The 1,153,433-nt window shown below is 38.8% G+C and overlaps 11 protein-coding genes, 9 long non-coding RNA genes and 2 pseudogenes across 43 annotated transcripts in view; 11 read left to right on the top strand and 11 right to left on the bottom strand.

Annotated features, from left to right (window-relative positions):
- The first annotated feature begins 2,825 nt into the window (after positions 1-2,825).
- On the top strand, positions 2,826-182,953 carry RB1 (RB transcriptional corepressor 1). The gene is made up of 27 exons (XM_043578450.1): positions 2,826-3,460; positions 6,189-6,315; positions 44,857-44,972; positions 48,842-48,961; positions 55,466-55,504; positions 56,851-56,918; positions 60,218-60,328; positions 62,731-62,873; positions 65,024-65,101; positions 67,933-68,042; positions 68,897-68,974; positions 71,837-71,924; positions 84,498-84,614; positions 85,821-85,877; positions 85,963-85,994; positions 86,077-86,153; positions 87,277-87,473; positions 156,337-156,455; positions 159,923-160,065; positions 163,133-163,278; positions 167,883-167,987; positions 168,701-168,814; positions 168,914-169,077; positions 175,685-175,715; positions 177,510-177,652; positions 178,402-178,451; positions 181,055-182,953. Exons 1-27 carry the CDS (start codon positions 3,321-3,323, stop codon positions 181,126-181,128), a joined length of 2,787 nt encoding a protein of 928 aa, XP_043434385.1. The 5' UTR covers positions 2,826-3,320; the 3' UTR covers positions 181,129-182,953.
- Positions 122,999-125,043, bottom strand: LPAR6 (lysophosphatidic acid receptor 6). Its single transcript, XM_043578657.1, has 2 exons — positions 124,808-125,043; positions 122,999-124,568 (listed from the first exon to the last, which is right to left on the bottom strand). Exon 2 carries the CDS (start codon positions 124,290-124,292, stop codon positions 123,258-123,260), a length of 1,035 nt encoding a protein of 344 aa, XP_043434592.1. The 5' UTR covers positions 124,293-124,568; positions 124,808-125,043; the 3' UTR covers positions 122,999-123,257.
- A 4,143-nt stretch (positions 182,954-187,096) lies between the features above and the next one.
- Positions 187,097-246,185, bottom strand: RCBTB2 (RCC1 and BTB domain containing protein 2). 11 transcript variants are annotated; one of them, XM_043578477.1, is made up of 17 exons: positions 246,112-246,185; positions 241,200-241,336; positions 215,272-215,370; positions 212,488-212,552; positions 207,614-207,769; positions 207,271-207,421; positions 204,911-205,077; positions 204,197-204,355; positions 203,962-204,069; positions 202,744-202,886; positions 199,836-199,901; positions 196,834-197,024; positions 196,201-196,327; positions 194,440-194,579; positions 190,887-191,017; positions 188,420-188,586; positions 187,097-187,427 (listed from the first exon to the last, which is right to left on the bottom strand). In XM_043578477.1, the coding sequence occupies exons 4-16, from the start codon at positions 212,527-212,529 to the stop codon at positions 188,446-188,448; spliced, it is 1,722 nt and encodes a 573-aa protein (XP_043434412.1). In that variant the 5' UTR covers positions 212,530-212,552; positions 215,272-215,370; positions 241,200-241,336; positions 246,112-246,185; the 3' UTR covers positions 187,097-187,427; positions 188,420-188,445. The 11 variants fall into 11 exon arrangements, with proteins under 11 accessions (XP_043434412.1, XP_043434466.1, XP_043434455.1 ...); XM_043578531.1 differs by lacking the exons at positions 241,200-241,336; positions 246,112-246,185 and adding exons at positions 212,895-212,990; positions 236,641-236,805; XM_043578520.1 differs by lacking the exon at positions 241,200-241,336 and having other exon boundaries at positions 246,112-246,134.
- Positions 187,423-188,354, top strand: LOC122482163. Its single transcript, XR_006296996.1, has 2 exons — positions 187,423-187,700; positions 187,938-188,354. It is a non-coding gene; the product is annotated as an uncharacterized LOC122482163 (long non-coding RNA).
- A 40,166-nt stretch (positions 246,186-286,351) lies between the features above and the next one.
- Positions 286,352-288,687, top strand: LOC122482171. The gene is made up of 3 exons (XR_006297001.1): positions 286,352-286,685; positions 287,074-287,228; positions 288,186-288,687. It is a non-coding gene; the product is annotated as an uncharacterized LOC122482171 (long non-coding RNA).
- Positions 288,688-337,780: 49,093 nt separating this feature from the next.
- LOC122477398 lies at positions 337,781-338,530 on the bottom strand (annotated as a pseudogene).
- Positions 338,531-341,265: 2,735 nt separating this feature from the next.
- On the top strand, positions 341,266-368,593 carry CYSLTR2 (cysteinyl leukotriene receptor 2). The gene is made up of 2 exons (XM_043578736.1): positions 341,266-341,587; positions 365,027-368,593. Exon 2 carries the CDS (start codon positions 365,076-365,078, stop codon positions 366,063-366,065), a length of 990 nt encoding a protein of 329 aa, XP_043434671.1. The 5' UTR covers positions 341,266-341,587; positions 365,027-365,075; the 3' UTR covers positions 366,066-368,593.
- A 222,729-nt stretch (positions 368,594-591,322) lies between these two features.
- FNDC3A (fibronectin type III domain containing 3A) lies at positions 591,323-735,849 on the top strand. The gene is given in 27 exon segments (XM_043578439.1): positions 591,323-591,605; positions 614,157-614,294; positions 633,771-633,846; positions 669,291-669,367; positions 685,020-685,157; positions 685,159-685,261; positions 689,460-689,729; positions 690,853-690,911; positions 696,575-696,732; positions 698,631-698,690; positions 700,481-700,619; positions 704,239-704,292; positions 708,258-708,382; positions 708,752-708,926; positions 710,491-710,577; positions 712,571-712,709; positions 713,370-713,438; positions 714,508-714,626; positions 716,220-716,325; positions 716,413-716,588; positions 718,053-718,166; positions 719,046-719,195; positions 719,297-719,580; positions 719,680-719,892; positions 722,662-722,828; positions 724,909-725,036; positions 733,325-735,849. Coding segments are annotated over 26 exon segments (3,600 nt in total). The 5' UTR covers positions 591,323-591,605; positions 614,157-614,195; the 3' UTR covers positions 733,640-735,849.
- On the bottom strand, positions 663,900-681,957 carry LOC122482215. The gene is made up of 2 exons (XR_006297026.1): positions 678,155-681,957; positions 663,900-664,584 (listed from the first exon to the last, which is right to left on the bottom strand). It is a non-coding gene; the product is annotated as an uncharacterized LOC122482215 (long non-coding RNA).
- A 6,414-nt stretch (positions 735,850-742,263) lies between the features above and the next one.
- Positions 742,264-746,808, top strand: MLNR (motilin receptor). The gene is made up of 2 exons (XM_043578645.1): positions 742,264-743,167; positions 743,907-746,808. Exons 1-2 carry the CDS (start codon positions 742,264-742,266, stop codon positions 744,293-744,295), a joined length of 1,293 nt encoding a protein of 430 aa, XP_043434580.1. The 3' UTR covers positions 744,296-746,808.
- A 9,044-nt stretch (positions 746,809-755,852) lies between these two features.
- LOC122482165 lies at positions 755,853-763,478 on the bottom strand. The gene is made up of 3 exons (XR_006296997.1): positions 763,367-763,478; positions 758,752-758,909; positions 755,853-756,214 (listed from the first exon to the last, which is right to left on the bottom strand). It is a non-coding gene; the product is annotated as an uncharacterized LOC122482165 (long non-coding RNA).
- A 144-nt stretch (positions 763,479-763,622) lies between these two features.
- CDADC1 (cytidine and dCMP deaminase domain containing 1) lies at positions 763,623-811,148 on the top strand. 2 transcript variants are annotated; one of them, XM_043578621.1, is made up of 10 exons: positions 763,672-763,829; positions 764,614-764,714; positions 771,717-771,791; positions 784,911-785,088; positions 791,752-792,321; positions 797,859-797,908; positions 801,478-801,647; positions 804,210-804,399; positions 809,051-809,111; positions 810,838-811,148. In XM_043578621.1, exons 1-10 carry the CDS (start codon positions 763,748-763,750, stop codon positions 810,909-810,911), a joined length of 1,551 nt encoding a protein of 516 aa, XP_043434556.1. In that variant the 5' UTR covers positions 763,672-763,747; the 3' UTR covers positions 810,912-811,148. The 2 variants fall into 2 exon arrangements, with proteins under 2 accessions (XP_043434566.1, XP_043434556.1); XM_043578631.1 differs by lacking the exons at positions 809,051-809,111; positions 810,838-811,148 and adding an exon at positions 805,231-805,345 and having other exon boundaries at positions 763,623-763,829.
- A 2,816-nt stretch (positions 811,149-813,964) lies between these two features.
- Positions 813,965-814,488, bottom strand: LOC122482182. Its single transcript, XR_006297004.1, has 2 exons — positions 814,376-814,488; positions 813,965-814,159 (listed from the first exon to the last, which is right to left on the bottom strand). It is a non-coding gene; the product is annotated as an uncharacterized LOC122482182 (long non-coding RNA).
- Positions 814,448-819,882, top strand: LOC122482193. Its single transcript, XR_006297008.1, has 2 exons — positions 814,448-814,945; positions 818,856-819,882. It is a non-coding gene; the product is annotated as an uncharacterized LOC122482193 (long non-coding RNA).
- Positions 819,883-833,408: 13,526 nt separating this feature from the next.
- CAB39L (calcium binding protein 39 like) lies at positions 833,409-961,977 on the bottom strand. 7 transcript variants are annotated; one of them, XM_043578689.1, is made up of 12 exons: positions 961,875-961,977; positions 951,612-951,760; positions 950,683-950,756; positions 926,927-927,129; positions 913,597-913,738; positions 909,843-910,007; positions 893,859-893,977; positions 873,788-873,956; positions 867,854-867,913; positions 863,861-863,926; positions 850,433-850,576; positions 833,409-835,481 (listed from the first exon to the last, which is right to left on the bottom strand). In XM_043578689.1, exons 5-12 carry the CDS (start codon positions 913,705-913,707, stop codon positions 835,302-835,304), a joined length of 1,014 nt encoding a protein of 337 aa, XP_043434624.1. In that variant the 5' UTR covers positions 913,708-913,738; positions 926,927-927,129; positions 950,683-950,756; positions 951,612-951,760; positions 961,875-961,977; the 3' UTR covers positions 833,409-835,301. The 7 variants fall into 7 exon arrangements, with proteins under 7 accessions (XP_043434624.1, XP_043434606.1, XP_043434632.1 ...); XM_043578671.1 differs by lacking the exon at positions 926,927-927,129; XM_043578697.1 differs by lacking the exon at positions 926,927-927,129 and having other exon boundaries at positions 950,683-950,753.
- A 59-nt stretch (positions 961,978-962,036) lies between these two features.
- LOC122482025 (histone-lysine N-methyltransferase SETDB2-like) lies at positions 962,037-1,052,151 on the top strand. Of its 3 annotated transcripts, XM_043578464.1 has the most exons (22): positions 962,037-962,713; positions 963,886-963,981; positions 969,894-970,249; positions 976,714-976,839; positions 977,804-977,869; positions 981,402-981,498; positions 989,501-990,064; positions 1,004,808-1,004,924; positions 1,005,655-1,005,824; positions 1,008,297-1,008,513; positions 1,009,252-1,009,351; positions 1,010,825-1,010,918; positions 1,029,876-1,029,997; positions 1,034,715-1,034,822; positions 1,040,468-1,040,601; positions 1,043,891-1,043,934; positions 1,044,131-1,044,190; positions 1,046,771-1,046,826; positions 1,047,481-1,047,547; positions 1,048,195-1,048,335; positions 1,049,338-1,049,409; positions 1,051,341-1,052,151. In XM_043578464.1, exons 3-22 carry the CDS (start codon positions 970,234-970,236, stop codon positions 1,051,520-1,051,522), a joined length of 2,553 nt encoding a protein of 850 aa, XP_043434399.1. In that variant the 5' UTR covers positions 962,037-962,713; positions 963,886-963,981; positions 969,894-970,233; the 3' UTR covers positions 1,051,523-1,052,151. The 3 variants fall into 3 exon arrangements, with proteins under 3 accessions (XP_043434399.1, XP_043434395.1, XP_043434397.1); XM_043578460.1 differs by lacking the exons at positions 1,029,876-1,029,997; positions 1,034,715-1,034,822; positions 1,040,468-1,040,601; ... (5 more) ...; positions 1,049,338-1,049,409; positions 1,051,341-1,052,151 and adding exons at positions 1,013,870-1,014,210; positions 1,016,736-1,016,824; positions 1,017,630-1,018,890; XM_043578462.1 differs by lacking the exons at positions 962,037-962,713; positions 963,886-963,981; positions 969,894-970,249; ... (7 more) ...; positions 1,009,252-1,009,351; positions 1,010,825-1,010,918 and adding an exon at positions 1,021,571-1,022,009.
- On the top strand, positions 1,015,543-1,016,713 carry LOC122482157 (annotated as a pseudogene).
- Positions 1,040,442-1,042,886, bottom strand: LOC122482204. Its single transcript, XR_006297015.1, has 3 exons — positions 1,042,775-1,042,886; positions 1,042,228-1,042,230; positions 1,040,442-1,040,453 (listed from the first exon to the last, which is right to left on the bottom strand). It is a non-coding gene; the product is annotated as an uncharacterized LOC122482204 (long non-coding RNA).
- Positions 1,052,152-1,058,761: 6,610 nt separating the features above from the next.
- On the bottom strand, positions 1,058,762-1,113,720 carry RCBTB1 (RCC1 and BTB domain containing protein 1). 5 transcript variants are annotated; one of them, XM_043578580.1, is made up of 13 exons: positions 1,113,578-1,113,720; positions 1,095,697-1,095,772; positions 1,095,412-1,095,581; positions 1,094,669-1,094,819; positions 1,084,285-1,084,451; positions 1,080,662-1,080,820; positions 1,077,911-1,078,018; positions 1,076,678-1,076,820; positions 1,075,484-1,075,674; positions 1,070,575-1,070,701; positions 1,068,233-1,068,384; positions 1,067,557-1,067,687; positions 1,058,762-1,061,126 (listed from the first exon to the last, which is right to left on the bottom strand). In XM_043578580.1, the coding sequence occupies exons 3-13, from the start codon at positions 1,095,535-1,095,537 to the stop codon at positions 1,060,986-1,060,988; spliced, it is 1,596 nt and encodes a 531-aa protein (XP_043434515.1). In that variant the 5' UTR covers positions 1,095,538-1,095,581; positions 1,095,697-1,095,772; positions 1,113,578-1,113,720; the 3' UTR covers positions 1,058,762-1,060,985. The 5 variants fall into 5 exon arrangements, with proteins under 5 accessions (XP_043434515.1, XP_043434506.1, XP_043434533.1 ...); XM_043578571.1 differs by having other exon boundaries at positions 1,095,412-1,095,578; positions 1,113,578-1,113,714; XM_043578598.1 differs by lacking the exon at positions 1,113,578-1,113,720 and adding an exon at positions 1,099,100-1,099,280.
- Positions 1,113,721-1,114,368: 648 nt separating this feature from the next.
- LOC122482007 lies at positions 1,114,369-1,130,768 on the bottom strand. Its single transcript, XR_006296977.1, has 3 exons — positions 1,130,586-1,130,768; positions 1,124,328-1,124,449; positions 1,114,369-1,114,569 (listed from the first exon to the last, which is right to left on the bottom strand). It is a non-coding gene; the product is annotated as an uncharacterized LOC122482007 (long non-coding RNA).
- Positions 1,130,769-1,135,781: 5,013 nt separating this feature from the next.
- Positions 1,135,782-1,137,674, top strand: ARL11 (ADP ribosylation factor like GTPase 11). Its single transcript, XM_043578416.1, has 2 exons — positions 1,135,782-1,135,999; positions 1,136,811-1,137,674. Exon 2 carries the CDS (start codon positions 1,136,829-1,136,831, stop codon positions 1,137,375-1,137,377), a length of 549 nt encoding a protein of 182 aa, XP_043434351.1. The 5' UTR covers positions 1,135,782-1,135,999; positions 1,136,811-1,136,828; the 3' UTR covers positions 1,137,378-1,137,674.
- A 9,574-nt stretch (positions 1,137,675-1,147,248) lies between these two features.
- Positions 1,147,249-1,153,433, bottom strand: part of LOC122481996 — an 11,224-nt gene continuing 5,039 nt past the window's right edge. The window contains exon 3 of the long non-coding RNA XR_006296975.1: positions 1,147,249-1,149,388. This is a non-coding gene — a long non-coding RNA (uncharacterized LOC122481996). The remainder of the gene's footprint in view (positions 1,149,389-1,153,433) is intronic.

Here is a 1,153,433-nt window from a genome sequence, read left to right as displayed (position 1 = left end):
GGAGGGGAGGTGAGTGGGGAAGACTGGCTAAATGGGTGATGGGCTTTAAGGAAGGCACTTGTTGGGAGGAGCACTGGGTGTTGTATGTAAGTGATGAATCACTAAATTCTACTCCTGAAACCAATACTACACTATATGTTAATTAACTTGAATTTAAATAAAAATGTGGGGAAGAAATTTACTCCTTATTATGTGGTCCTACTACAGATGGTAAGGACAATCAAAAAAGTTGCAGAACACCTGAACCCACATTTTGTTCAATGAGAAGTGTCCAATGATCATGTGCTTGGATATAGCTGAAATATTAAGTGCTATAAATTCTGCTAAGCACTTTTAATTTCTGTGCTTATCTCCTGTGGACTAGATATAAGCAAACTGGCAGTGGTCCAAGGAACACTCTTTGAGTCCTGCTGCTCTAGGGAAACTTCACTGAAGACAAGGAGAAGAAGGATTGGGAGTTAATAAAGGAACAGAAGGGAGGAGGAGAAAAAGGAGACCATGGATTTGTGGAAGACTAGGGAAGTTTTAAGAAAAAGAGGTTAATTGTGTTAACTGCAAGATAGTCAATTAGAATGAAGACCAGAAAGAAGCCATTGAATTGACAAGTAAGACACGTGTAACCTTTGAAAGAGTGATTTCAGTGGAGTGCTGGTGGTGAAGGAAGATCAAGAAAAGCTTCTTTGAAGAATCTGCAGAATTTCTAATATTTCTTTGCTTGTGCAACAGAAAGCTGTGGGGGATATAAAACTTTTGATCAATCCAATTGCTCCTGAGTTGTGTGTAAGGATATTTTATTTTATTTTATTATTTATTTTATTTTATTTTATTTTATTTAAGTTTACTTACTTTGAGAGAGAGAAAGTGGGAGTAGGGGAGGGGCAGAGAGAGAGAGGAAAGAGAGAGAATCCCAAGCAGGTTTCACCCTGTCAGTGCAGGACTTGACACAGGACTCAAACCCAAGAACCACGAGATCATGACCTGAGCTGAAGTTGGATGCTTAACTGACTGAGCCCCCAGGTGCCTGGTGTGTAAGGATTTTAAATGTAGTGGGGAACACAGTTAAATTAATCCATGATAAAGATACACATCGTTTTGCAAATTGAAAAATCTCTGATTTATCACAATTGTGGTAAATCCAGAGGTTGATAAACTGGGTTTAAATAAAGCAAGTCAATTCTACATGTAGAGAGTTTACTTCAGTTCCCAGAACTTTTCCTCTGCTCTCTTGGCCCGTCTACTTTTAGCAAACAAGCACTTACTGTGTGCCTAACACTGTGTTGGCTACTATAAAGCTACAATGATGCCTAAGATTTGGTCTCTACTTGGAAGGGGCTCAGAGGGCAAATGTTATCAGTCACAATGCTTTCTGGTAGAAACAACTGAAAACCCCAGCTCAGTTGAGGTCAGCCCCAGAGTTGGTCAAGTCAGACTCAGTCGTCACCGAGGAGGCAGATTTTTTTGCTATTATTACTGTTAACATCATTAACATTTCTGCCTTATCCTCAGGTCAGCTTGCCTGAAGCCACAATGGCTGCAGCAACTGTTTAAGTGTCACATTCTCATGGAAATAGTTAAGGGCAGAAGAACTGTGTCATCTCTGTATCTCATTTTATCAGGCTGCCAGCAGACAGCCTTTGATCCTGCAAAGACCAAAACTGCATCCTGAGCAGTTAGTTAGTTAGCCTACACTAACCCAGGCAGGTGAGTAAAATTACCACTTTGATGGTACTCATTCTCTGTAGCTGAGGCTGGGTGTGAGCCCTACTTCTGACAAGCTTTTGGCCCCAGAGAGATTTTTCCTGAACTTGGGCCAGACTGGCTGTTGAGTAGGCAAATGACTGCCAACCCTTTTCACATCCTGACATATATCATGGTATATACAGAAGATGCAAATTGTGCAAATCGCTAAAATAAACCCAAGAGGCTTGCAGCCATGACTTGCTTGAAGGCTCCCCCTGCCTCAGCTCTGTTCAGCTGTTCCAAGGATGAGGGGATTCACATCAGAACACGGCTATATTGTATTCACAGTGCCTCACTTGGGAAGTTCTGATTGGGCAATCCACTGGGTCTGCCAAAGAGAGAAAACCATGTATTCATATTAGACGGTCTATTATTACAGTAAATATTAAGACACAGAAGAGACACAGCTTTTAAACCAGTTTGATGGTGTAAGCTCTTTTAGCAAGCTCTTCTCTGATGTCTTTGTGCCTCTGCACATGCTCCTCTCTTGTGGGCGCATTCCTTGTCAACACAACGTAATGGTTAAGCAGAATCAAATCCTCGGCAACCCATCAGCTCTGTAATGCTGGGCAAATTAATTAACTCCTCTGAGCGTGTTTCCCCATCTGGAAACAGAAATGATACTACTACTCATTTCAAAGGGTTGTTTCTGAGGATTAAGATAATTAGTTAAAATGGCCAGCACAACCCCTGGTACATAGTAAGCCCTCCTTACATGTTAGGTCTGCCTGGCAAACTTCCATTCAGCTGCCACCGCTTCTCTGAAGATGTCCCATAGACATTTCGATGGTGCCTCGTTCTTTACACCGCTATTAAAACATTTATCACACTACAATCTGTTCTTTGCGCACTCCTCCTCTCTCCTTCCGTAAACAGCGATCCTAAAAGGCCAGTAATTGTTCTACACTTTCCATCTCCCAGTGATCCTCAGAGTTCTGTTTGCATCAAGCATTCCACAAAGGTTTGTTTTTGTTTTGGCCGATTCTGAGTAACGGATTGGGCGGGAGGAGCGTGGTACAGAGGGACGGCACCGCCCACGGAGGGAGAGGGGCGTGCCCGCCCTGGGTGCACAGGCTTGATATTCCCGGCGGGGCCTGAGCTGCGTGCAGCCCCAGATCAACCCACAGATAAAAACGGGGCCCAATCTCACGCCCCAGACTGTGCAGTGCCCCGTTACCGGCACCCAGGCCTGGAGGGGAGAATTTCGAGTAGAGACACGTCCGGGCGGCGGCGGCTGCCTCAGAGAGAGTGCCTCGGCCCAGGCCGGGGGGGCCCACGCCCGGGCCGCCCGACCTCACGCCCCCGCCCAGCACACCGCTGGGCGCCCCGGTTCCCTCCCGACGCCGGCGGGCTCGGGAGCCTCGCGGACGTGACGCCGCGGGCGGAAGTGACGTTTTCCCGCGGTTGGACGCGGCGCTCGGTTGCCGGGCGGGGGAGGGCTTGTCCGGTTTCTCTCAGGGGACGTTCAAATTATTTTTGTAACGGGAGTCGGGAGAGGACGGGGCGTGCCCCGAAGTGCGCGCGTCCTCCTTCCCCGGCTCTTCGCCACCACTCACTGGCTCCCGCCCTGGGGGGGAGTCATGCCGCCCAAAACCCCCCGGAGAGCAGCAGCCGCAGCCGCCGCTGCCGCCGCCGCCGCCGAACCCCCGGCGCCGCCGCCGCCCCCTCCTGAAGAGGACCCCGAGCAGGACAGCGGCCCCGAGGACTTGCCTCTGCCCAGGTGAGCGAGCGGAGCCGCGGCGGCCGTCTCGAGAGAAGGGCGCCTCGAGAGTGCGTCGGGGCGGGCACCCCAGCGTCTAGGCGGGGGCGCGTCTCCGCCGGCTGCCGCGTCCCGGCGGGAGGAGGGTTCTCCCTTGTCCCCCAGCACCGCGGAGCGCCTGGACGGGGGTGACAGGGGTCTGGCTTCGGGAGCGAGGGGAGGGAATCCGGGAAGGGTCTCGGCTCCAGCTTGACAGGTGTCGGGCGGGTGGGGCTCGGGTCCCTGAGCAAAGTGACAGGTGCCGCCTTTCCTCCTCCAGGCGGAAAGGCTCGCCGGCGGAGGGTGTTTTTGAGGCGCCATCGAACGCAAAAAAGAAAAATGACGGGCTGGTGTCTGGTGGAGAGTTTGTCTCCTGTTGAGATTTGTTACATTTCGGTGGTGGTGTTTGACTTTCTGTTTTGGTCTCCTGAGATGCAACAGCTGAAAGTGTTTTCCTCTGGGCGTGCACTGCATCCGAAGCCCAGTCCTGGAAATGCCAACCAGGAAAGCTATGGGACGTGAAGTGCAGGGTTCTTCTGCGTGTCAGTTGCCCGCAGTGTACTCGGCTGAGGTGCTTTGTGGCGTTTCCTTGTAACAGTGCTTTGAGGTCTTGGGGATTCAGAGCCATCAGTAGTGACTGGAGGGTCATAACACTTGAGAGGAACTGGCGTATGGGCAAAAGTTTTGTGAGACGTTTAGTCTAAGTGCTTGAAAGTTTCTGAACTTTTATTCCTGTCGCATAAAACTCTTCTATGTTAAGCTTCAGCATTTTTCATTCTTTTTTACATTTTGCCTTTGAGCCAGACAACAAACATCCTTGTGTTTCTCTCTCTCTCTCTCTTTCTTTTTTGTTTGGGTACGAAATTAGTGATGTTCATGTGCTCACATTAAACTTTTTTTTCTTCCCCAAGTGGAATCTAAATTTAAGCGAGTAGAACATGACAGGGAGATATTTATTGTACTGAGACATCCTATTTTTCTTGATGGTGATACTTTATGGTTAAAAAGCTAAGGTTGAAAGAGTATGATTGCCATTATTATTGTCAGTACTGGTCCTGCTTTGAGACTACACGTAGATTGCTGGGAAATGGAACTCCTTTCTTTCCCTCACCACTTCCTCTCCATTTTTGTCCTTTACCAAGTCCTTTTCTTTCAACTTTCCAGATACAGAGTTCAAGCATATTGCAAAAGATAGGAATGGGCTTTTGGGATGGTTTGTGAAAGGCTATTGAAAATACATCTGTTTAAGTGGATTGTGTTATGGGTCAGTTAAAAATCATACTATTTAAAAAAAAATCTGAAACGTTCTGGGAGAAGACAGAAGTTTAATTTCTGATTAAGCTCTGATGTATCCAATACTTGAAAGTTGGCATTTGGAAAAAGCAGTAAATATACCTTAAAGAATCCCCTGTTACCCATAGAGCTTTGGAAGCATTCTCAATTATCGTAGGGTAGCCAGAAATACTGAAATTATGGCCATCACTTGGGAAAAGAAGGCCTTTCTTCCCCGACCCAACATTGTTATTCATCTTTAAGTGGTGGAACTACCAAAAATTCTCCTGTTAAGTCCAAACCATACAAAATACACTGTACTCTTGATTATCCTTACCCACAAAAGTTTTCATTAGTATGGGCAGTTCAGCTCTGCAGATTAGCTGCTAAGCAAGAGTAAAACTACTGGCTGGCAGTCTGAAGCCTAGCAATTTGCTTAGGGGTGGATTCAGGGCCCACTCCACCTGCACTTTTCAGTGAGATTTTTTCCACCTTGACAGCTGAGATCTTTTTTTCTGTTGCATTTTATCTGGCTTAAGTGGTGAAGTCAGAAGGGAAACCTTCACTAGGAATAGCACTTCACCCCCCTTGGTGGTGTAACCAAAAGTTAATTATGTTTTGAAGGAGGGTTGGCAGTCTAGAATAGTGGTCAAGGACATGGGTTATGGAATTAAACTGTTGTGTTTCCCACTTACTGGCCATTGCCTAGTTGAGTACTTTAACTTCTCTGATGTGGTACTTGTCTGTAAAAGAAGAATAATAAGAGTGCTTATCTAATAGGCTGATGTGCATTTAAGGTACTTGGTACAGGGTTAGTGTAAATACTCAAAAATTAGTAGCTATTCCTCACACTAGTTATTATTGTTAGGTGTGAGACATTAAATGAATGAACAGGAACTAGCCAACAGAAATTATTGACTACCTATAATGGGTAAGGAAGATTGAGGAGAAAAGGATAAAATAAGCATAGCAATAGTTTATGTTAATCGTTACGTAAGAAATGCTAGTAGGTAGATTATATGAGACATTGGTTAAGTGTAGACTGTATTTTAGCAAAGTCGCTGATACTAAATTGATTCTGAAATTTATTTATGGGCTTTCCTCTTTTTGCTGTTATTGTCATCCCAGTTTTCCCATACAGCTTTAGCTATCATGCTTACTTACTTTTACAAAGCTATTTTTTGTGCTGAAGTGTATGTGATTCACCAGGCCAGCAAACCTTTTTCATTGTGTGGTATTTTTGTTGGAAAGACTATGAAAAAAGATAAATATGTTTAAAATTCTACCTGTAGTTTTCTTCAAAGATAAATAAGATTTTAAAGTAGTTAGTGATGCTTTTTTTCAGAACAGTGCTGTTATATGCAAACCATTGAAACAAATATTTAATTAGTTTGATTTGTAAGTATATGCCTATTATATATCTATTTTTATCTGGCAGGCTTGTATTTGAAGAAACTGAAGAACCTGATTTTATTGCATTATGTCAGAAATTAAAGATACCAGATCATGTCAGAGAAAGAGCTTGGTTTACTTGGGAAAAAGTTTCATCTGTGGATGGAGTGTTGGTAAGGATTTCCTTAACATTTTTTGAAAAAAATTTTCTCGTTTAAAAAATTATTTTGGAAAATAGAAAAATATAAAGAAAAGAAAAGCTAGTAATAATTATGTTATCCAGTAATAATTATGTTATTCTGATTAGCATTAAAAATTTTTTTTAGCATTAAAAGTTTTTTTTTTAAATCTCCTGATATAAACCCCTCCAAAGTATTTTTTTTTTTAATTTTTTTTTTTAACATTTATTTATTTTTGGGACAGAGAGAGACAGAGCATGAACGGGGGAGGGGCAGAGAGAGAGGGAGACACAGAATCGGAAGCAGGCTCCAGGCTCTGAGCCATCAGCCCAGAGCCTGACGCGGGGCTCGAACTCACGGACTGTGAGATGGTGACCTGAGCCGAAGTCGGACGCTCAACCGACTGAGCCACCCAGGCGCCCCCCCTCCAAAGTATTTTAAAGCAAATCTTAGATGATATATTTTATTCATATACTTTACTCTGGTACAAAGAGTTATTGAAAAGCAAAGCCATACCTTATAAAATAATCTTTAATATTCTATAAATTTAAATTTAATTGAATTAAATTTAAATAAATTTAAATAAATCAAAATTTAAATTTTAAATTTAAGTAAGTATTTAAATTTCCTGATTGTTTCAGAATTGGTTTTGTTAGAATTTAGAATCTTTGATAGCATTTGATATATTTTTTCCATTTTTTTCTTTTCAGAGGTGTGTGTGTGTATATGTGTGATACTACTAACACTACTAACACCAGCAAATAATTCCTAGTGCTTTATATGTACTGGAGGAATATTATAAGCATTTTGCAAACAACCCATTCAACAATCCATTGAGATATGAAATAAAAAAATCTTTGTTTTACATGTAAAATTTTTAGAAGGTGATACTGAAGTAGAGTGAGGTTAAGTAACTTGACCAAGGTCTCTGGCTAAGAACATTTAGAACACAGATTTGGGATCATACATGTAGTTATACATAGTTACATATAATAGTTTTGTATCTTGTTATACAATTTTTTTCTCAACATGAGCATTTTATTGTTAAATATTTTCTGATATTTAATAATATAGTTTCCGATGGTACTATAATATTTAATACATTAGATAGATTTTGATGTTTTAACTCTTACTGTTATTGGACATTTTTTCCCCCAACTTTTTGGCACATAAAATGATGTGATAAACATCCTTATTCAGAAGAATAATGCCTGGCACAAGGTAAGCCCTTGATAATTTAATGAGTGAAACTCTGATTGTTAGAATACATTTTGAATTACTGTGTCAAAAGCTATGAATATTTATAAAACTTTTGATAGTTAAATTACACTCTAGACAGACACTTTTAATGAATTTACTTTTTAACAGCATCATATTAGTGTACATATCTGTCTGGTTTTACTGATCAGATTAACACAACAAAATATGTTTTTGTATATCATAAAAATATTTAAGACCATTACAAAATCTGGTATCTTAGTCCATTTGGGCTACTGTAACAAGATACCACAGACTGGGTGGCTCATAAACAACAGAAATTTATTTCTCACAGTTCTGGAGGCTGGGAAGTCCAAGATCATAGTGCTGGCCGATTCTCTGTGTGAGGGCCTATTTCCTGTTTCATAGACAGTGCCATGTCACTGGCCTCACATGGTGGAAGGGGTGGCAGCTTTCTTGAGCCTCTTTTTAAGGATACTGGTCCCATTCATTAGGACAGAGCCCTTGTGACCTGATCACTTCCTAAAGGCCACAACTCCCAATACCATCACATTGGGCATTAGGTTTTAAGGATATGAATTGTGGGGGATTGTGCACAAGCATTCAGTGCAATAGCATCTGGTAATAAAAAAGAGAAAATGAATCCAATTTCAAAGACCTGAATATAATCTGGAACTCCTTACTAAAAAAGGAGGAATATTGAAGTATCTTGGATGAATGACTTTGGTATTATCGTCCCAAAGGATCTAATGTATATTTTCACTGATTTGGGTACTTCATGTAACAAAGTTTTTTTGTGCATGTGCAGTTAAAGATAGTCATAGCTCTGTCACCTCTCACTCATAAATGCTAGGCTTTTAGTTTTCAGAAAGTTGGAAAGGAGTAGTAGATTATAGAGAGAATTGGTGAATATAGTTTCCAGTTTATGAGTGGGTTATATTCCCGGTCTTTGTAAGTACAATATAGTAATTAGGTTTCCAGGCTAGTTCACACAAAACTTTTTTTGTACTGAACTATAACAGTAATAGTTTTCATCATTGAGGCACTTTTAGGCTTCAGACTTGACTACAAGTACAAGTAAATATTACTACTTTCTTACCCTATGTTTTTTCTCCTAATGGAGCTGATGAGGGGACTAGGGGATGTGAAATCATTCTTGGTGGTATGCTGGAGGAAGACAAGGAATTTCATGTTATCTTTGGGATATTGGGTACTTTTTTTTTTTTTTTTTGCAGGGTGTATGACAGAGGAGGGTATGGTATTATCCTGTTATAAATACCAGACATTTATGTAGAAATATTATTTTAAGGGATATTTAACTTTTTGAGGGTTGGCCTGAGAATTTAACCTCTGTTTATACAATATCTAAGGGAGAATGTAACAGTGTGTGCAGACAAGTGAATGTAATGACAAAATTAACCAGTTTCTGATGCAGCTGTTCTGTTCTAGCTATTCTAGATAGCAGTTGGTTATCTTCTTTGAAACAAGAGAAGGAATTTAATAACTCAGGGAACTCTGGAAACTGAAAGTAGGTGATATTTATTGGAATAAAGGATGGGTTAAGAGCAAGGATTTGTCATCAGACTAGACTGACTCAAGTCTCAGTTCTACCTTTTACTACCTCCATGATCTTGAACAAGTTACCTAAAATCTCCCAGTCTCAGTTTTGTTATTTGTATAAAGGATTAACAATAATTTCTGGATCTTGGAGTTAAAATGTGGGTTAAATAACTTTATGCATACAAAACACTTGTTAGTGTAAATGAAGGCCTATATTAAATCATGCAGCCAGAATAATTTGACTTAAGAATTACCCTCGAAAATTTTATATTAATATAATTTTTAAGAGAACTTAAGAATCAGTTAAAATACTTTAATTTTTTAAAGTTTTTATATAAATTCCAGTTCGTTAACATGATTAGTGTAATATTAGTTTCAGGTGTACAATATAATGCTTCATCACTTACATTTAGCATGTGGTGCTCATCACAAGTGCACTCCTCAATCCCCATTACCTATTTAACCTATCCTCCCACTCACCCAGACCAATTCTGTTTCTTGGTTTGCCTCTCCCTTTCCCTTTGCTTATTTGTTTTTAAGTTCCACATATGAGTGAAGTCATATTGTATTTTTCTTTCTCTGACTTCACTTAGCATAACACTCTCTAGCTCCATCCATGTAATTGTAATTTTTATGTCTGAGTAATATACTATTGTGTATATATGCCACATATTTATCCATTCATCAGTCGATGGACGCTTGGGCTGTTTCCATAATTTGGCTATTGTAAATAATGCTGCTGTAAACATCTGGTATCCCTTTGAATTAGTATTTTTGTATTCTTTGGGTAAATACCTAGTAGTGCAGTTGCTGGATTATAGATAGTTTTGTTTTGAACTTTTTGAGGAACCTCCATACTGTTTTCCAGAGTGGCTGTACCAGTTTGCATTCCCACTAACAGTGCATGAGGGTACTCCTTTCTCCACATCCTTCCAACACCTGCTGTTTCTTGTGTTGTTGATTTTAGCCCTTTTGATAGGCATGGGGTGGTATCTCATTGTAGTTTTGATTTGTGTTTCCCTGATGATGAATGATGTTGAGCATCTTTTCATGTGTCTGTTGGCCATCTGTATGTCTTCCTTAGAAAAATGTCTATTCATGTCTTGTGCCCATTTTTAAATTGGATTATTTGTTTTTTGGGTGTTGAGTTTTATTTGTTCTTCATATATTTTGGATACTAACCCTTTATCAGATATGTCATTTGGAAATATCTTCTCCCATTCCATAGATTGCCTTTTAGTTTTGTTGATTGTTCACTTTGCAGGAGCTTTTTATTTTGATCAAGTCCCAGTAGTTTATTTTTGCTTTTGTTCCCTTGCCTCAGGAGACCTGTCTAGAAAGAAGTTTCTATGGCCAGTGTCAAAGAGGTTACTGCCTGTGTTCTCCTCTAGGATTTTGATGGTTTTCTGTCTCACATTTTGTCTTTCATTCATTTTTAATTTATTTTTGTGTTTGGTGTAAGAAAGTGGCCCAGTTTCATTCTTTTGCATGTTGCTCTTCAATTTTCCCAGCGCTCTCTTCACCTCTTCCATTTGGTGAAGAGACTGTCTTTTTTCTATTGGATATTATTTCCTGCTTTGTTGAAGATTAATTGAGTATATAGTTGTGGGTTCATTTATGCATTTTCTGTTCCATTGATCTATGTGTCTGTTTTTGTGCCAGTATTATACTGTTTTGATCACTACAGCTTTGTAATATAACTTGAATTCTGGAATTGTGATACCTCCAGCTTTGCTTTTCAAGAAAGGATAAGAACCATATGATCATTTCACTATTTGTAGATGACATTGTACTCTATCTATATAGAAAACTCAAAAGTCCAGCAAAAAACTGCTAGAACTGATACACGAATTCAGTAAAGTCACAGGATACAAAATCAATGTGCAGAAATATGTTCCATTTCTGAACACCAATAATGAAACAGAAAGAGAAAATAAAATTAAGGAATAGATCTCATATACAATTGCACCCAAAACAGTAAGATAGTTCCCAAGAAGTGAAAGACCTTTATTATGAAAACTATAGAACACTGAGGAAGGATATTGAAAGGACACCAAGAAATGGAAAGACATTACATTCTTATGGATTAGAATAAAAAAATTATTAAAATGTCTATACTACCCAAAGCAATCTACACATTTATGCAATTCCTATTAAAATACCAACAGCATTTTTCACAGAGCTTAGAACAAACAGTCCTTAAATGTTTATGGAACCACGAAAGACCCCAAAATAGCCAAAGAAACATTGAAAATAGTTGAATTTATAAATGTATGTGTAATGATTTTGATGTAATTTTGGTAAAACTTAAGGAAAGTTTGTGGTATTTTGTCTAGAAAAGTGTTTTTTCCTTTTTGTATAAACGTTTAATGGATGTAATATTAGTGATTGTTGTCATTACATTAGATTGTATTCATACTGCATGTAACATATAAATAAAGGACTTTTCATTAAGCAATTGGCCAGGAGTGTTGTTCATGTTGGGATTTACAGTGAATCAGTTAGAATTTTGATTTTCTTCTGCATCTTAAATCATTGCATGGTAGAGTGGAGAAGACCTTGGACCTTGAAGCAGGAAAGTTTTGATTATAGTAGTTGCAATGTAGCTGTAGGATTTTAGATAAATTAGTTGATTCTCCAAGTCTCAGTTTATTCATCTGTAGAGCAGAAATGATGCCTGAATGCTGTCCTCGTAGGGTTTCGTGTGTCTGTGTCCATTCAAGAGCTATGAATATATTGCCCTTGATAGAGTCATTTGTTTTTGTGATATGGGTCATTATATTTAGAAAGATAATTAAAATGAATAGTTTGGAATTGGAGTAACAGTAGCCATTCCATGTAAGTTATACTACAGACATATGAAGAGTCACATACTACAGACATACGAAGAGTTTTTTTTAATAAACTTAAAAAACAGAATATTTAAAAATTAAGTGTAATAGAAGGTATATACCTGTTATTTTCTAGTTATTAGTACTATATTTACCCTTTCTTTTTGAATATGGTGCTCATATTCTGATTACGTGTGAGTATTGCTGAGAAAAAAAATCATTTAAGAACATATACATTAATGTTATATTTTGTCTTACAGATAGAGGCTATTTGCAACTTCTTTTATTTCTGATTCTGCTTCTAAGGTTAATTTTTTACATCTTATTATGGAGAATTTTAGAGATTTATAAAAATAGGTTAATAGTGTGAACTCTCCTATACCTCTTAACCAATTATAAATCATGGCCAAACTATATTTCTCTCTGATTCCAGATTATTTTAAAGTAAATTCAGGTTATGTTGTTTCACCAATAAATATCTCACTATGCATGATCTTGTATTTTTTTTTAAAGTTTATTTATTTATTATGAGAGAGAGAGAGAGAGAGAGAAAATATCCCAAGTAGGCTCTGTACTATCAGCACAGAGCCCTGTGTGGGGCTAGAACTCATGAACTGCAAGATCAAGAGTGGGATGTTTAACTGACTGAGCCATCCAGGCACCCCTTCAGTATGCATTGTCTTTTTAAAAAGTGACTTCTGTTCATCACATCTAACAAAATTGGTGCAAATTTTCTATTATCGGATATCCAGTGTTCAAAATTTCTCTATTATTTATAATTTTTTTTTCATGTGCTCTAATCAGGATCAAAATAAAGTTCATATATTGTGATTGATTGACTTCTGTTTTAAATCTCTTAATCTGTAGGTTTTACCTACCCCCTTTCTTCTCTTACAATTTAGTTGAAGAAACTGGATTGTTTATCCTGTGGAATTTCCTACAGTGTGTATTTTGCAGATTGCATCTCCTCCGTTGTTTAACATAAGTCTAATTCTCTGTATTTCCTGGAAGTAGAGCAGGCCTAGAGGCCTGATCAGATCCTGGTTTGATATTTTCTGGAAGAAATACTTCAGAGATATTTTTGTGGATACCAATTGGCAGGCACATATCTTGTTAGTCTTTCTCTCTCTCTTTTTTTTTTTTTTTTTGATGTAAGCAATTATTGATCACCATTAACTGGATCTATAGGAGTTGCTAAAACTTTATCATTCCTCTCTCAACTATTGTAATTCTGTAAAGAGAAACTTTCCTCTATTAACTGTTCTTATTCTAAAGTGTAGTTTATTCAGGAAAGGAAGGCTAGATGAGAGATTTATGGTTTGCTTTTACTTACTACTTTTTAAACTAAAAATTTGTAAGATCTTCCAAAGATGGCCAGTGATTATAATCATCTTTTTAAGTATTATGTTGACCGTATCAGTAGACCAGTTGGAGTACATACATAGGTGTTTAATAAGATCTTTACTCAATAATTGACATATTTTATAATTTGATAATGTTATATAAATGGGATCATACATTATTTAACCTTTGGGATTGGCTTTTTTCAGCATAATTCCCTGGAGAATAATTGAAGTTATATATCAATATATTAGTTTGATAGGGCTGCTATAACAAAATACTACAGACTGGGTGACTTATCAGAAATTTTGTCATGTTTCTGGAGCCTGGAAGTCCAAGTTAAGGTGTCTGCAGATTTAGTTTCTTCTGGGACCTCTCTATTTGGCTTGCAGATGGCTGCCTTCTCCTTGTGCTCTAAAATGGTTTTCCTGTGCACACACTCCCTTGTGTGTTTGTGTGTCCAAATTTCCTGTTCTTATAAGGACACTATGTTGGATTAGGGCTCACCAAATGTCCTCATTTTAATTTACTGTACCCCTTTTGAAGTCCTGACTTAAAAAAACAGTCACATTCTTGGGTACTTAGGTTAGTACTTCAACATATGAGTTTTGCAGGGGTGGGGAGCACAAGTCAGCCCACTGCAATTTATTATTGTTGTTTAGTAGTATTCCATGGTATGGCTGGACCACAGTTTGTGTAACCATTCACTCATTGAAAGATACCTGCTCTCTTCATAGGTTTTAACTGTTGTGAATACAGCTGCTTTGAACATTTGTGTATAGGTTTTTGTATAGATACCAGTTTTCATTTTCCTGGGAGATAAATAACCAAGAGTGCAATTGCTGGCCATATGGTATGGTCATGTAGGTCATATGGTGTGGTCATATATGCTTAATTGTGTAAGAGCTGCCAAACTTTGTTTCAGAGTGGCTATACCATTTTGTATTACTATCATCAATATATGCGTGTTCCAGTTTCCCAGCATCTTTGCCAACATTTGGTGGTTTTACTTTTTTTTTTTTTTTAATATTAGCCATTTTTCTCAGTATGTAGTGATATCTCATTGTGGTTTTAATTTACATTTTTCTGATGGCTAATGATATGGAATATTTTTTTTAATAGACTTTTTAGAATAGTTTTAGGTTCACAACAAAATTGAGCAAAAGGTACAGAGATTTCCAATATTCCCCCTGCCCCCATAAATGCTTAACCTTTTCCACTGTCACCATTCCCACAAGAGTGCTACATTTGTTACAGTTAGTGAACTAATACTGACACATCATTATCACCCAAAGTCCATAGCTGCTGAAAGTCTTCTAAATGTGCTTATTTGCCATTTGTTTATCATCAGTGAAATGTCTCTTTACGTTTTTTGCCCATTTTGAGTTTCCATAGGTTTTTTATATTCACAGCTATGTCATGTGTGAATAATGACAGCTTTATTTCTTCCTTTCTAATCTTTTTGCTTTTTTTTTCTTGTCTGTTGCACTGGCTAAGATTTCAATACAGTGTTGAATAGAAGTGCTAAGAGTTCCTGCTCTTAGAAAGAAATCATTCTGTCTTTTATCATTAAGTATAACGTCAGGAGTAGGTTTTTCTTAGGTGTTGTTTATCACATTAAGGAATTTTCTTTCTATTCCTAGTTTGCGGAGATTTTTTTAATATCAGAAACAAATGTTGGAGTTTCTGAAATGTGTTTTCTGCATCTATCGTGATGATCATATTTTTCCTTTATTAGACTATTGATATTGCCTGTTAAAACAACTTTCCCTTCTTGGATAAATTCCACTTGATGATAATATAGTATCCCTTTCATATATTGTTGGATTTGATTTGCTAAACTTTTAAGAATTTTTGTACTGTGTGTTTACAAGGGATATTGGTCTGTATTTTCTCTTTATGGTTATGGGTTCTTTTTCTATTTTTTTTTTCTTCAATTTTTGTTGGACGTTTTGACAGAATAATTCTGGCCTTATAGAATGAATTGGGAAATTGTTCTCTTCAATTTTTTCGTAAAGTTTGTACAAAATTGATATTATTAAATGTTTGGCAAAACCATAACCATATGGGTCTCAAGGTTTTTTTTTTTTTCTTTTGTGGGAAGGTTTTTAACTACAAATTCAATTTCTTTAAATAGATATGGGCAATTCAGTTTTATTACTATTTTAGTGAGCTTGGGCAATGTATGTTTTTCAAGGAATGTGTCCATCTAAGTTGTTGAACTGGCAGAAAATTGTTTATAATCTTTTATTATTGTACTTTATTATATCTTAGTATTACTTAATAAACTTTCCTATTAATATATTTTACACGATATGTATCATATATTATTAATTTAATGCATGATGAAATTATTCTCTTTATCCCTGTCTTTTTGCTCTGAAGTCTTTTTCTGTTAAAAAAAATTTTTTTTAATATTTATTTATTGTTGAGAGAGAGAGAGATACAGAGTGTGAACGGGGGAGGGAAAGAGAGAGGAAGACACAATCTGAAGCCGGCTCCAGGCTCTGAGCTTTCAGCACAGAGCCTGATATGGGGCTTGAACTCATGAACTGAGACATCATGACCTAAGCCTACCAAAGTTGGATGCTTAGCCAACTGAGCCACCCAGGCGCCCTGAAATCTTTTTCTAATATTAATATAAACACTTAAGCTCTCTTTTGAAAAGTATTTAGCATTGTATACTTTAAAAAAAAAAAAAACTCTTAACCTCTTTGTATCTTTATTCACCTGACCCTTGCACAACATGGGTTTGAAGTAAGTGGGTCCACCATACCTGGATTTATTTTCAGTAAATATGCTACAGTACTATACGTGTATTTTCTCTTCCTTATGATTTTCTTAGTAACATTTTATTTAGTATATAATACATGTAACAAATGAATTATGTGTTAGTCGACTGTATATATTATCAGGAAGGCTTCTGGTCAACAGTAGGCTATTAGTAGTTAAGTTTTGGGGAAATGAAAATTATAGTTGGATGTTCAACTGCACAGGGGTCAGCAGCCTTAACTCCCATGTTGTTCAAGGGTCAACTGTATTTAATGTGGGTGGGTTTCTTGTAGGCTGCATATAGTTGAGTCGGTCTTTGCCTCTTAATTGGGGTTTTTAAACCATTGACATTTAAAGTGGTTTTTGAAATGGTTGGGTTTAAATCTGCCACCTTGCTATTTGTTTCCACTTGTCTCATTTTTTCTTTGTCTCTTTCCTCTCTTTTTATGACTTTGTTTGGATTGGCCATTTTTTATGATTCCTTTTTTGTCATTTGTTGGCTTGTTAGCTATAACTTTTTTGTGTTATTCATTTCAGGGTTTATAGTATATATTTGAAACTTTTCATAGTCTTTTTTTTTCCTCAAGAGAAAGAAAACAGTTTTATTTTTGAACAGGCATTAAACCAAAATGTGATGCCTATCACAAGTAATCTGCTGAGAGACTTCAAAACAGAAGGAATCTCACCCTTTTATAGACAGGCAGTGACAGCCCATTACATATATGCTTTTGAGATAAACAAGAAGTAGTCCTCACATAAGAGGACTTGACAGTACCATTTGTCACATGCAGTTCACTTTAGATTCACTTGGTAATGAGGGTGACGATCTGTTTTAGTTAATTGGCTTTGTCCAAAAGAAAAAGAAAAAGAAACTCCTCACATTTTATGACAAGAGGTAATTTTGCCACCAAGAGCATGGTGCCTGCTAAAGTTAGGGTCTTACTGTCCTACAGAGCCTGGGAGATAGTGGTGCTACCTTCCTTGATGGTTGCATTTCAAAGAGATGGATCCTAGGTCCTTGAGAAAGACATCCCTGGGTCAGAAAGCTGGCAAGAATCTTACTTAGCTTTTAAAATACATAACAGAAACAAGGAGTTTACAATTAAAAGTTTTCTTTTTTTTCTTTTTTTCTTTTTTACATGTTTATTTTTGAGAGAGAGAGAAAGAGAGAGTGTGAGCACGAGCTGGGGAGGGGCAGGGAGAGAGAGGATCTGAAGCAGGCTCTGTGCTGACGGCAGAGAGCCAATGTGGGACTGAAACTCATGAACCATGAGATCTTGATGTAAGCAGAAGTCAGATGTTTAACCAACTGAGCCACCCAGGCACCCCTATAAGTTTTCTAAAGTATATGCTCTAAGAAGAGAGGGGAAATCACCTCTCTTTTTTTAAATTTGCATTTATCCTTATACCTGTCACCCCCTTTCTCTCTTCTTTTTTCTTTTTTTTAAATTTAAATTTTAGTTAGTTAACATACAGTATAGTATTGGTTTCAGGAGTAGAATTCAGTGATTCATCACTTACATACAACACCCAGTGCTGATCATAACATGGCCTCCTTAGTAACCATCACCCGTCTAGCCCATCTCCCACTCACCTCCCTCCATCAACTCATAATTTGTTCTCTGTCACTAAGAGTCGCTTATGGTTTGTTTCCCTCTCTTCTCTTCCCCTGCTTTCCTATATGTTCATCTGTTTTGTTTCTTAAATTACACATGAGTGAAATCATATAGTATTTGTCTTTCTCTGATTGGTTTATTTTGCTTAGCATAATACTCTCTAGCTCCATCCATGTCATTGCAAATGGCAAGATTTCATTCTTTTTGATGGCTGAGTAATATTCCTCTGTGTGTGTGTGTGTGTGTGTGTGTGTGCGCGCGCGCGCATGTGCGCACCACATCTTCTTTATCCATTCATCAGTCAGTGGACATTGGGCTCCCTCCATAGTTTGGCTATTGTTGATAATGCTGCTATAAACATTGGGATCCACGTACTCCTTTGAATCTGTATTTTTGTATCATTTGGATAACTACCTAATAGTGCAATTGCTGGGTTGTAGAGTAGCTCTATTTTTAACTATTTGAGGAACCTCCATACTGTTTTCCAGAGTGGCTGCATCAGTTTGCATTCTCACCAACAGTGCAAGAGGGTTCCCCTTTCTCCACATCCACGCCAATACCTGTTGTTTCTTGTGTTGTTGGTTTTAGCCATTCTGACAGGTGTGAGGTGGTATCTAAATGTGGTTTTGATTTGTATTTTCTGATTATGAGTGATGTTGAACATTTTTTCAGGTGTCTTTAAGCCATCTGGATGTCTTCTTTGGAGAGGTGTCTATTTGTGTCTTCTGCCCTTTGTTAACTGGGTTGTTTGTTTTTTGGGTATTGAGTTTGATAAGTCCTTTATAGATTTTAGATACTAACCCTTCATCAGATATGTTGCTTTCAATTATCTCCTCCCATTCCATATGCTGCCTTTTAGTTTTGCTGATTGGTACCTTCACCATGCAGAAGCTTTTTATCTTGATGAAGTCCCAGTAGTTCAGGTTTGCTTTTGTCTCTCTTGCCTTCAGTGATGTGTCTACTAAGAAGTTGCTGCAGCTGAGGTCAAAGAGGTTGCTGCCTGAGTTTTCCTCTAGGATTTTGATGGTTTATTATCTCACATTTAGGTCTTTCATCCCGTTTGAATTTATTTTTGTGTATGGTGTAAGAGAGTGGTCCAGTTTTAATCTTCTACCTGTTGCTGTCCATTTCACTGTTGAAGAGACTTTTTTCCATTGGATATTCTTTCCTGCTTTGTTTAAGATTAGTTGACCATATAGTTGTGGCATAGTCTATTTCCAAATGATTTTTACTATTGAATGTATATTATAAAAACTATGTCACTATATTTTTCATGTCTTCCCTCATGGTCTTTGTCCTATTGTCATACATTTTACTTGTATATGTAAAACCCCATAATACGGTGCTATTATTTTTGCTTTAACCAATTTTTTTAAAGGAAATTTAAATAGTAATTTAAAAAAGAGTCTTTAAAATAGCCATGTAGCTACCGTTTCCAGTGCTCGTCCTTCTTTTATAAAGATCCATATTTCCATCTGGCATCATTTCCTTCTGCTTGAAGGATTTTCCTTAACATTTTCTATAGACATCAGACATGGTGATGATTTCTTTCAGCATTTGTACATCTGAAAAGGTCTGTATTTTGCCTTAGTTTTTAAAAGATACTTCCACTGGTTAAAAAATTGTAGTTTGACTTTTTTCCCCCAGTACTTTAAAGATGCTGTCTTGCTGTGTTCTAGCTTGCATTGTTTCCGAAGAGAAGTCTGCTGTCATCCAAATCTTTGTTTCTCTGTATGTGAAATGTTTGGTGGTTTTTTTTATGTTTATTTATTTTTGAGAGAGTATTAGAGCGGGAGGAGCAGAGAGAGAAGTAGACACAGAATTGGAAGCAGGCTCCAGGCTCTGAGCTGTCAGCACAGAGCCTGACATGCTGACGCGGGGCTTGAACTCATGAACTGCGAGATCATGACCTGAGCTGAAGTCAGACGCTCAACTGACCGAGCCACCCAGGAGCCCCTGTTTTTTGTTTTTGTTTTTTTAACTTTATTTTTGAGGGAGAGAGAGAGCAGGAGCAGGGTGAGGGGCAGAGAGAGAGGGAGAGAGAATCTCAAGCAGGCTCCACACTGTGTATGGAGCCTAAGGCAGTGCTCAAACCCATGAACATGACCTAAGTGAAAATCAAGAGTGGGATGCTTAACTGACTAAGCCACCCAGGTACCTTCTGTATGTGAAATGTTGTATTTTATGATCTTCTCTTTCTCCCTAGAGTGTTTCAGCATTTTGATCATGATATTTAATGGTGTAGTTTTTAAGATTTTCATGTTTGAGGTTCATTTTACTTCTCGAATGTGTAGGTTTATCGTTTTCATCAAATTTGGAAACAGTTTGGCCATTATGTCTTCAAATAAAGCTTTTTTTGGTCCTTTTTCTTTCTCTCCTCTCCTTCATGGTCTCTAATTATATATATTATATATATATATATATATATATATATATATATATATATATATATATATATATTTAGCTATGTGACATTTTCCCACAGTTCATTGATCCTCTATTCAGATTTTTGGTCTTCAGTTTACTTTGCTGTGCATTTCATTTTGGATGATTCCTTTTGCTTTATCCTTAAATTTACCTGCCTTTAATCCCATTCAGTGTACTTCTCACCTCACATTTAAGAATTTTCATATTTAGAAGTTGAATTTAGCGGTTTTTAAAAAATATATATTCTATGTCTGTGCTTATTACATCTTTGCTATAGCTCAAAGGTTGGCAAACTTTTTCTGTAAAGGGTCAGATAATACAAATTTTAGGTGATGCAATCTCTGTCATTGTAGCATGAAAACAGTCACAGACAAAGTGCAAATGAATAAGTGTGGCTGTATTCCAATAACTTTATAAAAATGGGCATGCTGGATTTGATTGTAGTTTGCTCACCTCTGGGATAGCTTCTTGAAAATGAGGTACTGTTATAATAACCGTTTTAATGTCCGTATCTAATAATTCTATATCTGATTTTTTAAATTCTAATGGATTTTTGTCCTTTTTGTGGTTATTTTCCTGTTTTTTGTATATCTAATAACTTTTATTTGGCTGTAGACATTGTAAATTTGTGTATTAGATATTTCATTAATTTTTGTATTCCTGATAATATTCTTAATCTTTCTTCTGGGTTCATTAAGTTTTTTGGACACAGGTTGATCCTTTCAGGTTTTACTTTTAAGATTTATTAGGTGACATTAGAGTTGGGCTTAGTCTAGGGCAGAGATTCTCAATTTTGCCACTATTGACATTTTGGGCTGGATAATTCTTTGTTACGGGGGCTGTCTTGTGTGTTTTAGAATGTTTAGGGGCATGATCCCAGGCTTCAATCTACTAGATGCCTGTAGTACACCCTGCCCAGTTGTGAAAATCGTACCCAGATTATTGCCATATGTCCACTGGGAAGTAAAAATATCACTAGGTAACAACCACCTGTCTAGCATTAAATACTCTATTGAGGTAAGCCTCTTTAATGTATACCCTTTGTATTACCATGAAGTTTTCTCCTCTGGCCATTGGGAACAGGCACTACTCCCAGCCGGTGTGAGCCATAAATGTTCCTCACCTGCATGTGCTAATTGAGGGGAATCCATTGCAGATCTCTGGAGTTTCTCTGTGTAGCTCTCTTTGGTACTCTGCACTGTGAATTCTAGGTGCTTTGACTTCCTCAGACTTCTAGTTCTGTCCAGCCAGTCCAGGGAGACCATTGGGCTGTCCTTGGTTTTTCCCTCCTTGCACTGCTATCTGGAATTATTCACCAGGAAGTAGCTTAAACATTTATAGGGCTCACCTTGTATATTCCCTGAGTCTTGGAGATTACTCTTCTTTATTGTCTAAGGTCTAGAGCCTTGAGTTATATTATGTATCTGTTTCCATTTTCTTTTCTTTTTTGTTTGTTTATTTTGGGCAGAACCATAAATCTGGCCCTAGTTACTTCATCAAAAGTTGGAGCAGAGGGGCACCCACGTGGCTCAGGTGGTTGAGAGTCTGACTTCGGCTCAGGTCATGATCTCTTGGTTCATGGGTTCGAGCCCTCCATCAGGCCTGCTGCTGTCAGTGCAGAGCCCACTTTGGATCTTATGTACCTCTGGTTCTCTGCCTCTCCCTTGCTCACATTCTCTCTCTCAAAAATAAATAAAACATTAAAAAAAAGTTGAAGCAGAAATCCTCAGTAAAATATTTTTCACGTTTTTAAAATTTTTTCTTAGTGGTTACTCTGGCTTGCAATACACATCTTAACTTACCAGATTTTACCGATTTAATTCCATTAAGATACAAAAAGTTTACTATTACACAGTTCTAATCTCTCCTTCCTTTTTTATGGTATTTTTATACATACTATGTCTGTATATCTTAGAAACACAAGAATGTAAGAGAAATAAGCAGATGATAAATTTATAGAGGTTTTTCAAAAATTCATATATTAACTGTTTTAAATTCAACATTTTTGGCTCTCTATTATTCCTTGTTCTGTTCCACCTCTTTCTCCACCTCCCCCCTTTTGTAAAATTTAATCTCCTCTTCCTTTTTAAAAAAAAATTTAAATGTTTATTTACCTTTGAGAGAGAGAGAGACAGAGTACGGGTAGGGGATGAACAGGGAGAGAGAGGGAGACACAGAATCCCAAGCAGGCTCCAGGCTCTGAGCTGTCAGCACAGAGCTCAACGCGGGGCTCGAACTCGTGAACTGCAAGGTCATGACCTGAGCTGAAGTCGGACACTTAACTGACTGAGCCACCCAGGCGCCCCTCTTCTCTTCCATCTTAACTGTGAATCCAAGTTATTATCTGGTATCATTTCCTTATTCCAATGTGGTTTCATTCCCACCATCTTTTTTTATGTTGTTATTATCAAACATACTACATATCTTTATGCTATAGGCCTGACAGTAAAATTTTAGATATTTTTTAAAAAAAATTGCTTTTTAAAATCAGGAAGGAAAGAGAAATATGCAATTATACTATATTTTGTCATTGCCTATTTACCTTTACACACATTATTCGTGTAGATTTTAATTATAGTCTATTGTCATTTCCTCTTAGCCTGAAGAAATTCTTTAGTACGACTTGTAAGGCAGGTTTGGTTTTAGTTTTTTCATTTTTTGTTAATCTGGGAATACCTTTATTTTGCATTGATTTTTGAAAGATAGATTTGCTGGATATAGGATTATTCATGGTTTTATTGTTTCAGCTCTCTGAATAGATCATTAATTCCTTCCTCAACTTCATTGTTTCTGATGAGAAGTCAGCTGTTAATCTTACTGTGATTTCATTTGTATTGATAAATCCTTTATTCTCTTGATGTTTTTAAGATTTTCTCTATTTTTGTTCTTAAACTTTTTTAGTATGATGTGTCTGGGTGTAGATATCTTTGCATTTTTCCCATTTGGAGTTTGTTGATCTTCTTGGATGTATAGATGTATTCTCTCAAATATTAAGGAGACTTGAGTTAATTCCTAGATTTGTTTTTAAAATACATACTGCCAGTGGTGCCTGGCTGGCTCAGTCAGTTGAGCATCCAACTCTTGATTTCAGCTCAGGTCATGGTCCCAGAGTTGTGGGATCAAGCCCCACATTGGGCTCTGTCCTGAGTGTGAAGCCTTCTTGGGATTCATTCTCTCGCAATAACTCAACTCTCAATCTCTCTCTCTCCCCCCCCCCACCCCTCTCTCCCACTGTGCTCATTCTGTCTCAAATAAAAAAAATACTTACTGCTAATGTACATAGACATACATATTACTCCAGAAAAAGATGTAGATCAAAAACCTTATATTAGATTATTTTCCAGTCCTTCAAAATTTATTGAGACTTGTTTTATGGCTCATCTTTGTGTTCTGTCCTGGTTAACATATGTTCACTTGGTAAAATTCATTAGTGAAGTTATCTTTGGAGTTTTTGGGCAAATTTTAAACTTTTTACTCAATTTCTGTAATAGATACAGTATTATTTAGGTTATCTGTTTCTTCCTGAGTATATATTAATAATTTGTGTCTTACATGGAATTTGTGCGTATCATCTAAGTTGTTAAATTTTCAGGAAGGACTTTTTTCTTTCCTTTTCAAAATCTACTTCTTAGTAGATGTTGTTTTTTTTAGAGCATTATTAGGTTCACAGTAAAATTGAGGAAAAAGCACACAAATTTCCCACATACCCCCTGTTCCCAATATTCACAGCCTTCCCCGCTATCAATATCCTGCACTAGAGTGGTATATTTATTATAGTTGAGCCTTCATTGACACATCATAATCACCCAAAGTCCATAATTTACCTTAGGCTTCACTCTTGGTATGTTATTTTCTACATTGGGACAAATTTGTGTGATAGCATGTACTGATCATTGAAATATCATACAGAGTATTTTCACTGCCCTGAAAATTCTCTGTGCTCTGCTTATTCATCCTTCTCCTCCCCCACCACAGCAACGACTGATCTTTTTACTGTCTACATAGTTTTGTCTTTTTTAGAATGTCATATAGTTGGAATCAAATAGTTTCTAGCCTTTTCAGATTGGCTTCTTTTCCCTTAGTTATGTGTATTCGAGGTGATCTGTGTCTTGAATGTTTTGATAGCTCATTTTTTTGTTTAGCTCTGAATAATATTCCATTATTTAGATGTACCATTTTTTGTTTATCAAGTCATCTACTGAAGGAAATCTTTGTTGGTTCCCAGTTTTGGCAGTTATGAATAAAGCCACTCTAAAAACCCATGTATAAGTTTTTATGGGGATAGAAGTTTTCAGCTCTTTGGGTAAATACCAAGGACAGTGATTTCTGGATCCTATGGTAAGAGTTTGTTTATAAGAAAGTGCCAAACTGTTTTCCAAAGTGGCTGCATCATTTTGAATTTCCACTGGTAATGGAAGTTCTTTTTGCTCTACATTCTCAGCAGCATTTGGTGTTGTCAGCGTTTTGGAATTTGGCCATGGTAATAGGTGCAGTATCTCATTGTTTTAATTTGCAATTCTCTAATGGCATATGATGTAGAATATTTTTTCATATGCTTACTTGCTATTGGTACACTTTTTTGAGAGATACCTATTCAGACCATGTGCCCATTTTTTAATCAGTTCATTTTCTTGTGGAATTTGAAGAGTTTGTGTATTTTGGATAACAGTTCTTTATCAAATACATCTTTTGCAAATATTTTCTCCTTCTGTGCCTTGACTTCTTGTTTTCTTGACAGTGTCTTTCATGCAGCAGAAATGATTAATGAAGTCTAGGTTATCAATTCTTCCTTTTGTGTTGTATCTTGCCTTTGGTGTTGTATCTAAAAAGTCATTGCCATCATGCTTTCTGATTTCAATCTTGCCTTTGGTGTTGTATCTAAAAAGTCATTGCCATCATGCTTTCTGATTTCAAACTATATTACAAAGCTGTAGTAATCAAAACAGCATAAAAACAGACTCCTAGATAAATGCTGTGGAATATCCCAGAAATAAATCCATGCATATATGGCCAATTAATTTATTACAAAAGGAGCCAAGAATATAAAATGGGGATAGGACAGTCTCTTCAAAAGATGGTACTGAGAAAACTGGACAGCCAAATGTGAATGAAACTGGACCACTATTTTGTACCATACATAAACATCAACTCCAAATGGATTAAGACTTGAACATAAGACCTAAAAGCCTAAAACTAGAAGAAGATGTAAATGGTAAGCTCCTTGACATTGATTTTGGTAATGATTTTTTGGGATTGATAGCAAAAGCAAAGGCACCAAAAGTAAAAACAAGCAAGTGGGAATATATCGAACTAAAAAGCTTCTGCTCAACAAAGGAAACCGTCAACAAAATGAAAAGGCAACCTACTGAATAGGACAATGTATTTGCAAATCATATATCTGATACAGGGTTCATTTCTAAGATACATAAAAAAACTCAATGGCACAGAAGCCAACAATCCAGTTAAAAGATGGGCAGAGGATTTGAATAGACATTTTCCCAAAGGAGACACGCATATGGCCAACAGGTACATAAAAAGATGCTTAGCATCACTCATCATCCGGGAAATGCAAATCAAAACCACAATGAGATATCCCTTCACATCAGTTAGAATGACTGTTATCAAAAAAGATAAGAAATAATAAGTGTTGGTGAAGATTTAGAGAAAAGGGACTCTGGTGCATCGTTGGTGAGCATACAAACTGGTGCAGCAATATGCAAAACAATATGAAGGTTTTTTTAAAAATTGAAAATAGAACTACCATATGATCCATCATTCTACTTCTGGGTGTGTGTATATGTGTGTGTGTATATATATATATATATATATATGTGTGTGTGTGTGTGTGTATGTATATGTGTGTGTATATATATGCATACACACATATACATACATACATACATATATAAATATAGTGGAATATTATTCTGCCATAATAAAGAAAGAATCTTAACATTGCAACAACATGGAGAGATCTTGAGGACCTTATGTTAAGTGAAATAAGTCAATCAGAGAAGGACAAATGCCATGTGACCTCACTTATATGTAGGATCTAAAAAAACTGAACTTACAGAGACCAGATTGGTGGTTACCACAGGTAGGTAACCTTTAGTGGATGGGCAGTATGGATGAAGGTGATCCAAAAGTATAGTCTTCCAGTTAAAAACAACCAAGTCATGAGATGACTTATTAAATAACTAATTAAATAAATAAGTAATGTAAAACATGGTGACTATAGTTAATTTTGTATTTTATATTTAAAAGTTGCTGAGAGAGTATACCTTAGAAGTTCACGAGAAAAAACATTGTAATTATGTGTGGTGAGGGATGTTACATAGACTTATTGTGATCCTTTCACAACATACACAAATATTGAATCATAATGTTGTACACCAGAAACTAATATGTTATACTCCAATCATACCTAAATTAAAGAAAAGTCTTTGCCGAACCTAAGGTCAACCAGATTTTCCTAATTTTACCTTTTAGGAATTTTATAGTTTTCCATTTTACGTTTAGGTCTGTGATCCATTTTGAGTTAATTTTTGTGAAGGGTATAAGGTCTGTGTGTCTAGATTCATTGTTTTGCAGGTGTATATCCAGTTGTTCTAATACTGTTTGTGGAAAATACATTTTTCCTTCATTATTGTCAAAGATCAGTTGACTATATTAGTGTGGGTCTGTTTCTGGACTGTCTGTTCCATTGATCTGTTTGTCGGTTTTTTCACCAGTATCACAGTGTCTTGATTATTGTAGCTTTATAAATCTTGAGATTGGATCGTGTTAGTCCTCTGACTTTGTTATTCTTTTTCAATATTATATTGGTCGTTTGAGCTCTTTTGCCTCTTCATATCAACTTTAGAATCACTGTGTCAATATTCACAAAATAACTTGCTGGCATTTTGATTGAGGTTGTGTTAGATCTATGGATCAATTTGGGAAAAACTGATGTCTTGTTTTCCTATTTATAAGTATGGAATATCTCTATTTATTTTAGTTCCTTGATTTCATTCACCAGTTTTGTAGTTTTTCTTGTGTATATCTGGTACATATTTTATATTTTGTTAGGTTTATACCTAAATATTTCATTTTTGGAGTGCTAATATGAATGGTATTTTGTTTTTTATTCCACACCCTACTTGTTCACTGTTGGTGTATAGGAAAGTTATTTAGTTATGTATACTAATCTTGCATTTTGTAACCCTGATATAATCACTTATTAGGTCCAGGAATTTTTGTCAGTTCTTCAAGATTTTCTAAATAGTCATATCATTTGCAAACAGTTTTTTTTTCTTCCCAATATGTATACCTTTTATTCATTTTCTGGTCTTAGTGCATTTTATAGGACTTACAGTATGATATTGAAAAGGAGCAGTGAGAGCCAACACCCTTGCTTTGTTCCTTATCTTTAATGGGAAAGCTTGTAGTTTCTCACCATTAAGTATGAGGTTAGTTGTAGGTTGTTTATAGATGTTGTTTATCAAATTGGGGAAGTTCTTTATTCATTTTTGTTGAGAAGTTTTATCGGGTGTTGGATTTTGTTAAATGCTGTTTTTACATCTCTTGATATGATCATGACATTTTTTTCTTCATCTTGTTGATGTGATGTATTACATTAATTGGTTTTTGAATGTCGCATACCTGGAATAAATCCCAATTTGTCAGGTATATAACTCTTATTATACATTGTTGATTCAATTTTCTAGTAATCTGTGGAGGATTTTTGTTTCTATATGCATGATAAATACTGGTCTGTATTTTTTTTTTTTCCTTGTAATGTATTTGTCTGGGTTTAGTATTGTGGTAATGCTACTTCATGCAATGACTTAGAAAGTATTTCCTTTGCTTCTGTCTTCTGGAAGAGATTATAGAGAATTGGTATAATTTTTTCCTTAAATGTTTGTTAGAATTCACCAGTGAATTCTTCTGTGTCTAGTGCTTTCTGTTTTGAATGGTTATTATTGATTCAATTTTTTTAATATATTAGAGGTATATTCAGAGTGTATATTTTTTTGTGTGAGTTTTGGCAGATTGTGTCTTTGAAGGAATTGGTTTATTTCATCTAGGTTTTTGGATTTGTGGGTATAGAATTGTTTATAATACTCTATTATCCTTTTAATTTCCATAGGATCTGTAGTTATTTTTTTTCATTTCTTATAGAAGTAATTTGTCTTCTCTTTTTTCAGTTAATATAAATATAGGCTTCTCAGTTATATTACTCTTTTCAGAGAATCAGCTTTTGGTTTCATTCTGTTTTTTTCTTTCTGTCGATTATCTGTTTTCAGTAATTCTTTTGTGTTTAGGCGGATTTTTGTTGTGAAATATCAAAATTACTTTTATTTCCTCTTGTATATATTCTTCAGCTATTTTCTTTGTAGCTACGATTGTGGTTCATTTAACATCCTAGAGTTATAACACTGTAATTTGAATTTATTTCAGACTAACTTCAGTGACGTAAAAACTGTACCCCTTCAACAGCTCTATATCCAACTCTTTTAGTTGTTGATGTCACAAAATTACATCTTCATACACTGTGAGTTCAAAACATAACTAATAGTTTAATTCATTAGTCTTATGTAGAAAACAAAAAGTGGAGTTATACACCATTATTACAATAATAGTAACTTTTCTAGTTGTCTATGTGTTTACTTTTATTGAAATTTTTATTTTTATGGTTTTGAGTTACTCTTTCTTTTCATTTCAGTCTTCAAGACTCCCATTAGCATTGTTCACAGGGCATGTTTAGTGGTAATGAACTCCCTCAACTTCTGTTTATCCTGGAATTTCTTACTTTCTCTTTGATTTTTGAAGGATAGTTTTATTGGATATAGCAGTCTTGGCTGACAGTTTTTTCCTTTGAGCATTTTTAATATATCAGCGTACTACCTCTGGCCTTCAGAATTTCTAATGAGAAATCTGTTGATAATCACTGAAGCTTCTTTGTACATGATGAGTTGCTTCTTTCTTGCTGCTTTATAAATTCTGCCTTTGACTTGAACTTTTGACATCTTGATTATAGTATGTCCTGGTAGGAGTGTCTTTCAGTTCATCATACTTGGAGTTTGTTGAGTTTCTGGGATGTTTATATTCATCTTTTAACACATTTTGGAAGTTTTTGGCCATTATTTCTTTAAATATTCTCTCTGCCCTTTTCTCTCTCTTTTCCTTGGGGAAATCATATGATGGTGTCCTGTAGGTCCCTTAGTCTTTGTTTCCTTTTCTTCAATTTGTTTTCTGTTTCCCAGACTCTATACTTTCCATTATCCTATCTTCACGTTTGTTGTTTTTTTTCTTCTACCTTTGAATCTCTCTAGGTGAATTTTTCATTTTAGTTATATACTTTCCAGCTCCAGAATTTTTTGTTTCTTTTTAGATTTTCTTTCTCTTGATATTTCCATTTTGTTTGTCATTTTCTTGACTTTGTTCATGTCTTCCTTTTGTTCTTTGAGCATCTTTAGGATCATTGTTTTAAATTCTTCATCTAGTATATCTGCCATCAGTTCTTTTTCAACAACAGTTTCTGTTGGTCTTTTTTTTTCCCTTTGAGTGAATCATACTTTCCTGTTTCTTTATATGCTTTGTGATTCTTTTTTGTGGAAAACTGGACATTAGAATCCAGTAATGTGGTAAGTCTGAAAATCAGATTCTCCTTTTTTTCCTAGGGCTTGCTGTTTTTTGGGTTTTATTTTTCATTTTGTTTTCTTTTTTGGTTGTTGTAGTGCATGTTTCTGCCAAAAATCAGTGTGGGGTATAAGATTAAGGTCTTGTCAGGTCTTTTCTGAGCCTGTGACTTCTCTGAACATGCACTGTCTTTTTTATTTTCTTTGTATATGTGATTGCTTTACAGTTACCTAGTTATCGATGTCTCACTCCCAAAAGTGGAAAAAGAAAAAGGCACAGATCCTTTAAATCCCCTGGAAGTCACTTCAACCAAAGGAGGAGGCACAACAGTAGCCCTCACTTCTTTGCATTTCTGTGATGAGTAGCAGCAGTCAGTGATTAGAACATATATCTCTGAAATTTGAAAGAGTCCTTTTTGCTCACTCTGACTCCTGTGGACTGTGTGTAAGCTATTCCAGGAACATGTGCACAGCTGCCTGCAGGGTAGCTGAGGGTTGGCAAGAGTAGCTGCTACTGTTTTAAGAGCTGAAATCAAGAGAAATTAGCCATAATTTGTGGTCTGTGCCTTTCCCTGGAAATCGAAAGCCTTTAATAGACTCCAGAGTTACAAAATAGTTACGTCAAAGACATTCCTTCAGTATAATTATTATCTAGGTAGGGAGATAGATTTCTGCTTCTTACTCTGCCATCTTCTCAGAATCCTCTCTCCATATGGATTTTACAATGAATTTGTCAATTTCTATTAGAAAGACAGTTGGTATTTCAGTAGGGATTATGGCAGATCAGTAGATCAATTTGGGGAGTATTGCCATCTTAACAATATTAAGTCTTCAGATTTGTGAGCATGAAATGTCTCTTTCCATTTATCTAGATGTTGTTGACTTTCAGTGATATTTTTGGGTTTTAGAGTACAAGTCTTACCTTAAAAATTATTCCTAAGTATTTTATTCTTGTCCATGATAATATACATAGAATTGTTTTCTTAATTTTGTTTTCAGTTTATTCATTGCTGGTGTATAGAAATACAGTTGATTTTTGTGTGTTTATTTCGTCCCCTGCAAACTTGCTAAATTTATTAGTTCAAATAGTGTCTTAGTAAATTCCTTAGGATTTTATTTATACAGGATCACATTGTCTGCAGATACAGATAGTTTGACTTCTTTCTTTTCTTGATACGTTTTTATTTGTTTTTCTTCCCTAATTGCCCTGACTAGAACATCCAGTACATTGGTGAATAGAATAGCAAGAGGGGCATTGTTGTCTTTCCTGATCTTTTTGATGCCTTTCATCAGGTTGAGGAAGTTCCCTTTTCTTCCTCTTGCATTTAGTGTTTTATCAGATGATTTTGGATTTGCCAAATGATTTTTCTGTGTCTATTGATATATGATATGTGATTTTTTCTTTTATTGGTATTACATTAATTGATTTTCAGATCGTAAGCCAGCATTGCATTTCTAGGATAAGTCTTACTTGGTCATTGTGTATAATCTTTTGTATATGTTTGTGAATTTGGTTTGCTAATATTTTCTTGAGGATTTTTGGCTTATACTCATAGATTTTCTCTCTGTTGTCTTTCCTTGTAATATCTTTGTTTGATTTTAGTATCAGGGTAATACTGGTTTCTCACAGAATAAGTTGGGGAATCTTCCCTCTTAAGAGATTTTTATGGGAATTTGATGAGTTGATATTAATTCCTTTTAAAATGTTTGGAATTCATCAGTGAAGCTATCTGGGCCTGGAATTTTCCCTATGGGAAGTTCTAAAATTACTATTCTATCTTTTACTGTAGGTCTATTCAGATTGTTTATTTTTGAGTCAGTTTTGGTAGTTTGTCCTTCTCAAGGAATTTGTCCATTTCATCTATGTTATCTAATTTGTTGGCATGTGGTTATTTATAGCATTCATGTTACAATTCTTTTTATTTCTATAAGGTTGGTCTTAATGTCCTTATTTCATTCCTAATTTTAGCTAACTTAAGCCTTTTGTCTTGGTGAGTCTAACTAAAAGTTTCTCTATTTTGGTGATCTCTTTAAAAAACCATTTTTGGTTTTTTTCCCCCAACTTTTCTATTCTCTTTCCTAAACTGTTACTTTCCTATTTTTTCCACCATTTAATGTTTTATACTTAATATGTATAGCAGATAACATTATTAAAGTTCATTATGAACTTTCATCATGAAATACTCAGATATGTCTAATATATAATTACATATAGTGAAATTATTATAATAATGTATAATTGGGCTGCCTCCTTTTAAAATTGCTTTTCCTTCATTAAAGTTTTCAGTGTTAGGCAGTATTATTTACTGCAGTGTATTTTCTTCTGGGCCTATGCAAGGAGTTTTATCCTCATCTGTGAATAAAGATCAGCTTGGCTTCTTCTGAGAACTAATTTATTTAATTTTGTGGTCACCATGAATCTTGTAACTGATTATTTACTATTTTGGATATCAACTTCCAAGGCATTATAGCATGCAGTTTTTCACTTACTAACATCTCTCCTGTTATTTTTTTATCATCATTATATTTGGCTTTCAAAATTTCAAAGAAAAAAATCATATACTCAAAGTTCAAATGTACTTGTTTTTAAGAGATCAGGTTTTATAGTAATAGAGTAAAAAGTGAATATATATATATGTATATATTGACTTCTTTCTATTCCTACCTTTGTAGAAAGAACCATTGATAGATTTTTTATTCACTTTGTACCTCCAATCCTTCCTCCTTTAACCTCACCACACACACACAAGGATTTTCATTTTACCTAATTGAGGTTTTATTATTTATTTACACTTTTTAAAAGTTCATTACTTTTTATTATTATTGGAGTAGGCATTAGACTCACATGGTTCAAGATTCAAGAGAAATAAAAATGTAAATAGTGAAAAGTTGCTCTCATTCCTAACCCTCAGCCACCTACATTTTCCCTCCAAAGGCGACTAATGAGAGTTTCTAGCTTTTGCATTGTTCTGCACCTTGCTTTTTTCATGTAGTCATGTGTCTTGAAGAGTACCTCGCCCTTTGGGGTTAGCTTGATATTTTTAGTAAATGTATTTTCTATTGTATGGACATATAATTTATTTATGTGTTCCCCTCTTGGTAAACATATAGTTTATTTTTGAATATTTGATACTATAAATGTTGTATGCAATGAATATCCTTCTATCCACATTTAATGCACAAGTAACATGATTTCTGTAGTGTAGATTGCTAGAGGTGGAATCATTGGGTCAAAATTTAATAGATATTTTAATAGATGATGTCTTTGTTCATAGAATGGCAGTCTTTGCCCAGATTTCACTCTTCCAGGGAGACCTACCACCCTGTTTAATAGTGTTTAATCTCACTTTTTTTCTCAAATTCTCTATTCACTTTACTCTGTTCTTTTTATAATATAGTGTGTAGTATACTTATTTAAACTGATTCTTGTTTATTGTCTTTCCCCTCCCTTTAAAATGTCAGCTCCAGGACACGAGAATGTTTATTTTGTTACTGATGTATTCTGAGCAGTTAAAATAGTACTTGGTGCTTAGTAGGCTTTTAATAAATAACTGTTGAATTAATTTAATGAATAAGAGAATAATGTCCCCAAATTACCCTTCCCAAAAATGCTTAAGTTCTTTATCCATATATTTTGGATTTTTTTTTCTTGATCTTATTTATAGTTTTGTTAATTTTTTAAAAAAAATTCTTTCTAGTACCTTTTGGGATACAGATTATTGAAAACCAGCCATAATGTATTTTCTTTTAATTAATTAATTAATTTTTTTTATACTTGAGAGAGAGAGAGAGAGAGAGAGAGAGAGAGCGAGCAGCAGAGGGGCAGAGAGATGGAGACCTAATCTGAAGCAGGCTCCGGGCTCTGAGCTGTCAGCACAGAACCCGACACGGGGCTCGAACTCATGAGCAGTGAGATCATGATTTGAGCCAAATTTGGATGCCCAACTGACTGAGCCACCCAGGCGCCCCAATGTATTTCCTTTTTAAAAAATCTGCCCCCTTATTCTGCACAAACATAGAGCCAAATCTGAATTTTTATCCCCCCTGTTAGAAGTAGATATCAGAAGAGTACATCAAACTCTTCCATAGGATTAAAATGACTGTAGAGATTTTCATGGGCTTCCAAGTATGCTCGATTAACAGCAGATGTTGCTTTGAAATAAATGATCTGCCAGTGAATTAATATTTTTCCTTATTTACATGCATTGTAAGGGTACCTGGGTGGCTCATTCGGTTAAGTGGCCAACTTTGGCTCAGGTCATGATCTCGCGGTAGGTGAGTTCAAGCCCCACATTGGGCTCTGTGCTGATGGTGCAGAGCCTGCTTGGGATTCTGTCTCTCCCCTGTCTTTATGCCCCCACACTGCTTGCTTGCTCGCTCGCTCTCTCTCTCTCTCTCTCTCTCAAAATAAATAAATAAACTTTAAAAAATTGTATGCATTGTAATGTTAGAAGCCTGATATACATGATTATTGATGTTATTGGTAGTTATTTCTCTGTTTTATATTCAGCTATAAACAGATAATCAAGTTTGTATGAGACCTAGATATTTAGGAGATTTTAAGTGAATTATTTTATCAAACATTCCTAATCCTGTTTGTGTCTTAATTTATCTCTTTTATATGTACCTTGATTTTCTCATGGTACAAACTATTTTTTAAGGTAAGTTGAATCAGAATCATATTGCACTCAAAACTACTAAATATTATTAATTTCCCCTCACCTTACCTCTGTTTCAGAAGGTCTCCAAACTTTGTTTATTAAGTCTATTTCTCCTAGTTTTATTCAAGACCTAAAAGCTGGCAGTCATTGTTTTTTTATCAACATAAAGGTAAATTGTATTACCATGCTGCATTGAATTCTAACAGAAGCGATAAATGCCCATTCTAACAAGTGCCCTCCTCACAAGGACATTGTGTAACTAGATGGCTGTTTAATAATTGAAGCTTTATGGGAAGTGAACATACGGGTTTTCTTAAAGTTTTTTTAAATATAGGAAAATTTGCCAAAGATTATCATTTTATGACTTGGAACCCTAGAAACTCCCAGACCACAGAATGCTTTGACAATTACTGATCTCTTTCAGTTCCTTTCCTACTTGGGATTTTTATTCTAATGCCAGCTCATTTATTCATGATTGAAGTTTTTCTTTTTTCAAGTAGTATATGCTATATTGGTAGAAGGAGTTGGCATTCAAACTTTGGAAGATACCTTTTATCCATATAATTGAATCTGAGTTGTAGGAATTGATCTGTCTCTTCAATGTTTTTCAACCTTGTTTCTAAGAGTAGTAGATAACAGTTTCATAGATCTTTTACAGAAAAGCCAATTAATTAATGGTTGTTTGAGCTTGGTGGCAGCTTTTTCTTCTATATGATTATATCTTCTGGGGTAGATCATCTTTGGGCCTTTGACTCAATAAACTAAGCAGAGAGCTGGACCAGAAACTAAGTTCCAGGTCAGTTGTGTGTCACCTATTTAGAAAATGAGGCCTGTAATATCATTTCTTTGTGTAAGTTATTTTTTTTAATGTTTATTTTATTTTTTGAGAGAGCAAGCTGGGGAGGAGCAGAGAGAGAGAGGGAGAGAGAAATCCCAAGCAGGCTCCATGCTGTCAGTTCAGAGCCCGACACAGGGCTCGAACTGACAGTGAGATCATGACCTGATCTGAAACCAAGAGTCAGATGCTTAACCAACAGAGCCACTCTTGTGTCCCTGTGAGTTACTCTTGTTCATACTCACTAGCTGTTATCAATGTGAATGTGAGTTGAAGAAACTATAGTAGAACCAATCATTGTACCTTACATTTTGTACTGGTGATTGAAGTATTGAAGTGTTGCTTGTTTTTCTGAGCATACTAAGGGAAAAAAAAGATAAAGACAAAAAAGCTATTCTATCCTATATGGGGTATGGCTATTACTACTGCTTTTTTTTTTTAATACACATTTAATACCAAGTTATTGTGAATACTGTATTAGGCTCTTGGGTGGTACAGTAATTAATTAGGTATAACTCTTTTGCCTTCCAAATGCTTATGGACTAGTTGAAATACAGACAAATAAAAACAAGTAAATCACAGTTCTATTAAGTGCTTGGGTAGTGCTACCCACTGAGTTCTGTGGAAGTTCTTAATGGAGGGAGCCCCATCTCTTGGGCAGTGGGCCAGGTAAATCTGAACTTGCTAGGTACTTACTTTTCTTGGAGTAGAGTCAATTCTCTCTCACAAGGGCATTGTGTAACTGGATGGCTGATTCAGCCGTGTGTTGTATCAAAAATGTGATTGAGTGCAAGTAAGGTTAGCTTTTATATTCATCTTCTTGGCTGTGTCACTCTTAATTTCTGCTTCTTAGCACATTGAAGAATTGTCCTTAATGCTGACTACTGTCAGCCAGTATTACACAAGTGAGGGAGGTGGGATTTTCTAGCATATTAGTCTGTTATCCCTTTGGTTCCTACATACAGTCTTGGTGAGGAAGAAATCCAAGAGTAGACGATAGAAGACAGCTCTTAACCCCTCTATTGCTCTAATATATTCCTGTAATACATTTAATTTGTAACCTTGTTGCTAGTCACTCATTTCAGTCCTGTGAATCAAGTGTAAGGATGTGTCTGTCCTTTTGACCCAGAGTTAAAAAGCATGTTTTTTATGGCTTTTTTTTTGAGTTTTTTTAAATATGAAATTTATTGTCAAATTGGTTTCTATACAACACCCAGTGCTTATCCCCAACAGGTGCCCTCCTCAGTGCCCATCACCCACCCCCCATCAACCCTCAGTTTGTTCTCAGTTTTTAAGCATCTCTTATGGTTTGGCTGTTTCCCTCTCTACCTTTTTTTTTTTTTTCCTTCCCCATGGTCTTATGTTAAGTTTTTCAGGCTTATTTTCATCTTGGTTGTGGCTAATATTTTAAAAAGTGGAAATTAGAGATAATAGTATTTTTAAGTTTTAAAATTGAATTTAAATTCATGTTAGTTAAGTTGTGACAGCATGAATAGTAATTTTCTAATGCGTCCAAGATGATTTCTTTTACCACTTGGTGGAGCTCTTTTGTAAGTTAGTGCATTTTAAAGCAGCAAGTTGAAGTCATCAATTGGGGGTTATTGTTTGGGTGGTTCAAGTGAACTAAATGCTACTAATAGGTAGCCTCTTCAAGTGTTGATTGTAGATTTTAATTTAGACTATAATGTGTAATTAAAGTTTTAATATCTTAATGGTTTCTCAGTATTCCTAATTTTTCTCTTTCCTGCTTTGTATAAATTTAGCACTTTCTTGCTGACTAAATTTTCTTACTGACTAAATAAAAAGCTCAGAAGCTTTTTATCTTGATGAGGTCCCAGTAGTTCATTTTTGCTTTTATTTCCCTTGCTTTTGGAGAACGGTTGAGTAAAAAGTTATTGCAGCTGAGGTCAGAGAGGTTGTTGTCTGTTTTCTCCTCTAGGGTTTTGATGGTTTCTTGTCTCACATTCAGGTCCTTCATCCATTTGGGTTTATTTTTGTGTATAGTGTAAGGAAGTAGTCCAGTTTCATTCTTTTACATGTTGCTGTCCAGTTCTCCCAGCACCAATTGCTAAAGAGACGGTCTTTTTTCCATTGGGTATTCTTTCTTTGTCAAAAATTAGTTGGCCATACATTTGTGGTCCAATTCTGGGTTCTCTTTTCCCTTGGTCTGTGTGTCTGTGTTTGTACCAATACCGTACTGTCTTGATGAGTACAGCTTTGTAGTAGAGGCTAAAGTCCAGGATTGTTATGCCTCCCACTTTGTTTTTCTTTTTCAACATTACTTTGGCTGTTCGGGGTCTTTTGTGGTTCCATACAGATTTTAGGATTGTTTGTTCTAGCTCTGAGAAGAATGTTGGTGCAATTTTGATTGGGATTGAGATGAATGAATAGATTGCTTTGGGTAGTATTGACATTTTAACAATATTTGTTCTTCCAATCCATGAGCCTGGAATGTTTTTCATTTCTTTGTGTCTTTTTCAGTTTTTTTCGTAAGTTTTCTATAGTTTTAAGCATGTAGATCTTTTACATCTTTAGTTAGGTTTATTCCTAGGTATTTTATGGTGCTTGGTGCAGTTGTAAATGGGATCAATTTCTTGTTTTTTTTTTTTTTTTTTATCCTGTTGCTTCATTATTGGTGCATAGAAATGCAACCAATTTCTGTACATTGATTTTTGTATCCTGCGACTTTGCTAATAGATTCATGTTTCCATTCCGCCAGTTTTTTGGTGGAGTCTTTCAGGTTTTCCATGTATAGTATCATGTCATCTGCAAATAGTGAAAGTTTTACTTCTTTGCAAATTTGGATGCCTTTTGTTTCATTTTGTTTTCTGATTGTTGAGGCTAGGACTTCCAATACTGTGTTAAACAACAGTGGTGAGAGTGGACATCCCTGTAGTGTTCCTGATCTCAGGGGGGAAAGCTCTCAATTTTTCTCCATTGAGGATGATATTAGCTGTGGGCTTTTCATATAGAGCTTTTATGATGTTATGTTCCTTCTATCCCAACTTTCTTGAGGGTTTTTATTAAGAAAGGATGCTGTATTTATTAAGATGTTTTTTCTGCATCTGTTGACAGGATCATATGGCTTTTATCCTTTTTTCTATTAATGTGATGTATCACATTGGTTGATTTGTGAATATTGAACCAGCCCTGCAGCTCAGGAATGAATCCCACTGGATCATGGAGAATAATTCTTATAATATACTGTTGAATTTGATTTGCTGGTATCTTGTTAAGAATTTTTGTATCCAGGCTCAGCCTGTAATTCTCCTTTTTAGTGGGGTCTCTGATTTGGGAATCAAGGTAATGCTGGCTTCATAGAATGAGTCTGGAAGCTTTACTTCTGTTTCTATTTTATGGAACAGCTTGAGAAGAATAGGTATTAACTGGGCTTTAAATGTCTGGTAGAAATCCCCTGGGAAGCCATCTAGTCCAGGACTCTTACTTGTTTGGAGATTTTTGATAACTGATTCAATTTCTTTGCTGGTTATGGGTCTGTTCAAATTTTCTATTTCTTTCTGTTTGACTTTTGGTAGTGTGTGGGTGTCTAGGAATTTATCCATTTCTTCCAGGTTGTCCAGTTTATTGGCATATAATTTTTCACAGTATTGTCTCCTAACTGTATTTCTGTGATGTTGGTTGTGATTTCTCCTCTTTCATTCGTGGTTTTCTCTATTTGGGTTCTCTCAGGTTTTGAGAAGTCTGGCTAGGGATTTATTAATATTGTTTATTCTTTCAAAATATCAGTTCTTAGATTCATTGATGAGTTTTTTTTAGAATTCTGTATTGTTTATTTCTGCTCTAATATTTATTATTTATCTTCTGCTCATTTTGGGGTTTCTTTGCTGCTATGTTTCTAGTTCTTTTAGGTGTGAGGTTAGGTTTTGTATTCAGCATTTTTCTTGTTTTTGAGATAGGCCTGGATTGCAATGTATTTTCCTCTTAGGACTGTTTTTGCTGCATCCCAAGGGGTTTGGACTGTTGTGTTTTCATTTTCATTTGCTTCCATTTGTTTTTTAATTTCTTCTTTAATCGCCTGGTTGACTTGTTCATTCTTTAGTAGGATGTTCTTTAACCTCCATGCATTTGGAGGCTTTCCAAATTCTTTCTTGTGGTTGATTTCAAGATTCATAGCATTGTGATCTGAAAATATGCATGGTATGATCTCAATTCTTTTACATTTATTGAGGGCTGTTTTGTGACTCAGTATGTGATCTATCTTGGAGAATGTTCCATGTGCACTTGAGAAGAATGTGTATTTTGCTGCTTTTGGATGAGAAGTTCTGAATGTATCTGTCAAGTCCATCTGGTCCAGTGTATCATTCAAGCCCATTGTTTCTTTATTGATTTTCTGCCTATATGATCTGTCCATTGTTATAAGTGGAGTTTTAAAGTCTCTTGCAAATACCGTATTCTTATCAATAAGATTGCTTATGTTTGTGATTGATTTATGTATTTGGGTTCTCTCAAGTTGGGGACATAAACATTTATAATTGTTAGCTCTTCTTGGTGGATAGTCCCTGTAATTATGATATAATGCCCTTCTTCATCTCTTGTTACAGCCTTTAGTTTAAAACCTAGTTTGTCTGATATAAGTATGGCTACTCCAGCTTTTCTTTTGACTTCCAGTAGCATGATAGATGGTTCTCCATCCCCTCACTTTCAATCTGAAGGTGTCCTCATGTCTAAAGTGAGTCTCTTGTAGATAGCATATAGATGCATCTTAGTTTTTTACCCATTCTGATACCTGTGTCTTTTGATTGGGGCATTTAGTCCATTTACAGTTAGAGTTATTATTGAAAGATGCAAATTTAATGTCATTGTGCTATCTGTAGGTTTTATGCTTGTAGTGATAGCTCTGGTCCTTTGTAGTCTTTACAGCATTCCACTCACATAGTCCCCCTTAGCATGTCTTGCACGGCTGGTTTAGTGGTCATGAACTCCTTCAGTTTTTGTTTGTCTGGGAAAGCCTTTATCTCTCCTTCTATTCTGAATGACCGCCTTGCCAGATAAATGATTCTTGGCTGAATATTTTTCCTATTTATCACATAGAATATTTCCTGCCCCTCCCATCTTGCATGTCAGGTTTCAGTGGACAGGTCTGCTACTACCCTAATATGTCTACCCTTGTAGGTTAAGGCCTGTTTGTCCCTAGCTGCTTTCAGAATTCTCTCTTTATCTTTGTATTTTGCCAGTTTCACTCTGATATGCCATGGTGAAGACCTGTTCTTGTTGAATCTGAAGGGAGTTTTCTGTGCCTCCTGGATTTGGATGTCTGCTTCCTTCCTCAGATTAGGGAAGTTCTCAGTTACAATTTGTTCAAGTAAACCTTCTGCCCCTTTCTCTTTCTCTTCTTCTGGAACTCCTATGATATGGATATTAGTACATTTCATTGAAGCACTTAGTTTTCTAATTCTCCCCTCATAGTCTGGTATTTTCTTATCTTTTTCTCGGCTTCATCACTTTCCATAATTTTATCTTCTATTTCACTTATTCTCCCCTCTGCTTCCTCTGTCCTTGCTGTCACTGCATCTACTTTATTGTGCACCTCATATATACCATTTCTTAATTTGTTGTGACTATTTCTTAGTTCCTTGATATCTGCAGCAATAGATTCTCTGCTGTCTTACTGCATAGTCATAATCTTATGACTATTATTCCAAATTCTTTATCAGATATATTGTTTATATCTGTTTTGAGAAATTCTCTGTCATTTCTTCCTGAAATTTCTTTTGAGGGAATTCTTCCATTTCATCATTTTAGCTAGTTTTCTGCCCTTTAAGTGTTTTAATAGCTTGTTAAGTGTCCTTCACCTACGAGCACTACTATATTAAAAAGGGGTCATACACTGTCCAGGGCCTGGTCATTCAGGATGTGTTTTTGGAGTGTGTTGTGTGCTCTCTGTTATTGTGACTCTGGTTGCTCTATCTCCCTACTTGTAGTGGTGGCTTGGACCTTCCACCAGGTATACTTTGATTTGTTCATTGAAATAACCCTGGAAAAAAATTTAAAAGGCATGGTGGTAGAAGAAGCCTTATACCATACAAAGAGAGAAATGACAGGGGTGGGGTAAAAAGAAAAGAAAAAAAAAATGACCAGGCAGAAAATCAGAGAAACTGTATGGCTTACTCTCTAGAGAGAAAGGGGAAAATAAGGAAAAAAGAGATACAGAAGAGATATGAAAAGACTAGATTAAAAATGTCTGTTTAAACCAATAACCAGAATAGAAAAGGGAAGAAATAAGAGGAAGAAAAGAAAGAAAAAATTGACCATGAATCCATTCAGAAAATGCAAAGCTACTGGACCAATATCTGATGGTTCCTTGAAACCAGTGGCTGTGCTGGTCTGGAGGAGGGGCTGTCTGATTCGGTCAGTGTCAGTCTTGCTCAGGTAGATAGCAGTTACCAGGTACAAAGGGGGAGGGGTGTGGTTTGGTGTAGGTGGGTCCTGCCTCCACTCTGGGCCTGCTGTTTTGTTCCCTGAAGCTCGACCTTATTGGTGATGGGGATGAAAATGGCAACACCCCAGTCTCTACTCCCTGGATGGGCTATCCCATACCACTCTCTTCAGGCTGTCCTCACAGTGCTGCCTGGGCATGAGCAGGTGGTTTGTCTTGCTCCACAGTCTTCTGTGCCTTCCAGGCACGTGGCTGGGATTCAAACCCCAATGTCCTAAAGGATCCCACTCTGCCCGCCCCCATTCCAGGGTAGTGCCACTCTACCCTGCCAACAAAGGGCCTCTGGCTGGCAGGTCTTTTGTCCTTGGAGTGGCTATATACTTCTTCCCACAACACCCAAGGGAGGAGACTGCTGTCTTTGTGCCTCTGAGCTTGCTACTGAGCCTGAGGTGGCTCCCCTTCTCCACCAGGTGCATGTACAAGACAGCAGGCCCCAGTCTGGAGACAGTCCTATAACCCTGGATTGTCACTTCTAAGGCTGTTTGCAAGTTAGACATTGGTTCTTTCTGTTTTTTCCATTCCCTGGACTATGGTCCAGAGAGGTTTTTCTCTTGTCCAAACATAATCCTATGCTTCCACAGCCTCTCTGTCTGTTCCTTTTGTCTCTCCACAGAAGGAGATCCTTCTTTTCTGTGCCTATGCCTCCTGTTTTATCTCTCCCAGTTCATAATCACCCACTTATAGCTTGCCAAGTTGTATCTGTTGGCCCCTGGAGATGTTTCTGTCACTCTGTAGCCTAGATTCCTGGAATTCCAAATCTTCTGGCCTCAATACTCCTGTGTTTGAGGGGCGGGGGACCTTCATGTCCCCCTGCTTCTCTGCCATGTTGACTCTGTCTCCTAAGTTTTTTTTTTTTAATTTTTAAATGTTTACTTATTTTGAGAGAGAGAGAGAGAGAGAGAGAGCGCGAGCACAAGTGGGGGAAAGGGCAGAGAGAGAGGGAGGGAGACACAGAATCTGAAGCAGGCTCCAGGCTCTGAGCTGACAACACAGAGCCTGACACAAGGCTTAAACCCACGGACTGTGAGATCCTGACCTGAGCCAAAGTTGGATGCTTAACTGACTGAGCCACCCAGGCGCCCCAATAAATCTTGATAAATGCACTCAACCATGTAATTACCACCATCAATTAAAGTATAGAAATTTTTGGTCCAGAAAGTTTTCTCCTTTCCTTTGTTGTCTAACAACACCTCCACTCCTGTCCCAAGGCAGCCACTGATGTACTTTTTGCCATTAAAAATTAATTTTGCCTTTTCTAGAGTTTTGTAGGAAAGGAAGAACAGTATATAGGATTTACCCTTTTTTCTCTAGCTTCTTTTTTTCATGTGATAATTTTGAGGTTTATGTTGTGTTCATTAGTACTTTTCCTTATTTATTAAAAACATTTTTTTATGTTTTATTTATTTTCGAGAGAGAGATTGAGAGACAGAGCATGCATGGAGGAGGGACAGAGAGAGAGGGAAACACAGAAACTGAAACATGCTCCAGGCTCTGAGCTGTCAGCACAGAGCCCAATGCAGGGCTCAAACCTACGAACTGTGAAATCTTGACCTGAGCCAAAGTCGGATGCTTAACTGACTGAGCCACCCGGGCGCCCCAGTACTTTTCCTTTTTACTGTTGAATAACATTCCATTGTATGGCTGTACCACAGTTTATCTGTTCACCAGTTTTTGGATATTTGGACATTTTCTAGTTTTTGGTTTTTATAATTGAAGCTGTTATTAACATTTATGTACAAAGTTTCCATTTCTCTTGGGTATAAATACCTAGGAGTGGTATTGCTAAGTGTTATGGAAAGTATATACTTAACTTTATAAGAACTTGCCAAACTTGTTTTTCAAAATGGTTGTACCATTTTACATGATCACCAGCAGTATTTGAGTATTCCTTGCTCTACATCCTTACCAACCATTTGTTGTCTCAACCATATCGTCAGTCTTTTTAATTTAACCATTCTAGTGGGTGTATATTTGTAAGTTTTAAGATATATGTATAGAAATGCAACAGATTGCTGCATATTGTGGAATTTAAGAAACAAAACAAACAGCAAAGAAAAGAAAAGACACATGAAGAAATAGACTCTTAACTATAAAGAACAAACTGATCGTTACCAGAAGGGAGGTGAGGGGGGATGGGTTAAAAAGGTGATGGGGATTAAGGAGTGTACTTGTCCTGATGAGCATTGGGTGATATATGGAATTGTTGAATCCCTGTATTGTACACCTGAAACTAATATACCACTGTATGTTAACTATACTGTAATTAAAACAAAACTTAAATAAAAAATAGTTGTTTTCCATGTAGCTGAAATTAAGGAAAAGTTGAGTTAGATAATATGTTTTTATTATTAAAATTTGATAATCCAGAACAATTCTTTTCCTAAAGTTTATATGTAACTGAGATTTAAAAACAATGTAAAATTTCATCATAAACTTTTCAGCTCTGTTGTAACCTTCGATTGAGAGTAAGCAAATTGTTCCAGTTGTGTAATAGAATATCAGCTAATTTGGTATTTCTTTTGTTTGCAATCTAATGTAATCAAGTTTTACCTACAAAACTTACATATTTAGAAAGAGATACATATTTTTAAGGGAAAAAGTATTCTAATGATAATCATAGCCATCACTCATCAGGTACTAATTATATGCCAGGCATTATTCTAAGGGCTTTAGATGTATACTCTCACTTAATTCTTACCAAGTGAGATGTGTATTATTATTTCCATTTTACAAAGGAGACAATTATGGCATTGAGAGATATGAATTTCATGAGGTTACAAAATACTTGAGTCAGTAGATTGGTAAAAAAATAAGTGTATCAAAGCAAAATGAAGATAAGAAAGTAGGCTTCTTTTTAAAAAAAAAACAACAATTGTTATGAACTCAAATCTTTTAAGTCAGCTCTGATGACATTGGATTATTGAAAAATGAAAATATTTGCTTCAGAGAACTGACCCCTCAATTTTTCACAGTAAGTTATAATTTAACTTTTTGATCTTTCTAGTATTTTTTGCTTTATAATATAAAATTAAAGATTTTTTGTTAGTGTGGAATTAAATACTCTCAACTATATGCCATCATAAGAATTTAAAAGCAAGTTAAATTGAGTAAGAAAAAAATCATCATATAATTTTAGTATAGTATCTAGTGTGTGAATAATTAATGAAATATTTGAATTTTTTTTTTTTTGTATCCAGGAAGGTTATAGTCAAAGGAAAAAGGAACTATGGGGAATCTGTATCTTTATTGCAGCAGTTGACCTAGATGAGATGCCATTCACCTTTACTGAGCTACAGAAAAACATAGAAACCAGGTAAAATTTCTTACATCAATATAGGCCTCTGCCATTAAAGAAAAGTATTTCTGAACTTTCCTCTTAATAGACTTTAGAGAACTAGTGAGAAATGTTGAAATTAAATAAAACTTTTAAAGGACTTAGGTCAACTAGTGAACTTTCTCTCATGAAGCCTTAATGAATGTATATTTATGTTGCACTTTCTCAAGAATATCGCAGTTTGTGTCCTGGGAACATTTTCATCATGTCTCTCACTCTCTAGAACTTTCCTAGTTGTAGCTCTTGATGAAGTGGACAAAAAGAACAAGGGTTTGTAATGTAGACTTATTAGATTAAAACTTATAAAAGTACTGTAAGTCTATCTTAAAGGAATTTAGCTAAGATTTATTAATGTTTAAGATTGCTTAATGTAATATATGCATAATTATATGCTTTTTGAGACTGGAAATTTAGCTGAGTGTCCATAGTTGCTCTAGGAATTAATGTTTGTTGTTGAGTTTATAAGCCTTATAAGAAGCATTTACTAATTTGTTTCTAGTAACTTCTGAACTGTATCCTGAGCAGATAAAGTTTGTGGGACTTCCAGTCATTTCATTTGCAGTGTATTTACAAAATGTAACAGTAAATAATGTTACCAGAAAGGTAGTAGTATATGTTTTTTCTTGGATAAAATCATCTAGAATTAAACATAATTGGTGTTTTATTTAAATGAGATAAATTGCTGTGTTGTTCAGTAACTCTTTTTCTTACTGCCTCCAAATAAAATGTGGAAACAAAGACCTTGTATATTTTTTATTTTTTTATGAATATAATTTATTGTCAAATTGGCTTACATATAACACCCAGTGCTCATCCCAACAAGTACCCTCCTCAATGCCCATCACCCATTTTCCCCTTGCTCTCACCCTCAGTTTGTTTTCTGTATTTGAGTCTCTTGTGGTTTGCCTCCCTCCCTCTCTGTTTTTTTCCCCTTCCCTTCCCCCATGGACTTCTGTTAAGTTTCTCAAGATCACATGAGTGAAAACCTACCATATCTGTCCTTCTCTGAATGACTTATTTCACTCAGCATAATACTGTATGTTCATATTTAACCTGGTGAATTAGAATTGGTTTACTGCTCAGATTTCAGTTTAACTTGATTAATAAAATCACTAAATCAAAATATTTTTATATAACTGAGAAATAATCTAAATATATAAGTAAATTTCTATATTAATTTGTATATTTACATGGTAGATGTTTCATCTACCTAGATGATTCATCTGTCCTAGAGGATTGAAAAGAATATGGATGCTTTGGTTGAGACAGAGCAGGTTTTAATCTGGTCTCTGTTGTTTTACAAGCTGTATGACTTGGAGCAGATTGCTTAGCTTTATTAAGTCTCAGTTTCCTCATCTGTAAAGTGAAAATTATTAGCTACTTTATATGAGAATTAAATAGCTTACAGCAAATAGAGAAGTAAGCAGTTTATAGAATCAGCATTTATGACTCGACTCGACCATAGGTACTGTTGAGGTCTTGAGCTCTTTCCTTCTACAGACCACCCCTCCATGCCCTTCCCCTACAAAAAAAAGAAAGAAAACTGGAATAACTGTTAGGCACTCTGATACTGTGCTAGGTTCTAATGATATGGAGGTGAGAAATAGTCTGTGACCTCAAGAAACTCAGTCCACTGGGAAAGATAAAATTAAACAGATGGCTGCAATTCAGTGTTATATAGCTATTTATAGACTACTAAATAAATATGAAAGAGAAAAGCGAATACATCTTTTATTTGTAACATGAAAGAATTTTCCTGGCAAATGTTTTCCTATACTTTTTTCCTGAGTATTCATAAGCAGCACTGTTTTATAATTGGGCATGTCATAACTAATCTCCCTAAAATAAATGTAGTAATGACTTGTTATGACTTTTTCTTAGGGCATCTCTCTGTTCTAATAACTACCCAGTAATGTTATCTAGACCACTGCTTCTTAAATGTGCTTTGGTAAAGGACTTTTTTCCTCAGTATATCATGGACTGACATTTAAAAATATATAATGTCAATTGATTACCAAAAAAAAAAGAAATGAAAAACTTATAGTAATATTTTTTATTTTTATATTTTATATTTTTATTTTTATTATATTTAGCAGGCATAAAATTAGTGTTAAATTGTGAAAGTTTTTATATGCTTACCCTCAATTTCTGTACTTATTTAATTGTGGACGGATAACAAACCAGTACCAATTCATGGAGCACTGCTCTAGAATATGTAGTTACTTACAGATCCGTGTGTCTTAATTATGGCTTTTTATACCTGCTTTTCCTCCCTGTAGCCTTTCCTCTTCTCTTTCCTTCACAGAAGGGCTACAGAAGGAATACTCAATTAAGTTACCCCTAGTAACAATTCAGTTTCCATGGTCCTCCATAGATATTGCCATATATCTCATAAAAACTGGAATTTTCATGGAGAATGGTTCATGAATAAATGCTGTTCTGAGGTTGATTTCTTTTTCTCTGGAGGTATCTACACATTTACTCCATTCCCTTTTCTGAGCAGCATCATGATCATTTACTCCACATTATTTCTGCTTCTTTGTTTGCTGTTCCACATAGCTTGTTGTGGTTGCCCCAGTCCCTTCTATATCCTGAGGATTTTAATAACCTTCTTTTGGGTTTTTTGCCCTCTGTTGATTAGCTGAAGCTTTTATTTTTACAGTTCTCAAGATAAGTGTCTGAGGGGTCCAGTCCATTTTTGGAATGAAACCTATAATTCATTAGTTGCCAGACAGCCTATGGGTGGGTCTGGTGACTACCCTTTAGTTCATTTAGCTGCTTTGGTATAATTCCTTAGACAATCTTGATTAGAAATGAGTGTGTGAGGTGCAGTTGATGATTGCTGTCTTTAGTGCCCTGTTTCTCATTGGTGAAAAACGTGTTAATATTTCACATAGATTAATTTTTTATAGAAAACAATAAAGAATGATTTAAAGAGATTATTTAAACAACTTAAAAATTTTATTCAGTTTTTATTTTCCCTTCCCCAACAATTCAGTCCTAAAACCACTGGGGGGGGGGGTGCAGTGAAGAAAGTAGGTATGTGCATCTGTGATAGGGTAGAGCCACGGGGTCCAAGAAGGATGTTAGAGTCCAAATGAGATAAGGAAGGCATTCACATGGCTGTGGTTGGGGGGTGGGGATTATGATCTGGACTGCTTGGTGTGCAGTGTCAGAGACCAAGCAGGGTGTGTAGTAAGCCAGTGTAGAGAGTCATGGCACATGTGAGGTGAGGGCAGTTACGGGAGGGGAGTCAGCAGTCTCCTAGGGTGAGGAAGATGTCCATGTAGAGGGGTGAGGGCAGTCTAGGATGGGGAGTCAGTATGAGCAGGAGAGGAGAGTGCCCATATGGGAGAGGGGATAGCTTTGGAGATGGAAGGTAGTTACATACAGGGGGAGTTGACTAAATGAATAAATAAAGATAAGTAGATCCTAGGTTTCTCACTGTGAATGAAGAGTTATACATATGGAAATGGAAACACTGGAATGAACCATGTGTTCAAAAAACCATGGTTTTTGTTGGAATTAGATAAATAGATGTGAACTTATGATTTTCAAAGCATATGGGTAGGTATGGAAATAAATATGTATGTATATGCCTGTCATAACCCTTGTTTTTGTATAAATAAATGTAGGCATAGGTATACAGATACAGGGGTGTAAGTTGAAGCTAGTTGATTTTTACTCTTCAAAGTCTAATAAAATGTAAAAAGTAATTCCTTCTAAAGAATATAATAGTGATTTGGTGTAGAGCTAATAAACTTTTTAATTGAAATGTCTCTGCTTTGAAAATGAAATAAGACATTTTTTCAGTTACAGATTCACTTTTTTCTGTTATTTTCTTTTAGTGTCTACAAATTCTTTGATTTACTAAAAGAAGTTGATACGAGTACCAAAGTTGATAATGCTATGTCAAGACTGTTGAAGAAGTATAAGGTATTGTGTGCACTCTACAGCAAATTGGAAAGGTAAAGTAGAAATATTATTAGGATTACCTCCATTTTTCATGTTACTGTTCATGATTAGGTTCCGTCTGGGAACTCTGTTTAGTAATATTGTTGTATATTACCCCTTAGATTTGTCCCCTTTGCTATAAGGTTTTTTTTTTTTTTTTTTTTTGGTTCTTATAGCTTTCTTTTTTATCCAGTTATACACAATTCTGAATGTTTCCTCCAAAATTGTTATATGGTCCTTTCATATTTCTCATTTGCTTTAACGAACTTTAAGCTTAGTTCCCACTTTAGCCTTCTCTGCCAGAAGAAGACTTCTAGTTCTCAATGGAAGAGTGACCTTAAAATTTAAACTTCTTCCTAATGGTGTTATTTTGTTTAGAAAGAGAAAGCATCCAGTAGGTGTACCTGACGTATACTACCAAGCTATGATTTGTATTCTCAGTGGTGGTTTAGAAGACTTTTCATTACTGTTCAATGGGGAGAAAGATAAAATTAAGATAAATGTGGGTTGAGTTTTTAATACACTCTTTATCTAGGTCCCCACTGCCACTGGATACGATGCCAAATCTGGCCTGTGCCTGTTGCTGTGTCCACTTGGGGGCTCATTTCACTTGGGTAAAAAATATGAAAGTTAATATTTTAGGTAAATAAAAAGTTGTAAAGGAAGTTGTATTCTACTTTGGGCTCCAACACGTACTGTGTGATCTTGGACAAGCTAGTTACCTAACTTTAGTGCTTAGTTTTCTAGTGTGTAAGCTGAATTGATAATGGTGCCTATCCTCTTAGGTTTTTTAATGTACTAAATGAGGTAATGCAGACAGTGATGACTCCAGTGCCTGTAATAAACATAGTAAACTTTCCACTGTTTGTTGTTTTTGGGGTTTTTTTTTTTCCTTAAGTAAGCTCTATGCCCAATATGCGGCTTGAACTCATGACCCCAAGAGCAAGAGCCACATGCTCTATTGATGGAGTCAGCCAGATGCCCCTTCACAAATGTTTAAAAAATTTTTAATTGTTTGTTTCTTTTTGAGAGAGAGAGAGAGCAAGAGAGAGCAAGCGAGTGCAAGTGGGGAAGGGGCAGAGAGAGAGAGACACAGAATCTGAAGCGGGCTCCGTACTCCGAGCTGTCAGCACAGAGCCGATGGAGGGCTCCAACTCACAGACCAAGAGATCGTTACCTGAGCTGAAGTCAGATGCTTAACCGACTGAGCCACCCAAGCACCCTTCCACATATGTTTTTAAAACAAAAAAATATTTCTCGCCCAATTTGGGAAAATTTATATACTATATCCCCTTTAAAGAGTCACACTGTACATTGGCAACTCAGGATTCTTAAAAGTCCTATATAATAAAATATGTGGAATCTGTTGAGTTCATCATTTCCTAAATTTATTAGACTACTAATATTTGTTTATATGCATTTAACATCAATTAAAACCTCCTGGAAATAGTGTTTTGTAGAATATACTTTAAGAATCTTTAGGCTAGCTATCAGCTTATTTTATTGCAAATAAATTAAGAAACTACAACAAGCATTAACTAAGTGCCTGTTAGTACTCAGTTATATGTTAGGTGCTGGGGATATAAAATCTATCACACTATGATCATCAAGAAGCTTATAGTAAATAAATTATATTCTTTAATAAAAATAAGTGCAGTAATGCATGTGATGCTCTCTTTTAGAAGATTATATATGAGAAGTAGAAATTATATAGTGGGCAAAATGTCGTGTATGTTCAAGGGTGAGAAGGGTAATTGCATGGTACTTTTGATCAAGTAAAAACTATAAAATGCAATATCTGAAAAGGCTTAAGGATAAATTCACCAAGCAAAATGTGTAGGAACTGTGACTGAACTTCCCAGGCAGAGTGATTAGCATGTGTACAAAGGCAAAGCAGTAGCATTATGTACTTTGTTTTTCTGATGGCTGAAAGGTAGGAAGGGTTCAGACTGATAGCTTGGACTTTGCCTTGCAGGGGATGGAGTCATTGAATAATTTTGATCTGGAATGACAGTCAGATCTGGCCTTAACAGATCACTTGGGCCTTTTTTGTTAACTAGTTATATAAGTGGATTGTCAGGTTTTTTTCCTATCTTATTTGTACTTTTTTCTGAAGAGCAATTAGGAAAATTAACTGTGGTATCAAAGCCTGTTCCTTTCAGAGCAGACTGTATGTGTGCATATATGTATGGCAATATATATGATGAAAAAGATCTAAGTATGAATATTAATTTAGTCACTTACTGAGTGTGTGAATTAGGAAAAGTTCCTTAACTTCTCTAAACATCAATTTCGGTCTAAAATATAGCCAGTAATATTTTCCTTACAGGGTAATTGTAAGAATTAAATAAGACAATGTTACCGGTTAGCTCACTTGCCAGCACATATTAAGTGCATAATAAATGGTAGCTTTTAAAGTTGATGTGAGCTTTGTTAATGCTATTATAGAGAAATATAATAATGTAAGCCATGAATTTTAAATACTCTAGTAGCTATGTGACAAAAATAAAAAGAAACAAGTGAAATTAATTTTAACATTTCATTTAACTTACATATTTCAAAATATCTCATTTCAACATGTATAATTCACACAACATTATTCATAATAACCAAAGGTAGATTATTTTACTGTTCAGCTATTAAAGGGAATAAAGTGCTTTTAGATACTACAACATGGATGAACCTTGAAAACATTAAGCTAAGTGAAAGAAGCCAGACACAAAAGAGCATATATTCCATTATATGAAGTGTCCAAATGGGCATATCCATAGTAACAGAATGTAAATTAGTGATTGCCAAGGAATATTGCTAATAGATAGGGGGTTTGTTTGGGGGGTTGGGGGGACGATAGAAATATTCTGGAATTAGATAGTAGTGATGGTTGTAAAACGAAGTGAATACACTAAAATTACTGAATTTATATACTTTAGAATTATAAACTTTATGCTATATGAGTTATATTTTAATAAAACATAAAACCAATATAAAAGTTATTAATGAAATATTTCACATTCTTTTTCTCATACTAAGTTTTTTTTTTAATACTTTGGTGTATAATTCACATTTACAGCACAACTTCATTTGTACTAGCCACATTGCAGGTGTTCGGTAGCTTGCTGTAAGTGCTTGTGGCTACCATATTAGCACAGACATATATTGAATGCAATTATCTTTTACTGTATGAGAGCATTTTAGTTTGAGTTACATTAAGTTACAGTTTAAAACAATGCTTTGGACATTAAACATCTTTTCTATAATTACAAAAAGTCCTTTTTGTAATTAGAAACTACTTTTTATTATAAGGTAGTAATTTTGTCTATATACATTTTTTTATTTACATATTTTTGGTGACTGGCTTCTTTCACTTAGCATGTTTTCATGGATTATCCATGTTGTAGCATGTTTCACTACTTTGTTACTATTTATTATGGAGCAATATTCCACTGTATGGTTTTATCACATTTTATTTATCAGTTTACAGACATTTGTGTTGTATGTCTTTTAAAGTAGTTGAGAGTATGGAGAAAAGCAAGTGTGTATTTATAGAGTTTGTTACATTAATTGTCTTATTAAGCCATTTCTTGTTCTCCTCATTTGTTCCTATGGATTCAGTTTACCATCTAGTGTCATTTGTTTACTCCAACACAGCTTTGATCCCACCCACCTCTTTTGTGCAAATAGATTACATTTCTATATGTTATAGCCCCCAAAATACAGTTATGTACATACCGTGTTATACAGTTGCTTTCACATCAGTTATGAGAAGAAATATGCAGTTATTACCATCTTTTATAGCACAATAATTTCACCTTTTCCAGTGCTCTTTGTTTTTTCATGTGGATATGAATTAGTGTTACTTATTTTCAGCCTGAAGAACTTCTTTTAGTATTTCTTATGAGAAATATTTAGTATTTAGTATTTCTAATGAGTCTGCTATCAACAAATTCTCTTTTATTATTTGGTAATGTCTCTTTTATTATTTTCACTCTTGACAGTTTTGCTGGATATGATTCTTGGTTAACATTTTTTTTCTTTCAGCACTTTGAATATGTAATCTTACTGCCTTCTGATCTTCATTGTTTCATGAGAAGTCAGCTGTTAATGTTATTGGGTTCCTTTCTACATGCTCTATCATCTTTTTCCTGTTTTTCTCTTTGTCTTTTAACACTTTACTGTCATATATCTGGGTATGGATTCCTTTACATTCATCCTTCTTGGAGTTTATGTGTTTTGGGTATGTAAATTAATGTTTTTACATCAGATTCAGGAAGTTTTCAGCTATTTCTTTAAATTTTTTTTTTCTGCTCCTATCTCTCCACCCACTTCTGGTACTCCCATTACACATGTATTGGTGTGTTTTTTGGTGTCCCACATTTCTGTGAACCTCTTCATTTTTCTTCTTTTTTCCCCCCCTCTTTGTTCTTCACACACCATAATCTCTTTTGGTCTGTCTTCAAGTTTAGTGTTTCTTTCTTATGCCAGGTCAGATCTGTTGAGCCTATCTAGTGAATTTTTCATTTTGGTTGTTGTACTCTTCAACTCAAATTTCCATTTGGTTCTTTTAAAATAATATCTCTTTATTGATATTCTCTATTGGATGAGACAATATCAGAATACCTTTCTTTGTTCCTTAAGCATGATTTCTTTTAGTTATCTGGATATATTTATTTACTTATTTTTTTTGGGGGGGGATATATTTATAACAGCTCCTTTGAAGTCTTTGTTAAGTCTGACATCTGGGCTCTCTTTAATGCAGTTTCTATTGCATGCTTTTTTCTCATGTAGAGTTACTTTACTATTTCTTTGCATATTTTCATTTATTCTTGAAAACTGAACATTTTGATAACACCCTAGTAAGTCTAGGTACTGATTCTCCTATGTTGTGGTGCTTTCTGTTGTCATTCTGCATTTGCTTGGTGGCCTAGCTGTGTTATTTCAGTGAAGTATGTTAGTCCCACAGTGTGCAGCCTTTGATAATGCTCTTCAGTGTAGCCATTGGACATGTGCACAGTCACTCTGAGGTGACTCATTTTCAAGAGGTTCTCTTTGACAGTCTTTTTCCCCCTGATCTCTTGTTAAGTTAATCACTTTGTTGATATACCTTCCATTAATTGGTGAATGATTATTTTGCTGTTTTTGACAATGTCTGGGCCTCAAATTGTTTCACAATCTGATCTCATTAAATTGGCTCCCTTTTCAGAAATAGTCTTTGAGGTCAGCCTTGAGGCTTGTTCTTTTTGAGCTCTTCTTAGCTCCTTCTTCCCCTGGTTCTCTGCTAAGTGGTCTAAGATTCAGCTTGTTGCTTTCATACAATTGCTAGCCTCCTCTTACATGCTCACCACCAAAATTTCCATGGTTTTCAATGGCACCTAGCCTTGAAAGTTCCCACACTGTGTTCCAAATGAAGTTAATTCCTTTGGAGAGAGCTTCAGACCTCTTTTTTCTGAAGACTTGCCTCTTTCCTGGGCATCACTTTGCCACTGCTATGAGGTCAGAATGGGAAATGTGCACCTCTTCTCTTAGAATGTCATTTCCACTTTAAGAGTAGGGCACTGAGAAAACATGGTAGCCCCTAATCTTCTCAGATTGCTTTTCATATCTGGAACCTCTGTACTGTGAACTAAGTGGGGTAAAAGAAGTCAAGGCCCCAGTATTCTTGATCAGCTGTGCCTGGAATAGAACTTTCACCCTTTGAGTGGGAGCTAAGTGGAGGAAGGGAGCCCTCGACCTCCCAGTTACTCTTGCCTGGGATAGACTTTCTGCATACAAAGCTGGGGGTGATTAGAAATTCTGGCCACCTTCCTTTCCCAGAGTGATAGTTCTGTGCTGGGAACTGCAGAGAGAGGGAGTCCTGTGTCTTGGCTGCACCTGCCCAGGGTAGAGCTTTATGATGCTGAGCTAAAGAGGAGGAGGAAGTGAGTTTTGCTATGAATTCCAGTCTATTTTTGTTCTTACCAAGAGTTAGTAGATTTTCATGAACAAATGTTTCCTTTTTTGATGTATTCCCTCAGGAGAATTTCCAGAGACTTTAAATGATTTTTAAAATAATTTCAACCAATTATAGTTACTACACTGGGAAACAGGTCTGTGGAAATTTTTACTCCACCATTGTCCTAAAAAAACATGGTTTATAGTACTGTTGAGTTATTTTAGTGAGACTAATATTTAAATAAACTTTTACGACCTGATCTGAGATTCTAACTAGATCAAGATTTAATTGCAAAATACATTCTGAGTTACAAATGCCCATGAGGAATCCAGTCCTTTTGTAGTTAAATATTAACAGTGATGTGTGGAAATGTCATGTATTGGAAAAACCTACTTTAACATTTTTAATAATGCTGTAATTTTTTGTCTTTAAAATGTATACTTCTGGATAAAAATAAAAATAATAAGATGTATACTTCTGGAAATAAGATGAATAAAGCATGATAAAATTGATTTCTAAGTTATGAAAAAAATTTAAAAGTAACTTTTAAAAAAGCCATAATGGTAATATAATTATTTTTTCCTTTTAGGACATGTGAACATATATATTTGACACAACCTGGCAGTTTGTAAGTATTTCCTGGCATGTTATTTTTATCTTCTTTTATTTTTATTTATTTTTTAAAAGATTTTATTTATTTTGAGAGAGAGAGGACAGCATGAGTAGGGGAGGAGCATAGAGAGAGGGAAGGAGAAAAATCCCAAGCAGGCTCTATGCTGTCAACACAGAGCCCAATGTAGGGGTCGAACTCACAAACCATGACATCATGACGTGAGCTGAAAGCAAGAGTTGGACACCATTGAGCCACCCAGCTGCCCCTGTCTTTTTTTTTTTTTTTTAAAGATTTTTCTGGAATAATCCCAAACATGTTAATGTCAGGGTTAGTTTGATAGATTATAGCATGCTACCTCATAAATTAAGGTCATAGATTTATACTCCGTGCAGATTACTTACCTTCTCACAAAGACAGTGGTACGAAATACATGTCCTTTACTGCAAGGTGAACTAATAGGGTGGAAATTCATTCAGTGCAACATATCACCTGCTCAGGGGAAAATGCATATTCACTGGCTAAATCTTTTTTGAGGGTCCGTTATAAGCACTTTATTAACTTTAGTAAGACTAAAAGCATAGTGTTTTTGTAAGAGTAAATGTGAAGTGTATATTAAAATTTCCAAATTATCTTTTTAAATGTATATGGTACATGCTCCAACAGTATACCCATGTAAGAGCTCTAGAGATTTTCTTTGGAAATGGTATGAGTAGTATATGAGATATTCTGCCCCACTGAACTAGTGGTATTGAAGATGATTGATATAAAGGGAAATTATATGTTTATTAATTAATCTATTCCAGTTGTTAATACCAACAAGTTATCAAAGCATAGTAGTAAATTAGTAGAGTCACCCAAACCTCTCTGTCTCTGCTTAAATGTTGATTTTAATTAGAAAGCAAAGGCCAGGAAAGTATTAAGTAATTGGAAACCAAGTACATCATAGTATACCACTTGTTATGCATATTTTTCGATTAGAATTGAAATATTAAATATTTCCTTTACAAAATGTATTTTGTACATTTTGTACATGGGCTAAATATAAATATTGGTAAAACCACTCACTGAATTGAAGCAAATTGAGTTAATGTGTAAATTGTACATTTAAAATGGATTGTATTCTCTTACGCAATCAACTTAGGCCTGTAATTTAAAAAGAAGGAAGAGGTGCCTGGGTGTCTCAATTGCTCCACACTGTTGGTGAAGCCTGCTTAGTATTCTCCCTCCCTCTCTGCCTCTCTCTACCTACACCTTGTGTGTGCATGTACTCTCTCTCTCTCTCAAAATAAATAAGTAAAAGGAAAAAAATAGTTGAAGACTGTCAGTGTAAAATTTTTTTCTGCTTTCTGTTTGTTTACCAGGCTATCTACTGAAATAAACTCTCTGTTGGTGCTAAAAGCTTCTTGGATCACATTTTTACTAGCTAAAGGTAAAGTCATTGTTTTTGTTACATGTGAATGTTTCAAATGCAATAATTGATAATTCTTTTGGACTACGCTCAATTTTTTATTCAGTTTAATGTTACTCCCGCCCCCCCCACTCCCCAATTCTCTGTGTGGCTTGTGAACTCTTAGCAAGTTCTTGTAACTATGGCACTGGAAGCAGCTTTGGAAATGTCTTACTTCATTTCTGTTTCTAATATCCTTTTATCCTTCTTCCCTTTTTTTTTTAAGAATAATGTTACTGTTTTTATAAAAATGATACAGTCACAATACATAATTCAAATAATACAGAAAATGCAAAGAAAAGTGTAGAAAAATTACCCAAAACCTACCTAGAAATAATTATCATTAAAATTAGACTGTCATTCCAGTTATAATTTCTCTAACATTATAAAACATTATTAAAAAATTAAGGTTACAATCTTTTTAATTTTACCTTGTGTTTCGATTTAAAGGTATTAATCTGCTTGAAAGAAAAGAGCACTAATATTACCACTCTTCCTGTTACCTCCCCATTCCCTACTTTAAGATTTTTGCATTTTCGTATTAACATTATCAAAGATTATAACACATACATTCTCTTCTATAATTAAAATTACTTGTTTATTCTCACTTCTCTGTTTTGGTGGATTCTAAGTTTGTTGTCACTTCTCTGTTACAGCTTCTCCATTTCTGAGTTCTTTATTTTGATTCATCTTTAGCTGGTTGGATTTTACCAAGAAGGAGTTTTTCAAAAAATGCTTTTTGGAACCATATTCTCTGTGTTGTTTATGAGTCATGTCCATAGGCTTTATACTTGAAGGACCACTTGGCTGTCTATCCTATTTTTGTGTCATACTTGTTTTCCTCAGGACACTGTTTTATGGCATTAAACATTGCTATTAAAAAATTGGAGACTAGCTTAATTTCCGCCCCTTGTTTACTTTTTTTTTTTTTTTTTTTCTTGAGAGATAGTGCGAGTGGGGGAGAGGCAGAGAGAAAGGGAGACACAGAATCTGAAGCAGGCTCCAGGCTCTGAGCTGTTGACACAGGGCTGATGCGAGACTTGAATTCACGGACTGTGAGATCATGACCTGAGCTGAAGTCAGATGCTTAACTGACTGAGCCACCCAGGCGCCCCCACTTATTTACTGTCTAAATACTTGATTTTTTTTTTTAAGTTTGAGGTTCATTATCTTAACTAGAATATCTCTTTTGTTTTTTATTATTCTGTATTAGTTTTTCTTGTAACACTATATCTCTTTTTAAACTGAAGGTCTGCACTTTATTTCAAAGAAATCTTAACATACTACATTTTTTCAAGTTTATTTATTTTGAGAGAGAGAGAGAAAGCACAAGTGGGGGAGGAGCAGAGAGAGAATCCCAAGCAGGGTCAGCACTGCCAGTGCGGAGTCCAACGTGGGGCTTGAACCATGAACCAGGAGATCACCAACTGAGCCACCCAGGAACCCTTCATGCACTACATTTTTAAATATTATTCTATTCAGTTAGGTGCTATTCTATTCTGTTTCAGGAACTTAGCTGTCTTATGTTGGATTGTTTTTGTCCTCCATATTTAGTATCTTTTCTCATATTATTCTGATTTTTGGTCTTTTTCTTTTGTATTAACTGTTTTTTGTCTCGAGCCTTTCTTCTGTTTTGAGCTAAACTGTGTTTGTAATGGTGTTATTTGGTCCTCAGTTTTTCCTTAGCTTTTCTAGCTCCTTATTTTTATATAACTTGTGCTTTTTATTTCTTAGTGCAAGGAGTCATAGGGCATTTTCTTCTCGTATATTATCTTCCAGATTGGGTTCTCTGATTTTTTTCCCCTTCTTACATTGTGATTCTTTTATTTCTTTTCTTGTTTTATTTTCTGTACTGTGTTTGCATAATTGCTGTGTTTCTCATGCTCTCCCCCACCTCATGTTACTAGGACTTTTTGTAGGCAACCCTGACCTGATGTTCTAGTTTCTCTGTTGTGGTTGGTGTTTGATGTTCTGTTTTCTCTGATGTAGTGTGAATAAATCTCTTTTCACTCACTTTGCATTTTATCTTTGGCTCGTTGTATTCCCCAAAGAGCTACAATATGAGTACAGCCTTTTTATTATATTTATTTTTAGTCGGGGTGAGGGAGAAAGTGGAGAATTTATCTAGAATGGTGTGAGTCTTTGTTGTTCTGAGATTCTTGTTAGAATGAACTCTACAATAGAACATTTATAGTGATAATTACATCCTGTTTCCATAACAGGATTGTGTTGGGATTCAGATTGGCCCCCAGTTCAGCACAATATACTGGAGTCTCTGTGTTTATCAGAAAGTTAGCTACCATTTACTTGCTCTCTTTTACCCTTCTCTCATCAGCAATTTCTGTGCCCTCCACGTAAGAGGAGGAAAAGATGAGGATACCCTGAGTCAGTATCTCTTAAATTTGGTGTTGGTACTGACACTTAGCCAGTACATGTTTTCCTTTTATTTTATTGGGTATTGGAGGAGGATTTGATCTGACTTCACTTGACCATTTTATGTATTTACTTACTTATTTAATGTTTACTTATTTTTGAGAGGGAGAGAGAGCGAGCATGAGTGGGGGAGGGGCAGAGAGAGAGAGAGAGAGAGAGAGAGACACAGAATCCAAAGGAGGCTCCAGCTCTGAGCTGTCAGCTCAAAGCCTGACATGGGACTTGAATTCACGAACTGTGAGATCATGACCTGAGCCAAAGTTGGATGCTTAACCAACTGAGCCACCCAGATGCTCCAGAAACAAAATGAATTTAGACATAGGGAATGAATTATAATAATAATAGCTAAATGTCAAATTCTCATGGTAGATTTATGCTTCATTTATAATTTCATAACCTTTTATATATTTCATTTATATTTTATATATTTCAAATCTTGAGTTTTTGTGAAACAAAAAATTTTAAGCTTTAATATGCCTTTAGTGACTCTTTTTTTTTTTTTTTAATTTTTTTTTCAACGTTTTTTATTTTTGGGACAGAGAGAGACAGAGCATGAACGGGGGAGGGGCAGAGAGAGAGGGAGACACAGAATCGGAAACAGGCTCCAGGCTCCGAGCCTTCAGCCCAGAGCCTGACGCGGGGCTCGAACTCATGGACCGCGAGATCGTGACCTGGCTGAAGTCGGACGCTTAACCGACTGCGCCACCCAGGCACCCCAGTATGCCTTTAGTGACTCTTAAATAAATGAGTATATGCATATGCCCATACCTACAATTTTCCCTGATTTAAAGATCTCAATCTCCGTTTCTAGTCTGTTACTTTACAATGTGAACCTACTTTATTTTCAGGGGAAGTGTTACAAATGGAAGATGATCTCGTCATCTCATTTCAGTTAATGCTCTGTGTCCTTGATTATTTTATTAAACTCTCACCTCCTGCGTTGCTTAAAGAACCATATAGTAAGTATTTTAAATAATTTATGCACCTTCTACATCATTACTCAACAATTGTTTATTTAATATCGACTAGGTCCAAAACATAGTTCTAGAGCTGAAGGGATGATAAAGAAATCAGACCTGGACTCTGCCCTCAAGTAGTATAAGGTATAGAAGTAGAGATAAGACAAGTAAGTAAGTAATCAGTATATTATCACTTTCTAAGTGATCTGGGTCAAAATATAGTAAATGCTATGAGAGTTCAAGCGACGAGAAAGCAGGGGAAGACCAAGGAAGACCATATAAAAGAGGTGGATATGAACTGAGTGTTGAAGAGTAGATAGCATTTGAGGGTTAGGCAAAGTTGGGGTAGAACATTCCTAGTAAAGAGAAAATAAGAGGTAAGGCACAGATATGGGTGAAACTTCATGAGAAAGAGTAGCCCATTCTGCAGGAGGAGATTACCTAAATTGTATTATTGGATGCTAATTATTATGTGACTAACTTTTTTTGCATATAATTGTCATCTACTTCAGTGGGTGATGAGGTGAGAAGTGTTTTTAAATGAAAGTAACTGTTGCTAAAAAAAATAATAAAAAGAAAATAACTGTTGTTGAAATAGAGAGTATTAAGCAAAGATGAGTATATTCCTCTTAGAATGGAATTGCTTCTTTTGGTGGCATCAAGAGTAGAATTTCAAAATCACTTATTATACCACAGAAAAATGTAAACTTAACTAGGCCGAACTGCTTCCTTGCTCCTAAAATGATGAAAGTATTAATAATACTAAAAGTAATAGAGGACAGATCAAAACATGGAAGTCAAAAGTGGTGTTGAAAGTGGCTGAAAAACTGAAGCCTAATTAATCTTCCTGAATGATAATTTCATGGAAAAATGTGTTGAACGTGGTTTGACAGAAAAAGATCAGTAGCAGAAACCAAAATGGGAGAAAAAAATACAAAACAATATATTTTAAAAATTTCTGATTCTGTAATGATTATATGTCTTTTCTTCACTTTTTTCAATTTTTACAAGTTTAGGAAGTTCATGTAGGATGTTACTTTAGGTTGACAGGCTTTGTTCTTTTGGATTATTCAAACACATGTTTTAATTTTCTAAGTGCTATGTTAAGGAGAAACCAGGATGAGGTGTTAAATTGGGTATGGTAAACTTTTAATTACCTTTTTATTATGAAAATTCCAGATGAATATACAAAAGTAGACAGTAGTATAATAAGCCTCATGTACTTAATCACGTGCCTTCAACATATAACTTATGGTCAACCAGGAGCCCCATCTGCTGCCTAGTTGCATCAGCTATATTATTTTGAAGCACATCTTTGTATACCATTTCATTCTTACAAATTTTAGTATGTATCTCTAAAAGGTAGTCTTTTTAAAAAGCATAGTGACTATTAGCACACCTGAAAATCAATAGTGATTTCTAACCTAATACCACCAAATATCTAGTAAGTGTTCAGATTTTCACTTGTCTTTTAAAAGTGATTTTAAACTTTTTTTTTTTTTACAGGTTGACTAAATCAGAATCTAAATAAGATCTATACCTTATGACTGGTTGATAACGTTTTTGAGACAAAAAAACCTTCCTTTTCTGTCTCTTTTTTTTTTTTCTTATAACTGATTTATTAAGTAATTAGGTGGTTTATTCTGTGCAGCTTCACATGGTTTAATTTTTTCTGACTGCATTTTGTTGTATAGTTTAACATGTTCCTATATTCTCTCAATTTCCTGTAAGTTGGTGGTTAGGCCCGGAGGCAGTTAATACATTTTATATTTAGTCATTTGTAATCTCTTTTAATAGTTGAATCCATTTTCAGTTTAAATGGGGAATACTGAAAACAATGCAGAAGATTTTTAAAAAATCACCCTTTATCATATTACAATACATATATATTAATATAATACATATATATTAATATTTACATATTAATATATATTTTTAAAAGCATAATTTATTGTGGGTTTTGCTCAAACTTTAAAATTTTATTTATTTTTATACTATGTCTAGCAATTAAATCCATAAATACTTACTCTTTTTAAGACTCTCCAAGATAGGAAACATTTTTTTCCCTTACAGACTGAGTAGGATACATTTTAGAGTAAGTTTATAAGTTGGCTATTTCCCTTGCCTTCTCCATATTTGCCTATAGGGCTTTACATCTTGTTTATAATTGTTTCTTTTTGGGCTGGTTGGGGGCAGAAGAGAATAGGGATGGCAAAAGCTATTATCAGTAAATAAAACAAATATTCAATAGATAGATGAGACTATTAGCCTTTTAATGAAGCCTAATAAATAAAAGTAGCAGAATGTTACCAAGATTATTTCTGATCCCCCGAGTTAGAATACTTCATTATTTTATACAGTGGAATGTGCAATTGTTCTTACCTAATTTACCATTTTTACAGAAACAGCTGTAATACCTTTTAATGGTTCACCTCGAACACCAAGGCGAGGTCAGAACAGGAGTGCACGGATAGCAAAACAACTAGAAAATGATACAAGAATTATTGAAGTTCTCTGTAAAGAACATGAATGTAATATAGATGAGGTAATTTAACTTCATGATTTCTTTAAAATGAAGTAGATTTAGATATAAGTTCTTCCTAACAGTATATACTTCTTTCGTGACAAGTTGCTTTTGTAATTAGTGCTAATTCTTTTGCAGCAAAATATTTAGAAAAAAATTACTTTTCATATTAAGTTACTTTGATTTTAAAGAGAGTGCCTCCCTTATTCAGGAATCACTGAAAGGTGCATCATTAAGGCAGTAGTTTTCAAATGAATTTGCTCTTTGAATCTTCTGTGGCTACTGATAATTCCTAAGGTTTAAAATACCCTGCAAGAAAATCCTGGTGTTAAGTAATATCAACATTAAATTGCTGTTCAGCCTATACACTCTTTCCAAATATTACACCAGATACTAATGGATGGTAGAGCATATACTTGAACATCCTGGAATTGCTTATGTTGTTCACAGAATCTGGGGTGTTGGAATTGGAAGGAATGTTAGAAACAATGTACTCAACCTCCTTTTAGTAATGAGTGAATGAGCTTCTAGAGATTGATAGCTAATTACTAACAGAGTCTAGACTTTGGTAAATCTGCTACCAGTTTCTCCTTTTAGTGTACAATGCTGTTTCTCTCATAAATTGTTATATTGTCCACAGTTCACTATTGCCAGATAGCTGTATGAAATGTTGCATCTTTGAAATTTCTCTGTCAACTGGGAAGGAATGGAGTATGATCTCAAAATTTAGTTTAAGAAGTGTTGGAATGATTTACCAAGATACCTAAATTCTAGTACTGTGGCTTTTGTCAGTTTTAGCAAAGATGCAGATGTATACCTGTGGATACAGATGTATCAACTTTATACGTGTGTGTGTGTGTGTGTGTGTGTGTGTGTGTGTGTGTGTGTGTTTGACTTTCTAGAATCACAAATAATCTTTGTTAATAAGCTGACAAATGTAGTTGAAATATTTTTTAACCCAGTCTATTGCTAAGTCCCTTAAGATAATGAACAGACATAAATACAGTTTGCTAATTCCTGGTTGTTAATTCTATGGATTTCAGAACTACTTATAAAATTTTATTTCTAAAATCAGGAATAAATGATTAAAATTTTTTCATTTTAAATAACTTCTGTAACTTAGAATATGGGAATGATTTTTAAAGTGTAGCTGATTAAAAACTATGGTAGTCATTGACAGTCAATTGACAGTGGGTATTTACATATAATGTTTTTGGTTATATATTGATTAGTTACATTTATGGCTATATAATTATTGGTTAGTTAATACTAATTGGTTAGTTAAAACTACCTACCTTATAAATACTCCAGTTAAGTGGGAGTTAATTAAAAAACAAAAAGTGTTACAAAAGCCAATTTTTATAACTTATATGTGAAGTAGAAGATATGAACTGATACTATTTCTACCTTAATATATGTAGACTTCAGATTTTGAGAAGTTAAATGAAAATAAGTAAGTTGTTTAAAATTTTGTAGCACACTGCAAGTGCACAACAGCCTGGAATATGACTCCAGGTTTCCTATTACAGTCTTTATTATCTATGTTAAATAAATGTAGGATGCTTTTGTATGAAAATGCATCATTCTACAAAATATTTTTATGTGATTTTGAATTGAATTATGGGGTATCCTTTATGTGTGTGAAATTATTTTCTTGTAAAAACAGGTTATTTTCCTAAATTTCTGCAAAAATACTTGACTGTTCCCTAAGCTAGCTATCATGATAAATATGAAGTGGCCTAAAAATATGCTTCAGGGAGAAATCAGAGATAGTAGGGAGAAGTAAAGAGTCTTGGCTTTGATGATACATTGGGTTTTAATTCCAGCTCTGCCACTTCCTAGCTGTGTAATTTTGGTCAAGTTGCCTAATTTTTTTGAGCCATCTTTTCATCATTTGTTAAATGCAGAATACTGAGATTGGTTTCAATGGGTTTTCTTCTTATAAATTGCGTTTCATTAACAGTCCTCTACTCCACTTCCATTCTAGGACTTGAAATCTGCCTCACGTAAATTAAAAAGTAAATAATTGAATTAATTATAAATAAGTATCACATTAGGTTGAATGTAAGTCCTTGATTAAAATGTCATTTAGCACTTTCATTCTAGTGTTAAAAGTGACAGACATTAAGGTTTTTCTTTTAATGGCTGTGTTGTAACTTTATCTTTTTCAGGTGAAAAATGTTTATTTCAAAAATTTCATACCTTTTATGAATTCTCTTGGAATTGTAGCTTCTAATGGACTTCCAGAGGTAGGAAGGAAAAATTAACTAATAAAAAGTTAATGTGTTTTGGGACTTTTGGGAGGAAGGAATAGCTGTCTAATTTCTTAAAGTTGCTTTGCTGTATATTAAATATTTTTTGCCCAAGGAAAGAAATCTAAGTAGAATTGTGCTAAGCCAACTTTATATAAGTAACAGAAAAACCTTTTGAGTATATATTCAGATGTATAAATAAGCAGCATTTATAATTTTCACTAGAAATTGATTTATACTGAAATTTTAAAAAATCAAAGTGTGGGCTTTTGGATTTCTGAAGGCCATTATATTTAAGTACAGTATAATTAAATATGCACAATAAAATTTTGATTCTGATTTGCTCTACATCCTTGAGCATAGGATCCATGGTTTGATGCTATCAACATTATTGGCATTACTATATTATGGAGCATCTCTTTGGAATACTTTAAACTACTTAATTGAAAAGAAATTTGGTTGAAATGGCTGTGATTATATTGCAGAAATGTTTTACCTTAGTGGTGTGCCATCCATCTTTGTTTCTTTTCATATTTTGCCTCAAATATCTTGCTCTCCAATGAGAACAGAACAACCTAGAACTTTACGTGGTAAGATGTGGAGAAAAGAATGCTTAGATAAATGATGAAGAACAAGTACTCAGTGCTAAAGCAATGTTTTAGAAGCACCTGGTATTAGTTATCAAGACCAAAAGACATGGAATCAGATAGCTAGTCTGCTGATTCTACTCCCCCAATTGGTAGCTAGTCCTTGAATTAATAAACTTACTCATCCAACAATCATTTATTGAGTGCTTAATGTGTGCCAGGCATTGTGCTAGATATTATTCATTAGAGATTTAACTCACAGTCAACAAGGTCATAGTACGAAAAAGACAAAGAAATAGAACATGAGAGGAGTCTGCAAGAGTCTGATACAAGTCTGCACATGGTGCTGTGATATCCACCTAATCCAAAGTGGGGCAGATGGGTTTTGTGGAAAATTGTTTGGAGATGTGATTTCTGAAGTGAATAAGCTTTATGAGAAAAAAAGATATTTTCAGTGTTAGAAATTATAGATTCAAAGGGACAATGATTTATGATAGTTTGGTCTGTTCAGTGAACTCCAGCTAATTTGTTAAGATTGGGATGCAGTGCAAAAGACACTAGAGAAGCAAGAAATGGGGTCAAATGTTGTATTACTGAGCTTTCTTATCAACTGATGTGCCAAAAAATAACCTGTTCACAGCTCTAAAGAATTTTGGACACTCATAGTAATTTTTCTTCCTTCATTAGAAAGGATTACAGTTTTAGTAGAAATCCTAAAATAAACTTTACGCCAGCATTTTAAAAAAATGTTTGTTTGTTTATTTATTTATTTTGAGAGAGAGAGACAACGTGTGATTGGGGGAGGGGCAGAGAAAGGAGGAGCCAGAATCCCAAGCAGGCTCCACACTGCCAGCGCAGAGCCTGACATGGGGCTCGAACCCACGAACCATGAAATCATGACTCGAGTGGAAATCAAGAGTCGGATGCTTAACTGACTGAGCTACCCACACCCCCGCCCCAGCATCTTTCTTAAATGGTTTTTTAATGTTTATTTATTTTTGAGACTGAGAATGAGTGGGGGAGGGGCAGAGACAGGGAGACACAGAATCCAAAGCTGGCTCCAGGCTTTGAGATGTCAGCACAGAGCCCCACGCGGGACTTGAACTCGTAAACCACAAGATCATGACCTGAGCCGAAGTCAGATGTTCAACCCACTGATCCACCCAGGCGCCCCCCAGCATCTTTCAAATAGCAGTAATAGCTACCAGTCAATAAATGATTGATAATTAGCGCCTCACTAAGATAGGGCACAGTGATTGAACTTAATTAACATGAATAACTGTTCTACCTAAAAAACTTACATAGAAAAAAATTTACACTAGCTGGATTTCTTCCTACCACTCCTTTTAAAATGCAATTTTAGTTCTCTCAGGTTAGAAATATTTTGACTTTAAAAGTCATAGCAGAAGTCATGCCAAATAGTTATTTACTGGGCATTGGTTTTTAATTATGTTTAGAAAATAATGAATCAGAACTTACAAAAGAATTACAGATTCTAACAAATGAAATGAAAAGGTATCTGAGATTAGGAATACATTGTGATATGTTAATTGGGCGGGGAGTTGGAATGCCACCAAAGAATTTAGAAAAGATAGGCAGAATGTATAATCAGGAGTTTGTTATAATGTTTGAAAAATATTCTTTTTTTAATGTTTATTTATTTAGAGAGAGAGACAGAGAATGAATATGAGCAGGGGAGGGGCAGAGAGACAGGGAGACACAGAATTGGAAGCAGGCTCCAGACTCAGCTGTCAGCACAGAGCCTGTTGCAGGAGGACTTGAACTCGCCAAACGTGAGATCATGACCTGAGCCAAAGTCGGATGCTTAACTAACTGAGCCACCCAGGCACCCTGAAAAATATTCTTATATTCATAATCATAGTGGAAGATTAAAAGTGAGGGATGTATGGGCTATTTGGAGCATCTTGGCAATTAAGTTGATTAAAATAATACTTATTTTTGTCTTACAGATCTGTCTCAGTGCTATTTTGTGTTATTGGTGATCATTGTCTACAAAAAACTCTAATGAATGGGGTGCATGCATAAAATCCGTTTAAGATTAGAGTTAAAAAGATAGCAATTTTTTAATGTCACTTTTAGATGTGCTCTATTACTGCATGTGAACTCTGTCTATATTATAAAATTGCTGTACAAAGATTCTTTAATTAAATCTGTACTTCTGTGGACTAAGAGATTAAATGATATGAAAAGGATAATCACCAGTATTTTTTTTCTTTTGAGGTGGAAAGTCTCTCTAAACAATATGAAGAAATTTACCTTAAAAACAAAGATCTTGATGCAAGATTATTTCTGGATCATGATAAAACTCTTCAGGCTGATCCTATAGACAGGTATTGTACATGGTCTGTTTGTTGAGATGCTTTTGCTATGACATTTTAGGTTGATATTGATACACATAGGTTAAATAGGTTTTTGTTCAACTTTGTGATCTTTAAATATCATTTATAATAAGTTACTTCAAATGCCTTTCTATAAAGCTGATAAGCATATATTAACAAATAGAGATTTAATGTGAATTCTCTATAACAACTATTTTTTATTGAATATAATTTTTAAAATGTGCATGAAAAGAAAATTGTTGAAGTAATTAGTTTACTTAAGTAGTGGTCTCTCTTTCCCACCCTTTCATCTACTATTATTGCTTGGTTCTTTTTTTTAAATGTTAATACAAAAGTATATTCTCTTGAATTGTCATGTATAATCCTAAAATAGGAATGATTGAGAGTAATTACAAAAAATTTATGTTTATGTCGTTAGCATGAAGTTTTTGAATATGTAACTGAAAATCTATATAATTTATAGGTTAAATACAGAATGTTTCAAGTTTAAGTCAAAGTAAGGTCTTCGGAAGGCGTAATGGTTAAGAAACTTAAGCTTTGATATTTTTTAATACTGAACAGCTTGGTTAGTAATACCATCTAGCATTTAGAGATAGCATCTAACTTTCACTTTTAAAAAATTGTTAATGAATTGGTGCACCTGTTTTTCATAAACCTAGTGGAAGAAAAACCCAACTTAAAAACAATGGTGAAAAAAATAAAATTTGACTTAATTAAACAGCTTTTGAATCATCTGTTTCCTATCACTTGCTATTGACTTACCATTTTGTATGATGGTAATATACTGCTCTTTTGATTCATAAAGCACAAACTATATGTTAATGACTTTGTTTATCATTACTTAGTTTTGAAATGCAGAGAACACCACGAAAAAGTAACTCTGATGAAGAGGTGAATACAATGCTTCCGCAGACTCCAGTTAGGTATGAATTTTCTTTTGATTTTCACTGTTATTATTCTGTGCCTTATAGTCCTTTGGGTTTGTTCATTCTATTGTATATTTGTATATACACACAACAAACATGATTGAGTGGTCTTTGCATGCCAGGTATTTTACTAGTTGCTGAGGATATGATTATTAGACATAGTTCTGTCTGTCCTTAAAGAATATAAGCTAGAGTGGGAATGTGTTCCATCTCAGTAAATAAAGAAGAAAAAGATGTATTATCCTTTGCTCTGCATAAACTTGGATTAGAAGCATTTTTCTGTCCTTTTCCTCACTTTCTACATCTAATCTCTTACCAAGTCTTGTTGAATCTACCTTTTAAATACCTCGAGTCCATCTCCTGTTCTCCATTTGCAGTCTCACCACCCTTGTCCAAGATCTCTTTCTCTTTGTTTTGGATTTTTTTGCAGTAGCCTCCTAATTGATCTTGCTGTGTCTACTCTCCTCACTTTTCCTCTCTCCCCACCACCAAATATATTCTCCAGAGAGCCCCAGAATAGTAATCTAGAAATGTGAGTCAGATCATGTTCACCATATTAAACCTTTGATTGCTTCCTGTTGCAGTTGAAATGCACATTCCTTCACAGTGCCTATAAGATCCAGCTTCTGTTGCCTCTCTCAACTTATCTTGTTTGCCTGCTCATGATGAACTAGCCAGTTTGCTGAATGCTTAAAGCTCTTCCTTTATACTTGAAGACCTTCACACTTGCTTTTCCCTCTTCTTGAAACTTGTCCTTTTTTTAGCTTCTGAATTTCATGGTAGTAGTTTGCAAGGGGATGGACTAAGGAGGACATAGTGAGAAATTGACCTCTCAATGTGTCACAGTGGTTCTTAACCAAGGGTGCAAATTAAAATAACCTGAGGAGGTATTTTTCTAAACTACACGTGCATAGACCTGATTACCATACACATAGTCAAAATCCCTGAACTGCTCTATTGCAGTAATTCAGTTGAGAAATGCTGAATATCCAAGCCAAGAGTAGGCAGTTGAAATAAAGGAACAAGAACAGGTTTGATAAATATTTGATGAATATTTGATGAATAATATTCAGAATATTATTCATGAGGCATTTATGGGATATGAAGAAGTAGTAAGCAGAAGGATATAAGCTCTTACAGATTTGAGAATCATCAGGGAAAGTTAAAACCATAAAGAAAGATGAGGTTGCCTGAAGTAAAGGTATGTAATAGCAAGAATGGCTAAGGGCTGAACCCTAAAGAATGCTAGCATTTAAGGACTACATAGAAGTTAAAGAGAATGAGAAGGGGCCTCAGAGGATGAAGCCAAAAAAGCCAAGGGAGGGAGGGAATTTTAGGAAAGAGCAGGTGTTTGAGTGTCACATGTTTGAAGGAAATCGGGTATCAGAACAAGTGAGAAGGATCTTTTAGTTTTAGCAATTAGTTATTTGTGGCTTTGGTCAATGTGGCTTAAGTAGATTAGAGGATGTACAAGTTATAAAAGCAATAATGTTTGAAAGGTGAGAATGTACAAATATCAGTTGAGAGAGGTATAGTGGTTCGGTGTAGAGGCAACTGGGTGGCTCAGTTGGTTAAGTGTCCGACTTCGGGTGAGGTCATGATCTCACAGTTCAGGAGTCTCAACCCCATGTAGGGCTTTGTGCTGACAGAATGGAGCCTGCTTTAGATTCTCTGCCTCCTACTCTCTCTGCCCCTCCCCCACTCGTGCATGCTCATTCTCTCTCAAAAATAAACATTAAAAAATAAAAATAAAGCAAAATAAAATAAAAATGTTAAGTATTTATAAAAAAAATAGTTTGGTATAATAACAAAGATGATTCAAAGAAAAACCAGGGATGTTTGACATGTTTTTTTCCTGAAAGGAAACTTTACCAAAAGAGTTTAGAAGAGGGGCGCCTGGGTGGCGCAGTCGGTTGAGCGTCCGACTTCAGCCAGGTCACGATCTCGCGGTCTGTGAGTTCAAGCCCCGTGTCAGGCTCTGGGCTGATGGCTCAGAGCCTGGAGCCTGTTTCCGATTCTGTGTGTCCCTCTCTCTCTGCCCCTCCCCCGTTCATGCTCTGTCTCTCTCTGTCCCAAAAATAAATAAACGTTGAAAAAAAAATTAAAAAAAAAAAGAGTTTAGAAGATATAAAGACAAGTTCTTTTTCCAAACTGAGTAATTCTTACTGAGGTTACAAAAAAGAGGAAGAAAATTCTCACTGAACATGTTCACTGAACAATATTTAAGGAACCTTTCAGCCATAAACATTCTATAGTTCTTTGCACTATTAAACAGTACCTATAGTAGCAATGTGCTACCATTCCAAAATTGGAACATTAGTATTTACTGTACAACACACACACATAATTATAGCATTAAAGAAATCTTAAGGGACTGACCCAATTTTATGCTTTAACAGTGATGACTTCTAAAATGTTTGTTTCATCTTGAAAATCTTTGTAAAGTCATGTTTCTTCATTTGAGTTAGGGTATATGCTACTGTATTTGAAAAACTTTAATTGTAATGTTTTCTTAAATTACCATTTTGATAGCAGTTTATATGTGCTTTTCCTAAAATATCATTAATTTTGCCAATTAATTGTGTACTGAAATGTAGTTTTATTCGTAAATAAACCTATCAGTGTTTTTAATTATGATCTTAGTGATTATGAACATGTTCTTTCTTAAAGGTTTAAGTAAATGTAAGTCCTTGTAAATAACAGTACACTAAGGGCTTTGTAAAGTCTTATTTCAGAGAACTTCTTAAATATAAACAAGAAATAGTGAGTTTTAAGATTTAACTTGTGAAATAGATAGATACATTTTATTTATTTGCTTTCCTTCATTGCTTAATATTTCTTCCTATTTTTTTTCTCTAGGACCGTTATGAATACTATTCAACAGTTAATGATGATCTTAAATTCAGCAAGTGATCAACCATCAGAAAATCTGATTTCCTATTTTAATGTAAGCAATAAATAAAACTTTGTTATTTTGATAAAGAAATTTAAAATTAGAAAAATTATTAAAAATACTGAATATTTTTTTAAACATCTCCCAACCAACATACCCTTGTCTGTTATCTTATTTCTTGCTTTTTTGAAACCTCCAAATTAGATGTTGGTAGTACTATTTCACTTAGTGCTATTTTTGGATTTTTTCATGTTTAATCTTTGCCTTGCTTGTTGACAAATTCTTTCTTGCAACTTAGACTTCATTTCTGATTTCATTTTCTTTCTTCTTCAGATACATATTTTTTTGTTTTATTTTGTTTAAATCCAAGTTAGTTAACATATAATAATTTCAGTAGTAAAATTTAGTGATTCGTCATTTACGTATATAACATCCAGTACTCATCCCAATAAATGCCTTCTTAATAACCATCACCCATTTAGCCCATCCCCCCCTTCCCTCCAGCAACCCTCAGTTTGTTCTGTATTTAAGAGTCTCTTATGACTTGTCTCCCTCTCTGTTTTTATTTTTTCTCCCCTTCCCCTATGTTCATCTGTTGTGTTTCTTAAATTCCACATATGAGTGAAATCATGTGATATTTATCTTTCTCTGGCTTCTTTCACTTACCATAATACATTCTAGTTCTGTTGCAACTGGAAAGTGTCATTCTTCTTGATTGCCAAGTAGTGTTCCATTGTATGTATGATTTTATTTACATCTTCTTTATTCATCAGTCAATGGACATCTGGGCTCTCCTCATACTTTGGCTATTTGATAGTGCTGGTATAAACATTGGGGTTCACGTGCCCCTTTGAATCAGCATTTTTGTATCCTTTGGATAAATAGCTAGTAGTACAATTGCTGGGTTGTAGAGTAACTCTCTTTTTAATTTTTTGAGGAACCTCCATACTATTCTCTACAGTGGCTATGCCAGTTTGCATTCCCACCAACAGTGCAGAAGTGTTCCCCTTTCTCTACATCCTCACCAACATCTGTCGTTGTCTGAGTTGTTAGCCATTCTGACAGGTGTGAGGTGGTATCTCATTATGGTTTTGATTTGTATTTCCCTGATGCTGAGTCATGTCGAGCATCTTTTCATGTGTCTGTTAGCCATCTGGATGTCTTCTTTGGAGAAGTGTCTATTCATGTCTTCTGCCTCTTGGTTAACTGGATTATTTGTTTTGTGGGTGTTGAGTTTGATTTTTTTTTTTTTTTCAACATCTATTTATTTTTGGGACAGAGAGAGACAGAGCATGAATGGGCAAGGGGCAGAGAGAGAGGGAGACACAGAATTGGAAACAGGCTCCAGGCTCTGAGCCATCAGCCCAGAGCCCGACGCGGGGCTCGAACTCACGGACCGCAGGATCGTGACCTGGCTGAAGTCGGACGCTTAACCGACTGCGTCACCCAGGCGCCCCGAGTTTGATTTTTTTAATAGATTTTGGATACTAACCCTTTATCTGATATGTCATTTGCAAGTATCTTCTCTCATTTTATCAGTTGCCTTTTAGTTTTGTTGATTGTTTCCTTCACTGTGCAGAAGTTTTTTATCTTGATAAGATCCCCATAGCTCATTTTTGCTTTTGTTTCCCTTGCCTTTGGAGTCAAGTAAGAAGTTGCTATGGCCAAGGTCAAAAGGTTGTTGTCTGTTTTCTCCTGTAGGATTTTGATGATTTTCTGTCTTACACATAGGTTTTTCATCCATTTTGAGTTTATTTTTGTGTATAATGTGAGAAAATGGTTCAGGTTTATTTTTCTGCATGTCACTGTCCAGTTTTCCCAACACCATTTGCTGAAGAACTTTTTTCCATTGGATATTCTTTTCTGCTTTGCTGAAGATGAGTTGACCGTACATTTGTGGGTCCATATCTGGGTTCTTTACTCTCTTCCATTGATCTATGTGTCAAATACATATTTAAATAATTTCCTCAGTGAGTGTCAGTTTGGGATGAACTTAAAAGGTTTGTGTTTTGTTTATTAAAATTTCTTTAGTCTTTTTGTCAAGTAGTTTAGCTGAATCTTCAATTCTAGATATTTACTTTCTCTTAGAAGTTTGTAGATATTATTTTGCTATTTCCTGGCTCTCCTGATTGCTGTTTAAGAAATCTGTGAATCTGACTGTTGTTTCATTATAGTTAGTGTATATTTTCTTTCTGACTGCTTTTAAGATCTTTTCTTTGAATGTGGTATTAGGATTTAACATTTACCGTATCTCTATAGTCTTTTTAATCCTGTTTTCAGCCCATTTTTATTTACATTTCTTGTCTGAACTTGTGTGTATTGCAGTTTCCAATTCCTATAGACCTGAGTTTGACATCTGAAGGGCCCTTGCTATGCAAAAACTAGAGAAAGAATGAAATAATGAAAACTGGGTGCCTGGGTGGCTCAGTCGGTTGAGCGTCCGACTTCAGCTCAGGTCATGATCTCACGGCTCGTGAGTTCGAGCCCCGTGTCGGGCTCTGGGCTGACAGCTCAGAGCCTGGAGCCTGTTTCAGATTCTGTGTCTCCCTCTCTCTCTCTGACCCTCCCCCGTTCATGCTCTGTCTCTCTCTGTCTCAAAAGTAAATAAACGTTAAAAAAAAAAAATTAAAAAAAAAAAGAAATAATGAAAACTAATGTGTACGTTGCTTGCTTGCTTCTTCACTCCTTATTTAAATTTAAATAAAGGTTAGGATTCACAGAAATGCTCATCCATGGAAATTGGATAAGGCCAAGAGAATTATTACAATTTGCCGTATTCCAATAACTCTGTGCTCTGTATGGTTAACATTTTTTTTTTTACTTTTGTTTTTAACATTTATTTATTTTTGAGACAGAGAGAGACAGAGCATGAACGGGAGAGGGGCAGAGAGAGAGGGAGACACAGAATCGGAAGCAGGCTCCAGGCTCTGAGCCATCAGCCCAGAGCCTGATGCGGGGCTCGAACTCATGGACCGCCAGATCGTGACCCGAGCTGAAGTCGGACGCTTAACCGACTGAGCCACCCAGGCGCCCCTGTATGGTTAACATTTAATACCGTGACCTGCCTGTGGCTTTGTCATACTCTGTTGTCATCTTCTTGCTTATATGCCCCCCATGAATTAGCAAAGTATTTTGTCATCATATTCATAATTGTGTTGGCTCAGAACTGATTTTGTTTATCCAAATTGCTTGAAGTTGCTCTTATATGTGGATTATCTGTAGCACAAGAATATTTCCCAAAAATAGCTACTCAATTACTTAGAACTTTTAAAAGAAATAATGATAGAAGTTAAAAGAATGATAATCTCTTTGTTCTGTTTTTAAAAATGTTTATTTTTGAGAGGCGGATGGGAGAGATAGACAGAGGGGGACAGAGGATATGAAGTGGGCTCTGTGATGACAGTAGAGAGGCCAGTGAGGGACTCGAACCCACGAACCGGGAGATTGTGACCTGAGCTGAAGTCAGACGCTTAACCAACTGAGCCACCCAGGCGTCCCTGTTCTCTTATTTTTATTTCAAGTTTTTATTTAAATTCTAGTTAGTTAGCATATCTGGTAAAATTGGTTTCATGTGTAGAATTTAGTGATTCATCTCTGACATTAACACCCAGTTCTCATCTCAAGTGCCCTCCTTAATGCCCATCACCCATTTAGCCCATCCCGTCACCCAGCACCACTCCAGCTACCCTTTTTGTTCTCTATAGTTGAGACTCGTCTGGTTTGCTTCTCTCCCCCCCCCCCCACCCGTCTCTCGTTTTCCCCCAATAATCTATCTTCTCAAATTCATTTTGAATATTTCCTCTAACATTTGGAGTATGTAGGAGCTCTTTTTTTATTTTACAATATTTTAGTTTGGCAGAATATTCTACCTCAGGGGCATTCTCTGGAGCTCAATGTAAACTTTAACATTAAATGAAGCTTAACAGCCTAACTGCATTTTTTTCCTATCTAGATTGCAAATTGCTTACCTTAAGAGCATGTTTTGAGGATCACTAAGTTGTTCTTTGAGTTTATGTCTTTATTAGTTCAGGTTTCTCTATTTTTATAATGAATGACATCTTCTGTAAGTAAAATCTTAGAAGTTGTAGGCATTTAAGTGAATGTTTTGGCAACAGTGACTTTATTTTTTTTTTAATTAATTAATTTTTTAAATTTACATTCAAATTACTTATCATATAGTGCAGCAATGATTTCAGGAGTAGATTCCTTAATGCCCCTTACCCATTTAGCCCATCCCCTCCTTGCACAACCCCTCCAGTAACCCTCTGTTTGTACTCCATATGTAAGTCTCTTAGGTTTTGTCCCGCTCCCTGTTTTTATATTATTTTTGCTTCCATTCCCTTATGTTCATCTGTTTTGTATCTTAAACCCTCATATGAGTGAAGTCATATGGTATTTGTCTTTCTCTGACTAATTTTGCTTAGCATAATACCCTCCAGTTCCATCCACGTAGTTGCAAATGGCAAGATTTCATTCTTTTTGATTGCCAAGTAATACTCCATTGTGTATATATACCACATTTTCTTTATCCATTCATCCATTAATGGACATTTGGGCTCTTTCTTGGCTATTGATAGTGCTGCTACAAACATTGGGGTGCATGTGTCCCTTCGAAACAGCATACCTGTATCTGTTGGATAAATACCTAGTAGTGCAATGGCTGGGTCATAGGGTAGTTCTATTTTTAATTTTTTGAGGAACCTCCATACTGTTCTCCACAGTGACTGTACCAGTTTGCATTCTCATAAGCAGTGCACAAGAGATCCTTTCTCTTCATCCTCACCAGCATCTGTTGTTGCCTGAGTTGTTAATGTTAGCCATTCTGACAGGGGTGAGGTGGTATCTCGTTGCGGTTTTGATTTGTATTTCCCTGATGCTGAGTGATGTTGAGCATTTTTTCATGTGTCAGTTGGCCATCTGAATGTCTTCTTTGGAGAAGTATCTATTCATGTCTTTTGCCCATTTTTTGGGTGTTGAGTTTGATAAGTCCTTTATAGATTATGGATACTAACCCTTTATCTGATACGTCTTTTGCAAATATCTTCTTCCATTCTGTTGGTTGCCTTTTAGTTTTGCTGATTGTTTCCTTCAATGTACAGAAGCTTTTTATTTTGATGAGGTCCCAATAGTTCATTTTTGCTTTGGGTTCCCTTGCATCTGGAAACCTGTTGAGTAAGAAGTTGCTGTGGCCAAGATCATAGAGGTTTTTGCCTGCTTTCTCCTCGAGGATATTGATGGCTTCCTGTCTTACATCGAGGTCTTTCATCCATTTTGAGTTTATTTTTGTGTATGGTGTAAGAAAGTGGTCCAGGTTCATTTTTCTGCATGTCACTGTCCAGTTTTCCCAGCACCACTTGCTGAAGAGACTGTCTTTATTCCATTGTATTATTTCCTACTTTGCCAAAGATTAGTTGGCCATACGTTTGTGGGTCCATTTCTGGGTTTTCTGTTCTGTTCCACTGATCTGAGTGTTTGTTTTTGTGCCAGGCAACAATGACTTTATGACAGGAGAGGCTTCTTTGTTATTGTTTCTAACATATGTGTGCTGTTTTCTTTCCCAAAGAATTATTGATTTTATAGAATGTGAAATTTTTGAATGACAGTGTTCATATTTTATTTATTTCTTTTTTAGAGGTGAGGGTAGAAAGTGAGTGAATAGGGGAGGGGCAGAGGGAGAGAGTTTTTTTTTTAATGTTTATTTATTGTGAGAAAGAGGGAAAGACAGCATGATCAGGGAAGGGGTAGAGAACGAGAATCCCAAGCAGGCTCCACATTGTCAGTGCAGAGCCTAAGGTGGGGCTATATCTCACAAACCATGAGATCCTGATCTGAGCTGAAATTAAGAGGCAGATGCTGAACAGACTGAGCCACCCAGGCACCTCAGGAGAGAATCTTAAGAAGTCTGCATGCCCAGTGTGAGCCCAGTGCAGGACTCCATCTTGCGACCTACCATGAAATCATGATCTGAGCTGAAATCGAGAGTCAGATGCTTACCCAGGTGCTCCAGTGTTCATATTTCAAAGAAAGGTATAATTAAGCTTGGTTTTAGAAAGCTTATTTTGTTTCACTCTTTTTTAATTTAAATTTTTGTTAGTTCACATACAGTGCAGTATTGGTTTCAGAAGTAGAATTCAGTGATTTATTGCTTCCATACATCCAGTGCTAATCACAAGAAGTGACCTCCTTAGTACCCATTACCCATCTAGTTTGTCTCCTATACCTTCCTCTATCAATCCTGTTCTCTGTGATTAAGAGTCTCTGGTGGTTTGGTGCAGCCACTCTGGGAGACAGTATGAAGGTTCCTCAGAAGATTAAAAATAGAACTACCCTATGAGCCAGCAATTGCACTACTAGGTATTTATCCAAACAACACAAAAAAGCTGATCTGAACCCCAATGTTTATAGCAGCGCTATCAACAATAGCTAAATTATGGAAAGAGACCAAATGTCCATCAACTGACGAATGGATAAAGATGTGGTGTATTTATACACAGGATATTACTCGGTGATGAAAAGGAATGAAATCTTGCCATTTGCAACAGTGTGGATGGAACCAGAATGTATTAATGCTAAGCAAAATAAGTCAGTCAAAGACAAACATCACATGATTTCACTCATAGGTAGAATTTAAGAAACACATAAGGAAAGGGAAAGAAAGATAAGATGAAAACAGAGGGAGACAAACTATAAGAGACTCTTAAATGTAGAGAACAAACTGAGGGTTGCTGGAGGGTAGGTGAATGGGGGGATGAGCTAAACGGGTGATGGGCATTAAGGAGGGTGCTTATTGGGATGAGCCCTGGGTGTTTTATGTAAGTGATGAAACTCTGGGTTCTACTCCTGATACCGATACTATGCTGTAGGCTAACTAACTTGCATTTAAATTAAAAAAAATAAAGCATTGTCAATAAAAAAAAATAAGAGACTGCTGTGGTTTGTTTCACTCTCTTGTCTCCTCCCATTCCCATATGCATAATACATTCTAGCTCCATCCACACTGCTACAAATGGCAATATTTCAATCTTTTTGATGGCTGTGTAATATTCCTATGTATATGTGCGTGTGTGTGTGTGTATACCACATCTTCTGTATCCATTCATCAGTAGATGGACATTGGGTTATCTCCATAGTTGGGCTATTGTTGATAATGCTGCTGGAAACATTTGGGTGCATGTATCCCTTTGAATCTATTTTGTATCCTTTGGGTAAATACCTAACAGTGCAATTGCTGGGTTGTGGAGTATTTCTGTTTTTAACTTTTTGAGGAACTACATACTGTTTTTCAGAGTGGCTGCACCAGTTTGCATTCCCACCAACAGTGCAAGAGGGTTCCCCTTTGTCCACATCCTCGCCAACATCTGTCGTTTCCTGAGTTGTTAATTTTAGTCACTCTCACTGGTGTGAAGTGGTATCTTAATGTGTTTTTTTTTTTTATTTTTTTTATTTATTTATTTTTTCAACGTTTATTTATTTTTTGGGGGACAGAGAGAGACAGAGCATGAACGGGGGAGGGGCAGAGAGAGAGGGAGACACAGAATCGGAAACAGGCTCCAGGCTCTGAGCCATCAGCCCAGAGCCCAACGCGGGGCTCAAACTCACGGACCGCAAGATCGTGACCTGGCTGAAGTCGGACGCCTAACCGACTGCGCCACCCAGGCGCCCCTTAATGTGGTTTTGATTTGCATTTCCATGATGATGAATGATGTTGAGCATCTTTTCATGTGTCTGTTAGCCATCTGGATGTCTTCTTTGGAGAAGTGCCTATTCATGTTTTCTGCCCATTTCTTAACTAGGTGGTTTTTTGGGTGCTGAGTTTGATAAGTTCTTTGTAAATGTTGGTTACTAACCCTTTATCAGATAATGTCATTGCAGATATCTTGTCCCATTCTGTAGGCTGCCTTTTAGTTTTGTTGATTGTTTCCTTTGCTGTGCAGAAGCTTTTTTTCGGTCCCAATAGTTCCCAAGAGGTTCTCTAGGATTTTGGTAGTTTCCTGTCTCACATTTAGGTCTTTCATCCGTTTTGAATTTTTGTGTAAGAAAGTGGTCCAGTTTCATTCTTCTGCATGTTCCCATCCAGTTTTCTGAACACCATTTGTTGAAGAGACTGTGTTTTTCCCCATTGGATAGTCTTTCCTGCTTTGTTGAAGATTAGTTGACTGTATAGTTGTGGATCCATTTCTGGGTTCTCTATTCTGTTCCATTAATCCATTAATTGTGCCAGTGCCATACTGTCTTGATGATTACAGCTTTGTAATACAGCTTGAAGTCTGGGATTGTGACGCCTCCTGCTTTGATTTTCTTTTTCAACATTGCTTTGGCTATTTGGGGTCTTTTGTGGCTCCATAAAAATTTTAGCGTTGTTTGTTCTAGCTTTGTGAAAAATTCTGGTGGTATTTTTTTAAAAATTTTTTTTAAATGTTTTTAGTTTTACTTTTGAGACAGAGACAGAGCATGAACAGGGGAGGGGCAGAGAGAGAGGGGGAGACACAGAACCTGAAGCAGGCTCCAGGCTCTGAGCTGTCAGCACAGAGCCCGACGTGGGGCTTGAACTCATGGAGTGTGAGATCATGACCTGAGCTGAAGTTGGACACTTAACTGACTGAGCCACCCAGGCGCCCCTCTGGTGGTATTTTTATAGGGATTGCATTAAATGTGTAGGTTGGTTTCTGTAGTATAGACATTTTAACAATGTTCTTTCTAATCCATGAACATGGAATGCTTTTCCACTTCTTTGTGTCATCTTCTGTTTCTTTCATAAGTGTTCTATAGTTTTCAGAGTATAGATCTTTCACCTCTTTAGTTAGGTTTATTCCTAGGAATCTTACTGTTTTTGGTGCAGTTGCAAATGGGATTGATTCCTTGATTTCTTTTTCTGCTGCTTCGTTATTGCTGTATAAAAATGCAACAGATTTCTACATATTGATTTTATATCCTGCTACTTTGCTGAATTTGTGTATTCTGGTAATTTTTTGGCAGAATCTTTCAGGTTTTCTACATAGAGTATCATGTCATCTGCAAATAGTGAAAGTTTGACTTCTTCCTTGCCCCTTTGGATGCCTTTTATTTCTTTTTGTTGTGTGATTGCTGAGGCCAAAAGTTTATTTTCTAATTTATAGTATTTTGAATGTATTTGACCCATAAAGATTGTAAGAATATAGTCACTCTCTGGTTATAGCTGAAGGGAATCAAGTTTTTGATATGTTCTAATAGATTACAATATGAATTACAGAATATTTTAATGTATCATCATATGCATTTTAGTAATCATCTTGTGATAAATTTTAATTACTAAATAGAGCCCCACCCCATATGATGCATGTATTGAAACTTCTTTTGTAACCATTTCTCTATTATGTGTTTTGAAAAGGTAGTGAAATGATTTAATAATACTTAACTCTTAGCACAGTTTTTAATTAGGATATGATACCAAACTCAAATCATAGTTTTAATTTTATTATTTGTATTTTTAGGGTAATATCCACCCCAATTTAACTCTTAATTGAAGATAATTTATGAGAGTACATGAGATTCTTTTTATTTTAGTAGTCATAATTGTTTCATTTTTAGTTTATTTTTGTTGGAGTATGATTGATATATATATAACATTTTGTTTCAAATATGTAACATAATGATTAAATATTTGTATATATTGCAAAATGATCACAGTAAGTGTGGTTCCCATGTCATCATACATTAGAAATTAGAAAGAAATTAGAAATTTTTGTTTTCTTGTGATAAGGACTTTTAAGATTTATTCTCTTAGCAACTTTCCAATTATACATTACAGTATTATTGTCTATAGTCACCATGCTGTATATTACATCCTCATGACTTATTTTATTTATTTTATAACTGAAGGTTTGTAACTTCTTATAGCTTTCACCCATTTTGCCCACCTCCAACCCCTACTCGGGCAATACCAATTTGTTTTTTGTATCTAGCTTGATTTTTTGTGTTTGTCTTTTTTTTTTTTTTTCAGAGTCCACATATAAATGAGTTCTTACAGTATTTGTCTTTCTCAGTCTGACTTATTTCATTTGGCATAATGCCCTCAAGTTCCATACATGTCACAGATGGAAGATTTCATTTTTTGTGGATGGATAACATTCCATTTTATACACGTGCATACGTACATACATATATATGTTATCCATTATTCAATCATGGACAATTAGGTTGTTTCCATGTCTTTTCTACTGTAAATAATGCTGCAGTGAAGATGGGATACAGATCTTTTTGAGTTAGCGTTTTTGTTTCCTTCAGATAAATACCAGAAGTGGAATTGCTAGATCATATAGTGGTTCTATTTTTAATTTTCTGAGGAACTTCCATACTCTTTTCCATGGTAGCTGTAGCAATTTACATTCCCACAGTACATGGGGCTCCCTTTTCTCCACATCCTTGTCAATGTTTGTTATTTCTGGTCTTTATAATTGTAGCCATTCTGACCGGTATAAGGTGATATCTCATTGTGGTTTTGATTTGCCTTTCCATGATGATTAGTGATGTTGAACTTCTTTTCATGTGTTGATTGGCTATCTGTATGTCTTCTTTGGAAGAGTGTCTATTCAGGTCTGCCTTTTTTTAAAAATCAGACTATTTGTTGACTTGTATGAGTTATTTATATATTTTGAATATTAACCCCTTGCTAAATATATGATTTGCCAATATTTCTCTCATTCAGTAGATTGGTTTCCTTTTTGTTTTGTGGACTAATGTCAAGGAGTTTATCTCCTATGTTTTCTTCTAGGAGTTTTATGGTATCGTGTCTTATATTTAGGTCTTTAATCCACTTCGAGTTAATTTTTTGTATTGTTGGCAAGTTTTATTCTTTTTCCTGTGGCTGTCTAGTTTCCCCAGCACTGTTTATTGAAGAGACCATCTTTCCCCCATTGTATGTTTTTGCTTCCTTTGTCACAGATTAATTGTATGCATGAGTTTATTTCTGGGCTCTATTCTGTTCCACTGCTCTGCATGTCTGTTTTGTGCTAATAACGTACTGTTTTGATTACTATAGCTTTGTAATACAGTTTGAAATCAGGTAGTGTGATTTGTTCTTTGTTCTTTCTCAAGATTACTTTAATCTTTTGTTGATGGGTACAAACTTTTGGATCACTTATTTCTGTGGAAAAGCCATTAGAATTTTGATAGGGATTGCATTGAATCTGTAGATTGCTTTGGGTAGTATGGACATTTTAACAATATTAATCCTTCCAGCCCATGAACATGGGATATCTTTGCATTTATTTTTGTCTTCTTCAGTTTCTTTTCTAGGTAATTTATTCTTTTTGATGCAATTGTAAATAGGATTTTTTATTAATTTCTCTTTCTGTTAGTACATTATTAGTGCATAGAAACACACCTGATTTCTGTCCATTGATTTTGTATCCTGCAACTTTACTAAATTTGTTTATTCTAACAATGATTTGATGGAGTCTTTAGGGTTTTTTATACATAATGTGTCATGTATCAATAGACACAGTTTTACTTCTTTTCCAGTTTGGATGCCTGTTATTTCTTTTTCTTGCCAATTTGCTCTGGCTAAGACTTTCAATACTATGTTGAATAAAAGTGGGAGGAGAGTGAGCATCTTTGTTTCTGATCTTACAGGAAAATCTGTCAGCTTTTCACCACTGAATATGATGTTAGCTGTGGGCTTGTCATAAATGGCTTTTATTATTTTGAAGTATGTTCTCTCTCTACTTGCTTTGTTGAGAGTTTTTATTGTAAATGGATGTTGAATTTTGTCAAGAATTTTCTGCATCTATTGAGATTATATGATTTTTATCCTTCATTGTGTTAATGTATCATATCAATTGATTTGTGAATGTGGAGTCATCCTAGCATCTCTGGAATAAATATCACTTGATTGTGGTATATGATCCTTTAACATATTGTTTAATTTGGCTTCCTAATCATTTGTTCTGTGTGGATTTTTGCATTTACATTCATCAGGGATATTGGCCTATAATTTTGTTTTCATGTGGTATCCTTGTCTGGTTTTGGTGTCAGGGTAATGCTGGCCTTGTAAAATGTGTTTGGAAGTGTTATTTCTTCTATTTTTTGGAAGGGTGTGAGAAGTTTTGGTATTAATTCCTTTTTGGATGTCTGATAAAATTCACCTGTGAAGCTGTCTGGATCTTGACTTTTGTTTCTTGATTATTTGGTTTCTTGATTGATCAGGTTTTATGTTTTTTCATGGTTCAGATTTGGTAGTTTGTATGTTTCTAAGAAGTTTTCTTTTTCTTTTAGGTTTTCCAGTTGTTGGTGTATAATTGTTCTTAGTAGTCACTTATGATCCTTTGTATTTTCATGGTATCAGTTTGTAATGTCTTTGAGACTCTTTTTTGATGGATGGAGGGGCTACCAAATCTCTTCTTTAACATAGCAGAAAATTTAGATAGTAGGGTTTTTTATTTGTGCTTTAGTGTTTTTTGGTTACTAACATCCTAAAATGAAATTCTTTATGCTCCTTTTATTTTCAGTAGTTGTGTTTACCTAGTTTTTATGGAAGTATTTCCATAGTGTAAATAATCAAAAAGTGAAAAGTTGTATATCATAGGACAGACATGTTAATTATGATTGAATAGTATCCTCAACATTGACTTAAGTTTTTCCTCTTTAAAGAACTGCACAGTGAATCCAAAGGAAAGTATCCTGAAAAGAGTGAAGGATATTGGATGCATCTTTAAAGAGAAATTTGCTAAAGCTGTGGGACAGGGATGTATGGAAATTGGATCACAGGTAACTTGAGTTCATTTCGATTGGTGTCACTATAATAGAAATAATTTCAAATATAATGTCTTTCCAAATTGTGAAAATATTACAATAATATTTGTCTTATATTGGTAGATTCTGTATCTTACCTGCCTGTGTATGCTGCTGCTTATGAAAAATTTTATAAGAAAATGCCCCTTACACTATTACAGAAACTAAAAGTAAACATGTAGAAGTTTTTAGACAAATTGTAAAAATTTTTAGAAAAATCAGTAGAAAAAATTAAAATCTTTGATACTATTAAATTTTTGGTGTATAGTCTTTGGCTTATACATATATGAATATTCGTGAATGCATATACTTCTCTGAATGGGATCATATTATACCTGCTATTTATCGGTGGTAGTGATATCATTTTACTACTATTATTATTTCAGAATATCTAAAACCAGTACATTGGGTAAAGATATGGGCTCTGAATCAGAACCCTGGGTTTATATCTGGTTCTGCCATTTATGAACTGCCATTAAACTTCTTTGAGATTTGGGTTTCTGTATTTGCTCTGCTTCATTGTGTGGAAATAGTGAGGTAACATAAAAATATGTTTGAAAACTATAATCTGTATACATTTATTTCAGCGTAGTGAGGTTATATTTGGATGCTAATAGTGTTTTAAATAATTGTATTTATAAGTCTTTTTGGTTATATATGAAATTTATGCTTATAATTTGAATGAAGGAATATGGTTTGTGTGTGTATATCTAAAATTTTGTTATTCTTTGAACTAATAGGAACTATTTATTTGGTTAAAACTTTTTGCGGGTAACATCAATTGGGTCAGATGATTGCCTTTTCCAGTTTTATGGACAGACTATTCTCAGTCCTGGAGAGCTAATGTGAAAATACGTAACCGAGGCCACAAGAAGCATTACATTAGTATATAAAAGAGTTAACCCTAGCACCATGTATATAGTGTGTGTGTGTGTGTGTATCGATTGATATGGACTGAAGTGGAAATGAAGGAAAACCAAGTACTGGACCTTCCCTCTTGATAATTTATTGGGAATTTAAACATTTTATACTGAAGTCTTAAGTTTTAGACAAGCTAGTTTTTGTGGTCTCTTGGTATTCAGTTTCCTAAGAAGTATCAGAAATATGTTTCAAGAGAAAACTTCTTTAAAATTAATAATTATGATTTTTAAAGTAGTGGAATCTAATTTTTTTTCTTTCTAGAGATACAAACTTGGAGTCCGATTATATTACCGAGTAATGGAATCTATGCTTAAATCAGTAAGTTAAAAAGAACATAATGGAAAGAAAATTTAATGCTGACATAAAAAAGACATTAACTAAACATTTTTTGTATCTGTTTTAGGAAGAAGAACGATTATCCATTCAAAATTTTAGGTAAATTCTTTAGTTTTAATAAAACAATTTCTTCTTTTTATAAAAGTAAATGTTTCAAAATCATTCTTTTTCTTTTCTTTAGTAAACTCCTGAATGACAACATCTTTCATATGTCTTTGTTGGCATGCGCTCTTGAGGTTGTAATGGCTACATATAGCAGTAAGTTAAATTTTAGTCAATAAACATTTTAGTTCAGTTTAAAGTTTAAAAAACTTACCTAAGGTGTGGTGTGTTTTTTTGGGGGGAGTGGAGTTAAGGGGATGATATGCATATGTTAGATCAGTATATACTGAAGAATATAAGTAGTCACCATAAATCATTTAAATGTGTTATTATCTTAATTATTTCAGGTCATCTTGGGAATAGTATTTCATTAGGCTCTTACTCTGGGCTATCCTGTATCTAGGAAATGAACCTTTGAAATCTCTTTCAAGACAGGAGATTGTGAATTTCCAAGGAGTACAAAAGTAGCATTTCCCTATACGGAAACACTGCTATAGGCTTTATGGCAATGAGGCCAAAGATTGGAGCTATGGTTCACCAGATAAATAGAACAGAAGCCACTGATGGTGTTTTTTAAACGATACAATTTTAGACATGTATTGTTTTGCAAATAATATTGTAGATATTAAGAAGTCTTGTTTGTGAAAACAAAAGAAAATTTACCTAGGATACAAATACACAATAAAAGAGAAACTTAAAACTGCTAAACATATGTGGAAAACTGAATCCTCATTAATAACCAGAAAATGCACATTTAAAAGAGTTGCTGTTTTCTAACCAAATTAGCAAAATTTTAAAGAATCCCAACATCAGGGATTATTGAGGTTGTTAAAATGGATATGCTAATGCATTGCTGGTTAGATATTATACTTGTTCCTGATATAAGGGTAGGGTATTTAAATCTTTGAAAATCTGATAGAAGCATAAGCCCTCTATTTAGGAAAAACGTGTGGACATACACTCAAAATTTAGAAGCCTATTTCTTTTGGGTCCTTGGACTCCACAATAAAAGTTTTGCTCTCGGAGCACCTGACTGGCTCAATCTGTACAGCACACAGCTCTCAATTTCATGGTTGTGAAATCAAGCCCCATGTTGGGCATGGAGGCTACTTAAAATAAATTAAACAAAATGAAAAACAAATCTGTTCTAAATAGAAATTTTTGTGTAGCTTTTCTGCTGTGTTTTAAGTTTTTGTTTGATAAAACCTTCCAAGCTAAAAATACATAATTCAAGGCTTAACATTTCATACCTAAGTTACACTTTTTCTTTCATTTTTAGGAAGTACATCTCAGAATCTTGATACTGGAACAGATTTGTCCTTCCCATGGATTCTGAATGTACTTAATTTAAAAGCCTTTGATTTTTACAAAGTGATTGAAAGTTTTATCAAAGCAGAAGCCAACTTGACCAGAGAAATGATAAAACATTTAGAGCGATGTGAACATCGAATCATGGAATCCCTTGCATGGCTCTCTGTAAGTAACTAGCTAAAACAATTAAAAATATTAATATGCAAATTGATAACAGTTATCTGTTAGAACTATTTGTTAAAATTTACCTCAAGAGCAAATGCAGTTTAATGAACACTGTAATTCAGTGTATATCCCAAGAATCAAGTGGAATATTAGCATGGAGTTTTCTCTTTTACTTGGGCTCCCTAGACCATCCGCTACATTGATTTATTTAGGAATAGCTTTAATTAAAACATGGTACTTTAAAGCAAAGCAGAATAAAGTATTTGAGCAGTATATTTAAGATGGCATATTTGAAAATTTAAATGCTCTTAAATTATAAAAAAAGGTAAAAATTAAGATTATGCTATTTAAATGATTTAAAAGTATAGTTTTCTGGTTGAATTTATTTGGATTTTTTTTTTTGTTCTATCATTAAAGATAGTCCAAAGCCCTATAATATTGTTTGATTACAGTTATTGTTTATAGCATTGTAGGAGCACAAATCATATTCTCTAGGTATTTTATTTATAGCATATAAGCTATTGATAAGGCTTTTGTTTCATAAAGATGGCAATAGTAAGATACTTATTTGAATTTCTTCTGTGTTATGCTTTTTAAATCTCCATAGCTAGGTAATACTTTGTGACTCACCAGATTTGTAGATTAATATGGGGTTTGTTTCTTTTGAAAGTTTGTTCCATGCTAAGCATGTAACTTTTTATTTATGCTAGTATGTAGAAATGGCAATGAAGACTTTGACTTTAGTTACACTAGAATTCTAATCTATACATGTAAGCCTTAGTTTAAATTTTTTGATATTTTAAAAGTTTAATGGCTAAGAGATAACTTATGTCTTAGTGTTTTCTTGCATTGCTGTAGGGACAGAGTAGATAGAACAGGAGAGAAGTAAGCCAAGTAGATAGAAAGCTGTTGCATTGCTATAGTTGAATTTAGTAACCCCATTATACAGGAGCTTCCACTTTATAAGATCCGGCGTAGTTAGGAGAAATCTAGGGGATTTCTGGGGGATTAAATGAGAATGGCAAAAATGAATAAATAGGTAAAGAAATTAATAAAGAGTACTTTTCAGAGATTGATATGCCCTCTTCTTCTAGACATTGAAATCAAAACATTACTGTATCATATGAAAGTGACTGTTGTCATTTCTTTTAAAGAATTAGTTTTTTTTTTTTTTCCATCCGTACACGTCTGCAACATGCCTTGCATTGGGGTAGACATTGTGAAGATACAGAAAAGACATGGGCTCTGAAACTTATGGAGGAAGTAGTAGACATTTACTGCTTATAAATTGCTTGTGTTCAAGCCTGTTTAGTTCAGTTACTGGTGGTCTAGGGTTCTAAACAATGTTCCTTTATTTTTGAGAAATTTTGGAGAAAAAGTGACATGCCCAAAGCCTAGAAAAGGGTATCATATATTAATACAATGATATGGAGGTCATAAGCCTCTAAATTTAAATTCTAAATGCAGTTGGTATTGCTAGGGGATGAAGTTATAGATGATTTTTATTGTCATATATTTTTAATATGTCAAATATTTAATATTTAATATGTCACATATTTTACTTCTAAAATGTTTACCTTTTTGATAAGGGAATAGGGTAACTGTGAAGATAAGTCACACTACACAAATAGAATACTGTGAATTTTTCCCATGAGAATAATTGACATTTTAGAGAAGGTACATACCATAGATATATCTCAGCTTTTGCAGATTGTTTTTTTTTTAAATTGAAGTATAATATATATGCAGAAAAGTATATATAACAAGTTTATAGTTTGATGAATTTTTCACAAATTGAACACACCCATGTTGCCAACACCCAGATCAAGAGAGAAAACTTTAATAATTTTTTTTTTTCAATGTTTATTTATTTTTGGGACAGAGAGAGACAGAGCATGAACAGGGGAGGGGCAGAGAGAGAGGGAGACACAGAATCGGAAACAGGCTCCAGGCTCTGAGTCATCAGCCCAGAGCCTGACGCGGGGCTCGAACTCACGGACCGCGAGATCGTGACCTGGCTGAAGTCGGACGCTTAACCGACTGCGCCACCCAGGCGCCCCAATAATTTTTTGATTCTGTATCACAATACAATTTTTTCATTAAACCGTAGATTCAAACAATGTTGTTTACCCAGGGAAACATCATGTGAGGTACTACTTACTTTTCCTTCCAATAATTTAATGAAGGAAAGAACATCATTGGATTTTTAATGGTTGCATGGGGAAAAGTCTTAGCATCTTTGCTACACAATCTTGAGATTTAATAAATCAAGAATAGAATAAGGGAAAAGCACACCTTTCTTTGTTTCGATACCAGAGAGTTTAACAGGTAATATATAAGTATAAAATGCTAAAAAGTCTATTGGAAAACTTAGTGAACTTTTGTTCTATGCAAATTTAAAGAAATTAGAGGCAATTTAGAACAAACCATACCTAAGAGTTAGATTAAATGACTTCCAGATGTTTAAGCCTTTTAAATCACTTAAGCAGTTTATAATGCCAGTAGATGATGAGGTGAGATTTGGATATCTTTCTTTTAGTGTATTCAAAATTCATCAGATTTCTCTCAATAAAATCTTTATAAACCAAAGTACATTGGGTATTTTATTTTCTAAGTGGTCTTTCTTTCTGGGGATATTGTGGACTCTTTCTGTTGATCTCCTTGCATCTCTAACTTCCTTAAGACTATTTCTCTGACAGCAACTAGAGAAATCATTTTAAGATGCAAATTTCAGGGTGCCTGGGTGACTCAGTCTGTTAAGTTCTGACTTTTGATTTCAGCTCAGGTCATGATCTCATGGTCATGCAATCGAGCCCTATGTTGGGCTCCATGCTGAGTGTGGAGCCTGGTTGGGATATTCATTCTCTCTCTCTCTCTCTCTCTCTCTCTCTCTCTCCCTCCCTCCCTCCCTCCCCTTCCCTTTTTTTCTCTCTCTCAGAAGAAATAAATAAACATAAAAAACCAAATCTCATAATGCTAACTAAACAAAAACCTTCTGTGAGGGATCTGTATATCTGGTAATGATGGAGGAAGAGACTACCATATGACTCCCCTCAAAAAAGCTATAAAACCTCTATGTAATCCAAAAGCAACTGCCTGAAACCCCTGGACAGGAAGAGTAGACAGACTCTTTAGCGTGAAGGGGACCCCTGAGCTGGGAAGGAAGCTTTTTAGGTGAGAAGTTATAATAGGATGGGGTGGGGCGGGGGGGTACCAGTGGGAAAACTGCAGGCTTTCAGGCCAGGGAAACTAGAAAACTGAAGCTGGGGAAACCTTGGCTACTGAATGGAATGCACAGATTTTGCAAAGGAAAGAGCCAGAGAAAGAGTGCCCAGATTCTGTCTACTCACATCTCTGTCTGAGACCTAAGTTATTGCAGTGTAATAGATTCAAAGCAGCTTAATGAAAGACAAAGGATCTGAAGTGAGACAGGTGCTAATGCCCAAATAAACAGTTTATAGTTCAAGTTCAGCAAAAATAATTGTCTGCTTAAAAACAAAAGAAAATAGTACTCATTTGAGGGAAAAACAACGGAATCCAGAATCTTTACAACTTAACATTTATGACATCCAGGATACAACTTGAAAATTACCCAGCATGTGAAGAGGGTCAAAGGAATCAGGTGGAGGTTTTTAAATTTTTTTTTAATGTTTATGCATTTTTGAAAGACAGAGACAGAGCACAAGCAGGGGTGGGGCAGAGAGAAAGGGGGACACAGAATCTGAAGCAGGCTCCAGGCTCTGAGCTGTCAGCACCAGAGACTGACGCGGGGCTTGAACTCATGAACCGCGAGATCATGACCTGAGCTGAAGTCAGATGCTCAACTGAGTCACCCAGGCACCCCGGATGCAAGTTTTTAAAATGGGAACTTTATTTAGGTCAACTCTTTGATCCCTCAAGGTTCTCTTTTGGAAGCTTTGTCTCCTTTTTTCTTGTATCAGCAGTTCAGAGTATGGTCTTACACTCCCTGGTGTCCCTCAAACCATTTTAGGGAATCTGCAAGATAAGAAGTATTTTTATGTTGCTATTCAGATGTTACTTCTGTTTTTTACTCTGTTGACATTTATATCAGTGACGTAAGAGTGTTGGCACCTTTGTAGGTATTAGATCAGCATCCAACTGGCGAGTAGTCATTGTATTCTTCACCACCACAAACTCTCAATTAAAATACAGAACAGAACAGTTTTATTTAAGAATGTCATTGATGAACCAGTAAGAAGTATTAATATTATTGAATCTCCATTTTCACGCACACATGGTTCAAAACAACTGACAATAAATATTGCCAATGGTGAATTTTGAGTTTTCAAGTGAAAATGAGAATTTTGTTAAGCTTGTATCCACTCTAAGCATTCAAAGACTTCTGATGAAATCAGTGGTACATTAATAAATGTGACTTGATATCGTATAAGGAGATTTGTCAACATTTCTAAGATCTCCATAATTCAGTGAAGGGCAGAGAGAGAGGTAGAAAATCCCAAGCAGGTTCCATGCTGTGAGCATGGAGCCTGACTTGGGGCTCGATCTCACCAACTGTTAGATCATGACCTTAGCCAAAACCAAGAGTCGGACACTTAACTAACTGAACCACCTAGGTGCCCCAGACCAACAGATTTTAAGGTCTCAGAATATGAAAAGTTTATTTTTGTTTATTGATGTTGTTCCCAATTCCATATTGCAATTAACCTTTAAGGAACTATAGCTTGCCAAGTTTTAGGGTAGTATCAAAGAAATATATCCATTATTATCTGAAAACTCTATTAAAACACTCCTTTTTCCAACTACCTATTGTGTGAGGCCAGGTTTTCTTTTGCAAGCAACCAGTACCTTGTTGTTAGTGCAACAAAGTAGATATAGAGACAGTTATGAGAATTCAGGTCTCTTCTAGGAAACCAGAGATTTACAAGATTATAAAACAGTGTCAGTGTGCTCACTAATTTTTTTTGAAAAATATGGCTATTTATGCTTAACATATAATGAGTTTATAAAATATTAACATTATTTAACATATATTAACATACAGTGGTTAATTTTGGTTCTTTAAATCACATTCTTAGAAATTTTCTGTTTTAAATTAAACTTAATTATACTTAAAAATTACTAATACAGTAAATATTGAGAGATAAAGTCCACATGAACAAAGTTTTTTGGGTCTTGAATAATCCTGAGTAATTTTAAGAATGTAAAAGTGTTATGAGTCCAAAGTGTTTGAGAATGTCTCCCTTGTATTCTCTTCTCCATTCAGACTTTTCTTTTACTATAACTCACACAACCATGTTTGTTTCTGCCTATCCCTGAGTCTTTATTCACTTCATAGGCCCAATTTAAAATACTTTCCTCTGCCTTTTTATTTACCGGAGTTTTAGTTCTACTTCCACTTTGTTTTTCATGATCATCCTAGTCTGTAGTCATTCTTCCTCCTTTACAGCCTTACAGTGTCTATTTATACTACTTATTAGTCACTTATAAACTTTATATCTTATTACCTGCGCATGTCTCATGTTAATTGTGTTACTGTATATAAAGCACTCAAAACAGTATCTGACATCATATTATGCATGTGCAATTTAATAAGTGGGAGTGAAGGATAGAGAGGGGTCAACTAATGATGAAATGTAGGTAGTGTCTTTCACTAAGATACCTGGGATTGGATGAAATTTCCTTAGAAAGATGAATTTCATTTGATTATGTTGAGTTTGAAGTGATTGTAGGTCATTCAAGTAGATGTGTCCAGTAGCAGTTGGTTATGTATGTCTGGAGCTTAGGAAAGAAATCTAAGCTAGGAATATGAACCTGAGAGCTGCTGACACATATATAATAACAACAGTTTCTACCCTTTATTGACAGTTCATCTTGTGCTAGGCACTGTGATGAGTAGTTCTTTTATTTTTTTAATGTTTATGTTTTGAGAGAGAGCACGTGCGCACAGGCATGTGAGGGGGAGGGGCAAAGAGAGAGAATCCCAAGCAGGCTCCACACTGATGGTGCAGAGCCAGACACGGGCTCAAACCCACGAACTGTGTGATCATGACTTGAGCCTAAACCAAGAATTCGACACTCAACCAACTGAGCCACCCAGATGCCCTGTGAGTAGTTTTTAATATTTAATTTTTGTGATGATTTTTGATGTAGTATTCTAAATGAATAAATTAATGCTTAGAGAACTTCAATAACTTGTCCTAGACCACACAAGTTAAATGCAGAGCTGTGGTTTGAACGCAAGTCTCTCTGGCTCTGAAGCTGTTAATCTGTATGTTTTTACCGAGTAACTAAAGTTTGGAGAATGGATAAGATCACCTAAAGAGAGAATGTAGTACAATAGTTCCTTCTTATCCACAGAGGATGTGTTCCAAGACCCCCAGTGGATGTCTGAAACCATGAATAGTATTATGTACTGTTTTTCCTATACATATATACCTGTGATAAAGTTAATTTATTATTAGTAGGCATAGTAAGAGATTAACAACAAGAAAAATAAAATAGAACAGTTGTAACAATATACTCTAAAATTTGTGTGGTCTGTCTCAAAGTATTTTATTGTATTATAGTCACCCTTATTCTTGTGATGATGTGAGATGATAAAATGCCTATGTGATGAAATGAAGTGAGGTGAATTTAGGCTCCTACTGACTGTCCGATCGTACCCTACAAGGAGAATCTTCTGCTTCTATGCTGCAGTTGACTGGGTAATTGAAACCATAGAACGCAAAACTGCTGTCTAAGAAGAGAAGGTGGCTAAAGATAGAATCCTGAGGCTCTCTGACATTTAAGAGCTAGACAGAAAAGAGAAGCCTACAGAAGAGATTGAAATAGAACAGCTAGAGAGATAAGAGGAAAATCAGAAGTGGTGTCATAAAGAGAAAGACATTACAGGGTCTGAGTCAGTGGTTGCTGTTTCAGATACTATAGGAGCAGCCAGTAAGAACTGAAAAGTATTCATTCGTTTGGGCAACAAGGCCACTGGTGATGGTAGCAAGGACTGTTAATAGAAGTGGTAGAGGCAGGAGTAGGTTGCAGTGGAATTTTGAAGAGATGTGAATGAGAGATTAAGTGGAGACAGTGATTGTAGATAACTTTTATGAGAGTCTTGTCTGTGAAGGGAAATAAAGATACAGCTGCCAAGTGTGTGAGGTGGAGGGAAGATTATTTTTCAAGATGGGAAAGGTAGGATTAAATGTTGATGGAATAGAGTCACTAGGAGTGTTCTGAAGTTGCTGGATGACACATTAGTGGGTTAAAACACCCGTTTTATTTTGCTCATGATTCTGTGGGTCAGGGATTTAAAGAGTTTGACTGGGCAGTTTGTTCCTGACGGTGTGGTATTAGGGGCAAGATCCACTTCCACGGTGCTTCTTAACTCACAAGTCTGGCGCCTGGCTGCCCCTCATACATGGTCACCTTTCCTTTCCTCCCTTCTATTTTCCCTACTCCAGGTGGCATCTCACAGCATTTTGGTTTTAGGGTAGTCATTTGTCTTACATAGCAGCTGGCTTCCAAGAAGCTTCTGAAAGAACTATAGCTGAAAGCTGTATTCTGTTGGTGAGAGGAATCACAGGTCCTGTCCAGATTCAAGGGGCTCCCTTGAATAGGTGTCATGTCTTGTTTGAAGAGAGGCAGGGTGGACATCTGGGTGGCTCAGTCAGTTAAGCATCTGACTTCAGCTCAGGTCATGATCTCATGGTTCATGGGTTCAAGCCCCATGTCAGGCTCTGTGCCGGAAGCTCAGAGCCTGAAACCTGCTTCAGATTCTGTGTCTCCCTCTCTCTCTCTGCCTCTCCCCCACTCATGCTCGCTCGCGCTCTCTCTCTCTCTCTCTCTCTGTCTCCCTCTCTCTCAAAAATAAATACTAAAAAAAAATTAAAAGGGAAGCAAGGTGGGATGGCACATATCGTGTGGCAAAATGTAAAGAACGGAAGCAGTTACCAGTAAGGTTGGTATGTGGGTGCCATGGCAGAAAATGAAGAAGTTTCCATTTGATGGCTTTATTTTTATATATAAAATAGAGCTGAGTAGTTTGCTGAGGATGAGTTGATAGAGGGTAGTAGGGAGTGCAAAGTAGTATAGTCAGAAGTTTGAGGAGAGTGCATACAATTTGAAATTGTTGCTGAGGAGAATAATAGAACTGAGTGATGAAAGATAAGAGGATTACCTAGCAGCACTGAAGGAAATTTTGAAGGTAGAAATTTTATTTTTTATTTTATTTTTTTAGGTGAATTTTATTTTATTATTTTATTTTATTTTTTAATGTTTACTTATTTATTTTTTTATATGAAATTTATTGACAAATTGGTTTCCATACAACACCCAGTGCTCATCCCAAAAGGTGCCCTCCTCAATCCCCATCACCCACCCCCCGCTCCCTCCCACCCCCCATCAACCCTCAGTTCTCAGTTTTTAACAGTCTGTTATGCTTTGGCTGTCTCCCACTCTAACCTCTTTTTTTTTTTTTTTTTCCTTCCCCTCCTCCATGGGTTTCTGTTGAGTTTCTCAGGATCCACCTAAGAGTGAAACCATATGGTATCTGTCTTTCTCTGTATGGCTTATTTCACTTAGCATCACACTCTCCAGTTCCATCCATGTTGCTACAAAAGGCCATATTTCATTTTTTCTCATTGCCACGTAGTACTCCATTGTGTATATAAACCACAATTTCTTTATCCATTCATCAGTTGATGGACATTTAGGCTCTTTCTATAATTTGGCTATTGTTGAGAGTGCTGCTATGAACATTGGGGTACAAGTGGCCCTATGCATCAGTACTCCTGTATCCCTTGGATAAATTCCTACCAGTGCTATTGCTGGGTCATAGGGTAGGTCTATTTTTAATTTTCTGAGGAACCTCCACACTGCTTTCCAGAGCGGCTGCACCAATTTGCATTCCCACCAACAGTGCAAGAGGGTTCCCGTTTCTCCACATCCTCTCCAGCATCTATAGGCTCCTGATTTGTTCATTTTGGCCACTCTGACTGGCGTGAGGTGATACCTGAGTGTGGTTTTGATTTGTATTTCCCTGATAAGGAGCGACGCTGAACATCTTTTCATGTGCCTGTTGGCCATCCGGATGTCTTCTTTAGAGAAGTGTCTATTCATGTTTTCTGCCCATTTCTTCACTGGGTTATTTGTTTTTCGGGTGTGGAGTTTGGTGAGCTCTTTATAGATTTTGGATACTAGCCCTTTGTCCGATATGTCATTTGCAAATATCTTTTCCCATTCCGTTGGTTGCCTTTTAGTTTTGTTGGTTGTTTCCTTTGCTGTGCAGAAGCTTTTTATCTTCATAAGGTCCCAGTAATTCACTTTTGCTTTTAATTCCCTTGCCTTTGGGGATGTGTCGAGTAAGAGATTGCTACGGCTGAGGTCAGAGAGGTCTTTTCCTGCTTTCTCCTCTAAGGTTTTGATGGTTTCCTGTCTCACATTCAGGTCCTTTATCCATTTTGAGTTTATTTTTGTGAATGGTGTGAGAAAGTGGTCTAGTTTCAACCTTCTGCATGTTGCTGTCCAGTTCTCCCAGCACCATTTGTTAAAGAGACTGTCTTTTTTCCATTGGATGTTCTTTCCTGCTTTGTCAAAGATGAGCTGGCCATACGTTTGTGGGTCTAGTTCTGGGGTTTCTATTCTATTCCATTGGTCTATGTGTCTGTTTTTGTGCCAATACCATGCTGTCTTGATGATGACAGCTTTGTAGTAGAGGCTAAAGTCTGGGATTGTGATGCCTCCTGCTTTGGTGGTCTTCTTCAAAATTCCTTTGGCTATTCGGGGCCTTTTGTGGTTCCATATGAATTTTAGGATTGCTTGTTCTAGTTTCGAGAAGAATGCTGGTGCAATTTTGATTGGGATTGCATTGAATGTGTAGATAGCTTTGGGTAGTATTGACATTTTGACAATATTTATTTTTCCAATCCATGAGCAGGGAATGTCTTTCCACTTCTTTAAATCTTCTTCAGTTACCTTCATAAGCTTTCTATAGTTTTCAGCATACAGATCCTTTACATCTTTGGTTAGATTTATTCCTAGGTATTTTATGCTTCTTGGTGCAATTGTGAATGGGATCAGTTTTTTCATTTATCTTTCTGTTGCTTCATTGTTAGTGTATAAGAATGCAACTGATTTCTGTACATTGATTTTGTATCCTGCAACTTTGCTGAATTCATGGATCAGTTCTAGCAGACTTTTGGTGGAGTCTATCGGATTTTCCATGTATAATATCATGTCATCTGCAAAAAGCGAAAGCTTGACTTCATCTTTGCCAATTTTGATGCCTTTGATTTCCTTTTGTTGTCTGATTGCTGATGCTAGAACTTCCAGCACTATGTTAAACAACAGCGGTGAGAGTGGGCATCCCTGTCGTGTTCCTGATCTCAGGGAAAAAGCTCTCAGTTTTTCCCCGTTGAGGATGATGTTAGCTGTGGGCTTTTCATAAATGGCTTTTATGATCTTTAAGTATGTTCCTTCTATCCCGACTTTCTCAAGGGTTTTTATTAAGAAAGGGTGCTGGATTTTGTCGAAGGCCTTTTCTGCATCGATTGACAGGATCATATGGTTCTTCTCTTTTTTTTTTGTTAATGTGATGTATCACGTTGATTGATTTGCGAATGTTGAACCAGCCCTGCATCCCAGGAATGAATCCCACTTGATCATGGTGAATAATTCTTTTTATATGCCGTTGAATTCGATTTGCTAGTATCTTATTGAGAACTTTTGCATCCATATTCATCAGGGATATTGGCCTGTAGTTCTCTTTTTTTACTGGGTCTCTGTCTGGTTTAGGAATCAAAGTAATACTGGCTTCATAGAATGAGTCTGGAAGTTTTCCTTCCCTTTCTATTTCTTGGAATAGCTTGAGAAGGATAGGTATTATCTCTGCTTTAAATGTCTGGTAGAACTCCCCTGGGAAGCCATCTGGTCCTGGACTCTTATTTGTTGGGAGATTTTTGATAACCGATTCAATTTCTTCGCTGGTTATGGGTCTGTTCAAGCTTTCTATTTCCTCCTGATTGAGTTTTGGAAGCGTGTGGGTGTTCAGGAATTTGTCCATTTCTTCCAGGTTGTCCAATTTGTTGGCATATAATTTTTCATAGTATTCCCTGATAATTGTTTGTATCTCTGAGGGATTGGTTGTAATAATTCCATTTTCATTCATGATTTTATCTATTTGGGTCACCTCCCTTTTCTTTTTGAGAAGCCTGGCTAGAGGTTTGTCAATTTTGTTTATTTTTTCAAAAAACCAACTCTTGGTTTCGTTGATCTGCTCTACAGTTTTTTTTAGATTCTATATTGTTTATTTCTGCTCTGATCTTTATTATTTCTCTTCTTCTGCTGGGCTTAGGCTGCCTTTGCTGTTCTGCTTCTAGTTCCTTTAGGTGTGCTGTTAGATTTTGTATTTGGGATTTTTCTTGTTTCTTGAGATAGGCCTGGATTGCAATGTATTTTCCTGTCAGGACTGCCTTTGCTGCGTCCCAAAGCGTTTGGATTGTTGTATTTTCATTTTCGTTTGTTTCCATATATTTTTTAATTTCTTCTCTAATTGCCTGGTTGACCCACTCATTCGTTAGTAGGGTGTTCTTTAACCTCCATGCTTTTGGAGGTTTTCCAGACTTTCTCCTGTGGTTGATTTCAAGCTTCATAGCATTGTGGTCTGAAAGTATGCATGGTATAATTTCAATTCTTGTAAACTTATGAAGGGCTGTTTTGTGACCCAGTATATGACCTATCTTGGAGAATGTTCCATGTGCACTCGAGAAGAAAGTATATTCTGTTGCTTTGGGATGCAGAGTTCTAAATATATCTGTCAAGTCCATCTGATCCAGTGTCTCATTCAGGGCCCTTGTTTCTTTATTGACCGTGTGTCTAGATGATCTATCCATTTCTGTAAGTGGGGTGTTAAAGTCCCCTGCAATTACCCCATTCTTCTCAATAAGGTTGCTTATGTTTATGAGTAATTGTTTTATATATTTGGGGGCTCCGGTATTCGGTGCATAGACATTTATAATTGTTAGCTCTTCCTGATGGATAGACCCTGTAACTATTATATAATGTCCTTCTTCATCTCTTGTTACAGCCTTTAATTTAAAGTCTAGTTTGTCTGATATAAATATGGCTACTCCAGCTTTCTTTTGGCTTCCAGTCGCATGATAAATAGTTCTCCATCCCCTCACTCTCAATCTAAAGGTGTCCTCAGGTCTAAAATGAGTCTCTTGTAGACAGCAAATAGATGGGTCTTGTTTTTTTATCCATTCTGATACCCTATATCTTTTGGTTGGCGCATTTAAACCATTTACATTCAGTGTTATTATAGAAAGATACGGGTTTAGAGTCATTGTGATGTCTGTATGTTTTATGCTTGTAGTGATGCCTCTGGGACTTTGTCTCACAGGGTCCCCCTTAGGATCTCTTGTAGGGCTGGTTTAGTGGTGACAAATTCCTTCAGTTTTTGTTTGTTTGGGAAGACCTTTATCTCTCCTTCTATTCTAAATGACAGACTTGCTGGATAAAGGATTCTTGGCTGCATATTTTTTCTGTCTAGCACCCTGAAAATCTCGTGCCAATTCTTTCTGGCCTGCCAAGTTTCAAAAGAGAGATCAGTCACGAGTCTTATAGGTCTCCCTTTATATGTGAGGGCACGTTTACCCCTTGCTGCTTTCAGAATTTTCTCTTTATCCTTGTATTTTGCCAGTTTCACTATGATATGTCGTGCAGAAGATCGATTCAAGTTACGTCTGAAGGGAGTTCTCTGTGCCTCTTGGATTTCAATGCCTTTTTCCTTCCCCAGTTCAGGGAAGTTCTCAGCTATAATTTCTTCAAGTACCCCTTCAGCACCTTTCCCTCTCTCTTCCTCCTCTGGGATACCAATTATGCGTATATTATTTCTTTTTAGTGTATCACTTAGTTCTCTAATTTTCCCCTCATACTCCTGGATTTTTTTATCTCTCTTTTTCTCAGCTTCCTCTTTTTCCATAACTTTATCTTCTAGTTCACCTATTCTCTCCTCTGCCTCTTCAATCTGAGCCGTGGTGGTTTCCATTTTGTTTTGCATTTCATTTAAAGCGTTTTTCAGCTCCTCGTGACTGTTCCTTAGGCCCTTGATCTCTGTAGCAAGAGATTCTCTGCTGTCCTGTATACTGTTTTCAAGCCCAGCGATTAATTTTATGACTATTATTCTAAATTCACTTTCTGTTATATTATTTAAATCCTTTTTGATCAGCTCATTAGCTGTTGTTATTTCCTGGAGATTCTTCTGAGGGGAATTCTTCCGCTTGGTCATTTTGGATAGTCCCTGGCGTGGTGAGGACCTGCAGGGCACTTCCCCTGTGCTGTGGCGTATAACTGGAGTTGGTGGGCGGGGCTGCAGTCAGACCTGATGTCTCCCCCAACCCACCGCTGGGGCCACAGTCAGACTGGTGTGTGCCTTCTCTTCCCCTCTCCTAGGGGCGGGATTCACTGTGGGGTGGCGTGGCCCGTCTGGGCTACTTGCACACTGCCAGGCTTGTGATGCTGGGGATCTGGCGTATTAGTTGGGGTGGGTAGGCAAGGTGCATAGGGGCAGGAGGGGCAGGCTTAGATCGCTTCTCCTTAGGTGATCCACTTCAGGAGGGGCCCTGTGGCAGCGGGAGGGAGTCAGATCTGCTGCCGGAAGTTTGGCTCCGCAGAAGCACAGAGTTGGGTGTTTGCGCGGAGCGAGCAAGTTCCCTGGCTGGAACTGGTTCCCTTTGGGATTTTGGCTGGGGGATGGGCGGGGGAAATGGCGCTGGCGAGCGCCTTTGTTCCCTGCCAAATTGAGCTCTGTTCTCCGGGGGCTCAGCAGCTCTCCCTCCCTTTGTCCTCCAGCCTTCCCGCTTTCCGAGCAGAGCTGCTAACTTATGTCCTCCCAGACCCTAAGTTGCGCTTGCTGTCGGAACACAGTCCGCCTGGCCCCTCCGCTTTTGCAAGCCAGACTCGGGGGCTCTGCTTGGCCGGTGCGCCGCCCCTCCGCCCCGGCTCCCTCCCGCCGGTCTGTGGAGCGCGCACCGCCTCGCCGCCCTTCCTACCCTCTTCCGTGGGCCTCTCGTCTGCGCTTGGCTCTGGCGACCCCATTCTGCTAATCCTCTGGCGTTTTTCTGGGTTATTTAGGCAGGTGTAGGTGGAATCTAAGTGATCAGCAGGACGCGCGGTGAGCCCAGCATCCTCCTACGCCCCCATCTTCTGAAGGTAGAAATTTTAAATTTGTAGTGCCACCCCAACTCTTTGTGGTGGCATGATTTTTTCCAGCACCACCTAGCAACTAGATGTAGGATTAGAAAAGACCAACAGCTAGATTGACCCAGGATATTAGGGTTTGCCAACACAGATGTGGTAGACTGATAATGGGACAAATAAAGTGAGGAAGTTGGTCAGAGTGATTAAAGTGGTAAGTTTAGTAGTTTCAGTTGCATAGAAGAGATAGGAGGCTGATGGAGAAAGTGGAGGTTTTAAGAAACCTCTTTTAATGAAATTTAATAGAAAGAGATTTCAACTTCATATTCCAGAGCTAGAACATTTCTGCATAGTTTACTGTATTCTAAGAAATAACCTTAGGAATCCATAAATGAGTTGGAATGCACATGAACACCATTGGAAATGAGGTGGTCAAGGAACCAAGAGGCTGAGTGAACAGTGAAGTCACCCAGGACATGTGTTAGGACGAGTGTGGACTGGGGACCAAAGTCTTCAATACTTGAAGGAAGTGACCTTGAGATAAGAGGTTCTAGGAGAGGCAGAGGGTTAGAGAGTTCCTAAAAATTAAAAGCCCCTGTCTTAATTTTTAAATAATCTCTTTAACAAAACCTAGTTTATTGTCTTACATATAGAATTTAGGTGCATAAACAATTAGAATTATAATGTCTTCTTGATGAATCTACACCTTAATTATTATGAAATGACCCCTTTTATCGCTGGTAATATTCTTTGCTCTGAAAACTGCTTTGTCTGATATTAGTAAAACCACTCCAGCTTTCTTTTCATTAATACAAGCTTGGCCTATTTATCCCATCCTTTTACTTTTAACCTATTTGTGTCTTTATACTTAAAGTAGATGTCTTATAGGCAATGTGTACAGTTGAATTGACTCTTGAACAGAAGACTTTGAAATGAATGGGTCCACTTATACCCAGATGTTTTTCTGTAAATACAGTACACTATTATAGATACTGTATTTTCCTTTCTGTATAATTTTCCTAATAACATTTTTTCTAGCTTGCTTTATTGTAAGAATATGGTATATAATGTATATAGCATATAAGATATGAGTTGATTGACTGTTTATCTTATCCATAAGGCCACTGGTCAACTATTGTCTTTTCAAATCGTCATTCTGACAGGTGTAAGGTGATAGCTCATTGTAGTTTTGATTTGCATTTCCCTGATGAATACTGGTTGAGCATGTTTTCATGTATCTGTTGGCTCTATGTCTTCTTTGGAAAAATGTCTATTCAAATCATCTACCCATTTTTGATTCATATTTTTTTTTAGTGTTGAGTTGTATGTATTTTGAATATTAATGTATTTTGAATATTTATGTATTTTGAATATTAACTCCTTGAGTATGTCATTTGCACATATCTTCTCCCGTTTACCAGCCTGCCCTTTTGTATTGATGATGATTTTCTTCCCTATGCAGAAACTTTTTATTTTCATGTAGTCATAACAGTTTATTTTGGCTTTTGTTTTCCTTGCCTTAGGAAACATAGCCACAAAAATGTTGCAATGGCCAGTATCAGAGAAATTACTGCCTTTATTTTCTTCTCAGAGTTTTATGGTTTCAAGTCTTATATTTAGGTCTTTAATTAATTTTGAGTTTATTTTTGTGTATGGTATGGGAAAGTGGTCCAATTTCATTCTTTTGCTTGTAACTGTCCAGTTTTCATAGCACCATTTATTGAAGAGACTATCTTTTTCCTATTCTGTATTCTTGCCTTGTCCTAAATTAATTGACCATATAAATGTGGTTTTATTTCTGGGTTCTCTGTTCTGTTCCATTGATCCATGTGTCTGTTTTTGTGCTAGTACCATACTCTTGTTATTACAGCTTTGTAGTATATCTTGAAATCTGGGGTTGTGGTACTCCCAATTTTGTTCTTTCTCGAGATTGCTTTGGCCATTCAAATTTAGGTATTATTCTAGTTTCATGAAGAATGCTGTTGATATTTTTGATAGGAATTGCAGTGAATCTAGATTGCTTTGGGTAACACAGACATTTTACCAGTATTCGTTGTTCTAGTCCATGAGCATGGAATATCTTTCCATTCATTTGTGCAATCTTCAGTTTCTTTCATCAGTGTTTATAATTTTCAGATACAGATCTTTCACCTCCTTGGTTAACTTTATTCTGAGGTATTCTTTTTGGTATAATTTTAAATGGAATTGTTTTCTTAAGTTTCTCTCTCTGCTACGTTGTTATCAGTGTTAACAGAAGTGCTTCCAATTTCTTGGAATTAATTTTGTATTTTGCAACTTCACTGAATTCATTTATTCTGATAGTTTTTTAGTGGAGCTTTTTAGGATTTTGTATATTTATCATCTGCAGATAGTGACAGTTTAACTTCTTTACCAATATGGATGCCTCTTATTTCTTTTTTGTATCTGATTTTATGGGTAGGACTTCCAGGTCTAAGTTGAGTAGAAGTGGTGAGAGTAGACATTCCTGTCTTGTTCCTGATATTAGAGGAAAAACTCTGTTTTTCAGCATTGAGTTATGCTATCTGTGGGTTTTTCATATATGTCCTTTATTGTGTTGAGATGTGTTAGCTCTAAACCCATTTTGTTGAGAGTTTTTATCATGAATGAATGTTGAATTTTGTCAGATGCTTTTATGCATGTACTGAGATGATCACATGGTTTTTATCCTTGTTTTATTAATGTGGCGTATCCTGTTGATCGATTTACAAATGTTGGACTGTCCTTGCATCTGTGGATATAGCCCACTTGATTGTGGTGAATAACCTTTCGGTGTATTGTTGAATGTGGTTTGCTAACATTTTGTTGAGGATTTTTGCATATATGTTCATGAGGGATATTGGCCTGTAGTTTTCTTGTAGTCTTTGTCTGGTTTTGGTATCAGGGTATCAGCAGACTCAGAGAATGCGTTTGGAGGCTTTCCTTCCTCTTCTGTCTTTTGGAATAGCTTGAGAAGAATAGGTATTAATTCTTCTTTAAATGTTTGGTGGAATTCACCTGTGAATATTCTGGTTCCTGGACTTCTATTTTTGGCAGTTTTTTGATTGATTCAATTTAATTACTAGTAATTGATCTATTCAGATTTTTTATATCTTCCTGATTCAATTTTGGGAGATTATATGTTTCTAGGAATTTATCCATTTCTTTTAGGTTGTCTAATTTGTTGGCATACAATTTTTCATAATAGTCTCTTATAATCCATTTTATTTATATGGTATAAGTTGATACTTCTCTTTCATTTCTGATTTTATTTATTTAGGTCTTTATTTTTATTGATGAGTCTGGCTAAAGGCTTATTAATTTTGTTTATCTTTTCAAAGAACCAGCTTTTGGTTTCATTTGATTTTTTTTTTTTTTAATGTCTATGTCATTTATGTCTGTTCTTGTTATTTACTTTCTTCTACTCATCTTGGGCTTTGTTCTTCTTTTTCTAGTTCATTTAGGTATAAGTTTAGATAGTTTATTTGAGCTTTTTCTTGTTTCTTAAGGTAGGCCTGTGTGTGCTTTGGTTTCATTTTCTTCATGTTTCACTTGCTTAAAGTTGTTGGATATGTGGACTTTATAGGTTTCATCAAATTTGGAAATTTTTATCTATTATTATCTTAAAATATTTTAGTTGACTCCTCCCACCCCTCCCTTCAGGGATTCCAGTCATAAATATATTAGGTGACTTGAAGTTGTCTCACAGCTCACTGATCTTCTATTTTGTTCTTGTTTTTGTTTGTTTGTTTTTTCCCCCAGGTGTTTTGTTGTTCATGTTAGATAGTTTCTATAGCTATATCTTCAAGTTCATTAATTTTTTCTTCTGAATGTCTAATTGCTATTCCATCTATTGCACTTTTAATCTTAGACACTGTATTTATCATCTTGAGGTTTTATTTGAATCTTTTTTTACGTCTTCTAAACTCTCTTTAATGGAGAAAAACATGTTTGGGCTTTCTTTGACTTTCTTGATCATGTAGAATATAGTTATAATAACTGTTTTAAAGTCCCTGCCTACATATTCTAGCATCTCTGTATTTTAGGTCAGTTTCTATTGACTGATACTTCTCCTTTTTAATATTTCCCTGCTTTTCTTTGTCTGCTTTGTAATTTCTTATCAGGTACCAGACTTTGTGAGCTTTACCTTATGGAGTCCTAGATACTTTCATACTCCTTTCACTGTGCTTGAATTGTGTTTTGGTACACAGTTTAGTTTCTTGAAAATAATTTGACCCTTTTCAAGGCTTTTGTTATTGTTGTTTTTAGACAAAGCCAGAGCAGTCTTTATGACTAATCTGTAACACCCTTCTGAGTACTCTACCTCATGTTCCATGTATTAAATAGGGTTTTCCACTTTGGGTGGTAGAAATCAGAATTCTTCCTGGACCTGTGTCAGCTTCGGGAATGGTTCTGCTTTTCCCAATGGCTTTTTCTTTGGCTTCAGTAGTTTATACACACTGACGGGTTCTCCTCTGAAGAAGACTTGAGACTAACCTTCTGCAGATCTCTGGAGCTCTCTCTTTGCACCTCTTTCCTTTCTATGTAACTCTCCCTTCTCTGGTATTGTGCCCATCTAATTTTAGCTACTTTGGCTTCCTTGAATTCTCAGTTCTGACTCAGAACTGAATCCTTCAGTTCTGTGAGAGGGACCTTTGGGATTTATTTCAATGTCTTCTCCTTGTGTTGTAGCCTGGGAATTCTCTCCATGCAGTAAACTGAGGCAGCGGTCAGGCTTACCATTTGTTTTCTTTCTCTCTGGGATTACTGTCCTTTGCTGCCTATTGTTCAGTGTCAGAAAACAATTGTTTCATTTATGTAGTTCAATTTTGGAGTTGTTGAAGACAAGTCCTATTTGTTACTTTGTCATCATGACTGAAAGAGTTATGCATAGTATTTACTGATAACATTTTTACAAATATGCCTGCTTAAAGACTATTTAGGATACCCTAAATAGTTTATTTCTATTTTCCTATATTAAATACATCATATCTTCTGAATAGTACTGCTCTGAAGGGGTACTTATTATATAGAGATCATAGAAGTACTAGTTATTAGTTATTGTTTTACTTTTAATAAGTCCCAAGAAAGTTAAGTATCCTTTAATTGTTGTTAAATATAGCTGACTCATTAAAATGGATTCTGTGGTACTACTTTTCTTTAGTCACCAAACATTAGTGGATTTCTTCCTTCAGTTACACAACTTTTGCATAAGAAAAAACTTAAAGTATTTCTTTTTTTATTATTTTTCCAAACTTTAAATGAAAGCCTGTTTTACATAGCAATATAGTTATAATGAATGGCTTATATTTTTAGAGTTCCAATTTGATAACAAACTTACAAACAAATTTTTAAGCTTCTTTTGAAATGCCAAACTTGACAGGAAGTGAACACAAAAGGCAGAAAAGCCTGTGGCTCTGAAAAAGCCAAAAAGGATATCTGTTCTATATTTGTCTGGTAGATCATTAACCTCTCATGCACTTTACACAAAGGTTTTAGTATTTACCACAAGACAATTGTTTTTTTAAAAGAGGTACATTTTTCTGAGAGCTGTGTCTCAGGAAAGTGAGTGAACTGTAAGATAATGATTAAGTCATATATAACACTTTTCTAAAAATATGGGTAAGGATAATGAAATACTAAGATGCCATGTATTATATTTATATAACAGCCTTGCTACTATAATGGAAAATATTCTATGGGTTTTTTTTATTTTTCCATTCTAAATCTTTGAAATCTTGTGTATTTTATTAATATGAAATTTATTGTCAAAACGGTTTCACTACAACACCCAGTGCTCATCCCAACATGTGCCCTCCTCAATGCCCATCACCCACTTTCCCCTCCTCCCCACCCCCCATCAACCCTCAGTTTATTTTCAGTATTTAAGAGTCTCTTATGGTTTGCCTCCTTCCCTCTCTGTAATTTTTCCCCCCTTCTCCTCCCCCCCGTCTTCTGTTGAGTTTCTCAGGATCCACATGTGAGTGAAAACATATGGTATCTGTCTTTCTCTGCCTGACTTATTTCACTTAGCATAACACTCTCCAGTTCCATCCACATTGCTACAAAAGGCCAGATTTCATTCTTTCTCATTGCCAAGTAGTATTCCATTGTATATATAAACCACAATTTCTTTATCCATTAATCAGTTGATAGACATTTAGGCCGTTTCCATAATTTGGCTATTGTTGAAAGTGCTGCTGTAAACACTGGGGTGCAAGTGCCCCTATGCATCAGCACTCCTGTATCCCTTGGGTAAATTCCTAGCAGTGTTATTGCTGAGTCATAGGTTAGATCTATTTTTAATTTTTTGAGGAACCTCCACACTGTTTTCCAGAGTGGCTACACCAATTTGCATTCCCACCAACAGTGCAAGAGGGTTCCCATTTCTCCACATCCTCTCCAGCATCTATAGTCTCCTGATTTGTTCATTTTAGCCACTCTGACCGGCATGAGGTGATATCTCAGTGTGGTTTTGATTTGTATTTCCCTGATGATGAGTGACGTTGAGCATCTTTTCATGTGCCTGTTGGCCATCCAGATGTCTTCTTTAGAGAAGTGTCTATTTATGTCTTCTGACCATTTCTTCACTGGATTATTTGTTTTTTGGGTGTGGAGTTTGGTGAGTTCTTTATAGATTTTGGATACTAGCCCTTTGTCCGATGTCATTTGCAAATATCTTTTCCCATTCCGTCGATTGCCTTTTAGTTTTGTTGGTTGTTTCCTTTGCAGTGCAGAAGCTGTTTATCTTGATGAGGTCCCAATAGTTCATTTTTGCTTTTAATTCTCTTGCCTTTGGAGATGTGTCAAGTAAGAAATTGATGCGGCTGAGGTCAGAGAGGTTTTATCCTGCTTTCTCCTCTAGGGTTTTGATGGTTTCCTGTCTCACATTCAGGTCCTTCATCCATGTTGAGCTTACTGTTGTGAATGGTGTAAGAAAGTGGTCTAGTTTCATCCTTCTGCATGCTGTTGTCCAGTTCTCCCAGCACCATTTGTTAAAGAGACTGTCTTTTTTCCGTTGGATATTCTTTCCTGCTTTGTCAAAGATTGGTTGGCCATACTTTTGTGGGTCTAGTTCTGGGGTTTCTATTCTATTCCATTGGTCTTTGTGTCTGTTTTTGTGCCAATACCATGCTGTCTTGATGATTACAGCTTTGTAGTACAGGCTAAAGTCTGATATTGTGATGCCTCCCACTTTGGTCTTCTTCTTCAATATTACTTTGGCTGTTCGGGGTTTTTTGTGGTTCCATAGAAATTTTAGGATTGCTTGTTCTAGCTTCGGGAAGAATGCTGGTGCAATTTTTATTGGGATTGCATTGAATGTCATGTAGATAGCTTTGGGTAGGATTGACATTTTAACAATATTTATTCTTCTAATCCATGAGCACGGAATATTTTTCCATTTCTTTTTATCTTCTTCAATTTCTTTCATAAGCTTTCTGTAGTTTTCAGCATACAGATCTTTTACATCTTTGGTTAGGTTTATTCCTAGGTATTTTATGATTCTTGGTACAGTTGTGAATGGGATCAGTTTTTTTATTTATCTTTCTGTTGCTTCATTATTAGTGTATAAGAATGCAACCGATTTCTATACATTAATTTTGTATCCTGCAACTTTGCTAAATTCATCTATCAGTTCTAGCAGACTTTTGGTGGAGTATATCGGATTTTCCATGTATAGTACAATGTCATCTGCAAAAAGTGAAAGCTTGACTTCATCTTTGCCAGTTCTGATGCCTTTGATTTCCTTTTGTTGTCTGATTGCTGACGCTAGAACTTCCATATGTTGGGTTTTTAAAAGCACTTCATGAGTTACTTAAAATAACCATATATTTACTTTTTCTTTGCTGGTTAAGAGAAAACATTTTAATTTTTGAAAATCTGATTCTTTCTGAACATATAGCTAAGGCTTTAACCTTTCTCACTCTGACCCAGTGTGTTCCTAATTTCTTGCCCTTAACTCCATAACTAGTAGTCTTTTAAGATTTAAGAGACTTGACTTCATTATTCAAAACTGAAATTATTTCATTTTGTTCTAAATACAACTCTTCTTACCAATCTGTATTTTTACATTACTTTTCAAGTCATCCAGGCTTAAAGACTGAGTATTCCTTCCTTCCTTTTTCTCTATAGTTAGATACAGAATCTTGCAAATTTAAAGAAATTGTACATGTCTCTTAGATTCATCTTACTATTTTTAAAATCTTATTTTCATTTAAATTTCCTTAGATCTTTTATTTCTTACATTTAATTTATTATATGCACCTGTTTGGTCTCCCAGCTCTGCCACTAACCTCCATTTAAACTTTGGTGCCAAGTTAATATCCCTAAATACTTATTCATGCCACACCCCAGTGTAGGAACCAATAATAGCTCCCTATTGCCATTCAGAAAAATTTAACCTCTTTTCCCTGGTTGTGGTAATCTGGCCTTTCCTAGCCTTACTCCTACTATTCCTCAAACAGTTACCATAGCCAGATAACTCTCATCTGTGGAGCAAACCACACTTATCCAGTGAGAGATAGCCTGCCTAAAGTGGGACGTGGAATCAGATGACCTGGCTTTATGTTCTAACTCTTCCATGTGCAAGTTAATGTTTTTGTTTCAGTGTCGTGCTTTGTAAATTGAGATAGACCAAAATATTTCCCTCCTTCTAGCTCAGATATTTTGATTCTATAAAACCATTTAAATGTTAAGAATTATTTGCTAATACTGAGTGTATATTCATATTCCTTTAGATTGCTTCGTAATTTATTAAATATTGAAGGAAGTTTTCTTTCATAAAAAGGTTACGTAGTGATCTCATTTCCCTATACTCCTTCAGCTCGTGTTTTCCCAATTCTGTTTGGGCCATACCTGGGTATTCTGTACATCAGATATTTTAAAGGAATTGTACTTGTCCCTGTGAAATATATAATGACATGGGAAATGGTCCCTGGTCTTTTTTTTTTTTTTTTTGCTTTTGAGACAGAGATTGTACATGCGCGCTTGAGCGCATGTGAGTTGGGGAGGGGTAGAGGGAGAGGGAGAGAGAGAGAGAATCTTAAGCAGTCTCCATGCCCAGCCTGGAGCTGATGCGGGGCTGGATCTCATGACTGTGAGATCATAACCTGAGCTGAAATCAAGAGTCAGATGCTTAACAGACTGAGCCACCCAGGTGCCCTGTGGTTTTAATATAACATGTTACTAGAATCCATAATAATTTAGGGTTGATAACATTAGGGATTTGGATCAACCTTCAAGGAGATTGAAGAGAGGGATAAAAATGAGGTAAAATGGAAAGCTAAATCTGTTTTTAATAGACCAAAATATTAGAACTGAGTTTTCTCTCAGTTTTTAATAAAAGATTCCAGGTATGCTTATTGTCTTCTATAAGAATGAACAAATGTAGAGCCTGAAAAGGGAAAGTAAAGAAATGCAGTATCTTAAAAATAAAATTTCTGATAGCGGCCTTGTTTTCTATTAGTTCTCTAGAGAGAAATAAAAAATATAGATTTCCAGAAAAAGCACAAAGATAAGGATACTTAGTGCATCTGAATTATTATCCACTGAAATGTGAATAGATGATTGCTTAAAAATATCTATGAATATAAATTCAATTTAGTAAAATAATTCTATTTCTTCATAGTTAAGAATCAGTGAAGCATGAAATGGTTTTTTATATTGTTCCTTATATGTTAAAAAACAGTAAATGGAAAATCCAATGTAACTTAGATGACTGTTACCAATCAATGCAAGTATTCTCCTGTACTAAATGCTGATGTTAGCTTGAGTTCTTGTTCTTGATCCAGATCTATTTATGGTTTTAAACATAAAATCTTTCCTTGCCTAAACCTTCACTTAAGTGCCTTCTAGTCTTGCATCCCATGTTTGCCCATGTAGTTTATTCTTTTCTCTCTGCATTTGCCTCCTTCTTTAATCTTTAGAACACTCTGACACACATGAGTAATGGCTAGAGTTCACTTTGGAAGAGACTTGCCCATTCATGTCTCTCTTTCTTCTCCCCTATTGTCAATATTGTACATTTTACTTGTTCATGAATTGGCACAAGGGACTAAAGAAATCTGGGGACGTTAAAAAAAAATCAACAACTCGGAAATGTCTCTTAAGTGTAACTCATAGAAACTTGCTTTAGGAAGCAATGCTTTTAAAAAGCTCATCACTGGCTTAATTCTTTAGAATTTTTCCTGATCACATACAGACCTGCATCAAAATGATCCTCACTTATGCATTTAACATTTCAGTGTAGAAATCATAATAGATACTACTTGCATGTGTGCTCTTACTGGCACTATTAAAAGTGCTGAAATGTGTTAACTCATTTACTTTGTAAACTCTGTGAAATAGATGCTATCATTATCACTATTTCACAGGTGAAGAAAATAAGGCACAGAAAAATTGAGAACCTTTTCCTTATAAGGTGTCACTGAACTCCAGCATTTTTAAATGTGGGCAGTGTTTGCTGTTATACCGCAGTTGGAATTCATTATATTGCAGGTCCACAAAACTAAGTTGATGGCAGAGACAGAATTTTACTTGGGCTCTCTGGTTCTGGAGACTGTGCTCTTAACCTCTGTGCTGTCTTATGGTGTGTATTAGTTTATTGTTGGATATATTCAGTGTTGTGATTAGTTTCTTTATTCATGTTTTATTTGTGTTTGTATCTTTCTTTCTGTGTCACTCTGCTGTAGTGGGAGGAACCTGGGCTTTGGAGTTACCAGCTCTCAATTAATTTTCACAGAAGGTAAATGAAACTATCCCTAGTTTACAGATAAGGAAAGCGAAGGTTCAGAGGTACTATGTAACTCACTTTGGTGTGATTCTGAACAAGTTATGTCGCTGCATCTCAGGTTTCCTTGTCTATAAAACAGGGATAATAATATTTATCTTTCAGAGTTAATGTGCAGAATAAATGAACATTTATGAGAGTGGTATATTTTAGAAACAGCACAGTTGTTAGTTTCCTTCATTCCCTTTCTTCTATACAGTGATTTTTTTAAGAACAGAGAACTGAGAATACAGTTAAACAGTATTAGATCTGTTTATCCTCACTTACGAAATGTATGTAGAGCTTTTCTCCTGAGGCGCTGCCTTCCCCCATTGCCTTTTCAAAGTGGAAAAAGTTCAGAGGGAAAAAGGTGTAACTGAACTCCAGCATTGTTAAATGTGGGCAGTGTTCACTATTATACTGCAGTTGGAATTTGTCATATTGCTTTAGTTATGAATCATGTCAGTAATTACCCGAGGGCAGTGTTAGTTCATTATTCAAGTACAAACAAGAAGGGAGATAGCAATTGTAGAAGAATAGCTCAGAAAGATCCTCTGTACTTATTAACCTGTGGACATGGAAGCAATTGTACTGTTGTTCAGAGCGTTTTCTGCAAGGTCATGAGGCTAGAAAATTGCTTGAATATAATCTTAGAATTTTCAGTTTCTAAGCTTATAGTCATATCCTGACTATAATACTGAGGAACGGTTCTGGAATCTGGATATGAAAACAACAAAAACCAGAAATACCTTATGAGATATGTATTTCAATTAATACAGTTTCTAAATTCCTCCAGAAAAATAAGAGGCTATTAATAATAGTAAGTTTAGTAAAATTTTGGAAACACTCTAGGACGTTTACTCCTAAATCATCTAAGCTCAGTTACTTTTCATAATAAAATAGAACCAACTTTTTGACATTTATCTTTTCCAAATATTTATGGCATGTTTTCAGAACTCAGAACTGTCACAATCTAGTCTGTTTCAAAATGCATGTCAGAAAAAAAAAAAAAAAAACAAAAAAAACCCAAAATGCATGTCAGTAGCCCTTGTGTCTGTGGTTTTACTAATTTACTTATTGTCAGCAATAGCCAAATATCAGAAGTATCTATGGTGTCTTTCTATAAGTGTGGATTTAGAACATAAGGGAATGTAGAGTAGGAAACAGCTGGATTTGTTTCTCTTTCAAAAAAAAATTTTTTTCTTTTTGCTGAGTTTCAGTGTTTCTTGCCTCTGTTAAAGTATAAAAGATAATTTCTCTTTAAGATTTGATAATACTCTAAGAATTTTTCAAAGTCTAACATAAATCTGTCTTGCTATCTTTTATTTAAGTTTATTTCCTTTTTGGAGTTTAATATCTGGTAATTTATATCCTTACTAATAAATTAATAAAAACTTGTTATTTTTGTTAATATCTGATCCTTATCTTGCCCTTTCTATGTTTTAAGATAATTATCTAAAAGTTTTCATTTACATACTAAGTAACACTAGTTTCTATAACTTAAGTTCTGTCATTTTGGTTTTTTTCTTTTAAACAGTAAAAATGAGAAAGGTGGAAAAGTAAAATGACTCATCTTTTACTAATACATGAGTCCTAAACAAAAATTAACATTGGATTCTCTAATCCAATACTGAGATCTTGAAAATACCAACTTTTTCTTAAAAATATACACTCCTGCAGAACACCTTGGTTGCTCCGTCAGTTGAGCATCTGACTCTTGATTTCAGCTTAGTTTGTGATCCCAGAGTCGTGGGATTGAGCCCCGCTTCGGGCTCGGTGCTGAATGTGTGGCCTGCTTGGGATTCATTCATTCATTCATTCTCTCTCTCTCTCTCTCTCTCTCTCTCCCCCCCCTTCCTCTCCCCCTCTCCCCAGCTTGCACATTCATGCTCTCTCCAATAATAATAGTGCAAAAGTTTACATTTTTTTTATTATCTTTGTAACAGGCATACTGCACACTTTCAGTACCATGTACTTTTAGGATCTAACTCACATATTTAAAGTCTTCTGAAAATAAACTTTCCCACAGTCCAGTTTCAAATGAAGAATAAATGGCCTGGGTGGATGGAGATTGCCATGATAATGCAAAAATGATATATCTGACCTTCGTAATTATTTCTGTAGGAACAACTTTTTCTCCAATCTCTTACAGACCATTTATCATTGTCCCTATTTTTGAATACATGCCCATATTTTTCCTTCTCTTAAGTAGCTAAGATTATATCAAAATTATGTGTGTGTCAGTCTAAAGAAGTCTTATGAGATCACAACACAAAATGTAGCATTTTTTGCCCAACAGTTTTGAAACCAGTTATGTTGGCCATCAGCAAAAATCACATATGTAACATACATTCCAAAAGGTATAATTTTTAGCACTCTGTTTCAATATTCATTTTTATTTAAATAAACTTCTTTTGACAAGTACTATACATAAAATCCTTTCCCTGGGAAGCCTAAATTTTAGTCCAATGTGAATATTTTGTACTCCTGTAATTACATAAAAGTTCTTTATTTTAAAATAAAGAATTATAATAAAGTGATTCATAGGTTTTTATGACCTATTAAAATATGATCTAACAATTAATAATTGGTTTAAAATATTATTTTTTAAAGAAAATAAATTGAAAGTTATATTGTTCATGATACAAGGATTTGCTACATTTTGATGAAAAAGCCCTTTGCATGTTATTTTTTAGCAGCAGTAAAACAGTAAGTTGTAAAACTTTTTCTTGTGTAACTTACATTGTGCAGTAGTTTTAAAAATGATAATATTTCTGGTTCAAAATAGCAAACTGGCCATACACCTTTACCCCTTTCTCCCCCAAAACCCCCCCAGAAGTTACAGAAAAGAAACAAAAAACAAACATTGGGGTGAAATCCTGTAGTATTGAGACTATAAAGTAGAAAATCTATGGAGAGAAATTGGGTTGATTCAGTTTTGAGGATAAAAAGTAAATGAGGAGTGTACTGACGGATACAACAAAGTAGAGAAAACTACAGCTCTGAATACATACAGAAGAGGGTCTGGTAGAAGTGGGAGTCTGAGCCTCCAAGCTCAAAGTAGCAGATACAGAGAGTAAGGCAGTAATCAGGAGAGTTTTTTAAAGTACTGTCTGCCAGTGGCCCTCAAAGTTGAGCATGCATCAGAATCATCTGGAGGGCTTTTTAAAACACAGGGTACTGGGGCGCCTGGGTGGCGCAGTCGGTTAAGCGTCCGACTTCAGCCAGGTCACGATCTCGCGGTCCGTGAGTTCGAGCCCCGCGTCGGGCTCTTGGGCTGATGGCTCGGAGCCTGGAGCCTGTTTCTGATTCTGTGTCTGCCTCTCTCTCTGCCCCTCCCCCGTTCATGCTCTGTCTCTCTCTGTCGCAAAAATAAATAAACGTTGAAAAAAAAAATTAAAAAAAAAAACACAGGGTACAGATTGCTGGGCACACCACCAAAGTTTCTAGGGTCAGGTTCAAGAATTTATATTTCAAACATGTTTCCAGGCAATGCTGATGTTGCTGGTCTGGCTGCTACATTTTGAGAACACTGGTCCGTGAACATTTGGACTGGCCCCCCTACCTCAGGCCATGCGAGCCTATAAAAATCAGGAAAATGCACCTTCCTCTGTGCCAATGAATTGGAAAAAGATGCCCGTCTGGATACAGATACCCCTGGTTTGGTATGAAACTTTATGCTGAAGCCCTGTGCTTTTGTGCAGTACACAGTCTGTACAAGTACATGTCTGGCTCCACACTCACTTCTGTGTACACACACACACACACACACACACACACACACACACCCTACAGCTACCTGATGGTGCCTACAAAAGAAACAGAGCAGAAGATTAGGTAACTCTAGACTTCTATAACAGATTTGAAGGGGAAAAAAAAGAATAGGAAAGGTATTTCTGCTTAAAAATGCATCAAATTATTGTGTTGCAAGGTTATATTGCCCTTATTTTGGTATTTTTTGGGTAGCCTCAGTTCAATATCCATTCCCAAAAGAAAGACCAGATTAAAATAGAAGAAAAATTTCCAAAGCTAATAAAAGCCTGAAGGCTTTCAATGGAAAATATTCATAGATCCAAGCAGGGTAAATGAGTGTGGATATATCTTGGTGAATAATTCAGAATTCCAAAGGTAATGAGAAAATTATAAAAGCCTCCAGCAAGAAAAAAGTCAGTTATTTACAGTGGAATGAGATCCAGATCAGCATCAAAGTTCTTAGCAGGAGTACTGGATGTCTGATGACCTAGAATTCTGTATCTGACCTACATGTCAAACAAGAGGGTAAAATCAAACAATTTTTAGACATGTAATGACTCAGAAAATTTACGTCTTGACTATCCTTTTTGAAATAAAATTACTAGAGAATATACTTCAGCAAAGTAAAAAAGAAATCCAAGAAAGGTGAATTATCAGAGCTAAAAGTTAAACAGGAATGCAGAGAGAAAAAAAAATGGGGAAAAACTCCAGGATACAACAGGCCTAGATAGTTGTTCCAAAAGAGAAATCTATAGATACATAAAGAATGTCAAGAACAGAGTGGTTTCTTTTAACAACTCTATAACCTCACTCAAGGTGGAGATTCAACAGTAACAGTTTAAGATTGATAAATCAAGTTTATGGTGATAGCTGCAAGAGTTGAATTTTTGTATTATAGTATTGACAAAGGATAATTTGCCTCTTTACCTTGAGCTTTTGATGGATTAAGTGAACCAAACATAGGTTTGATGATACAAGAGGCAGTCTTTACTTTCTTTACATGTTTGTGTGTAGGTATAGGACATTTATTAGAACTACATTAATAATACCCAGCGTAGGTACTATATAAGTAAATATATTCATTATTAAAAATGAATCTTCAAATCACTACATTGTACACCTGACACTGGTTTAACACTGTATGTTAACTATACTGGAATTAAAAAAATAAAAATAGAAACATGAAAGGAAAAAATTTATCTTTGGCACGGGCAAATAATATTAATTTGTTCTTAATGCTAAGCCCTCTCCTTCCAATCTCTACCCCCTCTATTTCAACCTACATTAGATGCTACAGAGAATACAAAGAAGTACAGAACATAATCCCTTTCCTCAAGGAGTTTGAGGTATCAGGAAGATCATACCATGTAAAGAGATAACTAAGAAAGGCAGTTAACAAAAATACCAAATAAGCGATAGAGACAATAAGCATTATCAAAGATTTTGTTTAGCAGTTGAACTGGGCCTTGTAGAATGAAAAGGATTTTATCAGGGCCAGAGTGAATTTTATTGACTGGCGGGGGGTGGGGCAAGTAGTGTATCTTGTGCCTACAAGATGAGAGTTATGAACACAGGGCATGCAGTAGACCAATGAGGAGGAGTCTTAATTGGGAGACAGAAAAGAAGCTCCAAAATTGAGTACGTCAGGATTATATTTTGGGGAATATTGCGTTATAGTTCCAATATAACACGGTAACAGTGGCGACAATGGTTATTAAAAGTAAAGAGTGGATGAAATCGTAACTGACACAAATGAGAAACAGGACATGAGGTGTGGCATGGACCTTATATTCTCTAGTCCAAAACCCTTAGTTAAGATAAAGAGGTCAACATAGGCTAAATGATTAAAATTATACTAGTTTGTAGGAAAACCCTGACTAGAACTCATGTCCATCTTTTAATAGAACTTTAAGTTTCATTCATTTAACAGATGATGGAGACGGATTATGTGCCATGCACTAATACAGATGTAGCTCTAGGATGATTAGGTTTTTTTTTTTTTTTTCCTTCTTTCCCTTTCTTGTTGGCTTTAGTTTTTTGACTACGTGGAACAAGAAGTGGCACATACAGCCCACAGGCAACCACTTCATTTTGTAAAGTTTTATTGGAACACAGCCACACTCATTCACTTACATATTGTCTGTGGTTGCTTTTGTGCAGTAATGCAGAGTTGAGAAGTTGCAGCAGGACTGTACAGCCTGCAGGCCTAAGATCTTTACTATCTGACCCATGAAGAAAACGGTTTCTGATTCCTAATGTATGTTAACATGCATCCCAAAGTCTTACACTCCGTTAAGTGTCATAGCTTTCAATATCCTGTCTGTGCTGTTCCTCACCCCTACTCCTTGCTCTTTGCTTTATCTTTCTTGTGTTTCTTTTTGTAAAAATAAGCAAATATATGTATGCCCTCTTATTTTGCTTTTTTGTTATACCACAGGTAGCATACCATGTGTATTCTTTTACAACTTTTTTCATGTAATGCTTTCTGGAAATCTCTCCATATCAGTTCATAGAGCTCTTTATCATTCTTCATTACAGCTGCATGGTACTACATTGTATATGTGCTACAGTTTTATTCAACTAGTCTTCTATGCTTGGACTTGTAGTAGTTACCAATATTTATAATTTCAAATAGTGCTGTACTTTGTACATATATATTTTTACATTATTGAAATTATGTCTTCAGGGTAAATACCTAGAAGTGAGAATGCTGGCTCAAAGGGTAAGAGTGTGTGTGTGTGTGTGTGTGTGTGTGTGTGTGTGTGTGTGAGAGAGAGAGAGAGAGAGAGAGAGAGAGAGAGAGAGAGAGAGACACAGATGTGTGAGATATTACCACATTCCCATCCATAAAGATCAAACCATTTTGTATTCCCGTGAACAGTGTATGAATATGTATCAGTTTCTCCACAAGGGCTGCTCATTTAATTTTGCAAAATGATGGCATTAAAATATTCTTCCCATCTTTCATCACTATCATCTCAAATGATTTTAATATTTCTTACCATATTAATAAGGTAAAAAACATAATTAAAATAAAGGGTAACAACTCTTTAAGTTTAAACCGAATAAATTTATCTCTTATTGTGATTGTTTTTCTTTTTGTTGAAGACAAATGCATCTCTACCCTCTAATCAGAGGAATCTTTTTGAAATGCATATCTGATCCTGTTTCTCCTAAATGGGAAATCCTTCAGGGCTTTTTCCACATTTCCTCAGATTTTATTATGGCCTATAAGTACATGCAAGGTTTCAGCCCTATATCTACAGCCACTTTGATTTTTAGTTCTTTCAGTATACAAGACCACAGGGCCTTTCCATGTGCTACTTCCCTTGCCACCATTAAAGAAATAGATGAGTCAAAAACAAACAGGAAATCCAACTTCTTATCCTTAGTGTACCTTTATGTGACCTTATGCAAGTTACTTAACCTTTTAATTCTTCAGTTCCCTTAACCTAAAGTGAAGTAGTTGAATCAAATGACCTACAGGTTCTCTCAGTTTTAAGTTGCAAATTTACCAGGAATCATTCTGATGGGAAAGTAACAGAACTAGCACCATCGCCCTATGGCTTTTAACTGTAACTTGGCTTTAAGTATATAACACATGTTTTTCCACTTTCTAACTCTTAAATTTTAATCATTTTCAAAAATTATTAGTTGACTCTATATGAGTAAGGCAAGGTTTAAGTTGGAAAATGATTATTAAAATCATGAATTATCTCTACTTTTGGGGTCCTGTGTCATAGATTCTGACTTTGTGACCACTTTCAGCACTTTAAATCACTGTGATGAGAGTTTATTTTATACCCTTTTAAAGATTTATTGGAATAAATCTTTTTTGAGAGCAGGAGGAAAGAGGAAGGCTTAATGGTGAAGTTGACCTGAACTTAATTTCATACTCTTATTATCCTGATCTATTGCCATGTTTAACTGATGATTCTTTGTACTCTTACAAATTGACTGTCAGAAAATCTGTAGTAGATATCAGGCACAAAGGCTAAAGAGAAAGATTAAATAGGTATTTGAGAATTAGTGATTGTAGGAGGATGTATATGTTGATCTGTAGAAAATGTTGCTAATTAAGTAATATTGTCAACCATTAAGTACTCTAGTCTTTTCAAGTACACTTTGGGTCCTTAAGTTTGTCCATTAGTCCCTTTTACTTGGAAATCATGTTATAAGTGGATAATTTGATTTCCAGCCCAAAAGGGCTTTTTAAAAAACATTGTATCTTAGGATTGCCTTAAGATTCATCTACTAGTAAGCATTGTTTATAAAGTTTTCTATATACTTATTCACAACTAAGAACACCAAGTTACATCTTCCCTTACTTGCATCTGGGGTTGGATTGACATGCAAGTACTAAAAAAGTTAGGGTGTTGCGAGGTAGTAAAGATTCTGTTAGGCAGTAGTAACTTAATATATTGACAGAAGTCTCAAGTATCTGGTTCATTCATTGGGGATCCAAAATTATAGAAACAAAAAACAATTGCTTCAGACTTTGCCAGCTAGATATGAGTCATGAATTAAATGTTTCTCAGTTGGTGATGTGAAGTTAGCTGATGTTCCATTTTATATTCCTCAACTGAGTGATTAATCTTTAAATACCAGTGTCTGTAATTTAGATTTACACCTTAAATTTACTTTCAGTATCTTAAGTGTAGATATAAGATACTTTCAGTGTCTTGAGTGTAGAATACAAAGTCAAAACTCCTTGATAAAGTAATGTTTTCTGTTTCTTTAAATATTTTGAACACATGTTATGTATACTGTGTATATATTTTTGTACATTCTTTTGGTAAACTAGTTATTGAGTTGTTATTTTCTCTGGAAAGGTCATTTCTGAGTTTAGAACCAATCATTAGGATCCTGGGGAGCGGTTTTCTACACCTTAAAAATGTTCTCATTTTCTGTTCCTTTGAAGGGCATTAATGTAGAACAGAAGATTAAATCATCTACTCTTTTATAGAGATGTTGAAAACAGTGGGTACAGTTCTTTGGGAGAGAGGGCTTGGCACTGTTACCTTAGAGTAACAAAAAGTAAAATTCTCAGAGCTGTAGTAATACAGGTTTTTTGGAGAAAGGGAAAAGAGAAAACTCTCGGAATATGTAATTTACCAGAAAGTGTAGTGCTAACAAAAGGAAAATAACTTTAGTACGCTTTCTGTCCATGTAGTTGAGATTTACCCAGGATTTGAAGTTGTTGATAAGAAAACTAGTATTTTTATCTGCTAGGTATTACTTTGTGAAAAATCCTACAAAACTTTGATTCATCTTTCCCTTGACAAGAGGGTTACAAAAATTTCTCCAGTAATCACAGAAACAACAAATATCTAATCACTCTTTTGCTTGTATTTTAAACTAATAGCCATGCTTTGAGGTCTTGCCCACAAGACCTTTCAGCCAAGAAAATTTCTGAGAAATCTGTTACAACCTCCCTGCCCTTTCTTCCACATCTTTAAGTCACTAGTTGTTTTTCAAGAGTACTAGGTCTATTTATTTTCTGAAGAGTGATATCAAATAGAGGTACTACAGGGCCAATTGAAGACATTAAGGATTTGTTTTGCTTTTGGTTTATCTAAAGGAAACCATGGCTACCTAAAGAAAATCTCTCACTGTTATTTTATTGAAAATGGATTACTTATTTAGCAAGTGACAATGATTTGTCTGAAATCATTGTAGCCCAAACCCAGAGAAGAGCAAAAATCAAATTTAAATTTTAAGGGTATTTTTCCAAAGTTGTATTCAGGATGTGAACGATTAGGTGTAAAAAGTAGGCTGAATGCTGAATTTAAGTATGTGCATTCTTCTCAAATAAAAAGTATTCTTTTTTAGTTAACTTTGGAGAACTGCTTGAATTTGAAAGAAAAAAATATGTTGGAAAATGAAAAAGTTTTAGTGTAGTTGGTGCTTAATATCTAAATTATAGCTCAAATCGATACCTTTTCTTTAAGAAAATGGAATGTAGTTGTACTGAGTAATTTGGCCCTGTAGTTTTCCTGCTTTTTACATAAGGAACTATATTTTTACTTTATAAATTATATTGACATACAATAACATTTTGCCTATGGATCTATGTTTTTACTTTATAAATTATATTGACATACAATAACACTTTGCCTACTGGAAATAATATTTTCATCTGTTCAATATTTGGCTTTAAATGGTCAAGAGGGAAGGGAAGTAATATATTTATTTATCGCTTTCTAAGTGCCGAGTCTTGTATTTCACTATCTTACTATCTGTGGTGTTTCTGACTTAAAATACTTAATATACAAGTTACTTAGTATGACATAAATATGCCTTTAAAATGTACCTCCAAGTAGTATTTTCTTAATGGGCTTAGCAAAACAACAATTTTGTTAGTTTCTTCCCTCTCAATTTTGGTGGTGTATATTATTTTGAAATTGAGTGCTATTATATCCAGTGAATGGATCAAAATAACAATTTGAAAGCATACTATACTATATAGTGAGATAGCATATGCTTCTTATGAATTTCCTACAAAGACAAAATCCTAAATTATCTGAAAGTGTAACTGTTAGAGATCCCCAAATAGCGTTAGTGTGTTGTTAGTCTACAGAAGACATTTTTAGCTGTTTTTTCAAAAACACTCCCCACTCTTTCAAATTACTCTCCTTTCTCATTTATGTTACAGTTCAAGAAACATGATTAGTTATTTCACTTCAAATTGAAATAGAAATTAGATATATGTTGAATAAAAATATTAAATACTTTAAAACATTTAATGTTATACTTCGTTTAGTTTAAAATTGCTAAGAAATTCAGACAGTGCACATGGTCACCACATGATTGAAATCATAGTCACTTTTAGACTTTGAACAACTTTTTTAGGGATTTTTTTAATGAAGAGGAAGGAACAGATCAAACTGGCTCAGAAAAATAAAGTGGTATGTATACAGAATAGAATACATTTTAATGGTTAACACATTGAATACAATTTTTTATACTAATAACTTTAAAATGTCCACATGTTTATTTTCTTTCAAAGGCGGAGAAATAGTTGTCCAAGAAAACACTTTTCACAGTGGAAGGAACTTAGAGGTGCCCAGTGAAGTCCCAGCGGTTTTATTTCAGGCAGCTTATATTGTAGATTCATGGTCAAATATCTTACTTTTTAAGGTCTGTAGGTTATGTTGAATAAAGTTCTCTGTGCTGTGAACTTCAGAGAATCTAAAGTCACTTCTCCTAGTAGACCAGTTTTTCATTTTTATTGAATTCTGAATCGTGTCCGATGTGAAGTAGTAAACTATAGGGTCAAAGCAACAGTTTGAAACAGCAATGCAGAGAGTGATTGGGTACATCGTCCTTACTGCTGTCACTGCTGAGCAATTAACAAATGTTTGTGTTCTCATAAGAGAATATAAAATAAGATTGATGTTGTAAGGCACGAAACAGAAGCAGAATATGACCAAATGTACAAAAATCATTTTTAAAACTTTAGTTTTGTTTATTTTGCTTCTACTTAATGTAACAGGTTTATTTAAAGTTCTTAGCACCATACTAGAACAAGTTACATTTAAAATTAGAGGAATAAAAAATCCTACTATTTCGATGAAAATTACAATCCTTGAAAGATACGTTTTCCATGTGGCTTCTGGAAATTTTTCAAAGCAGGCTTCTGAGGCATTGTTACCCTGAGAGTGGGTAGACTGAAAAAAAACTGCTGGTGCACTTCCTCCTATCACAGTTAGCCACACAGCAATACACACGATTTTTGCATTTCGTTTGGTTCTTAGAGTCTTTGACTTAAATGGGTAGACGATTGCCAGAAACCGATCGACACTAATACAGGTTAAGAACAGAATGCTTCCATACATGTTGGTATAGAATAGCATCACTGAAATTTTACAGAGTTGATCGCCAAACGGCCAATTCTGGGTTGCAAAGTAAAAAATCCTGAAGGGTAAAGTAAAAACGAAAAGCAAGTCTGACATTGCCAAGTTAATCATGTATGTTGTAGTTTCATTTCGCACTTTGAGGGTGCAGATGAAAATGTATATGGCAACACAGTTAGATATTAACCCAAGCACAAATACCATACTAAACATGCAGCCATACAAAGTGTACTTAAAGGAGTCATCATAGTAGCATTGGGAGCTGTTATTGCTTACCATTATAAAGGCACGTCCAGTTTACAGTGTTAAATCCTTTGGTCTGCTGCAGTTTTCTTTGGTATTCAGATTGTGACCACTTTATAACCTCTGGAGTATTTGCAAATTCCTTGTATCTTTGGGTGATTTTATAAATATTTCCTTTTTCTTCGAAATCTCGACAGGAAACATGAAATTCGTTGTTGTAAATTGTCCACTTGGTTCTTCAACAGGAAAATACTCTCATTTTCTGATTTCCAGAAAATCCGTGAATCCAGGGTTTAGGTAGCCCACGAACAACTTTAAAAAGAAATGTAGTCAGTGAAGCCAGCCTGTTAGATTATAAATTTAAAGAAAAGCGGTGTTTTGAAACAGGAATGAAACTACTCTTCTGGTAAACTTGCATTTCAGTAGGCAAAGTGAATATTTCAGAACTGTTTCTTTATGCTCCAGAATATTTAAGCTAAAGTTAGCAATCTTTTTTGCTTTTCAGTGCAGAGTTTCAGAGACTTAAACATTCCCAGTTTTGTCTCACTTACTTCTTGCTCCTTTTAAATAAGGTTTTCCTTTTTGGTATTCCTGAAGTGGATTCCAGATGGTAGTAAGCAGAAGAGTCTTTAAAGTTTCCGAAATAAATTCCTAAGCGTGTTAGCTCTTGCTGAATTGAAGCCTTTCCTCCGTTGCCAGATGTATTGTGAGATGGGCTTTCTCTGAAGTGGAAAAGAAAGGCTCGCTAGATTTGTAATATGACATCACAGGAAGAAGAGGTTGGGCTTGGACAAAGAAAGGTTTCAGCCGTTTGTTTGCAGTTCCTTTAATCTGATAATGTGTCTGCTGGGAATATACCTAGGAGGTTTGCAAATGGTCACTGGCTGTTTAGCTGAGCCTTTGCCCTTTAACTCTTTTTATGCAGAAATGCCTTCTGGGATGCTAGCCACCTCACAAAGAGTTTTCTTTCTTTCCTTTCTCTTATTTCTTTGTATTTGGTAGTAAAAATTAAGAAAGAAGTCAGTATTAAACCCGTTTTTCTCTTATTTGATTGCTTTTGTGTTTGGAATGGGACTTTGTTTTCAAGAAATGTATAGAAGTATATATTTATAAATTTAAATTGTTTGTGGTGTCTTAATATAGCATTAAAAAAACTGTTTAGGAGAAATTTAATCTTTAGGGATAAAAAGGACTTGACTGCCCAGTGGTGGTTTTGCCAGTCTTGGCTTCTCTTTGGCATAATTGTTCCTCAAGATTTAATTGGTGTGATTGTGAGTGGCTCCAATCCTGAATCTCTTTTATTTTTGATGAAGGAATCTTCTAACATTCTTTCCTCTTTCCCATAAAATTGAGTTAATATTTTAGAACACTTTCAATTTTTAAATTACCACTTTCCTCAAGAATACATTCAAGGATGTTCACATTTGGTGTGGTATTAATCTTTTTTACACACAGAGCTAAATTACATCTTTTTAAATGAACTTTTTTTCTTCCTTAAATTGATTGAAGTAAGTTTTGGAGAATAAAAGTTATACTACTTGGCTAAATTTTAGGTTCATAATTTTATTTTCCTTACCCTTAGCCCACACCTTACCCCTCTTAATATGACTTTGACTATATTGGAATATGGTTCAGATTTTGTCTTCATTTAAAAGCTCCTATGAGTTGTTTCTGAATATATTTGTATTTGAAGGATACTCATTTTTTAAAGTCCAAATAAATTGGAGGAATAAAGTATGTGCAGGATGGGGGTCATTGAATATAGATGGTATTTCCTTCAGGATCGAAGATACCACACAACCTTTGGACACATACTTGGTTTTTTTGTTCTAAATTACCATTTTTCAGAAAAGGCTAAGATCCAGTTATGTTTTCCTGTTGCTATTTTCTTTCTTTCTTTCTTTTTTTTTTTTTTTTTTTATTATTTACGTTAGCACGGGCTGGGGAGGGGAGAGAGAGAGGAGGACAGAAAATCTGAATCAGGCTTTTCACTGACAGCAGTGAGCTATGCTGGGCTCGAACTTACTGTTAGGGCTCAAACTCATGGGACTGCGAGATCAAGACCTGAGCCAAAGTAGGACGCTTAACTGACTGAGCTACCCAGGTACCCTGACTGTTGATATTTTCTAGTTTGGTTCAGTTTGGGCCAAAACTCTTTCCAAGTATCAATTTTGAAAATTTAGGGAATTTATGAGTGATTTGTTTTTCCTTCCTGAATTACTTAACTAATTTGAGAGTAATATGTTGCAATAATATGTTTTAATACCCTTTTAATTATAAAATTAAGTTTAGCAACTTTTGTTAGTTGATGAATCCTGCCTGAATTGTATTATTTTTTTAATTGTTTTGACTGGGAAATTTATAATAAAGTGACACCAAAAAATGAGTATTATTTATAATTGATAAATTTAAATGTTAAAGGGTTAAATTCTTTGTGTATTGCATTGATGTGGAAAAGAGTTAGCCTGTGTGTGTTCATATAAGAAGCAGGTGAATAGTAACAAGATACGTAGTTGATAAGCTGTCTTCTTTTTTTTTTTTTTAACGTTTATTTATTTATTTTGAGAGAGAGAGAGAGAGAGGGAGCAAGCAAGGGAGGGACAGAGAGAGAGAGAGAGGGAGAGACAGAATCCCAAGCAGGCTCCACACTGTCAGCACAGAGCCCAACGCAGGGCTCCATCTCACTATGTAAGATCATGACCTCAGCTGAAACCAAGATGATGCTTAACCGACTGAACCACCCAGGCGCCCAATAAGCTTGTAGTCTTACTGGAGAAAATTTTACTGTTATAGTGTCTTAGTAATCTATTATTTTGATTATCTCTTTAGTCATCATTAAATAATGAAATAATAAGCAGTCATGTGCCCTGACCTTGTTTACTTCTGCTTTCATTTTGAATGTGGCATTTACTCAAAGAGTTAAAAATTGTGTTAATTCTATATTGGAATATTCTTCTACGTATTGATGTTATTTACAAGACTTATTCACGTAACTGTTCATTTCTTGTTTGAGTTACTTTGCTTATAGATCACTTTGTGAATTAAGCTTTTTGTTATCAGTATATTAGTATATGTTTGCATTTCTAATTTTTATATAGTGTTTGACCCTTAGTAGATACTCACATGTTTGTTGATGAATGAATCATATCAGTAAACTTTAATTTTGTTGAAAGGTGTTTCTGTTCAGAAAAAAGAACAGCAGAGGGGCTGTCTGCTTCAGGGAAGATCATCAAATGCTAGATTTTTTGAGATATTTATGTTGACTTCTAAGGAACCAAAGTGAAATTAGATACCTTGAAAATTCTTTAGATTAAGATTTGATAAATACATAGTAACTCCTTGCAAAGGGAATTAAATAAATATAGAGAATTGAGTGTATTTAATAGGTACTTTGTATTTGATAGCTTCAGGCCAAACTGTTATTTTAATACGAGATTTGTATACTTCTGAAGGTTAAGTCTGTGAATCAACTCGTTTTTTGTGTGAGGTTTTCTCCGGGGAAGAAATAACATGTGCCACCTATTTGAGATGTAGTGAATCTCATTATGCAAGTCATCACTTTCAAACTTTAATTTTATCAAGAAGCCAATTAAATAACCACCCAGCCTATAAACTAGATGTTTGATTCACTACAATAGTGGTATAAATCAGTTAGTTTTGTAACTAATTTTTCTTCAGGGTGAGAGAGAGTATTCTGGTAGTTAACTATTAGAAGCATAAGGATTTGGGTAACTTCTGAGTTCTTGACTAAATTTCTGCCGCAACTGTGACTTTGAGGAGGCAACAAATCTGACTTGTTTCAAAATAGGCTCATAATAATGTTTGTTGAAAGAATAAACAAAGCTTTATTAGACACCCACTATAAACAAATAGTGTGTCAAGTGTGCTCCTCAGCCATTCTTACTTTCTCTTTGTTTTCATCAAGCCTATTTTCTGGGCTTTATTGCAAGATCACTCACTTCCACCTTTCTGGGCTAACCTTATTACTCTTACCTGTATGATTGTTATAATGTCTTATCTTGTCTTCTGATTTTTAGTCCTACCCTTTTCTGTTTTCCCCCTGCCAGCCTGTCACAGATCAGCTCATGAGTGAATCAACTATTTATTCATATATTACCCTTCTTGCTTCCAAAAAGAATTTAAAGCTGCTGCTGATTTTAAAACGGATGAAAATAAACGTTAAGATTTTAGTGTTTTATTATATGTAAATTATACCTAAACTTTAAAAGTTTAAAAAGAGCGTATAGAACAGTTACAAAGTTTGAATATGAGATATGTGAAATTATTGCATACATTCGTCATTTTCATTCTAAAAATTATTCATTTTGAACACTACAGTGTTTGCAAAAGGTAAAAAAAATCTTTAACACACAAATTCATAACATGTTAGTAAAAGAATAAAAGGCAAGTATTAGCAGGAAGAGAGAAGGGTAGGAAGGGCAGAATATGAAATGATGTTAGAAAAATCTAGGCTAAGGGAAGTTGCTGCATTTGATACAAGGGAGAAAAGGAAATCATAGTGGATTATGTCACTTCTATTTAATGAAGGAAAACATTCCCGTGTGTCGAGGGAGAAACTTTTCTTTTGCTTTGTCTCAGAAATACATTGTGAATCTTTACCATGAACAATTAAATGACCACTGCTGATTGTTTTCTAGTGGCAGAACATACACCAATTCTCGTTGGCCTTCATTTCAATCCAAGAAAAGCACCTGATGTCAAATTGTGGTTCTGAGAAACATACTGTATGTTGGTTTAGTAGATTAATATAGTCAAAATATATGTGGTAATTTGGTTTAATGCTGAGGCTATTTTGGTAGTCTAGTGTAAGGGATCTCTACCTGAAGACCTTGACATATCTAAAACTACTGTTTAATTCATTCCCCCAAGGACTAGGTCCGTGGCTTTGATGATATTCTCAAATAAAACTGTGACTAAAAACACATAAGAGACCACGGATCTTAAGAATTGAAGGAGTAGCAAGTCCTGCAGGCCATTTCTCTGAAATATCTGGAAATCTCAGAAATATTTTGAAAATTTTTCTCTATGGATAGACTAGAAGGAAAAAGACTATTAGATGCTAGTGCAGGTTCCTTATGACCGAAGTACAGAAGTGTGTATGTAGGCAATAGAATGTAAATCTGTAATTTTTTAAAATTTTGAATAGGGAAATGTGAAAGTGTTATATAAAGAGGACAGGCAAAGAACAGAGAAGCTTGTTACGCAGTCATTTGACCTTCCTAAGATTTTGGCTACTTGGCTCTAAATTGAGGGAGCTGGACTGCTCAGAGGTCTCTTCCTGCTTCTATACCTGATTCTGATTCTTTAAATACTATGAATACTTAAGCTGCTAGATTGGTTTTTTCATTCTCAGGCATAACAAATCAAGGAGTCACTTTTCATTCTTTATGTTTAAGGATATGTAATTTTGAAACAGGTTATACAAGAAATATGTACAAGAAATATTCTTTGCTTACACCAAGAGTCTCATAATACAAGAATTTTGTTAACATGTTGTTATACTGTAAAGATTTAACATTGAACAAAGACTTTCCTTTGTATTTCTGTAGCATTCATCTTTAAAAGGTTTTTCTTTCCAAAGCACGAATAAGATGCCATGTTCTTACTATAAAATTGATCACAACTTTAAAGTAGTTTCTTATTAAAAGTTTTGATGGTCATAATTGGAGTTATTCCTAAAATAACATTGAATATGAGGTGTATGAAAACAATTAGACAGGAGAGTATGTGAAACTTAAACTGAAATAAAGTTCAAGTTCAAAATAAAGTGTGGAACAGTGAAATTTTTAAATGTAAGAAAAATACTCTAAACTTGTTTTGAATGCATCAAATGTTTATTGTGATGATATGTGACTCTTCAATGTTCTCTTCCATGTCAAATTTACACCTATTTTTAAAAATGTTTTTTTTATTTTGAGAGACAGAGTATGTATGTACGTGCTACCAGAGGAGAGAGAGACAGGGAGAGAGCAAATCCCAAGCAGACTCTGTGCTGTCAGCTCAGAGCCCAGAGCCTGATGGGCAAGGCTCCATCCTAGGAACCTTCAGATCATGACCTGAGTTGAAATCAAGAGTTGGACGCTTAACAGACTGAGCCACCCAGGCACCCCTCAAATATACACTTATTTAAAAAGCTAAAGTTTTTCTCATTTTGGAGCCTTCTGAAGCCTATTATGATAAAATTTTTATTTAAGTTCAGACATGAGCAAAACTTGTAATTTGAGTAATAGTGAACATTTATAATTTATGACAAGTATATTCATTTTATATAAAAAGATCTCTTAACCTAACAAGAAAACTTATTAAATTCTATACCAATTTAGTATTACTGTAAGTGTGTTGATATCATTTGAAAGTGGTTTACTTTTCTATCATTATTGCAGACACTTAGTACTTTTTGTTACTCTTTACTGGAGCATGAGTCATCTACCCAAGTTCAGAGGGTTGAACCTGCTTATAGTGTTGGGTGGAAGAAAGATGTAAAGGGTGATGAATAATGATTTATAGCAAAGTAACAGTAGATGGAAATGGTGGTTGAAGTAGGTTCAAGCAAACAGGGAAAGGAAATTAAGAGGAGCAGGAATGTTGTTTGTGGTGTAAGACTTAAAACTTGAGTAAACATGTAAATATGTATCATGCAGTAAATATGTATCATGCATACATGGCAGTAAATATGTATCACTGCCAACTTTTGAGTTGTCCCTTCTTTCTTTTTTCCTGTCTCAGCCTGATCCCCACTCCTTCATTGCTGCCTCTTAAAATCCTATCACATATTTTTTGGAGACCTCTCAATTTCATAAATTGGTTTTCTATACTTCCATTGTACTTAGTTTGTCTTCCTTTTAAGACCTATTCATGCAAGTCGATTAAGATTAAAAACAAAGAAATAACTGCAATACAGAGTATAATAGTAGATATTTATACAGAGTAGAGATGAGAGTCGACCAAGTCTTTTAGTTAAACGGCCCTCAGAGGAGATGATATCTAAAGAAGGCTAGCCTTTAAGCTGAATAAAAGTTTTAAATTTTAAGTCCTGAAGGCTAGAGTCATGCCTGGTAGTAATGTTGTCTTTTGCAGCCAAAAACACATAAAATTATTTGAGTGATGATTTTCCCAGTTTTTTCAAGGATGCTACATAATTAGTTCCACTCTAAATTTCTAGAAGAGAAGTTAATTCATCACATACAGTGTATGCTTTGGGGCATAAGGGTTTAATTTGGTCATAAAATGCACTCAGAGAAGGTCATAGGTTGGTTGGTGTTTTCAAAAGTCTTTTACCTACTTTAGAAGCAGGTAGATATAGTGTAAAAAAAAATCTAGATGTTAAGGGGCCTAGATTTGTAATCCCAGCTGTGCTACTGAAAATTAATGTGACATTGCGCAAATAGTTTAACTTCTCTATTATACATTTATAAAAAAATATTGAACTAGATCTTTAAAATCCTTTCCAGACCTTACATTTCTAATTTAATCTTAATTTAATCTCCATACAAATTTTGAACAGTAGAAAGAACATATATTATTGTCTCCAAGAAACTGAAAATCAGAGAAATTGTGATTTGTCTAAAATTATGAAAGTGATTAAATAATGGAGAATGATGAAGCCAGAACTAGAAACCAGATCCTCACCATTAAATACCCAGCCCAGTTCCTTGTACTTCTTTGTCAAATTAGAGATGTCTAATCATGGTTTTTTTTCTTATTGACATAAAATAGGAACCTTGGTTCATAGCTTAGGTGAATGTTAAGCAGAGAAAATCCTTCTTTGCTATATAGCCTTTTTGGGGAAACACTATAGTCTAAAATTATGATAGATTTAATCTCTTAGAGTAGATTAAAATCATACTGCAACCATCTTTCACTTTAGCTTCACCTATATTGATTTTATTCATTCATTCAGAGAGAGGGCAAGCAGGGGAGAGGGGCAGAGGGGGAGAGAAAGAGAATTAAACACACTTCATGCTCAGTGCAGAGCCTGACATAGGGCTTGATCCACAACCCTGAGATCATGACCTGAGCCAAAATCAAGAGTTGGACGCTCAACTGACTGGGCCACCCAGGCACCCCATGTTGATTTTTTGTAAAAAATGTTGGAAATGGAAAAAGTGCCAGATTTTATATAGGGGAAGGAAATATTTCTCTTTCTTCCAAATAATTAGAACAAACGTTTTCTGTAAACAATAATTGAACATTTTCTAGCACTGTTTATTATCAGAAATCCAAGTAGTTGAGTTATATTTCAGTAAGCATTTGTTGACTTTATCCATTACCGAAATGGAGAAAGGGAAGGATTGCTCTTTTAGGATGCTCCTGAAAAGCTAAATAAATACTTGTGGCCAGAAAGCTGCTCTTTGATACACCTGAGGTTTTTTGTTCCCACTAATGAAATTGTGTTTTAGGAAAACCAAGGTCAGTGCTTTGGAGTGACTCCGAGGCAAGTTGCTGAAAATACATCGTTGAGTTAGATGTATACATCTGTAAAAGGTTCATAAGGATGCCGTAAGAAACTAGAAGGATTGATTCTGTAGTTCTCAGATTGCCTTGCAAGAGTGTTTATGTCCTTACTCTATACATAGTGAAAATCATAGACAAGCATTGCTTATGTGATTCATAGGAGAGAAACAACTTGAAACTCTACCTAAAAAAAGAAATTTGACCCTACATAAGGAGAATTTTTTTTTAAATATTTTTTTTAAACGTTTTTATTTTGGGGATAGAGAGAGACAGAGCATGAACGGGGGAGGGGCAGAGAGAGAGGGAGACACAGAATTGGAAACAGGCTCCAGGCTCCCAGCCATCAGCCCAGAGCCTGATGCAGGGCTCGAACTCACAGACCGCAAGATCATGACCTGGCTGAAGTCGGACGCCCAACCGACTGCGCCACCCAGGCGCCCCATAAGGAGAATTTTTTAATGAATATATGTTATATATTTTTGAAAATTCAAGTAAAATGTTTTAAAATACATATGTATCCTTTAAAAATGATTCCTTAGCTTTTTTGATTAACTGGTGTCACTCTCATTAAATAAGATAATTCTGTATCAGCACTAATCAACTGGAAAATGTAATGGAAAAAAGATTCTGGTTAAAACAGTAAATAGTATAAAATACCTTAGGAATAAATGTAATAGGGAAAGAACAAGATCTAGATGAAAACAAAGGACCCAAAACTGTAATGAAGGCCATAAAAGAATACCTAAATATGTGACATGCAGTTTTACTGGGACAAATCTAAAAGTTTAATGTTATTCCACTAAAAATCCCAATAGATTTTCAGTGAATGTCTTGAATAAAATGGTATATATATGTATAGTGTATGTGGATTATATTTAATGTGTGTAATATATATACACATGCTAAATAAATATATATTATATACTATAATATATTATGTATATACTATGTATACATATAGTATAACCTAGCAGTTTTACTTCTAAAAAAAATTTGTCCTTGTTTCCCATTCATATTCCTATCAGTAGTACTTTATTTCCCCACATCGTCCTCTAAGCCAGATTATTATGAGACTTTTAAACCCTTCATAAATTAATAGGTTAAAAGTGGTATCTTGTTTAATTTGCATTTCTTTAGTTACGAGTGAATTTGAGCCCAGAAATAGGCATGCACGTGGGGAAATGTAATATTAGTACTTTAAATCAGTAAGAAAAATACAAATATTTTAGAAATGCTTAATGGGTCATCAGGGAAGCAATTAAAAAAAAAAGGTGGGGGCGCCTGGGTGGCGCAGTCGGTTAAGCGTCCGACTTCAGCCAGGTCACGATCTCGCGGTCCGTGAGTTCGAGCCCCGCATCAGGCTCTGGGCTGATGGCTCGGAGCCTGGAGCCTGTTTCCGATTCTGTGTCTCCCTCTCTCTCTGCCCCTCCCCCGTTCATGCTCTGTCTCTCTCTGTCCCAAAAATAAATAAAAAACATTGAAAAAAAATTTAAAAAAAAAAAAAAAAAAAAAAAAAAAAAAAAAAGGTGGACTTTAACTTATTCTTTATACCAAACAAAACAAATTCCAACTAGATCAAGAATTTAAATGAAAAAATGACTCCATTAAAAATAAAAGCCTCCATAAATTTCTGGGAAAAAATTGGGTGCACTTAAAAGAGTAGTAAAGTATTATATGAAGTCTACAGTTTTAAAGGAAAAGGTACATTTGACTAAATAGTTTGGCTCTAAGAACACATAGGGTAGGAAGAAAATGTCAGTTTATCATATTGCACTTTATATAAGATTAAAACTAATGGGGGCACCTGGCTGGTTCAGTCAGTGGAGCATGCTACTCTTAATCTCTGGGTTGTGAGTTCAACTCCATGTTGGGTATACAGTTTACTTAGTAGAAAAAAAAAACCCAAAATTAATCCATTCAGAAAAATGGGAAAAGGATCTGAACAAGAATATCATTTTTTTCTCTTAACTTAAAAGTGGTTTGCAATTTCGTTTGTTTTAAAGTAGGGCTCCACGGGGCACCTGGGTGGCTCAGTCGGTTGACTTCGGCTCAGGTCATGATCTCGCAGTCCGTGAGTTTGAGCCCCTCGTCGGGCTCTGGGCTGACAGCTCAGAGCCAGGAGCCTGTTTCAGATTCTGTGTCTCCTTCTCTCTGACCCTCCCCAGTTCATGCTCTGTCTCTCCCTGTCTCAAAAATAAATAAACGTTAAAAAATAAAAATAAAAAATAAATAAAGTAGGGCTCCACATCCATTGTAGGGCTTAAACCCACAACCCTGAGATCAACAGTCACATAGGCTCTACTGGCTGAGGCAGCTAGGTGCCCCTGGTTCACAGTTTTTGATACCCAAATTAATACTTTCATTTTTTTTAAGTTTTGGCCTTTAAAATAAAAATGAGTGCACCTAATTTAGATTTTTTTTCCTTTTTTTTTTTTTTGCTTTCAAATGACAGATTTTTAAGATCTAGCTCTGTGAACACGATTGCAAATACACTTAATAGTGGAAACATATTTAAGCATTTATGCAGATGTTTTACTCTTAACTAGAATTCAGAGAGACTGGCTCTTTTAACAGATACTGATACTCAAGGTATATGGAAGAATTAATAAGATTCTAAACCACTACTAATCCTTTTGCAGAACAAAATTTCCATGGTCACTTCTTTTATTGGTTTGTTGGTGTGATTATTTTAATCAACTGATTTCACATTCTTGGAAAACTTGAGAGTTTCCTATCCATACCCAGATGTCACCAGTGCTGCCTAGGAAAGGTTAGAAACAAAAGACCGGAAGGACTGACTCTATAATAGGGCCCCTTTCAAAGCCCAGCTTTTTGTTGTTGTTTTTTAGTTAAAAGTGGACTGCTCCAGCCAGACCAAAAAACAGTTACTAGATTGTTGTCCTGGTTATATAGGTAGGGAAATAGGATAGGGACATTTAAATTATTTTAAATTATTTTTCCTTTTTATGTTGTGTTTGATCTTGGGTCTGCTGATATTTGTTTATTCAGTAGCAAATATTTACGGAATGCCAGTTGTGTACTCTTCCAGGTACTAGGATTACAGCAGAGGAAAAAAAAGTTCCTGACCTTATATTTATTTGGGGGAGATGGGCAATCAACAAATAATTATATAATTGGTCAAATGGTGGTAAGGTCTCTAAAAGAAAAATACATTTAGGAGGAAAAGCAAGGTGTTCCATAGAGAGAGTCCTAGGAAGGGCTTGTTGATAAAGGGACATTTGAACAAAGACTTGAAAGAAGTGAAGGAATGAACCAGTCTTTAAAAATGCCCTCCCCAGTTTGTATTTCCAGCCTCATCTTAAATAATTCACTCACCAGGTTCACGTAACCAAAATTTTCATGGCAACTGGAAATTTCTAAATAGCGTTTCAATTTGATAAAATTCCACATACCTACTTCTGATTTTTGTTTTGTGTGATACCTTATAAACTGGGATTGGCTTGGTTTAGTTTGGTTTTGGCTACTCATCAGGTTCTTGAAACTGAATCCTTTTAGGAGAGTCCTGTCTTTCATTAACAGGAGCTCCAGGTCTATAGTTAATTTCAAGTCAGACCCCACCCTGATTTCTGCCTCTCTTTGCAGTTATCAGGTTTGTCTTTTACTCTTTGATGCTTTGACTAGCACCTTAACTACTTCAGGACTGAATTTTCTCCTGGGTTCAGTTTCCCTGGTAACAGCAACATCTGACAGCCTATGTCAGTTGACTTCCTTGACCTCTGTTAATTATCTGTCCTACATATGCTCAAGTCTGGGATCTACTTACATTACCGTTGTCTTTTCTTCATCATCACATGGTATCCTAATTGTGGATTCACCTTTAGATTCTTGGCATTGTGTCAGTCCTTCAAGGAGCCAACTCTTTTCCTTACTCTTGTGCTCTGACACGTAACCGTTACCAAGCCCTACTCTCGTTCATGGAACCATGACTTCACTTTTCTCTGACACAACTCCATTTGCTAGACACATATGACATCATTCCATGAGACTGGTTTTTCAATAATTTTTCCTAGGAATAAATTTATTATTTATAATGTAGGAGAGATATTATTAAGGCTCTTAAAGAGCAATAATAAGAGAAATAGAAAAAATTAGAGAAAAGGGAGCATAACTCTACTATTCTAATAAATCAGCTGTCTGTAATTTTTCTAGTTTTTATAAAATATATATATTAAATTTAAATTCCAGTTAACATACAGTGTAGTAATAGTTTAGGTGTACAATATAGTGATTCAGCACTTCCATACATTACTCAGTGCTCATCACAGCAAGTGTACTCCTTAATCCCCATCACCTATTTAACCCATCCCCTCATCCCCCTCCCTTCTGGTAACTATCAGTTTGTTCTCTGTAGTTAAAAGAGTCTATTTGTTGGTTTGTCTCTCTCTTTGTATTTCCCCCTTTGCTCGTTTGTTTTGTTTCTTAAATTCTGCATATGAGTAAAATCATACAGTGTTTGTCCTTCTCTGACCGACTTACTTGATTTAGCCTTATACTCTCTGGCTCCATCCATGTTGTTGCAAATAGCAAGATGTTAATTCTCCCCCCCCCCTTTTTTTTTTAAAGTTTAGTTATTTATTTTGAGAGAGAGAGAGAGAGAAAAAGAGTGGGACAAAGGCAGAAAGAGAGGGAGAGAGAGAATCCCAAGCAGGCTCCACACTGTTAGTGCAGAGCCCAATGTGGGGCTTGAACTCACAAACTGCAAGATCATGACCTGAGCTAAAGTCAGACGCTCAACTGAGCCACCCAGATACCCCAAGATTTCGTTCTTTTTGATGGTTGAGTAATATTCCACTATATATGTGTGTGCGCGCACGTGTATGTGTGTGTGTGTGTGCATGCCACCTCTTTATCCATTCATCAGTTGATGGACACTTGGGCTACTTCAATATCTTGGCTATTGTAGATAATGCTGCTGTAAACATTGGGGTGCATATATCCCTATGAATTAGTATTTTTGTATCCTTTGCTGGATCACAGGGTAGTTCTGCTTTTACCTTTTTGAGGAACCTCCATACTGTTTTCTAGAGTGGTGCACCAGTTTGCATTCCTATCAGCAGTGCAAGAGAGGTCCTCTTTTCTCCGCCTCCTTGCCAACATGTGTTGTTTCTTGTGTTGTTGATTTTAGCGATTCTGACAGGTGTGAAGTGATATCTCATTATAGTTTTGATTTACATTTCCCTGTCTGTTGGCCATCTGTATGATGTCCTTGGAAGAATGTCTATTCATGTCTTCTCCCCATTTCTTCACTGGATTATTTATTTTTTGGGTGTTGAGTTTGAAAAGTTTTTTATAAATTTTGGATACTAATTCTTTATATGTTATTTGCAAATATCTCCTCCCATTCTGTTGGTTGCCTTTTAGTATTGTTGATTGTCTCCTTTGCTGTGCGAAAGCTTTTTTATTGAGATATAAACGACATATAACATTATATTTTTAGGTGTACACTATAATGATTCAGTATTTGTGTATATTGTGAAATGATTACCACAAAAAGTATAGTTAACATTTATTGCCATACATAGTGGCAAAATTTTTCTTGTGAGGAGGACTTTTAAGATTTACTATCTTAGCAACTTTCAAACTATACAGTACGGTATAATTAACTGTGGTTACCATGCTGTATTTAATAACATTACCTCCTTATAACTTACTTATTTCATAACTGGAATTTTGGATCTTTTGACCCCCTTTACCCATTTTGCCCACCCCTCTACCCCTCTGGCATTCACCTCTATTCTATGTACTCAGTGTTGGATGTTTTTTAAATTCTACATATAAGTGAGACCATACTGTATTTGTTTTTCTCTGACTTCACTTAGCATAATGCCCTCAAGGTCCCTCTGAACTGTCAACAAACAGCAAGATTTTCTTCTTTTTTATGGCTGAATCTTATATATATAGCACATTTTCTTTATCCATTCACCCATCAGTGAACACTTAGGTTCTAGGTTTGTTTGTTTGTTTGTTTGTTTGTTTCTTAAGATTTTATTTTTAAGATCTCTGCACCCAGTGTGGTGCTTGAACTCACAACCCCGAGTCCATGGACTGAGCCAGACAGGTGCCCCAAGATCTAGGTTTAATTTAAGTCTTTGCTAGTATACTTACGTAGTTGAAATCAAACAATAATTATCTTTGAGGTTTAGAAGGGAACAGTGCTTTTTTTTTTAATGTGCTATTAGATAATAACATTTCCACTGTATCTTTTAAATTATGTCTTACCATAAATTTCTCAAAATGATTTTAGTCACTGTCCATTTTAAACAATATGAAAAATAAACTAATTTCTGACATGAACATACATTTAAATGTAAACTATTGATATCTCTAAAATATAACCTCTTAGGAGTAGATTAACTTTTTAGACTTTAATCTTTTTTAAAAACTCATGTGTTTTTCTGTTTATAAAAGTACACCTAGATTAATTAGAAAATAGAAAAAGGTACTTTGATGATTTAAAGCACTTAAAGTCATTTTATAGTCACTATTTTATAAATTTAAAAAAATGATTAGTTAGAAGCAATAAAATTCTTGTCTAAGATGTATACTGTCTGAAGAAGAGAGTTGAGATTCTGCTGCCTTGCTTTCTAATACAGAGAAGGCTTTTTCAGGGACTTTCTCAAAGCAGTAAAGGTGCTGGAGATGAGTCTGATCAGGGAATTTCTGCCACCAAATGAGCCTTAATAAGTATGCTACAGAAGACAGACTTTATTTAAAATAAACCATTTAAAATTACTAGTCAGAAACACTATCAAGGCTTAATTCTTATTTTATATAGCTGTTTCCCTGTTAATTAAAATGTCTTTCAGTAGATATGCTCTCCATTATAAAACACTGATATCTTTGAGAAAATTCTCAGCTGAACTAGAGATGTGGATAGTTTATTTTATTCAGATTTGAACTAGTTTCTTCTTGAGAAGGAGCATATCTTAAAACTTTAATCTGTTACCTTCATATTTATTTAAAGGTTATGTGAAAATATGTTCTTAAAATATTGATAATTAGAAGAAATAATCTTTTCAATAATAATACTTTGTATTTGATAACACTATAAATTGAAACTTCAAAGGTTAAGAACTCAACTTTGAATGTGTTTTGGGATTCAGTATAAATAATGAAAAAGATTTTATTTATTTATTTATTTATTTATTTATTTATTTATTTATTTAGATGTTTATTCTTGAGGGAAAGGGAGTGGGGGAGGGGCCGAGAGAGAGAGGGAGACACTGAATCTGAAGCATGCTTCAGGCTCTGAGCTGTCAGTACAGAGCCCTACACGGGGCTTATACTCAGGAACCGTGAGATCATGACCCGAGCTGAAGCGAGTCGCTTAACCGACTGAGCCACCCACATGACCCACAAAGGAGATTTTTTTAATAGACAAATTATTATACCGTTGCTCTGTTAGCAGAGTCCTGAAATAGCATCAGACATTTTGCTTCAGGTACTGTTACCACAAGCCCAAGACTCCTAAGATCCCCTTGCCCCATCAGGAGACTTTGTGCAGCAAATGGAACCAGCAGAATGGACACAGCCACAACAGGCAGCCTGTCCCAAGACTTCCCTTCCTTGCCTTAGAGACAGCAGGACCGTAGAGGAACACCAGTAAAGAATATTTTACCCACCCACCCCCACCACACACCCCCAACTAAGATACATCTGGCAGCCTGACCTGGGAACGATGTGTGTAGGTTCATATATCTACCACCACAGTCAAGATACTGAACGCTTGTATCATACAGGGAACTAAACCCACATCCCTATAGCCCCTCATGCCTGTCCCTAGCCCCTGGTCACTATTAGTCTGCCTTCTATTTCTAAAATTTTTTTATTTCAGAATGTAATATAAATGGAATCAAATACAATTACCGTTTTAGGATTATGGGTTTTTTTTTTTTTCCCACTCAGCCTAATTTTCTAGAGATGCATTTAAGATACTGCATTTATCAATAGTTAATGCCTTTTAATTGCTGACTAGTATTTCATAGTATAAATGTACTACAGTTTTGTTTTTTTTTACTTTTGTTTTTAAAGTTTATTTTGAGAGACACAGAGTGCAAATGGTGGAGGGTCAGAGAGAGAGAGGGAGAGAGAGAACCCCAAGCAGGCTCCACACTGGCAGCACAGAGTCCAATGTGGGGCTTGAACTCACAAACTGTGAAATCATGACCTGAGCCAAAACCAAGAGTCATGCATTTAATGGACTGAGCCACCGAGGCACCCCTGAATGTACAACAGTTTTTTTTTTTTTTTTAACTATACTCACATTGAAGAATATCTGGCCTGATTCCAGTTTCTAGCTATCACAAGTAAAAGCTGCTTTGGACATTAGTGCATAGGTTTTATATGAACTTGAGTTTTCATTACTTTGGGATAAATACCCAGAGTATAATTGCAGAATTGTATGGTTATTGTGTGTGTTGTTTAATGAGACTGCCAAAGTATTTTCCAGAGTGGTTGTACCATTTTAAATCCCCACCAGCAATACATGAGGGTTCCAGTTTCTCTGCCTCCTTGCCATCATATGGTATTGTCACCATTTTTTTATTTGAGTCATTCCGATAGTATAGGGAGAGCTCACTGAGGTTCTAATTTACATTTCCTTTTAGGATGATGGCTAATGATATTGAATATCTTTTCCTATGATTATTTGTGATCTGTATTTCCTCTTTACTAAAAGGTCTCTTCATTATCTGCCCATTTTCTTGTTGGATTGTTTTATTATCATTGAGTTTTACAAATTCTTTATATATTAGATACTAGTCTTTTACTAGGGAGGTGGCTTACAAATAATTTCTCCTAGTCTGTAGCTTCTTTTTTCATCCTCTTCTGTGGTCTTTCTCATAGCAAAATATTTTAATTTTGATGGAGTCCTACTTATCAATTTTTCTTTCATAGATCATGATTGTGGTATCGAGTCTAAGATCCCGAAGGTTTTCCCCTATGCCTTTTTAAAAAGTTTTATAGCTTCACATTTTATATGTAAGTGTATGATTCATTTTTAGCTTTTAAAAAACTTTTTTAAAGATTATTTTTTTAAGTAATCTCTATACCCATGGCACTGGAACTCACAACCCTGAGATCAAGAGTTGCATGTTCCAGCCTAGTGCCCCATTTTTATTTTATTTTTGTACAAGGTTTAGGATTTAAGTCAAGGTTCTATTATTTTGTCTTATATCCGGATATTCATTTTTTCAGCACTATTTGTTATAAAGCCAATCCTTTTTCCATTGATTTGCTTTTGTACCTTTTCAAGAAGGGAAAAAGAAGATGATGGGACAAATAGATGTAGTATCTAACCATTAACAATAATTGCATTAAATATAAATGGTGTCAGCACCCCCAATTAAAAGTCAAAGATTCTCAAAGTGGTTAAAAAACAAAGACCCAACTCTCTGCTGTTTACAATATACTGGTTTTAAATATAAAGATATAAATACCTTAAAAGTAAAAGTATGAACCTCCAAAGATTAGGAGCCTGGATGGAAGTAAGGATAATTCTAAGATTTGTATGTACTGTCAGTGGTTAGGTGGTTGATAACACAGTTAACTATAGAGGATATTGAAGGAGTCATAGCTGATTGGTGATGAGGATAATGAGTTCATGTTAATGTTTGAACATGTGAATATTTGATGGGTTTGCCACATATCCATCTGGAGGGCTGAGGTATCTAGTTGGAAATAATGGATCTGGAACTTGAATGAGAAGCTTTAGTCAGAAAGCAGATTCAGGAGTAGAATAGCTATAATTAAAACCATGATAATGGCTCAGCCAGCATATATATTGGGAAGAGCATCCTGAGGAATATCAATATTAAAAAAGTAGTAAAGTAAAATGGGAAAGAACTGTCAGAAAGGTCAAGGCCAGCCATAGATTATCTATTTTCTATTCAAGTTCCTTTTGCAAGGCAAAATTATCTTCTAATGATTTGGCTTAGGATAGTACAAAAACATTTCCTGTAATGCAGGTCTAATAATATTCCTGAAAATATCCAGAAAACAATAGCAATTCCTGCCTTCCACTTCTATTATTAATTTATCTACTAGCACTAGAGACCTTGTGCTTACTTGGATAATTACAATCTCTTTTAGGAACACCTCAACTTGATAGCCTTTAAGTTCTTGACTCTCTGGAATTCCAAAGTTCATGCTTGCTTTTAGAAATTATTCTAATAGTTAATTTCATAATTAACATCATGAAATATGTAGAGTAGACTTATAGCTTCTGCTTTTTCTATCCATATTATTTACTCAGTGGGATTTATTCTAATCTTGCTGATAAAGTCTGGTTTATATCACAAAATTAAGTGGCAAAACAGAGTGAAGTGTTGTCCAGAAAGTGATTATGCTGGCAGTTAAGTTCAGTAGCTAAGTAATGAAATGAGACAGCTTGCCTGAGTCTGAGAGAAAAACTGCTTTCTGAGTCCTGGATACAATATAGATATAAATACATAATTTTCAAAAGTTAAGTATTCCACTAAATATTTTCTTTGTAGTCTTTGAAAAAACCATTTGCTGCATTATCTATTTGCTGTGTAAAGAATTACCCCAAGATGTAGCAACTTATAATAACTAAAGTGTGCTATTTTACAGGTTTCAGAAGGTCAGAAATATGGGAGTGGCTTTGCTGTGTGGTTTTGGCTCTTGTTCTCTCAGGAGAGACCCTCAAGTTCTTAACTGAGGTTGCAGTGAGGTTAGGGCTTTGCTGGAGCTGGAGAATCTGCCTTCAAGTTCACTCACATGGTTGTTGGTAGGCCTTACTTCTTCACTGGCTGTTAGCCAGAGGCTTCTTTTCTTTGCCACATGGACCTCTCTCCACGGGACTTCCGGGAGCCGGAGATGAAACTGCACATTTTTTATAAGCTAACTCAGAAGTGACATGCCATCGCTTCTGCCATATGCCATTGACCAGACAGACTAACCCTGGTACAGTATAGAAGGGGTCTTCACAAGGGTGTAAATAACCCAGTGTCAGGGATTATTGGTGTGGAGGCTGGCTGCCATAGTTGATATTTAATGTCAATTAGAAAGAAAATCATGTCATCACTTTTCTTCTTTGTGTTTTGCTGAATTTTAATTTAACCCATGATATGGCTATGTTGTATAACATTCTAGAAATATTTCTTGAGTATCCATTATGTGCTAAGCACTGGGATTTTATTTTAGAGCTCTCTAAAGGTCTCATCTGCACCCTGCTAGTCACCTGCTTAAAATCCTTTAATTAGTTAATCCTCTGCTGTTTCCTTGCAATAAACTCTATGTTTTAGCTCTATGGAATGAATCATCTGAGTTTTAAGGGCTTATGTCCCTGGCGCCATTTTGAATACTTAATACTTATCATCTCATTTGATTTTTATAACAGCCAACCCTATAAGGAAATATTACCTTCCTCATCTTATGGGAGCTATATGACATCTCTAGGGTCATATTTTCTCTTGTTCAGAGCCATCTATTCTGCTTTCCACTTGAAATGACTTCTGTCTTTGGGACTCAAATCAGGCATAATCTTCCAGGAAGTTTTCCACAATGTACCTAATCTGGATTCGATGTCCTTCTCTTGATTTCCAGTATATACCCTGTGCGTATCCTTTGATTATGGAACTTAACGCTCTGTATTGTTGCTTTTTAATTTATTTATCTGTTTCCTTCACTAGACTAGAGACTGTAGCATAGGGATTAAAAAACAAGGGCTTTGGAGTCAAAAAGCTGGGGGCCAAATCCTGGATCCACCATTTATTATCTGTGCCTTTGAGCAATTTAGTCTTAGCCTACCTTTCTTCACTTGTAAAATGACATAAAAAATAGTACCTTCCTCTAGAGTTTGTTGTGGGGATGAAATAATATAAATAACGTGCTGGGTGCTTTGCCTGGTATTCAGTAAGTCTGTAAACTCTTCAAGGGCAACATTATTGAATGCTTAATATGTGCCATGTACTGTTCAAAGCCTTTGTGTACTTTATTTAATTCTCACAATAACCCATCGTGGTAGGTACTGTCATTAATGTTACATTCTTCCTAGTGGTGTAGTGCCTGTCACAGAATGTGAGTATTTGTGGAATGGATGAATGAATGAATGAATGATAGATGGAATTGTGGGGAGTAGAGCTAATTGTAGGGCGAGACACCGCCATGGAAATGTGGCTAAAAGCATGACAGTCGGCAAAAGAATGAAGAGAAAATGAACAAATGAACATGGTTTACATCATTGTATAGGAGCTAATAGCACACAACCTCTAAATAGACTTGGGTTTAAATCCCTGCTCCACAATTTATTGGCCATATGACCTGGGGAGAATTTCTTCTGTACTTCAGGTTCTCTGTCTGTAAAATGAGGATAAGAATAGTATGTATTTTATAGATTTACTATGAGGATTACATGAGACCATGTTCCTAAAATATTTAGCATAGAAGTTGGCATACAGTAGATACTCAGTAAGCATTAACTAGTACTGTTCTTAAATTGAGAGAATCAAGAAGACAGAATTTTGGTAGTGAAGGAAGTAAAATATTATGAAGTATGTGGTAATGACTTTGCATCATTAATCATAGTTATCAACATTAGATATGATAGAAAGGAAGATCACAGTTGTTATTCTACCTTACAGTGTGGTACCCTCACCAGACAACACCAAGTTTTTGCTGTGGATCTCAAAATTAGTTCTCATAAAGTTAGTGAAATGTTTCTAATGTTCTGCCATCTTACCCTATCATCACTTTAGCCCAAATGTTGGGAAAATGAGAACCAAAAGTCTTCTGTCAATGATTGACTATGTTATGAGTTAGGAAATTTTTGAGTTTCACAGTAGAGACTACACTTTTATATCTGATCTCAAATTTACCTGGGTTATTAGCATTCTAGAACATATAGTTTAGGTTGAAAGGATGCCTTTGAAACCTAAGAAGGCAGTAAGTGGAGTTATTACAATAGTATTTCTATTTAAGAGTGAGTCAGTTTTTACAAGTTTATACCAGAATTAGAAAAATAAAGTTAGTTCTTGAGGGAGTGGCAGAGGAGAGAGAAATATAAGGGAGATATGGCAGGGATGGCATGGGAAGAAGCTGGAATGGTGGGATTGCATTAGACTCTAGTGAGAAACTTTTCTAAAATGTAGATATTATTAGAATTATACCTGGCATTATCAGAATTTTAGGGGTTGAGGAGAAATCTGACCTGTGTTTTTAATAAAGCTTCCTTGGGGGCCCTGACTTTCCAGCTAAGTTAGAAGCTATATCAGAAAGTAAGAGTTTACCTTATAAAATATAATTGTGGTATTCTAAGGATGACCTAGGCCATTGATAGTCTAAACTTAAAATTAATCATTAGAGATTCTGAACTTGTGTTACCCTTAAAGACATATGGCACAATATAATAACTTTCTAAGCTTTGTTTTCTTGAAAACAATTCACTGTCCAGTCATTAAATAATTTTTGACACAAAACTTTGGCACTACAAATAGGTTAAACCTGATGCAATATTTGCTGTCATGGAATAAGATATATAAGTAAAGGGTACTAGTTACATTCCCAAAGGTATAAATCTGATAGAGAGGCCTTAGCTAAGGCAAAACTTATTGAGAAAAATGACTTTAATTGTGATTATTTAATCATAGGATATATGTTTTTGTTCTTTTACTTTTTTACAGATCCTTGTCATCAGCATTATTTATAGATAATTGGGTGATTCCTCACTTCAGCATGGCAAGCATGTTTATTCCTCACCTTTGAAATCTTATCCACCCTTCTTGTGCTTTTCTTTTCAGTCAAAACCCTCTCTTCTTTCACAGTTTGACAAAAACTGATTTTCATCATATTCAGACATGCTAGTTTCTTTTCACAAACTTTCATACCCTATTTCTCTTTTAACGTCTGTTTCTCACACTCTATTAGTTCCTTTTATAGTATTCCTCCTACTATGTGAATTCTTACTCATTTTGCAAATATTCACTATAGGTTTTCTTATACTTTCAGTTAGAATAAGATTTTTTCTTTGGATTAAGGACAATAACTTTCCCACAGTATTTAGGGTAAGTTCTACAAATAATGACTCTTGAACATGATTTTATCATGACTGCTAGAATGGAGGAAGCTCTCATTGGATATGCTTGCCATGGCCATTGAAGATCGTACTGATAGGAGTGGACTTTTGACTCCTGTAATGTTTCATTTAGAAAAATGGTTATAGTAGTTTAATTGGATAAATTTTGTCATCGTGCTTGGAGCTGTCTACCCAGAGCAATTATGTCAAACATCTTTAAGTATACCCTGACCTAGTTTTAGAATTCTTGGCTAATTTTGAGTTAGGAATTCCTTTCTTAAAACAGTATTTTAAAATTAATGCAACAAATGCAAAATATAACATATTGTGTGAGCTGCATCTTTAGAAAAGACTTTAAATAATACCCAATACCACAAAATAACCTAATTTGAAATAAAATAAGATCTGAGGCACCTGGGTGGTTTAGTCAGTTAAGTGTCCAACTTCGGCTCAAGTCATGAGCTCACAGTTCATGAGTTAAACCCTGTGTGGGGCTTGCTGCTGGCAGCGCAGAGCCTGCTTCAGCTCCTCTGTCCCCCTTTTTCTCAGCCCCTTCCCCACTCATGCTGTCTCTCTAAAAAATAAATAAACGTTTAAAAAAAAAGATCTACCCAAATTGATATATTCTCATTGCTTTTGAAAGAGTCGATGAAGATATCAATTTAGAAAATATTAAAAAAAATTTTTTTAACATTTATTTATTTTTGAGAGACAGAGAGAAAGCATAATTAGGGGAGGGGCAGAGAGAGGGAGACACAGAATCAGGAACAGGCTTCAGGCTCTGAGCTGTCAGCATAGAGCCCAACTTGGGACTCGAACCCACGAACCATGAGATCATGACCTGAGCCAAAGTCGGACCTTAACTGACTGACCCACCCAGGTGCCCCTTGAAAATACTTTTAAAAATGCATTTTGGGGTACATGGTTGTTTTAAATATTTGTGTGTACCACATACAAAAATACACTCAAAATGGATGAAAGACCTCAATGTAAGACAGGAAGCCATCAAAATCCTCGAGAAAGCAGGCAGAAACCTCTTTGATCTTCGCCTCAGCAACTTCTTACTCAACACGTCTCCAGAGGCAATGGAAACAAAAGCAAAAACAAACTATTGGGACCTCATCAAAATAAAAAGCTTCTGCACAGTGAAGGAAACAATCAGCAAAACTAAAAGGCAACCCACAGAATGGGAGAAGATATTTGCAAATGATGTATCAGATAAAGGGTTAGTATCCAAAATCTATGAAGAATTTCTCAAACTCAACACCGAAAAAACAAATAATCCAGTGAAGAAATGGGCAAAAGACATGAATAGACACCTCTCCAAAGAAGACATCCAGATGGCCAACTGACACATGAAAAAATGCTCAACAGAACTCATCATCAGGGAAATATCAATAAAAACCACAATGAGATGCCACCTTACACCTGTCAGAATGGTTAACATTAACAGCTCTGGCAACAACAGATGTTGGTGAGGATGCGGAGAAAGAGGATTTCTTTTCCACTGCTGGTGGGAGTGCAAGCTGGAGCAGCCACTCTGGAAAACAGTATGGAGGTTCCTCAGAAAGTTAAAAATAGAACTACCGTATGACCCAGCAATTGTACTATTAGGTATTTATCCAAGGGATACAGGTATGTTGTTTCGAAGGGGCACATGCACCCCAATGTTTATAGCGGCACTATCAACAATAGCCAAAGTATGGAAAGAGCCCAAATGTCCATCAATAGATGAGTGGATAAAGAAGATGTGGTAAGTATATACCATGAAGTATTACTCAGTAATTAAAAGAATGAAATGTTGCCATTTGCAACTACCTGGATGGAACTAGAGGGTATTATGCTAAGCGAAATTAGAGAAAGATAAATATCATATGACTTCACTCATATGAGGACTTTAAGACACAGAACAGATGAACACAAGGGAAGGGAAGCAAAAATAATATAAAAATAAGGAGGAGACAAAACTAAGAGACTCTTAAATATGGAGAACAAACAGAGGGTTACGGGAGGGATTGTGGGAGGGGGCTAAAACAGGTAAGGGGCATTAAGGAATCTACTCCTGAAATTGTTGCACTATATGCTGACTAACTTGGGTGTAAATTTAAAAATATATATACGTGTGTGTGTAAAATTGTATATAATTGATATAACATTACTACCACTTTGAAGTTTTCAAGTCCTGGGGCGCCTGGGAGGCTCGGTTGAGTGTCTGACTCTTGATTTTGGCTCAAGTCATGACCTCAGGGTCGTGGGAATGAGCCCCTTGTTGGACTCTACGCTGAACGTGGAGCCTACTTAAGATTCTCTTTCTCGGGGTACCTGGGTGGCTCAGTCAGCTGAGTCCAACTCTTGGTTTTGGCTCACATCATGATCTCAGAGTTGGTGGGTTCAAGCCCCACATTGGGCTTTGTGCTGTCAGTGAGGAGCTTGCTTAGGATTCTCTCTCTCTCCATCCCTTTCCATCCCCACGTGTGCTCACTCTCTCTCAAAATAAATAAATTTAAAAAAATAATTGAAAAATATAAAGATTCTCTTTCCCCCCTCTGTCCCCTCCCCCACTCACACTCTCTCTAAAATAAAAACATAAATTAATTAAAGTTTTCAAGTTCTTAAAAATATCTGCTTTTATTCTGTAATGTAACAAAAGGATTGCTGTTTTGGGAGACTTTTTAAAAATTGCTTCAAATGATCACTTACAGTGAAAATCTAGTTAGAATTTTGGTTCTCTTTTGCATAATTTCTTATATTTAACGAGTGTGTTTTTCAAAAACAATGCTTCTAACTCAAACATTGCTCAAACTGGTTATAATATAAATTGTCGAGCATTGTCAAAATTTGATTCATAGTTCATCATTATATTATTCTGGTATTTACTATACCAAATAGTTACCCTTGAAAGGAAAAATAATATTTTATATAAGCTGTCACTGTTTGGTAAGTTATGTAATTATTTTAAGCAAATACTGTAGAAGTCCTCTCTGATTAAATAAATACGACTTTGTGTTGTTTTTTGCGAGAAGAATGATCATCAGGAATATTTAACTTTATTAAATAGTGTATAATACCAGAATTAGCTTTGGTAAAATTAATTCATGCACTTGTTTTATTGCTGCTGTCTTTTGTACTAAGAAATTAATGAAATATTATAGTGTAGTCATAGTGCATACGAGCTCAGACTCTGCAGCCTGGCTGCCTAAGTTCAAATGCCTTTGTTAGCTTCATTTTCTGTGTCAAGTGGGGATAGTATACCTACATCGTAGGGTTTTGTGAAAATTAAATGCATACATGCAGTAAGCATTTACTAAATGCTACTATTGTTAATGACAGATATTAATATGGATTTCTTTTCCAGGAAATCCTTTGGATAAAGATGAAAAATAATAGTGAAATTAATAAAATATTTTTAATAATTCATAATTAATACTAGTTCTAGGAAGCTACTGTATTCATTATGTAAAAATAGCTTAAAAGAGTTTTGGTTTTTATATTTATAAATGTCAAAAGTTATTATCCTGTGCTCTGAAAATAATTTTAATTTATAATACAGTATTGTTAGAATTTACTAGAATAGCAAAATTTTCTAATCTGTAAAATTAGTAGTGGTAACGCTTAATTCACAGGTTTATTTTGAGGATTACATGAGATAATACATTTGTAAACTTTGTAAAAAACTTTGTAAACTCAAAGTGCTTTAATCCTAAGGAAACCATAAAAATAATACATCATTCTGCTTTGCCAAATGTATCTTAAATTAACTTTCATTATCAATTTAGTGTTCAGTGCCCCAAAGGGCAAATTTCATATTAGGGTCATGCAAGTATAAGTTATTGCCTCCTTAAATTTTGCATCCAAGGCACCTCTCTTGCTTTACCCTAGTCCTGGCCCTGGCCCTGTTTTATACTACTTGTAGACATTTTTCTTTTGGAGAGAAGAAAAGCTGAAAGACATTTTTGTTGATAACATACTACTGCTGAAATGTAAATAACCCAGAGTATACTGGTAATTTCATATTTTCCGTTCTGCTTACAGTGAAGCTGAGGACTAAATTAAGTAAATAGTAGGCTTTTCTTTTTTTTTTAATTTCAGATCAGGGGCGCCTGGGTGGCGCAGTCGGTTAAGCGTCCGACTTCGGCCAGGTCATGATCTCGCGGTCCGTGAGTTCGAGCCCCGCGTCGGGCTCTGGGCTGATGGCTCAGAGCCTGGAGCCTGTTTCCGATTCTGTGTCTCCCTCTCTCTCTGCCCCTCCCCCGTTCATGCTCTGTCTCTCTCTGTCCCAAAAATAAATAAACGTTGAAAAAAAATTAAAAAATAAATTTCAGATCAGTAGCATTAATTCCTGAGTTACATGCACACAACTCCAAAGTTGTTTGCTCTCACTAGACTTGGTACTAAACATGCCTGGTACATTCTTCACTCATAACGGAGCTAAGAAGTTGATAGGAAATTCTGTCATTTGTAACAGAGTTAAGGCAGTATGGATTACGGTGACCTCTATCACCTGCAGTACATTCCTGAAAGCAAACAATACATCATTCAATTAATCAAATATTTTTAGAACCCCAGTTCTATGCTACAAATATATATAATAGGAAACAAGGCACAATTGAACTAGCTATCTCTATATTAGTGATTTTTGACCCAAAAAATCTGTATCTTAAAACATAGTTTCTATTGTAATAGATGTTCCATTTCTCTTAGCATGCTCAGACTTTGTAGCATGGTCTTTAGGATTTTGCATCATCAAACAGCTACCCACCTTTTTCTCTAGCAATCTCTCCACTACTATACCACCACTTTACTTTAGTACTAGTAGTGTCTTTTTTAGTTCCTAAACTAACATCAGTTTCTTATCACATTTTCTTTCATCTTAGGAAACCTCTGCCTCCTGCTTCTCTCAAAGTACAACTTCTCTTCACATCTCAGCATCCATGTTACCTTCTCAGATATATCTTCCTTGAACTAACCCCCTCTACCAGTGTTTCCATTTGTATTCTTCATGAGAAACTCTATTTCATAGATTTTTTCCGAATGTGTCATTCCTTGTTTATTGTCTGCCTCTTCCCACTGGACTCTGAGCACCATGTGGGGAGGAGGAATATCTTTCCCTGGAACTATTTCATAGACAAAACTAATAGTTTTACTCTAGGTTGCCTAAGTGCTCCAAGGTACTCTACTGTACTTCACTTTGAACAAAAGCCTTCTAAGAATAGGCATTCTGAAATAATTTTCCTGTTTTTGCTTTCTTTATGGCTAAGGTATACATAGTATGTTTGACTAATGCTTGAGGGAAAAAGATGGGGGAAAGCAGTAGGTAAATACTTTATTTTTAAAAGATCTAGGGTGTATATAACTAAGAAACTTCTATTTTTAATCTTATCCTCACTTTAAGGCAGAATTAACCTCAAAGAATTTTGAACACTTTTTACCTACTCACTTCATTTATTCAATAAATGTTGAGTCCCTACTGTGTGCCAGGCATTTTTAGACATTGGAAATGCTGTTGTGAACAAGATAACTGGAGGAGACAATAAACAAGTAAACAAATGAATGCATAATATAATTTCAAATAGTGATCAGTACTATGAAGAAAATAAGGCAGAGTTGGGAGTAGCAAACAAGTGGGAATTATGACTGCCTCGGACAGGATGTTCAGAGAAGGCTTTGCTGAGAAGGTGCTATTTGAGGAGACAATGTGAATAATAGAGTGGGTTGAGCCATGGAAAATTCTGGCAAAGAGCACTGCAGACAGAGGAAAGAGCATATATGGAAACAGAGACAGAATCATGCTGTGTTCAAGGAATATAAAGATGACTAGTATGACAGGAGTAAAAGGAGGAAAGTAGTAGAAAGTGAGGCCTGGGAGGTAACAAGGGCCAGACATTAAGTTTGGATTTATTCTAGTGTGATGAGAAGTCCTTGAGTAGGGTGGAGGGTGTGAGGAATAGCCTATTAACTCTATTGAGAAGAGCTGGGAGGCAGCAAGAGTGGAAGTGTTGAAAAACAGTTGGAGGATGCTTTTGTGGTAGTACAGACAAGAGAGAATAATGACTTAGACTACAGTAATGTTAGAGATGATGAGAAGTTAGACTTGGGATATATTTTGAAGTTAGAGTCAGCATGACTTTCCTGGATGGGATAGTGGAGTGTGAGGGAAAAAATAATTGAAGATGACTCCTTTTTTGCTTTGGACAACAGGTTATAAGGAGTGATAATGATATGGGAAAAACTAGAAAAGAGCAAGAGTATTTTGGTGGTAGAGGATTATCGAAGTTTATTTTGCACATAGACCTCAATTGAATATGTTGAGTAAGGTGGAAGAAGACAGACGTTTCTGAAATGATTCTTCCAGTCCATTGATATCTGGCAATTGGAGGGTTGTTTGTAATTTTTAATTCCTAGCATAGGGCCACTTACCAAGTAGACAAACAGCAAATATTGGGTGGATAGACAGATGGAATGTATGAGGTATACATTCATATATTTGAACAGATACATCATCCTTTGTATAAAAGCATTTATTATGTATAAATAAGAACTGAACCATAATAATTTCAAATGCTTACATAGCACTCTGTGCCAGGCTTTGTTCTAAATGCTTAACATGTGTTATTCACTTTATTCTCACAATACTATAAGTTACTATCATGATTAGTATCTCCACATAACAGTTCAGAAGAGTGAATCATATGAGGTTAAGCAACTTGTCCAAAGTTACACAACCAATAAGTGGCTGGGATTTGATTCTGTGTGGTGTGGCTCCAGAGTCTCATGCCTGACCACTGCACTGTACTTCTTTCCCACTATCATGACATGCTCATTATAAACATACCTATATATCTGTGTTACCACTTGTGTTGGGAGGAGATGGAGGAATAAAAGGGATACTTGAGTGTAACATGAAGACTATTGGTTAAAAAATGCTACCTTAACCCTTGGAGGAGGCATTCACTTTAGTATAATACTGTTATGCTAATCTTCAGCCCAGCCTGTTGTGCTAATCTGAAGAGAAAGTAGAATGCCTGATTTGTAGTATACCTAAATCCTGTGAAGGCTCAAGTTTACATGCATTTCTTATTGAGTCTTAGGGTCTCTTAAAATATCATTGAAATAAAAATGGGAATAGGCCACTCCTGCTGAATATATGGATTTATAGATGGATTTATACCCACACTATTTTAGTTAAATAAGTATATTCAATTTGTCAGTGGCTAGAATATGTAAAACATTGAATATCACTACATGTATTAACTGGTGTTGTTAGCCTTACCTTACTCCAATGAAAGCCTTTACTTAGATTGCACTTCAGAGTGCCCCTAATGAAAGGAAAGAATAGAAAAGAATTATTTATAATAAAAATCATGTTATGAAGCTGTAGGAAAAAACCCTAATATTATTTATTTTTTAAAGATTTAATTTAACTTGGTTTATTGTGGTTTTAGTCAAACAAGTTTTTAGTTTTTATGTAGTCAAATCAATTCATCTTTTTCTTTGACTTCTGGATTTTGGTTAAGCCTGCAAAGTCCTTTTTTTTTTGGATATCACAGATCATTTAGTGAAACATTTTAGAAAGTGATGAAAACAATGCTAACATAAAACACAGTAACCACACAAAACCAAGTCTGTCAGCAATTATAAATGTCTAAAATCACTGAAATTTGGTTAAGCGTCCACCTCCAGCCCAGGTCATGATCTCATGATTTGTGAGTTTGAGCCCCACGTTGGGCTCTGTGCTGACAGCTAAGAGCCTGGAGCCTGCTTTGCATTCTATGTCGTCTTCTCCCTCTGCCCCACCCCCACTTGCACTCCATCTCTCTCTGTCTCTCAAAAATGAATAAACATTTAAAAAATCACCCAAATTGGATTAAAAAAAACCCAAAACCTAAATATATGTTGTATTCAAATAATGTTACTCAGCAATGTTGAAAATAAAAGAACAGAGAAAGGCATATTGGGCTAATAGTAAGAGAAAAAGAAGTCACAATCTTAACATCGGTTTAATAGGTTCAACATACTACAATTAAGGAACAGAAGGCCATGTTGTAATGTTCAAGAATGCAATCTTTAGTGTAAAGATTTGACAGTTCTGAATATACACTCAGTAGCATAGTATTCAAATTCATTGAGAAAAAACTTCTTACATGAAATAGTAAGAAATGCATTATTAGTATAAGGAGACTTTAACTCATGCTTCCCAACCCACCATAGCTCAAGTGGACAAAAGATAAATATATAGAAGATGTAAATGCTATAATTAGTAAACATGTAATTGATATATAAAGTTCTATAGGCTGAAAGTAGTTTTCCAGTGCCCATGGAATGTTTATAAAAGTATTTATATATTAGGCCATAAAAGAAAGTAAGTTCCAAATGTAAGAAATAAGCAACTTCTCTGATTATATATTATAGTAGAAAATAAACTTGTGAGATAGAAGGAACGCCTTATCACCTAGAACCTTTTTCTTCAATGTTAAATGGTCCTCATTGTAAAAATTAGTATTAGTAATAATGTTACTCATGACTTCATTATAAAATTTTTAATTATGTTTACACATCACTTTGTGTAAATACTCTTGATCTCAGGGTCATGAGTTCAAGCCCCATGTTGGGAGTAGAGGTTACTTAAAAAAAAAAAAAAAGAAATAGAGTATATAGTTCTATAATAGAAATAAAGTGATGTTAAGAAGAGATTTTTATCTCTCTGTTCACGAGTGGGAATGGGGTATAACTTACCTTTTTGTGATGTCCTTGACGAGTTTTAGTATCATTGTTATACTAGCCTCATAAGATGAGATCAAGAATGTTTCTATTGTCAGTAAAGTTTGAGTAAAAGTGTAATTATCTGTTCTTTTTATGTTTGGTAGACTTTGCCGGTAAAACCAAAGGTGTTTGATATGCCTAATATTTTCCTTATGGGGAGATTTTTAATTACTGATTCTAGTTTTTTAATAGTTTATATAGGACTATTACTACTTTATTTTATTGTTTAGTTCATTTATATTTCTGTGGAATTTTCTACTTGGTCTAAGTTTTCCCATTTATTGGCATAAAACTATTCATAACAATCCCCTATTATCTTCCTAATTTTTGTGATAATAGTCCCACTTTTTGTTCCTATTACTGTTTATTTCTTCTCTTTTTCTCAATCTGACTGGAGATTTAATTTTTCTAGTTAATTCAAAGAACCAGTTACTAGCTTTGTGATCAAACAGTGCATGTATCTTTTAGTTTCATTAAATTATGCTCATATCTTTATTATTTGTCTTTGTGCCATATTTAGGTATTTTCTGTGTATTTCTCCCTAACTTTTCTTTTCTAACATAAGCATTTCAAGTTATGCATTTTTCTGGCCCTTTATTTTATGTATATAGAACAAAAATTGGCAATCAGTATTTTCAAAGTGAAGAAAAGGATCTCATTTGAATTCTAAATCACTGCTGTCAATTGTAACTAACTTGGTAGCACTCCCCATGTCAGGCAGTAGGATTTTGATATGCACATGGGAAAATCATACTTACCAGTGTGGTTTTAATGTCATCTGGTTTCATATAGGATTCACCTTTATTTGATCTTATTAAACAAGCAAAGGACCGAGAAGGACCAGCTGATCACCTTGAATCTGCTTGTACTCTCAGCCTTCCTCTCCAGAGTAATCACACTGCAGCAGATATGTAAGTAGAATGTATGCTGTGCTATTAACTCAACCTGCAAATAGGTTTTGAGCATGGTGTAATGCAAGATACTATATAGAAACTGTAAGGAATAGAATTTTGAATAAGACATTGTTCTTGCTTTGAGGGAGCAGGAATATAAGATACATGATCCAAGATCATATAAAAGTGGTACCAAGTGCTACTGAAATCACTCATGTTTGATGTAATGAGGATAGTTTTCATGGCAGAGATGGCAATTTAGTTAGGTCTGAAAGATGGAAAGTAGGATTTCTCTATGGAAACTGGAGAGGAGGGAGGAGACAGAAGGTGTTCCAAGAGTCAGAAATGGCATGAGTTCCAAAGTGTAATGCCAAGAAAGTGGGAAACATTTTCAGGGAGTACAGATCAATGCATTTGGGGTAAAGCATAGGATAGGCATAGGGATTAGCGTAGGATATGAAACTAAATCAGTTAATAGGTACACGATGATGATGATGGTGACGATAATGGAAGAAAAAAGCAAATAGCTAATATTTATTGAGGGTTCACTATGGGCTGGACAGTTGGCTAAATACTTGAGATTGTTTTTTTTTTTCCCATTTGGTCTTCATAACATCCCTATAAGGTGATAAATACTGATATCAGCCTCAGTTCTCTATAAAATAGGAATTAGAGGAATAAGGTAACTTGCCAAAACTCAACAGAAATCAAACCCAAGCAATCTGACCCTGAAGTGCATGCTCCTAAGCATTCTAGCTCTTCTGCCTTTCATAGAAGTGTACCTAATGTTGTTTCTATTTAGTTTTGTCTAGGAATTGACATTATAGTGCTCTGTGATTAGTTCAGGGACTACTTTCCAGAGATGTCCTTTCCATGCTAACTTGTACCCAAACTATTTCTAGCATATGACGCTTCTGCCTTTACATATAAATTTGTTGGCTAAGTTATGCATTAATGTAAATAATCAAGCATTATCTTTTTCTTTAATTCAGTAAGCAGTTGTCTAAGTGCCAGGAAGTTTTCTAGACTCTGGGAATAAAAGGTGGGTAAGGTGGACTAGGTTCTTCTCTTCATAGTGCTTATATTATGGAGGAAGTAAACTAATATATGATGTGCTTTTAGAGTATACTAGGTTTGGGGTGCCCGGCTGGCTCAGTCAGTAGAGCATGTGACCCTTGATCTCAGGGTCATGAGTTCAAGCCCCGTGTTGGGAGTAGAGATTACTTAAAAAGAAAAAAAACTAGAGTATATTAAGTTTTATAATGGAAATAAGTGATATGAAAGCGAGAAACTGAGAGTGTAGGAATGTTTAAGGAAACTTTTTCTAATAAAGTGATATTGCACCTGACACCTCAAGGACAGATGGATGCTGACCAGGCATGAATCTTCATGATATGCATTCCAGGCAGAGCAAACAGTAAGTGTGGTGGCCCTAGGGCAGATCAGACTTAGCTGGTCTGAGGAACAGAAGGAAATCCCAGTGTGCTTGGGGTAAAGTGAGCAAGAGGAGGTTGGAGGTACAATAAGACAAGTTTGGAGAGGCAAACCAGGGCTGGACCTTTTAGGTTTCCATGGGCCATAGGAAGGGGTTTGGATTTTAGAAGGGCAGTGGGAAAGCATTAAAGTTTTAAGTAAGGGTGCAGCTTGCTATAATTTGTATTTTTAAAGAGCCATTTTCTAGCTGCTCTTTGAAGTGCAGATAGGTTTGGAGGAGGGTAAAGAAGAAGTAGGAAGACCAGTTTGGAGATAATTTCCATAGTCCAAGTGAGAGAGGTAGGTGACTTGGTCTAAGATACATCAGTAGAGATAGAAAGAAATGGAAAGATCTAGGATGTATTTTAGAGGAAGATTTAATAAGATTTCATTTTGCATTGAGTTTGAGGAATTGGGAAGAGGAAGAAATTAAACATAACTCCTATATTTTAGACTTAAGAAACAGGATGTAATGTGGAGCCATTTATTGAAACGGGAAAAACAGAGGGAAGAAATCAAGAGCTCCCCTTTGGCCTTCTTAAGTTTGAGATTCAAGTAGTGATGTCCTGTAGGTAATTGAATATTTGTACCTAGAACTCAAGGGAGATTAACTTCTATCCAAGTTAAATTTGTCTACAATATTATGAATTAGTGAATTTAAGGGAAATACAAGATTGGAAGTAGACTAGACCCTGTTACTTAAAAGATTATGATGGTTGGGGCGCCTGGGTGGCGCAGTCGGTTAAGCGTCCGACTTCAGCCAGGTCACGATCTCGCGGTCCGGGAGTTCGAGCCCCGCGTCGGGCTCTGGGCTGATGGCTCAGAGCCTGGAGCCTGTTTCTGATTCTGTGTCTCCCTCTCTCTCTGCCCCTCCCCCGTTCATGCTCTGTCTCTCTCTGTCCCAAAAATAAATAAACGTTGAAAAAAAAAAATTTTTTAAAGATTATGATGGTGATTCCCTTTTCTTAGTGTATTAGTTAACATATGTAGTGTTAACTAATACTATAGTTATATATAATATAACTATGTATATTATATATAATATTATAACTATATATATTATATTATATATAATATATATTATATATATGTGTGTATATATATATATATATAATACTATAGTTATTGGATTATAGGATTGTAGCTCTGGATTATCCTATAAAAGGTAACACAAGAGTGGTAGAATGTCAGAAATTGAGATATAATATTTACTAATATCTTCCTTGATTTATGCCTGACATGTTTAGTATACAGGTACAAATCTTCCTTGATAATGTTATCTGAAGTATTAGATAGAATTCTGTACTGTGTAATTTAGGTGGTATGTGTGTGTGTATAACTTAAGTTTTATCATATATATGAACCATAGTTATCACTGAAACATTTTTTTAAGTTTATTAGCTTAGAGACAGAGAGACAGAGAGAGAGAGAGAGAGAGAGAGAGAGAGAGAGAGAGAGAATCCCAAGCAGGCTGTGTGCTGTCAGTGCAGAGTTCCACGTGGGGTTCGAACCCATGAACTGTGAGATCATGGCCTCAGCTGAAACCAAGAGTTGGATGCTCTAACTGACTGACCCAACCAGGTGCCCTATCAATGCAACATTTTTAAGAGGAGAATCAGAAACATGACAACACTATTTTGGTGTCAATAACTTATTCTTTTAAGCTAGAGTTATTTTATGATCTCAATCTCACTGTAACTATTAAAATTGAGCATATATACAAATGTAGCTGTCTTTTTTTTTTCAAGTAAAGCAGTAACTCCCAGAAAAAGCCATTTCTTAAAATAGTTAGAAATTGTAACAACCAGCTTAGTTTTCCTCTTAGGCAGTATCTTTTCTAGCTTGTATTTAAATAGCTTGCTGAATGAAGGAATTTGATGTATAATAACAAACTAAATAGATATGTTTAGATGCATGTGTACAGCTGTGTTTGTGTGTGCATGAGAGACAGAGAAAGAGAAAGAGACTCTTAGCGAACTTCAAATGAAGTCTTTTCCTTTGAATATGTCTAGGTATCTTTCTCCAATCAGATCCCCAAAGAAAAAAGGAACTACACGTGTAAATTCTACTGCAAACACAGAGGCACAAGCAACCTCAGCCTTCCAGACTCAGAAGCCATTGAAATCTACCTCCCTTTCACTTTTTTACAAAAAAGGTTAGTAGATGATTACTTTCAAGAACATGACCTCTGAAACATGGCCCTTCTGGTTACTAGGTTTGACTTTGTCACCTATTATCTCTGTGCTTCAGTTGCTTCGTCTGTAAAATGGAAATGATAATAATAATCTATTTTATAATAATAATCTACCTTATAGGGTTTTTGAGTTAATTAAATTAATTAACACATAAATGCTTCAAACAGGGCTTAGCACATAGTAAGCACTCAAAAAGTGTTGGATGTTGGTATTATTGCTGCTGCCTCGTTTGTTATGCCTTCAAATTTGTTTTTGGAAATGTTTGCCCCTGACAGTACCTCTACTGTTCAGGTGTGTATGTAAAGTTAAGACTGTTAAAGTGTGCTGTGGTCTAGTTCAGGCATATTTCCTGGTAATTAGGTTGTAGAGCATTCTCTCTGTGTGTATGAGGTGGGGCAGTTGTGTCTGTGCATGTGTGTATATAGCTGACCCTTGAACAATGTAGGGGTTAGGGGCTCTGATCCCCCATGAAGCCAGAAATCTACATACAGCTTTTGACTCCCCAGAAACTTTACTCATAGCCTACTGTTGACTAGAAGTCTCACCGACAGCGTAAACAATTGACACGTATTTTGTATATGTATTATATACTGTACTCTTACAATAAAGGAAGTTAGAGAAAAGTGTTATTAAGAAAATCAGGGATGCCTGGGTGGCTCAGTCAGTGAAGCATCCAACTCTTGACTTCGGCTTAGGTCATGATCTCACAGTTTCATGAGTTTGAGCCCCTACCTCAGGCTCTGCGCTGACCCTTCAGAGCCAGCTTGAGATTCTCTCTCTGTCTCTCTCTCTCTCTCTCTCTCTGTCTCTCTCTCTCTCTCTCCCTCTCCTTCTCCCTCTCCGTCCTCTCTCTCTCTCTCTCTCTCTCTGTGTCTCCTCTGCTCATGCTCCGTCTCTCTCAAAATAAACTTTAAAAAAATCATAAGGAAAATACATTTATAGTACTGTCCTGTATTTATAAAAAAAAATCCATGTATAAATGGACCCTCACAGTTCAAACCCATGTTGTTTAAGGGTCAGCTCTGTGTGCAAGTGAACACGCACTTGAAGCTCTCTGAAGGAACATGAAAAGCCAGATTCCTCTGCGATAAATACTTTTTCTGATTTTATTCAGGTCAGAAATATACTGAGTTTTATAGGCATATTGTAACATATCCCTTAAGTTAGAGCAGTGTTAGCGAGTGTGGTCCCCAAAAGCAGAATCCACCTCACCTGAAAATTTGTAGAAAGGAAAATTTTTGTTTAGGCTCCACTTAGAACTATACTCAATCAGAAACTCTAGAAGGACATGCAAAAAAAAACCAAACAAACAAAAAAAGAAAATCCTTATTTTAACAAGCCTTCCAAGGCAAGTCTAATGCATGCTAAAGTGTGACCCAGTAGAGTAGTTACCTTAAAAATTCTGACTACTGGGGCGCCTGGGTGGCTTGGTCGGTTAAGCGTCTGACTTCGGCTCAGGTCATGATCTCACGGTCCGTGAGTTTGAGCCCCGCGTCGGGCTCTGTGCTGACAGCTCAGAGCCTGGAGCCTGTTTCAGATTCTGTGTCTCCCTCTCTCTCTGACCCTCCCCCGTTCATGCTCTGTCTCTCTCTGTCTCAAAAATAAATAAACGTTAAAAAAAAAATTAAAAAAAAAAAATTCTGACTACTTTATGAGTCTTTGAAAGGTGTAATTAAAACAAAGGTCATTAATATATAAAGTAGATGGGAAAAAAACCCTCAATTTTGTGTATTCCTTTTCTCCAAACCTGTATCCCAGTAGTATTTTTTATAGACTCTCTAAATAAATCTTATGTTAGTATCCAAGGGCTAGTTTGCCTTCTATGTACATAGCTCTGCACTAAGACTAGGGATTATTAGCTCATAAAGAAAATAGTGATGGAGGTAGCTGAGGTTACTGTTAAAATGCTGTTTACTGTTGGTGGGAATGCAAACTGGTGCAGCCACCCTGGAAAACAGTATGGACATTCCTTAAAAAGTTAAAAATAGAATTATCCTATGATCCAGCAATTGCACTATTAGGTATTTACCCAAAGGATACAGAAATGTAATTTGGAAGGGATAACACGCACCCTGATGGTTATAGCAGTATTATCAACAATAACCAAATTATGGAAAGAGCCCAAATGTCCATGGATAAAGAAGAGGTGGTATGTGTGTATGTACGTGTATGTGTGTACACACACATATATACATACATATGTGTATATACACACACGTGCGCATATATATATACACACACACAATGGAATATTAACCATCAAAAACAATGAAATCTTGGGGTGCCTGAGTGACCCAGTTGGTTAAGTGTTCGACTCTTGATTTCAGCTCATGATCTTATGGTTCATGGATGGGTTCGAGCCCCACATTGGGCTCCATGCTGAGCATGGAGACTACTTGGGATTCTCTCCTTCACTCCCTCCTCTCTCTCTCTCTCTCTCTCTCTCTCTCTCTCTCTCTCTCTCCCTCTCTCCCTCCCTCCCTCCCTCCCTCCCTCCCCCTCTACCTCTGCCCTCCCCTGCCTGCATGCTCTCTCCCCCCTCTCTCTCTCAAAATAAAAAAGAAGGATGAAATCTTGGCATTTGCAACAATGTGGATGGAGCTAGAGAGTATTATGCTAAGTGAAATAAGTTGGTCAGAGGACAGGTACCATGATTTCACTCATTTGTAGAATTTAAAAAACAAAAAAAAAAATGCACATAGAGGAAAAAAAGAGGCAAACCAAGAAACTCTTAACTATAGACAACAAGCTGTTGGTTACCAAAGGGCAGGTAGGGAGTGGCTTAAAGAGGTGATGGGTATTAAGGAGGGCACTTGTGATGAGCGCTGGGTGTTGCATGTAAGTAATGAATCAGTGAATTCTACACCTGGAACTAATATTACATGTTAACTAACTGGAATCTAAATAAAAACTTGAAAAAAAGGTGCTGTTTAACAGTGTTATGGTTATAACAATTTAATGTTCTGAAAAATCCACTTGTAATTGAAAATGAATAATAAACATGATTAATTCCCCTTATGTCTCCAGTGTACCGACTGGCCTATCTTCGACTAAATACCCTGTGTGCACGCCTTCTGTCTGACCACCCTGAACTGGAACACATCATCTGGACCCTTTTTCAGCACACACTGCAAAATGAGTATGAACTCATGAGAGACAGGCATTTGGATCAGGTAATAATGTAGTTCACTTCTCTTCTCCTACTTATTTGTTAACTCTATACTGATTTCTTAAAAGATTAGATTCAAATGAGAAGCCAAATCAATTTTGCAGACTTAATATATGTGCACTTGTTAGCTACGTTTTGTAATTTCGCTGTACTTCTTAGAGCTTTAGAGCTTGAGAGTATTTTAGTAACTTGCATAATGACCTAAAAGATCTTGTTTACACAAATCATTGAAGAAACCATTTATTGTGGACTTTTTCTGTCTTGTGGTAAACTAGATTTCATGTTAGTATGGAAAAAGCATGAAATTTAAGAACAATTTGATCTGGGGGCACCTGGGTGGCTCTGTCGGGTAAGCGTCTAACTTTGGCTCAGGTCATGATCTCGCTGTTCATGAGTTCAAGCCCCGCATCAGGGTCTGTGCTGACAGCTCAGAGCCTGGAGCCTGCTTCAGATTCTGTGTCTCCCTCTCTCTGCCCGTCACCTGCTTGCACTCTGTCTCTCTCTCTGTCTCTCAAAAATAAATGAACATTAAAAAACTTATTAAAAAAACCCAAGTTTATCTAAAACAGTGCCTACTGTTTGAATGAATGAACAAACTAATGACTAAAAGATTTAATTTACAGAGAACCATCTCTCACATCTTCATTTTTCTTCTCTGTACCGAATAATAAGAATATATATATATTTTTTAGTAACAATTTATTGAGATGTGATTCACATACCATACAAATTAAAGTATACACCCCAGTGGTTTTTAGTATATTCATGGAGTTGTGCAAGCATCGTCAAACACTTTTAAAACAGTTTTTTTATCATGCCAGAAAGAAACACCATACCCTTAAGTACTTACCCCCTGTTCCCCCACTCCCTCCATCCCCAGGCAATACTAGTCTTTCTATCTCTGTAGATTTGCCTATTCTGGACATTTTTAATAATTGCAGTCATATAATATGTTGTCTTTTGTGTCTGGCTTCTTTTATTTAGTATAGTGTTTTCATTGCTTATCTGTGTTATAGCTTGTATAAGTACTTCATTCCTTTTTATTGCTGAATAATATTCCATTGTATGGATATACCACGTCATATATATCTGTTCATCATTTAGTGTACATTTACTTTATATTTTTGGGCTACCATGATTAATGTTACTGTGAACATGTATGTACAAGTTTTGTGTGGATATATGTTTCCAGTTTTCTGGATGTATACCTGACAGGGTGTCAGGTCATATAATAACTGTGTTTAACCTTTGAAGCCTGGCCAGATTATTTTCCAACTTACCCACACCATTTTACATTCCTACCAGCGGTGTATGAGGTTCTAGTTTCTCCACATCCTCATCAACTTCTTATTTGCTTTTTTAATTATACTCATCCTAGTGCGTATAGAGTGATATCTCTTTATGGTTTTGGTTTTCATTTCCCTAATTGCTAATGATACTGATTGAACATTAAACACACTTTTCATGTGCTTAGTGGCCATTTGTTTATCTTCTTTAGAGAAATATCCAGATCATTTACATAATTTTTGAGTGTCTATTTATTATTGATTTATAAGGGTTCTTCATGTTGTCTACATAAAAGTCCCTTATTTCATATGATTTGCAAGTGTTTTTTCCAGTTCTGAGTTGTCTTTTTCACTTTTTTGATGGTGTCCTTTGAGGCACACAAGTTTTAAATTTTGATCATATTCCACTGGGTGTTGTATGGAAACCAATTTGACAATAAATTATACTTAATATAAAAAAATTTTGATCATGTTCAGTTTATCTGTTTTTTTTCTTTTGATGCTAGTGCTTTTGGTGTCATATCTAAAAAACCATTGCCAAATCAGAGACCACCAAGGTTTATCCTTATTTTTCTCCATTTTTCTCAGAGCCTGGGAAAAATGAGTATGAACAATTTAATGTTCTGAAAAATCTACTTGTAATTGAAAATGAATAATAAACATGATTAATTCCCCTTCTAGCTCTTACTTTTTTTTTTTTTGAGTTAATTTTTCTGTATGGTGTGAGATAGGATTCTAACTTCGTTCTTTTGTGTGTGAATACTGCTTGTTCCAGCACCATTTCTTGAAAAGTCTTTTCTTTCCCTCTTGACAGTTGTCAAAAATCAACTAACTATATATATGTAAAAGTTCATTTCTGGTCTCTTAATTGTACTGCATTGATCTGTAGGGAAGCATGATACCCCAGTTTTACTCTTCTTTTTCAAGATTTGTTGTGCTGTTCTGAAGCTTCCATTTCTGTATGAATTTTAGGATCATCTTGTCAATTTGTACAAAGAAGGCAACTGGAATTTTGATAGGGATTGTACTGAGTCATAAATCAGTTTGAGCAGCTCTGTCATCTTAACAATATTAAGTATTCCAGTCCATGAACATGTGATGTCTTTCCAGTTATTTAGATGTTCTTTAATTTTTTCAGTAACGTTTTTAAGTTTTCAGAGTACAGTCTTGCATTTGTTATATTCAATTTAGACCTAAGTAGTTGATTCCTTTTAACACTATTGTAACTGAAGTTGTCTCTTTAATTTCTTATTTGGATTGTTCATTGCTAGTGTATGGAAATACAATTAATTTTCATATATTAATCATATTATCTTACAGTTTTGCTGAAGTAATTTATCAGTTGTAATAGTTTTTAGTGGATTCCTTACTATTTTCAATATATAAGCTCATATATCTTCAAATAGAGGTAGTTTTACTTCTTCCTTTGCAATCTAGATGACTGTTATTTCCTTTACTTGTCAAATTGCTTTGGCATAGAACCTCCAATACAGTACTGAATGAAAGTGGTGAAAGGGGACATCCTTGTCTTATTCCTGACCTCAGGGGAAAGCATTCAGTCTTCCACCATTAAATGTATTGTTAGCTATGGAGTTTCTGTATATGCCCTTTATCAGGTAGTGGAAGTCCCCATCTATTCTTAGTTTATTGAGTGTTTTTATCACAAAAGGGTATTGAATGCTGTTTTCAAATGCTTTTTTCTGTATCTATTGAGATGATCATTGGGTTTTTTCCTTTTTATTGTATTGTGGTGTATTGTGTTAATTAATTCTTCAGTATGTTAAACCAGCCTTGCATTTCTGGAATGATTCCTACTTGGTCACATAGCACATTAGATATGCTGCTGATTCAGCTTGTTTTTGTTAAGGATTTTTACATCTGTAATCATAAGAGATAATGGTAATTCTCCTCTGATGTCTGTTTTTGAGTACTACTGACCTCACAGAATTAATTGGAAAGTGTTCCCTCCTCTTTTAATTTCAGAAGAGTTTGTGAAGAATTGGTATTGATTTTTTTTTTTAATGTTTGGTAGAACTCACCAGTGAAGCCATCTAGGCCTGGGCTTTTGTTTGTGGATAGTTTTTTATTAATGAAAGCTCATATTTTCTATTTCTTCTTTAGTCAGTTTTGGTAGTTTGTGTCTTTTCTTAAAATTTTCCAGTCCATCTTAGATAGTTGTTTTGTTGGTATGCAATTGTTCATAATGTTCCCTTAAAATCCTTTTATTTCTGTAAGGTCAGTAGTAATGTTCCCAATAAGAATATTTTTAGCAAAAGGTACACTAGTGTATAAGGGTATAACCTACAAATATGTATATTTTACAAGAGAATAAATATTTGGATATATAAATTCTAGGATGTTGGATTTTTAAAAGTAGGCACTCATTGCCTTTTTGGTTCTGCTTTTCTACAATATAGAAAGACAGTAGTGCTAAGGGTTTCTAAAGAGATTAGGTATCTTGAATCAAGAAGATTTTTGCAGAGAGAAACCTTAGGAAAAGAACTGAAGTAGGAAAAAAATGTGAATTAGCAAAGAAGTTATTGGATGGCATTCTGAATGGGGAGACCAGAATTGGGGCTGGTAGGTTGCTGAACAAGGGATGGTGAATAGATATTCCCGGCGATAGTATATATAAGCAAGAATGTTGCAGAGATATGAATACTTAAATTTGGCAATAAAATTCATGCAAATGAATAAATTTTTATTTTTAAGTTCATAGAGAATAATTTCTAATCTAATTTTTATATTAAATTTTTTTATTGAAATATAATATGCATATAGAAACATCCATGTATCATAAGGATACATCTTAATGCAGATTCATCAGCTGAACTCACCTGCATAACCTGCCTCCAAATCAGGAACATTATCTACAATACAAAGACTCTCTCCTGCCCCTTGCTAGAAAGTCCCCTTACCACTATCACCAAATGTATTCAGTATTATTTTATCTGATAGTTTGAACCTTTTACACAACTGGCTTTTTTTCTTCTTAAGTGCTAGTTGCACAGTTAACTCATTCGAGTTTCAGCTTTTCTGGGAAAAATTTAAGTAACGGGTGAAGGTTAGAGTTATTTACAAACCAGATGATCAATTCTAATAATTGAGATTTGGCTATTTGCATTTTGTCCCTTAAACACAATTTGGGCTAAACACTTCACATCAACTTTCAAACTGGGCTCAGGATTAGAAAAAATAATCCTGTAGGAACTTAAGCTTCCGTTTTTTTTTTTTTGAAGCTAAAAGAAAGATAACAGAGTACTCTTTAGAACACAACTATGTAACAAAATTCTGATATTTTTATATTACATTGATTTACTAGATTATGATGTGTTCCATGTATGGCATTTGCAAAGTGAAGAATATAGACCTTAAATTCAAAATCATTGTAACAGCATACAAGGATCTTCCTCATGCTGTTCAGGAGGTAAGTAACCTTCCATGGTAAGATTTTAGATATATCCATATCCATAATATAGATAACTTAAGTCATTAATTAGACCATATATTCTGACCTTATTATATAAATTCACCTGTCAACTTTTTACTTTTATGTTATTAATTATTTGTAACTAAAATGGAATTAGAAAGTTAAGACATTTTAATATCCAAATTTATATTTTAAAGTTAATAAGGAATACTGTATCCCTCCAAAAAAGAGGAATATTTGTAATAAACTTTACATGTATATATACATAAAAAATACCTGTGATGTTTCAGGGCACCTGGGTGGCTCAGTCAATTAAGTGTCCAGCTCTTGGTTTCGGCTCAGGTCATGATCTCATAGTTCATGAGTTCAAGCCCCGCATTGGGCTCCATGCTGACAGGGCAGAACCTACCCAGGATTCTCTCTTTTCCTCCCTCCCTCCCCAACTCTTTTTCTTTTTCTTTCTCTTTCTCTCTTTCTCTTTCTTTCTCTCTATCTCAAAGTAAATAAACAAACTTTAAAAAAAAATGCATCACATTTCACTTCTGGTAGAGCAGCTATAATCTAAACCTAAGAAGGCTTTTTCAGGTGATTTTTTACTACATAGTATGTGATTCTTACTGTTCAAACATATTATGAATTATTTATAAAGAAAATCTAAAGAGATAAATTTCTCAATTCATTTAACAGTTGTTTTTATTCTTCCTCCTCAGACATTCAAACGAGTTTTGATCAGAGAAGAGGAGTATGATTCCATTATAGTATTCTATAACTCAGTCTTCATGCAGAGACTTAAAACAAATATTTTGCAGTATGCTTCTACCAGGGTATGTCGGAAGTATCCTTTGACTGGGAAACTCTATTTATAAAACAATGGATCTCATTAAAACATTAAAAAAATAATCTACTTTTTGTTTTTGCCTTAGCCCCCGACTTTGTCACCAATACCTCACATTCCTCGAAGCCCTTACAAGTTTTCTAGTTCACCTTTACGAATTCCTGGGGGAAACATCTATATATCACCCCTGAAGAATCCGTATAAAATTTCAGAAGGTGTGCCAACACCAACAAAAATGACTCCAAGATCGAGGTTTGTGTTTTCTCTTTAGGGAAGGGGCAAAGAATAAGAGGAGATTGTTTTGACCCAAGCACAAAAATATAAAGCTTTCTTCATTTAAAATGAATGACAATTTATATTAAGTGACATGGCAAGAATTTGGTAGAAAAGATAAATAATGTTTACTTAAATAGTTTTGCAAATTTAGTCATCAACCTTTCTGGTTGCTGGGATCTATTTTTTGTGAACAGAGAACAACTTTTGTAATAAGTTTAAAATCACTTTCATATTTTTGCAAGTAGACAATCTGCTAAGCAAAGTGGATTACTTTCAGTTAAGAATTTTTATTCTGTAGATTTATTGAATGTCCTATAAGCTCAGTGAACTTGTTCGTCTTGCTTTGTTGTTAAAATGTAGATGACTGATTAAATGTAGATGACTGTAAATTAAGTCTTTAGAAGTCCATTCTTAATTCTGCCTGCAGTTTCCTTACATTACTTGGGGCAGGTGTCAGGGCTACTATGGAAGGGTGCTGTCTATCAGGGAGATGATGAGTATGAAGCTGTTTTAAATTCCTAGATGAAAGGTTCTGTGCAACTACAAATCATTATATCATCTTCTACATCCAACCACAAGTGCTTTCTGGCTTTGAAGTGCTTCCATTGACTTATTATATGTTATCATGGGCAGTTTGAAACTGACTTAATTTGTAGAGTGGTAGGCAGATTAGGAAGTATAGTTAATGTAGTCTCATCTCCCCAAATTGTCAGCTCATATAGTTGTACTTAATGGGCAAGAAAAACAGGGAGAAGGAGATATATTAACCCTTGAGAAAACATTTGTGTGGGGTGTTTAATTATGTAAGTAATGCACACTCATGGTAAAAATCTCAAACTCTACAGGAAGAGATAAAGTAGAAAATAATTGGTAAATGATATAAATGCTCTCACGCACTTTGTACCATATTTTATTTGATGTTCTTATAGTATCTGTGTACTGATACCTACAAATTATGTTGTAAGTTCCTAACATGCTGCACCGTGCATGTTTAATTTACAGTCCCACACTGCCACATGAAAATGTATACTTAGGTAATGAGAATTGATCCATATTATACTTATGATGATGGCTATTTGCTGAGTTTAGTAAAATCATTTCTGGGTTGAAGTTCTTTAGCAAAAAATTCACATTCTTAAAGTTTTAGATAAATCATTTGTCAGGCATTAGGAGAGCATCTTTTAAAAAATTTTTTTTACATTTATTTATTTTTGAGAGACAGAGACACAGCATGAGCAGGGGAGGGGCAGAGAGAGAGGCAGACACAGAATCAAAAGTAGGCTCCAGGCTCTGAGCTGTCAGCACAGACCCCGATGCGGGGCTTGAACTCATGAACAGTGAGATCATGACCTGAGCCAAAGTCGGATGCCCAACCGACTGAGCCACCCCAGGCACCCTAAGAGAGCATCTTAATACTCTACTTATCCATCATATTTAGGTATTCTGCTTAATCAAATATATATAGAATGATGGCCACTTATCAAGGAATTGTAGGACAATAAAATCTATTAGTCCCATGTGCATATGATTAGTCTCATGTGCATATTATTATATCCTTGTTATGTCAGGCTAATGCTGTTCTTCAGCTTTATTATTAAAAACAAGTTATATGGTTCACTCATGGCAACCACAAAACCCCAAACCTATGATACATACACAAAAAATAGAAAGAAAGCCAAATATAACACTATTCAGTCACAAAGCAAGAGAAGAAGGAACAGAGAAGAACTACAAAACAACCATGAAACAAGGGACAAAATAGCAATAAATACATACCTATCAATAATAACTTTAAATGTAAATAGCCTGAATGCTTCAATCAAAAGAGAGAGGGTGGTGGAATGGATAAAAATACAAGACCCTTCTGTATGCTGGCTATAAGAGACTCACCTTAGACATAAAGACACATACAAATTGAAAGTAAAGGGATGGAAAAACATTCACCATGTAAATGGAAGCAAAAAAAAAAAAAAAGGCAAAAAATCAGCAGTACTTCTACAAGACAAAATAGACTTCAAAACAAAGACTGTAATTAGAGACAAAGAAGGGCATTACAGAATGATAAAGCAGTCCAACAAGAGGATGTAACATTTGTAAATATCTGTGTACCCAACACATGTATTAGAGCACTTAAATACATAAAGCACATACTAATGAACATAAAGGGAGAAATTGATGGTAGTACAGTAATAGTAAGGGACTTTAACCCTCCTCTTCATATCAGTGAATAGATCATTCAGGCAGAAAATCAATAAGGAGACATTGTCTTTGACACTTTGGAACAGGTGGACATAATATTCAATCCAAAAACAAAAAAAATATTACTGTCAAGTGCACATAGAACATTCTCCAGGATAGATCACATGTGAGACACAAAACAAACTTCAATAAATTTAAGAGGATTGAAATCATACCATGCATATTTTATGATCACAGCAGTATGAAACTAGAAATAAATCACAAGAAAAAACTGGAAAAAACACAAACATGTGGAGACTAAACAACATGATACTAAATAACCAATGGGCCAACAAAACAATCAAAGAAGAAACAAATTCATGGAGAGAAATGAAAATGAAAACACAATAGTCTAAGAATCTTTGGGATGCAGTGAAAGAGTTCTAAGAGGAAAATATATAGCAATACAGGCCCACTTCAAGAAGCCAGAAAAGCTCAAATAAACAATAAACCTTACACCTAAATGAACTAGAAAAAGACGAACAACAAAGCCCAAGGTGAGTAGAAGAAAGGAAATAATAAAGATCACAACAGAAATAAATGATGTAGAGACTAAAAAGAAGAAAGTTAACAAAACCAAGAGCTGGTTCTTTGAGAAGATAAAATCGATTATCCCTTAGCTAGACTCATCAAGAAAAAGAGACAAAGGACCCAAGTAAATAAAATCAGAAAGGAAAGGGAAGTAACAGCTGACACCACAGAATTATGAAGGAATCTAAGAGACTACTACAAAAAATTGTATACCAACAAATTGGATGACCTTGCAGAAATAGATAAATTCATGGAAACATACCATTTTCAAAAACTGAATCAGGAACAAATAGAAAATCTGGACATACTGATTACTAGTAATGAAATTGGATCAGTAATCAAAAAACTACCAAAAAATAAACGTCCAGTCCAGATGCGTTAATAGATGAATTCTACCAGATATTTAAAGAAGAATTAATACCTATTCTCCTCAAACTATTCCAAAAAAATGGAAATGGCAGGAAAGGTTCCAAATGCATTCTACAAGGCCAGAATTATCCTGATCTGATAACCAAAACCAGACAAAGTCCCCACAAAGAAAGAAAACTACAGGCCAGTATCCCTGATGAACATAGATACAAAAATCCTTGACAACATATTAACAAATCACATTCAACAACATATCAAAAATATCATTAACCACAAGCAAGTGGGATTTATTCCAGGGGTGCAAGGGTGGTTTGATATTTACAAATCAATCAACATTGTGCAGTGCATCAACAAAACAAAGGATAAAAATCATATGATAATCTCAGTAGACCCAGAAAAAGCATTGACAGAATTCAACATCACTCATGATAAAAAACTTTCAACAAAGTGGTGTTAGAGGGAACATACCTCCACATAATAAGGCCATGTATGAAAAACCCACAGATAACATGATACATACCACATGATAACATCATAGTGAGAAACTGAGGTTTTTCTCTAAGATCAGGAGTAAGACAAAGGATTTTCACTCTCATCACTTTTACTTAAGAGTACTAGAAGCTTCACCCATAGCAATCAGGGAAGAAAAAAAATGAAAGGCATCCATAGTGGTCAAGAAGAAGTTAAACTGTCACTGTTTGCAGATGACATGATACTGTACATAGAAAATCCTGAAGACTCCACCAAAAAACTACTAGAATAAGTGAATTCAGTAAAGTTGTAGGATATAAAATTAACATACAGAAATCTGTTGCATTTCTATACACTAATACTGAAGTAGCAGAAAGGGAAATTAAGAAAACAACACTTTACAGTTGCACCAAAAAAGAATAAAATACCTAGGAATAAACTTAACCAAAGAGGTGAAAGATGTGTATCTGAAAACTATAAAACATGAAAGAAATGGAGGATGACACAAACAAATGCAAATATATTCCATGCTCATGGCTTAGAAGAATTAATATTGTTAAAATGACCATACTACCCAAAGCAATCTACAGATTCAATGCAATCCCTATCCGTATATCAATAGCATTTTTCACAGTCTAGAACATATAATACAAAGTTTGTATGAAACCACAAAAGACCCCTGAATAACCAAAGCAACCTTGAAAAAGAACAGGGGGCACCTGGGTGGCTCAGTAGGTTGAGTGTCTGTCTTTGGCTCAGATCATGATCTTGTGGTTTGTGAGTTCGAGCCACACATCAGGCACGCTGCTGCCAGACTGTCAGCGTAGAGCCCTCTTCGGATTCTCTGTCTTCCTTTCTCTGCCCCTCCCCCACTTGCACTCTCCCAAAAAATAAATATTAAAAAAAAAAAAGAATAAAACTGGAAATGTCACAATTCCAGATTTCAAGAAAGGTTTCAGTGTCATAATTACTACAAAGTTGTAGTAATCAAAACAGCATGGTACTAGCACAAAAATAAACACATTGATCAATGGAACAAAATATCCCAGAAATAAATCAACGATTATATGGTCAATCTATGACAGAGAAGGAAAGAACATACAGTGGGGAAAAGACCAACTCTTCAATACATGGTGCTGGGAACACTGGACAGCTACGTGTAAAAGAATGAAAGTGGACCACTTTTTAATACCTTACACAAAAGTAACCTCAAAATGGATTAAGACCAAAATGTGAGACCTGAAACCATAAAACTCTTAGAAGAGATCATAGACAGTAATTTCTCTGACATCAGCTGTAGCAACATTTTTTTTCTCAATATGTCTTCAAAACCAGGGAAACAAAAGTAAAAATAAACAAGTGGAACTATATCAAAATAAAAAGCTTCTGAACAGCAAAGGAAACCATCGATAAAATGAAAAGGCAAGATAATGAATGGGAGAAAATATTTGAAACCATATATCTGACAAAGAGTTAATACTCAAAATTTATAAGGAGCTCATACAACTCAATAGCAAATAAACAATTAAATTAAAAAAGTGAGCAGAGAATCTGAATATACATTTTTCCAAAGAAGATGTATAGATGGCCAGCAGATACACAAAAAGATACTCAAAATCACTAATCATCAGGGGAATGCAAATCAACCATAGTGAGATAGCACACCTGTAAAATGACTAGAATCAAAAAGACAAGAAATAACAAGTGTTGGTGAGGATATGGAGAAAAAGGAACCTTCGTACACTGTTGCTGGGGATGTAAAACTGGTACAGCCAATGACGGAAAACAGTGTGGAGGCTTTTCAAAAACTTAAAAATAGAAATACCATATGATTCCACTATTGGGTACTTATCCAAGAAAATTAAAACACTTATTCTAAAAGATATGTTCTCCTGTATGTTTACTGCAGCATTATTTACAATATCTAAGATATGGAAGCAACCTAAGTGTCCATTCATGTATGAATGGATAAAGAGGATGTGGTATATATGTACAAGGGAATATTATGCAGCAGTTAAAAAGTACAAGATTATGCCATTTGAGACAACATGGATGGACCTAGAAGATACTCTGCTAAGTGAAATAAGTCAGAAAAAAACAAATACCACATGATTTCACTCATAAGTGAAATCTAAAAAAAAAGAAAGAAAAGAATAAGCAAAAATCAGAATCAGACCTATAAATACAGAGAACAAACTGGCGGTTGCCAGAGGGGAGGGAGTTATGGGATGGGCAAAATGAGTGAAGGGGAGTGGGAGATACAGGCTTCCTGTTACAGAATAAGTAAATCGTGGGAATAAAATGTACAGCATGTGTAGTGACACTAGTGATGATAGTCTGTGATACTGTAATAGCAATACATAGTGACAAACAGTAGCTAAGCTTGTAGTGAGTATAGCATAATGTATAAACTTGTTGAATCACTGTGTTATACACCTGAAACTAGTGTACCCATAATGTGTCAACTATACTCAGACAAAAACAAAAGAACATAAATTATATGGTTCAAACAAGGACAGACTAATAGAGATTTCTGATTCTAAGATATATGACAGACTTTACTATATATCAGTAGAAATCTTAATTCGAATACTGATTATTTAATACTATAAGTTTTTGCCAAATGTTAGGCAAATTTTTAATGAGAAAATGTGAAAGAAATTTTAATTGTTTACGCACTGATTTATGAGAATTAAATATGGATAAATTAAAATTTTCCTTTATCTTCTTTAAATGTGGACAGTGGCAGAATATAGTCTTTCAGTCATGTAGTTCTTTAAAAATCTAAGAGACCAGCTCAGTGTATGATTAGAGTAGCATTGTTAGAATAAGCCACTGATGACTATAATTTTGTTGTGGTTCTGGGGTAGAGCAAACTTTTGATTTGGTATTTCTAATAGCTTAGAATGATGTATGTTCATCTCTGCACAGTTATATATGATTTTCATTACTAACTTGTATTTTATCTTGACAGAATCTTAGTATCAATTGGTGAATCATTTGGGGTGAGTATTTTCTTTCTGTAAAATACAGGAGCATGCATTGTAACTATAAAAGAAATTACAGATTTCTGTTAACTTGAATTAACAAATGCTATTATTCAAACACCTCATCAATGCATATTGCATAGAATTTAGAAAGAAAGAAAAATAGATTTATTTTCAAATCACATTTAATTTCAAATTATACTCCTAATTGGCGAATTTCAAAGTGGTTTTTTAAACATCCTTTGAAATTATATAATACATTACATAGATTTTTCTAAGCCATCAGTTCCTTGTCACTTGAGCCTCTACATGGAGCCACTCATTACAACATGGCATCCTGCTTCCCTCGGAGCAAGAAGAAAGAGAGAGGTATAGAGCAAAATGGAAGTCACAGTCCTTTTGTGACTAATATTGAAAGTGATATTTCATCACTTTTGTCATATTTTTGTCAGAGGCAAGGTAACACTAGGTCCAATCCACACACTCAGAGAAGGGAGTATTACACAAGCGTGTAGAAACTAGGAGGTGGGGATTCATGAGTGCCATTCTAGAGTCTGCCTACCCACTGCCTCAAATGAAATAACTAGAGAAGGATGGTGGCTTGTATACTAAAAGACTGAGTGTTAAAACATATTGGTATTGAGCTCAAGTTAGGGTATAGCTATCAGGCTTCACAAAAGAGATGTGGGACCACACAGGAAGAGTTGGATCTGGATCCGAATAGAGTAGGGGTCCTCAAACTTTTCTGCTTGCTATAACCTCTAAAAGAATTGAGAAAATGTTACAGGTACTTATATACTTTAAAGCTGATAACTAAAAATCTTATCATAAATTTGATATGTACACAGGATGTGCTCTAAATATATTTTCCATCTAAACTTGTTTTTGCATTTAATTTTTAGAAAATTACCTCATTTAATTTTTGGAAAGTAAAGCTTAATTAACAGAGCTAATCCTCACTGTCAGATCAGTCAGACTTAATATTTCTATCAACAGTCTGACTTCATTTTTTAGTTCAGATGAACACTTTCATACACATCCTTGAGGTAATCACCTGCTCCAGTTCTAAATTAGACATATAAGAAATAGAATTTTTCCGTGTGTTTGTCCCTTGGATGAAATAAGTTATTGTGTCCCCTTCGGTACTTATTACCAAAGCTTTCTTTACTTTGCTGTGACAGGATTCTCCCTCAAGAGATGTATATCGCAAATCATCTCCAGTAATAATGAATGGACTCAAAGTCTTTTGATATTTGAATTTTTATTTAAAAACTTAATGAATTCACATTTCAATAAATACTGTTATCAGTAATGGTTTAAAATATATAAACTATATGACTTGTCGACTTAATACCCACAAAGCAAATCCAGAATTATTATTGAAAAGATATTTCACTTCTTATTAGACTCTTGTGATAGTCTCTTTGGTCCTGTTATGCCCTCAAACAAACAAAACCCATAAGGTTCCAGAAAGCCATTCTAACTTTACACACTTCTGAGAAGTAGCCTTGGTTTTGTGTGTGGGTGGGTTCCCAAAATGAGGAACCAGGATTTTCAGAGTAAGTCAGACTTGTTGGAGGAAGGCGAGAAGCCTCATGGGGAGAGACAGGAGGGTATTTAATTGGGGCAGGGTAAGTGTAGTTACACTGATTCTAAGATTTTTCATATCTCATTTGGTGCAATAAAGCAGAAAATGAAAATGCAGGTATTACCCCAGCTGATTTTTGACACCCCTCAGACTACAGTTAAAGGTTGCTGACTGCAAGATTCTGGCATTTAATGATTTAAAATAAAGAATTCTGTAATTTGTAGACTTCTGAGAAGTTCCAGAAAATAAATCAGATGGTGTGTAACAGCGACCGTGTGCTCAAAAGAAGTGCTGAAGGAGGCAACCCTCCTAAACCACTGAAAAAACTACGCTTTGATATTGAAGGATCAGATGAAGCAGACGGAAGGTAGGAACAGGTTTGAAATGGTCCTGTGGAGAAGCCAGAGTGCAGCTGTGCTCCTGACTTCCACCAGGCCCTTTTATGCCAATTTCATTTGGAAGTTGTGAACATTGCTCAAAATAGGTAGGAATGTATCCCAAAGTTAAAAGCACCATATAAATCATGTACTGCCTACTGAAAGTCATTGAAAATATCGGCTACTGGCAATCTGATGTTTTTTCATGTTTTTTTATAAAGCTATTAATAAAAGTTTGTTACGATTAACATTAGACTTTTTTTTTTTAATTTTTTTTTTCAACATTTTTATTTTTATTTTTGGGACAGAGAGAGACAGAGCATGAACAGGGGAGGGGCAGAGAGAGAGGGAGACACAGAATCGGAAACAGGCTCCAGGCTCCGAGCCATCAGCCCAGAGCCTGACGCGGGGCTCGAACTCACGGACCGCAAGATCGTGACCTGGCTGAAGTCGGACGCTTAACCGACTGCACCACCCAGGCGCCCCAACATTAGACTTTTTAAGTGCTTACTCTTGAAAAATATTTACTGTGTTTTGTAAGACTCACTGACAAAATACAAAAAGGTTCTAAATTTGTGATGGTTATATTTTAGATGTTTTTTGTTTATAAAGTGTTGAAATTAAAAGTCACTCACTAAGAGTGTGAAGTAAGTCGTTGAAATCACCATAGTTATTAAAAATTTGAGTTTTCCGTTTATCTGTATACATGTGAAATGTTTTGTCTTTTTTAAATCTGCAGTAAACATCTCCCAGGGGAATCCAAATTTCAACAGAAACTGGCAGAAATGAGTAAGTACTTATCATTTCACCTTATGTAAATATGAAACATTGTTTATCTTGCAAAAGGCCTTTTCTTGTTTTAAAGGAATAAATACATATAATTCCCTAACTTAGCACACTTGCTTATACACTGAAGATGCAATTCAATCAAGTATGTACTCTTTACCCACAGACATTTGTGGATTAGATGTATGATGCAAAGTGAAGGTCATCTTTACTCTTTCTAAAATCTTTAGTGTAGAAATACTAAGAAGTGAAACCACATCGTCAACATGAATGGCTAGAAATACTTCAGGAGAGAGAAACTATAATGAGGAACTCTAAGAGTGTTGGATATAAGGAAAGGTTTTTTTTTAATAAAATCAGCATATATAAACATCATCCCCCTTATTTGAAGAATAATTTTTTATCCTATTATGGAACTTCTCTAATTTGCAAGTTTTAAAAATTTGCTGTCAAACAAGTTTTCCATTGCTGGAAATCAGAATTTTGATAAAGAGCACCAAATCATTTTCCAGATTACACAGAGTGACATAAATCGGGAATGTTAAGACAAATGGGATTCTATCCTCAGCCACTCTAAGACTATAAAAGATTAACCTAAGTATAATAAATGGGAACTACGTTAAGAAAAAGACAAACATGTACTGACTGCTACTGGGTTGTCCTACAGAGATAACTGCGGTAGTTTAAGTGTGACACTTCCTGATAATCTGCCAGATCCATTGACAGGAAATATAGCTGGTATGGGGAAAGAAGACACATACTTCAGAGATAAGTATTAAAATTACTGGGGCATCTGGGTGGCTCAGTCAGTTAAGCATCCGACTCTTGATTTCTGCTCCGGTCTTAATCTTGCGGTTGGTAAGTTTGAGCCTTGTATCAGGCTCTGCACTGACGGCATGGAGCCAGCTTGGGATTCTGTGTCTCCTTTCTCTGCCCTTCCCCTGTTCACATGCACAAGTTCGTTCTCTCTCTCTCTCTCTCTCTCTCTCTCTCTCTCATTCTTTCTCTCTCCCTCCCCCTCCCTCTCTCTCTCTCAAAAATAAACAAAGATAAAAAAAAAAACCCTATTATTCCTAGGTCATAGGACATACCAATAAGAACAATACCAATTGAAATGTGACTTTTTTAAAAAAAGGCTTTCTCTAAACATGTGTCTGTCAGTACTAAGTATTTAAACTATAAAGTATTTAAAAGAATGTTTTTTGGGGCGCTAGGGTGACTCAGTTGAGCATCCATCCAACTCTTGACTTTAGCTCAGGTCGTGATCCCAGAGTCTTGGATCAAGCCCCACGTAGGTACAGAGCCTGCTTAAGATTCTCTCTCCATCTGCCCCTTTCCCCTGCTCACACGCACTCTGTCTCTCTCTAAAATTAAAAAAAATAATAATAAAACCAAAAAGAATGCTTTTGATTTTTTAAAACCTTATCTATGTGTTATTTCAAAGAGTACAATTAAAAGTAAATATACCAAGAGTTTAAATTTTTTGGTTATAAATAAATTTTTGTATTTTACATCAACTGACACACACCTATTTTAACTTTTAAGTAGTTGTGGCATTTCCCCTCATTATGTGAAAATAGACATGAAGTTTATGACCAAAATGAAGCTTTGAAAACATTTGGAGGCATTTGGAAGCTCACAAATACGCATTTTAAAAGGAGCAGAAAGCTGTAAAAACACGCATATTTTCTTAGAGAAGAGTTCAGTTGCTGTCGTCAGTACATTTTCCAGTGGCACACTCAGCTGTGATGGTGAATTCTCAGTGCCAGGCTGGAGTTCAGGACCTTTCTGAGGCTGGAAAATTGGGGAGAAGCAGCAGGAATGTTAACCCCTAAGGCTAAGGAATTCTTCAGTTTTCCTCAAAGACTTGAATTGCATTCAAAGAAGACCATCAGACAGTGCTAGATTGCCGAGAGGGGGGAAGACTGAGAATTCGTATTTTCTTTCTTTTCCAAATGCGAATTTGTTTCCTCTTTATTAAAGAAGAGCTTCTGCCCACCACAAAAATCAAGTTAAGAATTTTTAAATAACTTAAAAGAAGTTTTCTGGTTTTGGCTGTGTTGTAACTAATACCGTACTTTTAAAATGTTCATGTCCGAATTAAATGAGCTGCCAGCTGACGTCTTTGCGAGGTATCTGCAAGCACAAGGGAATTACTTGCTTTGTGACGAATACCACTCACTCCAACACCTCATTCTCTGCCAGGCCGGCATTCGGCTGGGCCACAGGGCCAAACCCAGCCTCAGCATCTCTGGAGCGGTGGTCTGCAGAGCTGGGCACGCCTGCAAGTATGCGAGACCACCCCTTGGTACATAGAGAAAATACTAGAATCTGTTTTTATCTCCTCTGTTTTTGATGTTTGGGCTGTGTGTGTTTTATAACTTATCTACAAATATAGATGGTATACATACACACCATACATATTTTGGTGGTACATACTTGGGAAAAAATGTACTGATAGAAATTATATGATAAAATTTTGGAAACCACTGCTTTGCCAGGCCCTGAACTCCATCGATTTGGCACAAGCCTAACGTTTATGGCAGCCCTTTGTCAACGCATCCAGCACCATCAGTGCTGTTAACATTTCTGCATCCTTTTTCCAGCATCTACCCGAACACGAATGCAGAAGCAAAAAATGAACGATAGCATGGATACCTCAAACAGGGAAGAAAAATGAGGATCCCATGACCTCACTGGGCACCGTATACACCTGTGGCCTCATTGTCTCTCACAGAGCAGACTATGTGACTCTCCCAGGTTCTGTTTACGGCCACATTGGATATGATCTTCAGCTCTTTTTACAGATATTGGATCTCGAGTGTGCAGATGGGCTTGCCTGTGCGTGCAGGGGATTCCTAAGCCACTTGCAACGTCGTAGTCAGTAGAATATACATTGTTATTGCACAAGATTGAAAATCTTGTGTAAATACTGCCATTTAGAAAGTTGTAGCAGATGTTTTCATTTCCAAAATATAATTGCTGTGCTCTACAAACGGCGAGGATGCCCTGGGAGGGGCATCCCAGCAACCCAGGCCTATTTGAGTACTTTGTCTTTTCTTGTGGCATATATGTGATGTTTGCTATTATTTTATTAATTTATATTTATATATTTTTTAATTTAACATGAACGCCCTTAGAATATGTGTCCTGTCTTCCAAATGCAATTTGGCTGACTACTTCCCCCTCACCCAAGTGATCCTGAACTCTTCTGCTAAAACAGATATTAGAAACTAGGGAAAAAATTACTAATTTTTACACATTAGATTTTAGTTTACTAATGGAATTTGATGTACTGTGTGCTTGTTTTATAAATTTTAGTTTTAAAATACAAGCAGAAAGCAGAGTATAAACAAATGATGTTGTCATACTACTGATACAGATTTCATACCTCAGGACTTGTAAGAATTTATTGATCCTTTTCTCCATCCAACTCCTGCTTTAAAGTGAGGGTTATTAATAGTACTCTTGGTTTTTATAAACCATTCAGAACCCCGAATTCAGGAAGTACCCATCTAGTACTTGGAAAATAAAGTGTTCAGCTAGAGCTTTGCCACAGAGGGCCCTAAGACAGGATATCCCAAGTGCACTTTCTAATGTTTCTGGGTCCGAAGAATCAAGACCTAAAATAATTTTACTCCACAGACTGTTAACTATAGGAGCCTTAATTTTTCTTTCTTAGAGGTTTGTTTAATTGCATCTCAGCAATTATTCTGCCCTCCTAAACTTGGGAAGGGGTGTGTTTTCTCGGGAATTGTACATGTCTTCCATGTATCTTTTGAGCTGGCAATTGTCTATTTATCTTTTTTTTTTTTTTTTAAGTCAGTATGGTCTAACACTGGCATATTCAAAGCCACATCATTTCTACTCCAAAATTGCAAGTAATCAAAGGTCTTTGGGTTAGGCATTCATGTTTCTATCTGATTTTGTGCAAAAGCTTCAACTTAAAACAGCTACATTAGAAAAAGAGGCGCTCCCCCCGCCCCAGCACCTAAAGGTGTATTTAAACTATCTTGTGTGATTAACTTATTTAGAGATGGTATAATTTAAATTAGGTGATATTTAAGGTAGCATCAGCTAGCTTTTAGGAAAAATCACTTTGTCTACCCAGAATTCTTTTTAAAAAGAATTCTGGTCTTATTTGTTAGAAAATGACATTTTATTTTGTGCTCAGTTAAGTTTCAAACTTGTTATCTTGATAACAAAGGCACTAGAAAGCTTTCTCCCATTTCCTCATTAGTTTCTGCATGAACATCATACAAATCAGTTAGCTTTTAGGTCAAGGGCTACCATATTTCTGGGTCTTCAGCTAATAAAGGTTTACGTTAGAGTTAGTGCCAGAATTTTAGGAACTTCAGAGATCATATATTGAGATTACTTACATAAGGCTTCAGGTATTGCTTTATTGCTTTTTTGTATTGGTTAAAATTGTACATTTAAAATTGCTTTGTTACTATTTTCTACAATTAATAGTTTATTTTAAAATAAATTAGTTGTTAAGAGTCTTCATGGTCTGATGTGTTCTTTGTATCAAGTGCACTAATGTTCTCTTCTCTATCTGGCTTCTCTCCTAGTGCCTTGTCCACTGTTAACCTTCCATTGGCTTCCTATGCTGATGATTCCCAAATTTATTTATCCAGCGTGACCTCTTTGTGGAGGTCAAAGCCCTCAGGCAGTGGGACTCTCCCACCCCCTCCCCGAATTCTTAAAACATAAACCAAAATTAAATCAAGATACCTTGTTTCTACCTCGATCTTTCCCCATTTTACTAACCACTTACTTGGTCAAGTCAAAATCTTAAGAGTCATTTATCAACTTTTGTCGAGACCATGGTTTTAAACTTCTAACTGGTCTCCTTGTTCCCTTTCTATCCTTTATAAAGAGCAAAATTGATCCCTTTAAAATAGAAATTCATTTACATTGTTATTCAAGTATTGACAGTCCTTGTCACAGCCTGTGGCATGGCCCCATTCCCTTGCTCTTCCTCCTCCTCTGCTACTTTCTCCTGCTCCTTGTGCTTCAGCCACACTGACCTTTTCTCTCCTAATACCAACCCTGGCTTTTCTATTTGCTGTTCCTTCTGCCTGGAGTGCTCTTCCCCCAGAATTTTGCACAGGTGATTCCTTCCTGTCTTTCATGGCTCAGCTCACAGGCCTTCCCTCGACCACACAAGCTAAAAATCCTTACTCTATATTGTGTTACTGTCCTCCAAGAGTGTAACAGCGTTTATCACCATTGGAAATCATCTTGTTTGACCTACCTATTGCCTGTCTACTCGTCCCTGCATCAAACTCCCTCTGCAAATGGGAAGCATCAGCCTGGCTGCTCTTATAGCTCTAGCACGTAAAAGAAACTCATACGTGGTCAAAAAAGAAAAAAAAGAGAATGTATATTTGCATATTTTTCCAAGTATATGGAAACAAATAATATTCCCTTCCTCTTTTAATAGGTCATGTACTCAGTACCCACCATATTCCAGGCACAGTTCTAAATGCAAGAGATACAGCAATGGGTAAATAAAGCTAAGATCCCCATCTCTGTGGAGTTTACCTTCTAATTGTAGTTTCAGGGAAAGAGAGGAAGTGAATAAACAAGAAATACATTGTGCAGAAAAACATAGCAGGGAGTGCTAGGGAAATAGGTGGTCAGGGAAAGACTCACTGAGGTGGTATTTGAGCAAAGCCTGCCAGGAGGTGAGGTAGTAAGTCATGCAACGATGGGAAGACACCCAGTGGAAAAACCAGTGCGCCGAGATGGGAATACGCCTGTGTGTTTGACGAACAATAAGGCGTCACAGAAAAATGGACAATCGTAAGAGGAGTAAAAGCAAGAATCTCTCATCTAATGCAAAGTGTGTGTTAAAGGCCTTTCCTCCCAAACATCCTATTTGTGTCTCACAGGTCCACAGTCTTTTTCCTGCAATTCTGAGATCCAAAAGGCTTAAAAACCCAAGCAGTCTGTGCGTTTGTTTGGTGGCAAAAGTCATGTGACGTCAAACGTGTCTAAACTGGCATAGAGCTATTTACAGCCTTTTATCCTACTTAGTAGGAATACTCTTGTTTCACTACAAAAAAATATTAATACGTTGATTTTGGGAATCTAACCTAGGCCCTACTCAGGTATTACATATTAGGTGGTATAGGTACTAAACTCCAAAAACGGGACGACATGTATCTCATACCAAGGGTTTCAGATAAGGGATTATCTTGAATTTCAGTAATATGATTTCTCAAAAACAGGGTGGAAAGTGGAATTCTCTCCTTCTAGAACAGCAACATGTTTGTTCCTGAAGGAAGAAAGGCAATCACACCTCAATGGACTGTATTTATTTTGGGATCTTACATGAAATGCATCTCTTAGGTCAAAGCAAAAAGCAGCCTTTAGGATGCTAAAAGTTTTTAGTCTGGATGGTAGAAAATTGATCACTTCCAGAGATCTAGCATTCTAATAATAAAAACTCTTTAGAATAAAAAGGACAAATTCAAATTCATTTACTGATTTGTTTCTCATTACAGTTTCTTGGTGCAAACGGTGGGGAGGAAGAACCTATATGTTGTAGTTCTAGTACCATCTGGATGATTTCATAGAAACTTGCCTCTCAAAGCATATTTTTGTTTTTCATTTTTGTGACAGTGTACATGGTATTGGTAACAATTCATTCAGAATTTTCCTTTGGACTAAATATGTATTTTATGGGACAACAGGAAACCTTACCTTTAGAAATAGCATATTTCTACTACAAGTATAGTGTCTTACATAGAAACATATCTTGGTAATGCTGATAGTGTCTGGGATTTAAAACAATCTCTTTTAGTATGAACCTGGATATTCTCATAAATCTTTTTTTGTGTCTGTTATTTTGGGAGTATGCTTATATACTAGCATTGAAATATAAAATAATGACAATTTAATATGAAAGTTACGTTTATTCCACAGACTAACATCACTTACTTCCTCAATAGAAAACATCATGATTTTAACTGCATTTAGTGAAAGAAAATCAGTATGGTTTACGTTTTTATGCTTTGACAAAGACTGAATTGAAAGTAACAGGTATGATTTATCATTTTTCTTTACAGTTTTCCCAGCCCGTCTGTTGTAATAATAGCATGGGGAAGGCTAATAAGATAGACCAAAAAACAGACAAGACTATATAGTTTTTGTTGTTTGCTTTTCATTATCATTGGTCAGGAATCCTGCCTCTAAATAAAAATCAACAAGTCTGGTCCATAATGACTGGCAATTTTTCAGGTCTCAGCTGAAAAATGACTCAGGTCAGTACATTAACCTTTACTTTTAAAAAGCTTTAAATGATATCTTCACAAACCTCTATTCGCAAATGACCATATTCTTGTAAAATCTTAACCTTTCTCTGTGTAAGGTGTATTGGAATTATGCTGGAAGCACTAACCCACTGAACTTCTTGTGGGAGCAGAGAGGAAACAGAACATAGGGAAAGAAAATCTAAGATGAACTTCTGTAAAATGAAGGATCCATTAATTTATGATGTAGTGTCATTATAAAAAATGTCCCTTTTCCCTCACATATCCCTAACTGAACAGCAAGGTTTCTGGGGCTCTACACTCATCTGTATCTGAGAGAGAAAGCTCTGTTTTTTTCAGAGATGTATCCATGGGACTCATCCGTCATCTCTCAAACTGGTCTATGAGCCCCTTCTTGTTTGGAGTTCCAGATTTTAAGGGTTAAACGGTGATTCTCATACTTGGCTCAATATCAGGATTACTTAGGAAACTTCAAATATACTGAATTAGAATCTTTGTTTGGTAAAAGTCCCATAGATTGTTCTGTTGTACAAAGAGATAAGAACTGAGAGAAATAGCAGCACAAACCTACACATAACAGAGCTTAGAAAATCTGGGTAAAAATCCATGCAGCCCTTCTTAATAACTTGTACCGTGGCAGCATGGGCTACTGACCCATTGTGGAGTTTGGTAAAAGGCAGGCCGTTTTTTCATACCTCAGTAAACTCATCTGTTCCCTTTGAGTGTTCCAGTTTTTACATGAAATGACTTCATAAAAGAAAGAAGCTTAAGACCCTGTCAGAAATAGGCAAGAAGGGAAGAGAAGGTTTCGGAAGACCTTGTGAAGATGTAAAGGCATTGGTCCGTTCCAGCTAGCATTGGAAGGTGAGGAGGAGAAGTCAGCACTGCAGGCTGCGGTTGTCTAAATGCCTAAACTGACAGCTGTGGATAATAACCAGGTGTGAATGTTTCTTTGATAGATAAAACAGCAAATCTAACAAACAATGAAAACAGATGGCATATATGGCTAACTTCAAATAACAAATAACTGAATAAGACTATATAATTCCCAAAACAGGATTCTGATTAAGAACTAGAGGTCAAGGTCACTTTGCCTCTACCAGATAAGGTCTGCAAAAACAGATAAGCCAAGAGAAACTAAGGATTGAAAAGTGACCTCACCAATAAAGAGTAGTCAGAGGCAATAATATGAACAGTAATTATGTTGTTTATATGCCATTTATGTTTTAGGGTGGGCTTTGCTATGATAGGTTATCTGAGTACTTCCAAAAATAAGCTTAATCAAATGGATTTGTATAAATGTAAGAGATATAAAGTTGATATAATTTTGCTGCTTATTAGGGATTTAAAAAAACCCAATTGTTCTATTATCTACAAATAAGCACTTTATTATCAAATAGTTCAGCATCAGAACAAGGTTTCTAATTCCAAAAGAGTTTTCTTTACATAATATCATATTGTGAAATACATACCATATTGTGAAACCCATGTTAGAGGAATCTGACACTACATCCTACATCCCGTTCCAGTTTTTCTTTTGCAGTTGGGTAACTTGTTTTGACCGAAAAAATATAAATTTATCTCATTCTTCTTAATGCTGTCCATGAAATGTAAGTATGAGTTCCTTTTCAGCTAGTACTTTATAATTATTCTGTGCCAGGTTAAGAGAACTGTTTTACAGTGACATAAAACTCCACTACAAGAAAAACACATAATCATTTTTACATACACAGGCAAATCTCTCAACACAAAAAGAAAAGACATTATGCAATTATGTAAGGCAGATGAGCCCAGAAATAACATTCATTCAAAGACAGTACTTCATATTCAGTAATCCCATATGAGAAATTAATGACTCAGAGTAAATAGAAAATTAAAATTAGCCCTTGGGACTTTGACAATTAAATTGTCAAGGCTGTTTGTGAATTCTAATTAATGCTCTAAGTTAGCCACTATTACTTAGAACCAGGTACCAGGGGCGCCTGGGTGGCGCAGTCGGTTAAGCGTCCGACTTCAGCCAGGTCACGATCTTGCGGTCTGTGAGTTCGAGCCCCGCGTCGGGCTCTGGGCTGATGGCTCAGAGCCTGGAGCCTGTTTCTGATTCTGTGTCTCCCTCTCTCTCTGCCCTTCCCCCGTTCATGCTCTGTCTCTCTCTGTCCCAAAAATAAATAAACGTTGAAAAAAAAAAAAAAAAAAAAAGAACCAGGTACCAGAAGAATATGAACCTCAATAGTGATGGGCTGTCTCAAATTTCTTTTTGTGCAATTTGTTATACCTTCATCCAGTATTCCACAAATAAACCTGTTTTCAGGGCATACGTAAGATTTGTAATAAATGAATTGAGTGCCTATGTATGCAAGGCACCGTTCTGGATGCTGACAATGTACTGTCCAGCTCTCTATGTGATATCAGCCTGTTAAGAACAGAAATTTGGCCAGGATAGCATATACTTAGACCAATGTACCAAAAATGTCCAACTTAAGGGACGTGAAAGAGGAAATGGTAAATAAGACATTTTAATTTCTTTTCCCTTGACCTTAGTCACATCTGATCAGAGCACGGAATGCCTTGTACAGTAAACTTCAGACTTCAGCACAGGGCACACTGACCACCACCTTCTTTTGACAGAAGTATTCAGCCAGTTAAGGAAAAGTCATTCTCCGGCTTTTGCAGGGAAAATGGAAATACCAAAAATTCTTTCTTGCAGATGAGGATCAATTTTTAAAGGCTCCAACTCTGCTTGCTTTGCTGATAAAGTTCTTCAGAAGATCATGGTCCATTTCTGCAAAGCCTGAAGTTTGTGTTACTACAGTCAAATGATTTATGCAAAACCTGAAGCAGAATTCTTCTAAATCCTAGGAACAAAAACAAAAAATACTTTAATAAATTTGTATATCCCAATGCAATGCAACACAGCATGAAAATTCCCAAGACACATAGGAAGGGACAAGCATTTGAAAGCCAATAGGAAGAATTGTTGGTACAGCAATACCTAAAGAATAGTTATAAAACTGTACAGCTAATGTGAATCTATGCTTGTAAACATTTAAATAACAGAGTAAAATATTCAAGTTCCTCCATACCAGCCAGTGCAAAGAATCAGATTTTTTATTCTCAGAAATAGGCACTACGTACCTTTCTCTAGTGACAGTATTTGTATTGTTCATTCCACTGTCAGTATTTGTTAAAATACTCCCCTTTTATATTCCCTTAGGAGCTGAAATGTTTCTAGATGAAAAGAGTTTCTACTATATGTTAGGTACTACCCTAAGGCATTAGGTCTATGATTGTGAGCAAAACAAAGCCCCTGCCTTTCCTCAAGGAGCTTACTTTCTAGGAAACAGAAGGCTGGAAGGTAACCATACAAATAATTGACATAAATATGGAATCTGAAAAAGTCTTGAAAATGAAGCCTAGTCCTGGCAGAAACACTGTGTGCCCACGGCCTCATCACTGGAGATTAGGCGCCAGCCTCCAGTATTATCACCATGACTTGCACAAACTAGCGAAGAGTTTGGCCTAGCCATGAAGTGTTCTGCATGTTTTAAGTGCCCAATATATTATTATGTTAATGAAAGACATTCACTATGCTTTTAATATCAATGTTTCAAGGTGGGTAAGATTTTTTTTTAAATGTTAAGGGAAAAAAAAATCTAGTGTTTAGAGAAATATACATCATGTAACAGGAAAAAAACAGAAGCAGCTGTATGAAAATGTTAATGTTCTCTGGTTTGATGAGTCATCTCCTTCCTCATACTTTTTTGTATCTTCCAAATTTTCTTTAATAAGCAGAAAAGAAGTTACAAACTTTTTTTTGCCCACCACTAAAATGTTCCTGTTTTTTGACCAGAGAGGATATCCTTATAACAAAAGGAAATCGACTCCAAGAAGAATGGGCTGCTTCCTAAAGATTTAGCTCTAAGACAGGTTTTCTTTCCTTTCTTTATTGTCAAAACAATACACAGTCACTGTAGAAAGTTCAGAAAAAAACAAGCAAAGATAGGAAATAAAAATCATCCATAATTCCACCAAAGATGACCTTTGAGTATATTTTTCAGTCTCTTTTTTTCTATGTAGATAATGAATGTCAGTCTTTTTAAAAACTGCTTTAAAAAAATGTTTTTTAAATTGATGCTTTTAAAAATGTTCATTTTTCAATTAATGTATTTTGAGTTGCTGCATAGTTTCATAGTATAAATATTCTACAGTTTAAAGAAACCTCTACTGTTCATGTTGTCTTTTTCTAATTTTTCAAAATTATAAGCAGTGTTGCAGTACAATTAGCCTTTGAAGCTAAATCTGTCTGAATCCACGAGTACTTCCTTAGGACAAATTCCTACAAGTGGATTCCTTAAAGAAGTACACCTTTAAAGCTTTCAATACATTTGGTACCAAGTGCCCCCACAATGACTGCCCCAATGCACACCCTTAGCAGCTGTTCAGGAGAACACATAATATTCTGCGCCTGCATTATCTCTAAGAATATATTCCCCAGTTTCACAAGTGAAAAATTATACCTTAGTTTCGTTTATATTTTTCATTTATTCATAAATCCATTTTGTTCCTTGGTCCATTTTACTTCCACCAAACTGCTAATATTTTCTTTTTGTTTTCTAAGAACTATATGTTAACTATGGTAAATGTGCTTCACCATATGCTGCAAATATTTTCCCCACTGTATCAACTTTTTAATTTTCTCGGTGGTAATTTCTGATGTCTAGATATGTTTTTCTTTCTGAAATCAGACCTATCAATCTTTTCCTTTTAAAAAAAATTTTTTTTTTAAATCTTTACTTACTTTTGAGAGAGAGACAGCATGTGAGCAGGGGAGGAGCAGAGAGAGGGGGACACAGAATCCGAAGCAGGCTCCAGGCTCTGAGCCGTCAGCACAGAGCTTGACACGGGGCTCGAACTCACAAACTACGAGATGATGACCTGAGCCGAAGTCAGACACTCAACTGACTGAGCCACCCAGGTGCCCCTGTCAAGCCTTTCCTTTATTTAGGGCTTCTTCCTTGGAGCTCCACCCTAACATTATACAAATGGTCACTTTTTCTGGTACTTTTAGTTGGTTTACTTGTTTATTTTAGTTTATGAACTAAACACCTACCATTCTTTCCACAAGGTCAGCTAGTTGAAAGGGTGCTTCTCTTACCTGAGCATCATACTTCACAGCAGCTGAAAGCAGGGCAATGGCATTCTCCTCACAGATTCCTTGCTTGATAGTTTGTTGGCAGAGCTTTTTCAAACGATTTTCTCTATAAAAGGTAGCCAAATCCAGCAATCCTGGCGGGAAGAGATGTTTATTAGGGGGAGTGATTACAAGCATCCCCATTAAACTCACTCAACCCTTCAAGCAATGATTGTTGATGTGCGAACTGAGCAAATACAATACACAAACAAGTAGCTGTGGAAAAGCAGACACACAGTGAAAATGGCTTTCATATTTCTCCTGTAAAGGCCGACCCCGCACTGTCACTTATTCTCCTGGGTCATTTCCATCAGCACATGGGACACGTGTCTGTCTCCCATCAGTCTCCCCCATTTCTCTGTAAACCTGGGGAACATCCTCTCTGTTAGCTGTCTCCATTTTCTCCCTTCCCCTTCTCCCGCTAAGCCATTCCAGCAGAATCCCATCCCCTCCACTCCCGGATGTCACGAATGCTTCCATGGAGCCAAATCCAAGGGGCTGTTGTCTGGTTTGTCCTACTCAACATTTACACAGAATTTGATGTGGTTGGTGATGCTTCTCTTCTTGAAACTCTGTGTTACTTATGTTTTTCTTCTCCGTAATTTTCTTCAGTCTCTTGGCTCGGCCGTTCTTCCCAACTTCCAAATGTTTTGAGTGCCCCAGGGTTCAATCCTCAGATTCTGATTTCACTTATTTCCCTAAGTGACTTCCAGCACCAACCCTGCCCCTCAGTTTAAAATACCACCTATAAATATTGATGAGTCCCGTTATATTATCTGTCACCTACTTTCACATAATTCATGACGGAGTGATTAACACAATAAGTTAAGGATATGGCTATCTAAATCTCCATCAGGGGATTTGTTAATTAGCATACAGAATGCTAGGAACACTTTGTGAAAATACTTATGAAAGGAGCTGTGTCTGGATACAAGGCTTGGCTAGAAACACTGTGCGAGGCCTCCTGCCCTGGCATGAACAGGATGAAGCATCCCGAGACCAGCACGCCCCACGCTCAGAGAGGTACACTCACTAGCTCTACATCAGGTTGTCATCTGATCAAAAGGTTAGCTGAATCCTCTGCCAGAAAATCATCACATCTACATCAAGCTAACCTGCAAAGTGCCTCCCAGGGGCCTAAGAGACAAAGAGATGGGATTTCATCAATCTTAAAACATCAACCGTTTTTGCATCCATCTGCCACTGCATCTTGCGTATGTAGGAGGGCTGGGTGCAAACTTGTTTTCATCGTAACCTGACCAATACTACCAAAATTACAGCGGCAAGGCCCATGGCCCAGTGGAGGATACTGAAATCTTGTGAAATCTTGAGACCTGTGATGGCTCATTTGTTTTTGGTCAGTTCTTCGCAACCCCAAATTCCTATCTCTATTCCACACTCCGAACTGCAGAATCACATAAATGTGTTCTCCTGAGCTGCCCTCAGAGAAGATCCTGCCCTGAGCCCCTGCTCAAAACAGCCCAGATCTGCACCTCCTCCAGGCACAGTCCTCACCACAGTGGCCAAGAGCCAGGCATCCACTCCTAGACCACACTTTGGTTACAGGGGACTCTGGAATTCCCTACCTAGTTGGCCCTGAGGCCACTTATGTGGACATTTGCTCCCTTCCCGACCATGCCACCAATGTGCAGATGCCCAGCCCCCGCGGTGGCCTAGGTGAATGGAGCTTGGCCATGCAGGCTGGGGTGCCCACACATCCCTTGTGATGCAGGGTGTAGCTGGCAGTGGGTATAGAAAGATGGCAGGCCTGCCCTTCCAGTGCAGATGTCTAGTAAGCAACTCAAAACTCCTTTGCCTTCTGAAACTCAAGGGCAAAACCTGTTGCTCTCCATCTTCCTCATCGTCTTGAATGCTACTTCCATGAACCCACCGGCTCAGCCAAACAGCTTAGAGCAGTCGTTACTTCTGTTTTCCGCACACCCCAACGTGCCATCAGCCCCATTTTTAAAATACATCCAGAATAGGATCTCTTTCAACACCTCTGCCGCTACACCACCCTAATCCAGGGTATCGTCATCACCTTATACCTGAACCGTCATAATTACTATCTTTTAAAACACATCACTCCTGTCATGGAAGCTGCTGTGCCTCAGCCCCACCAGCACACAGACCTGTTCTCCCTTTCTTCCTCTACCACTTCCCCCAGCCTCTCATGTAGCATTTCCAGGACCCTTCCTTAAGAGACACTAGGATTTTCCCTTTGCCCCTTCATCATCGTCCCTTCCTCCATCCTGCCAGTAATGCAAACGCGGTCCTGGACTATGAGCACAGGCCACACGCAGGGATGCCCTGCACTGTCTCCTTTAAACCACAGTTTTTAAAATGTTGTTGTTAAAGCAAATCCTAAATAACACAAGCCTCATGCTCAAAACCTTCCAAGGCTTTCCACCACACCAAGATTAAAACTCAAGCTCTTCACCGTGGCCCCCAAGGGTAGTCATGCTCTTGCCCACATCCCGTTGCCTGACCTAATTCTTACCGCACTGAGTCTCACTTCACTCCACCTGCCCTGGCCTTCTTCCTCTTCCTCCACAAATCTGTGCCTGTCTCAGACCTCTGCACTCACTGTTTCCCAGAAGGCTCTTCCCTCAGGTATCTGTGCGGCTGTTCCCTCTTGCTTTCCCCCGCTCTCTGCTCCCTGTACTTCCTCACGGAGGCCTTCCATATTTGCTTGTTTAGGGCTGGTCTCCCTCATCTGAACACAAGCCCCCAGGGGCAAGGCCCTGGTCTGTCTCCTGCACAGACACTGAGAGGAGCTGTGGCACATGCTGGGCATAGGCACTAAATCATTTGTGGAAGAAAGGGAGGAAAACTGTAAAACTCCAGAAATCAGATGTTTGTTTACCTGAGGAAAATTAAATGCTGATCTGGTAAAAACCGCTACTGGATTTATACATGTAAAAGGAATATTTAACTTAAAAATCTAAAGGCTGAGCTGTTTCTTCAGTTCCTTACAGAATTCCTTAATTCTCTGTGCCACCAGCTAACAATATTGCCAACAGCTGTGAACTGAAATGTAGTATGTCTGTTACTCTGTGCCCGTTTGATCTATGTGGCTTTTTTTTTTTTTTTTTACTGTCCGTACCCCTGAGGTGCAGTGAACGCCCCACACTACCTTCAGGACAGAAGGCCCCAGAAGTCCCACAGCGTTCTGTCCCAAAGCCGTCTAGAGGGCAATTCCCGGTTATGGAGACCACAGGGCTTATTACTACTACGTGCATTTCATCTTCTTTCTAACGTAGACATCTCAGGGGCGGCAGGTGTGGCTGCCGAACAGTCATGCGCATTCCTTACATACGGCAGTTACGGAAGAATAGCACCCGCTCCACAGTCTGATGGTTTGAGATCCACCAAGTCACCCTCTGTATGAAGCAGTAACCAGGGAAAAGTGTGGGTTGGACACAGAACTATGTGTGCGATCGCCCTCACGGCCACTTCCACCCTGCGCGTTACTCAGCATCGTGCCCATCTCTTGGGAGAGTGTGGTGGTGATTACCTACTGCCTCCTCGGGGGAAAGGCTGATGCTGTCTGTATACAGGTATTCCAGGAAGGCTCGGTAAACAGGATACGAAAACTCACTCATTTCTACGATATCATCCTCGTTGTCTTCCAATGAAGAACGAAAATGCTCACACCTGAATGAAGAAGAAAGGAGCATGTGAGGTCCTAGCTTCTGGGCGAGAGCAAACGACCCTCCTGAGGGACACATCCTTGTGGGGCTTCAAGGGGACTGACAAGGAGAAAGGAAACACGGCGTGGCACAGGATTCTCCTCACACTGCACACCTCTGTGTCCCCATCCTGGTCCCTCGCTTCCCCTGCTGGCTGGAAGTGTAGTGACCACCACTTACTGGACGAGGCTGCAGATACAAACCGGATGTAGCAGAGCTGACTCCGAGGTGTCATTTCCGCACCCCATGCGCAGCGTGGCATTTATGGAAATTGGGTGGGTTTCTTTTCATAAACTGAGTCATTTTGTTTCTTTACCTCCTGCTATGGGTTGAATTGTGCCCCTCCACCCAAAATTCATATGCTGGTGCCCTAACCTTAGAATATAACAATAATTGGAGAAAGGATCTTTACAGAGGTAATCAAGTTAAAATGAGGTCATCAGGGTGGACATTAATCCAAGATGACGGGTGTCCTTATAAAAATGGGGAATTTGGATGCAGACATGCACACAGGGAGAACCCCACGTAAAGACTGGAGTGGTCAATCATGCCCCAAGCTAAGGAATGCCAAAGATTGCCAGCAAGCCACCAGAAGCTGGGAGAGAGGCATGAACTCTCCCTTGGGAGGAATGCATCCCGCCAATACCTTGATCTTGGACTTCTGCCTCCAGAGCTGTTGTTGAAGCCACTCAGTGTATGGCACTTTGTTACAGCTGCCCTAGCAAACTAATGCCCCTGTCTCTTTTAGGAAGGTTTAGGGGCTATAGCAGGAGTGAAGGAATGTTGGACAGCACAACCAAAGAGGTGTGCTTGAGACTAAAATGCCATACTGAGTTTGTGATTCATTGTAGCAGGATTTAAATATCTGTTACACAACAACATGATGGTTTTTAAAATCATTATGCTAAGAAAAGGAAGCCAGGCACAAAAGAATACAGACTATATGATTCCATTAACATAAATTTCTAGAAAATGCTAACGAATCTATAGTGACTGAAAGAAAATCAGTGCTTGCCCCAGGGCTGATGCATGAGGGACCTTTGAGGGACGACAGGAATGTTCTATGTCTTGATACAGGGCCGTGGTTTCACAGCATAAATATATGTCAAAGCTCCTCAAACTGCACACTTCAAATGGATGCAGCTCGTTGCTCAAAACTGATGCCTCAATAAATCTGAATTTTAAAATCTCGGTGTTAATTTTACCCCAGACCTTGCTGCCTTGCAAAAGCCTTAACTTCTCTTTTTCCCAAGCATCTAAAAGTTCACTGTCCCACAACTGACAAGGAAAGTGACGAAGCTTGGGTCCTGGGCAGGAAGCCCAGGTGGCAGCCAGCCGTTCTGATGCCAGGCTGGACAGACCACCCGCAAAGTGTCTAAGGAAGCCCGTAGCCGTTTACTCTCTCCCCCACAGGCCCCAGTGGTTCTCGTTTCCCGTGTCCTGTGTTTTCCCGGCTGCAATGCACGCTCGCAAGGGTGAAATCAGCCTTACGTTATTTTCATAACTACTGAAGTGCCTCCTCTAGTTCTGTGAACACTTAGAAAATCATATGTTTGTTTCAAGTCTCAAAATAAATGACTCCTTACCTAATTTTGAGAAGGACTTTATGTGCATAAATGTACTTTCCGTCCACCAGGAATTTCAGGTCTGCTGTACTGGGGTTGTCAAATTCCCTCTTGAGCGACTCTGCCACTGTCAGGTGGTCGTCAGGTTCTACAGAGGAACACCAATGTTTCCAGGCTTAAGGACAGACATAGTAGAAATACAGGCCAGAATACAACATCGCTCTTGTGACACTCAGGAAAATACCCGAAATAAATGGCTGAGTGATGCTTTCTTTCCCCTAAATACAGATTTTCACGTCTCTGTAATCATTAAGGGTAAGAGCCTCACACACATCTCCTTGTAAACCTGACAGAACAACTAAAAAGTCCCAAACTGCCCCCTCAATGAAATTTTTGAATGTTTGAGTAAATAGACTAGCTAAAAATAAAAGAATAGTTTTTCAGGAACACTAAAAAGCAGTCAAATGAAATAGCTTTTAATTTAGTATGGGATCCTGGTTTCTGCTCCTTTCAAGAAAAATTAATCCATCAAATTAGTTTCCTTTCACAGGAGCCCATTAGAGAGAAAATATATGATTCTGCACCTAAAAAGTCCTTTTACTATCACCGGGGTTGTCTTCCTAGTTTTCACCCAAATGGGCAGAGACCACTCACCCACGGACAGGAGGCGCCAAGACACAGCAGGAGTGGCAAAGCAGGCGAACACGTCGTCGGTGCAGGAGAAGTGCGTGAGGTGAGGCAGGATCACGGACTGGCCCCGGCACTGGCCCCACATGTACACGTGCCCGCCCTGGGTCTTGGCAGCCGACGTGTGGGCCGAGTGGCAGGCCGCAATCTCTATAATTCTAGGTTCACAAATAAATGCCAAGTGAACGTGGCAAACAGGAGAAGAAACAAGTTGATTTCTCCTTCCCTTAACTTTAACGGATTTAAAAAACAAAACGAGACTTAATCTAGATTTTCAGGCACGAAACAGTTATTTAGGTTTAAGCTATCCTTCAATGGCACAACTAATAAAGATCTACTTGTTACCACTTCCAGCCCGTAGGCCTACAAAAATATATACTGTCCCGTTGTGAAATGCAAAAACAATCCAAGGGTAAAGGCCAAAACAAACAAAACAGTGATAAAGACTTGGGCTACTTAACCCAGGTCTTGATCCAGTATCAAGAAATATTTTCATTAAAACTTTACCGATTTTAGTGTTAGATGCAGCATGCTGTGGGCCACCCCAATCCACACTGCAAACAGTAAGGTCAGTAGCTCTAACTCATAGGACTCTATCTTTGAGAGCCCAAGAGAGCAGTTTTCTGATAAGTTCACAATTGCCAGGGAGGTAGTTCTCAGAATACTTCCTAATAGCCCTGTTTTTGTTGATTTAGAAATAATTAACTTTCTCTAAGAATAAGCCACTGTACAGATTCACAAAAGAGAGTAAACTATTTTACCCAAAGTGAGGTTGCCATCTTGATTTTGCCCACAGCAGGCAGTGGCACCAAGATCCTCAGTGACTTAGGCTCAGAGCTTAGAGTCATCTTTGACTTCTCCCTCCTCACTTTTTTCAGAATATCCAATTGACAAATAACATAGATTCTCTCTTTGATAATATCTCCCATCTGCCACCACCCTAGGTCAGGCACAGCCCATATCTGACTCCAAAGCAACAGCCTCCGTGGTCTCCATGCCTTAGACTCTCTCTCTTTTCCAATCCAGATCACACAAGGCTGGCAGGTTAACAATCCTCTGAAAACAGCATCCTCGTCAGTACTCTCAAACCTTCCGTGGCTTCCCACAAGATAAAATCCAGATGTGTGACATCAAGACCTTCCATAATTTGTCTTGCGCCTGTATCCAATCCTCTTTCAAATCACATTTACCTACATACCCTATGTTCCAACAAACAGATGTACTCACTGCCCCTCAACATTTTTCTTCACAAAGTCATTGTGCAGAAATGCTCTTTCCTTTCTCTCTGCCTTAGAAATCCTGCCCATCTTCCAAGGCTCAGCTCAAATGGCCCCAGAGGAAGAGGTCTCTTGCTCACCTGCACTCTTGCCATTCATCCCATCCACACCATTCCAGCCTGGCCCTTAACTTCTCAGGGAGGTATGTCTCACCTACTCTGCTAGATTACAAGTTCCTGGCAGGCTAAATCACTGGCTTATTTCTCTCTCCCCAAGTGTCTTTCTCTCCCCAGTAAGGTGTCTGATTAAGCACAATTTTTAGGTTATTTTATTGACTAACTGGGAAGGACAACATAGAGCGACTGAGGGATGGGAAGACCCCACTGACAGCCTAGCAATTGGAGGGTGGAGACATCCCTCCACTGCCTCTTTTAATTGGCTGTTTCCCAGACAAGGAGGGAAGATGGTCATCATGCAAGCTGAACACTGCCGTGGTGGCTTGCCTCAGAAGGCTGAGGTGTACTGTTTTCATCTGTGGTCCCAATCATTTCAGGGATTCATTCAAGGGCAGCTCTTAGCTCTTGAAGATGGGAGTACTACACAAGAAGCTATGCTGTACCAACGGTGGAGAGCCTGGATGCTGGGGTCAACCACACCGGGGGCCACATCCTAGCTCTACCACTAGGCTGTGTGATGGCGTAAATGTTCCCGAGCCTCTGTTCCATCACGTTGCAAGCTAATTGCTAATTAATTACAAATAAAGCTAATTTGTATGTATACAAATTAAATGATAAAATGTTAAACACCAAGCACAGAGTCTGGTGTACAAATAGTAGCCAGCAGTAGAGGCTTAACAGGTTTACTACTTCTTGGCATTTTAAGTGACAAAGCCTCCCTCACACAGAGACTATATTTCCAATGATCAATTCAGACAGTGAGACCTTCCCTATTTGCATGGTCAAGTCAGTGAATGGGCCCAAACCTCTCATATGTGCTTTTTACAAAAGAATCTTCCTTGCCCACACAGGGAATATTGCCAATCCTATTTGGCTTCTCAATAAGCATATCCTTCTCAATAAAGAAAAGGCAAGGAAATGGAATAAATGCATTTGTTCAAAGAAAAGGCATCTGTTCAAAGAAAAGGCCATCCACCCTCACACATTACACCAAATGTGAGGGCAGCAACACACTTCATTTTACATGGCTTGGTGCGAGGGGCAGGGCACAGGGCTGAGGGCCAGACAGCAGCCTATGGAGGCCAAGGTACTTAAAACACTTATCATCTATTTTATCATCTTAAAAAAAAAAGTGAGGAGAGCAGAATCCAGGTAGCAATCCTTTCACAGCCTTGTGAGTAAATGAAATCAGCTACAGCAGAGTGCACACTCAAAACAGTTTCTTCTGGTGACTGAAGTGTTTACCAGTGGCTGCAGGAACTCTGGGAAACCACTTAAAATCACAGATAGCCTCTCTCTTCCCTGATGATGTTCTATGAAAAATATAACTGATGGGAACATAACAGTGTCCTTCTGGGCACAACTACCCAACATCAGAAAACCAAAATAATTTAATTCCTGCATTCACTTCTGAAATATCTTTACTAGCCTCCATGGAAAGGAAGTAGCCTTTGCCTTTACAGGAGGAGGGAACACTGCTTGGTGGAGGAAGGCTGGAACAGACACAGCACAGGGGTCAAGATGCAGAAGGCTGTGGAGCAGTGGCCTTCCCTTAACATGGCCTCGTGAAGTTTACCTGGAACACCTAGCAGCACACGGGAAGTCAGGGGTGGGGCACGGGCTTGGCTGACGGCAGCAGCTGCTACAGGAACAAGAGTGGAGAAAGTTTAGAGGGAACCTTCAAGTCTAAGCTTGGGACCCAACCAACTGCCAACGCATCCAGCTGTTGCCTAAGGTCAACTGTTCTTAAATCTGATTCATACCAAGAAGCAAAATTCTGAAGCTCAGATTTTCCAGTCTAATATGCGACAGACGATGACTATAAACTGAGCTAAACTTTACTGTCAGAATGTCTGGCATATTTCACATTTTATTTTGTAGCCATGCTTAATGAAAAAAAAAAGTACTAGACATTCATAATAAATGAGTTTTGTGTCACCTCAATGGAATGATCCCCAACGACTGCAGCTTAATGGCTGTGAAGTACTAGAAATGAAAAAGCAGAGAGTGAGGAAGAATATAAAACAGAAAACAATGAGGAGAGGAAAAAAGGTAATTTGTGAGACAGAAGAAGAATGGAGAAGAAATAGTAATAATAAAAAGATCCAGAGCAGTAATTCCCAAGCCTGGTTTTGTAAGAGGCCAACATACTACCAATTATCAAGGTGTCACAAAATTCACAAAAATTCAAGGCAAAGTTAGCTTTAAATCAATTTAACTTCAACTATGCTTTTATGGAACTTTAAGAACAAAGATAAATGCTGGTAAATCAAAGTACTGAGACTTCAGAAAGATTGGGAATGACTGGGTTAGAGAGAAGAGAATTACTTTAGTCATTAAAATTACTTTTATGTGAACATAAATTGCTAACAAATGTCATTAGCATTCTTCATCATAGATCTCTGTGGGAAAAAAATTTTAAAAGGTTTTCCTTGGGTTGTCGTTTAAGCAAAGGATCCAATCTACACAGATTTTCACTTTCCACTTCTGTGAACAGGTAACCAGGACCTGAAGATCCACCCCACCCTACATTCAATCCTTTTGTTTCTAATTAGTCAAACTTCCCCGAAATGGGCCCCAAGAGTCAGAAGTGAGTTCTTGAGAGATAAGTCATAACATATCTGCAAATTTCAGTCGCTGAAAAGGGTGGGTACGTGCAAAACAAGTCCCAGCAGACTTACAAATTCCTCCCTCGCAATATTGGTGTGATGGAGAGCCTGCAAGCTCAGGGGTTACCACAGCAAATTCAGGCATGGAAAACAGAAAAGTAGGAATATTGCATTCAAAACATTCACCCATGATTTCTGTAGCCCAAATAATGACTACAAGGACAACAGCAAGTGTGCAAGTGTGGAGCTATTTCCACTTTTTTTGCATTTATAATTCAAAATTTGAAAAAAGTTAAGTTTTTTCAAAACCTTAAGTTTTTAAAATAAACAAGCAATACTCTCAAGTACCACATAAGGAGTTGGCACTCAACATAACTCCCCTGCCCTCCTTTTCTGCCTCTTTTTCCTTCTTCCCCAAGCTGTCCTACACTCTTTCTGGCCTAGCATGATGGGAGTGGGAAGACCTGGTGCTCATCCTGGGACGACCAGGGACCAGCAGAGCAATGTGGGGCAAGCTGCTGGTGGGCAGACAGTAGTGGATTTGGCAAGCCCAGGGACAGAGGAGTTCAAATTTACAGGAAGTGTGACAGCACCATAAAAATGGTAAAGTACTATACAAACATGTTGTTTTGATTTGATCCTTTATTTGATCCTTTAATACTTTACTGTTTGTCTAAATACTAAATGTCCCTACTGACCCAATTTGCTAAACTGAAGCATTTTCGTGATTGCTCAAAGCCTCAAGACTGTCCCTTCTCTTTTCACTGAGGAGCTCTGAACTACCTAAACGGGGGTGGCAATGGCACGGCTGCACACATCTAGTACATTCCCACCAGTTCCTGACCTCCATTCCCTCTCCTTCTCCCCAATCCTTATGAGGTCCAGGTTCTTATTCTAAGATTTTGGGGGAAAAAAAAACAAAAACAGGTTTTTTTAAAAACCTATTTAACATAGGTTAAACAAAATTAGCCAGGTTTATAATACTCACATGAAAATCAAGGGGGTTGAAAATGACAATTTGGTTCTTCACTTTTATTGTTAAATATTCCAACAGGAAAATATGAAAGAATTGCATACAAATGCAAGATAATCTATATATCCATATGCTTACTTTAAAATCAGATATAACAAAACTTAGTATGTACAATAAAAATGAAAATAGCAGTATTCATTCCTACAATGATTATAAACCTGGTTTAACAGACACAATAATGAATATTTTTGTCCTATACTACTGTGTCAAGAGATAAGAGTGAAAAGACAGTGCTATGGCCATGTTTGAGACATTCAAAGGGCTTTCAAAAGTAGTAGGATAACTGGAAGAAAATTTGGGGTATGTTAATTACTTGACACAACCTTGCAAACAAGTGGGCAAAACTAAGTCTTAATTTTCTAACCACTATACTCTGCCTCATAGTGATAGCTTGGGAACTAAAATCATGAGATGGTCTTATCCTTTCAACTGGCAAACTTTACACGCAGCTGAGTGAATGGCTTTATAATCTATCTGAGGTACTTTTGTTTTTCTAAGCCACAGAAAATCAACCTCAAGCATCATCAACTTCCTCTTAATGTAAAGCAGAAAACAAGGAGGAGGAAAAGGTAATTTGTGAGGGAGAGGAATAATGTAGAACAGCTGTGGGAGGCGTAGTCCTTGTTGTTTGTGTACAGTAGCTGAAATAGGGGTAAATGAAAGTAGAGTATTTAACATACAAACTCCCCAAGGGTTCAAAAGTCAGTTTTAAAGAGGAATGAATGCTCTGGTGAAAGACTATTCTAATATTAGCAGTAAGTTTCCCCACAATTCTGTATCACGTCCAAGTTCTGTTTAATCACTAAAGAACATGCAAGTTGTTTTGAAAATGCACATATTACCTGTCCTTTTCCACAACGACAGGTGCAGGATAGGACTGGTTACTTTTATTGCCAGTGCCTAACTGGCCGTAAGAATTTGCACCCCAAGCATACACTTGGCCTTCATCTGTTAACACTAATGTGTGCGCATAGCCACAGGCAACCTGGAAAGAGGAAAACCAAATCCACTTAGGCCTGCAAATATGCTTTCACGAGATAGGTTAAGAATCAAAGATGTAAAAAAAAAAAAAAAAAAAAAGAAGAAGAAGAAAAAGAGGCAGCCTACCCAGAGAGACCAACATTGAGGTAACCCATATTATTCCAGAACTAGCTCAGCCCACATGTGGCCAAAATGGCCGTTAAGATCAACATGATTTCCTTCAGTGACATGAGTCTGGTTTATTCAGCTTTCATATGGCATTCATTATGCTCACAGAGATCAAGGGGTGTGAAGTGAATATGAAATACACTTTTATTTTTTAAGAATTACTTTCCTTTTTTATAGTAAAACATGTTTAATGTGGACTACCATAAAAAAAGTATAAATATGAAAGTAATCTCAAGATCAGGATTTTTTTCTATACACACACACACACACACACAGAGTACAGAAATATGTACCATGTCTCCATGCACCATGTCTGTATCTTCATTTTTATATAACATCACATAGCACTATTTCCATATCATTAAAAATCCTTTGTAAGCATCATTTCCATTCATGTAGATTTTGTATAATTTATTTAATCACTAACATTATTTGATTAAATTATGCTATATCTATTATTTATGTTATTTATTAAAGTTGATATTTTTTTCTTTTCTTTCTTTCCCTCTTTATCCTCCCTCCCTCCCTCCCTTCCTTGCTTCCTTCCTCTTTTGCTATATCTTCTCCACTAATCCTGTGTCTTTCTTTTTTGTTCCTTAAATATCCCCGGAAGAAAATTACAGAACAAAGGGTATGAATATTTTCAAGGCTCTTGATATATGCTGCCAAAGTTTCCTTGGAAAAGACTGTAACAATTTACATTCCAACAGCTATGTATGAGAGTGGCCTAGAAACATAATTTCCTGATGAACATCTACAACTTTACTCAGGGAAACAGAGCTTTAGTTTTTAGTTCAATAAAGAAAACATCAAGCAGCTAAACTTTTCATCTGCCAAGAAAACTGTGTACATTGGCATCTTTGCCATGAAAGACTTAAAACCAGGCACACACAGACCCACTGTGGACGTACCCGCTGGACACGAATGCCTTGCAAAGCCGATATTCTACAGGGGGTTGGCTGGTTGCCACTACTGCCAAGTCCAAGCTGCCCGTTTCCATTGTAACCCCAGACATAGACCTGAGAGAAAACCAGAGACTCAGTCCCATGAAAGACACATGCAAGTAAGCTCTCTGCTGTGAGAAACACGCCACCGATCAGGCAAATGGGTTTTTTTTCTAAACAACATATGAAATAACTTTCTTACCTCGCCAGTGTTCACCACTGCCATTGAACACATCTGCCCACATGCTATGTTCACAACTACTTTATTCTGTAAGCAGCCTGTGACTCTTCGAGGGATTGGCTGATTGGCTGTTGATCCAGATCCTACCTGCCCGGAGTTATTATAACCCCAGGCAAATACCTGGGGATCAATAAATGAAACACATTAACTTACAAAGTATCTCAATTAGAAATTAACATGTACTCATAATGCCTCATCTTTGTTTTCAAAATGCTTGATATCCACAAATTCTCACAACATAGGCAGAGAAGTTTTTGTAAAATTCATTCTTACAAAATTTACAATACTTTATAAAATTAGGTTATTGGTATTATCTGTACAAATAACAATAATGGTCATCAAATATATAATATTTATCAAAATATCTACTTGGCTTCAGCCATATTTTCCAGCATTTTAGGGCTTTTCTTTTTGCAAATAAAACCCTTGAGTATATAGCAATATAGAAAGAACATTACAACCTTTTAAATTCTGCAGTTATAGAAATCCTTACTACATAAAGGTACACTTAATGATGTAACCACCATGATAATGAACTGCTAACAAGAATAAGGTTGAATTTGAGGGAGGTGGTTATTTTAATCAAATGACCATATTTCCAAGATGGCTGTAACAATCCATATAATCTTACTGAAAAAAAAAAAAATCAATGAGATTTACGCTAACTGTTCTCACCTCTCCATCAGATGTTAGCACCAAAGAATGGTAAGACCCACAGGCAACTTCAGTGACTTGTTTGTTTGACAAATTAGTAGAAATATGACAGGGCATTAAACCATGATTAGTTGTCCCATTGCCCAGCTGGCTGTAAGCATTATGACCCCAGGTAAAGACTTCTCCTTCTGAAAATAAAAATAAATAAAACCAGCTTTCAAAACATCTACTTTATTATATGAACATATATATTGCATCCTTCTACAAATGAAAACTAAAAATTCATGTGCAAATGATAACTGACTTCCCTATCTCACCAAACTCATTCTATAACAGAATACACTTGGAAAATTTGAGATACTCTATCTCAAAGCAACAAGATGAAATTTAAATGGATGAGTTAAAATAGCTGGCAGATAGGTTGTAAATAAACAGCAGAGAAATGCTACTAAGAATAATAGGAAAAAACATCAGATTGAAAGTCAAGAGACTGTAGGTCATTTAATTTCCCTGGGCCTATTTTCTTATCTATAAAATGATCAAGTTAATTTTTAAAATATTTGTTATATATTATTTCTTACGTGGTATAATATATATTCAGAAAAGTTCATAAGATATATATGCAGTTTTATAAATAATTATAAAGCACACACCCATGTACCACCACTCAGGTCAAGAAATATAACCTTATGATCACTCCAAAAGCTCCCCATATATAATCCACAATAAGAGAATTTAGTTTTTCCTGTTCTTGAACTGTAAATAAATGGAACCATACAGTATATACTCCTTGTGCTTGTATTTTCTACCATATTATCTCTGGGTGCTACATGCCAGATAATTTCTTCTGATCTTCCAGTTTACTAATTTTATCTTTTGATATGCCCAAACTGCTATTAAACTTGCCCAAGGAGTTTTCATTTTGATAATTATATTGTTTATTTCATTCTTTTTCAAATCCTCTTTGATCTCTGCAGGTCTTCAAGCTGGTTTTTTATTTTTTCAAACATAATAAATATAGTCATCTTGTACCTGGTAATAGCTGATACTTAGTATTCAGTGTTTGCTATCTTTTTTGCTGGTTCTCATTCATGGTGCCTTGTTCCCTTGTGTACCTGGTTATCTTTTACTATGTGCTGCTAATTGCCATTGAAAACTCATTTTGCAATGGCATTATATTTCTTCAGGCCTAGGATGAAGTGAAGGTGCCTTCCTCTAGAAAGAATCCACATTAACTTCTGTCATGCCACTAAGGTGCTTAAAGGTACTTCTTTAATAAATCCAAGGCTTGAGATTTCTTGGACTACCAGTCTGATGTGAATTGGAATACAAATCCATGATTACAACCCTTCAGGGAGAGGTTTTCTTTCTTTCTTTTTTCCTCCTTGCTTTTCTCACAGGCAAGGATTCTTCTGTTCAGTGCCTTAGAGATGGAAGAGCTGGCCCATTCTTGCCCCCAGAGCCTAGCCTTTGGTGTTCCTAGCCTAATGGGCTAGGTGTCTGACCCATGACCCCTTCACCTTGTGAGTACATCAAACCACAACTCATTTAGGTGGGGAAGCAGATGCCCTTAAGGCAAAACTAGATTTAAGTTCCCCTTTAACCTTAGTTCATACTTTCTCTTGAATCCGATCCAGTAATTCCTCTCTGCCTTGTTAGTGCTTTGATGCCTCTATGGAAAAAAGTTAAATATTTTATCTAGAATTTTTAGTTGTTTCCAGTGAAGAAGTGGTCCAAATAATCTAGCCTATTACTGGCAACCAAAATTCCCTAAAATTTATGTGAAATAAGTATACAACACAGTATTTATAAACTTTATTTTCAATTCAAAGAATACTAATGAAATGAACACCTAGCTTAAGAAAAGTCTAAGGTATGATTTAATTATAATGTCTTATTAGTCTGAATTCATGAAATAGCCATCAGTCTATTATTCATGGTAATTTTAGTTCAGCCATCAGTCATTATTCATGGTAAGAATCCCAGTGTGCTAGGAGTCAGAGAACATCTTGGACTTAGCTTCAGTGTCTTAGTTCATAGATCAGAGATCTCAAGTTCAAAAAGTCCAGAGTGAGTTAATTTTAATGCAAAATAATTAAACTTATGAAGTGTAAACAAAAGGGGTTTACTGGGCTTATAGCACTGTCATTCTCACATCGAAAGTGCCAATAACTGCTAGATTCCATCTGCTCCATTATCTTACTCTGATACTCAGACATGTTCATATTTCACATTGTCCAAAGCACAGTCAAGTTCACAAGACAGAGCCGGAAACTCCTACCCAATCAAGAAGTATGTTCTCGATTTAACGCGTGGTCCCAAATCTTGTTTCTCAACAAATAAGGCAATGGCTAAACCTCTACGCTGTGATCCTAGGTTACCTGTTGTGGCAAGGACAATATGGGGGCCACTCCCATAGCTGAGGCAGGCTATTTTTTTGCCACTTAAAGAATCCAGTCTCCGAGGTTCAATGGTGCTCTGGACGTCACCTAATCCCAAACAGCCACAGCAGTTTGTGCCAAGCACAAAAATCTGTGGGAAAACGACTGTTAGTTCAAGCACCTCTATTTCTGACAAACCTGTAATTACTGCTTCATTGTATAACATTATGTAACAAGTAAGAATGTACTCTCATGCTTTCTTCTTAACCTTAATTCCTCAGTTTCTGCCCCACTCCATCGAATCTATTATGGTAAGAGGCTGAATTTTTTCTTCAAAATTTACCTCATCATTTACTGTAGTATATAAAACTTCATTGCCAGCACTGCCAAAGACACAGGCCTGACGAATTAACTGCAGTTCTTCCTCAGAACAAAGGGAGAAAATTGGCCACTTTCCCACATCTAACATCTTCAAAGATGACAGAGTAGCCTGTACCGGCTGAAAAGGAAAAAAAAATACATATATATATATACATTAAGACTATTAATTAAAAAATACTTCTTTTTTTCCTTCCCCTTTTAATTCTGTAGAAGAGTCAGCACCAGTTCAGGCAGGGACGGCTCTCTTTTTGAGAGACCCTTTATAGCTACAGGAAATGCCTCTACAAACCCACTGCTTCAGTCCTGCTCTCACAGCCACCAAGAGACAGAGACTCCAGGTGGGATCAGATCTCACCTACTAATTTTCCTCAAGGCCACAGGAATCGTCCTGACTGACTTCTGGGAGGCCGAATGGCTGGCAAGTATTTTCAGCGTTGGCTAGGTCTTAAATGTAGCTCTGGAAACTAGGCTGGTTGTAAAGGCAGGAAAAACAGAGAGACAGCACTGCTATTTCATCAGATGCCTAAGTCTTAACAAAAAGTGTCCTTGGAAAAGAACAATGCTGAAGGTGACCAAGGAAACGACCCAGAGGGGCCGGTTCATGGGTCCATTCTGACCACCAGTTGAGCACTTAGCGGCTTCTCTCATCCCCCCACTCAGGTTTGGAGATAGGAAGACACACCCACAAAGTGTGCATTCATTTGCTAGGGCTGCCATAACAAAGTACCACAGACCGAGTGGCTTACACAAAAGAAATTTATTTTCTCACAGTTCTGGAGGCTAGAAGTTCAAAATCAAAGTGTCTACTAGTTTAGTTCCTCCTGAGGACTGCAAGGGAAGGATGTAGGTCTCTGTCTTGGGCTTGTAGATGGCCATCTTCTCCCTGTATCTTTACATCATCTTCCCTCTATACATGTCTGCCTCTGGGCCCAAATTTCCCCTCACCAGTCAGACTGGACTAGGGCTTACCATAATGACCTCATCGTAAGTAAACCAAATGCATCGCAATGACCCCATTTCCAAATAAGGTCACCTTCTGAGGTACTGGAGACTCTTAGTGCATGCCAGACTGGGTGGCTTATAAAAAACAAAAGTTTACTTTTCACAGTTCTGCCGGTTGGAAATCTAAGGCACCAAAGTGCTCATGTTCTGATGACGGCCCCCTTCCTGCTTCATAGCCATTGCCTTCTCCCTGTTTCTTCACAGGATGAAAGGGTTAGGGATCTCTCTGAAGCACCTTTTATAAAGCACCAATCCCATTCATGAGGGTTCCACTACCTTTTGTTCCTTCCTCTATCTTTTGTTCTCTTCAGCCCCTTCGGATTGGATGATGCTCACCCACACCAGGGAGGGCAAACCAGTTACTGAGCTCAACAATTCAAACGCTATTCTCTTCTGTGAGGTTAACACCCTCAGAGACACACGGAGGAGCAATGTTTAATCTGGGCACCAGTGGCCCACTCAAGCTATTCAGCTTCACACCATGTGAAGACACACAGTGAAGAAGCCCATGTGAACCATGGAGGCAGAGACTGAAGCAATCCAGCTACAGGTCCAGGAACACCAAAGATTGCCAGGAGCCACCAGAAGCTGGGAAGAAGTAAGGAAGGCTTCTTCCCTAGAGCCTTCAGAAAGCATGGCCCTGCTGATGCCTTAACTGCAGACTTGTAGTCTCCAGAGCTATAAAAGAATAAATTTCTATTGCTTCAAGCCACCCAGTTTGTGGTACTTTTTAAAGGCAGCCCTAACAAACTAATACAGAGGGTAAGCAGCTTATAACAGCTCACAGCACCATCCTGAGTTAATGGCAGCACCTGACCAAGATGAGCTCCCCTGATGCCAAATCCAGCCACTTTCCCTCACGATGTCATTCAAGTTCTAAGACCCTGTCTGGAGAAGGATGTCTTCTACTCCCTTTTGGGCAGCACCCAAGGCCACTACAGAGCTAAGGACAGAATCTTGTTAGGTTAGCTTTTATTCTAAGTTTCTACATAAATTATCCACCTCCATATCTCATGAAGGAATCTTATTTTCTATGGGGTCTTCATTTTATTTTTTTTTCCTATTTAAGTCTATAAATTTAAAAAAGAACAACATTTGGAATGTGACCTCAAATATTTATAGATGAACTAATGTGTGAGTTAAAAGAATTCTTATATATTATTTCCAACCTTCATAATCGTAGGGCATAGATATTGCTATCCTCATTTTAAATGCAAGGAAACTGAGGCACAGAAGCACTAAGTAACCCTCCAAGATCACTTGCTTCTAAAGATTGCTTTCCACACACCACATGTTGGAGAGAAAACAGTTCACATAAAGTTATACTACTGGTAGACCTACTGCTTGCAATCACAGGGCACTGGCTGGTCTCATAAACTCCTTGCTGAACAGGGCAGTAATCCACACTGTGGGTTACCTTCCATAAACAGGGCAGATGGCAATATACGATGAGAAAATAAGCACTGCTACCTCATTTTCTCCTTTCAAGCAGATTTTTGGATTGCAACTTGCCCTGCTACAAAAATCAAGTGGTCTCTTAGATGCCTAGAATCAGGTTATAAATCCAACAAGCTCCTAAACACTTGTCTACAAAGCATGGCCCACCTGTATAAAACCTCTAGTACCCACCCCCCACCCCCTCCCATGACTCTACTAACCACTGGGCCTCGTGTGTGTGTGTGTGTGTGTGTGTGTGTTGGGGGGGGGGGGGTGATGTCACCTGCAGTCATACATTTGTTAAAGGATGACACAGGTCAACAAAACATCAGGTCTGACAGTATCATTGAACATGTATTGAGTGCAAGGATCTAAAGATATAAAAACGAAACATCATCACTCCCTTCAAGGAGCTCAAGATAGAAAAAAATATTTACAATATAACCTGGGTACAAAGGAGGTATGAATACATTGCTTTCAAATATCTTTCAGACTAGCTCCTGGAGGTTAGTCATCAAAAATTCATTTTTCTAAGTCTTTTGGGGGAGTTATTTCATGGGGGAACTGATGACTTACTTTACGAAATGCATACATTTACACTTTTTGAGGTAAACATTTAGTATCAGTCTCAAGGAACTGTAACATCTTTGTTCACAGAAGAAAAATACATTTTTCTCTCCAACACACTCAAGAGTATATACAGCTGTATACACTGTATGTATTATAAACATGTACACGTATCATATGTATATATATACTTTGTGTATATAATAAGAGTGTAGGTAGCATAGGGTTCACATATAGCGCACCTTGTAGGACCTGCAGCCACCCTGCATGACAGCAGCCATCTCTACAAAAGGCACCCAACCACCTCTGTGCCCACCTGCTAAATAAGGGACTGGCTGAGCAAGAGCCAAGGCAGACAACAGACAAATCTGAATGGGGCAAAAACATTGCCAGGAAATGAGAGCTTAGCAGTAGACAAGATAAGTCATCTAGATTGTGTCCCTAGAATTCAGTCCTAATTTGGCCCAGGTAATCCTCCTTCCTACATATAACACTATTACAGGTAATAACCATTTCCTGGCCAGATTTCCTTTACTACTTTGCTCACATCCAGCCCCTCACCCCCCTGTCTTTCACTGGCATCTATCTGGGAGACACAAAGTAGTGAAATTTTAACATTAGCTCAAGAAAAATATAATTAAGGAAACTAAGCTCCATAAAATTAGAGACCAAGAAGCATTTTATTATCCTTTTGAGTATGTGCTACTGATATAACTCTGCTTCTCTAACAATATGAAGAACCAAACAGATTATGATACTTCACCTGACTCCAGACGATTACTAAGTTGTCACAATTAAATTTAAAATACCGCATATAGCATTAGAACCAAAATTACCCGTTGGGCATGCCTAACAAAAAAAAGTTATTTTAAAAAACCCACCAACACCTTGCCTTTTGAAGACTTCCTGGCAATGTAACACTTTATATGTAATAAAGTCATTTCATTGCTAATTCTGTGAGTCTGTTCTTCTATTTTACAAAATCTGTTGCTCCCAGGAAAAATTAGGAATTTTTCTATTAGCATTTTATAACATTCTCAAGTTCTGTACATTACTTTTGTAAGCTACTTTCGTACTTTCCTACAAGGGTTCACAACAAACATGTCCATGGTGATACTATGGTTCAGTTTTAGAAGTTCTGCCATCTTTGCACACTATGCTGGCTTTGTGTAATTATTTACATCTTTTATTGTGTTTTGACCATATTTATTTAAAAAGAGCAGAAAACAGGAAAATGAAAGTTAACAGTGGCAGTTAATATTGTTACTAACGAAGAACAGACATGTCAATTTAATAAAATTAACATAAGATGGAAAATGATGTGCATGCTGAAAGGTGTGAAACTTCTAACATCAGTTGGACACTGACTAGACTTAAGCTGGTTGACTGTAATGTTAAGCTGTGGTGGAAAATGAATAAGTTAAAGAATATCTGTGATGAATTAAGATATGTCATCTAAGATTAGGTGTTTTATAGTTTTCTGAAATCTCTGGGAATGGAGCAAACATTGCTCAACTCAGACCCTCTTGCAGGGTGGTATTATCTGTGAAAGCAGGGATGGTCTGTACTCCTCATCCTGCTCAAAAGGCACCATCTTCAGGAACCCTGCCCTACCCCTCAGACAATACCCACAGTTTTCTGCCAGCCCCTTTGGCATTCTCTGTACCCACAGTAATTATGTTTGCATCTGAGTAACTACACTGTGAGCCCCTCAAAGACAAGTACTATCTCACTGATCTTCCTATTGGATGACCAACAGATGATTGGTATAGGTTTCATGCAACAGAAAATACATGCTCCAGAGGCATGTTTTTGTTTGTTTTTTCTAACCTTGCCACTTTCTCCATAGGAAAGGGAAAGCTCTTCTTCCATATGGACTCAGTCCTGTGCAGTCCCTGAGGAAAAAGTATGTGGTAAAATCAGGATCCTGTGTGTGGAATGAAACTAGGCAGGTTAAAATTTTACTTCCAATTAACAGAGAAAATAAGCTAAGCTCAAATATGGTGAAGGGAAGATAAGGGAATTAAGGTGTAGGCATGAGAGTTAACAGCTATAAAAACCAAAAGGTGTTTTAACTGTTCTGAAACTATCTTATGGTCTCTTATGTAATCCTCCTGCTGAGGTCTGGAAAAGTAATCCCAGGATAAATGAAGATTCTTAAATCTATAAGGAAATAAGTAGAAAATTTTCATTTTACAGTTGACCTCCTCTAGATAAGGAAAAATAAAATTTTAGACCTTGGTCAAATTTTCCCTGGGATTGGAAAGTTCCAAATCTGTGAACAGCAGACTTATCAGTTCTCAGCTCCACTGAAGAGTGTATGATTTGCTAAGCTGGAAAAAAAAAAAAAAGAAAGAAAGAAAAAGGAGGAATGAATGAAAAAAATGAAAGGATGAACCAAATATGGCTTTGTTATCCTAGACTTTAACAAAAAATCTGCAACAACAGCCACTAAGTATGTAGCAACAGCACTCAATGTTCTTGCCTTAATTAACCATCTCCACAATGACTGCTTTCTACCACATAGAAGTAACAGCAGAAGCAGCTCTAACAAAAGATACGCAGTATGTCTAGACTGTGGTTCAATCATTACACAGTTAACTATCCCATCACTAAAAATAAATACAAAGAAATATTCTCCCCTACCCCAAAGCAATAGAATGAAATCGTATTTAATAATGTTGATATTTCTGATTTATTAGTTTGGGTTCTATTTACTCAAACAAATACAATCCACATTTCAAAGGGACTAACATCAGAACATTTTATCTGATATTATTTATAAGCAGTTAGAGCTTTATAATAGAGAATGCTGGTAAAATTTTGTTCTCATCAGCTATAGAAAGGTCTCTTAGAATATAAGGAATAATCATATTCAGAATAATTGTAACTCAAACTATGACAACTGATACAAATCATTGTTTCTAATGTTTGGAAAAGATATGCTTGTTTTTAAAATAATCACTTAGACTTTTCTCACTTATTTATTTATTAAACTTGGTCTAGTTGCCAATATGGGAAGATAATTTCATGTGACAGTTACTCCTACTTGATCTGTGCTTCTCTATTAATTTGCAAGCGTTGTTAAGAGAGGCAACCCTGACTCGTTCATTGCTATAACCACCGCAGGACATGGGTCACAGCAGACCACAATACCATATATTGGTAGAAAGCATCCTTTGAATACAGCTTTTTGTATACAAGAGACTGCCTGCATTGAAGATTCTTTTCGTTTTGTTTCATCCTAACTGCATCATCTACATTTTGCCCCAAGTTTACTAGAACAAAAAACAAAAAGAGGAGAGGGAAAAAAGAAAGAGGAAGAGAAAAAAACTAGAAAAGAAGCCAAAGGCAAGAAAAAAGAGGAAATGAATAAGAGGAGAAAAAGGGACCAAAGAAGAGATGCCTCTCATTGCATTGTAGGCTACCTTGTGCCTAGTAGAAGGGAAATCTTTCCAACACACTAACCAGTAATCCCGGTTTGTCTTTTCCCACCCTACCCCTCACTCTACCATTGTAAGTAACCAATTCCATCGTTTTCTGGTTTATTCTTCCTGCTTTGTTTCCTCCTTACATAAAAAATAGCAATTTTATATACTCTTGGGCAATTTGCATTTTTTTTTAAAACTCAGTTAACAATATATCCCCTGGAAATCATTCCATCAGCTAACAGAGTTTTTGTTTTGTTTTGTTGGTTTGTTTAATCAACTGAGTATCCTAGTTTTTAAAAGAAGAAAATAAATAGCTCTTTTTGGTGTCTTTGATCAATTTCAATTATAGTACCTATTTAAAAATTAGAGTGGTGGAACACAGCCCATTGTGTTTATTTGACACTCAAGTTAAGACATAATTGCATGAGTGGCATATTGAAATTACCACAATCAAAGAAATAACATTTGTAAGATTCAACTAACATTAACCATAAAATTAACATAATTTCATCTTTATTGGTCAGAACATTCTTGAAGCTTTAAAAATGATTCAAGAATAAGTACTATTGTACAGTACTGTGAAAAAAAATTGTTGAATTCTCTAGCATTGTAGAAAGTAGACTGATTTTTTTTCTCACATTATTTCAGTGTGATACAAACAAAATAGAGAAAACTAGCGTCAATTTGCACCACTTAAGGAATATAGTTTATGGAATATATGTGAGTATTATAGTTATCTTATTCTATTTTCTACATGATTTTAGCAGGCTATTATTACTATCAATGTTATAGCAGTATATCAATATATACTTCCTAAAAATCCACAATATACAGAATACCATACCTTTGAATTACAAATAACAGTAGCAACAATAATAATGGTTAAAATAAACAGTAACCCTGTGCCAAGTATTAAGTGCCTTATATTATCTCATTAAACTTTACAATAGCCAAAATTAACAGACACAATCATTGCCTCCATTTTATGGACATGTTTACAAAACTTGACCAACCATCACCAACCAGTCAGGGTTAGAGCCAGTGTTTGAACACAAGATGGATTTAAAAACTTCTCTCTTGGACCCTCTCCTGTATTTCAAGGATATTTTAAGTTTTCCTATGTACGTTCCCATTTTATTTTGTACTGACTGGTTGGGAAAGTTCCCTCCAAATATTTTTGTACCTGATTGTTTTAAGTTTCTGGAGCTCAGTATTCAGTCATCTTTAATCCTGTTCTGTCTAGATCCTTGTAAAGTTGTCTTCTAGGATAAAGTTAATGTGACTGAAAAACATAAATACATAAATTCTATTAGAGAAAAACAGAGAAGGAAAAGAATATACCATCTTGCAACTACAACAAGCTATTATTTATCTGAGAAGTATACAGTATAAAACTGTATTAGCTCTGTTATTAAAAAGTCAGTAGATATGCTCAATTATTAAAAATCAATATTGTAAAATATAACTTTTACATTTTATACTTTGTAAGTTTTGGGACAATACTTCACCAACTTGAATACTGTAACATACGAAAAAACTCTATACAGTTTAATTTGTAATATGTCAACACAGAAAATGCAAGAGAAGCCATCTAGAATGTGAAAAAAGCAAAACTTTCATACTTTTGGAAGAAGGTATAGAAAACATCTTTGTGACATTAGGGCAGGGAAAGATTTCTTAAATAAGACACAGAAGCATAAACCACAATGTCTGGTAAAACTTAAAAAAATATAGCATACTAAAAAACAAAATGAACAAAGGAAAACACATGCCACAGAATGAGAGAAGATATTTTCAACATATATAACTGGTGGCTTACAAAGAATTTGTATCCAGAATAAAGAATACCTAAAAATCAGTAACAAAAAAAACAATCCAATTTAGAAATGGGCAAAAGACAAGACAACTCACAGAAACAATAAACATATTAAGAGATGCTCAAATTCACTATGGAAATGCACTCACAGTGAGACAGAGCTCACCCATCTGCAAAATTAAAGGGGGATAATACCTAGTGTTGGTGAGGATACATATCAAAAAGCACACTCATACTGCTGTAAGAAAAGCAACTGGTATAATCACTTTAGAGAGTAACTCAACAATATTTAGGCCAGAGCAGTGTCTTTTGATCTTTTTTTTTTTTTTTGATACATGTATGTACCTGAAACAAAAGTTCGACAAAGTAATTCTTACTCTCATTATATGATGTGCTTAAGGACATCCTTTTTTCTATTTTTTCTGTCTTACTCTATTCTACTGTATCCTACTCTATTTTATCCTTTCCTATTTCACTATTTAAAAGAAAATGCTGGTCGGAGGAGCTAAGATGGCTGAACAGCATCGAAGTTTTTTTTGTGTCTCATGTCCATGAAATACAGCCAAACCAACACTAAACCATGCTGCACACCTAGAAAACTGATCTGAGGATTAACACAACAATCTACACAACTGAACCACAGAATTCAGCAGGTACGTGGCACGGAGAGGTGAATTTGGGGAGCAAGAAGCCACAAAAGGTAGGGAACCGCTTTTGGGGGCGGAGAGAGGACGGAGACTGGGGAGAGGGGGAGAATACGGGAAAAGCACCCCTCCCCAAAAGCAGCTGGAGAGAAAATGGAAAAGTGGAAACAGCTGCAGGGACTGAACTAAAAAGGGAGAAAGGAGAAAGGAGAGGGTTTAAATTCCATTAAGACTCTAAACACGGGGAGCGCAGAGTCTGCAACTCTGCAGCTCAATACCTGGGTGTGCTCTGGTGTGAAGGGTGAATCCCCAGGAGTAGAGTGGATTCTGGGGTTCTTCAGGTCACACGGGGAGAGGCGGTTCCCCTGCTGGGAGGACACCTGGTAGAGGCTGTGTGGGTCCCCCAAAGGCAAGGTCCAAGTGGACCCGGGAGAACAACCACATTTGCTGGTGCTGGAACAAGGTCGTTAAGGGTAAAGCCTGGTGCCAGATGTGTGTTGTGATTTTCCATACTCCCTGAAACGCTGCTGCTGCAATATCTTGCAAACTTTTTCTGGGGAGGGCTGGCACCCAGCCATAGTCTCTGGGCATTGGCAGCGGCATGGCCCCACAAATGTTCCTGGGTGCGGCCGGCACCCAAGCATTGCTCGATGAGACCCTCCTGCAGAGGGGCAGAAAGGGTCAAAGCCGCAGTCCCTCAGAAGTAAGGGGTCGAGAAAAACAGCTACGTCTGAGACAAAACTCAGGAGGGAGGTGCCGCCTGGGGCTTGGTCATGGACTGTGTAAAAGTGGGAGTGGATACAAGCCAAAGACAAAGGACTGGTGCACAATTGCTGATCGGGGAGAACAGAGTTCCGATACTAGAGACTGGCTAGCTGGGTGATGCCATTTTTATCACTCCTGCGCGTGCGCAAGCGCACCTACCAGCACTACAACAATCCACCCCAGTAAGGTAAGCAGCACCATCTACTGGAGAACCGAGCCGTTACAGAGTCCCGCGCAACTGGGCCAACCTTGATCTTCAGGAACACACGTCTCTCCGCCTACTTAGTTTATGGACTATAAAGTGCTTCATAGTTTGACTTCTAGGGGAAAATGAAGTGATTTCAGTCGTATTTCAGTATGTTCGCTGGTCCATCTATTCACTTTTCTTTCTTTTTTCTATTTTTTGTTTCTTTTCTTTTTCTTGAACACAGAAAGAGAAAAGCCTCATTTTTATTTTCAATTTTTATTAAAAAGATTTTAATTTTGGGTGCACCTGGGTGGCTCACTCGGTTAAGCATCGGATGTCAGCTCAGGTCATGATCTCATGATTTGTGAGTTAAAGCCCCACATCAGGCTCTGTGCTGACAGCTCAGAGCCTGGAGCCTGCTTCCTCTCTTTCTGCCCCTCCCCTGCTCATGCTCTCTCTCTCTCAAAAATAAATAAACATTAACAAAAATGTAAACAATATTTTATTTTTTTTCTACTATATTTTTTACTTCTGGGTAAATTTTTTCAAATTCTATTTAATTCCACCAATTCATTTTAGTCACTTCAATGTATTCATTTTTTCAAATTTTCAAACAATTTCCGTTTTTTTGTTCCCCTTTTTTCTCTAATCTATCAATACCCTTTCAACACCCAGACCAAAACACACCTAAGATCTAGCATCATATATTTGATTTTGTGTGTGTGTGTTTAATTTTTTTAATTTTAACACTTTTTTAATTTTAATTTTTTTACCTCATTAATTCCTTTTCTCCCTTCAAAATGATGAAATGAAGGAATTCACCCCAAAAGAAAGAGCACGAAGAAATGACAGCCAAGGATTTAACCAACAGAGATACAAACAAGATGTCTGAACCAGAATTTAGAATCACGATAATACGAACTCTAGCTGGAGTCGAAAATAGATTAGAATCCCTTTCTGCGGAGATAAAAGAAGTAAAAGCTAGTCAGGATGAAATAAAAAATGCTATAACTGAGCTGCAATCTTGGATGGACACCACAGCAGCAAGGATGGATGAGGCAAAACAGGAATGAGCGATATAGAGGACAAATTTATGGAGAATAATGAAGCAGAAAAAAAGAGGGAGATAAGGCAAAAGAGCATGATTTAAGAATTAGAGAAATCAGTAATTCATTAAAAAGGAAAAACATCAGAATCACAGGCGTTCCAGAAGAGAAAGAGAGAGAAATAGGGGTAGAAGGGTTAGGTGAGCAAATCATAGTGAAAATTTTCCTAACCTAGGGAAAGACACAGATATCAAAATTCAGGAAGCACACAGAACTCCCATTAGATTCAACAAAAACTGACCATCAATAAGGCATATCAGAGTCAAATTCACAAAATACTCAAGCAAGGAGAGAATCAGGAAAGCAGCAAGGGGAAAAAAAAAGTCCTTAACCTACAAGGGAAGACAGATCAGGTTTGTAGCAGACCTATCCACAGAAACTTTGCAGGCCAGAAAGGAGTGGCAGGATACATTCATTGTGCTTGACTCAGAAAAATATGCAGCCAAGAATTCTTTATGCAGCAAGGGTGTCATTTAAAATAGTAGGAGATTAAGTTTCCCAAACAAAACTTAAAGGAGTTCATGACCACTAAAACAACCCTGCAAGAGATTTTAAGGGGGACTCTCTGAGGGGAAAAAAGATGATATAAATAAATAAATAATAAACAAACAAATAAATGAATACCAAAAACAACAAAGACTAGAAAGGACCAGAGAACACCACCAGAAACTCCAACTCTACAAGCAACATAATGGCAATACATTCATATCTTCCAGTACTCACTCTAAACATCAATGGACTCAATGCTCCAATCAAAAGACATAGGGTAACAGGATGGATAAGAAAACAAGATCCACCTAAATGCTGTTTACAAGAGACCCACTTTAGACCTAAAGACACCTTTAGACTGAAAGTAAGCATATGGAGAACCATCTATCATGCTAATGGTCAACAAAACAAAGCCAGAGTAGCCATACTTATATCAGAAAATTTAGACTTTAAAATAAAGACTGTATCAAGAGATGAAAAAGGGCGTTTATCATAATCAAGGGGTCTATCCACCAAAAAGACCTAATAATTGTAAACATTTATGCACCAAATGTGGCAGAACCCAAATATATAAATCAATCACAAACATAAGGAAACTCATCAATAGTAATACCATAAAAGTAGGAGACTTCAACACCCCACTCACAGCAATGGACAGATCATCTAATCAAAAAATCAACAAGGAAACAATGGCTTTGAATGACACACTGGACCAGATGGACTTAACAGATATATTCAGAACATTTCATCCTAAAGCAGCAGAATATACATTCTCCTCCAGTGCACATGGAACGTTCTCCAGAACAGACCACATACTGGGACACAAATCAGCCCTCAACAAGTACAAAAGGATCGAGATCATACTGTGAATATTTTCAGACCACAATGCTATGAAACTCAAAATCAACCACAAGAAAAAATTTGGAAAGGTAACAAATACTTGGAGACTGAAGAACATCCTACTAAAGAATGAATGAGCTAACCAAGCAGTTAAAGATGAAATTAAAAAGTTCATGGAAGCCAATGAAGATGATAACACCACAACCCAAAACCTCTGGCACACAGCAAAGGCAATCATAAGAGGAAAGTATATAGCAATCCAGGCCTTCCTAAAAAAGGAAGAGAGATCTCAGATACACAACCTAACCTGAGGCCTTAAAGAGCTGGAAAAAGAACAGCAAATAAAACTCAAAACCAGCAGAAGACAGGAAATAATAAAGATTAGAGCAGAAACTAATGCTATCAAAACCAAAAAACAAAACAAAACAAAACAAAACAAAAAAACAGTAGAACAGATCAATGAAATCAGAAGCTGGTTCTTTGAAAGATTGATAAGAAAACTGACAAACCACTAGCCAGTTTGATCAAAAAGAAAAAGGACCCAAATACATAAAATCAAGAATGAAAGAGGAGAAATCACAACCAACACAGCAGAAATAAAAACAATAATAAGAGAATATTATGAGCAATTATATGCCAATAAAATGGGCAATCTGGAAGAAATGGACCAATTCCTAGAAACATATACACTACCAAAACTGGAACAGGAAGAAATAGAAAATTTGAACAGACCCATAACCAGTAAGGAAATCGAATTAGGAATCAAAAACCTCCCAAAAAACAAGAGTCCAGGGCCAGATGGCTTTCCAGGGGAATTTTACCAAACATTTAGGGAAGAGTTAACACCTACTCTCTTGAATGTCCCAAAGAATAGAAATGGAAGGAAAACTTCCAAACTCTTTCTATGAAACCAGCATGACCTTGATTCCAAAACCAGACGAGACCCCACTAAAAAGGAGAACTATAGACCAATTTCCCTGATGAACATGGAGGCAAAAATCGTCAACAAGATATTAGCCAACTGGATCCAAAAGTACATTAAAAAAATCATTCACCATGACCAAGTGGGATTTATACCTGGGATACAGGGCTGGCTCAATATCTGTAAACCAATCAGTGTGATTCATCACATCAATAAAAGAAAGGACAAGAAACATGTGATCCTCTCAACAGATGCAGAGAAAGCATTTGACAAATACAACACCTTTCTTGCTAAAAACTTTCAAGAAAGTAGAGATAGAAGGAGCATACCTCAAGACCATAAAAGCCATATATGAAAGACACAACGCTAATATCATCCTCAATGGGGAAAACCTGAGAGCTTTCCCCCCTAAGGTCAGGAACAAGACAGGGATGTCCACTCTTGCCACTGTTGTTCAACATAGTATTGGAAGTCTTAGCCTCTGCAATCAGACAACACAAAGAAATAAAAGGCATCCAAATCGGCCAGGAGGAGGTCAAACTTTCACTCTTTGCAGATGACATTATACTCTATGTGGAAAACCCAAAAGATTCCACCAAAAAACTACTAGAACTGATTTATGAGTAGAGCAAAGTTGCATGATATAAAATCAATGCACAGAAATCGGTTGCATTCCTATACACCAACAATGAAGCAACAGAAAGAGAAATCAAGAAATCGGTCCCGTTTACAATTTCACCAAAACCCATAAAATACCTAGGAATAAATCTAACCAAAGAGGTGAAAAATCTATACACTGAAAACTATAGAAAGCTTATGAAAGAAATTGAAGAAGACACAAAAACATGGAAAAAGATTCCATGCTCCTGGATGGGAAGAACAAATATTGTTAAAATGTAGATACTACCCAAAGCAATCTACATATTGAATGTAATCCCTATCAAAATAACACCAGCATTCTTCACAGAGCTAGAACAAACAATCCTAAAATTTGTATGGAACCAGAGAAGACCCTGAATAGCCAAAGCAATCTTGAAAAAGAAAACCAAAGCAGGAGGCATCACAGTCCCGGACTTCAAGCTATACTACAAAGCTGGAATCATCAAGACAGTATGGTACTGACACAAGAACAGACACTCAGATCAATGGAACAGAACAGGGAACCCAGATATGGACCCACAAACATGGCCAACTAATCTTTGACAAAGCAGGAAAGATTATCCAATGGAATAAAGACAGGCTCTTCAGCAAGTGGTGCTGGGAAAACTGGACAGCAACATGCAGAAAAATGAACCTGGACCACTTTCTTATACCATACATAAAAATAAACTCAAAATGGATGAAAGACCTCAATGTAAGACAGGAAGCCATCAAAATCCTCCAGGAGAAAGCAGGCAAAAACCTCTTTGATCTTGGCCACAGCAACTTCTTACTCAACACGTCTCCAGAGGCAAGGGAAATAAACGCAAAAATGAACTACTGGGACCTCATCAAAATAAAAAGCTTCTGCACAGCGAAGGAAACAATCAGCAAAACTAAAAGGCAACTGACAGAATGGGAGAAGATATTTTCAAATGATATATCAGATAAAGGGTTAGGATCCAAAATCTATAAAGAACTTATCAAACTCAACACCCAAAAAAACAAATAATCCAGTGAAGAAATGGGTAAAAGACATGAATAGACCCTTCTCCAAAGAAGACATCCAGATGGCCGACACATGAAAAATTGCTCAACATCACTCATCATCAGGGAAATAAAAATCAAAACCACAATGAGATACCACCTTACACCTGTCAGAATGGCTAACAGTAACAACTCAGGCAACAACAGATGTTGGCGAGGATGGGGAGAAAGAGGATCTCTTTTGCATTGCTGGTGGGAATGCAAGCTGGTGCAGCCACTCTGGAAAACAGTATGGAGGTTCCTCAAAAAATTACAAATAGAACTACCCTACAACCCATCAACTGCACTACTAGGTATTTATCAGGGATACAGGTATGCTGTTTTGAAGGGACACATGCACCCCAATTTTTACAGCAGCACTATCAACAACAGCTAAACTATGGAAAGAGCCCAAATGTCCATCAAGGGATGAATGGATAAAGAAGATGTGGTACATATATTCAATAGATTATTACTCGGCCATCAAAAAGAACAAAATCTTGCCATTTGCAACTACGTGGATGGAACTGGAGGGTATAATGCTAAGCGAAATTAGTCAGAGACAGACAAATACGACTTCACTCATATGAGGACTTTAAGACACAGAACAGATGAACACAAGGGAAGGGAAGCAAAAATAACATAAAAACAGGGAGGAAGACAAAACATATGAGACTCAAATATGGAGAACAAACAGAGGGTTACTGGAGGGGTTGTGGGACGGGGGGATGGGCTAAATGCGCAAGGACCATTACGGAATCTACTCCTGAAATTATTGTTGTACTATATGCTAACTAATTTGGATACAAATTAAAAAAATAAAATTAAAAAAAAAAAAGAAAATGCTGGTCTCAACTCACTAAAATAATTTCATGATCACTAAGAAGTCATACCTTATAGCTTGGACAGTGCTGGCCTAGATAAACTCTATAGCACATTCACAATTGTTTGCAATAGAAGAACACTAGAAATAGCAAACAGAATTGATCAACAGGATTCCTCAACAGAGTTATCAACTGTGGCATGTGGATACCATACAGCAATTAAAATTAGACAGAATCAACACAGATAAATCTCCAAAATAATTTTAGCCAAAAACCACTCAGTCACAGAATGATACAGATGGTACACTATTTGATAAATTAATTCATCAAATGTAATAAAGTTTAAAGCATGCAGAAGACAATACTATTTTAATGTGTCATGGATACTGACATATACATGGGTGGACTCTGACGGGAATTTTTTTTAATAGGAAAGTTTTGATAAGGGTAATGCGAAAGATAAAATTTTCCATGTATTTCCTTCAGTGAATTGGTATGATTGGCTTTTCTATCTGAGAAAGCAGTTTTCAAGATATTAAACTTAAATTATATTAATAATCTGAGTATAGGAGAATAGTTACCCAATGTTAAAGAAAACACCATTTTGGAATCAAAATACATCCATTCTAATATTGCCTCTACCATCAACATAAGAATTCAATAAAGTCTTGATAATCACAACTCATAAACCACAATCTCTTTTGCCATCAGAAAAAGAAAATTTTATCAATACCAAAAGAAGATAACAAATAAATAACATGGACAAACTATAGTATCTTAAATGCCATGGAAGAAATTTCAAAATAGACAAAAAGTTTACTATTAGCATATTAGAATGGCAAAAATGTATTTTCTACTTCTGGTCCAAAACTGCTTACAATGATCCAGCAATTACCCTACTATGTATTTACCCAAAGAATACAAAAAATACTGATTTGAGGGGATATAAGCACACCAATGTTTATAGCAGCATTATCAACAATAGCAAAATTATGGAAAGAGCCCAAATGTCCACTGTCTGATGAATGGATAAAGAAGACATGGTGTGTGTATGCATGTATGTATGTGTATGTGTGTATATACATATACATATATATATATACACACACACACACACACACACACACATATATATATATGGAATATTACTCAGCCATCAAAAAGAATGAAGTCTTGCCATTTACAATGACATGGTAGAGTTAGAGTATTAAACTAAGCAAAATAAGTTGGTCAGAGAAAAATACCATATGATTTCACTCATGTGGAATTTAAGAAACAAAACAGATGAATGTGGGCCAGCAGGGGAGGGGGGGGAGGCAAACCAGAAAACAAACTCTTAACTAAAGAGAACAAACTGAGGGTTGCTGGAAGAGAGGATGGCAGTTGAATAGGTAATGGATATTAAGAAGGGCACTAGTGATAAGCACTGGGTGTTGTATGTAAGTGATGAATCACTAAATTCTACACCTGAAAGTAGTATTACACTGTATATTAGCTAACTGCAATTTAGATAAAAACTTGAAAAAAAGTTTTTTTTAAAAATAAAACTGTTGAGGTACCTGGGTGGCGCAGTCAGTTAAGCGTCTGACTCTTGGTTTCAGCTCAGGACATGATCTCACAGTTTGTGGGATTGAACCCTGAGTCAGGCTCATTGACAGCATGGAGCCTGCTTGGGATTCCCTCTCCCTCTCTCTCTCTGCTCCTCCCCCAATCATGCACATACGTGTGCTCTCTTTCAAAATAAACTTAAAAAACAAAATTAAATTAAAATAATAAAATGAAATGAAGTAAAATAAAATAAATACAATACAATGCAATACAATAAAACTGTTTACCAATTTCCCCCTTTTCTGCACAGGAGGGCAATGTTTCTTATAGACCTTTTATAGACCTCTTCTTCTCTTATAGAGAAGAGGTTGGCATCTGTATTAGGAAGATCTCTTCACAGTGATAGCGTGTCACAGATTAAGATCATTCCATACATGGGGCGCCTGGGTGGCTCAGTCAGTTGAGCGTCCGACTTCAGCTCAGGCCATGATCTCACAGTTTGTGGGTTCGAGCCCCACATCAGGCTCTGTGCTGACCGCTTGCTCAGAGCCTGGAGCCTGCTTCAGATTCTGTGTTTCCCTCTCTCTCTCTGCCCCTCCCCTGCTCACACTTTGTCTCACTCTGTTTCTCAAAAATAGATAAATGTAAAAAAAAAAAAAAGATTATTCCATACAATTCTTACTACATGTTATTTACTGTTTTTTTTCCTTACATTACTTTCCTAATTACTTTCCTAATGTACTTTCCTTACATTACTTACAACTTGACTCATGTATGTTGTTAATTATTCATATTAATAAGTGCCTATGCTTCGCAAAACAGTTTCTTATGAATTTCCTTTTTTTGGAATGTAATAAGAACTATGTTATTACAGAATCATACCATACTCACATTTGCTTCGCAATATAAAAAGAAAATGAGAGAATGCCTTTTCAAAGAAGAAACTCCTACCACTGATCTCTGCCTTTAGAGGACCTAAATTGGACACTCACAGGGCCAATGTTTCAAGTTTTTGCAACAGTAATTTTCAAAAGCAAATATACATTAACAAAGGTAATTTTTTTGTATAACCTTTTTTTTTTTTTTTTTTGCTTTGTGCAAGTTTCATTCCAATGTGGGAAGCTAACAATCGTAATAGGTATATTATACTGTATATTGAAAAGTGGTGGTGCCATAAAGATGAAAATGGAGCAAGATAGGAGGGATCAGGAGTCTTGAGGTTGATTACAAGGTTTTCAATTTTGAACAGGGTGGTCAGAGAGCTTCCCTGACTATATAATATCTAAGGAAAGACTTGAAAGGAAGAAGTGAGCTCTGAGTACACCTAGAGCAAAAGTGATCCACACACAAAATCTATCCACTGCTAAAGCTCTGAGGTAAGTAGGTTTGAGCAGAAAAGTGACAAGATCTGATCTTGTTTTGAGTCACACTAGTTCTCTGCTGATATTTCTATTATTTTCTCTTTTTTATTGAGGTGTAATTGACATGCAACATTACTTTCAGGTGTATAACATAATGATTCAACATCTGTATACACTGTGAAATGGTCACCACAATAAATCTATTCACCACCATAAGTTACAAGAAAAAAAATTGTTTCTTATAATGAGAACTTTCAAGATCTACTCTTCTGGCAACACTCAAAATATGCACCTACAATATTATTGACTATAGTCACCATGCTGCACATCACACTCCATGTCGTATTCATTTCATACACTGAAGTCTGTACCTCGGAACCCCCTTCATTCATTTCATCGCTCCCCCAACCCCCTCACTCCTGGCAACCACCACCCTTTTCTCCATCTTTATAACTTTTGTTTGTTGTATTACTTAGATTCCACATATAAGTGAGATCGTACAGTATTTGCCTTTCTCTGATTTATTTCACTTAGCACAGTGGCCTCTAGGTCCATCCATGTTGTTTCAAATGGCAAGATCTCATTCTTTTCTATGGCTAAGTAGTATTCTGTTGTGTATATATACCACACGTTCTTTATCCATTCATCTATCTGTGGGCACTTAGGTTGTTTTTATATGTTGGCTCTTGTAAATAATGCTGCAATGAACACAGGGGTGAATATATCTTTTCAATTTAGTGTTTTCATTTCCTTTCAGTAAGAACCCAGAAATGGAATTTCTGGATCATATGCGACTTTTTTGAGGAACCTGTTTTCCATAGTGGCTGCACAACTGACATTCCCACCAACAAGCCACAAGGGTTGCCTTTTCTTCACAACCTTGCCAACACTTGTTATTTCCTGGCATACTGATAACAGCCATTCTAACAGGTGCGAGGTGACATGCCATTGTGGTTTTGACTTGCATTTCTCTGATGATTAGTGATGTTGAGCATCTTTTCCTGTGCCTGTTGGCCATCCATATGTCTCCTTTGGAAAAATGTCTATTCAGATCCTGTGCCCATTTTTAATTGTTTATTTGCTATTGAGTTATATGAGTTCTTCATATTTGAATATTAAATCCTTATCAAATATATGATTTGCAAATATTTTTTTCCCATTTTGTAGGTTGCCTTTTCATTTTGTTGATGGTTTCCTTTTTTGTGCAGAAGCTTTTTAGTTTGATGTAGTTCCACTTGTTTATTTTTGCTTTTGATGTCAGATCCAAAAAACACTGCCAAGACCAATACCAAGAGGCTTACTGCCCATGTTTTCCCCTAGTTGTATGGTTTCAAGTCTTACATTCTAGTCTTTAGTTCATTTTGAGCTAATTTTTGTGTATAGTTTAAGTAATCTAGTTTCATTCTTTTGCATGTAATTATCCAGTTTTCCCAACACCACTTATTAAAGAGGCTGTCCTTATCCCCATTGTATATTCTTGCATTGTGGGGCAGAAATTAATTGAACATATGCATAGGTTTATTTCTGGGCTCTCTATTCTGTTTCATTGGTCTAGGAGTCTGATTTTATGCCAATATCATCCTGTTTTGATTACTATGGCTTCATAATTTGGTTGAAATCAGGAAACATGATACCTCCAGCCTTGCCCTTCTTTTTCAAGATTGCTTTGGCTACACAGGGTCTCATACAAATTTTAGGATTATTTGTTATACTTCTGTGAAAAATGCCCTTGGGACTGATAGGAATTGCATTGAATCTATATATTGCTTTGAGTAACAGGGACATTTTAACAATATTAATTCTTCCAATCCATAAGCATGGGATATCTTTCCAATTATTTGTGTCTTTAGCAATTTCTTCCATCAATGTCTTATAATTTTCAGTGTGCAAGTCTTTCACCTCCTTGCTTAAATTTATTCTTAGGTATTTTATTATTTTTGATGTAACTGTAAATGGGATTTTTAAAATTTCTCATTCTCACAGTTTGTTAGTGTATAGAAATGCAACAGATGGGGCACCTGGGTGGCTCAGTGGGTTGAGCATCCGACTTTGGCTCAGGTCATGATCTCGTGGTTTATGAGTTCGAACCCCACATCGGGCTCACTACTGTCAGCCTGTCAGTGCAGAGTCCACTTCGGATCCTCTGTCTCCCTCTCTGCCCCTCCCCCACTTGCACTCTCCCAAAAATAAAATATATGTTTTTTAATGCAACAGATTTTTGTATGTTGGTTTTATATCCTGCAACTTTACTGAATTCATTTATTTATTTTTTACTGAATTAAAGAATCTAACAGTTTTTTGGTGGTATCTTTACGGTTTTCTATATATGAAATCATGTCACAAATAGTCAAAGGTTTCTTTCTTTCCAATTTGCATGCTATTTATTTATTGCCTAATTGCTCTAGGACTTCTAACACTATGTTGTATTAAAATGGCAAGAGTAGGCATCTTTGTCTTTTACCTAATCTTAAAGAAAAAGCTTTCAGCTTTTCATCAAGTATGATGTGAGCTCTGGGCTTGTCATATACGGCCTTTATTATGTTGAGTGGGTATGTTACCTCTTTACTCACTCTGATAAGAGTTTTGTTTTTGTTTTTGTTTTTTAAGATTTTTTTTTAACATTTCTTTTTAATATTTATATTTGAGAGAGAGAGAGAGAGAGAGAGAGACACACACACACACACAGAGCATGACCAGGGAAAGGGTAGCAAGAGAAGGAGACACAGAATCTGAAGCAGGCTCCAGGCTCCGAGCTGTCAACACAGAGCCTGACACAGGGCTCGAACTCACAAACTGGGAGATCATGACCTGAGCTGAAGTGAGAAGCTTAACCAACTAAGTGACCCAGGCGCCCTGACAGTTTTTTTCTTAAACAGATGTTGAACTCTGTCCAATGCTTTTCTGCATCTATTGAGATGATTATATATTTTTTATCCTTTATTTTGTTAATGTGGTGTATCATGTTGATTAATGTGTGAATGTTGCCATCCTTGATCCCTGGAATAAATCCCAGTTGATCATGATATGATCTTTTTAATGTATTAGTGAATTCATGTTATATTTGCTAATAATCTGTGTGCAGTACTTGCAAATATTTTGATGAGAATTTTTGCATCTATGTTCATCAGGGATAGTAAACTGTAAAATCCTTTTTTGTTGTTGTTCTGTTTTGTTTTGTTTTGTTTTGTGATATCCTTGTCTGGTTTGGGTATCAAGGTAATGCTGGCCTTGTAAAATAAGTTTGGAAGCATTCCCTTCTCCTTAATATTTTGGAAGAGGTTAAGAAGGACAGATATTAAATCTTCTTTAGGGCGCCTGGGTGGCGCAGTCGGTTAAGCGTCCGACTTCAGCCAGGTCACGATCTCGCGGTCTGTGAGTTCGAGCCCCGCGTCGGGCTCTGGGCTGATGGCTCAGAGCCTGGAGCCTGTTTCCGATTCTGTGTCTCCCTCTCTCTCTGCCCCTCCCCCGTTCATGCTCTGTCTCTCTCTGTCCCAAAAATAAATAAACGTTGAAAAAAAAATTAAAAAAAAAATAAATCTTCTTTAAATGTTTGGTAGAATTTACCAGCAAAGTCATGAACTTTTATTTGTTGGGAAGTTTTTGATGACTGATACAATTGCCTTACTGTAATACACCATAATCAGTCTATTAAGATTTTCTATTTCTTCATGATTCAGTCATGGAAAGTTTCTAGGAATGTATCCATTTCTTCTCATTGTCCAATTTGTTGAGCTATAATTCTTCATAGCAGTCTCTTATGGTCTACTGCATTTGTGGTATCAGTTGTAACTGCTCTTTCATTTCTGATTTTATTTGAACCGTCTCTTTTTTTTCTTGGTGAGTCTAGCCAAAGGTTTGGCAACCTTTTGTTTGTCTTTTCAAAGAAACAGGTTTTAGTTTCATTGATCTTTTCTATTATTTTTTGTTTCTGTTTCATTTGCACTCTGATCTTTGTTATTTCCTTCCTTCTACTATGTTTGGCTTCATTTGTTCTTTTCTAGCTTCTTTAAGTGTAAAGTTAAGTTGTTTGGGATTTTTCATGTTTATTCAGGTAGGTCTGAATCCCTATGAACTTCCCTCTTATAACTACTTTTGATGAATCCCATAGATCTTGTAAGTTATATTTCCATTTTCATTTCTCAAGGTTTTGTTTTGTTTTTTCTCCTTTGAGTCTTTTGATTGACCCATTGGTCAGCAGAATGCTGTTTAATCTCCACATGATTTTCTGATCCTTTGTCTCTCTTTTCTCCTTCTGTGACCCCCTATAATGCTAATGCTACTCTGTGTTGTCCCATAGCTTCTTTAAGCTATCTCATTTTTTATTTTTTTTTCCTTTTTGCTGTTCTGTTTAAGTAAGTTCCACTCCCCTGTATTCTTGATTGCCAATAGTTTCTTCTGCTTCATATAGCCTGCTGTTGAACCCCCTCTAGCGTATTTTTCAGTTCAGTTATTGTATTCTTCAGCTCTGTGACTTCAGTTGGTACTTTCTTATATTTTCTCTTTATTGAAGTTCTCACTGTGTTCATTCATTCTTCTCCCAATTTAGGTGAACATCTTTTTGACCACTAATTTGAATTCTTTACCAGGTAAATTACTTACATCCACTTTAAGGTTTTTGAGGGTGTCTTTTTTTTGTCCCCCTGAGGTTTTACCTTGTTCCTTCATTTGTAACATATTCCTTTTTCCTCATTTTGCTTCACCCTCTGTGTTAGTTTATATCTAATGAGAGAAACAACTACCTTTCCCAGTCTTAAAGTGGCTTTGTACAGATGAACTTTATCTTTAAACTTTGCCCTAGCTCTTGGTTGTCTCTTGAACCATTATGACTGTCTAAGGAGTCTGATTTATTCTTGATAGGTCCCAGTTTTTGAAGGTATGCCAAGAACTGTCCGTGTTCCAAAGAGGGGAATCTCAGTCAGCACCTAGTTTTAGGCTGATTGGAAGCCAGACCCTCAGGCAGCAGCTTTTAGAGTATGCAAATACATACAGTCCTATGAAACAAGTATAGACTCTCTTAATGTAAGCAATCTGACTGTCCCCTGAGTGACAGTTGCAAAAATTGGAGCTTCAGACCATTGCATAAGCTCCTTTCTGGGAGGTCCTGGCAAACAGTAATGAGGCTAAGGGAAAGCACAAAGATGGCATCCCCTTGCCTATATTCCCTGAGAGCACATTTGTAAGCCTCTACATATGTGGCAGACCTGAAGTCTGCCCCTCAGGCTGAAGTGTCAGAACAATAGGCCTTTTTCACAAACAGACTGGGGGTGTGTTTCAGTCTGCTGTCTGTGCAGTGCCCTGGGTGTGACAGCCTATCGAGAACTGTCTCTCCATTTATTACAGGCCCATGGAACCCAGGAAAAACAACCATGCCTGCCCATGGTATCTAGGTAGAGCAAGAGTGCAAAATAGTACACACCAGCACATCTGTCCCCAGACAGAGTCCCAACTGGTCCCTGCCCCTCCAGCAGATGCTTTAAGATTAGAAAATAAATTTTCACATATAGTCTAGGCGCTTTTCAAACTGCTGCTTTTGTGGTGGTTCCTGAGTGAGTCTGCATGCAAGCCCTTTCCAAGAAATATCTCAGTTCTGCTATATAGCCTTTTGGGTCTCCTGGTTGTGAGATCCATTTTCCATCTGGTTTTCAAAGCTAGATGTTTGGAGGGCTCATCTCTTCACTGCAGGTCCCAGGGATTGCGGTGCCTGATGTGGGGCATAAACCCCTCATTCATCAAGGAGAAGCTCCAGATTTGTGAGATTCCTCCCAACTGTGGGTCACCACTCTGGCAGTGGGGTTTTTGGTGAGACTGTCTCACACGTGACCCTTTTACTGCTTTGATGTGAAGATGCTATTCAGCTAGTTCTCAGGTCTTTTTCAGAGGGAATTTTTCCATACGTAGCTGTAGATATGGTATGTCCACGGGAGGAGCTGAGTGCACCCACCATCTTGGACCACCCCCCCTAACATTTCCTATTATATCTGTTTTCTTAAACTTGTATAGTTCAACAGTTTATTTCCAAATTATCCTTGTTTGGAACAGATAAGTTCTTATTCTTATAGACTGTATTTTGAGAGCTTTCCCTACACTCTGAATAACTACACAGTTGAAGACTGGTGGATAAGAAGACAGTCTTTTGATAACTGAACATGATAAACATATCAACTCCTAATCCTCTCAAAGAGCAGATCAAATAATTCAGTTCCCTGCACAAAGCACATAATAGGTAGCCTTTACATATTATTGTTGGCAATCAAACTACTAGTGTGTTTACTAGTAGGACAATGTGTCATATTACTTGGTAATACCTCTGACCCAAATAAAGAGTTAAGCTGATTATAGGACATACGTTCGTTTGCCTAATTTATTCAACAAATGTTGATTTGGTACCTGCAGAAGGCACTAAGCCAAAGTAAATACATAAAAGAAAAAACAAAATAATATGGAGCAAAAGGATAACCACCTCCCAGGTGCTTGTGTCAACATTACCCCAACACAATGGTACTTGTGGGCCTTAAGAGCTAATAACCAAGACACATTGTATCTATGAAAGCAAAGCATTTTCCATGGAAACGGATATTTTGCAATTGATCGGGAGCTTCTAAAAGCTGATAACCATTCTTTAGAAGTAATCCCTGAAGAAAAAAAGAAAAACACAGTAATTTCTGCAAATAAAGCCCAGTGTTATATATCTTTTTAATCCAATTTAATAATATGAGGTCAACTTCAAAGCTGTGCTTTAAAAATATAGTATATAAAAAAGTGTCCTTGCAATATAGAACTCAGTTCCTTTAACAAATTCCCCCATCTGGGCAACACAGTTGATGATGCTTTTATAATCAAAGAAGTAGGACATTAAAGAAAACTAATGTCTTTTAGGATGCCAACACACAGTTTACAGTGTGTTAATGAGCTCCAGGCAAAGTAAATGTCAATGGGGTACTGATGATTCCCAACTATATGCTAGCTGAATCATTAAATGGATGTCATCTGTGAGTTATGAATGATAAAAATATAAGAAATGATGATCCCAATGATCATTTGTAAAGGATGATAGCTATAATTTACCTCCACTTGAATGAGAGGTCCTAAACCTGTGACAATAGTAAAACACCTACACAGCTGCTAACTAATGTGAGGCAATTAAAAATAGGATAGACAAAACTGAAAAACTAAAATCACAACTAAAAGTAAGGTACCACCTCAAAGGAAATGGGTGTTTACGATAAGCATCAAACTGACTTTTAGAACCCACAAACATCATTGCCACTTTAATTAGGTTTATATAAAGGAAGGGTTTCAAATTTCATTAAGAGAGATGAGGCAGATCTTCAGTCCCAAGCAAATTTGTATTTAGTTTGAAGAGATTACCGAGCTCGTCAAAGTCAGCCTTTTCAACTACACATAGCAAAAGTGCCCTTTCCAAATATGAAAAATTATCAAGACATATTGATGTTTTTCTGTTGTTATACTAGCTAAAATAAGTTGATACTTGAGACATTTGTAAATCCACTTGAAATTTAGGTCCTTATAGATATAGTACAGTTAAAAAAAATCCTAACATGCCTACGAAATAGAATCCTAATTGTGAAAGATCCTTATCCCACAACATAAACATTCCTTCAGCATGGTAGGCTCTCTTAGCCTTGGCTCATTTCCATTTGGGATTCATTTTGTTCAGTATCATATACATTCATTACAATACAGAACATATAATATGATCACTATTTATGATTTACTTACTATCTGTTATCCACTGGTACTTGTTAGCTCAAAACGTCTTCCATGGAGAGATATACATAATAGATAATAGCTCAGGTTAGATTAGTAAGGCTGAAGACACATAAGACACATGCTTCATTGTCAGATAAATGCTGGAAAAAAACCCTACTATCCCTTAAGTTTCCTCTCATATTGTTAAGATGGGATCACCATGTGAACTAGGCACATATTCCTTCTGGATAATGAAAGTGAGAAGGATATCTGCCTTCCACTGAAGGACACTATAAATATCCCTTTCAGAAAGGCAAGCTATCTGCTCCTTTGAAGTAAATATCCCCATGCAGCCCCAAACGGGAATCTTTGATGTCATTCTGCAACCCTGATAATTCCACTCCTGGTCTCAAATCTCTCGTCTGGTCTATTTTGATTTATACCAATACAACTCCAGTAAACTTCAAAAGTAGTGGTATCTTAGGGGCATTGTAATTTCACTTTAACCAAGTGATAAAACCAAAATTAAACAAGACAAACTCCTAAAGACAGACAAACCCCATAAGTACCCTAAATGTATAGCTCCAGATTAATAGTTTCTGATATTTAAACACAGTGTTTGTACTCTTCTGAAGTAAAGGACCCAAAGGAAAACACACCTTACTATCTATCAGCCTCTTTGTCTAAGTCTTGCCTGGTTCATTCAGAAATCTCTAAGAGCAATAATTTAATACCTTAAAGCATGACATCATACTGGTGAATCTTCAACCCAGTTTCAAATAAAGAAAAGCATCCACCATAACCATCCTCTATAAAATTGCAACCCACACCTGTACTCTCAGGCCTCTTTCCCTGCTCTCCTTTTTCATTTTCCAGAGCACAATTTTCTAACACGATAATCAAATATGTTTATTGTCAATCATTCATCTCTAGAACATAAGCTCCAGAGGGAAGAGATCTTTGTCTATTTTGTTCACGTACATATCCCAAACACCTGGACAGGACCTGATGCAAGGTAGTCACTCAATATTTGTCGAATGAATGAGTGAATTCACATTGAGAATTCAGTACAAAATACGCTCTGAATATAAGGGAGACAGAGCATACACATACAAATACATAATATCAGAGAGTGGTAAGTGCTACAGAGCCAAAGAGAACAACAGGGTAAGAGGCTGGAGAGACAGCCAGCAGTGGCTATTTTAAATGAGGAAGCCACCTCTCTAAAGTGAAGGCAATTGAGGCTTGAATGAAAGGTGGGTGCCATACACATTGGGTGGACAAGGAAAGTGGGCTTTGAGGATGGCGTAATTAGCAAATGCCTAGGCTCTAGGCTGGAGGCCCACTTGGGCCCAAAGAGGCCTGCATGGTGGAAGTGGGGTGTGCAAGAATGTATCATTTCAATTGCCTTTACTTACTACTTAATAACATGTACAAACTGCCCAATGCCCTGGGAAATAGATTACCTTTCACCTAGAGTACTCAGATTCCCTGATAGTAAGTGCTTCTTCAATTTACTAGCCCCCAAATGTCCGTATCAGCACACCATATAAGATTACAAGGCACAGTAATGACATCGTCAAAACCCGTTCCAAGTAGCCTCAGGAGTCACGAAACTGACTTAACTCAGTACCACTGCGCAGAAAGGTGTAAAGCCAAGCAGGAACTTGGTACTAGAAGTGTGCAAAGCCAGGAGGCTCAGTAAACATTAAACAGTGCCTGTCATTCGAGTCTGGGGGGGAAAGAGCGTCAAGCCTAAGCAGTTTCATTCACCTCTAAGAAAGATAAAGTCGCCAAGCGCGGTACGAGGCAGCGCTGTGACATGCATTTTGTGACAATCCTGGACTCGAGTTGTTCTGACATTTTATGTAACTTCCCAAAGAACAAAAACAAAAAGTTCGCTCTGAACTCGCCTTCCAACTCAGACAGGAAGTTCCTCCTCGGCCAAGGCGGGGCGCTTGGAAAGTTTTCAGCGGCTAAAAACCTGTTTCCGGGGCTGAGCGGAGCAATACCTTCCGGCTTAAAATAAAGGTTTTCGGTGATTCCTCCTATGCCTCCACAGCAGCTTCGCCTAGCTTAGCCACACTTTCTGCGCTGTCCCCTCGACAACAGGACCAAATGTCGGAGGCACAACACTGAGTTAGCGAGCTGGTTCGGGGCCGGGAGCTAGGTGAATGGGTTTTCAGAACGCCAGCCGCGGGTCGAGGCGACGAAAACGAAAACCACAGCAGCCTACGCCGGGTGAAGAGGGGAGTGGGAAGGCGAAACTCTGAGGCAGGCGCCGCAGCCACAGCCCGGGGCGACGCTCCGCCTCGCCCGCCGGAGGCGGGGAAGCCTCCGGCCAGGCGTTGCCACACGCGACCCTCGCAACGCGCACCACATCCGCCCGCAGGCTCGCACATGCGCAGCGCCGCCCGGGCCCCGTGGCCTGGGTGGGGAGACAGCCCAGAGTTCCGCGCCCAGCCCCCGCCAGGGGGTGTGCGCACGCGCGGCAACGCCTAGGTCCTAGGCCCGGGCGGGGGTGTAACTCCGGGGGCTGCTCTCCAACCGTCGCCGCGTTCGGGAACTTGGACAGCGGGGGCGGGGAGAAGTGGCCCGCCGCCGGGGGATCTGAGGGCTGCCTGCTGCAAGCCTGACGTCCCCTCTTGACCTCCTACACCATCCTGTCCCCTTACCTCAGCGTAGGCCCGAGCCGCATCCGCTCCGCTTTCTGGGTCGCCGTTACTGCTCGGCCGGGGGCCCGGCGCAGCGACGAGTTGGCGCCTCCCCCTGAAGCAGCCTGGCCTCGGCGGGTTGCGCTCGGGTGCCAGGCCGGGGAGGGGAAGGGAGGAGAGCGCACTGGAGGGGAGGGGGCCGGCGACGGCGCCTTGCCTCGCCCCTCCTTTCCTCCTCCGGCTGCCCGCTACCGCCCCCGCCCCTTCCTTGCCGCCTCCCCCTCTCGGAGCGGACCCCACGACTGCATCTCGCCTCCCTCGCTGGGTCCATCTCCGCTTTGTGGGGCACCCCTCTCCTCCGCTAGGGTTCTGGTTCCCAAAGTCTTGGGAATTTGCAAGGGTGAGGCGTGTAAATTGTAGTGTGGGCAACCTTTTCTACAGTTATCCCCCCAGCCGGTCCACCATCAGGGAGCTCAAATCACGTTTTCACACGGTTTTCCCCTGTTTGCCCCTCTGGGCTGTGGAGCCAAAGTCCTGTGCTCTCCTAATAAGAATGCTGAAATAATGACTGATTTGTCTTGGGGTGACCTGGGACCAAGGTCCTCTGGAACAACCGCACTTTACCTTTATTAATTTAGTAATTTCTTGTATTACACTGCGCCTCTATTGGCCTCAGCAGACTTTAGTAAAATGCGCCACATGTAATATAATTACAATGTGCAATAATTTCTTGCACTTTACACTTAAATTGACCTGAGTGGGTTTTGGTAAAATGCTCCACAATTAATCTTATTAGCTGTTCCTGGGAGGTAAGCTGAATGCCTTTACACTGGCTTGTAAATGAGGGCACAGGTTCAACGTTTAAATGATTTGCCAAAAAGTAGCACAGCCAGATAGAAATGTCAATCCAGAGTGATTCTGTCGTCTTGTTTGATCTGGCCTTTGTCATTCACCGGAAAAACATCATTCCAGAAAGTCTAACTGTTTTTATTGCAGTTGCTGTCGTTGGCAGACATTTATGTCTATTATCACAGCATACTACATTGAACCCCAGAAGGAGACTTGCATTTATTTACTTGATTTTATAGGTTATGAGCAGGGGCAGGAGTCACATACATTTCACTGCCTAAGATTAAGCTTTTCCCCTGAAACAATCAGTTACCTTTTGTCCTTTTGTTATAAAAGGTAACATAACCATAACTGAAAGGACAGCTTGGATTTTTTTACTTGAAAAGGATAATTATATGGAACTCCTTCCAGAGTATTTATCTAAGGGAGAGGGTTTCCAGACTAAGTAGTGAGATAAGGTGGGGTTATCACTAAACAGACCTTCCTTCTCTTATTTGTGATGTTTATATCTCATTAGATTGTGGAACTCTTAAGAGCAAGATATGCCTTATTTCTGTACCATAAAGTGTGTAATAAATGTTTGTGGAATCAAATTACATTGATTACATGCCCTTTAGTTCCTCAAATATGCATCCATACTCCATTAAGAGACCTAAACATAAGCATGAATCCATGGTTTACTCTCATTTTAGATAGTTTGTGCCAATTCTCCTGGGCCTGACTGCCTGGATAAGCTGACTTCTTAAGAGAGGTTGGTATCTAATCCAAAAAGGCTTTAGGTCACCTTTTCTTATACCCTCATCAGGTCTCTCATTCCTCTCCTTGTGGCAAAGCTGTGTAACACTGAGTCTGCATAAAAAAAATCCACTGACTTGTTTTTCTGTTCAGGAAAAGGTTTTTCCTCTGGTCACCACCAAAGCTAAAATTCATCATTAAACAAGTTTAGAGTTGGTTCATTAAACAGGAATTCTTTCTAATTCAAACAGTCAAATTCTCCTTCCACCTTTTTCCTGTATCCAGACTACTTTGTATTTCAGGTATTTTAAGGAATTTGAGTGACCATTTAGAGAGCAAAATTACAGAAAACCACTTCCATTCATAATATAGTGCATAATTTACAAATCAACCTATATAGTATTTCTTTCCCTGCAGGTATGATACTCCTTTACAAATTAATATTTTAAGATTTAGGTATTTTAGAAATAAAAGTTCTTAGTTCTTAGGACTTTTTAAAAGTCCTAAGATTATTCCTAAATAATAATAATAATAAGACATTTTATTTAGACTTTCTCCAATTTCTACCACGAAACATCTTGTTAATAGGGAACTTAATGTTAAGATGTGATTGCAGCAAGAATGATCAGAGCAAAGGATTCAACAGGTTTAGTCCCACAATACAGAAGGGGAAATTTCCTGTAACAAATCTAATACCTAGAGTAGTTGGAATGTGGGAAGAAACTTTAAAAATTTTTTTCAGATGTTTATTTATTTTGAGAGAGAGACAGAGTGAGAGCAGGGGAGGGGCGTTGAGAGAGAGGGAGACACAGAATCTGAAGCAGGCTCCAGGCTCTGAGCTGTCAGCACAGAGCCCCATGCAGGGCTCAAACTCATGAACCATGAGATCATTACCTGAGCTGAAGTCAGACGCTTAACCAACTCAACCACTCAGGCACCCCCAAGAAACGTTTAGAATATCTCCATTTTTATCTAAATTAAGAAATCAAACTTTACTAATATTTAACATGTACATTGACAATAGTGCATATTTTTTGTAATCAAAATACAAGACCAAAAATGTTTAGAGACCGCTCACTTCTTTAGAGTACCACCAGGCAGGCATCTGATTTTACTACATGTTTTGACTCTGTAATATTTTAAATACAATAATTTGGATGCATACAACATTTTAAATATAATAATCATGAAATGTATATAATAGTTAAAAATTCACCTTTGTTATACTATGCAGTAAGTAAATGTTTATTCTTTAATCACTTTTAACATGAGATACTTACTTAAATCTTGGTAAATTTGCATTATCATAGAGCTGAGAGATTAAATATAAATCCTCATTTTATCGATGCCCAGATTATGAAGTAAATTATCACAAGTCTTTGGATTCCGAGTTTCATTGCTTTTTCCAATCCATCATCCCACTCATAGGATAAATAGTAGTATCTCATTATCCATCAAATGAAGGATAACAACAAAGCCATTGCACAAGGTGAAAAGGTACAGATTTTTCTCATAAAACTTTAAGTGGAAGAAATTCTTTTTAACTTCTTACTTTAAAGTAATTATAGATTCACATCAAGTTACAAAAATAGTACAAAGATGTCCCATACACCTGCCCCACTTTCCCTCCACTATGTTTAAGATAATAATATACTGCAAACACTAAGAGCAAAGACTTGAATTGAATCAGCTGACCAAACTCTGAGAAAACCAACTGGCCAGGAACTGAAGGTTGAAAAGGACTGGTTTGCAGCAAGGAGTCTGAATGATGGGAGCTGTTCCAGCGGAAAGAAGGAGGGGAAAGGGAGAAGGGAAGAAGACCATTAAACACAACACATTCCTTAGAAGAGAAGTGATAGCCTCTGTACTAGATATATGTTTTTTATGGTTTTCTTTTTGGCCTATTATTTCATAATTTATCATTTCTTTTAAATATTCCAGATAATGTCATCACTACTATAACCTATATCCCTACACATCATAGCTTAGAAATACAGCTAGGTTGCAAAAAAAAGTAACTTTCTGACTCTATCATCTAAGGGCAACCTTGTAGGAATATTAGCCCTCCTTAAAGCACGTAGGGGCTGGGAAAACGGGGTGTTCGAGTATAATTATATAGACATCATGTAGCATCCTCCTCCTTTGCCACTTCTGAGTGAGGACAGGTGACTCTCCTGGGGTCCTGGCTCCTCCTAGTTGTGTGGGAGAGAGTAAGTGCCCAGGCCACTCTAATGTGGAAGGCACAAAGACGGCCCAGCTCTCTGTATTTTAGAGAGATGTCAGTTACACTGTGCCTTTACAGACACTTCCTCTTAACCATGGTATGTGACATGGTATATCCCAGCACAGTGCTAGAATACAAAGCAACGAAGATGATAGGATACATGTACATGTTACCGTGGCAGCAATAAGAGAACAACAAACCATCAGGAGGAGGTCAATTAAGGCTTTCCAAAAGAAAAAAACTTTTGGCGTTAAGTTTTAAGGATGTTTACAAGTTAGCTGAGAGAACAAAGTTACAGATGGGGATGTTAGGGAAGGGAAACATTCTAAGAATCTGAAAGAGTATGATGTATTCGAGAATTTTAATCTGTTCTGCTCGGCAAAGCAGGAACAAAGGCTATGTGGAGAGGATAGAGTAATGGGAAAAGATTAAAGTAGCCGTAATTTTCTGAGTGCTTTCTTGGGCTGTGCTTTTTATAGTACATTACCTTAATCTTTACAATAAACTGCAACTTAATTTTGGCCTTGTTTTACAGATGAAACAGTGGAGACTTAACTAACTTGTTAGGGTCACATAACTAGTAAGAGGTGAGGCTAGCACTCAAATCCATCTCTGATTCCAATCTGAAGCTCTTCCCACTTGACCATGTGGGCTTTTTTCAAATGAACTGGAAAAGTAAATGGGCCAAATAATAAAAGCCCTTGGCAATGCAACAGCAAGACATATCACAGAATCCAACAAAAAATTTTAAGCAAAAGGATGACATACTGACCTTTGTGTTGAGGAGGCTCCCTATTTTGTAGTGGGGAAAATGGTGAGGTTGGGGCCAGGGGACCATGTTAAGACTCTATCCAGTCAGTCCAGGCAGGACATCAAGAGTGCTTGAACTCAATGCGAGAGTAGGGTATGCTTAAAGAGAAAGGAGAAGATGAATCTGAGAAAAAAATTTTCTAAATTTATTTATTTATTTGAGAGAGAGAGAGAGAGGCAAGCAGGGGAAGGGCAGAGAGGGAGGGAGAGAGAGAATCCCAAGCCCGATGTGGGGCACCATGTCACTGCAAGGTCATGACCTGAGCTGATATCAAGAGTTAGATGCTTAACTGACTGAGCCACTCAGGTGCTCTGAATCTGAGAAAATTTTGATTAGTTTTGGGGGAAATATTACTAATATACTTCTCCATAATAACAGGTCAAAGAAATAGAAACATTTTAATTGATGCTGAGAGCATGTTGGATAAAATTCAATAGTCAATATTCATTTTTGATAAAAGTTAGTTTCATGTTTAATAGTGGAATTTTAAAAGCATATCCGTTAAATATAGGAATAAACATATGCTTAATGCTCAAATGCTATTCAGAAAGTACTAGCTAATGCACTTATAAAAGAAAATAAAGTAAGGAATATAAAGACTGAAAAGGATGCAGAAAATATCATTATTTTTACAAACTATGCAATTAGATTTGTTGGCTAAGGGATCCATACAACTCCTTTTTCCTACCCTCTTGCTCCATTCCAATTTGGATTGATCAAGTTCAAAGGCATTTCATGGGCACCCTTCTGTGAAAATGGAGTTGTTACCGTGTCATGGTAGCACACTGTCCAGTGGACCCACTGGGAATGACTCTTGTGACTCTTTTTATAAGACTTGAGGAAAAAATGTCAGAGCCTCCTCTTGGAGATAGCCTACATATTAGCTCCATTTGTGGCTTTCCATTCCTTATCCCTGAAAGGCAAGACGAGCCCAGTGATACAGTCTAACTGCCCCAAGCTTTGGAGCAAATATGTTTTTGCTCTTGCACAGCCTTCTCCTGGCCAAGTGGTCTGTTCTGGATTGGCCATTCCCTGCATTGCGGGGTTAAGCACCAAGACTGAGGATGGGATTCTAGGGAAGATATAAACAGGGCAGATTTTATAGCCTGCTCTGGTTCTAAATCAGGTAAGCCTTAATAGTATAATGGTGTGGCCTAATATGCTGATTTCAACATTAGAGCTCAGGGCAAATCATCAGATGATAATAGTGATCATCTGCCTTGCTTCAGTTTTTTGTTTTGATTTGATTTGGTTTTGGTTTGTTCAGTGTGTGTGTGTGTGTGTGTGTGTGTGTGTGTGTGTGTGTACGTGTACTTTTCTTAGGGACTTCAGAGAAAAGAAAGTCAAAACAGGATTTGGGTTTTTCTGGATCTCCTTGTCAAATACCACTTGAGTTCCCGACTTTGGCCATGACCAATGTAGATCTTGAAAACCCAAGAAAATACACTGACAATCTTTTGGAAATAATAGAATTTAGTGATGCAGCCAGTTACAAAATCAATATACAAAAATCATTATGAAGAAAACTGTAAAGCTGCTGAGACAAAGGAAGGTAAAATGGAGAAACATGCTGTTTTCAGATAGGAAGACTCAATAATATAGGGATGTCCATTTCCCTAAAACTAATGTAAATGTATAATATTATCTCAATAAAAATATCAATCATTTTATTTAAATAGTCCTTAAATCCATTTGAAAGTGTAGTTTGGTAGAACTCTTTGGAAGGCAGATTGGAAGGCAGTTTGACTTTAGGTATTAAATTGTCCTTTGACTCAATAATCCCACCTGGATGAGGTTACTGGTATGAAAAGATACATGGAGGAAGATGTATAACATTTTTATAATTTGGAAAAATAGAAAGTAACCTATTTACTATAACAAACTGGTTAGATAAATTAAAGTATGGCAAATACTGTTGACTGTCCACCTAAAAGCTGTCTGCCCCCCCTTCCTCCCTCCCTTTCTTTTTTCTTTTCTTTCTTTCTTTCTTTCTTTCTTTCTTTCTTTCTTTCTTTCTTTCTTTCTTTTTCTTTCTCTGCTCTCTCTCTCTCTCTGTCCCTCCCTCCCTCCCTTCCTTTTTTACTTTTTATTAGGGGAAATTTCAAACATATACAAAAATAGAATGATTAAAAGCCCCATGCACCTATCATTCAGCTTCATCAATTAGCAATTCACAGCCAACCTTCTTTTATCAATACTTCTGTCCACTACATATTATTTTGAAGCATCTTATCATTCCATCTGTGAATATTTCAATGGATGTTTCCTAAAGATAAGAAGTCTTTTTTGAAAAACAACCAAAACACTATTATCATACTTTTAGGGAAACTAACACTAATTACTTGATCATGAAAGGTCCTTTCAGAACTCAGTTTTTTAATTACCTTGCAAGTACTATATATATATATATATATATATATATACACACACACACATATATAACATATATGCATATATGTTATACATATATATACATATATAACATATACATATATATGTTATATATGACACATATATATTTATATATTATATATACAACAAATATATATTTTATATTATTTTATTATATTTATATTATATATAATATATATGTTTTTAACAGTTTGAGTTACTTGGGATTCAAATAAAGTATACATATTGCAATTGGTTGCTGGGTCTTTTAAGTTTCTTTCAACCTGTGGGTTGCCTCTCCAGCACCTTTTGTTTCCTTGCAATTTATTTGTTGAAGAACCAGTTTATTTGTCCTCTAGATTTTCCAAAATCAGGATTTTCCTGAAGGCAGTCTCCATATTTTGCATCAATTAATAATCTAGAGCCTTAATTATATTCAAGTCTTATTTTTATTTTTTTGGCAAGATGACTTCTTAGATGGTGTTGTGTCCTTCCATTGAGAAGGATATGATGTTGGATTGTTTCTGTGACATTAACAGTTGTTGATATTCAATGCCTATAGTCATACTATATTGAATATGGTATTACGAATTAGACATAATGTAATTCAGTAGATGTTTTAAATGGTGAAATCCTAACTCTATCATTTCTTCTTCATTCATTAGCTGGAATACTTCGGTAGAGGGAGAAATACTTTCCTCAATGATTTGATTTCCCAGTGATATAGGAAGAGCATGATTCTTTCTCTTACTTTGACAGTTTTTCAAATAATGAGTTTTTTTCACTAGCATTCTCCAATTGTGACCAAATGAGTTTGTTTGTTGGTATCATTGTGAATCCATGGATTTAAACTTGCCTCTTTGTTTCATCTCCTTTTTTTTTTTTTTTCTCACAGAACCCTGTTTTTGTACAGGTAGTAATGCATTCAGTCACAGAGAAGAAATTCTGGCTTGACTGAGCCTGTCTTATCAATTCATTTTCATTTGGCAGTGTCTGGGGTGGGTATATAATTGGTCCTGACTATAGATACATATAAGGAAGTTCACTTCTAAGAAAGACCCCTCCACCCACTCAAGTGCCCTCTTCCCACCACACCACCTCAGCTTTTTTCACATTGTCGCATAGGGACTTATGTTTGGGGAGCTGCACCTTAAGCTTGGAATGTCCCAGTAGATACATGTGATACATAGGCACAATTATGAACATTAATACTGCAGATCTAGATGTACAGACAGGGAAAGATATCTATGATTTATTGCTGATACAGTACATATCATTAAAACTATTTACACAGAGTTGATGACAAGCACATATATTTACACCAAGACCTGACTGGAATTAAGTTCATTGAAATACTAAGACTGATTATCTCTGACTGTTGAGAGATTGGTGAATTTCTACTTTATTCCTTGTATTTTCCTATAAGGTATAAAGTTTAAATTTTTATGTAAATAATAAACTTTTTGAAAAGTATGACTCTGGGCAATTCTCATTTATCTCATGTTACTTATAATGAATTTCTTTCAAATAAATGTATCTCATGATAAAAAATTTTTTTATAAGACCCCATAACTGGCATCACATCACATGATTTTTCTCCATGGTATAATCACCAGGCAGGAAATGTTTTGATTCTGGAATAACATTTCCTGATAAACATTTTTTGGAAACATTTTAAGCATTTCCTGATCTGAAAATTTTTGTGATTTTTTTCCCCTTTGTGTATCTTATTGTTATAATTAACAATACTCCTAGTCCAGTGGAACATAATCATCCTGTTGAAGAAAAAACTTCCAGAAAAACATGGGTTTTATTAGAGACATTTTCCAGTCACCAAGAAAATATAATTGGCACAACTTTCACTTGGTGGTAAAAATAATAAGTAGTCTCCCTTTAGCTTACATTTAAGAAATTTCTACTTTTTTTGATACATTCTATTCTCCCAAGAAGCTCCATATTCTTAAAACCAAAGAGATATTTTTTTTAAAAAATCTAGGCCTCCAGCATAAAATTGGAAAAAGGCCTTTCTTCCTATTATTAATTACCATTTATGTGGCTGGTTCTGCCAGGCCATCAGCACAGGAAGCCAGGGCTATGCCAATCATGACAGTAATCAAAGGAAACTGAACCAACAACTCTCTACCGCTCACATGCTGTATGCCCTGTGTTACCATAGTTGCTGGGGCAACTTCAATGAAGGAGATAACCTTGCTCTCCTGGACCTCATAATCTACAGTGGGGAAATGCCCTGAAGACCACGTGGGGATGAGTCTAGAAAGGCAGTTCCTTGAGGGCATTGATGAATTTTAAACAGAGATCCAATACATTCCCCCAGAATGGCAAGTGGAGGACAGAGGGATATAGGGAAGCAAATGAAGAAGTGACTGCAAAAGTCCTGATGAGAGACAATGCAACCCTGAATTTGAGCAGTGATTTTGGGAGGGAGAGGAGAGGAGAAATGAGGGAATGATCAAATACTTACTTCATATAGCCTCTCTCTTGTTCTCTCTTAACATCACTGGAGTCTTCAGCAGGATTTAAAGTATCTTAGCAGGGTCAGAGCTCTGAAGGAGAAACAGCTTACTCCTGGCAGCCAGGATGGAAGTGTTGAAACTCTTTGCCAAGTCATCTGTAGGTTTGTTATGTGGTCTGATAGATTCAGCCCCTCCCCTGATGACTGGCAGTAGGACTTACCTCCTGCTACAGATAGGGATGCAGCCTTGACCCCATTGTAAATATAGTAGGCCTGAAATCCCAAGGCCATATTATAGCCTTAGTATCCTCTCTGTTCTGGCCTGAGTCTTCAGTGAGGTGATATTCCTCACACTCTCACCTGGGAGCGTTCTTATAACTTCTGGAGTGGACCTGGTCATTTACAGCCTTCCTGTGTAGTTAGCTGTTCACCAAAATTGCCTTTTAGGAGACAGACTGTCCTGAAGCCTAGTCAAAAGTCAGATAAGGCCTCCCTAAGACTTCCCTGCAACAATAGGAACTCAAAACTTATGCCCCCCCAAGCTTGAACCAATGTTGGTCTGGAGAAAATACTGTAGCATATCTGCAACCTGAAGGAAAGGCTGGGACTGTCTCCCTAACAAGCTATTCAAGAATCAGGATCTTGGATCTGCTTTGGGTCATGAAGTCCATCTCAATTGGTGAAAATACAAAGCATAGGTCAGTGAGAAAGTATAAGAGCCCCACCTAGAAGAAACTTTGTTGAGACTCTACTATTTAGGGCTGATGTCTATTTAATCCTGCTCCCTTCCGAGATTCCTATCTGGTGTGCTAGTTCCTAGCTAGGGTTTCATGTTTCAGACCCAAGTCACTAGAGAACACTTGGAAACCAATTCATTGTCTCATTTTGCCAGACTTGGTTTAATGTTTCTAAAGCTCAGTAGTATGGTCTGAACTGATGATCTCGTGTGTATCACAGAGAAATGAGGAACAAAATGAAATTTATTACTTTTTTTATACATTGAAATAATTGCCTGCATAATGAGTTGAGGTAAAGCCAACTTCAGGTCCCTAAAATTAAAATTAGGAGAGAATACTGTAGAAAAGTCCTGGCCCCATCACGTAGAACCACCTAACCTGGTGTATGTATGGACCATGTACTGAACATTTGTCTCAACATCACCATACAAATGGCTATGGATCCTCTTCTCAGAGGACTTCCCAAGTAACATATAGAAGGAGAAATAAAGAGTAAGACATTTGGCAAATTAGGAATCAATTATTAGTCAACAGGGTTTACAACAGGGATGCAAAATAGGCAGAACATACACCATCAAGAAGCCAGGAAGATGTGACAAAATACTGCCCAACTGTGGCCATACTCTATGTTCTCTAATACTCACCTCTTACCTTGCTTCTATTTCCAATCTCTTTCCACAGGACTTAATGGGGCTTTGTTTTGGACTACAATACGAATAGGATTTGACAATAGCTCTTCTCTGGCTCAGCTCTGGGCTTCAGTGTCCTTCTGGTCTCTCCACAAACCCTTGTTTCCAACCTTTCTACCTCTTGTGATCTCCATCTGTGACCCAGGACTTCCTCCTACTTCATGCATCAGAATGTCCAGGCCCTAGTTTAACCAGTCTTCCTGGTTTTCCTGGTCTCAACTCCTCCTTTTCCTTTTCCACATGGGGCCACTCAAACTAGCTCATGGTTCAGATGTATCTCGGTCATCCCCCTAAAAGTTCAGAGAGATCCCTACCTCAAATGGACAACCCTTAGGAAGCTCACCGGTTCTCTATTTTCTCTTTAGTGCTTGGGACTTGAAGGTAACTGATTATTTTGACTACAGGGACACTCTTTCCAGCCCTCCTTGTAAGATATTGGGCACCCCCATATTGTATAATGGAGAATTGTATTTTGGCAATTCTGGCAATAATGCCAGCAATTCAACATCTCTGAGTCATGAATTAATCTACTCTTCACACGAAGACTATGGAATCTCATGTCAAACTTTTCAAACATTGATGTTTTTTCATCACTGTCCCCCAAATTACTGTCTCAGCACATCTCATTTGCCTGAGCAGACTTGGCTTTAGAAATAAATTAGTGATAAGTCATGAACAATCGAAAATGACTTGATACATAGAACCATGGCAACAAGGAGAAAAGGAACTAACATTTACTGAGTACTTGCAATGTACCAGGTACCAGGCACAATTAATCATAATCATAAGGATAATATTTACTGTATACATATTATGTGTAAGGCATTGTGCTAAGTACATATGACCTAATTTAATCCTTTAACAATCCCATGAGATAAGCACCTTGTCACTGTCCTCATTTTATGAATGAGAAACTTAAGCTTCAAGAGGTCAGGTAACTTGCTCAAAATGAACTGGGTTTCAAGTCAAGGGGTGCCTGAATCTAACATCTAACAGGTTTTCTCTCTCTCTGTTCCTCTCTCAGCTTTCTTTTTATTAGACTTCTCATAGGTTTGTCTGTTTTATTGCTCTTTTTAAATAATCAGCTCTTGGTATTATTGATCAATTCTACTTTTCTTCCTATTTTATCATTTTCTACTTTTATTTTTATTAATCTGCTTCAACTGCCCATGAATTTATGTTGTTCTTTTTCTTTTTTTTTTTTTTTAATTTTTTTTTTCAACGTTTTTTATTTATTTTTGGGACAGAGAGAGACAGAGCATGAATGGGGGAGGGGCAGAGAGAGAGGGAGACACAGAATCGGAAACAGGCTCCAGGCTCCGAGCCATCAGCCCAGAGCCTGACGCGGGGCTCGAACTCACGGACCGCGAGATCGTGACCTGGCTGAAGTCGGACGCTTAACCGACTGCGCCACCCAGGCGCCCCTATGTTGTTCTTTTTCTAGCTTCATGGGTCAATGCTTAGATCATCTGTGTTCTAAGTACATGTATTTAAGGCTATGAGTTCTCTTCTGGGTGTTGTTTTGACTACATCCCTCAGGATGTTCTCATTTTTATCATTTCTGAAGTACAAAATTTCGATTCTAATTTCCTCTTTAGCCCAGAAGGTATTTAGAAGTAAGTTTAGATAAACAGATTTTTTTTTTTTTGAGGAAAGGTGTACTTAACCTTTGGTTAATAGTTTGTACTTGAGAACCTTAACAATTAAAGTAGCAGTCTGTTTCCAATATTATGAAAAAAAATGAGTATTTTGTTGTTACACTGAGTTTTGCCATTTTCATTTATATTGTTCTTCATTGGAAGAGAAAAGGAAAATTATTGGTGGCTCATTTCTTTATTATTATATAGTTATTTGCTTTTGGGAGAGAAGGTGAGTAGTGTCTTTCTGCTATAAGGAAAGTTCCATTGAGGCCAGGGACTTCAATTGACACAACTGAATTTTCAACATCCAAAACAGTGCCTAGCATATGGTAAGCACTCAGTCTATCAATCTATCAATCACTATGTATACAGCTTTATTGAGGCATAATATTATGTTTATATATGTATAATATATGTCTACATGTATATATACATGTGCATATATACATACAGGGCTTTATTGAGATATAGTTGACAAACATTAAACTGCACATATTTAAAGTGTACAATTTGACAAGTTTTAACATGTGTACACACCCTGGCAACTATCACCATGTTCAAGATGATGAACATGTGTTACTCTCAAATGATTCCTCGTGCCTATTTGCAATCTCATCACCTCTGTTCCTCACTGTTCCTTTATCCAAAAAACTACCCATCTACTTTGTTTATTTATATCTTCTAGATGTTTATATAAGTGATAATACACAGTATGTACTCTTTTTTTAATCTGGGTTCTTTCATTTAGCATAATGATTTTGAGATTCATCCATGTTGTTGTATGTATTGATAGTTCATTCCTTTTTTTTTTTTGCTCATTATTATTCTGTTGTATGGTTATAACTTGTTTATCTATGTACCTGTTAATGGACTTTTGTATTGTTTCTAGTTTGGGGCTCTTACAAATAAAGCTGCTGTGAACATTTGTGTTTAAGTTTTTGTATGGATATATACAGTTCCCTTTCTCTCTTTAAAAAGAAAGAGTTTATTTATTTTGAGAGAGAGAGAGAGAGAGAAAACACAGCAGGGTAGGGCCAGAGAGAGAGGGAAAGAGAGAATCCCAAGCAGGCTCCCTGCCATCAGCACAAAGCCTGATGTGGGGCTTGATCCCACAAACCACAAGATCATGACGTGAGCCAAAATTGAGTCAGACTCCCAACCAACTGAGCCACCAGGCCCCTCAGTTCTTTTTCTCTTAAGTAAATTCTTAGGAGTATAATGGCTGGATCACACAGTAGGAATAAAAGTTATTAAAATCTTTTCCAAAGTGGATAAGCCATTTTACATTCCCATGAGCAATATCTTAGAATTCCAGTTTCTCCATGTCTTCCCCAATATGGCAAGTCTTTTAAATTTTAGACATTCTAATACGTATGTGCTAGTATCTCATTGTGGTGTTAATTTGCATTTCCCTAATGGCTAATGGTGAGGTGTGGGGAACAGACACTCTTATGTACTGTTGATGGGATCATACATTGAAACATCTTTTTTGTATTGCAACTTGAATTTTGGTAGTTCATTAAATATGAACAATTGTTGACATATTAATCCTATTTTTAGAAATCTAGAAACGTATTCTGTCATGAACTGGGCATAAAAGCTATCAGACTAAACTAAGTTCTTTACATAATTTTCTTCTGACTCAGAAGTTGCATTCTTAGACCATCTTGCTGATCAATTTCTATTTCTCCACACCATGCATTCAACACTCATCTTTGAGCCCCATCATGAATTTACTCATACAAATCCTTGTTAACAATGTAAAGTTTCCTAAATATTTCACAGAAGAGAAAAAAAGAAGAGGTTGACAAGATATATCCACAGCACATAGCTAACAAACTGCCATAGGGGTTTCTTGTCTCTCCGTTCCTAATGGAGGTGGTTCCCTTTGATTCTTCCACCTTACAACCTGCAGATCCTTTGGTTCCTTCTGTTACATAAACAATTTAGCTACCATCTTATATCATTTGAGTATTTTCTTGAGATTCTGATTTCTATTTCAAGTGCTTTTTCCTTAAAACTAAAACCAATGTAGCAATTTATTTTATTTTATTTTATTTTATTTTATTTTATTTTATTTTATTTTGTTTTATTTTATTTTTAATATAAAATTTATTGTCAGATTGGTTTCCATACAACACCCAGCGCTCATCCCAACAGGTGCCCTCCTCAATACCCATCACCCACCCTCCCCTCCCTCCCACCTCGCATCAACCTTCAGTTTGTTCTCAGTTTTTAAAAGTCTCTTATGTTTTGGCTCCCTCCCTCCCTAACCTTTTTTTTTTTCCTTCCCCTCCCCCTTGGTCTTCTGTTAATTTTCTCAGGATCCACATAAGAGTGAAAACATATGGTATCTGTCTTTCTCTGTATGACTTATTTCACTTAGCATAACACTCTCCAGTTCCATCCACGTTGCTACAAAAGGCCATATTTCATTCTTTCTCATTGCCACGTAGTATTCCATTGTATATATAAACCACAATTTATTTATCCATTCATCAGTTGATGGACATTTAGGCTCTTTTCATAATTTGGCTATTGTTGAAAGTGCCGCTGTAAACATTGGGGTACAAGTGTGGTCTCAAACCATAATCCTTAAGGCATGACTTCCTGGTTAAATAGAATGTGATTCACAACCCTTGTGTGGCCAAAGCAAGCCATCAGCCAACTGCTATCATGAAAATAGTGAATGTGCTCAAACATTTGTAAATGAAGAGAAAGAGTCCAGGGATAGAAATGCTTGGGTCATCCCTTAGGCCAAGTTTTGATCAGTTTACCAGTTCAGCTGTATGCAAGAAACAATGGAGCAGATCATCCAAGAAATGGCTACATCCATGCATCCATTCATGAAACCTTAGTGCATAGTGGTCCTGCTGAAAAGTAATCTTGACCCAGGATTAGTTCTAGAATCAAATTACTATTCCCTCAGTTGGAGGAGAAGAGGAAAGGATGAAGATGGTATGGTGGAAACTACTGGTTGTCCCCACGATATTAACTGTCCTTGTCTTCAGCAATAAGCCCTCAAATTTAGATAGGTTCTGGCTACCTAGAATAAAAGCTATTTTTACCAGCTGCCCTTGAAGCTATGTGTAGGATATGGCTAAGTTCTGGACAATGAGATGTAAGCATAAGGTGATATATATCCTGAAAGTGTCCTTAGAGTTGGGGGATATGCCTTCTCCTACACTTTTCTTCCTTCTTGCTGTCCAGATTGCATATGTGGACCTCTTGGACCACAGGTAAAAGTCAAATGTTTAAGATGGCAGAGCAAAAAGTTAGAAGGAGCCTGGGTCTCTGATAATTATAGAGTTGTCGTACCAGCTTCTGTCTTAAGAGCCCTCTGCATGTGGTAGCTGAACCTATTTTAATTGATACTAATAGAGACGTCACCTACTTTATTGAGGTAATATCAAGAAGGCCTTGAATTCTATGCTAAGAAATTCAGATTTGTAAAATACATATGATAGGGAACAAATAATGAATTTTTGGATATGAAGAAAATTTCATTCACATTTGTGGTACTGTTGCATTTTCCCTTTACATCACTAAGAACTAGAACATAACTTTTAAAATTTCATGCATAGATCATTAACCACATGAGCAAAGGGAGCAACAGAGGTGAATTTACCAATCTTAATCTTTACTTAAAACAAGTTTAGTATTGATATGATATGAATAGAAATTTCTAAGAAATGAGTGGAAAATGTTGGAATAAATTTTTCAGTTAATAACATTTTTTCCCTAGCTCTGGAGATTTACTGGTCTTCTGAATAATATTATTTACTCTCTTCTTTTTGGATTAATAACAAGTAATGGATCACTAGTAAGTAAGAAATAAATTAAAATAAAAGTAAGGAACTAGGATGGTACAGTGGACATTTGAAATTTTTGGCTACCCAGTGTTCATTCTCTTATTCCAACAGCAGTTGGTTTCCTTTAGGGGAATTTCTACTTTCAATGTGAGTATAAGAGCATATGGTCCTCAACAAGTCCTTTTGTCATCTTTAAAAAGTTCTGAATTTTTTGGGGCGCCTGGGTGGCGCAGTTGGTTGGGCGTCTGACTTCAGCCAGGTCACGATCTCGCGCTCCGTGAGTTCGAGCCCCGCGTCAGGCTCTGGGCTGATGGCTCAGAGCCTGGAGCCTGTTTCCAATTCTGTGTCTCCCTCTCTCTCTGCCCCTCCCCCGTTCATGCTCTGTCTCTCTCTGTCCCAAAAATAAAAAAAATAAAAAAATAAAATTAAAAAAAAAAAAAGTTCTGAATTTTTAAAACCCTTCTAGTTATTGTTATGCGTAGATACTCTATTTTTAAAAAGTTGATTTTTGCCCAAGTGTGTTTGTGACCATACCATATATATTATAGCATGTTTTTTTCCCTCACTATTTTTGAGATTTAGCCATGTAGTTCATTCATTTCAGCTCCTATGTAATATTCAGTTTTATAAAGTTTTAGATTGAACCATGTCAGAATAGTTGAATAGCAGCAATTTCATATGATTCAACCAAATACCACAATTATCCATTTTCCAATTGATGGACATTTAAATTTTTTTTAATATTTCACTATTGCAAGCAATGATGTAATAGAAATCCAATTATATATCTCCTCAAGTACAAGTGCAAAGGTTTCCCCTAGGTTACCTACTGAAAAGTAGAAATACTAGGTCTTCGGGTATGCACAACTTCTGGTTTATCAGACGATGCCAAATTATTTCTCGAAGTGTTTGCATCAATTTCCACTTACCAGCATTGTATGAGAATTTTTCCATCTTGACCAACAAACAGTTTGCACCATCACCAATCTTGCCAATCTGATGAACCTGAACAGATGGTTCCTTGTTTTAATTTGCATTTCTTTGGTTACTGACCAATTTGTATTTATATTTTATATCATTTATATTTATTTGTATTTATATTAATTGGCCATTCAGGTCTTCATTTTTTTGAATTTACTCTTTATATAATTCCCAGTTATTTAACAATTATTTGACATTTTCTCTCTTGATTTCTAAAAGTTCTTCAAAGAGTTTGACTACTGAATCTTATTAAATACATGCATTGTGAGTATATGCTCCAAATCTCTGGGCTGTTTTCCATTATGCCTTGTTTTACAGAGGTTTTAAATTTGAAAACACTCTAGTTATATTTTTTTTGTGTGACTTGTGACTTGTGCTTTTTGAATCCTGTGTAGGAATTCATTCTACCTTGTGGTCAGAAAGACATTCTTCTCCACTGTCTCCTCCAAGTCTTGAAGTTTTGTTTTTCACATTTAAGCCTTTAATCCATCTGAAGTTGAATATATATACGGTACACAATGAAGGTCTAACCTTTTCCCTCCATATGGTAACATACTGCTCCTGCATCATTTATTGAATGGATATCTTATTACACTGGGTTGTAATGCCACTTCTGTCATGTACCAAATTTCCACACTTGCAAGCTCTTTTTCTGGACATTTTCTTCTTGGTTAATTGGTCTATTTTTCTGTCTTTTTGCCAATGCCACATTGTTTTTTTTTATTTAGTTTTATAATAAGTATTGATATCTGGAAAGATACCTTTTAATCTATTTTTTTTCACCCATCCTATATTTTTTTCTTTCAAAATCTTCTTAGCTATTCTTGGCCCTTTACTATTCACTTCAAGTTTAGGCTCAGCTTGTCAAAGCCCAAAATAAAGTCTCCTGAAAATTTGCTTGGATTTCCACTGAATTTGTAGATTAATTTGGGACAAGAACTGACATTTGTGTGATTCTGGGTCTTCCCAAACATGAGCATAGTCTATTTCCCCACTTAGTTAAGTCTTCTTTTATGTTACTATATAATACTTTATAATGTTTTCATAAATGTCTTTCATACCTTTTATGTTATTGTATTCATAGGTTGTTTTGTAAATGGAATGATTTTTAAAATTAATTTCTAATTGGTTGTTGCTAGTGTACTAGAATACCATTGAACTTTTAATATTGCTCAAGTAACATATTAGCTTGCTAAACTCTTTGTAGATTCTCTTGGATATTCTGTGTAGACCATCCAAATCTCTGGAAATGATTTTTTTCCCTTGCATTTCATTTATCTTTCTCATTTCTACCTCTGGCTAAGACCTCTAGAACTAAGTTGAATGGAAATAGTAATGGTAACATCCTTGTTATGTTCCTGACTTGAAACAAAATGCTCTAATGTTTCACCACTGAGTATGATATTTGTAGCACATTCTTGATAAATATCCTTTATCAGTTGAAAAAAGTTCCCTTCTCACCCTGATTTCTAAAGTGTTCTTTTTTGTTAACATTTGTTAACAAATGTTGAATTTGGTTAAATTTCGGGAGCATATATTGAGATTATCACATATATTTTTAAAATTTATTAACGTGGCAAATTACATTAATAGGGTTTCATGACTTAAACTACCCTTATATTCCTGGAATACCCCCAAATTAGTCATGATAAGTTTTTATTCACGTTGCTTAATTAATTCCGTTTGCTAATATCTTATTTGGGACATTTGCATCCATATTCATAACTAAGCTTGCACACAAATTTTTCTTCTTATACTTTCTTGCCTCTTTTTTAAATTTCTTTTTTAATGTTTATTTATTCTTGAGACAGAGACAGAGCGTGAACAGGGGAAGGGCAGAGAGGGAAGGAGACACAGAATCTGAAACAGGCTCCAGGCTCTGAGCTGTCAGCACAGAGCCCTACGCGGGGCTCAAACCCACGAACTGTGAGATCGTGACCCGAGCCGAAGTCGGACACTTAACCGACTGAGCCACCTAGGCGCCCCTCTTGCCTCTTTCTAATGTGGGAAATTCTTCTTCTTTTTTTATTACCTGAAATATTTTGTATCTGAAACATTTTATATTCTTCAACAGAGATGAAGGGGATTGGTAGTAATTTAGTATGCATGGTAAGCTTACCTTGGTTATTTTCAACAATTGTCTGTTTGGACTTATTAGTTGTCTTTTGGTTTTACCACTGCTTACCCTACATCAGTTGTCAAATATTTCAATTTTTTAACATATTTATTTATTTTCAAGAGAGAGAGAGAGAACATAAATAGGGCAGGGGCAGAGAGAGAGGAAGACAAGAATCCAAAGCAGGCTCCAGGCTCTGAACTGTCAGCACAGAGTCCCACGCGGGGCTTGAACCCACAAACCGGGAGATCATGACCTGAGCCGAAGTTGGATGCTTAACCAACTATCCACCCAGGCACCCCAGTTGTCAAATATTTTAAAATATTACTTCTGGGTATAGACCTGTTCCACATTTTTATTTCTTCTTGAGATAATTTGAATGGCTTACATTTAACCAAAATCTATTAAAACTAAATTTTTAAATGTATTATTATAAATTTTTTTTAATAAATTTAAAAAATTTTATAGTAGTTCTTTGACTTTTAATATGGTTTCTTTGTGTTTTCTTGATCAGTTTTGTGAGAGGTTCGCATAGACTTTATTAGCCTTTACATAGTTTTAATTTGGAGGGGTTTACTCTCTTGTTTTTTCCTAATTTTGATTGAACACTTAGCTCATTTACTTTCAATCTTTTTAAAAACCGTAGACAGGGGCGCCTGGGTGGCGCAGTCGGTTAAGCGTCCGACTTCAGCCAGGTCACGATCTCGCGGTCCGGGAGTTCGAGCCCCGCGTCAGGCTCTGGGCTGATGGCTCGGAGCCTGGAGCCTGTTTCCGATTCTGTGTCTCCCTCTCTCTCTGCCCCTCCCCCGTTCATGCTCTGTCTCTCTCTGTCCCAAAAATAAATAAATGTTTAAAAATAAATAAATAAATAAATAAATAAAATAAAAACCGTAGACAGTTAAGACTGTAAGTTTTCCTTACGTGTCACTAGTTATATCTCATAGGTTTTAAAATGCAGTATCATGTGGTGCCTGGGCGGCTCAGTTGGCTAAGTGTCTGACTTTGACTTAGGTCATGAACTCATGGTTTATGAGTTTGAGCCCTGCATCAGGCCCACTGCTGTCAGTGCAGAGCCTGCTTTGGATCTTCTGTCCCCTCTCTCTGCTCCCTCCCTTTTCTCGCATGCTCTTCCTATCTCTCTCTGAAAAATAGAGATTTTTTTTTTTAAATGCAATATCATTATTCAGGTCTAAACACATCTTAAATTTAATTATGACTCTTCTATTTTCATGCTACCTTTAAGTTTCAGTTTCTAATTTTATTGCTTTGTGGTCAACGTGATCTATATGCTATTGAACATTTGTACTTTTTAAGACTTCTTTTGTGGCCTACCTCAGTGCTTGTTTTTTGTTTTTTGTTTTTTATAAATTCTCTATGTGTATTCAGAACTTTAATTATCGGGGGCAGTGACTCATATACTCATTATATTAAGCCTTTCAATATTATTGTTCACATTTTCTATTTTTTTTCTGTCTCTTCTCTTTATCTTCTCGTTCATCTATTCTGATATTTTATCAAATTTTCCTTTCTAAAAAATATGTTTTTAAGACTATGTTGTTCATTACATACAGAGTCAAGATTGTTACCTCTTCTGACAAATTATTTCTATCATCAAGTACCAATCCATTTTATCATTAAAAGTAAAGTTTGACTTAAAGTCTCTTTTGTCCGATGTTGCTTTAACTACATCTCCTTTGTTTTGCTTAGTATTTACTTGTTGTATCTGTCTTGTTCTTTGTCTTACTTTCAACCTTTCTGTGTCCTTATGATTTGAGTGTGATTCCTAACAAAGAGCATAGAACTGGATTTTAAACATTTTATCAGTGAAGTTCTTTTTATAATAAGCTAGTTTAATCCATTTATATGTATTGTAAGTACTGACATATTTGGTTTTATTTCTGATGCCTTATTATTTTGTATTTACCTTGCTTTGCTTTTGTTCTACCCTATTACTATAGATTTTCTCTAATATTGGATTTATTGAGCTTTCTTGATCCTTCAGCATTTTATTTTAATTCTTCTATTAATTACCTTAAATTTTTAGCACACATAATTGACCTTTATTAATAAACTCCGAAGTTAACTGTGACAATCTGTTACATTGAACTATGCCACTTGGTATTCCTGTTCTTGTTTAATGACCATCCCTTGGGTCTGGCTTGTCTTTAACCAACCGAATATGGCTGAAACGATGCTATATTAGATCACAATCTAAGATTTTAAAAGGCCTGGTAGCTTCTACCTTTATACTCTCAAGAGCCCTGAGCTTACATGTAAGAAGTCTGGCTCCTGCTGGAAAGCCACATGGAGAGACCATGCAGAAAAACCACATAGAGAGTGAGAAGCCTTGAGATTATTCAGAAAAGAACTGAGGAAATGGCCTGACTATGGGAATCAAGGTTCCAGCATGTGACCTCAGTTGAGTGGTCCAGCCAGTACCAGGTGGTTGAGCCATACTAGTACAGGTACTGGACAAGTGAGTGAAAAAAAACATTTACCACAGAATTGTGAGCAAAGAAAATGATTGTTGTTTTAAGCCTCTGATACTTGAGGTATATTGCTACACAACAGATAACTGAAATGTTAATGAAATCTTGATCCTCATACTGAATTACATACTTTCTTATGCTTTATTTCCAGTTTCCTCCCTGCTTGCCAATCTTTCATGTTGTAATCTTTTTATAGGCCTATATTACCTTTAAACATCTCAAATTAGTCACTTTAAAATAATTTTATAGTTAATATTTCATGGATATACCAACACGCTATCTCTTTACTTCTTCCATCCCCATAGTCCAATTTTTTCCTGATGTAATTACATCCCTTAGTTGATCACTCAGTAAGAACTTGTGAGTGTTAAGTTCAGTTTTTATTAGTTTCAAAGGTTCTTCACTTTGCCCTTACCTTTAAATGATAGCTTACATTGATATAAAATTGTAGGTTGTCATTTTTCTCTTAGTACTTTAAATACATTATTGTCATCTGGTTTCTATTGTTGCCACTGAGTCATGTGCTATGAGTTTAAATTTCATTTCAGTTTGCTTTATTTTTTTTTCTCATTACTCTTCTTATTATGTAAATCTACTAAAACATAGAAAGTTACTTTTTCCCCCCTCAGAACTCATATTTTAATAACTTGAGGTTTCTTTCATCAACTCAGTTCTTTTAATTCCACCGTGATATTCTTTTCACCTAACCAGGATTTTAATACAGAGTACCCAAATTTTATGGGAGGCATGCAACTGTAGAGATTTTGCATTAGTCACTGTTCACATAAGTCAAGACTAATCCTTGCCACAAAATAAAATGATTTTAGACATAGTCGAAAAAAACAACACGGCTTCTTTTTTTTTTTTTAATATTTGTTTATTTTTGAAAGAGAGAGAGACTGTGTGTGCCCGCACACATGTGGGGGAGGGGCAGAGAGAGGGAGACATAGAATCCAAAGCAGGCTCCAGGCTCCAAGCTGTCAGCACAGAGCCCCATGTGGGGCTGGAACCCATGAACCCGAGATCATGACCTGAGCCAAAATTAGACGCTTAACCCACTAAGCCACCCAGGCACCCTAACATGGATTTTTTAAAAAAGTAAATTCAGATGAGGAGAAATGTTTGATTGTCAGATGTGAAACTGCTACATATTTAACAAAATATGAATAGTCTATTTCGTCTAAGATTTTATGAAAAAGTCTTTTTTTCAGGTTGAAAAATAATTTCTAGGTTTTGATGATTCCTTTCACTTTTAGATTTTCTGGAAATTGAGGGGCGCCTGGGTGGCTCAGTAGGTTAGGCGGCAGACTTTGGCTCAGTTCATGGTCTCACTGCTCATGAGTTCGAGCCCTGCATCAGGCTCTGTGCTGACAGCTTGGAGCCTGGAGCCTCCTTCAGATTCTGTCTCCATCTCTCTCTGCCCCTCCCTTCCTCTCTCTTGCTCTCTCTCCCTCAAATAAAAACATTAAAAAAAATCTAGATTTCCTAAAAATTGAAAATAAAGTGAGAACTATTTTAGTAATTGCTAATGCTTATTCTTCATAAAATACTAAATATTTTTCTCAAAGTTCTATGCTTACTGAATTCATCGACTAGTTTGTGAACAGATTAACTACTAGCTTAGATTTTCTGATTCAAAATGCTTTACTACCCCTTTTTAGGTATTGATAGAACTACTAAAGTGAAAATCATCAAGAATGTAGACAACATGAGTAACTCAATCAAACAACAGGATCAAATTGACACATATAGAATATTCCACAAAACAGCAGCAGAATATACCTTTTTTTCCCCAGGCAACATGGATAGACCATATCATAGCAATAACAATAATAATACCTCAACAAATTTAAAAGAACTGAAATTATATTGGTTATTTTCTCTTCCCATAATGAAATCAAACTAAAAATCAATAATAGAAAAACAACAGAAAAATACCTAAACACATGGAAATTAAATGATACACTTCTAAATAATTTTGGGGTCAAAGAGGAATCCTCAATAGAAAAAAATACATAGAACTGAGTGAAATAAAGATACAACATACCAATATATGTGAGACACAGCTAAAGCGGTCCTGAGCAGGAAATTTCTCACACAAAAGGCTTACGATACAAATAAGGAACGTTCTCAAATCAATAATTTAAATTTTTGCCTCAAGGAACTAGGAAAGGAAATGAGAATAAACGCAAAGTAAGCAGAAGGAAAGAGATAATTAAAATACAAACAAAAGTCAATGGAATAGGAAAACAATAAAGAAAATCAATGAAGCCAAAATTGTGTCTTTGAAAAAAAATCAGTAAAATTTACAAACTTCTAGCAAGACTGACCAAAATTAAAAAAAAAAAGACACAAATCACCAAAATCATAAATAATCTAACAGCTATCACTATATGTCTTATCACTATTAAAAAGTTAATAAAGGAATACTAAAGACAACTTTATGTTTGTAAATTTGACAACTTAAATAAATGGATCATTTTCTTGAAAACCATAAACTACCAAATCTCAACCACAATAAAATAGATAATCTGAATTGCTATAACCATTACAGAAGTTGAATTCACCTTAAAGTAAATCTCCAGGCCCATATGTTTTCACAGGAGAATTCTAGCAAAACATCTAAAGTAGAATTAATACCAATGTTGTATAATCCCTTCCAGAAAACAGAGGAAGTGGAAATACTTGCCAACTCATTTTATGAGATCAATATTACCCTAACATTAAAACCTGACAAAGACAGTAATTTTAAAAAAAAGGAAAAGAAAAAAGAAATGCATAGGCCAATATCGCTCATAAATTTAGACATAAAAATCCAGAACAAAATCTAAACAAACTGAAATCCAATAGTGTATGAAGGAATTACACACCATGCCCAATTGGACTTATTCCAGGAAAGGAAGGTTGGTTCAACATTCAGAATCAATCGATGGTGTATCAATAGTTTAAAGAAAAAAAAAAGTGATCATATCAATTCATTCAGAAAAAACACTTGACAAAATCCAACATCCATTAATTCTAAAACAAACAAACAAACAAACAAACAAACAATGGCTCTCAGCGAGTTAGGAATAAAGGGGAATAACCCAAACTTGATAAACAGCATCTATAAAAAAATACATCACATCATAGATTTCTCAAAACTCAACCCTAAAAAGCAACCAACCAACCAAACAAACAAACAAAAATGGGCAAAAGTTGTGAAGAAACATTTTACTGAAGAGGTCCTACAGTTGTCCAGTAAGTATATGAGAAGACGTTCATCATCAATTGCCATTTGGGAAATTCAAATTAAGATCATAATGAGATATCACTGGACACCAATGAGAATGACTAAAATAAAAAACAGAGACAGAACCAGGTGCCAGCAAGGATGAAGAAGATACAGGTCACTCCTACATTGTTGGTGGGAATATAAAATGGTACAGCTACTCTGAAAATAGTGGCATTTTCTTATAAGGCTAAAAGACAATTACCATATGATCTAGCAATTGCACTCTTGGAAATGAAAACCTGTACAATGTTCATAGCCATGTTCTGTAATAGTTAAATGCTGAAAACAGCCCAGATGTCCTTCATCAGGTAAATGATTAAATAAACTGTGGTTCATGTAGACCATGGAGTACTACGTAGCAATGAAAAAGGATGAACTATTGACATACATAACTTGGATGAATAGCCAGGGAATTATGCTAAGTGAAAGGTGCCAATTATGTTTTTATTATTTTTTATATGAAATTTATTGTCAAATTCGTTTCCATACAACACCCAGTGCTCATCCCAACAGCTTCCCTCCTCAATGCCCATCACCCACTTTCCCCTCCCTCCCACCCCCCATCAACCCTCAGTTTATTCTCAGTTTTTAAGAGTCTCTTATGCTTTGGCTCCCTCCCTCTCTTTTTTTTTCTTCCCCTCCCCCATGGTTTCTGTTAAGTTTCTCAGGATCCACATAAGAGTGAAGACATATGGTATCTTTCTCTGTATGACTTCTTTCACTTAGCATAACACTCTCCAGTTCCATCCATATTGCTACAAAAGGCCATATTTCATTCTTTCTCATTGCCAAGTAGTATTCCATTGTGTATATAAACCACAATTTCTTTATCCATTCATCAGTTGATGGACATTAGGCTAAAAGGAGCCAATTTTAAAAGGTTACATAATGTACAGGAGGAGTCAAGATGGCAGAACAGCATGGAAGTTTTTTGTGTGTCTTGCGTCCATGAAATGGAGCCAGACCAACACTAAACCATCCTACACACCCAGAAAACTGATTGGAGGATTAACACAACAATCTGCACAACCTGAACCACAGAATTCAGCAGGTATGTGGCATGGAGAGGTGAACTTAGGGGGCAAGAAGCCACAGTGGGCAGGGAGGTGCTTTTGCAGGCAGAGAGAGGATGGAGATGGGGGGGGGGTGCGGGGGGGGTGTATGGGAAAAGCACCCCTCCCCAAAAGCAGCTGGAGAGAAATTAGAAAATTAGAAACAGCCTTAGGGACTAAACTAAAAAGGGAGAAAGGAGAAAGGAGAGGGTTTAAATTCCATTAAGACTGTAAACAAAGGGAGCACAGTATGCAACTCCACAGCTCGATACGTGGTGGTAGTCTGGTGGAAGGGCAAATCCCCAGGAGTGGAGTGGGGTCTTGGAGGTTCTTGGGCCACACAGGGAAAAGGGGTTCCACTGCTGGAAGGACATTTGGTAGACTGTTGTGGCCACCTGGTCTGAGCAGACCCCAGAGAACGGCCACATTCGCTGGTGCTGGAACAAGGTCGTTGAGGGTGAAGTCTGGTGCCAGATGTGTGTTGTGATTTTCCATAATCCCTGAAATGCTGCTGCTACACTATCTCACGAACTTTTTCTGGGGCGGGCTGGCACCTGGCCGCAGTCTCGGGGCTCCGGCAGCAGCAGGGTCCAGCAAGTATTTCTGGGTGCAGCTGACATTTTGCCATCGTTCGGCCATTGCTCGGTGAGACCCTTCCGCAGAGGGGCGGAACGAGTGAAAGCTGCAGTCCTTCAGAAGTAAGGGGCCAGGGAAAACAGCCGCATCTGAGACAAAACTCAGGAGAGAGGTACTGCCTGGGACCTGGTCACGGACACCAAATAAGCTGGGAGTGGACAGAAGCTGAAGACAGAGGACGGGTGCAGGATTGCTGATCGGGGAGAACAGAGTGCCAATAGTAGAGACTGGGTAGCTGGGTGACGCCATTTCCACTGCTCCCGCGCATGCGCACACGCACCTACGAGCGCTACAACAATCCACCCCAGTAAGATAAGCAGCACCATCTACTGGAGAACAGAGCCGTTACACTAATCCCCACCCAACTGGGCCAACCTTGCTCTTCAAGAACACAAGTCTCACCGCCTGCTTAGTTTATGGACTATAAAGCACATCATAGTCTCACTTCTAGGGGAAAATGAAGTAATTTCAGTTGTATTTCAATCTGCTTACCAGGTCCATCTAATCAATTTTCTTTCTTATTTATTTTTTATTTTTTTCTCTTTACTTCTTTTCTTTTTCTTGAATACAGAAAAAGAAAAAATTCATTTTTATTTTCAATTTTTATTAAAAATATTTTGCATTAATTTTTTACTATATTTTTATTTTTGTGTAAATTTTTTGAAATTCTATTTTACTTCCATAATTTTATTTTAGTCTACTTCAGTGTATTCACTTTTTCAAATTTTCAAACGATTTCCTTTTTTTCTTTCTCTTTTTCTTTTTCATTTCTTTTCTTTTTCTTGAATGCAGAAAAACTTCGTTTTTACTTTCAATTTCTATTAAAAATATTTTTCTTTAATTTTTTGACTATATTTTTTGCCTTTCTGTAAATTTTTTCAAATTCTATTTTACTTCCTTCACTTTATTTTAGTCTACTACAGTGTATTCACTTTTGCAAATTTTCAAAGGATTTCCTTTTTTTCTCTTTTTCATTTCTTTTCTTTTTCTTGAATACAGAAAGATAAAAAATTCATTTTTATTTCAATTTTTATTGAAAATATTTTTCTTTTAAGTTTTTCTACTATATGCTTTACTTTTCTGTAAATGTTTTCAAATTCTATTGGACTCCCATCATCTCATTTTAGTCTACTTCAGTGTATTCATTTTTTCAAATTCTCAAACGATTTCCTCCCCCCCCCACTTTTTTTCTCTAATCTGTCAAACCACTTTCAACACCTATACCAAAACACACCTAGGATCTAGCATCATTTATTCGATTTGTATGTGTGTATATGTGTGTGTGTGTTTAATTTTTTAATTTTAATTTTTTTAATTTTAATATTTTTAATATTAATACCTCATTAATTCCTTTTCTCCCTTCAAAATGACAAAACGAAGGAATTCACTCCAACAGAAAGAGCCCAAAGAAACGACAGCCAGGGATTTAACCAACACAGATACAAGCAAGATGTTTGAACCAGAATTTAGAATCACGATAATATGAATACTAGCTGGAGTTGAAAATATATTGGAATCCCTTTCTGTAGAGATAAAACAAGTAAAAGCTAGTCAGGATGAAATAAAATATGATATAACTGAGATGTAATCACGGATGGATGCTGCAGCGGCAAGGATGGATGAAGCAGAACAGAGAATCAGTGATACAGAGGACAAACTTATAGAGAATAATAAAGAATAAAAAAATAGGGAGATTAAGGCAAAAGAGCATGGTTTAAGAATTAGAGAAACCAGTGACTCATTAAAAAGAAACAACATCAGAATCATAGGGGTCCCAGAAGAGGAAGAGAGAGAAAGAGGGGTAGAAGGGTTATGTGAGCAAATCATAGTGGAAAATTTTCCTAACCTGGGGAAAGACACAGACATCAAAATCCAGGAAGCACAGAGGACCCCCATTAGATTCAGCACAACCCAACCATCAACAAGGCATATCATAGTCAAATTCACAAAATACTCAGGCAAGGAGAGAATCATGAAAGCAGCAAGGGAAAAAAAGGACCTAACCTACAAGGGAAGACAAATCCGGTTTGCAGCAGACCTATCCACAGAAACTTGGCAGGCCCGAAAGGAGTGGCGGGACATATTAAATGTGCTGAATCAGAAAAACATGCAGCCAAACTTCTTTATCCAGCAAGGCTGTCATTCAAAACAGAAGAGAGATAAAAAGTTTCCCAGACAAACAAAAATTAAAGGAGTTTGTGACCACTAAACCAGCCCTGCAAGATATTTTAAGGGGGACTCTCTGAGGGGAGAAAAGATGATATAAATAAATAAATAAATAAATACCAAAAGCAACAAAGACTAGAAAGGACCAGAGAACACCACCAGAAACCCCAGCTCTACAAGCAACATAATGGCAATACATTCATATCTTCCAGTACTCACTCTAAACATCAATGGACTCAATGCTCCAATCAAAAGACATAGGGTAACAGAATGGATAAGAAAACAAGATCCATCTAAATGCTGTTTACAAGAGACCTACTTTAGACCTAAAGACACCTTTAGATTGAAAGTAAGCGAATGGAGAACCATCTATCATGCTAATGGTCAACAAAAGAAAGCCAGAGTAGCCATACTTATATCAGATAATTTAGACTTTAAAATAAAGACTGTATCAAGAGATGAAGAAGGGCATTATATCAAAATCAAGGGGTCTACCCACCAAGAAGACCTAATAATTATAAACATTTATGCACCAAATGTGGCAGAACCCAAATATATAAATCAATCACAAACATAAGGAAACTCATCGATAGTAATACCATAAAAGTAGGAGACTTCAACACCCCACTCACAGCAATGGACAGATCATCTAATCAAAAAATCAACAAGGAAACAATGGCTTTGAATAACACACTGGACCAGATGGACTTAACAGATATATTCAGAACATTTCATCCTAAAGCAGCAGAATATACATTCTCCTCCAGTGCACATGGAACGTTCTCCAGAACAGACCACATACTGGGACACAAATCAGCCCTCAACAAGTACAAAAAGATCGAGATCATACTGTGCATATTTTCAGACCACAACGCTATGAAACTCGAAATCAACCACAAGAAAAACTTTGGAAAGGTAACAAATACTTGAAGACTGAAGAACGTCCTACTAAAGAATGAATAGGCTAACCAAGCAGTTAAAAAGGAAATTAAAAAGTTCATGGAAGCCAATGAAGATGATAACACCACAACCCAAAACCTCTGGGACACAGCAAAGGCGGTCATAAGAGGAAAGTATGTAGCAAACCAGGCCTTCCTAAAGAAGGAAGAGAGATCTCAGATACACAACCTAACCTGAGGCCTTAAAGAGCTGGAAAAAGAATAGCACATAAAACCCAAAACCAGCAGAAGACAGGAAATAATAAAGATTAGAGCAGAAATTAATACTACTGAAACCAAAAAAAACAGTAGAAGAGATCAATGAAACCAGAAGCTGGTTCTTTGAAAGAATTAAGAAAATTGATAAACCACTAGCCAGTTTGATCAAAAAGAAAAAGGACCCAAATACATAAAATCAAGAATGAAAGAGGAGAAATCACAACCAACACAGCAGAAATAAAAACAATAATAAGAGAATATTATGAGCAATTATATGCCAATAAAATGGGCAATCTGGAAGAAATGGACCAATTCCTAGAAACATATACACTACCAAAACTGGAACAGGAAGAAATAGAAAATTTGAACAGACCCATAACCAGTAAGGAAATCGAATTAGGAATCAAAAAACCTCCCAAAAAACAAGAGTCCAGGGCCAGATGGCTTTCCAGGGGAATTCTACCAAACATTTAAGGAAGAGTTAACACCTTTTCTCTTGAAGCTGTTCCAAAAAAATAGAAATGGAAGGAAAACTTCCAAACTCTTTCTATGAAGCTAGCATGACCTCAATTCCAAAACCAGACAGAGACCCCACTAAAAAGGAGAACTATAGACCAATTTCCCTGATGAACATGGAGGCAAAAATCCTCAACAAGATAGTAGCCAACCAGATCCAACAATACATTAAAAAAATCATTCACCATGACCAAGTGGGATTTATACTGGGATGCAGGGCTGGTTCAATATCTGTAAACCAATCAGTGTGATTCATCACATCAATAAAAGAAAGGACAAGAACCTTGTGATCCTCTCAACAGATGCAGAGAAAGCATTTGACAAATGCAACACCTTTCTTGCTAAAAACTTTCAAGAAAGTAGAGATAGAAGGAGCATACCTCAAGACCATAAAAGCCATATATGAAAGACCCAACGCTAATATCATCCTCAATGGGGAAAACCTGAGAGCTTTCCCCCTAAGGTCAGGAACAAGACAGGGATGTCCACTCTTGCCACTGTTGTTCAATATAGTATTGGAAGTCTTAGCCTCTACAATGAGACAACACAAAGAAATAAAAGGCATCCAAATCAGCGAGGAGGAGGTCAAACTTTCACTCTTTGCAGATGACATTATACTCTATATGGAAAACCCAAAAGATTCCACCAAAAAACTGCTAGAACTGATTCATGAATAGAGCAAAATTGCAGGATATAAAATTAACGCACAGAAATCAGTTGCATTCCTATACACCAACAATGAAGCAACAGAAAGAGAAATCAAGGAATTGATCCCATTTACAATTTCACCAAAAACCATAAAATACCTAGGAATAATTCTAACCAAAGAGGTGAAAAATCTATACACTGAAAACTATAGAAAGCTTATGAAAGAAATTGAAGAAGACACAAAAACATGGAAAAAGATTGCATGCTCCTGGATGGGAAGAACAAATATTGTCAAAATGTAGATACTACCCAAAGCAATCTACATATTGAACGCAATCCCTATCAAAATAACACCAGCATTCTTCACAGAGCTAGAACAAACAATCCTAAAATTTGTATGGAACCAGAAAAGACCCCGAATAGCCAAAGCAATCTTGGAAAAGAAAACCAAAGCCAGAGGCATCACAATCCCAGACTTCAAGCTATACTACAAAGCTGTAATCATCAAGAAAGTATGGTACTGGCACAAGAACAGACATTTAGATCAATGGAACAGAATAGAGAACTGAGAAATGGACCCACAAACATATGGCCAACTAATCTTTGACAAAGTAGGAATGAATATCCAATGGAATAAAGACAGTCTCTTCAGCAAGTGGTGCTGGGAAAACTGGACAGTGACATGCAGAAACTGGACCACTTTCTCACACCATACACAAAAATAAACTCAAAATGGATGGAAGACCTCAATGTAAGACAGGAAGCCATCAAAATCCTCAAGGAGAAAGCAGGCAAAAACCTCTTTGATTTTGGCCACAGCAACTTCTTACTCAACACGTCTCCAGAGGCAAGGGAAACATAAGAAAAATGAATTATGGGGACCTCATCAAAATAAAAAGCTTCTGCACAGCGAAGGAAACAATCAACAAAACTAAAAGGCAACCGACAGAATGGGAGAAGATAGTTGCAAATGACATATCAGATAAAGGGTTAGGATCCAAAATCTATAAAGAACTTTTCAAAGTCAACACCCAACAAATAATTCAGTGAAGAAATGGGCAGAAGACATGAATAGACACTTCCCAAAGAAGACATCCAGATGGCCAACTGACACATGAAAAAATGCTCAACTTCACTCATCATCAGGGATATACAAATCAAAACCACAATGAGATACCACCTTACCCCTGTCAGAATGGCTCACATTAACAACTCAGGTAACAACAGATGTTGGCGAGGATGCAGAGAAAGAGGATTTCTTTTGCATTGTTGGTGGGAATGCAAGCTGGTGCAGCCACTCTGGAAAATAGTATGGAGGTTCCTCAAAAAACTAAAAATAGAACTACCATATGACCCAGCAATTGGGATGAATGGATAAAGAAGAAGTGGTACATATATACAATGGAGTATTACTCGGCAATCAAACAGAATGAAATCTTGCCATCTGCAACCACATGGATGGAACTAGAGGGTATTATGCTAAGTGAAATTAGTCAGAGAAAAACAAAAATCATATGACTTCACTCATATGAGGACTTTAAGAGACCAAACAGATAAACATAAGGGAAGGGAAACAAAAATAACATAAAAACAGGGAGGAGGACAAAACGTAAGAAACTCATAAATATGGAGAACAAACAGAGGGTTACAGGAGGGGTTGTGGGGGGGGGTTGGCTAAATGGGTAAGGGGCACTAAAGAATCTACTCCTGTAATCATTGTTGCACTATATGCTAACTAATTTGGATGTAAATTTTAAAAAATAAAAAATAAAATTAAAAAACAAAAAAAAAAGAAAAAAAAAGGTTACATACTATATGACTCCTTTATGAACTACTTTTGAAATGACAAAATTTTAGAAATGGAAAACAGATTAGCAGTTGCCAAGAGGTAAGGATGGAGGGGATAATTAGATGTTTTTATCAAAGGGTACCAGGAGACAGACACCTGGGTGGTTCAGTCAGTTGAGTGTCAGACTTTGGCTCAGGTCATGAGTGGGTTCCAGTTCTGCATTGGCTCTGTGTTGACAGCTCAAAGCCTGGAGCCTGCTTTAGATTCTGTGTCTGCCTCTCTCTCCCTTTCCCCACTCATGCTTTGTCTGTTTGTCTCCCTCAAAAATAAATAAACATTAAAAATAAAATAAAAATAAAATAAAATAAAATGGCAACAGGAGAGATCGTGTGGTAGTGGAATGTTCTATACGTTGACTGGGCTGAATGGTATATGAGCCCACATACGTGATAAAACTGTATAGATCTAAATACTCACAAATATGTACATATTAAGCTGGGGCAATATGAATAAGATAGGTGCAGAGTGTTACCCTTGGAGGAACTCGGTAGAAGATATAAAAGAAATTCAAATAAAAAATGCCTTACTAAATAATCTAAATTTCTTTTGTTTTTCTACTAAAGTTTCATTCTTATCCTTTACCTTATTTATTGGACACAATTACAAGATAAGCTCATTTTGTAGATTATTTCTTCAACATGAAAGAAAATAGTAGGATGGATAAATCCACTCCCAACTAACAAACAGTCAGCAGATCACTCCTGGTTCTAGTGTTTTTGCAACTGAGTCAGTCATATTAAGAATCATCTTCTTTAATTAAAGGAACAGAGCTAAAAAGAATACACTTGCCTTGGATGTGGTCAGGAAGTACTTTACTTGATAATGAAATGGCTCAGACCTTCTGTTCTTAGAGTTCATAACATGCACAGCATCACAGAATTGAAAAGACTTATCTCTTCAAGTCTATCAGTTCTATCTTCCTACCACTGCAGAATTGTTCTCTATGCTGCACTTGTGATAAATGATGATTACTATTATTAATACTAATAGCCCCAACAACATTATATAGTATAATGGCTCCAGCGATTATACTGGGAAGTTTGATAGGAGTGTTTTCCTGAGCTCATCCTAAAATGTCTTCTTGCTCAATATTATCTTGTGATTTCTATTTATTTATGCCTTAAGATACCCTACCCATTACTTCTCCTTTAATTACAAGATCACTGGAATGAGGCTCTTTCATTTGGTTTTTTCCTCGCTGCCTGCAGCCCTGTGGGCACTCAGTAAATGCTGCTCGGTGTTTGATGTTGACATCTTCAAATAGAGGCAGGTATCTTCGCAAGTTATGACAGTTGCATCAACCAGGATTAATTTGATAATTTGCTTCAAGCTCATTACAATTTTGGTTCTTCTCCAAGCACCTTGGTTTTTGAAAGATGACTGCTGATAACCCAGGCTGCTTCATTCCTTTAAGACTTTGACAGTCCAAGCCAAAATGCTCAGGAATTTTTATGATTCCACTGTTTACAGTGATATTTAGTTTTTAAAATACATAAAGTCGGGACAAGATTGACATCGTCAATGAAGTGTTGGCAAATATTGATATTACTATTTTCTTGTTAATTTTTACTACATAACACAGACCATGACAGATTAGCATCCGATTTGGTGAACTTACAAGCTCTTAAGCAGAAGACTCAAGTGCATAAAAAAAAAAACTTAAGCAATGATTGCACCATTTACTGCTGTGATGTTTTCAGAAAAGAAAGTGGCTGAGAGACACAAAACAACCTAAGAAACTTATAGGAAACACATGTAAATTACAATAACATGACAGGTTACTAGTACCTGAAAAGGCTATATTTTCTACAGTGTTTGTCAGGACAGTGAGCTTAATGAAGGTGTTTAGTGAGAGTTCTTTGAAATGGTTTTACCGACAAATGTATACACATACACTTGTACACACAGATCTGTTGTTGAAAGCAAATCTACAATGCTACTTCTGCTGCTGCTGATAAATCAGACAAGTCTAATGCATTAATAGAATTTATGCTGACCAGTGTCTTCCTCCCTGAATGTTATCTTATAGAAAAAGTGATGTAATCTGACTTGAGATATTTAGTACCTTATCTGCAGGAAGTACCACTGACCTCAGAGGAAGAGAAAGAGAAAATGCGCACAAGAGAGGTTCAGTAAGAGGCAGTGAGAATGGGATCTGAGCCACATAAGTAGATATTCACAAGAAGTGTGGCTTCATTGGGACAATGTGGGAGGTTCCAAGCATAGGTTTCTCTTCCACCATGTAGTTAACCTCATGACCCACGTTGCAGACCCAAACTTGGTATGATCTCTTCAAGTAAATAATTTGTACCAAACTTAAAGCCATAATAACAAATTAACATTTTACTATATGCCTAGACTTGGAAAAAATATGAGAGAACACATTTTTAAGTGGTTCTGTTATCTGGAGTAATAGGAAAAGGAACCTAATGATAATTAGGTTAATGGAAGATACAAATGAGAGCTCTTGACCACTATTTCTAAAATTTTTTTTTAACGTTTATTATTGAGAGACAGAGAGAGACAGAGCATGAGCATGGGAGAGGCAGAGAGAGAAGGAGACACAGAATCCGAAACAGGCTCCAGGCTCTGAGCTGTCAGCGCAGAACCCGACGCAGGGCTTGAACCCACAAACTGCGAGATCACGACCTGAGTCAAAGTCTGACACTTAACCGACTGAGCCACCAAGGCACTCCTCTTGACCACTATTTCTGCCCTCTAATGTAACTTAGATATTAGGAAATGCCATTTTCCATCTCTATCTAGAATGATAGATAGACCTGTTAACTACAATGGTCTCTTTGCCTTGAATTCTCCCCATTAGATCTCCTTCTCAGTGGGGTCTCAACTCAGGATTGCTAAAGCCAACTTATACAACTCAATAGCAAAAACAAACAGTCCAATTGAAAAAAGGGCAGAGGAACTGAAATGACATTCTTCCAAAGAAGACAACAGGTACATTAAAAGGTGCTCAACATCACTAATCATCATGAAAATGCAAGTCAAAACTGCAATGAAAAATCACCTCACACCTGTTAGCATGGCTATTTTCAAAAAGACAAGAAATAACAAGTATTGGCAAGGACCTAAAGAAAAGGGAACCCTTGTACACTATTGGTGGGAAGGAAAGTTGATGTAGCCACTACAGAAAAAGTATGAAGATTCCTCAAAAAATTAGAACTACCATATGATCCAGCAATGCCACTTCTGGGTATTTAACCAAAGGAAATGAAATTACTACCTTGAAGAGATACCTGCACCCCATGTTCACTGCCATGTTATTTACAGTAGCCAAGACATGGAAACAACCTTAATCCATTGACAGATGACTGGACAAAGAAAACATGGTGTGCATACACACACACACATACACACACACACACACACACACACACAAATGGACTATTATGCCGCTGTAAAGGGAGGAAATTCTGCCATTTACAACAACACAGGGTATTATGCTAAGAGAAATAAGTCAGACAAAGAAAGGCAAATACTGTATGATACGTGAAATATTTGGATTCTAATAAAACTGAATTTAAAGATACAGAGAACAGATTGATGGTTACCAGAAGTGAGGGACGTGGGATGGGCAAAATGGGTAAAGATAGTAAAATGGTACAAAGTTTCAGTTATAAGGTAAATCCTGGTAATGTCACGTACACCTTGGTGACTGTAGTTAACAATACCATACTATATATGTAAGAGTTGCTGCGTGACAGAATCTTAAAAGTTCTCATCATAAGAAAAAACATTTGTAACTATGTGAGGTGATTGATGTTAACTAAACCTATGGTGGTTATACTTTTGCCATATGTACATACATCAAATCGTGTTGTACACCTTGAACTAATGCAATATTATATGTAAATTGTATCTCAACAAAAGAAGGAAGAAAAACGTTGCTAAAACCAAAAGCAACTGACAGAAAATATTTTATTTCCAGCAATACTTGATTGCATTCTCTGTTGACCAAACTGCTACCTATTCAATGAAATCAGAAAACGATGGACTTGATTCTCTTCTTCTGAGTCCCTCACTGAACTGACACGTAACTAATAGCTAAATGTTCCCAGAAATTATTGTGTAAATCCTAGAGTTGGAGCGCCTGGGTGGCTCAGTTGTTTGAGCTTCCAACTTTGGCTTGGGTTGTGACTTCAAGGTTCCTGAGTTAGAGCCCCACATCAGGCTTGCTGCTGTCAGTGTGGAGCCTGCTTCAGATCCTCTGTCCGCCTTTCTCTCTTCCCCTCCCCCACTTGCACTCTCTTAAAAAATAAACACTAAAAAAATAATAAATAAATAAATAAATAAATAAATCCTAGAGGAGCCATATGCTCTTTGCTCCTCTCTGTTTTGCACACTTCTTTCTACAAGATGCATATGATACTTAGCACTACGACTATGATGAGGATGCAACTTAATTAAAAAATATATTTTTTATTGTCCCAATGTCCAAAGATAATTTAAATCAATGATTTAATGATTTAATGGAGTTAACACTCGGCAATGTCTGTATTGCCCTGCAGCTAACTGCTGGCCTTACATGTCACTAGGACTCCCTGGTTCCCAACTTCCTCATCCATAAAACAAAAGGATTCAGTGAGATAAATTCCCAAAGTCCCTCCCTGCCTCAACACTTCCTAGTCCCGCAGAGTATGGAGGTGGTAATCTTTTCTTTCACTATTCTATAAAGTTTCCAATTATCAATCCCATTTTCTGGCTGCTCTGTATGCAAAACCTGGTTTGCTTCAGTTGTTTAAAGGCAATATCACATTTAATTGTAAAAATTTGAACTTTAAGAAACAATGGCCAAAGGAACCTTAACATAAGGCTATGTGAGCCTTCATTTGGTTAGAAAAACTTCCTGTGTCTGTTTCATCCACTATCAACACATTCAAGCTTGCACTGGCTTTGATACACTTTTAAATACACTGAGTCACCAGGAGAAGCAATAGATCCTGTTAGTGTTTTAGACTGTTTAAAGTTTGGTAGTAAAAGAAGTGTCCAAGGGAAGACATGATACACAGTTGCCAACCAACATCTTGGAAAGAGATGGAAAATAAACTTGGGACCAGAAAGGCGGAAGGGCCCTTAATATCCTCACATTTATTTTAATGTAGAAATAAAGAGTGATAAATGCATGCTATCTCTTCTCTGGGGTAATTGGCAGTAACAGCTCACACACAAAAAATATTATTATTATTATTATTATAGCAGACAAAAAGTGATGATCATGAGAAGCCATGGCAAATAAAGGATGTTTACACCAGTTTAAAAAGAATGTCTTTCCTTGTCTGTGATTTACTTCCTCTTTGGTCTTCTGACCTATCTATTATGACAGCGATAAGAGGCACTTGGAGGGCTTTTACAAATACTGACTCTGCATAAGTTTGCAGTTATCAGTACACTTGGTCCCATGCTCCTTATTTAGGAAAAAAAAAATAAGAAGAAGAAGAAGAAAAAAAGAAAGAAAACCAAATCTTGCTGGCAATGCAGAATTTATCTTAGAATTGAGTAGGAAGGAAAGGGGGAAGTAAGTGTGTGTATATGTGAGTGTCAGTGTGAGTGTGTGCACATATACCCCACGAGGCATCAGACTTTAATTTCTGTAGACTTCAGGTGATAGTCCATCTTACTGCTATATTTTACAGGTATTCTCACAATGGGGAACATGAAGGGTGGCTTTTTTGGTGTTTTTTTCAAGTAGGCTTCATATCCAGCACAGAGCCCAACTCACAACCCTGATAATCAAGACCTGAGCCATGATAAAGAGTCAAATGCTGAATCGACTGGGCCACCCAGTCACCCATGAAGGGTGGCTTCTTAAGGTTTAATGTGGCCTATTTGACTTTGTCACATTAAATCTAAATGTCCTCCTTCTCAGAGGCACTACAGGTGGGTTCCCTGGACCTCTGAGTAGGGGCTAGCACAGTGATAGCCTCATCAATGATATTCTGGCCTTTTGTGCCTCAGGTTCTGTGACACATAGGTCCTTTAGTAAGTCATTGGTGGCTGTACGGCAGAGTGTGATGGAGACAGACACGTTACATGTTAATCCAAACAAAATTACAATATGTATTGGAACTTTATTATACTCTTTTCATCAAAGTGACTACCTATATGCACTTATAGACTTCATACATCAACACACACACTTTTCATTTCTTCTTATATTCGATAATACATATATACGTAAGTATAATGTGTGTTCTTTCCTTTTAAAAATTCCAGGACAATAAAATCTGAAGTTGAAAAACAGGTAACCCTCAAAGTGACTTTTCATATTATCAATGATTCTTTACTTTCCAGAGCAGTTTCCCCATCCTAAAAATCCCCTGAGCTTTACCTGTTCTACCCTCTCCCCAACCCCAAATGCCTGGCAACCACTGTCCTGTTTACCATCTCCATAGTCTTGCCTTCTCCAGAGTATCATAGAAATGGAATCCCACAGTACGTAGCCTTTTCAGACTGGCTTCTTTCACTTAGCAATATGCATGTCTTTGCACGATGTTTTTCCCAGAAGCCTGTAAGTCTTTGAGTGTTTCCTGCTTTTTGGTAAAGCACAGGCTCATTTTGAAGTTTCCCTCCCCCAGCTCTGAAACTGTTCCTTTTCTCAAGGAGACTTGGAATGATTTAGAAACCAGTATCTGGGCAAAGGTATGTCTTTCGCTATGAGGTATCATTGCTTCCAGGCCCCTGCAGTAGAGAGAGTTATTTGTTTACATCACGGCTGAATCACACTGCGTCCTCTGTTCCTAACCCAAAACCACACACATGCAAATCAGTGTCCTCCAGTCAGGTGTGTTTCTTGTTTTGCCTTTGAGTTTGGAATTGTTTATTTCTTCTTCTTCTGGTAGAATGACTCAGTGAGGGGAAAGCTGTCGATCTGAAGGCTGTTTAGCATTTATGGAGACCACTTTTCCCAAACAGCATACGACAGTTTCCATTCCTTTTGCCTGGCTCTGAAGGACTTGTCATTTCTTTTACTACCAATTAAACAAAACAAAACAAAAAACCCCCACTTCCCCCAAATCCTAAACACTTCACATGTCTCCAAGGTCTAATTTTTACAACTTCCTCCAGGGAGAACAGCAGAGAGAGAACAGGAAGGATGGGGCTGACTGTCTCATGATCTCTTACAACCTCTAACTTCCTTTCTTGATGTGTGGAGTCTGAGACTCAGAGAGCTTATTTCTGTTACCAGATGAATAGGATAAGGAATGGAACTATCATTCTATTCCTTTCTGGGTCAAGTGCTGCTGCAAAGAATGTTGCTGACCTTTGTATCTTCATTGGCTCTAAAAGGCTGCTCTATTTCATCAAAAGACAATTGTTTTTCATAACAAAGCTGGCTCAATTTTCAAGTGGCATTGCATAGTTCAAGTGACTGTAACAATGACAGAAATGCAGGTTTCCTGCTTCTTTCTTTCTGTGAAGTCAAAGGGGGAACCAAAATGAACTTCCAGCCACCAGCGAAGATCTCTTTGTCTTTCTCCTGCTGTGCTTTGTTTGACGGTCCAAGTTCAACATGCAGCTAACATGAGGAGGCCACAGCAAATTTTCCAGCAGCTGCAGCCAGGATTAAGTGTACTATCTTGTTCTTTTGTGAAATCCATTCCTGAAACGAAAACGAAGCAGGCCCTGAGCCTTCTTCATAGTCTCTGGAAGTGAGGCTGAACACCCGGTATAGAGAGTGCCGTGCTTGAGGAAATCTCTGTTCCTGGCTGGTTTTGCTGCTTTGGGCCGTCTGGCCTTGGGCAAGGTGCTGGCCTTCTCTGAGCCTGCTTCCTTCTCTGCACAAGGAGAATAAAAGTCACCGCCTTGCTTACCTCATAAGGGCGTTTGAGGCTCAAATTAAACGCGATAAGGTCAGAGAGCTTTGTGAACTCTAAAGAACTGTAAATATAAGGTGTTATTAGATGCCGCTGAAAGTAAATGATGAGACAGCTTAATTTAAGTAATTTTAAATGCCTTGGGGTCAAGCAGAGCTGTGTGAGAATGTTAGATATTTTTATTGCTCTACGGTAAGGGGAGAGGGGGCAGGGCTGGAGTGAGGAATATGGTGCCTTTCCTCTCCTCCACATCAATGTGGGGGAGAGTTGAAGCACTTTCTGGAGAAGGTAAGTAACATCACAGGGCTTTGAGAACTGTGATCATGAAACAGGATTTAACTGACAAGAGACAGACAGGTGGTGGGAGAGACAACTGTGGTCCTGAAAAACTACAAGTGGACTAAAAGATGTGGCCCAGAAGTGGAAGGAAAGAGAGTAAGCGGAGACTGATAAAGGGCAGAGGAATGGCGGCTGCTTGTGGCTCGAGGGGACCTGCACAACAGGGTGAGGCAAGGCATTTCCAGGCTTAGGACTAAAGAAGCCAAACATGGAGAATCAGCTGGAAAGGGCTTGATAATCCTCCTAGACCAGTGGCTCTCAGACACTTGGAGATCTATGTATTTATGAGTGTCCACTGTGTGTCAGGGACTGGAAAGTAGACCTTGGTTTTAAACGAAATCTTACACAGAACCCCAATATGTAAAACAGAAAAGCTGAAGCTGTCCTACTGAAGCAAGGCTTGGGGGACCCAGGGCCAGTCAGCCTCCCTCTGAGTGTTATTGGTGGCACCTCTGCAGGGAGATAGGGCTCTACTGAGAGACGGAGATAGGCCCACTCATCCGGCGCGTGAGAGCTGTTCAATATTTCCTAAATGAATGAATGCAACAGAGGGTAGGTGGTCTGCAGGAGAGAATTCAGATAAATGGGTTCAGTGGATTCTGTAACGACACCATGAGGCTGTAAGGCATGTCTAGTTTATATGTAAAGGTTTCTCAAGCTTTAGATATGGAAGGATGGATGTGGGTCATTGTGGTGGCTTGCCAGGGGTGAGGGAGCTTCCGAATAAGGGTGTGTGTGTGTGTGTGTGTGTGTGTGTGTGTGTGTGTGTGTCTAGCCACTGGTTGTAGAGTTTAGGTCAAACCAAAACTAAATGATACTTCTGGAGAACATGTCTTGGGCATTTCATCACAAAAATACAGCCAGCCCACTGCTCTGCTCCTACAGAGTAAGGCGGGCTGTCTTCAGAATCACAGACCACCATAAAAACGGCAAATATTTACTGGGTGCTGATTACTTGCCAGGCGCAGTAATAACCCCTTACGCCATGTAGTGGGCAGAATAACTGCCTCCCCCACCAAGACGTCTGTGTCCCAATCCCTGGAGCCTGTGACCATGTTATAGTGGATGGCAACGGAGGAATTAAGGTTGCAGACGGAGTTGAGGTCATAAGCAGCTGACTGTGAGGTGGAGGGATTACGCTGGATTATCTGGTGGGCCCAGTGTGATCACAGGGGTTGTTTATAAGCAGGAAGGCAGGAGTCAGTGTCAGAGAAGATGTGAGGACAGAAGCAGAGGTTGGAGTGATATGATAGGAGGGCTCCAATTGCTGTTGCTGTTTTGAAGAAGGAACAAGGAATGTGGGCAGCTTCTAGAAGCTGGAAAAGCAAGGGAACAGATGTCTAGATTCTTGTCTAGAGCCTCCTGGCCTTGCTGACACCTTGACTTTAGCCCAGTGAAACCTATTTCACACTTCTGACCTCCAGAACAGTAACACAGAAAGTGAATGTTGCTTTAAACCACTGAACTTAGGGTCATTTGTTGCAGCAGCAGAAGGGCACTAATACAGGTGCTCTCATTGCACCTTCACAGCAGCTGTATCTGATGAGTACTTAATACTGCCATTTTGCAGATGAGGCTTACAGAGGTTGACTCATTTGACTCAGAGGTGAGCTGATGGCCTGACTCTGGAGCCAGCTCTCTCTATCACAGTGTGATCTGGAGATGGCTTTATGTCTTCATTTCACAAACAAGAAAACTGAGGCCCAGAGAGGTGTCCTCATCTGCTCCAGGTCACATGCAAGTTGGTGACCAAGCTCAACTGTACCCCATAAGAATGTGTAGACCAATACCTTACAAATGTAAATGTGCCCACAAGTTACTAGGAATCTGGCTAGGATATGGGCTCTGATTCAGAAGGTCTGGGCTGGGATCTGGGATCCTGCATTTCTAACCAGCTCCGAGGTGCTGGGCTTCGAGTAGAAAGGCTGTAGATGGCCCTGTGCCCTGCTTTGGGGGATCTGAGTAATCCAGAGCCACCAGAGAGCCTTGGGCATCTAGTGAGATGAGGGGACACTAGGGAGGGAGAGAGGGAGATTAAAAAGATGGAGACATGGGGCACCTGGGTGGCTCAGTTGGTTGAGCGTCCGACTTTGGCTCAGGTCATGATCTCACAGTCTGTGAGTTCGAGCCCCGTGTCGGGCTCTGTGCTGACAGCTCAGAGCCTGGAGCCTGCTTCGGATTCTGTGTCTCCCTCTCTCTCTGCCCTTCTCCCACTCATGCTCTGTCTCTCCCTCTCTGTCAAAAACAAATAAACATTAAAAACAAAATTTTAAAAGATGGAGACTGGAGCAGATGCCTCACAATTCTGCAGAGAATGAGATTTAGGGTCTCGGAGGGAAAGGTCTAATGTTATAGGCTCCCCTTAGGAAAAACGTTACCCAAATGTGACCATTATTGTCATTTGAAACGTCATTCAAAACTTGCAGGTATGGGTCTAGCATTAGGATTACCTCTGCTCTTTTATGGGACAACACAGTTCAAGGACATTCTTCCAACAGACACTAAAATATGTATGCTTGGAGAAAAAGCAATAGTGTCTATTCCTTGCCATATATTTTATATGCTTTTTTCTAAGGGGAAAAAAAGGTAGTATGCTTATTATTTTAGAAACATCTCTAAAGTTTTGACAAATGAATACACACACACACACACACACACACACACACACATCAATACCCCATGTTTGTATGGGAGCTGCTGGGAGATTCTCCCTAACCTTCTTTATTGTGATTGCAGAATTTCTAGCTGTCTGTGGCTACCAGAGCTGCCTGAAGCTAGGAATGTTCTGGTTTCATTTTGAAACTAAGCACGCAACCAAGAAATATCAGCTTTCATTTCAGATACGTGAACCTAGAGGAAGCAAATGTTTGGCTGGCTGTTTCCTCGGGGTATAGTGTGAAAATATGCCTCCATATGTTTGCAAAGGCCCCAAAAATGAAAAAACAAATTTTTTTTACTCATCCGACTTAGCACTATTAACCTTCAGTGCTTCCTAATGTACAGTTTGAAAATGGAATTTTAAAGTACTTATAGAATAATTTTTTCTGCATTTTTTCTTAGCTCTAGGATTTTCCTCTAAAGGTAATGGCGAATCTGGAAAATAATAAAATATGTTGACTAGTTGTCTGGAGCACTCAGCAAGCACTGAGGAGCCCTATAAAGTACAAGGAAGATATTGTGCAAGGTTCTTTGCACTCGTAAGTGTCCAGATGCCCAAGTGTGACAATTCTAGACACCAAGGCCTTTAGTGGGGAGGACTCTGGCCATCTGGGGAGATTGATTCCATGGGTGGCTTTCAGTTATCAGTGTGGGGTGGTGAAAAAAAACATGACTTGAAAACCCTTGTTAGCATATTGTCTTGGACAGGCCCCCATTCCTCTCCTTGGATTATTTCTCCACTATGGGTTCATGTCCTTACCTGTGAATTAGGAATAATCATACCTCTTTTCAGGATTATTGTGAGAATTAAAGGAGATAATATGAAAGGCACAAGATGGGCCCCTAAAAATGTTTGCTTTTAAGTAACAGTAAACAGACTTTCTTTTTTTTTTTTTTTTTTAATTTTTTTTTCCACGTTTTTATTTATTTTTGGGACAGAAAGAGACAGAGCATGAACGGGGGGGGGGGGGCAGAGAGAGAGGGAGACACAGAATCGGAAACAGGCTCCAGGCTCCGAGCCATCAGCCCAGAGCCTGACGCGGGGCTCGAACTCAGGGACTGCGAGATCGTGACCTGGCTGAAGTCGGACGCTTAACCGACTGCGCCACCCAGGCGCCCCGTAGACTTTCAAGAATAATTTGTGTTGGCTATGGAATGTATTGTTATCTTTCTGCCTTAAATCATCTTTCTCATTATATTTTGCTTGGTCTACCAGCAATATCAATCTTTACTTCTTTTGCAAATATAACTGATGACGGGAGAGACAATTTGTGGCAGGCCATTATAGTTATAATCTACAGAATGCATAAATACAAGCAGATAAAGGAGAGATGACTGTTTTTGGAAAAAATGGTAAGAAATCAATTATCCTAGTGAGGTGATAAAAAGATTTCAATAAAGCAGAGACCTTCTCTGGTGCCTACTAGTAAGTGCTGGAGCCCAGAAGAGTTGGACTGGTTTTCCTTTCTTTCCTGCCTCCCTTCAATAAATACCAGAGTCCACACCCCTCCCTTGCCAGTTGGCAGAGAAAGCACTTCCTGGGAAATGCTCCTTCCCTTGCCCTTTGCTCACACCCCTTAAGCCACGTAGCTAACTAAGATGGCTCTGGGGAGACAGGTGCCAGCCCTCCCCCTCCACCCCTTCTCCCTCCCTTGGCTGCTTTCTCCCCTCCAGCTCTGGGCAGAGGTCGTCACATGGCATGTCAGGGCAGAAGGACTGGAGCACAATTTCCTGCCTGAGTGCCAGTCAGAAGGAATGCAGTTAAGCTGCAGGGTGCCTCACTTGCATTGGCCCTTCTGAGCTCTAGGCCTATGTTCTCATGGTCATATGGTTTTTTATAAAATTTGCAAGACGTATTTTAACCACAATCACTGAAGATCCTGTTACTTCTACTCTGATTTCCCTTCCAGCATGCTTCCCCATCTGTTAGGGGCCTTGTGGGTTTCCATGGGCATTTGGGGGGAAGTTGAATTGGAGATGCATTTAGTCTGGGCTCAGTGGGATATACTTGATGCATGCACTTAAGCTATTGTTAGGAACACTCATATTGCCTGCTCACTGGGAGTCATGACAGGAAGATGCAGGGAACAGAGGTCATTTCATGACATGGATGGCATGTGGCACTGGAAGTACGAGGTGAGTGGAAGAGAAACAAGGTTTGAAACCTTTGGAGCCAGAAGGCAGTCTGTGGAAAATTCTGCCAATCAGCACTCAATGGAAGATTCAGTTCCCAAAGAAGCAGAGTTAAAATGCAAGCTCTTTCCTTTCAGGCATACCCTTGAAAATGCAGTATAGACAATTACACCTGAGATTTCTTTTCTCGATTTTTTTTTGACAGAAATTACATGCAACAACATTTATCAAAATTCCTGAGTTTGCAGTCAACAAGTCTGAAGCAATACTACAAAAGCAAGGTGTCTGTAGCAGTTCATAATTTTTAAAAAAAGAGAGAGAAGTTTCAAAATTTAGGACGACAATCTTAAAAATGTACATGACTTACCAATAATGAGTTGGAAACCAGAGAGAATTTTTTCTAAACAATCAATTGTGGAAAATAGATTTTAATCAACCCTGCTAGAGGGAAAACTGAATCATATTTCTATTCTCTCTATAGAAAATATGACAAAAGTTTGTCATATTGAGAGGTAATCAAAGATTATACCTCCAAAACAATATAGGAAAAAAGCATAGAGATGCTTCAGGTAGTTAATTAGTAAAACATTTTGTCGCTTCTCTGGATTTTTAGATTTTTGGTACTTAACAGCTTTTAAAATTTTGTAATTTATTATGATACATTTTCTCATTCTAAATAAATATTCACTTTCATACCTAATTTTGGATGCATCCTTTTTCACTGTTTTTCTTAGAAAAGGTCCCCCAAATCATTTAAGTTTTCGGTCCCATAAAATCTGGATCTGCCCCTACTGCTAAGGTACGATTTAAAGCATTTTCCAAACCTGCAAGGATTCAAAACCAGAGATGCAGAGAGCACAGAAACGGAGACCGAAAATGATATTGCTGATGCACCAAAATGACCTTACCCAGCTACCCCAGACACAGCCTGGGCTCTGTGTCTTGTTGGGAAAGAGAGGGATTTGGGATGGGCCACCTGCCCATGGCCTCGGACGTCCCCAACACAGCAGACAGGCAGCCCCACAAGGACCTATTTGCATGCCTCCAGGGTTACTATCACCCCCCTCCTTCCTCCTTCCCCTTCTTCCCTTGTTACTCTGAGTTTGTATTTATGCAAAATTATATATGTGCTAGCTTCAAAAGGCAAGTAGCACACGAGGTTTCTAATAAGGACCAGCAGATTTCTGCTCCCAATCCCCACCCTGAGGCCTTCTCCCTATGGGAAACTCCTGATTCTTTTTTTTCCAGGCATTTACCTCCATATTCTCACCATATGCTTTATATCGCAATTTATTAATTTTTTTAATTGTAAGCATCGTCTGTTGACTTTTTATTCTAGAACAAGAGACTATAGTTCTCTTCCATCTTCCCCTCCACTCTCTACCTTCCAATATGGACATTTCTTAAATTGGGGTTAAACCAATATTTGGTGTTTACATTATTATGACAATATGTACACATTTTTTTTTTCTTTTTGAGTGGAGACCTCTCTGTCCTCTTGCTCCAATCTGGACTGGTTGCTGACTGGGTCTGCTGCTGATCTGTGATTCCACACCTCCCTTCACTACCACCCTGTACTCCCCTCTGCCCACACTCTGTGTCAGAGCCCCTGTGTCTTCCTGTTTCATGGTTTAATCTCTTACTTAGAGCATATCCTTCAGGAACTTCCTGAGAAAGAATTGGTGGAGGGAAATCTTAAAGCCTTGGGTGCCTGAAAATGACTTTATTTCACCTCCATATTTGATTGATAGTTTAGCAAGACACAGAATTCTAGGTTGGAAAAAGTTTCCCTGAGAATTCTGAAGACATTTTACCATTATCTTCTAGCTTCTGGTGTTGTTGAGAAATCCAAGGCCATTCTTTCTTAGTTCTCTCTGTAAACTTTCAAGATCTTTTCCTTATTGCTGGTATTCTGAACCTCTACAGTGTCATGTCTTGCTGAGCCATTTCTCTTTCATTTTTCTGTATCTGGAGATATTTCAGTTCTGGAAAATATTCTTGTATTATTTCCTTGATAAACTCATCCTTTCCACTTAGTCTGCCTTTTCTTTCTGAAACACCTAATATTGTTTTATAGAACTCTATTTTATGCCAAGAATAATTCTAGGCTCTTGGGACATATCAGAGGACTAAAGAGACAAAACTCGCTGCCCTCCTGAGATTTGTTTCTTTACAGTGATGCGTTCAAATCCTACCTTTGCCTCTGACTGGCCATGATACCTTGCATAAGACATTTAAACCTTTCCTGTCACAGTTTCCTTGTCTCTAAAGTGGAGGTTATAATAGAAATTGCTTCCTTAAGGTCCGTTGAGAATTAATGACTTATATCATAGAAAGGGACTGGAACAATATTTAGCACACAGGAAGAGCTGTAAACATGTTGGTTATTATCATTATTGCCCGACAAAGCATGTGAGTCACAAACTCGAAATCAAAACCTCAATCCCCTTGTGCAACTTGCCATTGTTCGCTGAAGACAAGTTGGGGCTGGGATCATAGGAGTAACTGAGTCATTCCAGCTCTTCCAACCCTGACCAGCATTCACATTTCAACACTAATGTGAAATGAAGTGGCACCTGCATCAAAAAGTGAAGAGGCTTCCACCAGCTTGGGAAACAATTCCATTTTAATGGTTTCCCACAAGTAACAAGACTTCAGTTAAACTCATCCTGGGGACTAGAAGTGCTTAGTAAAGTCCCCACTTGATTTCACCATCCTTGGTCTTAGATCCAGAACACTAAATCTACATAGCAGGGAAACTGAACGTACCTGCTTGGTTCTGCTTTTATCACTTCACAGCCCACACTACCTCTGGTCCTACCCCCACTTTCAAAAGCAGAATGTCACCGAAAGGCCTCCAATCTCCCCAGGAAAAGGTTCCAGTTTTTGAGTCAGAATTTGAACTGTTGTTGAGTTTAGAGACTGAGAAGCTCTAGAGGATATGAGATCAGCCCAGAGTACTGACTTGAAAGGAAATAACTCTCTTCTTTATAATGTAATCTAGCAAGGAGAAAAGGTCAATTTACTTAGCGAGACGTTCTGGGAGGAAAAATTACTTTTTAAGGAGTTCTCAGATTTTTAAAACAGTTTCCTTAAAAATTTTCCCTTCCTTCTGTTTCTGATGGATCTCTTATATTCTGGATTTGGAGTATAGTTGAAATGTCTAGGCTTGATTGTTGGGAGAAAGGCACTGTCACGTTAGAGTGTGTGAAACATGGGTCTCTAAGAAGGTATGATTAGCTCCCACTTTCTCAGTCCTTGGCAACAAGGCCAAGAAGAAGGGGAAAGTGGATTAATCCTTTAAAAAAGCATAGAAGAAGACATTAGAAAAGTTAGAAAGGTCAAGTGTCTTGGAAACTTTGAGTGGGAAGTCCATCATTTTATCTTTAGGACACAAGGTAATGATGGCGATGATGACAATGGTCATGATGATGATGATGATGGTGATGATGATGATGATGTACTATGATCACATAAAAGCCTTTCATCTGCAGGCTCAAAGTGCAACACAACCACTAATTAATCCTGAAGGCAAGGTAGGCAAATATCATTACCTCCAATTTGCAAACTAGGAATCCAGGCAGGAGGAAATTAAACCCTTAACCAAGGTCATCTCAGAGTGAAGACTAGAAATGAAATGAAGAGTCCCTGCCTCCTTACTTTCCACTGGCCACCTCAAAGGTGGCTACCGAAGGGCTTGCTTTTATTCCACAGGCAGAGCCAGCTCCTTGCTGCATCTGACCCTTTTCTTTACAGAGTTCAGTGAGGGCAGGGGAGAGACCTTATAGAATGATGTCTCCACTACAGACTGGTTTTGAGAACTGCCACATCTCCAACCATGGAAGCAGAAGTGTGGAAGGTGTGTGTGAAACCCTATAATCAACTTGAAGGCAAGAACTATAACTCATGCTTTGTGCCACCTCTAATACCCAGCACAGAGTCAGTCCCACCATAGATCTTCCCAGTTTGGGTTATTTCTTAATTGATAATCCTGTTCTTTGGCAAGAAGAGAGATTTCCTTTTTCTCTAAAGTCTATTGAGTTTGTTTACTTTTCTTGTTTCCAGAGGGAATTTAGAGAGTGTGGCAGAAACAGTAGCTGACCACCAAGGATTTGTGTTCCCTCCCATCTACTGTTGTTTTGGGGAAGTGGCTGCCCAATTGGGAACAATATTTCCCAGTGCTTTATGTCTGAGTGACTAATTCTGGCCAATGGAATGTCAGAGGTAATGGTGTGTGTCGTTTCCAGGCTGAAGGAGTGAAGGGCCTGACGTGCTTCCCATCTTTCTACCTCTGGCAGTCACTGTAGGGCTACATGCTAAAGATGGCAAAGCTAAAGAACGTATGTTCCTGTGTCCCCCACTTGGCAGGGAATCACCAAGTAACATCCACATTAGACTTCAGGTAAGCGGAAGTCAACCTTTTTCACTGCAGTCACTGCAGTCATTTAGAGTCTTTTTTTTTTTTTTTTACTGCAGTTATCTGCTCTAATATAGGAAACCTTTAGAATACATCTCATGTGATAAGCAACAACTTAGAGATGAAGCAGTTAGGGCAAAAGGAAAACAAGGGTAGGGAAATAAGATGAACACAAGTGCAAAGTATGTACAGAAAATGTATGCTACAAGGTGCTGTACAAGTTGTTAGGAATAGGCAAAATATGTCTTTGAGTTTCCCAGCATCCAAAGCAAAGAGGGGAATTCTACGAGCTACAAGATTCACAATGCTGAGGAGAATCACATGTTAACACTTAGGAGAAACATACACTTTTCTGGTTCTTTAAACTGAGAAACATTTCTCCTATGAGGTTGAGAAGGAGGATCAGTGCTGTCAGGTGCATTTGGCCACATCCTCAAAAGCATCTGTACAGTGGTTATCACAGAAATTGTCGTGTGGCTGATATAACATCCCTTGATACAAAAAGTGGCAGTATATGAAATAGGTTTTGAGAGAGGCCAGGATAATATGTAGTGCACAAAGGCAGCTCTTCAATGGTCTGGCTTAATCCAATGTCCAATGACCCTAAATGGGTGGCTTCCTTGGTCTCACACAGGCTCTGGGGTTATCGCTTAAGAATCAAATCCATACTTCTGGGTGAGCCATGAGATATAAGCCCAACCACACCATGCTGTGAGAACACAGCCTGATCCACTGGATGGATGACCCTGTCCTCTGACCAGATGTGACAGGAGGTAACCCAACAGCTGACTTGCTGACTGAAGTGAGGAAGTTTCCCTCCCTGATCTGCTTGTTTGAGTGGATGGTCCTGGTGTGGATGTTCATTCAATTACCACATCTCAAGGGCAGTGGTGGGAAGGAAATCAACGCCACGCCTACTGAGGTCACCCTTGGTTTCCTAAGGTCTACAGGTGTGGATGAGAAACATCTGGCCAGGAAACCAGGCTGCCAGAATCCCCGGAGTAAGGGCACTCAGCCACGCCATCAGGAAAGAGGAAGCTCCTCAGCAGTATTCTGGCCAGCACTCAAATTCTTCAAGTTTGCAAACCAGGGAACTGCTTCATGCACCTGCCCTGCCAAGGGTCTTCACAATGAGGAAGATTACATCTCTGATTTCCCAATCCTTTGTGAGACCAGGTGCTTAACCCTGCCTGCAGGGATAACTCTTCTCCCTCTGGAAGAAATAGCTGTTCTAAGGGGAAGAGATATGTCATGGGGGAATGGCTTGACTTTTCTCCCAAAAAACATGTTGTCCATTTACCTAGTGGGAAAGAAAACTGCACACACTTCCGAGAGCTCAAAGCTGTTTTAGGGCCTGTCCTTCTCCCCTGTCCCCTTTCCTGCCTCCTTCCCTTCTTCCCTCAAAGACACAGATGGAAATAATATGTTAACTATACCACAGATAGTGTATTTACCAGTAATCTTCATTTACAGAGGCTGACAGCAGCGGGATGCAACGTCCTTTTCCTCTTTTTGAAGCTCTCTACGGGATTTTATTTTGCTCAACAAACATTTAATGAGTCCAGGGAACTGGTGTAGCAGAGTCAGTTAAAGCCATGGGCTTCTGGCTCAACAGATCTAGGTTTGATCTCGCCTGATCTTATTACTTTGGGAAACTCACAACCTCTCTAAGCTTTGGTTTCCTCACATGATTTTCTGTGAGGTTTAGGTTTAGGGGAGATAATGACGCAAAATGCCCCATAGGAGTAACTGAGGGTGCTTCTCACTGCTCATTAACATCCTTTATCTTCAGATATATATATACGTATATATATATATAGATATATCTATATATACATATATATAGATATATATAGATATACATATATAGATAGATATATATATATACAGTGAGATAGTGAGGGGGAGAGAAAGAGATTCCTGGTCTTTGGTGAATTCAATCACTTTATTATTTGGGGGGTAAGAAAGAGCCTTCCCTGTGTCCTTCTGAGAATATTGTAAGACATACACTAATTTTTCTAAATATGATAGAATTAAATTGGTTTTGTTTTAAGAATTCATGTGAATTTCAGTCTCCCTTTGAGAGTCTGGTCTGAGGAAACCATAGACAACCAAAAAACAAAACAAAACAAAACAAAACAAAGCAAGAATCAAATGCTAAGCTCAAGGTCTGTGTCTTATCATCTCTGACACTTGTATTCTTTAGAGCCCCTTCTTAGGTTTTAATTCCTCTGGGGAGAGGGTATATGGGGGTGACATTTTTCTTCTTCAACTAATTTCTCATCCCTACACCTTCAAAACCAGTATCACACCCAAGGGTCACCAAACCTCCTTGAGTCTGACCCACGGAGAAAGTACCTGGAGACCCCTTGTCTCGGGGGGCAGGTGGTGCCCCTTCCTATGGACACAGGTTATTCTGGGCAGTCTCTGGCAGATGCTGAGGCATAGGATGTGGGTTTTAACCTTCAGAGTTTCCTCCTGAAACCTTAAATGCCATCTCTCTGGTATTTCTGGAACTAACCCTCTGTTTATAGGGGGTGAAGCAAAGCAAGTAAGAAACTGAACACAGATGGTGGCCCTTTCTGACTCTCCTCCCTCTCACCCTCCTGACTTACAGAACACTCAGGCAATGCCTCCATTTTAAGGTGGGCCAAGGCTGAGTTTTCCAGTTAACAGTAAACTGGAAACAACTTTTTTTGTAAACTTCCATTTCACCAGTTTTGTGGTCACTTTCTTCAGTATCCGACTGACAGCATTGGTTTCTGGGACCCTGAACACTGCCTTTATCTGTGTCTTAGACCATTCGGGTTGCTATAACAAAAATACCAGAGACTGAGTGTCTTAAACACTCAAAAATTTATTTCTCACAGTTCTGGAGGCTGGCAAGTCCAAGAGCAAGATGCTACAGGTATAATGTCTGGTGAGAGCCTGCTTCTTAGCTCATAGATGGCCCTCTTCTCACTGGCAGAGGGACAATGGGCTTTACTGGGGTCTCTTTCATAAGGGCATGAATCTGATTCATGAGGGCTTCACCATCACAACCATATAAGAAAAATGACATCTCCCAAAGGCCCCACCTTCTAATACTATCGCACCAAGGGTTAGAATTTCAACAAATGAATGGAGGAGGGGCACACAAGTATTCAGCCCACTGCACCTTGCTACCAGAGTCCTGGTGTTAGCATCTAGAAATAGGAAGCCAAGGGTTTAGTTTGGAATAAGCCAATGCCTGAATAAGCCAGCTTGCCGGTGGGTCAGGATCACAACTAGTCTATGTCCCTGAGGATGTGAAGAGAAAGGGCAGAGCTAAGTCCGTGATGTCATGCAGTGTGGACACTCGCATCCTGTAGATTCAACCACAGAGTGAGCATGTCTTCATTGATTTAGTCAGCTGCCTGGCCCTACTGTTCATTTCTGTCTGCCTTTTCCCTCTATGGAAGGGCTCACGCTGGTGTTACCACACATGGTAAACTCAGCGAGAGCTGCCAGCTGTTTTGTTTGCTCAGGGAAATGTCATGTGAATATGAGCGTTTAATCAATAACTCTTTGCCTTTGGTGGTGGTGATGATAGATCCTTTCTGGCAGGTTATACAGTTCCTGATACAGTAAGCCTTATACTTTTGCAGTTAACTGTATGCTTACATAGTATATACACATATGTACATATATACATATGCATATGTACACAGGTACTTTGATAGGCTCCTGTTTTAGAAAAAACAAGGGGACTGGTTGGTAGTAGAAAGTAATCTGTGGTTTTTATTGTATATTTTATTTGTAACTTTCAATCCCTTGAAAGCGCTAGGTCCCTTGTAATTAACACTCTGCAGATACCATGGTGGTGAAGGGCAGCTGCAAGAAGGGCTCCTTTTACACCTGCCGTGAGAGGAGGGGTGGGAGTGGGGGGTCACAGGGGAGTGAAGGGGGTGGTTTCAGCAACAGCTGCAGAGCCCGCCTTGTGGAAAAATTGCCTCAGTCTCCTGTCCCTGATACTGGAATTCCTTCTTTAGGAGCATAACCTTTTATTTCAATTGCAGTTAAACAAATATTCCAATGCCCTAGTGGAAGCAACAAACACCCACTTATTAAAACTTGCCTGAAGGCAGTTTTTACCTCCAGAGAAAGAGGAAGGGGCGGGAAGGAGAAGATCACCGCAGGGAGTGGGTGTGTTGTTGGAAAGAGGAACTGAGAACCTCAGAGTCAGAGCTCATTAAGTCATGCTTTTTCTTTCAACCTGATCTCCCTTCCCTGTCTCATCTTTGAAAGAAGCTTTCAAATGCTGACACAGCAATGTACAAGGTGAATCATGGATTATTTGTCTACGTGCTTTACCTGTGCTTTAAATTTAAAATTTCGGCCATTTATTCAAGGCCTGGCAATAATTAACCGGCAATAAGGAAATGACATGATTTTCTTAGAGGAATGCATCAGAAAATAATTTCCTGGAGTCACCGAGAGAACTATAAACAGCTGTAGTCTCATTTTGGGCCACCCGGTGCAAAGTCCTTTTAAATCATAGATGGTGCCCGCCCTGAGGAGTGTTGGACTCAAGCAGTCTGAGCAAGGTGGGTTGTAGGGACCAGGTGAGCCCTGCCACTGTCTTCTAGACCTGCAATTATCCCGTGTGTTCAACCAAAAGCTTCCCTGGAGCTGGAACTAGTGTAACTGTTCTTCCATCAGACACTTTTTGAGCACCCATTTGGTGTTGGGAACTGTTAGACGCTGGGGGAAAAAAATTAGTAAAAAATGAAAAGCAAAAAGAATACTGTCAGCCCTAGAAACAGGTATTTGATACACAGGCCTTTTATATTTCCGTTCCGGTCAAACAGCTACTCTCCTCAAGGCCACAAACACTGACGCTCATTCTTACTCTAATTAAAATTACCTGAAGGCAAAAGAGGAAAGTTTGCCTAGAAACAGCGGTTAGGAAAAAAAAAAAAATTTTTTTTTTTTTTTTTTTTTTTTTTTTTTACAGCCTCATAACATTTTACCAATGCTGCTCCCTGCAGGGCAAACCTGGAATCTCAACTCAGCAGTGTGTACAAACTTCTCAACATTAATTCCTTTGGAGAGAGCTTGAAGGTCCAGGGGCCCTGAGACTTCGCTCATAAACCCCCTAAAATAATTGGGAACAATCATGTGCCCTCTTGCATATTTTTGAAAACACTGACGTATGAATTTGTATCATCAATTTCACAGCTGTGAAGGTTGAACGTTCCCACATATGTTATGTGCTTTAAATAGTTGCAGACTGGGGCACCTGGGTGGCTCAGTCTGTCGTTAAGCATCCGACTTCAGCTCAGGTCATGATCCCATAGTTTGTGAGTTCAAGCCCTGGTTGGGCTCTGTGCTGACAGCTCAGAGCCTGGAGCCTGCTTCGGATTCTGTCTCCCTCTTTCTCTGCCCCTCCCCTACTTGTGCTCTGTCTCTGTCTCAGTCTCTCTCTCTCAAAAATAAATAAACATTAAAAAAAGTTTAAACAGATGCAGACTGAGCTCATCAAACTTATGAAAAATACCTTCTATATCACCTCCCGGTAAAAACAGCCTTCATTGCCAAATCAATCAATCAAATTAGAATTGCTTTTTGACAGGAAAAAAGGTTTGATCATTCTCCATTCAGTGTAACTGGTTTTTGGTGGCAATTTTTTGGCTGTTATCCACCAGATGGGGAACCTCTTGACTTGTCAATACAAACAGAGAGCTGCTGTAAGGTGGCATGTACCTTTTGCTCAGAGGCTACTGGGGACCAAAACTTCTCTTCAAGACCTCAAGAGAGACTGAGAAGGAAGAATTCTTTTCCAGGAGGCCTAATCTTTAGAAAACATGACAGAGGCACATGAGGGTCCTGCACTCTAGGAAACCCTGAAGGGAAGCTGTGGTCTGGTAAAGGCCAGAGCAAAAGTGGAGGGACAAAGAGAGCCTCCTTAACATAAATGGCCCCTTGGACCCTGAAGTGGCCAGAGTGGGGCGCTCAGGTTCCTGGGTTCTTCAGGTGAATCAAGTCAGCCGTCTGAGCACTGCAGGACTTAAATCGTCTACATCTTTGACTTCTGTGTTCCTAAAACCAAATGCCCGGGAAAGTGCCTGTGGTAGTTCCATCCATGGGCTGCCCACTCACCTCTTGTCAACACTCCCCTGTCACAATCCCTTTCTCCCACCTAACAAAAGAAAGACATGCACCTTCTGCCATCTTGCATTTGACTAAGTACGCCGTCCTGGTGTGAGAACATGCACCAGACAACAGCGCCATAAGAAAATTCAGATCTAAGAGCAAGAGTCACAGGAGAGCGAAGCAAAGGGAGCTGTCTTCTTTCCTCCTTGCAGGAAATCCTAATGGGATTGGGATGGAGGATGTGAAGATGATCTCCGGTCTGCCTTGGAGCCCCTTGAATGCCACACTAAGACACTCTAGTAGGTCTTGCACCGCCTTTTCAGGCTCCACGCCTGCTGCACCCTGCATCCCACTGATGGGAATACAAAGGGCTTCCCCACACGCCCTGTACCCTTCCCTCTGTCTGACTTGCTTTGACCATCATCTTGCTCTGTCAAAGTGTCTTTAAAGGCTAAAGTACTCTTTCCTAGGGGCACTTGTACCCCAATGTTTATAGCAGCACTCTCAACAATAGCCAAATTATGGAAAGAGCCTAAATGTCCATCAACTGATGAATGGATAAAGAAATTGTGGTTTATATACACAATGGAATACTTCGTGGCAATGAGAAAGAATGAAATATGGCCTTTTGTAGCAACGTGGATGGAACTGGAGAGTGTGATGCTAAGTGAAATAAGCCATACAGAGAAAGACAGATACCATATGGTTTCACTCTTATGTGGATCCTGAGAAACTTAACAGGAACCCATGGGGGAGGGGAAGGAAAAAAAAAAAAGAGGTTAGAGTGGGAGAGAGCCAAAGCATAAGAGACTCTTAAAAACTGAGAACAAACTGAGGGTTGATGGGGGTGGGAGGGAGGGGAGGGTGGGTGATGGGTATTGAGGAGGGCACCTTTTGGGATGAGCACTGGGTGTTGTATGGAAACCAATTTGACAATAAATTTCATATATTAAAAAATAAATAAATAAATAAAGTACTCTTTCCTGATTATTCCCTGGTATAAGCCTCTCTCCTTTCTCTTAATCCTGTAGCATTCTATACTATTTTTAGGGCATGTATTGTATTCTTCCTTATGCTATAATTACTTAACTTCACATCTCATGGTCCTTTGAGGTGAGAGGCAAATTAATCCTTCTATTTCCCAGTTGCCTAGTTCAAGATCTGGTATAGAGCAGGTATTCAGAAAGCATTTCAGGCCCCAGGTCCACCCCACGATGCTGTTGTGTGAGTTTATAAAATATACTTTCCAAGTAAATACAGATTCTATGTTCTCCAATCAAAGAATGCACTTTTTCTCATCACACACCTGAAGAATGATGGGATGAGTTCTAAAACTTAGTAACTTCTGGAGTTCCAGCACAAAACATCTGTGAGGGTAAGGAAATTATTAATGTGATCGGGGATTTTGTCATGGATGATGACACACTTTGGGTGGCATTTCTAAAGCACCACATGGTGCTTCGAGGTCAATAGACTGCGTCTGGTGATGACGTACGGTGCATACAGGAGCTCAGTCTGGGCTCATGCATCTCCCCCCCCCGCCTCCCTGCCTCTTGTAGGAGTTATTCTGCTCATGACCCACATTCATTTCTTAATTGAGATAGATTTGAAACATGCCAAGTATCAAAGATCTTTGGGAATGTTTCCAAATTTTATCAAAGATATATACACATCATGAGATAACATCAAACTTCACGGTAACTCACTCAGCATATTCAAACCCCCAATTAAATGTGTGGCTTAGATTTAAATGATGGTCATGTACCATCACTTCATGGAGACAGGATAAATGAAGAATAGAATGAGGGATGAAAAATTTCCACCCAAGTCATATCTAAATTGGCAGGGGCTGAGCTCATTTAGATATTCATAAATCTGCAAATAAATAGAGTAGCTGGAATGGTTCTGCAAGACAGTGGTTATCCAAATACAAATCAACTCAGACAAATCAAAGAATTCAGAAAATGGGAGCCATGTAAATTGTCTTACATACAATGCATAAAGAATTATGCCTATGTGGTTTCGTCTTACATTATAAGAATGATCTTAGCTATTGAGTGGGAGAGCAAATTCTGGAATGGATATGTGTGCCAAGCCTTATGGTACATAACAACAGTTTCTTGCCTGGAAGCTTCTTGTTAGCTCTGCTGTTAACCAGCTGAGTGACTTCGCCCAAAGATCTGTCCATTTTTATACTTAAAAAATTGAACATTGGCCAACAAGTGCATCTAGCTAGGGACCCTTTGGATTGCTAATTAGTCTTATTGAAGAGTCATCCAATCTTTAGATGCTAAAGTTTAGAGACTTCATCTGCCGAGTCTCTTACCCAACCTGCCCATCTTCACTGAGCACCTACTACAAGCTCTGTACGGCTGGCACCTGAGTATTTGGCAGGCAGGGTGTTCCCATGGAGACCAGTTCTACTCTGGGAGAGTTTTTCAGTCTGTCTGTAAATTGGGGTTAGTGAGGGCAGCCTCCATCCTGCTAAGAAACAAAGCCAGCCTTTCATAGGAGCGAGAAGCTGGTGCTTTACCACATGTTTTTCCAACATCCTCTATAAAAACCCTTTGTGGTGTTCGTTGGCTGACCTCTCATGAACCTTTCTCTTATGTTCTAAATGCCTTTCTCATGCCAAACGTGGTGAGAGTTTTTATTCTTTCTGCAATAGTAGGGATGTCAGATTTAGCAAATAAAGATATAGGACATCCGGTTAAATTTGAAGTTCAGATAAAAAGCAAAGAATTTTTGAATGTACAACACACGGGACATACTTATACTAAAAATTATTCTTTATCTATCTGAGATTGAATATAATGGGATATCTTGTTGGCAAGTTTATACAGGGATTCAAACGTCCTAATTTTTACATCCATTGTTTCTGCCGTTTATCCCTCATAGGAGGAAATGCTGCTGCACAACCTGGAACTATTTTAGTTACCTAAAAAGAACATGCACTCTCCATAAGGGGAGGGAAGCAAAAATAATATAGAAACAGGGAGGGGGACAAAACATAAGAGACTCATAAATATGGAGAATAAACAGAGGGTTACTGGAGGGCCTGTGGGAGGGGGGATGAGCTAAATGGGTAAGGGGCACTAAGGAGTCTACTCCTGAAATCATTGTTGCACTATATGCTAACTAATTTGGATGTAAATTAAAAAACTAAAATAAAAATAAATTTTAAAAAAGGAAAAAAAAAGGAACATGCACTCTTCCCCCTGAGAAAGGTTATGAATAACACACTTTTCATTAACGAGTGTCCTGAGGTTTGACTATTCTCTTTTCTGATACAATAATTATTTCTTTTCAGGCTTTACCTCTTTTTTTGCATCTCTAGCACCGCTTGTCTTACCTTCTTAAATAAAAAAAGGAAAAATCCTTTATTTCAACCCTGGAATGTGAAAGACAGCAGTTCTCAGATCCTCTAGCTCTATGGTTTACCTAGGCCCCTGAGTTCTGAACCCAGTAATAGAACGGCCACCGTGTACATATTACCCTTTCTGTTGCTAAGTGGCACTTGTATGAAGTAAAGATGACCCTCACGGTTTAGTTTAAACATTTGGAAAAGACACTTTCTTTTCCTTTTTTTAGTTTCTGGTTTTAAACTAGCGTGGTAATCTGCGGGGTGGTTTAAGAATCAGCAACAACCCACGTCTTCACCACTCAGCTTTAGATGCTTCTACATTAACTATCACCACCAGACGCTTCTTCCGAATGTTCTCCCCTTCTCACCTGTGCTGGGCAGCTCCTCCAGGCTGGTGGCCTCACAGTGGCCTAGGACACCACCTGAAGGCAAGCCTCTTGGCAAATTGTGTTTGGAGACAGAGCATTTAAACTTCCATCATTGGGCAAAGTTAGGGGGTTTAGGGATGAGGGGCTAAGCGGGGGGAAAAAAAAAACCCTGCACTTTTTTTTTTTTTTTTTTTACTCATCTCATTTAATCCTCCTGGGGTGACCACGGCAGATGAATATTATAATTTCCTCCATTTTTCACATGAAGAATGTCAGGCAAAGAAAGCTGAGTCGGGGATAAAAATCTTTTGATTCTGGCTTCTCTGCTCTCATTTTTTTTTTTTTTTCCTCCTGGAGTTTTCCCCTGGCTATCATTTAATTTCCTTTATGCAGCAGCTGAAAACAATAATGTATTGTCTATAACCTTGTGTGTCTGTGTGTGTGGTAAAACAAATACATGCTCTTTGTTTCACAAACATTAAGAACCTTCAGAAGAATACAAAGCGGAGATGTCTGCATGTGTGACTGACTCCTCTCTATTTCCCCAAGGTAACTATTTCCCTGAGGTGACTACTCATGAACAGTTGGGGGCCCAATCCCAGTATTTATTGTGGCTATTGATTCAATTTCTGCCATAGGCCTGCCTTTCCTTCACTGGGTGATTTACAGCTTTCCAGTGGGTCACGGAAGCCCAAAGGGTGTGGGCGCTGGGGTCTCGCCAGCTTGGATATTCGACCCATCCTTGCATGGGTTCTCATTTACTTCAGCAAAAGAATCTCTTTTTTTTTCTTCTTTAATCAAGTTGCGTTTGGGCTGAGGGAGGGTGTGGGTGTAGCAGTAGATAGGAGGGGAGGAAAAGTGGAAAGGAAAATCGCCTTGCTGGAATAAATGAGTGGGTCTTCCTACAGAGAATAATTACCCCAGGTGAGAGGTCGTGAGGTTTAGGAGGCCTGTTTCAAGATTTTTGCCCCAGCCCAAAGACTTTATTTCAAACAAGGTGCACCAGGGATTAGCTTTCTGGCTTTCACTGAAGGATTTGTTGGGGTAGCTTAATATTTTGGCTAGTTACCTTAAAGCCAGGATTCTGTATAAACGCAGATCGTCACGTCCCCCACCTGCTGAGTCCCCCTTAGGCCCAGAAATGAGGAAAATGAGGTGCGTTGGAATTACTGGCTGGCGGTGACTTCATCTGAATCTCCTCTCTCAGAGGGTAACCATCCGAGGTGCAGGCTCAGCCTTCACCACTCAGGCCGCCTCACAATACTAATGAAATAGGAACACGGGGCCCCAACAAGGCAAAAGTGTTACCAACATTCTGATCTGTGTAGATACACAGGAGCACGTACTTACGGAGTTCTACAGTATATCGGACTCTGACTTCACTCTCACTGGTCACGATGCTTATTCTCCAGGCAACGCCGAGTGAGATGGGGAGGGAGGACTCAGAGCTTGACAGGAGATGCAGACAGCCTGCTCCTGAAGCGGTTGATGGACAGGCGGAAAAGCCAAGCTTGGTGGTCACGTGGCCCTGCCACCGCCGGCTGGGCGAACTTGGGCACGAAACCTAACCTCTGGGGTCACCGGATGTTAGCGACCTGAGGCTCCCAGGATGTGTCTGCAACTTCCTCAGCACAGTCCACATATAATAACTGCCTGACAAAGACCGCCCAGTATGTGGCCATTACTTCGTCCCATCCGGGTTCTAGCACTTCTTTGCTTTTGACACTTTGCTCTCAGAACCTGCAGAGGGCGGCAGAGCGCTTCGGTAGGCTCTCCCTTCTTGCTGCCTCAGGTTCTCAAGGGCCCATCTCCCCGTTAGTCACAACAGACACGGTGCAAAAGGTCCATGAGACTTCTAGGGACTCACGATAATATTGTAATTTCTCTTAAAATTAGAAGGAAAAAACACATATTAATGAATACATAACAGTGAGTCTAGCCTGCATTGTAGTAATTTTTTTACTGGTGCAGTCGTCAGATAAAACGTTTGATACTTTTTTTTATGGAGGAAGGGACTTGGAGGGCAAGAGAGCCTTGAGCCTGAAAAGTCATGATGCAAACAGAAGTTTTGGAACTCACTTCTGAGAGTGAGTTAAAAGCAAAGGCCAGAAGGGCTGAGCCACCAAAATCCCTTGTCTGTGGGGAGTTAAGAGACACGCTTTACCAGCTACAGAAAAGCACAGGCACCTTTTTTCTGGAGAAAACCTTCAGTGCCTGGATAAGCAGAGTAAACAGCCTCTGTTTGCCCAGGTGACTTATGAGGTAGGAGTCTGAAGGGAGGCCTGAGGGTATCATGAACTGCGCTGAACTGAGTGTTTGGGGCGAAGGGGGCCACATGAGGGCACTTTTCAAATAGCTAAAGCTTGCATCTTAGATCCTATGTAGGTGCTTATTGACAGCAGGATTTTTAAAGGAAATCTCTCTATAATGCACCACATTCCACAGTCTTAAACATTTTTTTTATAATGTTTATTTTTGAGAGAGAGAGAGCGAGCACAAGCGGGGGAAGAGCAGAGGGAGAGGAGGACAGAAGATCCGAAGTGGGCTCTGGGAAGACAGCAGAGAGCCCGATGCAGGGGCTTAAACCCAGGAACCAGGAGATCATGACCTGAGCCAAAGTCAGACACTTAACCAACTGAGCCACCCAGGCGCCCCTCTTAGCATTTTTAACTTTTGTCAGTGGAATGTATATGCATAGACACACAGACACACATAGACATACATAGACACAGACACACACACAGCCTAATAGTGCTAAAAGATTAAAAGATAAATACCAAGGGTGACTTGTTTCACATTTCTGTCTTTCCACCTCCTTGTTCCTGCTCCTTGATGGCAATCACCTTCAACCCTTCTAAACCCCTTTCATTTTTCTGGTATTTAACTCCATATTTTTAAGGAATATAAACACAACGCTGTTTCCTGACTCACAGTTTCAGATAGTAGCTATTGTTGTCCTGTTCTGATAGATGAAGATTTAGCTGCTGTATATCCCCAACCTTATTTCTCCTCTCACCCACAGCTACCAATAAACTTATATCATATTTTTTATTCAATCTATATTTAAACTGTTCATTACAGCACTGCGGAAATGTCCACTGCTGAGCCAACAATTACATCTCCTTTCTTTTTCTTTAAAAATTTTTTTTTGGGGCGCCTGGGTGGCGCAGTCGGTTAAGCGTCCGACTTCAGCCAGGTCACGATCTCGCGGTCCGGGAGTTCGAGCCCCGCGTCAGGCTCTGGGCTGATGGCTCAGAGCCTGGAGCCTGTTTCCGATTCTGTGTCTCCCTCTCTCTCTGCCCCTCCCGCGTTCATGCTCTGTCTCTCTCTGTCCCAAAAATAAATAAACGTTGAAAAAAAAAATTTAAAAAAAAAATTTTTTTAAACATTTATTATTATTTTTTTTTTTTGAGAGGCAGAGAAGGAGTGAGAGAGGGCAGAGAAAGAGAGGGAGACAAGGAATCCAAAGCAGGCTCCAGGCTCTGAGCTGTCAGCACAGAGCCTGATTCAGGGCTTGAACTCACAAACCGTGAGATCATGACCTGAGCCAAAGACGGATGCTTAACCAACTGAGCCACCCAGGAGCCCCACAAACATGTTAATTAGAATTGACAGTGAATGGTATCGACAGCTAGTTGCTCAAGAGGATCTCATATTTGAAGACAGAGCACAGGGTTTTTTACTTCCCAGCTGCCTGCCCATTTTATGACTCCTTCTGAATGTTTGCTACAGACTATGGTTAGACTCCTAGGAGGCTTGGAAACTCAGTTGCCCTTTGTGGAGGAAACAGAGTTGAATCAACATGTGCTGAATAGGACTCCTCCCAAGAAATACAAGCATCCGGGGAGACTTCAGCTCACCCACTTCAAATAAGGTGACCAGGGTACCAAGGTCTAGTTATCAGGAGGAGTGATTAGAAGGTGAGTGTAACCAAGAAAGTTGCAACTGGAATGTACCTTGTCTGAAGAAGGAGTGTGCCAACCCAAGGGCAGATCTTCAGAGTAAAAGGGAGGTCAGGGAGCAAAATGTTATCAGTGTTTTCAATACCATCCAGTGAAGATATCAGTGGGCACAGGCCCATTACAGCTGCTTGGCACCTGCATTTTCTTAGCATAGACGGCTGTGTCAGTCCATGTAAGCTTATCAACACCAGTAGGACAATAAAACACATTTTTTCGTCCTAATTTTATGTTGATGAAAAAACTCTTCAATCATTCAACAAATATTTATTGAGTGCTTGGAATACAGTAATGAACAAGAAAGGCAATTGCCTGCCCTCCTGGAACTTATCATCTATGAAGAGATAACTTCTCGAGTGATTATTCACTCTGCTAGGGGTTGGAGTGATGGTGATAAAGGCTAAGACTGGCCCTCTAGGGACTCACAGTTAATAGAAATGGCTTCCCAATTAGATCTTTCCATAGGGCAAGACTGATTGATTAGCTAATTCAAATACCCAGTCCCTTTGGCACAATAAAAGTTAATTGCTTTCTGGTCTCAAGATTTTGGTTAGCTTGAAGTAGTCCTCAACACTCAACCATGAGTGCACCGTGAAGTTGGGTTTCCTGACTCGAACAACTAACGACTAGACCCTGAAAGTGCTGACCCCATAAAGTTAATTCTCTATAGCCACACCAGGCCTAAATCTCGTTTTATCATTTCCCCGTCACATCCCTTTCTTTCTCTAACCTCAACAGAGATATTCATATGTCATGTATAATCATACTACCTCTTGAGAGCACATGTAGGCACAGAAAGAAGTGAGTTATTCACATATTCATTGCTGAGGTATTTCTGGAGACCTATTCTATAGCAGACCCTGCCCAGGGGATGAATGCGGCAACATCTCTTCGCAGGGTGATGGCAGGGCGTGTAGTGGAAAGCTCTCTTGATGGACAGGGTTGAATTCCAGTTCTGGGTCTGCTATTGACTTGCATGAGTGATCTCTGCTTCCTGGGCTGTAATTACCCTCCTCTGCAATCATGAAGCTGGACTAGCTGATCTCCTGGCTTTCTGGTGTAACATTTCTGTGTCAGAAAGGTGTGTGGTGGGAACTTTCAGACACTGTGTGTGTGTGTGTGTGTGTATAAATATATATATATATAGATATATATATATATTTTTTTTTACCACCAGAAACGCCCATCTTAGCAGCACCGGGTAGTCACCGTGCAGGCAGTTCACCAGGGAGCTCCTGCTTCCAGCACACACAGGACTCAGAGGAGATAAACTGAGCCTGCTTTCCATCCCGGCACCCGCTGTCCACAGTTCAGTGTGGGCCCAGCCTGCGGCCCTGGCGGAGGCAAACCCGAGTGTGTGCTCACGGTGGGCTTCTAACCCGTCCTGAGGCTGGACCTGCGTTCTTAGCATCTGCACCGAGAAGAAAATCAGCTTCTCACAAACAGCAGTCACTCCTCCCACTCACTGTGCTCCTCAAGTTCCGTTTTCTTAAAGGAGGTGAAGGCAGGAGGGTTCCTTTCCTGCCCAACAATTAGCTTTCCTATGCTCTGATCCTCTCTACCCAGCCCCCCCACACACTACATACACACTACACACAAACATACACCCCATCCACACACATGCCCTACCCATACACATGCCATACACATGCATGCACACATGCCTTACACACACATGCCCTATGCACACACACCCTACACACACAATACATACATACACATACACACATGCCCCACACACAATACATACCCACACATGCCATATGCACACACATACACAATATGTATATACACATACACACATGTCCTATATACACACACGCCCCCCCACAATTCATGTATACACATACACACGTGCCCTACACACACATAATACATACCGACACATACACACATGCCCCCCACACAATATATACACACATGCCCTATACACACAATACATACACACACACACACACACACACACACAGGCATACACAACCCTTCCTTTTAACCAACATTATAGCAAAACAATATATTTTTTTCATTTGCTCATTCAATAATTATTTATTAAGACCCTAGTAAGTGCCAGGCCTGTTCCAGATTCTGGGCATTCATGGTGAACAAAAGACAATGACACCAAGAAGCTTATTTTTTGTGAGGAGAAAGACAGTGAAGGTAAAAACAAATAAATTTCTTAAAAATAATCTTTCTTTTTTTTAGAAAAAAGATTCAATTATTGGGAACACGTGGTAGTGCCCTGGGCTCAATTATAGGCCAGCAGTTCTCAAAGTGTGTCCCTGGACCAGCAGCATCAGCAGCCCCCAGAACTTGTTAGAAATGCACATTCTCAGGCCCCACCCCAGACCCACTGAATCTGGAACTCTGGAAGTGGAGTCCAGCAAATCTGCTGTATCAAGGCCTCCAGGTGACTATGACGCCCACTGGGGACTGACATGGACACCCCCCCCGGGGGCTGTGGCAGTGGGCAGCATCTGTACGCCATCCCCAAGGGGTGCTTCTCTCTCTGCAGGAGGATTGTCTGCCTCCTTCTTGTAGGTTCTGTCTCATCGAGGATTGTCAGTGTTTATTCCTCATGGCTGGCATCAGAATGTCTCTAATTTGTATTCCCTTCACATTTGCTGCTTCTAATCAGCTCTGTGCTGAGAAACCAGATCACCAGCCATAACTTCATTATGTAGAAGCTAGGAATACATTCTAGGGTTGCTGGAGCCTGTTGTTAGTAATCTGATCTTTTGCTCTCATTGACATTGGCATGGTGGAGAGAACACGGGCCTCTGGAGGCAGATAGACCTGGATTTCAGTGCAGAACCCCACCCATGTGGGGATTTTGCTAGCTGGTGTGTATGACAATTTCACTTATACATGCCGGAAATGGGAAGTGACCACGGGATGGCCCTCACTGGCCCCATGGTGAGATAAATCTGAACTAAAATGCCATTGATCACCTGACCTCCATAAGCCTCCACTCCGACTGGCTCAGTAATGTTTGGGGCCTATTAGAATTAGTGTCAGTTCAGAGTTAGTGTCCAGTGAGCCCCCAAAAGTCTGATGATTTCCTCTTTTCCAGTGCACAGTCACCCTCGTAAATGGCCGAAGCTCCCTTTGGGGGAAGGCTGGGATGAAGATTGATGCTACAAGATTGTTAGCAGTGTAGCAAGGTACTTTCTCATGGGGACATAGCCTCCCACTTTCCTGGTTGTGTGATCTTGCTGGAGTTAAAACAGGATTGCCTGGTACCAATGACATGCTCAGTAAGTGCTGGGACATATGACGGGGGGCTGACCTATGTGTGATTTTTTTGTACAGGTCAATGCCCTTCAGAAAAATTTGCTCAATTTTTATCCCTTTTTAAAAAACAGCCTTAAAAATATTTTTGTGATATAATCACATACCTACAATTCAGCCATTTAAAGTGCATCATTTAATGACTTTTAGCGTATTCACAAAATTGTACGTCCATCACCATAATCAATTTTAGCAATTTTTTATTTCCCTAAAAAGAGAAAGGATACATCCCTTAGCCATTGTCCTTCCCACCATCTTCTCATTGCCCACAGCTCTAGGCAACCACTAATCTATTTTCTGTCTCTATAGATTTCTGTATTCTGGACATTTATATAAATGGTATCATACTGTATGTGGTCCTTTGTGACTGGCTTTTTTTTCACTTAGCATAATGTTTTTGAAATCCGTCCACATTGTATAGCATATATGAGTACTTCATTTTTTATTGCCAAATAATATTCCATTGTATGGATATATCACATTTTATTTATTTATCAATTGATGAATTTGTTGTTTTTTTGATTTTTGTTTTACCTTTTGGCCATTATGAATGATGCTGCTATCAACATTTGTGTCCAAATTTTTGTGCAGATGTATGTTGTCATGGACCGAATGTTTTGTGTTCCCCTAAATTCATATGTTGAAGCCCTAACTCCCAATGTAATGGTGTTAGGAGGTGGGGCCTATGGGAGGTGATTAGGTTATGAGGGTGGAGTGGAGCCCTCATGAATGGGATTAGTACCCGTACAAGAAGAGGAAGAAACCTCCATGCTCTCTCTCTTCTATCTCGAGCTCTAGCTCTATCCCTGGCTCCTTCTCTTTCTCTGCCACATGAAGACACAAGAAGATGCTAACTGTAAACAAGGAAGGGGGCTCTCCCCATAACCCACCATGTCAGCATTCTGTTCTCACACTTCCAGGTTCCAGAACTGTAAGAAACAAACATGTCTGTTGTTTAAGCCACTCAGCATATGGTATTTTTATTATAGCAGCCTGAACTGACTATATCTTAAGTAGATACCTAGAAATGGAATTGTTGGATCATATTGATAACTCTATGTTTAAACCCATGAGGAGTTGTCAGACTGTTTTCCAAGGCAGCCACACCATTTTACATCCCTATCAGCAGTGTATGAGGTTTCCAATTTCTCCATATACTTACCAGCACTTTATTATCTATCTGACTAGTTGAATTCAGCCATCCTAGTGCATGTGGAATGCTATCTTATTGTGGTTTTGATTTGTATTTGCCTGATGGTTAATATGTAGAAAAATTTTTCATGTGTTTACTGGCCATTTGTATATCTTCTTTGGAGAAATGCCTATTCAGGTCCTTTTCCTATTTTACAACTGGCTTATATATTTTTATTATTTTTATAATATGTGTATATTTTATTATTTATTATTATATATTTTATTTTTATATTATACATACAGGTCCCTTATCAGATATATGATTTGTAGGTATTTTCTCCCATTCTGTAGGCTTTTTACTTTAAAAATTTTTTTAAAATTATGTTTATTCATTTTTTAGAGAGAGACAGAGCATGAGCAGGGGAGAGGCAGAGAGAGAGGGAGACACAGACTCTGAAGCAGGTTCCAGGCTCTGAGCTGTCAGCACAGAGCCTGACACGGGGCTCAAACCCATGAACCATGAGATCATGACCTGAGCTGAAGTTGGATGCTTAACTGACTGAGCCACCCAGGCACCCCTAGGCTGTCTTTTTACTTTTACTTGCTGTCCTTTGATGCACAAAAGTTTTAATCTTGATGATATCTTATTTTGTAATCCTTTTGTATTTTGTCACTTGTGCCTTGGTGTCATACTTAACAGATGGTTGCCTAATCTAAGATCACAAAGGTTAATCCTATGTTTTCCTCTAAGACTTACAGTTTTAAGTCTTACATTTAGGCTTTTGACCATTTGAGTCAGTTTTGTTAGTGATGGCATGAAGTGAGGGTCCTCCTCTATTCTTCTGCAGATGGTTATCCTGTTGCCCCAGCACCATTTGTTGGGAAGATTTTTCTTTTCCAATTGAACTGTCTTGGCATCCTTGTCAAAAAGTCAGTTGGTCCACCCACTTTGTTTCATTTCAAATTTTTACCCAAAAAACTTTGCTCGTGTAGATATTGATATGGGACAAAAAAAAAACAAAAACAAAAACACATGAACAGACAGGTGCATTGAACAAAAGCAAGCAGTGGAGACTCTTCAACTATTTCTGGATGGCAGTGGAGAATGGCCTCCATCCTGCGTTAAATGCTTCTACTACTGTCTGTTTTAGTGCATGCTGGTTGGTTTGTCTATTTGCTGCTTGGCATCATGTGCTGAAAAGATTTTATTCTATTTCAAAGCAAACCAAACAGAGACTCCTGAAAAGATGCTGGCTCTAGACAATTTGGTAGACCTTAACATTTGCCACAATTTAACCAGCTATATTTCTTCTTAGACTAAGATTTTGACCAACCTGGGAGCCCACTGAAATTTTAGTTGTAAACTAAACCTGTTGAGGACATTGCTGCTTTTCTTGTGGCATCATGGCATCTTTTTCAAGGCTGCAATTGAAGAAGTTGCTCAGTCCCAGGATTGCCTTCCCACTAAAGCTCTGGATTCAGGGAGACTGCCCATTTATAATAATGGCATAGCAGTGTTAAAAGCATCAGAAAATCCAGGAGCTGAAATTAAAATACTGTCCTTGCAAACAGATCTCTTGTTGAAAGGGAAGGGAAGAGAGAATGTGTACTCCCTAACAACTCAGGATCAGTTCAAATATACTAGACGTGCCCATGGTTCAAGCACTGTCTGCCAAGCCACAGAGGGAGGGAACAGAGGCTTCAAGGAGAAAGGCCACCTTAAGAGAGTTTATCATTCAAAATCCATCAAATGGAGGCTCACATCACTCAACCTTGTGTGATCTTCATTGTTTGAGTTACATTTACAACAGTGCTCGTCAAGGGCCTGCAAGTCAGCTCTGGTTATAGGAGATTCTTCAGCCTTGTCTCAGATTTCAATGTCATTCCCATTTGTTCCACTGAACAACTAGTACATGCCAAGCTCCATAGGAGTATTGTGGGACTGGGGGTCAGAGGTAAAGATGAATATAGAAAGGCACAATCCTCACTGTGATGGAGTTTATAATTCAGCAGAACTTTGCCAGAATTGAATGTTGAAGCAACCATGCATTGTTTACAAAATTATGGAGTTTTATTAGGCGATAGTTCCTGTGTTTGGTATTTCCCCAAACCACTCTCAGATTCAATGATTCAGTAGGATGAGAATCAACAAAACTGTTACAGTAATGGTTATGGCTTATTGCAGTGGAAGGATATAGATTAAAGTCAACAACAGCAAAAGGTGTATGGGACAGAGTCTAGGAGAGACTGGGCACAAACTTCCAGCTGTCCTCTCCCATTGGCATCATATAGGCAACGCTTAATTCTTCAGGCAGTGTTATAAGGCAATGCACATGAAGTGTTGCCAACAAGGGAAGCTCACTGAGCCTTGTAGTCCAGGAGTTTTATTGGGGTTCTATTAAATATGTATGGGTGACTGCCCATGTGGTTGACTTAACTCCAGACCCTCAGGGTAATAACATGTGGCCCAAGGCCCTCAATAAGTCACATTGTTAGCGTAAACTATCTGGGATAGCCCAAGAAACTTAGGTAAACAAAGATACTTTTATCAGGCAGGATATTCCAATGACCCAGAGGTTATCTCTTAAGAGTTGAGTAAGGGCTAAACTTTTCCAGGAAATGTACATGTTTGGACAACACAGACTTGCTGAAATAATCCTTCACTACACAGAACACAAATGCATTCTCATTGGTAAAAAAAAAAAAATTCAGACAGAGGCACCTGGGTGGCTCAGTCAGTTGAGCATCTGACTTCGGCTCAGGTCATGATCTCGCAGTTTGTGAGTTTGAGCCAAGTGTCAGGCTCTGTGCTGACAGCTCAGAGCCTGGAGCCTGCTTCGGATTCTGTGTGTGTGTGTCTCTCTCTGTCCCTCCCCCGCTCGTGCTCTCTCTCTCTCTCTCTCTCTCAAAAATAAACATTAATAAAAATCAGACATTACAGTAAAGTCTAAATCACCCCTCCCCATGTAGGAGCATCTTTACAAATGCAATATTTGCCTAGGCACTGTTGCTAGAAGCTCTCTGTTGTAGTGTGGGCTGGGACTCTGTCTCAGAACAGCTTCAACATCTAGTAGGAAGACAGATGGTACAAAGCATGCTTAGCATTAGAATAACTTTCTGTATACTTCCCAAGGAATTCTGACAAGGACTCAGAGATTACATTCCATCTGAATCCTAATAGATTGTGGGAAATTTAAAACTTTCTCTTAGGAAAAGAAGACAACTGAAGAGATACTTGTTCTCAAGACAGCTATTAAGTCTAGAGTGGCTTATGCTAGTTCTTTTGGGATTCCTTAGGAAGGCAGTATGGAATTAGAATGCTAACATCAGAATTGAGCTTGAGTCCTGGCTTTGTCACTTCTTGGTGACTATAGCAGGTTGACCTGTGTCATCTCCTAAAAGATACGTCCAAGTCCTAAACCCTGATCCCTGTGAATGTGCCCTTATTTGGAAATAGGGTCTTTGCAGATGTAATTAGATTCAATATCGAGAGATGACATCATCCTGTACTTAAGGTGGGCCACGAACCCATCCTTCTAAGAGATGAGAAGGAGATTTAACCACAAAGAGACACACACAGGAGAAGGCTGTGTGGATGTGAAGGCAGAGAATGGATTAACGCAGCCTCAAGCCAGACAATGCCAGCATGGATACCACCACTAGGAACCGAGAAGCAGCAAGAAGGATTCTTCCCCAGACACTCCAGAAGCAACTAAGCCTGCCGACAACTTGATTTCAGATTTCTGGTTTCAAAAACTGTAAGAGGATGCATTTTTGTTGTTTTCAACTGCCACGTTTGTAGCAATGTTTTATTGCAGGGCCAGGAAAATAATACAGGGACCTTGTGCCACTTTCTGAACTCATCTAGTCTGTATCATCTATACGACAGTGATAGCCACCTCTTGAGAGGATTAAACAAGATCATGTATAAGTAACAGCGAGAAGTCTTTCTAATTCAAAATTTTTATTTCCTAGAAATTCTCATATGCTTCACAAAGATACTGTTTTGGGGGATTCTGGGAAATGGTTTTATATTTTTTTGGCAGTATGACTATAAACTCAATGGAAGATGAACTTCAGAGAAAAATTCTATGAAATCTCATATGATTCCAGTGCAAAAGAATAAGTAAAGGGGAACATGAATTGGAATAAGTGTCAGCTACCTAGGCTCTGCTTTAAGAGTTCTCCTTCCCTTTATGACAGCAATTGCTATGTGACTTTGTTACTTGGAAAGCTAAGTCCCAAGGTCTGGGGGGTCCCAGACTGGGGGGCTGTGTTAAGCTACGCTCACTATGCCAGGGCAGGTGGTGAACACAGCCCCTGCTTCTTTCCTCTGGGTCCTCTGTGTTGATGCTGTGCTTTAGCACAAAGTGCCAGAGGGCACTGAGGGGCAAGAACTACATCCTTAACAGTAAAAATTATTCCCAAATGGACTGAAAAGGCATATTGCTATATGCCCAGAATTGCCATAATGTACATCTGTGCTTTTGCCTCTCTGGTATGTTGGCATGTTGGCATGTCATTGCTTACCCACAAGTCTGGAAGAGCGGTCTCTGATGTAGGTACCACCGTGGCCCCAGATCACTTGTCCCTGTCACTAGAAGGACTTATGTTAAAGAAGCCCCCAGCCCACTCCTTCAGGAAAAGCAAATCCTGTATTCACTGGCATGGATGGGGGGGGTGGAATGGATAGAAACTTCATTTATTAGGCACTTATTCTGTGCCAGGAAAAAGGCAGCTGCATTTACATACATTTTGTTCTCATACATTTAATCCTCATTTGATTAAGTTGGAAAGATCCTAGCTTAAATTAGATATGGGGGATGTGGCCTGCAGATAAATTGAACAAAGAACTCAGCCTTCCCAGACTGAGGGAGAAGGACTATCTGCCTTTAAAAGATACTTTTTGTTAAAGAACCACAGTTTTGTCCCAACAGAATCATTCATTCATTTTCATTCATTATTTCAACAAATATTTACTAAGTGCCTTTTATGTGTCAGTCAGAAATATCTACCCTGTGAAGCTTACATCCTAGCTTGGGGAGAAGACATAATAGATTGGCAAAATATATATGCTATTTGAAAAGATAATTTGCAGGATGGGAAAAATAAAGAAGAGTGATAAGGTTTGGGAGTGTGGGGGTAAACAGGGTGGTCAAGGTACACTTCACTGAGAAGATGACACCTGAGCCAAGACTTACAGCAGGTGAGGGAGGAGCCATGTGGGCTTCTGGGGAAGAGCCTTCCAGGCAGGAGCAGAGGTCCTACTGTGGGAGGGTGCTTGGCTTGTACGGAACAGCAGGAACTGCAGCTAGGATAGAGTAAATGAGGCGAGATCACCAGTGGGGAGGTAGAAGAGGTAAAGGTAGGGAAAGATCATAGTGGATCTCATCAGCAACTGTAAGGATGGACATAGAGGGTATTGGAGGGTTTCTGCTGGAGGACTGATCAGATTAGAACCATTCTTTAAAGGGATCACTCTTGGGTCTATGTTGATAAGACTGTAGAGAGGCGTGTCAGTTTCCTAGAACTGCTGTGACAACATACCATAAACTGAGTGGCTTAAAACAACAAACATCTATTCTCTAAACATTCTGGAGGCTAGAAGTCTGAAATCCAGGGGTTGTCATCAGGGCCATGCTCCCTCTAAAGACTCTGGGGAAAATCCTTCCTGGCTTCCTCCAGTTCCTAATGGTTCCATCAATGGCATTCCTTGATGTTCCTTGGCTTGTGGTAGCATAAATTCAATCTCTGCCTTCATCTCCACATGGCCTTCTTTTTTTTTTCTTTTTCTTTTTTTGAGAGAGAGCGTAAGTGAGTGAGGGGCAGAGAGAGAGGGAGAGAAAATCCAAGGAGTGGCAGAGAGAGAGAGAGAGAGAGAGAGAGGGAGAGAAAATCCAAGGAGTGGCAGAGAGAGAGAGAGAGAGAGAGAGAGAGAGAGAGAGAGAGAAGCAGGGCTCACCTGAGGCTGGGCTGGTGTTTCTACCCAAAGCGGGAGTAGTGGTCACCTTAAGGGGGCTCGAACTCACAAACCATGAGATCATGGCCTAAGCTGACATCAGATGCTTAGCTGATTGAGCCACCCAGGTGCCCTCCACATGGCCTTCTTTCCTGTATCTATGTATCTCTAACTCTCTCACTCATAAGGACACCAGTCATTAGATTAGGGCCTATCCTAATCCAACCTCAACTTGATTATGTTTGCAAAGACCTTATACCCAAATAAGGTCATATTCAAAGATACTGATGTTAGGACTTCAATATATCTTTACCTCAGACACAGTTCAACCCACAGAACAAATCAAGGGTGGAAGCAGGAAGCCCAGCTAAGAAGCAATGTCAGCAACCCAGGTAAGAGAGAGATTGTTAGCTTGGATCTAAGTTGTAGTAGAAGAGTAATGAGAAGTGGCCTGACTCCAGATATATTTTGAAATCTGAGCGAAAAGTATTTCCTGACACATTGAAAGTCAAAAGGGAGGCATCAAGGACGTCTCAAGGTTTTTCATGTGAGCACTTGGAAGATTAGAGATATCATTGATTGAAACGGGGAAAGCTGTGGGGAGAGCAGACTTGGGGTATGAAGATCAGGTGTTCTATTTTCAACATGTTTCATTTAAGATGTCTTTCAGACATCCAGGAAAAATGTTGAGTAGGAAATTAAATAATCAAGTCTGTAGTAGTTCAGGGAGAGGCCCGAGCTAGAGATGTAATTGGGAATTGTGGGCATATAGACAATGAGCTCCTTATCTTGCCCATTCTATAGACACCATATCAGGAAAATATTTGCTTGAAAGTTACAGCTGGATATCTGGAAGTTATTCTGATGTCAAAAAGGGCTGTGAAATTGGGGAGCCTCGGTGGTTCAGTTGATTAAGCATCTGGCTTTTGATTTCAGTTTAGGTCATGATCCCAGGGTTGTAGGATCAAGCCCTATGTCAGACTTTGTGCTGAACATAGGGCCTGCTTGGGATTCTCTCTCTCTCCCTCTCCCTCCCTCTCCCTCTCCCTCTTCCTCTCCCTCCCTCTCTCTCTCTCTCTCTCCCTCTCTGTGAAAAATAAGTAAATAAACATTAAAAAAAAAGAAAAAGGCTGTGAAAGAGTAAAGCATTTGCCAGGTTTCTTAACAAAACCCTCAAAGTCACTTATCCTTCTGTAGGAAAGGAATATGACAAAGAAACTTGTTTACTTAAGACAATAGGTAACATTTATTGAGCTCCTATTACATGCCGAATTTATTTTGTAAGCTCTTTCATTCAATGCTTACAATAACCACTTGAGATGGATTGGTATTGTCGCTAGTCTCAACTGCAAAGGAGAAAACCTAACTTTAAGGTGGTTAGGTAACTCATTCAGAGATATCCATCTTCTGAGTGGCACAGTGGAGATTCAAACACACGTTTGTCTGAGAGTGGAATTGGAGATGTTGAACACTGTGCTATTTAACCTTACAAGTGTCTGTATGCATTGTGTAGAGCTCTCTTAGGAAAGCATTTCTCAATTTCTCAAATTACCTCTAATTTCCTATTCTTAACTTTTGATAACCCTTAACGTCTCATTTCTATTTTTTTTTAAAGTAGGCTTCATGCCCAACATGAACATGGCATGAACTCATGACCCTGAGATTGAGACTTGCATGCGCTACTGACAGAATCATCATGGCACCCCTCAACCCCTCATTTTTGAGAGTGTGTCTGAAGTTCCCGTGGGCAAGGTTAAACACTTTTGTGTTCAGAAAAGAATGTTTACTAAGCTGTCGCCTCAAGACCCATCACCTTTCAGCTGATGATGACTATGGCTGCTAGGACCCAAATAGCCATTTAGTAAGTGTTCATGATGTGCCAAACACTGTGCTCAGGGCTTCACATATAATAACTTTTCTAACCTTCACAATAATTCAGTGGGGGTACAAATGATCTTTTATGATAAGGAAATTGAAGCATGGAAAGATAAAATAATTTTCCCATGGTCATAACGCTGATGGATGGGATAGCTGGCATTTGAACCCAGGCACTCTCCCTCCATACCCTGTCCCATGCAGTGTCTTCTTTGGAAGCAATAGGTATAATAGTAATTAGAATCGCAACCAGAAAATACATCAATACTTGTGTCAATACCCCACTCAAATTTAGATAAGGAAGCCTAAGGTAAAGAAAATCTTATCCTGACTGTTGCTATAGTTAGTTTACTTCTTTCTTCCTACCTTTCTTTTTTTGCCAGTAATAGATTTGGAACAAGGTGGCGGCCCCATGAAAGTGGGGTCACAGGGATCATGTCACATAGGGGACAGAAGGTCAGCTTTGGCATCAGCTCACTGACCAACTACCAATCAGGGTGACTTAGCAGTGGCAGAACCCGGAGAACACACCCTCAGAGGCTACTTGATGTGGATTTTCTGACTTCACTCCCTTGACATGTCCTAGGAAAAGTTGGATCTCCTTCTCTTGCCACAGCGCCTAGAAGTGTTTATTGCCATTTCTCTGCTGCTTGGTCAACCACAAGGACAGGGCTGATGAAAAGGAGGGGTGTGAGTTACATCGGGATGGATTATGACTCAAGGGCTGATGAAAAGGAGGGGTGTGAGTTACATCGGGATGGATTATGTTTTATCCTATTTTAGTTTCTATAAATAACCAGGTTATTTAGGAGTCTAAACTCATGTGTTTAAAACAAAAATGTCTATGGGTGCCTGGGTGGCTCGGTTGGTTGAGTGTCTGACTCTTGCTTTTGGCTCAGGCCATGATCTCACAGTTCATGACTTCCAGCCCTTGCACGGGCTCCACACTGATGATGAGGAACCTGCTTCGGATTCTTTCTCTCTCCTTCACTCTCTGCCCCTCCCCTGCTTGTGTGCTCTCTCTTTCTCAAAATAAATAAATAAACTTTAAAAAGAAAAAAAATGTTTAATGTTTTTTTCTAGTAATTTTGTCCGACCAGGCTTGCCAACATTTACCAATGGGTCTGTCATTCTTTATTAATATCTTTCCCAAATTTTATAATTCTTTAGGCATTCTTGTTTTAGAACAGTCTCACTTTGATATTTAAGACTCATTCCTGTTCATTTCCAAACTTCCACCTCAAAAGTCATTCCAAGCTATTTTTCCTTGTCTTCCTAGGACTAACTAGACCTGTCTTAGTTATCGGAGTTTATGAGGTTAAATGTGGTTTGTACAAGTGTGGTTGAGAGCAGGTTTGATTCCCTTGACAGGATCAGATTTGATCTAATAGGCAACATTCCAGACCACCTGGCTCTGTAATTGTACTGGCTTCTCTTTTCCCCCTTCTCACTGCCCCTGTCCTTCCCATACCTCTTGACCTGGGGATTATCCTTTCCTTCAGGTTAACTGTCTTTGATCTGGCATCCGCAATGTGACCTAAACCTAGTGATTTTCACTGGAGTCTCTTTGACATAGTGGAAGAATATGAATCTTTGTCTTGTCAAATGTTGAGTGTATAAGCTGTTCCATTGTGGAGACCTCTCTCCATCTTGCAATCATCCTGAAGTTTCTCTTCTTCGTGCTCAACTAACAGGGGCAGATTTGACCTCTGCTAGATAGAGTGATGTTCAACCAACGAATAAAATACAATTCTCCCCTCCTTGTAGTTTTCCCAAACATTTATAGCTGATTCTCTTGGGGTCTTACCCTGGGTTTTAGAGAATGGAAGGAAATAGCTTCTTTTCATAAACACTATATTAGTCAAAAACCTGAGGACACCTTTACCTCTTAAACTTTTTCTTATAGTCACTGAGTGGGGGTGTGGTAGGAAAGTAGGATTGGCTCTGAACCTGAGGTGCATAGATGCCCCCAACTGATAGCAACTCTCTGAATGTGGGGTGCTTAATACATCTGGTTAATTCTAGGGCTATGGGAAAAATTTCACTTGATGGTCTGTTACATATAATTGCATGTTTTAATAGTTTAGGGTAGAATTTACCCAAGTTGTTTTTCAGCAACAAAAGCCACCTTATTAAGATCTGTGTGCTTATTGTGAGATACAACATCCATTCTTCCCATCCTCCTTGCTAGCAGAATCATGATTTTGCTCATGAAGAAAGTCTCCTCTTTCTTCTCTCTCATTATTTTTCTGGATCGTTTAAGAGCAAGACACAGATATGGTGTCTCTTCATTCTTAAATATTTCAGTGTATATTGTCTTTTTTTTTTTTTTAGTCTTTTTTTTTTTTTTGAGAGAGAGTATGTGAGCAAATGGGGGAGGGGCAGAGGGAAAGGGAGAGAGAGAATTCCAAGCAGGCTCCACACACAGCACAGAGCCCTACCACGGGGCTCGATCTCACAACCTGGAGATCATGACCTGAGCTGAAATACATCTTCAATACATCTTCAAGAATCACCAACAGAGCCACCCAGGTGCATTTTTGGTCAGTTGGCTCAATAATATACTTTACAGCAAAAGAAAATCCAAGGCATTTGTCTTGTCTCTTGAGTCTGTTTTTAATCTATGACTATTCCTGAGTTTGTCTTTGTATTTCATGAGTACAGGTCAATGAGTTTGTAGACTGTCCCCAGTCTGAGTTTGGCCGATGTTTCCTAGTGATCAGTCAGGTTATGCACACCACTCAGCAATGATGCTCAGTTCTTGGTACTTCACTTCAGGAGGCACATGTTGATGAGCCCCATTGGGCGGAGAATTCTAATATGAACATTACTGACTTACTGGCCGGTTGTGTCGGCTACTTTGTTACCACACCTCAGAATTCCACATATTCCAGCTTTTGTACTGACTACACTGAAGGTCCTTTCCCTCCCATTCCCTTAATGCAACAAGCTGTTGATCATCATCAGAGGACTACTTCTAGGGACTTATCTAGTAGAACCAGATCTATTTCTACTCATTTAATTTGGGTGGAAAGTTCCTGCAAATACGCTTGGCCCTCCATGCACTATTCCTGGTACCCACAGCCCTGCTCAAAATTCAGAAGATTACCCAAAATTAGTTTGCTTGAAAAACCTCAGGCTTCCAGTGATTGTTCCCGAATAGCATTCAAAATGGGATTTTATTTTATTTATTTTTAAAGCTTATTTATTTATTTTTGAAAGAGAGAGCACACACCTGTGAGTGAGGAAGAGGCAGAAAGAGAGGGGGACAGAGACTCCCAAGCAGGCTCTGGGCTGTTAGTGCAGCGTCCGATGTGGGACTTGACCCCATGAACTCGGATCGTGACCTGAGCTGAAATCAAAAGTTGGACGCTTAATCGACTGAGCCAGCCAGATGCCCCTCAAAATGGGGTTTTAGTGCCTAACTATCATTTTTAGGGAGTGAAAAGCTACAGAACTGATCGGTTGATTTTTATTTTTTAAAGAACGTAGGTGCTTTCTGGCCAGGTGCTCTTTGTCCTAGATCTGGCAAAAACAGACTTAATGAGCATGTGCTCACAAGTCGGCTACGGTCTTTCCAGGCTATGCCTTGCTTTTCTTCAGACGAATTTTTCCTAATACTTTCTGTGTACTTGGCTTTTCCAGGGGAGGAAGGGGTGCCAATGTGCTCCACTGCACTTTCTTCTGAAATTCTCAGTGACATGAGCAGATACGTCAAGCATATGAGGCCTTCCGTGTAGGTGGGAGATGTGTTCTATCACATCTCTGCAGAGTAACCCTCTCTTCCTTCACCAGGCTCTCACCGAGATTAGACAGGTGACTGTGGGATGCGAGAGGCTGCTGGCTTCTTTTGTGAGTCGTCGCTGGCTGTGGGTCTTCTGTGGGGGAGAGTGCCTCCCACTCAGTGTATCCTCAACAACAGACAGGCTGCCATGGAGCAGGTGTCAGCAACAGGAAGTGAAACCAGAAGTAGCCAGAGCACATGGCTAAGAGGGTGGTGACAAGAAGGGGATCTGGCTTTTGTGGTTGAGCTTGGACTCGTGATGAATGACCATCCACAGTGTTCCTCCAGGAAGCTGACATGTGGGGAGTTTTATTTTTTTGTGGCAGCCAGAAGTATCATTTCATACGAGCCACATTTGACACTGCAGGCACTTGACCAGTGTTTTTGACACATGGTTTTGAAGGGGGCTATGCCTCCAGGTTCTTAAATAATGGCTAAGTGAGTTTTAAGAATGATAAATAACCTACAAGCATATTTGTATGCCACAAAAAAAAATAGAGGGGCGCCTGGGTGACTCAAGTCGGTTGGGCGTCCAACTTCGGCTCAGGTCATGATCTCACAGTCTGTGAGTTCAAGCCCCATGTCGGGCTCTGTCCTGACAACTCGGAGCCTGGAGTCTGCTTCGGATTCTATGTCTCCCTCTCTCTCTGCCCCTCACCTGCTCTCACTGTGTGTGTGTCTCTCTCTCAATAAAATAAAATAAAATAAAAACATAAAAAAGAGAACAGTATTAATATTACTATCCTCATGATTATAAATATAACCCTCATTTGGAGATGTCCTTGCTTGCATGGTGCAGGTTTTGCAGGGGAGTGGTTGAGATGCTGTGTGTTCCTCTCAGTTTGAGGCTGCATTCTGCACCACTGCTAGCCCATGACGGCTCATCTCTTAAGAGCATCTTTTTTGGCATTAAAAACAATAAATGTATACAATTTACACACCATAAAGCTCACCACTTCGAAGTGTACAATGCAGTGACCTTTAGTATGTGTGCAAGGTTGTGCCACTATCATCACTGATTCCACAACACTTTTATCACCCCCAGAGAAACTCCATACTCATTAGCAGTCACTCCCCAGTTCCCCCAGCCCCCAAGCCCCTGGCAACCACTAATCTACTTCCTGTCACTATGGATTTACCTGTTATGGGCGATTCATATACACAGAGCATACAATAAGTGGCCTCGTGTGTCTGGCTTCCTTCACTTGCACAGTATTTTCGAGGTTCGTCCACATCACAGCATATATTAGTGCTTCATTATTATACCTTTTAGTTGCCGGATAATATTCTATTGTATGGACATATGACATCTTACTTGTCCATTCATTAGCTGATGGACATTTGGGTGATTTCCGGCTTTTGACCATTAAGAACAATGATGCTATGGGGCGCCTGGGTGGCTCAGTTGGTTAAGTGTCCGACTTTGGCTCAGATCATGATCTCAGTGTTCACGGGTTCGAGCCCTGTGCCGACTTTGTGCTGACAAGCTCAGAGCCTGCTTCGGATTCTGTGTCTCCCTCTCTCTCTGTCCCCACCTCACTCAACACTCTCTCTTTCTCTCAAAAATAAACATTAAAAGATAAAAATAAAAAAGAACAATGTTGCTATGAAGATTCGTGCAGACGTTTTACTAGGGACATGTTTTCATTTCTCTTTTTTTAATTTATTTTTTATTTTTTTTTATGAAATTTATTGACAAATTGGTTTCCATACAACACCCAGTGCTCATCCTAAAAGGTGCCCTCCTCAATACCCATCACCCACCCTCTCCTCCCTCCCACCCCCCATCAACCCTCAGTTTGTTCTCAGTTTTTAACAGTCTCTTATGCTTTGGCTCTCTCCCATTCTAACCTCTTTTTTTTTTTTTTTTCCCTTCCCCTCCCCTATGGGTTCCTGTTAAGTTTCTCAGGATCCACATAAGAGTGAAACCATATGGTATCTGTCTTTCTCTGTATGGCTTATTTCACTTAGCATCACACTCTCCAGTTCCATCCACGTTGCTACAAAAGGCCATATTTCATTTTTTCTCATTGCCACGTAATAGTCCATTGTGTATATAAACCACAATTTCTTTATCCATTCATCAGTTGATGGACATTTAGGCTCTTTCCATAATTTGGCTATTGTTGAGAGTGCTGCTATGAACATTGGGGTACAAGTGGCCCTATGCATCAGTGCTCCTGTATCCCTTGGATAAATTCCTAGCAGTGCTATTGCTGGGTCATAGGGTAGGTCTATTTTTAATTTTCTGAGGACCCTCCACACTGCTTTCCAGAGCGGCTGCACCAATTTGCATTCCCACCAACAGTGCAAGAGGGTTCCCGTTTCTCCACATCCTCTCCAGCATCTATAGTCTCCTGATTTGTTCATTTTGGCCACTCTGACTGGTGTGAGGTGATACCTGAGTGTGGTTTTGATTTGTATTTCCCTGATAAGGAGCGACGCTGAACATCTTTTCATGTGCCTGTTGGCCATCCGGATGTCTTCTTTAGAGAAGTGTCTATTCATGTTTTCTGCCCATTTCTTCACTGGGTTATTTGTTTTTGGGTGTGGAGTTTGGTGAGCTCTTTATAGATTTTGGATACTAGCCCTTTGTCCGATATGTCATTTGCGAATATCTTTTCCCATTCCGTTGGTTGCCTTTTAGTTTTGTTGGTTGCTTCCTTTGCTGTGCAGAAGCTTTTTATCTTCATAAGGTCCCAATAATTCACTTTTGCTTTTAATTCCCTTGCCTTTGGGGATGTGTCGAGTAAGAGATTGCTACGGCTGAGGTCAGAGAGGTCTTTTCCTGCTTTCTCCTCTAAGGTTTTGATGGTTTCCTGTCTCACATTTAGGTCCTTTATCCATTTTGAGTTTATTTTTGTGAATGGTGTGAGAAAGTGGTCTAGTTTCAACCTTCTGCATGTTGCTGTCCAGTTCTCCCAGCACCATTTGTTAAAGAGACTGTCTTTTTTCCATTGGATGTTCTTTCCTGCTTTGTCAAAGATGAGTTGGCCATACGTTTGTGGGTCTAGTTCTGGGGTTTCTATTCTATTCCATTGGTCTATGTGTCTGTTTTTGTGCCAATACCATGCTGTCTTGATGATGACAGCTTTGTAGTAGAGGCTAAAGTCTGGGATTGTGATGCCTCCTGCTTTGGTCTTCTTCTTCAAAATTCCTTTGGCTATTCGGGGCCTTTTGTGGTTCCATATGAATTTTAGGATTGCTTGTTCTAGTTTCGAGAAGAATGCTGGTGCAATTTTGATTGGGATTGCATTGAATGTGTAGATAGCTTTGGGTAATATTGACATTTTGACTTATTTATTTTTCCAATCCATGAGCATCATTTCTCTTGATATATATCTAAAAACAGAATTCTGCAGTCCCAGGGTAATTCACATTTAATTTTCTGAGGAACTATAAAATCATTTTTCACAGTGGCTGCATCATTCCTGCTAGCAAAGTGTGAGAGTTATTTTTTCCACATGCTTGCCAAATGTTGTTACTGTCTTTTTTGTGTGTGTGTCTACCCTCCTAGTGGGTTGAAGTGAGGCTTATTGTGGTTGTGAGCATTTTCTACACAATATTCTCACACACATTAGAACTGTGGTTTGCACACAGGAGTTCCCCTAGCCCATGGTTTATTGGAAAACCTTAGCCATTCTGTCATTTAACCAAGATCTGCTAGCATCCACCGTGTGCCAAGAACTTCTCAGAAGTGCTGCGAACATGACACAGAGAGAGCAAGGTACATCCGCCTGGCTGTCATGGAATTTACATTCAGTAAATTCTGAGGAAAAGGATAAAGATGTGTACGTGCATGGTGTATTAGGGTTCTCCAGAGAGAGAGATTTATATAGAAAGACAGATTTATTTTAAGGAATGGCTCACACAGTTGTGAAGGCTTGGTGAGTCCAAAATCTGATGGGAGAGGCCAGCAGGCTGGTCACTCAAGGAAGAACCACAGTTCGAGTTCAAAAGCAGTCTTCTGTAGAATCAGAAGAGCTGATATCATAAGTGAAGTCTAAAGGCTATCTGCTGGCAGAATTCTCTCTTGCTCAAGGGAAGTCAGTTTTTTGTTCTATTTAGGCCTTTAACAGATTGGATGAGGCCCACCCACATTAGGGAGGGCAAGGTGCTTTACTCAAAGCCTACTAACTTAAACGTAAATCTCATTCAAAAACACCCTCACAAGAACATCCAGGATAGCATTTGTCCACATCTGGGGACCTTGGCCTAGCCATTAACTGTCACAGAGGGTATCCACAGTAGATAGGTGATTGGGGAAGACTATCTGGGCAGGTGACATTTAAAATGAGGTCTAAAGGAGGAGAAAAAATCAAGTGTGCAGTGAGAAGAACATTCCAGGGAGACGACACTGGCCTCAGCGTCACCTTCTGTAAAGTGTGATATGTCTTCCATCACCTGCCATCAAAGTCAGTAAATAAGAAAAAAAAAAAAAAAAAAAAGGAATAATGGCTGGAACCAAGGTTGTGGCATCATATGCCAAAGCTACTTCTAGTCCAAAGCTAGTCAGCTAGTTTCTGAAATAGGGAATTTTGTCCACTTCCCAAGTTGGACACCAAGGCAGGTTTCTAAGGAAAGCAATGGAAAAAAAAGACACACAGCAAAAGTTCCAGAGAAGAGGACTGAGACCTTGAGTATTCACTTAATCATCTCCTTGGGAGTCTATAATTACAAATTATATCAGATATGTAAGGACCCAACCTATTTTTAAAAAAACATTTTTTTTAATGTTTATTTATTTCTGAGACAGAGAGAGACAGAGCATGAGTGGGGGAGGGGCAGGTAGAGAGGGAGACACAGAATCCCAAGCAGGCTCCAGGATCCGAGCTGTCATCACACAGCGCGACGCGGGGCTCGAACTCACAAACTGTGAGATCATGACCTGAGCCGAAGTCGGTCGCTCAACCGACTGAGCCACACAGGCGCCCCCCTACCTATTTTTAAAAAGGTAGAGCCTATTCTCACAGTGAGGAGTCCCCAGATCCAGACCCTTCCTTGACAAGAGAGGACAAGCCTGCTCACCCTAGCCTTTGCTGCCACCTCCGTGATTCCCAGAGCCTCTGGCTTGGGACATCCCTGCCCATGGATTGGCCTTACTCCATTTTATTGGGGTGTCGAGTTCAGGGAAACACAAGACCAAACCAAACCCCTACCAACACACTTCTCCTGCACCATGCAGTTCGGACTTGAATGTGAACGGTTCTTTCTGCCATGTGGTGGTGACCAGGTGCCAGGGCTTGCTGGCTTCTCCTCAGCGAACTGTCTAGGCTGTAGGCAGGGTGTGACTGTCTCTCCTGGCCCGACTTTGTATTTTGTAGGCTTCAGGTTTCCTTCTTTCTCAGGGAAGGGCTGACTGGCTTCCACGCCAGCAAATGTGGGCTAATTATTTGCCTTTGGTATGTTTATGTAGCAAAATGTGTGTCTTTTTTCTTTGGTTTCCTGCTCTAGGGTCTCTCATTCTGTCTTCTTGTTAAGGAAGACACAGAACATCTCTCTGCAAGGGAAGTATAAAATGCTCTGCATTGTTTTCCCCTGGTCAGAGTAGACTCCTTTTGTGCTCTCCTCTGTGGAAGAACTAAGACTCTGTGTCTCCTTTTCCTCAGGCTAGGAGATGACTATTTGATTCCATTAACTCAACTTTTTTTTTTTTGTATGTAAATTTATTCACCAGCCAGATTGTAACAGCTTCAGAAACTGACCCTAAAGCCAGAGAAGCATGTGTAGTTTGAAAACACTTGTGTGAATAATTTAAATTCTGGCAAAAAATTTAGGTATGCAAGTGGAGAATAGGGAATACATTCTCTGGTTGAATGTTAACTCCTTCTAAGGATAACATAAAGCCAAACAGGTGGTCATAGGACTCTTTTACCTTTCCCGAAATAATAAGAATAGTAATAGCTAACTTACTTTGCGCCAGCCATTGTTCTCACACTCTGAAGACCAACCCATCCAATCTTCACACAGCCTCAGGAGACATACTATCATCCCTACCTTTAGGTGAGAAAATAGAGCCAGAAAAGCTTGAACCACCTCCCCATCCCACCCCTACCCCTCTGAGTCCACTACACAAATTTTAAATGTAAGTGTCAAAATATTATGGAGTTTACCTTCCCAAGTCAGGAAACAGACTTCAGAGAGTCCCTGCTACCTTTATGATGGTGGCCCTGAAGGAGGGCTTCCCAAGCCTGCTCCAGCCAATGGCCAGGCCCTAAGACAGGAGGCCTATTGCCACTCGGTCCCTTTTCTGTATCAGAATGCAGGTAGAGCACTGAGGCACATGGACCCACCCTCTCTCATCAGCAGCAAGCAGATCTTCTTACTTAAGGGAGTGCCTACAGGAGAGCGTCTCCAACTGTTATGGCAGAAAACAAGCAAGGCTCCTCAGAATCTTCTCTAGTGGCAGTAGTGGCTCTCTTTGTCCCAGAGCTCCACGGACGTGCTGGCAGTGGAGGAAGCCTGTGTCCAGCAGTGATGAGGCCACGGCTGGGGTGCCAGGGCAGTGCTGGCTGTGCAGGGCAGTGCGGTCCCAGAAGCAGCATCCCACCCAGGCTGTCCTGAGGCATGACACTGGCAGGGTCAGTGGCCTGATTCACTTCGTTCTTTGCCTTCTTCCAAACCTGGTTCTCTAGCCTTCCAGGCATTCACTGCACCCACACCCCCAGCTGTGCCCCCACTGGGGACAGTGGCTTTCTGACAGATTCCTTTCCTGCCCAGCTTGCTAAAGCTGGTTTTCACTCTTTGCAACCAAGATGTTTGACTAGTATAGTCACAAAGATTTTGAGTGATTGACCTGGTTTTCTGGCTTAAATACTCTTCATCTGGATTTTTTTTCTTTTTTTACTCACCTATGCTTCATCGCTTTCCCATCAGAAGCAGAGTGATGAGGTTTTCTGTTTCTCGTCCTATTATATCCAAGCAGAATGTGGGGCTGTGGGCTGCTCTGGTCCTCACAGGCCACCTGAGAGCAATACGTTCTTCATTCCAGCCAGGATATGGGGAGGTGTGCTTAGATGCCAAGTGCACATCCTAATCTTCAGCCCTAAATCAGGTATCCCATGTCATGCTTTATAGCAATGGGTTATAGCAAAATGAACAAACAGCAGTTTAGGCAAGCATCTCCAGAGCACAGCATGGCAGAGGGCTAAGGTATGGTGGTGTCTCAGACCAGGGTTAGAGCAATGGTGATGGTGAGCTATATTTCAGATGCACAGCCAACAAGATTTGCTGCTGAACTGTATGTGTATTTCAGCTTAGTTAGGATTAGGGTCTGCTGTATCCAAAATAATAGGACAGAAGTTTATTTTTCTCTGAAATCAAAGTCTGAGTAGGAAATCCAGGGCCAGTGCACCACACACTGTGCCTGTTACCAAGGAAAGGAAGCCTTCCTTCTCTCCAATCTCTCCCTTTTAGAATGGAAATGTAGGGGAGCCTGGGTGGCTTGGTCGGTTAAGCGTCCGACTTCAGCTCAGGTCATGATCTCACGGTCCGTGGGTTCGAGCCCTGCGTCGGGCTCTGTGCTGACAGCTCAGAGCCTGGAGCCTGTTTCAGATTCTGTGTCTCCCTCTCTCTGTGACCCTCCCCCGTTCATGCTCTGTCTCTCTCTGTCTCATAAATAAACGTTAAAAAAAATTTTTTTTTTAGAATGGAAATGTACATCCTGTGCCTGTCCCACCACTGTATTTTGGAAACACATAACTTCCCTGGTTTTACAGGTTTGTAATGGAGAGGAATTTTGTCTCAGAACAGATCATACCTTGGGTCTCACTTATGCCTGATTTAGATGCCGTTTAGAACAGACTGTGGATTTGGAGTCGGTGCTGAAATGCATTAAGACTTTTGGGGCTGTTAGGATGGGAATAATGTATTTTGAGTGTGAGAAAGACATAAATTTGGGGGCCCAAAGGGTGGAGTCATTTGGACTGAACTGTGTTCTTCCCAGATTCACATGTCAAAGCTCTATTTGGAGGCTGTATGACTGTATTTGGAAACAAGACTTCTAAAGAGGTAATTATGGTTAAATGGGGTCATAAGTGTGGAGCTCTAATACAATAAGACTGGTGCACTTAGAAAAGAGGAGACACCAGGGAATACATGTACACATGCAGAGAAAAAAGGCCACATGAAGACACACAGCAAGAAGGGGACCGTCTGCAAGCCACAGAGAGGCCTCAGGAGAAACCAATCTGCTAATTCCTTGATCTTGGCATTCTAGCCTTCAGTGTTGTGAGAGAATTAATGTTGTTTAAGCCTCCTGGTCTGTGTTATGGCAGCCTATCAAACTAATACAGGCTTTGCTTCTTAACTCCAAATCCATTCTTCATTGTGTTGTTTTGGCACTGGAGCTGGAATCTGTAAACATTTTTCCTTTGCTGGTTGTCATGATGTTAGCTTTGTCAGTAGATAGTACTATATGGATATGGAAGGAAGAAGGAGTTTCTCTTCTTGGTTATCTCTTTCTCTTCCACTTGCTCCCATGAGGTGACTTCCAATGGCATGCATATGGGGCATCCCATGGCCATCACTGTCCAGCTTTGGCCCATTTTCCCACCCACCATCTTTAGTCCACTGACTGTGAATTTCCTCTAAGGTAACTGGCCTAAGGGAACCCAGCAAACTTCTCCACCTCTGGTGGGCTGCAGCCATACCCTTTTCAACAAGTTTTGAGCCTTTTCCCCCTTCAAATTTGTTTCTTCTTTGCCTACTCTTTCTCAGCCCTCAGGTATCCTTTAGAGTTTTCTTTTATCCCCTTTTAGTACCCAATCCCCTATAAATAGTAATTATTTATATTAAACTTTGCCTGTTTAAGTTCTACTTCCAGACTAGACCCTGAATGATAGACATACTAACAGCTCACTATTAGGGCATCTTGGGGTGTGACCCTCATCCTCGTGGTCCAAGGCAGCCTCTGAGTTCAAGATGTCAAGATAGAGAAAGTGATAAGGGAGAGACAAAAAGTGGTCCTTTGGTACTTCCATTGACATCCAATTGGCCAGAACCAAGTCATAGGGCCACAACTAGGTACAAGGAAAGCTGAGAAATGCCATCTTTATTCTGGGGGCACATGTGCCTGGTAAAATTTCTCTTACTATGGAAGAACAGAAAACACTGGAACCAAAGAGCAGTCCCTACTACATGAATTAGAAGTAAAATCAAGAAATCAAGGATAATTGCCAGATTTCTGACTGAGCAAAATATAGATGGTAGTGCCACTTATTAGGATGGGTAAAGCTGGAAGTTGAGAAGGCTTGGGGCCAGGGGTGGATAGAGAAAGAATCAAAGATGTTGTTTTGTCACACCAACATTGATGTTCTCATTAGAAATTTAAGTTAAACCATTGACTACAGAAAATTGGAACTCAGGGGAGTCATAAACATATAGATGACATTCAAAGGTCTATGGTTGGATGAGATTGTCTAGGGAAGTGGAATAAAAAGAGAAGAGAACAGGAGACACAGCCTGAGACTCAAACATTTAGAGGTCAGGTAGAGAAGGGAAGCCAGTAAAGGAAGCTAAAAGGAAGGAGCCATTGATATTTGATGATATCAAGGATAGTTAATTTTTTTAGGTGTGACAATGATGGAGTGGTTATGTTTTTTATAAAAAGAGTCCTTATTTAGAAAAACATACAGAAATATTTACAGATGAAATAATATGTCTGGGCCTTGCAAATAATTTGGGAGCAGGAAGTACGTAGGAGATAAATGAAAACAGACTGGTCATGAATTGACACTGAGTGATAAGAGCATGGGAATTCATTATATTATCCTGTTGACTTTTGGACATATTTAAAACTTTCCATATTAGAAAAGGAAAAAAAAAAGGAATGGCCACTCAAGTAGGACGACAACCAAGATATTGTGGTGTCAAGAAACCTAGGAAAAAAACATGCTTCATGAAAATAGTGGGCAATGGCCAGTGCTTCTGAGGACAGAGAAGATGTGGACAGAGAGCTGACCCCTCGAGCTGACAAAATAGCTGTTGCTGGGAGTCTCATTAAGAAATCATTCAGTGGGTGGGGCTCCTGGGTGGCTCAGTCAGTTAAACATCCAACTCTTTTTTTTTTAATTTTTAAAAATCTTTTCATTTATTTTTGAGAGAGAGAGACAGAGTGCAATTGGGGGAGGAATAGAGAGAGAGGGAGACACAGAATCTGAAGCTGTCAGCACAGAGCCTGATGTGGGGCTCAAACCCATGAACCACAAGATCATGACCTGAGCCAAAGTTGGATTTTCCACCGACTGAGCCACCCACGTGCCCCAGACGTCCAACTCTTGATTTCAACTCAGGTCATGATCTCATGATACATGAGTTCGAGCCCCACATGGGGCCCCACCCTGGCAGCGTGAAGCCTGCTTGGGATTCTCTCTCTCTCTGCCCCTCCCTCACTCACTCTCACTCTCTAAAATAAATAAACTTAAAAACAAAGAGTCATTCAGTGGGTTGATGAAGACGAGAGCCTGGCTGGGAGGAGAAGTTGTGTAGAGAATGGAGGATGAGGGAATAGAATGAAAAAGACAATTTCTTTGCTCTAAAGGAAAACAAAGAAATGGAAAAATAGCTAGAGGGGCACGGAACTGAGGAATCTATTTAAATGGGTCATATTGAGGCAAATCAATATGTTTATTGGAATGATCCAGTGAGGAAGAAATTTATGCCATAGGAGGCAAGAGCTTGAGTAGGGACAGATGATTGGCTGGAGAGCACAAGAGGGGGTCTGGCTTTGGAGAAGAGCAGGTTGAGAAGGCAAACTATCAGCTGTGGGTTTTCACACAGGTTCTGATTCAGTGGTGGGAAGATGAGGTAGTTCTCATCTAATTGTATGTATTTTCTCAGTGAAGTATAAAATGAGGTCGCAAGCTGAAAGTAAAGAAAAAAGTTTCCTGTAGGTTTGAGGAGAGAGGAGAAGTTGCCACAAAGTCTCCTTGAGAAGAGGGGACTTGATTTACCAGGGAAATGTGACCATTTAAAAACTATCTTATACATTTTTTAAGAAAAAAAAACATGTTTGATTTTCTTCTCCCAGTTTCTGTTGCTGCAATGCAGCCATGTAGCAGGCAGACAGTTGGGTTTAATGAGGGTTGGGGTTTTGCCAGGTTAATTAAATGGCAGGAGAGATAGGAGGCCCAGGGTGTTTGTAGCAGTGAGGCTGATGTGCTGGACCATGGGCTCTGAGTCCAGGGAAGTGTATGGTGCGTGTATGCATGCATGCGTGAGTGCATGCACACGTGTCCTGGGGATTAGAGGGCCCCTTGGTTTTGAAGCGTAGCTGGAGTGGGGAAACTCAAATGAGTGAATCAGGAGGTGAAGAGGTGGTGGCCAAGAATGGGCAGGGTGTTGAAATAGAGAATTTGGAGATGGTATGCTTAACGGTGAAGACAGAGTCAAGGCTATGCCAGAGGGGGCAGATGGTGGAGGTGGGGTGGAGAAAGTGGCCACTGGAGTTAGAGGCCAAGAAACCAGAGGCTAGAGTTCTCCTCTCTTTTCCCATCAGACATCACGCACGGGCTTTGTGTCTCATTGGTCCATGGTAATTGTTGACTAAATGTTGGGCATGAGGCCAGGTACAAGTGAACAAGGAGCAGGATGGAGGGAGGTGAAGTAAGAGAGGTAAGAGTAGTCTCTACATGATCACCTATCCCCTTGGTTCTGCCTAGAATGCTGCCATTTATAGGTGTTTAATATATTCTAATGGAGTAACCTGAGGTCCATGGGAAGACATATTTGACTCAGTTCAATCTGAGCAATGTTTATTGAGAACCTTATCTCTTTAGAATGGCAGACTCTGTGCTGAGAGTACCTAGGAAAGGTTATAATCAAGTTGGAGAGAGGGCATAAACCATTCGTTAAACTGCCAGGCAGTTTCTGCTAAGTGAGAAACAGTGAATGAATACATTGCTTTGCCTCCTCTTTTCAGAGAAGGGAATTTCTTAAGAGGTCTGTTTGAAATTGTAGGGTCTCAGGAAAGCCTGCTGTAATACATTGTGGAGCTGAGACTGAAAGGGCCCCAAAACAGACAACTTGCAAATAGATACATGGTTTGTTTGGTAGTTTTCACCTTCCCTCAAATGCCATCAATCTTTATTCCTGAAGCAGAACTGTTACAAATGAAGTCTTTCCCCTTGTGTATAATCCTACTGATTCCTCATAAAATTGTCCTATTTCCCTCTATATTAGGGTTTTCCAGAGAAACAGAACCAATAGGATACACAAACGCATGCACGTACACAAATTTATTTTAAGCAATTGGCTCGTGCAAATGAACCCCATGGGACAGACTGGTAGGCTGGAAATCCTGTTACGAAGTGATGACGTCTGGAGTCCAAATTCCACAGGGCAGCAGGCCAGAAATTCAGGCAGGGTTTCTGTTTTGCAGTTTTGTCAATTTCTTCTGCTTTGGGAAACCTTAGTTTTTCTCTTAAGGCCTTCATCTGACTGGATGAGGCCAACATACATGACAGAGAACACTGTGCTTTACTGAAAGTCTACTGATTTAGGTGTAAACCTCATCTAAAAACTACTTTACAGCAATCTCTAGATTGGTGTTTGACCAAACCACCATAGCCTAGTCAAGGTGACACATAAAATTGACCATCGCACTGGCCTAGAAGATAATCAACACTAAAGGAATTTAATTCATCTGTTTTTTTCTGTGGAATGTTTATAGTCTATCAAATATATAATTTTTGTGAAAGTCTTATCTGAACTATTATTATTTTAGCTTCTTGCTAATAGGTACTATTTTCCATTCCTCTTTCCATCATTTCCCCAAACTTAGCCAGTATTGTATACTGGTGTATTACCAGGTCCTGTGCTGAGTGCTTCACATGCATTAACTTAGTTATTCTGCAGAACAATCCCCATTGGACTGCTACATCATTGTTATCATCTCACAGGGAGCAAAGAGGCTCAGAGAGGGTAAGTTACATGCACACACATACACACACACACACACACACACAGCTGGAAGTAATGAGGCAGAGTGGAGCTAAGGCTGGCTATTGTTCCCTGCAGAGTACCTGGTGTTTCTCCAAGATTCCCTCTGCCATGAAGGCCCTACTTTCCATCTGGGGCAGCCACTTCTCTCCAGAGCCAGCTCCTGCCCCACAGCCTCTGAGAGGCCTTTTCTGCTGTGCTCTTCCTTAGGAAGAAGAGCTGATGGGAGCCAGCTGATGGGAGCCAGATGAGGGGGTCTCTACTTCACCAGGACATCAGGGGGAACACCAGAGAGTTCCCACGGCAGGGAACTGATGAAGCTACACCTTATCCTAATCTTCAAAGCCAGAATGGCTGTCATTCACACAGAACTACCTATAGTAGAGGGGCACCTGGGTGGCTCAGTCGGTTAAGTGTCTGACCTTGGCTCAGGTCGTGATCTCACAGTTCGTGAGTTCAAACCCCACTTCGGGCTCTGTGCTGACAGCTCAGAGCCTGGAGCCTGGTTTGGATTTTGTGTCTCCCTCTGCAACCCCACCCCATCTTGTGCTCTCTCTTTCTCTGTTTCAAAAATAAATAAATAAACTTATTTTTTAAAAAAGAGGTACCTGTAGTGTTCGCTGAGCCCTAGGACTGGCCCCCACTGGCACAAGTACTCAGAAATGTTCGTTTTCTGGCAGTGACCCTCTTGAGGGTAGGACCCACATCTTAGGTGTTATTGTATATCTTCATCCTATGTGGACTGACACAGCTCTGCTTAATGTTTTTGTTTGTTTGTTTTTTAGCAACAATGTATTTTTTTAATTTTATTTTTTATTTTTTAAAATTTGCATCCAAATTAGTTAGCATATAGTGCAACAATGATTTCAGGAATAGATTCCTTAATGCCCCTTACCCATTCAGCCCATCCCTCCTCCCACAACCCCTCCAGTAACCCACTGTTCGTTTTCCATATTTAAGTCTCTTATGTTTTGTCCCTCTCCCTGTGTTTATATTATTTTTGCTTCCCTTCCCTTATGTTCATCTGTTTTGTCTCTTGAAGTCCTCATATGAATGAAGTCATATGATTTTTGTCTTTCTCTGACTGACAAATTTCACTTAGCATAATACCCTCCAATTCCATCCACGTAGTTGCAAAAGGCAAGATTTCATTCTTTTTGATTGCCGAGTAATACTCCATTGTATATATACCACATCTTCTTTATCCATTCATCCATTGATGGACATTTGGTCTCTTTCCATACTTTGGCTATTGCTGATAGTGCTGCTATAAACATGGGGGTGCATGTGTCTCTTCGAAACAGCACACCTGTATCCCCTGTATAAATGCCTAGTAGTGCAATTGCTGGGTCATAGAGTAGTTCTATTTTAGTTTTTTGAGGAACCTCCATACTGTTTTCCAGAGTGGCTGCACCAGCTTGCATTCCCAACTCTGCTTAATGTTTGTTGGACAAATGGATTAAAAAAAAAAAAAGAATAAATGAAGATGTATTTTTTGAAGTTGGCAAGATTATTTCATTTCTTTCTTCATCCATACACATATATTTACTAAGTATCTACTATGTGTCAGTGGCCGTATAGACAGTGGTGTTACAAAGACATGTGAGATTTTTCTAATTCTGGCCCATAGGAGAAATTCATTTATTCTTTTCTACTCTTCTATACAGAGAGGAAAAACAACAGCCATACAGCAAGCTGGTTCCTTAATGTATCCTACTAAGTTTCCTGGGGTTTCATCCTTCCAGGCTCCTAATTACCTAACATGTTCAAAACAGAAGAGTCTTTTTATGTACGCCAGGGGAAGGAATTTATAAACACTGACATTCCTGGAGTGTGGAAAATTCAGATGTCAGAATGCCTTCTTCACTGCATGTTTCCCATCTGTTTGTTTTTCTACAGCATCTACTCCTTTGCCAAACCCACCTCCCTCTACTCCACCAGAACAGAGCCCAGGTTAGACTGCCAGCCAAAGCTCCTTTCCTCCTGGGGCATCTTTCCCTCCCCACTGGAGCAGAAAGTAGTGCTAATTGGGCCCTGGGAAGTCATCAACGGGAGTCTCATGGCTCATCTGTGAAATGCAAAGTGAATTGGTTCTTCTGGACAGTTCCTAAGTGGCTTGGTGCGTGTGACCTCCCTAATGACTCAGATGTCCTGGGCTATGTGGAATTCTGAGGTCTCCAGCTATTAAAGCAATTGTAAAGTACTCTTTAGATACTTGGATGCATGATGCATTTTGTGTTACTGTTTTCTTGGGCCATCAGCTTGTGCTCATTCTACTGAGCATGCCCAATTGAAGAAGAACATTCTGCGCCCATTTTCAGGGCTGTTGAAATGGAGAGAAGCCTGAGAAACTAAGAAAACTACAGTGCCAAATAAATGGGAGTGCCGTGGAAAAGCTCAGTAATACTAAGAAGAGTCCATCATTTCTGTTGGTAAGTAGAAATCTTTAATATGGACAGATGGGTTTATCATGTCAAAGGGATCTATGGTTTGTATCCCAGACATTGCTAATGGTCGGAGGATGCATAATTACTCAGCATCTCTGAAATGTGCCCACCTCATTATTTAGGCTATGTGTCATCTGACAATATCTCAAAGGGTCATTGCAATGTACATGATATATGTGTGTTGCAGTGCCTGCATGGGCTGGGCCCACGGAGGATGCCTAGTGGCTGATTGTGGGAGCATCTGAGTGTGATCAACACATGCCCCTCATAGAGTAAAGAGCTCATCAGAGAAGCCCATCCATCAGCTCACATGGGCTGGGGTGGTGTAGTTGCCAGAGTCCAATCGGGAACACAGAGCCCACTCTGAGTATTTACAACAGGGAAGGTTTATGCTGTGATAGAGGAGCTGACTGAGAGAGGCATGAGGTAACACAGAGATGACCCACAATGGGAGGTGATTACCATGGTGGCTGCAGGGACAAAGGGAGGACATGGCCTTCCCCAAGCCCAGGGGTCTCCTTGCAGGATCTGGGGCCATGGTGGGTCAGGAAGGCAGGAACTGGAGCCACAGAGGAGACATAGCTGCCATCAGAAGGAAGGGAGAATGAGAAGAAATACCCTGCCTCCTCCCTGCCTTCTTCCACACTCCAAATCCAGCCAGAAGCTGGGCTGACCTGGGGGTCTGAGATATGCATCCTTTAGGGATGAACCTGCCACCCCACCCCAGAGAGAGCAGAGGAGAAGTGGGGTGGTGGTGAGGAGTAGAACTGAGGGTAAGCAAGCCCAAGCCCCAGGCTGCCAGGTGGGCCTCAGATCCTGCCTCACTGGTAAAGGAACCAGATGAATGGTCTTGCTCGGAGGTCTTCATCTGGGGTGACAGTCCATTTCCAACTATCTCCCCCTGTCTTGTCCTTGTCCCCAGCCTCCCCATCTCTATTTCCCAAATGTCCCTGAGGTTTTCTGCTCAAGATGGGTCATCCTTCTGTGTACAGATGTGAAAGGAGGAGGCACAGGCCTTCAGCCTGTTGCCATTGTGATTGCTGTTTAAATGCCTGGGCACAAGCAGTGCCTGGGCTGACCAAGCGCAGAGGGAAATCAGGGTAACACCACCACTTCTGCCGCTCTGCCTGGAACTAGGTGGAAATTGCTCACAGGGTCTCTTGGGGAGCCCCAGGTGCTCTGGCACAGAGCCTGGCCATGAGCTGGAAGATCAGGAGAGTCCCCTGCCCCTTACCCCCTACGTTAATTCTTAAAGCTCCAGCTTCAAACTCAGACTTGACCCAGGGAAAGCTGAGAACAGGACATTCCTTAGGGTTTTCTGGTAGCTCATTTGCTATTTTTCTCAAGAGTCCTTTTCCATCATCTGCCATGTTAAACTTCATGTTTATAAATTCTCCCCTTACTATCAAGTGATGGCTCAGCAGGAAGGAGGTCCTAGAGGGTGTAGGTGGATTTACCCCTTGCTAGCTGGCTGTGGCAGGATTCCCTCACCACACTTCCACTCCCAGTAAACCAGGCTGGCTTTGCCTTGTGTATAAACTGCTGTGTATCCACTATAAGTAAGGAATAAACATTAAAACTGCTTAACTGTGTTTATCAAGGATTATGATTTGTAAGGAATTGAGCCACAGTGAACACAATTTACTCTGATTCAGAATAAATTCATAACATCTTAAAAAATTCACAGACTCTGGGATTAGGACATGGACATACATTTGATGCTACCATTCAGCCCACTACACTGGGTAATTCTTTTATCTGTTTGTCTTATCACAGAATGAGCCCTCCCATGCATAAACTTTGCTGCTTTCTAAATTCCTTGAGGTTTCAAGTTTTGTTTCCATTCCTTCCCTTTGTTAATGACCTAAATAGAAACATGATTCATACTGACTTCTTCCTTGGTGTTTAATCTTGCATTATGAAAATAAACACTTTCCCTGATGCCCTTAACACTAGTTCTGACTTTTTAAGAATCCCAGGTTTGTGTTTACAAGAATATACCTTCTAGATTCAAGTCAATGTCTCTAAAAGTCTGAGTAAAACTTCTGTGACTGGTGTATCAATAAAATCAGCAAGAAATTGGCCCTGATTTTCCTTAATTCACTTTGTTATCCAGGACCAACTGAGATCTCTTTCAAAATCAGAGCTGATTCTCATCTTTCAAGGAATTCTGCAGGCCTTTAGGAGTTTTAGAGAAGTCCTTGGGGCACCTGGGTGGCTCAGTCGGTTGAGCATCTGAGTCTTGATTTTGGCTCAGGTCATGATCTCATGGTTCGTGATCTCATGGTTCGGGATTGAGCCTCATGTGGGGCTCTGCGCTGACAGCATGGAGCCTACTTGGGCTTCTCTCTCTCTCTCCCTCTCTCTCCCCCTCCCCCACTCACGCTCCCCCCACCTTCAAAATAAATCAATAAACTTAAAAAGAAAATCTATGAGTTCCAGAGAAGATCTCTGTGGCCTGAAACATGCTACACATAAAACAGGCTGACATTATTCCTGGTTTTTTCTCGAGGTTGTCAGGAAAAACAAATTAGAAAAATGTGTTGATTTATTTCTCTGCTCTTTTAGGTTATATTTTTGTTTAAAGTCATGGATCTTTTCTGTTTCTACACTAAACAAATGCCTTCATTTGCCATCCTGGAAAGTTGGTTTATAGTAAGATTTCATCTCTTTGTGTTATCAGGCCAAATTGTACCAAAAAAGAGACTTTTTAGTGGATCCTTCTCAGTGAATGACTGCCTGCCTCTGGAATGCTTAGAAATTCCAGACTGTTCTAAAAATAAAAGAAAGTCTTAAGAGATTTCTCCTCTCCATCCCTGAGGTTTACAGATTCAGAGGTAGAGGGGAAAAAGGGGAGTTTTCCCTCCTCACTCATCTTTCTAACCATCAAAAGGAGTCTTATTCTGCTCCTTGAAAACCTGATAGGCAAGACTTAGTTCTGGGTGTGCGGGGTGAAATTTTTTCCACTGCTTTTATTTTAATGAGTTGGACATTAGCCAGTTTGCTGAATTTTTCGGGGAGGAGAAGGAACACCTATAATGATTGCCTGTAGACTTTGTTTCTCAAGCGTTTTTTTTTTTTTTCTTTTCTGAAGGTGAGAATAGTAATGTTGTGATATTTGTCCACTGTTAATTTCCACTTGGGTCAACCCAATATTAGAAACAGAGTTCCAGGCCCAGCAAGAACCTCGTTCTCTGAGCAGCAGCTTTGGCTCCAGCCCCTTCTCCACAGCCCCATGAAGAGCCAGTACAGCTAACCACCCGCCGTACCCTGGTTCTGTGGTGTGGAGGTCACGTCACCACACTGTCCTGGCCACAGTCATTGTGGGAGAGCTGTGGGACATTTGTACAGTAATTCCAGGAGCCCCTTTCCTCGTCATCTTCATAGCGGCAGTAGCCTAGAACTTTTGAGGAAGACATACTTTTTTATTTTTCTCCAAGTTTCAAGACTTTTGTCACTTGTGGAAACTACAGATGGGATAAGGAAGGATTTGTGGTTCTGGCTCCTATCACCCGGCCAGAGTCAAGGCTGGGAAGGGCTGGGTCAGGGGCAGAATCAGTGGTTTCCAGGGTTGTAGGAGACCTAGACCTGTCCCGACCCAGCATGTCTTTCCTGTGGTATTTGGGCTGGCAGAGGAGTGGAGTGGGGTCAGGTGCACAGACCCTGGGGACTGCTAGCAGCTTTTCAGACCCCTGCCCCAGGTTCTAGGCCTGGTGTGGCACCAGCCGCGTAGCCGCCTGCTAGGACTGAGAGCCTTTGCACGTCTGAGCCTGCACTTCTTCGGAAGAATCACGATGATTTTTAGGGTCTGTTCCAGGTCCAGTGAACAAATTCTAAATAAGCAAAACAAACAAAGCCTTCCTTTTTATCTTCAAAGAAGCGACTGATGTTTTCTATCCAACACAACTTACCGTTTTGTGCTACTGTTAGCCCCTAAAATAGTGCCTTTTATTTTGGGAGATGAACAAACAGTTCAGTTTGACCGGAGCCTGGGAAGGGAGAAAGAGAGCCACCAACAGGAAACGTGACCTGAAAGGGAGGCTGAAATGGGTCCATGAAGGCAGACTGCTCGCTGATGTGGGCATGAGGAACCACTGGCCTTGACACCATGCATCGGAGGATCCCTCTCTGGTCCTCCTCCAGTACTTCCTGTCCTAAGCGCACAGGGAGGCTGTGGAACTAACCTCCTCCAACTTCACTGTCTATAGCGTGTTTAGGATACTTGAGAATTCACCACCCAGATGTCCCCGGGGACTCCTTTGTGGCCGCCTCCTCAGATGTGTCAGAGCATACAATTTGTGGAGCTGTTTGCACCTAGCGGTGGTCAAGGGCAGCTGTTCTCAGGGGCAGGCAATGGACAAGAAAGCTGGAATATCCACAGGCCTAAGTGTGGGGCTCCTGATAACGTGTGAGGGAGCCAAGGGTGGGACAAGAACACGGGCAGCTGCCGATGTCTGTGGTGACCAGAACCCCAATGAGTTAGAGACGTCTACACAACATACTACAGGAGTCCAACGATTCACAAACAAATATATGATGTTATAAGAAATAGTGATGGTGATGAACACCGTAAAGCAAAATAAAGCAGGTTAAGGGGGTAGAGTGTGTGTGTGTGGGAGGGGCCTTTTAGAAAGGGAGGTCAAGAAAGTCATGGTGGCATTTAAGCAGAGACCCAAATGAAGTGAGGAAGTAAGGGGACAGGGACATTCTGGCAGGTGCCTGGAATAGCAGTAGGAAAGTCCTCAGGGATAGAGATGAAGTTGCACAGATACATAGGACGGGCTGATAGGTCAGACCGTTGTGGACTATAAGGATTTTTTTGTTTGTTTTGTTTTGCTTTGTTTTTGACTATAAGGATGTTTATTCTGAGAATATTGGGAAACCATTGCAGAGTTCTGGGCAGGAGACGATGTGATTTGATTTACTCTTGAAAAACAAGGGTAGAATAACAAGGGTGGAAACAGGAAGACAACTAGGTAGGATGTTATACAGCATTCTTTTTTTTTTTTGGACTTTTTCTAATTTATTTTAAAAATTACTTATTTTTAAAAATTGTGGTAAAATCTATGTAACATAAAATTGACCATTTTTAAGTTACAGTTCAGTGACATCAAGTACATTCACACTGTTATGCAATCACTATCCACCTCCAAAACTTTTCTCATCTTATAAGACCAAAAATCTATATGCATTAAACAGTAACTCCTCATTTCCCCCTTCCTTCAGCCTCTGGCAACCACCCTTGTACTTTCTGTCTTTATGAATTTGACTTATTTACTTTATTTAAGAATACGGAAGTATTTTTGTTTTTTCATTTAATGATGCAAAACACAAATGCTGATTTGACATACACTCACATATAACTTTTTCTCTCATATTTACAACTCAACAGATTGGTGAATCCAAAGAAACTGGTATAATCACTATATAGAGCATACTGTGTTAGTATTTCAGAAGTTTATTCCAGCCCATTTCTTCTCTGATACTCTAAAACACCTTCATTATGTTGTTTGATGAGATAGATTCACAAGAAGATGGATGTGCCCAAGGTCAGTCCAACTTGCAGCCAGTCAGGTCTGTTAATGTGGTGGCTCCCAAATGTAGAACGTTGATTGCACTGCAGAGCTGCTTGGGAGACTTGGCTAGAGCCAGCAGCTTGGAGAAGGGGCACAAATATGTAGCTGGTGCCAACTTGCTGGGCCAGGCTCCTGAATTTGATTACTTTAGATACCTCATAAAAGTGCAATCACACAGTATTTGTCTTTTTGTGACTAGCTTAGTTCACTTAACATAGTATCCTCAAGGTTCATCCATGTTGTAGCATGTGTCAGAACTCCCCCCCCCTTTTTAGGCTGAATAATATTTCATTGTATGTACATATTATATTTTGCATATCCATTCATCCATCAATGGATACTTTAGTTGCTTCCACCTTTTGGTTATTGTGAATAATACTACTATGAACATGAGTGTACAAATGGCTCTTAAAATGTACCTCGTTGTGCAATAGCTGCTTTCAATCCTTTGGGGCATATACTCAGAAGTAGAATTGCCATATCATATGGAGGGTAATTCTATTTTTAATTTTTTGGGAGAAACCACACACATCCTACCAACAATGCACTAGAGTCTGTTTTCTTCACTTCCTTTTCACACTTGTTATTTTCTTTTTTCTTTTTTGGGTAACGGTCATCTTAATGGGTGTGAAGTAGCACCTCATTGTGGTTTTGAGTTGCATTTCTATAATGGTTAGTAATATTGAGTATCTTTTCATGTGTTCGTTGGCCATTTGTATATTTTCTATTTCTATATTCTTTTTAAAAAATTTTTTTTAACGTTTATTTATTTTTTTTTTCAACGTTTATTTATTTTTGGGACAGAGAGAGACAGAGCATGAACGGGGGAGGGACAGAGAGAGAGGGAGACACAGAATCGGAAACAGGCTCCAGGCTCTGAGCCATCAGCCCAGAGCCCGACGCGGGGCTCGAACTCACGGACCGCGAGATCAACGTTTATTTATTTTTGAGACAGAGAGAGACAGAGCATGAACGGGGGAGGGGCAGAGAGAGAGGGAGACACAGAATCGGAACCAGGCTCCAGGCTCTGAGCCATCAGCCCAGAGCCCGACGCGGGGCTCGAACTCACGGACCACCAGATCGTGACCTGAGCTGAAGTCGGACGCTTAACTGACTGAGCCACCCAGGCGCCCCTCTATATTCTTTATATTCAAGTCCTTTGCCCATTTTTAAATTGGGTTGTTAGTTTTTGTTGCTGTTGAGTTATAGTTCTATTTTTATTCTGGATATTAATCCATTATCAGATATGTGATTTGCAAATATTTTCTCCCATTTTGTGGATTGACTTATTACCCTTTGATGTGTCCTTTGATGCACAAAAGTTTTTAATTTTGATAAAGTCGAATTTGTCTATTTTTTCTTTTAAAATCTGTATTATATTCAAGAAATCATTGCAAAATCCATGAAGCTTTCCTCTATGTTTTCTTCTAAGAGTTTTACAGTTTTAGCTCCTTTGCTTAGATCTTTGAACCATTTTGAGTTAATTTTTTGTATATGGTGTTAGGTAAGGGTCCAACTTCATTCTTTCACACGTGAATATCCAATTTTCTCAGAACTACTTGTTGAAAACACTGTCTTTTCCTATAAATGGTCTTGGCACCCTTATTAAAAGTTATTAGACCCTATATGTGAGTTTGTTTCTGAGATCTCTATTCTACTTCATTAGGCTATTATCTATCTTTATGCCAAGACTATACTGTTTTTCACTACTGTAGTGCTGTAGTCAGTTTTGAAATCAGGAAGTATCGGTCCTCCAACTTTGTTCTTTTTCAAGATTGTTTTGGTTATTTGGGAGTCCTTTAGATTCCATATGAATTTTAGAATAGATTTTTCTACATCTGAGAAAAATATCATTGGGATTTTATTAGGGATTGTATTGAATCTGTAGATTGATTTGGATATTATTGATGTCTTAATAATATTAAGTCTTTTAACCCATGAACATGGAATGTCTTTCCGTTTATTTATGTCTTCTTTAATTTCTTTCAGCACTGTTTTGTAGTGTTCAGTGTATAAGTCTCCTTAATTAATACCTAAATACCTTATTTATTTATTCTCTTTTTAAAAAAGTTTATTTTTTTAAAGTTTATACACTTTCAGTGCAGAGCCTGATGTGGGGTTCGAACCCATGAGCCAAGGATGCTTAAGTCAGACTCTTAACCAACTGAGCCACCCAGGCACCCCTATTTATTCTTTTCAATGTTATTATAATTGGAATTGTTCTTTAATTTCCTTTTGGGTTATTCATTTTTAACATATAGAAATGCAGGCTGATTTTTGTGTGTTAACTTTGTATCCTGCAACTTTGCTGAATTTGTTTATTCTAACAGATTTTATTTTGTATGTAGCATCTTTAGGGCTTTTTACATATAATTTTATATTATCTGCAAACAGACATAGTTTTACTTATTTCTTTCCAATTTGGATGTCTGTTATTTCTTGTCTAATGTTACTGCAACATTCTATCCAAAAAACTATGAGAATTTTAATGGGGGCTGGGAAAGTGAGAAATGGTTGGATTGAGGACACATTTTGCTGCTAGAACAAATAGAATTTTTTGGTTTGGATACGGTTGTGGGAGAAAGAGAGGAGTTAAGAATGACTTCTAGGTTTACAGATGGAATAACTGGTTGAACCATTGTGGTGCCATTTTAGATGGGGTAGTTGGGGGAGTATATGCTTGGGAGAGGCCATATTAAATGTGGCCATGGATGTGGACAACATACATAAAAGCAAGAGAATATGGTAGGAAGAGGTCAGAAGACAGACTTTTGGGGCAAGCTCACATTTAGAAAAGGAGTAGAAGAAAAGGAATCAGAAAGGAAGGCAATGCAGAAGCAACTGAAGGGGTAGAAAAAGAACAAGGAGAGTCAGAGAAACAAAAAGGAGAAAGTTGCAAGAAAGTGGCTTTGGTTAACTGTGCAACAAATTGGGGAAGGAAGATGAGGACTGAGCAAGGACCTTTTACATGAGTGTCATTGGTGACCTCCAACACAGTATTTGCAGTAGAATGGGGAAGATCTCCACCCATGTGCAAATAAATCGGAAAAGCAAGTGGGTAATGGGAAATGCTCTAAACAACTCTAAAGTGCTATACCTCTAAGGCATATGAGGTGACATTGATGTTAGTGTTGTCATGGGAACAAAAACCATTTAGGAGAACCAATAGCTGCCTAATACTGGTGACTCTAACTCCTCACATTCCCTGGATCTGTTGGGAAAGATGCTGATAAAAACAGTGTTAGAGAGACAGGGCTAATCCCTAAAAGGTTTCTTCCTTTTAGAGGTAGTCCCTAGCTGAAATATTTCCCCCTTCTTCCTGAGAAGGAAGCCAGACCAACACCCACACCAAGTCCTATAAAGCACAGATACACCAGCTGACCAAAGTTCCTTATCTTCGTGCTGTGAGCTGAAACTGTTTATAAACTAAATTTGCTCTTTAGCTTTTCTTCTGAACAAGCTGGATTACTTGGAGGAGGAAGGTGGGAGGAATAGAGAAGACCGAAGCAAAGCCAGCTGAAACACAGAAACCTTTGGGTGAGCATTTTCATCTTTGCTTTGTTAATTCATTACTGAGAATTAGACCTTGCTTATCACTTCATAGTCGGAAGAATGACTTTTGAAAAGTATGTTAATTTTGTTCTAGTGTAAACTTTTTTCCTACCATATACATGGCAGTTTAAAAGATGTTGGGAAAGTACAGAAAAGTAGAAGGAAGTAAAAACCACTACTGAGCTAGTCTCTATTGACATTTTGGGGGGTATTTCTTTTCATTCTTTTTTTGCATTTCTGCATATAGTTTTAGTTTGATCTCCACTGTTGTCTCCATACAGTGTGGATTACTTGATGATCATTTTTTCCCCATTAGAGCATAAATTGTTTCTGCATTGCTGTAAATTCTTCATAATGGTAATTTTAAATTGCTGGATATTGTTGCATTGAGGAGATTTGCTACATCTCACTCAAGCATTCCCTTGCTTTTGGCCATAGAGCATCTTTCTTATTTTTTATATACTGGGACATTTAATGTTTATTTTTTGAGAGAGCGAGAGGCAGAGAGAGAGAGGGAGACAGAGGACCCGAAGTGGGCTCTGCGCTGACAGCAGAGAGCCCACGTGGGGCTTAAACTCACAAACCATGAAATCATGACCTGAGCTGAAGTCAGACGCTTAACCAACTGAGCCACCTAGGCACCCTGCAACTGGGTCATTTTATTATGTAAAATGTATCTTTTTCCCATTCAGGGGAGAGGCAACATATTGGGGGAGAGGAAGTTAAATTTGAGAATGTAGGTGTCAGTGGTTTTACTTGGAGGTAGAAAGAGAGAGAGTGTGTGTGTGTTTGAGAGCATATGTGTATAATCTGTTTATTACCTCTTTGGGACCTGATTCAGTGGTTTAGCTGCACATTCAGCTAAAATCACCTGATTCTGAGGAAATTAAAAAGTATCCCTAAAATAACTAAAACCTAGATTTTAGAGGTAAGCCAGTCATGTGTAGTAGTCTTTTGTTTTGTTTTGGTTTGTTTTTCAAAAATTTCCCAGATTGTTCTAATGGGTGGCCAGCAAAATAATAGCTGACATAGGTCATTTGAAACATTTTCCTGTCTCTGACCCATGCCTGAGATCAATATGTATTAAGGGAAGGAGAGGTACAATTTCAGGCAAGCCACCCAGATCTTTCTTTTAATACTATATTAATAATGCAGAAGTAATTTGTGGGAAACATAAAATGAACAAAACCTCTAGAAATTTCTATCATCCACCTCACCCACATAAACTCTTGAGATGAGAATCTATTTATGAATTTCAACTTACTAATGCTTTAAAGACATAGATTTGTTTCCAGTGCATTCGTTAAAAGTTAGGGAGGTTGGGGCTCCAGAATGTTCCAAATGAATCAAAATTAAGCCCAACATCTGTTAGCATTCTGCCTTCCTACCCACCTGGGGTTATCAGGGTACAAGACAACATAAATAACACCTGTTCTGGAAGAAAAATAACATATTTTTGCAATGTTCTCATTGCTCTGTGTCAGGATCACCTTGGGCATTTTTAGTATCTCATGTGTATTCCAGACTCAGAGACTCCCATTTTTCAAGTTTGTCTTACACACCAGACTTGGGAGGCACACTCGTCCTCCAAGGCTAAGCCTGGAAGATAAAAGCCTAACGAGAGCTTGTACAGTTACCCAGTGGGCTCTCCTTAACATAGCAGCCAAAGAGAGAAAGACAAACATTTGTCTGGGCTGCTCAGCTTTGCCATTGCACCTTATCAAATTTATGTCAGAACCTCCAGCACCATATCTGTGCTAGGGCCACTGGGGGCACTGACCACTGCCTTCTTTGTATTGGAGTTAGTGATGTGCAGGTCTCAACCCTTCTACTGACCAAGAATGCCCGAGGATGGAGTCCTTGCAGAAAACCTAGTACATGAGCTCTGTTAAGAATAGATGAGAAGGTAGGGGAGCCTGGGTGGCTCAGTCAGTTGAGCATTTGACTTCGGCTCGGGTCATGATCTCACAGTTGGTGAGTTCCAGTCCCACATCAGGCTTTGCTCTAACAGTGCCAGGCCTGCTTCTGATTCTGTCTCCCTCTCTCTATCCCTCCCCACTCAAGCTCTCTGTCTCTCTCAAAAATAAATGAAATTAAAGACTAGATAGGAAGGCATAAATATATTAATTCATTAATGAATGTGGAGTTTAGCTAATAGCTTATGTTTATCTCTGTTGAACTATTAACCTCTTTATATCATTAACTGACCCATGGAGAAAACGGTACAAGGTTTGAGAGTATTTAAAGCAAAACTTCTTCCTATCGGATAGATGACTTAGTGGCCGTGTAGGCTGATGCCCTTGACAAGGGAACTAGTAGAAGCTGGAGCAGTGAGTGGGAACCAAAGCATCTCAAAAGTTGGAAGGGTCCTTGAGAAGAGCCAGGGTCAGGAAAGTAAACTTTTTGTTTCTCTGGTGTTTTGAAGAGAGGTTTCGAGGAAAAGGGGAAGGAGATTTGAAGAGAACTAGAAGGAAAAAGAGAGGGGAAGGGAGGGAGGACAGGACAGGGGTGGGGGTGGGGGATAGACAGAAGAATTAAGTGGGGGGAAAGCGGGGAGCACAGCCTCTTTGCTCCAGGGGTTTAAAGATTAATTAAGCTGGAAGAATTTAAAAGGATCCAGTATACATACCTTTATTGTACATTATAAAAACAAGAATTTTTTTATCTTTAAAAAAAAAAAAACAATTTCCCGTCTTTGCATGTTTAGTACAGAACACATGATGGTCTACAGAGTACGTGGGGGCATTGCCGATTCTTTAAAGGATGTTGGTTTCACTGTATTTTGAGTTTTACCTTAACGATAACTTTGTTCTCTTATAAATTCTCTGAGAGGATTAAAGTCCGTTTTCCTGGCAGACACAAATCCCTACGGGGAACTTGACACAAAGTGAGAAAAACGACTGTCAGCCCTCAGAGATACAGTGTCCCTTTCTACAGTGTTTAGAACAGAGCACTATTTGGGTTCTTTCTGTCAATACCCCTCTACCCCATGCCGCTGATTCTGTATGCCTGTCCCCAGAGCCTAGATTGAATTTAAGAAGTGGAAAGTTGGTGAGGAAAAATGTGCAAACGTCATTGTGTTACAAAAGACCATCGGGATTCTTTTCCTTAGAAGCTATTTATTGTGAGACATAAAATGAGGGAGGTGAATAATACCTTCATTAGCTCATTCAGTGGTCATTTATTTGAGCATGTTTATGTGCCACAAGCCGTGCTACGGCCTGAGGATACAGTGGTAGGCAAGTGAGGCTTCCTCCTGCCGTTAGTGGTGACCACTCTGGTGGGTGGGGATAGACAGGAGCTATGGCTGGCCCATGGGGTAGGTGCTGGGACAGAAAGCCCATGGGGCAGCAGGACCAGGTGGGGCAGTAGCCAGCCAAGACCTCCAGGGGGCATAGAAGGCTTTTTCTGGAAGAAATGATGTCATAAAGAAACCCTGAGATTGGGTAAAAGATGGCCAGGTGATGAGCTGGAGCTCAGAGTGAATAGGCAACAGAAAGCCAGGTGTGTTGGGGGCATTGAAATAAGTTCCATGAGGCTGGAATGGACTTTACTGAGGGGAGTGGAATGGAGAGAATATGCCAGATGACAAGATCCATATTGTGATATGCCTGGAGTTGAACTTGATTCTGATGTGATGGTGATAAACAGAGGAGTAATATGGTCAGATATGCCTTTTGGAAAGGTCACTCTGGCCACTGTGTAGAGAATGAACTGAGAACAGCAAGAGTGGGGGCAGGGAGCCATTCAGGAGACTGTGTCCTTTGTGCAGATGAGAGATGACAACCTGTACTGGGACCGCCATCAGCTCCTCTGTAATGTCTATACCAGAGCATAGACAGGAGGGTAATGAGTCCAGGCCTGCCTTGGAGAAGACACTGTGCAGCAGGACAGGCCAGGGGAGGAGGAAAGCCCGTGGTTTGCTCTGGCTCCTCTCCTCATTAGGCTATGGATGTCCACTGCCCCCGTGCCACTGGCAGCTTTCTAGGGCACCTTCCTGGGCCATTACCTTGGTTTTCCATTTTTCCATACATATCAAAACACACCTCCTTATCTATTTGTTATCAATTATCCCACATCCGGCATACTAAAAAGTTCTCAGGCTTTTCTTCCCTTGGCAACAGGCAGAGTTGCATTAGTCATGACACTGCATTGACTGTGCCAGGCTCAGGGCAGCTTCGTGTCGGAGGCTTTCTTTCACCTGTGTTGCCTCCTGGTCTTCTGGATAACTCTGAGAGGTTGAGTACTCGCTAATGTTCACACAGTTAGCAAGGGGTAGAGCTGGGATTTGGATCCTGTTGCAATTTAAAGTTTTTCTATGACATCACAATGCCTCGATATCATTCCAGGAAACAAAGAACATTTAACAAGCTCCCTTTGTAAATGATTTCTTGGCTCTAAGGAGTAAATTTGATGGTGAAATATGAGATGCCTCGGTAGGAGGGAAGAGAAAGAGAGGGAGTTTTAATTTTGAACGAGTGGGCTTTGAGGGAGCCTCTGAGTCATGGCTCTTAGGCACTTTCATTGCAGGCAAGGAAAGTCCCTAATGCTGACACAGTCATGAGGAAATTATTGGACTGAGTTGGGCAATGGCTTCTGAGATGACACTTGCTGGCTTCTGTCTTTCTTCTGTCTTTGCAACTCGAAGACTGGAGAATCAGAGACAGATGCAAAGTGGCCCTGCGGCCTTCCTGAGGCCAGGAACTGGGCAAATCACAGAGACCACCATTCTTCCTGCATACACTGGTGAAGGGCATTTGGGGACAAAAATTTGTCAAGGTATTTTTATAAAATTAAATCCATAATCCGTGTCATAGGATTATTACATTATTAACATTATTACTAACAAAGAGCTGAGAAGAGTTATAAGAGCCAGAGAAAAGATAGCACATAGTCAAAATAATGCTTAAAAAAATGAAGTTATATGTTTAAGGAGCCCAGAGTAGTCCCTGTGTGTTCGGGGTTCTTTGTGTTCAATTTGTCTTTGTTTGTTGTACCGGCTGAGTGTTACTGGTTAGGAAGAACATGGAAGAAAAACTAGCTTTGGGAGAATAGTAGAGAATGAAACAAGGAAATTAAGTGAAGACAGAGGTGGAAGGAGGACGTCAGAGATAGTGCCACACATCTCACTCCTGGGGGCAGAGAGAGGCCCCTTCACATGCTCAGATGCCGACCTTCTGCTAGGCTTCAGCTCCTGCTATGCCTCTGGGGATAATTTGCTCTCTGGAAGCATTTGTACCCTCCAAATACACAATAAAGAATGAAATTGTGAAGAAAGTCCAATTTGAAGGGGCAATTATCCACAAAAGTGTCCAAAATTCATAGGCACCTTTTTGCACAGGAAAATTATCCAGAAAGGAACGTCACAGGAGAATGTATAAACAAGAGGAGAAAAGCAACCAAGCAAACAGAGGAGAAAAGCTTACCTGCAAGGGGTAGAAAAAAAGGCAACTGTTGCTCACCTCTAAGTCTGATGCTGACATCTGACCTCTGACATTTTGCCACACTAGCGCTTTCCAAATGGTCACTTTTCATCCATACAGATCTTTGCCCTAGTGGCAACTCTAGCAATACACATTTTCTTACGGTGCTTCTTCTGTCTGTCCCTGTGCATTTGTGGCGGTGGATGTCATTTTACCACACATTTTGTGGTCTGAGCAAAGTTCCCCTTTCAGTGGGAACACAGCCAGTGTGTGCTACATATCCAGCCCCCCTCCCAAACTGGACCTAACAGTCAACAGTTCAAGAGGGCCCAGCAGCTTTAGGAAGAGCCCGGGCCAGGAAAGCTCTGGCGGCTCCCTTAAGCTCACAGGAGTCGGGAAAGGTGCTAAAAGGAGAGGAAGGCCGATGCAGACTGAAGGGCACATGTGGATCAGCAGCTGGACAAAATCACTGAAAAGTTGGCAATCCAACTGCTAGGATTTTAGGAAAATATTCTGATTAGGAAGCTTGATATCATAAGGTGCTTAGTCTTTAGAGCTAAAATAGGAAATCAAATTAATGAAATTCAAATTTTATTTTGGGGGTTTCTGAACTTTCTCTGAACATTCTGGAATTTAGTCAGCAGGCAGGTCAGGGAGACTGACCAATTCGCAGTATCCTCCTTCAGTATCCCCGTGGGTTCCTGAAGAATCTGAGGAGAGATGGCGATGGGGGGCTGGAAATTTTGGTTATAAAAGAAGCCACTTAGGGGGCATCTGGGTGGCTCAGTCAGATGAGAGACCAACTCTTGATTTTGGTTCAGATCATAATCCCAGGGTCGTGGGATTGAGCCCTGCATCAGACTCCATGATGGCATGGAGCCTGCTTGGGATTCTTTCTCCCTTTCCCTCTGCCCCTCTCCCCTGCTCACATGCGCTCTCTCTCTCTCTCTCTCTCTCTCTCTCTCTCTCTCTCAAATAAAAAAATAAAAATAAACCACTTAGTTTAGGCAAATACAAGGGAGAAAGTGTTCCGTGCACTCGGTCACCACAGAGATCCTCTGTATGTTGTGACGATTGCTTGTGAAAGCCTCCCCGCCCTTGCTGCAAGGGCTCACTCAGGTCTTCTCTGTATGGAACACAGGCCAGATCCAAAGACCCTTCCTCAGAGGTTTCAAGCTACTCCAGAAACCCACAGCAAGCCTATGAACAACACACTGAATTTTCTGCCTGCTGAGTTCCAGGGTGAATCAGACACAGGTTGGTGAGACCTGGGAAGACTGGGCTCTGTGAGCTTTGCAACTTCCAAATGTGGAGTCCTAACTAGAGGACAAGAATTAGACAATAAAACTCTGCATAGGCCATGGGGCAGAAACTCCAATTATCCTTCAGGGTGAATTATCAGGCCCCGGGACTCTGGCTGAAAAGTCCCTCTGGCCCCAGAGCTGTTAAGGAGAATCCCTACAGTACAGAGAAAATGAATTAGAGAATTTCCTCCTCAGGGTACTTCCAGAGCCATAAATACTATTCAACATTTACTGCTTTACAGATCTGGGTCAAGGTGCTGACTTGTCAGCTATGAGGCCTGGGGAGGTAAATGGCATTTGGAAGGCAAAAGGGCATTAGCCTGGTGGTTTGCGAAGTGACTTGCACTTTGGGGCACCTTGAGGCACTTTGCGGGGAGAAAGGGAAAGGGAGGGATTGGAGCAGCAGAATGCTCCAAAGTGCTGACTCCAAGGAAAAGGGGCCTTCCTGCCCCCATTTATTCTGGAAACCTGGGGACCAGCCCAGCTCCTCAATCAAAAGATGTTGTCACCTCCATTCTTTTTGTCTGCATTTCTGTTTTGGTCTCCAAGAACTTAATTTACGTTATCCCTTTGGAAAAAATCTGAAAGTACAAAACTGTTCCCAGGAGGCCAGAAAGTATACGAAGCTTTACATGCCTTCCATGACATTTGGGGCCAGTTCCAACTATTAAGTTAGCAGTCTTGGATTTCAAGAACCAGGCACTCAATGATACTTCCCTATTTGGGAGTCAGGGAGACGTATCTGGTCAGCACTCTGGGGCCTCTGGGATTTCAAGGGACAAACATTTTGCAGACTCTTCCAATCCAGAGGGTTGCATCCTCTCTTCACAACCTCGGGGGCTCAGTCTGCGGTCCTTTGCAGTAATAACAGCTCCCACGCCGTGCTTTCTCTCATCCCAGCCCTGGCCTGGGTGCCATTTGTGCGTCACCCCACTTCATCCTCACAGCAGCCCCGTGGCGGAATGACTAGTGCTATCACTGGGTGGCTCACAAAGCCAGTGAGTGAAAGAACCAGTGCTCAGTCACTGCTTCCTCCCTGCAGAGGCACCATTTCTTTTTATCCTTAAATCATCTCTCAGCCTTGCTTTTCCAGTGTGACTCATGCCCCCAGGGCCTTTTCACCTTTTAAATCATTTCTCTGGGCCCCCAATTCGAAGTTTAATCATAATAGTCAACATCGTTGAGTGCTCACACTGTGTGAGATACTCCACCCTCCCTGTGCCATTTCCAGATGAGAAAACCGAGGCCCAGAGAAGATAAATCACTTGCACAAGATCCCCAGGCTTGTAAGTGGCAGATTTGGCTCCACGATTTTATACCAACTCCCTCCTCTGAACATTTCCATGAACTATAAAAAGAATGTCCTATTTGCTATTCCACAGTCTGCAGTAGCTCTGGGAGCTAAAATCCAAATTATACTCTAAAGTTGACAGAGGAAACAAAGGGCATTATTGTCGGGGAGTAGTGAACCACAGGGTGGCTATTAAAGTAGAAGCTGCATGCGGTGGACAACTACAAACCCACGGCGACATAGTGTGAGGACGTACATGTATGAGAGGAGGAAAGGGAGAGGTCTGATGGGGCTGTGAATTCACCTGAACCATCAAATCCCACGGTTCTGTGATGGTTTAATCTCACGATGGTATACAGGTCAGGAGATGCTAACAGTTTCTAAGCATCGGCGAACAAAATCCAAGGACCGTGATGACTTTGTACATGGAGAGTAAGACACGGAGAGAATTCAAGGCACGTCATACAAAAGTAGTAGAGCTAACTCTGTCAACTGATTGGATGTAAGATATACAAGAAAGAAAAATTAAGGAAAACATCCCCCAAATGGCCACCAGCTGTATTGGTCTGCTCAAGCTGCCATAACAAAATAGCCACAGACCAGGAGGTTTAAATCACAAGAACTTATTTCACACAGTTCTAGGGGCTGGAAGTCCAAATCAAGGTGCTGACAAGGTAGGTTTTATTCTGAGGCCTTTCCTCTTGGCTTGTAGGTGGCCGCCATCTGTCTATGTCCTCCCATGGCAGAGAGTGTTTCTTCTCCTAAGGACACTAGTCCTATTGGATCAGAACCCTACCCTGTGACCTTATTTAACATCAATTAACTCCATAAAAGCCCTGTCTCCAATACAGTCACATTTGAGGCTGGGGCTTCAACATAAAAATTTTGGGGGCACACAAACATTCAGCCCAATAACACCAGCTGAGTGGGATTGGTTTGAGAGGGAGGAGAAACCCAAGGAAGATGTGAGCAGAGACAGAGTCTCCAAATAAGTCTATCCTGTAGACAACTGGAAATGTAGGAATATGGCTTAGATTAGAAGCCAGGAAAAAACACTTAAAAATTTTCTAGTTCTCAGAGGTTTTTTTCCTTTAGTTATAAAATTGAGATAATACTAACTCAGCCTATCTCACAAGATAGGCCAAGTGAAGCAAATGACATAACTGAGAAAATTTTTTTTGCAAATTATAAGTTAAAAATATGGTATTTTCATATGAAAAAGACATCTGGGAGTCAGAGGCAGAGAGATGGAGTCAAGTCTTCATTGTGGGTGAGTTCTTGGGGGATTAGAGAGAGGTGAGCTGAGGATGGCTGGTGGGGCTCCAGTGGTTGTCCACAATTGGTAAAGAAGAACTAACAGTGGATTACCGAACAATCAGGAAATGGAAAACCACAAGTACCCAGGACCACAGAAGATAGAGAAGTGGATGTTTCATAGACAAGACATGAGGAACAAATTCTAGAGTGACTGAGAAGGAAGTCTGAGAGGCAGCAGTAGTACGTGCTGGTGAACAGGAGCAGATGACCTTATCTTAGTCATGTATGATTCAGAGGGGGCTCTCAGGAGGTGGTGGGGATGGGGCAGGGCAGCTCTTGTTGTAAATTAAAAAGAGGAAGATGAGAAAGAAATGACAACAGTGAGCTCAGTAGTACAGAGAGTTAAGGTGTAACAGGACAAGCAAAACAAAAACTTGAATAGGTCACAGAATTAGTAGGAGAAGAGAGAACTGGCATTTGGTTGACGACCTGCTAGGCATAGTGAACACATTCTTTCACTTGCAACTACAGGCAAGTCCTACAGGCTTTCTTAGCCTCGTTTTGAAGGTGAGGAGGCTGAAGCTCAAAGGGTAAGAGTTCTATGACTAGAATGTGGGAGGGTGGGGAGTCAGAGCAGGTCTGCTACACTTCAGGCACAGTGTACATTCTAGTCTAGAGGTTCAGGTGGATGAGACGAAGAGAGGAAGAGACTGAAGTCACTGGAGGGAGGTTGGCTAAGAGTAACAATCAAGATGTCTCCAAAGAAAAGAAGACATGCATCTTCCCTCCCTGACTCAAAATCTTCCTCCGGCAATGCACCCCTTCATAACTACAGAGCTCGAGAGTGTCCTCTCCCATCTTAGCAATAACTTTCTCGACTGCTGCACCTCTATCAGCTCCCTGTCCTTGGACTTCCACCCCACCCCTCTGGTCACTGATAACCTTGAGACTTTATCCCCACTGACTACCTGGTTTTTCAACCAGTGTTTCTCTTGGCCTCCTTGATGTTGCATTCTTGATTGGTCTCTTACGGTTTGGCCAGCCTTTGTCAATCATCTTTCCAGCTCCTGTTCTCTGCCTGCCCCTTAATTGTGGATGTCCCTGCAAGGTCCCATCTTTGACATTCTTTTCTTCTCTGTTCTCACACCCCTGTGAGGTCATCCACTTTTCTGGCTTCAGTTAGCATTAAGCACTGATGGCCCTGCTCTAGACTGCAAGGGGACAGTTCCATTTACATGTGTCACAAAAGCTTCAAACTCAAAATGTCCCAAATTGAACTCATTTTCCCCCAAACAACATCTTCCTCTTGTATTCTTTTTATTAGTGTAAAGCAACATTCTCCCTGCAAATACCTGAGAAGATCCCCCCTTCCCTTGATTGGTCCCCCCTTCTATAACTGGTCCATCTGCAACTCTGGCCATCTCTCATTTTTCTTTATATCTCTTGGTCCCATCCAACTATGTCCACCCCCTCTGCCCTGGACAATCACAGGAGTGTCCTTTGCAGTCTCTCTGAACTTAAGCTTGCCTCCTTCCAAACTGCCCTCCCATCTGCTGCCAGAATCACTTGTCTAAAGTACAGATCTGCTTTCCATAATTCGAGGGCTCTCATTGCCCTCAGAGTAAAACCCAAACTCCTTAGTGTGGATGTAGGTCACTCGCAAATCACCCTCTGTTCACCTCATTCTCCCTTTCATGCTTCTCCTATACTGTATCACTTGCTGTTCCCCAAACTTGCCATGTGCTCTTAGTAACCAGTCTTCATATATCCTGCTCCCCTGTCTGGAACCCCTGTCCCCTTTCCCTAGTCAACCTTTCCCCCTTAGTACCCTAAAAATTCCCTTGTTCCCCAAGGCTGTTCCTATGGCATTCATTTGGATGGCCCTTCTCACCTTGCTTTATCTATTAACTTATCTGATTTAGTCAGCACCGTGGAGGTTCCTGTAGGTCTGAGACTGTATTTTCTTCTTTGTTAGATACACAGGACCCAGTATTTGTGGCTCAAGTAGAGACAGAACAGCTTTGTAACAGAGAGTTGGGAACTGGGTTTCAGCCCCATCCCACCACTAAATCACAAGTGACCTTGGGCACACACGCTATTCTACGCCTTTGCCCTCTGGTTGTTCTCACCTGTGCAATAGCTGATGCAGAGTACCTCGGGCTGTTTGAGGACTAATTGTGTTAATATACATAAGGAGCTTTGCAGAGTGCCTACCACAGAGTAAACACAATACAGGTTGGCTGTTGCTTATTTTGAATGAACAAACATCTGTGGCTTGAGGTGGAGGTGGCTAACAGAGGAAGTGTGCTTTCCCAGAGCCCTTAGGCAGGTTTGGCCAAGGTGGGTAGCTTGAAGTGAGGGCAGTGAGGTTGCCTGATGAAATCAGACAGCCAAGGGCCTGATGTTAACTTGCCAGAAGCATTCTTAGTGTGGGAGAAGTTCCAGAGACAGTGGCCAAACAGAGGACCCAGAACGTCACCTAGTGGCAATCTGGGAGGCTGCCGGCAGGCCGGTCTAGCTCTCCTGACATTAGATTAGGTGCTGCTGAAAATCCCATCATGAGTTCCTTGTAAAGATGATGCAAGCAGACTGCACCGGCGTTTATTCTCCAGAAGATTCTCTGTTCTTTAGAAGTTTATCACAATCTCACAGCATCCTGTTGTGTAATGCACATCCCTTTGCTGCTCTGCCGGGTATACCTACAGTCAGTGTGTCTGAGTGCCTCAGGCTTCAGGTTCTGAGACAGGTCCCAGAACTGAAGGTGAGTGCAGCTGTGACACACAGTAATGCTGACTGGGGGGGGGGGGGGGACAATCTGTGACAGGTTCTAATGATCACCTGTGTATGTGTCACAAATGTATTTTTCTTTAAAAATGTGTATTTTTCTAAGTATAGATGAAAATAATTTCTGTGCTGTTTTGGACACTTGCAGCTTTGCTACAACCATGAAAACATTCTAAGCATCAATGGAAGCTATTCATCCTGGTCAGATTTATCTGGTCATGCAGCACATTTGGTTTTCTTCGTAACTAAAATATGGAATCCCCATCTGCTGCTGCTTCTCACTGTTTCTTCTTTGTTGTTGGATCACCAGTAAAGCTGCAGGAGACAAAGCCCTAATTCTTTCCTTGTTTCAAGCCCCTTCTCAGTACAGGAAGCTGTACACATGCTCTTTCTCTTCTCCTGCCAAGGCGGTGGAAATTAGGCTGTCAATTTATTTCCTAATTTTCCTTGAATTTACCTCTTCATGTATTTCTCAGCTTCCTGTCACGTACTTAATTGGTCTGGCGGATTTTACAGCCACAGATAGCAGGCAATTTTTTTTTTCGTTTTCCTTTTTTTTACATTCTAGTGAAAGGTTGAAGTGTGATGTGGTCAGGTATATTTTATGTGGGCAGAAAAGAACAATCAATGTTTTAAAGGACTCTCAAGAGAAAGTGTTGAGCTAAATGGAATTTTGGATCTGAGCTGGTCCTGCATTTAGCCTGTGGCTGTTAGGTAAATGAGGCTTCTAGGAAGGGTATTAGTGTACTCTCTTTCTTTAGCATTCCATGGATTAAGATGCTCTTGGACTCAAAGCTCCAGCTTCTGTAGGTATTCTCTCCCTGAAGCACAGGCTGTTTGCCAGCCATCGACCGCTCCCACTCCCCTCCAGGCCCCTATAGGGCCCAGAAACAATCCCAATCTCAGGCAGAGGAATGGAAGCAATTCTGGAACTCGGTGTTATCCTTAGGCTGATCTGATCCTGACTTTGTGCCATGACTCTGAAGTTGGGCGTCTTTCCTGTCCTGAAATTTTGTCTCTACCTCATTAGGGAAAATGGACCCCTGCCTTGGCATCTCTGGCCTGAGTCTCTGTGTCCAAGGCTTTGTACAGCCCTTGGGCTCTCTAAGACCCAAGATCTCCATGATGCAAGGTCTTCAGACTTAGGGCCTCCAAGACTCAAAGCCTCCAAAATCCAGGGCTTCTGGGACCCAAGGCTCTCAAGGACTCAGGGCCTCCAGGATTCAGGGCCTGGCTGCACTGGTCAGGCCTCCTCTCAGGCCCCAAACCCTCTCCTTGCACTGTGGCTTGGCTGTAAAGGGTCTTGCAGCTTACAGATGGACTTCCCCATGAATTCTGCCTTGCTTCCCAGTTGCTCAAGGAATCCCTGTTGCTAGAGTCTGGTTTTGGTCTCCCCAAACATCTCAAGTCCCTGATGGAACATTTATTACTATCTATTGAGACATCTTGTCTGTGGTTGTACCTGCTGGCTTCCATGCTCTACCTATGAGATGGGACTTTTCTCAGCATCCATAGCTGACAGTGTCCCTGAAGGCTTGCCACACCCTAGTCAGGGAAGAGTGCAGGCTGCTTCCTAACCTTCCCAGGCTGCCCTTCTCATTGCAATTCACAAGCCATGTTAGTCTTGAGATGGGAGAAGTGGTAGTCTTCATGGTCAAAAAATTTAAGGACTTGATTGCTTTCAAGTCCATTTTTCCTTTTTGAGATCCTTCCCTGGTTTGTTAGATATGAGATTTCCCGAAGATTCTTTCAGAATCTGGGCTCCGGACCAGCGGCAAGATGGCGGCTTAGGAGGACGCTGGGCTCACCGCACGTCCTGCTGATCACTTAGATTCCATCTACACCTGCCTAAATAACCCAGAAAACCGCCAGAGGATTAGCAGAACAGAGTCGCCGGAGCCAAACGCAGACGAGAGGCCCACGGAAGAGGGTAGGAAGGGCGGCGAGGCGGTGCGCGCTCCACGGACTGGCGGGAGGGAGCCGGGGCGGAGGGGCGGCTCGCCGGCCAAGCAGAGCCCCCGAGTCGGGCTTGCAAAAGCGGAGGGGCCGGGCGGACTGTGTTCCGACAGCAAGCGCGACTTAGCGTCTGGGAGGTCAGAAATTAACAGCTCTGCTCGGAAAGCGGGAAGGCTGGAGGACAAAGGGAGGGAGAGCTGCTGAGCCCCCTGACAACAGAGCTCAGTTTGGTGGGGAACAAAGGCGCTCGCCAGCGCCATTTCCCCCGCCCATCCCCCAGCCGAAATCCCAAAGGGAACCGGTTCCTGCCAGGGAACTTGCTCGCTCCGCGCAAACACCCAACTCTGCGCTTCTGCAGAGCCAAACCTCCGGCAGCGGATCTGACTCCCTCCCGCTGCCACAGGGCCCCTCCTGAAGTGGATCACCTAAGGAGAAGTGATCTAAGCCTGCCCCTCCTGCCCCCGAGCACCTTGCCTACCCACCCCAGCTAATACGCCAGATCCCCAGCATCACAAGCCTGGCAGGGTGCAAGTAGCCCAGACGAGCCACGCCACCCCACAGTGAATCCCGCCCCTAGGAGAGGGGAAGAGAAGGCACACACCAGTCTGACTGTGGCCCCAGCGGTGGGCTGGGGGCAGACATCAGGTCTGACTGCGGCCCCGCCCACCAACTCCAGGTATACACCACAGCACAGGGGAAGTGCCCTGCAGGTCCTCACCACGCCAGGGACTATCCAAAATGACCAAGCGGAAGAACTCCCCTCAGAAGAATCTCCAGGAAATAACAACAGCTAATGAGCTGATCAAAAAGGATTTAAATAATATAACAGAAAGTGAATTTAGAATAATAGTCATAAAATTAATCGCTGGGCTTGAAAACAGTATACAGGACAGCAGAGAATCTCTTGCTACAGAGATCAAGGGACTAAGGAACAGTCACGAGGAGCTGAAAAACGCTTTAAACGAAATGCATAACAAAATGGAAACCACCACAGCTCGGCTTGAAGAGGCAGAGGAGAGAATAGGTGAACTAGAAGATAAAGTTATGGAAAAAGAGGAAGCTGAGAAAAAGAGAGATAAAAAAATCCAGGAGTATGAGGGGAAAATTAGAGAACTAAGTGATACACTAAAAAGAAATAATATACGCATAATTGGTATCCCAGAGGAGGAAGAGAGAGGGAAAGGTGCTGAAGGGGTACTTGAAGAAATCATAGCTGAGAACTTCCCTGAACTGGGGAAGGAAAAAGGCATTGAAATCCAAGAGGCACAGAGAACTCCCTTCAGACGTAACTTGAATCGATCTTCTGCACGACATATCATAGTGAAACTGGCAAAATACAAGGATAAAGAGAAAATTCTGAAAGCAGCAAGGGGTAAACGTGCCCTCACATATAAAGGGAGACCTATAAGACTCGTGACTGATCTCTCTTTTGAAACTTGGCAGGCCAGAAAGAATTGGCACGAGATTTTCAGGGTGCTAGACAGAAAAAATATGCAGCCAAGAATCCTTTATCCAGCAAGTCTGTCATTTAGAATAGAAGGAGAGATTAAGGTCTTCCCAAACAAACAAAAACTGAAGGAATTTGTCACCACTAAACCAGCCCTACAAGAGATCCTAAGGGGGACCCTGTGAGACAAAGTCCCAGAGACATCACTACAAGCATAAAACATACAGACATCACAATGACTCTAAACCCGTATCTTTCTATAATAACACTGAATGTAAATGGATTAAATGCGCCAACCAAAAGACATAGGGTATCAGAATGGATAAAAAAACAAGACCCATCTATTTGCTGTCTACAAGAGACTCATTTTAGACCTGAGGACACCTTTAGATTGAGAGTGAGGGGATGGAGAACTATTTATCATGCGACTGGAAGCCAAAAGAAAGCTGGAGTAGCCATACTTATATCAGACAAACTAGACTTTAAATTAAAGGCTGTAACAAGAGATGAAGAAGGACATTATATAATAGTTACAGGGTCTATCCATCAGGAAGAGCTAACAATTATCAATGTCTATGCACCGAATACCGGAGCCCCCAAATATATAAAACAATTACTCATAAACATAAGCAACCTTATTGATAAGAATGTGGTAATTGCAGGGGACTTTAATACACCACTTACAGAAATGGATAGATCATCTAGACACACGGTCAATAAAGAAACAAGGGCCCTGAATGAGACATTGGATGAGATGGACTTGACAGATATATTTAGAACTCTGCATCCCAAAGCAACAGAATATACTTTCTTCTCGAGTGCACATGGAACATTCTCCAAGATAGATCATATACTGGGTCACAAAACAGCCCTTCATAAGTTTACAAGAATTGAAATTATACCATGCTTACTTTCAGACCACAATGCCATGAAGCTTGAAATCAACCACAGAAAAAAGTCTGGAAAACCTCCAAAAGCATGGAGGTTAAAGAACACCCTACTAACGAATGAGTGGGTCAACCAGGCAATTAGAGAAGAAATTAAAAAATATATGGAAACAAACGAAAATGAAAATACAACAATCCAAACGCTTTGGGACGCAGCGAAGGCAGTCCTGAGAGGAAAATACATTGCAATCCAGGCCTATCTCAAGAAACAAGAAAAATCCCAAATACAAAATCTAACAGCACACCTAAAGGAACTAGAAGCAGAACAGCAAAGGCAGCCTAAGCCCAGCAGAAGAAGAGAAATAATAAAGATCAGAGCAGAAATAAACAATATAGAAACTAAAAAAACTGTAGAGCAGATCAACGAAACCAAGAGTTGGTTTTTTGAAAAAATAAACAAAATTGACAAACCTCTAGCCAGGCTTCTCAAAAAGAAAAGGGAGATGACCCAAATAGATAAAATCATGAATGAAAATGGAATTATTACAACCAATCCCTCAGAGATACAAACAACTATCAGGGAATACTATGAAAACTTATATGCCAACAAATTGGACAACCTGGAAGAAATGGACGAATTCCTGAACACCCACACGCTTCCAAAACTCAATCAGGAGGAAATAGAAAGCTTGAACAGACCCATAACCAGCGAAGAAATTGAATCGGTTATCAAAAATCTCCCAACAAATAAGAGTCCAGGACCAGATGGCTTCCCAGGGGAGTTCTACCAGACGTTTAAAGCAGAGATAATACCTATCCTTCTCAAGCTATTCCAAGAAATAGAAAGGGAAGGAAAACTTCCAGACTCATTCTATGAAGCCAGTATTACTTTGATTCCTAAACCAGACAGAGACCCAGTAAAAAAAGAGAACTACAGGCCAATATCCCTGATGAATATGGATGCAAAAATTCTCAATAAGATACTAGCAAATCGAATTCAACGGCATATAAAAAGAATTATTCACCATGATCAAGTGGGATTCATTCCTGGGATGCAGGGCTGGTTCAACATTCGCAAATCAATCAACGTGATACATCACATTAACAAAAAAAGAGAGAAGAACCATATGATCCTGTCAATCGATGCAGAAAAGGCCTTCGACAAAATCCAGCACCCTTTCTTAATAAAAACCCTTGAGAAAGTCGGGATAGAAGGAACATACTTAAAGATCATAAAAGCCATTTATGAAAAGCCCACAGCTAACATCATCCTCAACGGGGAAAAACTGAAAGCTTTTTCCCTGAGATCAGGAACACGACAAGGATGCCCACTCTCACCGCTGCTGTTTAACATAGTGCTGGAAGTTCTAGCATCAGCAATCAGACAACAAAAGGAAATCAAAGGCATCAAAATTGGCAAAGATGAAGTCAAGCTTTCGCTTTTTGCAGATGACATGATATTATACATGGAAAATCCGATAGACTCCACCAAAAGTCTGCTAGAACTGATACAGGAATTCAGCAAAGTTGCAGGATACAAAATCAATGTACAGAAATCAGTTGCATTCTTATACACTAACAATGAAGCAACAGAAAGACAAATAAAGAAACTGATCCCATTCACAATTGCACCAAGAAGCATAAAATACCTAGGAATAAATCTAACCAAAGATGTAAAGGATCTGTATGCTGAAAACTATAGAAAGCTTCTGAAGGAAATTGAAGAAGATATAAAGAAATGGAAAGACATTCCCTGCTCATGGATTGGAAAAATAAATGTTGTCAAAATGTCAATACTACCCAAAGCTATCTACACATTCAATGCAATCCCAATCAAAATTGCACCAGCATTCTTCTCGAAACTAGAACAAGCAATCCTAAAATTCATATGGAACCACAAAAGGCCCCGAATAGCCAAAGGAATTTTGAAGAAGAAGACCAAAGCAGGAGGCATCACAATCCCAGACTTTAGCCTCTACTACAAAGCTGTCATCATCAAGACAGCATGGTATTGGCACCAAAACAGACACATAGACCAATGGAATAGAATAGAAACCCCAGAACTAGACCCACAAACGTATGGCCAACTCATCTTTGACAAAGCAGGAAAGAACATCCAATGGAAAAAAGACAGCCTCTTTAACAAATGGTGCTGGGAGAACTGGACAGCAACATGCAGAAGGTTGAAACTAGACCACTTTCTCACACCATTCACAAAAATAAACTCAAAATGGATAAAGGACCTGAATGTGAGACAGGAAACCATCCAAACCTTAGAGGAGAAAGCAGGAAAAGACCTCTCTGACCTCAGCCGTAGCAATCTCTTACTCGACACATCCCCAAAGGCAAGGGAATTCAAAGCAAAAGTGAATTACTGGGACCTTATGAAGATAAAAAGCTTCTGCACAGCAAAGGAAGCAACCAACAAAACTAAAAGGCAACCAACGGAATGGGAAAAGATATTCGCAAATGACATATCGGACAAAGGGCTAGTCTCCAAAATCTATAAAGAGCTCACCAAACTCCACACCCGAAAAACAAATAACCCAGTGAAGAAATGGGCAGAAAACATGAATAGACACTTCTCTAAAGAAGACATCCGGATGGCCAACAGGCACATGAAAAGATGTTCAGCGTCACTCCTTATCAGGGAAATACAAATCAAAACCACACTCAGGTATCACCTCATGCCAGTCAGAGTGGCCAAAATGAACAAATCAGGAGACTATAGATGCCGGACAGGATGTGGAGAAATGGGAACCCTCTTGCACTGTTGGTGGGAATGCAAATTGCTGCAGCCACTCTGGAAAACAGTGTGGAGGTTCCTCAGAAAATTAAAAATAGACCTACCCTATGACCCAGCAATAGCACTGCTAGGAATTTATCCAAGGGATACAGGAGTGCTGATGCATAGGGGCACTTGTACCCCAATGTTTATAGCAGCACTCTCAACAATAGCCAAATTATGGAAAGAGCCTAAATGTCCATCAACTGATGAATGGATAAAGAAATTGTGGTTTATATACACAATGGAATATTACGTGGCAATGAGAAAAAAATGAAATATGGCCTTTTGTAGCAACGTGGATGGAACTGGAGAGTGCGATGCTAAGTGAAATAAGCCATACAGAGAAAGACAGATACCATATGGTTTCACTCTTATGTGGATCCTGAGAAACTTAACAGGAACCCATGGGGGAGGGGAAGGAAAAAAAAAAAAAGAGGTTAGAATGGGAGAGAGCCAAAGCATAAGAGACTGTTAAAAACTGAGAACAAACTGAGGGTTGATGGGGGGTGGGAGGGAGGAGAGGGTGGGTGATGGGTATTGAGGAAGGCACCTTTTGGGACGAGCACTGGTTGTTGTATGGAAACCAATTTGTCAATAAATTTCATAAAAAAAAAAGGGAAAAAAAAAAGGAAAAAAAAATAAATAGTTCTCTACTAAAAAAAAAAAAAAAAAAAAGATTTCCTTTCTTGCCTTATTTCACTGGCTAGAATTTACAGCATTATGTTAAATAAGAGTAGTAAGAGTAGACACCCTTGCATTGGTCCCAATTTTAAGGAGAAGGCATGCAGTCTTTCATCCTTAACTATGTTAGCTATGAGTAGGGGTTTTTTGTTGATAATTATCAAGTTGAGGAAGTTCCCCTGTATGCGTTTGCTTCTAAGAGTTTTGATCAAGTGTGGGTATTGGATTTTGTTCATATGCTTTTTCTGCATTCATTGATATGATCACATGATTTTTCTCATTTAGCCTCTTAACATGAATTACATTGACTGTTTTCTAAATATTGAACCAGGCTTGAATGCATGAAATAAACCATACTTGGTCATGATATATAATTCTTCTTGTAATATTGCCAAAATTTACTTGCTAATATTTTGCTAAGAGATTTTTTGTCTATATTCATAAGGAATATTGGTCTGTAGTCTTTTGTTTTATACTGTGTCTGGTTTTGATATCAAGGTAATACTAGCTTTGTAAAATAAACTGGGATATGTATCCTCCTCTTCTCTTTTCTGGAAGAGATTGCATGGAATTGGTGTTAATTCTTATTTAAATATGGTAGATTTGGGTAGAAGTCTCCAGGGATACCACCTGGACTTGGAGATCCCTTTTACAGCTTTAAATTAAGAATTTAATTTTCTCAGTAGTTAAATTTATCATTTTGTATTTGGTGAGTTGGGGTAGGTTTTTTTTTTTTTTTTAATTTTTTTTTTCAACGTTTATTTATTTTTGGGAAAGAGAGAGACAGAGCATGAATGGGGGAGGGGCAGAGAGAGAGGGAGACACAGAATCTGAAACAGGCTCCAGGCTCTGAGCCATCAGCCCAGAGCCTGACGCGGGGCTCAAACTCAAGGACCGCGAGATCGTGACCTGGCTGAAGTCGGACGCTTAACCGACTGCGCCACCCAGGCGCCCCTGGGTAGGTTTTTTTTTTTAAAGAAATTAATCCATTTCCTTTAGGTTATCAAATTTATTCTTGCAGAGGTAATCATGGTATTCCTTTATTATATTTTTGATGTATCTATCATGATGTTCCCTGTTTCACATTCTTGATAATGGCAATTTGTGTCTGCTCTATTTTTACTTTTGTCTGTCTTGCTAGAGGTTTGTCAATTGTATTGATCTTTCCAAATAACCAGTTCTTTCTTTCATCGATTCTCCTTGATTTTTGTTTTGTTTTGTTTTCAATTTCCTTGATTTCTGCTTTTACCTTTATTACTTGCCCCCTTTTTCTTGATTTGGGTTTATCTCATTTAAAAAATTTTTAGTTTCTTGAGATGGGAGCTTAGATGATTGATTTAAAACTATTTTGTAATGTATGCATTTAGTGTTTCACAGTTCTCTCTTAGCAATGCTTTTGATATACCCCACAAATTTTGATATGATATATTTTCATTTTTATTGAGTTCAATATATTATTTGGTTTCCCTTGAGACTTTCTCTTTGACCCATGGAATATTTAGAAGAGTGTTGTTTAGTGCCCAAGCATTTGGAGATTTTCCTATTATCTTTCTGCTGTTGATATCTAGTTTGATTCCATTGTAGTTATAGAGCACACTCTGTACGGTTTCAATTTTTTTTTAATCTGTTGAGGTTTTCTTTTTATGGCCCAGGATGTGGTTTATTTGGGTATATGTTTTGTGGGCACTTGAAAAGAATGTGTATTCTGCTTTGGTTGAATGGATTTTTTTACAAATGTCAATTGGTTCCTGTTGGTTGATATTATATTTGAGTTTTTCTGTATTCTTGTGGATTTTTGTCTAGCTGCTCTATCACTTACTGAGAGAGGGTTTTGAAATTACCAACTATACCTATGAACTTGTCAATTTCTCCTTTCAGTTCTATCAGTTTTTGCTTCACATAGTTTGTAACTGTTGTTAGGTGTATACACATTTAGAATTGATGTGTCTTTTTGGTAGATAAACTCTTATCATTATATATTGTCCCTTGCATAATTTTCTCTGTTCTAAAGTTTACTTTATCTGGTCTTAAGAGCCACTCCTGATTTCCTTTCATTAATGTTTACATGACATATATGTTTTTCACCCTTTTACTTTCAACATGTCAATACTGTGAATTTCTTATATATAGCATATAATTTATATATACATATATAGACAGATATAGATATATCGGTCTGTCAATCTATATTTTAATTGGTATATTTACACTATTTATATTTATTGTAATTATTTATTTTTTAGGGATAAGTGTGCCATTTTATTTTATTTTTCTATTTGTATTATCTATTTTCTTTTTCCTATCTTCCTGTTGGCTACTTGAACACTTTTAAGTATTCTGGTTTGATTTATCTCTAGTGTTTTGAGCTTATCTCTTTGTATAGCTTTTTAATGGCTGCTCTAGGTGTTACATTACACATACATCACTTACCACAGTCTATTGGCATCATCATGTTACCAACTCAAGTGAAGTGTGGAAATCTTACCTCCTTTGTATCCTTTTACCTTTACCCATTTATAATATAGTTATCATTATCTTTAAAAATTCCCCTACATTAAAGCTCATCACACCAGACAATGTTTCTATCATCAAACATAACTTAGACTCAAAAAAGAGAAGAAAATCCTATTGTACTTACCCATATTTTTGCTTATCATGTTTTTACTTTCTGATGTTCCTAGGTTCCTTCTTTTATTGATTCCTTTCTGATATGAGAACTTCTTTTAGTCATTCTTTTAGCGTAGGTCTGCTGCCAACAAATTCTCTTAGTTTTCCATCATTTGAGAATGCCTTGACTTCTCCTTTATATTTGAAGGATATTTTTGCTGGCTATAGAACTCTGAATTGTAGACTTTTCTTCCTCAACATATTGGCCAACCAGATCCAATAATACATGAAAAAAATTATTCACCACGACCAAGTGGGATTTATACCTGGGATGCAGGGCTGGTTCAGTATCCATAAAACAATCAATGTGATTCATCACATCAATAAAAGAAAGGACAAGAACCACATGATCCTCTCAATAGATGCAAAGAAAGCATTTGACAAAATACAGCATCCTTTCTCGATAAAAACCCTTAAGAAAGTAGGGATAGAAGGATCATACCTCGAGATCATAAAAGCCATATATGAAAGGCCCCACGCCAATATCATCAATGGGGAAAAACTGAGAGCCTTCCTCCTAAAGTCAGGAACAAGATAGGGATGTCCACTCTTGCCACTGTTATTCAACATAGTAGAATGTTGGTAGACTTCTCTTTCAGCACTTGAAAATGTTGTGCCACTTCCTTTTGTCTTCCATACATTTTGTTGAGACATCTGCTGTCTGGTAGATTTGGACTGCAGTATGAACATAAGCACTGGACCAAAGGTCTCCCAAGTTTGAGGCTTCTGCTTCAACAAAGTAAATGAATGTTTATTTTGTATTCTAGAAATGTATCATGAAATATAATGGAGCATATGGTAAAAACTTTGCTGATATTTTTGACTCAAGTTTCAAAGAAAAGCTAGTATTTCTCCCTGTTTCATTAAAACCTGGAAAGATGTAAGTAGTGAGCAGGAAGTAACTTTTTGTGTCTGTGTTTTTTTTTTTTTTAAATCCAGCGTGGAGAGAAAACTTATGCCCTTGCCTCTATACATCTCCACATCATAAATGGAACCCGATGGCACCTTCAGCAGTAATGTCAGCAACACGGACTGTTCAATCGAAAACTTCAAAAGGCATTTTTACCCCATCGTGTACCTGATACTATTTGTCTGGGGAACCTTGGGAAATGGATTTTCCATATATGTTTTCCTGCAGCCTTATAAGAAGTCCACGTCTGTGAATGTTTTCATGCTAAACCTGGCCATTTCAGATTTTTTGTTCACAAGTACTCTGCCCTTCAGAGTTGACTATTACATCAGAGGCTCCAATTGGATATTTGGGGACCTGAGCTGCAGGATTATGTCTTATTCTATGTATGTCAACATGTACAGCAGCATTTATTTCCTGACTGTGCTGAGCATTGTGCGTTTTCTGGCAACTGTTCATCCCTTCCGGTTCCTCCATGTGGCTAGTATCAGGAGTGCCTGGATTCTGTGTGTGGTCATATGGGTCCTTATCATGGCTTCCTCAGTAGTGCTTCTGAACAATGGCTCTGAGCAGAATGGCAATATCACATTATGCTTAGAGTTGAATATGAATAAAATTGTTAAACTGAAGACGATGAACTACATTGCCTTGGTGATAGGCTTCATGCTACCATTCTGCTTGCTCAGCATCTGTTATCTGCTAATCATTCGAGTCCTGTTAAAGGTAAAGGTCCCAGAATCTGGGCTGCGGGTTTCTCACAAGAAAGCACTTATCACCATCATCATTGCCTTGATCATCTTCCTTCTGTGTTTCCTGCCTTATCATATACTGAGAACCCTCCACCTGGTCATGTGGAAAGTGGATACATGTAAAAACAATATTCATAAAGCTGTGGTCATCACACTGACCTTGGCAGCAGCCAATAGCTGCCTCAATCCTTTGCTCTATTATTTTGCTGGGGAAAATTTTAAGGACAGACTAAAGTCTGCACTCAGAAAAGATCACCCATGGAAGACAAAGTGCAGCATTCCTGTCTGCATGTGGTTGAAAGAGGAAACACAAGTTTAAGGGGTTATTAAATGAGGCCTGTTCTTGTATACTTGTGTCCACCTTCATTCACACATAGTCCCAGTCACATGACCATGTATTTACATCATTTCCAACAAAGATCAATTCCTAACATTTAATTGACCATGACTTCTGTTAATAAGTCCTACTTCAAACATTTTATTAGGTGTGTTTTCAGTGGTTGAGTCTAAATGAGAATGTAGCAGACAAAATCTCTACTAGTCTTGCAACCTAAAATGTTAGACTGGGAAAAAGTGCTGAGCACACTGGGTGCTTATTTTCTTCAGATTCTGTACCAGATCTCTGTTCTACCAGCCATTCTAAATTAACTTTAAGGCAACTTCAACTTCCCCAGCTTCTCCAGCTCCTCTCCCATCTTCAGTCCCCTAAGATATAACCAGGTTCCAGAGCAAAAGGAGGTTCCAGAGCAGATAAGAAAAGTATCCTAAGGAATCAGTGAAAAGAGTTTGTGAAGAAGGCTGCCCTTTAACAAGGCAGTCAGGGTCCCAAAAAAGAAAGGTGAGAGAAAAAGGGAGAGAAGGACTAGGGCAAGAAAGAGCTGGTTAGAAGTAGGGAGAAAGATAAATCTTATTTTGCACTGGGAGAGAGGCTCTAGCACACTGAAGGCAAGAAGGTTCTCTTTGTCTCTCCCACCAGGGGACTAGAAAGGATAAGAAGACTAAGAGGAGGAACTGGGCCATTACCCTAGGGGGTTGAGGGATTATGTGTGAAATAGCAGAATAGAGGGGGTCAATATTACTCTTAGGATTTGGGTTTGGACTGCACTGCAGTTCTCAGTCCTGCTCACTAATCCATTTGGATGGGAGCCAGAATGGAGGAGGTTGCTTTAAGGGTTTGGTTGGGCACTGAAAGAGAGAGTGGGGTAGAGGGTAAGTTGTAAAGGTGGTTGTACCCCTGAAATTCTATTAATATCTTGGCAGAACATGTGTAGGGTGGCTTTCCTTTTGAGGGAGTATAGAAAAGAACTGGATAGTGGGAAGGGGTCCTTTCTGTCCACTGAAAAAAGCTAGGGAGACTACCAACTACTACCTCCCTGAACATTGTACCACCAACAATTGAATGCCCTCTCCACGCTGGGCAGACTTGTGCCAGGCACTTGACATTCAGGAACCCCGTTTAACCCTCACACTAAAGCCATTCACTCTATGAATGAAGAAACGGAAGCTCAGAGAAATTAAGAAACTTGTTCAAGTTCTCACAGCTTGTAAGAGTTTAAAAAATCTCCATGCAGAAGGGTTGGCCAGGTGCTTACTTTACCGCTCTTCCTACAAATCTTCAGGCAAATTGGTTGAAAATCTGAATAAGAGTTCCCTCCCCCCACCAGGCACCTACCCCTCCTCACTGTCATGAGATTTTCTCTTTAGAGTTGTTGATCCCAGGCAGAGTAGAGTGTGGGAGGGAGGTAGTGATCTAAAGTCAGGGAAGAAGTGAATGTTTTCATTGTAAACAAGAGTCCCAGAACCCTTCTCTTACTCCTCTGTCTGGTTGCTGACAGAATATCCTGTCAAAACAATAGACTGGAGAATTCACCTATGGGGAAATGCAAGAAAAAGACTAACAGATACAGACTGTTGAGGATTCCCCAACATAAAAGCCAGCATCTGCCTTATTACCTACCTGACAGGGAAGCCCACACTGCAACTAATCTATTCAGAGAGCATCTAGTCAACCTGTTAGAGCCCCATTATTAATTATGAATAGTCAATGACCACTACACACGGGCAGGGGGGAAAGGTCCAAACATAAAAAATACCAACAAACAAATCAGGATAGAGACATTTTCAATATGAAATGTCTCAACACTTTTATTACCCAAGTACTTTTTATCAGAAACCTACTGTGAGGATGTGCTCCTCCAAAATAAGTGATTAAGCCAAGATAGAGGAAAACATGACATCTAAGACACAAGGAATCCAGTACAGGGGAAAGGTGAACAACACAGGATGTTGGTGGTAGCAGAAAAACAAGAAACCAGTTTATTTGAACAATCAATTTGGAGAGATTTATATTTTTCTTGAAGAAGTTGGGATGAACTAGTGAAAGTACATAGAAAAGTAAGCAAGGGAAAAGACACTGTGATCATTGAATGCTAGCAAAAAGAAACTGTTGTTTAAGAAGTGAAATATAATCATAGTACACTACATGGCTCAGCTGTGACTAATGTTTACACAATATAATGTAAATAACAAAATGCTGTGATATAACTTTTTTTGGGAAATGAGAGGAGAGGATATGTATGTGGGGGAGGGGTGTAAGAAATCTAGGTCCCCATCTTCAATCACAGAAAATGCACAATAACTAAAGCTAAAGAATGATAAAAGCTGTATAAAAATGTTATTTAGCAATAGGGGCTACAGCCCAGAAGAAACAATGAAAAGAACGGACAAGGTTGGCCTCTGGGGAGTTTGGAGTGGGAAAAAGGGTGGCGATTTCTCTTTCCCTTTTAAGAACTAATCATCTAACTTGTAAATATGTATTGCTGAAATAAAAATTAAGTTAAAATTAAATTTAAAAATTTAAATTAATTCTTCGGGTTTTGTTGGTTTGTTGGTTTGTTGGTTTTTTTTTTAAAAAAAAAGACAGGGGCACCTGGGTAATTCAGTCGAGCGATGACTTCGGCTCAGGTCGTGATCTCAAGATTCATGGGTTCGAGCCCCACATCTGGCTCTGTGCTGACAGCATGGAGCCTCCTTGGAATTCTCTCTCTCCCCCTCTGTCTCTGCCCCTTCCCTGCTTGAGCTCTCTCTCAAAAATAAACATTAAAAAAATTGAAAAATGTATATTAAAAAAGAAACAAGACAGAAAAGAAAGGCCACCAGAAATGGGCACTGAATGAACACTGACAGATGAAAGGAAAGCAGGCGGGGTGCCTGGATGGTTCAGTTGGTTAAGTGTCCATCTCTTGATCTTGGCTCAGGTCATGATCTCACATTTGGTGAGTTTGAGTCCCATGTCTGGCTCTGCACTGTCAGCAAGGAGCCTGCTTGGGATTCTGTCTGTCTGTCTCTGTCCCTACCCTGCTTGCACTCTCTCTTGCTCTCTCTAAATAAATGCATCAATAAACTTTATTTAAAAAAGAAGGAAAGAAAGGAAAGCAGGAAATGGTTAGACTTGGATTTGGGCCCCTGAGGGAGGCCTGCCCAGCCCTGCCACGGGAGGGGAGACCCCTCTTGGGATGAATGGAGTCACTTCCTGGGGTCAGAGGTACATCAGGATATTTTTTAGTCACATGTAACAGAAAACCCAACTCCAAGTGAGTTAAATAGTCACTATCTCATATAACTGTAATATCCAAAGAAAAGTTAAACTTCAGACCTATTCACCTGGGGCTTCTGTGAGCCTTATTCTCCAGTTATCGGCTTGGTCCCATGGCTGAATCCCCTCGTGGGAATAAGCTGATTGCAAACAGCCTGAGGCTACGTTTCCTCACTTATTATTTCCAGGAGAAGAAACAGGGTATCTCCTGCTCAAAGCATTTAATAAAGTTATAGGGCTTCCCTTTGATCAGACCTACTCAGATTACACACTACTGTAGTTTACTAGACCAAAGAAGGGATTGCTCTGATGGAATGAGGATGATCAGAGTCTACACCTGCAGTAGGGTTAAACCCACTGAAACCTCAGCTGGGAGAAAATTGAAATGGAATTTGCAGAGGCCACATATTCTGCATTGCAAGTGAAGTGGAAAAGAACTGCCAGCCAGACAGCCAACCAAGCTCAGCGTGGCCAGCACCTAGGCAGCAGCCCCAGCAGCTGAGGAGGGTGAGGGAATGATGTCCTGGTGGAAGAAGGATGAAAGCTAAAATAGGACTTTATGTTGTAAAGTCACAGGGATTTTCGAAGGGTGATTAGAAATCTCAACAACTCTCCAGGGTTAAGCTAGCCCAGATAGAGCTGTGATAACTGAGAGCACCCAAGGTCCTTGGGATGAACGGTCATGGAGGGGTTGTGAGTTCTTTGTGTCTTTAAATCTCTGGTGGGTGTGCATGTGTGTGCATGAGAGAGAGACAGAGAGACAGAGAGACAGAGAGAGACAGAGAGCATGCTTAATGACTTTTTCCAAGACTTTTCCTTTCTCTAGTCAGGATGAAACATCTCATCTGGTAAAGAATGTTGTCCTCCAGGAAGAAAACAAAATGGAAGTCTTTATTTACCAAAGCTAAAGCCAAGAAGGTCCTGAGGTTTTAGATATAGTTCTTTTTTTGTTTGAGAGATTAGATATCCCCTCAAGCAAGTGCATTAATTGTTCAACTGGGAGAAAGGATTTTTGTTGTGTCAACTTTAGCGGACACCATGCTATTTCAGTAAAGACCTAAGAACAAATGCCATTATATTTCATAACTATTTTAAATGACCAATTCTATGTTTTAAATTTAATTAGGATGACTTACAATTTATTCTGAAGCAGAGATTATGTCAAACTGGCCAAAAACAGGTGGGGGGGGGCTTTCTATAGAGAATTCATTTTTATTCCTGGAAAAGAGCTTGAAAATAGAGGCCCTGTCCAGGGAGAATGGGGGTGAGGTGGGGGGGGGGGGTAATTCAGGGAATATGGTGATACAGATCCTTCCTCTGAAACATTTTGTCTCCAAGTAGATAGAGGCAGCTATTTAGTGCTAATAAAAGCCACAAGGAGAATTATAATGAAATAGAACTTGTTCTAAAAAAATTAGTATTTTAAAGCTCTAGTAAATAAAGAGTATGGCACTGACATAAGAATCCAGAGTTCAAGGATACACAGCTTAGAATGGAGACTAGTTTACATGGAAGTTGGAAATGTCTTAGCAGGGTTAGCTGTATGATGTTCTGAGGAAGCTATTTTTTTTAAGGTTATTTATTTTTGAAAGAGAGTGAGAGCATGAGTGGAGGAGGGGAGGGGCAGAGAGAGAGAGAGAGAGAGAGAGAGAGGATCCCAAGCAGATAGTGCAGAGTCTGACATGGGCTCGAACCCACAAATGATGAGATCATGACCTGAGCAAAAATCAAGAGTTGGATGCATAACCAATTGAGTCACCCAGGCACCCCCTGAGGAGGCTAAATTATAAGCCCAGGGATCCCTGGCCCCTCCCTGCTCCCCTGCTCTTGTCCCCAAAGATTCCTGCATTCCGAGTGCGGAGTGGACATAGCAGGGCTCGTGTGACATAAATGGAAGCTACAGCCTGGGTCAGTGGACCAGAAGGGCCTCCCTGATGTGTTGGCTCATGTAGAACATCAGGACCTTTGCACAACCCTCAAGTTAGGGAAAAACAAACTCTTGTATAACTCTCAAAATGGATAACCCTTATAATGGCCAAGACTGAATTTCCTATTAGCCTTGTGCAATGGATGCTTAGAGTCTGATGTAAATTAATTTTCTTAAAACTAAGCATGACACTTTCTTTTTTTTTTTTTAATTTTTTTTTTCAACGTTTATTTATTTTTGGGACAGAGAGAGACAGAGCATGAACGGGGGGAGGGCAGAGAGAGAGGGAGACACAGAATCGGAAACAGGCTCCAGGCTCCGAGCCATCAGCCCATAGCCCGACGCGGGGCTCGAACTCACCGACCGCAAGATCGTGACCTGGCTGAAGTCGGACGCTTAACCGACTGCGCCACCCAGGCGCACCTAAGCATGACACTTTCTTTATTCACAAGACTTTCATACAAATAAAAATGTCTGAATTAAAGAATAAAACTGTTGCCTCTGTTCTTACTCCCTAACCAGCCTAAGAAATAGAATCTTATTAGTACCACCACACATATTTATGTACCCCTGATCTTGAAGGTAACCATTATTCTGAATTTTGTGTTAGTAACTCTTTTTACTATATAAATATATCTCCAAGCAAAATATTATAGTCGACTCTTGAACAACACAGGTTTGAATCCCGTGGGTCCACTTATATGCAGATTTTTTTTCTATCTACAGTATAGTACCGTAAATGTATTTTCTCTTCCTTACAATTTTCTTAATAAGATTTTCTTTTTTCTGCCTTACTTTATTGTGAGAATATAGTATGTAATACATGTAACATACAAAATATGTATTAATCAACTGTTTAATTTTATCAGTAAGACTTCTGGTCAACAGTAGGCTATTAGTAAAGTTCTGAGGGAGTCAAAAATTATACATAGATTTTCAGCAGTGTAAGAGGTTAGCACCCCCAATGCTCAACATTGTTTAAGGGTCAACTGTATTTAGTTTTGCATGTTTTTGTACTTTTTATAAATGGAATAATCTAGTAACTATTTTTTTTCCATTTAGCTTTATCTTTTTGAACTTCAGTCATGATACTGCTGCTCATATGAATGTAACATTTAATTATCCATACTTCTGTTAATGAAGAGTTAGATTAATGTCAGATTTTGGTTATTTGGAACAACGCTCCTACAAATATTCTCATAATGTGCCTTTCAGTACACACATGTTAAAGCTTGTCTGATAATATACTTAGGAATGTGTTCATGATCAACCATTCTACATAATACCCAACTCTCTTCCAAATTGGCTTTACCAGTTCAAACCCCTGACAGCAGTGTATGAGAACCTCCATACATCTACCTCCTTGGAAGCATTTGAGATAGTGAGACTTTTAACCTGTTGAAACCTGGTGAGTTTCAAGTGACTTCCACTGTGGTGTTCATATTTCACTGTGATTTTCATATATTATTTACACTTAAGGAGTTAACAAGCAATAAGCCCTCACAAAAGGAAACTTAAAGATTTTATTTTTGGCAAAAGAAAAATGATAACAGATGGACACTCTGAAATGCAAGAAGGAATAGTAAACAAAGACGTAGATAAATATATGGGTAAATCAGGAGTTCTCGGCTGATAGCTAGGTTGACTATCTTCTGCTTTTTGTTGTTGCTAATGAGAAGTCAGCTGTCCAATTCCTTTAATAACAGTTAGCAGGGGCACCAGGGTGGCTCAGTCATTTAAGTGTCTGACTCTTGGTTTCGGCTCAGGTCATGATCTCACAGTTCGTGAGTTTGAACCCCGAATCAGGCTCTGCACTAATAGGACAGAGCCTGCTTGAGATTCTCTCTCTCCTTCTCTCTCTCTCTGCCCCTCTCCCACTTGTGCTGTCTATAAAAATAAATAAATAAACTTAAAAAAATTTATTAATGCTAGATACTCTTCTAGGAAATATGTGTGCATTTTTTCATGAAATACAAGAAACTGAAAATGTTATTAATCATATTTTACGGATGAAAATGTTAAGTCACAGAGAGGTAAAGTCACTTGCCAAAATGTACTTACAAATGATAGAACCACCAGTCAATGTGTTTTCAGAGCTCATGCTCTTAGCTACTACACTTGCCACTTATACCTTATTTTCTTATGTACCATACACTAAACTGGAGTGTGATACTGCTTCATAAGTGAGTTGACTTTTTCCTGGTTGGTCTTGAGATCTCCTATCTTTTGTATTCTGAAATATTACTATGATTTATATCATCTTTGCTGCCTCTCATCCATGGTGATTTGGTATGTTTTGTGATTTTTGACTCCGGGCCCCTGTTCTTTGGAACTTTATCAGTGGGAATATTTTGAAGCTTATGTTGGCTCTCCTCCAGAGAGGTTTTATGTTTATTTCCGCCAGGTTCTTGGATGAATTCCAACCCTGGGACTACATTAAATTAAATTTACTACTTGATTTTTTTTTTATGCCACATAACACGAAGACATAAGTCAGAAACTGATGGATGTTACAAACAAGGAACAGACAGATGAACCACCAACAGAACACAGAGTATAAAGAATTCTAGTTCAGGGGCGCCTGGGTGGCGCAGTCGGTTAAGCGTCCGACTTCAGCCAGGTCACGATCTCGCGGTCCGTGAGTTTGAGCCCCGCGTCAGGCTCTGGGCTGATGGCTCGGAGCCTGGAGCCTGTTTCCGATTCTGTGTCTCCCTCTCTCTCTGCCCCTCCCCCCTTCATGCTCTGTCTCTCTGTGTCCCAAAAATAAATAAACGTTGAAAAAAAAATTAAAAAAAAAAAAAAAAAGAATTCTAGTTCAAATGACGGTTTTATGGAAAATGGGCCAGAGCTTAAGAAAGAGCAGAGTTTAGCAGACAGACAATGAGGAAGGAAGAAGGGAAGGGTATTGCAGTTGAGGGACTTAGATAAAGACCCAACCAAATCTAGTGCTTTTTGAAAATTGTGACACTCTGATGTGGACTGGTGGGCAGTGCATAAAGGCTGGGGAAGCAGGTTGGGTGGGATCATGGAGGATTGTGAACATGATTCAAGAGGCACTGGGAAGTCATGGGAGACTTCTGAGGAACACTACATAATGACTGGAGTCATTCGTATCTGAGGAACATTACTCTAGAAGGAACATGAAGAGTAGATCTTCAGTATAAATATAGAACAATGTCCTGCAGCCAAACGGAAGTTACTCTTGATTATCTTCAACTGTACTTGATTCATTCTATATTCTTCTCTGCTTGAGGAGATAAGTACAAATTAATTTTATTAGGTTTGCCTACAAGGAAATGGCATAAGTCTTTGAGCACAGGAGCCATTCACTTTGAAAATTGATGACCCTTTTCACCAGTCCTCAGATTGCCTCATGTGGGCCACATTTGAGTTTGTGCTTTTTAATTAGGGCTGAATCAACTCTTTAGCTTTTAAAACAAACAAGCAAACAAACAAACAAACCCAGACCTGGAAATTTTTATTGAATATGTTTGTAGTCAGACCTGATTATCTGTGTTTTTTAAAAGATTTGCTAGTGCTTCTTGATGGTATATATCTTCAGAGACTCTTTTCAGAATATTTCAGACCTCCCACTACCCTCTTTGGAAAAAGTCAGATCATTTTTTACAAACTGTTCTCCATTTCAAATTTGAATACATGTCAAAATAGCTCCTGAGTATCTGAGTTCTATTGCAAGGGAAAATATAAATCTGAAAAAGCACGCTTATAAGGGAAAGAGTGTTTTAACACTGAGTCAAATGAGTTGAGACCTAGCCTCAGCTCTTAACACTTTCCAGCTATGTAACCTTGGGCAAAGGACTTGGCTGTCTTTGCCCTGGTTTTTCTCCTCGGTAACATGAGAATTGACATACTTGCCCCATCTTGCAAAGTAGTCATGAGGACAAAATAAAATATGAAAACATATGCCAATCCTTTTGGAACCTATAAAACTCTACAGAAATGCAAACTATCATGTGCTACTAGATATTTTGTCTCAATTGAGTTTTTATTAATTATTTAGTTTTAATTAATTATGAGTTGGTCCCTAATTTGTGTTTCACGTTTGGATTTTGTTATTTTGAGTGTTCTGAAAATGGTATACTCCTATTCCTACTTACAAGAATGCAGTGGGGCACCTAGGTGGCTCAGTAGGTTGAGGGTCCCACTTCAGCTCAGGTCATGATCTCGTGGTCCATGGGTTGAAGCCCACGACGGGCTCTGTGCTGCCAGCTCAGAGCCTGGAGTCTGCTTCAGATTCTGTCTCCCTCTCTCCATGCCCCTCCCCAACTCACTCGCGCGCAAGCACTCTCTCTCTTTTTCTCTCTCCCTTTCAAAAATAAATAAACATTTAAAAAATTAAAAGAATGCAGTGATTATGCTGAGCATAATGTAGCGCTTCTGCCAGAAGTCAGAATTCACCCTTGAGATGAGGGAGAAGCAAGCATCTGGGAACTGCTCCAAGGTGACCCCCCCCAGGGGCTGTTGGAACAAAGGACTTTAATCCTTTGCTTAAGAAGTGATGTCATGGAAGGCAAATTCATCATGACTCAAAGCAACTCCGGGTCTCCTTAACCTCTCAAATGCAGACATCTATAAAAAGCTTTTTACATAAATAAATTTTGTTATATCCAGAAATGTGGGAACAAAGCCATAATCTCAAAAGTTAAATGTTAGACCATCAAAAATGTGTACTAGAAATCAAGAATATCCCAAATCTGGTTGAGCTCAGTCCTGACCACCTGTTTTTTAGGGATGGTTGAAATTCACAAGCTTAAACTAAAGGTTAGGAGTTGTATTTTGTGTTGGTTTGTTTTCATTTTGCCACAAGGCTACAGGAAAGAGAAAATCACAGATCGGTGAGGACTGGACTATGGGTAACATACAAGACTCAAGGCTAAGGTCCTGGGAAGCATTTTAGTGCAACAGGGAGGCTGTGGGTTCACAGTCTGGGAGTCCTGTGTGAACTCTGGCTCTGGAGTTCCCAGGCAAGGGAAGCAATCTCTCAAAATTTCAATTTTCTAATTGGTAAACCTGAAACTATTAAGATCTATCTCATAGTGTTGTGAAAATTACATAAGACAACATATGTAAAAGCAACTAGCGAAGTACTGGGTACAGAGTAGACCTCTCCAAGATGCTTTCACCGAAAACACACCATCCTTCATCCGTAAGCCAACTTGGACAAGTCACTTTGCAGAAAGTTTAAGCATAGGCTGTTTGGACTTCCCAGGAGGGAAGACTTTGGCTCTATTTGAATGATACTGCAGAGAAAACTGCTTCATTTTAATAATTCTGTGCATTTACCTTGCACGTTTGCTCCTGTAACCTGTGTGAAGTCAGGTAGTTGTGTGGTCCAGTTATAGCATGGAGGTACATTCAAAGAAACACAGCCTGGCAACTAACGAATAATTAAGCAATTAGAATGTTTAATACATCCCTTCAAGAAAATGCCCAAGAGGATTTGTTTTCTTAGCATACAGAAACCCATCCCACCCCATCCCCACCTTCAATCTTTCTCCTTCTCTTTGTATCTCTCAAACATCTGGCAGCAGCTCCCGAGTCTTTCTACATCACCCTGCTCTGCATTCTTAACAGCCCCTACTTCCCTCCACTTTTTTGTTACCTTGGAGGGCTGCATAATGCTGTAATCTTATGTACACATCTATTAAATAATTAGCAATTCTTTGAACATTAAATAGTCAATGACAATCCAAATATTCTTAGACTAGGTATATAATAAATCAAAATATATACATTTAATAAAGTAATTTTTTTCTAAATATTTAAATATTGCAAACCTAATTCACTACTTCTAAATGTTTAATTAAATTCACAAATACATTAATCTTATAAATATTTTAATACCTTAAGAGATAATACTTAGAAGATTATAATGATTACAAAAATCAGTGCACTTACATTAAACAAGTAACAAGATTATTAACATGATAAGAAAAAACCCCTCCTTATGTAAAAATGTGACACTGGGTGGCTCAGTTGGTTTAAGCCTTCTGATTTCACCTCAGGTGATGATGTCACGTGGGTTCGAGCCCCACATTGGGCTCTGTGCTGAAGGCTCAGTGCCTGGCACCTGCTTTGGATTCTGTGTCTCCCTTTCTCTCTGCCCCTCCCCTGCTCATGCTCTGTCTTTCTCTCTCTCTCTCAAAAATAAATAAGCGTTAAATTAAAAAAAATAATAATAAAAATGTGACACTCCCAAAATGCTTTCACAACGGATTTATACATGTACATTATTATGAAGAAAAATTTCCCATAAGGGATCATACACATATCCTTGCCAGTACAACACCTTATGCATAACGAACGTCAGCAACTATTTATTACATTGAACTTTATACCTAAGACTTCCCCCCAGAGCAATGATATGATGATCTCCATTTTACAGATGAAGAAATAGAGTCATAAACAAGTTAAGACATCTTGGATTCTGAATTATCCCTTCCTGGCCCTTCTGTAAGCAAAACTGTGCTTCCCAGAAGTCAGAGGCAATGCTCCTCTCCAATTTGATGGTGACATAGGCCCTGGTCAGGCCTGCTAGAGGCCCATTGATGAAATAAAGAACAGAAAACAGAAGGAACTCATTAGAGTGTATATTAGTCTGCTCAGACTGCCATAACACAATACCACAGACTGTGTGGCTTAAAACAAAGATATTTATTTTCTTACAGTTTTGGAGGCTACAAGTCCAAGATCAAGGTGCCATCAGGGTTGGTTACTAATGAGGTCCCTTCCAGACTTGTAGAGAGAGCTACCATCTCACTGTGCCCTCACGTGGCCTTTTCTCTGTGTGCACAAAGAGAGAGACAAAGAGACAGAAACAGAGACAGAGAACTCTCTTTGGTGCCTCTTCTTATAAGGCATCAGTCCTATCAGATTAGGACCCTACCCTTATCACCTTTATTACCTTCCTAAAGGCCCCATCTCCAAATATAGTCACATTGGGCGTTAGGGCCTCAACATAAATTTTGGGGGTGACACAGTTGGGTTCATAGAAGAATACAATGCACCTGAGACAACATGACCCTCCTCGGCCCAATGCTTCTGGCCTCCTCCTCATGGCAGATTCTTCTCTCCTCACAGGCTATATGAACTCAGAACTTAGGGTACACCTCTGGGGAAAATAAGAGAGGTGTTAGGAAGATTTGAACTTTGTATTCTTGATCTTGTACATGACTTTCCCTCTGATTGTTTGCTGGCTTGTGAGTAAACCGAAGGAAAGTAAATGGCAACAGAGTCCAAACCATCACTTTTGCTGACCTTTAAAACTAGACTATCTCTTAGGAAAACCCCTTCAAGAGGCAGTGTGGTGCAACATAAAGAGCGCTATAGCTGGAATCAGAAGCCCTGGGTTCAAATCCCAACAGCTTATCTTGGCCTATAAGCTCTGGCTCTCCCCACCTCACCCCTTATCCCCTTCTCTCTTACTCCCTCCAGCAATGCTGGCTTCCTGCTTCTGCTCAAAACCAACAAGCATGCTTCCTACCTCAGGGCCTTTGCAACAGCCGTTTCCTCAGCCTGGAAATGTCTCCCTCAGGTATTCACTTGGCCCATTCTCTTACTTCATTTATTACTTTACTTAAATGCTGCCCCTCCCAGAAAGTTCTTCTCTAATCATACTATCTGAAATGGCCCCCACTCCTCTCTTCCATCAGGTCTATCCCTAGATCCTACTTTATTCCTCTTTGTAATATTTATTACCGTCTGACATTATTATATATATTTATCTGTTTGTGGCTTGTCTTTCCCGATATATTGCAAACTCCACTGGGGTAGGTTCATTAGTTTCATTCATTGCTACAGACCATGCCAAGATCAGTTCCTGAAATAAAGAAGTGACTCAATACAGATTTTGAATGAATGACTTGAATGAGCACTGCTTCCCAACTTGGCTCTTCCTTTCTCAGGCCCGGCCCTCAGGGGTCTTTGTCCTGCCCTTGACCTCATGGGTACTGGTGTCTCAGTGGACCCCAACGTGCCATCAACCCTGCAGCTCCTATAGCCATGCCAGCTTTCAGCAGACAGTGGGGGGGGGGGGGGGGGTAGGCTGCCATGAACACATGAGAGGTTCCAGAAAAGACATCTACCCTGAAATGGTACAGAGGGCATGGGTGAAGAAGAGAAGAGTGGCTCGGGGCCAGCTAACATCTTCAAGGCTGGAAACAAAATGGGAAATTGCATGACAGTGACCTTCCAAGAAGAAAAGTTGGGAGGGGTTTGCCAAAGACAAAGCACAAAGCAAAATTTTGTGCCCAAGATAAAAGTGTTTCTGGGCTAAAGACAGAAGACAGATGAAGCAAAAAAACCTCAACAGGCCCAACTATCGGTGCAGAAAGGAAGAGAGTGAAAGCACCCTGAGATAAGGCCCGCTCACTGCCTTCTCCCTGTAGACTAGAGCAGCTCCCGGTACATCACAGGTACCCGGTGAATTTGTAGTTTATTTGAAGACGTATCCAGAGGGCACATTGTAGGGGTGTGTGTGGTGAGACGTAGCAAAAGTGGCACGTGAGAAAGACAGCCAACACAGACAGCTTCAAATGAAGAAGCTACTTTAAAAATTCATCAATGATGAGATGGAAAGCCAGGCAGCCACAGGGTCGCTCTCTGGTTTGAGCAGTAACTAGCTATGGGAACCTGGGTAAGCCACTTAATTCTTTTGTATCTTACTATTTCTCATCTGGGAAAGTGAGTACAAATGCTATTTACTTTGTAGATTGGATCTGAATTACATGCAAGAGAGCCCAGCATGGCCCCCGCACATGAAGGTGTTCTATTGCAATGCATGGAGAAGAGGGGAGGGAAGAGGAAGGGGCTAAATGGAGAGGTGGCACTGGACAGGGAGAGAGCAGTGGGTCAGGAGGGAGGATTCGGGCAGGGAGGACAGAGGAAACTTCCGCCTCAATGCTGAAGCGTTGACCCCTCTGGCTGGTGTGACACCCCCCCCCCCCCCCCTGCAGAAGGCGCCTGGGGAAGCCCCGTGCCCACCTGGGCAGAGGCAGGGCAATTAAGGCCCATGGAAGTCTCACAGGTCTCTGCAGGAAGCAGAAGTTCGTTAACAAGGATTCATCAGACTTGGATGCCTGCTGGGGAGGAGATGGAAACACAGTAAATGCATCTCATCATCAAAAGCAGGAAGGAAACGAAACATTTTGGAAGTCACTGAAAGGCAGATTTTATGTATGTTTGAAGTAAAGTGTCTAGTTAACCAGTTGCTTTCCGAGTGACTTCTTGATTTTGTATATTCAGTATAGACTTCACCTTGGCATACACTGGAAGGTTTGTGAGCTCAGTCAGGAGTTGCTACGTAGAAATTTGTAATGAACTCACTCAGCAAACAATGTAATCACCATCCCTTATTGAATGCCTGGATCAAAACTATTTTCGTAGAACACTAAGATGTCTTCAATGACAGTATAGAATAGTTTTCTAGATGCACCTCAGTGGCTCAGTTGGCTAAGTGTCTGACTTTGGCTCAGGTCATGATCTCATGGTTCATGGGTTCGAGCCCTGCACCAGGCTCTGTTTTGACAGCTCAGAGCCTGAAGCCTGCGTCGAATTCTGTCTCTCTCTCTCTCTGTCTCTCTCTCTCTGTCTCCCACTTGTGCTCTGTCTTTCAAAAATAAATAAATATTTTAAAAATAAAAAAAAAGAAGAGTTTTCTAGAGGCTACACAATGTGTGATATCATAATCTGGGAACATATATGCAAATGACACGTCTTAAAGAGATTTACAAAAATGGAGAACACTGTCATTCTTCCAGTTTTTTTTTATCTTGAAAATATAGTTATTTTTCATAAAAACTTTAAAAGAAAGTGAGCATGTGATGGGTTCACTATTATTATTTTTTCTACTGAAATAAATATTTTAATAAGAAATTTAATTGAAAAGTAAATTTCAGTTTTTAATGTGGAAAATACTGATTGGTAGAATGTGCATAAACAAAAGCTTTTGAGTCTTCAATAATTTGCAAGAGCGTAAAGGGATTGTAAGACCGAAATGACTGCAAAGTTCATAAGATCATGTACTTATCTTTTCTGTACATTATCTTTAGCCAACAGAACAGACCCCCCAGATAAAGCCTTTGATTTCCAGCATACAGAGAACAAAATGGAGAGGGAGCCTGGGTGGCTCAGTCAGTTAAGCATCCGACTCTTGGTTTCATTTCGGCTCAGGTCATGATCTCACAGTTCATGGGTTCGAGCCCCGCGTCCAGCTTTGTGCTGACAGCACCCAGCTTGTTTGAGATTCTCTCTCCCTCTCTCTATGCCCCCCTTCTGCTCATTCACTCACAGACACACATACACACACACACACACACACACACACACTCTCTCTCTCTCTCTCTCTCTCTCTCTCTCAAAATAAACATTTCTTTTTTTTTTATTTAAAAAAATTTTTTTATAATGTTTATTTATTTTGAGGGAGAGAGAGACAGAGTGTGAGCAGAGGAGGGGCAGAGAGAGAAGGAAACACAGAATCCAAAGAAGGCTCCAGGCTCTGAGCTCTCAGCAAAGAGCCCCACACGGGACTCAAACTCACAAACTGTGATATCATGACCTAAGCCGAAGTCAGATGCTTAACCAACTGAGCCACCCAGGCGCCCTAATAAACATTTTTTAAAAAGAAAACAAAAAGGAGCCTCAGAGAAAAACACCTCTAATAAGAGACAGATCTAGGTTTGCACATGCTCACTCTCTGCTATACTCACTTTTCTGCACTGCCTCCTGACATCTACTGTAGCAAAAGGACATTTTATGTCAGAGAAAGAAAACCACAATTGCTATCTGCAAGAGGCAAACTTCACTCTCCAATGCTTTCTGAAAAATATTCTCTGCATGACTTTGTCTCAAGGGAAGGAAACCGACTTAGTTTTAAAAGACATTTCTCTACCCCTGGCTTAGCCCTGGGGACGCGCTCCAGGCCAGGCCTTGGAAAGACCTGGGCCACCACATATGCACAGCGCCCTCTGCTGGCCCCTCTCTGCTCCAGCACTGCTTGCTCTGGTCTGGAGGCCTTAGCCTGGTTCCTGCTGACGGGGAGGGCCCACAGGCACTGCCAGCATCTTAAAAGTGTTGGGAATTACTCCAGTGGCAACTAGTCTTTTACATGACTGCATGAAGCTGCCTTCAACAGTGAATCCTCCCTGGGAACCTCTCCTGGTTTCAAGTCCATTTTGCTGCATCATTTCCCTGCATCTGAGCTCAAAACACTCAAACTGCTCTTCTCTACACTTGTCTCTTGAGGAGGAAGCCTGGCATGAGCTTTGGACCCACACAAAACTAGATTTTAATCCAAGCCCTTCAACCTGTAGCTCAGCAAGTTACTTAACCTGTAGGAGCCCCACTCTTTTAATTTCAAAAGTAGAAATATTAATATTTAGCTTGTAGGGTTATTTTGAGCCTGAGGTGGGACAATCAGAAGTACTTGGCCCAGGGCTGAATGATCAGTGCTGGTTTCTGGTTTCCCACTTCCACTCTGGGCTGCAGGAAGAGCCCTCACAATGCAAAACGAGTCGATGTCACTGAGGGTGTCCGTGGGCTGCATGCAACTTCACCACACCCTGGTCACCCTCTGGTCTTCTCTCATGGATTTAGCTGCCACCATGGGCAGGCATTCATGCAGCTCTCAGGATATAAAGTTGAAATGTTCGGTCTCCTGTCTCAAGGAGCTTATGGTCTAGTGCCTTAAACTCTTACAAGAACATTGTTCACATCATTCTTTCCTTAAAAGACTTAATTTTTTTTAAAGCATCTTTAGGTTCACAACAAAATTGAGCAGAAAGTACAGGGATTTCCCATGCATTCCCTTCCCTCAGATTCCTGTGGCTTCCCCCACTATCAACATCCTGCACCAGAGTGGCACAATTGTTATCATTGACGAGCCTACATGGGCACATCATAACCACCCGAAGTCCACAGTTCACCTTAAGACTCACTTTTACTGTTGTACTTTCTATAGGTTTTGACAAATGTGTGCACGCTAGATGCATGTATACTAAACTGGAAGAGGGGTCAGAGTGAGATAGAAATTTGAAGCTATTACATTGCTGGCTTTGAAGAAGGAGGAGGATGCCATGAGCCAGAAATATAGATGGCTTCTAAAGCCTGGAAAAGGCAAAGAAATGATTCCCCCCCTAGTGTCTCCAAAAGGAACACGACTTTGCCTTCATTGTAGCCCAGTGAGACCCACATCAGGACTTCTGATCTATAGAACCAAAAGAGAGCAAAAATCTGTATTTGCTCAAACCACTAGGTTTATGGTAATTTTTTACAGCAGCAACAGGAATTGAATCTCAGAGGAGTATTTACCTCTGGGGATCAAAACACCCCAGCTGGCTGGAATGTGAGAAAAAACCAAGTATCGAGAAGCAGAAATCTCACTGGTGGGGCCTACAGGGCAGCATTTTATTATAATAAGTACCATTTACATCATAAGCTCATATTTTTTTGCATTTCAGCCATCCTCGAAACAAGGCATCTATAGCACTAAAATGATTCCTTTCTGTATGGAAGGGTTTATTTATCACATTATCCTATTTGAAGTGATTATTGTCATTCATCAAATTGAATTTAATTAATTTTCATATTTCAAGGGCCTGATAGCTGCTAACTATATCACTCGGCCAATAGCTCCATAAAACAATCTGTGTTTTCCCTCTTGCATTTATTTGCATCCTTAAAAGGCTATATTTACTTCTCTGGAGCAAAACTGCTCTGGTGTGCCAGGCCGTATTGGCAAATTCTCCGGTGGGAAGAGAATCCTCTGGTAAAACACAGATCTAGAACGAGTGACAAGCAGATGAACAGTAAGAACACTGTTTCAGCTGATGGAAAAGGGTGGAGGAGCGAAGGAATTCTGGGGGGGGGGGGGGCAGTGTCTTCCCCTTTAGACTCTGTGAGCTTCCTGCAGATGAGCTGGGCTGCCCGATGGCAGAGCAGAAACAGTTCCAAGGTGCTTTCCACTCTGCAGGGGAGCTTATTCCTGACCTCATTTGTCTGGGGAAGTTGCAAATGGCTTTTTCATATTTGTTTTTCAGTTACCTCGGAGGAAGCTCATGTCTGTGCATGCTTTCATACCAATCGTGGCCATTTCAGATCTCCTGTTCAGGGGCACACTGCCTTTGAGGCTAGCTCTGACCTCGGAGCTCCACCTGGGTGTCTGGTCACCCAGCCTGCAGTATCATGCTTTATTTTTGTGAATCAGCATAGACAGCAGGACTTATTCCCAGATTGGCCTGAGGGTAGCGCTAGAAAGTGCTTCAAAACAAAAGGACAAGGCTATCGCTGGATTTACGTGATGTATAATTAGGCTGATATCATCATATATAACATATTATTACACTTATCTATAAAATATATGTGTCTCTTTACATATATACTAAGAGATATACAGAGAATTTAAGGCGAAATTTCTTTACAGCTCCAGCAAGGTTCTGCCACCTACATTGTATAACCTGTGATTACTACTCTGACCAATAGTGTTCTAACTGTAAACTGATGTGACCTCTGGACTCACCCTGCACTTTCAAATATCCTCCACAGCTGCATATTGACGCAGGCTTTCCCACATTACAAGGCATTTTCACATGCATTATTTCATTTAATCCTCACAGCAGTCTGGTTTTAAAGTGAGGAACCTAAGGGTAAGAGGGTAAGTAATGTGCCCGAGATTATAGACCTACCAGCCGGTGGAGGTGAAGTCGGCAAATAACATTTGCTATTTCTTCTGTTTGGTTACACCTTTTGGAAACTGAAAACTATCAAGAAGTTATGATGGTCATGAAAAGAATGATTATCACTGACTTAGCACATACTGTCCACCAGGTTCTGCACTGGGCACTTCTGTGCATTTTGCAAGTGATCTTTATGGATGCTCACTTTATGGATGAGGCATCTCAGGCTCAGAGAGGTGAACCAACAAGCCTGAGGCCACACAGCTCACATCTGGTGGAGCCAAGTTTGAATTCTGTTCTGACTCCAAAGCTCATGCTCTTCCCTTTTGACTATGTAAACTATCTGCATGTCAGTGCAAATTTAAATCAGTGTTGCTACCTTTTGTGCCAGTATTTGCATTTTGCAGCATGTCTAGCTATGGAATGAAAGGACATGTTCCTTATTAAAACAAACAAAAGAAAAGAAAACAAAACAAAAAACACCAAATACTCCAAGCCTCAGGAAATAGGTAGGATGGAGAATCTAGGGGTCAGTGGACAGTTACGTTAGTGCCTCTGAATCACACCAGATTTCTGGCCAGCCTGAGGCTGCTGGGGGCACAATTTCAGCTCTGGGAGGAGGAAGAGGCTCTTCTGGAAAGTGTTACATCTTCCCCGTAGCAGGGGAAGCCATGAGTTCTAGAAGCAGAACACCAGAGGCTGGGTGGCCCTGCTCATTAGGAGCTGTGTGGCCTTGACACCTCCTTACCCTCTTGGGGACTCTGCTCCCTTCCTTGGAAAGCAGGGATTAAATTAGATAATGCTGGGGGTGGGGGGTAGTTGCAAGGGAAACTATTCTTATGACTCCCTTCTAGTGAGTCAAGTCTCCCTTTGCCGGCTCTGAGTGAGCACTCTGAGGGACACAGTGGTGACAGCCTGGCAGCCACACAAGGAGCAGCTTTCTCATGCTGCCTTCTGGATGGCTTTGTGCGGTGCAGATACATGCATCATTTCCTGCCCGAGTTTCCAAACCTCTTCACCAAGAGACCACCTTACATGAAATAGCTGTTGTTTGTGTTAAGAAATGACTTTGCTAGTTTCAAGGACAGTTCTGGTTCTACAGGCCCCAATGACAGGGAGAACGAAGGCTGCCTGCAGATTTTCAGGACCCCAGGGACAGGCGGCCACACAGTGTGAGCTTCAGAGGTGGGTGGAGTTTCCCAGCTGGAATATCAGCCCTGTTGGCCTCACCTCTGGAAGCCTCAGTGTCCTTCTTTACATAATGAAGTTAACAGTTGCCACCTTTCAGGACCCCCGTAGGAACTGCAGGTAATGTGAATGAACTGCCTAACAAAAAGCCCGCTATATAGTAGGTATTCAGTAAACGTTGTCTAATTTCCCTTTCCACCCTTTCTTCCTAATACCCACGTTTACAGGTGGGCGTCTATAACAGACTCAAGGGCAAAAGTGCAGCGGATGAAGAAAGGCTGTGGGAGAGAGAGGCTCCTTACTGGGCTCTGTCCACTCTCGAAGAGTCACTTGAGCCCACCACGTTCAGATATTTCACCCAGACTGGACAATTTATGAAGACGACAAAGGGATTTGCCAAAGATGGCCGAATCTCTCTGTACTAATTAGAACAATATTCAGACACTGCTGTGTGGCGACCCCTACTGGGTTCTGGCATCTAACTCCTGTTTATCCTTACGACTGGGGGACTTCCCTGGTGTGTCAGAGGCCATATAGAGGCCCCCACTGTAGTGTGTGAAATGTCTACTTCCCCCTCCAGTGCTGGTAATACAGACTTTGTTTACACAATTGCTGAAAGTATAGTTTTTAAGTCCTACATGTTCATCGAACGGATTTCTGTAAAAGGCTTTGCTTCCCCTTGCCAGTGCTGTGTGAATGCTGGCTGCCATTTCTCAGGCTGGATGGACATAGACCCCATTTGGCAGAATCATGGCACTTTTTGAGAAACAGTGTTTAAATCATTTCTGGGAAGCAGCGTGAGTGTTAATCACTTCATATCCAATTTTCTGTGGTTTCATTACAGTCTGTATGACTTTGGCCTCAAGGTTAAGGAAAAATGAAACAGGATGAAGCAATTTGCCCTGAGATAATGTCTATCATTCAGGCACATAAGTGAGCCAGAGCTATGTCCTGAGCTCTGGTTACATGCAGAGGGCTGTGCTAAGCAATTTGGTGAGTATGTATCTTTTTGGTGTGGTCCCTGCCCTTAGGAATCTATAATAGGTTGTGGAAGCAGACATAAGGCGCTGAAATAGAGAAGGTAAACCTGATCAGTGTTTGCAATGTGGCAAGTGAGAGATAAATCAATGCAGGTACAGGTTCAGGGACAGTATCTAGAAACTAAGAATTAAGTGAGGGGTATTCAAGGATCTACAGAAACTGAGAAAACCAACGTCAACATGGAGAAGCATTCTGGGTGGAAGCAACAGCCACATGAAGGCACATAAGTGAGAGTTTGCCCAGTGTGTTTAGGACATGGAGAGTGTACCAGTGTATTTGCTTCGTTTCTTTTAGAATAGTGGAAATCAAGTTGGTAAAGATGAATTAGGGTCAACGAAACAGAAGTTGAGTTCTAAGCTGGGGGGTTGGGGCTTATTTCTTTAAGTAGTGAAGTCATGGTAAATCTTCAAGCAGACAAGTGGAATACTAAAATTAGTGTTTTGGGAAAGTGATATTGGCGGTGGTATGTGGAGGGAGTGTCATCAAGGAGCAAAGAGGAGACCTGTGGGGGGAGTAATGTGAGGACTACTGCCAAGAGCTGACATGAAATCGTAAGAACCTGAGCTAGGATACCCATGGAGGTAAAGAGGAATAAAAGACATGTTATATGTAACTTGTAAGGCAAGGAGATATGGACTTAAAGAGATGACAGGAGAAACAATGGCATCACAGGGTGAAGGTGGAAAGTTGGAGATTCTTTGTGGGCACTGTATTGTCTCCTGGTTAAATTTGAGGTCTGGTGACATAACTAACAAGTGAAAGGTGAAAATGGCCAGCAAGTTACTGGAGATATGAGACAGGGATTGAGAATCAACTCCGGGCTGCAAACATGATTTGGGTGGCCCTTGCATGAGTGAATGGCAGAGTTATGTCAGCTTTTCTCTCCCGTGTGAGATTTAAGGCAGAGGAGAAGACTGAGGAGACACTGACAATCTCCAGAGAGGTCAGGACAATTGAAGAAGCAGGGAGGAAAAACAAGGAGGCTGGGATGAAGAGAACAGGCCAGGGTGATAACCCTGAAAAGAAGGGCCCCACCACAAGGCACGCTAGGCCCTTCACAGCAGGATGGGGTACAGGTGGGGAGAGAGAAGGCAGGAATTCAGGAAAAGAAAGGCAAGCTACAGAACTATTTTGGCTGTGAGGCTGGCCTCCTCAGAAGGGGCGTCCAAGAGTCGTGGCAAATGGAAGACTGGCTTGGCTGACAATGATATGAAGGTGTCCAAGCAGGTTGGGTAGAGGTAGGTCCCATGGAGTCAGAAGGCTGGACCTGAAGAATCTGGGCATCAGAGGGTCTGTCCAAGAAAATAGGACCCCAGAAAGAAGTGGAGGATGTGGACAGGATCAGAATTCAGGTAAGAGAAGAGCCGGTCACAGCCCAGGAATCATAAGGTATAAGACTATCGTTTTGTTTCCTAAACCCTAATGGTTCAGAGGTGCTTCAGGGTCTGCTAAAGGGGCAGAGAGGTTCTACACTCCAAACTTCCATTCAACCTGAGCAGGTCTCTGTGTCTTATTTGTTGAGTTTTATGATAGGATTTAATTGGAAAAGAAGGTTCCACTACTAAAATAAAGTTTGAAAATCACTGGTGGCGGATGTGGCCTACCAGAAATAAAAGCAGAGGCATTATTATTGGCAGTGACAAAACAACAACAACAACAACAACAACAACAACAAACTCAAAATGACATGAAAGTTCGTCAAGAAAAGAACAATTGAATAAATGGTGGCATAGCTGCTGTGCCGAAACACTGTAGCCATTAAACATCATCAGCTAGACCTATGTGTATAAATTGACCTAACATCGGAGTGATTTCCGAGGTATATTGTTTAGAAACAAGTTTCAGAATAATGCATGTGGTATGTATATTTGTAAACAAATAAAAAGAAAAAAAAGGCACCTACCCCCTCAAATCCAAAGAAACAGAAACTCGTATGTTTTTGTTTGTGTTGATATGAAAGATAACAAAGTTTACACAGTAGATTTTGGCTTCTTCAGAGGCTGGAATTGAAAGGAGGTAGTAAATTATCACATTTTAAAGAGCTACTTTTATATTCTGTAAGCGGTTACTCTGAGCCAGTATTTTTCCTTTTATACTTACTTGAAAATAACTATAGATTCACCAGAAATTGCAAAAATAGTACAGAGAATCCTGTGTTCCCTTCATCTACTTTCCCCTATAGTAACATCTTATGTAATGATCGTACAATACCGAAGCCAGGAAACTGACGTTGGTATAACCCATAAACAATATTCAGTTCTCACTAGTTTTATATATACTGTGTGTGTGTGTGCATATATATAGTTCTATGTAATTTTCTTACATGTGTAGATTTGTGTAATCACCAATCACAATCAAGATATACCAGGGCCACGTGGGTAACTCAGTCGGTTGAGTTTCCATCTCTTGATTTTGGCTCAGGTCATGATCTCCTGGTTGGTGAGTCTAGGTCTTATGTCAGGCTCTGTGTCGACAGTGCTGAGCCTGCTTGGGATTCTCTTTCTTCTGTCTCTGCCCCTGCCCACTCAAGTGCTCGTGCACATGCGTGCTGTCTCTCTCAAAATAAATAAATTTATGCTATGATCCCATCACCACAAAGATCCCTCATGCTACCGCTTTATGGCCACACCCATTTCCTGCCCCTCCTCCCACAGCCTGATACCTGGCAATCAGTAATCTATTCTCCACTTTTTATAATTATGTCATTTCAAGAATGTTATACAAATGGAACCATACGGTATACAATCTCCTGAGATTGGCTTTTTTTCCTTCAGCATAACTTCCTTGAGATTCATTCAAGTTGTTGCATGTACCGGTAGTTCATTCCTTTTTATGGCTGAGTAGTGTTCCTTGGCATGGATGAGCCACTGTTTGTTTAACCATTCGCCCACTGAAGGATAAATGGATTGTTTCGAATGTGGGGCTATCACAAATTAAGTTTCTGTGGACATTTGTGTACACATTTTTGTGTGGACATAATTTTTCATTTCTTTGGGATAAATGCCCAGGTTTGTGATTGCTGGTTTATAAGATTAGTATATGTTTAGTTTTACAAGAAACTGTCAAACTATTTTCTAGAATGACTGCACCATTTGCATTCCTACCAGCAAGGCACAAGTAATCCAACTACTTGGCATCCTTGCCGACATTTGATATTGTCACTTTTTTTTCTTTTTAGCTGTTCTAACAGGTGTGTAGTGATATTCAATTTGCATTACCCTGTGGTTAATTATGGTGAGCAGATTTTCATGTTCTTGTTTGCCATCTGTATAGCTTCTCTGGTGAAATGTCTGTTCATGTCTTTTGCTCATTTTCTAATTGGATTTTTTGTATTTGTTTTCATTCTTGAGTTTTGAGATTATTTATTCTACATGTAAATCTTTTGTCAGATATGTGGTGTGCAAATATGTCCTTCCAGTCTGGTTCTTCTGTTTTCATCACTTTAACAGAGTCTTTTGCAGAGTAAAAGTGTTTCATTTTGATTTTTTTCTTTTATGAATTGTGCTTTGTGGTATCACATCTAAGAGCTTCACATCTCACAAGCAGGAGGCACGTGAGCCCTTTTGCTGAGGCGGCCCTATATGAGATTCCCTAGTTTCCCATCCACTGATGGAAAAGATAGTATTATGAACTTGAAATCACCCAATGACTAGGGGACTCAATTCTAGAAAGTACACTTATGGCAGCCTGCTCAGATGTCATATCCACTGGGTTAATGGACTCTTCTTAACAGCTCAGTGTTTCTCCTTGTTGCCAAACAGATGTGGCAGTGAACAAAGATGCCATTACTTACTCTTATCATTTCTCAGCTGCAAAGTTACTAGAACATGAATTTCAGCTAAGTCTATTGTGGTCCCTTCTACAGGGCAGAGGAACTAGCATCAGAAAAAGCCATTTTATCTCTTACACTTTTGCAAAGATAAAAGGAAAGCTGAGCTCAAGTATTGTGAGTTTTTGCCTTAAATTCTCATCTTCGCCATGGTAAACAGAGAGAAGCAGAATATTAGAATTCAGAAAAACAAAGATGAAAATGTAATATCCATTAAAAAATGACAAATCAAACTATATTATAACTGAAAGAAATAGAATTTTGTTTTTAAAGGCAAATATGTTTCTCCAGCAGGATATAATTTGGGGCTCTTTGGTCACAAATAAATCACTAAGAAACAATGGCATTTTATTATTGCACGGAGCCATTCCTGAAGAGAAGGAAATGATGGGTGTACAGAGCCATGCCAGGCTTTTGTTCAGCTTTATGGAATATATTGAAAGCACCACCAGAGACATCTACCCCCACTGCATTCAGAAACCCACAAATGAATGCAGCAGACTGCAAGACCCAAAAGTGTAAAATAGCACACAATAGAATATTGGTCTCCATGAGAATAAATTACACATTTTAATAGAAAGCTATCTAATATAAATTAGTTACACCTACTTCTCGAGATTACTCGGGAGGGCTCAGAACTAACAGTAAAGAGGAAAAGGACACAATAACCAGAATAGTCTTCAGTGGGGCCTTTGGAAGGCAGTCCCAGAGAAAGCTAGAGAATAATTTTGTCAGAGTTGGGAGCTGGCGCACACAGTCTTTCCTACTGTCCTATGGACTTTCTGGAGTCTTGGCGAAATCATTGTGAAGGAATGCCACTTCCCAAACGAACCTCGCAAACCCCTTGGCAATCATTTCTATATGCAAACGTTATCTAAGTAAGACATGGGGGAAATAAATGATGATTTGGTCATGGTCCGAGGGGCCACAGGAAGTAGTCAGACAAGAGGACCGTAGCTGGCCAGAAGAAAGCAAACCCTCAGCAGGGCTTCCTGTGAGTCAGGCCCTGACCCAGGACTATACAGTTACAGCTCACTAGTTTTCAGAACACCCCCAAGAACCAAGTACCATTAGGATGCCAGTTTACAGATGAAGAAAATGGGGCACAAAGAAGCTAAGCAACTAAGATTATGAAGTAAAAAGACAGTGGCAGAACTAGAGTCCATGTTGTTAACCACCACACTGTGAGAGTGGTTCAGCAGGATGCTACATGTGAGTCAGGAATAGAAAATTTGGTGCCGCGTCTTCCCACGTTCTATAGCCAGGTGCCACAGCTGTTTGCCCTGTATTGCACCTGCAACACGGCCCCTGTCGTTGTCACTGAGATGGAAGATTCCCATTGCTGCTACAAAGATTTTAATAAAGGAATGTGATGTCTCGGGAGAATTTCTCTAGGAGGAAAGAAAGGGCCTGGGAGGGGAGACTGAGTTAAGAGACACAGAAAAATGCTAAGGAAACACCAGGCCGGGATTCAGGATGCTATGGAACAACCATTTCAACCTGAACCAAGGAGTTAAGTCTGGAATGTTTAACAAAAAGTCCAGAGTGTCACCCTGGGCCCATGTTAAGTGACCTAATTAGGCAGGTAGTAAACAGAAGAGACAAAAGTGATCAGACAACAGCCCAATCATTGTGTGAAGCCAGACTCCATTGACTAAATACATTACATGTCTATAAATTACCTTCTTCATGGTTACCTAATAATTTGGTAAAACAGCTTTGCCCAATAAGTATCCAACTAATACAGTTGTTCTGAACACCATTAGGAGAGCAGTCCCATGGAGAAACAAAGGGAAGAGTGGTTTTCCCAAGGTCTCACCCTTTAGAGAAGAGCCTGTGATTCCTTCATACCATCTGTGGAAGGTGCTAGCAGCACACAACAGGGAGCCTTCTCTTCAGTCATTCTATTACAGTGGTTTCCTTCCTCTCTGCAGTTATGTTTAATAGGAAAGCAAGATTCATCTTCCTCAACTTTGGCTTTGGGATTGCACCAGCGTATATATAACATATGGCACTATGATGACTGGACCACACGGCATTGGCCAGTCCACCAGATCTACCATGGCTGAGCCTGGAGCGTTATAACAGAGCATTACTACCAGCCTTCTCAGAGTTTCCCAGTGAGCCCAGGACAACATTTATACACATCCATTTCAGGCCACGGCAGGGAGAGGGGGAAAGGAAAAGCTTTCTTCTTACCTCTCTCAGAGCTCCTTTGCAAAGCAGTGTTCTTTTCATAATAAGGTAACCAGCACCTTGCTGGACCAGAAGACAAAAACCAGCACTCAAATGAGCCAGCTTTTTTGGTCCCCCCTGAAACTCTCCATTCATGAGTGTTTCCCACTCCTCAGACCTACCTGTGACCTTTGGTTCCTCATGGACTGCCTATTCTGACTGAAATATCTTTCCCTAATCTCCTCCTTCCTTAGCACCTGCTTAATTCCCACTCATTTTGTAGGAATTACCTTGGCCACCCCCTCCAGGAAGTCTACTCTGACTGCCTCAAGGTTATGCCATAAACCACTCATATATATGGCCCTCTACAGCCTGTGCTCACTACAGTATTTATCAAGCAATATTGCAATTTCTTATTTACTTTTCCTTTTTCTTCCAATAGACTGTAAGCTCCATGAAGGAAGAATCCGCATTTCTATCATGGCTCAGCCAGTACTCCGTGGAGTCCACATTCTGGGCCTTAACAGATATTGGCAGGGTGAGCTGATGTTGGAATCCAGCAGGTGTGGATAAGTGAAGGCCTTATTCGGGAGCAGCGTGCACACAAACACAGTTAATGATGTCAGACAGGCCTGGGTTAGAATGCCAGTGCCACCACTTGCTAGCTAAGTGATACTAGACCCACCTGAACTTTAATTCCTTCATTTATAAAGTAACAACCACAACAATGACAATGAATAATAATAACTGGTCTTGTTTTCATTACAGTACCTACATTAGGATTGAAATAAGGATTAAGTGATATATTCCTGGTGCTTACAGCAGAACTTGGCACATTCTCAAGGCTTGACAAATAATACCAACACGCCCTCGCCTCCCCTAATGCCAGCCAGTCCTCTCCTTGCCAGGGTGAGTTATGAAAAGAAAAATAATTCATATGTTTAGAAAACCCTGAAATTTATTTTTGAAGACAAGGAAATGGAACTGTTCTCCAAAGACAGCCTCCAAGAGACCAGAAACAGTCATCTTTTACAAAGACGAGTAAATATCTATCACAGTCTCATCCGGGATGACTCACACCAGCCAAGGATCTCATCTCCAAGGATGTATTTGAAGGGTTTCTCAAGAGTTGTTTTTTACTCACAAAACTCGCCATTAGGTGGCGGCTTAGCCAGGGTCCATTAGAGAGAAGAGCAGCCTAACCCCTAAAGGCAGAGCTGTTTGCAGAGGCCACACTGCTTAGAAGCGAATATCTGACTCATCCACAGAGTGTTAGCCCAGAAAAATGACAAGGGCTTATTTTAACAGTGCGTAAAATATAACATCTTTGGGGCCAGAGTAGTACAATAGACATGGTAAGCCTGATATGTAATCTCCCCAGAAATAAAATATTAAGGTGGTCAACAAATAAAGACATAAGGATTCAAACTATTTTGGACACATGTCCTATAAGTTTGATCCCAAGATAATTAAATTATATCCCACACAGTCTCATCTGGTCCTATGTCTGCCCTGTTTAAAAGCCTCCAGTGACCCCCTGGGTTTTCTCAACCAGTGGTGGGGGTCAGAGACTGGTGTCAGGATTTCTGACTGATGTCACACAGCAGACATGGTTTGAGAGGGAACATCTAATATGCCTATTTGTTTCATGATACAAACTCAGGAAGTAAAGCTTGATGAAATCTATTTGGTGGCTATATTCAGAAGATAGAATGAAAAAGCATTGCAAGGGCATGGATTTTTAAAAAGATATCAGAAATAGAAATATAATGACAATTAATGTTTATTAGGCTCAGTGCTATCTGCCTTACATGCTTTATCTCATTTATTTCATACAACAACCTCATGAGATGCGAATTACAAATATTCCCACTTGACAAATAAGAAAACTAAGGCTCAGGGGAGGGAGTCAAGATGGCAGAACAGCATGGAAGTTTTTTGTGTGTCTCACATCCATGAGATACGGCCAGATCAACACTGAACTATCCTGCACACCTAGAAAACTGATCTGAAGATTAACACAACAATCTGCACAACCTGAACCACAGAATTCAGCAGGTACACGGCGTGGAGAGGTTAACTTGGGGAGCAAGAAGCCCCAGTGGGCAGGGAACCGCTTTTGTGGGTGAAGAGAGGACTGAGGTGGTGGAAAGGAAAGAATACGGGAAAAGCACCCCTCCCCAAAAGCAGCTGGAGAGAAAATGGAAAATTAGAAATAGCCGCAGGGACTGAACTAAAAAAGGAGAAAGGAGAAGGTTTAAATTCCATTAAGACTGTAAACAAGGGGAATGCAAAGGCTGCAACTCCACAGCTCAGTACCTGGCGGTGCTCTGGTGAGAAGGGCGAATCCCCAGGAACAGAGTGGGGTCTGGGAGGTTCTCGGGCCACACAGGGAAAAGCGGTTCCACCGCTGGAAGGACATTTGGTAGAGACTGTTGAGGCCACCTGGTCCGAGCAGACCCCAGAAGGCAGCCACATTCGCTGGTGCTGGAACAAGGTCGTTGAGGGTGAAGCCTGGTGCCAGACGTGCGTTGTGATTTTCCATAATCCCTGAAAAGCTGCTGCTACACTATCTCGCGAACATTTTCTGGGGCGGGCTGGCACCTGGCCGCAGTCTCGGGGCTCCGGCAGCAGCAGGGTCCAGCAAGCGTTCCTGGGTGCAGCCAGCATTCAGCCATTGCTCATTCGGCCATTGCTGGGTGAGACCCTCCCGTAGAGGGGCGGAACGGGTCAAAGCCAGAGTCCTTCGGAAGTAAGGGGCTGGGGGAAACAGCCGCATCTGAGACAAAGCTCGGGAGAGAGGTACTGCCTGGGGTTTGACCACGGAGACTGAGGAAGTGGGGAGTGGACAAGAGCTGAAGACAGAGGATGGGTGCGAGACTGCTGAGCTGAGAGAACACAGTGCTGATATTAGAGACTGGGTTGCTGGGTGATGCCGTTTTTTCACCATTCCCGGCGCACGCGCATACGAGGCTTTGAGCACTGCAACAATCCACCCCAGTAAGCTAAGCATCGCCATCTAGGGGAGAACCGAGCCATTACACTGAGCCCCGCCCAACTGGGCCACCTCGCTCATCAAGAATACAAGTCTCACCACCTGTTTAGTTTATGGGCTATAAAGCAATTCATAGTCTGACATTTAGGGGAAAATGAAGTAATTTCAGTCGTATTTCAATCTGTTAGCAGGTCAGTCTATTCAGTTTTCTTTCTTTTTTTTTTATTTTTCTCTTTTTCACACCTTTTCTTTTTCATGAATACAGAAAGAGAAAAAATTCATTTTTATTTTCAATTTTTATTAAAAACGTTTTTCGTTAATTTTTTCTACTATATTCTTTACTTTTGTGTAATTTTTTTCAAATTATATTTTACTTCCATTGTTTCATTTTAGTCTACTTCGGTGTATTCATTTTTTCAAATTCTCAATTTCCTTTCCCCCCCCCCATCTTTTCTCTAATCTATCAAACCACTTTCAACACCCAGACCAAAACACACCTAGGATCTAACATAATTTATTTGATTTGTGTGTTTTTTTAATTTTTTAATTTTAATATTTTTTAAATTTTAATTTGTTTAATTTTAATTTTTCTACCTTATTAATTCATTTTCTCCCTTCAAAATGATGAAATGAAGGAATTCACCCCAAAAGAAAGAGCACAAAGCAACAGCAGGCAGGGATTTAACCAACACAGACAGAAGCAAGATGTCTGAACCAGAATTTAGAATCACAATAAAAAGAATACTAGCTGGAGTCGGAAATAGACTAGAATCCCTTTCTACAGAGACAAAAGAAGTAAAAACTAGTCAGGATGAAATAAAAAATGCTATAACTGAGCTGCAATCTTGGATGGATGCCATGGCGGCAAGGATGGATGAGGCAGAACAGAGAATGAGCGATATAGAGGACAAACTTATGGAAAATAATGAAGCAGAAAAAAAGAGGGAGATTAAAGCAAAAGATCACGATTTAAGAATTAGAGACTCATTAAAAAGGGACAAAATCAGAATCATAGGGGTCCCAAAAGAGGAAGAGAGAGAAAGAGGGGTAGAAGGGTTATGTGAGTAAATCATAGTGGAAAACTTTCCTAACCTGGGGAAAGACGCAGACATCAAAATCCAAGAAGCACAGAGAACCCCCATTAGATTCAACAAAAACCAACCATCAACAAGGCATATCATAGTCAAATTCACAAATACTTAGGCAAGGAGAGATCATGAAAGCAGCAAGGGAAAAAAAGTCCCTAACCTACAAGGGAAAACAGATCCGGTTTGGAGCAGAACTATCCACAGAAACTTGGCAGGCCAGAAGGAGTGGCAGGATATATTCAATGTGCTGAATCAGAAAAACATGCAGCCAAGAATTCTTTATCCAGCAAGGCTGTCATTTAAAATAGAAGAAGAGATAAAAATTTCCCAGACAAACAAAAATTAAAGGAGTTTGTGACCATTAAACCAGCCCTGCAAGAAAATTTAATGGGGACTCTCTGAGGGGAGAAAATATGAAAAATACATACATACATACATACATACATACATACATACATACATACAAAAGCAACAAAGACCAGAGAACACCACCAGAAACTCCAACTGTACAAGCATCATAACAGCAATAAATTCATATCTTCCAGTACTCACTCTAAAGATGTAGGGTAACAGAATGAATAAGAAAACAAGATCCATATATATGCTGTTTACAAGAGACCCACTTTACATCTAAAGACACCTTCAGATTGAAAGTAAGTGGATGGAGAACCATCTATCATGCTAATGGTCAACAAAAGAAAGCTGGAGTAGCCATACTTATATCAGAAAATCTAGACTTTAAGATAAAAACTGTACCAATAGATGCAGAAGGGCATTATATCATAATCAAGGGGTCTATCCACCAAGAAGACCTAATAATTGTAAACATTTATGCACCAAATGTGGCAGAACCCAAATATATAAATCAATCACAAAAATAGAGAAACTCATTGACAGTAATAACATAAAAGTAGGAGACTTCAACACCCCACTCACAGCAATGGACAGATCATCTAATCAAAAAATCAACAAGGAAACAATGGCTTTGAATAACACACTGAACCAGATGGACTTAACAGATATATTCAGAACATTTCATCTTAAAGCAACAGAATATACATTCTCCTCCAGTGCACATGGAACATTCTCCAGAACAGACCACATACTGGGACACAAATCAGCCCTCAGCAAGTACAAAAAGATCGAGATCATACTGTGAATATTTTCAGACCACAACGCTATGAAACTCGAAATCAACCACAAGAAAAAATTTGGAAAGGTAACAAATACTTGAGGACTGAAGAACATCCTACTAAAGAATGAATGGGCTAACCAAGCAGGTAAAGACAAAATTAAAAAGTTCATGGAAGCCAACGAAGATGATAACACCACAACCCAAAACCTCTGGCACACAGCAAAGGCAGTCATAAGAGGAAAGTATATAGCAATCCAGGCCTTCCTAAAGAAGGAAGAAAGATCTCAGATACACAACCTAACCTGAGGCCTTAAGGAGTTGGAAAAAGAACAGCACATAAAACCCAAAACCAGCAGAAGACAGGAAATAATAAAGATTAGAGCAGAAATCAATGCTATCAAAACCAAAAATCAGTAGAAGAGATCAATGAAACCAGAAGCTGGTTCTTTGAAAGAATTAAGAAAATTGATAAACCATTAGCCAGTTTGATCAAAAAGAAAAAGGAAAGGACCCAAATACATAAAATCAAGAATGAAAGAGGAGAAATCACAACCAACACAGCAGAAATAAAAACAATAATAAGAGAATATTATGAGCAATTATATGCCAATAAAATGGGCAATCTGGAAGAAATGGACCAATTCCTAGAAACATATACACTACCAAAACTGGAACAGGAAGAAATAGAAAATTTGAACAGACCCATAAACAGTAAGGAAATCAAGTTAGCAATCAAAAATCTCCCAAAAAACAAGAGTCCAGGGCCAGATGGCTTTCCAGGGGAATTTTACCAAACATTTAGGGAAGAGTTAACACCTATCCTCTTGAAGCTGTTCCAAAAAATAGAAATGGAAAGAAAACTTCCAAACTCTTTCTATGAAGCCAACATGATCTTATTCCAAAACCAGACAGAGACCCCACTAAAAAGAAGAACTATAGACCAATTTCCCTGATGAACATGGAGGCAAAAATCCTCAACAAGATATTAGCCAACCAGATCCAATAATACATTAAAAAAAATTATTCACCATGACCAAGAAGGATTTATACCTGGGATGCAAGTCTGGTTCAATATCTGCAAAACAATTAACATGATCCATCACATCAATAAAAGAAAGGACAAGAACCATACGATCCTCTCAATAGATGCAGAGAAAGCATTTGACAAAATACAGCATCCTTTCTTGATAAAAACCCTCAAGAAAGGAGGGACAGAAGGATCATACCTCGAGATCATAAAAGCCATATACAAAAGACCCAACGCTAATATCGTCCTCAGTGGGGAAAAACTGAGAGCTTTCCCCCTAAGGTCAGGAACAAGACAGGGATGTCCACTCTCGCCACCATTATTCAACATAGTATCGGAAATCTTAGCCTCTGCAATCAGACAACACAAAGAAATAAAAGGCATCCAAATCGGCCAGGAGGAGGTCAAACTTTCACTCTTCACAGATGACATGATACTGTATTTGGAAAACCCTAAAGATTCCATCAAAAAACTGCTAGAACTGATTCATGAATTCAGCAAAGTTGCAGGATATAAAATCAATGCATGGAAATCGGTTGCATTTCTATACAACAACAATGAAGCGACAGAAAGAGAAATCATGGCATTGATCCCATTTACAGTTGCACCAAAAACCATAAAATACCTAGGAATAAATCTAACCAAAGAGGTGAAAAATCTATACACTGAAAACTATAGAAAGCTTATGAAAGAAATTGAAGAATACACAAAAACATGGAAAAATTTTCCATGCTCCTGGATAGGAAGAACAAATATTGTTAAAATGTAATTACTACCCAAAGCAATCTACATATTCAATGCGATCCCTATCAAAGTAACACCAGAATTCTTCACAGAGCTAGAACAAATAATCCTAAAATTTGTGTGGAACCAGAGAAGACCCTGAATAGCCAAAGCAATCTTGAAAAAGAAAACCAAAGCAGGAGGCATCACAATCCCAGACTTCAAGCTATACTACAAAGCTGTAATCATAAGACAGTATGGTACTGACACAAGAACAGACACTCAGATCAATGGAACAGAATAGAGAACCCAGATATGGACTCACAAACATATGGCCAACTCATCTTTGACAAAGCAGGAAAGATTATCCAATGGAATAAAGACAGTCTCTTCAGCAAGTGGTGCTGGGAAAACTGGACAGCGACATGCAGAAAAATGAACCTGGACCACTTTATTACACCTTACACAAAAATAAACTCAAAATGGATGGAAGACCTCAATGTAAGACAGGAAGCCATCAAAATCCTCCAGGAGAAAGCAGGCAAAAACCTCTTTGATTTTGGCCACAGCAACTTCTTACTCAACATGTCTCCAGAGGCAAGGGAAATATAAGAAAAATGAACTAGGGGGACCTCATCAAAACAAAAAGCTTCTGCACAGCGAAGGAAACAATCAGCAAAACTAAAAGGCAACCGACAGAATGGGAGAAGATATTTTCAAACGACATGTCAGATAATGGGTTAGTATCCAAAATCTATAAAGAACTTATCAAACTCAACACCCAAAAAACAAATACTCCAGTGAAGAATTGGCAAAAGACATGAATAGACACTTCTCCAAAGAAGATATCCAGATGGCCAACTGACACAAAAAAATGCTCAACTTCACTCATTATCAGGGAAATACAAATCAAAACCACAATGAGATATCACCCCACACCTGTCAGAATGGCTAACATTAACAACTCAGACAACAACAGATGTTGGTGAGGATGTGGAGAAAGAGGATCTCTTTTGCATTGTTGGTGGGAATGCAAGCTGGTGCAGCCACTCTGGAAAACAGTATGGAGGTTCCTTAAAAAACTAAAATAGAACTACCCTACGACCCAGCAATTGCACTACTAGGTATTTATCCAAGGGATACAAGTGTGCTGATTCGAAGGGACACATGCACCCCAATGTTTATAGCAGCACTATCAACAATATCCAAAGTATGGAAAGAGCTCAAATATTCATCAATGGATGAATGGATAAAGAAAATGTGGTATATATATATACAATGGAGTATTATTGGGCAATCAAAAAGAATGAAATCTAGCCGTTTGCAACCACATGGATGGAACTGGAGGGTATTTGTAAAATTAGTAAGAGAAAGACAAATATCATATGACTTCACTCATATGAAGACTTCAAGAGACAAAACAGATGAACATAAGGGAAGGGAAACAAAAATAATATAAAAACAGGGAGGGGGACAAAACAGAAGAGACTCATAAATATGGAGAACAAACTGAGGGTTACAGGAGGGGCTGTGGGAGGGGGGATGGGCTAAATGGGAAAGTGGCACTAAGGAATCTACTCCTGAAACCATTTTTGCACCATATGCTAACTAATTTGGATGTAAATTTAAAAATAAAATAAAATAATAGAAAAAAAAAGAAAAGAAAAAGAGAACTAAGGCTCAGAGAGGTTACATAATTTGTCTCAGGGCACACAGCTGGAATCCAGGGCCAGAGTTCCTATCTCAGCGTTCTGACTGCAGAATGCACAGGAACTCTGAGGTGGTTGGCGGGACTCCTTCATGCTTTGGAGTGTTCTTTCCTGCCTCCTCTCCTCCCAAGTATGCCCACACCTCTTAATGAAATAAGCTTCCTGTACAGGAGCAGTTTCCTGGGCTGGCTGGACATCCCAGGAGCTAAGGTGTCACTTGAGGTTACTCTGAGCTGGGTGGAAGGACTGAAGGAAAAACAGCTCCTTCCAATAGGTGTTTGTTGCTGGGCCCTCCGTGGCTGGCTGCAAATCAAAGCAGTCACTGATCCAAACAGAAGTCTTCAAATTTAGAAATCTCCAGCCCAAACAGTTTCAGCCTGTGGTTGTGAAAATACAGGACTGCTTGCCTTGAAAGTGTTGGGAATCTCTCTTCTCCATCTTTCTTCGTTCAAGGGCAGAATCTTGAGCTCACCATGCTCTCTCAAAAGCCAGGCTTTGCACATGCCCTCTTGACCACTTGTCCTCAGCTCTGACACTGCTTCCTCTGCAGGATCGCACTGGCCTCCATCAGGGCTCCACGTACCCTTCCTGGCTCCCAGGGGCTTCTGTAACCCCTAGTACAAGAATATTTCTTACTGCATCTTACCCATTGTCTGCCTCCCACGCTTGACTAAGAGCTCCCTGAGGGCCCAGACCTGCCCTGTGTCATCCTCAGCTGCCCAGTCCAGCCTGCTGCTGGGCACAAAAAAGATACTCTCCATTCGGAATGTTAACCAAATGAACGAGTTCTTAGATATCCTGTTTGTTCTCAAGTCAGAGAGTGGAACACCTTAAGCTGTAAAACTGGTTTGGACTTAAAAGCAGGAACAGGCTCTATGTAAGCATAATTCTTGGCTCTAAGATACGTTCCAAGATAGGGCACACTGGATATCACTGAGGCTGTTAAAGGGAAATCTCGTACATAACCCACAGGGCTTCCTCAGGCTCTTGCTTGACTGGAGGTCCCTGTTTGTAGCAAGGAGTTGGGGGTAGTCCTTCTGGCCCCCATCTTTTTTTTTAAGTTTATTTATTTATTTTGAGAGAGACAGAGCAGCACCAGTGGGGGAGGGGCAGAGAGAAAGGGAGAGAAAAAGAATCCCAAGCAGGCGGCCAGTGCAGACTTCTGGCCCTCACCTTGATACTCCCTCTGATTCTCAATAATAGCTAGGGGTTCTTCCTGAAGGAAACCCAGCTATAAGCAGGTCTGGGTTTTTTGTTTTTTTTTTTTTTAATGTTTATTACTTCTTTTGAGAGAGAGAGACAGAGACAGAGACAGAGACAGAGCATGGGCAGGGGAGGGGCAGAGAGAGAGGGAGACACAGATCCCAAGCTGGCTCCAGGCTCTGTGCTGACAACTCAGAACCTGACGTGGGGCTTGAACTCCTGAACCGAGAGTTCATGACCTGAGATGAAGCTGGATGCTCAACTGACTGAGCCACCCAGGTGCCCCTAGGCAGGTTTGTTTTATTCACAATTAACTTTCAGGATATTTGTCTTCCTTTAGCTGTGTTGGTTCTACAGGGCTGTAGCTTGTACCTACTGTCCTTAGTTTCTTGCAGATACAGATGCACACATTTTTTAAACTTCAGATGTAGCATTTTAGTTTCAACTCAATACTTACACTGTCAATTTAGTGCTCTCCATGAGCACAAAACCACCACAGCAATCCTGTTGCCTTGAAATTGTTACCTTCTGAAATCAGCCCTCCTGAGAGCTCCATCTCCTGAGTTTAGAGCAAGTTTCTAGCATGCCTCCTATAGAAGCAAAAGAAAATACAGTCCTGTCTTGCCAAAGATTTCAAAAATATATTGTCAATATTTTATGCTTACAGTAAAGAAGAAAGAGTAATACAACAAACATCTGTTCTCCACCACCCAGCTTTGTGATGTGTTAACATTTTGCTACATCATCCCCAAATTACTGTGTTAAGAAGTAAATTACAGGCGGGTGTCAGTCATTAAGCGTCTGACTTCAGCTCAGGTCATGAACTCACTTGTGAGTTCAAGCCCCGCATCAGACTCTGTGCTGATAGTGCAAAGCCTACATGGGATTCTCTCTCTCTCTCCCTCTCTCTCTCTGCCCCTCCCCCACTCATGTGCCTGCTCTCTCTCAAAATAAATAAATAAACTTAAAAAAAAAAGAAGTAAATTACAGATACAGTTGAAGATTCCTATTTGGAAAGGGAGGGCATCCAAAATTACATTTCCTCTCTCTCCCTCTACTATCTTGAATTTCGATGTTTATCATCCATCCCCAATATTTTTAAACACTGACTACATATGTATGGATCCATAAACAAGATTTAGTATTGTTTTGAACTATTTTAACAGTATGGAAATGATATAGTACAGCACAGATCCTTCTGTAAATTGCTTTCTTCACTCAATATTATTTTTGAGATTTAAAAATACTGATGCACATAGGATGAGTTCATTCACTCTAACCACTGAATTGTAGGAAGAGATGCTTTCTTTGACTAGTCTGTGAACATTTAATTACTCTCTATTTTTTTTCCTGTAAAACCAGTACCACAGTGAACTTTCTTATACACATCTATTTGTGCAATTTAAGAAAATATCTCCAGTAGAATTGGTGGGTCATAGGATGAGATAGCTTTAACTTTACTAGATATTGTCAAATTGTTCTCTAAAAGTGGTTGTATCAATTTATATGGCCAATAACAATGACAAAGTTCCCATGTTTTCATGTCCTTGCCTCCTCTTTATGGGAAAAATTTCAAATTTACAGAAAAGTTGCCAAAATGGTACAATGAACATATGTATATACTTTATCTCAATTCAACGGTTGTTAACCTTTTGCTTCATTTGCTTTCGCTTTCTCTCACTTCAAATTTCTGGGCCTTTGTTTTCCATATTTTAACATGTATACATATATCGAAAAAAATATATATATATATATATCTTAGAATGAGAACATTCTCCTACATAACATAATGCAGTTATTATACTCAAGAAATCAAGCAATGATATAATTCTATTATGTTGTCCAGATTCAAATTTCCCATTGACGTAATCATGCTCTTTAAAAATTTTCCCCCAGTCCAGAATCTAATCAGGGATTGAATATTGCATTTAATTGTCATGTATCTTGAGGGTTCTTTAATCCTCTTTAATTTAGAAAAATTCTTCAGCCTTATTTTTTTATTTCATGACATTGATGTATTTTTCCTTGCTGACTCTTGATAATGGCAGACTTTTTATTCTTTAGCAGACTGATGGGGGTGAAACGATGTCTCATTGTGATTTTAATTTGTTTTTCCTTGATTCCTAGTGAATTGAGAATTTTTCATATGCATGTTGGCAATTTAAATATCCTCTTTTTGGGGGTGCCTGAGTGACTCAGTCAGTTAAGTGTCTGACTCTGGATTTCGGCTCAGGTCATGAACTCACAATTTGTGCGATTGAGTCCCATGTGAGGCTCTGCACTGACAGTGTAAAGCCTGCTTGGGATTTTCCCTCTCTCTCTCTCTCTTTCTGTCCCTTCCCCTTGCACACTTGCTCACTTGCATTCTCTCTCTCAATAAATAAACATTTTTAAAAAATCCTCTTTTTGGGCTCCTGGGTGGCTTAGTCAATTGGGCATCCGACTTCAGTTTAGGTCATGATCTCATGGTCCTGGGTTCAAGTCCCACATTGGGCTCTGTGCTGACGGCTCAGAGCATGGAGCCTGCTTTGAATTCTGTGTCTCCGTCTCTCTCTTTGCCTCTCCCCACTCATGCTCTATCTCTCTCTGTCTCTCAAAAATAAATAAACGTTAAAAAAAATCCTCTTTTTTGATTTGCTTCTTAATATCTTTTACCTGTTTCAGTACCATGTTGTTCCCCATTTTTTATATATTTATAAAAGTTCTAGGTATATTCTGGATACTGAATGATTATCAGTGAAAGGCAGTGTTAGCCAAGAGGCTTGCCTGTGTTGTCAGAGGTTTTGATTTTAATATAAATATATCTATCATTCCTTTTTAATGATTAGTGACTTTGTAATAAATCATTCTCCATTCCGAGATCATAAGACATTCTCATAAAGATAAAGATAATTTTAGATATTTTACCCACTTGAGATCTATTTTTGTTCCAGTGTATGATGCAGATCTAATTTCAACTTACTATGTGCATTGTATTAGTGCCACCTATTGACGAGGCCATCCTTTCCCCACTGATGCACGATGCCATTGCATGTGTCAGGTCTCCACATACTAGCATTTGGCTTTTTCCACTCTAGAGTGGAATTGGTTATAGGTCATAGGTGAGAGGCTATAGACATCTTTAACTTTACTAGATATTGCTGAGTTGTTTTTAAAAATGGTTGTACTGGTGTTTACTGCCAGTAACAATGACAAAATTTCCATTTCTTCATTCCTTCACCAAGTCTTTTTTGGAGAAAAAAATTCCATGCGTTTATTTTGCCATCCATAAGTCAATATCGCACTTGGGTTAAATACATCTTTGCAATAAGTGTTGCTAGCTGGTAAGGAAGATTTCTTCCACCTGCTGGCCCCAAGATGAAGACGACAGGTACGTGGGACAGGGTCACACTTCCTCAGCTGTGCCTTAGCTCACCTCCATTCTCCACTCACAGGCACACATTGGCTGAATAAAGGCTTATTGATGAGTGCTACTGAGATTTTGTGGTTTATCATGTAGCATTATAAGGACACTGAGAAGATTAAATGAGCAAATCCCTGTGAAGCACTTGGTACAAAGTAAGCATTTCTATAAATGTAAGCTATCATGACAATTTCAGTTAATGGTACTGAATGAGCTGAGTCATTCAAATTGGAGACCTGGGGCTCATCACTGGTTCCTATATTGTCCCCCCTCCACACCGTTACCAAGTCCACTGATTCTACGTCCTTGATATTTCTCACACCAGTTACCACTCCCTTTCCCTTCTGCCCTTGCCCTGAAGGTTCAAGTCCTCATTGCCCCTTATCTTGATTACTGACCTCCCTGAAGCCACTCTTACTCTGCTAATTCCTCCTCTATGCTACTACCAGAATGATATATCTAAAATACATTTGAGGGGCGCCTGGGTGGCGCAGTCGGTTAAGCGTCCGACTTCAGCCAGGTCACGATCTCGCAGTCCGTGAGTTCGAGCCCCGCGTCGGGCTCTGGGCTGATGGCTCAGAGCCTGGAGCATGTTTCCGATTCTGTGTCTCCCTCTCTCTCTGCCCCTCCCCCATTCATGCTCTGTCTCTCTCTGTCCCAAAAATAAATAAAAAACGTTGAAAAAAAATTAAAAAAAAATACATTTGATCATGACAGTCCTCACTGCCTTCAGAATCATATACTTACTACCTGTGTGACTTTGAGTAAGCTACTTAACATTTCAAGCCTCTGTTTCCTGATCTGTAAAATGGGGATAATGATAGTACCTCTTCTAGCTGTTGTGAACATATGATGTAGTTTACATGTAGTGCATGGTGCATGATGAATACTCGGAAGATATTACTTCTAGTTGTTACTTTCTCATTTTCATTATTTAATGAAACCTATAGTGGTTCTGTGATGCTGGTTGTTTCTCCAACATCCTTATCATTTTCTTTCTTTCTTTCTTTTTTTTTTTTTTATCAGTATCTGAAGTCTCAACCATGTAGTTTGAGTTGGATTGACTTTCATCTCAAATCTAACTAAGGTCAATCTCAATTGACTTAAACTAATCAAATTTTCCCATTGCCTGAAGCCAAGTCTGACCAACAAAAGCCATAAAGGTTTAATTCCAGTGCTTCAGTTTGCAACATTGAAAAGTGGACTCTCCTTCCCTGGAGATCCTGAACAAGAGTAGTTGCAGCCCCAGGAGCTACATGCTGCCATTATAGGACCACAAGTGAAGTCAGCTACTTCAGAAAGCACCTCTATGAAGGCAAAGTGGAGGCTTGGAATGAAACGGGATTAAGCTACTGGTTCAAGCCTCACTCGAAGCTAGCCCTATATCTTGATTTTTCATGAACCCATTAATCTGCTTTATTGTTTAGGCCAGTTTTAGATGAGTTTTCTGCTACTTTCAACAGAGTCTAACATACAGTACCTGAAAATGGATTCTTAAATACCTCTTCTTCAAACCATACTGTTTTAAGTGAACTGGACTCTAGGTTCCTTACCTACCATAGTGGGTTGAATGATGGATCCCCAAAATATATGTCTACCTGGAACCTGTGAATGTGACCTTATTTGGAAAAAGGGTCTTTGCAGATGTAATTCAGTTAACAAACTCAAAATGATATATTCTGAAATAACTGGGTAAGCCCTAAATCTAGGGACAACTGTCCTTATAAGAGATAAAAGAGAATAAGACATGAACAGAAAAAAAATACCGTGTGAAGGCAGAGGCAAATGTTGGAGTTATGCATCCATGGCCAAGGAATGCCTGGGGTCACCAGAAGCTGCAAGAGGCAAGGAAGGATTCTCCCTTAGTCTTCAACACTAGAGCCTAGGGACACTGTAATTTCAGACTTCTAACCTCCAGAACTTGACAGAATTCATTTCTATTATTCTAAGCCATCAAGTTTGTGGTGAGTTATTATGGTAGCCCTAGGAAATTAATACACCTGTCGTAGACAGGCATTTTTTATAACTAGAACTGACAGAATGCGGGGACCTGTGTCTCCATGAATTTCCAGTGTATACAGGAGAAGTTACTGGAGTGTATTTCTTCACAGAGCCTTCTTCACTCTGGTGCTTCCATATATGTCTATAACACGTGATTATTTTCCAGATCCATAACCTGAAATCTTACCTAGGTCCCTTTTTTTTTCTCCGCTTTTATCACAATTTAAACCAAACCAGGATGGCCATATGTGTAAACCATTCTAGCTTACACCTTCTGTCCCAATGTAATAGCACCCTTTCACTCCCAGAAATGTCCCATTTGGTCAGTTAATTCTATGGTCACCCAAGGTTCAAGCCTTGTTAATGAAATCTGTCAGCATCTGCTAAACTCGTTGTGTTTAAGATACCACTTACTACCTTCCTATGCACACTTCCTGAGAAAAGGTGTCTGTGCCCAGACCTCTAGTCCTTCAATGGCCAGCACCACAGGTTTCCACATCCATGATGGATTGAGGTGGCCACCTGCCTCGAGTGTACCTCATCCATAGGCTAGTCAGAAGCAAGTGACTTTTGTCATCTGTCTCAAAAAGATGAGCTGGATATATCAAATTCTTCTCTCAGGAATTTGAAATTGGGGAATCAAGAGACTTGAGTCATTAGGAACATAGCTGTAATGAAAGGACATGAAGCAGTGTTCAAGACTTGAGTTAGAATCTGTTGGTCCCCCCCATTAAAGAGCTGGAGAGTATCAGTTGTCAATACTGCCACAGGATTGTATGTCTGGAGTTGTGCTCTGGGGGGCGCCATTCACACAGAACGCCTAGTGGTTGGTGCTTCCTGAAGCTGTGTAGTGAGGTGGCCTGACTTCCTGGCATCCTTCTGTTCCACTTCCCGTTGTTGCTCATCTCTATCAGTGGTTTGCATCCCCTACTGTACATTAGAATTACCTGGGGAGTTGAAAAAAGTCCCGATTCCCCAAGTCGCACTCTAGACTAAATAAATGAGAATCTCTGGAGTGAGATCCAGATCTCAATAGTTTTAAAAACTCCTCAGGTGAGGTGAATGTGTAGCCACGTTTGAAGGTCACTGATAACTCCCCGAGCTCCCTTTTCGGAGGTCGTTTGAGAAGGTCTCTGTTGCAACCTAAAGACCCATATACATTAATCTCCCCAGTCTCTCTGAGGGGCTTTGACATTTCCCTGATGTTCTCAAGGGAAGGGCATGGTCTATGATAGTCTTCTAACTGACCAGCTGTCATAATCCTTATCTGGAATAATCTCGTGCACTCCGCCTGACACTCTAAATAGTGAGGTGGTTAAATTGCTGGCTAATTTCATGAGCTGTTCGCATAGCTCTTTGCATGAAAATGAGAATTATGTAAAACAGAATCTTGTTTTTTGTTCATTCCTCTTGGTGCTTCTGTAGACAGGATGAATCATCTCTCAGCTACAACTGGACTGGAATTTCTCTTAAAATACACAGCAAAAGTCGACTGTGCATTTTTTCTTCTCGTATTTCTCCTTATTGGTTTCAGCCTGCTCATTTTCTACCATGTTTCTGTCCCTCTGCCTGCATAGAAACATTCTCGTCTCAGTAGGAGCAGCTGGCAGATGTCCGTGGTTTATAAAAGAGTATAGAGACATAAGAACTATATCTGGGAATGGCCACTCATAATACTAAACTAATTAAAGCTCTAGAATTTTCTTTATGAAATGGACATGGAGGAACTAACTCTTCTACCCACTGGGTGACTTATCCTATATTTGCTGGAAAGTCATTGGTCATTTGTTATTATTAGCAGCATCCGCTCTCCCAGCACCTGAACATGGCTGTTATAAATGAGGTTAAATGATCTGATTTCAGAAGAAAAATCTCTCATGATCAACAGTGACAGGCAGGATCTATTTACAGCCAGACACCACCATTTTGATTTGCTTAATTCTCCCCATGAAAAGGTAACAGAAAAAGTTAGAGCGAGAGAAAAGTGTGAGCTAAGAATTTTCCAGGTAGACTTGTCGGCCTGGGTTCATTTATGCAATAGTCATTAATGATTTTTGGTTTCTCTATTGACTGCAATGCCCAGAGATTCGACATGGATGCCAGCCAAAGGAGAGAGTGTCATAGTCTCTGGACCAGGTATTCTAGAGATAAAAAGAAACTCTCATCAGTTGTAGAACACTCCATGCTCTTTGTCTTTGCTTTTACACCTGCTCTTCTTGGCTGCCTAGTGAGCTTCTTCTCATGATTGAAGACCAAACTCAAGAGACACCTCTGTAAAGGTCTCTCTCTTATTTCCTAGGCTAAGATATGGGGACCCTGGACATGATGTCATTATTGTTCTTATTCTCTTGAATTCACTTAGCCATGGCCTGCCTTCTCCACTAGTTTAAAAGCCCTCTGGGGGTGTCTGGGTGGCTCAGTCGGTTAAGCGTCCGACTTCGGCTCAGGTCATGATCTCACGGTTCGTGAGTTTGAGCCCTGCATTGGGCTCTGTGCTGACAGCTCAGAGCCTGGAGCCTCCTTTGGATTGTGTGACTCCCTCTCTCTCTGCCCCTCCTCACTAGTACCCTGTCTCTCTCTCTCTCTCTTTCTCTCTCAAAAATAAATAAAAACATTTAAAAAAACCCTCTGAAGGTGGGACTGTCTCTCTGATGCATCCCTTTACCCCACAGCCTATTAAAATGTCTGCTGACACATAACTGGTACTCAATACATAGGTGGTGAACTCAGAAGGCTATGTAAATGACACCAGAAGGGTAGACAGGAATAAACATTATTTAAGGATGTCCTATGTGCCCAGCACTTACATTAGCTCATCAAATCATCTTAACAACCTTATTATGCAAATACAAATATGAGAATACTGAGGTTCAGAAATATTAAGGATCTTTCACTGCTAATAAAAGGCAAGGATAGAAGTCAACCCTGCAGCTCTCTGACTCTGCCATTTTCTCTCCACTCCATGAGAGCCTGAGCTACCCTCAAATCCGCCTTGAAAATGGAACCATATATTCATTTTCCTCGAATAGAACATGCTAATGAGCACAATTCACCTCATTTGAAAATTATCATTCTGGAGATACTAACTTAATTTTAGCCTCTCATATGCAAAAGCTTTGAAATGTGTAGGTATCCTCAAGTGCACAAGGAAAAATCTTTCAGGAAAAATTTTCTTTCAGGAAAAATCTGAGCATGACTCATACACACACTTGGTATATTGAATTCAAAGCTTCTAGTGGTTTCATGAGATAGGAGTTCACAATATGGCAGGTTTCTTTCAAAGCTAGTTTAGAAACACAGCACAACGTGTTAGTACCTCTCAAAAGCAAACACATCCTGCAGTAATAACAAGTGATCTCAATCCCACAAGGACTGTAATAGAATAAGACCATCTGTGGATGAGCTTAGAGAGATGTAGTAGTAGTAAGACCCACCCTCCATCGTCACTTATTATGTGTCAGAAACTGTGCTAACTATTACAGACTCACTGATACACTGCAGGCAGGGTCTTAAAGAGATATTTGTATACCCATGTTCAGAGCGGCATTATTCACAATCACTAAAACATGGAAGCAATCCAAGTGTCCACTGATGGATGAATGGATAAGCCAAATGTGGTCTATGCATATGATGGCATATTATTCAGCTTTAAAAGGAAGGAAGTTCTGACACATGTTATAATGTGGATGAATCTTGAGGACATTGTGCTGAGTGAAAATAAGCCAGTCGTGAAGAGACAAATACTGTATGATTCCACTGACATGAGGTACTTAGAGTCATTGAATTCACAGAGGCAGGAAGTAAAATGGTGGTTGCCAGGGGCTGGGAGGACTGGGGACTGGGAAGTTAATGTTTAATAGGTACAGAGTTTCAGTTGGGGAAGATGAAAAGAGTTGTGTGTGTGGACGGTAGTTGCAGCTGCACAACATTATGAATGTATCTAATACCGCTGAGCTGTGCACTTAAAAATGGGTCAGGTGGTAAATTTTAGGTTACGCATTCTTTTTTTACCACCATAAAAGAATTGGAGAAACAAAACAAAAGTAGAATATACGTTTATAGGTATATTTGGAAAAGGGAATGGAAGCATACACAACAATCTGACGACAGTGGCTCCCTACAGGGCCAGGATGGGGAAGGGACCAGGACTGAGGAGGTGGGCAGGTGGAACTTGAGCCTTATTGGTAATGCCAAATAGATGTCTGCTTCCTCCTTTTCTCCCCCTCTTCCTCTGGGTTCAATTCCAAACCCCATTCCACATGAGCACATCTCGTTGGCAACCTCTAAACCATATCCTGAAGCCTCACTACAAGGAAGTATGGGAAACGTGGAGTTTAGCTTCCGGCCTCTCCACACTGTGATAGAAAAGGGTCGGTTCATATGTCAAACTTGTCTACACACACAATAATATTCTGGGCAATGAATGCTTTGGCAAATTGCCAAATAAAATCAAGCTAAGTTGAAGAGGATGGGAGTGTGAATCACATGGATTTTTATATGACTTCTTATTCCACAAGGTCAACTATAGTCTGAAACAGCCAGTATGATGAGCACACAAGGGAAAGAAGCCACACAAAAGACCTTGACCTCTATGAACCCTGACATTTCTGTCATCCTCCCAGGGTGCCCCTCCTCTACCCCACCTGCTGAAAGGCAGCCCCTCCTACCTCTTCATTAGATGCTTTCATTCTCTGTCATGAGAAAGGCACCAGTTTGAAATAATTTAGAGAAGTATTCGAGACCAAAGATGTTCATCAGCAAGTTAAAATAGAAAATATTTTAAATATTCAAAAATAGGAGGGGGGCTGAGGAAAAAGTCAAAGGCAACATTTCAAGTTACATACAATCATTACGGGTATTTCCTTCATACCTTCTTTTTGCATTTTCCAAATTCTCCACAGTGAGTTTGTATTACTTTTATAATCAGAAATTCAGTAATTTGCACTTTTTTTCCAAAAGAAACACACATAACTTCCTTTTCTCATCATTCCCATCTTGTACCACTCTTGCTTCCTGTGTGGGACTTTTCATCTCTTCACCAGGCTCCTCTTCCAGACAAGAATTACACTCTGCTTTGTCCGTTTCCACCTTGCTTTCTGTGTCTGGAATCATTTGTTTCTATTGGGAGCAGACTTAGAAATGCAGAATTTTCAGGTGCTCAAGGTTAGCCCCACTGGCAAAGTCCATGGGTAGGTGGAGGGAGGGAACATTGGGGGCAGAACTAGACAGAGGCACAGTCTGAGCCCCACAAACACCTGTGTCACCTTCTCTGCCAGGAGATGTCCATCTGACGGTTCCCAGCTTGAGGCCACCCAAAAGTCAGTCAACAAATCAGACAGAAAGTGAGAGAGCATGAGTTTTGATGACTATGAGAATCCCCTGCCCCCCTCCAACCAAGGACACCCACAGGTTCCTTTTATTGTTGTCATTTAGGGTCACTAAGCCAGACATACTGTAGTCTGCTAATTCAAGCTGGGTTGGCCATGGTGATTCAATCTTTCTGATCAAAGGTCCAGTCCATGGTTAGAAAGTGTTTATTCCTGTTTTGGGTTTAGAAGTTATCCTGATCATAGAAGAGTAGGGCTCCTGCAGGCTGCTGTCATCTGCAGACATCCCCAAGGGGATTAGGGAAAGTCAGTGATAAATACTGTTTATTGGCCACCTGCTGGTTGTGGTGTGGTCTGGGCAGTCCAGCCCTGGATGGAAGAGTTGGAGGATAGGCATGGGAAGGAGAAAGACATAGCAGAATTATAAATGGGAACAATGGGGGTTAGCTTGGTGAAAGAGACCCCAGTACAGGATTTTCTCAAATGGCCTGCATAATTAGTTACCCTTTATGTTTGTTAATTTTGAACTCCTCTTTAGGGAAGCTCATTTTAACACAAGGAGTGTCTTTTCCTTCTGTTTGCTCCCCACGTACCTTACATAGTACATTGCTCATAGCAAGTAGAAAACATTTGTTGGATGAAGAAAATGAATGGATGTGGCCAAAGGGAAATGAAAATGTGGGTTGAGCAGAGATTACTCCCTGAAAGTAATTTGTTCAAGCACAATCAAAACTGATCCTGTTGGGGTGCCTGGGTGGCTCAGTCAGTTAAGCATCTGACTTCGGCTCAGGTCATGATCTCACAATTTGTGGGTTCGAGCCCCGTGTTGGGCTCTGTGCTGACAGCTTGGAACCTGGAGGCTGCTTCGGATTCTGTGTCTTCCAATCTCTCTCTGCCCCTCCCCCCCCCAAAATAAATAAAAGCATTAAAAAAAAACTGATCTTGTTGCTCCCTGATTTAAACACTATTGGCTCTTCCTTGCTCAAAAAATGAAGTCCAAGTATATTAGTATTATTAGGGCATAGAAGGTCCTTCATAAACTGGATCCAACCTATCTCTGTAGTCCCTGTTTCCATCACTCCATCTCCCCAAACCCTAATTCCTTGCACAGATGTCTTTGTTGGTCCTACATCCTAATGATGGTGAACTTCTTAGAGTCCCCTGGATATGTCATGGGCCATTTCCTCCCCTTGGTGCACTCCTCTGCATCCTTGAGGTATAGTTTAGCTTCAATGCTCTCTGTTTTGTAAAGTGCTCCCTGATGTCTCCAGCATTTATTCATTCACAGAACAAGTGTTTCCTTAGCACCTGCTATGAACCAGACACTAAGTACTAGACGCAGCAGTGAGCACATCAGAGCAGGTCTTTATGGAGTGTTCATTCAAATGAGGGGTGGGGAAGAATTATAAAGAAAAGAAAGAAAATCAATATATACTATGTTAGGAGGGTGTAAAAATAAGGGGGGGGGGTTGGGACCTGGAGGACAGGTTGAGAGTGCTGTTTTATTTAGGATGATGTATCAATCAGGACAGGACAGGTTATATTGCAATAACAAAGGAGCCCCCTAAAATGTGATTGGTTTATAAGATTTGCTTCTAGCTTGGGGCACCTAGGTGGCTCAGTTGGTTAAACGTCCGACTTTGGCTCTGGTCATGATCTCATGGTTTGTGAGTTCAAGCCCGGCATCTGGCTCTGTGCTGATAGCTCAGAGCCTAAAGCCTGCTTCAGATTCTGTGTCTCCCTCTCTCTCTGCCCCTCCCCCACTCATGTTCTGTCTCTCTCTCAAAAGTAAATAAACATTAAAGATTTGCTTCTAGCTCATGCCGTGTGACCACTGAAGGTCAGCTGAGACTTAGCTTCACATTCCTCACTCTGAAGATAGGCCCAAGCAAGTGTTTCTAATTTTCCTGGCAGAGGCTAAAGAAAATGAGAGGACGCACACACCAGCTGTTAAGGGTTTTACCTGAAAATGGCATAAGTTCTATCTGCTCACATTTCATTGGCTAAAATTAGTCATGTAACCTATAATAGCTGGGGTCTTTTGCAAGAAAAACCTGACAGTGGAGGGCCCTGTATAAATTTGATCAGCATTTTTAGGGAGACTGTTAAAAATGAACACATTTTATTGTATGAAAAAAATAGGTCCCAGATCTGAAACAATTTAGTCTTGCTAGATGAGTCAACCCTAGGAAAGAAACACAGACTTAAATGGTAAACCACAGCCTATTTACATACCTCATGGTTTGACTTGAACTTTGAAGAGAGGAAAAGATGGGTTGATGAGGTCAGAAATAAAAGTACAACAACAACAAAAAAAAAGTAACATATTACCCATAATATTGGAGGCAAATATATTAGGGCCCTTTAAGGCTCTATTTAAACTAGTAAGTTTTTTATCTAAAGCTTGTAGTTAAAAATCTTCAAATGGAATACATAATCTTTCCATTTCTATGCAAGTCAATTTTAGAGAACTCAAAGTATTAGTGTGTACCAGTAACTTTGGTAATCTAAACTGCAGGCTGAAACTTTTGTGTTAAAGAGAAATGCTAATATTATGTACATGTAGAAAAGAAATTCACCCAGAAGATAGCCGAAAGGATTCTTAATGGATTCCCCACAAAGATGAGTCCTTTCCTTTTTTTTTTTAACGTTTGTTTATTTTTGAGACAGAGAGGGACAGAGCATGAACGGGGGAGGGGCAGAGAGAGGGAGACACAGAATCCGAAACAAGCTCCAGGCTCTGAGCTGTCAGCACAGGGCCCGACGCGGGGCTCGAACTCACAGACTGTGAGATCATGACCCCAGCTGAAGTCGGACGCTCAACCGACTGAGCCCCGAGTCCTTTCCTTTTTAGAAGGAAGTTACTCCCCTTGCATTGGGGAAAGAAAGAAAGAAAGAAAAAAAAAAAAGACAGCCATGTGATTCTGCTGTGTTTAATGAAGATGAGATTCTACGGTGTGCTCTCCTTTTGTCATCTTATGCCACATGATTAGGAGTGATGGTTGAAAGGAAGAGAGGCAGAGCAGTTAGTATGAACATGGGGAGACCACCAGCTGAGTTAGAAAGTCCTGGGCACCCCCAGGCCTGTTAACAGAGAGCTTGTGGCCAACACCTGATAACAACTGTTGTCAGCAATTAGTGAGTAGTTCAAACAACTGAGCCTGTTTTAGATTTTCAAGAATTGAGTCAAGTGAGGAAGTTCTGCATCTTTCTCAAAAATTGAAAGGATGTACCCTTTATATTATGCAATGGCATGCACAGTTTGTATTTCTCAGAACATGTATGGACATGTTTATATAATTACATTGTATTCTATATAAATGCTGTGTTCCACAACCCAACTAGGTAGTAAGCTCCTAATTAGAAGGGGTCATGTCTACTTTTAAAACACATTTGGGGCGCCTGGGTGGCTCAGTCGGTTGAGCGTCCGGCTTCGGCTCGGGTCATGATCTTGCAGTTTGTGAGTTCAAACCCCACGTCAGGCTCTGTGCTGACAGCTTGGAACCTGGAGGCTACTTCGGATTCTGTGTCTCCCTCTCTCGTTGCTCCTCCCCCGCTCGTGCTCTGCCTCTCTCTCTCAAAAACTAAAAATAAACATTAAAAAAATAAATAAAATTAAAAAAAAATAAAACACATTTAATGGTATTTTTCAGGGCTAAGTCCTTAACAGAAGATTAATATATGCCAATTGTATGAACATGTGAATGAATTAATGAATAGCATTGCCATGGAGAGGGAGCAGAAAGGGTAAAAAGCTGCTAGAATACCTTGATTTGTCCTCTCTAGAGAGTGAATAATGGTTCATGTACCATAGAAGCCAATTGTTTTTGGTTTTGCAGTAGTAACAATATTAAAAAATCTGGGTTCTTACTTGCTGTGCAAAGAGCAAAATAAGAAAAGAATTATTTTTAGTTTCTAAGTATCCGAAAGAGTAACATAAGAAGTAGGGTCTGTTGGTAAACCTCTGGTGACATGGTGATGTAAATTACGTGACAAATTTCAGTTTCAAAGACTGAGGTGGGTCCTAGAACAAAGTTGTATAGTGGGAGTTGAAAGCAAACCTAAAAGAGGTGAAACCTTGGATGTGCACAGCTCCAAGGTTTGTTGAACAGCTGGACAGCCTAGAAGGTTTGCTGCAGTCTCAGAAAGGGGTCCTTTCAGTGAAAGATTTATGTTCATGAGAATTTTGCTCCTGTGGTGATCTGTGTAACTTGCTAATATCTACTTGGCATTAAGCCATCTGTGAAGAGACGAAAAAATCTCTCACTAGCTGACACAGAACCCCTTTGGACCAACTTGCCTCTGTGCTTCCCTGTTCCACATTCTGGAAGCAGTGAAATCTCCCACATCACACATGGGCTTAGTGTGACAATCCCAGGGCACTGATGAACACTATGTTCACATTTCTGCAAATCTGCCTATAGGAAAGGCAATCGTGAAGTTACATGAGAATGAGAGGTAAGACCCCAGACCCCATGGCAAGACAACTTAGGAGCTCAGAATAACACATATACAAACAGTACAAAACAAGCAGAAGACATGAGGTATAGAAATGCTCAAGCCACCTAGAAATGAATTAAACTCCCTTGGGTCTCTCCCATGATCTCCACAGGTGTGTGTTGATGGATGTGGATGGCATTAGCTGCTACAAGAGGTCCTTCTATCTCTGTGGCTCCTTCGGATTCGGTAAATGGAGTAGAGCATTCTCTGTAGTATGCTGGTCTAGGAGTCTAAACATCTGAGTTCTGGTTTCTGATCTGCTTCATACTAGCTGGTTGAATGTATCTTCTCTTAACATTAGGGCTTTTAAAAAAATCTCTAGCTGGTTAAGTGTTTCCTTTAACTTCAATTTTTTTTAAATCTCTAGACTAAAGGTAAAAATGCATGCCTGCCCTGTGGAGGGAGAATAAGTGAGGAAATGCGTATGAACATACCGTAGAGATGTGAGCTCTAGGAGATGGATGTTTGCAGAATTTTTGAGTTGGGGGGGAAAGAGATAGAGATTAGAGGGGATCAATGGTAACCACTAAGACAGAACCTCATGGCTGGCTGTCACAAAATTACTGGATCTTATCAGTGTGTCTGGAAGAGAGAAGGCTTAGCAGGGATGGACTCATGCTAACCAAACTTATAAGAGAACAATGTTTAAATCGGAATGTCAGTTATTAAATATACAATGGGGGATATTCCTTTATAGTAACAGGAATGCTTATATCCACTACCTATGGAATGCTCTTCCTTTACGAGGGTAGCTAGCAGGATGTGTTAGTGAGAGCATTGGTTAGGGTTCCCAGATGCAGTAGAAAATGATTATGGTGGATTTAAGTAGAAAAGGTATTTGTAAAATTATATTGGATAACATTAAGAATTATGAATTGCTATAGAATCAAGTTTGGGTACACAGCCAAGTGCAAGGCCCCAGGTTATGCTTCAGAACTGGTACAGTGAAGACATTCTGCTTCAGCCACTGGATATTAGGTGCTGTACTTTGCATAGAGAGTCACTAAGGAATCAGAGATACTGTTAGTAGGAATAACAAATGCCCACCAGAGTCCACCCCTTTGTCCCACATTAACAGTCTTCTTCACCCTGAATACTCCTGCTTAGCAAAATGAAACCATCTCTCCTACAGTTATACTATTTCTCACTCCTTCCTCAAAAACGTAACAACACCAAATCTCAGCAGGTACTGTACCCAGCTCACACTGTGGGTCTCTGAATGAGACCTTTCTTCTTCTGTTTCTACAAAAGAAATATCTGTGTTAATATTCTGTAATATCTACATATTCAATGGACTAGACTGTAAAGGAAACTCATCCTGTACAAAATAATTGGGGGAGGAGACAGAAAAGAGGAAAAATGGTTAAAATATAAACATGATACTGTACGGAAGACAGAGACCCCTGAAGAGCTGTACAGTTTCGTATTGTCCCACAATTGGTCTCTGACAGGACCTACCTGTAAGCCAAGAGATATTATTCAAAGGTGAATAGCTCCTTTACTGGTCTAAAACCTTAGGGATTGTCTCTGTGATAATCCCTTTGGGACTTTCCATAGGCTTCATGCAACGTTACAATCTGTCACAAATGCTTTGAGTATTATTGCTGTGTCACTACAACCTTGACCAGCTGAAGACAATTCTCTTGCTCTGAGTCCCACACAAAGCTGCTGTCTTTCAACTGGGTAGAAGCAGAATACTCAAAAGTGGTATATGTTTCTGTAAAATCCAAACACTTCCACCGAGCATTTTCTTGTTCCCTGGTAGAGGTTGTAAGATGCAACAAGTCTTCGGTTTTTAAGGTTATCCCAATATTCCCCAGACTACTGGACCCTCAAAAAACTTCCCTGAAATACCAAGGCTAGTATGTTCATGGTGTTTATCTTCTGATATCTGTCATCCTCAGGCATGACAACACATATGAAGTTCTAGCAACTTTTTGCTCCCAGATATTTATCTCATGAGCATGCTCTTCTGTGACATAATGAGATAGTCAGGTTCTCTGCATAATGTCTTGTGGCAGGAGGACAGTGAGGGGATGCAGATCTGAGGCAATACCCTAAGGGTATACTACTCTCCTCACTAGGTGAAAGCAAACTACTTCAGACATGTTCTGTGTTGGGGGATAAAGATCAACAGCTGCATATCAATGCCAAGGGATGTGTATATTTGCTTTCATAAAAAGACCACATCTAGTTGCCATTATAATTACTCCCTGATTAAGCTTACAACAGTGATCCAAAATCTATCCATTTTTAATATTGGCCAAAATGGAAATCAAATGGGGATGTGAAAAGAACCCTATCCTTATATCTTTTCAGTTCCCTAATGATGGCATTTATGTCTTCAGTTTTACCAAGGAGGAGGTATTGCTTTGGATTTACTGTTTTAGTAGGTAAGTGGAGAGCCCAGGGTTTCCAAATTGATACTTCTAACTAGAATAAAAGTTATCCCATGGGTCAAGGACCCAATAGGGGATTCTGAAGGTTGCTGAGTACATCTTTACCAATGATACACTAATAAACTAGTGAAATAACTATGAGCCTTCTTTGAGGTAGAACTTAGGTCAAATCTCCATTTACCAAATGACCCTGAAAAACCTCCACTCTGCATTAGAGTGGCATTCTGGGTCCCTGGAAATCAGTGTTGCTCAGAGACAATGTCTAATATCCTGAATAGACTAGGTATCTCTTCTTATAGTAAGTGACCACAGGGGCCTTTGGAGAAGCTGCAGGATGAGATACAATAAAGTATGTGTCAGATAATCACATGGTCCTTCTGCAAGTGGTCCTAGCCTATGTCCATTTAAAGGGCTCTGGTGTTTACATTGACTCGACTTGAGAATGGGGTGGGAGAGAGTGATTTTTCTGTGGTGGCTCAATTGAAGCCTTTGTTCATAATTCTTAGAGTTTGAGGTGTACACATTAATAACTTTATGTTTATCTATACTGGTTCTCAGGACTCAAGATCAATGAGATCAATGGTTCTCAAAGTGTCTCTGGACAAGCAGCATCAATATAACCTGGGAAGTTATTAGTTAGAACTGTAAATTTTGGATCCCTTCAATACCTACTGAATCAGAAATTGAGTTTGGGGCCCAGGCATTTATCTGTGGTTTAATAAGCCTTCCAGGTGATTCTGTTGTACACACACACACAACCAATGAAGTAGTCACTTATAAAGAGTGTTGCTAGTTGTTTATCCTGATTTTGTAATGATAGCCATACTTAATTTGCCTCTGACAGTTAAACAGTATTAGTTGGCCTCTGCCACTTTAGTTTCCTGGTGTCCACACATAAAATAGGGGTTTCAGGGCACCTGGGTGGCTCAGTTGGTTAAGGTCCGACTCTGGATTTCGGCTCAGGTCATGATCTCATGGTTCATGAGTTGGAGCCCCACGTTGGGCTCCATGCTAACAGCATGGAGAACCTGCTTGGGATTCTCTCTCTCCCTCTCTCTTTGCCCCTCTCTTGCTCATGTGCTCTCTCTCTCAAAATAAATAAACTTTAAAAAAAAAAAATAGGGAGTTCATTTCAAATGCAGTATTTCTCATTAGACTTCCTGGCCTACAGTTCATAGTCCCTACAGCACTTTTCAAATGTGCTGACATTCTCCTCATGAATCAATACATTTCTTAAAGCCTTGGTAAAGGGTGTGTTTCCTTGGACTTCTCAGGGGATATATTTAGGGTGTTTGTGAGCAGGAGACACACTGCAAATCTCCTCCAACATGTTTATTTCACAAGCCTTTGGCTTCCTTACTGTATATCATATCAAAGAATTTCTGGCCTCCTCACTTCAATATATGAAGACCACCATTAAGGTGAGGTTTAGTCAACCAATGAAACAAACCTTTAAGAGCACTCCCACCTGCTAATAGACTGAATCCAGAGTCTCTGCTAAGTGACACATAGCATTTCCATAAATATTCTCAATATTTTCTGATTATAGATTGGCAAAATTTTGCAGCTTTTTCGTTATGGGAGTTTTCCTTCTGAGTTGACTTTGTAATGAAATCTCCAGTGCAATACACAAAAATACATTCAAAATGGATGAAAGACCTAAATGTGAGACAGGAAACCATCAAAATCCTACAGGAGAGCATAGGCAGCAACCGCTTTGAGCTCAGCCGCAGCAACTTCTTACTTGATACGTCTCCGAAGGCAAGGGAAATAAAAGCAAAAATGAACTGTTGGGACCTCATCAAGATAAAAAGCTTCTGCACAGCAAAAAAAAAAAAAAAAACAATTAACAAAACTAAAAGACAACAGACAGAATGTGAAAAGATATTTTCAAATGACATACCAGATAAAGGGCTAGTATCCAAAATCTATAAAGAACTTATCAAACTCAACACCCAAAAAACAAATAATCCAGTGAAGAAATGGGCAGAAAATATGAATAGACACTTTTCCAAAGAATACATCCAGATGGCAAATAGACACATGAATACTCAACATCTCTCATCATGAGGGAAATACAAATCAAAACCACAATGAGATACCCCCTCACTCCAGTCAGAGTGGTAAAAACAACAACACAGGAAATACCAGATGTTGGTGAGGATGAAGAGAAAAGGGAGAATGCAAATTGGTGCAGCCACTCTGGAAAACAGTATGGAGGTTCCTCAAAAAGTTAAAAATAGAACTACTTTATGACCCAGCAATTGCACTATTAGGTATATAAAAATGCTGATTCGAAGGGGCACATGCACCCTAATATTTATAGCAGCAACATCAAAAATAGTCAAGTTATGTAAAGAGCCCAAATGTCCTTAGACTAATGAATGGATAAGGAAGATGTGGTTTATGTGTATAGTGGAGTATTACTTAGCCATCAAAAAGAATGAAGTCTTGCCATTTCCAAAGACACGGGTGGAGCTAGAGTATATTATGCTAAACGAAATAAGTCAGAGAGAGAAAATTACCATATGATTTCACTCATATGCAGAATTTAAGAAACAAGACAGACAAACATAGGGGAAGGGGAAAAAAAAAAGGGAGGAAAGCAAACCATACGAGTCTCTTAACTATAGAGAGCAAACTGAGGGTTGCTGGAGGGGAGGTGGGTGGAGGGGATGGGTTAAATGGGTGATGGACATTAAGGAGGGCACTTGTTGGGATGAGCACTGGGTGTCATATGTAAGTGATGAAGCCCTAAATTCTACTCCTGATACCAATATTACACTCTGTGTCAACCAATTATAAAAAATAAAAAATAAATTCCTGGCGCAGGCTGGATTCTGACCAAGTGGTGGAAATGATGACAGTGGCTGCATCCAGTGGAGGGGCCAGCAGTGCGGAGGGCACAAGCACCAGCTATTACATTCTTGCGGCACCAGGTAGCCCGGAGGCAGGGCCACCTTTGTTAAGCACGCTGGCTGTGCGTGGCACAGCTGCAGGGTACCCAGTTGTGCCACGCAGTGGCTTCATCTAGCGGAAAGAGCACTGGATATGGAGGAATCCTAGCTGAGGTCCAAGCCCCAACACCGGTGCCTGCAACTTGGACCAACGTAGACAACTTTACTCCATGCCTCAGTTTCCTCATCTACAAAATGAAGGTCCCATCTACCTCTTGGAAACTTGTGGGAGAGCTCAAATAAGAGGAAGCATGTGCAAGTGCACTCTAAAATTCATAGCACTGTAGGGGTGCCTAGGTGGCTCAGTCAGTTAAGTATTCGACTTTGGCTCAGGTCATAATCTCAGGGTTTGAGAGTTGGAACCCCGTGTCGGGCTCTGTGCTGACAGCTCGGAGCCTGGAGCCTGCTTTGGATTCTGTGTCTCCCTCTCTCTCTGCCCCTCCCCTACTCATGCTCTGTTTCTCTCTCTCTCTCTCTCTCTCTCTCAAAAAATAAATAAACATTAAAATAAATAAATAAATAAATAAATAAATAAATAAATAAATAAAATTCCTAGCACTGTAGAAATATAGGGCCTCGTTATTATTATTTTCATCAAAGCCATCTATCAGCATAGCTCCAGCATTCACTGAAAAGGGTCACACATATTCTTAACTCCCTCCTTTCTGTACTGATGTCACTTGGATGTTCCCAAATCTCCCCAGCCTGTGGGCTCCTAGGGAATCACACTAACATTAACCATGTCACTGCCGGCCCTCATCTCTACTGCCCCCTCCAAAACACAGCGTTCCCATTTCTTTGGGATTCTTTTTGGGTATCTTCTTCATGTCCAGCCTAATGCTCAGTAACAAGTACTTCCATCCTCTTCCACCCCATTCTGTCCAGTAGCGTCTCCTGCCTGAGTGGGGTCCCTTTACTTGGTCACAGCTGCTGGGCGTTCAGAGAGAACCGAATGCAATGATCGGTGGTTCCCACCACCACCTCTCACTCCCCAGGTGCTGCTCTCCTCACAGTGGCTGCATTGAGCCCCGGGATATCAGAGCCTCATGGCACTGATGCCCCTCTTTCCTATTCTGTGCTGTGCTTTGTCACCTGGACTCTGAAGCAGAGTTGCTTGGGCCCCAAGTCTCATAGAATTTCTTATTCCAGGTCTCCTGGTTTCTGCCTGCAGACCCTATTTCAGAGGGTCAAACATGGACCCTGGTGTGCGCTGGGCTAGCAACCGGACACCGACTCTTCTTTTGCGGTCCCTTTTCTCCATCTCTCTCTCATATTCCTGACCAAACCTGACCTTTCTTTTCTCCTCTCATGAAGAAGGAGGTCTTCATCCCTGTCACCTTATGGCTGGTTGAGGGTCTCAGGGGAGGCACTCTCTGTTTCTCTAGGTCCACCTTCCAAGACTACCCTGCTACATTTGATTTAGTAAAGTTATAGAAAAAGGAACTGCAGAGATTTCAAATTTTGGAACCATCATAGCCAACAGTGACTTTGAGTACGGGAGGGTGAGTGCTCCAATATATCTTGTTACAGTGGTTTGTCATCATGACTCACACTTAGAAAGCCTCCATTTAGCACCACATCAGCATTATATTTTAATCCAGCGAGCAAGTGGACTTCAGTCATTCTCCCGGTGCTACGTAAATAGTTCTCACCAGCTCAGAGATCAGCTTTTCCTGCTGTCATTAATTTTAGGAGTTCATCACAAGGATGACACATGTCCCTCCCCCAACACACACATTCCTTGCCCCACCTCCTCCTACTCCCCTTCAGAAAGTTCTGTTCAGGGGCCTCGCTCGAGTCTCACACCCAGCTTGATGCAAGGACATGTCTCCTAATTATCCCTCGAATGAGTCCCAGGCCAGACCTGAGTCCCCTGAACAATATCACGCCCACTTCTCCACAATGAACTTGTGCTTCCTTTTGGGGACCTCATGGTCTCTTGAAGGATACTCAGTGGCATTTCTGTGTATGAGAGATATGTTCTGACAACGTACTTTGCAATCAGGAACTTGATTACCAGGGTCAGAAATAAAGTTAGATATGTGAGGATGCACCCTTGAAATCAGTGAGCGTTACAATAACCTCCTCATACTCAAATTCAGTGGATGAAATTTTTGGTATTATTTTAAGTTTATTTATTTATTTTGAGAGTGAGTGAGCAAGCAGGGGAAGGGCAGAGGGAGACGGAGAGAGAGAATCCCAAGCAGGCTCCATTCTGTCAGCACAGAGCCCGACGTGGGGCTCAATCCCACAAATGGCAAGATCATGACCTGAGCCGAAACCAAGTCAGGTGCTTAACCGACTGAGCCACCCAGGTGCCCCTCAGTGGATGCTTTTAATCATGCTACTCAATCTCTCTTCTACCTCTGACAGGACTGAACCAAAGAAGCATCAGACAATAGTGGAAATGCACAAACTGAGTTGAAATCCTTGCTCTTGCCTTACTAGTCACGGTACTTGCGTGGGTTACTTGACTTCTCTGAGGCTAACTTTTCTTTATTTGTAAAATAAGTAAGGTGATACATAAGGAATTTCTGAGGAAGATTACAGTGCATGTAAAGTTATTGGAATGCAGGCCTTTGATAACTGGTGGTTATTATTTCTCTTAAGAGCCAATTTTCATTCTTATATTCTTTTCTTGGATATAGTGAGAACTTCATACCATGGTTCTCCTACCTCATTTCCCATTCCACATACATTACTCAACAGTATTTGTTAAATGCCTATTAAGTTCCAGGCATTTTACTAGGCACTGGAGTTACAAAGATTAGTAATACACAGTCTCTATCCTAGAAAAGCTCACACTCTCATGGGGAGAAAGACATATAAACAATTGTGACTCAATATAACTGTTATCCTAGAGGTCCACACACAGTGGTCTGGATACAGTGGTCTAATGTGTTGATAGGAGCCCAGCAAGGCTTCAGGCTTGAGCTGCCTTGAAGGACAGTTCTAAATTTACCAGACAAACAAAGAAGGGAAGTGTGTCCTGATCAGAAGGAACAGTGTACGTAGCATCAGTGAACATCACCTAGCCAGTGGCAAAATGAAAAGCCTCAAACTAACAAACAAAATGTGGGGCGCCTGGGTGGCTTGGTCGGTTAAGTGTCCGACTTCGGCTCAGGTCATGATCTCACGGTCCGTGGGTTCGAGCCCCGTGTCGGGCTCTGTGCTGACAGCTCAGAGCCTGGAGCCTGTTTCAGATTCTGTGTCTCCCTCTCTCTCTGCCCCTCCCCTGTTCATGCTCTGTCTCTCTCTGTCTTAAAAATAAATAAATGTTTAAAAAAATTTAAAAAAAACAAGCAAACAAAATGTTGGATGATGCCATTTATTTCAGTTGCAAATCAGATATGATGTAGTCATTTTTGCCCAGAAACTTCTGGATATAGAAGCAGTCTCACACATGTTCAAAGTTATCTTTGAGCATCCCTTAAGAATATTGATATATTCTCAAAATGGCCAACAGTGTTGTCTTGGGTCTAAAAGGCATATGGTATGAAAACACTCTAAAACTCTAGAATCACACACAATCCACAGGAGAAAAATGTTCATGCTAGAAGAGGCACATTAAAACTCAGACCAACTGAGGAAAAGTGGGTCAAATTTTCTATATCAAATCCATGCACATTCATTAAATGGAATGGTCAGAATCACTGTAGGCTTAAATATAGTTTTTCTTTCTCTCTTTATCTCCTCCTTCCCCTTCCCACCTTCTATAGGGTATAACTGATTTTGCTCAAGTTTATTCATGTATGATGTGACTTTCCCCATTTTGAAAGCCTTATATCAGAATTTGCTAATAATTTGCCAAGATCTTCCTTTTGTAGCCTGGAATATTAACAATATAGTCCTATCATCCATAATTTTATTATAAAAACTATAGAGAATTCAACAAAGTGTTATTTGAGAGCCTTTTAAAATAAGTGGCTGAGTTTGATTGGCAAAGAGGTGTTTAATGGCATCCTTATATGTTGCTGATGCAATTGAAGATGATCCCCTTTTGAAAAGCAACCTGGCAGAAAACATGAATAGACACTTCTCTAAAGAAGACATCCGGATGGCCAACAGGCACATGAAAAGATGTTCAGCGTCGCTCCTTATCAGGGAAATACAAATCAAAACCACACTCAGGTATCACCTCACGCCAGTCAGAGTGGCCAAAATGAACAAATCAGGAGACTATAGATGCTGGAGAGGATGTGGAGAAACGGGAACCCTCTTGCACTGTTGGTGGGAATGCAAATTGGTGCAGCCGCTCTGGAAAGCAGTGTGGAGGTTCCTCAGAAAATTAAAAATAGACCTACCCTATGACCCAGCAATAGCACTGCTAGGAATTTATCCAAGGGATACAGGAGCACTGATGCATAGGGCCACTTGTACCCCAATGTTCATAGCAGCACTCTCAACAATAGCCAAATTATGGAAAGAGCCTAAATGTCCATCAACTGATGAATGGATAAAGAAATTGTGGTTTATATACACAATGGAATATTACGTGGCAATGAGAAAAAATGAAATATGGCCTTTTGTAGCAACGTGGATGGAACTGGAGAGTGTGATGCTAAGTGAAATAAGCCATACAGAGAAAGACAGATACCATATGGTTTCACTCTTATGTGGATCCTGAGAAACTTAACAGGAACCCATGGGGGAGGGGAAGGAAAAAAAAAAAAAAGAGGTTAGAATGGGAGAGAGCCAAAGCATAAGAGACTGTTAAAAACTGAGAACAAACTGAGGGTTGATGGGGGGTGGGAGGGAGGAGAGGGTGGGTGATGGGTATTGAGGAGGGCACCTTTTGGGATGAGCACTGGGTGTTGTATGGAAACCAATTTGTCAATAAATTTCATAAAAAAAAAAAAGAAAAGAAAAGCAACCTGGCAACTTATCAAAAGTCAGATGGTGATAATGATGATGGTTGTGAGTATATCTATTGACTGTTCATTTATTGTGTATTAATCACTGTGCAAGTAATTCACATATGTTAACCTACCCTATTCCCCTCAGTAACACTACTATTATTACCCTTATTTGACAGATGAGGAAACTGGAACACACAGAGTTTAAGAAACTTGCCCAAGGTTACAGAGCTAGTAAATGACAGAACAGGGTTCCAGAGGAAAGCACTCGACTCATACCCCAGAGAGTGCTCTGAACCATTCACCATACTGCTTTTATTGTATCAAATGCTAATATCTCTCAACCCAGTTATAGAATTTCTGGGAATCAATCCAGAGCAATACCTCCTAATCACGAGCAATGTTATATGCAAGAAGATTTATAGTATAGTATTGTATATCATTGGAAGCAGCCCAAATGTCCAAACATTGTGGAACAGTTAAGTAAATGATGTATATCCAAACAGTTGACAACTTTACGCCCTTAAAAATGGCGGTCATGGCTTCCAGGCAAAGAAGATGGATTGGACACATGTATCTACTATTACTCCTTCCCTAAATGACACTAAAAGGATCCTTTTAAGAGGCTTAAATCCACAAGCAGTAGAGGAAAAGAAGAGAAGACAATAGCAATTTTGTTTGCAAAGTGTGAAAGTAGTAAATTATTCAGTAGTAAATGACTTAGCACATCTGAGAAGGTTGACTTCAAAACAGGCAGTGCAGGAAAGGTATGAATTGATTTAATTTATATCATGGGATTCCTAAAGGCTCAGAAATTGGTGGCATCAACTTAACAGTGGAGTGAAGGATGGAGGTGCTCAGATGAGGCAGAGTGGTTGAAAGTCTAAGAAGCATTATCTAAATCTAAGGAGCATTGTCTGCTCTCCTGTTGCACAACCAGGAGACCATGCCTCCTCCAACTTCAGCAAAAGACAGATTTGCTCTTTGAGGCTGAAACAAGCTCTCTGGACGAAATGGTCAAAGGGCCTCTGAACAACAGTGTCTTTCAGCAGCACTTGACACACCTTACCACTCCCTCTCTTGAAACATTTCTTCCGTTGACTTCCAGATAATTCTCTATAGATTCTCTATCTTCCTCACTGGACCCTCCTTCTCATCTCCTTGACCTCTGAATGTGAAGTGCTTCAGGATTCTGTCCTTGGTCCACTTCTCAGTCTACAATACTCCCTAGGCAAGCTTACCCAACCTCATCATCTTAAGTACCATCTCCTGTATTTATATCTCCAGCCTCTTCCCTGAACACCAAACTCATACATCTACCTACTCTGCAATATGTTCCGTAGATGTCTCAAACTTAACACGTGCAAGATTAAATTCATGATGTTTTTCCAACCTGCTTGCCCATGATCTCCCTCATCTTGGTAAATGACAATTCCATTCTTCCAGATGTTCAGACCAAGAACCTTGGAATCATCTTAGTTCTTCTCTTTCTCTGTTACCTCACAACCAATCCATTAATAAATTTTTTTTTAAATCCAAAATCTAACCACTTCTCAGCACCAATCTGGCCACCACCCTGGTCCAAGACACCACCATGATTTGACTAGGCTGGTACAATAGCCTCTTAATTGGACTTCCTGCTTCTGCCCTTGACCCCTTTCAGCTTATTTTCTATACAGCATTAGCATAGCTATTCTCCCCCTTACTCATTAGCTCACTGTGCTACAACCTTACCCATTTGCTCTCCTTCAAAGATATCAGGCACATCCTTGCCTTGGGGACTATGCCTGTTACCTTTGCTTGAAAAACTCTTCCTGACTCGCTACCTTATATTCTTCAGGACTTACTCAAAGGCTCTTCTCAGTAATGTCTTCTCTGACCATTCTAGTTAAAATAGTCTTAAAATGCTCTGTTTACCCTAACTTTTTGTCTTTCCTTTTCTCCCATTTTATTTTTATTTAGAGCATTTATCAATTTTTGACAAATTGTATTTTTTAAATTAATTGATTGATTATCTGCCTTTCTACATGCATTACAGAGGCAGACATTTTTATGTTTTATTCACTGTGACTCACCCAGTGCTTTACATGGTGCCTGACAACGTGGCAGGAACTGAATAGATAGGGAATGGGAAAAACCAAACGCAGCTGAAATGAAAGTTGGAGGATACTTTTGTATTGGAAGCTGAGAATCCCTGCTGCATTCCCCTAACCAGAGCCCAAGAATGTTCACGAGCAGGGCATTGACCTCCATGCAGGAAATGGGAATTTCATTCACTGGGGAATCTGCCAGCTTGAGGTAAAACAACTTATGACATTGCATGCCCAGTGAACATTTCCAGACGGTTCACCCCATGGAGATGGTCCCAACGAGGGTGACCTCAGCTGGAACTGAGGAGTTTCCTGGCTCATGGGACTCTTAATGCTAAAACTGGGGCAGTCCCAGGCAAACCAATATAGTTGGTCATACTACTGTAATCAGTGAGTCCCACCCACATGCTCACATTTCCCAGTCCCTCAGCTATGATCAAGCTTCCTAAAATATTATCTGGATTACCAGATATCTGAGCAGTCATTAGCTTAAAAGTAAAAAAGTAAGTTGGAGGACAAAAAGACTATGCCTGGAGAGGGGAAAAAAAGTCATAGATATCCTCAGAGAGATAAGAGAATATTCCAACCATGAAAAGGGACAGTAACTTGGAAATTAAACATAAGAAAATTAGGAATTAATCCAGGAGATCTAATAGTAGGATTCTGGTAAGAGAGAACAGAGAAAAAAACAGTAAAAAAAGAACAAAATAATTCAAAATAAAAGAATTCAAGAACATTTCCCAAAATAAAAATCTGAATTTTCAGATTAAAAAGGGTCCATTCTATGACCAGAATATTACATCTACACATATCAAGACACAGCAATATGAAATTTTAGATCATTAAGTACAAAGAAAAGCTCCTACAAAAGAGAAAAACAGACTTTTGTTTATGACCACAGACTTCTGAATATTAACATAGAAAGTTATAAGTCAATGGAGGAATGTCTTCAAAATTATGGAAGGAAGTTGTTTTAAACATAGAATTCTATACGAAGCCAAGTCATCAATCAAGTGTGAGAGTAGAAGAAAAACATGTTCATATGTGTAAGGCCTTAACATTTTTTTTTAAGTTTATTTATTTTGAGACAGACAGAGAGACAGAGAGAGAGAGAGAAACAGAGAGGAGAGACAGAAAATCCCAAGCAGGATCCACACTGTCAGCACAGAGACCAATGCAGGGCTCAGGCTCAAACTCACGAACTGTGAGATCATGACCTGAGCCAAAACCAAGAGTCGAACACTTGACTGATTGAGCCACCCAGGCACTGCTGAGGCCTTATCATTTTTATGTCTCAAGTACACTCTTCTCTACTGAAAGTTACTTTCAATTAAAACCAAGGTTATAAACCAAGAAAAGGAAGGCAACATGGAATACAAGAAACAGAAGATCAACACAAAAGAGGGTAAGTAAATTCCCAGAATAATTTTGAAGGCGTATTTCAGGATTAGACCTGGTTTTAGAGGCAAATTTAAGCAATTGGTAGAGCATTAAGGATTGAAATTCTCTGAAAACTAACAAGGGAACAAAGCAAAGAGAATGGAAAAAACAAGAAGTGCAGCAAAAGACAAGTGATCATAACTTATTACATGACTCAGTGATAATAGCACTTATACAGAAAATGTTATATAAACATTGAATATTAATCAAACCAAAATTATAAGTCACCCACATTGGAAGGATGTAGATGTGGGAACGATGCAGAGGAAAGGATAAGAAAAAGAACTTACATTCCCAACTTCCATACTGGGAAAACAATAGATAATGCTTAAAACTGAAACAATTGAGCATGTTATTTAGATTCATGGAGGTCAAAAGCAAAAGAATCAGTTAGAAAAAGGGGAAAGAGGTTATCTGTGGGGAAATGGACATTGCAGGGTGAAGGAGTGGGAAGAAAAGAAATGCTATTTTTAAGCCTTATAGAACTATTTCACTCTTTAAAAGACGTGTGTGTAAAATTTATATATTTTTTTATTTTTAAATAAACATTTGTTCAAGTACTACATAAGTATACAAATCATAAGCTCAACGCACATTCTTTAAAAAAATTTTTTTAATGTTTATTTATTTTTGAGAGAGAGACAGAGCATGAACAGGGGAAGGGCAGAGAGAGAGGGAGACACAGAATCTGAAGCAGGCTCTGAGCTGTTAGCACAGAGCCCGATGCAGTGCTCAAACTCATGAACCACAAGATCATGACCTGAGCCAAAGTCGGACACTTAACCAACTGGGGCACCTAGGCACCCCAAGTTCAATGAGCTTTTTTAAAAAACTTTTTTTAATGTTTATTTACGTTTGAGAGAGACAGAGACAGAGCACCAGCAGGGGAGGGGCAGAGAGAGAGAAAGGGAGACACAGAATCCAAAGCAGGCTCCAGCCTCTGAGCCACCAGCACAGAGCCTGATGCAGGGCTTGAACCTACCAACGGTGAGATCATGACCTAAGCTGAAGTCAGACGCTTAACTGACTGAACCACCCAGGCAACCCTCAATGCACTTTTTAACTGGAAGAAAACACATGGAAATAATTATTGTCCCACCAAGGATAACCAGTATCCTTACTTGGGACATCATAAGTCAACATGTCTTGCTTTTGAAATTTGTATAAAGGGAATCATATATATGTACCCTTTTGTTTCTGGCTTCATTTGGAGTCTGTAAGATTCATACATGTTGTTAGGTGTAGCAAGACTTACAATATTGCTGTGTAATATTCCATTTAATGAAAGCACCACAATTTATTTGTTCATTTTCCTGTTGATGAACATTTGGGTTATTTCCAATGCATGTAAGCATGTACAATTTTGATAAAAGTAAAGATTATAATACAACAACATGGAGATATGCATTTAGCATGAAAAAGCAGGGTATAAAATTATATGTATACCATGACCACAACTATCCATAAATCCATTCAACCACAACAAAATTCTTAGCATCTACTCCGTGCCAGGCGATGTTCTAGGTGTTGAGGTCTCACTGGCAAAGGCAAGTATGGCTTCTGCCTTCCAGGGACTTGGATAGTGACAGAGACAGAGAGGAATCCTGTAATTACCTGTCTGTTAAGTATTTTGAAGTGAAGTTTCAATGATTTGATCTAACTTTGTGACATTTATGTTGATATCTGAGAGAAGAAGTTAAGTGGGTGAAGGCTAGAGAAACTGGGAGAAAGAGCCTTGCAAGGAGGAAGTATAGAACATAGTAAATCCCACAGAAGGAAATAACACAGTGTATTCAACAAATAAGTCAAGCCCAGAATATCTGGAACAAGAAGAGTGAGGAGAGGGCTGTGGGCCTCAGCTGGGTTGAGTTCCACCGATGGGCCAAGTAGGCTAAGGACTGAAAGGAATCTCCTGGGTTCATTGGTGACTTTAACAGGAACAATTTCAGGGGCCTGGTGGGGGCAGAATCCAGATTAGTGTGGGTTTGGAATGAGTAGAAGGTAAGAGCATGAATATAACATGCTGGAATGAAATACATGAAAAGAAAAAGTTGTGTATTAAGTTAGGATGAGATTGTGTATGTCTTTTTTCTTCAAACCTTCTTTTAGGTCTATCATCTATCTTTTTTTTTTTTAAGGAACATTGAAGATTTGTTTGTATTTATTTTTAATTTTTTTATTTGACTATAGTTGACATACAATGTTACATTAGTTTCAAGTGTACAACCGAGTGATTCAACTGGTCTCTATGCTATGCTCACAAGTGTAGCTACCCTCTGTCACCACACAACACTATTAAAATATCATTGACTATATTTCCTGTGCTGTGCCTTTGATTCCCATGACATATTCATTCCATAACTGAAAGACTGTGTCTCCCACTCCCCTTCACCCATTTGGCTTAACCCTCTACCCCCTTTCCCTCTGGCAACCCTCAGTCTGTTCTTCGTATTTATAGGTCAAATTGAAAGATTTATATGAAGGTCAAAAGTTACTGTTGTTTTTAGGTGGGTATACAGACCAATTCTGTACTTAGTCTTTCTGGATTGTATTATTATTTTGCATTGTAAAAATTAGGTATTTTAAATATATCAGAAATGCATTGTTTTCACAGTATTGTAAAAACCTTGGTAAATGTAGGAATAATAAAGAATGTAGGGCCTGAGGAGTCCTCACTTTCATTTGTTAACACACACACACACACACACAATTTTAATACAAAACACATGGTGTGGTGAGGTCAGCAATCTAATGATTCAACTTCCGCCCAGAATCTGGAATCAGAGACGGCATTGAAGCTTTAAGTCACATGCCACAGGTTGGGAACAAAACGGAGATGACTGCCACAGTCCAGCAGAAGCTTATATTTATGGAAGGGGCTCTCTTCTTTAGGGAATGCAACTCTTTGCCAGAAACACTCTCTACATATTTCTTTATGCTAAAGGCTCTATTGAGAATATGAAAGGTTTTATTTCATTTGAAAACCAAGGCAAAAGTAATCCAAGTAATAAGCAATATTTAGGGAGAGGTTATTCTCCTCCTCATGAATTCTGATACTACTTGAACACTATTTCTCTGGTGGCCTTTATTAATACTTTCTTTGTTATATGTTTATGTCCTGCCTCTCCTGATTCAGTAACCCAGCTCTAATTTCCTTTAGCACCAGACCTTGCGCAGAAAAAGCAACTTAGTGAGTTCTATTGAATTTTTTCATACTTACGTTCATCCAGCATGGCAGTAGACGAAGGGTAGAAAACTTCACCTTTTACAACTGTGTTTGCTTTTCCTCTTCAAACTTGCCTTGGTTTTCAATGTCTCCTTTGCCTACTAGGTCATTGCTGTGGCTAAATCTGCAGAAATCCAACATACCCTATATTCCGTCAAACTTTGATCTAAGGTCCTCTAAGTAATGAGTAAGAGTTTTGTCCACCAGAATATTGGCCCAAGATTGAACCAACTGCTTATATTTCATTCTTTTTCTGGGCTATTTTCATCAACAGCAGCTATGTCTTGTAATTAACATTATAATTATAATAACATAAGCCTTTGTAATTAATTTGCTCAGGCACCCTTTAGTCCCAAGAAACAGTGGTGACTCATTATCCTTAATTTGCAAAACACACTCTATTTTTTAATTTTATATTTAACATAATGAGATACAAAATTAATTTATTCAGGGTATTTCAAAAGCAGAATTGCTGAGACAGGATTAGAACACAATTACCAAGTCCCAGGACTTAGTGTTGCGTCAATCATTCTCCTAATAGTCAAATTCATCCATCCATCCATCCATCCATTCGTCCATTTATTCATTTGGTATAACTTTATCATGCTAGGCATTGTGCTAAATTCAACAGAGACAAAAATTATTGTTATTGCTCTGAAAAAGTTCACAACTTAGTTGACAAATGCACATAAAACAGGCAGTCAAAAAAAAAGGAATTAAATACAATGATTAGCAATCTGCTGTATGTTTTACAAACCAATCTGTAGCCTTTTGATGTTTGAGCTGATAAAGGTTTCATACTTTCCCAAAGACAGCTAGCATGCCACCTCCAGCTCTCAGGTAGGAATTTTACAGGTAGGAATATTACAGTTATTTGGGAACAGTTTTAGGATTGTTCTGTGCACTAATTTCTGAAGTTTTTTTCTTTTTTCCTTTAAGCCATGGAACTTTCTCTTTTCAAAAGAAATTTTACAGACTTGTAAATAAATCAACTACAAATGAGGGTCCCTGGATGAAGGCAAAAGAAACAGATTGGAGCCTCATCCAATTAGCTTGCCTGAGATTTCTGTGAAACGCCAAAGGTTCCTTGGAACACTGTTGAAAATTAACGAAGAAAAGTCACTGTCCTTTCAAGTTTGAGTATCAATGTGTCAGATTAGTCCAATTTTGGTCAATTGTGAAAATTAACTTAGGGTCTAACACTTGAATCAAACATGGCTAATCTAAAAGTGGTCAGCCTCTGGGTAAGAATGCTCTACTCTACTAACAAGCTTCAACAATACTTCCTCAGGCTCTTCAGGTTTACCAGCGGCAAACTTTTTCCCCTTACTTGTATAATATGCCAAGGGCTTTCAGAAAATTTGAATAGCCTGGCTCTCCTCTTCAGAAGAAATAAACAGTTGCTTTTGAAATGTCGCCGCGTATCAGAACTGGAGATGTACTAGTTGGCAAGACAGACCCATCCCTTTCCTGAAAGGAGCCACACGTGGAAATAAATACTTCCAGGGAAGATCTCATCAAGTCTAGGCAAGAATGAGATCACACAAGTTCATTATAGCCAGCATGATACAACTGCCTTATAATTCAATTCAACAAATAATTATCATTACCTACTAAATGTCATGCGCTACATTAGATGAGGGAGACAAAAGATGAAACTACCTTCCCCCCCAGGAAGTTGACGGTACAATGGAGAACAAGGAAAGACAAGCACATACAGATGGAAGGCCATTAAATGTTGAAGTGGTTCACCATCATGGTTCCTAAACAGGGTGGCATTGGAATGCGATTACAATCAGGTGTGGAAAAACCTGAACAATAGGCTTTTCCTGGACCTGTCTGCATGGCTCATGAGATAACTTTATTTGGGGGAACCAAAGGACTTTTAAAAATTATCATTGGGGCACCTTGGTGGCTCAGTCAGGTAAATATCCAACTCTTGATTTTGGCTCATGACATGATCTCATTTTCATGAGATAGAGTCCCGTGTCAGGCTCTGTGTTGACAGTGTGGAGCCAGCTTGAGATTCTCTCTTGTACTCTGTCTGCCCCTCCCCTGTGCACTCTGTCTGTCTCTCTCTTTCTCTCTCTCTCTCTCTCTCTCTCAAAATAAATAAATAAACTTAAAAAAGCAATTATATTATAATTAAGAGACAATATAATGTATATGTCTACCAAATCACCACTATGTACACTTTATCTTAAAATAATTTATTATTTTATATTTTATATATTTATATATTATATTTATATTTTTATAATAATTCATTTGTCAGTTGTATCTCTGTAAAGCTGAAATTTTTTTTTAAAGGAAAGAAACAAATGGGGCACCTGTGTGGCTTATTCAGTTGAGCGTCTGACTTCAGCTCAGGTCATGATCTTGTGGCTTGTGAGTTTAAGCCCTGCATTGGGCTCTGTGCTGACAGCTCAGAGCCTGGGGCCTGCTTTGGATTCTGTGCCTCCCTCTCTCTCTGCTCCTCCCCGACTCACATTCTGTCTCTCTCTCCTTCAAAAGTAAATAAACATTAAAAGAAAAGAAACAGAACCATTTATTCCTTAGGAGTTGATATAGTGCAGCAATATAACCCAGTTCACATTGTGAGTCTTTTAATTAATCTGCTGGTCTGTAAATATTGTACAGCTTGTGCAATTGAATTTGCTATGCTCATGTGGAAGCCTTGCCTAATGCTCAGCCCCTGACCAAGCGTACGTCCTAGATAAGTGTATGAGTGAGTCTGAACTTCACGTCTGTGATATGCTTAAGTACTCAGTTTATTCTTACGTTTATTTCATTTACCAGGAAATACAATAGGTTCTTGTGTCCACTGCTGATTTGGGAACATGTCCTCTGCTTGTCAAGGTTTGTCTCATGCCATAGTCACAAGCTCTATGTGACCAGAGCCAACATTTCCCGGATCAACACACTTTGAAGTGGAACTCATTTTCAACAATCTTTTTCAAAGAAGGAGGAGTCTCCATCTCACCTTTCAAAGAGTGGAACATTTGCTTTGATTTGGAAATGGTAACGGTTCATCCCCTGCCTGCCTGCCTGCTGCAGAAAGCTGCATATCACAAAACAAGAAGTGCCACTGGAGGATTCAGCCTCCAGGCTGGATGCTCTTTATCCAGTCCAACCCAGCAATTCCCACCAAGCAGAGGCAACCTCATTATGGCCTGTTCCATCTGCCTCTACTCTTGGAAAAGGTTAAAACTTTGCAGAGGCTTAATGAACCATGTCCTGCCCTGAGAAACAGTTTTGTTACTGCTTTGCACAGAAATGAAACAAATGGAATAAAAACAGGAGTGGATCCTCTGAGTCACAGGATGTCGGTGAAGAGCTCTTACTAAATTGAGAACTTAAATAGTAATTCATTGAAAGGACAGAAAAGGTATTTGAAGTCAAGGTCCTCATCTGCACCAATGAACTGTGTGACCTTGAGTAAGTTACTGAACTCTTCTGGGCCTCTGTTTCCATACCTCTAAAATGGGAATAATAATTTCTATTCTCACTTCCTTTCAAGACTGATAAAAGGACGAGATAACAGGTGGAAAAGCACTTTATAAATCTAAAGAAGACAAACAGATATTCCAAAATAGAGGAAAGCCCCCAAAATCACTCGTATTGAGAACGTGAAACAAGTTCCTTTGCAACAATCTGTTCTTCTAAATGAATATTAAATTTAACATTTCCTGAGTATGTTTATGTGTTTCAAGATCAAGTTCCTAGAACTGGAAAAAAACAAGAGGAGGAAAGACAGCTCGTGATTCAACTTTTCCAACAAAACCTCCAAAAAAATAGATAACCAAGTTTGCTCATTTACACGCTCATGCATTCCTTCTATAAGGAACCATTCAATTCCACAACTGGTTAACGAACACCTACTATGCTCTAAGTACTGTGCTAGGCACTGTGGATGCAACAGGGATAAAGGCAGCCCTGATCCCTGCTCCTGTGGACCTAACATTAAAGTATTTTTTGAAATGCAAGAATGAATCAGACATGATTTCCTCCCTGAAACAGTTATAAACTAGTAGAAGAGGAAGTGGTCATAAAACAAAACTGAATCATTTTCAGAGGCCTCTGCTTTTAGAAACAGGAGCAGATGAATGGGTCACATCAATTCTCTCTTTCTCCTGGATCAGCAAAGAGCACCAATACCAGCATATAGACATGCTTTATTTTAGTAGCTTTTGTCTTAAACCCTCCCTTGCCCTCACTTCCTTTCACAGCAGAACTTCTTTCAGGACTTGTCTCCTTTTCTTCCCTTTAGGTGCCCTCCTCAAACCAGTTCATTGAGGATTCTCTCCCCACCACTCTATCGAGACTATTCTTGGCAAGACCACCAATGGTCTCCAACTTGACACGTTAAGGGGTCACTGAATTCAGTGGCCAATATATTGCATTGATATTTTGCTAAACTTACTTCAAGATTTTGAAGTCTGCAATTGTGTCTTAAAAACATCTCTTTTCTCATGGAGAGTCAATCCTAGTTTATTGAGCATTACCTCAAACACAGTAGAGAGAATGTCAGTGGTGAGAGAAGGCCAAGCACATCGTCTGCAAGCGGGGGTAGAGAGTAGGGGGAGAAAACTCAGAGATGAAACGAAACATTGAAATGTGGCCTGCCATCTGAGTGAGTGATGTGCACATGCTGTTCTCAGTCCACTCCAGTAACATGGTTCTATGAATCATAGATGGGATGAATGGGAGGTACGTGGTAATTTTAGGTTCCGCTTTGTTCATTTTATTAAGAGTCATGGGAATGGTGAGCCTGAACCTCTCCAGCCAGCCGAAGTGTGTAGAAGCAGCACAGTTTGCTGTCCCCACCGTTTCCACCTCCTAGACACCTCTCTCACCCACCGGGACACCATGTAAAGGCGGACCTTGCTTCCCAGGGAGCCAGTGGGAGAGCACTCTAATGGCAAAACAGCAGTGCTATAGCAGCCAGGAGACGCTGTCCAGGAGAGAGGGGAGATCTCAGTGTGATAAGGGAAAACTCAGCTTGCGTCACTTACAGCCACGAGGCCCCTGTCAGTCTGATCCAGCTATTATGTCAAAACACATCTGCTCCTGCCCAGAATGCCCCAGTGCAGTCCTTATCCGTCTCCATCTGTAGGAACCAAAGCTATCTTACATTCTCAGCAACAACATGTTTATAACAGAAATATTAAGTAAGGCGAGATGATAAGAAGCTTTTACCCACATTTCCAGAAAGATACTGGGAAATACGCTATGAGAACAATCCTTGCTTATGTGTGACAAAGACCAAAAAAAATCTCAGAGCTGTGATTTAGAAATGACGACCTTCCCCATGGAGAGAAAGTTCGTGAGCCTCCGCAGATGACCGGGGTTGCAAATGGAGACGTCTCTACCACTCTAAAAGCCTGCTCCTGCTCTTTGTAACAAGCCACACACAGCCTGGAGTGACTGCCCCAAAGAACACATTCAGAATCGGGATCACTGGACTTTGATTGCGCCAACAGATGGCAAGGTGTTTACAGGTTAGCAGGAGTATCATAGGCCAGGCCCGAGTCCAAAGAGCCAGGCACATGAGGCACCGTGTTCCTTCTTGTATTTCTCACAGCTCGGAGCAGGGCAGTCTATCATTTTTCTGAGAGTTACATTCACCAGCCTGACCTAAGAATGTAGAAATGAAAAGCTAAATGGGAGAGCCCTGCACAGTCATTGATTTTTCACAAGCAGCCATGACCCTGGGTTTAGAAAATATTTTTCAAATCATAGAGCCATAGATCTGTTAGGAACCTGGAGTAAAGGTTATCTATCCTACAGAGAACGCACAACACCCCTCCATCCTGGTCTCTATCTCCTTCCCTGTAAGAGGTTCTATGGCAGCCTTCATGGCTTCTCAATCAAAAGGCACCAAATCCTAATTTCAGCCCCTCTTCCCACACACAGGTAAAACCTACCGCCTCAAGATCTCTTCTCCATATAAACGTATTTTATTTATTAGAAGACATTCATTTTTCATCTATGATTTGTATGTCTTATTAACATAACTAAGGTGGCTGCAGAGAATTATTAACCATGCTTTCTCTCCTCTGGCCAATAAAGAGCTTTTCCTTTTCAGTAATGCCTCAATGGCTTCTCACAGACAAATCAATTCTGAGCTGCCTGCCCTGATCTGTGACCCACCACTGCTCGGCTCCAGCCTACCTGCACAAACCCACCAACCTCACCTGCTCTGGTGAGCTCATTCGCGCCAGCTCGTGAGCAGAGTATCTTCAGTCCTCCTTTTACTCATGGTAATGGTCTCGTCTGCAATGTGCTCATCTTCCCATCCAATGTCCCACCGCACTTCTCACCTCAGCCCTCACTAGTCTCTCCGCTTCGGTTTCGTGGGGTCCTCAGTGTGCACCCCACAACTTGACACTTCATAATACCATCATCATTCACTGCTGCTCCACCGCTGTCCCCTTTGCCCCATTTTTTAAATAAACTCTTTACTTTAGAAAAAATTTATGTTTGCAAGAAAGTTGCAAAAATGGTGCTGAGAGTTCCCGTATACCCGTCAGTCAGTTTCTGTTTCCCCTAATGTTACCATCAAACACTATGATAGTCCATAGATTAGTCAAAACTAACAAACCACTACTGATACATTGCTATTCACTGGACTCCAGATCTTATTTGGATGTTACCAGGTTTTCCTGTCCCAGGATCCAATCTGGAATACCATGTTGCAGTAAGTTGCCATGTTTCCTTGGTATCTTCTTGTCTTCCAGTGAGAGTTTCTCAGCTCTCCCTCGTTTTTCATCACCTTGACCGCAATGGTTTTGAGAAATACCAGTCAGGTATTTTGTAGCATTTCCCACAATCTGGGTCTGTTGTTTTTCTTACGATAAAACTGTGGTTATAGGTTTGTGGAAAGAATGCCACAGAGGTGAAGTACCTTTCTCGTTACATCATCACTGGGGGTACGTGACAGCCACAGGACACCACGGGGAATGTTAGCCTTGATCACCTGGTTAAGGTAATGTTTGCTGGTTTTCTCCTCTGTACAGTTTCTATTTTTCCCTTCCTATACTCTGTGCTATGGGAACATGCCTAGCTGATACTCCAAGTATCCTCATATCCTCACATTCTTTTTTAACCACCCAATTATTTTGGCTGCAATTTGGGGGTACCTTTCTAACTTCTCCATATCTCTTCCCAAAGTTCATCTCTAAAAGGAATATAATATTTTAATATGGGTTTAATCAACAGGATAAACAGTTTTCAGACTTCCGCACATTATACACTGGTCAATTGTTCTTGTTCTTGTTACATTACTCTATCCCATTCTTTTGCAGCTATTAGAAATTCACATAATAAAAATTTCTTTAATCCGTCTGTTTCAAAGTGTTTTTAAAAATATAGAGAAAGGAAATTATCTTAGATCCTTTAAGAAACAGTTTCAGGGACGAAAAAAATATGAGAGCCAGGCTGTGAGATACAAGGCTTATCAATGGAGTATTTTCAGCAACATTGAAGCGACGGAGAAATACAAGTGGAATTTGCAGTTTTGAGTGAGTGGTTGGGGCAGAGACAATAGATCGCTGTGTCCGTGGAGGTGACAGAACCGCCACAGGGGAGACAAACACAGTCTGTGGACCTGCTTCTAGAGGCATCTCCCCTCGGTGGTAGTGCAAATGAAGAGAAAAGTCAAATTTCTTTATTGATTGGAATGACTTTGGATAGAAGGTTGGGACTGGATGACCAATGAGATCAATTAAATCTTTAATAATTTGATGACTCTACAGCTTTCCAATTATTTGGAAAACTGCCAGACTTTTGCTTTTATTTACACTCTGTTGATCGAGGCCAGTGCTTCTTGGTATTTGTGTGGCAAAATGCTAGTGCCAGGAGACTGTCCTCTACCAAAGGGTTCTGGGGTCAGTGTACTTTGGATACTTTGCATACTATAGATTAGCGATTGGCAAGCTTTTTCCGTAAAGGGCCAGATAGTAAATATTTTAAGTTTTGTGAGCCACATATGGTCCCTGTTACTGCTACTACGATTACTCCTTCTCCTTCTCCTCTTCCTCCTCCTCCTCTTTCTTCTTCCTTCTTCCCCTTCTGCTACTTCTCCTTCTTCTTCACAACCCTTTAAAAATGTAAGGAACATTCTTAATTTGCAGGTTGTACAAAAACAGACCTTGGGCTACATTTGGTCCAGGGATTGCTAGTTTGACCAGCCCTGCTGTGGATGTTTCCTGACTGTTCATAATGGATGTTAGTACATTAAAGATTCTGAAAGATCTGTAGGATGGAATTATGCTTGTGATTGTTTAACCAGATTTATCCCAAATTTATTTAACCATAGAACTCTTTTTTTTTCTGTTACCTACTTAACATTTCACATAATTAGTCTTCTGTGGAAAATCTTTTGAGAAATTCTGGCCTTTTTCACATATGGAGAACAATAAAGTTTATCCTTACCTCCCCCAATGTATGAAGAAACACTCCAGATGGTTTAAAAACATAAGTAGAAAAAGTATCACAAACTGAATCTGTGACCTTGGAGTAAAAATAGATTCCCATGCAAGGCTTCAAAAGTATTAAGCATAAGGCAAAAATTAAGCATTTGACTACATCAAAAGTAAGAATTTCTGCTCAACAAATAGCACACTAGAAAAATTTTACAATTTAGTTAGATATTAGTGACAATTTTTGTAATGTTGGAAAGCAAAAGACTAGTATTCCAAGAAACTCTTACCAATTAATAAGAAAAGGATGGGGATCCCAAGAGGAAAAAAAAGGGCAAATAATACGAATAAGCAATGTATACAAGGGAAAATCAGAATGGATAGCACATATATGAATAAGATGTTCAACCTCATTGGTCATCAGAGGAATGCAACTTGAAAGAATAAAAGGCTCCTTTATCCTATGCATAGGTTGGCAAAAAATTGGAACTGGATAATAGCCAACGTTAGTAAGAATGTGGGGAAACGGGTTTTCTCATGCACTGCTGCTGGAGGCACCAGACCTCTGCAACCATTCTGGAGGGAAAAAAAAAATGGCAGAACTTAATAAATTCAGTATTTCACACTTGTTGGGTGCAAAACGCAGAAGAGTATCCATAGACCCTAGGGTGACAAAAACAAAGAAGCTCATCACAGCATTTCGTTCTGTGGTAGAGAGGTGGGAGGCAAAGTAGCCGCCCTTCCTAGGGAAATGGATAAATAAGATATGGTAGAAGGCTCATTGTGGAATATTGTACAGAAGTCAGAACTAATAAACTGGAGATACATAAAACAGCATGGATAGAGCTTTTTAAAAATAGTGTCAGTACAAAAAGTGAATAGAGATTTAAAGCAAAATGTCAATTGTGTAAGTTCAAAGCATATATACATACTTAAATATATGACATATTTGCGTGTATACACATATGTGTGTGTGTATATTTTGAAGATGTTTATCAAAGTATTTATGCCAAACACAGATGTGGGGGTATCAAGGCTGAAGGAGAAAAAGAATAATCAGATAAAACTAAAAAGAACTTTGCACAGAGAAATGATGTTATTGTATCATAAACAGAAAAGTGCAATGAACCCGACACTTGGCAACTAATATTAAGACAGAAGTCTTAGTTATATAAAGAAATGTAAAAACCTATCGCTCTTCTGTTTTCTCCATGATTCATCCTCTATCAAAGAGAAAAATTAAATTGATTTTATGTTCTTTTGTCCCACACTGATCTGTTGATCAATATTCAGTAGAAAATAACTTGGTTTGAACATATTAAGAAGAGAATTTTTTTTACATGGTAAAATGAACCATTTTAATTATTTTTAAGTGTACATTTCAGGGCCATTCGGTACATCCACATTATTGTGCAGCCATCACCACCGTCCATAACTCTTTTTATCTTCACAAACTGAAACTCTATACTCATTGAAACAGTTTAACTCCCTATTCTTTTTCCCCCCGGCCCTTGGCAACTACCATTTTACTTTTCGCCTCTACGAATTTCACTGTGCTATGTATGTCATATAAGGAGAACCATACAGTATTTGTCCTTTTCTGACTGGCTTATTTCACTTAGAATAATGTCTTCAAGATTCATCCATGTTGTAGCAAGTGTCAGAATTTCCTTCCTCCTAACCTTCCATTGTACGTCTATACCACGTTTTGCTTATCCATTCATCCCCTGGGGGACACTTGGGCTGTTTCTACCTTTTGGCTCTTGTGAACAATGCTACTAATGCTACTATGAATGTTGGTGTACAAATATCAGTTTGAGTCTCTGCTTTCAATTCTTTTGAGTGTATCCCCAAAGATGGAATGGATGGATCATATGGTATTTCTACATTTAATTTTCTGAGGAGCTATGTACTGCTTCCCACAGTTACTGTACCATTTTACATTCTTACCAGCAATGCGCAAGCGTTCCAATTTCACCACATCCTTGCCAACATTTATTTTGTTTCATTTGGGATACCTAGAATTGGCAGCCAGCTAATCAGCATTCACAATCATTTTTTTGAGCAGGTATTCATGCTTATCTGATGTTTTAACCAGGGTAGATTAACTGCAGTAATGACCCCAAAATCTTAGTGGCTTAATACAATAGCTGTTTTTATTGTTCACATCACAGCCCAGTGAGTGTCAGCAGGAAGCTCTGTTCCACACAGTGACTAAGGCACCAAGGCTCCTTCAAGCTAGTGTTTCTGCATCTTAGAAGAGCTCTGGAGCTACCACTGGATCCTCTATGATCTCCCTGCTGTTGAAGAAAAGAGAGCGTACCGCAAAGGCACCCCAACTCTTGCTTTTTTCAAAATAAACTCTATGCTCGAAATGGGGCTCAAACTCACTACCCCAAGATCAAGAGTCACATGCTATACAAAAAAGTCACCCCAAGTCTTAACTGCCTGTCTAGGGGTGACACCCATTACTTCCTCTCAATTGCCACTGGGCATATGACCCCACTCATATGTAACCAAGGGACTAGGAAATGTAACCAAGGAAGAACAGAATGTGAATTTTATTGAAAAGCTACACAGTCTTTGCCACAGCTAACAACAAGAGGTTAGAGGAAATTTTTAGATTTGAGAACAATTTTAAATGGGTGATGGGCATTGAGGAGGGCACTTGTTGGGATGAGCACTGGTTGTTGTATATAAGTGACGAATCATGGGAATCTACCCCCAAAACCAAGAGCACACTGTATACAATGTATGTTAGCGAAATTGACAATACATTTTATTTTTAAAAAAATACCAATTTCCTTTACTGTCTGCAAATTACTTTTAAGATTGCAAATTATTACTAGGTATAATTCTTAAATTTAATATTGAAAGTATATGGTATTCTCAAAGAATACATTCTCCCAAGTACTTGTAGTGATGATTTTGTTAGTGTGGCTGTTGAACTATTCACTTCCCATAGGTAAACAAAAACTCTCTGAAAAAGCAGTTCATTGGGGATGTACTACAATAAGTGTGTGGCAATCAGAATTAATTTTCCCAGACAGAGAAGGAGGATGAAGCAAATGCATCTAAGACCTAATCATTCATTCTCCACTTGCATATTTTGTATCAATTTCAAGTGAGATAGCAAATTACAACCCATCTATTACAGAGTAAATTCTCTACCGTAAAATAATCAAGCCAAAAAAAGATAAGACAAATGCACACATGAGGAACTAAGCAAAATAGGCTGAATTAGAGCTTTTCAGCACACACTCTGAAAAACAAACACAAAGCAACCACAGACAGGCAATAAATTGTCCTGAGTTACAGAATGGAGTGATAAGACAGATGACCTGGAAAATGGGGGGTTGGTGGTGCTGTCGAAGATTGATTAGTTCGCTGCCCTGATGCTCAGGTAATAGGATGCCTTTCAGCTCCAGTCTGCCTATTTTAGTCCAGATTTGTTTTCCCTGCTGCCTTGAAAATTAGAAGAGATGCTGTCACTTCAGCCCTGCCATCCTGTGGAAGCTGGCTCCCCTAGCATTACTCCAAAACACACAAATGCAATCCTTGTTTGCTCTGCAACACAAAATGCAGTTCATGCTCATCTAATGTCATCAGCACACAATCTCAGAAAGTACTTCCTAACAGACTGATTCCAAGACTAAGCAAAATGTCACGAACCGGACAGAAGGGTGGGGAAAAAAGAGCAGACAATCTAATAAACGCAGAGAAGAAAGCCACGAACAGGCTGTAAGACTGAAGAAATAGCTATGAATGTGAATCATTCTCTATACTACAGTCTTCATGGGGAAGCTGAAAAGCAAACAATTATTCCAAACCCACAAAGTGGAGGCATGGTGAGGTATGTCGAAGGGAAAGTGGGCAGTTTCTGAACTAAGTTTGGAAGTAGCTGAAAAACCAGTGAAAACAGACTGTTTGAAGAGGTAGCTCTGGAAAAACTTGCTGCAGAGGTGACAATGTTAAAGATGAAAGACGAGCTGAGGAGTAGATACACGATTTGCACCATGTCAAAAATCTGCAACATGAAAAGTTACGCATTTGAGGCAGCCTTCTCTAAACCTCTGTCTATGTAATCCTAACTAAATTGCTTTCTGCTGGGGAGAACTCCAGGCTAATCCAGACTGGAGCTTTCACATATGGGTGTGTGACTGTCAACGTCAGTATTCTGGTTTCTGAAGGGGAATTGTGCCCAGAAGAGAGAGGGAAACAAACTCTCAGAGACTTTTAAAGATGGAAAACAAACTGAGGGTTTCTAGAGATATGTGGGTGGGGCATGAGCTGGATGAGGGATGGGTATTAAAGAGGACACTTGTGATGAGCACTGGGTATTGTATGTAAGTGATGAATCACTGAATTCTACTCCTGAAGCCAATATTACACTGTATGTTAACTAACTAGTATTTAAATAAAAATTTGAAAAGAAAAAAAAGAAAACACTATTTATAGTTACTGAGTTCAAAATTAAACTAGTTGAGTAAATAACAAATTTGAAATACTGTTTACTTTGAGGCTTGAGGTTTCACTTAAAAATCTTATTAGGCTAGGGGTGCCTGGCTGGCTCAGTCGGTTAAGCATATGACTCTTGATTTCAGCTCAGGTCATGACCTCACGGATCGTGGGATTGAGCCCCGAGTCCAGTTCTGTCCTGACAGCGTGGAGCCTGGTTGGGATTCTCTCTCTCCCTCTCCCAATCTCTCTCTCAAAATAAATAAATAAACTTTAAAAATATTATTAGGCTATTTATAAATCTGATAAATTTTATAAAATAAAAATAATGAGGCCTTTGGTTGCTACCTGATCTGTTCATATTGAACATGCTATGCATCTGTGACACTGAATCCCTAACTTAATCAGAGACCCTTTTTAACATTTTAAACTTCATTAATAAAAATAACTTATTCCATTTCTTTTTAAGCTCTCCAAATGCCTAAGTGAGCAGGTTTGCAACCAGAAGAAATAATACTTCCTTCAAGCATTTAGGTACTTTGGTAAATCTAAGGAATTAAAATTTTAAGTTCTTTTAAACAGAGTAATACAGCTTACAGGCTAAGTCCATTTTTCTTGTTTTTTTTTTTTTCTTAAATGACAAGCCTAAAATCAATCATACGTTTTAAAGTGAATGCACAAGACTAATCTGCCAATTTCTCTAAAATACTAAATTCTGTAAGACAACATATTTTACTATCAAGCATTCATGAAATATTCGTGTACTTAACACACATACATTAACCGTATGGGTTTGTTACATTTCAGTATCTCCATATTCAATTCTTCTTACTTATAGTTTCACATCTTAGGTGAGTTGAGGTTATTGCCTTGACAGTGACCACAATAGGATCATTATCTCAGGCAGCCTGAGATTGCTTATTGATCAGAGATCTGAGGCCAGCATGCAGGCCTAGAGGATAAATAAATCCTAGGGGATTCTTTCTGAGTTGTTGAAGGACATACTGAGCTTTTTGGAGATAATCTCTATGACAATAAAGAATGCCAAATCCCATATCCTTCAGATAGGGTGAGTTGCTCCTGGTTTAAAATTATGCTTTATGTAATTCTTTTGCTTTATAATCTCAAGTTTTCAACCCCTTATCCAGGCTAAGCTATTTTCTTTTGTACCTCACTGAATTTTAGGCTCTTTTATTACCATTCATGTCTGCAGACCACCACACTTGCTGTCTTTTTAGTGAAATCCAACTGAATTCTGCCCTCTTCTCACACCTTTTCCTTACTGTGCCTTGAAAACTCCCAGCTGATCCAGAGACAAGAGGAAAGGCACAAAAGGATGTGGGCTTGCATGTGGATTCTGTCACTGATGCTATAGGGGGTGACTCAGCCCAATGGGAACCAATGGGAATTTTTTCTCCATAATACTGCCCCCTGAGAGTCTGATTCAAGTTTCCTTCTCTTCTGTGATGCCAATTCCACAGCAGCACAACACACATGCAATGTGCAACATGTCTTATCGTACTATGAGAAAATTGGATCTCAAGACACAAGCTGGAAATCCCCTGCCTATTCCTAGTCACATGCAACACCTTGCAGTTTGACTCAGCTCCAAGGATTCACCATCCAGAAGGCTGAATATTGGACCCTAAAGATGTTCATGTCCTAATCCCCAGGACCTGTGAATATGTTACCCTATATGGCAAGAGGGACGGGGCAGATGAGATTACATCAAGGATCTTGAGATGGAGAGATTATCCGGGATTATCCAGATGGGCTCATGTAATCACAAGGAGTCCCTCTAAGAGAGAGGTGGAAGGTAAGAATCAGAGGAGATATGACAATGGAAACAAGAGGCTGGAGTGATTTGAAGACAGGGCCACAAGCTAAGGAACGGAGGTGGCCTCTAGAAGCTGAAAATGACAAGAAAATGGGTCCTCCCTTGAAGCTTCCAGAACAAATCAGTCCTGATGACATCCTGCCTTTAGCTAATTGAAACTGATTTTAGACTTCTGACCCCCCAAACTTGAAGAGAACAAATTTGTGCTGTCTTCAGCCAATACACGTGTGATGATTTGTTACAGCAACATTAGGAGACTAATAGGATCAGTCTCCTCCAAACAGCTATGGTTAAGGTCATGCTGTTTGATTCCTCCTCAGATCTTACCTTTGAATATCACAGTGTCCTTCCTGGCTAGGTTACCCCTGTCTCCACTCAGTGGGGTCATTGCCTATTTGCTCTCATATGCATCCCCCTGCAAGCTGCATTTTCCAGACTCCCCTCACCTGGTTTCCAGCAGGGGCCAGCCAGTGGGCGGCAAGAGGAGACTGAAGGGCGGGGAGGATGGAGAAGCCACTGCATGTCTTACCCTCTGTCTGTGCCATGGAGACTGTACTTCCGTGAGTCCCTGTGCCTCTTCTGCAATTCCTGCTCCCACCTGTCGAAAGTCCCTCCTAAGTTCTAGCCTTTGCAGTGCAGAACCCCCTCCCCAGTTCCTCCTATGCTCTACCACCTCCTCCCTTTGTCCTTCTAGCCAGGGATGGGAGGTAGCTGCTTTCTATGTTGGCCTTTCTCTGTGTGGCCTCAACTTCCCTTGTTCTGCTTTCTCTTCCAAAGATGATGTATCTAATTTTTCAAGTGAAATTTTCACTATGAAAAACCTTAAGTCATTTCTGTATTGCTGCCATGGTAATTCTGCTTTTCTCTGTGTCCTTGGTCATTGCAGTAAGGGGAGGTAATGATTCTGATTCTGATTCTCCTCAGGTCTATGTCAGAACCTGGGAAGTCCCACTTCTCTCATTTCTCTCGGGCTCCCGGAATCCTGACCCAGAAACAGCCTCTGACTCTGACCCAGAATTTCTCAAGCCCTGCCTTCTCCTGAGTGGATGCCCTTGAATATTTTTTAATTTCGTACCATCTCAATGGTCTTCTTCATATTAATTTACCATTTGTATATTAATCACCAACTCTGACTATCTTAAGCCAAAAGAATCTGTTGGAAGGACATATGAGGGTTCAGACAACAGGGCCTGAAGGCAGTAAGTTGTTAAAACCCACAGGAACCAAGGGAACCCAGAAGATCGGATGCAACAAGAACCACAGCCACACAGCACAGTGGGTGGGTTGGTCAGCCAGCAACAATGGCCCAGTTCTCTGTTCTTTTCGTACTTTCCCAGATTCCACTTCCTGACACAGTGAGCCTGATTGGGTTGAGCCCAGATCAACCCCGAGAGAGAAGGAGGATGGATTCCTTTCAGTTTCCTTGGAGGAAGACCCAGTGCTCCCTGTGCTATCAGAGCGACACAGGACACATGTGGGGGAAGGACAATTCCCTCCAATGAAATCAGGATGCTGTCAAAGGGCTCGGTGTTGGACAGCCAAAAGCAGCAATCGACAATTTTCCACCTATGATCTCGTGTTTCAAAATTCACAACCGATCCTTTTCATATCAAAATTCTCACAACTCCACATTTTTCTGTATCTCATAAACCCCCACCTACTTTGACCTACCTTTTAATCCACATCTTTTGAAAGGGCATTCATCTTGGGCTGAATCATTGATGATTTGGGATTTTTTTTAAACCATTTTTAAAAATTAATTTCATAACCTGCAAAATATTTAATGAATGGGAGGTGTGGAGACACATTCTATTACCATGCCCTGGAAAGCAAGTCCAAAGGAGACATGACTTGTCCAGGCACTGAATAAGCTCCTCAGTTTAGTACACTGAGTTTCCAGTGGACATCTGGGATAAATAAGAGTGTTTTCTTCTTCTTAAGCTTCTGGTTTAACAGTCGACAAAACAACAGCATGTTCTCCACAAAAATGCTCTTAAGATGCATAATATTTCTCCAGTGAGACATACATACCATACAACAACCCTCAGATATTTATAAAGCAAGTCCTTATTTCACTAGTGCTCCACTGCCCATCAAGAAAGGCCTCAAGGCCCAACCTTCACTCCTGGCTCTTCTGTACCAGCCAAACCCCCCTTCCTGGAGCCTTCCCTGAGGTCCATCCACACAGTACCTGCTGTGGCAGACAAAATCGTGTTGTTGCACATGGTGCACATCAGTGATTTGGTGTTCAGACCGAAGTTAACATTTGGCAAGCGAGCCTGCTGCCTGAATTCCCCTTGAATCACTTTTCTTATTACACAACCATTCAGTAAACGAAATGCAGTCCACACAAATGAGTGGTGAGATCAGTGGCATTTCTCGAAACCAGCAGCAGTCTACAGAATAAGAATGGGACTCTCTTTCTTTTGTGGGATGCGACAGGCCTGCAGATGCTGACCCTCTCCGGGACCCGGCTGTAGAATGGCTTCTCTCCCTCTCTCGGAGACAAAAACTTACACCAGCTCACACTGACTGCCTGGCATGTATTATGTAATGCTGACTCGGAACTACCTGTGGTAGGTCACCAGGTCAGACTGCATTCGTCTAGAACAGAGAAATCCTTAAAAATGTACAAAGTCGCTGAAGGAATAGGAAGAAGTTGATAACTTTCCTTCCATAATTCTGAGCTACATCACTAACTTGTCTTTTGTGTTATTTTTGGAAGTGATTTCATTCCTTGCTTGTTGGTCTCTGGTTACTTATCTCTAACATATTTCTTAAAGGAGATGAAAAAGATGGGGCACGTGGGTGGCTCAGTCGGTTGAACATCCAACTTCTGTTCGGGTCATGATCTCATGGCTCATGAGTTTGAGCCCTGCATGGATCTCTGTGCTGACAGCTCAGAGCCTGGAGCCTGCTTTGGATGCTGTGTCTCCCTCTCTCTCTCTCTCTCTCTGCCCCTCCCCACTTGTGCTCTATTTCTGTTTCTCTTTCAAAAGTAAAATAAACATTAAAAAAAAATTAAAAAAAGATGATGAGAAAGATCAGCACCCCCTTTGTTATGCCTAATTTTTCTCCCTTGAAATCACAGCATTCACATACCACATACCATGGGACTATTAAAATATATAAAAACGGGCGCCTGGGTGGCTCAGACGGTTAAGCTTCTGACTTCAGCTCAGGTCATGATCTCATGGTTCGTGGGTTCAAGCGCCGCATCGGGCTCTGTGCTGACAGCTCAGAACCCGGAACTTGTTTTAGATTCTGTGTCTCTCTCTCTCTCTCTGCCCCTCCCCCACTTGTGCTCTGTCTCCCTATGTCTCAAAAATAAACATTAAAAAAATTAAAATATATAAGAACAGACAACAGTATTCTCCATCTCGTACAAGTTCAATAAATACTTGTTGACAAACTACCAAACCCCATCCAAAAAGAGAAGAAATGTCAGTTATGCAATGATTCCTCTTTACAATAAATATGAGGGCTATCATTAATTCATTCAGTATATTTATTGAGTACCTACAACAATCAAGCACCAGGCTAGGCATAGGAGAAACAATAGTAAGCAAAACAAAACAAAACATTGTCCTGACTCTCCTGGAACACAGACATTAGTCAAATAATCACACAGATATGCAAACTACACTGATGACAGGAAATTCCTCTCTGAAGAAATGGTACTTGAGCTGAGGTCAAAAAGATGAGTGTAAATTACTCAGTTGAGAAGAGGAGGGAAGAGCACCCCAGGCTAAGAGAACAGATATGGGACAGGAGGGAGTATTGGTGGCAAATATAAAGAACTAGAAAGTCACTGTGTCTGGACAGAGAGAGTTAGGGAAAGCAGAGCAAGACAGAAGCCACACTTAGTAGTGTATCTTTTTTTTTTTTAAGTTTTATTTATTTACATCTGAGAGAGAGTGTGCCCCAAGCACGAGCAAGGGAGGGGCAGAGAGAGAGAGAGAATCCCAAGCAGGCTCTGAGCTGTTAGCACAGTTCCCAACTCAGGGCTCGAATTCACAAACCATGAGATCATGACCTGAGCTGAAATCAAGAGTCAGACGCTCAACCGACTGAGCCACCTGGGTGCCCTAAGGAGTTTGTCATATGGGAACTGTGAGCAGTCACTATAAGATAACTCGGAAACAAGAAGGCCAGGACTGGACTTGAGGATGGGGGAAATGAAATCTTCTGGCACCAATCAGTTCTTCTCACAAGATTTTTTAAGCATCAAAGTGAGCATAAGAAGAACATGGACAAAAGATACCTCCCAGATCCTCCCTCTGGTTCTCATCATGGCCAGCAGCTTGGCCAGTCCTTTAAATGTGAAAGGTCTGAACCACGGGGGTTTCCCGTAGTTACTTGTGCAGCCTTGGAAGGCAACAATTCTGCCTACTCAGCCCTTCACATCACACAGGCTTAAAATCCCACTTCTGAGTGATGAAATTCTTACTGGATTGCATTTAAGAATTTTCTGTGTCTTTTCTGCAGAACCTAGGAAATTTCTGTTGATGTATGTTTAGGGGCTTTCCAATAGCAAAGGCCTGGCTCTCGTAGACCACAGGGTTTTGAAAGAAGATTAGTAATATGGAGATTTTGGTTCTGAAATTTTGTTCAGGGTGTGGAACGGTCACAGGAGGTTCTCACTGAGGGATAGTGGAGCTGGGAGGTGGTGATGGTGGCTTGGGCCAGTGTGGAGATCACAGAGGACATGAAATGAACAGAGTCATGGGATATTTAGGAGATAAATGTCAACAGGGCTCAGTAGTTGATGTAGGAATGACTCTAGGTTTATGAGTCACACAACTAGATGGACTCCGAAACTCATTAAAAACTCATAAGAGGAGGACTTTGTGTTTCCAGTGCTGCACATAAAGAGCTCAGAAGTCACCACTCAGTCCTAACAAGTAAAAAACTGAACAGACTGAAAAACCATCAACTCTCCTTGGATCCATAAGAGAGGAGAAGATGCAGGGCAAACTGTTGCCCCTGAGAAAGGGCCAAAAAGCAAAATACAGAGAAATCTGAATTATGGGAGCAGAGATTCATGAGCAGAAACCACCACTGGAGCCAATGTCAGAATGGTAAAACTTGGATCCTAATCAGTGACAATTGAGAGTTAAAAATGCCAGGGGGACCCAGTTATGAGCAAACTCATCCCTACATCAACCACCATGTGATGGCAAATATTGGGAGATTTACCTTCAGAAGCTCAACCAGGTTCTTACAGTTAATATTAGAGGAAAAATAATCCCCTTGTGTTTCAGGCAGGAGGCGGGGAAAAGGAACCGTTCTGAACTATGCCAACACACTCTGCTCCTCTTAACTAGGCCTACCTTCATGGAGAACTAGTCAACCAGAGCCTATCCTGCTGGGGTATTATCAGAGCCTAACCAACCAGAGAAAGGGAAATAACCAAGTCCAGTCCATTCTGGCAATCTTGTTCCCACCTTAGGGTGGGGGTGGGGGTGGGTGGGGCTGAGAAACACTTGGAAAGCTCACAGTCCAGTGGTGTAGGCTCATTGAAAGACTGAGACCTAATCACAGGCTGTAGCCTTTTCTGTAGAACATTTCCCCTCCCGCACACATCATGACCACATTACTAAAGGCCTATTTACAGCAGTTCCTTTTACTCTGTACATCATGTCCACCCACCAAGAAAAAGTTACAAAGTACACTAAAAAGCAAAAAAAAAACAAAAAACAAAAAACAAAAAAAAACACCACAGTTTGAACAGATGGATCAAGTTTCAGAAGCAGACCAGGCAGTGATGTTGGAATTATCTATTAGGTAGGAAATTAGAACAACTATGATTAATAACTTATAAGATATTATAATATCTTACAATGGTTTGATGGATAAAGTAGACAGCATTCAAGGACAGATGGGTGATGTAAGCAGAGAGATGGAAATCCTCAGAAAGAACCAGAAAGAAATGCTAGAGATAAAAAACACAGTAACAGAAATGAAGAATGCCTTTGATGGTCTTATTGGAAGATTGGACGTGGCTGAGGAAATCATCTGTGAGCTAAAAGCTCATAATAGTGCCATTGGCTAAGATGGGGAATGTGAGAAGAGGGCCAGATTGGGTAAATACATCATCAAAAGGAAAAACTTTTAGAGATGAAATGTTTTTCTTCATGCTAAGAAGGAACTGTGGCAGTTTTGCCCTGTGAGAAAGTGTGTAGGAACTGTGTGGAAAAGCAAGATGGGAAAAAGGTGGGCCAATGAGGAAAGACAGAGCTTCAACGGGAATTACAGGGAGCTGTTACTTTCCATACAATTTTTTAAATTGTATTTATATTTAAGAGAGAGAGAGAAGGAGAGAGAGAATGAGCACAGGAGGGGCAGAGAGAGAGAGAGAGAAAGGGAGAGAGAGAATCCCAAGCAGGCTCAGCACTGTCAGTGCAGAGCCTGATGCAGGGCTCAAACTCATAAACCACGAGATCATGACCTAAACTGAAATCAAGTGTTGGATGTTTAACTGCCTGAGCCACCCAGGAGCCCCTTCCACACAATTTTATTAAGACTACAGAAAAAAGAGCATAAAGAAGTTATACAGATAAACATGGGAGAGATGCTAAGATGGAAAGACCTTTCCAAGTATTCATCATTGATCAATTAAAAATGTTCTTCTCTGAGGCCAAGGAAGGCAGAGAAACTGGAAGACTCTAACAGATGTTAGCTGGTGTTCAGAGGTCAGGCTCTGTGGAACACCCACTCTGTTCCAGGCATGGTTGATTAAGTTCTTATTCTGCAGGAACATACCAAATTCCTCCAGTATCTCTAGGGTTTATTCCATTTCTGAACTTTAGTGACACTGAAATTCACTTCAAACAGGACTCAAAACACAGGCCATCTGTGATGTTTTGGTATGCTTTTGATCTAGCATATCACATCTTTCTGCTTAAGGCCACTAGCTCAAGTCGGCATAGAACTGGAATACTGGGCTTTCCAATTTCCAGCTAGAAATTTCCTAATGAGCGTGGGAATTCTGGAAGTGATGATGGAACCCAAGGGGAAGAGAATGCTGCAGAAGCCCAGAACACAGCAGGGTGCACCAAAAGGGTCCCCATCCAAGATGGTCCTCCCAACCCAGTTGTTCAACCAGAGCTGGCATTACGTTTGGCAGGAGAAACATACAGAAATGTAAGGTAATTTGGAGCTCTAATTCAATATGTCTAGCAAGTATTATCAGCCCCCTCATTTCTACTAAAATTAATCAGAGTTGAACTATTTTTATTCAGTAATTGTGTTCTGATCCTAAATAGTTCCTAGAAGCTAAAACTTGACTTTTAGTTTCAGAGTGAGGTTGCATTGTTAATTTTTAATTAGTCTGCTACATTAGTGTATCCATTTACAGATGACAGATAATTAAAATGGTAACACATTTGTTTATATGCTCCTGTCTGCAGATGTAGGTCTACAAATGAGAAGGAACAAAGGGAGCTCATTCACTGAGAAGCAGAATAGCTGGGCTTTTTTTTCCATTTAGAGACAAGCGGTACCACCCTGTGGGTGGACAAGGTTTTGACACCTGCTGCAAGATAGAGACGACAGACGTTGGGCTAAGTACAGTTCCTGGCACGTTAGTGCTAACTGCCATTTTTGCACTATTCATTGTAATGCGCTGATGTGAGGGGCAGCCCTGTAAATGTGACTTGCACTGTAGGGAACCATAACCATGCTGTGAAGCTGCAGACTGAGGACTTTTGTTTCGTTTTAGCAGAAAAAATATATAAGGTATTTTATTCCTTAACATCAGCATCAACATATGAAATTACACCAAACCAAAGCTATAGCTGGCATACCAGCTCAAAAATATGGATATGGGATGCCTGGGTGGCCCAGTCAGTTGAGTGTCTGACTCTTGACTTCAACTCAGGTCATGATCCCAGGGTCGTGGGATTGAGCTCCACTTTGGGCTCCATACTGATCATGGAGCCTGCTTGAAATTCTCTCTCTCTCCCTCTGCCTCTCTCCCCTGCTTGTGTGCTCTCCCTCTCTCTCTCTTTCTCTCTCTCTCACACACACACACACAAATTAAAATTTGATTTAATTTACTATAACTTAATTTAATTAAAAAATTAAAAATGAAATTAAAAATGAAAAAATATATGGTACACTGGAAACTTGAGAGGAGCAAGCAAGAGATTCTATGACAAACCAGAAAACAAAAGATCTTGGCAAACTGAAATGGTAGATTATATCTATCAAGTTGATGTTTAATAAGGATAAGTTTAAGGAATTTCGCTTGTATCCAGAAACCAATCCTGCAAGTATGGGTTGGAGGATATGGGGTTAGCAACACACAGGAAAAAAGTCATAAGGTTTTAGCTTATCTTAATCAATATAATGTGACTACACAAGAATAATTAGTATTATATTCCATTTATAAAATATGATAGTATGCTACAAAAGAGGGAAGTGTTCTGCTCTAGTGAAATCCAACACGACCTGGTCATTGGACCCATTTCTCAGGAACACTTAGAGGACCTATTTTAGTTAATGTAAGTCCAGGCTTCTGATACAATGAGATCCGTTGATACAGTGGCTTCTCTTTTCTGTAACAGCCCCAACTGAGTGTTCTAGGATGGTATGTGGCTCTGTTCCATGTGGTTATTCAAGGAACCAGGTTCCTTCCATCATTATTGCTTTATCATCCACCAGAGCATTGTCATCTGCCACAGGGTTAAGGGTCTCCACTCTAACCAGGTTACAGTTGAACAGATAGAAGAAGGGCACACAGAAGACATATCCACTATCTTAAAGTGCTGGCCAAGAATTGGCACTCACCGTTTCTGCCCACATTCCACTGTCACTCAGTCTGTCCATACCTAACCGCATGGAAGTTTAGGAAACATAGTTCATCTAGATGCCCCATCTACCCAACTATAATTCTATAGTAGAAAAGGAGACAGAATGGATTTTGGTGGCTGGCCCACAGTCTCTGCAATAAAATTTTGGAGAAATAGCCATCAGAATAATGAAGGAAAGTTGTATATCATGTTAGGAACATAACTCATCAGAAGAAAATAAGTACTGTGTTACCTGTGGGAATGATTAGATTAGTTTATTCTATGTGTCTTTAGGGGTTCAAACTAAGATAAATAAGTAAAGGACTTCCTAAAATAGTTATCAGATGATAAGAGGTCTTCCTTCTAGAAGTGGAAATTCCCTCTTACTGGAAGTGTTTAAGCACAAACTGGAAGACCTTTGGACTCCTTTTAGAGGGGTTGGAATTTCTTCACACATTCTGAATGGCCAAGTAAGATCACTAATGCCCCTTTCCATTTCTGGGATTCTATGATTCTATCTAAAATTGTATTTATAGGTTATAGGATAAGGGAATGGAATTCCAAATTTCTTAGGTGCTTGCTATGTGTGTGTCCTCACAACGACCTTGTGAGGCCGGCATTGTTCACATATTATCCATGCTCACAAAGGTTAAGGACCAGAGCTATTAAGGGGTATTACTGGGTTTGCAATCAATACCCATCTGATTGCTAAACCCATGATATTTCCATATGCTGCTACTTCCCAGAATGAAAGTAAAAGCTCAGTTGTATTCCTCTTGTCTCCCCCAACCCCAACCCAAGCCAACTCCTTTATCTTATCAAGGTGGACAGCCTGGGTGAGACTGGCTGTTCTGTAGGATTTAGCACAAGATAGCGTCCCTTGAACATCTCTCCAGCTCTTTTTACTGGGCCAAATGATTTATTTGTCACCCATGCTGATCCTCAGCCCAGAGACAGAGCCACCTATTCATTCAGAAGCTTCTGCCTCTCTCCTTCCTTCCATGAGACTGCAGGGATTCTCCTGTAACCTCAGACCAAGCCATAGTGAAACATTTTCTGCTTTCACCTGCCAGTGTTGTGGAAAAAAGTAAGGTTTAATTTTAAATTAATTCTTCAGCCCTTGTGCATTAAAATGGATGTCAAAAGTGAATTAATCACTACTGAAGCTTCTACCGTAGAAAATTTACCCAGATTCCCTCCAAAGAGAGGATGACTCATGCGAGCACCTGTTTTGTCTCCTTAGTAACTGGTCTTAGATTTCCCTCTTGCATTTGCATGCAGGCGAGCACAGCAAATTGGAGGAAGGAAAGAGGTTCTCAGCATACAGAGTGTGCTCTGGGCAGAATGTCACCTGTAATGCCATTTGCAGACCATCTTGAGCTTTATGTGTTCACTTTGCGCCTCTGTTATAACCCCCAGTGTTGATTCAACCTCAGACTCAGCGTAGACATAAGTCTGGAAAATTACTGATGGCCGCCAGGAAGGTTTGGTGACACACAATGAAATTGATCCTGGCACAATCTCTGTATCGGGAAATGGATTCATCTCTGTATTAGAAATGTAGTTTTCTTGCCTTTGACCTTTGCTGTAATTAGAGTTGGGCATACAACCCTATCAAGAAAGAGGTGGGTGGGGTGGAAGGGAGAAGTTAAATCAAATCACTTTTCTGGCTTAACCACAAGAAATAATATCTCAGAATTGGTTTCCTGTAGTTCTATGTGGTTTTGTCTCTCTCTTTCACAAAGCCCTCTCTCTCTCTGGCTATGTGGGAAAATAAAAAGAATACCTGGACCAAGAGCTGGACACCTGTGTCCCAATGTGTTTTCAGCTACTAATGAGCTGATGCCTGTGAACAAATCACTTAACTTCTCTGGATTTCCTCTTAGGAAACTGAGGGATCCAGCTAGACACCATTAGCCCTTCCAACACTAAAATTTGGACTCCATTCCCTGGGATCTTATTGAGTCTTCAAGTTAAAACCAGGTAGCTTAACACTTAACTATCAGGAGCCAGAGGTCATCCAAAATTGAAGGTTACCTATCCTATCCATTTATTTTACATATTATGTCCAGAGAGGTTAAGTTACTCGTCCAAGCTCACATAAAATTTGAGTCCTTTTTTTTCATTCTTTTCATAATTTCGCCTTTTAGTTTATATTTTTATCATAATTCAGCATGCTTATTGTTACAGTCAAATGGTTCCACAAGACTTGTTATAAAAAAATAGTCGTCCTCAGGGAGCCTGGGTGGCTTTCGGTTCAGGTCATGATGTCTCAGTTTGTGGGTTCGAGCTCCACACTTTGAGTGTGGAGCCTGCTTGGGATTCTTCTCTTTCCCTCTCTCTCTGCCCCTCCACTGATCACTCATACATGTTCTCTCCTTCTAGCTCAAAATAAATAAATAAACTTAAAAAAAAAAAAAGTCATCCTTACCCGCTGTTTTTTTCCTACTCCCCAAAGGCAGTTACTTTAAAAATGTTTTTAACTGATGCTTTTGGTAATTTACTTAAATATCTCTAAATACTATAGTGATTCAGCTTTAGGTATTGCTTCAATCACAAAACACACATTTCTCATTCCTCTCCTCTCCCTGTGTAGTTATACCATAATTTTGTTTACATCAGTGAACAGTATTAATTTGATGACATAGACATTACTCTCAGTTGAGCTATGATGCGTGTTACAATTACTTTTCTGTTCTCTTTTCCCTGAAGTTAATAATGATCATGTTTTTATTTTGCTTAATTTTCTATGAATAATCTCAAATTCAACCCAAACTCCCTATAGTTGTGCTTATCTTATATAACTCACTTAGGTGTTGTATGTATGAAGACATATCTCCCAGAACTCTCTAATCTGCTTCAGTCTGGACTAGTCATTCTCAAGGCCTACTAATACCCTTCACCTCCCTCTGTGCAAGATCTTCAGTTTTCTGGATTTTATGTCTTCCTCTTATGGGGTTTACTTTCTAATTTTAGCAGAACACTTCCTCTGGTAAATTCACAAGGAAAGGTAAATTTTTTGAGACCTTGCCTGTCTAAAGTGTTTTTATTCTACCCTCACAGATTATCGATAGTTTTTCTGGGTATAGAATCCTGGATAGAAAATTATTTCTTTCTTCAGAATGTTGAAGGCATTTGTGTATGTCAATATGATCCAATGTTGCTGTTGAGATGGGTAGGGATCTTTATTGGTGACTTTCATGCACAGGTCATAGGGTCTCTGAGAGATCACTAGGCTCCTTTGTGTTTGTCACTTTCACTCATTTGCATCTTTTTCTGTACCTGCCATTAACTGCTTATTTGCCGTAGGGCTTGGTCCATAAATGCCTTGTTTTTCTTCAACTTGACTTACAATGAAAATGTGACTGACAAGAGGACTTATTACTTTCGTAGCAATACGAATTTGAATGAAATAACAAGCATGCCCTGTAAAACTATTTGCTTGATAAATAGTATCTAGATACTCAAAAAATCTCACAGGAATTTTCTCTTTCCCTAATGCCTGCTAGTTTTCTATAAATAAACTTTAATAATAAAATAATAAATAGCCAGTGGTAACTATTTCCAAAGAGAGTTTTTATTGAGAGTATATTAATAGTACTAAACTACTATTGGTTTGTAGCCTTATACATTGTCTCAAAATATGTAAATAGCAGATACCACAAAAAAGATGGTATTGAAGGAAAATTGGATAAAAAAAAGGAAATGTCTATGTTCCTTTCTAACCCAAATCTCTTGAAATGACAAAAAAAAAGACTTTTAAGGGAATAAAAAAGGAATAAACTTATAATGTCACTGAAAGACAGGAGGGAAAAGTATTGAGGAATTTTTGGAGGAGAAACATCAGATGGAAATTTCAGCTATAATGGCAACTTTAAAAACTTTGAAAGGTTACTGTAATTTTATGCCTATAAGGCTGAAAATATAAATAATTTTTAAGAAACATATAAATTATCAAAATTTATAGAAGAAGAAATAGTAAGCCTTAATGGATTGGTCATTTTAAACAAATATCCTCAGTAATCAATAATTCCCCTAACACTTTTATTTCTGACTTTTTTTTTTTGAGAGAGAAAGAGAGAGATAAGGAGAGAAAGCAACAGCAGGGGAGTGGGGCAGAGGGGGAGAGAGAGAGAGAGAGAGAGAGAGAGAGAGAGACTCCTAAGCAGACTCCACACTCAGTGCAGGGCCCAACACAGAGCTCAATTCCACCACCCTGGGATCATGACATGAGCCAAAATCAAGAGTCCGATGCTCAACTGACTGAGCCACCCAGGCACCCCTTTTTCTGACTTTTTTGACTTGATATTATGTTTACAGATTTACCCATGTTGCATGTAAAACAGTAAATTGTTATTTTCATTGCCATGTAGTATTCATTTCATGAATATACCAAAAGTTCCTTGTCCATTTTTTTTACTGAGGGCCCTGGGGTTGTTTCCAGCTTGGGACTACTATAAATATCTCGGACTGAACATTTTTGTACTGATATCTGACATTTTAAAGTGCAAATGTATGCATTTCTGTTAGGTACCCAGTAGTGGGATTGCTAATTCCAGCACTGAAATTAGAGTATACACACGTTTAATTTTAGTAGCTTCTGCTTAACACTTTTCTAAAGGAATATACCAAATTACATTGTTACTAGCAGTGCATTTGAGTCCATTTGCTCCACATCTTTACCAGTGCTTGGTATTATCAGTTGTTACATTTTTAGTTATTGTAATGAATATATAGTGCTATCTTATCATGATTTTACTTTGCATTTATCTCATAACTAGTGATGTTGAGCACAATTTCATATGTCTATTGACCATTAGGATATCCTCTTTGGTGAAATGTCTGCTCAAAATCTTTGCCCATTTTTTTTGGGAGAGAAGGGTGAGTAATAATCTATCTTTTCTTCCTGATTTATAGGAGTTATTGTATATACATATATATCTGATACCTGAATATACCAGATACATGTATTACATATATTCTTATCTTCACTCTCATCTCTTGATAAAGAAAAGTTTCTGATTTCAATAAAGTCCCATTTATCAATTTTTTTTATGCTTAATGCTTTTGGTATCCCATGAAAGTTATCTTTGCATATTCCAATGTTACATTTCTATGTTATCTTCACATTTAAGTCCACAATTAACTTGAAATTGGTTTTACCAAATGGTACAAAATATAAATCTATATATATATTTTTCTGTATGGATATCCAACTGACACAGTGTCACTTATCAAAAAGAATATGCTTTTCCACTGCTTTACAGGAGTCATCTTTGTCATGAATCAAATGACATCACATGTGTTGGCCTATTTCTGATTTCTGGTTTTCTCCTTTGGTCTATTTGTCTCTCCTTGCACAATATCACACTGTCTTAATTATTGTAGCATTATATAAGTCCTAATATCTGGCACAGTAAGTCTCCAACTTTGTCCTTCTAAAATTTAGAAGCAACCTGTCAATCTATACACATACAAACACAAACATGCATGCACACACACATATGCACACACACAAACTCTGTGGGATTTTAACTGGAAATGCATTAAAATTATAAATAAATTTGGGTGAAGTTGACAACTTTTCACTACTGAGCCTTCCAATCCCTAAGTATGGTATATTACTCCATTATTTAAGATTTCTTTAATTTCTCTCCATAATGTTTTGTTGTTTTCAATGTAGAGACCTTATACACATTTTAATAGGTAACTATTTATAAATGGCATCATTATAAATAGAAATTTTATTTCTAGTTGTTTGTTTCTAGTATATAAATATACAGTTGAATTTCATGTATTGACCTTGTGTCCAAAGACCCGGTTAAATTCACCTTTTAATTTTAATAGTTTATGGGTTTTCAATGTACTCAATCATATGGTCTACAAATTATGATGGTTTTATGTTTTTCTTCCCAGTTTTTATGACATTTCTTTGTTGTTTTTTTTTTTTTTTTTGGCCTTATTTTATTGCCTAGAACCTCTAATACAATATCATATTACTGCTTTCAGGAGAAAAGCTTTTAATATTTCCCATTAAGAACAATGTTTGCTGTGAGTTTTTCCAAAAATATTTTTAATTTTAGATTAAATAAATCCCTTTCTATTTCTAGCTTTCTACAAGTCTATAAGGCACTAAACTTAATCAAATAATTATCCTGCATCTATTGAGATGATTGTATAATTTTTTCCCTTCATTCTGTTAAGGTAAAAAATTGCATTGATTGGTTTTTCTAATCTAAATAACCATGCATTCCTGGAATAAACTCAATTTGGTCATGATGGCTTATTCATTTTATATATAATACTCAATTCTGTTTGTAAAGATCTCATATATAATTTTTGCAACTGTGCTAAGAAAAGTGACTAACCTGTAATATTCCTTTCTTGCTTTATTCTTATCAGGTTGTTATATCAAGGACTACCTCTGGAATCTTGGGCCCTTAAGTTTTTGCTTCTTTGGTTGTTCTTTAAGATCTTCGAATAGCTGCATGCTTTTTAAAAAAATGCTATTCAGCTTTTATAACTGTTCTCGGGGGACAGTTTGTCTGTTTTAAGCTGCTAATGGATAGCCACAAACAAAAGTTTTACCTTTTACAAATTGGGTAAACAAACAAAGCTTCAAACAAATTTCTAACCTTTAGTTGACCTTTTGACCTGTTTCAGTTCCTGAAAAATTCTTTGGTTCCCAAAAGTATAGTTTTGACTTTACAGTGTCATTTAGTGCCCTCATCTGTTAAAACAGAATTGTAGGAAAATAAATGAAATTTAATTACAATCATAATATTTTGTCTCCATCAAGAAGGAAAAAAATAACATTAGTTGGGAAATGGTAATGTGGCTGTCTGTGATATTTTTCAAATATTAATCATTACAGTAAGGGGCACTACAACACCCTCAATGATGGAACTCAAAAATTTCTATGAATAAAAAAGAAGGAAGGCTTCACTATGCATATTCTATAACAGCTATTAACAAGAGAAAAGACATTATCTTGGCAGCTACATGAACAAATTATATCCTTTAATTTTAAATGGATGTTGAGTAAATTTCTTGGATCCATCCTATAGTAATAAAATACATGGTAAGATCAGTCTGCAACAGATGTAAACATTTAAAAAGGGGAGGGTGAGAGGAGAGTGGAGAACTTAAGATAACTCTACCATTTGCTGCACTCCTACTATGTGCTAGGTCTTTTGCTTTCCTTTCACGTTGTTGCAATTATCTCACTTAATCCCTGCAAACATAATGACCGATTTTTATCCCTAACTTATCAAAAAGGAAATTGAAGCTCAGTTAGAATGAATAACTTTCCAAAAATCGCAGACATAGTAAGTGGGATTCAAATCTAGATCTGTTTGAGTCTGGTCCCATAGTCTTTCTACTAAAACCGGCTGAGATTAAACAGGAGAGAAACCAGGTTTTCTTATCAGTAAAGACTAGATTCTCTATTAGTAATCCCTGCAAATGGTACTGGGAAGGAAGAGTTTAGTTACATGTTTATAGTTTGTTGGGTGAGGATTTTATTTTGGGTGTGTACTTCCTTTGTCTCTGGAGTTCTTGGTATATTCTCAAATAAAAACATTTCCTGTTTATTACTGACTGGGCTGACATCCAATAATCAGGCAATATAAACAAATCCTAACGTTTTTCTATCCTATGTGGAGTTGCATCCTGTGTATCTGTGGGTGACTGGGTCAGTGGTCTAGGAAATTGTGCCAACTGAGTAAAGGTCATGGGTTATATATACATTCCCTAAATGTGTTTTACAGAACATGCCAATTCCACATGATGTTGTCAGATACAATTCAGGAAAAAAAGCATCTAGGAATGATTCATGGCCAAATACGTTTAATAAACTTTGGATTAAACCAAGGTAAATAAATTTATTTCAGGCTTTTATAAACCTTAAAGTATTAATATATGTGGTGCATGTAATCTTTGAGGGGAGGTATAGTACAAGTGTTTTCAAAATTTACTTGGCTCCAGAATGCTTTATATGGGGAGCATCTTCTAGAACAGGTGTTATGTAGACCATATTTTGGGGGAAGGATGAGTTAAATGTTTTACACCCCAATTAGTTTTTTTTAACGTTTATTTATTTTTGAGAGACAGAGAGAGACAGAACATGAGCAGGGGAGGGGCAGAGAGAGAGGGAGACACAGAATCTGAAGCAGGCTCCAGGCTCTTAACAGTCAGCACAGAGCCTGACGTGGGGCTGGAACTCATGAACCACGAGATCATGACCTGAGCTGAAGTAGGACACTTAACCGACTGAGCCATCCAGGTGCCCCAATGCCAATTATTTTTATAGCACATAATGCATTGTTGGTCACAGGAGGGATGATATAAAACTGTAAACGTAGCAGTCCATAGTCTGAACATCCTACTGAGTGGTATAGATACCATCACAAAAGTGTTGGTACAGAGCCTGAGTGACCTGTTGAAGGGACATCATAGAGAGGAGTCCTGCATGGGAAAGAAGTCAAATAAGACAGCCTTTAACTATTTCTGCATTCTGAGGTTCTTTGTTTCCATGAAAATCATAATCTTCTTAGAAAAACAAATAAAAAGTCACATCTACAATTATGTATGAAGTTCATTCTCAACAGCCATAACAAAGAGACCCACAACACAATGCTTTAAATAAAGTAGAAGTTTATTTCTTTTATAAAGTCCCAAGATGAGTACTCCAGGTAGGCTGGTTGGCTTGACTTCAGAAGATGCCTCAGGGTCCCAGGTTCCTTCCATCTCACTCCTCTGCTCCCCTGGGACATTAGCCTCTTCTATGTGGCTGCAGCTGTCTCCCTGGTCTGCAAACTTTCCACTTCACAAGAAAAGCAAATCCTGGGCAAGCAATACCCTTTCAGTTAGGTTAGGCTGATGTTATCTACATCAATTTGCTCACACTTCACTGAAGACAGTCTAATCACATGGCCACACCTAGCTGCAAAGTTGGCTGGGAAGTCCAATCTCTAAGTAAGCAGTTTTGTGCCTAAGAGGAAGGGAAGAAGAGATTTGGGAAAGACAAGTAAGGCTCTGCCACACTATAGTTGAGATAAACACCAGTTGGTAATCACTGCTTAGGCATTAATACCATTTACTAAGGAACAGCCAGTTCAGACTGACCCAATCCTTCCAAGAAAAATATTGAGTTCCCGTCAATGTGATACTCAAGTACTCCAATTTATGAAGCAAAGAATTTCTCAGAAGAGTTCTGATTATCTGTCAGGGCTAGAGGATCAGTGCAGCAAGTCTGAAGGAGTTTTAAGGGTCAGTAAACAATTCATCATCAATTTCCTTGCAGTCTCATTCCTCATTGTCCTTTCGGTTCCTTAGCTGATTTTTTAAAAATGGCTCAAGAGGGGAGAAAAACTGACAAATCTCCTAGATTTTCTAGACTTTACACAGCCTCAGCAATGTACAACACTATAGGGGCAAGCCCACAGGGTATAGTAAATAATAATAATAATAATAATAACCCCCAGATCAGAAAACAATTGTATAGTAACTATTTTTAATTTTCTGTATTTATACTGTTTTGTCATCTTAAAAAAAAAAAAATAAGCACCTTTCTGGCTGGGGAGAGATTGTCTTTCCCCGGGCTAGCCAATTCTTAGGAAAAACAAAAACAAAAACAAAAACAAAAACCCAGCCAGGAACTACCTTTGATATACAAACTAACCAATCCAGAGTCTTACTTCCTCTATCTAGGCAATATGCCCCATTGGGCAATATTCCTCTGCCTTAGTCATCCCAAAGCCAGGTGTCAGACAATTAGAGACCACCCTTAACAGCCTGCAGAAATTATCCAAAATAGCCAATCCTAAACTCTTTACCTAGCCCTGTCTTGCTTTTCCATGGGAAACTCCAATAAAGGCTAAACCTTCCCCTCAGTCCTGTCTTTTTCTGTCTAACCACCCTGGTGACTTTCCCATGTGTGGAAATGCCATGCTGTATGGCATGATGCTGTGAGTACAATAAACTATTTTTTTCTGAGCCTCTCCTCTGTCTCCTCTTGTGGCCACATTTGACTGACCATCTCATAAAAGAACACAAAACACCAGTCAACAGCAGGTTTTACAGCCAACCAGAGAGCTCCAAAAGTGGATCTACTGGCCCACCTACCTTGTATTTCACTTCATCCTTCCTCCCCCATGGATGCTGCCGCACGTCCTAGGTATTTGAGATTCTCCCCTTCCCTTAGAGCTACTCCCATGCAATAGCAACACTTCCCTTTGCAAAACCACGGTCACTATCAAGTCTGCAGAATAACAGGAGTCCATATGGAACATCTCAGGGGACAAAATGCCCGAAATTACTTCTCTGACCATCTGCATCAGAAATCACACCATCTTAGATTCACTGGGGATTTGAAAATTTCAGAGGTCTTCAAGAGATTCCTGTTAAAGAAAAGATATCTCTGGGAGAGAAAAAAATACCACAAGCTAACTGTCCTCAAACCAGGGCATTGGGACCATCGGAGAGTTTTTCAAAACTACAAATACTTAGGTCCCTCTTTCACCCTACTACGTCAGAAACTCTGGAATGGGACCTGGGCTTTTTCATTTTATTTTCAACTTTCCAGATGATTCTATATTCAGTTTTTGGAACCAGAAACTTATGTCATCCTCAGCTAATAAGGTAGAGATTCATCAACAACTGAGCATTGTTTTGAGGGATAATAATTTGGTAGAGGGAAAAGGAAAGAGTGGGAATGGGAGGCCTAGAAATTCCACGGAAAGGGTCGAGAACATGCATGCTTCCTTCTCAATCTCTTTTTTTAAACTTGACTGAAAAATGGCCATTTGTCAAACAATAAACTTCATTAGCTTTTTCAGTTCTGAAATTCTCACATCTTATGGAAATGTCTGATTCCATTCTCTTTCTAATTGCCAGGAAATATTATGTCACATTTCATTTTTAACTTCTCCTAATTGATAAGATCAATAGAACATGGGTATTAGGGTTTGAATAATCTTCCAAACCTGGGAGGGATCCTGAAAAGGCCTTTTCCCTGATTCCAGTCAGATCTACAGGACTTATGGGAGAAGTGTTGGTTCCCAGGTAGCCAATCCATTGCCTGAAAAGAAAAGGCAATCCAGAGTACTTGAGAGTGTCCTTTGTACACAGCAGACCTTCAGATTGGGGGCCTTTTCCTTATGTCTAACTTCATCTTTTCTGCTTTATATTCAAGTCTATTTTCTCTGGTTTTCTGCCTTCTGGAGAAATGGAGAACAGCTGGTTGGGGACCTCCTAATCCCTGAAGGCCAAAGAATTCCCCCATTAACATTCTTTTTTCAGACTAAATAACTCTGATTTCCAGAGCCTTTCTTATGGTCTCATTTCCCATTCTTTTATTTTCATAGCTCTCTTTTGGATGTAGTTTCTTATAACAAGAAATGAATTGAAGCCAAATATAACCAAAGAGTTCTTTCCTGTCTTTTCTAAGACATTCTCCAATTAATACGGTTGTCTTAATTTTTAAAAAATGATTTTGCTGGCTATTGCTAATTTAGAGCCAATTTGTGGTCCACATGTTCTTGGGTTATTGGAGAAGGCTACTTGGTAGAGATAAAATAGCTCCAGGCTAGAAATCCAAACACATGGGTTCTAGAGCCAATTTTGTCACAATTAAACTATATATCTTCTTGTTTACTTTTTAAAATGTATTTGGGTCTGTTTATTTAATCTACAAAGCAAATCAGATGGACTAGTTGACCTTTTTTAATTCACTCCCACTGTAAATTCTTATTCCTGCTTTCTTTTATTTAGATTCATTTCTGACTTCTCAATGACCAAATAATCTGAACTCCCACGGCACTTTGTTTGTACATTTCTTATAGCTGTATCATTCTCTGCCTAGAACATAATCTTTTATGTCATGTAATGCATGCAACAGCTTTCCTGCCAGACTAAAAAACCCCTTAAAGGCAGGACCCAAATAACTCTATGACGGGCTTTAGCACAGTGTTGTACCAATAAACATTTGTTTGATGAGTCTATGCATAAATATTTAATGTTCTTCTGTCAAGTCAAAAGTAACAGTTTTTGGAGTGGGGAAACTGTGCTGACAAATTTGTCCTCTATGCCCTGGTAGCTAGCTCTATTTCTGCCTTCAACGTGGTGAGATGCCTCTGCTCTTTGGTACTGGCCTCTTGCAGATAGTCTATTGCGTGTAGATATGTCAAAGACAGGACAGATAACTGTGGATAAACAAGGTTGTTTTCCCCAAAAGAAACTCAGGGACTTTAAAAGATTTGCAGAACAAAAAGAACAAAGAATCCAGACTGCAGGTTAGAAAGAAGAAAGGACTAGAAAAGCATAGAAGACTTTGAGTTGAAAAAGAAGTATCTGAAGTAGGAGAACAGATTTCCTGAGTGGCCCCAAACCAAGAGATTAAGCTCTGCCCAGAAGGTTGGAAACAGAAGTGCAATATTTGGGCTCAGGGAAATTGGTGAGAATAGTCTCAAACACTGGACCCTTATCAGCTCTGGCCACCTGTGATTTCCTAATTTGTAAATACTTTGAACTTCTATTGACTCACCTGCTAGAGAGAGCCCATGTTACCTCAGGCCAGAGACCCAAAAGGCATGGAGTGTTGCCATGGTGACAGCGTAACATGAAAAGTGACACAAAGTGAAGTTGGAGGTCATTGTGAGAGATTGAAGGTTTTCTAGGATGAAAGCACAACAGAAAGACCCCAAGCTCAGGGGAACATGATCTGACTGCTGGTTCTACCTCCAATCCAGAAGGCCAGCTTTAGGCATTCCTAATCTACTATCAACCATCCTAAATTCTCTTTTCTTAGAAAGAAGTCAGCAGGCTTATTAAAAGACAGTTTGAAGTTGATTTTTATCTTCCTTAGGTCTTTGACTAAGTGGAATAGAATTTGATGTGGGCCAAGCCACCAGAATTTAAGAGAGACACCATAGACATTTCATGTTCATGCCGAGATTGCTCCCTAGTACCTTCCATGACCCAGGGATTCAGGAGTGACCTGGCCAATCCAGTACAATTCTGTGTATAGAAAGAGGATATGTTCTGAGCATCAGAGTCACATTCCACTCCCCATCCCCCTTGCTTTTAACTTATATTGGAACAATTTGATGCCATTCCTGGATAAGCTGGAGGCCAAGGATTTGAGAATAGAACAAGAAGCATCCTCTTATCTGAAGATGATATGACTTTATTATTACAGCCTAAAAAGTGGCCTTCCAAGAAAATTGTCCTTGGGATCTGGTTACTTGCAGACAGAATGGTCACAAATTAACTAGTCTAAGATTAGGGCACCATTCCTGGCAACTATCTCCCAACTTCTTCCAGGCTTATGGTTAGGTAAGGAGTCAGTGAAGCATCTTTCTGTTAGTGTGGTCTCTGGGGTTGCTCCACTAGGGTTTGAAGCTTTGTTCCACCTCTTAGTAGTTGGATGACATTTATTTAACAGCCCTCAGCCTCAGTTTGTTCATCTGTAAAAATGGGATATAGTAATAATGATAATAATAATATGTATCTCATAAGGTCGCTGTGAGGATTGGATGTATTTACATGTAAAATGCTTAAAACAGTACTCAAAAAATATTAACTATTTATATATGGCTACAAATCCCCTTTACCAGATGATGTCATCCATTACCAATATGCAGTTGTTAATCTTTCAAAAAATCCAAAAAGTTCAATTACTCGAAGCTAACCATTCTGTAGGTATTATTACTGTGTAGTTTTTGTTTGAGTTTTTGGTTGTTGTTTAATGGTCCAGATGAGCACTTGGTTATGTCCACTTTCCAGTGCTCCTGGGCTGGAATTATTGTGGTGGTGCTCAGTGGTGTAAAACTTGGGAATTTCTCTCATGCATTTGTCTGTAAGTTAGTGAGTCATCCAAGAATAACTTCCTGAGGACACTCTTAGCCCTGCCCTCCGTTGGCTCAACTCAGAGGGACAGCGGGGTGGCTTCCATTTATGCATGGTTCTTGCCTGCTTCCTAAATTTTTATTATAGTATATCAATTCTTCTCCCAAACTGACTGATTTCTAAAACATATGTTTTTTTGTATTAAACTTGTAACATTGGAGAGCTGCATTCCAGATATTTGTCAGAGTGTATAATTTCTAGCATATTGCTGCAAGTTATAAAGATATCAAAAGCCTTGTTGAGAAAAATAATATTCATAGAGGATTGTGTGTCTTTCCATACTCTTAGGACAATGGTTTCCCAGATTTTTATATGTCACAGACCAGTTTTAAAAAATCTTATAATGGTTTGGGGCACCTGGGTCGCTCAGTCAGTCGGGCGTCTGACTTTGGCTTGGGTCATGGTCTCGCGGCTTGTGGGTTCCAGCCCCGCATCGGGTTCTGTGCTGACAGCTAGTAGCCTGGAGCCTGCTTCGGATTCTGTCTCCCTCTCTCTGCCCCTTCTCTGCTCAAACTCTCTCTCTCTCTCTCTCTCTCTCTCTCTCTCAAAAAATAAATAAACATTTAAAAAAATTTTTTTAAATCTTATAATGGTTATGGACATAGATTGCTAACTTCTTTTACCAAGTAAGGGTGTAACAAAAGGATAGTTTCTTAAATTGACATTTTATGGTAATTTAGTACTATGGAAAATTCACTACTCACTGCACTGTTTTTAATTTTCATCATGAGCCCATGGAAATTTCATCACTGACTGCCAGACTGGTACCTGAGAACAACTAGATAATTTATAACTTATCCCTAGATGAAACCAGATCACCAGTGACTTCACACCTGGGATGCATCATTGTGGTTATCAGCATAAGTGCCTCTATTGAATTGCGCTTTAATGTAATGTCCTTGGCTAAATAAAAAGTATTATTAAAAGGGTTCCTTTGAAGCTTTTCACTTCATTTAGTCCAAAGATGTTGCAAAGACATTATTGTTTACATTATTCAGTGAACTCTTTTAAAAGACCTACTGAAGAAATCTCACTCTAGTCTCAATGACGGAAGTACTTGGACTTATCTAAGCAATGGATTGTGTTTTTTTAAATCTTCTATATTATTTGACTTATTTTACTCTGCTTTATACATCCTGCTAAAATATTTTAATTCAAATGCATGGCTCACCTCTATAAGCACACAGAATTTCAAGAAATGTAATTTGCATATTCATCTTGTCCCTGGATCCATCTATTCTCTTACCATCATTTTCCTTTTGCCATATTTTTTTTACCCCTTTGACATTGCTGTACTATATATTTGTGTGTAAGCCATCCTAAATCCACCCAGAAGGGATATGCTTACGTACATAAATTAGTCAATGGAGACCCACCTATGACCTAGATAGAGCTTCATGAGGATCCCTAGCTGCTCAGGGGGGCTCCAAAACGCATCCAGAACTTGTCTGCACAGATTTCTCAGGGCTGACCGGACAGAAAGTCTGCACATGCAGCCCATTAAAATACTAATAGCTGACACTGGCCTGATTGTTGTCCTGCTCTGTATTTTAACAGGAAGTAGCAAAGACTTACCTTATGTGAGTGACATGGGAATTTTAAGTGCTGTAGAAAAGCAGGGAGATGCTTGCGAAAGAAGGAACCTTACTTTAGTGCTTGTCCAACTGCAGAACCCAGTGTATTAGGGGGTTATACAATTAGTGTTATGACTGACATTTTTATATAAAAAATTTTCAAGTTTTATGGTGACTTAGTTTTACAGAAAATAAATAGAACCAATAGTGTGTGTGTGTGTGCAAACACACACACATATAGGTGTGGGAAGAGAAAGAGAGAGAGATTTTGTTTTCTTTTGGCATTTCTGGATGTGACATTTATTTTTTTAATATAATTTATTGTCAAATTGGCTAACATACAGTGTGTAATGTGTGCTCTTGGTTTTTGGGGTAGATTCTTGTGGTTCAGCGGTTACATACAACACCCAGTGCTCATCCCAACAAGTGCCCTCCTCAGTGCCCATCACCCATTTTCCCCTCTCCCCCACTTCCTTATCCACCCTCAATTTGTTCTCTGTATTTAAGAGTCTCTCATAGTTTGCCTCCCTCCAGAGAGAGATATTTATTTTAAGGAATTGGCTCACATGATTGTGGAGAATGTTAAGTCCAAAATTTGCAGGAAGATGGGCAGGCTGGAGACCCAGGGAAGAGTTGATGTTGCAGTTTGAGTCCAAAGGCAGACCGCCAGCAGAATTTCCTTTTCCTGGTGGAAAGTCATTCTTCATTCTATTAAGGTCTTCAGCTGATTGGATGAAGCCCACTCAGTGGGGAAGGCAGTCTGCTTTACTCAAAGTCCACCAACTTAAATATTAACCTCATCCAAAAAACATCCTCACTGGAACATCTAGAATAATGTTTGACCAACTCTCTGGGCACTGTGGCCCCATCAAACTGACACATAAAATTAACTATTGCATGCACCTTAGTTCAGACTCACAGATCCAAAAGAAAATAATGGGTTTTGCCTATACTACTCAAGTTATTGCAGCTGTTAATACCAGATTCTAAGTGAGCCATGCCAGTGATATGTTGGAGCCACCTGCTACTGGCTCATGACCACTGATTGTGTCCGTGTATTCCCAAGTCAGAGTTTAGTGACATCACATTTGTAGCCTGAAGTCAGCCATGGGGAGTGTTTACACCACAGAGATACTATAAACTAAGGGAGTCCCCCAAATTGCTGGCTTACTATCATGCCACTGGATGTGGCAGCTTTTTAACAGTGTGTTAAGAAGGCTGTAATGTGGTTTAGCAGGCATGGCATCAAGTCCAAACATGGAATATTTCTGACTTTAATAACAAAAATAAAGAAATAGTTCCAAAACACACATTGGTTTCTCTTAGTCACACTTTCAAATTGACAGAACAGTAACCAGTACTGTCAATTGATAGTAGCTCATAATGCTGACTTTCCAATGCTTAAATAAATTGATTCATATGAAGTAAGCATGTGTAACATTTGTTTTGCTAAAAAAAGAATTGTTAAATTACTATAGGAACGTTATTGGCAAGATCCACTCTAAGGGGAACTGTATAGGACATGTGATCAGTTTCTTAAACAAATATATTACAGAGAGAGAGAGAACCCAAAGAGTAGAGTAGAGCTTCTCAAACTTCAGTGTATATCAGAATCACCCAGAAGGCAGTTTGTGGAGACCCACCCCCAGGGTTTCTGATTCAAGGAGCCTTGGCTAATGCCAGAGAATTTGCATTTCTAAGAAGATCCCAGGTGATATTGATGTTTCTGGTCTGGGGACCATACTTTGAGAACCACTAGATTAGGGACTTATGAGACAAATTTACAAACTGCAATATATAGACCTTATCTGAATCCTAAACCAACTGTGAAAAAACTTAGATGATGAAAAACATTTGACTGCTGAGTATCTGCTGATATTACGGTATTAATTATCGTTTTCTTTTTTTTATTTTATTTTTTATTTTTTTTAAATTTACATCCAAATTAGTTAGCATATAGTGCAACAATGATTTCAGGAGTGGACTCCTTAGTCCCCCTTACCCATTTAGCCCATCCCCCCTCCCACAACCTCTTCAGTAACCCTCTGTTTGTTCTCCATATTTATGAGTCTCTTCTGTTTTGTCCCCCTCCTTGTTTTTATATTATTTTTGTTTCCCTTCCCTTATGTTCCTCTGTTTTGTCTCTTAAAGTCCTCACATGAGTGAAGTCATATGATTTTTGTCTTTCTATGACTGACTAATTTCATTTAGCATAATACCCTCCAGTTCCATTCACGCAGTTGCAAATGGCATGATTTCATTCTTTTTGATTGTAGAGTTATACTCCATTGTATATATATACCACATCTTCTTTATCCATTCATCCATCGATGGACATTTGGACTCTTTCCATACTTTGGCTATTGTTAATAGTGCTGCTATAAACACGGGGGCGCATGTGTCCCTTCGAAACAGCACACTTGTATCCCTTGGATAAATGCCTAGTAGTGCAATTGCTCGGTCATAGGGTAGTTCTATTTTTTTTTTTTTTTGAGGAAACTCCATACTGTTTCCCAGAGTGACTGCACCAGCTTGCATTCCCATATCATTTTCTTTCTTTTTTTGAGATATGATCGTATATTCTGGTTGTATTTTTATTAAAAGGTATTTACATTTCTGGGGAGCCTGGGTGGCTCAGTCAGTTGGGCATCCAACTCTTCATTTTGACTCAGGTCATGATTTCACAGTTCATGAGCTTAAGCCCTATTTCGGGCTCTGTGCTGACAGTGCAGAGCCCCGTTGGGATTCTCCCTCTCCCTCTCTCTCTGTCCCTCCCTGCTCGTGCTCTCTCTCTCAAAAATAAATAATTTTTTTTTAAAAAAAGTATTCAATTTCAGAGATATATAGTACAACATTACAAATGATAGGACATGATGTCAGTGATTTATTGCAAAATAATCTATGGGGGGTGGTGAGTAGTGGGGATACTGCAGAGGAAACAAGATTGGCTGGAGTGATCATTGTTAAATATAGGTGATGGGTATATGGGGCCTTATCATGTTGATCTCCCTGCTTTTATGTATTCCATAATAGAAAATTTTAAAAACAAAGAACTGGACTCAAATCCTTTTAAATGTCCCTTTCACATCTGTAAAAACAGGTCATCTTTTAAAATCATTTCTCATGATAAAAAGACAGGCAGGGGTGTCATTCATAAAAAGGGCAAAGCTGTCACTAATTACTTTTTAACCAGAAAAGACTAAATTCACTCGAATCCCATTATAATTCAGAGTCAAGGATAAAGAATGGTTACAGCACTTTCATCCACTGGGATGCATGTGGGGGCATCATATGATGCCCAATACAGACTTCACACTTTCCTTGCTCACCTCCTTTCTTTGCTTCACAGCAAACCTGACCCACTCCATGATAACACCCAGAAGCCAGATAGAGCCAGGAGGTTGCTTCCCACCAATTTTCAAAGACTAGAAGAGAGAAGGACCCAAATTTTGATGCTTTCTCCTGCTATGAGGTCACAGCTGGGATTTGGTCAGTTACAGTACCTACCAATTTTATTACAAGTAGTCAGAAAAAAAAGGAATTAAGAGATGCTATGAGAAGAAATTCTACCTAAATAGACAGTGGCTTTTCTTTGCGTGTGTTTCTTCTTTTCCCAGAGGTAACCACTGATCACTGCATTTTAGAACTGGAAGAAACCCTTAGGATCTCTGCAATCTATCCTCTTTGTTTAATAAATGGGACACTGATAGTTAAGTCATATAAATTAGAGTGAAAAAAACTAGCAATTAGCAGACACCTATGTGCATGTAAAGAGCTCTTTGGTTAAATGAAAGTAAAGAAAGAAGGAATATTGGACTCATAGAATAGCTGTGTTTCAGCAAAGCATCCCTAGAGTGAAAATTTTAAATGAAATCTTATGTACCTGTTGATTTTTTTTCTAAAATTCAAAATAGAGTTGGAAGTGTAGTCCATCGAGAACGAGCAGAAGATGGGCAGAAGGAGTGGGAGAGAGAGAATTTTAAGCTCAGTGTGGAGCCTGACTTGGAACTTGATCTTACGACCCTGAGATCATGACCTGTGCCGAAATCAAGAGTTGGATGCTTAACTGACTGAGCCGCCCAGGTGCCCAAACACATTTGATAATTTAAGCATTTAAAGAGGGAGTGTTGCTGCTACTGGATACAGTGCTGAAAACAATGGCACTCATGACACTCTTCAGCCAACAACATCACCAATATCTTGGAGCACTGTGCATTAGTGGCTTTAAATGCACCATTCCTCATGCCACCCTTTGTCCCCATGCCAGCTCTGTAAGGTCAATCCTACTATGCTCACAGTCCAGATGTTAGTAAGAGGACTTAATAAGTTGCCCAAGCTCATCGAGGGTGGTGCTCCTAAGTTCCCCTTCCCAACCCTCGTTGCCAGTCCCTTTCCTAAGACCACTGTTCTTAGGAAAGTTCTACAGGTTGTGACTGCAGAGGAGCCCCAAGCTGGAGGTGGGGCTGGTGACAGGAAGTGAAGAAGAAAATACAGCCTGTCTGACAGAGGCACACTTTTTAAATCCACACAAAGGCACTTCCATAGGGGTAATCTTTGCCCACGTCCTTCTCCAGCCACCTCCCACATTTTGGGATGCCTTACTCCAAACAGCCAAAGTTCCTGGAATTTCTTCCTTGTGTCTAACAGAACCAGAACTGTCATGGTGCATTTTGTCCATTAGAGTTGCCGCATAAATGACATGAGCAGTTGTCACCTGGGCTGGGCTGGGAATGTGAATTAAATGCAAGCGGGCATGAGGTAAGTTTACGGGGTGATGGAGTGTTCTAAACCTGGATTGTGGTGATGGGTGCACTATACATTTAATAAAAATAATCAAGCTGTTCGTTTGTGGCAAGTGAATTTTATGTATGTAAATTGTACTTCAATAATGCTGATTTTTTTCAAATGTCATGATCTGATTGGAAATTCCTTAGGTTTTAAAAAGCTGCTCTATAAAGTCACTCAATAAAGATTTTAAAAATGCCCAAGAATGAGTAATAGCTTGCTACAATTAGATCATTACATGGGATCTAGAAATTTAAAGATCGGGGCAGGCTTTGTGGGCCTAGGAGACCTGCACTGTCACAGAGTCCTGCCCTCAGATGGACACTGCCCCAGCTTTAATGATACATATGCACCTGCCGTCTATCTTGAAACTTTGAATGGTTTCATCTTCGAACTTGTGTTTTGTAAATGGTGGGGATAACGTGGCATGTGTGCAAGCCGAGAAGATACATGCAACATGTGTGTCCGGCCGGAGTTCCTTACCACCCCGACAGCATATAGCAGGTAGCATTCCTGACATCGCAGGAGCACAGAACTCCAGAGCATGGGAGTTCATCGTGGCTCTGAGGGAGAAAGAGGCAAGCATGTTACTTCTACAATGAATAGGTGGACGGGAGGGAAGTGACAGCCCCCAAGAGGCGTGATTGAAACAGAATTTGCTTCCAATGCAGAAACATGGCAATAGCATTCTAAGAAGTGGGAACAATCAAGAAACCCTGTCCTAAGCTCTCTCACCTGAGTTAGTTCCTTCCCTGTTTAGCCTAGCACTTCTGCTGGAGAGAGGGAAAGAGAGCAATCCCAAGTTTCTCTTCCTTGCAGTCCGTTCTTACTCATCAGTAAACTGAAGGTAAAGAGTGTTGACAGAATGTACACAGATCAGCAAGCAAGATGAAAACGGTGGAGTTAGTTGTGTGCGGTGTTTCCACTGTTCTAGTGAAATACATAAAATACATAATGCATTTAAGAGCTGCAACATACTAATTGTGTATCAGTGATTCCACACAAGGTAAACACTCATACATTTGCACTTAGAGCTGACATCGCAAAACATAAAGATGAATGGTAAAATTCATGCAAATAATTTCACCTTTTAATCATTCTTTACTCAGAATGGCATTCAATTCAACGGCAAATTAAAAAACACCATGACAAGCTGAAGCACCGTGAGAGAAAGAAACACCTGTGATGTTATAGCACCTACAGCCCTTTTCTCCTGCTTTTTGAACAAGGGGTCCACATTTTCATCTTGCACTGGGCCTCACAAATTCTGAAGCCAGCCATATTAAATATAACTGTTCAACCTCCCCACTTTATGTGTGACAAAACGGAGGCAGGAAGACATTGTGTGACTGGCCCAAGGTCATAGTTAGAGCAGACCTGACTCCACAGCCCAGAGCCACAACTCTTAGGCCAGCATGCTTTCTATCATTCTTGCAGCTGTTGGGGAAAAAAAAAAAAGTTGGCTTAAGACGGGATTTCTATACAGTATTTCAATCTAGCAAGTTCAAAGAATGACCAAATTAGACACATTTGCTTCAAATGGATCTCAGAGGCTTTGAAGATGACATTGTGGCATTTTGTTTAAAGCAAGTAAGCATATTTTCTGAGCCTTGAATTTCTCCCTGTCACTAAAGAGCTTAAATAGATTATAAGTACAGCATAGAGAGTATTCGTGGCAAACCATTAAGGCTAAATATCTATTTGTAAAGCCGGCTGGTTTCCAGTTAAAAGTTTTTTAAAAGAGAAGCATGCATATGCTGCCTTGAAATGTGGACAGAGGAGGGCCTCGGCCCTGTGCCCTCGAGTATTTAAAGGTGGGTGCCCATCGGGTATACAAGGATCAGATGACCACCCTGGACAGCAAGAGACAAAAGACCAAAGACCTGCTCCTCTTTTGAAGTGAGTCAGAGACAAAGAAGAAAACATGACCTGCCCTCTACTTTTTGAATTCAAAACAGTAATTATAGGAGGCAAGCTCTCAGCCATCTACAGACTAATCTGTATTTAGAAGTGCTAGATGTGATATGCAGAAATAAACAAAAACAAAACCTAAATCAATCTAGTTTGAGTTTAAAAGGATCTCCCTGGCTCAAGGTGTGGTGCTGATTAAAACTCTGTGTAGCCTTTAATGCTTCAAGTGCCATCTCCATATGGTTTGTTGGTTCCCATAGTCTAGTTTCCCTCCTTCCTCTTCCCCCTTACCCCTCTCAGTGTCATGGAACTCATTTTTTGGCTCCTACAAAGTGGCAGGTAAAGTAAACAGTGAGGGTCACAGTGTGGGTTGGAAGAGGGGAGTGACAATCATCATTATTATAGTTAATATTTACTGAGTGCTTACTATTTTCTGGGCACTGCACTAACAGCTCTTCGTTCATTATCTCAGTGAATCTACACACCAGTTCTATGAGGTAGGATTGTATAATTTTAAGATGAGGATTCAAAACCACAGAGAGATAGGTAACTTGCCCTCCAGGTCACAGCAAATCTGGAATCCGAAGCCAATCTGACATCAGTTAAGATACTGCGACGTCTGTGCTTTAATTTTTCCTTTTACCTCCGCCTCCTACCTTCTTATTCTTTTCCTCCAAGATGGCCATCACTATAGCATCCTGATGCTGAGATGTGGTACGTGCAGGTGGGCAAGTGTGGATAGTTATATCAGGAAAGCAATTCACCCAAGGCCACCACAGGCCAGGATCTTTGTGGGAATTAGAAAAAAAGCACCTTCTTCTGAGCTGACACAGAACCCGCTGAATTTACTCTTTCTCTGCTGGATATCCTCAGTCAGGGCACAACCTCCACAGCGCACATGGAGGCCCTGAGCTTGCCCCAGTTGTTCTGAATGATGGTCATTTGAATGTCCAGTCATTTTGAATGACAGCGACATGATTACACTTCATGTGATTACACGTGGACTCTCACATGTTCCAGGGAGGACAAACATATCCTTAAAAGGAAATATAAGGTTATGCAACAAATTAGTAGGCCTCTTTCTGCAGTCCTTTCTCTAAGCTCTAACTCCCAGGAGATTGTCTGAAGATTCAGGAGTTGGGTGCTGTTGAAAAGACTCATTAAACTCAGTAACACTTAATAGGCAGACATGCAGGGGAAAGATCCACCTGTCTTGTATACTAGAGCTCCTGAGTGAGTACAGAACACAATCATTAGGGAAATAAATCAAATCAATAACAGTTTGTCTGAACACAATTCGAGCCAGTGGGTAAAGATAAGAACTAGGTCTGCTTTCAAAACAATGGCCTGATGATAATTTTGCTCCCATTTAACCACAAACTATTATGCATTCAACTTGTCTGCATCTCCACAGAGCCATTAATGTAGAAAACTGAGTCATTACCTTTGTTGTGGGAGAGGCCCTCATTACTGAGTCTCTAGAAATTACTGCAGGGAATCAAATCTTTTGTTTCACTGATAGGACAAAAAAAAAAGAACCTAGTCATTTGGTACGGTTCAAAATTCTAACATTTCCGGGCAGGTACAATACACATTTTTATTTCAAAAGCAGAATGTCAAGATTTATACATTAAATTATATTAGAATCTTGATTTTTCAAAAAATATTAAGCCCAGCTACGTTATCAAACCATGAAACTTTGGCTGAGCGTAAAATCGGTGCTCCATCCGTGGGCTTCAGAAAGTTTCTCGTCAGAATTATCTTTACAAAGCCAGCCCTTGTGGGGTTGAGTTTTAAGGGCCCAACTAATAACAATGGCTGCCATTTTGAATGACAGGAGCTTGGACGGTTAGCCTCAAAGCAGAAAAGACTCCAGTGAACTATCACAGTCTTGCTAGTCTTCGATAATGACATAAGAGAGCTATAATTTAGTTTGAGGTGTGTATGGGGAGAATCCGTGGCGGGCATCTGAGCCTCAGAGAATGCAAAGTCAGCCATGCTACTAATACTAAGTCACATCAGTGGCAGCCAATCCTCTGAAGTAGCAAGTTTCTTTGAGGAGATACTGTGCTAAGATTAGAGGGGGAAAAAAAAAAAGTTTGTAAGAAAAGGAAGCAAATGTCAAACAGATAGCAGATTTATTTTCAGGATTATGTAAAGCACAAAAATGAAAGGACTTCCACAGTGCAGTGTTGTCATGGTTACCTGATCTCTTATCAAAAAGAAGAATCAAGCAGAGAAGGGAAACCTAGAAGGGGGCAGTAACCAGAGAGGCCTGCACTTCCACAAGCGCTTTTCATCCAATTGAGGTTGTTTATGAGGGTATAAAATAAGGGATGACATTTTGCTGTTCTAGATAATTTTTAAAGGATCTTATTTTGCTATGCAGAATAAGGTCTGCATTCTGCTACGCCTTCAGAAAGTGGAAACACGATCGTTAAAATATCATCGTTCACAAGGATTCCTAACGGAACTGGGCAAAACGTATCTTTAAAATTTCCTCTCAATGCACCACCCCCACAGAAAATCTTTTCCTAAACTGCAAAGTGAGTGTATAAGCTGAGTTGCGTTCTCAGGAAAGCTGCATTTTTGTTCTCCAAAATATTTTAGAGGATTTTGTGTGGAGGCTATCAGTTTAAAAAAGAAACTGGCAAATTCTTTTTAAAGATTAAAAAGAAAATCCCTTTGGTTTCTGCTTCATTAAGTTAGCAATGAATGCAAATAATATAAATAGCACAGAATGGAGGAAAAATGTTCCACCAGCTCCACCTTCCTCTATAAATGCCTAACCCTCATAAACCTTGGCTTGTCCTAGAAACACAGAGACTGCAGATTGCTTTCCAAATCACAGCCAGTCCTCGACACGCCTAACAGCAGCTTGCAAAGTGCCCTTACCTGCAATGACAGGTAGCTGGAATGTGCATAAGGCCACTTGCCTGAGGACACGTGGCTGAGAAGAACTAGAAATCCGACCTGTATTTATTCTATCTACTTGGTGAAGGCGGGGAAGGCGGTAAAAGTCAGTGTTTCTTTAACAGCTCAATCTTTGAACTACTCCCACATGTCATTTCTCCTAGTAGAAAGACACGAAGCCCAACTGACTAAACCTTGCACAAGGGGCACAGAAGCCTTGGGCTCACAGGTCACTTTGACTTCTCTGGGAAAGAAATGACAGGAATCAATAATCATCAAGGTCCTGTTGTGAGCTAGATACTTTTCCAGGTGCTTCACGTGTAATATGTTATGAAATGCAAACAGCATTCCTGTGGGATAATGTCCTCCTTTAAATGAAGACGCTAAGGCTCTGAGAAAATAAGGAACTTGCTCTACGTCACAGAGAGCTGACTTCTAAACTCACTTAATGCATCACCCAGCATCAGACAGGGCAAGGCACTGAGAGGTTCTCCCCCAGATTAGTTCTATGTCCTGTGAAATAGTTTGGAAATGTGTACAATTTATTTTGCACTTTAGCCACTTATGTATTGAAATACATGCTGTTTTAAGTTGCATTATTTATATTTCTCTTTTATAATTTGTATTTCACATTTACTTTTTAATATGTGTACCGTTTTAGGTCACACCATCTGCAGATTTCATTTCAGAATAGGAAAGAAGCATCTCAAAATACATGTGTTATATGAAGGGAGGCTTTGAGTCTGAGAAGCCTGAAAAGCACTGCACTAACTCCTTACACCCAGGTTAATGGAGAGTTGATTTTAATATTTCTCTAAAATTTGGGACACAGAAGCATTTCTCAAGTCTAAAGTGCAGTTATTATTATTGGAGTACAACTGTAAAGTTTCTTAAAATGAACTAAATATATTTCTAAACAGTTAGTGACAGGGGAAAAGAAAGGAAACTCCAAATTCATTTGTAAGGATAGGTTTCTTTTTCACTGGAAAGTCTATTGTTTTTACATTAACTAGTCACATCCCAAATCCAGTTAAGAAATGAGCAGAAGACATGAACAGGCATTTTTCCAAAGAAGACATGCAGATGGCTAACAGACCCATGAAAAGATGCTCAATGTCACTCATAATCAGGGAGATACAAATCAAAACCATAGTGAGATACCACCTCACACCTGCCAGAATGGTTTAAATTAACAACACAGGAAACAACAGATGTTGGCGAGGATGTGGAGAAAGGGGAACGCCCTTGTGCTGTTAGTGGGAATGCAAACTGGTGCAGCCACTCTGGAAAACAGTACAGAGTTTCCTCAAAAAGTTAAAAATAGAACTACCCTACTACCCAGCAATTGCACTACTAGATATTTACTAAAGGATACAAAAATACTGATTCAAAGGAGCACATGCACCCTGATGTTTGTAGCAGCATTATCAAGAATAGTCTAATTATGGAAAGGGCTCAAATGTCCATTGACTGATGAATGGATAAGGAAGATGTGGTATATAGGTAAATAATAAAATATTACTCAGCCATCAAAAAGAATGAAAGCTTGCCATGTGCAATGATGTGGTCGGAGCTAGAGTGTATTATGCTAAGTGAAATAAGTCAGAGAAAAACAATTACCATATGATTTCACTGATATGTGGAATTTAAGAAACAAAACAGGTGAACATAGGAGAAGGGGAAAAAAGAGAGAGAGGAAAGCAAACCGTAAGAGACTCTTAACTATAGAGAACAAACTGAAGGTTGCTGGAGGGGAAGTGGGGTGGGGAGATGGGCTAAAAGGGTGATGGGCATTAAGGAGAGCACTCGTTGTGATGAGCACTGGGTGTTATGTGTACGTGATGAATCATTAAATTTTACTCCTGAAACCAGTATTATCCTATGTGTTAACTAACTAGAATTTAAATAAAAACTGAAAACATTAAAAAATACAAAATTCTTATTTAGAGTCAGGTTCCAAGCCTAGGGGTGAGCGGTTGGACTGCTCGGGAGAGCGGCAGTTACAGTGCTGGTGCTGTGCATGAACGGAAAATAAGAGATGATTTCCTTGACTTATTTATTTTATAACTGAGAAGTTTGTACCTCTTAATCCCCTTTGTCTATTTCACTCATCCTCCCCATCCCTTCTGGTAACCACCAATTTATTCTCCACATTTAAGGGTCTGTTTTTTGTTTGTTTGTTCGTTCATTTGTTTGTTTTGTTTTCAGATTCCACATGTAAGTGAAACCATATGGTATTTGCCTTTCTCTTTCTGATTTATTTCAGTTAGCGGAATACCCTCCAGGTCCATCCATGTTGTGGCCCATGGCAAGATTTCATCCTTTTTTTATGGTTGAGTAATAGTCTATTGTTTGAATATACCACCTCCTCTTTATCACAGAGGTGAAAAATACAGCATAGGGAATAGAGCCAATAATATTGTAATACCATTGTATTACTTATTGTGGTGGCCATTGAGCAATGCATGGAATTGTTGAATGACTGTGCTGTGCACCTGAAACTAATATAACACTGTGTGTCAATTACACTTCAGTAATAAAAGACAGAGGGAGTCAGAGATCCATAAGGCTTCATATTGACACTGGGAGAATGGAACAAGAGGTAACTTCTCATCCTTATTTCTAAGTTTCATGTGACTGAAGCCATGAGAAGGCGGTCCCGGGTTATTTTACTTGAAAAGTCTCTAGAATTCTAGCATACTCTCTGGAATACACTTTCACTTGGGCATTTCTCCAGGAAAATGCAGACTTTGGGCTCCCTTAAAGGAGTATGTATGTCCAATGAACTCCCCTATTTGATTTTGTGTGTGGTGCAGAGATACTGCCCCTGCCTCCCACTCTTGCAAAGAAGAGTGAAGAGAACACCAGAAATAATAAATTCTCTTCTGTTTTTCTCCTGTTATTTTGAATCTGATACCTTTCAACAAGTGCCCTTATTCAACATGTATACAATATAAAAAGAAACCACAGGATTTCTCTAGAACCAAATTGGCCCCTCAAAGTTTATTGCTTTTGATAAGAAACCATGTTTTAATGGGGGGAAGAAAGTTTATGGTAGGAAGCCGAGCTTTCAAATTTTATTCAGGCTGTATTTTTACTAAAAACAATATTGTTTTTCCTTTATAGAATACCAAAAGATTAAATTTCATATTTCAAATCCTATGAAGACTCCAAGATCCAAGTCCAACATTAAATGTGTGTTTGACCTCATATCCTCCTTACATTAATAATACAGTTATACATAAGTATGAAGGGACCAAAAACAGCTACACGGAGACACCCACCAGCATCAGGAATGCGGGGGACTTAGAGCTACAAGCTGTAGAATCGACTCTAGTATTTTGAGTACATCTAAAGAAAAAAGAAGATTAGAAATAAAACATGGGCCATCATCAGTTACGCCAATATCATTAGTCTTCAATGTGTCTCCATTTTATGCAATTCTAGATTTTAAATGAGTGTTCTGGGTTCTGTCCTTACAGAGTAAAATCTAAGTATTTAAAACTAAAATATAAAAGCTGTATAATTCTTTATACTTAGGAGTTTACAAAAGAAACTCCTCATTTTCCATAAAAGAGGCAGTAATAAAATGTAGGCTATATTAAAAACCTTGACCTGCTGTATTTTAAGGGATTTCATTAGAATGACCACATTTTACTGTCAGTAGAAAAATCTTCTTAGGTCTACCAGGTAGAGTATAGATAAGCAAGTAGCAACCATAAGGTGATGCTCCAGTAATGCTACTGGAATCTGAGGAAGGTCTGTGTCACCTAAGTTATCTTATCTAAATGACCCTTACGAAGGCACCTCTCCTAAGAATTCTCTTCTCTGCAAGTGAGAGGTCTGAAGGTCAAAATCTATTTGACCTCAAAAACTGCTAGAGTGGATCCCAAAACAGGTCTACGAAAAAGTCCTTTACTATAGATCCCTATGGTGCATGAACAAAGCACAGGGAAAATTCTAGAACTTTGAAATCGTATCCTCTGATTTTCTCCAGCCTGAACCCGGGAGCCTATCAGTATCTCTTGTTTTATTTTACCACCATTCCTTCTCGCATCCATATTATTCTTGTTTGTTACTCCTGTATTGGAACAAACTGAAATGTAAAGTGGTCAAAACAATCTAGCTTAAATAACAAAACAAACTATTCACTACAGTACCTGTTACACAGTAATCTACTGATTAATTAAGGAGGGGTTTAAAAATCCCTTGAACTTCATGAATTCACCACAACCATGAAAAACCATGTTTGTCTTTGCTTTCCTGCAAATGTTCCCTCTTTATTTTCTAGTTGCAAAAACTATGTAGATTCAAGAATATGAAGAGTGAGGTACAAAACAATGAAACCAAGTATCATATGTGTTTCATATATACTTACTTCTTATAGAGGGTTCATGTTATCCTTAGATAAAATTTAGAGCAAAATTAATATGACAAACAGCATTGTGACCATTACCCTTGCCCCAAGTACATCCAAGCTTCTCGGTGTTCATGCCCATTCCCCTAGGTATCCAGTCTCCTCCCTGGTCTTCTCTTATTCCATCCTTTGCACCCCCCACCCTTGCACTTGTCCTTGATCAATTAATGTAATTGCCCACTTCTCCCCAGGTTAAGTGTGAAGGATGTAAGGCTGAGGAAAATCTGTGATTTGGAGCTTGTGATTATCACCAGGATTTTCAGGTTGAAGAGGAAGAAAGGCACCCTCAGGGAAGAGAGTTTAGCAACACTGGCTCTGGATCCTTAGGATATGATGAGTATTGGGTCCAAGGGATGGAAGAGGACACAGGAGGACCAATCTTTGGAAGGACCAGAGTCTAGCATCACAAGCAAGCAAGCCAGTACTGCTACTATTACCATTACTGCTGATAGAATTTGTTTGATGCTTCAGAAATGATGTCTTTGAGAGTAAGGCGTATTTATTTCAGGTACAAGATGATTTCGAGGTCAAGAGAGGCCTCTGTGCTTCCTGGGTAAATATCCACCAATGTTCTTGATAGCACAGGCAATTCCTTGTTTAACATGAGGACAAAGTTTTCTTTCCCCCACCATAATTAGAGATAAAAGCCTTGAAAATGTAAATGTATAGGAAAGGGGACACACTGGTACTGATTTCCTTCAGTCAACGTGCAAACAATGGTATAAGGAGCTTTCTTGGCTCCCTACTCTGCCCTGCCTCTTAAAATAAGTATTTTGGTGGGCAGTTAAGCATCTGACTCTTGATCTCAGCTCAGGTCATGATCTCACTGTTGGTGAGATTGAGCATCAGGTTCTGTGCTGACAGCACAAAGCCTGCTTGGGATTTTCCCTCCCTCTCTTTCTGCCCCTCCCCTGCTTGCTCGCACGTGCTTTCTCTCTCTCCCTCAAAATAAGTAAATAAGCTTTTAAAAAAAAAGGAATTTAATATTTTTTGCATTTGTCCTTCCACATAGTCCCTTCTGAAACTCGATCCATCAATAACCCCTCTGCTCTCCAGTATTGTCAACCTCATTCATTCAATATCTTAAGTGTCAAGAACTGTCCTAGACACTGGGGATATCACGGTGGATAAAACAGACAAAAATCCTTACCCCAACAAGAGAGATACAGCACGGAATCAAAAGTGATGCATCAAGGAGAAAATGCTGCAATTTTAAATAGAATGGTTGGGTGTCACCTGTAGAAGGTGGCACTGAAACAAAAACTTGAAAGAGACAAGGGGAAGAGCATTCCAGGCAGAAAAAGCAAGTGCAAAGGCCCTGAAGTGTGACGTGCCTGGAACAGCATGTGGGTGCTCAAGGTATATCAAGGAGCCAATGAAAGGAGATCAGTGAGGTCTTACAGGTCATGGCAACTGGGTTTTATTCTGAGTGAGCTGGGAGGCCACTAGGGGATTTTGACGAGAGGAGTGATGTGATCTGGATTACATCCAACATCCTGGCTGCTGTTCTGAGAATAGACTGAAGGACATAAGAGTAGAAGCAGAGTCCAGTTAGGAGGCTGATGTAACAAATCCAGGTGAAAGATGATGGTGGTCTGGCAGGCCCTAAGGAGTTAGCAGTGCAAGTGGTAGGAAGTGACCAGATCCTGGATATATTTTGAAGGTGGAGCCAACAGTACTTGCTAAGAAATCAGATGTAGAGTAAGAGAACAATAGAAGGATCAAGGATAATTCTGGAGTACTAGGCCTTGGAAACCGTTAGCACAGAGTTGTTACTTGCTGGGATGAGGAAGATTTTGGAAGGGTTAAGTACTGGGGTGGAATATCAGGAGCTTGTGTTTTTAACTTCATTTTATTTTATTTTTTATTTAAATTCAAGTTAGTTAACACACAATGTATTCTTGGTTTCAGTAGTAGAACCCAGTGGTTCATGTCTTACATAGGACACCCAGTGTTCATCCCCAAAAGTGCCCTCCTTAATGCCCATCACCCTTTTAACCCATCTCCCCACCAACCTCCCCTCCAGCACCCCTCAGTTTGTTCTCTGAATTTAAGAGTCTCTTATGGTTTGTTCCCTCTGCATTTTTATCTTATTTTTCCTTCCTTCCCCTAAGTTCCTCTGCTGTGTTTCTTAAATTCCACATATGAGGGAAATCATCTGATGTTTGTCTTTCTCTGACTGACTTTGTCGGCTTAGCATAATACCCTCTAGTTCCATCCACACCATTGCAAATGGCAAGATTTCATTCTTTCTCATCACCAGGTAGTATTCCATTGTACATGTATACCACATCTTCTTTATCCATTCATCAGTCAACGGGCATTTGGGCTCTTTGCATAATCTGGCTATTGTTGATAGTGCTGCTATAACATCAGGGTTCATGTGCCCCTTCAAATCAGCATTTTTGTATCCTTTGGATAAATATCTAGTGGTGCAATTGCTGGGTCATAGGGTAGTTCTATTTTTAATTTTTTAAGAAACTTCCATTCTGTTTTCCAGAGTGGCTGCTCCAGTTTGCATTCCCACCAACAGTGTAAACGGGTTCCCCTTTCCCCACATCCTCACCAACATCTGTTGTTTCCTGAGTTATTAACTTAAGCCACTCTGACAGGTGTGAAGCTTGGTTTTGAATGCTAACTAGACATCCAGGTGGAGATGTTGAATATGTAGTTGGATATACAGTCATACAGTCTGTAGTTCTGGGGAGAGGTCCAGGTCATAAGACTAGGGTGTAAATCACCATGGGTGCAAGGTATAAATAAAAAAAAAATAAGATAATTGATGCCTGGATGTCAAGTGAGGAGAGTATGTCAAGAGACAGGAGTGATCACATCTATCAAATGCTGCATTTAGGTCACAGAAAATGAAGACTGTTCGTTGACCATTGAATTTAGCCACCTAAGGTCTTTGAGAACTTTGATGGGAAATTTTCAACAGAGTGACAGGCATACACCTCTGTTCCACCACCACTCACATGAACTAATCTAGGAGAGAATGAGAGATAAGAAATTAGAGACAACTAATACAGAAACCTCTTTCAAAGTGTTTTGTTGATAATGGAAGGGGAAAACCAGGCAATGGCTTGAAAGGGGAAAATGAGTTCAAAATATTTTATTTGGTTGGTATTTTGTTTGTTTTAAAGATGAGAGAAATCTGGGTGCCTGGGTGGCTCAGTCGGTTGAGCGTCCGACTTCGGCTCAGGTCATGATCTCACAGTTTGTGGGTTCAAGCCCCACATCAGGCTCTGTGCTGACAGCTTGCCCAGAGCCTGCAGCCTGCTTCGGATTCTGTGTCTCCTTCTCTCTGTCTCTGCCCCTCCCCCGCTCATGCTCTGTCTCTCTCTGTCTCTCAAAAATAAATAAATGTTAAAAAAAATTTTAAAGATGAGGGAAATCTTAGTGGGTTTGTGTGCTGACAGAAAAGACCCAATAGAAAGGAAAATTTCATCAGGTAAGAGAGAAAGAGAAAATCCTGGAGCAATGTCCTTGAGGTGACAGAGTAAGAGGATTGAATGGAAGTAAAGGAATTAACTTTAGCCTGGTATATGGACAACAGCCCATGTTTTCCACTGACTCTTTCCCCTCAGACTCCTTAGCATCTATTGGCTTCCAGATTGTAAAACTAAACAGACTCGAGTTGCATCTAGCTGTGCCCTCTATCTCTCCTTCCCTCCCCTAATAGTCTAGTGTCTTTAAAACATTGTCTACACTTGCTCAGCTCTCTTAACTCCCTCTCACTTAGCTTAAAACATTCACTGGCTTTGCCACCAATGGCTCCTGAATTGACTATTTCAATGGACTATTTAACATTTTACTGAACCCTTCTGACCATTAACTGCTTCCCTTTTAGAAACCCTTACCCTCTACTATATGGTACACCTCTATCCCTAGCCTCCCATCTGGGCCCTCCCCCCCAGGCTCCTGTTCCTTTGCTGGGCACTTCACATGTTAGTGTTCTATTGGGTTTTCTCAGTCATCTTCTCATTTGACAAAGGACTATTGCTTATCCAAACTCAGAATTTCTACACAGGGAGAGCTAGGAGATTTGTCTTGAAATGGAGTTTACAGAATAAGCTAGTTACTTTTATTTGCAGTTTCTCTTTATTTAGGGTGGTTTGTTGGGGACAGACGTAGGTTATTGGAGAGTTTAATCTCCCCAGCTCCAGGCATCCCTTGGTCCTCTGGGGTCAGGGCTTCAATTGCCACTTACATGTAGGCTATTCTACCCAACAAGCACCAAAGGGATATTAAAAATTCCCTGTCTTTTCAAAGGTCAAAGAAATATTTGGGAATGAAAGGAAAGGAGGAAGAAAAAGAATAAGAAAGAAAGGAAAACTGAAAAAGAAAATGTTTGATCAACTGCCTGCTAATCATGCCAATAACTATTTGCAATTTAACTCATAGGATTATCTATTTAATATATTGCATACAAAATATTTTGAAATGACATGGAGGGAAGTGTCCAAAAGTGAGAGTGGTTAGAGCCTAGCAAACAGAATTAGTTACTAAAAATCCAAACTAAAACTTCTTCCTAAGCTCCATACTCTACTTTCCAATAGCCTACTACACACAGTCACCTCAACGACCACAGGAATCTCAAACACAACACATCCCCAAATGAAATCTTCTTTCTTCCCAAATGTGCTTCTACAACTTATGCAGGAGAAATAGCCTGGGTTTGAGTATCAGCCAACTTTGTAGGTTCAAATTTCAACTCTTTGAGTTAGTCATGTTGTGGAAAACAAGAATTTAAAATAGGACTTTGTCATTTACTAAGAATTGCATTGCAGGAGGGCAAAGGAAAGAGTGCTCACCAGCCAGAGGTGTAAGTATATGAGTGCAATGAACTCTGGAAGGGGCTGTGAGAGAATGTTGTGAGGATACAGTAAAGAACAAGGAAAGGAGAAGCCAAGGTTGTGTTTGGTGATGGAACAAGAGAGACTTCTCAGGGAGAGTAATGTTGGAGCTGCATCTAGAATAAGAGATGCTGTGCATCCCAGGGCATGGCTAGGAGAGGGTGAGGGGGAGAGGATTAGCATGAACTAACGTGGTCACCTGGGGCCACCAGCAGATTTCTGGGCACAACAGAGGAGGTTGGGAGAGGAGCTTGTGTTGTTTTCCAGGAGCTACAGTTGCACTTTTGTGCTGAGGAAGATGGAAAGTCACAGAGGGAATTTAAGCAGGGGACAAGTATGACCCAATTTGCATTTGAGAAAAATAACTTTGGTAGCCATGAGGGGCTAAATTAGAACCAGACTGGAGTGGAGAGAATCCTAATTGACAATTGCAAACATGCAAGCCAGAGATGATGGCATTGAATTAAGGCAGACCAATGCAAAGGAAAGGGAGGGGGAGTTAGGAAGATGTGAAGGGTAAACTCACAGTCATAACTGGATGCTGGGGAACAGGACTTCTAGCGGGCTTAGGGCAGGGGTCTCTGCCTTAGAAGCTCATTTCATTACTGAGATGACTAAATGAAATCATGAGTGCCTGACACATAGAAGTGCAAGAAATATTATTTCCCCTCATTTTCCTACCTTATTACTGGCAGCATCACCTACTCAGTGGCTGAAGCCAGAAATGTGGGAGTAATTCCAGTCTCGTCTGTCCTTTACCTTTCACAACCAGTCACCCAAAGCAGATAACCCTGAGTGAAGAAAGGGAAAGGTAGAGATCAAAAATCAGGGAACCATCCTCACAAAGTTTTATAGTTTGCCTCTGACCTGGATTTACTTTTTGGAGGAGCAGGCAATCAAGAAGAGCCCTGATGAAAGGTATTCTAGGACTTGCCCACCTTCTGGCTTGCAGCCAGGTAAGTGCTACTTAAAGCAGTGGCCCCGCCCACCTAAATGGCCATCTTGTCTGGTTCTCTTTCCTCTTTTCCCAGCTCACATTCAATGGCTTCCCAATTATCAAGTGTTTGGCTTGCTGCCAAGACTGGAAATGAGTCTGAAAGGTTATACACACCCTCCTCAAGGGAAATGATTAATAAACTAAATTGTGAACAGAACTGAATACAGCTTGGGTTCATTTTTTGAGGAGAGGGTGTTTTATTTTTATAAATAATAGGGGCTGGAAAAGGCAAAACTACAGGGACAGAAAATAAGTCCATCGTTGCCAGGGCCTGTGGTTGGAGGGTAAGAGACCATATGAACTTTCAGGGGTGATAAAAATGTTCTATAGCTTGATGGTGAGGTTACATGACTGCCATGTTTTTACCAAAAGCAGGACCTGTACACTGAAAAGGATAAATTTGACTATATGTAAAGTATACTTCAAGAAACCCAACTTTAAACAGACAAATGAAAAAATGAATAAGCAAATAAATAAGTAGGTTGTAAGGACCCAGTAAATGTTTGCTAAAGTGATAGTAAGCGATGGTGGTAAGGGATTAGCTGCAGATTTTACTCTTTCCTTAAATGTTTGCATTTTAATAGAGGACGCTAAAGCTAAAAAAGGCCTTTATGGCCCAAAGAATTTAGTCTCCAATAGGATAAATTTTTTTCTCAAATGCACAGTATTTTATTACAACCTGAAGAGAGTTCTAGATAAAAGGAAAGGCCAGTAGGAGAGCCAGGAGGCAAGAGCTGGGAGACCATGACTGTTCCAAAATTTACAGACCACAAAAGGGAGAGATTTTCTCTAAGTAAAGGCAACTTCCTCTACCATCTATCCACCACTTCCCCCAGAGGCCTGACTTTTCCTGGGTGATTATCCTGGCCCATGATGTTGGATTCTTACTGAGAGAAACAATCCATATTTACCGGAAGTAGAAAGATACTACATCTAAATGCAGATTGGAGAAGGAGAATCGGTGCCTGGCAGATGGAGGAGAGGCTATTTAAAGTCAACCCAGGCTGCCCCACCCCAACATGGGCCAAGTCAAATGGTGCCTTTAAGCAGACCAACTTTCTCCTCTGAGGTTGAGCTGCCAGTCAGGTGGCAGAGGATGGAAACTGATTTTAGCCTCATTTTGCCATCAAGTGTGCTGAGAACCAGGGGAACCATCCCTGGAACCATCCCTTTGAAAGGGAAATTCTTTCTGTGCTTCTCTAAGAATCACTCACCAATCTTATAACACCCAAGCACCTTGCTTTTCTTTTTAATTCAAATTTCCCCATCAGACAGGACAAGGATTCTCTCCTACAAACCATTCAAGGCACTAATTTCTTTCTAAGCAATTCGAAGAGCAAAATGTCAAATTCTTGATTTTTCTGCCGCCCTGGGCACTTCTCCCTGCCTCCTTTCCCCCCGAGTACATGTGAGCACCAGTTTGAACCTATGCAATAGTTTCTGTCATTCTTGGCAGCCAACAATGGAAGAGTCAGAAAAAGGGAGAAGTCTCGCTTTCCACCGGTTGCCCCTGACATTGCCCCCCCACCACCACCACATGACTGGTGGGGGAGGTGGGTCCTGATTGTTCGTCAGATTAAGCGGTTCAGCAATGTTGCCAGAACTATCTATACTTCATCCTCCCTGGGTTTCAGGTTCAGGGGAAGGAGGCATTTATTTGACCACTCTGCTGGAGAGGAGGTGACAGGGACAGGAGCCGTGGTGTCCTCCTTTCCTTGTCCTTTGGGCTGAGGTGTCCGGGAGGTCCAGGAGCAGCAGCTCTCACACTCCCCAATCAGCCAGCTGAAGACTGTTGTTACCCAGGTCACTCCACTTCTGTCCCCAAACTACCCCTCCAAAATTAAGCCCTCTCTTTCAAACTTGATCTGCTGCCTCCAACTCTGTGTTTCCCTGACACAGCCCTTTTGGGGGCTCTTTGAATCCTCCGCTCCTCCCCACCCCCAACAACAACAAAACACAAGCCTGGGCCTGTTAATTGCTTCCTTCCTACCAAGAGGGCAGCCAGGTGACTACACCTGCTGAGATTGTTCTAACTCATGCCCGGAGAGTTGATGAAAGTGTTCTATTTCTTTTGAAGTTCAGTAAGAGCCAACTTTTACTGAGTGCTAACTATGGGGCCAGGTGTCATGCTAACCTAGGTAATGTCAGTTAATCCACATGAGAGAGGTAGCAATAGACCTGGCTGGGATCAAAACACATGACCCACCCATAACCATAACCACACTAAACTTTGCACTAAACGAGGTCACCAGTCCTTTCTGCCCTCACCACCCACAACCCCAGCCTGTTCTATTTGTGATCAGACAAGATCCAGTGAAGGAGAATACCAAAATCCTTTACTAGTGTGAAGGATTTCAGAAACCCTTCCAGAAAGTTCTGTTGTCTGCCCGGTCAAATGGACCTACAAAATCAAGACGGTAAACATGTGTAGGAAGGGGTCCAGGGCAGGTTAAATACTATTGACCTCTGCTGCCCAACTCCTTTATTTTTGTTCTTTGAAGTCATTAGAAATATAATGTTTTATCATAATGTAAAAATTTGGCAGAGTAATAACTGTAAATGTTGTGTTAGGCGTATTTAAAATAATACTTTTTCTGGGGAACCTGGGTGGATCAGCTAAGTATCCAACTTGGATTCAGGTCATGATTTCCAGTCCATGGGTTTGAGCCCCACGCTGGGCTCTGTGCTGACAGCTCAGAGCCTGAAGCCTGCTTCAGATTCTGTGTCTCCCTCTCTCTCTGTCCCTCTCCCACTCGTGCTCTGTCTCTCTCTCGCCCAAAAAATGAATAAACATTAAAAAAATTAGGGGCGCCTGGGTGGCGCAGTCGGTTAAGCGTCCGACTTCAGCCAGGTCACGATCTCACGGTCCGGGAGTTTGAGCCCCGCGTCGGGCTCTGGGCTGATGGCTCAGAGCCTGGAGCCTGTTTCCGATTCTGTGTCTCCCTCTCTCTCTGACCCTCCCCCGTTCATGCTCTGTCTCTCTCTGTCCCAAAAATAAATAAACGTTGAAAAAAAAAAAATTTTAAAAATAAAAAAAAAAAAAAAAAAAAAATTAAAATAAAACAAAATAAAAAGTAAAGTAATCCTTTTTCTGATTATGCAATTTAAATGTTTCTGTTGAAGAACCTTTGGAAAATTCAAAAGAATTAAAATAAAAATGAATCTTACAGATATTTCCATCACCCATAGGTAACCTCAGTTAATATATTCATAGGTTTCTCTTTTATATAAATATGTATATATTCTCTAAGTGGGATGCCTGTGATATTAAAATATGTGTACCTGGGTTTTCACTGAATATTATGTTAGCCAGCATTTTTCCATGTAGTTAATTTTTTTTGAAATTACCATCTTTAATGCCTGCATATTATTCAAGAAGTAATAATTTACTTAACCATCATCCTAAAGTTGGACCTTTGAGTTTTTCTCAATTTTTCACTATTACAAGAAATGCCATCTCTCTCTTTATTTTCTCAAGATTGTTTACTGGAAATGGAATTACTGGGTCTAGAGAACTTTTTAAAGTTCTTAATACATTTTTTCCTATATACAATTTACTGATTCTAATTATTAGTATAGTGCTTTATATGGTTGGCTCAAAGAAAATGTTGAGTTTATATGAAATATGTCCTTGTTAGCTTTGTATGGCTAAAACCCTTTTGGTAAAATTGTCACCTTGAACTTGAATGAATCAATCTTTTCAAAAAAAGAAGAAGAAGAAAAGAAAACAGCTGGAAATCATATCTGCCTTTGTGGGTAGTAGGTATTTAAAGGCTTCAGAAAATCTTAAGAGAATTTGTTATGATTGAAGGTAAAGTATATAAGGAATAAAAAAGGAGAGATTTTTCTCTCAAATGAGGAAATTTTATAATAATAAAAAATAAAAGCAAGAGAATGTTGAATTTGAAGTGAATGTTAAATTTGAAGAGATTCTTAAATCTGATTCATTACTTTCTACAAGCTTTTTAAGATGTCAGCTTCCTGAGGTTTTTATGTTCTCTGCTGCATTGAGCAAACCAGGTTAAATGTGAATGATAAAAACTCTTAGGAAGAACATTGTGCTTTGATGAGTCACCATACTTAACCTTCAATAGCTAGGGAGCCAATTACCCACAACCTCAGCTGTGTAGACCCTTCCTTTCCTTCCTCTTCCTAATAGTTACCCAGATTTATGCTCATTTAACATTTCCTTAGGACCTGGAGCAAACGTGGGCAGAAGGCATGAAAGAATATAAACCTCAAATCCATCACTTTTGTTACAGTCAACTCTAAATGAAGCTGATTATCTTTTCGACATGGGCAATACTGATCAGTGGCACCGTCTACCTTGAAGAAACACTGCTGGATGCTGGGGAGACAAATAAGCTCAGGCAATGGTCAACCAGCCCAGGTGCTGCAAGGCCAAGTCAGGCCCAGAAGGCACAGTGTCAGCAGCTAACAGCAGAAAGAGTAGAGATACTCAAAATATACCTCACATTTAGGTAGTGAGTTTTACAAATTTCAAAGGGGCTTCACATGCGTGTGGTCATTTAGATCTTCTAACTCTATAAAGACACGATTACCTATAGTCCAGAAACGGGGCATAGACCCTCAGAGAGGTTACATGCTTTGCCCAGTATCACAGAGCCTGTAGGCAGCAAGATTTAATATCAAAGCCAGATGTTCTGATTTCAACACTTGTGAGCTCCCACACTGCCTTCTTATAACAAAATTTTACTGACTACTACTGGATGCCAGATCTTCTGCTAGATAATAGAGATGAAAAAAAGTAGGTCTTTCTTTCAAGGAGCTTAAGACATATCAAAAGGAACAGACACAAACTGAAACTATAGTACTAAAGTGATGGAAGCTGAGATTTGCAGTAGGAAAGCTCTCTAAATTTCCAGTGTAGCCAAACTGCCTTATGGGGAAGCAGCCACTAATGTAGTGGTGAGAAAGGACTTCAGACTTAGCACATGTCTTCTGCCTTCCAGCTCTTGCCTTGAACTCCAAAACTCTAGACTAATTCTTTTGACAATACATGGCAGATGAAGAACTTGGGCTTTGGGTCAGACAGGTCTGGGTTTAGGTCAGACAGGTCTGGGTTTAAAACCTGGCTCTGCCACTTGCTAGCTCTTGAGCAAATTGATCTGCTCACCAGATGCTGACCAGATGGTCACAAACTGCTGACCATTCTAAGCCTCAATGCCCTCCTGAGTCCAGTGCAAATGATAACAGTAGTATCTTCCATTCAAGGTGTTTGTGAGAACTAAATGAGATCATGCATTAGAGGTTCTTACCAGGTGTATAGCAAAGGCATAATAAATATTAGGGTGTTGATGATTGTGGTCGTGGTGGTGATGATGATAATGATTAGATGCTTGGATTGGAGAGGAGGAAGGAGATTGGAAAGGAAGAAGGGTGATGGGAGATTAAGGGAATTTTTACCTAATTCATACCTTGCAGATTCCAGCTAGAAGTCAAAGAATCTGCCACATGCTGGAGAGCCACAGGTTGGGGAGAAGGGTGGAGGCTCAGTGTCCCTTAGAAGGCAGCAAAGCTGGATCCCTGAAGTGTACTGGTTTCCGAGACAACTTGATGCCTCCTCATTGGGCAGTAATGACATTACCAATCTGCCCCGTCACCCTGGCTGTCCCCTGGAACAGACCAAAACATTCTGGGGCTCCTCTCAGACACATTAGCCCTTCTCTGACTCACCTATAACCACTTAGGGATTCCTGCCACAGACTGAAGTCCTTACTTGAGTCTCAGGCCATGTCTCCTTCCCCAGAACACCCAGTCTAAGATCTAAATTTCCAACTCTCAAACTCTAATTTTCCTCCTATTATTCTGCTGTAGTATAATGTATGGTATTAAAGAGGATTGCCCAAGAATCCTTAAGTTCAACTTCTGGCTCTGTCACTGACTACGTATTAACTATGGACAAGTTACTTATCTTCTGTACCTCAGTTTCTCCATCTGTAAAATGGGGACATAAAATATTATCTATAACATAGGGTTTTGTGAAGATTAACTGGGAGCTTACAACTGTGACTGGCACAGAATTTAAGTGCTCAATAAATATTAACTACTATTAAGATTTTTCCCCTTTGGAAAATGACAATTCTGGTAAATGCTAAGTGGGGGAAACATGTTACAACTATTACATAAATTATGAGATTATTTGTATATTTCAATTATCAGTTTTCATTCCATATTCTCTCAAGCATGGGATAATTGAGAGTTCTGTTTGGGAATTTTTGTTTGTTTGGATTGGTTCCCAAAGATAATACAAATAATGCCAGAATACCCATTAATAAAGAAAAGTCATAATATCTATTAATGACATTTTAAATACTATTGTCAGCTTTCCTAAACATCTCTAAAAGCCTAAAAGCTAAAATTTTCAGGAAGAGGTGTATGTATGTGCAAGCACGCACCCTTCATATCTGTCAGAGTTTCAAATACAAGCATCTAGATGAGATAAACATAGAGAGGGTTTTCACTGGAAGGAGCAGACCTGCAATTGCTGAGATTTAGACCAAGGAGTTCCTGCTGTATGTGCTCTTGCCCAAACAGCCCCAAGGGTAATTAATTGTTTATGTACAGTAGAAACTTGAAGCTACTGTCTCCTATGTTTCCTAAAGCAACTTCCATCTTTTTTATAATTATAAAAATTACCTTGCTCACCGTAAGAAATGGAAATATATAAATATGGTAAAAGAAGAAAATAATCATCTACAGTTAGAGAACTCTCAAAGTAATCCAGTTTTAACATATTTTTATATCATCCAGTCTTTTTTCCCTGTACAGTAGGCATGTGAGAACTTTTCAGACAACTTAGACATGATGGCAAGAAGCAATTCTATGGTTATAGAGGGATATTTTATATTTTATATATATATATATTTTACATATATATATATATATTCATTATATTTTATAATGAAGTGTCAGTCCACCAGAAGGACATCGTAATTCTAAGTCTGTATGCACTCAACAACATAGCTTCAAAATACATAAAGTAGAAATCAACAGAACTGAAAGAGAGACTTTAAAATACCTGTCTAAATGGCTATATAGTTTTTTAAGACAAAAGTCAATAAGGATATAAAAGATCTAAACAACACCTTTAAAAATGTTGACATAATTGCCATATGTAGAACACCACATCCAGTGAAGACAGAATACACATTCTTTCCAAGTGCACATAGAGCAAAAATTGATCACAAAGAAACCTCAACAAATTTCAAAGGCTTGGAATCATGAAGAGTTTATTCTCTGACTAACATGAAATTATGATAAAAATTAACAACAAAATGAACTAGATGATCTCAGCTGCTCGGGAAGCAAACCATACACTTCTAAATAAGGGCAAACAAGAAATCCCACAAATTAGAATCCCCAAAATTAGAAAATGTTTTAACTAAATAATAACTTTTATGACATTCTGAACATAGCAAAACTTGTGCGATATAACGAAAGCAGTGGCAGAGGGAGATATATTGCCATATTTAACACATATTTCATACATGTGTTAGAAAAGAAGTCTAAAGGTCTAAAAGTCAGTGTTCTATGCTTCTCTCCCAAAGAGCTGATCAAATGTAAACAAATGAGAAAGTAGGAAATAAAATAATAATGATAAGAACAGAAATCAATGAAATAGAAACAAATGTGCAATAGAGAAAATCAGCAAGCAAAATTAGTTCTTTGAAAACACTAATAAAGTAAATGAACCTCTAGCAAACTGAAGGGGGAAAAAGAGTGAAAATACAAATTACTAAAATCAAGAATGAAAAAGAGGATGTCATTACAGACTCAATGGATGACAAAAGGCATTAAAAACACATTATATATATTACGAAACACTTGATGCCAATTAATTTGACAATTTTGACATGCAGACAAATCCTTTAAGAACATGTTGCCAAAACTGACAGAAGAACTAGAAAATCTTAACTAGGGGCGCCTGGGTGGCGTAGTCGGTTAAGGTCCGACTTCAGCCAGGTCACGATCTCCTGGAGCCTGTTTCAGATTCTGTGTCTCCCTCTCTCTCTGCCCCTCCCCCGTTCATGCTCTGTCTCTCTCTGTCCCAAAAATAAATAAACGTTGAAAAAAAAATTAAAAAAAAAAAAGAAAATCTTAACTAAATTTTTAAATACCTAGGGTATTTAGGTAGGTATAGATGGCTTTACCTGTGAATTCTTCCAAGCAATTTAACAACAATTCTGCACCAGCTTCTAGAAAATAGGAAGGGCATTTTTATGAGACCAGCAAAACTTGATTCTATAATCTGACAGGATTTACAAACCACTTATTCTCGTGAACATAGACCCAAAAAAGCCTAAACAAAATATTAGCTAAGAGAATCCAATGAAACATAAAAGGTACCATATCACAAACAAGTAGAGTTTATTCCCAGAATGCCAGTGTTGTTCAACACTTTAAAATCAATCAATGCAGTTCATAATATTTACAGATTAAAACAAACAAACTATAATCATCTTGATAGATGTGGAAAAGGAATTTGATAAATTCCTCCCCTATCAATGCCTGTTTGGGATAAAAATGTTAACAAACTAGGAATAAAATAAACTTTCTCTAATTTGATTTTTAAAAATCTACAAAAATCCTACATCAAACATAAATTTAAACAATATTGTTGCAAGCTTTCCTCCTCTAGGTGGGAATGAAAAAAAGGTGATTCAACATTTTTCTTAAGGTCCTAGCCAGTAAAATACAAAAATAAATAAATAAAAGGCAAAAGTTTTGTAAAAATAGAAATACATTATTGTTAGATGACATGAGTGTGCACATATAAAATCCAAAAGCATCTACAAACTATTAGAAACAATACATTAATTTAACAAAGTTACACCTTTAAAAGTTAATATACAATAATTGTATTTCTACATATCATCAAAAAGAGGAAACATATTATTAAAACATAAAACTTTTTACAGTAGCACCAAATATATATCAAATATTTGGAACACACCTAAAGATGTATAAGATATATACGACTGAAAATTAAAAAAACATTGTTGAGAGAAATTTTAAAAGATCTAAGTCAATGGTAAGATACCTCATTGAAATATGAGATATTAAATTGAATTCAATTCAATTATGAATTAAAATTGTGACTATGCTATCACTCCCCAAAATTGATCTGTATGTTTAAGACAATCCCAATCTTAATTCCTATAGGGACTGTGTGTGTGTGTGTGTGTGTGTGTGTGTGTATGTGTGTAAACTGACAAGCTGATTCTAAAATTGATAAGGAAATGTAAAAAACTGAGAACACCACGATAATCTTGAAAAAGAAGAACAAAAGCTAGAGGACTTATACTAACAAATATCAAGACTATGCCTTTTTTTTTTTTAGAATTTTAATTTTTGAGAGAAAGAGAGTGTGCATGTGCACGCATATGAGCAGGAAAGGGGCAGAAGGGAAGAGAGAGAGAAAGAGAATCCTCAGTCATCTCCACACCCAACATGGAGCCCGACCTAGGGCTTGATCCCACAACCTGAAATCATGACCTGAGCTGAAATCAAGAGTTGGATGCTTAGCCAACTGAGGTACACAGGCTCCCCTCTCAAGACTTATTTTTAAAGTTCTAGTAATTAAAATCATGTATTATTGGTGTAAGTAGAGGCAAATAGACTGATGGAAGAAGAATAAAATACAGAAACAAAGGTTACCTAATAAAATAAAGATGATTATGTACTGTAGTGCAGAAAGGATATTTCATTCTTTTAAAAAATGGTGCTGGGTCAACTGGATATTTGTGTGGAAAAAAATGAATCTCGACTACAATCTACTACTATGTTGTATCTATCACACAACACAAAAAGTTCAATTCCAGATGGGGTATAGATCTAAGTGTCAAACAATTTAGCTTTTACAAGAAAATACAAAAAGATCTCATCTTGATAGGCAAAAATTTCTTAAGTAGGGCACAAGAAGCACTAGCCATAAAGGGAAAAATATTGAAAAGTTGGAGTGGTCACAAACACCATATGATTTCACTCATATGTAGAATTCAAGAAACCAAACAAATGAACAAAGGAAAAAAGAGACACCACACAAAAAAACAGACTCTTACATACAGAGAGCAAACTGGTGGTTGCCATAGGGGAAGTACGGTGGGGGGGGGGGGTGTGCAATAGGTGAAGGGGATTAAGGTACACTTATTGTGATGAGCATTGAGTGATGTATAGAATTTTTGAATCACTATTTTGTATGCCTGAAATTAATATAACACTGTAAATTAATTATACTGAATATAAAAATAAATTAATTTTTAAAAATAAAAATTTTATTGTTAAAAAAACAAAGTTGGGGGGCGCCTGGGTGGCTCAGTCGGTTGAGCATCCGACTTTGGCTCAGGTCATGATCTCGCGGTCTGTGGGTTCGAGCCCCACATTGGGCTCTGTGCTGACAGCTCAGAGCCTGGAGCCTGCTTTGGCTTCTGTGTCTCCCTCTCTCTCTGCCCCTCCCCCGCTCACGCTCTGTCTCTCTCTCTCTCAATAATAAATAAATGTTTACAAAAATTAAAAAAACAAAAACAAAGTTGGAGTGGTGGCGAGAACAAATGGGCCATTGAGATCTGGAGTGCTGGATCAGAGAATGCTTGTGGCTTGGTCAGTGGGAGATTCACCAGGAAGCTAAGTTTTAGCTCTCCTTTGCACAGACCTCTTCCAAAGCCCTAGCAAGCTGTTCCCATGGTCATATATTTTCATAAATGATACAAATCTTAGGCTTCATAAATCACGTCCTGTCCCAAGGCAAGCTAGCTGCAGGTTCTTTTCCTGTCCCAGAGTGATCTGTCCTACCCAGCCCAGACCCAGACTGTTCACTCTGAGCTGCTGGTAGCCCCTGCCCACCAAGAGCAGGCATCTCTGAAATCAGTCTGCCATCCTTGAGATTCCTTCTGCTTGCAGTTGGATTGGGGCAGAGACTGGGGACTGGCAGTAGGTGCAGGTTAAGTGGCTTGGGGAGAAGAGAACTGAGACGGGAAAAATGATAGGATATAGGGGTGACAAAGATGATCTTCTTGACCAAATTTGGTCAGGCTCCTCAGACTTTCATCTCAGCTAGGCTCCAACCATTGGGCTTATGTGTCTATCTGTGTATCACGAGTTTTAGCAAAAATCCTGCTAGATCCATTTAGTAAGATTACCCCTCAATATCTGGTCAAATTCTTTATCCCCTATCCTCAGTATCTAATCATCCTGGCCTGCTTTCAGCAAGAATCTTACCAAGTTGGTCTAGCCAGAATGCCTCCTCACCCCTGAGGTTTCCTCCTAGTGATTTTCCATCCTGACCTCTGCCCCCACCCTGCTCCTTGGCTATAAAGCCCCACTTGCCCATGCTGTACCCAGTACTGAGCTCAGTTCTATACTGAGTCTCTTTATCCCTATTGCAACAGTTTGGTGGGGGTGGGGGTGGGGGTTCAAATAAAATTTTATCTTCAGTGTTCAACGAGTGTCCAGTTCTGGTTCTCTTCCACAGGGGTTGAAGGATGTGACACCCGCCAGAGTTCTAGAAATGCATGGTTTGACCGTGACAAAACAGGCCTCTATATGGACTAAGTACCATTTCTACCTAATTACCATTCAGCACAGTAACACTCACACATATTGTTATTAAACATGTGTCCAATTAACTTCGACGACAACCCTAAACTGGGCTGAGGTGTAAGCCCTCTTCATAGGTTTGCTTTCTCAGGTTGGTAATCCAATTGTAACCTAAAAAAACTCAGAGGATGTTGCTTTCAAGCTACAGTAAGTAAGCTGTGTTACTAGTGTCACGGTTCCCACGCAGGGCTGGAAGTGACTCATTTTCTCGTTAACTTGTGCTATATATACTTCAGAAAAATGAATCGGCATTTCTAAGAATACCTGATAGAAAAGAACACAAGTTTTTCTTTCTCTTCCTGTCATCTGAAACTCTTAAATCATAGACAGTGCAGTGTGTAAGAAGCTAAAATATACACTCCTCCTCAGAAGCAGCGAGAACCAGCAGGCTTCCCCACGTCCTGGGATCAAATAGTCTCTGCAACCCTTAAGAAATTTTCTTTATAAATATATAACAGTAGTCAGACATCCTTCAGCATACAAACCAACAAAGAACTATTAAATACCTAAAACAAACACAGCTCATTCCTTCTTTTCCCTAAGCTTGTTTTTTTGACCCTGTGTTGGATAGAAAACGTAGGCTAGATTACAGTGAAGCACAGAACTACGAGTCTGTCACCCACAAAATATTTTATTTTCTCACCTCACACCTCTAGACACACCAGGGAAAGATGAAGAAGAACAGATGAAAGAGTGACCGTGTATTTTCCAAATCCATTCTTTTAAGTAATCTGAGATGAATTAAAAGAGTCACCATGTTAAAATACAATTAATATCTACAAGCGTTCCCCATTTGGGAGTTGGAATTATGGAGGAATCAATGGTAAGACCTATTGGAGGTGAGGTTGGTTGACTTCTGTCTTGAGTACGCCTGTGTTACTGCGAAGAAACTGGGTCTATTGACCATGTGAGAAGAGTATTACTTGCTTCAGCTTCTCAGAACTCTTCTTTCTAGAAGAGAAGCAAGAAACAGGAAGTAAGGAGGAAACATCAGAACAATAAAATAGATTTTGCAAAATATATCAACTTAAGCCTAGTAACTTACCCAAAAGAAATACATCCCCAATCACTGCAAGACTCTCTTAGAAATTTGTTTCTTAAGCTGGATATATTTGACATGTACATTGCTTAAATTTAAGGTGTACATCCTGTTCCTTTGATACATGTAGATATTCTAATATGGTTGCCATTATAATGATATTTATCATATTGTATACTTGTTGTATATTATTGTCTATTGCAATAAACTGTATGTTGATAGAAGTTTATTTTTAATATATTCAGGCAAGCTTGATGACTCAGCCCAAAGAAGATTAGAAGAATCCAAGGAGAGGGCCAGGGTGGGAGAAACACTAAGAGGAAAAACACTAGCTATGTAAAAGGGAGAGCCTAATAACCCAACATAAGAGGGAAGTGGAAGAAATACAAACACAAATTTTAAAAAGAAAAGAGAAGAAAAAAGATAGACAAACTCAAACCAGTAATAGTGTAGGTCATCTGGTGTGGGGGAAACAACCCACCTGTGTCAATAGCTTCTCAACTATGTCAGAGCAGAAGACAATCACTGACAGTTAATGATGACCCTAGATCTGCAGGATAGCAATACATGTTGCTAAAACAAAGGTTCTATGGTAATAAGTGCAAAAAATACCGAATTAAATTAAAATAGTTTCTTTACAACTTTTCATACCCCTTAGGATGCTAAAGCATGTGATGGTTTTCTTTCTTTTTTTAAAATTTTTTTTAATGTTTATTCATTTTTTGAGAGACAGAGAGAGAGCATGAGCGGGAAAGGGGCAGAGAGAGGGAGACACAGAATCCAAAGCAGGCTCCAGGCTCTGAGCTGTCAGCACAGAGCCCGACGCGGGGCTCGAACTCACAGACTGCGAGATCATGACCTGAGTCTAAGTTGGACGCTCAACCGACTGAGCCACCAGACACCCCAGCATGTCATGGTTTTCTAAGAGAAAAATATGACATGCTGTGTTTCCTAAACTTTCTTTTCTTTTTTTTAAGTAGGCTTCATGCCCAATGCAGGACTCAAACCCATGACCCTGAGATCAAGACCTGAGCTGAAGCCAATAGTCACTCAGCCTACTGAGGCACCCAGGTGACAAAACTTTTGTCTTGTTTATTTTTGTTTTAAGAACACCTCACATGGGGTGCCTGGATGGCTCAGTCGGTTAAGCATCCAACTTCAGCTCAGGTCATGATCTCACAGTCTGTGAGTTCCAGCCCCATGTCAGGCTTCGTGCTGACAGCTCAGAGCCTGGAGCCTGCTTTGGATTCTGTGTCTCCCTCTCTCTCTGCCCCTCCCCTGCTCATGGTCTGTCTGTCACAAAAAATAAATAAAAACATTAAAAATAAATTTTAAAAGAAAGAACACCTCACAGAATTAGATTAACTAGGAATCAACGCTGGGAAACACTGCACTAAATTTTCATGAAAAGATTACCTCCTATGTATCAGGAACAGGAATCATAAATTTTAAGATTTCCATTTGTATCAACAGAGCTCTCTATATACCAAATATTTGTGCTTTTTTTTCCATTGTGTAAAGGTGCCACTGAGAAGGGACTGCCCAGCAAAAGGCTATATTTCTTTTTTTTTTAACATTTATTTATTTTTGAAAGAGAGAGAGACAGAGCATGAGCAGGAGAGGGGCAAGGGAGAGGGAGATGCAAAATCTGAAGCAGTCTCCAGGCTCTGAGCTGTCAGCACAGAGCCTGACACAGGGCTCGAACTGTGAAATCATGACCTGAGCCAAAGTCGGACACTTAACTGACTGAACCACACAGGTGCCCCAAAAACTATATTTTGAACCCACTTTTGCAGTTAGATGCAGCCAGGTAATTAAACCCTTAGCTGAAGGAAAGTGCACACAAGTGATGTTCATCAACTTAAGATTCCCAGTCACAAGACTTCATGTTTGGTACTCCTCTGCTACCTGACTGTTGACATTCAGGGTGACCTTGGAAAGCTAGCACTGAAGATGGCAGAGCTTCGTCAGAATAAGTACCTCCTGCTCCCAATACACACACACACACACACACACACACACACACACACACAAAACCACCACCACCTCCGCTTGACCTACAACTGCACTGGATTATTATGAAGCATAAAACAAACTTCTGTTATATTAGGCCCTAAAATGGCTGAAGTAAAATGAGGTTGGGGGTGCCTGGGTGGCTCAGTTGGTTATGCATCCGACTTCGGCTCAGGTCATGATCTTGCGGTTGGTGAGTTTGAGCCCCGTGTCAGGCTCTGTGCTGACAGCTCAGAGCCTGGAGCCTCTCCCTTTCCTTCTGCCCCTTCCTGGCTCATACTCTGTCTCTGTCTCTCTCAAAAATAAATAAACATTAAAAAACATTTTTTTTTACTGAGGTTGATGTTTTAAATGGTATATTCCAATTAGAGCCATCCCTTGGGTGGGGCAATGGATGCAGCTGTCCTAGGCTCCACGGTGGTGCTGTATCTCACTCTTCTATTTTAGTACATTATTAAAATTCAATTTTAAAATTTCTGTCTTGAATAAAGATAACCCAAGGAGCCTATGAAAGATGCTGACAGTGTCTCCTTTCAAGTGCGATTGATTATCTTAGGAACCCACACTGACTGAGTTGCCCAAGGCTTTTCACCCTTTAGAAAGGCCCTGACTTTAGTTATTTAATAAACCCATCTCATTATCTGGAGGTGCCAGACAAATTAACTTTTCAGTAGATATGCCTATTAATTTTGTATTTGTGCGAATTCCTTGATCTCTGGGAATTCTCTTTGAGCAACACTTGATTCAACAAATGTTGATTGAGCACCCACTATGCATCAAGCACTAGCAGCTAAGAGAGGTTTTGCTCCAGAGCAGCAATAATCAAACACTAAATAAGACAAGAGACTTGAAAGCCACTTTCCCAGGCTAAGCTAGGAAATGGGCCACATTCATCATTAGTGCTTTATCCTGCCCCATGTCTGTCTCTTTATTCCCAAAACTATAGCCATTCAAAACAGTGCCCAGAGCTCCAGATCAGTGGCTCTCCCAAACTAGCAGCATCAGCATCACCTGGGAACTTGTTAGAAATGAAAGTTCTCAGGCCTCACTCCAGGACTACTGAGTCAGAAGCTCTGGGTGTAGGGGTCCAGTAACCTGTGTTTTCCTAAGGCCTCCAGGTGATTCTATTGCATGCTAACATTTGAGAATCACTGCTCCATACTATCCACTCTCTCTTCCTTTCCTTGAAATGTAATCTTCTTTCTCCAGTTCCATCAGGACCCTCCTCTCTGCTAAGACCAACAAATGAATGCTTATGTTAATTGATGGCAATGGTTAAAATATTGGCCCTCTCTCAGTTAGTTAATAGGTATTTTGAAGTCCACACTTTTAACACATAGGTGAGAATTTCTGCCTGGCCCTGGTGTTGGAGATTCACCCTTGTCTCTCTGAAGTGAAAATATCAAGGCCATCATTCCTGTCTGTGGCTCACTTCTAGCACCCGACAAGGCCTGCATTCATACCAGACTCTAGGCCCCTTTGCATGGAAGGGTAAAGTTGCAGGCTGATGCTTCCCCACAGCTGCAGAGGTAAATCACCTGCACTTCAGGCGGAGGTAGCCTGAGGGAGCCCGAAGCTGTTTCCAACTGAGCCTACTTCTCACCAGGCAAAGAAGACACACTGTGTTATACAATAGCCATTGTCACCTAATGACCAGCAATGTTCAACTTTGAAGCAAGATAATAATATTAATAATGATAGTAAAAAATCTAAAATATGTAGTGAACATATCTGAACGTCTGTCAAGAGCTTTCTGTGTGCCAAACGCTTTGCTAAATGCACTAAGTTACTCAGTTTACGACTTGGAATCCTTCCACTTTGACATATAAAACCTCCTCTCTTGCATAGTATTCGGTGTGGATAATTCCAGCTGCCACAGGTAGATAAAATAAAGTAGTAGATGAGTAATACAGTAGAGTAAAGCTTAGAGCAAACTTCTCAGACTTGTGTCCCAGGGTACAACAGCCTAGGGTCTCCTAAATTTTGTAGAGCTTGAAGTTACATACAAATAGAGGCCTACCTACCATATGTCTAAATATTTTTAAGTAATAAATCAAACCAGCAGACTATTAAATAAAGTATCCTCCTACCTTTGCAAATATATGTTCATAACAACTTGGAAGGACAGGTTCAAATTTAAGATTCTTAGACTCCACAGCATTCTGCACTGGAACTTGATCATGGAGGATAAAAGCGGTCCCATCGTCTCCCCTCTCTTTCCATTCTTGGCTCCAGACCACACAAGAAAGTCATCACATGTAGATACAGTAGTCCACTCATCCAAACTTTGTCTCCAAGTCCCCGGAAATGACTGCCCCTTGGACATCCCTAGGCTTTGGTAAAAGGGGAGTCCACTCTCAGGAGGTCAAGCCAGAATAGAAGGGCATGCAGGCCCAGAGCATGATATATAGGGTTGAACTGTGGTTCTCGGTATAAATATCCCCATGGCCCTGTAGAAAGGGGCACAGCCAAAGGAGGGCCGTACTGGGGTCTCTAAAGCATAGATCCAGGACAGGGGCCTTTCTTGTCTCATCTAAGGAGAATCCTTCCCACACCTTCCCTCAGATACTCTGAGAAAAAAGAATCCTTATTCAAATAAGATTGAAAAACACTAAATATTACATATTCCTCTGGAAATTTAGAGTGAACATTGTATCATAGTAGACATCAGTCTTAGCTCAGGATGCCATAATAAAGCCCCATATACTAGGTGGCTTAAACAATAGTAAGTTATTTCTCAGAGTTCTGGAAGCTGAGAAGTCCAAGATCAAAGTATAGCTGATTCAGTTCCCCTGTGAGAGCTCTCTTCCTGGCCCAGCAGACTGGCAGATAGCTGCCTCCTCACTGTGTCCACACAGGGTGGAAAGAAAGAGCTCTAGTAACCTTCCTTCCCTTATAGGGACACTAATCCCATCTGGTGTCCCCATGCTTATGATCTCATCTAAACCTAATTATCTCCCAAAGTTCTCACCTACAAATACCATTATATTGGGAGTTAGGGTTTCAGCATATGAATGGGGGCGGGGCACAAACGTTCTGTAACACACAGGAAAGACCCTGGGAAGATTTGATGCAAAGAAATGTTTGACTTTAACTCAGTTACTCATACGTATTTGTGAGGTAAAAAAATTACACCTTAGTGGAATGATTACCCCAAGGAAAATCCTACTATTTGCCTTAAATCGCACACCACATTTGGTACCACACACCAAATACGTGGCCACAGTCTGTTTCACCAAGATGACACCTCACCTCAGTCTATGGCCTTATATCTGCATGTGATAAATACCATCAATAAACCTCGTCTTTCATTTCAAACCTGTGCTCCGTTAAATTGTCGTAACAATTTGAATAATTCCTAGAGAAGCCAATCATATTTTATTCACATTTACCTGGAGTTACCCCACCTCAACAACCAGGCAGGTAATGTTGTGACTGAGCTCTAAATGCAATCAATAAGCAAGTGGTTAAGATTCCAGCTTCATCTCTAGAGTTCTAATGTATAATATGGTGACTACAGTTGATAAACACACTATTATACACTTGAAATTTGCTGCGAGTAGATCTTGTGTGTTCCCACCACACCCATCTTGTGTGTTTCCACACACACACAAAATGGTGACTCTGTGAAGTGATGGGTATGTTGGTTAGCTTGATGGTGACAATCATTGCACAATGCACACATGTATCAAAACACCACACTGTACAACTTAAATACATGAGGTTTTTATTTGCTAATTTTACCTCAACAAAGCTACAGGAAAAATTTATTTTCTATTGAGCCCAATCATAATTAGATTATGATTTACATCATACATATTTTTAAAATATTTAATATTGCTTATCATCATATAATTCTGCTTTCACCAGTCTCAGATCACTTCACAATCCTGTCTTATTTATCCTTCCTTTTTTTCCCGACAACAGGCCATTATCGAAAGCTATGAATACATGGCTGAATTGTGTGATAAACATTCTACACGGGGCTGTTTCCCAGTCTTGGGTTCCTAATGTGAACTTAAGCTTTATCATCTTGACTTGACTATGGTATATTCATAGTGTGAGAAATAATAGTCATTAAAAAAACCTGACTTCCTAGTCAATCAAAATAACTCAAGTTCACTTCTTTTTCCCTTAGCATCTTACTTTGCCTTTCTTTCAATCTGGAGAGAAGTTCAGCCCAATAGATGGATACTAAAGGAAAAATTCAGGAACGCAGGAATGAAAATTAGATAAAACCCATGTTTTCCTGCAGCCCAAAGCAACATCTTCACTTTTTTCCTCTTTCGCCTATCCTTTAAATGGTGGGCGGGGGGGGGGGGGGGGGTGTGGTATTATGAAGATTTACTTAGCATTTATAAAATCCAGAAGAGGAAAAAAAGTGGAAATACAGCATAAGAGCCAAGAGAAGTGTTTCATGTTGAAGAACAATCATAGTGCATGCTTATGTTTACTAGAAAAAACATAAAGGATTCCCAGCAGCCTAATCCTAAAAGTTAGTCACTATTAATTCCAACGGAAGCCATCCTCACAGCTGCCCTTACCCATCAGCTGAAGGCTCCCAAGGGTTTCAGCCACACCGTTGCTGTGGTGACAGCTGCAGCCGCTTGCTCATTTCAGCTGAAAAACATATTCCTATGTCAGCCTGTGCCACCAGATGATTCTGGCTCAGAGCATTAAGGTCACTAACACTGCCTTCTCAAAGCATGTTATCAATCCAACATGCTGCAGTAAGAGAAAGTTGAGATAAAGCTGTTGTCTAGGCTGGGAGCCACTCAGGTCTAGGAGGATGACAATTCCCTTGGTCATCACATTTTGAGTGCAGTCCTCAACTTTATGGCTAGAGAGTCAGTTCTGTTGGTATGTCTAGAGACAGTTTGACTCTAGGGTGCTGATTAACATTAATCAAATTTACAGAAGAATAACATATGAACTAGAGCGTGTAGTAGTTCTTCTCATTGAGAAATACAATCGTCGAGAACACCAGAATTCCTATGACCACTGGTTAGTAAATTCTCTGTGTGGTATCTAAAAAACCAAATTCAAGTGAAAGAGTGTTCTGTTATCTGGAAACCAAAGCAGGAAAACAAAGAGAAAGACATAGAATAAAGACTTGGTACAAGTTTGATATTTGACCCCTGATATGAGATATGAGATTTTATTTCTTTTATTCCCATATATTCACACTCTCAAAGATGAAAGTCAGCATTTTGTTGTAGGCAGAATTCTAAGATGGTCCCCAAATTCCTACCCCCTGGTATACAGATCTAGTTATGATCCCCTTCCTTTGTGCATGGGCAAGAGCAGTGAATATGTTGGGCTATCACTACTGTGATAGGTTCCTAATCAGTCGACACTGAGTTAACTAAAAGAGATAATATCCTTGCATGCCTTTTAACAGAAGGTGAAATAGCAGATAATCTCCTGCTGGCCTGAAAGAAAGCAAACAGCCATGGGGTTAGCCGTCTATGGAGAGGGCCATGTAATACACCACTACTCCAACAAACATTCCTCCTATTTCATCTATGTGCATTCTTCCACGGAACTTGCACTCTATATGACATAAGAAAAATAAGAAGGCTTTCCTACACCACTTAAAAGAGAACACCGAATACATGGCTGTTCTGAAAATATATATTTTTTTGTTTTTTAAATGCTATACTTTATCATATTTCCTTCTCCAAACTGCTGGCTGCAAAGTTCCAGCCTGACTATAGGATTCTATCTTTATAAATAAGCCTAGGGGTGCCTTAATATATTTATTAAAAAATATATATATATCTATTTTATAAATAAATAAGGCTTCATAAATAAGCCTGGGGTAGCTCAGTTTGTAGAGCGTCTGACTTTGGCTCAGGTCATGATCTCACAGTTCGTGAGTTCGAACCCTGCATCAGGCTCTGTGCTGACAGCTCGGAACCTGGAGCCTGCTTCAGATTCTGTGTCTCCTTCTCTCTCTGCCCCTCCCCCACTCATGCTCGCTCTCTCTCTCTCTCTCTCTCTCTCTCTCTCCCTCCTTCAAAAATAAATAAAAACCTTTAAAAAAATTATAAATAAGCCTAGTTAAGACAGCACTCTGTAAAGGATGCTGCTACCTCTTGACAGGTGAGACCCATACAAAGATAAGCAGACTACTTGCTGATAATGAAAGCACAATGAGAATGAGACACAGTTCACTCTAAATACTTATATGTGTAAGCCTAGAGGAGATTCTGATATTCCTGATATTGATTTCAAGTTTCCTCAGGGCTTGACTGAAGGAGTGATTTTTAGTCCAGTTTGGATCCCTCTTGTTCCTTCTTTTTTTTTTTTTTTTTTTTTTTTTTTTTGAGAGAGAGAGTGCACAAACAGGGGAGAGGGGCAGAAGGAGATGGGAAATGGAGAGGGGGACTCCACGCCCAGCACAGAGCCCAACACAGGACTCATCTCATAACCGTGAGATCATGATCTGAGTCAAAATCAGGAGTCAGATGCTCAACTGACTGAGCCACCCCAGCACCATGATCCCTCTTGTTCTGCTCCCAGAGAAGCCCTGTGTGTGTGTCTCACTCCTGCCATCTTGCCCTGAGCCATGTGTTGCTTGCTAGAATGCCCCCTTTTAATTTCAGAGATCGTGATGCTAAATTTGTTTTTTGTTTTTTTTTTTTATGCTTATGAAACTGGCCAAGACTCCTCCTGTAAGTGCTGAATCTTTTCCAGTGGATTTCTGGGGATCTCTTACTTTCCTATCAATGTGCTTTACAAAATGCTGACTGCCTTTGTCCTTGTGTAGTAAAAATGGAAAACATTCTGCTTTTCTAGGGGCACTAAGGTGGCATAATCATCCCAGAGGAAGGACCAATTCCTACTTTCCTACTTCCTTCCATGTACAGAAACCCATGAGAAAGGAAACCACACCTAAGTCTTTGACCTTATTAAAGGGAAGACAGCAATAGTGCTTTGAGTTCCAGGACAGATGAGTTTGGCTGAGTAGCTTAATGAATTTCTCCCAGCTCTCTGATACAAGGCCCAGAGCTGAGTTTGGGGATGAGGACAAGAAAGAATAAAGTTACTTAGAATCATAGTGTGAGAGGGAAGCTGAGTTTTAGGGACAAAAGTTCAGCCAAGTGGAGAGAAAACTTGAGGCTTGTGGAGGACAGAGACACTAAAAAATATACTTGAGCAGGAATGACCCAAGGACTTCTAAGTTCAGGATTAATTGATACTGGTTTTAGGTTGTTTGCCATGAGGTAGTCTCTCTCACTGCCGTGGTTCAGTGGTTTTTCAGGGTGTGAAGGAATCTGGCAGTTCCTAATATGGTATAACACTGAAGAGGTGGACAACATGTGTAGAGAATGATAAGAGTAGTGATGAAATAGACACATATATCAATGGAACAGAATAGAGCCTAGAAATAAATCCATGCTTGTATGGTCAATTAAGCTACAGCAAAGGAGGCAAGAATATACAATGGGAAAAGCATCCTCCCTACAACAGATGGTGTTGGGAAAACTGGACAGCTACATGCAAAAAAAAATGAAACTGGACCATGCACAAAAATAAAATGGATTAAAGTCTTAAATGTAAGACCTGAAAGCAAAACTCCTAGAAGAAATTATAGTCAATAAACTCTGACATCTATCTTAGCAATATGTTTTAGATCTGCCTCCTCAGGCAAGGGTAACAAAAGCAAAAAATAAATGGGACTACATCAAACTAAAAAGCTTTTGCACAGAGAAGGAAGTCATCAACAAAACAGCAACCTACTGAATGAGAGAAAATATTTACAAACAATATGTCCAATAAAGGGTTAACATCCAAAATAATATAAAGAACCCATACAACTTAATATCAAGAAAATAATCTGATTAAAAAATGGACAGAAGATCTGAAAAAATATTTTTCTAAAGACATGCAGATGGCCAACAGGACCATGAAAAATGCTCAATGTCATTAAATGTCAGCAAATCAAAACCCACAATGTGATATCACCTCACACCTGTCAGAATGGCTAATACCAAAAAGACAAAACATAACAAGTATTGACGAGAACAAGAAGGAAAGAGAACCCTCATGCACTGTTGGTAGCGATGTAAATTGGTGCAGAAAACAGCATGGAGTTTCCTCTAAAAATTAAAAATAGAACTACTATACAATCCAATAATTCTACTTCTAGATATTTACCTGAAGAAAATGAAAACAAAATTCAAAATAAAACATATACACTCCTATGTTGATTGCGGCATTATTTACAATAGCCAAGATATGGAAGTAACTTAAAGGTCTATCAATAGGTGAATGGATAAAGAAAAATGGTATATAGGGGCGCCTGGGTGGCGCAGTCGGTTAAGCGTCTGACTTCAGCCAGGTCACGATCTCACGGTCCGTGAGTTCGAGCCCCGCGTCAGGCTCTGGGCTGATGGCTTAGAGCCTGGAGCCTGTTTCCGATTCTGTGTCTCCCTCTCTCTCTGCCCCTCCCCCGTTCATGCTCTGTCTCTCTCTGTCCCAAAAATAAATAAAAATGTTGAAAAAAAAATTAAAAAAAAAAAAGAAAAATGGTATATATACAATGGACTTTTACTCAGCCATTAAAGGAATGAAACCCTGCCATCTGTGACAACGTGAATGGACCGAGAGGGTATTATGATAAGTGAAATAAGTCAAACAGAGAATACAAATACTGTATAATTTCACTTATATGTGGAATCTAAAAAACAAACAAAACAAAACAGAAACAGACTCACAGATACAGAGAATGAACTGATGGCTGCCAGAGGGGAGGAGGTAGGGAGATGGATAAAACAGGGGAAGAGGATTAAATGTACAATCTTCCAGTTACAAAATAAATAAGATGTAATCTTATGTAAGGTACAGCATAGGGAACATAGTCAATAATATTGTAACAACTTTGTATGGGGACAGATTTTGTACTGTATATAAATACCAAATCACAGTGTTGTACATCTGAAATGAATACAATATTGTATATCAGTTATTTTTCAGGTTTTTAAAATTTTTTTTAACGTTTATTTATTTTTGAGACAGAGAGAGACAGAGCATGAATGGGGGAGGGTCAGAGAGAGAGGGAGACACAGAATCTGAAACAGGCTCCAGGCTCTGAACAGTCAGCACAGAGCCTGACGCGGGGCTTGAACTCACGGACCATGAGATCATGACCTGAGCCGAAGTCAGACGCTTAACCAACTGAGCCACCCAGGCATCCCTGGGGTTTTTTTAAGTGGTAAAAAAGAAGTCATTTGAATGAGAAACTGTGATTCAGAAGTGACTTGAAGAAATGTAAACCCTTAAGAATCATGAGAGATATTTCAAGACTGAAATATCCTTCCCCCCACAATAAGTAGGATAGGAGCTTGAACCATTTTAATTTTAAAATTGTAGTGGAACAGATGAGCCAATAACACTGAAGGACTTGGGAAATCACAGAGGGTTGACATCTGCTCAAAGAACCCCCCAAGTGGTTCTGCAGTGTCCTCTCTGCCCCTCATCTCGGCACCTTGAAGCTGCATGCTCCCTGAGGGAGCAACACCTACAATGTCCCAAGAAGGGAGATTTCAAACTTCTTATAGGAGGAAGAACCATTGCTCTGTAAGAATCTGAGCTGGAAACAACATGCTGGTACAAGACAAGGATACCCTCACTCCCTGAACACTACCACTGGATGTCCTGCTGTCTGTAGATCGGAAGCAGCTCGTGTGCTCAGAATCCTTTGTTCAACTGCCACAGACCCATCAAATCATCACCCAACTTGGACACCATCGGATTGGTGAGAAGCCCCTCTAGGAGCAGTGGAGAGTGGGCCTATATCTCAGACCTGAAAGTCCACGCAAGACATTTTAAAATTTCCCCATACTCTCATCTCAGATAATGGACAATGCCAACACGAATCTATTGCTCCCATCTGACCTGCTGGGTCATGCTGTGTCTTAACAGGGCCTGTTTTAACAGTACCCCCATACCATATTAGACTCCTCTTTTGTAAGACTCTTATGATTGTATCTGAGAAGTGATCTTGCATGGTCCCAAAATAAAAAAAATAAAATAAAATAAAATAAAATAAAATAAACCTCAGGTCCAGATAATCAAATCAAACCTTTCTCTGAATAATTGCAAACATGCACAGAGCAGACTCAACAATATACTTCATAAGGGCAGAGACTTTGGGCGTGTCTGGTTCACCGTTGGCTCCCAGGATCTAGCACAGTGCCTGGCAAATAACAGGCCCTCCGTGACTCAGTCTCTTTACTGTTTCTAAATGCCAGGATTCATTTGCGTGGTCTGGTCTCCAGTCTTCAAGCACCGCACTTTAATCCATCCAGGCAGCTGGCCGCCTCTGTCTCCCTGAAGACTTCCAGGACAAGAGGCCATACAGCCTCCCCAGGCTGCTGAGTCACCTTCCTATCAGGAAATTGTTTCTGCCTTAGCTAAATAGGTAAGCAATTTTCTGTCTATTTCAGACAGAAAACCCAAGTTTAAAAAAAGATTAAGTGAACAGCTCAAGGTTATACGCAAGCCCTGGTCCCGTCAGGAATAGAACCCAAGTGGTTCCTAACATTCAATCCTATAGTTTCAATCCTGTTCCTTTTGCAACAGAGCCTATCTTTATAATTTACAGATATTGTTCCCAAATTCCTCACTGGAAATTCTGCCTAAATATTGAGGGTAAAATGGCTTCATGTACCCAATAGAGAGAGAATATATATAAAAAGAAATTTTTCCCACGTGAGGAATGAATCACTGTAAAGAACATTTGTTCAGTTGTTTCATTGTAAGATGAGAGCATTCCTCCCGGCTGCCACAAAATCCAAATGCTCCATTTTGTTACTAAACAATCCTTTTAACACCAAGCCAAAAATAAGTCACAATGTTAATGCAAACATCTTGCAAGCCAAATAAAAGAACTATGCCAAATTTATCAGAGTTAGAGGGAAATTGTGTTGGATCTGTCTGCCTCTGAGAAACTTTCTATTAGATCACAGTCAATAGGGTACCAGCATCTGCTGATGCCAAGTGAAAGACATGAGTAATAACAGACAGCTTTAGAAAATACATTTTTCTTCCATAGTTAGCAATGCATGACTCACTAGAACTCTCTAGACACTATACGGCATGAATGACTCAAAATTCTACCAAGGACAGAGCACAATCAGTTCTCTCTTCCTACACTAGGATTTCTTGTCTCAATTATCACTGATTTGTTAGCTTACTTCAAAGGCAGAAATCTTGGTTCACTCTCCTTCCTTTTTTAAAAACAGTGGTACATATAAAAATAAATATTGAAGTGCTGCAGGAAGACAGAGACTAAACATTATAATGAATACTGAAAGCAAATTTCAACTGGCCTAATTCCCATCATTTGCCAGGCCACATTGGGAAATGACCATGGTTAATTTCCTTCTCAAATATTTACCAATGAGTAGAGATTATTGCAATATGAGAAATGCCTTATAGTTACAATGACCTTCCCATCCAAATTTTCAGTAGCCAATATTAGTATCAAAGATATTTTGGAAAATAATTTAGTAGTCACTCTCTGTAGCACAGGTCTTGATTTCCCTCAAATAACTATTTTCTTCAGCTCTTTCCTTTCCATTCCATCTGACATTCCAACTCCAGATTGATTTTCCTAAAATTTTTTTTTCTGGTTATGACAATAGTTTAGCATAATGACAAAGACTACAGGTCTTGGAATTAGACCACTTGACTTGAAATTTTGGATGCATCCATTCATTTTTAACCTCTCTATGCCTCATTTTCTCATCTGTGACATGGAGTTCGTAAGATACTTGCATAACTTTTATTTTAACTTTGTGTTAAAAATGAGTATATAAGAAAATAGAGCATTCATGGCTAAGAGCATAGGCTCTAGAGTCAGACCTGGAGTCAAAAACCCTGACTCTGCCATTGAACTGTCTACAAATCATACTAGTTATCCAACACTGTGTAACAAATCACCCTAAAACTTTCTTGATTGTGAAAGAAATAATCATTTTTCATCTTCCACATTTTCTGTAGGTCAGAAATTTGGGAGTTGCTTGGCTAGATCTCTGATGAGGTTGCAATCAGATGTTGGCTAGGGTTGCAGTTGGCTAAAGACTAGACAGGGGTTGGAAAATCCACCTCCAAGGTAGCTCACTCACATTGCAAGTTGGTGCAGGCTATTGGCAGGGATATTTAGTTTCCTTCCACGTTGGCTCCATAGGCTCCTTGAGTGTCCTGATGATATTGCAATTGGCTTACTCCAGAATGAGTGATCCAAAAGTGCAAAGCAGAGACTGCAAAGCCTTTGTGACCTTGCCCTGGAAATTACATACCATCACTTCTGCCATATTCCATTGGTCACACTGGTCAGCCCTGACTCAATGTTAGAGGGGACTGAACAAGGGCACTGACATCAGGAGGTAAGGATTTCTGGCAGTTATCTTGGAAAATAACTACTGCAAAGAACTCAGAGAAGGCTTTTTAAGCTTTTAAAGCCTTAGTCTCCTGATTTGCCTACTATAGACACTAGCAATATACTCCTCTCATAAGACTGTATAAGAATTAGATGAGATGATGCATGTAAAGTATGTGGTATGAACATCGATTAATGTATAGAACTGTTGAATCACTATATTGTACACCTAAAAAATATCTAATATAACACCGTATGATAGTTATACTTGAATTGTAAAAATAAATTTAAAAATTTTTAATAAAAAATATATATTTAAAGTACTTGGTACAAAGTAAGTATCCAAAAACATTATTTAGTATTAATATAATCCAGTAGTAGTCAAACCATTCTGGGACAGTCCTGAGGAAGGAAATGTTATTCCAAAGAGTGGGCAGAACTATAAACTCCCTCCTTCCATTATTACTTCTTCCAGTAGACTTCATTTTATTTCATATATATCAGGCCTCCTCATAAGATTTTTCCCTTGAAGAAAATATTCCCCAATTGAAAAAAAAAAAAAAGTAAACCAATTAGATGAACATAGGGGAAGGGAAGGAATAATAAGATAAAAACAGAGAGAGGGCAAACAATAAGAGACTCATAAATATAGAGGACAAGCCAAGGGTTGCTGGAAGGGTGTGGAGTGTGGGGAAGGGCTAAATGGGTGATGGACATTAAGGAGGGCACTTGTTAGGACGAGCACTGGGTGTTGTATGTAAGTGATGAATCATTGGGTTCTACTCCTAAAATCAATACTACACTGTATGTTAACTAACTTGAATTTAAATAAATAATTTTTTTAACTAAACAACTGCTGTAAGTCATGTTTGTTTCAAATATTAGGAATTTTAGGATAAACATGCATATAAGTGTGTATACACATACATATGTATATATGCATATACGGTAGACAAATATGTATATAAATATGTGTATATCTATATCTATAAAGCTAGAGAAAGAGGTAAAATTTCCATATAGATAGCATTACCTAGCTAATAGAGGTAATGTGATTGGAAAGCAGAGAATATCAGATTGAAAAGCCCATAAAAGACCACCCACTCCAATGTTAAAAACCTTAAGATTGTTAAGCAACTCATTTTCCATAGTAATCACATGGAAGTACAGATTTGAGGCTACTGGATGAATAGACTGAGTAAACTCCTACACGTTCTGAAGCTTCGTCCATTCATCATTGCATTTATTCAAGCATCTATTTTGTGCACACACTGTCCTAACTGCTGGGTATAAGCAGTGAACAAGATACATAGAGTCCCACCTACCATGGAGCTTATATTTTTGTGAAGGAGAAACATGGAATAAACAGATAAATGAGCACCACAATTTTGGTCACTGATAAATGCTATGATAATAATGAAATACAGCAATGTGATAAAGTGAAAAGTAATGGGCCTGATGTAACATTTGAGATGAGACATGAACAATGAGAAGAAACCAGCCGTATCAGGAACTGAGAGATAAATTCATAGAAATGTACTAACATGGCACCTTGGGAAGACTGAGCCATCAGGCAGCCTCATTCCAATGGAATTCATTAAAGTCATTCACTATGCATTAAAGTCTTTGACATTTTATTTGAAGACCTGTGTGCCTTTGATACTTCATCTGCATAAGGACATGTGGCTGAAGTTGCTGACCAGAGCCAAATTTTCTGGCAAAAAAAAAAAAAAAAAAAAAATCAGTGGAATTGCCAATAGATGGTGTGGCTGAAACTAACACCTCCAAATTAAAAACTAGGCCTGAATTGGGGCCATTCTAAAAATATTCTGGACTATCTGGAAGATCAAATAAAACCTATGAAGTTAGAAATCAGTAGAATGAAGACCAAAGTATAGAAAAGATAACCTATACGCTCTTGTCTACGTTTCCCCAGACATTTCAGCCCTTATTTTTCCCCACTAATGAATACACTTAGAGTGTTAGGGTGGGAGAGGCAAGGGGACGAAAGAAATAAATGGGATGCATAAGTCTTAAGGAGGAAAGGAGTAGATTACAAGGTAAAATCAAACTATGCTGGAGTTGGAAGAGCCCCTAGACATTGTCCTGTGTAATCCCCTCATGTCATACATGACCAAACTAAGCCTCAAAGAAAGGAAGCAACTTCCCCAAAGTATATAGTCAATGGCTTTTTGCAGCTACCTCACACACCAACGGAGGGAGGCGGAGGGAAATCCCTTACTTCACATACTGCCTCATCTTCAAATAATGTGAGCAAGGATCTCTTCATCCTGAGTTCAGGGGGTGCTCCACCCTCAGATCGCGTTCCCAGGAGGTAAAATGTCTTAATTTACAAGAACTTCCTTCTGGAACCTCTTGTGCCAGGAATAGCGATAATGATGGATTCCTTTTACCAAGCACCTTTCTTATACTATTTTTCGTCAGTTCTTCCCTTGCTCATTTCTTGTCTATCTTCCTTCCATCTTTCCACACTATTGAGTGCCAGGGATATACTAATGAGCAAGATGGATAGAGTCCCTGTATTAAGGAGCTAAGAATGGAGGAGTTAGATAAACAATCAAACAAGTCTCCAAAATAAATGCTATACAGTAGTCCTCCCTTATCTGCAGTTTTGTTCCGTGCTTTCAGTTCCCCACACTTTCAGTTAGTGGCAGTCAACCTTGGTCAGGAAGAAGATCCTCCTGAAATACCGCCAGAAGTTCAGTAGTAGCCTTACGGTATATCACAGTGCGTACATCATTGACCTCACTTCATCTCGTTACACAGGCATTTTATCATCTCACATCATCACAAGAAGGATAAGTATGGTACAATAAGATATTTTGAGAGAGACCATATTTACACAGCTTTTATTACAGTATACTCTTATAATTGTTCTATTTTATTATTAGTTATTGGTGTTAATTTCTTACTATACCCAATTTATAAATTAAACTTTATCATAGGTGTGTATGGATAGGAAAAAGCAGTGTATATAGGGTTCAGTACTACCTGTGGTTTCAGGCATCCACTGGGGGACCTTGACAGGTATCCCCTTTGGATCAGGGTGGGAGGAACCCCTGCACTTGGGGAAGTATGGGGCGTTATGGATCTGCTGAGCAGAGGCGACTAACCTGGTCCAGAGGAGGATGAGCAAATTGCTATTCTCTGCCCTCAGACTTCCTCATTAAAAGGGAATCCCTACTTACACCTCTTTCTCTCTGGTAATATTGACAATGGCCTTCCGAAAATGAAGGTGAGAAATTTTAATCTACTTTGTTTAACAGGTCCTGTGTGTATAATAACAGCCATAATTCCATGTTTCAGCTTTTTAAAAAATAATTAATGGGTACAAAAACTGGCAACAAGAAGAAAAATATAGGTGGATGTGAATGAGATTAAGGGCGGCATATGTTTTGGCTCCACAGTAGACAAAAGTAATTTATGTCTTTTCTTCATCCCACACACCACTAGGTTTCAGAAACTGGAACTAAACTAGGCACTAATGAATGTGATGTTCATGGGTCATAATAAAATTTTTAAAAGTCCGTTTTCCACCCCCAGTCAACTAATTTATTTTAAAGCTCTTACTGAAAACAACTTACATGAGGTTTTAAAACTAAAACTTTCCAAAATCTTTTTACCTCTGACATTTCTGTGAAAACCCAAGATTAGAATGAGAGCACAGTGAGTTGGGAAAAACATTCAAAGCAAATACAAATGCACTGTCTGTCCTTACATTTGGCTCTACTGAGGTACGTGCTCAATAAATGCTTGTAAACATTCCTGCTCAGCTGTATTGAATTCCGCTGATACGAATGGAGGATAAGAGGTGGTAGAGAGATATAGAGAAATAGAAAGAACATTAGACTAGGTGGCAGGAAACCAGAATTCTGGTTTTCAGCTCCACCATGTAATAGTCATTTGACAAAGCACTCACTCCTTCTGTGCCCAGGTTTCAGGAACTATAAAGTGGCAATGACCAAGTGTGGGTTCAGGAGGGCAGACTACACACCTGTACCTACCTCACTCCCCTCCCAGACATCCCATCGATCAACAATAAAGATGTATGGGAGGGGACACATCCATAACAGTACTCAGAATCACAGGCGTTGAAATGGCTCGTGTTGAGAAAGGAAGTCACAGCCCAGGACACACACAGGAGACTGTAACGGGGACAGTGGCTACCAGCAGAGAGTAAGTTCTCCTTTTTAATTTTGTAATCATTTGTATTCTTGGAGTTCTTTCTGTCCTCCACGTGTATGGCTTTGCTTTTGCAATACCCATAAAAACGGCAAAAAGAATGCTTTCCGGCCTAATACATCAAGTAATTAAGAGGATTAATTAAAATAATGTATGGGAAAGCCCTTTGAAAACTCTTTAGCGCTAAGATAAATGTGAAGTGTTATTAAGGGGGCAGTCTTAGACAGTTGAAGATTGGGGAAAGAATGCAGCATTTTCCTTGATCAAGCTCTATTTTTAAGGTGCCAAGATCCAAATTAAAAAGGAAGCTGTCTCTAAAATGCTGACTGTAAAGGATCTAAGGGAATAAATGTGCTGAGAGAAAGTATTTGGAAGAGTGACAAGAAGAGAATTTAAATAGTAAGTGTTGCGATAGAACTATTGGGTTTCCATCAAATTCTTTCTTTAAACCAAACACACTGTGAAGAACTGAACAGCAACAGAGGGGCAATCGTCTTCGAAAATTCCACAGCCAAAACATGTCTTGCTAAAATAGAGCCTTATTGTGTCCTTATGTCTGAAGCCATTTTCAGATGCTTTTGTGAATACTCTCATAATTCAAACATTTTAGAATACTGTGTTTTCATAACTTCTTAATTAGGCAGAGAGATGTGGTCAATCATCCTGGTACAGTACTGAAATAAAATTGTTGGTTCATACATCCGTCTCCTTTGCAGGTGTAGGTGCTCAATGAAGTTTTGCTAAATGAATGAATGGATGAAAGAACATTATTTAAAAGGTTTTTTATTATCTAAAGCATGCCCTTGATTTGTCCGTGATGATGAGGACACTTTTCAGATGCTCTGTTGGGTGCCTGAGTTCTCAGAGATTCATCTGGAAAATGACAATAATGGTATCTACCTTAGAGAGTTGTGATAACAATTTATTGGTATAATGTATGCAAAGCTCTGGGCACATAGTGAATTTTCATTAAATGGTTGTTGTTGTTGTTGTTGTTGTTGTTAGCAACTGCTATTACTGAGAGCCCATTATGTGCAGTCATTGCCCACAGAGCTGATCAATAAACAAGCTGCCTGGCCACCCTGCTATGCATCTCTCACTCCATGTGCCTCATGGACAAGTTCCTCTAAAAAAAAAGTACTCCTATTGGGCAAATGTTCCCTCCTGGATCCTTACAAAGCTGCTGGCCGGTAAAAGAGGACACACATGGTAAGAGGGTGAGTTACGGAAGTACTTGTACTGAATTCTCTGCAAACATCCTTTTCTCCCCTTTAAATGTATTGAGGAACAAAAAACCACCTTATTTATCTCTGCTCCCCCAAGTCCCTAGCATGTGTGTCCCACAGAATACTAAATGAATATTGGTTGTGTGGCCCTAAGTTAGTCAAGGCAGTAGACTGAGCAGTGGAGAACAATCTGGAAAGCAGTGATAAAGGAGGCTTGGGTCTCAGTAATTCACAATGAAAACAGCAGGGGAATCCCATGAGCCTGAGGGAGTCGTGGTCTTACCATGGGCACAGAGGTTCTGATTCTACCAGCCCCTAAACTGCCCCTAACAAGAAGGTCAGAAGCAGGTCTTTATTTAAACCATCAATCAAGCTTACTCTCATGTGACCCTTCCACCATGGCTCCAAAACACTGGACCTGAGAACTGGTGACCAAGTCTGAGGATATGCAAATGAGCAAGAAAGTGACCCCCTTGCTTATGGCCTCTAAAAGATACTACTTTCAGGATCTCCAGGAAAAGATGAAGAAAGGACCCATTCCCTCTCACACAGCTAATAAATTCTCTTCTCTCTGGAAGCCACAGTTTTACATTCTTTGGAATGTGTGATATGGCAAGAATAATAGTGACATCTTCCTACTGGAATCTCTTCAGTTCTGCACTTTTGCTGAATGCATGGTAAATATTTTCCCTTTATTCTCCCCTATCATTTTCTTAACTCAGATTTTTTTTTAAATGAGAGAATAACACAAAATAATAGGCAGTAGATTGACATCATTTTATATCTAGATTCAGTTTCTTATATCACAAATCTTTCATCTTTAGAATGCTCTTTTTATTTGGGAAAGAAAGATTTAAACGACTCCACAAGAAATTGAATGGGCAAAAATTTGTGATTCTGTGAATTACATAGAGTGCATCAGTATATCCTTTCTCTTGAGTTCAGTTTGAAGCTAGGTATGGGATTGAATATGATTATACTCTCCACATTTCTGGTTGGCATACTTCATCCAGACCCTTATCACACAGCATGGTATCGTCTCCTGATTTTCCAGCACCCCCACTGATTAAACAGCATGGATCATTTTTCCTGGCCCTGTAATGATTTTGCAGTAAAGGGCAGAATTGATTTCAGAGCTATGACTCAGGGCCTGGTAAAATATTGGCCAAGAAGTGGGTGTAAGCAGCACAGGCATTCTGGAGATTTCTATACCTTGTTAGCAGCTAAAAATACTCATGTAACCAATTATGCTAATTTAAAGAAAACATCTATGTTATTTGACTACTTACAGCTTTCTTCTTAGGAATCTTTAAAAGATTAAGTAGTTTGCTATTTTAATACTCTTCATTCAGCCATCCTGTAAGGAAGAAAGTTGGCTGGTCTAATTAATAAGGCCTTTTGTTTTGCAAGCCTACTATGTATCCGTTACTGTATAGGGATAAACAAAAGAAACAGTAATTAACTCACGTCTTCCAGGATTTATAGTTTAGTATAAGGGGTTGGAATCAGCTTGTTCATTAAGCAAAACACTCCAAAGACTGGTCAAGGTGGCCAGTGCCACTGGGGCTCAGGAATGAAGGTGACTGTGTTCTGTGGTAAAGGAGGGGACAATGTAGTGAGGGAGAAGTTTCCACACCAGCTGAGCACAGGCCATGCTGGGTCACCCAGACCATTGGGGCTTTAGCCACAGGCATCTGTCACTGTTAGAGGGAGGATGGAGAGAGCTTTTTGCTGCACGACCTCTAGCTCCTGGTTCTCCTTTTCTTCAATCTCGTGGATGGAGCAAATGCTTTTTGGCCTTGGGCTGTAACACTGAGTATGATTCAAGAACAACAAGTTGCTCCTCCCCCGCACCTCACTGCCCACATGTGAAGCCTCAGACACAGCACTAAACAGCCTCAGTGACCTGGCCCCAGCCTGCCTATCCAGATATTCTTCCCAACAACATCCCTCCATATCTTTGTGCACCTCGAAACCAACTTCTTGATACCTGTCCTGTGTCTCCTTAACCCTATGTTTTCAGGTTCTCTGTCCTCTCTACCCAGAAGAAACTTCTTTCCATCTTTCCCTGTTGAAATCATACCTATCCTCAAAAACTCAACTGTAATATTTTCTTTACAAAGGTTTCCCGGGGCCTCTAAGCCCCAGACTGCCTGACCGAAAAGAATCTCTCTCCAACTATTCCAATCACATTTTGTCTATAGCATTTATCATACTCTTCATATTATACCTTGACTTGATTTCTCTGCAAACATCCTTCTCTCCCCACCAAACTCTTTGAGGAGCAAGGAAATGTGTTTTTCATCTCTGTCTGCCCCCAATTTCCTTGCATGTTTCTCCCATACAGTACTCAGTATTTGTTCCATGGCCCCAAATTAGTCAAGACAAGAGCCTGAGCAATGGGGAACAATCCAGAAAGGTGGTAAAGGAGGCTCTGGCTTTCAGCAACATGTTCAGAAGTGGTCTAATTTAAGATGTTGGTTGTCCAGATCTGTCCCACTAGCAATGATTCTTTTATATAAACAAATCGTAGTTAAATGTAAACATGGCTTTGAAAATGCTTTAAATTTTCATTTGAAGCTAAACATAGAACTGTCTGGTTTAATGTGATCCTTCCTCTTGAACAATACTCCACTCCCAGGTAGCAGACCCTAGCTCAACAATGTGCCTACCACAGCGCCAAGCTTGGAAATGGCTCAGACGGGCAGGAATATGGCCCAGTGCCTCTCTCCTGGCCCCACCGGCTAACTGCTTGAGGTAAGAAGTAAAGATAGTTAAAAGAGTTTTTAAAAGAAAATCGTTTTTTAAAAAGGCGAAATGTAAGTAGTAATGATTTTCAGTAATATTCGATAAAACCTTGTATTAATAGAGCTACATAACAAACTATTTGGTTACAACAGCCCCTTTTGGAAGAAAAGTTTAACTACTTTAAGTAGCAATCTTTCTAAAATTAATTATAAACTGCTTTCTAAGACAGAGCACATGGAACTGAATTTAATCTCTTTTATAAATAACCCATTATAGTCATTACGAACATCAATGCAGTTAGTCGACTGTGCACAGCTGACCAAGGCATGCCAACTTCTTTGCATTTTCACTCAGTGTTCCTGGACAGCTATGATTAGAGCAGCTGAACCCACTGCTGTTTTTTCTGACTCCTTCCATACTTCCAGCATTCTAGCCTTTACTATTCCTAGTAAGTGTGCCTGAAATAGCCCCTAACTTCAGAGCCCTTCCCTACTCCCATCCCATATGACTGCCTCTGAATTGCTTTGTTAGAATGATGCCCATAATACCCAGAAAGAGTTGAGTGATTCTTCAGTACACAGAGAAACTTTGCAACAAAATGTTTGGCTACTCAGGAGACCTTTGTTCACTGGTTCTTGGTGTTCAGCTACGTTTTCAGATGACTGGAATTCAAGCAAACTGGAATATGGAAAGGCAAAGCTTACTTTGACATCATTAGTCAGGTTACCATATCTCATGATAGATAAGAAAGGAAATACTTTCTTTGATAATTCTTGATGAGGTTCATTTAGTACTGGGAAATCTTGTTTAAGAAAAAAAGTTTACATGCTGTTCCCTCTGCCTGAAAGGTTCTCTCTTTCTCTACCTAGCAAAATGCTACTTATCTTTTAAGTAGCTAAGTGTCCTCTTCTTTAGCACATCTCCCTTGATTCTCCCTGGCAAAATCAACCTTTCTACCCTTCATACTCCCAAAGAGCAGAAGTATTTGACCAAATAGACTGTGAGCTATTTGAGGTTGGGAAGTATATTTTATTCATCTTTGGACACCCAGGACCTAATACAGGCACTGATATTTAGTGCTTAAAATATTTGTGAGTAAATGTATATATTTTTGATTATTCCATTTTGTGGCCATTTTAAGGTATAAGAAAGACGTATAAATAGTTCAGAAGAGTACCAGGAAGAAATAGGTGTGAAAGGGGAATGGGCAAGTAAATCAGGGAATAGAGGAGAAAGAAAATACATGAATAGTTGGGGGGATATGTTGAGGCATACATGATTTGACAGCTTCTAGAGCATTGGATTTTCCACTCTTATTGACTTCCATTTGTTTAAGCGCACATTTACCGGTCTAGTGTCTAGTTCCTTTTTTGCCTGTCTTTTGAGATGCTAATTAGCTTTCAAAACCTTGTTCATAATCTCTAATTTTTCCTAAACTTAACTCTTTTTTTTAATGTTTATTTATTTTTGAGAGAAAGACAGAGCACAAGCAGGGGAGGGGGTGGGTGGAGGGGGGAAGGGTAGGGAGAAAAAGGGAAGGGGCAGAGAGAGAGGGGGACAGAGGATCCAAAGGGGACTCTGCGCTGACAGCAGAGAGCCCAATGCAGGGCTCAAACTCATGGAACCATGAGCTCATGACCTGAGCCAAAGCTGGAAGTTTAACCAACTGAGCCACCCTCCTAACCTTAACTCTTAAAGTTTCAAGGCTATTTATCCCTCATGCCTCCTCTCCTGACTCAGAGTTTCAAGTCTCCAAACCCACTCCTTCTGTGTTATCATCAGAATAATTCGGTCAGAATGCCAGAAACATTTCTGTCATCAGAATATTTCAGATGGGGTGAGAAGTAGAAATTGCTTAAGGACTTGTGGCTTATCCTTGGTCAGAAGAAATTTGTTACCATCACCCAAGGAAATAAGTCTCACATAATTCTTTGGACTGTATAAGTTAGCCCTTTACTTGAGGAGAGGATAGAAAGGAAGAGTGTGGGGATGAAGTTGCAAAGAGCTTATTTCATATGATCTATAAAATCAAAAGGCAAACAGTAGGGAGTCACAGATAGCAATCTGGGATTTAAAGAAAGAAAATATCAAACTTATGAATTCCATGGTTTCAATCTAATTTATTCACCATGAACCAATCTTACCATTCATTAGCTTCACCCCAGAGACAAGACTGAATGTCAACTATTTTCCTGACCTATAAATAATAGGTGCCACTTGCTTAGACATGAAACTTAGTTAGGGCATAATAACAAAGTGAATCAATATGACTGTTACAGAGCTAAAAAATAAATAAAATAAAATAACACGCTAAGTCCTGAATCTTTGGGGAGAGGAAGATTCTCATTCCCTGATCTTTACAGAAAAAAAAATTTGACAGGAAAATTGATAAATTATCTTTTAGCAGCACTAAGTTTGAACCAAAAAATAGTCTAAGAATGAGCAATAAAAATTCACACTCAATCATTTGTTTAACCTGAATGAATAGCTGGAAGCAATGATATTGCCTCATAGGTTAGTTAATGATGATGGTGTACAGGTAGGTGTGGCAAGACTGAGTTCTTGACAATGGAATGTGAGTGGAATGTGACAATGGAATGTGAGTAGAATGTGACAATGGAATGTGAGTAGCATGTGTGACATTCCCAAACCTGGCCCTAAAACTCCTGCCTTGCACACCCCTCCATGTCCTTTCCTCATTGCTACTTATGGGGAGGGAGAGGACTATGGTGACTTGGAAGTCACTTGTTCAGTATGGCAGAGCCTCTGTTAGCATGAGGCCCTGAATGACTGCCCCCACCAGCCAACCTGAAGTCTACATTCTGAGTTGTTCCGTGAGCAACAACTGAACTTTGAGTTCTCTATGTTGCTACATTTTGGAGTTTTATTTGTTAGAGAAGCCTATATTGGTGTGTGTGTGTGTGTGTGTGTGTGTGTGTGTGTGTATTATATGTGTGTATGTGTGTATTCCACCTTTATTTCGTATTTTAAAAGTTTTAATAAAAATAATACACTCATTAAAGAAAAAATAATATATAGTAAGTCAAAAAAAGGAAATAAAAATCTATAATCACTCAACATAATGAGATACACTGCAATAAAACAGGGATCACACACTTTATTTGTCATTTTGTAAGACATTTTCTTTCACTTAAAAAATATCATGGAGGCACCTGGGTGGCTCAGTTGGTTAAGCGTCTGACTTTGGCTCAGGTCATGATCTTGTTGTTTTCAAGTTCGAGCCCCACATCGGGCTCTCTGCTGTCAGTGCAGAGCCCACTTTGGATCCTTTGTCCCCCTCTCTCTCTGCCCCTCCCCCACTTATGTTTTCTCTCTCTCTCTTTCTCAAATAAACATAAAACATATCATGAAAGGGGCGCCTGGGTGGCTCAGTCAGTTAAGCGTCCGACTTCGGCTCAGGTCATGATCTCACGGTCTGTGAGTTCGAGCCCCACGTCGGGCTCTGTGCTGACAGCTCAGAGCCTGGAACCTGCTTCGGATTCTGTGTCTCCCTCTTTCTCTGACCCTCCCCCATTCATGCTCTGTCTCTCTCTGTCTCAAAAATAAATAAGCGTTAAAAAAAATTAAAAAAAAAATATCATGAAAAAGAGTCTACTCAGAGGGCACCTGGGTGGCTCAGTCGGTTAAGCGTCCAACTTCAGCTCAGGTCATGATCTTGTGGTCTGTCAGTTGGAGCCCCACGTTGGGCTCTGTGTTGACAGTCAGAGTCTAGAACCTGCTTCAGATTCTGTGTCTCCCTCATTCTCTACCCCTCCCCCACTCACACTTTGTCTCTCAAAAATGAATAAATGTTAAAAAAAATAATAATAAAGTCTACTCAGAAGTCTTATGATCAAAAAATATATATATCTTGAACATCTTCCTTCTGTGTCATTAAGTGGTATTCTGCCACATTATTTTTAATCGATGCATGATAAAAGTTACACAGATCATTGGGAAATCACAGTCAAAAGAATAGCATTATTTCTGTTCACAAACAATTGAACCTAGAATATCTCTAAGCAATAGTTGTCCTCAGGATGCTTAGATCCTGGATTAATAAGTGACCACTTGGAAAATTATATTTGGTTCTAGTACACGGTTATTGAACCATTATGGTAGAAGTTAAGGGGCTATGACAACAATAACAAAAATCTTTGTCAGAATGCAGGAAACATTTCTGTCATCAGAATATTCAGATGGGGTAGGCAGGAGTAGTTGTTTAAGGACCATGACTTATCCTTGATCAGACAGAATTTGATAGCACAGTCTGGCAAATTTGTGCCAGCTTGGCAGGTCTGCTCTCCCTCATAGGAACAAGGCAAGTCCAGGGCAAGCAACTTTTGATAGAAGTTGCAGACATCTCCTCTGCTTTCATGGCCTCGGTTAGAGCTCAGTTGCAAGTCCACATCTAGTTTCAAGGGCATCTAGAAAAGGAAGTCCAAGAAGAATAGCCTTGTATTCACCAAAAACTCCACAATATGGAAGAAGGAGAGGAAAAATGGGTGGGGAGCAGGTAGCAGTCTGCCCAAAGTTAGCACAGAGCACAATGTTTGAGAACAGAAGTTCTGCCTCAGTGGCTTTTTCCCCCAAATGTTTACTTATTTATTTTGAGAGAGTGTGTGCGTGAGCAGGGAAGGAGCAGAAAAAGAGGGAAAGAGAGAATCCTAAGCAAGCTCTGTGCTGTCAGATGCAGGGTTCAATGCCATGAACCCCAAAACCTGAGCCAAAATCAAGAGTCAGACTCTTAATCGACTGAGTGACCCAGGCGCCTGCCTCAGTGGCTTTCTAATAGTGATTCACATCCTTGGCTAATTATTATTAAGCTTTCTGACCTAAGACTGTTATTTAACCTCAGTTTGCAAAATGGAGACATTAAAATTCACACATTTGTGGTGGGAATTAAATGACTTAACTTATATGTAGTGTTTATGAAATGTTAGCTATAAATACTTTATATCCAGAACCAACAGAAAATTGATAGCACGTGGCCAGAAGAGAAAAGTGAACATAATACTTGTAAGGAAGCAAACCATGAACTACACTGAATATGGTGTAGTGGTTAAAAGCATAACTCTGGAGCCAGACTGCCCATATTTGCCCCGGTGCTTCAGTTTCTTCATCTGGAAAGTGGGAATTACCATTAGTATCTACCTCAGAGGAATGTTGCAATGATTACATGAGTTAACTGGGAAGTACGTAGTGCAGAGCCTGGCACATAGCAAGCACTATATGAATGTTAGCTTCTACCCATCTTTAGTGTTGCCAAAGAAAAGTATCCAGGATTTTTACAAAATCCACATATTCACCGGAGTCCCCATATGACCACCACATATACTGACTATCACGCTAAATATCACACCATTTTCTGTTCTTATTCTCAAGTACTAAAGTCTCTGTTCTTTCCAAAATCTACTGGTATTCTACAGCAGAGCAGGTGGGAATACATCCATCACCCAAATTGGACAGGAATCACATCTTCACTCAACTTTATTTCCTTTAGGAGAGTCATGCATGTTTCCATATATCTTCCTTGGCTCTGTAATACAGGCTTCTGAATGAACAAAACTGTTCTTCCAGGGAACGTATTTTCCCAAAGAATATCCCTATTGATTCTGAGACTTTGGGATTGAAAGTTCTTTTCAGAATTCAGAATTGAATTAGGCCTCGTCCTTCTTTTCTATTATTTTTACTCACTGCATTCTTGAATAATGATAGATGCCAAAAAATAAAAATAAAAAAGTGCTTGAGAATGATGACAACACTTTAGCTGCAATTAAAGTTTTCCGTTTAAATTAATGGTAATTTGTAATCAGGAAAAAAAATCAAGAAGGTAAGAATGCCTCCCTGAAAGTCAGATTCTATCAATCTATTTCATCTCTGCTAAATGTGATTCATTTGTGGACCATTTGCTTTTGTGGAGGGTTGCTTTACTAGAAAAGGTGACATAAGTCAAAATTATGTAAGCTGAAAATGATTTTTCCCCAGATGCAAAGTGATATTTGGGTACTAAATTCCTAATCAAATGTTCAATGTCTAACTTTTTGTTAAAGCAGACCTAAAAACTATATTTAGTCAATTAGGAATCATATATTTAATATACGCTACAAAATATTTAATGTCATGTACCAAATTTTATCTTCTGCATAATTTCTGGCTTATTTCACTGTGTGAACCTAAAGGTTGAAGCAATACCTTCCTTGAATTTACAAGGGCTCTTTCTTTTCTAACGTTTTATTTTGAAACAATTTCAGAGTTACAAAAATGTTGCAAAAATCCTACATGTAGTGCCTATCCCTTTCATTCCTTTTCTCCTAATGGTATTATCTTATGTAATCACAGTACAATTGTTAAATCCAGAAAATTAACATTGATACAATAAAGCTAAGTAATCTGTAGATCTTATGTGAATGTCACCAGTTGTTCCATTAATGTTGTTTTTCTGGTCCAGGATCCAACCCAGGATCCACATTATATTTAATTGTCCTGTCTCCTAGTCTTTTCAGCTTGGAACAGCTACTCGGTCTTTTATGAACAGTACAGGCCAATTATTTTGTAGAATATCTCTCAGTTACAATTTGTCTAATTTTTTTCCTCATGATTAGTTGAGGTTATGCATTTTTGGCAAAAACACCACAGAAGTTCAACCATCTCAATGCATCACATTAGGGGGTATGTGATATCTGTTTTATCATGGTGAGGTTGATTTTGATCCCTTGATTGAAGGGATGTCTGCCAGGTTTCTACTCTATAAATTTACTATTTTCCCCTGGCACCTGGGTTGCTCGGTCAGTTAAGTGTCCCACTTCAGTTCAGGGCTTGATCTCATGGTGCATGAGTTTGAGCCCCTTGGATCCTCTGTCCCCCTTGTCTCTGCCCCTCCCACACATGCTCTCTCTCTTTCTCCCTCTCTCTCTCAAAAATAAATAAACATTAAAATACCTTTTTAAATTTAAGGTTACTATTTTCCCTTTATAATTAATAATATCTTGGTGGGGATATATTTTAAAACTATACAAATACCTGTTTCTCATGATATCTTCAAACACTAGTTTTGGCATCCATTGATGGCACCTGTAGCAACTATTATGGTTGTATTTTCCAGAGAGTGATTTTTCTATTTCCACCATTCATTCCACAGTTTTAAATTGGCATTCCACTATTAGGAAGTATAGTCCTTTCTCTCATTATTATTATTTAGTTATTTATTTACATTAATATGGACTCTTGGATATTTATTTTACGCTATGGGGTATTTATTATTTTGTTGTTATTGTATTATTTATTTTGTTCTTCAAAGTGTTTCATATTTGGCCAAGGGAGCTCCAGAAAGGCTTAAGGGTTTCACAACTGTCTCTGAGGAGCCTTACAGAGGGCACATTAAAGCCACCTAAGGGCTTTCGAGAAAGCTGATCGGGGATGTGTTTTGTCATTCTCTTATTCATTGTAATAATTTCCTGTAGCAAGCACGGTATTAGAGGTGAAGCTTTGGACTCTGTTCAAAGTTGCCCAAAGGACATTCACTTACATGCTTACTTCCATAGGCCCAAGAAGTATTAACATGAGTTAATATCCTTTGGAGTTTCTCCATTCTAACATACAAAATTTCATCCCTTTTGGGAAGTCAAATTTCTCCCATAGATGAAGGAGTGTCTAATAACACTTCTTGTTCTTCTCTCCAGAGTATCATTATAAACTCCTCCCCAAAGGAAAGGAGCATTGCCAATCTGATTAGAGACTGAATACTGATTGGGCTATGTTTTACTACAGGGCAAGCTTGCTATGCCTCATAAAAGACACAGCCGTGCCCTCCTTCTTCCCTTGCTGCTCCTGTGGTGTAAGCTAACCTGCAAGGCTTGCTTCTGGAGCAAGACCTCTCTCAGGTCTATTCTTTTCTATTTTAGATAGCCACAGACACTGCCTTTCTATTGTCAAGAAGAAATGAATCAAAAGCTTTGTTGGAGCTTCCCAGCCTAAGCCACATTCGAAAATACAGCTTTTTACTGGAAAACTCTGTTTTGGAGAGTATTTGGTGCTTATTCCCCTGTTAGTAAGCAGTACTTTATCTCTCTTTGGGCGATTGCCTGGACAATGCAAGCTCTTGGGGGAAGGAGTGTGATGAGTGGGGAAAAAGCAAGCTCAAAATCCCAACATCCTTGAATAGATATGCAATCACCCTGTGCAGCTCCATTTCTCATCCCTCCAGTCACTTGCTCATCACAGATTACCATGCTGACAAGCCTCACCAGCAGTGCAGATGCATCAGCCAATCCTAACAGAGAGGGAAAACTCATTGCCTGGTCTATGGATCAGCCATGCACAATCCTTTGCTAAAAGTGCAGATTTTTAGGCCTTGCCCCAAATGGAGTAATCAGGATGGTAGGTTCCAGGAGTCTACATTTTTATTTTATTTTTTTAAATGTTTTATTTTATTTTTGAGAGAGAGAGAGAGAGAGAGAGAGAGAGAGAGAGACTGCAACTGGGGGAGGGGTAGAGGGAGAGGGGGACAGCAGATCTGAAGTGGGCTTTGTGCTGACAGCAGTGAGCCCAATGTGGGGCTCCAACTTAGGAGATCATGACACAACCCTAAGTCAGACACTCAAATTACTGAGCCACCCAGGTGCCCTAGGAGTCTACATTTTTAAAAAGCAGATACCCAAATGATTTCTGTGCGCATTAATTTTGAGAATCATAGTTCTGTTGATAGGGCTCAAATTTAAATCATCTTCTTGAGAATGGGTGGTCCAGTCAGTACTGTGAGGTACCTCAGGTCTCCTCAGCCTGTCTTCTTTCTTGCTAATCAGGCTGGCATAATCCCTGTTCTTTATGTCGCTTCCCAATGTGTAGTATTCCCTACCACCAGTGTAAATTTGTCCAAAAGACTAGATTTCCTAACCAAAGCCCTCCCCTTTTTTAACAGCTTCTTGCCCTGCCTCATACTTTACCTGATTCTTGGTTGAAGGCATGACATTAAGCCACAAGTCTCTTGGGGACTGGATCCTACCCCCTGTCTGATGTGCTACAGCCTATAAACAGATCTTCCTGAATTGTACCACACAGACTGCCTGACTCCCAAGCCGTCCACCATTTCATGAATTTCTCCTGTGCTAATGCATACCTATAACTCAATATTTCAGGACACCATCTTCAGATCTGGAACTAGAGCCCTAAACCTTCCTCAATGTACCTGGGCAATTCTGAAGACCTTCTAAAGACAACCTCCCTGCCACTTCTGTTGCCCCAACCTTTCTTGTCCCTGCTTTAACCTGCTTTCCACCAGACCCATTTGGCTGAGATCACAATCGGCTCTTTGCCCTCCCTCCAAATATACATAGAAGAAACAGACCAAACTCTGACATGTGGGATATTTTTGACCTACTTTCAACCAAGCTTGTTTAAGGCGGGGGCCAAGTCACATTATTATTTTTTTTTTATAATCCCATGGTGTAATCCCTATATCCCATAGTATAATCTCTATAATCCCCAAGCATTCTGCCTTGAAATTTGTAATATTAAACTGTATTAAGAGGTTCCAGTTCCAAGTAAGATGGAGTAAGCACGCTATCCGTCTTTCAGAGTAAATACAGCTTTGGTATGCAGGGGGCAGCAATTTGAGGATTCTGTAAAGTAAATAGTAGTAGGCAGATTACAGAAGGAGATAGATTTGAAAATACCATTAGATTTATAGTGAGTGTACTATTTCCCCCACACCCCCACCTCCAGTCTCCTCTGGCCTGGACTCAAGGTAGCCCCAAATCTAGATGTGGGTACTGGCGTGGACCAAGAGAGCTCCAAAAGAAGCCCTGTGGTTCAGGCTCAAGAAGGGGTAGGGGTCTCTTGACAGTGACAGCAGAGATAGTGGGGGTTTGCAATGCCTAGTATATAGTTGGTATTGAAATGACTAATAACAAGGGCACCTGGGTAGTTCAGCTGGTTGAGAGTCCAACTCTTGATTTCAGCTCAGGTCATCATCTCACAGTTTCTGAGATCTAGCCTCACGTCGTGCTCTGCACTGAGCATGGAGCCTGCTTGGGATTCTCTCTCTCCCTCTCTCTCTCTCTGCCCCTATCCCACTCACACATGTGCTCGTGCTCTCTCTCTCTCTCTCAAAATAAATAAATAAACTTTTTAAAAGAAAGAAATGACTAATAATAATAATGATAATAATAAATTACTGATAAAAGTAATAGCTAGTATTGGTTATGTGTCAAGAACGCTTAAACACTTTGTTTATTCGTATAAAAATGCCAGAAAGGAGATATTATTATCCTATTTCATCAGTCTGCAAACTTTTTCTGTAAAGGTAAGATAGTAAGTATGTTATTTACTTTTTTTAAATTTTAATTTAAATCCTAGTTAGTTCACATACAGGGCAATATTGGTTTCAGGAGTAGGAGTCAAGTGCCCTCCTTAATGCCCATCACCCAAGGTAGTAAATATTTCAGGCTTTGTCCCTGTTGTAACTACTCTACTGTTGTGCTACCAAAGCAACCATAGATAATATGTAAATAAATGACATGGCTGTGTTCCAATTAAACTTTGCTTCTAAAAATAGGCAACAGGATTGATTTGGGCCACAGGCCATATCACTGACCCTTTTTGTAATTTGAAGATGGGGAATTGAAATCCAGGGAAGTTAAGTAACTTGCCTAGGATCACAGAGCTGATAAGTGACAGCATCTAGGTTCAAACCTGGTTCTTGGGTCTGATTCTTAATCACTATGGCACACTGATATTTTTGAGTCAATAAATGAGATGACAGAGATGGACCCAAGCAATACCTTTGTCATGAAAAATTTCAGAGTCTATGGGTAAATGCTGAATGTCAGAATGTGCCAAAGAAGATAAAATTACAATTCTGAATGAAATTGTGTTAGTTTCCTATTGCTGCAATAACACATTGCCACAAACTTAGTGGCTCAAAACAATATAAATTTATGATCTTGAAGTTCTGGAGGTCAAAGGTCAGGCATCAGTCTCATGATGCTGAAAAGGTGTTGGCAGGACCTGCATTCATTCTAGAGGATCTAGAGGAGAATCTATTTCCTCGTCTTTTTTCTACTTCTAGAAGCTCCCTGAATCCCTTGGCTGTGGCCCTTCTCTATCCCCAAAATCACCAGCACAGCACCTCCAAATCTCTCTCCCTCTCTGATTGGCCCTCCTACTTCTCTCTAATAAAATCCTGGTGAGTACACTGACCCATCTGGATAACCCAGGATATCTCTTCAGCCTAGGATCCTTGATTTACTCACATCTGTAAAGTCTCATTTACCATGTAAGGTAACATCCACAGGTTTCAGGGATTAAGACAGGACATCTTTGAGGGCCTATTTTTTTCTGCCTACCACAAAGACTTTCAAGACAAATAGTACTGACCCGGCAGGTTTTCTCTACTGTCTGCTCATCACACCTTTTGCAATTTGAGTGAAAGGAGACGTGACACTACACTGTGCCATCATGCCTTTATGCTTAAGTATGCTCGGCACAAGCTATAGTCAGAAGAGAAATAAATAAAACACTTTGGGACCTGAGATAAAGCCAAAATAAAAGAGTGGATCACATTATCCAGGTCTAACCACCAAAATAAATGAAAACGTAAGCCCTTTAAAAAAAAAATGGTGATGTTAACATTTTATTTTTCTCAGCAAAAATCTCAGCTCTGACATTTTGCTGATATCTAAAGGCCATCAATTTTAGTTTGAGTTTTCAGGGAAGCAGATGTTAAGACAGAATTAGAGATGCAAATATTTATTGGAGGAGATGCTTGTGAAGGATTAGGGGGCAAGGGAGCAGGATGAGGCTGAGAGACACTGTAAAAGAAAAGGAGGAAGCAGGGAGTATTGTGAAGAAAGAGCCTTAGCTTAGTACAGCTTTGGGGAAGTCTCAGCTGGGCCAACAGGGAGCTCCAGAGAAAAGAATGCTCTTGAGAAAAGTGACCAGACTCTATTTCACAACTGTGCTTAGGCATTGGCTAGGAGCAAGCCAAGAAAAACCTGAATTCGGTAGGAATGCTGCAGCAGATCCCAAAGGTGGCAAAGCTGGAGGCTCTTAGCTAATACCTTTTTTCATAGTAAGGTTTCTCTTGGGGCACCTGGGTTGCTCAGTTGGTTGGGCCACCGACTCTTGATTTCCACTCAGGTCATGATCTCATAGTTTGTGGGTTCGAGCTCCACATCAGGCTCTGTGCTGACAGTGCAGGACCTGCTGGGGATTCTTTCTCCCTGCCTCTCCCTGCCTTTATCTCTCTCTCTCTCTCTCAAAGATAAATAAACATTTTTTAAAAAAAAATAAGTTTTCTCTTGAAGGTAGATCTGAACGACATGCCTCCACCACCACCATAATACATCACAACTTCGTTGCTATGATAATCATGAAAGAAATGTTCCTATCGTCAAGTCTAAACAGTCTGTAAGGCGTATATTGTAGCTTCTTTCCTTTAAATAATTGGTTTTTTTTAATTTAATAAGCTGGTTCTTTTAGAACCTTCTTTATGAGTTTCTTTGTAAATAAGTTTATTTCCTTCTTAAATGGTTTTGTCTCAGGATTTTCCTTTTATATGTGTTATGGTAATGAAGAGGGGTGGGAGGGAGAGAAGAATCTAAGAAGAAAATATGAAAATATTGCAATAAAAGAAGGAAATTTTCACTTATTTGAGCTGGGTTTGTTACAGTGCTGTTCCCATAATGGCATCCTACCCACAAGGCCATCGTGCATCCCTACGGATCTATGAGCTGAACAAACTGTCATCTTGACTTCATTCCAGGACTCCAAGAGGCAGCAGGTCCATAGGGGTTCCTGGTGAATATGTATTTATGCTCCAGCTTTTTCTAAAGAGGATTTGAGGAGTGGACAAAACTTCAGAATATAAATAACTTTTAAACGAAAAATGGTCTGCAAATGTAAGCTGATTGTCTACGAGACTGCCCTGCCCCCACGCACTTCAGATGCCAGTTGCAAGCCCAGGTTGTTACCAGGGCTTCTGGTGGACCAATTACAGATTGGAGGTTCCTAAGAACCCCCCCTCCTCAGGTCCATTAATTTGACAGAGCAGCTCATAGAACTCAGAGATTACCAGTTTATTATAAAAGGATACAACTTGGAATAATCAGCCTGTACAGATACACAGAGAAGGCATGGGGAATGAGGGAGGAGCTTTCACAGTCCTGTTGATTCACTCTCCCAGCACCTCTACTTCCATGTTCACCAACTGGAAGCTCTTCAAACCCTGTCTTTTTGGGGTTTTATGAAAGCTTCATTGTATAGACATGGTTGAGGTAATCATTGGCCATTGGTGGTTGAACTCAGTCTCCAGCCCCTTTCTCCTCCCAGGAGGTTGGAGGTCAGAGAGTGGGACTGAGAGTTCTAACCCTCTAATCACAGGGTCGGTCCTCCTGGCAACCAGCCCCCATCCTTAGGTGGGGTCCAAAGTCACCTCATTAACATAAAATATAACATTTTTGCTGTTCTCAACACTTAGGAAATTCCAAGGATGTTAGGAACTCTGTGCCAGAAATGGGGAGGAAGACCAACTACATAGTTCTCATTATAAATCACAATATAACAGCATACCACAACTGGCAAGATCTGCCAAGCAAAAGGTAGTTTTAGAAAAAATGATGATGCTAGCAAGAGCTTCTGATGTTTGAAGGCTTGCTGGACTCAAGCACTTTCTTACACATTTTTATTTAATCTTCATATTGAAGAAAATGAGGCTCCAGTTGCCCAACTAAGCAACTTTCCAAGGTCACGCAGTTAGTAAGAGGAAAACCTGAAATTTGAATTCAAGTGTGTCTTCTCAAGAACCCTGGCTCTTAGGTCAAACACATCTTGATATTCTGAATACGACACTGGAGGGCACCTGTTCCCATGGATGGGGTTGCAAAGAGCCTCATCTCTCATCCAGTGTGTAGTAGTCAGTAACCATGTGTTCGTCAATTGAAACCTACTTATTCAGAACTATAAGGAAAGTGGGAGGTGGGGGGAGATTAGGAATCACAGGCTATAACACTTAACCAATGCGGTGGGGCACCGAATGAAGGAGTTTAATGGAAAGACATGGTAAGAAGGATTAAGAGGAGAGAGTAACTGACATCCTTATTTGGATGCAGTGTTAAGAACAAAGCACTCATTTTACTCCCTCAATCACTGCATCACGTGTTGAACACTTGGAGGACCTAAAACTTGAAGTTTCCCCACTCCGGGTACACTGTTCTCTAGGAGAGAAGTGTAGCAAAGGAACTTCAACTTGCAACTTACTATCTGCTTACTATCCAGAGATTTCTCTAGCTCTACTCAAACATCCCAGCACAATGTGACAGCACCCAGCCACGGGGATCTCAACAGAGCCCAGACAGGATAGAAAAGGGTACAAATCCAGGTGTGGTTCCACTCACTAAACTGTGTGCTCTAGTCAGAGCTCTATCAGCCTCAGAGGAAAGGTGTCTTTTTTTTTCTAATTGGTCTACCCAGAGGGTATATGTTTTTTTGAATTCAGGTCAAACCTAGCTACTCCCCTGCTTGACGACTCAATTTTTTCTTTGCCTTACCAGATGAGATTTTTATCTATCCTGTATTTTCTTAAACCTTTCTCTGGGAGTGGAATGAGCTAGAGATGTGGTTTGCTTATGTTGTTACTTTGATTATTTATTAACAGCCTTAGTAAAGAAAGACCTTGGTAGAATCTCTAGAAATCCTATTGACGTCTCTGAAAAATACATTAAATGGTTACTGGTAGGTTAAAAAGGTATGTGGTTAGATTTCTAACAGAATTAGAAAGAAACAAGAAAGTTTTTGAGCAATGATCTACCTACTTAAGAATACAAAATCTCTGAGAGAGAACCACTCTCCACTGCAGAGATGCGCTTCAATGTTTAACAGACTTCTTACCAGCAGGGGGTACTGAAAAAATGTTTTTCAAAAATAATTATGACACTTCTACCATTTTCAAGGATCCATGTACCAGAAACACAGAAAGTCCACAGTTGGCCTTACACAGATGTGGCCTCACAGTGGACACCCAATGACTATATGAATCAATGACCCAGGCCCTACTTCAGTCTTTTAAGACACTTGCCATATTGCCTTGTTCAAGACAATATTTACTGATTTTGATTGATTAGATCCCTCCTCTCGTAATATCCAGTCTAGATCTAATTACTTAACTCAATAAATATTAATTGCCTTAAACTATCAAATTACAACAAAATTTCATCATTCTACAAGGCACCCAGATATGGCACTGAAATCTTTAAAAACAGAGGCAGACGGTTCAACACATTTATTTGATAAGAAGAATTTGTCCTTCTCTCTCTCTGCTTGCTGATCCTTTATCTCATCACCAGAGGAATGTGGAAGTTTATGTTTGGGCCCAACTCAACTCCATTTCACCTGCACTGTACAGCCAAGTCCATAAACAATGCTACTATCAATCAAAGACCCTTAGTCACAGCAGGAGAACACTAATTCTGCAGGAAGGACTCTCAGAAGCCACACCCAACACACAAAGGACAGACAGGCTGGCGTGAGGTTCGTCAGATTTCCACTGGGTTAGTTTAGCTTTAACCTATTTTACTACCACTTGGTCAGCCCACTTCTTTTTGGCCTGATGCTCTTAGTTCTTTTTGCTGGATTCCTAATCCCTGGTGACAGCTGGAGAAGCTTGGTCCACAAAGACTGGTTTTTTCCTAGATACTGCATCCAGAAGGACTTCAACAGTCTTTGCAATGTCGTTTCCCTCTCTAAAGGGAATCATTTTAACCATTCAATAAATAATTGTAAAGCATACAATATGTAACTTGAAAAACAAAGTCACAGTAGAAGGGAAAGTCAGAGAATATAGAAATATAATGTGTAGGAATGCTACAAACAAATATAAAGCACTGTACAAAAGTGAAGGAAGAGTGTCTATTTTAGAAGAGGTTAAGAAGGAAGATCTCTTTGACAATGTGACATTTGAGCAGATAGCTGAAGGGCTGAGAAAGTACGCCAAAGGGCTGTTGGAAGGTGGAAAAACATTCCAAGCAAAGAACAGTAGATGCAAAGGCCCTGAGGCAAAAATGGGCTTGTTAACGTCAAGGAACAATCAGGAGACCAGCAAGAATGGGAGGGGAGTAATTTAGTGAAAGAGCTGTAGGAGATAAGGTCAAAGAGGTAACAGAGGGCCAGTGACTTTTACTCTGAAGAAGAAGGGAAGCCACTGGGGGATTTTGAGAAGAGAAAAGATATAGCCTGACTTAGATTTTAAAAGAAACTTTAGGTTTTAAAAACTACTGTGTTGAGAATAGGCTGTGGGGAGGAGGCAAGAGTAATAGTAGGAAGGCCAGTTAGGGGAAACTTGCAACAACCCAGGAAAGGGCTCGTGGTGGTTTAGACCAGAGTGACAGCAGTTGAGGTAATGAAGTAGTCAAATTCTGAATTTGTCTGGAAGAGGGCACCAACTGGATTTACTGATAGACTCGATGTGAGGTATGAGATGAAGAAGGACTTAAAGATGACTTCATGTTTGGAGCCTGAGCAACCAGAAGGATGGAGAAAGACCAAAATTGAGTGTTGAAATAAGAAGTTAAGTTTTGTACCTGTTCAATGTAAAATGCCCATTAGTCATTCAAGGGGAGGTGTTGAATAAGGGAACCAAGAAATGGTCTGCTGGAAGCCACTAAAAACTGTTTCAAGGAGGAGGTAGCATTATTTCCAAATGTTGCTGGAAAGATAAGTAAAATAAGGACTGAGAATTAATTGGTCTTCAGGTTTGGCAATTTATTGGTCACGAATGGTCTTTACAAGAACTGTTCCAATGGAAGTCATGGGGCAAAATCCTGACTGAGATGGATTAAAAAAAGAATGGAAGACGGGAAAATAGAGACAGTGAGTGGAGACAACTCTGCCGAATAGTTGCTGAAAATGGGAGCAGAGAAATGTAGTTGGAGGGGATGTGGAGGTTGCGGGAGAATTATTTTGATGGAAGACACAAACTTCTTTGCATGCTAATGGAATGATCCAGTGAAAAGGGGAAAATTGATGATGCATGAGGGAAGGTGGAGATTTCTGGAGTAATATCCTGGAGCAGGATTGAGGGGATTAGGTCTTCGTGCAGCTGGTAGTTTGGCCTAGATAGGAGCTCCAGCTGGGCTCTTTTCTTCTCACTCTGAGAATAGATAGGAATCTCTTAGTGAAACACTTCAACAGTCTTTCTTCACCCACCCACCCACGTCCAACCAGTTTCTTCCTATCTGCCCACAGCAACTCAGACATGTAACCTCCTTTCCCTCCCATTTTTAGCTTATGACCTTGTTGATTTTCCTTGATTTCAACCAGTTTTCTCCATCATGATTCCCTTGCTTCACTAGTTTATTCACTCAGCAAACATTTAATGTGCCAAGCATTGAGCTGGTTGCTAAAGATACAAGGATGTGTAAGACCCAATTCCCACCTTTGAAATTCTCACCAGCTAGTTAAGGAAGAAAACAGTAAAACAATAATTATGGTAGAGTGTGACGTGTATTAAAATAGAGCCTGAAGCTCAGTATAATGGGAGGAACATGGAACAAATCTGAGGAAGCAGCTATGAATTCTGTCTTCATGGAGGAGTCAAGCAAGATATGACAGAGGAGGTGACATTTGGTAATTTGAGTAGCACAAGAGTGAGTGCTGAACCTCAGGGACAAGTGATTGTTCACTTCAGATTATGACTCCTTGTTTTTGCTTTCTTCTCTTTCTTCCCATTAATCACTCCGATATTTCTCTCCCTCATGAACATTCACTTTGAGGTGTTTGATATTTTTCCTTGAATCTATAGGCATCTTTGTAAATTTTGGAGTGTTATTTTGTGTGTGTACATGTTTATAATTTACATAAATAGCATTCTGTCGAAGAATTATTCTGTTTTGTACTTCTTTTACAACTATGTGTTTTTAAGACCTATCGGTAATGCTCGATGGTCCATCTAGGACACTGCTTCTAATTGTTGCATATGTTCAGCCATTTATCTATCATTTCCCTGTAGGACAGTTTGCTTCCAACTCCTCACTATCTACAACAACAGTGCTGTAAATAGTCCCATAACTGTCCCTCACTGACGTCTACACAGAGTTCCCTGGACCATACAGTCAGAAGTGAACCGCAGTGTCATAAGACATATGCATACATAATTTCACTAAAAACTTCCAAGCTGCTCTCCAGAGCAGCTATAGCAGGATCAACCCACCAAGAGTGCTCAATGGCCTCCGTTGCTCTGTACCTCTGTCAGCATTTGCTATCACCCATTTTTTAATTTCTGCCAAAACATTCAATGGAAAGTGGTATTTCATTGTGGTGTTGATTTGTATTTTTGTGATTATCAGTGAGATTGAACCCCTCTTTGTATACCTGTCATCCAGTTGCTTTTCTACTTTGGTTCCTATCCTTTGTCCATTTTTCAATTGTCTTTCTTATGGTTAGCAAATTATAATTCACTGATGAGTTTTGAGATGACAATTGCCTTCTCTTGGTTTGGCATCGGTCTATTAAATCTGTCAAAGTGGTCCTGTGTTAAATAGAAATCTAGTTTTCAGAGTCAGATACATCAGATTTTTCCTTGTGGTTTAGGTGTGTGTGTATCACAAAGATATTCTCGTACATGTTCTTTTATTAAGTTAGTAGATTTTTCTTCTGGAGGGCATCTTGTCTGTTGAGTAAGCTAGGGGTCCAAGAAGGTGATAGCTGAGCTTGAAGGGTATCTATTCATGTGCATTTCTAGCTCTCCAATTCCCACTATCCTTAAGTCATTGAAAATAATTATCATCCTAGAATTGGTCTATCAAGAAGGAAGTTAAAGTGAAGATATCTTCATACAAACAAAACAGAGAGAGTTTGTCACCAACAGGTGCTCATGGAAAGAAATGCTGAAGGATGCACTTCAGGCCAAAAGAAAGTGATTGCAAATGGAAGAAATGAAGAGCACTGAAAATGGTATATATGTGGGTAAATATAAATGAGAATCATGTAAGACAATAATATTATCATATAATGTTTAAAACAAAGCAAGAAATGGGGCGCCTGGGTGGCGCAGTCGGTTAAGCGTCCGACTTCAGCCAGGTCACGATCTCGCGGTCCGTGAGTTTGAGCCCCGCGTCGGGCTCTGGGCTGATGGCTCAGAGCCTGGAGCCTGTTTCCGATTCTGTGTCTCCCTCTCTCTCTGCCCCTCCCCCGTTCATGCTCTGTCTCTCTCTGTCCCAAAAATAAATAAACGTTGAAAAAACAAACAAACAAACAAAAAAAAAACAAAGCAAGAATTAAAATATTTAATATCTGTATCATATGCCATCCCAAGAAGTAGTTTGGATTTTAACCCCAGAGCAATGGGAAGACATTTGGTAATATTTCCTTTAAAAATAGTATTTACTTGGGGAGCCTGGGTGGCTCAGGCAGTTGAGCGTCCGACTTCGGCTCAGGTCATGATCTCACAGCTCCTGAGTTCGAGCCCCGCGCCGCATCGGGCTCTGTGCTGACAGCTCAGAGCCTGGAGCCTGCTTCGGATTCTGTGTCTGTCTCTCTCTCTGCCCCTCCCTTGCTCATGCTCTGTCTCTCTCTGTCTCAAAAATAAATAAACATTCAAAACATTTTTTTTTAATTTTTTTTTCAACGTTTATTTATTTTTGGGACAGAGAGAGACAGAGCATGAACGGGGGAGAGAGGCAGAGAGAGAGGGAGACACAGAATCGGAAACAGGCTCCAGGCTCTGAGCCATCAGCCCAGAGCCTGACGCGGGGCTCGAACTCACGGACCGCGAGATCCTGACCTGGCTGAAGTCGGACGCTTAACCGACTGCGCCACCCAAGCGCCCCACAAAACATTTTTTTTTTTCATAAATAAAAATAGTTTTTTTTCGACAGGTCTTGGAGCAGCTACTATATACCGGACATTCTGTGGCTGCCTCAGAACAAGGCAGGCACAGACATCACTTCCCTATTTCAATCAGAATTGGCAAAGGAATGGGGGATGTAGGTTTTTGGGTAGGGCCAATCGGCAGGTAGCAGTGTGGGGAACTGGGGTTACAAAAATGCTGCAGTGTAAGTAAATGAATTATAAGACCCATCCAGTGGCAGAGCTCTGCAGCGCATTAAAAAGGCCTGGGGTGGATGTGAGGGCGATCTGGCTGCGACATCTGTCACCCCATTGATCGCCAGGGTTGATTCGGCTGATCTGGCCGGCTAGGCGGGTGTCCCCTTCCTCCCTCACCGCTCCATGTGCATCCCTCCCGAAGCTGAGCACTTGGTCGAAGAGGACGACCTTCCCCAGTAGAGGAGGACCGTTCTTCGGTCAAGGGTAGCTGCGCTCCCCTGCTAGAACCTCCAAACAAGCTCTCAAGGTCCATTTGTAGGAGACCGTAGGGTAGTCAAGCTTCCAAGACTCCAGACACATCCAAATGAGGCACTGCACGTGGCAGTCTGCCTTTCTAAAAAAAAAAAAAAAAAAAAAAGCCTGGAGTAGAGTGAGGCAAGCAAGGTACCAGGGGTCAAAGTTTAACAAGACACTTACTCTTAGACTCGTGCAAGTGCAGGGTCCACACCTGAGAAAAATAAATTTTTCTTGTAAATAACAACTTTATTAAGATACAATTTGCATATCATAAAGTTCATCCTTTTAAAATGTGAGCTTTGATTTTTAGTATATTCACAGAGTTGAGCCTCCATCACCACTAACTACAGAGCATTTTTATTACCCCAAAAAGAAACCCCATTCTTTTTTTTAATTTTTTTTTTTAGTTTATTTATTTATTTTGAAAGAGAGGGAGAAAGAGAGAGAGAGTGCATGCACACCGTGTGCACACAAGCAGGGGAGGAGCAGAGAGAGAAGGAGAGACAGAATCCCAAGCAGGCTCCACACCCAATGCGGGGCTTGAACTCATGAACTGTGAGATCGTGACCTGAGCTGAGATCAAGAGTTGGACACTTAACCGACTGAGCCACCCAGGCGCCCCAAGAAAACCCATTCTCATCAGCAGTCACTCCATTCTATCCACCACCCCCCAAATCCCTGGCAATCATTCATCTGTTTTCTGTCTCTACGGATTTGCTTAACTGGGTATTTCATATGAATGGAACCAGACAATACGTCTGGCCTCTTTCACTTAGCATGTTTTCAAGGTCCACCCATGTTGTAGCATGTATAAATACTTCATTCCTTTTTATTGCTAAATAATGTTCCATTTTATAGATATACCTTTTGTTTGTCCATTCATCAGTTAATGGACACTTGGATTGTTTCCACTTTTGGGGTACTATGAGTAATACCACTATGAACATTCAGGTACAAGTTTTTATGTGGACATTTGTTTCCAGTCGCCTTGGGTATACACCTAGGGTCATGTGGTAACTATGTTTACCTTTCTTAAGAACTGCTAAAGTGTTTTCCAAAGCATCTGTACCACTTTGCATTCCTACCAGCAATATATGAGGATTCCGATTTCTCTACATCTCCACCAACACTTGTTATTTTCCTTCTTTTTCATGACTTTGTGTGGAGTATTATCTTGTTATGGTTTTGGTTTATGTTTCCCTAATGACCAAGGATGTTGAGCACCTTTTCATGTTCATCTTTCAACCCACTTATCACTCCAACCATAACCTTGGAATGGAAAGAAATGAGGGAATTAGAGTATCTCTTCCTCAATAATGTAGGAGACTCTGGGCATACCTGGCCTCTGTATCTCCTACACCCAAGAGGTGCTTAACTTCTCCTAATAGGAGAAGTTCAGAATTCATACGTTTTGCTAATTTGGAACCAATAATTTTGAAACTTTGGTCATAGGCTCTGGCTTACATCAAAGTCACCCTGTAATGTAATTTACTTTATAGGAGAAGGCTCAGGATTTTTTTGAAAACAGCTTGTCCAGAAAAACACTTAGAAAGGATTCCTCTTTAACTGCCTTTTTTGGCATAGTTAAACCACCTTGTTTTCACACAAAGCCTTCAGACAAAGAAGAATACACTCAGGCTTTTGTTTTTGTTTTCCTGGGTTGAGCTTAAATGTCAAATATTCTCCACACAGACGAAAACACTTGCCAGACTATCAGGCTAGCACAGCTAAACTCAAATGTTCACATGTGATTTATTTGGTAGTAGAGTAAATTACACAACTTGTTTATATCAGCCTTGTCAACGGCAAAATGAAGCCATTTACCCAAAAGCCATATTGACAGAGGATGTTTCTGTGACACAGGACTGAAATCTGACTCAAAGATATCAAGAAACACCATCTGTGTTATGATTTATGACAATGCTAAAGAAAAAGGCTGTTAGTCTACTTTGGAAATACTAAACACATTAAGGCCTAAATTTGCTACTGCATCTGATTATTTAAATGCATTTTAAACATATCTGCCTTCAAAATGCATTGCAGTTTCAGGGAAAAAAATATTTTTCTTAGGTCTGATTTGTTTTGAATGAGGACAATCATGGGAAAGTTAGACATCAGCCTATTAAAACTTAAGCCAACATTTAGAACAGTTTAATTACAGAGAATCCTTGCAATTAGACCCTGTAGGAAACTTATCCCAACTAAAATGCTTCCATATTTTGTTCCTTATTTTTAAGGCCAACTTCATCAGTCATGAATCTATTATGAATCACTGAATCAGAACAAACGTATCTTAAGTTAAAAAGAAAGCACGTCCTTTAACCAGTGAGGTGTCAATTAGATTTGAATTTTGCCTTTTAAAAGAGTGTTCTCACAATAAGGGCCAAGATTTTATAAGGAATCAGGGTGCCTTGTTCAGTTGGTTAAGCATCTGACTTTAGCTCAGGTCATAATCTCACAGTTTGTGAGTTCAAGCCCCATGTCAAGCTCTGTGCTGACAGCTCAGAGCCTGGAGCCTGCTTCAGACTCTGTGTCTCCCTGTCTCTGCCCCTCCCCTGCTCACTTCCTCTCTCTCTCTCTCTCTCTCAAAACTAAATAAACATTAAAAAATTTTAAAAATATTTTATGAGGAATCAATAGAATGCCAAATACCTACAAAGCATAGAATAAGGACACAAATACATTTTATGTTGAAACTAAATTCCAAGTTGCATTTTTCTTTATTATTTTCCCTTCTAATTAAGCCATTCAATCCTACCTTTTTCTGGCTTTCAGTATTTCCATCACTGGGATGTGACTTCCAATTCTTATAAGCAATAGATACAATCTTTTAACGGCTTTTATTTTTTTTATATTGGATTTCTGAATAAAAGCCACACTTACCAAAGTAATCGTTTCTAATGGTTTCTAAATAAATGTTTCTTTAATTCTCTCATTACTCCGCTTGCTCATAGACTCGGGTTGTGAAGAAAATTAGAGGAAAGAGAGTCAAACAGAGGTCTATGGGACTGTCCCATAACTCCAAACCCACCCTTCCATTCTCTGCTTGGTAGTTCCGACCCCACGACCCTGCAAACCACATTTCTGCTTTGTCAGCTGGCTCCACGTCAGACTTTGCTATGAGGCAGCACTAGAGGGAGACTACAAGGCTGGAGGTCGAACTTTCATTTCTGGTTTGCTTCCTCTGCTTCTTGTCTGCTTCTGTTCCTGTATTACCCTTCACCTTGGCAACTGCAGTCCTTCCCTGTAGCAGCACTTGGAGCCAGTTTGCAGTTTTTCCAACCCTTGCAGGATGTACATAATTACACCTCCCCAGAGACACCACCACCAACTGGCTGTGTCCCCACCTCGGAGATATGGGTCCCATCCCCAGGGGGCTTCTCCTTCAAGTTCAGAGACGTCAGAGACAGTCAAGCTGGGCCCCGTCCCCAAAGGTCTCAGGATCTCTTCTCCAAACTTTTAAGTTTTTATAATTCCAACTTCCTCTCTTTGATCTTTCAGCCAGAGGGATGGTAGCAGTTCTCACAGTTGCTATCTTCATGATATGTTAGTGTTCTCTTTCTGCCTCTTCAGTTACCTACTTAGCAATTTAATATGTAGTTAATAATTCTTTATGTTAAATTATCTCTGTTAAAGTAACTGGTAGGATCATGTGAACTACACATGAATTAATACCAGGAATAATTCCAGGAGAGGAAATGTTTTTAAAATATGATTTGGGGGATTGATTTGGTTGTGTCCTTGGGCTTGAATGCAGTGCTGAACTCCTTAACAAATATATGGGATGCTAGTAATCCATGTATTGGCGTCACAATTAATCAAATTCTACCTGGGTTGATTATGATGAATTAAAGACTTTGGAGAAACAAATGATTGCTTCACTTTATTGTTAATGAAGTAATGTCATTGTCAAGTAAAGCATTGTCATTGACTACAAAGATTGCGACATTGAGTGGGTTCTTCTGAGTGCATGGGAGCACTTATAGAAAGAAAAGGACAAGCTCAGGTCTTCTTTTTTTTTTTTTATGAAATTTATTGTCAAATTGGCTTTCATACAACACCCAGTGCTCATCCCAACAGGTGCCCTCCTCAAAATCCATCACCCACCCACCCCTCCCTCCCACCCCCCATAAACCCTCAGTTTGTTCTCAGTTTTTAGGAGTCTCTTACGTTTTGGCTCCCTCCCTCCCTAACCATTTTTTTTCTTCCCCTCCCCCATGGTCTTCTGTTAAGTTTCTCAGGTCTTTACACACTCAGCTTAAATCACAAATTACCAGAGAATTTCTATTACATCCCTAAAATAATCCCTTTTTTCCTGGTATCCGCAGGGCAAATATTATTGAAAATCAAACACAAAATTTAACAATATGGGTTGCATAATTGCAATGTAAATTGTTTCCGTAGTCTCACTAGGTCTCTTACATGACAGTTAAGGCCTTGATTGGGTAGAAGTAAGACTTAAAACTTGGAATAGGGACATCCAAGCCCAACCCTGCAACTACCACCACCCCCAAATCACTCTGAGATTCTCTCGCCAACAGAAAGAGACTGCCCTGCGTGTCTAAGGAGACTACATATTCCTCGTTGAATACCCTGTGATAACCTCATCTGAGGCAGTGGCCTTACAAGGTGGCACTCATTCTCCTTAAGACCAAGCCTGAATATTCCTTGTTGCCACAAGATTCATAATGAAGATTCATTCCCATCATGTTCAAAGAGGTAAAATACAGGGGCACCTGGGTAGTTCAGTTGGTTGAGCGATCGACTCTTGATTTGGGCTCAGGTCATGATCTCACGACCGCGAGATTGAGCCCGCATTGGGCTCTGCACCAAGCATGGAGCCTGCTTGGGATTCTCTCTCTCCCCCTCTCTCTCTTCCCCTCCCCCACTCATGCTCTCTCTCTTTCTAAATAAATAAACAAACATTTTTTAAAAAGAGGGAAAATACGTAGTCTGATTTGGGAGGAAAATCGCTCATAATCCAAAAGAAGTGTAAGGGTTGCTGATTATATTGATGCAGACCCAGAGAAAATGTGTGAGAATGCAAATGAAAAGGTGAAAGATAAACCCCCTGAAAATTAAGGGACCCACCATCTTGGAAAAGTTTTTGGATTCTGATGATCTAGAACATGCCAAGATATCCCTCCCCTCTGAGAAGAAAAACAAGAAGAAAAAACATAATTTATTTACAAAATACACATAAGACTGTCAGTTCGGAAGGCAGACCCTAGTGAGAAAAGCTCTAAATCCAGTCCAAGCTGACATGCAGGCTACTCTCCCAGCCGGGCTTAATGACCCGGAATATGCAATAGTTTTCAACTCTACGGACAAGAGAAATACAAGGAAGTGAAATTCAGGGCAATTTTATTCAAAAGCATAGGTGCAGAAATTATAAGCATTTAGCAAACTCAATCCAGCTGTGTGTAAAACACTAGTGCATAATTTCCATAAAGGTAGTAAGTTCTGATTATGTTTTTCCCCATTACTGTACCCCAGCATCTTGAACACCACCTAGAACATAAATGGGCATCAATATTATTTTTTAAATGAATGTATGACCAAAATAGGTATACTCCAGGAACACAAGGGTTGCTTAACAAAGGTAAATCGGCAAATGTATTTCACCACATTAGCTGATTAAGGAAGAACACACGTATCATCATTTTAATAGATGCAGTAAGAGAATTTGAGAAAATCCATCATTCATAAATTTAAAAAAAAATTCTTAGCAAACTAGAAAACATAATTTAAAAATAGATACAAGGGGACCCACGTGGCTCCGTCCATTAAGTCTGACTTTGACTCAGGTCATGATCTCACAGCTCGTGAATTCGAGCCCCGCGGTGGACTGCTCAGAGCCTAGAGCCTGCTTCGGATTATGTGTCTCTGTCTCTCTCTCTCTGCCCCTCTCCCGCTTGTGTTCTGTCTCTTTCTCTCTCTCTCTCTCTCTCTCTCAAGAATACATAAACATTAAAATAAATAAATAAATAAATAAATAAATAAATAAATAAAAATAGATACAAGCTATAATAACAAAGAATAAGAAACAGAAAAAAATCTAATACAAATCTATGAGAACCTCATGGAGAAATTTAAGTTTATTTATTTATTTTGAAAGAGAAGGAGAGAAAGCAGAGGAGGGGCAGAGAGAGAGAGGGAAAGAGCGAGAGAATCCCAGGCAGGCTCTGCACAGGCAGCGCAGAGCTGGATGCGAGGCTTGAACTCACAAACCATGAAATTGTGACCTGAGCTGAAGTCTGAAGTTTAACTGACTTAGCCACCTAGGTGCCCCAATGGAGAAATTTTTAACATGTTGTTAAGATGACATTAACATTTTAATGTTAATTAAAGCCCTTTAATTAAAGCCCTCTTAAAAAGGCTTAAGTAGGGGTGCCTGAGTGGCTTAGTCGGTTAAGCATCCAACTCTTGATTTCCACTCAGGTCATGACTCTTGATTTCAGCTCAGGGTCACGATCTCACAGTTAAGAGTTCGAACCCTGCATCTGGCTCTGTGCTGACATGCGGAGTCTGCTGGGGATTCTCTCTCCCTCTCTCTCTGCCCCTCACCTGCTCACTCTCTCTCTTTCTCTCTCCCTCTCTCTCTCTCTCTCAAAATAAATATATAAATATTTTTTAGAAAGGCTTAGGTAAAGGAAGAGCACAATTTTAAGACTAAATATGTTGAAGATTGTTTGTTTCTCTCCTGCACATTCTTGCCCTGCAGGACTATGGGATTCCTATGAGCTTGGAGAGATATAAATGACCCAATGTGATAAAAGTGAATTAGAGTCTGTAAACAATATTTATAAGTCCTACTGCTCCTTACCAAGTCTTCAGCAGCCCCTCAAAGAATGTCTACTCTACTCTTATAATAGGGGCAGAAGTTCTGGGCTCCATATGGTTTCTGCAACCAGCAATATTAGGAGGAGCAATTTATCTGCATGATAGTCCTTCTCTTTCTTTATTCCCCTTGTAGACGTAAAAAGATCTCCTAGGGGCACCTGGGTGGCTCAGTCGGTTAAGCGTCCAACTGCAGGTCAGGTCATGGTCTCGTGTTCATGAGTTAGATCCCTGCATCAGGCTCTGTGCTGACAGTTTGGAGCCTGGAGCCTGCTTCAGATTCTGTGTCTCCTTCTGTCTCTGCCCCTTCCCTGCTTGTGCTCACTCTCTCTCAAAAATAATAAACATAAAAAAAATTTAAAGGTGAAAAGATCTCCAAAACAAACAAACAAACAAACAAACAAACAAAAAAGGCAGGGGAGGTAATTATGCAAGTAATCACAACAGGGAAAAATTAGAAACTTAACCTGAACCAGAAGTACCTTAATAATGATTGCCAACACTTACTGAGTTCTTACTATATGCCAAGTAATAAGATTGTGTGCTAAGTACTTTACATATTTTATCTCATTGAATCTTTACAACAACTCTATGAGTAGGTAACAATATTCTCTTCATTTTACGGAGACAGAAACTAAGATATAGAAGGTTAGTTAACCCGTGTCACACAGCTACTATACTAGTTTCCCATCACAAACTTGGGGGCTTAAAACAACACAAATTTTTCTTTTACAGTTCTGGAGGATAGCAGTCCAAAATCAAGGTTTTGGTAGAGTTTGTTCCCTCTGGAGGCTCTGAAGGACAATCCATTCTATCACTCTCTTAACTTCTTGTGGCTGCCTATTATCCTGGATGTTCTTTGATTGGGCTGCGTAACTCTAATCTCTGACTCTACCTTCACATGCCCTTCTTGTATGTCTCTGTCTCTTCTCCTTTTCTGTCTCTTATAAGAACACTGGTCATTAGATTCAGAGTTCATTCTAATGCAGGTCAGCTCATATCAAGAGCCTTACCTTCACTGAATCTGCAAAGACTTATTCCAAATATGGTCACATTCTGAAGTTTCTAGTGGACATATCTTTTGGGAGCCACAATTCAACCCACTGCAATTAGTAAATGGTAGAACCAGGGATTCGAACACAGTTCTATTTGACTTTAGGTGCTCAATATCTTATCCATTATTCTATACTCTTCTTTTTACCGAGTCTTACATATAGTAGACACCCAATGAAAGGTTAATGGCCAAACAAGAATTAAAGAATAAACAAGATACTTGGCCAGTCTTGGACTTTGTTGCACTGGAATTTATTCTGTAGTCACTTTTCAAAAGACTACTTCTGAATAATCACATTGTTTGTAGGTACTATTCCTTCTGCAAAGATGTCACTAACTTGCCACTTCCTCCTTGTCATTATCCAGTTTCTCTTTGATCCTTCACAATCTGTTGTTTTAAAAGCAGGAATCAAAAGAAAATTACAAATTCACTCAGGAAAGAATTAAAGGGAGAGGTGTGGTCAGAGAACTCCACTAATGAGGTGAAATGGTCAGTACCAGGCTTCACTCCCACTAATCAAAAGGCAAAATGAGCGGTCACAGGTCTCTTTCAGTGTCTCTGGTTTTAACTCTCAAGTAAACCTTGAACTGTAACATGAATCGCTTCTCATATTTTCCAAGAACTCTCTAGCAGAAATCCTAGAATAAAAAGGTGGCAGGGTCATGGGCTTTTCTGGGTCATAACTGTGATTTGAGCCCCACGATGTTTCTGAAGTAGTTAATCTTTCAAGTCTATGTCCTAGAAGTATAAGGGCATGGAAGTTGAAGGAGGAGGAAAATCAGGATTTCCATCGTAAGTATTTTTTTAACTGAAAAATGAATAAAATGTATGAGATAAAATTTCCAGTTAATGCTATCAGTGCATTCTTTTAAAAATTATTTCTAAAAATTTAATGTTAAAAAAAGATTAATATTCAAAACCATAATCATGTGAGATTATTTTAGTCTTTATACATTGAGAATGAATGGTGTATTTCCATTGTGAAAAAAGTAAAAACATTTAGAAGTAAATTCAGTGAATATATGTTATTGTAATCTGTCTATAATATGCTGAGTGCAATCATGTTCTCAAATGATGACAACAGGAAAGGGTTTTTTAGATATACTGCATAAAATTAAATTCTTCTCAAATTGTCTGATTGCCCTTCTCACCCCCACAAAAGCAGGGATAGAACAATCACTTCCACACTGATGATTCCAATTCTAGTTATTGCACCCAGCTCAATGGGAGACCAGGAAGAAGCAAAGAGGAAAGCCTGCTGGTGAGCAGGATCAAGGTCCAAAATCGATGAGCAGGCAGTGAGTTCAGTCCATGACCTCAAAAATGAGGGTGAGGTTAAGCAACCAACGTCTATACAAGGATGCCACTTGGAATCACTCAGAAGACTCTCAGGTTTCTTTTTGGCCCCTGAGTGATTGATAATCCTTACTTGAGGAAGGGAATATAGATAGGTGGAGGAAGGATCCTAACAGGCATGAAAGGTAACAAGAGAAATGCGTGAGTTTGGAATCTTTTCAATTGTGTATTAATGGGACAGCTAGTCTCTGCCCAGGAAAGAGTCAAGCACACAAGACAAGAGAGAAGTGTGAGGGTGAAGATCCGGGAGTTGTCACCGTTTACTGAAGAGCTGAGTCCTGAACTAGGAATATCTGACCAGTAGGCAGGTATACAGTGTACTTCAGCAACTCCAGGTAAAGGAGGCAAAGGTAAACTAATGTCTTCTTCAGTGTGACATTCACTCACTAATTTGGTAAACGCTGATACTCCTTAAAAAAACAGATAAGTTAATTCACAGAAGGAGACAACAGAACTGTGCCCTATGTGCTGGGTGCCGGGAATCAAATGCTAAAACCTTTGTTGCTGCTGCAGCTGTAGCCAACCAACCTTGTAACTCTAGATTGAGAGAAAGATAAGCAATTCCCTGGTAAATTTAATCCAAGTTAACCACCAGGTTAGTTAAATTGCAACATTCATTTCCAGTAACAAATGTTTGTATCTGAATTTCGTGAATAACCGTTCTTATACCCACTAAATTTTTTCCATTAAATATTTTTTGTTGTTTTGGCAGACATAGCTATATGTCAATTAAATGTATTATTTATGTTTTCAATGTAAGGAATTTACTTTTTAAGTAAACTTTTAAAAATTTCGAAATACTTTTATGTATCTGGAAAAGCTACAAAGATAGTACAGATTTCCCATATATCCCTCATTCAGTGAGCCCTAATGTTAACATTTTATATGATAGCAGTGCTTTTGTCCAAACTAAGAAACCAGCTTTAGTACATTACTAGCAACTACACTCCTAGACTTCATTTGGATGTCACCAGTTTTCCCACTAATGTCCTTTCTCTGGTCCAGAATCCCAAGTAGGACACCATGCTGAATTCAGTCACCTCTGCTCTGTGACAGTTTCTCAGTCTTACTTTATCTTTCATAACCTTGACAGTTTTGAAGATTATTGATCAGGCATTTTGTAGAATGCCCTTCAATTTGCATTTATATGATGTTTTCTCATGATTAAATTAGGGCTATGGATCTTGGGGAAGAATGTCACAGAGGTGAAGTGCCCTTCTCATCACATCATATCATGGGGCACACGATCTAAACACGACTTACTGATGGTGATGTTAACCTTGACCATTTGGTTAAAGTAGCATTGCCAGATTTCTATATAAAGCTACTATTTTTCTCCTTTCCATACTCTGTTCTTTGGCAGTGGGTCACAGTCGAGTACACACTAAAGTGACTTAAGCTCCACCTACTTGAGGGGCAGTCTCTACTTATTGTATTTGGAAATCTCCCATAAGGAAGATTTGTCTCTTCTCCCCCATTCATTTGTTTATTCAATCATTTATTTATATCAGTGTGGACTAATGCATATTTATTTTATATGTGGGTTGTAACTCGACATGATGCTATTTTCTTTGTTATTCAAATTGTCCCAGGTTTGGTCCTTGGTAACTATTTCAGGGTTGGCTGCTACGTGTCCCCATCTTTCATACTCTTAGCACTTCCTTGCTTTCTTGCACTACAGATACCCCAAGTTCATCCTGTGTTTTCTCTGCTAGAATCACCCACTTTTCAGACATTTGAAATCAAGGAAACAGTTTGGTAGCTGTCTAAAGTTAAACATATAGTTAGCACATGACCTAGCAATTTCCTTACCAAAAGAATCAAAAATATATTTCTACACAAAATTTGTACACAAATGTTCAAAGCAACATTACTCATGATGCCCAAAAAGTGGAAACAATCCAAATGTCCATCAACTGATGGATGGATAGACCAAATGTGGTATACCTATACAACGGAATGTTATTCAGTCGTAAAAAGGAATGAAATACTGATACATGCTATAACATGTATAAACCTTGAAAACGTTATGCTAAGTGAAAGAAATCAGTCACAAAAGACCACATATTGTCTGATTCTATTTATAAAAAATGTCCAGAATAATCAAATCCACAAACACAGAAAGTGAATAAGTAGTTGCCAGGGGTTGAGGCAGGGGGAACAGGGAGTGACTGCTAGTAGGTATGGGATTTCTTTTGGGGTGAGGAGAATTTCTAAAATTGGATAGTGGTGATAAGTGGCATAATTCTGTGAATATGCTAAAAACTACTGAATTATACACTTTAAAATGATCAATTTTATGAAATGTTATTTACATCTCAAAAAAGCTATTACTAAAAAAAAAAAGGAATAAAGTACTTTTATGATTGCCCTTTGGACACCTAAAGGCCTTAATCAATATATAAATGTTCTAACATTGTCAAGTAAATAAATCTTTAAAATACTGAATGAAAATGGCAATAATAATGGCTACTCTTAATTTAGCATGCACTATATACCAATCTGTTCTACATAAAATTGCCAACATTTGGCTGTCTTTGAAATACAAAATGGCAATTTCACATGAATGAAACTAACTCAAGACTAAGCCCCTGAATTTTTATCATGTGCAACACCAGAAATGTCCCTATGCTATGAAATAGGCCCAACAAGATTCATTGAGTTGTCTAAGGTCAATGAGTACCTGGTAAAGCCAGAATTCAAATCCAAATCTGCCTACTGCAATGCTGAACTTATTCTGCTGGCCCAATGGGATCCCATAGTAAATGGGGCTCTTGGATTTTTACACATAATGATTCTAACCATTATCTTCATTAAAAATCAGCCATACACAAGTATACTTGTTTTTAAAGGAGGTATGGAGAGTTGGACCTCTCATTGTCAATTTGGAGTAGACTCTTGGAGAGTTCAAATTAGAGCCTAATACCTTCTGGTTTAGACTTTTCCATTAAGGTGTTTCTGTATCCCTCACATTGCTAATGGTCCTGACACTTCCAGGTAGGCAGGACTTCCCATTTTTAAATCTTTAACTGTTGTTCTAGGACAAAAGAGTGAAAGAGAGAACCCAGGAACTTTATGCCAAGTAGAAACAGTCAATGATACACAAGTTGGCTAAGACAGTTCAATCTGAAACAACTTGATTTCTTTCTAATTTCATCTCGAGATTTCTCTACCCTAATCTGGTCTTGCCAAAAACTCTCACTTTGATATATGAACACAAACTTTTAATGACTAGAATTTTTTCACCTCAGTCTCCTGCCAGTTTCCTCTCCTATTTGATATTTCTTATCTTTGTATTTCCTCCAATTTTCTCCATTTAATAATTAGCATCAAGCCTTTAGTTAGTGTTAGTTTTATGAATGCTGTGAAAAAGTTCAGACCCTATCATTAAATGTTTATTCATGGGTGATTTTTTTGTTTTGTTTTGGTTTGGTTTTGGGTTTTTTTCTGTTTTCATTTGTCTGTTTGTGTTTGTGTTTGGTTTTTTTGGTGGGAGAGTGTGGGGAATTGGTATTTTTCAAGGGGAAGAACACATGGTCTTACAGAGCAGTTGGGAAAAATTGGAAAATAATAGCTCCCCCACCCAACCCCAAATTTCCAAACCTTACCCTGTTTTACTAGTCTCCTTAGAACTTACCACCATCTGACATAATATTTGTTTATTATTTTCTCTCCCCACAATCAGATGAAAGCCCATAAGGGCAGGGTTATGTGTTTCCTGCTATATCCCAAGTGTCTAGAATGGAGCTTGGGCTATAGGAGCCTCTCAATAAGTATTTGTCAGATAAAGATAAAACATTCCCTCTAAAATTGTCTTCGATATTATTATAATATTGTACTTAACAGCAAATAAGAATGAAAGAAAAAAATACTTCTTATTCAACCTGAAAATGCTCAGTTCAGATGCTGACAGCCTTTATGAGACGAGCTGACTGGTCTGAAACATGAGAGGAGCGTAGAGATTAAATGATTTATCTTGGGGAGAGGAGCAAGCATGGGGGCCCCTGGGCAGGACGGCTGGTAAAGAAACAGTGAAAGAAAAAGAAGCTTATCTGACAAGAGTGTGAAATACATTTCCCCCCAAAGCATAGCTGATTTGTCTTAAATTAATTGCAATAGTTAGAAAAGACACTAATTAAGAACAAATTCTTTTTCAAGCAATGTGAGTAGATTACAACCCTCTTTGAATGAACCTGTGGCCTTTGGTTGGGGTAAGAAGGGATTCTGAATGGCTGAGGGTGTCAGGCCACATGCTCAGAGCCAATTAGATTCACTGAATGTTCAAAATTTAGCACTCTATGGTTAAATAATAAGCCTTTTTTTTTTCACTAAACAGCCTTACTGTCATTTAAAGACAAACTCTTTATTATTATGAGGATTTTTTTTTAGTAACTATAACCTGTCATTCACCAAAATGACACTTTAAGAAGTCAATTTCAAGAATCACCTTGGCTGTCATTCAGTCTCATAAATCTTTCCAAATCCCTTTAGAGCCAGCTGACAGCACAGCCTCACACAATTTAGGATATAATTCAGCTACACCTGTTGCCTATAAAATGTGGTTTATTACAACAAATACAATTGTAAACCTGTATAGCCCAATGCTGCTTTTGTAACAAAAAGCAATCACTCTTGACTCTTGTATCTGTTTCTTAATGGCTGTCTAGAACAACATACAACGTTCAATAACTCTCAATGTGGCTGTTCTTGATTCTGGTGGGTTGTAAACTGTACTTTTATGAATCGTGGCTTCCCTAAGATGAACTATATCACCTATGAAATGATTAAAAAGTAAACAAATCTGTCACGTGATCTCTGAAAAAGCCTTGCCTTTTTCTCAGATAAGAATACAGTATCTCTGTGACATAAGTTCCCTGACCAGATTACAAGCCTGGTAATTATATCCTGAAGCTATAAATCTACCCCCATTCATTTCAAAGGAATGAATTATACTCATCTCATCCTAAATGCGATGAAGATCTGCTCTGCACAGTTAAATTGCTGCCATCCTTCTTCCCAGATAGTAATAATAATTTGCATTTGTTTAACTGGTCACAATTTGCAAATTCCTTGCTCATAAAATATTTTCTTTTACTCTGTGATGGAATACCTATTATTAGCTCCAGGTTTACCGATGAGGGAATTGAGACTAAGAAGAGTTAAATAACTTGCAAGAAGTTAGACAATGACAATTCTCCTATCTATTTCCACCTCTGGCGGCACTATCTTTCACCAGTAGCCTCAGCCCTGTCCAGTTTCTGACCAAGGCACCGAGTATACGTCACATGCATTAGGAACCCTGGGCATTCATTAATAGGGCCTTGAAGTTGGTCTCACTGTAGATCTGAGACAATTAGATCTGAGCATGCTGTTGCCCTCGGACCTGCTGCTCATCCCTTACCTCTGCTTCAGCCAACCCCGAAAAGTCATTTATGTCTCAATCCTCTCACTGGCACTGAAGCTGTATCCCACTCCTGTTTATCTTGGCTTAAGACCTGAAAACATACCTAGCCTGTGCCAGCTTCATATATCTTTAGGAATTGGACCCACTGCTCTCCCTTAGCAGTTAGCTGGAAACTTGCCCTAATCTGCAGAATTCTCCTAAAACTATGACATTATAAGATTAACACTTTCCTGGGGAGAACAAGACACTCTCTGGAGAATCCCACCAAAGTACTCCAGATACCAGATAAGACCTGGTCCAGGTGAAGCCTGGGGAAAAAGATTAACTACATAAGTAGCTCCTAAAAAGCAAGTTTCTACTGCACAGTATTGAACATATTTATCTTGTTTAAGAGTTGATTATAAAAATTGAAACTTGTTCTCAGTGTTTTCTTGGCAAGTAATAGAGCACCATGTTCTTGAGAGATTACCACCTCTTACTGAGATCCTTCAGATATACACATGTAGAGCAGGAAAATCCTCTGCATCAGTTAGGATTACATCCAGCTGTAATATTAAAAATCTCAAATTAATAGTAGCCAAACATAAAACTGTTAAGAGTTCAGAATCGGCACTATAGAGCTATAGAGTTGGTATGAAATTCACAAAGTTCTAAGGAACCTAAGTTCCTCCAGCTTTCTTCTCTGCCATCCCTAATGGCATGGTATGGTCTTTGTCCACCTGGATCAAAATGGCTGCTTGAGCTCCAGCCAGCACTTCCATATTCCAGCTACTAGCTAGAAGGAAAAGATCAAGAAGAGTGCACCTCAACTTTAAAGACTTCCCAGAGCTCACATAGGAAACTTTCACTTACATCTATCTCCCTGGCTAAAATTTAGTCACGTGGCCACATCTAACTGCAAGAAAGGCCAAGATATAGTCTTTATTTCAGGTAACTATGTGTCTCGCTGAGTATTAGGACTCTGTTACTAATCAGAAAAGGTATGTGAGTACTGGGAGCAAATGGAAGGAGGATTTTTGGCCATAGTTCCTTCCTCAAACAACTATTGTAACTCTTCTCCAAACAGGAGGATCCCTTACTCTTCCTTTCGCCAGGACTCCATGACTTACCCTAAGATCTTCTTCCTACTAACTTCTGCATCCTGGGATCTACAGAGTAGTTCACGAACCAGTGAACTGGAATTCATGCCCACCTGGCTTCAAAAGAATCTCCTGAGGAATTTATTTAAAATACAGAACCCTAGACCCAAAATTTGAAATTCTGATTCAGCAGGTCTGGAAAAGTGTCCCAAGGGCTTTATCTTAAAAGCAAAAACAAAAAAACTCTCTAAATGATGCTGGTTAATGAGTGTATTCAGTTTGTTCAAATTAATATATGCTTTATAAATTATGTACATTAAGCTTTGATAAAAAAAAGAAGGGTTTGTATTTAAAAATATTTCCTGATGATTCTCTTCCACATCAAGATATGGGAGCAGAAGACAGAGGCTTGACCAGAGGTTGATTCTAGCCAGTTCCTGGAGTCAGAACCTTTCCATATGCTATACAAAAATATGTTTTAGAAAATGCTCTAGAACAGTCAGTATACTGAACAAAGATACAATTATCTCATATCCCACCAAGCTTTGCTTTTCCCATTAAAAAATAATGGCTAGAGTACCATTTTTTTACACCAACTTTACTGAAGGAAGCATTTGTTCACCCGTTAACAACTGAATCTAGGTCTGGGGACTGATGAGAGGAGGGTATGAGATGAAATATTGTCCTATAATTTTTTTTGGAAAATCTAATTTATCCTACTACTTTTCAGCATCTCAGAAACGTTCCAGGATATGCTTTGTTTATATTTTCCTCTTGGTTTCTTTTCATTTCCTTCCTTCTCTACTGGCTTCTCCTCTCTGTGTCTGGGTCCACTTATCGCTGGGAGAGAAACCAGCAGTCATCACAAAAAGTGGTACAAACAAGGGAAAGTTCATATGGATAGAAAAATTAGAGATGTGGATAAAAGAGACCCTGTCCAACTAAACCAGTCTAGCTCAGCCTATGTGAGAGATTAACACGGCCCTTCTTGCCACATGAAATAACAGGAAAATTGCCAGGATAAGGCATTACCTCAGGAATTCTGGGCTCTACTCCTCCTTGAAATGGTAAAGAAGGCACTGTAAGAAGATACAACACAACACAGTTCTATCTTGGAGTAAAAAATGTGTATTAGAAAATCCTCTACAACATCCAGTATACTGGGTAAAGATACAATTATCTCATATCCCACCAAGCTTTGCTTTCCCCATTAAAAATTATGGGTGGAGATGTTTTGAAATACTTGCCTATCTTATCATCCACAAATAAAACATTGACTGCAGTCATAACAATTTTTACCTTAGATCCATTTTGAAGTGTTTGCTGATGTGCAAACGTTCCTCTCAAAAAAATGTGCTTGCTTTTAAAACAATGCCAAATAAAACAATTTTCTGTGCGCATAGGACATTTTATTTTGAAAATCCTTGCTGATGTATGCAGGGTCTGTGCAATGTCAAGAAACGTATTTAATCAAACATCCCTAAGAGAACAGTTTAGTACCATTAGCCTCATTATACAGATAAGAACACTGAGATCTAAATAGGTTAACTAGGGGTTGCAGAATGCTTCGTAACAGCAGAGTGCTCCAAAAACATTATATGTGCAAGGAAGAAAAATGTGATCTCTTGTAGGAAAGAGACTAGAGAAAACAGGTCAGAGGAAGGAGAATTTATATTTGTGTTTTGAAAGCTTTCATGGCTAATGTCAAAGAATACATTGTTCTCCTGAGCCACATACAATTTTCTCATCCAGTATTTTAGGGAATTACACTACTTGAAGTCCAGAGTTGCAGCAAATTATATGTATATCTATGGCTTTCCTCTGTGAAGTACAAAGTAGAAAGAAAATTCTGGTTATGTTATTGCTATCAATATTATGCATAATCAGCACATTGCAGATGATGCTAATCCCACACAAACCTAATAAATAAATTGCAGGAACATATCAACTCTTGGTTTTTCATTCATCAAACATTTATTGAATAGCAATTCTATATCAGTCAATGTGCAAGCCTGGAGATATAAGTAAGACAGGTCCTAACTCCAGCAGCTTCGTATGTAGAAGGAAAAAAAGTGTAACAAAATAATTAGAAGATAAAATTATTAGTTAAGTTAAAAATACATACAAAGTACCCTGAAAGCACGAGAAAAGTGCAACCTTCTCCGCCTAGAAAAAAAAAGAGCAGGAGAATTAGAGGATACAATGCTGGAATAATGTCTGAAAACCAGGCAAACATGGTGGAAAGCACTCTATGCAGATAGAGTCATACATGACTCTATCGCATATTGTGCGATATCGCATATTATGCGATCTGGGTGTATAGAGTACAGGTGAGAAATGAAGACGGAGGATAAAATGAAGGGGTACATCATCAATGAAGAGCCAATGAAGTTTCTGAAACAGGGAAGGGACACGATAATACTTGTGTTTTGAAAAGACAAGCCTGTGCAAAGAATAGACTAAAGAGAGAAGCATTGGAGGTAAATGGGGCCAGTTAGGAGTCTGTGTAGGGGTCCAGGCCAGAGATTATGAAGACCTGAAGCCTCTGCAATGGCAGTGGAGCAGCACACAAGTTGAAAAGCTGTTTGGGTGATAGAATCAACATGATTTGGGAACCAATACTAGCATGGTGACTTGGGTAGCACATGATGCTGGTGACATTACCTATGCTAGGATTGTGGGGAAAAGAGCAGGTTTGGGAGGAGATAATGACTTGGGATTTTATGGGTATATGATTTTCTTTCCTGTACTCTGTTATAGGAAATACAACTGAATCCTTTATTGGTTATCTTGCATTACCTTATAACCATTGACTTGAAATGAAGAGCTCACTAATTCCATCAGTACTTGGGAAGTATATGAATCCAGTGACACTTATTTCGAAGTTTCCTTTTGCTTGCCTTGAAAAAGAGACTTCCCTCCTTATGCCCAAATGTAAACATTGCAGACCGATTTCTTCATTTTATAAAGCCTGTTGGGAAGTCAGGGTAGCAAAGGAGCATGCAAAATGGGAATTGAAGGAAACAACTCAAGACATGTCTTTCCTTCTTTGGGTGCCCATCTTCTCGTACAAGCTATGGCACATGGGCCATGCTCAGATTTAATAAATGAATAAAGTTTAAATCTCATTATCTTCTGCAACAATCTGCAGCAAGTCTGTGGGAGGTCCTGGTTCTGACCATGAAAAGCAATTAGTGAAACAGATTTGGAGAAACTGTTATTCAGGATATAGCTTCAAAAAGAAAGGTTCTAACATACTAACTTTGTGACTGACATTGGCCATGGAAGAGTTTAAGCATAAATGTCTCTGGGTAACCACAATTGTGTTTAATAATCTGACCCAGAAGTTACTGTGGCATCCTTGTTTCTGCCTAATGGAAAAGCTGTTTTCAGTTCAGACCCCAATTAAAAAACTATTCTACCCATCCCCACAATGCATCTGATCACAACAGCTGGCCAGAACAAGTAGATTAAAGACAAAAGAGGTAGAGAGCCACACAAAGATAACTATTCTCGGGTAATGACTAATAAGCATTGGAAGGTATTTTACAGATCGTAGTGAAGGGAAGTAACTTCATTTGCGTATCATTAAAATAAAATACTTAAACTCAGAGGAATCACAAAAGCAAGAATGGAGGATTTCTGGCAGATAATAAGTTCAATTTTTAAGTAGAGCTATTTTAATTGCTCATTTGATTAAAATTTTGAAATTAAATAACACATGTAGCCAAAGACTTATGCCTCAGAATTATTCAAAGCCTGCTTTAATTAATGGACTGCAGTACTTACCAACCTGCTTACCTCACTTACCTTCACAAGTATAATCTCATATACAAGGATGCAAATGTGGTCTGCCTGTTCTTCAAAGGGGAAATTCTCTGTTCCCCTCAAAATTCAAATTTCTCAGTTTGTTGGACATTCTGTCAAAAACCTCAACTGGCCTCCATTCTCAGACTGCAGATCTGCATTTCTCAGTTCATTATTTTGTTCTTGTTTGAGGAACAAAAGGATTCGTGTACAATTAGACATTTTATTGGTTATTGTCATATTATTTACCTCATGGAGAAATCTATCGAGAATTATATAAATCTGGGGCACCTGGGTGGCTCAGTAGATTAAGCGTCAACTTCAGCTCAGGTCATGATCTCATGGTTCGTGAGTTCAAGCCCGGCATCGGGCTCTGTGCTGTCAGCTTGGAGCCTGGAGCCTGCTTTGGATTCTGTGCCTTCCTCTCTTGCTGCCTTTCCCCCACTCACACTCTGTCTCTCTCTCTCTCTCAAGAATAAATAAAACATTTTAAAAAAAGAATGAGATAAATCCATAAACCTTTTCTTAACTCCATCTTGCATTGGTTTGAGAAAACAAAAGCTGGTTAGGGACAATGCAACGTAAAGACAATTCCAGTTATTGATCCTTATATATAGTCTGCATTTTAATATTACTAGTGAAATGGAAAATCCCCTTAATTCAACTTCTATTTCAATTATTTCAGGGCATGGCCTCCACTGTCCTCAAGTAATGCTAATGATATTTTTATTTTGTTTTGCTTTATTCTCCTTGTTCAGTTATTTATTTTACTTAAATGTTTCTACTACCTGATTATCTTCAGAAGAAAGACTTCATATAAGTCTTTGAAACTAAAACTATCCTTGAAATACATCCTCCAAGAGGGCCTGGGTGGCTCAGTCAGTTAAGCGTTTGACTTCGGCTCAGGTCATGATCTTGGGTTTGTGAGTTTGAGCCCCACGTTGGGCTCTGTGCTGATAGCTCGAAGCCTGGAGCCTGCTTCGGATTCTTTGTCTCCCTCTCACTGCCCACCCCCCCAAGCTCACGCTGTCTCTTTCTCTCTCTCTCTCTCTGTCTCTCTCAAAAATAAATAAAACATTTTTAAAAATTAAAAAAAAAATACACCTGGGGCGCCTGGGTGGCTCAGTCGGTTAAGCTTCAGACTTCAGCTCAGGTCATAATCTCACAGTTTGTGGGTTCAAGCCCCGCATTGGGCTCTGTGCTGACAGTTCAGAGCCTGGAGACTGCTTTGGATTCTGTGTCTCCCTCTCTCTCTCTCTGCCCCTCCCCTGCTTGTGCTTTGTCTCTCTCTCTCTCTCTCTCTCTCTCAAAAATAAAATAAACAGTAAAAACAAAAATTTTTAAATACATCTTCCAAAAGGTAATTGACATATATTTCCCAATTTCAAATGGAAACATTAATCCATTTAGTAACTTGAACTACATGGTGAGTTCACCAGAAAGCTATTTTGTTTTAAAAAGGAATATTCCATGGGAGCATTATGGAGATTTTTCTTAGCCAAAATTGTTTCAGTCATTCTCAGGGGGGTAAAACTTCGGAATTCAATCATATATTTGTTCATGGGCCAGAGAGAGGACACAGTCTTCTTGAAGAAAACATTTTCTCTGGAAGTTGCTGTTGATACTAAGTAACTCTCATTACCAGCTTCTTCTGTAATTTGTCCATCTCTCCCAAATCCAGAAGTGCAACAAATGCATTGATGTTTCTAGATACGCTCTTACTAACATAGGTGACTAACAGTTTTTCAACATAGATTCCATTTGTCAAATGTGACTTTAAATATGCCATTTTAAAACTAGCTTGTCCCATTTCAAATGAATAATGTCATTGCAGGCCACCTCCAGGGCAGTGGCTACAAACTCAGGAGAGGAGCTACAAACACGAATGCTTTATTTAACCGTTTAGAGAGAGATCATTATTTGGTTCACTATTACCTTCACCGATATTTGTTTCTGTTGTAAGCCATCATATGCTGAAGGGGTTAGCCCACATTTTGCCTTATGAATACATGCAAAATGATTTTCTATTTTTAGTTAGATATTTGATTTGAAGGAAGGAGTAACCGTGGAGAGGTCTTCATAAGCATCAGTTAAAGAAGAAATTATCTCTCCTGGAAAAGTGGAGCATGGTAAAAGGAAATGGTTATCATCCTCACTTCAAACTATTCCTAGAAATGTTTTATCTGAGTACTTTGGTCAGTGGGATTAAGGGGGGAAAAGGGAATGTTTCAAGACTTTGTCCAGGAGAAATTGGAGCCTAGTCATTTCGTCTGGAAATGGAGTCATTTTACAGCCATTTAGGCCTCTAGACACAGAAGTGTGCTGCAGTCTGCATCTTTGTTCTCTGTCACAAGGCAAAACCTTGTGCTCAACGGGAGGAGGGGGCGTCTGGATCTCTGTGAACAAAAAGAAGTCATTTATGGCTGAGAGTTTACATAATGCATGTAACCTTCCAGTAGGTCTCTTTGCTCTCACTGAGCTGTGACATGTATTGAAATTACATGAAGTCTATTATCTTGTATGACAAGATGTTTATATCATTAGCAATATGAGATTAAAAGTGCCATCTCGAAAACATCATTTGGATTCAGTCAACCTAAAAACTGTATCTATCCATTACTTCCTATCAAAAAAACATTGTGCTAAATCCCACATTCTACAGGTTTCTGAATGCATAGATTTAGGACCTGTGGAGCACTATAATTTTTTTCTAATTCAATAATATTTCCATTTTATGTTTATCTGGTCATTCATTTATTCACTCATTCAGCAAGTACTTATGGAACCTCTATTATGTGCATAGTTCTGTGTTCGTGATATAAAGTGTTCAAAAGAAGTATGAGAAAAGGCACACTCTATTAAATATTTAAATGGAATAATACAAAATAAAATTTAGCACCAAAATTAGTAGGAAAGGAGTTCAAAAGAAAAAAGTATCTGTGTGGGCAGTAATGGTCTAGAGTAGTTACACTGTCAAGTCATTTTAAAGCAAAAATTGTCATGTAACTCTCTTCCAGTTCCTTCCTTTCAGCATCCCTGACTCCAGGTGTTCACTGTCCTCCCAAGACCTTCCTCCTTCCTCCTTCCTCCCTCAGCCACACACAATATACAACACGAGTTGGCCTAAGGAACCCCACTATGAACTTCTCCTACCAAGCAGGCCACATAAGATCTTTTCTCCTTTCTCCTTTTCCCATAGGTCATCCCATCTTACCTATACAGTAGACTGTCTTCTCCTTGGGGTCTTGTTTTCTGCTAGGAAATTCACATGTTAATTAAAGGTGTAAACGTACCTAATCTCATATGCCTTCAGGACTAATTCAAGGAATAACGTTGAACACCAGCTTAGGCGAGGTGGTTGGTGGTAATAATATTTTTGACCAGAAGATCAATCTATATACCTACGTGTCCTGCCAATGCATATCCCACAATGATGATCTCTGGGTTTAATTGGCTTTCCTGAAAATAGGGATAAATGAGATGTTGACTGCAATAGATGAAGTATTGATTGCAAAGATTTCACTTGGAGAGTGCTCACAGGACACACACCTGTTTGGCAGTTAAGAGACAGTTGAGGGCAAGGGAGCTGACTTGCAAAACTGTTGCGGTTGAGGCCCCAGCCAATCCTTTAAGGGGCTGACTCCTCAGAGTTGTCCTATATTGAGGCATAGAGGCTGGACCTTTTATCCTCATATCATCCAGTCATTGGTCATGAGCTTCCCCTTAGAGGTAGGGGTTCCTGGGTCAACTTTCCTGTAGTAGAGGACGATTTCCAGTAGGAACCACAGTGTGGGCGGACAGCAGCCAATACACCCAGCAGCTGGGGGACGGAAGTGTTATTCCTGAAGAGAGAATCTCACACGGAACCAAAGTATGAGGGCAAGATTGGGGCAGTATTTGTTAGTATTAGGTTTCCCTGAACTTCCAAGTTATTTTTAAGACCAGGTTCCCACACCAACAGAGTGAACATTTATATTATTCCCTTATACCTACCATCTGTTCCTTAAATGATTAGCAATTAAGCCCTTCAATAAAATACATATATATTCAATGATATATGTATCTATATAGAAAGATAGATACATATATTGTATATCTACCTATCTATCTATACATACTGAGAGATAACAAACATTCTATAATGAATGAAGTTTGATCACTCAAGATGGTTGCCTTGATCACCTTAATAGAGCCAGGTGATAGTATAAGGAACTCCCTCGTAGCCTAAAGAATGCGATCAAGTTCTTGATGACCTTCTTGAGGGATGCAGTGAACTCTGAGGCCGCTGTTACAGTTGCAAAAATACTAGCATACAATAAGCTCTGGTTTTCAAACCATACATTCTGAAGGAAATTGTATTTTTTATTACCCTTGTAATGAGACAAGAAGTTTTGCCTTTATGGAATCTATACATTGACACACATGGAAGAAAAGAGCCTTCTGAATAACCATGATTTTGCAAACTCTTGCTTCCTTAACTAATTAAAAATGGAATTTCATACTTTCAATTTAGTACACAGTCTAAATTTTAATTTATCACACTGCACTTCTAAATGTGAATCTCATGAAAAGAACAAAGGTCTTCATTTTGGAACAGGTAATTTAACATGATGCCACTTCATTTGAAATATTCAGACTCAGCCTTCCACCAAAAATAACTGGTGTTGAATTCAAAATACATCCCACTGGGCCAAAACTGATATCCTCTAATTATACAGTCTAAATTTGTGATGGTCTTCGTTGAGTCTGTAATTTCTTTAGACATATTCTTTTTTTGAACCATCGTACTTGTGACAGATATTAAAAATTGTTGTTTGGGACTCCTTAACATCATTTTGAAATTCAATTTGTACACCCCCCCCACCCATATATCAATCATATCAAATCATGAGCTCTTTGGCCAGTTTAAAGCTGGATGAGTTTGGAATTATTACTCAGAAGGTTGAAAACTGTGGAAGATGGCTGGATAAGCATCAAGCATACAAGTCATAAAAATTGACTTCAGGCAAAGGGTCTGATAATTCAATTAATTTAACTGGCAATTGTATTAAGACTATTACTAATTCCCTGAAAAAGAGTAAGAACTTCCCAGTATGTAATCTCTAAAGGTAGATTTGATGCCTCTTCCAGGAATAGTTATTATACTCAGAGAAATTTACACCACCATGTCACAGGTAAAGCATGTGACATAATGCTTTGTGAGATCCCGCACTGAACAGCTACATGTTCTTGTATTATCCACTCAATTTGGGGGGCAAGTAGTGTTGCTTGTGAGAGTATCGTTAAACTCCATTAGCAGAAGCAAACTGGTTCCTCTCAGATTGTGTGTACAAACATGCAGGGAAACCCTGTAATAAACGTGTTTATCAGACCTAAAAGGAAAATTAAAGGTTGGGTTCCTGTTTCTCTCCACATGTAGATTTGACTAAAATGTAGTGGTGGGGGCAGTGGGGACATGTAGGAAAGATTAGATGGTTTGGAAATAATTTATCCTTCTCAGTTTAATTGGAAATACTAATAAGGACAGGTCCTTTTGTCTTTCCCTTTGAGCTTTTAAAAGGCAGGATGTTCATAATAATGCTTAATACTTAAATAATACCTTTCTTCTTCAAAGAGTTTTAAATACAGTAACTACCTGCTAGATTCTGTTCCCAACAGGCCAGAAGAGCCTCTTACCTCAAACCCAGCTAAATTGCTGAATGGCGCATGTTAAAGTACAATGCTAGAGGAAAATAGGAAGAAAATAATTGATCCACAATCACCTCATACCGTAAAATCATAGAATGACAGGTTAAAATCCTGAGCCCTTTTATATCCTTTAAGATCTACTGTATTTTTCAATAAAATGTAATATTCTTTTTTTCTTATTACAAAAGGAATATATGTCCATTGCAAAAGATCTAGAAAGTATGAGCAAGGGGAAAAGAAATCAGTTTAGTGAATGCTAAGTCACTTCATAGGTTGTGATGGTGGCCCCATAACCTTCATCATTTCTTTGTTTTCACAAAGTGCAGTGAGTCACAGTGAAATACTGGACGTTTAAACCTGAAAGCAGTTCTAGGATAACTAGAGAATGCAATGAATCTGTAAAGAAATGAGATATAACGAGGTGCATTTAAATCAAGGAACTTGATTTTTTTTTTTTTTGTAACTTTACGTCATCTATTCTTTTAGGAGAGGGGAGAAGCAGAGCGCGAGAGAAATTCCTAAGTGGGCTCCATGCTGGGCAATCACAATCATGATCACGATCATGATCATGACTGTGAGGTTATGAGCTGAGCCGAAATCAAGAGTCAGATGCTTTACCAACTGAGCCACCCAAGTGCCCCTTAAGTCATCTATTCTCAGTCAAAAGGGTTTGGTTTCATTTCTAACGGCCAAAATATTTACTAAAATGTGTTAGCCACGTTTTGCTAATTTTTTTCTTCTGAATCATCCTGATTCTTTATTCATGTATTTATTGATTCAGCAATTAAGTATTGAGAATAATATGATGTGCGAACAGTTTTGCACTAAGAGCTGAAGAAAGTGTTTAATCAGAGAAAAGCCTGAGAACCTAGCTTCTTGTTCTCTGAGTTGGATTCATCTGATTTCTAACAGTATATGCAACTAATACCAATATTTGAAAGGCAGACTTGAACATGTACTTAGAAGAAAAAACCCTTTAAAGATCTCGGATTTCGCTTATTTCACTTATAAATGTAATATTTCACAACAGATTCTAGATCAAGCTAATTTAAAGATTTATTTTTCATACCACTGAGTCTTATCTGAACTACACAGACCTGCTTTCTCCCTTGAGAAGGTTTTAATAGTACTTCTTATTTAACTCCTCATATAATATAAATTTTACTATGAAGAGAAACAGTATATAAATTTGGGGGTAGGAAGAAAAAAAGTTGTGCATGTTCCAGATAGAAAAGGTGAAGATCCGAAGGGGAAAGAGTAAACATGTTTCAACCAGCTAAATCTGTCCTTCTTTTAAGGGTTTTCCTGGAGGTCCTACCCAATAATTTTAGTGCACATCTTAGAATTGGGACATCAATGCCCTCTTCTGTAAGGAAGACTGGCAAACATAGGTTTTCATTTTCTTTTGTTTTTATGGCATGTATGTAAGAAAAGGAGAATGCACATTAGGTAGGTTACTATCTCTGCCACAATAACTAACATGGGACATTTTTTATATATGCAGGTGTGTGTAGATGTACACATTCCCAAAAAAACTTGATCTAAGAGAGGGAGGAAAAGATAAAATGAGTAAAACTTTTATACAGGTAGGGAAGTTTGAATCTACAAGAGATTGGTTTTAGAATTAAGTCTATGAGAATTCTCAATGAAAAGAGAATTTATTCATTTCCAATTCAAGTTAACAAGATTGGGGGTGGGACCAATGATGCATAGAAATAGTACCTGCCCTCAAGGAATTCAGTCTAATGACACAGACATTTAAATGAATAATTTTAATATAACATAAAAATCCCAGTTGCGCTGAGAAAGCATAAGGGACTATGGGAGAGGTAGGAGAGCTTTGGGAAGGAATAGAAGTAGAGGAGTCTACATGTGCTCTGGGCTTAACAGATAAGTAAAAGTACACCAGGGGGATGGAACAAGGGAGACTTTTCAGAGCAATAAAATACAATGTGTATCAGGCGCTGACTGGTGCATGTGTAGCCCAGATTTCTCAGAGTGTATGAATCATGTGCATCCCAGATAGGATACTCCTCCCCTACTGATTCTGATTCAGTTAAATCAGTGTTTCTGAACATGCTCTTCAGAATTCTTATGTACACCAAAGTTTGAGGACCCCCTGTCTAGCTTGATGCATGAGAAACTGGATCAAAGAGGCTATCCAGGACCCTATCAATATCTTCTTACATTCCTGTCTTGTACCATTCCGATGATATTTCTACAGAAATAGAGAGTAACTGTATTTCTGAATTATGTGTTTTTGACTCTTTCTCAGACACTTCTCTGGGTCATACCCTCTACTGAAGTTCTGGCTCTGAACCTATCCCACGAAACCAACTCAATCAGAACAACACAAAGATGTTGAAGGCTTGGTTCTGAGATTTTATCTACTGTTTGTGTGAAAGACCCCTTTGGTAATCTAGGGAAGCTATGGACCTCACTTTTAAAAATAATGTTTTTAAATGCATAAAATAATACGCATAAAACAAAGTAAACCAATTACATTGAAACACACTTATCAACATACTGAAAAAAGGGAAATAAATTTACACTATTATGTGATCCTTTCTCAATGCACTAAATGACAAATACACACACGTAGATAGATAGATAGATAGATAGATAGATATAGATACATAATAGGCAGAGATAGATTTAATATGAAGGTTATTGTTTCTTGGCTTGAATAACATTGATGGTGGTTTTTGACAAAGTAACATGTATGACATATCAAACATGAAAGCATATATTATTTTTTTTAACGATTCACATTCACGGACGTCCTGAAGTTGTATGGGTCTCTGTGGACCCCACATCAAGATATCAAGAAGATTATCTAGTCAAATTGTCCTCACATGGGACAGTATTATGCATCTGAGAAATGTGAGGAGGCAATCTGAGTTATCACAATAACTGAGGGAATGCTACTGGCCATTAGAGGAGAGGAGGGCCAGAAAAGCTGACAGCCTGTAATGTGCTAGGGAACTCCCATGAAAAAAATCAAAACAAAACAAAAAACCAACACTGTGCTGTCCGACATGACTCTCCAGTGCTTTTGCCACATATACATGTAGGTGAATATCCTTCCATAATCATCTGAACCTAAAATCTATCTCCATTTTACCTAGGAACATAAAAAGAATACAAGCTGAATTATCCAGTGATGCAACTATGATGTAAACTGAAAAATAATTGTAATTTATTTTCTTTAAAGCTTTACTATGGATTGTTCACCTTTTTAGAAAATTATGTCACTAATAGCAAGGCCAATCAAGGAATCCGAGTCTCAAATAACAACATATCTGTAGCTTGCGTCTATTGTATTCATTGTGATTCTATGAATGGATGTGCATAGAGGTGTGTGTATGTGTATAATTTTAACAAAGAGGCTGTTTATCAAAATATCAAATATAAGTAAAAGATAAAATAAGTAGTAAGATAGATAAATAATAAAATGCACATGAAAAAATACTGATGATATTAAGTATTGCTTTACTTCTCCTAAATCCACAATTCAATATTGTAAGTAGATGTACACAAGAGACTACTTTACTATGTCTTCTAGTGTGGTCATATTCAAACGTTTATTTACATATCAAAATGTACATTATTTTTAATAACTTACTTTCCTTTTACCAATACATTATATAGCAGTTCTAGCATTGTATTGATTGCTGAGACATTTTATATACTGTTAAGTTATATTAACTATGTATTTTACTTCATGAAGTAAAGAGAACATTACAAAATATTAATCATGGAAAGATATACTGGGTCCAATATGGTTAGGAACCATTTAATCCAGGCTAAAAATCCTCATAAACCTTCCCTAAAAAGCTATTAGAGCGCATGTTTCATTTCACAAAGAAAAGTGAACCTGGTGGGAAAGTAGGTTATGAGAAGCAACAAGGAGCACAGAATTAGCTAAAAAGTATGTTAGTAAATATAATTGAGTGTAAATTAATACATAAGTGTATTTTTATGTTTATTTGAACATTTTAAACATACATTAAAACTTTAAAGGTAACAAAACCAGTAACACAATGGAAGGATTGAGGAAATAGTGGAGTTGTATAAAGTATGCCAAACTGAATCTGTGTTCTGCAAGAGGATAGAAGTAGAAATAAACAAATAAATAAATCCATTAGTAGAACAGAAAAATAATATATAATCTCCAAGTCAGCAGAGAAAATTATAGGGCACATGAAAAATTTCATTTAACACTTAGGAAGCAGAAGAGGGGGAGAATGCAAAGAAAACACAGTAGAAAGAAGAGGAATCACAATAAATATAAGTAGATTATTCCTATAAAACAATCAGAATGCATAAAAAAATAAAGCCTAATTCTATGCTGCTTCTACATGACACATCTAAAATATAACTGCACAGAAAGACTAAAAATAAAGGAATAAAAAATTATATATGCTAAATCAGACAAATAGAAAGAATCGTAATTGCAAAAATAAAATGAGCCAAATAGAATTTAAGACAAAAGTATTAACACGATAGAGAGAGACGTTGAATAATAGCAAGAAAGAATGATTCAGAAAGAAAACATACCAATCTTTGACATATTTATACCTAAAAACATAGCCCCACCCCAAAATATATAAAACATTATCTTACTGAATTACCAGGAGAAATAGACAAACTGACAATCTCAGTGGAAGATTTTAAACTGAGAGCTCAAATAAATAAATAAATAAATATAAAATAAAATAAACAAAGTTCAAGCTCAGAATGATTAATAAGAATATTTAAGAGTTGAACAAGAAAAATAACCAGCTTGATCCAATAGATATGAATAGACTTTGCACCAAATGGAAAATACACATTCTTTTCAAATGCACATTTTAAAAAACTGACCACATATCACATCACCAAAGAGAGTTCAACAACTTAAAAGAATAGCTATTATATAAAACATGTTCTCTGCCCAGGATTAAAAAAAATAATAAAGTTCGAGAATAAAATGTGACTTTAAAATATTTGGAAAGAAAAAAATGTACTCCTAAATAACTCTGAATTACAGAGAAAATCATAATAGAAATTAAAACACTAATAGAGAACTGAATGCCAATAAATGCATACACATAAGGCCACAGGAAGTACTTGTTTAATGAGTAAACCAGCATCCGGAGCCTTTGACTCCCAAGCTGATGGCTTTCAATTGTCATTATAAAGAATACCAAACTGAAATACGTGAAAAATAACCTATAAAAATAAAACACCAGGTAAACTAAATAAAAAAATAATTTTCAACTTGTCAGGGTAAGATTTCAAAAGATACTTAAGGTTAAAAAAAAAAGGATACTTAGGTTAAAAAAAAAAAGAAATGTTTTTAAGGGCTCACTTTAAATGGTACTATTCCTATGTGATAAATAGGCCAGAAAGAAATCTTGTTTATAAAATAAGCAAACAAACAAAAAATCCAGGGGTAAAATAATAACAGACCTTCATTAAGAATACCAGCATTGATTAGCTTACCTAGCTGAGAGAAAACCAGAACTTTACATAATACATAGGGCACCCCTGAACCTATCAGCTATGAATTTAATGAGATTAACTAGAGTCTTCACCAAAGTATGAGTTGATGGAAGAGGGAAATGTTTCTTATTTGGCTGTACCTATTTCAATTATTCCCTTGGTAAAGAGGAAAAAAGAAATTACTTGAAAAAGTAAAATGAACTGAAAACCCAATAGAATATTTTATATCCTTTTCCTGAGCAGCAAGCATTTTATCCTGGTGAAGAGACAATTTTTAACACTAGGTATCATTTAAAGGTCTTTGCCAGCATCTTTTTGTATACTGTTCAATTCAATGGAAAACTACTGCAATAATCTTTACAATTCTATTCTAGAAAATTTCACCAACAGTATACAAATGTCATTATTGAGAAAAGTTTAAGCAGGCATTTTAAGGATAATCGACTCACTTTACTTTGTGTTACCTTTGCATTGTAGAGACAAACTTTATCCAGAAGGAATAAAACATACTGTCTTCCACTATATAAATACTCAAGTATTTTCTAATTCATCATTTTATTCCTTCTTCTTATAGACAAAATGTTTGTTTCCTTATAATAACGCCTTTAATGGAAAAAGTTATTGGATTTGCCTTTTCTTCACATCAGATGGGTTGCTTTTTTAAATTTTTTTTTTTTTTAATCTTTATTGTTGAGAGAGAGACAGCATGTGATCAGGGGAGGAGCAGAGAGAGGGAGACACAGAATGTGAAGCAGGCTCCAGGCTTTGAGCTATCAGCACAGAGCCTGATGCGGGGCTCAAACTCACAAACTGTGAGATCATGACCTGAGCCAAAGTGGGACACTCAACCAACTGAGCCACCCAGGCACCCCTGGGTTGCTTTTTTTTTTTTAATCCCCTTTTCCCAAATAAGGTATTGGCTTTGAAAGAAAGATAACTAATTTGAACTCCTCTAACTAATTTGGAATCCTTTGCGACTGAGTGAAGTTAAAGACCTGGTTATAATAGACAATCTACATTCAAAGCACAGGCAGTCCCCAAGTTGCAAATGGGTTATATTCCAAAAGTTAATTTGAAAGTCTGCTGTTTAGAACTTGTAAAGGCATTTTGCCATGGAAACAAAGTTATAAATGACAGTTGAATTTCCAGGCTAGCCCACAAAAGCCTGTCTAACCCATAATGTGTTTGAATCCAATTGCTTCAAGGAGAGGTTTATACAGAACATAATAGTCCACTGACAGGCTGATTGGTGGTCCACTTTGCCATCTCTCTCAATTTAGTGTTGTTGGCTTGTCATTTTAATATTTCTTCATTTTATCCCCTAAAGATGTATTAGTCAAATAATAATACCTTTCTATAAAAAGTACTGAATTCATTTCTCATAGCCGTAGATTATTTTAGAACTTTGATTTATCTTAAAGCAAGGAATAAATAAGTATTCCTTTTTTCTCTGTGATAAAAATCCCAGTTTCTTTCTTTAAAAGGTTTTTTGTTTGTTTGTTTGTTTGATGTGTTTTTGGCCTATCCTGAAATTTATGCTAAGTCAAAATTCTTCTTCTAATCATTTGGTTTGATGGCAGTCTATAAAGGTTTTTCTCTTGTTTTGTTTTAATTTTCTGGTTATCTTTAAAAGTCTTTGATAGCAACAGTGGCTTGACAAATATCAGTGATGAAGTCCATTAATCAACAATACCAAACAGCTTTTCACTTTTGCTGTTTCACATCTCTGACCCTTGATTAAAAATAAATGGTTGCTAAATACCTCACGTGTCAACCAAAGTCCCTCTTAATCTGGCCCCAACCTACTTTTTCTGCCCTGTATCTCCATACCTTCCAACTCAAACTTCTGCACAGGCTAATTTCTTACCCCCAGGCACACTTGGCATCTTCCCAATCTCATGCCTTTGTTAGCTATTGTTGCCATTAAAGTGCTCTCCTCTGACCATTCTATTTGAAGCCCATTCTTCAAGGTTCACTTCCAATTTTACCCCTCCTGAACTAACATGGACTAGTGGAAAGAACGTGTTAGAGTTAAACTATGAACCTCAGCTCTGCTGCTTTCTCAGCTGTATGTATGTGAACATATGTTTAGCCTCTCAGAACCAAAGTTTCTCATCCATAAAATGAGAGTTGTACTTTGATCACAGTGTTGAAGATTAAGTAAAAGAAGTTGAATTTAAAAAGCATAATGCCTGTGTTTGATCATCCCATAGCAACTGATTCCTTGCCTTTTTGAACCCCTGTAGCAAATTTTATCTGAGCTATTCATTTCAAATGTTCTATCTCTGAATGTCTTTTTGCATGAGTATATTTTGTCTCCCTAACCGGGTATTTTAAATCTATCTGGTTAAAATCTATCAATCAAAATCCAAGCAGAAAATCAGAAACCATGTAGGTATTTCAAACAGAGGGATTTAATTCAAGGAATTAGTCACATAGATATTGAAAAGCTGAAGGGGCAAATGGGGGATTCTGGAGGAAGTAGCTAACACCTGCTGGTCTTCAGAGGGGGGCAGAGAATGAAATGAGAAAAACCTAGTTGCTTGGAGGAAGGGGGTCCTCATTTAGTTAATACTCAGGTCTCTGATGGAGGGGGTTGTATCGCTAGTGCTTATGCTTACAAGGGGGCACAATTGGGTAGTCCAAGTAGCCATTAAGGGATGTGGCACAACCACTGCTAAAGATACTGTGGCTATTTTGTAGTTCTTACCTTTTGACAAGATTTACATACAAATAAGAAGCAGGTCTTGTCTCTCCTTTCAGTCTCCCTCTAGTTACTACAGCCTCCACTGGCTGATCCTGACAGGGAGGCAGCTGAGGAGGGAGTCTGGGGAATGTAGTCTCCAGACCTAGCCCCAGAATCCCAGAGCACAGCATAAAAGGATGGTCTTGGAGCTGAGAGCAAAAGAGAAATAATCAGCACAAAAAGTAAATTTGTTAGGGTCAGGGCATTTTTTCTTTGTACAAAGCCTTCTATATAAAAGTTATTCTATAAGTATTTCTTGATTTATTCTCTCCTTTGCTATATACCCCTCTCTGAAGCATATTTGGATTATATATTTAAATTAGATCCTTACAAGAAAGAAGTTTGCTCTTATTCTATGTTAAGATGCTCAGTGTAATATCAATGTTCAATAGATACTGTTATTAAGAAAATTAATATAGTAAAGAATTTCATTAACATCCAAGTCCCTCATCCGAAGCATTTGATTATTTTTGTAGCTGGGGTCACAGCTTGAGCTCAAATGATTTTATTGCCCAAGGATTTGAGCATGTTTGGGCACATCTATAGAGCTGGTAGAGCAGGCCTATGTAGAGAGGAAGGAAAAAAAAACTCATCCTAAGTGAAGAGAAATATAAAAAGTTTGCTTCAAGATTAATTGCCCAGTGTTACAGGAAAAGGCTTAGTGGAACATGTTCTCTATTCCATGAATTCAGGCCCGAGTTCTAGAGGTTCAAACAAATTATATAATTATATGGTTCACTAAGATGTACATGGGATTTTGGAAGCTGAAGACAAGTGCAACAGGAGATAGTGCCCAGGGAAAACTGTACCTTGGTACAGAGGTACCTCAAGTCAGAGGTTGGTGGTCTTAGCATAGACAACACTGTAGTCAGGGAACTTTGTTGGCTTTGGAAACAATAGAAGAAAACACCTCAATAAGCCAGAAGAGGAGAGAAGAAAGAGTGAATATCATGGAATTGCTTAGAGGACTAATTCTTGGAGTGTACCTGCACAGATCTCTTGGGAGTCTTAGAATCATCTGGAAGAAATTTGACTATGGATGTGAGTAGTCTCAAAGAATAGTCTCTATGAGAGTTCTACCACAACCCTACTTTTATTCTCAGTCTGCTGTAGCTTGGGAAAATGAGCTACACTTAAATTTCCAATGTTTTAAGTTGTTATTTTCTCTAATTTAAAGCTATTTATTTGATAAAAGTCATCTTCTGTTATTTTTTAAATGAGTCTCTATTTTATTTTCTCTTAGTAATGGTTATTATTTGTAACAAATTTTAGCTTTTATCTTTTCAACATAATAGTGCTGAGTTTACATCTATACATATGTGCAATGTAAAGAGAAAGTAAGGTTGAAGTTCAGATGTGCCTTGGTTTTCAAAAATTTAATATATAAAAATTTGAAATAAAAAAATAAAATTAGTATTTTATTTACTTAACTAAAAGCACACAATTTATAAACAATTTCTCTAGTTTTTCTCATTACTCTACCTCGCTGTCCTTACAAAAAAAATTGCCTGTTTTATCTGTATATTATATGTAAAAATTAAAGGCAACTTATTGCATAAAGGTATTTACACTATTAGCACAGATAATTGTCTACTAGTTTTAAAATGCGATTTGGTTTAAATATTTATTCTTGATATTTGAGGAAAAGCTTTAAGTTTGATGACAATTTAGATTATTTGATTTTTCATTTCTTAATTCATTGAATTAGAAAAAAAATTTTTTTCTGGCTGAAAATCTCATTGCTATCTAGATCATGTATTGCTCTGGTTTTGAAATTTGCTTTTTTGAAAAACAGAAAAGAAAAGAAAAAGTAGTTTGGGAATAGTTTTTTCAAATCCCAAGTCATCTTCGGCCTCATTATCCTTATAGATGCCTATCTCCTTCTTCTTTCTTTAAAATTGATTCATATGTCATCTGGTTATGCTGGATAATGATCGTGGTGTGTTCAACCCCAGGGCTGCTATCAGAGCCTCCTAAAGCTGTACAAAACATCAAAGAGCTGTTGACAGTCTAAAAGACAGATATAGAAACCTTATTTCTTCAACCTAGAGAAAATCCTTATAATCTGTCTATTCTTGTATAGCCCCTCCAGGTCAGGAACCTATTCAATGAGTCCTGGCCAGTAACCAGAGAAGACTTTTCCCTCTGTGGAAGTAAGACTGTCTCTAGCAGCATTACTTTGAAACCATATCATTAACATTGACAAATTTGGACCATTAGGATGATCATTTTGTGATTAAAGAATTCCTTGGTCCTTCCTAATTGGCTTCTCTATAAAGAACAAACAATATAAAAGACTTGAATCATAGATGAGCCATTTTCTTGAACAATTGAGTCAATCCTCAATTCAACTCCATGTCATAAGAGAAAGAAACCATCTTATTTATGAAAGTTGACACTGTTTGAGCTGCTCTAAGGTGCTCAAAGTATGACCCATGGACTACCCTAATCAGAATCTCTTGGAGTGATTATAAAATGCACATTCCTGAGTCCAAATCTTGGTGTGTGGTGGGGGGGACACATGGTAGAACCACTATATCTTAACTCAGCACCCTAGGTGATTTTTATTCATGCCAAAGTTTAAGAATTAATTCTCTAAAACAGAGTTATTCTTTAGCATAGTAAATCACCCAAATGCATCTTTTTTATTTTGAAAAGAAAGCTAAAGTTCCCAAAGCTATTTCGGATAAAAATGAGGACAGAAAACAAAGAGCCAAATTGCTTTGAATAATTAACAAGAATTTGGGAATTGTCCTCAGGTGGCTTTAAAGAGAGATGGCTTTAGGGGGTCCCAGAAATTTAGAAAATTGTGGAGAAGGTTCTTGTTAGAGTGAAGGTCCACAGCAACATAGTAACAGGGTGGGGTTTGAGGAGAATGATGGCCAGTGAGAAATTCCATGTAGCGGGAATGGCCAACATTCAATGTCAAGTGGCTTCCTATTTTGTACCTTATTCCCTTTCCTTTAAGGGAAGGAGCTGTTCCATTCACGGAGTAAAGCATAGCTGGGAAACCACAGTGAGGAATGAAGATTGCAACAGGTTCAAGTATTTGGAGCAAGATTGACCGTAGCCAAGTCTCTTCCTATGTATCTTAGCAAATGTTGAAGAAGGTTCTGTACTTCCTTTACCTCACCAGGTCACAATTAGCCAGGACAACCAATCACCTAGCTATAATTTGTTTATTGGGCATCAGACATGTATGAGGCGTTTTCATGCATTATGCCATTTAATCCTGCAAAGCAGACATTTTATCTTTAGTTTACAGATGAGGACATGAGGCTCAGAGGATAATGTGTTCCCAAGATTAATCAACCAGTCAGTAGTACAGCTGAGATTCAAGCCTAGATTTACCTGATTCCAAAGTCTCTCCTCCTCCACAGTATACCACACTCCTCCTCAGAGACAAACAAAAGCTTCTGGGTGCTTTAACTGGTCTACCTCCAGATCAATTGCTTTAACCTCCCTCTCCTCTACCAGACTTGTACCAATTCCCCATCTCAAGAGAAGAGCAATGGAGATAGTGTTTTCTGTAGCTCTTTCCAGAGCTAGGACACCCAACGTTGCTCAGAGAATTCAGTCAGCATAACCCTTCCAACTTGATCTGCTGCCCTATCTCTCTTCCCCACCAAACTTTTTCCCCCAAACTTCTTGAAAGACAAATTTCCACTTGCTCTTTAGCTGCTTTAGCTCCTTCTTTGTCTTCAACCCACTGTATCTTGTCAAATGTTGTGAAGGGTCTGAGATTTTATGTTCCTTGCAAGCTAATAATTCAACCTGCTACAGTTTCTTGGATGCTAGCAGAAGACCTGAGCCCTCTGGGTCAAAGGACTGTATTACACATGACACAGAACCAGCTTCATGTTCCTGGCATGTCCCTTGTCAGCCAAGTCTCACCTAGGGGCAACATGGTGTGGCCCAGCTAATGCTACATATGCAGTGGGTTTGCATTACATCTGAGGAACACCAAGCTTAGAACCCTCCAGTCTTTTATAATGGGTTGCAAACAAAGCCGCTCACCCTTCGCCACAGAAGGAGACAGTATCATAGTGGATAGTAAAAACTGTGCCCTCTATTCCAGTGGGAGACACTATTTCTATCTTCCAAGGATGTCATACAAACATTCTGGAAAAGACTGATTAGAACAAAAGCTGCTAGCACCTCTGTTCACAAGACATACAGAAATATATATGACAGTTCCATGGAGAATTGTCTCCCAACGTATTCTTGTATCTCTTCCCACTAATCATACAGAAGATTGCACTCCCAAAAGTGCTCAGTAATCTCCTTCTTAATTGTATAATTCATAACATTCTAGATTCCTAGAAGGGACCTCCCAGAATAAATTCAACCATTCAAGTAATATTTATGGGGTGCCTACTTCATGCCAGGCACTGTGGAAACAAAACTAGGCACTGTCCTTCTCATGAAAGGAGCAATGAAAACATGCTTAGTATTAACACATACGAAAATGTTGCAAGCTGTGGTAAGTCATAGGAAGAAAGGTACATCTGTGGTAGGGGAGCTGACATCAACAAGGGGTCTTGAACTTGTCTGGTAAGTCAGAAATGTTTTTCTTCACTCAGATGAGTAAGAGATAAGATGGTTATAAGGGAGAAGACAAGAATGTGCAGAGAGCCTGTGGCTTTGGGGATCACAGCATATCTGAGAAACTAAAAGGAGGTCAAGAATTCTCCCATACAGGAAGCAAGGGGAGACTGGTAGGAGATGGGACTGGAAAAGGCAAGACCTCACACAGTCTGGTAGGCCACCTTAAGAATTCTAGTCTTAAAGCAGTAAGAAGCTGTTTAAGGGTTTTATGTGGAAATGACATAGTCTTATTTGCTTTTAGAAAGATCATTTCGGCTGCAAAGTGGACAATGAACGGAAGAGCTTAGACTGCATGCAGTGAGACCAGAGTGGATTGGTGGCAAATGGTAAAAAGTGGACCAATTTGGAAGATAAAATTGTCGGGACTTGGTGCTACAATGAATATAAAAAATGAGGGAGAGACCAGGGATGACTACTACATGTTTGATTTGAACAACTGGAGATGAGGAGAAAGGAAAACAAGAAGAGTTTGTGAACTCAGTTGGACTAAACTTTGTAGCTTTGAAACATTAAGTGAACATGTCAATAAAACAGTTGGTATCAGATTTGGAATTTAGGGGAAGGGTCTGGACTAGAGACATATATGTGGAAATTATCAGTATATAGGAAACTAAAGCCATTGATGTGAGTGATGATGTTTAGGCCAAGAGATTATAATAAAAACAAAAAAGAACCTAAGCTGAATTGTGAAGCATTCCTATATTTAATAGCTCAGGAGAGGAGAAGAAATCTGCAAAGGAATTAGAGAAACAATAATAAGAAGTGTAGGAAAAAAACCAAGAGTACAGGGCCAAAGGAAGAAGTAATATTCAAAGAAATAATTGGTCAAAGTGTTGACTATTGTTGAGATTTTAAGAAAGATGATTGAAAATGACCCTTATTTTATTGATAAGAAAAATGAAGCACTGAGAAGTGACTTGTTCAAAGCTGATGTAAATTCTTGTCCTTTTCTGGATTCCCAGAGAATGCATACTGGTGCCTGTGTTAGGGTTATTTATGTGTATGATTCATTCTCTCCACAGGACATAAATTCCCCAGTCCTCACTTGACTCAACCTTACAGTACTGCATATTGTTGAGTATAATCTCTACATCTGCTTCAAGGATATTCTGGAATTATGTGTTAGTCTCCTTCGAAATAGTTGTTCTTCCTTGTTGTGCCTATACATGTAGGTATGCCCAGACTTTTTAAAAATATAGTGTTGTTGTTTTTTTTTAAAATACCATTTGGCTTTTTAAAAAGCTCCTAAGTAGGAAGCTTTGGAAATTACTAGCTTGGAGTTAGGTTTGGAAACCACTAGCTTAGTCTCAGACCGAACAGAGCTGCAGTAGTAATATGGAGAAGCCACCCAACTCGCCCACATTCTGATAAATCCTCATATTTTAAAACAATATACAGTTATGCTTCAGTTATTCAGAGACCAGCTTTCCAGCAATTTTGTCTGGAAGAGGGCCAAAACTCTTGTTAAGGAAACACCTCTCCAAGGGAAAGAACTTTTGATAGTGAACAGCAATAAAAATATCTCAAGATACCACTTGATACAGAGTCAGTGTCCTATTTACTGATGGGAAGAAAGGGTTTCTCTCATTAGCGGGCTGTGGATATAAACATCTGATCAGTCATCAACTGGAGCCATAGAGAAACACCATCAAGAAAAAAACAGTAAAAAATAAACAGTAAGTAGAAAGGATGAGAGGAAGGCTCAGAGTGGATAGACAGATGAGGAGATGAGAAGCAGTGACAGATTATTAGAAAAGGTGATGAGAACATTCCAAAGAGAAAAAAGAGATCACCAGAGTAGGGATCCTATGCCTCAGCAATCCCCTGAGACTTTAGCATAAGGCCAAGGCATCGTATTTGATGGTCAATCATCGGCAAAGGATTTCATTAGCCATTGTATTCTTTAAGAATGTAGGCAGTAAGTACTTTTTAAAAGGATTTCTGTAAAACGTTTAAAATAAAAATACTGCTATATTTAAAGACAGCACAATTAATTGAGTGAAATAGAGCCAGAACAGGAAGCCTGGTTACATTCATCACTGTTTTTAAAGGAACAGTTACTGGGGTTGGACTCTCCGTCCCAAGGACTACTCCCCTTCCCAACTCCTTCAGTGGAATCTGCAAAAGTAAGCAGCCCTGGCCAGCCCTCAGGAATTATTGCAGCGCCCCCAATCGCTGGATTGGGGATTTGAAGAATCTCTGCTCCGTTATTTACTGCTTGTAAGTCTTCGTGCTGTTGTACACATTAAGGTAATGGGTTTCCAAGCGATTTGACTGGGGGGACCGACCAAGAAACTAACCCCCACGTTTTCAACTGAGGTAAATATCTAAGTGTTTTTGCTTGCGGTAGAGATCCCGGACTCTAAGGGTTTAGGATGGAAAACATCCAACCCACTTCACGTGGCTTCCTATTCCTTCGGGGGGAGTGTCTTTAAAAGCACCTGCCAGCGTTAAGTTCTTGTGCTTTCGGAAAGAGGCTGACCCGGCGAGTATCAGGGGGAGCTTTTTACAATTTGGACTGAGAATTGCGTGAGTGGCCCTAGGAATGTCAATTAACTCCGTATTTCCCTAATGTGGTTCGCAGGCTGGCCGCGGAAGATGCTATGTTGAACCTGGCGCAGCCAGGCCTCAGGACAGTCTGCATCCCTGGGGAGAGCGGTGGTCGCCCCGGGAGCGGTGAGCTGGCGCTCGATGCCCAGCGCCAGTGGCTCAGCGGGCGACTCGCGCTCCCGGGAAAGACCAGCGGGGCAGCAGGCGCGGGCGCGGGGCGGGGACGCGGGGTCCGGGCCGGGGGCGCCGTCGGCGAGGCTCGCGCAGCCGCACTGGGCGCGCCGACTCCGGGCTCCTCCTCCTAGCTCCGTAGTAAGCATGGCGGCGGCGGCGTTCGTGGTCCCTCGGGTGAAACAGAAAGCGGGAGCTACGCGGAGAGGGAGCGAAGAGCGGGGCTGAGGCGGCGCCGTCACTGCCGGAAAACCACCCCAACAGTCAGTGCGCCCGCGGCCGCAGCGGCCCCGAGAGCTGGCTCTGCCGCTGAGGTAGAGCGAGAACGATCAGGAACCCGAAGAAGAGGCGCCAGGGTAGCCGCCTTCCTCCGCCTCAGAGCGGCGTGACTCGGAGGTGAGAGCACGGGCGCTCCCTTCGGGGAAGGCGGGGGAGACCGAGCCGTCCCACTCCCGTCCCGCCCCGGAGCAGGCGCCACGGAAACCGTTAGGCTGGGTCTGAGGAGCCGGGGCGCCGAGCGGGACTCGGGCCCGTCGAGGGGCCCGGCCCTTCCCGTCCTCTGGGCGCGAGAGGGTAGTAGAGGGTGTGTGTCGGGGGCAGGGGGTGGACAGGACCCGTCAACTCGTCGGGCACCTGCCGGCCCCGAGTCTTGCCCAGAGGCGCTTGCGGGGGCGCGAGTGCGGCCCCGCCACTAGCCAGGGGAGGCGGTGCGGGGGCGCGGGCGGCCTTCCCTCCGCCCCCCGGCCGGCGGTGAGCAGCGCCGCTCCCGGAGGCTCGGGGGTCGAGTGCGGAGCCCAGGGGACGAGATCGCCCAGCGGCCGCCGCGCCTTGGGCTTCGGCCACCGGGCAGCCGCCGAACTTGAACGCTTTTCTGAAGAGAGTTTCCCCCGTTCATCTTGGGGTTAAAACCTCGAAAACCCGCCCTTGTGTGTTTGATCCTGTTTGGCTGGTGCCGGTAGTACCTGGCGGTTCCTCTACCCGGCTGAGTTAACCACCTGTTCGGTCAGGAGGTTGACTCGAGGCTGCAGTCCTCGCCCTGTTTAACAACCTGGATCTTTGAACTTTTGACACGAGCGGGGAAGGACGCCATGCGTTAGGTAAAGGAAAATGAACAAATAATGTTGTCATACAATCTGGAGCAGAACGGTGGCTCTTTTAATTAACGTAGTCGTTACTCGTTCTTTTATTAAACAGCGTTAAAAGCCTTGAGATATTTTGGAGGGAGGGGGTGTGTAATGGTTGCTGAGGTGTTAGGAATCATGAATTAGAGATTTTCTTTTGTGAAATTTTATTTAAGTTTCTTTGGACACCTTTGTGTCTGAGCATCTTCTAACTAAGAATAATAAGCCGACAAGATTTTTTTTTTTTTTTTTTACTGTATAATCTTCATATCTGTGTTCAGTATGGACTTTTAAAACAGAGCGACGTAATTATTTGTTTCTTAACTGTATCTGTGTTTTTAGTCTTTGGTCTTGAAACCAAAGGTGTGTTTTTCTGTATTATGAGACTGAAACAGCTAAAGTTGAACTGTTACTATAATATTTTACCACCTTGCTATTACCAGCACCAGTGCTAAACATATGCTACTCAGGAGTTGGAGCCATATGCTAGGCAGCAACTAATTGAGTTTTGGGGCTATGATCCTGTGTTTGGATAAATATTTAGTTTTTGTGTATTTCCTAAATCTGTAATTCTTGCCATCGTGTAAGTTTTGTTTAAACCACCTAAAAATATTCAAAGAAATGAGTCCCCCTCTGCCTTTTTGGTCTTTTCTTGGTTGAATTGATTTATCTAAAGTAATGAGATAAAGTGCCTATTGAGATAGATGGTGCTCTTAACAGAAAACAGTGATAAAAAGGATTTTTAACACATCTTTTATAACATAGAACCTAAAATTTGCTTTCAGCTTTTTGGCCCACTGATAATTCTTGCCATCACTAATAACACCTGTTAGTAGGAAGAAAGGATGACTTAACAGGGGAAAAAAAATCTCATTAAAATTTTTATAAATAATGTTACATTAAAAAAATTTAGCCCTGTCATGTTAATTTTACTTTTTTTTTTCTCTTTTCATTCATAGATCATCTCTGTTTTCTCATGTAGGTTGACGGAGAAATTTTTTTATCCCAGGCAGGTTGCCTTTAGCCACCTGTATGCTTCTGAATTAACTCCCTCTTTTTCCTTTGTTTCTCCTTTTGAATCCTCAGAATCATTGAATGTTTAGGGAAAATAAACTTCTGATTAACACTGGTCTCAGTCAAACATAATTATAAGGGCAATTTGCTTCTCCCAAATTAATGATCTGCATTTGAAAAAACTGGTGCTAGGATTATTATATGGTGTCATCTGTGTCATCACTTTCCTTCGTCATGTGAGTAATTGAGAGCTGATTCATTTTACCATGCATTTAACAATTACCTTTTAGTTGTAAAATTTCTACAGTGTAATATTAAGCATATTTTATTACTAATTACGAAAACCTGTCTTTGACCAACCAGGCATAGGTAAGGACTGAGAGACTGTTAAACCCAGTACAAAAAGAAGGGATAGAGGCTTAATATTCTCATTGTCTTTTGTAGCTTTACTTAGGTAAAAAGCACTTAATTTATAATATGCAGTAGTTTTAGTTTAAACTCATTGGTAATATTTATCCTGGTTTTAAAACATTTGTGGGTTTTTTTTATGTTCATACATGCAAGGCTTGTGCACCTTATATTTTGCCTATATTTTTATAATACAGTTTGATAAAGTAATATAAAAATTGTTTTAATATCCTTGGTGTATTTTTCTGTGAAAATGAGTTTAGATGGTACCTTTGAGAGTGATGTAGGGATATGCACATGATTTCCAATTTTATTTGGCAGGTAATCAAAAGATAAATGGTTTTTTTCCTAGCAATCTCTAGCACACTTCAGATAAATTTAGAATATTGAAAATCTAAAGATTTAGAATACAGTGCATGTCTATCCCATTGAATCTTGTAGTGCTTCAATTATCACATTGTAAAAAAAAAAAAAGAAAAGAAAAATGGCTCTATGGATATCAATGTCGAGAGCTGCTTGTTAAAAGGACATTAATGGCCAATAGTGTTCAAAGGCAAATTTTGTTTTTTAAAATGTATTGTAAGCTTTTATAATTTTTTAATATATATGTATTTTTAAGTTTATCTACTTATTTTGAGAGAGAGTGTGGGTGTGGGATGGCCAGAGAGAGAGAGAGAGAGAATCCCAATCAGCCTCCATGCTGTCAGCCCAGAGCCTGACATGGGGCTTGATCCCAGGCACTGCAAGATCATGACCTGAGCCAAAATTAAGAGTCAGTTGCTTAACCAAATGAGCCACCCAGGCGCCCCTAATTTTTATAATATTTTGATCTCCTTTTATTTCAAAGTATTCAGTAGTCTTGTTATCTCTTGATCCTTATCTCTCTATTCTTCTACTATTATAGTTTTGTCTTTACATACACTTTCCAAGTTGGCAGTGTAGCTTATGGTCTTGCATCCAGTTACTTTGTGGGTGTTCTTCTTTGATATTTCCAATCACTTATCACCCATTACCAGTCCTCAGGTTATTTTTTTCCAAGACAGAGAGGTACACTTGGGAGGTGACATGTGCTAAGAGATTGATGAGCTATTATTAAAGTGGGGATACTAAAGCAGTGTGATATCTTTCCTTCAAGTTGTTTAGAAAATAGTTGTAGATACTAGACTAACACACAGAAAATCATTAGCAAAAATCTGAGATGTCATTATTAAGTTGTGTGGCAAGAAAAGTGAGGCTACTGAGGGCTAGAATGATCATGGAAGACATTTGGAAGAAGTCAGACTTGAAGCTGGGGAAGGACTTAGCAAAAGAATTGACATGCAGAGCTGGAAGTGGTAGCAAGGAGACCAGTCTGAGAGCATCTAAGGGTAAGTATTAAGAGGAAGAAAGAAAGAAGGTTGCATACAGATTTTGGCTAAGCCCCAGGGCATGGTCAAATGGAATAGGCAGGACTGGACAAGATAGTTTGGCTGTATCATTATGAGCTCATCACTGGAAGAACTATATGTCTGCTTAGATACATTAATAGGTTGTTTTATGTGTAAGGGATAGCCTTACATATATGTCTTATATGTGTTTGTTTATTACAGCTCAGAACAGGAATCGGCAAACTTTTACTATAGAGTGCCAGATGGTAAATATTTTAGGCTTTGCAGTTTACTTATGGTCTCTAGTGAGTATCTTTTATTTTTTAAATAATTTTTTATAAATATAAGAATCATTCTTAACTCAAGGGACAAACAAAAATAAGCCAGCTATAGGCTGGATTCGGCCAGTGGACCTAGTTTGCTGACTCTTGCTAATAATTGGGCTAGGTAGTTGTCCTTATAGCATATATGTCAGGTGTTTTATATTGTTTGTCTACATGATTGGTGTGTTTTGTTATGACTGTTATTTATATTTGTTCCCTATGTTACGGTAAAAATAAAATATGTAGAAATAAATATTATTGTAATTATTATTTTGTGGTCAGACTTCTAGCAACAGCCTAGACTAGGTGTTAGAACCTAGTGAAAGAAGTGAAGTGAAGTGAAAGAAGAAAAATCTTTGAGCCAGACCTTCCAGCAGTGAAAATAGGTCCATCATGGCTTGATTTAAAATTCATGTAAAGGTTGGGGTGACTGGGTGCCTCAGTCCATTAAACATCTGATTCTTGATTTTGGCTCAGGTCATGATCACACTATTCAGGACATCAAGCCCTGTGTTGGGCTCTATGCTGGCTGCATGGAGCCTGCTTGGGATTCTCTCCCTCTGCCTCTCCCCTGCTCTATCCCTCCCTCCTTCTCTGTCCCTCTGTCTCTGTCTTTCCCTCTCTCTCTCTCAAAATTAATAAATAAACATTAAAAAAAATAAAATTTATGTAAAGGTTAAGTATATCAACAGCCTGTTTTTGGTTTTGCATATTTTAAACTACAACTGGCATTTTATAAACTTTGGCTAGGGTACTGGTGGCCTGTAAGTGATAACAGGGAACTGGTGGCAGCAAACTTTGTCTTTAAAAGTAGTCTAGGGCGAATTAGTGAAGAGATAAACAGACATCTCTCATAACTCCAAGAGTGACTGTGTTTCAGAACAGTCTAATGATGTTTCCATTGATGAGCTTGAGTCATCAAGAAAAGGTTGCATCATGTGCAGATTAAAGTAAAGAAGAAAGACCTAGAAATCCCTTCTAAAATATTTCCATTAAGATTACTTAAAGATAAGTTATGGTGGGGGCCCCTGGGTGGCTCAGTTGGTTAAGCGCCTGACTTCAGCTCAGGTCATGATCTCACAGTTCGTGAGTTCATACCCCGCAATGGGCCTCTGTGCTGACAGCTCAGAGCCTGGAGCCTGCTTCAGATTCTGTGTCTCTTTCTCTCTCTGCACATCCCCCCCCCCCCCAAAGATAAACAAGTATTAACAACATTTTTAAAAAGATACAGTGATTTAGAGGACAAATATCAGTTACTTTGAAAATTCATTCGCGTGAACTAGCTCTTTGAAGTTTCTAAATTTATAGATGTGTATTTCTAAGTCAGTTGTTTCCTTCAGCACATTGTGTTTCATATACCATTACCAGGTGAATAGTGGTGCCCCAGGTTATGGTCACATGAATCAATTGGCTAGGGTTACTCTGTCATCAAGAGTAATGACATCGTTTTGTGTCATCAGGAGAACAAGAATATAGCATAAAGCATTTTTTGATTTGTGGGTATTAGTAAACATGTTCTGTATATGAAGGATAATATTAGGTGCTGGAAAGAGGAAAGATGTAGAAGATGGAGAGCTGTCTGGGTAAAATCAGTGTTTCTTTTTTTTCCCCTCTTAAAAACATTAAAATCAACAAACAAAACTTCAGAACTTAAGTTGATTTTTGTAATTTATTTATACTAGCATTTTCCATACTTTATATGTATATACTGTCTTACATTTTAAGGCAGTATGAACCTTTTGAACTAAATTTAAGCCTCCATGAATTGTTACCTAGTAAAAATTGGACTTTTTAAATTTTGCTTTAAAGAGAAATTAACATTTCACTCTCCCACCTCCCTTTTGCCAGTACTTGAAAACAGCTTGATCATTCTAGTTATTTTGTTTTTTAGATTAAGTACCATGCATCTTAGTTCCACCTTTACCCTTATTAGCCATATGATGTCAGATTAATTTTTTTCAATCTTAAATTCCTAATCCTTAAAATTGAGAATGCTATCTATCCTGTTTTCCCCACAGAAATATTATGAGCACCCAAAAAGATGTTGAACGCCGTGAAAACAAAGTACCAAATAAGTGTTTACATTAATACTATATTGGAGTAAGCATTTCATTTATTCAATTGTTTTAACTGCTTTCTTAGCAAAGAGAACGCATATAAAAGCTTTCTTTCTTTCTATTCTTATTAATCTTGGAGTGCAGTCCATATCCAATGCCTCTGTTCTTTTTACAAGAGAATACTGATCTTATATTCCAAGCAACTTCAGCTATTCTTTTCCAGAGTGGGATAAAAATATGCAAAAGTGAATTCCTTATGGTTTTTTTTTTTTTTCAAGTGGAAGACTATTCCTGTATCTATAGTAATAAGATCCATTTGTTGAATTCTCATTGGAGTTTAGGCCCTATATTTGGTTATTTTTTAAATTCTATACAGACATACCAGATACGTGTTAGTACTTTTATTTTACAGATGAAACTGTTACTTCTGATTCTTTTTCTCCCTCACTTCTTGAGATCTCTTATGTGCTGGCTGTTAGAAATAAAAAGTTTGATGGGTACTTTTTTTTTTTCTTTTCTAATTTTTGTTTAAATTCTATTTAGTTAATCACTTCTTGGCCTTTTGGCTAAGGTAAGTATAAATTCTGTTTAGTTAATGTACAATGCAATGTTGGTTTCAGGAGTAGAATTCAGTGATTCATCACTTACAGATGTGTACTTTGAAATAAACCTTGATATAAAAGTTATTCAAGTTTAGGGTTTTGGGGTGGCTTGGTTGAATATCCATCTTCAGCTCAGGTCATAATCTCATGGTTTGTGAGTTCGAGCCCCGGGTCTGGCTCTATGTGGACAGCTCAGAGTCTGGAGACTACTTCAAATTCTGTGTCTCCTTCTTTCTCTGCCCCTCCTCTGCTTGCACTCTCTCTCGCGCGCTCTCTCTCTCTCTGTCTCTCAAAAATAAATAAACGTTAAAAAAAAAAAGTTATCCAAATTTGATAAGTTAGATTGTGTTAATCAGCCTCTTACCACAAATATCTGACAGGTATTTTTTATTTTCCTTCTTTAGAATCCACATTTCAATATGTATTTGTACAGAATATTTTAGAAAATTTAGTGATTTCTTTATTATCCACTTCCCTGTGAGAGAAAAAAAAATCTACTTTGGAGGTTCTAAACAGATGTTTAAGTACATTTTAAAGCACAGTTAAGACTTTTTTTAAAAAGTAATTATATACTTTCTTTTTCAGAAATAGATGTTATGTACAGCAACTACTTTTGAGATCTAGCTTGAAGGAATAGTCATTTCATTTACTTCAAAATCAACTTTTCTTAAGATTTCCTTAAATTTTTTTTTAATCTTTATTTATTTTTGAGAGAGAGACAGAGTGCAAGCAGGGGAGGAACAGAGAGAGGGAGGTACAGAATCCAAAGCAGGCTCCAGGCTCTCAGCTGTCAGCACAGAGCCCAATACGGGGCTTAAACTCACGAACTGCGATTTCGTGACCTGAGCCCAAGTTAGACGCTTAACCGACTGATCCATCCAGGTGCCCCAGATTTCCTTAAATTTTTAAAATGAAACATTTATAACATGTGATTTAATTATGTTTGCAATTTCTAAATTTTTTTTTATTTGCTTAAGACAGGCATTCTCAATTTACCATTTTGTTCTTAGGACTGGATTTTTTCCATGTAATATTTTCATTTGCACTGTATACTTGTTTTTCTTACAGGTTGGTAATAGTTTATGAACTATGTTTTTGTTTCTTCTGTGTTAGGACCAGCTATTTCTGATACTTCAGATATTAAGTTCATCACTGTTCTCAAATGCCACTGTATGCTAGCAATTTTATTTTTTTAATCTATTACTTTAACCTTGCTAAAACTGGCCTAATGTGTGTGGTAGAGTATGGGCAGTTGTCCCTCTAATTCATCTTTCAGGCTGCTTCCAGACTAATATTTCAAAAACATGAGTTTATTCAAATCAATACTTTTAGAAATTGAAATCATGCCACAATTTATTCTGTTGATATCCTGTGACTATATTTTTTCCCAACTTTGTAGTAGAAAGAGCTTATGTTTTAAATTAGGCAGATAGAGGGTTATTTGTTGGCTTCTTCCCTTATTTGCTGTATATAAATACGAACATGTTACATTACCCCTATGGACCTTAGTTTTTTTCACTTTAAAGAGGGGTAATCTATCTTTTAGAATTGGCTGTTAAAACAATTAGAAGAGAGAGAGCCCATTTAACATGGCAAGGAAACTGCTTGCCATAGGATATTTATATCTAGAACTTTGACAGACATTTCTAATCATTGTCACCTAGATAGCCTATTCTTATTTTCACCATTTTTCATCTATCATTTGTTAATTCTTTAAACGTCCTAGATATTTTTTTTTAATGTTTATTTATTTTGAGACAGAGACAGAGCATGAACGGGGGAGGGGCAGAGAGAGAGGGAGACACAGAACCGGAAGCAGGCTCCAGGCTATGGGCCATCAGCCCAGAGCCCGATGCGGGGCTCGAACTCATGGAACGTGAGATCATGACCTGAGCTGAAGTCGGACGCTTAACCGACTGAGCCACCCAGGCGCCCCTAAATGTCCTAGATATTTACAGTATGGATATCACAAAGATAAATGTCATACTCCCATCCCTCTACTAATTCACAAACTAAGATAAGAGATAAAGACATAGAAGCCAATGCACATTGAAAAATAAGAGTAAATAAAATACCTCTTGTCTTGCCTTTTTTCACTTGTGTGAATCTCTCCTGTCACTGAGTACTGAACTGCCATGTTTCCATATTATCCTCTGTATCATGATTGTGTACATATCATACTGTAGCGTATACATATATATATTTGCTTGTCTCAACTATTAGACTATGAACTTATTGAGTTTGAACAGTACTGCTGAAGTTGGCAATTTTTTTTTTCTATAAAGGAGCAGATAGTAAATATTTTAAGATGTGTGGCTGTATGGACTATTACAGCTACTTAACTGTGTTGTAGGAGCATAAAAATAGCCATAGATGAGCTACAAACATTGGGTATGACTATGTTCCAATAAAACTTTACAGGGGCGCCTGGGTGGCGCAGTCGGTTAAGTGTCCGACTTCAGCCAGGTCACGATCTCGCGGTCCGTGAGTTCGAGCCCCGCATCGGGCTCTGGGCTGATGGCTCAGAGCCTGGAGCCTGTTTCTGATTCTGTGTCTCCCTCTCTCTCTGCCCCTCCCCCGTTCATGCTCTGTCTCTCTCTGTCCCAAAAATAAATAAACGTTGGAAAAAAAAAAAATTAAAAATAAATAAATAAATAAATAAACTTTACAGAAACAGGCATGGGGCCAGATTTGGCCCACAGGCCTTAGTTTGCTGACTCCTACGATGCTATATACCCTATACCTGACAAATATAAGACACTCAGTAGATAATCAGTTAATATGTATTAAATACTCTCTGTGTTCTGGCTGCTGTTCCAAATAGCATTACCTGTATCAGTTGACTTAAATCCTTAAAACAACCCTCTGAGGTAATTACTATCATCACTGTTTTAAAAATGAGGAAACTGAAGCAGAGTAAAGTTAAACAGCATGCCTAAGTTATACTAGTTAGTGAAAGATTTGGGATTTGAACCCAGGCACCTGATTCTAGAGCCTGGGCTTTTAATCATTAAATCATATCAGTTCTGATATGTTGAATCCCAGGAGTATAATATTGATTCAGTATTGGAAAACATGTTGATGTAATTCACTGTATTAATTACAGGATAAAACTATATGATTATCTCTTTGGTACTAGAAATATCCTTTTCTAAAATTCAGTTGTCCCTGATAACAATTAATAAGAAATAGCCTAGTAAAGGGTCTCTGTCAGAAGCCTGTATTAAATGTCAGTGAAATAGTAGAAGCACTTCCATAAAAAGATAGGAACATAACACTTGCCCTAAAGTCTCAGCCAATGCAGTAAGAAACAAGAAAAGTAATTAACATCTAAATAAGGGGTATGCTGGGTGGGGCGAGGGAGTAAGGTGAGATATATCACTGTTAGTATTTGCAGTTGATACTGCCTACTTCAAAAATACAGGGTAGTCTGCACAACGTGATTTGAGTCACAAAGAGATTTTAGTAAACCAGCTGGCTATAACTTAGAAGATTCATTAGCCTTTTTTTTTTTTTTTAAGATTATTTTGACAGAAAGAGCATGAGCAGGGGAGGGGCAGAGAGAGAAAAGGAGAGAGAGAATCCCAAGCCGGCTCCATGCTGTGAGTGCAGAGCCCAACACAGGGCTAGATCCCATGAGCCATGAGACCATGACCTCAGCCAAAATCAAGAGTCAGATACTCAACCAGCTGAGCCACCTAGGTGCCCCAATTCATTACCTTTCTTATTATACACCAGCAGTAGCCAACTATGAAAAACAATAAAAAAGTAGAAGTCAAAATTATAAAATACTTAAGAACCTTTTAAAATATGCAGCAGCTATATAAAGAAAACTACCAAGAAGATCTTAATGGAGAACATACTATATTCCTGAATATGATAACTCAGTATTGTAAAAATGGCAGTTCTCACCAAATGAGTCAATGAGTTAGTGTAATTCTAATTAGATGATAATTGGATTTTAAAATGGAAGTTGACAAACTGATGTTTCAAGTTTTAGGAAGGTGAAATAGATAAGAATGGCCAAGTAAATTTCAAAAAAAAAAATAAATAACAAAGGGGAACATTCCTACCAAAGATGAAAATATACCATAAAATCACAATTTAAAAAAATAAGAATTTGGAGTAGCAATGAGCATGTTGATGATAGGAACAGAATTTAGAATTCAGGAGGAGCTCCATGGATATGTAAGAATTTATTGTGTGATAAATGAGTAATGGAAGAGCTGTTCTATAAATGGTGTGGGACAATTGGCTATCCAGTTGAGGTAAAGATAATTAGGACCCACTTCATGCCACTATCAAAACTAAAATCTAGATAGACTAAATATAAGTAAATAAAATGGCGAAAGTTTTAGAAGTGAATTTTTAAAAACATTTTGGAGGGCCACCTGGGTGGCCCAGTCGGTTAAGTGTCCAACTTCAGCTCAGGTCATGATCTCAAGGTCCATGAGTTCGAGCCCCACATTGGGCTCCGTGCTGACAGCTCAGAGCCTGGAGCCTGCTTCAGATTCTGTGTCTCCCTCTCTCTCTGCCCCTCCCCGTCATGCTCTATCTCTGTCAAACATTAAAAAATTTTTTTAAAAATAAAAATAAAAACATTTTAGAGTAGAGTAGGCCTTGTCAAGTGAGACCTCAAACTCAGATACCATTAAAAAAAGCAAGCAACTGAATTGTCAAAATAATTCACGTGTAATAGACAAAATTAATATTCAGAGTATTCAAGGTATGCTCTCAAATCAGCATGAATGAAAACCAGCCTGGTAGAAAACAAAAAAGAAGATAAATTGGAAATTCATAGAAGTAAAAATATAGATAGCTTATAAAGTTTGGAAGAGTTACTCAACTATACCAGTAGTCTGAAAAATTTAAATGAAAACATCAGAAACATCTTAGTAATATTAAGGTTGTCCAGTTTTTGCTTATTTTATTACAAAGTAAAATTGGAAAGTAGACATTTGTAAACTATTGAACAAAGTGTAAATAGCTTCATCTTTTTTAGGAGAATAGTTTAGCAATATCCATTTTAAAAGTGCATACTTCTGAATATAAGTTTTATTTCTGTATATATAGGTTAAAGAAATGCTGCCATAGTTTCATATAGAATTTACATGTTTATTTCTTGCAGAGGGAAAAACATACGGAGAAAAATGGAAGCAATTCCATTATTCAGCATTAGAATAGTTAAGTTATAGTACACCCTTGCAGTAGAATATTAGGCAGCCATGAAAAAGAATTAAATAAATACAAATGTACTTCTTTAAGAAAATAGTAAGATATTTCATATGAAAAAGAAAGACACTGACCAGTACATGTCATTTCATTTATGTAACAACTAGAAAACTTTATACATACATGTAAGTAAGTGTAGAGAACAAATTTGAGAGGGTACCTTCCACAGTGGGTAGCTGCAAATTTGGGAGCTGGATTTGGGGACAGAAGGAAGAATTAAAAATGATGATATATATATATATATATATATATATATATATATATATATATATATATATATACACACACACACAGTAGCTTTTGCAGGGGAATGCAAACCCTTCTATTGTGAACCTAGATGCCAAGGTGTTAATTTTGGTCAGAAAATATTCTGAAACTACTGGTTTAGTCTTCAAAGTCATTCTGATAGATGTAACCAAGAATTTGGAATTCTAAAAAAGCAAAGTGAATATAATTTATAAGTGGGTATATTTTTAAAGGGTAATAAAATATTTGTAGATGAAAATAGAATTGTGGCAGATGTAATTACCTTGGGCTCTAAAGGTAACTCAAGTGCTCTGAAAGCATCGACAGCTAGAACTATAAAATGGAATTTAAGAAGATGGCACTTTAAAAAATCTTACTTATGTGTATACTATCTGTCCTTTAATGGATAGGGTTGATTTCTTGGAAGCAACTCCTGCTCTCAGTTCCCATAGTTTCCTGAATAGATGTTTCTTCTTGATGTCTTTTTCATCAAAAGTGCCTTTGAAGTCCATTTTAACCAGATTTTCATGTTAGTATTAAGGTGTGATTTTGTAGTGGAGGAACTAGGGCTTTATCTCTTGAGTGCTTAATTAAATTGTGTTTAGGGGCTCCTGGGTGGCTCAGTCGGTTAAATGTCTGACTTTGGCTCAGGTCATGATCTCTCAGTTGGTGAGTTCGAGCCCCACATCAGGCTCTGTGCTGACAAGCTCGGAGCCTGGAGCCTACTTTGGATTCTGTGTTTCCCTCTCTCTCTGCCCCTCCCCTGCTCACGGTCTGTCTCTCTCTGTCTCTCAATGGTAAATAAAGGTTAAAAAAAATTTTTTTAATTAAGTTGTGTTTAGTTTATCTGGCAATGGAGAGTAATGGCCGTGACTTTCAACCTTTCCCTCTTTTATTAAACCTCTGTTCACTTACGTGGGATAAAAGACGGAGGCCCACCCATTCTTCAACTTCCACCTTTCCAGTAGACAAGGAATTAGAGAATAAGATAAGTTATGGTAAATTTGTTGCTGACAATCTGTATAAATTGTCACTTACCTTATAAGGAAATGAAATATATATTTTGTATGTAAAATATGTATTTGCTCTATTAGGTTAAGCCATATAAAATTGTTATTTTCATATTTTTTACCTTAAAAATGACAATTTTTTCAGGTGATTACCTTAAAAAATGATTTTATATGGTTCAACCTATTACAGAATTATGCCCTGTAAACACTGCCCTATGTGTAAAAATACATTATTGCACTTAGCATGAAAATATGTTGTAATTTATTTAAATAACATAAGTTCATAAACAGCAGATTGCTGATCAAATGCTACCATATGAGCCAAATTGGAAGGTCTATAAATACATCTACTTACGCAACATGGTTAAAGTAATAAGCCAAAAATATGGTTAATGTATATATGCATCATTGTACATTATTGAGTTAATCAGCGTTCTCCAAAAACTAAGTTGAATATGGGAATGATAAAGGTAAACATGTAGTAATTTATAAATAAAAGTTATTGAACTTGAAAACCATGACCGATTGAAAATACCACAAAAACCAGTACAATTGAAGAGAGCACTGATGATGGATAAACAGATAATGAAAATTATCTTCCTTCAAATTGTGGGAATCCTTACTGTGTTGCATGGCAGCTAAATGTCTTAGTAGAACCCTGAATTAGAGGCCCAAGTAATCTTTTGAAATGTACTAATTTTACTTTGTAAATAACATGTTTTAATAGCAAATACGAGCTCACTCTGCAGGCTGTTAGTAACACTAAGTCTTACACAGAAATAAAAGCTAAAGAATTGTGGTCATTTGCCCAAAATATCTGTGAAAAGAACATTGATTTTTCTTTTAGTTCAGGACATATCAAGAGCACATTGCCATTGGTGAAGCCTGGACCATACTTTTAAAAAATTGTGCTTTTAAAGCATAGTCATTTGGTTTTTACCTGTGATAAATTCATTCACCTTTCTATTGTCTATTGGGTATTTTAAAAATTAAGAGTAGGGAATTTGGTTCCCTGTCAAGAAGAACGGAAAGGGAATGAATTTACTCTTCTGCCTGAAACAACTTAAAAAAAAAAAATGATGAAACAGTATTACTCAAGATGTTAGATATCAGGCCATGAAAGAGGGAAAACAAGGCAAGCCCTATTATTGATACCCTTATTACTACCTAGAGAAAGTTTCTGGGGCATGGCACAGGGCAATCTGAATTAATGGAACTTGCAGTCAAAGGAGACTAGATTATGCAGGAAAGAGTACCAGAGAGGAAAGAGCTACATAGAATAAGGAAGGACCTCAAAGATCTGGAGAGGATCCCCCTTGAGCACTTAGTACTGGTAAATGCATATGTGTAAGGAAGCTACTTCAGGTTAGAGAAAGACCCATCTAAAAGGATTCTATAGAACAGCATCCAGACTCACACAGGGCCAGAAATAGTACTTCTTTGCATCAGCCAGAGTAGAAAGCCTGGTAATTCACAGGGTATTTGGTAGAATGCTCTGGAGTATCTTGTTACCTCAGTAGTGGGAAAAAATTAACAAATGTTCTTTTTACCCATCCAGCACAAGAACACAATTCGGTTGTTGCCTAAAGCATGACCCAAGTCACTTAACAACATCTCAGAGCAAAGCTCAAGGATATTTACAGGAATGCAAAAATATCCAGTAGCCAATAAGATAAACTTTACAATGTCTGACATTCAATCAAAACTACTAAGGCTGTGAAGAAGCAGATAATATGCGGGAAAAATTACGGACTTAAAACTGACCCCGGGGCACCTGCATGGCTCAGTTGGTTAAATGTCCAACTCTTGATTTTGGCTCAAGTCATTATCTCACAGTTTAATGAGTTTGAGCCCTGAGTTGGACTCTGTGCACTGAGCACATTGAGCCTGCTTGGGATTCTCCCTCTCTCACTCACTCTCTGTCTCTCTCAAAATAAATAAATAAACTTACAAAAACTGACCCCAGAGAGATATCATGGTGAATTAGTAGTCAAGAACATTAAAACAGTTATAAATATATTTGGTATGCTGGATAAGGTGGAAGTAAAATTGAACATGTTAAATGGAGGGATCTTCTAGACTAAAATTGTAGTGTCAAGATAAGCACATGAGATTGGATTAATGGGATGCTATACATTACCAAAGAAAAGATGAAGACCTACCAATAAAAATTATCTAAAATGAGACATAAAAGAGAATTATTTAAAAGATGAACTGAAAGAAAAATTGAAGAAATAAGGGCCAAATTTTTTCCAAATATGATAAAAACTGTAAACCAAGAAACACCACATAAGGAAAATGAACAAAATTGTATCAAGGAACATGATAACCAAATCACTTAAAACAAGTGACAAAGAGAAAAAAAAAGTTGAAAACAGCCAAAGAAAAACAGAACAAAGATAAGGGTAAAAGCAGATTGCTTATCAGAAGCAATTTAAGCTAGAAGATAGTGAAGCAGTATTTTTAAAACATTGAAAGAAAAAACTGTCATCTAGAACTCTTTACCAAGCAAAAGTATCTTTCAAAAACAGGCAAATACTTTTTAAACATAGAAAAGCTGAAAGAATGTATTATTAATTAATATTAATATTTAATTAATTAATTAGAATTAAACCATAAGGATACCTGGACCTATAGAAAGGAATGAAGAGCACAGGAAATGGTAATTAATGGGTAAATATATACGATGTTTTAAAATTTTGGTATCTTTATGGGGCGCCTGGGTGGCTCAGTCGGTTAAGCGTCCGACTTCAGCTCAGGTCACGATCTCATGGCCCGTGAGTTCGAGCCCCGCCTTGGGCTCTGGGCTGATGGCTCAGAGCCTGGAGCCTGGTTCCGATTCTGTGTCTCCCTCTCTCTCTGCCCCTCCCCCGTTCATGCTCTGTCTCTCTCTGTCTCAAAAATAAATAAACGTTAAAAAAAAATTTTTTTTTTAAATAAAATTTTGGTATCTTTAAAAGACTGTTGACTTTAATGTAAAAGTGATAATGATTATAGGGTTTATAACATGAGGAAATGTTTAACAGCAATAGCACAAAGCTCAGAAAGGGAGACGTTGCAGGTGTATTGTTAACAAGGTTCTTATACTTATACCTGAATTAGTATAATGTTACTTGAAGTTAGTCTTTGGTTAAAGATACATATTACAAACCCTAAAGCAACCAGTAGAGTAAAAAAGAATAAATAATAGACTGTAAGCCAACAAAGATAAAGATATAATAAGAATAATGGGACTAAAGCAGATAAATAAGAAAAAGAAATAAAGAACACATGTACATTTAAACCTAACCATATCAATAATTATATTACATATGAATGGTCTAAATACTATAATACCATAATTAAAAGGCAGAGATCATTGGATTAGATTTTTTTTTTTTAAATCTAGACCCAAATATATAGTATCTACAGGAAACTTACTTTAAATTTAAAGGTACATAGAAGTTAGTAGCAAAAGGATGAAAAAATATACCATGTTAACACTCCCCAAAAGAAAGCTGGAGTTACTGTATTGCATCAGAAGTTATATTTCAGAACAGAGACTATTATTACATACAGGGATAAGGAGGGTCATTTCATAATAACAAAGTAATTAAAGCCTGGATTAATCATAGTCTTTTGAATGGTTAAGAATTGTTGAATTTTGAGGGCATCTGGGTGGCTCAGTTGGTTAAGTGTCTGACTTCAACTCAGGTCACGATCTCACAGCTCGTGAATTCGAGCCCCGCATCAGGCTCTGTGCTGACAGCTTGGAGCCTGGAGCCTGCTTCAGATTCTGTGTCTCCTCTCTCTCTGCCCCACCCCTGCTTGTGCTCTGTGTCTCTCTGTCTCTCAAAAATAAACGTTAAAAAATTTTTTTTAATTATCTTATTTTTTTCTATTTGATATCTGTCATTTAAAACTATTGATCACGCTATCTTTTCCTACTATCCTTTTTCCTTATTTCTATGTGAATATAAATTTCTTTCATAATTAAAAAAATACAACTTCCTTTGTGTCTTGATAAAAGTTCACATTGAGATGTGGAAATTTAAGTGAACCAAAATTATACATGTAATTAATAACCTATATTTAAGAGTCATTTTTCTGGAGTATAGTTAACATCAGTGTAATTGAAAGAATTAGTCTGGGGAAAAATATAAAATAATAACATCTCATTGTTAAATAAAATCTAGAAAATATTTGTTGTAGGCTTCTGATAAGAAATGATAGGATGATTTTGCAGAGTGAGTCCCATGACTTTCATCTCAGGAAATTCCACTACAGGTGATTTAAAGTGTTTTTTATAAATATAATATAGTCAAGTTTGGAAAGTAAAAAAATCCAAAAGTTAAAAAAAATAAAATAGAGGTCTAATTTGGAAAAATACATGTTAGTATATCAGTTTGTAAGATGAATTAATTTGGATAAAGTCCAAGCTCAAGCAAAATTAATGACATATGACGGTCAGTAAGCCAAATATAATTGTAGTTGGCTAGGGCTTTACAAGCTAACTGTTTATTTTTAAATTGAAATTTTGATGAAAGTGGTATAAGCATATCCACATTATAAAAAATTTTGGCAATAGAGAAAAAATTACCATAATTGCATTGTCTTAATACAGTTGCTACCGCAGTATTTTTTACTTAATGCTTTTTCATATGTATATTTTCAAGTACTCCTAAATTCTGGATTTAAATATGATACTCAAACTCTTTGGAGTATGTAATAGTTTTGTGATTTCAGATATGGCCTTACAGTCCTATAATTTATAGTTGCATTGATTTAGACAAAAGACCAGAAAAACACATTGGATATTTTAATCTAAACGTACATACTTTTCGGAGCGCCTGGGTGGCTCAGTCGGTTAAGCGGCCAACTTCATCTCAGGTCATGATCTCGCGGTCCGTGAGTTCCAGCCCCGCGTCGGGCTCTGTGCTGACAGCTCAGAGCCTGGAGTCTGTTTCAGATTGTGTCTCCCTCTCTCTGACCCTCCCCCATTCATGCTCTGTCTCTCTGTCTCAAAAATAAATAAACGTTAAAAAAAAATAATAAATGTACATACTTTTCCTTTGGACCTCTCATGCTGTGGCTGTAATCCAAGTATGATCCTGCTATGCATTTTCCCATAAATACTTTTTAAACAACTAGAACTGAAGTTTCAAACTCTGGGTATAGCTCATTATTATGAGCTAGCCACCTTAGATTCCAGCAGCAGCATCCTTAAAATAGAATTCAGGTAGAATAAATTGATATGAATAGGGAGTTTAAGGAAGAAAAACTGGCAGAATATTTGAGTAAAAAATTTAATACAGATTTAGAATCTATAATTCTAAATTAGTAGTGACTGAGTGAGAAAGCACAGTACTATATCTAAGTACTGTTATGGACGGAAAACTGAAGCCTAACCCTCAATGTGATAATATTTGGAGGTGGGCCTTTGGGAGTTATTGAGGTTTATGTCCTTTATGGGTTAGTATACTTATAAGAAGAGACTAGAGCTTTCTCTTGGCCGCGTGAGGTTACAGCAAGAAGGTAGCCATCTGCTGGCCAGGAAGAGAGCCCTCACCAAGAACATGACCCTGATCTTGGACTTCCCAGCCTCTAGAACTGTGAGAAATCAATATATGTTGTTTAAGCCACCTAGTCTGTGGTATTTTGATCTAGCAGCCCAAACTGACTAAGACAGTAATGGTTACCAGTGAGTGGAATGCTGCTATAACAAGTATCTTAAAAATGTGGAAGTGGCTTTGGAACTGGGTAAGGGGTAGAGACTGGAAAAAATTTGAAGTGCATGCTGAAAAAAGCCAAGATTGCTTTTAAGAGATTGCTACTGGCAACTGGTGAGAGCTCAGAAAGAAGAGAGCTAAAGAGAAAACCTCCATCTTCTTAGAGAATACATAAATAATCATAATCAAAATATTGGTAGAAATATGGATGGTAAAGGTCATTCTGAAGAGGTCTCAGATGGGAATGAGGAATATTGTCATTGGCTAATGGGGGGGAAAGAGGTGATCCTTATTATAAAAAAGCAAAGAATTTGGCTGAGTTGTGTTCATGTTCTGATGTTTTATGGAAGGTAGAAATTGACAGTGATAAATAAAAGTGGGTTATTTAGCTGAGGATGTTCTGAAGCAAAGTGTTGAAGAAGTATCTTCATTCCTTCTCACTGCTTGTGGTAAAATAGAGAAATGAACTGAAGGAAGGATTTGTTAAGCAAAAAAGGAGCCAGAACTTAAAGATTTGGAAAATTTTCAGTCTATCCATAGTGCAAAGAATGAGAAAGTATGCTCTGAAGAGAACACCAAAACTGTGTTTGACTAGCCTTTTGATAAGGTTTTTAGTGTGGGTGTGGACCATGGACCTAATTATAATTAGCATCTCAACAGAAGCCTGGAAGAGAGATGTGATTATATTAGTGAAACATTGCTTCCTGGGACTAAAGGAAACAGAAATCAGAAGTGAATGCAGGCAGGCTGTGAGCATGTGTTATCCTTCAAGAAAAGGGAAGCAGGACCCCAAAGGTGACTCCTATCATCAGGACTGCTACTCCAACACAGGTCGTCTGTCACCTTTCTTATGTTGAGTAGTTGCCTTCTATTCCTAGTTTGTTGTGTGTTTTTATCGTGAGTACCCCAGAAACTGCCTTCATGCCCCTCCGAGTTCCCATCATTTCTTCTCCAAAGACAATTACCTATCCTGACTTTTAACACATAGATTGGTTTTTATTCTGTTTTGAACTTTCTATAAATAGAGTTACACTGTATGTATTCTGTTTTTCATTCACATTGTATTTGCGAAATTTATGTGTGTTGTTCCCTATTCACTGGTTCATTAATTTTCATTGCTATATAGGAGTCTGTTGGATGAATTAGGTACCATTTACTGTGCAGGGACATTTTAAATTGTTTACAGTTTAGGGTTAGGAAAGAATAGTGCTGCTATATACACTTTCAGGTACTTATCTTTTGATGCACATATGCTTGCATTTCTTTTTGGTAGACTAGGAGTCTAATAACCAGATCATAACTGGATCGTAAAATATTTATATGTTCAACTTTAGTAAATAATACCAAAGTGGTTTCCAAAGTGATTTTATGAATTTCAACTCCCATTACATATGAGTATGACAGTTGTTCCATAGTCTCGCTGATACTTGATGTTGTCAGTCTTTTTCATTTTTATCATCCTAGTGAGTATATGATGGCATTTCATTATGATTTTTAATTAGCTTTTTCCTAGTAGCTAATGAATTTGAGAATCTTCTTATATGTTTATTGGCCTCTTGAATTTCCACTTTTGTAAAGGGTGTATTCAAGTCTCTTGGCATTTTTTTTTTAAATCAATTTGTAGGGGGCCTGTATAAATGCTAAATATGTGCTCTCTTTCAGTTATATATGTTGTAAGTAGCTCCTCTCAGTCTGTCGCTTGCCCTTCACTTAAAGATATTTCTTAAAGAATAGTAGTTCTTAATTGTTCAATGAAGTTCAATATATCATTCTTTTTTTATGATTTAAGAAATCTAATATGTACTCTGTTTAAAAATTCTTTCTCTGTCTTATGGTTATGAAGATATTGTGTATTATCTTTTAGAAGCTTTTTTGTTTTACCTTTTACATTCAGATCTGCAGTCTACCTGGTGTTAATTTTTTAAATACTGTTTAATTTGGCACTAATTAAAATTTCAGACTTAAAAGTTGCAAGAGTAGTACAGATATATCTAGCTTTTCTTCACCCAGATTTCCCAAATGTTAATATTTTATTATATTATTGCTACATAAATTAATATTGATATGTAGATTATAGATATAAATAGTGATATGGAGCCATCTTGTACTTGTATACAAAGGTGATTGTTAAAAATCAGGAATTTTCAGGTCAGTTTTTAAACCACGGTAGCTTGAAATGAGCTATGGGGGAGTATTTATTCCCTGAAAATTAGCAAATGCATCAAATTGTCCCCCCCTTTTTTTTCATATATCTAATGATACCTTATTAGAAAATAAAAATAGATGCATAACTTAAGTGGGTATTTATAGTCACAAGGTGAGATGAAAATGTAGGAAATAGGAATAACAGAATTAGAAGAAATTGAAAGAAAAAGCTGACAGTGTTCTCTACACAGGATTGAAAGGAATATTTATGTTTCTAAATGCATCATTTCAGTTGCATGGCTGTAATTTCTAATTTGCAAGCTTATATAAAACCTTTGCATATAGTGAAATGGATATAGCCATGCAAGAAAGCAATTGATGAATGAAATTTCTGATATGCTAGAGCTTTGAAAAGAATAAAATTAGAGATAACACCTTAAATGGAATGATAATGTTAAAGCAATAGCACGTGGCTTCAGATACAATCTATAATAGTACTATTAGAATTAACTAGAGTTTCAGAAGAAATTTGTGTTTCTTTTTGTAAAGCTTCCATTCCACCTCTTGAAATCAAATTATGGTTATATCTTCAGCATTAGTTTCTAAAGTTCAAGTAATAGTGGCAGTTTGCAGTTTTAGTTAAAGATATTATGTAAAATATTTTAAACAATATAATGACAAAAAGTACTCAGTGGTTTGCTATTTTTTTAATGTACTAATTTTACAAAATGAATTATCTGTAAACTTTCTCTAGTTAGTCCTGTTAACGTCCCTGAGTGTTTCTTTGACATGCAAGAGGGAAAATAGTACATTGTCTCTTTCCTGTCTTACAACTTTTTGCATATTCACAGAATAAAATTATTTGACATGATTTACCCACTGCTTTTATCATACTTTAAAAAATACAACATTACAGGGGTGCCTGGGTGGCTCAGTTGGTTAAGTGTCCGACTCTTGACTTTGTCTTAGGTCTTGATTTCATGGTTCACGAGATTGAGCCCCTCATTGGGTTCTGTGCTGACAGAACAGAGCCTGCTTGGGATTCTTTCCCTCTCTTTCTGCCCCTCCCCTGCTCCCTCTCTCTCTCTCTCTCTTTCTGTCTCTCAAAATAAATAAGCTTTAAAAAAGAAAAGAAATACAGCAATACAGATTAAGCCAGAAGTTAGGTTTTCCCCTTTATATATGTTATATATGTATAAATATAAAATGTGTGTGTGTATATATATGTGTGTGTGTGTATGTATGTTAAACACATTATAAATATGTGTCTTATATGTATATATAATTATAACACATATAATGTGTTTAATGACATGCATTGTTATGAGATAGTATAAAATATTGCTTACTGTGGTCTTCAATATAAAATCTTGATGTAGATACCTATATTGAATATTTTTTAAAAATCTTAACAGTAGTTTTTATATATCTAAGTAGAAATTTGTTTTTAGGTTAAATCCACATGTTTGAGAGTTTCTGCAGAGATTCAAGATTTTAAAATAAATAACAAGAATTTAATGCCTTGCAAAAGATAAACATTTTGCTTGACACTACTGAATTTCAGAATTCTCCAAGCACCCAAAAATGTTTGTAATTTTGCTTTTTAGTATAAATTTGGTAATATTTATGATTAAGCTCAGTTCAGCTTGACTTGTAATTAGCTGACATTTAATATGGTACGTTAGTATTGCTTACATTGAGTCTTTTACTTTTTATATAAGTGATACTATGCAGTTAAAGATTTCTAAATGTATGTGCTTTTCATCACTGACATCACTGATTTGGCTTATTATAAAGTAAGTGTCACCTACAAAAGAATAATAAAACCAGAATGACAGAAGACCAGTGTCAGAGTTTAAAGCTTAAAACTTGAAGGTTTTTATTCTAATCCTCAGCAAAATTTTCTACCATTTTTCTCTGAGGAATTAGTGACAAATCATAATTCTTGTGTAGTTCCTAGGATGGGGTGGGGGGGATTGTGTCTTCAAAATCACCTTCTCTGCTTATAGAAAAAAATTAGTGGTAGAATTGCTCCCAGTCTTTGCATTTTAGTGCCTATGCCATACTAATTATTATCTAGTATTTCATTAGAATAATGGTGGTTAAATAAACATGGTATAGAGATGGAAGGGATAGAGACACAGACATGGAATTTAAATAGAAGCTTCTCATGTCTTGGTTCGACTATATCTTAGTTTATACTGTCTGCATTGACATACAGTTGATTAAGTTGTAAGAAATGTATTTCTTTAAGTGGTCTATTGACAGAAAAAAGTAGTTAACAAGAGTATTACAAAATTTCCTTTGACAAGAATATCTTTTTAGGTTAAAGAATGAGATAAATCTTGAATGTATTATATTTTAATATATTTTTGAGGATGTACACACCGATGGCTATATATTTTTGTTTTTCAGAATTGGAAGGTTATCCAGTATATTAATGTCTTATTGATAATGGCAGAACATCCACCCCTACTGGATACAGCTCAGATTTTAAGTAGTGATATTTCTCTTCTGTCTGCCCCTATTGTAAGTGCAGATGGAACACAACAGGTAAGGACACTGAAATGTTTATTTCCTTATGTCTAGTATGCATGTATTTCTTTCAGAAGAATGCAAAATTTAAAACAGAATGAAACTTCACAATAGTGGGTTCCTGTTAATTTGGATCTTAAACTCCAGTTCAAAATGGTGTTTTGGTTTCATAAGACAATGAAATAATGAGACTGTTTTTGAAGTTGCTTCTAATTAATGTTTAAATTCTTTATTTTTTAATTTATTATTCTAATTAATGTTTAAATTTCTTGTGTGTATATTTAGTTGCCACTGAAGTTGTTTTTGTTTTAGTTTAGACAATGTATTAGTCTCTGATTGTTTTTTAACTAAGTTTAACCTTGCATTTTAATGATTATTATAAATCATTACTTCAAATCATTATGAAATCATAACTTAATTATGTGATTAAATGATTGTCTACATCATATAATTATAAAACTGTATCTTCTTTTTCTTCCTGCTCTTCTCTTCTCACCAGACTCCTCCCACCCGAAAGCAAATACATAATTCCTGAGAGCTGGTGTATTTTTTCCCCAACCCAGGGCTTTATAAGTTTTCTAATTTTTTGACTTGTGATTCCCCAGTAATGCTAAACAGTTGGGAGTGATGGGCTTTCATAAGTACCAAGCTTGCACCAAGCAATATGTTTAATTCTCACAACTGCCTTGTATGGTAGGGATTTTAATATTACAGGTGGGGAAACAAAGATGAAAGACATGACGTAATAAGGAGAAGGAACATTTTGAGTGGTCACTGTGTAAAAGACACTGCACTAAGAACTTTATCATCTTATTCTTTCAATAATCCCAAGAGGTAGGTAGGTTGAACCAAATGAATTTTAGACAGTCTCAAGATCACACAAAGCTTTCGATCCTAACCATTACTCCTTCTGCTTCCTTGGGAGATTAAGAAAATAATAGTCACATTTTGTTAATTTACAAACTTAGTATCTGTAGTGGACAATTAAGATTTGCTTTCAAGATAAGAAGCTACTTTGTTAACCTTGCTATTGAAAAATCAAGAGCAATTGACTTGGGTTCTGAATTTTTCTGGTTTGTATAAAAATTCATGAAAAGTATATCTTGGTTTTAATTTTCACATATACTCAGATGGCTTTTAGCAGAAAGTTCATTTCACTAAGCTTGATTTTCATGGTCAAAGTTAAGTCTGTTAAGATTTTTTTTTTTTTCCTGCAAAAATAATGGATGTGGCAGATATCCATTTACTTTGGGGCTTTGAGAGTATCTTCAGTTATCAGTATTTCTTCAGGCCAGTCATTGGTTTCAAGTTTTTTATAACTTAATATATAAAAGAATCTATTAAGCAGTTAATTACAATTCATTGACATAGTTGCTATAGTGTATAGTCTGTAAAGGGGAAGACAATAGGCCGAAACAAGACTATGATGCTCTTGACTTCTCCAAAAAGGAGATTCTATTGGTAGAATTTTTCTTGAAATCTTGAGGGCACTATCTAGCCTGTTACAGTAGTGGTGTAGTTGGGTATAGAGAAAGGAGCTGGGAATAGAAGAATCAACCAGAGCAGGACTTGAAGGGTTGGTTTGGGGATTAGTGGATCTAGGGGATGTGTTTTTAGGGAGAGTTTGAAAAATAGGTTTCAGGAGGTAGAGTTAAGCCTTAAATTCAAACTAACAGAGTATTGTAATTTGCTAGGGAGAAAGAGATGAGTAGAAGGAGCACTGTACTTGACTGATAGATTTAGATTTGGGTGACCTAAGACAAGTTATTTAACTTCTCTGGGTGTGTTTGCTTCTCTATAAAGTGGAGGTAATAATAGATTGCTTCTTAGAGTGGCTGTAACTATGAGGGTGAAATGAGCCTGAAGGAGCTCAGTAAATGTTTGCTGAATCTGAATTGAAGCACTCAATAAATGTTTAAAAGACTGAGGAAACTCTGTAGACATGCCAGTCAGGACTTAAATCAATAGAGATAGTTATAGTGAGCAGTGGATCAAAAAACTAAGGGATAGTTATGAAAGATATATACTAAAGAGAGTGGACTAATAGCTGTGGTAGAATGTAAGAAACTGAACAAAAGTAGGTAACAGAGATGGGAGTTTAATAAAGTTGACAACAGGCATTTCTTTGTCTTAACTCAGGAACTGATTGGTGTGCCAAGCATGGCCAAGTTAGAGCTTACCTATGGATATGTGATACCACCTGGTTCGTGCCTGTGGTAGAGAAGCAAACTAAAAGACAGTTCTTGACAGAGGGAAGTGTCGTGTACATGCATGATGTTAAAAATTCACAATAACAGAGTATCCCTTGTCTTGACTTTTTGGGGGGAATATTACACTATTTCTTGGGAATATGTAATGGGATGATTTCTGTTCCACCTCTTGAGAGCAAATTAATTTTATAGTTGGCCCTTCATCAATATTTTCTGCTTCTGTATTTGGTAGTATGTCATGTTACAAAGTAGGCCTTTTGGCTCATGAATCATACTAGAAGGAATCCCACCTTAACATCATTGCTACTAGTATTATTTTTAGGGAAGGTATAATAGACATTTATCATTCATTCTGAGTGGCAACATCTGAGCTGTTTTTTGTGTCTGTAGACTCCTCATTCTTCCCCCCTTTTTATTAATAGACTTTTATTTTTATAGTAGTTTGAGTTTTACAGAAAAGTTGAGCAAAGAACTTCTTTCATACCACCTCTTCCACATAGTTTTCCCTATTGTTAACATTTTATATTAGTGTGCTACATTTGGTACAATTAACAAGCCAATATTGATAAAGTTCCACAGTTTACATGAAGGTTCACTCTTGGTATAATACAATTGTATGGGTTTTGACAAATGTATAATATCATATATCACCATTATCGTAACAAATAGTTTCACTGCCCTAAAAATCCCCCCCCTATGCTCTACCAATTCATTCCTTTCTCCATCCCACTTTCCCCCACCCCATCCACCCCTGGTAACACTAATATTTTTACTGTTCCTATACTTTTATCTTTTCCAGAATGTCATTTAGTTGGATTCATAGAGTATGTAGCCTTTTCAGACCATCTTCTTTTCATTTAGCAATATGATCTAGACAGTTTCTTTTTGTGGCTTAATAACTTTTATTTTTATTATTGGATAATACTTCATTCATGAATGTACCAGTTTGTTGATCCATTCACCTATTGAAAGACAGCTTGATTCTTTCCAGTTTTTAGCAACTGTAAGTAAAGCTGCTTTAAACATTCATATGCAGGTCTGGAGCACCTGGGTGACTCAGTCAGTTGAGCATCCCACTCTTGATTTTGGCCGAGATCATAATCTCACAGCCCATGTCAGGGCTCTGTGCGGAGCCTGCTTGGGATTCTCTCTCTCCCTGTCTCTCTGCCCCTACCCTGCTCAAGCACGTTCTGTCTCTCCAAATAAAATAAATAAACTATAAAAAAAATTCACTTGCAGGTTTTGGATGGACATAAGTTTTCAACTCAATGGGGTGAATACCTAAGAACATAATTGCTGTATTGTATGGTAAGCCTATGTTTAACTTTATTAGATATTGCCAGCTTATTTTCCAAAATGGCTGCACCATTGCTCGTTCCCAAGCTTGTGCTTGATTTGAGATTATATCCTTTCCTGATAGAGGAGGTAAAGCATATGTGAGTGCTTGTGCTGTCCTGTTAGCACCTCCAAATCTGCATTTGCATCAAGCACCATGCAATGTTCACTGTTGCCACCATCAAAAGAAAAATTCAGGTATTTTGGTTTCTTATGTGGCTCAGCAGATTCCTTATTTAACTTTACCTTCTCTAATTTCTATTTATGTATCTTCTAAAATGATTGAGTGCATTTAAACTTTGGGTTAAGATCTGTCAAAACTCAGCTTATCTGGCTTTTTTCCCCCAGAATCTTCTCCATTTCATTAACCTTTTTGTTATTGTTATTTTATAGTTGTCTCATTTGTACCTGCAGGCTTTTAATTTATGGAGATGACTGAGTAATAACATGGAGAGGCTAATGCTATTGAAAGAAATTTTTTTACTTCTATTTCCTGAAAGAAGGGGGCACACCAGGGCATGGAGAAAGCTTCAGGTTTTGGTCAGGAGGCAGAAACAAGAGCAAGAGGAAAGGCTAGGCGAAAGCCATTATTGGTGTTTCTGCAAGAAAGGTAAATCAGGGTAGAGTAACAGTTTAGGATTGGCTAGTTTTAATAACTGTGGCAAACAAGAAATAATAAATGTTGGTGAGGATACAGGGAAAAAGAAACTCTTGTGCATTGTTGGTGGGAATATAAATTGGTGCAGCCACTATGGAAAATAGTATGGAGGTTCCTCAAAAAATTAAAAATATAGCTACCATATGTTCCAGCAGTTCTTCTGGGTATTCATCTGAAGGAAATAATCACTAACAAAAAGCTGTCTGTGCCCTCATGTATGGAAACCAAGATGTGGAAACAATCCTAAGTATCCATCAATGGATGAAATGGGTAAAGAAGTTGTGGTATATGTGTTGGTATATACATACATACATACATACATACATACATACATACATACATGAAATATTATTAGGTCATAAAAAAGAAGAAAAATCCTGCCATTTGCCACAATGTGGATGGACCTTGAGGTCATTATACTAAGTGAAGTAAGTCAAACAGAGAAAGACAAATACTGTATTATCTCACTTATATGGGGAATCTATTTAAAAAAAAAACAAAAAAAACACCTTGGATACCTTCCTTAAGTATTTGGTAGAACTTGTTCAGTGAAGCCCTTTGGACCTAGAGTTCTCTTTGACTTAAGCATAGAAACAATGAAGTAAATCAGACTTATGCTATTAATACTTCTGTGTTAAGTTTAGAAATGAGTGTCATTACTGACATAATATTACTGAGATAATCTGTATGTATTTGGTATTTAAGCAATTAAAGTGTTTAAGAGGGGCACCAGGGTGGCCCAGTCAGTTAAGCATCCGACTTCGGCTCAGGTCATGATCTCGTGGTTTGTGAGTTTGAGCCCCACATCGGGCTCTGTGCTGACAGCTTGCTTAGATCCTGGAGCCTGCTTCTGATTCTGTGTCTCCCCCTCTCTCTGCCCCTCTGATGCTCATGCTCTGTCTCCCTCTGTCTCTTAATAATAAATAAACATTAAAAAAAAATTTAAGTGTTTAAGAAAATTTCAGTTTTATGACATTTATGAATTTATAACTGTTTAAGCTCTTACAATTGTGACACGCATTTGAAGTATTTAAGAGAAAATAAATGCATTAATCTTACTAATGCAGATTAAAATGCTTAAGGGGAGCAAACCTGGAGAAAGAAAATATTGTAGTAATAGATAAAAAATAAAACTTGGATTAAGGTCATATTAATGATGCACAATTTGAGAAATATTAGGGAGGTAGAATTGACCAGAATTGAACAACTGGCCAAAGAACAAAACTGAGAGGGTAAAAATTTTCCCAGACTCCTTCTTTGAATATTTAGGTGGATGTCAAGGCCATGTTCACTAAGATAAATCTAATCAGTCAGGATAGGCAAGGTTCCTTCATGGTTACAAACATCCTGTAAATCCCAAGTTTACCAAAAGGCTTATTGCTTACACTACACATCTTTAAGAGGTCATTTGTGGCTGTGCTCCAGCCTATATGTAGAATGTTGATGGTATCATGGCAAAGATAATGGTGACCTACATGCTGACCTCCACCCATGTTTCATTATCCAGTGCAAATCACATGGCAAAACATGTGATCAGTAAGTGGGGAAGGATAATCTTGCCCAAGGGAGAAGCCACAAATATTTGGGAAAATAATAAAATCTTCTAGAATAAGGCAAACAGAAGGAGCAGATTTGAGAGAGTATGAGAGATCTTCAATTGAATTTGAGGTGTTTGGGAAATATATAAGTAGAAATAATAAAAATAATAGCTACCATTTGAGCTCTTTCATTGTGTTACATATTGAGTCAAGTTCTTTACTGACCAAACTATAAACATTTAGTAAATCTTAGGGGTGAGATTACTGAGACTCTAAAATAATAGCTCACACCTTTGTGACAATAATTTTTGGCCTCAGAATTCTAATCCAGACCTTTAATCCTAGAAATTTCATGGCCCAAATTAGTCTTCTAATTGCTCTGTAGCTTTGCCTGCCAAACAAAATAGCTGTTTGTTAATTGTCTCATTCTTAAAAGTTTTTAGAAAGGTTAGAATTTAAACATTAAATCAATCTCTTCTTTCCCATTAGAGTTTGTTTCTCCAGAATGTCTACACCATGCCACTTTCTATGATGTTACATAAGAAAGTCAAATATTTTTTGAAAATGTCAATATTAACTATTAACTTTTCCCTAGAGATACAAAAAGCCTTCCACATAGATACAGATCTGAAAATCTGCTTATATTATGACCTTTTTTATGAACACATAATTTTAAAAATTCTGACATTAAGCCATGCTGCATTGAAAAAAAATCATCTCACTTATTCATGTACTATCTATGTGCAAATTATTGTGCTGGTTCTTGTTGTAAGAAATAACAAAATAAGATTTATAAATTGGGTGTAAATTTTAAGGTAGTCTATTTAAAGAAAAAAAAAGCTTCCTAAAATATCATTTAAAAAAAAGTTACAAAGGGTGTAAACAAACTAGAATTTATATTTGGCACAAAATTTGGCACTGTATCACAGTATTCTTACTGGGACCAATATCATTTCATTTGTTCATTTTTTTTTTTAAACGTTTATTTGTTATTGAGAGACAGAGCGTGCACAGGGGAGGGGCAGAGAGAGAGGGAGACACAGAATTCGAGGCAGGTTCCAGGCTCTAAGCTGTTAGCACAGAGCCCGACGCACGTCTCAAGCTCACAAACCGCGAGATCATGACGTGAGCCGAAGTCGGACGCTTAACAGACAGAGCCACTCAGGCGCCCCTCATTTGTTCATTTTTAAAGTATGTATCTCTTCCTGTTTTCAAAAAAATAAAAATTGGCAAATTATTTCATCTGAGAAGTGAATAGCAACATGCTTTCATATAATTAAAGCTAATACAGCAAAATTATAAGTTAAAATATTAAATATTTTATGGTATTTTAGTGAAATATATATGTATATATTTTATTCTATTGTGAAAGGTCATCAGATTTTAAGGGAACAATATCTTAAGTGAAATATAATGGTCATGGAATTTTGATGGTTTCTACTCTAAAAACAATTGATTTTCTGTTAGATTAACTACTAGATATTCTGGTGTAGTTAGAATAATTCCTAACCCTCTAATTAAGTGACTATAGTTAATCAACCCTTGTGCCCTATAATCCTGTAGGAAATGTTGACTTTTAAGAAATAAAACATTGGGGGCACATGGGTGGCTCAGTCCGTTGAACGTCCAACTTTGGCTCAGGTCATGATCTCAAGGTCCGTGAGTTCGAGCCCCACATTGGGCTCTGTGCTGACAGCTCAGAGCCTGGAGCCTGCTTCAGATTCTGTGTCTCCCTCTCTCTCTGCCACTCCCCCACTCATGATCTGTCTCTCTCTCAATCTCTGTCAAAAATAAATACATTTTTAAAAAAAGAAAAAAAAGAAATATAATTTGGGCTGACATGAGGAGGAAATAAAGAATAGCTTATAAGCAGCACTGAGTAAATAGGGACATTCAAATGAAAACTATCCACAAAATTCTAAAAATTCTTTGCTCTTCTGTAATAAGAGATATTAAATGAAAAGCCTGCTTACAAGGATTATTTTTCTTATGATTTTTCTTGTATGTATTCGCTTAATATAAAGCAAGATTTTTTTAAGGCAAGATCTTTTTTTGTCAGAAATTATAAATAGGTACAAATAAAAGTTGTAGTGTGCATTTTCAATTTGTAACATTTCCCTTTCATTAATAAACTGTAGTGATTATATATATTCAGAGTACTCCTATATAATCCATCACCAGATAGAATGCTCAAGGTTCATATTCCTAAAATGCTTCATTTGTGTGATTTTTCAAAAAATAATATTGAAAATGGGAAAAATATACATATACTCTAAACACATGACAGAAAATATACAAGATATTATAAACAGGGACCCACCCCAGAAAGAAGAGTCTAAATTTTGCCATACACCCTTTTGTACTATTTGAATATTTTTTAATGTGAATTTATCACATTTTCAATAAAAAAAGTTCTATCAATTGAGAAACAGAAAAAGAAGAACATGCAATTTAAAATGTACATGTATATATACATATATATGTATATGTATATATATATCTCACAGGGAAAAAAGGTCTGAACAGATACACACCCATCTGTTCAGTGGTTCTTCTCAGGAGAAAGGGATTGGTTGAAAGAGGTGGAAAGGCAAATTATGCTTTATCTGAACTGCTTAAAGTTTTTGTTAAATTAATTTATTTTCAGAGAGAGAACGAGCTGGGGGGGGGGGGGGGGCACAGACAGCTATGCTGACAGCAGAGAGCCCCATGTGGGGCTCAAACTCACGAACCATGACCTGAGCTGACCTGAGCCAAAGTTGGACACTTAACCAACTGAGCCACCAAGCACCCCTGAACTGTTTAAAGTTTTAAGAATGCTTTTATTTAAGGCCAACATAATCAGAAGAGTGCATAAATCATTTTTGTGCAGCTGCTTCCTTGTATACCTTCCCAGGAAGTACTTCCTCTCTCTTAAGCAGTATCCCCTTTTTCCTCCTCAAACCAAAGATTAATTTAGCCTGTTTCTGAATTGTATATAAATAGAATTACACAATAGGTATTATTTTGTCCTTGGGTTTTTGTTCAACAGTTCGTGTATGAGATTCATCCACGTTACCACTTATAGGTATTTGCTACATAATATTCCATTACATGAATATACATCAATTGCTTCATTCTAGTACTAATGGAAGCTTGGATTGTTTCCAGTTTTTACTGTCACAAATAATTTTTTTTTTTTCATTTTTTTTCATTTTTTTTTTTTTTTTTTTTTTGGGACAGAGAGAGACAGAGCATGAACGGGGGAGGGGCAGAGAGAGAGGGAGACCCAGAATCGGAAACAGGCTCCAGGCTCCGAGCCATCAGCCCAGAGCCTGACGCGGGGCTCGAACTCACGGACCGCGAGATCGTGACCTGGCTGAAGTCGGACGCTTAACCGACTGCGCCACCCAGGCGCCCCTGTCACAAATAATTCTTCAAAAACATTCTTGAACATTTCCTAAGTTTTGGCTTTTTGGTTTTGGTTTTTGATTTTTGGTGAGGTACATGAGGAGAGTCATCTCTCTGGAATAATTTTGAAAATAATTTGTCTAATGAGTTCAAAATTAGCCAACTCACACTGTTGTTTTGTTGTTTAAAAATTATTTTAAAGTAATAATAGTTCATGTTTCCCTCATTTTCTGCCTTCCTTAAAATGTTATCAGAAAAAAATATTTTATGGCCACCATTGATATTTTCTTCCATATTTTAAATTGTCTCTTAAATATTTTCCTCTTGCCTGCTTCACATGGGTAGGTAGGAATCATGATTGTATTGTAATCATGACAAATTGTAAATCTTTAGATTTAAAATTGGTTAGATATGATGGTCATTTCACATATCATATATTTTTAGGAACTTAAATACAGTTCAATTTCACAAGCATTAACTAAGGTAACCACTACTAGATTATGTCATGTAAGAAATACTAAGTACAACACACAGTGTCTGCCCCTATTGATTCACAATTGTTATATTCCTGCCTCCCCCATACATATACAGTATTATAACCCAGTATATGGGTAAGGACTGAAAGTGATATAAAAGCCTTTTCTCATCAAGTATTGCCTTAGAAATACTTAGTTACACTTGAAGAAAGTATTTTCTTTTTTATTTCAACATGGCTCTAAATTATCCATTATGCCTTCTTTTTTAGGAAATGTCTGAATAAAATACTTATAAAGCATCAATCCCAATGTCTCATATGTGTCTATACACATATTATTGAGCACTTAATAGTCTTTATACCTATATAATATTGAAATTGGCATATTATTGGCCACTTAATAGTCTTCATACTTACATAATATTGAAATTGGCATTTTAAAGTTAAAACAGCTGACAAACTTAAGTGGCACATTAATGAGTGCTTAAGGAAAAAAATTTCATGTTAGCTGCAAAGTGGGCCACATACTAGCTATATACAGACAAAGCACCCTATCTTCTTGGGGGTAATTCATGGGACTAATGAAAGATTTGGGGGAAGAAAGTAGGTTGGAACTGTGTTTTGAAGGAGGGAAATTCAAATTAAAACCTCAATGAGGATGTAAAATATTAAGAAATCTGACAATATAGAAAGGCCGTAGATCAGTGTAATCCCTTCTACACTGCTGGGGCAGCCTTTTTGGGGGGAATGATCTGGCAATATTTAATAAAGCTGAAAAGGTGCACATCTAAAATCTAACATACATACTTGTAGATATTTATCCTGCAGAAAATCTTATGCATGTGTATAAGAGTACCTGTGCAAGATTATTCATTGCACTGTGTGATAATAATGAAAGATGTGGACACAATCTAAATATCCATGAGAGAAATGAATAGAATTGGGAGGATTAATACAATGGAATACTATATACTTCTTTGCCTGAATTTATACTATGGATAAATCTCAGTTACAATATTAAATAGCAAATTAGAGATATGTAAAACATGATGCCGCTGATAAAAACTAAGAAACTCACAAAATGATGGTATATACTAATAGTGGATGTATGCAAGCATGCACATTAAAAGTATTAAGGATAAGAAAGATATCCCAAATTCAGAAAGATCTGTAAACTTACATGTCTCTTTCAGAAGAGCATTTGAGACAAATTTGGCAACATGGTAAATCTGGTTGCTTCCAGACACTGATAGATATATATATACTCTCTACTTTTCTGTATGTTTGAAATGAAAGACATTACCTTAGACATTACAGATAGGATAGTTGATAAAGTTTCAAGGGGTGCTTGGGGGGTTCCTGAGTGGCTCAGTTGGTTGAACATTGACTTCAGCTCAGGTCTCATGGTTCATGAGTTGGAGCGACATGTCAGGCTCCATGCTGACAGTACGGAGCCTGTTTGGGATTCTCACTCGCTCTTCTCTCTCTCTGCCCCTCCCTTGCTTGTGCTTTCTCTCTGTCTCAAAATAAATAAATAAAAACTTTTAAAAGTGGGGGAGGGGGCTTGGGTTCCTCAGTCGGTTAAGTGTTGGACTCTTGATTTGGGCTCAGGTCATGATCTCACAGTCGTGGGATTGAGCCCTGCATAGCCTCCACACTGGACTTGGAGCCTGCTTGGGAGAGTCTCTCCCTCTCCTTCTGCCCTTCCCTCACTTGCACTTGCATGTGCTGTCTCTTAAAATAAACATTTTTTTTAAAGAGTCTTAAATGCTGTAAGTTTTGAGTTTGAGATAATAAGCAATAGGTAGTCAAAAAAATTTGCAGAGTACCCTGTACTCTTCTATATTAGCATTATAATTGTTGTAACTGTCTCCTGTATGGATTCATACTTGTATACCCATCTCCACAAACTAACATATACTAGTTGCTCATTTATTATTTGCCAAAAAATGCATTAAATGGGTAGATGGTTGACAGATCTCAGTTGTCTACATGCTGGTATCAAGCATATATTCTTAACTAAGTTTGCAAGTTATTATCCTTCATAGAACTAAAAACTAAACTCATGTTTAGTAATTTGATAATTGTCCTTTTCTTTCCAAAGATTAATCTTTATTTAAACGTTTGTTGAAATATGTTACATCAGCCATTGTATCTATAGATTGACAGGGTCTAGTGAAATGCAAATAAAATTTGATTTAAAGTTTTTATAATCAAATCAGTTTACACTTTGATGTGTAAGTAATTCAGACTTTTTTGTGAGTTGATAGTATATTTAGATGAAATGTATTTCTCAGCTTAATTTCCTAGGAAAGTCAGATAATCAATTCAAATTTAGAAAGTTGAGGTGCCTGCAGTTTGTCAAGGCAAATAAATACAGAAAAGGTAGTTTGAAAAGTCATTTTGGAGCTTGACAAATCTAACAGTATACCATCTGATATGGTAGCCATTAACTACTAATTTAAATTAATTAAAGGTAAATAAGTTGCAGATTCAGGCTATCATTTTCACTAGTTGCATTTTAAAAGTTCAGTAGCACTTATGTACACACACAGACCATATGTATAGGTACATGTAGCAGGGGGCTATATACCAGACAGCATATAGAATATTTCCATCATCACAGAAAGTTTTATCAGCTAGCCTTGGTCTCAAAGCCAGAGGAAAAGATTTAGGAGTTATTTAGAGATGGATAGTAGTTAATTCAGCAAACATTTGTTCAACTTTTGTAGCCTCTAAAACTGTAAAATAAATAGACATCTTATGAAGGGCGAATGTAGTGGAGGTGACACATGTAAACAATATAGTTATGTGCTAAGTGTTATACTGGAGGATATACAAAGTGCTGTGGGCCCTATTACAGGAATAATTTAACTCTGCTTTAGGATGTCAGCATCTTGAAGGAATAAGTAGAATTACCTGAAGAAGAAATTTTTTGTTTACAGACTAAGTCCTCAGGCATGGAGGTTCAACATAGGAAACATTAGTTATCAGAAGTCAAGTCTGAATCAGTAGTCATGCTAGAGAATAGTAAGTCAGTCACAGACCAGTAAATGAGAATGAAGCTATTGACCATGGAACCCTGGAGTGAGAGGAATAGAGTAGGTTGATGACTAGAAAGCTAAAGGATCAGTACAAGAAAATATGGAAAGGCAGAGGCAGGCCGGTCCCAGACCAGTTCAGGAGAAATCTCTTAAACATTGTGTTCTGGGTATATTATCTTTCTTATGTCACAATTGATCAACTTCTTCTAGGCTGGGGGCAGATCCTTAAAGTAACAGGTCTACACTGATAAAAATAATAATACTAAGACTTAAATATATGGTGCTTATAGTAACAATAGCTAACATGTACAAATAGTGTTTACTGTATACCATTCACTGTCTTAAGCCCTTGCCATATGTTAACTCAGTCATCAAAATAACCCTGTGAGTGTTGAGTTAATTTGAAAGCCTTCAGTCATGGATTGGGAAATTACATTGCTCAAGGTATGTTAACTATTATTCAAGGGTACAAGGCCCAAAGGATTTTCCATTTTATTATTACTCACAACCTCATTAAGTTGGCACCCTTGAGCAAGCCTGAAGAAGCAGGTGAATAAAAAAACAGGACAAGGATTAGATGCTACAGAGAATTTTGTTCATGTGCTTTGTGTAATCTGAGGGTTGCTGTTTGTGCTGAATTGTGTTTTTCTTACCCCACCCCGAAATTCATATGTTGAAGTCCTAACCCTCAGTACTGCAGAGTGTGACTGTATTTGGAGATTGGGTCTTTAAAAAGGTAATTAAGCTAAAATGAGGTCTTTAGGGAAGGCCCTAATCCAACAGAATTTTCCTTTTTACCAGTGTCCTGTAAGAGAATATTAGGACAAAGACACATAGAGGGAAGACCATGTGAAAACATAGGAGGAATGTGACCATCTGCAAGTCAAGGAGAGAGCCTTCAGAAGAAACCAACCATGCCAACAACTTGATCTCAAACTTCTAGCCTCCAGAATTATGAGAGAACAAATTTCTGTTTAAGCACCCCCCAGTCTGTGGAACTTTGTTATGGCAGCTAAGCAAACTAAGATGATAGCCAAAATAATACATTTGTAAATATTGAAGAGCATGAATATATGTTTTTGATTTTTGGGTTGATTTTTTGGCTCTGTCTGCTAAAACCTCTGCTGGGTTTCAGAAATAGAAATGTGAGGTACTTTGTTCTTCTCAGACCTGACTTAATGTCAGTCTTAATGTATAATGAAGAATGCAAGTTCCATGTCCTTGTAGAAAGGAGAAAATTAAATTACATCTGCAAGATTGATTCCATCCATAAACATTTTCCTCTTTATTTTTTCAGTGATTATATTTGGTTTTGTAAGTTATTTTTTATGAAAATATAGGTGAACATTTTTAGAAATTAATATAACCTTAAACATTTCATATGAGATATATATTCTTCAAAATAAACAATTTAAACTATTAGAGTTTTATAGAATTAAACTTAAGTACTCCCTAAATTCAGAAGGTTCAATTTTTGTTAACTGCACAGAACAAATGACTTATAACATCTTATAACATCTTGGGAGTTTTTGTTTTTTCCTTTAGAGATTATAGAATATTAGGAGCAACCTCCACACCTTCATGGGGCTTGATCTCATGACCCCGAGATCAAGAGTCACATGCTCTACCTATTGAGCCAGCGAAGCACCCCACCAACCTTAACTGATCCTTTAGGTTTTAAAGTAGTGAAACTTTCTGGAGTAATAAATAATACCATGGTTTTCCAGATGGCCATCTTAGCAGTTTATGACTAATTACATTAGAAAGATTGATTATTTCCCTGGGGTTCAAACTAGGGAGAAAATCCCAGACTCCTCACCCTTTGGAGACAGACCTAAATATCTATACAGTGTTTTGAAAAGTTCCCAGGGTGATTGCAAGTAATCTTCCCTTTCATCTAGTGTACATCTTTTCATCTAATACTCTTTAATCGTGCTGTGAAGCAGGTATAAGATTGATACTTTCTTATTCTCATTTTACATGTAAGAAACTTAGACCAACAGCAGTTAGGTAAAATTGAAACAGATGACAAAGGAGTTCTTTATTATCTTTGAAATGCAAAATAATATTTTCAAAGTTGTATCTAGCAGTGATTAGTAACAGTTGAAAATTAAGATAGTAAGATATAATTTATACATATGGATTGTATTTTTAAAATATTGCTCACTTACTATTGTTTTTCCTTTAGAATATACACAGATGTTATTAAGTAGTGATTATTCCTGACATTTAAATAAAATTTATTTGTGTAGACAAAGCATAAATAAATAAATTTTGGCACTTTTATTCATTAGTTCAGATTCCAGGGTGGTACCTCAGTTCTATATTTTTTATTATAAATGTTCATTTGAATTTGCCTCACTGTAATGTAAATTGAGTAAATGCACTGGGAGTTTACTATATAATAGAACAGTTGGTTGAATGGTTTTGTATAATGAAGAACTTTTTCAGTAATACTAATGATCACCTCTTAGTTTACTTTTTAAAAGTAAATCTGGTTTAAACTAAATGATATCTCAGGTCTCCTTCAGCTTCCAACTTTTCCAAAACTGTATACTCGGTTTGTTTAGAGGTATTCATGTCAGACTTTCCAGTCTCTGGTGTCTATGCCCCTTTGTCCTTTTCTTTCCTTCCTCACTCCAGAGATGTCTTTTCTGCTATTCTGCTTTTTTTTTGAAACTTACTTCCTTCCCCAAGTAAATAATTTTATATTTAAAATTATTTTTTATTTTTTTAAGTTTATTTTTTATTTATTTTGAGAGATAGTGTGAGCGAAGATGGGACAAAGAGAGAGAGAGAGAGAGAATCCCAAGCCAGCTCCGAACTGTCAGTGCACAGCCTGACTCGGGGCTTGATCCCATAAACTGTGAGATCATGACCTGAGCCAAAATCAAGAGTCATCCCCCTTACCCCACTGAGCCACCAGACACCCCAATATTTTTATATTTGATCCCTTAAAATTTCGTCAGTCTTCCATAACTTCTCTAAGCCTTTGTATCTTTTTACTATCAAAGAGTTTAGGGAGCATTAAATTTTTATTATGTTCTTAGAGATTTTTACATGCTTTATTAATGAATATACTCAGCATATTTAGACCTTTAATCAGTGACATTTTCATTATATCTTTTTTGTGTTATGTTTTAATATAACATTTTTGAATAAATATTTCCATGTATCATCATAGCCTATTTGTGAGAATAATTTATAGTATTATCTATAGTCATTGTCAATGCTAATCTGCCCTTTGGGTTAGGTATCTTACCCAAAACATGTTTCAAGCATATGTTTGTTTACTACTTAAGTAACGTAAATATTAGTAGTATTTAATATTTAAGTTTAGAATACACTTAAAATGTTCACTAGTTCTGCATGTCTCTTCAGAATGTGAGAAGTTGAACTGTTGGTGGACATTCAAATAATTGCTTATATCAACTCTTCACCCACTGTTGACTCTGTTAGCTCAAACCAGGCATTAGAAGTTCCCAACATTTGCACTAAAGAATGATAGAGAACTGGCTGGCTGATATATTGTGTCAGGGGAGTCTTGATCATGGCAACAGCTCTGTTATTAGGGATGTAAGAAGTGAAAGAACCTGGGGAAGAAAGAGTGTAGTGAAACTGTCAGGGCTGAACTCTGATTTCATAAAGGGATTAGGGATTGGAAGCCAGCAGTACCTTTGAGATAAGTACGAACCTAAGAGCACAATCATTTGTTTTTGTGAAATTTGAAGATACTGAAGAATTTCATTTTTATAGCCCAATGAAGTACTAATCATTTTATGATACTCTATTTGTAAAATTTGCTAATTTTGCAAATAGAGGCGTCCATGACATACATTACAAAATGATAGATAATTTATCAGGATTCCTCACCTATCACACTTCTGAGAGTTACTTTGTTTATAAGATATCTGTGGTCACTAAATTAGATAATACATGTTAAGAAGCTGTGTCATTATGATTATACAGTTTTGTGGCAATAATTAACCTCAGGTAGAATAACTAGTTTATCGTTCAGAGTTCTTCTCTTCTTTCTCCTTATCACATTGTACTATTGTTTATAATAAGGTTATGACAAATTGTTCTGCATTTATGCAGATGAATATAAAGTGACGTAGGATTCTAGGGTCACTTGGGTGACTCAGTTGGTTATGTGTCTGACTCTTGGTTTCAGCTCAGGTCATGGTCTCACAGTTTGTGAGTTCAAGCCCCGTGTTGGGCTCTGTGCTGGCAGCATGGGGCCTGCTTGGGACCCTCTTTCTTCCTCTCTCTGCCCCTCCGTTGCTCATTCTCTCTCTCTCTCTCTCTCTCAAAATAAATAAACAAACATACCCTAGAATTTGATGGTCAGGGGAGGCCTTTCTGAAGAGATAACATTTGAGATAATGGAGTAATAAGAAGCAGGCCCCCTAAATAAAACCTGTGTACAGAGAGAAGTTCCTAGATTTTATAAAATGCATTTTAAAGCCGTCTACTTGCATAAAATCTCCCAAGGTTCAAGAATCTCCTTAGGGGAAAAAAATCCCTGCCCGGAAAACGTGACTGACTACTTTTTCCTCTTGCTTTTTTTTTTCTCTTGGTTATCCTTCACTCTGATTTCTGTTAAAGCTATTTTCTCATCCTCCAGCATTTCTTTTTATTCTGATTCATTATTTCTCTTCTTATTTTTGTTTCCTTTTTTTTTTTTTTTAACTTTCTTTGAGTTAACTACGCCTTTTCTCACTTATTGACTTGGGTGCTTACTAATTTTCAGTCTGTTCTAAGTATTTAAAGGCCTGTGTTTTTTGATAATACAATTTTGCCTTTATTTCAGGGCTTTAACTTAAAATGTTTTTGTTACATTTCACTGCTGTTGATTTACTATTTTTCATTATGATTTCTTCCCCTAACCCACAAATTATTGAAGCTTTTTAAAATTTGCAAATATATTTTTAAATTTCTAACTTAATTGCAAATAGAGGACATACAATATTAATTCTTTGCAATTTGTGACACTTGATTTATGATGTTCTCTATAGTCTATTCTTGTAATTTTCATTTCAATTCCATATGTGCTTGGAAAGAATATATATTTTCTAATTGTTAGGTGCAATATTCTTTACATGGCCACCAAATCAAGATTATGAATGGTGTTGTTAAGGTCTTCCATATCCTTGATAATTATCATCTACCTGTTCTGTTAATCACTGAGAAAAGTATTAAAATAGACCACCAAAATAGTAGGTTTGGCATTTTCTCTCTAACTTCTTTTAATCTAATTTATTTACTCTTTTTAATAGGCAAACTTAGTCCATTTATATTTATTTTATTAATATATTTGGATTATTTCTAACAATTTATTTTGTTTTCCATTCACCCTACTTTTCTTCCTACCTACTTCCCTTGAAATGAGGGTCTTTCAATCTTTGCCTGAAATATTAACCAAGAAGGTGAAAGATTTCTACACTGAAAACTACAAAACTTTGATGAAAGAAATCGAAGAAGACACAAATAAATGGAAAGGTATCCCATGTTCATGGATTGGAAGAATTAGTATTGTTAAAATGTCCATACTATCTACAGCCATCTTTAGATTCAGGGTAATCCCCATCAAAATTCCAATGGAATTTTTTTTACGGAAGTAGAGAAAACACTGCTAAAATTTGTATGGAACCACAAAAGACCCATGAATATCCGAAACAATCCTGAAAAAGAAGGACAAAGTAGGAGGCATCATACTTCCTGAATTCCATGTGTATTGTAAAGCTATAGTAATTAAAAGTTCTGGCATAAAACAGGACCAAAGGAAGAGAATTGAAAGCCCATAAATAAACCTATGCATGTATGGTCAGCTAACATTTGAAAAGGAAGCCAAGAATACTCAGTGCAGAAAAGACGGTCTCTTCAATAAACGATGCTGGGAAAATTGGAATGTTCACATGTAAAAGAATGAAACTAGACCCATACTGTACACCATTCACAAAAATTAACCGGAAATGGATTAAAGAGGGGAAAACTATATACCAAAATGTTCACTTCAGTGTTGTTTTGTTAATAATGGAAAAATTGAAAGCTACCCAAATTCCTTACATTAAGAAAATGGTTAAGTAGTTTATGGTGTGGTCATTGGAGTGGTTAATAGCATGGAAAAATCTTTTTAAAATATTAAACATTAAAAGATACCAAATTGGAGTTCTTACATATATACATATATATAAATATGTATATACGTATGTATGTATGTTAAGGGGGAAAACTAAGCCTATGCATAGGGAACAAGATTAAGAAATTTATCAAAATGTTAACAGTGTTTATTGTAAGATAGAAGGACTTCAGTTTTTTTTTTCCAGTTTTCTGTTTTTCAAATGTCATAAAATTAGGGTGTATAATCTTTATAATGAAAAAAAAAGGTGAGATTAATTTAACAAATTCCAAAATATAACTTGAGATGTCCTACTAAGTCAAGTATGCTCATCTCAAGCTCTGCTTATCACTTTATACTTTATCTTTTAAAAAATGAAATACTTAGCAACTAATGAACTAAGGATAGATGAGCCAAATATTCTGTGGTTTGACTCCATCTGTGTTTCAGAGTAAAGTTTATTGCCTTTCCAATAAAAGTGTGCCACTGTATTTGTTTATTCCCTTACTTTTGGCTTAAATCTCCAGAAAACTGAAGTAATACTTCAACAAATGTGTAAAATGTGTAATCCCATTTTCCTTCCCAGTGTCATAAGGTTAAATAGCTCACATCTACTGTCCTGGCAAATATGTAATACTGTTTTATATATAATCTTGATTGTTATTATTTGCTCTATTATTTGATTATTTTGTTCTGATTAATACTTCTTTCCCTCATTTAAAGGTTATTCTGGTACAAGTTAACCCAGGGGAAGCATTTACAATAAGAAGAGAAGATGGACAGTTTCAATGCATTACAGGTAAGAATGGTAATTTGTTATCATTTGAGATGACAGAAATTTATAATACATAAAGGTGTATATGTTTATGGTTTCTTCTTTTCTTTCTCACTACCACTACCACACCAGCTCACAAACTCTGAATACCTTATGGTATTGCAGTAGTATCCTAATCAGTCTCTTTTCCCTGGTTTCTTGATTAGTCTTACATTCTCCTTCTCAAAAATCTTCATTGAACCCAGTTCAAGTTCCTTATTAGTCTTTCTAAAAGATTATTTCATGTTTCTAGTGTTGCTTTCCCTTTCCCTTTAATATTGTTTCCCTTTATCTTGCTAAGTTGGCTTATTCATTGTCTTCTTGAACCTGTCTTGTATTTTCTGTACTATTCTTATCTAGAATCCGCCCTTATCTCCACCATCTCTAGCCTATCCAAATCCTACCAATGCTTCAATACCAAGTTCAGATCTTATCTTTAAAAGAATTTTTTTTGTAAAGTCACTAGCCACCCTGCCACACACCACATTTATGACAAACTAAAACGTCTCCAGATATTACCATATGTTCCAGGGGAGGCGTACAGAAGAACCACCACTCTAAAGAGAAGAGCAGTAAAAAGATCACTGACTTTGGCATCAGAGAACCTGGGTTTAAATCCCAACTCTGCTAACTTACTAGCTATATAGAACTTTTGCATGTCATTTAATCTCTATCAGCACATTGCAGTTTATTTGATTTTATAAGGAAGGAAATTCACAAATTATAGTTATAAATTAACTTTTAAAATAGAAGTTACTTGGGGTGCCTGGGTGGCTCAAATGGTTAAGCGTCCAACTCCTGATTTTGGCTCAGGTCATGATCTTATGGTTTGTGAGTTCAAGTACTGCATTCAGGCTCTGTGCTGGCAGTGCAGAGCCTGCTTGAAATTCTCTCTCTCTCTCCATCTGTCTGCTCCTCCCCTGCTTGTGCTCTGTCTCTCAAAATAAAATAAACATTAAAAATAAATAAATAAATAAATAAAAGTTATTTAAAATTCAAAGTCTGGTTATCTAACTGTGTTTAGCAGTTTTTGTATTTTAAGTCACACTATAATGGTAATGAGTATCCTCATTTGCAGATGTGTTTGAAAAGATGTTGTATTATGTATTAGTTAAAATGCTTCCATCATAAACAATATTTATTGAAAACAAGTTGAAGAAATGTACAAATAAACCTAAGACATAGCTCTATTAGAAACTTACATTCTAAGAGTTAGCCAGTATAAAAATAGAATTATTTTTATAAAATCCTAACTGGCAGGTAAAGACTGGCAGGACCCGAATAGCCTATTTAATTTATAATGTGCCTGTAGTATTAATAGTCTTTTTTTTTTAATTTTTTTTAATGTTTATTTATTATTGAGAGACAGAGCATGAACAGGGGAAGGGGGGAGAGAGAGCGAGTGGGAGACACAGAATTGGAAGCAGGCTCCAGGCTCTGAGCTATCAGCACAGAGCCCGACATAGGGCTCAAACTTGCAAACCACAAGATCATGACCTTAGCCTAAGTCAGACACTCAACCAACTGAGCACCCAGGCACCCCAATAGTCTCTTAATAGTAGGAACTGACTACCATGTGAAGATAGTTTTATGCAGAGATAAATTTCTTTGCTTCAGTAGAAAAGCGAGACTCCTCTCTGTATGACAGATCATAAGAGTGGACTCTTTGTTTTAAAATTACTGGGCAGAGTTTTTAAAAACACAGGATAGAAAAAGGGGAACCGTAAAGAAGGTAAAAAGCTTTCCCCTTTTCATGTTTTTGTTTTTCAAAATTAGAAGACAGGATGAATGTGGAAGGACTGATAGTGAATGAGGGCTTGGGGTGAAGTTTTTCTAAAGACCATCATGCTCTCGCTCCAAGCAAGAGAAGACAGGACAAGAAAAGACTAAGGACTACTGGGAGCTCATCTTCTCCTTTTCTTCCCCTTTGCTATCACTAGTTTTTATTATGTAACAGACATCTTCCTGTACTAGTTCTAGAGCTAGGTAAAAGGTAAGAGTAGAATTCAGTGTGGAGGCAACAGATAACAAAGAAGAAAGCCTTAAGGGAGAAAAATCATATGCCAGTGAAGCTCAGAGTAAATTAGGATCCTTGGCTCTAAGGCCATCAGGTTAGGAAAACTTTTCTCTTCACAGTCACTAGACCAATAAAAGAAAACCTCTGTAATGAAACCTAAAAAACTGGGATTATTTCCAGTGTAAATTAATAAACATTTGGCTTAATCCCATTTGTGAGGGTTCCTGATCCCATTTATGGGGGCTCCACTCTCATGAGTTCATCACCTCCCAATGACCCTATTTCCTAATACCGTCACATTGGGGTTAGGATTTCAACATATGAATTTTGGGAGGAATATATTTAGTTTTCAGCAGCACTGCATTGATAGGAGTGGCAGAGATGAGCTGCAGTGCCCAAGTGGGGTGTCAGAGCCTAAATTGGGTGAAGAGTTCATCCATATGAGAACAGCCAAGTGCAGACAGTTAGAGCCCAGAGTGAGGAGAGAATTCACACAGCAAAGTGTCGTGATATAGGGACTCAGAGTCTAAGCAGGCTGATGAGCATATCATCAAGAAGGGGTGGCTTGGTGTGGGATGTAAGAATCTCAGCAGGATAAAGAAGTCATCAATACAGTGAAGCAGTCCAGCATAGGGAATCAGTGCCAGAATAAAGTGAGAGTACCTACAGGTGAAGGCAACCTGATGTAGGGAGTCAGCTGAGAATGAGGAGGTCATCTGTGTGGAAGGGTAGCCTGACATGTGTTGTCAGAGCCCCAGTAGAGTCAGACCATTCACACGATGGAGGTGGTCCTTAGTAGACAAAGCCCAAGTCATGTAAAAAAGACATCCACACAGAGGACGGTGTGGAGGGCCTCCACAGAGGGATGGCCTGGCATGGGGTGTCCCAGCCCCAGCAGGGTAATGAAAGTGTCCATACATTGGAGGTACTTATCAAGAAGAGTCAGAGCCCAAACAGTGTGAGGGCATTCGTGGGATAGGAGGTGACTTGGTTTGAGGTGTCAGAGCCCAAATGAGGTGAGGAAACTGTCTACATGGGAGGTAGAGGGTAGAATCCAGCAAAGAGAATCAGATCCTGGGTGTAGTGAGGAGGGTATCTCTTTGGCATGGCAGGAGATATCAAACCCCAGGAAGCACCCATCCACACATGGGGGACAGCCTAACATAGGAAATGAGAACCTGAGTGAGGTGAGGAGGGCATCCCCATAGAGGAATAGCCTGGTGTATCAGAGCCCAAGCAGAGGAAAGAAGTAGTCCACATGATGGGCTGAGGGGTAGAATGGCCTAGTGTGGGGAATCAGAGCCCAAATATGGTAAAAAGAGAATATACACAAAAGTGGAGTGGGTAGTCCAGCACAGGTTGTTAGAGCTTGTGCATGGTGACATGGAGCCAAGGAGCGAAGGACACCTACATAGAGGGTTGTTAGAGGGTGGGGTGGGCTCAGTGTGGGGCATTAGACCCTGAGTAGGATAAGGCCATACATGCCGGGGGACAGAGTGGAGGGCGGGAGTGGTGGCAGAGATGGAAGATTGATGACACACACAGGGGGACTAATTAAAGAAACAGTTCTGTTAAGAATGATGAGAGACCTGGGTTTCTTACTATCTAAGAAGGAATTTTAGGTGTGGAAAGGGAAGAAACTAGAATGAATCCTGCTGGCAGTTGAATCAGAAAAATCAGACATTCCTGATTCTGGGTCTGGGGCAGAGAAAGTACAAGATGAGAATGGAACATATTGTTACCCCAGAAAGAGGGAAGATTGCAAAATGGATGGAGACATGTCAAAAGGATATAGTGACCGACTTGAAGGATATATATATATATCCATATATATCAGTGGAGAAGCCTGGAAGGCACCATTTTAATCAAGTGATGAAATTGTATGTCTTCAGTAATGGCAGGAATCAAAGTTGTGTGCTACCTGATAATGATACATTAAGAGGAACATGATGTCTCTTCTGTGATATTTGTGCCACAAATGCATAATCTGAATCTAAACACAAGGAAATAATAGGCAAACCCAAATCAAGAGACATTCTGTAAAATAACCCTTAATCTTCACAGGTGAAGACTGTGAAAGTCCAGGAAAGACTGAGGAACTGTTCAGACTGATAGACTGAAGGGACATGCCAACTAAATACAACATGTGAACCTGAACTAGATGCTTTTGCTAGAAAGCACATTATTAGGACAATTGGTGAATCTTGAATGGGATTTGAAAATTAGATGGTTTATTAGTTTCTTAGGGCTGCCATAACAAAGTAACACAAACCGGGTGACTTAAAACAACAGAAGTTTAATGTCCCATAGTTGTAGAGGCTAGAAGTGCAAGATCAAGATGTCAGCAGAATCGATTCTTTCTGAGGGAGAATTCATGCCTCTCTTCTACTTGCTGGTGACGGCCAGCAATCCTTGGGGTTTCTTGGCTTTAAAGGCATCATTTTAATCTGTTTCCATCATCACATGGCATTCTCCCTGTGTCTCTGTGTCTTCACATGGCTGCCTTCTTATAAGGATACCATATTGGATTGGGGTTCCATTCTACTCCAACATGACCTCATCTTAACCAATTTTATTGCAATGACCTCATTCCCAAATAAAACTGCATTCTGAGGTGCTGGTATAGAAGCATATCTTTTTTAGGAAACACAGTTCAATCTGTAACAGATAGTAATGAGGTATCAGTGTTAATTTTCTGGTTTTGATGGTTGTGTTATATCAGAGAATGTCCTTATACGAAATGCATATGAAAGTATTCCATAGGTGGTGGGCCATCATGTCAGCAGTTTCCTTTCAAATGGTCAGGGAAGAAAGTTCTTTGTACCAGCTAGACATGCAATTTTTTTGGCAAAACTTACTGTTTCAAATTTTTTGAGAATGATTAAGAAAATGATACTTTTTTTTTCCTTTTTTTTTTTTTTTTTTTTTTTTAGTGTTTATTTTGGTGGGGAGAGAGAGAGAGAGAGAGAGAGAGAGAGGTGCACATGCAAGTGGGAGTGGGGCAGAGAGAGAGGGAAAGAGAGAATCCCAAGCAGGCCTGAACCAAAGTCAAGAGTTGGACACTTAACTTGACTGAGCCATCCAGGCGGCCCAAGAAAATGATACTCTGTGTCTCAGAGAATTTATGGGAGGACTAGAGAACCAGACTCAAGGCTAATCTTCAGGAACAATGCCCCAAAACTATACTACAAAACTGGTCTGATTAAGAAGTCCTCATCAGTCCTCATCAGAAGAGTGCCCTTTCTTCACTAAGAACTCAATATTACTTGCTTGTAGTACAGGTGCCACTTCTGCCACAGGAATCTTGTGCTACCAACCACTGCCTTCTAGGTTATCAGCACCCATAGGACCAGTGTGGTCTTTACCTTGCACCAAGTCAACTCCTTCAACCTACAAAGGGGTTTCAGAGTCTACGCACCAAAACAAATGACAGTATCCACTACTGGATAGACTTATCCAGAAAGGAAGACTTATCCAGAAAGGAAGACTTAACATTATGAATAGAACTTGATTATTTTAAAGAAAATTTTTAAGCTTATTTATTTATTTTTTGAGAGAGAGAGAGCGTGTGTGTATGCAAGCAGGGGAGCACTGTCATTGTAGAGCCCAATGCAGGGCTCGATCTCAGGAACCTGTGAGACCATGACCTGAACCAAAACCAAGAGTCAGACGCTTAACTGACTGAGACACCAGATGCCCCAAGTGTCTGACTCTTGGTTTGAGCTCAGGTCACAGTTAATGGGTTCAAGCTCCACACTACCAGAACAGAGCCTGCTTGGGATTCTCTCTCTCTCCCCACCCCCACCCCCCACCCCCATCTCTGCCCTTCCCCTGCTTGTGTGCACTTTCTGTCTCAAGATAAATAAATGAACTTAAAAAAAAAAAAAAAGACACTTAACCGAGTGAGCCACCCAGGTGCCCCTAGGACTTAGATGGGTGTTTTTGGTTTTTTGTTTTGTTTTTTTAGAGAGAGGGTGCAAGTGAGCAAGGGACACAGAGAATCCCATGAGGGGTGGAGGAGTGGGGAGAGTGGGGCTCACCTGAAGTGGGGCTCATGCTTACCTGGAGCGGGGTGCATGCTCACCTGAAGCAGGACATCAGCTCCCTGATGCAGGCAAGTTCAAAACAGTTGGCATATTACTCTGGTTAGATGGTATCCTTTTAACATATTTTGAAAGAAGTATTGACAAACTGAGATTGAACCCAGGAAGGCAGCCAGGAGAGCATACAGTCAAGAAATTATTCTTATAAAAGACTATAAAAATACTTGAAGGATGTTTAACCTAGAAGAGAGCTGTGACTTGAAGACCTTGTTCTCAGCACTTTTAGAGGGAAAATTTTAGACTGACAGATGAGAGTTGCAGGGAAGCAAATTTTGACAGGGAAGAACTGTCCAAAAATTATGGTTCTATAAAAATGGAGTCATTGCTTTGTCACACCTGAGTCACATCATTGTATGTGCTCATGCATTGGGTGGGTGGTATTATGAAAGTAATTCTTACATAGAAAAGAAGTTTGATTGGATAAACTCCAGTATTTAACTAAAGATTCTTTGATTCCAAAATTACCTCTTAGTTAAACTGAGATCTCTTTAATTTTGGGAATGAGCACACTGACGGGGAGCCTGAAATTTAACAAGTATATCTGTGCCTGGGCATATTTCATAAAGTAGTTGAGCTACTGAATGGTTATTGCTCAAAGCAGACCTGTGAACAGGATGCCAACTTGTATTAATAATCCTCATTCCTAATGAAATAAACACTTGAGGGAGAAACTTTCACTAACCTTCTGAAGCTTATAGGGGCAGGAACAATGATGCTGTCTTTATCGTGGTACATAAAACATTGAAGTGTTCAAGGATTATTAGCTTCCTTCTGTTTGGTTTCCTTAATGATAGAAATTGGCTCTTTTTCATCTCTGATTTTCTGTGCTAAAATAATGGCTTTAACTTTAACTTTAACTTTAGTGGGCATGCTGTCAATATTTATTGAAATTAACTGCTAAAATATTTTTAAGTATATCAGTATACTTGTTTGCCTTGCTAAGTACTATCAACCAAAAATATACTTTTATACTTAGGGGTATTTTAGTGTATCAGAGTCTTCAACATGAGCACCAGTTAAAATTATAAAGTAATGTGGACATGTTAACTTAAATATGTAAAAAGTGAACCAAAGATAATGCCAGGATGTTGATCATTCGACCATCCTGGATTTCTGCTTATTTTCTTACGACCTGATTCCTATGTGTAGAAAAAGTGTCAAGGTGAATTCAAGTTTGTTGAGAAGTATTAACCTTTGCTTTCTCATATCTTAGCTTACTTAGGGAAGCCAATAACATAGCAATCTAAGAATACGTTGATTCTGAGCCCCTATACCACTAGAGTTAGTGTGACGTCAAGCTCCACCTCCCAAGTCCTGCTGTTTTCCTTTTTCTTCCAAGTGACTGTGTGCAACTTCTCAGCAGTTACTGATGTTTTCTCACCATTGTTGCTGCTGATGTTGCTTTCCATTCTACATGGGGAACCCCAGTAGGGGGTTATTTGACTCTTGTTTCTTCTGCTGTCACCTCATTCAAGACGTGACTAATACTGTTGCTCCTGCTGCAGTTATTATTGACACTTCCATTCCCTTTTTTGTTCTCTTCACTGTTGCTTCTGTTCATCACTGCTTTTCTCTTCTCACCTTTTCTTCTCATGCCCCTCATCCTGACTCTTCCTGCCATTAGAGGGGTTTTTGAAGTTAAGAGGTTTGTCCCAACTAGTAGGTACTGCTTTGTTCTTCTCTGTGTGCTCTGGGATCATGGTGAGTATAACCAAATATCTGCCTTCCTTACAGTTAGTCTGCTCTTTCATATTTGTGATCTCCTTTGCAGAGCATTTTTTAGCAAGTTCTCCTGAACTGAGCCAGATGACTTTTGAGGTCCTTAATAAATACAGTATTTATTAAATACTGATAAGCCCTGTATTCCATTAATCCCAACTCTGTTACCTAAGAGTGAGTTCTCTGCCCTCCAAAAGTTGGAATTCCTGGACTTGTTCTTCTCTGTGTTCTTGTCAGAATCCCTTATGCCCATCAGATCTAATCAAAGCCCTTTTCTCTCAGAATGTCTTTGTCAGGGAAGGAAGAGGAAGATGGAGTTCTCACGCAAGTGGAACTCCTAGTTGATCTGCTGTGATATCCTGGAATCCCCAAGACATGTATACAAACTATGCCTCAGCCGCCTTGACTCTTGTTAGATATGTCAGGGTTTGATATTAAAAGTACCTCTGAAATTTATTAGAAGTTAAATGTCTATTGTTTTATATATCATTGTACAGTTACTGTGACTAGCAGCATGAAATAACTGTACCTATAACTTTTCTTCCTAAATTCACAATAGAACTTCAAAGAAATAATAAGGTATGTGAACGAATTAATGGTTCATTGGTACAGGTACAGGTCTGAGAGTAAGTCCACCTGGGTTCTAGGACCAATGGGCACAATTCTAGGAAAACAGATTTAGCTCAGTATGAGAAAGATCTTTGTAGTAAACAGAACTGCCCAAAAGGCTTAGGAGTGATCAGTTTCCATCCATCTTTGTAGGTGGTAATACATATGCTGGCTCTTCACGTGATGGGGCTATTAGAGAGGAGGTTTAATTTCTTTTGAGTGGATGGTTGGAGTTGATGCCCTTTAAGGTTCTTCATGAGTCTAAAATTTTAAGATTCTGTAGCTTTGGGTAGACTACTTAAATTCTGGTCATTATTTTGCACGTATGTGAAATAAGGGTGGGCAAGTGCAAATTTGATTAAGTTTCCACTGTTCAAGTTTTTAGGCATATGTAACTATGCCAGTATCTTATGCTGTATCTTAAATATATTTGAATAATAGGGAGATCAATATTCTATGAGTTTTTTTATAAGACCACTGATTTTCTTTGGCCTACTGACTTTCTATCACTACAAATCTGACTGAATTTTACCAAGTTCTTTAGGTTCTACAGAAACTATAAATAACTCAAGTAGAAACCATGTGTAGTAGATTCTTATTCCTATATAAGTAGGCATTATTTTACAATTTAGCAAACTAAACCATGGAAAAGTTAGGTCCTTTATATATTACTTATAAAATCCTAACCACCCTTAGAAAATAAAGCATTTTATTTTCAAAGGCAACTATTTTCATACTGGTAGAAAGTAACATTATTTTATTAAAGACTTTACCACTTACAATTCCTTTCCCAAGATAAAAACAGCAGTTCTAGTAGAGAGTCTTAAAATACTAGTTTTGAAACATTAATGAGTCTTGTTTGTAAAAATGAATCATAGCAGATCATCCATTCATAAATCCAGCCCATTTTAGGTTAAGTGAATGACTATGACTCATCCTAAGTACATTGTGTAATAGTCCCAGGTTGTCCCTAAAAGCTATTAAGTGCTACTTTTTGAGAGAAACCATATTATATATGACTTAGTGAAGAGAAAATTGCAACATTGATGCCAAAAAGGAAAATATAGGCAAATTCAGTTGTCCTCAGTTCTTTATGTTCCTAATGAATAAAATATCACTGTTAAAGTTATTCTTCTGGAAATAGAAAATCTAAACCAGTTTAGTAAGTTCTTTTAAAATAAGTGACAAAAATCTTGATTAAAAAAATTTTAATGAATAATGGCAAAAGGAAATTAAGACCCAGAAATACAGATAGGTGCAATAGCTTGTATTAACTTCTCAATAAGTATTTATAAGCCTGTTGCATTCTGATACTTTTTATATTGGTTAGTGACTAAAATGAGCCTTTTGGGATCTATGCCTTCTCTGAGCTGGCCTCACAAAATGATGTTTTATTAAATAGACAAATATGAATATAAAATGTTTATTTTGGGTACAATTCTCTCTCCCCTTCAAGTGACCCTGTTTTCCCTTTTAGGAAAGAAGCCACTTATTAAAGGTAGATTACAAGGTGGGAAATGAAGAAGATAAGAACAGATTGACTTATAATGGAAAGTATGGGAAGATTAGACAATTTTAAAGGAAAGAATGAAAAATGAATATAGCTACTTTAATTAATTAGAGTCAGAAGTAGAAGAAGAGCTAAAAGATCTTTAAGCAGATTTTTAACTCTTAAGAACTACATATGTAAAACAGTGTTTAGTTTGATTTTTAAAGCTGCCTTTTGAATATATAATTCTAAATGCTTGTAAAAAAATGTATGTCTAAGTTAAAGAAAATGGTAACATGCTTTCATGAGGGAGAGGTTGCTATGGTTTTTAAAAATTAATGACTATGTGGTCAGTTATTTTTGTTTAAAAGTAGTTATATTTAGGAAATAGAAAAATAGAAATAATACACTTTCTATAGAAGAAATTTTGCTATCTGTTCCTAATTTCTCAGATATTTGCTTCTCCCTAGATTATTATGATTGGATTTTTATTAGGATCAAATATCCATTGGTCTTTGATTAAAATTAGCATCATTATTTGTTTGCTTAGGTTAAGATTAGCCCAATAAACATACTGTCTTTACTGAAGCATTTTTAGCCTTTTATATATGAAACAACTGAGGAAATATGCAGTTATAATGAAGTCTATTCCTGGCACTGTGTTGGCACTCAGTAAATATTTAATTGAATAAATGATCTCAGTAGATAATTATGTACAACATATAGGTTATCTCTTATTTTTTTGTACTACCTGTGTTTTCCCCTGAGATACTTGTTTAAAATCCCATTTCATCATGAAATGACTTGGAAACTGAGGCCAAAGGGATTGTTTTGGGGCTATATTGATTTTATTTAGCTTTGTATATCACAGCTTGACTCAGAATTCTCCTAGCATGGGAAAATAATCAACAATAGGTAGTAACCACGGTGATTGTATAATACTAGTACTGCTAGAGAATTACTGCTACACTTTTGTGAAGGTCACTAGTAACCTCTCTATTACTAATATGAGTGGTCTTGGTTCTCATCATACTTAACCTCTCTAGCAGGATTTCACACTGTATTATTTATTCCCCCCTTGGAACATTATTCTCTTGACTTTTCCTTTTATAGTTTACATATTCTCCTGGTTTTTCTCCTATCTCCCTGGCAACCCATCTTCAGTCTTTTTGTTTTGTTGTGTTTATTTTTGAGAGAGAAAGAGAGAGAGAGAGTGGGAGAGGAGCAGAGAGAGGGGGACAGAGGATCTGAAGTGGGCTCTGAGCTGACAGCAGTGAGTCTGATGTGGGGCTCGAACTCATGAGCCGCAAGATCACGACCTGAACCAAAGTCAGACGCTCAGCCAGCTGAGCCACCCAGGTGCCCCCTCCTCAATCTTTTTTGATGTATATTAAGATAGGAGTTCAAAAATATGTAGCATATAAGTAAAATAAGCCAGTCACAAAAGGACAAATACTTAAGATTCCTCTTAGATTCATAGAGGCTGAAAGTAGAATGGTGATTGCTAGGGGGGCAAGGGAGAGAGATGAGGAATTACTGTTTAATGGGTACCGAGTTTCAGTTTTAAAGATAACAAAGGTCTGGAGATGGATGATAGTAATTTTTTTGATGGTGATAATTATTGTACAACAGTCTTCTTAATGCCCTAAGTTGGACACTTGAAAATAGTTAAAATGGTTAATTTTATCCATATTTTAGCCACAAATTTCAAAAATAAATTTTAAAAACTTTCATTTTTACCAAAAAAAAAAAAAAAAGTATGTAAGATACCTGAAGCCAGAATTTAAATGATGTGGTAGAGGGACGCCTGGGTGGCTCAGTCGATTAAGCGTCTGACTTCGGCTCAGGTCATGATCTCACGGTTTGTGGGTTCGAGCCCCGCGTCAGGCTGTGTACTGACAGCTCAGAGCCTGGAGCCTGCTTCGGATTCTGTGTCTCCCTCTCTCTCTTCCCCACCTCTACTCTCACTTTGTCTCACTCTATCTCTTAAAAATAAATAAATGTAAAATAAAAAATTTTAAAAGATGTGGTAGATAGAATTGTAAGATAGCCCTCAAGGTCATTGCCCCCTATTGTACACACCTGGGACCATGAATATGATGAATTTTACTTCCATAATTAGGTTATATTATACAGTGCAGCTGACTTAAGAGAGATGATCTGGGGTGAACCTCAACTAATCAGGTCAACCTTTAAAAAAGGGACTGGACTCTTCTAGAAGTAAGAGATTCAGGAAAGGACCATGTGGCAAAGAATGTGGCCTCTAGCTGAGAGTGGCTTCCAGAAAGCCAATGGCCAGCAATGAAATGAGGGTCTTGGTCCTACAACCGTAAGAATCTGAATTCTTCCACAACCCCCATATGAGAACACACCCTAACCAACACTTTGATTTTCACCTTATGTACCTTGAACAGGGAACTTAGTCATACTGTGCCCAGACTTCTGAACTACAGAACTGTGAACTAATAAATGGTTGTTTTTAAAACCACTAAGTTTTAAAAGTTTTTAAAACCACTAAGTCTGCCATCCCTAGGATATTGTGCTCATCTGCATGAACCAAGCTGGCTCACCACCATGTCTGTGTCCCAGACTAAATGCAAAAGGGGAAGAGAAAAAGAGATTTAAGATACACCCTCTTCTTTAAAGACATACCCTGGAGATTATGCAGATCACTTCTCACATTCTAATTGACCATAGCTTAGTTGCAAACAATTTTGGAAAGTTATGAATAAATGCCACAGAGTACAGAATAATAATGAATCTTGAAAGATGCTCTAAAAGTAAGTACAGTGTTTACCTGTGGGGTGGTAGTGCATGAAGTGGGGAACAAGGATAGAATGAAGATTTTCTCTCTATACTTTTTTACATTTTTCATTTTTGAATCTTGTAAATGTACTTCCTATTAAAAATGGCATTTTATTCCGGGGCACCTGGGTGGCTCAGTTGATTAAGCACCTGACTTCAGCTCAAGTCATGATCTCGTGGTTCATGAGTTCAAGCCCCGTGTTGGGCTCTGTGCTGACAGCTCAGACCCTGGAGCCTGCTTCAGATTCTGTGACTCCCTCTCTCTCTGCCACTCCCCTGCTCACTCTCTCTCTCTCTGTCTTTCAAAAAATAAATGTTAAAAAAAAAATAAAAAAATAAAAATAGCATTTTAAGTAAATAAAACAAGTGCTGTAAGAAACGTCCACCTCCCTTCTTACCCCCCCACCTTTTTTTCCCTTCTTTCTCTTTACCCAAAAAATATTTATTTACCTTTCCCCAGCAACTTTTCACTTGTCCCTTTGGAATTTTCTCTCTAGTCTTATTCTTTGTCCACCAGCAGAATTGGATTTTTGAGCTTTTTAGTCAGTGATCTTGGCCCAAAGGAAGCCATGTCAGATATGTTTGTCAGATAAATGTATATAGATATATACATAGGATTAGGTTACATTAGATATTTTTAAATGTTTGATACATTCAGATATATTCTACAGTAATTAATAATAAAAGGTCATTCCACTTTTCTTGTTATTGCATGTGCACAGTATTTTAACTACATTTTAGGCCATATCAGTTTTCATTGGTGACTGTTTATAGCAGAACCATACTATCATTCATAAAGTTGAGAGAGTAGTCAGTACATTCTGGACTTGAAATACCCTTCTGGACAATTCACTTGCAAATAAGTTAAGAACTTATATCTATATGAAGCAATTACTTCTTCTTAAGTGATGTAGAGATAATGTGATTCGATCAAATCTGCCTAACTGGATGTATAAATTGGGGAAATTTCCACAAATAGCCACGTTAGAGAGCTATACTTTTCTAACCAGATTTGATTAAAACTTGTCACAAAAATCCATTTAGCCATGTATTACACCTGAGTAGTTTTATGGCCTTTTAAAAACACTAGTCCCACATTGATTAGGACCCAAATCTATTTACAGAAAAGTCTGTGTCACTTTTGCTTATTTATTTTACAACTCTAGGGATTGGCCTTCTTAAAACACTACTTTTTTTTTTTTTTTTTATCACTGTGCTAAAATCCAGAAAAACCTTGCCTTCTCCCATTTTGTATAGTATGGAACCCTTAGCCTAATCTTCTAGGCACTCCATCCCTGATTCCAGTCTTTCTTTCCAGCTTTACTTCAGAAATCTTCCAGTCCAAATATTGCAAGATTTGTAGGTCCCCTAATCTCTACATATTTCTTGCCAATACCCCCTTCATACCTTTGTTCACGTTGCATCGTCTTAGAAAAATCACACAGGAGTGTGCACACACATTTCTACCTGCTCATCTTTTGGGCAAGAAATCTTCATCAGTTGGTTTTAAGATATTTTTACTGAAGATGATGTTATTAGATTTAATAACTCTAGACATAAAAGTGTATGCTTTAAACTTTAACCTAGCACAGAGTGTTCTTGTAAAATACCTTTCCTATCAACTGAAAAGCAGAAAGCCCTTTTCCGAGTCATTTTACTGAAAATGTTTACAAAATAAACACTTATAGTCAACGTTGGTAAACAGAGTATACAGAAAACAATTCAGAATCATTATAAACATTAATACTGGTCATATGTACTGTTATTATTTAGAAAATTGAGTTGATAAATTGCTTAGTCTAGATTGAAGTATAGCCTAGAGGGTTTTTTTTAATTCATTCTTTCATTTAGCAAATTATGAACTTATTATGTACAGTCACCATTGCAAAACTGAAGACATAGTGATGTATAAAATAGACATTATCCTTGCCCATCATGAAGTTTTGGGGTTAGGACACTCAAAGGATGAGTTCTATTCTCTACTTTTTACCTCTTCAAATAGAACATTAAAAATTCTTATTAATTAGTGGTTTTATTTAATTAGAACTTGAATCTTGAAAGACATTAAGGATATAAACAGAATTAGCTTTCTTTTGTAATTAGGAAAACTATGACTTTAATGAATATATATGCATCAAAAAAATTGGGGGCACATTTCCTTCCAGTGCCTGTCCCTGTATGGTAGGATTACCATAGGTAGGAGTTTCTTTCTTCTTTACGTTTTCTATATAATGTGATCATTTTGGTTATCAATTATAATATTGATTACAATATTAATTGCTTAAATAACAGATATGAAGTTTTAGCCCCTTTTAAATTATTTAGTCCAACTTTCATTTTTAAAAATGTATACATTATTTTCTTTAAAGCTGAGGCCTTGTAAGGCTCATTAAGGAAAATGGTGAACCATATAATGTATTTTGGTACAAATAAGTGGATGTTTTAACTATTAAAAACTAAAAAATGGGACATACTAAGCTTATTAAGTACATAATAATAGTCTGACGATTTTTGAAAATTAAGGGGGTGGAAGAAAAGAAATGTATAAATTAGTATAGAACTGATTTAAAGAATTCTGACAGGGGCGCCTGGGTGGCGCAGTCGGTTAAGCGTCCGACTTCAGCCAGGTCACGATCTCACGGTTGGTGAGTTCGAGCCCCACGTCAGGCTCTGGGCTGATGGCTCAGAGCCTGGAGCCTGTTTCTGATTCTGTGTCTCCCTCTCTCTCTGCCCCTCCCCCGTTCATGCTCTGTCTCTCTCTGTCCCAAAAATAAATAAACGTTGAAAAAAAAAAAATTTTTTTTTTAAATAAAATAAAATAAAAAAAAAAATTCTGACACACAAGGGGACATATAAGAAACCCAGGGCAAAAAAAAACCTTTAGATGTTGAGGATTTTGTCCAACGCCAAAAAAGTTATCTGTATAAGCCAGACTATATTTATGGAAGAAGATATATTTGTTTGGATCCTCTCTTTTTAGCTAAACCATTCTGTGAAGAGATGCTAAAGAAAGAAACCAGTATTACTGCAGACCTATTTTGTGTTCTACATACATTTGCCTAACCCTATGAAAGAATGTCTTAGAAAAATTACCTTCCTTATTAAATGAAAACCAGACTCTCTAAGTTCAGTAGAAAGATCTGGTGAGAAGGGCAACAATTACAAATACATAGATTTACCTTAGTTTAACCTTGTAGTAACTAAAACCACAATTTTGGACTCAAAGAAGTGTTAATTAAACATTCTAACTCAGGTATAAACCTTTCTATTTTTTCCCCAAAGTATATAGCTATGATAAGGCAAGCCTAGGTTGTTCAGAGAACATTTATATAAAGTTATAGAGATTACCATGAATTTACATAATCTGATTCACATACCCTTATACCATCTGCAGAAATTGTCCCAGGAAACAGAAAAGATCTTTCCTGGTTCCTTTTGTTATGTGACAACATGTTGAATGTAATTTTTACTACTTACCTAGAAATAGAGGAAAATATCATTCTCTTCTTCCAACTTATCTAGGACTCATCTCACAATTCTCATTTCCTCTATCATAGCAACCAACATAGTTTCATTTCTTAGACCCTTTTTATGTCTATAGAAGTATGGCTTGTGTCTTGTGACTATGGTATTATATTAAGGCACATATAGAAATGTCACCAGTAACCATAAGAGTCATACAATAACATAGTAATTGTGGTGGTAAACAGTTTTCTTGCAGTTGTGTATTAATTGCTCTAAAGCTCCAGTGGTTGAATAACTCTTGGCCAGAGTCATAATTTAAACATAGAATTCTGATCCCAAAATCTATGCACTAACATTATTTGAAAATGTTGATTCATTTTTAGAGATTTTAATTAAATCCTTTTATTTTCTGTGGATCAACGAAGTCCTCTGTCTTTAACATCCCCTTGTGTTTTATTTTATCATATAATCTTTCACCATTTTTGGAAAATCCTTTTATCATTACAATGAAAGATCTTCATTTCAATATTGTAACATTCTTTAAAATCTTAATATGTTGGAATTCCTTACCCTTTTGTACTCAGTCTCCCATACTCAGGCACTCGCCAGAACACAAAACAGAATAACTAAAGGCATGCTCTTTTCCTGGAAAGACAATTTGCCATAAATCTTTTGTGCGTCCTGAAGGAAAGCTCAATTCTTGACAGCCATTTGAGAAACCTAGACCCTGCCTCACAGCCTACTATGGGAAACAGGCAAGTAATCCACAGTTAAAATGCAGTAGAATATATATTATGATGGAGTTAGGTATGCCCAAATACTGTGGGAGGCCAGAGAAGGAATACCTAACACAGCTTGGAATACCTAACAATAGCTGTTGAGTGCTTCCAGGAAAAGTTGATACTCAAAGAAACAGATGTTTAGCCATAAGGGGAAAAAAAAGAGAAATATCTTAGAGGCGGAAGGAATCACCTGTGCAAAGGCATACTGCACGGACATTAGAGGAGACTGAAAAGGTATGATTAATTAGATAGATTGGAGAACATTGTACATGGAGAGGTATCTGAAAAGGAGACTAAAAAGGAAAACAGGCTATGTAACAAATCCCTTCATATGTAACTCCAAAAATTTTGGATTTTATCCCGAAGGGAACGGGGAGCCACTGAGGGTTTTAAACAGGAAAATAACCAAAAGAGTAGTAATAATGATGAAATATGGGGAGCTCAGTGTGGGGGGTAAGAAGAGACTAGGCTGATTTATAATTTTCAGTCAGTTGAGCAGAAAGATAAAGGAGGAGAGCACCTTTTACTATGCTAAATAATGTAGAAGGAAAAAAGGATTGGTTTGGGTAAAAAGATGGAAACGATGAGCATGGTAGGCTCAAAGTACCTTTTGGTTTTATAGATCTTGCTCATAAGAAAGGCTTGGAGTGTGTACTAGTCAGGATTATCCAGAGAAACAGATCCAATAGGATATACATAGATATGTATCAGAAGAGAGTTATTTTAGCAATTAGTTTACATGATTTTAAAGGCCAGGAAGTTTCATGATCTGCCTTCTGCAAGTTGGAGAACCGGAAAAGTTAGTGATAAAATTCAGTCCAAATCCAAAGGCCTAAGAATCAGTGGGCTGATGGTAGGCCTGAGAACCAGGATTACTGATGTTCAGGGGCAGCAGAGAGAGTGAATTTGTTCTTCCTCCACTTTCTTGTTCTTTTCCGGCCTTCAGTAGATTGGATGCTGCCCACCCACACTGGGAAGGGCCATCTGCTTTTCTCAGTTCACCAATTCATGCTAATCTCTCTTGGAAACACCCTCATAGACACACCCAGGATTAATGTTTTACCAGCTATCTGGGCATCTCTTAGTTCAGTCCAGTTGACACATAAAATTAACCATCACAGAATAGAAATTGTGAATTTGTCAATATGTAATTTGAAGCAATGAGTTTGAATGTGTTCTTCAAGAAAAGTATGCAAAGTGGTGGCACTTGGGTGTCTTGGTTAAGTGTCCAACTTCCGCTCAGGTCATGATCTCACAGTTTGTGAGTTCGAGCTCCACGGTTTGTGAGTTCGAGCTTCAGTTTGTGAGTTCGAGCTCTGTGTCGTGCTCTGTGCTGACAGCTCAGAGCCTGGAGCCTGCTTCAGATTCTGTGACTCCCTCTCTCTGCCCCTCCCCCACTTGCACTCTTTCTCTCTCTCTCTCTCAAAAATAAACAAACATTAAAAAAAAATTTTTTTAAGTAAAGTATGCAAAGTAAGGAGAAAAAGGAGATTGAAATTGGAAGCATGAGAGACCTGTAACATTTATGGAATTGGTAAAAAAGAATGAATAAGGTAACATACAAAGAAACATACTACAGGTCTCTTCTATCTATTCCCTTCAAGGTTAGAACAGTATAACAGGTACTGTAAGATTGTTAGTAAGTATTATAGGAGGTAAAAAAAAAAAAAAAAAGCCAGTACATTTGAGTTGTTTAAGAAAATAAAATTGATTTGCTGTAGACCTTACGAACACCTTTAACAGGCCATTCATCATCAATTTTCAAGATGTGTTTGTCATTTGTAGCATCTTCTAAACTCTTTTGACAATAGAATTCTTTTTTAGAAGTACCTTATGGGGGCACCTGGGTGGCTCAGTCAATTGAGCTTCTGACTTGATTTTGACTCAGGTCATGGTCTTGGGATTGTGGGATTGACCCCTGTATCCTACTCCACTCTGAGCATGGAGCCTGCTTGAGATTCTCTCTCTCTCTCCCCCAATGCCTCCTCCTCCGCTTGCACTTTATTTCTCTAAAATGAAAAAAAATAAGGGCACCTGGATGCCTCAGTAAGTTAAGCATCCAACTCCTGATTTTGGTTCAGGTCATAAGATCTCACTGGTCCTGGGATTGAGCCTGTGTTGGGCTCTGTGCTGACGGCGGGGAGCCTGCTTGGGATTCTCTCTCTCTTTCGCTACCCCTCCCCTACTCGTTCTCTTGCTTTCTCTCAAAAATAAACAAACATTAAAAAAATAAACAAATTTTAAAAATTAAAAAAAAATAAGTACCTTATGAAACCAGATTTTGTAGAATCACATTTCAGAAACCCTCTCTTTGAGCAAACTCTAAGCTTCGGCTTTCAACTTCTAATGTTTGGATACTCATCCCCAGTGCCACCCTAACCCACTCTCTTGGGAGGGGAGGGAAACAACATAAAGAGAGGTAAAAGACAAAGAAATAGAAATATTTGCAGCCTATCAAAAAGGGCTAACTTCTTAAATGTATAAGGAGCCCTTGAAAATCCAATAGAGAAATAGGCAAAGGCTAGGAGCAGACTGATCACAGAAAAGGAAAAATAAATAGTTCTTTCTTAAAAGTTTAATACGGATATTCAACCTTACTCATAAGAAAATGCAAAATAAACTATATCGAGATGCTGTCTTCACCTTTCAGATTGGCAAATATCAAAAAGTGTGGTAACTACTGGGAAGGGTGTGTTAATGAGAAATACATTAGTATAAACTGATATCTGGTAATGTCAAAAATGTAAATTTCTCTGAAGCAATTCCACTTCTAATAATTTATCCTACAGATACACTTACACATTTATGAAATGATGTTTGTACAGAGATGTTCATTGCAGCATTGTTTGTAATAGTAAAAGGTTGAAAATAACTTGAATGTCTATCAGTAGGGGAGTAAATAAATTATGATACATTGTAACAGTGAAATACTGTGCAGCTATTAACTGAAGCAGCCCTACATGTACCATTTGGAAAGATCTCTAAGCTCTATCATTAGGTGCACAACAGTGTGTATAGTATATTATCATTTGTATTTTTAAAAGAATATACATATAATTGCTTTTACATGCATAGAATATCTCTGAAAAGCTTTACAAGAAGCAAAGAATGGTTGCTTTGGGAGACAAACTGTATGGTTGGGGGACAAGGTTGAAAAGGAATCTCAAACTTGCAATCTAAATATTCCCAAAGTGTTTTATGGCCACAAGCAAAGAGCCTGGGAAGAGCCACGCCTCCTCCCTTTCTCACCTTAATCTCATCATAAATGATCTACTCTGTATTTCCCAGTCTGGTAATGTTTGAAGAGAATGAAAGGGATATGAAGCCTCTATCTGTGTCTTTCCTTTTGTGGGAGTTTTTTCTTCCCTTCATAGTCTTTAGCAAGCCATCAACACAGTGAGTTTTTAATCTCCTTTTTTCCATTTAAGATCATGTTAGCTGGTAAGGACTTGCCCTGAGAAGGATGGGATGAGGAGGATATAATAGTGGCCAATGGCAAATGATCAAAATACATAAATCATGACAGAAAAATAAGAGCTTATAGTCCAGTCTTCTCCTGATGAAAGTTCATGTGTAGTGGAAAAGTATAACAATGTTTTCAATTGTGAAATAGCATTTGGTTCCTACTGTGAAAAACCTAGATTTAAAGATTACCCTTCAAAAAGAACCAGAAACACAACTATCTCAGTAATTTTTATGTCTTCCAAATGTTTCTTTCAGATGATTACTAGTTTTAAAAAAACAACAACAACCACCTTAGAATGAAGGAGAGCCCTTACTTTTCCTCTCATTTTTTAAAAACAATTTCTCATAGGAAATAACATGAAAGTAAATGCCTGAGAGCATGGGAAAGGATCCTTGGCATATTTTCAAGTTAGTCTGATTATGTCAGATTAATGATGATAGAACAAAAAGGTTGTTAAATTTACCGTCAGCTCTCATCTCCCGTCAACTTTCCAGTTCTCCTGGGAAGTGATAGTCTTTGAGGAAAAAGAATGTTAATGTTTAAGTGTAGACACCTAATTTCTTCTCAGAAGACCCTACAAGGAGAATGTGAACATTCTGTGGCAAGCCTCCAGAGATAGGTTCTGTTCCTGTTAGGGAAGGGAAGATCTCTAATTCTAAGAGGGTTAATTCAGGGCGAAGATATTTTGAAAACTTCTATATAGTTACTCGTGGTAAGCCATCTTCTCCAATCCATCTGTAACAATAAAAAAAAAATCAATATTTTCATGTCAATAAAACTAAAAATAGGGAAAGCCCAAAGAAGAAAATGGTAGTGGAAAAAAGACTCTGAGGTAGCTATGAATTGTGAGGCCATGGAATGTATTGCTCCAAATCTCAATGTAAATGTTATTTGTCAGGCACAGCATTTTATATAAAAAAAATAAATGTGGCATATGCTTCAAAAGATCTGTCTACGGTGTGGCTACAGAAGCCATTTTCCAGATAACGCAGTGGCTGGTAGAACCTTAAGACAGGTTTTAAAAGATCTAGACCTTAAAGCACAGAAGATGTAAGGAAATTTAAAGATAAATATATAGAGTGGATTATGTGGGAAATCTGTAATTAAAATTATAAAGCTCAGCTATTATGTAAAAAGAATATCATAACCCTTTTTAACATTAGCAGTAGTGATTTAATGCAGTCTGTGCATGTTGAATGACTGGTCTGCCCTGTTATGTAGGCACTTTTTTTTCAACCTCTGTGGCCTTAATGTTTGATCCTGACAGGATTTGCGTCACTGATCCATATCACTGCCAGTGTGATGTCAGCATGTGGGTGTGCAGTTACTGAGAGATAGTTAATCTAATGTGCTGCAGTAAAATCTCAAGCACTATTTCCTACTAGAATAACAAAGAATGATTCATCATTGTTCACATTAGACTGATACTAAAAATAGTAGTGTTCACAACCTGCTGCATCCATGCATGTTAATATCACAGCCTTTGTCGCTTTCTAAACAAGAACATTAAAAATAACTTCTTTAGAAACAGGTACTTGACAAATACATCTCCTACTTCACGTTTTTTATCTATATACAGTTCAATTTAGTGCTAACTAAATTGTACCCATGATATGATAGTCCTTCAAACTTTTTTCTACTTAGTGTGCTTATCACTGATAAATCTAAATGCTTACTAGCAAATCTAATTATATAAATTTTTAATTAGCTGTACACAGATATATGAAATTACCCATAATTCTGGATCATACTCAGACCCCTAATTTAAGCAATCCACTTTATCTAACCTTAAAAAAGAATAATGTATTTTCAAGGAAAAAGCCCTTAAACATCTAAACAGTGAATAATGACCTTAATCTTTTCTTTTTCTTCTGTAACTCTCAGCATTACTGTTCCCAAATTATAATCACCAACTTATTAAATTCCTGGACTCAAGGCCTGTGCTAATTGCCTGCCTCAAGTGAGTGAATGTGGCCAAGTGTTTTGTAGACTTATCAAATAAGCATCTCCTATTAATAGGGTGATTTTATTTGGTCCCAGTTTGTCTAGGACAGTTCCCGTATATATATAACTCTCATCGTGGTGTCCAATCAGCTCAACATTTGCTCCAGGGTTTTCATTGTTTAACAGAGTATAATTTAGTGTTTCATTAAAATAAACTGTAATGCGGGATCCCTGGGTGGCTCAGTCGGTTAAGAGTATGACTTCTGGTTTCTGCTCAGGTCATGATCTCACAGTGTTCATGAGTTCAAGCCCCACATCAGGCTCTGTGCTGACAGCACAGAGCCTGCTTGGAATTCTCTCTCCCTGTCTCTGCCCCTCCCCTTCTCTCTCTTTCTCCCTCTCTCTCTCTCAAAATAAATAAAAATAAACTTTAAAAAATGTAATGCATCTGGTCATCTACCATTTTGTATTTCTGGCTTCTGCCATGACCCCCTCTAGTAAGCAGTATATCCATCTCTTGTTTTCACTTTAACCTATGATTAAATCTTAAAGGCAACTAGAGTAAATTGTTTCTTTTTTTCTAACCCTTACCAGAAGCAAGTCAAGGACAGCAGTTAAGGTACTTAGAAGTAAAGCAAAGTACTTAGATCTAGAGGGCTAGGGTCAGCTGACTCCTTTCAGTCTCCTCATAGTGGTGGCTGCTGAAGAAGTATGTGATGCTGCTGCCCCTACTGGCCACTTGGCGTCATGAGGTAACCATTGGGAAGCGTATAGGTTAGATGAATGTAAAGTACGTGCAGGAAATAAAATCTAAATCTCCCTGCCACTGAATATATATATATGGAAAAAAGTCTGAATGGTTTTGTCATTTATTGTATAAATCTATAACTACTTATTATTGGCAGTGCTTTTTTTTTATTTTGAAGTAAACCCTTTCAGCAACAGTGAGCTAAAAAAAAAAAGTCTAAATTTGGTTAAATATTTAAAAGAACCATAAATGGAGGCAATTCAATGAGTTTTGTTGAAATTTGGAGGTAATTGTGGTCCAGTGAAAATAATTGGACTGAGATATTTACACGTTTCAATAAGAAAAAAATAGAATTATGAATAGCATCTATTTAGCAGAATTTGCTCAGATCTTACCAGATGGCACCTAAGAATCAAGAGTATTCCCAGAATATAAATATTGTAGTCTTAAATTAAAATATTATGGAAAAGAGTCAATTAAATGTGTCAACAGTTTCAAAGTTATTAACCATAAAATATACTACTTGCAAGCAGTTTTATGAAAAAATTAAAAATGAGACTATACTGAAAAAAAATTTTCTGTTAAAGACCAGGGATATGGAATTAGAGACACATATAGCTAACAGATTTACTAAACTACATGGATATGTACTAAAAATAACTGTTCTAACACTATTTTAATATCCAGATATTCAATATAAAGAAGTCTGTAAAATATTATTTAATGTACTTGCATGTTTTTAATTAAGCATTTTATTTTTTAACATTTTTAATAGAGCTTTTCATGCCCTTCAATGTAATAAAAGCAATTTGTCGATCAATAAAGAGCTACATAATTTTAATAATTTTTAGGCCCCTCTTTCACTTTCAGAAGTGTCCTCATTTGGATGATGATAATACGGTTATCCTACCTCTACTGTGTTCTCCCTCTTGCATTACCAGAACTTAGCCAGCCTCGAAAACAAATCCTTATCTCTCTTATTATTAAGAGTTATTCCCAAATCCTTGTCCATAGATTTGGGGAAATTTCACCAGTCTGAGAAATGGGAAAAATAAGGATAATATAGTGGTTTTTCATTAAACTAAATTTATTGAAGTTAAATCCCTTCAGTTTTGAAGTTAAAACATTCTTTATGAATGATGTGGTAATATAAAATAGACTTCCTTCTGTTCTTAATTTCTTTCTTCTTTCCTTTTAAGGTCATAATTTGGTTTAATAAAAAGCTGATTACTGGGGCACCTGGGTGGTTTGGTCAGTTAAGCATCCAACTCCTAATTTTGGCTCAGGTCATGTAGTGACTTTGAGCTCCGTGTAGGGCTCTGTGCTGAGCGTGGAACCTGCTTAAGATTCTCTCTCTCTCTCTCTCTCTCTCTCTCTCTATCTCTCTCTCTCTCTCTTTTTCTCTGCCCCCTCCTCGCTTATTGTCTCTCTCAAATGTAAAAATATAAAAAATTAAAAATTTTATTTTTAAAAAATTTTTTAATGTTTATTTTTGGGAGAGAGAGAGACAGAGTGCAAGTGAGGAAGGGGAAGAGAGAGAGAGAGGGAGACAGAATCTGAAACAGCCTCCAGGCTCTGAGCTGTCAGCACAGAGCCTGATGCGGGGACTCGAACTCGTGAATGGAGAGATCATGACCTGAGCTGAAATCGAACACTTAACCAACTGAGCCACCCAGTTGCCCTAAAAATTAAAAATTTTAAAAGCTAATTACCTTAATGAGTCCCCAGAATTTGTTTTAAAATTTTACTGGCACATAAATCAAACTACTTGGGAAATACTGTATTAGAACATAAATATAGCTATAGATATCTCTGTTCTATTGATCAATCTTTGTCTAATATCTCGCCTCCTAACTTCATCCAGCTGCCCTCAACCCCAGTCAATCCAAAACATACCTGGTTTTTGGATGATCCTCACATTTGCTTACCATTGGCATGAACTGTGTAAAGTAAAACTTTTATTAAATTGATACCTTAATTTAATATAAATAAAGAGGGAAATTATTAGAGAAAGAAAATGCTACTGTGTGGCCAGATCTGCAAGGTGACTAAGGCCCCTAAAAGGGGAAAGAGGAAAAATATGGACAAGCAAATAAGAGAGATTTAAAAGAAAGTTTGACTTGTGCCAAAGAGTAAAGTTACAGGTTCTAATTCTTTGCCCCCCTTATCTTCCTGAGATTATTTGCATATGTCACTGTCAGTTACTGCTGAGCAAGAGACTCCTCCTCTAGAGGACCTGATTAGTTGCAGATATCATTGACCTTTCCTAGTTTCCTTGTCTGCATGGACATGCATCAGTTATAATCTAAGCTGCATGAGTTTAACACGTTACTTAGATGTTCATTGAGAACCTGTACCTTAATACTACCACAAGAATCAGGATTACTGTCATGGTCAGAGTCAGTCTTTTGAAGGATTAGATATATATTCATAGAGTAGAATGAGATATATCTCACATCCCCACTCTTAAATTCATGTCTTAATGATTTGAAACCACTGGGTTGAATGAATCTGGCTCTTAAGTTTTCTAACATGCAATGACCCAGACATATTACAGTCTAAAAGCAGCCTTAATAAGCACCTGATCTTGGTTATTTGTTGGCAGAAAAAATTTTATAAAATGAAAGTCAACTTTAATTTGCCTTATAACTAGCAATCCCTTTCTGCAAGTCCGCTGATTCAGCTGTCTTGCTATCTTAGCTGTTTATTTTGCAACCATTTTTGAGGGTACATTGTTTAAAGTTAGACATTTATTGATGCATTACTGAATTTTATATATGAGAGAAGTCAGCATGGGGTTATACCTACTTTAGTTTTTTCAAGCCAAATCATTGCTATGCTCTATGGCAGTATGAGACATGCTTTATCTGAATTAACTAGCTTGACAATGTGGTTCTTGGTGTCTTAATTTTAATCATATTTCAGTTCATACAAACCAAAGAGATTTTATGGCCCAGCTCTAGGGAAGACATAAGACCAGCTTCACTCCCTATTTATATTATTTTTTTCTAAATTTTCTCTTTTCTTCAGTTTGTCAGCTATTTTGTTTTGGGTTTTGTTTTGTTATTTTGAGTGGGTTTTGTTTTTTGTTTTTTGTTTTTAGCTTTTGTTTTTGTTTCTCTTAAATCTCCTTAAATTACTTTTGGAACAGGTTTGGCTATTAAGTAATTCACTGTTGGGGCGCCTGGGTGGCTCAGTCGGTTAAGCGTCCGACTTCAGCTCAGGTCATGATCTCGCGGTCCGTGAGTTCAAGCCCCGCGTCGGGCTCTGTGCTGACAATTCAGAGCCTGGAGCCTGCTTTGGATTCTGTGTCTCCCTCTCTCTCTGACCCTCCCCTGTTAATGCTCTGTCTCTCTGTCTCAAAAATAAATAAACATTAAAAAAAATTTTAAATAAAAAATTAAAAAATTCTGCAAATTCAGAAACACTGACCAGAATCAAACTAAACTGTGCATATAAATCAGTGAAAAATATAAAAAGCAATATTTTGAAAAACAATAGAAAAAAAAGTCAAGAGGGAAAAGCAGTAAAAGGAAGAAGATATTTGGGATTTGCTTTGTTAGTGTTCAAAGCCTCTTGTGTAATGTGTAAGTCAGGTCTGTGGAGGTTTGAGAACAGTTAGAAAAATCCTATACATGCAAGCTACTTAATCTCTTTGTATCTTAGTTTCCTTACCTATAAAATGGAAATAATAGTTATTCCATATCAGATGGACATTATGCAGATTAAATGAGTTAATATCTGTAAAGCACTTAGACCAGTGCCTGGTACCTAATAAGTGCTTATAAACAAAGTCATCCACATGTCACCTAGTGCTTGTATTGACAAACCTACAAGAATGCTAATAGTTAATGTGTTAAAACGTTATCAAAAAGTACAAACAATTGCTGTGACATGTCATACTATTGATTTAAGAGAACCGTCTGCAAAATGTTGGAGAGTGTTTTGAAAATAAAAGGTGCATTTTAAATTTGCTGGAATTGTCATATAATCAGCTAAGAAAGGGAAAATGAAGAATATGGTCATCACTGCATAATGCATTCCTGTAATTGTAGTGTTCTTGATGCATCCTGTTGGTTTATTCCTCTAGGAAAATTGTTTGGTGCACATTCATGAATTAACAAGGTATTTAGGACACATAAAATATGTATATCTTGCATTGTCCTTATTATAACTGTAAAGTTCTTGAAAGTATGGACCACGCCACTAATCAATCCTAGGCATTAAAACTTTATGGCAACTGTGCGGATAGTTGAGAATAATTAAGATGGAGAGCTAAGTCTTGTTAGAAGCATTAGAAATAATGAAGACAGTTGAAAATACTGAACGGGACAGAAATAACCAGTACAGCAAAGAGCTAGTGGAGTATGGAATGGAAATTAGATCAAGAATAGCAGTGGACGGGGCGCCTGGGTGGCTCAGTCGGTTAAGCATCCGACTTCAGCTCAGGTCATGATCTCCCAGTTCATGAGTTCAAGCCCCACATGGGGCTCTGTGCTGACAGCTCAGAGCCTGGAGCCTGCTTTGGATTCTGTGTCTCCCTCTCTCTGCCTCTACTCCACTCATGCTCTTTCTCTGTCCCTCTCTCTCTCTCTCTCAAAAATAAATAAACATTAAAAACTTTTAAATTAAAAAAAAAATGGAAGTGGAGTGGTAACTTCGACCTCGTGAAGGGACAGTGATTCTGCTGAAAATAGAAGAAAGAGGTGAGAAAAGTTTATAAGTAACATTGAAATAGTTCAATTTCATGTTGACATACATGGTTGAGGTGAAGTTGGGGGAAGTCTTTAAAGGGTGGTGGTGATCTCTAATAATCACTCTAAAAAAACAGGATAGGTGATTAACCAGGGATAAATTCCTAAAAGGATTCCTGAGCAATGCTGATGGCTAAGTTAAGGTTGGAGATAACTATGTTTATAAACATGACAGTCTGAATGTCATTTGATTTCTACAGTTCAGATCTAAGAGAAGTTAATTATTTCATTAAAATTAGGGATTTGGAGGGAGGGGATGTAAAAGAAAGACATCGATGGGAAAGGAAATCAGGCAATGAAGATAGTGTTCAATCAGGAGGAAAGGGAAATCATTATGAGAAAGAACAAATATTGTAGAACAAAGAGAAAACTGGAGAGATGAAAGATAGATGTGGTGGCCAGATACTGAAACATGAAAGTTGGGATTTCAAAGATGAGATTGTAGAATTTTAAGTGATAAGTTCCAAGATGTGTCTTTGAAGATGGGTTACTAAAAACAGAATGGAAGAGTTCATGAAAATTTGAGGCTAAGATTTTTGGACATTAAAGTCATTGTGCTGATGGGCTAGAGTAGGATAGAAGGGAAAAAACTGTGAACATCGTGCTACCATAGTTCTCAATAAATGAGAACAGCAATGAGAAGCGGTAGAACTTCATGTCCTATATTTATATGACATGATCTCAAGGAAGAAGAAACTTGAGCCTGAAACTGGAACAACAGTGGTAATGGGAAGCAGCCTTGGAGTATCTGGAGACTGCCTCAGGAGAGAATAGGAAGCCTCTACTCCCAGGGACTGCTGGCAAAGCTGTCCTGGGGGGAGCCAGGTTTCATTTCAAAGAAACACATTAATAGGTGTTCTGTGAAATTGTTGAGAATAAAGGGGAATTTACTTATAATGGGGGGGGGGAGGGAAGGTTCGAATGAACACAGTGGAAAGACCTGAAAAGATCATCAATCAAAGAAAAAGTCAAGAAGTGGAAACATAGCTGTGTGAGAACATGAGCAAAAATGAGGAAGTGGGCTGAAGGGCTTGCCTTTTGTTTAAGGACTGAAAATCAGAGGTATGGTTAGATTTGCTGAGAGGCTAATTTACAAGCAGATTCTGTTGAGACCAGGACTCTACTCTCAGGCCTAGTTCTTCAAGGCAGCCTTGCCTTTTAGTAGGAACTTTGAAATTAACAACTACTCTTTGCCACTTTTGAGAAAAGTCTGTTAGTATCTTATCTCCTCTGGAGTCCCTGGCATGTATTTATTGAAACCTGTTTCTCCAATAACCCCTTGCTAGTTCTTTTCCATCGTCTTGGGAGAGGAGGCTTTGAATGTGGTGTACGTAATTTTTTTAAATATAGCCTTCTTATTAGATAACCCTGACTTTGCCTCATTGTGTGCCCTTGGCAAGATACTTAACTGCATTCTGCTTCAGTTTCCATACCTACAAATGATGCCTACTTCGGTTATTGTGAGGATTGAGTTAACACATGTAAAACACTCTGAATGATACCTGGCACATACTCTGCAATATATAATTGTTTTTGAAAACATGTAGTAATCATACTTTTATTTATAATAATATAACAAACAAATAATAGCTATCATTTGTTGAGGAAAGAGAAATCCTTATGAGAAAGAAGTACTCAGTACTTTAAATACACCTAATTTGAATCTCACAACAGTGCTACAAGGTTGATAATTTTAACCTTTTTACGGAAGGAAACAGACTAGAAGAGCAATAAATTGCCTTGCTAAAAAATATTGAAGCTTTTATTAAAACTTAAATCTTCCGTTACCAAAATATATTTTCTTTCCACTGGGCAACTTGTAAGCAAATCGCAATCATTATCATTACTTACACATTTATATTAACTATTAACACATTTCCTTAGCTTACATAGTACCATAAGTAATGAAAAGACCTCCAAAAGTTCTTACAGTCTTCTCCTATCTTGTAACAACAACTTCGGTCTCTATGGGAGCTTGGGTAGGGTGTTCTGAGCCTGAATCATGGCCTGTCTTTGAAGATTTCATCAACATGAGTGACAATGCCATCCACCAGGCATCTGTATTAACGTCCAGGTTAAGTCTTAAAATAAACATACAAACAACAAAACAAAATCAGAAATAAAATGAAACCAACACTTAAAGTGATACCCTTTATTAACTTGAGAGGCAAATGCCAATCTGAAACATGAATCCCATGTTTGAGGAACACATTGATCAAGCCTATATTCTATAGACCATTGTGTGCTGTGGGCATTCTTTAAGGGTTGAGCATGGAGAGTGGATCAAGTTACAGAAGGACATTTCAGAGCAAACCTGCTAAATTACTAAATGTTATATGTATCTTAAACTTTCTAAATGGAGGTAGCGGTCTGGATAATAAAAACAATTAGAAGATAATGCCTGTGATGTTACAGGAAATAAATGAAAACAAATGCCTGTGATGTTAACAGGAGATAAATGAAAACAGAGTACTGTTTTACATCAGATATGTATTTCTGTATGTGAATTTTAATGAGCTTTTGAGTTACTTCAGGAGGAAGTCTGAAAGATCCTCAAATTCGAGGTGGCAGCAGTAAAAACCATTTAATCATTTACTATAGCCCAAACGCTGGTGGCAGGAATGTTTGCTTTTTTTTTTTTTTTTTCCTCTTCCCTTTCCGCGGGTCACTGCAAGTCACGTGATGAGTATCACATGACTCGGTCAAAGGATCTTTTCCTCTCGCTGCTTGGGGGAAAAAAAAAAGCAGAACCGTTCTCCAATTAAAGCTGTTAACGTGTACTACGCTGTTTCCTTGTTGGATTTTCTTGTTCTCTGCTGCTACTGTAAAAACAAAATGAGTGGTAAGATTTGCTGACTGTTTTTGAACATTCTTCTTTCATTTTAAACATAGAAAGCATTGCATTAATCTGAAGTCATGCCGTGTGTGTGTGTGTGTGTGTGTGTGTGTGTGTGTTTTCAATAGATGCCAAATGTATCGCAGTGCAAATATTTTAAATTGTGGCCATGTAGTTACAAAAAGATTAGACTCTGTTTGGAGATAGAATGATTTTGCATTCCACAGAATATTATTTTCCAGCGCCTTTATTTCACTAGGTTTTCTTTTTACCGCTAAAATCTGAATATTGGCATCAGATTATTTGGAAGCCATTGTGAAAGCTTAGAAGCTCTTTATAAAGAGAATGTGTAGCACGTCAGCAGCCCGTTGCATTTTAAGAATTTAAACTCAAATTTGCAGTTTCATCAAAAAAAAAAAGCCCTCTTAAATGTGAATGTATGCTAATAAAAAAATAAGAATTAAACTTGAAGTAGATGAAATATCGCCTTTATTAAATCATTGATGGCACTTTTTAAGAAATGGAGGTGAGGGCTTCTCAAATTTCTTAAGACAATTGGTGAATAGAATTGTTTCCTCTTTTAGGTTTTGGAATAGGTAATATGCCCCTAAAAATGATTAATAGCTCTATGATTTGAGGTAGATTTTGCTTAGGTCATATAGATTATTAAGGAGCTGCTGGGTGTATCTACAGTTGTTCAGATACAGCTTCTCTTCTACCAGATGTTCATTTAATGGTACAATCTGTAACAGACTTGGCTTCTTTACTGGAACAGAATACCCCCTCACTGCATTTAATAAGGGTTTGTAGTTAATCTTTTAGTACTTTCGATATTTTTTTCCAATAGTTCTTTCAAAAGTATTGTTGAAACTAAAGAGGTAAACAAACATTTGCATTAGTAAGCATGCAAGGTTTTAGGGGTTTAGACAGGAATATTCCTGTCCGTAGATAGGAATAGCAACTGAAGTGGTGCTGTAAATATTGTAGTTCTAAATTTATATTTACTATGTTTATATAATGGGACTTAATGTGTTCATTGTTGAATGTTGTTTCACACCAGTATTTTAGATACTAAATATGGTATTCATGAATTGTCTTAAAAAAATTAACCATGTAACATTTCTGCCTCAGGATAAGATTATTTACTTGCTAGAGTGAAATGATTACTTCATAGAGAAATGAGTTAATCATTATTCCTGGACTGCAACTAGTAATGTGTTTTCTGCTGGTTTATTTTAGGTTCAGTTTGTTTTGTTGTTTTCAGTATCAGACTTAAATATAATTAAAGAATAAAGTAGAATTTTGTACTACTAAAATATAAGTATGAAGTAGTTTTCAAAGTATATGGTTTGAACTGTAACTGTGTAGTATTTATATATGAATATTTTTAGTAAAAAAGGGCAACCCAAAGCAACTACGTAGTTTTGCAGTTTTAAATGTAATCAGCAATAACTTATTTTTTACTCTGGGGGATAAAAAACAGCAACAAAAACTTATTCTAATGACTTGATTTAAGAATTAATTTGAGGGCCTCCTGGGTGGCTCAGTTGGTTAAGCATCTGACTTCGGCTCAGGTCATGATCTCACGGTCCGTGAGTTCGAGCCCCGCGTCGGGCTCTGTGCTGACAGCTCGGAGCCTGGAGCCTGCTTCAGATTCTGTGTCTCCCTCTCTCTGACCCTCCCCATTCATGCTCTGTCTCTCTCTGTCTCAAAAATAAACAAACATTAAAAAAAAATTTTTTTTTAAAGAATTAATTTGACAGGGATTCCTGGGTGGCTCAGTCAGTTAAGCATCTGGCTTTGGTTCAGGTCATGATCTTGCAATTCATGAGTTCAAGCCCTGCGTGGGGCTCTACTGACAGCTCAGAGCCTGTAGCCTGCTTCAGATTCTGTGTATCCCTCTCTCTGTGCCACCCCCCCCCACCCCCCAACCACCACTTGTGCTGTCTCTCTTTTTCTCAAAAAATGAATAAACGTTAAAAAAAATTAAATTTGACATGTGAAAGGAACCACAGCCCCTGGCACATTTGGTAGAAGCTCAAAAAATACTAATTTCCTTTACTAAAATTGCAAATAGAATTTTCAGTGAATTGTCCTAGTTCCCAGCTAAATTTCACATGCTATAAATAATACCTACGCCAGTACTCAGGTTTCAAAAAACTAGTTTACCTGTAGTTTTATATGAATTAGCCAATAGATGTAAACCAGCATTATCTTAAAACTATTCTCATTTTCTGTTGAATCCACCACAGAGAAGTTAAAAGGTAACTTTTGGATGAAGCCTTTCTGGCCTAGAGGTATAAAGCCCCTCACAAGTTTTATTTTGTAAATTAATTGGTTAATTTTGGCTTAAATGTAGGAAAATCCTGTTCTTTCTTACTCTTTATTTTTTTAAGATAATGAAGAACTTAATTTTCCTTAGAAACATTGGAGCATAGTTCTTAAGTCTCAAATTACATCAGTTGCACTAATGCATAGTATTTAAATGTTCACTAAATATGTTGTAGAGATATATCCTTAAATGAAACTGCCTGGTTTTTGATCTTTATAACTACCATTAGGGCAAGCTTAACCTCTCTGCCTTAATTTCCACATCTGGAAAATGGGAATAGAATGATTGTGAGGAGAAAAAACAAAAACACCTAACACATAGTAAATTAGTGTTAGCTATGTATAATTAGCTATTCTAAGAAAATATTCTGAACAACTTCATATATTTGGTGGGCTTGTCTTGGATGGGAAGATTATTTTGTTGAAAAAGTTATTTTTATAGTCATATAGAACATAATTTGGTAGTCTGCCCCCCGCACAGGCACGTACCTATACACTCCTTACTTCCTCCTAACCACTTGAATCTTTAACCTTTTCTCTCCCTTCCTCTTCTTTCTTTTGTCTCTCCCTTCCATCTTCCACCTCTTTCTTTCCCCGCCCCCCCCACCCCATTTGAGCTCTCTTCACTCTCTTGTCTTCTTCTTTACCCTTCCCTTTCTCCTGTTATCTCTTCCTTCTTTGCCCCCTCCCCTCCTCTTATGCCTGTATTTCTCCTCCATCCCTTCTTTTCTCCTCCATCCCTTCTTTTCTCCTCCCTCCCCTTAGCATTTACCCTCATGTACCGCCCCCCCTTTTCCTGCATTCTCTTTTCTCTTTCCTTCTTACCACTCACTTCCTTTCCCCTGTCCCCACCACGAACCACTTTGTTGTTTGGTTGTTACTCCCCTCCTTGCCTAAGAGAGGAGAGTGGCTGTAATCTGGATTTGCTGTAACCTCCATGCTCTTCATTCTGTTTTCCTGAAGTATGTGTAATGTTACCAGTGAAATTTATTTCTTTTCTGCCCTGTGATTAAGTTTTTTCTCCCTTTTTTTTTTTAAATTTTTTTTCAATGTTTTTTATTTATTTTTGGGACAGAGAGAGACAGAGCATGAACGGGGGAGGGGCAGAGAGAGAGGGAGACACAGAATCGGAAACAGGCTCCAGGCTCCAAGCCATCAGCTCAGAGCCTGACGCGGGGCTCGAACTCACAGACTGCGAGATCGTGACCTGGCTGAAGTCGGACACTTAACCAACTGCGCCACCCAGGCGCCCCACCCTTTTTTTTTTTTTTAAATAATTGATACCCATTATATGTACTCTGTAGGTTGAAATTCCACATATAAAAAGAACTCTTCCCCCATTACATTCTTCATTAGATTCTTGGGTACCTTTATTCCTAAGAAATGAGTGGGCTCTTTGATAATGTTTAATCTCAAGTTATTAAAAACTAGTGGGTGAGGGGACAATGCAGTCTAAAGTTACAAAGAGAAAAGGATCTGAAAGTGAGATGCTTCTTCCAAAAAGTCGCATAAAACAAGATTTGAGTTACTAGAAAAAATAAACACATTTTACAAATGTGCCTGTTTTATCCCACAAACATTAAGAGAGGAGATAAATAAGATAATCTTTATGAAAGTTATCTGGAAAGGATAACAATAAAAATGAAAGAAAATACAGAATGAGACAAGCTGAATTTTCCTTTTTTTTTTTTTTTTTTTTTTTTTTTTTTTCCCCAGAACTTTTGACTGTAAGAAACAAAAATTGTTCCTTGGCTAAATATGCATGTATAGGATTTTTCTAACTGTTCTCAAACCTCCACAGACCTGACTTACACATTACACAAGAGGCTTTGAACACTAACAAAGCAAATCCCAAATATCTTCTTCCTTTTACTGCTTTTCCCTCTTGACTTTTTTTTCTATTGTTTTTCAAAATATTGCTTTTTATATTTTTCACTGATTTATATGCACAGTTTAGTTTGATTCTTGTCAGTGTTTCTGAATTTGCACAATCATAAGATTCACTAGGTATATTTGTAGAGTAAATACACTGACTCAAGACCCCACTGTAAGTATAATAAATGGGAATCTCTAGAAGAACCTGGAAATTGATGTTTTAGAAAGCTCCCCAAGTGGCTGTTGTGATCACCAAAAGGGTTTGAGAAATACAACTGCAGGTAAATAATACTCATTGTACTTTACAGGATAAACTTTTATGTTTTATAGCAGGTGAATCATCTGAATTTCTTTTCATAGTAACACAGTTACTGTTAATTTGAGTGTTTAGTTTAGATGAAGTATTCAAAGTCTAACTCAGATTGTTTTCAACTTTAGCTTGCTAAGTAATCCTGGATTAACACATCATTTCTGTGATCCCTTCAGGTCCTGCTCAGGTTCCAATGATGTCCCCAAACGGTTCTGTGCCTCCTATTTATGTGCCTCCTGGATACGCCCCACAGGTATGTTTTTATGTTCTTGTTATATCTACATAATAGGGATCATAATGTTATTGTTTTGACTTTAATTCAGATAAAAAATACCATTTCAGTACTGAAACTTAACCCAGTACAGTATATCTTTGGTAAGCCTATTTCAAGTATTTTTTTTTTATATTTTTTTTTTTTTTTAACATGTATTTATTTATTTTTGAGAGAGAGAGAGTGCATGAGAGGTAGGGGCAGAAAGAGATGGAGAGAGAGAATACCAAGTAGGCTCTGCACCGTTAACACAGAGCCAGATACGGTGCTCAATCCCATGAACTGTGAGATCGTGACCTGAGCCAAAATCAAGAGTCAGACACTTAACACACTGAACCATCCAGGTGTTCGTATTTCAAGTATTTTAGTATGTTTAGTATATTTGGACAAGAGGAAAAATTAAGTTGACAGCATCATCGTTTGGTCTTGTCTTTGGGTGTGGAATTATAATAGGAAATTAATTCTAGAATTTTATTTCCCTGAAAATGTGAATAATGTAAGTAATATCTTAAGGTTTAAAGGGCCTACACTGAGGCGCCTGGGTGGCGCAGTCGGTTAAGCGTCCGACTTCAGCCAGGTCACGATCTCGCGGTCCGTGAGTTCGAGCCCCGCATCAGGCTCTGGGCTGATGGCTCAGAGCCTGGAGCCTGTTTCCGATTCTGTCTCCCTCTCTCTCTGCCCCTCCCCCGTTCATGCTCTGTCTCTCTGTCCCAAAAATATATAAACGTTGAAAAAAAAAAATTAAAAAAAAGGGCCTACACTAACATTGTTTTAAATTAATCATTTGTTTAGAAGTAATCCTAGACAGTGTTCCATCCTTATTCATGTCTCACAGACACCCATCATAATTGCGTGGCACATTGTGGTACATAGAAGAAAATTTAGACCTATAGACCTACAGCTGTAAGGACTAAGGGAATTAGTATCATCACACACCTAATAATCCTGTCCTATGTATCCATCACTTGGGAAGCTCTGACTTAAAGAATAAGATACAGCTAACTTACTTGCACAGGCAAACCAAATTAAATTGTTAAGGTCTCAGGTGTTCAGTATCTTCTGCTCCTGAGATTCTGTGTAGTCTGCACTCATTGTCTCAAATACTTTTTGGAAATACTCAGTTTCTTTTTTTTCGCACTAGAATTTACACTTGAAATTTTCTTCAGGCCTTCTCTTACTTCCTCCCTAATTATGTCAGAATATTGGTAGGATATTGTGGTGGATTCACTGTCCTTTCTGTGAAGCCCCATACTATGAATGGCAAAAGAAGACAATTCTGGTGAAGAGAATGGAAGTAGTCTGAGCGTTAGAGTCAGAAAAGCTGGATCCATATCTTATTTCAGACCTTGCTGGCTGCATAGCCTTAGACAAATCAACTTCCTGAAGTCCCTGTGCCCTAACTGTAAGATGACATGATAACATATATGAGATAACATTTGAATAGTATTTGTAAGCTTTTCAGGAGCTGTCTCTATTTTTGTTTGACATATTGACTCTTTAATTTATTGTAGTCTGCATTCTGTCTATAGTATCCTGCTAAATCTGCTCTCTGATACGTACCAAACTCAAAGCCTTTTTTCCAACATAATCCTCTTTGACCCCTAAACATTTGACACCATTGTTAGGATTTACCCTGGATTTCCTTGACATAATGCTGTCCTGATTCTTTCTGCTTTTCTAATTGTTCCTTCTCAGACCTTTCTCTACTTACATAAAGACCATATCTGGTCTTTTCTCTCTGGTGTAGTTCAGTTCAACAAACATGTATTGAATGCACCATGTACTAAGCTCCGTATTTGGTGCTAGTGATATAAAGATGTATTTGGTGCTACTGACAATTTATTTTGGTGCAACTAAAGAGTATCCTGCTGTTCTCTCCAGTAACAATACCTTTTATTTTTATGGCAAATTCCTACCCTTCTCATTTCATTTAATCATGACCTTCTAAAAGTAGATTTCCTTGAATGTTTCCAGGTGCCTCTCCTTTTGGGTTCTCATGGCAGACTTCTGTATATCCCTCTTTTGATGAATTTCTCACACTGCTTAATTATTTTTCTCTCCTGAGAAGATCATGAACTCTTAACAGTTCCTGTACTTAGCAGTGTTCAACAAATATATATTGAGTGCTCATATATGTCAGGCAGTCTTCTACATAATTATGAAATACCCATGAATAAGAGACACAGATCTCTGTCTCTGTGTAGTTAACATTCTTGTGGAGAGAAGAAAACAATAAGCATAATACATGGATAAATTATGTCATGTGTTTGGTGGTAAGTGATGGGGTTAGACAAGGAAAGAAAACAGAGCTGGTTACATTTTAAAATAGGGTAGTCAGAATAGGCATCATGGGAAAGGTGACATTTGAACCAAGTGTTGAAGGACAGGTAGGAGTTAGCCATGTATTTTGGTGGGGTGGAAGAAGAGGATTCTGAGAAATAACCAGTGCAAATGGCCCAAGATGAGAACATGCCTGGGAATGGCAAGCTGGCCACTCTGGCACTACTGAGTCCTCAAAGTAGTATAGTAAGTAATGAGGTCAGGGAGGGAACAGGACCAAACCATATAGGACTCATAACTTTATTTCCTCAATGCTGAGAACAGCATCAGTCGTATAGTAGGGACCCAATATTTGTTTGTAAATCAATCAAATTTGTAAATTTGTAAATCAATCAAATAATCATCCAAGTTGAGGTTCTTTAGCTTTATTTAGTCCAAGAGCCACTAAAATAATTTTCTTGTATTATTTCTTTTATCTTCTCATTTCTGTACCTATAAAGTACCTTTAGTTAGCTTGTTCACTCAATGAAGTCTAGATTTCTTGACATAAATAAGGTCTTACACAGTTCTGTTTTAGTATGTGTTTGTACCCCTTTCTTGGTATGTCTAATTGCATATCCATTTTTGCAGGCAAGTATCCAAATCACCCCAATTAGCAAATATTGCAATAAAGGGAGTCAAGTGAATTGTTTGATTTCCCAGTGCACATAAAAGTTACATTTATGGAGCGCCTAGGTTTTGAACCTTTGACTCTTGATTTGCACTCGGGTCATGAGCCCAGGCTCATGGGATCGAGCCCTGCTTCATGCTCTGCACTGAGGGTGGAGCCTACTTAAGATATTCTCTCTCTCTCTCTCTCTCTCTCTCCCTCCCTCCCTCCCTCCCTCCTTCTTGCCCCTCTCCCCTCACCTCTCTTTCTAAAATATAAAAAAAAAAAATTATGTTTACACTATATTGTAGTCTGTTAAGTGCACAATAGCATCTTGTCTTAAAAAGTGTACATAATTTTATTTAAAAATATTTTGTTAGAAAATGCTAACTATCATCTGAGCTTTCAGTCAATTGTAATCATTTTGCTGGTGGAGGGTCTTGCCTTGATGTTGATGGCTCCTAACTGATCAGGGTGTTGCTTCCTGAAGGTTGGGGTGGCTATGGCAATTTCTTAAAATATGACAACAGTGAAGTTTACCACATTGATGGACTCTTTTTTTTTTCCACTAACAATTTGTCTGTAGTATGTGATGCTGTTTGATAGTATATTTTACCCACAGTAGAACTTCTTTCAAAATCAGTCATTTCTCTTAAACTCTACCACTGCTTGCTTCATAAACTACGTTTATGTAAAATTCTGAATCTTTTGTTGTCATTTTAACAGTCTTTACAGCATCTTCATCAGGAGTAGATTCCATCTCAAGAACTCACTTATTTTTGTTCATCCATAAAAAGCAGCTCCTTGTCCATTAAAACTTTGTTGTGGGATTGCAGCATTTCAGTCCCATCTTCAGGCTCCGCTTCTAGTTGTGGTTCTCCTGCTGTTTCTCCCACCTCTGCAGTTACTTCTCCACTGATGTCTTGAACCCTTGAAAGTCATCCATGAGGGTTGAAATCACCTTCTTCCAAACTCCTGTTAATGTTGATATTTTGACCTCTTCCCATGAATCATGAATGTTGTTCTTTTTTTTTTAATCATGAACATTCTTCATGGCATCTAGAATGGTGAATCCTTTCCTGAAGGTTTTCAATTTACTTTGCCCAGATCCATTAGAGGAATCACTATCTATGGCAGCTATAGCCTTACAAAAAGTATTTCTTAAATAATAAGACTTGAAAGTCAAAATTACTCCTTGATCCACGGGCTGCAGAATGGATGTTGTGTTAGCACACGTGAAAACGACATTAATCTCATTGTACATCTCCATCAGAGCTCTTGGCTGACAAGGTGCATTGTCAGTGAGCAGTAATATTTTTTTTTTAATTTTTTTTTTCAACGTTTATTTATTTTTGGGACAGAGAGAGACAGAGCATGAACGGGGGAGGGGCAGAGAGAGAGGGAGACACAGAATCGGAAACAGGCTCCAGGCTCTGAGCCATCAGCCTAGAGCCCGACGCGGGGCTCGAACTCACGGACCGCGAGATCGTGACCTGGCTGAAGTCGGACGCTTAACCGACTGCGCCACCCAGGCGCCCCGAGCAGTAATATTTTAAAAGGAATTTTTTTCTGAGCAGTAAGGTCTCAACAGTGGACTTAAAATAATTCAGTAAACCATGTTGTAAACAGATGTGCTATTATCCAGGCTTTATTGTTCCACTTATAGAGCACAGTAGATTTAGCGTAATTCTTAAGAGCCCTAGGATTTTTGGAATGGTCAATGAGCATTGGCTTCAACTTAAAGTCACCAGCTGCATTAGCCCCCAACGGGAGAGTCAGCCTGTCCTTTGAAGCCTTAAAGACAGGCATCAACTTCTCTCTAGCTGTGGAAGTCCTAGATGGCATTTTCTTCCAATAGATGGCTGTTTCATCTATGTTGAAAATCTGTTGTTTTATTAGCCACCTTCATTAATTATCTTTAGCTAGATACTCTGAATGACTTGCAGCTTCTGTATGGCACTTCTGCTTCCCTTTGTACTTTTGTGTAATAGAGATGGCTTCTTTACTTAAACCACATGACCTAACCTCTCCTAGCTTCAGACTTTTCTTCTGCAGCTTCCTCATTCCTCTCAGCCTTCTTAGAATTGAAGAGAGGGCTGTACCCTGGATTAAGTTTGGCTTAAAGGAAATGTCGTGGGTAGTCTGATCCTTTATTCAGACCACTAAAACTTCTTCATAGCAGCAATAAGGCTGTTCGCTTTCTTACCATTTGTGTGTTCACTGCAGTAGCACTTTTAATTTCATTCAAGAACTTTTCCTTTGCATTCACAACTTTGCTAACCGTTTAGTACAAGAGGCCTAACTTTTGGCCTAGGTTGGCTTTCAACAGGACTTCCTTCCTGAACTTAATCGTTTCTATCTTTTTATTTAAAGTGAGAAACATGTGACTCTTCCTTTCACTTGAACACTTAGAGGCCATTTTAGGGTTATAATTGGCCTAACTTCAATATTGTTGTGTCTTGGGAAATAGGGAGACCTGAGGAGATGGAGATAGCAGATGGGGGAACAGCCGTTTGACGGAGCAGTCAGAACTCACAACAACATTTATTAGTTAAATCTGCCATATTATGTGGATGCAGTGCAGTTCATAGCACCCCAGACAATACAGTAGTAATATCACTGATCACCTTAGCAAATATAATAATAATGAAAACGCTTAAGAGGTGCCTGGCTGTCTCTGTCAGTAGAGCATGCAACTCTTGTTCTTAGGGTCATGAGTTCAAGCTCCACATCAGGTGTGGAGCCTACTTTAAAAGAAAGAAAAGAAAATGTTTGATATATTGTGAGAATTACCAAAATGTGACACAGAAACTCCAAATGAGCAAATGCTGTTGGAAGAATGGCACCAATAGACTTATTTGCCATATGGTTGCCACAGGCTTCCAGTTTTTGAAAAAATGCAGTATTTATTTGCAAAGCTCAGTAAAGCACAGCACAATAAAACAAGGTATGCCTATATTCACACGCTCACCTGATATTTTCCTTTCTCCATGGTTTTGTTAAAGCTGTTGTCTGAGGAATGCTACTCATTTGCTCATTTCTGCCTGTAGAAAATCTACCCATCCTTGAGGACCTAGGTCAAATTATTTGTACCCCCTCTTAGTTATATATTACATGCCACCAGTATTATAATTGTGGGATTTTATGGGATTTTACATTCCTTCAGGATAGGAGCTTCCTTTTAACTACTTTTGTTCTAGGAATAACTCAGATGCGGTTGATATTTCATAAATATTTGTCAAATAAGTGAATAAACTTAACAATAATCTTACTGGAAGGATTATGTGAGGCTAGTGGGGCTACTGTTATCTACCTTAATTTAAGATTAAGACTGTCTCTAGGAAATGTATCATTTTCAAGTACACAGGGCTAATCAAGAGACAAAAATCTATAATCTCATCATTATGGAAATAATCTAAGTACTCACTATGCAAAACTGGATTCTAGCATTTTGACATCACTGTCAAAATAATCCCTCATTTCCTAGCATCCACGATTTCTAAAGTTAGAAAATAGTTATTAAGAGCCAGGTTCTGGGCACAGCTAAGCACTTAGTAATTGTCCAAAATTTGACACATAAGGAAACATAATTTTCTTAGCAAATATGGAACCTGGGAGTTGAGCCAAATGTTAAGACACATAAATAGCTATAATAAGTATAGGTTGCATGTGGCTCAGCAGGAACCAAATGGCACACATGCTAAGTGTGTGAATCCTGGAACACCTCACCTGGGTGGCTCAGTTGGTTAAACGTCCAGCTTCAACTCAGGTCATGATCTCATGGTTCCTGGGTTCGTGCTCTGCATCGGGCTCTGTGCTGACAGCTCAGAGCCTGGAACCTGCTTATTCTATGCCTTCCTCTCTTTCTGCCCCTCTCCTACTCACACACGCACTGTCTCAAAAATAAATATAAAAATAAATAAATAAATAAAAATAAATAAACAAATTTTTTTAATTTAAATGCATTAATATTTGTCATCTATGGCCTTCTTTTAGACTTTTATGCAGTTATCTTCTTTTTTTGCAACAGGTTTCATTGCCTCTAATCCTTGCTATATGTATGTGTATCTTTTGGTGAAAGGCAGTGATCTAAAGAGGGCCAAAAATGTATGTTTGCTGTGTTATCATGTAATTAAAATACATACTAATAGGATTCAGCAAATTTATGCATCCTAAAAAGTTAGGTCAAGCAAGTAAGGACTACAGAAATAAAAATCCAGTGTTGGGATTGTTTAGCTCTTTTGCTGAGGAAATAATAATATTAGATACCTTAGAGCATATTGGGGCAGAAAAGTAAAAGGTCCCAAAGGTACATAGATCTTAATTTAAGATTAAGATCAAGATTTTTTTTTTTAATTTTTTAATATTTACTTTTGGGGAGAGAGAGAGCACAAGCAAGGGAGGGGCAGACAGAGAGGGGACAACAGAATCCAAAGCAGGCTCCAGGCTCTGAGCTGTCAAGCACAGAGCCCAACACAAGGTTCAAACCCACGAACCAGGAGATCATGACCTGAGTCAAAGTCTCAGACGCTTAACTGCCTGAGCTGCGCAAGATTAAGATCAAGATTAAACAAAAGTACTTACGGGAAAAACATACGAAGAAATTATGATTTACCTAGGATATATCAGCCTTTAAATTTGTGATGTTTGCACCAATGGCATGCCCCTATTAAGTTTAGAAGTACTTCAGATACTAACTCATCATTTACTCATACGTATATTTTAACTTCATTTTTAACAACATTAGACAGGGTATCAGTAACTTAAGGAATAATTGGTTCTGTTTTTCTCATTTGAGATTTGCAAAACCCAAACCTATTAATGTTAAAGTTGCTAATATTGTACTGTACTTCCTCTGTATTCTTATTCAAGACTTCTATATTATTGTTTATTTTATAATCTTTGTACTTTATTGCTCTATACTTCAGCATTCTACTCAAAAGTAATGGGAACCTGCATTTATTCTGTTTACCTTAAGTTTTGAAAAGAAGGTTGCTATTATAAAAATGTAAAATGTCCTTGCCTTGAGAGGCATAGAGTTCCTAAAGACAGTTTTCCCCCTTTGCCACTAGTGAACAAAAATAGTTCTTAAAATAGTCACTTAATTTTTAGTTACATAACTTATATTGTTGGGTCAGAAAATTAATCCTCATTTTTAGAAATCATTACTTTTTAAAAAGCATTTTTTATTAACCATGAAACTATATAAGATACTGTCCAATATGAGAGACCTAAAACTAGTTAAAATGATATGCAGAAAGAAAAATTGTTCACTAGATTCTTAAATATAAAGGAACATTAATTTTACAAACAAGCTAATAGAAAATAGAAAATGTATTCAGTGATAATGCATAAGTATAGTTGTATATTTTAAATATATATTTTTCTGATCATGATTATGTAGAAAACTTGGAAAGGGTAAGAATAGGGCAGGAAAAAGAATTGCACTGAATGTTATAACCTAGAGTCACACTCTGTAAACATGTATTTATTCCCTTTAGCCTTTTGATGAACTACAAAATTACAAACATAATTTTAGATATAACCTTAATGAGCTTTATAGTTTAACAAGAAAGGGAAGCTTGTGAGAGACTGACCTGCTTCAGCAGAAGCAGAAATATGTACTGAACATAAGATATCAAATGGGGAAACAAAAACTATAAAACTCAAAACACAAAGCAAACTCAGACACAGAAAACAGATGGTGATAGGAGTAGAAGGAACTTAATTTACTGGCAAATTATACTAACTTAGAGACCTGAAGAGCATTGCAGCACAGAATAACACTTGATATTTTAGTGATGAAATTAATGATTTATCAAGAAAAGATTATAGACTACCTGAATGGGATGCCTGAAAAGCAGCATCAAAAGTTCTCTCCTGCCTTTCTTTAATGACCCCCCTGTTTTTTTTATGGAATGTGTGTTGTTATGGTGATGAGAGAGTACCTAACAGGAAGGGGATTGTAGATCTCATAATGTGGGGAAAGGGGCTGTGTCAACTTCAGGAAAATTTCAGATTACTCCTTTGAGCTGGACTTGGGGTTTCACTTTGCTTTTATGTCAGCACACAGCAGTGAGGCCTACTTTTTTCAACGATTTTACATACCTGTCTGATCTCTGTCTTCTCTGTCTCTCCTTGGGAGAACAGCTGAAAGCCATGAGCAGCAGTGTAAGGGACTGCAAGGTAGTGGGGCTTAAGATGTTTAGGTGAGGATAAAGAGTTACAATAGGAGCTGGAGAGAAAGGTTGTGGTTACTTACTGACATTATGGTGTATGTATGTATAGTTAAGTATATAAATAAATATCTGTTGAATGAGTGGCCAGCAATACCTATATTATTATTTAATAACTTAAAGTGGGAATAGTTTTAGGTTCAGGGTGAAGCCATAGAAGTAGGTTGCTAAAAATTAAGCATAAGCAAAGGTTGTAAGAGTTGAGGAAGTTACAGAATTCTAATAGCATGGTGGTGTTAAGAGGGGGAGAAGGTAATGTGGCATTCTAGTAGAACTAATGGAATACATTATTTCTGATCATATCATTGATTCAGCAAATTTCTTTGAGCATCTGCTATATCTAGGACTTGTTCCAGGTGTTAGGAAGAAGATGGTAAGCAGAACAGATTTGTCATTTATCATATATTCTGATGGAGAACACAGATAGTAAATACAACCTCCTTTTTCTGCAGCCCCTTTTAATTATGTTTGTGTTCAATAAAGGGGGGGAAACAGAGCTTTGTCTCACTAGAAATTGTGTGGCATATGTGGTTAGATGGTCAGATCTATGCTGATAGCCCTATTTAATTCTATTTCATTGTCTTATCTTTGTTTTAATTTTTTTTAACAAAGACTAATTTGTATTGTATTTTATCTTTTTTTTCCCAAAATTTGTTGATTTTATTTTAATCATCACCATTGGTGTACCCTGTTAATATAAAATTCAGTGTCTACATGGTTAGTTATTTGTCAACAGCTGGACTTAGCAGATAGTTTTGTGCCCCCAGCCTCACCCTAAAGCTACTGGCTGTTCAGATGGTTACTTGAAGTGGAACAGTTCTCTACACTTTCTTGGTCCTAGTCTGCCTGGTTGTGTTTATTTTTGGGGTTTTTTTTTTCTGTTTCTTAGCTTTCTTCTTTAAAATTGTGTTAAAATATACATAATAAAATTTACCATTATAACTTTAAATGTACAGTTCAGTGGTGTTAAGTATATTCTGTGGTGTACTCCCTTCACTACCATCTGTTTCTGAACTCTTCAGTTGCAGAACTGAAACTGTACCAAATAAACAATAGCTTCCCATTCTTCTTTCCCACAGCTTATCTTTGTATTTTAAATGTTCGTTTTCAGAAGAAAAGTGGTTTTTAATTTCATAAGTAATTTAGCCATTTCTATTTAAACAGTGAGATATCTCACTTGTGTTGTGAAATTTAAAAAGACCCTGGAGGACAGGTACCTGTGGATTCTGTGTCTACAAAATGGATATGACATGGAATTAAAGCCAAATTGCAAGAGTTCAAATACTGGCTCCTCCACTTACTGCCTGTGTGATCTTAGTGAGTTACTTAGCATCTGTATGCCTCAGTTTCCCCATCTGAAAAATGGAGATAATAGTACCTATTTGTAATATTGTTACAAGCATTAAATAGTTAATACATGTCCCTTGAGGAACTTACAGTTAAGTTATAAAACACATGCATTTGGAAAGTTACAAACACTACAGTGTTATAAATACCTACCAAGTGATACAGAATAAATGTAATAGAAATGATAAGAGGGAGAGGTCATTGAGATTGTGGTGTCGGGATAGGGTTCATGGAAATCAATCAAAATAAACCTTCTGCAGACCCCTAGCCCCGCATGTCTACCAACATTTGGGGTTACATGTTCTGCCCTCTCATCTCAACTAACACTCTTCCTTTTCACCTAGAACAGAGACAGACTTTCCTGCTCCTGTCTAGACCCAGTGCCCCCATTGGAGTCTTGGATCCCATTCCCTTTTGCCTGCATTTTCTTCTCTCTCTTCCACATCATCAATTTCTTATTCTCTGATGGGTCATTCTGATTAATATATTGGCATGTTGTAATTGCTCTCCCTAAAAACAAATTTTAAGGTATTTGATTCTACTACTACCAGCCACCACTCTATTTCTGTGTTCCCCTCTGCAGGAATAGTTCCCAAAATTGGGCTTTTATCTCTCTAATTCTGCTCCCCACTTTGTCTCTTACCCACTCCAGTCAGGGTCTGCCCCTGTGATTAGGGGATGAGGACCAAAACTGTCCTCATCCAAGTCACAGTGACTTTCACATTGCCAAATCCAGTGGTCAGCTTTTAGTCTTCATTTTACTTGACCTTTCAGCAGCAAAGTTGATCTTTCCTCCTTGATACACTTCACCAAACTTCCAGACTCCCCAGTCCTCTTCCTACCTTGCTTGCTTGCCCTTTTGCAGTCTTTTCAGAACTACAGACTAGTATATCTAACTACATACTCAACATTTCCACTTAGGTGTCTCATAGACGTAAGCAAATTCATGTGTCCAAAACCTAAAACTCCAAATCTTACCTCCCAAAATAATTTATTCTACCCTACAGCCTTCCCCTTCACAGTTGATGGAACACCACCCTTTCATAACTTCTTGTTCTCACTTCTCCAGTGGTGTCATCAGCTAATCTTGTTGTTCTGCCTTCAAATATATGCAGAATTCGGATGTCTTTTTACCACCTGCTCCAAGCCACCACCATTTCTTGCCTAGATACTGCAATAGCTTCCTGTTTTCCTTGGTTTCCCTGTTTTTTTCCCTTGCCCTACAATCTTTTCTCAACTCAGTAGCCAGAGAGTAATCCTATTAATTGTAAGGTTATATCAAGATTTCTCAACTTTGACACTACAGACATTTTATTAGGCCCAATAATTTTTGTTATAGGGAATTGTCTGCTGTGTTGTAGGGTATTGAGCAGCATCTCTGACCGTTCTACCTACTAGATTCTGGTAGTATCTGCCCCCAGTTGTGACAGCCAAAAATGTCTCCAGATACTGCCAAATGCCCTTCTCCAGATACTGCCAAATCACCTCTGGCTGGGCACCAGTGGCTTTTATCACCCTTCTGCCCAAAACTTTGTGATTGTTTTCCCTTTCACTGAGAGTAAATACTGAAGTCCATGTATTTAATAGCTCATATGGCCCTACCTGACCTGGCCACTCCCTTTAACTCTTTGACCTTACCTGCTTCTACCCTTCCTTCTTACACTGAACCAGTTGCACTGACTTCCTACTAAAGCTACTTATATCTATTAGAGGCTTTGTTCTGTTTTCTCTGCCCAGAACACACTTCCAGATTTCTGCATGGCTAATTCCTTCAGTTCTGCTCAAATTTCGTTTTGCCAATAAGGCGTATCCTAGTCACTCTATCTTATCTGCAATCTGTCCTACTCCCACGATACTTCTGGTCTCACTTACCTGTTTTTCCCCCCCATAATATTTATCACCTTGCAAAATTATATAAATGATTTACTTCTGTTTTTGTGTTTATCATCCCTATTAGTGTATGTGACCCTACGAAGACATTACTCACATTAGTTTCTTGCCTTAATTATTACCAATGTCTTTGTTGTGGTCAAAAACAAATTATTTTTTAGGGGTGCCTGGTCAGTTAAGCATCCAGCTCTTGATTTTGGCTCAGGTCACGATCTCCCAGTTTGTGAGATCGAGCCCTGCTGTCAGTGCAGAGCCTGCTTGGGATTCTGTCTCTCTGTCGCTCTCTGCCCCTCCCCCTGCTCAAGCTCTCTCTCAAAATAAAAATAAATAAACTTTAAAAAATACTTTTAAAATGAATGGAGAAGGTAAAGTTAGAGCTAGATATGGAAGGATGGATGGGATTTGTGTAGTTATAGATTAAGGGGAAGCAAAGAGTAGAAGAAAGATGGCACAAACAAAAGTCCAAGATACAGAAATGTATAGGTCTGTATGAAGATAGGTTTTTAGTATACCAGCCTGACTGGAGTTAAGGGTTCAGGATTTGGTGTAGAAGAAAAATACATCTAGGAAGGTAGGTTGGAGCAAGACTGAACACAGTGTCAGAGAATATGGACTGTAATCCTATCAACAATGGGAGTCATTTAATATTTGTGAGTTGGAGAGTTGATAATGGTGAAAGTAGTGTATTGCAACAGACACTGGTTTGGCTTATTCAAAATCCACTCCAGACTCCTAATGTCCCTTCCTGTGGGTTAGAGGCTGAAAAGCTATGGTTTCCAGATTCTCCAGCTAGGGATCCAGATATTTCATTTCTACCAATTACATACACTTGTCTGAGGCTTTAAATTCAAAACTGAGTTAAAACAGGGAGAAAAGCAGGATATGTGACATTTATTTTGCTGGAAGCAAGGCATTTATAGTTCTAGAGTTAGTATGTAAAAAACAGCGAAGTCATTTGGTCTTCTAGTCCTGTTACAAGTCCTCTCCTACTCCAACAGGTAAGGGTAGTTTAATAGGCTGTTTTAATTGTAACTATAATTTTTCCAAAGCAATAATTATTTATTTGTAATTTAAGCTTATCTATACCTAAACAAGTGTGTTTTCTAATATATCTACCAAGCATGTATATTTTTATAATACAAAAATTGCTATTCTTTTTTTTTTTTTAAGTTTATTTATGTAATCTCTACCCCCAGCATGGGGCTCAAACTCATAACCGCAGGGTCAAGAGTTGCATGCTTTTCCTATTGAGACAACCACGCACCCCCAAAATTTGCTATTCTTAAGAAAACTTGGGGTGCCTTGGTGGCTCAGTCGGTTAAGCATCTGACTTTGGCTCAGGTCATGATCTCATAGTTTCTAAATTCTAGCCCTGCGTCGGGCTCTGTGCTGACAGCTCAGCCTGGAGTCTGCTTCAGATTCTGTGTCTCCCTCTCTCTGCCTCTCCCCCACTTGTGCTCGCTCGCTCTCTCAAAAATAAACATTTTCTTTAAAAAAAAAGCTTTTAACAAATAAATAAAAAGAATAGTAAAACTTGTTCTTCCTGAAAATATCAGAATTTGCCTTTAAGTTAGCGCTTTGCATTTCAATAATTTTCTGTTTCTTTAGGAAGGGGAAAAGTATTATTGTTGATTTCTTATACCTTGATAGTAATCTTGTAAGTCTAAAAAGGTAAGGGCCCTTGAGGCACCTGGGTAGCTCAGTCGGTTAAGCATCAGACTTCGGCTCAGGTCATGATCTGTATGTGGGTTTGACCCTGCGTCGGGCTCTAAATAAAAGTTTAAAAACAATTAAAAAATAAATAAAAATAAAAAGTTAGGGGCCCTGTTTTGGTAGAAGAATTCCTAATTTTGAGATAAAATCCTATATCCGGAAGGCTTTCCTTGTAGCTCCAATGAGGTTCAAAGGGAATAAATCTGTCATTTTAAAAACTCCTTTCCTACAGTTTAAACCCCATTTCAAAAAGGTATGATTTCTAAGATTAGGGTATGGGTTAGGGCCAGAATAATGGTTAGGGTTAGGGACAGTGTGAGGATATGTGCCTATTATCCAGTACTTCAGAGACCTCTCCAGAAGGATAACTTCAGGGTTAAGATTAGAGGTTAGAGTTAGGCACATACCCTCACACTGTCCCTAACCCTAACTCTAACCATTATTCTGTCACTAAACCGAACCCTAATACTAGATCTAAGGGGAAAAAAAGATTTGGTGTATATATAAAATGGAATATTACTCAGCCATAAAAATGAATGAAATCTTGCCATTTGCAACAACACAGATGAAGCTAGAGAGTATTTATTATGCCAAGCAGAATAAGTCAGAGAAAAACAAATACTAGATGACTTCACACATATGTGGAATTTTAAGAAACAAAACAAACGAGCAGATGGAAAAAAAAAAAAAAGGAGCAGAGAGGCAAACCAAGAAACAGACACTTAACTATAGATAACACACAGATGGTTACAAGAGCGGGGGCGGTGGGGTGTGGGGAGTTGGCGTTAAATAGGTGATGGAGAATAAGGAGTGCACTTGTGAGGAGCATCCAGGGTTGTATGGAAGTGTTAACTCACTATATTGTACACCAGAATCTAATTTGACACTGTATGTTAACCAACTGGAATTAAAATAAAAACTTTAAGAAAATAGATAATTTCTAAAACTGAAAGCCACAGATACTTTGCTTAACTGGGAGTTAATAATATATTAGGTGTTTGTCTCCCTTGAAAAGATCCTCAACTGTTAAAATTCTCCTGGTCATGGTCATAAGAATTTTGTACCTAAATGCAATATATGGTTGATTTTAGATATCTGGATCCAGTTTTTTTTCCCCATATCTATTTCACAGTTTGTGTTCTTTCCACAGCTTATTCCTACCCATAATATGGAAAAGGAAATTAATTCCTAATCCTGTTGTTATTTAACCCAAAAATTCCCTTGAGTCTCCTTTTGTTGTTAACGCATCACTAAATGCACATAACACATAGGAATAAATACCTGATATTGTAGTTCATTACTTGTATTATTATTTAGCTAATCTCATCAGTGTTTTAAGATTTATATTGCATTGTATAATAAAAACTACCTCATCTTGTTCACTACTAATTCATGTGTACTTAGTGTATTTAATATGAACTTCTAATGAACTTCTAATGCTATAAAAATTCCTACTCTTACCTTTTACAAAAGAATTGCTTATATCTTATGGAAGAAATGTTTAATGTTCAATTTGTAGGTTATTGAAGACAATGGTGTTCGAAGAGTTGTTGTGGTTCCTCAGGCACCAGAGTTTCATCCTGGTGGTCACACAGTTCTACACCGTTCTCCACATCCTCCTCCTCTGCCTGGTTTCATTCCTGTCCCAACCATGATGCCCCCCTCCACCACGCCATATGTACTCCCCAGTGACCGGAGCTGGAGACATGGCAACACAGTATATGCCACAATATCAATCTTCTCAAGTATATGGAGATGTAGGTAAGATAAAAAATATTCCTATTTTATGGAATTAGTTCTTCTTTACTTGGATAGAACAGATGCTGTCTATCCTCCTATTATATAAAAGAAATGACCAACCTAGTGTCACACTTATGTTCTCTTGCCCCAGCACTGTGTTAAGTATTTCATCCTCATGATCACCCTTCAAAGCAAAAAGTAAGCAAAATCAAAAAGGTAAAATAACTTATATCATGCAGCAATATTTAGTGAGGATATGTTCAAACCAGAGCTTTTCTTCTCTGTCTTGCCAACTAGGCTCTGAGGAAAGTTTTCAGCCAGGAGTAATCATACTGTTGTTAAATCCTTAAAGCTGTGATGCCACTTACCAAAGTTGCTAGGTTATGTAAAGGATTGAAAAAACAAAATAAGATACAACATTGGCCCCCAGGGAGTTAACAAATTATTGGGAAGAATAGACAACCACACACACATCTACAAAGAAGTAATCTTATTCTTTCCTGTGGGTTTAAATACCATATACTAATTCCTCTCAGATTTGTATCTCCAGCCAAAACCTGGCCTCTAAGCTTCAGAAGGCTTAATTTCTTCTTGATACCTCCACTTAAATGTCTCATGCATCTCAGTTATATTGTTTCTAAACATAAATCTCAATTATGTAGCCTGCTTTTTCTCTGTCGTCTTTGTCTTGATACGTGATACCACTGCCACTCAGTTTGCTCAAGTGAAAGGCATATAGTCAAATTTGATTGTTACTTCTTTAACCCCTGCATCAATTGTTACCAGCTTTACTTTCAGAAGTTTCCCAGTTTTATCTACTTTTTTCCCCACTTCTACTCAAATCTAGTCCACTGTCAGCTCTTGTCAGAACAACTGCAAGAGCAGTTTTCCAGTTGGTTCTCTGCTGTCATTCTTGCCCCCAGCCATCCAAGCTCAGCCAGAGTGATCATTTTAAAATATAAATCTGATTTCTATTTTTATTTAAACATTTCATTTTATTTAGAATAAAATCCTGAACCTTGCCTTAGACCAGGATTTCTCAACCTCTGTACTCTTGATATTTGGGAATGGATGAGTCTTTGTTTTGGAGCACAAAACTGCATTGTAGGATATTCAGGAGAAGCCATGCTGTCTACCTACCAGATGACAGTAGCATATCAACCCACCCTCCCCTATCCTCACCCAGTTGTGACAACTAAAATTATCTCTACACATTGCTGAATGAACCCTATGGGCCAAAATTGGCCCTGGTTGCAAACCACTGGCCTGGATAAGGCCCTGCCCTGTGGCCTCTGACTGCTTTGTTCCACTTGTCCCCATCCCACCCCCTTCAGCTTTTCAAAACCTCCAAGCTCTTTTTGAGAACACCATGTTCTCTCCGCCAGGAATGCTCTTTTCCCTTTTCTGTAGAAGGCTCTGTTTTTTTCCCGATAGATTTCAGCTTTCATAGAGACCCTCTGTGGTCTTATCAGTCACTCACACTGAAACCTGTTTCCTTCACAGAAATTAACACAATTTGATTTTGTTTTAATTTGTATGTCTGTCTTCGTTGTTTGACAGTAAACCCCCTGAGAACTAAATCTTTTTTATTTGTCACCTGCACTTAGTAGTATCTATCATTAATGTTTAGTAAATTTACAGAGTAAACAACTCTAAATATAGAACTTTAAATACACAGCATAGCCTATAAGCAGTATCTTATATGTTATGTCATGTATCATATATACTTTTCAAACTTAACTTCTGTTGCCCAAGTAATGCATATTGATTCTGTGGGTCTGGATGGAGTTTGGGTTTCTGCATCTCTAACAAACTCCCAGGTAAGGCTCATGCAGTGGTCCAGTGAAAACTTGAGTAGTAAGAGTTTATACTACAAATCAGTCTCATTCTTCTATTATGACTTATTTTTTAAAAAGGTGTTTGAGAAAATTACAATAAAAAACTAGATGTGATAATTATTGCTATTTCGCATTGTTAGAACCCATTGTTGTTCAGAGGGATATTAGAATACATGGATATGATTCATAATGTTGTGAAGGAAAGTGAAAAATACAAACCCATTAAAGGGTACAAATTTAAAATTAGCTACCCGGTGATGGAAGACAAGAGTCGTATTGTATTTAAGATTATAAGCCAAAGCATCTACCACTGGATCCAAATAACAGTTTTATAACCAGTAGCTGCCTCCGTGAAAAGGAAATTCTAGCTCCTTCATGTAAATATATGCACAATATGTATATTTGATATAAATGTTCAATCAATATGTTGTTTTTATGTCTAGCATTTTTTCATTTAGGCTACTTAAGGCTTAGTTCAAGAGTGTAGCATGATGATACTCCCTGCTTATGGCTGAAAAGTACTACATTATGTGGATATGACATTGTTTACTCATTTATTAACTGATGGGCATTTGAGTTGTTTCCACTTTTTGTCTATTACGAATAATGATGCCTTGACAGTTGTAAACAAGTAGACAGGTTTTCACTTCTGGGTATATATCTAAGAGTGGAATTGCTGGCTTATATAGTAATTTTATGTTTAACTTCTTGAGAAGCTGCAAAACTTTTCTTTAGTGTTTGCACTATTTTACGTTTCTATCAGCAATGTGTGAGGGTTCTAATTTCTCCATATCCTTGTTAAAACTTGATTCTAGCCATTCTGGTAAGTATGAACTTTTGTCTCATTGTGGTTTTGATTTGCTTGTCTCATTACTGATATTGAACATCTTTTCATTTGCTTTAGTGGCCATTTGTTTATCTTCTTTCAAGAGATGTCCGTTCAAATCCTGCACTCATTTTTTTTATTTGGGTTATTTGTCTTTTTATTGTTGAGCTGTAATAGTTTTGATGTATTCTGGATACAAGTCCTTATCAGATTTATGATATGCAGGTATTTTCTCCCATATTGTCTTTTCACTTTCTCAGTGGTATCCTTTAATGCAGAAAAGAAAATTTTGGTGAATCTGATTTATTTTTCTTGGATTGCTTGTGCTTTTGGTGTCATATCAAAGAAACTATTATCTAACCCAAAGTCATACAGATTTACAGCTGTGTTTCCTTCTATGAGTTTAATAGTTTTACTTCCTACATTTAGGTCTTTGACTCATTTTAATTTTTGTATATGGTGTGAGGTAGGTGTCCAGACTCATTCTTTTACATGTAGATAACCAAATGCCTATGTTTTTTTATTCTAATGTTTTATGTACCTATCCTTGTAATACTCATTTCAAGAGTATTGTACTAATTTTCTTAAAACACTGATAAATGAAAACTTTACTAAGATTTTTGAGGCTTTTTAAAAAATGTTTTTCTCATTACAGATTTTAAATTGAAACTAAAAAACTCTGAAGACAATTAATTTAACAATATTTTTGGAGTTTATTGATTTTATTATAGTGTTATGTGACTTTTAGTAGAATAAATACGTTCTTCTGAATCACACCCTTGAGTTTATGATATACAGAGATGCAGTATTTTGTACCTGGATTCTGTTCTTAGTAAACAATCCCACTTTTTTTCCTTAACTCCTGAAACTTTATTTTTCAGTGATGATTTGGTTTGTGGTGTTTTGTTTTTTGTTTTGTTTTAGTTGTCAGGGAATTTAGGCAGGTGGTGGTTTTCTGTTTACTTATTTTAAAATTTTTTTTTTTTTAACGTTTATTTATTTTTGGGACAGAGAGAGACAGAGCATGAATGGGGGAGGGGCAGAGAGAGAGGGAGACACAGAATTGGAAACAGGCTCCAGGCTCTGAGCCATCAGCCCAGAGCCTGACGCGGGGCTCAAACTCACGGACCGCAAGATCGTGACCTGGCTGAAGCTGGACGCTTAACCGACTGCGCCACCCAGGCGCCCCTCTGTTTACTTATTTTATATGTTTGAAGTTGAAAGAGATGCTAAAAATGATGGCTACAAAAGAGCAGAAGAAAAAAAGAACTGTACACATTTCAATTCAGATCTTATTCCCCACCTATGATTGTCATAACATACCACCAAGCTGCTTCTGTGGAGATTAATAGTTAATTGGGAAAAGATGAAGAAGAGAACTATCTCTAAATTTATTTGATACATATAATTATAATCAAAAAGTTTGGTTCTGTCAGTTGATGGATAAATAGAAATAGCTTTGTTTTGCAGAATTATTCTTTGAAATGTTTCATAATAATTTTTATATAATGTAATGATAAATTTATCCCATTCCTTCTATTTTATTTCTTCTTAGATGCTCACTCTACACATGGAAGGTCCAACTTTAGAGATGAAAGATCTAGCAAAACATATGAACGTTTGCAGAAAAAATTAAAGGATCGCCAAGGAACACAGAAGGATAAAATGAGCAGTCCACCATCATCACCCCAGAAATGCCCTTCTCCCATAAATGAACATAATGGGCTTATAAAAGGGCAAAATGCTAGTGGTGTAAACGTAGGATCAACAAAGAACAAGTCCGGGAAAGGGAAAGGTGGTGCACAAATTGATACAGAAATAGAAGGTAACAATTTAAAACACTCATCTATTCCTGTTGGTACTTTTCATTATTATTTAATCAACCAAAAGTATATTCTTTCAGTTATTTCATCATGCTTCAGATAAGCTGTAGATTAATAACACTTCTAAATGTGAGAAAAAGTTTTAGAACCCAAATTGTTGCTAGGGTACTTCTTATAATTTGGGAAAGCTCAATTAGTAATTTCACTTATATTGTAAATTTTACTAGCCAAGAGAAATTTCTGTCTGAAAGAAAAACCCTAATAAGGTTCATTAAGATTCATTTTCCTCTCTTTCTGTGCCTTTGACATGGCTGTTCTGGTTTTTATCAACTTTAGTTTTTTATTTCTCCCAACTTCTTTATATGTAAGTCCTTGAAAGCAACTCATTGTGTCATTTACCAGTCTATCTATATACTCTGTAGTTAGGATTGAGTAGTCTCCATTACTTTCTTCAGAAGTTTTTTTCTTTTAAAATCCCCATATTTCCCCAGGAACCTTCCCCAGCTTGTGAGTAATTTCCACTATTTGAACTCTGAGTACTACTTCCTTTTCTTTATGATTTCCATTCCTCACCAACACATTTTAATGCTTTAACAACCTCATAACTGTTATATTAACAAAAATATTTCCCCATATTTTTGAGACCTTCTGATCATTCTGAAATCAGAATGAATGATATTTCAGAAGAGTTAAGCTAAAGTTTCAGATATATCAGTTATGAATACAAGTTCTGGTCAAGTCATTTATATTTTTATTTTGGGAACCATAGTTAAGACCTTTTAAGAAACAAATAGGTAACTTGTAACTGTTAAGAGGTAGGAGATTGGGAAATGAGAATTTCAGAGAGTATTTTTTTTTTAACTATGAGAAACAATATATATTAGAAAAACTTAGTGACTTGTTCAGATATATATATAATGGTATAATAATTAGTGATCACAGTTAAAATGGAAATAGAAACTGAAGTGAAGAAACCTGAAGAGCCACAAACTGCTGAATACAAACTAAAGTAAAAACTAGGAAATAAAAATCTCAGATTACAAACATAGTTTCAGAAGACACATTGTGGAGGGAGAGGGATGAATGTATTTAGTTCATTTTTTAATATTCTTTTTTTTTTTTAAGAGAAAGATGAAGAAACTAAAGCTTTTGAAGCACTTCTTTCCAACATTGTCAAACCAGTGGTAAGTATTGTATGTATTTTCTTGACATTTATATTTAGTATTATTCACATAGGATTTTGGTATATTTTAATTAAGTCCTTTCTTAAAACCATATTAGAGGTACACGTGACTCTTGATCGTGAGCCGTGAGTTCGAGCCCCAAATTGGGTGTAGAAATTACTTAAATAAAAATTTAGGGTGCCTGGGTGGCTCAGTTGCTTAAGCGTCTGACTCTTGGTTTTGACTCAGGTCATGATCTCACAGTTCATGAGTTCGAGCCCCACATGCAGCTCCATGCAGACAGTGCAGACCCTGCCTGGGATTCTGTCTCCCTCCCTTCCTGCCCCTCCCCTGCTTGCTCGCTCTCTCTCAATCTCTGAAAGCTAAGTAAATAAATTTAATAAATAATTTTTTTAAAAATCTGTATTATAAGTAATGTGATATCAATAATGGATTAGTGTAGATCTCATATAAGGAGAGATCTGTTGATCAGTGAAGCAGAATAGTCAGTCAAGAATTCATTTCTTTTATGTTTTTTTTTTTTATTTTTTGAGAGAGCGTGAGCAGGGGAGGGTCAGAGAGAGGATCCGAAGCAGGCTCTGTTGCTGACAGGCTGACACCAGCAAGCCCAATGCAGGGCTCAAACTCACGAGAACCGTGAGATCACGACCTGAGCCGAAGTCGGACCCTCAACTGACTAAGCCACCCAGGCACCCCCAAGAATTCATTTTTTAAACTAGGATTTAATATATGCTTCATATGTCATTAAGCAATGACATTGAAAATCATTGGAAGAGACAAGGATGTAATAATGTGAGTACCACTGATCATCAGTTTTCTAAAAATCTGTTTATACTATTTCCATGTGAAATGTATTCAGTTAATTCTAGATGTAAAAAGAATTAAACTATAGAAGAAAGTTAATATTCCCTAGCCCTTTATAAGTATAGATGTAACAGCAGAAATCAGAAAATCAGCAAAAGGTATGGCAGTAAAACTGGCTACGTAAAATTTTCTGCTTGTTTTTTTTAAAAAAATTTTTTTTCAACGTTTATTTATTTTTGGGACAGAGACAGAGCATGAACGGGGGAGGGGCAGAGAGAGAGGGAGACACAGAATCGGAAACAGGCTCCAGGCTGTGAGCCATCAGCCCAGAGCCTGACGCGGGGCTCAAACTCACGGACCGTGAGATCGTGACCTGGCTGAAGTCGGACGCTTAACCGACTACGCCACCCAGGCGCCCCTCTGCTTGTTTTTTAAATAGCCTAAGTAAAGGCTATCATTCCTAATAGGAAATATATTTACATCAGATTTGACATAAGATTAATTTTAAATGCTCATACAAATTGAATTTTTTAAGCCTATTAAAAAATGAGCTCCACTCTGACAGTGCAGAATCTGTTGTGTCTCCATCTCTCTCTGCCCCTCCTCTGCTCACTCGCTCTCTCTCTCAAAACAGAACTGAGTTTATACATGTAAATTATAGAAACATGTGCAAAATTATTCCATAGTAATAGCTAATGCAAGTTTACTAGTGTCAGACTCTATTCAAAGTACTTCGAAAACATAGCCATTATTTTCTTTAATTCCAGAACAACCTTCTGTGTACTATTTTCCCTATTTTACAGAAGAGGAATCTGAAGCAAGAGCGGGTTTAATAAGTAGTATTGAAATTCAGTCAATGTCCTTCCAAGATCTATGTATATCACTAGATTTACTAAAAAAAGAAATTTGCAAGCCTTAATAGGATTGGTATTTGAATGACATACTAGCTAATACCAGCAGTATTTACTTGTTATAGTATATAATATTAAAAGTGTAATTTTTCAGGCCATAAATTGTGGAATAATTCTTTTAAAGAATTTCTTGCCAAGCATTATGAGGAAGATGTAATTTTGTAAAATAAGTCCTGTGTCATAAAACAAAGTAATGCTGATTGTTTTGTTTTGCTTTGTTTTATTTTAGTTTGTTTTTATAGTTTGGGTAGCTATAACTCCTTTACTAAATTACTTGTGAGGTGTAGGTCAGGAGAGAGAGAGAGAGAGAGAGAGAGAGAGAGAGAGAGTGTGTGTGTGTGTGTGTGTGTGTGTGTGTGTGTGTGTAGTTGTTTTCACATGCTCTGGTTCATTTAGAGCATCAAGCTAAATGAGTTTTCACTTACTCATTCCATAAATATTTGACCAGTAATAAAATCCCACATGCTGTGCTAAAAGCTGGGGATAGGATGAGGGGCGCCTGGGTGGCGCAGTCGGTTAAGCGTCCGACTTCAGCCAGGTCACGATCTTGCGGTTCGTGAGTTTGAGCCCCGCGTCGGGCTCTGGGCTGATGGCTCAGAGCCTGGAGCCTGTTTCCGATTCTGTGTCTCCCTCTCTCTCTGCCCCTCCCCTGTTCATGCTCTGTCTCTCTCTGTCCCAAAAATAAATAAACGTTGAAAAAAAAAAATTAAAAAAAAAAAAAAAAAAGCTGGGGATAGGATGAAAAGCAAAGGATAGGTATGGCCCCTGCCCTCAGAGCTTCAGTTAGTAGAATAAATCATGCAGTAAATATAAAATTCTATCTGTGAAGTGCCAGAACAAAGAGATACAGTGCTACAAGAAAATACAATAATAGGGGGGCTAGGCCTTGACAGGGTGTCAAAATAAATTTCCCTAAGGAAGAATAATTGAACTGAAATTTAAAGAAAAAGTAGTAATTGGATGTTGTGGGCTATGGGTGGGGGTGGGAATTAGTGTGGGGAGAGTAGTGCAAAGTGACCAATGTTTGAAAAATACTGAACATGGCACATTTGAGAACCCCCCCCCCCAAAAAAGCTCACTCAGTGTGACTCAGATGCAGCGTGTAGGGGAGAACATGGTGTTAATCTCAGCCTCAGCTACACATTCAGGGGTTGAGTGACCTACAAGTCACTTAACCTTTCTGAAACTACTTCTTCCATAAAATGGAGTATAATGGTATTGTATTTCCTCACATGCTAGAAATAATTAACTGTATAGATGAAAGCATTTGTCTTTATTATTGGGCTTCTTTGAAACTGTTTTAAGTCTCATTCTGTCAAAATCTACTGACATCTTTTTTTTTCTTTTTTCCTCCCTCCCACCCCCTATTTTAATAATGCTTAAAATTAGACATGGATTGCCTTTTATTCAGTACCTTTTTACTTTCAGAATTTTTATCCCTCTCCTTTTCCTTTTAATGTTCACTGAAACGTCTGATGACTCCAGGTTTCCTTAGACTCAACCTTTGAGTTATCTTCAGAATAATTCTCTCACTTCCTGATCCCAGTATCCATACAAGGGGATTGTCATTTCAGTAGCTTCCTAACTACTGTTTTAGCTGAAAACAGCTACTACCTAGAAGTGAGTTCAGTATGGAGGCATTGTGTAATGGGAAAAGAACTGATTTATTCAGGTCCTAGTCACTACTAGTTGAGTGACTTCAAAGAAGTCACCTAATCTTTCTAAATACATTTCTTCTGGAAAATGTATCTTTTTTGTCTTAGAGGGTAATTGCAAGAATCAAATGAGATGAATATAAAAGCAAATTTTACCTCTAAAGTAGCATACAAATAGAAGACTCATTTCAGATGATTTCCATATATTTATGTACTTATGTAAGTTCATAGGATATTTTACTGAAAAAAGTTACCAGGAATGAAATTCTTGAACTATAAAGTAAATTTTTATGATAGTTCCCAAGTAGCTCTACACAAAGATCATACCAATACATACTCTAATATATAGTCTTACCTACATTTAAGAGAGTGTGCATTTCTCCAAACCCTTAACACAATGGTTATTACTAGCTTTTTAATCTTGCCAATGTGTTGGAAGAAAATTGGTACCTTGTCTTAATTTGCATTTATTTAATTACGAATGCAGTTACATGAAGATAAACTAAAAATGGATTAAAGGTCTAAATTTGAGACCTGAAAACATAAAACTCCTAGAAGAAAACATGGGCAACAATTTGTTTGACATTGGCCATAAAACATTTTTCTATATATGTCTCCTTAGGCAAGGAAACAAAAGCAAAATTAAACTATTGGGACTACACCAGTATGAGATACCACTTTACACCTGTCAGAATGGCTAAAATCAAAAAGAATATAACAAATGTTGGCAAGGATGTGGAGAAAAAGGAACCCTCATACACTTTAATGGGAATGCAAATTGGTGTAGCCACTATGAAAAACAATATGGAGGTTCTTCAGAAAATCAAAAACATAACTATTATATGACCCAGTAATTCGATTACTGGGTTTTTACCCAAAGAAAACAAAAACACTAATTCAACACTAATTCAAAAAGATCTATGCACTCTTATGTTACAGCATTACTTACAATAGCTAAGTATGGAAGCAATCCTAAGCATCCATTCATAGATGAATGAATAAAGACGTGGTATATAGGTAACATATATACAATGGAATATTACTCAGCCATAAAAAAGAATGAAATCTCACCATTTGCAACAACATGAATGGACCTAGAGAGTATAATGCTAAGTGAAATGAGTCAGAGAAAGACAAATATCATATGATTTCACTCCTATGTGGAATTTAAGGGGCAAAACAGATGAACAAACAAGAAAAGAGACCAAAAAACAGACTCTTAAATACATAGAACAAACTGGTGGTTGCCAGAGGGGAAATTAATGTGGGGATGGGTGAAAAAGATAAAGGGGATTAAGAATACATTTATCAGGGGTGCTTGGCTGGCTCAGTTCAATGGAGCATGTGACTCTTGATCTTGGGGTTGTGAATTCAAGCCCCACAATGGGTTTAGAGTTTACTTAAAATCTTAAAAAAAAAAAAAGAAAGAAAAGTATACACTTACCATGGTGAGCACTAAGAAATGTATAGAATTGTTCAGTCTCACTGTATTGTACACCTGAAACTAATACAACGTTGTATATATACTTCAACCCATTTCTATAAACCTTAACACAGTGGACATATTACTAACTTTTTAATCTTCCTAGTCTGTTGGATGAAAAGTGGTATCTTGTTTTAATTTACATTTATTTAATTGTGACTGCATTTACACATCATTTGTTAGATTATCAAATTATATTTCTTTAGTCAGTTTATATCCTTTGCTCATTTTTCTCGAGTTGTTTTCTTACTGTAAGACACTTTATTTATTTATTTATTTTTTTAATTAAAAGCAGGGAGCACAAGCAGAGGAGAGGGGCAGAAAGAGAGAGGGGGAGGCCAGGGGGGAGAGAGAGGGAAAGAGAGAGAGAAAGAGATCTCAAGTTCCATGCTCACACAGAGCCTGACACAAGACTAAGTCCCACTACCCTGGGATCATTATCTGAGCCACAATCAAGAGTTAGACACTAGACTGAAACAGGTACCCCATAAGATACTTTCTAAATTGAGGAAATGAACCTTTTCAAATACGTTATAAGTGGACTTTTTCCCCCATTCTTTTTTGTGTATGGTGTTTACACTAATAGTTTTAAGTGGCCCATAATGGTCCTTGGATTTTTTTATTGAACCCATTTGCCCTTTCACAATAAATTATATCTCTTCTACAAGTGGATAGGCTTCTGTTTGTGAGCCATTTTGTATAAGTAGATACAGATATATTTTGTTTAATCTTGAAACCTCATTAGATTTTCATTGTTCCTTGTGCTCATTACAGTTGTTTCAGACAGCTCTAAATATTATGTTTTTGCAGGCCTCAGACATCCAGTCAAGGACAGTAGTACTAACCTGGTCACCTCCTTCCAGCTTCATAAATGGTGAAACAGATGAGACTACTGTGCCAGAGCTCTATAGTTACGATATTCTGGTCTCAAGTACTGGGAAAGATGGGAAATATAAAAGTGTATATGCGTAAGTATTTGTTATGTTTTACTCCCTCCCATTATATAAGCCAGGGGGTTATATAAAGAGCTTAATACTAATTTTGTTCTGTTTTTCTCTCTTGATGCTTTCATTTTGAATCTATTAATTGATAATTGATACTGATTTCAGTGTATGTAATCCAAATGCCAGCTGGTACACATCTGTCTACACTCCCTTGGAATAATTGCTTCCATTGGCCACATTCAGCTTTAGTAGTTTTCCGTAGACTCCCTAATAAATGTTTCACTGTTCACATATTCCTGAGATATAAGTATAAATTGTAGTAGTAGAAGCCCAGATCAGAAATGGAGAACTCTTAGATTGTGAACTTGTGAAATCAGGTAATTGTCCTCCAAGGAGTTGGCTTTAATTCTTATATGTCAAGCTAATGCCCTATTGGAAAATGAAGTTAGTATCATTGTTCCTTATTTGTATGTTGGTATGTTAATAATCATATTTTGATTGGTTCAAAAGTTTTATTTCCTTGGGTCAAAAGTTTTATTACACACCAAGAAGCCTTAGAGTCATTGGCTAAAAATGTGACATTTATGACTGACAGTTGTAAAATAGTTTTTTCCGTTTGTCAAATAGAAATGGTTTATATTGCTTATTCTAATGGAAAAGTAAAGAGTGAAGTTGATTATTATAATTTAAGCACTGGGAAGATTGCAAAAGGGTTAGTCACTTGAATGATGATAATTAACATAGAACACTGGACACATAGCCTTCTTGGTATCTTTTCAAAAAATAGCTAATGTAAGGAAGAAAGGAAAGTGAAACTGCTCCAGTATCTATCATCTAGTAACGTAGGGTTAGAAAAATGTCCTGTCTCCTTCTCTCTATTGAGACTTACTTGTGTTTATTCTATTCATAAGTCTTAAAGGAGACAGAGTTACTTATGGGGTAAATAAGAGATAAAAGACCATCAACATCAAGGTTTCTTTTTATGTTAATGGCTGTTTCTAGTTAGTTATAGCTGTCTGCTAAGATGAAGCATTTATTTCCATTTGCAGCCTGATCAGAGAGCAGAAGAGGGACATTAGTCACCTTCTTTACTCTGCACCAATTAAGGTCTCTCTCCGAAGACTCTACTGAAGCTGCCCAATTCATTAAGTGTTCTTCCCTCAATGGGAAAGGTTTTCTTTCTCATATTTCCTGGTTTTGATTTGAGAAAAGATGGAGGATGGAGGAGGATGTCATAAAATGAGAGGAGAGAAATTTGGCTGAAGGAAATGGAACAGAGAATAGTGATTTTTAAAAAAAAGATGGAAAATGGTCTGGGTTTTTGACCACATATACAAGTAATCGTATCAAATGATTATTTTAAAAAGATGTGTGCCATTAAGTTTGAAAACCTGAAAGTGTAATAGTGGCCATGAGTAAAATGCTATACTTCAGATTATTCACTTTTTTTCTAATCTTCTCATTAAACTATAAAATTTTAAATAAGGTTCCATGTTACATTCTAATAAAATGCAGTAGTGGCACACTCCTTGTAAAAATTTGGTGGTTTTGCTTTCAGGAGCACACGTGGTATTTCACATTTTAATTGGGCAAAATGGATTTTTAAATAATTGAAACTGTACTGATTTTAATTTTTTTAATAAACTAAATATCTTTCCTGACTACACTTCAAAAAAAAAAGTCTGGCTTACACAATTGATTTGCCTAGGACACCTTTTTGTTTTAAAGTGATATGCAAATACATAAGTTTGGCACATATCCTTATTACACAAATTCTGTACTAGTGGAATCTGAACATGGTTATAGTTGGTAAAGTAAAAAGCTGTATAATTTCATAAACTACCACAAATGGTAGCACATAATGTAAATATTCTGGAAATGCTTATTTATCAGACAGTGAAATGTTCCTTTTTTCCCCCCAGAGGAGAAGAAACCAGTGTCACTTTAAATGATCTCAAGCCAGCTACAGATTACCATGCAAAGTAAGGAACTCCTGTGTATTGCTCTAATATGATATAGTATAGGTAGTTTTTTAAAATGATTTCATTAATAGCGTAGCATATAATTTAAGTACCAATTTTGGATTTAAAACATGGAATATGTTGGCTTTGGTTTTTCTTTTGGTACAAGTATTAATACATTCCAAAAAAAAACAAAAACCAAAAACATTGCATTGGAATGTTATATTGAAGGGTTAATCATCCTGTTTGTAAGATTTTTGGATTGGAATGAATATATAGATAATAATATGTCTACATATCTAATTTATCACATGGAAAACTCCCAGCTTTTGAAATTTTTACTAAACAGAAACATAAATAATATTTGGCTTGTACTTAATGTATTTTTACTACATCCTGTTCCAGAAAGAGTTTGGGATATTAAAACTCTTAAAATTTCACAACATTTAGGGGCGCCTGACTGGCTCAGTCAGTGAGTGGAGTGTGTGACTCTTGATGGAGGGGTTGTTCGAGCCTTGCATTGGGTATAGAGATTACTTAAAATCTTTAAAAAAAAAAAAAATTCACAACATTTAACTAAGAAGTAACTTAGATACTGTTTTATTCTGCGTAGTTCTGTTATAAATTACCAACATTTTCAGCCTTCCCAGCTGTGAGTCATTAAAGTGTACTTGGTTAGTCACCTCTGTTTAAAAAAAAAAAAAGTATTTGTGTTAGGATTATTCCTATTAAACTATAAAATTAAATCTTTAATTAGACTTTCTGTGGGTGAACCCTACGTATTGTCCATCTGAGTACTTTTCAAACTGTAGATTGCAACCCATATTGAATCATGAAATTTTGTGGATTAGATTCAGCATTATTTAAAAGAAATAATCAAATAGAATGGAAAGTATCTGTATATTACCCTTAGGGATATTGTTTCAGGACTCTTTCCTTTCAAGTATGTGTATGAGAAAGTACATAATCACACATACAGTTTTGTCACAACTTAAAATGTGTTTCTTACTTTGGGTTGCATTAAAAAAAAGATGAAAGCCAAGGGTCTCTCCTGTCTTTCTTTTTTTTTAAGGGCCATCCTTTACTTCTAATGCATGTGTTTTCTTTTTTTTTAAAGACTTTATTTAAGTAATCTCAGGGCGTGTGGATGACTGAGTTGGTTAAGCATCCAACTTCAGCTCAGGTTATGATCTCACCATTCATGGGTTTGAGCCCCACATCAGGCTCTGTGCTGACAACTCAGCCTGGAGCCTGCCTTGGATTCTGTGTCTCCCTCTCTCTCTGCCCCTTCCCTGCTCGCATTCTGTGTGTGTGTGTGTGTGTGTGTGTGTGTGTGTGTGTGTGTGTGTCTCAAAGATAAACAAACATTAAAAAAAAAATTAAAGGGGCTCCTGGGTGGCTCTTTCGGTTAAGCACTGACTTCAGCTCAGGTCATGATCTCACGGTTTGTGAGTTCAAGCCCCGCATTGGGCTCTGTGCTGACAGCTCAGAGCCTGGAGCCTGTTTCAGATTCTGTGTCTCCCTCTCTCTGCCCCTCCCCTGCTCGTGCTCTGTGTCTGTCTGTCTCTCAAAAATAAATAAACATTAAAAAATCAAAAAAAAAATTAAGTAATCTCTATACCCAACATGGGGCCTAAACTCAACCACCAAGATCAAGCTACCAACTGAGCCGGCCAGAAACTCCAACCATGTTTTCTTGATAGAATATTTAGAGGGCACCTTACTAATTTCCAAGTACTTAAAGGTTGATGGCTGTTGAAGGTAGGATACAGTGATTCTGCTGGTTAAAACTATATATTTTATCACCATAGAGTCCAGGCAGAATATAATTCTATAAAGGGAACTCCTTCAGAAGCTGAAAGCTTTACCACCTTAAGCTGTGAACCTGATGTACCTAATCCACCAAGGATAGCCAATCGGACCAAAAATTCACTCACTTTGCAATGGAAGGTAACAATATTCTTTAGAGTATTTCCAACTGGACGTTTACTCCTCCCACCCCCACTAATATTAAATTTCAGTTGTTGTTTGGGTTTTTTTTTTTTTTTTGATACAAAAAGAACTCTAAGCTAACTTGCTCTTCTTCTTTGCATATAGTAAATGGGCATTTGTTGTATCTTTAAGTAATACTCCTAATGGCTTTTCTTCACTATATGTAAATATAGCAGAAAAGATTCATATATAATTATCAGTCCTTATTGTACTGGACATGGGATAACATTAAGAGTCTCAGCAGTGCTTCTCAAGCTCATCCCAATGTCTTTATCCTGAATTTTATCCTAAAATGGGGTTTATAATAACTAGACTCAGAGTTTTAAAAATATCAATATGATGGCTTAAAGGAATATTCCATTAAATACTCTGCATTTTAATAGAATAATATATATGTTAACATATAAATGTTTAGGTCCACCTGCACAAGGAGATATAATGAAGTAAACATATACCACAGATAGAACTGGTAACTCAAATACCACATATAGCATTGTCATTGGAGACATGATTTGCTGAAATGATACACGAGTGTTAGTAAATTTTTGAACAAAATTAAGTACAGTCTTTCTCAAATTGCAGAGTAGTTATATTTTGGCAAAATCCAGTAACTTAAAACTATAGAAAAAAAATACCTTGTAAAATGAAATTAGGTTCTAGGCTCTGATAATTATAAACAGATATTTCACCTACGTGGATGTCCAGGAAGACATTCAGAGAAGTCCTAGAGAAAGAGAACAATTTTTCATTGTGTGTATTGCCCCATGCTGTGCAGAACCATTAGCATCCTTGATCCCCAGTCCTAAAAGTCAGCCTTTCCTCCCTCTGCCCTTATTGTGATAGTCAGAAACACCCCCAACATGGGGCGCCTGGGTGGCGCAGTTGGTTAAGCGTCCGACTTCAGCCAGGTCACGATCTCGCGGTCCGTGAGTTCGAGCCCCGCGTCGGGCTCTGGGCTGATGGCTCAGAGCCTGGAGCCTGTTTCCGATTCTGTGTCTCCCTCTCTCTCTGCCCCTCCCCCGTTCATGCTCTGTCTCTCTCTGTCCCACAAATAAATAAACGTTGAAAAAAAAAACAAGAAACACCCCCAACAAAATGTATAAACATCCCCCAGAAGGGAATACCATAGCAACCATTGATTTGCAAAGAGAAAAATAACTGCTAGTCTTTATTTAATTATCTGCTTATACCCAAAGAGTAAAATTCAGGGATAGCTTTCTTTCTGAAAGATTTTGAAAATTTGGAGCTTACTACTTGTTTGGGGCTTGTTAGTCCTTAGTTCTTTTGAGGATATTAGATGCTTTATGTAGGAAGAAGTACTCAAGTGCTGTTAGCACACATAAATCAGACAAGTATGTTCTACATACATTTTCATGTGTGATTAAGTATGACTAATTTTATTTCATGTCAGAGTAGCATTTTGTTTGTCAGTATGCTAAGGTTCTTTCCTTTTGGTAGGACAGTTAGGGTAGCAGCCCAGTGACCTTCATGTAGGTTGGGATTTCTGTAGGGCACTGCTCTTTATTCTAAAGATAAAATTGAATTTTGAAATTTGTCTTTAACAGTATCCTAGCAGGTCTGTGTAGGATATAAACAGTGCTACCTCTTTGTGGCCCACATAGGTTACCCAGGCTTGTACTCTTCCGAAATGGCCCTGTATATACATGGTAATCAGCATGGTTGGGGCTACTTATTTGGGTTGTTTAAAACCTCCATTTCCTCTTCTGTATAGTTTGGATAACAGTTGTAAAGAGCTGATATAAGGATTAAATGAGGTAATGTAAAACACTTTACACTTAATAGTTTCCCCTCTATCTTGGAGAAATGGTCACAGGTTATTCAAGGTGTTACTATAGGCATGCTTCTCCCAAGGACTCAAGGAGAATCCATTTCCTTGACTTGAAAAGCTTCACAAAATAAAGTAGAAGAAATTAAGGAAAATAAGTGTGCAACAGACTAGAACAATCTGGAGGCATTAACTCTGGGGAAGTATATTTTTATATCACACACTTGTTGCTGAGACTTGCAGTCTTTATCTTGGGATTCTCTTCCTCTGCTGTAAGAGTTGAATTTCCCAGGGTTTCAGTTCTGCCCCATCCCTGCTGTAGTCATTTATAAGTGCCATTGCTGTGCCAATCAGTGAGCTACTCCTGTAACTTACATAGCAAATTCTGGTCATGTTAACCAGTTAAAAATTATACAGTTTTTTAAAATTTTGAAACCTAAGGGGCACCTGGGTGGCTCAGTCGGTTAAGCGTCCAACTTTGGCTCAGGTCATGATCTCACTGCTCGTGAGTTCAAGCCCCGCCTCAGGCTCTATGCTGACAGCTCAGAGCCTGGAGCCTGCTTCAGATTCTGTGTCTCCCTCTCTTTCTGCCCCTTCCCTGCTTACATTCTCTCTCTCAAAAATAAATAAACATTAAAAAAATTGTTTAATTTTGAAACATAAGATCTGTATTGATGTTTCACAGATAATTGGGACCTCCATGTTAGAAAAGACTCTTCATTAAAAATTTGACCATCTTTGATTGCTATTAACATGGTTGCCAATATTATATAAAAACTAGATAGAGTCCAGAGAATTACAGTTCTCTGGAGAACTTTTTCAAAAGTCAAGCTTATTTGGGGTACCTGGGTAGTTCCATCACTTAGGCATCCAACTGTTGATACCAGCTCAGGTTATGGTCTCACAGGTTTGTGAGATCAACCCCCTGTGTTGGGCTCTGTGCCAACAATGAGGAGCCTGTTTGGGATTTTCTCTCTCCCCCCCCCCCCCATCTGCCCTTTTCTCTCTCTCAAAATAAACAAATAAACATTTTTTTTAAACTAAGGTTTTTTAATTTTTATAACAGGAGTTTTAGAGTCACTTGTCTTCAAACGGATGAAGTTATAAGGAGAGTAGTGATCGGTTGTTCTGCATCTAAAGTGAGGACTAAAGAGAGGAAACAAGTTGAAATTGTAGAAAGAAAATTCAAGTAGAAACAAGGTTGAAACTCTTGAGTTCTAGAGTGATTAAATACTAGAATAAAATGCTAAGGGAGACTGAAATTTTCACCACTGAAGATAAGCAGATTGATGAATGAGCAGTCTTATCTTAGGTAACGGCACATTGTGTCTAGAAGCAAAGATCCAGACAGTGTGCCCCTTGGAGTTCTTCCCTGCACCCTGGTTCTTTCACCCTGGTGTATTACATAGTATACTTTTAGATTGTAAAATGAGTTTTAATGAAAATGACAGGATCGATCCTAGGAACTTAAAGCTGATAAAAACCTTCTGATAAAAGGCAAAGTGATTTTTTTTTTTTTATAATGGATCATAAAAGTTAAGCTCGTTCTTGCTACAAGAGATTGTTTGCCGTTCAGAAAAACTTGAGTAGCTTCTTGCTTTGTTTTCTTTCCTTGTATTTAAAAGGATTGTGAGGTTATAAATACATATGTATCTATTCTCTGTGCAGTTTTTCTGGAGTTAAGTCACAGAGAACATCTGTAACACAATCAGTTCCTCAGATTAGATCATCACAGTATCTTTTACAAATGTACTAATTTGTACTCATTTTGTTTTTTGGTGTTTCTTTTAGGCACCTAGTGACAATGGTTCTAAAATCCAAAGCTTTATTTTAGAATGGGATGAGGTGAGTAAATTGAATCTTTTTAAATTAGGTGAAAATTATGTGTATATCCTCAAGCAGAAATAATTTGTTACAATAGTTTTTTCCTCTTTTAAAACATTATGAATGATTTGGGTAGTACATGACTGAATTAATGGTGTTCTTAGACAACATTACTGACTGGACACCCCCCCCCCCCCATGTTTTATTTTGTTTTTTGTTTTTGACTCAAACCCCTCAAAGTTGTCAATTGGGTAATTAACTTGACGAAGGAATATTTTTTTTTTCACATCAGCCTTAAAGGCAAGTGTACTCATTTACTGTGACTAGTTTAACAAATTACCACAAACCCAAGGGTTTAAAACAAAATATATTTATCCTCTTATAATTCTGGAAGCCAGAAATCCAAAACGGCTCTCTCTGAGATTAAAATCAAGGTGTCACTATAGCCATGCTTCTTCCAGGAATTCTAGAGAAGAATCCATTTTCTTGACTTTACCAGCTTCTGGAGACTCTGTTCATTACTGGGTCATTACCATGAATCCATGGCTACATCTGATAGATAGCCTTTTCTACCCCTGCTGCCATTATCACATGGCCTTTTCCCTCTAAAAAAGACACTTGTAATTCCATTTAGAGTCCACCTAGATGATCCAGGATGATCTTTCTATCTCAAGAGTTTTAACTAAATAACATCTGTACAGTCCCTGAACATTCATAGGTTCCAGGGTTTAGGACCTGGATATTTTGGGAGGCCATTATTCACCCTACCACAGCAAACATACTGAGCTTTATTATTTAGTAATTTGTTTTACTGTCATTTATCATGTTCTCTCTTGCCCTGCTGCTTTTCTGCAGCTGAGTGGCCAGAGGGAATAGAAGAAATTTCATTGATAATTTGGTATTTTCAGCAGTATACAGGTATACCTTGGAGATATTGCAGGTTTGGTTCCAGCCAACCACAATAAAGCAAATATCTCAATAAAGCAAGTCACATGAATTTTTTGGTTTTCTAGTGTATATAAAAGTTATATATACAAGGGGCGCCTGGGTGGCTTGGTCGGTTAAGCATCCAACTTCGGCTCAGGTCATGATCTCACGGTCCGTGAGTTCGAGCCCCGCGTCAGGCTCTGTGCTGACAGCTCAGAGCCTGGAGCCTGTTTCAGATTCTGTGTCTCCCTCTCTCTCTGCTCCTCCCCTGTTCGTGCTCTGTCTCTCTCTGTCTCAAAAATAAATAAACGTTAAAAAAAAAATTTTTTTTTTTTAAAGTTATATATACACTATATTGTAGTCTATTAAATGTGCAGTGGCATTATGTCTTTTAAAAACAATACACATAATTTAAAGGGGCGCCTGGGTGGCTCAGTTGGTTAAACTGACTCTTGGTTTAGGCTCAGGTCATATCTCACAGTTCATGGGATTGAGCCCCACATCAGGCTCTCCACTGAGAGCACAGAGCCTGCTTGGGATTCTCTCTCTCCCCCCTCTCTCTCTCTCTGCCCCTCCCTTGCTCACACATGCTCTGTCTCTCACAATAAATAAACTAAAAAAGTAAAAATACTTTATTGCACCTGGATGGCTCAGTAGGTTAAGCGTTCGACTCTTGAGTTCACCTCCCATCATGATCTTAGAGTCATGAGATAAAACCCTGGATTGGGCTCTGGCACTGGGCATTGAGCCTGCTTAAGATTCTCTCTCTCCCTCTACCACTCATGTGCTCACTCACTCTCAAATAAATAAATGAACTCTATTGCTAAAAATTGCTAACTGTCATCTGAGCTTTCAGTGAGTCAGTCTGTTTGCTGCTGGAGGGTCTTGCCCCCATGTCGATGGCTCCCGACTGATCAGAGTAGTGGTTGCTAAAGGTTAGGGTGGCCTTCACAATTTCTTCAAAAAAAAAAAAAAAAAAAAAAAGACAACAATGTGTTTTGCTGCAAAGATTGACCCTTCCTTTCATGAATGATTTCTCTATAGCATGTGATGCCATTTGATAACATTTTACCAACACTAAAACTCACAACTGGAGTCAGTCCCTTCAAACCCTGTTGCTGTTCTATCAACTAAGTTTATGTAAGATTCTAAATCCTTTGTTGTCATTTCAACAATCTTCACAGCATCTTCACCAGGAGTACATTATATCTCAAGAAACTACTTACTTTGCTCATCCATACAAAGCAACACTTCATCTGCTCAAGTTTTATCATGAGATTGCAGCAATTGAGTCACATCTTCAGGCTCCATACTTCTAATTCTCGTTCTCTTGCTGCTTCCACCACACCTACTGTTACTTCCTCCACTGAAGTCTTAAAACCTCAAAGTCGTCCACGAGGGTTGGGATCAACTTCTGCCGAACTCCTGTCAATGTCTATAGTTGGACTTCTTCCTTTAAATCACTATAACAAATAATAATGAGAAAATTTGAAATATTATAAGAATTACCAAAATGTGACACAGAGACACAAAGTGAGCAAGTGCTATTAGAAAAATGACACCAATAGACTTGTTGGATGCAGGGTTGCCACAAGCCAGATTTTGTAAAAAAACAGTATCTGTGAAGCTCAATAAAGTGAGGTGCACTAAAATAATATGCCTATATTATAAGACTAATGAGGCACAAACAAGTTTTATTTTTACATTTTAAAAGGTTTTTTGGGGCGCCTGGGTGGCGCAGTCGGTTAAGCGTCCGACTTCAGCCAGGTCACGATCTCGCGGTCCGGGAGTTTGAGCCCTGCGTCAGGCTCTGGGCTGATGGCTCAGAGCCTGGAGCCTGTTTCCGATTCTGTGTCTCCCTCTCTCTCTGCCCCTCCCCCGTTCATGCTCTGTCTGTCTCTGTCCCAAAAATAAAATAAACTTTGAAAAAAAAAAAAAATTAAAAAAAAAAAAAAAGGTTTTTTATTCCAGAAGTTTTAAAAGAATTTAGAATTAGGAAATCTATTACTGCATCATAGTAATTTAGAAGAAAATACATATGTTGATAAATTATGAAAAGGTATTTGATAAAATTTAGCACTTACCTCAGTTAAAACTCAAATTAGGAATAGAAAGATAATTCCTTAACTGGCAATTATTTTTCTATCAAGTGAAATACCATCACTAAACAATAAAAGCATTTCAGGGGCACCTGTGTGGCTCAGTCAGTTGAACATCTGATTTTGGCTCAGGTCATGGACTCATGGTTCATGAGTTTGAGCCCCATGCCAAGCTCTGTGCTGACAGCTCAGATCCTGGAGCCTGCTTCTGATTCTGTGGTTCCCTCTCTCTCTGCCCCACCCCCGCTCATGCTCGCACGCACACTCTTTCTCTCTCTAACATAGACATTTAAAAAAAATTTTTTTAAAGCATTTCAGTCAAAGCAGAAACAAGTCAAAAGTTGCTGGTTCCCTCCTTTATTTAGTATTAATGCAGTATGATTTAGAACTAAAACAAGAAGTACAGCCATGTAGTGGCAGGGCTGGGGGGGGGGGGGCAAAATTATCATTATTTACAGATGGTACAATTTTCTATTTAGACAGCTTAATAGAATCAACTGTACACCATTAAAACAGGAGAGTGTAGTAAAGCAGCCAAATACAGACTGAAGGTTTTCTTTGAAGCAGAAGTCACCCTAAAACCACCCTTTAAATCTACCAACACAATGAAGAAAAATGGGTAGAGAATAAGAAATTTGTCCATTTTATGTAGCATCCTAAATTTCTGAAACTCTGTAGTTGTCCTGAGCTGCATACTTTCCTCTCTCCCATTCATGCTTTCGCTCTCTCTAAAATAAAAAAAAAAAAAAGACTTATTAAAAAAAGATGTGTGTTATCTCAACTTTCTCTTGAGATCCATGATGGTCATGTAACAAAGATGATTTATCATGTACACTAGCTGATGTTACTGTCCATCAAGGACAAATTGATGTGAATCTGTCTTTTTACAGTGATATACATGATATATAATAACCAGCCATTTTTTAAATATATAATAATCAGCCTTTTTTTTTTTTTTAGGGAAAAGGAAATGGAGAATTTTGTCAATGTTACATGGGCTTACAGAAGCAATTTAAAATTACTAAACTGTCACCAGCAATGGGTTGTAAATTTAGACTGTCAGCCAAAAATGAATATGGCACAAGGTAAGATACATTTTAATGTAAATATATTATTTAGTCAACTTACATAAGTTATTCAGAGTCCAAATTATCCACTAATAATTATGCTTTAGTTTATCACTCTGTTGGTAAAGATCTGTTACTAGCTTTAGCAAAAGCTGTAAGAGAATATGTTAGTTACATAAATTGCAGTTTTAGAAGAATGTTAACTCACCTTTTAGGTATCTGATCTGGTTACCATAAAACTATTATCAGATCCAAGATATATTACTTGGATTATAATTAGTTATCAAAAACTGTCACTTTCAAAAAAAAATTCCATTTATCAGAAATGAGTTCTTTAGCTATAAAAACTTTTATTCATTCATTTTTAAAAACCATTTGTTTCAACAGTGGTTTTAGTGAAGAAGTCTTCTATTACACTTCAGGCTGTGCCCCTTCTATGCCAGCAAGTCCTGTATTAACTAAGGCTGGTGTTACTTGGTTATCCTTACAATGGAGTAAGCCCTCAGGAACACCATCAGATGAAGGAATTTCTTACATTTTAGAGATGGAAGAAGAAACTTCAGTAAGTACAAATATGTATTTTAAGTAAGAGTGTTTAAAACATATTTCAGTGTGGCATTAATACTTGTAAGTAAATAGTGCCACAATAGTTTGATCTTTCTCTAAATCCTTTGAATCCTTGGTTGGTTATTGTTGAGGAATATTGAGGAGTGAGGAAGAATTCAGTCTTTTGTTTTCTTGATGTATAGGAGCGAGTTTTGTTTTTTATGTATGTTTGTATGTACGTTTGTGCCTAGGAACAGCATAGACTACATTTTAAATATATATGTTTAGGGAAAATAGAGGAAGATCACCACAGCCTTTTAGCCTAAGCAGCTCTAAAAAATAAGGAAATAACGTGTCCATCTTTTCCAGCTGTTTTCATACATTGCTTTCCCAAATGCCAGAGAAGATTTGAAGAGAGATTATAAGATTAAATAGTGCAGCCAGAATGTAGTTTCCAGTGATTTGTCTCTTATGAGCTAGAACAAAGCTGAACATGAGTTAGGATGTCTTCTATTAGTTCTACATAGTTTCGTAGCTTTTCAGAGCTACTTTAAAGCAGTATGAGTCAAAAATAGCATTGATCCACTCCCAGCTATATACCCAAGAGAATTGAAAACAAGTGTTTATACAGAAATTTGTACATGAATGTTCACAGCAGCATTATTCATAATAGCCAAAAAGTGGAAACAACCCAAATGTCTATCAACTGATGAATGGATAAGCAGAAATGTGATATATCCATACAGTGGAATATCAATTAGCCAGATAAAGGAATGGAGTACTGACACATGCCACAACATGAATGAACCTTGAAAACATTATGTTAAGTAAAAGAACCTAGTCACAAAGACCATATATTGTGTGATTCCATTTATTATGGATATAGGCAAATCCATAGAGACAGAAAATATACTAATGGATGAGAAAAGAAGGGAAGTGACTGCTAACCAATAAATAAAGTGCAGGCTTTATTGTGGGATTAAGAATTTAATGATGGTTGCACAACCTTGTGAATATACTATAAATGATTGAATTTCATACTTCAAAATGGGAATTTTATAGCATGTGAACTATATATCAACTTAAAAATTTTTAAATAACATTGGGAAAGTAGTAAGGGATTGTTACTGAAGCTATAAATAGCATTCCAAAACCTAAGTGACATCCCTACCTGCCAGCACAACCAACCATTCATTTATTTACTTAAACACACCTAAAGGTCAAGTTTAAATATAGTTCTTTTTAGCTCTTGCAACATCTGTCTAGGAAATTCTGTTAGTTCTAGGCATATGCTTACTTATGGTGAAGTCACCATTGGCTCTGACTTTACCCTCAGCATGAAGATTGTCTCTTGGTTACTGTATTTACTCGAAATGAGGTCTCCTTCATGCTACAAACATTCACTAGCATTTCTGGATTTGTCCATTGAAGATAAAAGTACCAAAGTGAGGAATACACTTAACAGAGTGTTAATCACATTGTAAACAGAAGATGAAGAAGACCTAGATCTTTTTACATGTTTGTTATTCCCCATATTTCTGCTGTTAGATATCTAAGGGAGGCTTATTTTCCCTTTCCAGGGATATGGTTTTAAGCCTAAATATGATGGAGAAGATCTTGCTTACACAGTGAAGAATCTCAGACGTAGTACAAAGTATAAATTTAAGGTAAGCTTTGAAAGCCCTTAAAATATTTGTTTGTTCTTATTGTTCCTATTGTTCTAAAGCCAAGTACATACCTCACTCCTTTGGTTTTAAATCTAAAATAATGAGCATTACTGCTTTACTTTCTTACTATGTAACATTGGTTATCAAACTGTATATATATTTAAATTCAAAACAATTTTAATGTTTTATGGGACTTTTATTTGTATAATGGGAACAAACATCTAAATGTGGATGTTGGGCACCTGCTTGGCTCAGTTGGTTAAGCATCTAACTCTGGTTCAGGTCATGATCTTACAGCTCGTGAGTTCAAACCTTACATCGGGCTCTGTGCTGACATCTCAGAGCCTGGAGCCTGCTTCAGATTCTGTGTCTCCGTCTCTGCCCCTGTGTCTCCATCTCTCTCTGCCCCTCCCCTTTCTCTCTCCTCTCTCTTTTTCTCTCTCCCTCTCTCTCTCTCTCTTTCAAAAATAAACATTAAAAAAATTTTTTTTAATGTGGATGTTGTTAAACATTCAAAATATGCTTTTTTGTCAGGGGATATCAGAAAAAGTAATGCTATTATTAACAAGTATTTTGTAAATACTGTGTGAACACTTTGTTTTTCATCACTTTCATCTACTAGCTTTAACACCCATTGATAATTTTTGCCCGAATCAGTTATTACTATGATTAATGGTTGCCAAGTGGTGATTTTAATTTTATCATTCCTTCTACATCTATCAGTTGGCATCATACTATAAAGAAAAGCTTTCTCTTATCATATATGTCAGTATGAACTCATGAATTCCTGTTAATTGAGTGAGTTATATTTTGTTACTATGATTATCATTTATGAGGCTCACATTGTTTCAAATTTGGGAGCTCCTTTGAGCTGCCTTTCAGATTCTTTTGAAATGTGCCCCTCTCCCCCCCTCCCCCCCATCATTCTTTTGAGCCTTTCCTTTCTGGCACATGATATTCCAGTCTCCAATCCTTCAATGTCAGAATTGGTCATTTCTCAAAGCACCTGGGTCCCTTTAGTGGACCGTGGTATTTAGAAGCCAATATCTGAGTACTAAGTATACTTAATGCTATATGGTTTTGCCACTCCTGGGCATCCTCTCAATGGACAGAGCTAGGAACTATATGTATGTATGAATGTAATTTGGTTTTGTGTGTGTGTTACATGATAGTAGAATTCTAAGAATTTTAATAATTTACCAATTATAAAGACCTTAACAGTTCTAAAGTCAAATATAAAAATACTTATGAATTATATTGCTGTACAATTTAGTAACTTGAAAAAACAGGCATTTATTTTCTCACAGTTCCTGGGGGTCAGGAATTCAAGACCAGCTTAGCTGGGTGGTTCTGATAGAGGGTTTATGTGAGGTTGCAGTCAAGATGCCAGCTAGGGCTGCGGTCACTTGAAGGTTTGTCTGGGGTTGGAGGATTTGCTCCCAAGTTCACTCAAGTGTTGGTAGCCTTCATTTCCTCTCTGACTGTTGGTCAGAGGCTTCAGTTCCTCACCAGATGGGCTTCTCTGTAGCAAAGCTACACACTGTGATTTCTGCTAGGTTGTATTAGAGGCAAGTCATTAAGTGCAATTCAAAGGGAAGAGGAATTAGCCTTTATCTTTTGAATAAAGGAAATTCAAAGAATTTGTGGACATCTTTTTAAAACCCAAAGAATAGTAAAAGAATACGTAAATCAAGCTCATCAAGTATCATCAGATTATAGCTTGTTCCTGTAATGACTCTAGTTTAATATCAAACTGTTACAGACTTACACCTGTATCCCCAGAACTGGCTCTCAAAGAGGATTGATTATACCTGAATATTCTTCATATATGCTGAGTCCCTGTTGTAGACATTCTCATATAAACAAGCCATCACAGTCTGAAAACTTTTACTTTATCACTTGATTGAGCTTATCTGTCATCACTTTGTTCATTAAGCCAATATCATTAGGTATCAAATATCAATTATTTTATGTCTTTGTGTTTTCATCACAGGTTATTGCTTACAACTCAGAAGGTAAAAGTAACCCAAGTGAAGTAGTAGAATTTACTACATGCCCTGATAAACCAGGTGTACCTGTGAAGCCATCAGTTAAAGGAAAGATACATTCACACAGTTTTAAAATAACTTGGGGTAAGATATGCGTATTTGTACATCATTACTTTTATATTTGATTGTAATGATTTGAATATTAGGATAATTTTTAAGATAGTTGAGTACAGTTGTTAGCTGAAGCAAGTTTAATTGGAAATGTGAGAATCATTCATTGTTCGAGGATCTCTTGTAGAAAACTTTACACTCACACAAATACCAAGTTCATATTTGATACAGAAGAACTTGGAATCTGTGGTAGGACTGTGAGCAGAGACAGCACTGTGTGAAGTGAATGATTACTGAAATTGTAGCTAAAGTCACCTGAGTCATCCTGGCTCTCCTGAGAAATGAAAATCACTTTTACTCATTTGAAACAAACATTTGTTAGGGTACCTGGCGGGCAGAAGAGCGTGTGACTTTTCATCTTGGGGTCGTCAATTCAAGCCCCATGTTAGGTATGGAGAAAACCTAACCTTAAATAAGTAAAACTTGAAAAAATAATTATTATTATTGAACACCTTATATACTCTTTGTTGCAAAATCGATAGATTAATGAGATGCTGGTATTAATAAAAAAAGCACTGCGGGTGATTCTTTTTATTTTTTAAGCAATCTTAGGTTTGGTATTCCACTTACTAGGATTTTCTGTCATTTTTAACTATGTATTTTGCCTAATACCACTTTTACTTCTTTGGATAGACCCACCAAAAGACAATGGAGGTGCAGCCATTAATAAGTATGTAGTGGAGATGGCAGAAGGTTCTAATGGTAAGAATAACTATTAAAAATTAATAGATTTATACCAGTATGCCCCTGCTCTTCATGACTGTACATTTTATATGATCTGTTTTCTTTCACTCTTAATTTTTTCCCTTTGTTTATAGCAGTTAGAATTTTGCCTGTTATGATCCACTTTAAGTTCTAATCTCTAGAAATAGAGTGAATCAAATGTAAGAATGCTGTATACCTAGGGGCGCCTGGGTGGCGCAGTCGGTTAAGCGTCCGACTTCAGCCAGGTCACGATCTCGCGGTCCGTGAGTTCGAGCCCCGCGTCGGGCTCTGGGCTGATGGCTCAGAGCCTGGAGCCTGTTTCCGATTCTGTGTCTCCCTCTCTCTCTGCCCCTCCCTCGTTCATGCTCTGTCTCTCTCTGTCCCAAAAATAAAAATAAACGTTGAAAAAAAATTAAAAAAAAAAAAAAAGAATGCTGTATACCTATATTATTACTTTTATTTTTTTAGTTTATTTCTTTCTCATGAGTTTGCCTTGCCCAGTTCCAGTATATCTAAAGTTTTCTAAACTTTCGGTTAGATTTATAACCAGACATGTCAGAGAAAAATTAACTTCTAAAATTTAACTTACATTATACTAGTTTTAGTAATATTTTCTATGCCTCATGAACTTAATTTTTGAATAACACATGTAACAATCCATATTTCTGTGAATTGAACTGCTTCCCGCAAAATAATAAGAATGTCTTTTAATTAAGACTAAACTTCCTGTGGTTGGTTCTTTCTACTCTTTGTGTGTTATAATGTTATTACTGGACCAGTAAACACATTTAAAATGCTTAATTAAAAGCAAATTATCAATGTAAGCCAAAGTCTGTAACAGAGTTACAGAGATATTTCATTTCAATAAAGCCATGCAGATTCGTCTAGGAAGCTGCACACATAAAGAAAATTAGGTCATTTCCAGGAAACTCAAAACAAGCTTAAATTGTTTCTGACAAATTACATAAACACTTACTTAGTGAAGCTAGGATACCTGCCGTGTCCATGATACCCAAATGTTAAACATTACCTCGTAGCTGATTGAACATAATTCTTCACCTTCCAGGAAACAAATGGGATATGATATACAGTGGAGCTACTAGGGAACATCTTTGTGATCGACTAAATCCAGGCTGTTTCTATCGTTTACGAGTTTACTGCATCAGTGATGGAGGACAGAGTGCGGTAATACTTACATCTAGATTTTTTTTTTCAAGTTTGGGTCAAATAAGATGGAATCACCAGATGCCACCTCAAATATTGAAATGTATCCAAAGTAATTTCTGTAATTTAGGTGATTAATTTATACTGATCAGAATATTCTGTAACTTATAGTGATAAAAATATTCTAAAATAGTACATGGCTTATAATCAGTATTCAGTGAATATCTATTGTCTGGTTGTTGTTTAGCTTTGCAACAACAGATATACAAAAATACTGCAGAAAAATTTATAAAGGTAAATTTTAGGATGATGTTCAATAGCCATACCTAACAGGAATAAAAATAAAATAATTGTAGACTGATTGCTCTATAAATTATGTGTATCAGGACAAACCATAATCATTTACTGTTTAAACACAGATTCTAGTAATTACTTATTTCAGGAAAGTTGGCAATTATTTTTATTACTAGAGAATTTATCACTAACCTAAATGGACTTAAAGTGTGCCATTGATTATATATATGAGATATTTGTAATGTTCTAGAGAGGTAATTTTTTTAATAGGAGTGGTATTTTTTTAATGAATTTAACTAAGAATGGGTTCGTGGAGCATTAGTAACTGTCATTTTTCAAATGGAATTTAATGCAATGAAGTTACCTTTTTTAAAAATGAATTTATAAGCATTTTGTTGAAAATGGAAGTATTAGGAAACTGTATGCAAGTCCTACCCAACAGGCTTGGGATCCAATTGCTTCACTGTATCTAATAAGAACATCTTCCAGGATTAGAAAGAACAGATCCCACCCCAAAAACAACACTAATTTTCTAATACAGTGATATAGCATTCTCATATAGGATACCTTTCTAAATAAGGTGATGACCAAATATTTATGTTTGTAAAGAATATTAAGTGTAAACCTTAATACAGTGCAGTTAAGGATATGGTACTGAGTGCATGTCAGTGTTTGTAAAAGAAGTCTTTTAAAATAAAACTAAACGATAAACATTTTTTAAATAACATCGAAACCAAGATAATACCAAATACCTGGAAAGATACCAAGCACTTGGAAAAGTTAACCTGATTTTTGAATTATTTTTAGGTGGAAAAGAAAAAGGAAAGATTTTATATGCATATATGTATATTAATATTTAGGTTAAAAATACAATATACAGTTAAAGTAACCAAAATAGTCTAAACCTTCTGAAAACATGGCAAACAGTATTTACAGAATATGAAAACATCCTTAGAAGAGATTTGTGGATCCATTTGGATGAGATCAAAAATAATCTTTATTAGTCCAGTAGGTTTTGTTGAAGGTTATTTTTTTGTTGTTTTTCAATTATGGAAAGATGAAGAGTTTTTTGTTCTTTTTTTCTGGTAACTTTCTTTGTATATAGTTGTCACATAATATGTGTCTTTATTTGTTAATATAAAATCAGAGTTTTAATGATTTAATTGGGTTCTTATTTTATTTAGAACTTTATTCCTTTTCAATTGATAGTCAAGTAGAATTTCAAATTATTGATGCAGTCTTTGTGTTCATGTTATTTTTCTTTAACAAAAGCATTCCGGTTGGGGCATTTTTGTTTTGTTATTGCTTTTGTTTTGGCAGGTATCTGAATCTTTACTTGTGCAGACTCCAGCTGTGCCTCCTGGCCCATGCCTCCCTCCCAGATTACAGGGTCGACCCAAAGCAAAAGAAATACAGTTACGATGGGGTAATTTTCATTTTGGTAATAAATTATAATTGAGTTAGTACTAAATATATTCCTTTTGTTAAATTGCATAAATCTTTCCACCTTTAGGACCCCCTCTGGTTGATGGTGGATCACCCATTTTCTGCTATGGTGTGGAGATGTCTCCTGTAGAAAAAGATGAACCCAGAGAAGTTTACCAAGGTTCTGAAGTAGAATGTACAGTGAGCAACCTTCTTCCTGGAAAGACTTATAGCTTCAGACTGCATGCAGCTAACAAAATGGGGGTAGGAAGACTCTGCTGATTGAATTATAATCACAGTGGTAGTTCACAGAACATACATAATTGCACCCATTAGTTAGCCATTTTGCTTTCAACATGTGACTCCAAATTTTACAGTTTTTAATAAGCCTATATTGATAAATAAGAGAGAGGTCTGTATATATGATAGTTATTATAGAATCTCAGTATTTTCAAACCCCATTTATAATTTGGGACACTCGGAACTTTAGCTGGGTTGAAGTTTGCCTTTCAGGTGATGCTAATAGGGTTTACTTAATAAGTTAAAGAGTAAGAACAAAACTATTAGATGAAATACTTTGGATAATTAAGTTTTTTGAGGCTGGTTATATACAGCATTTATTTTATTTGGCTAATTGTGATTCATTTTTTGCCTAAGGAAAAGATAACTTATATTTTAAGCATTTCTGGCTTTATGTGACTTTTTAAAAAGTATTCTCTGTGTATCTGTACAGTTCCATAAAATGGACAAAACAGGTGATATCTCCATTGTACAGCTGAGGAGGCTGGGGCTCAGAAAAACTAAACATCTTGTCCACAGTCACCCAAATAAGAAGTGACAGAGATAAGCCACAGATTCAGGGCTGTCAGACTCCAGAGCCAAAGCCCTTTCCATTCAACCAGGACATTTCTCATCTCTGCATTAAAACAGATTGTCTCAGGACAAAGCAGTAATTTCTTGTCTTAGTTGAATAACATTATGTTTCCTTACTCTATAATTTCACAAAATTAAACTGCCAAGTCTCTCCCCTCCCATTACTTCATATGTTAGTGAACTTTACTATTTTATGTCCCATTCTCCAACTAAGTTCAGTATCTGTATCTGTAAACTTATCTTAAAATTTCTTATGTCAGTCCTTTTTGGCAGTTCTTACATAAGTCATAGTGTTCTGTCTGAAGTTATCATCTTGTCAGCCCCACAAGGCTGCAGTACACTGGGATAGCATCTTTAATACTTACTTAATCTGTATTTTCAGGATTCTGATAATTTGTGACAATCATTGTAAATAATTTGCTTTCTGCACTTCCAGAGAGTATACATTTTATACCCTTTTTAAAGCTATTCTAAATTTTAAGATATAATTTATGCCTACCATTTTTCATGCCTTTAATTGGTATCCTTTCCTTCACTCCTCATATAATTTCTCCTGACTTATTCCATGTACCTAATTCCCTAATGCCCTGCCCTTCTTACAAAATCAGTCATGAAGGAAAAAGGAAAAGGAACAAGAGAAAAAAGTACAGTAAATGAAACTTAAAAATACCTGACATAGTAACTTCCATAATCATTAAATCTTTTTCCTTTCTATGAATGCTTTTAGAGTTCTATTATGACCAGCCAGTCTTGAAGGAGAAGGATTATGCACTTATTTATGTATGTGAATATTTATGGAGAGCTGTGCAATCTGTGGGTGAAAAATGAAAATGCTGGTTATGTTTGTTTTTCTAGTTTGGACCATTTTCAGAAAAATGTGATATTACTACAGCCCCTGGACCACCAGATCAGTGCAAGCCCCCTCAAGTTACATGCAGATCTGCAACTTGTGCACAAGTGAATTGGGAGGTACTGTAATTCCCATTGACTTACTCTCTTAAGTAATTAGAATAGTTCATATAAAAGAATAGAGATACTATTCATTTTTTTTTTTAAGTTTATTCATTTATTTTGAGAGGGAGAGAGAATCCCAAGCAGGCTCCTCATTGTCAGTGCAGAGCCCAATGCGGGGCTAGAACCCACAAACCATGAGATCATGATCTGAGCTGACTGAGCCACCCAGGGGCCCCGAGATACTATTCATTTAACCTCCTAAATCATGCAAACAGTAAGGCCTACTTAAGTTCATGTGTTATAAAGTGAAATTTTTGCTTTGAAGCATTTAAGTAAGGTATATTTGCATTACAAGTATATGGTTTCTTGTTCATGATGTGCTTTGTATTTTTTCAAAGGCTTTGTCTCATTACCAAGATACTTAGCCACTGGTGAGCTTAATGTTCAGAACAAACATTCATAGGGATTAGTATAATACTATTTCTCTTGTATTTATTATTTCCACTGTGTTTTATTATGTACAGTAATAATCAGTAATGATAATTAAATTTTCAGTTTCCTTTGAAATTTAACAAAGAAAATGTCCTTACATGATTTAACATTTATATTACTTAATAGAATTATATTGAAGTATATTTACCTTAAAATTCTCTTTCTAAAGTGATTTAGTCATATTTCTACTTATAATTGAAAACAAAGTTATATTTTTTGATCAGTCTTAAATTCAGGTGACCTTAATGAATAAAAATGTAATATTAAACAGTTTTAATCCCACTTGAACATTTCAAAGAAATTCAAAAGCAATTCAGTTTGATATGTGCAGGTAAAGAACATTTGTGCCTAAAAACTAATCAGTGTCAAGACTTAAGACCTTTTCCTCTTTTTAATTTAAAGATCCCTTTGAGTAACGGAACAGATGTCACTGAATATCGATTGGAGTGGGGAGGCGTTGAAGGAAGTATGCAGATGTGTTACTGTGGGCCTGGTCTCAGTTATGAATTAAAAGGACTTTCACCGGCAACCACCTATTATTGCAGAGTCCAGGTAAAGGTGGTCCGGGCTTTGTTACTCTAGCCAGATTTTTGTGTTCTGTGAGCATTTTGATGGTCATGTGTTTTTAACTTACGGGCTCTGTTAATTTGTAGGCTCTGAGTGTTGTGGGTGCAGGCCCTTTCAGTGAAGTAGTAGCCTGTGTGACTCCACCATCAGTTCCTGCTGTTGTGACTTGTCTTCAAGAAATAAGTGATGATGATATAGAAAATCCTCATTATTCACCTTCTACATGCCTTGCAATAAGCTGGGAAAAGCCTTGTGACCATGGTTCAGAAATCCTTGCCTACAGCATCGACTTTGGAGATAAACAGCCCTTGGCAGTGGGAAAGGTTACAAGCTATATTATAGACAATTTGCAACCAGATACAACATACAGGTACACTCTAAAAACTATGTTAATTTTTGCCTAGACCAGAGAGAAACTCTAAATAGAATAATCATAACCGAATTTTTTTTTCCTTAATGTGGCACTTAGAATACGGATTCAAGCCTTGAATAGCCTTGGAGCTGGTCCTTTCAGCCACATGATAAAATTAAAAACTAAGCCCCTCCCTCCTGACCCACCTCGTCTGGAATGTGTTGCCTTCAGCCACCAGAACCTTAAGCTGAAGTGGGGAGAAGGAACCCCAAAATCACTGTCAACAGATTCTATTCAGTACCACCTTCAGATGGAGGACAAGAATGGAAGGTAGGTGTTTGTAATTGGTTCTTCATATAGTTTCTTAGGTCTTAAGTGTATAAACTTCAATAAAAAGTAGAGGTAAACAAAATAAATTTTCAAAAACAAGGTTAGAATTTTCATAAGAGATAATTTTAAGTGTGCTATTTTCAAAACACCAGAAGATATAATGAAGGTTTCCCGTTTGTAGCTTGTGAGCGGGATGCTGAGAGAAAAATTAAATTGGCTATTCTTTGGCTCTCTAACCCATTTACTCTTTCATGTAAAAGAAACATAATCTTTGCTACAAAACCAGCTCTTCAACACTTATTTCCAGCAGAGGCAGTTTTAACAGTACATGATTAATTGGTGTAAGGCCTCTGAGATCTTTGCGGGCACAGGTTATGTCTCACTTTCTTCCGCACTCGTCACAGGACCTTCACACTGAGTCAGTACAGTTCATTTCCTCAGTGTCAGATCTTGGTTAGACTCAGATTATTAGCCTGTCCCCTCGCTACTCAGGTTCTTGTCTATGCTGCCATCCTTTATATTTTCATTATATCCATGCCATATACTGTCCTACTAAATCATGCATTTGAATTATAATGTTACTCAAAATATTTGTAGTATAAATTATTCAAATGCAAATCTGAGGCTGTTTACTGACATTATATCCCATGTAAATAATGCCATATATCCTCCAAAGGTGTTACTGTAATATTTTAAGAATTCAAATTTTGCTTTTCACTCAGCTTATAAGAAACAATTTGCATACCTGATGGATTCAGAGTACTAGAAGTAGTTTTTCCCAAGGTTTTCCCACTTTGTTTTTTGTATTGTACGTGTTTGTATCTTAATCAGACATTCAGTAATGGAATATTCATGGTAATTGTACATAAGTACTCTCAGAAAGACTTCTACATTTAAAATAACATACAGAATTAAACATACTATATATCCAGTAAGAGCATTACACAGAGCAAACAGTACTGATCATTTTCTGTGCCTCTATGAATGTTAGTCAGCCTTTGTTCTTGGCAGAATTTTATGTACATTTGTAAAGCCCTATCTCTAGAAGGAGGTTCTTTGCCACAGATTTTCTGTGTAGCCATTTATCTTTAATGTATGTTATAATCATTGGGTGAATTCTTTAAATTAGTTTCATCCCCTTTCTAGCATTTACATTGCATTAGGGTAATGCAAGAGGTTTCCTGGAAATGGATCTAATTAATGTTTGTTGGAAATGGAGTAGAATAAAGATTTCCATTATTATTAGGCTGTATTCTATTACAGAATGTTAAGCTTAGTTAATATTTAGCATCTGGAGAGTTGTAGGGTGTGAATATGGCTGCTGGCTGTGGAAAATATATTTAAGAAACCTTTTATGGTGTTGTAAGTTTACTATATAAATTTAATAAATTAAATCAATTTAATATCTTTAGTTATACTCTTTACCTTTGATTTCTCACAACTACTTACATTTGCTGTGGGATAATATCAGAATGCTATTTCAGCTGTTTCCTGACTACAGGTTTTATCATTGTTTCACTTTTTTTTTTTTTTTTTTTTTTTTAATTTATTTTTGGGACAGAGAGAGACAGAGCATGAACGGGGGAGGGGCAGAGAGAGAGGGAGACACAGAATCGGAAACAGGCTCCAGGCTCTGAGCCATCAGCCCAGAGCCTGATGCGGGGCTCGAACTCATGGACCGCGAGATCGTGACCTGGCTGAAGTCGGACGCTTAACCGACTGCGCCACCCAGGCGCCCCTTGTTTCACTTTTCCAGTAGTGGTTGCAACTCTTTTTTTCCCCTATCCTTTAAAAAAAAATTGGGAGGGGCGCCTGGGTGGCGCAGTCGGTTAAGCGTCCGACTTCAGCCGGGTCACGATCTCGCGGTCCGTGAGTTCGAGCCCCGCGTCAGGCTCTGGGCTGATGGCTCAGAGCCTGGAGCCTGTTTCCGATTCTGTGTCTCCCTCTCTCTCTGCCCCTCCCCCGTTCATGCTCTGTCTCTCTCTGTCCCAAAAATAAATAAATGTTGAAAAAAAAATTAAAAAATAAAAATAAAAATAAAAAATAAAAAAAAAAATTGGGAGACTAAAAAGGCCAGGCTTATCTAATTACTGCTTCTTAGAAATACTGTTACTTCAGGTCATTAACTATTTCTTCATTTTTAACCTTGACTGCAGTTTTCAGACTCTTTAGAACTATGTGAGCATTCCATTATTCATTCCCCAATTTCCAAAAATTTTCAAACAGCCAATCAAAAATATTGGGGAACATTGAACTTATAGGTGACATATATGATGTTAAACTTTCCCATCAAACAGTTCAGGTGGATAATTTATGGCTAATTTTATATTCTTTCATACTGCTATGTAAATCTCGAGAAAACATCACCAGTCATCTAAAATTATACCTGGAAATTGAAGATTTTCTTTTTTATAATAAATTATATGCCTAAGACTGTAATGAAAATTGTCGTGTTCCGAGTATCTTTAAAAATGTATCTTTAAAAAATGGCAATCAGAAATGAAACTGTACCAGAAGCCTGAAAAGTTAACAATGATTGGATACAAAACTTAACAATAAATTTTCAGGACACCATGTCAAAATTAGGAAATTTACCAATCCTATGATTTTCATCATTTGATGAAAAAAGTATTTATTTGGAGTGACATTAATGTCTAGGAGCAATTTATACTTCTGAATAGTGTCCCAGCTCTACTTTTTTAGTAGTTTTTAAAAATTTTTTGTAGTGTACTCAAGGTTTATTTTTAATAAGAGTCATTTCCATTTTAGGTTTGTATCCTTATATAGAGGTCCATGTCATACATACAAAGTACAAAGACTTAATGAGTCAACATCCTATAAATTCTGTATTCAAGCTTGTAATGAAGCAGGGGAAGGTCCTCTCTCTCAAGAATATATTTTTACTACTCCAAAATCTGTCCCAGCTGCCTTGAAAGGTAAGTTATACATCATTATTTTTTTAGTAATAAATTTTAAATGGATGTTCATAAACAATTTTATGTGCTATTATTACAATTTATTGTCCAATATGTGTCCAACATAAATTATAAAAAAGAAATTATATAGACAAGCCTATCTACTGAGAGTTTTACTCAAAATAGAAGCTCTTTTATCTAGCACATTGATACTCAGATGAGCACTGGGTTTTGTCACTATTTTTAATAATCTAGCATAAAAATACTAAACTGAATAGATATACTGGTTTTCTAATAGGGTCATTTAATGTTTCTGCTGTTGTTACTAAGGAAAAAAGTCACAGGGGCACCTGGGTGGCTCAGTCGAGTTGGTTAAGTGTCCGACTTCAGCTCTGGTCGAGATCTCACAACTTGTGAGTTCAAGCCCTGCATCAGGCTCTGTGCCAACAACTTGCAGCCTAGAGCCTACTTCAGATTCTGTGTCTCCTTCTCTCTCTGCCCCTCTACCACTTGTGCACTGTCTCTTTCTCTCTCTCTCTCTCCCTCAAATAAAAATATTAAAACAAAAATTTTTTAAAGAAAAATCACAAACTCAAATTATTTTGAGTTGTTACTGTTTCATTCATTCATATTTCAGGGAGAGAGCCAGGTTGTCTGTTAAGCACAACATAAATACATTCTTAGTTAAATTGAATTATTTTTTTAATGCTTATTCATTTTTGAGAGAGAGACAGCACAAGCAGGAGAAGGGTAAAGAGTGAGAGGGAAACACAGAATCTGAAGCAGGCTCCAAGCTGTTGGCACAGAGCTCGATACAGAGCTTGAACCCATAAACTGCAAGATCACGACCTGAGCTGAAGTCGGACCCTCAACTGACTGAGCCACCAGGTGCCCCTAGTTAACTAGAACTTTTAAATCTTAATTTACACACTTTCAGTTGTATGTACAAATATCTTTAAAATTAATTTTTAGATGGGTTCTTTTTTTTTTTTTTTTTTTTTTTTTTGAGAGAGAGAGAGAGCGAGCAGGGGAGAGGATCTTAAGCAGGTTCCACACTCAGTGCAGAGTTCAACAGGGTGGTTGATCCTATGACCCTGGGATCACGACCTGAGCTGAAATCAAGAGTCAGACACTCAACTGACTAAGCCACCCAGGCACCCCTAGAAGGATTCTTATTTTTAAATGACCCTGACTGGGGCGTCTGGGTGGCTCCGTCAGTTGAGCATCCAACTCGATTTCAACTCAGGTCACGATCTCACCATTTGTGGGATCAAGCCCAGTCTCCGGCTCTGCACTGACAGCATGGAGCCTGCATGGTTTTCTCTCTCCCTCTGTCTGCCCCTCCCCTGCTTGCTCATTCATATTCTCTGTCTCTCTCTCTCTCTCAAAATAAACCTTTAAAAAATAAAATGACCCTGGCAAGGATTACACTTTGTGTATTTAGCCAAAATCGCTAACATTCCTCACACGGAGGACAAATCACACAGATTTCTAGTACAGTTTCCTGGATCATGTACTTGAAATATGTCATTTATTAAGCAGATCCATAGTTAGCAGGACTGTCCTTGACAAACTTTCTAATAATGTTGATGGAGTTTTACTGAGTCATTTTTCTGTTCTCTCATCCAGTTTAGTGTGTACTAACCTTAAGAAGATTGCTGATTTTAACCCTCTGTATCCCAACATGGAGTGAAACAGTCTTATGTCAAGCAGCTAGGAGTATTTTTCAACTTACCCTCTTAGGAGATTTCTTAAATTACAAAATGTCATGTTCTAGTTATGCCCTTAGAAGCATCATTGACGTTGTTTTAGAATTGCCATAACCTCTCTATTGGCCTTTTAGCTCAATGAAAACAGTGCTTCCCTTGACAGATCCTTTAGTCAGTCTGGCCATTGTGGCACCCGTAGATTATATGGCCTGGAGATAATAAGAATGGAACATTAACCATTTCTCTGCAAATTTCAAAAATTCATTGATATTTATTTCAAGTATATAACTGGGTTTTAAATGTTTGTTGATTTTGATTAAAACAAGTGTCTGTGTGATGTGCCAAATTAAAAATCAAGTAGAGTAGATTTTATTTGTATTTGTTCTCTACAGCTCCCAAAATAGAGAAAGTAAATGATCACATTTGTGAACTTACATGGGAGTGTTTACAGCCAATGAAAGGTGATCCAGTTATTTACAGTCTTCAAGTTATGTTGGGAAAAGATTCAGAATTTAAACAGGTATGTGCTAAAATGTAATTCTATGGATACTTATTTTTATTTCTCATCTTAATGCACTTGGCAATGCAAGATTTGACTGTCTTTATCTTCTAATTTAAAAACATTTATTTAGTACTTACCATGTTCCAAAGATTATAACTACACAGTATCTCAGGATTCAAAATATTTTAAGTGTGAACTATATATTTAACAGATTATTCATTGATTAGGCAAGAATGTATTTAACTGTATGCCAGGCACTCAGGATATATAACGCTGTACAAAAAGTTCTTGCCTCTGTGGAGCTTACATTCAGTAGAAAAAGAGATACTAAAAGCAAATGTATCTTATATTAGATATAATCTATATCAGTATATCTTAGAGAGTGATAAGTACAGTGGAGAAAAAATAAAACTGGGTAACAGGAATAGGCTGTCATTGCGGGTAGAGACAGCTAGTACTGTTTCATACAGGGCAATCAGGTGACAATGGAACAGAGACCCAAAGGAGGTGAATATGGGGAGAACAGTATTCCAAGAAGAGGAAGCAGTAGGTGTGCAAAAACATGGTTGTTAAATTTAATGAACAAGGAGGCCAATATGAGGTTGTGTGAGCAATGGGAAAAATAATAGATGAAGTCAAGTAGTTAATGGTAAAGGGGGTCTGTGAGTGGTATAAAGATCACGTAGGGCATTATAGGCCATACTGTGACTTTCACTCCATGTAAAGTGAGAAACCAGTGGAGGATTTTGACCAGAGTGGTCACATTATCAGTCACGAGGTCATTTTGGCTAGAATGGGACACAGGTAGAAGCAGAGGACATTAGGGAGGCTTCCGTCATCATCATCATCATCATATTACTACTACTACTGTTATTATTATTATAATGCAGTGTTGTAAATATGACAATATTTAGTCATTATGGAAGCCTAGCAGAAGTGTCACCTACATGGCTGAGAAATTTCAAAGATGTCTTCCTGATAGATGATGAATAGCGATGAGATGAAGTAGGAAGCTGCCAGTGTTCACTGTAACTTTTTTTTTTTCCACTGTAACTTTTATAAAGAAGTGGTTTTTATGCAACTCAAAAGCCTAATTTCTATAAACACTGCATCTGATTCTCCCTTTTCTGTGTCAACCTTCTTTATTTTTAGTGCTCTTAAAAGTGAGGTTGTTTTCTTTTGAGTGTCTTGTATTTTCTTTTCCCACTAGAAAATTAGTCATTCATCAGTTTTATTTCAGTCTCATACTGTTATAGCTATTAGTAATAGAATATTTATCTTTTTTTCTTTAAAGTTTACTTTATTTATTTTGAGAAAGAGCACGAGCAGCGGAGGGGCAGAGAGAGAATTCCAAGTAGGCTCCATGCTGTCAATGCAGAACCCAACGTGGGGCTCAAACTCACAAACCCTGAGATCATGACCTGAACTGAAATCAAGAGTCAGGCACTTAACCAACTGAGCCACCCAGCCACCCCATAATATTTTTTCAATATAGATCTAATTTTTTCTTTCAAGTTGTAAGTATAGAAGTGCAATTTCTTTTTTTTTATTTTTTTATTTTTATTTTTTAATGTTTATTTTTGAGAGAGAAAGAGAATGTGAGCAGGGGAGGGGCAGAGAGAGAAAGGGAGACACAGAATCTGAAGCAGGCTCCAGGCTCTGAGCTATCAGCACAGAGCCCAACGTGGGGCTCAAACTCAACAAGCCGTAAGATCATGACCTGGGCCGAAGTCCAGCGCTTAATTGACTGAGCTACCCACGTGCCCTTAGAAGTGCAGTTTCTTAAGTGAAATTACAAAAGGCTCCACAGAGTCAGATTAAATTTGGCATATGATTGTTTTTCTTTATTAAGCCATCTGCAATTGACATTATAATCAGATTTGAATATAATTTACAGATAAGCAGGTTTCCTTCCAAGGAGGAAGCAAAATTAATATTACAAAAATGTAATTGCATTATATTTTTAAAGGAAATAGGGACCTCAGATTTGAGTAGTATATGAATTTTAATAAACATACCACTACATGAAACAGCAATACTAATTCTAATTTAACTTAAAAGCTAAATCAATCCTGTCATCACTTTCACTTACTTTAGATTGTAAGCATGCTATAAAACTTAAAATACTGATTTCCTTAGAACATCATCATATATATGCTTCTCTGAATCTCTTAAATGTTGATTGGCAAGTTATACTCCAAAAGTTTGAAGGGTTTTTTAAGAATTCAGGTTCATTCATGGAATTTAATATTTTACATAAAATTTATTTGATAATCAATACGTATGAATTAAATACTATGTTTAAAGAATTATGGGGGGTGGTTATGGTATTATTAATAGGTTACTGTTTTGATTTTAAGAAAGTTGTTTAGAATATAACAAGCAAGCAAAAATTTTATAGTCATGACATTTTACATAGCCAAACAAATAAAAGGTCATGACAAAGATAAAACCTATTTTACAAAAAGGAATGATTTATTCCACCTGGACTTCTGGAATATTTTCTAAAAGGAGTGCCATTTAAGTAAGAGGAGGCATGGCGGCACTGGTGAGCTTAGAAGGAACCATGAACTTAAGTGTGACTTGAGTAAGACTCAAGAATGGAGTATGTGGCTAAAGAGGCCAGGTCCTGGTGGGTCTTATTCCACAGCAGTAGGAACAGCTGATGTTTTTAAGAAGGGATTATTATTTATAAGTTGCGGGTTGAGTTTCTAAATGAGCCTATAAAAAATCTTTTTAACCTATAATATTGCTGGGATTGGGGGTCTAGAAGCAAATTCGCCTGGCGGCAGCAAGTACTTATGATGCTGGGCTAAACTTAAAAGTTTGGGACAAAGAAGGGAAGAATAGAAACACATTGATTTTGTTGTATTCTTCCCTTTCTTCATCCTTCTTTGATCAGCTTTAAGAAAACCCTTTGCTGCCTTCTTGCTACTCGGTGCCCCTTTCTGTAGGACCTCACCTAAAACTGCCCCGTTCTCTACAATACACTCTCCCTCTGACTCGTGCCTCCATGTCTGACACACATCATAACTCCCATATACACAGGGTAGCTGACCTTAGTGGCATTAGGAGAAAAACTATTTGCTTGGGAAGATTCATGCCAAAGGCAAGTATCTACGGGTTCTGTAATCCCCTCAGAGGTGTATACATTTTTAAAAGCAAGTAAGTGCTCTTTTACCAAAATGACATTTCGAGTAGTATAAAAGATGAATTAAAAAATACTGGGGGAAAATAGAGTCACTTTCACAACAGATCAACCAACCTGGGAGTCTGTACCTAAGACACTTTTGTGTCACAGCTCATTATGTTGCAAGTACCAGGAAAACCAACTCAGACTGGTGCAATCAAGTGTAAATCCTCTGAGGGAGATGCCTGAAGGTAAGCAGGCTTCAGGATTCTGTGATTCAGAAGCTCAATGAAGTTGTCAGGGGCATGGTTTTTCTCATAGTCTTCAGTGGCTGCCCGTAGCCATAAGGAACTTACTGTCCCTCATTCACATTCAGGGAAAAGAAAGCACTTAGATTGCAAAGCCATTCCTGAATGAATGACTGTTTCAGGGTTTAAGCCAACCAGAGGCCTGCTCTGGAGTTAATGAGGCCAGCTTCTCCCAATACATGGATTGGATAAGGGAGAGTTTGATACCCCATCAAAAATGTTGGTAGTGTTGGGAGAATGGATGCTGTGACAGTGGCCTGTTGGATTCTGTACAACTTCTTTTATTCTTTAACTTCTGAACTTACATTCCCAAAAACTGCTCCTCAGAGTGGCATACAGACCTCATGAACCTGAATGTCATAAGAGCTGGGACCGTGATTGTTTTCCTTTTTTGTTGTTGTTTGTTTGTTTGTTTAAGTTCTAAGTGGTACTTAAGCACAATAAACTTAACTGCTCTGGAATCTCCAAGTTCACTTGGAGCAATAAGAGAGGGGAAGGATACAGACAAGAGCTATGTGGCTGTCTACATTCATTAGTTTTAAGGGGTTTTTACTGTTCTCTTTATGTATTGATCACTACGAAATAAGTATCTGCAATAGTATATTAACAGATTGCAGAGGGTGACATGACAATATGTAACAAATTACATGGCAACATATGCCTTACTATGTGTCATAAGGAATAATCACTTTTAAATGTAATCAAATGTGTAATAACCATAAGGAAAGGTTTAAACAAGCCTGTACTTGGCCTAAAAACAATGTATTATTAAAATCATTGTCTAATACTAACTGCTATAAATAATATATACTGTGCATATTACTCAGGATAAAATCAGATTGTGGATGTGTAACATCCACAAAAAGTTGAAATAGTTAAACAGATTGTTCCTTTATAATGATAACTTCAGAAGTGGTTATCTTTGATAGTAAAAATGTTCACTCATCCTTAAAAGATAACAAAGGACTGGGGTACCTGGGTGGCTTAGTTGGTTGAGCGTCCGACTTTGGCCCAGGTCATGATCTCACAGCTTGTGAGTTCGAGCCGCGTGTCAGGGTCTGTACTAACAGCTCAGAGCCTGGAGCCTCCTTCAGATTCTGTGTCTCCCTCTCTCTCTGCCCCTCCCCTGCTATGCTCTGTCTCTCCTGTCTCAAAAATAAACATTAAAAAATTAAAAAAATAACAAAGGACTATTTTATATTTTTGTATGAGTACTTGGTGAATTCATCTAGCCAACCAAATAGGCTTTTAGAATGTAGATATGGAGAGAAACTGGTTTCATTTTTATTGGCCCCTGTTCTACAATTGTTATTTTCTTCATGCTGTGACATATTCACAAAGCTAAAATAAGGACAAATACAAATTTATGAAAATCTAAACATTCTTTAAAAATTTTCCTGTAGGGGCGCCTGGGTGGCGCAGTCGGTTAAGCGTCCGACTTCAGCCAGGTCACGATCTCACGGTCCGTGGGTTCGAGCCCCGTGTCGGGCTCTGGGCTGATGGCTCAGAGCCTGGAGCCTGTTTCCGATTCTGTGTCTCCCTCTCTCTCTGCCCCTCCCCCATTCATGCTCTGTCTCTCTCTGTCCCAAAAATAAATAAAAAACGTTGAAAAAAAAAATTTTTTTTTAAAAAATAAAAATTTTCCTGTAAAATTCTGTTGCAATTGGCATAAGTTCTTAGCCAGCTAAACATGCACAAACATCATAAGCTTAAATTTAGTATGCATTTCTCGATTAGAATGCAAAGTGAAAACCATAATCTCTTACCTGCCATTTTAACTGTAAATCTGCGTTAATATTTGCCATACTTATCCTATAAAATGGATAGTTTATTGATAGCAAATATAAAGAACTCTTTTTTTGTTTTATTTTAACTATATGTAATTATAAGTCATCTGTGAGTAATAGCTACAGGCCAAAAATTACGAATTTTTGAGTTTTACTTGCCCTTTTCTGTTTACTAAGATCACAACAATCTTCCCTTGTCAGTAGGAACTGGGGGACTGGAAATGGTGTTTTTCATCGTAATTTTTATTTCTCAGTCTCAGACCTAACTAACCCTCCTTATCTCAAGCTTCAGTCTTGTTTTGAATAGCTTCACTTAGATATGTGAACATTTTTATAAATTAGCTTTAGCAAGTTTATCTGTTTTCTTCAGTCCTGTATCTGCAGTCACCTATAAGATGGCTCTTTGTTGGGGCGCCTGGGTGGCGCAGTCGGTTAAGCGTCCGACTTCAGCCAGGTCACGATCTCGTGGTCCGGGAGTTCGAGCCCCGCATCAGGCTCTGGGCTGATGGCTCGGAGCCTGGAGCCTGTTTCCGATTCTGTGTCTCCCTCTCTCTCTGCCCCTCCCCCGTTCATGCTCTGTCTCTCTCTGTCCCAAAAATAAATAAAAACGTTAAAAAAAAAAAAAAAAAGATGGCTCTTTGTTTAGATATCCTTCTAACATCTGAAACACAAAATTGAAAACTTGACCTCATTATCTTTCCTCCCAATCTCTCCTGTCCAAACTCTTCACTTCATCATTGTCAAAAATACTAACATAGTTTTGGTCCCAAGCTTTTTTGAACCCTTGAAAGAATTTTTTTTTTTTTTTTGCCTGCCAACTTATTCAAATAAAAATCATTTCTAAAAGTGATCCATAAAAACTATACTAACACCTCATATCCCTGTGTTTTCCATACAAGAGCCCCTATCCTGCCCAGCTCCTTCAATCCCTCATTCAGCTTCATGATTAAGAGTCCTCAAACACTGTTTAAATATCACATAGATAGATAGATAGATAGATAAGATAGATAGATAAGATAGATAGATAGATAGATAGATAGATAGATAGATAGATAGACAGACAGACAGACAGACAGATAGATAAATGCCACAGTTTCCGACTAGTGTTCTGAACATATTCCTTCCTGTCTGTCAAATCTCTTCACCTATCACCCTCATACCATTTGTTGAATTTTTTCCTGTAACTATATTACCATGCCCATTTGGAGACAAATGGAAAGTAAAGAAAATTTTAAAGACAAATAAATGCCACCCATTATATACATATGACAAATACATATTTTTTATTTTTACTATTTTGGGCTCATCGTATGTGTACTTTTTGACACTGCTTTCTAATACTGTCTTCTGATTTACTGACGTTACTCCTTTTACCACAGTCCAGACATGAACATTACTACATTTACACCCCTTGTATTGCTCATCTGCATCCTCAGAACTAATGTATATTTATCATTTTCTTTGCGTCATCATCTAAGTCTTACTTCCTTCAGTAAAAGCTCCTTTATATATTCGCAGCATCCACTGATACATTTTGACGTATACATGGTCAATAATTCACTAATCTAGCGTCCTTTACCTATTACGTGCTGGATTCCAAAGACACAAAATGAGACAAAGCTCTTACCTTGCTCCTTTGGAAGCAAATCAATACGTAAAAATTAGATTTACAACATAGATACAAATGAGGCAGGTAAAATTGCTTGAAAGAATGCTACCTCAGGTTTGGGTTGATCCAACTTACAGCCCACCAACTAGCTGGAAAAACTCAGTTGGGCAGTCACTAATGAGCCTTGGTTTTCTCATTGATAGAATGAGGGAAGGAACTCATTAGTAGAAATGATAGCTTCCATATAGTTTTTTTTTTTTTAATGCGTATTTATTTTTGAGAGAGACAGAATGCAAGCAGGGGAGGGGCAGAAAGAATGCCTGACACAGGGCTCCAACTCACGAGCTGTGAGATCCTTTTCTGACCTGAGCTGAGCTGAAGTCAGATGCTTAACCAACTGAGCCACCCAGGGACCCCCGATAGTTTCCATATATTGAACATGTGCTATGTGCTGGGCACTGTGCTAAGTGCTTTCACAAATACTTGTTTCATTCTTATAATTACCATACAAGATAATAATATGCTTACTGTACTAAGGTAACTGGTCTAAGATCACATAGAGTGTGAAGTAGCAAAACAGTGCTTGGACCCAGGGGTGATCAATTCCAGTAGATAACACTCTGAATCATTAGCACACTCTTGAAAATCCATGGCATTCTATTCTTGTTCTTTCCTTTCTAAGGGGTGGTCAGAGGAGTTGAGTTTTAACATCCAATTCTGTGTTTGTAAGTGATTTCTTAAAGTTTATGAAATAATTTGCCATAGACACCTATAGAAAGTTCCCCTTATTCATTCATTCATCGTTTCAGCAAATGTTTGAAATTGACAGAAACCACTTTTGCAAAGATCTAATGAAGGAGCATGGTTTCTCCTTTCATGGAATGGTTTCACAAAAGTTTGACTTCTTACAGTTGAAGAAACTAGGGGAATGCCTGTGGGCTGAATTAGCTTGTTCTGTAGCTACTTTGGAGGCAAATCTCTCCTTAACTGGTCTGTAAGTTCTGTGAGGATGGATGTCACATCCTCACTTTTCCAGTTTCTCTTGCCCTTAAACGGTGGATAAGCTCTTTAATGTAAAGTTAGGTATTTTTTAAATGTCATTAAAAAGTTTAAAGGAGTGGCATTTCACTAGCTTTCATGTCAGAAATACTTCTAGGGGCGCCTGGGTGGCGCATTCGGTTAAGCGTCCGACTTCAGCCAGGTCACGATCTCGCGGTCCGGGAGTTGGAGCCCCGCGTCAGGCTCTGGGCTGATGGCTCAGAGCCTGGAGCCTGTTTCCGATTCTGTGTCTCCCTCTCTCTCTGCCCCTCCCCCGTTCATGCTCTGTCTCTCTCTGTCCCAAAAATAAATAAACGTTGAAAAAAAAAAAATTATAAAAAAAAAAAAAGAAATACTTCTAAAACTAGCCAGTTGTAAAATGGGTTTTCTGCCTAGTCTTCACACATAATCCTTCTTTACCATCTTATTAACAGATTTACAAAGGTCCCGACTCTTCATTCCGGTATTCAAGCCTTCAGCTGAACTGTGAATATCGTTTCCGTGTGTGTGCCATTCGCCAGTGCCAAGACCCTGTGGGGCATCAGGACCTAGTAGGTCCCTACAGCACAACAGTGCTCTTCACCTCTCAGAGGACTGACCCACCAGCCAGCACCGACAGAGACACTGTGGAGAGCACGAGGACCCGGCGGGCGCTGAGTGATGAGCAATGTGCCGCAGTCATCCTCGTGCTGTTTGCTTTCTTTTCCATTTTGATTGCCTTTATCATTCAGTACTTTGTAATCAAGTGAAAATATAACTTTATTTTTTAATACTGTATTACATTTTATTTTGTCATGTACTAAAATTATTTCTGTATTGCTTTTACAAAAACAGTGGCATTTAGCACTGGCATTGAGACTATAATACATCATTTTTTGCCATTTTCAATGCTTATATCATTAGGTAGAGGCTGGCACCTTATTAGAATGCAAGCCACAGAAATAGCAATTTTTGGTTTTTTGGTTGGGACTTTTTTCTTTCCTTTTTTTTCTTTTTTCTTTTTTTTTTTTTACATGCCTTCTTGTAAAACATATTTTCTAAGAGGCAACAATATATAATTGGTATATTGACCAGTCAGCATGAGTGTAACAGTGACAACCTGATCTGTTTGTTTTAAAGATATTACCTAGTGAAAAATTCAAAATGATGAAAATTTACACTAACATGCTATAAAAAAAAATGTTAAAGTCTGATGCTGTGAAAGCAATCTAGTGCTATATTTCTACCTCCTCATTTGTCTTAATTATTTGGTAAGTGGGATTATGATGAATAACTGGAGGGGCTTAGCAGACAAAAACTGGATGAAAGAATATGCATGAAAAAAAGAAACTTCTTGTTTGATAAATGTGGAGTTCTTCATTACAAGTATATATTCATGAATTCACAGATAAGTCACTTAAAGAAAGCACAGACAGTTTACTTGGCCTAAAAATATTTTAATGTTTACTTAAAAAGCACCTCTTCAAGTCTTGAGAACATGGAAGAGAACAGAGGGCTTATAGATACTTTTTAAAAAGTAATCATACTCAACTCTGAAATTTCAAACCTACTTAATTTGGTTTTTGTGAGCCTTTGAACTATATGTGTGTGTATAAGGACATACGCACGTACATATACGGCATATATGTAAACTATACATACCAAGTGTAAAAATACACACCCACACACACACTCACTCACTCCATGTATCTGGTACAGGCTAATTTTGAAGAACTCCCATAAGTTTTGCTGCTTCTCCCATAACTACTGCCATCACCATCAGAATTCATAATCAAACCTAACCTTTTTGTTTGGGGCACCAAATCTGAAGACAAAATTAATTTGCACCAGTAAACTTCAAGCTGCTTTCTTTCTTGAAAAACTAATGTTTAATGTAATGTCTGTCTGGATACTGTTCCAAATTGTTGATTGCATGTGGTTAATGTTGCATTAGAGCACTTTGCAATTGCATAATTCATTAATGTTTTGTGAGCTTGCATTTGTGAGTTATTGGATGATCAGATTGAATTTTGTCAAGTATCACGTTGTACATCTTGCATAGATGTCAATGACTGCCAGTAATAATAGTTTGTAATGAAACTATCTAAAATTCTTGTTTTATCACATCTGTTATCTGTAAAACACTTGTAACTAGCCTTTTTAATTTATTATTTGAATTTTAGGATAGTGAATCACTAATTTTTAGTTGCTGAGGGTAGCATTTTAGTGATTACTAAGCACTTCTGTCAGTCTTTGAAAACAGGACCTATGTTTTGTGCTTTGAAGATCTCTGAAGAATTTCTCTTATATTAGAAATGGGCATGTATTGTAATTGTTTTATGTCAAATGATCTGTGCTGTAGAAAAAACATTAACCTTTGTTCAAAAAAGAAATGGATAAACTTGGCCTTTCCAAGTGTTAAGAATGATCTGTCACTATAATATACTGTATGTTTACATTTTATTTAAATTTAATCTCATGTATAGGCTAACTTTCCCCCAAAACAACAGTGATTGCGATTATTTTCTAGAAACTTCTTAAAAGTGCCACATTTGGCAGTACAAATGAGTTTGAGTGTAATAGCCCAGAGATTTCTATATAGTTGAATGTCTAAAATGGTAAAATATGCCACTGTGGCAGTTACAGTGGCTTATGTTTTTCATAGTAACTCAAATGAACTCCTATTTTTGATAGTAAATGTCATTTAATAGTGTACTTGCCATTTGAGCCTCGCTGCAAAATCAGTGCAGAGGAGAAAACAATTTTTAATGTAATCTTGATTTTACCTCATATACTGTACATTCCAAAAACTCTAAACTTTTTAAAGATTATAGATACACTACCAAACATATCACCTTAAAATTGTATAAGGTTGAACTTCATACAAATGAAAAAATATAATCTCATAAAAATACATAACTATGTAGCAAAAGTGTCTTTAAAATCCATGGAAAATAAAAGTTGTATCATTCTTTTTTGAGATATGTTTATTGTATTCATAAACACTCATTACTTGCCGCTGCTTTCAGAGAAAGAAATGTTAAGATCTCCCTTCTTGCAATGGTCTTACAACAGATTTTTTGTTTTGTTTTTAGCAGTATTCAACTCTTCAGCATGAGAAAACCCCCATATTCAAGAAGGTAACATCCAGTAGATTAAAGAATACAATTAGAAGCTTTATCCTAGTGACTTGATTTCGTGCAAATCTCTAGATATCTTGCTTCCTTTACATATATAAGTAAAGATGGCTCTGAGGTAAAGTTCTCATTGGAAAGGAAATCTCTGACCTTTCCATGCCTTTCCTGCATTCTTTGTCTATTTCCTAGTACCTTCTTTCTCCCACCTCCAGGGGCCTAGCACCTTCCTCATACTGGCACTGTTATGTGCCCCCAGGTCTTCCTCCACCAGGGAGTTCAACATGCCCACCTACAATACCATGCCAGAAAGCTCAACTCATGCCTGAGAATTCTTGCACGTGCCTGAAAATTCTGTGTACCCTCTTACTTATCCCCTGTTAAAATTTCCATCCACAAATCTCAAATGGGGATGAACCTTTTTTTTAAGCTTTTATTTAAATTTCAGGGTTGCCTGGGTGGCTCAGTCGATTGAGATCTGACTTTGGCTCAGGTCATGATCTCATGGTTCATGGGTTCGAGCCCCACATCGGGCTCTGTGCTGACAGCTCAGAGCCTGGAGCCTGCTTTGGATTCTGTGTCTCCCTCTCTCTTTGCCCCTCCCCCACTCGCACTCTGTCTCCAATATTTTTTTAAAAATTAATTTCAATTAGTTAACATGCAGTGTAATAGTTTCAGGTAGACAACACAGGGATTCAACACTTCATACATCACTTGGTGCTCACATGTGCACTCCTTAATCCGTACCATCTGTCTAACTCTGGTAACCATCAGTTCTCTAGTTGAGAGTCTGTCTTGGTTTGCCTCCCTTTTTTTTTCTCATCTTTGCAGGTACCACAAGTTTAAAATGTTAGGCTGGGGAAGAGTGATTTTGAATATAGGGACATCACTTCACAAAGGCAACTAAGTATGAATCCAGCCTTGAGAAGACTGATACTGATTAACAGTGTTGCATGTCTTTTTTTTTTCCTGTGGTTTGGAAAAGGAATTTTATACATCATGTTCGAACTCCATGGGTCACATGATGGTCCTCACCATAAACATTCTCTGTAGGAAGATCTCCTGTGTGTGGTGGCTTAATCAGACAGATTACAGATGAAATGATTCTCCAAAACCTAAAACCAGTCATTCTGTAACCTAACCATCTACCATCAGTATAGGTGATGAGAATGCCTCATATTTTTAAGAGCTTTTCAAATATTCTGTTTTCATGTACACTTTTTAAGATAATGTACATACCCTCAAGAGTATCCCTTTATCTACTCATGGATCATTCTCTCCCTGACACTCTTAAAGGAGAGAAAAATACAATTAAAAAGCAAAGTGCAGAATAATGCAAGCACTCCAGTCAGGGGTCCCACTCTTCAAGTCTTCTGCGTCCAGGCACCAGACAGGTGACTGAATGAGACTTCAGGAGATGCCAGCCCCTAGCTGTCAAGCCACTCCCAGCTTTTGGATCTTTGCAGCTGAGGTCTCAGACATCATGGAACAAAGACAAGCCATCCCTGAATTCCTGACCCACAGAATTAGCACGATAAAATGGTTGTCTAAAGCCACTGAGTGGCCAGAAATTTTGTTATATGGTAATAGTTACTGGACCACATAGTTTGAATGCCAAAACAAAATCCTTGGCCAAATATTGGTTCTCCTCCTTCAGGGCACGCCCCCACCCCAACCCCCATACCGCTGAGGTTGGAAGAGGCCAGGTGACTTCTGGCCAATGAAACAGAAGCAGAAAAGACATTCACCTCTGTATTCATCAGGGTTCAGTCAGGAGAACAGATGCTGCACTAGGTATTTAATAAGGATCATTTAACATTGGGCATCCGTGTAACAAGTGTTAGAGGACTGTAAAAGCAAACAGGTGACACAGAGGTAATAACTGCTGGGAAAAGCTGCCACTCTTTAGGCTGGAGGCAAAGGGAAGATGTTGAGGGTATCAGAACCTACGAGGTTAGAGGAGGAGCCCCCAGGAAATGGGAGCCAGACCTCTGAGGAGGAGCGGCTGCCTGACTGCTGCTGGCGGGGCTTCTGCTTGTGTCCAAAGGAGCTGGAGACTGAAGCCAGTGCTGCTGGCAGGACACAGAGCCATTGTGCGATGACACTGAAAGAAACTGGAACAGGAAGGAGCAAGTGTCTTCTTCCCCTGCCCTCCGGCCCCTCTGCTGACAAGCCTAACAGGGAGCAGGTGGGCCAAGGAGATGAATAGTTTACAGGACCCCAGGAGGGTGGATTTGGAGCCCGGACACTGCAGCTTACAGCTGGCACAGTCACTTTCAGGCAGAAGCATTTCATTTTCTCTCTTCCCCTGCCTTAGAGACGATGGGAGCATCATATGGAGAGGCCATATGACTGAAGCAGCCTAGAACAGTGAGCCACCAAATAGAGGTAACACCTCTAGACTGTCCCCCACACTCGAGACAGGCTCTTGGAGAGCAAGAAACAAATGTGTGAGATGTCAGGGCACTGGTCTTTGGAGGCTGTTAATTCAGGCAGCATAACGTGTCCTGCACTGACCACGCACCCCACCTGCCCCTTTATAGTGGGCCCACCCCCAGCGACCTGCGCTGGCGCAAGAGGCTGTAGCAGGGGGACAGGTCTCCCATGAGGCAACAGTCTGCTTGCTCACTATGCCTCAACCCGATGTGTCGGGGTCTCAGGGAGCTAACGAGTTCTGAGGGCATCAGAGACAACACACACATCCCACTGAAGGGCTTGGGAAACCTGACCTAGAAATAGCAACATTTTGCCCTGGAAAGGCAAATGGATTAGGCTTTCAACAGAAAGCGATGGAAGGAGAACTAAGAGCAGGGGCACAGGTGTGGCGTCAGAAAGCATGCGATTTGACCAAAGAAAGAAGAAGATAGGGGCTCATCTGGATCCAAGGGACTCCTCTTTCGTTATTACTGTGATTAATAATAACTAATGGTAATAGAGAGATTGCGACATGCCAGACACTGGGCTAAGGCTTTATATTTTCTTGCTGGAACAACTCAATGAAGTGGTCCCAGTACTGCCACCCCTATTTACAGATGAGGAGTCGGAGGCTCAGAGGTACTAAGTAACTTGCCCCGGTTCACCCTCTAGGTGGTGGTCTCTACCCCCCGAGTGGTGAGCTCTGACCCTAGTTTGCACACCCTCCATCTCTCAGCAAGGTTCCCTGAGGAAAGCCCTCACACTGCCCCCTGCACAGAATATCTTCCCCAAAGTTAGACTTCCTTCTATCTCTATTCCATTCCCTGGAAACAGAGTAAGAACATTCATATTCCTAATTCCTAAGACAGAAAGTTATGCCTCTTCAGCCCCCAAGAGGTAAAAACAGCCAGCGATAACAACTCCGTCCCCCTAGAAGATGAATATAGGGATGAGGGTGCCCAGAAATGTTTCCTTGTTACTTTAGGTGAGTATTCCTTATTGTAGGACATGGCCACTGTGGGGCATTCTGACTGGGCCCAACTGAGCCGTGAAGGGCAGCTGGTGTTTTGAAAAAACTGGAAGAAGGGAAGGCAGGAGAAGAGTACTCAGAGGTAGTGCTTGTAGGTTTTCCCAGATGTTGCAATTCAAAGCAGTTGCATCATAAACAATGTTTATAGTTTCCCCTTAACATGTTGAGGTTTTTGCTATTACGTGGGCCACAGACAGAAACACGTGGCTTATGTGTCACCACCTCCTTAGCTTTGAGGGTAGTACGACACTTCAAGTAGGGGCTGCTTAGCTCTCTAAGTCCGGATGTGGCATCATTGAGACAGCTAGGTGTGCTCCTGTGGCTGATGGATGCAGAAGATGCCACCAACCACAGCATGGCAGACAGAGCATGGCAAGGGGAGTCTAACTGGGCCCAGAGGGAGCTGCTGCATCATGGGAGCCAGAATGGTCATTCTTGACCAGGGACTGTCGACTGGGGCTGAGAAAGGGGTACTGGAATCTCCAGGAGGGTTTTCCCCAAGTCCCATACCTTCTTCCTAGTCACCCTTCACAGGGACTTGCTCCCTCTCCACCACCGCCCTTGATAATCATCACCATGGTGAGCCTGTCTCTCTTGAGAAACAAGGACCAAGAGAAAATGGCTACAGCAACAGTCACAGCATGATAGGAATGTGTGCAGCCCACAAAGTCACGCTTTCATGTGCCCCGCCATGTCCCTGCTGTGTCAAGAGAAATGAGGATGGCCAAGGAAACATGAAGAGCCCCGTCAGGGGTGGTGAATTTCAAGTGAAACAACTCAACGGCACTTTGGGGGTGGGCATGGAGTAGGCAGAGGATTCGATTTAACCAGGACTGTGGTTGTGTTCTTGTCATGGAGACGTGCACGACAACAGGGAAGAGAGCACAGGAGTTGAGGGTGTAAGCCCGGGAGTGATTAGGATTGCTCGTGGAGTCTAAATTGGGTCAAGGAGGGAAGTGAGGACTTGAGGCAAGTGGGGGACAAGGAAAGGGTAGGAGGGGCAACCTACTGGAGGTCCCGGTGTGGCTGGAGGATTGCAAGAGTTGAGGTATCAGAGAAAGGGAGAAAGCTAGAAAGCTAGAAAGCCAGGGGTGGAGTTCAGAAAGCAGATGACTGACACTGAGATGGAGGAGGTCCTGGTGATGCTCGGGTGTGAGGGATGTCCACAGGAGCCACTGCCTGGAATGCACTAGAAGACCAGCTCATCCATAGTAGGGAGTGACAGACGCATTGCAAGACTCCTGTGTGTGGTGTGATTTTTATCAGGAGGAGTGCTTGAGAGTGAGGGTCAGGCACCAAAATCTTCAAGAATGAGGGTGAGCGATGGGGGAGGGGGCTGGAAAAGGCAGAGTCAGAGAAAGTTAGATATAGAGACAGGTGTCAGGGCGGCTGGGAACAGCAGTGATGCACAAGGTGACAGGTTCCCCTCCTCTAAGCCAGCAGGGGAAACGTGTCCCTAGGGCAAAGCCAAGTGCCAGTTGAAGTGAAGTTCCAAGTTCCAGAAAGGAGAAGTAAACCTTGGGAGAAGAAACTGAAAATTTTAAACCACAGAAGGATGGGTGGGAAAACTGCTAGCCATGTATCCATCCACACAGAGATGCAGAACTCAGCAGAAAAGGTCCAGAGCAATCTATGATGCTTTGGGGACTAAAGGGTTCCAAAGACCCAAGGGGGTGGAGCTGGACAGGGGTAGAGCTGATTTGGTGGCACATCAGGCCCGCAGGCTCTGGAATCAGGCTGACCACAGTCCAAATCCCCATCCTGCCTCTTGCTACCTGTGTGATCTCAGTGAGTCCCACTTTGCTCAGGGATAAAATGAGCTCCCACAGACATGAGGGTTAAATAGAAAGCAAGGGGCCAAACACATCCTAAACACTCAATGTGCATCACTATTGTCATTAATACCACCACGCACCGACTTGTGCATCAGCTGTAGTCTCTTCCCCAGAATTTTAATTCTTCCTAGTGTTGGCAAATACTCTGCTTTTTGGTTTATAAAATATTTTGTACATAGGAACAACACAACGCATTTAAGCATTCAAATATACATGTAATACTTAACCCTTGTTCTTTGAAACCAGTAGACATGGTCACGCCCACCGATTTCAGGGTTTTAAGGGATGGGTGAAGTGATCTGGTCAACTCCCTCCATCCCTACTCCAACACTTACAGAATAGGAGACCTGGGCTGAGCGAGGCTGGGACTGGCCCAAGATCATTCGGTTGTAGACGCACAACTAGAACCCAGGAGGGACTCTAGATTCTGTTCTAAACTCCTCTCCTGTTACTTAGTATTGAGGCAGCCTTTCCTAACCGCCTGAACACAGCCACCAGCCGAGGGCCCTAAGAAGGTCCCCCTCTGTACTCCAGTGACCAAAGCGCCCGCGTTCCGCTGGGGTCAGTAACCCACCTCACCGGGGTTCCGCAACCGCTTCCCCGGATGGGACAGGACTCGTGCGCCGTGGCCGCCTCCCGTGTTCCAGTCGGTGGGGAGGGAAGCTCCCTGGCACGCGTCGGGCAGAGAGGGCGCGGGCGGGGGGCGGGGGGCGGGAGTAGGGCGGGCGGTCGCCGGGGGCGGAGACTGCGCGCCGCCCGCTAGGGAGGGCCTCAAAGCGGACCCTGCAAAGTCGCGGCCCCGCGCGCGAGGCCGCAGAGCTCGGGCAGCGCGGGCAGGGGCCGGTGAGCCGCTGCGTGCGGGCTGCCCGAGGAAGCGCCTCGCTAGCGGGGCCCTGCGGCGAGCCCCCGGGGCAGCCGGAGGTGCGGCGGCGCAGAAGGGCGCCGAGCGCGTCAGTGCGCCCTGCCGGCGCGGCGCGTCCATGGGCAGCCCCTGGAACAGCAGCGCCGGCGCGGACGGCGCGGACGGCGCGGACGGCGCGCTGCTGCCGTGCGACGAGCGCCTCTGCTCGCCCTTCCCCCTGGAGGCGCTGGTGCCTGTGACCGCCGTGTGCCTGGGCCTGTTCGCCGTCGGGGTGAGCGGCAACGTGGTGACGGTGCTGCTGATCGGGCGCTACCGGGACATGCGGACCACCACCAACCTGTACCTGGGCAGCATGGCCGTATCCGACCTGCTCATCCTGCTCGGGCTCCCCTTCGACCTGTACCGCCTCTGGCGCTCGCGGCCCTGGGTGTTCGGGCAGCTGCTCTGCCGCCTCTCGCTCTACCTGGGCGAGGGCTGCACCTACGCCACGCTGCTGCACATGACGGCGCTCAGCGTCGAGCGCTACCTCGCCATCTGCCGCCCGCTCCGTGCCCGCGTCCTCGTCACCCGGCGCCGCGTCCGCGCCCTCATCGCCGCGCTCTGGGCGGTGGCGCTGCTCTCCGCCGGGCCCTTCTTCTTCCTGGTGGGCGTCGAGCAGGACCCCGGCCTCGACGCGGGCCCGGACCTAAACGGCAGCGCCCCGCTCACGCCCTCGCCCCGCACCTCGCCGCCACCGTCGCACCCCGGGTCCTCGCGAGCGCCACCGCTGTCCCCCCCGTCGGGGCTCGAGGCCGCGGCGGCCGCGGCTCTGTTCAGCCGCGAGTGCCGGCCCAGCCCGGCTCAGCTAGGCGCGCTTCGCGTCATGCTTTGGGTCACCACCGCCTACTTCTTCCTGCCCTTTCTGTGCCTCAGCGTCCTCTACGGGCTCATCGGCCGGGAGCTGTGGAGGAGCCGGGGGCCGCTACGAGGCCCGGCCGCTTCCGGGCGCGAGAAGGGCCACCGGCAGACGGTCCGCGTCCTGCGTAAGTGGCGCCACGTCTGTTCCAAACACACCAACCCACGGTCCGGGCTGCGTCCCCTTCCCCTGGTGTCCCAGCTCCTCTTGTAGTTACAATTCCTTGTGTCATTCCTGTCTCCAGAGAAAACCGTCTCCAGTCCTCCAAGAGCTCTGGGTAACCCCAGGATGCCCCCGAGGGTGGGATGCCTGGGTCAGCTAAGCCGAAATGATTTTCCAAAGCCGCTGGATCAGTGAGCTGCGCTGATCAGGATGGGTAAACCAACCGCCGGCCTCTGTTAGATGCGGCAGATGTGGATTATTCACAGTACCCTTGAGAAGACGAGGCAGATCACATGAAGCTAATTTTTTTTAACTTAACGTTCAGTTATCCTGAAGGCTAAAGTGAACCATACCCATATCAAAAAACCAAAGATTGTGCAGACCTGTTGCAGAATTCTTTCCAAAGGAGTACAGAGAACATGTCTCTGAAGTAGGTTTGTGGAAGGAAGCCTGCCAGAACAGCTTGTTAGTAGAAATTTCTCCTTCTGGTTTATGTCCAGCCTTGATAACACATATATGCAGTTTTAAAGCAAATATCGATGCTGTCCGCAGCCTGGTAGTTTTTCCGGGGTAGGGATTTGGCTAGGTATAAGTTGTGTCTAATTTGTTTTGCTGTTACTTATTACTTGAGATGGAATCTTAGGGGACCCTCGTTTGTTTTCGGATGCTTTAGCTAATTCTGGTGCCCGTGTCTTGTTTTGCAGTGGTGGTGGTTCTGGCATTTATAGTGTGCTGGTTGCCTTTCCACGTTGGCAGGATCATTTACATAAATACGGAAGATTCCCGGATGATGAACTTCTCTCAGTACTTTAACATTGTTGCTTTGCAACTTTTCTATCTGAGTGCATCCATCAACCCGATCCTCTACAACCTCATTTCAAAGAAGTACAGAGCAGCGGCCTGGAAACTGCTGCTGGCTACACAGTCCAGACAGAGAAGTTTCTGCCGAAGCAGGGACACCGAGGGGGACATGGGAGGAGACGCTGCTGGCTACACAGAGACCAGCGCCAATGTACAGACGTCGTCAACCAGTACCGCCAGGCAAGTCACCTTGTCCCACAATGCTGAGACTTCAGGGAAGACAGGTCTGTAGGGAAATCAGGACTGAAGGGGGCGGGGGGTGGGGGGCGGTACTGATGCCCTCAGGAAGAGTTGGGAAGAGTCGTCAACATTCTGCAAATTGGTCAACATGTCAACATCATGTCAACAACATGTCAGCATGATGTTCGTTTTTAAAACCAAGGTATGCAATTGAACCGCCTTCCATTTTCCCCCCTCAAGGATGTTCATTTCAGACTCACGAAATCCCACATCACAAAATGTGCTCTGGGAGGTTTTCTAAGTCTTCATTCTCCTAGACTTTGGAAATAGAATTGCTCATTTTCTGGGTAATAAGAGAGATGCTGCCATGAAAATTGTCACCTCTGAGATCAGGGGTGTGTTTTGTTTTTATGTTTTGGATATACACGTAATGGTGCCTATACAAGGAACCCAGGATAATAAGAGTTTTTATTCAAGAAATTACTTAATGTCTATATAAGGTAGCAAAATTGTTTAGAAGTAAGTGAAAGAAATTCTGGGTAAAAGCCAATGTGCAGCCGCCTCACTCCTGGCTCAGAACAAATCATAGAGTTTAGGAACAACACTGTCTTTCAGAACTGCTGTTCATATGCACTGTGTTGCAACCCACTTGTCCCCAACACTGCCCATGGGGCTTGCCGGGCACCATTGCCGTGAGGTAACAAACCTGGGCACGGAAGCCTGAGAGCAGGGAGCTGCAGCAGGACTTGGCTTCTTGACAGAGTGACTACTAATGACATTTATGAAGATCTGATTTGCCTCAGCTTGGTGGGATAAGAGTTGTCATCATTCCTGTTTTACTGGTGATAGAACTGAATCTTACATTTCCCAGACAGGAACTGGTGGGTCTGAGTCCGAACTCCAATCTTTAAGATTCTTACCCACTCCCACCCTGAGAAACTGCTCTTAGTGAAAAACACAAGGGTCCACGGATGCCGTCAAGGGTGAAGGAGAATGTCTTGGGCATTCTGACCAACAGCTCTGTAACTGTTTTGTGTTTTAGTTTAAAACACAGAACTGTCTTCAGAGGGCTGCGGTTGCGGCCTCACCCAGCTCCAGGGGGCCTCGTTCACACCACAGTCTATATGAATGGCGCCCCCTGGAGGTGGGCAGGGCGCAGAGTGCTGAGTTGTAAACTACAAACGGTAAAGGGGAAAACCAGAGAGACTCTGCTCAACGTGCTGACAAAGTTCTGTCACGTTTCCATGTAATTAACTAAACACAGGGGTGCCTTCAAGTTCCCATAGAGGATGCTAACACCCTGGCCCTGCCCTCAATTGGTACAGCAGAGAAGTGTCTCTTCTACACTGTTTCTCTGAGCTAGCGGCAGAAGCACATAGTGGCCACTGGGGGCAGCAGGCCCTAAACTGTATTCTGCAGTTTTTGGTGATTATTTTCAAAAAGGACCCTGTGGTCAAATATGGTGGGAAAGCACCACATAGCTGCCCCCTCCTTGAGAGTCACCACAGCACATATCACACCAGAAGCCCCAGATTGTTGTTTCACCCAGCATTTCCTGGACTTACCACAGAGCCAACTCCCCATCCCCCCTCCTCAGGAACTCTTATGAAATCTGGTGGCCTGAGCCACACTGTTGAGACAGCAGGGCTCTCACAGTGGAGGTGCCAGCCTTATGCCACTGCCTCTGCTTGGGAGCACTAAGTAGGGACGTGCCGGTCCTGCCACACAGTCTTTCCGTGCATGTGAGTGTCTCTTTCGGGCAGTCAGACCAGGCCTCTTCCCTATGGAAGATCATGGTTAAGAACTTTACTGATATTTTAAGTGTAAAATGTTACAGATACGGAAGCAAAGGCCTCTCCTTTGAGCTTTTTTCATCAGATTAGAGAGAGGAGGGATTTACATCACACTTTCCTGTGACCCAAGTGTGTTCCCAGGCATGGCAGCGAGGAGGATCCCCCTTCTTTTGTCCGTGGACCCTGGGATGGAATGTCTGAGGCCCATCTCTCCTGCGGACCACTGTTTGCTTGTTTTTGAAATGCTTGTCTCACCCATCACTAGACTGTGAAATCACTGGACTGTGTCACTTTCTTTTCTTTTCTTTTTTTTTTTTTTTTTTTTTTTTGTAGGAAGTAGTGGGGCAAGAAGAGAATAGAGGAATCAGGCCATCACTTGTAGTAAGGGTAATTATCATCTTGTGAAACTTGTTTCAATCATATAGTGGCTGGTGTCATTCCTGGTTCAGAAAATAAAATGTGTTTTTACTGTGGGTTGTGGTAAAAAAAATATGAAAAGTTGTTCTAAGATCTAAAATTGTTCTCTATCCCAGCAAAGAGTGTCCTTGTGTATTGACAATTGACTGTAACAAGAGAGGGGAGTCCTAGAAAGACCCAGGGTGGCTGGGTCAGGGATCATTGCAGAGTGTGGTTTTCACTCCTGGACCCTCCCTGGAGGCTGTTCCCCAGGGCCACTCCTGGCACCCTACACGTGCTGGTGTCCCTGCCAGTTTCTCTCGAACCTGCTCTGCTGTCTGCAAGCCACAGTGCTTTTGTTAGGTGAGGCATCAGCCTTGGGGAAGGGTTTGTGTTTCATTCATTCATTCAGGAAATATTTACTAAGATGCTAAGTGTATATGACAGCCTGGATTTAGCGTATGACAGAACACACTAGAAAGGGAAATCCATGTAATGATGGCGTCCAAATCAATCACCCTTTTAATGGCATTTTTTGTTTGAAATGTGTACGTGTGTCATCAAGACTAACCCAGGTTTAGCTCACAGGGTAACAAAATCCCTTACATCAGATGGGGCTGCAGAGTATCACATTAGTGTTACCCACAGAGACATTCCTCCCTTTTTTAAAAAATTTTTTAAAGTGTATTCATTTATTTTGAGAGACAGAGAGAGAGAGAGAGAGAGAGAATCCCAAGCAGGCTCCATACTGTTGGCCCAGAGCCTGATGCAGGGCCTGAACCCACAAACCGTGAACCACCCAGGTGCCCCATTCCTTCCTTTTCTGTATGAGACATTTCCACTTCTGAAGAAATGTTCAAAGAAGCTATTGCACAGCACCTCCTGGGAACCTAGAGTCCCTTGTACAAGTCTTCAAGGGGACATGGGAGCAGCATGTTAGATGTTTGAACACAGTCCCTCCTGACAGTTTCTACACGTATAATAGTAACATTTGCCAGTATGCGGAAGCTTTTCGGATACAAGTGTGGATGGTTGTGCAGGCCAAGTATTATAAGTGGAGCTTTAAAAAGACTTTTCTTAGGGGCACTTGAGTGGCTTAGTCAGTTAGGCATCCATCTCTTGATTTCAGCCCAGGTCATGATCCTAGGGTCATGGGATCAAGCCCCACATAAGGGTCCTGACAGCGTGGAGCCTGTTTGGGGTTCTCTGTCTCCTTCTCTCTCTCTGCCCCTCCCCTGTGCTTGCTGTCTCTCTCTAAATAAATAAATAAAGACTTTCCTTAAACATAGACTTGAGGCGATTTTTCATTGTGAGCCAACCTTCTAAAGATTCTGAACTCTTAAATATTACATACATGGGGATGAGCTCTGAGCAGCCTCCAAAAATCCCCGTCTTCTCCTGGGAGCACAGGAGCATTTGTCATTAAGCAAGCATGTACTCCACAGGCATGCTTTGTGGCCTGGCGCTCAGCACGTCCCTTGCTCTGTGTAAACTATAAGGAAGTGACAGAGGCAGACGCTACTTGTTGCCTCCTCAGGAAAACAACCCATACTTTTTACAGAATAATGGACATGGGGTGCTGGGTGGCTCAGTCGGTTAAGTATCCAACTTCGGCTCAGGTCGTGATCTCATGGTTCATGAGTTCAAGCCCCACATCAGGCTCTGTGCTGACAGTGCAGAGCCTGCTTGAGGTCTTCTATACCCCTCTCTCTCTCTCTGCCGCTCCTTGGGCTCGCTCCCTCTCTCTCTTAAAAATAAATAAGCATTACAAAAAAAAGAAGAAGAAGAATGGATGCCTGTGCAACTAAGGGCTAAAAAGTGGCAGTCAGACCAGGAGAGCTGAGTGTACACAGGCAATTTTGCAATGTTTGGTGACTGTCTTTCCTGGCACTTAGCATGTTACCTTGCCGGTGACTGGTTCCCAGAGTTTGTAACACCGGTTCCCTAAGGACAAACCATGTTTTATTCCCCTCGGCATCTCTTGGAGGTGGACAACGTGTGTTGAACTCAACTTGGGGGAGGCAAGGGAGGAGTCAGAGAACCTCACCCCAGTGGAGGGGCAAAGACGCAGGTTGGGTGGATAGATGACTGGGACATCTGATCTGAGCTACCACACAGAAGACACAAAACAGCAGCAAAAGGGCACAAGTGAGGAGCGAGCTGAAGGGAGTCAAGGAAGGGCCCCTGAGGAAGACGAGAGGGTGAGGTAAGGGCACTGAAGTACCCAGGAGCTGGAGCCTGCCAAACCGACTGGTGGACCTGAGCCTGGGAGCCCGGTTGGGGCCAGTTATTTACCGTAACCCAGGCAAAGCGCACTTGTGGGGTAAGTGTGACACCGGAGCAGTAACATTACCGGGTTCAGCACTTCCTTTGGCCAAAGGCCCCAGCAATGTTGTGGCCGCAGAGCAGCTGGCATCCCCTTCCCCATTCCTAATCGCCAGGGCCAAGCCTTCCTGCTTTGTCTTCCTGCATCTGTACCAGCTACACCCTGGGGGGGCCAAGCAGCCCTCAGCAGAAAAGACCACAGTTTGATATCTCCTTCCCTCTCATCTTTGTAGTGAGTGTGCTAGTCTCGAAAATGTCCCAGATAATTTCTACTACTTGTGATGATATGGGGATTTTTAAAAACTTTGTTGTTTTAATTTTTTTTAACCTTTATTTATTTATTTGAGACAGAGCATGAACGGGGGAGGATCAGAGAGGGAGACACAGAATCCGAAACAGGCTCTAGGCTCTGAGCTGTTGGCACAGAGCCCGACACAGAGCCCGACGTGGGGCTCAAACTCACAGACCGTGAGATCGTGACCTGAGCTGAAGTTGGACACCCAATCGACTGAGCCATCCAGGCGCCCCTTAAAAAGCTTTTTTTAAAAGTGAATACAGGGGCGCCTGGGTGGCGCAGTCGGTTAAGCGTCCGACTTCAGCCAGGTCACGATCTTGCTGTTGCTGAGTTCGAGCCCCGCGTCGGGCTCTGGGCTGATGGCTCAGAGCCTGGAGCCTGTTTCTGATTCTGTGTCTCCCTCTCTCTCTGCCCCTCCCCCGTTCATGCTCTGTCTCTCTCTGTCCCAAAAATAAATAAACGTTGAAAAAAAAAAATCTTTAAAAAAAAAAAAAGAAAAAAATAAATAAAAGTGAATACATACATGCAGTTTTCAAAGTTATGATGTCTTAATTTTATCGTAATGGTTATGCCTGTTCCTAACTGTAATGTAAATAGAACAAAACCTGATCTTTGTTTCTGTCTTACCTGCATGATAATTCATTACTTTGTCCTTAGAGCAAATATCAGCTCCCTTCCCTCTGGCTTTTTATTCCCTGTGCAAATTCTCTATGAGAGTGGTTCTCAAACTTCAGCCTGCATCAGAATCACCAGAGGGGGGTCTTCAAGCACAGGTGGCTGGGCTCCACCCCCAGAGTTTCTGATTCAGTGGGTCTGGGATGGGGGCCTGAGAATTTGCATTTCTCTCAAGTTCCCAGGTGATAGTGATTCTGGTGGTCTGGGGACCACCCTCTGAGAACCTCTGCTGTGGATTTTGCTGCAGAAGATGTGATCCACAGACCGGTGGTATTAGCATCACTTGAGATCTTGCTAAAATACAGATTTTCAGGCCCTACTCCAAACCTGCTAAATCAGAATCTGCAGTTTAACAAGATCCACAGGTGATTCCAACGCACTTTAAAATTTGAGGAGCATTAATCCAGAGACAAGAAAGTGGCACCAAGCTCTCTGGGGGTTGGACCCAGATGTAGCTCTTAAAGCTCTCCAGGCGATTCTAATGATTCCAACGTGCAAACAAGGCTGTGCACTTTCAGTAAGATCTCCCTTACAGCAATCTCTTCCGCTCTCGCCTACCCCGCTCCCCTTGCCTGCCCTTTGCCTCCCTTTCCCTATATTTACCCCTGGATAAAAGAAGAGATACAAAGAGAGTAAATAAAGATACCAAAGGTGGGTTTGGGAGATGGATTCATATGAAAGTCATTTATGTTATGGCCGAAACTCATGGCAGTGGTCCAGTCGTGATTCCCTGGTTCCTCAGCCCTTCAGTCCCCTGAACCTCTCTGTGTGAGTGTGGCCCAGCCACCCCATGCTGGGATCCTTTTACTTGCAGGCCACGATGGGCCTCAGACTCTCCACGACTGCTCATTTCAGTAACCGGGTCATCTACCGCGTCTTAGCTCTTCAAAGCATGTTCTGATTTTCTTTTACTTCAATACCTTGTCTTCTTGCTCAGTTCCTCCAGGACGGGCCTGCTCAGCTCTTCATGGCCCTCTTGGGTTCTTGGGTTCTATCCCTAAGTGCTTGACCTCATGTCACTGTGGCTCTGTGGGGAGCCCTGGAGCTGTGTACCCGCTGCCCTGGACAGCTTGCTGCTAGTTACTGAGATCAGCCAGAATTGCCTTTGGGGTGGATGGGCTGGTCTCCACGTCTCAGTGAAGAGGTGCCTTCTGAGCCTTGACCTCTGATAAGCCGCAACAGCAGCTTCCTCGACCCTCAAAAGTCACCCAGGTCTATTACCTTTCAGTACTACCATGACTGAGTCTTAACAGTCAGAGGCTGATTGGGTATGATAGCAGATGAGTCATAAATCCAATATTTTAAGCCTACTTAACTAGGAGAATGTGGTGCTATTTGAAAGAAATGAGTTGTAGAGGTGATTCAGCGGGGGCGACAATGAATTCCATTTTGATTACTCTGTTTCCAATGAAGCCATCCCTCTGTTGTGTTTTCCACAACCTCCTGGTAATAGATCCCCATAGTCAAACAACTTTAAGGTATGCTGAAATACCACATAAACCCCATTTGACCATACAACTTATTTTTTTTTTCTTTTCTTTCATTTATTAACATTCCACAGAACACTACAATTTGAAATGCTAGGTGGAAGTTTAGGTGTGGAATCGAGGCTAATAGTAAAGATTTGGGAGTCCAGAGGCTACAAGTGATCACTTATACCAGTGGTTCTCAAAACTTAGCTTGCGTCAGAAACAACTGGGGGCGCCTGACTGGCTCAGTCAGTTGAGCGTTCAACTTCAGCTCAGGTCATGATTTTGCGTTCATGGGTTCGAGCCCTGCATTGGGCTCTGTGCTGATAGCTCAGAACCTGAAGCCTGCTTTGGATTCTGTGTCTCCCTCTCTCTCTGCCCCTCCCCTGCCCGCGCTCTGTCTCTGTCTCTCAAAAAATAAAACAAAAAGTTAAAAAATTTAAAAAAAAATAAAAACAACTGAAAGCCTTCTTAAAATGCAGATGGCTGGGCCCCACCCCAGACCTGATTCTGTAGATCTGGGTTGGAGGCTGAGAATATGCATTTCCGTCCAGTTTCCAGGTGCCAGTGCTGTCCCTAGTCTGGCATCACACTCTGAGATCCACTGATCTAAGTGATAGGAATCAAAGACCTCACCAAAGAGAAAGCTTATAGAGATAAAAGGAGAGGCCTACGGATACATGCTTATGATCCCAACACAGACTACAAGAGTCACTGAACCAGGCAGAAGGAGCAGAACAAGGGAAAGCAACAAATGTGATACAACCCAAAAGAAGAGAGTTTCAAGGAGGCTCAGAGGCCAGACGGTCACACACCACAGATGACAGAGAAGGAAGTAGGGTTGTTGGATTCGATGCAGGACTCCGCTTCAATTTGCATTTTGGATGAACAATGATTTTTTTTTTTTTGGTATAAGTTTAATAAGTATGATATACTTACACTAAAAATATCATTCGTTATCTGAAATTCAAATTTAACTGGACACTGTATTTTTATTTGTTAAATCTGGTAACCCTAGAATAAGGGCAATGGAAAGGCCACAGTCATGGCAAAAGGAAGGAACCTGGAAAGTCTTTCAACAGACTGTCGGGGCAAGAGCCAGAAAATGGTAAGTTATAGAGGAAACGGTTGCTGAACAATACACACAGGGTGCCCACAAGCCAGCCTGTTTTGCCGCAGTGGGAGAGCATGTACCAGCTATTTGCTGAGTATTTGCAACCCACACTGATGGTTTTTTAAAACCACAAAACTGAGGAAATAAGCATATGATTCAGAACCTCCTGGAACATGGTAATAAAAATGTGTTGAACTGAAGAAGTTTAATGTATATATAACCTGTTCCTGGGTGTATGTACAGACACAGACAATTTTGTAAGGCTTTATTTATTTTCCCTTTCTGCAAAAGGGATTGAATGAAGTAAAACAGTCAAGTGACCAATGAATTCACAATAAGGGAGATTCTCATTCTGAAGAAATGTAACTTTGTGTGATAACTGAGACCATAGAGGATAATGAAGTAGTATTTAAATATATGTAAAGTGCCTAGCACATTGCCTGGGGCTTGACAACAGTTCCTTTGTGTGTCTGGAGGCTACTTTACATTTGGGGCGAGGACAGAGACTGGTTTCTTAAAAACTTGGTGCATCGCAGTATTATAATAGAATGTTTAATTATATAATTATTACAATGTATATATAATATATAATAATAGAATGTAGTGTGCTTCGTTTGCACACTGTCAGGCATGTGGTAATCTTTAGTCAGCGTGAACTAGCCTTATTGTCCTCAGTTCATATCCTACTACCTTTCGCTTGTTAGAATCAGTCTTTCCCTCTGTCCAAAAGGTGTGGTGTCCTCCATACACACAAGGTGAGGCCTGATTATGGAGTAGTGATGTGGTCAGGTACGCGTTGTGTCCAGTGAGTTGGTAAAATTAAAGTCTTGTGCACCAGGCTTTTAGAGAATATTCCCAGGGTACCAACACATTCCACTCTTCTTGGAAAGTCAGGGCTTACTGTGGGGCGTCTGTTGCATTGAGAACAGCTGGGGAAGACTGTTCTTTTTTCGAAGGGTCACTGCAACTGCTTTTAGGATTTGACAATATAGTGTCTGCCTTTTTTCAGAGAAGTAAAGAAAGTTACAATAACAGAAGGAAATGGGCCTTCCTCAACAGGTGGGCAAATGTGATGCTTTTGAAATTTAAATGGAGCTCTTGCAAGCCTTTGTTTTATATATAGACGGTATAAAGAATGGCACATGCTAGATGGAATAGTTTGATGGCAGGTCAAGCATCTGTAGTATATTAACAGATTCCTATTTCATTGGTTTCATTTGTCATTCTTAAAAATGTCCTATCTTAACAAGAGCCCTTGAGGGAAAAAATCCAGCAACAAATGCCTGGCATCTTCATGGCAGCCAGCAGCTTGACTACAGTGTCACATTCACAAATGAAGTGATGGAAAATAGTGAATTTTATTATGATTTTTCACTTGAGGAAGCCACAAATTTGGCCACTAAACATGAAATTCAAGTGAAATTTTCTGGAAAGTTCTGCAGGACTTGCCAACTTAATGTAGAATTTCCTAACCTTTGAGGTTATTCTAAACACTCAGTGTTCTCATGGAAGAAGAGATTATCCGGTAACTCAAGATAGACTCCCAGGTCAGCATCTCAAAGCCCTTACCTGAAGACGTGGGATCTTCACCTCAACGTGTCAGAGAAGCACCAAGCCAACATGTAGAGGGTGACTTACTCTCTGCGGACCTTCACCGTCAGAGGCTCAAGTGCAGAGAGAAAGATAAAGAGCTTCTGTCTACAATTTAGGATGCTCTATATCTGCCTGATATTTATGTATTTTTCCTAATGTTTGTGTTCGCTTAAAGTCCTATGGAGTCTTCCCAGGATGAAGACGGAGGAGAATGGATGTAAGCATCACAAAACATACCCCAAACACGGAATGAACAGAGGTCAAATCTTGCAGGTTTGGGAATTATAACTCAGTGCAAAACATGACCTGGATTTCATGATAGACATATATATATATAAATGTGTCAGAGCTTCCTAAAGCTAATTTGGAAAGCACTGAAAATATCTCAGAGAATGCTTTAGGATGCCCCGTATCAGTTATTAGCAGGTAAAGCTGTAAGATGCATCCAGGCCACTTAGTCATTGAAGGGAAATTTGCCTATAGGCCTCCCACTCACCTGCTAGTCACTGACCACTCATCTCTTAAATGGCCATGGTCTGAACTTATGCATGCTCTGTGTTCTCCAAGAAGATAGTATTAAAAATGCAGAGTTTCATTTGTATGTGATTCCTGTGGGAGGCACTCCTGTGGGAGGGGTTGAAGCCATTTGGGACAGTGATCTAATGACCAGCATTTGAGTTATCAGTTCTTGGAAGAAAAAGATGTTGAGGACACAGAGGATAAAGGAGGAGGAAAATGCAACAAAGCGTCTGACTTAAGTACAGTGTGTTTCAAGTGTATTGTTAAAAATCTGTAATGGCGGTTAATAGAAAGTGAGAAACCGAGCACTCACCTACAGAGGATTTCTGTGTAGATTTAGTGTTTATCGAGGAGATGTAAATAAATAAGTTACTTTTACCATTAAATAGAAGAATGAGCCAGGGCGCCTGGGTGGCTGAGTCAGTGAAGCATCTGACTCTTGATTTCATCTCAGGTCATATCTCACGATTGTGGAATCAAGTCCTGTGTTGGGCTCCTTGCTGACAGTGCAGAGCCTGCTTGAGATTGTCTCTGTCCCTCTTGTGCTGTCCCTCTCCTGCTCTCTCTCTAAATAAATTAAAAAAACAAAAAAAAAAGGGAAAAAGGGAAGAATGGGGCGTTGTTGCCCCACGCTTGCTGCTGCTGCTGCTTGCATCCTCTTGTTGTGCCCATGGCCTAACCGGGCCATCAGCTTTTTAGCAGATGTACGGTAAGCACTACTTTGCACAGAAGACAGGACCCGAGTCTACAGACACTAATAATTGATTTGTCTGGTTTTCCCTATTTTCTTTTTCTTTTTTCATGACTGTATCTATTGCCTCATGTTGATTTATATACATAACCGGGAAAACTGGTCTTACTGCAAAAATAAGTTTTGTGGTTTATCTAGGAATAATACAGAAAATATTGCTTTTTTGTGAGGAAAATAAAGTTTTCAGCTTATTTCAACCTAATAAAGTAAGAATTTTGTGGGGCACCTGGTTGGCTCAGTCAGTTAAGCATCCGACTTCGGCTCAGGTCATGATCTTGCGGTTGGTGAGTTCGAGCCCCACATCGGGCTCTGTGCTGACAGCTCGGAGCCTGGAGCCTGCTTCAGATTCTGTGTCTCCCCTCCCATGCTCATGCTCTGTCTCTCTCTGTCTCTCAATAATAAATAAACGTTAACAATTTTTAATAAAATAAGTTTGAAAAACAAAACAAAAAAGAAACACTGCAGAGTAACTGTCCAGATTATTTAGATCCCTTTAGGTGAGGCATGTGTGATGGATATGTGAACTAAGAACATACAACCTTTGTCATATAAGTGATGATGTAAATATGAGTGTATTACATTTAAGTTGCTATAAAGGACATCATATGTATTTTTCTGAGCATGCAAATATCGGCTTCATTTCCTCTTCCTTCTCAAGGCACATGAAACTAAGGAATCCTCAAATTTGAACATCCTCTTTATTTAAATAAATTTGTATTCCAAAAAGAACATAAGGCAATTTACAAAAATGCCAAAAATAAGATAAAAATTAAGTTAATGGGGAAAGTAGGAAGTAAGTACAAATGAGTGTAGATAAAATAAGATTATACCAGAGAGAGCGAGGACACGAAACTCATTCCCGGTGTCTGATTGGGGAGGTTACATGACTTAGTGCAGACAGGAGAATTTACCCTGTGGGTACTCCAAGGTAACATCCTATAAGCTAAAAAACTGTGTCTTCAACGATAATCTTTACAGCAAACAGTACTGAACTTCACAGGGCTTTTTCTTCTACTGCCAATGAGAAAAATTACTGCACACCTGGAAAATGATCAAATGAGGATTATTTGTCAAGTTTTTTTTTTTTTTAATTTGTAACATACTAGATAGAAGCAGTGGCAATTTATAGCCCTGCAGGTGAGAGGTTACCTTGAAGAACCTGATAAAGAATTAGGATTTTCTAGCCCAGTGGAAAAGGTGTTATGATTCAGCTGAAGAAAGTTAACCGGGAATATTGTATTGAGGAGGTTCAGAATAAGCCACCCCAAAATATGCTACTTTGGCATGTGGATAATTTTGAGCTGAAGATACTCAAAGCCTGGTAGTCTCAGGAAAAGCTTTTTATCTCCTTCTTAACTGCCTAAAAATATTAGAAAGGGCGCCCATACCAGGAAGAGAGCCATTATCAGAGAAAGCTTTTTCATCTGAGAGACTTATCTGTGTGGCAGGAAAAACATTTGCTTACCAAACATTTAATTTACTCTTCTCATCTTCCTGAGAATTGTCTTCCTCCTCTTTGAAGCCCCAAACCTCTATCCTTTTCCTTAGCTCAGAACAGTATGTAAATCTCAACTGCCTGGCCAGCTTTGAGTCTCATATCTTTGAGGGGCTCCCTTACATATGTAATTGAAATTTTTTGTTTTATCTTGTTAATCTGTCTTTATTATGGAGATGGGAGAGTTCTCAGCCAAGAATCTAGAAGGGTAGAGTAAAATTGTTTTCCTCCCCTATAGTATCAGCTATTTTACTTAGAGTCCTTTCCTCTCCAAGTATTTAAAGCTCCAATGCTCAAATGCATGCTGAACTAGGTCTCATTGATATCACTGGACATTCTCTGTTATAAGCCAGATGAAGGAAGTGTTCATTGAGTTGCATTAGAAAACATCTACACGCTCATTCATTTACATATTGCTTATGGCTGCTTTCATGATATATGACAGAGACTGAATGGTCCCTAAAGCCTAAAATATTTACTCTCTGGGCCTTTACAGAAAGCATGCCAACCCCCGAACTAAATAAAACATTGATACCTATTCCTTAACTAGTCTGAACATTTTGCTTAATTTTTAACATCAGCTAATGTTGATAGATGATGGGATACCAAACACATCATCTTGGTACTTGGTAGAAGCAATTCTATAGAGCGCCAAAATACTACTGCTAAATACCAGAGACTCAGAGTCTTTAGTGGCTGGCCCCTGGAATCAGGGTTTTAACATAGTCTCCAAGTGACTTTTACCCATGTGCAAGTTTAAGACCTGCTGGAGCCCTGTGGTCCTGTCCAGTGGTTCTGTACAGCTTCTGGCTCCATAGATCTAAACTGGGGCCCAAGACTGCATTTCTAACAAGCTCCTGAGTGATACTGATGTTGGTGCTCCAGGGGCCTTAGTTTCCTCATCTGTAAAATGGAGATGATAAACATCTATATCATAGAATTATTTTAAACAAAGTAACATACACTTATATCTTGCTCCCACATCTTTCAAGCCATAGTGTTTGGGCAAGTTACTCAATGTCTTCGTTCCTCTAAGTAGGGGTAATAATAATGATACCCACTTCACAAGTTTGTTGGAAGGTGTAAATAATATGTGCAAAGTAGCTAGAACGGAACACAGTAAATACTCAGTAAGATACTCTTCTGTTATCATTATTTGTTACATAAGGTGTCTGATGCATAGTAGATATTCCATCAACTCCCTCTCTATTCCCTCCCTTTATGTCCCTCTAGTCTCTTCTGTTGATTTCTAACATGTCTAATTACAGGACTTCTTCAAGGATGCTGATTTAGAAATACTCAAACCAGGGGCACCTGGGTGGTTCAGTCGGTTGAGCATCTGACTTCCGCTCAGGTCATGAACTCACAGTTCTCTGTCTCTCAAAAATAAAAGGAAGGAAGGAAGGAAGGAAGGAAGGAAGGAAGGAAGGAAGGAAGGAAGGAAGGAAGATCCAAACCATTCCAGAGGGTGCCACACAAATGAGGACCCAAAAGTTGCTGAGATATGAGCCGTGATGCCCAGGCACCTGTTGGATGGCCTTCTGGCAGAGTGCCTCAGGACAGACAATACGGGAAGTGGGCTTGCTGATCCTTCCCATATCATGGGAGCACAGACATTCCCAAGGTTCCTGGACATTCTTACTTTGTAGCACATTAATCTATGTGGCACTACGTTTACTTTTCTGAGGACACCGTTTGGGACAATGTATGGTAAGCCTGAGAGGTCATTTCTCTTTGGCAGCACTGCCCTCCATAACAAAGCAAATGTTCTGTGAAAGGCATCTGGATTTTGTTTCAGGCTTCTCTTTGCTTTCTTGGGGTTTAAGTGCTGCCAGGAACTGCCTTCTGAGAATTGTTTAGGAAACCTTAATTTCTGGACGCAGGGTGGTGTTTATGGTTACATCCTTGCTTAAAATGACCAAATTAGGGCCAATACTGTCCACAAGGGTGCACTGGCCACCAGCAGTCCCTATCAGTCTTGTGGCCACCTAATCTCCAGGCTTGCAGAAGACAGTCACTGGTCATGATGTGCCTTCCATGTAAGAGAGCAAGACTGAGTGGGAGGTACACTTTCTCTACTAACCAGGTATGCGGTCTCTGCCACACACCAGCATAGGAACAAGTCCAGTATCGATGCCACGTCTTTATGATGGGCTCCATGCCACCTCTGCTTGTTTCGTTGTGAGAAGTTTCTGTTCAAATAAACACACTGCTGGTACTAGTATTCCCAACCAATAGGACCTAGAATAAAAGGAGAAGTTTGGGGTTTTCTATAGAGAATAAACAAATGGAAGACAAAGAAGGGAAGGACAATAATTAATGATATTGAGCATCTATGCTTTGCCAGGCACTGTGCTATTTGGGACCATTTAGACTTCAAGAAAATTTGTGATAAACCTATTACCACTGTACATCCCTCCCTCCCTTCATGTCTTCCTTCTTTCTTCCCTCTCTGAATAATTCAGTCAAAAGCTATTTTATAGCCTCCCATTACCTCCCCTCCCCTCTCCTCCCTTCCCTTAGAGGCCAAAGGGGCTGTGACAGCAGCAGCAGCAGCAGCATGGGTGGGGAAGCCAAGGAAGCAATCAATGTGCTAAGGAAATTAGACTACAGGAATTGGGGTGGGGGAGAAGGAAAGCGAAAGAGAAGAAACTATATTGAGGATAATGGGAATGAGGTTTCTTGCCGTTCAAGAAGAGATTTACAAATACGGCAAAGGGAGAGGCTAGAAATAACCCTGACGTGCTAGACCAGAATTGAAGGGGTCAATGCTTTTTTAAAACACTTACTTATTTTTGAGAGACAGAGTGTTAGTGGGCAGAGAGAGAGACCCAGAATCCAAAGCAGGCTCCAGGCTCTGTCAGCACGGAGCCCCATGTGGGGCTCGACCCAAACCCACAAACCACGAGATCAGGACCTGAGCCATCCAGGCGCCCCTCATTGTGAACTCTTAAAGAGACAGCTGCTGAAAGAGATACATGAGTATATGTATATATGTATATAGATACTAATATATTTTCTAGATCTATCTTCTCAGAGGGTCTAGTAGTAATAACATAGTAGTAGCAGTGAGCACACTTACTGCCTAGATCTTAGTTTTTAAACACTAAAAGGAACCAGGGCTCCTTGGGGAAATGGCTGACTCTAAGTCTGGTGTGGAGAATGTAGAAGATGAGTCTGGAGCATCTTGTACTAGAATGTAAAGAAGTGCTCAGTGATCGATGAGGGTGTATCAAAAGGATAAACGACACAACTTGAGGATTTCATCAAATATGGGACAATTTGAGCACTAAAATAAATAGCAGATTACAGCCCATTGAACAAAATGGGAATCGTAAGTCCATATAGATATGAATGAATGAATGAATGAATGAGGAAGAGGGAAAAGCTCTTCCTTATTTTAGAATGACAACTACTATATGTAGGAAGAATTATGGAAATAAGAAATCACAACTGGACAGCCATTAAAATGGTAGTTAATTGGGGCACCTGGGTAGCTCAGTCAGTTAAGCATCTGACTTCGGCTCAGGTCATGATCTCACAGTCCATGAGTTTGAGCCCCGCATTGAGCTCTGTGCTGACAGCTCAGAGCCTGGAGCCTGCTTCAGATTCTGTGTCTCCCTCTCTCTGACCCTCCCCCGTTCGCTCTCTTTCTCTGTCTCAAAAATAAACATTTAAAAAATTTTTTTTAAATGGTGATTAATTCATGTGGGATTCACCAATAAATGCTACAGTTGGCATGTAGAGGTTTGATTGGTATAGGATGTTAGCATAGTTTGGGGAATTTCTCTTCACAAAATACTGATCAATTACAGAAGGCAAAATGACTTTAGTAGTGACTGAGGAAATGTCCCAGGTTGAAGGAAAATAATGAAGGGCAAAACTCAGTGAATCTGAATGGGATGCTGTACCAGAATAGAAATGACACGTTGAAACACTTCAAATTTTGAATAGGGTCTGTGGATTGCACAGTAGTGTTTGATCAGTGCTGATTTCCTGTTTTGGACTGCTGAATTAGCATGTGTTAGAGTGTCCTTGTTTTGTAGAAATGCATACTGAAGTTTTCAAGAGGGGATTGGGCAAGGCGTCTGTGACCTACTCTCAAGTGATTCAGAAAAAGAATGGGGTGGGGGAGGTGTGCAAATGTAACAGAATAACAAAAAAATGGTACAAATGTGATAAAAGGTTGAAAACTGCAGATTCTGGGAAAGGGGGATATGGGAGTTCTTTTTACTGACAACACATGAAGTGACAGGCAAAGGATCTATGATTAGTAAGTTTAATTCACTAATATTGCATTACTGTCAGGGTATTTGCTGTACCTGCCTTTTCAGCATGTCCCTGAAACAGGATTACACATCCCATCTCACTGGAGTCTGGCTTGACATGAGACTTGCTCTGAGAGTCATCATGTAGTTCTGCCATCTCTTTTCCTTCTGCCAGGAAAAAAGAATATCCAAAGGCTGCTCCTTTAGCCTAGATCCCAGAGCCAATCCACAGGAGCAGAGCTGCAGCATATGTGAGCCAGAAGGAAACCTTTGTTGTGGCAAGCCACGGAGATTTGGTGGTTATTTGTTACCCACAGCTAACTTAGTCTCAGCTAACTCATAAATTAGCTAGTAAATAACTTGGGTGGTTAGAGTGTGAATATAGTTTATCTGTCTGACATCAAAGTCCATGCTCTTTCCACTTGATATAAAGAATTATTTATTGATTTTAAAACCATTTTATTGATTAAGCTGGGTTTTGTTGTGCTCACCTGAACTGAGCTTGTCCCATTTCTTAGCACTGAGGTAGCATTTGTCTTGTACTCCTTTTTAGTCCTTATTCTCCTTTGCAGCAGAACCATTATTTCCAGTAATATTGTAGATAAGATAGCCCAAAAAAATTTGTGACAAAGTACTAAAAAATGCTAAATAAAATATGGCTGAACTAGCAAGAAAGTAAAGGAAATAATCAGTGTTTACTCAGAGTATTACTCTGAAATACTATGAGACTAAAAATGGAATGAAAACAGAAATCCAAAGAGAAGGACATGAGCAACAAAGCTAATGGTTGTTCAAAGGGTAGATTTGACTTGTAGAGATTAAGGATTATATATATATATCTATATCTATCTATCTATATATATATCTATATATATATAATGTATATATGTATATATACATATATAATGTATATATACACTATATATTTAATGTATATTAAATATATTATTATATTAAATATATTAAAATGTTAAATATATTATAAATATATTTAATTAATATATTTAATATATATTTAATATATAATCACATATATACATATATATGATACAGATGCTATATCTTTTTATTTTGAAAGAGTTTAAAACTCAAACAAGTTGCAGAAATAATAGAGAGTTCCTATGTGCCTTTCTCTAAGCTTCTGCAATGATAATATATTATCATAGCACATTGGGAAAACCAGGGAACTGACATTGGTACAATACTATTAATTCAGGTATATACCCTACTTGGATTTCACTAGTTTTTAACACACTATTTTCGGTGCCAGTCAGTGCCCAACCTTGTGTTACCTCTTAGTGGTACCCTTCTCCCAACCATAACACTTGGCAACCACTGATCTGTTCTCCATCACCACACTTTGAGAATGGTATATAAATATAATCATACAGTACATAACACTTTAAGACTGTTTTTTTTTTTTTTTTTCTTTTCACTCAACACAATGTCCTGGAGATCCATCCAAGTTGATGCATGTATCCTTCCTTTTTATTGAGTAGTATTCCAAGGCAAGGATGTTCTCTAGTTTGTTGTCTATTCATTCACTGAAGGTTGTTTGGCTTTTTTCCAGTTTTTGACTATTACAAATAAAGCTTTCTATGAACACTCATATACAGAGTTTTGTGTGAACCTAAGTTTTCATTTTTCTAGCATAAATACCCAGGAGTATGATTGCTGGGTGACAGGACAAGCATATATTTATAAGAAACTGTCAAACTGTTCCAAAGTGTCTGTGCCATTTTATATTCCTCCCAACAATGTATGAGATAGCCAGCTGTCTGCATCCTTGTCAATATTTGGTTTGTCAGCACTTTTTATTTTAGCCATAAATTGTGGTATATAGGTACAATGAAATACTATACAGTAGTGAAAATTAAGGAACCATAGCCATACCCATCATCACTGAAGATTCCCTTCAGTCCTTCACAAGATAATGTATTTTAATAATGTTCAGCTTTTGCTTTCAAAAAGCAGTTTTTATGTCTTGCTATTTGTCAATATTTCAAGTTATGATAACATAAGGGGTTGGTTATGGAAACTGGGCTCTGAGTCACTGGGGAGGAAGGGTGGAGCTTCAATTTGACTCCAGCCTGGGACACTTATGAAGTAATCAAATAAAATGCATTGGTCACAAATCTACAATATCAGGTACTTCTCATATTTCCCAGGAGTACTCCCCCTCCCCCCCCCCCACACCTTTTTCATAATCACAGTTGCACCCCTTGAGATTTATGTTTGATGAAAATCAGAACGTCCCTATGGCTGTCCCTGGCACTGAGTTCCTAAGGACTGTCCAATCACTGATGGTAGCAACCACCTGGGCCGCCCAGCTCCGCGCCCCCGAACCCCCCAACACCTCCTCCCTTCTCTAAGATCTCGACGGTGACCGATGGGGCAGCTTTCCATTTCAATTCCCCTTCACTCTCTCACCAAAACTCTCAAGTCTGCGCAGGCTTCATCACTCTATTAGAGTGTGTACACCCTGGCACTTCCAGGCCAAAACATCCTCAGTTGGCCTTCAGCAAAACCAGCGAAGACAGCTAAATTCGAGCCTTAACTGATTTATCGCGCAGCGCTTCTTAACTAACCGGCAGCCCCTAGAGGGGCAGCCTCTCGTCACTGCGTCCACGCCTCGCTAACGCAACAGACAAGGCGCCCGGAAGTGGCGGCCAAGTTCTGACGTCAGCTGGCTGCGCCGAGTTGGCGGTTACCGTACAGTTGCTGGGAGGAGGCTAGAGGTGGAGCCGCTGGGGCCAAGATCATGCCGGACAGCGAGAGGTATTCTGGGCAGCAGAGGCCGCTAGGCTTGGGATGAAAGAAGCAGGGCAGATGCAAAATTTGGAGAGCGCGGGGGCCGGGCGGTCAGTCAGCACCCAGACTGGCAGCATGACTGGTGAGTGTCCCGGACCCTGCTGCTGCCACCCCAGCCTTCGCTCTGCCCTGAGCCTCTGCCTCCGACTAACTCCGCTTTCCCTGCCTGCCCCTCTTCGCCTGAGCTTCTGCCCCGGGACGTCTCATTCCCGCCCTAGGCGCTTTCTTGCCTCTGTCACAGGGGAACCAACCCCTGGCCCGGCAGCACCCGCTTTTGAAGTCGCGCTCACAGCCCACCCCTCCCCAACCCCCCCCCCCCGGCCCCTTTTCCTTCTCCTTTTCCTTCTCCTTTTCCTTCTCCTTTTCCTTTTCCTCTTCCTCTCAGGACCTAGAGCTGGGATCTCGAGTATTGAGCTTGAAAATTCCGTGCTTTTGACTTGATTTCCAAATTAACCACACGTGACGCTTTCCTGTATTTCAATGCCTTGCCAGCAAAGGTCACCTCAACTGCCCTTTTTGCAACACCTCAATTTAAAGAAAAGCTTGCTCCACGTTGACATCAGATGCAGGGACTTCTCATAACTTCCTTTGGATTGTTCCCATAGTTACTTGTATCAGTTGTGCCATTTTTACCCTTGACATGTGAGGGCCGGAGAAAGGGCCCAAGTTTGAAAAGTGCCAGAGGAGGTCGCTGAAAGTGAGGTTGTAGCCAGTCTCCTTGCCCTTGATTGTCTTGTCCGCGAATCCTTTTTTTCTGCCTCCTACTAATGCAGCTGAGTTAAGGCATTAGCACCCAAACGGCCTTGAGTATTAGTTCCTATTTTCATCATTAGTAAAATTTTAAAGTGTCTGCCTCTCTTTTGTAGGTCAAATACCAAGGCTTTCTAAAGTCAACCTTTTCACTCTGCTCAGTCTCTGGATGGAGCTCTTCCCAACAGTAAATACAGCCCAAAGACAAAAATCTCAGGTATATTTTGTTTCCATAGTTTTTCTCACTTAGAAAAGCAGTGGTCTAAGATTTGATTGTTTCAGTTTCTGTCACACTTAAAAACAAACTCAAAAACCTTAAAATTTGCAAAGTACTTTTGTGGTTTAGTGTGGTATTTGTAACTCATGGCTGTAATAGCTCATCTTTCTAATCTAAAAATAGAATTGTTAACCATCTCAGACTATGCCATGTTTATCAGGTATTAATGGTATTTATATGTTGGTTTGGACAATTAGATTACATAATTTATCATTCAGTTGTATACAGTTGATGTTTCATGTGAGTAGTTTTCCTCCTCTCCCACCAAACTAAATTACTTGAAGGTTGAAATCATGTCTTATTTTACCTTATTTTTCCATGTCTTATTTATACCCCTTTAGCATCTACTTTTGTAATAGGTGATCTGTGAGTGCTAATTGATTTCTTGTTCCTAAATAAGTCTCTTTTTTGGATCTCAAAGAGGTGATCAAAACAGATTAGGAATGTATAAAAAGATAGTCCTAGAAGCCAGTGGATTTGAAGCACGTACATTCTACAGCTTTACTTTCTCCAGCCCTTGGGCAGCAAGGTGCTACTGTCTCATCATTTTCCTCTGTGCTTTGAGTGGCATGATGGTAGGTTCTCAATGTTTTAGGGGACCAAGGCCATATATGGAGTGTAGTATTAGGTTACTTAAGCATTTAAGACATTGTTTGAAAAAGAGGAAAGGGGGAAAATTACCCCATGGCTTCTTACCATTCTGACAACATTGCTTTTAATATTTTGGTACTTTCCTTCCATCTTTTTTTAAGCACAGGATTTGTGCTTTTCTTCTCTTGCAAAATTGTACTTGTATTCTGCATCCGTTTATGGAAGTTTCCAACTTGTCAGTAATTGTGCTGAAAGGTTGTTTCACATATTCCACAAAAATGATTTTTTATAAATCCTTAAATTCCCACAGTACTCTTACAAGGTCATTCATAACCATCTCTTTTTCATTTTCTTTTTGATGTCTTCATTATGGTGGATATGGCTATGTGCTTGCCACTGGAGATACAAAAAGAAAAGATTTGGTTCTTATTTTCTAACGGAGACTAAAATTAAGCATTTAAACAATTAAGATGCAATTAGATGGCAGAGTCAAGTACCAAGTATAAGCAGAGATGCTACCACGACTGAAGACTGCAGGCCAGGTGCTACATGGGGAAGTGAGGGAAAGATGCACTGGGAAGGCTGCATTTGCACTGAGACATGAAGAATGAGTAGGTATTTGCCAAGCCAAGGGACTCCATATGGAAACATCTGGAGGAGTAAGAGAATTTGTGGTCCTCACGGAGGAGGGTGAAGTTAGGTGGAGGGAAGAGACTAAAGATGAACTTGGAAACGTATACAGGAATGAGCTAATAAAAAATATTGTATGCCTTCCAAGGGAGTTTAGATTTTTTTTTTTTTTAAAGATTTAACGTTTTTTTTTTTGTTGTTTTTTTTTTTTATTTTTGGGACAGAGAGAGACAGAGCATGAACGGGGGAGGGGCAGAGAGAGAGGGAGACACAGAATCGGAAACAGGCTCCAGGCCCTGAGCCATCAGCCCAGAGCCCGACGCAGGGCTGGAACTCATGGACCACGAGATCGTGACCTGGCTGAAGTCGGACGCTTAACCGACTGCGCCATCCAGGCGCCCCGGGAGTTTAGATTTTATAAGTAGGGACCACATTGAAGAATTTTAACAGGGAATTAAGGAATTAACTTATTGACGATTAGAACTTTATCTTTTTAAAGCACTTACAGGTTCACAGCAAAGTTTCCGGGAAAGTATACAAATTTCCTGTGTACTCCCTGTCCCCCTACCCCACATGATATCCACCATTAACCACATCCTCTTCAGAGTGGTTCATTTGCTACAATTGATGAACCTACTACATTGATACACCCTGATCACCCAAAGTCTACATTTTACTTTATAGTTCAGTCTTGGTGGTGTATCTTCTGTGGGTTTGGACAAATGTTTAATGCATGTAACCATCATTATGGTATCATACAGAATATTTTCATTTCCCTAAAAATTCTCTGTTCTTCACCTATTTATCTTTCCTCCACCCCCAAACCTGGCAAACCACTGATTTTTTTTTTTTTTTTAAGTGTCTCCATAATTTTGCTTTTCCCAGAACATCATATAGCTGGAATCATATATTAGTATGTAGCCTTTTCGGATTGATTTCTTTCACTCAGCAGTATGCATTTAAGGTTCCCACATGTCCTTTTCATGGTTTGATCACTTCCTTCTTTTTAGTGCTGAGTAAGATCCATTGTCTCGATGTACACACTTTATTTATCCATTTACCTGCTGAAGGAGATCTTGGTTGCTTCCAAGTTATTGCAATTATGAATGAAGCTGCTATAAATATCTGTATGCAAATTTTTGTGTGGACATAAGTTTTCACTTCCTTTGGGTAAATACCAAGGAGCATGATTGCTGGATTGTATGATAAAGAGTGTATTTAGTTTTGTCAGAAACTACCAAACTGTCTTCCAAAGTAGCTGTACCATTTTGCATTCTCACCAGCAATGAATGAGGGTTCCTGTTGCTTCACATCCTCTCCAGTATTTGGTGTTGTCTGTGTTCTGGATTTGGGGCATTCCAAGAAGCAGGTAGTGGTATTTTGTTTTAATTTGCATTTCTCTCATGACATGTGATGTGGAGCATTTTTTCATATGCTTATTTGTCGTCTGTATATTTTTTTTCGGTGAGGTGTCTGTTAAGGTCTTTGACTCATATTTTAGTCTGGTTGTTTTCTTATTGTTAAGTTTTAAGAGTTCTTTGTTATTTTGGATAAGTGTCTTATATCAGATGTGTCTTTTGCAAATATTTTCTCCCAGTCTGTGGTTTCTCTTCTCATTCTCTTGACAATGTCTTTCATAGAGGAGAAGTTTTTCCTTTTAATAAAGTCAAGTTTATCACTGATTTCTTTCATGGAGCATGCCTTTGTGCATCCAAAACGTCATCGCCATACCCAATGTCATCTAGGTTTTCTCCTATGTTATTTATTGGAGTTTTATAGTTTTGTGTTTTACATTTGGGTCTATGATCCATTTTTAGTTGATTTTTGTGAGGGTATAAAGTCTGCATGTATACTGGTATTTACTCTTCCTGATAAGATGGTATCTCTTGGAATAGTTTTCTCTTCCAATTCCTATGTGAAATGTTAACATTATTAAAACTGTTATGCATTGTTACTCCCTATTTCTTTTTCTTTTTTTTTTTTTAATTTTTTAAATGTTCATTTATTTTTGAGAGAGAGAGAGAGAGAGAGAGACCGAGCACAAACGGGGGGGGGGGGGGGGCAGGCAGAGAGAGAGAGAGAGAGGGAGACACAGAATCCCAAGCAGGCTCCAGGCTCTGAGCTGTCAGCACAGAGCCCGACGTGGGGCTCAAACTCACCAACCGTGACATCATGACCTGAGCCGAAGTCGGATGCTTAATAGACTGAGCCACCCAAGTGCCCCACTCCCTATTTCTTAATCACTCCCTCAACCCTCAGCCTGGCTCCACATGTTATTAATGGCTTTGATTTCTCATTTCATTCTGGATCTGGATCCAGCCTTTTTCACTTAACACAGGAAAATGCTTATGCTGTAATACTATTATAAACATTGAAACAGCAACTTAGTCTAATAGTTTAAGAATAGCTAGTGGTTTTGTAGTTAGCCTAGCTGGGTTCACATCTGAGCTCCATTTCTTACTAGTTGTGTAATCTTGAGTAAGTAACTTTACCTCTCTCAACTTCCTCATCTGTAAAGTAGGATGTAGCTGGTACATACCATATGGGGCTTTTATGAAAAGTGGTTGAATTAGTATTTATAAAGCTCTTAGATAGTGACTGGCACATACCATGTGCCATATGTGTTTGCCATTATCTTTTTAATGTTTGCATAACAATCCATTGTATTGATGTACCATGTGTATTCCCTTAGTACTGGACATTTAGATTGTCATTTATTTTTACCAGCTTCACTATATTTTAACTTACAACCCCTTCTTTTTTTTCTTTTAAATTTTTTAAAGGTATTTGGTTTTGTTTTTTTTTTTTAATATTTGTTTATTTTTGAGAAAGAGACAGAGTGCAAGCAGGGGAGGGGCAGAGAGAGAGGGAGACACAGAATCTGAAGCAGGCTCCAGGCTCTGAGCTGTCAGCACAGAGCCCAGCGTGGGGCTTGAACTCACGGATGGACCGTGAGATCATGACCTGAGCTGAAGTCGGATACTTAAGTGACTGAGCCACCCAGGTGCCCCTTCTTTAAATTTTTTTAATGTTTATTTAATTTTTTGAGAGAGAGACAGAGCACATGTGGGGGAGGGGCAGAGAGAGAGAGGGAGACACAGAATCCAAAACAGGCGGCAGGCTCTGAGCTGTCAGCACAGAGCCCGACATGGGGCTTGAACCCATGAACTATGAGATCATGACCTGAGCTGAAGTCAGATGCTTAACCAACTGAGCCACTCAGGTGCCCTAACTTACAACCACTTCTAAATACGACTATATCTGAGATTTTCTGTGTTGCCAAACATTTACACTGTATGGATGTTCCTTGAGGATTGTTCAGCCAAGTATACATTTTTACATTTTATGCCTTAAGACCTAAGAAGTTTTAAGAATCCAGCCCAAAACTAGATAAATGAGTGGGAGAGAAACTACTTGTTTATGAGACTTCTTGGGAAAAGCACATTTTTTTAAATGTTTTCATTTATTTTTGAGACAGAGAGAGACAGAGCATGAACAGGGGAGGGGCAGAGAGAGAGGGAGACACAGAATCTGAAGCAGGCTCCAGGCTCTGAGCTGTCAAGGGAAAAGCACATTTAATTAAAACTTAAAAAAAAAATTTTTTTTTTCAACGTTTATTTATTTTTGGGACAGAGAGAGACAGAGCATGAACGGGGGAGGGGCAGAGAGAGAGGGAGACACAGAATCGGAAACAGGCTCCAGGCTCTGAGCCATCAGCCCAGAGCCCGACGCGGGGCTGGAACTCACGGACCGCGAGATCGTGACCTGGCTGAAGTCGGACGCTTAACCGACTGCGCCACCCAGGCGCCCCTAATTAAAACTTTTAGACTAGAAATCAGCACTATTGAAAATGGCTGTTGTTTTAAAATAATAATTTCTCCTATTGGTTTGGCTTTTCATTTTAATTAAGTTAAACATACCTAATTTCCTGAATATTACTTTAGTATAAGAATTAGAGTAACTGCATTATTGCTTCATTTTTCTCTACACATCATATATTATCCCTGTCTTCCAACTCTTCCCATTGTGTACTCACTGTACTTTTCCAGAACAGCAGCAGATAGCATCATGGTTAAGACGGTGGATTTAGGGCTCAGATCCTGGCTCTCCCATTTATTAGCTGTGTGACCTTGGTCAAATTATTTAATCTCTCTCAGCCACAATATCCTCATTTGTAAAATTGGAACAATATAGGAGCAACTCTGTAAAGTGAGGATTAAAAGAGATAATTTCGAGCTTGCTGCTTGGGAAACACTCACTGTTAGGTGTTGTTATTGTTACCATTCATGTAATCACCATCACCACTGCTACCATCCACACCCCCACCATTTCACTACCAACATCATCTCTTTCTCCACTTCCTGTTCTGCTGGAATAGAAACCTTATTCCCAGGATGTGGCTTTTCTTATACATTTCTTAGAGGTTATTCCTTTTCTAGCATCCAGCCTTTGTTTTTTAAGACTAAGAGGTTAAGATTCACCAAGTTTGCCATTCGCACTTTCAAACTTTCTCTAATTTATTATGTATTCCACCTATTTCGGGGCTCACAGAATTCTGCTGTATCACGCTGTCTTAATTATCTACTCACTTCATAGTCACTTTCCTGTGTCATAAGCTCTGTAAGGGCTACATCCTAAGCAGCTAGGTCTGTGGCTAGCACAGAGCAAGGATTCAATAAATATTTGTTGAATTAATAAACGAAGGAGTTTGGTCCCTGGCTCAAAACTTTCTACTTCAAGTTTTACTTGTGGACATCCTTATGTTAGTGTCCTATTGCTTCTATAACAAATTACCACAAAGTTGGTGGCTTAACACACATAGTTATCTTACAGTTGTGGAAGTCAGAATCCTGAAATGGGCCTCACTAGGCTAAAATCAAAGTGTCAGCAGGGCTGTTTTCCTTCTGGAGGCTCTGGGAAGAATCCCTTTCCTTGCCTTTTCCAGCTTCTAGAGGCTGCCCACATGTCTTCGACCATGAACCTCTTCCTCCGTCTTTAAAGCCAGCACTGGCAGGCTGAGTCTTTCTCATGTTGCATCACACTGGCACTAACTCTCTTGCTTCTCTCTTTCACTTGTAAGGATGCTTGTAATTACATTGGGCCCACCAGATAATCCTGCATCTCAAGCTCAGATGATTAGCAGCCTTAATTCCATCTACAGTCTTGCCATGGTCATGTAATGGAGTCACAGTCTCCAGAGATTGGGACAGGCACGTATTTGGGGGACCATTATTCTGCCTACCACAATCCATATCTAATACCTTTACTGTGTAGTTGCTTATCTTCCCAATTCCAATTAGTTTATTTCTTCTTCTTTTTTTTTTGTTTTTTTGTTTTTTTTGGCATCCTTGGGTGGCATGAACCAGTTAATTTACTTCTATTGCCCTTTAGTCCTTCTTAGCCATGGCCACACTCTGGACTATTCCTCAAAACTGTCCCAACTCTGAAATCTTAAACTACAGAATTTTATTTTCTGACCATAACTTTCAATCCTTCTGTATTTTAGAGAAGTATGTAGGGGCCTGATTGTAAAGGCCTTACTTACTAGATTAAGTAGTCTGAACTTGAACCGGAGCAATGTGTGAAGTCAGTGCAGACTCTCATCAGGAAAAAAAGTGAATGATCCAAAGCCAAGTAAAACAACCTTCAAATAAGAAATACTGAGTTAGTTTTGTGTTTTGTGTACTAATCTTTTTTCTCCCTTAATCTGCTTTTAATTAGGAAAAGGAAGAAGGAAAGCATGGACCCTTAGGAGATAATGAGGAGGTGGCCAGAATATCTACTGATAAAAAACAGGTGAATTTTTATGATTTGTTAAAAAGACATGTGTTTGTAATAACAAAGCAAAAAGAATGGTATAAAGTAGAATAGAAGTCCCTCTTATACTCAGGTTTCCCATTCCCACTTCCAAGGCAGGTTCTTATATGTACCCTTCTAAAAATTTTCTGTGCATTTACAAGACTACACATGTCTCTCCTGTAAATAACAAAACCAAACAAACACAAAGAATTATAGGTTATTCTATAATATGTTCCTACATCTTTCTTTTTTATTTTAATCTTCACACTTAACTCTTGATACATTTCCATATTAATTTATATAAACGTATTGAGAAACATTCTTATCTGGTTCTCTCGTACTCCAACACATCTTGCTGGTTTAAAGAACACAAGGCCTTTTACACAACACAAGGCCCTAATTACTATTGACTTAGACCATTTCTCAGAGTTGTGTTTGCAGCAAGCAACTTTGAGGGTTGAGGTAATGTCTCCCTCTGGGACAGAGAGGAGATTTGCTTGCTGTCTGTGATAAAACAACAGAACCCCAGGGTTGGTGTTTTTTTCCTATCACACAACCCATCTGGGTTTCCTGTCCAGAAATCCATCTGGGCCCATCTGCATGGCCCCTATGGGACTTGTGGGCAAGGGAACCATCACAGACACTGTACTCATTCTGCTTGCTGTGCTGTGAATGACCCAGGAGTTTTCATGTCTTCTGCCAGCATCCATGAAAAGCAGCAGGCTGATATACTAGCTCATAAGAAGGGTAAAATGAAAGCCCAGAGCTGGTAAGATGAACTTTGTTCTTTTTAATATTGCATAGTATTTCCTTCTTATTTTAATCTTCTGAGTTTTCCAAAGAGATTTGAATTTATTGGGTGTCTAGAAGAGATAAAACACATATGTTTTGGGAAAAGTTACCTTGATGACTCTAATATACATTTCTGGAGATTTCCTGATTAGTTCTGAGAGTGAGTCTCTAAAGTGACTTGACTCTTCCTGCCCAACAAGAATATAGAAATAATTTGTGTTTGAATATTTAGATACTTTTAATTATAAGAAAGACAAAGGTAAAAAAAAAAAAAAAGTGACTCACCATTTAATATACTAGATTGTTTACCAAAACAGACTGTCCTCTTTTGCTTATGTTTTTTTAAGTGGTTTTTTTGTTTGTTTGTTTTTGTTTTGTTTTGTTTTGTTGAGAGAGAGAAAGAGAGCTCACAGGGGAGGGAGGGGCGGAGAGAGAGGGAGACAGAGGATCCGAAGTGGGCTCTGCGCCGAATGGGGGGTTTGAACTCCTGAGATCATGACCTGCGTTGAAGTCAGACACTTAACCGACTGAGCCAGCCAGGTGTTCCTCTTTCGCTTATGTTTTATGTAAAAACTCTGTGACTAAAATTACGTAGATGACTTGCCAAGACGTCAGTGAAATGAAGCAGTTCAGATCCGGAACAGTGATCCCCTGAAAAGATTTAGTCCTCTGGGAGTTACAGGAAATGGAAGTGCAAAATGAAATGCAGCTTAGGCTTTTATTTGCTTTAAGTTTGGATTGGAAAAGCCTTTGTCTCAAACTTGATATTTTGGCCTTAGCTGGAAACAAAATGAAAAATAAAAGATTTTCTGAGGTGAAAACTCGACTCTAGACAAAAAGAGTGATAAACTTAGCCTAAAAGATTATTCTAATAATAAATTGATGAGTACACTTCCAACTTATTACTATATGTTGTTTTGTTTTTGTTTTTTTTTAAGTCTTTTTTGGTCAGGGTGTCTGGCTTTATTTCTGTCTGCTTAACTAAGAAAATCTAAATCTAAAATCATCTAATGGCAACCATTTCCATTTGTCACAGTTGGTTCAGTATAATAAAATGAGTTCTAGCATCCTGAGATCTTTTGATAAGGGCTTAGCAGTTCTTTTCCTAAGTTAAACTCACTGGAAGTATTCAGAAGCAGATACTAACATATACTTTGTATTTAGAGGACATAAAACTATTAAGAAATTTGGGGATGGGAAGGGGAAAGAGCTCATAAATTCAAGATAAATGTAAAGCTTATTTTAAAAGCCAATATAGATCTTTCATGTTTTAGATATATTTTTGGAAATACGTTTTGTAAAAGAAAGAGTTTTGTATTCCTTTTAAGTGTCCTTACAGTTTAGGAAATTTTCGTTTAGCCCAGAAAGGGAATTCTATAAAACTTTCTCTATTCTTTCCTTTCTAGGCATTTCACAGAATATCATTCTCCATAGTTGCAGACATTTATACTCATAGCTGAACCTGAAACTTGACTGTTAATATAGCTTTGTTCTAAGATGTTTAAAGTAATTTCAAATGTGTCCTGTTGGGGATAACTGTAGAGTAAAATCCCTTTGAAAGGAAGTAGGGAATAATGAGTACCCTATTCTCAGTCTATTCCCCTCATGTTGTAACAATCTGTCCCAAAGCCAACATTCAGGTTAACATTCTATACCTCAGAGACTTTTCCTGTGAAAATGGCATAAAACTATTTTGTGCCTTACATTGAACTGATTTTTAACTTAGTCTGTTTTATCTGATATTATTATCATTGTTACACCAGCTTTTTTGATTAGTATCAGTGTAAATTAGGACACTTTAGCTTTAATTTCATACCTCTTTAGAATCCCAGCCCATCCCCAGCCTCCAGGGCTTAAAAGCAAAGTCAGCTTTTAAGCTATGGGTAGGATACTGCTGAGGCAGCTCAGGCTTCCGGCTCTGGCTCTGGCTTTGAGTTCTCTCTTCCTTTGTAACACCTCAGGGTGAGTCTTTCTTCCTTTTGAACTTGACTGTACACTTAAAACCTTTTTTTTAAATTGTAAATAATCTATATAATTTGTAGGAGGTGGGACCTAACCACATTAGTCTAGACTGCCATCGTGCTAAAAATGGGTAGAGCCAGTTTTTAGAAAGAAGTTGAGAATTCTCTTTGTTTAGTCAGTATTTTAGCTGACTTAACTTTTAACAGTTAAGATGACCTCTGCTTTAGTTCTGCCTTTTACCACCTGTGGGTCTTTTAGAAAGTCACATAATTTCTCTGGGCTTCACTTATCCATGTATAGAATCATAGGGTTTTCTAAATTTTTCCTTATTACCATGTAGAAGCTTAGTACTAAGTAGTTATGGACTAGGTGGTATAAGAAGCAAGCAAACTGACTTGGCTCTTGCCCTTTACTAGGTTAAAGTGTATTCATTTTTCAGTAGGACAGATTAATGATAATTAAATCCTTCATTGTTTGGTTAAGAAAGCCTAGATTTAGAAAATTTCTGGTATAAAGCTAACATTCAGAAAAGTTTTTGGACCTAATGAGAAATGTGCTTTTGTTCAAACTGTGTCCAGATAAAGAACTAAACAAAACTTTCAGTTTATTAATAAATCAAGTATACTATATGATATGATTATTACATATGTTAAAAACCAAAACTCAACTGAGAAAAATGTAAAGGTCTAGTTGTTTTATTCAATGATTCATGAATTGGGCAGCATGTCATATAATAGAGAGGAGCTCTGCAAAGCTGTAAAAATAGGAGACTTCTACAGGCAGAAGGGGCGAGAAAAGGAAGTTGCTAGCAAAAAGTGGATTGTTTCAGCCAAGGTCACATTCTTTTGGGGGACTACAGGAGTCTACCAGGTGGATTTCCTCACTAACTGACCAGGAAATTCCAGTCTGGCGAAAATGCAATTGGGTTAGGCATTAGGTGACAGTCTGGTGATGTGGACTTGGCACAAGTGACTCCCATTTGGGGCCTGTTGTCTCTTGCTCGACTCCATCTGAGAGATGTGATCAAAACTTAAGGCATTACCGCCACCCCTAGCTATTGCTCTGAAATTCTTGCAGTTTTGCTGATCCTCTGTGTGGTATTCACACACCATGGGTTCTGTTTTTGCTTTTGGTGGGGTTTTTTGCTGAATCTTTGTGGTGTTCACAGATCATGACTTTGGGGTCACATTTTTAAAGTCAGTTATTGTCTTCATTTCTTTTCTGATATTCTGGTCTGAAGGAGATGATTTGTTTGGTGGTTAGCGGCTGTGAGCACACATTGAAAGCTGTATTTGAGAGAATACAGTGTGCCAGAGAGACTACTATGATTATAGGCAGGGTAATCCCCCAAATCTGGAGTGTTTTTGGAGCTGTGGTTCCCCAGCACCCAAATCAACCAAAATTAAATAAGTTAAAGGAGTGTTGAGGGAGATACTTTCTTTTCTTTTTAATTAAAAAATTTTTTTTCAAGTTTATTTTTTTACTTTGAAAGAGAAAGAGGGAGAGAGTAGGGGAAAGGCAAAGAGAGAGAGAAGAGAGAGAATCCCAAGCAGGTTCCATGCTGTCAGCACAGAGCCCAATGCAGGGCTTGAACTCACAAACCATGAGATCATGACCTGAGCCAAAATCAAGAGTCAGACGCTTAACCGATTGACCCACCCAGGCATCCTGCAAGGATACACTTTCTTAAGCCAAGTGGCTTGTTCAGTGGTTTTATGCAGCTGAGTTTCAACTTCCTCAGAAGTGTTAAGTGCCATAAGTAGTGTTGTTCACAGCACAGATACCTCCTTGTTCAGCCAAAAGATAATTAAGGGCAATCCTGTTTCCAAGAACGACTTTAGTCAGAAGGTCTAAGGATTTTTTTGGGTAGCTATTTTTTTTTAGCAACAGATTCTGTAATTCTTTAAAGAGTTAAGGAGATTCCTTATCACAGCCTCATTTGTACTCACTCCTAACCAGGGAAGTGGATCTGCCAAAGGGAGCTAATTTTGACTCACATGTGCCTCCTGGTAATTCCCGTTTGAGTCTGAAAGTTTTGAACCTGAAAGGTGAGCCATGGAGGCTAATGCAATTTAAGGGTATGTAGAGTGTACAGGCAGCATCAGGACAAGTCCACAGTCATTTGGAAGTTGGACTAACCCCTTTGTAATGGCCTGAGATATCTTTCAAGGCCCAAGCAAGGCAAAACGTGGACAAAAGAATCATAAAGACCTCATCTGTAAGAATTAGGTAAGAGGAGAATCAGACGGGAGGAGGAATAAAAAGAAATGTTTTGGATCTGATGTCTTGGGAGAAGACAGTATACCTCAATGTTGGCTCCTTCTCTTCCTAGTGAATTTGATTTTGATGTCTTCAGCTTTGCACAGGACCATATGTCAGGTGCAGCCTTCTTCAGCTGTGACATATGTACCCAGGGGTCAAGTCCCTGATGTTTGGTTGCCATCTGGAGAGTGAGGAGGACCTAGTATAATCTCTTCTAAGGAGATTCAAGGGCAGTCTTTGTTCTTAGTAATTCCAAATCAGAAGCATGGGAGAAAATTGGGAATGTTATTTTGGAGAGTCATAGCCGGATATTTGAGGTAACTAGAATCGGGATCTAGTCCAGTTTACAGGTATAGAACAAAACCTCAAAGACTAAAGGATTAGAATCTAATACAGACAAAGGTGCAAACATACTTTTTCTCTCTACTATTACTCCCATATTTTAAAATATAATTACAGTAAAATTAATTTGTTTTCATTAAACATGGCCTTATTTACATAAGTACAGCAAAAATAGTGATTGACCATATAAGCTCTTTTTTCATACGGCTTTGCAGAAACTTCTCATAAGGAATCTCAGATTGAGCTCTTAAAAACCTCTGAGGCAGGAAACTAAGCCAAGGACTTGCCATCAGATTTTATCTACAGTATCTATAGTTGGGGTGAATTTCTCTTTCCTCAGGTCACCCAAAATATCCTGAAGTTCCCAGGCCTGCCAAGAAGTAACCTTCCTTACTTACCTGTTAAGACAGCTGGGAACTCTGTAAGCAAGGTACCAGGCTGGTCTCTCCAAGTAGTTCCTTAAAGCTGTCTGGTCATATTTGAGTCTATATTCAGTCTATACTGTCTAATCTTTCCGATTGTGTTATAAGGAGACCAGATTCTCATTGAATTTATGCAAATAACTGACTAAATTGCCATGGAAAGAATACTTAAGTTTCCAAATTCTGGAGGGGTCAGATAAGGAGAAAAATGTTTCATCTTTGTATACAATGGTATACTATATCAAATTGCTTTAAGTCATACATAACTTAAAAGAAAGGTTTCCTTAAATTTGGAAAAACAGGACCAGCAATGCTTTAAAAAAAAGTCGTAAAAAATTATAATTCTCCTTGTCAGTTCATTCAGTCCTATGTATTAACTACTTGTTCTGCTGGATTCCAGTTTTTCCATTAGTTCAAGAAATTTTTACCCAGTTCATTTTTATTTTATTTTTAACATCTTTTAAAAATTTTTAACATTTATTTATTTTTGAGAGACAGAGAGAGACAGGGGAGGGGCAAAGGGAGAGGGAGACACAGAATCCAAAGCAGGCTCCAGGCTCTGAGCTGTCAGCACAGAACACGACGTGGGGCTCAAACCTACAAATCATGAGATCATGACCTGAGCTGAGGTCAGATGCTTAGCTGACTGAGCCACCCAGGTGCCCCTACCCAGTTCAGTTTTATGATCTTAAAGCTATCAGAAACCTATGCTTGTCAAAGTGCTTTCCATGAATCTCCTTGAAGATGAAGCTTTTCCAGGAACACTTTTGCAAAAGCATCTGAGTAAAACAATAACTAATGTAAATGACAGAAGACTTAAAAATGCCTCCTTGTTAATGATCTGATGAGAGCTCATTACAGGGTTGTTGCAAAGAAATTTGGTTATTTCTGTGACCTACAACATTTTAAGATAAAACTGGAATTATGACTGATAAATTATACCAGGACATATCAGATGCCAGGAATTTTATACGGTTTGGGGAACACTTGTAACATATACCTGCACAAATACATTAAAAAGGCTTCGTGTTACTTCTCATTTGACAGTGCTTCCCATGAAATTCAGCATATGATGTAAGCCTAATTATCCTAGTTAGTTTAACATCTCTCTCTTTCTCTTTTTTTTTTAAATAAGGAGAAAGAACAATTCTTTTGTGATTTTCCAGGGACTTTCTGGAAAATCCCAGAGTTAATTCTAGGCCAAAAAAGACTTCATTTAGAATTTTATTTTTTTATTTTTATTTTATTTTATTTTATTTTATTTTATTTTATTTTAGGGGGGAGTTTGTCACAAATATCAAAAGGTTTTAAAACACTTAGTCAAATCGGATCATAAGTCACTGTGAAACAACTCTTATTTACCTACTTTAACCACCGTGATAATGAAAGACTTCGAAGGTAAATACAGAGGTTAAATAGTTGTAAAAAAATTAGCTCTTTTAATAGCAAAGAATCAACTTTTTTTAATTAATCAAAGACCTGGTAGAGACAACCAAAACAGGGGAGATTATTTTTTATTTATTTATTTAAAAAAAAAATTTTTTTTTTGACGTTTATTTTTGAGACAGAGACAGAGCATGAATGGGGGAGGGGCAGAGAGAGAGGGAGACACAGAATCGGAAGCAGGCTCCAGGCTCTGAGCTGTCAGCCCAGAGCCGGACGTGAGGCTCGAACTCACGGACTGCGAGATCTTGACCTGAGCTGAAGTCGGACGCTTAACCGACTGAGCCCCCCCCCCCCCCCCCCCCCCCCCCCCCCCCCCCCCCCCCCCCCCCCCCCCCCCCCCCCCCCCCCCCCCCGGCGCCCCGAGATTATTTTGATAAGACACAAAATCTTTGTTTTATGGGCAGATTACATAAAAGGTAAAGAAAAACTTTTTACCATCTCTCATCAAGAGACCAATAGTCCAAGAAAACTTTATCCTTTTTACAAAAAGAAAACCAAATTTTAATTTTGTACCAGTTTACTTTTGATATTAAAATATATTCATTTAAAAAGAAACTTGGGGTGCCTGGGTGGTTCAGTGCGTTGAGTGTCTAACTCTTTTTTTTTTTTAATTTTTTTTAACGTTTATTTATTTTTTATTTAAAAAAAAATTTTTTTTTTCAACGTTTATTTATTTTTGGGACAGAGAGAGAGACAGAGCATGAACGGGGGAGGGGCAGAGAGAGAGGGAGACACAGAATCGGAAACAGGCTCCAGGCTCCAGGCTCTGAGCCATCAGCCCAGAGCCTGACGCGGGGCTCGAACTCCCGGACCGCGAGATCGTGACCTGGCTGAAGTCGGACGCTTAACCGACTGCGCCACCCAGGCGCCCCATAACGTTTATTTATTTTTGAGACAGAGAGAGACAGCATGAACGGGGGAGGGTCAGAGAGAGGGAGACACAGAATCTAAAACAGGCTCCAGGCTCTGAGCTGTCAGCACAGAGCCCGATGGGGGGCTCGAACTCACGGACCGCAGATCATGACCTGAGCCTAAGTCGGCCGCTCAACCGACTGAGCCACCCAGGCGCCCCGAGTGTCCAACTCTTAATCTCAGCTCAGATCTTGATCTCAGGGTTGTGAGTTCAAGCCCTTGGGCTCCGTGCTAGACGTGAAGCCTACTTAAAAGAAATTTTTAAATTAAAAAATTAAAAAAAAAAAAACTTCCTTAAACTTGTTCTAATCTTAGCCAGCTTGATCACACACAATATTCCTTTCCAAAGACTCCTTTTCTACAAATATTCTATAATCTTTTTGGTATCCCTTCAGATTTTGTTCTCCGTCTTTCCTCTTTCCCATTCTGAAATAACTAGTCTCACTATAGGACAAAATTACTTGCTTTCCCTCAACAAAAAATGCATGTCCATTCCTCATGCCTTCTTTTACTGAAAACATCCTACTTTCCTTTGCACATGGAGATTTTTTTATTATTATTTCTAGTAGCTTTAATTAAATATATTAGAATTTTTAAACCCTTAAAGACCTTAATTTCTAATAAAAATAAAGAAGTAAACAATTGTGAACTATCTTTTACATTAACATTCTGTGGCTTGGCAAATTTATAAGTACTTTTCATAATTTCTAAAAACGTAGACCTTCTCATAGTAAATTTTTCAGTGTGACACAAAACGTGTTTACTAACACACACCCCCAAATCTGTAGTTCTTCTATAAAAGGAAACTAAAAAGTAGATAAACCTATGTCTAGTAATGAATGTTCCAGTGTTTTATGTTATTTGGAAATAATCTAGATATTCAATGACTATCCATCGTTTAATTTAATTTAGCAAAACTTCAAGGTTTCAGGTTACCGAAAAGATTTGGGGAAACTATTTAAAAAGTTTACCCAAAAACTTTCATCTCACTTACATCTATTTAGTTCACTTCTTTTGAGCAATTATTTTTGGATTGCTTAGGAAAATTTCATCATTCCAAGTTATTTTTCTACCTGACAGATTTTGTAACAGAGATGACATGAAATTATTTGACTAGTATAAGGAGGCTGAATGAAGTTGTATGACTGCTTTATATTCAGTGTTGAGAACTCTAAGGACATGTCTATGTTAATTAAACCAACAAGCTTAAATAAGCCTTAATACTGAATGTTTTCCCAGATCATATGAACCTGAAAAGCATTTGGGTTTAATTTGGATTATATTTTGGAGAATTTTGTGAATAATCGATATAAATGTTTAATTTTCTTTAAGCCAGTTAAATAGAGCTCTTTTACAAATTAATTTTGTCAATACTATCCAGAGGTAGAAAATACCACACATCTACAATACATATACATAGATGTACTTAAATATATAGACCAATGCAAACAGAGACCATATAGCTTTCATTTTAAGATTGTAGCCATGAGACAGGTATGGTAATGCAAAACTCACTAGCTTATAAAAGAACAGTTTGAATAAGTTAAATTTACCTATTCAGATGGCTGAATCTTTTTCTGTAATATTTGGGGAGATGACATTGAAGATTTGTATTTGACCTTGACAAGCAATTTTATGAAAGCTGTCAACTAGATTTTGGGCAAGGGACCTTCTGTGGCAGTTTGTATTGATAAAAAGCCTCCCTCCACCCCGCTTTTTTTCTTCAGTCTTAGGAAGTGGGGATGGTTTAGATCAGAGTTCCTGGGGAAAACCCGGTAAAACATGTACATGTCAAAGACACAGGGAAAGAACGTAAGTTCCTCCAAAACTACTTACAAGCTTTTGAGATAAATGCAGGAGATTTGGGGACTGGTAAAAAGGGTAGGTGGACTTTGAATTGATTTTAGAGCTGCATTTCTGGTTTTGCAAAGAGCTGTAAGATAAGAACAGGTGCTTTTAATTTCTCAAGGAATTGGATTGTAACTTAAATGATATCACAGGTTGGTCCACCCATCCAACCACATTATTTTCAATATGCTTTTTATATCAGGGAAAATATTTCCAACGAAGGTGGAATTCAAAAGATTTCTATGTTCTGGATTTCGAGTTGTTTGTAATGTTTTAGTAAATCCTTCCACAAAAGCTTGGGAAGGTTTTTTTTCTTTTCGTCTGTATTCATAGTTTGTATTTTAGCTTAGGGGAGAATACGTAAGAAAAACTCCTGTCAAGCATTGAATACCAGCTTTTTAAAAAATTTTTTATTTATTTATTTTTTTTTAAATTTTTTTTTTCAACTTTTTAAATTTATTTTTGGGACAGAGAGAGACAGAGCATGAACGGGGGAGGGGCAGAGAGAGAGGGAGACACAGAATCGGAAACAGGCTCCAGGCTCCGAGCCATCAGCCCAGAGCCTGACGTGGGGCTCGAACTCACAGACCGCGAGATCGTGACCTGGCTGAAGTCGGACGCTTAACCGACTGCGCCACCCAGGCGCCCCTGAATACCAGCTTTTAATCTGTCCAACTTCCGATCACAGGACTAGCTACTTAAAAACATCCTTTTAAATACCTTGTCAATTTTTAGCTGAGACAAACAGTAAATATTCCTAGCAGTTTTAAATAACTCCTTGGACTCCAGGAGCATCCCCAGAGAGGGTGCAAAAGATCTTATTTTCTCATACTGGTTACTGTGGACAGAGATCCAGGAGAACAGACTCTGGTAAGAGTTCTCACACCGAGGCAGCTTCTGCCAGTTTTTCCTAGGATACATCTGCAGGCTCCTAGTGGAGTGTGAAATAGGGTGTAGCTTTGGTATCTTCCAAAATTTGGCAAGGTTTTCCAGTAATTTTGACTTCACTTTCCCTTGGCTGTTTAAGGGAATAAGGTAGCAATTTACCTGACACTCCCTCAGAGTCGTGTCACCTCTCCTTCAAGCGTAGAGACAAGGGTGTGTGTACGCCACCAAGTTGGTGGACTTTTGTTTATGGTGCTGCAGTCTTCTCTGAGTGGAAAGATGACTCAGGATTACTGAAGCAAGTACTCAGATAAGGGAGGATAGAGGGGAATGGCAGGAGTTACCTCAGTCTTACAGTCTTATTTTATGTACCTTTTGTGCTTTTAATTTTTCATGAGCCTTTTGCAACAAATCTTTCAATGAAGGTATTTTGGATTTTTGAAGCCTTTTGAAGGCTTCTGCATGCAGGTTAAAACAGGTGCTTACCATCCTGTTGGTTTGATTTAGGAACTCTTACTTTTTGAATGATCTTAACTAATTTGACCATTCCTCATAATGTCCATTGTGTTCTAGGTTGTAATTTACCTGAGGGCTTATAGCAGTTTGCTAGGACCCTACTCAAAAATGGAGTTGAACCCATATTTTCTGTCCAGCCATAGCTAGTGGTAAATGGGGTACAACCCACATTTCTGTCTGACCATATTTTGGGGCCCCCAAACTGATGGTTACCAAGCCAACTTCTTAAGGACACGAAATAAGCTTAGTAAGATTTTGTCATTTTGTAAATGTTTATAGCTTCCAGGATTATAGTTTTTAGACTTAAAATAAGCAAGTGTGGCAGAAGGTGGTATGCTTTGGAATTTAAGGATCCCTTTCTCTCTTTTTCTTTTTTAAGCTAAGTGGGTTTCTCAGAGGCAGATTAATGCCTAAGAGGACATGCTGCTGGGTTGGGGATTGTGTGATGTTTTACACTGTGCCTAGTTGCACCAAAATTTGCTGAGGTTAGTGGGCGACCTAGTGTTAACGTAACAACTGTCTTATCCTACCACAGGGATCTTAGAGTTAGGTGGTCAGCTAATAGCTTTTAAGTGCTGAACCATGTCTACCTACTTTGCAGCTTTTGGTCTCCAGGATTCCAATCAGCGATAGAGTTTATCAACACAAAATGAGACAGACATTTTCACCTTAATGCACCAGCAGGAACCAAAAGGTGTTCCCCCAACCTGGCCAAGAGACAGGCCAGTACACACCATGGCCAAATCTCAACCAATGGGGACCATAGCCTGGGATTCCACACAACAGGAAGCTATAGATTGAACCAGGAGTTCCCAGTGTGGACTCTGGGGGCTAATCAAGGGCTGGGATTTCCAGTCAAATGGGGAATTTTGGACTGGAAAGCTGATCAGATTAGCTCAGTGCCAAGAGAGCAGAGCTCAGAACCGAGAGGAACTTACTGTGTGGCCCTTAGAAATGGCAAGAAGGACAGAGAACTCAAAGGGCTCCAGGGTATCACGTTTGTGTTTCTTGTTGTCCCCGAAGCCATTGGAAGTTTTCCTTTGGATCCAAATGCTCCCACCAAATCTGTTAAAAAAAAAAAAAAATTCAACTGAGTAAATTTTTTTTTTTTTTCAACATTTTTTATTTATTTTTGGGGCAGAGAGAGACAGAGCATGAATGGGGGAGGGGCAGAGAGAGAGGGAGACACAGAATCGGAAACAGGCTCCAGGCTCCGAGCCATCAGCCCAGAGCCTGGCGCAGGGCTCGAACTCCCGGACCGCGAGATCGTGACCTGGCTGAAGTCGGACGCTTAACCGACTGCGCCACCCAGGCGCCCCTCAACTGAGTAAATTTAAAGATCTACTTGCTTTATTCAATGATTCATGAATTGGGCAGCATCCCATCTAGTAAGTAGAGAGGAAATCTGCAGAGCTGTGAAAATGGAAGATTTCTACAAGCAGAAGGGGTGGGAAAAAGAAGCTACTAGCAAAAAAAGTGGATTGTTTCAGTCAAGGTCACCTTTCTTTGGGGGACTGAGGGAGTCTACCAGGTGGATTTTCTCACTAGCTGACCAGGAAATTCAAGTCTGACCGGTTATTGCATTATTGGGAGAGGATGAAACTGCAATTAGGTATTAAGCCTCAGTCTGATGACAGGGGGTTAGCACAAGTGACTCCATTTGGAGCCTGTTGTCTCTTTTTTAACAGACGTTAAAACTAATACATTATTATTTTTTATCTTAATGTAGGTGAAGAGAACTGGCCTTGTGGTGGTGAAAAACACGAAAATTGTTGGTCTCCATTGTTCTAGTGAAGATTTACATGCTGGGAAAATTGCTCTTATAAAACATGGGTCAAGGCTGAAAAACTGTGATCTTTATTTTTCCAGAAAACCATGTTCTGCTTGTTTGAAAATGATTGTAAATGGTAAGTGTAGATAAGGCTTGGTTGGGGATTAATAGTATTTATCTAAGAATAATCAAGATAAATTGCTTTCACACCACTGAGATAATTTAGAACTATAAATACATATCAGAATACAGTTGGTACACTGTAAACAGTGTCAGAAAACATGAATCTGGTCTCTGCCCTGTTACTACCTAATTAGATGATTCTTCATGTGTTAGTAAACTAATGCTAGCTGCTATAACAAACACCAAAATTTCAGTGGCTTAATATACTAGACCTTTATCACCCATGTAATAGTCCAACGCAGGTGCTGCTGAACAACAGGCAGCTTTTCTCCGTGTGGCTGATTCACGGGTGTTGGCATCTTCTGTCACATTGCTACTGTTGTCTTCTAGAGCCTTGAGTCCTCTGCATCCAGAGGCCGACTGAGACAGAGCATAGAGAAGGCATGCCTGCCCCCCAAAAACGCTGGCCTTTCTGTTCACATCCACTGTGGGCTCTGTAGTTCTTGGCTGAGCGGCTGTCTCCCAATGATTGTTCTGTATTTCAGAAGGAGAAGCACAGAGAGAGAAGCTCACTAAAGCTCTTTATGCTTATGATTCTATTTTTTTTAAGTTTATTTATTTACTTTGAGAGAGAGAGAGAGAGAGCGCACGAGAGTGCATGCACACAAGCAGGGGAGGGACTGAGAGAGGAAGAAAGAGAATCCCAAGCAGGCTCTGTGCTCAGCATGGAGCTCGACGCATGCCTCAATCCCATGAACCATGAGATCATGACCTGAGCCAAAATAACCAACTGAGCCACCCAGGTGCCCCTTATGATTCTATTTTGTAGCCAGGTAAGTATGCAGAGCATTCTCCCATTTAAAAAATATTATATCTTTTACATATTTTAACTGAGATATTTTAACTGAGAATATGAATTATATATTTGGTTTTCATCCCATTCCTGGCACAGAGCGACTAAAAGCCTTGGAATTTCTGGAGTAATGAGAGTGATACAGGTGTCTTGTTATTCCTGACAAGCCCCCTTCAGACACACCTGACTTTGTTAGAGAAGTGGCTTTTGGGAAACTCCACGGATGGGGGCCTGGTTGCCAGGGGAGCTAACCAGGTGACTAGAGCGTTGGAAATCTCAGCCTCACTCCTCAGACCTCTTCGGAAGGAAAGAGGGACTGGAGTTTGAGTTCAGTTACCAGTGTCAATAATTTAATCAGTTGTGCCTCTGTAATGAGGCCTCCTTAAAAACCCAAAAAGATGGGTTTGGAGAACTTCTGGGGAGAAATAAAAGGGCTTACATAGTTATTAATCCTCTTCTTCAAGTTGCTGTTTGGGTTATTTGTGTTACAATTTAATGTAACACATCAAATACCAAATGAGTGATAGAGGCTGTTAAGTAATACCTGAACTCAGAAGCAAAATAGTGACCCATGCAGGTTGGCATGTGATGAAAGGCTGGGGCTTAAGCTGGATCTTGATGGGTCAGATGTAGAGGAGGAAGAACACATTCCTGGTGAGGGGGACAACACATGTGAGGTCATCAGTTTGTGAGAAGCAAGGTTTTGGGAGTCAGTGGTTTGAAATGGAGAATTATTATTGGTAAGAATAGTGGCAGATGGTTTAAAATGATAGGTTGGGACTTTAGTGGAGAACTTTGAAAAACTGTATGGCCTTTGGGCTTTGTCTTATAGAACAGAGTTCCTACACTTGTTTTGAGGGAGAGCTATTTTTATTTACATGAAAGTCTTAAGACTAAAGACCAGATCCATAGTAAAGGCAGTGCCCTTGAGCTACAGGTGGAAGCACTTCCGGAAGAAATGGTCACATGGCTAGAGCCTACTGGCCTGCAGCAAGTATTCCAGCAGCTAGAGCACAGATACCACTGGGTTCTATAGTCTTTTCCCTGCTGTTATGAATAGAGAGGTATGAGAGTGGTGGGGACAGCTTTTCCGTTTTCTTTTTTTTTTTACCAATTGATTGTGCAGATTGGATATTCATTTTACTTAGGTCACTTGTGTTAATTGACCTATAAACCCTATTATTAATAATATGGAGCCACTGAACCTTCTTGAGCAGGATGTAACATGATTAAAATTTCTATTATTACTTTTGAATTTTTTATTACTGAATTGAAACACGGAAAGATAGGAGGTTGAGAGCTCATTAGGCTGGGTGTAAACGTGGTATAAAATAGGTGGAGATGGTGGCATTGATATAGAAAGAAAAGAATGTGAAAAGAGCAAAACATGTGTTGACTGATCTCTCCTAGAGTCAAGGGAGAAAAATGAATAAAACATAGTTGTGTTTTTTGCTAAGCTGACTATGCTGGAAGCACTCTTAATAGCCTCAGAGCTGTTAGAGAACCAGAATTAGAAGGAAAAAATTAGAAAGATAGGGGAGTGCAAGTAACTCACCACTGCTTCATGTCTTTGATTTAAGACGTTTGAACCTGGCAAAACAAATGAAGTGTGGAAAATCAGGAAGGACCTACCATGGAAATGCTTTCATGTTAGTACTAAGCCCATATATAAATAAAATTGCAGTTATCCTAGGCTTATATATTTTATCTTGGGAAGGGTCATGGGTTAGCCCCATGCTATAATGAAGTTATTTTAATTACAAATACTATTAAGCCAGTTAAAGGAAACGTTTCTAAAGCATGGTGGTTCTCAAAATGTGGTTTTTGGATTCTTGATGGTCCACAAGATAAAATTGTTTTCATAATGATACTACATTTATACTAATAGTACCAAAACAATGATGAGTAAAACTACTGTTGCCATAATATGAATCAAGCTGATAGTAGTCCTTGTACTCTTCAAGGCCACGAACTTGGAGTTAAAAAAGAGGGTTTCATGCGGTGCCTTAATGACTCAAATTGGTAAAGTGTCTGAATGAATTTCGGCTCGGGTCATGATCTCACAGTTGGTAAGATCAAGCCCTGCATCAGTCTCTGTGCTGACAGCATGGAGCCTGCTTGGGATTCTCTCTCTGCCCCTTCCCTGCTTGTTCATTCTCTCTCTCTTTCTCTCTCTCTCTCTCTCTCTCTCTCTCTCTCTCTCTCTCTCTTCAAATAAGTAAATAAATAAACTTTAAAAAAAAAGAGAGTTTCATGTAAGAATGTCTGTGATGAAACAGTAAAAATTATTAATTTTATTAAATCCCAACCCTTGAGTACACATCTTTTTAATATTCGGTGTGAAAAAAATAGGAGGTGGGCCTAAAGCACTTGCCCTACAAACCTGAGTATGAAGGTTGCCTGAAGGAAAACCACTTACTGGGTGCAGCTGTTTGAGTTATTGTATCCAAACTAACTGGAGTTTATGAGGCAGATCCTTGGTGGAGTTGTCACACAAAGGAAACTATTTGCAGCAAATAAGGGGCTATGGGCAAGCACTGAGAGCTGGTATCAGCTGGATGGGGTCTTGGGCTTCTTATCTCTGTTAGGGAGTGCAGGGCCTTGTTTACTTTTGAAACAGGACTGTGAGTTTTTACCACTGAATTATTGTGATTGAAATGATTAGGCTATTTTGGTAGAGATTGTTAGTTTTTGCATTCCCTTTGTTCCCTTAAAATCGTTTGCATTTTTTAAAAAATTGTTTAATGTTTGTTGATTTTTGAGAAAGAGAGAGAGCGAGACAGAGTGCGAGTGGGGGAGAGGCAGAGAGAGAGGGAGACACAGAATCCCAAGCAGGCTCCATACTCTGAGCTGTCAACACAGAGCACCACATGGGGCTTGAACTCACAAACCGTGAGATCATGACCTGAGCTCGAGTCAGAGGCTTAATCTCTTAATCAACTGAGCCACCCAGGCACCCCTTAAATCCTTTTGCATTTCTTTGCACTTTTGACACTTCCTAGGAAGTTCTGCAAGAAGTGTGCTGGGGAGACCAGAGCTGGTAAGGCATAGATTGAGGAGCAGAGCTAGGGGCCTAAAATGACTTCTCTTTCTTTTTCTGGGGACCCCTAACTCTTTATGCTTATGTTATGAACTGAATTGTCCACTTTTTTTCATTGAACACTGTGAACTAACAAACTTTAATTCTTTACACTTGGCTGTTTGGCAGCATTCTCTCAAAACAACGGATAGTATTTGTTAATAATAAAAGTTGAGTCTTCAAGGGGCACCTGGGTGGCTCAGTTGATTAAGCATCCAATTCTTGGTTTCGGGTCAAGTCATGATCTCACAGTTCATGGGTTTGAGCCCTGCTTAGGATTCTCCCTCTCTTTCTGTCCCTCCCCCACTCGTGTGCATGCACTCTCTCAAAATAAATAAAACTTAAAAAAAAGTTGAGTCTTCAAGTGAAAATTAGAATTTTGAAAAACTCATATCCACCATCATGAGCAACATGTAGCTTCCCGACACTTAAAGACTCTTCTGATGTGATATCAGTGATGGTAATATTAATGAATAGGACTTTTTTTTTTAATATTATAAAATCAGTAAACCAGTATTTCCAAATGACCAATGCATGGTGCTACAAAGTCATGCATGAGCGAAAGTGCCATTCTGAGTGCACAATAAACCAATGGACTTTAGCATAATTGTACAAAAAGTTTGTTGTTATATTCCAGATTCCACATTGTAACTAACCTTTAAGAAATTATCCCTTGTCAAACTTTTATGTACTATGAAAGAAGAAAATTCACTTACCTGAAATGGCTGTTAAAATACTCCTTTTTCAACTACACATCTTTGTGAGGCTGGATACTTTTCATATACTTCAGTGAAAACCTATGACAACAGATTGAAAGCAGGAGCAGATTTGAGAACCCAGCTATCTTCTGTTAAGCTAAATAATAAATTTGTAAACATTTAAAACAATGCCATTCTTTTCAACTAGTTTTTGTTGCTGTTTTGGGAAATACATGTTGTTTTTGTTTTTATTAAACTGTTATTTATATTAATATATAGTAAGTTCTCTGTTCCTTTAATGAATTAATAAATATTTTTTGAAATTTGTTTGAATTTTCTGATACAGTAAATATCAGTAGGTACAATCTACATAAACAAAGCTCTTTGGGGTTCTCATTAATTTTAAGAGTGTAACAGAGTCTGAAACAAACCAACAAATCTGAAAACCTCTGCTGTAGCATTTGCCACTGGTACATGAACATTTGTCCAAAGACTAGTCATCCTCTCTTCTCCTTAAGTCAGGATTACTAGAAGCAACCAGATGCTTAGATGAAAGATTGACTATCACTACTGAGTAGGAAATGGATTATGATAACTCCAACAGGGGAAAGGTGAAATGCAGCCACCGGAAACCTCTAATATTAGCTCCAAGGCCTTCAGAATTGATTTATAACCCAAGCCACAGTAAGACTCAGGAGTAGCAGGGAGTAGATAGAAATGTGCGCTTGTTCAACTAAGATTTTTTAGTTCATCTGTTACTTTGAATGTAGGACACCCTATGGGCCATCTGTCTTTTCGCTTCTGGGCACAATCGTAAAAAGTCTCTTTCCTAGCTGAAATTGCAGGAGATATTAGCAAAGGGGTCTCTTTGTAAACGACTAATTAATTAATGAACATTTGAATGCTTAATGCTGTACCCTGTATAAGGCATCTCATTGTTCCCTCTCAAATGCAAAATATTTTTTTCATCTGTTTGTAATCTAGTTTTGTTTTCTATTTTGTAAATTGTCTGATCATATCATTTTGCCTCTCTCGAGGCCTTATTGTTCTTGTCAATTCATATGTGCTGTTAATGAATTAAAATCTTCTCTGTATATTAAAGATTACTAACCTACTGTCACATTGAAAATTCTAGTTTATTGTTTTGTTTTTAATTTTGTGGACTTAAAAAAATTAATATTGTTTCCCCATCCCCCCCAACACACACACGCACACACACTGTTGCCCTCACATTATTTTAGCCATTTAGATTTTTTCTGTATTTTTACTGTTTTAAACAGTGCTGCACTAAATATATGCATGCATGAATTTTTTCTGTTTCTGTTTAGAATAACTTTTTAGAGTAGCTTCCCAGAGGAAGAATTCAGAGCATAGGTACATTTTTCACATATGGATGAATTGTTTTTTTCAAATACAAACTCTGGACAGTATCATTTGTTGGCTCTGATATTTCTAAAAGCAGCCACTTGATTACTTGTAGGACTCTGGTATTTAGTCCTGGCACTGGGCTTTGGGACCACACTTTGGCAAAGCCAGTGATTCCACAAGTATCTTCCATGAGCTTTGTTAAGGATCACCCATCTTTTCCTGTGAAGGGCTAGATAGTAAATATTTTAGGCTTTGCAGGCCATATGGTGTCTGTACAGATATTCAACTCAGCTACTCCATTGTTGTGCAAAAGCAGCTAGAGACTATGTCAATGAATGGGTGAGTCTGTTTTCAAATAAAACTTTATTTATAGACACCGAATTTTAGTTTCATAAAATTTTCATGTGTCATAAAATACTATTCTTTTGACCTTCTGCAATTATTTAAAACTATAAAATCCATTCTTAAACCTGCCAGCTGTACAAAAACAGGCAATGGGACAGATTTAGCCGATGGGCTATAGTTTGCCAACCTTCTGCCTATATTAAAATTGACTTCATAATGGACATTTATTATATTGGGACCTCTGGATCTACCACAGTGATATGGTGGATTTATCATGAAAACCCTTAACTTCAGCATGTGTCTGATAACTACGTTTCATATTTTGTATTTCAGCTGGAGTTAACCGAATTTCATACTGGCCTGCTGATCCAGAAATAAGTTTGCTTACTGAGGCTTCTAGTTCTGAAGATGCGAAGTTAGATGCCAAAGCAGTGGAAAGATTGAAGTCAAACAGTCGGGCCCACGTGTGTGTCTTACTTCAGCCTTTGGTGTGTTATATGGTGCAGTTTGTAGAGGAGACCTCTTACAAATGTGACTTTATTCAAAAAATTGCAAAAACACTGCCGGATGCTAACGTTGACTTTTATTCTGAATGTAAACAAGAAAGAATAAAAGAATTTGAAATGTTATTTTTGGTTCCAAATGAAGACATGCATAAGCAAATACTGATGACTATAGGTTTGGAGAACCTCTGTGAAAATCCATACTTTAGCAATCTAAGGCAAAACATGAAAGACCTTATCCTCCTTTTGGCCACAGTAGCTTCCAGTGTGCCCAACTTTAAGCACTACGGATTTTATTGTGGTAATACCGAACAGATTAATGAAATTCACAATCAAAGTTTGCCACAAGAAATTGCAAGGCACTGCATGGTTCAGGCCAGGTTATTGGCATATCGAACTGGTGAGTTACATGCTTAGTGCATAAATTGGGGCTGATTGATTGGGTTGTATTTGTCTCAGAAGTAAAATGGTATTCATGTCATCCATGGTAGGGTTCATTTACTCTTTCTTAGTACTGAAGTTTTGCTGGTCATATGTGTAGAAGTTAGCGAGACCCTTGAGTAGACAACTCAGAGCAGTTTTAGGATTCCTTGCAGCCTTATATTCAGTGCTACATTTATAAATCAGGGCCTGATTATGTAGGACCTTCTTCTTCCTGCTTTTGTGTTCTCATTGTTCATTGAGCTCTCCACTAGAGATGGGACAAAAAGAGAAAGAGAACCAAAAATCATTCGTTTTTAATTAACTCTTCAGTATTTTGTATGTATTTGGTATTTTTTTTTTAATGTTTTTAATGTTTATTTATTATTGAGAGAGAGACAGAGCATGAGCGTGGGAGGGGCAGAGAGAGGGGGAAACACAGAATCTGAAGCAGGCTCCAGGCTCTGAGCTGTCAGCATAGGGTCCGACATGGGGCTCGAACTCACAAACCGCGAGATCATGACCTGCGCTGAAGTCGGACGTTTAACCGACTGAGCCACCCAGGCGCCCCAGTGTATTCGGTATTTAATAAAAACTTTGAAAATCTTTATAATAAAAAATGAATTCAAAATAACAGAATTAAAGTAAAGGAATAATGACAAATTCTTCCCATTGCTGGTATGTCTTCCATCAGCAAGTTGAGAAATCAAACATTTTTAACTTTATTAAGTTGTGCATGAGTGTATATGTGAAAAAGGAAACTATTGGGAATTTTCTTTATTGTGATAAAAGATGGCATCTGTATTTCTAATTATAGAACAATGTTTTCACATCTTACCAAATGTAAGATTTTTCAAAGTAGAATCTTGATCACTTTTTTAAATGTGACTTTGAAATAAGGAGGAAAAATACAGGCAGGAGGAGCAGTAGAGTAAGATTTGGTGAATGGAGGATTTTTTTTAGCTTATCCCAAGAAAGAAGAAGAAAGAAAATCTTAAGAAAAGGTCCATACAAATACCACTGGTCTGCAGTATATTCTAAACAAAGACCACAGTCAAAGTACTTTCAGTAGAATGGAGATCTTCAATGACCGCATTTCAGAATCACAATTAATATTTTATTAAAAGTCCAAATGCTCAAATTCCAACCCAGACCTACTGAACAGAGCTTCCTAAGGGTGTGGCCTAGGCTTATGAATTTTTAAAGTTCTGCAAGGGATTCTGCCATTCAGCAGCATTCACTCAACTCTTATTAAAGAATGTGGTTCTACTACAGGCACAAGCTATATGACTCCAAACAATTATGTAAAAGACTGATTTAATGTATTTATGTTGTATTGTGGGCTGCACATTAGTCTCTTTGCCAAAAACAGCCTTGTAAATAATTTTTCTCTAAACCATACTGGAAGGGCAGAAACGTAAATGGGAACAGCTGTTACAGCTATAATTCACTAATTAATTCTCCTTTACTAATTAGAATTCAGTTGATTCCAGGGTGAGCGTAAGCTGGGAGATCGGAATCTGCTGTTCTTTTAGTTGATTTCAGTACCTCTTCTCATAGGAGAACATCTCATCGTGCCATGTAGAATTCCAGTGTGTAAAGGTGCAGTAATGCATAGATAGAAATTTGCATCTATGTTGTTTATAAGATACTCTATAAATGTATCTACTATTTCTGTGCGGAGTTTTGTACATGAAGTTGTGCTTCTGCTCTTGATGGGTAACTTAAAAGATTTTTACAGGTTAATTTTTTTTTATTGTGGATGGCTTTTTTGCCTGGAACCCAAATCTTGAATAGGATGCAACTCTCTGTCATGCACTCCACTCCACTCTCTGCTCTCCCAGGGAAGGGACAGTTTTTCCTTAGCACTAATGCTCAGCATGATGTGCTGAGTGGATAAAGGAAATCTTTTTATATCCAAAGTTAAATGGTCCACAATCCCTTATCCAAAATTCTTGGAGCCAGATGAAAAGGAGTTCAGAATTTTTCAGATTTTAGAAAGTAATATGGTACATGTATTGTATATGACACAGCATTCCAGGGGGTCTGGCACAGTGCATTATAATCAAACACATACATGTGGAGTAGAATGTATGAATATTTGCACTAAATATTTGGTTAGGTGTGACCATGAAATAAGTACATCAAGCTGTAAAAAAAGAAAAAAACAAACCTTGATAAAAGGGACTTCAGATGAGAAATACTGGACCTATATAACAGTAACAATTTATTAAGCACCTAGAATGTGTCAGGCACAGAGCTGGGCAATTTATATACGTATCTTATTTAACACTGAGGGCAGTCCGGCAAGGTAGATAGCCCCTGATGGAGTGTCCTAACAACTCAGGCTTTTAATTTCACACTGTTCAGTTTACTTTGATTTTATTTCACTCCATAGGTGAAGACACCATTTCATTAAACCATTTTATTTAAAAATATGAGTGAAATGAATTCCAGAACCTCTAACAACAGACTTCTAAAAGTAATTGAGAAGCTGGTGCTTAATAATTGTATTTTAAATGATGAATAAATAGGATCCACAGAAGTGTCATTAAAGGAAGCTATGAGGTAGCAAAAACGTGACAAAATTCATTTAGACTCTAGAGAGGGGAAAAAAGAGGAGGGCATTGCATCTTGTCTACCTGATTTAAGTGTGATTTTTAAATCTTTTTTGGGGGTCCCATTTTCCCTTAGACTAAGTGTTTTTCAAAGCTGAGGATTATGCCTTCCTCCTGAACCACAACATTGATGATGAAAGTAGGTTGGAGAAGCCATGAAAGTTAACTGTTTCAGATCATAACTTGGTGGTTGGTTCTCAACTTGGTTCTCTGCCTATGAATCAGAGGGGATGCTCATGAAAAATGTGGGTTCCTGAGCCCTGGCTGAAGTCTTTGGAGAGGTCACTTCAGGGGATTTCCCTGGGAGCCAGGAGTCTTCCTTTTAACAAACATGCAGTGATTCTGATGAAGTGGCTGTGGACCACACTTGGGCAAATGCTGACATGACCACAGAATCTGGAGCTAAAATAACCACACCTGTGTTCCAGAATCGTGGGCTGAAGAGTTCTCTGACTTTTGGTGATTGGAGTCTCAGAAATTTGGCTCAGTGAATATAATAAGTTGGCCTTTTCCTTCAAAGGTATACAGAGAAAGAAAACCTGTGAATGAGCAGATTATGGGGAGCAATGTCTGTACAAATTGCAGACATGAAAAGATTCTTGAGAAATTACCTCATCTGTCATCCGACCTTGGATGTGTGAAATCTACTCCATCTAACATGGATACAATTTTATTCTGATTTTAAGAGACATAGAAAAGAATATTCTGTTGGTTTAACTAAACTTAGAAAGGCAGTAGAGCCACATACTGAGGGAAAATTACATTTTTCCCCTCCTGACAAGGTTTAATCTGTCCCCAGACTGAAACAGAAAAAGTGGCTCCTGAGACTTCAAAAAAACATAACATGAAAAATACTTAGTGTTGATGGTAAGAAAAATAGACTCTTCATATGAAGAATTTCTATTTCAGTCTCTCATTTTTTGTTTCAGGTTTGTACATGTATTAAGGATAGTTTTACTTAAAGGTTTTGGTTTACATTTATAACTTCTGCCACCTGCCTTAGAAATGAGCATAAAGCCATAATTATATTCTTTTCCACCCTTATGTTATACTCTGCACGTCTTGGAAGGAACAAAGTTTTGTTTACAGCAAAATCTCTTCCATGAATCTCCACTCTAGAATAAGCCTTCCCGGGGCGCCTGGGTGGCTCAGTCGGTTAAGCGTCCAACTTCAGCCAGGTCACGATCTCGCGGTCCTGTGAGTTCGAGCCCCGCGTGGGCTCTGGGCTGATGGCTCAGAGCCTGGAGCCTGTTTCCGATTCTGTGTCTCCCTCTCTCTCTGCCCCTCCCCGTTCATGCTCTGTCTCTCTCTGTCCCAAAAATAAATAAACGTTGAAAAAAAAAAGTTTAGAATAAGCCTTCCCATACCCTCCATTCCTCAGCATGGGGTTCATTTCCATTCTAGCACAAGCACAGCACATGGGTGCTTCCTGTCTTTCTCCCACTTCAGACTATAAATTTCATGAATACAGGAACTTTTCAGCATTGTCCCACTTGGGCGTTCGATAAAGGGAAATCTTTGTTACGAAATTCTTAATGTCAAAGGGAGGGGTAGATTTCATTTAGTGGGCTAAATTTTAGTCACTTGATTACTTTGCCTGTTTTCTCATCTAGAAAAGGAAATTTTATCTGCTTTACCTTTACGGTCAAAATGAGATAATGGGTAAAAAGTGCTTAAAATAAATTACACAAATGCTTTGTGATATAATTGTGAAAACTTGAGCTTGCTTGAACTGAAGATGGGGAATTTTATTAGAGTATCGTAAGTTTTAAAAATTAACTTATTTGTAAGGTAAACTAGTTTTTAATACCTAGATGGAATGAAGTTATCATTGGAGGGATTAACTTTTAGGAAATTGTGGAGTGAAACTACAGTTTCATTTAATCCTTACCAATATGAAAATGGCCTAGAGTAAGTTCCCAGATTGTTACTGTTTCTGTGTAAATGTACCTGCTTAACCACATCAGTCCCTTATTAAGATTTTGATAAATACTGTGGTTTTCATAATTACTCTATAATTGTCTTTAGAAATTTGAAACTTATCTTTGTATTAGTAAAAGGAAAAAGTAAATCTTTGATATGCAGCATTTCTATTTTGGTTTTATAAAACTTTCTGTTTCAGATTCATGGTTTTAAAAACTACAGCTTTATTTGTTGTAGAGGTTTTGGTTCTGCAGGGAAATTGTAACCTTATGTTTATAACTTCTGCCACTTGATTTAGAAAAGAGCATCATTCACTAAGTTGGCATTCTTTTCCCATTGAGATAAACTCTGAAAGTCAGGAAAAGGACTTTCATATAGATATGAAATCTCATAAAAACCTGCTTTTGTTTGTATTATAAGTTTGAGCTTTATTTCTTAGCAACAATATTTCCATAAAATGTATTTTCCATGATTAGAGTGTAAAAAATGCTAGAAGACAGATTTGATTGTTGTGAATTATTGTTACATTAAATTCATTAGTTCAGAAACTTCTTTTTAAGTCAATTTCATCATCTGTTAGAAATAGTCTTTTAGAGACTGATTTGTTGGTGGAGAATCTATAAAATTACCCTCAGTTCTGGTTACAGCTTTGCGGTGATCTGACTGTGGGCACTGCCATTGTAATGAGCTCAGCATATAGATCCTGTGTGATTGGGTTGGTAATGACACTGTATGGTTATTTAGTACCTGGTTCCCATATTCCATGCCTGAAAGTATTTACTTCAGTGGTAAACTTTTACTACACAAATTTATTTAGTAATAAAAAGGTATTTATTTCTATAGTTAGTGAAGATATCAAGGATTGCTGCTACATTGTGAATTATGTTTCAATACTATGTACTGTTTTTAGAAACTTGTATTTCTGAAACTAACAAATCACTGATTTTTGCTGTGTTAAATGACATTTATCTTTCAGAGGATCATAAAACTGGAGTTGGAGCAGTCATTTGGGCAGAAGGAAAATCTGTAAGTATGAAAATAGTTCTTTAAACATTTAACCTTGATTTTGTTTAAACCTAGTTCAATCTTAAGTGCATTATATTTTATTGATCCATTGGGGTTAATATTTCATTTTGGTGCATTTGTTAAATTCGATAAATATTTGATCATTCCCCCAACAATTGTCTAGGTAGATTAATTGATTTAGCAAACATTTATTAAACATTTTCCACAGGGTAGGCACTGTGCCACAATGAACAGTGGGGAGGTAAGGACCACGTTTCCTGCCCTTGGTGGCCTTAAATAGTCTATTAATGGAGACGGGGAAACGAAAAAGGGGCTGGTATATAAATGTAATTATAACGTGACACTGGGAGGGCAGGGAGCAGAAATCTCTACACTGCTTGGAGAAATGAGTAAAATATTCTTAGAGGAGGTAGGGTGCTATTTATTAGTCTCAAAGAATGCGTAGGAAGGCATCAGGCAGAGCAAATTAGCATGACTGGGAAAATAAGAGGCAAAGGTAGAGGGTACAAGACAGAATTTGAGAAAATTCAAGTGATTTGGTGTGTAGTGTGTGCTGTAGTGTGCATAGTGGAGTATTGTGCACACTATCTGTATGTTAGTGTAGCAAAAAATTAGACCGGACCACGAAGCACTTTGCATACCATGCAGAGAGTTTATCCTTTCTACAGTGGGATACTCTAGTGCTAACCAGTAGAAATAAAAAGCAAGTTACACATAATTTTAAATTTTCAGGGAGCCACATTAAAAAAAAAAAAAGAAAGAAACAGGTGAATTAATTTTAAGAATATATATATATATATATATTTAATGTTTTATTTATTTTTGAGACAGAGAGAGACAGAGCATGAGCAGGGGAGGGGCAGAGAGAGAGGGAGACACAGAATTGGAAGCAGGCTCCAGGCTCTGAGCTGAGCTGTCAGCACGGAGCCCGATGCGGGGCTTGAACCCACAAACTGTGAGATTATGACCTGAGCCGAAGTCGGACGCTTAACCAACTGAGCCATCCAGGCGCCCCAAGAATATATTTTATTTAATCATATTTCCAGATATTATTTCAACCTGTAATTGGCATAAAAGCTATTAATAAAATATTCTGCATCTGGGAGAGTATTAAGTCTTCACAGTCCTGTGTGTATTTTACACTTAATAGTGCTTCTGAATTCAGACCAACCACATGTGGCTAATGGCTACTGTATTGGACAGTGCAATCCAAGAATATTTTAAGTGGGAAAATAATTTGATCAGATTTACATCATAAGGAGAATGAAGTGGGGCTGGACAGCAAATAGGGAGTTAAGAAAAAGGAGATGATGAAGCCTCAGAGTTGTGGGGTTGGGTTGGAAAGGCGTGAGATCAAGAGATACTTAGTAACTATAAGGCTAGCTGAAAGGTGAGTAGGGAGCCTAGATTCTTCTTCAGTAGACTTCATGGCAACTAATTTGACTATTTCCCTGGATGTATCATAAGGCCCTCACGTTCAACCTAGCCAATAATCCAGTATCTTCCCTGCCAACCTATTCCTTCATCAGTGGTCACCATTACCATTCCCTGTTACTACACATATATAATCAATCACCAAGTGCTATAAATTCCACCTTCAAAAGATGTCTTGACTCTACCTAACTCGCCCCACCTATTAACCACCTAATAGAATAGGTTCCTCTGCCACAAACTCCCATAGCATTCTGTGCACCTAATTTATGATGCTCATCACAGTTGAAATTATGTGCACAGGTTCTTATCTCCAGTTTATGAGGGCAGGAAGACCCTGTCTTGTTTGCCACTGTATTCCCAGCACAGTGCCTGGCCTATGGCTGGAACTCTCATTTGTGTTGATATGAATGCCCAGCAGCCTTTTGGCTTAACATGTGGTTCTCAGGTGCTTTGTAGAGAATTTAAGTTTCCAGTCAAGGGGTGCCTGGGTGGCGCAGTCGGTTAAGCGGCCGACTTCAGCCAGGTCACGATCTCACTGTCCGTGAGTTCGAGCCCCGCGTCGGGCTCTGGGCTGATGGCTCAGAGCCTGGAGCCTGTTTCCGATTCTGTGTCTCCTTCTCTCTCTGCCCCTCCCCCGTTCATGCTCTGTCTCTCTCTGTCCCAAAAATAAATAAACGTTGAAAAAAAAATTAAAAAAAAAAAAAAAGTTTCCAGTCAAGTTATCTATGGTAGGTAGCCTGGTAAAGTGGAAAGACATGGGTTTGGGGTCCAGCAACCTGGGCTTGAATTCTGGCTATGTCACTAGCATTTATAACCCCAGACAAGTTTAATCTCTCTGGGCCTCAGTTTCCTTATCTGTAAAATGGGAAAAGTAATAGTACTACTGCCTAGATTGTTGTGAGGATTGATTAAATGAAATAATACACGAAAAACTTGGCATGATGTTTGACATTTAGTAAATGCTCAAGGATAATTTATTATTATTATTGAGATAACATTTTATTTGTGTTTATTGGCTCATCATAACAATGATTTTTATCAAGCTGCCATAGTAATGAGTATGTTGATATTATCACATGAGTAGTTATAATATATTGAAATTTAGTGGTTTATAGTATATTCTAAATTATTATAAACACTTATGCTGTATAAAATATTTCACTCTAGTAACTGATAAAGCATTCATGTTATATCTAATATGCCATTGACCATGAGAAATTAAAAAAGCCACTTAAGTAAAAAGATTCATTAAATATGTATTATTTTGTATATATATTATTTTGTAATATATATACACAATATAAATAAATACACAATAAATATGAAGTTAAAGGAAAGTGCATTTTTATTTTCCAGCAATATCACTACAGCATATTTTTAGTCTAATAGTTGAAATTGTTCAAAATATTTTCAGCATTTCTGGTTTGCTAACCAGTAGAACAGCACAGAGCATATACAAAATTAACAATTACTTATGGAGTACCTGTTATGTGTGGAGCACTCTAATAGGTGTACTTTAAGGCATAAAAAAGAGGCATAAAGCATGGTTTCTGTTTTCCAGGATCTTATAATTTATTTGGGGAAAGATGTCTGAATCAAGTCAAACAGTTTGTGAATTAAACAAGCTGGTGTTTAACAGCTAACACCAAGGACAGCCTTGAGATTGTACGTTAGAAATGATCAGACTTCTTAAAATTTAGCTTTGATACGGGGCGCCTGGGTGGCTCAGTCGGTTAAGCGTCCAACTTCAGCTTAGGTCACGATCTCTCGGTCCGTGAGTTTGAGCCCCGCGTCAGGCTCTGGGCTGATGGCTCGGAGCCTGGAGCCTGCTTCCAAGTCTGTGTCTCCCTCTCTCTCTCTGCCCGTCCCCCATTCATGCTCTGTCTCTCTCTCTGTCCCCCAAATAAATAAGCATTAAAAAAAAATTTTTTTTTAAATTTAGCTTTGATAAAACCATGTTGCAGCAGGAGGGTGTAGGATCATATGGTTTTTTTTTGTTTTTGTTTTTTGTTTTTTTTTTTTGGTGACAGAAAATGGAATTGGTTATATAAAGTGTGATGCCAGGCTTTAAAATACACTGCCAGATGCCCTTTTATGTTGACAGCTGAGCTTTGTTGGTTTGCTTGCTCTCACAGAGGAGTTGGGATGGAACCGGTGCCATGTACTTCATAGGATGCGGTTACAATGCTTTTCCTGTTGGGTCCGAGTATGCTGATTTCCCACACATGGATGATAAACAGAAAGACAGAGAAATAAGGAAATTCAGATACATTGTACATGCGGAACAGAATGCCTTGACATTTAGGTATGAAATTTGTTTGCATGTCTTTTCTTTAAAATGTAGCAAGGGTTAGTTGAAATTAGTTTCTTTTAGCTATAATTTCTTTCTTTTTCTTTTCTTTTTTTAATTCTAAGAAATATTCTTCTCAGACGTATAATTTCAGATATACTTGGTCTGGGCTGTCTGACCTGAGGCCATTGCCAGAGATCCTCCACACCTTCAAATTTGCTGAGCGAGTCAGAGTGGCCAAAATGAACAAATCAGGAGACTGTAGATGCTGGAGAGGATGTGGAGAAATTGGAACCCTCTTGCACTGTTGGTGGGAATGCAAACTGGTACAGCCACTCTGGAAAACAGTGTGGAGGTTCCTCAAAAAATTAAAAATAGACCTACCCTATGACCCAGCACTAGCACTGCTAGGAATTTACCCAAGGGATACAGGAGTACTGAGACATAGGGGCACTTGTACCCCAATGTTTATAGCAGCACTCTCAACAATAGCCAAATTATGGAAAGAGCCTAAATGTCCATCAACTGATGAATGGATAAAGAAATTGTGGTTTATATACACAATGGAGTACTACGTGGCAATGAGAAAGAATGAAATATGGCCCTTTGTAGCAACGTGGATGGAACTGGAGAGTGTTATGCTAAGTGAAATAAGCCATACAGAGAAAGACAGATACCATATGGTTTCACTCTCATGTGGATCCTGAGAAACTTAACAGAAACCCATGGAGGAGGGGAAGGAAAAAAAAAAAAAAAGAGGTTAGAGTGGGAGAGAGCCAAAGCATAAGAGACTGTTAAAAACTGAGAACAAACTGAGGGTTGATGGGGGGTGGGAGGGAGGGTAGGGTGGGTGATGGGTATTGAGGAGGGCACCTTTTGGGATGAGCACTGGGTGTTGTATGGAAACCAATTTGACAATAAATTTCATATATTTAAAAAAAAAACAAACAAATTTGCTGAGCAAGCCTGTTTTTTTGTTTGTTTGTTTGTTTGTTTGTTTGTTTTTTTTTTTGGTCTTCCTTCTCTCTTCAATATAAAACTGCTTGGTGTTTGTCCTTAGGGTCTTCCACTTTCTCAGTTGTAAGATGTCCTTTGTTTTCTAAACCTAGAACGCATATACTTAGGAATATATAGATTTTATCATGAACCAAATTGCTTTAACATAGTTTCGGTGAGAGATTATAACTGGCATCACCTCCTTCTGGTGTTCATTTAGATCATTTCCACAAACATTTCTCAGTCATTACCACTGAGGGAGTGATCTTAGGGGGTTCAAAACTGAGCGAGACATGGCTTTGGTCTTTGAGGAGCTTATAATGCAGCAGGAGGATAGAAAAGTGCTTTTGAGCCAAGGTGATCAGTTCTCTGGGAAATGCCAACACACAGTCCTGTGGAAATTCATGGACTGCTGCAGATGGAGGGGAAGTGAAAGGGGAAAGCTTTAAGGAGGAGCTGGCATTTGAGCTGGGTTCTGAACGTCTGGTAGGATTGTGGCAATTGAAGAGGCTTACCTGAAGGGAAGCCATCCTTGCTTCAGGCATAGCAATGGTCTAGAAAATAGGAAAATGCTTGTGTGTTTGGGAACATGAGTGTTCCAGTTGGGCTGGACTATGGAGCATGTGGGAGTAGGTTGGGGCTGGACAAGGGAGGACTTTGAATTTAAAAGTGGGGAGTTGGAGGGGCATTGACAGAGCCACCCTACCAATCACTTAGGTTGCAGGTATATTATTTAAATAGACCAGATGCATAACATTCTGTTGCCCTAGTCTAGGCAAGCAGAATGAGTCTGAACTGGGGAGGTGAATATGGAGGGCGGATGGTTGTGTAGGACAGCTGACTGAGAGCAGCAGAAACCACAGAACCAGGAAGTGTAATCCCCGTAGCTTCAGATGAGGGCATTTCTTGGTCCTAAACTCCCTCAGCAAACAGTTGCTCTGTTCTTTTCCTTGTGCTCTTCATTACGGGTTTACTTGCTTACTTTATGCGGAGGTATGAATCTGTCAAAGCCAAACGCTTGTTAAAATAAAGTATCCTTTCTCAGAGAGGGAATAAAGGAACTATAACTCAAAGCAGAATTTTAATATTAATTTATCAATTTAGTAAGCATTTATTAAATAACCAGTTGATACTAGATAAGGGTTAGATCCTTTGGCTACCATGATGAGCTAATGTCTAATCTCTCATGGTAAACTCTCAAAGAGGAGAGTTTCTAGCCCCTCATTCTGGTATTACAAAGTTCTTATTTATCCATTGTTCTTGCTCTCCCTCCCTTCCTCCCTCTCTCTTTCAGTGTCTTTTTCTGTTTTTATTTGTAATCTAATACTGAACATCTTACCAATTGCTCAGAATAATAAATGAATTTTAATTATAATAATTGTCATGTTCAGATTGTATATTAACATTTTATGAGTTTATATATTTTGTATGTTCACTAATTTGGCAAGAATAAAGTTTATTGTTGTTTATAATGCTGTAAATTTGTTTTAAAAGCAGCTCAGTTTTAGTATTTAAAGATTTCTCTAAAATATAACTATCATTGTGGAATCTACCTTCCTAATACTTACAAATTTTTTGTAGGTGTCAAGAAATAAAACCAGAAGAAAGAAGTATGATCTTTGTCACAAAGTGCCCATGTGATGAGTGTGTACCTTTAATTAAAGGTGCAGGCATAAAACAAATCTACGCAGGAGATGTAGATGTTGGAAAAAAGAAAGCAGACATCTCTTACATGAGATTTGGGGAACTTGAGGGTGTTAGCAAATTTACAGTAAGTAGATACACATTTTTTTCAAGTATACTTTCTATTATATTGTTACCTACCCTGCTGAATATTTTTAGTTAGTGATTCCCATGCTTTTAAAGACTTTCAACAAACTATTATCACTGAGCTTATTTTTATGTGCAACTACTCATCTAATTACAGATTTTCAGCTTAGGATCTCTGTCTTATGAATCGACATGTCCCTAACAAGTTGCACATTATTGACCTTACAGATCCTGAATTGGTGGACCCTTTAGTGCCACCTGGTGGCTAACAAAAGAAAACCCCTCACCCGCCTCTTCCCTCACCCTTCTGGTTTGGAGTGGTAAAAAGAGATGAAAATAGTTTAGGATTACCCAAAAGACAGGAACCCACACAAATACACACACACACACACACACACACACACACACACACACGTGCACTCACGACACATTTCTCATGGGAAAAATTAGAAAAGATAGAAGGGATTGAATATTTGATGTTTCAGAAAAAGTACTGAGATACTTCATGGAAAACATAGAACTTTATTTTACTATTTAGTCTTTTAAAAAACTTTTTTTTTCTGGTTTATTTATTTTTGAGAGAGAGAGAGAGCAAGCAGGGGAAGGTGCAGAGAGAGAGGGGGACAGAAGATCCAAAGCAGGCTCTGTGCCGACAGCAGAGGGCCCAATGTGGAGCTCAAACTCACAAACCATGAGATCGTGACTTGACCTGAAGTCCGACACTCAACTGGCTGAGCCACCCAGCGCCAGGCGCCCCTAAAAAACTTTTTAGAAACAATCTCAAACATACAGAAAAGTTACAAAACCGCTACAAAGAACTTTTTTTTTTCAGAAACGTTTGAGAGTAACTTGTTGACATGGTGGCCAGATCACTCTTGGGGCGCCTGGGTGGCTCAGTCGGTGGAGCGTCCAGCTTTGGCTCAGGTCATGATCTTGCAGTTGGTGAGTTCGAGCCCCACATTGGGCTCTCTGCTGTCAGACTGTCAGCACAGAGCCCACTTCGGATCCTCTGTCCCCCTCTCTCTGCACCTTCCCTGCTCATGCTCTCCCAAAAATAAAAAAAAAAAAAATACTAAAAAAAAAATGATAGCCAGATCACTCTCAAATAGTTTATTACATATTTCCTCAAATGGTAGATTCTCCTACAAAACCATGATACAGCCGCAAAACTTGGGAAATTATCATTGATAATTTCATCCACAGATTCTAGCCAAAGTTTACCAGTTGTCCCAGTGTTCTATATAGCAAAAAGATCCCCTCTCCAGAATCATATGTTGATTTTTAATGATAACTCTGGCATTTAATGTAACACTTATATACAAGAATTTGCGGTAGATATAAAAGGCATATAACTATTTATAAATTTCAAATTTACATTCCTGTTTGAGTCCAGAGTGCCTGGAACATATAAGGCACCAAAAAGATATGTTTTAAAGTGTCTATTAGGGCACCTGGCTGGCTCAGTCGGTTAAGCCTCTGACTCTTGGTTTCGGTTCAGGTCATGATCTCATGGTTCGTGGAATCGAGCCCTGCATCAGACTCTGTGCTTGCATTGTGAAGCCTGCTTGGGATTCTGTCTCTTCTTCCATCTCTGCCCCTTTCCTGCTCTCTCTCTTTCAAAATAAATAAATAAAACATTAAAAAATAATAATAAACTGTCTATGTATGTGTATACATATACTTATATATTTATATTAAAAATTTTGGAATTATAACAGCATATTGCCTAGGTTTTGTGTGTATGAAGTATCATAACTATTTACCCTTTTTATTTTTGTCATTTATTTTTGTTTTTTTATTTCCAGTTTTATTTAAATTTCATGATTTTTTAAAAAAAGGAGGGCCCTGAAAGAAAGGAGAGATGAGCAAGGTGCCTCTTTTGTAAAAGCAAACAAAAACTTACATCCAGCTAGTCAAAGAGAAATCTCTGGTTTTGTGTTTTTGTTTTCTGTCTCTTCATTCCTCCTGAGGAGTAGAAGGAAATAGTTGTTTCACATTCTCTCCATAAAGATTAAATGACCTAGCTCTTCAGGATTGTGACAGATTAAGTGAATTCTGAAATATTTTGCTTACTGGCGGATTTGAGTAGCTTTCTCACTGTAAAGACAATGAAGAGGTCAGAAGAATGTAAGATATAGGGTGAGAGAAGCAGAGGGAGGCAGGAAGACAGAGGGTGTGAGGCCCCTCGGCAGAGATGGGCCAAGACCCACAGGAGTACCCCAATCAGGTGCACACGATTCTTCTCTGTGCTCCTTCTGGTGAAGGTTAACTCTCTCCTCCTTTTCCTCCTTCTCCTCCTTTCCCTCATCTGGCCTGGTTTGCAATATTATGTAAATGACTTAAACTCCCTGGTTAGCTAAATGCCTAGGTTTTTTTTTTTTTTTTTATAAATACCAGAGACTAACATGAATTAGTATTCATTCTAAATTTGAATGTCAGTAATGGTTATACTTATTTTTAGATTGTCAAGAGTAGTATAGGAATGTCCAAAAAATTGGGGTTTTTTTAAGATTAAAGCAAATTGAAATTAATTTTGTTTGGAAAACTTGCTTTTCTCCTTGAGGTGTTACCATATACCTTGAGATGAGTGATTCTGTTCTGTGGGATTGTTGCAAACTAGGCTAGGGCTGAGCAACAGTATTTTCAAGAATAGATTTTACCAGTGTAGACCCATGTCCTTATTCAGAAGCTTTTGTTTTGTTTCTATTTAATACATGTACATTTTTCTCTATTAGGTCATATTACTTATTTTAAATTTATTTATTTTGAAAGTAATATATGCTCATTTTAGAGGACCAAGGATGTAAAGAAGAACAGATATTCTCTTACAGCTCATAGATACTACCGTTAACATGTTGTTGTATTTTCTGTGTCATTGAGAATTCTTCAAAAATAATGTTTAATAGTTATACAATATTCTAACTCAGATATAACTTATTTAACCATCCTCCTGTTGTGAGGCACCTAAATGGCTTCTAAGTTTCTTAAAGTTAGAAATAGTCTTTTTATGATTATCCTTAAATATAGATTCAGTGTTATTAGTTTTTACTTTTCCAAAATTAATAGATTTTAGTAGTTTGACATGTTTTGAAACATGTCTTTTTTTTTTTAAGTTCATATGTAATTTTCCACCCCATGTAAGTCCTCTTTTTCCTGGTGCTAATCCCAACCATCCCATTTCTATAGGCAACCAACCAGTTCTAGATGTCCTCCCTTTCCAAAGACTTTTTTACCCATGGAAAAATGTTTGTCTTGTATCTCGTTCCCCCTGAAGGATCATGATAGTTTGATGAACTCATTGATGCTTACAGAAGGCACATTGAATTGTGCCTTTCTAGACATAGTGCCCTAATAGGCCTTTTTGGTCAAGTCACTAGTAATTCTGATGATGGGGATTTCTAGCCAAGTGAGAAGGGAAGGGCTGTGCCGTGACGTACCGATCACACTCAGTTTTTCTTCTCAGCTGCCCCACGCTTCTCGGTACTATCTGAGAACAATCAGGCTTCCCTATTTCTTTTTGAACGGTTGAGATGGAAAACTGTAATCAGAGGAGATATGGTATATGGTGTGGTATAACCATACTAAAAGGCAAGATTATCTTGGTCATACTTTCTCTCTTTATATCTAAGCCTTCTCTGGCTCTTATAAGATGCCATAGGGCCTGGAGATGGAATGTGGTGTGGTGGAAACTCTGCAGTGTTGGGCACAGGCAAACTCAGATGCTAATTCTGTTGCTGCCCTTAGTGGGCAAGTCACTACACTTCTCTGGTCTTCTGCTTCTTTACCTTTAAAATGAAAGTAAAGGATCTTTAAAGTTCCTTCCTTCCTGGGAATGCAAACTGGTGCAGCCATTCTGGAAAACAGTGTGGAGGTTCCTCAAAACATTAAAAATAGACCTACCCTATGACCCAGCAGTAGCACTGCTAGGAATTTACCCAAGGGATACAGGAGTGCTGATGCATAGGGGCTCTTGCACCCCAATGTTTATAGCAGCACTCTCAACAATAGCTAAATTATGGAAAGAGCCTAAATGTCCATCAACTGACGAATGGTTAAAGAAATTGCGGTTTATATACACAACGGAATACTACTTGGCAATGAGAAAGAATGAAATATGGCCTTTTGTAGCAGCGTGGATGAACTGGAGAGTGTTATGCTAAGTGAAATAAGTCATACAGAGAAAGACAGATGCCATATGTTTTCACTCTTATGTGGATCCTGAGAAACTTAACAGAAGACCATGGGGGAGAGGGAGGGAAAAAAAAGTTAGAGAAGGAGGGAGACAAACCATAAGAGACTCTTAAAAACTGAGAACAAACTGAGGGTTGATGGGGGGTGGGAGGGAGGGGAAAGTGGGTGATGGGTATTGAGGAGGGCACCTTTTGGGATGAGCACTGGGTGTTGTATGGAAACCAATTGGACAATAAATTCCATATTAAAAAAAAATTCCTTCCCTAAGAATATTGATTCTGATCCCAGAAGTCATATCATTCAGGGTCATTTAGGGTCATTATAGGGACTGGTTGGTATGAACATGCTTTTTTTTTCCTTACATTAAAAAAAAATGTTTTGATATTGACAACAGGGTGCTGAAATGCTGTTTATTAAATCCTTCTTAAACATATAAATAAAAGGTTTGTACCCTTTTACAGTGGCAGCTGAATCCATCAAGAACTTGTGTGGGTGAACAAAATGAGCCTGAAAGCAGAGAGAGTAAGTATTTAAAACTCTCTTATTAAGCTAAGTCTCTTGTTGCTAAGAAGAAAGGATACATAGTGAGTTTTAATGATCAGGTGTTTGAAATTGTGGTTGTAGATAGACCATTTTCTTTTTGCAAGTTAGATTTTTGCCATTCAAGTTGTTTACAAACATTTGTGTATCTACTATATGCTAGATTCAATGCAAAGTGCTGGTTTATAATCAGTCCCATAGAATCTGCAGTTTAATAGAAATAATCATGCACAAATTGAATATATAAATTAAATTCTTATGAAAGAGTAAACAACAATGCTCTTCTATACCAAACAAAAGCTTGCTGGACAGTTAGAAAGGACAAATGTGTATAATTAATACAGATGGCTCTAAGTCCAAATTAGAGGATATATACTTTTTTATTAGAGTAAAGGCCCATTTGCAGAGATTGGTCAAACAAAGGAAATGCTCTGGTTATTTGAATAATATAACTAAAGTCATCTCAGCTACCATAAATGAATTACTTACTAGTCTTCAAAGCTTTATTATTTGCATATTAACACAGATATTTTTAATGTAATGTCATCTTTGGGAGATCTTGTAATTCCTTAGCCACATAATTTTGAACATTAGTTATTGCTATACAGTATTATATTTAAATATTAGCTATGTTATTTGTTTGGATTCTAGGTAAATGGAAGTTAATTATAATAAGTAAAATTTTTTTGATAATAACAATGATTTGATTACCCTGAAAAGTTAGGAAATATAAAGGTCTTTGTGAAAAGAATTCCTATTCTATAATTTGCGTGGAAATATCTTGATTTTCTGTGTTCTGAATTAACTTTACTTACTCAAGTAGTGTATTTTTTATTTGTAATCTGAAAAAAAAAAATACCTACCCACTCCATCTTTTAAAAAATTAACCAGGAAAAAAAGAGAAAAAAAATGCAAAGAAAAATACATGTGGATCTGATTAAAGAATGTGTATTCAATAACAGTGTTTGAGGGGGTCAATTAATAATTCCCTGTTGTTAGGGAAAGGACACAATTGGCACTAACCATAAAAAAGATGAATTAATTTATCTATGTTAAAATTAAGAACATCTGTTCATCAAAAGATGTCATTGAAAGAGTACAAAGGCAAGCCATAGAATAGGAGATATTTGCCACTTAATCATCAATAAAGGGCTTGTATCTAGGATTTATTATTCCTAGATCACCAAGGAAAGGAAAACATGCTGCGGTTAGCAGTCCTGAGATTGAAAGGCGAGGTTGTGATAGGGAGGGCCAAGAGCAAGGCTTCTGCTTTGTTGGCAATGTTTTATTTATTGACCTGGGTTAGGGTCACATGTTGGTTTACTTTGTGACTGTTCACTGAACTGCAAGTTCATGTTTTATATATATTTTGGAACAAGTGCTTGATAGCAACAAATAATATTCCTGTCTCTTTTTAAATTTTGTTAACACCATTATTGAGGTAGAATTTGTATATCATATGTTTGCCCTTTTAAAGTACAGATTTCAGAGTTGAGTGAACCTGCTCGTCAGTAGGGCAGATACTGTACTACCAGAGTGAGTTTTCTGGAGTCTGTTCTTCAACAGTTGAGAATTTTAAGGTAAAATAAACATGAGTGTTCCTTTTGAATTTAGGCATTATTTTGATCTTATAACCTATATGACTTTAACAAATACCCACGTATTTGAAGTGAAACTTTCCTGACATTGAGTTATTCTTGAACGCCAGACGGTGTGTTGAGACCCATACCTCCCGGTGAAGATCAGCACCAAAGCAAAAAGCTGTGTCTCGGGAACCGCTAAGAAGTCCTGTCTAGACTGGAGTGAAGCCTCAAGAACTTTTATTGCACTTTTAAAACTCTAGCCTTGTTAACTCAGAAAATAAGGATGGATTTTATGAATAACTGGAAAAAAATTTAAGGAAGCTACTTTATTATCACCATATGAATGATGTTAATGACAATATTTTTATTTTAGATTTGTCTGTTTTCCAGAATATAGCGGTGTGGTCTTTTATTACATTAAATGAGGTAGCAATAATTTAATGAGATCAATTTAATCACCTGTTGAAGTTAATTTCTCCTTGTCTTAGCTTTACATTAGCCAATTTTTTTAGAGGGGCTGGTTCACTGGGGTCACATCTCAGCAGAGAATTCTACACCTTTTAAAAAATATTAATTCCTGGGGCGCCTGGGTGGCGCAGTCGGTTAAGCGTCCGGCTTCGGCCAGGTCACGATCTTGCGGTCCGTGAGTTCGAGCCCCGCGTCGGGCTCTGGGCTGATGGCTCAGAGCCTGGAGGCTGTTTCCAATTCTGTGTCTCCCTCTCTCTCTGCCCCTCCCCCATTCATGCTCTGTCTCTCTCTGTCCCAAAAATAAATAAACGTTAAAAAATATATATATATTAATTCCTTCAGATTATGAAGGTGATAATTAGTAAACTGCTCCAGGGAAGTAAATGATGACCTGGACATTTTTAAGTCAGTGTATGGCTCACCAAAAGTTCACATTTATTATACCTAAAGCTTTTTAATAATCAGAATTTAATTAAATCATAATTAGGATCATAAAAATGAAGTTGATATACATGATTCCCATTATAAAAGTATATTCCTGACAACATTCTTAATTTTCTTTTAAAACTCTTCCAATATGTAGAAATCACAATGATTTGTTGGACTAGGGTGTTATATCACTGATTTGGGATAGCAGTAGGAAGAAAATACTGTTCTGAGGCAGCACTGATTCTTGAAGTCATTCACACTGCCAACTTTGGTTATGATGTTAACAGTGAATAAATAGTCTGGAATATTGAAACTAGCCTTTTTTGAATTCCATTCACCAGTGCTGCCCATTTTTCGCTCCATACAATTAATAGAGTGTCTCATGGCTTTCAATGGAAGGTTTTAAAAAATTATTTGCAAACCTTAAGAATGCTGGGAATCTTGAAAGTAAAATTATGGCCAGTCAGGTCAGTTGCATTCCAAATTGCTCTTTGTGAAACCTCTCAACTTTTATTTGCTGAGAAACTTTCAGGAAATTAGTCCAAAGATGAAGGTACATGTCTTGCACTTTCCTAGAGTTAGGGAGGGAGTGCATAGCCCATGGCCCACGGGCCTGGATGTGACATCATGAAGCACACCTGCCTTGGCTGTGCAGAGATAATCAGGTTTGCCCCTGCGATCATCCCCTTCCCTTCCACGACACCACTTGGCCTCATGAGGCCTCCTAACGGAGTCTCTCAGAACTCTACACAGGAGAATCCAAATGTTGACCGATGCCCCTATTTGTACAGCAGACCGCTTAGGTGCACTGGGAGTTCAAAGTCATCATACCAGCCAGTTGAGAAATGCCTTAAATATTGAGAGAGGGGAGGAGAGATATCCTTGGAGATAACTAAGGCGAATTTGAAAACCAGTAGTGAAGCTATTTTAAAATATTTATCAATATGAAAATACTGAGATTTGCTTACATCCTCCCAGTTGCTTCAATATATTAATTATACATGTTTAAATTCATGTTAGAATTGTTTTTTTACTAATATGTCATCCACATTTAATATTTTATAAATCAATCAGCAAAATTTTTGTAAGATGCCAAAGCCTGGTATACTGCCAGGTTTATGGATGCATGTGTTGGATGTTGAGGCGGATATCAGAAGGGAGAAACATAAAATGGGAAAAACTAGGCTTAGGAAGTAGAAAATGGATATTTACAAGCACTATTAAAATATTCATGATAATGCCATATTTCCTTCTTTACAACCTTATAAACTTTACAACTCAGTTTTCAACATTTATTGAGAATTTACTATGTAGTACCAGAAGGAAGGCTCTATGAGGGCAGAGATATATATATATATATATAGACATATATAGAGAGAGACATATATATATATATGTCTCTCTCTCTATATATGAATTTATATGTGTGTGTACATATATATATATGAATTTATATATTTATGTATATAAATATATAAATGTTTTAAATGATGAATCCAGTGGCTACAATAGTGCCTGGCACATAATAGGCATTCAGTAAGTATTTGTTGATTGATTGAATGAGTACAGGACACTGACTAGATCCTGGAAATAAGATGTGTAAGAAATGCTCCCTCATCTCAAGAAGCTCACAGTCTAGTGGAAGACAGAAGCATGAGAGAATGATTCTCAGAGGGGGTTCCCTGGACAAGCTGCTTTAGCATCACCTGGGGACTTGTTAGAAATGCAAATTATTGGGGTCCGCTGAGACCTATTGAATCAGATACTGTGCGTGGGACCTAGCAATCTCTGTTTTCATAGCTCTCCTAATGACCTTGGAGTTTGAGAACCACCCTATGAATGTAACTATAGAAAGCTTATAATATGTATAATTAAAACTACTAGAAATAATAAAAAACAACTCTGTATTGCAAGGAAACTAGGATGTGTTTTTAGCTAAGAAAAGGTATGAGGTATGGAGATACATTTTTGTTAAGAGAAAAGAAAGTAAATTTTGTCCTAAAGTAAAGCTGGTTATTTCAGAATGAAAAGAGAAAAATAAAGGACAAACTAAGGACATAGACATTTAGGAAAAGAAAAAGAGAAAGGAAGGAAAAGAAGGAAGGGAGGAAGGGAGGGAAGGAGGGAGTTAGTTTTGTAGTCACATTGGCTAAAAATTGAATTGTTATAAAGGTTTTTAAAAATGATACACTTGCTTTTTTGTTTTAATAGTTTGCGTATGTAATTTTCTTTCATTTGCAGAAAGGGCAAAATTTTCTTGGACTATTGGTCTGCTCTTAATAAGATATTATGAATGTTTTGTTTTGTTTTGTTTTTACCTTTTGAGTAATCTCCCTGAAAAGCAAAAATGTTGTGTTTTACTAAAATACTTTCCTGTGCTTCATGTTGTCTTTATCAGATCTTTGATTACTTAACTGAGTCTTAACGCTAAGAGCTGAATTTTACTTAAAACAATGTAATCTCCTATATTTGCTTTTAAAATCTTTCGTCACTTTGGTTAAAAATATAATTAAGTATTATCTGTGATCCTATTTAGTCAAGTGTCCAAACCTTTTGATATATATTTTTTTAATGTTTATTTATTTTTGAGACAGAGCATGAATGGGGAAGGGTCAGAGAGAGGGAGACATAGAATCTGAAACAGGCTCCAGGCTCTGAGCTGTCAGCACAGAGCCCGACGCAGGGCTCGAACTCACGGACCATGAGATCATGACCTGAGCCGAAGTCGGCCGCTTAACCGACTGAGCCACCCAGGCGCCCCTAAACCTTTTGATATTTTTTGCAAACTTTCCAAAATCGATTTTTAAACACAAGTTTTTGACCTGGAAAGTAAGTTGGAGTTTTCCAGAGGGTCCCTGGAACATCTCAAAAGATTTGTTTTTTCTCTTTATAAAAGGGAGGTGCTAAATGAATTGGTTTATGTGATATTGCTAAATTACATGGGAAGTATTGTTAAATAAAAAAAATCAAGCTTTCTTTACATTGTATCTGTATAGGTATCTGTTTTAAGTGTTGCAGAAATTATATGAAATTCCTAGAAATCAGATGTCCCAGGATAATGTTATCACTGTAATTCCAGTTATTATCTTAAAATGTTGTATTCCCAGATATAATCAGATTTTCTTGCCAATTGCATTGTAATGAACTTTATCAGATCTTTAACCATGGCCATTTTTAAGTCCTTTCTCCTTTACAGACAGTTACTGTTTTATTCTGATGTTTTGTAAAAGTTTTCCTGTAAAAGTGCTTCATCTTCAAGGAGGTTCATGAATGGACTCTAACAAGTATTGTGGAATACAAGTTTCTGGTAACTTTAAGGTCGTCCAACTGAACTGGGTAAGAATTTCCAGAACTACCGAAAAAATGAATTCACACAGAACAAACATTAATTACATGGGGTTGAATGAACATGGGAGTGAGTGAACTGAGGAGGATGATCACAATTTTTTATGACTTTTTGGTTTGAAACATTGCTGTTTTTTTTTAAATGTTTGGTTTTTCCAGATTTAAGAAAAACCTTTTTCTCTTTTCTCTTAATTTATCTATGATTTATAGCAGTTTGTTAAATTATTCCTTTATAAGCAGAATTGAAACAATTGCTTTTTCTCCCTACCTCATACCTCCAGAACTTAACAACTGTTAGTGAGTATTCTTATTTTCATGGCAATAGAGTTATTTGAGTAAGCTCAGTAAGAATCTGTTCTTAAAATGAGCATAAGTGGAAACATTGGTTATGTTACTGAGGCTTTGACTGGAATGTCATATCTGAGAGATCTACATAGACTTAGATATGACCAGACAGCTTTAAGAAACTACGGTTGACTTTAGGGAGCCAATAAACAATAGAGCCCCTTGGAAAAGTTGGCCTGGTACCTTGCTTACAGGGTTCCCAGCAGCCTTACTAGGTGAATGTGGAAGGTCACTTCCTGGCAGGCTCAGGAACCTCAGAATATTTGGGAGACCTTGAGAACAGAGGAATTAACCCAGATTTGTAGGTATTGCAGGTGAAGTGTGATAGCAAGTCCTTGGCTTGGCTTCCTAGCCTCAAGAGGCTTTTAAGAGTTCAATCTGAGATTCCTTACCAAAAATTGTAGCAAAGCAGAGTTAGAAGAGCCTATATGATCAGTTATTATTCTTGCTACACTTGTGTAAATAGGCCAACTTTATTGAAACTAGATTTAATTTGCAAACAAATTAGTCTTTCTGTGATTATTTTTGGTAGGTGGAAAAATTATGTTTCAGTAATACACCTTTATAAATATCAGATTCTAGGGGCGCCTGGGTGGCTCAGTTGGTTAAGTGTCCCACTCTTGATTTTGGCTCAGGTCATGATCTCACAGTTTTGTGAATTCAAGCCCCACATCAGTCTCTGAGCTGGCAGTGCACAACCTACTTAAGAGTCTCTCTCTCCCTTGCTCTCTGCCCCTCCCTCACTCACTCTGTCTCTGTCTCTCTCAAAGTAAATAAATAAACTTAAAAAGAAACTTTATGAATATCAGATTCTAGTGCTGTTAATTAACTTTGAGGTTTTGTTTTCCACCTGTTAAAGTTACTGGATCCTGAGTTATAGTTTCCTTCAATATTTGGCTATAGCTCTGCAAATAAACCTTTCCAATTTTCTCCCAGTTTTGACTTGGAATCACTAAGAACAAAACTAACCTTTCCCCCAAAGCCTTATAAACTGAATGCGAATGACTTAATATAAACTTTCGGAGAAATGGCCACAATAACTCGTGTTTCAGCAATCATGCCTGCTGCTCTATGTGCCACTCAGAAAGTTTACTTGAACACCTGATGATGTCAGAGACATTCAAACTGCAAAAGATGCTTTGACTCTGACATCTAGAAATTTTCTTGACTGGCTGCCCCTGGGCTTAGAAGCTGGTTTATAATTTGTTGTAATCATTAACCTTTGTTTTTCTTTTGTTTCCATAGAAATGCCTTAATACATAGTTGATTTCTCACACATTATAGGCCCAATTGTGGGAGCCCAGTTACATCACAACCTCCTAATATTAGATACAACCATTTAACTGAACTGAGCTGTTTTTAAGACTAAGAGATTAATTCCACGAAACAGTAAAATAATCTACCAACTCAGCTTCTGGATTATGAAGCTTTTTGCAGTTTCAAAGGTGGGACTGAAGGGAAGCAAAATATGCCACTCCAAAAAATAAGCCACTTTGGCATATGGATTATGTTGAATTAAAATTATTTAAGAAATAGCCATTGTAAGAAGGACACTCCTTTGTCCCCCTGGAAGCAGGAAATAAACTTCCGTGTGAAGGGCACCCTCTCGGCACCTGGCGGGTAAAAGCATTCTCATCACTGGAGATGGGATTCAGGACTGAGAAGCCTGTAAAAACAGCTTCGTTACTTCTTCATTAATTTGCCACCCCAAGCCCAAATTCCTTCATCAATTCTTCACAAATAATTGTTTCTGGGTTTTTTAAAAGGTATAAAGGCTGCCTGCCTGGTCACTTCTTTTGAGTCTCATATTTGTATGGCTTGCGTATATATGGAATTAAATTTGTTTTTTTCTCCTGATAAGTTATCTTATATCAATTTAATTTTTAGGCCAGCCAAAGAATCTAGAAGGGAAGAAGGGAAAATTTTCCTATCCTTACACATCTTTTTTACATTTGCTTTCAAGGGCACATGCTGGTTTTTTTTTTTTTTGTTTTTTTTTTTAATGTTTGTTTATTTTTGAGAGACAGAGAGAAACAGAGCACAAGCAGGGGAGGGACAGAGAGAGAGGGAGACACAGAATCCGAAGCAGGCTCCAGGCTCTGAGCTGTCAGCACAGAGCCTGACACAGGGCTCAAACCCACAAACTGTGAGATCATGACCTGAGCAAAGCCGGCTGCTTAACCAGCTGAGCCACCCACGTGCCCCACATACTGGGTTCCTGGAAGAACATTCATGCCTACTGCCAGACCAGCACTGTTTCAGAGGCCAACCAGAGAGCCTCTCAGGACCATTACCAAGTCAGCTCTGATTATGCCCACTTCTAAGAGAGACTTACAGCCAATCCATTTAATTTACTCTGTTACTCTTTGTCAAATTTCTTCATTCTCCTTAGCCTGTGATACCTTTCCTATTGGGAAAAGATAACTAGCTGCTCTAACCTGGGTGACTCTGTTCTGGTTAGTAGAGTAGGCTCTTTGGGCCAGAACCTTTGTGGGTTTTCTAACTTCTCTGTAGTTGAGCAGACTGGTCTTCCAGTTATGCTGTGGCTCATTGTGCTGACACAGTGAAGGAAGTGTGCTAATGGGTTATGGATGGCTACCTCAGTCACCCCAAGAAAGGACTGAGTTACAGCTCAGGCCACGTTTATAACATACTGAGTGTGGAACTAGGGATCTGTTATTTCAGGCCAACATGTAGATGTATTACTACCATTTACTCAACTCCTGAGCACCTACATGCTAAACGCTCTCCATCCCAAATGGAGACAGTGTAATTTGCTTTGGACACTTTTTTAAAATAGAAGAAATTAAATTTTAGCTGTCAAAAATAATAAAATTATATTTTGAGAAGTTAAGAAATTTGTCCAGTAGCAGACTCAAGGCATAATGTTTATTTTCCAGAGTTGACCGTATATCTTTACCTCCAAGCACAAGTTTAAAGCTGTGAGTTTTTCAGAATCCTAACTAAATGATGTACCAAAAAACCTTTTATTGAGATTTTAGAGCAGTTTACTAGCTTTGCTAGATTTTTGTCTTTAATTTTTATCACACCAGAAAATCAGTGTAGAAAATCAGGTTCCCTAAACCTTGGCACGATTGGTATTTTGAGCCAGATGACTCTGCTGTGAGGGTTGTCCTCTGCATTGTGGAACATTTAGCTGCATCCCTTGTCTCCACCCACTAGATGTCAGTAGCAACTCCTCATCCAGAAGACAGCCAAAAATGTTCCTTAGGGGGCAAAGTCACCCCCAGCTGAAAGCCACTGACATAAACCATCAAGTGAGTGTAAGTGTGTATTTTATAATACATGCCTTACTGTATTGGATGTAAGGCCATTTCATGTAGTATAATGATACCTAAGGCCTTTTCTATGGCTAGATCCCCAGATTTGAAGATGACAAATTGAACTGATTCATGTTCACATCTTTTAAAGCCCTTAGGTTTAGGGTGGGTAAGTCAAAAGCAGTTTGAAATCTCACATCTCTGATTTTAATTTGGGTGGGGGGGGGAAGGTTATAACCTGTAGCTTTGCTTGGTTCTGTTTGTTCGTTTTTCAGATTACTGATACATGTGAATCAGCCAGACCATTTTGTAAATACCCTCAACCTGCAATAATTTTTTCCGCCTGTTTCCAAAAGGTAATGGAAAATCTAGAGTTAACACCTAGCTGGGCTATACATCAATCAATCAAAAGTTAACTTGGGTGAGTTTTGGTCATAGCTGGATGTCATACAGAGACAGCCTGATTTCCTTCTCTTAAGAGCATAGAATTGAGTCTATTATATTTGCCTCCCAGCACAGAAAAGTGACATACCTGTTCCATGGCCTGAGTCATCATACATACTATGATTCATTTTGCAAGGATAGAGCAAACTGTTGGGTCTGATCAAATTTTCTCTTATCTGTTGACCAGGTAGGCCTATCTTTTCTTGTATCAGCATTTGTCATGTATCTTAAAGTTATTGATTTTTTTATTCCTTTTTTTTTTTTTTTTTTTAAGTAGGCTCCACACTCCATGTGGGGCTTGAACTCATGACCCTGGGATCAAGAGTCACATGCTTTACCGACTGAGCCAGGTGCCCCTAGACTCATTGATATTTTTAATACAATTACTGTTGACCATTAAAAATCCAGTGGACATACTTAATACAAAAAGTACAGAACTTTTCTATCATTTAGGCTGAGTTTTGAAGATCCTGTCTCCAAGTAAAACAAACCCCACTAGTAAGTACCAGTTGAAAATGAGGCCCATTTAAAATGGAATACCCTACATTAAAGTATGTGGAAGTTGGTCTATAAATATATTTACCATGTACATTGAACTGCATTTAAATAGACAGATTTCAAAGGAACTCAGATTTCATCCACTGTAGCACACTTTCTATAAATCTGGAAACAGGAGAGTCTGGGAGATGAAATGATTTCTTAAATACTAGTTCACAATGTTGCAAGGGCCTAATCAAGAAGTGTCAGGATTGTGCCTCCCTTCCCCCCATTTTCAGTTTTGTTTCTAATGTAAGCTCACATTTGACATGTTGACTGATTTTAACATGTATGTTACAGTAATAAATTCAAGGACTTCCATTATTGTCAATTTAGTCATTTTTTAGTAAAATTATACCTACATATTTTAAATGATAAATAGCTCTATAAACCTTACTTTGAATTGATAGATAGCTCTATAAACCTTACTTCAAATTAAGATGTTTATTTTTAGAGAGAGAAAGCAGGGGAGGGGCAGAGAGAGGGAGACAGAGGATCCGAAGCCAAATTTGCACTGACAGCAGAGAGCCAGATGTGGGGCTCAAACTCATGAACTTGTGAGATCATGAGCTGAGCCAAAGTCTGATGCTTAACCAACTGAGCCACCCGTACTCCCCTGAGCCATTGTCTTTTGAATTTCCATAATGGAAGAGCTTTCCTTCACCTCACTCCCCTCTCTCCATGCTCCACACTGTTACACTTTTGTTTTGGTTGCATCAATATTCACTGTTTGTCATTATGACTCTGTAAATGCTAATCACAGTTTGTCATGTGTACTAGCATTCCTTTTCCTTTCTTTATTGAATTTATTTTCCTGAATTCAAAAATTGCCTTTTTTTTTTTTTTTTTTTGGCTTGGTTTTCTATTTTAGTACTAATCTATAGCCAAACTTGTCTCCCAGTTATATAACCTTCTCTCAATACAGTCAGGCATATTGGGTATCCTAAAAAAATTCTTTTTGAAGAAATCCCTCCTAGAGCCTTCTGTCCACCTCCAGTCTGGACTGATTGCTCACTAGACATGCTGCACAGGTATCTTTTGGGGCCCACCCTTCACAACTGTCCTGGGAATCCCCTGTTTCCAGGGACCCATGCCTTTCTCTATTTGGTGTGGCATGTTTTTCAGAAGATTCCTGAGAAAGGATACAGAGAATGGGTACATGGTAGCAGGATGACTGTCAGATAAGATTTGGGTGTGGAGCAGTTTTGATACTCTGAGTATCTGCCAATATCTTCATTCCTCACATTTAATTGATAGTTTGGTTAGGTATAGAATCGTAGATTGGGAATCATTGTCCCTCAGAAATTGGAAGGCATTGTTTCATGATCCTTGTTACACTACTAGAGGAAGTTTTGAGGTTTGGGTTGAAACCCTAATAAACTAGGGTTCTTCACCAGATATTCTGGAACAGTGTAGAACAGAGCACATGGCATCATGCAGAGCAGCAGCCTTTAGGGCCTCGCTTTCGTAGGCACACCTCCCAAAATGTTGCTGTTGATTTCTCCATTCTCTTTGTCCTGTAAGTTTATATTCAAAATAAAACAAAAATCCTTTACTTTCATTTTAATGATTTTGAGGACGAAAAATAGAGGTAAATTAATATATTCACATCTCCATTTTTGTATTTTCTGTAATGTTTTGGCTTTAAGCATCAAATTCCCACAGTCATTTTAAACATTTTCACTAATATATTTGATACAAATAGCCACCCCATAATACCATTATCCATCTTTTCCTTGGGGATAAGCCCCTAAGGTATTGTGTTAGAGCAGTGCATGTTCTTCCACCAAGGACTTTTTTAAAGACTTGATGGAGATGAGGAGTACCTGAGAAAGATCCTCTCAAAGCAACCTTTGGGGATAGAGTCAAATCTTGTTCACCATCACTGTAGCATCTGGATGTGTTTGCATTTGTTATTTCTGATTTCTTTTTTGGTTCTGGTGTTCAACTCTGACCTGTGCTAGAATTGGTCCACTAGGTGGCTTCAGGCTCCGGTTCAGTTCAGACCCTGGCTCCCACCCTGTACCTCCGAAACATCCATCCCGGGTACTCCCTGATGAGCTTCCCCTGAAGCCTGAGCATTTACTTTATGATCATTTTTTATAATAACTCACTCTACAAAATTAAAAAAAAATTATGAGGGGCACCTGGGTGGCTCAGTCAGTTAAGCTGACTTAGGCTCAGGTCATGATCTCACAGTTTGAGTTCGAGCCCCACATTGGGCTCTCTGCTGTCAGCGCAGAACCCACTTCTGATCCTCATGTCCCTCTCTGTCTGCCCTTCCCCCACTCACTCACTCTCAAAAATATTTTAAAAAAACAATGAAAAAAAATTTTATGATACATTCGAGTGAAGTTTGAGTATGCAACACATTCAAGGAATTTTCGTGATTTGTACTGATTATGCACAATGGAAAAGCAGTGAAGTATTATCTGTTTTTACCAGAGGGACCATCAAACTTGTGTTTCCTTTGTGGTGGTAGAAATAACTCAAAAGACTAGCAAGTATACATGTCTACCCATATGTCATCATTTTTTATTTTAATTTATCACATAGAGTTACAGCTTTCATTTCCATAAGGATGACTGTAACCCAGCAAGTTACTGTTCCTGCAAACCTCGCCTGACTTCCATTGTCTGCCAGATCTTTTCAGTTTGGTCCGCTTTATTTCTGTGCCAACACTTTTCTTTATAAACATGAATTCTATCTTTAGTGACACTAAGGTACTTGAGTATTTCTCATTTTCCTGAATGTTATTTCTAAACCCATATAGCTTTTCGGGGAGGAGAAAGATATAAGGGGAATCCATGCAGGCTTTGTTGAGTATAGCTTTGTTGAGTATAGCACAAAGCAATTTGTTGGGGAAAGCACATGTCTTTCAGAAGGACATGAGCCAGGACTTTTCTGGAATAACTCTTCCCCCAACTCCCTCCCAGCCACTCTAGATATGAAGGCAGTTGTGTTTCTGCAAGTTTCAGTTTTCAGAAATTGGAGCCCAGGCCAAGTTGAACCAGGAGAAGCTGTGGTCCATCCCAGTGCTGACACCCACACCTAAAGGTGCTCAGCCTGGGATGTATCCCCAGGGCATGAGGTGGAGTAAGGAGGCTGTTTGCCTGTAGAGAACACGGCTCTTCCTAATGAGTGGAGCTGGGGGTGGGGTCTGAGCAGCATGAAGTACCTTGTAGAGTCCGATGTGCCCATTTCCAGAGTTTCAAAAAAGAAAGCAAGAGTTATGCTAGAAGATGCAAAGGTACTATGGATGCCTGATGTCATTAAATCTCAAGAATGTTAAGCCCATGAGCAGTGAGGCTCCTGTGTAGCATACCACAACCTCTGGCCAACTTGGTTTCATCCGTGATGATAACCAGTGGTAGTTCTCCTGGCTCTTTATCTGAACACTCCATGACTCATCATTCCACTGACCAATATTTCTGAGAGCTTACTGTGTGCCTGGCACTCTGTTGAGCAAACCCAGGAACACACCCTGCCCTCGTGGAACTTATAGTCCAGCTGGGAGTCAGATGTAAATATCCATGAAGATAAATGAAAGAGAGGTACGTCGAGAAGAACTAGTGGTCTGACAAAAATAAGCACACGTGACTCCAGTTCTCCACCCAGATGTCTGGTATTTACACTTCTCAGGGAACTATCAGCTGACCTCAGTGGATCCAGAAGGTTGTATTGGTTTAGGCTCTTGAAAAATACTCCATGCTTAACAAGGAAATATTTTGGAAAGCATCCAGAAGAACAGAAGAAAAGTAATGTTAAAAGTGCAAATAACTATACTTTCAGATACAAGTGTTTCTGTTGACAAATTTTGCCATACCTGGTTCATTCTGACACTGAAGTAGCCTTATTAAAGGACACTGTTTTGTATGAAATTATACACTTTAGTGTCATCTAATGAAGAACCCATATGCTTGTTGGGGTATTAGGTGGAAAGAAGTGTTTTCTTTTATTAAAGCCAAAGTTGGGGTCCCTGGGTGGCTCAGTTGGTTAAGGTCCCACTCTTGATTTTGGCTCAGGTCAAGATTTCCCAGTCCATCAGATCGAGCACTACATCGGGCCTGGAGTCTGCTTAAGATTCTCTCTTCCTCCTCCTCTGCCCCTCCCCGGCTCACTCGCTTTCTTTCTAAAGAAAAAATAATAATAATTAAACATGCTGAGGAAAGACACCATTCAAACTACTATAATCATGCCCAAACAATTCCCTAATTAATGGATATATGTTATAGGATGAATACAGGGTAGGGAGGCTCCACCTTTCTCGGCTAAGGTTGCTACCAACGTGACAGACAAACTTCAGTTCTTCCTGCCTATTTGATCTGTGGGAATTGTCCAGAATCAGATGCCATCATGGGCCTCTGCACAGACTATTCGTTCTGGGAACGTCTCCAACAAAGTCATTGTAATTGGCCCAGTAGTGGTTTGGGTGGACCAGGAGGGTGACACAGAATGCACGGTCAGACCATTCTCTAAAAATGCCTCAATGGGGCTCCTGGGTGGCTCAGTTGGTTAAGCGTCTGACTCTTGGTTTCTGCTCAGGTCATGATCTCGAGGTTTGTGAGTCGAGCCCTGCATCAAGCTCTGTGCTGACAGTGCAGAACCTGCTTGGGATTCTCTCTCTCTCCCTCCCTCTCCCTGCCCCTCCCCTGCTCGTGCTGTCTCTCTCTGTCTCTGTCTCTCAAAAATAAATAAACTTAAAAAAAATTTTTAAAGATAAAATTAAAATGCCTCAGTGACAGAAGCACCATCAACAGCAGAAGCAAATATTTACTGAATTTGATCCAAGCACCCAAACTGAGGAAATGTGAACACTGGGAAAGAAGGTTCTAGTTCAAACTTCCTAGACTTTTATTTATTTTTTTTTTTTAAGAAAACAGACATCTCCAAAGAGACTTTTATGTTCTAAGGGACAAACAAAATTGTAGTAAATTAAATGTGTACTGTTTATTTCAGCTGGCACATTAACTATATAGTTAATATGATGTCTCCAAGCAAGGTGGTTGGCTCTCTTTACATGCTAGAATAATCAATGATTTATGTACCTGACCATCTTTTCATAATCCTTTACACAAGCATGTGTATTTATGACTGTTTTAGAAAACTTTGAGGATAATTTTACTATTGAAAGGGATTATAAATTTTTTGCCATTGTGACTGTGCTTGTTTAAGCATATCTAAAATTCTTCTGAAGTCAAATACTTTTTCAGCTAGAACAGTGAGGCATTGTGGCAAAATAGGCTGGGGGGCTTGCCAGGTTACATTTGCTAAAAATGGGACATGTGTTTATTTGGTCCCTCAAGGTTGGAACTCAGAAATCACCTTATCCAGTGATTATCAACAGGGGCACTGATGCCATATTGAGTGTGATCATTTTCCATTGTTTAGGACTATCTTGAGCATTGTCAGGGGATTTAGTACCCCTGGCCCACCTGCACCAAATGCCACTTGAATCATCTAGAAATTTGGACAACAAACGCCCACAATGGGGTGTGTCATGGGGGACTGCCCTTGGGTGAGAAACACTGATCAATCCAATGACCCATGAATGGGCTGCACAGATCCCCTTCCACCGTCCTCTAAAGATAACAGATCAGCCCGGCTCTTCTGCCATGCACCCACACCTCCAGTGATGAAGAAATCACCACCTCCTAAAGCCACATTTGAACTCTACTCATTATTAAAATGTTATTTTTTATGACATGACTCCCCCCCCCCCCAACCATTTCCATCATTAGCCTTTAGTCTGTAACACAGACCTCTTTGTTTCTCATCCTCTTCCACATGAATGCCCTTCAGTCTTTGAGAGTAGCCATTGTGTTCCTGCTGTCCCATGACAACCTCCCACCCCTCCTGGAAACTTACTGTGTCATTGTACATGGTTTTGCACTTCATGGCAAAGCATTTTTTGTATTACCTCATTTAATTTTCACACCATGATGTAGGGGTGATCATTTCCTCTTCACAGGGAATGAAATGGAGTTTCAGACCCAATGACTGACCCAAGGCTGCACTGTTGGTCATTGGTCAAGCAGGAACATGAATCTAGTTCTTATGCAAATTCAGTACCTGTCACACTTCTCCCAGTGTTCACTAAATTTTGTCCAGTCTCTCCCTTTCCAATGCCTTCTTTCTTTCCATCTCCACCTCTGCTTATCTCCCATCACAGAAGGCATGATGGCCCCAATTTTTTACCCTTTTTGTATTTGCATCCTTTACCATATTGCTTTGCATTTCTTCCTAGCAACAGGTGGAATATATTTCTCAGCTCCTGATTTTGGGTTCAATAGAATGAAGTGAAAATGTCATTATACCAGTTCTGAATTTAGGCCTCAAGAAGCTTTGTATGTTCCCACTTGTTCTTTTGCATTTCTGCCTTCGTTAGACACAAGGAGCAGAGCCGCCTCAGCTGTCCTATTTAGATTAGCTGACCCCCAGCCAACCCAGAGGCTTGCAAGAAAAAAACAATTGGTTTTATTTAACTTACTGAGTTTGGAATTATTTGTTATGCAGCGGTTGCTAACTGATACATTTCTTCAACCTTCAGAAACAAAGACTTCCCTTTACCCACTGTTTTTCTTTCCCTCATTACTTGAAAGCCTGTACTAGCTTTCTTAACATCTTCATCTTTTGTTTCACAAACCACTGCTACCTTCTGCTCCACTCTCCCTGTGAGAAGGGGCCCCCAACTTCTAATGGCCAAACACTATGTGGTCCTGACAGCCTTTAGCGCCTTGAATCATCCTGCCCTTCTGTAACTCCTTCTTTGGTTTTCATGACACTTCCTGTGTTTCTCATCTCTCTTTTCTCCTGTCAGGAGTCTCCTCTCTGCCCTTGTTGCCTCTTGCTTTCCTTCTCTCTCCCCAGGGACCCTAGCCTCTCTCATGACTTCAAGGACCACAAAAGTATCGACAGCTGTTTGTAACCCCATGTCTCTTCAACATTCCAGCTATGTGTGCATGTCTGTTTCACAGCTCCTGCAGGGGATACTGATGGCTTCACACAGGAAATGATTGCAGGTGGAGTGGAGGAGGAGTGGCATAGGAAGAGATCAGTGGTCAGGACTCCAGACCAGAAGGTACTGCAAGAATCCAGGCAAGAGGTGATGTGGCCAGGCTCAGATGTCAGAGTCACCAGAAACCCTTGATTGAGCACCTGTGCTTCCTCCTGCAAAGCTGCAGTTTTGTTTTTGGACTCAGGTACAGGACTTCACATTTATCCTTCTTAAATCTATTCATGGTTAGCTTTGGCCCAGTACTGCAACCTGTCACGCTCCTTGTTAATTCTATTATACCCACTTAATTAGGCATCCCTCCTGGACCAATGTCAATCAGTCATTTGGTCAATGTGTTACTTGTATCCTACTCAAGGCACAGATAACACTGAAAAGAAAGGTTCTGGCAGGAAGAATACAGCAATACCTGTTAATTGTTTTAGCTACCAAATGGCTGCATGACCCAGAAATTGATGCAGGTGTGGCTGGTAAGTGAAACTAGAATTTGAGTATTATTGGATGCTTGGGGATTTGGAATTGGGGGGTGGGGCAGAGGAGCATGGAGGGGACATGGAAGGACAGTATGACTCACTGGAACTGTATATGGTTGTAGCATCAGCCAGCAAGGAGTAGGAGGTTGGCAGGGGAGAATGACACCAAGAAGGGCTTTTGGAACACTTCTGTGGTGCAATAGGGAGCCATAGAAGGTTGTAACAGGACAGAATCATATTTGTACCCTTAAACAATCACTCCAGCATCAGTGTGGAGAATTCATCCGTGTGGAGTGATGGCTGGTGGTTGGATCAAAATGAGAAACGATGAGGATATGAGCAAAGGTGACATTTGTAGGGAATGAGAAGAGGGGAGAGAGAATGTGACTGAATTGAGCAGAAAGAGGGCAGAGTTGCAGGGAGTTAGCAGGATCAGCCTAGAGGTGGTGCCACAGGAAGTAATAGGGGAAAGACACAAGTGAAATTATGATTCATAAAGAATGAATCGGTCTTTCATTCAAAAATACTGATTGAAAAAATGTACATATCAAGTCAGCACTTTCTACGTTTCCAGTCACTGAGCTAGACTCCAAGGATGTGTCTGTGAAGAAGACAGACATTGCCTGGCTCCAGGAGGTCTGCGACCTGGTGTGGGAGGCTCCTGGTGTGCTTGGGGAAGATCCAGGCAGATATTTAAGCTGGGGGTTTGAAGGATGGGGTCAAGAGGCAGACAGACAGAGTATATGCTGGAGAATAGCTCCAGGCGAAAGTGACAGCCTAGAAGGGGAAAGCCCAGGGCAGGAACTGACAAGAAGCGGGGTTTGCTGGGACCTCCTGGGAGCCAGACCAGGCACCCGGTGCTTGGAGGACAGTGGCAAGGGCTTGGGTGTGCTTCTGAGTGTCCAGGGAAGCCATCGGAGGTTATGGGGCAGGGGAGGGCCGGGGCCAGTCTGAACTATGAGAAGTTCCCCTGGGAAGTGCGCGGAGAGCTGGGGCCCCCACAGGAAAGTACCCCCCCCCCCCACACACACAGCAGCTGCAGTCACGGGCAGGGCCATGGTGTGGCCGCAGAGAAGCTCTCAGGCCGGGCAAGTGATTGGGGAGTAGAAATATGGAGGGATGGACTGGGGGTGAGAGGACGGAGAGGAGTCACTCAGGACCTGGTAGGCTGCTGGTGTGAGCAAGTGGGGCGTTGAGGGGGGCGCTCGGGAAGTCACTGGCTCTGCCTCGGGGTCCTAGTGCCCATCCAGAAGAAGGAAAGCTTAGCCGCTTGGAGATCAGACAAGGGGTCTGGGTCCGCAGTGATGGGGGTCACGGGCATGCACATGGGGGTGTAGAGGTAGAGGAGGGTATATGGGGCCATTCAGGAGAGGAGTGGTCAGAGAGGAGGGGTGGGGGGACAGTGGTCACAGTCTCCCCTGTCCTGGAGTGTGGAGGGAGAGAAGGGCTGACAGTGGAGAGGGTTCTGGCCACCGGTCAGGCACTGTGCCTGGCCGTGAATGAATTCCACCGCCAGCAGCCTCGGCGCATCCTGGATGGCCCTTCTGTGGTGAGCTGACTCTCACAGACTCCTCTCCTTGGCACTGTTGGGGGCTGCAGAGAGGAGCTCTGAGGAGAGGGCAGCATCCAGCCTGGGGAGGAGCCGCAGGGACACTGGGGCATCGTCTCCAGGGAGGTGGCCCATCAGCTCCTCACTGGCTTCCCGCAGGCAGCTCACACCAGATCCCAGCTCCTCTCCATGAGGCCAGGGCCAGATCCTGAGCCTTTCCTGACAGCGATGTTGGGTGAAGTCCTGCATGCCCTCCTTGCCCTGGCCCTCTCCTCCAGGCGCTGGTTTCCTGGTGGCTCAGGCTGTGTGCCACTCGAGGACACAGACGGGCACAGCCAACTGCCAACTGAAAACCGCCAGTCTGCTTGGAAATGTCCCCTATCAAGGTGAAGGGCAGCCTGGTGCTGCCAGAGGCCACCAGGTGGCTGCGGGCATGCCCTCCTCCTTCCTCCCACACCCCAGGCAGCACAGAGTCTCATTCACACAGATGGGCCAGGTCATGGCCCTGTGAATGCCATGCATCGCCCCCAGAAAACGGCAGAGGCTTCTTCCCTCACAGCAGGAACAGCAGTCTGCAGTTAGGGCCTCGCCTCTGTTCCTGAAGCTGGCGTCTGGACCAGGGCCTCTCCAGGATGGGGCTGGGGAAAGAGCCAGGCCTAGCTGGGAGGTCAACCACCTTTTGTCCCGATGGCACTTTTTCAAAGGTATGTCAGCCTGGTCTTTAATGGAAATACCAAGCCTCTTAGTGAGCAGCTCTGGCCCACAGAGCTTACTTACTGCATGAGACACAGACTCGGATCGATGTCGCCATGACTGGGTCTGGTGGACACCTAGAAAGAACTTGGGGCCGTCAGGGAGGAAGGAGTACAGACCCAGCAGCCCTCAACCCTCACTGAACAAACGGAGGAGGCTGAAGGGGAGGAACATGGTGGTTTCCCCCTGAGCCTCCACAGCTACAGGTAACATAAGAATACACCTGAAAATGGGGTGAAGGACTGGGTGTGTTCTGAGGCCCCAACTACAGCAAGGAAACGGGTGGCTTCCTCTGCACGTGGACTTCCGTAACCCCCCCAAATCAGTGCGATTGGCCCCTACTTTTCTTGAGTTCCAGATTCATTTGTCCACCTGCTGCCCAGAGTCTCCATGTGGAGATACCATACCAAACTATCCAGAGCTGCCCTCACCGTCTCTCACATGATTCTGTCCCTCGGGTGGGCACATGGCCACAGCCACAGGCCTGTGAGGTGCCCTCGTCCTCGCCCTTATCTTCCAGAAATGGCACGGAACTAGGTGTGGTCGATGTTAAGTCCTGAATGTCTCACAAGTCCTGTAGCTTCTGCCTCTGGGCTGTGGGTTTGAATCCCGCTCAGCCATGTGCTCCCTGTACCATCTTGGGCAAGTGACCCTCGCTCTGCCTCTGTTTCCGCATCTGTAAAATCAGGGTAATCAGCACACGCCTCCTACGGTGGTTTTGAGGACTGAGTTTTGTACCTCCTGAAGCATCTAGAGCAGCAGGCACTAAGTCAGCAATAGCTGCCTTGATGATGGTATTAAACCCTTAGGACAGCATTCAAGACTCCCCTCCCGGCCCCCTCCACACATCCACACCTGACACACAGGGCACGCACTTCGTCATTCTCTGACCGTGCCATGCTCCAGGGCCTGCGGCTCCTTGTGCCTGGATTGCACACAGCAAACCTTTTCCCCGGCTGGCAGTGAGCCCCTGAGGGCCACTGAGGGAGAAGACAGGGAAGCACCTCCTGAGCTGGCTCGTGACTCACAGGTCACCCACGTTAGCGCCTTCACTTGCAAAACCTCGCTGTGAGGCAGGTCTTCTTTTTGCCTTGCTTTTGGGGCAGGAAACTGCAGCTCTGATTCTTCAGCTCCAAGAGCTGGTCGTGGAGCTGGAATGAAGTCCAGGTGTGTTGCCTTCCGCACCGTCCGTGTGGCCTTTCACTGACTGTGCAAACCTCTCATGTCGTTCAAGGGGAAAAACTAGAGGTCTTTGAGAGAGAGAGAGGACACGAAGAGGATGTGGAAACAATTCCCTCAGTGGTGGGTTTGCAATGTGTCCATTTAGCTAAGCCGAAACGCGTTTCCAGGACTAATGAATTTGGGTCTCAAGTTGTCAGAGCTGCGAGGAGAAGCCAAGTGGCAGCCACATGTACCCTGGCAAGGTTTCTCTGAATCTGGGATCAGCCTGGGGAGCTCCCCAGTGAACTGCGCTGTCCAGTGGCCAGCCCCCATTCTGGAAGATGGAGGGCTCGGAGTGGCTCCACAGACTCCATTGCTTCCTCATGGGTTCCCACTTTCAGTCGGCCTTGACCTGCCCTGCTGACTCAGGGGCAGTATACAAGGCCTAACCCCTCTGGCAATCCTGCTGTGTCCCTCTGTGGTTGGTCCAGAATTAGTTCAATGGACATTGGGTTACATGGGTAAACAAGTGGTTGAATAAATCAATGTTTTGGTTGCTTTGCAATTCAAATTGCAGGAGAACTGAAACTAAGGGAAGTCATGTTTTCCAACCTCTCCTAAAGGACAGATTAACGTATTTAACATGTTCTCCCCAAAGTCCCCCGTGGTCGCGGCTCTTTAAAGTAACATAGATGGCTCACGGTGTAGTGATTAAATCACAATCCGTATGAGTTGATGGTAAAGGGGTTGTGAATTTTTATGTGGTTTTGTGACTTTATTTTAGGGTGTTGGCCCTCATACACCCTCCTCCACGGGAGGGGCTAGGTGATCCCCACAGGAATCAGATGTGCGTCCATCAGACTTCTGCCTCATGGCAGCCCTGTGGCTCTGGGCCACAGAGGAATCTGAGATGGAAGAATGGCCGGCTGGGCAGCAACCACTCCTATCAGGAAATCTAAGCCAACGTTACGTCCAACTGAAAAAGCAAGCCAAGAGAACAAAAGCAGGTGCAGAATTACAGTCTGAAATTAATACCTGCATGCAGTCAAAGGGTTGTTCAAAATTCCAGATTGAATTCCCTATCCTGTAGGTCTCATTTGACCTTCCAAACATCAGACGACCAAGCGGAACAAATTTGCCCCCCTTGAATGAATCTAGCTTTTGAAGTCTTTCCACTGAGTTATCCTGCAGCTCTGGAATCCAGGATTCCCTCTTTTTCCTTGGGGGCCGTGAAGTGAAGTATCTGTCCCCACCCTGGGAAAGCCAGAGAGCAGGTCTGCCTTGTGATGCATCCTCCTTTCCAAGGAGATGGCCTTTGGGAGCAGACCTAGCCTTAAATCCCGGCTCAGTTGCTGGCTGTTTGACATGGAGTACGTTCCTTACCCTTTCAGTCACTGCGTTCTCCTCCACGAGGTGACGTATCTGTAGAGGCCTAGTGCAAGCCAGGCTTAGCATGTTGTTTTACTATGCTTTCGTTATGGTAGCAACATAAAAGCACTTTCCAGATTTCAAAAATAAAATGATAGCCTTGTTCACATCCATCTTCAATCTTTTCAGTCTTCTTAGGAAGACCAAATCTAGCTTCATCTGTTTCAGACCTTTGTCCACCAACAGGCCCTGACTACAGCATCCGAAACCTTCCTGGATGAACAAAATGTTGGCGATTTCATGCCAAATGTACAGTAATGTTTTGGATAAAATGGGGAAAAAAAGATATAAAATCTTAGTTTTGGCTCGTATAAGTAGACTAGAAAGATCTGTAAGTCTATTTGGAAACATCTGTCTTTTCATATTAAAAAAAAGTGTGACTCTCCTATTTCATTTTCTGTTACATTATTATGATCTCTTCCAGGTCTTGTGTAATTTCCAGACTGCACTGTGGCTCCAGGCAGCTTTGTATCACACAGACCAGTTGGCTGGTGACCGAGGCTCTGAGAGGCTCACCTGCTCCTCCCTCTCCCTGGCAGATATGCCCCCCCCAGAGCCGCCAAGGAAGAGAACCCAGGGAGGCCGGCGATTGAGAAGGCTTGCACCAGGGCTGTGTGCACTCGGCCTTTTCTCCAGGGGTAATCCTAACATTTGGGCAGATGCCTGGCTTTAGCCAAGAGCCTCGTCCAAGAACATCATGATCTCAATCCTTGCTGGCTCACTCTGCCTTTGGCCCCCCAGGAGCCTCCCAGGCGGCAGCAGGGAAGGGCACAGAGTATCTCCTGACACCCTGGGCCTCTCCTGGTTCCCAGCTTTGAGGATGAAAGAGGGAGGAGGAACAGAGTTTGGTCTCAGGCCACCAGGGGCTGGTACCCCAGGGCTAGCTCGTGCTGTCTGGGAGAGTTAAACTGCTCAGAGCCTCAGTTTCCTCAAGTATGAAATGGGAGTGGCTCTAGCTGAGATGTGTATTTAGTGCCAGGCAGGCAGTGCTCTGTCAGTGGCAGCCTCACTTGGACAGTGGGACAGCAACAAGGCCGTGCAGTTAGTCAAGTGCAGGGGAAGATGCTGTGGGGCCTCTGGGCAGATTGAGCGCCGCCTAGAGGCCAGCCCGCCCTCCACCTGGGGCTTTCCCTGTTGGGAGTGACAGGAACACAAACCGGGGACATGCAGAGGAAGGAAACTGACCAGAGTGTGTGGCACCTTTTTATTTAGTCAGTCTTTATTTAAATGTGTGTTTTGAAATAGCTTATTAAATAGGATCTTCTCCAAGTTCAATTCTCACAATATTTACAGTGAATTTTGTGCAAACATATTTTGACTGTGAGCTTCTTGCTCCCCCCTTTCACGTTAATAATTTACAAATTTGTCTCACACAAAACCCCATCTACTTCATTCATGGCCTCTTAGGCTCTAGTTTTCTGTTTGACAGGTACTGATCTAGGGTAAGGATTTGTTGGCCAAGAGCTAATTCACGCCCAGAGGAAATAAAACATTTTATTTATCAAAAAAGAATTACAACAAGGCATTGCTTTCCAAATGGAAACATGTGTCCTAAGATGTTGCAGAACAGTATTAGCAGCCAAATAAATTTCCAATGATTATAGGGCTTCTCTCTCTCTTTTTGAATGTTTACAGTCCTCTCTTTGAATCAAATAAGCAAAATCAGAAAAGTCAAATTCTAGGAGAGCCTGGACTGTCCGGGAATGTTATAAAAATAAGCTGACTTCAGTCAGCTAAAGAAGGAAGGTCCTCGAATGCGCCGCCGGGTGGGGGTGGCCGTCCGCGCCGGCACTGGCCAGAGCTGCTGTGAGAGGTCCCACAGGCCCCTCTCCGTTGGCCTCAGGACTCCACGCTGGGCCCAGAACCACATGGACCTGCGCCCCTGCCAAGAAGGGTGGACCCCTGCCAGGTAATCCTTCACATACAAAAGCGACAGAGGGCACGGAGCCCAGAGGAGGATCCCTGGAGAGGCATCCTTCCCTCTCTGGTGGAGAAATGCCCACTGAAGAACACAGCACACGGTGTCGTATGAAGTGTGGGTCCTGATGGAAGGCGACCCCTCACGATTTAGAAAGATACGAAAAATACACATTAATCATTATACCCCTAATGTCTTGCAAATATAGCTTTAAGATTTCATTCCACACACTTGAGGTCTAAAAACAAACCATAACCTTTTTTGTTGTAGGCCCATGCCTTTTTTTTTTTTTTAAAAGAACACAAATTAAGTCCCTTAATCATACGGGTATGCAACAGAATATTTGAGACCAAAATTTTGTAGGGTTTCTACCTTGTTGCCGAAAACTTTGATGGGAAATCAGAGTGGCAGCTAATTAGAAAATAATTATAAAGATAAAAAAAGATAACTTTTGGTCATTTAAGAGTTTTTTGCACACATTTACTCATTTGCCCTTCCAATGGCAAGTTCCCTTCTTTATAGAAGCGGGTCTCACCCTCTAGACCCACAGTTTTGTACATGCCAGGCATCCCAGTGCGTGATTCCTACTCTAAAACAACTTTCACCACAAAAAAATTTTCCCATAATGACAATGAGGAACAGTCGAATTATTCCAAACATTCCCTAACCCTCCAGGAGCCTGTGTGAAACAGCAGTGCCCCCGGCCTCACCATCTGTGAGCAGGTCCTACCCACGGGTCCCCAAGTCCCTGTGACTCCTGCTGATGCATCCTCCCTTTGCTAGGCTGGTCCCCCACTAACCGCTAACCAGGCTGGAGGTTGCAGGGGGTGCCCCAGGAAGTCGGGTGCTGAGGAGAGCCACTGCGACAGGGCTCGGACAGTGAGGGAGAGGGGGGCTGTGCTTCCCTAGCAAGTTAGCTACAGTCCGAGCACACAGGCAGGGAACAAGGACGACTGAAAACGTGGACCTTACTTCACTAGCTCTCTCAGCGCCTTGACAAAACTGGGTGTCCAAGTGCAGATAGGCGGGATGGTTTTGCGCCTCTCGCCCCCACGGCCAGTTCTCCTCTGAGAACTTAATTTTGAGGGCTCAGGGATGCCCGTGCTTTGGGCTTCTACTCGGTAGCCTGTGCTGACCCAGGGCTCAGATCTGCAAGCCCACGACCCTGCTGCCTTTTGCCAACAAAGGGTTAAAACTGTGTTTATCAACATCTAATACAATGGCTCTGATTTGACATAAATCATCCCAGACTTGATTCAAATGAATACATTATTCTAGGTTAATCATTTTTCATTCAAATGTTTATATTCCATCTACCCTGAACAATGAATTGAGAAAAAACAGGCACCTCCAAAACCTTCCCAAGAACAATGACTTTTTCAAATGACATTTTCTGTACAAACAAATGACACGGTGACTGTGGCAGGAGGGTGGGTGAGCCCCTCAAGGGGTGGTTTTCTTCAAGTCCCGGATCTGTTTAATCAGGTAGTTCTTCTCATCCGTGAACTGCTCATCGTCCGTCCTTTCCTTTTGGAAGCTGCTCAGAAACTCAATGAGTTTGGGTTGATTTTTTAATAGAATCTCCACGATAGGCTGTGTTTTGTGAGGACTGGCCACGAACACCTGAAACGTAAAGAAACACCTCGGACAAGGAACGCACAGCAGCCACAACGTAGACCCCACTCGGGGTCCTCGTGCTACTTGTGTTAGTAAAATATAGAGGCCCCAGATTATGCTTCCCCACTGAGGGAAGTCAGTAATTCCCCATCCATATGTGTTCTGGGCAGCTAGCCAGGAGCACATTAGAACCATCTACGAACATTTTAAATTTTACTCTGTTTCGATTCTAAATGTCTTAAATGTTGGGGTGCCTGCGTGGCTTGGTGTGTTAAGCATCCAACTCTTGATTTTGGCTCAGGTCATGATCTCATGGTTCCTGGGATTGAGCCCTGCGTTGGGCTCTGTGCTGACGGAAGGGAGCCCGCTTGGGATTCTCTCCCTTCCTGTCTCTGCCCCTCCCCTGCATGCATGCGCGCGCACGCACACACACACACACACACAGTCACTCTCTCTCTCTCTCTCTCAAAATAAATATTTTTGTTTTAAAAAGGACCCCCAACTGGTTTACGTTGTTATACAGAATGCCTGACCTTTATACAATACTTATTAGTATGTCAGAAAATCATGTGCTAAAGCCAAATATGTGGCTCCTGTGGTTACCATTTGTTTACAAGGGACTTGCTGTGAAGTTTTAGGTAGAAACTGGCATTTTGTGGCAACTACGTAAATAACTCATAATAGTCTTTCTTTCTAAAAAATAAAAAAGATTATATTGGATAAACTAAGCTTCTCTGTTTCAATCCAACATAAATGTGAAACGTAGAAGAATTTGCAATCAGGCATCACTGGATTAACTACACTGAATCTCCACACGGTATACCAAAAAACTGCTAACTTTGCGTTCAAGTTTAAAATTTTTTCCTATTTTAATTTTTTATGACTCTTGAACTCTGCTGCCTCTAAAGGTAGCTAGCTGCTGCTTAGAGGCAGCTGATGTAACAGTGCACAATCCTTCTGAGACGGCCAGGAACTGAGGGCCCCAGTGCGGCTGGAGATGACCCAGCACCATAAGGAATGCACTTCTTTTTTTAAATGTTTATTTTTGAGAGAGACAGAGTGCAAGCAGGGGAGGGGCAGAGGGAGAGACGGGGACAGAGGATCCGAAGGAGGCTCTGTGCTGACAGCAGAACTCACAAACCATGAGATCATGACCCGAGCCAAAGTCAGACGCTTAACTGACTGAGCCACCCAGGCGCCCCAGGAACACACTTCTAAATCAAGGCACCGTGAGCCAAACCTTCTGAATATTATGACCAGTATAGGCAGTTTCTTGGTTCTCTCTCTGCTGAACCCATTTTTTTAACATGCTATTTTCAAACCATCCCCAAACAAGTCAGACAAATGGAACTACCTGTGGCTTCTCTTTTTATAGTGTGGTCTTATTGGCTGTATCCCTGCATTTACACACGTTTCAGAACTGTGATTCATGGAGTTCTCAGGCATGGGTAGAGAAAGGCAAATATCATGACCACAACACAAATATTTTTAACTCAGAAAACTAAGAATACTTTGCTCTCTATTTTAAACCTGAATGCTTTTTTATGAAAGATTAAAAAAAAAAAGCATGCCTTATACACACATTCATTCATTGCGTTCAAATTCTATTTTGCCAAGAGGGATTTGCGCTAAACAAGGCATTGGAAGGCTAGTATTCTGCTTTGCTAACCGTACTGTCTGAGAGGCATGCCGGAAGCCCTGAGTGCTTCGTACGTGGATTTGAAACTGGGGCTCCCGTTACAGTTACATGGAAGTAACTCAAAGCTAAATTCCATTCCAGTGAAGTATAAAATAAGGCCTCTTCATTCTAAAGGCTCCCCACTTCAGGTGAATACAAATCTGAGCGATATCATATTTAGAATATTTTGGCACAATACCTGTCATTATTGATCAAAGACAGTAACTTTTTTCCTATTTAAGAAAGAAGGACCCGATCCCTGCCTCTGCAAGCTGGCTGATGTCTGTGAGCACCAGTGAGCCCACAGCTGGACCAGACGGGGCCCTACCACCTGTGCGGGGAGAAACAAAACCCTGGGAGGGAAGTGAGCAGGGAGGAAGAGAGCAGGTTGGAAGTTCAGGATGCTTAAAACTCCGCAGATTCTCCTGAAATCACCCCCCTCATTGCCACTGTCCTTATCATCATTCTGATTATGAAAGTGATACGTGTGGAAAACCAGGAAAACAAAGAAAAAGAAAGACACAAAGAAGAAAGGAAAAAAAAAAAAGACCTCTTAAATAATTTTTTCCACCTAAAGATACCACTGTGAATATCTGGTGTACGTCCTTCCAGCATTTCTTTCTGTGCATATAGCTATAAATATATTTTAGACAAAACTGGGCTTGCATTCTATACATGGTGGTTTGTAAACCGCTTCCTCATTTACTATGTTTTTAATATTTACAGCTTCTTCTTACAATGAAGTGAGCCAATCACCATTTAAGGTACGGTCAAGGCTACAATAAGAGACGTTGTTGTTCTGACAACTGCTTTGGGATTTTGGAATCCAAGTCTTTGGGATTTACAAATTGCACACAACTGTAGAAATTATGTAAGAAGCTATATACTTATTCCAAAACTACATGGAAAAGCAACTTTAAAAAATTTCTTATTTTAATAATATTCACATTTCCTTATAAATATCACTAGTCTTCGTTTTCCTTATATACTATCACAATTGTATTTGTTAAAGTAGGTAATAATATTATAAATACTCAGCGCCAGGATTATCACAATGAGACATGAGTAGGATGTTTGGTGATATTGGTAAAGTTGGTCACAAATACCCTTTATAAACCTTTCTATAAACAAACATAGAGGGGACTATTTTATGAATTTTTAAAGAGAGTCTCTTAAAAAGTAGAAAAGAGAGGTGAGGTGTTAATTACAGCTTTTCACTTTTTCTCTCCACAACTTGGTTAAATAAGCAAAAAGGGCACATTGAGTTCAGATGAAGACATGATAAAGTTGAGCATTCTGCACTATTTAAAATAGTTGATGGGGGCGTATGGATGGCTCAGTCAGTTAAGCGTTGGACTCTTGATTTCAGCTCAAGTCATGATCTCCCAGGATTGAGCCCCATGTCACGCTCTGCACTGACAGTGTGCAGCCTGCTAGAGATTTTCTCTCCCTCTCTCTGTCCCTCCCCAGCTCTCTCTTTCTCTCTTTCACGATAAATAAAAATTAAAAAAATTAAAGTAGTTGATGAAACATTAAGTTGAAATAAGCATTTTTTACTGTACTGTTAACATTTTTAGAAAAATTATTAATATTACATCAGCTCATAGCTGATTCCTAAATTTACTCAACTGAATTGTTTCCTCCATCAGTAGACTTAGATTTGGCACGTCAAGACCAGAGTGGTTGGCCTGCTAAAAAGAACAGGTCCTGAAGGAAGTAGGTAATTCACGGTCAGGCTTTCACCAAATTAATCTGCAATTCTGCCTTCTTTTCAGTAAGACCACATGGAAAGGATTTCTCAACTAGGATATTTCTTGTTCTCTGTACTTTTTTTAGGTGAATTGTCAAGCTGGCCGTTGTGTTTTGGAAGAAGTGAGGGTGGAGCTTCTTGTTTTCAGGGAAATAGCAATGGCAGCCACTGCTAGGATCTGAGTGACAGAGTAATACACTCAGGAACATTTTCATCACTGGCCATGCCTGAGTTCCAGTTGTTCTAAGAAGTGGGCCAAAAGGTACAGACCACCCCCATCCCCTACCTGGTTTGGTGGGAAGTGGTATCATGGTCCTTTGCTATAAAGGAAATTAACGGGGAAAGGAAAGGGAGCCAACTCATAGCTGATTCCTAAGTTCACACTGGGCACCCCTCTGGGACAGCCAGAATCACGAGACAAAGGTCTGAACCGAGTAACAGACTACTGACTAGACTACTGCCATGAATTCAATGCTTGCATTCGGCAAGTGAGGAATCAGATCCGGATGGATTTGCCCAAAGTCACTGGTGGCAATTAAGCCAGAACAAAGACCCAGGTCTTTTGACTTCCATCCAGCACTTTCCCACCATACCATCCTGCTGGTCAACAACAGAAAAAAACATGAGATGGCATCTCATTCACTTCTCTGAACTTAGCAGCAAGCTAATGAAAATAGTCTAGTAAAGACATTTTAGTAGTAGTGTGTTAAACATTTTCTGCCCCTTATGGAAGGTGTTTTTGGGGAAAAAACTATTAACACAGAACTGTGAAAAAAAAACATTCTCGGACTCAGCTGTTGCTTTTTCTAAATAACAAAATATTATACTTGGCAAGTGAACAATTCAGTTCTTACTTCAGTGGAGGAAACACAGGGTACGGGGTAGGCACATAGAAGTAAAGAAGTGATCAGCTATTTTTAAATGCACCCACTCTGTCCAATGATTAGATGATCCAAATTCTGAGGACAGAAGTAGGTTATTTCTCTTTGGCCACCCACTGAGTACTTCCATAATCCTGCATTTTTGAACAAAATTTTATGTGGCTTGTTCTCATCTAAGATGATGTTAAAATTCCACAGGAGCTGAATGACAGGACACATGGCCTCCTACAATTTCTTCACTCAGGAGGGTCTTGAGAGGGTCTATCATTTATACTGTGTAGGCAGCTTCCAGTGCTACAGCAGTCTATTTGTGCCTCTTCTGATTTGCATTTACTTTTTTATGAAATAATTCTGACATAGAAAAAGAGTACAATAATAACATATCAGATGTCACGTTCCCATGAGCTGCTCTATCAAAATCTAAGATTTTCGGCTTTATGGAATAAAGAATTGGGGAGGAAGATGGCGGTGTAGGAGGAGGCTGGGCTCACCGCGCATCCTGCTGATCACTTAGATTCCACCTACACCTGCCTAAATAACCCAGAGAACCGCCAGAAGACTAGCAGAACGGAGTCTCCAGAGCCAAGTGCAGATGAGAGGCCCACGGAAGAGGGTAGGAAGGGCGGCGAGGCGGTGTGTGCTCCACGGACTGGTGGGAGGGAGCCGGGCGGTGGAGGGGTGGCCCGCCAGCCAAGCAGAGACCCTGAGTCTGGCTTGCAAAAGCAGAGGGGCCGGACAGAGTGTGTTCCGACAGCAAGTGGGACTTGACATCTGGAAGGTTATAAGCTAACAGCTCTACTCGGAGAACAGGAGGGCTGGAGGACAACGGGAGGGAGAGTTGTTGAGCCCCGGAGGACAGAGCGCAGTTTGGCGGGGAACAAAGGCACTCGCCAGCGCCATCTCCCTCGCCCATCCCCCAGCCAAAATCCCAAAGGGAACCGGTCCTGTCACCGAACTTGCTTGCACCGCACAAACACCGAACGTTGTGCTTCTGCTGATCCATCCCTCCGGCGGGTCTGACTCCCGCCCGGTGCTGCAGGGCCCCTCCTGAAGTGGATCACAAAGGATAAGCAAGCTGAGCCTGCCCATCCCGCCCCTGTGCACCTTGCTGATCCACCCCAGCTAATACGCCAGATCCCCAGCACCACAAGCCTGGCAGTGTGCAGGTAGCCCAGAAGGGCCATGCCACCCCACAGTGAATCTCGCTCCTAGGAGAGGGGAAGAGAAGGCACACACCAGTCTGACTGTGGCCTCAGCAGTGGGCTGGGGGCAGACATCAGGTTTGACTGCGGCCCCGCCCACCAATGCAAGTTATTCAAGACAGCACAGGGGAAGTGCCCCACAGTCCTGCACCACTCCAGGGACTATCTAAAATGACAAAACGGAAGAATTCCCCTCAAAAGAATCTCCAGGAAATAACGACAGCTAATGAACTGATCAAAAACGATTTAAACAATGTAACAGAAAGTGAATTAGGATAATAGTCATAAAATTAATCACTGGGCTTTAAAACAGTATAGAGGACAGCAGAGAATCTATTGCTACAGAGATCAAGGGACTAAGGAACAGCCAGGAGGAGCTAAAAAATGCTATAAATGAGCTGCAAAATAAAATGGAACAACCACGGCTCGGATTGAAGAGGCAGAAGAGAGAATAGGGGAACTAGAAGATAAAATTATGGAAAAAGAGGAAGCTGAGAAAAAGAGAGATAAAAAAATCCAGGAGTATGAGGGGAAAATTAGAGAACTAAGTGATGCACTAAAGAGAAATACTCTACGCATAATTGGTATTCCAGAGGAGGAAGAGAGAGGGAAAGGTGCTGAAGGTGTACTTGAAGAAATAATAGCTGAGAACTTCCCTGATCTGGGGAAGGAAAAAGGCAATGAAATCCAAGAGGCACAGAGAACTCCCTTCAGACGTAACTTGAATCGATCTTCTGCACGACATATAGTGAAACTGGCAAAATACAACGATAAAGAGAAAATTCTGAAAGCAGCTAGGGATAAACGTGCTCTAACATATAAAGGGAGACCGATAAGACTCATGATGGATCTCTCTACTGAAAGTTGGCAGGCCAGAAAGGAATGGCAGGAAATCTTCAATGTGATGAACAGAAAAAAAATATGCAGCCGAGAATCCTTTATCCAGCAAGTCTGTCATTTAGAATAGAAGGAGAGATAAAGGTCTTCCCAAACAAACAAAAACTGAAGGAATTCGTCACCACTAAACCAGCCCTACAAGAGATCCTAAGGGGGATCCTGTGAGACAAAGTACCAGAGACATCACTACAAACACGAAACCTACAGACATCACAATGACTCTAAACACATATCTTTCTATAATAACACTGAACGTAAATGGACTAAATGCGTCAACCAAAAGACACAGGGTATCAGAATGGATAAAAAAACAAGACCCATCTATTTGCTGTCTCCAAGAGACTCATTTTAGACCTGAGGACACTTTCAGATTGAAAGTAAGGGGATGGAGAACTATTTATCATGCTACTGGAAGTCAAAAGAAAGCTGGAGCAGCCATACTTATATCAGACAAACTAGACTTTAAATTAGAGGCTGTAACCAGAGATGAAGAAGGGCATTATATAATAGTTACAGGGTCTATCCATCAGGAAGAGCTAACAATTATAAATGTTTATGTGCTGAATACGGGAGCCCCCAAATATATAAAACAATTAATCACAAACTTAAGTAACCTTATTGATAAGAATGTGGTAATTGCAGGGGACTTTAACACCCCACTCACAGCAATGGATAGATCATCTAGACACACGGTCAATAAAGAAACAAGGGCCCTGAATGATACATTGGATCAGATGGATTTGACAGATATATTTAGAACTCTGCATCCCAAAGCAACAGAATATACTTTCTTCTCGAGTACACATGGAACATTCTCCAAGATTGATCACATACTGGGTCACAAAACAGCCCTTCATAAGTATTCAAGAATTGAGATCATACCATGCATACTTCAGACCACAATGCTATGAAGCTTGAAATCGACCACAGGAAAAAGTCTGGAAAACCTCCAAAAGCATGGAGGTTAAAGAACACCCTACTAAAGAATGAGTGGGTCAACCAGTCAATTAGAGAAGAAATATTAAAATATATGGAAACAAATGAAAATGAAAATACAACAATCCAAACGCTTTGGGATGCAGCGAAGGCAGTCCTGAGAGGAAAATACATTGCAATCCAGGTCTATCTCAAGAAACAAGAAAAATCGCAAATACAAAATCTAACAGCACACCTAAAGGAAATAGAAGCAGAACAGCAAAGACAGCCTAAACCCAGAAGAAGAAGAGAAATAATAAATATCAGAGCAGAAATAAGCAGTATGGAATCTATAAAAACTGTAGAGCAGATCAATGAAACCAAGAGTTGGTTTTTTGAAAAAATAAACAAAATTGATAAACCTCTAGCCAGGCTTCTCAAAAAGAAAAGGGAGATGACCCAAATAGATAAAATCATGAATGAAAATGGAATTATTACAACCAATCCCTCAGAGATACAAGCAATTATCAGGGAATACTATGAAAAATTATATGCCAACAAACTGGACAACCTGGAAGAAATGGACAAATTCCTGAACAACCACACTCTTCCAAAACTCAATCAGGAGGAAATAGAAAGCTTGAACAGACCCATAACCAGTGAAGAAATTGAATCGGTTATCAAAAATCTCCCAACAAATAAGAGTCCAGGACCAGATGGCTTCCCAGGGGAGTTCTACCAGATGTTTAAAGAAGAAATAATACCTATCCTTCTCAAGCTATTCCAAAAAATAGAAAGGGAAGGAAAACTTCCAGACTCATTCTATGAAGCCAGTATTACTTTGATTCCTAAACCAGACAGAGACCCAGTAAAAAAAGAGAACTACAGGCCAATATCCCTGATGAATATGGATGCAAAAATTCTCAATAAGATACTAGCAAACCGAATTCAACAGCATATAAAAAGAATTATTCACCATGATCAAGTGGGATTCATTCCTGGGATGCAGGGCTGGTTCAACATTCGCAAATCAATCAACGTGATACATCACATTAATAAAAGAAAAGATAAGAACCATATGATCCTGTCAATCGATGCAGAAAAAGCATTTGACAAAATTCAGCATCCTTTCTTAATAAAAACCCTCGAGAAAGTCAGGATTAAAGGAACATACTTAAACATCATAAAAGCCATTTATGAAAAGCCCACAGCTAACATCATCCTCAATGGGGAAAAACTGAGAGCTTTTTCCCTGAGATCAGAAACACGACAGGGATGTCCACTCTCACCGCTGTTGTTTAACACAGTGTTGGAAGGTCTAGCATCAGCAATCAGACAACAAAAGGAAATCAAAGGCATCAAAATTGGCAAAGATGAAGTCAAGCTTTCGCTTTTTGCAGATGACATGATATTATACATGGAAAATCCGAGAGACTCCACCAAAAGTCTGCTAGAACTGATACATGAATTTAGCAAAGTTGCAGGATACAAAATCAATGCACAGAAATCAGTTGCATTCTAATACACTAATAATGAAGCAACAGAAAGACAAATAAAGAAACTGATCCCATTCACAACTGCACCAAGAAGCATAAAATACCTAGGGATAAATCTAACCAAAGATGTAAAAGATCTGTATGCTGAAAACTATAGAAAGCTTATGAAGGAAATTGAAGAAGACATAAAGAAATGGAAAAACATTCCATGCTCATGGATTGGAAGAATAAATACCGTCAAAATGTCAATACTACCCAAAGCTATCTACACATTCAATGCAATCCCAATCAAAATTGCCCCAGCATTCTTCTCGAAGCTAGAACAAGCAATCCTAAAATTCATATGGAACCACAAAAGGCCCTGAATAGCCAAAGTAATTTTGAAGAAGAAGACCAAAGCAGGAGGCATCACAATCCCAGACTTTAGCCTCTACTACAAAGCTGTCATCAAGACAGCATGGTATTGGCACAAAAACAGACACAAAGACCAATGGAATAGAATAGAAACCCCAGCACTAGACCCACAAATGTATGGCCAACTAATCTTTGACAAAGCAGGAAAGAATATCCAATGGAAAAAAGACAGTCTCTTTAACAAATGGTGCTGGGAGAACTGGACAGCAACATGCAGAAGGTTGAAACTAGACCACTTTCTCACACCATTCACAAAAATAAACTCAAAATGGATAAAGGACCTAAATGTGAGACAGGAAACCATCAAAACCCTAGAGGAGAAAGCAGGAAAAGACCTCTCTGACCTCAGCCGTAGCAATTTCTTACTTCACATCCCCAAAGGCAAGGGAATTAAAAGCAAAAATGAACTATTGGGACCTTATGAAGATAAAAAGCTTCTGCACAGCAAAGGAAACAACCAACAAAACTAAAAGGCAACCAATGGAATGGGAAAAGATATTTGCAAATGACATATCGGACAAAGGGCTAGTATCCAAAATCTATAAAGAGCTCACCAAACTCCACACCCAAAAACAAATAATCCAGTGAAGAAATGGGCAGAAAACATGAATAGACACTTCTCTAAAGAAGACATCCAGATGGCCAACAGGCACATGAAAAGATGCTCAACGTCGCTCCTCATCAGGGAAATACAAATCAAAACCATCACTCAGTGATCACCTCACGCCAGTCAGAGTGGCCAAAACGAACAAATCAGGAGACTATAGATGCTGGAGAGGATGTGGAGAAACGGGAACCCTCTTGCACTGTTGGTGGGAATGCAAACTGGTGCAGCCACTCTGGAAAACAGTGTGGAAGTTCCTCAAAACATTAAAAATAGACCTACCCTATGACCCAGCACTAGCACTGCTAGGAATTTACCCAAGGGATGCAGGAGTGCTGATGCATAGGGGCACTTGCACCCCAATGTTTATAGCAGCACTCTCAACAATAGCCAAATTATGGAAAGAGCCTAAATGTCCATCAACTGATAAATGGATAAAGAAATTGTGGTTTATATACACAATGGAGAACTACCTGGCAGTGAGAAAGAATGAAATATGGCCCTTTGTAGCAACGTGGATGGAACTGGAGAGTGTTATGCTAAGTGAAATAAGCCATACAGAGAAAGACAGATACCATGTTTTCACTCTTATGTGGATCCTGAGAAACATAACAGAAGACCATGGGGGAGGGGAAGGAAAAAAAAAAAAAAAGAGGTTAGAGTGGGAGAGAGCCAAAGCATAAGAGACTCTTAAAAACTGAGGGGCGCCTGGGTGGCGCAGTCGGTTAAGCGTCCGACTTCAGCCAGGTCACGATCTCGCGGTCCGGGAGTTCGAGCCCCGCGTCAGGCTCTGGGCTGATGGCTCAGAGCCTGGAGCCTGTTTCCGATTCTGTGTCTCCCTCTCTCTCTGCCCCTCCCCCGTTCATGCTCTGTCTCTCTCTGTCCCAAAAATAAATAAACGTTGAAAAAAAAAATTAAAAAAAAAAAACAAAAAAAAAAACTGAGAACAAACCGAGGGTTGATGGGGGGGTGGGAGGGAGGGGAGTGTGGGTGATGGTATTGAGGAGGGCACCTTTTGGGATGAGCACTGGGTGTTGTATGGAAACCAATTTGACAATAAATTTCATATATTAAAAGAAAGAGAAAGAAAGAAAGAAAGAAAGAAAGAAAGAAAGAAAGAAAGAAAGAAAGAAAGAAAGAAAGAAAGAAAGAAAAAATTGGGTAAGTAGAAAAAAAATCTAAGATTTTTAGCATACTTGCCTGCAGATTTTTTACTAAAACATTACAGATGTAATTAGAGGCTCTTGGTCACCTCCTCATGATACCATTCTCCTCCCTAACCCTCCCCACTGAGGTGACTGCTATCCTGGATTTGGTATTTATCATCCCCATACAGGTTTTCAGACTATAGCTGCAGAAGTATGAATCCATATACAGTGCTGTTTTGCATGGTTTCAACCTTTAAATAAATAACATCCTTTTAACATTTCCTTATTTGATTCAGTGTTTGGGATTTGTCCCCGCTGATCAGTATAACTCAATTAATTTTAACCCATTACTATATCCTACTGTATGAATATATCACGATTTATTTTCCCCATCTCCTGTTGATGCCCATTTGTGGGTTTTTTCTCTCATTTTACACCATTCTAAACAATGTTGTGATAAATATTTTTGTACATGATTCCTCATGCACATGTGCAAGAATGTCTCTAAAAACTTGCTGAGAGGGGCACCTGAGAGGCTCCATTGGCTCAGTGTCCGACTCTTGATTTCGGCTCAGGTCATGATCTCACAGTTTGTGGGATCCAGCCCCATATCGGGCTACTGCTGACACTGTGGAGCCTGTTTGGAATTCTCTCCCTCCCTTCTCTCTCCCTTGCACACACACTCTCTCTCTCTCAAAAATAAATAAACTTAAAACAATTGCTGAGAAATGAGATTTCAGGATTGAAAGATATGCATACTTCAGTTCTTTAATTTGCTAAATTGCTCTCCAAAGTGGTTGTGCTAACTTACAGTGTAGGACAGCTTCCATTGCTGTCCAACCTTACCAATATTTGCTATTGTCAGACTTAAACATATTGCCATTATGAAAATGTAAAATGATATCTCATTGATATTTCAATGGCCATTTCCAATGTTACTTAGTAAGATGATCATCTTCACCTACTTATTGACCAATCAGGCTTTCTCATCTGTAAGTTACCAACTTGCATCCTTTGCCCATTTTTGTATTGAATTGTCTTTCCAAATGATTTGCCAGTTATATGTGTCACATTCTATCTTTTCACTTTGCTTATTCTGTCTTTTAAAAAAAAATTATTTATTTATTTATTCATTCATTCATTCATTCATTCATTTATTTATTTTTCACTTGTATCCACGTTAGTTAGCATATAGTGCAATAATGATTTCTGGAGTAGAATGTAGTGATTCATCCCCTATGTATAACACCCAGTGCTCATCCCAACAAGTGTTCTGCTTGGTGCTCCTTGCCCATTTAGCCATCCTCCCACCCACAACACCGCCAGCAACCCTCAGTTTGTTCTCCACTTTTAGGAGTCTCATCTGTTTTGTCCCCCCTGCCTGTTTTTATATTATTATTGCTTCCCTTCCCTTATGTTCACCTGATTTGTATCCTAAATTCCACATATGAGTGAAGTCATATGATATTTGTCTTTCTGACTGACTAATTTCGCTTAGTGTAATACCCTCCAATTCCATCCACATAGTTGCAAATGGCAGGATTTCATTCTTTTTGATTGCTGAGTAATACTCCATTGTATATATATACCATATCTTCTTTATCCATTCATCCATCAATGGACATTTGGGCTCTTTCCATACTTTGGCTATTGTTGGTAAAACACGGGGATGCATGTGCCCCTTCGAAACAGCACACCTGTATCCCTTGGATAAATACCTACTAGTGCAATTGCTGGGTCGTAGGGTATTTCTATTTTTAATTTTTTGAGGCGCTTCCATACTGTTTTCCAGAGTGTCTGCACCAGCTTGCATTCCCACCAGCAGTGCAAAAGAGATCCTCTTTCTCTGCATCCTCGCCAACATCTGTTGTTGCTTGAGTTGTTAATGTTAGCCATTCTGACAGGTGTGAGGTGGTATCGCATTGTGGTTTTGGTTTGTATTTCCCTGATGATGAGTGATGTTGAGCATTTTTTCATGTGTGTTAGCCATCTGGATGTTTTCGCTGGAAAGGTGTCTATTTTGATGTAGTTAACTAAATACTTCCTATTATGTTTTGTGATTCTACATTCTGTTTAAAGAATTCTTCCCTCCTATACATCATAAAGACAGTCTCTTATTTTCTCTTCTAAAAGTTAAAAAGTTTTGCTTTTCAAGTGCAGATCTTTACCGAGAATTTATTTCTGAGTATAGTGGAGGGTATAGGATAGGGTTTTCTCTCCATGGATGAAATCCATTACTCTAGAACCATTTATTAAACAGTTAACCTATTCTCAACTGATTTATAATTCTTCCACTATCAAAACCATTTCATGTTTGTACAGGTTTATTTCTGGGCCCTCTACCTTGGTTTTGTTGTTTTATTTATCTATCTCTATGCCAATACAATACTGTCTTCATTTACTATAAATCTTAAGTCTCAGTATCTGGTAGAGTGGATTCCCCTACCTTGCTCTTTTTTAAAATTGCCATAGCTAACCTTAGACCATTGTTCTACCACATAACTTTCAGAATCAGCTTGCCAAGTTCCATGAGAAGTCCTGTAGGGATTTTGAACATAATTGAATGGAATTTATAAATTAATTTGGTATTTGAATTTCTCTAACGGCTCTCTGGCCAAAAAAGACCCGATGGCTGAAAGATGGACTAAGCTTTTTTTTTTTTTTTAACCTCTCAAAGCAACAGCTGCATACCTTATAAACTGTCATGTCTCCCATTTTTAGACTTATAAATTCAGTCACCGAATAAACACCATAAAGATCCAAAAAAAAGCCTGGAACCCCCTTGACTCTTAATTTTACTCCAGAGATATTTATCCTTTTTTAATCCCTTTTAAAACAATTTTGAGAGAGAGTTTGCACATGTGTAAGCATGCAAGCGGGGGAGGGGCAGAGAGAGGGAGAGAGAATTCCAAGCAGGCTTTGCACAGCCAGCGCAGAATTGATGTGGGGCTCTAACCTACAAACCGTGAGATCATGACCTGAGAGGAAACCAAGAGTCCTACACTTAACCAATGAGCCCCTCAGGCACCCCTCCAGATAATCTATCCTAATAAAATAATCCCAAATATGGAAAAAAAAAAACTGGCTGGATATAGAAAATGCTCATGACAGCATTCCTTACAGTGGGGAAAATGGAAACAACCTAAATATAAATAACAGAGGACTATTCAAGTAAACTAGAGTAAATAAACCCAATGATAAACTATAATGCTAATAAAACTACTGGCTCTAAAACCCATATGTAACAACAATGAATTAATGTTCACCTCTTCTGGCATAGCACTAAGTGATAAAATCGGGATATCAATTTTGTGTACCATGTGAATACAGCTGCAGAAAAAAAAAAAACCTTCAAATATGAGCACAGGAAAATAAAGTTAACTAAAATCTTTACAATAGTTTGATTACAAGTATGGGATTACAGATTACAGATTTCTCCTACCATGCTTTAAAAAAGTATATTGTCTAAAATTACTAGAAGGCCATTTTGTCACTCTTACATCAAAGAAAAAATGTTAGAAAGAAGCTGGTGTTATGGGGAACTAGTTTCCATTCATAGCAAAACATATTTTAAAAAAAAATTTCTAAACAAGTAATGAAAGTGAGTAGTGCCCCACTGTTTCTTCAATGCTTCATTTAAGGTTCAAAAAAAAAACACTTAAGGCAGAAAGCAAAGCATTCAATAATTCCGACCCTTGGGATTTGGGTTCTGGCTCTATCGCTGATTATTTTAGTAACGTTTGGGAAACAGTATCTACCTATTTTCTCAGTGGAAAAAATGAAAATATTTAGAGATAGGGATTAGAAACAAATGGGCATTCATTAAAATAACTCTAAAATTTCATCCAAGTCACACAAAACAGAAAAACTGCCTATTTCATTTTCTCTCAAGTATAAAGGAGAGTAAACAGCAGGGAGTTAGCCATTTGAAAGTGAAAAGCAAATGCCCACGTTATTTCTGTTGCACTTTACCTTAAAGACATGGAAGGCTTCAAACTGAATGTTGGGACTTTTATCTCGAAGGAGGTTCATCATCAGTTTGAGGTTCTCCGGCTTGCTGATGTACTTTGTCATAATGGCAAAGTTGTGTCGGTCCAGGATCAGTTCACCTAGCAGCTACAAAACAAACAAACAAACAAACAAACAAACACAAAGTTAAAGCAATAATCTGAGAGCCATCTGATTCAAAATATATGGCACTTTTCCCTGAAAAACAAACTATAAATGTGGTTAGGAATGTTGATGTGAAAAAAACTGAGAGTCTTTATTACATGCATCTTACATTTAGCACAGGCATGAAAGGAGTGGTTATTAAGTTATTTTAAGCTTTTCACACAGTTTTGCTAAACTCAGTGATTAATGCATTTCTGCATCTTTTTTAAAAGCCAGTCATTGCTGCAGCTTAAAAAAGCTCTCTCTGAAAAAAAAAAAAAAAAAAAAAAAAAGCTCTCTCTGTAGCTTTCATCCAGAGATAGCCCAAAATGAATTTATTATTTTCCTCGCTTACTTTAATCTTGCTTCCCAGTACTACATTGCTTCTTAGGCATTGTGCTAGAAAAAAGAATACCAAAATTGATTCTACAGTTACACCTCCCTTCCCTGAATAAATGTACTCTAGTAGCTTACTGGGCAAATAGGTTCCATTAAGTGAATCTTACCTTCCCCCTAACTTTTATTACAAAACCTGCTAGATAGCCAAGAAAAAAAAAAATCATTGACCCTGAATCCACATGAAGTTTAATATGTACAGCAAGTTTTTATAAAAAAGCAAAACATTTTCTTGTAACAAATTAATGGTTCCCCCCAAATGCAGCATTATTCCATGTTATAAACTGAATGTCTGTGCCTCCCTAAAATCTGTATGTTGGAATCCTAACCCCAAATGTGATGGTATTAGGAGGTGGGGCCTTTGGGAAGGTAGAATTGCATGAATGGGGCTGGTGCTCTTATGAAAGAGACCCCAGAGAGCTCTCTTGCTGCTGGCCCCTTGATCTTGGGCTGCCCAGCCTCCCAGTCTGTGGTATTTTTGTTGTAGCAGCCCAAACAGACTAAGACAGACTTTAAAACAAAATAAAAATACCAAAAATGAGAATAGTGGGAGAGCCTCTAGTAGCATCACTGAATGTTCTCTACCTCATCAACTTTTTATTCTCATGTAGTGGTAGAGATCCTAAAGCTTCAGCAACCAGGCAGCTGAAATGTACCCTTTACACAGCTTTATACATGATATACTTATTTTTGAGTTCTCCTATTCACCAGACCTTTTCTGGATGCCTCAGGATAGTAATCTATTGTACAGATAGTTACAGAAATCCTGGATGGGAGGAGAAAGCACATGAAACTTTGAGCTGGCTGTCTATCACAATACTGTCTAGCAACAGAACCCCAGACATGTATGTGCAGTGATGTGTGTGTGTGTGTGTGTGTGTGTGTGAGGGTGTGCATCTGGCTGTCTATTTAACAACTGAGAACTACACACCTTAAAGTTATTTTAGCACACAAAAGGAAATGATGGGCAGTGATGGATGTTAGCTGGGTATTCTCAAACATGGGACAGCCGTCGTGTAAACTGTTCATCTTCGTTTTCCTTAATATCTCTGCCACATCTAGAGCTAACTGCCCCTCTTCTGGAAACTTTCTTTGCCCCTGGTTTCAAGGCCACTGAATTGTTCTGGCTCCTTATCTCTTGCAGCTTATTTCTTTGCTCCTGTGTTACTGCCCTCCTTATGTAGGAATTTTCCAAGCGGTATCTTGAATCTCTGATCTTTTCTCCCTCTTCAGTCTTACCTACACCCAAGGCTTCAACTGTAATATCTAGGAAGATGTCTCCCAAACCTGTATTTCAAGTCCCAGTTTCTTTCCTAAGCTCTATAACAACGTTACTTTTTCTTTTTTTTACTTTGAGAGACAGAGAGACAGTGTGAGTTGGGGGAGGGGGTGTTGGGAGAGAGAGAGAGGGAGAGAGAGAGAAAGATTCTCAAGCAGGTTCTACATTCAGCACAGAGCCCAACACAGGGCTCAAGGCCACGACCCTAGGATCATGACCTGAGCTGAAATCAAGAGTCGGATGCTCAACTGACTGAGCCACCCAGGCAACCCCTACCCCCCCCCCTTTTTTTTTAATATATATACCAAAGTTTCTAACTGCCTGCCTGGAGGCCCAGGAGAACACTTGGCTAGCTAATCACACTCAGCTTCTCTGAAACCCTTCCTTTCCTGCTTTGTTAATGACACCACTGCCAGCCAGGTCCCTAGGGCAGAGTTGAAGTCCTCCTCGGCTTCTTCTTTCGCTCCGCCGTTGCATCAAATCTACATCCATGGTCTGCCAATTTTCTGTTTATCAATGTCTCGAACATCTTTCCTTCTACTTTTATTGCCAGCATCCTCTTTCCAGCCCTCAGGGCCTCTCGCCGGGCTCCTGCGGCAGCACGCAGAGTGGTCCCTTCCTCAATGCAGACCCAATCCAATCCACCCTGCATGCAGTGTCAAACACATCTTCCTGAAGATCAGCCCCATTCATGTTACCAATTCCACTTCAGGAGTGAATGAATAAACAAATCCCTGGATGCCAATAAATTTAGGGGGAAAAAATTAAACTCCTTAGGATAGCATTCAAAGCCCTCTGTGTTCCTGAGTCACTTCTACTTCCTTTCCTTGGAGCCCCACTTACTCCTCATTCTTCTGCCCCTGTGGCTGCACTCTCTTTGCTCTGAATGTTTCCCCTGGCTTTATTTAGATATAACTGACAAAATTGTCTATACTTGAAGTGTACATCACAATCATTTCAAATATGTATACGCTGTAAAACATTTACCACAATCATGTTAATTAACACATCCATCACCTCACAGTTACCCTTTGGTTTGGTGTGTGATGAGAATGCTTAAGATCCACTCTCAGCAAGTTTCAAGTATGTGACACAGTATTCTTAACTATAGTCACCATGCTGGACATCGGATCCTAGGACTTAGTCTTCTCATAACTGAAAGTTTGTACCCATTGACCAATACCTCTCATCCCCCTGCCCGCCAGTGCCTGGGGACCACCATTCTACGTTCAGTTTCTAAGAGCTCAACTTTCTCCCCTGTTGCTCTGCGTTGTTTTTCCTCAGCAGTACTCACTGCCTTGCAGTACAGACTTACTTGCCTCTTTATTTAAAAAAAAAAATTTTTTTTAACGTTTATTTATTTTTGAGACAGAGAGAGACAGAGCATGAACGGGGGAGGGGCAGAGAGAGAGGGAGACACAGAATTCGAAGCAGGCTCCAGGCTCTGAGCCGTCAGCCCAGAGCCCGACGCGGGGCTCAAACTCACGGACCGCGAGATCGTGACCTGAGCTGAAGTCGGACGCTTAACCGACTGCGCCACCCGGGTGCCCCACTTGCCTCTTTAGAACGTAAGGGCATCTATCAAATCATGTTTGTGTTTGTACCCTTTACAACTTAACTGTGTGATGTGCATGGATACTGTTGGGGAAATAAAGTTGACAAAATGTGGAAAAGAAAGTAAGCAGTTTGATTACTGAATAAGCACATCTACAGCACATCATTGTAGGTAATGTGTGAAAAAGACATCACGAAGACACATAAAATTCCACCTTACTTATACTGCCATGCAGTTGCAACCCGTTACATGCATATCTTCTCAAGATGAAAGGTAACCGGTTCTCTGTAAGGGGACTTGACAGTGCCTTTTGCTGTGCACCCTTCACATTTCACTCTGAACCCACCTGTCCACTGAGGTAGCTATTTGTTTTAACTAATTGCCTTTATTCCACTAATAAAGAGAATTAAATAAAACTCTTATCTCTCTGACAAGCAAATGCTTGCAGCTTGGAGAGAAGTACCAGGGTTAATTTCCCTGGTGACAGGGCAATAGGCGTGCTGTCTTCTGGCATGTTTATGGGTCAGCAGAATGGCTTCCAGACTCTCAAAAAAAAAAAACCCAAAAAACAAAACAAAAAACAAAAAACAAACCACAAACCTCTTTTGGGTTGTAAAACTGACAAGACATATATGTGGATGTAAGATACACCCACCTAAGATATACATGGGCATATACAGATATAGATAGGCTTCTTTACAGAGCTTTCTACATCTATAGATAGATATAGATACAGCTTCTACATTGATATATATAAAGATATATTTATATAAAACATATAAAAAATCCAATAAAATACACATCATATATACACAAATACATATACATATTACTATATACACATACACATATCAAAAGGTCTTTCAGCAACAAAGAAATTTCACTAAAAAAATTTACCCCTAATTTGCATGTACACACACACTCAATAATTTGCTGAAGTGACATTTATGAGTTAAATTCAGATTAAGTCACTTTAATTTTTATTCCATGGGTATGCATACATATAAACTCTATCCAACCTAGCCTCTGCTAATATAATTTCACTAGTTTTATGAAACAAGCAATTGTGTTAAATTATTTACCAACTACACTGACTCTTTTAGCCATTAAATTTAATCTATTTTAATTAATACTGACAATGACAAAATGCTGCATTTCATCATAATACAAAGCATTTAACACAATACTATACTAGGTAAAATGGAAAAAAATTGTTTTTAGTTCTCTAAATTTCATTTTATAGGCTTATATATTACAAAGTAGAACCAAAGCAAGTGGAAATAATAAGAGTTTCTTTTAACTTAGTGTTTTAATGAAATTGACCAGAGCCAAAAAAAACCCCCCAAATTCTACCAAGCTTCTTTTGAATTATAATCTTTCCCTCTAATAATTAAATACCAGGCTCTGAAGAAGATAAGAAATAAATTCCTAAGCTCTGTCATGTGAGGGGAAGGAATTTCTTTGTTAATTATTTTTTATTGACACCAGGAATCCAAGCATCTCAAGGTAGCTCATGAAAATTAAGAATAAGATTAACAAAAGACGGTTGGTAGCTTTGGAGTTAGAACACAGCCGAGCTTTAAGACAGTTTATCACTTAAAGAATACTCTAAGTATACTCTTAAAATAACCTAAACTCTCTTGATTTCTAAAATGATGAAACATCTACGTGCAAAATATTACAGAATTCAGAGATATAAACAGCTGTGTCAAAACAGAACATACTGCTACCCCAGACCTAATTCTCAAAAAGAAAAACCAATAATGCACCAGCAGAGCTCTCCAAAACAATAGTTTTCTACTAAATGCACAGTATTTGACAGGCTCTCTCCTTGAATAGTGATGTCTGCCTACAGTCTAGCATTCAAAAGAGCCAACTCTTTGGTATTCAATTCAACAATTTCTATATTGTACATACGCTTTATCTGTCTTTTTTTTTTCTTTTTCTTTTTTTTTTTTTTTTAATTTTTGGGACAGAGAGAGACAGAGCATGAACGGGGGAGGGGCAGAGAGAGAGGGAGACACAGAATCGGAAACAGGCTCCAGGCTCCGAGCCATCAGCCCAGAGCCTGACGCGGGGCTCGAACTCCCGGACCGCGAGATCGTGACCTGGCTGAAGTCGGACGCTTAACCGACTGCGCCACCCAGGCGCTCCTGTCTTTTTTTTTCCTTAAGAGAGAGTGAGTGGGGGAGAGACAGAGAGGAAGAGAGAGAATCTATCTTTTTAATTTACATCCAAGTTAGTTAGCATATCGTGCAACAATGATTTCAGTAGATTCCTTAATGCCCCTTACCCACTTAGCCCATCCCCCCCTCCCACAAACCCTCCAGTAACCCTCTGTTTATTCTCCATATTAAAGACTCTCTTAGGTTTTGTCCCCCTTCCTGTTTCTGCATTATTTTTGCTTCCCTTCCCTTATGTTCATCTGTTTTGTGTCTTAAAGTCCTCATATGAGTGAAGTCATATGATATTTGCCTTTCTCTGACTAATTTCGCTTAGCAAATACCCTCTAGTTCCATCCACGTAGTTGCAAATGGCAGGATTTCATTCTTTTTGATCACTGAGTAATACTCCATTGTATATATACCCCATCTTCTTTATCCATTCATCCACCGATGGACTTTGGGCCTCTTTCCATACTTTGGCTATTGTTGATAGCGCTGCTATAAACATTGGGGTGCATGTGTCCCTTCGAAACAGCATACCTATATCCCTTGGATAAATACCTAGTAGTGCAATTGCTGGGTTGTAGGGTCATTCTATTTTTTAATTTTTTGAGGAAGCTCCATACTGTTTTCCAGAGTGGCTGCACCAGTTTTCATTCCTACCAGCAGTGCAAAAGAGATCCTTTCTCCACATCCTTGCCAACATCTGTTGTTGCCTGAGTTGTTAATGTTAGCCATTCTGACAGGTGTAAGGTGGTATCTCATTGTGGTTTTGATTTGTATTTCCCTGATGATGAGTGATGTTGAACATTTTTCATGCACCGGCTGGCCATCTGGATGTCTACTTTGGAGAAGTGTCTCTTCATGTCTTTTGCCCATTTCTTCACTGGATTATTTGTTTTTTGGTGTTGAGTTTGATACGTTCTTTATAGATTTTGGATACTAACCCTTTACCTGATATGTCGTTTACACATATCTTCTCCCATTCCATCGGTTGCCTTTTAGTTTTGCTGATTGTTTCCTTCCTTGTGCAGAAGATTTTATTTTGATGAGGTCCCAATAGTTCATTTTTGCTTTTGTTTCCCTTGCCTCCGGAGATGCATTAAGTAAGAAGTTGCTGAGGCCAAGGTCAAAGAGGTGTTTGCCTGCTTTCTCCTGGAGGATTTTGATGGCTTCCTGTCTTACATTTAGGTCTTTCATCCATTTTGAGTGTGTTTGGGGGTATGGTGTAAGAAAGTGGTCCAGGTTCATTTTTCTGCATGTTGCTGTCCAGTTTTCCCAGCACGTCCATTGACGTTTAGAGTGAGTACTGAAAGATATGACATTATTGCAATTATGTTTCTTATAGAGTTGGAGTTTCTGGTGGTGTTCTCTGGTCCTTTCTAAAATTTGTTGCTTTTGGTATTTATTTATTTATTTATTTATTTATTTTTTCTCACCTCAGAGAGTCCCCCTTAAAATCTCTTGCAGCGTTGGTTTAGTGGGCATGAACTCCTTTAATTTTTGTCTGGGAAACTTTTAATCTCTCCTTCTATTTTAAATGACAGCCTTGCTGCATAAAGAATTCTTGGCTGCATATTTTTCCAATTCAGCACATTGACTCTATCCTCCCACTCCTTTCTGGCCTGCCAAGTTTCTGCTGCAAACCTGATCTGTATTCCCTTGTAAGTTAAGAACTTTTTTTCCCTTGCTGCTTTCATGATTCTTTCCTTGCCTGAGTAATTTGTGAATTTGACTATGATATGTCTTGTTGATGGTCAGTTTCTGTTGAATCTTATGGGAGTCCTCTGTGCTTCCTGGATTTTGATGTCTGTGTTTTTCTCCAGGTTAGGAAAGTTTTCCACTATGATTTGCTCACATAACCCTTTACCCCTTTTTCTCTCTCTTCATCTTCTGGGACCCCTATGATTCTGATGTTGTTCCTTTTAATGAGTCACTGAAATCTCTCATTCTTAAATTGTGCTCTTTGCCTTAGTCTCCCTCTTTTTTTCTCCTTCATTAGTCTCCATAAGTTTGTTCTCTATATCACTGATTGGCTGCTCTGCCTCATCCATTTTTGCCACTGTGGCATCCATTCGAGATTGCTATAACTCAGTTATAGCATTTTTTATTTCATCCTGACTAGCTTTTACTTCTTTTATCTTCATAGAAAGGGATTCTAATCTATTTTCGACCCCAGCTAGTATTCTTATTATCGTGATTCTAAATTCTGGTTCAGACATCTTGCTTGTATCTCTCTTGATTAAGTCTCTGGCTGTTGTTTCTTCCTGCTCTTTCCTTTGGGGTAAATTCCTTTGTTTTGTCATTTTGAAGGAAGAAAAGGAATTAATAAGGCAAAAAAAATTAAAATTAAAAAATTAAAAACAACACACACACCCAAGTCCAATAAATGATGTTTGATCCTAGGTGTGTTTTTACCTGGTTGTTGAAAGGAGCTTGATAGATTAGAGAAAAAAGGGAAAAAGAAAAAAAGGAAAACATTTGAAAATCTGAAAAAATGAATACACTGAAATAGAATAAAATGAAATGATGGAAGTAAAGTAGAATTTGAAAAATTTACAAAAAAATATAAAATATAATACAAACAAATTTTAAAGAAAAATATTTTTAATAAAAATTGAAAATAAAAATATTTTTCTCTTTATTCAAGAAAAAGAAAAGAAATGAAAAAGAAGAAAAAGGAAAAAAAGAAAATTTTATAGATGGGCCAGCGAACAGACTGAAATGGGATTCAAATTACTTCATTTTACCCTAGCAATCAAACTATGAAGCACTTTATAGTCCATAATCTAAGCAGGTGGAGAGACTTGTGTTTCTGAAGAGCAAGGTTGGCCCAGTTGGATGGGGCTTAGTGTAACGGCTCCATTCTCCACTAGATGGCGCTGCTTAGCTTCCTGGTGTGGAGTGTTGTGGTGCCTGTAGGTGCGTAAGCCCATGCGCGGGAGTGGCAAAAATGGCGTCACGCGGGAACCGAAACTCCAAATCGGAACTCTGCTCCACCTGACCAGCAATCGCGCACCTGTCCTTTGTCTCCAGAAGCTGGAGCACTCCCTGCTTTTACACTGTCTGTGACCAAGCCTTCAGGCTGCCAGGCGGCACCTCCCTCGTGAGTTTTATCTCAGATCAGCTGTGTTTCCCGACTCCTCACTTCTGAGGGACTGCAGCTTTTAACCGGCTCAGACCCTCTGGGGGAGGATCTCACCGAGCAATGGCTGGGTGCCGGCTGCACCCAGGAACTTTTCACGGAATTGTGCTGCTGCTGGTGCCCCGAGACTGCGGCCAGGTGCCAGCCCGCCCCAGAAAAAGTTCACGAAATAGTGTAGCAGCAGTGTTTCAGGGATTATGGAAAATCACAACACACCTCTGGCACCACGCTTCACCTTTAATGACCTTGTTCCTGGAGTAGCGAATGTGTTTGTCCTCTGGGGTCTGCTGAGACCGGGTGGCCGCACAGCCTCCCTAGCAGGGGAACCACCTTTCCCCGTGTGGCCCGAAGACCCCTGACTTCACTCTGCTCCTGAGGATTCGCCCTTCTCACCAGAGCACTGCCAGGTATTGAGCTGCAGAATTTCAGAGTCTGCGCTCCCCCCTGTTTAGAGAGTCTTAATGGAATTTAAACCCTCTCCTTTCTCCTTTCTCCCTTTTTAGTTCAGTCCCTGTGGCCGTTTCCATTTTCCCACTTTTTCTCCAACTGCTTTTGGGGGAGAGTGCTTTTTCCATAATACCCCCCACCCCACCCCCATCCCGACTCCGTCCTCTCTCCACAAGCAAAAACACCTCCCTGCCCTCTGCGGCTTCTCTCTCCCTCAGTTCACCTCTCTGCACTGCGTACCTGCTGAGTTCTGTGGTTCAGGTTGTGCAGGTTGTTGTGTTAATCCTCAAATCAGTTTTCTACGTGTGCAGCAAGAAGAGAGAGAATCTTAAGCAGGCTCCACACTTAGGGCAGAGCCCAATGCAGGGCTCAGACTCACAACTGTGAGATCATGACCTGAGCCGGAATCAAGAGTCAGACATTTAACCAAGTGAGCCACCCAGGCACCCTGCTTTATATGTCTTTTGCTAGTTTTCGTTTTGTTTTGGTTTGGTTTTTTTGGTGTCCAACCAGTGCTCAGTTTTATCACACTGTAAACAAAACATTTATGAGATACTCCACTATAAAAGATTTTAGGCAAGAGTAGCAGCCAATGTAGTACATCCGGCTGGATTAATAAAGAACAGGAAAGAGGCCTTCTGCATGGGCTGGGGCATCTGTGAATAAGTAGGAAGCACAATCAAGTGGAAAAGGGAGAGTTTCAATACCAGATACAAACTCGGTTGCTCCTTGCCTGTGTCGCTGGAAATAGAGTAGAGGTGTCTAGCCTCAGAGCCACGTGAGAAGGGGGCAGAACAGTGGAGGGGGGGAGGGGGAGCAGTAGACAGCAGTGAAGAATGAACTTTCTCACTCCCCTGTGCTACCCACCAGATTTGTATTACCAATCACATATCCACTGCTTCTGTTTTCAAATGCAAATGCATCCTACTAGGGTATCAGTCTAATTCATACCCTAGTCTCAATTATTTATTTAGGATAGACCACCTTCTAGAGATTGAGCACTGAGGACAGGAGAGGAAAATTTACTTATAAAATTTATTTTTATTTTATTGAACAAATATCTACTTCTTAACATGAGCTAGGCTCTGCTCTAACGACTTTATGTCTATTAACAAGGGGACAGGACAAGGTGGGGCTTGAGAACAGAATGAGGGCAATGGGCCCATGGGTAGGAGATGATAAGGTAGCATGACAGAAAAAACAGGAAGAAGACCCAGATGTTTGGATGAACAACTGTTACTTTATAACTTCACCTAAGGCTCTAGAGATCGTCGATCACAGAAAAATTTCTATCATGAATTCCTGTCACTGCTGAAAATGGCACAAAGATAAACTCTAAAGTCTATGACCCTCACCTTTCTGGATCCCACTTTAGTCCCATCACCTTAGTTCATACCAAGGTCGCTACTTTGGTTCAGGGTCTCATAGATTCTCACTAAAAAGAGGAAGGATTTGGAAAATGTATGAGCTATTTCTTACATGCTGGCCCCTTGGAGCACTGTTGTCTCTGTTTCCTATTCAATTTCTACCTCCCTCCGAGGGCGATGATCTCTTATACTACAGAGCAGCAGCTCCTCTGTTTTGGCTGTCGTTGTGGAGCCTTAGCAAATAGGGAATTCTATAGGTACTACACAGGTAAGCCAACAAGATGCAGCCTTATCTTCAGCTGCTTTAACAAGCTTTCTGGACTTGGGAGAGCATGGCATAATGTCACTGCCTTTGTCGGAAGCTCCATCTCAACAGTCCAGGCTCCAGAAAAAGAGCAGTGAAACCATGGTATATTTTCTACACCGATCAGCTTGTACGGGTTTCCATGCAAGGGGAAACTCAATAAAAAGGTGCTGAATGACTGGCTGAAAATATCTCACTGACCCCTCCATCAATGGGTACCATTGGAGCAGCGAGGGCACAAATATAGGGGAAGGCAGGTCACAGCTAAGGCAAAATCATGGGTAAAATGAACTGACAAAAATGTGATACAAAATGGGCTTATGTCATCACTTTAGTTAAAACTGTATTCAATATTTAGAAATAAACACATTGTTCTATTAATGTCATCCCAACATGTAAACATAATACAGGTGATATTTAGTAAGCCCCCAAATCATACAAACTGCTTGACAAAACCAGCCAATTATTATCTGCCAAAAACATTCTTTGGAATATCTGAGTGAGATCTGAAGGGTAGGGACACAGCTCTAACTCATGTTCCACTCCCACAGGGGCAGCCCCACCTCCTCCTGGCCAAGTGGCTGCTTCCAGGCACTGTTTCACTGAAGGAGGGAAAGCCACTCACCGACTACATGGCGGCTGTACTCTGCTGGGCTTCCTGCTTCATGAGGGAAAGCAAACTTGCACAGGTATTTCATAGGTGATATACTCTCCAATAGTAAATGCCACTGTTTACACACACACACACACACACACACACACACACACACACACACTTTTATCCCTTCAGTCGTCACTTCCTGCCCTTGTGCCCTGCATAACTGTTCTAAAATCACCTGAAAATTACATATTTATCTGTTTATCAATTGTCTGTTCTCCTTGGCAGAATGTAAGGTCCATTGAGATGCGACTTCATTTTGTTCTTGGCTGTCACCGTAATGTCAGGAATAGGAGCACATAAATATTTGTTGGCCAAATGGAGTGCCCTTTTACCCCTCTCATCACCCCCAATAATTCATCCAACTAAAGCTATTTGCAGATAATTGAGCATTGACTTTACTTTCTTTTCCAGCTAGCGATATCATCTTTTGACCTCTTTCCAGAGTCTGTTTTGGTGTAATACTGGTAATTTTTAGAAAAGCACAGTTTTGTGTTCTTGATCATGTAGTCTTCTCACACATCTGTTTATTACAGCCACTTTATTAAAGATTATTCTTTTAACTCTTAAAGAATAAGCATGTTTCATATTTCAGCATCTTTGTTGGAAATACAATTTGAACATGTTAAATGGTGGAGGTACCTCTAAAAATGACCTGTAGTAAAACACTAACAAGAATGCTCAGAGAATGAAACCCAGTAATGCAATGCAGTTAAAAAAAAATCTTTAGAAAAATATGTTACAAATCTGGGGGTAAGTGCTTCCCAGGAGCCCCATAACGTTTCAGTTCTATAAGCACCATTTCATAGTAGAAAGTTGTCTTCCCTCTCAATTGAAAATATATTCAGAATTTCTCCAGTAATGTCATAAACTTAGAGGGAAACTTAAAAAAAAATTTTTTTTAACATTTATTTATTTTTGAGACAGAGAGAGACAGAGCATGAACGGGGGAGGGGCAGAGACAGAGGGAGACACAGAATCGGAAGCAGGCTCCAGGCTCTGAGCCATCAGCCCAGAGCCTGACGCGGGGCTCGAACTCACGGACTGCGAGATCGTGACCTGAGCGAAAGCCGGACGTTTAACCGACTGAGCCACCCAGGCGCCCCAAACTTCAATCTTGCATTTGATGTGTTATATTTTGTCAGTGTCACCTTTTCTTCCCCCCTTCTCTGAAAAATACCCTACGAAGTCTACATTATATAGATGTACAAGAAAAATACGGTCATTTTGGTTTCTGTTTCAAGATACACTGAAAGAGAACTGCAGAAGTGGTGTCCACGTGGCTCAGTCAGTTAAGCGGTTAAGCGTCGGACTTTGGCTCAGATCTTGAGCTCACGGTTTGTGAGTTCAAGCCCTGGGTTTGTGAGTTCAAGCCCTGCATTGGGTTCTGTGCTGACAGCTTAGCACCTGAAGCCTGCTTCGGATTCTGTGTCTCCCTCTCTCTCTGCCCCTCCCCAGCTCACACTCTGTTTCTCTCTCTCAAAAATAATAAATAAACATAAAAAAAAAAAAGAGAGAGAACTACAGGATAACTTTGCTGTTTCTTCCTTATAAACAGTAATTCAGATCTTAGTTTCAAGCTAAGAGTGATTTCTTTTCATCTCCAGAAAATATCCCCTTAGGAGAGAACTGTGGTTTTATTTAAATTAACTTAGGTTTGACTTTCTTTCTGAGCTGAAATATACGAAATTCTACTTTATCACGCACTTACTATTTTTATGTTATTACTTCGAAAAAGTAGTCGAGGCAGGACACAACATTGTTTTGCTACAAAGTACACTCATAACATGAAGCATACTTTTCAAGTTACAAAAATAAAGTGGGGGGGGGGGGACACTTTAATTTTTCCCATATGTACTTGTCCACTAAGAGGCCATCATTTACTAACAAGACATCAACCAACACAGACTAACTTAAGCAATTTGATATTACCTTTAAAGATTGTCTCTTAGTCACATAATTCTCAGACTGAAGCAATTTCTCATAGTCTTCAAAAATCTAATGAAAAGAAAACAAATATTAGAGTGTAACACCAGCAGTGGTTCCTCTGCTTTAGGTTTGCTTATTACTCTCTTGCTTCAAAAGTAAATTCCCAGCCCACTAGGCCAGCACGGCCCAGCTGCTGTGCTCTGCATCAATGTGCTGAACGCCATGCTGATCACACTGTCCACCCGGAGGTTCCCAGTTCACCATCCTTTACACATAAAGACACAGCGGGATACGGAGGTCAAGTGAAACAACAGATGTACTTCGCTACTTTAGTTCTGAAAATTAAAAATTGAGTAGAAAAATGGAGTATTTGAGTCCTCTCAAATAAACCCTTTTGAATAAAAGATCTAATTCATCTATTAAGTGGGTAGCAAAATAACACATTTCATGTCATTTGTTCAGGTAGCCTTGCTGGTAGCTACGAGTGCATGAATAATTTAGGAAAAGATTAAATATACTTAGAGCTCCACTTGGTACCCCATAAAGAATCAAAGTGTCAAGTTCATAGCGGACACATAGAGAAACGGGGCAACTTTTGCTGCACAATGGCCATGCTAATCTAATCCCAGCTGGCCTCTCTGGAGGACTTCCCTGTCCCCAGAAGCTGGAGGATGCTGGTGTTCGAGGCCCCCGTTTCCCAGTGTGCCTGTCAACTACTCTCCACTACTGGGCCCTTTAGTTTCACATAGAGTGCCACAGGTGGGGGAAGCTCAGCGTCAACGTCCCACCAGGCAAGGACATGCTTCAGGGACCACTGAGGTGGGAGGAGTGAGCCCAACAGAGAACTGAAGCAGGAGAGTCCAGGGGCTGAGGAGGGTGGAAAACAGTCCTGGTCCTCAGAGGGTTGAGGGTGAGGTGTGTGCACGTATGCAATGAGGGCAAGCAGTGCACACAGATGATAATTACCAACTGGGAATTAAGAAAGTGGAAAGTAAGAACATCGGGGAGTACCTGTGTGGCTCAGTCAGCTAAGTGTTCGACTTCGGCTCAAATCATGATCTCACGGTTCCTGAGTCTGAGTCCTGTATCAGGCTCTCTGCTGTCAGCACAGGGCCTGCTTCCAGTCCTCTGACCACCCCCCTCCACCCCACCCCGCCCCCTGCCGCCCCCGCCGTCTCTCTGCCCCTCCTCCCTCTCCTCTGTCTCTCTCTCGCAAAAATAAATATTAAAAAGAAAGCATCTAGTTCACATTAAAGTCGTAATAATTAGACTCTTTTATATGAAGGGCTTATTGTTTGTACTAAACAGTAAGTTTAACTTATTCTGTCATGAAACTGAAGAGGATTTTGTGGGACATTAAATTTATCAAACTTTGTGGTAAGTTTTTAAAAATTTTAATTTCAATTTAGTTAACATACAGTGTTATATTAGTTTCACGTGTACAATATAGTGATTCAACACTTCCACACATCACTCGGTGCTCGTAAGGACAGGTGCCCTCCTTAATCCCCAACTCCAATTTCCCCGATTTCCCCACCTAACTCCCCTCTGGTAACCATCAGTTTGTTCTCTACAATTAAGAGTATGTTTCTTGGTTTGTCTCTCTCTATTTTTCTTTCTTTTTTCAGTCCCTTTGTTTTGTAAATTCCACATATGAGTGAAATCACATGTAACCAGAAACTTCAAACACATGTATAAGGTATGACATTCCCCAAGATGCCAGTTTCATTATTTTAGAGTCATATATCAGTGTGCTCCCATCTCATGGTTTACTGCCAAAAAAAATATGAAACTCAGGAAGTATGAAATATCTGAGGGGGCATGAGCTCTCAGAGCTGGTGTTCAGGTTGGTGCAGCAGCCTCAGCGTCTGTGAAGCTACCAAATTACACAAGAAGTGACTATAGATACAAAGAAAAAAATTAGGTAAATAAGGGATCAAGGAGAATGAGTTTACAGTCTCCCAAATTGTTATGTACTATGTCCTGAATGCAAAGCAGTGTTACTCAACACATTTACATCACTCATTCTATAGAAAAGATCAGTAGCTGATACCACGGGTTTTGTAATAAACTATCTTAGCTCTCTTGTTTTCACTTATTATAAGGTACATCTAATGAGTCTCTAACATTCCATCTAGCATCTGCAGTTTCTGATCAACCAAACTATAATAATAGCTCATTTCCTTAGTTTAAAAATATGCCATTTTCTTTTGGTCTAGAAGCTTTTGGATACTGCTGGCAATAAAAATTATTCTCCCTTCATGTTTTGCATTTAGATCTAAGTACTCCAGTTGATCCCACAAATATTTTCTTGATAATTTTAGGATATGAAAATCAATTTTGACTTCATGATTACATTGCTAATTATTTTTTTTTAATGTTTATTTTTGAAGGGGGGGAATGAGTCGGGGAGGGGCACAGAGAGAGACACAGAATCTGAGGCAGGCTCCAGGCTCTGAGCTGACAGCCCAGAGCTGACAGAAGGGCTCCAACCCATGGACCATGAGATCATGACCTGAGCCAAAATTGGGCACTTAGCCGACTAAGCCACCCAGGCACCCCTGCTAATTCTTAATCTCAAAGGAAGATATGTAAACAATATATGAATAAAAGAGACATAGTTGAATTTCTGTGATTTGGATGTGTGAAGCTATAGGAAAGTGACAGGGAGGGTATTCTGTATCTTCACAGAGTCATGTGTTTCCTTTTACCTATTTGTGTAGCTAACTACAAATTTTTAAATTATACAGTGGCTTTTATTTCAGTGGGACATCACTGGTCTAGAGCATCTGAACCAACACTAGATCAAGATTTACAATTTCTCTTTTAGGTTTGTGCCATGTTCACTTTAATCATGCTGTTTCTCTTGCTTATGTATTTAGCAAAAGCATAGCTTCTTGGATATATCTATTTATCCAATACTCATTGAACACCACCATTGTACAGCATTGAGTTAGGTATTAGGGATACAAGTAATAATGACAAAATTAATACTGAGGGATTAATATGGTATTATCCTAAAAAAAAGTTCCAAATCTTTACAAATTCCTGCAAACAACCCAATGAGGTAGGTATTATTAATATCTTCATTTTGCAGTAGGTGCAAAATTACCCAAATTACCTTACCCAAAGTAACACAATTAATAAGAGGCAGAGCTGGGTCTTGAAGCCAGGCAAGCAGGCTCTGAACCCTGTGTTTGACAGATAGGGTTCCTGCTTCTCAGGGAGCTCAGGAACCAGCCAGGAAGGTACAGACACTCCATAATAATACAATGTGAACAGTGGGGGCGGGGGAATTGTGCATGCATGCATGTGGACAGGTGGGATTAGGGAAAGCTTCCTAGAAAAGTCATGTTTCAGCTGAATCTCAAAAGGATGGGCTGGATTCACCATTTGAGAAGGGAACTGGTATTTCTACTAGTAAGTAAAACTAATTATCAAGCAAGTAAAATTATTTATTTTTTAGTGAGGGTGGAGTGCTCTTCCATTTATGGTTACCTACTGCCTCTTCTTTTTTTAAGTGTTTGTTTATTTTTGAGAGAGAACATGAGCAGGGGAGGACAGAGAGGTGGGACAGAGGATCTGAAGTGGGCTCTGCGCTGACAGTGGCGAGCCCAATGTGGGCTCAAACTCACAAACCGTGAGATCATGACCTGAGCTGAAATCAGATGCTCAACTGACTGAACCACCCAGGTGCCCCTACCTACTGCCTCATAAGGGCAACATGGATGCTCTTAAATCACGATCAAAGTGAGCAGGTACCAGTCTTTTTTTGGAGCTAATACAACAGGAAGAGGTGTGAAAAATAAGAAAGCCCTCAATTTTCCAGTTTCCTGATGACCTGGCTTCCAGGTAAATGGACAAATTGGGCGCATGGTGGACTATGGTTGGTGTCTGTTGTGGATCACAAATAGGAGCCAGTATCCATAGATCTAAGAAGGAGAGAGAGGAGAGAAGAGAGAAAAAGGTAAAATCTTAAAAAGGACTTCTACTTACAGTGTCATAATTTTGTTCTAAGAAGTCTGCAACCAACACTTTATGTCTCGTTAGTAAATCCTAGAAAAAGAACAGTTAAGTGAAATAAAATTATTATAGCTAATAAATTTTACAAACCTGGTATTTCCTTCTAAGAATTATGTAAGTCCAGTCACTTGAAACATAAAAGTTTCTGAAGAATATTTTCTTTATACCACAAAATTATTTCCATTCTTAGTTTAAGATGTGAAATGCAAATGTGTTTCATGTTAAAAATAATAAAGTGTTTTAATTCATATCATTGTTAGATTTATGATAGGAATAATTTAGTGAAACAGATGGCACCTATGTGAGGGGGTCTACAGTATATTTCTTCAGACCATGGCTACCCTGTGATTATGATATAAAATCCAAATAAAGTGTATAATGATCTTTTTGAAATATTGTTAATAGCTATATATATATACATATATATATATATATATATAAATTTTTTAAATGCTTATTTATTTTTGAGAGAGAGTGAGAGTGGGGTAGGGGCAGAGAGAGGGAGACACAGAATCTGAAGCAGGCTCCAGGCTCTGAGCCATCAGCACAGAACCCGACATGGGGCTTGAACCCACAAACTGTAAGATCATGACCTGAGCCAAAGTCAGATGCTTAACCGACTGAGCCACCCAGGTGCCCCCGATAGCTTTTTTTTTTTTTTTAAAGAATTCTGAATGTCTTAAAACTGTATCTCATTAGTTAACTTAAAAGATTTTCAGGAATGTCAACCTTTAGTTTTTTTTCCTTAACCACGTTTAAAATGGAGGTGCCTAGGCTGCTGAGAAGCACAAGAATGACACTTAACTGTGCCATCCCAGGATCCGCCTGCCCCCGGTTGATGGGCTGTGAGGTGCTGTGCAAGGACTGCGGTGACTAAGTAGCACAATGCCCGCTTTCAAAGCTGAAGACAAGCAGACTGGTCTTATGACAGGCATAGCTCTCAGAAAACTGAACAAAAGCATAAAGGAACGTTTGACTGTCTTCAACTCACACCTAAATTATATCCTTAATTCACCTTAATGTTGAAAGAAAACAAGCCTCACCTAATCCCTTTTATACGCTTACAGGCTAAATACCCTGTCTAGGTAGAATGTAGAATTTAATTAAAAACATAACAAGAATTTTAAAGTTTTCCAAAATAAGTTCTTATACTTTAATACACATTTAATTAAAACTACCTAAAAGCATATAGAAGATCCACAACATAAATTCACAGAGAACAGGAAGGTAGCAGCAATGGCAAAACTCACCTGTTTCTATTTTAATACCAAGTAAAATATTTAAAGCATTTTGCACTGTAATTTTCAAGTTCAAGAACAATGAGACTAGCTGTTGATTTCATTTCATTACTTATCATCATATCTTGAGTGACCGCTGAGCCTATCAGTGGAAAGCTGTACTTTTTTTTCCCAGTAGAACATTCAGTGCTGTTCTGGAACTGGAATTTTAAAATGGGAAACCCCTCCACAGCAATTCATTCCTGGTCTGTCTGAGGTCAAAATTCAAATGAGTTCCTGTATCCGGGGCCCCCAGAAGAATAAGGTAGTCCCACGGCATGCTTTAGGGTCCCTAGTTTTCGGACACCCGCTTCCCTAACCTCCTCAGAGTATCAGTGATTTTCAGAGCTGACCCCGGTTAGAAAGGGCTGTGCAGACACTGGATCCGCCTGTAACAACAGTGGGCAGGCTTGAGCGTGGGGACTGTGTGCTCTCATGGCTACAGGTCTGCACAGCAGCAGACAGAGCGCTGTGCAGATACGCGCTGCGTGGGAAGGTTTCCATTCACTGTGCATTAGTGGTACTCCAAAAACAGAGGCATCAGGAGGGAGTCCTGTTAGTAGCAGCAACTTCAAATTCCAAGGGGGAAAAACTTGAAATAACTTGCATATCCAATAATAGAAAAATAAAATAAGGTGGGGTAGAATTCCTCTAGCACAGGTACATGGTGGGTACAGCCAGTAAATGACTCTCTCTCTCTCTCTCTCTCTCTCTCTCACACACACACACACACACACACACACACACACACACACACTTTCTCTCACACTCGTGTGTGAATATTCATAGCTATACCCTCAAATTTCTGTTCATAATAAATACGTGCACACAACTGGAGGAACAGTCTATACATACACCCATGCACATATACATATAATACAAAACTAAATATAATTGCTGCATCATTGTAGATCATAGAACAGTGGGAAAAATAAAACAGGTAGGATCCTACCCAAAAAGGAAAAAGCAGAAAGTTGCAAAGAAAAATAAAGTTCAAATTTTAAATAATTCAAAAATTTAAAAACTATTGGGGCTCCTGGGTGGCTCAGTTGGGTTCAGCATCTGCCTTTCGGGCTCTATGCATACAGCTCAGGGCCTGGAGCTGTTTCTGATTCTGTGTCTCCCTTTCTCTCTGCCCCTCCCCGACTCACGGTCTTTCTTTCTGTCACAAAAATAAATAAATGTTAAAAAAATGTTTTTAATAAAATACAATTTTAAATATTATTTGAAACAGTGTACCCTTTCATCCCACCTCTTCACAATTCTGTTTTGACAAGACTAAGCTTTGCATAGTCTAGGTATTATGCTAAAGAATATCTGATATTGATATGGGAGTGACTTCTGCACAGCTTGGGAGACACGGGGTGGAGTGACAGAGACACACTCAATAGCAGGGACATGGCAGTTGATGGGCCAGGCAGCAGCTGCCATTTATGGAGGGTTTACTATGCGCCCAGGAGCATGCAGAGCACTTTACACACATTATTTCTAATCTTCACAGCAACTCTGCAAAGCAGGGATTATTTTCTTCATCTCACGGATGAGAAAATGAAACTCTAAGGTTAACTATTTGCTCAAGGACATAGTGCCAGTCAGGTGGCAGAGGGAGGTGGAATTCAGACCCCTTCTATCATGTCAATTCTTGGAAGGAGGGATGAAAGAAATTCTGATCGTTAGGTGTGCTTTTGGGGGAAGGACAATTTGTAGACAACACTGCCACAAAAATATAAACAGTGCTAAAACATTAATGATTAGACTGGGCAACAGCCAGAGGGCTGTTGGAGCTCAAAACAAAAAAGGTAAGTCTAAGAGGTTAAAAACAAAATATAAAACCAAATTAAAATCAGACCAACACCAAACCAACCAAACAACCAAAACCCCTCAGCCATCTATCTAAAAAGAAAAAGAGACTTATGGTCACTGTTCTACTATATTAACCACAGCATTTTGGAAAAATACATAAAGTTGGCATTTCCAATATTGTTAGCATACTATAAAACTTTTTATGGTTATTTAGATTTTCAGACGCTTGACTTAAGTTCAATGGAAGATATGCTGAGGTACAAATTAAAACATGAATTTACTTTTGATATCCAAATTGTACTGAAAATTAAATTGGGTTGAACATATGATAGCAAGACATTATCAATTTATTCTATTAAACGTTGAAAAATCTTTGGGGAAATTTTGAAAAGTACATACGTTTCTATTTACTTTTTCCCTCCGTTAGAGTTTGTTCTTTGTTTATAATTATTTGTGAAGCTTCACTTACATACAGTCTTTCAAAAAAGGAGCCAACTTTGTTTCCATGATAGCAGAGTCATCAGATAGAAAAGGGGGAAAGAACGGTACTGTGCTATTAATAGAAAACATCTTAGTTATCTAGGCACAGACATTTTGCCAGGAAGAAATGGAATCATCTTTTGTGTTAAATGTCATTCAACAGATTTCATGCATCAAGGCCTCTCTCACCATGTGCTGTTAGATATACTTTGGGAGGTTCATCTGTAGCCACCATGCTTTTGCTTTGCTGGGTGAGAGACCAAGTAGCCTGTCAAACAGAACAGGCTCCAGGTCTGACAGCACTCTGAGCACACACCCATGCTTGTCGCCCTTGCTACCCTTTCCTCCACCCACCAGGCAACTCTCCTTAGTGTTCAGCCCCAACCTCTTCCTCCCTCTTTCCCCTCCCTTGCCTGTTAATGTGTACTCTCTCTCCCTCTTGAAATAAATAGATAAACGTTAGAAAAAAAGATACTATTTATCATCCAGGTCCTAGACAACTTTCAAGTCATTTACATAAAGTAATAAGATTAAAGTATTTACAAATATTGGTATATGGACTATGTCAATACTGTTAAAATAAGTATTTAAGGTAATATATAAAAATAAAAAGCCATACATGTATTACAATTAAGTAAAAATATATATTTATATCCTAAAAAATGTAGAAGTAAATCTGGAATGATGTAAATGGAGCAAGTAAATTGCTGAAATGCTTTTTATTTTATTTTTTTGAAGTTTATTTATTTTGAGATAGAGTGATTGCTGGGTGGGGAGGGGCAGAGAGAGGGAGAGGGAGAAAGGGAGGCAAAGAGAGAGAGAGAGAGAGAGAGAGAATCCCAAGCAGGTTCTATGCCATCAGAGTGGAGCTGACATGGGGCTCGATCTCATGAACTGTGAGATCATGACCTGAGCCGAAATCAAGAGTCAGTCACTTAACCAACTGAGTTACCCAGTCGCCCCAAAATGCTTTTATAGAAACAAATCTGAATATATACATTTGAATGAGTCTTATCTATTTGTAATTGACTTTTTTTTTGTTTTTGGTCAATGATGCTGTTACATCATCAGCATAAAATATTTTCAGAATTCCTCTTTTAAAATCATCTTCAGAGGCAATTGGTATGCACTGAAGAAAATCAGACTCTATTTTAGAATTTTTATTACTATTTATTATTTTATTATTTTACTATTATTTAGAAATTTAAAAATAAATTTTATTTTTATTATCAATCTCATTATTATTACCAAAACCGAAAACAGTTCTAGCTACCAAGATCACCCACTTGACCCATGAACCTGAATGTCAAATAGCCTTGTGCTGTTTCCAAAACTTTATCTGCCCTCGAAGGATAAACATTTGACATTACTGAAAAATGAACATGCCACAGAAAATGATACCAGTTTCAAAATATATGAAATAATGGCAGGATCATAAGAAAAAGGAAATCATTTTCTAAGATAGGACCTTTAAGGTGATATCATTCATTGGATGTATAAGTTCTAGTATTTTAGTTTGCAAATTAGCTACATTAGTTCTAATATGCTCTCTGAACATCTTTTTGATGGTCAAACTCCAAAACCAAAAGTAGATGGTGGTTGCCAGACACTGGGAGGAGGGGGAAATGGAGCATTGTTATCTAATAGATATTAGTTGCACAAATAATATGAATATACTTAGCACTACTGAACTGTGCACTAAAGAACGGTAAGATGGCAATATCATGTTGTATGTTATTTTATAACAATTAAAAATTTTTTTAATTTAAAAACTAAGATTAAATTTATTACCTGTAAGTAACAGTAGATTATAAGTTTATAAGAATATAGATGATTATGGAAAAAAAGTATCATTTCTTACTATTTTGTTTCACTGTAGGGGAATTTATAATTACATTGATAAGGTAATGTGATGTCCTTCATGTTCAAAGATATCATTCTCCAGCTCCCTTTGCTACCCAGTTCTCTTCCCTGCAGGTAAACACTGTTCCTGCTTCCCTGATAACCTTCCAGAGGTACTCAGTGCACCTTAAGTGACAGCTTATACCCTTTGTTTTTAACATAAATGAAAGCATGCTTTGCATAGAATACTACATTTATATATTGCAATTCATTCTGTATGAGTGTGTGACAAGTATTTTGAGTTGTTTTTTTCCACAATGTGATAGACTGGTCTAATAGACTGCATTATCGATGCTCTTGCGGTTTGTGTCGTAATTCACAGTCGGTTATACTCAGGCCTCAGGAATAGCTTTTTCTGCGTTTTAATTAAACTGTTTCTTTGGAGGCCAATTGACTTTAACTAAATGCTGAAACTAAATGAACTAGCTGATTAAAAAAAAATTACCTTAAAAGTAGCAAAGGCATCTGAAGCAATATCAAATGTTGACAACTCCACATACTTAAAGAAATCTCGGAACTGATTAGAAAAGAGGATGATTTTGGCAAGTGGTTCATGTCGGATACATTCTCTCAGCATAATCCCACAACGTAAGGCGATCTGTGGGGCTTCATATCTAAAGCATAAACAAGAGAGAAATAGAGAGCTCTGTTATCCTATTAATAAAATAATATTAATGGTATCAAAAGAATCATTTCAATACTGCTGTTAAGGGACGCATAGGTAACATTTGTCACAGTCCATTCAAACACTGTTCATTCAATACCCACCGACTATTTACGATGTGTCTGGCACTGTTCCAGATGCTGGGATACATTAGTAAGTACACAGGTCACTGCCTTCCTAGAGTCATATTTTTTAGTGGGAATACTATTTAGTGGGGGGAAGAGGCAGATTATAAACAATGAAAAGTTTTGCATTCTGAGAAGTGCTATGAAACTGAAGACATTAAAATACGTATACTACATGGTGCAACAACTTAATTTACTTTACTTTAGACTGAGTGGTCAGGGAAGGAGCAAAGCATTCCAGGTAAAGGGAACTAACTGTGCAAAGGTTCCAAGGCAAGAACCAGTTTGGTGAGTTAGAGAAAAGTAAGGCCAGTGTGGCTGGAATGTAGGGGAAACGCAGGGAATGGTGTGAAATGAGGCAAGAGTGGAAAAGGGCAGGGGCCAGATCACATACAGCTCTATAGGCTAAGGTTAGGAGTGTGGTGTTGAAGTGTGGGAGGAAGCCTTTAGAGAGTTTAAAGTGAGACATGACCACGGCCTAATACATGCTTTAAAAAGATCACTCTAGGTATCTGTGGAGAATCTATTATAAAAGAGGGAAAAATGAACTGGGGAGTTAGGAGCAGGAGCAGAAGTCCAGCTGGAGACAACGGTGGCCTGGACTGGGGTAGCAGGAGTGCAGAAAAGGCCTGTGTGCACATCACGCATATTGTCCGTAGGAAGAGTCAATGGCCTTGCTGATGTTGTAGGTGGTGGGGTAGAGCAGGGAACAAATTTGGGGTGAGGGAAACAAAGGATTCAAGAACGGCTCCCAAAATTTTGGCCCAAATAATTGGGTAGAGGGTGGTGCCAATTTTTAAGATGAATAAACTAGAAGAGGTACAGGTCAGTGAAAAAACTGGAAGTTTGTTTCTAACCGTGTTAACTTTGAGATGCCTGCTATCTAAGTAAAGATGTCTCCTTGGCAGTAGAATATGTGCATCTGGAGTTCAGAAAGAAGGTAAGGATAGATATTACATGCACATATAGTTGATTTGTATACTGTAGATGACCAATAATAAATAGCTGTGCACTGGCTGACTCACTGATCTCATGAATTACTGCTCGTAGCAAAAACTGCACTAGAAAAACACAATGTCTACTGTAGGAAACCATTCAGGATGGGCACATTATATCTGTTCCTTTCCTAATTTAATAACAATGCCTCAAGTGTCAAATTCAACACTGAAATAAATCTAGGTTTGAGTTACATTCCAGTGTATTGTAAGGTTTCAAGAAAATGAACAACAGTAGCTCAAGTAAAACAAGTCCAGTATTAAATAATACAATTGACAATTGTGTGATAAATAGTAAAAGAACAGAACAAAGGCAGATACAGTTGTAGAAGACTGGGAAGTGAGTAGAGTGTAGGATAAAAAACTTCTATCCTTTCACTTCAGTTAAATACAATATTAATTTTTGTGGTTCTAATACAAAGCCCACTGGGAAAAAACTCAAATGATCTCAATTCTTGAAAAAGTGCTTTCCTATAATGTTGAGAACAGAAGAAAAATGATATCCATGAAGGACCTGCATAATCTTTCAAATTTACCATGAATTCTGCAAGTTAGAAAAATTCTAGCAAAAAAATACTTTTAAGAAGCAAAAAAGACCACTGAACAAATGAGAACTGAAATGAACGGATAAGAAAACTGAATAGATGAAAATCAAAGCAAAACCACTCTTACACAAAACTTCAAGATGTAACTCATCAAATGTAAGTGATAACATTTGTTGAGCAATAAAAAATAATGCACTGTTTTTTATAAGGTAAGATCTACATGAAATTCAGATTCAAGAATAAAATCTCTCTCCCACAACTTAGGAAACAGGATACTTTGCAAAATCAAATCTACAAATACAATAGGGCAAATGGTAAATAAGGATTTTTGAGAGGATTCATTAAACTAGGGTAATATTTATTCATTTTTGTCTGTTTTATGCTGAATACTATTTATAAATGTCCTTTGAGTATTCCCTGAATAATTCATATTAACATTAAATGCTAATGTATTCAGATAGGCATGATTATTTGAAGAATATTTAAAAATGCCTATTTATAGTGTTAATAATTTCTCTTACCAAAGAACTTGAAAATCAGACTGCTGGTACACATAGTAGAGTTATAGATGGAAAAAATGTTAAAATGTCATAAAGAGGGGTGTATTTTCTTTCTTTTTTTTTTTTCAAGTTTATTTCTTTATTTTGAGAGAGACAGAGATGGGGGCAGGGGAGGGCGCAGACAAGGAGGGAGAGAGAAAGAATCCTAAGTGGGTTCCGTACTAACATGGGGCTCGAACTCAACGAAATCGTGAGATCAGGACCTGAGCCGAAACCAAGAGTCCGACGCTTAACCCACTGAGCCACCCAGGCGCCCCCAAGAGGGGTGTATTTTCTAAAGTGTGAAGGAGAACACTTGTTTATTGGTAGAGTACTCTGGAGAGTATGAGATAAAGACTTGGCCTAGATAAAGAGCAAACATCATTAAAATCTAGACTTATTACTGAGATATTTCTGGACTTTTGTAATTTGGCCCTAAACTTAACTTCCCAGTTTCATTTCTCATCCCACTCCCTATCTCTTTGGAGGACGCCATTCTCTCAACCTAGAACGTCCTTCTTATGCTTCTTCCTCTAAGATTCTCTCCCATCTTTCAAGGCTTTAGTTTAATATCCCCTCCTCCTTGAAGTCTTTCACAATCACCCACCACTCGGGACTATTCTCTCTCTCCTTCGTATTCTTACAACAGCTTATCTGTAATACCAAGTTAGCACTTTTTTCAATCTGTACTAGGTGACATCATCAATAAATTGTTATAAATCTGTTTTCTTCACGTCATTTCAAACAACTTCAGTCTCCTTGTTACCTTCCTGTTCTCGTTACCTTCTCCTCTCCTCCTCTACCCCCATCTCCATATGGTGTCTGTATCTTGTTACTTTTCTCCATCCCCACCTCAATTTCCAAAGAGTGCTTAGCATAATATTTTGCACAAAGTAGGCATATAATGAAGGTAATAAGTTTCAAACTCTGACTGAAATTCTTAATACTAGAACTCTAATGAAAGTCAAACTCTGGCTTACACAAAAGGCTGTATGATCTCCAGCCAACATTTTCTCATTTCTTAATCCAATTTCCAAACTGAGACTATCTACTAAAAGTTTATACTCCCAACTTTTGTGTATAATTAGTTCTCTTTTTCCTTTCATTGGGTGAAGTGTATTGGAACCATCTGTGATATACTATTTATTTTTGAGAACTAAGAAAATATTTTTTAAAATACTCCTCTTGGTCAGAACACTGGTTGCATCCCACTAGTTTGTGCCTGAGAGTGAAAATGTCATTCTCTGAGATGAGTTTCTTAAAGTTAGCAATACTTTGGGATAGACAGAGAAATCCTTAATTTTACTCAGTACCCTTTAAGGGATCTATAATTCACATATGTCATTTCAACCTTACTACCCTTGAGGATATTGGCTTTTGATAATTTATTGCCTACTATATACAAATGTGCTCCACAAATTAAGCCTATCTGAAGTTTCAAATCTCAATAACATTAATATCCTTATTCTTGGTACAGAATAAATATCTCATCTATCCTATTCCACTTAAGAAAAAAGTTCCCAAGGCCAGGGACCACAATGAATCACTATGCCTCCACAATGACTAATTCATGTCAGGTTGCTAATGGAAAGATTAATCCAGTAAATGTTGAATCACTATTTTATAGAATTGAATTACATCTTCCTTCCTTGATTTGTAGTTTGTATCATACAGTCTAGACTCTAAAGAACTATGTTAGTTTGGAGAAGGCACACTACTATAGATGCATGCTTATTCAAAAAATCACAGCATCGGGGCGCCTGGGTGGCGCAGTCGGTTAAGCGTCCCACTTCAGCCAGGTCACGATCTCGCGGTCCGTGAGTTCGAGCCCCGCGTCAGGCTCTGGGCTGATGGCTCGGAGCCTGGAGCCTGTTTCCGATTCTGTGTCTCCCTCTCCCTCTGTCCCTCCCCCGTTCATGCTCTGTCTCTCTCTGTCCCAAAAATAAATAAAAACGTTGAAAAAAAAAATCACAGCATCTAAGATCACTTTCAAATTTAATAAAAGCTAGAATGTAAGAGCAGTTGTCTCATCTAGAAGTGAGCTACAGTAAATATTATACCAAAAAAAAAAAAAAACGGCTAGAAGAGCTTGTGCAAGAATATCTCAAGAACACATATCACATAAGGGCAAAAATGACTTTTGTTTTTGCTGGAAGCAAACAATGTCAGGTAGTAGTTGGAAAAGTTTTATAAAATGTCATTCAACAAACACTTGGCCTCCTCAATATAGGCAAGAAGTTTTGCTTTTAATCTAGATATATTTGCTTACTTTAAAAATAATGATGGGGCACCTGGGTGGCTCAGTCGGTTAAGTGTCATTTCAACCTTACTACCTTGAGGTATTGGCTTTTGATAATTTATTTATTTGATAATTTATTTATAATTCAGCTCAGGTCATGATCTCATGGTTCATGGGTTCGAGCCCCACATCAGGCTTTGCACTGACAGTACAGAGCCTGCTTTGGATTCTCTGTCTCCTTCTCTCTCTGCCCCTCCTCACTCATGTTCTCTCTCTCTCAAAAATAAATAAAACATTAAAAAAATTTAGAAAATAATGAGATATAATTCTGTCTACTAAAAAAGCTTAGAAGCAATTACAATCCAATGTCAATGAGAAGCCCTAGCATCCAGATTATAGTCTCTAAGAACCATTCCTCACTAAAAAGAACAAGAGTTTTTGGTAGAAATGGCTGATTCCAAGTCTGTGTTAGGAAATATACAAGATGAGCCTGGTCTATCTTGTGCCAGAAAGCAGGGAATCTCTCACATACTAATGGGAGTAATATAAAAAGGACATGGTCAACTTGAATGGAGGATTGAGCACCAACAAGAAAAATGTGTGTTGGGGCGCCTGGGTGGCGCAGTCGGTTAAGCGTCCGACTTCAGCCAGGTCACGATCTCGCGGTCCGTGAGTTCGAGCCCCGCGTCAGGCTCTGGGCTGATGGCTCGGAGCCTGCAGCCTGTTTCCGATTCTGTGTCTCCGTCTCTCTCTGCCCCTCCCCCGTTCATGCTCTGTCTCTCTCTGTCCCAAAAATAAATAAAAAAAAAAAAAAAAAAGAAAAATGTGTGCAACTACATAAGACATATGGAAAAAAGTTACACAGAAGTTCATAGTGCTAATAAAGGGATGGGGGGGGATGAGGGAGAGAGAAATAGAGAAAGAGAGAAAGATAAAAGAAACTCATTAGATGCCAATGTTAGTTCCTGGGGTAACAACTTCTCTCTAAATTGATAACTGAAGGAAATGAATTAGGCACTTATTCTCTCTCTCTGGTATGAATTGTATTTTAAAGTAATTAAATTGTTGTGGTAGATGAGAGAAAGTTATTCTCTTAAAACTACTCTAGCCAATAAATGCACGAGGAATGACAGGATTAGAATATCACCTTTTTGTAACCTCTAATGAAATGACTGAATCATACAGTGTTCATCAATGAATGGTCAAACAATTAAGTGTAAGGCTGATGAGGAACTTTACAATGGATTAAGCTGTCTCCATCTGAACCCACTGCTCAATCTTAGCATTACTAAATGTTTGTCTCCTGATGAGATGAAATATGAACTGCACAACACCACTTACAAAATATGATTGCCAAAATAAAACCTAATCTAAATCTAATCAAGTCTTTAAATATAACCTCCAGGATATCAATACAGGAGACAGTGGAACAAGTTAAATGACATCATTAGGAAGCAATCTGACAAACCCAGAATGGAGGAAATTCTGTAGGATAATTAACTCAGGTTTTCAAAAAATCAATGACATAAAAAGGGGAACAGACGCTATTGTCAATGAAAAGAGACTTTAAAAGACCCATGTGAGGGCACCTAGGTGGCTCAGTCAGCTAAGTGTCTGGCTTTGGCTCATGTCATGATCTCATGGTTTTTGGGTTTGAGCCCTACGTTGGGCTCTGTGCTGACAGCTCAGAGCGTGGAGCCTGCTCAGATTCTGTCTCTCTCTCTCTCTCTCTCTCTCTCTCAAAAATAAATAAACACTAAAAAAAGACCTATGTGACATTACATCCAAATACAACAACTGGATTTTGTTAGGATCCTTAACTGAACAAAAAGATAAATCTTACATAACCACAATGTAATTATCACGCTTAAAAATTAACAGTAATTCTTTAGTAACTAATACCCACTCCATATTCAAATTTCCTTGATTGCCCCCTCCTCAAATTTTCCATAGTTGGTTTGTTCAGGGCATAGAAGGCTCTTCATAATCTGTTCTCAGTCTTTCCAGCTTTATCTCCCATCCCTCCTTCCCATTCACACTGGACTCCAGTTACACCAGAAATCTTGTCATCCTCCAAACACATTATGCATTTTGATGCCTCTGTGCCTTTGCACGGGAAGTACTTGATCCTTCAACTCTTTGTGCCTTTCTGGCAATTTTCTACTTTAAGACTTGCTTCATTCTTGATGTCCCAGGCAGAGATTATGGCTCCTTCATCTGAGTTCCTACAGAGTATACTGGTAAAGTAACAACAGTGAGTTGTAATGAGTTGTCTCTTCTCATTGTAGACTATGACTGCTTGAAGACTGGAAAGCTGGATAGTGTTCTGAGAGCACAGACTCTGGAGCCAGACTAATTGGGTTTAAATCATACTAGCTATGTGACTTTGGATAAGTTAGTTAACCTTTCCGGGCTGCAGTGTTCTCATGTATAAAACAGGTAAACCAATAACAACAACAACAACAGCAATAACTATCCACAGGGTCTGACATCTAGTAAATAGCATCTTGACCTCTACCATTACTATTACTTACTGTTGTTAGTATTATTATTACTAGTACTGTTATTATCATAGGCCCTTCATAAATGAATGAATAAGCAGTTTTAGCCTTATAAACCAAACTAAATATTAACTTTTCAGAAGAAATGGAAAGACATTTTACTTTTTTTTTTTAATGTTTATTTATTTTTGAGATGGAGAAAGAGTGTGTGCACAAGCAGGGGAGAGGGAGGGGGACAGAGGATCTGAAGTGGGCTCCGTGCTCACAGCAGAGAGCCCCATGTGGGGCTTGAACCTGAGAACCATGAGAGTATGACCTGAGTCAAAGTTGGACCCTTAACTGACTGAGCCACCCAGACGCCCCTGGAAAGACATTTTATAAAACTCAAATTCCTCAAATTTGAGGAAGTTATTCTTAAAAATAAATAATTCCTATTTTTCTATTGTATGTTATAACTACATGAAAATGGAGTCATAAAAATCTGTATATTAACAAAGTGGCTTTTTAAGTAAGCAATTAAAATTATTTTCTCCACATATTAGAAAAATGAATGAAAGCTTTTTCTTAAATACAAGAAAAAAATGACATACACTTACCTATTACAAGTTATACATTAAAATAGGGTCACTGGTAAATACAGGTGAGTAATGAGTAGAAAGTTCATATTTCAAATATAGAGAAGATTTTTTACTTACATCAATTTAAGAATTTGTTTATAGACTGAATGACTTGTTACATCAAATAATTTGTGTAAGAATAATAGTCATTTGAATTCATCAGAAAACTGTCCATCAAATGGGACATGAAAACATTTTCAAATAAAGGGAAAAAAATTAAAGGATAATTATAATAATGCCAAAAAAGCGGGGCGCCTGGGTGGCGCAGTCGGTTAAGCGTCCGACTTCAGCCAGGTCACGATCTCGCGGTCCGTGAGTTCGAGCCCCGCGTCGGGCTCTGGGCTGATGGCTCAGAGCCTGGAGCCTGTTTCCAATTCTGTGTCTCCCTCTCTCTCTGCCCCTCCCCCGTTCATGCTCTGTCTCTCTCTGTCCCCAAAATAAATAAACGTTGAAAAAAAAAAATAAAAATAAAAAATAAAAAAAAAATGCCAAAAAAGGTTAATTATAATAATGCCAAAAAAATTAAAGGTATAATGAAGATATATAAAGATACACTGATTATTCATACTCAGTAAATCTTATATGTAATCTTAATTTTTAAAAAACCAAGGTCCCACAAGTTTTACAGAGTCACACAGAAACAGTAGCCAATAGTAAAAAGTCATTAAAAAATGTCATTAAAAGAGATTCCAGGGGCGCCTGGGTGGCTCAGTCAGTTAAGTGTCTGACTCCTGATTTCAGTTCAGGTTGTGATCTCTCACAGTTCATGAGTTCAAGCCCCAAGATGGGCTCAGCACTGACAGTGCACAATTAGGATTCTTTCTCTCCCTCTCTCTGCTCCTCCCCCGCTTGCACGTGCCCTATGTCTCTCTCACTCTCAAAATAAATATTTTTTTTAAAGGAAAAACAGAGATTCCAATCATTACATGTGTCCTCAAAAATATCAACTCCTAACTCACAACATCACTTCTCAAACCCCTTTCCCTCCTCCCACCACTCTGCAGCTACTTGGGAACTTCCTGCTGTTAAGCCTCCCAAATCCTTTCCTGACATGGGTGAGTCTCCTCCTGATTCCTTCCTTCTCATCTCCACCTCTTGTCTGTGCAAAGTGGACATCACATCTAGCTTAGGCTAGTTCCCCTGCCTGCCTTCCCCGTACCAATTCTTTTCCCAGCTCTCTCTAACTGAACAGGGAGGGTGCGAGCCATGGTGCACAATTACACTTTAATGCATCCTGTGCACAACACAGATAAAAGGCTCACTATAGATCTGTGGTATGTTCCAGCAGTTAAATTATTAATAAATAGCATTTGGAATTAGCTGTTTATCTTCTGTCTTATTATTTCTAGAAATGGGAAAAAAAGTTGTTTTCTTCAATGTAACTCACAATTTTTCACTGACTTAATTTTCTAAATAAATATCCAATTATGCTAAATTTTCATATCTTCCATAAAGCATATTTAATATGTATCAAATTTACATACATTCTACCATCTATAAAAGGAATGAAGTTAATTTTAAATAACCCCACCATCATACATCATAATGTATTGACTTGCCTTTCTTCTTCATTAATCTGAATTCTTATAGCTTAACAGTATTAGTTTTCTATTGTTGATAATTTCCTTGGTAAGAAGATACCATATCCGTGTCTTTCTTTAATTAAAAAAAATTTTTAATGTTTATTTATTTTGAGAGAGAGAGAGAGAGAGAAAGAGAGAGACAGTGCAAGTGGGGGAGGGGCAGAGAGAAAGAAAAGGAGAGAGAAAATCTCAAGCAGGCTCTGCACTGTCAGCACAGAGCCCGATGTGGGGCTCAAACTCACGAAACCGTGAGATCACGACCTGAGCTGAGATACAGAGCTGCTTAACCGACTGAGCCACCCAGGCGCCCCCTAAATCCAGGTCTTTAACATAGCCACTCGTATCTGGCATGGCTCTCCGCACAAAATAAATATAAGGTACTTGCCATCACCTGACTGTTAATCAGTGACAGTAGCTGTAGGAGATCCCCCAGACAAATAACGCCCACTGCAGAATGGAGTTGCATGCATGCCTTCACACAGTGACCCCACCATGGAAGATACTGTTTTAGATCACCCACACCACTTCTCTTCTCCATGAGCCAACATGATCTCCAGGTCATGTCACCATTCTCAAGGGATCATTTATTTACAGGCTAATCTTTTTTTTTTTTAATGTTTGTTTATTTTTGAGACAGAGAGAGACAGAGCATGAATGGGGGAGGGTCAGAGAGAGAGGGAGACACAGAATCGGAAGCAGGCTCCAGGCTCTGAGCTGTCAGCACAGAGCCTGAGGCAGGGCTCGAACCCACAGACCGCGAGATCATGACCTGAGCCGAAGTCGGACGCTTAACCGACTGAGCCACCCAGGCGCCCCCAAGCTAATCTTTTTTAACTACTAATAATTTATCCTCATTTCCTGAAACACAAATCTGATATGCTTCCTCTCTCCAAAACTCTTCAATGACTCCCCCATTATCTTCAGGATACCATCAAATGCTTTAGAGCTTAAATTTTAGAATCTCCAGAAGTGGGTATAAATTGATCACCTTGGCCTTATTATCATCAATGACCAGCTGTGCAAATCATATTTGTGGGTCCATTAAATCTTGCAGATCCACTCCAGCTGCAAATGAACACTTTCTTTATAATACTATTCTGGCAGTTGTATATGGCCTTAATTAATTATATTTGCTTAAAATTGTTTATATGTTTCTATGGGAATTGCAGCTCTTAAGAGGAATAGGGATAATAATTTCTCAGATTAGTAGTTATGGAATACCATGTGCTAGGTGATGTGCTTCATAAGCATTATCTCATTGAAGACTCATAATGACATACCGATGTAGGTATTATTATTGACTCCATATTGCAAAGAGGAAACCAATGCATAAGGAAGTTAGATATCTTTGCCCAAGGTCTTACAGTAAGTAAGTGGCAGAACCCTGGCTGAAAACACAAATCTTTCTGATGATGCAGAGTCAATGGCATAAAAGGCAACATTATTTTAGCGTGAAGGTAATATTACAAATTTTATTTTTATTTTACAGACAAGAAAACTGAGGCTCGAAAAGGTGCAGTGTCTTGCTTAAGGTCACAGAACCAGGAAGTGAAAGAGACAAGAAAAAGGAATAATCAGAGAACAAAAAAAGAGTTCTTATAGTTGAAATGAAAATTCAATACAGTTTATCTTCAGTAAAACATATATTAGGGGCACCTGGGCGGCTTAGTCAGGCATCCAACGTCTTGGTTTCAGCTCAAGTCATGATCTCACAGTTCATGAGTTCAATCCCTACACTGGGTTCCATGCTCACAGCGCGGAGCCTGCTTAGGATTCCCTTTCTCTCTCCCTCTCTCTCTGCCCCTCCTGTGTGTGCTCTCTCACAAAATAAACTAAACTTAAAAAAAAAAAAAGATATAATTAACATCTTCCAACACATAAAAAGATAAGAGATGGAAAACAGAAGAGATAAGAAATCAATCCTGGAAATCAAACTCTAATAGGAAATCTAGAAATTGAGAACAGAGAAAACGGAAGGGAAGAAATTTTCAAAGAAATAATATGTGACAGAGAATGATAGTGGTCCACCAAAATCCACTGTTGTCTTCTTTCTGGGCACTAGTCAATATCTCTCAGATTTCCTTCCTTAAGAATTAAGGGGCCAAATGACAAAGTGCTCTCAAATGGAATGGAAATGGGAATAATGTCGAGCCATTTCCAGGCCGGGGTTAAATTGTCTCCATGTATTTTTACCTTCCTGTGAGCTAAAATGGTAAAGGTAAACAACATGATCTTAGGAACCACATGGTGAGGAAGGCAGAAGACCCTGCTGACCCAAAACATCTGCTCTGCACTATTATATGACAAATAAACTTATCTGGGAGTGAAGCCACTCCATTTTGTGGCCTTTTATAAAGTTTAAAGTTTGTTACGAGTTTAGCCTACTCTCATTTATGATACAACTGTATTTCCCTTTCCAGAACTGAAAGACACAATTTTCCAGTAAAAACAATATTTTCTACCAAAAAACAAAATAATCATAGTATACTACTTTGGTCAACAATGAATAATAATAATTACATACCCATGATAATTTAAATGTGAGTTTTAATAAAATAAAAAGTTGTGATAAAGTATATCGGGAGGATACGAGGAAGGAAAATAAAATAATGGTGGCAGTGAAAAAAAACTAAATTATCATCTAGTCTATAGAAAGTCAAAGGAACATTTTAAAAATTGATAAACCAAAAGATTAGTATAAGCTAGCTATTTAAAATATAGAGGTAAATACCAGATGAACAAATAAAAAAGATGAAAGTGGTTGTCTCTGGACAACGGGACTGAGGAATGGAGGAGGGAGAAGCAAAAAGCGGCTATGTGTTGGGGCACCTGGGTGGCTAAGTCAATTAAGCATCCAACTTCAACTTAGGACATGATCTCACGGTTTGTGGGTTTGAGCCCCACGTCAGGCTCTGTGCTGGTGGCTCAGAGCCTGGAGCCTGCTTTGGGTTCTGTGTCTCCTCGCTCTGCCGATTCCCTGCTAATGCTCTCTCTCTCTCTCTCTCTCTCTCTCTCTCTCTCTCAAAAATAAATGAACGTTAAAAAAAATTTTTTTTAAACTGCTGTATGTTGATATATCTGATTTTTAAACTACATGTTATGTATTATCTTGAAACAAATGGGTTTTTCTTTTTTTGTATTTTTTTAATTTGCATCCAAGTTAGTTATCATATAGTGCAACGATGATTTCAGGAGTAGATTCCTTAATGCCCCTCACCCATTTAGCCCATCCCCCCTCCCACAACCCCTCCAGTAAACCTCTGTTTGTTCTCCATATTTGTCTCTTATGTTTTCCCCCTCCTTGTTTTTATATTATTTTTGCTTTCCTTCCCTTGTGTTCATGTTTTGTGTCTTAAAGTCCTTATATGAGTGAAGTCATATATTTGTCTTTCTCTGACTGAGTAATTTTGCTTAGCATAACACCCTCTAGTTCCATCCACGTAGTTGCAAATGGCAGGATTTCATTCTTTTTGATTGCCGAGTAATACTACATTGTATATATATACACCACATCTTCTTTATCCATTCATCCGTCAATGGACACTTGGGTTCTTTCCATATTTTAGCTGGTGTCGATAATGCTGCTATAAACATTGGGGTACATGTGCCCCTTTGAAACAGCATACCTGTATCCCTTGTATAAATACCTAGTAGTGCAATTGCTGGATCGTAGGCTGGTTCTATTTTTAATTTTTTGAGGAAGCTCCATACTGTTTTCCAGAGTGGCTGCACCAGTTTTCATTCCTACCAGCAGAGCAAAACAGATCCTTTCTCCACATCCTTGCCAACATCTGTTGTTGCCTGAGTTGTTAATGTCAGCCATTCTGACAAGTGTAAGGTGGTATCTCATTGTGGTTTTGATTTGTATTTCCCTGATGATGAGTGATGTTGAACATTTTTCATGCACCGGCTGGCCATCTGGATGTCTACTTTGGAGAAGTGTCTCTTCATGTCTTTTGCCCATTTCTTCACTGGATTATTTGTTTTTTGGTGTTGAGTTTGATACATTCTTTATAGATTTTGGATACTAACCCTTTACTTGATATGTCGTTTACACATATCTTCTCCCATTCCGTCGATTGCCTTTTAGTTTTGCTGATTGTTTCCTTCCCTGTGCAGAAGATTTTATTTTGATGAGGTCCCAATAGTTCATTTTTGCTTTTGTTTCCCTTGCCTCCGGAGATGCATTAAGTAAGAAGTTGCTGAGGCCAAGGTCAAAGAGGTGTTTGCCTGCTTTCTCCTGGAGGATTTTGATGGCTTCCTGTCTTACATTTAGGTCTTTCATCCATTTTGAGTGTGTTTGGGGGTATGGTGTAAGAAAGTGGTCCAGGTTCATTTTTCTGCATGTTGCTGTCCAGTTTTCCCAGCACCACTTACTGAAGAGACTGTCTTTATTCCATTGGATATTCTTTCCTGCTTTGTCAAAGATTAGATGGCCATACGTTTGTGGGTCCATTTCTCAGTTCTCTATTCTGTTCCATTGATCTGTGTGTCTGCGTTTGTGCCAATACCATACTGTCTTGATGATTACAGCCTTGTAATACAGCTTGAAGTCTTGCTTCAAGAGGCAATCCTTGCTTCAGGAGGATTGTCATGCCTCCTGCTTTGGTTTTCTTTTTCAAGATTGCTTTGGCTACTCAGGGTCTTTTCTGTTTCCATACAAATTTTAGGATTGTTTGTTCTAGCTCTGTGAAGAATGCTGGTGTTTTTTTTTGATAGGGATTGCATTCAATATGTAGATTGCTTTGGGTAGTAGCTACATTTTAACAATATTTGTTCTTCTTATCCAGGAGCATGGAAAATTTTTCCGTGTTTTTGTGTCTTCTTCAATTTCTTTCATAAGCTTTCTACAGTTTTCAGTGTATAGATTTTTCACCTCTTTGGTTAGATTTATTCCTAGGTATTTTATGGGTTTTGGTGAAATTGTACATGGGATAAATTCCTTGATTTCTCTTTCGGTTGCTTCATTGTTGGTGTATAGGAATACAACCGATTTCTGTGCATTGATTTTATATCCTGCCACTTTGCTGAATTCATGGATCAGTTCTAGCAGTTTTTTGGTGGAATCTTTTGGGTTTTCCATATAGAGTATCATGTCATCTGCAAAGAGTGAAAGTTTGGCCTCCTCCTGGCCGATTTGGATGCCTTTTATTTCTTTGTGTTGTCTGATTGCAGAGGCTAAGACTTCCAATACTATGTTGAATAACAGTGGTGAGAGTGGACATCCCCATCTTGTTCCTGACCTTAGGGGGAAAGCTCTCAGTTTTTCCCCATTGAGGATGATATTAGCATTGGGTCTTTCATATATGGCTTTTATGATCTCGAGGTATGATCCCTCTCTCCCTACTCTCTTGAGGGTGTTTATCAAGGAAGGATGCTGTATTTTGTCAAATGCTTTCTCTGCATCTATTGAGAGGATCATATGGTTCTTGTCCTTTTTTTATTGATGTGATGAATCACATTGATTGTTTTGTGGATATTGAACCAGCCCTGCATCCCAGGTATAAATCCCGCTTGGTCATGGTGAAAAAAATTTTTAATGTATTGTTGGATTCGGTTGGCTAATATTTTCTTGAGGATTTTTGCATACATGTTCATCAGGGAAATTGGTCTATAGTTCTCCTTTTTAGTGGGGTCTTTGTCTGGTTTTGGAATCAAGGTCATGCTGGCTTCATAGAAAGAGTTTGGAAGTTTTCCTTCCATTTCTATTCTTTGGGACAGCTTCAAGAGAGTACATGTTAACTCTTCCTTAAATGTTTGGTAGAATTCCCCTGGAAAGCCATCTGGCCCTGGACTCTTGTTTTTTGGGGGGAGATTTTTGATTCCTAATTCGATTTCTTTACTGGTTATGGGTCTGTTCAAATTCTCTGTTTCTTCCTGTTTCAGTTTTGGTAGTGTATGTGTTTCTAGGAATTTGTCCATTTCTTCCAGATTGCCCATTTTATTGGCGTATAATTGCTCATAATATTCTCTTATTATTATTTTTATTTTGCTGTGTTGGTTGTGATCTCTCCTCTTTTGTTCTTGATTTTATTTATTTGGGTCCTTTCCTTTTTCTTTTTGGTCAAACTGGCTAGTGGTTTATCAGTTTTGTTAATTCGTTCAAAGAACCAGCTTCTGGTTTCATTGATCTGCTCTACTGTTTTTTGGTTTCGATGGCATTGATTTCTGCTCTAATCTTTATTATTTCCTGTCTTCTGGTTTCAGGTTTTATTTGCTATTCTTTTTCCAGCTCTTTAAGGTGTAAGGTTAGGTTGTGTATCTGAGACCTTTCTTCCTTCTTTAGGAAGGTCTGGATTGCTATATACTTCCCTCTTATGGGAACCTGCATCGCAGAGGTTTTGGGCTGTGGTGTTATGATTTTCACTGGCTTCCATGTACTTTTTAATTTCTTCCTTAACTTCTTGGTTAGCCCATTAATTCTTTAGTCGGATGTTCTTTAGTCTCCAAGTATTTGTTACCTTTCCGAATTTTTTCTTGTGGTTGATTTTGAGTTTCATAGCATCGTGGTCTGAAAATATGCATGGTATGATCTCGATCTTTTAGTACTTGTTGATGGCGGATTTGTGTCCCAGTATGTGATCTATTCTGGAGGATATTCCATGTGCACTGGAGAGGAATGTATATTCTGCTGCTTTAGGATGAAATGTTCAGAATATATCTGTTCAGTCCATCTGGTCCAGTGTGTCATTCAAAGCCATTGTTTTCTTGTTGATTTTCTGGTTTAGATGATCTGTCCATTGCTGTAAGTGCGGCATTGAATCCCCTACTATTATGGTATTATCAGTAAGTTTCTTTATTTTTGTGATTAATTCATTTATATATTTGGGTTTTGCCACATTTGGAGCATAAATGTTTACAGTTGTTAGGTCTTCTTGGTGGATAGACCCCTTAATTATGATATAATGCCTGCTTTACCTCTTATTACATTGTTTATTTTAAAGTCTAGGTTATCTGATATCAGTATGGCTATTCCGGCTTTCTTTTGTGACCATTAGCATGATAGATGGTTCTCCATTCCCTTACTTTCAATATGAAGATGTCTTTCGGTCTAAAGTGGGTCTCTTGTAAACAGCATATAGATGGATCTTGTTTTCTTATCCATTCTGTTACCCTATGTCTTTTGATGGGAGCATTTAGTTCATTGACATTTAGAGTGAGTACTGAAAGATATGAATTTATTGACATTGTGTTGCTTCTAGAGTTGGAGTTTCTGGTGGTGTTCTCTGGTCATTTCTAGTCTTTGATGCTTTTGGTATGTATGTATGTATGTATGTTTGTATATATGTATATATGTATGTATATCTTTTCTCCCCTAAGAGAGTCCCTGTTAAAATCTCTTCCAGGGCTGGTTTAGTGGTCACAAACTCCTTTAATTTTTGTTTGTGTGGGAAACTTTTTATTTCTCCTTCTATTTTGAATGACAGCCTTGCTGGATAAAGAATTCCTGGCTGCATATTTTTCTGATTCAGCACATTGAATATATCCTCCCACTCCTTTCTGGCCTGCCACATTTCTGTGGATAGGTCTGCTGCAAACCTGATCTGTATTCCCTTGTAGGTTAAGGACCCTTTTTTTCCCTTGCTGCTTTCATGATTCTTTCCTTGCCAGAGTAATTTGTGAATTTGACTATGGTATGTCTTGTTGGTGACTGTTTTGTATTGAATCTAATGTGAGTTCTCTGTGCTTCCTGGATTTTGATGTCTGTGTCTTTCCCCAGGTTAGCAAAGTTCTCTGCTATGATTTGCTCACATAACCTTTCTACCCACTTTTCTCTCTCTTCAATCTGGGACCCCTATGATTCTGATGTTGTTCCTTTTTAATGAGTCACTGATTTCTCTAATTCTTAAATCATGCTCTTTTGCCTTAGTCTCCCTCTTTTTTTCTGCTTCATTATTCCCCATAAGTTTGTCCTCTCTATCTCTGATTCTCTGCTCTGCCTCATGCATCCTTGTCATCATGGCATCCATTCGAGATTGCAGCTTAGTTATACCATTTTTTATTTGATCCTGACTAGCTTTTACTTCCTGTATCTCTGCAGAAAGGGATTCTAATCTGTTTTCGACTCCAGCTAGTATTCTTACTATCGTGATTCTAAATTCTGTTTCAGACATCTTGTTGCATCTGTGTTGGTCAAGTCCCTGGCAGTCGTTTCTTCCTGCTCTTTCTTTTGGGGTGAAATCCTTCATTTCGTCATTTTGAAGGGAGAAAAGTCATTAATGAGGTAAAAAAAAATTAAAATTAAAAAAATAAAATTAAAAAATTAATAACTACACACACACATATAAACCAAATTAATTATGCTAGATCCTAGGTGTGTTTTGGTCTGGGTGTTGAAAGGAGCTTAATAGATTAGAGAAAAAAGGGGAAAGAAAAAAAAAAGGAAATCATTTGAAAATTTGAAAAACTGAATACACTGAAATAGAATAAAATTAAATGATGGAAATAAAATAGAATTTGAAAAAAATTACACAAAAGTAAAAAATATAGTAGAAAAAAATTAAAGGTATTTTTAATAAAAATTGAAAATGAAAATTTTTCTGTATTTATGAAAAAGAAATGAAAGAGAAAAAGAAAATTGAATAGATGGACCAGTGAACAAACTGAAATATGATTGAAATGACTTAGTTTTCACCTAGAAGTCAAACTATGAATCGCTTTATATTCCATAAACTAAGCAGGTGGAGAGATTTGTGTTCCTGAAGAGTGAGGTTGGCCCAGTTGGACTGGGCTTAGTGTAACAACTCTGTTCTCCACTAGATGGCGCTGCTTAGTTTACTGGTGTGAATTGTTGCGGACCTTGTAGGTGTGTATACCTATGAGCGGGAGGGGTGAAAATGGCATCACCCAGCTACCCAGTCTTTAGTATCAGAACTCTGTTCTCCCCAACCATAATTGCCCACCCGTCCTTTGTCTCCGGCTTCTGTCCACTCCCCACTCCTACACTGTCCATGACCAAACCCCAGGCAGCTCCTCCCTCCTGAGTTTTATCTCAAATGTGGCTGTTTTTCCTGACCCTTACTTCTGAGGGACTGTGGCTTTGACCCATTCCGCCCCTCTGCGGGAGGGTCTAACTGAGCAATGGCTGGGTGCTGGCCACACCCAGGAACATTCACGGGAACGTGCTGCTGCTGATGCCCAGAGACTGCGGCTGGGTGCCAGCCCACCCCAGAAAAAGTTCCCGAGATGGTGTAGCAGCAGCGTTTCAGAGATTATGGAAAATCACAACAAGCATCTGGCACCAGGCTTCACCCCCAATGACCTTGTTCTAGCACCAGCAAATGTGGGTGTTCTTCTGAGGCCACTGGGGCCTTTCCCTGGGGGAGGCCACACAGCCTCTATCAGATGTCCTTCCAGCAGGGGAACCACCTCTCCTCATGTGGCCGGAAGACCCCCGGACTTCACTTTGCTCCAGGGGATTTGCCCTTCTTACCAGAGCACCTCCAGGTATCAAGCCGTGGAGTTTCAGACTCTGTGCTCCCCCTGTTTATAGAGTTCTAACGGAATTTAAGCCCTCTCCTTTCTCCTTTCTCCCTTTTTAGTTCAGTCCCTTTGGCTGTTTCCCCTTTTCCACTTTCTCTCCAGCTGATTTTGGGGGGGTGCTTTTCCCATACTCTCTCCTCCTCTCTGTCCTCTCTCCACAGGCAAAAACTGCTCCCTGCCCTCCACAGCTTCTCTCTCCCCCAGTTGACCTCTCCACACCGCATACCTGCTGAGTTCTGTGGTTCAGGTTGTACAGATCGTTGTGTTAATTCTCAAATCAGTTTTCTAGGTGTGCAGGATGCTTTAGTGTTGATCTGGCTGTATTTCATGGACGCGAGACACAAAAAAAACTTCCATGCTGTTCCACCATCTTGGGTCCTCCCCCCAATTAAGTATTTTTAAATGTACCAGGGAGGAAATGGGAGCTGAACAGAGATGAGATGGGGTAGGTATGGAACAGCATGCTAGGTTTGAGACTGTGAGGTAGAAAAATAGGGCAGAGGAGGAAGAAGACAGTCTGCTGTCCCCAAGACTTGCTACATCCAGATCTCTGGTCTTTGGGAGTTAGAGTAGACACAGAATGCCCTTGAAACATTTGTAAATGAGTATAGATATAAAAAAATAATAGAGATTCTATTATCTGACTAGACTTTTGTTTTTTGGCTCATATATATATATATATATATATATATATATATATATATATAAATATACATGTGTATATATATATGCTGCACAAGCAAATATGCTTCCCCACATGGAAGCATGTCACCTTGGCAGATGCTAGCCAGCCATTGGAAGGTGTGTGTGTGTGTGTGTGTGTGTGTGTGTGTGTGTCTGTCTGTGTGTGTGTGTACTGAGGTTCAGGGTCAGGGGATTTGGTCTCATGCAAACAGGAAAAGGGTAATTGCATAGCTAAGAAAAGGGCAGATTGAGAAACACAGTTAATAATATAATAAGAAGAGACAGAGATAACAGGAAAGTAGAGGAAAAAGAAATAGTAAATGGAAGGAACTCTATTTAGAAACATACAAAGAAAAGATTTTGCTGTAACCCATGTAATCATAGAAATGTAGATTTGGAGGGCTGACCTCAAGTATGGCAAATAGCTTTCCTGTGATTCCAAATGAGAACCCATCATATCTCAAATGAGGCTAATGCTATAATACTTTTAACAACTATTCTATAATCAAACCTACTTCTTTAAAGGAAACCATGTACCTACCCTTTGAGGAGCATAAACAGGATATGAGGATGAGCACTAATGTACTCCACAGTAGGACTCCGAGTGCCTATCTGTCTTCTCAGGATGTTGTTAAATATCTGGGTCACATCTTTTTTTCCCTGTTAAAGAAACAACCAACCATTAAATTGCACACTTGAAATAGTTTAATTATGGAGTGTAAGTTTTATCTCAAAAGCTGTGTATACACACATACACACACACCAAGAGAAATAGCACTCTTCTTTGTAATATCCCAAAACATTAACTTATTCTTGTCATATATCTTTAGTCAGCTGTACTTTCAGGCATTCAAACAGTCTACAAAATGGATGCAGCTCTTTTCCAAAGGATTTGCACTGTGGTTAATTTGAATAAGTAGAAGTCTGTTCTCACTGTCGTAAATGAAATGGCACAGAAGAATATAAAACAGCAGTGAATTGAATTCTTTATGCTTTTTTACTATTTAGCTTTATATAAGAAGAAATAAAGATTAACATTTTTAAGCCTTCATAAACAAGGAGGGAAAATGGTGAAGGAAAATAAAGATTTTAGGAAATGTAGGGTGGAATCAAATCCCTGTTTCTTACATGTACTTTTAAGTAATTTCTTCCCTCTACTTTATCCATTCCCAAGTTGGTGTATTACAAAAAAAAAAAAAAAAAAAAAAGATCAGTTTTCTATTAGGTGAATATATATGATTTAGGTGATATTAAGAGATCATATTTAACCTAGAGGACAGACGGAACCACTCAGTCCTAGTAGCTGAAGCCAGAAGAACTATAGCCAGTCTCAGACAGAACTTTTTAGAGTCCTCATATACCAGACTTCCAGTCTTACACACCCTACAACCTCAGGCTAGTCTGCTTCACCAACTGAAGCTCTGAATGGAATAGGAGGTTGTTTTCTGTTTTGTTTCTTTGTTTTGTTTTTTGTTTTTAAGATTTTATATTTAAGTAATCTCTACACCCAATGTGGGGCTTGAACTCACAACCCAGGGATTAAGAGTTGTGTGCTCTTCTGACTGAGCCATCCAGGTACCCAGAACAGGAGATTTTTATATGAAAATAAGGACAAGAATGACATTCAATTCTCAGTTCCTACGGCCCTGATTCTGGCCTTCATCTCTCAACTGAACTGTCAAAGAGCATCTTCCAGTTATGCCCTCCACTTCAAAGCAGTCTTCACTCTGCAGAGTGAGCTTACTAAAAATGCAAATAACTATGCCATTCTCTTCTCTTTTTAAAAATGTTTATTATTTTGAGAGAGAGAGAGAGAGAGAGAGAGAGAGAGAGAGAGAGAGAGAAAGCACATGGGCAGGAAAGGGGCAGAGAGAAAGGGAAAGAGAGAATACCAAGCAGGCTCCATGCTGTCAGCTCAGAGCCTGACATGGGGCTCGATCCCATGAACTGTGAGATCATGATCTGAGTTGAAATCAAGAGTTGGACACTTAACCGACTGAGCCACCAAGGCGCCCCACCATTCTATTCTCTTATTCTCTTCAGTGCCCCCCTTTTGCTTTGAAAAATTCCAACACCTTCCATGATCTGAACCTTGCCTACCTTTCCAGCCACTTCTCTTACTTTTCAATTCCTACTTCAAGTTCTATTAATAACAAATTGCTGTATTGCATATACTTATACACAATCTTTCATTTCTGTACCTTTGTTCGTGTTGTATTTGTCCTGAATGCTCTTCCTTCCTTTCTTTTCCTAGCTAAATCTTAGTCATCCTGTAATCAGGGCATAGGGGTGCAAGAGTACCTGGTTCTGGGGGTCCCAAACAGACCAGGTTAAGCCACGTGCCACTCACAAAATCCACAAGAAGAGAGATGAGTGAGGGTGACCCAAGAAAGGGATTTATTTTGGTGAGGCCAACACTAGGAAGACAGCAGACTAGCGTCTCAAAGACTGTTTCCAAAGTGCTGAAAATACTTCTAGGTTTATATAAGGAGAATGTGGGACAAAGGTTGGTGGGTACATGTGGGTAAGCTGTAAAGATCATTGTCTTGGGGTCAGTCACGTGGGGTCTTGCTGATGTCAGAGCAGACCTCATTGCTTGCAGGGGTAGTTGTGGTTCCCGCCAAGGGATGCTTTGCCTGCAGGGGTCTTTTGCCTAAGTTAAGAGATAAGCTGGAAAGAACAACTTAATCAATACGAAAGGACAGACAGGTCAAAATGGAGGTAGTCAAAGTCCTCTTTTAATCCTTCAGATTCAGTTCAGGAGTACTCATCTCTGAGATAACTGTTCTTCTCTGTATTACAACAGCATCTTTGCCTACGTAGACCAGTAGGTCTCCTCTTTCCTGTCTACCGCTACCTCCATCTCTACCACGGTCAACTTATGAAGAAGTGCTTGCTCTGTGACAGGCACTTATACTAAGAACTTTATATGTATTTTCCAATCCTCATAACAACCTTATAATGTACATCTTATAAGTAAGGAAATTAAGGACTAGTAAGGTTACCTTACTCAGGTGGCATGTGAGAAAGCCACAACTCCATCCCAAACTGATGGAATCCAGAGTCTAGGTTCTTAGCCATCATACTAAGCTGACTCCAACAATGAGCACAGAACACTGAAATTAATGAATTTCGTCTCTAAAGTCCTCATCACACTGTTAGCTCCCAAGGAAAGCCATATTTCAATGTCCATAGTAGGGACCAATAGATAGTAGCATTCAATATTGACTGCCCTGACTTACTACTTTAGAGGCATAGTCATTTGTAAACCCTTCAGCACAAACAGAGACCACTGAATCTCGCTTATCTATTATTGAGGCACTTTTTTAATAATAAAAGAACTAGGACTCAAAAGGAAAAGAAGACAATAAGATTATTCAATTAATTACTCAATCTTAAAGCTATTAGACATATGAAATGTGCACTAAGGACTGATTAAGAATACTAACATAGAAAAATATTCTTAAAGAATATCTGAAAGGATAAAATATTCTTAAAGGATTAACTTTATCAAAAATTGGCTTGAGGGCACCTGGGTGGCTCGGTCAGTTAAGCATCAGGCTTTTTATTTTGGCTCAGGTCGTGATCTTACAGTTTGTGAGTTCAAACCCCACATCAGGCTGTGCGCTGACAGTGTGGAGCCTAATTGGGATTTTCTCTCTCCCCCTGTCTCTGCCCCTTCCCTACTCGTGTGTGCACCTGTGTGTGTGCTCTCTCTCTCTCGAAAATAAATAAACTTAAAAAAAACTGGCTCGAAATGGATCACAGACTTAAATATAAAATGTAGAACTATAAAACTTCTAGAAATAAATAGAGGAAAATCCTCAGGAACTAGATTTAGGCATATAATTCTTAAACTTGACACTAAAAGCACAATCTGTAAAACAAAAACAGACTTGTTTAAGACAAGTCTTAAATAGACTTCATCAAAATTCAGGACTTAAGCTTTGCAAAAGATCTTATTAATAGTATGAAAAGACAAGCTACAGACTAGGAGAACTTCATAACATATATATGACAAAAACCTAGTGTCTAGAATATGTAAAGAGTCCTCAGAACTTTTTTTTGAATGTTTATTTATTTTGAGAGAGAGACAGAGAACAAGCAGGGAAGTTGCAGAGATGGAGAGAGAGAATCCCAAGCAGGCTCCACACTCACCACAGAGCCCGATACGGGGCTCGATCTTATGACCATGAATGATGTTCTGAGCTGAAATCAAGAGTCAGATGCTTAACTGACTGAGCCACCCAGGTGCTCCCCTCAGAACTTAACAGTACAAAATACAAACCAATTAGAAAATGGGCAAAAGACATGAAGAGATATTTCACTAAATATCTGCAGATGACTACAAGCACATAAAAGATGTTCAACATAATTAGCCATTAGGGAAATGCAAATTAAGACCACCAGGAGAAATTACTACATATACCTATCAAAATGGCTAAAATAAAAAAGTGACAACAGCAAATGCTGACAAAGATGCAGAGAAACTGCACTTGTACACTGCTGGTGGGAGATCTAATATATATGGTCAATCTGGAAAACGATTTGGCAATTTCTTTAAAAACTTAACATGCAACTACTCTATTGGTATTGCACTCCTAGTATTTATCACAGAGAAATGAAACCTGGCCATGAATGTTCATAGCAGCTTTATTTATGATAACCAAAAGCTAGAAACAACCTAGAAATCCTTCCACAGGTAAATGGTGAAACAGACTATGCTACATCCATACCAGGGGCTCAGCAATAAAAAAGGAGTGATTTTTTTTTTAAAGCTTACTTATTTATTATTTGGGTGAGGGGCAAAGAGAAGGAAGGGAGAGAGAGAAACCCAAGCAGGCTCTGTGCCACTAGTGTGGAGCCCGATGCAGGGCTGGATCTCACAAACTCTGAGATCATGATCTGAGCAGAATTCAAGAGTCAGATGCTTAACTGACTGAGCCACTCAGGTGCCCCCAAAAGGAATGAACTTTGATACATGCAACAGCCTGGATGAATCTTGGGGAATTATGCTGAGTGAAAAGTGCCAGCAACAAAAGGTTACACAATCTAAATGTCCATCGACAGACAAATGGGTAAGAGAGATGTGATATATATACACTGTAATATCACACAGCTATAAAAAAGAATAAGATTGTGCCATCTGAGACAATATGGATGGACATAAAGAGTATTATTCTAAGTGAAATAAGTCAGACTGAGGAAGATGAATACCATATGATTTCACTCATGTGGAATCTAAAAAAAAAACCCACAAATGAATACACAAGTAAAATGCAGTAATAGACCTATAAACACAGAATGAATTCATGGTTACCAGAGGAGAGGAAAGTGGGGGTATTGGTAAAATGGGTGAAGGGGAGTAGGAAAACAGGCTTCCAGTTATGGAAGAAATAAATCAAGACAGCATAATGAAAATAGTCAGTGATATTGTAATAGTGATATATGGGAATAGATGGTAGCTACACTTGTGGTGAGTACAGCATAAATTATAAACTTATGGAATCACTATGTTGTACACCTGAAACTAATGTAACATTGTGTGTCAACTCAAAAAAAATTTTTAAAGGATTACACATTGTCCAGTTACATGATATTCTTGAATTGACAAAATTACAGAAATGAAGAACAGATTAGTGGTTGCTAGAGGTCAGAGGTGAGTGGCTATAAAAGGGCAAGTGGAGGGATCTTTGTAGTAATGGAAAATTTCTATATCTTGACTTTATCAATATCAATATCCTCATCACGTTACTGCCCTATAGTTTTGCAGGATATTGCCATCAGGGAAACTGGGCAAGGTACATGAGATTTCCCTGCATTATTTATTATTGCTTTTCTTATTGGAGCAAGCTGGTGGAAGAAAGCAGGGGAAGCACCCACTAGCTCTTCTGGGCCCTTTGGAAGACTGTAGCCAGCAAGTAGATCCATGTTAATTAAAGGCCAGAACCTCACACAGCAGCTTGTAAAGTATGCATCAAACCCCCTTCCAGAGAAAGACTGGGAGATGGTTGTTCCTGTCGGCTTCCTCTGTGCCTAGCCCGGGGGAGTCAGGGATAGTTACAGCAAGTGCTCATGCACCCGTGAACTGCTCCTTTGTTTGCTAGAGTCCTTTGGGACTCGTGAATGCAAGCCCTTTTAGCTTTCATACATAGGTGATTTGGGGGCCCATCCCTCAGCTGACAGCCTTAAAAGTAGGGGCACTAGATGTGTGGTTCAAACCCTCTGCTCCTCAAAGAGAAGATGGGTGTTAGGATTCCCTCCCAACAGCATGGTGCTATGCCAGTGGGTAGGGTCTATGGCCAGAGTATGTCTCAGCTTTTCCCACTCTTTTTTTTTTTTTTTTTAATTTTTTTTTCAACATTTATTTATTTTTGGGACAGAGAGAGACAGAGCATGAACAGGGGAGGGGCAGAGAGAGAGGGAGACACAGAATTGGAAACAGGCTCCAGGCTCTGGGACATCAGCCCAGAGCCTGACGCGGGGCTCGAACTCACGGACCGCGAGATCGTGACCTGGCTGAAGTCGGACGCTTAACCGACTGCGCCACCCAGGCGCCCCTTCCCACTCATTTTGATGTGGGTATTTTCTCAGTTGCTCAATGAGTAGGGATCACTTAGCTGAATTTCTGCATTTCTCTCAGAGGGAATTCCCACACGTATAACTGTACATTCTGTTTATCCATAGGAGGAGGGAAATTCAGGAGCCTCCTATGCTGTCATCTAAGTCCAGAGTCCCAGAATTAATTTTTTTAAATATTTTAATGTTTATTTATTTTTGAGAGAGAGAGACAGAGCACAAGTGGGGGAGGGGCAGAGAGAGAGGGAGACACAGAATCTGAAGCAGGCTCCAGGCTCCAGGCTCCAGGCTCCAAGTTGTGAGCACAGAGTCTGATGTGGGGCTCAAATTTATAAACTGTGAGATCATGACCTAAGCTAAAGTCAGATCCTTAACTGACTGGGCCACCCAGGTGCCCCATCCCAGAATTTTTTAAATGGTAAAATTCGATGCTGGTTCTCATACATTGCTGGTGAGGATATAAAGCAATTAAATAATACCTGAATGATGTTCTAGAATCTCAAACTGGGAAATCTAGCCTGAGGAAATAATCCTAAATAACAATGTTAAATACAGAAGAAAAATTTCAGGCACAGAGGTCTTAATCATAGTGGTGATACTATAGAGTTAGAAACAATATGTCCAGAATTAGGCATGCTTACATAAATTATGGTATATGTAACTGACAGAAATAATATCAAAATGTTGGCAATAATTAAATATAAGAAAAATCTATGGCTATCCATTGCTTTCACTTTATTCCGTGGAGAGAAACAGAGAGGGGTGGAAATAAGGGAGAAAGAGAGAAAATTAAGAAAGCAGAAAAGAAAGGGAGCCAGGGAAGAAGAAAGAAGAATTTAAGAAGAGAAAGAAAGATAAAAAAAACAAACACACAAAAAAACAAAAAACACAGGCACTTGGGAAAGCAAATTATATCTTCCTTTAGTATGAAAAAACACTACATAAAATCCAAATTTAGAAAATTAGGAGCTGAGTGAGCCTTCAATTTAAAAGGATGTATTAGATGGAGCACCCAGTGGCCCAGTTGGCTGGGTGTCTGGCTCTTGATTTTGGTGCAGGTAATGATCCCCGGATTGTGGGATCGAGCCCCAAGTCAGGCTCCACACCCAACACGTAGCCTGCTTCGGATTCTCTCTCACCCTCTCTCTCTGCCTCCCCCCTGCTCGCACTCTCTCTCTCTCTCTCTCTCTCTCTCTCTCAAAATAAATAAATGTTTAAAAACAAATAAAAGGATGCTTTAGGGTCAGTTGCTCTCATAATTTTAAAATACTAAAAAAGGTTCTAGTATGCTACTTCATGCTATCTCAATTTCATTTATATAGATGTTAAGCAGTACACTTGTATAAGAGGTACAGCTGTAAATATAAATAAAATTTAAAATTTAAAATGAAATTTAAATTAAAAATAAAATGTTTTATTCAAACCATTCTAGACTCTACAGTAATACTACATAATATCAGTCCTCTTTGAAAAGTCATAAGAGCATGTTTTTCATACTTCCCAGTGAAATGCCACAAGAACATTTCCATACGGCATTCCAGTGAACAGTAGAAATGAAGCTCCACAGAACTCTATCCAACTTTTACACAGAGAAAAACATTCTTCTGGTTCATTAGCAAATAGTGTGCAAAGGCAAAGGAAGCCCCCTGTGGATAACAAAAACAAGCTCTGAAACCAGGAACAGTTTCTCACATCAGAGGAAAGGATCAGAATGGAAAGGATTAGAGAAACCTTAAACAGGTACAAGATGATTAATGATGGTCTTTCCATAATACATAACCTATGCAGATATCCATTCATCACACTAACTAGAGTAAAGCCTTAACTATTTCAAAACCAGTCTTCAGCCAACCATCAGACTGCTAGGTCTCAAGTTCTAGATCTAGAAGTGGTCAGAAAAAAAAAGACAAGAAAATGTTTCATGATAATAAAACAACATCTAGAAATGACCAAAAATGGCTTAAATTAGCCAGTAATTCTAAAATAACATATAATGTAAGTGAACAGATACCAAACCTGAAGAAGCACTTGCGTTAAGCTGGCAAAATCAAAAAGGTCAGCCCTGACGGGAGATGCTCAAAGATTATTTGCAGAATGAATGATACATATGGAAGTGTCACTGTAGTTAAATAAGGAAAAAGAAAAAGAAGGAAGAAAGAAGCAATGAACAGCAATCAGAAGTAACTAATGATAAAGAGCACCCTTCGCTGATAACATAAGTAAGAGAAGGCAAATACGGGAGTAAAACAGAGCAGGCACCCACTTTAAAGTTGTAGCCATTGACTTGTATACAAGATATATAAAGAATTCTCAAAATTCAACAACCAAATAAAAAGAGGGCAAAAGATCTATATAGACAATTCACAAAGGAAGAGATATGGTGGCAAATGAACACATGAGAAGATGCTCAACAACATGAGTCATTAGGAGGCTGCAAATTAAAATCACAATGATATACCACCAACACTTACATCAGTGACTGAAGTTAAAAACCAAAGCCAAAGCAAACAAACAAAAAATCCAAATACTGCCCAATAATCCTACTCCTAGGTATTTACCCAAGTGAAATGAAAACCTACATTGGCACACACAACTGTACATAAATGGTTATAAAGGTTTTATTTGTAATTTGAAATTCCTCAAATATCCTTCAACTGGAGAATGGATAAATGGTCTGTGGTATATCCATGCAGTGGAATACTACTCAGTGATGAAAAGGAACAAACTCCTGATACACAGCAACAACATGGACGAATCCTAAATGCATTATACTATACACAAGAAGACAGACTCAAAAGGCTACATTTTGCACGATTCCATTTACACACCTACAAAGGCAAACAATACAGGGACAGAAGATGGACCAGTGGTTGCCAGCAGCTGATGGTAGGAAAAGGAGAGGATTACAAAGGGTCAGGGAAAATTTGGGGGGTGATGGAATTTTCCTATATCACAGAACTGCATATTAAAAAGAGAGAATGTAAGGGCGCCTGGGTGGCGCAGTCGGTTGGGCGTCCGACTTCAGCCAGGTCACGATCTCGCGGTCCGTGAGTTCGAGCCCCGCGTCGGGCTCTGGGCTGATGGCTCAGAGCCTGGAGCCTATTTCCGATTCTGTGTCTCCCTCTCTCTCTGCCCCTCCCCTGTTCATGCTCTGTCTCTCTCTGTCCCCAAAAAAATAAATAAACGTTGGAAAAAAAAATTAAAAAAAAAAAAAGAGAATGTCACTGTTTGTAAATTATACCTTAACTTTTAAAAAGATGAAACATAATTGTAGCCATTGACTTCTCTCCTCTGGTCGCTTCTTTCTCTCTTCTGCTCCTGTACAGGTTGGCCTTGCGGAGTGGGACGGGGAGAGCTAAGGTGTGTAAGGCAAATGTTTGTACTGACTTTCGGGAGCAGAACTAGATAAGCAGAGCTGGGGGTGGGGAGTATTCACTGCATGGATGAGCACTTTTGCAGGGGACTAAAATTCAAGCTAAACTAATTTACAGGTACTGGGAAAGTTTCAAAGAACCCAAACACAGGCTAGCTCAGGATGAGTTGCTCTCAAATTTTTTTCAGTATAATTATATTTACCTATGACACGAATCCCATCAAGGATGGCCCTCTATCTCTCTCTGACCCTCTATTTCTCTCCCCATCATCATTCTTCTTTCTGTCTTTTCTACAGGCTGGCTTCCTACTTTTTTCATTTACATGGTAGGAAACCTGACCATCGATACAGAAATCGCGTGGAATACCATTAGCTCCTGGTTGGAGACTGAGGTTCTACCTCAGTTTTACTTCCAGAATCCTGCAGAATACTGTGGTCCTGTCCCTTTGATCAGATATCCACTACTAAGCCAGTCAGCTGTGTGTGGGGGGCAGGGTGTCAAGCCACGCAAAATGGCTGCTCCCACTGTAACCACGTGGGTGGGGAAGGAGCCAGTGTTCCTCAGAAAGCAGAGGGGACAAAACATTCTGTACATTATACATGGCATGAGCAGTCTTAATCTTTATGGCAGGTTACATTGCTTAAAAAGTATAGTAGGGTCAAAGTAAAATGGTCACTGTCTTTATAGGGAGAATACAACCAATTAACATGTTATGCTTCTGATTAAGGGCCTGATTCCAACACCATTTTAAATCACCCACATATTATGTACCTTTATAGGATAAATGCTTCTAAAGTTTATATTCATTATTTTAAGAGGGCATTAGGGTAACAATAACATAAAATTCCATTTAATATGATATAGTATTTCCTCACCTGTGATTGTAAATTCTGTAACTTAATTTGTTTAATGGCAGGTGCAAAATATATAAACCAAACAGAATGAAGACCAAGTAGAATCAATGCCCTATACACATGGTAAGCATTTCAAATTATGCATGAAGCATAGTCAAAGCTTATGTCTTAAGGCTTTATGATTTTTCGTTTTTATAGTAATAAAACCAAAGGCGAAGGACCACTTTAAAGAGGAGGCCAGGGAACAGAAAAGGATTATTAAAAAGGGACAGAAATCTTCAAAAATTTAGGACCATAAAATGGGTTAATGAGAAGCTGATACTGAAGTACTCATTTTGCTGACTTTTATTTAATGTAGCAAGAATTAAGCCTTAGAGATTAAATTATCATAGCAGAAAGTTTTCTGCTTCTTTGAACTACTTTCTAATTCAGCCCGAACAGATGACTTTGCATCCACCCTAGTTTTGCAAGGCACACCTGCCTTTCTTTAAAATGAATGCATCAATAAATTTCATCCTTTGATCTCCTATCACATTGTGTTTCAAAACATCAGAGTCTGAAGCTGTGTCTTGAATAGTGGCCAAACCTCAAAAAACACAGCTCTGAGTTTGATCCTGAGCCCATAAAATCTGAAGATTTGCAATCTCAGCCACAAGTCTTTTTTTTTTTTTTAACCTCATAATAATATGCAGAAGTAGTTCCTTTCTGTCAGCAACTTTAAGGCCTAAAGGATTAGATTAAAAATTTATGGCTATAAAGTAATGAGACTTTTTTTTTTTAATGTTTTATTTATTTTTGAGACAGAGAGAGACAGAGCATGAGCAAGGGAGGGGCAGAGAGAAAGGGAGACACAGAATCTGAAGCAGGCTCCAGGCTCTGAGCTGTCAGCACAGAGCCCAATGAAGGGCTCCAACCCACAAACTGGGAGATCACAACCTGAGCTGAAGTTGGGCGCTTAACCAACTGAGCCACCCAGGCGCCCCATTTTTTTTTTTAATTTTTTTTTTCAACGTTTATTTATTTTTGGGACAGAGAGAGACAGAGTATGAACGGGGGAGGGGCAGAGAGAGAGGGAGACACAGAATCAGAAATAGGCTCCAGGCTCTGAGCCATCAGCCCAGAGCCCGATGCGGGGCTCGAACTCACGGACCGCGAGATCGTGACCTGGCTGAAGTCGGACGCTTAACCGACTGCGCCACCCAGGCGCCCCCTTTTTTTTTTTATATTTATTTTTGAGAGTGAGAGAGACACAGAGTGTGAGTGGGGGAGGGGCAGAGAGAGAGGGAGACACAGAATCCAAAGCAGGCCCCAGGCTCTGAGCTGTCAGCACAGAGCCCAGCGTAGGGCTTGAACTCACAAACTGTGAGATCATGACCTGAGCTGAAGTCAGTCACTTAACTGACTGAGCCACCCACAATTTTAACTCGAAGGTGTGCCTCCTAACTACCCTTATTTACAAAATAGTAGGATCCTCCAGTACTTTCCCCTCCCCAATGGACTACTTTGCTCTGGATTCCTGAAGGAGAAATGGGTTTGTCACACAGTTTCCCAAGGCAGTGCCTGCTACCCAATCTAAGCCACTGCCATGGCCACCATCACTGTTGTCAGCTCTGGATTCTGAACCCCTGCTCCAAGCTCCCCTCAACCCTGTTCCCGGTCCTTCCTCCTGCAGCTAGTTATTTCCTCAACACCCTGTTGCCTCCAAGTATAGAAAACCACCCTTTCTCCTTCACTCAGCATATACTGTTAGTACATAGTTCTTTTATCAAAGGTTTAAAGGTAACAAAGGGTAATTATAGCATAGTGCAGAAACAATTTCAAATTGAATTCTATGAATCGCTATTTTTAAAGGTTTGTCAGAATTCCTGATCATCTTTTTCCTTAAGTCCCTTCTCTCTGTCATGGTTCTGGAATCTCTTTCCCTCACTCCAAAACTTTCCCCTACTTCCATCAATCATAGCCAAAGAGAGGGCATTTCTCAAATTTCTGTTACTTTACTCTGCAAAAGGAAATTTAAGCTCTTCCCTTTTAGTCTTTTCCTTCCAGACATTGCCTAGAGACCTAAACTTTTACAACTAACAAAAAAACCCATCTCAGTGTCTTCTAAAAGTTCACTTTTCTCTGTAAGGAATGCCCCATCCTTTTAGTTTATCTGACAAAAGCTATAGCCCATCCCTAAATAATATCTTTTTCTTCCTGTTATAAACACATACCAGAAATTTTGCAGTCAGATGACTATTGTACTCTCCAAAAACCCCACGAGAGGCTATTCACTTACTAGAATGTTATCATCGCTCTTGAATTATCTTCTAAACAGTTTACTAATTCTTCAAGAAAACTGGCTTATTGCTGCATTCAGAACACTTTCCTTTGGTCTAATTCCCTTACCTCTGCTTCAAGCTCTCATTCTCATGCCTACATTCATTCATTCACTCACTCAAGCAGCCAGTGTGTATAGCATTAGGTGTGGGAAACAGGGTTCTAGTACTCAAGATACTTTCAATCCAGAAGGGGCTATACCAGTTCTACCTACGAACCAAGAGACAAGGAGGGCAGAGTTCTGTGTGATTAGACTGAGTTCTAAAGTTAGGATGAATTTTTTCAAGCTGTCACTAGCTTATATGGATACTTTAGGCTTGAGATAGAAAGATGCTGCTTGCAGGCTGACGGTTAGTACCTCCAGTCCATAGAGATACATAGCACATTTCTGCAAGTAAGCTAATAATGCTACAAATGGTGCCTCCTTCCTGAAAACACTGTATGTCATGAGTGGATGCTTAAAATTGAACTGTCCTAAATTTTAACTGTTTTTCACTTAGTCAACCAAGAAGTACTTATAAGTAAGTGTCTATTTTTTTATGGGCTTGAGAAGGACAGCCGCACCTACTGAATATCACATTCATTTATAACCGAGTTCTAGGCATCATGTTACATCAGTTGAATGGACAAAGTCAAGAAAGAACTGTGTGGTCAATTATACCTTAGTAAAGTTGAAAACAAAAAGAACTGTCTGCTGTTTTATTGCTACAACAATAGATCTTCATAATGTTAGTTCTGAGTCAACAGTAAAAAATTATATCTAGAATACTACTTTGGAGAGGGGCAAGTATACAATGCATTTTAGAGAAAATGTAATCCACAAAAGTAGTTTGTTTGACTTCCTTTATTTGGAGAATTAATCTTCACTTACATGGAAAATGAAAATATTCAGAAAGATACTTCTTTCCCTAAGGATTCCAGACAGTAAAAGTTGACTTGATAATGTGTAAGTCAACTTTTAGGCAACTGGATGTCTTAATCCAAAAATATTTTTTTAATATTTATTTATTTGTTGAGAGATGGGAGGCAGACAGAGAGAGAGAGAGAGAGAGAGAGAGAGAGAACGTCAAGCAGGCTCCCCACTGTCAGCACGGAGCCTGATGTGGGGCTCGAACTCACGAACCTTGAGATCATGACCTGAGTCAAAACCAAGAGTCAGACACTTAACTGACAGAGTCTTGTATAAGTAGTTCTTATTGTTCCTCTTTTGATATCTAAACCAACGCTAAGCAAAGTTGCAAGATACCCGAAGTCTGTCTTGATATACTCTTACCTCCCTAATTCTTGGGTAGTGCTTTGAACCAACACTATTCTGTGGCTGCTCAAGAATTTCCTAGTTCACTGGACCTCATGACATCTCATCCCTGACTCATTCTTCAAAACATAACCATCCTTGGTCATATTTCTTCCAGCATCCAACTGCAAATTGGGCTAATCTCATAAACCAACTCAAGCTAACATACTAATTAATCACGATAATGGCTTAATATACTGCTGCTTTGAGGGAAATCTGCAAAACAATAGGAGATTTATAGAAATATAATACCATAATCCAAGAGTAGGGAGTATTTTTCCCACTTATGGTCACTGATTAACTAAATCTAAAATTAAAATAATAAAAAAAAAATCAAGGGTTATAACAAAAATAAACCAGCTTACATTTAACTTCAGTTTAAGAGAGGAAATAAGAATATACTATCTGACATTTGTGTATAGTCTGTACATGTATTTATTGTTCTTATACAGCATGTATTTTTTAAATTCAGTTTAATATTTAAAACTGCTGGAAGTTCATACTTTTCCTATTTTAGAGATGACAAAAGTTAGTCTCAAAGAGGTTACATTACTATCAAATGGCACAGCAGGGACTCTAAACAATTTTAATTCCAAGTATTTTTCCACTAGGCACGACTCCTATAAATGTTCATAATATCTCATTTGAAACTAAATAAAAGAAACATGAAAATACACAGATGCAATGATAAAACTACACTTCATTCCACATATGGCCAGTTTAAAAAGTGAAGAGTAAGATGGGGAGCGCGAGTGAGCGAGCTAGGCAAGAGGAGAAAGTAGGAAAAGAGATTATTGAGCAGAAATGTCAAAGACAGAAGAATAGATAAGGGAAGGAAAGAAAGAAAAAGGCAGGTGTGTTTGAAAGGAAGGATGAGTTGAAGTCTGGACCCTTTGGGGTCCTCCACTCAGTATAGTGTTCAGCCCACACACCTGGCTTCACGTCTCCAGAACAGTCTTGCTCTGCATTCCTCCTCCCCGTGCCCTCAGCCAAAAATCTTCCCCTATCTAAGCCATCCAGAGAGCTGTGGGCTAGTATTTCCACAGATCCCCAGAGCCCTGACCTTATCTTGGTCTAATCACTGTAATCACCATAATTAGTTTTCCTTTCATCTCCTCAGAGAGAAAACTAAAAGCTATTTCAGAAATTTGCATTTTCTTCTATCTCTGAAAATCAATAGAAACCCAAGCACTTAGTAATGGTGGTAACAAAACAGCAAACAAATCAAAGCTAAGACTTCCATCACTCAAACAGCCAATGGCCAAACTTGCCTTACATACAGCCTGTTCACTGAAAAACACTGCTCTCAGGCCACAGGTAATTAAATGCCTATACTTATTCACCACTTAACATTTCTAAATTTTTTTTTTATTTAGCTCACTTATTATCTAGATAAATGAGGTATAACTGCTTTCAAAATGAGATAAATATCCTATATTACTAGCATTTAACAAACTTCTTAAATCATTGGTATAATACTTTAACTAAATGAACAGGCCTGAGAGACATTAAGTTTGAATACAGCTTAGGCTCTTAAGTACCTGAGTGACTGCACAAATTACTTATTATCTTTGAACTTTAGGTTCTTCATCAGTAAAATGAGGCTAATCATATAGTAGCAATCACATAGGTAGTTTTAAGAATTAAAGGAGATGAGGGTGTGAGGGGTGAGTTAAATGGGTGATGGGCATTAAGGAGGCACTCTTCTGAATGAGCACTGGGTGTCATATGTAAGAGATGGGTCACTGGGTTCTACTCCTGAATCCAGGACTATACTGTATGTTAACTAACTCGAGAATAAAAATTAAAAAAAAAGGGGGGGGGGATTAAAGGAGATGAGTGCTTAGAACTGTATGGCATGTGTAAGCACTCAAAGTTATCTCTTATTATTACTATTATTATTGGCCACCAACCTTGCTACCTACCTGCAGAAAACTTAACTATAAGATACATTTTTGCTTTATTAAAGAAATTTTAGAAGTTTTAGAAAAATACTGGGTTTTTATATAATATATGAATGGTAAAATAGAAAAAGTCAAGTATTTATGATCTTGTATACACTAAAATTAAAAAACAGAAGCGTCATCCTTTTACAGATAGTTTACCTCAAAGTCTATCAGCTGTAGGTCAGCAATCAATGTCACCAGCAGGCCACTGTTATAGAGCTCTTGTGCGAGCTGAGCCACGGCTTCTGTGGGAGGCTCCTTGTCATTTGTACCACACAGAATTTCTTTCATTGCTTGCAGTGATTTCGACACTTCCTCAGAAGCCTGGTGAACAAAAAATACACTCATAGTTATGAGGAATGAATATTTTCAAGCTATCAACAAACAAACGAACAAATCTACTTTTTGGATTCCGTTTATTTATGATCAAAGAACACTACAGTTACAAACAAAAAAACACTTTTTCATAGACATTTCTTTTTCTATTTTGGAAAATGTTGCAAAAATTTATTCACATAAAAAATATCTCTAGTATTTCTAGTTAGTCAATGTAATTAAAACAGTCTTCTTTTAAAACATATTCGGGGTCCTTGGGTGGCGCACTCAGTTAGTCATCTGACTCTTGATTTTGGCTCAGGTCATGATCTCACAGTTCGTGAGTTCAAGCCCCACACTGGGCTCTATGCTGACAGTGCAGAGCCAGCTTGGGATTCTCTCTCTTTCCCCTCTCTCTCTCTTGCTCCCACTCCTCCCTCTCTCTCTTTCTCTCTCTCTCTCAAAATAAACTTAAAAAAAAAAACTTTTAAAACCATACTCATAGTCCAACTTTGCTAGTAATTAACTATAAATTTTACTCTTAAAAATTAAATTGACTGTTTTGAAGACCTATCCGTAGCTACTCGTCTTTATTCAAAGCATTTGTTAAGGTTTTTCAACAAATTCCTATTACTCTGATTTTTTAACGGACTAAGTAATAAAACTGAATTGTTGGGGCATCTGGGTGGTTCAGTCGGTTAAGCATCCAACTCTTGATTTCAGTTCAGGTCATGATATCATGGTTTGTGAGTCTGAGCCACACGTTGGTCTCTGCACTGACAGCTCAGAGCTTGGAGTCTGCTTCAGATTCTGTGTCTCCCCCTCTCTCTGCCCCTCCCGGGCTCACACTCTGTCTCTCTCTCTCCCTCAAAAATAAACATTAAAAATTTTTTTTAAGAAAAAATTTTAAAAATTAAAAAAAAAAATTGTCAAACACACAATCGATTAAATTTTGTTAATCCACTTATCTCTCCCACATAATCATTGCCTTTTTTTGCTATCTAGGAAACTTAAAAAAAAAAAAAATTCTCTATATTTTAAAGAATAATAGGAAAATGCATAGAAGTAGAAAGTAGATTTAGTGGGTGCTCAGGCTTGGGGAAAGGAGAATGAAGAATGACTGCTAGCAAGTACAGGATTTCTTTTGGGGGTGGTGAAAATGTTCTGGAATTTGATATTGGTGATGATTGTGGAACCTTGTGAGAATACTAAAAATCACTGAATTGTAAATTTTAAAGTTTGCCCTTTAAAGGAGCAAATTATATGGCATGTGAATATACTCAATAAATCTTTTTTAATTAATGCAGGTGAGCAAAGGAGAACAGGCCAATAAGTTAATAATTTAATTTGCTGAATATTTTAAAAGAAATATAGTTTTATACTTTCAAGTGTACTACTGTAATCATCATAATTGAAGCAGGAAATTAAGAGAATAAGGCAAATTAAATAAAAGTAATTCATAGCAGCATAACACTACTTTAAAAACATAATTTCCAGATACATCTTAAGATCTGACTGAAACAATCCTTAATTTATTAAAGGTTGGAAGTCTCTTCAAAGTGTGAGATTTATTCAGAGAAGAATACTTTATATTCTACATAGTTTAGAATAATTATAAAGCAAACAGCTATGTGACCATAACACAGGGCAAGAACAGAGTATTTTCAGAAACCCTGAAGTCACCTGAAGGAACCTTTTCAACCTAGAAGAAAATATTTTTATGTCTTTGATGACCATCATTTCTTTAGTTTTCTTTATAGTTTTCTTACTTGTGTTTGCATTCCAAAACAATATAGTCTAGTCCTGCCAATTTTGAACTTTTTGGAATAGTACCTATGTCCTTTTATGAGGTCTTCTTTTACTCAGTATTATGTATGCGAGATTCATCCATGCGGTTGCACGTAGGCAGCAGTGCCTTAAACTTCATTGCTCTCAAGTATTCCATTGATGGTGAGACTACAATTTTTCAGTTCTACCTTTGATGGACATTTGGGCTGTTTCCACTGAGGGGTTATTATGAACAGCAATGCTATGAACACTCTTATACATGCATCCTGGTGCCTAAGTGCAAGATTATCTCTAGAGTTTGTACCTAGGAGTGGAACTGCAGGTTTTAGCACAGGCACATCTTCATATACGACAGATGATACTAAGCTGATTTCCAAAGCAGTAACACCAGTTTGTACTTCATCCTTCACACTGGATGAAAGTTCTCATTTGCTTTCCATCCCTGCCAACACTTAATATGAGACATTTTCCATTTTTGCCAAGATAGTAGGTGTATAATAGGAATGTGCTATGGTTTTAATTGGCTTTTTCCTGACTACTATGGAAATGAGTATCTTTTTATGTTTTTTTTTTTTTTTCCTGTCTTCTGCCATTCATATTTACTCTTTTATGGGGGTCATTTCTTCTAATTGGGCCAATATTTGGTTCAATATTATACAAGTACACAAGAATTTAAAATACAGTTCTGCATCCCTTATAAGATGTCGGATAGAAAATAGATTCCTACATTCCTATAAGAATACAAGATTGTATTATACATTGAGATAGAAAGATACTGTGAACTGAAGAATATTTATTTTATAGATCTCTTAAGTCTTGCCATATACTAGTCACTTTAGAGAGAAATTGAATATGCAGGATCCAACATCCCTTTGAAGGAATAAAATAATAAAAACAATCCTTCCTATGAGGAAACCCTGCTTAGTAGGACCTTTGAAAAATGTTAAAATGAGGTTCAGTGTCGTAGAAATTATCAGTTGATCTTTAAATAAAAATGTCTTGGGGTACCTGGGGTGGCTCACCCAGTTAAACATATGACTCTTGATTTTAGCTCAGGTCATGATCTCACAGTCATGAGATCAAGCTCCACATCAGGTTCCACAGTGACAGCATGGAGCCTGCTTGGGATTCTCTCTCTCCCTCTCTCTCGGACCCTCTCCCACTTGTGCATGCCCTGTCTCTCTGTCTCTCTGTCTCTCTCTCTGTCTCTCTCTCTGTCTCTCTCTCTCTCTCAAAAAAACCCCCACCAAAACCCAAAAAACAAAAACTGTTTTATCCTTCATGTCAGTATAACATTATATTCCAGTGTAACCCCTTAGATTTTTAAGCTCTATAGTCTAAAGGGATCCAAGTTTGGTCAGAGGCTCAAGAGAGTGAACTAAGAGTTCAAGGCAACAGACTTAACAATTGCATAAAACCTGAAATCAATTTATTTTTTTTATTTTTTTTAATGTTTATTTATTTTTGAGAGGGAGAGAGAGACAGACAGACAGACAGACAGAGGGTGAGCAGGGGAGAGGGAGAGAGAGACACACAGAATCCGAAGCAGGCTCCAAGCTCTGTGCTGACAGCACAGACATGGGGCTCGACATGGGGCTCAAACCCATGAACTGTGAGATCATGACCTGAGCTGAAGTTGGATGCTTAACCGACTGAGCTACCCAGGTGCCCCGCCGCACTTAAATGTATTTATAGAAACTTTATGTGAGCATCACAGACCATATTTGGGATTCTTCATCAAGCTTTTATACTGGTTTTTGGTTTTGGAACATACGCATTTAAAAAATAACATTATTGTTTTAGTTCATACCTTGTCTGTTTTTTTGTCTTGCTTTTCCAAAATGGCCAAATTGTCTTTCAGAGTTTTCACGATTTCTGCTGGACTTTTGTGTGATTTACTAAACAAAGGCATCTTTTTCATCTATAGAAATCTCTTCTTCCAATACAGAATGCTAAAAACAAACAAATAAGCAAACAAAAATCATGAATTTAACTCTTTTTAATTTTTTTCCTAAAGTTTTAAATCAAATTCTGGTCAGTTAACAGTGTAATGTTATTTTCAGGTGTTCAATAAATAAAATGAAGTGATTCAACATTTCATACATCACCCAGTGCTCATCACAAGTGCCCTCCTTAATCCCCACCACCTATTTCACCCATCCTCCCACCCACCTCCCCTCTGGTAACCATGTTTTTTCTCTATAGTTAGGAGTCTGTTTCGTGGTTTGCTGCTCTCTCTTTTTTTCTTCCCTTTGCTTGTTTGTTTTGTTTCTTAAATTCCACATAAGTGAAGTCATATGGTATTTGTCTTTCTCTGTCTGACATTTCATTTAGCACAATGCCCTACATGTCCATCCATATTGTTACAGATGGCAAGATTTCATTCTTTTTTATGGCTGAGTAATATCCCACTGTGTATATATAAACCACATCTTCTTTATCCATTCATCAGTCAATGGACACCTGGGCTGTTTCCATAATTTGGCTATTGTAGATAATGCTGCTATAAATGTTGGGCTGCAAGTTCCCAACTTTGTAAGGAAACTCCATACTGTTTCCAGAGTGGTTCCACCAGTTTGCAATTATTTTAACTCTTAACATGATTAAATTACTATACCAAAATGTCTTATAAGTTTCTAATAATCTTAATTTAATAATTTGAAATATTAATATTGATCAAACTAGGGGTGCCTGGATGGCTCTGTTGCTTGAGAGTCTGACGTCAGCTCAGGTCACAATCTCAAGGTCCATGAGTTCAAGCCCTGCACTGAGCTCACTGCTGTCAGCACAGAGCCTGTTTTGGATCCTCTGTTCCCCTCTCTCTACCCCTCCCCAGCTCATGCTCTCTTGCTCAAAAATAAATAAAACATTTAAAACAATTTTTTTAAATATTGATCAAACTAAAATGAGTTTCATCAAGTTTTACACCAAATTTAAATACATATAAGTATTTTAAGACATATTTTTAAAACTTTGCCTAATAGTTTTTACTCAAAGTTTAAAATTCTTTTCTACAATACAATGATTGGGAAAAAATCCCAATGGGAAAAGGAGTACTTTTAGAGAATAAGCTGATATTTAAAACTAGTTATTTTAACTGATGAGAGTGATGACAACAATGATAGATAAAATAAAAATGTAAAACAAAAGTGGGATTAGAATCTACATACTGTGGTAAAGCAATATTTAATGCTACTCCATGACAATCACAAAATTGCAATGTGAAACTATTTAGAATCTGTTCTTTATTTACTCTTCCATATTCAGTTGGCCATACTCACTAAAGAAATGAGGCCTACCACAGTGGAGGGTGAGGAGAGTGAGGAAAAGGAGTATTAATTCTTGTTTTTGAGAACATCTATTTACGTAGAGCAGAGAAAGCTAAATATGGCTGTCATTGCCCTACTTACACTAAAAATATAAGTATTAGGGAGAAAATTATAATTGAAAGCTTCAGTGAGGAGAGGCATATTCATGTACTTTATAGTTATTAACAAAAACATTTCAAACACTTCAGAAATATGATATAATAAATCAAAGTGTTCCATTAATTAACCACCTAGAGAAAAAAACTTTGGTATATATTCCTCCTGAAATTTTTTATACATATAGAAATAAACATATATATTTTTAATGTTTTTTTAACTTTATTTTTGACAGAGAGACAGAGCGTGAGCAGGGGAGGGGCAGAGAGAGAGATGGAAACACAGAATCTGAAGCAGGCTCCAGGATCTGAACTGTCAGCACAGAGCTTGACGCGGGGCTCGAACTCGTGAACCGCGAGACGATGACTTGAGATGAAGTCGGCTGCTTAACCGACTGAGCCACCCAGATGCCCTAAATATATATATATATATCTATATATATCTATATATGCATACATATATATATATACACTTTTTTAATATTTTAATGTTTATTTTTGAGAGAGAGAGGGAGAGAGATGGAGCATGAGTGGAGGAGGGGGCAGAGAGAGGGAGACCCAGAATCTGAAGCAGGTTCCAGGCTCTGAGCTGTCAGCACAGAGCCAGACTTGGGGCTTAAACTCACAAATCACGAGATCATGCCCTGAGCCAAAGTCAGATGCTCAACCAACTGAGCCACCCAGGCACCCCGTATATATATATGTATTTTAAACATTTATTTATTTTGAGAGAGGGCATGCTCACGTGAGTGGGGGAGGGGAGAGAGAGAGGGAGAGAGAGAATCCCAAGCAGACTCCATGCTGTTAGTTGTTGATCTCACGACTGTGAGAGCATGACCTGGGCTGAAATCAAGAGTCATACACTTAACTGACTGATCCACCCAGGCACCTCCAAAATAAATATATTTTAAGACAAAAATATAATAATATTAAACATTATTTTGTAACTTTTTCCCATTTTTTAAAATATCTTGAATATCATTCTATGAGTGTATGGTTAGTTCTATTACAATAACTTTTATCCAATATACTATTCTGTCAGCACAGAGCCTGAGGCAGGGCTCCAACTCACAAACCACGAGACCTTGACCTGAGCTGCAGTCGGATGCTTAACCGACTGAGCCACCCAGGTGCCCCATTTTCTTCTTAAATTACTATATCATTTATTCTACCAATACCCTATTGATGGACATTTGGGTTAATTCCATTTTTTCTAATATTTTTCTTACTAACAATGATGCAATTAATCAATGCAGGATATCATGCAAACGTGTACACACAAACATGCACATCAGTGGATAGCAGCATTCTAACTAGCTATTCCTATAGCAAAACCATGGTTATGGTCCTAAATCCCTAATCCCCCTAGATTCCTATTTCTGATTCTGATTCTCTAGCATTTCTGCCATTCTATGAGCTACTTTATATCCTTCCAATAAATTCCTTCAGTATGTGTTGTTTGTGATCAGGAATTCCAGTGAGATATGTATATGTTATGAAGTAGAAATCAAAGTGGTAAGTGTGGATTTTGATGATAAAACAGAAGACCTAAAAAAACAATTCTTGTTTTCAGAAGAGATGCTGTTTTCAGTCGGGTGCCTCAGCTTTTCGGTGTGGGGAAAGTCAGTGGGAAGGGAACTTGCCCACCCTCAAGGCAAGGATAAGTTTGAAAAGCAAGTTAAGAGATCCCAGGGAGCCTCTAAAGCGGATACTGAAAGTTGACAGAGGATTCAAAGATAAAGCATGTGAGGATCACACTGATTCTCAGTGGATGGTGTCAGGTGCAAAAAAGAATCAGAAGAATATTATATTATGCACCTTAATAAAATTCAAGAATAAAATTATAAAGATAGACTAGGTTTTTCTTTAGTAATCAGCCCTACACATAAATAAATGAAGGTAGCATATAATTTAAAAGCATATGTAGTGTGGAAGTAGGGTGGGTGCTGAAACAGTCATTACAGAGTTGGGCAGAGCAAGCAAATTGTTGCTTCCGACCTGAGTGATCTTGGGCACAGGATGTGATCCCTCTATAGGCTCTGTTCTCATCTGTAAATGCGATGATAATATCTCCCTCTTAGGATTATGAGGATTAAAAAGTAGAGCACCTTGCATAGGGCCTTGTATAAGTAAGGTACTCTATAATGTTTAGCTGCTATTATTACAAAAGGTTCTACGTCATAATGAATAAATTATTTCATGAAAGAGAAAGACATAGTTGAGATAGGATATTGTCTTAATAATTGAGACATAATAATAATTGAGACATAATTGAGGTATGATATTGTCTTAATTAAGTGCCCTAGGTATTTCTGGCTCTTTGACTCACACACTTTTTCTTTTAAAAAATGTACATTTATTCTTTGATTGTTAAATATTTAATGATAAAATACTTAGCATTATAAGTTGTTGTTTTTTTAGCTAAATGCATTTGTGTAATTGTTCTTTTTCCTCATGTGGTTCTTCTGCACTAAGGTAAAGATAATTGACTGTGGGAATTTCAACTAAATGCTTCCTGACATCAAAACAAAACACAAATTAGAATATGGTATCATATGACGTGATTTTTGTTCATTACTTATTGCTCTGCTCAGTTCTCCTTGTATTGAGCTAATTCTAATGAGAATTCTGGTAAAATTACAAATGTTTTCAGGACTCCCATGTTAACATGGTAGTTACCCAGCATTTCCTGATTTGCTGTGTCCCAACTTTTTATTTGCGTGTTGGTTTGTTCATTTATTCATTTACTTATTCATTCAACAATCAGTAAGTACTAAGCACGAGAATCTTGCTAAGTACTTAGGATAGAGCTATGCACAAGAAAAATACAATCTTTGCTCTTTAGAACTTACTATTAAATGGAGAAAATAAACATTTTAGGATCAATGAGATCATATAACAGAGGGAAAGAAAGACACAGAGTATAATGCCCCTCAATACAGTATTCCTTTCTTGAATTTGTTATTTTCATATGTTAGGTATATCTACTTACTATAACCACTATATATAAAATCAGTTTAATAATATTTTTAAATTTCATAGGATCATTATTCTTCAGTTCTGGGATCCATATCATGAGGGAAATCAAAACCTGTATCTCAAACTAAGCAGCCCCAGCCCCTGATCCTCCACAAATTAAGATGAAACTCTCCTAACTGCTCTGTTCTCTTCAGATCATAACCAGCCCCACCCCACCTCTAGACTGAACACCTTCCTGTATCGCCCTCAAACTCCTGGCTGCCCTTCCTACTCTGGGCAGCCACGCTGGTCACTTGCATGCATCACATCATTTACCCCACTGGTCATTTAACAAATGAGCCACCGACACTCAATACTACCTGCTAAACAAAACTTCATCTGGTCTGGGTTGGTAACTGATCCACTATGATTCAGAAATTATCACCCTTGTCTGTGTGTCATTTGTTCTATCTATAAAATGAGGGCATTCATTTTCAAAAATTTTAATGGTGAATTCAGTTAGTCATAACACCCTAACTCATATTTTTTCATTTCATTTATGAAGATATCGAAAAAAATTGCCAAATGCCTTGGGAAAGGCCAGATACATTGTATTTGTTTGTTAATACTAGTTTAATTATTTTATTTTACTTATTGCATCCCCATGACTTATTTGCTTTTTGTAACTGGAACTTTGTACTTTTTGACTGTCCCTCACCCATTTCATCCACTCCCACCCCCCCCCCCACCTTTGGCAACCACCAATATGTTCTCTACATTTATGAGCTCGTTTCTGTTTTGTTTTGTTTTGTTTTGTTTTTAGATTCCACTTACATAAGTACACTCATACAATATTTGTCTTTCTTCATCTGTCTTACTTTCCCAGCACAACGTCCTCAATGTCCATCCATATTGATCAATGGCAAGATTTCATTCGTTTTTGTGGGTGAATCATACTTACGTGTGAACTATATAGAGAGAGAGGGACAGGGACAGGGACAGGGGCAGGGAGGCACATTTTCTTTATCCATTCATCTATTGCTTGGCACTTAGGTTGTTTCCATTTCTTGGCCATTGTAAATAATGCTGCAATGAACATGGGGGTGCATATATCTTCTCACATTAGTATTTTCATTTTCTTCTGATAAATATCCAGAAGTGGAATTGCTGGATCATACGGTAGTTCTATTTTTAATCTTTTTGAGGAACTGCCATACTGTAAGAGAGGGCTCTTAAAGAAAGAGCATCATATTTTGAAATTAGACCGGTTATATACAGTGAGCTCTAGGTTGCTCACCACTGGTCCATATCCATTCTGTCTTTGACTCCTACTATCTATCCATCATGGCTAAAGACAAAGTGCTTCAGGTAGAGACAAAAGGAATGACAGAGTCCTGAAAATGGTGCCTTCTGGGGAGAAAGGGGTAGTAGTAATTTTTCCATAAAGTCCACCTCAGAGTTGTTAGAATATACATTATATTTCAGCAAAGCAGGAAGCAGGGACAGGAGAAGATGCCAGATTATATCCAACAGACTGACACTAGAGGAATGCCTCTTGAGCACTGAAAACTATGGAGGCCGCGCATACCAACATGCCCTCTAGCGTAGTGCTGATAGCGGGCCATGCAGCAAACAAACGTCTGTGGACTGACACTGGCCCTGTTGTACTTTTCCATTTTCAAGAGTGAGTAAACAGAATAAACAACAAATAATGTAGGGTCTATTTAAAAAAAAAAAAAAAAGAAAATGCAGCCCAAGAAAGGGGAGAAATGTCCTATGAGCTTAGGCAGGAAAGGTTGCCTCCAAAATCAGTTCTCTGTAGGAGACAGAACAAAGGTTAACTGGAAAAAAAAAAAAAGAGAGAGAGAGAGAGAGAAAAGGACTTCAGCTAAAACCCAGCCAAGATGAAAGATCAAAAACACACATCCATACACACACATACAGTCTAGTAATCCAAACCTGCACAGAGCAGAAACGACCCCATGGAAAATTGACTGAGGACAACTGAAAGGTACAAAATTAGTCAGTCTACATTTGTTCATTAAAAAAACACTTACTGAGCACCTATATATGTATATTACAGAGATGTGGAAAAGATAAAGTGTTATCCTACAAAAACAGGTATTACAACAATGGGGGGAGGTGGAGGAAGCCAACAAGAACAAAAAAAATCTAAAAAATGAAGCAGAGGCAAGAAAGATGTAATAGCTTCAGCAGACAAAAAAAAAAAAAAATCAAAACTTCTATTCCCCTAAAGAACTTCTCTAGTTGAGATTAATGATGACACCCCAAATTCAGTGTCTTGTGGCTTTTAAAAGAAACAAAATTTATGCTCTCAAAGCTCATTCCTATAAAATGACCTTAACAAAAACAAAGGATAAAAGTCAAGTTGCCTTTGAACTTCCGCAAAACTAAATGTCATAAGAACATAGACAAAAACCTACAGAGTTCTGAAAGTCTGTAACTTCTTAACTGAATCTCTAGCAAACATATTTGTGTGTGAACAGATTGTGTATGCTTACTAAAAATCGTATGAGATGAGACAGAATCAAACCCACAAGGGTTCAACAAAATAAATGTTAAAAATCAGAAATAATTCTTGAAAGGAAGCCTTGTTATTGTTGGTAGGACATGTGGGAGGGTAAGAATCTACAATTATAATTAATTCATACAGGAATAAAGATAAATAAGAATTCAAGTTAAAAAGGAAACCACCCCAAAAATCTCCAAGAAGAGAGAGATGGAAATAGCAACAATAGAAGCAGAAATAACTGAATCAGAAAAGTAAAAGAAAAAGAAAATCTCTGGTAGCTATTTGGTCCCTGTTTCTCCTGGTGATAGACCTGTCTGCTCTACTTCCCACCCCACCCTACCCAAAGGGCAGAACATGACCCAGGCGTGGCCAAAATATTCCTTCCACTGCCTTGGCTACAGCAGTTGGCTCACAAGTGGATTGTGACACCATTAAGCTAATCAAAATGCTTCAACAGCACTTTTCCCCTTAGATATCTTATTTATTTTTTTAAATAATTTTTTGAGTTTATTTTATTTATTTTGAGAGACAGAGAAAACACGGGAGCAGCAGAGAGAGATAGAAAGAGAGGGAGAGAGAAAGAATCCCAAGCAGGTTCCACACTTTCATGCAGGGCCCGATGCGGGGTTCAAACTCACAAACCATAAGATAATGAACTGAGCCAAAATCAAGAGTTGGAGGCTTAACCAACTGATTCACCCAGATGCCCCTTACCTTAGATATTTTAATTTAATTTGGTTTAGATAAAATATTTGGGGCATATATAAGAAGAAATAGAAAACAATGTAACCAGTTCCTGTATATTTACCACCCAGCTTAAAAAATACAAAACAACTTAAACGACCCCCTTGGTACATCTCCCTGATCCCATTCCCCTTCGGGTCACACTGATGGGAATATTACTTGGACAGTAATTTGGCAGTATGGATCTAGAACTCTTAAATGTTCACAACCTCTCATTTACTTCTGTTTCTGGAAATCTACGTTAGCAAGATAAACTAAGGGTTTTCTCTGAGACATTATTAAAAACATTTTAACATCTCTGAAATTGCGGTGTTTTTTACAACTGAGGAAACTTTACCCTATTTAGTAGGTTGTTTTCCTTCTTTTTTAATGGTATATAAAGTATATGACTTATAACCAATGGCTTCTTAGATTTGATGAAATGCAGTACATTGTATGGCTATGAAAATGTTTGCAAAGAATGTGAAATAAAATGGAAATGTTAAAAACAGCATTCCATATTATGGAACTGTTTAAAAGCAAACAAAACACAAATACACAAAACATACACATAGAAAAAATAATTTACAAAAGTTAATGGTGATGGTTTCTGGGTAGTCGGTTTATGTATGCTAAATTTTCTTTTTCCTTCAGAGTTTGGGTTTTTTTCCCAAACTTTGTTTAACAGGCCATGCAAATGCTCTTATAATGGAAACATCTTCTCGTAAATGATGTTTTTCAATAACTGAACAACTAACTGTGTTTTAAAGTTCAAACTGTGGAATATCTGGTCACCATGTCTTTTCAAAGCATTAGTCAAACAAATATGATTTCTGTTACTTTGGCTATGAAATTTTCATAAAGAGTAGAACTTGGCTCAGATTCTGGAGAGAAAGCCAAAAAAAATTACTCAGCTCTACTCCCAGAGAACTCAGGCCCTGTAGATTTTGTAGTAGATTTTGGCAGCATTCCCTTTTCTGATACATGGTAAAATGCTTCATATCCCTAACTTACATGTGAGTGTTGTTAAAGGTGGCCCCGAGTCAATCACTCGAGTGAGTCATCTGAACGTGTTCAGTGATATAAGTGGAGAGGAGTGTTTATAGGGGAATGAGAAGAGGAAGCTAGGAGAAAAGGTCATTTGGGACATTCAATTTCCTTGTTTTTTATTCCTTAAAATATTTAAAGGGGAATAAATGTCTATCTGTAGGGGCTAATGAGCATTTCCAGGCCTTTATGTTTAACCTCCAATTATACTGTTCAAAAATAGTTCAAAGGTTTCCCGTAAAAGTTTAAGGAAGTGAGAAATTCATCTCTGAAGCCAAGAAAAATCTCAAGATTTCCATAGATAAAAACATAAAAAGTAACCAAACTTCTAACTTAGTGGTTATATATCTTCCTAACTTCATGTACTAATTCTATTTTTAAATCATTTTATTTAATTTAAATTATTCACTGAAAGCAAGCCAACTCAAAAATGAGCCTTCTTTCCATTCACATGTTTATTTTATAATCAACAATGAGTGAGAGAGGAACATTTCCAAAATTCCTTCTTAGAGCTTGCTAATTTAAACTTAAGGCATAATTACCTTCTCTTAAACTAAAAAAAAAATAAAACAAACTTAGCCCCACATTAAAAAAAAAAAAAACCACAAAAGTTCAGTAATGAGCATTCTTTTATCTGTATTGCAAATAGAACTCACAGACATGATATGATCAAAGTGCATCTATGGCAGATAATTGGGCTAGTAAGATTCATTTTTTTTAATGTATATACATGAGTATATACATCTGTCAATATTCATTGAACTGTTCTCTTTAAATGGGTAAATTTGACTTAATGTATATTTAAAAAAATTTTAAGTATTCCCAATGGTTCTGCTGTATTTGTCGTATCCAAGTAGTCCCCTTTCCCCCCACTGACAAAGTCATAATTTAGAAGTGCCTTCACAGGGATAATAAATTACAAAGCATATCATTCTAGTTATGCATATTATGACACCAAATCCATTATAGAGCATATGATATATGTCAAAGTGTTTTCCAATCAATGGCTTCTTTAATGATTCTATTTTAAAATACATATGTTAAATGTAATTAGGCACTACAATTAAATTTTTCACTTGAAAACCTATAGAAATGAGTGAAACTGTAGGCAATAGAGTATAAATAAGGACTTTGATCATTCTTTTTCTCAGTTCAAAATGACTAAGAATGATTTTGTTTTTATAAGTTTTATTAACAGAGTTTAGGAGAGAGCTTTTCTAAAACTGGACAATTTACACAGAAATGGAAAACTTGTGAGAAGTTTCTTATGCATCCTCATTCATCTGGAAGCCTTGGTCAGACTTGCATCAGAATATAAACTCTTTTTTAAGAGAAACCCATGTCCTTGAGAACTGTTCCTTAATTCTAGTGTACTGTAACCAGTGAAATAATTTTAAAAACACAATTAGTACATGAAGGTAGGAAGACACACAACAGCTAATGTATTTGTTATTACAAATAATAACCTACTAGACTACTATTCCAGGAAAAACAACCAGTAACTTCATTCATTAGGTTTATACCGATGTTTCTGTTGACAGATCCAGGCATTTGTCAGAGCTAAAATTTTCTACATTTATTACTGATTAATGACTGTCAATGAATGAGAATATTATATTAGAATTTCATAATCTCAACTTATAGCAGAGGTCTGAAGCTAGGTCTGTATTCTCAAAAACTAGTACCTGTATTCAAAGCATCAGATCTCACTGAAATTCACAAATGGTTATTCTTTACAACAGAATTATCAAGGGAAACTCAAAATTGACTTTTTTTTAGTCTTTCCTGTAAGCACATACATATTATACATAACAATCATCAAGTTTTGGTTAGATATTGTTATTATTAAGACAAGGTTTATAGTTTTTGAAATAGAACATGAAAGTATTTCTTGATCAAATGGAAAAGTTGTTCTGCCACTGAAAGTCATCTAAGTGCAATCTACATTCACCGTGTTGTTTATTTCATTATATGTGTTTATTACATTGCCAACTTTTAGATTTCGTACTACAGCACTTTAGAGAAACTCTTAGGACCAGTGTCACTAAACTTAATTTAGATAGACCTAATTTGAGTTTTCCTAATAGGCCACATTTCTTCATGAGTCCTGGTACACTTATGCAAATACATAACGGTGACACCTTACCTTAGAATGTCCCATGTACTCGAGATACCAAGCTTGTAAACTGCCTCCCCCATCACCATCCCTACTCATTCAGGGCTGCCACTAAGTTATACCAACGTCTTCCCTTTTTCTCAGAATAGTTAGGCCTATTCTGTACTAATATTGCTTTGTGTCACACAATTCAATGATTCTTATCAGGCCATATCTTTCTCATAATGAAAACCATGCTCCCCTAAACCCCTTTCCTTTTTTGGGTATCTTGGAAAAATTCATCAGTTCCATTTCTGTGAACCAAAGAAAAAGTTTAGGCCTCATCTAGTAACTATTTATTAGGTATCTACTTATGTGCCACTGAGCTAGACTCTAGAAATGGGTGATAAGGGTAAAAGCAATGGCTAGAAATATGCCTATGGCAAGGGAAACAAAAATCACTAATCTTAACATGGGATAAGGTCTCATAAAGGGAATGCAATCAACCATGGAAGCTCTCAAAAGTACCTAGAAATCCTATTTATAAGCATCTTTCCCAAAACCCATTCATCTCATTAAATATGCTTTTCTTCAAGCATTAATATCTAAGATAAATAAAAATAATGTCTTATTCAATAGAATTGTTTTTACATTTAGTTTCATTACTAGACTTGCTTTTCTAGTATTTTTCAGGGTGGCAATGGTTTTTCTATACTGTGACTGTAATATGTTCTCAGGTTATAATAAAAGTCAATCATTTATTGAATTATTTTCCAGGGAAGATGGGTCCCAAATTCCCAACAACCCATTCACAATAAACTTCTGAAGTACAAAATATTTGTAAACTGAGAATGACTTAATCTTTATTGTTATATTTACATTCCTATGGGCTTAAGAAATGGTGCCACCACCACCACCACCACCAAGGTAATACCAGTGACTTACTAGCTTAAAATAAAAAATTATTCTGACAATTGTGAAGCTGTATGCAAACCTTCCACCGGTCTAAGAAGGACCAAGTATGGGAACTTCAGTAAAGAAGAAAAGTTGGTTTGTGATATTATCTTTATTTTATTTACTTTTGACTTTAAGTGCAAGATACTGGTCCAGAAAAGGTTTCCAAAGATCAGCTGAGTTTCTTCTTATACATAGGTCAAAGGCATTAAAAAAAAAAAAAGAAAGAAAGAAAGAAACCACAAAACAAAACCTGTTCTACAGGCTTCTGCACACATAGAGGAAATGCACCACTTTATATATTATGTCTAGGGTATAAACCCTTTTGATATGTTTACTGACACTCTATTGAAGTTTTCATTTCAGCTAAGTTGTTCTGCCTTAAAGGACTCACTTGAATCACTAAGGACATATTTTTTGATGCTGGCAGAGGAAATTAGAAACTTTGCCTAGAATGGTGCACCTCTATGCAATGACTCACTTTAGCAGCTAACAATGTATATTTCCTTCCTCCCACAGAAGAATGATTACGTGTCTTCCACTGATGCCTTTAAAAAGACATATAAAAAATGAGTATACAATCTCCTATGTTAAGGTTGTACAATTAAAGTTTTTCTTGGAATGTGAATACATCTTTTATGAGTTTATTTTTCTTTTTTCTGCTGTATTGCTTGTATACATATATGCATTTGGCTATAACAGTTCTTCAGCAGAACAAAAATATTATGTGAGAGCTTGGTATCAGCTATAAGAAAATAACTGTTTTAATCCTTAATTTGAAATCCATGTGCATCCATTTTGTATCAAATGGTAAATTTGATATGTACGTTGTCTAATTTTTACATTCATTACAGAATTTGGGGAAAAAATCATGTGTCACTTATTGGATCTAACAGAAGCATTCAATATTTAAATTATATGTCCTTGTAAATAATGGTATCATTAACACTTCCACTGGGATTATGAGAGAAGGGTGTAATTTATAATAATTGAAGATACCAAACATCACATTGATAATTTCAAATTTAGTGACAATACACAGAAAGAGGTAACTCCTGAATTTTTATGCAGTTGAAAAAGAAACATGAAAAGTAGTATACTGCCACTATTTTATTTTTGGTAACCCTCTGTAAATAAAAACCCATTTCCAAAATAAGATATTCCATGGACACAGAATAGTTGGTAATGGTTCAAGTGCCTTAGGCAACAGAGAAGTATTGTTTTGTAGTTGCTGTTTTTTTAAACCTCTCCTAGTAACAGCAGTTCATCATGCACAAAGAAATAAGGTAACAACACAATTTAAAATGAATGTATAAGCAGTAACTGTAAAACCTTTACTAAAACTAAAGTTTACCATATTAATTCCATTTCTATGAACTAGTATAGATAACCTGGCTGATACTCACCAAATGTTACAGAAATGTCCAGGCTTGTCTAAGCAACAAAAAGTAGACACATGGTGGTGAGGTGCTGAAGACAGCTCTCTCTTGGGCTCAAAGCACTTTACATGAAGTAGCTTTATCTTCCATTTAATAGAGGGTGCCTCCTATTACCAAAGCGTTGCAGAGAAAAGAGTTTCCACAATCCCGTCTTGACTTTCTCTCTCTCTCTTTGAAGAGTAACAGTTACCACCGGAAAACGTTAGCAGAAAATGATCACTTGAACACTCACACAGGGCAGCTGTAAATTTCCACTCTCTTTGCTTGCTCTCAGATTCCAAGCCTCGCTTGTCTCTTAATCTGTCACAGGCAGTTCTGTTTCTGGTCAGACCAGCTTGCTTCTGCTTTCTCCTCTCCCTTTCAAATGCACTCTTTTAGATACATACCACACAGTAACAGCTCCCTCTTTTTCTTCCTCCCTCCCAACTGTGCGTCACAAGAATGTGTGTAAAGCAATTAAAGCTGAGGCAAATTTAAATCTTGCTCCCTCCTCCCAAAACAGTCTAGGGATAAACAAAATATTTTTCTCATCCCATCTTTTCCCTTTAAAGTCCTATAGTCGTTCATGTATGGGGTTCTGTCCACAGATTAAACTGGCCTGACAATGCTGTTTAAAAATGTTTCTAACAAAGGTGTGTTGACAGTGATAATAACAGATTCATCTGTTAATATGTTAGCTTCTCAGGGAAGATGCTGATTCCTAATCATAATAAAAATGTAGCAAGGAAATACTCAAGTATTATGAATTTAATCTTCAGATTTTAAAAAGCAAGAAAGATTTTAGAATTAGTATTCATAATTTAATTTTAAGTGTAATTTTGTGGAAGTTTACTGTATTTTAAAATATGGCATATTTTGAAACTTAGAAACAACATTTGTAGTTACAAAAGGGAAAATTACAAAGAACACAGAAACATATAGACCCTGAAAATATTAAGTAGAACAGCTTATACTACTTATGCGTAAACCAAATACAATTACTTTGTTTAGAAGCCCCCGTCCCTCCACATATACATACACAAACACTGCTCAGGATGATTAATATCTCTTCAATGAGAATTTATAAGGCTAAAGACTATTATAATACCACTTTTTCATTATTACACATGTAGATTTATAAGGTAAAATACCTTAAAATTATGGATCTCTCTGCAAAAATTGAGAATGAAGAATTAAGTAGAAAACTGAGTGGAATGGCTGGTGACAGGCTTACACAACATTTGTAGGATTCTTTGGAATTAAAGAGGCAATGTACTCAGCTTGGAATACATGCTGGCCTTGAGAGAATGCCAGTCAGGGAGTCAGGGCCTGCTTTGGAGTTTTCTCTTCTAGTTCCTCAGTCCCAAAGACTTTCAGGTTCTGTCTCCCAGTTTATATTTCCAATCAAAATTCTCGGGCTCCTCTTCTTTTTTTATTTTATTTTTATTTTATTTTTAATGTTTATTTATTTTGGTGGGGGAGGGTGGGGCAGAGAGAGAGGGAGACACAGAATCAGAAACAGGTTGTGCTGAGAACTCAGAGCCTCACACGGGGCTCAAACTCACAAACCATGAAATCATGACCTGAGCTGAAGTCGGGTTGAACACTCAACCGACTGAGACACCCAGGTACCCCTAGAACTCCTCTTCTGATGACAGACCTCTCAATTACAGAACTGACAATAGTCAGTAGACCTACTGTATTTTAATCTTAGTCTCTGCAGAACTAAAGCATCCCTAAGAATATGAGCTTAAATAAAGTGCAAAGCAAAAATCTACAGGGACACTTGGGTGCCTCGGTCACTTAAGCATCCAACTCGATTTTAGCTCAGGTCATGATCTCACGGTTCTTCGGATTAAGCCCCATGGCAGTCTCTGCACTGAGAGTGTGGAGCATGCTTGGGATTCTTGCTCTCCCCATCTCTCTACCCCTCCCCCTGCCAAAAATAAATAAATAAACATTTTTTAAAAATTATTAAAAAATTTTTTAAATCTGTAAATAGATTAAATTGTTTATTACCCTTAAGAAAAAAGCAAATAAAGCTTGGCTTTATTTCTTAATCTATATATCATATGTTTAATAAATATACCCTAATATACATATATTTGTATTCTAAAATATGTATTTCTTAAGGTGGTTCATTTAAAGTAGACTTTTAAACTTAAATATATTATAATGTAATTTGGTTCTTAACACCTAAGAAATAGGCACCAAAGATGACTAGAAATTAGTCTGTCAATTATTCCTTTAATTTGTAGTTTTGTAAAACATAGAGTTTTATTCCCTACTTTTAAAAAATGTTAAATGGAGGGGTGCCTGCGTGGCTCAGTCATTTGAGTGTCCAACTCTTAATTTCAGTTGAGGTCATGATCCCAGGGTCTTGGGATCGAGCCCTGTGTCAGCCTCCATGCTGAGCACAGTACCTGCTTAAGATTCTCTCTCTCTCCCCCACTTGCACTCTCTCTCTAAAAAATAAAAATAAATAAAGTGTTAAATGGATATTATCACTAAAGGGTATTAAGTGCCTTGTATCTTCCTGAGTCCAAGATTATACTCAAAAAGTTCTGGTATACCTGAAGATATTCAGAATTTGTAAGGATGGTGCTTAGAATAACTACAAGGTAAAATTTTTTTAGGTCATTTTAGCACTGAGAGACATTATATCAATCTATGATTCTAAGGCACAAAATAAAGACAAGGTATTTAAAGTATATAGTAAGACTGACTACATATGATTATATATGTGTTTACATTTGATTCCTACCAAACACCATTTTTTAAAATGCACACAAAGAAATCACAAAAAGTGGCCATATATTAAGTCACAAAAAAAGGCAATAAATTTCCGAAGGAAAAATGGTACAACTTCATTCTCTGAAAACAAGATGATAAAAGTAAGTTATTTAAAAAAATTTTAACAGATAAGCAAATATTCTTTAACTAATCCTATTAATACTTGAAAAAAATTTTAAGTACATTCTTCTAGGTTGCCTGGGTGACTCAATAGGTTAAGTGTCTGACTTGGACTCAGATCATGATCTCGTGGTTCATGAGTTTGAACCCTGCATCAGGCTCCATGCTGATAGCTCAGAGCCTGGAGCCTGCTTCAGATTCTGTGTCTCCCTCTCTCTCTGTCCCTCTCCTGATTGCACTCTGTCTCTCTCTCTCTCTCTCTCAAAAATAAATGTTTAAAAATTTTTTCTTAAAGTACAGTCTTCTAAAAATTATTTGAACAGAGTAATTAAAAAGTACAATTACAGTGACTTTTGTTTCAGGATATGATGAAGTAACAGGGACTGAATTTACTCTTGTCTTACATAACTTAAAAACTGGGCAAAATATATAAACCAATGGTTTTTAGACACTGGACACCAGGCAGCTCAGCCCAGTAATCCCTGAGAGAAGGGAAACAAACAAGGTAATAGCCCCAGGCAGCAGAACAGGAAGGGGAACCCAAACAGAGCATGGCAGTCTCCCTGAGTTAAAGAGACAAGGGTTGAGAATTCAAGAAGGCCAATGTGCCTAAAATCACAGGGCAGAATACCAGAGAGGAGAGAGTTGCAAAGACAGTCCCAGAGATCTGCAGAGGATTCTCTTCAGATCTTCATCTGAGAACTGATTAGCACGTCTGTGAGAAAACTCTCCAAGGCCAAGAGATGAACCAATGGAAAGAATCAGGCTGAAGAATTCCCAGTATTCACACAGGGCTGGAAATAGTTCCTGTTCCCAACAGCCAGAATGAAGAAATCTCATAATATATGGAAAGTTGGGTTGAATATTCTGAAGGATACTGCCTTGGCAGTGAGACCAAATTTGCTCTAGATTAAAAGTTGTTCTGGTGCTTCCTTATAGAGCTTACAAGTAGGTAAGTTCTGAAAGGTTAAAATTCTTTCCAAATAAATTAACTGCATCCTAGAGTAGATTCAAAATATTTAAGGGAATTTTTAGACATGTAAAGCACACAGCATACAATTTATGTCTGGCACCCAGTCAAAAATTACTAGGCATGCAAAAAACCAGGAAAATACAATACGACTTTAAAATCTTAAGTAATAATTAAGGTACTACTATGAGTTAAGGTAATAATAGCAAATTTATTTGTTGAAAAGACTTTCTGTCCTTTTTAACAAGGTATAGAGTGATCATTTGTAACATGCATGCAGTAATATACAGTTCTCCACTAACACTTTCTGCAAGAATTTGTCTTCACTGATGACCCTAACCTAAATCAATCATTTCATCAGGGGTTGAAAACTGGTCATTTAAAAAATTCTATTCTTCTTTCTGCTATATTGGCTGGCACTGTTTTGTAGGAAAGAGCTTCTCCTCAACTATATTTCTAATTGAAAAAGAATGATAATGGCTTAATTCTCTTCCTTTAATTACCAATTCTGAGAGTAAAAAGCTGGTAACCTTCACTTCCAATGGTTGCAAATAAAAGATTGTTTTTGGTGAGGTAAGTCTTTCTCTTCTTTTGAATATCATTCAAAATCGTTCATAAATCTTGGGGCGCCTGGGTGGCGCAGTCGGTTAAGCATCCGACTTCAGCCAGGTCACGATCTTGCGGTCTGTTGAGTTCGAGCCCCGCGTCAGGCTCTGGGCTGATGGCTCAGGGCCTGGAGCCTGTTTCCGATTCTGTGTCTCCCTCTCTCTCTGCCCCTCCCCCGTTCATGCTCTGTCTCTCTCTGTCCCCAAAATAAATAAATGTTGAAAAAAAAAATCGTTCATAAATCTTTATATATTCAGTGCTTCAATAAATGCATTAGTTTTTTTGATGCCATCCTTCTAGCTTGGTTTCCCAAAAAAGAAGAGTCTGAAGAAAAAGCCTTATGTAATATTAGTTTTAAAAGTAATCCAATCACAATAAGCAGGAGTGAGGGACAAGAGGAATAAAATAAAGGAGGGAGAGCCAATTATGACAATATGCATTATCAAGCTGGCCACCTATTTAATTTGTCAGACTGAACCTCTTAAGAGCCATATAAGCACATTTCAGGACCACCGCTAAGGTATGAGGAGAAAAGAGAAAGAATAAAATTTATTCACTGGCTTCATTTTCCATTGATTAAAGAAAGGCTTTCCCAAAAGAGCATTAACTGCCATACACTTGAGTTTAACTCCTCTGTACCTCCAGGGTGCACATGTGTGAGTCTTCCCTGTGGACACTGCAAAAAGCCAGGGGCTTGCAGAACAGCAGGAAATAGAGCCATGTATGGTTCCACCTACACTAGAGTTTGCACAGAGCTGAACTGAGACCAGTGAACCCTAGGGGATATGCAATGATATAGAAGAGGTATTTATAATAAGTGTGCAAATTTCCCCAAATATGTCCAGTGGAAGCCACTTCAAGATACTTCCTGCATACTTTTGATACAATTCCATTACTCCTCAAATTTTTATTGCTTTCTAGTTCACCAGAATGTCCCAGCCTCACTTTGTATTTACTCTGTCACAGATCTGGAATGAGCCATTTCTCCAGGGAGCTCCAGTGTTTTTAGTGAAGTTTGGGTAGCAGGCATACTTGTTGCTACCGGGATGTCACTGCTTCTAGATCCTTCAGTGATCAAAGTTAGGAAATACGTTTAAAAAAATATCATTAGTTTATATCTAACATTACAGAGTTTCAACTCTACTTTTTAAATTTTATATTTGTCTTCTCTTACATAAAAATCTTAGTTCAAAACACATTAACATAATGATGTGGTTATCTTTCAATATACCTAACATAGATTCAAAATAACATTATCAAATTTCTAACAATAAAACTAATAAGTGAAGTTTAAATAATTCTTTGCAGGAGCACCTGAGTGGCTCAATAGGTTAAGCGTCCAACACTTGTTTTCAGCTCAGGTCATGATCTCACAGTGGTTTGTGAGTTTGAGTTCAGTGTTGGGCTCCACATGGATCCTACTTGAGATTCTCTCTCTCCCTTGCTCTCTGCCCCTCCCCTGCTCATTCTTTTCTCTCTCTCTCTCCCTCTCTCTCCCCCAAAATAAATAAACTTTAAAAAATAAAAAATCAATTTTTCTCAGTTAGCTTCTTTTTAATTTCTTATGTTTACTTATTGAGAGAGACAGAGAGAGAGAGAGAGAGCAAGCTGGGGAGGAGGAGAGAGAGAGGGGGAGAGAGAATCCCAAGCAGACTCTACACTGACAGTGCAGAGCCTGATGCAGGGCTCAATCTCAAGAACTGTGAGATGATGACCTGAGCTGAAATCAAGAGTTAGATGCTTAACCAACTGAGCCACCCAGGTGTCCTTCAAGTTAACTTATAATTTAACTTGTAATGTACTTTTAAGCATATACAACTACCATTATATTAGAGAGTTCCAATGTCCAAACGTTGGATTAGTTTACCTGATACAAAATCAAAACTTCTATTTTACATTGTTAATTCACAATTGAAAAAAATTCCATAGAATGAGATTTTCATTGTTTATTATTAGATAGAGACTTTAACAACCTATAAATAATGTAGTGCCATGGAGTTGTATCAGCTATTGAGAAAAGCAGAGAGGAAAAGTTAAAAATGCAAATGATACATATAGATCAAGTTACGGTCAAATGACATCATGGTTCACAAAATAAGCAATGATTCTACAGCAATTCAAATACAAAAACATGGTGGGAAAAGTTATTACTATATGTGGTAGTGTAACTATGCAGAATTCCAATACCTCCTCTACCTTAGTAGTCACATTCACATTATTGAGTATTGTAAGACTTAGATTCCATCTTTGATATCTACTTCACTAGCCATAAGTCTTATAACTAGTTACAGAATTTTTAAAGGCACAATATTAAATTGATTAGTTCATCAAAATAACACACTGGTGGTTAAAAAAGTGTTTACTGTCAGGGTGCCTGACTGGCTCAGTTGGTTGAGTGTCTGACTTCAGCTCAGGTCATGATCTCGCAGTTTGTGGGTTCGAGCCTTGCATCAGGCTCTGTGCTGACAGCTCGGAGACTGGAGCCTGCTTCAGATTCTGTGTCTCCCTCTCTCTCGGCCCCTCCCCTGATCATGCTCTGTCTCTCTCTCTCTCTCAAAAATAAATAAACATTTTAAAAAAGTGTTTACTGTCAGCAGTAACAATAATTGACACAAAAACTGATTTGTCATGTTAAAAAAAAATCAAGACTCTAACATGTAAAATACAAAACACACAAATACATATTTTTATGATTGTTTTATTGGCAATTTAGTGCTATTTATTGAACTAAATTATTGTTAATTTTGCCTTATTGGTTTCAGGGTTGTTTATGTTTAATGAGTACATTTATTTTTATTTACATATAAAAACTGGAGGAGAAAGTTAACTAAAACAATTGGACTGCAAGTGACAGACCCAATGCAAATAAGTTCAGCAAAAAGGGAAATTAAGGATCATGTAGCCACAAGCCTAGGATTAGAGCAGTGGTTCTCAACTGGGGAAGCATCTAGTGGGGAGAGGCTAGAGAAGCTATTGAACATCCTAAAATCAGAGAATATCCTCTCCCCCAACAAAGAGTTATCCAGCCCAAAATGTCAACAGTACCAAGGTTGAGAGACCCTGGATTAAAGCTAACTTCTGCCAAAGCTTAAACAAGGTCACCGGAGCTCTTTCTCTCTCTTTTTGCATTGCTTTTTTTTGTGTGGCCTTCATTCATAGTTGGCCTCTCCCTACCTGGTAGAACAGATTACAAGGCCTTGGCCCCCACAATCTCAAAAGAAGAGGTCTCTGGTCCTGATCCTCTCTTTCAAAAGCCATATCAAACCTGAAAAATGATTTTGGTCCTGCTAGTTCAGGTAACCAATTGTTAATAACCGCATGCGTAAGAACAGGGCCCACTTATTAACCAGCTTGGCTGCTGAATGTGTTAGCATTAGTGCCAAGAGATTGACAGGCCTGTGAGGTAGGAAAAGGTGAATTATGAGGCTCACTATGAAAGAGCAACTTCAAGTCAAGAGTCAAGTGAAATGTTGGGTGAGATTATCTACAGTAAGATTGAACTTCAAAGCATTATGTAGCTGGATTCACTCAGTTACATTTATGTGTTACATAAAACCATTCCATAAAGAAGTTCCAACTGGTTGCCCAGCATCCACACCTACCCTTTTCCTACATCTATACTTTCAACAATGGCCCCGCCTAACATTAGGCAAGGTTTCCACACGTGACGAACAGTGCACTCACTCTTACTCAAACTTGTTTACTGCCTCCAGCTCCAATATCTGTTGATTATATGCTCAATCAAGTTTGAAGCTGCTCCTTATGGTCTATCATCCTATGGCTCACCCCCACACCAAGACATCTAATAATAAACAAGGCAAAGTAAAAAAAAAAAAAAAAAAAAAGGACACCAGCAATAAACACTCCTACATGAAAAAAGGGAGATAAAAAATCAATCCATCAATCCATAATATATATGATATTTGGTTGGACAGGAAGAGCAAGCTTCCCTGTCTGGGAAAGGAAATGAGTTCCATAGTTACCAAATTGTTTGCCCCCTGATTCTAGTCTCTAATCTCTGGGAGATCTCCCCTACCAGCCATCCCCCAAAATCACACTGAGAAGGTCACTGTGGATGGCTCCTGACTGGGAGGTTTCCTGCTGAAGCAGTCCACTTGTTTCGGAATCACATTCAGTAGTCTGGGAGTTTCCAGGGGATGGGAAATCACAAGCCTTTACTTCTCAGACTTAAATATCTTTGACAATACAACTCTCTTAGATTGTCTTTGGCTTTGTGTTTTCTACTAATCGAAGTCAGAAATCGCTGAATCTGAACTTGCTGCTGTGATTTTTGTCTCTACTGGCTTCACTGCTCTGTCCATTACTCCAGCCCCCAGGTTACACTGTTTCTTCCAACTCGGTGAGGGTAAACCTGCCCCCTTACACCCAGGATGCATCCCAACAGATCATGTTGTATTCTGGGGTTGACTGTTAGCTTTGCCCAAGGGCGAAGAGATGCTTGGGTCCTCAGGCTTCTCCTATGTTCTGAACACATCTTTTCTTTCTCATCATATCTTTCATATTTTCTAACCATATCTTCTCCTAGGTTCTTTCATATGTTTCTCACACTTTCTGCCTCCCTGCTTTTGCCCATACTCATTTAGCTCAGGGCTGTGATCACACTGAAGAGGCAAATAGCAAGGTACAGTGAGGCTGGAACTCAATATTCAAAAACTTCATCACAGACAATTTTTTTTTTTTAAGAAAAGGTAGGAACCTAATAAAAACAGCATGGTCTTACATGCTAAATGGTTTAAAAGTACATAAATAATAATAACATAAACATAAATAATAAATATGGCACTTTACTTTGAAAAAGACCTGGCATTTGCTTACGAAGGTAGGTGTTAAAGAGTTGTAGTTTGTGAGTTATTTTGAAATAGTGGTAATAGGGTTATCTGAAATCAGTTGGAAAGTTTTAATACCAAATGTACATGGATGTGACTCATAATATGTGCTACACTGAGATTGCTGGTTGGTATTTGAAGTGTGTGCATGTTGGAGCACCTGGGTGACTCCGTTGATTAAGTGTCTGACTTCGGCTCAAGTCATGGAATCACGGTTTGTGAGTTCGAGCCCCATATTGGGCTCTGTGCTGACAGCTCAGAGCCTGGAGCCTGCTTTGGATTCTGTGTCTCCCTCTCTGTCTGCCTCTCCCCTGCTTGTGTTCTTTCTCTCTCTATCTCTCTCAAAAATAAACATTAAAAAAATTGAAGTGTGTGCATGTATACATTTTGTGTATTTCTATGTGGCTTGGTTCAGCAAGGTGGTTTGTGCATTCCCATAGTGCTTCTCTGAAATGAAACTACCCAAAAGTAAACAAGGAAAGTGTATTATGCTCACACTGTTCCCTAATATATCAATCAATCATGTTGGAACATATCTGTTTCAAAACAAGTGGTATAGCAGAAATGACTATTACATTTACCATTATAAAATATATGTATGTATACATACATATGTGTTCGAGTAGGCTAAACATTGTAGACCTATTATTGCAATTTTGCTAATTTGAGTAACTACAGATCTTTGGCTGTTTTAGTGGCATTTACCTCTCTCTTATTCTCACTTCTTTTCTTTACTTCTCATTCATGTTTTTGTTTGTTTTTCTCTATTCCTAAAGACCACAGTGTAAATCCAGAATATCACAGCTATATACATCTTTAGGCAACCCAGAAATAACATTTAATTTATTTTTTGATAGCCGTTAGCCTTAAAAGCCAATAAAGTCTTGAGAACCATAGATTCTACCCAAGAACCAAGATTCTACCTTGAGAACCATAGGTTCTACCCAAGAAACATAGATTTCTCTAGTTCTTCCTTCTCATAATTTCCATTTCAAACATTATTAACACTGAGGCTTTGGAAGTTGCTTAAAGATATTCAAATTGCTTTCATAAAAGCAGAATATAGAAGAAATGTTATAGGAGAAATAATTTAGAGGTATCCAAGTTGCACAGAAATAAAATTTAACTGACAGAATTAAAAACACATTTCCTGTTGTGCACTTGAAACTAATATAACCCTGTATGTCAACCATACTTCAAAAATAAAGAATTAAAAAAAAAACACACACATTTCCAGCTGTCCACTAATTGCTAATCCTTGGCCAAATCTGGAAATCTTTAAAAGGTCTCATGACTAACTTGAACAAGATAACAAAGCTCAATTATTCTGGTTTTTCTCTTACTCTATTCTGCTTCCCATCTCCTTTTTTTGTGTGTGTGTTTCAGGAGGGAGGAAGGTGAATAACAAAAATTAGGCGACATTCTTACCCCTATTGGCTGTATTTCCAAAACACCAGAGCAGACTTTCAAACTGAGAAAAGTCAGGGTTTTTCTCTTTCCAGCACTACTCTGGCCCCCTGCTGGTTCCGAGCTGCAGTGGCAGCTGCAATATTCAGCCCCAGCATTAAGATCTCCTATGCCAGTCCAAGGAATGACTGATTGCTTTGCTTCCCTAACGCTAAGATAGTATAATGTACAGCTAAACATATTTAGCAATAAACAGACACAGATATATAGCCTCTGAAGGCCTGTATGTGATAAGCTGTTCTGAATATTCTTCAGATATCAAGCGGCTAGTTTCATAGGCTGTAGTCTCTGGTATTAGGCAGACCTAGATTTGAATGAAAACTGACTGTATATAAGTAACATAACTTTATTTTTTTTTAATGTTTTTTTTTTTCAACGTTTATTTATTTTTGGGACAGAGAGAGACAGAGCATGAACGGGGGAGGGGCAGAGAGAGAGGGAGACACAGAATCAGAAACAAGGTCCAGGCTCTGAGCCATCAGCCCAGAGCCCGACGCGGGGCTCGAACTCACAGACCGCGAGATCGTGACCTGGCTGAAGTCGGACGCTTAACCGACTGCGCCACCCAGGCGCCCCTAAGTAACATAACTTTAAATCAGAGATGATAATACAGTGCCAGGACTGGCTGTGAGGATCAAGTAAAATAATATGCACATGGGCCTAGCAATCAGTTAAGAGCCAAATGTTAGACATTTCTCCACTCATAAAATAAAAAACAAACTCTAGCACATATTAAAAGTATATCAGTCCACTTATTGCCCTGTCACTACTCTGGAATGATGCAGATCCACTGGAAGATTCACAAGCAGTGTGTAATCAACTTCCTTTATTAAACAATTAAAACAATTAAACAAAGGGCTATACTGGGTGCTCCAGAGATACACATACCCACATGCCAATAAGCCAGTAACTATGCGTTTAAGGACTTTTTAAATTGCCTTATATACCATCCAGAACAAAATAACTCCAAAAGAATTCTGGATGAAACATTTTAAAATAGCATGGGATAGGGATACTACAGAAACCCTGGATTTTAGCCTCGCTTCATCATTTGCTTGCCTTGTGCCCAAGTGAATTAAGCTTTGTTCTATATATTTAAGTAGGAACACTCCATCTCAGAGGATTATGCACACATAAGTAAATGACTAGAGACAAATTAGTAAACTAGAAAACTAGTAAAATGGAATGAGTTTAAAGAATATTTTTTTTCTAAGACTCAACCCTCAAATCAACTAGAAAAACTTCCAGAAGCCACTATCATTAGCCCCACCACAACAGAGCTAAAGAAACAACGCAAAAAATGTCTACCTCATATCAGATTACCCTAACGAAAAGGTAGACTTGAAGTGGGGGCAAGGGAAGTGGGACTATTAGCCAAATGATGTCAGTAAAAAGTTACAAGCAAGTTCAAACGTTATGGAAGTGTGAATTTGAAAATAATAGTAAATTATCAAGGAGATGCTCTATAATAATGCTTTTGTCTAAATGAATAAATAAACTAAAAAAATGTATAGGATTCATTCATCCAGCCATCTGAAGGCAATCTGCTCTATGGGTATACAGGTTGGAATAAGGAATTTATATTCTAATTGGGGATATAAGACATGTACCAAAAATACAGTGTAAGGCAAAAAGTTATGAATCACAAAGGAAAAGACCAATGAAATACCATAAAAATTCAGAAGAACAAAAAAATATGTATATCTTGAGGAATCAGAGAATGTTTCACAGAGACGGTAGCCCTGGAACTCAGTCTTGAATGATGGGTATGATTTGGTTTAGGAAGTGCAAAATGTAAATAACAAAGAAGTTAGTTTATCAGAAGCAAATGATACGTGAATGACAGTAATAAAATGAAGAAACAAGTTTGAGCCAAATTATGGAGAAGCTTTAAGAGTAGGGTAATGAGTTCAACTGTTAATTTCTGGACAAAAGGCAACCATAATGTGATCAAAACTCTATGTCACGATTATGAATTTGGTGGTGTATAAGAACCAAAAGGGCAGAGAAGAGAAACAGTAGGTGATGAAATTAAATGACAGGGAAGGTTACTCAGCAGGGGAATGAGAGGACTATGTGAGTATCAGAGGAAATAGACTTGGCAACTGAATAAATGTCAAATGGTAATTAAGAAAACACTCAAGATAACAATGAGTTTCCTTGTTTTCTACCTGAAAGAATAGGCTGGTAATATCTCAAAAGAAATAAGGATCAGAGGAGGAAAATTTTTTTTACAAAATAACCAATGCTTGATATGTAAAAGTTTAAAGTGCCAGCAAGACTTCTGGATATATGCCTGTGGGCACTTGAACATACAGAAATAGAACTTGGGAGAGAAAACAGAACCAGAGCAATACACCTGAGAGTCACTCATTCTGCCAATGGAGTACAAGAAAAAAAGAGCCAAAAACAAAAACAAAACTTTAGAGAACACTGGGGCGCCTGGGTGGCCCTGCTGGTTAAGCATCCGACTCCTGATATCAGCTCAGGTCTTGATCTCAGGGTTCAAGCCCCACATTGGGCTCTGCGCTGGGTGCAAAGCCTACTTTAAACAAAAAACAAAAAACAAAAAACTTTAGGAAGCACCTACATGTAAAGATACAAAAAGTACAATGCTAGGTATAAAATATCTTTTTCTGTTAAGTGGAGGTGGGGCAGGATGGTCACAAGCCATCCTGCCACTATACTGTTCTTCCAGCCCCAGGAAGAACAGTATAGAAAGTACTATACTGTACTTTCTAATCATACTGTTTCCCTCATTAAATTTCAAAAAATTTTTTTTTAATTTTTTTTTCAACGTTTATTTATTTTTGGGACAGAGAGAGACAGAGCATGAATGGGCGAGGGGCAGAGAGAGAGGGAGACACAGAATCGCAAACAGGCTCCAGGCTCCGAGCCATCAGCCCAGAGCCCGACGCGGGGCTCGAACTCACAGACTGCGAGATCGTGACCTGGCTGAAGTCGGACGCTTAACCGACTGCGCCACCCAGGCGCCCCATCAAAAAAAATTTTTTTTTTTGTCTTTCATAATTCTTATTTGCCTCTTATGTTATTTCCAGGGGTATAGCTGTACTTAATATGGAGAAATGGATTTTATATCATCTTTTCTGGACTGGAAGCCTTGAACTTGCTTTTTAAAACTTGCTTTTTAAAACAGGGCATACTTGGGGGCACCTGGGTGGCTTAGTCGGTTAAACGTCCGACTTTAGCTCAGGTCATGATCTCGCTGCTTGTGAGTTCAAGCCCCATGTAGGGCTCTGTGCTAACAGATTGGAGCCTGGAACATACTTCAGATTTTGCTTCTGTCTCTCTCTGCCCTTCCCCTACTCATGCTCTGACTCTCTCTCTCTCTCTCTCTCTCTCTCTCTCAAATATAAAAAATAAAACATATAAAAATTAAAACAGTGAATATTTTTCTTTTATAAGTTAAAATCACTATGAAAAATAAACATATAATAAAAAAAAAGAAGAGAACTTCAAAAATGTGAAGCATTCAACAGTACGATGCTATAGAGCATTCATATTCCCCTAAAATCCTAAAGACATAGGCTGATAGAGACATCAAAGCCAGGCTGGGACCACCATAGCATACTGCAGCATAAAGCAGGCAGAGGACAGTCTTCCAGGGAAACTGGTCATCTGATCCAGGTAGCATGGCCCAACTACCCTGCCTAGAAGACTGGATGAGAGGCAGAAGTCTTAGTAGTGCCTGACACACAACAGTCAAGGACAAAATCAGGAATATATGAGGTTAAGGATTGAAGGCACAAGCACATAATACTGTTTCCAGGTGTTTGGTGAAGAATGGAAGGAGAACTTGAAGGTCTAAAGAAAGGGGGTTTTGTTTGCCTTTTTTTTTTTCTTACTTTGAATTCTCAGTAGATTGAGTGGGACAGATATGAGGAAGATGCAGGAGAGGAGGGGGACAGTCAATGGGATGAAATTCTTGAGCTCACAATGAAAGAAAGGATCAAAAATGTAAGTGAAAAGTTTAATATCCAAGAAGAATGACACATATTTTTCTAAAATAGGAAGGAAAGATAACGTTTGAATAAAGAAACTGTCATGGTAAAGAGGAATGAAGTTAGGGAGCACACATTTACTTTAATTTTCTCAGAAAAGGACTCAAGTTCATCTGAAGAGAATGAGGTGGAATAATAGAATGTGCCTTTGAGCAGAGTAAAAATTGATCTTATAAAAAAACATATCTAGTAAGAATAAAAGCTAAAGGTTATAATTCATGTACACCAAACTCTAAGTTTAATAGTTACAAGTCCTCTTCTTTCCAAAAAATATAACCACACTAAGTGAAATACATGCTATGATTTTCTTCCAATTTCCCAATTTAGGGAATAACAAAGGATGAGGTAAGAAAGAATTGATGAAATCCTAAGATACAATAGATAACTAGCATCATAAGCAATAAAAATGGGCTTAGCGCTATAACCAGTTAAATGGTAATAATTCTCATATCTTCCTGCCCTTCTTTGCTGATCTATTTTTTTCCATAGTTGGTACTTCTGTGAAAAGTTCTTATTTGAATTAGTTAAAAACACAATATACCTTTACCATAAGAGAACAACTCCCATCCAATTGAGAACTGACACACATTCTCTTTTTATAAGGCATATCATCTCCCAATTTTCCAAACTTTTACAAACTCACTTTTCTACAAATTACTGAAATCAGAACTACACAAAAATGTTACGTTGGAAAATCACATTATTACTGTTACAAATCTTTCAAAGTACAATTTGTGAGCTGGTGCTCACAAGAAGAAAAACAGGCTCCAAAAAGAACACAGAAAAGACAAAGAAAGAAGTAGCCTGGGTAAAGTAACAGAAAATCTTGAACAAGACATTTAATTTTCAGATTCAAACATGGCCATTTATTGCAAACAAACACAGCATTTGTGGTAAAACATATTCAGGTAATGTACTGGAACAGGAAAATATCTATAGAATTAGTTCAGTAATTCTAGTTGGATTCCATTACCATAACTGAAGACTTATAAAACATGATTTAGAGTAGGAAAAATTATTATAATCTATTAATAACTATAAAAGAAGAATATGGTTAAGAAATGCAAACACAAAATTGCATCTTGTTTTACGAAACAAACTAGTGTACTTTTCTTTCTTTATTGACTCTTTTAAAATGTATCTTTCATTTTGCATTTCGATTTCAAAATAAATGCTCCCTGTAGAAAAAAAACCTTTTTATTTTACATGCTTCTCTATTGCTTGAAGATCTCCTGTCTTCCTTTTCTCTAATTCCACTCTACAAAGTTAACCACTGTTAACAGTTTAGTTCTGTTCTTTGATTTTTTTCCCAGACATAATCTGTTTAAGTATATATACAGTTTTAAAAAAATGGTATCATACCATATATTCTGCTTTGTAAGTTATTTTTGTTTCTTAATAGTAGATCCTGGTTTCTTTACATGTCAGATTTAGTAAAAAGACTTCATTCCTTTCAAGAAGCTACATGATATTTTTTTTAGGTTTATTTATTTATTTTAAGAGAGAAAGAACAAGCAGGGGAGGGGCAGAGAGAGAAGGGGACAGAAGATTCGAAGTGGGCCCTGTGCTGACAGCAGAGAGCCCAATGTGGGGCTTGAATTCATGAACTGTGAGATCATGACCTGAGCTGAAGCTGGATGTTCAATGGGCTGAGCCATCCAGGCATCCCTACATGGCATTTCTTAATATTCGTGCACCACAATTTATTTAACCATTTCTCCATATGCAGACAGTCAGGTTGATGCTGTTTCCTTTTTTACCTTTCCTATTTTATAATTTTTTTTTTTTTTTTTTTGAGAGAGAGAACAAGTGACACATGAGTGGTAGAGGGAGAGCAAGAGAATCTTAAACAGGCTTGATGCAGGGCTTGATCTTACAACTGTGAGATCAGGACCTGAGCTGAAATCAAGAGTAGGACGCTTAACCAACTGAGCCACCCAGGTGTCCGCTTATAATGTTTTTTAAATTTGTTCAGGGATAATGTAAGCATGAATTAGGATTAAAAACTCATGGTGCTAGTTGTCCTTTGAAAGAAGCTATAAAATGATCATCTAATAGTAATAAACTTTTTTTCCTAAATAAAGATCTTGGCTTTTCATAGCTGATAAACACAAACAAAAGTTGTCACATTTTCTTTTTCTTTTTATTTTTTTAATTTTTTTAACGTTTATTTATTTTTGAGACAGAGACAGAGCATGAACAGGGGAGGAGCAGAGAGAGAGGGAGACACAGAATCTGAAACAGGCTCCAGGCTCTGAGCTGTCAGCACAGAGCCCGACGCGGGGCTCGAACTCACAGACCGTGAGATCATGACCTGAGCCGAAGTCGGACGCTTAACCGACCAAGCCACCCAGGCGCCCCAAAAGTTGTCACATTTTCAATACAATGTTATCAGTAAGTCTAAGGACTTAGACACACAACTGGTTTTCAAACTAACTACACATTATAGCCTAATCCTCCACTACTTGATTAAATTTAACAACTCTTTATTGGTATTTTTATAAGCCTACTGTAGTACCAAGTTCTCTAAAGAATTCAAAAGAAGTCTGTGACAAAGGACCTGCCTTCAAGGAGCTTACAATTTGGGGGGAAGGGGGTGGCGAAACATAGTCATCTGTATGAAATAATTGCACCAAAATATAAAGACTAAAGAAAATGTAAAAGGAAGAGGAAATAATCAAGGGACCAAGAATCATAGGATAAAATATAGATCATACCTAGTGAGAAAAGGTAAAGAGTTAATGCAAGAAATGGGAATTTAGAGGCACTTTGAAAAATTACTAGGATTTGGATAGTAAGATAGAAAGGAGGCAGGCGCCTGGGTGCCTCAGTCCATTGAGCGTGTGACTCTTGATTTCAGCTCAGGTCATGATCTCAGTTTTGAGAGTTCAAGCCCCATTGTCAGCTCAGGGCCTGCTTGAGATTCTTCTTCCCTCTGCCCCTCCCCAGCTCACACTTTCTCTCTCAAAATAAAGAAATAAACTTAAAAAAAATAAAAAGGAGGGGGGAGATATTTCCAGCAAGGGGAAATGTTTTAGCAAAAACCTGAAGACTGGAATGAAAGAAGAAATAAAAGGAAAAGGGAAAGAGAGCTAGGAAAGAGAGAGAGAGAAAAAAAAAAACATGGCTAAGAGGGAAACATAGGGAGGGGGCGCCTGGGTGGCTCAGTCAGTTAAGCTTCTGACTTTAGTTCAAGTCATGATATTGGTGAGCAGGGAAGGTTGTTGGTTTTTTAGGTGCATACATTTGTTGTCAGGAAGAAACCTGTAGAGAGGTAAAACTGAAATACCCTAATGAGAAAAAAAGCCAGTGGTAAGGGAAAAAGTGAAGATAAATAGGCATTTAGAGAGATCCTCTCGATGGTAGAGGAAACCCAGATATTAGCTGTTCTCCGCACACTTGGTCAAACATGTTTTGGCCCCATATCCAGGTACACCAAGGATTTCCTGATTTTCAGAAGTTTTTATTTGTGGGGTCAGGGTTAGAGTCACTGTTACATAACACACAGTATTTCATATAGAAAGTCCCATCTAATATCTCTCCAGAGTTCTTATTCCCTTCTTGCTGGATTTTCCCTGTGCCCTTCAAATTTTTATTTTCATTATTTCCGTCCCAGGGTCTACTTCCAAATCTATATACATAACTCATCCTAGACACCAACAAAACAGTCACTTCCAATTGACAGGACACACTTAAGGCAATTTAACAATCATCTTCTGACAGTTGTTAAGCCCCTTGTGGACTCAACATTCATCACAAATGAATTATCAAGGCATTTCTTCCAAACAAATCCAGTGTTTTCTACAAAAGCCATTCTTATGCCAACTACTGAAAGATTGACGGTTTCTCCATTTCAATACAGAATCAAAAATGTAGGAGGAAAAATACATTCAGGATATCTTCCAAAAAAATTCTACAAATCACTGGTCTGAAAAGGCTAAAATGACTACCCCTGAGAGCAAAGGAGCCTAGAAAAAATGAGCATCTGACATTTGCAGCTTCAATCACGGGAAGAAGGCATGAAAATATGAGGTTTGGTATGACTTTGGATAGACCATCAATAGTCTGCCACAAAAGTTAAGTAAAAAGCACAATAAAGATACATAAATTAGTGATTACAACTATACTTTTTGAGTTTATATTCCTAAATTCCAGAAATTAAATGGCTTACCTCAAAGTATTTGCAAAGTTGTTTTTAAGTGGATACAAATTTAAACAACCTCTAAATATTTAACACTCATCATTATTTATATAGCATTTTATAATATCAAAGAGTGTTCATATATATGTTCTCTATAAAAGCCTTGAAAAGAACATAAAGGAAATATGATTCTAGTAGCTCCACTTTAAAGATAAGAAATATAAAGTGAATGGTTTTACTATAGCAGATTCAGATAAGGAAATTGAAACTGAAAGTTAAAATCTTGACTTAGGGCGCCTGGGTAGACTCAGTTGTTAAGCATCTGACTTCGGCTCAGGTCAGGTCATGATCTCACAGTTGGTGAGTTCAAGCTCCACATTGGCTGAGCACCAGTCGGAGTCCACCTCTGTGAGCTCCAGTCCCACTTTCGGTGACAGCACGAGCCCCCCCCCCCCAGTGAGCCCCGCTTCTCACTAGCTCGCTCTCTCTCTCTCTCTCTCCCTCCCTCCCTCCCTCCCTCTCTCTCCCTCCCTTCCTCCCTCCCTCCCTCTCTCTCCCTCTCTCTCTCTCTCCCTGGCTCTCTGCCCCCCCCCCCCGTGGGACTCTCTCTCTCTGCTCCTCGTTTGTATGCATCCTCTCTAAATAAGTAAGTAAGTAAGTAAGTAAATAAATAAATAAATAAATAAATAAATAAATAAATAGCAAGCTTGACTTAGATGCCAACTTGTCAGTGGTATCAGCGGGGTTCAAATCCTACCGCATTTTTACTAATACCCGCTATTTGGTTTGGTACAGCATTACGTTTGAAACAACATTTGGTTAATTGTGATTTCAAAATTACTGTAATTTTGATCTTTTATACTTAAAAACATCTCACCAGAAGAGCTTATTTTGTGAAGATATGTGCACCACAAAAGAGATTTTCTGAATAAATGAGTTTATGAATAGTTTTAATTCATTTCTGGCTAACTCCCACAATCAAGAATCATCAAGAATTTTGACATAAATACTGGTTTAAAAGTTATTTTTAATAACCATTCCTCTGACAACAAAAAAGGAATTCTTTGCCTCCCACAAAGTTCTTTATTTAGACTTTTTATTTTCATTGTTGTTCATTAATTCTAGGTTCATATCTGCTCAATATTGCTAATCATACATTCTTATAAAATGATATCCTCACAACTCTTCATATTTTGGATATATTTTGTCTTTTTTCTTTTCATAGCAAATACACGGAATTTAGCCTGTGATATCACACAACTGCTAAGTGGGCTGAATGTTTTTGCTGGGTGACTGGCAGGACTGAATGGTGCTGATATTGTCTAACAAATATTGTTTTTTTCATTTTCCATTTATAATAGTTATCACTCAATAATTCCCTTAGTTATAGCCGCCTCCTTTAGAGCATTGCTTGATGTTAGTCTGCCTTGGCTCCACACCCTGTTAACTATCCTATTCTTTCATGATCCTCTTAGTACCACAAACCAGCTAGCATTTCTAGCAACAAATGCTAGCAGAAATCTAACGGTTTGGACTCCTCTGGGTTTCTAGAAGCTTCTTTGAGACACTTGTGAGAATTCTTTGTAGTTGAGGAATGACTGAAAGCCAATCAGGTTCTCCAGTAAAGGAGAGGAAAAATAACTTAAATGCCAATCATTTCCCTCATTTCTCTGGCATACTTTTCTTTCTTCATAGCACATGGGTCTGTTCTTATGAACACATCTCCTCTCTCTTTCTTTTGTCTTTTCCTGTGTTAAGAAGAGTACAGAGGTATTCCTGTTATTTCTGACTGGAGCTGCTATATTTGACTTTGTTGATGCCACACCTGAGTGTCAGAGGTTCCATTTCACACTGAGAGACAGGGGAAGTTTTGGAAAGTGCTCTCAAGTCACTGGTGTCTGCTGGGGAGAAAGGAGAGAGAAGCCCCATGGCCACAAGGTCTGGCCCAGCTCTGGGAGCCGAGACCTATGGGGAGCAGGTGGCCCAGTGTCTATTTTGTCTTATATCTTAAAATGTACTTTCTTTCTCAGCTACTTAGCAAATTAGATGCAAATGGTATTTCTAAGATAGCAACATCCTTGATTCAATTAAGGGGAAAGAGAGCCTTGGATATTTCATTAAAAAAATCATTTTGACAAATTTTTCCTACCCAAATTAATTCTGTTTCTGTTGATAAAACAGGGATAAAAAGAATATTTTTAATGTTCCTTGTAACCTTTCATGTTTTCTTTCTGGAACTTTTGATTAGATCACCTTACAATCTTTCGTTTTCTATAACTTTTTTCTCTGTGTATGGTCTTCCATGCAGTTTCTTTCTAACTGTGCCTCATATGCTGATTTACCGTACCATTTAATCTTTAAATTATGTTATTATACTGTTCATTTCTGATATTCTTTTAAGTTTATTTATTTTGAGAGTGAGCAGTGGAGGGGGCAGAGAGACAGAGGGAGACAGAGAATCCCAAGCAGGCTCTGCATTGTCAGCACAGAGCCCAACGTGGGGCATAAGCCCACGAACCGTGAGTCATGGCCTGAGCTGAAAACAAGAATCGGGCACCTGGGCACCTGGGTGGCTCAGTTGGTTGGGTGTCCAACTTCAGCTCAGGTCATGATCTCAGAGCTTGTGAGTTCAATCCCCTGGAGCCTTCTTCGGATTGTGTGTGTGTGTGTGTGTGTGTGTGTGTGTGTCTCTACCCTCCTCTGCTCATGCTCTATCTCTCCCTGTCTCAAAAATAAACATAAAAAAATTTTTTTTAAAGAGTCAGGAGCCTAACCGATTGAACCACCCAGGTGCCCTTCATTTCAGATATTCTAATTGGCTCTTATTTTAACATGCCTGGTCACTTTTAAATTCTGTTACTCTTTAGGGCACCTGGGTGGCTCAGTCGGTTAAGCGTCCAACTTCGGCCCAGGTCATGATCTCACAGTTCGTGAGTTTGAGCCCCGCATCAGGCTCTGTGCCGGAGCCCGCTTCGGATTCTGTGTCTCCTTCTCTCTCTGTCCCTCCCCCACTCATGCTGTCTCTCTCTCCTTCAAAAATAAACATTAAAAAAAATTTTTTTAATTCTATTACTCTTTATGTTTTAGCATCCCTCCTTTATGTATTAAATATTAAATATTTATTTTATGTATTGGGTATTTCTTTTTTGAGGGAGCACGCACATGCAAGAGAGGCAGAGGGGGAGAGAGAATCTTTAAAAAAATTTTTTAAATGTTTATTTTTGAGAGACAGACAGACAGAGAATGAGTGGCGCAGGAGCAGAGAGAGAGGGAGACACAGAATCTGAGGCAGGCTCCAGGCTCTGAGCTGTCAGCACAGAGCCTGACATGGGGCTCAAACTCACGAATGGTGAGATCATGACCTGAGCCGAGGTCGGATGCTTAACCGACAGAGCTACCCAGGCGCCCAAGACAGAATCTTAAGCAAGCTCCATGTTCAGTTTCTCATGACTGTGAAATCATGACCTGAGTGAAAATCAAGAGTCAGATGTTTAACTGACTGAGTCACCCAAGTGCCCCTTGGATATTCCTAATAGGAAAAACCTGTGTAGATTTGTTTTGGTTGTTTGTGGTTTCTGCTCTTTGCTCATGGAATTTTGATTTTCTCCCTTCATGTTTTGTGATTTTAAAAAATGTGTAAGACTGGGGCGCGTGGGTGGCTCAGTCAGTTGGGCGTCCAACTTCAGCTCAGGTCACGATCTCGCAGTCCATGAGTTGGAGCCCCATGTCGGGCTCTGGGCTGATGGCTCAGAGCCTGGAGCCTGCTTCCGATTCTGTGTCTCCCTCTCTCTCTGCCCCTCCCCCATTCATGCTCTGTCTCTCTCTGTCTCAAAACTAAACTTAAAAAAAAAAATGTGTAACAGCTTATTTGTTAGAATTTTAATAATGATACTCTCACAAACAAATGTTTGTCAAGAACATTTATAACTCCCTCTGTGGAAGATTTTTAGTTGTTTCTGTCAGGTACTGAAAAGTGTTAGAGACCAAGGTCCATTTCAAATTAAAATTCTCCATTTGTGGGAGACTGTGAAAATAAGTATTTGGGGACCATGAAAATACTATAAATTAAGGCCTCAAATCCAAGTGAATGTGAGCCGGTAACCAGGAAGTAGTAGGAGAGATTTGATTTTATTTTTTCAAAGTTTATTTATTTTATTTTAGTAATCTCTACACCCACCGTGGGGCTTGAACTCACAACCCTAAGATCAAGAGTTGCATGCTCTACCAACTGAGCCGGCCAGGTGCCCCAGTAGGAGAGATTTTAACTCCACCCAGAGCTCTATGCCTCTCCAAGATGGTGTCTGATCAGGCCCCCTACACTCTACAGAACCCAAGGAATTTTTCCCTGTCCCCATCCCTCACCATACACAACTTTCTATACTAACAGGAATCCATGCATATCCCCAAAGTATTCAGTGACTTCAGCACTTGCTTACCTCACAGGATGTACTTCTTCTGTTTCAAGCCACAAAAAGTTTCCCTTATTTTCTTATAGGTTCATCCACTCATAATGAAGGTTTTTTAAATATTAAATCTAGTGTTTTTCATCTTTGGTGGGGGGGGCCGAATTCAAGAACTCTTGTCTATCATGCTGCCAGAAAGGGAAATCTATTTAATATTTCTGTAATTGCTTTGTAAAATTTAAATTAGAATATTATATATATATATGTGTGTATATATATATATATTCCTGTATAGTTTTATTTTAGTGTGTTACTGTAATCTTCAAGTATGTGAAGAACATTTATACTCTTGACTGAGTCATTATATTAGCTTACCTTAGAAGTTGTATATCATCTGCAAATCGGTTTCAACTTTCTGTCTTCACCAAAGTCACTGATCAACACAGCTTCTGACAAAAAGAAAAGCTTCAAAATTAATTTTTAAACTTTTTTAGCAAATCCAATATATTTTCTTACTGTTATCAGGTATATAGAATTACAAATTAAATTTCCACCATAATCATATATAGATAAACCAATTAAAACAGGAAAATCCCTCTACCCCAATTACTTCAAGTGCCAGAACTTTTAGAAAGTAGCATTGAACTAAGTGAAAATATTTTATCATTAGGGGAAACCAGTAGTGGTATGAGGGGGTGGCTTAGAGAAGGGGAGCCCTAGCACCCCCAAAATATATCCATTAGCCCTCATCTTCCACAGGAAACATAACTTACTTAAGCTAGTATCTCAAAGGCCAGTTTTTAGAAATGTTTTTATTTATTTATTTTGAGAGAGAATGCACACATGTGCATACAAGTGGGGGGAGGGGCAGACAAAAAGGAGAGAGAGAAATCCTAAGCAGGCTCCATGCCTGCAGGGTCCAGCACAGAGACTGACACTGGTCTCAATCTCACGACCACGAGATCATGACCTGAGCCAAAATCAAGAGTCAGACGCTTAACTGAGTGAGTCACCCAGTTGCCCCTAGAGGCCAATTTTTATAAAAAGGCTGTGCAAAGCTTAAAAGAGCTTTTAAATATCACAAAAAGAAGCTTTGAAGGGTTTTTTGCTTTTAACAGCATCATGAAAATCCATGCCTACTAGAGTTTTTCTTTCCTACTTCCCACACTTTTTTTTAGTTTGCATCTTTTATTAATTTCAGTCATTGATGGCAACTTTCACAAAATTTTTATCTTCGACATCAATATAAGGATATATGTGTAAGTGTGTTTACATTTCCCCATCAGAAATAAGAGAAAACTTACACTTCTCTCCTTTAGTGCATTGCTCTTGCATGAAGAACATATAAACCACTGACTTAGGGTCTGCATATTAATGTATTTTCTGAGCAGCAACTACTGGTTTAAATAGAACATTTAGCTCCTGATGTTCTTTCTTCTCAATATTTGAAATCCTGCAATAATGTAGTAGAAAAAGCACAGGCTTTGGAATCACATTGATCTGGGTTTAAATCTCAACCTCCCACTCTGTAACTGTCTAATCTGAAGCAAATTACGTAACCTCTCTGAACCTTTTAGGGATAAAATATCATGATTCTCCATAGGTATATGCAAGAGTCAAATGATATATATATAGTGTCTGATATATATACAGTGTCATATAACATGTACTCTGTTATGTAGCTGTCCTGTGTTTTTTTTGTATTTCGCTTCCATTTTGCTCAATCTGTCAAAGAAATTTTGAGACTACATTTTCTTAATTTATAGCCTTAACGAACTTCTGTGGTTTTGTTCAACAATGATCAATATTTTACATCTATTTTGCCCAATAATATACATAAAATACTTTAAAAATAACAATATAACAATAATAATGCTAAATCTAGGTCCTAAAATCACTAGAAATTGTTCCTTTTCTTGTATGGTTATGACACCAAAATGCTATACAGTTATGTAAATTTATTTCCATTCCTTCTTAAATTTTTCTTTTAGTTCTTCTTTTTTTCTTAATGTTTATTTTTGAGAGACAGAGAGAGAGAGACAGAGAGATGGGGGGGGAGGGGCAGAGAGAGGGAGACAGAATCCAAACCAGACTCCAGGCTCTGAGCTGATAGCACAGAACCGGACTCAGGGCTCGCTCACAAGCCATGAAATCATGACCTTAGCTGAAGTCAGACACTTACCAACTGACCCATCCAGGTGCCTTCAGTTCTACTTTTTTAATTTAATTTTTGAATATGTAAACATACATGATTCAAAGGTCAAAACTATATAAATAAGTAACAGAGAAATCTCTCGTCCGCTGTTGGCACCTTTCACATTCCCTCCTTCTACCTATAGATTATATATTGTTTCATGCCTTTGGGGTTTTTTCTACTTCATAATATATTCTGCAGATCATTCAATGTTGGTACATGTAGACTTTCTACACTCTCTTTTATGACTTCTGGAGAAAACAGCAACTTGGAAGGGGAATGGAGATTATTCCACTATTGAATGTACTTTAGTTACCTAGTCCCCTATTAACAGGCATTTTGGTTGTTTCTAATCTTTTGCTAATACAAGTAATGCTGCTGTGAGTAACTTCATACAAATGCCAGTTTATATGTTATGTCACTGTGTCTTTAGAACAGATTCCTAGAAGTTAGGTGCCCGGGTCAAAAAGTAAATGCACGTGTAATTTAGTATACATATACTATATGTATATTATACACACGGGTTGGATACTGCCAAATTCCCTCCCAAGATTTGTGCTTTTGTATCCCTACCAGCAATTCATCAAAGTGCCTGTTTCCCCACAATCCACAGAACATATTATATAACTTTGGATTTTGGTGAGAAAGGCTTCAGTGTAGCTATAATTTTTAGTATAGCTTTGGGGGGGGGGGGGAGACACACGAGCAGGGGAGGGGCAGAGAGAGAGGGAGAGAGAGAACCTTAAGCAGGATCCAAGCTCGGAGAGGACCCAGACCTGGGGCTTGAGCATGAGATCATGACCTGAGTTGAAATCAAGAGTCAGACGCTTAACCAACTAAGCCACCCAGGCACCCCTTAGTATAGCTTTTATTTATATTTCTCTTAGTATGACTGAAGTTAAATATCTTTTGTGTGTTTGTCAGATGCATTTCTTTTTCTGTGACCTCTCGTATCTTCGGCCCAATTTTCTATTGGGTTGCCAGTCATTTGCTCTGACTTCTAGGTTATTAGAAGAGATTAGCTAGGAGATCAGCTCTTTGTGATGTAAATTCAGTTATTTCTTCCTACCTTGTCACTGGTCTTTTTACGTTGCTTATGATACTTTTCATCATGTAACTTTTTTTAGTGTATGGAATTTATCATGGTTTTCACTTTTTCTGGGATGGAGTCATAGTTATAAAATCCCCGACTTACAATTTCATAGACTTTAACAATCTGTGCCTGTTCTGCTTTGTATGTTGCTCTTGAGAAATTTGTTCCTAATGTCTTCTGTCTACCTGGAAGCCGAGAGGAATTTTTCACTACTTGAATGTCCAATAGTTTTACTAGGATATGCCTTGGAGTTGACCATTCTAGATCAATTTTTTCAGTACACAATGAGCCTTTTCAATTTGAGTCTTCTGTTCATTCCAGAATGTTTTCATGGATTGAAATTTAAATATTAGTTCTGCTATTGCTCTCCTCTTCCTAAGAACTCTAATTTTTACATATTGTCTGTATCATTTGCTCTTTCTCTTTCTTCATTTAATTTTCCTTCTTCTGGCTATCTTCAAGTCTTTCCTCAATACCTCTTACATTCAGGAACTCTATTCTCCCTTAGGTATCTTGGACTTTAGCTTCATTTTAAAAGATGATTTTTCTTCATTTTATTTCCTCAGTTCAGCAAATTTCACATCAGCAAAGTTCACTTTTCACATCTTCCTCTTTTTGTCCATTTGTTTTGGGATTCTGAATTTGTATTTGAACTTTATCTCTGCAAATGCTTATCCGTGGATATTTAATTCAGGTAGGAGTATTGTGCTATGGTTTTCTTTAGCTCTTATAGTTGAATATTTTGGGAGAGACTTTTCATCAGCTGAAATATTCTGACTCAAAATTTATGTTTTCTACTTATAATAACTTTATATGGATGTTATGTGCCAGTATCTTTTCATTTTGAAATGTTCTAATTTTCCTAAACCAGATTAACAATAGCATATAGACAGGAGTGAGGGATTTAGAAAGATTACTAGATTTTCTAGTTCAACAGCACCTTCTGTTGGTTTGATAAAGTACAGTTTTTTAAATCAATGATTCCTTTTTGGGTGAGAGTGGTTGATGTATCTTCTTTTTCATCAAGATCCCTAATTTCTACTATCTTTTCTTACTCTTACCACCAGGTCTCCACGTATATAGTGTCCCTTCCAACTCTCCTCTTATCTCAAAAGCAATACCTTTCTCAGACTGCCTCTTTGGTCCCATGAGCTTTCAAGTCCCTTCCTTTTATCTAACAGGTCTCAAATTTGTTAGTATTTCCTTCCTTAGGGTAGGGCTTTCACTTTCTGGAGTTATTTTATCTGCATTCTACTGATTCTAGATCTTGCTTCCTTTTCCTGTTCTCAGCAGTGTCAACCTCATTTGCCACTTCAGCATGGGTGCCAGAGCTCACTCTGCTGCATTTCAGCATTTACTTCCGTACATACCCATAATTTGAAATTAGTTAGGCAAGAATGGTGGTGGTTTTATTTGCTCTCTTTATAGATCTGTATGGTTTTTAAAGAATGTATGGTGAGATCTGGATTTAGAAAGTTACCATAGTCCTACAGACACCTTTAGTCATGTGTTATTTTTTATTTTAAAAGTTATCTTCCAGTTCTATTGCATGTGATCAAAAGTTTGACTTTTTGGGGCGGGGGGGGACTGAGGTTTTCTTTGTGGTCTAATATAGCATATTTTTTTAAACTGTCTCCTGTGCACTTGAAAAGATGTATTCTCCATTAGTGGACTCAAACTTTGATATAAATCTAGGAGATTTACCCTACAATATACTTAGTGGTACTAGAAAGGTGTGTGAAAGTCCTCTATTAGCAGATTTCTAATTCTCCTCACATCCCTTATAGTTCATACTTCATAAAAGCTGTTGATGTATTATTTGATAAATAGGCATTTTAAAAAAAATCTTAATTGTGAATGTAGCCCTTAACTTGGACAATATCCTTTATTTTAATGCTTTTTGAATTAAATCCTGCCTTGTCTGATACCAAGATGAAAACCCTGTTTTAAAATTTGCATTTATCTGATGTATCTTTGGTCTTCCCTTGATTATTGTTTTTTAAATTCTTCATTTATTAATTCCCTTTATTATTAATAACTTGTATAGCTCTACCTTTTGTATACACAAATCCGAAAACCTTTTTCATTAACTTGAGCCCATATAACTAATACATCTGATATTTTTGGTGTTATTGGTAACTTTTCATGTTTTATACATTTTGAGTATCTGTACATACAAATACTTAGAGAAAATGTGTGCATTTTAGTTTTTAGCCATTATATGGAATATGTAATGGCGTCTCATTATGATTTTAATTTGCATTTCCCCAAGGACTCTTCTATGCTTTTCTCAAGAAAAGTGAAATGAAACCTAAAATCACTTCTCTGCAGATATTTATAACAGTTGTATTTGTAATCACTAAACACTGGAAATAACCCAGATGTCTCTTAATTGGGGAATGGGTTTTTTAAAACTGCAGTAGTACATCCTTGCAATGTAATACAGAAACAAACCTCTTCCTAGTGCAGGATAACATAAATACACAGGGAAACTGACTATGCTATAAATACATACTGTTATAAGAAAAAAAAAACATAAAAATGAGCCATATAACATTACATTAAGGAAAAGATGACACCCTTGAAAGAACCCAACAAATCAGAAATAAAAAGAACTCAGAAATGAGATGACTTCAACCTAGAAGTGAGATTGCCAGGTCTCATAATAAAGGCATGTTTGATTTTCTAAAAACTGCCAAACTGTCTTCCAAATGACTGGTATTTGCAGTCCCACCAGCAAGATTTGAATCCTGTTGCCTTGCATCCTTGCCAGCACTTGCTATTTTTTTTCCTTCCTTCCTTTTTTTTTTTTTTTTTTTTTTTGGCCATTCTATATAGGCTGCATAGTGGTATCTCATTTCATTTCCTCAATTACTATTCTATACTTTTCTCACTTAACACAAAATGGTGACCTTTCTCCAACATCATTAAGTACCCTGTATCATTAAACACCTTTTGAAAATACTTTTAACAAGCTGAAATATAGTCTACCATGATGAATGTGTAATAATTTATAAAACCATTCTTCTACCATTAGTTATTCCTTACCTCCAGTTATTCCCAAATACAGTTACACTGTGTTTGTAAAGCTTTGACCCCATCTCCATTTCCATAGAAGTTTCCTTACAAAGGGTCAGAGTATATATAGTTTTGTCTCAATGCGTTCTGACAAACTGCTTGTTAAATTTTTTTAAAGTTTGTTTATTTGAGAGAGAGGGTGAGTAGGGGAGGGGCAGAGAGAGAGGGAGAGAGAGACTCCCAACCAGACTCTGCACTGTCAGCACATAGCCAGATATGGGGTTCGAACTCAAACTGCAAGATCATGACCTGAGCAGAAACCAAGAGTCGGACACTTAACTGAGCCACCCAGGTGCCCTACAAATTGCTTATGTAAAGATTTATTTCCCTAATTACAAGTTAAATATTTTTCACGTAAGCCATCTGTGCTTGTTATTTTGTGATCATGAGTTCATGTCCTTTGCTCCTTTTGTCAGGGTATTGATGTTCTTATTTGTTGATTTGTAAGAGACCAGTACATCCTCCAAAGGTATAGATTCTACTTTACATGTAAAGCAAGCTAGGCCCACCATGGACCTTCCCATCCAATTTTTTATCCTATTTGAAATATGAAATATACTTCAAATGAGCAAACATGCATCCAATACCAACTGCATGCAAACTTGTTCATGACTCAGGAACAAGTCTTGCTTTCCAAGGAATTATTTTGTTTGTCACAGCGTGTGAGAAACAAGGTAATATAAAACATGCTTAAATGAAGACTTTGAGTACAGGGCAAGAAGAGGTTGTGACTAAATTAAACCTGTCTATATTCCAAAGAGGAAGTTGAGCTAGGCATCCATTGCTTTCAAAGGTTAATTGAAGGCAGTGAGAACCGTTTTTACAGAGAAAAGGAAAGTATAAAGTAGTCCCCAAGTCTGCAAGTGATAGTTGAGGATCACAAGCTACACACCTTATTCCTCCCAAATCTAATTGTAGGAACCAAACAGAATCATCAAAAGTTCATGACATTCTCACTGAATTTGTTACTTAAAAATTTGTGACAATATAGCTTTTTAAAAATTAGAGGATAAAATCCTATTCCAACCCCCATGTGCAAATATTCTGTGTTTCCTACCATTATACCTTTCAGCCTTTTAACCTAAGCATGTGGCATAAAAATGGCAGGAAGTGAAGCAGCCATCTTGATCCACAAGATGGAGCTGAAGGATGAAGTGGCAGAGCAACAGGTCAGAAGGATCTTGGAGACTCCCCACAATTTTTTGCAGCAAAGCAACCTAATTAGCTCATCTTTTTAGATATGAAAGAAATTTGTAATTTTTTAAAATAAAATAACTTTATTAAAAAACTTGGGGGCCACAATTATTTTTTAGGTTGTCACAGTACATACATATAGAATGTCACAAACATACATCTTAACTAATACAAATTCCAAGTTGAGAAGTGAAGGCTTTGTCAAAAATACAGTGGCATATAAAATGTTAAGAAAAAGAAGACCTATGGTAGGCAGTGGCAATGAAAGTAGAAAAAAGAGGAAAGTGATTTTGGAGGTTGAAGCTACAGATTGTAGAGTTGGGCAAAGGGGAGAGGGAAGAATTTGAAGTTTTATTTATTTATTTTTTTAATGTTTATGTGGGGGGCGGGGGGGACAGAGACAGAGGAGACACAGAATCCAAAGCAGGCTCTAGGCTCTGAGCTGTCAGCACAGAGCCCGACGTGGGGCTTGAACCCACAAACTGTGAGATCATGACCTGAGCCAAAGTCGGACACTTAACTGACTGAGCCACCCAGGTGCCCCAAGAATTTGAAGTTTTAAATCTGATCCACTCAGAAGATAACTACACCCTTAATCAAGATAGGAAACATAAAAGATGTTGAGTTGCATACAAGTTGAGTAGATCTAGCTGTCCAAAACTCTATGAGAAATGAGTGCTAAGAGCTTAAAAGAACAGAATTTGACATAGAATTATGGCTTATCTGCACAAAAATTATAGTTTTTTATTTATTTTTATTTTTTTACATTTATTTATTTTTGAGAGACAGAGACAGAGCCCAAGTGGGGGAGGGACAGAGAGAGAGGGAGACACAGAATCCGAAGCAGGCTCCAGGCTCTGAGCCATCAGCAAAGAGCCTGACACAGGGCTCGAACTCACAAACCGTGGGATCGTGACCTGAGCTGAAGTTGGGTGCTCAACCGACTGAGCCACCCAGGTGCCCCCACAAAAATTATACTTTAAACAGCAAAAACAAATGAGATTATTACAAAGGGAGAAGTCATAGTAAAGGCAAAATTATAGTTTTTCAATTTCTTTTAAAAAAGGCTAAATATATAATACTTCAAATATTTCCTTTTAAAAAGAAACATTTTCTCTTTAAATGAAATAATCTGAATGTCCCACATGTTTTATCTCACAAGCATTTTTTGTAGTTAACGGTCATCCTCATGACTCAGGCATTCAATCATTTCATTGATTAACAGAACACCACAAACTTCAATGGTGATTTTGATCTTCATACGGTTTTAAATCATTTTTTATTTTTAGTCACATTTATCCCCATAATGAACCATTTTGTTAAAGACTAGAAAAGTGATGGCAAAATGCACCAATTAATGAGGAATATAGAAATATTTCTGAAAATTAATCTCAAAATGTTCCCCCAAAGTAACATTTGTATGATCAAAATTACTGCAAAGCATAAAAAGGTATTTCAAGTAGTACTTCAAAAATAATTTTAAACAGAAATGACTTACATGCAAATTTGGTTTTTAAGTTAATGAGGTGGAAAAATCTATCATATTTTAAATGTTATTTTTATTTAAAAGTGCTTACACCCCAAAAACTTCACTAATAAAATCATTTAGATTTCTAAAATATCAAATGCAATAACTCCAAACAGGTTGAGAGCAGTTTTTATTGATTTTTTATGAAGATAAGTAGATTTACTCTATATTCTGCCACAAAATACCATATTCATTTCAAAGGTGTTACTACATTTTTTCTAATTAAACAGCATGCATCAATTGATAATGGGGAAAAAATCTACACTTGTATATATATATATATATATATATATATATATATAAAATGAGATTGCAATGAAAATCCTTTTTTAAAAAAAATTTTAATGTTTATTTATTATTGAGAGAGAGACAGAGCATGCCCATGGGAGAGGCAGAAAGAGGGGGAGACACAGAATCCGAAGCAAGCTCCAGGCTCTGAGCTGTCAGCACAGAGCCCAACGTAGGGCTGGAACTCACAAACTGCAAGATATGACCTGAGCCGAAGGCAGACGACTGAGCCACCCAGGCGCCCCGAAAAATAATCCTTAACATACCAATGGAAGTTAAATCACTTGTACTTAAAATCACTTAGCATTGTTCATGCAAAAGTACTATTTAAAAAAATCTGTAAGGATCTTCAAATTATACATTATGAAATTTAGAGAACTGTATTCTTCAAAGAAAAATCTCATACTTATCTAGTTCATTATTTAAAAATTACAGAACATATCAAGCAATAAAGTAAACTTACAGGTGCAGTATTTTGACTTTAAGCAGTGGTAAAAAGAAACTAGAAATTCTTAAGCAGAAGAGATCTAAAGCACTGGTAAGTTTGGTATTCATTTACTGAAACTGCTTTCAAAAAAAATGGCAAATAGAGCATTATTACTTAAGGGCTCATCTTCATTTCTAAATTTCTCTGTATTAAGATTTCATAAAAAGACCTCACAAAAAAGGATTATGAACCTCTCCATAACATTATTTGTATGCATAAACTGGAAGCAACAAATAAATTTAGTTCAGAGAACTGACAATCAAGTATTCTAGAAAGCAGGTTAAAAAATTATTTTTCAGTTAGGCTAAAAAGAAATGTATGTCCACACCTTCCAATTACTGCATTATTTTATTTATTCATTCAACAATTATACTTCTGAACATATACCAGATGCTATTACATGAGAATGCTATACAAAAATTTCGGCAAACCAGTACTGAGCTGCCATTACGTGCTCGTTATGTTTTTTAGCCACTGATCTTTCTTAGCTACTTTATGATAGCTGGTATTAACAAGTACCTTAGCCATCAACTCAACACTAAATTATTGAACTCTTGAAACTTAGGCTTCTTAAGATTTAAAAAGCAAGCCTTAAAAAGAAAATTAGTTTTTAATCATTCCATTGTTTTACTGCTGTTGACTAGGTTGAGTCATCAGTTAACCTTGGGTAACTGGAAAACTAAACCCAAGGCAGTAAGGCAAGTATCTCTGCTTTGGTCTAATGCATGTCAAAACTTCTCATCAAAAATATTAGCCTTTTATCGGCTAGGTTTTCAGATCTGATAAATTTTCCTCCAAAATGAAAGCTAATGCGTGCTTTCTACTTCGATTAAAAAACAAACAAACAAAAAAAGATCAGGAAAAGGAGGTAATTCTTTTCTTCCTCCCACCCCATAAAGAGCTCAGAAGGTGCTTTTCCTTGCAAACGCCTCCTTGTCCCTGACAAAGCAACCAAGCAAGTCAAGGCAGACCAAGAAATTCCTAAAGCTTCAACAGATCGTAACCAGCGAAACAAAGATTTGCCAAAGTTCTTCCTTCACTTCCCCTGTTTCTGCAAAGACCACCACTTTCTAGATTTAAAAAAAGACCACTGCAGGAATGCTGGCTGCATACCAATATATAAAACTGCCCAAACGCAGAACTAGACGCCTACTATTACCAAAGGATGGCCTTAGTCAGAGGGTAACTAATGACAAGAGCCAACACTTTAGCAGTCACTCCCTCGCAAACGACAGACAATAAAGATGTCTCTTGCTAACCTGAGGATAGTGGTGAGGCATCTCCCTCTTTCCCCTTCTATTAATAACCAGCCTTCTTCCTTTCTGAATCAATCCATCAGACAACCTCCTTAGGAGAGTTGATGGTCAGTCTTCCGAGACAAAGATTATGGGTGTAGCTCTCTGGCACCCAAGGAATCAGTGTTAAGGCAGCAGAGCCCTCACAATGACGAAGAAACCAAAGCTTGGGATCTCCCCCGCCCCACCAGAACCACCATTCATCACTCTCTCTAGCCAGGGCTGAGACTCAGCCCAAGAAAACCTCTCCATTTCAGGTAAGTGAGGAAGGCACCAGGTGTATTCCCTCCGACCCCTCTTCGCCTCCATTGCTCCCTCAGGACCCCTCCACACCTGGAGCCGCTAAGTAAGTTTCCAACCTCCAAGAAGCCCAGTCCTAGCCACACACAAGATGGCAGCGGAACACCTACCGGAGGAAACAGCTGCGCCACCACTCCAACGATGCTGGCCTCTCGACTGCAGATATCCCCATTGGCCCAGCCAGAGAGCGCGAGACAAGCCGAGAGCGCTGACAGCCAATCAGGAGGCGGCGCGATTCGGCGCCGCCGCGCTGCCGGCGATAAGCGCGCGGATCCTCAGAGGTGTGGACCCAGTAGGGTGTCCAACCAATGGGCTCCTAGCCGAGTAGGGGGAGCTTTCGGTGAACGACTCCTCCCTTTTAGGATTAGCGTTAGGAAGGCCTGGACGAAAGAGATTGGGCGGTCCTCCTTCCCCGCCTGAGGCGAGGCGGGACAGTTGTTGCAGAGGTGAGGTCTAGTAAATGGTGAAGTACTTCCTGGCCTGGGAGCATCTGGGGTCGTGGGATTTGGTGGCGTGGAGTCGGAGAAGAGCCCGACCCGCGGGGAAACCCAGCCTCGCCAACGGAGCGGGCCCAGAGCAGCCTTCAGGTCTGGCGGGCGGAATAAAGCAGTGGAGCCAGTGGAGCCGAGGCACGGCCTTGGGTGGCCCCCTGACAGCTCCTTTGGCCTGAGACCTGGGAACGCGGCGGAACCCTCGGCCGAGTGGACCCCAGCCCTTGCAACCTCCTTTTTTCTTTTACCCACCTGCGGTCCCAGGCTGTAGAAGGGACCGCGGGCATTTTGAGTTCTCAACCCCCATTTCAGCTTCTGTCTCCGAGTGCACACCTTAATGTGAGGTGACTCCTAAGCAGCTGGGAACCAGAGGCTGTAAAAGGGACTGCAGAAAAATGGACTGCAGTATAAAATCCAGAAGCAGAATATGAAGGTTTAACCACTGACCCATTTCACAGGTAAGACTTACATGAGCCCTAAATAAGTAGAAATCATTTGTCCAAGATCACGTAATTGAGATCAGATCCTAAAGGCACCTGACTCTCATCAACCACAACCCAATAAGTAATTACCCATTAAGTAAAATAAGGAACAGTGGCTAATGAACTGTGCTCCTCATTATGTGGAAACCTGCAGTGAGTTCTGTATGAGGCAAAGAGGTAACTTCCAAAAGGTAGAGTGGAATAATCAAAAAAAAAACAAAAAACCAGGCTCTGAAATCATCCTGCCTGGCTCCTTATTTTTTGTCGCTGTCACCGTATGACACACTTTAGCATCCTCTTCAAAAACGTGCATGCTGGTTTTCTCTCCTGATTGTTACGCAGATTATTAAGTCAAGTATGTAGAAGTGTGCCTGACACATGGTTTATACTCAATAAACTTTATTACTGTCATCATAATTAAGAAATGAGAAATAGAGAAGAAATGGTCACAGTTTCATAAACAGCCTGTTTTTCAAAACCAAGGCAACCATAAGTTGAAGCGAAATAGAGTGATTTAACTTTTCTTCTTTATGTTTTATATTTTGCAAATTTTGTTCACTAAACATGCTTTACTGTTCAGTAATTTTTAGAATTTCACAGGGTATGAACAACAGCGGTGAGAGCTTTTCTTTAAAAAACTATTAGTCTGCTTGTGTACTGTAGGTGGAAATAGGAGTTGGTAGAACCTTTTTAGAGAGCAGTTTGGCAGTGTGCTCCAAAAGCCTGTAAAACGGACTTTTATACTTAAGTTTTACATTAAGTACACTATTAACATTCTCCTTTTGCAAAATTAGAACCTTACAGATAGCACAATCCCTGAGTTTCCCTTCACTACCCCATACTAAACACTTTGGTGCAGAACCTTCAAGTCTTTTTTTTTTTTTTTACTTAATATTCTCTATACGTTCATGTATGCATTTGTAGTTTTTCAAAAATGGTGATAGTGGCATACTCTATCATTTTGTAGCTTTATTCATTTGACAGTGTTTTTGAAGTCTATACACGTTATTTATAGCTTATAATTTATGCCTCATTTTTTATGCATGCTGGGTAGTGTTTTAGTGTATGGCTGAATTGTTCTGTTAATGTAAAATATTTATTTTTGTCTCTTACTGGTTTTTTATATTAAGTCATATCTTGTTTGATAGGTACTATATAGCACATTTTATTTGCCATTCTCTTTTTGATGGACATTGGTTGTTCCCAGTTTTTGACCTTATAGACAATGCTGCAGGGAAATCCTGGTATGTATTATCTTGTGTACATGTGCTATTTCTCAAGGATATATACCTAAAAGTGGGATTGCTTGGTTTTAAGTTATGAACATTTTTAATTTTAATTGGTCTTGACAAATTTGTCTTCAAAATACCTCTACTAATTTACACATCCCAAAAAAAGGTTTTGAAAGTTCAATTTTCCTACAGTCTAGACCAACACGATGGGGTGCCTGGGTGGCTCAGTCAGTTGAGTGTCTGACTTCTGCTAAGGTCATAATCTCAGGGTTCGTGGGTTCGAGGCCCTCATCAGGCTCTGTGCTGATGACAGCTCAGAACCTGGAGCCTGCTTCTGATTCTCTTCTTTCTCTCTGCCCCTTCCCTGGTCATACTTTGTCCATCTCTTTTTCTCACTCTCTCTCAAAAATAAACATTAAAAAAAATTTTTTTTAGAACAACACGAGATACTGTCTTCTTTTTGTCCATGTGATGGGTGAAATTAATAGTAATTTTTTAAAAAAAGTTTTTATTCTCTGATTACTAAGTAAGGTTGCAGTATCTATTCATGTTTATTAACCTATAATTTATGTAAATTTCTATAATTTATTTTAAAAATTACCCATTTTTCTGTTGAGTCATCTTTTTCTTAATGGTTTAAAGAGTTCTTTATGTGTCCTAGATACCATGTATCCTATACAATTTTTAAAAATTTCTTCGGTGTCAGAGCACCTGAATGGCTCAGTCGGCTAAGCTTCCGACTTTGCCTCAGGTCATGATCTCACGGTTCATGAGCTCCAGCCCTGCATCAGGCTCTGTGCTGACCAGCTCAGGGCCTGGAGCCTGCTTTGGATTCTGTCTCCCTCTCTCTCTGCCACTTGCCTTCTCTCTCTCTCTCTCTCTCTCTCTCTCAAAAATAAATAACATTAAAAAAATAAATAAAATTTTCTTCAATGTCTCTGGCTATGTACCCTTTTTGTTACTATTGTTAAAATAGATTACAAGTCTTTTCTCTCAGCTCTTTCCTTGTCTTTTAACTTTATTTTGTTTTTGTTTATTCTACAGGTAGATCTTGTTTTCCTTTAAAATCTTTAGGTGTTTTTTTATCTTATGCATTTGTCACAGACATCAGTACAATAGTGAATAAGAGCAGTGGTGGCAAGTGTCCTCATCCTTATGCCTAACTTTAATAAAAATGCTTCTAAGGTTTCATCAATCATTAAGTATGATGTTCCTTGCTAGGTTAGTAGAGAGTATTTATCGGCCTAAAGAAGTTCTCTTTTATTGGTAGTTTGCTAAGAGTCCCCCATCTCCCAGCCTCCAGAACAGTTGCTGACTTTCATTGAATTGTTTTGTTTTCTGCATCTCAGATGTTGGTTTTTCCATTCATATGATAATGTAGGAATTTACATTGATAAACTTTCCAATGTTAAACTTTTTAGGTATTCCTAGGATAAATTTTATTTTGGTAATATACTTTACTGGGTATATTTTTACTTAACTATATTTGCTTCTATACCCCCAAGGGCTTTTGACCTTGAATTTCTTACATGCCAAGGTTATACTAATGTTAAAAAAAAAAAAAGAAAAAAAAGGTTAAATGGCTTCCCACATATTTCCTGCCCTGGAATAGTTCGTATATGATAGAAATTATTCATCCCTTGAAAGTTTTGTAGAATATATCTATAAAACTTAACAGACCTAGTATAATGGGGATGAGGTAGAGATACATGGTGTGTAGCTCTGGTAAGATCTTTCACTGTTGTTTTAGCTTTTTTATACTTTTGCCTCTAACTGCGATTTCTGCTTCTTGAGCCTATTTGGTATTAAGTCAGTAATTTCAGTTAGATACACATGTGAATTGTTCTGTCAGTGTAAAATATTTCTCTTTGTCTCTTCTATTGGTTTTCATATTAAATTCTATTTTGTTTGATACGAGTATTTCTTAAATTTGCTGGTGTATCTTTTTTCACATAGTGTTATTTCAAGCTTTTGATGACATTTTGTGTAATTTAAGTGGGTCTCTTATTTTAAAATATAACTAGGCTTTGCTTACAATCCAGTTTGAAAGTCCTTTAGTAAGTAAGATTAACACACTCACCTTTTTTGTGATTAACAATTTGGCCTTTTTCTTGTCCTCTTATTTACCGTACTTCTCTTTGCATCTTTTATATCTTATTTTTCCATTTCTATTTTATTTTTTTTTTTAATTTTTTTTTTCAACGTTTATTTATTTTTGGGACAGAGAGAGACAGAGCATGAACGGGGGGGGGGGGGGGCAGAGAGAGAGGGAGACACAGAATCGGAAGCAGGCTCCAGGCTCTGAGCCATCAGCCCAGAGCCTGACGCGGGGCTCGAACTCACGGACCGCAAGATCGTGACCTGGCTGAAGTCGGACGCTTAACCGACTGCGCCACCCGGACGCCCCTTCCATTTCTATTTTAAAAAAATTTTTTTAATATTTATTTTTGAGAGAGCGCACGTGAGTGGGGGAGGAGGAGAGAGAGGGAGACACAGAATCTGAAGCAGGCTCCAGGCTCTGAGCTATTTGCACAGAGCCAGATGCAGGACTCGAACCCACAAACTGGGAGATCATGACCTGAGCTGAAGTCAGACGCTTAACCGACTGAGCCACCCAGGTGCCCCTCCATTTCTTTTTTTTTTTTTTAATGTTTGTCTATTTTTGAGAGAGAGAGGGAGAGCCAGGAAGGGGCAGAGAGGGAAGGAGACACAGAATCTGAAGGAGGCTTCAGGCTTCAGCTCCAGGCTGACAGCTCAGAGCCCAACACGGGGCTCAAACCCATGAGTCATGAGATCATGAGCTGAAGTTCGACGCTCAACCAACTGAGCCACCCAGGCGCCCCTCCCATTTCCATTTTCTAATTGAGGTTGGCCCCAAGTTTTCTATGTTCTACATGTTTTTTAAAATATATTATTACCTCTAGGGGTGCCTGGGTGGCTCAGTCAGTTGAGCGCCCAATTTAGACTCAGGTCATGATCTTGCAGTTTGTGAGTTCGAGCCCCGCATTGGGCTCTGTGCTGCCAGCTCAGAGCCTGAAGCCTGCTTCAAATTCTGTGTCTCCCTCTCTGTCTGCCCCTGCCCTGCTTACACACACACACACACACACACACACACACACACACACACAGGCACGCACACACTCTCAAAAGTAAATAAACATTAAAAAAAAATTTTTAATTTAAATTCTTTGACCCATCTTGAATTTATTTTAAAAAATAATTAAAAATATATATTACCTTTATATTTTCAGCATAGTTCTTAAATTTATATTTTCCTAACAAGATCCAAATTTAATTAGTATTAATATTCTCCCTATGAAGAAGAACTTGACATGCTTCTACTTTACTTTCTCTACTTTTGCAGTGATCCCCTCCCACCCCCCTTCTATAAAAGAATACAACTTCCTATGGCTATTTCTATCATTTTTTTTCACTTATTATTAAAACCCATTTTTAATCTGTCTTTAGCATTAATGTGTTTTAGTCATTTGCTCATTATTGCTTTTTATACCTCAGTCTAGGTTAGTTTTTTTAATCAACTATGGTACTTCTTTATTTCTTTCAGAGAGTCTCTATTTGCCTTTTTGAATGTCTATAAAAGTCTCTTTTTTTAACCTTCTCTGTTGAAGTATAGCTTGGGTGAAATGGCATTCTGGGCTCAGACTTATTTTGCCTTAACTTACTGCCTCTGACATTTCTGGTAAGAAGTCTGATTACCAGTATGATATGTGTTTCTTTTAGATAATCTAGATTTTCTGGAAGCTTCTAAGACTTTGCCTTTATTCTTGATATTTTAGTTTATCCACAGTTTGTCTAGTAGTGTGTATTTTATCCTGCTTGGTACCCAGTGGACCCTTAGTGAGCTTGTATGTTTTCCAGTTTTGAGAAATTCTTGGTCATTATTGCCTCTTCTTCATTCTCTCTGTTTTATTCCTCTTATTTCCTCTGCGTTCTCAATTACTCAACTCAGTCTTCCAGCTTACTACTGGCTCTTCATCTGAGTTTATGCTGTTATTCAATTATCTATTGAGTTTATTCAACAACTATTTTTATATCCAAGATACCTAATTGGTTATTTTTCAAAATTGTGTTATTTCATGGATGAGATTTCCTTCTTTAGCTCTTTGAGGACGTTAAATGCAATAACATTTAATTTTTTTAACATTTTTTAAAAAGTTGTTTTGTGTTTATTTTTGAGAGAGAAAGACAGAGTGTGAGCAGGGGAAGGGCAGTGAGAGAGGGAGACACAGAATCTGAAGCAGGCTCCAGGCTCTAGGCTCTGAGCTTTCAGCACAGAGCCAGATGCAGGGCTCTAACTCAAGAACTACGAGATCATGACCTGAGCTGAAGTCAGACGCTCAACTGACTGACTGAGCCTCCCAGGTGCCCCTTTAATGTTTATTTTTGAGAGAGAGAGAGACAGACAGACAGACAGACAGACCAAGACAGAATCTGAAGCAGGCTCCAAGCTCTTAGCTGTTTGCACAGAACCCGAAGTGGGGCTCAAACTCCAAGCCATGAGATCATGATGCTTAACAAACTGAGTCACCTAGGTGCCTTAATAACATTTGTTTTAAAATTATTTTCAGGATGCTCTGTTTTCCTCTTGATGATAAGCCCATCTTTCGGTGGGCTTGTTAAGTCTCTTTTTGATAGTGTAGCTTTCCTTGGGTATTTGATGACTCTGGGTTGTACATTCATCTTCTCTGAGAGGATTTGCTGTGTTATGATGGTGGTTGGCATTATCTCTTCAGCTTCCCATCTGTTTCTTTTCCCTAGGGAGGTCTCACAGACTTGGTCCATAGAAAATTCCCTTTTTGTCTTTAGCATGACTATATTTTTTAATTTTAAAAAATCTGACATTTGGGCTTGGTGTGGGAGTGGGAGCAGAATTTATCATATGTTGATTAATATCTTGAGACTGAGAATTATTGATCGCTTTTTGACCTGTTAGTTCCATCTCTAAGTGTATTCTTGAGGAAATAATCAGAGATATGCATAAAGTATATTCCAGCATTTATCATATTGAAAAAATGGAAATAATCTAAACCCACAATATAGAGGTTTATTTACAGTACTAATTAATAATTTATTAAAATTTAATGACTAAAAGTTTTGAGTGTACTATAATATGTGGTTTATTGACCAGAGTACATTATACAGCCACTTAAAAGTCATATTATAGAAAAATATTAACGAGGGGGAAAAGTGCAAGATATGTTACCAGTAGAAGATTATTAAGAAATTGTATACACTAAAATCTAAAATTTATTTTTAAAGTATATATACTGAAAGAATAATAATAATTGCTAGTATTTATTGAGTCCTTTGTATGTGCCAGGCACCATTCTAAGTAACTCTTATCCTCACAACATGCCTTTGAGGTAGTTAGTGCTATTATCCCCATTTTAAAAGTTTTTATAAAGTATTTATTAAAAAGTTAAAAAGTTAAAAAAGTAAATGGGGCACCTGAGTGGCTCAGTTGGTTAAGTGTCCGACTTTGGCTCCAGTCACAATCTCGTGGTTTATGAGTTCAAGCCCTGTGTCGGGCTCTGTGCTGACAGCTCAGAGCCTGGAGCCTGCTTCTGATTCTGTGTCTCCTCCTGTCTCTGCCCCTCCCATGCTTATGCTCTCTCTGTCTCTCAATAATAAATAAACATAAAAAAAAAAATTAAAAAACAATTAAGTAAAAAAATGGGGATAGTTTATGTTAATTGACAGTATTTTAAATATGGGTGATACTTAATTTCTCTGTAATTTCATAATTTTGATATTTTACACATTTTTCCAGTTAATATGTATTCTTGTTTCTATAATAGTTTATGCTATTTTAAAAGATAGAGGCATTGTTATAACAGTCTTTTTTTCTTATATATATTTTATTCCTTACAAATATATACCAATCTCTGTTGTTTTCTTTACAGAATGTTTCATGCATCCATGGACCAAAAGATGGAGCTGGTTTTTGTTTTTAAAAAGATATTGTCAATGATCTGATATGACTATAAATACTTGCTTGATGAAATTGCATGGACTTGTCATCAGGTTGGACTAGCAGTCATTTTTCTTCAACCACAGTTACATTTGAAAATTCAAGTATCCAAGAACGTTGGGCTTAGAATGCCATAATGATGTGTTTTCTCTGAGAACTACAAATTTCATAGATACCACAGTTGGATTCCAGTTATATTCTCCTATCAAAGTGATTTCAGTCCATTGATAAAGTTAATTTTGAAGACTTTTGTTTATAAACAACACCAAAAGATGGGAGAAAAAAATGGTAGGTTTGGAAAACCATTGTTAAACGTTATGTTTAAAAGTATGTAGACTACTTAATTTAGCCAAATTGTGGAATTTTCAAGGCTTTTCACTGCAAGTGACGGTTCTACATTTGAAGGAATTTAGGACTTATTCTCATGTAGCCAAAATTTTGATAGTCGATAATTAATTGTGTATCTGTAAAGCTAAGTCAGTTCTTTAATGTACTTTTGTAAAATTATTCTTTATTTTTTAGAGCACTTTTAGATTTACTTTTTAAAGAAAAATTGAGAGGATAGTACAGAAAGTTCCCATATCTTCTACATCCACTTTTACTGATGATTAACATCTTATTTTTGTCTGGTACATTTGTTACAATTAATGAACCATTATTATTAACTGAGGTCCATAGTTTATTCATATTTCCTTAGTTCTTACCTGATGTCTTTTTCTGTTCCAGTATCCCACATTGTATTTACTTGTCATATCTCCATAGGGTCCTCTTGGATATAACAGTTGCTCAGACTTGTTTTTTATTTTGTAGTATTTTGTATCTAAGTATTTTGTAGGATACCCCTCTATTGTAATTATTGTTTTATTTATTTTTCTCATGATTAGACTGGGGTTACGAGTTTTGGGAAGAAGACCATAGTGGTAAAGTGCCATTTTTACCACATTATGCCAAGAGTACATGATATCAACATGCTTTCTCTCTCATTGATACTGAGCTTGATCACCTGGCTGACATAGTGTTATGTCAGACATAGTGTTATGTTTCTCCACTGTAAATTACTTTTTTCTCTCCCTTTCCTTCCCTGCTGTACTTTTGATAGGAAATCCCCATATATAGTTCATATTCAAGGAATGGGGATTATGCTCCCCATCTTTGAGAATGGAATATCTACATTAATTATTTGGAATTCTTCTCCAAGGGAGATTTAGCTCCTTTCTCCCATTTATGTATTTATTCAGTCATTTATTTATATCAGTATAGAGTCACAGGTACTTCTGCATTCAGTCTATTGTGATATGTTGCTTTGGTTGAAATGTATAAAGAAAATGAAGCTTCATGCAGACAAAAAGTTGAAAAAAGGAAGAGTATTAATAGCCTTTCAGCTAATTGTGGACTTTTTTTTGGATACAACTATAAAACTCAACAAGTAGTTACTCCTTCCAGGTCAGTTGTAGTGTGAAATTTGAACACATATCTGTGAGTTTTTTAACACTCTGTTACAGAAAATCTATTGCACATTGAATAGGTGTTTTATGATTTTATAATATGCATTGGCCACTTGGAAAATATTGGTTCAATGAATCATGCAGATTTTCCAGATATTGACACATTTCATCATACAATATTAAAAAATCACATTTGTTAATATTGCTACCCATTTCCTCGAAAAGTGATTAATTATTGAGAAGCTATCAGTCTTACCAGGGCACATGTAAAGTTTACAAATTTCCAATTTTAACTTGGTAGTGTGAATTTTATCATTAGCAACAAATGCTGTCAATATTGAACTTCAGGTGGTAGGCTCACTTTTTTTTTTTTTCAAGAAAATGTGTGTTAAACACCCAAGTCTAAAAATACTATAATTTTTATTAGTACTTTTAAGTAAAAATAGTTTTCCATGAAAAAAATTAGCTGGTTTGGCCTGTAATTCAAACAGTCTCACTAGTGCTTTTGCTTGAGACAGCCGTTGTACTGTGGTAACCATTTATATTGCTTTATTAAGGATATTCTTAAGTGAAATTGATGGTGAAAAGTATACTGGTACTATACTAGAAAATTTACTGGTAGCTTGGTGCCATCCCCTTGATTCATGCTAAGACATACTGACTTTTACTCACCAATGCTTTTGTACCATCAGTTAAAGTCATTCTAGGAAAAAAAAAAGAGAGCAAATAATGTCTTTTTTTTATTCATTAAATTTTTAACATTTATTCATTTTTGATAGAGACAGACTGGGAGCAGGGGAGGGGCAGAGAGAGAGGGAGGCACAGAATGCAAAGCAGGCTCTGGGCTTTGAGCTATCAACACAGAGTCTAACATGGGGCTTGAACCCACAGACCATGAGATCATGACCTGAGCTGAAGGCAGATGCTCAATTGGCTGGGCCACGCAGGCGCCCCAACTCCTTAAATCCTTTAAAAACTCCATTGAAAAGCATTGTAGAATATATAAGTAAATATTCTATATCAATAAATAGATATAATAAGATTAACTGTAAGATTCAATGGAATAATGCCAACGTTATAAAAATTCACATACATATTCAACACAACTTGAAAATAAAGCTCCATGGGTGCTCGGGTGGCTCAGTCAGTTAAGTGTCATCTCTTGGTTTCGGCTCAGGTCATGATCTCAGGGTTCATGAGGTACAGCCCCGCTTCAAGCTCATGCCGATGGCACGAAACATGCTTGGGATTCTCTCTCTCCCTCTCTCTCTCTCTGCCCTTCACATGCTTGCACCCTTCTTTCTCTCAAAACAAACTTAAAAAAAAAAAAGGAAAGAAAAGAAAATGCCAGTATGGGGAACTCTAAACTGACTCTAAAATTTAAGCCATGAAGTGTCTGAAAAAGAATGGGTAAGTGTATGCACTTCATCTACAAGATACTTAAAAATCTCTAAATTAAAAAGTGTACTTGCAGAGGTGCCTGGGTAGCTCAGTTGGTTAAGCGGCCGACCAAGAGCAAATAATGTCTTAGTATTACTATTAAAATAATTTGACCTAGCATATTCTCTGAAAGGATTTGGGGACCCCAAGGGCTCATAGATCACACTTTGCTAATCACAGACTCAAAGGCATCATAGAGATCCTCTAGACCAATGCCCTGAAGCACCTCCAGGGATAGGGATGTGTGTGTGTGTGTGTGTGTGTGTGTGTGTGTAGGGATGGATATATATATGTATATGTGTGTGTGTGTATATGTATGTGTGTGTGTGTGTGTGTATATATATATATATATCCTATTATCAGTGTACTTCGTTAATACTCCAAAAACAGGTGTCTAGCAAATAACTCATCTAGCTGTGATTCTTGAGTATTGCCTTTTTACATAGACAGTGTATGTCAAGGGAGATTGAGAGACACAATATAACTATATAATTTGTCTTTCTTCTTTCCAAAGCAACTATACTTCCCACTTAGTGATTATGTCCCTGCAATAGTCATATCTAGCTAAGGGAGCAAGTTAGGACAAACAGTAGAATAATGAGATGGTATTCTTCATTTCTACAGGCAAGTAGCAATATTAGTATACTGATTTGATTTTCACTTCAAGGATTTGTTCCTTGTAAGTGTTTTCTAGTGCAATATACTGAAATATTTACAGTATTAGATTATAATCTCAAACATACATACAGTACAAAGAAAAGGAGCAAGAAACCAAAATTATTTACATTGTGGTAAACATCTAGATGGCATACAGTTGAAATGAAATGACTCAATTTTTTCTCCATGTGATATTCATTTAGCCTCTTCAAAAAAGTTATTAACTGGATCTGTTAATCTCATTTTTCAGATAAATCAGTTACCTTTTTTTTTTCTTAATATTACTGTGGTTAAAAATTCCCATACTGAGAAGACAAAAATGATCAAGAGGAAAGACATGAGGAATAAGAACCATTTAATGAGAATTAAAACTAGCCATATGAAATAATGATACCATAAAGAACAATATCAAAAACCCAGAATAAATAAATATGAATTTCTAAATTACTTTCGTTTATTATACAAGCAGACAGTTTCAGTATTTTCTGATTGGCTTTATTTTCTTAAATTCTATTTCCAGTGTCCATTAATCCATTCTAAAACTAATAATTTACCCTGTTCACTTTTCAGATAATTTAAGTATTTCCTATCAGAATAACTTGGTATCATGAATTGACATTTTGAACACAGTTTTAAATGATAGTCACAGGAAAACAAATTCAGATGAATCCTAATTGTGGTCTTTTCAACATCACTAAGCAGTGATGCTGCTGGCTTTCTCAGGCCAGGTGAGAGTTGTAGATGATTCCAGAAGATTATAATGCTACTAGAAGCTATTTCTAAGTATCTTTCAAAACCGTTTCCGTCTAGATGTCCACCTCAGATAAAGATAAATCCCTAGTGTGGAGTATTAACTCATTCATGAAAAGAAACATAGTAACAATCAATTAAGTGCTTTCATGAATAGTTTTGTCTAAAAGCTGTGATTTTTGTTGGTGATCTCTCAGTAAAAAAATGATTTTAAGGATTCTGGGAAGGTCCTTCACAAGATACTTTTCCCTCTCAGCTAAATGATATCTAAAGTTCCACAAGTAGAGATTAATTTCTTGTGCTTAAGACTATGTCCCCTGTTAAATTACAGTAATTTCTAGATAAAGGCCACATGCTTATCTGCACATCAACTCTGTGAGCTAGATGCTATCACTATTCCCATTTTATAGATGTGGTCACACAGCTTAATGACTGCTAGTGCTGGGATTCAAACACAAATGCATCTGAACTCCAAAGCCCAGATTATTAATCACCACTTCTGTTCTTCCACTGACTCCTGATATGCTATTCTCCTGGGTTTTCCGTCCACCTGTTTGCTCCTTCTTGATCTCCCTGATTCTTTTTTCTTATACTTACGTCTTATATATAGAAAATCCTCTTCTCGGGGCGCCTGGGTGGCTCAGTCAGTTAAGCGTCTGACTTCAGCTCAGGTCATGATCTCATGGTTTGTGGGTTTGAGCCCCATGTCAGGCTCTGTGCTGACAACTCAGAGCCTGCAGCCTGCTTCGGATTCTGTGTCTCCCTCTCTCTCTGCCCCTCCCCCACTCATGTTCTGTCTCTCTGTCTGTCTCAAATATAAGTAAACATTTAAAAAGAAAAAAAAAACCCTCTTCTCATTATATACATTGTCCTTAATTACATCTACTCAAGCATTTATGTACCATTTACTCCAGAATTCGTATAACTGGACCAGATCTTACTCTGGAGCCTGTATACCCAGTGTACTTGCCCTACTTAAATTTCTCACTTGTCTTCTGTCTTTATTCCCTATCTCAATGAATACTATTACTGTGCATATGGTTGCCCAAGTCAAAAACTTAAAAATCACTCTTGACTCCTCCCTCTTTCCCCTGCCACCTGAGTGACCTTTTAAGAAACTAATCACATATAAGATGCTTAAACCTTTTGAGTGGCTCCCATAGGCTTTTGTATAAAACTCAAGTGAAAGGCTCTCCATGGCATGGCTTCTCCTGCCTCTAATACCTCTTTCTTCATCCTTTGTGTCCTCTCACATTGCATTTGTTTAAAATCTTGTCTCAGCTGTCCTATGGGGAGTTAAAAGCAGGCTTGGTCTTGGAGGCATCAGGCCAGAGTGTCAACAGGGAAACAACACCCCTTCTGAGACTGCGATGGTGGCAGCATCCCTAATTAGCCAGAGATCCCCTTTGGGTAAGGTGACTTTGCCAGGGAGATTTGGGACTATGAGGCCTAAGCCTTTATGACTATTCTCACCCCACTGCTGAACCTAGAGATGTAGGTTTAATTTTTATTAAGGAAAATATATTTTTTGTAAGCTTACTAGGCTCTCTGTTTATTAATCCTCTGAATGGCTTCTCAAGTGACCTTTCTAAAGTGCAATAATCATGTCTCTCTGTTCTTTAAGGCCCTGTTAATTTTGAACATTTTATATGTTTTTACATTTAACATTTTAACAAATAAATTTTAACATTTTAGGTATTTTTGTTACTTTTAAACGTGGTGTGGGTGTGAGATTTGGCTTTTGCCAGTTTAATTGTATTTCTCATATTTCTGTGTTCAGCTTTCAAAGAATTATTTCCTCTAGGAAATTTTTTTTTTTTTTATGTAAACTCTATCCCCAACATGCAGCTTGAACTCACAACCCCATGATCAAGAGTTGCATGCTCTACCAACTGAGCCAGCCAGGCACCTCTCTCTAGGAATTTATGACTAAGGTGTTTATTTGCTGGGCATATGAAATATTGGCTCATCTATATAGCTATCTATAAAAAGTATAAACATTATTTTGGCTTCATATAATTATTTAAAAATTATAAAAGACATTTAAAAACATTATTGTTAGACATTTAGTTACTTCACCAATTCTTGAGATGTTTCATTCTAAAACCATTTCCGTACTCAGTGGAGGTTATATCTCTGAAACTTTTAAAATGCTTATACGTACATCTACCACCAGCCTAGAATGAAGCCATTCCTTCTGTTTTCCAGGGACACCAGAAATAGTACCATTAAACTTTTCAACATATTTTTATGTTAGCAGAAATGAGTAAGATATTTAGGTCATATTCTTTGCTATTCTTTATAAAGAAACAGTGATAAAAATCTTTTTCCTCGAGGAAAAAAACAGACCAATTAAATCTTGACATTATTTAGAAACCACGTGGATTCTCTATAACATATGCCTTGGGGAAATTACAGTCTATTTTTAGTGAGCTCTTAAGCTATTCACTTTTATTATAGGTGATGCAAAAACTTTCTGGATGGAGCTGGAAGATGATGGAAAAGTGGACTCCATCTTTGAACAAGTGCAAAATGTGTTACAATCACTGAAACAAAAGATTAAAGATGGGTCTGCCACAAATAAAGGTATGAAGCACAAAAAACTTTTAATACATTTAATGTTAAATGTTACCCACTGGCAGTATAATACAGTGCTGTTTCCACTATGTTTCTTTTGTTATCTAAGAGCCTATCAGTTCTGTTTGCTTTGTGTGTGTTTGTACTCTGCTTCGACAAAAACACGCTTTTGCCATATGCCATAGACATTTTGTAAAAGTGGGTGAAAATGATTACTTTGTATGTTAGCTAATGAGTTTATCTCTTTTTCTGTCAGGCTCCCTTGTTTTCCCCACATTTTATCTTTGCTTTCTCTTTTTATCTCTTTTTGAGGGGTGATGGGTATTGCAAAAGTAATATCTGCTCATTGTACAACGTTTAGTACCAATAGAAAAATATAACAAAAATTATCCACCACCCCATTACTCAGAGACACCTACTGTTTTTTAAGAATGCGAAAGTACATGTAATGATATTTTGCCTGCTTTAATCAGAACTTGCCTTCTATTTCAGCAGTCAGTTCCGTCAGCCAAGTTTGTATTTTTTCTGTTTCTTTGTTTTCAACCCTGGTTGGTTGTAGAACAGAAGACTTTTAGGTAGAAATTTACTTCTTTCCTTCAGGACATAAGATATTCAAGCAAATTTTCATTTGGACTCTTCTTAATACTTTGTGGATGTTTTTATGACATTAATCTTTTGTTTGCTTGTCCAAACAGTAGCTCTGTTTTTCATTTTAATGTTCCTTCTCATTCCTTCATGAGTCAGATATATCTAGTTTTGAATCCAGTTCTAACAACTCCTAGCTGAATGACCTGGAATAAATAGTTTAACTCCTAAGCTTCAATTTCTGTTTCTAATGCAGGTAATCATAAGACTCTCTCAGAGGAGTTAAGATTAAGATAAAGTACATAAATTATTTAGCACAGTAGCTGGCACAATGAAAATGCTGCTGCTGCTGCTGCTGGTTTTCATGCATTTTTCCTTTCCTTAACAGAATACATCCAAGCAATGATTCTAGTGAATGAAGCAACCATAAGTAACAATTCAACATTGATAAAGGGTACGTGCATTAATAATCCCAATTTTGAGTATTCTGTTATTTTCTTGACTTGATGCAGGCTTTTTTTTTTTTTTTAATTTTTTTTTTCAACGTTTATTTATTTTTGGGACAGAGAAAGAGACAGAGCATGAACGGGGGAGGGGCAGAGAGAGAGGGAGACACAGAATCAGAAACAGGCTCCAGGCTCTGAGCCATCAGCCCAGAGCCCGACGCGCGGGGCTCGAACTCACGGGCCGCAAGATCGTGACCTGGCTGAAGTCGGACGCTTAACCGACTGCGCCACCCAGGCGCCCTGATGCAGGCTTAATTGAGTTCAGATTATGTGAGATTACCTAAAGATAATTTAATATAAAATGTAAGACCTATACTGGTAAATTATATAAATCAGTGTCCCTATTTAATAAAAAGTCCTACCCATCCAGCGATAGGAAATGCACACTCTTCTAAGACTCTTAGGAAATGAACAAATGTATCTCTTCTTCAAAAAATTCTAAGACCCCAGACTACTGTAAACCCACCTTGTGTGAAAAACAGTACTAGAAAGGTATATTCTGGCATAGATAAGTTAGTGTAAAATTTTTTTATTTCTAGATTATTAGACCATTAGTCTTGCAGACTCTAAACAAATTAGGTTTCGAAGGAATTGATCAAAGATACTGTACCAGAACTAGGAAAATAAAAAGTTGTTTTATCAGAATCACTCTCCTATAAATCTTAGTCTATCTCAAATTTCCTAAAATACTGAGAAGGTACTTTACTGGATTTTAATGCTGCTAAATATTATTAGCAAATTATAATAATTTTAACTTACATAATATGGGGTCTTAAGGTTTTAAGTCTCTGAAAATATAGCCTAGCATCATGAGTCTATTTTTAAAAAACCTTTTTCTTATTCAAAAGTATTAATTTCAGTAGCTAATGTATAATTTTAGAAGAGTAGTTTCTTTTTTTTTTTTTATGTTTATTTATTTTTGAGACAGAGAGAGACAGAGCATGAACGGGGGAGGGGCAGAGAGAGAGGGAGACACAGAATCTGAAGCAGGCTCCAGGCTCTGAGCTGTCAGCACAGAGCCCGACACGGGGCTCGAACCCACGAACCGTGAGATCATGACCTGAGCTGAAGTCAGACACTTAACCGACTGAGCCACCCAGGTGCCCCAAGAGTAGTTTCTTTAAGAAAACAACCTTACTCAGTATCTTTCAGTAGCACTTGGAATCAACATACTTGAGAGATCACACTAGTTTTGCAAGAAGAGGCTTTTAAATGCAGGAGGTGGTAAGAGGAACTAATTCTAAAACAATTTATTTCTCGCTAACAAAGTAAATTGAGTTTTGTTTTTTTTGTGATAATTTTATCAATAGAAATATTGAATATTACAATTTTGTATTTTTATATGGTTCCTCTGAAATGTAATGAATTTATCAAAAGTATATATTTGCCAATGGTATAGAGCAATATTTGTAAGTAAGGAATTGGGGAGTTATGTAATTGACATTGTTGGCAAAACAAAGATTAAAAACTTACTAATAAAGTTTCATGTTAGTATTTACTTTTTAAAAAACATTGAAACTGGGAAAGACAAAAGGACTTCATGTTAAGGTCAAAACAAGGTATCCCATATCCAACTTGAGTCCTAAACCACTGATTACCTTTATTTTCTTTGTTTGTGTCTAACTGTAAATATGTGCTATGTCCCCAAACAAAGGATTGGATACTGTTTTCTTGAGAGGAGTTGTTATTTCCCCTTTCCTCCCTTATCTAATGATTAATTTTAAAATCTCCACGTTTGGGGGCTCCTGGGTGGCTTAGTCGGTTAAGCATCTGATTTTGGCTCAGGTCATGATCTCATGGTACTTGAGTTCAAGCCTCGCATCAGGTTCTCTGCTGTTAACACAGAGCCCGCTTCAGATTCTCTGTCCCCATCTCTCTCTGCCCCTCCTTGCTGGTTTGTTCTCTCTCTCTCTCTCTCTCAAAATAAATAAAATCTCCATGTTTCAGTAAGTTTTATTTTTAATTATGTTTATATACATTTATTCTATTCATATTTGTTAGTATGGATTTTTATGATTTATGCAAAGAAATTAGTTGGGAAAAATCAGAAACGCTTAATTTGTAAAACTTAATTTTAATCAGGTATTATAGCTCTTTTCAACTATCAGATTTTAAACCTTTATCTTGATAATTAAAGAGGGATAATTGTTTTCCAGATAGCCAAGTAGTGGCCTCATGTTATAACTTAAACTATTCTTTTATTTACTTACAGTTTTTTCCTTTTTTTTTTTTAATGTTTGTTTATTTTGAGAGAGAGTGTGAGCAAGGAAGAGGCAGAGAGAGAGTGAGAGAGGGAGAATCCCAAGGAGGCTCCCTGCTGCCAGCACAAAGCCCTATGAGGGACTTGAGCCCATGAACTGTGAATTCATGACCTGAGCTGAAACCAAGAGTTGGACACTTTACCAACTGAGTCACCCAGGTGCCCCAAACTTTTTCTTCTTAATAAGATTGATCTGCAGTAAAAGACCAATGTAAGTTAATAACCTGAAGCAAGATGAGAATCCCTTTTTTTCTTAAAGGTCCTCAATGCATAGGAAAAAACATGTTTAAAAAATATCTTTAAACCAAACATAGAATATTCTACATAACCATTTTTCAAATAAGAACAGGGAATCCATAACTTTTTTCACTAAATACACAACTTACTTCTATTATTGTAGTCATGTTAGAGAGTAAAAATAGATGAAGTAGAAAAAACACAAAATAGAGGATGAAATTAAATGCAGGAGCACCTGGGTGGCTCAGTTGGTTAAGCATCCGGCTTAAGCTCAGGTCCTGATCTCACAGTTCATGGGCTCAAGCCCTGTGTTGGGCTCTGTGCTGACAGCTCTGAGCCTGGAACCTGCATCGGATTCTGTCTGTCTGTCTGTCTGTCTGTCTGTCTCTCTCTCTCTCTCTCTCTGCCCCTCCCCCACTCACACTCTGTCTGTCTCAAAAATGAGTAAATGTTAAAAAAAATTTTTTTAAATAAAAAGAAATTAAGTGAAGAAAGATATAGGAAAGACTAAGTAATATGAAAAGACAAGTGGAAGTACAAAAAGAGGTACCCAAATACCCCACCCTCCAAAAATATAGATAGCAGTGGGAACAATGAGAAAGCAAAAGATAACATAAATTTTCCATTTTTTGACCTTTTGTAGTACGAGCTATGTTATTTTTCTATAAAATACAGGCAGAAATAAGGATACTTGATGTTTACCTTAAAGGTTGATTAAAATTCAAATAAAGTTCAGGGCAAACTAGATTTTCTCCAGTAGAAGTATCTTCTACCCTAAGTCTTTTACTTGATCATACCTTATTTTGTCAATATTTTTGAAAATATTCACACCTGATTTTTTAATTTAATCTTGATATTTTCATATGTTTGCAGATTTAAGGGCGCCGTGTATCTCTAATCAATAAAGATATTATTTAGATATTAGAGTAAATGATTCTTAACTTGATATATTTAATACTCATGTTTGTATTTTTTTCATGTAGATCATACATCGGTGATCCAGAATGAACAGGAAAACAAATCAGGTTCATTGCCTTCTACATCATATGAAGACTCCTTTCCAGAAGACTGTACATTTCTGTATGTATATAGGTTAAATTTTTTTATGTTGTCAATGCTTTCATTTCCAGAAAGAGAATTATTCTTTCTAATCATTTGACATAAGAATAGATAAAATATATAAAAAAATTTTTCCCATCAACTTGAAAAGTCATAAATTTTAGTATTTTATGTAGGATAAAGGTTCATGAGTCTCTTAACAAGGTATTTACTTGTCAACATCCCTAGGTAATCAAGTCTTTGAATAAAATTTAGCTTAAGATGTCTTTGTGTATAGGGGCATGTGGGGGCTCAGTTGGTTGAGCATCTGACTCGAATCATCTCAGTTCACGTCTTGATCTCAGGATCAAGAGTTCAAGCGCCGTGTTGGACCTGAAGCCTACTTTAAAAAAAAAAAAAAAAAAAAAAAGATGTCTTTGTGTATGTTATTAATATACTAAAAGCTACCAAGTTGGCAATTTTTTTAACTAAAAAATTATTTTTCCTGGAGTATTTTTTTTTTTTTCAGGATTTTATTTTTAAGTAATCTCTACTCCCAATGTGGGGCTTAAACTCAGCCCTGAGATCAAAAGTCACATGCACTGCTGCCTGAACCAGCAGTCCTAGATTATTTCTTTTAAAGTGGAGGGTAACAGTATTTTTTTTTTAAGTTTATTTATTTTGAGAAAGAGAGGGATACATGAACCATGAAATCATGACCTGAGTTGAAATCAAGAGTCAGATGCTCAACCACCTGAGCCACCCAGGTGCCCCAAACAGTATTTCTTTCAGTACCAGTTCAGCTTTTCAAATACTTAAATGGCTCTAAATTACTTAGGAGAATGGGCTAAATTTTTCTGACTGTTTCTTTCTCCTTTTACCATTTCAGTGAAGATTCCTTAGCATAAAGTAGAATCGTATGAAAGGAAATCTGACATTGTGACACATAATCTTTATTTTTAGGAGGTAACACCTATACTAAAACCTTTAAGAAGTAGTTTAAAGGAAGTTCCTGAAAGTATTTTGTGCTACACCAGGGAACAATTTCAAAAACAAAAGTGTCTTTATAAAGAAAGTTCTTAAGTTAATTGCCTTATTTTGTTTGTCTTTTCAGCTACATATTAAATTGACAAAAAAAAAAAATTGTCAGTGTAGAATTTTTTTTTTTATGCTTATTTATTTTGAGAGGGAAAGACAGAGCATGAGCAGGGGAGGGGCAGAGAAGGAGGGAGTGAGGTAGAAAGAATTCCAAACAGGCTGCGATGCCAGCACAGAACCTGGTGCAGAGTTCGCTCTCACAAACCATGAGATCGTGACTTGAGTCAAAATCAAAAGTTGGACACTTAACCAGCTGAGCCACCCAGGCTCCCCTAGAATTCTTTTTGTTGTTTTTTTAGGGTTTATGAGTGTTACAGATTGACTATTTTGCATATGATTTGCATTTGCAAATACTAGAGATGTCATTACAGTTTGATACTTACTTTATTTTATTTTTAATTTTTTAATGTTTATTTATTTTTGACAGAGACAGACATAGAATGTGAGTGGGTTAGGGGCAGAGAGAGAGCGAGACACAGGATCCGAAGCAGGTTCCAAGCTCCGAGCTGTCAGCACAGAGCCTGATGCGGGGCTCGAACTCATGAGCTGTGAGATCATGACCCGAGCTAAAGTCGGATGCTCAACCGACTGAGCCACCCAGACGCCCCGTTTGATACTTATTTTAAAATACTCTCAGAGGGGGTGCCTGGGTTGCTCGGTCGGTTAAGCATCCGACTTCAGCTCAGGTCACGATCTCGCGGTCTGTGAGTTCGAGCCCCGCGTCGGGCTCTGGGCTGATGGCTCAGAGCCTGGAGCCTGTTTCCGATTCTGTGTCCCTCTCTCTCTGCCCTTCCCCTGTTCATGCTCTGTCTCTCTCTGTCTCAAAAATAAATAAACGTTAAAAAAAATTAAAAAAAAAAAAAAAACTCTCAGAGAAAGCCAGAAATTCTGGTCTTCTGATCTACAAAATTTCATTACCTTGTAAAAACAAGTTCAATCACTTTAAATCACTAAAATACAAGATTCTTTTTCATATAAATTACCACCAAAACTCTCTCATTTTCTATGTATTTCATTGAAATTTTTATTTCAAACATAAATGCAAGAGTTGGTTTATTCTTTTATTTATTTATTTATTTATTTATTTTGTTTAAGTTTATTTAGAGAGAGAGCAAGAGCAAGTGCAAGTGGGGGCAGGGGCAGGGAGAGAGAGAGAGAGGGAGAATCCTACGCAGGCTCCTCTAGGTCAGTGCAAAGCCCATTGAGAGGCTCTAATTCACGAAACTGAGATCATGACCTGAGCCAAAATCAAGAGTCAACCTATAGGAAAAAAAAAAACAACACATTGGTAGAAGAATTAACAATTGCATCAAGAGACCAAATAAGCATAGAAAAAAATAACATTTTTATGTATTTGTAAGAATGTGGGGTATTGTTAAGTCAGTAAGTCAGAAGTCATCCAGTAAAAGAAAGACTTGTTATTCAGTAAATGACTCTGGAACAATTGGATATTATTTAGAAAATTTAAGTTAGATCTTCATGGCACATCAGAATAAATTCCAGATGAAACTGGACTCCCAATTCATGGAAAAATTAATTAATTAAAAATTAGAATCCTAAAAAATAATCATAGTAATAATAAAGATTAGATGTCTTCCCATGACATTATGTATCACCAGTTTACTCATTACATTATTTACACTTTATTATATATACTTAGTTCTTTGTCTAGAATGTAAACTCCTTGAGATCGCAGAGCTTTTCATCATTACTTCTGTAGCACCTGGTGCATAGCAGGCACTCAAAAAATCTGATGGAAGAATGAATAAGTGAATGAACAAACAAACCCCTGATAGGAAATTGGAGAAAGCATATGAACAGACAGTTAACCATAAAGGGAAAAACCAGTAAACATGAAATTATGTTCAATCTCTCTATTCCTAGAGAAAAACATTAAGGAGGTAATAAAGTACTGTTTTTCATTTATCAAATCGGTTAAAATTTTTAGAATAATCAATTGATCAACACTCATACTGTATAAATTGATCCGGCCTTTTTGAGAATCGGTTGGTTAGCCTGTATTGGTTAAAATGTGTGTACCTCCTAGTGCCATGATTGTGGTCTCTAAATGTTATTGCTCATTAAGTGGAACCATAGTCCTTTGGAGAAATGGCTAACTCCAGACCTGGGGCATCTTGTGACAGAAAGCAAGAAGGCTATCAAAGACTACCAAGTGTGTTAGAAAGATAGGAGCAAACTTGAAAGAGCTCCCACTGACCAAAAAATGGCACAATTTGGATATCAAAAGGAATAATCACTGTGATTGATTTAAACACATTAAATACTTAAAAACCCATTTTAAATTTTAAAAATAACATTTTAAAAGTCACTGGGGGTGCCTGGGTGGCTCAGTTGGTTAAATGTTCGACTTCCGGCTCAGGTCATGGTTTCACAGTTCATGAGTTCAAGCCCCACGTTGGGCTCTGTGCTAGCAGCTTGAAGCCTGGCGCTTGCTTCGGATTCTGTCTCCCTCTCTCTCTGCCCTTCACCTGCTCACGCTCTCTCTTTCTCTCTCTCTCTCAAAAATAAATAAACATTAAACAAAATTTTAAAATCAGTCACTTTGGTAATTGCTAGGATACAACTCACCATTCTGAGCACTAGTAATTAAAGAGAAAGAATCAAGCATTTATCCTGCCTTTCCTATATTAACTGTATTTCAGATAACCCAAGAGTTGATGAGGAAAATTTCTTCTTTATCAAAGAATTCCAGCCAAAAAATGCAGTAGAAATGGTAGAATTAGAAGATTGTTATTTTTACAACTTCCCCCCCTTTCCCAAAGAAACAGTGACCTTAGGCCAGTGCTGTTAAACTAATTGTGGTAAGAACAGGTGTTTTGTTTTGTTTTGTTTTGTTTTAAACTTCAAATTTATTGAGGATGAATACTCATAAAATACAATGAAATGTTGCAGCAGTGTTAAATTGCTGTAAAAGTTCCTAAACTTTTACAACTTTATATTTTTGTACTTATGAATTGGTAGCCAACCACTGTGGGATGGCACCACCATACCTTGAGTAGCATTGACCTAGATAATGTTAATGAGTGAATAACTAAACTATTAAGTGAAAGATTTATAGCACTGTCCTCCCTGCTCCCCACCGCCTAAATTGAACTTGAATCTAATCAAGCTTCTAAAACTGACTACTGATTTACCAGATAGAGGGATGAGTTAAATGACACCACCACAAGGGAAGCATCAACCAAATTCTAGAATGTGGGAAATGCTACAGGACAAATGACACAGTTATTCAACTGCAACAAATAAATGTCATAAAATGAAGAGAGAGGGGTACTGCTATAAGATTAGAGACAAAAAGACATCTGAATCAAATCCAACGTGTGGGACTTGTTTGAATTCTGATTCAGATTTTAAGATAATCACTGATATGTGAAGATGGGTCACTGAGATTGTAGGTTGTTTTAAAAACCTTACTTGAAAAAAATTTTTTTTTGGTTTTAATGTTTATTTTTGAGAGAGAGAAAGTGTGAACGGGCAAGAGGTAGAGAGAGAGACACAGAATCTGGAGCAGGCTCCAGGCCCTGAGCTGTCAGCACAGAGCCCATTGCAGGGCTTGAACCCACGAACTGTAAGATCATGACCTGAGCTGAAGTCGGATGTTTAACCGACTGAGCCACCCAGATGCCCCTAAAAACCTTATTTATTAGACATACATACTGAATTATTTCAGGTAAAAGATGTAATGTCTAGGATTTGCTTTAGAATACCCCATGTTTTAGTGTGGGGCAAGAGGGGGGAAAATAGAAGTAAAATAGGCAACATGTTGATAACTACTGAAGTTTGGTAACAAGTGTCAAAGATAAACAAAACCAGACATTGAAGTGATGAAAACATTTTATGCAGTAACTACTGATATTAAGGAAAAAAGCTGAGCTCTATTCCAGTTTATGCTGGGGTGACTAGTGTTTTAAAGGCAAATGAGGGAGTAGAGATAGAAGAAGAGAGGAACCCAAGTGAAAAATTACAAAGAGTCAGTGTGAATGTTTATGAGGCCAGCTATGTGTCCTAGCTGGGAATCATCAATGTTAGGATCTCTCCTCCCACAGAGACTGGAAGACAGAGGCCTTACCCTTCCTGATGATTAACTTTCAAAGGAAGGCCCTTCAGGACCTTGAGAAAGGCACTCTTGAGTTGTAGGAGATAAATACACATCTTAGAGGAATGGAAGAAAGATTCACAATTGTAAGCCCTTTTTTAGTAACTGTTCTAAGGAAGGAAGGTCAGGAGCTTATCTTCAGGTTTTGGCTACAAGAAACCATGAACTGTCTTGACAGCCTTGAGCTTTCTTAGGCAGGCACGTTAGTGGGGGGGCTTGGGTCATCCCAGAGACTTGGTCTTATGCTGCTAGAAGCCTTGCTGGAGTTTTGTTGTGGTAGTGCACAGGTTTAGATGGAGGCATCATGTGCTAAGAGTTCTACAGTTCTTACAAGTATATGGGGATCCAGTATATCAGGTTTGTGTTGTTGTTGTTTTTTTTTAATTTTTAATGTTTATTTTTGAGAGAGAGAGAGAGAGACAGAGTGCAAGTGGGGGAGGGGCAGAGAGAGAGAGGGAGACACAGAATCTGAAGCAGGCTCCAGGCTCTGAGCTGTCAGCACAGAGCCTGACTCAGGGCTCAAATTCATGGACTGCGAGATCATGACCTGAGCCAAAGTCAGAAGCTTAACTGACTGTGCCACCCAGGTTCCCCCAATGTATCAGGTTTTTTAATGAGAAAATACACAGTTATGTAAGTTTGCAAGTTTTATTAATAAGAGGTTATTTTAAAATGTGTATTCTAGTTACCTAGTAACTCTTCTTAAAGGAATGTACCCTAAGGTAATAATCAGGAATTTGGTCAAGGATTTATGTATGAGGATGTTGATCAAAGTAGTAACATACAGGAAAATTGGAAACAAATGTTTTTTACATTAAAAGGTTTATATTAAATACATTCTAGCACATCCTTTCATTTATTAGATTGTCAGAAATCCCAAAGCATCAAGAGCCATTGTCTGATAAGGCTCTGCAAAAGCAGGTACTCTCATAAATTGCTCAAAGGGCTGACCCCATGGAGAACAATTAGGCAATCTTTACAAATTACTAATTCATTTACCCTGTGACCTAGTACTGCCCCTTCTGGAAATGTATTCTGAAGTGATAATCTTTACATGTATGAAATTGTTATGCACAAGGTTATTCACCACATAATGATTTGTAATAGCAAAAGATTGGAAACAACAGAAGACTAGTTAAATAAATTGTGGAATTTATGCAAAGGATTGCTATATAGCTAGAAAGGGGATGGGGAACTTCATATCTCTGCTTTCAGTAAGTAGCCATTAGTTACATGTGCCTATTTAAATTTGAATTATTTAAATTAAAATTAAATTTGAATTGATCAAAATTAAAAAAATTTTTTTCTGGTCATGCTAGCCACATTTAAAAGTGCTGAATAATTCACCACATGTGGCTAGTGGGGCTCCCAAATTGAACAGCACAGATATGAAACATTTCCATCAATGCAGAAAGTTTTATTGGATAGTGCTGCTTTATATGGTAATTGTAAAAATATCTCTAAAATACCTATATAACTTTTATAATAAATAACAGATACCTAAAGATAGAAAATACTATGTAAAGCAAAACTTAGTTTCTTCAGGTATCTGAAGAAAGATTAAAACCCAAGTTCCATATACATGGAGTCTTTTCACAGATTTTTTTTCTTAAATTCAGTAACCTCTCCATTTTCTCATGTCAGTTGATTATTTTAAAATATGTCAGTATGATGCTAGGTGTAATACATATTACAGAAAAAAACTGGTACAATTGTTGAAGGATTCCTGATGAATTCGTAATTTTTTTAGCTAGCCTTTACCGGTTTTCTTACAAGCGAACCCAAGCATGCCTGAAGTAACATTCCTCAAAGTGCATGCTCTAAATAAACTCTAAATTTGATAGGTACTGTAGCACGGAGTTACACCTGTAATCAAACTTTCTGGAATATTCTGAAATTAGGTTATTGTATAATAGGAAAGATACTTGGTGTTTGTTCTGATCCTGTGTAGCCTCTAAAACCTTTGGAATCGGCTGAAGAATGAATGTCTTTGGCATGCTAATGAAATGACTCTTAACGAGGGGCTCCTGAGTAGCCTCAGGGTGGGGGCTAGTCAACCAAAGACTAAACATTATGATTAGAAGCTGGAAACCTTCAGTCCTACCTCCCAACCTCCAGGGAGGGGTGAAGGGTTGGAGGTTGAGATAATCTCCATTGGCAAATGATTTGATCAATCATGCTTACATAATAAAGTCTCCATAAAAACCTCTAAATGGACAGGGTTCTGGAAGTTTTCCTGGTCGGTAAATGCTTTGAGGTGCTGGGAGGGTGGTGCACACAGAGAGGGTAGGAACACTCCGTGCCTGTTCCCACTTACCTTGCCTCATGCACTTCTTACATTTGGCTGTCCCTGAGTTGTATCTTATTATAAACTGGTAATAGTAATTAAAGTGAGTCTTTCTAGTAAATTATCAAACTTGAGGAAAGCATGTGGAAACCCCTGGGTTGGTCAAAAGTTTGAGTGGCCTGGAACTTGTGTTTGGCATCTGAAGTGGGGACAGTCTTGTGGGACTGAGCTCTTTAACACCTGGGAGCTGATGCTGCCTCCAAGTAGATAGATAGTGTCAGAATTGGACCAAATTGTTAGACACCCAGTTGAAGAGGTAGACATCATGTATTTGGTGTCCAAAGGAAAAAAATCCCTAAGGTATAACTTCTATATGGCTACAGAACATAATAAGTAAAATGTGTATTTCAGAGTCTGGCTTATTGTATTATGTCTAAAAAGAAGATAATAGGAACTAATTGCACCTTAGTGTACAATGTTTTTTAAAAATGGGGAATTGTGCTATATATTTGAGATACTAATGAATAATTAATTTTAAACAGATCTACAAAAAATAAGGAAATTCCTCCTTTGGAAAATAAAGTTGCATACATTACAGAAAAGAAATCATCTTTGAATTTACGTTACCAAAGTCATGACTGCTCTAGAACTTGTCTGATGAAAATGCCACTAACCTTCAAGGGAGAAAACCCTCTGCAGCTACCAATCAAATGCCACTTCCAAAGACGACATGCAAAGACAAACTCTCATTCTTCAGCACTCCACGTGAGTTATAGAACCCCTTGTGGAAGGAGTCTACGAAACGTGGAGGAAGTTTTTCGTTACCTGCTTGAGACAGAATGTAACTTTTTATTTACAGATAACTTTTCTTTCAATACCTATGTTCAGTTGACTCGGAATTACCCAAAACAAGAAGAAATTGTTTCTGATGTGGATATTAGCAATGGAGTGGAATCGGTACCCATTTCTTTCTGTAATGAAATTGACAATAGAAAGCTTCCACAGTTTAAGTACAGAAGGACTATGTGGCCACGAGCATATTATCTAAACAGCTTTTCCAACATGTTTACTGATTCATGTGACTGTTCTGAGGGCTGCATAGACATGTGAGTAGAGAAACATGGCATTTCCAAACGTCTTCTGAATGTAGGGTACTTGTCAAGAAGTCCTGCTGTGTATCAGTTTGTCTGTCTGTCTAAACTCTGTTTACCAAGAATCTAAAATGGAAAGATACACTCTCACCAGCAATAGAAAAGAAAACTGCTTGCCAAATACAATAGTAAATTAAAAATTTTTTCTCCCAAGGATGAGTATTTCCTGTAATCTAGTACCACAATCATTATAGCAACAAGTCCAACTAATGCCATGTAACAGTGCCATACACTGTGACGAGCACTTTACATACACTTTTTTATTTAATCCTCACACACCTTCTGAGGTAGGTAATGTTACTTCTGTGTTACAAATGAGGAAGTTGAGAAGCCAATTTTAAGATCATAGTGCAAACAAATTGAAAAGCCAGGATTTGAACTCATGCTGTTAATCATTATGTTATATGTCTTATTTTAATTTTATAGATATTTCTTTGCTGCTTTTTTATAAACGCTTATTTTATTATTATTATTATTATTTATTTATTTATTTATTTTTTACATTTTACTTATTTTTGAGAGAGAGAGAGAGCACAAGTGGGGGAGGGACAGAGAGAGGGAGACAAAGAATCCGAAGCAGGCTCCAGGCTCCCAGCTGTCAGCACAGAGCCCGATGTGGGGCTCAAACCCACAAACCGTGAGATCATGACCTGAGCCAAAGTCATTTGCCCAACCGACTGAACCACCCAGGTGCCCCTTATAAATAGTTATAATTAGTATTCTCATAACATTGCCATTCCATTAAAAAATTAAAACATATTCCAATATATTAGGAATTTGAAAATTTTGTTTTAAAGGTATGTAAGATACATGTATTTGTAGGTAGGCATATATAGAGTGGAGTTGCATTATACATATTTAATCTAATGCAAATTTAGCTACCTGTACTTGGCAAAAGAAGAAGAGAGAGAGAAATAATTTAAATAGTAAAGATAGTAGTTTCACCGTTTTCTCTGTTAGTTGTGAGATGAGATCCATGAATTTGCTGTTACCTCAGTTTGGCTGTTTTTTAGGCCTGTCATAGAGGCCTAAAGAGAAATCTCTTCAGAGAGAGAAATCTTTCACAGTGCCAGGTTTTATTTTGTTTAAAAGTAAGTTGTTTTTTTGTCTTAACATTGCCTCTAAGTATAATCTAACTACATGTGGCCAAGCCCCAATCTCTCAGTGCTGGAGAGAAAAAAAAAAACTATTGGACACTGTTTACCTAATGGTCAGTTTTTGAGATTTTTTAAAAGAACCTTGGCTATATGCGATTTTTGCTTTAATACCATGGACACTAATCTTTATATAAAATGTGCCACCAGTATACATATTTGCATCTATTGGTCAGAAATTATAGGAGAAATCACGAAAGCAAAGGCTGAAACCCATTGGGATCTGGAAATGGACACAAGCACTGTGGCCAGGGTTTCTAACTCTTACAGGAATGGGAATTAAACATGTCCCATGCATGGCATTGAGTGGGCACTAAGTTCTCCTGGGAATGGAAACAGGGACCTCTACAAGACTGGGAACAGGCTAATTATCTCACAAAGCCTGGAATGAGATTAACAATAACCGGTTGCAGAGCAATGAAACCTATAGTCATAGCCAGAGCAACAGGGAAAGAAGTCAACATAAAGGAGTACCCAGGAGTAAACCTTATGGAAAGGTATGATTTCTTTTTTTAATTTTTTAATATTTATTTTTGAGAGAGCATGCAAGTAGAGGAAGGGAGGAGAGAGAGGGGAGACACAGAATCCAAAGCAGGCTCCAGGCTCTGAGCTGTCAGCACAGAGCCCAATGCAGGGCTTGAACTCAAGAGCTGTGAGATCATGACCGGAGCCGAAGTCAGACGCTTAGCCGACTGAGCCTTTCAGGTGCCCCAAGGTATGATTTCATACAGAGCATACAGAGATGTTTAGGACCATAAAGACAGTGTGAATCTCAACAAATGGGAGAATTCACACCTGAAGAATCAGAGATAAATGCAGAATCTGATTAAAAGAGACTTTAAAATAGGTAGGTTTAGGGGCGCCTGGGTGGCGCAGTCGGTTAAGCGTCCGACTTCAGCCAGGTCACGATCTCGCGGTCCGTGAGTTTGAGCCCCGCATCGGGCTCTGGGCTGATGGCTCAGAGCCTGGAGCCTGTTTCCGATTCTGTGTCTCCCTCTCTCTCTGCCCCTCCCCCGTTCATGCTCTGTCTCTCTCTGTCCCAAAAAATAAATGTTGAAAAAAAAAATTTTTTTTTAAAAATAGGTATGTTTAAAATGTTCACAGAGATTAAAATGTTAGTATCCATCAAGAAAAGGAGATTGGGGGGAAAATATATATATATACATATATATATGAAAAAAATGGAAATGTGGGAAATAAAACATGGGGTCAATGAAATTAAAAACTAAATAGATTGGGGCACCTGAATGGCTCAGTCAGTTAAGCATCCAACTTCAGCTCAAGGTCATGATCTAACAGTTCCTGAGTTTAAGCCGCATTTTGGGCTCTGTGCTGACAGCTCAGAGCCTGTAGCCTGCTTCGGATTCTGTGTCTCCCTCTGTCTCTGTCCCTCCCTGCTTGCACTCTGGGTCTCGCCCTCTCTCTCAAAAATAAATAAACATTAAAAAAAAAAAACAAAACCCTAACTAGACACACTCAATGGTAGAGTTCATATAGCTGGAGAGAGCATTAGTAAATTACAAGGCAAAATGAAAGAGATCTCCCAGAATACAAACAGATAAAGACATGGGGAAGATAATTTACAGATTAAAAACTATGGAGGATAAAATGAGAAACTCCAGTATATCTGAGAAGAAGAAGAAAGCAACATTTAAAGAGATGATAGCTGAAAGTTTTCCAGAACTGAAGAAAGGCCAGAGTCCTCAGAGTGAAAAAAGCCTACAATGTACTACGAAGGGAAAATAAGATAAATGTACACCTAAATACATCATGATGCAACTTAAAAGGTTTCTAAGGTACAGAATAAATCTCAAACACTATCAGAAAAAAAGATTGACAGCACACGTCTCATCAGAAGTAAAGGAAGACACAAACAGGCATGTTAGCTTAAAATCCCAAAGGAGAATAACTGTAAAACTAGAATACTGTACAAAGCCAGACCAGTTTTGTTACAAGGGGTTGTTCAAACAATTACATAGCAATTGAAGACATGCATATGTTCTTTCCAGCAATAGTACTTTTAAGTATATCTAGAGTATTGTTTTCCAAGCTACAGATTTAGTGGGATATAAAATCATTAAAGCAGTTGTAAATAGCATTTTTTAAATTAAATAAAAATACCCAAGGGGCACCTGACTGACTCATTTGGTAGAGCATGACTCTTGATCTTGGAGTTGTTAAGTTTGAGCCCTGCATTGGGTTTACAGATTACTTAAAATCTTTAAAAAGAAAAAAAAAAAAAAAAAACAAGTGCATCATACATAGGATAAAGTTTCATGCCACTGTGTCAGTTTATACACATACACAGAGAAGTATGTATGCCTGTAAAGGATCATGAAGAACATCTATTTTACTGTGGGTCGTAGTCAAAAATATTTGAGAGATCCTATTCTAGAGGTGCTTACACATAAGAAGAATAAGCTGTTCACTGCAGTATTGTTCGTAAGATTGAAAACTAGAAGCAACTTTGTTATATACTAAGCAACTTAATTGCTTGTCTAAATGCTGTCCGAAAATTAGAGGGAATTAACTACATTTGTATATAACACAGATGAATCTCAAAAACACTATTTTGAATGAAAAAGGCAAGTTGTAGGATAATAACTATAGTGAATTTTTAAAAACAGTATAATATATTGTTTGTAGGTATATATGTACTTAAAAGTATAGAGGATGTGGCACCAAATCTTTTTGAAAGTTTAGTTTTTAAATGTAATGTTTTATTTTTAGAGATGATATATACAGTGTATATAGTGTTTTTCTCTACATCCTGACCAACACCTGTTATTTCTGTGGGGTCATAGACATTCTGATAGGTGTGAAGTGATGTATCTCACTGTGGTTTTGTTTGTTTGTTTTCATTGTGGTTTTGGTTTTCATTTTCCTGATACTTAGTGATGTTGAGCATCTTTTCATGCATCTGTTGGTCATCTGTATGTCTTCTTTGGAAAAATGTCTATTCAGGTCCTCTGCCTATTCTTTAATCAGATTATTTGGTTTTTTGGTTTTGAGTTGTGTGACGTTTTTTGCCTATTTTGGATATTAACCCCTTATCAGGTATGTCATTTACAAATATGTTCTCCCATTGAGTAGGTTCCTTTTCACTTTGTTGATGGTTTCCCATGCTGTGCAAAAGCTTTTTGTTTTGGTGTAGTCCCAATAGTTTATTTTTGCTTTTGATTCCTTTACCTCAAGAACCATATCTAGAAAAATGTTTCTGCAGCCAATGTCAAAGAAGTGGCTGCCTATGTTTTTCTTCTAGGAGTTGTATTGTTTCAGTTCTCACATTTAGGTCTTTAATCCATTTTTAGTTCATTTTTGTGTATGGTGTAGGAAAGTGGTCCAGTTTCATTCTTTTGCATGTAGCTGTCCAGTTTTCCCAGCACCATTTATTGCAGAGACTGTCTTTCCCCCATAGTATATTCTTGCCTCCTTTGTTGAAGATTAACTGACCATGTGAATGCACATCTGTTTCTGGGCTCTGTATCTATTCCATTGATCTAAGTGTCTATTTTTTTGCCAGTACCATACTATTTTGATTATTATAACTTTGTAGTATATCTTGGTATCTGAGATTGGGTTACCTCCAGCTTTTTTCTTCTTTCACAAGATTGCTTTGGATATTTAGAGTCTTTTGTGGTTTCATACAACTTCTAGTGTTATTTGTTCTGTCTATGTGAAAGATACTATTGGTATTTTGAAAGGGATTGAATTGAATCTATAGATTGATTGCTTTGAGTAATGTGGACATTTTAACAATATTAATTCTTCCAGTCCATGGATATGGAATATCTTTCCATTTGTTTTTGTCCTCTTCAGTTTCTTTCATGAGTGTTTTATAGTTTTCAGAATATAGGATTTTTATCTCTTAAGTTTTTTTTTTTTTAACGTTTATTTATTTTTGAGACAGAGAGAGACAGAGTATGAACGGGGGAGGGTCAGAGAGAGAGGGAGACACAGAATCTGAAACAGGCTCCAGGCTCTGAGCCATCAGCACAGAGCCTGCCGTGGGGCTTGAACTCACGAACCGCGAGATCATGACCTGAGCTAAAGTCAGACACTTAACCAACTGAGCCACTCAGGCGCCCCCTCTTAAGTTTATTCCTAGATATTTTATTCCTTTTGGTGCAATTATAAATGGGATTGTTTTTTTCTTAATTTCTCTTTCTACTACTTTGTTAATAGTGTGTAGAAATATAACAGATTTCTGGGGCTTTTTGTCTTGCATTTTAATTTTAATTTTTTATTAAGATTTTTATTTTAATTCCAATGTACTTAACATACAGTGTTAGTTTCAGGTGTACATTATAACGATTCAACAGTTCTATACATTACTCAGTGCTCATCATGATACGTGTTCTCTTTTTTTTTTTTTTAATTTTTTTTTTTTAACGTTTATTGATTTTTGAGACAGAGAGAGACAGAGCATGAACAGGGGTGGGTCAGAGAGAGGGAGACACAGAATATGAAACAGGCCCCAGGCTCTGAGCTGTCAGCACAGAGCCTGATGTGGGGCTCGAACCCACGAACTGAGAGATCATGACCTGAGCTGAAGTCGGACGTTTAACCAACTGAGCCACCCAGGCACCCCATGATACGTGTGCTCTTAATCCCCATCAGCTATTTAACCTATTCACCCACCTCCCCTCTGATAACCATCAGTTTGTTCTCTATAGTTAAGAGTTTGTTTCTTGATTTTTCTCTCTCTCTCTCTGCTAAGTTTTATTTATTTATTTTGAGAGATAGAGAGTGCATGCACACGTGAGTGGGGGAAAGGCAGAGAGGGAGAGAGGCAGAAGGAGAATCCCAAGCAGGCTCCATGCTGTCAGCACAGAGCCTGATGCACACCTCAAACCCACTAACGGTGAGATCATGACCTGAGCCAAAACCAAGTATCAAGCACTTAACCGACTGAGCCACCCAGGCACCCCATCTCTCTCTTTTTTTTATTCCTTTGCTCATTTACTTTGTTTCTTAAATTCCACATATGACTGAAATCATATGGTATTTGTCTTTACCTAACTGACTTATCTCACTTAGCATTATACTCTCAAGCTCTGTCCACGTTGTTACAAATGACAAGATTTCATTTGTATTTATGTCTGAAAAATATTCCATTACATATACATATACACACAGACACATATATATATATGTATACCATCTCTTCTATATCCATTCATCTATCGGTGGACACTTAGGCTGCTTCCATAATTTGGCTATTGTATATAATGCTGTAATAAACATAGGGGTGCGTATATCCTTTTGAATTAGTATTTTTATTATTATTATTTGGGTAAATACCTAGTACTGCGATTACTGGATCATAGTTTTTAACTTTCTGAGGAACCTCCATATGGTTTTCCACAGTGGCTGCACCAGTGTGCATTCACATCAACAGTATAGGAGAGTTCCTTTTTCTCCACATCTTCACCAAAACTTGTTTCTTGTGTTTTTGATTTTAGCCATTTTGAAAGGTGTGAGATGATATCTTACTGTAGTTTTGATATGCATTTCCCTGATGATGAGTAATGTTGAGCATCTTTTCACGTGTCTGTTAGCCATATGTTGTCTTTGGAGAAATTCTGTTCATATCTTCTTCCCATTTGTTAATTGGATCGTTTGTCCTTTGGGTGTTAAGTTGTGTAAGTTCTTATATATTGGGGATACTAACCCCTTATCAGATAATGTCATGTGCAAATATCTTCTCTCATGCAATAGGTTGTCTTTTAGTTTCCTTGATGGTTTCCATTGTTGTATAGAAGCTTTTTATTTTGATGTAGTCCCAATAGTATATTTTTGCTTTTATTTCTCTTGCCTTAGGAGACATATCTAGAAAAATATTGCTTCAACTGATGTCAGAGAAATTGCTGCCTGTGCTCTCTTCTAGGACTTTTTTGGTTTCAGGTCTCATATTTAGGTCCTTAATCCATTTTGATTTTATTTTTTTTATGTATGATGTGAGAAAGTGGTCCAGTCTTATTCTTTTGCATGTAGCTATCATGTTTTCCTACCACTATTTGTTTAAAAGAGTGTCTTTTTTCCATTGCATGTTCTTGCCTCTTTTGTCATGTTAAATGACCATATAATCATGGGTTTGTTTCAGGGCTTTCTATCCTGTTCTTTTGACCTGTGTGTCTGTTTTTGTGCCAGTACCATACTATTTTGGTTACTACGGCTTTGTAGTATAACTTAAAATCTGGAATTGTGATGCTTCCAGCTTTGTTTTTCTTTTTCAAGATTGTTTTGGCTTTTTGGTGTGGGTGTGTGGGTGTGTGGGTGTGGTTCCGTACAAATTTTAGGATTATTCTAGTTCTGTGAAGAATGCTGTTGATATTTTAACGGGGATTGCATTTAACAGGGATTGCATTAAATCTGTAGATTGTCTATAGACATTTTAACAATATTCTTCCAATCCATGAGCATGGAATATCTTTCCATTTGTCTTTGATTTCTTTCATCCGTCGTTTTCAGAGTACAGGTTTTTCACTTTGGTTAAGTTTTTAAAAAAAAAAACTTTTTAATGTTTATTTTTGGGAGAGAAAGAGTGCGAGCAGGGGAGGGGCAGAGAGAGAAGGAGACACAGGATCCGAAGCAGGCTCCAGGCTCTCAGCTGTCAGCACAGAGCCCGATGCGGGGCTCGAACCCACCAACTGGGAGATCATGACCTGAGCCAAATTTGGATGCTTAACTGACTGAGCCACTCAGGCGCCCCATTTAAAAAATTTGTTTAATGTTTATTTACTTTTGAAAGAGAGAGGGTGCAAGCAGAAGAGGGGCAGAAAGAGAGAGGGAGACACAGAATCTGAAGCAGGCTGTCAGCACAGCTGTCGGCACAGAACCCAATGCGGGGCTTAAACTCACAAACTGTGAAATCATGATCAGAACTGAAGTCAGACATTTAACCAACTGAGCCACCCAGGCACACACCCCCCCCCCCAACCTTGGTTAAGTTTATTCTTAGGTATTTTATTATTTTGGTACAATTTTTTTTTTAATGTTTATTATCTCAGAGAGTAAGAGGGAGGGGCACAGAGAGAGGGAGACACAGAATATGAAGCAGGCTCCAGGCTCTGAACTGTCAGCACAGAGACTGACACAGGTCTCAAACTCACAAATCACGAGATCATGACCTGAGCCAAAGACAGATGCTTAACCAACTGAGCCACCCAGGCATCCCTATTTTGGTACAATTGTAAATGAGATTGCTTTCTTAATTTCTCTTTGTATTAGTTAATGTAGAGAAATGCAATGGATTTCTGTACATCAATTTTGTATCCTCTGATTTTACTGAATTCATTTATCAGTTCTAGTAGTTTTTTTTGGTGGAGTCTTTAGGGTTTTCTGTATGTAGTATCATGTCATCTGCAAATAGTGACAATTTTACTTCTTTCTTACTAATTTGGATGCCTCTTATTTCTTTTTCTTGTCTGATTGCTGTGGCTAGGACTTCCTGTATTATGTTGAATAAAAGTCGTGGGAGTGGACATCCTGGTCTTATTCCTGATCTTAGAGGAAAAGCTCTCAGGTTTCACCACTGAGTATGATATTAGCTCTGAGTTTGTCATTTATGGCCTTTGTTATGTTGAGGTATGTTCCTTCTAATCCCACTTTGTTGAGAGTTTTTTTTATCATGAACAATGTTGAATTTTGTCAAATGCTTTTTGTGAATCTACTGAGATGATCCTATCTATGATTTTTATCCTTTTGTTAATGTTGAGTATCATGTTGATTTATTTGCATATATTGAACCATCTTTGCATCCCAGGAATAAATCCCACTTGATCATGGTAAATGATCTTTTTAATGTATTGTTGAATTTGGTTTGCTAATCTTTTGTTGAGGATTTTTGCATCAGGAATCTTGGCCTGTAGTTTCATTTTTTGTAATATACTTATTCGGTTTTTGTATCAAGATAATGCTGGCCTCATAGAATGTATTTGGAAGTTTTCCTTTCCCTTCTGTTTTTTAGAATAGTTTGAGAATATGTATTAACTCTTCTTTAAATGGAGTTTTTTTTATTTCCAGTTTAGTTTTGTTACTAGTAACCAGACTATTCCGATTTTCTTTTTCTTGGTATAGTTTTGGAAAATTATATGTTTCTGTGAACTTACCCATTTCTTCTAGGTTGTTAACTTGTTGACATGTAATTTTTCATAGTGGTCTCTTATCTATTATCATCCTTTGTATTTCTGTAGTGTCAGTTGTTACTTCACCCCTTTCATTTCTGATTTTATTTATTTGGATCCTCTTTTTGTTCTTGATGAATCTGGCTAAAGGTTTATCAATTTTGTTTTTCTTTTCAAAGATTCAGCTCTTGGTTTCATTGATCTTGTCTATTTTTTTTCCTTAGTCTCTTTTACATTTATTTCTGCCCTATTCTTTATTATTTGCTACTAATTTTGGGTCTTGTTCTTCTTTTTCTAATTTCTAGAGGTGTAAGTTTAAATTGTTTGAGATTTTTCTTGTTTCTTGAGATCACTATACATTTCTCTTTTAAAATTTCTTTTGCTGCATCCCAAAGATTTTGGACCAGTGAGTTTCATTTGTTTGCAGGTATTTTTAAATTTTCTCTTTGAGTTTTTCACTGAGCCATTGCTTGTTGAGTAGCATATTGTTTAGCCTCTACATGTTTATGGTTTCTCCACTTTTTTTTTTTTTGTAATTGATTTCTAATTTCATTCCATTGTGGTCAGAAAAGATGTTTGATAGGATTTCAGTCTTCTTAAATTTATTGAGACTTGTTTATTGGGATATGTGATCTATCCTATAGAATGTTTCTATGTGCACTTGGAAAGAATGTGTATTCTGTTGTATTTGGCTTGAATGTTCTGTATATGTGTTTCCCTTAAGTCCATCTGGTCTGGTGTTATTGAAAGACAGTTTTCTTGGGGCGCCTGGGTGGCTCAGTCGGTTGGGCGTCCGACTTTGGCTCAGGTCACGATCTCGCAGTCCGTGAGTTCGAGCCCCGCGTCGGGCTCTGGGCTGATGGCTCAGCCTGGAGCCTGCTTCCGATTCTGTGTCTCCCTCTCTCTCTGCCCCTCCCCCGTTCATGCTCTGTCTCTCTCTGTCTCAAAAATGAATAAAACGTTAAAAAAAAAAAAAAAGACAGTTTTCTTATTGACTTTCTGCCTGGATGATCTGTTCACTGATGTAAGTAGGATATTAAAATCCCCTACTATTATTGTATTACTGTCAGTTTCTCCCTTTATGTCTGTTAAAACTTGCCTTATGCATTTAGGGGCTGCCATGTTGAGTGCTTAAATATTTACAATGCTGTATCCTGTCTTTGGATTGATCCCTGTATCATTATATATTGCCCTTTTTTGTGTCTTGTTACAATGTTTTGAAGTCCATTTTGTCCAATATAATACTGCTACCACAGGGTTTTTTTTTCCCACTTCCATTTGCATGGAATATCATTTCCCATCTTTTCACTTTCAGTCTGTGTCTTTTTTTTTTTTTTAATTTTTTTTTTCAACGTTTATTTATTTTTGGGACAGAGAGAGACAGAGCATGAATGGGTGAGGGGCAGAGAGAGAGGGAGACACAGAATCGGAAACAGGCTCCAGGCTCTGAGCCATCAGCCCAGAGCCCGACGCGGGGCTCGAACTCCTGGACCGCGAGATCGTGACCTGGCTGAAGTCGGACGCTTAACCGACTGCGCCACCCAGGCGCCCCTCAGTCTGTGTCTTTAGGTCTGAAGAGAGTCTCTTGTAAGCAGCACATAGATGAGTCTTTGTTTTTGTTTTTATTTATTTATTTATTATTATTTTTTTTTAATTTATTTTTGGGACAGAGAGAGACAGAGCATGAATGAGGGAGGGGCAGAGAGAGAGGAGACACAGAATCTGAAACAGGCTCCAGGCTCTGAGCCATCAACCCAGAGCCTGACACGGGGCTCGAACTCACGGACTGCGAGATCGTGACCTGGCTGAAGTCGGACGCTTAACCGACTGCGCCACCCAGGCGCCCCTGTTTTTGTTTTTAAATCCATTCTGTCACCCTATGTCTTTTGATTGAAGCATTTAGTCTATTTACATTTAACATAATTTTTGATAAGTGTGTGCTGATTGCCATTTTGTTAATTGTTTTCTGGACATATCTGTAGTTCTCCATTCCTTTCTTCTCTTGCTCTCATTCCTTAAGATTGATTACTATTAGGCTTGGCTTTCTTTTGTATCTCTATTACAGGTTTTTGGTTACTGTGAGGTTTATATATAACATCCTAAGTATAGAGTAGTCTGTATTAAGCTGATGGTCACTTAAGGTTAAACACAGCCTAAAGGAACTTCTTCATTTTAACTCCCCCCTCCCACATTTTATATCTATATTGTCATATTTTATATCTTTTAATTTTGTGAGTCCTCTTCCCTTTCATAATTTTCTTCTAATTATGGCCTTTTGTGTTCCACTTTAACATTTCTTGTAAGGACAATCTGGTAATGATGAACCTTTTAACTTGTTTGTCTGGGAAAGTCTTTATGTTTCCTTGAATTATGAATGATAATCTTGCCAAATAGAATATTCTTGGTGGTAGATTTTTTTTTTCCTTTCAGTAGTTTGACTATATCATGCCCACTCCCTTCTGGCCTGCAAAGTTTATGCTGAAAAACCAGCTGATAGCTTTATGGGTTTGTCCTTAAATGTTACTAGTTGCTTCTCTTTTGCTGCTTTTAAAATTCTATCCTTATCTTTAATCTTTAACGTTTTAATTATTATGTATCATGGTGTGGACCTCTGTAGATTCATCTTGTTTGAAACTTTCTGTGCTTCCTGAGCCTGGATGTCTGTTTCTTTCCTGGGTTAGGGAAATACTCAGCTATTATTTCTTCAAATAAGTTTTCTGCCCCTTTATCTCTCTCTTCTACTTTCAGGACCCCTGTAATGCAAATGTTTGCTCACTTGATATTGTCCAAGAGATCCCTTAACCTATCCTCATTTTTTTTTTAACTTGTGTTTTCTTATCATTATTCAGCTTGGGTACTCTATTACCCAATCTTTCAGATTGCTAATATGTTCTTCTGCATCCTTGAATCTGTTGATTCCCTCTAGTATATTTTTCATTTCAGTTATAGTCATCAACTCTGATTGGTTCTTTTTCATATTTTCTATCTTCTTTGTTGAAGTTTTCACTGAGCTCATCCATTCTTTTCTACAGTTTGGTAAATGTCTTCATGATCATTACTGTGAACTCTCTATTAAGCATGTTGTTTATCTCCATTTCATTTAGCTTATTTTCTGAGGTTTTGTGTAGTTTTTTTGTTTGGAGCATATTCCTGTCTCCTCATTTTACTTGACTTTCTGTCTTTGTTTCTGTTGAATTAGGTATAATCGTTAACTTCTCCTAAACAGGAAGTAATGATCTTGTGTGTGGTTGTGTCTGTGGAGACTGTGTGCCTAAGTGACTTTGACTGGCTGGATCTGTGGCTCTTGTGGGCTGTGGGACAGAGGACTCCATGCTGACACTGTTCTGGTGGGATGCCTGGAGATGAAGTTGGTGTGGGATGGAGCAGTCCTAGGGCTCTCAGCATAGGTTGCACATTGGCCAGACAGCTGACGTTGAAGTGGACATTGTCTGGGATGGTCCCAGGGTTCTTCACAGAGAGGGTACCTTGGGAAGACAGCTGAAGCTTAAATGGGTGTTAGGCCAAAGGTCCCATAGTTCTTTATTCAGGGGGGCCCTGGCAGGGTGGCTAGGGCTGAGTCAGGAAATGGGTCAGGAGGTCCTAGGATACTGTGTACCAGGGATATGCTAACATGTCATCTGAAGCCAGAGTAGTGTGAGCCTGGAGTCTTCCAGGGTACTTTGCACCTGTGTCACCTTGAAGAGATGTCTGCGGCTATAGTGAATGCTGACCAGAGGTATCTGGTGTGTGCTGCACTGGGGCCGCTTTAATGGGATGGCTAGGGCTGGTGTGGGCTAGGGTCCCAGGGCTCACTGCAGTGGTAGGTCCGCTAAGGTACCTGGACCCTTGTCCTGTCTGCACTGTCAGGGTGGAGGGGGAATATCACCTGTGGTGTCCACGAGCCTCTCTGACTCTGAGAGGGTTTCAGCAGCTTCCCTGCCATTTTGCACAGTTTTAGGGCTGAGTCTTTTATGTCCTAGTTGTTCTTTGAAAATGCAGCTTTTTTTCTGTGCTTCAAGGCGTCTGAGGCTTGGTATGGTGATAGTCCAGTTAGGGCTCCCAGACTGTACTCTCATCTGTGCTATTAAGGTGCAGAGGAAATGTAAAATGGGGCACTTGCCAGCCCCTCTAACTCAGAGAGTTGCAGCAGCTCCCCTGCCAATCATCAGGGTTCTAAGGCCAGTTCCTTTGTATTCTAGTTGTCATTTCTTTTTTTCTGTGCCCCAGGGCAGATAAATCTGCTCACCAGTCCTTCCCCACTGCAGTTTGCAGTGTCAGAGGTGGTGGGGGTTCCCTTCATTACAGTGTCTCTGTCTCTCTTGCCATTCTGTACATGGTCTATCTTTTGTTGTGAAGAAGCTGTTCAGTCAGCCTTCAGTTCTTCCCAAAGCATTGCTTTACAAATAGGTAGATCTGGTGTGTCTATGGAGGAGGTCTTTCTACATTGCCATCTTGCATGAGAGAAATCTATGGTTGTATGTCATCTACTTTAGCAACATTATGAAAAGCAGATTGTAGTAGCCAGATGGCCAGCATCAATCTCCCCAATTGTTTTCATGTAATTGGAGGGAGAGATAATTTAATATGTCTGCAAAACTACCTATGCCCTTTTGCACGTAAGTTTATACATTGTAGGAGAGGGGAGCTAGGAGAATTTTCACAAACTAGCTTCTGCTGAATAGGAAATGAAAGGAATTCACTTAAAAAAACTAAAACTATGGGGCGCCTGGGTGGCTCAGTTGGTTAAGCGGCTGACTTCAGCTCAGGTCATGATCTCGCAGTCTGTGAGTTCGAGCCCCACGTCAGGCTCTGCTGACAGCTCAGAGCCTGAAGCCTGTTTCAGATTCTGTGTCTCCCTCTCTCTGGTCCTCCCCCGTTCATGCTCTGTCTCTCTCTGTCTCAAAAATAAATAAACGTTAAAAAAAAAAAACTAAAACTCAAATAGTTAAGTATGTATTTCATGAACAAATACAGGGATAGGGTAGTTTAGAGTTATTTATATTATTTAGAATTATTTATAAATTCCTCTTAGTTTTTGTCTTTTAAAGAAATCTGTTTAGGGAAGAAGTCCACCTGTCCATGAGCCAAATGACTATTCTAAATACAATTACATCCTTTACTGTCATTTACAGTTTTTAGTGTTTATTTATTTTTGAGAAAGAGAGATCACAAGCAGGGGAGGGGCAGAGAGAGAAGGAGACGGAATCCCAAGCAGGCTCTGCACTGTCAGCACAGAGCCCCATGTGGGGCTTGCTCATGAACCGTGATATCATGACCTGAGCCAAAACCAAGAGTTAGACACTCAACTGACTGAGCCACCACAGCACCCCTATCATTTACACTTTTAAGAAGACTCTCATTATTCAAGTTGGTGCTTTTTTATTCTAACTTCTCCATCCATTGCCTTCCTTTTAGAACAAAATGTGCATGTCTTCAGTTGACAGCAAGGAATGCCAAGACTTGCCCCTTGTCGAGTAATAAAATAACCACTGGATATAAATATAAAAGACTACAGAGACAAATACCTACTGGGTAAGATACCTTGAGGATTTGTTGCAGGGTGTTTGTATTTTTGAAGGTGGGTACTTTGCTATTGTGATCTATAGTCTTATAGATATCATTAAATATTAATTTTTATACCAGAAATCTATATATTAAGGAATAAAAAAACAAATTTATATATTGTTCTTGGAAATGGAAGTCAGAGAGCACTCATGTACCACACAGAACATACTTAAATGTTTGCTTTGAGGTGGCTGTTCCCCTCTAGGGTTAGCCTGCTTTGGGCAGCCATTTCTTCATTAAGAAGTATAGCTTACAAAGCTCATTTAAAAATTGGGAGTTTTCAAACTTTCAAAAATGATGTTATTAAAAAATACATAGAAACAGAAAATCTTTCTTCCTAGACATTCCCTTCCCAGACGTTTCTAGACAGTTTTTTAAAAGCTAACATTTATTATGTGCCAGACATTGCCTTAAGCACCTTGTAAATACCCATTAAATTATGAAACAGCCCTATTTTTAAATAAGCCCCACTTTTTAAAATGGAAAATTGAAGCACAGAGGTTAAATAAGTCATCCAAGCCACACAGTTAGTATAGTAGATGGCTGGAGCTATGATGAGAATCCAGGCAGTCAAGCTTTAGGAGCCTTCACATTTAGTCTGCCTCCCTTGGTCATTATTGGTGAGGTAGCGGTATGAACTGCTTTTGCTTTTAATTTGGATATCTGATTGATTTTCTCTTGCCTATTTTTTTGACAGCATTTATGAATGTAGCCTGTTGTGCAAGTGTAATCGACAAATGTGTCAAAACCGAGTTGTGCAGCATGGACCTCAAGTGAGGCTACAGGTGTTCAAAACTGAAAAGAAGGGATGGGGAGTACGCTGCCTAGATGACATTGACAGAGGGACATTTGTTTGCATTTATTCAGGTAAAGCAAAGGTTAATTATTCAAATTATAGTAAGGTCCACATTTCTGAATCTCTTTTACTAGCCAGGGCCATTGAGATCTTATAGCAAGGACAGGAGCAACAATATATAGGAGGAGCATAAGAGAGGGGACAAGTAATTGGGAGATTGAGCACTGAAGGGATGACATGTTCTAGGAAACACTGGATGTTCCAGAAAAGAAAGGCTCAGAGATAAAACTTGGGTTATTGTGTGAGGCTTTTTGGTTTTTTTTTGTTTTGTTTTGTTTTGTTTTGGTCTCCATGATAGCTACAGATGCTTTGTGGTAAGGTTAGAAGTCTTTTTGAATAAGAAAACTAGGGGTGCCTGGGTTGCTCAGTCGGTTAAACATCTGACTCTTGGTTTGGACTCAGGTCATGGTCCCGTAGTTTTGTGAGTTCGAGCCCCAGGTCAGTCTCTGAGCTGACAGCATGGAGCCCGCTTAGGATTCTCTTCTGTCTCCCTCTCTCTCTGCCCCTCCCCCACTCACACTGTCTCTGTCTCTCAAAATAAATAAATAAACTTTAAAAAAAAGAAAGAAAACTACATGACTGGGGTGGGGGTGCCTGGGTGGCTCAGTCAGTTGAACGTCCACCTCTTGATATTGGCTCAGGTTGTGATCTTGTGGTTGTGAGAACAAGCCTGCATTGGGCTCTGAGCTGACACTACAGAGCTTACTTGGAATTCTCTTTTTCCCTCTCTCTGCCCCTCTTCCATTCTCTCTCAAAATAAATAAACATTAAAAAAAAAAAAAAGAAAACTGTATAACTGATTTGCTAAGGTAAAGATTATCAATCAAAGACTATCTTGCTCAATGACTTGGGCTGTTAGAATGTAACAAGTTAAGTCTGTAATAAATACTTGCACAGTATGATTCAGACAGTGACTTTAAGCAGCTCACTCCATTTCAGGGACTCGAGAGAGTTGCCCACACTCTGAGCAAAACTTCCCAACTGGTGTGTCATAGTTGTTCAGTTAATGATTTTTTTTAATGTTTATTTATTTTTGAGAGAGAGCGAGAGAGAGCGAGAGAGAGAGAGAGAGAGAGAGAGCGCACACAAACAGGGGAGGGGCAGAGAGAGAGGGAGACACAGAATCTGAAGCAGGCCCCAGGCTCCAAGCTGTCAGCACAGAGCCTGATGCAGGACTCGAGCTCATGAACCACAAGATTATGACCTGAGCCGAAGTCAGACATTTAACCAACTGAGCCACCCGAGCACGCCTGTGCAGTTACTGATTCTTTCTGGTCACAGCCGCCAGGCCAGAAACACCAGTCTCCAGTAGTCTCAGCCATTTACCCCAGAGTATCAGGCAAAAATCCTCACTTCCTATGTGTACCATGAAATGAGAAAGGTTGAGGGAACATAACTCTGGAGCCAGTCTAAAGGAAATGTCCTAGACTGAGTCTTGGCAGTAAGGCAGCAGGGACCAGAGCAGCCCTTCTCATCTGAAATTCCAGGTTCACTTCAGTGAGGGCAAGAATTATTATAATTCATAACAGTCACACTTGGATCCCTGTCACATACCACTTACACACATCCTACACAATTTACCTCCACATTTGTCTCTCATATTTCTCAAAGTAACTCTGATGAAAGTTAGCTGCCTTATAAGGTGCCAGCCACATGGTGTCCAGGAAGTATCATTGGCTTTATCTGCATTACTAGAAAATGTACCTAAGGTAATCTCTCTGATCCGGCTGCTAATTTTGACTTGGTAAGTATAATTTTGAGTCCCTTATAAGAAAATGCATAAACTTGAAGATTTTAATATTATACTAGAACTTAATATGAGAATAATAGGTGCATATCACCTCAGATTTAAATAGGTCACTTTATAAAAAAATATACGTTTTAGCTGATACAGCATTTTTAACTAGACACAAAAGCTATACTCTTTTTCTTTAAATGTTTATTTTTGAGAGAGAAGGAGAGAGAATGAGTGGGGGAGGGGCAGAGAAAAAAGGGGGACAGAGGATGCAAAGAAGGCTCTGTGGTGACAACAGAGAGCCCTATGTGAGCCTGAAACCCACTAACCATGAGCTCATGACTTGAGCCGAGATTGGATGCTTAACCAACTGAGCCACCCAGGTGCCCCATAAAAGCTGTAATCTTAAGACTGGAGTTCACCTCTCTAATTTTCTAGAATGCTTTCTGATCTATATTTTTGTTTTATATTATTGTAGCTAAATCTATTCTCTTTCATGTTATACCAGAACAGACAATGCTTTTTTTAGATGGCCAATGTTTTTTCATATCCTGGAAGATAAGAAATCTCTCACTGGTCCTTTGTTTATTATTTCTTACAAGAGTTTTCTAGGATTAGTTAATGTGTTTATTTTCATTCTAGAAATAAAGGATATTTCACAGGGTTCTTTAGTAATGGAGCAGAATAGAGATGCTCTTTTGTTGCTTAGCAATTATCTTTTGTCTCATTAAACCCTTTTTTCTTTTAGGAAGATTACTAAGCAGATCTAACACTGGGAAACCTGATCCTACTGATGAAAATGGAAAGGAAGATAATATTATGAAAAATATGTTTTCAAAAAAGAGGAAAATAGAAGTTGCAGATTGTGAGGTAGAAGTTATCCCATTAGACCTGGAAACACATAGAAGTGCTGAGACTGAGGAGTGTCCACCTACATTCCGTAATAATTTAAAAGAACCTGTTACGTAAGTAAAATCTTAGAAACCTAATCAGGATTGATCTGTATTATTGATCAAGCGTGGTTCTCTTTGTGTCTTACTTTACCCCTACTCCTGTGTATCTCCTGTATATCAACTTGCTTCACAGGTACAAGTTTAACACAGAGAAATCTAGAACACTTAGATTTTAAAATCTAGCCAACATACTTTTTTCCTCAGTGTTCCATTTCTGGAGTTTTACCTTTAAAAAATTTATGACTTTATAATTTTTTTTTTTCAACGTGTATTTATTTTTGGGACAGAGAGAGACAGAGCATGAACAGGGGAGGGGCAGAGAGAGAGGGAGACACAGAATTGGAAACTGGCTCCAGGCTCTGAGCCATCAGCCCAGAGCCTGACGCGGGGCTCGAACTCACGGACCGCGAGATCGTGACCTGGCTGAAGTCGGACGCTTAACTGACTGCACCACCCAGGCGCCCCGAAAAAATTTATGACTTTAATCAGAGTCTTTATGGATGTCATAACTTTTGCAGTCCTTTGTATTTTCTATCAACTTATGTGCAAAGCTTTTCATGGATTCTTTTTTTTAATGTACTTCAAATATGATTGACTTTAAAATATGTTTCTTTCTTTAGTGGGGGCTATCCGTAGATGTTATTAGATTAATTTCTAATGGATATTTATGTAACAGTGATATCTGTATTTCAAAGTCCAATAAAGAGAATTTTTACTGATATATAGAATAACTTTTTTTTTCCTTTTCAGAGAAATGAAATGTAACAATATTTCAAGAATTCAGTATCATTCAGTCATTAGAAGTCCTAAAGCCAAGACAGCCATTATTCAACACAATGGGAAAAAGATGGTAAAAACTGCAAAATGTAGATGGGGCCCTTCTGAGAACATTAACTATTATCTCATCTTTCTGTCTTTTACTTAGTTCCAATTGTTTGTGTTATTTAATGTGTAGGATTTTTTTTTATTATTTTGGAATGGGCATACTCTTGAAATGTTAAGACCGTGCTTTATTAGTGTCCTCCATGGTGGATTGGCATGTTCCCAACTTAGATACATAAGGAGAGGATTGGTCATGATCTGACAGTGTATTCCACTGAGACTGAGAGCTATCCAGTTCTGAGAATTTGTAGGAAAAGTTAAAGTGTTCCAGAGTTGATAGTGATACCTAATAAGAAAAAAGATACAGTAGGCTTAGGAGATAAGGTTGTAAGATGTAAGAGAAAGAAGAGGCACAGCCTAATAAAAGAATCTTCCAGAAAGCACCATTTTACATGATAGCCTCTAAAGGTACACTTTTCAGTCTGTACTGAGAAGAATAACTAGTCTACGGCCATACCACCCTGAACGCGCCCGATCTCGTCTGAGAAGAATAACTAGTCAGAGACTATAACCTGAAAGCAAAGAAAGATACCGGAAAAAGAACAGGAAGACATAATGGTAGTTCATAGTAGGGCTTGTTGATGAAAAGTAAAAACTCCGCCGTAGGTGGTGTGCAGATATTTATCTTCTGCCCTAGTAATGTACAGTAAATACCTCCTCAGGATCACAAAATTATGAAAAAGTTGGGCCATCAGACCACATGGACCTGGGTTTGACCTCCAGCTCTGTTTCTTACTACCTGGGTGATCTCTCCAAGTCTACCTTCCTTTATTTGTAAAATGAGTAAGAGGATTAAATGAGATAAACATTTTGTAAAAGAGTTAAGAGGATTAAATGAGATAAACATCAGATACTTTGTGTAGCACAATGCCTGACACCCAAGTGTTTAATAAATGTTGACCCTTTAAGTAACTTGAATAATTAATAATGGTCAACATTTATTGAACAGTTAGTTCAGTGCCAAGCATGGCGTTAAGTATATGCCCTTTTTAAAAGCTACCCTTACCATATGAAGTGATTGCAGTGTCTACAACTCATAAAGATAGGCAACTCCCTTAACCTTCTCTTTGAAGTAAAAACTAGCCAAAGTGTGTTTTTGTCTTTGCACATCTTACAGTTGAAGCCAAATCTGGTATTAGAATTGAGGGATACAGATGGATGTATTAGAATTTTATTTTAAATTTTAATGCCTAAAGAATGTCTTAACAGTCTTGATAAAGTCTTTATAGCTGTGGTTTACTAAAGTGCCTAGAAGCAGAACACGGCCAAAAGGGCGCCATCACTCCAGAGATTTCTTATGATATCAGCTTTGAGGCTTTCAAAACTAATCTGGTAGCTACAGCCTATGAAGATTGACACTTGATGAAAGTGGGCTAACTGCTAAATTAAATTCTTTTTCCTGAGCTAGAAAGTAAAGACATCTTCCCTGTTCTCTTTTAAGGGATTTACTTCCTCAGAGTCTGTCACCTCAGAAGATAATGATGGATTTAAACCGACCCAAGTACATCTGAACTCCAAAGCCAAGGAGATGAAAAGTAGGCTTTGTTTCACTCTGTGATTGCCTGCCTTTTCTGCTGTTTTGTCTGTCCTGCTCAATACCTGTGGCTCATTTTCTCAGACTTAAACAAGCTCCATTCATTATATAAGTTACTTCTTGTCTATATCAGAGGTTGGCAAACTACAGTTTGTGGACCAAATCTGGCCCACCATCTGTTTATGTATGGCCCATGAGCTATGATAATTTTTACATTTTTAAATAACTGGAAAAAAATGAGAAGAGGAATAATACTTTGTGACACTCAAAAATTATATGGAATTATAATTTTGGAGGCCATAAAAACTTCTGTTGGAGCATAGCCACACTCATTAATTTATATATTGTCTCTGATGATTTATGTCAGCATTGCTGAGTAGTCAGGACAGAGACCATATGGTCCACAAAGCCTAAAATACTTGCTCTCTGTCCCCTTGCAGAAGAAGTTTGCCAACCTCTAGTCTGTATGCCAACAGTGATCTGAGGCATGGCAGCAAGGAGTGGGGTAGAGACAACTCTGAGTTACGGAGTCCACAGTGTTATCTTTGGTTTTGGAAGCATTGTCCAAAGCTGCCATTTCCTCACTCTTTAACAATAAAGATACATCATTCTACAGTACTCCACCCAACACTGCTGCAGAGATGCTCAGCAAAAAGCAAAAATACTGCTATTCTGAGTGCTTGTCTTTGAATGTTACCATTCTTGCCGGATTTCATGTTACAACTTGACAGACCTGGATTTTGGTACTTTTGCATTTCACTATCTCCCTCACAGAGGGATACTGCTGAAAGATGACCCTTTTTAAATAACCAACCATTGCCTCTTCTCTCTTTGAGCTTCCTTGCATCTGTATCCCCAACTCCTAACCTGGTCTTAAAGGATGGAGATTTGGAGTAGGGAGCGAGGCAGCTGCTTGACAGAAAAGGTCTATCACAAAGGATATTTATGTATTATAATTATTCTATAATTGTAGGGGAGGAAAATCTCTTCTACCCATTTTAGGTTAGCTGCGTGAGGCCTTGTAAATTAGATTGACGAGAAAAGCAAGCAGAAATTTATTGCCATGTATCACTATTACTGTGTGTATCATACATATAACACCTGGGAGTACTTAGAGATGAATAACAAAGAAGTAGCTTAGAACTGTGGCTTATCTAGCATCTTAGCCAAAGAACAGTAAATTTTTAGGGGCACCTGGGTGGTTCAGTCAAGCGTCCGACTCATGATTTCTGCTGAGGTCGTGATCTATCTCATGGTTGTGAGACCGAGCCCCACATTGGGCTCCACGCTGGACATGGAACCTGCTGAAGATTCTCTCTCTCTGCCCCTCCCCTGGTTGTGTTTTCTCTTTCTCTTTCTCTCTCTCTCTCTCTCTCTCTCTCTCTCTCTCTCAAAAAACAACAGCAATAAATTTTTAGAAGGGTGACAGGACAAATGAAAAGGACCTTGAGTCTCTAGTGGCAGCAAGTTGTGGGAAGGTAAGTATGTGAGAAACCAATAGTGGATAAAGGCTAGTTAGTAAAGTTTGTTATGTAGATTCCACTGGTTTGGTTTCCAGGCTGATGAAAGTGTAAAGTTGTCTCTTGTCACTAACTTTTGTCCTTCCTAGTAGGAGGAGGGACACCTTTGTAAATTTATGTACTGCTTTTAAACAGATAAGGGGAGGGAAATGAGCTTTTCCTGCATATGCTGCTTAATCCCTGTTAGTCTAAAATAATCTTATGTCAAAGAAGCCTATTTTGGGATGACATATTCTGGTTTCCTTCACCATTTCATGCCTGTGAGCCATAATGAATACTACTGCTTTGGTTCTTTTGTTATTTTCATTGATTGCTATAGTGTTAATATATAGCAGGCACTATAAAAATCATTTATGTACTGTTATGGTTCACATGGAACCTATGATTAAAATATGAGAACATGTAGGAACAGCAGCCAGTAACAATAATGATTAAATCAAAACCATTAAAAGAAACCATTTGTTTGTGCCACTGAGTTAGGTGACACAGTAACTTTTTTTTTTAATTTTTTTTTTCAACGTTTATTTTTTTGGGGACAGAGAGAGACAGAGCATGAACGGGGGAGGGGCAGAGAGAGAGGGAGACACAGAATCAGAAACAGGCTCCAGGCTCTGAGCCATCAGCCCAGAGCCTGACGCGGGGCTCGAACTCACGGACCGCGAGATCGTGACCTGGCTGAAGTCGGACGCTTAACCGACTGCGCCACCCAGGCACCCCAGTAACTTTTAAAGAATAAATGATTTTACTTATTCTGTTTGACAAGGATTCATACTTTTGAATATTCTAAAAAAATATTTCCATTATTGGATAAAAAATGATTAAGGCAGCGTATCTTACTCTAAGGTATTATTGCTTAAGAATTTGTAACTATTGAGTGGTCATGTGGCAGAACCACCAAACACTAATGTGTACACAACCCCCAGCAATACAGTTATTGCTCTTGGGACTTGTAGAGGGTAATGCCAGCAGGTCTTCTCGGGCTTTTCATTGTTGTCCTACAGGCCTAGAGTACTCCCTAAACACCCACTGTTACAGGTGTTTAGAATATATGGAAATGGAGATTCTAGAGTTGAAGAGAGGTAAGTCAGTTTATGAGTAGTAGAGATTAAATACAGTAATAGTAACAGGAGGCAAGCAGTACATTCATAAAAAGGCAGTATAAAGAAGGCAGACTTGGAGCTAGACATTTCTCAAATATTTGAGACAGTTCTTGGTTTCTTACCCCACTTCTCATTGTTATTGCCAGTCAGGTGAATCTCTTACCCTCTCAGAGGCTCAGCATTTCATTTGTAAAATTGGAGTACTATCTATCTTCATGCATTGTAAGAATTAGAGATAATTAAAGCAGCCAGCATTTAATTAGTATGTTAATCTCAGGACTGTTGCTTAACCAAGTATATTTGCTGACACTTCCTTCTAAAATGTTTCTTAGAGGATTCAAGCTCTTACCAAGTTAAAGACACTGAAAACAGTCTGCTGATTGAATCAGATGTGATAGATATAACCAAATGTAGAGAAGAAATACCATCAGGAGGAAGATGTAACCAAGCAACCCCACTGGATAATCAGAATATTATAAAGGAATTCAAGTCTCAAATACAAAAGCCCCAAGGGGAAAGATCTCCAGCATTTCAAAACCAGCAGGTCTTTTGTGATAAAGAGTTCCCAAGCGAAACCAAGAACACTTCACCTGATCCTCTAAAGAAGTTCAATAAAGGGAATGTGTTTTTATTGGATGCCACAAAAGAAGGAAATGTGGGCCGCTTCCTTAATGTGAGTATATGGGCTGATCACATTTCTAAACAACTTCTTTTTCTATGCTTTTTTGAATGGTTTGAAATTTATGTGCAGTCATATGTAATTGACCTGCCATCAAAAGAGAGTAAGATTCTGAAGTCAGAAAATCTTTTTTCTTTTTCAAGTTTTTATTTAAATTCCAATTAACATACGGTGCAATATTAGTCTCAAGTGTAGAATTTAGTGATTCATCACTGACATACAACACCCAGTACTCATCACAAGTGCCCTCCTTAATACTCAGCACCTGTCTGACCTGCAGGCCCAGCCCAGCCTCCCCCACCCTCCCATCCGCTCCCCCCCTCCTCCGCCCAACCTAAAGTCAGCAAATCTTTAAAAACAAACAGCTTTTGGGGCGCCTGGGTGGCTCAGTCTGTTTAGCCTCCTACTTTAGCTCAGGTCATGATTTCACGACTCATGAGTTCAAACCCTGCATCAGGCTCTGTGCAGACAGCTCAGAGCCTGGAGCCTGTTTGGATACTGTGTCTTCCTCTCTTTCTGCCCCTCCCCCACTCATGCTCTGTTTCTCTCTCTCTCTCTCTCTCTCTCTCTCTCTCTCTCTCTCTCTCTCGCAAAAATAAATAAACATTAAAAAAATAGCCTTTTCCTTGCTAGGTGATCTGTTTATTTGGCTTCTTTTTCACCTAGTTAGGAGGATACTTGGTTAACAAGGAACAGAATCCTTTCTTCTCTTCCTCTGTCCCCAACTGCTGTTCTTTATTCCACTTTGACTACTTCTCTACTGTTGCCAAACATGTCAGATGCCATTAAACATAACTAAGGGGCCATTAAAGAAGGATCCCCAACAAAGAACTGTCATGGCTTTATTTCCTGTCAGCTGTGTTGAAAGTGGCTGCACCAGAACCATATGGTTGGTTTTACCTCTCCCAATTAGCACACCACCTGAGTTTTGGAAAAACTCTCTTGTTGTGGAAAAATAGAATTAATCTGTCTTCCTCTCCTCCCCTCTTCTCTCCTCTCCTCTTCTCTCCTCTCCTCTCCTCTCCTCTCCCCTTTTTCTTCCCTCTTTCCTTCCTTCCTTTTTTTTTTTAATATAGAAAATACATTTGTGGGGCACCTGGGTGGCTCAGTCAGTTGAGCATCTGACTCTTGATTTCATCTCATGGTCATGAGATTGAGCCCAATGTTGGACTCAGTGCAGAGTACAAAGCCTGCTTGGGATGCTCTCTCTCTCCTTCTCTCTCTGCCCTTACCCTGCTTGTGCATGTTTGCTCTCTGTCTCTCTAAGTAAATAAATAAATAAACTTAAAAAAAAGAAAATACATTCGTGATTTTAAAATGGAAATAAAATTAAAGCAAATATATCAATAAACAAAAAGCCATACAGAATACATACATACAGCCAAACAGAATTCTGTTTCAGGGTAACTCTGAGCCTGTATGTATGCACGATGAGTAAAGCTTACTGGCACAACTGAAAAAATGTGGACAGGAAGTTATCATTGGAATTGAATGGTGGCAGACATATTCAAGGAAAATTGCTGGGATTTGGTCTTTTTGTGAATCTGGGAATGATGAATGTATGGAGATGGGAGCTAGTGGGCAATAGACAATATTGGAATGGTGGTAATCAGAGAAAATAATATCGTGTTAGAAGCCTTGAACAAGGATAACTAATGGTTGTATTCAGCAGAGATGTCAGTTGCTTACATATGTTCCCTTTCTAGAAGGTCTGTTTGATGATCATGTAAAACTCAGGTCACATACATTCTTCGTATTAACCTTTTTTGTCCTGTTAAAAAAAAATACCCTAAAAAATAACTATGCCTCCATTCATTTAACCTTGTCCCTACTCTACCCTCTATATGTAAAATCATTTTTAGTACTTTCTTATGTATTCTTATAGTGTTTTTTTATGGAAATACAAGTAAATATAAATATTCTTATTTTCCCCCTTTCTTACATAACAGCATATTCACTGTCCTATGCCTTGTTTTTTTAATTAACAATATACTCTGGAGACCTTTCCATATCAGTACACTGAGCTTCTCTTTCTTTTTGTTTGTTTTTGTTTATAGGTGCATAGGATTCCATTGTATGGATATACCAAAGTTTATTTTGTAACCAATCCTCTTTAGATAAGACATTTGGGTTTCTAAACTTTTAGAAACAATGCTCAGTGAATAATCTTACACATAGATACATGTACAGATGTACCTGTAGAATATACTCCCAGATAGGGGATTGCTGAATCAAAGGATAAATGCATTTATAATATTGACAAAATTGACAAATTATCTTCTATACAAGTTTGTACCATTTTGCATTTCTACCAGCAGGATAAGAATGTCAGAACAGAGCTTTTCCGATTGGGTTCCTAATATTAACAAAATTACAGTCTCTGATATTTTGCATATTAGCAAAAGCAAAGAAAGGAAAGTAAGTGAGATGTGCTAGAAGCAGAATGATATTCTAATGCTTCAAAAACGAGGTATCAAACTCTTTATCTAACCTCTGTGTTTATTTATTTATTTTAACAGCATAGTTGTTGCCCAAATCTTTTGGTACAGAATGTTTTTGTAGAAACACGTGACAGGAATTTTCCATTGGTGGCATTCTTCACCAACAGGTTTGAAACTTCTTTTATGTGATTTAATTTTGAAATTATAAAAAATAACAAAAGGAAAATATAAAATAAAATATGTGCTTACAGCCCCTAATATCTGGTACCCTAGAATATTCATTTATCCCAAACTGTTCATAGTCAATAAAATTTTAAATAGCTGAAATTTCAGTTCTTATTTCCTTTGAGAATTAATGCCTGAAAGGGCTGACAATGGCAGGTCTTGTCCAACTCAATTCAGGGAATAAGTGATATAGAATATCTTTAACTAGTTCTTTAAGTCAGAACTACCCCCCAACTATCACACCACAGGCCTTGTACCACAGACCTCCTCATGTCACTAGGTTCCACTGTTTGTAAAACACTTCCTTTCTTGGGATATTGACAAGTTTCTTCTTACTTAGGATTTTAGTAGATTTGAAATAAAACTCGAATGATTAGGATGCCTTGATGGCTCAGTCAGTTAAGTGTCTGACTTCAGCTCAGGTCATGATCTCACGGCTTATGAGTTTGACCCCCTCATCAGGTTTTGCCCCCACAGTGTAGAGCCTGCTTGGGATTCTCTCCCTCTCTCTCTCTCTGCCCCTCCCTGATTCGCGCGCACCCTCACACACTCTCTCAATAAATAAATAAACTTTAAAAAAATCTTTAAAAAAACTCAAATGATTATTCTTAATAAGAGAGCATTCCTAACTGGTGGATGGTGGTTGAAGATTTTTAATAATGTTACTAAGAAATTGATATAATAAATTTGGTTCATTTGGTAGTTACTCAGAGTAATTTGTTTACTTTTTTCATTTCTACTTTCTAGGTATGTGAAAGCAAGAACAGAACTAACATGGGATTATGGGTATGAAGCTGGGACTGTGCCTGAGAAAGAAATCCTCTGCCAGTGTGGGGTTAATAAATGTAGAAAGAAAATATTATAAATTTGTAGCTAATGCCTATTGAAGAAATTCGCTTATCACGCTGCAATTAGAGCCATGCAAGAAACTTTCCGTCATCAGTGGAATTAACTTAGGTTGTGATCCATCAAGAGAATTCCTCTCAGTTTACCCTTGTCAAGGAATTCATTTGTGTGGCTTAAAATGCTAGAAACAAAATAAGGACATTTTCATACACATAGGCTATCTCTTTATTCTTTCTGCTGTTCAACTTTACATGAGTGGGATGGAAGTGTATATTTTATATGAAATACCATTATACAGTTTGTAACTTATTTGTAAATTATATATTAAGAGAAACAAATGTCACAATAGAATTCAGTTGATCGTATTTACTTTTGTGATTATTATCTTTGAGTTTATGCCCCCAAAAGGCCAAATTTCACATCGTTACTTACAAAATTTGTTTAATTCTTGGCAAATAATTTATCATTATAAGCCATAAGGTGGGCAACAGAGCCTGAGGAATATGTAAGAACTAACTTTATACATATCACTTCCAATATTTTAACACTAGTTGGGAGAAGCTCTGTCTGGCTCCTTGCAACTCTGCCCCGTCAAACTATTTGAGTGCTAAGATGGAGAAGCTCTCCTATGGGGAAGGTTTTGGCAAACTTTGAGAGGAAACTTCTTTTCCATAGGTTCTCTTTACTTCTCCAGTACAAACACAGACAAGAAACAAAGGGAATAGAAACCTGGAGGAATTGGAATATTTTTGTTCTAAGTAGAGGAGAGCCATAAGAAAAACAAAACTTAGAAACTAGCAAAACTTAGAAAACTAGTGTCTTAATTAAGCCAGAAGGGAGTGTGCTGGGCAAGAATTCACTTAAAAAAAAACCAACAGCAACAACAAAACAAGGCAGTTCTACTCAATTGTAAAGTCTGGAACAGCTGCTTGAATTCTGTGTATGATGTGCAAATTGTTTTTGTTGAGAAAAAGGGAGTTACTCTGCTATGGGTTACCCAGCCCTTATCATGGAGCAGAAAGAGGACTGGGAATCTCCAAGAGTCAAAACTAATTTTACCCATAACAAAGATGTACATTTGACTGCCAGGAGCTTCTCCCTTGGAACCAGAACAGGAATACCAGCTCAAAAAGTAGTAATTAAAAGTAGTTCTGGCTTTTGAGAGGTTTTATGTCTTTTTTTCTTTTCTTTTGTACTTGATTCTGGGTTTAGTTTGGTTACTGTTCAAATAAAAACCTATTTGAAGTTTGGGGCACCTAGTGGATCAGTCCATTAAGCATCTGACTTCAGCTTAGGTCATGATCTCATGCTTAGTAAGTTTGCATTGGCTCTGTGCTATGAGCCTGTCTCTGTCTCTCTGTCCCTTCCCAGTTTGCAGTGCTCTCGTGCGCGCGCGCTCTCTCTCTCTCTCTCTCTCTCTCTAAAATAAACATTAAAAAAAAAAAAAAAAAACCCGTTCAGGGCACCTGGGTGGCTCAGTCGGTTGAGCGTACGACTTCAGCTCAGGTCATGATCTCACAGCTTGAGTTCGAGCCCCACGTAGGTCTCTGTGCTGACAACTCAGAGCCTGGAGCCTGCTTCGGATTCTGTGTCTTCTTCTCTCTCTGCACCTCCCCCACTCTCTCTCTCTCTCTCAAAAGTAAATAAACATTAAAAAAAAAATTAAAAAAAAAACCTGTTCAAAGTTTGGACCCAATTTAATTTGTTAAAAATATTAAACTAGATGAAAATTTAACTTGAAATTGTTTTATGGAGTGAGAAACCTAGGAACTAGGAAGAGGAGCAAAAGTTAAAAGCCAACAAACAGCCTCCAGACAGATGAGGAAAGTTAAGTCCATTTATTCACAGTAAAGATGTTTTAGGTAGTACACTGAAAGTGAAGATACTTAATCAGTATGGGAAATACTTTTGTGCAGAAATCCTAACATCTTGATCTGCTTCACAGCTCTCATCTTCCATCAGTGTCCTAGAGATTGTCTTTGTCTATGTCAGATCTATTTCCAGTTAAATTCCATTATTTCCCTTTTCCTTGGTTTATTCCCACATATCGGTGAAGGACATATTCTTCCTAGTTGCTTTTGAAAAGGAAAATCAAGAGGTAAATATTTTGAGGCCGTGCATGTTTGATTATGTTATTTTTACCTGTATGCTTGATTGCTATTTTATCAGGGTATAGAATTCTTGAGTAGCCTCCATACACAATATTGAAGGCATCTGCTAGCTTCCAGTGCTGCTGCTGTGAAGTCTTAAAATGGTCTCCTTTCTGGCTTCCAGGATGACTGCTGAAGTCAGATGTCATTCTGTTCCTTATTTTATATATATATATGACCAGTTTTAATCTCTCTTGAAATTGATAGAATTGTCTTTGTCCCAGTGTCCCTTTCTGGTGAAGTCCATTTTCATCTTTCATCCTGGGTGCTTGGTGGGATCTTTCAATCTGAAAACTTTGTCCTTCAGTTCAGGGAAATCATCTTGAACCATTTCTTTAATGATTCCTAATCTGTTCTTTATTTCTAGAATTCTTGTTATTCAGATGTTAGACCTCCAGGATTGACTCTCTTCTAATTTTCTTTTCTCTCTCTTTTTAAGAGTTTCATTTTTTTTTAATTTATTTAAGTAATCTCTACACCCAGTGTGTGACTCAAACTTGCGACCAAGAGTCACATGCTCTTCCAACTGAGCCAGCCAGGCTCCCCAAAATATATTTTCAGCTGTCTTCTTGCTGTAACTTTCTGAGAGATTTCCTCAGTCTGAATCTTCCAATATAGATGTATTGTGCTTTATTTTTCTGGTCTCTTTTTTTTTTTTTTTTTTTAATGTTTCATTTATTTTTGAGACAGAGAGCAAGCACATGAGTAGGGAGGGGTAGAGAGGGAGAGGGAGACATAGAATCTGAAACAGGCTGCAGGCTCCAAGCTTTTAGCACAGAGGCAGACACAGGGCTCGAACTCACAAACCGTGAGATCATGACCTGAGCCGAAGTCAGATGCTTAACAGACTGAGCCACCCAGGCTCCCCTTCTGGTCTCATGTTTTTAATTTCTAGAGCTCTCTTCTCTGAATTTTTCTTTAGTAGCATCCTATTTTTGGTTCATGGTTGCAGTATCAAATCTTCTTGAAAGTGTCATGTATATAGGTTTAAGTGTGTGCACACACATTCATATCTGTATTCTTCCTGCATATTTTGTGACCTCAAAGGTTTATTTGTTTTCACTGTATATTTCCTTTGGTCTTTGTCTTTCATGTTATAGACTTTCCTCAGTTGGTGATCTTGGCAGTCTACTCATACTTAAGAGTGGAACACTAAAAAGGCTAAGATTATAAACTGGGGGAAAGGGCTCTTCAAGTGCCACACCATGAGGTAGCTGAGCTACCGAGTCTCTAATGGTCTGTTATAGACTGTTTTTGGCCTGTCAAGGTATACTTGTCTCTCCTCCTGATTTAAGGACAAAAACTTGGCTGCCAGAGTCTGCTCTTATCTCCCCTTTGAGCCCCATTCTTCTGTAACCCATTTCTGTATTTGTCATGACTGTCCCAAGTTATCTTTTTAAATATTGTTTTTCTGCTGTCCCCAATTTTGCCTTTCTTCTCTTTAAAACCTCAAAATGCAAGAGCTGCAGAAGTTTTCCTTTAATTCCTCAGCAAACCACCGACTATGACATGTTTCTTTTCCAGAATTTTTTTTATCTGTAATTTATATGCATTTGTGTTCTCTACATGTATATTTGTCACATGCACTGAAAACCTCGTCTTGTATGGTGCTGTGTACCCCATGGGTGCTAAATAAAGACTTGCGACTTGCAACTGGAATTAGTCTGTTAATTCCGCCTACGTTTATGACATAACTATTTAGGCCAGACTTGGTGTTACACAATTTTTAAAGAAACAGAAGAGCAGTCACTTCTCCAGCTGATCTCGGGTTTTGGTCATCTTTCCTCCCAATCTGAAGAGGAAAAGTCAGGGCAGGGTGGGGAACGCCTGCAAGTTTAAAAACAAAACAAAGCAAGTTCAGATTCAGACCAGATCTGGATAAGATGCGAGCTCCAATTTGAATGAGAACTACGTCTGCAAACTCTACGCGTCTCTTGCTCAGAACTTCCCCCTATGCAGGGGAAATGGATCATCACAGCTTTTACGAAAACGAAACTCTGCAACTGCCTGTGAACTTCCGGAAGTGCAGGCAAGGAGCACAGCCGTTGGACAGCCACGGAGGGTGCAGCCATGGAGCAAGCGTTGTCTTCCTCGGCCAAGGACGCGCCGGACCAGCTCCCCCACCCCACTGGTGAGTAATGTGCGCGCGCGAACACGCGGGGATGGAGTTGTGGATAGGAGGGGGGTGATGCAGTGTCCCACAATCACAGGGCGGGGCCCAGGGTCTGCTCACTGTTGCGGCCGCTTGGGGGCCCCCCGGATCCACATCCTAGCCTCTCAGGCAGCGCTGGCAAACTTGCCGAACTTGCCGGGCTTGTCTACGTTCACCTCCAACAGACCTTCGGTCAGTTCCACAGGGACTCTGAGCCCAGACCTCAGCCCCGGAGCTTCACTTAGGAGAGTTGTGTCCCGCTTTCTTCTCCCACTAGTGATGGACAGCCCAATGCTACTGTCCTACTCTACTGGGAATGGAGGCATCAGAGGAAACCGACATAAATTCTGGTGGGCTTACTCTCCACGCAAAGTTCCACCCACCTGTAAAACAGTGTTGTCAGAGAAGTGGAGAAGTAGGCAGGAGTGGACCCCTTCCTGAAGAGAAGTGGCTAGCTGGGTCTCAGGAAGCGGTTGGGAAGGTTCTTGCAGAGAATGTGACTCTTTGGAACCATCTCCTCCTTTTCATTCAGTAGTTCAGATCCTCAGCAACCCTCTCTGTGAATAAGGCAATAGTCTGAGTCTGCGCCTTCCCTTCACTTAAACAGATGTAGAGCTCCTACCACCTGCCAGGCTCAGGGCTAGATTTGGGGAATACAGAGATGAGTTAAACTGACCCCAGCTTAGAGAATTGAATAGGCAACTTGAAGATGACCTGGTAAGTAAGCACCACAGAGGCCCAAATGAGGGGTTCCTAACTCAACTTGGTGTTCAGGGAAAGCTTTATGGAGGTGAGGATGCCCTTAGTTTTAAATGGCAAGAGGCAACCAGAGGTAGAAAGTTTGAAAGGGTGTTCCATACAAAGGTGATGACAGGAAGAGGCACCAGCCTCAAAACGTCACATGGCAACCCTAAACCAAGTGGTTGAATATTTTCATTCAGCTAGTGTTACCTATGGAATGTTACTAGAGATGAGATTCCATCCTGACATTTTCCCCAAACTCCAGACTTGTATAACCAACTTCCTCAATGCTTAGAATGATTTCAAACTGAATATCCCAAAGAGAATTTTTGTTTCCCTTCATATATCCACGTATTCCAAACCTGTTCAACCACCAGCATTCCATTTATCCAGTTTCTCAGGCCAAAACTGTTAGCACTGCCCTCAATGCCTCTCTTTCTTCCTCACCTCCCATGTAATGCATTAGACCAGTCAGTTCTGTTTTCAGAATAGATCTTGAGCCTGACTGCTTCACACCTTCGCTACCATCCAAGCCCAATCCACCATCATCTCCTGCCTGGACTATTAATCTGGCCCCTGCTCCAACTTCTCATACAGACAAGACTGCACAACAGCCAAAATGATCTTTAAGAAAAAAAAGTGAATGTGATTCTCCTACACAGAGCCCTTCAACAGTCTCTCATTACCTTCCAAACAATCTCTTACCGTGGCCTACAGTGTAACCCATGTCCTGATCTGATCCCATACCTGCTCATCTTGATGACTTTGCTACCCCTTACTGCCTTGTGGGTCCTCCAAGCCCCCAGATCTGTCCCTGCCTCAGGGTCTTTCTGTTTGCATCACATTTCTCACTTCCCCACCATATTCAAATCTCAAGTGTGTCCCTCCATAGCTTTGCCTTCCCATGCTATTTAAAAGAACACCCCACCTCCCTCATGACTCTCTACTTCCTTTCCCTGCTCTGTTTTTTTCATAACACTTATCACTAGCAGGAAAAAAAATACTTGTCTGTCTCTACTACTAGAATAAAGTTCCATGAGAGTTGAAACTCTCATCTCATTGTGTGTTTTATTTGTAGTGCCTAATAGGTTCTTATTAAGAATTTGTTGAAGGAATGAGTGGGCTTGTATGTACCACTGAGCTTGGCTTCTATTCTGTTGCTGATGGGGAATGTCTTTCTCAGGAGGGAAACCAGCCCAGTTTGAACTTCTTCTGTTCTGAATTCTGTATATCTGAGAGTTGGGCAGATAGGTCTTCTGGGACTGTCAGCTGTGTGTAGGGAAATGGAGTCACATAATACAAATGTGCCTGCTGAGGGTCATCCCTGTGTATGATTGTGAGATAGATATCTTAAAGAAGTCCACTGAACATCCTACACCTTGGCTGTCTGCCACCCCTTTCCCACAACATGCCCATTCTTATTCCAGTTTATACTTTTTTTCTTTTTTTTTTTTTTTTTTTTTTTTGAGAAAGAGAGAGGGCACAAGCAAGCAAGGGGCAGAGAGTGAGGGAGAAAGAGAATCCCATGAGGGGCAGAGGGAGAGAGAGAGAGAATCCCACACCAGCTCTGCACTGTCAGTGTGGGGCCTGAAGCGGGGCTCAAGCTAACCTGATGTGGGGCTCGAACTCACAAACCATGAGATCGTGACCTAAGCCAAAGTGGGATGCTTAACTGACTGAGCCCCCCAGGCATCCCCCTGTTTATACACTCTAAAGCTGTCCCCAGTAATGCTTTCTGGCTCTCCCAAATACATTTATGTTTCCAAGTCCATTACCAAGCCTCTAGGTAATGTCCACTCCTCTTCTGTTTTGGTTTTTATCCATTACAGGTGTGCAGTCATGGGACTCAGTGATAAAGTTGACTTCTCCCACATATCTTATGTATAATGGAAGAACTTAAAAAGCTGCAATAATAGATAAGTTGATCAAAGAAGAAAAGAGGAATAAGTTTCCAAGCCAGCACCATACATCGGTTGCCAGTCCAGAACATAAATCATAACAAAAGGGCATTGTAAATGGAATTGTAAGATTAGGAACTCTCATTCCATCATCCACTCATTTAGTGGTGAAACGTGTTTCTTGGCTATCCAGTCTGGCTACCCCAGATTCTGTCCTCTGGCTGGATTTCCCTTGTCCAATGGGCTTTAAGACCATATCTGGGAAAAGGAACATTTGGAAGACACCCCTGACATCCCTGCAGAGGCGGTGGCATTAGTAATCCCTTTCCAGATGGAGATGGGCCTAGAGACAGAGATTCATTCTGTTGGTTTGAGTTAGTCAGAGTTCATATGTTCCTGGCTTGTCATTTTTCTGCAGCTTCATTCTGTAGAACCTTTCTTGACTACCAGTTTAATTTGGGGGGAATTGTTAGATCAGTCTCTGTGAGTCCTTAGGCCTGCTAGACACAATAGAAGGACCATGGGGAGCCCTGCCGATCCTCATTGTTCTTAGTGTCAGCTGCTGATGGAGACCAATGGACTTTTCCCTAAAATGCCCCTGCTCCCATAATACACCTATCCCTCACTGTCTGAACCTATACAGTTCCTGAATTCAGAAGGTGAGGACTATCAGTTATCCAAATGTATTTATTTGGTCCATGAGTTTTGGATAATGCATAGCAAGCATTCAGATAGTGAGAGATGCCTGTCTACGTAAGAGCCTCTAGTGTGATTTCCCCTCAACTCCAGAGTTACCTGCATCCTCCAGTCTGGAAGAATGAACAAGTTAGAAAAGCCAAGATCTTATAAGAAACTATGAGGAGGACATGTTTTACCAAGAAAAGGCCATTAGGGGGAGCCTGTGTGTCCCACTTTGGGGGTTGTAGTGGCAAAACTCTAGGTCAGAAGGCAATGGTGTAGCTACCACCACCATATTCCCAGGTGCCAAAATCCTAGAAGCCTGCAGACTTGGGAATGCAACTCAGATGGACAGTCCCCAGAGGAAACACAGGGGGCCATGCTTAGGTATCCAAAGCCTGACAGCTCAGCCCTGCACAGTGCACCTGTCCAAAAGTCCAGCTTTGCACAAGGAAAGGGTAATGCTGTGTGAAAATGCCTAGCTCTTATACAACAAGGAGCATTGCATGCCTATCAAATGTTATCATACTATTTTATTAGGGATTTTTATTCCAGATTTTGTCACTAATAATTTGATGCTTTTTTTTTTTTTTTAGCCTGTGCTTTATGAATATAATATCCAGTTTGTGTGTTCTTTTAAAAAGAATATAGTATTTAACAAAGTATATTTGGGGCCTGAGGTGAATAAAATATTGGGGTTTTTTTTTTTCCTCATTTTCCATCTAGGATGGTATGTTATGTTGTCAAATATTAAAATGTATTCTAAAACATTGAAAATTATAAAGTGTGGTATTGGCAGAGAAAGTGACAGATCAATGGAACAAAATAGAAGTATGTGAACAAACCCAAACATATGTAATCATTAAATGTAGGAAAAGGAGATTTAAATCACTGGCTAACCACTGTGAAAATAAGTTAGCGCCCCATCTCATACTTTATAATACAATAAATTTCACATTAATATTTTAATATAAAAATAAAATTTTAGAAGAAAATAGAGCTATGGAGGTGTTTTCTAAGTCATATCTCCTTTTTATCAAATAAAACGTTTAAACATTCTGTATGTCCATTTTATAAACAAAAAAGACCACACATACGACTAACAAGAATGCATAACAGGCTCATAAATCAATAAGAAAATAGTGAATAACCCAACAGAAAATGGCCTGAGGACATCAGTGCCAGAGAAGAAATGCACATATTGCCTTATGATATGTTAAATTCATAATTATAGATTATATTCTTCTCTCTATGCTTTGTATCCTTTCTTTAGACATAGTCATCTACTCTTTTGTCCTAGTTGTATCTTTATAGTATGGTTTTCGATGGGATGGCCAGATACCCTTGTATTTTCTTTTCAAGGTTTCCTTCACCATCCATGCCCTTTTATTCTTCCAAATAAACTTTTTTTTCCCCCAAGTTCTTTAACCTTCTTGGAATTTAAGTTGAAATGACATTAAACCTACAATTTGAGAAAGAATTGACAGGATTATAATGTCCCGTCTTCCTACTCTGGAGCACAGTATTTCTCTCCATGTATTGAGATCAAGCTTAAAACTTTTTCCCCCCATAATGTGAATTATTTTAGGCCAAGAAAAGCATACACATTGTCTCTCCATTTGGCAACTTTGTAATACCCTCCCCCCCCCCATGTTGTGTTTTTGTTTTTGTATTGAAATTCAGTTGATTAAAACAACGCTTTCATCATGTCATTCCCCTGCTTAAAAATCCTTCCTGGCAGTCTTCTACATCTGTTTCTCAAATTCTTTTCCAGCTTCCTCTGCACAGACTCCCTCCCCCTTCAGGATCCTGGTTTTCTGGCCCCTGGTCAAACCTCTTGACCTTTTCCCACATTGCTACATAGTCTCCAGTGTCCCTCCCACCGCCTCCCCCCTTTCTGTCTGTCTCCAGGTTGTACCAGCTCAAGGCCCATGTCCTTGACAACACCCCATCCCACAGGGGAGCACTGTACTCCCCTGGATCCATAGCATGTATTGTATTTTCCACTCAGCAATCATATTCCTTTGTGGCATTTATCCTGTTATTTTATTTTCCTTATTAGCATTTGATCTTATTTTGTTAGCTTCTTTCAGGCAACAGTTCTGTCTCCTGTTTCTTTGTGTCCTCTGCTGTGCAGTTCTCCACAGTAGCCACTCACTACACATGGCTATGAGCACTTAAAATGTGGCTTATTTAGTTAAGACACACTCAGCACAAAGTATACCAAGCTTCAAAACTCAGTACTAAAGAATGAATTAATTATGTCAATTAAAGGTTGAAAGGATAATATTTTGCATACGTTTGAATAGAGCCTGTTATTAATTAACCCATTATTTAATGGGTAAAATTAATTTCACCCATTTCTTGATGCTTTTTTTTACAATGCTCCTAGAAATTTTTTAGCTGTAGGTCACATTTGCGGCTCACATTATGTTTCTGTTAGCACCCATTTAGAGTGCCCAGCAAAATGACTCTCCTATCAAAGGTGCCCCCAAATTGGTGGTGGTTTGAAATGAATGAAAAGAAACAGCTTGCCTGTTTCATTTCATTTGAGGTTTTTCTCTCAGTCTCAACCCCTTTTTCTTGATTGGTGGGGAGCAGAGGGACTACATATTTTTATCCTCAGTAGTTAGGACCCAAATCCAGGAAACAGAAATTAAAGAAGAAACTCATCTGAGGGGCACCTGGGTGGCTCAGTCAGTTAAGCTTCTGACTCTTGAGTTCAGCTCAGGTTGTCTTCTCATGGTTCATGGGATTGAGCCCTGCGTTGGGCTCCACATTGACAGCATTAGAACCTGCTTGGGATTCTATCTCTCTCTCTGTCTGCCCCTTCCCCACTCACTTTCTGTGTTCGTTCGCTCTCTCTCTCTTTCTCTCTCTCTCTCAAAATAAATAAATAAACATGGGTGGGGGGGGAAGATTGTGAGATAAATGCTGCTCCAAAGCACAGTCTTCTAAGGGCACCTGGGTGGCTTAGTCAGTTGAGCATCTGACTAGATTTTGGCTCAGGTCATGATCTCATAGTTGCGAGATAGAGCTCTGCATTGGGTGTGGAGCCTGCTTGAGATTCTCTCTCATTCTGCCTCCCGCTTGCACTCTATCAATCTAAAATAAAAATAAATAGGTAAATAACCTTTTTTAAAAAAAAAGTGCTGTCCTATGATTTTGTGAAATGCAAGATCTAATTTCAGAGATTTTGTTTTGTTTTGAATAACAAAAACAACTTTTAGGAACAACTTATAGGAACCCCTTAAGTGGTTAACCTCATCTAAATTTATTTTGTTTTTAATTTTTTTAACATTTATTTATTATTGAGAGACAGAGACAGAGCATGAGCAGGGGAGGGGCAGAGGGAGAAGACACAGAATCTGAAGCAAGCTCCAGGCTCTGAGCTGTCAGCACAGAGCCTGACACAGGGCTTGAACTCACAAACCACAAGATCATGACCTGAGCTGAAGTTGGAGGCTTAACCGACTGAACCACCCAGGCGCCTCAACCTCATCTAAATTTAAAACTGTCATCATTAAATGGTAAAGTAAGTCCTTGTTTCAAAACTAAAAGTTGAAGATTAAAAACACAAATGTGTTCTAATACAGAAAACCAAATCAAAAAGAGGATGAGCATTGGAAAGGGCAAAAAAAAAAAATTGTTAAATGGATGCTTGTGGCCAAATGAATAGCAAACAAATGGGAAGGTTACCTCTCACTGACATGCCGGTGGGGTTTTGAGAACAGATGGCTTCTTTCTCTCTCTCTGTTTATTCTTCCCTTTTCTTCCTAGCTCTCCTTCTCTTAGTTCCTCTCCTTTCTTCCATTCCTTTCTTTAAAAAAAAAAAATCAATTTTCTACCTTTATGTAGCTTTCTCTCCTAATTTATTATAATGCTAGATTTAAGTGCATTTAAATTATAGCACATTGCTCATTTACATCTTTAATTCACTCAAAATTTATTTTTGAGTATAGTCTGACACAGGATCTAAAATTTTTTTTTTGCAGGCAGTTGAGCAGAGCACTGTTTCTTGAATATATCATTGTGTTCTTGTTGATTTGTAATGATAATAGTAATAATTATTGAGAGCTTAGTATTGGCAAGGCAGTGTTTTGAGAGCTTTGTATTTAAATTCCTAGTTGTGTTTCTTTCCTTTTTTTTTTTTTTTTAAGTTTGTTTGTTTATTTAAGTAATCTCTGCACCCAACCTGAGTTTCAAACTAACAACCCTGGGATCAAGAGTTGCATGGTCTTCTGACTGAGCCATCCAGACACCCTCTGGTTGTTTCTTGAACAAAATTTTCCACGTGTTTAGACATTTTAAATGAACATTAACTATTGTCCCTCCATTCATTAAGCCGTTAAAAAAAATACAAAATAACTTGCTTTTCCACTTGAGTCCCGATTTTTTTTCTCTCTCTAGTAGTTGAGGATCTCTCATAAAAACAAGTGCCCTGCCTTCTACTTTTAAGACTGGTGGAGGAGTTATGGAGACCAAGAAATTCTACCTTTCCATTTCTCATCAAGGATGTTACTTATAGGTGTCTTTCAGGTTGCAGAAAAGATGGAAAAAAGGACATGTGCACTCTGCCCCAAAGACTCCGAGTATAGTGTCCTATACATTGCAAAAAAAGAGACTATAGCTGCTCATGAAAATTGTTTGGTAAGTTACTTGAAAACACATGAGTCCTTTTAGGGAAGGACGTACCAATATAGATAATGTACTTTGGAGACAAAGAATGATGAGTTGGCCATGGTTTGGGCTTTTAAGAGGGGATTTGGGGAGCAAATTTCCTAACTTTTTAAACTGTTTCAGATCTTACCACCTTATGATTACATTTTAGCTGTATTTGTACCTGATCGAACACAATTATGATAAGCTTCTTTGAAGATATTTTAATGAGATATTTCAAATATAATAGATACCCATAGACATTTCACCCAGATTTGAAAAATCATACTGTATTTGCTTTAGCTTGGATTTTTTTTTTTTTAAGAAATAAAACATAGTTAAGGACTCTCTAATTCTCTCTCTTCCCCTTCCACCATCCCTCTTGAGATATAATTGCCATCACAGATTTGGTTTTCACCATGTATATGTAAGTGCTTATAACAAGATATGATGAGGTTTTACATGTTCTTGGACTTTGTAGAATTTCAGCCAGCTTCTGTGAACTATTGAGATTTATCCATGTGAGAAATTTCACTCTTAAGTCTTTAATTTTAAATGTTAGAGAATTCTTTTGTGACTGCCACTATTAAACTATTCTCATGTGAATGAGCATTTAGGTTTTTCCACTTTTTTTCATATAACTAACCAGCTGTCATGAACATCCTTTTATAATAAGTCCCCTAAATCACGGGAGAATTTCTCTGGTGTAGGGCACAGAGCAAAAACCAGAAATGGTGGACACAGAGGGTGCATTTTGCACCTCACTACATGCACCAAATTGCTTTCCAAAAGGATGACACCAAATTCATTTCTCGTCTTCCTTGCCATGCATGATATTATGAAATTTTAATTTTTTCCCTCTCTGATGGGTGTGAAATGGTCTCTTGTTTTCATTTGCAGTTTCTAGATTTGGCTATGCTTGTGCACAGATCTTTTTGTCACTTCTGTGACTTGTGTTCCTGGACCACATTTTGTCTTTGGGATATTGATTTTGTTTAAGTGTATTTTTATATGTATATAAATAGATGCTAGTATATTATTATATATGTTAGCTTTTAATTTATGGTGTTTCCTTTCAGAGCCTTATAATGTATCCTTGTTAAATATATCATTGTTTTCCTTTATAATTTGTAGGAGTTCTTCACTAAGAAATTCTTTTCTTTACTAAGATTCCCGCCCCCCCCCCAATTTTAAATTTTGTCTTTTTTCATCTAGTTTCTTAATCCAACTGGAATTTATTTGGACTACTGTGTAAAGTAGGGATCTCCTCTTTTGTCATATGATTAACCCCTTTTCCCAGCATTATTTGACTAATCTGTTCTTTTGTCATTGATTTTAGTGATAATAATGATAACTCTTATCATTCAGTGTTCACCAGGTGTAAGGTAATATTCTGGAAGCTTAACCTGTATTGAACTATTAATCCTTACAACAACCCCAAGAGGTAGGTATCATTATTATGCCCAAACTAAAGATGAGACATCTGAGGCACAGAGAGTTTAAGTCACTTGCCCAAGGTCATGCAGCTGTAAGTGACTGAGCCAGGATTCTTACCCGGGCTGTCTACTTCTAGAACCCCCACTTTTATCCAGTGTGCTAACGATATAATATATGTGCACATATCTGTTTCTGGCTCTTTAGTCTGTTCCATTGGTCACTTTGCCTATCCCTCAGCTGGTACAACATTGTCTTAATTACTATAATTTTATGATAAGCCATGGCTCTTTTTTAGTGCTTTGAATTTTGGGGTCAGTTTATGAGTTTCACACAAATTCCTTTTGGAATTTTAACTGGAATTCCATTGAATTTGGGAAAAATTATATGAGTGTTTCTATCCATCAACAGAGTATCTCCAACTATTCAGGTCATTTTTTATGAATTTCAGAAATATTCAAACATTTTTTTTTTTTTTATGTAGAGGTCTAGAACTTTGGATTAATTTTTTTCCTGGCTTTGGTTTTGTTGTTGTTTGTTTTTTGTTTCATTACCTTTTCCTAACGCTTTTTTTCGTTAAATTGAAGTATAAAAAAAAATTGCAGTTGACACACAGTGTTACGTGTTTCAGGTGTAAACATACTGAATAATTCTACTACTCTACATTATGTTGTGCTCACCACAACTGTAGCTACCGTCTGTTACAATGCCATTAGCTACATATATTCCCTAATCTGTGCCTTTCGTCCCTGGGATTTACTCATTCCGTGACTGGAAGACTAGACCTCCCATTCCTCGTCACCCATTTTGCCTGTGCCCTCTCCACCTTCCTCTCTGGCAGCCACCAGTTTATTCTCTCTTTATGGGTCTTTTTCTGATTTTTTGTTTGTTCATTTGTTATTTAGTTTCCACATATCATTGAAATCATATAGTACTTGTCTGTCTCTGTCTGATATTTCACTTAGCATAATGCTCTCCAGGTCCATCCATGTTGTTGAAAATGGCAAGATCTCATTATTTTTTATGGCTAAGTAATATTCCATTACACACACACACACACACACACACACACACACACAAACACACCACCTTCTTTATACATTCATCTGCTTATGGTTGCTTCCATGTATTGGCTCTTATAAATAATGCTGCAGTAAACATGGGGTGAGTATATCTTTTTGAATCAGTGTTTTCATTGTCTTTGGATAAATACCCAGTAGTTGTATTACTGTATCATATGGTATTTCTGTTTTCAGTTGTTTCAGGAACCTTCATACTGTTTTCCATAGTAGCTCTGCAATTTAGATTCCCAACAGTGCATGTGCATTCCTTTGTTCCCACATTCTTGCCATCACTTGTTATTTCTTGTCTTTTTGATACTAGCCATTCTGACAGGTGTGAAGTGATATCTCATTGTGGTTTTGATTTATTTTTCCCTGATGATGAGTGATGTTGAGCATCTTTTCATGTGTCTGTTGGCCATCAGTATGTCTTCTTTGGAAAAATGTCTCTACAGGTCTTCTGCCCATTTTTGATCCGATTATTTGTTTTTTTGGTGTTGAGTTATATGAATTCTTTATCTGTTTGGGATATTAATCCTTTATCAGATATGTCATTTGCAAATATCTTCTCCCATTCAGTAGGTTGCCTTTTCATTTTGTTGACAGTTTCCTGTGCTGTGCAAAAGCATTTTATTTTGGAGTAGTCCCAATAGTTTATTTTTGCTTTTGTTTCCCTTGCCTAAGAAGACATATCTAGAAAGAAGACATATCATGTTACTATGGCTGATGTCTAAGAGATTATTCCCTATGTTTTCTTCTAGAAGTTTTATCGTTTCAAGTCTCACATTTAGGACTTTAATCCATTTTGAGTTCATTTTTGCATATGGTATAAGAAAGTGGTCCAGCTTTATCCTTCTCCATGTAGCTGCCACGTTTTCCCAACACCATTTATTGAAGAGACTGTCTTTTCCCCATTGTATATTCTTATCTCCTTTGTTGAAGATTAGTTGGCCATATAATCATGGGTTTATTTCTGTGGTCTCCTGGTTTATTTCTGTTCCATTGATCTGTATGTCTGTTTTTGTGCTGGTACCATACTGTCTGATTATTATATGTGTCTTTAAGTCTGAGATTGTGCTACCTCCTTCTTCTTTCTCAAGACTGCTTTGGCTATTGGGGTCTTTTGTTGTTCCATACAAATGTTAGTATTATTTGTTGTAGTTCTGTGAAGAATGCTATTGGTATTTTGATAGGGATGGCATCGAATCTATAGATTGCTTTGTGATGGCATTGTGTAATGTTGATCTTCAGTTGAGAGATAGGTTAGATTCTTTTGGTTTCAGGTAACACACAGAAACTTGAGCCAACCTAAACATAAAAGCTGCCTTTCAAATTTTTTTTAAAAGTTTAAATCCAAGTTAGTTAACATATAATGTAATAATGATTTCAGGAATAGAATTTAGTGATTCAACATTTATATATAACACCCAGTGCTCATCACAAGTGTCCTCCTTAGTGCCCATCACCCATATAGCCCCTCCCCTACCCAACACCCCTCCAGCAATCCTCAGTTTGTTCTCTGTACTCAAGAGTCTTTTATGGTTTGTCTCCTCTCTTTTTTTATCTTATTTTTGCTTCCCTTCCCCTATGTTTATCTCTTTTGTTTCTTAAATTCCACATATAAGTGAAATCATATGATATTTGTCTTTCTCTGACTTCGCTGCATAATATACACGCTAGTTCCATCCATGTTGTTGCAAATGTCAAGATGATATTCTTTTTTGATTGCCCAGTAATATTCCATATAAAAGTGACTTTTAATCAGACTTCAGGGACATTTCTTGGCTCCTGAAGGCAGACACACAAGCATGTCTAAGAAACAGTAGCTAGAAAGCCATCAGGAACCCATGATGTCCTCTCTAGCCCTCATTTTTGTTTTCCTCTTTGCAGACTGGCTTACTCTCTATCATGTGGCTTAGAGTCTATTCCACTCTCTCAGGGTAGGGAATCCAGTTGGCCCAGCTTCAGGTCAGGGCCCTAACCAGGTCCATTTAAACATTGGGGTCAGGGTTATGCAGAATAAAACATGCCTGGGGATCCTTCCAAAGAAAAGCAGGGTGGCTTGTGATCTGCTTATATACCCCAAAGATGGTCACTGTTATACCCCCAATCCATCTTCTACCCTCAGTGAGTACTTTCGATACCATTTTATGACTTGTGGCTCTCAACAGTACTTTGAGCATATTCTGAATTTTTTTTTCCCCAATCTGCAGCTGTATTCTTCAGCACTTGTGGAATGTGAAGATCATGATCCAAGTAATGATGACAGAAGTTTTGATGTGGAGTCGGTAAAGAAAGAAATCCATAGAGGAAGGAGGTTGGTAAGTACAAATGACTTTATTACTCAGACAAAACGAACAGATATTAAAGGGGATGTTTCCAAAAGAAAGTCTACTTGATTGGTAAACCAGGGATAGAGACACATCTTGTAGAGCTGAAAGATGTAGGGTCTTTAGAGTGGGAGAGAGCCAAAGCATAAGAGACTCTTAAAAACTGAGAACAAACTGAGGGTTGATGGGGGTGGGAGGGAGGGGAGGGTGGGTGATGGGTATTGAAGAGGGCATCTTTGGGATGAGCACTGGGTGTTGTATGGAAACCAATTTGACAATAAATTTCATATATTAAAAAAAAAGATGTAGGGTCTGTATTAGAAACTTAGATTTTACTGAACATTTAATATTTTAAAATAAACTACAACATGCTTCATCAGCAAAGTATATAGGAGTTAGAATGCTTTGGGCTGTAAGTAGAAGGAACCCAACTGAAACTGGCTTTAAAAAAAGGATGCTTATTTTCTCACTTAGCCAGAGGGAATGCTGGCTTCAAAGTTGGTTTATTTAGTGGCTTAATGGTGTCGTCAAGACCCCATCATCCTTTCTGTCATCCTGTCCACATCAGTTGGTCCTCTTGTGGTCATAGGGTAGGCCATAGGCAACAACCGAAGGGTCAGGCTTTCTTGTTCCCATCTGGTGAAAGAAAAAGTTCATCCCCAAGTATGGAGTAAAACCCTTCTGAAAATTTAATTAAGCCACACCCATCCTCCTGCACCAGTTGCTGGAGGTGACCATAACTAGGATCTATCCCCTTGGATCTGAGGTCAGCTCCCCCTGGGAAGGTAGAGTGAGGAGTAGTTACCCTCCCGGTTCTGTTACAGCAGACTTCCTCTATGGAAAGCCCTTCATGGCTTAGCAAGCAGTACAGCAGGTGTGAGCACCTAATGCCCACCACTACAGTAAGGTTTGTGATCTGGAACAAACATTTATGTAGTCCTTGCAAGGCTGACACATATATGAAGGCAGTTTCTGCACAGCCTGATGTGCTTTGAGAAGGATCAGCACAGGTCACTCAAGCAAGCAAGAACCTTAGCACAGGTGAGCACCAGGAAGCCTTCCTAGCTGGGGAGGAGTGAGGGTAAGGAAGATGGGGAAGGAGGATGGCATGTTTATAAAACTATAAGTACATGACTGTGTGTGGCATCCTCTCTCCTGACTTTATGGGATTCTGTAAGATACACCAGAATGCAGGAAACCATCCCTTGTCGTAGATAATGAGTCGACCCTGGCTTCTCACTTTGACAACTAAAGCTGCAGTAAACATCTTTGTACACATATCCTGTGTACTTGTTTGAGCGTTGCTGTAGAGCACATTCCTAGAAGTGAAATGGCTGAGTCAAAGAGAATTCTCTCTGATAATCTTGAAACGTGCTAACAAACCGTCCCCCAGAAAGGCTGTACCATTTTATGCTTCTGTGGATGAAACAGCACTTTTCCCAGCCCTTGACAAAATGAGCATCACGAATCTGCTTAATTTTTGCACCTGACAGGAAGTGGTACCTTGCGTTTCCCCTCACTGGTGAGGTTGAACTTTAGTTCTCCTCAGGCACCTCCCACCCGCCCCACCCCCACCCAGCCCCAGCAGTTCTTCCCAGTCCCACAGTCCAGCACTGCTAGCACTCTCCTGCGAACACTCTGGACTCCCTCTCCTCACCCCCCCTCACACACCATTTCCTTACCCACCATCAAAACCCCCACCCCTGGTGAAATGCATCTGTCTGTTGTCTGCTTGTGCTGAAGAGACTGGCACTTGAGCACTTGAACAACCGGACAAAAACCCACAAATGTGTTGACTGATCTTAGATTCACGGCCACAAATCTCAAAAGGAATCTCAGCACTTCACCCTCCACCCTCTACATTTATTGTTTCATTTCCTCTCTTTTTAGAACCTCTCCCCACCCCAACTGCCCATCCCAAAGTTGACGACTATACCTCATTTTTCTTTTTGATAGACCTTTTTGCTTTTAGAGCAGTTTTAGGTTCACAGAACACTTGAGGGAAAAGTACAAAGACTTCCCATAAACCTCCCACTGCTACACACACACACACACACACACAGCCTCCTTTTTATCAACATCCCAAAGTGGTGCATTGTTACAACCGATGAACCTACATTAGCACATCATCAAAACACCCAAAGTCCATAGTTTACATTAGAGTTCATCTTGGTGGTGTACATATTTTTGTCTGATTTTTACCTAGCAATGGAAGCCATTAGCTAGGAACTCCTGTCCAAACCACTGCCCATCCACCTCTGTCCCCAGACTCTGGGACCTCCCTCTTGTCAAAGCCAACTCTCCACTTAGACTTTGGAGTCATCACCTGCCCCTCCGTAAGGACTAGCTCTTGCATTTCCCTTTACCCCATTCACATCAGTATCCCGGCTTGTACTAGCTTATTTCCTTCAGCATATGTATGTCTGATCAACTGATCATGTCATCTTAAACCCTCCTTTGTACACAAAAAAATCTGGCCAATTACAGTGTCACTTTTCTGTCCTTAGCTGACCTTTGAGCAGTATTCATTACACAGTTGACCATGCCCCTGCACCTTGAAGCCCTTTCTTCCTTTGACTTCCTGCACATGCTGTGCTGCTACTTCTCTTACCTTTCTGGCTGCTGCTGCCCAGGCACCATGGCTGTTTTGCCCTCTCTGCTCAACCTCTAAAGTGTGCAGTCCCCGAGGGTTTCCCGGGCTCCTTCCTCCATCTGAACGTCTTTCCTGTGTGACCTCCTCCAGTCCCCATGGCTTCAGAACCGTACTTATGCCAGGGCCTCTGTGCCTCTAGCCCTGACCACCAACCTGACATACCTATGTGAATATTTAATAGCATCTCATATTAAACCGGCCAAAGGACACAATTCCAGCCCCTCCAAACATACACACACTGCATCCACACCCTTTGGGTCCTCACCTCAGTGAACAGCCCACCATTCATCCATCATCATCTTCTCATCAACCTCCCAGCCCAGTGTGGAGCCCGTCAGTGCCACCCGCAGACCCTGCATCCTCCCCTTCTTTCTGTCACTAACCTACCACAGTGAAGTCCCAGATCTCCCTAAACATCACTGATGCTTTTTCTGCACTGTCTCCTGTGCATCCCTGCCCCAGCCCATCCTCCACACAAGCCACAACAGTGTCTTTAAAATACTGATCACTTCATGTTCCCATTGCATGAAGACAAAACCCTAACTCCTTACTCTGGTTTGCATCCCATACATGACCCAACCCCTTGCTCAGCCCTTGGATCTTTGACTCTCAAATCTCTGCTCCAGCAACATTAGCCCATCCCTGTTGTCCTTCTGGTGAGCTTGCCAGTGGGTGGGAAGCACATTCTTGCACCAGAACATAAGGCCTTCTCCCTACAATAGCCTTCTCCTTGCTTTTTTGCCTGCTAGGACCTCTTACTATTATTCAAATCTGAACTTCTATATCACCTCCTCAGAGAGGCCTTTGCTGACCTCCAACCTGAATTAGGGACCCAGCAACTGTGTCGCTTCACCTTATTTTAATTTATACAAAGCATGTGTCACTGTTTTTAGGTTTGCTTTATGTGATCATGGTCTCTCTCCACTAGAATGTTAACTTTACAAGGGTAGATATCTTATCCACTACTGTTTCCCTCTACCTTAGAACAGTGCTGGCCACGTCCCATTTACTCAGCAGTCGTTATGTGAATGAAATTTTATTAACCATTTGTATTTCTTCTGTGATTTGCCCATTCCCATTTTTCTGTGGGTTTATCAGAGTCTTAGCCCTTTTTTAAAAATGTTTATTTTTGAGTGAGAGACAGTGCAAATGTGGGACATGCAGAGAGAGAGGGAGTCCAAGGATCTGAAGCCCACTCCGTGCTGACAGCAGACAGACCGAGGTGGGGCTCAAACCCATCAACCATGAGATCATGATCTGAGCTGAAGTCAGACGCGTAACCACCTAAGCCATCCAGGTGCCCCCAGAGTCTCAACTCTTTATCAAATAAGCAGCAAAACATTTTTTTCTTTTTTTTATTGGTATAGTTGACATACAATATTGGTTTTAGGTATAGAACATAGTGATTTGACATTTATATACATTATGAAATGATCATAAGAAGCCTAATTACCATTGATCACCATATTCTAGTATTATTGACTATATTCTCTATGTTCTACATTATATCCCCTGATTTTTTTTAATAACTGGAAGTTTGTACCTCTTAATCTCCTTCACCTATTCACCCACCAGTTTTTTCTTTGTATTTATGAGTCTGTTTCTGTTTTCATACATTTTCTTTCATTTTTTTTCTAATGGTAGCTGTCACCATCCAAATAGAAGTTTAAATTTTTTATGTAGTCTGATCTGTCAGTCTTTTTCTCTGTAGCTTCTGAGTTTCCTTCCTTGCTGAGCCTTCTTGACCTTAATACCATACATTTTTTATTAATTTAAAAATTTTTTCTTATAGTTAGAGCCTTAATCCATGTGTAATTTATTTGGTAATATATTGTGAGGTAAGGACGTAACTTTGTTTTTTTTCTACATATAATGCCAGATAGCCCTCCAAATTAAATGATCATCCTTTTGTGCTCTGATTTGGAATCCCACCTTTAGCATAATCTAACTTCTTACCCATATTTGAATTTTGTTCGTATGGTTGCTTGTGCTGACTTTGGGATGTGTGAGCTATCTCCTGTTTTGCAAGGTGGTTTCATTGTGCTTCCCTTTCATTCAGAACAGAGTGTGATAAGCTTTGGGCATGCCTTGGACTCCCCTAAACCAGTTAGACTTCCTTGGCCACAGACTGTCCTCCTAGCCATCTCTGCATCACCTTCATATATAAAATTCAAGATCAGTTGGCTAATATATAAAAGCAAGAGATCAAATAAATTGAACTTAGAAAAAAATTTACCACTCAGGGCTTTGTTTTGTTTTTTAATTTAAAATTTTCGGCCCTACTACATAGACTCCAGAGATGTTTCACTTACTTTATGTCACATTGTCCTCAGTAGAAACTCTGTAAGACAGTGTTATGCCCAGGGAAGGACCTGGGTCTAAGAGAGGGGAGACCGGTGGCTTACACAGTCCTTGGGGGCACTGCCAGGAGCCACCGTCGTCATAGGCCCCAGTGTCCTTAACAGGACCCCTTGCCCAGAACAGGACAAATTTCTTTTTAGAAATCTCTAAGTCCTTGGGGGCACCTGGGTGGCTCAGTCAGTTAAGCATTCGACTCTTGATTTCAGGTCAGGTCATTATCTCACAGTTCATGAATTGGAGCCACGCATCAGGCTCTATACTGGTAGAGCCTACATGGGATTCTGTGTCTCCCCTCTTGCTGCCCCTCCCCCGCTCACTCTGTCTCTCCAAAATAAATGAGTAAACTTAAAAAAAATTTTTTTTTGGTGGGGGGGGGGGAAATAAAAAGGGTTTTCTGCTTTTAGTCAAATTATTACAGGCCAGTACAAACCAAACACTTTACCTAGCAGAGGTTTTGCTGAAATTTCAAAATGAGCAGCCAGCTGTAAATACCTAACATTTGTGGATGAGGACATTAGGGCTGCTGACTTTAAGAATAAGATTTAATGACACCTTTAACTTTAAATTTAAAAAAAGATTATGAAAAACAGGTGCTTACTCAGTAAAATCTGTTCTTTTATAGACGTGCGCATTCTGTAACAAAAGAGGAGCCACCGTGGGATGTGATATAAAAGCCTGTCTCAAGAGTTACCACTTTTTCTGTGCCAAGAATGCCCACGCAGTTCTACAAACCGATAGATCTCGAGGAATTTATAAGTATTTAATCAAACAATTTTAAAACTACATTTGGGGGGATGGAATAAGGAGTGGTTAGATTAAGACAAACAGATTTTCAAAGATAATTTCATGCAAATGGTTTCCAAGTAAGAACATGGTTTAGGGGATGCTCAGTTGGGAACCTGACTTCACGATACCTTCCCTAAATCTAATAGAAAATAAGCAGGGTCGGTTTTGATTTTATTCTTCCTACATCCTTTCCTTCCTGGTAAAAAGTGCTGGTTGCCTTAGTGGCTTGAGTGACCTAATGGGTGGCCACAGGACCAGTTGACTATTGCCCTCTTCTCCTAACAGGAGCCTTACTTGTTGGCCACAAGTCCATGGTTTATCCATCTTGTCTGCTGAATGCTTTTTTCCCACCACTCTCACTGCCATCTTACATATAAACAGCTTTTAAAAATGATAAACTATGCAGCAAATACAGTAATCAGTCATTGAGTCCTTGAAGAAATTAATTCTATTTGAATTGTCTTTGGCTGTTAAATCTTGCTTCTCTTCTTTCAGTGATTCTTTAATGGTAATTTGGACCCAGTATGGCATGTTTCAAGTCCAATAGAATTGTATTTGTTTTATCAATGAAGAAACTTGATCTTCCTTCTGATGAAAGATGGCAGTTCAGTTTTATAAGACAATTTAGTCAGATGGAATCGGTAAGCCAGTTGTTAACTGAACTGATTCAATTGATTACCCTTTTTTGGTATGTAGATGCAGTCTAAAACATGACATATAAAGTTAAGAAAATATCTAGAAGAAGTTTTGACTTTTTTTAAAGTTATGGAATGGAATAAAAAAGAAAATGATGGCTTGAAGAGCCAGACAGACACTTCTCACTTCCTTAGGGCCTGTGCATACTTTCTGATTAAATATTTTAAATTTCAGTGGAGTATATATTTTTATTCATAATATTCTGAATGAGAGCACTATGTTTTTAATATGATTTTTGTGAGCTCCTAAGTTATATTTTAAAATTGCATTTATAGGCTAGATTTTTTTCCTCTTTGGGCACATATCTCCAGTTTTATCATTTTGTATTATTTTATCTAATAATCACTTACTTTGTGCCATAAATACTTCCAAGTACTTTACAAATGCTAACTCTTTTAATCTGCCTAACAGCCCAGTGAGGTAGATATTATTACCCCAGCTTTACAGACAAAGACACTGAGTCCCTGCGAGACTTAGTAATTTGTCCAGCTCACACAGCTGATGAGTATTCGAGCTGGGCTTTAGGGCTTCATAGGGCTTGCTCCTCACCACAGTACCCTCTTAAGGCTTAGGGGCCATATATTCTAAAACAATAGGGGCAAGCCTACCATTACAAGAAATTTGTTAAAGGCGTGCCTGGGTAGCTCAGTTAAGTCTCCAACTCTTGATTTTGGCTGAGGTCATGATATCACAGTTTGTGAGATCAAGGCCCAAGTTGGGCTTGGTGCTGACAGTATGGAGCCTGCTTGGGATTCTCTCTCCTTCCCTCTGCCCCCTACTCATGCTCTCTCAAAATAAACTTAAAAAAAAAAAATTGACCATTTTAAATCTGATTTTGAGGAAGGTCCATAGGTATTTTATTGTTTGAGACTAGAAAGGAATATATAAATGTTTCTGTACCATCTTCTTTTTATATTTGATTTGTGAAACTCATGGGCTGCAATAGTTTCACTTTTTTTGTTTTTACCTTCCTAAAGAGTTCATTTAATTATGACTTCCATAATGACCTCAACCACTAAACAGACTGTTATTAGCAGACCTATAAGACTGAACAAAAAGGAGTCAAGTTCCTGCTGCATTTTTTTTTTAATGTTTATTTTTGAGAGAGAGAGAGAGAGAGAGAGAGAGATGGAGCATGAGCAAGGGAGGAGCAGAGAGAGACAAAATCTGAAGCAGGCTCCAGGCTCTGAGCTGTCAGCACAGAGCCTGACTTGGGGTTCGAACTCAGGAGCTGAGATCCTGCCCTGAGCCAAAGTCGGACGCTTAACCGACTGCACCACCCAGGCACCCCACCCTTTTTTTTATGTTTATTAATCGAGATCATGACCTCAGCCAAAATCAAGAGTCAGAGGCTCAACCAACTGAGCTACCCAGGCACCCCAAGTTCCTGCTATATCTTAAAGTTTGCAAAAATACTGATCTTGTATTAGAACCAATGAATAGAGACTTTTGTCATTATCAAGTATCAGGTGAATTTCTATGGATTTTTTAAATTGAATTTAAACATTCAGTTGTTAGAGTGCCTGTCATACATAAGACATCTTGTTAGGTGTAGTAAGACTAGGAAGAGACACAGGACATGGACTAAGCCTCAGAAAACCTATCACCTTGCTGAAGGACCGGAAAGGCCAGATTAGAAGCATGTGGCATGATGGGAGCAGGAAGGGATTCACATGACACTGGCTTGGCTTTCAGTTGATAATTGTTGAAACTAGGTGAGGGGTGGGGGCCATGACGTTCATCATCTAACACTTTTATATATGTTTGAAATTCTTAATAAAAAAAGAAATGAAAGTGCTCAGATACTGGAATTCAAAGGGTGAGGAGATTAGCTTTGCTTGGGCAAATGGTGGATTTCCAGGAAGATTGCTTGGAAGAGGTGGAAACTGGTGTAAGACGAGAAGAATTCATATGTTCCCTTAGGCAACAGGGACCCTGCCTCCTGAGGGTCAGCACAATAAGGAAAGGAAGGGAGACGTAGCTGGAGGCTAAGGAGGAAGAAAGCCTGGGGAAAAAATGGGGCCTGAGCAGCTCCTCCAAACTCCATTTCTTCATAGTGTGCTATGCTGCTTTCTTCTCTTCCAGTGCATTGATCCATTCTAGATTCGTGCAGTTCAGCCCTAAGTTCTGGGGGAGAGATCTGTTGAGTTAGAAAACTACTTTTCCCAAAATTAAAGCATGCAATTTTGTGCTTTTGTTGAAAATCAGTACTTTGTGTAGTCAGATGAAAATTTGTCTTAGACATGGGAGCTCCTGATATCTTTATACAGTAAAATCCCACTGACTACTATATATGAACTACTTATTGTTCAAAATATTTCATACACGCTCCTTCAGAGAGCGTACTCGAGAGCTGAGAACGCAAAAGACATCTGACAGAGGTGCCGTCTGCACTTGATGAGCGTAACTTACACAGGTGTGGACAGTATTTTTCTGTAACAAATATTTAGGGTAAAGTCATCATGAAAAATAGGTTAGTTCCTTTTTAAATCATAGGAAAATTGGCATATTTTAAAAGCGTAAGTAAAAATATTAACAATTCTTTGAAATTGCCTGTTTTCAGAGTGTTCTGCCAACAACATGCTGCACTGAAAGACACTCATGATGGTATGTCTCTAAAATTTAGTACTGTGTGTTTAAAGAAAGGTATACATTTAGGTAAAACATGGAAGTCTGATTTACTAGCCTCACTGAATTAAATAAGTTTTTGAGTTAAATTTTTACCTATTTATAAAATTGCCAGTCTCTTTGTGCAGTGTGCAATGTTAATGGACTAACTTTTCTTCTGTGTACCTACTTTCAGGAAAGTCTCTGTCTGGTATCTCCCCTACTCACTACAAGCAGAAGACCAACCGAGGATATGGTAAAAAGCTTTGACTTTTGTGACTGCTTCTCTTCTAAACGAGTATCAGAATTTTCAGTAGATAACATTGATAAATTGCTGCATGCTCCCTGAATTTTTCTCAAGATTCGTGGTTAGCATTTCAGTTCTAATTAAGGAAAAGTGGGCCCTGGCTAACTGAAGTAATGGGATGTACATTCATTCATGAATAGCCTCTGTGTACTTCTGACCAGCAATGTCTTATCAGCACTAAATCTGGAATGCTCACTGTGGACCAGAGTCAGGACCTCTTTGGAAAGGCTTAGTTCCATGTTATAGCAACTGCATTTTTTTGGTAGTAAACAACACTCTAAACAATGTTCATTTTTCAGTCATTACCCTTTTATCAGAAAGTACTATCAGGGGCGCCTGGGTGGCTCAGTTGGTTAAGTGACTCAGTGATTTTGGCTGAGGTCATGATTTTACAGTTAGTGAGACTGAGCCCCACGTTGGGCTCTGTACTGACAGCAAGGAACCTGCTTGGGATTCTCTCTCTCCCTCCTTTTCTGTCCCTTCCCTGTTCACACAGGTGTGCTTGTTCTCTCTCAAAATAATTATTTAAAAAAAAAAATTACAGGTACTTGGGTGGCTCAGTTGGTTAAGCGTCCAACTTTGGCTCACGTCATGATCTCGCAGTTAGTGAGTTCGAGCCCTGCGTCAGGCTCTGTGCTGACAGCTCAGAGCCTGGAGCCTGCTTCAGATTCTGTGTCTGCCTCTCTCTCCTCCCTTGTTCATGCTCTGTCTCTGTCTCAAAAATAAAACATTAAAAAAATTTTTTTAAAAGACATTACTATTAAAATGTAGCTGTTGACCAATGTTTATTTTTAAAAAAACATTTAAAGTTTATTTTGATAGAGAGTACAAGTGGGGGAGGGGCAGAGAGAATCCCAAGCAGGCTCCATACCGGTGTGAGGCTCAAACCCCCAAATCGTGAGATCATGTCCTGAGATGAAGTGGGAGGCTAACCAACTGAGCCACCCAGGTGCCCCAATCAGTGTTTATTGATAGGGAAAGGTAACAATGTATTAGTTTTATTTTTAAAGAAATTTAAGGGGCGCCTGGGTGGCGCAGTCGGTTAAGCGTCCGACTTCAGCCAGGTCACGATCTCGCAGTCCGTGAGTTCGAGCCCCGCGTCAGGTTCTGGGCTGATGGCTCAGAGCCTGGAGCCTGTTTCCAATTCTGTGTCTCCCTCTCTCTGCCCCTCCCCCCTTCATGCGCTCTCTCTGTCCCAAAAATAAATAAACGTTGAAAAAAAAATTAAAAAAAAAAAAAATTTAAAAAATCAATAGTTTTGAAAAGCAGATGAGAACACTGTTATGAATCCTCTCCCCAGAGGAAACTATCAGTTTCATTTGTATTCCTCTAAAAATTTCATGTATATACAAAATATAGTAGTAACTATATTTTCTTTTCACCCACTGTATTTTAGAGATCCTTCCATGTCCATACAAATACACATACCTTGGTTTTAAAAGGTAGCATGTTATTCCAGTGTATCAGTTGCATAGCTGAATTACAACTGAACTAGTTTCTGCATAATAGACACTTAGGTTATTTCCATTTTCTTTTTATTTTGAGAGTGAGCTAGAGCACACATGCGGGCAGGGGAGAGGCAGAGAGAGAGAATCTTAAGCAGGCTCCATGCTCAGTGCCGAGCCTGATGCCAGGCTCAGTCCCACAACGCTGGTATCATGGCCTGAGCCAAAATCAAGAGTTGGACGCTCAACCGACTGGGTCATCCAAGCGCCCTTTTTTCCATAATTTTCTATCACATTAAATAATGTAGTTAACATTTTTTCCCATTCATCGTTGTGCCTTTATGAACCGTACCATTTTGAAAACTTCATGTAGATTGCTGGGTCCAAGAGTATAAACAATGAAGAGGGGCGCCTGGGTGGCGCAGTCGGTTGAGCGTCCGACTTCAGCTCAGGTCACGATCTCGTGGTCCGTGAGTTCGAGCCCCGTGTCGGGCTCTGGGCTGATGGCTCAGAGCCTGGAGCCTGCTTCCGATTCTGTGTCTCCCTCTCTCTCTGCCCCTCCCCCGTTCATGCTCTCTCTGTCCCAAAAATAAATAAACGTTGAAAAAAAAAAAAAAAATGAAGCTGTGGTAACAATGGGCTAATTACCTTCCAAAGAGGCTGTAATACCAGCAGTACACAATTATCCCAATCCCTCCTAACATTATATATTAAACACCTTCATCTTTGTCAGTCTGGTAGGAGAAATATTTTGCATGTCTTCACTTAGGAGTAAAGGTGAATGTATCCCCCTATCTTTTCATCAATTATATTTGTTTTCCTGTGATCCAGTCTTTCTCTTTAATGAACTCTTCCTAGAGGGTCCCCCCCTTTGCCCATTTTTCTTTTTTATATTGATTTATATTTAGATTTTAAAAATTGGTACTTTATCATGTGTTGCAAACATTTAGTCTAAGTCCACCATATCTTTCGACTTTGTAGTAACTTTTAGCATACAGTTTTATATTTTATGTAGTCAAGCATCTATCTTTTCCTTTATGGATTCTGGTTTCTACATGATTCATATTTTCAACTGATTTTTCAGGACTGAAAAGAAAAAGAGGAAGAAAGAAACGCCTCTCAACAGGCGTTCCTGTACAGGTAATTTGACATCATTTTATTATAGCTTTCAGTTTCTTTACACAAAGTCCTTATTTTAACAGTTCTAAACAGAAGTTCTACATATCAGGTGATATGGTACTAGAAACATAAGGTGAATGTAAAAGAAAAGTTGGCTGTGTCTTGGGTATCCTAGCACATGACCTGCAGGAGGTGACAGGTCCCATGGCTCCTGTAACACATGCCCTGGGACCACATCAGTGAGAGCGTCTAAGTGCACTGTGCACTTATGGTCTTAATGTGGGCAAGGTGCAGCAAAGCATCCTTACCTAGCCAAGTATTTCTCAGTTGCATGATCCACACTTGACCTAACTTATAACTCATAATTTTCTGCATTACTATTATGTGTAAAGTGTATGAAGTATTTTGGGAACTTGAAAGTTTTTTATGTATCAGCTCATATGAGTTAGCAACCTTTCACCTCTTGCTGTTTATACAACAGGAGCTAGTCACAACTCTTGATGTTTTGTTATACAAAAATACATTTGATGTTTACATGTAAACTATCAATGAATATGGGGCATGATTTTCACCATGGGCATATTGATGAATTACATGCAACAAAACATTGGTTTTCATTTTATGCAACATTAAATGCCAACAGTAAGTGTAATCTTGATTCTTCTCTCCCTCTAGCCATCTGAAACAATGACACTCAATAGATTCATACAAGAAATGAAGGGAGAGGAGAGCAGACACACAGGTTTGCTATAAATTTTGTAACAAATATGACTTACAATAACAATGAAGACTCATTTATTTCAAAATTGGTATCCCACTTTATTCTTCTGGACTTGTGGTAATTGTTAGAATAGGAACCTTTTATCGTAGCCGTCCACTCTATCATAAGGCCAGCAGATCAAAGTAATTTTAGGTAGGGATGGTCCATTGTTCTTTGTACTAAGAAAGGATATACTTCCCGATCTAGAAGCCAGGGTTACCTGAGCTCAGAATCCAGTGACATGCTGCCCCTTGCACTGTACCCTCCACTCCCCCCAGGAAGCTGAAGCCAGTAATTACAGGTTTCTGTCAAGGAAACATAGACATTCTATCATGACACACAATAATTGTGACAGAAAAAAAAAAAATGACAGGAGGCTATCAAAGATTTGAAACTAAATTTTAGAAAATCCTCTTGATTCATAGAATTAGTTGTAACATTCATTGTTTCAGCTAGGGAAAAAAATGAGGCATGGTGAAAATTACAATTAAAAGACAAAGGTGCTGTATTTATTATCTTACTAATTGTGCTCCTCCATCACTAGGCAAGGTCTGCAGAAGTGACCACATAGGGATTGATGATAGCAGCCCTGGGACCATTTCCTTCTAAAATGTGTTTCTTATTTTTAGATGCAATTGGATCAAGTGTGAAAATTGATTTCCTTAAGAAATGTAAGAGAGTGGGGCTTCTTGATGATTTATTTGAAGAAATATTAGACAAACTTCATTTGATTCAAGAAAGACTCATGGATGAGACTGCTTCCGAATCAGGTATTGAAATAGCAACATTTCTACATGTAGAGGCTTCTCACAAACCTACTTGTAAAACAAAACAAAAAGTGCACCTTTTCTTTCTGTGTGGTTTCTTTTTCTTTGCCTTATCTCATTCTTTGATACAATTCAATGCTTGAGATCTCTAGAGATCCTGTTTATAATAAATCAGTAGGATGTGGGTAATTCAGAAACTTAATGCAGTCAAAAGAACCCTAATGCCCTGAAAGTTTCGATGTACTTTCCAGAAGTGCGTAGCTGAGAGTGACCCCCAATGGGATAGGTATGTTCAGAACCACACGCAGTCATACAGCCAACAACTTGTTGCCAACATCTGAAAATGGCATTTAGTTTTGATTTGACTCAAATTCTATTCCTTACATCTCTGTTTATAATGTTAAAATTCACTGAAGGAAAAGTAAGGCTTTGATGTTTCATTTAGTTAAATGTGACCTTTTGTAAAAAAGCTGTCTGGGAAGCCAAAGTTCCATTTGTATATGCAGTGTATAGCCACTTTGCCTTCTTAGAACCTACACCGTGAGCTTCTAAACTTCATGATAAATGGAGTTATCTTACAAGGAAAAGCTCAACAAGTCTAGACTCTAGGCAACAATGTAAAGTATATGATTATCTGAGAGGGATTATTTTCAACACGACAAAATCAAAAAGTGAAATTATGAAGACATTTCCAAAAGCTCACTCATGACATTCTTTCATTCATTTCTTTACTTTAGACCAAGCACTTCTCAAACTTGAACTTGCCTCTCAGAATCCCTGCAGGGCTTGTTAAAACACGTACCTGGGCCTCACCCAGCCACGAATTTGCATTTCTAACACGTCCCCAGGGGATACTGCTGCTTCAGCTGTCTGATTCTGACAGATACCACAGTTCCCCGTGCTTGGCTGCTCTGGTTACTTTTCCTTATTTGGGGTTACTTTGTAAGGTGTTTCTGCCTACATAAATTATTTAAATTAAAACTGAAAATGTTTTTCTCCCTACAGACTATGAAGAAATTGGGACTTCACTTTTTGACAGTAGATTGTTTGAAGACACATTTGTAAATTTTCAAACAGGTACGTGAGTTATAACTGAGCAGCACAGTTTATAAATATATATATTAAAGTAATATACTACTATGCAGCAGATAAAAATCCTATTTCAGAAGAATTTTGTCTTATTAAATGAAAAAGTCCATTGCAAAGCATTATGACCCCTCACTCACACACACAACAGAAAAAGTGCACCCCAATGGAAACCGTCGTTCTCTGTAAGTGGCTGGACAGTGCCACATTACATTTTCCACATATACACAGTATCTTAGTAATCAGTAAAAACTCCATTTTTTGTTTCTACTTTTTTAAATGATTGCAAAATGGGAGGTATTCGGTCCCCTTATTCAGGACTCAGCAGGAACTGGTGAGGCAGCAAGGCTGTGATAAACTCCATGGTTGCTTGACTCCCTCCCTGGACTTAATGTGTACAAATTTTAATTCTCTCGGTATTAGGGAAGGAGGGTTGTGATTCATTTATTCTCAAGTTTTAAAAAAGATGAGCAAGAAAAAAATCAAGAAACTTTTGAAAAAGAAGAAAGCCTGGAGGGGGCAGAGACTTAAATGGTTGCTATTTTACAGAAAGGTTTTATTGAATCATTATATTGTATACCTGAAACTGATACGACATTGTATGTTAATAATACATCAACCATTTACTGAGTAGGTCCTTGTACCATTAACATGCTTTCAAAACTGACTAAATTTCCACTTACTGATGAGTCTGATCAACCTCTCTCTCAAGCTGCCCCACACAGCTGGACAGGCTGGGCACTGCACATCCTGGCCAGAGTGGGAGACACACAGAATTTGGTGTAAATAGCTCCCCCTAAAGTTGTACACTGTGCCCTACACTCCATTCAAATTCTGTATTACATTTTTAATCAGAAAAACCAGCATATCCTTTAATAGTCTCTTGAGAATGCATACTGCTAATGTGAGTATCCATATATTTTTTAAAGCAGCCTTTAAAAAAATTTTTTAAGCCTAATTTTGTAGGAGACTTTCATATAAAAGTTACATTTCTAGCACCTGTCACTACTTGCATAGGTTGAGAGTATACACATTACAGTGTAGTATTTGGGAGGTGTGGGTCACCAAGAGGAGGCATTATTTGGAATTGCATTAGAACTTAAAAGGCCTAACTTTTGACATCTCATCTTGCTTAATTTAGCCTTTCTAATGTTCACAAAAGTTAACTACAGGTATTCTAGAGAAAGATTATGTATGTGTGCGTTTTAATATGCTTCAACTTATAAGTTTTCAAAAAATGACACTGTCCCTGAGTAATATTGTTATTTACAGAGCCTGTTTCCACAAAAGCCTTCCTATTCCTAAATAAAATCAAAAGCTTTTACATAACATTAAAAATTGGATGCAATTTTATAAATGATTTGCCCTTAACCTTGCTATTCTACACACATGCTCTCTCCACTTAACAGATAGAGTGTAGCATGAAGATAATACAGTCTCTGCTTTTTTTTTTTTTTTTTTTTAATTTTTTTTCAACGTTTATTTATTTTGGGGACAGAGAGAGACAGAGCATGAACGGGGGAGGGGCAGAGAGAGAGGGAGACACAGAATCGGAAACAGGCTCCAGGCTCTGAGCCATCAGCCCAGAGCCTGACGTGGGGCTCGAACTCACGGACCGCGAGTTCATGACCTGGCTGAAGTCGGACGCTTAACCGACTGCGCCACCCAGGCGCCCCTACAGTCTCTGCTTTTGAGTTCTCAAAGATATACAATAGGGAGTCAAGCTCTAAAGATGTACTGACCAGCTGTATGTGATAAATACTAGAATTCTATCCTGAATTAGAAGAGGAAGAAAAGGCATATAAGAACCAGGCCCTCTGCACAGCACTGTGTACTACTGTGCACTTGCATGTAAAAGGGGCTAGAAATAGTCCATTATTTATAAAACTACCAACCTGAAATCATTTCATTTCTTATCACAGCAATAGAGAATAAAATTGATCAATGTGAAGAAAGGCAGAAGCAACTGAAGGAAGAGATTGAAGGACTTCAGGACTTAAAAAAAACCTTGCGGTCTCTTCAAGAAGATAGAGAACTTAGGTCAAGTTCTACTTCAGTATCTTCCGGGTCTTCTAAGGATTACTATTTCCTGGGCCAGGAATGAGGCTCAGCCGCAAGCAGGCTGCGAACAGAAGATCTAACCTGTGGAAGCCACACATCTTTAGACCTACGCCTCTCAGGTCTCTCTGGTCCTCAAACTTCAATCCTCATCAACTCTTACCTGTTCCTACATTTCATGCCTGACTGGGTATTTACTGCCTCCCTCTTACCATCTCACTTCTGTTCTCCAACAAAATGTTTCTCAGATTCTACTTGAGTAAATTAGATTATACCTCCCATCTCTCCCACCCTCTGCCCTGAAAGTCCGATGGTGGCTTCATGCTGGTGCATTGCCTCCCGTGCTTCCCCCACTCCAGTGATCTAAGTTGACTTCAATAACATACAAGATGCTCCTGGAAGTAAAGGCTCCCCCCAGGGCCTTTGCTTGTCCTGCTGTGAAGCCTTAACTACTCTGTTTCCTTTCTCTGCCTGTTCTGCCTGCAGATCTCATTACACCAGTTCTACCCCTTCTTCCCTCTGAGATCACTTCCCAAGGTAACCCATTGTATCTCACATCCCACCATGAGGGTATAAATTCTGAGGGCAAAATCTCACTATTCCTGTGATTTGCTCTCGACACATTCCCAGCACCTATGACGCTCAATAAATGCATAAACTGTTATTATCCTTTGAGACCAGTTCCAGCTCATAACGACTCAGATAAAGTAAATTTGAATATTTTACTCCACTTGTCCCAAATTTACCTGTCATCACAAAGTCTGCTTTTTATTTTTGGGTTTTTAAAGTTTGTTTATTTGAGAGAGTGCGCGTGCAAGGGAGGGGCAGAGAAAGAATGAGACAGAATCTCTAGCAAGCTCCACGCTGTCAGCACAGAGCCAGAAGTGGAGCTCACACTCACGAACCGTGAGATCATGACCTGAGCCAAAATCAAGAATCAGACGCTTCACTGACAATCACACAGGTGACCCGACAAAGCCTGCTTTTTAAATTTCTTTTTGGCTGCAGTCACTACATGGGCGTATATCATCTTTAAAATAAGTATTTCAATTTAAAATGACTACAAAAGAACATCAGTGGGAATACACAAGAATGAAAAACAATCACTAAGACTTTTCTCTGACAATACAATTTGGATTTTTATGCACCAAATCTGATCCCTGAAAACCTGACATTCATATTTCTTTTTACCACACTACTCTGATACACAATGCCACATTGCAAAATGAGTTTGATCCAAGTCCCCAGCATGGTGTTTCACACGTTTTAAGTACTCAAAAAATATCCACTGAATGAAGAATAGGATATAGGTGAAAAGTACATGTCCATTCCTGTTTTAAGGGCAACCCTAGCTGAATTCATAATTACCTGAGTGACAAAAATCTAAATCTAGTGGCTTTTAAATTCAGCTGCACATCAGAATCACCCAAGCATTTAAGAAACTACAGGAGGGAGTCAAGGAAGATAGCAGATTAGGAAAGATCCTGAGCTCACCTCCCAGGGACACACCAAGGCAACAAGCATATGTACTACAACTCTCTGTGAAAACAACCTGAAGACTGGCAGAACAGGTCTTCCACCGACAGACCTAGAGAGGCGGCTACATCGAAAAGGGTAGGAGGAGGGGTGCTTGCCTGGCTCAGTCAGTTAAGTGACTCTTGATTTGCGCTCAGGTCAAGATCTCACAGTTCCTAAGTTCAAGCCCCGTGTCGGGCTCCACATTGACAGTATGGAGCCTGCTTGGGATTCTCGCTCTCCTCTCTCTGTCCCTCCCCTACTCGCATACACACACACACACTCTCAGAATAAATCAATAAAAATTAAAGAAAAAAGGGGAGGAGGGGCAGAGACACAATCAGTAGCCACACCCCTGGTATGACTACCCACTAAATAGTAGGGACATCTTAGGCACAAAGGAGCAGGGGTCCCAGGCCCTAAATTGGGCACCCCCCACCCTGGGGATCCACACTGTAAAGGCAGGTTCCTCTTTGAAAATCAGCAGGGCTGAATTCTGGGAGCTTTAAAAACCAACGGGGCTTAACTTGGGGAGAGCCAGAGAGCTATAGGAAATGGAGTCTCTGCCCTTAAACGGCCAGCACACTGAATGACGACCTAAGACACTGCACAGATTCAGTGGTCTGGAAAATGCCTGGGATACAGCTAATGATTTAGTGACTGACTTTAGGATATGTGCCAGAGGGGCAGGGATCTGCAGAATTCGTTTGTTCTCCAGGAACAGAAGTGTTTGCTGGTGTTTTCCTTGCATTCCCCAGCCCTAGACAGCCAGAGGCTTTCAGGAGTCAGTTCTGACACTCTCCATCTACCTTGCCATCACCATGTACCCTGCCCCTACGTTCTCCTGAGGAACCTATCCATCCAACCCATCTACCCCACACACACCTGCACTGCCACATCCAGCAGTGTGTTGTTCACTTACATAACTAGTAAAAATTGGCCAAGGGGTAACACAAAATAAAAACATGTGAAATAGGACATCATATACATAAAACATGGAAGAGGCAGTAAAAATTTAGTGCCGTTGTGTGTCTGAACTGACCATCAACTCAGTATAGACTGCTAAACACATGGGATGTTACATGAGAACCCCTGGGGTAACCACAAATCAAAAACCTATAATAAATACACAAAAAATTGGAATCACACAAGAATTCCACACAAAAGATTGGAATCCAAGCATGACACTAAAGAAAGTCATCAAACCACATGGGAAAAGAACAAGAGAAGAAGAAAGAAACAGAACTACAAAAACAACTAGAGAACAATTAACAAAATGGCAAGGAGTACATACCCATCAATAATTAAATGTAAATAGACTAAATGCTCCAATCAAAAGAGTGAATGAATGGATTAAAAAAAAAAAAAAAAAAAAAAGACCCATCTATATGCTGCCTACAAGAGACTCACTTCAGACCTAAAGACACATACAGACTGAAGGTGAAGGGATGAAAAAATATTTATCTTGCAAATGAAAGTAAAAAGGCTGGGGTAGCAATACTCATATAAGCAGGGAAGGGGCCGAGACAGAGGGAAAGAGAGAATCCCAAGCAAGCTCCACACTCAGTATGGAGCCCAGTGCGGGGATCAATCTCACAACAGTGACATCATGATGTGAGCCAAAATCAAGAGTTGGATCCTTAAGTGACAGCCACCCAAGTGCTCCACCAAGCCACCTCACATAAAATAGACTTTAAAGCAAAGACTGTAACAAGAGACAAAAAGGTCATTACATAAGGATAAAGGGATCACTCTCATAAGAGGATATAACAATTTTAAGTATTTATATACCTAACATAAAAACACCTGAATATATAAAGCAAATACTAACAGACATAAAGGAAAAAGCTGACTGCAATACAATAACTGTAGGGGACTTTAACACCCCACCTATACCAATGGATACCTTGCTCATTGAGACAGAAAATCAGTAAGGAAATAGTGGATCTGAATGATACATGAGACCAGATGGACTTAACAGACATATATATAACATTCCATTTAAAACTGCAGAATACATATTCCAGTGCACATGGAACATTTTCCAGGACAGAGCACATGACAGGTCACAAAAAAGCCTTCATAAATTTAATAAGACTGAAATCATATCAAGTGAAGTATCAAGTGAAATTATACCAAGGATGTATCACAAATTATATCCAACCTTACGAGACTAGAAATCAATTACAAGACAAGTGGAAGAAACACAAACATGTGGCAGCTAAATAACATGTTACTAAACAATGTATCAACAAAAAAAAAAATCGAAGAGAAAAAATACCTGGAGGCAAATGAAAATGGAAACATGGTAATCCAAAATCTTTGGGACACAGAAAAAGCAATTCTAAGAGGGAAGTTTACAGCAATATAGGTCTACCTCAAGAAACAAGGAAAATCAACAATTTAACTTTACACATAATGGAACTAGCAAAAGGAGAACAAAGCCAAAACTTAGCAGAAGGAAGAAAATAATAAAGATCAGAGAAGAAATAAATGAAATAGAGACCAAAAAAAAAAAAAAAGTTCAATGAGACTAAGAGCTGGTTCTTTGAAAAGACAAACCAAACTGATAAACTTTTAGCCAGACTCATCAAGAAAAAAAGAAGACTCAACACACCAGTCAGAATGGCTAAAATAAACAACTCAGGCAACAACAGATGTTGGCGAGGATGAGGAGAAAGAGGATCTCTTTTGCATCATTGGTGGGAACACAAGCTGGTGCAGCCATTCTGGAAAACAGTATGGAGGTTCCTTAAAAAATTAAAAATAGAACTACCCTATTACCCAGCAATTAGGTATTTATCCAAGGGATACAGGTATGCTGTTTCGAAGGGGACACAGGCACCCCAATGTTTATAGCAGCACTATTGACAATAGTCAAAATATGGAAAGAGCCCCAACTGTCCATTGATGGATGAATGGATAAAGAAGATGTGGTGTATATATACAATGGAGTATTACTTGGCCATCAAAAAAGAATGAAATCTTGCCATTAGCAACTATGTGGATGGAACTAGAGGTATTATGCTAAGCGAAGTAAGTCAGAGTAAGACATCGTATGACTACACTTATGTAAACAATCTAAAAAACAGAACAAATGAACAAACAACAGAAAAGAGAAACAAACTCAATATAGGATGACTGCCAGAGAGGAGGGGGGCAAGGAGACAGGCAAAATAGGTGACAAGGATTAAGAGGTATAAACTTCCAGTTATAAAATAATTAAGTATGGGGATGAAGAGTACAGTATAGGAAATACGGTCAGTAGTACTGTATTAACTGTGTGATAAGGGATGGTAAATACACTTACCATGGTAAGCATTTCATAATGTACATAATTATCAAATTACCTACTGAAAACCTGATATATGCCAATTATACTTCAATTTTTAATTTTTTTAATATTTATTCATTTTTGAGAGACAGAGAGAGACAGAGCATGAGTGGGAGAGGGGCAAAGGGAGAGGGAGACACAGAATCCGCAGCAGGCTCCAGGCACTGAGCTGTCAGCACAGAGCCTGACATGGGCCCCAAACTCACAGACCATGAGATCATGACTTGAGCCAAAGTCAGATGCTCAACCGAACCACCCAGGCACCCCAACTATGCTTCAATTTTTAAAACCACTGAATTGTACACTTAAAAATGGTTACAAGGGGGGCACCTGGTTGGCTCAGTCAGTTGAGCATCCGACTCTTGATTTCAGCTTAGGTCATGATCCCAGGTTGTGGGATCAGAGCCAGTATCTGGCTCCATGCTGAATGTGGAACCTGCTTGAGATTCTCTCTCTTTCCCTCTGTCCCTCTCCTTGAACGTGCTCTAAAATAAAAAATAAATGGTTAAAATGGTAAATTCATTTATGTTTTACCACAATAAATAAGAATTCTGAATATAAAAAAAAAACTACAGAAGACTCCGTCCAGATGCACTGAACAAAGACTTCTCCTGGTCCAGGTGACGACTGTAACTTCCTCTCCTGCTATTATATCCCATAGCAAAGCTTATCTGAGTTTTGATGTCATGATCTTTACTTAAGAGAAAACCTTTGTCCCCCACTTTACCTTCAAATTTAATCTGTCATTCCTACCATGCGAGGCAACTTGGCACAATGGAGCAACATGTGTTTGACAGTCACTAAGTAAGCAAATATTAGGCAAACTATTAAACCTGGGTTTGTACTTGTGCTATGTCATTCACTACCGAAAAACTTCAATCAAATTACTTAATCTGTCTGAGCTTAACTCTACCTACCTTATGCCTTATGGTACAAAACGTGGACACTAAAGAAGAAAATACGTGAAGCATAGGGCATAATGTCTGGCACCATGGGAAACAAACGTTCTCAAACACACACACACACACACACACACACACACACACCCTCGCCTTGCCCACGTTTCCCCTAATGGGCCCTGGCTTATGTTCTCCATTCTAACCAAACTTGCTAATGGTAAGTTCTGGAAGGCTTATCAGCCACCACCTCTAAGCCTTTGCTTATGCCACTTACCTGCTGTTTTGGAATGAGTGAGAAGGACATTATCTTCAGAGCATCTATTTCTCACAATAAGCTATCAAGTTTTCTTGCACCACCTATTGTGAAAAGTTGTTTATAAATATGTTTTTACGGGGGCGCCTGGGTGGCGCAGTCAGTTAAGCGTCCGACTTCAGCCAGGTCACGATCTCGCGGTCCGGGAGTTCGAGCCCCGCGTCAGGCTCTGGGCTGATGGCTCGGAGCCTGGAGCCTGTTTCCGATTCTGTGTCTCCCCCTCTCTCTGCCCCTCCCCCGTTCAAGCTCTGTCTCTCTCTGTCCCCAAAATAAAAAAAAAAAAATAAATATGTTTTTACATTAATTCCTCAACTTCTCTCTCCTCTCTCCTAATAACTTACACGTTCCTTGAGGATAGGGACTGTCCTTCCCTTCATTTATACGTACAAGGATCCAGATGCATTTTTCTGCTGTGACAGTTCAATCGTATTATCTTTCAGTAGGAATAAAACCAAAAGATTTTTTTTTTAATTTTTTTCTTAATGTTTATTTTTGAGAGAGAGAGAGAGACAGAGACAGAATGTGAGTAGGTTAGGGGCAGAGAGAGAGGGAGACACAGAATCCGAGCAGGCTCCAGGCTCCGAGCTGTCAGCACAGAGCCCGACCCGGGGCTCAAACTCACAAGCTGTGAGATCATGACCTGAGCCGAAGTTGGATGCTCAACCGACTGAGCCACCCAGGTGCCCCAAAACCAAAAGATTTCTATGGGAGTAGGGGATACAACTGAGAAACAGGTGACCTGTTCACTGTGGTACCTGTTTTCAGACTGATACCTGCTAAGAATCATAGTACCAATTTTTTTTAATGGTGGAAAAATATATAGAACATGAAATTTATCAAGCTAACCACCTTTACGTGTGCAGTTCAGTGCATTACATACATTCAACACTGTTGTCACCACCACCATCCATCTCCATAATTCTTTATATTTTGCAAAACTGAAACTGTATCCATTAAACTGTATCCATTAAACATTAGCTCCTAAGCCCTCTCTCCCACCTCCAACCTCTGGCAACTAGCATTCTGCTTTCTGTCTCTGTGAATTTGACTATGTTAGTTACCTTGTGTGGGTGGGATCATGCAGTATTTGTCCTTCTGTGACTGGCATATTTTACCCAGCATAATGTCCTTGGGGTTCATCCGGGTTGCAGCATGTGTTAGAACTTCCTTCCGTTTTAAGGCTGCACATTACTGATTTTTGAGAGGGAAAAACAACTCTGCATGTATGTCTTGACAGATTATTTATTAATATGTCATTCTAAACATTACATAAATACAGCCTATATACTAGAGTATCAAATATTATTCCAGTAAGAAGTTCAAGAGTACAGTTAGGGTTATCTTAAGAAATATGAATACTTTGGCTTTCATTATCACATCAGATGAAAAAAACAACTCAAAGAACAGTTTTCATTTCCTGCTATGATTAACAATGAAACCAAGTAGAAAAATAAGAGTGTATTAAAAAAAAAAAAAAAGATACTCAAGTACTTTTCAAAGAACATATTTCCATTTTCTTCACTACATACACACTCATACAAATTACTCGGTAATCTGAGAAGTGGTTCTTTACCTGTATAAGGAACCTCAGTAAATATTTGTTGAATGAATGAACAATCTATGGAAATGGATCTACTACTTTAATTTGTGCTTTAAGGTTTTTTCAAGTAAGAGCAATAGTAAACATACCGCAGGTCTTGTTTTGTCCAGATCATAAGCCTATAGAACAGTGATTGTTATGAACACCACCCATCATAGCTAATAATCAAATTAATGTGCCTTCATCAACCTAGTAAGAAAAATTCTATCATGTTGCAGAACTAATCCTAATTAATAACTGACTGGGCTTCAATCACTTACAACATGGTCAGGAAAAGGGAGCTGGGACTTCTAGGTTTGAATTTATCTCACTTATCAATGAATTCCTATCTTTGGACCCTCACTCCCATCCAAACCCTCAGACACACTTAGAAACACTGCTAAAAATAGTAGCTGCAGCATATCTTCACTCTCTTGTTAATTTGACTCTGAAAATGTATTTGGGCTCCAAGTTCAGATGAGGGACCTTCCAAACAGGAAACCGTTCACTAAGGGAATGCCCACAAATGGAAATGAGTCTGTGAGCCAGAGAGAACAAAGCTTTGTTCTTACAGCAAGCTCAACAGACACACACGATAAAACTCAGAGTTGAACGAACACTCTTCCTCCAAAAGTCATGTTCATAACCAGACCAAAAAAGAAACAAACAAACAAAAAACCCCAAAAAACTTGAACTTAAAAGGATCCTATTTAAAAAGATCTTTTCAGGGAAATCGTAATTTTGATCCTTTTTCAAAGTTATATTGTGCTAAATATTATACCTAACACAATCAAAAGATGAGGAAATAAAAAACGAAAGCTGAAGTTGCAAACAAGCAAAGGTGTGACACTTGGCCTATAGATAAAAGAGAGAAATTCTATGAAGTCCTGCCAGAAAGCTGGTTTTAAGAACACCTTGTGAGTCAGATGTAGTGGATCTGATCATCTAGCAGCCATAATTTAGGAAGGCAAGAGTATGCTGAATATGCCATTACTTTCTTCTCATGATTAGCGTTTATGGGGGAAACGGTGGGGAATCAAATTTAAACTTCAGCTCTTAGACTGTATCTTAATAAAACAAAACACTGTTGGATAGTAGTGGATACTCTATAAAATATTGACCTCTATCCAAAGTTTCTTTCGATATCAACTTTTTACAGGTAGTCCTAAATTACTACTCTTTATGGACTTAATTCTTAAGAGAAACCTTGGCTAGCCTACAAGTTTATCTTTGCATAATCATCATGGTAATAGGTTTAACTCATATTAAACTGAATATTGTTTTTTGATACACGATGAAGTTAAAAAAGGTCCTCAGTAGTACAAACACACACAAAAACCTCAAACTACCTTAACTACTCCTTCACAGTACGGCTAGTGAACTAGCAACTGATGCAGCATTTCAACAAGCCCCAAAGTCAGCATCTTTAATTCAAGGTGGGGCCTCTTATGTCTATCTCACAATCCACAAACCATCCCAGTTCCTGGGATCAAAAGGGTTGTTACTAAGTGAGCCAGGAGAATTACCGCAAACTTCTCCTTTCCAAGTTCAGCAGTTCCTCTAATCAAAAACAAAACAAAACAAAACAAAACACAAACGACCAGCTAAACTTTCACCCCTTTACAATGTTCCAGCCAAATTAAGGTCACATTTAAAATGCACATATCTGGAAACAAGACTTGTTTAGAACGGGTTCAGGAAAAGCTGTACATCCTTCATACATTCCTACACGGAGAATGGTGTCTCAAGATGTGAAAAACAAACAAGCTGACGGGTTTTTTACCTGCAAAATTACATCACCCGCAGAGCACAAAGCAGCCACCATGGCCAGTGCCCCAGAGCATTCACAAAACCCAGCAGCCTGGGGCTTCAGTTCTTAAAGGCTCCACATTTACTGGCTTTAGCAATGAATTCCTTTAGCAGAGGGCCATCCATTTGCCAAAATGCTGCAGTCTGTGTAACTTCTGTCAAATGATTGATGCAAAACTTAAAGCAGAATTCTTCTAAATCCTGGACACACACAACAAAAATAAAAACAAAAAGAGGCTTTTTTTTATTAACTTTGATCAAATTACTTCTATCCAAACCCCTCATCCCAAATCTTTCACCCTCCCCTAGAAAAGATATTTGAGGCCAGAAACCTCAAACTAAGCAAACAAGTGACTGTACATAGGTCGGCATCAGAAAAGCACGTACTATTGAGGCGCCTAAGTGGCTCAGTAGTCGGATGAGTGTCCGACTTCAGCTCAGGTCATGATCTCACTGAGAGTGAGTTCGAGCTCTGCGTCGGGCTCTGTGCTGACAGCTCAGAGCCTGGAGCCTGCTTTGGATTCTGTGTCTCCCTCTGTCTCTGCCCCTTCCCCGCTCATGCTCTGTCTCTCACACACACAGAAATAAACATTAAAAAATTTTTTTAAGTAAAAAAAGAAAAGCACGTACTATTTAGTCACAACACCTCCCCTACCTCAAGTCTGACTCTCTAGAACGTACACCCATTCACAGAGCCTATGGGGGGACAGCCTCTGCATGGCTGTCACACAGTCCGGTCACATGCAAAGACTTTAACAAGCTGAAAGCGTACACCTGAAACTAATACAGTATTATACGTCAATTCTTCTTCAATAATAATTAAAAACAAAGCTGAAAGCAACTTTACTCCAACGTATGTTTGACCACAGTCAAGTCAGAGAAAAGAATTAAGATGTGGGTTATTTAGCTTAAGGAAGACCTTAAGAAACACAAAAGTGATGAAGAGATGTCCTAAGGAGACACATTAAAAAAAAAAAAAAATTCCACAGACCTTAAATTCACTTTCACGCTCTCCAAGATAAAAATGCCTTCATTGTTAAAGCCACAAAGAAAGACACACTCCCATTCCACACACTAATTTGTCAGATAGTCGGTCCAGAGGAAAATATTCAGTCTGGAGTTTTCACTCAGACAAAAGAAGTCATCAGCTACCGACATCCAGAAGTAATATATACAAGTGTTAAAAATTCCTGCCAATGCCAACAGAGCCTTTCATCCCCAGCAAAACACTACCACGTTTGTTCCTTGAAACGCCGGAACACATATTTATTAAATCCATTAGGTACTGGAATGTATACAAAGACTAACTATGTAACAGCAAATTACACTAAAAGCTCTTATCACCAATACCTTGATTTTTGTAACTTTGCCAGCTACACTGAAGGTCACTACTCAGGGTTCTATCAAACCAGGAACTGGACAACATTTAAACTGCAGCGTCTTGGCTTCATGTTTCCAGCCACCGTGAAATGAGAATGTCAGGCAGAATGGGGAAGGACCCAAACAAACAGAAACACGTCTCCTTTCTACTCTCTCATTGCAGACCCCTGCGAACAAATACTTCCCTATTCTGAGGGTCCCTCTGTCCCTAGCTGAATGATGTCCCCTTCCAGTCATGTAACCAGTAAGAGATAAACCACATCTAATGTGTATCAGCCAGTTGCTGACAGAGTTTTGCTTTCTAGAGAATTCACAATGCATTTAAAATATCAGCACAATCTCCAGATCCACGTTTTTAAATAAGAGATTCCCAGTGGGCTGAAGTACAGCTGAATGTTCCGTGTGTTATAATAAACTATAATGTTAAACTATATTAAACATTCCCTCTCAATTATTGAAGAAAAAGTCCTACTCCTGGTATAATAACCCAATGATTAATACACAGCTTTGGGACTAAATTATATTCCACAAGGAGAGAAAAGTCATCTTTATCTTATTTATCAAAAAGAGACAACTAGTTTATCTACACAGATTTTAGGAAGAAATAACCAGTCATAAGCACAGAAAGTCTCTCAAACCATCTAATGTATCAGATGAGGATCTTTAAATATTGACTCTTAATTATACAATTTCAAATTCAAAGAAGATTGCACTAAATTCTGGCACTGTAAAACCTTATTACAGTGTCTACAGATCCGGAATTCAAGATCTTCAGAGGTCAAACAATGAGTATATCCAAAGACTATCTTGAGTATAAACTCTGAAGAACTTTTTATATAGCACAGGTACACAGACGGCACCTCTAGTTATAAATCACTTCATACATTTATGAAAACACCTCTAGCAAACCGTCTTCCCTTCCCCTCCAATGAGTCTGAATTGGTAAGATAGCTCAGTATTCAAAAAATGTTTAGCAGTTTCAAACATTACAAACCTAACTAGAGAATCCTGAAAATAACCTAAAGCTGGGTTGTTTAAAGAACTTATTTAATAACTGACTCCTGCTTAAGGCAGATCTATGGAAAAGGAAGCACTGAGTGCCCTTGGAGAGAGAAACTGGATATGCAAGCTCACCTGCATGAACAGAGTGGCACAGTCATGCAACTCACTTAGCAGCCGATGCCCTGAGCCAGCCTGCCTCTTATGTGTGAACGAGATCAATATTTTCCTGATAATTCTTGAATATTTTGAGAACCTACATGATCTGTTCACCTCACTCTGCAAATGTATCACATCTTCAATTATCCAGAAAAGAAAATACAACACTTACCCAACTGGTAAGTTAACTTTAACAGAACCGCTGGGCTTTGTATAAAAGCTTATATATGTTTAAATGTTTATATAAAACATTTCCAAGAAGAATAAAAAGGATTACTTGACCCGTAGATGAAAAACGTTCATAATAGAATGAAAGCATCTTCTTAAGGCCGACAGAATATAAAAGTGGGAAAGAGTGTAAAATCAGGGGCTCTAATACAATATTTTTGGTATATCAGAAGTAATTCCATATTCATGACATTTTGTGGTGAAATTATTATAAAGTGGCTCTGAGGCAAATCAGATAAAATGTCAGATTTGTTGTAATTAGCAAGGAAGATCAAAATAAATTGCTACTCTAATTTATAAACCCATTCCAAATTTTTCAATGTTTAAATTAAATTATTCCAATAATTTACATATTCCGAGAATAAGTCATTTTTCCTTTCCACAGATCTTCTTAAAACACAGTCAAGGGGCGCCTGGGTGGCGCAGTCGGTTAAGCGTCCGACTTCAGCCAGGTCACGATCTCGCGGTCCGGGAGTTTGAGCCCCGCGTCAGGCTCTGGGCTGATGGCTCAGAGCCTGGAGCCTGTTTCCGATTCTGTGTCTCCCTCTCTCTCTGCCCCTCCCCCGTTCATGCTCTGTCTCTCTCTGTCCCAAAAATAAATAAATGTTGAAAAAAAAATTAAAAAAAATAAATAAATAAAAATAAAAAATGCTATTGCAGCCTAAATGGAGTTCTTATCCAGTCTTAAGTCCTCCAAAGCTAAAATAGTCAAATGCTAATTTTTCTATGGAAGGCTACTTGGCCAGGATGAGACAGGCTACCTATGTGTCACAAGCCCCCCTTGAGACATATTCTGGATGGCAAGAAATTGTGACCCACACCTAACTTTGCCCAAAATTATTGTTAAAGTAGTAATAAAACAAAACCCCAAAACTGTAAGTTTAGAATTTGTTTCCTAGTATATCAGGTACAAAATATTCCATATCAAAGTGGTCTCTGGTTTTTAGAATGTACTTAAAATCTTTTTTTAAAATTTTTTTTTAATGTTTATTTATTTCTGAGACAGAGAAAGAAAGAGCGTGCGCGCGAGCATGAGTTGGGGAGGGGCAGAGAGAGGGAGACACAGAATCCGAAGCAGGCTCCAGGTCCTGAGCTGTCAGCACAGAGCCCAACGCGGGGCTCGAACTCACAAACCGTGTGATCATGACCTGAGCGGAAGTCGGTCCCTCAACCGACTGAGCCACCCAGGCAGGCGCCCCTACAATGTACTTAAAGTCTTAATAGGACAAAATAAAGAAAAGGCACGCTCACTAACCAAAAAATACTTTACAGTTTACTGATCACAGAAAACTTTTAATTTTGGAAAGAAGAAAAAATGCTGACCATTTGGTTTTAGCGCAAAACTTTCAACACCCATATCCCAAACTAATTCTGGAATTAGATTCCTGGCCTTATATTTATTGCTTCCAAGAGCAAAATCTTAAGACTTACATTGCTAAGCAAGGAGGATTTTCTGGAAAACTCTCCACTCTGGTTCAACAAATAATACTTCCCTCCCAGCTATTTCTCCTGATGTTCAGATACACTAGGGGGTGCCTGAGTGGCTCAGTGGGTTGAACAGATCATATCAGGTCATGATCCCAGTGTTGTGGCATCAAGTCCCGCGCTGGGCTCTGTGCTGAGCGTGGAGACTGCTTAAGATTCCCTCCCTCTGCCCCTCTCCCAGCTCGCGTTCTCTTTCCAACAAACAAAAAAACCCCAAAAATACACAGAAAACAAATATTTCCTGAAAAGAAACAGTATAAATAGAAACATTTCAAAATTTGTGTAATAAGATACGAACTATCTTGATACAATGTTTTTTTCATATCTACTCCCTTGATGGCAACATTTATTTGGGTTTGTACTGGAGAAATTCTGAAGTGCTCCTCTGCCAAGTTGTTCTTCACTTAAAACTTGGAGGAAGACTGACAGTGCATTCAGAATGCCGGGGCTCCACAACAACCAGAAAAATCTTCCTAACTACTGAGCCGATACATTTTTGTTGCTTTTATGTGTGTCATTTGCTGCAAAATTACCTTGTCAAAAGGGGGTATGGAGAAACCACAAGAACTTACAGGAAACAGAAAAAATGTGAGAAGGTTGTCTCCATCTTCCTAGCATTTCAACCACAGAATGAAGGCAAAGTCATCTAGTCTCCCTAAGCGGAGCTTCTGAAAGTCAATATTTTGGTGGTATATTTCTAATCTTAGTGGCAGCTTCCCATCAACTTATAGATACAGCTAGTAGGTTTTATTTTTACATTCTAAACACTTCATTTATTTACTTACTACATTCTATTGCACTAAGGGAAATACAAGGTAACTCCTAGAAGAATCCCCCCCCCCCAAAAAAAAATACAGCCTAGAAAGAAAGAAGTGATTCTTTCTCTTTTTGTCTTCTACGTTCCAAGTTTTCTACATTGAATGTATTGATATTTGGGGGGTTTGGAGTTTTATTGTTTTCTTCATTTTTTAAAGGACACCTTCATGGCAAGGTGTTTCAAATATATTCACTCATTCATTAAACTCAGCATACATTCTTGAGTGCCAACCATATGCCCACACTGTGCCAGACTCAGGGAAACACATGTTTGCAGTCTCAAGGAAGAGATGGTATCTAATGTCTATACTTAGCATGAGAAAAATGAAAGCTAATTTAAAAAAGCGATCAGCTGGCACGATCAGTTGGCACAGGTAGAAGTGCCATAAGGTTTTTTCCTGGAAACTTGATGGGATAGGTTTTAACTTAAAATGAGAAATTTCCAGCAACTAGAGCTGAGATGTTTGCCTCTGCCCAGGTGGTTCTAACTGGTTTTAATCAGCAATATCCTAACCCCTAGAATATGGAACTCATTAGTAGTAAGGAGAAGGGAGAGATACAGAGAAGATGCTAAAAGTGATTACCAAATGGACAGAAAGGGCACTGACCAATTTAAAATTACATCACTAGGTAGAAATGCAACCTAAAGAAAAGGGCACTTCTAATAAATAAGTTCATGGTGTCACAGAAAAGGCAAGAAGAAAATCCAGACATCCATTTCCTATTAGAAATAATTTAATCACCAAATCTGCTGTCAGGCCACAGAGAAAGTCAACTATATTTGACCTTAGCAAATATTCATGATAATATAATTTCAAATAAAAATAGGATGCACTTTGAAAATACAAAACATAATGGTCCATTTGGATCCCTAAGTTTGATAAAGGAGAAGATCCCTGCAGGTGTTTGGTAAATCTCAATACCGCGTACTCTGCCTTGTCAAATGATGACAAAATACTACCTCTAAGAATGGGCTAATTGTGTCATTAAAGGTGTATGCCTTAGCTGGACTCCAAGGCTGTTGCTCTCTACCTTATATTCTCTATAAATTTATAAAACCAACCGTACCAGACTTTAGTTCACTAATTATCGTTAATGTATCCTTCAGGTGGTACCATATTCATTCAGTTCAACAAACATTTATCATCCAGCGCCTACTATGTGCCAGGCACTACAGAATACAGAGAATAAGAAACAGTTCTGCTCACAAGAAGCCTACAATATGATGACGCTCTGATCCTTAACTTCAAGAAAACACACCAAATGCAAAATTTCAGACTCTCAAAAGGCCATTCATTCATAGATTCTTTAGAGACCCGTGAACCCCAGATTAAGAATTCAATCCAGTGCAAAATCAACCATCCACAACAAACACACAAATAAAAAGGAGTCCAGAGCAAGCTCTTCGCACATGAATCATTATGAGTCACAATTAGACAATGATAGAATTTCAGAGCATACACAGATACGAAATTACTCATGTTCCCTGTCTCATGCAAGAAAAGGGTGGGAGGCAGAGCACAGGGAGCTGGAGGGGTTGGCTTCAGTTTGCTGTTCATGTTACCTCTGCATCGTATCTGACTGCAGCAGAGAATAATGAAAAGGCATTCTCCACCGTAATTCCACGCTTGATAATGTGCTGACAGAGCTTTTTCAGCCGGTTTTCACAGTAAGACGTGGCCAAGTCCAAAAGACCTAAACACAAAAAAGAATTTCACCAAGTTTATGATACTTTCCCCTAATTTATAAACATACATATTTCATTTTGGTGAAAAGAGTTATGGAGATGAATCCAAAGTTTCTTAATGAACGCTACCCTAAAGGTTATTAAATAGATCCTCTTTTTCACTCCCCTCCCCACCCCAGAACAGACCTCTCCTACACTCGCTTTATACAACTTCCTCTACAGTACAGAAGAAGGGGAGTAAATGGAATTGCCCCCCTTCTTTTGTTTCCAAGAGGATACACTAAATGCATTAGCAACATATTAAAAATTAGAATATTACAAAATTAAAAATTATTAAAATTAAAATAAGTCCATAGCCATAAATAAACTAGGTCTATAATTGTGAACCGTAATACCTTATACAATACTATTTTTAAAGACATTTACTTCAAATATTTTCTAAAAACCATGTAAAAGCCAACTGAGTTGAAACTTTTTACACTTCAGTACTGTGAGAACGTGGAGGGAGAGATTTTTGCTCGTGAGGCCTGGCCCGTCCCGGTGGCTGAGGTACCTATAGCATCTTCAGGTGGCAGGTCCACTGTATCTGTGTAGAGGTACTGGAGAAAGGCACGGTACACTGGGTAAGAAAACTGGTCTATTTCTATCACCTCCTTCATATCCTCATTCCAGTAAGACTGGAACATGGATCGAAAGTGCTCACACCTAGACAGAACAAGCAAAGTTATCTGACGAAGTTGACGAAATCCAACAACTCTTACAGGTCTCCCTACCTACTACTACATTCAGGCCCACACTCACAGGCTTATGAGTCTTTAGCACAGGCTTTTACATTCACCTTCTGAATCTATTCACTTGCATTTTCTGATGGGCGTCTCCTATTAAATACTAAGGATTCTAAGTAGGGCCTAGAAGTACCCAGCCCTTCAGGTGCACCACTGTTTGCCTTTGATAGTCCTCATCCAGATCAAGGATTTTGCTCCCTCGTTTTTCTTAAAAAGATTATACAGAAATGCATTTTAAACAATGAAATTAAAGGAAATTCAGAAATGAGAGTTCAAATCTTTGACGATACATCAACATCATTCAAATAACTCATTTGGTTTTTAATTTTCAAGTAATCAGTATATTCTTAAAACCACTTTCAGTGTTAACTGGATCACATTTAGGCTGATGATTATCACATTACCTCACATGACAATTTTCCTCCTTTTCTGACTCATCTCCAAAACAGCCAGTCCTATTTTGTTCCTCTGCTTTGACCTGCTCTCTCTCCAATACACCCAAGTCTGTTACTAACTTACTCAGAAAAAACATTCACTAAGAAAGTCACAGATTTTTTACAAAATCTAAGTGGGTCTTTTTATGTTATATTTGCATGTAAAAAGCCACCTACATGCAAAATTGATTTCTAAAACTGGGTTTTCTACATATTTCAGTTTTAAAAAATCATCTTTTCAGATCCTTTTAAAATGAGATACGGTATAAATAAACAGAATATTTTCAAAATCCATTCACAACCAAAAGAATGGCTCCATCTACATAAGAAATTACTTCATCTGAGAAGTTAAAAGGAATAGTTGTCTAGGCAAGGAATGACAAATGGATCAGAAAACTATGCATGGAAGGAACAGACTAGTTGACCACAGGTTCCCAGAAGGAACATTTCCAGTCTATAATTTCATTCCTTTGGTTCAGATATTTACTCTCTTAGTAATGAATGATATATATGGCTTTTAGGTTCCCTTAAAATGTGTTATTTTGTAAAGAGGTTTTTAACTACATTTCAAAAAGGACCAGTTTAACTCTCTATGGTCTCACTTCACGTGCCTCCTTCTCAGTGATGGCAGCCTTAGGGGGCAAGAGTCCAAACTGTTATTAATAAATACAAAGTTCCCTCACATTTATACAAATAACTCCATTTACTATATCTAAAGATCATTCCTTTATTTATTTATTTAAAAAAAATTTTTTTTAACGTTTATTTATTTTTGAGACAGAGAGACAGAGCATGAACGGGGGAGGGTCAGAGAGAGGGAGACACAGAATGCGAAACAGGCTCCAGGCTCTGAGCTGTCAGCACAGAGCCCAACGTGGGGCTTGAACTCATGGGCTGTGAGATCATGACCTGAGCCGAAGTCGGCTGCTTAACCGACTGAGCCACCCAGGCATCCCTAAAGATCATTCCTTTAAAATTTAAAATCTCCTGACCATGAGAGTTTCTTGATGGGGGGGGAATGAATCTTTAAGAGGACATACACACTTTTCACTAACTAATCTCTTGTATTTTTTTAATCACGTTAAGTAAATTTGTCGATACAAATAAGAATTCATAAGAACCTCATTTAAAAAAACAATATAGACAGGGAGCCTGAGTGGCTCCCTCGGTTAAATGTCCAACTTCAGCTCAGATCATGATCTCACGGTTCATGAGTTCAAGCCCTGCATCAGGCTTTGTGCTGACAGCTCAGGGCCTGGAGCCTGCTTCGGATTCTGTGTCTCCCTCTCTCTCTGCCCCTCTCCCTCTCGTGTTTTTCATCTCTCTCTCCCCCTCTCAAAAATAAACATATATTTTATTAAATATATATATTATATATATTTATATGTACATATGTACACATATATATGTATACATATATATTTATATGTATACAGTATACATATATATGTATTAAATATATATATATACAGACAAATACTTCTACCACATTATGCTTTTTCAAAAAGGCACATGAGTGCACACTCACACACACAGATAATGCATGGATACTATTGACAAATATAGTAAGTAGCGCCATTTCTCTCTACTACCAAGGCTATTTCTTAGCGGTCACCAAAAGGAGACTGCAAAAAGAAAGTAAGGTTATCGATGTCTCTAAGCTCATGCAAAAATACCTGATTTTCAAAACAGCTTTATGGACATGGATATATTTCCCATCAATTCGAAACTTCAGATCAGCAGTTTCTGGACTATCAAATTCTTTCTTCAGTGATTCAGCAACTGTTAAAAAGTCTTCATGCTCTGAAAGCAACAAACCCATTATTAGTACATAAATCTGAAGAAATGTGCCAGAGATAAGAAAAGACTTCTAAAAGATAACCATTAGCAAGGTGAATAATTCAGATTTTTTTCAAGTTTGTGCCTTATTTGACAAATCAATTTCACCATATTAAAATACGTATCTTAAGTCTATAAACTACCAAAAAACATGTATGTAGTTGAAAAGGCCAATTACCAGTCTTATATATGAAGTTAGACATTTAAAAATGTGTATTTTTTAGGGGTGCCTGGGTGACTTGGTCAGCTGAGTGTCCGACTCTGGCTCAGGTCATGATCTCACAGTTTGTGAGCTCAGGCCCCACATTGGGGAGAGCCAGCTTGGAGGTGGGAGCCTGCTTCAGATTCTGTCTCTCTCTCTCTCTGCTCCTCCCCCAATCTCTCCCTCTCTCTCTCTCTCAAAAATAAAACATTTAAAAACTTTTAAATGTATACTTAAAAAAGAAAAGAAAGGGGCGCCTAGGTGGCGCAGTCGGTTAAGCGTCCGACTTCAGCCAGGTCACGATCTCGCGGTCTGGGAGTTCGAGCCCCGCGTCGGGCTCTGGGCTGATGGCTCAGAGCCTGGAGCCTGTTTCCGAGTCTGTGTCTCCCTCTCTCTATGCCCCTCCCCCGTTCATGCTCTGTCTCTCTCTGTCCCAAAAATAAATAAATGTTGAAAAAAAAAAAATTAAAAAAAAAAAAAAAAAAAAGAAAAGAAAAATTTATATGCAGTCCATGATTGTATCACTGCTCACTTAAAACTTGATTGGTTCTAGGGGCGCCTGGGTGGCGCAGTCGGTTAAGCGTCCGACTTTGGCCAGGTCACGATCTTGCGGTCCGGGAGTTCGAGCCCCGCGTCAGGCTCTGGGCTGATGGCTCAGAGCCTGGAGCCTGTTTCCGATTCTGTGTCTCCCTCTCTCTTTGCCCCTTCCCCGTTCATGCTCTGTCTCTCTCTGTCCCAAAAATAAATAAACATTGAAAAAAAAAATTAAAAAAAAAAAAAAAACTTGATTGGTTCTCCCAATGTTTATAGCATCGCCAAACTGGAAAAAGCCCAAATGTCTATCGACGGATGAATGGATAAAGAAGATCTGGTATATATATACAATGGAGTATTACTCAACAATCAAAAAGAATGAAATCCTGTCATTTGCAACTACGTGGATGGAACTGGAGGGTATTATGCTAAGCGAAATTAGTCTGTCAAAGAAAGACAAATATCATGTAACTTCACTCATGTGGAATTTAAGATACAAAACAGATGAACATTAAGGGAAGGGAGGCAAAAGTAATACAAAAACAGGGAGTGGGATAAAACATAAGAGACTCTTAAATAAATACAGAGAACAGAGGGTTTGCTGGAGGGTTGTGGATTGGGGGATGAGCTAAATGGGCAAGGGGCATTAAGGAAGACACTTTTTGGGATGAGCACTGGGTATTACATGTAGGGGATGGATCACTGAAAGCTACTCCTGAAATCATTGTTGCACTATATGCCAAGGAACTTGGATGTAAATTTAAAAATTAATTAAAAAAAAAAAAGAAAAAAACTTGAGTGGTTCTCTTCCAGGGCTAAGAATTTATCAATTCTCCTTGACTGAAACACTGAAAACACCTTTGCTCTGCTTTGGGGTAGTTTCAAGGGGTTGGTAAATTCAACTCCAGGAGCGTCAAGAAACAAACTTACCACTAAAGTAGTAATGCTAAGCAGTCATGTTCTTATGCAGAAAAACCCTTTTTCCTAGGTATGTGGAATCTAAACATCCCTATTAGCCCTAAATATTAATGTACAAATAATCCTTACATGCAATCTAAAAACAGAGCAAATTTACTTAGTAACAATGTATACTCAAAGGGAACAGTTTTACAAAAACATGATCACATTGCCTGATAAGAACTGTTATATGTAAGAAGAACTATGTCCTTATGGAGAAAAGTAAAGGCACTTGTACAAATTATGTAACACCTTCCTGTGCTATGCGTGGACAAAGGAAAGCCAGTAAAAGGCAGCTAACAGGAAAACAAAGAAAATTCCAGAGGTCACTGGCACTGAACGCAGGTGCTGTCAACACAGGAGACAGGTTTCTACCATGAGATGAGAACGGGACTCCATCAAAGAACTGAGCTGTGTCTCTCAGCAGCCTGCTGCTCTTAGAGGGACACCTGTTAAAACCTAGGCTGAAACTTAACAAGTAAGCTCATCCCTGAGCTTTATTATGAGAACCTCCCAAGGAAATAGCATTCACCCAAGCCCTCCCTGGAACTCCCACAACACAGAGCTCTCTTGGCTCTGGCAGAAAGTGGACAATCTCTCAAAAGTCAGGCTTTCCCCTCACCCTGTAACCTGGATCTCTGGCAAACAGAAGAAAGGAAATGACTCAGATGGGTAAGGAGTCCAGGAACCTAGACTGCTACCCCACCTGTCCGCAAAACAGCTTCGAGCGGTGCCTCCACTTCTGCCATCAGTCCTAAGGGTTGAAGTAACCCTTTCCCCCATTTTGGTTTCTGACAAGTGTTAACAACTCCCTTTAGAGAGGAAGTATTCTTCCGAGGCGTGATTTCACCATCTTTCTTCCTAACACTCAGCTGAGATCATAAACTGAAAGAGAAAACCCTTCCGACTTTTAGCAGGTGGTAAGAAGTCCTCTAGGAGATATTCTGAATCTTATTTTTTCCAACTTTTTTTCCAAAAGTTACAACTTTTCTTCTGAAAAGGATGTCTTCTCAGGATTAGAATTCTGAAAGGCAAGTACCTGGAGAAACCTTTTATGAATGGGTCCAGGTTAAGTAGCACTTGGGAATCTGAAGATGTGCATAGTGTTTGGCTGTCCATGCTATACCTATGTGTAGTTATGGCTAAACAGTCCCATTCTGTGAATTAAATATTTTCCAATCACAACATTCACTGCAAAAAAATATTGTATTATAGTTAAAAAACCTGGAAATGTTTATTTCACATTAAATTGAGCAGCAGCTTAACTCTTCCTAAACATACTCTTTGCCCCCATGAGCACAAAGACTGGTCACCTGATGATGGGACAGCCCCGGCCAGCTGGCTAATACACCCGAGCATGACACATACTACAAGACTGGTCTTTAATATCAACTGCTAAGCAACCCAAACCCCACAGTTGACAAGAGCTACATTAATTTCCAAGCACAGGGGCCATCATGATCCACTTATTTCCTCTGCATACAAAGAATAACTCAGAAGAAATACATCGCAAAAAATGCAGAAATGAACAAGAAATAAAAGAAAAAGAGATTAAACCCATCTTGTTAATGGCTACTCAGCTTTCTGACACCTTACCATTTTTCCGTCAATGGACGCCTGAAGAAGACAATATCTAGAAAAGGGACAGATTATGTAACCAAAGATCACCCTAAATTCCAGTACCCTTTGCAATAGCTCGGTTTTTGTGCCCTTCTGAAATAAAAGTATTTGAGACTGGTTGAAAGACAAAGTGAGAAAGAAAGTGGAGTTAACATGTCACCCTTTAAATTACAAGTTTTTACCCATGGAGGAGGGGAAGGAAAAAAAGGAAAAAAAAAAAAAAAAGAGGCTAGAGTGGAAGAGAGCCAAAGCATAAGAGACTCTTAAAAACTGAGAACAATGGGGCGCCTGGGTGGCTCAGTCGGTTGAGCGCCTACTTCGGCTCAGGTCACGATCTCGTGGTCCGTGAGCTCGAGCCCCGCATCGGGCCCCTGTGCTGACAGCTCGGGGCCCGGAGCCTGTTTCAGATTCTGTGTCTCCCTCTCTCTGACCCTCCCCTGTTCATGCTCTGTCTCTCTCTGTCTCAAAAATAAATAAACGTTAAAAAAAAAAAATTAAAAAAAACTGAGAACAAACTGAGGGTTGATGGGGGGTGGGAGAGACGGGAGGGTGGGTGATGGTTATTGAGGATGGGATGAGCACTGGGTGTTGTACGGAAACCAATTTGACAATAAACTTCATATAATGAAAATAAATAAATTACGAGTTTTTAATTTTTTTAAGTTCATTCTGGTTCATATTCAATTATGTAATAAATTTAGTATAACAAAAGCACTTAAAAACAGGTTGGTCAAATATTTGTACACAAATGTTTATTATAGCACTATTCTTAACAGCCAAAAGGTAGAAACCATCCCAACATCCATCAACAGATGCATGGATTAAAAAAATGCGGTCTATACATACAACAGAATATTATTCAGCCATAAAAAGGAATGGAGTACTAATATATATACTACAACATAGTTAAGCCTCAAAAATATTACATAAAAGCAGCTAGACACAAAAGGTCACACACTGATTTCCTTTATATGAAATATCCAGGAGAGGTAAATCCATAAAAGCTAAAAGCGAAGTATGTGATTGCCAGGGCTGGAGAAAGGAGAACGGGGAGTGACTGCAAAACAGGCACAGGGTTTTCTCTCAGAGTGATGAAAATGTTTCAGAACTTGATACAAACGGTGGCTGCACAACACTATGAACGTACTAAATGCCTCTGAATTGTACACTCTCAAATGGTGAATTTTATGAACATAAATTTCACCTCGATTAAAATGAAAGGGGCACCTGGGCGGCTCAGTGGGTTAAGCGTCTGACTCTTGACTTCAGCTCAGGTCATGATCTCGTGGTCTGAGTTCAAGCCCCGCATCGGGCTCTGTGCTGTCAGAGGATTCGCTCTCTCTCCCTCTCTCTCTCTGCCCTACCCCTGCACATGTTCTCTTTCAAATAAATAAACATAAAAAAAAAAAAAAAGTAGCCCTGAGCTTTCTTACCTACAGACAGGAGGCGCCAAGAGACAGCAGGAGTGGCGAAGCAGGCGAACACGTCGTCGGTGCAGGAGAAGTGCGTGAGGTGAGGCAGGATCACGGACTGGCCCCGGCACTGGCCCCACATGTACACGTGCCCGCCCTGGGTCTTGGCAGCCGACGTGTGGGCCGAGTGGCAGGCCGCAATCTCTACTACCCTGAAATGTTTTAAGAAAAATGTATGTAATTTATTTATCACAGAAGCCTACAGCACAGGACACAAGGCAGATAAAAAGGCCATGCTTACAACGCTGCAAAAAACAGCCCAGGACTGAGGGACATTAGCTTCGAGTCATATGGACAGAACCAAAAGATCACAGCAAGGGTATTGTGTTTTTCCCTCGCTTGTCACCCCACTTCTCATCCTGACCTCATTCTGAATTAGGATAAATAATACATACTGTTGAGGAAAACTTGGAAAAAGGGACTCGAAACCAAAGTAAATGAGGAAAGTGGACAGAGAGAAACTGTCTTGACAGTTCTGGGGGCTTAGACAGTATGAAAAAAACAAGAACAAAACATTGCCTTCAATACACCACCTCCTTGACACAACTTCTTCTCACAGCCTCTAAATAAGCGATGGCCTTGGGGTAATGGACTCTACACACCCTTATCCAAATGGACATCAAGCCACACACATTTCTCAGTAGGCTTCTTAGGCACAGTCCTGCAATCACAAGTCAACTCTAAAGCTTACTGGGTAAGACCTCAAGATTTGGCTGAACAAACAAAGCATCTATTCCAGTGAGACACATTAAATCAAATCAATATTTAAACAGAAAATCTCCTTTCAAAAGCAGACTTAAAAAAGTCGTTTTAGTTGGCTCAAAGGAAAAGTCTACACTACACTCAATTTCTACATGGCGACAGACCCCGTTTTATTTCCCTACTAAATGAGCCACAGGAAATGTGAGAATTATATCAAGATGCATTAATGCCTATCAATCACAGGAGGTTATTTTAGGAAGCCACATGAGAATCCTATCAACCGCATGTCCATTCTGGCTGCTACTCAAACTCTTTTGTTCAAAATGACAATATTAATAAACAGAAGCGTGACAAAGCCAAACACCGTAGCTCCAGCACACAGAATCCCAAATCCAAAAACACACACATAGTCCCGACACATGGTACAGCCTTTCTTTCACATGGTACAGTTACCTTTCTTTCTCCACCATGATGTGTGCTGGGCTTAGCAGGTTATTTTTATTGCCAGTTCCCAGCTGCCCATACGTGTTAGCTCCCCAGGCATAGAGCAAGCCCTCATCTGTTAGTGCTAGAGTGTGTGCATAGCCGCAGACAATCTGCAAGTAAATTTAAATGGTTACCATTAACAGGAAAACAGGAAGGGCAGGGAAAACATCTACTTAAAGATACAGCCAGCTTCTGCAGAAATGTCAACTCATCATCAGGGGTGGACTGACATTCTCTGGAACATTAAACAAGCATTAGAAGAGCCAAAAATTGAGGCATCTGGGTGACTCAGTTGGTTAAACATCTGACTTCGGCTCAGGTCATGATCTCATGGTCCGCGAGTTCGAGCCCTGCGTCAGGCTCTGTGCTGACAGCTCAGAACCCAGAGCCTGCTTCGGATTCTGTGTCTCCCTCTCTCTCTGTTTGCTCCTCCCCTGCTCACACTATATCTCTCTCTCTAAAATAAACCAAACAGGGGCGCCTGGGTGGCTCAGTCGGTTAAGCAGCCGACTTCGGCTCAGATCATGATCTCACAGTCCGTGAGTTCGAGCCCCGCGTCAGGCTCTGTGCTGACAGCTCAGAGCCTGGAGCCTGTTTCAGATTCTGTGTCTCCCTCTCTCTGACCCTCCCCTGTTCATGCTGTCTCTCCCTGTCTCAAAATAAATTAAAAAAAACGTTAAAAAAATTAAAAAAATAAAATAAACAAAACACTAAAAAAACAAAAACAATATTGAGACTACTGGACTTTTCCAACAGTTTTTTTTTTAATTTTTTTTTTAACGTTTATTTATTTTTGAGACAGAGAGAGACAGAGCATGAACGGGGGAGGGGTAGAGAGAGAGGGAGACACAGAATCAGAAGCAGGCTCCAGGCTCTGAGCGGTCAGCACAGAGCCCGACACGGGGCTCGAACTCACAGACTGCGAGATCATGACCTGAGCCGAAGTCGGATGCTTAACCGACTGAGCCACCCAGGCGCCCCAATAGTTTTTTTTTTTTTTTTTACTTGCCAAGACTGATGTGTCACCAGCATGGTGTTCCTTCTCATCATGGGAATTTAGGAAAGACAGAATTTCAAATGTGAAGGGTGAAGGCATGCGGCATTGTCTGAAAGTATCTACTGAAGGGTAAATGTCCAGTGTTTCTCCAAGTCGGAGAAGGGGAGCTACACGGGAGCAGCAGTGAAGCCCACCACACGTACCTGGTTCACACACACGCTGTGCAAAGCTGCCACTCTCACAGGGGTCAGCTGATTACCATTGTTTCCCAAGCCTAGCTGACCATTGCCATTGTAACCCCAGCCATACACCTTAGAGAGAGAAAGGGAGAGAAGAGGCTTTTAAAACAGTTAGTAAGAAGGAAGATACAAAAATGCCGTCCACCTAAACAAATCAAGTAATTTTTCACTTCCAAACACCCATATTCCTACTCTATGTGACCCTACTGGGGATCTCCAAATGGAAGATTATTTTGGGGGTGGGGATAACAGAATTTGGCATCAGTTCCTCCTCCATACCTTATTGGTTGAATAGCCTTGGGCAAGTCATTTATTCTTGCTTTACACACGAGGAAGTTGATGCTGCTTAACAATTATTAAGCACCCTTTGTATGTCAGGACATGATAAAAGGCACTAGGACTAAGTTTTTGGTCGCAGTTTAACAGGAAAGATGGACACATGCAAACTTTTTGCAGCCAGGAGGCGAGTGCTATTCTAGAGATACAATCAAGGCACTACAGGAGCAGAGAAGAGAAAGGACTTAGCTATAGGAAGAAAGTTTAGGAAAGACTTTTCAGAGAGCAGAGATCTGAGCATGGCTGAAGGATCAATAAATGGGAGTAAAGTATTCCAAGGACAGGGCAGAGAATGTGCTGGAAGCAGGTTCTGAAAATGAGGAGGTGGTCTGCTGGGACACATCCAGCACAGTGGCAGGACAAAAGACTAGAAGGAAAAGTAAGGGCTAAAGGGATAAAGTGCCAAAACACACGAGGGAAAAGTAGAATGCATGTAAGGGTCTCCCACAGAAATATTTCAAAACAGATTAATATTCACAACTTGGAAAGATCCTGCTGGCGGCACATAAAGGTGAACAGATTAGATGAGACTACAGGCAGGACAGCCATTCAGTAGCAAATGAGCTCAGACAAGGGTCGAAACTAAGGCAGTGACAGTGGGACCAAGAGAGAGGGAATGGACAGGAAAGAGGTTAAAAGACGTAACACAATGTCTTAGATATCTGGAGAGGGCATCATCAGCTGAAAGTAGTCGAGCTGGACAGAGGTTTGCCAGCGGTGGTGAAGGTTTAGAACAAGCAAGTGTGGGACACTGAGCAGGAACAGACTAAAGGTCTGGTCAAAGGAGAAACCTGAGGTGTCTCGTGGAGTCAAAGATGGGATTTTTCAGAGCAATGTGACAGAGGGGAAAGAGGGATATAGAATTTAGGGTACTAGCAAGAGACGGTGAAACGCACTTTCCATGTCGTAAGTGCAAAAGGTTTTAACTTTCTGCAGAGAAATTTGACTACAGCTATCAAAAAATTTAATGGCATACACCCTAACCCAGAAATCTTATTCTTGGGAACTTATTCTATAGACTACTTACATAAATGTACAAAAGATACACACACACACACACACACACACACACACACACACAGTAACACAGAAACTCAGGGCTGCAATGTTTATAACAGCAAAAATTTAGAAACAACTGAAATTTCCATCAGTAGAGTTTCGGCTGTGGGTGATCCAGACAAGGAAAAGTAAGGAGCCATTATAATGGAGAACAGCTATAAATGGTCTGATAATAGATTCAGGTAAACGTATGTGTTGTTAAGCAGGAAAGGTGCAGAATAGCAGAAAAAAGCAGTACCTATAATAATCCCATTTTTTATAAAAGATAATTATATTCACCCATATATAATTGTTTTATAGAGAAAAGTTCAAAAGGATATACGTCAAACTATTAACAAGACTGGAGAAAAGGTATTCGCTTTTTATTTTCATGCTTCATTTGCTTTCCTTTGTGAAAATAACCACATAATAATAATTTTATAATTAAGTATATTTTTAAAAATAAACAAGTAAAGAATACCAGGATGGAGGATGTCTGGTGACTAGCCCAAGAAATTCTAAAGTCATCAAAGATGACAACAGGATTGATGAAAAAAGCCAGTTAACACTCTGGTAAACATGGCATGACAAACATGACTGAAACTAATGGAACACTGTGCATCCTGTATTTTAATTAAACACACACACACACACACACACACACACACACACACACACACACACACACCAAGCTCATACACACAGAGAACGGATTGGTGATTTCCAGAGGTGGCGGCTGGGGGTTGAACAAAATGGGTAAAAGGGCTCAAAAGGTACAGACTTCCAGTTATAAAGTAAGTAAGTCATGGGGACATAATGTACAGCATGATGACTATCGTTAGTAATACTGTATTCCATATCTGAAAGTTGCTAATAATCTTAAAAGTTCTCATCACAAGAAAAAACTCAGATTCTCTTTCCCTCTCTTTGCCCCTCCTGCGATGCTCTCTCTCTCAAAAAAGTAAACTTTTTAAAAATCATCAGTTACCTTTAAAGACTGCACACTTGATTTTTTCATTGGATGAAAGAACTAGTGTCAAACTCTTTATTACATTAAATCACAAATACCTACAAACATTAGACTATTTGGATCTCACACACAAAAAAATAAATTTTAGACACATTGGAATCCTTACTTGCAGATCAATCTTGGCATCTGAAAATTCACAGTGAGGAGCAAACACCCTCCAGATATTCCTCCATCAGAAACCAGTTAACTATCAATGAAACTCTAGAAACAAAGCACTCTTCCTTCCATGGTCTCATACATGCTCAAGAAGGAAAAGGTACTTCAGTGAGACAGGTGAGGTGAGGAGAAGGGAGAGCAGAGAGACAGCTCACCTCCCCATTGTCCAGAACAGCCATAGATGAGGTCTGACCACAGGCAATGCCAACCACCCTCTTAATATGTAAACAGTTTGTAACTTTTCGAGGGGTTGGTTGATTTGTTGTAGATCCTGATCCGACCTGGCCACAGTTGTTATACCCCCAAGCAAATACCTATACAAGACATGGGAAAAAGAAAGAATTATTAGCATTAGGGTGAAAATTCTAGCTGTGATGCACCTAAGTAATCATGAAATAAAAATAAACCCACTTAATGAATATTTACGATGTGCTACATGGCTCTAAATGCTTTCCATGTGTTAGCTTATTTAGTTCCTATAGTAATCCTGTAGGGTGACCCTGAGGTAGATACTATTTCACCCCCTATTTATATGGAAATAGAAACAGAGAGGTTTAAGTGACTTGCTTCAGGTTCTACAACCAATAAGTAGTAAACGTGGAATCCGAACCCAAGAAGGTCTAGCTGTGCTCTTAACCACTATGCTACACTGCCTCTGTAATTATAGCAGCCATACATGATTTTGTAATCTGCCATCAACAGGAAATAAAGTACATACCACAAAGCAGCAGTGATATGAAAAATGTGCCTAACTCTTTGGGCACAGATGTTCTTTTTTTTCTTTTCCTCCACAAAAAGCTTCCAAAATCGTAAGATGCTTTTTCCCTGTCTCACTAATCACCAATACTGAACATTATATAACCTTTCCTGATGAGTCACAACCATCACAATTAAAATTATCAATCACAGTTACGTGTCTGTCATAATACGGTAAGGCTCACGAGTACTAAAGAGATGTTTGTCCCTATGGAGATGACACCGGGTTGTTAGCTTATTCTTGGTTCTATTTTCTCTCAGTTCTCATTTGCTGCCTGTCAGCTCCAAGAAGCTCCCCTCCTCAAATGCATCCTGCCTGTGATTTGCCATAGTGTGAAAACCAGAATTCTAGAGACACAAATAGAGCTTTGAGCTTGTTAAAATCTAGTAACAAAGATGAAAAAAAACCACCTCAAGTTAATTACCAACTGACCCTATCAAACAAAACTGTGACCAGAGAGAATTAGGGGAGGGGCTGCTGGCAGCCCAGGCAATTACTTCCTCCAAGACTAGAAGAATTTCTAAGGACCCATCCCTTTCATTTGTCTGCAGGAAGTGGTCCTCACACATCATGAGGTGTGGCTTCCATGATTCTTTCTTGTGTCACACTTCCTATCTCCCCTCACCTGTCTGATACTGCCCCAGGCGACAATAATAAAACCTACAGCTGGGGTTTAAAAGAATATGCACTATGGGTTCATTTCACAGGAACAAAGAAATAACTGCAGGGGCGCCTGGGTGGCGCAGTCGGTTAAGCGGCCGACTTCAGCCAGGTCACGATCTCGCGGTTCGTGAGTTCGAGCCCCGCGTCAGGCTCTGGGCGGATGGCTCGGAGCCTGGAGCCTGTTTCCGATTCTGTGTCTCCCTCTCTCTCTGCCCCTCCCCCGTTCGTGCTCTGTCTCTTTCTGTCCCCCCCCAAAAAAAATAAATAAACGTTAAAAAAAAAAAAAAAAAAGAAATAACTGCAAAACTTCCTCAAAGTGGATTCAAAGGAATATCTAGAATAATAATGCAAATATTTAGGACAATTATCCAAAGTAACATATACTTACAGTTAAAATAAACAAGGAATGCAGGCTGTACAAATTAGGGAATTCTAATTTTTAACCAACCGTTCTTCTGGCACTTCTCAAATATCCCAAGCTCCCTTGTAATGCAGCTGCCTTTCATTTTAAAAATGGGGACTGAGGTTCCACTAACTAAAAACAGACTAGCAAACAGTGGATTTAGGGCCTAAGACCTGGGTGCTAGGCCTAGGTCTAGCATATCCTAGCCATGAAACCTTTATCTCCCTCCGCTTCTCTGGTTTCTTCACCCATACCCTGTCCTACATAGTAAAATCACTGTTAACAACACTGAGGGATTCTAAACAAGAGAACAATATGATCTCTGTTTCAGAAACCACAGGGGGCACAGAGGTGATACTTGACAGGTAGACCAATCAAAAAGCTACGGAATAAAACAGATGGTGTGCCTGGGTGGCTCAGTCGGTTGAGCGTCCAACTCTTGATTTTGGCTCAGGTCATGATCTCATGGTTCATGGGATCAAGCCCCACATTGGGCTCCATGCTAAACGTGGAGCCTGCTTAAGATTCATTCATTCATTCATTCTCTCTCTCTCTCTCTCTCTCTCCCTCTGCCCCTCTCCCCCGCTCATGCTCTCTTTCTCTAAAAATAAATGAAATGAACTAAAATATAAAATAAGATAAAAATAAAATGCTATGGAACAAAAGAGACCATGGCAATAGCCCAGGCAGATAGCAAGACCTGACCTATGGTTACATAGATGAATAGAAACAAAATGAGATGAAAGATTAGACGGTAGAATCAATAAGATGAGCAACCTTAACTTGGTGGGGTACAGCACCTACTGGAATGTTGGTAAAGTTATTTTCTATGACATCATTACTATTACTGAAAACAAAACAGACCTTAACTGATGGGGGTCATTAAAAAAAAACAAAAGTACAGAACACTGTCATACACATCTGATTTGTCGTCTTAGCGAAGAGCAGGGGACTCAGCTGCCTTGAGGCTGAAATCCGTTATCAAAAGAGTGGTCCTGATCACAGAGAAAAAGAGTGTGTCCCCACATGTTTTTAGCTGTGCACAGGGCTGCTATGTTTACACTATACCAAATACAAATATGGTCATGATTTTATTTTTTTAAAGGCACTTTCACAATAGCCAGAAGTTGGTAACAACCCAAATATCCAACAGATGAACAAACAAAATATGGCATATACACACAATGGGATATTATTCAGTCTTAAGAATGCAGGAAGTTCTGTCACGTGCTACAACATGGATGAACCCTGAGGACATTATGCCCAGTGAAATAAGGCAGTCATAACCAGACAAACACTGTATGATTTCACTCATATGAAGTCCCTAGAGTAGTCACTCATGGAGACAGGAGACAGAACAGTGGTCACAGGTGCTGGGAGTGGAGAGTCACCATCAGGAGGCACAGCTTCAGCTTTGCAAAATAAAGAGTTCTGAAGATGGCTGGTGGTGAGGGCTACATAACAATGTACTTAATGTTACTGAACTGACATTCGATAAATCACAATGGATATAAAAATATATACATATATAATTTGCCATCCTAACCATTTAAGTGGTTAAAGAGACCATGGCAATAATCCAGGCAGATGATAAAGCCACTGCAGAAAGCAGTCCTCACAAATCCTGAGGTCTGGTTTCCACAATTCTTAAAAATGGCTAGGACAGCAAATTTTATATTATGTGTATTTTACCACAATTTAAAAATAAAGAATAGGGGCGCCTGGGTGGCTCAGTCGGTGAAGCGTCCGACTTCAGCTCAGGTCATGATCTCACGGTCCGTGAGTTTGAGCCCTGAGTCGGGCTCTGTGCTGATAGCTCAGAGCCGGGAGCCTGCTTCAGATTCTGTGTCTCCCTCTCTCTCTGCCCCTCCTCCACTCACGCTCTGTCTATATCAAAAAATGAATGTTTAAAAAAAAAAAAAAAAAAAAAAAAAGAATAAAAGCAGGGCACTTACCTCTCCATCAGCTGCCAGAGCCATTGAATGATGTGAGCCACAAGCTACTTCAACCACTTGCTTGATCAAGAGATTGGTACAGACTTGGATGGGAGCAATGCCTTGGTTGGTCGTCCCATTCCCAAGCTGGCTATATCCATTGTGGCCCCAGGCATAAACAACTCCATCTATACAAGACGGCCACACACAAAGAATCAACTCAAGAAGGAATGGTAACCCCTGTACTTTCTTTCCCAGACTTTACACAACTCATTCTCCAACCTTCGTTTCCTTCCATTGCCTCCTTCTCCCTATAGAGTAACCACTGATGAGGGGTAAAGGAAAGGACAAATGAGAAAACAGGATAGACAAATGTAAAATCATTCAAGCAAGGACTTAATACAAGCAAAGAAATAAGATCAGCTTTATGGTCAAAAGTCAGTTTATATATACAAAAATTAGACTTTCTGAACACACTGATTCATATCAGTGGTTTCTGTGTCAGGTACCAAGCAAAAAGTAGAAGACATAAGAAAGCTTAACACTAATCTTAACTATCACTTTTCCAAAAATCAGGGAACCATTCGTGTGTGTGTCTGTGAGAGAGTGAGAGAGACTCTCCCTCACAAAGTACAGAGGAAAAGAGGTATACTTTTTGTATATACTACATACAAAAATCCAAAAGCTTCTCTCAAACAGACTATTACTGGCATCAAATCTGGCTCAGTTTCTCTCTAATGACTTTATCTTTTTGGGATTCTGACAGAAGTAACTTTTCGGTTTTGTGTCCTCTGTAGAAGTACCAATGTTTCATGCATTTCCTCACATAGCATGCCTAAGTATCAAGAGTAGATACCCCCAAGTTATATACTCTTTTCATGTCTTTCCCATGGTAGCAAAACATCCTGACCTGTTAAGGACAATCTAGACCTGGAAATAATGGTATCTGAGAGCAACAGCAGGAATCCAAGTGTTACCATGAGGCTGCTAACTCACTGAAATGGCCCCTGAGCAACCAGGGGAAAGGTACTCATAATTAAGTAGGTTTCTGATTATCTAATCTAGAATTTGATTATGTGTGGCTCACAAGAGGTCTTCCCTATTACAGAAACTAAGACAGAAACCATAAACGGGAAATTTCATCCTAAGAAGGATGAGGCCACAGATTGAAAAAGTATAATACCTAAAGAAGATCCACAATATCACGGTAAAGTTATATCAGGCGATAGAAATGTCCAAACCTATGAGTGTTTTCATTCCTAAGAGACAGAAAAATAGACTTGAACAAACAGAAATACATACCTTGTTCTCGGACAATAAAACTCAGTATCATAAAGGTACTAGCTTTTCCTGTGTAAATTGGTAAATTTAAAATAAAAGGAATGAAATGATAAGTTACTTTTTGGAGCTAAACAAACTGATTAGAAAGTTCATTGGGAAGAACAAATGAGAATAGAAAAACTCCAAGAAAAGAAGCAAGAAGACAGCTCTACCAGTTATTAAAACCTATAAAAAATGCCTAAAACTAAGATTAATACTAGGTCAAAGACAGAAAAACCAGTGGAATGAAATTGAAGTTCTAGAAATAAACCAATTGCATAAAGAAATAAAAGCTATGTCATTTGGTGAAGAGACACTTCTCCAAAGAACACAGATGGCCAACTGACACATGAAAAATGCTCAACATCACTCATCATCAGGGAAATAAAAATCAAAACCACAATGAGATACCACCTTACACCTGTCAGAATGGCTAACAGTAACAACTCAGGCAACAACAGATGTTGGCAAGGATGCAGAGAAAGAGGATCTCTTTTGCATCGTTGGTGGGAATGCAAGCTGGTGCAGCCACTCTGGAAAACAGTATGGAGGTTCCTTAAAAAACTAAAAACAGAACTATCCTACGACCAAGCAATTGCACTACTAGGCATTCATCCAAGGGATACAGGTGTGCTGTTTTGAAAGGACACATGCACCCCACATTTATAGCAGCACTATCAATAATAGCCAAAGTATGGAAAGAGCCCAAATGTCCATCGATGGATGAATGGATAAAGAAGATATGGTATATATATACACAATGGAGTATTACTCAGCAATCAAAAAGAATGAAATCTTGCCATTTGCAACTACATGGATGGAACTGGAGGGTATTATCCTAAGTGAAATTAGTCAAAGACAAAAATCATATGACTTCACTCATATGAGGACTTTAAGAGACAAAATAGATCAACATAAGGGAAAGGAAACAAAACTAATATAAAAACAGGGAGGGGGACAAAACAAGAGACTCCTAAATATGGAGAACAAACTGATGGTTGCTGGAGGGGTTGTGGGAGGGGGGATGGGCTAAATGGGTAAGGGGAATTAAGGAATCTACTCCCGAAACCATTGCTTCACTATATACTAATTTGGATGTAAATTTTAAAAAATAAAGTTTAAAAAAAAAAAAAAAGCTATGTCATTTGCAGGAGAAAGGACTTTTTACAAATTGGGTTGAGATACTTGTGTCAGATTGAAAAATTAGATTCATTCATCACATAGTAACTTCCTAATGAGTCAAAAATTTAAATGTGGAAAATAGGGGGCGCCTGGGTGGCTCAGTCGGTTGAACGTCCGACTTCGGCTCAGGTCATGATCTCCCAGTCTGTGGGTTCAAGCCCCACGTGGGGCTCTGTGCTGACAGCTTGCTCAGAGCCTGGAGTCTGCTTCTGATTCTGTGTCTCCCTCTCTCTCTGCCCCTCCCCCACTCATGCTCTGTCTCTCTCTCTCTCTCTCTGTCAAAATTAAATAAACATTAGGGGCGCCTGGGTAGCTCAGCCGGTTAAGCATCTGACTTCAGCTGGGTCATGATCTCATGGTCTGTGGGTTTGAGCCCCGCGTTGGGCTCTGTGCTGACAGCTCCGAGCCTGGAGCCTGCTTCAGATTCTGTGTCTCCCTCTCTCTGACCCTCCCCTGTTCATGCTCTGTCTTTCTCTGTCTCAAAAATAAACATTAAAAAATAATAATAATAAAATAAATAAACATTAAAAAATTTTAATGTGGAAAATAAAACCATATAAGAATTAGGAGGAAAAAAATTAGTCAATTCCTCCATAACCTGGGCATAGGGAAAACTTTCCTATGATTCAAAATCAGAAGCAACAAAAGGAGTGATAAATCTAGCTACATATTTTCTAAACTTTACATGGAAAAAACATGGGCAAAGAAAAAAATTAAATATTAGCAGAAATATTTCTACTTTATATTACTAAGAGACAATATCTCTATTACAAAAAGAGCTTTTAAAAGTACAAAAGAAAAAGACCAAGAACCTGCTAGAAATATGAATTGATAATGGTGCACAATGGAAAAAAACGTGAATGACTCAACCACATGAAAAGACACTCAACTTCACTCCTAGGAAGAAAATGCAAATTCAGAAGAAGGGACTCCTACTCAACCCGGCTACTACCATCGCCAAATGCCTGCTGTGCCATTAAAAAAAACCAATGCAGAGTCCCTGAAATAGCATCGCCCTTTTACAGAAACTAACTAGGTATTTGGTATCAAGGTGACTCCAACAGACCGTTTCATCCTGGAAAGAGCAGCTGTTCACATTAACAGAAATCAACATATAACCGGGGTACACGTTTCCTGCCCACAAGGCCTCAGCTAGCACAACAATATGAGGTATTTAATCCACAGAGTATTTGATTACACAAAATATTTCCTCAGACCACGGGATCCACTTTATAGCAAAAGAGATGTAGCAGTGCTCACATGGCCATGGGGCTCCTGGTCCTATGTCATACACTACAACATCTAAAAGATGCCAGCTTGACACAACAATGACAAGCTGGCTGAAGGCACAGCTGATGCATCAGCCTGGAGATGAGATGGTGTGAGGATGGGATGCTAAGCTCCAGGCACAGATTCTAACTCAGTGACCACTACGTGGTGCTGTGTCCCTAACAGGTGGAATACCTGCATCCAGGAACCAAAGTGGATTATATGAGTGACCCTACTGACCAACATTCCCAGCGACCGACTTGGGGAATCTGAGCTTCCTGCCCCTGCAATTGTAGGTTCTATAGGTTTAGAAGTCCCAGTTCCCTAAGCAGAAACACTTCCACTAGGAACACAGCAGGAATCCCACTGAACTTTAAGTTACGGCTGCCATAGGCCCTCTGTAGGGCCCTGACTGTTCTTTCCTCCAGTCAAAGAACCAACAGGAAAAAAGAGGAGTCCCCTCCTGACAGGGGCAACTGACCTAGTCGGCAGAAAGAGGTAGAACTGCTATTATATAATGGAGGCAAGAGAGGAATGCTTGGCAAGGAGGTGAAACTTGGTGCTTTTGGTGCACATTTGCCCAACAGTACTGGTAAACAGAAATGTACAGCAGCCATGGCCAGAGTACAGCATGGTTAAGGGCCTATAACCCTCAAGGATGAGAGTCTGGATCACACAATCAGGTTAGCTCCCTGAGCCACATGCTAGCCAAATGTGAAGAGACTCTAAAAGGAGTGCTGGAGGAGGGAGGCAATGAGTATTACTTGTGGCCATGATACCAGCTGCATGCAGCACAGAGGCTGTAATTCATCCCACTAACAGTCTTCCAGCAAGTCTTTCCTAGGAAAGGAGGCCCACTAGAATCCTGGAGGAGCTACACCCCAAACATACAGGAAGCCATGGATCTGAACACTGCATGGGAGAGAATGAGTGAACGTTGTGCAGGGTCACCCAGATGAGCCTCAGGATCAAGGACCTTATTCCCCAGATGCTGGGACTGCTGCCAGCTGCTTGTTCTCAGCCATCAGTCCTCTCCAGATTTGCACCTGGCAATCACCTTCTCTTTAATGTATTATTTTACTATTTTAAAAGAGTATATGAAGGTATTTCTTCCCTTTTCACTTGATAAAGCATAGGAAAAGTGAGCTTCTTGAGATGGCTCTTAGTTCCAATTTCCCGGGGAAGCTTTCAAAGAAACCCCATTCAACCGGGCACCAGCACCCACTTTGCCCAGCCCTACTCTTGCCACACGGTCTCTGGCAAACAAGGGATGAAGCTTCAGGATCACTTGAGGTTCATGAGATGAACAAAATGACCAAACGAGAGTGAAACCATACCAGGCTAGAAGGGAGAGTGGGAAGTGGGGAGTGGGGAGAGCATGGGAAAGGGAGAGCACAGAGAAGCACCCCATGAGGTTCTGGCCTTCAAGAGAATGCAGCTGGCCTTCAGAGACCGGACACGGATTGGAGAAGTGATCACAAACAACTAATTGTATAGGTAACCTAATTTAACTTACTTTAGAAGACAAAAAAGAAATCCCCAAGCCCTAGGTCTGTATGTAAGGCAATAATACTAAGTGAATATAGATCTTCAGAGTAGTCACCGATGGGACTAGATTTTATTTTATTTTTTTTTTTTTTAATTTTTTTTTTCAACATTTATTTATTTTTGGGACAGAGAGAGACAGAGCATGAACGGGGGAGGGGCAGAGAGAGAGGGAGACACAGAATCGGAAACAGGCTCCAGGCTCCGAGCCATCAGCCCAGAGCCTGACGCGGGGCTCGAACTCACGGACTGCGAGATCGTGACCTGGCTGAAGTCGGACGCTTAACCGACTGCGCCACCCAGGCGCCCCTAGATTTTATTTTTTAAAGGTGCCGCATGCAGCGCCTCATCTGGGTATGTCTGGAGTCTTGGAAGCCTGACTACCCTAAGTTCTCCTACAAATGGACCTTGAGAGCTTGTCTGGAGGCTCTAGCAGGGGAGCACAACTACCTGTATATCCTTGACTGAAGAAAGGACCTCCTCCATAGGGGAAGGTCGTCCTCTTCCACCAAGTGCCACCTTTGGGAGGGACACACACATGGAGCAGGTAAGGGAAAAAGGGGACGCCCGCCTACCCAGCCAGATCAGCTGTATCAACTCTGGCAATCAATGCAGTGACAGACATCACAGCCAGATTGCTCTCACATCCTAGATTTTCAATGTAATAATGTAGTATTGATCAAAACATTCCTAAAATGTCTTTTAGAAATAGCTCACAAGTCAGTAAAGCATGGAGAATTGAATTTATTCTGTCCCCAAATCCTACTGAAATGATAGTGAAGGGGAAAAAAAAAAAAAAGGCATAAACAGTTGAGGACAAAAACAACAATAAAGAAGGGGGGTGCCTGGGTGGCTCAGTCGGTTAAGCGTCCGACTTCAGCTCAGGTCATGATCTCACACTGCTTGTGAGTTTGAGCTCCGTGTCAGGCTCTGTGCTGACAGCTCGGAGCCTGGAGCCTGCTTTGGATTCTGTGTCTCCCTCTCTCTCTGCCCCTCCCTCGCTCATGTGCTCGCTCGCTCGCTCTCTCTCTCTCTCTCAAGAATAAATAAAACATTAAAAGTTTAAAAAAAAAAAGAGAGAATAAAGAAGAAAATACAACTGGAGAGAGGTCAACAAAATTTTGGAAGATAGGAAGCAGGTGGGTGTGGTAACACAGCCAACCAGAGAAGGTGACACGTACATCTGCAAAAGAAGAAGCCAATCACAGCCCTGCAATCTCGGGAAGGCCCAGGGACTGGAGAAAGCAGGCAACACAGGAAATGATTTAACGGCCAGTGTAACTAAGAACAGAAGCAGTCAGACCCCAAATCCTCATCCTCTTCCTGTGGGATCAGGAAGCTTGTACAAGACAAGAGGCCTACAGCACTTACTAGCTGTGAATTTCTTACTGTAACTGCACTACAGCCCAACTTCTCCCTCTGCCCAAACCTCCTTCCCTCCCTTCTCCCACATAACACGACAAAAAAAAAAAAAAAAAATGAGATAGGAGAATAATCTAAAGAGGCCCTGAAGACAGCTGTGAGGCACTGTAGTGAGGAAAGCAGAAGTGGAAGTCCAGTACTGAACAGTGAGATAGATCCTTGCCCTTCCTCTGCTAATGGAAAGCTGGCAAAAAAAACCCCATATCCAGGTCCGGAATCTGGAAGATTCCACCCTACGGAAGCTCATATACTGACATTGGGAGTGACACTGGAAGCATCCCTAATGCAGCAGTTATTATCTCCCTAAAGTGAAGCTCAGTGCTTGACAAGCCTCACCCATGAATCCAGTATTCCCCGCATGTAGATCAGGGCCTGTGTCCCACCTGTGGACAGCCAGCCAAGGATCACAAATTTTTGGTTTTTTTTTTTTTAATGTTTATTTACTTTTGGGAGAAAGAGAGAGAGAGAGTGCAAGTGGGAAAGGGGGGGGAGGGAGGGAGGGAGAGAGAGACACAGAATGTGAAGCAGGCTCCAGGCTCTGAGCTGTCAGCACAGAGCCCAATGTGGGGATAGAACCCACAAATCGTGAGATCATGACCTGAGCCCAAGTTGGACACTTGACTGAGTGCCCCATAAAGAAAGCCTCTAACAAGAAAAGTCAGAGACCAAAACAAAAGAGAAAGAAGCAATCTGGGAGGAAAAAAGAAAGCAGAGAGCAGAGGATGACTTGAAAGTAACCTATACCAGCTCAGAGAATATAGTGAGGCCATGAAGCAGGACAGGAAGCTCTAGAAAGGCACATTCAGAGAACAAGAAAGAGAATGGGGGAATGTAACAGCAGAAATGTGAAAATGTGAGAGAAGGGGTGTAAGATAAAGCTGAAGAAATTTCCCAAAAAGTAGATTGGAGCAAAAATATAAGAAAGTTAAGAGGGTCAGTTCGAAAGCCTCTAACTTCCTTCTAAGAAAAATTCCAAAAAGACAACAGAGAAAACAAAGAAGGGGAATTACCCATGAAATATGACAAGAAAATATTCTATAGAAATGAAGGAATTTCCAGACTGAAAGTCAACAGAATGATCAATACAATAAATTAAAAATCATCTACATGAGTACATAACCATGATTTTTTCAGAAAACTGGGAACAAAGAAAAGATCTCTATAGCTTCCAAAGAGGAAAAAACAGTCATATGCAAAAACAGCTAAAGTGGGGGCATCTGGGTGGCTCAAGTCGGTGAAGCGTCCGACTTCAGCTCAGGATCTCACAGTCTGTGAGTTTGAGCCCTGCGTCGGGCTCTGTGCTGACAGCTCAGAGCCTGAAGCCTGTTTCAGATTCTGGGTCTCCCCCTCTCTCTCTGCCCCTCCCCTGCTCATGCTCTGTCTCTGTCTCAAAAATAAATAAAAACATTAAAAAAAATTAAAAAAACAAAAAATAAACAACCCCAGCTAAAGTCAGAATGGCATCAGAATCTCAAAAGAAACCGGAAACTCAAGAGGCACAATAACTTCAAAATTCTGAGGAAATAGGATTTTCAATCAGGAATTTTAAGCCCAGCCAAACCAATGGGCAATCTGCGTGAGTAAAATAAAGACATTTTAAGAGCATCTCAAAGATTTCTCTCACACCCTCTTCCTTGGGAAGCTACTAGAGAAAGTGTTTCACTCAAATAAAGGTATAATCCCAGGAGGAAGACACAGGACACAAGAAATAGGGCATCCAGAAAGGACAAAGGTGAAGGGACCTCCACGATGATGGTGAATGAAGTTCTAGGCTGACAGCCATGTGGCAGGCTGGAACACGGGGACGGAGGGCTCCAGAGATATCTGGATGAGCTCAGATGTGCTGAGACACAACACTGCTGTATAGACCAATTTGCACATAATGACAGACCTTTAGAAAAATGGGTGAATGAACCTCAGGAAAACAAACAGTGGTACAGAAAGGCGATGGCTCAGCTATAAACCACACTTACAGAGTCCTACTAATGTAAATATCGATTTAACTAAAATGGTGATATCACTATATTGAAAGGATCAGGGGAAGGAAGGAAGGGGAAATAAAGCTAACTGCTATCTGCCATTATAAAAAGTGGAAGGATAATATCTAAAATTGAAAATTCAGAAAGAACAGTTGTAAGCATGTTAAAAATACAAGATTAAACATCTGAAGGAGTTAAAAGTGGTTCCTTCTGAAGAACAGTTTCTACGCTGAAGAGGGGTGAGGCAGAGGTCCTTCTGCATTTTACTAAAAGCCATAAAATATTTGATGGTTTAAAGCGTTCATTTGTTTTAAAACTATTTGACTATATAGTCAAATTAAAACTATTTGACTATATAACATGCACAATATACGTACTATATATATATCTGAATGTAGGGCATGTTTAAAATATATAAGTGGCATATCAAAATTAACAAAAAAGAAAAGTATTCCCACAAGAAAATCAGTTATTATATTTATATTTTTATGTTTTATGTTTATTTATGCTTATCTTTATTGTAACACTCAAGATGGTTAACTCTGTATGTATGCTCTGACTCTGAAAATAATTCCAAGAGTTGTAATTTCCTAAGGTCACCACTTTGTAGAAAACCAAGAATTTAAATGTATATGTTTTAGTGTGTTTGCTCTAAAAAACTGCCCCAGTTTTTTACAGTCAGAAATCAATGACTAGTTAAGATTGATATTTGTTAGGAAAAAAATCAAATCATTAGGTCATAACAGATGACAAGCAGAACCAGTCAGCAAAGTAGTAACCGCTTGAAAGAGCCAGTGTGATGCCAGAAAGCATGGTTACACAACACGGAAGTGAGATCATCACCTCATTATGCTCAATACCAGTTATATTCTCACTAGACAATCACTCTCAGATCTGGATCTCACAGCTTGAGACAGATCCAGACAACTTGGAGTGCATTCAGATAGGAGTTAGAGGTAATTAAAAAGCTCAATACTAAGACCTCTGGCAACACCCGAGGAAGCTGTGAAAGCTGTGATTCCTCAGTCTGGAGACCGGCAGAGAAACAAACAGAAAACTTCCCCACAAAAAGCAGAGGGCCTCTGCTAGAGAGACCCCAAGAGTTAATGTGCTTAAAATTCAAAGGGAAGATATAGGTTATATATAATAACCTATTTTCGGAGAGTTTTGGTTGCCCACAGTGGGGATAAATTACCAAAGAAGAAATGTATAGTCTTAATCTTGGGGAAGCAGAGATTAAAAGGAAAAGAATCTATCCTCCATTCTTTCCATATGGCACACACATGAATGTCAGGGAATAAGCTAAGATTTCTTAAATTTGAGATTCAGAAACTACACACTGAAAGGGAAATCAGCATTATGTTGTCTTTATAAAAATGTACCAAGTAAAACCTGAAAGTTGCCCTTGCTAATATAAAACCAGTGAAAAACTAGGCTGAAGGCCCACTTCATCTGCTGTATCTAATCTTCCACAACTTTACGTAAGTATTCTAACGTTTGCCTAATTTGCAAGCCGTACTCTGTTCCAGAGTTAGACTGAAATGTTTAACTTTTACCAGTTTGGTACAGTTCTCAGAAATAAAGAAATAAACCATTCAAGATTATTTCATACGGCCCCATCTCCCCTTAGCTTAGAATCAATACTTGATTTCTCACAAACCGAAAAGCTGACTTTGTTCCCTCTTTACCTTCAGTGCTGAGAAGAACATGTGGTCCACTCCCATAACTAAGGCTTTTAATCTTCTTTCCACATAAGGCTTCCAGCTTTTTGGGTACAAGTGTACTCTGGTTATCTCCAGTTCCTAGACAGTTACTATAGTTCAGTCCAAATACAAAGACCTAGAAAACAAACAGTTTTGTCTGAATCACTCGGACTAAAGTTACACAAAGGCTCCCCTCTCCACCCTGAAAATAAGACACACTCAAGTTCAGTGTGACAGCTCAGTAGGTAGGAAGAGACTGATCAGATGAAGAAAAACTCAACCTGTGCTGACATTACTTCAGTTGCAGAATGTTTGGCTGTACTATGAAATTCAGACTAGTACAGGGTTGAGGGGTATCAAATCAAGAAACTGCAAGAAGAGAGAAATTATATCAAAGACACGGTCTTCTAGAATTTCAGGTTCTTTTATCCACCACCTTTGCAGAAGACAAGGAGGGGGGCCTTGCTGGATACATCTAGGATACTGGTAGGAGAAAGACTGGTGGGAAAGGTAAGGGCTAAGGGAATAAAGAACCAAAAAACATACCAGGGAAAGTGAAACGAATGTCTCTATGGATCTTCCACTGAAAATATTTCAAAACAGAGACCGATATGAGTAAGCTTGCATTTTGGAAAGATCAACTGGCCACAACCTTTTCTTGGTCTTCAAACTGCACATTTTAAAGCTCACCCCCTAAAATTACACTCTGGGTTTTGAGAGATTCTTACCTCATCATTGTCAGTAACGTACAGTGCTTCATTGGCTGAGGTGCCAAAGACACATGCTTTCCGAATAGATGCAATTTCTTGAGGTGAGAGCAGAGTGAAGATTGGCCACTTTCCTACATCCACCATGACTCTGACTTCAAGTAATTCCTATAAATAAGCTGACATCTCTGCTACGACAAAAAGAATACCAAGGGAAAATCAACCACTATGCTAACTTAAAAAAAAAAAAAAAAAAGACACTGTTAATAAAAGGAAATAAAAGCTAATTCCAAAAGAAACGGTTACCTCTGGTTGAATGGATCACTCACTTTCCCCGGCAACGTGTCCAGTCCTTCCTCCACGGTCAAACCTGGGCCCTTCCCTGCAATGACAGGTACAACTTGCTAGAACCAGTTGTTTGTCTTGCCCACTTAAAGTCGGTGTTTATCTGTTACATACATGCTTATTTGCAACCAGATAGCAGATAATGGAGAGAAACCATGCTAACTGGATAGAACCAGGGTCTCTCATCAGGATTTTTTTCCCTTAGAATATTGAGATAAAGGTTACAATACTAGTTTGTCTAAGACAGTGAATTCTTGCCTGAGAGAGAGGGAGAGGGGAAAGTGTGTGTGTGCACCCGTGAATGTTCTACAAATCAGAATCGTTACCTCTACCTCCCCACTCTCCCACCACCACCCCCAGATTACACTCAAAGACCCCCATCTCTTGTAGAAAATCACTGCCACACAAAGCCACTGTTTAATGATGGGAACGGGACATCACTCACTAAGTCTAGAGTGGCAAAAATATTAAGAAGCACTAGACTAAGATATACTGAATGAAACATAAGTATTATATTCTGATCCTAATTTCTATGATTACATTTTCTACATAATTACAGATTGTATTTCACATTGAAAAAAGTTGTTATATGAACAAGGGAAGACAATTCACCCTAATCTTCATGTTCGAACTAATGACTATAGCCTTCATGCAAGTAGCAATTAGCTTAAATAGTATCCTATAAAAAGTAGACATAGATTATATATGTTTCCATAAAATTCTAAACTTGACCTGTTTAAGGAGTTTTACACAAAGAATCCTGGTCATGACCCCAATTTCTTCTAGGGTTAAAAAGTACTTCTAGGGGCGCCTGGGTGGCGCAGTCGGTTAAGCGTCCGACTTCAGCCAGGTCACGATCTCGCGGTCCGTGAGTTCGAGCCCCGCGTCGGGCTCTGGGCTGATGGCTCAGAGCCTGGAGCCTGTTTCTGATTCTGTGTCTCCCTCTCTCTCTGCCGCCTGTTTCCGATTCTGTGTCTCCCTCTCTCTCTGCCCCTCGCCCGTTCATGCTCTCTCTCTGTCCCAAAAATAAATAAACGTTGAAAAAAAAAAATCAAAAAGTACTTCTAGAAATTCCAGGGAGGGGCACAGTCACAAAACCCTACCATGCCAAGTGAGTTTCCATTCTGGCTCTCACCTCTGGAAACTGAAATAGAACCAGTTTATAAATACAACCAGGGTTTCCTAATGAGGTACAGAACTCTTGAAGTTCCTTCCTATTCATGCTCTTCTCAGACCTCTAAAAAAAGCCAAGAGAACCAGGCTCAAGACCAAGGCGTTCCAGGCTCTAGCACCTCTGATAGCACCTAGAGACAGAGCCTATGGGGCTTAGGTATACTTAGCCAAGGCCTCAGTTTCCACCATCCAGGGAGATTTTTCACATCAGCACCAACTTGGATGACAAGGACCAGATAACTGCTAAGCCCCAAGAGTCACACACACATATTCAATAAGCATTAAACACGACCAGGACAGGCCAAACCCCACCATTACAGAGCCAGACTCCTGGAACATTTGAATGTTCTGAAAAGTATGTGTTTGTGTGCATGTGTGTGAGCATGCACATGCTGGTGGGAACAGGTAAAAGATTTGGGGAAGGGCAGAAAACAAATACATAGGGGTCCTTGGTGACTCGGTTGAGCGTCTGATTCTTGATTTTGGCTAGGATCATGATCTCATGGTTCATGGGTTCAAGCCCCGTGTTGGGCTCCACACTGATAGCTGGGAGCGTGCTTGGGATTCTCTCTCTCTCTCTCTCTCTCTCTCTCTGCCCCTCCCCAGCTCTCTCTCTCAAAATAAATAAACAATTTTTTTTTTTACAAAAACTAATAAGCATGTTGAAAAAATGTGTTTCAACTGGTACCAAGAGGTAAAGGAAAGTAAGTTTCCCTATCATCCCTCTCTGACCCCCTCCTCAAAGGCCCTAAGAGTTAGGCCCTACTGTTAACAGTTGTTTCTAATTCCTTCCAGGGATAGTGTATGCTTACAAAATCATTATATGTATGTATGTGTAGAAGTCTTTTTTTCCCTTCTTAACAGTACATCTTGGAAACCATTCGATATGAGCATATGTAGACACTTTATTTCTTTTCAATGGTACTATATAATATTCCATTATATCAAGTTAACAATTTACCTGCTTCTACTGAGAGACTATTTAAGTCACTACTAGTCTTTTCCTAACATAAACAATACTGCAATTATTGTCTACACATACTATTTTTTAATACATGTCTTTTTTTTTTTTAATACACACATCTATAAGAAAAACTCCTAAAAACGGAACTGCTGGGTCAACATCTAATTGCTATTTTACCTTTAACAGCTATTTCAAATTGTCCTCTACTGAAATAACCCACAATGTATGGCAGCACCTGGTTACCCACATCCTTACCACACAGCGGATTATCATGGTGTCTAAGTTTTCTTTAAACTTGATTCTCTCTTATGATGAGTGAGGCTGGGCATCATTTAAAAAAAATAATCACAATAACAGCAATAATAATAACTGACATTTCTTGAGCACTACATGCCAAGTACTGTTCTTAATATTTTACATCTATTAATTCATATAATCCTCACTTTACAGACAAGGAAATGGAAGCAAAGAGATTTTAAGATTTTGCCCAACCCAGGAAGTAGCTGAGTCAGGGCCTGAAGCCAATACAATCCGGAATTTGCACATGAACTGTTCACCTCATGGTTCAGAGCCCATGCGTCATCCTTTTACATAAAGTCCCTATTTTTTCTACTGGACTATTGTTCTTTGCTTTGTTCTTGATTTTTGTGTTCTTTGTATGGCAAGAGGATCGTTTTTTTGTTTTGTTTTGTTTTGTTTTGTTTTGAGAGAGAGAGAGAGAATGAGCACAAGCCAGGGAAGGGCTGCGAGACAAGGGGACAGAGGATCCGAAGCAAGCTCTGCCCTGATCAGGCTGAGAGCAGCAAGCACTATGCGGGGCTCAAACTTACGAACCCCTCCCCACCCCCAACCCCACAAGATCATGGACCTAAGTGATGTTGGATGCTCAACCTGGCCACCCAGGCGCCCTGAGGATGATGGTTTTAAATGCCCTGCCATGCCCAAATGGCCTGCCTTGTGCCTCTTACAAAGCAGACAGGGAAAGGAGTCACCAGAAATGAAACAGTGCAAATGTCTATAAGCAGATGGATAAATGCCCCCCAAAAATCCAGAACTTTAATTTTCCTAGAATATGAAAATCCTAGAATATGAAATTTCCTAGCTAGTCCTCAAAATTTAATATTGTATGTAATATAGAATTTTAAATAGAGAAAAGGGGAGAGGGAATTAAATTTGCCAAAAAATGTGATTCACCACATTTAAAATTACAACACGAAAGGACAGTACCATTCAAACTTCTACAATTTCCTGGGGTGCCTGGGTAGCTCAGTCGGTTAAGCGTCTGACTTCAGCTCAGGTCATGATCTCGCAGTTCATGGATTCAAGCCCCACACTGGGTTCTGTGCTGACAGCTCAGAGCCTGCTTCAGATTCTGTCTCCCTCTCTCTGTCCTCCACTTGTGCTCTGTCTCTCCTTCTCAAAAATAAACATTAAAAAAAAAAAAAAAAAACCTTCTGTAATTTCCTGACAACCGTACAATTATTCTGAAGTCATTAATCAGTCACAGGCAACTCTGCCCCAAGGGTATGGTAATCTACTCAAAAGTCACCTTTCATAATGATGGCTTATTATATGAACAGAGTTTACCCACCGCTAAATTACTTGAGGCTTTACTTTACAAGATATCTTCCCAAAGACTTGTAATTTAGAAGTTAATATAAAACCAGGTCATACACACGTCCACACCCATCACGAAAGCAGAAAGCATCACCGATAGCCTTGGCATGGTGGAAAGCACTGAGAATCCTGAGGCATGTGTTTTATTCCCAGGTTGGCTTTTAATCAATCAGTGTGACATGCCACCTACCTTTCTGAGCCTGGGTTTCTCAAAAATCTGTCCCATAAAATTCAATCATGTGATGTTCAAGATGTAGTGAGCAAGCTACAGGGGATTTCTGAACGCATGAGGACATGTGCAGCAATGCTGCCCAAGCAAGTAAGTACTCCTAGCAACACAATCCAGTGAAGTAAATAAAGACCAGGAAGGAAGAAACGAACAGTGACCAAGAACTGCAGACACTATGCTAGGCAGCTTCACACACACTATTTCCTTAAAAAAAATTTTATGTTTATTTTAGAGAGAGAGAGAGAGTGAGAGTGAGTACAAGCAGGAGAGGGGCAGAGAGAGACAAGGACATAGAATCCAAAGCAGGCTCCAGGTTCCAAGCTGTCAGCACAGAGCCTGATACGGGGCTCGAACTCACAAACTGTGAGATCATGACTTGGGCCAAAGTCGGACGTTTAACTGACTGAGCCACCCAGGCAGGCACCCCATACACTGTTTCATTTAGTCTCCACAGTAGTCTTGGAAGGAAGAAAGGTCAGAATCCATTCCTAGCAGATGAGGAATGAGGCTTGGAGGTGAAATGACTTCCCAAGGTCACAGAGCAGTAAGTGACATAGTCAGGACTCAACCCCCACCCCTCTGATACTTCTTACATCAGAGAACATCAGTTCTGCCCCTTCAGTGTCTCAACTTCTTCAACATTACTTCCTTCTGACTTTATTTTGTCTAATAATGTATACCAGCATCTGCTTTTTAAAATGCTTCAAATACAAAAAGTACTCCCCCCATCCCTCCCCTCAAAAATGTGTCACCAATATGCATCTATCTGGATTTGCCTGGTTAAACCTTGTGAATGTCACTCATTCCTTTCTTCTTCCAAAACCACTAGGAGGCAGGCCCTGGAGACCAAATGCTCCTCTGTCCTCAAGGAGTTCACAAGAGTGGATGAGCACAAGGTGCCTCCTTGGGCTACAGACTGCTAAGGGACAAAGCACGTCTTCATTAGTGCTCAATCTGTGCAGCTGATAACATGAACAGGGTATCCTCAGAATTCAGACAAGGTTCTCCAAGAGGTTTTATGGAGGTATGAAAACTCAGGATGTGCTATGTGCTGTACAGATTAGTCCTAAACTTGGGCACGTGGTATATCTTTTACTAAGGCAGTTTAATGCGAATGCAAATACCACCAACATTTTCTAATTGACTCAAAATTACCATCATTATCATTCCAATTAGATTACTGTGGTGAGAGGTTTAATTTCTCTATTTTCCTGGGGATAGTGGCACCTTTGCTAATATTAAGAAAATCATACTAAGGATCATTCTATCAACTTCATATGTTTGACCCTCTACCACAAAATTACAGTGTGTATTAATATATTAATCCAAAAAGCTAAAGCAGGTGGAATCACTAGAAATTAATTAACATTTAATCTGTTATGAAAACTATATCAGACGTATGAACCCTGTGGCTATCAACGACTCAGAAATATAAGGATCTGGGGCACCTGGGTGGCTCAGTTGGTTAAGTGTCTGACTTTGGCTCAGTTCATGATCTCGAGATTTGTAGGTTCAGGTCAGGTTCTCTGCTTTCAGTGCAGAGCCCGTTTTAGATCTTCTGTCTCCCTCTCTCTCTACCCCTCCCCACGCATGCTCTCTTTCTCCTCTCTCTCTCTCTCTCTCTCTCAAAAATAAACAAACATTAAAAAAAGAAAACAAATATAAGGATCTGTCACAAGGAGGGTAGTATTATGACAGCTCTGATGTCTTATAACATCTACTAAATTTGCCTAAACATGAAGTAGTATTAACATATTGGTTCTAATTGTATGGATTTCACTTTAAAGGAATATAAATATAGTTCAATTACATTTCATTTAAATCATCACCCCGGAGGTTGCAAAATAATTTAAATGTTTCAAACAGTAATATGTGCAGTTATTCTATTAATGTACTAAGGAGGTACTACTAACAGGGAAGAATCTTCAAAAGGCCTGATCAACCTAGGCCACCCTGGATAGGCACATACTTTGGTAAGTATTCAACAGTGATATAAATGTCTTAAGAAAGGCAACCCAATGCCCTTCCTTCCATAGTACTAGGCATTCCTTAAATGAAGCATCCCAAGGGATATGTTAACAAAAAGCTAAACTATGAGCTTATTCCCATGTTAAACACAAAACAAACACAACACCCTGCAAAAAAACAAGCGTACCCTGTACAGCTTAGCTATGTTAGAAAACAATATGTACTACATGATTACAATTTTTTAAAGTGTAATACATACAGATAGAAGGATATATACACACCAAATGTATTTCTCTGGAGAGATTAGATGTGACATTTTCTTTGTATATTTGTTCAAATATATTTCAAATTTCTATAACATTTAGTGACCCAAAAAAAAAAAACCATTTATAATTGTAATGCTAATTATAACTATAATTTTATAATTAAAATAACTAAATTTGAATTATATTTACCCCTTTAAAAGTTTAAATAAGTATTCTTGCCTTAAGTTTACAACCTAGGGTGGCAGAGTATTCAGGCAAACCTGTAAAATGAATTATTAATATAAAATTACATGTAGAAAGTGGGAATGTAAAATGCTACAGCCAATGTAGAAAACATTATGTCAGTTCCTCAAAAATTAGACAGAATTACCATGTGGCCTAGCAATTCCACTTCTAGTATACACACAAAAGAACTGAAAGCAGGGCCCTGGAACAGATAGCTGTTCAGAGCAACATTACTCACAATAGCCAAAAGGTGAAAAGCCAAATATCCACCAACAGATGCCCGGATAAACAAAATGTGGTTATCTACATACAATGGAATATTATTTAGCCTTAAAAAGAAATGACTGATACATGCTATCACAGGGATGAACACTGAAGACATCATGCTAAGTGAAACAAGCCAGACACAAGAGAACACAATTGTACGATTCCACTTACACGAGGTACCTAGCCTCATCAAATTCATTAGAGGCAGAAAGGACAGTCATAGCTGCCAGGGACCCGGGGGGAGAAGATAATGGGGAGTTACTGTTCAATGGATACAGAGTATTGGTTTGGGATGATGAAAAAGTTCTATGGAGACAGTGGTAACAGCTGCACAATAATATGAATATATTTGTCACTAAACTGTATACTTAGAAATGGTTAAAATAAGAAATTTTATGTATATTTTACCACATTTTTAAAAAATCAAATTATGATCCCCTGGGTTTACAACAAACCCACAATAAACTCAAAGATACAGTTTTTTTAATTAAATATAAAAGTGGTTCAGTCCTAAAAACTATTTTTGGAAAAGTACAATCACAATTCATTAAATCTGTCTTGGTAAGGCAAGTTCAGATTACAGAAATCCTGAGCGAACATTTCTAAAAGATATATAGCCTTCTTAGGACTTTCCAGCATATACAGCAATTCAAACTAAACCAACTAATTGTTATGATGACCAGTCCTCCCATGACTTGACTGTTAATCATAAAAATGAGTTGTAATTAGTCAATTATATTAATAACCTCTGAAGAACTTCAATAAAATAATCTTTTTTTCTTTTTGCAACATTTTTTCTGCCCATTATTTAGGAAGTACTTTCTTGTAAAAAGCATTGATATGTTCAGCCTCGGTTATCACTCACTGTGCATTAATAGGTGAATCAGTAATTTTTTTGTTGTTGTTTTATGGAGATAAAGCAAGAGTAGAAGAACAGAAATGAGAAATGCAAGCAGAGGATGGAAAAGAGTTGTAACGTTCTGAGAGGATAACATGCCAACCCGCTTGGATCTCCCTATTTTCTTTGACACTTGAAAATATATCCTATATTCCCATAGACTTTTTCTGCTTCCACTGGTAGTGTAGATCCAATTCCCATTTCCTGGAATGGCTTTTCCTAGCAACCAGCACTGTCCCTCAGAGAGCTAGAGCATGGAGAAGAAAAGGTTATTTTATTTTACACTCTGAAAGCAAATTTAGTCAAGAGGACAAACACAGACCTTCCAATTTTAGAAATCTACATTTAGAACTGGAAGACTAAAGGAGTAATGTAGCGACCAATCTTTTGATCCCTCTAAGAGCATATTTATTTTCCATTCCCCTAGTGCTAAAGGAAGGTGGGGAATGTTTTGCTTTACTGATATAGCAAAAATATATTTGAATACATTTACAGAATTCAAAAGAACAGGAAATGGAGAAAACAGTACAGGAAAACTTTGTTTTTGATAACATAATGCTCTCAATATTAAACAACACTAGAAATTAAGAGTTATGACTTACAAGCCTGTGGCTTCCACACAGATCTCAACCCTCGTTCCAACTAGAGGTAGCTGGCACAAAGGAGATGGACACAACCAATGGGACTGCACACCTCAGAACCTGTCTTCTGCTGACCTACAAGCTTGCTGAGGAAAAGAGGTCTGAATAGTGTGAACAACCCTGCAGAACTGGTTGGCACCAAGATTCTCTCTCTTCTTCTGGTGTCATTCTTAGGGCAGGGAGCGAGCCTGTATGATTTTTTATCGTGGAAGCGGATTTTCTCACAGTAAACATAAAAGACTGAATGGCGAATCAATCTGTTTAAAAATGGGCTCTGCGTTCTTTACAAGATATAGCCTAGTGTAGACTATTTGAAACAGCTATGTCAAATATGAAAAAATATTTAACTGCAAAAAAAATTTATTTCAATTAAAGCACTGACATGTTCACTGAAGATCTCTAATAGGGTTTTTCTGTTTTCATAAACTCGATGGGTTTATTTGTTATCAGTTATTTGTTATCAGTTTAAATTGCTAAGCTGCCTTATAATAGGAATTTATTTATAGCTAATGAGCCATTGATAAAGTCTAAGATGCTTTACAAAATAAGCACTACTGTATGACAACGTGAACAAAGTAATAGCATATATTACTTCTTCTGACAATGACCCCACACACCAAGAAGGCTGGGGGAAATCATCGAGAGCAATACGTTTACGTCCCTGCCTTTGGGGAGATTATGGTCTAACAGAAAGTCCAATCCTAGGAAGTAGAAGCCTAGAATACAAATACAGGTAGAGTAAGCAAACAACGGAATACAACATACAAATCTATAGTCTATGTGATACACGTTAATGTATATATGGAAAAAAATATGTGCACAAAGGTTACAACTATATGAAAATTATATATCCCAGAAAACTGCTACATGAAATCCCAGAAATCAAATTCTTAGTGTTCTAGCAGATGATAAAATGTAAGCATTTCCTCAGTGAAGATTACCCAGTTTCCTGCAGGAATGAGGGTTTTTTATAGCTTTCTTCCTTTTTTACCGATGGAAGTTCCTGTCTGAGCACAAAAGACTTAAGTGTGTAGCCATCTTTCTCTGTTTTTGAGTATTATATTACAATGCTAGTAAGCCTTCCAAAGATAAGCTCTAAAGTTTTAGGTAAACTTCTGGGGTGCAACTTTACAACTTGTCATGTCATACATCTATACTACAGCAAAAGAAATTCAAAAAGACCTTTCAAGTTACAGAAGAGCCAAATGTTACTCTCATCAATTTCTTCCATACTTATTTTTTGTTCATTTAAGAGAGAGAGAGCGTGCGCACAAGCAGGGGAGAAGGGCAGAGGAGGAAAGAAAGACAGAATCTTAAGCAGGCTCCACACTCAGCACAGACCCCAATGCGGAGCTCAATCCCACGACCCTGGGATCATGATCTGAACCGAAATCAAGAGTCGGACACTCAAGAGGGGGCTACCCAGGCGGCCCCACTTCCATACTTATTCTGATGGGCTTTTTGAGACTGAGCAGATGCTACACCTCGGACTTAGACACCAAATGTATTTCCCAGGTCCAGACGAGCCTCTAAGACAGACTCAGCCTCAAAATTTTATAAGTAAGATTACACTTAGGGGGCGTCTGGGTGGCTCAGTCGGTTAAGTGTCGACTTCGGCTCAGGTCCTGATCTCATGGTCTGTGTGTTCGAGTGCTGCATCGGGTTCTGTGCTGTTAGCTCAGAGCCTGGAGCCTGCTTCAGATTCTGTGTCTCCCTCACTCTCTGCCCCTCCCCCACTCTCTCTCTCTCTCTCAAAAATAAATAAACATTAAAAAAAATTTTTTTTAAAGATTACACTTTAGGGGCACCTGAGTGGCTCAGTTGGTTGAGCATCTGACTCTTGATTTCAGCTCAGGTCATGATCTAACAGTTCATGGGATCAAGCCCCATGTCAGGCTCTACACTCACAGCGCAGAGCCTGCTTCGGATTCTCTTTCTCCCTCTCTCTGACCCTTCCCTGAACTCTCTCTCAAAACAAATAAATAAAAAAAACAAAAAAACACTTTTAACTACTGCACCCATTCTGTGGTATAAGTACTGCAAAGAAACAAAGTTCTGGAGATCTGCTCAGACACATGATGCTCTTAGTGCCCCAGCTGCCATCCACTTCTCTTTTCTGCAAGCTTATCTTACTACAAGAATGCAAGAGAATGCCCTGAACACCTGACAAAATCCACAAAGACAGAGGGGCTTTGAGAATGAGGCATTCTCCAAAAGAGTTTATGGCATCCTTCATGAAGATGCCTATGAACAGGTGACAAGGTCATCCTCCTACCTTTATTTAAAAACAGACTGCTGCTCTCAACAATAGCCAAATTATGGAAAGAGCCTAAATGTCCATCAACTGATGAATGGATAAAGAAATTGTGGTTTATATACACAATGGAATACTACATGGCAATGAGAAAAAATGAAATATGGCCTTTTGTAGCAATGTGGATGGAACTGGAGAGTGTGATGCTAAGTGAAATAAGCCACACAGAGAAAGACAGATACCATATGGTTTCACTCTTATGTGGATCCTGAGAAACTTAACAGAAACCCATGGGGGAGGGGAAGGGAAAAAAAAAAAAAAAAGAGGTTAGAGTGGGAGAGAGCCAAAGCATAAGAGACTGTTAAAAACTGAGAACAAACTGAGGGTTGATGGGGGGTGGGAGGGAGGGGAGGGTAGGTGATGGGTATTGAGGAGGGCACCTTTTGGGATGAGCACTGGGTGTTGTATGGAAACCAATTTGACAATAAATTTCATATATTAAAAAAATAAATAAATAAAATAAAATAAAATAAAATAAAATAAAATAAAATAAAATAAAATAAATAAAAACAGACTGCTGTTGGGGCACCAGGGTGGCTCAGGTGGTCAAGGGTCCAACTCTTGAGTTCAGCTCAGGTCATGATCTCACCGTTTGTGAGATCGAGCCCCACACTGGGCTCTGCCCTGCCAGTTTGGTGTTCTCTCTCCCTCCCTCCCTCCTCCTCATGCTCTCCTTCTCTCTCAAAAATAAACGTTTAAAAATAAATACAAATAAAAACAGACTGTTTTAGAATTTGCTAACACAGTGACCACCCTCTGGTCTCATCACTTTTGTTCAAATGTGTTACTCACTGGAGAAGACATATGTCATTTCCCAACTGCCAGGAAGTTACTTTACTTGAAACACAATTTGCAATTACGGCTTCTGGAAGCAATTCTTTATCCTCATCATCCAAAAGCCCACTTTCATTTCACTGCACAGAAACTTTAGGCAATTCTAGGACATAGGGAATCTGACAGCTCATTGTAAATGAAGAAATAATTCAAATGAAGCCATGCGCTCAGGTTAAAAGCAAACAACCCAGTGGCAATAGTATTAGCAGGGAAAAAAAAAAAAAAAAGATATCCAGGGTTGTGAAGTTGACTATAATCTTATACAAGTATTGCTTCTATGAGATACTTTCATTTTTAAAACAAAAAACTTCCATGATTTGCAGTAATTTCTATAGTTTTGTTCTTTGTTTCACCAAAATTTCAAGGTTTTGTAAAATAAATTACATAAATATAGATGGGCCAAAAGCCTAAAGAAATGGATAGAACACAGTTACACTTTATTTTTCTAATGTGTTCAAAGCTGGAATACAGGGACCCAGGCTCAAATCTATTTACAGTATCATAACCCGTCCCACGTGAATAGCTCTAATGTGATTTTATCTACTATCCTCTGCCATAGGAGTAGTATCAACCATACCCTGCAATGGCCTAGTGCCAAACTAAAATTCCAGCAATGGACAGGCAGAACCGTACTGTAGTCCTTCAATGAAAGTTTACTGAATGTCCTCCAAGTAAAAAGGACACAAAGCCAACACCACGACACCCTCCCCTGACCCTGGCAGAACTTACATGGAGTCAGAGAGGTCTGGGCACACAAACAGATGTACACCAGAGTGGCCACTGCTCTCATGGGTAGTTCTGAATGCCACGGAAACACCAGAACAGTGAATGTATATGCCAGGTGGAAGAACTGAAAGAAATTTAGCACGGCTGTAGCCAAAAAGCTTAGCCTTTATCCTATGAACAACATTCAATCACTGAAAGGTCTTAAGCAGGGAAGTGGTATGATCAGATGTACGTCCGTTAAAGATTACTTGGGCTGAATGTATGGACCAGATGCTGATGAAGAAAACTCAGAGGGAGCCTAAGGTGGCTACAGCAAGCCAGGAAAGAAAGAAAAGAAGCCTGTACCAAGGAAGTGGAAATGGAGAAACCTGGACAGGAGACAAACTCAAGAGGATTCTGCAACTGACTGAATGGAAGAAGAGGAGCTGGATAAGGGAAAAGGAGAGCGAAGGATTATACCCAGCTGCTCAGCTTAAGTAACTGAGTGAACGGCAGTGTCACTCACTAGGACCCAGAACACAGCAAATTTCAGGGTCGATGACGAATTCCACCCTGGACATTTTAAGTTTAGCCACCTGTGCGATATCAAAGTGGATATGTCCAATAGATAGATTTGTAAATCTGAAGATCAAGAAAGAGATCTGGATTGAAGATGTGGAAATCTGGCATGAGATCGCCCAGGGAAAAGTGCGCGGAGTAAGAAGAGAAGAGGATGTCGGGCAGAACTGTAAGAAAGTCGAACAGCAGAGAGACAAGGAACACCCCTGCGGAAGAGACTGTGAAGGAACAGGCAGAGTAGGAAGCAAACCAGGAGAATAGCGTCATGGAAGCCTAGGGACATGAGCATCACACAAAGGAGGCAGGTCAAGGTCTAATGCTGTTGAGACCAAAACAAGGACTAAGAAATGCCCACTGGATTTAGCAAGAATTATTGATGACCTTCACGAGATGAATTTCGGTGAAGCTGTGGGTGGACAAGACCAGATTGCAGCAGGCTGAGGAGCATGTGAAAGGTGAAGAAGTGAAAACAATGACTATAAACAACTTGCTCATGAAGTCTGACTGTGAAGGAAAAGAAAATTTGCTAGGAGTAAACGTAAAATTGGCTGAAACTGAAGGATGTATTTTGGGTCACCTTTTTATTTTAAACATATTAGAGCCTTAAAAAGGTTTACTTATTAATTTGTTTTTAAGATTTTAAGTAATCTCTATACCAAATGTTGGGCTCAAACTCACAACCCTGATATCAAGAGTCACATGCTCTCCCAACGGAGCCAGCCAGGTGCCCCAAGAAACTTAAAATGCTTAAATGTTCACGGGAAGGACCCAGTAAGAGAGAAAGATAAGGGCAGGACATAAGCACTAAATAAGTAACAGGAAGTGGAATCTGAAGCAGAGGTGCAAGAGAAGCTATAGAAAGGGGGAGCTTCTTCTGTGAAAACAAAAGAGAAGAAGGATGGATATAGATGGAAGTGAATTTCATGGTTGAGGCACCAGAAGTTGGAAACAATTTCTTTCTCTTCCCTTTCTCTCCCCCTCTCTCTGCATTTTTCATTTCTACCAGCAACTCATGAGGGTTCCAACTGCCCCATATCCTTGCCAACACTTATTATGGTCTTTCTTAGTATAGCCATCCTAGCGCATGTGAGGTAATATCTCATTGTGGGTTTGATTTGCATTTTGGGTCATTCTCTTCTGAAGTCATCTATTTCTCCCTGTGAAGAAAGAGAGAAGGCTTTCTGTTGAGAGTAAGAGGAACGGTAGCAATAGAACGTGGAGTGGAGGGAAAAAAATGGAAATGGTCTAACGTCTAAAGCAGGAAGAGTACTGACAGAGAAACCAATAAAGGGGATAAGAGCCCAGGGGAAGCTGGAAACCAGAAGTCTGTACAAGTACCCCTCTGATCTCCTCCAAGTTTTTCTTCTCCAGTGAAGTGGGTTTTTTTCTTAAACTGATCTAACCAGAATTGGAATGGGCAGTTGCTCATTTAAACACAATGAGAGAAGTGCTCCTGAACAATACATTATCTGTTGAAAGTCCAGGAATATCCACATTTGAAACAACAGTTTGCCTAAGATTCACCCTCCTTGAGAACAAAGCACCTCTCATACATGAGTTCACTGCAGATCTTACATGTGTACTGTACTTACAACTACAATCATGGTACTAAATTCATCAAATGACAAACTGTAAGAAAACACCACACACCCATCATCTCAATAATGGATAATTCCTTTAAAACATGTTAACTTAAGAATGATAATAACCAGGGGCGCCTGGATGGCTCAGCTGACTGAGTGTCTGACTTCGGCTCAGGTCATCATTTCAGGGTTCAGGAGTTGAAGCCCCGCATCGGGCTCACTGCTGTCAGCACAGAGCCCGCTTCAGATCCTCTGTACCCCCTCTCTATCCAGCCCTCCCCCGCTAGCACGCCCTCTCTCAAAAATAAAAAATAAACATTAAAAAAATGATAATAACCAATTACACAAAATGATTTATGACTTACCCAGTTAGCTTGTAGAGCACAAGATATAGCCACAGTATTCGGTTAAGCTAATTTGATAAGTATATCCTTATGTAAACATGAAGTAAAGACTTAATAATTTAGAGATTTATCACTAAGGCACGCTACTCCATATGCTGACCACAATTTTCGCTCAGGGATCACATCCTGGGACTGACTTATAAGTGAACTAGTTTTACACTAAGGGTGCTATGCTGCTGCTTCAATCATCTTTTGCTGAGTAACATACCATCCCAAACTCAGTGGCTTAAAGCAAGAGCAATTTGTTATTTCTCTCAATTCTGTGTTTTGAGTAACTCGGCTGAGGTTGCTCATGAGGTCATGGGCACTGGGAACTTAACTAAGGCTGACACAGGCCTCACTCACACAGCTGAGCCACTGCAGGTGGTCTCTCCTAGATTCAAATGGAGCAGACACAGACTCCATCTCTTAATGGGAGGTGCAGCAGTCAAGCCTAGGGATGGGAGGAACTGCTGGCAATAATGGCTGGAAACACTTCACCACCACAGCTGTAAACAATATTACTAGATGTTTCCACTACGCTATTTGAGTTCACGACTGAAGCACTAGAAGGGGGTCAGACTATCTCCAAAACTAAAACACTTTCATAAGTATTGAAAAGAACATCTCTGCAAACATACACTTTTGCCCCCATAGAATGCTAGTCTCAGGAAAGCCATGGAATCTTCGTTTCTGGGGTTGTGAGGAGGATAGACACCATCTTTCAGGAATGCTCGGAGTACAGTCTTTCCCAAATGAAATTCATTATCTCCTGAAGCCCTTTCACGCCTTACAATTTATTAGGTATGCATGAGTATGATCTCATTTAGTAAAATCTAATACTAAAAAAAATAAAGGTATCCCTAGCTATTTGAACTCTTGCTATCAAAATCTATCTAAACTCAAAATCAAATAGATTTGACTAAGTTCTTTAATACTGAAACTTTTGCTACTGGCTCTCCTAGACTCAGGTATGAAGTAGATTTGGATATCATAGTATCCCTTACAACCTGAAATCTCACTATCTGAACACAGCAACCCAGTAAACTCATACAGTAAAAAGGATATATGCCCAAAAATATTAACTGTTATCTTTAGATGGTATAATTACAGGTGATGTACATTCTTCTTTTTGCTTTAGTTTCTAAATTTTCTTTGTTTCCTTTCAAAATCTAAAAAGTCTATATTGTGACTTAATATACTTAGAAATATTTAAAAACATTTTTTTTAATTTTAAAATGTTGTGGGTCAAACACATAATTGATTTAGATAACCGACTTGATTAACTGACCTCTTCTGTGACATCTATTCTGGTTGAAGTCAAACAACATTCATCATACGCCTCCTGTTCACTGCTCAACATGTATACAATATCTAACATTTTTAGTTTTGTTTTTTTTAAACCACAGAATATTTTTAAAATGTGTAGTAAGGACCTGCCTGGACTCTAGACTCCATTAGGGCCCAAACCTTGTTTGCCATGTTTGACTTACTATTTAATGCAGTACATAGAAAAACAGAATAATAATAATGATGATGATGATGATGATGATGATGGTCTTTGACTTCCCTTCAGTTTCATCTTCCCCACTCTGACTTTCAGATAAAGGAGGACATGGTCTCAGACTTCCCAGCTTGAGCTGATTAAATTTTTTTTAACATTTATTCATTTTTGAGAGACAGAGAGAGTGACAGAGAGAGCACTGAGGAAGGGCAGAGAGAGAGGAAAACACAGAACCGGAAACAGGCTCTAGGCTCTGAGCTGTCAGCACAGAGCCCGACACCAGGCTCGAACCCACAAATCATGAGATCATGACCTGAGCTGAAGTCGGAAGCCTAATGGACCAAGCCAACCAGGTGCCCCTGAGCTGCTGATTACTAAGATGAAGCCAAGCTCTTGCTGCAACATATAAGCACTCTTTACTTTAAAATTTTTTAAGATTTTTTTTTTAAGCTGCAAACTTGATAGCTTTTTAAAGCCATTTGCTTTCTGAAGTTCCCAGAACTTTATCATTTGGGTCACACACATAAAAATCACTGTGGAAGAAATCTCGTTAATGATTAATACCCTTCTTCTAGAGTGAACAAGAAATGGGACCTGTCTAGAAGTACTTAATAGACGGTATTCACACAATGGAATAAAAGATATCCATGCCACGGATTAATAGAATGAAAATATACAGTTACCTACTCAACCTTGAAAGCACTTCGAAGCAGAGAAATTCACCCAGTGGTCACTTCAAATAGATATTTCTAAAGTTTAAAACACACTATAAACCTCCCTCAGGGTTAGCTCATTTTTCCACTCTTTTTTGCATGATATATACCTTGGTGTTTTGATGTTACTATCCCACAATGCACAACAGGATTAGAAACTCACAATTTTTGCCTCCAAGAACTATAATCCTCCTCCCCCCAAAATAAATAGGCCAAAGTCAAATAAGACTCTGAACCTGTTTTTTTTTTTTTAAAGCAACATTACAATATTGCTTTAAAAACTGCAATTCCCAGCTGCAAAGAGGGCTTCGGAAGGTCTCGCATGCAAACAAACATACACAAAAAGCCACTTACGGGAGCGGAACAGAGCGTGCCTAGATGGTCATCTCACATAAAATAGAGCGGTTAGTGTACCCGAGGCAGGACAAGAGAAATATTTCACTTATTTCGCCGCACTCCTGGATAAAGGTCCCTAAGCGAATGCCCCGTTGTGGAGGCCGTGTTGTGGGGGAAAGGGAGACGGTGGAGAATATGGTCTGTGATACCACCACCCTCCCCGGAGATGAAGGAGAAGATGCTAAGATCTTGGGAAAGGCCGAAAGAGGATGGGGAGGAGAGTCGGAGGGGAGGTCTCTTCTCAGCAAAACAGCGCCCAGAGCGGTAACAGGCTGCAGCTGTGAGCAAAGCCGCGTCCTAGCAGCTCAAAAAAGAGAGGGAGCAGGGAAAACTTTCCCTAGCCTCCCTGCACCCTCTCCCTCCTCCTCGGAGAAAACGCCAGCAGAGCTGCTAACGGTGCCGCGCCGGTGGCCCCGCCACCCGCCGGGTCGCAGCGCCCCGCGGACCGGGGGCCGGGAAGCCCAGGCCCGCAGCCGGAGGGAGGGAGGAGGTGGGAGAACGGGGCACACCAGCCCGGCCCGGGGGGAAGGGAGAGCAAGGAGAAGGGCAGGGGCGGAAGCGCCCCCCGCGCCCCACCGGCTACCTGGGCAGCCAGCTGCTGCTTCGCGCCGTCCGGCCGGGCCCTGCCGCGGGGAGCGCCGCGGGGATCTCGGAAGCTCGGCGGCCCGGAGAGTCGCCAGAGAACAGCGGTGCGGACGGCCGGCGAAGGGGTGGAGCGGAGTGAGGGGGGTGGGGTAAGAGGGCGCCAGGGGCCGGGCCGCCGGGTCACGTGGCCGGGCCGCCTCACGTGACGCCGACGCCACGCGCGCTGGGCGGACTCGGGGTTTATCCGCCCGCCCCGCGGTGGCTGCGAGTCAGTATTTTGGGGCTCTAGGCCAGGCGGCCCGGGGCTTCGCTGGAAGCCGATTGGCTGTCCTAGTCCTGCCCCGAAGCTTTGCGGAGAGTCGTGGTGGCGCTTGGTGGCTGCAGAGACTCACAGGCTTTTGTCTCAGGGAGCCCGAGGGCTTGGCCGTGGGGGCGGCCGGCCAGCCACCCCGAGGGACCTAGGACGGAAAAGCGACGCGAAACTCCTTTCCCTGCCCCGTAGCGCGCCCTACTTCCTCTAGACACTGCCCTGATGGTGCTACCCGGGACAAAGGTAGTCGGAGGAGATACTCCTTATATTTCAGGGATGACCTCCCCGCCCCCGCGCCCTGACCGACCGGTCAAAGGACACCTGCGCAGGACCTGAGGGTGGGGAGGGAAGGTGGCAGCTGGACCACGATCAGAAGGAAAAGTGAGGCACGGGGCCCAGATGATGAAAGGAAGGCACAGATACCTCGGAAGCAGGCTGTCAGGATTGGAAAGGACCTAAAACAGCAAATGACACAACCCTTTTCTTACTATAAATGAGTAAACTGAGGCCGGGAGAGCTTCATGCTGCCCTAGCCTGTCATCTATGGAGACCACAATCTTCTTGGTTAGGTATTGCACGGCTCTTTGAAAACTCCAGTTCGCTCCACAGAATAAAGTCCAAACGTCTTGGCATAACTTTCTAAGCAATCTTGTTGAAACTTAAGCTTTCCCACTTGAGCTCTGTTGAATAAACAGAAAAACATTTTCTAAGTATCACCAAACAACTCCGTTAATCTACTAGAAGGCTGCTTTTCCACATCTTCCAGCACTTACTCAACAGTACTCTAGGCTCTGGCTACAGAGATTTCCTGTTTTCCTTGACTACTCAGCTTTCTTTGGATTACTAACTTTTTCCCTAAGTTGTTTTTCTCGCCTTTCCATTCGTTCATTCTTTTGCCTCTATCTGAAATGCCCTGAATCACTACCCTCTCCCCACTTACAGAAAACCAGAGTCAGACAGTACTTAAAGCATTAAAACTAGATTGTATTCAGAGACTATTGCAACAGTGCAAGTAAGCCTAGTTCTAGACTGAGGTCTCTTTTCTCCTATTGCAATAATAGTTCCTGAATAAAATCTGCTTTTACTGCTTTAAGTACTGTGGGGCTCTGGTTATCTTTAACCATACCCCCAAGGTACACATCAGTCTCCTAAGCTTATCTTTTAAAATCCTGGTCAAATACCACCCACTCTGGTCTTCCTTCTCTTCATCTTCCTCCCTGATTCAACAGCTCCGGCAACTGAAATTCATTCAGACAGTGTCTGATGTAACTTCTTTCCTAATTTCCTGGCAACTACAGATTCTGATAAACTAATCTCAGACTGCCCAGAAATGTACTGTACATTTCCTATAAGAGGTAAATTGTCTATTGCTATCTTCTTCCCTAGATTGTAAAGTCTTTGAAATGAGACATCTGGGCTTACTACAGTGCCTTCAATATGCACTGAGTGAAGTGGCTCAACCAAGGTTGTAGCAGTTCATTGAATTTACTAAAAATTCTTTGAGCCTACTCTGTTTAAAGGGGGAAAACGTCAGTTTCTTTAGGCTACAATCTGATCAAAAGGGCTTCTGGAAAACATGTGTTTGAGAAAAGGGTTTCTGGGGAAAAAATGAGGTTTTGGGTTGAGTCCTCAAATATTTCCTGAGCACTCATTGCTTACTATGTGCCAGATGCCACACTTGGAACATCTTGGAGGATAAAAGGTTGGATGAGACATGGTTGCTGATCTCAAGGAATATGTAGTTTGTTTCACTATTCCAGCACAGGGTGAAAAGTATTATGATACAGGGTATCAAGTGAGCACAAAGGAAGGTTAGGAAAAAACTTCCTGGGAAAGTGAATTTGGAGAACAAGTAACAGATGGAAGGAAGGGAAAGACCTTTCAGAAGACAGAGTGGTACCTTCAAAGGTAGGGAGGCATGAAACAGCATTATTTATTTGGAAAAACATTTCCAAATAACCCTATATGGTTGGACTTGGTGACTTCTTTTTACCTCTGGGACAAAGGAAACCTAATTAGGTTAACAGTGAGGTACTTGCAAGACTGAAACATATGTTGGTATATTAGTGTTATTCATTGGATTGAGTAACCTTCCCTCAGACAAATCATAGGGTCTTCACCTAAAATTGGCCTGTGGACTAGTGCTAGATGATCTTTTAACTTTTTTTTTTCCAGTTTCAAAAGCTCTCTATAATTGTTATCTAAAAACAGCAAAATGATGGGGCGCCTGGGTGGCGCAGTCGGTTAAGCGTCCAACTTCAGCCAGGTCACGATCTCGGGTCCGTGAGTTCGAGCCCCGCATCAGGCTCTGGGCTGATGGCTCAGAGCCTGGAGCCTGTTTCCGATTCTGTGTCTCCCTCTCTCTCTGCCCCTCCCCCGTTCATGCTCTGTCTCTCTCTGTCCCAAAAATAAATAAAAACATTGAAAAAAAATTAATAAAAATAAAAAATAAATAAAATAAAAACAGCAAAATGACTTGTTCCAAACAAGATTATTTTAGAGCACCCTAAACTTTTTCTACTGGGCAAAAACCCTCAATTTACAAGTACTACTTTAAGGAAGAAACTGGGCTCTACCTCCAGGGTGGAGGGAGGACTCCTCTCCATGTTCATGCTAACAGATGACTATGCTGGTAAAAAGTATCTTCAAGAATGTGGGCCACAGGAGAACAATTCTAATCACTCTTGGGGGCTTCGGAATTTCATTTTAAAAGTAATCTCTCAGGAAATGGAAAATTAGGAGAACACTGTCTTTTGTTTGCTCCCTTTTCCTCCACTGTGCTCTTCTGTGAGTTTCAATTTGGCCAGGTATGGGTCAGCCAATTCAGTACCACTTCCTTCAGCTAGGCTAGCTAACGCCTGATGGAGTCCAACCTCTTAACATGATTTTCTTTGCCAAGAAAAGGTCCAAAGGTCCCTTAGGCAGACATTTGTTTTTCATAGGCCACTGGAACGTTCTTGATACTGGACGAGCAAAATTAAAAGAGATTTCAGTTACTTCCTCAAAGACTTGAATATTAGTTCTTCTGAGAGAATAAAAACAGATGGGAGCACCCAGATTGCATCCACCTTTTCTTTTCTTGTAGCCGGTCAAGATGGAGAGAAATAACACGGAGAACCACCAACTCATAGAACGGGAACATTTAGATCACTCTATAAGATTGTTTACCTGTTTATGTAATAGTAATACTCAGACATCCATCTGTTCTGACAGCTGCAAAAACAATATAATCATTTTTGAGAATTGAGGATTGCATAAGTGTCTTAGGATTTTACAAATGTAATAAAATATAGAATCTACCTAAAGAGAGAGTCCACCTTGAGTTTAATTAGATAACCAAACAGGTAAACATGATCAGTCACAATGAGTTTTACAACCTCAATTATTATTGAGCCACCTACTTTGGAGAGAATTTCTGTTCTTGTGGCTGGGATAAATAAACATGGCATAAACAAGGAGGAGGGAAGACTGAGAGACGTGGCAATGGAGAACTGGAAAATAATTTTTGTTCTAATTCCTTTTTTCCATCACCCCAAGAACACATAAATAAGCAAACAAGTATCTTGGTCCTGACTAAAGTAAAGTAGTAAAGTACTCTGCTGATTGATGTCTTCCCCTGCATTCAGGCAGATGCTACGCTGAACAGATGGCATAAAGAGATAAACCCACTCTGCTCCCTAGACCAGCCTGAGACCCTTCCAAGCACAGCACCTCTCGTGAGTGTCTATGTCACTCCTCCATAAGATCACCTTCTGCATAAAATACGCTTTTATTGTTAGCAATGGCAACACCACCAGGAGCAACATGGTTCGTTTAGGAAGCCACCAGCTTCTGGTAGGAATTATGAGGTCTTTTGTCTTCTAGGGAGCTGGAATTTTGGCTGCGATTGACTGTGAAGCAGGATTGGTCCTCTGGATGTTAGAATGTATCTCGGTGACTTCTTGGAATGACACCAGGGTGCTGAGGAGGATAGTAAGAATATTCTCATTGGTTTAGAATATTGAAGGTGATGTTACCTGGAACAAACAAAATGACACTATGAGGAAAGAGACAAATCCAGAATGGGGGACAAGAACACTCCTAGCCTTGGTCTCTTCAAAAAGTTAAGTCTCTGGGGGGAAAAGGGGAGAGAGACTGTTCCCAGTTTAAAAGATAGTAAAGAAAAATGACATTCAAATGTAATGCATGAACCTTGGGTGGAATCATAGTTGAAATTTTTTTTTAAAGCTATAGAAGATATTTGGTGGAGAATCATAGAAATTTAATATGGCTCAATATTAGATACTAAGTGATTTAAAAAATTTTTATGTTATTTTTTCAGATATGATCATAGTAGTTTTGAGAATGTCCTTATTGTTAGGAGATACATACCAGAGTATTTAAGGACAGAGTGTTATGAGGTTTAGCAAAAACAAAACAAAACAAAACAAAAACAAACAAACAAAAACAATACTATACATGTACTTATCCATGAAAAAAGAGAGCAAATATGACAAAATGTTATATCTGGGAAATGTTTTTTGTACTCTATTTTATTTCTTTATTTTTATTTTAGGGAGAAAGAGGGGAGAGCATGGCAGGGGAGGTGCAGAGGGAGAGAGAGAGAATCTTAAGCAGGTTCCATGCTATGCATGCCTGATGCCCCTCACAGGGCTTGATCCCACAACCCTGAGATCATGACCTGAGTCAAAATCAAGAGTTGTATGCTCAACCAACTGAGCCACACAGATGTCCCTTTTGCACTCTCCTTTAAATTTTGAAATTCTCATAGTAAAATGTTGGAGGGTGGGGTGAGATGTGACCTTTTTACTCCAAATTAAGAAAGCAGGACATTTCAGTAATTTATTTATTCAAAAAGATCTTTTGAATTTCCACTGTGTGCTAAACACTATATTAAGCTTGAATATATACTGGTGAAAAAAATAATAATAGTCTCGGGGTGCCTGGATGGCTCAGTCGGTTAAGCATCTGACTCTTTGTCTCAACTCAGGTCTTGACCTCAGGGTCATGAGTTCAAGCCTTGCACTGAGCTGCATGCTGGGAGTGGAGCATACTTTAAAAAAAAAAAAAAAGGTAATGGTAATGGTCTCTTTCGTGGAGTCTATGCTATGCCAGTCTATGTCTCCTTTAAGACTGAAGGACTTACTCTCCCAGCTTCTTGGAAGGCTGTGCACTGACGAACCTCTTTTGTCATTTTCTTAACTAAAAAATGCTACCTTACCCAAGGTCATGCCCCTTTTAGGAGCAGCCTGCAACAAATGACTGGTCAATGAGGGGTTGTGAAGACCAGACTCTCTCACCTCAACAAGGGAAAATTCTAAAGAATCATCCCAGCTTCCGAACTTCCCACGGGGTTGGCTGGGGCCTGGTTGTGATGTACTTACTGAAGCCCGTTTTCTCTTTCTGCCCAGTCTTGCTTCCGTCCCTTTCCTCCACAGGTTCTGAGAGCATCTACCATTGAAGAGGCATTAAACACCCAAGTAGAATGACTTAACCAGTTGGCACCAGCCAGCTTTTCTATTAGCCACCCCAGTACTGGCACAATAGATTCATGAATAGAGAAAACATGGTAATAAGGAGGAAGGCTGTAACTGGGCCCACCAGTAGGATCTGCCACTCACCAAGGTTAATCCCGTAGCCAAATGATCAACCTGCCAGTAATAGGAACTATTGCTGAGACTCAATACTGCACTATCTCTTGAAGATAGCAAACAGCCACTTGGAGAAAAGGCGACCCTATTGGACTCCTTCCACCCTGGATGAGGTAGTCATTCATTTTAACATGAATAGACACATATTCTATGGGTTTGCCTTACCTGTCTGTTGAGTCTCAGCCAACGTGACTATCCAAGGGATTATACTCTATTTGATCCACCATTATGGCATCCCATATATCATTGCATCTGACCAGGGAACACACTACATAGCAAAGAAAATGTAGCAGTGGGCATATGACCATGGAATCCATTGGACCTATCACATGGCAGAAATCTTGGCTGAAGTACCAGCTTGGAGATGATACCCTGTGAGGATAAAGTGCTACCTTCTAGGATGCAGTCATGCTCTAAATCAATCACCATTATTTGATGCTGTATCCCTCATAGGAGAATAACTGGGAGTGGAGTCAAAGGTATGGAAGCAGGAGTGTTCCTGTGTACCATCAATCCCAGTGATCCACTTGGGGAATTTGTGCTTTTCATCCTCACAAATATAACCAGTTTTAAAGGTCTTAGTTCCCAAAGGCAAAACATTTCTACCAGGGAACACAACAAGAGTCTTCAATGAATTTTAAACTATACCACCACCCAGTACTCTGAGCCCTTCATGGCAAGGACCAGCAGGCAAGAAAAAGATCTTCATGGGGGTAATTGACTCTCATTATCAAGAGGCAGTAGAACTACTATTACACAGTGGAATCGGGTAGGCGTATGTTTGGCATCCAGGTAATCAACTAGGACATCTTTTAGTACTTGTGCAATTTTGATGGCAAATGGACAGATGTAGCAGGTGCAGCCTGAGGAGGACATGATAAACAGTTAACTGGAACTCATCAGTTTTAAGAATCTGTCACTCCACTAGGTGAGTCACCTAGGCCTTCAGAGGTGCTAATCAAGAGTGAAGAGCATCCAGTATGAACCACAGAAGAGAGAAAGGGTGAGTATTGGTTGCAGCCTAATACCAGCTGCGACAGCAGAGTGTGTGGTTCCCCTTACTAACCCTCCTTTTACAAGTTTCCCCCAGGGAACAAGCCTGCCAGAGCTCTGAAGAAGCTACTTCCAGAACTCATGTAAGGAAAGCAGATCTGCACAAGACATGGACCATTTGGGTGCTATACTGCCCAATCCAGACCAAAGCTGTCAGCCCTCTTAAGGAAGGGCTTCAGCTAAAGAGAATTGCTTTGCCCAAAGTCAGGCCCCTTTCTGGGAAGCCAGCATCCACTGCCTGATTGATGGCCCATCCTACTTTCTTTTGCTCAACAGGGGTTGAGTAGAGTACTCCCTAATAACTTCCCATGTGCTAATCTCCATCTCAGAATTGACTCATATGTGACACTCTCCCTTGTGTAGATGACAGTGTGGAGAGACAAATAGGTGACTACATTTGTTATTTGTACTCTGAAGGAAATAAACAAGATACAGTGATAGCAAATAACAGGGAAGCTGTACCTGGAGAGGAGGTGGCATTTAAGCCAGGAGCTATACAATAGACTGAAGTCAGCCATGCGAGGAGCGGGTAGGAAAGTGCGTTTCAGAAAGAGAAACATCTTGGATGAAAGCTCTTCCCAAAGAGCTTGGCACATTGAAGTGCCACTTAGAGCTTTGCAGCCTTTTAAAGGATTTTATTTCAAATGCAATAGGAAGCCTTTAAAGGATTTTTTAGGAGATAATATAATGCTGTGGTTTACATTAAAAAAAAATCTCTCTGATACAGTGTAGAGAACAGGTTGGATGGGAGGAAACCATGAAGGAGGTTATTGCAATGTCAAGAAACCATAACCCAAAGTTTGCCCTTTCCCTCCAAACCATGTTCCAGGGGCACAAGACCCTAGCATTTCCTGCCCATACAGCTCCAACCCACTTTCAGGACCTTCATGGGCCTCTTCCCTATGTCCAACCCCCAAAACAGACTGCATACACTTAGGGCCATTGGGTGTTTGGGAAGTGGCTGTAGGGCTTGGAATTGGAGTGTCCACAAGTAAGCATGTGAAGCCCCTTGCAGTGTGGGATGAAGCCAAGACTGGAAAACATGGAGGGTGAGCTGTGAGGCGGGACCAAGACTGTGATCTCTCTGTACTCTCTGAAGGATTCTAAGAGTCCTAAATTCAAGGCTTGGTCATCCAGTTCCTTAAAAAGGTATGTTTATCAAGATAGGAGGATAGAATATATTTCATTTAACAAGTTGTTAGCTTGTTTTTTAACTTAAAAATGTTTTAGACATATTGTATGGGGCCTTCATTCGTAACTTTCCCTAGTTTCTATGAATGTTTGGGATGAGCCTGAAAGTCGCACTACCTACAAAGAATGATATATAAACAAAGCTGGTTTCTTATCGCAAGCAGTAGATGCTGGAGGACAATGGAACAATATCCTCAAAATGGTGGAGGGAAATATCTGTTAATCTAAAATTCTCCATCCAGTTAAAGGAGCATTCAAAGAATCAATGATGAGCAAAGATATTAATAGAACATTGGTAACTCCAAGGAAACACTGACTATAGAAAATAGCCAACTTTTAGAAGTTAAAACAGGATGAAACTAGCGATCAAATTGAAAATGAGAGGCAAGATTCAGAGTTAAAACATTCTACAGTCCTTATGATGTTGAACATACACTGTGAAACACTTTTAAGCTAGAACTTTTAATATTTTTAAGGTAAACATCTTAAGCGAATATGCAAAACAGAAAGAAATTTAAAAAGTGAATAGTTAGGGGCGCCTGGTTGGCTCAGTCGGTTAAGCGGCCAACTTCAGCTCAGGTCATGATCTCGCGGTCCGTGAGTTTGAGCCCCACTTCGGGTTGTGTGCTGACAGCTCAGAACCTGGAGCCTGTTTCAGATTCTGTGTCTCCCTCTCTCTCTGCCCCCCGCCCCTGCTCACTCTCTCTCTCTCTCTCTCTCTCTCTCTCAAAAATAAATATTAAAAAAGTTTTTAAGTGAATAGTTAGGAGGAAGGACAGAAAAAAGCAAAATAAGCTTAACTGGTAATACATATAAAATTGTCCTCATTTCAATATAGAAAATGAGGCACTAATTTATTCTTTGTAAATTTCTACTAACCCAAACCACTGACCATAAAATACCACCTCTGCCTCTATTTTTATTTATCTATGAAGAAAACTGTATGAGAGCTGTTGTTCTTTATTCTTATGTAACTCCATGAAAGAGAGATGTTAGAATATTAGGGGAAATCTCATAAACTTGGGGCTTTCAAACCAATGAGTTAATATCAATAACTGTTTGCACAGACTCTACTATTTTCTGAGGGCAATGTAAAATCAAAAAAACACAGTCCTTGTCATCAAATAGCTTGCAATCTGATTAGGGAGAAACAAGGTATACAAACCCAACTGAAAATAAACTCTAGCACAGAAGACAGCAAATGGGAAGAGCCTTGGATTGTGTAAATGTTACAATTCAGTGCAGATAGGATCCCTTCCAACCAGGATATCCTGGAAGGCTTTGACTGAATACATGAAATTTGATCTTGGCTTTAAGAGAGGTAGAATCTCAGGGGCGCCTGGGTGGCTCAGTTGGTTAAACGTCCGACTTCAGCTCAGGTCATGATCTCACAGTCCGTGAGTTCGAGCCCCGCGTCGGGCTCTGTGCTGACAGCTCAGGGCCTGGAGGCTGCTTCAGATTCTGTGTTTCCCTCTCTCTCTGCCCCTCCCCCACTCATTCTATGTCTCTCTCTCTCTGTCAAAAATAAATAAACATTAAAAAGAAAAAAAAGAATCTCATTAGAGAAAACTGAGAAGAGGTATTAATAAAAGCACTAAAGGAATGCCTGTCTGACCCAGTTGGTATAGCATGTGACTCGATCTCAGGGTTGTGAGTTTGAGCCCCAGGTTGAGTGTAGAGATGACTTAAAAATAAAATCTTAGGGGCACCTGGGTGGCTCAGTCGGTTAAGCGTCTGACTTTTGCTCAAGTCATGATCTCACGGTTCATGAGTTTGAGCCCCACGTAGGGCTCTGTGCTGACAGCTCAGAGCCTGGAGCCTGCTTCAGATTCTGTGTCTGCCTCTCTCTCTGTTCCTCCCCCGTTTGCACTCTGTCTCTCTCTCTCTCTCAAAAGTAAATAAAGATTTAAAAAAATAATAAAAAAATAAAATCTTAAAAAAATAAATAAAAGCACTAAAATATCAAAAAGTGTTGGAGTCAAGAAAGAAGACATTTTTAAGAGAAAAAGGGTGAGCATAACGTGAAGTACTGAGAGAAATCATTGAATCACAACACTAATGTTATCACAAGGAAGAAAAATTTTAAATATTATTTCAATGATGGTACTAACTTGAACTTTTAATTTGGTTTCTTTCCTTTATATTCTGTTAAGTTTTTCAAAAAAAGTAGCAAATATAAATACAAAATATTGGTAATGACTTTCTGCATATTACATACATGAATAGCTTAGATTTTTACTATCTCTATACACAACTTTGTTTCCTAGACCTTCTCTAGTTTGTTTGTTTGTTTGTTTGGTTTGTTTTTTAAGCCAGATTTTGTATACTGCAGAAGGAATCTCCATATCAGTGCTGTGTTTGAAGCTCAGAATTTTAGGCTTTTGGTTTTTATTTAGAGTCATGATATTGATAACACCTAACATTTATTAAGTACGTATCGTGTTAAGTGCCCTACATGCTGTTTTAGTTAATGCTAGCTGCCATAACAGATAAGCCCCAGAATCTCAGTGGCTTAACAAAATAGAGGTTTATTTCTCACTCACAGAAAATCCAGAAGGACAGTTCTTAACAGGCACAAAGCTGTCCTCCAAGACATGATTCAGGGACCAAGTTTCCTTCTGTTTTGTGGTCCCACTATCTTTAACACATGGCTTCCATGAGAAACCTGCAGAAGGGGAAAGAATAAGGAAGATCACAATGGGAGATTTTTGTGAGCTGAGCCTACAAATAGGTTTATGAATATCTTCTTCTCACATTTCATTCATTGGCTAAAATTCAGTCAAATGGCCACAGATAACAAGTGAAGAGGGGAAATGTGGTTTAGCTGTTTGCTCTGGAAGAAAAAGAAATGGTTTGGTGAACAGTGTTCCAGTCTCTGCCACACATACATTCTTTTTCCATTTAATCCTAACAACCCCATGAGATATGTACTGTAATTTGTAACACTTTACAGATGAGGAAACTGAAACTTTTTATAGGTTAAGTAGCTTACCTAATACCTCACAGTTAAAAAATGGCAGAATCAAACTCAAACCTAGGCAATCTAAATAAAAAACCATATTCCTTATCAACTTCACTGCAATATGACTGAAATGCTTGTTACTGAAAAAGAATATCTTTCTTCTAGTTATAAGAGAGGTATGACAATTTTAGAACTTTAAGTAATCCTAAGCCATCATTGTAGTGATGACAAAATTGAGATCTAGAGGGAAAATGTCCTATGGGAGGTCAGATCATTGCTGCTCAGGTACATCCACTGTAAAGAACATTTTTTTTTTAATTAAAAAAAATGTTGTATTTATTTTTGAGACAGAGACAGAGCATGAGCAGGGGAGGGGCAGAGAGAGAGGGAGACACAGAATCCGAAGCAGGCTCCAGGCTCCGAGCTGTCAGCACAGAGCCTGACGCGGGGTGTGAGATCATGACCTGAGCCGAATGAGCCAAAGCTGGACATTCAACCGACTGAGCCATCCACGTGCCCCTAAAACATTTTAATATGAACATATAATCTTGACAAACTAATAACATATGTCATCCTTTCTAAAATTAACTTCCTGAAGTACGTGGTTTAAGGTAGTTAAATTCAAGCGTTAAGATTTGTTTCCCAGAAGTTTGTCTCCACTCCCTCCTCTCTCCACCTTTGATGTTTTTGGCCCTGAAGAGGGAGCACAACACAGAGTAAGACTGCCACCGTGTGGCATGGGCCCAAACGTGGAGTCTGTTAAATGTCTTCCCTTTCACTTTGTTTGCTTCTAGTTTATTTACTCACCAACCTAGATTTGATCCTGCCTGAAAGGAAATTCATACCTACCTCAAATTATATAGGATTTTTTATTTCAAGATACATTTCTTCATCCAGTTCTAAAATTATTGCAGTATTTCCAAACCTGCTACAGGGAGGGCCAACTTTTAAAATGTGGCCTAGCCACATTCACAATAGGGTCACTTCAGTGCTTCACAAACGAGGAAACAAACTCAGCAATTAGTGGGGTTTAGCTCAGTGCACTCAGAAGTTAATCAGTGAGCCAGCCATCTCAGGCATATTAGAAGGCAGATTTCCCAATCATGCAAACGCCATATATAATGCCTGTTCAAATATGAATATAACAGCCATATGAAGGAGAGTCAGAATTCATATAAGGTTCAACATTTCCTAGAGTTTTAATGATACGTAAGCTTAACATGCCAGGCAGATATTTCCCAGCCCTCTCCCTGCATTTGGCAAAACAGGAATAACCTCTAAAATTGTTTAAAAGGCAATAGGTCCAGGGGCGCCTGAGTGGCTCAGTTGGTTAAGCGGCCAACTTTGGCTCAGGTCATGATCTCACAGTTTGTGAGTTCGGGCCCACATCAGGCTCTGTGCTGACAGCTCAGAGCCTGGAGCCTGTTTCCGATTCTGTGTCTCCCTCTCTCTCTGCCCCTCCCCCGTTCATGCTCTGTCTCTCTCTGTCCCAAAAATAAATAAAAAACGTTGAAAAAAAAATTTAAAAAAAAGGAAGAAAAGTTTTTTTTAACGTTTGAGAGTACATTAGAAAACCCTTAGTATCCTTGTCTCTTTCTTTCCCCCACCCCCCACCTTTTTTGGATGGAAGGTTCGTGAGGATAAGCTCACACATTGGTGTGTAAATGTATTATTCCCACCTAATGGGTTAATTGAGATGGGAACGTTAACTTAATCCTGTGGCTGTGCCAGTATCTCTCTGGGGAAAAAAGGGGTGCCAATGGAAATCCAAGCTCCTTTACACTCCAGGTTTCTCCTCACCTCCTCACTTCCCCCAGCCTCCACATCTTTCCCAAGCATGGGTCTATACCAAGCTCAAGAACACCATTTGGGCTGTACTTTTTAGAGGACAAAAGTGTACAAATAATCCTAGATTGTGTAAATACCCATTCTTTGAAGGGGTTCTCTGCCTTCCCTCTAGAGTAGCCATTAATCCCCTTATCACTACCTGTGCAGCTAGGTAAAATTGACCCAGGGGAGGCTGTACCACTCCCTATTCTAGAAAGTTCTCCCGCAAATGGTCTAAATCAGCTTAGACATTGGGGCATATATATATTCTGGTTCTTGTCCATTTTCCTCTTTGGTCTAAATGCTCCGGATCAGCGCTTCCTTATAACTGAAGTGATAAATGTGGGCTTAGGAACGAGGCCACTTAACTTTGCTCAAAGAGCTCACTATGTGGTCTAATTTAATCTAGCTCAGCAGGATTCTACAGTGGGATTTGAAGCTTCAGAGAAATTAAATGTGTTATTTAGTCCACCATTATCTATGTTCCCTATTCATGCTCCTGTGCGTGAAAAATGAATGTATAGTTTACATAAGAAAATTTTCACATTAAAAAAAAAACATTCTTTTTCTCTGAATCTCTTCGAGGTATGTGCTGGATATTGCCAAATACTATCAGTCAAATTACAATTCATAAAGAATACTGTCCCACTTACGTTGTAAAATGTTCCAAAGATTTAATGCCCAAAGTTTAGAATCTAAATAGTAGTTTGTATTGTGTAGTAAATTTCATCTGTGTAGCCAGATTTCACAAACCTGGCAATATAAATTTACCCTTAAATACAATTCTCCATGAATATTACTCAGCCATAAAAGAAAATGAGATCTTGCCGTTTAAGACAGCCTGGACGGATCGAGAGATTATTTGGCTAAGTGAAATACGTCAGACAGAGAAAGACAAATACCATGTGATTTCGCTCATATGTAGAATCTTAAAAAACAAAAACAAAACCAAATGAACAAACAAAAAACAGACTCTTAAATACAGAGAACAAACTGGTAGGTAGTTGCCAGAGTGGAGATGGATGAAGTGGTGGGTAAAATAAAGAGGATGAAGAGGTACAAACTTCCAGTTGTAAAATAAATTAGGTCATCGAGACGAAAAGTACAGCATAGAGAATACAATCAATACTATTGTAATAATGTTGTATGGTGACAGATGGGGACTATACTAATTACAGTGAACAATGAGTCATGTACAGTATTGTCAAATCACTGTTGTGTACCCGAAACTAATATAACATTGTGTGTCAGTTATACTTCAAAAACAAACAAACAAACAAACAAACAACACTAAACTTATTCTCCACGAATTATACTACTTGTCTATGAGAAAAACAAATGACAACTGCTGATTCTATTTCTCCATGACCTAATCTGAAAGGTCCTCAAATTTAGAAAGGATATTTGTCCAAAACCTGTAGAAATATTATTTGTTATATTGTTATATTGTATAATATTGTTACACTTAACAAAAACATTAGAAGCATTATCACTAAAGACAGCATGTACTTTTTTTTTTTTTAATAGCCACAAAGTCTTTGGTACTCCTCCCACTGAGAGATGGAGTCTATGTATCCTCTCCTGGATTCCAAGTGGACTTATCATTTGCTTGTAACCAATCAAATGCAGCAGAAATGGCCCCTTGTGACTTCTGTGGGTGGGTCAGAAAAGCTGATACAACTTCCCACTGGTTGACTGTAATACTTGCTTTTAGAGCAAATATAGTAGCAGAATGTGATATAGATGGTAAAAGCATCCAAACCCACAGCTGCGTGTCAATATATAAATTAGTGTACAATAAAGATGATATTTCAAGCTGGCCCAGAACAAAAGATAGCTTTTTCAATAAATAGTATTTAATCACTTCATCTGTTATTGGTTCTCTTGGCATAAGACTATCCATAATATCTTCCTTCTCAGGTTTTTTGTTTTTTTTTTTTTTATCTAAAATTGATAGTGATGTACCTTTTTTATTCTTCATGATTTTCTTTTCTTCTTAATCAACTTTATCAGTAGTTTATTGATCTTATTAATCTTTTCAAAGAACCAACTTTTGACTGTGTTCATTTTCTCTATTTTTTTCTATTTAGTTGCTTTTCATTCTCATTTTGATTACTTTATTTCTTCTGCTTATTTTGTATTTAGTTTGCTTTTCTTTTTTTTCTGTCACTTAGGTAATTGATTTTACATCTTTCTTCTTTTATTATATAAGCGTTTAAGTGTCTAAATTTCCCGGTGCTTTTGCTGTAACTCACAAATTTTTACATGTCATATTTTCCTTTTTATTCAGCTCAAAATATTTTATAATTTCCGTTGCAATTTCTCCTTTGACTTTTGGACTATTTAGAAGCAGGTTAATTTCCTCCCAAATTTGGGGGTTTTCCAGATATCTTTCCAGTATTTATTGCTACTTGAATTCCACTGTGGTCACACAGAGGAATATATTCAGTGTGATTTCAATTCTTTTATAATTATTGAGACTTGTAGCCCACCACATGATCTATGTTGGTGAATGTTCTATGCTCCTTCATCTGTCCCCAGTGGAATCACTGCACACACTGACGAAATAGCATTCTATCCCAAGGTGGCAAACAGGAGCCAGGTAGAAGCAGGCAGGCTGGCGAGCTCCACGCTGGGAAACAGACTGCCTATTACCTTGAAGAAGGCAGATTTGACTAACTCAGAAAATGGAACAAGAACCTTCTGGTTGTTACCATACATCCTCCACTTCAGGGTCTTCTATCATTATTCTATGTGGTTCCATGGAACCTCAGAGAGATACTTTAAACTAAGCATCCTGCTTTTAAAAATTCAGAGAACAAAAAAAGAGCCCTTGGGGCGGGGGGGGGGGGGGGGGAAGAGATATAACCGATGAAATGAAAATATAATGGAAGGGTTGAAAGATACTGTTGAAGAAATCTCCCAGAAAAGGGAGTAAACATGGGAAAGGTGTAAGAAGGGAAAGAAAAAATATATATTTTTAAAGATTTTATTTTTTTAACTTTTTAAATGTTTATTTATTTATTTTGAGAGAGAGAGAGAGAGCTGGGGAGGGGCAGTGAGAGAGAGGGAGAGAGAGAATTCCAAGTAGGCTCCTCCCCGTCAAGAGCAGAGCCCGTAGTGGGGCGCAAACTCACAAACTGTGAGATTCTGACCTGAGCTGAAATCAAGAGTCAGGCACTTAACTGACTGAGCCACCCAGGTACCTCAAAGATTTTATTTTTTTAAGTAATCTGTACACCCAATGTGGGGCTCAAACTTACAACCCCAAGATCAGGAGTCGCATGCTCCCCTGACTGAGCCAGTCAGGTGCCCCAGAAAAAGATTTTTTTTTTAATTAGAGAATAACTCAAAGTTCAGCAACCAAATAATAGGAATTCCAAAAAGAAGGAACATAAAAAATGGAGGAGAAAATTCAAGATATCCCAAAATTGAAAGTAATTTACTTCTAGCAGGAAGAGGCAGAGGAAAGGGTCCACTAAGTTTCCAATATAATGAACGAAAATAGACTCAGTCCAAGATACATGATTACGAAATTTCAGAATTCCTGGAACCAAGTTAAGATTTTATAATCTGCCAAAGAGAAAAAAGTCACAAATGAAGGATCAAGAGTCAGTCTGGTTTTAGATTCTCAACAGCAGCAAAGGAAGCCACAGCACACAGAAGCAATGCCTTCAAAGTTCTAAAAGGAAATGATTTCCATCCTAGAATCCCATATCAGATAAACTATTAATAAATTGTTAGAGTTAAAAAATGACATTTTCAGGGGCCCCTGGGTAGGTCAGTCGGTTAAGTGTCCAACTTTGGCTCAGGTCATGATGTCACAGCTCTTGTGTTTTAGCCCTGCATCAGCCTCTGTGCTGACAGCTCGGAGCCTGGAGACTGCTTCGGATTCTGTGTCTTCCTCTCTCTCTGCCCCTCCCTGCTCATGGTCAGTGTCTCTCTCTCTCTCTCTCAAAAATAAACATTAAAAAAAAAGACATTTTCAGAGATTCAAGGTGTAAAAACTTACCTCCCATGGATCCAAGAGGCTACTAAATGTGTGCTCCACCAAGACAACCAAGTGAACCAAGAAAGGGGAAAATCTGGGATATAAAAGGAGGATCTGGGGCTCCTGGGTGGCTCCGTTGGTTAAGCATCTGACATCAGCTCAGGTCATGATCTCATTGTGAGTTGGAGCCCTGCATCAGGCTGGGATACTCTCTCTCCCTCCCTCTCTGCCCATCCCCTTGCACGTGCACATGCTGGCTCTCTCACTCCCTCTCTCTGTCAAAATAAATAAAGAAACTTAAAAAAAAAAAAAAAAGAAGAGGATCCCAGAGGTCAAGGGAATCTCAAAGAAGATGTGCATATGATGTCATGGAGAACAACTAATTCTTAAGAGACAGACACAATAAAGACTTATCACCAAACTATCTGCAGTTGTTATATTCTCTTCACCTGGAAGAAAAAATTCCCAGGCAAGCCTGGGTCTGATTCTTACCTGTATTTGGCAGGCCTTGATCTTATGCTAATGAGAAATCAAGAGTCCCCTCCTCTCCATGCCCTACAGCCAGGACCAGCTGATACTCCTTTACCCCAAGAAGTATTCTGATTTGCTCATTCCTGACAGCTGAAAGTGGGCTTTGACATAGACTATACAGCACAGTCCACTCCTACTGACTATCTTCCCACTATCCCACCAGAAAGCTGGCCTCAACTATGGTAAGCCCTATGCTTCCTAAGACTCCGTCATGGCCTTGCACACTAACATACTAACTGCCCAGAAGGGGCTCTTATAGAACTCAAGGAAGCAAAATGCAGACTATGACCCAGAGACTATCTTCAGTTTATCTGAAGATAATGGCAATGTTCCTGTTCGGTAAGATTTGTGCTTGCTTCTCAGTGTCTGTACTGATCCCTTTTTACACACATTTATATGAACATAGTTGACACAATGATATAAAATTAAATGAGAATAAAAAAGAAAAGACTGGCAAGTTACTTAATATTTTTAGCCTCAGTTTCCATATGTATAAAAGGGGACAGAAATAGTCTTACCATTCAGCTGTTGGGAGGAGTAACTAAACAAACACAGACAATGTATATGATGCAGATTAGAGACTCAATCGGTGATAACTATTTTTTAAGCTCTCAATTTAGTAAGATAATTCCTTTAATGTGGGAGTATGTGTGTGCGTGTGACTGTGTGGTGTGTGTTTGTATATATACAAAGTGTTGTAAGGGTAAAGTAGGAGTGACCCACACCTCCAGGGGTAACGGCAGATTCTGGAGAAGGCCAAAAATATGGAGTGTGACAAGTGCTAGGAGCCCTGTAGGCCTGCGAGCTGTGGCAGAATCAAAGATTTGGTAAACTGGAATAGTTTATGCCTCTTACATATGCTTCTTAGATTTTGCTATGGAAAATTTCAAAGGCATGCAAGATAAGGAGACTAATATAATATACCCTGTCTACCTGGCTTCAACAACTATCAATTCATGGCCAGTCTTGTTATATTATATCCCAAGCTACTTCTTCTCCATTACCAGTTGCTTTATAAACAAATCTCAGAATCACGTAATTTCACCTGTGAATATTTTAGTATTATGCTTTTTGTATTTTCCTGTGGCCTTCTCATCATTTAATAAATCCTTTAAAAAATAATAACAAAAATATAAGTGTATATGAGTTAGTATATACACTAACATGGAAAGATCTCATAAATGTATTATTGTTCAGTGTAATAAAGAAGTTACAGATACCACAATTACATTTAAAAAGACCTAAACAAAAAATAAACAGTATAGGGGAAGGGAATAAGATAAAATAAGATAAAAACAGAGAGGGAGGCAAACCATAAGAGACTCTCAAATACAGAGAACAAACTGAGGGTTGCTGGTGGGGTGTTGGGTGAGGGGGTTGGGCTAGATGGGTGATGGGCATTCAGGAGGACATTTGTTGGGATGAGCACTGGGTGTTATATGTAAGTGATGAATTGCTAGTTTCTACTCCTGAAATCATTATTTCACTATATATTAACTAACTTGGATTTAAATAAAATTAAAAACAAAAATAAATAAAAAATAAACAGTAAAACATATGCATGTGCTCCAAAATATGTAAGTACATATATAGAAAGATAGTTGCAAAAACATGCATCAAACTACTAATCCTGATTACCTCAGAGGAGGGGAGTAGTGATGTAAAGAGTGAACTTAAGAATTTGGTCCTGTAGGCATTTATATTGTTCGACACTCAAAGAAAAAACAATATATTCATCATTATTTATGGGATTTTTTTTTTTTTTATGAAAAGAAGTGAAGTAACCACTGCTCGTTGCTGCCCAGAGTGACAGTAACTCATACAGGAAATGTTAAGAAGTCTTAAGTGCTGATTTGAGTTTCTAGCTACTAAGCGACCTTCCAACCTCCTTTCTAATCAAGTTTTTTTTTCCCCCCCTGCCAACTAAAAATACACTATCCAGTTCAGGAAATGTGGCTGATTGAACAGCAGCTGCTACTGAAGACCAACTTTGCATATTGAAACAACCTTGGAAGATAAAAAGCAACAGCTCCCTGTCATCAGCTCCTGTTCTGAGGCGCGGCTGGAGCACATCACACTTTTGTCTTGGCCTCCACATTGTCCTTCCTGCACATTTTCAAGAGACAGTCCCGGGCCACTGTTTTGTTTTGTTTTCCCTTTTAGTGTCAGGAAATTTCCTGCAAATACGTAGAAGCAGAAGTTGAAGCTGCTTCAGTGCAAGTCTAACACCCTTTAGACTTTTTTTTTAAGTTTATTTATTTTGAGAGAGAGCATGAGAGGGAGAGGGTCAGAGAGAGAGGAAGAGAGAGAATCCCAAGCAGGCTCCACACCGTTAGCACAGAGCCCGATGCAGAGCTCAAACCCACAAGCCACGAGATCATGACTGATGTCAGATGCTTAACCAACTGAGCCACCCAGGCTCCCCACATCCTTTAGATCTTTCTCGCACTCACTATTTCAGAAAGTAGATCACCCACTGCTATTTCCTTTTCCTATTTTTTTGTTTTTGTTTTGTTTTGTTTTTAGAGAGAGAGAGATTGACTGTCAAGATACTGTTTCTGTTGGGAGGGAGACAGAGCAGAGAGAGAGGCACAGAAATTCCCTCCAACTTTGCCAGGTTCCTCATTTGGTTATAAAGAGATGGTGTCACCAATAAAATGGAAACTAGGAATGGCAGAAAGGGGAGATAAGTTGTGCTGTAAATGTAAAACACTCACAGGCCACTAAAAGTGATAATAATTCTAAGTACAACTCAAAATGCAAAATAAAGACAGTTTAAGAGTCTGCAATGTATCCTATATCTAATTCTGATATATGGTGCCCTAGTCTTCATATACAAGAGTGATGCTGATTTCTCCCATTCATATACCATGCAGTTGCACTTTGAAAAGTTTTTTGTTTTTGTTTTTTTCACTCATGTGATAGACTATACAGAGCTTTGCTTATAGCTGCTCAATAAAAATTCCATTATACTGGGGCGCCTAGGTGGCTCAGTCAGTTAAGTGACCGACTTCGGCTCAGGTCATGATCTCAGTTTGTGAATTCAAGCCCACATCGGGCTCTCTACTGTAGCACAGAGCTGCTTTGGGTCCTCTGCCCGCCCCCCCCCCCCCCCAGCTTGTTCTCTCTCTCAAAATAAATAAATAAACTTAAAAAAAATTCCATTGTATCCATAAGATATTTGAGCTGAAGGAAACCTAACAGTACCTAGTCCAACCTTTCTTCGCAAATCAATGGCTTCTTAAGCTTCTGTCCACCTCTCCTCCCTCCCCAGGACCACACAGAAGGAACTGGGGTCAGAGTGAAGGCAATGTTGCTCCCTTTGCTCCCAAGCCCCAGGCACACCTTAACCTTAGCCCCTGTGTCCTTATCATCTGCCCATTCCAATCCTCCTGCAAATCAAATCCTGGCAGGTTCCCCAAGGATTCATCAGCTGGACAGGACTAAGTCTCAGCTTGATCTAATCACCCTCCACCACGATAAGACAAACAAGCCTTCTTTCACACAGGTCTTTAATGCTTTGAGCCTGCTTTGGCATAACGACAAAGATTCTTTACTTGACCAAACTTCAGTCAGGCTTCTGAAACTTCTTCTCGGCCCATCTTTACATTTCCTTGTAAAATAGTTTTAGCAACAACCCTCCTAAGTGTTCACCAGAACACCCTGCCCTCAATATCTAATCCCCTCAATATCTGATCGGGTTCCTCATGCCACGCCCAGGTGATGTCTGGTCAGGTGACATGACTTCAGCAAGAATCCTGTTAGGTCAGCTTAGCCAGAATCTCCCCAGAACCTCTTAGTAATTTTCTATCTGCTGACCCCCACCCTGATCCTTGGCTATGAATTTCCACTTGCCCAGGCTGAATGCAAAGTGACTATAGCCTACAGCCACAGGCACCCCAAAGAACTAAACAACAGTGACGTCGATAACAAATAACACAGTGGTGTACATAATACACTCCGTGTTTCTGACTTTTCCTAACCACTTCCTCCTGTTAAAATACCCTACAATTACAACAGGATGTTTGCTCTTTGCAAAGCACTTTCTCAGTGGGTAGCAGGCACCATGAAAGACGAAGAGATGAATAAATCCCAGCAAGATCTCAAGTAAATCATTTACTCTGAGCCTTGTTCTTTATTTGTAAAATGGGAGAGTCATAGCTCCTAATTTGCTTCTTGACTTTTTAATGAAACGCGTGGGAAGGCAGAAAGCACAAATGCTACCTGTTACAAGAGCCAGAGCACTGCAACTGCAGATGCAAATTAGAGAGTTACAGAAAGAATCAATGGCTTCTGATTGGCCAATGTTTTAAAAATTATGTTTTCCAGGGGCGCCTGGGTGGCTCAGTCGGTTAAGTCTCTGACTTCCGCTCAGTTCATGATCTGGCTGTTCTCGAGTTCCAGCCCCGCATGGGGCTCTGTGCTGACAGTTCAGAGCCTGGAGCCTGCTTTGGATTCTGTGTCTCCCTCTCTCTCTGCCCCTCCCGCACTCGTGCTCTGTCTCTGTCTCTCTCTCAAAAATAAATAAATGGTAAAAAAACAAACAAACAAAAAAACCCTCCAGGCTCCAGAAAAAAACATCAAGGCATGTGTTCTGAGCTAAGAAATGGGGTTGGTGTTAGAGTTTGCTCTATCAAGAGCTGAGGAACTGGGGACATCTCTGTGGCACGTCCCCACCAGGACCGCCAGGGGAGTCCAGGGGGGACTAAGGGAGGGGCTGATGAGCCTGCCCCGCCCCCGACCACCTGGGAAAGGAAGTGGGAAAGGAGAACCAGCAACGGTCACTGCATTTCCTTCACATCTCACTCTCGGGACACAACAGGACGAGGACAGAGCAGCTGCAGCTGGATGCGGGCAGACGGCCACAGAGGAGGAGCTTTTTCAGCCACAGTCTAGTAACAGAGGTAACTTTCATTTTCCTCGTACCCCCCACCCCCCACCCCGGCATAAGGAAGGAACAGAACCTGTCTCATTTTCCTGAAGGGGCAGCCCGAATATACCCCTGGGGGACAGATGTCCCTTCCCCTGTCCCAGCCAGGTTTCCCCTAAGTCGGGAACAGGTCTTGGTTTTAGAAACGGATTCTTGAGGAACGTGAGTCGTGCTCTAGAGGTAATTTACCTTGATGAGGCAATGGAGGAAACCACTTTGCCCCAACTTGTAAATTTGTCCCCAGGCGACAGTATTTATAAATAGCCACTGTTTACCGGGCACGGTGCTGGTCCTGAGGAGAGTTCCAGAGGCAGAAGCTTGTATGAGCCGATTGGACTCTTCACTGCGTGCACTGAACTCAAGCTAGCTTCCGTTTCAGGGTTTAGGCTTATAGGAGGGAAGTAGAGTCTGGAAGCCACAGACGAGCAAGAGCTGAAGCCATCTTTTGGTCATTTCTATTGAACTAGGTTATGTCTAACTAGAACTTCCTTTTGCCTCTTTGCTTTAACTACCAAGGAAAGTGAGCCCGCATTCGGAGTCTTCCAGGGGCCCTACCCTCTTCTCTGACTCAGCTCCCTCCCCACCTTCCCGAGATAGGTCAGCTCATGGTGACTCATATGCCCTTACTTCCTGGCCCTTTCAGAGCCCAGGCCTGTGTTTGAAACCTGACCTTGTATAAACACTTCCTACTTTTGGAGTAGAGCTTCTTCTTCCATTTGCCTGGATGCATGTGTGTTCCCTCAGAAAAGACTGGCTTATGTGCGCACCTGGCCTTTCTCCCCTAGGGGTTAGCAGTGGCCACCATGGGTTCTGTGAATTCCCGAGATCACAAGGCAGAGGCCCAGGTGGTGATGATAGGCCTCGACTCAGCAGGCAAGACCACGCTCCTGTACAAACTGAAGGGCCACCAGATGGTGGAGACCCTGCCCACTGTTGGTTTCAACGTGGAGCCTCTGGAAGCACCGGGGCACGTGTCTCTGACTCTCTGGGATGTGGGGGGGCAGACCCAGCTCCGGGCCAGCTGGAAGGACCACCTGGAAGGCACGGATGTCCTCGTGTATGTGCTGGATAGCACCGATGAAGCCCGCTTACCCGAGGCAGTGGCTGAGCTCATGGAAGTCCTGGACAACCCACACATGGCCAGTGTCCCTTTCTTGGTGCTGGCCAACAAGCAGGAGGCGCCAGATGCCCTGCCACTGCTGGAGATCCGAGAGAGGTTGGGCCTGGAGAGGTTCCAGGACCGCAGCTGGGAGCTTCGGGCCTGCAGTGCCCTCACTGGCGCTGGGCTGCCAGAGGCCCTACAGAGCCTGAGGAGTCTCCTGAAATCCCGCAGCCACTGTGTGTCTACGTGAGCACAGGCGGGGCAGGGAGTGGGGAGAGCAGGAAGACGCGATCTGGGCACAGCAGCATATCTTTGCTGATACGACCTGAAAGAATCAGCTGGGCCTTAAGAATCTTAAGCTCAGTTTATCAGACGAGAAGTCCTTCTGTGCTTGGACAGGATATTTTCCTCTTGAAGCTTGTTGTCACTAGTGTTTATGTTGAAAATCAACTATGGGGCACCTGGGTGGCTTGGTTGAGCGTCCAACTTCAGCTCAGGTCATGATCTCATGGTTTGTGGGTCCAAGCCCATGTCAGGCTCCGTGCTGACAGCTCAGAGCCCGGACCCTGCTTCAGATTCTGTTTCTCCCTCTCTCTGCCCCTCCCCTGCTCATACTCATCTCAAAAATAAACATTAAAAAATTTTTTTTAATTACAAAGAAAAAATAAGAAAATCAACTCTTCTTTGAATAATAATACCCTAAGGGGCAAAAAATGCCTCCACACACTTCATTTAATAACTCATGACCAAGGGTGAACCGAGCAATTGTAGTAATAGAACAATGAATGGTTGCATGGTAATTAAGATCTAAATTCACAGAGGGAACGAGGTTTCAAAATCAGATTAGAATATCTTCTGGACATGGTCACAATCTTATGAGTGATTTTTCCCTGGGAGCCTCTGGGTATATGCCGAGATCACTCTGAGTGCCAGCAGCCAGGACCAGCAGAATTGAGTAGGCGACTCTGCCCCCACAGAGTCTTGGGTTTAGAAGTTCACAGGGGCACTGAGCCCTGGGCAAGAGGCTGGAGTTAAGACCTTCCAAAATTTATCCTTTTCTCTGATGCTGATTAATTCTTCTCTACCTTTTTTTTTTTTAAGTTTATTTATTTATTTTGAGAAAGAGAGAGAGAGAGAGAGAGAGGGCAGAGGAGGGGCAGAGAGAGAAGGAGAGACAGAATCCTAAGCAGGCTCCACACTGTCAGTGTGGAGACTGACACAGGGTTCAAACCCACAAACCATGAGATCATGATCTGAACCAAAATCAGGAGTCAGTCACTTAACCAACTGAGCCACCCACGTGCCCCTCTTCTCTACCTTTTATCATCCTATATTGGTCTTTGTCTAAAGTGTTTCATTTTTGTCTTTTTTTTCCTTCTTTTCTTCTTACAGCACACATTTTCCCTTAAAGATCAGATTAATCAAAGATTTCATTAATTCATTCATTTAATTTTAAAAAATGTATAGAACATTGAATTTGGACAAAAGGCACTGAGTTTTTAGTTATGAGCCAGGCCCTTTAGATGTCAAGTGTGAATTTTGAAAACACATGCAACAGAAATGCTTCTTTCTCATTATTAATAGTAAAAAAGAAAGTTGAACACAGCATCCTACAAGGGTTTTCAGGTGATCTTAACCTAGGAACCACAAAGCTCCTGAAATTATTTGCAAAATATTATGCTTGGAACCTGTTTTGGGGGGGGGGTGGGGAAGAAGATCCATTTTGTGACTCATAAAAGTTAAGAATCACTGATCTGGTCTTATCCATCATCCAACCCAGGAATACTTTCTATAATCTGAGGGTTTTTTTTAATGTTTTATTTATTATTTTTTGAGAGAGAGAGAGAGAGAGAGAGAGCGTAAGAAGGGGAGGGCAGAGAGAGAGAGAGGGAGACATAGAAACCAAAGCAGGCTTCAGGCTCTAAGCTGTCAGCACAGAGCCAGACATGGGGCTCGAACTCACAAACCGTGAGATCATGACCTGAGCTGAAGTCGGACGCTTAACCGCCTGAGCCACCCAGGCACCCCTATAATCTGAGTTTTTAACGGCCAGCAGCTTATATTTGACACGTGCTCTCATGTTAAACAGCTCTACGTGTTGGAGCTACCCTGGGCTACAACTATGCTCCTTATAGCTCCCTGTCTGGAGTGACGCAGTATAAACGGGCCCTCAATACCCATCCAACATCTGAGATCCGCCCGGTCCTCCTACTCAAATTCTTCCCTTCTAACATCAGGTTAGTCATGCCGAGTTCTTTCCAGTACTTGTCAGTAGACGGTTTTCCTGTGTCAGACACAGGAAAGTGCAAAGATGCAAAGACAGATTGGACAAGGCCTTGGCCCTCATGGAGCTCTGGCTAAGAAAGCAATAAGACAAAACTCCCATAAAAATGCAGATAGAGTCTCAATTCAGCAACTGTTGATTGAGCACTCACTGGGGCCAAGTTCTGTGCTCGGGGCTTTCCATAGATTATCTGACATTCTCTCAACTCTGCAAAGTAGGTATCGTTCTCATTTGGCATAATTAGAGACTGAGGTTGGGAGAGGTTGCGACTTGCTTGAGGCACAGAGCTATTAAGTGACAGATCTGGAATTTGAAACCAGATAAGTCTAGCCCAAATGATACTTGTGTTCTTCCAGGACATGTTTCTAGAAGGTTTAAGCCAAGGTTGACCTTCAGCAGATTTACGAGAGGAGCAGCCTAGTCAAAGGGAGGAGACTGCTTGGAGGCGTAAGGGGGAGTGAAGGAAGAACAAGTAAGCTGGAGTGGCCCAAGCAGGAGGCTGGAGTGAGGGGTGGGTGTATTATAATAGGAAACAAAACTGGAAACAACTCAAGTCCAAGTTGGGGAAGATCTGGACTTTTTTTTTTTTTTTAATTTTTTTTTTCAATATTTATTTTTGGGACAGAGAGAGACAGAGCATGAACGGGGGAGGGGTAGAGAGAGAGGGAGACACAGAATCGGAAACAGGCTCCAGGCTCCGAGCCATCAGCCCAGAGCCTGACGCGGGGCTCGAACTCCCGGACCGCGAGATCGTGACCTGGCTGAAGTCGGACGCTTAACCGACTGCGCCACCCAGGCGCCCCATGATCTGGACTTTTGTAATCTGGCTCAGGGAAGTGAAACCGCTGGACTTGCCATTTAGGAAGAAAACTTAGTGGCAGTGCGACGGTGGAATAAACAGAAGGGAGACACTGGAGGCAGGCAGGCAGGAAGACCCGCTAGGTGGCCTTCACAGTAACACTGGGGAGGAGGGAAAGAGATGGGAAATTGAAAGCCAGTTTTAAGGGTAAAAGCTGAGAGAAGAATTTGAAAACGGCTCAAGATGTTGAGTGTATGTGATAGGAGGGATCCGAATGATCTGAGAAGATGGACACAAGAGGAACAAGTTGGGATGGGGCCAGAACTGCTGGGTTCTACTCTTGAAGCACTGGGTGTGGATGTGTTTATAGTTTCTTCCAGATGGTTCTATGACCTACAGTCCTTGAGATGGTGAATGCCCTGCTGGATGCATTTGCTGGTTCCCACGCACAGAGCCTCCTTTCCTCATGTGATTTGTCACTTTGTATTGTGAGCTCATCTTCGGGAGGATTTGTTTTTCCTGTGTGACTCCCATGTGCCCTGGGTTGTGACAGTGTTTCTACACAGAGTGGTTTCACCTTAGTATCTACTAGGCTCCTGGAGGTTTCACCTGTTTTAGGTCAAACATTATGTTAGTTTCTCTGCTTCGGGGCCCATGGGCCTCATGGGTGGCATCGATCTGGATTCTGTGCCCATGCATGGCACAGGCCCTAGTGATTCAATTTCTGACAGGTGACTCCTTCTTTCTTCTTTCTCTCTTTCTTCTTTTTCTTTCTTTTTTTTTTTAAATTTTTTTAATGTTTATTTATTTTTGAGAGAGAGAGAGAGAGAGAGAGAGAGAGACAGAGCATGAACGGGGAAGGGGCAGAGAGAGAGGGAGACAAAGAATCCAAAGCAGGCTCCAGGCTCCAAGCTGTCAGCACAGAGCCGGACGCAGGGCTCAAACTCACAAACTGCGAGATCATGACATGAGCCGAAGTCAGACATTCAACCATTCAACCGACTGAGCCACCCAGCTGCCCCTCTTTTTCTCTTTTTCTTTCTTCCTTCCTTCCTTCCTTCCTTTTCTTTACTTCTTTCTTCTTTCTTTCTTTCTTTCTTTCTTTCTTTCTTTCTTTCTTTCTTTCTTTTCGTACTCCTGTCCCAAGATAGATCATTTGCTTCCTCATACTTCTTTTAGTGGGTAGCATTTCCCAATCTCCTTTTAAGGAAGGGGTGTCTCTTTGATAATGTTGCTTTTCTACTAAGCTCAGATCAACATTTTCTCTTTTCCAAGCAAGCCTAAGGCCATACCTCCTGTTCCCATGTAGGTGTTACAACTAGCCCAGTTCCTAGAGCCTAAACTCGGCTTCCTTCATATCTCCATGGACTCCAGGCTCCAAGCTTACACTTAACTGCTTTGGCTGTGATTTGTCTTCATTTCTGCCACTTGAGGATATCCCTTCTTTTGTTCAAGGACAGTGTGTGTTAAAATACAATGGTTTTGGTAATAGTTTACCCAACATTACTGTATCTCTGTAATGGGCAAATGTCCATCAGCCATGAACTGTCTCCTGAACTGTTTTGATATATGGCAGGGAGATCTGCACTTAGGAAAATAGCTTGGGTAGCTGACTTTGGGTGGAGACAGGATTCTGAGGCAGGAAGGCAAGTTACAGAGGGAGACCGGGGTTCTTTTGCCTGACACGCACATGCTTGGCCCTGTTGGTGCAGACATCCCGTCACCACAGCGGCCATCAGACTATGGCATTTGTCTCTCTTCTCTTGACAATCACCAGTCTCCTTTCTGACACCAGGGCGCACCATGCTCTTGTCCAGCTCCAAGTGTATGTTCCCTGCTTAGATCAAAAAGAGTGGACAAGGGGCCAGCAGGTGGTACATGCTGAGAGTCCCAAATCCTTGAAGGCAGATGTGCTCTTAACAAGCCCCAGGAGAACTCCTCTCATCACCCCACCTTGGATAAGATTTGGGAAGAAGGATAACAAAGCAAAATATCGTTAAGAACCATGCCCAGGTAGCGTTGACCGTAACTCCCTGCTGGTCTCTGCTTGGAAGGAAGGAATGTCACAGACGATTGCCCAGCAGGTGAGTTCTGGGATGTTCACTATACAATCCTCTGGCCGGAAGGTGAGGTTGAGAGCCTCAGAGTCCAAGGGCAGTTCTGCCGGCCTTCTACCTCACCAGCTTCTGAGACGTTCGCCTCACGTGAGCATGGGAATCCCACAGGACGCAGGGTCCCGCAGCACCTTCCTTGGCTTTCCGATGCCCCTCTGTATGAAGGGCTGTTCTCCAGCCCTTCAAGTTTCCGTGTCAACGGGTGGTCCTTGTACTTACATGAGGGATGCTAGCGTGGCAGGGTCCTGCAGGGTCACACAACCTTAGGGAAGCCTCCCAAACCCCTGCTGTTTTTTAGCCATAGGATGTCTTCCTGTTTGAACCTTGCCCATGATTTTGAGGACCCTCAGGTCCCACCTCTGCAGGAAGCTCTGCCTGGATACCTCAGCCCATGTTCATCCCCCTTCCTGAACTCTCATGGTGCTGACCCCCTTCTCAGTGCCTGAAGTGGGGCTGTTCCATGTGTGGGCATGTGGCCTCCACAAGTATGGTCTAAGTTCCTAGAGATCAGGGGATGCCTTACAGCCTTTGATCCTCTTGGAAGCCTGTAACGATATTAGGTACTGAGGGCTGCTCATTAAGCATCTGGGTGAGAAATGAATAGCTGACTGAAGCTACTGAACTAGATGAGCTGGCAGGGAGTCCTCAGGCCCTCTGAACTGTCCAGAATGAAATCCCCAAAATGAGAGCTCCAAGAGGTTCATCAGCTCGGGAGCCAAAACGCCAGGACAAACCTGCACGTCAGGCATCCTCTGTAGTACAAACAACAGGAAAAAGTCATCTGTGCTGTTTCTGGAACATGTCATGCTCAGAACCACCTGCATTTTAGTCCTAGCAGGAGACAGAAGGCTAAGTGAGGACGTAGCAGGGTGTGCTAGGGGACCTCGGGAGAGGCCAAGCCCCCAAAGGCAGCCGTTGAGAGCAGCCATGGCCCCCAGAGCCAGTGCCTGAAAGGAGGGTGCCAGGGGGCGCCCATCCTTCCTTCTGCTTCCACCTGTTAACACTGGTGGTGCTGGAGGGAGGGTGGGACTCCATCCTTTCTCAGGGCCTTCCCTGAGGACCATGGGGGAGATAGTCTTGCCTGTCCAGAAGCAAAAGTGACACTAGGTCCAGGAGAGCCCTTACTACTGGGAATTACACTCCCTTTCTTACTGGCAACTGAAAAGTAGGGCAGTCAGTAGTCAGGAGGGGAGCCTCAGCCCTTGCTTCCCCGCCTGAGACAGGCCAGTGCCCTCCAGGGCCACAGAAGCGGGAGGCAGGGGGGCAGGTGGAAGGTTTTCCCTCCTGCTCTTCTGCTCAGAGATACACATACATATTCATTACATATATTTATATATATATATACACATATATATGTTTTGTTTTATTTTTAATGGTGCTGTCCTTACCTGAGAGGTGTGTGGCCTGTTCCAATTGCCCCACACCTTTCAGATCCGTCAGCCTCCCCTTAGTCCCCAAGAGCGAGTGAAGGAGCAGGAACGTGTGCCAGCGGATGTAGCTCTACATGCAGAACAGCAGGTGTCTATTTTCTTATATTAAAATGACTCTGGTCTTTCTCTTTCTGTAACACTGTGTACAGGGAGAACTGTTCTAGTTTGGAGAGCTGCTTACCCATCTGAACGTGAGGCTGAGTTTCTCCCTTTCTGGCTCACTGATTTGGAAGGGTTTTCTCCTTCCTCCCTTGGTCAGAATCCATCCTTTGCCAAGTTGAGCTGCAGGCTTTGGTTTTGACTCGGTTCTGCTACATTGTGGTTTTCAGTGGTCCGTCCTCACTGGTCTACGACATGTGCCTCCTACTGCTGAGGTGGGGTAGTTGTGGGGACCTCAGTGTGGACCAGGCACCCATGCCCCGCATGTGGGTGATCCAGGACCCTGTCTTTCCTTCTTGTCCTCAAGGATTTAAAACACACATCGACACTTCAAGTGTCCCTGCCCCAACCTCAGGTGGGGTGGTGAGGTCCCCTCACACAAGACTTGCACCTTCCTCAGAACCAAAATGACACAACTCGGCAGAGTGAGTGGAGAATGGGGGTGGGGGACTCCCTTCCAGAAGCCCCAGGCCCAGCCTTCAGACAGATGGAAGTCAAATAGGAACGATGAGCTATGAATGAGCTATGAATGATGAGCGTGTGCCTCTTTCTGCAGAGCCTGGCACAAGATGGGAGAGTCCCTGAATGAACAGGAGGTAGAGAGGCCAACCTATGCTGCCTGTGAGGGCAAATACAAATTCAAAATAGGAAGCTTAACTGTCCCTGTTGAAAATAAGAGATGTCTCCCTGCATCCCTTTTCTTAGAGCATTTACTTCAGACAATTCGTAAGTTCTTTCCTCCATCTCTTTGAAATGTATGTAACTCCTTTTCAAAAATTTTTATTAATGTTTATTTATTTTTGAGAGCGAGAGAGAGAGCGTGAACAGGGGAGGGTAAAAGAGACAGGGAGACACAGAATCGAAAGTAGGCTCCAGGCTCTGAGCTGTCAGCACAAAGCCCAACACGAGTTTTGAACCTACGAGATCATGACCTGAGCAGATGCTTAACTGACTGAGCCACCCAGGTGCCCCGTGAAATGTATGTAAATCCTTTTAAAAAGCTAAGGCTGTTGCCAGCTTTAGGACTCAGGAATGTCTTTCTCCATGATCTGGGACCAATCCCTTTGGAATGCTATCATCAAGGGAGACGGGGCCTATCTCTCAGTCTCTGTAGGAGGGTAGGAGCCTAACTGGGCAGGTGCCTCCCTCAAAGTTGCAAAACCACCTCCTGTCATAAAGATCTGAGAAGTTTGTTTCTCTTTAGGTTAAAGTCAATTACCTAACAGATGGTGACCCCAATTACCAGGTAAATCTAGGATGAACCTTGAGTGACAAATGGTGCTGTTAAGTCCTCTAACTTGAGGACTGGTTATTATGTCGGTAATAGGTTGTGTGACTGCCTAGCCATCTAAAAGAGTGAGATTCCTTCTTGTCTTTGCACTCTCTAGCCAATTGCCTATGATGCACATCACATTCTGGTTGAATGCTTATTCAGTAAGAAAACTGTTTTCTTAGGGTGCCCGGGTGGCTCAGTTGGTTAAGCATCTGACTTCTCCTCAGGTCATGGTCTTGCAGTCCGTGAGTTCCAGCCCCGCGTCGGGCTCTGTGCTGACAGTTCAGAGCCTGGAGCCTGCTTCAGATTCTGTGTCTCCCTCTCTCTCTACCCCCTCCACCACTCGCATTCTGTCTGTCTGTCTCTCTCAAAAATAAACATTAAAAAACCTTTTTTTAAAAATGAAAACTGTTTTCTTTCTCTACTACCTTTGTGGAGAGGTTTTCTGGGTTGGCAGGAGATTTGATTTTAATTATATTTCCCCAACAGCTCCCATTGGTTTGGCTCTGTGAACTTCTGGTTGTACCCATGATGAGTACAATCACATTGGTAAGGGGTAATCAACCGGAATGCATGCTAGAAGGTTTCTAGAGGACACTTAATTAGGAACGAGGAACATGAGTTCAGTATGACCCATGGCATTCTCCTCTCACAAGATCATGGAAACCTGTGACTGCCTTCAACTTACTGAGAGAAGGATTTCTTGGTGTGGTGAAGCGTGACCCCTGCATCCCTTTCCCACACGGCTCGTAAAAGCAGCAGCTGAGGAAAAACAAAATAATTTTAGAAAGGAAAAAAAAGGAGTCTTTCATTTTTACCTCATTGTCTTGATTTCCACTCCTCTGACACATTCACCCCCAAGGAAATTTGGCTATGTAGCTACAGAGCATAAGTATTTAAAACTTTTCCATGAAGAAATGGCATTGTTCTGCCTCAGATTTCAAGCTAGGACCTCATAATGAATCCTTCTCCCTCCCCTGACCCCCCTCCCCCCACCCCCACCACAATTTGGAGCCTGGAAACATCCATGTGGATATTTTTGCAACCTACTTCAAGCATGAAATCACAAATCTAAACAAATTAATTCTCATAAAAGCATTTCCAATTCTTCAAATAAAAGGAGGCATCATGATTATAAATTATCTCCAGATTATGAACATTGACACTATGTCATTTTGCCATTTTTACCTACCTTTTTGAATTCCACAAACTTCATTAAATGTTAACCTAACCAGGAGGGAAAATATAAAGAATATAAAGAAATGTACATAAAGATTTTCAGGGTTACAAAAATTCTTCCATGAGAGAATCACTACCAGGATGGAGCTACAGCACCTCGCCCACCCCCCTCCACTTTGCTCAAATCGGTATTGTCTAAATGCAGTCAAGTGCGCTGGCTTGGAGTCTGGCCATAAAGTCAGTCAGAACTGACTAGTACACCAGCTCTGTGCCTCACCAACTGCGTAACCTGGGGCAGATTTTTTAACCCAATGAAGTTCCAGCTGCCTCATCTACAGAATGGGAATGATAATAGGGGGTACCTCACAAAGTTCTTGTGAGAATTCAGTGTGGTAATGCGTCCATGTAGTCAACTCGCATCTCTTGAGCACCCACTATGTGCAAAACACTGAACTATGTACAAGAGCTACAGGACGAAGGAGACACGTGGTCCTTGGCCTCTAACATGTAGTCTAGCTTTCGATGTGGGATAACAATGAAGTCATGCTAAAATGCATATGAAACACAGAGTTCTGGGGGCCCAGACTTTTCTTGCAGATCCCTTCTGCCACCCTTAGGATTTTCCAGACCCAGACTTGTTCTGGAGTAAAGAGGGTGTCACTGCTGGTGAGAGAGTGGCTGGGGGGTGGGGGGAAGGAATGGGACTGAGGTCAAAAGACAGCAAGATAGCTCTTCTGAATTCTGAAACTCTGGACACTTAGCCTCCATCTGCCTTCTTACCACATCTACTAACATCTCTATTTCAGTGCTTCTCTTCTGCCCCTTCCTGGCCCAGAGCACTTTCACTATGAGTACTGGAAGCCTACAATTAGTATCTCCTCCATGCACTTTACTTTTTTATTACTTGAGTATAGCTGACACACAATGCTACATTAGTTTCAGGTGTACAACATAGTTATTGAACAAGTTTATGCATTATGCTTTGTTCACCACATTTAAATACACCCTCCTCTTATAAAGACTAGTAGGTTGAACGCATAGGAATGATTTCAGAAGACTGGAAATTGAATCCCATACTCAATTCCACTTCTCTTTGAAATTCTACGTTTACAGATTCATCCTTTGGACTTAGTTTTTAAAAGAAAATTTACCAGAAGAAGGGCAGCAAGGATAGTTAGTTATCTGCACTTTAATGGGAATGAATTCTCAAGATCTTTGCAGGAGAGGTTTTGCTAAGAAAGCAAAGCTTAAAGTTGAGAACAGTTGAAAAACATAAGAAGTGCTCCCAGAAAGGAAAAAGCTGGAACTTCACAACTTTGCTTGAGGCCATGTGAATGTGGGCCACATGCCTCTCATTGTTCCCACAGCAAGGACCTACTGTGTGCAGAAAGAAGGCCCCCGAGGGAAGGTCTGGGTGTGTGGGACTGCCACCTCCTCACTTTTCTTACTTAGAAAAGATGGCCCTGAGCCCAGGAGTGGAGAGCTGACTGGTTAGCCTGGGAACACCCCTCTGGAATGGGGAGTGAGCAGGGGATTAACAATCTGGATTCTCCTTCCTCCCACCCTCCCATGCTCTCCATCAGAGGTTGGCCTCCCAGGGTGTAGAGCAGAGTAGACAAGGGTGGGGGATGGAAAATGGAAAATAAGTAGTCCAAGCGCTTTTACTTCTGTCAGTAGAGTGTGCTAAAGTAAAAGAGACAAGTAGCCAGAAGGTAGCGTCATTCTTTAATTGGAAAAGCCACTTTTTCCTCAGTTGTATCCTGCACTTTGAGCAGGGCTTCTCCAAGTGCAGCCAACACCATGACCCAGGTGGAAGAATTGAAGCTCACAGAATTCCATGGGCCTGATCTTAGCTGGGGAGGGAGTTCATTCTTTTAAACCAGCATTCCAAACTCTTCAAGTAAGACATTCACAAAGATCCACCCTTCTACCACTTAGGGATAAGATTAAGTTCTCCGGGGATCAGATGATCCCTAGGAATCAAGAGCTCTGGGCTGTGGGGGTGAGAAGACCGCTGGTTGTTTTTGTTCTGACACAGCTGTGGGTCACAAGGTTCTTACACAAGCTTTGAGGTGGCCTGTCATGCCACGAGCCCTTCCTTCCCCTCAGCCAGTGGTGATGACTCAGATTTCAGAAAGGAGTTCAACCAGTAGATTCATCTTGGGGCACTTCTCAGCCATTTTCTAGATTAACATTAAGAGCTAGTTCCAGACCTGATTGAAAAGCCTGGACACTCACTCCCCAGGCTCTGCTTGAAATACTCCAGTGAATTCAGCCTAGAATATGATTAATATACTACCTTAAGGGGGTCATTAGCAGGGACAAAGAAAGAAAGCTGTGGAGACTTGTGGTTTAAGGTTTTGAAATACAACATACATGTAATTCTACTATCCGCCCAAACCTCATCAGCAGGAGGGCAAAGGGATTAAAAAAAAAGAAAGAAAAAAAAAAAGGCCAAACCCCACAAGGACGAAGAAAACGGAAGAGAGGGTAGCAGGCTTGAGATAGCAATACTATTATGGAAGATGGAAAGTGATCTCATAGACCAGACAAAGTGGAAACCTAAGTTGGCTGGGCTTTGGGGTGTGTGTGTGTAGCTCAAAGGACTTCCTCTGTGCTAAGCTCTAGTCTAAGTGTTGAAGGTGCATTAAGTCATATAATCCCCCAACAATGCTAGAATTTTTGCCCTGATTTTGGAGATGAAGCACAGACGGGTTAGATAACTTGCCCAGGTCACACAGCAGAAGCTGCAGAGGTGTGGCCCAGAGACCACGCTCTATAGCCTCACAGTGATTAGCAAGTGATTAGCTGCACCAAACCCCAAGCGATCTCCAGACCTGAAATACCAGGGAGCTTCAAAATGGGGCTGAAAACGGAATTGCTGGGAAGCCCATATGCAGAGACAGACCCTCAGACTCCTTCACTATTTTACTCACGCCAGGCAACTGTCCCTGTGCTCCCTGGTAGGATGCCGTTGGTTTATTTTCTGGAGGCATTACCCAGTTGAGGATGGTGCGAGACACCTATGAAAACAGGAGAAGTCAGTGAAAGATTGTGAATTGACTGGTGAGACTGCGCAGATCCTTTCCCCATTTAATTCCCATGTGCTGGCAGTGAGGTTTACACACCCCAGGCAGGGACTGGGGGCTCTGTAGGAGTTCTAGACAGAACTAGAGAGAAGGAACATGACATTGACATTTGAAGATCCTCTGATGAAACAGTGGGCTCACCAAATGATGGGCCCTGCCCATAGACCCAGGGTTCGCACAAGCTTCTAGCAGCTTTTTGGTATCTTCTTTTTTTTCCACCTCCATTTTATTATGGAATTATTCATTATATTTCCAAATATAATGAACACCCATATACCTACCTCTTAAGTTCTACAATAGTTAGCATCTTAACATATTTGCTTTATCTTTATTTATTTATTTTTTTAATAAATGTTTATTCATGTTTGAGAGAGAGAGAGCATGATCAGTGGATGGGGCAGAGAGAGACAGGGAGAGAGAGAATCCCAAGCAGGCACCGCGACGCCAGTGCAGAGCCCGATGCGGGGCTTGAACTCATGAACCATGAGATCATGACCTGAGCTGAAGTCAGACACTTAAGTGACTGAGCCACCCAAGTGCCCCTTTGCTTTATCTGTATCTTTAGGTAGAAGTGTATACATACGTTGTTTCTCTGAACCATTTGAAAATGAGCTGCAGACATTATGATATTTCACCCTTGCATATTTCAGTATAAGGACATCATCATACATAATTAAAATCCACATATAATCCATGGTCAGGCTTAAGAAAATTTAAAATAATTCCCTAATATATTCTAATATTCAATCCATATTCAAATTTCCCCCATTGTTCCTAGAATGTCATTGCATTTGGTTATTATGTCTCTTTATTCTCCTTCCTAGAACAGTCCTCTTCCTTTTATTTGCCCCACAGTGTTATCTTTTTTGAAGGGACCAGGCCACTTAACTGAAGGAGGGTCCTGATTGTTTCCTTGTGGTATCATTTAACTTGTCCCTGTATCTCTTGTAAATGCTGTCAACTGGAATTTAGATCTAAAGGCCTGAATACATTCAGATAAGGTGTTTTTGGCAAGTCCTATAGGTGAAGCTTTCCACCTCATATTGCATCCCATCAGGAGATAACATCTGCATATCTTACTAGTGGTGAAGCCAAGTTTGGTGAAGGCAGGGACTGCTAGACCTGTCTACTGTAAAGCCACACTTTGCCCTTCACGAGGGCCATGGATAATGCCTGGCACAGTGTGGATGTCCTGGGCAAGGCATTACTCAAATGAAAACAGACAATAAAGGTTGACAGAACTTGTGACAAAGAGCCTCCAACATGAAAGAGAGAGACAAAACAAAAGTAACTCAGGAAAAAGAGATCATTGCAGGAAACAAAAGAAAACTTCCCACAAACAATAAATATCCTTAGAAATAGTCGGGGCACCTTGGTGGCTCAGTTGGTTAAGTGACTGACTCTTGATTTCAGCTCAGTTCATGATCTTACAGTTCATGAGACTGAGCCCTGCGTAAGACTCCACACTGACAGTGCGGAGCCTGTTTGGGATTCTCTCTCTCCCTCTTCCTCTGTCCCTCCCCCGATCACACTCTCTCTTTCTCTCTCTCTTAAAAATAAGATGAACTTAAAAATATGTATGTCCTTGGAAATAAGAATAGATATCACACCCATGAGGCAAATTGCTATAAAAAATATTTAGATAACAAGAAAGAGTTCTTGGAATCTACATGGAAAAATCTAACACAAAGTTGGGAGATGAAGTAGAAATAAAAATCCCCTAAAAAATAGAATAAAATATAAGGGATATAGAACAGGAAATTAAAACATAAGAATACTAGAGAACTAGTCCAAAAGTTTGGCATCAGAATAATGGGTATGCCAGAAATACAAAAAAGTAAAGGGGGATGAATTATCAGAAATATAAAACATGAACATTTCCCAGAACATATGAATTTCTACCTTGAAAGGGTCTATAGAGGGCCTAATACAAATACATTTTATAAAGATAAATACAAAAACTTAATACTGGGAAATTTCAGAACATCCTAAAAAAGAAAAACAGGTCATATACAATAGATCAAGAATCAGAATAGCATTAAACTTCTTTTTTAAAAAAAAATTTTTAATGCTTTTTTTTAAAATTTTTTGTGTGTTTATTTATTTCTGAGACAGAGAGAGAAAAAGAGAGCATGAGTGGGGGAGGGGCAGAGAGAGAGGGAGACAGAATTAGAAGCAGGCTCCAGGCTCTGAGCTGTCAGCACAGAGCCTGACACGAGGCTCAAACTCACATGAGATCATGACTTGAGCTGAAGTTAGTCGCTCAACTGACTGAGCCACCCAGGTGCCCAATGTTTTTTTTTTTTTTTTTTTTTTTTTTGAGAGAGAGAGAGACATAGTGAGAGTGGGGGAGGGGTAGAGACAGAGGGAGACACAGAATCCGGAGCAGGCTCCAGGTTCTGAGCTGTCAGCACAGAGCCTGACTCGGGGATTGAACCCACAAACCATGAGATCATGACCTAAGCCGAAGTCAGATGCTTAACCGACTGAGCCACCCCAGTGCCCCAGAATAGCATTAAACTTCTTAATAACTACACTGAAATCTTAAAGGATAATGGAGCAAGGCCTTCAAAGTTCTGAGAGCAATTAAATTAATTAATTAATTAAAATGTGTATGTATTCATTTTGAGAGAGAGAGATAGGGAGAGGGGCAGAGAAAGGGGAGAGAGTCAGATGCTTAACTGACTAAGCCACTCAGGCACCCAAGAGCAATTTTAGCAATGAAACTGGACTATATCCCCTAGAATAAAATAAATATCTATGAATCCATGCTGATGTGAAGAATAAATGGATGACTAAATAAATGTAAGAGAAGGGACAGCTCTACCTTACAAAAATTCCATGAACAAATGTAAAAGGAGGAAAACAGAAAATTACCATTAAGAACATTATAGTAATAATTGTTGTAGGCAAGATTCACCAATTGAGGCTAAAATTAGTGGGTGAAAGTTTGAAGATAAACAGGATATCTGCATAGTTTTAAAGTATATTCACCAGAGGTTCCTCAAAAAATTAAAAATAGAGCCACCATATGATCCAGTAATCACATTATCGAGTATTTACTCAAAGAATATGAAAACACTAATTTGAAAGGATATATGCACCCCTATGTTTATCACAGCATTGTTTACAATAGCCAAATTAATGGAAGCAGTCCAAGTGTTCTTCAATAGATGAATGGATAAAGAAGAGGTGGTGGAATATCATTCAGAGAAATGAATGAAATCTTGCCATTTGCAACAACATGGAAGGAGCTAGAGAGTATAATGCTAAGTGAAATAAGTCAGTCAGAGAAAGACAAATGCCATATAATTTCACTCATATGTGGAATTTAAGAAACAAAACAAATGAACAAAAGGTAAAAAAGAGAGATAAACCAAAAAAACAGACCCTTAACTATAAAGAACAGACAGATGGTTACAAGGTGGAGGAGGGGGATGGATGAAAGAGATGATGTGGATTAAGAAGTGCACTTGTGATGAGCACCGGGTGATGTAACGAAATGCTGAATCACTATATTGTACACCTGAAACTAACGTAGCATTGTATGTTAACTATAATGAAATTAAAGTAATAATAATAAAAACTATGCCCACCACTATATTTATTAATTATGAAAAGAAAAATCTCCACTTACAGTGGAGAAAACTGGCCCAAACCATATAGCCAAGTGGTCAATATTAACATCGTCAGTAATAAGTTATACCACCTTCACACACCCCTGATCGGATGCACTAAGAAGGGCATTCTTGCAAAAAAATTTCTTGCCAAAATTCCGTCACCTCAGTCTAATTATGAGAAATCAGAAAAATATAAATTGTGGGATGTTCTACCAAATAACTGACCACTATTCTTCAAAACTGTTAAGATCATGAAAGACAAAGTAAAACTAAGGAACTGTTCCAGATTGGAAGAGACTAAGTAGACTCCACAACTAGATGTAATGTGGGATCCTAGAATGGACCCTGGAAAAATAAAA

The sequence above is a fragment of the Prionailurus bengalensis genome, chromosome A1 (assembly GCF_016509475.1).
Source record: "Prionailurus bengalensis isolate Pbe53 chromosome A1, Fcat_Pben_1.1_paternal_pri, whole genome shotgun sequence".
Lineage (NCBI taxonomy): Eukaryota > Metazoa > Chordata > Mammalia > Carnivora > Felidae > Prionailurus > Prionailurus bengalensis.
Note: the sequence above shows the minus strand (reverse complement) of the source record. Positions and strands in the feature narration are given on the sequence as shown.

Bases quoted from the DNA above. Each gene is read 5' to 3' on its own strand.
- RB1 (XM_043578450.1), top strand. From the start codon at position 3,321: ATGCCGCCCAAAACCCCCCGGAGAGCAGCAGCCGCAGCCGCCGCTGCC. The intron at 44,973-48,841 runs GTAAAATTTCTT...ATTTTCTTTTAG, and splicing joins CAGAAAAACATAGAAACCAG to TGTCTACAAATTCTTTGATT. The intron at 167,988-168,700 runs GTAAGTAACCTT...CTTCCTCCTCAG, and splicing joins TTCCTCATGCTGTTCAGGAG to ACATTCAAACGAGTTTTGAT.
- LPAR6 (XM_043578657.1), bottom strand. From the start codon at position 124,292: ATGGTAAGCAATAACAGCTCCCAATGCTACTATGATGACTCCTTTAAG.
- RCBTB2 (XM_043578477.1), bottom strand. From the start codon at position 212,529: ATGGAAGAAGAGCTTTCCCTTTCCTATGGAGAAAGTGGCAAG. The intron at 204,356-204,910 runs GTGAGAACAGTT...ATTGATCCCCAG, and splicing joins TGCTAACATCTGATGGAGAG to GTATTTGCCTGGGGTTATAA. The intron at 194,580-196,200 runs GTAAGGAGTCAT...TTCTTCATTCAG, and splicing joins AAAGTCCTTCTCAAAATTAG to GTGTGAGCATTTTCGTTCTT.
- CYSLTR2 (XM_043578736.1), top strand. From the start codon at position 365,076: ATGGAACCCGATGGCACCTTCAGCAGTAATGTCAGCAACACGGACTGT.
- MLNR (XM_043578645.1), top strand. From the start codon at position 742,264: ATGGGCAGCCCCTGGAACAGCAGCGCCGGCGCGGACGGCGCGGACGGC. The intron at 743,168-743,906 runs GTAAGTGGCGCC...CTTGTTTTGCAG, and splicing joins GCAGACGGTCCGCGTCCTGC to TGGTGGTGGTTCTGGCATTT.
- CDADC1 (XM_043578621.1), top strand. From the start codon at position 763,748: ATGAAAGAAGCAGGGCAGATGCAAAATTTGGAGAGCGCGGGGGCCGGG. The intron at 763,830-764,613 runs GTGAGTGTCCCG...TCTCTTTTGTAG, and splicing joins CCAGACTGGCAGCATGACTG to GTCAAATACCAAGGCTTTCT. The intron at 792,322-797,858 runs GTGAGTTACATG...TTTATCTTTCAG, and splicing joins GTTATTGGCATATCGAACTG to AGGATCATAAAACTGGAGTT.
- CAB39L (XM_043578689.1), bottom strand. From the start codon at position 913,707: ATGAAAAAGATGCCTTTGTTTAGTAAATCACACAAAAGTCCAGCAGAA. The intron at 910,008-913,596 runs GTATGAACTAAA...TTTGTTCACCAG, and splicing joins AAGACAAAAAAACAGACAAG to GCTTCTGAGGAAGTGTCGAA. The intron at 850,577-863,860 runs GTAATATCAAAT...TTTGTTTTGTAG, and splicing joins CTAAGAGACAATCTTTAAAG to CTGCTAGGTGAACTGATCCT.
- LOC122482025 (XM_043578464.1), top strand. The intron at 1,010,919-1,029,875 runs GTAGGCTTTGTT...TGTTACTTATAG, and splicing joins CAAAGCCAAGGAGATGAAAA to GTGTCTTTCAGGTTGCAGAA. The intron at 1,040,602-1,043,890 runs GTATTTAATCAA...GCCTGTTTTCAG, and splicing joins AGATCTCGAGGAATTTATAA to AGTGTTCTGCCAACAACATG.
- RCBTB1 (XM_043578580.1), bottom strand. From the start codon at position 1,095,537: ATGGTGGATGTAGGAAAGTGGCCAATCTTCACTCTGCTCTCACCTCAA. The intron at 1,070,702-1,075,483 runs GTAAGAAAGCTC...TGTTGCTTTCAG, and splicing joins TTGGCGCCTCCTGTCTGTAG to AGCATGAAGACTTTTTAACA. The intron at 1,068,385-1,070,574 runs GTATTTTTGCAT...TGTTCTGTCTAG, and splicing joins AAAGCTGTTTTGAAAATCAG to GTGTGAGCACTTTCGATCCA.
- ARL11 (XM_043578416.1), top strand. From the start codon at position 1,136,829: ATGGGTTCTGTGAATTCCCGAGATCACAAGGCAGAGGCCCAGGTGGTG.